This window comes from Sciurus carolinensis, chromosome 13 (genome assembly GCF_902686445.1).
Source record: "Sciurus carolinensis chromosome 13, mSciCar1.2, whole genome shotgun sequence".
In the NCBI taxonomy this organism is placed as follows: domain Eukaryota; kingdom Metazoa; phylum Chordata; class Mammalia; order Rodentia; family Sciuridae; genus Sciurus; species Sciurus carolinensis.
In genome coordinates this window covers 56,218,984-57,372,416 of record NC_062225.1, presented here as the reverse complement: position 1 = coordinate 57,372,416, position 1,153,433 = coordinate 56,218,984, and the positions used below count along the sequence as shown (strand labels likewise).

Sequence of the window (1,153,433 nt, the reverse complement as noted above, 5' to 3'; positions counted from 1 at the left end):
TCATATTTGGCACCCAGCTCTGACATCATCTTTCATGTGTTTTCTCAAAAATTTTCTCAAGTCTTTGCAAAGTCCTCCAGGTCAGAAACAGGTCTATTTTATCCATAATTTCCCTCATTTACTTGCATAAAATATTCTCCACAGGGCTGACCATAAGCTAGGTAGGTGCTCACTAAATACTTGCTAAATGAATTACTGATTTATGTCGTAGTTCTATGTCAAACCAGTGTCAATATTTTGATCAATTGGGCTAGTGACTCCTTAATCATAAAATGGGCAGCTAGTTACCAGTCAATACATCCTCATGGCTCACTGAAAGAAGGAGGAATCGGGACATCTTAGCAGGCTGTGGGCTTCGCTAAGAAGGAGCCAGAACCGGGTGTTGAATGATGGATAGGACTGGGAGAAGCCAAAGGAGGAAGGCAGGCATTTAGGATTTGGATGGTGGGGCTCAGCATGAAAAATGACCTGGAGGAAGGAAAGGATTAGTGTCCAGTGAGGCAAAAGGCTTAACTGGAGAAGGAAGGAAATGGAATCATAAGGATTGGTGCTACAGTTTGGATGTGAATGTCTCCCAAAGGTCTATGTGTTAAAGGCTTGGTTTCCAGGGTCAGTGTTATTGGGAGGTAGTGGAACCTTAAAAAATGGCATTTATTGGTGGCATCCAGAGGGAGGTCCTCAGGTCTTTGGGGCTAAGCTCTTGAAGGGGATTGTGGGAACCCAGCTCCATCCTCTTCCTCTCTTTTGCTTGCTGGCTTGTGATTTAAACAGTTTTACACCATCACACGCTCCCATTATGAGGTGCTGCCTCACCACAGGCCCCAAACAATGTGGCTAATCTATGATGGACTCACAACTCCAAAACTGAACCAAAATAAACCTTTCCTCTTTATCAGTTAATTATCCCAGCTATTTCATCATAGTGATGAAAAGCTGACTAACACAGTTGGTGAAAAAGCTTCCAAGATCTAGAGAGCTAGGAAGGAGCATACACAGTCATAAAAATAAATGTGAACATGAGCAGTTATGTGGAAGTTATACCACAGAGTTGGTTGCAGAAAGGTGGTTGCACCATGTTGAATCACTTTACCTAGGGAAAAAGGACAAGGGGCGAGAGGAAATTAAAATAATCTACCCTATTGCAGGAAAACTCCAAATGAAAACATTTTGCTTGGGTCTAACTGGCCATAGGTCTGATGGTTTTTTATCCACCACACAAGTAAATAGCTCAAGGGCAGCCTGCCCGCCAGCATAAATCTTTGTGTGGAAAATACTGCCAGTGTGGCCATGGAAAATGCCCTCTTGCTGACCATAATTACATAGAATATGTGCAAATAAAAGCTGAAAGAAAACACTTTTGCAGAGGCATATATATATGTATATGTGTGTGTGTGTGTGTGTGTGTGTGTGTGTATTTTACACCCCCCCGCCCCCCCCCTTTCTTATTTTGACAGAGTGGAAGAGAAATTCGCAGACCATTTTCTCATTCTCCCAGTTGGGGCAGAATGAGCTCATGCTGCCTGGCTAGACGGGGGTTGGATTTCAGCAAAAGACTTAAAACTAGTTTCTACACATAGACCTACATTGGTGAGTCTATCAATCCTCAAATGGCTTCAGGTGGCAGGAGTGCTGAGGAGACTGCAGATACCATTTTCTTGTTTAACTCTGACCAACCAGAGATATGTGGTCTTCTTCAAGCAAAGGGAGATGGGAGACACTGGGGTTTTGGAAACACAATCCCCACCTTTGAAGGTTAACTTCACTATAATGCAACCCCTCTGTGTCCTCAACTCTTCCCTGGGGGTCTCCTCAGAGACAACTTTTAACTCTGAAGAAGTCCAGAGCAAAATAAATGACTCCTAGAAAGGTTTCTCAGAGCAGTAAGATTTTGTTCCTTCAGGTTTCACATCTGTCCTTCCAGAAGGTTGTCCTTTCTCCTTTTCTCTTTGACCTTTTTCAGAATACTTGAGGAAAAGAAAAAGCCTTAGGGAAATAGTTGGTACTTGCGAGTCTTGCAATGATGGATGAATTGGCCCCCATCAAGTCTGGGCTCCAACGTGCAAAAGGCTAAGGATAGACAGTTGTTTTAGTTCAGCTCTGCGAGAAGACACATTCAGGGTCCCTGTGGTTGCAGATTTGTTGCATGGGCACATGGGCCCTAGAGTCAGAAATGGATCAGGAACCAGAAAGCTAGAAGGATCCCAGGAAGCCCTGGAGACTGGCCCTCTTCTCCACATCTCTTAGTTTATCTGTTTGTCTGTTCCATTCGCCTTTCTGCTCACCCATAGTTTCTTCTTGCATACGGCCCATTGTGACTGACAGAACTCTTGCCAATGATACAAATTTTGGCCTCTATACCCAATGCTGACTAGCTATTTCTCCATTACTTAAGAGAAATATATTTAGCCCAACTAGCCCAAATCATCTTGGGGGACAGGTACAAAGCCCGGATCAGTTTGTGGCTAGGTTGCCCTTGTATTGGGTACCCTTCCAGGTGGCAGTCAGCTGAGCGATGGGCAATGTACTACCAAGGAGCAGAGATTATGAGTTGAAGTGTGGATAACCCAAGCAACACTTGTCACGCAGATCACAACAGATATTCTGAACAGCACTGGTAGGGAAGACTGCAGTAAATTACACTTATAGCTTCTATCAGCTTAGCTAATATTTTTTACATATAAAATTATTCATATGGGAAGAAAAATCATAATCATGAATACCATGTGATTGTGACTTAGTCTAAGACACATGGGTACATGGTGCATATGGATATCTAATACCACCCTACATGACCAGTGTAACTCCACATCATGTACAACCACAAGAATGGGAAGTTTTATTCCATGTATGTATAATATGTCAAAATATATGCTACTGTCATGTGAATCTAAACATTTTTTAAAAAAGAATCTGAATATCCACTTTAACACTTTAGTGCCATCCCAGAAGTTTATTTTCCTTCAAAAACAAAGTAAACCTATTCAACTAGTTATTTGAATTTAAAAAAAATTTCTTTGTTTTTAGAACATGATTTCATCTAGCAAAAAAGATGGGGAGAATTATAATGCTTAGGTTACGCTAGAGTTTGGCTGTTGAATGTCCCCCAGAGGCCTATGTGTTAAAGGCTCTGTCCTCAGGGAGGCACCTATTGGAAGGGGCTGTGGAGGTTTAAGAGGTGGTGCTTATGGGAGATCTTTAGGTCACTGGGGACATGCCCTTGAAAGGAATTTTGCAACTCTAGCCTCTTCTTCTTTCTCTTTTGCTCCCTGACTTGTGATGTGAGTGGTTTGTTGTGCCACACACTCCTGCCACCACGTGCCATCTCACCAAAAGCCAAAACAATAGGGCTGTCGATCATAAAATGGAACCTCCAGAATTGTGGGCCAAAAGAAACCTTTCCTCTTTATACATTTATTATTTCAGGTATTTCATTATAGTGATGGAAAGTTGACTAATATAAGTGATAATAAAATTCAGAACAACATAGTAACTTTGCTCTGTTCATTCCAGTGGCTTCAATTCTCAGATACAGCTCCCCTCTTCCTGTGCTCAGGATGCAGTTCCACCTAACACATCTCTGTTTCAAGCAGTAGGAAGGAGGGAAGAGGGAAAGAAGTGGCAAAGGGCATGTGCCAGTAATGTCCTCAGTAAGGTCCTTAGCATCTGCCATATGAACTTCTGCTTACATCCCATTGGTCAAAATTTAGTCACATGCCACGCCTAGCTATAACAAAGGCAAGGAAAGACAGTCTTTATTCCACACTGCTATTTGCCAGCTGAAATTTCTCTTATGATGTGTATTAGTCAGGATCAGACTTTATAGAATGTGTACATATATAGAAAAAGATTTATTATATGGAACAGGCTCACACCATTATGAAGACTAGTAAACCCGAAATCTGCAGGGTAGGCTGGTAGACTGAAGAATTCTCTCTTGCTCAGGTGAGGCCAGAATATTTGCTGTTCAGGCTTTCAACTGATTGGATGAGGCCCACACATTATAGAAGACAGTGTGTTACTTAAAGCCCACAGATTTAAACATTGATCTCATCGAAAGAACTCTCACAGAAATTCTCAGAATAGCATTGGACCAAATATGTGGGCAACCCATGACCCAGACAAAATTAACCATCATACTATGGAAGAAGTAGAGTCAGATATTGGGGGACAACGGCTGTCTCTATCCGATTGAAAATCCACAACTTCTACTCCAAATAAGAATGTAAAATCCCCAAAGACAATGACTGTCCTCATTGTTTCAGCAAATTTTATGATACTTTGCATAACAATGCTAATTCCCTCTTTGCTTCTACAGAAAATTTTGTCTAAATCAGGACTTCACAGCTTCTCTGCCTGACCTCTGCTTACATCATAAAACGGACTCTCCTTCCTTGTTGCAGGGAAGTGGAAAGAAGAGACTTTGGCTCTCAGAAGAGGCTGGCATGGGCTAGGACACATTAAGGACTTAAGTGGGATGGTTCCTGAACTGGGAATCTGAAAGCTCGGACTTGGCCCTGATTTTGTGGCAGTCGTGAGCAAGGGCAGTTAGCACAGATGACTCTGAGTTGACTTCACCTCTGAAGTGGCTACTTCATCTCTCTGGGCTTCAGATTCCTCACCCTTAAAGTGAGAAGAATCTTCCTCGCCCTCCTCTCAGGACGATTTCAAACCTAACAATTAATTTCTAAGAAGGACTTGAAAAACTAAAAGTGCAATTTTAACATTAAATAATTTGCATCCACAAGGTGGGGGAATTCCGCTCTTTCCTTCCTCTCTGTTCACTTTAGCAAATGCTAAAAAGCCAAATGTCTGCTTTGGGCCAGGACTGCACTTGGCTTTCCTGTGCATCACAGAGGACTGACTTTCTTACCTGGCCCGCTCCCTGCCCTTACTGCCAGGAGGATCTGCTTGTCTGAATGTCTCCCTTCTCACCTCCCATAACCACCTCCAACATGCAAACACTGCCCAACAGTAGTTTATCCAATTTCATCTTCATGGCGAAACTTCCAGGAAGCCCTGAGGAAGAAATCAGCTCGCACACCGATACTCACCCACAGGATGAAATGTACACAGAGACCCTCAAAATTGGTGTTAAAAGCACATAAACCTCTTGGGTTGTTGAGATTCTAGCCCAAGCAGGGTGTGTGTGTAATATCACTAAAAGCAGGTATGATGGATAAAAATGAGCGATGGCCCCTTCCAAACATAAACCGAGCTGCTCATCCCTCAGGGTTGTTTATAAATAGAGGGGGGTCCATTTGCTCAGGATCCCGAGGACAGGCCGGCACTCCATTTAGATAACGACCACACTTCGCGCCCAGCCGCCACTCTCCAGCCGCAAGGGGTGATTAATCAAATGGTGTTTTGGTTTCTCCCGATACACATCTACTCCTTCCGGTTGAGAGTGGGCTGAAGGCGGCTTCCAGGGTTACAGAGCAGCCGGGGCGCACATCAGCAGGACCTGGCCCTCTCCGGCCCGCGGCGGCACGCTCAGCGCATGCGCAGGGATCCCAGGAGCGGGTCACAGTCTCGGTGGGCCTGGCTTTCTGGTAGACCACTGACCACACTGTCTTCGAGACAGAGATGCCTGAGTTGAAGAAACACCCAAACTGGAAGCACCGGAAGACATTTGTCTTGCTGATAAGATAATTTTAAGTCACAGCCTGAAAACAAGTTTCCTTCTCTGGCCTCATCTCAATCACAGGTGTGAAGAGGGACCCCTTATTTTGTGTGCTCCCATGAGACACGCCACCCCACCCTGCCTGCCCCAGGACTCCATCTACCTCTCAGGCCACTAGCCCTTTTATTCCTGTTTGTTCATCACCCAAGAAGCCCAGGACTTCTACATCACCCTTTACACCCTAATTCTCACCTTCCGACTGCCCGAGGAAGCCCCTAATCTTGACCATTTCCCACTCTCCCCTTTTCCCCAAACCTTCTGGATCTCAAGTATCTGCCTTTGGCCATCACCTGTTTGCTGTAACCCAATGCTGACTTTCCGCCAAAGACACAACTTCCTGGAGGCCCTCTCAGGGGGGCTCTGCTTCCCCTCCTCCATTCCTTCTGTGTCCAGTGAGACCACCATCCCTTCCCCTCTATACAGTGCCTGCTTCAGAGCACATACCATCAGACTGCAGCTCCTGCAACAGACTCTGGTTATAGACATCTACTACTGAGCCCTGGCTTGCTGCTCTCCTATTAGACTTCCTGGTGACTTCAATACCTGTGAAGACCATCCTTCCAACATCCAGGCTTCTCTGTTCCTTGATCACCTCTCCTCCAATGACCTGGCCCTCCAACCTATCCCTGACACTTATGCCCACCTCACAACCCTCCCACTGTTCTGACTGCCACACTCTCACAGTCCCAATTTCGTCTTCCTACTCTAGAATCACCCCTGCTGTGTTGTGATTCACCCCCTCCCCCCCTGCCAGTACCCAGCTCCAATAATCCTTTGACCCAGACTTCCATGTACTGAACAGAAGCCCTTAGCCAAAGGAACAAGGGGTCCTGAAATCCAGCCCAGGGTCCAGGAACAACACAGTGCCCACAGTTTGGTTCATGGCCTCCTCCACCTAGGGGAAGAGAAAGATTTTTCTTTGCACAATTGTGGGCTGTATCACCTAGAAGGGAAACATTTTTCTGATTCACTCAAGATGTTCCATGAACCAGTAACAGCTCTGATTTAGCCCCGCTGGGACCTACAATTCATTGTGATCACTATCTTCCCAATGTCCACCATCCCCCTCATGCCCCTTTTTGCCTTTACCAGCTTAAATATTATGTTTCATGATTATAAAGTCTTTGCATATACTTAAAACTCCCTACTCCCTTTCTCTCTCTTTGTATCACTTGGAAAAATCTGATTCCTTAAAAAAATTTAATCTTCCAGCTACTTTGTGGCTACCCCCATTGCAATTGAGTGTGACCAGAGTAAGACGCACTTTTCACATTCCTGTTCATGATCACTAACTTCCGGTGAACCTTTAGTTCTGTCTGGTCATCAGAATCTAGCTACTGTCCTGCTCTCTCAGACCCCACTCTGTTGCGTGCACACAGGGAGAGTCCCATTTCCCATTCCTCTGAGAGAACACAGCAATCAGAGGAGAACTTCCACATGGTCCCTGCTATATTCACCCATCTATTTGCACCTGCACCCCTTATTCTGCCTTCCCTTCTGTTACTGTGGATGAGCTGGTCCTGCTCTCATCCAAAACCAATGGCTCCACTCACACTTTAGATCCTGTTCCTTCAGCCTCTCTGAGGGCTGTGCTGTAATAATTATCACCCCTCTCTTCTACATCTTCACCAAGTTTTTCTTTCTACTGGATCATTTATATTAACATATCAACAAGTTGTAATGTTGCCTCTACTTAAAAAAAACTTTCCTTGACCCTGTGACTCTTCCGGCTACTACATCATTTCTGCTGTCCTTTATAGCAAAACCTCCTCCTACAGAACAGGCTGTACCTGCCGCCTGCTCCCCCATTGCCTCCTGAACTGACTCTGGGCAGGCTGTGGTCCTCATCATTCTTGTCAAGATTACCAACCACCCACACGTTGCTAAATCCAGTGGTCACTTATCCCCCCTCAGCTCATTTGACCTACAGTAGTCTTCGACCTGGCTGATTACTCCGTCTTTTTTCACTTGGTTTCTAGGACTCTGCTCTGTTGGCATCTTCTTTGACCAAATTGATCTTATCCTCTCAGATGCCCTTCCTGGTTCCTTCCTATCTCCTCAAGCTCTGAACATGAGCATGGTTCTGGAAATCCTTAATGGATTCTTCTTGTCTTTATCCACACTCACTCCCCTGGTGAACTCATCTTCTCTCATGGCTGACGAGTCTCGATATTTCTATATGCAGTCCCTGAACTTTATATTCAGTTGTCTACTTGCAAACACGGATCTCTGCTTGAATCTGAGACTCAAACTTAACATGTCCAAAAAAAGAGTTTCTGATTCCACCATCCAGCCCAACTTACATATATTCTGTCCTTCCCTCTCAGTAAATGGCAACTCCGTACTTCAGTACTTAAACCAAAAAACTGGGAGTCATCTTTGCCATGCCCCTTCGTTTATTAAATACCAGCAAAGTCTGTCAGTTGTGCATTCAAAATTTAACCAGCATCCAGCCACTCCATATGATCTGTACTGCTACCACTGAGATCTCCATAATTTCTCACCTGGTGTATTGCAGTAGCATCTGGGCTCTGCTGAGGCTGTGAACAGAGCATCCACATGTAGCCTCCCCCATGGTGGCCTGTGCTTCCTCACAACATTTTGGCTAGGTTTAAGCACAAGGAGAGAGGGACAAGCAGGGTGAATTGTGGGACAGAGAGAGAGAGAGAAAGAGAGAGAAGCTGTAGTGCCTTTTCTAACCTAGCCCTACAGGATCAGGTATTGAATTAAGCATCAAGGACATAAAGATGCATAAGAAATAGTCCTTGAGTTCAAGGAGTTTATAGACCAGAAGCAGAAGCAGAAAAGGTAACTCCGTGTTAGACCCTTACATCCTAAGTGCTGTCCCGGAATTAAGCAGAGGGCACTTTGGAAAGTGAAGTGAGAGAGGAAAATCAGAATGGGGGCTGGCAGTTTGAGTTTGAAGGCTGAGCAAGAATTACAGTATGGAGAAAGAGAGAAGCTTCTACATCGTGGGAACTGCACACCTGCTGGATAGAGGTTAAAAAGGGTGCTGCAAGGTCAACAATTGATTGACCAGGGGGTGAATCAGATGGGACGGATTCACATCTTCTTGCACTTCCTAGTTAGACTTGGAGAGATGATGCAATCTCTCTGAGCCTGTTGCTCATTTACAGAACAGAAATTACTTTCAGACTTGAGAAAATCATCACAACGTGTGACACTTAATAGATTTCCACTAAATGACAATTTTTAAAAATTAGTTGACTTAAATTGCCCAATGTAGCTTTCCTTGAAGTTTTTTCTTTTGCCAGTCCTATTCCAATAGGTCCAAACAATCTCCAGAGTTTTAATTTAAGAAATAAAAAAGGAAATTTTGGGAGCAGGGAAGTAGAAATCAAAGTTGCACAGCCTGATTTGTAAGACCCTGTCACCCCTGATTTCAACAGAGAAACTCCTTGCAGTGGGTCAGGTATTGGATTGTAGGACCTAATCTGAAAAGTGCTATCCTGGGATATGAACTGATGGATGAGGCGGCTTCAAGGTCATGTCACTTTCTATGTCAACTGTGGCAGATTGAGTGTTATGACTTGAATATGAGGTGTCCCCCAAAAGCTCTTGTGTTAATGCAGGAATATTCCAAGGTAAATTGATTAGATTATGAGAACTGTAACCTAATCAGTCCTTCCTAGTTTGAATGGACTGACCGAGTGGTAACTGTAGGCAAGTGGGGCATGGCTGAAGGAGGGGGCGCTGGGGGCGCTGGAAGGGTTCACCTTCCCTGCAGTCCCTTCTTCCCTCTCTTTCTGCTTCCTGGTCGCCATGAAAAGAGCAGCACTCCTCCACCATGCACTTCTGCCATGATGTTCTGCCTCACCTGGGGCCCAGAGCAAGGGAGCTGGCCAACCAAGGACTGAACCTCTGAAACTATGAGCCAAAATAAACTTTCCCCTCCTCTAAGTTTTTTTTTTTTTTTTTTTAACTTTTTTAGTGCATTATAGTTATACATATAGTGGAGTTCATTTTTAAGTATTCATAAATGCATATAAAATAGTTTTCTCAATTTCAGTCTCCAGTAGTGCCCCCTTCCCTCTGCTCCTCCCTCCCCCTGATTCCCTTCCTCCACTCTATTTCTAAGTTGTTTTTGTTAAGTATTTTGGTCACAATGACACAAAGCTGATTAGCACACAGGGAATACAGTAAAAAATAAACTGGAAATAAAAGTTTTCTTTTTAGTTCAATTTTTAAACTGGTAAGAGCAGAGAATACGCCATCTGGTTTCTGCCTTCAAGATGCTTACAACAGACTTAGAGGGATGAGATTTAAACATGCAAATCAGATTTGGAATCACAGAATATAATCAAGTATTTCAAAGGTTGGAACTGAAGATGGAGCCGCTGGGTCAGGAGCCCCGCCCTGGCTGGGGACATCTGTTTTACCAAATCTGGCTCTATGGAGGCAGATGTTGTCTCTGCATAATCACCTGCTTCTTTTTTAGCTGTTCATTCCAAGATTGCAGCTTTCTGGAAAGGAAGTGCCAGTCAGACCCTAAAGCCATGAGGCCAGATCCATCAAAAAGCCTGCCCCACATGCTTTGAGGATTAGCATTGGGCTTATTTAACAATCTAATTAATGTTTTGATAATTTAACAATTTTGTATGCTTTTGGAGGGCTTTCGAGGGGAGCGACCTTGGCAGACAAAACCACATTTTCTTTCATTCTTAGAGAGATGCCTTTTCTGATCCTATTAATGAGAAACACCCTTCCTGTCTGTGCTGGGCCATGGGAGTGAGAGCAGATTTCCTGCTGTTGCAGGGGGTAGGGTGTCCACAGCACTGGACCAGTGAGGGGTGGGGGCCGAGCAAATCAGAGCAGGAGCCTTCTAGTTCCCAGTCACACCAGTGTTGGTGACAGCCCTGTTCAGGTTTGGCACTATAGCCCCATCAGACAGTGAGGCACCAAGTGCTGGAGGCAGACACAACTTGCTGAACTCTGCCTTCTGTTGACCCAGTTTCTTCTTATTTTTAATGGACATGGTCACCCTTACCTGACTGACCTCAGTCCATGATAAGCCAGGAATGGCTTCATCACCAGGAAGAGGAGAGGGAAGCTAAAGTTAGAACTAAGATGAAGATCTCACACAACCCAAGGGCAGAAAACTTGATGAGATGTACCTTCTAGAAAAGATGCAACTACCTCTCTCCTTTCAACCCAGGCCCTATGGAGCAGAATTCAGGAGTGCAGGCCCTGGGTTGACTGGATGGAGTTCAGATCCCTGCTCCATCACTGCCTAGCTGTGCTTCTGGATGCTGGTTAGTTCCCTCCTGGAGCCTCTTCATCCATATAAGGTGCAATCACAGCACCATCTCCACCCTTCATGAAGTTACCATGAAAATTAAATGAGGTAACAAAGAGGCAGTCCTTCCTTTGCATAATTCAAATACATACCCATTTTGGTCATTACAGTTTAGTTCAATAATTCCTGTTCCCAACAATATGGTTCAAATGTCAGTTACCATGTTACCTGCTGAGCGCCAAGGAGGATTAGTGGCAATACAGAGTCCAGGAAAGGAAGAGCTCACATGGGCTGGGCTGGTCAAAGCTTCATAGACAAGGTCATGTTCTCTATTTCTTCCCACAGACCATTTCTCAACCCTAGCTGGCCCTCTCACAAAAGCAAGCCACTGATAAGAAGGAGGGGTCAGGAACATTAGGAGAGAATCTGAAATAAAACAACTGCCAGCGTAGCCGCTGTTGGTGAAGATGGATGGAGACAAGCTCCTTCTTATTACAAACAGTTAACTCAGTAGCATCTCATTCAGAGAAGAAAGATGAACTCTGGGAAGGAGAGAGTGGGAGCCCATAGATGAGAAGGTTTCTGGGTGGCATCAAGACCCTGAATGGACCCCCCACTGTCTAGAGATGTCTGCAGAAGACAGTTGAAGGCCCACAGCACAGACTACTACTGAGTTTCCACCCATCACTCATTTCTCCAGTAATCCCATGACCCAGCTATTTGATACTCAGTTCCTGGCAAAATGGAGGTGTGTGAGGTGGCCAAGCCTCACTGGCACTCAGCATGTAACACGGTCTTTTTCTTTTCCCCTACCCTTGTCCACCCAGGCAGGCGTGACATTCCATGAAGGAGAAGTGATCCGTTGCCATCTCCCCTCTCCTGGAATGGCTCTCAGTAGCGCTAAATGGGAAGTTCCTGCTGATCAATCGAAAGGAGGAAGCTCTCAAGGAAGTGGGTGGAAGCTCTTGGGCAGGGAATAGATCCGGGTCGAGGGCAAGGCCTATCCATCCTGGGCCTGCATCTGTCTTACAGCTATCCCTGAAATCAGTAATCTCAACAGTTTACCACCTCCAACAGGATCTACCAGAGTAAATGTGTCTCAGGAGACTTCCTGGTTCTAGGAAATTGGAAGTTGGAAATGGGGCGGTTGCACATTCTGGAGAGAGTAGAAGGGCAGAGCCCTGTTCATGGAAAATTGGATCAGCTGCATAACATGCAGGACCCAGTACAAAATGAAAATGGGTGATTCTCTGCCTAAAATTGATAAGAATTGTAAGATGGTAACCACAGAGTATTAAACCAAGTACAGGCCTAGATGAGCACAAGTCCCTGGACTGCCTGGGCCTCAAGTCCGTGAACCTGACCCTGAAGAATATCCAGGATCTGTAATCCCAGCAGCTTGGGAATCTGAGGCAGAAGGATTTCAAGTTCAAAACCAACCTCAGCAATCTATGGAGGCCCTAAGCAACTCAGCAAGACTCCATCTCTAATAAAATATAAGAAAGGATTGGGGATGTGACTCAGTGGTTAAGTACGCCTTGGTTCAATTCCTAGTTAAAATATATAATTCCTAGTTAAATATGTATTTTAAAGATATAAAATATCCAGGAGCCCTGCCCGACTCTGGCCTGATGCAGCCCCTCACCACCTACCCCTTGCCACTCTCAGGGGTAAGGGAAGAAGGGCAGCCCCTTCCTCCCTGGCTGAGAGCAGGGACCGGGACAAGAGGGACGCTGTGCCCTAGCAGAGGCCCCCAGCAGCCCCGCGGATGGAAATGTTAGACACCGGGTCTGTGCTTATCGCTCCCGTTGTCGTGGAGCGTGACGACAGCCAGTGCCACTCTGCCCTGGGCGTGCTGGAGCAGTCACATCTTCTCCAGCTGTGACTTCCCTGTGGCACCGGGGAGCTGAACACTCCTTGCTCTAACCCTCACCCTCATGAACAGCTTCCTTTGCCCATGGAGGGGGTCTGGCTTGAGTCCAGAGTGAGGTGCAAGTTGCCACCTGGAGAAAACCCAGCGAGACAGAAAACCTTCCATCAAGGATGGAGGGCAAGGTGTGACCGTCGGTTCCCTTTGCCCGCCAGCATCTCTGCCCCCCAGTACCTGAGCCGTACGAAGGAGCTCAGTTTGCAGATCAGAAGGAGGGATGGAGGAGGAGAGGCCAGGCAGCTTCTCTGTCCTGCTAACTCTGTTGGGCGCTGCGGGCGGGATGGGGTTCGAGGGTGGGGAGCCAGGGAGGACAGCGGAGAATCTGCTCTCCCTGACTGTCATTCACCTTGGCTTGCCGGGCAGGCTCAGCCAGCTGGAATTCAGGTGTTGACTTTTGCCAAATACTTTAAGAGGAATGAACACTTACCAGCTTTGTGAAGTTCCCCAGGGAGTCACCAAGGTTTTCCTAAGGATTTAGCCTGTCATGAGCACGTGAGACCTAAGACAGCTCTGCTTTTGAGAGTGATGTCCCAGAAAAGCCAGATAATACAGGGAAATGAGCCTCCTATCTACAGGAGCCTAGTAAATAGAACACTATTTTGCTTCACATGGATACTTCTATTCGTGGCAGTACATATCCTCTGGCATGTCTTCTATATACCAAACTCATCAACCTTGGGAGTATTGCATAGTTGTTGTCTTAGTAATATAAACTGATATGTCTAACATAATGGAAACATAAAAAGAAAGTAATTTATTGTAAACTGAAATACTATTTTATTCTGTGTAATATATGTTATGTATTACATTATAAATTATATATCAGATGTTATATGCTGATGTCATATTTCTTACATATATCTCATATTTATATATATATAAAACACAAGCCAAATGTAATATAATAATGTATATAACTACCTTCCCTTATTTCAGTTATTTAGAGGTAATTTAGATTTCCTTTTCTGCAGACTTCTAAATACCTTCTGTTTTGATAGGCCCAGATATTGAATGTCACTGAAGAAGAGAGATCTAGTCTTTTGGCTGATGACTTCATCAGACTGCTAGTCATTCTATCCCTTTTTAGTGTGACACAATACTTAATAACCTATGTCAACAAATTATCATTTGCTCTCTATATTTGCAAATAACTTACTATTATTCATTTCATTCATATAAGCAAATCTGGCTGCAAACAACTTCATGTTTTATGGATCAGGCAGGTAATGGGACACACATGTACAGCAACCAGCATTTCAAGGGACCATGAGGACCCCAGCCTTCTCCACTTGTAGCCAATTTAGAGAACCCAGGAGTAAACTGAACTTGCTATGGGGCCAACTTGGCGCTCTACTGCTTTCTGTGGTGACTTTACTTACAAGTCCTCAGGCTTGGCAGATTGGGAGAGATCTTCTTTAAGCACTTGATATCCTTATTTCCCAATCTATCCCCCACCCCACAACTTCTGAAATTTGTTTTTCCTGTTTTCACTGTGGTCACTTCACATTAGAGACTTTCTCTACACTTGGAAAAAGCAGCGGATTCTTGGCAGCCTCTACAATATTAACCCCTCCATTGCTTCCTGGGTGACAGCACCCACCTCCCCATTTATTAGCTTAAAATGGCAACTCAGGCCTGAACTTGTGGTCCAGTCCTGGTCAATGGGACCTGAAGGGAAATAGGCTGGGGGTTTCAGAGAAAGGGTTTCCTTCTCAAAACAAGAGTAAGGGGAAATAGCAACTCCTACATTTGGATGTGGAGCATGATAAACAAACAAAAAAAATCCACACTCTGAGCAGAAAAATGAAAAGAGCCTGGGTCTTTATAAATGTCATCACTGAGTCTCTTCTTGACCACTCTTTTTTTTTTTTTTTTTTTTGTACTGAGGATTGAACCCAGGGTTTCTTAACCACTGGGTTGCATCCCTAGCCCTTTCTACTTTTTATTTTGAGGCAGGATCTCACTGAGTTGCTTAAGACCTTGCTACTTTGCTGCGGCTGACCTCAAACTTGTGGTCCTCCTGTCTCAGCCTCCTGAGTTGCTGGGATTACAGGCATACGCCACAGCACCTTGCTCTGCTTGACCACTCTTGCTCCTGCCCTGCTGTCTCCTTGTTGCTATGTAAGGACAATACCCACATTGTTCAAGACAGTTTTGGTTTTGCATTTCGTTTTGAGATCATCCCTCCCCACTAATAGCACTCGCTAATTAGCAACACAGGGTAGATGAAGAACTTAGTATCAGGTACTAGCAGGCAAATTCAAAAGAAACAGAAAATATGTTTATTTCTTTCTGTGAGATTAAAATCTAGTTGATGGAGATAAAATATACCTACAAATGCAAAATGAGAATTACTACCCAGCACCACACATTCGTGTGCAAAATGCTACAATGTAAACTATACAGCAATGGCAAAAATCTCTGCTCTATTCACTTAGGTTATCTGTTCGCATCAAGATGTTTTCATACTCTTAAGAAAACAACAAAGAAAAATTAAATATAAAACACAATTTTTTTTTTTTCCAAGAATCTTCTTGGAAACTGACATTGCTATCTTTGAAAGTGTACTCTGATGTTGTCTTGGAAAGTTCTAGGACATAAAAATTTCTCAGAATTAGAAATTTACCCATAGAACCTGCCAAACATATATATTGCTGCTCATGTCTGATTTGAAATATTTAAGTAATTTATCCATTTAAGAATTTATTGGCATCAGGTTAATAGTAATCTTCACCTAACTCTGAGCTAAACGTTGCAGGTCCCTTCGTGCTTTTTAGAATTCTATTTGTGGCTGAGCAGTTAGCCAAAGTTAGCACGAATGCAAATTTGATGTGGTCAGAAGTAATCATTTTGTAGCTTTTGGTTTTCCTGGAGGCCATGTCTGTCAGGGGTGTCGTGAAAATGGTAAAAGGGTGTATTTGTAGGTGTGTGCTACATAGCAGTTATTGTAGTCGCAGCTTTGACTCCAATTTTCAGAGTTTGGGGAAACAGGCCTCATTTGAAAGGTAAACTGGTTGGTTGGCCTTCACATCATCTTCCCAGAAATACCACAAAATAATACCTGGACCAAAATTTCCCTAGAGGAACTGCAAGGGGTCTGGCAGCTGGCAGGCAACTCCGCCCCAGAGAACATTAGGACTTGGCTGGACCCTTTTCTGGTTGAAGGGGAAATGAGAGTAACAGAGGTGTTTCATAGATGCTGGTATCTATGCTGCTGGCACAAAGAGGCACAGCCTAGGAGGGGACACAACTGTAGTGCACATGACATATGTGAACTCTAGAACCTTCCACAGATCTCTTCTTTCTGCTGCCTCAAGTTCAAGCCCCTCCCCATAGACTTCCATCTGCCTACCCTCAATCCTGCTCTTCTCTGCTCATCCCCGGAAGTGGGCATGACATTCCTGCTTCCCTGCTTTGCATGTGGCATACCCACTGCCTGGAGCAGCTGCCTCACCCCACTTCCCTTCTACACCTCTGTTCTGCCCATTCCTCTTGGCCTAGTTCAAGCCTCATCTCTAACAGGTCTATTCTGGTCTTTGGAGAACTGTCTCTGCTTTTGATAAGGGTAATTACCATGTAGTGAGCGCGATGGTCATAGGGAACCCACACATGAGCGTCACCCCGGCACTGCCCTTTGCAAGGACGTATTTTGAGGACATGCTGTCAAGGAGATTTAAGTGACTGGCAAAAAGCATACAAGTCAAAAGTAGCTAAGCCCAGACTCCAGTTGAGTCTGGTTCCAGCTGCCCCTACTCTTGCCCCCAGCCTTAAGCCCCCAGTGTCAGTGCCTCAGGCTCAAACAGCTTTGCCTGCCTAGAGAGGGAAATGGAGTTTCAGCCTTCCAGAGTGCTAAGTGCTCCTGAGTCAGAGGCACTGCATGGGTGGAAGAATGTTCTGGAAATGAAAGTTCACAGTGATGGAGTGGGATTTTTCTATTCTCCATATGCTATTCCCCATCCCCACCCCCACCCCCCCACACACTGGGACCTGGAACACAGGTGCAAGAGCATTTGATAATACAACACAAGAAATCTGATAATTTAAGCTCTTAGCAAAATGATGTTCAGACTGTCTTGCCAGTGTTCTGCTTCTAGGAGCTAAAGGTTCTAACCCACTCAGAATGAACTGACATTTATCAGAGGTTAGGGAGAGGTTGTCAGGCCCAAAGATTAGGGGACAAAGGGCTGAAGTGAAGAGAATCCATGGACTATAATAATTTGGTTTTCTTAAGATAGAAAGAGCCATCCATTATCAGAGGCTCTGCAGATCTTGGATGTGTTTTCAACGTGCTATTGAGAAGGGGGGGGAGGGGCGGGGGGGGGAGTGAATAGGCAGGGGAGCTACTCCTGAATCCCCACCCTACTGCATACTCTGCTCTGTGAGGGGGCAAGGGTTGAATCTCCAAATGTTTCCATCAGTACCTCGTTCTGAATAAATGTCCCTTCCAGGCTTGGACATTTGCACAGAGGCTCCCCGCCTGGACATTCTCACTCTCCCAACTTCCCTCTTTCAAATCTAGGTCTTGTCTTTTATTCATCTTGTTCCCTGTATTAGGTGAAAGACTGAGCCGGCTCCTGTAATAAAGACCAAACTAAGAATGGCTTGTTTGAATGGCATTTATTCGTCCTTCTCTGCCAGTTTGAACATGAACAGTCTGTGGCTGGTGGACAGCTTTTCAGGGCTGGGAGCCTGGACGCCTGTCCCGTTGCTCTGCAGTCCCCAACATACAGCTTCCCCTTCATGCTCACAGAGTCGCTGCAGCTGTCCTGCTATCACATCTGCAAGTTAGCAGCGGGAAGGCAGATCAAAGGAGAAGGGGAAACCAAACTCTGTCCTTCTAGAGACTTGACTCAGAAACCAGGTAAAGCAAGCACCCAGTTAAAATTCAGGAATCCACGACAACTACAAGAAGAGAGACACAAAATGGGGGACAACTAGCAATCTCTGCCATCTGTCTTCAGGTTCCCACACAGGCATCCCTATTGTCCTTTCAATGGCTCTCCCTCTCAATGAAGGGAGATTCAGTCCCTTAGCACCTGGCTCTTTGCAAAACTTGGACCAGATGCACACAGAGGCTTTCTCTTGCCCTGTCACATGCATATTCCAAAGGGATGGAGTGTGCTCTGCCCTTATTAGGGCAAATGTGGACTCCAATGCTGTTCACCTTCCCAGTTAGAAAGATAGACGTGACTACTCTTCTTACTAGAAAAAACTAAATATCCCTAACCAAGATAACTCTTTACAACGTTCACAGCAACATGGCGTCCACTCGTGGGACTAGAAGACCATTTCCCATAGTTTGGCTTTCCTATCTGGAAACAATGACCCTGTTACTCATACCAAGGATCACCGGACTCCTTCTGGTGTCTCCTGACCCTCTTGACATTACTCTCCTTTTATTATGCAGGAGGGACAGCACCAACTTTTTTTTTTTTTCCATTTTATTAAATTCCAAGAAATGAAAGGATGATGATGATAATAACTAAAATTTATTGAGATTTCCCAACCACCAGATTGTCCTCTGAGTGCTTCACCTGGTTTTCTTCATTTAATTCCCTAAACAGCCCTTGAGGTGAGAAGTTCTTTCCAACTTACAGACAAGAAAACCGAGACTTTATAAAGGGTAAGTAACATGCCCAAGATAATACAAAATCAAGTACCTTGGTTTTGTTCTGAAAAAAAAAAAAAAACGCTGGTATTTTTGTTTTATTTTTATATGAACAGTTATTGGAGAGTTTTCTAATTATCATTTTTTACTGCAGAAAAGTATGAGGGAAAAAAAAGGAATCTTCCATCATACAATTTTCACAGCCAGCCACGGTGAGCACACTGCTCTCTTTCTTCACAGGCTTTGCCTCTGTGCCTGTCTCTCTGTTTATCCCTGGCTTAGCGTTACTTTAACAGCCTTGCTCTCGGCAGAAATGCCACTCCCAGTCTATGCTCCTCCCACTTCTAATGCAACTTTTTCAAAAACTTCAGCCTTGGTGTGTCCTTCAGAAGTCGCCCAGGTTAGAAGTAATACTGTAGGATGTGGCCCTTGTCAGGTAATATTCACACAGGGACATGCCTGGAGAGGCTTTTTAGCAGTCATGGCACCGCCTGGATGTTTTAAAGATGTCATCTGCACTCTTGAATCATAATTCAAATCCTCCCTGGTGACTACAGCTTGCACCCCAGGGTTTCCAGGGAGATAGGATGTGGGCTTGGGTCTCCATTTGAAGGCCTCAGCTATCAACAACAAATTCCCTCCAAGGCGATCCCAGGGTTTTAAAGATGGGAGCCAAGAAGTGGAATCACATGATGACATTTGGTAATTTTTTAAAAATGAAACACACACAGAAGGATAAAGTTCTTGATCAGTAGCTGTCCCCTGCTCTGTGTGATGCCAGACCTACAGACCTGGGGCAGGAAAGATGCATTGTTAGGTTAGAGGTTCTTACTTTTCCTAAAACCAGTCTAATCCAGATATGTTTACGCAGGTAGATTGATTACCCTCACTAATTGTCCTCGTTGGGGCACATTTTGCTAGGATTATGGGGAGCAAGAAATATTCCCAGGTGCCAAAGAAAATAAGGCGAAGCACTTTCAAAGTCTCTTTTCTCTCATTAAAAAAAATCTTTCATCCATTACATATTGCTCATTCTCTCTTCCCTGAGCCCTTCTTAACACTTGTCGGTTCTTAGCAAACGAAGCCTTATCACCATAGTCACCTTTGGAGGGTGTCAGTGGATTGTCCTCAGCACTCCGTTGTGTGTTCCTGATGTCCTTTCTTGTTCTTCCCAGAGTCACCCTCCTGGCCAAGCACAGTGACTACTCAACAGATTTTGCATTTCTTCTTGCACTAACTGCAAAGGTGGCAAGAACAAATGCAAATTCTGAAGCCAGATATTCCCAGCAACCCTCTCGGCTGGCTTCTGGGTGCCCACTATTCCTCGTTGAATCCATTCAGTTCCCACAATTCATTGCGAGGCAGCAGTGCCACTTTTACCAAGAAGGAAGTTATGACTCAGACAAGTAAAGCCATTCCCCAAAGCTCCTCAGAAGAGCCAGTGGCCGGAAGTGCACTTTTCTGATTCTAAATCTTGCCCTGATGTGACAGCTGTCCTCCCTTTGCCGCAATTATCAATTGGGCTGTGGGAAAATCTGAGCAATGTGGGGAGGGGCCCTTTGAGGCCATGTGTCTGCGTTGCCTCATCCACTGGGTCACTGTACAGGGCCCAGATGGGCTCCATGGTGTGCTGCTTGGCAGCCTCGGGCTCCTTGTTTTCCTACTGAGGCTCTTTCATTCCTTTTTCCCTGCCCCCTCACTTCCCTACCGAATACAGACCCCAGGAATAAAATGCAAGAGCTCGACCAACTGAAAGCAAAGGTTAGAAATTGAACGCCGGCCCTCCCGAAGCCAGGAAATTCCAGAGACGCGGTTCTCATGGTAAGGGGACTTCAAGTTACATATTTTGCAGTCTGGCTAACTGGTTGTACTTTTCAGTGTGAGGCTTAAGACGGGGTCTGCCTGTGCTACGAAGGTGCCTCTGGGCTCTGAGACCCATATTAGATTGCACACAGGCTGTACTGTGGATTAGCTGTGAGATTTGCAAATGTATAGTTTACAATGTGGTAAGAGCCTCGCGGCCGAGTGGGCGAGCTTCAAGGGCGGTTACTGTGGCCTGGGCCTCGCTGCGTGCTGGTGCAGGGGGAGATCTGCTCAGCCTCCAGGCTGTGTGAGCACAGCTGGGGCCTACGGAGCTCTCCTGCTGTAAGAATCAGTGTGCAGGGCATCCAATTTGGTTTCCAGGAGTCCTCCCTCCCACCCCGAGCAACTGGGGGTACTTCCCTGGGTAAAACCCTAAAGGCCTCACAAGTCCGGATAGATGGGATGTCTAAGGTTTTAGAATCAGAGACTGGACTCCAGTAGAAGTGGTTTCCTAATCAGTTGTGAGCTAAATATGGGGGTCCTGTACTCCCCTACCCGATGAGTACAAGGCACCAGCTCCAAATGCCAGGCTGAGCACTGACTGCTCACTACTCCTCTTGCCCCAAAGCAGGGCCCAGAGAGTTCTCCAGCCCATGGCAAGGCACAGATCCTCACACCACCTGGTGAATGGCAGCGAGGGAATTCCAAGCTTTCCTCCAAAAGTCGTCCTAGACTGGAGGCCTGAGAACCCTGTCTCTTCACTTTCCTGTGCTTGATCTGTCCATGGCCCCAGAGAGTGGGCCCGTGTGTCCACACATTGTTTCTCATGGATCTTCAGTGCTCTGTGCTCCCACAACAGAAGTCTGGCCAAGAGCCTCAGACACGTCACCTAATTGGCTTTTTGGTTTGAAATCTTTGTTGCTTCTCTTCTGCACCCATCTCCCCTCAAGACCCTTCCCCTATCTCCCTATGACCTTTTGGTGTCTTGCAGGCACCTGACGTCCTTCCCGCCTGCCTCAGATATACATATATATATATATTCCCACTGTGGAGATCTCGCCTCCTGTCCCTAATCCTTCCTACCCAGTGCTCTTGCCAAAGTTTTCCGCAGCTAGCTGTCACTCACAAGAAGATCTGATAAAAATCAATGAATAATGACTGATGCAATTGTGTTCCTTTGTAGAGAAATGCATTTCACAAATACTCACTCTTAACTCACATCAGTCTGTAATATTACTCTCGTGTCACCAGTGATGAAGGAAATAAATACCAGTCTCTCTGAGGAGTTAAGTGACCTGCCCTGGATCGTGTATTCAAGCAGGATTAGGACTTGAATCCAAGTCTGATTGCAAATACCTGGTGCCTCTTGCTTTGCCAGACACTGCTTTCTCACCATTGTCCTGCTAGAGATTAATGTCTGCTCTGGACTTGTGTTCCCTATTCCCATGGGGTTTGCATCTCGGGACCCAGCTCTTGCAGCAGAAGAGCAAGTCAGCTTCAGAGAGGCTGATGGGAGAACCCAAGAGGGCTTTCCCAACTTCCTTCTGAGCAGATGGCTCCCACTGGACATGCTCAAGAGAGAACTGAGTTATGATCATTCAAAGAACTTCCTGAGGTGCTTTTCTGCCAAATTTTAGAGGACAAAGCCAGGGACAGCAGGCATTGCTCGACGTACCATTCTGAGTGGCGAACTGACACTGCAGAGATCACAGGTTCTTCTCCTTTGCTGCTGCTTCTCTTCCTTCCTGGGAGTAGTTCTTCAATCTTTGAGGCCTCTCTCTGGCCAGGAGGCTCAGTCCTAACTGTTACTATATGGTACCCCTCTGACAGTCCCCTAAAAAGTCTTGATCCACCCCCACTTCCCTTGTTCTTCAGTGCATGAATGGGTGAATGCAAACTGCTACTCTAGCCCTCTGCTCAGAGGACCAAGTCCCCCAGGCAATTCATTCTCAAGGATGGGGTCTTTGGAGTTTAAGAGGTTATTGTTTGCTGGAGCAATGCTCAATGCTTTTTTAAAATGTGGCACATACAGCCCTAGAGCTCTTGTTTGGAAAAGATAGCTTACTAGAAGTCATTTTAGTTTCTCAGCAAATCCCTCTAGCAGCTGAGAATTGATGCAGGCTGCCTTCTACATAATTGGACTAGATGGTCGCCCTGTTGGTGTAACCAGAGAGGGGCTGGAATGGTCCTTCATCCTGAATATCACTCACATCAGTCTGTCTCAGTGCCTGGGATTCCACCGTTACAGATGTAGTACTTTGTAGTCTTAGGAGCATTTTCGATAAGCATTGTCAACAACTCAAAGTGTGACTGACATGACACTAAATATTCAGATACATTCATCTCTGTGATTAGAGTTGTGTAAAGATAGCATCGTTCTACTTACTAATCAAATTAAAGAGAATCTACCCAAGATGAGATTCACATGCTTCTTATTTTCTGAAACTGAAGACACTTTGCTTACTAGGACTCTCCCCCTTTCCCTCCCCGATTGCACTTTATATCAGGATACAGCTCAGCAGCACCTCCCAGTCTTTGGCCCCCAGTAGGGCAAGGTCAAGTCCATAGAGTCCAGGCTCAAAGCCAAGGAGAGGAATGGAGGATGTAGGAAGAAAAAATGGCGTTGAAAACAGAAAGAGTCAGAAACAGAAGAAACAGAAAGTAGGAAAAAAAGGAGGTCAAGAAAGAGGTGCCCAAGTTGCTGGCAAGGAGGAGGATTATGGTGTCCATTTCCTCAGGGAAGCCATGATTTGGTCCTCCTGGGCTCAGTTCTGAATCTTTTCCTCCCCAACTCACGTTTATCCCAGGGCCTGAAATCCCACCTGTAGGGGTGAGTTTCTCTTGTAGACAAGGCCTGTTAGCACACTTCACTGGGGCTGGTCCCATGTGGCTCCCAGTCTGAAGGCCTCTAATGTTCCTCAAACTAAAGGTCAGAAGGTGAGGTTGGACTGTGTCTACCAGGCCACTTTTGGGGATATATTGTTCACATCATCACAACCACGTTGAAGAAGTTTTAGGAAGAACTTAATGTGTAACTTGGGTCCAATCAAGTTGCTCTGTGGGATTGTTTATCCCAGATGCAGGGAGCTGAAGTTAAAGACGGGAAGTTAGTTTAGTGGTAGTGATGAGGCAATGTCTCATCCCTTATAGTATTCAACCTACAAGCCTCTGTCCTCCCAGGTCTCCGTCAGAGATCTGGGCCAGGCCGAGACTGAGGCACTCTGAGAACCAGACTGATGAGTAGATGGTGCTTTGCCTGTGCTCCTTTTTGAACCAAAAATAGAGAAATATTGGGCATTTGGAAATAAGCTCTGATTCAATGTCCTCAGATGTAAGGTGGGTTTGCGCCCCCCCGCAGGCAATGTTTTCTTCCTTCTTCTCTTTTTCTCCTTCATTTTCTTTTCTTTCTTTTTTCCTTCCCTCTTATCTTCCTTCCTTCTTTCCTTCCTTTCTTCCTTCTTTCCTTTCCTCCTTCCTTTTCCTTCTTTAAGTTGGGACTGAACCCAGAGGCACTTAAGCACTGAGCCACTTCCCCAGAACTTTTATTTCATTTTTTATTTAGAGACAGGGTCTCACCAAGTTGCTTAGTACCTTGCTAAGTTGCTGTGGCTGGCTTTGAACTTGCAATCCTCCTGCCTCAGCCTCCTGAGCCACTGGTATTACAGGCATGTGCCACCTTGCCTGGCTCCAGATAATGTTATTTTAACTGGCTCTCCAGGTCAAATGAGTCTCAGTCTCCACAGCAAGGGAAGCCACCATAATCTGAAATGGGCAAAGATGCCTCACCCTCTTTGAAATACCAGGGATTTTGGATTACAGGGATAAGGAGAGATTCAACTTGCTGCTTGAATCTTTTAGTGCATTCTTCATGGTTCCAGGAGGCTCTCTCCTCTCAGTCCCTACAAAGGATATCAGTTCACTTTTATAAGATTGTTGAAAATGCTGGCTAAAACTCAGGAGAAAGACTTACATCTTTAGCTTTCAACCTTCTTTTTCCCCGATTGCAACACATTATAGCAGCAGCTCGCAAACTCATTGCTTTCAGAACTCCTTTCCATATTCTAACAATTATTGAGAACTTCAATAGGCTTTCGTTTTTATGAACTACGTCTACTGATAATTGCCATATTAGCAATTAAAATGGAGAAAAATTATAGACATTTATTACCTCATTAAAATAATATGACAAACCCATTACATGTTAATATAAATAAAACTTTTATTAAAAATAACTACATATACAAAAGCAACAACAAAACATGGTTGGGAAGCCTGGCAGAATTTTTCAGTTTTGAAAATATTTTCAATGTCTGATTTGTTAGAAATCAGCTTGGTTCTCATATACAGTTCTGCATATAGTCTATTATAATATCACACATTGTATATCCTATGGAAAATTCCAGAACTCATGAGAGAATGAGAATGAAAAAGTCAAATAACATCTTAGTATGGTTATGAAAATAGTTTTGACTTGTAGACCACTCTGGGAACCGCTGCTTTATAGCATCAGAGTTGTTAGGTTTCCCAACACCAAATGCCTTCTCGTAACACCTGTGCATGGACACACGCACACGCATGCACTTGAATGTGCTTGAATAGTATTTCCGTTCTGGTAATATGGTATTCTTAGGATAACTGAAGACTGTATACTGATAATTGACATTCTGCACTGCTGGCTAATAACAATTGAAGTTATGGATCCCACTTTGGAGGCACATAATCCCAGATTTGGATCTTGGCCCTGTCACTGATAAACTCTGGGGCCTGGGGAAAATTATGTGATCTCTTTAAAGCCTTAGTTTCTTCTTCTGCAAACTGGAGACAATAATAACTTCTCTCCTCAGGGTTGCTGGGAGGATCAAGAGCACAATGTATGTAAAGCAACAGGTGTCACACCTGGTAGAAAAGGAACGGGTGCTCCATACATGGTAGGTATCATTGGTAATAGTAACATGCCATTGTTATTCCTACTCAAGAATAACATAAGTTCCATGTGTGTGGAAACATTGTTCCCTGCTTCACCTCCAGACCTCTAGGTAGCACTCGGAAAAGATGAATGCATGAATTTTTATTCAAATCCGACTTTCTTCAGAATCCATTAGCCTGACTAGTGGTGTTGTTAGGCTCAGGAGAGGAGTCAAAGTGAGCAGAGCCACCAGCAATTACTGCAGTTGCTCACAGATGGGAAATTCTACCACACGGCGTGGGGACTGATGTTGGCGCTGAGGTCTGTCTGCCACTGTTGTTGTTTTGAACCCACCTGCAACTTGCATGCACAACTGTGCAGCAATGCGGAGACGGAGTAGACAGTCTTCAGAGATGGCGATCTTCAGTTCCTCTTCTGTGCATGCTCTTCCTTCCAGCAGAGTTCTACTTCATTTGGATTGGCTTTGTGACCTGCTTTGATCGATAGAACACTGTGAAAAGGACACTCTGGAACTCCCAAACTCAGACCTTCTTAAGGCAGCTTCTGCTTCCCCCTTTTGGAAGCCAGAAGCCATGGAAAAAGTTTGACCACCCTGACACCACCATGCAGGGAAAGAGCCCAACAGCAAGAAAGCAACATAGAGAAGCACCAAGGTACTGGACATAGCATGAAGCCTTCCTTGACTTTGCAGCAGAGCCCAGCTAGCAGCTGAATGCAGCCAAGGAATGTGGAGCAGAACTGCCTGGTCAATTCCAGCCAGGCCACAGAAGCACAAAAAATCAAAATTGTTACCTGAAGTCATTATATGCTGTTGGGTATCGCGTGCACTGCAATAGAAAACCAACACTGGAGGCCAGGGACTGGATAAACGGGGTGAAAGGGGGCGGAGTCACTACCCTCGTAAACCTTGGTATGTGGCAGATGGCAGTCTTCCCCTCCAACCTCTGGCACAAAGCACCCTTTGCTAGGGTATTTTTGGATCTGAGTGTATATTCTCAAAAAAAAAATCTCATAGACAATTGTCAGGTAGGAAAAATGGTAGGTAGCTGATAACAGCTGTCAGGAGAGAGATGCCCGAGTTCACCATTAGTAAATGTCCCTTCTGGTGGTGATCGCCACTACAGCACTTTCTCCTGAGTACTTTATCTTTGTGCTCTACTTCCACCAGGACCCACAGATCCCTGCTGCCAGGCCTTTGCTCGTGGTTTTCCTTTCTAGACTACCCTTTCTCTTTTCTTCTTCCAGTTGAATACTGCCATCCTTCAGGATTCTGCTTGGCCCATGGCCTCCACTGCAGGGCTTCCCCAACCCCAGCTCGTGCCTGTCAACACCCTCCCCCGAAGGCCCACAGGGCTGGTTTTCTGTTACATACATTTTGCCACTTGGAATCTAGGTGTCACAGGTGGTTGGAACTGACTGAACTTTAGTGGTGGCATCCAGGGGAGGAAACTGAAGCTTGGGGAGGTGATCCGCCCAAGGTCTTGCATTAGTCAGTGGAGCCCGGAGCGTTCACACTGCAACTCTCTAGTTTTGAAAACCCCAATTCACTAAACACCTGAGTTAAAACGGAATCAGGCCAGGACCCACTGAGAACCAGTAATTGCAAAATAGAGTTCTATCTGCTGTAAAATGAAGACACTCAGAGACAGCAGGTCAAAGTTGACTTCCGTCAGACTGTACTATCAGTAAGGCGAGATACGCAGAACAAGCATTATTTGAGAGAAAAGACAATGATCAAAACCATACAGGCATATCTGACCAAAGTTCATAATTTGGACAGTTCTGCTGCAACAGAGTCTCCATGTATTAAACTTCTGGGCATCACCCATGAGGAGCACCACCTTAGGAAGCATGCTCTGGGGGCTTGTCGCCTGTCTGCAATCAAGTCCATCCACTTGTATTTGCAACTTAGTTCAACTGAGAAGGCAACACTGACTCACGGGCAGTTGAGTGAAAATAATGTCCCATGTGAAGAAAAAAGAACAGAGAAAGGAATAATTAGAACAAAAACAAAGAAGGGAAGAATCCCATTTGTGTGTGTGGCATTGGCCCTTTTTGAAACAGATGGTAGTGTAAGTTAACTGATGAGTTTTGTAATCATCAAATTATTGTCTATTTGTTAAGGCATTTAAAGCAATTAAAAGAATTTGATATATTGGAATTTTGAAGCCTTTAATTGCTTAAGGGTGCAAGAAATGTTTGCTTGTTAAGAGGAATCTAATTAGTTGACATTTTTGAGTTATTAGTTATTCAGTAGTGGATAAATATTTTCAAAATGTTAATTACTTAAAAATTAGTCAACTGGATGACAAACTAAGCAGAAATCCTTGTGATTTTTTCCTTTCTATCCTCCAGGCCCCTCTGACAGGACAAGCTTGGACTTTTCCCCAAGGAGTGCCCACCCAGCAGACTGGTCACCTCCCCTCCCTCGGCCACACAGCTCTTGCTTTGCTCTCCGTGTTTTTCGTGTGTGCTCATTTCCTGTCACTGGAGCAGATGGTGGCGTCCTCTTTCTTCCTTCACTGCTCAGAGCAATCCCAAATTACTCCTACGTTTACATTAATTGCATTTAATAAAATTGAATGTGACTTTTAATCCAAAGACAGCCACGGGGTCCAGAATCTGTAAAGAACAAATTGGGCTCCGCCCTCATGGAGAAATACCCCTGAGGCCATGACACAATAGGGAAGGTGCTTCTCCAGCCACAGAAGGAAGAGCCAGAATGAACTCGCCTGGAATGGACGGTTGTGTTTTCAGATGGTGCCGGCAGGCGGGTTGTCTAGAAGTGATTCCACTTCACATAATGGATCTCTTCTTCACTTACCATTTGAACAGTTCTGGAAGGTCCTGGCAGGTTCCTGAACTGTCTTCATGGATCAATAGAAGGAGGAAGACACAAGGAACCAAGGTGACAAGGAGTCATGGCTCCAACCTCTCCTCGCCCACCCCTGGCAGCCCCCCTTCCATCACACAGAGACATACAAGTCTCATGGAACAAAACCTGAGAAGGGTGGCAGAGCACAGGTCAAGGGGACAGTGAGTTTGGTGTGGGGAGTAAAACAAAGGAGAGACTTGAGAATTCTCAGAGCAGCTAAAGCTTATAACCCTGAAGGTGACAACCAGGATTCTATTAACAATCTATTAACTGAGGCCAATGATAAGAAAGGTCCCCATGGCCATAAAGGAAGTAAGGAGGGGTGGGGTGGAAAAGAAAGCTGCTGAGTCGGCAGGGAGGAGCTTGGTATCCAGAAGGGCAAAGGGCGTGGAAAGCAAGGAGCCTGGGAGGAGGCCCCATCTGAGTGGAAAGTGAGGAGGCTGCTGGAGAAAGAAGGGGAAGGTGCCCTTGGCCAAGAGCAGATTCAGAAACAGAGATGACTAAGACTGCCTGTCCTGGGGACGAGCTTGAGGTTAAAATCTGAGGCGAGGAAAGTATTTGAGTCATTCGCATAAAGCAGTGAAAACCTAAGGTCAAGTTTTCCAGAATATTGACATTTGGGACTAAACATTGGCTTTGGTGCCAAGAAGGGCTTCTATAACCACTCCAATACCTTTAATAGTTAGTTCTCCTCCGATGGACTAAATAACATCCCTATAGTACGTTATTTTGCACTTTGGGAAAAACACAGTGATGTGAGTCACCCTGTGACTTACCTGCGGGTGAAGTCGGGTGGCTCCTGGAAGAGTCAGAAGACAGGAGAGCAGTGAGCATTTAAGAGGCAGCTTACTGAAGTTGTCCAAACACAGTCCTTTCACCCATCAGTAGCCATGAACCGCAGAAGGCCTGGCTGATGTGGGAGGGGTGGGCTGACGGCCATGGGCATCATACACAATGTGGCCTGGAGCGCTTGCGTCCATTGTGTCCTCCTGACGATGTCTGGTAAGATAGTCCTGAGTGAGGAGCCTCAGCCCCACTCCTAGCAGGGCTGAGGATGTCCCTCAGGTGAGGCTCAGGGGACCACTCGGAAGCAGCTGCAGGCAGCCTGGGGGCCCAAGGGAGGACCAGACACAGAGGGGCTGCCTGAGACCTTTGTCCACCCTTTCCCCAGGTACTCATCACGAGGAAAGGGCGGAAAATCTGCATGTTAGTGACCAAGTCACTTACTGGTTATCGAGAAAGATCATTTTTCTCTGTTATTTACATTTTAGGGTTTTTGTCAAGTAAACCCACAGCTCCCAAAGATGGGCATTGTTGCCTTGTGGCCTCTTACCTCCTGCTTGGGACCCATAGCTGGGGAAGCCCTTCAGTGAATACAGCCCATTAATCTTTTCAGCCCCTTCTCCACCCTCTTTGTGAATGAAGGAGGGTCAGATTGCCAACATTTTAAAAATGTGGTAAACAAGTTTTGTAAACGTCTGACTGGGGATTTTCTAAATGCTCTACCAGAATGAATTTAACGATATCTCAGATTTTACTGAAACTCCTTTCACGATGTCTTAAGGTCTCTGTTTAAAAGTTTGTGCTATACTTTTTTGTCAAATTTTCTTTTGTATTTCACTTGTCCTATTGAGGTGATTAAAATATATATTCCACCAATGAAAATAGCCTCTTGGGGCTATTGGACTATCCTAAATATTATCATCATCATCATCATCATTATTATTATTATTTGCTATAAAGAAAACAGGACTCCGGAAGTGATCTTTAGATTTTTCTGTTGGAAAAATACATTGACAATACAATATGGAAAATATGGACAAAAAGAGAGCTGGAATATGGGGAGGGAGAAAGGAAAAAATCACACATGCAGGATAATGCCTCTCCTCCCCTGAGGTAGCTCTGGGAGCCCAGGGGGGTCTGGAGTGACTGAAAGATTGAGGTGACTTTCCCATCGGATTCAATTTGCTACTATTTTTTAGTGGATAAAGTATAACAAATGGTCCTAGCTTTAGCAATAATTAGAATGACATTTTACCCATTGTTGGGAAAGTGTTCCCCCAGTGTGATGCCAGCTGGGATGTTGTGGAACTAGCCTCTGGGCTCACAAGAGTTAGTCTGAGCATTGTATAGTCTCCGAAGGGAAAAAAGGGATTTCTTAAGGGAGGCCCAGGCGGGCAGTAATGGTGAAGCAACTATTGTCGCAGCTGACTTCAGGGAAGTCCAGCATTAGCAAGGCCCCCGTTTTGTGCAAACTGATCAAATACAGATGTTTCCAGGGGGTTGACCTTAGGGACCGAGACGTTACTGGAGATTGCAGAGTAGACAGCCGGCCAGTAGTGGGGTGAAGGCATGTTTTGGCCAGAGAGTGTAAATGTATATATAAGGACAGGATGTGGATGACACTTGACAAACATCTGTTTTATTGATAAATACATGTTTACTTCCCAAACGTTTTCTACCAGGGAGATGTAGTGAAAAATAAGTACAGTTTCAAGCTTTAGTAGGTGTCTGGTGTGCACTTCAAACTCTGAAAGAAATGAGGGGAAAAAAGAAAAAGAAAAAAATTAAAAATGGGTTCAACCTTCCGTCTTCCTGAAATATCAGATTTCATATAAAACTCATCAGCTGAGTTAAGTATTAGGCTTGATCAATGGCAGGAAACTAGGGGATCAAATGCTAATAAATCAGAAACAGATACCCCCTCTTGAGCAGAAAATATATCACAAAACCAAAAACAAGGAAATCATCTGATGATTTTTTAATGTATGTGCATGGAGAAAACGTTTTTTTTTTTTTTTTTTTTTGGGGGGGGGTGCGCTGTACCCATAATCAGGGATGAAGAATAATATTCCTAAGTATCCTAATCATAATTCAGCATTAACATATACAAAAAAATGAAAGATCCAAATACTTGGTGAAGAATGGAAACTGAGGCATACTCTAAATGCTTGTGGATGTACAATACTTAAATGGCAGAGTGGATATATTCACTTGCTAATAATATTTTGCTAGACAATCCTGCGTTTTCTCTTTCAGAAGTATATCCTCAGCTTTCAGCCCTAACTTCTCTGCCTTTTAAAAATGTGTTGTCCCAATTCGATTCTTTCACCTTATATTTTTTAATTCATTTTCATTTTGTAAATATTTTATTGAAATAAAAACATATGCAGAAAAAGCACAAAGTATAAATTTTAAAAAATGTTAAGCTCGATGAAGTTTTTATAAATGGATACACCTCTCTAACTAGTGCCCAGTTTAAGAAACAGAACACTACCAGTGCCCAGAAACTCACCGTCAACTGCTCCTCTGAGGGTAACTACTATCCTGTCTGGTAACACTATAGATTAGAGTTGTCTGTTGTAGCTCAATATAAATCAAACCATAAAGCAAGTATTCTTGCATCTGGCTTCTTTTGCTTAATATTAATTCTGTGCAATTCATCCATGGTAGTTGGTTGCATACTTACCGATATTTAAATTGTATTGCTTTGAATAGTACAGATGTATTCATTTTATCTAGTAGGTGCACCAATATCTATTTATTTCAGCAGGGGATTGGTCTCAGCACTCAGGAGAGTTCAAAAATGTAACCAATCATCAACAGAAATCACAAAGAATGCACTGAACTATGATAAAATTCTCAAGCTGACAAGTGTGCAGTCAAAGAAAATTATTACAAACACCTTGAAAACCATATCTGGTTCCCAATTATTTTTCCTAAAAAATGCACATGCAATTATTATGTTCTTTCTTTTACCCACCTTGAACAAGAAGCCAAAGAGTGTGGTCCTGCTCTGTGAATGGAAACTGTGTTTGTGAAAACAGAGCTAAATTAAATTAGAAAATCCTGGTATTCAGTAGGGCAGAATTTCCCTTCCTTCCTATTTTCCCATTCCACAATCTATCACCTAGAGTAATTAAGACCAGGGAGGTATCATCTTCACTGGATTAACCTTAACTAAATTGTGCTCATTCAACATGTGCCCTTTTGATTAGTCCGAGCAGGGCCTGCTGTCTCGGATACACCCACCTTGTAATTCTACACACTTAATTAATTTCAGATGAATAGTGAGGGGGATAAGCTAAATTCTCCGATTAATAAACTATAAGTCCTTATGTGTGTTAGAGTAGCTCGAGATTTCCATCTTCCCTTTATTTCTTTGTCTTGCAAAGGCTAAATGGAAATTGGAAGAGAAAACACACACACACACACACACACACACACACACACGGAACACATACACACAGCTGCAATTGTGTAGGGTTGATGAAAGGCACCCCTGAGAAGCTTCATCATCCTAAAGAGCAATCCTTAAGAATTATTGGCAAAATAGATTATTTTTTTGCCAAGCATAATTTTTAATGTCCTTCTCCATCTACTTGTCAGTATTTAATTTGTATTGGCACATATTTCCTGTTCTATGTACAGATTCTTGGTTATGAAAGCTCAATATTAATGTCACTAATTTTGTATTTTTAAATGCATTTCTCAGAAGTAAAATATTATTGATGGTCTGAGAACTTTTCTGAGAAATGGTTTGAAGTTATTTGCTTAATCATCAAATTTAACAGTTCTCAAAAATATAATAAAAACTTGCCCTCACAGTATCTGACAGCAAAGAAAATTATTTCCTTAAAACAGATCTTAAGGATGTTTATATGCTTTAGCTCATGTTAAATATTAATAAAAAAAAAGTGAGTAAAAAATCATGGAAGATAGATTTACTGTCTCTCCTTCAACCCAGAAAATTTATGTCTAGTTATTAACGACTTAAAAAATACAACTGATTTGCATAATTGTATATAGTTTTCCCAGTAGCTTTTATGTCCTAGGATTCAACTTCATGAGGTCAATTATATTCAGGGAATTTAAATTGCTGATATTTGGGGAATAAAACCAACATAACTGTTAGTTTCTTATGTTGGTAGACAAGGAGTTCGAGTTACGTAAGACAAAATACCTATCTGAGCACAGCCTGTTTTATGTGTTTCTGCAAAGATTTTAAACAGTTTTTTTTTATGTAGAAAAATCATTTAAGAAACCATATATTCAACTCACCACTATTTTCAAATGTTAAGACTGTTCTGATTTTGTTTCCTAAGTTTAGTTCTTTGTTCCAAAATGATTTTTAAAAATCCTGGTGTAACTGTTAGTATTTTCTACTAGTTTTTAAAAAAGTAACTGAAATTCTTGCATTTCATCTTTAATCATACTGAATTCCCTAGCTATTACATATTCCTAAGAGTTAAATAAGGATAATTTACCATTAAATGAGTGAGAAATTGTAGAACGATTTACTGATTATTTTACTAATTGCTTACTTGCAAAAATTCTCAAAATGGTGGTGTCACCTGATTAGTTGAATGCAAATATTAAATAATTTTTGATTGATGACATGCATACTGATAAGTACATCATTTTCCAGGCTGTATCAGCTAATGCCTTGTCAGGTTTATATTATCTCCTCCATCTGAGACTAGGCACAGAGGCATTTTCACTCAGGAAATCTTATTCTCTCTGCCTTCCCCAAACCAGACCCTACCTTTGACCCTTTAGAAAAACACAAAACCAAATAATTTAAATCAGCCCCACACCTGCACCATCTTCCAAAATAACCTCATATATATGCTTAGCACATCTCATTCCTGAGCACTTCAGGAGGCTGGAAAGGATAATTTATTCCCCCTAATGAACAAAACACTGACATTGCAGTTTGTCTTCTTTGGGGTCCCAGAAAAGCTGAGATATTATTCAGGAAAGGACAGCAATGTTTGGCCCTGTGTGATTTAGATTTACTATGCAAACCAACAACTATTTTTGGATGATGGAATTAAGTATTTACACGAGGGAACTTAGCAGTTCTTTAGCTTGGTTCTGTTCAGCTGTTTGATACAAAATCACTAACCTTGTGAATTCTTACATTAGGAAAGTCTGGGATTTTAATGTAGGCAAACTTGTTTACCTCAATTTTGCACTTTAAAAGATAACTGAAAAATTCATGAGAACGGTTCCCTAATGTATAGTCTAGTGCACTGGTCTCATCACCCTGCATTTATTGCCATGTGACTCTGCGTTGGTCCCTTTTAACAGGACTTACATCAGTAAATTTGAATGTTTGTTTTTGCTTACAACCGGAATTCCCAGGTCCTGGCCAGATCTGCAGAAAGGAATAAAGGGTTTGGACAGTTTTTCGATAAAATTTGAAGCTGTTTATCACTTCGTCGTTTAAGAAATCTCTCCCTTTTCCGTACACCCATTGCTGCGTCCCCTCGGGCTCGGTACAGGAGTCCTTGCGCCAAACCAGGTTGCTCCGGGCAGTTCGCGCTCCCGCGCCTCCACGCTCGTACAGTCCTATCCTCCTCATCTCTTTCGAGCATGTCTCTGAATTTTTTGTTCAAAGCCGGTGCATTTCCTGGTGGAGTCGGAAAGGCAAGCGGCGGAGGTGGGTGCAGGTGCGAGCCGGTGCGGCGGGCTGGCTGGGGGCGGCGGCGCGGCTGCTCCTTCCGGCGCCGGGGGCTATGCGGCGCCTGCTCCGCGCACGTGGCTTTCGGCCCCGCGGCAGCCGGAGCGGAAAGCTGGGGCGGAGGCGGCCCGGGCCTGAAGTCCTACACGCCGCGCCCGGCCGGCAGGGAAAGAGGAATGCCGGGGGTTGGCCGGCGACTCGGAGTACTGCTCCCAGCCCCGCGGCTCGGGAGGGCGGGCCCTGCGCGGTGCCCTGCCAAGCTCCGGGGGCCTCCTCCGCGGCCGAAGGGGTGTCAAGAGGCGCCGCGGGATGGAGGGTAGGCTTTGAAACCCGTGTCCCCGCCGTTCTCGAAAGCGACTGGCGGGCCCGGGACGGCCGGGCGGCTCGGTGGAGGAGGCCGTGCACAGCCGCGGCCGAGGCCCCTCGGGCCTTCACATTTCCAAGGGGAGCCGCTCCCGCAGCGGCGGGCTGGCGCGGTTGGTGCCTGGAGAGAAGGGAACGCCCCGGCCAGGCTCCCTGGGCGGGGATGACTTGGGGGCCCGGCCTGTAGTCTGGTGAGGCGGCGGACGTGGGCCGTCTCCAAGTGGTCTGCAGCTACGACCTCTGCCACCCTCGTGGGCTCCGGAGTGGCACCCACGGAGATCCGCCAGGATGGGCGAAAGGGGTTACTAGGACCCGAAGGGCCCGGGTCGGAGGCAGCGAGGACTGGAAGTCCCGGCCGGGATGGGGCGAGGGGTGACCCGAGCTAGCAGAGGGAGGATGGTTGTGAATCCCACCGATTGGGCTCGGGACAGACCAAACACTGGAAGTGCGCTAGACTCGGTTTCCTTCTAGCTCTCCGCTTTCCCCCAGGTCATTTAGCAAAGGGGTGTCGGGTTCCGCGGGCAGTTCCTTGTGCCGGGCACCGCTGTTCCACCTCCCAGCGGCGCGGGGCCTGCGTGGGGCTCGACCTCTCCGCTGCCTCTGCCTGCACGCACAGGAGCGCACACCGCGGCCCCGGAGGTCACCACGATGTTCTCAGGTCTGCGCGCCCACCTCTGAGTTCTCGCGCCTAAGCTCCAGTACCCAGCAGGGACCAAGAAGGTGTAGGTCCGCGTGCAGTGGGCTGAATCGGTTATTGGCCGTGGGATCAGCCAGGCGGCAGGAGAGCGAAGTTTCCCCAGCCGTCCGGACCAACCGGGTTCGCGATTTCCCAGGTACTGCCCGACTGTCGGGCCGGTGGAGGCCTGAGCGGGCAGAGAGGGAGAGTAACACCTCAGTTGCTTTAGAGAAGCGGCAGTGAGGCCAACAAGGTCGTGGGCAACGGTGCTCACATTATTGCCGTGCTGCCCTCAAACTCCGGGCCTTCCTGCCCTCTGCTGTCACTTGGTGCGTTAGCCATCCTCGGCGACATTACTGCCCGCGGGCGCACGGGCCTGCAAACCGAGGGAGGTGCGGTCGGAGAGGCCGCCCTCCGCCCTCCCTGGATCTCTCTCCTGCCTGTCACATCTGCATTTATTTAAAGCTCAGCTGGTGGTCCTCACTCTCTGGAATGCCAGTTGCGGGCCTGGCCTCCTACGACATTCGCATTGATTAGTGAGCCGTTATGGAGGTAGTGGGGGCATAGAGGAGACCGGAGATGCACAATATTCATCCTGCCCCCATCGTTCGAGCTAGCCTGCAGCCCAGCGATTCACACCAGATGACTGAGTATGTCTAGATCAGAGACCCGAACTTCTAGAACGTTCCATGGGTATGGGGACTGACCATTGTCACTTAGTATGTTGTGGTCAGGTGTGCACATACGATGCTGAATCTCTGCAGGCTGCTGCGCCAAATCATGCAGAAGTGAACAAATGCTGTCACCCCAGGTCCTAAAAGTGTATACGCAGCTTCCTCCGTATGAAACTCTTGAGAAATATTTGCTGGTACAAGTCCAGAAAAAAAATGGGATTCACTTGCCTCGCTTAAAATACTGCACACAAAGCGTAAAAAAGGCACCGGCAACCTGCATGGGAGACGCCACCCCAAGCAATAGAAGCCGGTGCAAATTCATCGTTGAAAAACAAGCTGTGTTCCAGTTTACAGTGAATCTTGAGAGTGGTTGGGAGCAGATGACAGGAGACTTCGGATTTTCTGAGTTCCCCCAAATCAGTCTGATTTTGCATTTGGTTTTGGACTTGATATAATTAAGGGTGAAAATAAGGCCCCTCTGTATTTCTATTACCCTTTACTTTTTTGCTAAGCTTTTACCCCAGAGAAAAGTTGTTTTAGTAATCTGGGAAAGAGAAACCATGTGCTGAGTCAGCAAAAATGCAGCACTAGGCCAGTTCAGTTCAATAATACCGGTATGTGTAATGTACACACTCTATATGCCTTTGTGGAAATAATGAAAAATATATTGGAATTTTCATGGCATAAAAAAATACCCACAAAACCTGTTGGCAGTAGAGAGACCAGGTTAAGTGGTGTGTCTCTAATACACGGAAATATGTTCTGGACATGTTTCCTAAGTTGGGTTAGATCTCACAACACTTAACGTGGGCGCAAATGAGAAATACAATTCTCAAAACAATGCAAACTGTTTTTTTCAAATGACTGTGTTGCAGAAAGTTAAAACAATTCTCTCTGGCTAAGGTCTTGTGACATGTATTCAAGGTGGCTCCAGTGAATGGAATCTTATGTTTTTGTTTTGCATCCATAAAACCATTTCTTCAAAAATGTATCTTTAAAAGGTCTTAAAAGTCTCCTTGCAAATCCCATTAGACCTTTGATAACCTGTTGATCCTGCATTCACATTGGTGTGTAAGGAATAGATGTATTTACGAAGTTGTTGTTAAGCAACTATTTTTCAAAATGATTGCTTATAACTGTCCAAGTGTTAACCTGAATTTGCAAAATGTGAGCATTTCAACTGTTAAACAACATTCCAAATTGCTGCATTTTCCTTGACTCAATATTTCTGGAGCTATTTCTTCATGATGTTTGTAATGTTTTAGTTGCAAAAGTATGTTTTTTTTAAACTAGCATATTGCATAAAAACATTGATGAGTTTGCTTCAGTTTCACTTATCTCTACTACCTCAAAACAAATGAAACTGGTACAACTTTTATGCTTTTACTATTTCAACTCTTAAATACAGCTGACTTCTTTAAGTTGTTTCAGCATGATGCAAAAACATCTGGATGTGAAGTGAAAAATCCAGTCTGTCACCCAGCTTCCAGATGTTTGGTACTACGTAGACAAAACATCAGAATGAATGACTGAATTTTTTTTTTTTCTCTACAATCCAGATGGTTCAGTGTCTGGTGCTTCTACAAGGAAGCGTATTTTCCTTTCTCTAAACATCACATCCTACTGTAACCCACGTAAAGCATGATTTACACTCTGTCAGCTACAGAATGCTAGGCCATTTGGAGTACAGCAAAACAATCAGTAAATGAAACTCTTAAGTATATGTTTTGGTAAATGCAGTCCAAGTACAAGTGTTCATGTCCGCTTAGGAGGGGTGGTGGTGGTGGAACAGAATGGGAAGGTGAGAGAGAGGGATGCTTGTTCAACAGAATGACTGACTTAAAGGACACAGCCCTTCAAAATGCCATCCCTGGCACCAAATAAGCTTAAATAGTGAAGCATAGCATTTAACAGTTTGGACCGGTCTACCTTTTGCCTGAGATGCAGCTAGACTCTGGAGTGTCATTATGTGCTCTGACACTCTTTCCCTACTCTTCCTTCTTGGAGTATTCTCAAATCAGACAAACGTAATATAGCATTAAAACATGATTTTTTAAAGAATTTTATTTGTTCTAGTTAGTTGTACATGAAAGTAGAATGCATTTATACATTTTGATAGATCATACATAAATGAAGTGTAGTCTCTCATTTTTCTGATTATATTCAAAGTTTTATGGGCGGGGGTGGATTCTGTGTTTCCAAAGTAAGAGAGCAATAGGATGAGTATTTTAATCATTCACAAAATAGGGTAATGACAACATATTCTCCTTTGTGTGAAATATCACCACATTTTACAGTTGTTAAACTTCCAGACACAGCAACATTTTTTTCCTTCCTCACAGTCAGGAAGATTTAAGGTCATGAGCAAAGTAGAGTTTCTCCAAGTCTCTTTGACTTAACCATGTTTAGAAAGAAGGGAGTGATAGGAGAGGCCTTCCACTAGCCCCAGCAGATGAAAGCAAACCCCAGAGTGAATTCCAGTCACCTAGGAACCTTACACTCACTGGATTATAGGACAGTGTTTAGATAATGAATGCAATGAACATTAAAACATAAAACTACCACTTAACAAATGCCCAAGGAAAGCATACCATTTGAAAAGAGGCCTTCTTACATCTCAGAACCTGAGCTTTGGATAATAAGACACAGGCTTTTATACTGGTCCAAGATCAATTTTAAAAACTAGTTTATGGGAAGCTAGTAGAATTTTAGGGGTACACATACTAAGTAGTTAAGAGACACAAGTCAAGTGGGAATCTTTTAACACCATGTAAAACAGAATCACAGTTATTTTTTAGGATTGCTGTAATTGGATGTTTCATGACTTTTGTCATGCATTTATTAGAATAATAAAATGACAGAGCTGGAAGGGACTTAGCACTCATCCAGGCCTCCTCTTCTGTTTTATAGATGAGTAAGCTGGGGACCAAGAATATGAAAGGACCTATCCCTGGCCACACAAGAGTTAGAGGAAGGGTCAGAAGCAGAGTTACTGAGTTCCAGTTGTGACTCAGAATCCAGTACTCTTTCCAGAACAGCTTGCCTTCACATTAATTCAATACCACTCAGTTACAGATTTCCTGGTAGTATCCAAGAAACTGACACCCATCAGTACAGGTTGGAAATAGCTCCAAACCATTCATTTGTGTTATACATCTTAGAAGTATAAAACAAAGCCAGAATGAAGGCAGAGTTTCCCCCATTTGTCTCCAGAGTAAGACAGACTATTTAAAAAACAGAGCTAATAAAACTCTGTCATCTTCAGCAACTTGGCTAGAGGTCCTGATAACAACAAATGATAGCTTTTTATAGAGAACTTAAAGCACCTTGGAAGAATGTCATGTGCAGAGTCTGCTACAGTCTCTTTCCTCGGAAGATATCACATCCAGACATTCAAAGCCAGTGACTCCAGTGGAGAGAAGGGAGGAGGAGGAGGAAGTGGCAGCCCTGTCAGCTCCACTCTACAAAAGAGAAGTGTCAGTGGTCATTTGTCCAACTTGGCCATCTCTGCTCACTACTCCAGTGGCCTCTATGAGGTGGAAGGGTAGGGTGCCTGAGTATTTAGAGTATTTAGATAGCATTATGAAGTGGACCTTCCCAATTTTAAGGGCCAGGGAATCTGACTGTCCTTCATGGCGTGAGCCAAGGAAATGGCCTCATGTGATGTTACCAAACTTCTTGCATTGAATTCAGCACCAAATGAGAACATAGAAGCATTCACTTCTAGGAGGGAATACAACCTTCTGCCTCTTTATAAGCATTCTGATCCAAGAAATGCAAGGAAAGTTAACAATTAAGAGAGATGGGGGCGGGAGGGGTGGGCGGAATCAAGACCCAGTATTTGGAGTTGTGAGGAAAGAAGAGCTATGTTTTGACTGGCCTGGAAAGAGGACACTAGCAAGGTTTCCCCCTCACACTAATTCAAGGCCAGTGCCCTTTGAGAAGAGGCTCTGGCCAGAATCTGGGGAAGAGGGATGCTGGGAGAGGAGGTCTGACAAACTATTCTTCTTTGGAGATGTTTAGGGCAGCAACTAAACCATCAGAAGTTAAACCAAATAAAACCCGCCTGCCCGCTTACCTCTTTAATTTACTCTCCCAAACAGATGATCATTTGGGCTATTCCTCTGAAGTCAAGCATGAAATCTATTTAGCTGGCTAGCTACCCATTTCCTCTGACCTGCAAAAGAGATGCCCTATTCTTTCAGAATCCCTGGAATGCCAGAAGGTTGGGAAAACTGAAGCCACATGCCTGGGCCCACTGGGATCCCCCATCCCTGCCCCTGTGCCAGAGGAACACTCTGACAAAGACGGAGCCGGTTTCAGCACCGCCCTGTCCAGATGCAGACTTTCCAGGTCTCCAGCTTGAGTCCCTGGATGAGTGTAAGATGTGAAGGGTTTAGAGGAGCTCCTCGTTGAAAGCTTTTTAACCTTCCTGGTACCTACAACCCCTGTGAACTACTTCCAGAATGTGTTTAAGTGCATAAATTATATTGAAATAAAATTACCAAGATACTTTTAGAAAGCAAGTTTGTGATGGAGTTCCTGTACTATATTTGCTTATTTATTAGCACATCAAGAGCAAGATCTGGTGGTGGTTCAAACTTCAAAAAAATTGAAATAAAGGTAAGTCTAGATAATAATTCAAAATACCATTAACAACTATAATGTGATAGTAAGGTATCTGTGATTTCTGTTGATGGCACAGGCACTGATGTTGCTGTGTAACTGTAGTTTGTTATCTATGTCCATAATTAAAGAAATGTTAGTTTTCAGATAGAGGCTTGTGGAAATGAAGATGTACATTTTTCATCTGGACTTTGGCTCTTACTTGATTGCATTTCCAAATGACTTCACGTCCAAGTGAAGAACCCCTTAGGAGGAAGAAGAGGGGCAGACCTAGTAGTACTTTAGAGATATACATTGAGAGGGTCGTGCCTTTTGATTGGATTATGCTGGACCCAAGTTTGGTGTGTCAACATTGAGCCTGTGACATAAGATCTTGTTCCTGAGGTCAAGAGTAACTTTATATTCTAATCCTGGAGAGTTAAGATTTTCAAAAGCATTCCCTTGCTGAGAGGACACTAAAGGAGGTGTCAGGATCACCTATCACAGTAGGGAAGTGGTAATCAGAGCCAGGAAGGACTTGATAAGCATGAGTGAACTTCCTCTGGTTGGGGAATGAACCAGGGTGGGGTTCAGATTGGGCTCTGCACTGCAGAGGTAGCTGAGAAGGAGTACTGGGTGCTGACAGCCAGGCCAGAGACTCCCAGGAGGATGACATAATTCACTTATATATTTATTTAAACATTTACATGTTACATATATATTTTATATATTTCTATCATCGACTTGGAAACAACACAAATTGCAGTATGTTTATGCAATGGAATATCATATAGCAGTGAAAAAGAGCAAACTACTGCTAGACACAGAGTGGGTGAATCTCATATGTACAGTGCAGAGCAAAAGGAGCCAGACACTAAAGCGTATATATTTCATGCCTGTGTTCACGTGAAGGATGAGAGCAGGCAGAACAAATCTATGGTGACAGAGGTCAGGATAGAATTGACTTTCACAAGAGGTGGAGGGGGGTACTGATTGGGAGGGGACACAAGGGCACCTTCTGTGGTGCTAAATTATGAATATTATTGACTTTCTGAAAAGTGATTTGGAAATGCAATCAAGTAAAAGCAGCCGGTCATACTATAGATTCCCTCCTGACTCTGGTTTTAGGTTACAAAAAGATTTTGCTTTGGCCATGTGAGCTGGGAGAGATGCAAGGGCGAGCTACACGCTGGCAGGAGATGTTTGCAATAGATCGAGCTGAGGAGCAGCGTGCAGCCAGCTTCAAAGGTGCAAAGGACTCGAAATGCTCTTTATAAAGGAGCATGACCCAGTGGACAGTCAGTATAGGGAAAGTTGTTCCACTTCCTTCCTCTTTAAGGAAATGCAGATTACAGTTGCCAGGTGATACTAATACATACCCACGAAGATGACCGAGATGAAGGAGACCTGCAATGCCAAAGGTGGCGAGCCTCCTGAACGGTGGCACTCTCCTGCTCTGCCGACGAGGAGTGCAAAGAGGCACAGCTAAACTGCAAGCTAGCTGTTGACCCTGAAGCTAAACGTGTGCCTGTCGGCTAAGGCTCTGCTTGCCTGGGCTAGGAACCCTGTTATAGAGGAACAGGGAAAAGGACAGGAGCTTGTCTTGTGACGTCTGCCAGGCTTGGGAAACCCGATTCCAAGTGTTTGGGTTTTTCCTTAGGTTTCTAGAAAAGTTCCTTACACAAAACCCTACCATTATCTTGGCTTGATTAAAGGTGAAGAGGGAAGAGATCAGTTGTACATCATGGTGACTGTAGTTAATAACAACACACTGTATATTTGAAAATTGCTAAGAGAGTAGATTTTAAGTGTTCTCACCACACACAGAGACAAGGATGTGACATAATGTATATGTTAAGTAGCCATTCCACAATAGATGCGTATGCATATATATCAAAGCATCATGTCATACATGATAAATATGTACAAATTTTACTTGTCAAAAATTTTGTGTGTGTGTATAGTACTGGGGACCAAATCTAGGAGTACTCTATCACTGAGCTACATCCCCAGCCCTTTTGATGATTATTATTATTATTTTTTTTTTATTTGAGACTGGGGATTTCCCAGGCTAGCCTCAAACTTGCAACCCTCCTGCCTCTGTCTCCCAAGTAGCTGGGATTACAGGCATGCGCCGTTGCACCTAGCAATTAAAACATTTTTATAGGGAGGAAGGGAAATCGCCCATGCTTAGTTTGGAACATTGAGGGAGAGGAGAAATGGGTCTGCTAGTGGAAACAGCTGAGCCAGATGGAAACCTGGGGAGCACCCTGGGAGCTCTGGGGTGTGCGGGTGACTCAGAATGGCTAGCAGTTTTCCCCGTGGGGCCCTCAGGGAGGAGGCAGGGAAAGCCACGCCCCTCTTCACACTGCTGTCCAGGAACTGGCCCTCTCCCTTTCTAGAACTCAGCTACCCATGGGCAGCAGGGCTGACATGTGTGCCCTAAGCAGAGGTGTTCAGCAGCACCCGCCTGCGCCTGATGAACTGACTGGGAGCCCAGCTCTGGAGGGGAGGAAGGTGCTGGAGGGGAGAAGGGGAAGGAGACAAGGCGACTGAAGGAGCAAAGAAGATGGGAGCGAGGGGAAGCGGAGGCTCAGCCTTGCGGGTCTTGTGAGCCCGGCCATCAGCACGTCCTTCTGGCCACACATGGGTGCTTCCCATGGAAATCTGTTCCAGGGTGACTCAAGATAAACAGCAAGCAGCAGAAGTATGGCTGGGGTTTGACATCTGTTCTGCAGCCCATGATGGAAACTTCTTTCCCCAAACACAGGACAGTAGTTACAAGTACCAGCCTTTTTCCGTCACTGTCAGAGCACTCTTTCCTGGTTGGAGATTTTTTTCTCAGGACACATAACAAACAAATCAGCCACCCTAGATTTCCCAGGCCATGTGTCAAAGTTCCAAATTTTCATTATCTTATGGAGCGAACAAAGTATAACTTACAAGATACCAGCGTCTTGCAAATGAAGGTTCTTTTAAAAGGGATGCTGTTAACGTAGACCCTATTCACATGCCCTGTTCTGTTCATTTGGCTTCCCAAGTGACTTTTCAACTTCATGTTTGTTGCCGCCATCCACAGACAAGCCTGAATAGGCGCCTATCGTGCATGGGGTGCTGTTTGTATCACAGAAGGGATGTGTATCAACTCAAAAGGTATCAGTAGAATAAGCCAGTTAATGTCAAAAACCCCAAGATACCATGCATTTATTTAAAAAAAAATGTATTGAGCCTCCGCTAGGTGCCCAGCATCAGGTAGCTGTCAGGGACACAACAGAGGGCAGTGGAATAGAAGCAGGTTCTGCCCCTGAGATGCTCAGTCAGTGAGGGAGGAAGACCTTTTAAATTAATTTTATTGGCACATTATAATTACACATAATAGTAGGGTGCCTTGTGATGTGTTCACACATGCACGCAGCGTAGTTTGGTCTGTTCTGTTCCTTGTACCGAAGGGAGGAAGATTTTAACCATTGAAAACCACTCCTTTCCCAACCTAAAGAAGATAGCTGGGAAGTTTAGGATGATCAGAGACACACAGTGAGAGAGAGACTTCCTGCACTCTGAGAGGGTTAGGGATTGGGGAGAAAGTACGCAAGTAAGCAGAGGAAGCTGCGGCTGGTAGGCCCTTCCTGCATCGTCAAGGACTTGGGGTGCCTGGCTGGGGTCAGCAATGGCATCCTCCAACTAAGGCAGCTCTGGAGAGGCCCATGCCCCCATGTGGGTGGGAGCATCCAAAGCTCACTCCAGAGAGTAGCGGGGCCTGGGTGAGGGTGGGAAGTGGGGGCTCCAGGCGGCAGAGACCCTGACTGAAGGCAAGAAGAATGTCATTATAGGTTCTCTCTCACCTTGACTCTCCACCTGGTCTCCACAAGAAGTCAGCCAATGCTGCCGCCTGCCCGTGAGAAGAGGAAGGACAGTGCACCCGCAGCTGCTGCCCAGGTCACAGACACTTTCACACGTGTGATTGCATTTGTTTCTCATAACAACCTTCCGAGTAGGCGAGGGAGTCCGTTTCACAGACGAGAACTGAGGCTCCCGTCTACAGGTTTAATAACCTGCACGATACCATACAATGTGCTAAGCGGCAGAGGGGGGATTTGAACCCCTGTTCTTTCCACAGGCATAAATAATATTATTTAAATTTGCAGAGCCAAGAACATGGATGATCTACCACCACCTACCACCAGGCAGCCCAGAACCTCCCAAGGTAAAGGTTTGCTTGGAATGCGGCAAATGACATTGAAGATCCTGCCGGGAAGGTCTCTTGCATTTGTCAGAACACTTTCCCGGGAAAGCTGTCTCAGTGCTCCAAAGAGAAAACAGATGTCAGGAACAGGTTTTCAGTCTCTGACATTCAGTCCACTTTATGATTCTCTTCCAGAGGCAAAATGGGAAAGAGGGATTCCTGCTTGCCAGACAGGGCTGTTTATATGCACACAGAAAATGATTTCTGTCTCTGCCATGTGATTCTAGAGCTGGGGTCAGCAAACTCTCTGTAAAGGGACAGAGTGATGTTTTAGGCTTCGGGGCCATATGCAGTATCTGTTACAACTGCTTACCTCTGCCCTTGAGGTGTGAAGGCAGCCGTGGACAGTGTGGAAACCAATGGGCATGGCTGTGTTCCAATAAAACTTTATGAACGCTGAATTGCGTCTCTCATATAATTTTTACAAAATAGTCTTTCACTGCTTTCTTTTCAACCTTTAAAAAATATAAACACTATTCTCAGCTTGTGGATCATTACAAAACAGGTGTTGGGCCAGGTTTGACCCACAGGTGGTAGTTTGGTGATCTCCTACTCTAGAAAAACAAAGAGGTCTCTCAGTTCCAAATATTTCCCCTACAGATGCTTGGAATTCCACTATCAGTACTTCCTTTTGGATTAAACTGTATTTCTGCAACTTCTTTTAAGAAGGAGGCATCCTGGCAGGGAGGGACATGTTGAATTCCTAATGCCTTCATTTGAGAAGTGGATTAGATGAGTCGGAGAACCGGTCTCTTCGTCCATTTTCTTCACTGTTAAGTTCAGCGTTATGTGCCTGGGCAATGCAGGGAGTTGTGTAAATGCCTATCAATACTCACTGAATGAATGAGCTTTCCCTTCTAACCCGAGCTACCAGCAGGGGCAGCTGAGAGAAGAGTGAAAGCAAGGGGCCCTGGGTAAAGCCACCCTTGCCACATTCCGCAGGCCCTGGGCCTGGGTGGCCCTGAAGTGTGCTGATGCTTCTGGAAGCAATAGGGCCTGGAAGAGGCAGGACGCAGGGTGCTCCAGTGCCCTGGGAACCTGGGAAGGAACCCAGCAGCTGCGTACAGCACCTGAAAAGTGGCACCAGCAGCTGACAGACTCAGCTGATCCATTTCAGTGGAGTGGCACAGTCCCTGCCAAGGAAAACATAAGGACTTGACAAGATTCGGCAAGTCCCTGAGACAATCGTTCGTGCATTGTGAAGTTAGAGGGGGCTTTTGGGAGATGGGGCAAATCTGAACAGATGGTACAAAGAGGGGACTTCAAAAGCCACACCCTCTGCAGGGAAGTGCCAAGGAAAGGCTAAAAGGGGCTGAACATGAAGATAGCCCCTGACTCCTCCTCAACTGGCCACACATTTTTCTGTTCAGACATATCATAAAATGTTGTAAGACTGACTAAACGCAATGGATTAGTGTGTATTATTGAAAATAATGAGAGTGAGTTCGTCATTTTGACTGTAATGAAGAATATCAACCAGGGTGCTTATAGGATGGGAAAGTTTCTAGAGATAAACTGTTCCAGCAAAGGGCCTCCAGCCTTGCTTTTGCACCCCAATTTTCCTTGTGTAAAGCAAGGTTAACCAGCTGCTAATCTAATCCTCATCTGCGTGTGGACATTTAGATCTGACTTGGTGATTCCCCAAATTGTACAGAGATGGATCAGATCAACCCCTTTATCTCTAGTTAGATAAGTCAAGCTGGGGCTCTGTGAGGTCTTCCAGATGTGGGTACAGGGGGCGAAGTCTCCATATACTTGGTCCAGGAATGCCGAGATGGGGAGGAACTACTGGAACAAACTGAGCTCTCGATGGCAGCTGGGGTCTGTGCCTGCATCAGTGGAGGCTGACATTTGGGACCAGCACAAGAATCGCCTTCAGGGAGGGCCTGTGAGGAGTTGTAGACACACGTGCTGGTTTTTCTTAAGACACCCACAGCGGCATGGCGTCCTAACAGACTGCTGGGCCTGGGATGGGATCCTGGGCTTTCATCTTACTTTCTGACTTGAGGAAGTTATTTTACCTCATCATAACTTAATTTCATCCGATGTAAAATGCAGTAATATTTATGAAATCATTCTCAATATTTAATGAAACCATGTCCCTTGCTCCTAATTAGCATGGCTTCCATTCCCCATTTCCCAGCCTCCATGAGGCAATGGGGCCCTCCCATGATGTGGCACTTGATGTCAATCACCAACTCACTGCTCAAACTCATCTGCCCAAGGTCCCCAGTGGGGAGGAGGGCAGGCAGATAGCCAGTTGGGTATGACCCAAAGTGGCACTCCACTCTCATGAAATTTCTTCAGAGTCTCGGCTTTTATTTAGACATTCTTACCAATTTTGCATTTTATTCCATGTAATGTGTCATTGTGTCAAGTCTTCTAAATTCATTCCCCCAGGGTCTTTGAGTACCTTCAAGACTCTGAGAAGAAGAGCAGTCATCCTGAACACACACCGCTGTTGGCTCGCAGGCTAAATCACTTCTGCTTGTGGTCAGTCAGCAAGTCAGAGGAGGGGGCTTCCGGTTAGACCATCAGGCAGACTCCATGACGATAGCGAGGCCTGGGCTGGTCTGGGAGGCTCTGGACACACGGAAAGAAGGAAGAAATGCCATGAGCAAAATTCTGGGCATGGGGGACACAAATGAATCTCTCAATGTACCACAAAGAAACTTCATTCCAGAAACCAGGAACTAGGGTTCGTGCTCACCTGAAAGTCGCTAATCTTTGTGTCTCATTCCAGTAAAGCCGGATCCCTTAGGAGCCAGGTTCGCCGTCCCGAGGTCATCAGTCACCTCCAGCAGCCCTGAAGTCTCTTCTCTCCCTCCTCCCTCACTCCCTGCACACTTTCCATCTGGACAGGAGGCCCCGTGCAAGCTTGGCTGGCGCCAGGCACAGCTCACGTGCCTCCCTCAGGACTCACGGTCATTAAGAAATTCTCATAACTAGCACTTTGGCCCCAAAGCACCAGGCCCTCCCTGCCCCTCTCAGCAGCCAGCCTTCAGGTCCCACCCTCCCCCATCCCAGGCCCGCACCTTCTCGCCATGGGAACTGTCCAGCTTCCCTCCCCCTTCCCTTCCTTCCTCCCTGAAGCTTCCTTCCTGGAAGTCTTAACAAGGGTTCAAAGCCAAAGGGAAGATAAATTGTAACGCTCAACAGTTCTGCTACATGAAGCGTGAGTCGCCTGAGCGTGCTGAGCTCACATGCTTATCACCAGCCTGCTTCCCTTTTCTCTTCCGATTGTAGCCATGCTCCTTCAGGCCCAGGTGGGGATGTCCGGGAAGCAGAGCGAGGGGCCGTGGGTTGGGGGATCTAATGACACCCGCCTCCCATTGGCACACTCACCCACCACCACTGAAGACGGCTGCATGGAGACTCACTGGCACAGGGTGCTGTAATAAGGGGCCCCTTGAACTCATTGGGTCCTTAGAGTTATTTCTTAACATTTGTCTACATCTTAAAGAGATCACCCAAGCTCGGCTGCAAAGAAGACAAGGCCAGTGGACATGTTTTCCTGTGTATTCCAAAGTGGGTCATGCAGAGGGATCTCTATTCACTTGGCCTTACAGCACTGAGTATGTCCCAGGTCTCAGTAGTACTGATGGGAATTACTGGCTTCCAGCCAACATATTTAGATGTCTTGTTCTCTTCCACACAGACACCAGTGTGCAACACTGGAATAGAAGCAGCAATTCTTTGATTTAGAGAGACTGAGGACACGACAGGGCAGAACACAGAAGGATTACACACTGGGCATGAAACATGGAGGTTAGTCTTAGGGTTGGCTCAGATGTTACAGTCTAGCAGCTCATCTGTAAAATGGGGATAAATAACAGGTTTGCTGTGCAACAGTTCAGCAGAGATGAACTGTTAGCAAAGGGTTTAGCATATCATAGATCCATAGTCCTAATCATTCCTTCTTCCTGTCTTTGGTCATCAAATTCAAGAGGGTGAAGGTAAAGTGGCTCCTTTGGAAGTTTCAGAGAGAAAGATGTGCCCGTGTAATACAGTGGAAAGTCAGATTATGAAATTCACTCTTTCTAGAGAGGGCCCTGATGGAAAGTACCCAGAACTTACTGGACTATCTAGGTGTCTTGTCACAGCTGTTTCCCTGCATAAATGGAGGTAGCCATTTCCCTAGGTTCTCAGTTCATGCTCCACCTTCTGAGGTCACAGTCTCTTCCCAAGTCATGCCTGGGTATCGTAGCCATCATGAGATTCTAGGCTGGATAGAACTTGGGACTGCTGACATGTGGAGACCTTTCCTGGGCTCTCACACCCTTGGCCCCACTGCGACTAGCTAGCAGCACTGCAAATGAACTTAAAATGACTAGGACACAGTGGCTACCAAAGCCTCCTTAGGGTTTTGGGGAGGAACTGGAGATGCTTAAAGGGGATGAGGAAGAACAGCACCCATGGAAGCCCTACTTCTTGACAACAAGGTGGTCATGGGAGATGGCACCCATCCTGTGACTTTCTCCACTCATGGGGGCCAGGCAACTCCTCTCACAAAAGAGTAAGCACTAGGGCTGGGGAGATAGCTCAGTCGGTAGAGTGCCTGCCTTGCAAGCACAAGGCCCTGGGTTCGGTCCCCAGCAGATTCTCCCCCCACCTGGAGCATGCAGACCTGACTACAGCTCTGAGGCTTAGTTTCCAAAACTAAACTGGGTAGAAGGTGTTCAGTATCTCTTTAGCTTTGACAGTCCTGTTGAACATCAAGAACGTGTCGAAAGACCAGTGAGGTTCCAGTTAAATTGGTTTTGTTTGGTTTTACTGCTGTAAGGAGAAAGCAAGAACTAAAGAATTTTGTAGAAACAAACCAGTTTTGGCAGGCGGCGGGGTTACTTTTACTTAAACAGCATCCTCATTCCAGGAAGCTGGTACATCACCAGAATTTGTCCCCAAGTAAGGAAGACAGGAGTAAGATGTGAACAGTTTGGGGTGGTGGCCCGGATCACAGCACAGGAAAGCCAATGGGGAGGAGGAGAAGCTGCAGGGGGAGCTGTTTTTCTAACGCCTGGTTTACAGTTCTTTCTGGCAGATGGATCTGTTTTTTTAACTTTTCAAATTTAGTCTTCGAATTTCAGCCCAAGGCAAGGCTGCACGGTCTTCAAGATGAAGCTCACACATATCAACAACCCATTTCTCCAGGGTTGGCCCCTTGGGTCCTTTGCCTCCAGCTCCCCCTGGCTGTCACAGTGCCATCTGTATCCAGAGTATTCCCACCACCATCTTCTCTGCTGTCTCTGCTTCCAGATTGACGTGAGAGGCTGGAGCTAGGTCATGGCCAAGCAGGCTGCAGCAGACGCCCATCTTCAGCGGGATTCTGGGTCCGGAGCCCCGTAGTTCGCTCCTGCTTGGCTTCCCATCCCTTTTCCTGCCTGCCTCGCATCTCCGAGCACCCCCATTCTTCCATGGCCTTGCTCTCCACGCCTCACCCTCAGCACATGGTCTCACTGTGCTCCCCTGAGGGGCCACCAACGCTCCCGCCTCCCTCGCCTTTGCCTCTGGGGTTCTCTGGCCCATCACCCCTTCCTTCCACTGCGCTCCAAGGCCAAAGGCTCTTTCTGCCTTTCCCACGATCTTGCTCCACCAGGGAGGCCCCTTTCTGGGGGCCTTTTCCCTCTCCATTGATTCATGTTGACTATGGGCCAAGGGTCTGTCACCCAAGAGTACTCCTCTTGCAGGCATCACTGTGCCAGTTCTTGAGAGCCACACCCAGCATCCCCTCTTGCTGCCTCTGCCTCTCAGTCCGCCACCTTCCCCTCCCCATAGACTGCTCTCCCAGGGGTAAGCGTTGTCCCAAGCAGCTGAGCCCAAGCAGCTCACTGACTCCTCCTGGGTCTCGACACAGAATTGTGTTCGTCTTCTTTTGGGGACTCTCCTCCCTTTTCTTGGTGCATCCCCAAAGCCTACTGTCCCCTTTCGTCTGTCACATTGATTCCTCTCCACCTGGGCATTCCTCGGAGTTCTGCCTTTCTCCCATTTGGGTCCATTTCTCCCTTTACCGTCCCCATTGAAAGTCACTGTCAAGAACTAACAGTCATGTATCCAGTGGGAACTGGTATGTTTCCCCCCTCCCGCAAACCCACTTCTCTCTTGGAGTTCCCTGTCTCTGTCATGGCCATGGTCAATTTTCCAGGCACTGTGAAGACAGACGACTGGCTGGCCCCTCTCTTCCTCCCACCACTTCTGACTTGTTGCCCAGCATCCCCCGTCTCCAGGACACTGCCTCCTGCCTTGCGGCTCTCCTCCTCTCTGACCTGAGACATGGCAGCGGCCTCTGGTCTGCCGCTTCCCTCCGGCGTCTCCCTTCCCACCTGCCCTCTATACAGCTCACAGGGTCTATTAACGAATACGCAAGTGGGTCACAGCTCCACTCCCTCACCGCCACGCCCCATCCTCCGGCGCCTTTAAGGGTGCCTAGGGTTTGCAAAAGAAAGCATGGCTTCTGTAGCCTGCTGATCAAGGCCCTCAGCGTGGCCCTACCTCAATTCTTCAATTTCATTTCCTACCGCCTTTCCCATCCCTACACACACGCACACACACACACACACACACACACACACACACACGCACACACACTTTATCCTCCCTTCCTTTGGGACCACTCATCATTCTCCCTCCCACCTCCGTGCTATGCTGATGCCTTACCTTGGAGCCTCCTTCTCCCCGTCTGAAATCCTACTGTCTCTCAAGGCTCACCCCTTCCACGAAGCTGTCCCCTCATCCTCCTAGCGCAGGCCCCTTCCTGCTCTGAAGCCACGGAGCATTTCGTGTGTAACTCCCCCCGCCCCACATTCCAGCCTTGAGAGGGCAGCCCCTGCCTGTCCCCCACAGGAGCCTCGCCACACAGTGAGCACACAGCGAGAACCGTCATTTGCTGAGTGAGGGAAGTGTCCCCCACCCTGTGGGGCTGCTCTGGCCTTCGCGGAAGGCAGATGGCTGTGCTTTCACGTGTTCCTGTCTTAGTTTCATCAGGACCCCAGCCCAGACTCAGCCAGGCCCACACCCTGGCCCTCCACCTTCGCCTCCTCACTTTTTATTTTCCTCCTGGGACATGGGCTTCCGGACCCGTTTACCCTGGATAAGGTTGTCTTCACTTCTTCATGAATCTCCTAGCCGTTGTTTCATCGGGGACCTTCATCTTTCTTCATGGGCCCTGCGAAGGTGTCTGTCGGCTCTAACACTTGTCCCCCATTCCTTTGCCCTCTCCCCTTCTAAGATCTCCTTGCTGCCATCCAGATACCAATTATGTCCAGTTCTTCCTCTCTCCCTGTCATGGCAGGCTTCGCTTGGCCCGCCCTCCCTTGACACCCATTCCCATGTCCTCTTCCCAAGGCCTTCTCGATCGAAGAAATGAAGGCTCTGTGCCCCATTAGAGGGAATGGACTTGGGATCCGGGTAGGAGGGTTCTGAGGGTTTGAGACCCTTGCTCGTGCCCCCGGAGTTCCGTAAGCAGCCAGCTCTTCTGTTTTCCACTGCCATAAATTCGGGGAGTTCAGACCTCACGGAAGCCCTTCCCCTGAGCCCTGTCCCGGACACAGCCAGAGGGGGCCAGGACGGGTAGGACAGCTTGTGATTCTGGCCTGCCTGGGTGGAGTGAGTCAGCATTCATGCGGTCGCCCTCTGGCTCCTCTCCACCAGCCTGGGGAGAAAACGCTGAGTCGCACACCCTGTGGGCAGCCGCGGAACCAGCGGCTCCCCGTGGCCCTCCAGCTCCACAGGCCCCAGACAGCTTGTGGGCCTCGCACCCACTCTTGGCCTTTGATGCGGGGGCCCAGCAGGCTCCAGAAGCGCTGCCAGCTGGGAAGCCATCCCTCTAGCGGTCAGATGAAAGGGGCCTTCAGAGAAGGGACAGAGCCACAGGCCTCATGTCTAGTGCCTGTACCTGCATGGGGGCCCCTTTCCTGGCTTCGGTTGGAAGCAGAGCCAGCAGATCACACCAGCCAATCCAGGTTTCCATTCATGACCCTTCTAGAACGAGGCTGGATGGCCGCCGCCTCCTTTGCCTTGGCTTGAAGTGGTTTGCACAGAGCAAGTTCAGATATGTAATAGCCGTTCTCTATTTTCTATGAGAAGATTTATTCAAAAATAAATTTAGTTAAGGGGGAAAAGTTTAAAAAAAAAAAAAAAAAAAGGAAGACAGACAGACTTTCTTGTTGACTTGATGCCAGGGATTGAAACACTGAGGCAGCCAGTCCCTTCGGAGGGGGACAGCTGCAACTTTTCAGGTGGAAAGTCAGCGAATTTCCACAGGCCTGCCTGCCAGAGACCACAGAACGGTTTCAAACAACGGCTCCTTCATGATATTTGTGTGTGAGTGTGTGTGCGCGTGTGTGTGAGTGTGTGTGTGTGTTTTCTTAGAAAAAGGCAAGGGTTGGGGGTGGGCATAGGGGTTGCTAAAAAGTGTCCTCCTGTGTCCGGCCAAGTGGGCAGGGGCGCGCTGAGCAGATTAATGAAAACGTTTCCCTGGCACGAGGGGTTTGATTGCCCCATTGCAAAATTGCTTGCAGATTCGAAAACAGCATGTTTCATTTCAAACTCATTCTCTTGCCATACATTAGCACTTGTCAATGTAACCATTAAGCACAGGCAGTGCAGAAATTTAATTACAAAACCATTTATTTTATTGAAAGAAAAATAAACCCAAGCTACCTCAAATGCATTAGGTAGGTTCAAAACATGTTCAGCTGATAACACCCAAGGGTAGAGGAATAAATGCGTCTTTCATGTGCAGTGGGGACTCGATATTAGAAACAGCTGCCTATAGGTCACTCTTTATTTAAGTTCAATTATGAATTAAAAAACAACTGATTTAATGAAGGGACTTTTTATATCTGAAGTTCCTGGGCAGTAGTATCCATTCTTCTCTTTCCGTTTTTTTTGCCTCCCTTTTTACACGTTGGAATTAAAAAACGCTAACGAGGCGAACAGAACTTTTTATGGAGTGGGTTCCGCTCCCGTCCACCATCCACCCCCGTCTCAGGCTTGTCTTTTGTTCTCCTAATGGTGGAAGAATGCAGGGGCTGTGGTATTAAAGGAAGTCACAAAAATGTGCTAAACACATCAAAAAGTCTCCAATCTGTATCTTATTTATGCCTTCTTCCCCTCTCCCCCGTGTATGTCTTCTACACAGTTGGAAAGCTGGCCGGGGAAGGCTGTGGTGAAATACTAGATTTGGGTCAAGCGGTGGGCTGATGTCATGTTGGAGGCCACCGCTCCTTAGCACTAATGGGGTTGCCAATAACGAATCTGTTTTACTATTCTGTTGGAAAGAGAGAGAGAAAAAAATAAGAGTTATAACCTTAGTGGTTTGGACCGATTTGTCAATTTAAAGGACTTTCCCCCCGCCCCCGTCTGAGATATCCACCCACAATTTCTTACACATATCCCCTCATGCAGTTGCACAGAGGAGGAATCTGGAAAGGGAAGATCTTTTTGTTATTATTATTATTTTAATTTCCCTAGTGACAATGGGTTTCAGAGGCATCATTTGATCATCTGCCTGGAGGGAGTGAGGAACAGGAAGTGGGGGTCTTTCTACTGAAAGTCTACTGAACAGTTTTTTAGCTGTTGCAACTGCTTTATGCACAGTAGCAGACTTTTGTGACATTGACACGGTGATGAGTTTGCCTATGTTCTTGCTTCCCAGGGTGAGACCCAAGGAGGGCTTCCTGGCCTGTTTCAGAAGGGTCTCCAGACCTCTGCAGATCCTTGCAGAACCACTGCTTGGCGGGGGGACCTACATCATTGTCTACGCTGCTCTGAGACCACCCCCCCCCAGGAGCAAAGTCTGAGCAGCCATGTGGCCCGTGGTCCTGGTGGCCTAGAAACGGTACTGCTGTCTTGCCTGCATGGCTGCCTCTGACCCCGCTGCCCTGTTCTGTTCTCGACACGTGCTCTGCATGCCAAAGACCTGGGGAGTCTGAGGCAGGAAAAAACATTCTGAAACAGAGAAACTCGCCATTCCAGGCAGCAGACTCATGACCGATAGGTTTTAGATAATCCCTTGCTTGGATAAGAGGAAAGAGGGCAGAAGGACCCAGGATAGGGAAGCTGGGGGAGGCATTTGGGTCACATTTTAATGTTCTAAAAGAATGGCATTTAAATGGAGCCCTGCATGCCGAGGGAGCCCCAGAGTAGGCCCAGAGTAGAGTGGTTTCTCCATCCTGTTATCACAAGTGCACCAGCAGAGAAAACAGCAAAGCGCTACAAACAATCCCACAGGGGGCCGAGAAGGGGACACCCCACTCTGACCCAGCCATGAGAGATGACAGAAGAAAAGAGCAAGGGGGGGGAAAGGGGATGGTGGGGAGAAAGGGTTAGGTCGCCTAATGCACTGTTACACAAAGAATCTCCACGGGTTGCAGCGCTATAGATTTCCCGAGCATCATATCCTACTCAAGAGCACGCTCACACCATGTGCTTCCGCCAAGGTCCCTTCCTATCTGGTGCCTGCGGTCAGTGAAGGCACTCTACCTCACTTCCAAGCTCTGTGAGGTCTATATTTTATAATTATGTGATAGTTCCTGGCCTGAGTTTCAGGCAGGAGACTTCTAAAATGTATCCTAGTTTCAGACAGCAATTTTTTTTTTTTAAATAAGGCAGCTTGATGAGTTATTCAAGCATGACTTCCTTTCTCTTACTTTCATCTTTAGGAGTGAGAAATAAATTCTCACAAAAGAGGTGTCATCTCGTAGGGGGCAAGGTTGGCAAAGTGGACGGAGCAGCCAAGCTCTTCAGAACCATCCTGTGGCCTAGACCCATGAGGAGGGGAAGGTGGAAGGAGCGTGCATGGCCGTGACCTGCTGGGAGTGTGGAAGTCCCAACCCAGTGTGCCTGGGAACAAGGGAGCTGGGTGAATTACCCAAAGCACCGTTCTCACAGGCAAAGCCGCTCCTCCCGAAGGAGCAGCAGAACCTATAACAAGATCAGGAGGAACTTCCTTTCAGGTGGGCTAATGGCAACTGGGATGCCCCCTTCCAACAGGGCTTTCTCTCCCCTCCTGTGACCCTTCACCCTCATTCCTCAACCTGCTCTGTGATAGGCAGTGTTGATAACATAACTTCTGTTAATAGCCATTTATTGACATATAGTCCTTGACTACCTACTCTATGCTGGGCACTTCACTTGCACTACAAGAACAGTTAAAATGAAAACTGGTTTTTAATCATGAAATCACAATATTACATGACCAATATTAATAAACCTTATCATTATGGATGTCTAGTGACCTGAGCTGTGTCCTCAAGTTTAAATTGAAAACAGACCTGGTAGAATATACCTCCATTTAGTGAACGACAGAGTGAGTGAACTGGAAGATTGATCAATAGGAACTGTCCAATCTCAAAATAAGAGAGAAAAAAGATTGGGGGGAAAAAAAAGCTTTAGGTACATGTGGGACAATATCCAAAGTTATACAGTTAATTTGAGTTCCAGGTGGAGAAGACAGAAATAACAAGACAGAAAATATATTTGAGAAAATACTGGATGAAAAATTCCCAAATTCGTTGAAAGATAAAAGTTAAAGATTCAAAAGAACAGTGAATCCCAAATAGGACAATTATGACTAAAATAACATCCAGGTACATTATAATTAAACTGTCGAAAACTAAAGAGAAGGATAAAATCTTGCAGGTAGTCAGAGAAAAATGACACATTACACATAGGGTGATGGTGCTTCAAAAGGCTGTGGACTCACAATACTAACTCTAAGTACACCACTGTGAAAAATCCAAGGATGTTTACTGTAATCACCAGACCGACCATTTAAAAAGGAAAACAAAGTGAGATAGTTAAAAATCTAATGAATAAGTTAAAACAATATTATAAAATATATGCAATAGTCCAAAAGAATGCAAGAAAGGGAGATCAGAGGAAATAAAACCAGAGTATACAACAGAAAAGTCATACAATAATAATATGTTTTCAATAATTACATTAAATGTAAATGAGCAAAATATTCCAATTAAAAGACAGAGATCACCAGAACAGATTTCTTTTTTAAATGCAAGACCAATTATATGCTGATTAATTATATTTTTTAAATGTAAAAAGCCAATTAATGAAGAAGAATATTAATCATTAATGCATATGTACCTAAGGAAGATACATCAAGCAAAGTTGTAAGAATAAAAGAATAAACAGAAAACATTGTGATTGTAGTAGGATATTGGAATGCCCCATCTATGCAACTGATAAAGTACAAAAAATTTAGTCAAGTCATATAAGATCTCTGCAACTTTATCAATATCTTAACTAAACTGATATGTACAGAACACTATACATAACAAGTGAAGCATATGCATTCTTTTTAATCGCACAAACTCACCAAGAGAGACCAGATCCTGGGCTATGGGTCCTAATGAAAGGATTGAAATAATAGTGACATATATTCTGTGAAAAAATAATAGCTGAGCACTACACCAGGTATTTAATGCTTTGAATGGAATAAATTGTGAAAGGCCTTAATAAGTAAGGTAGAAAAGGTCTCTAGAAAAAAAAGAAGAAACAAAATATTACAATTATAGAGGGACATTTGAACACCCCCTTCTCAATAAAAATAAAATATCTAGGGAAAATCCAACATTAGCAAATAAAACACATGCTTCTAAACAACCCATGAGTGAAAGAGAAAAAGAAACACAAAGATGTTATAAAATATTTTAAACTTAATAATAGTGAAAGCACAAAAAAATTGTGCAATGCAGCCAAAACTGATTAAAGATAATTTTATGGCTTAGATTCTTATATTAGAAAGGAAGAAAGGTCTAAAGTCCATGACTTAAATCAAAATCCAAAGTAAACCAAAGTAAGTAGAAAAAAGAAATTATAAAGAATAGAGCAGAAATCAATGTAATCATAAAGAGGCAGTCAATAAAAAAATTAGCAAAGTCTATAGTTGTTTCTTTTCAAAGAACCAAAAGATAAATTTTGTTAGATTGATCAAGAAAAATGGAGAAAACAATTTAATATCAGGAATGAAGAGAAGTTATCATTACAGATTTTACAGACCTCAAAATAATAAAAGAAAACTTAAGGATATTTTTAAAAACTTTGTAACAGTTATTTCTTTAAAAATGATAAAACAGACATATGTCCGTACATATACACATATATTGGTAATATTTACACAATATGAAACAGGAAACCTAAATTCTAAACTGTAGATATTTTTCACTGATACATTTTATCCAACGTTCAAAGAAGCAATAACACCAAACTCTTTCCAGAAATAAAGGATATCAGGATTTACTTTTCAATTTGATTTATAGTACCATTGAAATTCTAATACCAAAACATGACAGACATTAAAAAGGACTGTCCAGACCAACATCTCTCCTGAACACAGATATAAAATCTTTAATAAAATCTTATCAGATTAAATTCAACAATATATTAAAAAAGAATAATCAATCATATCATGATCAAGGAGTGTTTATCCCAGGAATTCAAGGTTGGTTTAATACTTAAACATCAACCAATATAGTTTACCACATTAACAAAATGAGAAGAAAAACCATACAATCATTCCAATAAATGCAGAAAAAGCATTTGACAAAACTTAACATATGTTTATGATAAAAACTGTCAGCAATCTAACAAGGAATGTTGTCAGTCTGATGGCATTTTTAATGAAGAACTATTGAACACGGCAGTTTTCCTCTGAAGTTTGAAAACAAGGCAAGAATGCCCACTCTCACCACTTCCACTCAACATTGTACTCGTGGTCCTAGTCATTGCACTAAAGTAAAAAAAAGAAAAAAAAATGTTTTAAAGATAAAAATAAAGAAGTAAAAGTTCTCTGTCTATAGATGACATAATTTCTTAGGTAGAAAATTCTAAAGAGTCTACAAAACTACTATTAGAACTAATGAATTTAGAAAAATCTCATGTTACAAGGTAATATAAAAATAATTTTTTTGACTTGCAACAAATAAAATTGAAAAAATTAATTTACAAGCTTGATGAAAATACAAACTCAACAAAAGATGTGCAAGACCTATACACTGAAAACTGTAGGATACTGTTGAGATAAATTAAAGATGACATAAATTACAGAGATATATACTGTACTGATGGAGTAGAAGACTCCGTGCTGGCAAGAAGCTTGTTGTCCCCATATTTATCTATAAATTTACCGTGAAATTTTAGCAGTAAATTAAGTTTGGTAGCAATTAACAAGTCAATTATATAATGTATATGAAAGTCTAAATGACCCAGGATTGCTAAGTTTTTATGAAGAACTAGTCCTCTACTATCCAAGACTTGTGTTATAGCTATAATAGCTTTATAGTTAAAGTAATTAAGACAATGTGATAATGTCCAAAGGACAAACAGGACAGTAGAACAGAGTTTGGAAATAAATGCCCAAATACACTGTTGATTGATTTTCAACAAAGGCAGGGGGCAATTCAATGGAAAAAGGATGGTCTTTTCAATAAATGGTACTGGGACAATTATATATCCTTATGCAAAAAAAGAGGAGGAGGAGGAGAGGGAAGAGGGGGAAGGGAAAAGAGAGGGAAGGGAAGAGAAAGGAAGGAGGGATGGGAGGGAGAGAAAAGGGAAAGGAAAAAAAAAACCTTCCTCCATTCTCCTTATCTTGTAGCACATTCAAAGCTAAAAATGGATCATAGATCTAAATATAAAACCTTGGAGTATGTAGAACTTAGAAGGAAGCGTAGGAGACAATTTTTATGACCTTGGCAAAGGTTTCTTAAAGACAACACCAAAAACACAATCCATAGGAGAGAAAAAAAGATAAATTGGACTTCATCCAAATTAAGCAGGAAGCAAAGTATCACTTTATTAATAGCTTCAAAATATAAGCTTACACAAGGTCACATAGCCAGCAAATGGCAGAGCCTAGAGCAATCTAACTCCAGAATCTGCAATTTTATGCACAGAATTCTAGAATAACTCCACTTGCAAGATAATGGCGCAGGGAGCAAGACCTCAACAGCACAGCTGTGACTCTGGGTTAATTGGCCAAGGAGAGCCCCACCCCACCCCAGCCAGCGCCCCGGACCTGGGGAAGCCCAAAAGCTTGAGCTTTAGCAAGACTCAATGAGCTTTCAACAAACTCAGCAGTGCTTCATCGCCAAAGAAAAATGTCATGATGGAGGTTCTGACTGGGCTGTCTTCCCTGAAGGTTTGCTAGTTCAGTCTCCATGACTTGTTATTGCTGAAAACAAGAGCCATCCATGTGACGGGTGTCACCCCAGGGGCTGTGCTGCCGTGAATGCAGTTAGGTAAGAGCCAGGCCTCCTGCCCCCCCCGTCAGGGCTTTAACCAGAGGGTCCAGCGAGGTTTGGGGATGAACTAAGGCAGCAAGGCCCCTGTCTCCCTGGACCTGCCTCCGCTTCTTTCCTGCAGTTCCTAACTCAGGACTAGATACACAGTGGATTTTGATAAAGATTCATTGCTTGAGAGATGGTTTGTAGATTTCATTATTCCCATTAGAGGTTTATTTGTAGTTCTGAACTCCAGACATGAGACCATCAGCTTCTCTTCTCAGTGTTTTTATACAGCAGCACAAACGAATCTCCTTAAAATCCAGGCTCTGCTGCAGTAGGTCCGGGGTCGGGATTGGGACTCCACACTTTTCACAAGCTTCCAAGTACTGCTGATGCTGTCCCTGGACTGCACTGTGACTAGTAAGGACAGAGAACATAAACTCCCAGGTGCAGTTTCTCTCTTCCCTTTCAAGCAAGAGCCGGCTCCACGAGAACAATGCCTTTCGATCACTTCCCTCCTGGAAAGAAAAGCTCAACTAGTTCACTTCAAGTTTCTTTTGAATTTGTTTCTTTTAAAAACACTGATTCGGAATCCTTAGAAAAACCACCAAGTTATTTGGAGACCTGTGAGTGACAGGTCAGCCTCACGGGTGTCTGTCATGGTCTAAGGGTATCCTCCCAAAATTCACATGTTAGAATTCTTGAGGTGATGGGGGTAGGAGGTGGAACATGGGGGAGCAGTCATGGGGCCCCAGCTCTCGTCCAGGGGAGTAGAGCCCTTACAGAGGAGTCCTGGGAAAGATCCCTTGCCCCTTCCGCATGTGAGGACACATGGAGAAGGCTCTATGAATCAGAAGGCCGGTCCACACCGGACACCAAACATGCCAGCCGATTCCTTGATCTTGGACTCCCAACCTCCAGGGCTATGAGAAATAAGTGTTTGTTGTTTACAAGCCACCCTGTTTGTGGCATTTGTCATAACATCCTGAACAGACTAAGAAGTGCACTTCAAACAAATTTGGGCACACAAATTTGAAGGTCGGGATGAGCTTTGCCTGGTGAAGGAGAAGAAGTAGCCTGGTCTTCCCTCTGTTTGCCTGGCCAGATTGGCTCTGGACCAAATTAGCAAACCCCTAAAACAATGTGGAGCAACTTAACTATTTGTTGAAGGGGGACCGACTCCAGGGTCTTTCCCAATCACACTAAGCTTCTCATGAGACAGGAGGAAGTTTACTGCCTGCCCTTCATTCTCTGAGAACTTGACATAGTCAGGAATCACCACCCCCAAACGCACACCCCAGGAGAAACAGGACCCCTTAGGACTAAGGGAAGGGGAAACAAGACAGCTGGGCTATCTCTCAGTCCTGTGGGGTGAGCAGCCATCCCAGAAATGAGGAGTTAATGAGGAGTCTCTAAGGCCATGGGAGGGACCTAACTCACCAGGAGACGCAGGCTGGGAAAGGCAGCTTAGCCTTCTAGGCTGTGTGGTCAGCAGAAAGGCCAGCTCAGAAAATAATGACATTAGAGTCGTTGCCAGGTGAGAAGGGCAAGTCCAGGTGGTGAGGGGCAAGTGCCTGTGCAGAATAGTCACCAAATTTACCCACAGTTACTTTGACCTTCTTAGCATTGTAAAGCCACCCCTTAGGGGGAGACCTAAGAGGGTCATGAAACACTACGCACGGGGAGGCATGATGAGGAAGGGTGCAGGCGGGATCAAGTCCCACCCCCACCTGTGGTGACGTCGCAGGTGGGGCTTTAGAGCATAGCCCCTGCTGACCCTGCAGATGCCTTAAAAGCTTATGCTGTTTGTTCTTTGCTGGGATCTCTGTCCCGCAGGTGCTGTCTCCCTTTTGACTCCAGCAGAAGTCTTCAGCAAAGCCTCGCCTGTGTTTAAATTCTTTCCAGGTTCATTGTTGGTTTCTATGGCTCTGGATCCAAGAGCCCAAGGTCAGGAACAAACCCAGTAAATACAGATTTTATATCTTGATATTGATACTAGAACAGCGTCCTGGGGAAAGGCCTTGGCCCATCCTTCTGGCTCACAGCTAAGCAGTGACAGTGGCCGGCTAACCCCTGGACTGTGCTGCGCAGTCTGATGGCCATATGAGCAGGGACAGAGTGCTGTGGCCTAGAAGAGATTCCTGGAAAGGGCTGGGCCAGGTCTAAGGGACAAGAACATAATGTGAAATCAGACAGTGTGAACCAAAGCCAGGGAAAGAAAACTTCAGTCTGGACAAAAGCACACAGGAGCAGGCCTGCAGGTGGTCGGGAGCCAGGTCCCCTGGCTTTTCGGAGCCAGTTGCATGCTGTTCTTACCAGCGCCCGGCCAAAAGCCCCACAAACATTTCCATCCCAAAATCAGCCAGGTTGGGATAGTTCATTCTACCAAAAGGAAGAGCCAGAGGCTTCAACCTGACTGCAGAAAGAAGAGGTGGAAAAACAATGTTTGGAAATATTTCTTCAGAAAAATAATTCAATCAATAACCTGGAAAATTGGCAGCCATTTAGGACAGCAGCTGAGGTGCCTTGACAGAGGAGGAAACTGGGAAGCCCTTCCCTGCCCTGCAGTGATGGCCCCGTGGTTCCTGGGAGAAAGAGCTGGAGAAGAGCCCTGCAGTCTCGAAGCTGTAAGAGGCGGGGGCTGCCTGCAGCATCTGATGCTACAGCTGAGCCTGGCCTTCTCTTCCATGGCACCACAGTGACACGGTTCCATCTTCTGCCCCTGCAAGCTTCAGGTTAGAGCATTTGTAAGATCAGATTTGCAATGTGCTTGTGGAATAAAATGCCTTAACAGTTCAGCAGAGGATGGAGGAAAATAAGAAACCAGTACCACTGGGGCCCTTCTACCTGATGAACTCTCTGCTCTTTGCAAAAGCAGAGAACAGCAGAGCAGCAGTGCAAGGAAAGGCCTACAGCCCCTTAGGGTCAGTCCCCATCTTTGGGCAGCCATCTTTGGGCAGCCATCAGGAACCTCTAGCTGGTAGGTTTGGCCCTTTGTCAGGGTAGCTGTGCTACAAGGAATGCCATGGTGTTTATAGCACAGGCAAACCACCACCAAGGTGGCCAGGGATCCCAGGCCTCCACTGTTTGGAGCTTCTGCTCAAGAAGGCTTTGAACATCTTGGCCGCCTGGGCATTCTGATTTAGGGAAGGAGAGACACTGGAAGGGACAACACTGCAGTCACCTCCCAAAGAGCCCCATGGCTTATGGGAATTATTACCAACCTGTAATGACTAAGAGTTCAAGGCCTTTAAAATATGGACCCAATCCATTGCCCCACCTAGTTCCTCCCTTGCACAACCCTGCTTGAGCTCCAGCAAGGTCAGTGTTCTTGGCTCCTCACTGCTTCTCCCTCTGGGAACACCCTTCCTCTTCTCCCTGCTTTCTTATCCTACCATCTTCAAGACCCATGACACTTCCTGACTCTACAGACCCACAATAAACTGCTCTTTCTCCAGGCCTGGGCTACCTGCTGACCACACTGGATTTAGCACCAGCAGATCATGGGCAACTGAAAGCATTGTTTGGAAAGAACTTGTTTTCAGAACTTTTGTTTTAAAAGTACTAAGATAATCGTAATGGGAAAAATATGAACTTTTTTTGTACTCCTTGGCTCTTATTTTATTGTTTATAGCACTGCTTACTTTTTTAGTTAAGGAAAGGAGTCCCCATAATTTCTTCAAGATTTAAGCTCCCTGACTCTGAATCCAGTCTGTGCTTCTCTAACCAGTTTGTCCAGTTTGCCTGTCCCACACATTTGGGCTTTTAATCATGTGTCTTATGTGCGTCATGTAACTGTTTGCTGTTTAGCTTCTCAGTAGATCAGAATCTCTGTTGGGACAGGCACTGAGCCTTCTGTGTGGTTAAAGGATGTGAGGCATGGAAGGCTGTCAAGAGAGAGTCCAGTATGTAGGGAAAGCTTTACACATTGCTGTTCCTGCTGCCATTGTCATCGTCACCACTGTCGCCACCACCACCACCACCACCATCCTCATCATTATCACCATCATCATCATTTCACTCTTCTGTAACACCCAGAGAAGAGATTTTTGTTTTCTTCAAATATTGAGCATGGGTGCAACTGATAGGAGCTTAATAAATGCATGTTAAATTTCACTGCAATGATAAAGTACCCACTAAATTAAATGGTGGGCTAGAGAGCAGCATGGCATAATGGTTAGAAGCAGAGTATCTGCAGACATGAGATTTGGGGTCCAATGTTGATACCTCTCACTGAGCACATTGCCTGGCCTGTGCGGGGGATCTCTGTTTCCTTGACTGTCGGGCCCACTTCATAGTTTTGTGATGAGAATTAAATGGGTTAATATTCTCACAGTGCTTCTGACTGTGCCCAGACCATAGTAAGCCTTATGTAGGTGTCTTAAAAGCATTACCAAATGGAGCTGAGTAGAAAATTACCCTAGAGAAAAAATTTTTATAAGTAGCATCGAGAAGACTGATGCTAGTTTATTGATTTGAGAGACTAAATTGCTCTTTTTGATAATATTGCTTGCATATATTTAGTAGGCTAATTTCATCGACTCTCTGCTTTTCTTTGAAACAGATGCAGCAGGATCTCTGGCAAGACAGACTAATGACTGACCTTAAGGTATGTATCTTGGTGATACTTCCAATTCAAGCTCTCCTCTGACATAGGGTAGTGAACACTCTGATGTGCCACTTTGACCCGTGTTTTCAGCACTTTCTGGAAATCTGCCCTCAGCCAGAGAGAGCTCTTGGGAACAGCTACATCCATTGGCTGGTGGATGTGGAGATCAAAGATCTGTCCCCCTTCACTCCAACTTGGGACAATTCTGAAGATCATCCAGTCCCAGAGTTCCCTGAGGTCATTTGAGGCCTTGATGAGACTTCAGGCAGACCAACTTCTCCCCACTGCCCAAACCTACTTTCTTCCTGTCCCTTCCATCAGTGTGGAATAATAAATGTCTTGCACCCTATCTGCATCTCAAAGTTCACTTCCAGGGAACTTGGCATGGGACACCAGTGAGGGCAAATTAATTTGTTTTTATTAGTTCTAATTTGACCTCTAATTTATAATTACCTAGATTCCATCTGTAACTAAGGTGATTATATGACCTGTTTTACTGTTTATGATTTTAATTGCTAAAAGGCTCAATTACTTTAAGCTAAAAGGTTTAATTAGCAATGCTTTTTACTTTCAAAATATTCCCAGTTTGATCAATAAATTATATAGTCACCCTTTCTGTAAACAATCCTCCTGTCCCCAGGCCTCACGGCTAGTGTGGAAAAAAGCGATCACATTGATGTGGTTGGAATCTCCTGAGTTTGGAGCTTTCCATAAGCATAACTTTGGAAACTCAGCCCCCTGCAGGGTTCTATCCACTGGCCCTACCCTACTTCCTCCAGGACACCTGAGTGACCATAGGGAGCCTGCAAACTCTCAAAGGATCAAATTGTTCACTCAGCTCTGCTTAACCTACTTCGAAGCTACTGTTCCAACCCTTCAGAGATGGCCTCCTCCCTGCTCCCTGGAGCTGTGGCTCCTGCCAACTGTACAGCTCTTGGGCATCAATGGCCTTGGGGTGTTTCACCATATCCACAAGGCCCACGGAACCCCAGGAGTCCCTGTGGGTGCTCAGCTTAGCCCAGATTGTACTTTGAGTTTCTATTTTGGTTGTTTCTTGATATGTTGACACTCCATGAAGCAAGTAAAGAAATGCATTGCCTTTGTCTTGTACACACTTTTTAGATGGATCCCTCAGCAGAAGGGTAGCATATATGGGTGCGGCTGATCTCATTTCATCCACAGAGCTCTTTCCCACCCAGACTCATACATAGGCAATTGAGGTGGTTGGATCAGGTTGGGGTTGAATAGCAGCAGCCTCCAAACTATACCTGGTACCCATGTTCCTACCTAATCCTAATAGTTTAAGGGATTTGCCCCCCAGAAGTTTCCTCACACTTCTCATAAGTTGGCAGAAACAGATTTGAGGAAATTGTAGCCTAACTCCACATAAACCAGGTCTGTATACAGGCAGTCCTTACTTAGCACAGTAGTGTAGGACCATAAAAATGACTTGGTAAGTTGAAACCATACAAAGTAATCTTAATAATCAAGGGGAAAAATTAAAATTGCTCTGTGACCTTTAAAAGGTTTTGTCAAAACATTAAAAACTCTCGTACCGTTGGTTATAAATGCATAGGGAAATGAAAAATTAGTAAAAATAATATTTATTTATTACATTATAATTTAAAACATTAGAAACATAAAGTGTTTTATGTCTGTGTAAAAAGCTTATCAAAAGTAGTTTTGAAAAGAAGTCCTTGCCTTCCATATGATGTCGAATACACATCTTTTCTATGCCTTGGTGAATTGTCATAGTTTGCTCTAAGTTTGGATTAGTTTCTGATATTTTATTCCTTGTTCCTGCAATGTCATAAAATACCTGTGAGAACTCCTTTAAGGTAAAGTTTCATGTTGGCATCACTTCCATTGAAACGGCTTCATTTTGGGGGGATCTGGGTGCAGATTTCACAGTAGCAGTTTTACCTGTGCTACTGCGTAAGCAGCTTTACCAGTTGTATTAACATCAGTCAAACCGTGCTCAGTTCTGAAGTGCTGAAACCAACATTTACAAGGCTCTTCTTTTATCTCCTTATAATCATTATTTTCTCTTAATGTGTCAAATAATTCCAATGCATTGGTCTGAATACTAGCCAAAATAATTAGAATTTTTAAAGATCGATCTTTGATTCAAAGAAGAAAACATTCTTTTTCAACCCCATGCAGCTTTTCTGTTCCTAGTGTGATTTAAACTAAAAGATGCTAAATTGGCTTACCTTGTTTCTTATATTCATTGGACTTTCACAATATGGCTTCACGTCCCATAGCTTCACTTCGATCCAGGTGTCCTTCTATCTTTGCTCTACTACAATTTTCAAGTCTTCAAATCACATCCAATTTCACTGTCAGCACCATGACTTTCAAGGTTTCATTTTAATTTTTGTTAGCTTTTATTATTGATCATCAATTTTTGTAAAATCTCACATGGGTTTATCCCTGGGAGACAAGACAGCAACACTATACTACACTTTGCTGTCTGTGCATGAACTGAGTAACAGATGTGCAGCAACCAATCACAGACAGACTTTGAAAGAAGTGACACGATTGGTCAGGTCTCGATGTGTGTCTGTTATTTATGTAGTGATATGTGAATTGACAGTGAAGCCTGTGCTAAACATTAATAAAGCAATCTTCTTTTCGTATGGCACTGACATGCATGAGTTTCAGTTTGGTTAAACAATACCAGTTCCCAATAACCCGGTTCAAACTGCAGTGAGGTTGGTACTTCATGCAATTACAGTGAATATACTGTGGTATCTAGAATTTGAACCAGGTTGTTGGGGAGTGCTACTATTTACACTGAAGCTCATGTATATCAGTGTCTTGCAAAGCAGGAACCGTTTTATTAATATAGCTCTAACAAACATTTCTGAACAAGTTTATAGCACTGCATTTCACCCTCCTTGTGGTTGGGTGATTCCATGTCACCAGCCTGGCCAATGGATTGTGAACAGAAGTTGCATATGTGAATTCTGGGCCAAACGAGGACATCTGATGAGGCAGCTGCTCTGTTAACCTGGGTCCCTGAGTAACTAAGATAAGCAGAGCCCCCTGCTGAGATATGATAGACATGTGGCACCAGCAAGAAGTAGCCCTTTGTTGTAAACTGCTAAGATCTTGAGTCTGTTTGCAATGTAATAGCCCATTCTAATTGACAGAAAATGTACTTAAGAGAGAAGCTAGGAGAAGGAGAAGAGGTAGCTGGCAGAATTCAGAACCCAGAAATTGGCAGCTGACAGTCAAAAGTGCTCCAAGTCAGTGGAGAGAGGTGCATGTACTTCAAATAAACAAAAAAGCTTTGTATGATGAAAACTTGAAAAAAGAAAAAGTCCAAATACAGAAAATAGATGTATAGTGCGATAAGTTAGAAAGAGGGAATATTCTTGTAACCTCCATGCTAAATTAAGAGACAGCCCAGCTCCTGGTGTGCCCTGTCCCTCCTACTTCTTTCTCTGCTACAGGTTGCCCCTCACCTTTGATAATGTCCTCTTCCTTTCTTTACAGCAGTGTCAGTTCACATGCACATCCCTTGACATTGTGGTTTAGTTTTCTTTTCGTATATTTGTAAGTCTCCCCTTCCTGTATTGACTCTCCCTCTACCCTACCCCTTTTCCTTTGTGAATTTATTTTTGGGTCATTTGGGGAATTTCCCACAGTGCAGATGTTGCTACTTGAATCCCATGGTGTTGTTGATATGTTCCTTTGACCCTTGCATTTCCTATAAGTTGCTAGTTGGATCTATAGGTTTGACCCAATTTGAGTTTGATTATTTTTTTTTGCAAGACAATCCATAGGTGGTGCATTTGTTCACCAGAAGGAGGTATATAATCATATATATATATATATATATATATATATATATATATGTATATACCACCAATGTTTAATTCTAAGATTCTGCCTAGATATGTTCATTTATATGAGGTTTCAGAACAGTGAAATTCCAATTCAACACATTCCCTGTTCTACTATCTGATTACTAGTGGTACGTTAAATGGGAAAATTTGGGTGAATGCTTGATTGTTCCCTTCCCACAGAACTCAAAACTCTGTCACATCCAGGGAAATTGATTTAGTATTTGGCAAAACTGTTGTCAAGGCCAAGATGGCCTCCATGAACCCAGCCTGCAGTGCTGGGTCCTCTGACTTGCAGAGAGGTCATCCCAGGGCCTGGGCATCATGGGGTTTCTCCCCACTTCCCCACTTCATCAGAGTCCACCTTCGAGGATGAAAGGTCCTTGTTTCCTCCCACTGGTCCTTAAGCATTCTCTCGCTTAATCCTCCTGAGGTTGGGAAAGAGTCACCTCAAGCCGGGACCCGCCTGCAGGTGTCTGGTGTGAGCGCACGGCATGCTCTCGCTCGTTGGTTTGTTGTGTTTTGAGGCTGAATGAGACTGCATGTAGGTGGGGGCGGGTGCGCTCCAGTGAGTTCAGAGTCCCATCCGCTGGCTTAGGTGCTGAACCCATCCTGTATTCTAAGTCCCCACTGCACTTCCCTCCTTGGTCTTAGAGCAGCCTCGTGTGTAAATGTCACTAGCCCACTTTACAGATGAATGACACAAACTTGGGAGTGGCTGTGAAGGGCCCAGGGGAGGCACAGATGAACACGGGACAGACATCAAGTGCCCTGGCAAAGAGACCACAGGCCAAAGCAGCGAGTGCCTGCTGGGCAGAGCCTGCCAGGGGGCCTCTCCAGTCAGCCCGGCACAAACTAAAACCTACATTCTTTCTTGGTCCCTTTCACAGAAACAGCTGAAGGAAGCATGATAAGATGAGGCCTAAGATAATATTTAGGGGGAAAGTTTATTTTTTTATGGTCTGTTTGCATTATACCGTCGGGCAAAGAGAGGCGGAGAAAGACTTGTCCCGAATGGCAGGGCTGGAGGAGTACAAGTCCAATGTCAATAGTTGGAAATACAAGTGTTTGGTTTCATTAAACTTCTTTTCAAAAAAAAAAAAAACCAGTTCTTTCTTTTTCCTGAGGTGATCCAAGAGAAGGGGATATAGAGGCAGAAAGAGACGGGAGGGAGGAGGGAGCCGGCCGGGCGCCAGCTAGCGGCTCATCTGAGGAATGGTTTCCCCTGAGTGTCTTCAGCCCAGGAGGTCGGTGGCCTGGCCTGTCTGTCCCTCAGCAGTGGGCTGGAGGCATCTGCTGGTCCCAGTGACTCTGCTAATCAAGGGCAGGCGAGCCAGAGTCTCAGTGTTTGTCCAACAGCAAATTTGGTGAAAAACAGTAAAAAGGAACCGTTGAACCAGGGCCACCCTGGGAAAAATGATTTGACTTCTGCGTTCCTCCATGACCCCACCAGGTGACAGCTGGCCCTTTCCTTCCCTTGCCATGATGCTGGCTCTTAGCTGCCCTGAGGTAGAGGCCACATTGCAAAGGCAGAAGAGGGTTAGTTAGGAACGTAGGCTTTCATCATGTAGCCTGAGTTTTCAGGTTCAAATCCCGGCTCTGTCATTTATTAACTGGGTCACCTTGGTTTGTTTGTTTGTACTACGGATTGAACCCAGATGCATTTACCACTGAGCTACATCCCCAGCCCCTTTTTCAGTTTTTATTTTGAACAGGTCCTCTCACTAAGTTCCCTGGGGCTCACTAAGTTGTTAAGGCTGGTCTCAAACTTGCAATCCTCCAGCCTTAGCCTTCTGAATTGCTGGGATTACAGGTGTGTGCCATCACGTTGGGTAAATTTTTTGTGCCTTAGTTTTCTTCACTTTAAGATGGGCTATTGAAAGGGTTCACTGGAAATGATACAATGCCTAGCATATAGTAAGTGCTCAGTAAAACATTTGTTGCTTCATCATTTTTAGAACGAAAATGTCCACTCCTTAGTGATCCCACTGAATTTGTCCAAATAGATACATTTACACAAGGAGATGAAAATATATGTTCTTTCGCGGGCACTTTACAATCGGTTTCTGTACAGCTTCGTGGATACGATATCCTTTCCCTCACCAACACACCCTAGTTCCTATGGCACTGCACACCCCAGATTACCCTCATTGTTCACCTCTATTCACTCAAGTCTAGTTCAAGGCTAATCTTGCAACATGCCCTCTGTTTCAAGAGAACCAACCCAAGTTCACATAGGAAGAAAGGAAATGTTTTGACTACAAAGTCGAAAAGTTCTTTGGCTTCTCCACTGAACCTCTCCAAAAGATCAGGAACAAGGCAAGGATGTCCATCCCCACCATGTCTGTTCCACTAGTACAAGAAATCGTAGCAAGAGCAATTAAGCAAGAAAAAAGAAAAGCATCCAAATGAGAAAGAAGAAAGTAAAATTAACTCTGTTAACAGATGGCATGATCCTAAATGTAGAAAATACTAAAGATTATACATAAGAAGCTCTGGGGACTAGTAAGTTCAGCAAAGTTGCAGAATATAAAATTAATATTCAAAAATCAATTGCGTTTTAATACACTAAGAACAAATAATCCAAAAATAAATTAAGAAAACAATTCCATTTACAATAACATCAAAAAGAATAAAATACTTATGAATAAACTTATAGACTTATACAGTGAAAAGTACAAAAAACACTGCTGAAAGAAATTTAAAAACATGAACAAATGTAGACATTATGCGTATGTGGGTTAGAGACTTATTATTGTTAAAACATACAACCCAAAACAATTTACAGATTTAATGCAATACTTTCAAAAATTCCTGGGCATTCTTTTCTCAGAAATAAGATGAAACAATTCTATAATTTACAAAACTGGGAAAAAGAACAACCCTGAGAAAATGCTAAACTGGAGCTTCACACACTTTCTGACTTGAAAACATATTTCAAAATGACAGTAATCAAAACAATATGGTACTGGCATAAAGACAGACATATAGACCAATGGACAGAATAGAGAACCCAGAATGGAACTTATGCACTAAGGATCTTCAACCATGGTGCCAAGACTATGCAACAGGGAAAGGTAGTCTCCTCTATGAAGGGTGTTGGAAAAACTGGATATGCATATGCAAAAGAATGATATTGGACCTTATGTTACCAAACACAGAAGTCAACTCAAAATGGCTTACAGACTTAAACATAAGACCTAAAACTAAAAAAACTTCTAGAATAAAACATAAGAAAATATCTTCATGACATCAGATTTAGCAATAATTTCTTGGATATGACACCAAAACCAAAAAATGGCCAAGTGAGCCTACATCAAGCTAAAAAGCTTCTGCACGATCAACAGAGTGGAACACTTTGAAATCACTCTTTTCAATCTACACATCTGAAACATATAAGAACCCCCACAATTCAATCACAGCAAAATAAAAATAACCTGATTTAAAAGGGCAAAAGACTTCAATAGATATTTCTCCACGGAAGACATATAACTAACCAATAGGTGTATGAAAAATGCCAGCATCACTAATCACCAGGGAAATGTAAATCGAAACCATGAAGAGACATATTCGTTTTGATGGCCATTAGAAGAAGCGAAGATGAAATAACAAGTGCGGGTGGGAACGTGGGGAGACTGGCACCCTGGTGCACTGTTGGTGGAGAGAAAATGGCACCAGAATGGAGGATCTGCAAAGCATTGAAAGCATTACAAATGATCCAACAAGCCCCTTCTGAGCATTTATCCAGAAGAATTAAAATCAGGACCTCAAAGATCCTGTGTTCGTTGTAGCATTATTTACAATGGGCAAGAGGTGGAAATGGCTTCAGGGCCCACAGACAGATGGATGGGTAAAGGCACTATGGAATATACTAGAGCAGAGTACTGTTCAGTCTTAATCAAGAAGGAAATCCTGACATACTAAAATACGGTGAACCTTGAGGACAGAGGTGAAGTGAGCCTGTCACAGAGAGCTGAACGCTGCATGATTCCACTTGTATGAAGTATCTCAATTAGTCAAACTCTTAGAAGCTGAAGTAGTTGCCAGAGTCTAAAGGGAGGGGGACATAGTGAGTTGCTGTTGAATGGCTGGAGTCTTAAGTCATGCTGGATGAGAAAGTTCTAGAGATCTGCAGCAAAATAATTTACATATGACTAACAACACTGTACTACAGACTTGATAAGAAGAGAGATTTTCATATATATATATATATATATATATATATATATATATATATTTTTTTTTTTTTTTTTTTTTTTTTTTTTTACCACAATAGGTTTCTCAGGCATGTGGAGAGGGGGGATTCTGGGTCAAGGCATCGTCCCAGACTCCTCCAGTCACATGACTGAAGTGTGGGCCCCCTATTCTATCAACTGAAATGTGCTTGGCATCTTGGTTCAAGCATCGCTGGAGTCTGCCATTAGGGGCTGGTGGGCTGGGACCGGAGGGCAGAGCAGGTGAGCCCCGTGCAGGAGGCAGGAGCACAGCCTTTAAACAAACAAACAAGCCTTTCATTCTTCCGGGAACAGAGGTGAATGCAGGGCGGGTCCTCAACAGGTGAATGAAAGAAGTCCACAAAATGAGAGCGATACCAAAAGGGTGTGAAACCAGTTTGGACGCTCCCTCCAAAGCCTCTGCCATTACCTGGCAAAACTCCTTCACCTGTGGAGGGAACTCTGTCCTCTGGGAGGAGTCCTCTTGGGCCCAGTCCAACCCAGCTTCCCTTTTCCAGCTGGTTCCCTGGCCGTAGGTCCCCAAGCACACTGATGGGCCTTTAGGTCAGGGAGTCCTCTACCAGAAGACGAGGTCCCTGGGAGTCAGGACGGGGCAGGGGCTGGCAATCCTCCCTCACAGGAAACCCCCAGCAGACACCTGCCACCCACCTCCTCCCAGCTCGCCCTCCACTGTGGTCTCAGGCTGGAGTGGAGATGGGCAGAAGTAGGCACTCTCGTTTTCCTGGAGAAAGAAGAACAATTTAGAACATTTGAACAGATTCTGTCAGGAGACCTTGGACCCCATTCTTGTCTCATTATTTTCTAGCTTTGGGACCCCAGGTGCCTCTGCAGACCTGGATGCACTAACCTTTGGAGGGTGTCTGGACAAGCTCCCTCCCAGCTCTAAGTCAGGTGACAGTCAGTGCTGATGACATGCTACCACTGGCACTGAGCACCCACAGCTGTTGGGGTCCTCAGTGGACAATTCAGGGAAAGCCTCCATTTGGCTCGTGTGGTATGGAGCACAGGGCAGTGCTGCCTAGCAGTGAAGGACGCTGCTCTGGAGCCAAAGTGCAGTGTTGGAGCTCAGCTCTGCCCTCCCTCCATGCCGCTCCTCCCCGTCTATAAAACACAGATAACGCCTATCTTGTACACAGGGTTGTTAGGAAGAGTCGGTGAGATGAGCTAGACAGAGCGCTCCACGATTGGCATTTTGTAAGTGCTGGATAAGGACAGGTGCTCTTACCACGTGTGTTTAGGAGCCCATGGAGCTCAAAACCACCATTTGCACTAACAAAAGCTCTAAGGACTGAATCTTTGGGAAAGCTGGGGCTTGTGCAGACCTGGGACCAAAAGAGGTGGCCTTGGATGGGCCCAGCCTCACTCTGAGCTGGGAATCAGTCCCATTGCCTGGAGACTAAACCCCCTCAAGCTTCAGGCCACAGCTGGGGAGTGCTGCTGACCCTAAACAGCTGCACCCACATTGCCCCGTGCAGCCTGGCAAGCCGGATGTGGCCTCCTTTCTGGCCAGGCTCATGCCAGGCGCAGCTCCATTACCATGGGGTGCATTTCAGGCCTCTGGCTATTATCAGCTTCTCACTTTCACGGCTGGATCAAGGGCAGGCTCCTTCCTTTCTCCATCAGCCCCCTCACCAGGGGTTTGTTTCAAGACAGCCTGGACTGCAGAGGAGAGCAGTCTCCTGGCCTGGTGAAGACCCTGGTCATCATGGCTCATCTCTGAAGTTGGAATGTCACTCTTGCCTCCCAGCCCAGCCCCAAATGATCCAGTTTGAGTGTACATTGGGAGGTGAAGAGGGAGCTAAGTCATAACGGTCCAGCCCACGCCACCAGCAGGTCAGGGTCGCTGATGAAAAAGGTATTTTTCCCCCGAACACCAGGAAAGAGGAAAGAAATTGATAGAGAAGGAAAAAGCAAAGATTTGTGCTAAAGTTATAGACATCAGATTTTCAAAATTGGCCATGTGCCCCTCTGCTCCCTTGTCTCCTTGTCCTGTCCTTTCCCTTTGCCCTCTCCTCCCTGCAGCCACCTTCCCTCCACACTCCTCCCCAAGTGGACAGTGGGCACCAGCTGAGAGTTCCCCTGACCAAGCCCAGGTCAGAAAGCTTCCTAATGAATAAACAAATGATTCTTTCACCAAAGAGCATTAGAGAGAAGGTCTCCCAGGAGGAGGTGACAGTTTGGCAGCTGGTCCCTTCTCTTCCCCTCTATCCTTGGTCCCCACTGGTGCCACCCTGGTGTTCTCGCTGCCACCAAGTCACCTTGTCTGCCTTGTTCTCTGGTCCAGATGTGGTCTTCAACCCTGCTGTCCCCCTTTACCAAGCTCAGACAGGTTGGAATTCTCCAAAAATAACCTCACAGAAAATCAGTGAAATGAACAAAGAGAACACAAACAACTGAACAACAGATGTGCTTACCCAGAGCAGTTTGCTAATCCTAAAATAACCAAAGTCTCGCCACCAGTGGGCTGGCCAGGTCTGGGTTCCTCCTGTCCATTTCTTGCTCCTGCCAGAAAAGACCCTCCCAGGTAAAGTCACATCCCAACCCCAGGCAGGCAAGAGTGGGAAGACAAAGGACATGTGTTGTGTAGAACACAGCAAACTGCTGGCCTTGTGGCTGAGCTAAGACCAGAGGCCAGGAGGGGCCCCGTCTGGAGTTTGGGCGCAGGGTCTGGCTCCAGCTTTGCCTCTGTCACTCTGGATGCCTATTCTTGGAGCCTCAGTTTCCCCACTGGTAAAGGGAGGAGGTTTAAGTGGGTGATCTCCAAGTCACTTTCACCTCTAACATTTTCTTTTCTATAATTCTTGATCTCTGATCACCAATTCTCAGAGTTAGACACTTGGGTCCACCCCAATAGGTCTCACTGTGTGTGGTACGTAGGTAAACATGAACTCCTGACACGGTAACAGTGAACCTTCTGGAATGCTGACCAGGCACCAGAAAAGACCGGGGCTGCTGCTTCGTACATATTAGCTCATTTCCTCCTTGCAACAGACTGAAACCTGAACTTTCCATCTCACAGGTAAGAAACTGAAACACAAAGAGGTTAGGATATTCACCAACGTCCAGAGTAGTTAGCAAAGGACAGGGGGAGTGACTTTACCTGGCTCTGAGGGTCTGGTTCTGACCCCCAGACCAAGCAGATGAGCAGCTCTGGTAGCTCTGATAGACAGCAGCCAAAACTGAATGTCCATCAACAAATGGATGAACAAAATGTGGTTTGTAAGTCCAATGGCTATTATTCTGCTCTTTAAAAAAATGTAAAATCTGACACATGTTGCAACAGCAATGATCCTTGAGGACATTATGCTAAGTGAAGCAAGCCAAACCATCAAGGGCAAATACCGTATGACTCCATTACGTGAACTTTCTGAAAGAGCCCAATTCCGAGGGTCAGAGAATAGGCTGGAGGGGAGCAGGTGCTGGGGAGGGACAGGTGCGGGGGTACTGCTTCACCAGAACAGAGTTTCTATTTGGGAGGATGACAAAGTACTAGAAAAGGGTAGTGGCAACGGCTGCTCTACTTTGTGAATGTCCTTAATGCCTTCGAGCTGTATACCCACAAGCAGTGAGCGGCCGGCTGAAACACAAACCCAGGTAACTGAGAGCAAACCCAGAGAAGAGGGCAGAGAGAAACCCGAGACGTCAGAGCAAGCTGAGGCGAGCCAGGGAGGGGCCACCTACACCCTCACCCGAGCCTGCCAGCTTCACAAATTCCACGTTTGTCTTTCCTCACGTTTCTCCCTGCGTTGGTTACGCTTTCCCTCCTGTTTCACATCCAGTCAACGCCTTCCTGCCCCATTCCTCCACTGACATCACTACCTCTGCCTTTCCTCTGCCTGGACCCCTCCCCGGCCCACCCCCACGGAGTAGGACAGCCTGGGGGGATTTGGGGGTGGAGGCAGGGCTCAGAGCCTGTGCTGATGGAGAGAGGCTCAGGTCATTGCTGCTTCCCGGCACCCCACTGGAGGTGACTCCATGGGACGCTGGGCCTTGCTGGGTTCCTAGTTTACCAGTGTCTGTGGAAGGCCCGTGTGAGGAGTCAGGAGTCAGGGTAGTGAGTTCCTCCTGCCTCTTAAATAAGGGAGGGTCTGGGGTCGTGGCTCAGTGGTAGAGTGCTTGACTAGCGTGCATGAGGCACTGGGTTCGATTCTTAGCACCACACATAAATAAAATAAAGGTCCATCAACAACTTAAAAAAAAAATTAAAAATAAATAAATAAATAAGGGAGAAGTCCCTAGGACTACTGAGGAATAGCATTTTGTAGGTAGGTCACCCCTGGAAGCCAAACACACCTACATTCAGCCCACTCCACTCCTGTCCAGGTAGAGCCTTCTGAGCTGTCAGCCTTCCTTAGGACCCAGGAGGAAGAGCTCAGGCAAAATTTTCAGCTGCTAAAGGTCATCGTCATCAGGACTAGAGCGGGGTTCGTGTGTGCCCCACGCCTTGTTCTCACGACCACTTATTTCTCTGGCATTCCATTCCCCCAGCTCAGCTAGTAACTGAGAATCCCCAGAAGAAATCCATGAATGAGTTGTGACTCCTCTCAGGGACTCTGAACAGCTAACTCCAACCCAAGATATGGAGCCCATAGGGAGTCCACACCATAGGCATAGTGAAGGGAAGCAAGTATTAAGCCAACAGCCCTTTAATCCAGAAAAGACGATGGCCACTAGGTGGTAGATTTAAAACATAGACCCCCATGCTCTCAGGAGTCACTATTGCCTAACAGGGAGGACTCTGTTGTCAGACTTCTAGGGTTTGATGCCTGAGTCCGCCACTAGCTAGCTACATGATCTTGACAATTTAATTTCCCTCATTTATAGACATTTGTAGCCAAGAAGAACACCTATCTCTATGGCAATCATCGCCTGGCATTTAATGTCCTTCTCCTTTCTCTGAGGTAGAGCCCCCTTCTTTACCCTTATCTCTTATGATGCCAATATCAGGATCAAACTGCACCCCCTACACACATACATCCAAAATTGGTGTCCAGTTTCCTCGTGCACAATTTCAAACAGTTTTATCAAGAAATAATTAGCACAGTATACAATTTACACTCATTTTAAGTGTGCATTTCAACAGTTTTTAGGATTTCAGAATTGTGGATCTATCACTATCATCAATTTTAGAATAGTATTTTCATTACCCCTCGAAATCACACACCCCTTGGCTATCATCCCCCAACTTACCATCTCTTACTCCACTTCCAGTTCAAGATAACCACTAATATATTTTCTGTCTCTATGCACTTAATTAAAATAGAATCATATAATATGTGGTCCCTTGTGATTGGCTACTTCAACTTAGCATAATGTTTTCAAGCTTTACCATGTGTAGGACCTATCAGGACTTCATTTCCTTTTATTGCTGAATAATATTCCATTGTACACATATAGCACATTATCTTTATCAATTCTTGCATTGATGGACATTTGGATTGTTTCTGATTTTTGATTTTTATGAATAATAACAGCAGCAGCTGTGAACATTTATGTTGAAGTTTTTGTGTGGCATGTTTTCATGTCTCTTGGGTAGGTATCTAGGAGTGGAATTGTTGGGTCATATGGTAACTCTATGTTTAACCATTTGAGGAACTGGTAGATTTTTTTTCCAAAGCAGTGGAACCATTTTAAATTCCACCAGCAGCATATGAGGGTTTGATTTTTCCACATCCTTGCCCAAACTAGTTATTATCTGTGTTTTTGATTATGCAGGCATAAGATGGTATTTCATTGTGGTTTTATTTGCATTTCCCCAGTGCCTAATGAGTTAAACATCTTTTCATGTGCTTATTGGTCATCTAGTCTCACTGGAGACACACCTGTTTAGAGCCTTTACTTGCGTTTGATTGAGTTATTTGTCTTTTTATTATTGAGTTATAAGAGTTCTTTATATATTCTAGGTGCAAATTCCTTTTATTATATGCTTTTAAATTTTTTCTCCCATTCTTGTACTGCTTTCTTAGGGATATCCTTTTAAACAAAAAAGTTTTTAATTTTATGTCATTCTAAGCAAATTTTGTATATGATATGAAAGGCAGAGGCAAAATGATCATGATTTATAAATAATAACATGACTCTCTTTAAAATCCAAAACAATCTACTGAAAAACTGTTGCAAACAAGAGAATTCAATAGTGAAGCCAGTTAAACAATCACTATTGTAAATAATCACCTTTATATACACAAGCCCTGGTTAGAAGATATAGTAGAATGAAAGGTTCTATTTTTAATGACAATTAACATATAAAATAGCTGTTAATAACCCTTCTAAAGTGTAAAAAGTGTATGAAGAAAACTTTTAAATATTCCTGGGGACAAAAAGGGGGCTCGAAAATGGAAAGTCGTGACATATTCTTAGATGGGATGATACATCATCATGAAAATGTCAACTCTCCATTCGGTTATTGTTTTAAATCAAATACTACTCAATAGAGACACCTACAAGACTTTTTGGTGGAACTAAAGAAGCTGCTTCTAAACTTCATATAGAAAATTAAATAAGTATGGCCATGAAAACCAGGGAAAGTGGGGTCAAAAGCAAGCTTGCGAGTGAGAATCAAGAGATCGGAGTTGTAGGCCCAGCTCTGCCCTAACAAACTAAAGAAACATTCTTCATTTCTGTTGGGGCTGGCGTTTCCTTATCCGCAGAGTGAGGCACCGCTCACTCCATCCAGGTTAGAGGATGTCTAACCTTCCTTCCAGCTCTAGAATTTTCTGGTTGATTCTAATTTTCTGATTGATTCTAAGACTGTTAGTGCAAACACTCTAGATTCAGTTGGTGCCAAGTCTGCTCTAAACAAGTCCAGGGCAGCTCAGCTTGGCAAGGCATCTGAAAGAGTGATGGCCTGGAAGGTGACCTTGTGAGGCCCTAGGAAGGCCCTGTGCCAAAACATGGCCCTGCTCTCACTGCCATTCTCTCTCTGGTTGGCTCCATGGGCTTTGGTGAATCGTTTCACCTGGCTTCTCTCTCCATGGCCTGCCCTCTGAGGAAGTAAGCAACATAGTTGGGTCTTGGTGCAACTTCTTTCTTAAGAGCCAGTCTGTGGGCTGGGGTTGTGGCTCAGTGGTAGAGAACTTGCCTAGCATGCATAAAGCCCTGGGCTCAATCCTCAGCACCCCGCAAAAAAATTTAAAAAAAGCTATTGTGTCCACCTACAACTTAAAAAAAAAAAAAAAAAAGCCAGTCTGAACAGGACAGGAGAGAAGACAGGAACAGAGACCCCACAGAAGGAGGGTGAGCCCCCCAGGGCAAAGAGAAAAGAAAGTGAAGACACAGAGAACAAACTGTCCTAAAAACTAGGATATCTTATCCCCAGAGTTCATTCTGCGATCATCCCATTTAGCTGATCTAGAAAAGCATATACTCAGAGAACCTACAAGAAGATCCAAGACCCAGATCCAGACCAAAGAAGAATTAAAGAATCAATATCTATATTCATTAAAGAATAACTGCCTTATAGACTGGGCTTGGTGTTTATCAATTTGACCGCAGCAGAAAAATTTGCACAAGAGGAAAATAAAAACCATTTCCTCTTCCCTAAGCTTAGTCATGAAGGACTTTCTGGGAAAGAAAAGATTTGAAAGAGTTCCTTGAAGGAAAGGAAGATGTTTGGTGAAGCTTGCAAGGATGTACTTTCTCCGAAATCCAGAGAAGACTCAGGAGAGAGAGATGGGGTATAGCCAGACAGAAAATAAGAAATGATGAGCTTTCACTTAAAGGGGAAGAGGGATTGAAGAACAGGGAAAGAAATTTCAGCCCCAGATGCCCAAGCACAAAAAAGTTTCTGCAAGTGCACAGAAACTTAAAGTAGGTTGAACAATTTATCCTACTGTGGGTAGAACAGTAAATGCCCCAGTGCCAGGTCCCCATGTAGGAATTTTGGAGTGACACTCTGGTATAATTCTCTATGATATGATGCTGTGGGGCATCTGGGGAGATAGAAGTCTGACCATTTCCCAGTGCCCTTACCTAACCTTGGAAATGTAAATCATGCTATAGTATTGCAAGGGGTCAGGCAAGGCCCGAATTCAGGTCAAGTCATCTATCAGCTCCTACCAGGAGTCCAGTGTCATGCTAAAGCCCATGGTGAAAGGAAAGGAAGCCAGAGTAGGTTCTTGCTGCTAAGTGTTTATAGTTAGAAAAAAGAGGAATTCCATATCACCAGAAGATTTATATAATTCACCCAAGTCTTGAATTAAATAAAAATGTGAGGGGGAGAGTGAGAAGTCCAGGGGGGGCCAAGGAGGCCTCCGTGGGGAAAGTGGAACTTGGCCCCATGTGCAGGACCAGAGCTCCAAGCGAGAGCCGGGGACTAGAAAGAGCTGCTTATCTTCTGGAAGCTTAGGGATGAGGCTGAAAGTGAGAACTTTCTCCTGTCCTATCTTTGTCAGAGCTGTTTGTTTGAAAAGGGAACATACTTTCCCGTGACAACAGCCAAGAACACAGAAAATAAATCAAGAAAGGAGTGGCAAGAATGGTCTGGAAATGAAGTTAAAATATCCAGGCTTGGAGAAGACACCACGACCTGGTTTTCTCCTCACGGCAGTTGCTCAGTTTAGGGGACCACAGACTCGGCTGTGCTAATGAATCTGGGGACATAGTCTTCCTGAGGACCCCACCCATCCCTCTTCCCACCCATTTCCTCCAAAAGCTTTTTGCAGATGGTGCCTTTCAGTTCCCAGAACCAGTCTGGAGCAGTGATTAAAAGACCAAAATTCCAGGAACCATTTTTTTTTCTTTTTGTGCACTTTGGCATATGCTTAAGCTACACTAAGACCTAGTGAATCATTTAAGAGCAACAATCAAGAGAGGAAAATTAAGGATTTCAGTAGGCATGGGGCCAGTCCTCAAAAAAGCACTTGTTTGGGAGGAAGGTAGGGTTTTGTAGACACTCTTTGGGAACCCGCAGGTGCTCAGGCCTCCTTCCTATCCCACTGGGTCCCTCCTTCCTTTCCCCATTCCCATTAACAGGAATCATTTCCACTATTACCAGTCTTCTAGATATTACAGAGTCATAACATGACCTAGAAAAAAGAAAAAGAAAGAAAGAAAGAAAAAGAAATGCTCAGGAGCTGGGCACAGTAGAGCATGCCTGTAATCCCAGTAGCTCAGGAAACTGAGGCAGGAGGATTGCGAGTTCAAAGCCAGCCTCAGCAAAAGTGAGGCACTAAGCAACTCAGTGAGACCTTGTCTCTAAATAAAATACAAAATAGGGCTGGGGATGTGGCTCAGTGGCCAAGTACTCCTGAGTCCAATTAGTAACCCTCCCAGCACCCCTGCCAAAAAGAAGAAATACTCAGGGTCTTATAAGATCACATAACCTTGAGGAGATCTCCCATACGACATTCAATGCTCCATTATTACTGTTCCACCTGGTAATCTTTTGCCCATTTCAGTCTTTAATGATTTTTTCTGATGTTTGAGAAACTCTCAAGTGAGATGAAAACATCTCAAAGAGATGAAGACAATGAGAGATACCACAGAGAAATGAAAGACAGAAAATAGAAATTCTATTTGTGAATTATAGGTACTGTGAAGAAGGAACTTGAACAACAATAAAAATTCTAACCTATCAAAAAAGATTATAAATTGAGTGAACTACTGCCTTCCAGGCTGTATTAGTTTCCTATGGCTGCTGTAACAAGTACCACAAACTGGATGACTTAGAACAACAGAAATTCGGCCTCTCAAGTTCTGGAGGCTATAGGTACAAATTCAACATGTCAGCAGGGCCATGCTCTCTCTGGAGTCTTTATTGAAGAAGGTTTCCTTGCTTCTTGTAACTTCTAGTGGCTCCAGATTTTGGCTTGTGACAGGTAGCAGGATAACTGCAATTCCTGCCTGTCTCCACTTGCCTTTTGCTCTGTGGGTTTCCGATTGCAGTCTTTCCTCTTCTTATAAGGACACCCACCATTGTATTTGGGGTCCACACTAAATCAGTGATGATTTCAACTCAAGATCTTTTAACAAATTACATCTGCCAAGAGTTTATTTCAAAGTAAGATTGCATTATGGGGTTCCAGGTGGCCATGAATGGGGGAGGACATTATTCAACCTACTTCACAGACCAGATAAATTAAAAGACCAACAAGTAGACAGCTCTTGACATTTGCTGGTTTTTGAGTGCTTTCCAGCTCAAAGTAATCCATATACCAAAGTGGTCAATTTTGGGTTTATTTCCTGAACTCTTCAACGTGTGCAGAGTATTGTTTTCCCCATAAGATCCAGCCTAGGTCTGGTTCTCAATGAATATTTGATGAATGACATCAGACATGAGAGGTGAGGGTCAATGTGGCCTTCCTGCAGGGCCAGCACAGTGCCTCTTTGGGTTAGTTAGTGGCCTTCAAACCAAGGCATGACGTATTCCACGTGTAACTTGATACTTCCCAAAAGATACATGGACATGTAGGTTGAAGGGAATCCAGTTCTAGGTTTTGGACTTCTGTGATTTGTTTATAAACATCTGCCTGAGAATGGCTCATGGTCAAGGCTCCCGTGGGGTTTCTTTTCCCACTCCCCTTTCACAATTCCACTTCAATAAAGCAAGGGATTCCTCTAATCCATCCCGAGCCTTAATTACCATGGTATGTTTTTCCCAGGAGACTGAAGCCTTCAGTGTATCAAACTAAGTGATAATTTAAGATATATTTCATTTAACAATCTCAACTCTTCCATCCCCTGACTTGCAAGAGTGGTCTATGTGGGAGAGTCCCCAAAGGCGGAGAAGAAAGAGTGCTGGAGAAATGCTAAAGGTGGCAGGGCCTTATTTCCCGCAGTGACAAACTCAGGGCAAGCCCCTGTGCCTGACTTTCACTCTACCAGAAACAGAACTCATGAAACGAGACCGTCTCTGGATGCACGTTGACACATTTACTTGGATTACAAAATGGAATCTGACTTTTTCTGACGAAGAGTCAGTCTGATTGGGCTACTTGGTTTGATGGCAAGGTTTACTAATTTAGTTAAAAGGTGGACAAAATCCAAAAATCAAATGAGCTCAATCTGCAGCTCCAAGAGTATGTATTTATATAAACTTTTTATTAAAAGAAAAACTTTGTATTCATAAGGTACATTAACAATTTTTTCTCTTTCAGAGCATATCAGATTACACAAGGCACTGTTATGTGAAAATGTGACCAGATATAATTCATAGCTGAATCTTTTTGATATACCTTCTAGAAATTTGAAATCTGAATGAGTATAAAGACTAAAAAATTTTCCCAATCAGGTGACTCTCCATCCTTTTTGCATGAGACCAAATTGATGCAGGACCTAAATGGATTATCAGCTGATAGATCATTAAAAATGATTTTTGATGTGATTTTGATACACAACTGGAAAGGAGTTCAAAGAATTGAGTATCACACTATTACAAAACAACTATTATGTCTATCATATTTTTGTGGGCACATTTTCTCAGCTTATCTATTAGAAAAAAATTAGGAATAGAATTGAAGTTCAGCACTAGGTTATTCTAAGTAATATTGATTCATGACCAGAAGAGCACATGGAAGAAATTCCTTCCATGTCATTAAGAGATGCATTTCTAATAATAGTGTATTTTTGTTATCTGTTTAAATTTGCATTGTATTTGCAGCATTTTTTATCAATTATATAATAAAAATTATTTTAATGGGTAACCTAGAGAACATTTTTTAACAGAGCTTATGCTCAGAGGAAGTTTATAAAATTAATTTTGCAATATGCGTACATTTTAATTAGAGAGAGAGGAATAGACATAAGCATAGTAAGATAAAATTCTATGGAAAGGCAGATTGAAGAAGAAATAGGAACAATGTAAAATTTCTGAAGGCTAAAGAAGAGCTTGTTCTTGTGTTTTTGTTTTATTTATTTATTTTGATTCATTGTATACAAATGGGGTACAACTGTTGTTTCTGTGGTTGTACAGGAAGTAGAGTCACATGATTTGTGTAATTATACATGTACATAGGGTAATTGTGTTTGTCTGATTCTGTTATTTTTCCTTCTCCCCACCCCTGTTCTTAAGTTTTTAAACAGGTCATGGTGAATATCAAACTGCTATGATATTTATATTCCACTGAATACATTAAAGAGTAATGGTATTATTTTTAAATGATTTATTTTATAATTGCTGAATTTTCAATATGTCAGCAATGGCAGCCCCTGGGTTGGGTTTGTGGCTCAGTGGTAGAGCACTTGCCTTTGCTTAGCATGTGTGAAGCACTGGGTTCAATCTGCAGCACCAGAGAAAAATAAATAAGTAAAATCAATGTATATAAAGAAGAAATTTCACCCTCTTCAATTACTTTTTAGGTTTGCGATGAAATATCTGTAATTGCCCATGTGCTCCCTCTGGGCCTTGACTCAGCGCTTCCCCTTGTCTGGAACAGTCTTCCTCTCCTGGCTAGTATAGCACACACAGCACAGGGGGCCCGCGACTGGTGTGGCCCAGCGTGAAGAGGTCTCAAGAGGAGACACCTCCTGGTGCAGAGGTGAAGTTGGGGAGGCTCCAGGGTTCTCTGTCTGCGTCCCCTGTGCTGGTGCTGCCCCACCCCAAAAGAGCCAAGCAGAGGAAAGTTGCAAGTCTTCCCTCTGGAGTGTGCTCTCTGAGCTGAGGACAGCGACAGCAGTGTCCACACATGCCAGGGGTCCCCAGGGTTTTCAGTTACAAACCCTTCCAGGGGCCACTGACTTAGTGATGCTTGGATTCCTACTGGTAAGTAGTTGTGGGGCTTGGGTTGCATGTGTGTGCATGTGAGCATACATAGCCTGTCCACCCACTGCACAGCCCGGCCTTCCCCCCTTCAGCCCTGAGTAAGCACTCTGGAGAAAAAGAATGGGAGGACCAAAGCATCCGGGCTGTTGGAGAAGACAGTTCCCATACAGACGCTGAGAGGGTGCATCAGAATCTCCACCACTACCACCTCATTCCTGTGTAAAAGGATGGCAGATACTTTAAAAAGTCTGGGTCCCGAATATTCTCTGTGGTCCTTTAGAACAAGCTACAAAAGGAGAGAACCACGTATGGCGAGGGCATAATAAAGGAAGCCAAATCTTAGGGACTGGCAATCCAGGAAGGCTCCCTGGAGGAAGAGAGAGATTCTGTTTTTAAGAGACTTGCGTCTCATGGAAGCTAGTCAGCAACAATTCCAATGACTGTTGCCCTTCCCCACAGGATATTGCCTGTGTGAGAAGGAGTTACAACCTGGAAAATGCCAGAGATCAGCTGGAGACAGATAAAGTGAAATTCGGAGAAAGCAGGTGAGAAGAGGGAAGTGGGAAGAGAAAAAACAAATTCTATCTCAAATCCAATAACACTGCCTGACTTCATTACCAGAGTCGAACGGGGCTTATAAATGATGACATAAGCTGAAATGTGATCCCCTGGGAGAAGCCCGTCAGCTGCCTCAGTAATTATAGATCTGCTCTCTGCCTGCCTTCGTCACTGATCTGTGTGAGCGCCATGATCTGAGGCCATTTGGTTGGGGAAAAGCGGAACACGGCACAGCACTGAGCCATTTGGGCAGCTCTGCTGTGGGGCCTCAGCCAAAGAATCCACAGACCTGGGAACAGCCACAGCTCTGTGGTGTGGCTGAGGCAGACAGCCCATCCCCCAGCCCTCCTCTCCGGTACAAGGTGGACTGTGTGTGTCTGACGACTTTCCCACCCAGTGTGGCCACACTCTCTCCTGGGCGCTCCTGGCCAACCTTTCAGAGCTGCGTGCTCCGGCGCCGCAGCCGCCCAGGTTCTCACATCCCGTGCCTACCTTCCGCCACTCTCCAAGTCCGGCCTCCGCAGCTCCTCCTCCAGAAAGCCTTCTCTAATTCCTCACCAATTCACCAGGCCCGCCGGCCAAAGATCCGCTGCCATCTTCTGAGCTGCAGCCCCTGAGCCCTTGACCTGCGATTCATGGTTATTTAAATGGTGTGGTTTCCTCTCCAGCCCAGGGCAAGACTGACAAGCCCTTCTTCACTTCAATTCCACTCACATGAACTGCGCACCTCCATATATCAGGCAGTGTGCACAGTGGATGGGGGAGGAAGCCAGGGCCCTGCCACCAGAAGCTCCCATCCCAGTTGGAGAGCAAGGCTTGAATGGCCTGGCCGAGGTGGCCGACCACACCCAGAGCCCTGTCTCTGGGGCCTTGCGCCATGCTCTTTCCGCAGTGTTAACCCAGGTGGGGCTTAGAACCAGATGGCTGCAAAATGATTTATCTCTAGCTGAGTGCAGGCCAGCCCGTGACCAGGTGATGGTCCAGGGAGCAGGGTTCAAAGGAAATCCAGCAAATGCCACAGTCACTGGGCATGGGCCCCCGGGCAAGGTGAATGCAGCCTCTGTCGTGGCATTTTATCCATCTGGAGGCTCAGGAGGGACTCAGAACCAAGACTCCCACTGGCACAGCACAGTACAAGGAGAACATTCAGTTAACAAGCGGCAGGTGGTTCTGCACATTCTGAGAAGCTAATGAGAGTTCTGGATATTCTCCCCAGAAAGGCACTGAGACCATGCAATGCGTGTCTGTCTTGCACATAGTTCCAGGGCATCAGCTTCTCTTAGAAGCTCATCCATGGAGTCCTGCAGCGGTAGTGCCTCGACTTAGCCAGTGGATCCTTCAGTGTGGTTGCTGTTCAACAACGGAGGGAAAGTGCTCACTAAATATTGGTTGAATTAATGAATGGCCTTGAATTCGATCAGGCCAAGATCCCTCATTGGTAGCTATCTCTTGTACGTTCTGGTAGAGCCGGCAGGAGCTCTTAACCAGAGTCCACCTAGGGGTAGGTGAAATAGGTCACCTCCTGCATGGTGGCATTCTGGGGTTCAGGGAATGCCCTTCTTCTCCAAAGCATCTTCCCCCAACAATCTTCCTTTTGTCCCACCCTCCTGGAACTCCACAATCAACACAACCGTTACCTCACATCGTTTTTGGGCAAGAGCTCAGAGTGCCTGGGTTTATAGCACTCTTTCCTCCTCCCAGAAGCAGCCCAGGGGTTAAGAACAGATGTGTGGAGAAGAGGAAGCAGCTTGGCAAGTGAAGGTAAGAGCAACACCACACAGAGACTTCCCAACCCGGGTTGGCCTCCCCCATGGCCTCCCCTTCCAGACTGGGAAGGACTGTGGGGACCTTGAGAACACGGTCAAATCAAAACACCATCCTTATGATTTGACAACTTAGAAATGCAAAAATATTCTAGGAAATCTTTTGTAAGTTAATAAGAGCTGTCAAGAGCCCTCAGAATCTAGAAAGTTTTGATTTATCCAAACAGGAAAGGGTTCTGCCAAAAGAGGTGTGGAGGGACAAGAATGAACATTAATTGGGTTTCTACTATGTACCAGATGGTTTCCCTATATTATCTCATTTAATCCTCACAATGTCAGGGAAAGAAAGTATCATTTTTCCCATTTACAAGTGAGGAAACCGAGACAAACACGTACAAAGAACTCAGATGCAACCTCCAGGTTGTCAGTTTTCAAAGACCATGAGGATGTTTTGTTCTGTTTTATCTTAGGACAGAACACAGCTCAGAATCAGGGGCAATTTGAGGAGACCAAGATTGTCCTAAATGACATCAACTTCAAAAATGGAGCTGAGCCAAAACCTGACTCTTTCCCCTGTGAAATTAGTGCTGGTTTTGCCTCATGTTAAGAGGATCCAATCACTTTTTATTTTCACTATACATATTCTGCAGATACTCGGACCCTGATGAAATCTAAAAATTGGAAGGTTTTCCCTGGTGGCCTGGGTCCAGACCTTTCAGGGACTAGAATGATGCTAGAACACAGGCCTCTGCAGGGAAGCCAGGTCTGGGGTCCCAGCAGAGCCCAAGAGGGTCAACCCCTGTCACTCCACATTGGCTAGCGACTCCACAATCCTTAAGTTTTCTGGTACAAGAAAATCCACTAACCTGGGAAGATATTCACTTCCAAAACATTATTTCTTTTCTTTTCTTTTATAGAAAGTATTCGTATTTACTTTGCCTCTTTGGCTCTTCCTGTTATTTCCGGGAACAAGTGTCCTCCCCTAAATGTGATACTCTTATCGTTGTCATGACAGCTAACGTCCAGGAATTCATTGCAGTCTAAAAAGCATTCTCTCACTCATGGCAAATTATGACTACGGGTCACCATTGAGACCTGCAATACAGTCAGTGTTATTACAAAGATAAATTTTTTTTGTAATTAGTAACTTTGGGTATGTTTATTAACTTTCATTCCTGGATTTTTTCCTCTTCTTTCTCTGACAAATTAATTTATTTTTACCTAGTTGTTGTTTTATAAGTTATTTTCCTATTGACCCCAGTTGGATAGGGAAATAGGGACTGAGCAGGGTATCTACATATAAATAAATATTTGTGCACTCCAATATTTGCAAACTGATGACTTTTGAGGTCTAGTTGGAAAAATTTCCCAGACAAACACCATTTAGATAAAATTTCTGGAAAAAAAATTTTACACTTAATAGAAGGCTCTGCAGAAAACATTTTTGGCATCTCGAGTTGTCTTTTTTCTAATCAGCTATTATTATAGGGGTTCACACCAGAGCCATGTTCCAAAAGCTCTTTATCTCAGTTACATAAGCAGAATGGCATTTCAAAATCTCATTTTTAAAGGGCATTAGTCACCACTATAACAAAATACATGCTCTGTACCAATAAAATTTAATGTTCAAATAAAAAATGCTTGTTTACATGCATTTTTATTTGCCTCTCTATATAAAAGAAACCATGTTTTCATGACATATTCTCCTTTGGTCAGTGGGTACTCCCTCCCATTTCTCTGCTAATGTGGAATGGGCCCAACCCATCAACATGGCCCCTGGAGAGAAGGCAGATATCCAAGAGGGTGGAGCCTATTTGGTAGTTGAGGCTTGACTTCAAGCTAAACATGGGCTCTGCCTCCCCACTCCCGCAAATTGCCTATCCTGTGGACCCTGCAAGAAGATCCCTCCTTCCTACAATGGCAGTAGGAGAGGACCAGATGCTTGTGTTATGACCAGAGCATGACAGAGAGGAGAGTTTCTCTTTTTCTTTCCTTTCTCCTTCTTTCTTTCCTTCCTTCCTTCCTCTTGGCAGTGGACTTGACCAGTGCCTCGTGCACACTAACCACACACTCTACCACTGACCTCTACTCCCAGCCCCTTTTTTTATTTTTTAACACTTTCTTTTATTCTCAAAGCCAGAAGAATCCTCCATCAAAACAACTGCTTGTTAACTTTTTACTTCGTCCAAAAATTAAATCCTATGAGACGGGGCAATAGTTCACTTTAAGTCAGTTCAGATCGATTTGATCTCTTTAGACTAAAATTTCCCTTCCATCTAATTTAAATTTCCCAACTCAAGTTTATGGGCTGGCAGTATCTGATATTTGTTACTAGCTTTAATGTGTACCTTAAATACATTCAGAATGCACATAGCATAGCATAAACCTAACTGTTAGGTCATTCACAGACTTGTTTTGTGTGCTTAGTAACCATGGGAAAGGGTTGAGGTAGAGTTTCTTGTAGGTGATATTTTCTTTTCAGTACTATAAACAAAAATAAGTGTTGTATTAAGTAATACTTTATTCTACTAAGAGCTTAAAGTTTTATTCAATAGCAGGTTAAATGATTCATTAGGCTTTTTCATTAGACACCAAAGCCTTAACAAATAAAAAATTAACTAAGCTTAATAGTAACAAAGACACCATGAGGGTAGAAAAATATGTCCTGGAAACTATTTTTTTGTGTGTGCAAATAAATACAGCTACCACTAATTCCTTTTCCTTGTGTGAGAGTCTTGCAAATTCTAGACAAACTACGCCTCTGTCAGAGTTCAGAAAGAGAATGAAAAAACAAAACTAAGCTGACACCATTTTTCGCCCATGATGTCATTTTCTGTCTTCCAAAGCCCGTGGGTCTGATTTTGATGTCAGGGTGCGTAGCTCCACAGTGACAGCCCCAAATGTATTTGAAGAGGGAAATAACCTTTCAGCTCCACAGCACTCATTTTCCCCAGCAAGACAAATATAGCCCTGGCTGAAATCACTTAGTGTCAATCAAGGTAACCAGATCAGCTCGGCGTTAATAATGAATTTGGTCACGTGCCCCCACAGGGAGAAAAGTGTGAGAGAGTTGAGCACTCGTTCCATGTGACACCCACCAGCTTTTATGTCAGGCCACAGTTCCCCAACCCAGCTGGGAAGCAACAGGGTGATTTAATCTGCCACCCACTTTAATTGTCAAACTGAGAGAATTATCAGGGTTGCCCAAAAAGGGGCTTTCAGAGCACTGGTCCAGGTTTGGTAGCTGGCATGCAAGCCATACCTGGGTTTGTCATGAGGGGGACATGTCAAGCTTTTTTGTGGGTCTAAAGTTTATAAAACCTAACATTTCTTTTTAAGGAAACAATGCAAAATTACAAATGTAAAATGAAGAGCAGGGCCTCAGATGGGGCCCCTGTGCAAGTTAGAGGCCTGGAAGCATCAGCTTCCTTAGCACCATGGAGATGCCATCTCTAGTTGTCATGGAAACCATAAGTTCATTAGCCTCTTGTCTGCATCCTGGGTTCTGGATCCTCTAACTCCATAGCACTATAGCCTCTTTACTCTTATCCTAGTTTGTTCTTTTCCATGTTTCCTCAGATGAATATAATCTACTTAATACTCTCATGGGTCATGGGTCATACCATTACCAACTCCTCAGTCCATCTCAAATGTAAGATTGTATTTCTGCCAGGCACTAATCACCAGCCCAAATGTCCTGGCTGTACTCTATGATGTCAGTTTTAAAAAATTAACAATATATCCAAAATACCCTGAGTTTCTCCTATATAATCTTTAATAAAACCTCTAAAGAGAATGACATAGATTCCAATACCGGAAGCAAAATAACTGAACAAACAGAGCCAAGGAGGCCCATTAAGCAGTCTTCAAGCAAATCTGCCTGTCCCATGTGTACAAGCAATTTAAATGTATCATTAGGATAAATGAGAAAATCAAATAGAATTTATTCCCTAAGAATAAATAATGTTGGCTCAACATTTCAAAACAGTGTTAAATCAATGGACTAAAAGAGAAAAAATTATATGATCATTTTGACAGAAGCAGCAGAAAAATTAATTCATGAAACTTAACACCTATTTTCAACAAACTCCTACAAAGCTGGAAATAGAAGAAAAATTTTCTTTCATTCATAATGAATGCCAGCTGGAAACTGGAGCAAATACCATACTTAAATAAGAAAAAGGAGAATTATTCCCAATGATATTAGGAATAAGATAATAATCACCACAATTAATCCACATTGGCCTGGAATTCCTAGACAATTAAATGATGAGGAAAAGAAATGAGATACAAAGATTTGAAAGGAAGAAACAAAACTGTCAGTATTTGCATATAATAGAATTGTGTAGGTAGAAAAAGCCAAGAGAACCATTTGAACAAAACTGTCAGAATCACAGAGCTTACTCAACTAGGAAGTTAAGCACAATATTAACATGTGAAGATTACAGTTTGCCTCTATTATATAATAACTACTACAAAATGTCTTGAAAAAGGGCTATTCACAAAAGCCCTAAAACTACAAATACCTAAAAACGAGCAAAAAATACGTGAGATATGACTGAAGAAAAATGATAAAATTTTACCAAAAATATAAAGGAAAACCAAAATAAGTGAAGAAAATGTGCACATATCTTACAGAAAAGATTTGACTTGGGAAATATATGCATTCTCCCCCAAATCAGTCCATAACTTCAATGAAATCACAATGGAATTCCCAGTGGGGTTTTTCAAAGAACTTGTAGAATCCTCTAGAAGAGATATGTGAAAGAATATTCAAGGAAGTTTTGAAAAAGAGGACCTAAACAAGAGAACATCCTGTTCTGAATTTCAGAAATAATCCAGGAGAGGCTGGTTTGAGGATGAGTGGGAAGGGCACACAGACATGGGGTGCAAATTGCATGTCACTCTCTGACCTGGAAGGTCCTGAGGGTATGTTGAGCAGGAGAGCACAGCTTCCTGGTTTCCCTTTCGTCCACCACAGTCAGTTGTCAGGAGAAACTGTCCGGTGGTGGAAATCCTCAACAGCGTTTTCTGGAGCACAAAGGTCTCCATTCACAATACCTCGAAACTGCAGAAAGGTTACAAAACACTTTTGGCAAACCACATCTCCCAGATTAGTTATCAAGTCCAATTTCTGCTGTGTTGTTATCATGCCCTATTGCTGCACTCAACACAAATGAAATGGTAACAGCCACAGGTCACACGTGCCGAGTTGCACTAAGACGGTACCTCAGGCCACGTGAGATACCTGGTTATCATCACCACCCATCCTCAAACCCATCTGCTGCTGGACCACTTCAGAAATGTAGGAGAGCATGTTCTTTCTTTTACAACTCCCTTTTCAAAATTTTATGCAGTCATATCATTTTTTTCTACTAGGAGGAGATGAGTAGGACAAGCCCGGCTGTAGCCTATAGAAACATAATATAAAGTAACAGGAAACAAAACATTGTGATCTTGGTGCAAGGAATAAAAAAATAGCTCCATGGAACACAAAAGGGAATCTAGAAGCCATGAAGACGTGAAAATATATGATAAATGTGGCATTTCAAATCAATGGGAAAGAATAGACTATTTGAAGAATGGCATTGACATCAGCAACTCGCTCATTTGGAAAATATTATCAACATCACTACTCTTAACTATTCAAAAATATGAGTTCCAGAAGAATTAAAGATCAAAATACAATGCAAAACAATAAAACATTAGAAGAAAATATTAGAGAATATGACATAGACAAAGCCTTTGCCAAACCTATAGAGAAAAAGAGGGTATGTTTCACTTTGCCAAATTATAGAACTGTCAAAAGAAATCACCATAAACATATTAAAAGAAAAGTAACAGTTTAGCAAAAAATATTTGCTTCATTTTAAACAAAGAATTGGTATTCAAAATATGTAAGATACTCCTTCAAGAAAAAGACAAGTGACCCAATAGAAAAATGGGTGGAAAATATGAATTGGTAGTTCATAGAAGACAAATTACAAGTTAGTACTAAGCATAATAAAAAAGGTCAGCCTCGCTGCTCACTCACATATATTAAATAATAGTGAGGGGTTATTTGGGGGGGGTACTAGGGATTGAACCCAGGAGCACTTAACCACTGAGTCACATCCCCAGTCTTTTTTAATATTTTGTTTTGAAACAGGGTCTAGCACCTCACTAAGTTCCTGAGGCTGGCTTTGAACTTGAGATCTTCCTGCCTCAACCTCCTGAGTCACCAGGATTATAGGTGTGAGCCACTGTACCCAGTCTGATATATCATTTTCTTAGTTGTGCCCCACAAAAACTTAATTTTTTTCCTCCATATCTGAAAGATATTTTCATGAGATATAAAATTCTGGCTTGACAGGTATTTTCCCCCAACGCTTTGAAGATGTTACTCCATCATTTTCTTGATTATGTACTTTCTGACAAGAAGTCCATTCTGATTTTTGTCTTTCTTTCTTTACATTTCATGGTTTTCCTTCCCTCTGACTTCAAACTTTTATTTATTTTTTTTTTGTTTGTTTTTTTAACAGTTTAAATTTGATATGCCTAGGTTGTTTTGTTTGCTTGGTATTTTCCAAGTTTTTCAAATCCCTGGTATTGTGTTTGTAATGAATTTTCATTTCTTTAAATGTTTTATCTGTCCTTTTCTCTCTTATTTTTCTGAGATTGTAATTTATATGTATGTTAAATTAGTTGATACTGTCCCTCAGACTTTTGTATGTCTGTTCTATTTGCTTTTTCCCACTTTTTTCTTATGATGCTTTGGTTTGGGTAATTTCTTTGACCTATCTTCATGTTTACTTATTCTTTCATTGGCTGTATCAAGTCTTCTATGGGCCTGTTGAAAGTATTCTTCATCTTGGTTGCTTGTGTCTTTGATTTCTAGTATCTCCATTTGATTTTTTCTTATCTTTCCCCTCTCTGCTTTAATTACCCATCTGCTCTTACGCATTGTCTCTCTTTTCCATCAGAGCATTTAACACATAATCATAGTTAAATTCTCTCATTATTCCAGCATCTTGTGTTATGTCTGAGTCTGATCTTGTTGATCACTTTGTTTTCTGTTACTTTTTTCCTTGTTTTTTTGTATGTTTCATAATTTTTTCATGAAAGTCAGACATCTTTTACATGATAATAGACTTGAAGGAAAATGGTATTTAGGCCGGGAAGTGAACACGACTTTTCCTCTGCTAGGCCTTCAGTGTAGGGGTTGAGTCAGTTTATTCAGGAGATGCCTTATGGCAGACACTGTTGTTTGTCCCCCCCAGCAAAACCTCTTCTTTCTTATTTTCTAAAAACCTCCAATTGTTCAAGTACGGAGTGACATGCCTTTAGAGAAGAGGGGACCTTACTCCAGTTCCAGAAGTTGGAATTGTATTTGGTTAATCATGGGAATCTGATTCCCCTTTACCAAAAATTGGCTTAAAAGTAGACACATGACCAAGTTCACACCAACGATATGCAGAACAAAGATTCCAGAGAGGAGTCTGGGAGAGCTCCCCCGCATGATAGAAAAAGGGGTCTGGAAGAGACTCTTACCCACTTCCACCCTCTCCAACTTCCTAGCATTTGAGGATATGATATTTAACACTGTGATGTCAACCATGACCATAAAGGGAAAACCAAGGTTCAGAAGCTGAACCACAATCAAACTGGACACAATTGAACTGCCGAATGAATCAACCATGAAGTCATTTATCTCTGGTTTTCATGGTGTGTAAGAAAATAAAAAATCCCTTTTTCTTGTGTCATTTCTTATGGGGAATAAAATACTTTGGAACAAATTTGGTTCTTAATAGTATTTGTTGGTAGAATGAATGCAAACTCGGGGCTGGGTCTCTGCTTACTCCCAACAATGTTCTCACTACTTCTCCCCATCTCCTCTATACCCCTGTCATCCTGGTCTCTAATTCCAGTGCTCCATGACTTACAATGTTCTCTCTGCCAGCAAAAAGTCCCCAACATCTTTATCTTCGTCTAGCTATTTTCTATTCATCGTTTGAAGTCTTAGGGCATTGCTTTGTTGAGGAGAGGCCTCTGTGGCCTTGAGTACAGTTAAGTGACCTTCTCATGTTCTCTCATGGCACCAGTACTGTCCCCTAAGTAGCACTTGTCACACTGAATGGCTATTTTTCCTCACTACACTGTAAGCCCTGGAGGGCAAGGACCATTTCTGTCCTCTATAGTGTTCCACAAGGAAATCGGGTCTCTGTGGTTAGTTCGCAATAAATATTAGTTAAAGAAATGAATGAAATATTACCATCTACAAAGAAAAATAAAGCGTACACATTAGATAGAAATAAAAATATAAGTCAGAATATGCTAAGTATCAATAATTTCTGCTAAAGCCCAGGGAACTGGATGGAGTAACTAGGAAACAATTTCTAGAGGGGGCTGTAGTAAGCTGGACCTTGCAGGAATCCTACCAGAGGGAAGAGGACACTTCTGCCAGGATGACAGTCAAGTCCCAGAAATGGGCACAGGAGGGAATGACTCATTAGGGCTAGATCCAAGGTTTTAAGTTAGGTGAGTATGAGAAATTAAGTTGGATCAGATTACATAGAGTCGTGAATGCCAGCTTAAAGGGTTTGATTTTTTATTCAGTAAGCAAAAGGAAGCCTTAGTGATTTTGAGTTGGAGCAATAGCATATGGACTATTTAGTGAGAGATCCAGGAGGAATGGGAGCTGGTGGGACGTAGCCCTGGCAATGAGGGAAGCAGCCACAGTGACACTCCAGTGTGTGTATGAAGAGACCGAAATGATGTGTACTTGAGTGTTGATCCTGCTACAATTTTAGCTTATGATAGTGAACACAAACTGTGATTAATATAAAAAGCACATTAAAAGGTAATTTTGAAAAGACCAAAAGAAAAAAATAGGCAAAATGATTCCTCACCATGATTCTACAAACAAGAGATCAAGAAACAGTTCCAGAAAAAGAAGGAAGAAAGGTTCTCGAACAATTATCAACAAGACTGAGCTCTTTCGAAGCCCTCTATTTCTGAGTTGGCGCTGTGGCACACACCTATAATTCTAGCAACTCAGGAGGCTGAGGCAAGAGGATCACAAGTTTAAGGCTAGGCAACTTAGCAAGGCTCTGTCTAAAAATAAAAAATAAAAAGGACTGGGGGAGTAGCTCAATGGTAGAGTGCCCCTGGTTCAATCCCAGTACCAAGAACTGTAGCTGAGAGAGAAAACTTGGTTTGTCTTCTCAAAGACCAGTGTCATTCATGGTGTATGGTTTTCAACTGCAAAGCAACTTTCCTGTTGTCACTAAAAGCTCTAAATTTTCTTCAAATTACAAAGTGAAGGTCAAAACAGTACTGAAGTGAGTGAGTATGCTGTTCTCCAGAAATGTCTTTAAACTGGGGTAGGAGAAGAGATATTCAAGTAAAGTGTTTTTTTTTTTTTTTCATCCCACAGTACTTTAATTATGATAACAGTTTGAAAATTCCTAACACCTTTCATGTGAAGTGATCAAAAGCAATTTTATCGCAGTCATGGTTTTATTTATATGCAGAAAATCTCTTCGGATTTCAGTAAAGAGGTGAGATTTATTATATATTTGCATCAAAGCTACCAACTCATATACCTGACAGCAAGTCATATTTTACCCAAAAATGATGCCTTAAAATTTTACTGTCATAAGGTTTCCAGTCCCTCAGTTGTGTTTTAGCATTCCTGCCAAGCTTGCCAAGAGGGAAGGAGCCTTGAACTTTCCTGACCCTATTGTGTCAAACACATCTCTTGTGCTTCCAACCTTGTCTCAGTTCTTTTTGACAGTCAGGTCTGAGGTTTAAGAAATTCTCCACAGAAAAACCCTCAAAACATGGAGCATACCTTCCACTTACATTTGGAGTCAGCCTCCAGAAACTGCCCAGCTTTTCCTGACCAAGGGCTGGCTCTCTTTTTTCCTTACTTGATTCCTCATTTGCACATTAGGAACCCACTCTCCCTTTGGGTTCTCTCAAAGTCCTTGGAGGGTCTGTTTCTGGAATTCCTGGAACCCCATAAATAGTTCCTCAATCACACTAGCCTCTCCAGCAGAGCTCAGCTGATTGTGACCCGTGCCTTCAAGCCCCAATTTGTGAAGTCAGATATCTTCACTCCTAAGGAAGATGTATGTGTTTAGATATTGAAGCCCTGTCAAATCTGAATCTCTGGGGGGTAAGGCCCAGAGATCCATCCAAGATAATTTATCAGTCAGATAAATATCAGTCCAGATAATTTTGATCTGTAGCCAGGGTTCAGAACCACTGATGATGACCTCTAAAGTTCTTACCATCTTGTACATTCCATGATTCTAGGGGGAGTGCTAAATAGATTACTAGGATGTACCACCCACTATTCTGTACATTGACGGGCACTCTGGAAGTATGATGGCTGATCCTAGAGCAGCAGGGACCTGCATCGGTGGCTTAGCAGTGGTTGGCTGAGCTCCATGGTGAAGTCACAGTAGTCTCTGGGCTGAATGGGAAGAGAGCGTTGATCAATCAGCAGCTGTAAGCAATGGGGAGCCAGAGGCACTGGAGATTTTCCCTGACCTGTCTTAATCCAAAAAGAAGACCATGCAGGGAGAGATCTCAGACACTGATACAGAATGGTTACTATCCTTTGTTTCATGTATGCATTGCTGTATAACAAGCATTCTAAATCATAGTTGCTCAGAACAACCACCATTCATTCATATGGTGCAATTTGGACAGGAATTTTTGAAGAACAACTCATCTCTCTTCCAAGCAGTGTTAAGGCAGGGATTGGGATTAGCCCTGGAGGATCCAAAGTGGCTTCACACTCTCATGTCTTGTGCCTGGGTCAGGGGGAGGCTAGAATGGCAGGTGAGGGGGCTGGGTCAGTCCTCCCCTCAGCAAGTTAGTCAGACTTCCTTACTTGATGGTTCAAAGCTCTAAGAGAAAGTGGAAGTCATCAGATGGCTTGAGGGTCTCTGACAAACAGAATTCTCTTCTCCAAAGCAAGTCACAAGGCCAGCCAGGCTCAAGAGAAGGAGAAATAGATTCCACTTCTTGGTGGAAGGCCCAACACATGTGTTTGTCAGCTTTGCAAGAAAATATCTGAGAAATCAACTTAAATAAGAAAAGATTTACTGCAGCTCACAGTTTCAGGGTGTCTTCCCATGGCCGCTTGGTTCCAGGTTTCTGGCCCTGTGGTAAGGCAGAATATTAGGACAGAAGGGCATGGTGGAAGAAAGCCGACCCTCTCCTGGTGGCTGGGAAGCAGAGAGAAAGAGAAAGAGAGAGAGGAAGGGGCTGGGGACAAAAATAGAGCCCCCAAGGCACACCCCCAAAGAGCCACTTCCTCCATCGAGGCTCCACCTCCTAAGTTTCCAACTCCTCCCAACGGCCTATTAAATGAGGAGTCCATTGATGAGGTTAGAGCCTTCGTGAGCCAGTCACCTTCAAAGGCCCACCTCTGAGCACGGCTGCCTCCAGGACAAAGCCTTCAACACGTGAGTTTTAGGGAAACATTTCAGATCCAAACCATAGCACTACTTGACCAGGAAGGGGAGAAATTGTTTGTAGCCATCTCTGCAGACAATTTTCCATATCGCTTACTCAGCCCATCTGTATATATCTTTTTACCTGAAAATCATATAAAAATGGTAAGGAGGGGGAAGTTGATATTGCTGATTATTCATCCCTAATTTAAACAATTTAATTACTAATATAAGCCACATATATACATATAATTCACAAACACATATATTTATCTCACTGCCTCAGCTAATATCTAAATATTGTCAATTAGTATCATCTATTAGACTCTTGCCTGTATCAATAAGAGATAAATGTTTTCAAGTTTCAATCCTAAAATCTCTTGGAGGGACTGTATTTTTGTTGTACTTTTCAGAAAATGATTGGGAAATAGGAAATTAAGGATACAATAGGAAAATAGCAGTTTCCCTCCATGGTACTTCCACCGTAAACCAAAATTGGCAGATACATTCTCTTGGGTGTCAATTTCAGGATGTAATGCACAGCAGCGAAGTGAAGGGCAAGGAGTGGAACTAGTGCCTTAAAACTTACTTCTTCCAGGAAATCACAACCCCAACCAACTTTGACCTTCCCCTTGTGCTGCCTATCCTTAGCTTGTCTGTTTCTGTCTGGGGGTTCCGTACTTTTCTAAGTCATGTACCCAATCACACCATCTGATCCCAAGAACTTGGCTGGTGGGGATGGGGAAGTTCTACTTTTTTAAAATTGCTCTTCAAATAGAACCCAGACTGGACTCTGTTCTTGAAGCCATGTCCAGGACAGTGTGACCAGGACCACCTCTCCAAGTGGAAAGATTTATTATCAGTTGAGTTGCACTGGTTTTCACATTGTAGTTCTGCTGGTTAAACTCCCAGGACAACTTTGCTATTTAAACAAAAATAAGACCTCCATGTTTTTAAAACCACAAGACAACTCATATGAAGATCAGAGAGGTAGAGTGAATGAGCTGCTTGTTCACTCTACTGGGGGGAAAAATGGTGTGAATGATGTCATAGATGTGACCATGTAGATTATTCCAGTCATTTATCCAATAAGCATTTATTGAGCACTTAATATGCTCCTGACATGGTGTTAAGCACTGAGAAAACAGGAAAATGGGATTCCACTATAGTTCTTATAGTCTAAGTAAGGGAGACAGATATGTAATCTATTATGCTGCATACTATACATTAAGTACTAACATATAATAATAATATATTTGCAATAGTAATAACAAAATATTTAGGTAGCACTTATGAATCAGACATTGCTCTAAATGCTTTAACTCATCATAACTCACTTCTCAGAATAATCCTATGGTATTGACTCTTGTGTTACCTCCCTTCTATCAGTGTGGATCCTGAGGCATGGAGGGGCCAAATGCTCTGCCCAAGGCAAACACCCAGTCAGTGGCAGGCCTGGGACTTACACCCATGTGGGCTGGTGCTAGTGATCACTCTCATTACCACCATGCAGAGGGGACTAACTAATGTGTCTGGGGGAACTGGGAATGGTGCTAATGAGGCAATGCTGCTGCTCATTAAAGGACAGGGAGAGTTCCCCAAGTGAAGAAGAAACATTTGCAAACTGGAGGACAATCTCTCGGGCAGGAGTGCTTGGGGACTGATGAGAAGGTCCTAGGCTGTCTCCTGGGGTGCAACAGGGGGCTGGGGTGGTGGAGGCACTGATGGTGATAAGCCCCTGTACTCTAACCATGCCTGGGCTCCCCAGTGGCTTCATTTAGGGACACCCAGCTTCCTTGCATCCCCTGTGCAGACCCTAATTCAGAATGAGGTCCTCATACCTCACAAATGACGTGCTGGAATCTGGGAAAGAGAGATGGAAAATAATGGTCACGAAATCTACATGCATAGCTTCATTCTTCGGCACTCTGTGGTACACTTTCTCTTAGCTACACTTCATGTTTTGCAGTTGAGAAAAGAGACAGAAAAAAACAGTGTCATCCAGCAAATAAGTACAGAGCCAGTCCTCAGATCCAGTCTTTGGATTCTTTATCCGATGTCCTTTCCACTGAGATGGACACGGTCTGTCTCCATTGCTGGACCTGAAAATCTCCAAGTGTCCTCTCTGCTAGCTCTGTGGATAGAGGGCCATTGTCTCACCGGAAGGAGAGTGAAGCGCATACGGAACACTCAACTCCAGAGGAAGCAAATGTGCCCGTGATGCAAATGACATTGGAGTGAGAGCCAGGAAACTTAAACTTAAGTCTCATCATTATCACAGAGCCACAATGTGACCTGCAGGCCTTGGTGTCCTCACCTGTAAAATAAAGGAAAGTAATTTCCAAAGGGCTTGTCCAGCTTGATCTTTCTCCACCTCTGTCACTGTCTGCACAGCTTAATTATTTTAGTCAACTGCTGTTTTTGGCTATCAGTAAGTGCCCAGTTCCACTGGAAACAGAGTTGAGTTGACAGACTGTGCCATTAGAGCTGGAAGCACTGTGCTGGGACCCAGCTCCGGCCTGTCTGTATTCCAACTGAGTTCTCTCAGGTCGAAGCTAACCTTGGAGTGCCCAGCATTCCCATGGCCCACTGTGGGATCTGCTTTGCAACCTGAAATGAGATACGTGTTTCCCTATTAATATCCTCACACTGTCTAAATGCATTTTAAAAGCTCACTGTGCTTGGCAACCTGTGGGGCTGTCTTTGTTATTGTTGGTTGGAGTCTTACATACTTGACTTAAAAATTAGCACCAAATGCAGGTTTATCTGATCAGGAAAGCATGAAATAGAAGGAATGGGTAAATTTCCTTTGCAAAACAGACATTCTTGGATGTGTTTTTCACGCTGGCATGAAATGAATGGTAGCCACCGGTTCTCACTAGGCAAAGCAAGTGGCAATGAGGTCACGGGGAGAGTGGTGGGCATTGCAAAGATGACAACAGAGACTGAGCCTACTGCCAAAGGCCACTGCTGTGTCTACACAGGGCTCTCCGGTTTTCAGATTCTCCACATTCTTATTTCATTCAATCGCCATAGCTGTGGGGAGGTGAAGAGGGCAGAGGTAATTATCTCTGGTGACAGGAAGCTGAAGTTCAGTGCCCGGCCAAGGTAAAATGGAAAGGCAGGACTGGAACTCAACTTTCCTAACCTCTAGCCCAGTGCTCTCTCCTCTGCACAAACTGCCACAAACACCTGTATTCAGACGTGACCTTCATGAGGGCAGAGACAGCCCACCTCACTGATGTGTCCTTGGGACCTGGTATCAATTCAAGAAATACTCACTGAATTTCTTGAAATCTAGCTTGGCTAATGAAGGAGACTGGTCTTTATCAATGGACTGAAGTAGGGACAGGAAAAAGTCCAAGTCCTGAAAGCCTTTATAATCTGCCCCCCGTTTTGTCTCCGACTCCACTTCCTTCTACATTGCTCCTTTCACTCTGGCCACTCTGCCTTATGCTTTTCCTTAAACATGCCAGACATACTTCTGCCTCAGGACCTTTGCACTGCTGTTCCTTCTCCCTGGAACACCCTTCCCCAAATACTCTCATGGCCAACTTCCTCTTCTCTCTCAAGCCTACATTCAGGTATTATCTTATTACCCTCTCCACAAACATCCTATTTGAACATCTTTCACTCCAGTGTTTCCAAACACTCTTAACCCTGCTTTGTTCTTTTCTATGGCATTTATTTGCCTTTTGTCTATATTTATGCTTTATTCTATTGGAGTGTAAACTCTATGAAAGCAGGGATTTTTAATTCATTGATATATCCCAAGGACCTATAACAGTATCTGACACACAGTAGACTCTTAATAAATAGTACTGAAGGAAGGAGTGAATGAATGGATGGAAGAATAGGTTTGCAAAGTCCCAGCATACCTGGATTTCATAGAGAAGTTTTCTATCGAACTCTACTTGGTGCAACAGGGTTATAAGGGAGCAGGGACTCTGTTCTCTTTGTCCAGAAGAGAAAGAGCAAATTCTAATATATTCTCCCATCAGGCACGGGCTCTCTGACTCTAGATGGGGTTCTTGCAATAAGAATAGGGGAAGAAGGAAAAAAAAAAAGAGGAAAATTCATCCCTCATGGTAAATGTCCAGAAGGGCTGTCTTGCAGAATCAGGGATTGCTACATATGGCAGTTTGAGATGTTGAGGAGGGGTCAGGATGTGACACCAGAGCCACTGGAAGAGCAGCACAGGAGCCAGGATGGAGACTCAGGAGCTGTCGGACAGGCAGAAGAACCCCTAGGTGTGGGTTCCAGACCCAGACCAAACAAGCACTGAATAGGCAGCACAGGTGGAGGAGGGGCTTCCCAAATGTGGACTCTCAGCAAGAATACTGAGCCCAGGGACAGGCAAGCTACACAGCTGGCTTCCAGCACCCAGATCTCTGTTTGGAGCAAGCTGTCTTTGCCACTGGGGACTGAGGTCCTAGGCTGGTCACTGGCAGGACTCAGCAGGAAGAGAAGTCAGGGCTCAGAACCAAAGCTGCTAAGGAGGACTTACCACACAGCCCAGGCCACCCTCAGCCCAGACCTGGACTGGGAACTGGGGATAACTTGAGCCAAAGAAGAAGGCAGCCTGGAGCAGCCCCTGCTGTGGAGAGAGGGAGGGATGCAGGGTAGGGTTGACCAAAGGCCCAAAACTCCTTCCTAGAGAGGAATGGCCAGGTTCAGTTCTTTATTTGGCGAGGCACTGCCCATAGGCCCTCAGAGTTGGGGGCAAAGCCTTCCCTCACTGATTTAGAGCTGGGCAAGTCCTTACTGTGTCAGGGTCTCAATTCCCTGTCAGGGTTTCCCAGGAGTGCTGGAATAACGGAAGGAGAGCTCAGGAAGCCTGCAGGGCTTGCGCCTGTTATACACACCGAGATGAGGGGCTCAGCCCAGTCTCTCTAGAAGGATCGGGTCCCTGACTTCCTCCTCCCTGATACACTCTCAGCCCAAACCGAGGCAGGTTGGACCCTATGGCTGGGCTCCTTCCCTCCCCTGTGCCCAGCCAGAGCTGGTTTATTTGAACAAAAATTTAAATATAAATATGCAACATCCCTTCCCCTCTCCTTCCACTCAGCAGGAGGGAGCGTGTGTCAGCTGCAGCAAGAGTGGCCTGTGTGCTGAGAGATCCTATCTGCATGGAAGAGAGCAGAAATATTAGACACGGCTAAATAAGAAAACACAGATTATTGCTGGAGACCCCTAAGGCCTACTTTGTCTGTGCAATAGTTTGTTTTACTTTTCACAGAATTTATTTTGGCTGCAGCCAGATTGATGGTGATTATCTGAAATCCCTCCCACATATCTGTCACATAAACACTTCATTTAATTCAGGTTTGTAAAAATCTACGGGCCAACAGGGAGCCGGCTTGTGGATTAATTAGCAGACGCTAATGCTGGGCATCTTGTCACGGGGTCCAACCTGGCTCGTTTCTCAGGAGTCTGATCCTCTGGACTGGACAAGGAAAACTAAGGAAGATCTGGAGCAGAGAGAGGAAAGTTGGTCGCTGTCTAGCCTGGCTGGAAAAATGGATTCCAGACTGCCAAGGGGGCCAAAGTCACCCATCCGGGCCCGGCCAGAGTGCAGGATATTCAGAGATGTTTTGAAGTTGATACAAAATAAACCCTCAGCTTCCTCTAGCATCACTGGATCCGACACCTCCTGGGAAGGGGAAGGGCCTTGGGGGCCAGGGCGGGGAGCAAGACTCCTGATCAACCAGCCATATGGGGACACAGGGCCCCAGAGCCTTGGCGGTGATGGCTCTGATTCCTGAGCCCCCAGGCCTCCTGTTCCCCAGGGGCTGCCCTAGCCTTGCCAGCGCCGGGCAGGATTTCCTAGTGTCTGATGGGAGTGTGCCCCTAATAGGCTGCATATGCCCGCCAGCTGTTGCTCTCCTCCTGCCACTGCAGGCCAAGACAAGAAAAGCATTATTTCCTATGGCTTTCTAATCTCTAGGCCTCCTGACTTCACAGGCTTGCATTGGACACTGTTAACTTGGGGCTTCTCTGGGGCTAGTTTCCCTTTGCTCAGAAAGGGCTCTTTTCTTCCTCCGTCCCATACGTCTTCTCCTTCAGCACGGCCTTCCTCAGCCAAGGTGCTGTGCTCAGGCATGTGGGACTTTAGTGGGATATGTGGCTCTTAGGGGCTTTCTTACATCCCTGCTGCTTCGGGAGAGACTGTTCTATCTGCACAAATGGTCCCAAGCCTGGGAGAATTTGTTAGCCCAAGAATAAATATTTTTTGAGCACCAAAATCTCCAGAGTTTACATGTACATTTAACATAACATCCCAGTCAAAAGAGCTATTTTTGAGCCCATTTCACAGATGAGGAATCTGCAAGATAAACAATAATTTGCAGGAGGCAACCCAGCCAAGAAGGGGCTAAGACAGCACGAGGCCTCTCTGCTTGAAGCCACATTTCAGTACCCCTCAGGCTTTCCAGAAGAGGCACTGGCACTGGAAGCCACAATGCTCCATTCTTGTCTCTGCTCTGCCAGGATGAGGATGACCAGAATCAAGCCCCCAACCCTCCCCAGGCCTGTTTCCTGATGTATAAAGGAGGCGTGGGCAGCACCCCCCTCGGCCCTGGCTTCCAGGGCCGCCTGTCTTGATTTCACCTCCAAATAACCATAAGAACTGGGCCATCCCCAACTGCTCAACCTGCAGAGGGACCGGAGGCCAAAAACCAGTTCCAGCCATATCCAGTTACTAACCAAACACTTGTCTTTCTTTCTGACTGAAACTGAACGTGCCTGTCTGTCGCTTGGGGTTCTTGACCAAGAAAGCTAATTTTTAACCATTTCACAACAGCTTTTTTTTTTTTTTTTTTTAACAGTGCATAAAACACAAGGCACTGATCTGTCAGAAACAACTCCATGCAGAACTCAGCTGGGGACGCCCTTTAAAGGAGAGAGAGCTGAAGGAGTCCAAGGATACACCATTTTTGGCTTAGCGCATCCTAATTTCTCACTCCTGTGCCTTTTTGTAAATGTCACTTTGGAAGTGTGATTATTTCACCCCCCTTTTAAAAACAAAGGATGGGATTGTTTAGAAGGCAGGAAACGAGAGGCTGGTTTGGAGTGGGGAGGGAGGGTGGGCAGGGGTTGGGATCAGGGTCATGCTTCGGTACAGGGATATGTGTTCCCCAAGGTGGAACTGGGGAGGGCCCTTGCTCCTGGGAAGTCCCTACCGGATCAAGATGCCCCACATCTGTGGGGAGCGCCCATCTAAATACTTCACAGGGACTCTTGCCTACTAACTCCTTATTCCTCCAACTCCCTTCTAGGCATGGTACTGGATCAGAGTTTTGTCTTTCTGTACCGATTTTTAATGGCTTCCAAGATTTTTAAAGCTCTGGCCCCAGCACCAAAGTCAAACAAACAAAAACAAAACAAAGCAACTTCAGGGAACAGGACTGTGGAAACAGGATCAAAATTCCAAAATTTTTGGGTTCACCCCGGGATTAAGGACGTGATAGTGGAAGCCAGGAAACGGTGAGTCTGAGCACTGGCCTCCTTGGCTCAGAGGCCTCATTGTCAGACTGGGTTTCCAGATGCAAGCTTTCTGCCTTTGGCACGGACCTTTCCTATAACAAACCCACTTTGGGGTCATCCATCAATACCTAAATGCACACCTGGGAGGTGGGGGACAAGCCCCCATTTTTCTGGCTTTACAAATACGGAACTCACATTTCTCCAATTGACATTTGCAGAGGAATGATCGATTAGAGTGCCTTCTATCCCGGAGCAATGTCAAATAAACCAGAGTTGGCTGGCGGAGGCTCCTGCTCTCTGTGCCCTGCAGAGGGAATAAGCTTTCCCTGCCTCTGTGGGTGAGCGAAAGCAAAGCCCCACATGCCGAGAGGTTCTCTCCACCCAATGAGGTGAGAAAGGGTGAGGATGGACTTTCAGTTCTATTTACTACTTGCTAAAGCAGGGAACCCACAATTCAAACACAGATCACTGGGATAAAAAAAAAAAAAAAAAAAATGGAAGTGGGTAAGACTCATTGCTGGGTGGCTCCCTGGTGTCACTAGTGATAGGTGTCAAGGGTAACCTCTGTCTGCTGACCATTGGCTGAACAAAGGGGAAAATGTGAGAGAACCGCTAGCATAGCTGCCTACCCAAAATATCAACTGCCCCAGTACCTGGAATGATGTCCTGGGTGATGCATTTCCTTGGGTTAATTTTGCCTTAAGTTTCTCTTCCTGGAGCAAATGTGGTTCCCTAACTCCTCAGCGAAAAGCCCAACAAATCCCTTTCCAAGCAGGACTTACAGGAACCTAGTTTTGCATTCTTCCTTCTTCCCTTATCCATTGAACAAAGTTTGCGTTTCCATTGTGCCATGCCGGGCACAATGCTAGACGCAACACAGAGCCAAAGCAGCCATGGCCTTGTTTCCATGAGCCTACTGCCGACTCAGGACGACAGGCACATGGTCACTCAAAGAATAGGAGGCCATGACTGTGGCAGGATGAAGAGGACCCCTGAGAACCTGGAGGAAGTAGGAAGGCTGCCTATCCCGTCCTGCCGGCCCTGGGAGGAGCAGACCCTGAAGGATGAGCAGGGGAGGGAAGTTCATCCTGAAGGAGAGCAGCACAGGCAGAAGCCAGAGGGGCAAGCACCCCAAAAACAGGATGCAGGGAAGGCAAGTGGGAGGCAGTGTTGATGGGCCGGTGGAAACCAATACCAGGAACAGTGAGAGAAAGAAGGCAAGTCCACTCCATGTCACAGCCCTCCTGTGGATGCCAAAGCCCCTCCTGGCTGCAGCTGTCTCCACATCCAAGGGGCAACCGTGGTGGCAACACGCAGGCAGTGCTCCTGCAGAGGGTCTGAGCAACAACACAGCAAAGTGCCAACCAGAGTCAGGGACAATGAAGCTGAGTTTTTGGAGCAGGTAAAGGTCAAGTGGGGTTGGGGCATCACAAGTTGCCATGGGTGGCTTTGTCCTGAAGCCACCAGGTTGGCTATGTGCTGGCCGGTGGTTGGCATCTCACCACTGAAGGCTCCTGGCTCAGAGCCTCAGTTCACTTCATTTATGACTCAGAAACTGACAGGGAGAAGTACATACCTGAAATTTCTGTGCCGATGGCGGGCGTGACACCCCCGCTCCTGCTCAGTCCCTCACCCACCACCTCAGGTGATTGCACTTCCAATCTGACAGGCTGTCCTGGCCTCCCACTTAATTATATTGTCACACAAGCTTTCAGGGATTCCAAGAACAGAGCCTTCTTCAGGGAAATTTAATCCTCCTCCCAGACTATTCACTGGCTCCACTTGCCCTCCCCTTCACACCCTGGTCTTTCCCTCTAAAAGCTCAAGAGAAAGTTCAGCAAGTGCCAGGCACCTGCTTGGTGTTGAAAGAGGAAAACAGGAGGCTGAGGAGGAGACTCCCCAGTCATCCTCCCTCACCCCTTTCTCTCTCAGGCTCCACTGACTCCAGTTTCCATTTCCTGGGGCTGTGTAAAGGGTGTAGGTGGAGAAGCCACCATTCCCGAGTTCCGGAGAGAAGTTATGGTGTGGAGGTTCAGCAGGTGAAGGGCACCCTATGGCTGGCCAGGTGACTCTCCTCTCTGTGGACTCCAGCCCTCCTACAAGTTAAAGGTCAGGACCCCAAACCCCTTCGTCAGTATGGCTCCCTGTTTTGAAGATCCTTTCACATACAGCATGTTATACGAGCTGCTCAAAGAGTCCGAGGGCCTTCTCCAAGTTCTTCACTCAGTTGTCTCATCAAGCAGTAGTGTCAGCTCTCTCTTCTTCAATCCCAGACTTATGAAAAAGACTCCATCCGCACTGCCTCTACTTCATGACCTGGAGTCCTCCTCCTCATCCAGAGGAGCTGCCATCTTTAAGGTGACGGCCAATATCCGACTTCTAATCCAGGGTCCCCCTGAAGCCTCACTGCTTCTGCGGCATTTGTTGCTGTCACCAGCATCCATTCACCTTCTCTTCCCAGCCCACCTCCTCCCAGTCCACTTTCATCTCCTCCCAGTTTGATTCCTCCTCCACCCTGTCCATCTCCTCCTCCTCCCAGTTTACCCCCACCTCCTTCTCTCCTCCTCCTCCCTTTCCCAGTCCACCCCCTACTCTGCCTCATCTTCCTGAGCCACGGTTACTCCACAGCTGTTTCAGGACTCCAATCTGAACCAACCTCTGATTTGGAGAACACTGCTGAATAGCTGCGATGGCCCCTTAAACAAATGTCATTCCCGCAGACAATAAACACTAACACACATATGTAGAGATAAACATATATATGTTCAGTCTCCAAACCATTTTAAATAAATATTTCCACAACACAGCTCAGCTATGTGGACTTTACAAAAAAAAAAAAAAAAATCGATATTGCCTTGGGCTGGCAAGTAAGGAAGGAAATCACTGGGAAATGCATTATTCATGAGCTCCCAAGCGCTGATGACTGGCAGTGATAAGAGTCCCAGCATGAGCCAGGCGGGCTGATAGCTCCCTATCAAGTCAATCTAGCCAGCTGGCTTCCTGTTTTCGGGAGCAGGAGATCGGCTCTCATCACTCTTCTCCTCTTCTTTATTTAGGAGAGTGGGGCCCCATGCACCTGTGGGGACTGAACTTGTCTTTCGCTGGGGTCATGACACGTGGGGAACAGGATGGAGCAGGGGAAGGAGAGAACAGAACTCCCTCGGGGGACATCCTGATAAGAACTAATTGGAGTTCTGTCCTCTGCAAGTCTTTGACTCACAGTTCTCTAACCCACGCCTTCTTATGAGCGAGGAAGAATCGTTCTCAGCTTTTGAGAATTCTAACTGGCAAAGAAAAATAATCATTGGACATGTATCAATATGGAGTCTTTTCCTAATGGAAGTCTGGGAAAGGCTCTCAGAAGTCAGAGCCCAGAGCAGAGTCAGAGAGGCCCTGGGTACCCAACTAGGTTAGCTGCCAGGGAAGAGGGTTCAGGAGGAAAAGGAAGGGCTTCTGGTCCTGAGATTACTCAAGAAACTCTACTGCTCCTCGGGGAGGGTGCCCTGCTCCACCTGGGCTCCTGAGCACCCCTCCCTCCACTCTGTTCAAGTAAGTCAGGAGCCCGAAATGCAAGAAAAGAGACCGAGATTGCTTCTGAAGAGTTGGATGACCTAGAGAGAGAGAGAGAGAAAGGGGGAACTGAGAGGAATAAAATACTGTGGTGTTCACATTAAAATTCCAGATCATGAACAACATAGCCTCATGCTTAACTTACATGCACCTGAGAAATGTGATATGCAAATGAACACAGAGTTCCAAAGCTTACTGGTTCACACACCACCATGCATGCAGAGGTTGTGAATCCTAGTGCTGCACCACATAAGAAGCAAGATCATTGACAGAGAGGCACCTGCTAAAAGAGCTACGGTCATATTTGTTGAGCCTCCAGAGGTAAGAAGAGTCAGTTGTTTGATGTAGTTTGTTCCAAGCCTGAACTCCTAGCAGTATTTCTGGATGGCAGAGTCCATAGCAGAGATCAATGGGTGCTGTTTCAAGGGGCTGGGGGTGGGGTGGGCAGAACAAGGTCCCAGGAGTCCCTAGCCTCGTAGGTAGAATGCAGAGGGGAGCCAGGTGTTGGCACCTTTCAGTCCTGGCTGGTCAGAGAAGAATCCTTGCTTACCATTCTCCTGGGTGATTGTCTTCAAGTACATGTTCCTAATGTGTGACAATTATTCTTAGTTGAGCTACCCTTCCTCCTGTAATTTTACTTCCATGATGGCAATTTCTCGAAGGAAAGAACTGCAAGAATCTCAAGCACAGAACCAGCATAATACCCAGTGCACAGTAACAAGAATGTCTAGGAACAAATAACTTTCTTAAAGCTCACGCATCCCAGGGGGACTTAACCATTGAGCCACATCCCCAGCCCTTTTTATTTTTTGAGACAGGATCTTGCTAAGTTGCTTAGGGCCTCACTAGGTTGCTGAGGCTGACCTTGAACTTGTGATATGCACTGAACTCTTGAGATGACGCTGTCCTTCAGTCTCTTGCCCACATGTGGTGTCTAAGAGGCAAAGTCTGGTGGTGAGCAGGGCCAATGGCACAGACACATTACCAGCTGATTGCCCAGCTTGTCCCTGCAAACAATTCTGCTGTGTTCTTTCTGGGACACAAATTGGATCCATTTCATTCAGGAATGGAAAACAGTAATAACAAAAGCCCTCTCCTTCCCTTAATAGTCCCTGGGCACAACTTGTGTTACAAAATAGCATAGAACAATAGAACAAGGCATTAAAAGTCACCCTAAAAATCATCTGGGTTCAGTGTTTCCAAAACTGGGATTTCCTACTACATTTTCCCTAAGAGATGTTAATGCTGGGTTATATAAAAAGAATCTTGTTGTCAAATTAGTTTGAGAAATATGTAATACACCCTCCATGTATTTGATGCATGTTGAAATATTGAAGGCACTGAGAAGTACCCTAGTAAACAAACCTTAACTTTGATTTACCCATCATCTAACAATTGATTAAGCATGGAATAACTTTTCCCTAGCACAGCCAACAACCATAGAATGATGTTATTATGGTTAAATGCTATCCACAGCTCCCCCACCAAGACTTTCCTGTCCCAACTTCACCAAGCCCTCAGAACACCTGCTTGAATAAAGCAGCTTGTTGCACGTGGCTGATTGTTTTAATGTCCTAGTTCTTCACTTTGCCCTGTATCTACACCCTTTGCCACATAATTTGCAGCTTCTTTCTCCACCTCTTGATTTCTAGTTTAGCCATGTGACTTGGGGCATGACCAACAGAAATGAGAGGACTGTATGTTGGATCCCAGGCTGAACCTCAGGGGGCCTGCATGATTCCTCCTGCTCTCTTCCACCTGCACCCCTGCCATGAAAGCATGCCTGCTGAAGGATGAAAGGTAGGTGGAGCAAAACTGAGTCACTCCCATCACCCAAATGAGGTCAACCTAAATCAGCCAACAGCCAATCAACAACCAGGCATGTGAGTGGGCCCAGCCAAGAACAGCAGAAGCAACTGACAACTCTTAACTGAACCTAGAGGCTAAGCAATAAGTATCTATTGTAGCCTGGTGCTGAGGTTCTGTGTGAGCTTGTCCTGCATCATGCAGCATCATGGAGACAATAGATAACCAGGACTGAGTAGTGGAAGAACGTGGGCTTTGGAGTCAGTGTTAATCGTATTCAAATCTTGGCTCCACTGACTGCCAGCTGCGTGCAGCTGAACAAGTTCTGCAACTTTTCCTAGCTTTAGCTTCTTCATCTATTGAGCAAGGTTAACCTCAGAGCATGATTATCAGGATTAGCCAGATATCCTGTGAAAACTCCTATATCTTGTCTGGCAAATGGTAGGTGATCAGTGAATGTGACTTCCTTTGTCTGAGACCTTTTAATGGAGTGCATGATCTTTCAACTCAGGCCAAGTACTTTGGTGTCTTCGTTCATAGATTTGAAGAGTCTGGAATCAGAGCATGGGACCATCCTGATGTTCATCCTGTTTAGCAGCCTGCTTGAATCAGCTGGCAATAGAGCACAAACTCGTTCCAGTGTTCCAATTTCTACACTGATAGACATCTACTTCATTTCCAAAGGCCACAGAGCAGCCTATTAATGAACACAGCATCATTTATTTTCCCATTTGAGATGTTTACACCATTTTCCCCACCAAATAAAGAGTAAGTATATGTTAATTACTAAAATTAAATAAGGTGATTAATTGGGTGTGGTAGCTCACATCTGTAATCCCAGCACTCGGGAGGCTGTGGAGGAGAATCATAAGTTTGAAGCCAGCGTCAGCTACTTAGGGAGACCCTTTCTCAAAATAAATAAAAGTAAAAAGGAATGGGGATGTCAGTGGTAAAATGCTTCTGGGTTCAAACTCCACTATGTAAATAAATAAAGTGATATATTGGGAATGCTAATGAACAAAGGATAACAAAGAGAAGACAAAGCCTTTAAAACTGACACTTGACAATAATGATCCTGCATCATTAATGAAATCTCACATCCCCAAAACAAGTCTGTTGAAGAGGCACAAATAATATCTTTATTAAAACAATCTATCCTGAATCATTAAATAAGAGCTTTGATGTCTAAAGGCAAAAAACCCTCGCTGTCTGAGAAATTTTACTTCTGAGATGCATCAATGCCAGATAACAAATTAGCCAGCACACTCTTAAAAGAGAAGAAAAAAATATAGTCCAATCTTTCCAGATTGCAAGGGTTCAGGCTGGCGAGACTGATGCCCACCCCTCTAAACCTATTTCTGCCCTTGGTCTTCTCAGAACATAAGACAAACAAGAGCAGTTGCCTGGCTTGAGAGAAAGATGTCTGTCTTTCCCCAAACCCCTCTGTGAGCACACAGTTCCCTCAGCATGCCATTTCCCCATTTCTGAGCCTTCCAGTGGAAATAGCGGGTAAGGTTAAAACAGATGCTGCCAACTGGTCAGCAGGGCAGCGGCATGCCATCAGCAGATCCCTCGCTCCTGGAGGAAGTCATTCAGGTCTACAGCGGAAGTCCATTTCCAGTTATTACAACTAGACAAATGGCTTTTAAATTACATCCTCAAAGGCAAACAGGCCATTTGTCTTTGTAAGTAATGGCACAGAAATACAGTATTACTGCCATCCTCACCCTGCAAAGGGGAGTGTGGGAGGGTGGCTAAGAAAGAGGCCCAGGAGGCAGAAACACCCAGGGTGGGCAGGATTTGATTCAGAAAAGTTGGCCGTTTTTCTAGAGTCAGGTGGGAGCATGCACACTGGCTAGATCTCTGAGAAGGTAGAGCTGAGGCAGCTGTTTCTGAAAGCTCAAAAGATCACAAAGAAACCTGGTGCAGAATTACCAGGATGAGACAGGGAGGCTGAGGAGCATTGGAGTATTGGTGAGCAAAGAGAAAGCTGGATGGTAGCCATGACCAGGCCTCAACCACCAGGCTAGAGAATCCGGACGTAAACCTCAAAGAGGCAACCTTGTGAGCCATGGACTTTGCAAGGAAGTAGCCAGATGTCTGGCTAGCTCAGAGTCTGAGTAGCCTCTGGGGCTCCGAACCTTTCTCCTCACCACCCTCTGGAGATCTTAAAAGCCAGGAACTGCTACCTCTGCCAGGCCAGGCGTGAGTGCTATGACATGTTATGAATAGGGAGACATTAAAGAAAGAATGCCAGCATTCCTCTTCTGTACTCTAAAGCCTTTGTTTGTCTTATTAGTCGAGGCCTGTCAGTCCCCCCATGAGCTGACAGGTCTGGAGGGTGAAGGAAGCTGTCACCGCAAGGTTTCCATGCTGACAGTCTGTCTCGACTCTGTTTCAGCACACAGCCAGACTTGAGGCACCAAGTCACGCTCCATCTTTCAGATTTGCGGCTTCCCTGGGGGCATGGCAGGACCAGCGCCCCCAGTCTGGAGCCCATAAAGTCACACGGAGGGGCCTCTGGGTCTGCTGAGAACAAAAAGCTGCCAGCTTTCAGGGATGAAGTTATCATCATCTCTTTTTGCTGGCCTCTCCTCCTTCCCAAGGAGGAAGCGTGGTTATGTGTAACCTCCTCCCTGCCGACTCATTTGTGTGAGGATCTGAAGTCCTGCCCTCCGTGGGAGCAGTCAGCACCACAGCTGTATAAGATGCTCCGTTACTGACTTCACGTCCCTCCAACTGGACTTTCATACTATGTGCGCTTTACAATTGATTAGCATCATGCATGTCCAGGAGAGTTGGCTTTATAAAAATAAAGGGTTTCTATATTAGATACATTTAAAAATTAGAGTGCAAAATTTTCATGCATTTTTTTAAGGTAACACAGAACTCCAAAAGTATTCAATTATTATGGAAGGAGCTAAGCCTCCAGATTCCTGGGATGAGGTTTCTACTCCTCTCTACTGTTAGGGTTACTCTGGTGAAAACTGAAGAACCACTTTACTAACCAGATAAGTTACAAGAATAGGTATGTGTCCAAGTTCTTCATTTATAGCAATAAATAAAATTGCATTTCTATGACCAGTTCTATCCTAAGCCCTTTGTATGGATTATACTCTTCACACATGGCCACTACCCAATGAAACAAGGACTATTATTATAACAGCTCAAAAAAATCTAAGTGCCCAAAGGTCATTCAGTTTCAAAGTGATGGTACCAAGATTTAAACCCAGTAATATGATGACAGATCCTGCTTTCTTACATATTTATTTACTTAACTGGTATTGGGGATTGAACTCAGGGGCACTGAGCTACACCCCCAGTGTTCTTTTGTTTGTTTGTTTTTGAGACAGAGTCTCACTAGGTTGCTGAAGGTCTGTCTGGCTAATTTGCTGAGGCTGCCCTCAAACTTGCAATTCTCCTGCCTCAGCCTCCTGAGTTGCTGGGATTACAGGCATGTATTACCGTGCCTGGTTTAGATCCTGCTTTCTTGTTTGTTCATCTACACTGACTAAAATGAAGGAGCTGGATCAAGTGATTTCACAGTTTTGTTTTGTTTTTTCCAGCTATATGTTCCCAGAACCAAAGCACAAGGAAAGGGATTACATAAAGTGAAATTCTTTCTTAAAAAGATAATTCGAAGATAGGTCATCCTTATTCAACTCTAGTTTTTTCTAGGTGAGAATTTTGAACTGGGTTTCATATTAAAGTCAAATTAGGTAAATTGGAACCTAATTTGGGAAGGATTCCTGGAGGAAGCCCTCGAGTGGGCTCATGTATTTCACAAGCTTTCCAAAGCTTCCATGGTGCTGTGGTGGGGCCAACTTCTGCAGAATGAGAGTGACGTCCTAGTAACCACATGCACTCAGGAAGCAAATGGAGGAGATGACAATCAAGTGACAAACATGATTTGAAAAGAGGTTGCATGGCTGAAGAGTAGACCTCAGGGAATACCTGTCTTCCTGTGGGTTCTTGAGGCACTCTGAGCATAGTGACTCTGAAGGACAGGGACATCTGGTACTAAACCCTACCATCTTTCCACTTCCAAAGACTACTTCTTGGTCCAGGATGCTGGCTCCAAGACCTGCCCTCTGGGCCTATCCTCATACAAAGCACAGCAAAGGCAAGTTTGATTCACAGAATCAATGGAGGGAGCAGACATCTGCCCAAGAAGTGCCAGGGAAGAGAATACAAGGCAAGGGGTCTTAACACAAGATCACGTGGTCTTGGCGAGACCATGTACAAAGGAGGAGAGACTTCACCAATCCCATGGTCTCTGCCCTGCTGTGAATGGCTTCAGGAAACAAAGGTTGAATGTCTGAGATGCAGAACTTTTGATTAGTCTTAACTCGAAGACTTTCCTTACCCACCTGTTCTGAATGTCCACACCCACCAGCAATTACTGAGCTACAGCTGCCTCTTCTCTGAAGCAGCCCAGGCTTTACCCGAGAACCATGGTTCAAGGTCATGCCTCCAAAGGTCATGGCATCACCTGGCCGTGGATGTGATGCAGAGATCTTCAAAATATATAACGATTGGTGTGATTTGAGTACCAACCAATCAGAGAAGAATTGTTACCAAAGACACCTTCATATTGAGTGCCCTCTGCACTTTAGTTTTTACCTCCAGTGACATCACCCTTAACCTTACCTGCTGAGGACCTTCCCCTTCAGTAGCACCAGTCTATCTGCCCTGAATCCTTCCTCATGACTCACGTGCTTCCCCAAACTCCTAGACACTCTCAGCATAGGCCACCAAAACGACCCAGGCATCACTGGTTGCAACCTCTCCTATGTAACTCAAGCTTTCCCGGTTTTAGTCAGCTTTTAGGCTACTGTGACTAAAAGGATCCAACCAGAACAATTTTAGGGGAGAAAAGGTTTATTTAGGGACTCACGGTTTCAGAGGCCTCAATCCATAGACAGCAGACTCCATTTCTCAGGGCTCAAGGTGACCAGGACATCGTGGAGGTAGAGTGTGGTGGAAGGAAGCAGCTCACGTGATGATCAGAAAGCAGAAAGAGAGACTCCACTCTCCAAATACAAAATATATACCCCAAAACCATGCCCCCAGTGAACTACTTCCTCCAGTCACAACTCCACCTGCCTCCAGTAACCACTCAGTTAGACCCATCAGGGATTAATTCACGGATTATATTAAGGCTCTAACCTAATCATTTCTCCTCCAAAACTTCTTGCATTGTCTCATATGTGAGCTTTTGGGGGACACCTACATCCAAACCACAGCACCCACCTTGCAAGGGTCCTGCTGGTCACATCTCCCCAACTCCTCAGCTCTGCCTTCAACTTTCTGACTCCAATAATGTTTCCCTCTACTCTATCCAGTGTTGCCTGCATCTCTTCCAGGATACCTTCTTCTGGATTTGGCATTTGATGTCATGAAGGTCAGTTCTGGACTAGATGTTGCCCTACAATGTCTTTTGGGCTGCTCTATCATTGGTTCTACCACCCCTGTCCCTGAGTTTGGTGCTCCTTGAAGGCAGGGAGCAACCTTTAGGTTCTTACAACCCATCACGCCTAGAGTAGGTCTGAGTATTCTGCAGATGTTCAACCAAGTTGACGTGTATGTGGACATGAGTTCTGCCCTGATGCTGGTTGTCACCTTCATCTTGGAGTCTGTTTCCTCATCTGTAAAATGAGAGGTTGGAATCTGGTTCTCAACCATGGCATCACATAGAATCACCAGGGAACTTAGAAATAGTCTCAATAGCCAGGACCTCCTTGGGGATTCTGCTTGAATAGCATTGGGTAGGACCCAACATCAGATTTCGTCCTTTTTTTAAAAAAAAATTTAAAGCATTCCTGGGAACTCCAGTGTTCAGGTAAGACTTTAACCAGTGGATTAGATCATCGAAAAAGTCCTGTGCAGGGCTGGGGAGATAGCTCAGCTGGTAGAGTGCTTGCCTTGCAAGCACAAGGCCCTGAGTTCGATCCCCAGTACCGCAAAAAAAAAAAAAAAAAAAAAGAAAAAGAAAAAGTCCTGTGCAACTCTGTGATTCCATGAATAGAAATGAATTGGATAGTGTTCCAAGTGAGGTCATCCCCGAGAGAAGGTCTGGTTTAACGCTCTCCTGACACACAGGCAGGGGAAGAGCTGCAGGTGGGGACTGCAGCAATACCACTGTCAGAGCTCAGTCCTGGTCATCACTGATGCCTGTGACAGGTCTTCCCCAGAGCCCTGTTCTTAATTGATGTGTGTGTCCGAAGGATGGTAGATGCTGAATGAAAGGGTTAAGGCCTCCCCCAAATCCAACCCCCCATACATATTACGTGCTCTTTAAAGTGTCAAGAAAAGTTCAGGATTGCTGTTGGCAGGTCGTGCCAAAATTCTTGCCTGAACATATTGGATTATAAAATATGTGGATATGACAAGCCTATCTGACAGATCGAATGCCTCATGCTAAGATGATGTTTCAAAGAAAAGACATGTTTCTTCACTATTGTGGTTTAGGGTTTGGGGTTGTTTTGTGTATTTCCTGAGTGTTTTCATTCTTTCCTCCTCCTCAAAATATGGTCCTGACTTTGAGTTGTGACATCAATTAAAAACTGAACTAATAAAATAGCTAAATCCATGAGAGCACATGAAAGGCCACTTAGGAAAGTTGGTTCCGGCTCCTATTCAGAGCCAAATCTTGGACAGCAAACCATGCTCAATTACAGACCTTCACGATTCCTTGGGTATAAAGGTCTTTTTGTAACCCTCCCTCATTGCGGGGTTGCATAAATGGGCATATTCATATTCCCTCTCTCCCTTGCCTCCTCTCTCTCTTTCTCACCCCTGCCCCCACGTGTTGAAACAAGCACAGTAATTGCATTACCAGATTTCCAGGATTAACTCTTGGTTCAGGGAAAAGAGCCGAGTTTGAGCGTGCATCTGTAATTAGAGGTGGGAGGGTAATTGGCTGTGCACGGCTAGCTGATGGCTACAAGGGGCCTAGAAGACAAGTCTATTTGTTCTGTTTCATCAAACAATTTAATCAAATAGTAAGTGCCCTGCTCACAGGCCCCACAAAACAAATATTTGCTGATTGATTGATTCATCAAGCCACTGGTCACTTCAGTTAAACCAGGTCTTTGCTGTCCATAGGGCCAAGGAAAGAAAAATAATTGACCTAAGTCCTTTGCTTTCCAATGGCTGCACTGCTGCCTTGCAGAAGCTACTGCAGAGGGCACAGGGGAAAGGTGCTGAAACCTACTCCTCTCTCACCTCTTCATGTCTTTCCAAAATAAATAGAATTTTAAAATAAACAGTTTACAAAATGAAGTTCAAGGGGAAAATCCACAAGAGACAGTCATCACTCAGCTAGGCAAAGGCCCGGTTCATGAGCGGCCCATCTCCTCAGGGTGGAGGTGTCTCCCCGCAGCCAGAGGCTGTGAAGTGTCCCCTTGCAGCGGGGCAGTCCTGACCCCAGAGGCATCTTCTCTGCCACCAGTTCTACAGATGCAGAGCAGAGATGCTATCCCATAGCCAGGTGTGGACATGATTCCAACATCTAGACACAAAGGGAACACAGGGAGCAGATGTGGATGCCTGTCCACCTCCCACAGAAACCTCTGCTCTGTCACTCATTAGCAGACTGTAAATGACTGGCTGGAAGCCCCACTCTGCCCTTTGGTAGGAATTCCCAGTGGGGAGTGAAGCGTCTCAACACACTTTATTTTCTATTCTGGAGCCACTGAGCAAAGGATATTTGTCTATGTTGGGCCCAGAAGAAAGAAGTTTACTCCACAGCAAAGCAGGGCTCCAGCTGTGCACAGAAATGCCTGCCTGGAGGCTCTGCCCAGGCTGAGGAATGGCAGGGAGGCAGCTTTCCATGAAAAGCAATTTAAAGTGACATGATGTTAAAGGCCAGGAGTCCAAAAAAGGCAAACAGGTCATCACCTGTGAGTGATCCCCTGAGCCCGGACGCAGTTTTTAAAAAATCTGTCTCACAACTCACCCAGTGTTTAACTTGAAGTCCATTTGTTAATTAGGTAAACACGGACATGATATTGACAATATATCTCTAATCCGGGCAGGAAGGAAGTATCCGGTGTCAGGCAACTTCAGGCCCTTTCCAGGTCCCTCACCTGAAGGGCTAGGATGCACGTGGGGGTAGGTGGGTGGATGGGGGGTAACAGCTCAGACAACAGGTGGAGAGCAGTGGTGCGGGGGCTCCTTAACCCTCCATGTGCCAGGACACTCATGCTGGGGTCAGGGAGCAACACGCAAAAGTCCCCCCACTGCCCTTAGCGGTATAGAGCAGTTTGCAGTTTACAAAGCACGTCTCATATTTCCTAAGTAATTAAATCTTCAAACCCTCCCGATGCAACCAGTTGTGACGGTTAATTTTATGTGTCAACCTGGCTAGGCTATAGTGCCCAGATATTTGGTCAAACGTTATTCTGGATGTTTCTGTGAAGGTGTTTTTCAGATGAGATCAACATTTCATCAGCAGACTTTGAGTAAAGCAATTATCCTCACAGACATGGATGGGCCTCATCCAATCAGCAGAAGTTCTGAATAAGACAAAGATTCACCTCTCCAGGGCGAGAAGGAATTCTCCTGGCAGACTGACTACCTTTGGACTCAGCCCAACTGAGTCTTCTGCCTGATGGATCACCCTGCAGATTTTGTGGGTCAATTCATTATTTTCATTATCACACACACACACACACACACACACACACACACACACACAGCCTGTTGGTCTGTTTCTCTGAAAAGCTGGGTAATACACTAGCAGTGTTACCTAGCCCATTTTATGGATGAGGAAATGGGTTCAGTGAGAACAGGAGCCAACATTGGGCCACTGTGGTACAGACTGATCACTCACAGGGTGCATTGGGGACATGTTTACAAATGAGGACATCATCATTTAAAAACGTAAAAGGCCAGATCTGGGAGGTCAGGGCTTTAGCATGTGTTTTAATCACACCCCTTCTGGTCTTGAGGACTTCTGGGCACGTTCCCCCAGCCCACCCAGGGTTCCTTCCCAACTCCTGAGCCGATCGCCTTTCTCAATTTTCCTCAGCACTGTCTTCCACACAAGGGAAAATGCCTGCCTGCAAGGTTTCTGGCAGGAGACTTCTGTGAACTAAATGACAGTTTTAAAGAGTGCATAGCACAATGCTCAGAACTCAACAGATGAACAAAAGAAATAATTAAGCAATTGTGTCTCTGGTACCCTACGAATGTGACCGGTGCTGCAAAGGTAAGGCGTCATCATCAATGTGGTTCCAGGTCGCAAGACTCTGGGATGTTGAGAGAACACACAATTTCTCAGGTGTAAAAAGAAACAGATCACAGAAGTTCCAAGTCCAAGGTCAAGACCACTCTGTGGTACAATTTAGCTTAAGTGAGATGATGAGACTTAAGACCCTGAATTAAGTAAATAAATCCTCCTGGTTCAATCACATTATCCTCCAGCCCTTGCATTAAATAGGTTCCTCTTCTTCATTAAGGAGAACCATTTTGGTTGCAAGAAAGAGAAACCAACTTAAGGCAACTTCAACACACAAGTGCGGGTTTCACAGAACCTGAGGGTAAGAGCAGCTGAGCCTAACAAAGGGATGAGAATCAGAGCATGGAAGGCCATTGGGAGGCCAGGGGACATTCTTTCTTCCTCTCCCAATGACTTTGTTCTTGTCGCTCTGTTAACTCAGTCTGTGTAAGTTTGTTCTAAATTTATGCTTGTCCTTTGTTCAAAAGTCTAACCAAGAATGAGAGCTTTAGGTCCTTATTCGAGACTTGAGAGTAAACAATTCTGATGGTGGAGGTGTATGCCAGATGCCCACCCCTCACCCAATCAGCTACAGCATCTGACATCAGCACCACCAACGTGGTCATCAGAGGCCTACCCTTGTGGCCATGGCTGTAGATGGAAACAGGAATGTTACCCCCAAATTGTCACTGACACTAATATTTTTCCAAATCTGGCTCTGAATCAGAATTATCCAGAAATCTTGAAAAATATATGTATTGTCTTAACCTATACTAGCTCAGAGCCCTTGGACTGGTGGCTTCCAGCTCCTAGTAGCCTGTCTACCTTCCCTGAAATGTTCTAAGACTAGGACAGGATAATCAGCACATTTATTAATAGCCTCTTCTCCCTTTTCCCTACTTTTCCCCCTTCCCCAATCCTACCAAGTGATTCTGTGCAACTATTTTGAAGAATCCTCCTTGGAAAACCAATGTAAAGTATCATCAGGCGATGCAGAGTGAGAGATGGTGATGACAACCCAGGACCCTCATGAGCCTCTCACTGGGTATCAAGTGCTTTCCCACTTCAGTGCTTCCTACTAGCTGGTCACTGTGCAGCTTGATGACCATGAACTCCTTCCATCCTCAGGACAACCCCATAAGGCACATGCTTTTCATTCTCATATGACAGATGGAGTCTCATATGAGACTCAGAGAGGTCAAACAACTTGACGAAATCACTTAATAAGTGGCAACCACTGACATGTTGTCTCCTTTGGTTCTGTAAGGTCAGGGACACTATGTAACTACTTCACTCACTGCACTGTCCCAGCCATGAGCCTGATGCCTGGCATAAAGTAGTTACTCAACAATGCTTGTGGTCTGAATGTCAAGGAGAGGGATGGTGGCCTCCTGGTCTTTGGGCCAGGCCATTCTGTGCCTTCCAACTGCAGCTTCTTGACCAGGTGACCTTTGGCACCTTTGCAAGACCTGATGGTCTACAGATGGATTATACTCTGAGCCACTGGGGCAGCCAGAGACCTTGGGCCAGTAACCTCCTCCAGCTATAAGCAGTCTTTGTCTACTTCCCCTGGGATGCCAAAAAATTATTGTTTTGCATGTGTTATGATCTGGGAAAGTGTGGAAAATAGAGCGTAGTCTCATTTAAAGAATAAAGATTTGTCCTGCGATCAAACACTGTACCCCCACACTGACCCTTTTTGGTTATCCAAACACCATCCTGTTGCTACAGGGCATGAAGCCTTCTGCAAAACTGAAGCAGTACAAAGACCTCCCCTTCACCCTGATTCTTGCAATCAGGCCAGAAAGATTTCAGACATGTCACTCAGATTAACAGGCAGGAGTTTACTAGAAGGGATAGGAAAGGGAAAGGGGGACATTCCCAAGGGAGAGGGTGGATCCTCTGAGAGAGAAGGGGATGGCACACCTCTCCTGCCCTCCAGTTTTATTGGGGGGCCCCAGGGGAGTTTAGAGTCCTGCCTAGGTCCTCCTCTTTTAACTGAGAGCTGGATGACATCAGACTTTCATGTCTCTACTGCCTTGACAACTCTAGGCTGTCGTGGCCCATGCTTTGGCCCATGCTGACTTGAACCTGTTCTTACAGATTTTATGGTTAAGGAGAATTATCCTTAACTCCCTGACTTCTGGGACCTGGTCTGTGTAAAGATCACAAAAATGCCCCCTGCAAGGTAATTTATGTTCTTTTTATCAGCATTTGGGCCTGCATTTCTCCTGCAGATAACAGGTAGTATGCTAAGGAATATAACATATCCGGTTGACTTTAGTTAGGCAGGCAAATTGCTTTTTAAAAGGGAAAGCATGTGGGGGTCAGCAGAGTGGGTCATTTTATAGACTTATTCCCTTAACCTCATGTTCCCACCACTCACATCTGTGTGTCCCTTATCGCTGAGATATTTGGGAACTTGTTCTTTATCCTCTCTCTTAGGAGAATAACCGGATGACAATCCTCACGAGACAGTGGCCTCCTCCTTTCCAGCCAGCACCCCAAGGCCTGGTCCAGATTTAAGCCCAGACCCTAAAGATGGGGGATGGGCAGATGGATGAGTGCTCCACTGCAGAGACGCTGACCAAGGAGAAGGCCATGGCCAACGAGTCTGGCATTCCTCACGTGAAACCCAGAGGCTCTAAGCCTGGGGCCAGGACTCTGAAACGCCTTTCCTGCCAGGGATTATGTTCATTTGCACAGGATCTGAGCAGAAATTCCAAAGAGATGATACTGGAAACCAAAGGCCCATATCATATTAATAATACAGACAGGAAGACTCCCTCTGCAGCTGGTAAAAAACATATATTAAATAAAGAAGGGGACCTGGCCCCAGCCCAAGCCCCAGCAATTCAGCCAGGTCATTTCAGATTACAAATAGAAACAATTAAACCTTATTAGGTTTATTATAGACTTTGTCTCTGGTTAGCTATTAGGTTTCTGCACTTACATGCTAATTTCTGAGTCAAGGAATCAGAGATCTCCCAGATTAGCTATCTACCACAGCTCCGTGGGCTGCACAAATCAAACTGTATTTACACTTCACCAAATCCTCCAGGCCCTGGTCGGGTGCAGCAGGGAGCAGAACCCAGGGTCAGCTGAGGGCTAGATTACAAGGCTCCACACAGAAACGTCAGTGCTCTGTTCAGAGGGCTTGGTCTGCAGGTGTGGCTCAGCTGGGCAACCGTGGGAGAGGCAGAACCCACATTTCCACTACTTCTAATGTCAGTCTGCCCAAATACCCCAGCCCCCCTTCCCCCAAACCAAATTCGGTTCCCACATTCCCACACCCATCACTTGTCAGCTGGTGATAATTGAACAATCATATCTTTAAGTAGTACAGATGTAGCCAGAACTGTCTCATTTTTATAATAAGAATAAGAATGACCCCTGCCTGGATCTTGGACCCATCTGGGTTCATAGACTTGTTCAAATCACTACTTGTATAACTAGTTGCTTAACTCCTCATGGTCTCAGTTTCTTTATCCAGGAAGTGGGGATTGGATTCTGGAGAGATGTAATGAGATGGAGTATTCCTTCTTTTGCAAACTCAATTCTTGTCCACTTTTCTTTTGGGACATTTATTTTTCATTGATTTGTAAGAGCTCTTTATATGCTATAATCCTTAATCCTCACAAACACCATATTTTTCTTAGCCTATCATTTGTTTATGGTCTACAAAGTGTCTAACACTGTGTCTAACACACTGGCAATAATTTTATGACTGAGAAATGGTTTCTAAGTGCAAAATTTCAACACAAAAAATAAGTTATCATTATCTTATTATTACCAACAAGGACAAGGCTCTGGACCCCCAAATGGGGAGCTCTACCTTTCTAGGGAACTGAAATTGGTGGAAGCTAGCCAGGGCTGGCACTAGTGACTAGGAGACCTCAGGTGAGAAAGACAAATGCTGACAGGAACTAAGATCTTGAAATTGAAGGACTATGCTTGAATGAGACTACATCTTGTTCCCATCCACCCTTCTCCCTCCACCATTCTTTCTTTCACACACACACACACACACACACACACACACACACACATACACACACACAGAGACATGCATGCACTTGCAAGTTTGAGGGAACAATAAAAAAACTGATGGCAAAAATCATCCTATATCACATTACTGGAGGAAACTTAGAGCAGTTTAGTTGCAGAGTCGACTCTGGTTGGAATAGAAGCAGGTAGGATGCAGTTGTGCAAACCAGTCGTGACTGATATTTTGGGGGCGGGGTAACTCTGAGAATAAAAGGAGCATGGTAACATGAGTGCCTGTGTGGAGATGCCGCAGAATGTCGCACATTCATTCCACTCAGAGCAGGCCTCAGAGGCATCCAGGACGGGTATTTCTGGGCCATTTCACAGAAGGAGAAACTGGGGCTCAGAAGTTCCATGCTGTCTTTAAAAGCACTTAGTAACAGACAGAACCAGGATCTGGGTCGCTTGATTCCTATCAAAGATATGCATTCCACAAATACGTACCGAGGCCCTACCTTGTGTCAGGTTCCCAGCTGTGGGTCTGTCCCACCCCCAGTTCCAGATGCTCCTCACACCTGTGGCAACCTAATGCACGTGGACTCCCAGAATGTCTCAGGTTGAAAGGACCCTCTGAAAGGACCCTGGTCAGAGTGGCATTGCAAATGTCCCTGTATCGGAAGCCTAGGAAAACAGAGTTGTGGCCAACTCTATCAAACAGCTGGGCTGTGGCAGCTCCACGGAGGGCCAGCTCGTGAGCTACACAGAACCCTCCAATTTATTTGATAACTTAAGAGGATTTGCATCTCTGAAATACCTTTGGTTTCACTGCCCCAGTTGAAACCCCTTTTACATTTTAGTTCCTGCTAATTCAGCAAAATCAGTGTGGTGTGGCTTGGGTTAGGGCTGACAGGGAAACAGTTACCTCCTGTCCCTAAACCTAGTTCAATAGCAGCCCAGACAGCTCTCAGTGGGCTCCACCTCACTTCACCCTTCCAATGAGCACCCCCCACCAAGGCTGGTCACCAAAGGAGCTGTTCGGGGATCCCCACAGCAGTGAGACCACAGAGGTCCACAGCATGCCAGCTACCTCATGGAGCGCACAGCTCTGGGTCCTTCCCTCCTCCTCAGCATCCTCTCCCTTAAGAGCTGCTCCCCTTTCAGGAGAGTCTAATCAGTCAGCAGCCAGAGCTTGTGGTAACTGAGCCCAGACACTGGATCAGATGTCCTGAGGGCCCCTGCCGTAAACTGCAGGTCACATAATTCAACCTGATCCCTCACTCCATCCTACACTTTATGTGCTTCAGGGGACATGCAGCTGATGGTGAGGAGGTAAGTCTTTGCTGTAGGCCTGTGGGATGAAGGATTGCTCTAAAATGGAAAAGTTACTCAGGTCCAAAGAAGAGTGACTGGTTCAGATCTCCCAGAGGGGAGGGAGGGACCCCATCAAGAGTCTCCATCAATTTCCCTCCCTGAACCCCATGAGGTAGACATGGCTCGTCTCTTTGTTTGTGCTACAGGCAAGTCCTCAGAACTGTGTCTGGGGGCCCTGACTTCCCGTGTTCTCATCTATAACATGGGAACCCCTCTCTGCTGAGGAATGAGATAAAATATCAGTGTGCATCAGTCCTGGGGAAGAACAAATCTTGGAATGAGTGAGAAGGTCATTTTTCATCCTGGTGACCCTGTAACTGCAGAGAAAACATTTTGTTTTATCCTGTAGCAGGGACACGTTGCATGGGAACAATGGCGGCACATGAGACTTTTTCACCAAAGGTACCTGTGGCGGACATCTAAGAAGACCAAGCCCTCCACAGAGCCTTGCAGAGAGGCTGAAGCCCCAGCTCGTGTTTTCACAGGGAGGAGTCCAAGGAACCTTCCCATCTGACCCAGGCCCCCCAGGGACAAGGGGGCAATCCCCAATCCGCATCTGCTTGGGAACCAGCCAGGAGGCCCATCCTCCCAGCAGCAGCTGTGTGCCTCAAGTGCTCCACACCACGGGGCATGATTGGCAGTCACACTCGGGTCTCCCTCCCAGCTGTCACAGGCAGACAGGCCCCATGGTGGGGCCGCTGTGCAGTGACATCTAGACACATTGCTAAACACTTCCAGCTGCCAGGAGGGCCTGGGTACTATATGAGGTGAGATTCTGCAAGGTTTCACCATAGAGGCGAGGACAGCCAGAGGGCATTCCCTAAACTCTTTTCTACTGTCCTCCATTTGATGAAAGACTTGTGGTTGAACCTTTATCTTCCATAAACACTGAAAATGTGGTTACCTTGATTTCCATGTCTCATTTTCATTTTATTAAAAAAATGGGCTCCTTGCAGTAAAACATTTGATACTCTGGATGTTCTGCAGAAAACAGATGTTTCTCCATGTAATAGATGTCGGCAGGCCTCTGTGTGCCCACCAGGCCTTGCACTCACACTCAAACACACTTACGCACACGTGCATCTGATGAGGGGCCAGGACAGGGCTGGCTCACTGGGGACAAAGAGTTTCAACAGCCACAAAGAGACAGCACTGGAGTCCCTTCAGCTGTGAGACCTTAGAGCCAATAGGTCAAAGGAAATGCAAAAGCACCAGCAGGAGAGTGAGGAGGCCTGGAACAGTGACTGGGGGGGTCTTGGCTTCTGAGTCCCTGTATGCACATTGTGCTTGCTCCCTGGGGAGTGGCAGGTGTGGCTGGCACTGGCTCTCTCCACCTCCAAGGGGGATAGGACAGGACTCAAAACCACTTAGGCCTCATCTTTCTCAAAATTCCATGGAAGCACCTTAAAGATTCTGCAAGGTCCCTTTTTGACAAAGGTGTTAAGTGGGTCCTCTTTCCATCTTTCTCCTGTTTCCACAATCCCAGGCTGAAGGAAGAGGTCCACATGGGGCCCAGGGACTCAGGAAAACCCAGGGCTTGGTTTCTTCACCCACAGCACATAGACACTTTCACCAGCTTTATGCCTTGGGCTCTGGGACAGTCTGGCTCGCTCATTTTTCCATGGACATGGTCCTCCATCTCTTCTGAAGCTTCCTTTAGAACTAGCTAAGATACCCAAGGCCTGTTCCCTTCCCAGGGATATTTATATTTTAATTGAGACTCTGAAAAACGAAGAGCTTCCAAGACCCACAGTAATTAATCCCTGTCTGTGGAGTGCCTTGGTGCCAGGAGAGTTGTTTCTGGGCAGGAGGGGACTCTGCCTGCTGGAAGTTGCCCCTTTCCCCTACTCTTGCTGTCCGCACTGCACCTTGAGGGCAGCATTGCAGGACTTGCCCTGCATCAGGATGCCTGGTCTCCTCTTGGCAGGCCTGTCTCTATTCTAGGGTGCCAGGTGTGTCACTTTCCTTCTCTGTCCCTCAAGACCACTTGGGAGGCTGCATGTTGTTCCTTTGAGCTCCTGTTGTACCTAAGAACTAGAACTCTGCACCAATGATTCTGTGAAACCATTTCCCTCTGATTATCTTTACTTATGTCCACCTTACCTCCTTCCAAATAGGATTTGTAAACGTTTAAGAGGTACATGTAGTCCACCGGGTGTGGTGGCACATGCCTCTAATCCCAGTGACTCGGGAGGGTGAAGAAGGGAGATCTCAAGTTCAAGTCCAGCCTTAGCAATTTAGTGAGACCCTGTCTCAAAATAAAAAGGGATGAGAATGTAGCTTAGTGGTAGAATTCCCCTGGGTTCAATCATCAGTACTAGAGGGAAAAAAAAATGTGGGGGCCATATAAAATGAAAGTATTATAGCAAATGACTTGGAAACCAAGATAGAAAAATAAGATGAATTATGAATCTCTGTTAAGGAGAACTATAAACTTGGATGTGGGATTCCCAGATGCTATAGCAAAGAAATAATTGACCAGTTATAAGATTTACAGTGTCACCAACATAAAATACAAATGTTGCTGAGGAGAATCAATTATTCCTGGGAATGAGATTCAAAGTAATTAGTCACATAAGTGTGCAAAGAAAATACTGTAATATGCCAGTGGTTTTCATCTTGGAAAAACAAAAACTAAAAGCTAAAAGAAAAAAAAAAGAAGAAGAAGAAGAAGAAGGATAAATCTTTTTTCAAAGTTTTGGGAAAAAATATATCATTCAAATGGATTTCATAAACAAGCAGAAGTTTCTATCCACATATCAGATAAAGTGAACTCCAAGTCAAAGTTAATCAGAAGGAACAAAGAAGGACATTTCAGACTGCTTAAGGGAATTATAAATCAATAAGACATAACAATAGTAAATAATTATGCCCCAAACAATGGAGCATCTACATACATCATACAAACCCTTCTCAATTTCAAGAATCAAACAGACCACAACACAACAATACTGGTTGACTTTAATTCACCTCTATCACCATTGGATAGATCCTCTAAACAAAAACTAAATAAAGAAGGTACAGAACTAAAAAATACAATTAATAATTTAGACTTAACAGACATATATAGAATATTTCATCCATCAATACTGAATATACTTTCTTCTCAGCAGCACATGGATTCTTCTCTAAAACAGACCATATCTTAGGCCACAAAGCAACTCTTAGAAAATTAAAAAAAAAAAATAGAGATAATACCTTCCATATTATCAGATCATAATGGAATGAAATTAGAAAATAAAAAGTAGAAGCTACTCCAACACCTGGAGACTAATACACTATTGAATGATGAATGAATAGCAGAAGAAATCAAGGATGAAATACAAAATACTTAAAAGTAAATGAGAATAGTGATACAACCTATCAAAATCTCTGGGACACTCTGAAGGTAGTTCTAACAGAAAAGTTTGTAGCACACAGCTCATTCATGAAAAGAACAGAAAGTCAACAAATAAATGGAAGCCCCAGAACAAGAAGGATCAATAGTGCTACCCTAGTCCAAGACCAAGGCTTCTGGAAACTACCTGGAGAATCACTGGCAGAGTCCATTTTGGAAGAGTGAAGAAGCAAAAGTCTGATATCCTCCAACAATGGAAGCAGCAATCAAGAACTCGTTCAAGAAGAGTAGAGCTTTCATCTGCATCTGCTTCCTTGTTCTTCCAACTTTTATTCCATCCAAGTCACCATCCTATTGGGTGGTGCTGCCCACGCTTAGGGAGGGTCTCCACTTCAGTTCACTATCCCACATTCCAATCATTCCTAGACACGCTCTCATTGACACACCCAGAAGCCTTTTAATCATCAGTATCTCTTAATCCAATCAAGTTGACAATTCAAACTCACCATTACAGGAGATTACCTTTCCAAACTCATTCTATGAAGCTAGTATCACCCTGATACCAAAACCAGACGAAGACTCAAGGATCAAGAAAAGAAATCTTCTGACCAATATCCCTGATTAACACACATACAAAAATTCTTAATAAAATACTGGTAAATTGCATACAAAAACATACTAAAAAGATAATGCACCATGATCAAGTGGCGTTTATTCCAGGAATGCAAGGTTATTTCAACATACAGAAATCAATAAACATAATTCATTATATCAATAGACTTAAAGACAAGAATCACATGATTTCAATAGATGCAGAAAAAAACATTTGACAAAATATAGCACCCCTTCATGTTCAAAACACTAGAAAAACTAGAGGTAGTGGGAATATACCTCAACATTGTAAAAGCTATATATACTAAACCCAAAGTCAACATTATTCTAAATGGAGAAAAATTGAAAGCATTCCCTCTAAGAACTGGAACAAGACAGGGATGTCCTCTTTCACCACTTCTATTCAACATAGTCTTATAAATTCTAACCAGAGCAATTAGACACAAGAAAGAAAGAGATACAAATAGGAAAAGAAGAACTCAAAGTATCCCTATTTTCTGACAACATGATTCTATATTTAGAAGACCCAAAAAACTCCACCAAAAAACTTCTTGAACTCATAAACAAATTCAGCAAAGTAGCAAGATATAAAATTAACACCCACAAATCAATTGTGTTCCTATACATCATGATGAATCAACTGAAAGAGAAATTAGGAAAACTACCCCATTCACAATAACCTCAAAGTAAATAAAATATTTGGGAATCAATCTAACAAAAGAGGTGGAAGACCTCTACAATGAAAACTACAGAACACTAAAGAAAGAAATTGAAAAAGACCTTAGAAGATGTAAAGATCCCCCATGTTCTTGGATAGGCAGAATTAATATTGTCAAAATAGTCATACTAAAAAAAAGCACTATATAGATTCAATGCAATTCCTATTAAGGTTCTGATGACATTCTTCATAGAAAAAGAAGTCATGAAAATTCATATGAAAAAATAAGAGGCTCAGAATAGCCAAAGCATTCCTCAGCAAGAAAATTGAAGCAGGAGGTATTACAATACCAGACCTTAAATTATGCTACAGAGATATAGTAACAAAAATGCCATGGTATTGGCACCAAAACAAACATGAAGACCAATGGTACAGAATAGAAGACACAGAGACAAACCCACATAAATACAGTTATCCCATACTAGACAAAGGCGTCAGAGAAAAGATAACCTCTTCAACAAATGGTACTGGGAAAACTGGAAATCCACATGTAACAAAATGAAATTAGATCCCTCTCTCTCACCCTGCACAAAACTCAACTCTAAGTGGGTTAAGGACCTACACATTAGACCAGAGACCCTGCGCCTACTTGAAGAAATGTAGACCAACTCTCCATCATGTCTGCTTAGGAACTGAATTCCTCAACAAGACTCCTAAAGTGCAAGAAGTAAAATCAAGAATCAATAAATGGGATGGTATCAAACTAAAAAGCTTCTTCACAGCAAAGGAAACAAGAAGGTGACTAGAAAGTCTACAGAATGTGAGAAAATCTTGGCTCTCTGCACCTCAGACAGAGCATTAATCTCCAGGATATAAAAAGAAGTTAGAAAACTTAATATTAAAAAAAAAAAACCCAATCAACAAATGGGCAAAGGAACTAAACAGACACCTCACAGAAGACGAAATGCAATTGGTCAACAAATATATGAAAAATGTTCAACTAGACTAGCAATTAGAGAAATGCAAATTAAAACTACACTGAGATTTCATCTCACTCCAGTCAGAATGACAATGATCAAGAATTCAAGTAACAATAAATGTTGGCAAGAATATGGGGGGGAAAAGTACATTCATACATTGCTGGTGGGACTGCAAATTGGTGCAACCACTCTGGAAAGCAGTATGGAGATTCCTCAGAAAACTTGGATTGGAACCACCATTTGACCCAGTTATCCCACTCCTAAGCATACACCCAAAGGACTTAAAATTGATATACTATAGTGACATGGCCACATCAATGTTCATAGCAGCTCAATTCACAATAGCTAAGCTATGGAACCAACCTAGGTGTTCAACAAAGAATGGATAAAGAAAATGTGGTACGTATACACAATGGAATATTACTCAGCCATAAAGAGAAACGAAATTATGGCATTTCTGGTAACTGGATGGAAGTAGAGACTATCATGCTAAGTGAAATAAGCCAATCCCAAAAAACCAAAGGTCAAATGTTCTCTCTGATATGCAGATTCTGACTCACAATAGAAATAAATAAATGAAATAGATAAAAGAATTGCTCTGGTTGAAGGGCTTTGTACTGTCCTCTGCCTGCTAAAATAATCCTTAACCTCACCCCCATTGGCTCAGTCAGACTGCCTCGGCTCTGTGTGAGTCACTGTTTCCAAACCTTGCCAGAGGTATGAGTACCCTGGAGGACATGCTAAGCACAGGGAGCCCAAGGTCCTCAACAAAGAGATTGCAGCAGAATTCTGGAAAAAGGAGGGGGTATAGGTATGGCCCCAGGTGATCTCTGTCCAGATGAGTTGTGGAAACCCTGCCACAGACCAACACCTCAATCACAGGGCTCCTGGATAGTGTACACCCAACCCTGGTTATGTTACCTTCATTATAAGGTGGGGCCCCTGTGAAGGTCTCAGTCACAAGAAACAGGTGGGGTAAGATGGCATTGAGTAGGCCCTCAGGCCCCTGGGCTACAGTGATCTGGGAGAGAGAATTTTCCTGTCCCATTCCGTATCTCACCTCCACACCAGCCACCCTTTCCTGTCCTGTCCTTCCTACCCAAGGTGAAGCAGCTCTTCTAGTCCTCTCCTCAGAGACAAGCAGGTATCAGTGCAACAATACCAGGCAGGTGGGCAACAAGGCTACCCCTTCACGTGGTGGCAGAAGGAAGAGCACAGCACCTCAGGTGACCTAAAAGCCATCTCCCTAGTCCAGCCCAGGCCCCACACATAAGCCAGCACAGCTCCCACAAATCCTGCTCTCATCAATTATTTTCACTTTGCAAAGGCCTTTATTAACTTTCCATTGACCATGTTTTGTCAAATCTTATCATGGTTACGTGCTTGGGCTCTAAAGCTGAATTCTGGGTTCAAATCCTGTGCTCTTAACGATCTGTGTGCCCTGGGTAAGTTCTTGACCTGAAGAGCCCTAGATTTCTCATCTGTAAAATAAGGCTATTCAATAGGCAGAATATGCCACATTGTGCTGCAATAACAAAGAATACCAAATTTCAGTAGATTAAAATAACAAAGGGTTTATTTCTTTTTAAAGCCAATTCAGCTAAAGGTCCAGGACCTCCCCAAGGCAATTGTCCTCCACAGGTACAATACAGGCTGTTTCACACATTTCCACAATTGGGAGTGGATTTTGGAGGACTTCACTATTAACTGCATGGCCCAGAAATGATGCATGTCACTTCTGTATGCCAATCATTGGTTTAAACTAACCATATGGTCCTGCTTCCAGTCAAGGTGTAGCAAATATTAACAATCCTGGTGCCCAGAAGAGAACCAGATATGAGGAAGCACTAAGCACATTGCCAATGTTTAAGGGAGTGCTGGTGATAATGAAAGGAAAGAATCCATATAAACCTTCAAAGTTTCTGCCATACAGGAAAGATTGAATAAATGTTTATCTTTGACCATTTTTTCCATTCTGGTTCTGACCAGGTTTTAGGATTTGCCCATTTCCTAGTATGCAACTTCATTTACCCTCCAGGCTCAGGTGTTTGTAGCTTCTCACTTCCATGAAGCCTGGTGTTCATCATGAGACCTGCATCCGCCACTGTAAGAACTGGAAGCTGCCATGGCAAAGCCAAGGATGATTTAGCATCTGAAATATAATCACACACACAGCACACATAGTTAGAAAGACATGTCATCCAGAGGTCAGCAATTGATGTTTCATCGACACCATCATGAGCAGTGAAGAGAGCTGATTCAGGATCAAGGTGCAGGAGAGGTCATCAAACGCAGAGGCAGGAGCACGCCAGGAAAGGGATGATGACCCTGGGTTCTAAAACCTCAGTGTCTGCATGTAGCAAATGGGGTCGATGCTCCTGCTGAGCTCACTGAGCTGTGGAGAGCAGGACCTTGATCCTCTGTGATGTGCCATCCAAATGCAGAACGGCATCTCTGACACCTGCCAGATCCTTTAGTATCTGGCTCTGGGGAAAGCTCATAGCAAAGTCCTTTGAAGATCTCCAATGCTCCTCCCTGGCCCTCAGGGTTTCTCTCCTCAGAGGTCTCTGTCCCCCACCCCCTAATTCTTACTCCCTTGATAACCAATTTACCATCAGACTACACAAACCAATCTCCTCCTCCCTCCAGCTTGCTGGGGCGGAGCTGTTCGCTCAAATTTGGAGTGTGTGCAGCTTCCCGAGTCTTTCCCAGTGGAGCCCTGAGCTCTGGAGAACAGCAAGCAGCTGCCCTAATCGTAACGAGGCTCCTTTCCACCATTACACCACTTTAATGCCAGCTTTTACGTGGGCATCTGGGGATGTGTGTGCTTACCAGCAATTTATAACAAAAAAAAGACTAACCTGCAGTGGGCGGGGAGGAGAGGAGTCCAGAGCAGCAGAAAAGACAGGCCCCTTCACAGGGGCCGCCCCAGGCTCTGGGGATAGGGCTGTTGCCCTGGGATGTTTAAGGTACTTATTTGATCTCTCCTTAAGTCCCATATGGCTTTAATTTCCATGTGTTCTTAAAGAGAATGGAATTAGACTCAACAGAACCCTTGTGTCTTTCTTAAAGACATGTTTTTAATCAAGTAGGAGAAGGACTAAGGGGAATTCCTGTTCATGAAAGACCTACTGTGTGCCAGGACCATGCCAAGAGCTTTATTATCTCATATGTGCCTCACAATAACCCATGGAGGTAGGTTTTGTTATTATCCGTTGTGCTCAATTGCCAACCCACCCCCTCAAATAGCCATCCGCTCATCCCATCCAGAAGGAAAGCCCCTGTCTCCATCCTTCGGCTTGTTTTCTTGCTTGGTCCATGGGGTATCCACAAAGACAATGCAAGAAGGGGCTTGAGCAGCGTTTTTGCATCGGGGCTTTCCTTCTCTTGTTGCTCTAGTCCTTTACCACCATGTGAACGAGTGCCTGGAGAATGAGGGAACCCGTGGGCTTCCGGTCGTCTCAGCTAGGGTCACAGGCATAGGAGTGCGGCCACCCTAGACCATCAAGCCTAAGTCATGGCAATCAGGCCTGAAAAACTTCCCAGTCAACCTGCAGAATTGTGGGAAAGGATTCTGTGCTTATTGTCTTAAATCACTATGATTTTGGAAATTTGCTCAGCAGCAAAAACTATCTGATATGTTCCTCGTTATAGATGAGGAATCTGTGGTTTAAAAGCTTAAGTTGCTTCTCCAAGGCTCCTCAGGGTAAGTAGCAGAGCAGGGATTTGAACCCAGACTTATATTCAGTGACAGAATTACTTACCTTCCCCTAAGACTAGCAATGGAGTGGAACACCTGGAAGAAACTTGCCCTAAGAAATGCTAACTCCCCTGCAGCCACGCTCACCATGTCATATTGAAGGAAGTTGAGAACTCTATGACCCTTGAGAGCATCACTGCTTGGGCAGACTGCGCTTCTTACAAAAGGCACAGCACAGGCCTGCAAACTTTTCTCTAGATGGTATTTTATAAATTGAGCCTCTCCTTTAGGAATTTTTCTACCCTTGCCTCTGAAGAACCTTCAAAAGGTGGAGGCAGCACGACCTTCACTTCTGGTCAGGTTCTGAGTGGTTCAAAGATAAACCTTCAAGTGCATCCAGGGATTTCCTAGTTCAGAAGATGCCTTAAGGGATGCTATTTTAAATGTTCAAATTTATCCCCCAAGGAAACTACTCCCTAATGTGACATCATGTTCCAAGAAGGGCCTGCCTGTGCGTGGACACATCAGGCACAGGAGACTCCAGTGACAAATCTGCTTTGTCCCAGCAGTCAGTTCATGAGTACAGATTTCCCCAGAAAAGTCCTGTTGTGCCTGCTGGTATAGCCTAAGCTACCCTATGTATCCTGGCGCATAGGCACAATAGCACATGAGCTCTGGGTCCTAGTGCCAGGTTAGCCCTCTGTGCTGATGCAGGATTGGCTTTAAGCAAACCTGAGAAATAACCACTATTATATTTTAACATTTCTGGGGTTCTTTTTCAAGCCCCTGGCTCCCCACTTTGGAATGAGCTTTAGCCCACCTCCCACCTCCAGTACCATCAAAGAGTTCCATGCTCTGGAATGATTTCTCCTCTCCCTCCCAGCCTCCTGCCCTCTTTTCCACTCCTCACCACCTGGATGGGCCAGTTCTCCAAGGGGGGCTTCCTTCAGTCGTCCCAATTTTGTCTCATTTTAACTACTTCCTGTCCTCCACTTAGAATACCATAGATTATCTAGAAGCACCAGGTCTTTCTTACCTTGTCTCTCCCCTGGAAAAGGCAGTGGAGCTGCATGGTAGCTGCATGGACTAATTCGTCAACAACACTAAATTGGATTCAAATCATATCTGAAAATTCAGATATAAAGTCTCATCTATAGTGAGGAGGGAGTTTGTACTTTGGTATCCTTCATTACTTAAAGACTAAAGTCTGAATCTGTTTAATGATAAAATGCATAAGGAGAAAGAAAACTTTTATTTGATTTATGGGATACTGTATTGAACCTGGAATTTATTATTGAAAGTAATTTTGTGTAAAGAAATTAGCAGATACTAATTGCTTTCAGGAGAAAATTATATCTCATTACCAACTATTGAATTTTTTTAAATTAGCTCCTTAGCAGTGTGAACATCTGATTTCCAGGAGCTATAAGCCATTGTAGAGCCTTCCTTCTAGCCCAAGACAGAGGACAGGTTTTGTAGGTTGCTGAGGAGCTTTGCTTAAGAAAAGCTGTAGGACTGGGAAGTGTCCAGTGCTGTTTTTTGCATCACAAAGTGACTCCATATGGGGTCATCAGTAATAAGTGCTTATTTCAAATCTCAACTTCTATTCCAAACTCAGCATGACATCCAAGGCTCTAAAGTCTGGCCTTACCAGACTCTTTTCTGGGCTCAGATCCCCACCCCAAACCATCCCCAGGCCACAAATAACTTGTGTACCCTGAAATTACTTTCTTCCCTATCATCACTGATTAATCCCCTCAGCCTTTAAGGTCCACTGCAAAGCAACTTCCTCCCTCTCCTGCAGGACCTTGGCCCCTCCCCAGCAATAGCATGGAAGAATTCTGTGGGCCAGTTGTACCTCCTCCGGCCTGCCTCCTGCCGCTTTCACTTCTAACAAGGACCAAGATGAGACTGGAAGAATCTTACTTAAAAGATCCTCTTCAGGGTTCATCCTGCAGGTGCTGGGGGTCAGATACCTTCTTCATAGGCAGCACCACATTTGGGCACCTAGAGCCTCCATCTGCCATGGCTAATAGACTGAGCACTAATGAGTCGAAACAGAGAACAGTGCATTTCCCACAACTCCCCCAGGGCCCTGTGGCTGGAAGGAGGGCCACAGCAGGAGGGCATGGGTAGGAGCCTCCAAGGGTCATTCCCAAGTAACAAGAATGGTCTCTAAACTGCACTTCAGGGCCCAATAAGCTCCAGGGCATTGGTTTTACTGAGAAGGGAACATAAGTTGGAACTTGAACAGAACTGCTCAAGACCAGGGTCTCCGGTAGCCACCATGGGAAGTCCTCTGCTCTTCCCCACAGGGCTCTGCCTCTCCTCCAAACCAAAGAGCGTCCATTGGAAACAGTGCCAACTTTACCAGCCTACCCCAGATACCTACTGTCCCTAACTGTGGTCCTTCTGACAAAGAAGAGGGGCCTTTGTTCCTCCATCTCCAAAGGACTAGAATGGGATACCCTGCCAGGACACTCTCTTCTGCTCATGGGAAGTGCTGTCTATGGTTGGACTTGAGAGCTCTGCCCTAAAGCACATGCCTCAGTAGAAGAGTGGTCACTGGAGCCCTTCAGGTGTTTATCAGTCAGGCCACCACTGGTCAGAATCCCTCTTGCTACTGGCAGTTTACAATGACCCGGTCACACCCAGGTCTTTGGAAGCCCAAATTTAGCCCCATTCTAAGCCTCAGTTCTGGGCCTTTCCAGAATTCCTCCCAACTGCAGAGGAGGAGGGGTCAGGACCCCTACAGAGGGGCGTACCACTGAGCCCAGCCCAGGGGATCTGACTCCAGGACAGTCAACCCAGAAACACAGAACTGAGGTTAGCACACTTTTCCTCCTGACCCTCCTGAGTAGAAACAAATGAGTTTGCCTAAGGAATCCTGGCCTTTAGGTTACTCTAAGAAGTGGGAGAACAACAGATGCTGCCCCCAAACAGTAGCTGAACCTCCAGGGTCCAGTGCCCTGTCTGCAGGCCTGGCTCCAAGGAAAGTGAGCCACAACCTGGCCTCAGCCACCCCAAGAGCCCACCCTGCTCGACCAGAAGCAGTTGCTCTGCCACATGCTCTAAACACCAAAGCTCCCCTCAAATACTAGCATTTCCATGTACCAAGCCCTGGTTTTGTGCCTCGATTCTGAGCTTCACGTTTCCTGTCCCAGATACCAACTCTTGTCACCAAGGCCTGCCTCCTGCCAACACTCCTCACCAGCTCATGGTCTTGCAAAAGAGCACAATCTCTTAAACTACATCAAAATGTAAAAGTTCTGTGCCTCAAAGGACATTACACAATGACAGGTAACCCACAGGATGGGAGAATATATTTGCAAATCACACATCAGGTAAGTGAATAATATTCAGAATTTATAAATAATTCCCGTAATCCAACAACATGGGTGGAAAAAACAAACCTAACTAAAAAATGGGCAAAGGACTTGAGTAGACATTTCTCCAAAGCAGATACTTAAATAGTCAGCAAATGCATGAAAAGATTCTCAATCTTACTAATCATTAGGGAGATGCAAAACAAAATGACAATGAGATAACACCGCAAATCTATTAGGAGGGAAGCTATAAAAAATAAATAAACAAATAACAAGCAGCGAGGGTGTGGAGAAGTTGGAACCCTTATCCAATACTGGTGGGAATGTAAAATGGTATAGGTGCTAGAAAATAATATGGTGGTTACATAAATTTTTTTAAAAATAGACTTAGCATATGATCCAACAATTCCACTTCCAGGTATATACACAATAGAACTGAATTCAGGGTCTTATAGAGATATTTGTACATCCATGTTCATAGGAGCATTATTCACCATAGCTACAATGTGGAAGCAACTCAAGTGTCCATCAACGGATGAATGCCCAAGCAAAACATGGTATTGCTATGGTCTAAATATTTATGCTCCCCCAAAATCCATATGCTGAAATCCTAACCCCTAAAATGATGGCATTAGAAGGTGGAGGTTTAAGGGGGAGATTAAGCCATGAGGGCGGAGCCCTCATGCATGGGTTGTGTGCTGTGTGTTGTGTGTGCATGTGTGCACACATGCACACCCCAAGGGAGTTCATTTACAACTTCTACCATGAGAGGAAACAGCGAAAAGTGCTGTCTATGAGTGGAAAGTTGGGCTTCATCAGACACAAAATCTGCTGGTGTATACTTCCCAACATCCAGAACTGTGAGAAATACATCTTTGTTGTTTATGAGTCATCCAGTTTAGAGCATTTTGTTATAGCAGTTCAAATGGACTGACAGGTGTATACCTATGATGGAATGATACCCAGTTTTAAAAAGAAAAGGAAAGAAATTCTGACACCTGCTAAAACATGAATGAACCTTAAGGACACTATGTTAAGTGCAATGGCTTATTAGTATACAAATACTGTGTGCTTCCTCTTACAAGAGGTACCTGGAGTATTACCACCGATAGAACAAAGTAGAATGGTGGTTTCCAGGGGGAATGCAGTGGAGAGAAGGAATGGAGAATTGCTGTTTAATGTACAAAGATTTTCAGTTTTGCAAGATGAAAAAAGTTCTGGGGATTGAATGTTCAGCAAGTGGATGGATGTACCTAATACTATTGAACTATACATTTAAGATAGTTAAGGTGGTAAAAAAATTATGTTTTTTGTATTTTACCATAATTTAAACAACAACAACAACAACAAAATTCCTCAGACTTGGGTCTCCATAGTATAAATCCTGACTGCAGTGCTGCAGACAGAAGAAAAGATGTCTGTCCAAGACTGCAGCAACCTATGTTTCTACTGCCAAGAATAAAAATTTAAGAATGGTCACTCAAAAGTCAGTACTAATATACCACCACGATAAACCAGCAGCTAGTTATCAAGACAACATCAATGTAAACACTTCAGTTTGAGCACAGCACCAAAATGTTTTTCAGCAACTAGTAAAATGGGCAAAGCTTGATCACATCCCATATGAGGACATAGTACCCTATGATCCCTAGGTCTGCTCTATCTTGGGAATCCCCATTTTGTGGGTGACTTGACACGCTTTTAGTTTTAGATGACATTAGGCCAAAAGTGGAAAACCACTTACTGGGGACGTCTGAATTTCAGATAAACCATGCCTGTCCATGTCTGCAGCAAGGTTGTCCGAGGCCACAGATGATTACCAAAACTTGATAATGGGCTCTGCCTTCACATCTTCATTACCTGCTTTCCAGTCTGGGCCTCCTCAATAACTTTCTAGAACTGTCACCTGACGCCTCTGGTGATCAGCCAGGGTTCTTCCAGGAATCGGGTCCTCCTCAGAGCAGCACAGACCAAACTTGACAAGCAGCAGGAAGGCCTCAGGCTCCTGGAATAAGAATTCTCGTCAGGAAAGTAAATGAGGGTGTCCCTTCCTAAACACAAGGAGCCGAGATCACCACTGAGAGAGGGAGAACTGTTTAGTTTGGCCAAAGCCAGGTCTAATGGGGAGTGCGAGTGATAACCATCTCCAGGCTCAGTGAGGGGATACAGACCAAGGAGGAAAGAGGAGCTGGGCTTGGGACCCACGAAGTCAGGAAATAACGGATGAGGGGAAATACAGTCTGAAACGCAGGAATGTTCCCTAGCCCTGGTTCACCGAACATGTTGAAGCAGGCAAGCAGATAAAAAAGATAAAAATGCTGACATTAATACTGGAATCATCCTCCAACTTCATCTTTTCCTGAAACATTAAAACAAAAGAAATAGAAATAGAAACACGACAGTAACCCTCTCCATTTCTATTTTCCCTTAAAATGGAAGTGGATAATGTCTTGCTTGTGCCAGCACCTGGCACAGAGCATCCACCTAGGTTAACTAATTGAGGAAATTGTTGAATAAACACACAAATAAATGAAGGGGGTATCCTATTAGAACTGCCTCTAAGCTTGAAATCAGAATATCTGGGTTTGAATCCAGCTTTGTTCCTCTCTTAGGGCCTTGAATCTCCCCAAAGCCTCCCTATCTATAAAATCATATTCATAACTGTACTAACCTCAACAGACAACAGTGAGCACTGAGTGACATGAAATAGCAGAAAGAGCTGTCAACTCTAAAGCTATTTCAAAATATTTCCAAATATTATATTCCACAAAATGTGATCCCACCTTTAAGCAGTTTACAACCCAGACCTGTGCTGTCCATTATGGTAGCCACTCGCCACATGTGGCTGTTGAGCACTAGAAATACAGCTGATGCAAGTTGGGGTGACACATACTGAAAGTATAAAATACGCACTAGGAGTATGTGTGTTTTAATATAAAGCATGTTTTAAAAATCTTGCTAATATGTTTTATATTGAATACATGTTGAAATGAGAGTATTTTGGTTTACTGAGTTAAAGAAAACATATTATTAAAATTTCTCCTGTTTCATTTTACTTCTTTTAATGTGGCTACTAGAAAATTTTAAATTGCACATGCAACTCATGTCGTATTTCCAGGGAATGGTGTTGGTCTAGATGGACAAGAATACGGCAAGTCAATGATAGTACAAGAACCAAACAATAAAAGGTCAAGATGCACAAGGTCAGGAGGGGTTCTCAATACTTTATCACTGTTAATTTACTGATGAGGGCAATAATTAACTGGTGCTGGCCAATCTCTTTGCCTTGAAACGTAAACTAATTGTATGTTTGTCTCTTTGAGCCTCTTTTAATCAGACGAACAAACATTTAGAACTCTAACCAACCTTCGGGATAGTCCAATCCAACATTTAATTTTTTTCAAAATGAAGAATTTAAGGCTCAGAGAAGTTTCAGACTTAACCAAGATCACACAGCCCATAAATATCCAATGTATTTTCAAATACACCATACTGTGGTTCTTAGAGCTTACCAAAGTTTTTATATGAAGATTGTCCAAATCAAGACTCACAATATCTCTGGGAGATAACAACCATACCCACATTTGGAGGATGAGAAAACTGAAGACCCAAATGACTAAACACAATTAGTCATATCTCTGAGATGACCAGAGCCCTGAAATTTCACCCCGTGCTCTCCCCGACCACAGGCTTCCTCTTCAGATCCAGAGGTCCAATAACGTGCAAAGCATCCCCCCTCCCATCCCCCACTTCTTGTTCAGGAAGAATGCCCGTGAGCATTCTTCCACCTAATTAAATAATGGAACCACACTGATCCTTTCTTCCAAAGTCCAGGGGCACTGTTTCCTCTCTAGCCCAGTTCTGCTTGGGAATGTTGATTTTGGAAAACAGCACCAAAAACACTCCAGCTGCAATTTCCAAATCAGAAACAGTCTCTAAATCCTTATTCAGCAGAGAGCAAGGGACCTTGAAGGGCCCTGAGAGCCTAGAACCTCTTTTTGTTGTGGAACTTCCAGAGACAAAAAGGGGTGGTTGGCGTGATAAAATTCACAAATGGGTACCATCTGGGTGTCCCAGGATTCAGAGTTGAATGAAATAAAGTCCTACCTGCTCATGATTTTTCTAGTCCAGGATTGATATATCTGGTTAGCTGGACTGTGAGGCAGGAGGACATGAGTACCAGCCATGTGGACTCAGAATAAGGAGCCTCCAGGGTAGGCTTCCTGGAGGAATGGGGTCTGACCAAGGTCTCAGAGAATGAGAAGGACATGTGGGCAAAGAAATAGGAATGGACTTTTTCAGGCAGTGGCACAGAGATCTAAGGAACTGTCAGTATTGAGAGCATGTGACCATAGCTTTTATTGTGAGAGCACATTTTTCTGGTGCTCTTTAGGGTCTTCCTGAGCCAAGTTGGCTCAGCAGCATTAGCAGGAACTCCTCACCTCTCTATGATACTTCATTCCATGCCTGATCTCACAGGATCCTCACAAGCAGCCCAGGAGATACGAAGAGTAAAATTCCCCATGAGTTCTCCAGATCAGGAAAGCAACACTGGAGTGGGAGGCTAGTACCCTGACTCATCTCACACAGCAATATCAAGGGGCGGAGCCCAGGCACACCGAGGCTTCTGTCCTCTCCACTCTGCTCTGGCCCTTCCTCACAGTTCAGCTGCTGGGATCCGTGCAGCCCCATAATCTTCCCCTTCCTCCTTTACCTTCATGGAAACTCAGTTACTGCCAAATACCACTCATGGGGCACTCTGTGCAGATGGCCTTGCCCTGTGGCTCTTTTCTCAGGGTCTTTATCTTAACTCCAAAGTGTTTCTTTTCTAGAATGGTACTGGGCACACAGTAGGTGTTCAGTTGACTTGTCGATTGATGAACCGGCAGAACCAATGCAGACAGAGGTGTGTCACATAGGGAAGAAGATGCTGGAGAGTCCAAACCCTGCTATCACTACCTCAGTTCATAGACATTGTCTTTGGAAGTCTTCAAAAATCGGGGTTAGCTGGTCACTGTCTCTGAGCATCAAGCCTCTCAGCTACCTACAGACATTTTCCTACCTGCCTGCAGGTACCTCTTTAATCCCATTCAACACATCTACCTCCACTAGATAAACACCAATCCATCGAACATCTCTATCTTGGGCACCAAGACACAGAAGAGGTGTGTGGGAGGGTGGGGGAGACGTGTGTTGCAAAGGAGACCCAGACCTGTGCTGTCCACCAAGCCACAGGTGGCTATTGAGCACTTGGAATGTGACTCCTCTGAATTGAGATGTACAAGTATAAAATTTCAAAAGATTTCAAAGATAGTACAGAAAAAAATAATTGTAAAAGTAGTTTATTAAAATTGAGTGCCTGTTGAAATGATAATACTTTAGGCTGCTGGGTTAAATAAAATATATTACTTAAAATTAATTTTACTGGTTTCTTTTAACTCTTATTAATATGGCTACTAGGAAATTTTAAGATACATGTGTGACTCACAAGATATTTCTGTTGTGCAGTACTGACCTGTAGAGGGGTCAGATCTGGAAAGGGGACAGATGTGAACAACCCACCCTACTAGGACCTGTAGTATGGGAGCCATGTTTCCCTCTAAATGCTGATCTTAGTTTCTCTATATTTTCCACATTTGGTCCCTTAGTCCATCCAGTCCAATAACAAATTATTTACGTCTCTCCCTCCAATCAATCCAAGCCCAAGTATTTCAGAATGAAACTCAAGGGCACTTTGACCCACACCTGCCTGTCCCCGTGTGCCCTCTGTCTGACTCCCTTTGCTGCTTGTTGCTTATTTCGCCCATTTCTGCCTTATTTGCCATGGCACTAAGTGGCTGCCACAGGGTGGTCCCTCAATACTAGCGTGAATGAGTGGCCAAAAAAAATGGCAAGAGAGTGGAGAGTGCAAAGCAGATACACACAGCCTTGTTCGTCTTTGTGTGTTTTTTATTTCAAATATACACGTCTCATGTGTTTTACTAGCTGTCAGACCTCTGCCTTATGACTTTAGTTAAGTTTAAGCACATGGTTTTTACGTCAGATACCCAATACGTTCTTGTTGGCTAATTAATTCTCTTTTTCAAGGCCAAGCCGGAGTCTCACTTCCTTCATAAAGTCTCCATGACCTCATCCACATGGTTCTTCCCCCCACCCCCAGCCAGTCCTATACAATGTGACAAGTATGCCTTGGGTTTCTTTTAATTGTTTTGGAGTATGAATCCCACATGCCCTTTAGCCCTCTGCTCTAGTTTGGATTTGAAATGGCACCTAAAGGCTCTTGTTTTAAAGGCTTGGCCCCTAGCTTGGCACTATTGGGAGATGATGGAAACCTTAAGAGGCGGGGCTTCACAGGAGGCTGTTAGATCATTGGGGAATGCCCTTCAAGGGGACCCCAGCCCCTTCCTCTTTCTGTTTTGATTCCCAACCATGAGGAGAGTAGCTTCGTTCTCCCACACGCTCCCACCATGGCATGCTGCCTCAGGACAAACCTAAGAGCAACAGAACCAACCAACTAGGGACTGGAACCTCCAAAATTCTGAGTCAAACATTTTCTCTTCATAAGTTGATTCATTTTCTCAGGTATGTGTTATAGTGATGCAAAACTGACTAATATACTCTCCCTCCGCCCACAGTCCCAGTGGGCTATAAGTTTCTTTGAAACCTAAAACTATCTTTTCTAAAGTCTTAGTACACAGTAATTATTTAATGGAAACTTGATTGGTTGTTTGGAGGATGGAGTGATGTTTCCTTAAAGGTCTTCCAAAGAGACATTTTTGGGAAGATTGGTATCAGGACTTCTAACCCCTTCTCTCTACTCCTAGCATTCAACTACATTCCATGAAAAATAAAAATCAGCCAAATAAAAATAACTTCAGAGATGGCCTACTGGGCTTCATGCACTGCCTGTCGATGGATTTCACCTTATTATGTACCCTCCCCCAAAATTAATGAATTGGTCTGCACAATAACCAACTCAGTTTGAGACTTTGCCAGGAATTTCAGCAAAAGCAGGGCTGATGTTGACTTTCCTAAACTGTATCTTCTACTTCACCAATAATAAGGGCTGCCCAGGAGGGGCCAGGATGCCAGATGAAGCTCTGAGGAGTGGTGAGTTCCAAAACTGAAGCAAAACACGCTGTGTAGCAACCCCACATCACTCTCTACCCACCCAAAGCTCCACTAGGAAGAGCTCATAAATGACAAACATTGATCCCTCAGATCAGCAAGCCAGCAGGCCAAGGCATAACCTCAGGACTCCATGTCCCTGGGCCCTGCACTTTGGCCTTCCAGAGGAACCTCTGGCAGTTAGAGAACCACAGTGTCCATCACCAGCTGAGATACTGGCCTCAGGCTGCTGCAGGGGCAAAGGGGTCTTTTGCAGCTATGTCTGCCTGTCACAAGACCATGCTGTTATCCTGACTCTGGAATTTCCATGGGACTCTGAGCACTTTTCCCACAGTGTGGTAGCCTCAGACTGACAAAAGAATGTGTTTGAAACAGGAGAGAGACCTAGGATTTGGCCCAAACTTGTTCCCTGAATGCTTGCAATGGCTCATGCTGGGAACTGCTCAGGAAAGCCAGGCATGGCTCCAAAATGACCTTCCTTCAGGAAGCATTAGGTCCCTTGTCCAGTGTCACAGACCCTACAGCAGACACCCATTATCTCTGGGACACCTCTTTCTTGGCTTAAATAATCTGTTTTAACCAGAACCTAAATGACCGGTCTCACCCAATGTCACAGGGGCTGAGCCTTAGCAACTGTCAACGAGTTCCCTGTAGTGGAGATCTTGGAGTGGTTTGGAGACTTCATCCCTGACTCTTGATTTTACTCAGGCCCTTAGAAGATACTATAACGTAGGTATCACCCCATGTGGAAGCATCCAGACTGCCAGTGTGTGGACGTGGTATCCCGGCTGCCCTAGGCAGGCCCCAGTTCATTCATCGTTCTTACTCTCCTCCCCTCCACATTGTGAGGGAGCTGTGTTTTCTAGGTTTCCCAGGAAGACCAAGATCCTAAAGCTACTAGAACATTGTGCTCTTCCAGTCCTGTCCTTGGCCCTTCCTGGGACTGTCCTTCATCATTGCCAAGGGCTCATTAAGCTGGGGTGCATGAGAGAATGCTGTAGACTCAAGGGAAAAAGGAACCCGACAGTTCTCACCTTGACCTGACACCCATTCCCAGCGCTAGGCGGAGGATAGGGAGGGAAGGACTGGAACATCTCCCATGCCCCAGGACTAAGCTGGGTGATTTATACCTGTCAACCTCTTAGCAGCACATCGGAAGGTACCCGTCTCCTTTGCAGAGGCCCTGCTCCCTGATGCTCCATCTGGCTTTGTGGGAATAATTCTAAGTGTGTTATGCACACAGTGTGTTGGCTGTAGTGGCAAAGGAAAGTCTGAGCTCACAGCCTCCATTGAGAAAGGTTGCCCACGTTTCAAATTTGGCAAGACTCTAAATGGACTTTCGAATGAATTCTGGGGCAGTTGTGGTTAAGTAATTATTCGTATATCCTGAAAATTGAATGATGGGGAAACTTTCTGATTTCACTTGAACTTGAAAAAGCCTTTGCTTGGTGCACAGGTATATATTCTCAAGTCCCTCATTTCACGAAGGCGAAGACCACTTCAGTAGCATGAGTATGCTGGTGCGCGTGCACACAACTACCTCAAGCATTAAAAGGGTGTGCGTGTTTATGTTCTTTACTATCCTCACAGGCATTTCTACTGAAGTTACATTTTTCTAAAATTTTATTGCAGGTGAAAGAAATGCATAAATGTGCAGAGTGGTATTACTGACACATTCAGGATATATGAGGGACATTAAAGGCACAGTTAGGATTTGATGACAGCTGCCAAGAATCTTTTCTATAATCATAAATGAGATAAGCACAAAGCAATGAAGACGACATAAAAAACCTGGCATGGGCCTGGGGCAGGTGTTTCCCCTGCTGTAGTTAATGACCCTGCGGGAGTCTGCCACGAACACAAAACACATGCAGGCGGTCCAACACCCAGAGCTGGGGGGCCAGGGGGCCGTGGCTCCATTATTCTTGATGTCCATTCTTACCTATACACAGTTTTCCAGAATGATGTCCTAGAAAACCTCCCCTCCTGTGCTTCCAGCTCTTGGAACCCCTGCCAGCTCTCGAGCCTCGGTGGGAACCCTTCTCCTCCCAGGAGACCAGGCTTCTTCTGCACTTGGCCGCTCACCCGGCTCCCTACCATGTGCTCTCTGAGTGCCTGCACAGCGGGAGCCTCCCCGGTTCTATAGCAAGGCATGCTCTGCTCATTCAGGGGAGTATCTCACTGGGTCTTGGCCAGCTACATACTGGTGCTGTGGCTTGAATGTCTCCACCAAAACTCCTCTTCAAGTTTCACCCACGTTGTGACCAGAGGTGGGACCAGGTAGAACCTTTATGAGTTGATTAGGTCACGAGGGCTTTGCCCTCATTCATGGATTATTCCATTCATGAATTAATGAATTAGTGGGTTATCTTGAAAGTGGGTCTGTTAGAAAAGCCAGTTTGGCCCTCTGTCTTTTGTATGTGTCTCTCTTGCCATGTGATGCCCTGCACAACCTCTGGAATCTGCACAGTCCTGGAAAGCAAGAAGACTCTCACCAGATGTAGCCCTTCGACCTTGGACCTCCAAGCTTCCTGAACTGGGAGTTGAGTAAGTCTTTACTCTCTATAAATTACCCAGCCTCAGGTATTCAGTTATAGCAACAAAAAATGAACTAAGACACTCAATAGAGAAGACAGACCAGGCCTGTGAGTACCACTGCCTCTACTATTGTTTACTTTCCAACTTCCCTGCTTTCCTTCCCAAAGTTCTCTACTCTGAAACTTTCAAAAAAAATCATATTAATGACACACAAACTCTGTCATGATCCCATTGAAGACACCCAAGGAGCAATGAGTCTCAGAAAAGCTGTGAGGTCCACAGAGCTTGATTTACAAAATAGCTGTCCTTCTCCCTCCACTCTGTGTGCCCAAGTCATGCCTGAGTCTCGCATCTCTCAAGGGCCTCATGATATTGGAGAACTCTCTCTGGGACTTTGGAAGGGACTGGGGAGCCAGGGAAGAGGGCTACCATCCCAAAGCAGGATTCCATAAGGCAGACACTGTGTGGGGGCGGTGTCTTTGGACTCCAGGGCTGAGGCAGCATCTAAGAATCCCGCGAGATCTGAGCACAGAGCACAGGCCACGCCCTCTGTTGTTGGGGTTCCCAGGTGCTACTGCTGCTGCTGTCCCAGGACCACACTATGAACCACTGCTGAAGGATGAGGCAGGCAGGGCCTCTTCCACACTGTCACTGTGCATCTCCAGCACCCAGCAGGGTGCCCGGTAGAGAGGAGGTGTTCCAGAACTCCCGCTCTGGCGTTGCGGGGCTTGCTGCTTCTGTGGTCGCCCACCACACTCCCCAAGTGTGAGAAGCCTGCTCTCTGACCTACCCCAGCAGTTGGGGAAGCCACTCAGCCCTACAGCCCTTCCACAGGCATCTGACAGAGCTGGAGGACAGCCCTCCACCAGCCGGAGTGAGCTCTGAACCCTGCCACGCCCAGCACAGCCTCAGCACAGCCGCCTGTCACAATGAACCACAGACATTTCCAACATCCTTAACTGGCCCAAGACAGGAAGGGACCAGAAGTGAAGGCGGCGGGGAGAGGGTGGGAAGGTGGGGCAGTGTAATCCAGGCGGCCCATTTCAGTTACCTTTCAGTAACCCAGCAAGCCCTTCCAGGTTTTTGTTTTGTTCTTTTTCTTCTTCTTCCTCCTCCATCCACCTTCCTTCTTCTATCCTATTCTTTTCCTTTCAGCTTTTTTTTTTCTTTTTTAGCTTCTAAAATAAAGCCAAGACACCTTGCCTAGACCAGTGATGAGTTTTATTGGTTCCCCTGTCCGAGATAAAAGTCTGCAAACCCTTGGGGTGTAACATCCTGCAATATGTGGCCTCCATGCACCTGCCCAGACACAGAGAGCAACCTCCAAGACTTCCTGCAAAACTTGGCTCCGTCCTGCACCCCAAACAATAGGTCCCTGTGGATATCCACCCACAACAGCCCCACAGGCTCATCTCATTTTTATGAGGAGTATAGATTCTGTTATCTCTCCAGAAGCATCTACATCACTCTCCCTGTTGGAGCAAGTCCTTAAGAGAAAATACCAGGACAGCAGAATAGAATAATGCCACCTATTTTTTTTCCCCTTAGGGGAAACAGTGAAGGTAGAGAAGGACAACTAGATTTAGGCGAAGTAGGCAGCCAGTGCTGAGGAAGTTCTCCCAAATATTTTAAACTTTTATTTTAGAATAATTCTAGATTTATACATGTTGCAAAGATAGTAAAGAGATTTCCTGTATCCTCACCACTCAGTTTCCCTTAATGTTAACATCTTACATAACAAAGGTACATATGTCAAAACTCAAAAATTCACACTGGTACATTGTGATTAATTAAACTTCCTATTTTATTTGGATTGCACCAGTTTTTCCACCAAGGTCATTTTTATGTTCCAGGATCTGATTTGGCAAATAGATGGTTTTAGTTACTCAACAAATGTGTAGTGAATACTTTAGGTGCTGGAAAGCACTATTGCAGAATCATGCCTTTGGGAAGTGAAGACTTCTTGATCTTACATCTCTAATATGCTACCTTTCTGGGATCAGTAATCCATGAATATGCTATTAAACAAGATGATTGTATTACCTGTCATTTATAGAAATTCAAAAGATCACAAGCAGGAATATATGTGGTGCAGAATGCCTAGATTCTGAGACTTCACAGAAGGCTGGCAGAATGGGTGGAAGGACATTCCCGCCAGACTCCTGCATTGCCAGCCACTCCCAGTACGTCTCAGATGGACTAACCATGGATCAGAGGACCTGAAGACCTGCATCCTATTCTGGTAGTGTCCCTCTCCAGATAAGGTACCTTAGCAACTTCAGTACCCCTCTGATCCTTAGTGCCCTCCCCCAGGCTGGGTGATGTCTAGACTTCCACCTGCTGACTGCCTACTGTTTGCCAAACAGACTTGCCTGGAATCTAACCAGGAGCAAGAACAGACATTGCCGTAGCTCCTCAGAGATACAGAAAGGTCATTTCTTCAAATCTCATCCCCTGTTCCCACAGCAGAGGTCTCACCTCAGAGGCTAAGTTCAGAGACAGGAAACATGAGAACAATTCCACAGATAGGTGTTTCCAGGACACCTCACCATCTATAGCCAGTATGGCACTACAGTCTCTCATCCCTAAGTATTTCACCAGGTTATACCCAAGGCCAGTGCTATGGCTTGAATGTTTATGTTCCTCCAGAATCTGTATGCTGAAAGTAATCAATCCCCAATGCAATCTTATTAAGAGGTAGGATGTTTAGGGGGCAAGTAGGTCATGAGGGTGGAACCTTCATGAAGGGGATTAGTACCTTTGTAAAAGAGGCCCAAGGCAGTTTCTTTGCCCCTTCCAACACCCCAAAACACAACAACAGGGCACCATCCATGAGGAAAAGACCAAGCCTTCACCAGACGTTGACTTTGCTGGCACATTGACCTTGGACTTTTTAGCCTCCAGAGCTGTAAGTAGAAAATTTTTGTTGTTATTTATAAATTATCCAGTACAAAGTAGTTACAACAGCCCAAATGAACTAAGCCACCAACAGCCATGGGCTGAATTTTTGTGGGAAAAGTGGTTAGAGTGCAGCAATGTCTAAACATACAGGGATGCCTGCCATCTGCATGGTTAAAAGAATGTAATCCATGTTCCAGCGTCCCCTACTCCTAGGCCCAGACAGGATGAAGAGACAACTTCCCCTGAGGGCAGAGGGATGAGGAGCAGAGACCAAGGAAGGGCCGATATAGAGCAGTGTAGAAAGCACTTCAGTGAGGCAGGGTCCCCTGGGTAGGAGTGTGAGTGCTGGAGGAGCAGGAACTATATAAAGAATGCATGACCCCAAATTCCACCACCACAATGAACCAAGAGACTAGGACACATTGTGACATGAGCCCATGTGCAGTGGATACTTTAGGGCAGAGGACTTCCTCTTCCTGGAGCTCTCTATAAGGGAAGTGCTCTTGAGAGTAGTCAGTGGAGTGAGCACAAGCTCATCCAGAAGTCTGCTTTGAAGGAGAACTTTTGAGATGACATGAGTTCTAATGAGGTTTTTTCCTCTCTTTTCCAAAACACAATATAGTCTAACCTCATCCTGCATTTCTCTGATTTTTTTTTTTTTTACCCTGAGTTAAAAGGTTTAGGACTGGGAATATAGGAAAATCATACTGTTTTCTCAACACTTTTAACAGTTCTGACAACAAATGAAAGGGGGGCGGGGAGGTTCTACACCAACAGTTCTCTGATTCCCTGCAGACACCAAATGAGTATCCTACAATCCATTTCTAACACTACCAGATCTCACAAGTTAAGGGCCCAGTTTTACAAGATTTCCCCCACTTCAGTTTCAATCACAAGTCTGATGTTGCCACCTGTACTTCTAATCAATTAGCTATAAATTGGGGTTCCCATGACCTCCTCTACAAGTTCAATCATTTTCTAGAACTGCTCACAGAGCTCAGGGAAACACTTTCATTTACCAGTTTACTACATCATAAAGGACACAGGTGAGGAGGTACAAAGGGTGAGGTCTGGAAGGGTCCCAAGCACAGGAGCTATTGCCCCAGGGATTGGGTTATGCCACCCATCTGTCACATAGATATTTCTATCAAGCTGAAAACTCTCCAAATTCCATACTTCAGGGATTTTGTATGGCTTCTTTACACAGCCATAATTGATTATTAATTTCATCTCCAATTCCTCTCCCTTCCCCAGAAGACAGGGCCTAGGAATGAAAGTTCCAAACTCTTGATCATGGTTTGGTCTTTGTGGTAACCAGCTCCCACCCAGGATCCCATCTGGAGTCATTTTGCTATGATAAATGACACCCCTATCACCCAAAAAATTTCAGGGGATTTAGGGCCTCTGTGTCAGGAAACAGGGTCTATTAGAACAAAAGATGTTCCTAGCACCCTATCACTTAGGAAATCACAAAGGTTTTAGAAATCAACGATACATATTTTATGTCACTGTGCCACAATGGTTCCTGTGGTTGAGAACCAGAGGTATTTGTCTCCCTTGGCTCTTTTATTCTTCTGTACCTCCCCACAGTGCTTGGAGGGATTCTGCCCACAGTATATCTGCATGAACGGCACTCACTAATTTACTCTCTGGAATTTGGATGACAGTGGTAGGGAAGGAGGTTAGCTATGGGGAAGAAAGGGCTGTATCTTGGGGCAGCTGGGCACCACCACAAGGCCATAGGCATCCATGAGGCGGGTACCACTGGGCAGAGTGTGCTGAACCAAAAGCAGGACAACAAGCAGAGAGACTTCAGCTCTCTCTGAGGTCATGAAAAGGTGTGTGTGTGTGTGTGTGTGTGTGTGTGTGTGTGTGTGTGAAAGAGAGAGAGAGAGAGAGAGAGAGAGAGAGAGAGAGAGAGAGAGAGAGAGAGAGAGAGGTTTTCTGATCCTCCTTTAAGGGGAAAGGAAAAGAGAAAGAAAACAAAAATAAAAACCCATTCTCTTAAGTTTGGGGTGGCCACAGCTTCGATTTCTTAACTGCAAGTTTAACCGTGTGGGTTGATTCCTCAAGGAGAGAATAGAAAGTGGCTTCCCTACATCTATTTATGATGTTAGTGACAACTAATAGCATTTCTGGGATTGTCCACAATCAATGGACCCTTGACATTCATTAGCTCCAGCAGGAAGGACCTCAAGTTGAAATAACGGAATAGGGTAAACAGGGCTGGGAGGATGACCCCTTACACAAGCTGTGGGACAGTCACTGTCATGTCTATCCAGGGAGGGATCACAGGGGGTCAAGTCACACCACCAAGGAAGAGAACAGCTCAAAATTCTGACCGTGGCTGATTGATCAGTCACAGCAGGTCCTGCCAGAACTGACTGGAGAATTTTACCTCTTGAATTCATTAGCAGAACACTAGAAAAGATTTTCTTGTGTTTCTTTTTTTCTTTTTCTTCATTTTTAATGAAAGCCTCAAATATAACCTACCAAAATTTAGGGGAAAAGATCAAGAAAACATACTGCTTATTACCAATAAAGCTTCAGCTAAAGAGACTGGTTGGTAGTTTAAAATGTGGGTGCTGATGCCAGACTGTCTGGGTTTAAATCCTAGCACAACAAATTATTGTGTGACTTTCCACAAGTTAGTCTCCCTCACTGGGCCTCAGTTTCCCCATTCATAAAAAAGAGGATAAAAATAGTGCCTACTTCCTAGGGGTTTGTAAGAGTCAGTCAGCTAGTGTATGTGTAAAGTACTTAGAGCAGTGCCTGCTCAGAATGCTGTGTGAACGTGAATGGTTATTATTGGGTGCAAGGTTTCCACAACTGCCAATTATTTTTAGCCATTAAGTCCTGAAGAAGTAAAGATCCGAGGGGCCATCCCTGGGTGCCTGCTGGCCAGCAGCAAGATGAAGATTCCCCCATCTTCCAGCCCTTTGGAGATGTGAATTTTGGCGAGACTCGATTAGGAAGTATTTGGATCAGGTGATTGATTACATTTATATGATGATACGTGATGTGGTCATTAAAAATAATGGCGAGTAGAAGGAAATTCGTGATCTTGTGCTAAGTGAAATAAACAGGTAACAGGACCATTCATTTTTGTGAAAAACATATACAAGCAGCGTGTAAAAGTCACACTCCATGTGCTCCTGCTTCTGCCTCTACCCCAACCTCCCCAGTCCAGGAAAGCATGGGCTTGGAACTGGGGAGGGAGGAGCCGGGAGAAGCCATGGCAGTGAGCACAGATGTGTGTGCACAGGGACAGACCTGACTGGGCGTGTGCCCCAGGGTAGTTGTCTCTGACCAGCTGCGGGTGTGATTATAATTTTCTATTCCTTAATTTCTCTGCACTTTCTACAATAAATATGAATTACTTTTCAAAAACTTCAAAGGAAGTATGTGGTAACAGAGCCATGATTCCTTTAGAGGGCTGAATGAGGAGCATTTCTAAAACAAGAGACAGTAGAGATGATGGAAACTGCCTTGCAAGTTCCACTCCAGTGCATGGCCTAAGCATTTAGTTCGTGGGTCCACATGTGCATGGCTACTTAGGGAGAGAGGCCCGCTCAGAACTTCAGGTAGACAGGCCAAGGCCTGAGCAAGCTACTCCACCTCAGCCCCCTTCCACCAGGAACTAGCTTTTCAGCAGCACTGGGTGGAGACTACTAAGTGCCCCTCAGTGTGTGAGAGGACAATTTCCGTTCTTCATCCTTCCTGGGGACCCTCAGCCCATCCTGTCCAGAGGTACAACAACATCCCCAGGTGTGGTTTCATGTGTCACCATCTCCCATCATCACCAACCTTCACAGGATGACAAAATGAAAAGTAAGGTCACAGTCTTGCTGACTCTGGCCCTCTCTTCTCAGAAGACCTGGTTTATTAGTTTTGGTGATCTGGTCAGCGACGAGCTGTTTGATTTGGGGCTACAGAATCAGGACTATTTTCCTTTCTGCATCTGGTGGAATCGGGTGAGAGGAGGAAGGCTCTTGGGCCTGGATGCTCAGCTCCCATCTCCCACTGCTGCTGCTTGAGATTCCACCTCCCCCAACAAATGTGGTGGGTGCTGCTTTCCATAGCCAGAGGGACAGTTCATGGAAATACAGTCAGACGTCCCCTTACCCCAGGGGTGAAAACACTCCTCACTCTGGGGCTTTTCCCAGGAGAGGAGCCTTTACAACAGAAGAAACAGGCAGGAGAGCAGCTCCTCTGTCAGCCTCAGGGTTCCCAGTTTAGGCTTCTCGGCTCCCAGGGCTGTCGAAGGCCATTTCCCTCCACCTTCCAGCAGGTTCTCAGCATCCCCAGGACATGCAGTAAGTGGGGTCCTCAAAAGCTCTTTGATCTCAAATCCATGGGAGTGTCAGCCCATAAACATTGTGCTACCAGCCCTGTCATAAGCCCTCGGGTGTGATAATGTCTGTGTTTTTAATTCTGACTTAGATTAACAATGGCTAAGTTCTATTTAATGATTTCTACGTCTGGACTTTTCCTCTTAACTTGACTGAAAATCTTTTAAGATAGACATCATTTTCTCACAAGCCAAAGTATAGGTTAAACAATGAAAAGGTACCCAAATCACACTTGAATGACAATGCTAGAAGATGGACGGACAGATGGATGGCAGACATCTTTCACTGAGATCTTCTTATAGCAGGATAGCTGTTCTGGGCAATCATTCAACAAATATTTACTTACTATATGCCAGCCACTCACTGTTCTAGATCCTAGAGATTCATCGGTGAGCAAAAACAATAAAATAAATAAAAAATCCCTGCCTTCATGGAACTAAGGTGCCATTAAGAGACACGTATAGGAGAATAGATGTGAGGAAAGGATAGCTAGTATGGAAGCAACAAAAAAGTAGAACAGAGTAAGGAGGGTTGGAACTGGGGGGAAGGCAGGTTGTAGCACACAAGGGAGTCAGAGCGGATCTCATCCAGATGGTAACATCAAGCAAAAACTTGAAGGAAGTGCAGGAGTGGGAGATGGGATATATGGGGCAGGAGCATTCCAGGAGAGTGAACAGACGCCAGGCTGGTAAGGTGGAGTGTGCCTGGTGTGTTGAGGAACTGTAGTGGGGTCCTGGCTGGAGTGCAGCAAAAAGAGGGAGAAGTAGAGGAGATGAGTTCAGAGAAGTAGAGTTGAGAGGGCCTGGCAGATCCTGTGGGGCCTTAGGGAAATGAGCCATGGAAGGGTTTTTTTTTTTTTTTTTTTTTTTTAATTGTTTGTTCTATTTATTATACATGACAGCAGAATGCATTTTGATTCACTGTACACAGATGGGACACAACTTTCCATTCCTCTGTATGTACACGATGTAGAGTCACACCATTCATGTAATCTTACATGTACATAGGGTAATGGTGTTTGTCACATTTCACCATCGTTCCTTCTCCCGCCCCCTGCCCTCCCCTCACTTCCCTCTGCATAATCCAACATTCCTCCATTCTCCACTCCTCCCTCCCCTGACCAAGGAATGGTTTTAAGAAGAGGAATGACATGATCTGATTTAAATTTTAAAAGACTCCCTCTAGTTCTGTTTTGAGAATAGACCCCAGAGAGAAAATAAGTACAAAGCTATACTATAATAATCCAGGTGATAAATGATGAAGATTCCAACCAGATGGTAGCCATGGAGATAATGAGCCCAAGCAACTAGAACCATAGAGTTGCCATCCAGTGAGGTGGAGATGGCTGTGGATGAAGCAAGGTCACTAGGTGGAGGTGGGCACGGGGCAGATCAGGAGGGGATGTTGAGCTTAAGGTATCAGCAAGTAGCCTTCCAAGTGAAGATCTGAAGATGACAATTTAAATTTGGGCATCAGTAATATATGACATGCATAACCATGAGATCACCAAAAGGCTTAGTATAGATAAAGAAAAGAGAACCAAGAAATGAGCCAACAAAGGAGACCAAAAGGAGCAAAGAGTGTGCTGTCCGGAGTCAAGTGAAGAATGCACAGTGTGGAAGAAAAAATAATCAACTGTGTCAAATACGGCTGAGAGGTCAGCTAAGCTGAGGGCTGAGACACCACCATAGTCCCAGCAATACGCAGACTGACAAGAGCAATCTGTAGATATTGGGCAAAAGATTGGTTAGAGTGGGTTTAAGAGAGAATGGGAGGAAGCAAATGGGAGAAAGTAAGCACAGACAACTTTCTGGAGAAACTATGCTGCAAATGGAGAGCAAACAAAAAGTTGCAGGCAAAGCAGGCACAAGACAAGGTATTTTTAAAAGTTCAAGAAATAATGCCACGTGTATGCTGATGGAATGATTCTGGAGGGAATGAGCTGAGGATGCAGGAGAGAAGTGGGCAATATTGCACGAATGACATCCTTGAAAGGTAAGAGGGGATGGCCTCAGTATGCAGGTGCAGAGGTTGGCTCTACAGAGGTGCATGACTAGTTCATCCCTGTCATAGCCAAGGGAACAGGATGTGAGGACAGATGCCAGCAGTGGTTAGAATGAAGTTTGTCTGTGAAAAGGGAAACAGTCATCAGTTGGGAGTGATGCGGGAGGAAGGTGTTAGGGGCCTGAAGAGGGAAGTGATGTATGACGTTGTCTCCAGGACAGTGGGGGGAGGGTGGTGAACAGAACCGGAATGCTGTGTGTGAGAACCTGGCGGCAACTGAAGGCCTCCTTGAAAACTGTGGGCATGCACTGAAAATGAGGTCAATCAGAATGGTTCTATTTTTTCCCCCAAATAAGCATGGAGTAAATGGAGAGCTGGACTTAACCATGGCTGTGGCTTTGCCAAGTCGGTACAACGAAATGAGAGGGACAAAGGCGTCAAAGGGATATGCAAGGGAGTGATTATAATGACTGACCATGGAATTTAACTTACATTCGAGAAAGAAGGGTTTCCATTTTAGTAAGTGGGAACATGTGAGGTCTTTCACTTTGCCAAGAGTGAGCTGTGGATGGAAAAAGTCTGAGACTCACTGCCTGGAGCCATCATTAACTCGGTGACTCCCTGATGATTTAATGGCGGTGACTTACCTCCTGAACTTGCTCTCAGGATCAGCTTGCCAAGAGAAGGGATACAATGCAGGGCTTGGCCATGGAATAGGGAGGTAAGGGGCTGTCATATTTCACTAAATTGCCATTAGGCCACCTTGGAGTGCCCCACTCACCCTAAAGACACAGTCCTTCCTGCCCCATCGGCAAGCCTGGCCTCCCCAGGAGCAGCTCTAGCAGTTAACTCTGACCGCAGGAAGGCCCCTCAGCTCCTCCAATGTGTGCTGAAGGAGCCTGACCAGGCAGCTGCCTGTCCTGCCTTTCTTCTTACGGCTGGCCCTCCCACCACCCTGTTTGTTAGCTCCACCTCAATCCATGTCCTTTAATTCCCAGAGATGTCTGAATCTCTGCCCCTGGCTTATGTGGCCAGGTCCTCGTCTCTTCTGCTCTAGTCAGCCTCTACTCTTCCCCATCCAACCAGGCCTGCCACTCACCCAGGCTGGACCTCACCAACCAGCCTCATTCCTGCACACAGGGTCCCAGGATGTGTTGGCTCACCTCACCCACTCCACTGGCAGTCAATCTCTAGGCCTGTTTCCAGGATCATGATGATAAAAATCAGCAGTACTATACAACATAATCACTGATCTACTTAGCTCACTGCTTAGTTCCCCAAAACCACCACAAAGCCTTACACATAGTAGGTACTCAGTAAATACTTGAGAAATAAAGCAGTAAGTGAGTAACATCTACCAAGTGGTTAAGTCCCAGGGATGATCTAAGTCTTTTTTCATATATTAACTAATTTAATCCTCCCAATAACCCTCTGTAAGAAAAAAAACTGATACTATCCTAATTTTACAGAAGAGGAAATTGAGATGCAAGGAATCACGTGGCTAATACATGGCAGAAACAGATGGAGAACCCATTCTGTTTGCCTTTTAAACCCAATGTCCTATAGCATCTAGCCTAGAGAGTCCTCAAGGTCACTCTGGACTCACTGAGTACAAAACAAGAGGTTACAAATCAGAGACCCTCACCAGTCAAACTACATCTCTTGATACATGGCACAGTAACAACAAGCCCCTTGTTGGGGCTTGGGCCCCCCAGCTCCAGCTTTGGGAAGCCAGGCTCCAATGCTTGATGGCCCAACTCCCATGGGCGGCTCTGCCCAAGAAGTGCCAGATGACCATCAGTTTCCTGGACAAGGACTCTAGAGATTATTCCACTAGGGACCACCCCTCAGTCTATCCCTGCACAGTCAGTCTCACTGTGTCTTCCAGGCAGATGTCTCGGATATAAGGTAGGACTTCAGTAAGCTGGCAGTCCAAATACCTGAGACCAATACAGAGACTCCCAGTTGTCCCCAAACATTAATTCCACTTTTCTTTAATAACAAAACTCAAAAGCTTTAGATGCACAGCCAAGTTCCAAGCAATAAGATGACTCCAGTTCTTTTCCTAGATCCATAGTTTTAACTGAGGGTGATTCTTTCTCCCAAGAACATTTGACTTCTGCAGATGTTCTTCATTGTTACAACTAGGGGATACTACTGTAAGAAGAAGCCAGGGATGCTAAACACCCTACAATGCACAAAATAACTCCTTGCAAAAAAAGAATTGTGTGGCCCAAAATGTCAATAATGTCAAGGTTGAGAAATTCTGTTCTACATTATGCCTTTACATGGAATGCACAGAACTCCCTCTCATCTTTACCTCTTCTCCTCCAAGCCACAAGTTGAGGAAAAGTGGAGTGATCACGTCAGTTTAAGAAACTACATGCTTGGGGATGGTAGAGCCACCATAACAGCACTGTACTACCTACCCCTACTATTACCATAGAGAGAAATCATCTCTCTTGCTTCAGGCATTGTACTTAGGGGTCCTTTTGCTATAGCAGTTTAGCTCATATACTCTTTGTTCACCTTGCAAAGGTCAGTGTGCAATAAGTTCCTAGAGTTGCCAATTGCTCTTTTTTTTCTTGGCATATCATAGCTGATAAAACAGACTTTAAGAGGTCAGCAACATGGAACCCTTGATATTATTTCCAAAGTTATGAAGCACCAGTCCCTGCCCTTTGACCCACCTTCTGAGACCATCATCTGGTGCCTTTCTGAGATGATCTCTAATCCTGGGTTAAAGAGGATTTCAATTTAGCATAACTTGGTATAATTTTTTCTCTCTCCTATTCTCTTTTTTCCTCTTGTCCTTTCCAAAATATCCAATGGCAGACCAAATAACATCCTTCACCAAGATGTCTACATCCTAATCTCTAAAATTTGTGAATATATTATATTTGTATGACAAAGGGAAATTAAGGTTTCAGATTAATTTAGGATTCTAATCAGCTGATAAACTATAGAGATTTTTCCTGGATTAGCCAGGTATCTCCAATGTAATCACAAAGGTTCTTATAAATGAAAGAAGAAAGCATGAAAGGCAGAATCAAAGTGATGCAGTATAAGAGAGACTTGACTGACCATTGCTGGTTTTGAAGATGGAAGGGGCCACAAGCCAAGGAATGCAGGCAGCCTCCAGGAGCTGGAAAAGGCCAGGAATCTTATTCTACCCTAGAGCCTCCAGGAGGAACTTCAGCCCTGCTGAACCTTGATATCAGACCAGAGACCCCTTTGAACTTCTGACCTCAAGAACATCAACAAAAGTCTGTTGTCCTAAACTCTAAGTGTGAGGAATTTGCTAAAGCAACCATAGAGAAAGAATATGTACCTCTTCTTTTTTCCTCCTCCTTCCTTCTCCTCTCTCTCTTTCCAATTTAGCTTCCAGGGATCTAATTGTTCTCTAGGAAAGTATAACTCAGGAAAGAGAACCATGCCCCAGTTGTCCTATGTCTGGGTCCTCCTTCTCTCCACCAGCGGGATAGAATGAACACCAGGAGAGCTAATCCCGAGCAGGTGCTGCATTCAGTGATTCATAGATTCAGGACTAATTCCTCTTAAGATTTGAAACACATTTCATTGCACCCAAGGTCCTGCAGCAAGTCACATAGTCTGCTCCATATGAAATCCAGGTCATTGCTAAGATAGTCAACTTCCAAAGGTGCTGTGTCCAAAGCCAAAGGGACCAGTAGGCCACAACCACTACATGGCAGCGGAATTAGCCAACCCTCTAATTCCAAAGTGTTTAGCTTTGGAGCACAAAAAGTTAAACACCTTCTTGCAACACATTGTAAACATGTCAGTGTGTTTAACATGTTAACCGTGCTCTGTTCTCCTGCCCATGTGTTTAGAAAAGAAACAGGTTATGATGTTTAACTAGTAAATGGATGTATGTGCTCATAGCAGCTAACACTTTTTAAACACTTGTGGATGCTTAAAATTATGATGTGTTTAAGATTCGAACACGTTTGCTTTTCTACACTCTTAATCCAATGACTGCTCGCTGCACTCTTTCTGGTCGCGAGGGTTTGTCCACCTTGCAGGCCAGTCTGCAATGACGCGTTCCCAGAGCTTCTAGTTGCTTTTTAATTCTTTTTTCTTAGCATTTCTTTCAGATGCAGATCCGCTTCTCAGGGGAAAACACCAACTAGGCAAGAATAAATACTAGTCATTCTCTAGAGGATTTCTAGAGCTCTGCTCAAAAGGGTTTCACTGCCATCAACTGCAAGACTTTACCAATTCCATTATGTGGTTCAGAAAATTAAAACTGAAGAGGCTCCGAGTTTTGTGCAGGCCACACAGAAGAACATGGAGAAACTGAAGAATGAGGCTATGCCTCTCTGCTGCCCAGGGCTCCGTCTACTTGTCTTCTCCACCCAGCCTTTCCAAACCAGTAACCGAGAAGGTCGACGCCTGCCTCCCTCTTCCCAGCATGGGCTCAGGGTGCAGTCGTGGAGAGGCTGGTCAGGGGCAGGTGCCCACCTGCGCTCCTCAGTCCCGCTGCATGCTCTTACCCAGGGCTTCATCCTAATGAGATGATGACTCTCATCATCTCCTATCTCCCTCATCCTCTCTTCACATCTCCATGCCCTGACCACCACAGCTTCTCCTGTGACCTCTAATGACCTTAAGTTTCTACCATCAGATACCTGTCCTAACCACCTCTTTTTGTTTTCAATATTGCTCTCTGCCTGTGTGCTCCAGCCCCTGGCCTCCTTTCAGTCCTTGTTACTTCCTGTCCTGAGGAATTTAAGAATGCTGTTCCCTCTGCTTGAAAGCCATTCCTTTCTTGGTTCTCTTCACCTGGCTATTTTGAACAGCAGTGCCTCAGGAGAGCTTTCAGTCCAGGTCATATCCTCCTTTTCTATGCCATTGGGGCACTTTGGATTCTCCTCTTGTAGCACCTAATTACCATTTATTTAGGTTTGCTAGGCTAAATTTCCAATGAGGACAGGGTCTATGACCTGTCTTGTTCACCATTATATCCAGCACCCAATGTCTGACACATAGTTAGCACCTAATGAATGTTTGTTGAATGGTCAATGGGACTTCCAGCTACCCAGTCAGTCTCGAAGAAATGGAAAGAAAGGTTGCATTATGAGTTGGGGGCTGCAAGCATAGTTTCCCACCTGGTGTAAGCTGTTTAATTTCTCTGACTCTCAGTCTGGCTACATGCCAGATAGGGACCAGCTCAATTCAGCAAATGTTTATTGAACTGGCCCTGTGTATAATGGCTCTGCTAGGCTCTCTTGGTGCTTACAGAAATAAAAACACAGTCCTTACCCTCAAGAGGTTTGTAGTTTAGTGTGAAAGATAGAACTTCAACATAAATAATCACAAATACAAGGCAAACTTAATAACACTCCAGGATAATTTGAAAGGACTAGAGAATAAATAGGAGTAAGAACTCACTTCCAAGTGACAGACTGAGAAGCTTGTATGGAGGAAGGGACATCTGGACAAACAGGTAGGATTTCAGCAGGCCAAAGGTAGGGGAAGCGAGAAGGAACCTTCTCACTCATGCAGTAATAGGAAAGGCAAGAGGTGGCAGAGGAGCATACAGGATCCCACTTAACTGCCATGTGTGATATACAAGATGAGGTGAAACAGGAAAGGTGTTTCATCAAGAGGCTTTTTCCAAGCTCTGGATGTAGCAGGGAGTTACTGGACAGCAGTGAGCAGGGAAGTGACCAGTGAGAGCTCCACTGTAGGGTGGTTAATCTAGTTGCTGGAATAAGGAGGGATGATCAGTCAGGAGGCAGCTGCAATCACTCAGGAGAGAAGGGGAAGACAGACAACAGTGAGAGGAGGCAGAGGCTGACAACAGGGACCTTTAAACACAGAAGCAGCTGAACTAAGGAGATGATCAGATGTAAAGGCCAAGTGAAAGAGTGAAGCCCGACAAAGGTGTCAAGGTGGCAAGCTTGAATCATCAGGAGCAGGATGTAACGGACCTAAGAGACCAGAGGGTAAGAGAGATGGGGGGCCAGGCCCCATATTTCAGACATGCTCAAAGCAAGGCACTGGTAAAGCCACTGTGAAAACATTTGCAGGCAAAGGAAATGCAGGTCTTGAAACTGGAATGTGGATGAAATGTCCCCTGCCTGAGTAAATCAAAGATGTGAAACAGAAGGTACTCTGGGGCATAGGAGTCACTGTGTGCACTAAAACATGACAATTTATGTGTTTATTACTGTAACAAAATATACTTTTAAATGTTTCAGAAGTGAAGATGGAAAAAATATATCTAAACTGACTCTCTCCTTAGAGACTAGAAATCCAAAATCTAGAGGCCACTCACATTCCTGAGTGTTAAAACCAACCCACAAAGGAGCTGACTGAAGGTCCTTGACAGAATGACTTCAGGGTCAATAGATAGTAGCAAAGGAGTTGAAGAGTCCCTGTGGACACAGGAAAGACAAAAGTAGGATCTTTCCTCTCTCTGGCACAACTGGCCTCATCCAGTCAAGTCCTGACCAGATGCCAGGCACATCCCCATCTCCTTGGTGATGATCCCTATCATCACACAAATTCTCACACCAAAGTGCACACACACACACACACACATGCACTTACTATCGTGTCTGGGTTCTATCTACAGAGGTTCAGACTGGTCTTCTAATTTCACAGACGCCTTTGAGTTTGGTTAATGTAAATTATGCACACAGAGAACCCCCTCACACAAGCAAGGCAGAGTGCTAGGCTCACCATTAATGAATTTGCCAAGTGAATTCTACCTAGTAGAGACCCAGGTCAAAGAGAAATGAATGGGTTCCTGAAGGGAATCTTAGAGGGACAAAAGATTCTAGGCTCTCAAGACCAGTATTTTAAAAAGATTTAACACTTACTTAGGGAAAAAAAGAAGAAACATATTTTATAGTGATAACAAATAGTCGACCTATTTTCATTAATAGAAACTATTCTAGACCAGATAGGCAGCACATGACTATAATCCCAGTGACTCAGGATGTTGAAGAAGGAAGATGGTAAGTTCAAGGCCAACCAGGGTAATTCAGCAAGACCCTGTCTTAAAATTAAATTTTTTTTTTTTTTGTACTGGAAATTAAACTCAGGGGCAGTTTGCTACAGAGCTGCATCCCAGTCCTTTTTACTTTTTATTTTGCAACAGAGTCTGACCTGTAATTTGCAATACTCCCGTCTAGCCTCCCTAGTCACTGCGATTACAGGCGTGTGCCACCATGCCCAGCTTCAAATAAAAACTTTCATACAAAAGGCTGAGGGTGTAGCTCTGGTAGAGCACTTGAGCATGCAAGAGGCCCTGGGTTCAGTCGATGGTTTGGCCAAAAAAGAGGGATGGAGGAAAGAATTAAGGAAAACCTTTTGTAATTAAAATAGAATTTCAGACACTAAACGTGCCAATAACACTTCAGTGCATTTGGAATAGGCTTTCGTTTTCCGGTTTCCTCATGTCTCAGAAATGGACAGCATGAGTCTCTCAAGCTCACTGAAGTCTGAGGTAACTTCTGTGGAGACAATTACAAAGTCATATTCAAAATATGATTTAAATGCCATTTTCTCAAGTATTCCAATTTTCTGTAATCCTGCTGGCATCCAGTGGTGGAAGGCTGGTTCCCCACGGGTGGCCTCCCAGGCAGGGAGTTGGTGTTCTACAGGCTCTGTAGTTTTCTGAACCACTTGGCTTCTTGGGAGGTATCTTAAAATATTTAAATTTTAGATAGCAAAATAAATCACTCATTTCCTGAGAATAGCATCACTCCATGCATGATTTGGTTTCAAGAATTTCATCTGATGATGCCTGCCAGTCTGGGGCCATTGTCAGCTGGATAGTCTCAGGACTGGTGGGGACTCCCACAATGCACACCACATAACATGCAAATGTGAGTTCGCAAAGTCCTTGATGGCTCTGGGGCCAGTGAAGTAGAGAATGTTTCCTGTGTCTCTTGCTTGTCCCATGTCCGTGAGAGCATGCTGGACTTGCCCAGTGTTCACTCACTGTTGGTTCTCAACCTTCGCTGGCACAGGAAGTTGCTACTTCTCGTGCCCCATAGAGCAGCATGGAACATGTGCTGGCTCTGGCTGTGGTCTGAGAGGAAGCGACTCCTAGGGTGAAGTAGTATAAGTCCATGCATGGTTTTCCCTCTCCCTTCCTCTGCCTCATTGATTAAGGAAGCCATATGTTTCAGAAATACGACCCTCATGGGTCCCTAAGTTGTTATATGAAAGACATTTGCTCTGTGGAGGATCAGGGCTGCTGTGAACCTTGTGTGTTAAAACTTGGATATGTGAGGCTCATGTACGGAAATGTGATCCACACCAGATCTTTATTTTTTTGTGACGTTTTATATCCTAGAGTAAATTCGTAGCTGTATAAATTTTCTATAACAAATTACCACAAACTCAGTGACTTAGAACAACACAAATTTTGATTTATAGTCATTGTGATCAGAAGCCCCAAATCAGTCTCTGCTAGTGTCAGAGTGTTGGCAGGGCTGTTTCTTTGTGGAGGCCCTAGGGAAGAATCCATTTCCTTGCCTTTTCAAACTTGGGGAGGTTCCCCACATTCCTTGGCTTGTGAGCCCTTCCTCCATCTTCACAGTCAGTAGAGTAGCATCTTCAAATCTCTCTCTGCTTTTGCTTCTATAGTCACGTGTGGGGGTTCCCGGGAACCCCAGCCTCGGGCGTGGTCAAGATGGCGCCTGACACTGAGCCAGAGGCGGCCAGCTATACAGTAAACAACCAGCGAATTCCAATAATTGGCTAGTTAACGATGTGACTAGAGCATGCCCCCCCCTCGTGCACCCATCCTGTGCCTGCAGCTGTCCGCGTTTATCTCGTGTACTCTCCCCTGATTGACTGAAGTGTATATAAGCCTGGTGGGTGGGAAAGTAGGGGGCAGAAGCTGAGGAAGGGACGGAAGGAGCGGAAGAACTGGCGGCGGCGACGGGGGCGACGGCGGCCGCGACAGCAGCGGGAGCGGAGCTGGAAGGAGGGAGTACGCGGGAGTGGAAGGAGCTGGGAAAAGGGAAGCTGAGAGTGCGCAGAAGCTAGGGGTAAGAGAAGCGCAGGAAAGAAACTGTGCATAATAAACTTCCAAAGCTTCAGACGTTTGCCGTGTCTCTCTCTGCGGGCAGAGGGGACGCGACAGCCACGCTGACTCTCTTGCCTTTACCTTACAAAGGATATTTGTAACTATACTGGGTTCAAAATCCTTAACCAAATTACATCTACAAGATCCTTTTTATCCTGTTAGGTAACATATTCACAGGTTCAGAGGATTAGGTCATAGATAGCTTTAGGGGGCCATTGCTCAGTCTTTCACAATGACCACACATTTGCTTGTCCAACTGGTCAGCAGACAAACAAGGGTTCTCCAGGGAATATTCCTCTGTGTTTGGTTTGGGTCTAGGATCTCCTCCAACGACTCGTATGTTGAAGGTTTGGTCCCCAGTACTGTAGTGTTCACAGAGCTTTTAGGAAGTCATTGGGTCATGAGGGCTCTGACCTCATCAGTGGATTAATCCATTGATAGATTCGTAATTTGATGGCATATATTGGGAATCTAGGAGGTGAGGCCCTAGTGGGAGGAGGTTGGTCACTGAGGGCTTGCCCTGGAAAGGTATATCTTGTCTCCGGTCTCTTCTCTCTCTCTCTCTGCTTCATGACTGCCATGAGGTGAGGAGCCTTCCTCTGCCACACCTTCTGCCATGATGTTTTGCCTTGGAGCCAGACAACTATGAACTGAAATCTCTGACTCCAGGAGCCAAAATAAATCTATCCTCCTCAGTTGTTTTTCTCAGGTATTATATCCTGGAGGCAAAAAGTTGACTAACACACTGCCTGATGCCCACAGTTATCCATCTTTTCTTTTGAAACACACTTAGTTCCTCCCATGAGAAGTGATTATGGGGAAATAAATCCAAATGAAGAAAAACTTTATGCATAAAGACTTTTATGAAGGATTACAGGTTTTAAGAAAAATTGGAAACAACTAAATGTGTAACAATAGGGAAAAGTGCAAAGAAATTCTAGAACACCCCATGTATGAATATTATGCAACCATTTGAACGGTTATGACAAGCTTTTACAACTAAACCTTAATGATAGTTTTTAAAGTAAATTCTATATTTATATTATCTCAACTCTGAGAAGAACATATGCAGAAGAGAAAATGTCCACAGTGAGTTTTATTTTCCTGGAGCTTACATGTAGCTTCCATTTTTCTTTTTCATTCTTTCACTTTTTAAAAAAAATATTTCTTAGTTGTCAATGGACCTTCATTTTTTAAAATTTATTTTTATGTGGTGCTGAGGATCGAACCCAGTGCCTCACATATGCTAGGCAAGCACTCTGCCACTGAGCCACAACCCCAGCCCCATTCTTTAACTTTTTTAAATGCCCACAAAGATCAAGGACTACTTCTGTAACAGGAGAGCTCTCCTGATGTTAGTAATAGGTCATCAGAGTAGACAAGAGTGATCTGCAGGTCCCAGAGAACCGCTATTGATTAGGTAAGGTGCTGCACCATCTGTCTGCAGGCACCTGAGGATTAGTGGCTGGGTAGGTTCTGCTTCCCTGTGTTCATATTCGTCCTTCTATGTTCTTCCTTTTTGCCCTGAGGGAGCAGCTAGGATTTCTGCAAAATGCAGGGACCCACTGTGCCATCCTGGATGGTGAGGTTAGAGCTGTCATTTCAGCAGTTGCCACATGTTCCTGTTCAGCCCAGCAAGGAGATGGTCAAGGGAAGGTATTCAGTGTGGTTATGAACACATACACCATCTTCCAGAGTGGCCAGTGACTGGGTAAAAAACCCAAATCTCAAGCAACAGCTCCACTGCCCTGAAGCATTCCTTGCCTGAGAACAAGATGAAAATGAGTGATATCCAGTGTGGTAGAAGAGGGGGAAATGGGCACATTCAAAGATAGCTAGAGGAAGTATAAACTGGTAAAAACCACACTGGACAGCATAGGTAGTCTGTATCAAACTATAGAAATGTCTGTATCCTGTGGACCCATATTTCCACTTCAAGGAATTTATCCTAAGATAGGAAAAATAATAATCTAAATATGGAGCTTTATGAGTCCCCCACAGTGGAATACTATGTAGCCATTAAAACCATGTTTGAGAAGAACAATTAAGAAAGAGATGATATCTATAGTATATGGCCAAGTTTTAAAAGCAGGATATAAAACTGCAAATACAGCATCATCTGATTTTTCAGGAAATAAATATATATGAACAGATAAATATATAAATAGATGTTTTGTTGCATACAACAATATGTGTTCAACTCAGCAATAACAGAATTTTTACTGACTGGCACCTCAAATTCTTTTTTAGAATGAGGCAGAGTATGTAGCTAACAGGTATGTCCCAGGGAATTCTGGCTTTGCTGCATGACTGCTAGAGGAGGACAAGCTTCATTTGGTTAGGTTTGTTTGATAAATTTAAGTTTTAAGCTGCAGCCTCGTTATCAGAGTAGTCATACTTAATAATTTCCTGCTCCTTGTTCCTACAGGGAGACTTTATCCACATTTAATTGCCTTCCTTAAAGAATTAGCAAAAAGTGGACATGGACTTGGCATGATTGATTATATCATATATTAAGGTGTCCACATACAGCAAGTTTTTCCATCAGTTCCCCATTAGATTCCAGTGATGTATCTAAGGCTGATCTGGTGATGGTTTTAGGATCAAGCAGAGCAATGTCCCCCAGCCCTCATTTCTCCACTGTCTGACTAGATAGGGGTGGTGAGTTGGTACCATCACCCTGATGTGTGAGGTGACAGCTACACTGGCTTCTTTACTCTGCCCTCTTTTCATTGATCCAGCTGTAGGGAAAAGTCTACTTTTTCTATGACAAACGATGAATGGTGACTGCAGCTTTGCAAGGTTGGGGAGCCAACTCCAGTGCGCACTGTCATCTCCCTGGTCAGGACAATCTTCATAAAAGACCAAGCTGCCTGTGCAGTGTGGCCTGAGTGCAGGGACACCTCAAAAGCTCCCTGTTCTGGAGCCTCCATGCCCCCTATGGATGCCATGGTCTCCCATGAAAGCTCCTGTTCCCTCAGAAGAAATAGTAATCAGCTGCCCCCTTTAAGCATCAATGTGCAAGTGGGATAGCGGTTGTGGTCTGGGGGTACAGTGCACTGAAGCCCTAGCCACAGGCCCATCCCCAGCAATTCCTCCTCCCTCCAACAGTCTCCTTCCCTACTCAACCCTTTGCCTGTTCCCTGTGTAGATAGGCTACTCTCTGTGTCAGTTCCTCATTCTGGCTCTGAATTCCAGATCATGGATCTCCCTGCTAGCCAATGCCCAGGCTCCTTCTGCTTGCCAACCTTGAGAAGAGTGATCCCCTTCACTGCCAAACACTTCAAAAGGGCTGAATCAATAGCTGATTCCCAAGAAGGAAGCAGGGGCTCAGGAGAGACTGTGGGCAGGGGCAGGAACGATGTCCAACCTCCATTCTGCTCCCACTAACTCATGGCTCAAGGGTAGGGATGGGGTTTGGCTGGTTTCCCTTGTCATTGACCTTCTTCCCTCTAGTTCTGATGCCAAAAGTGCATTTGCAAGGACACTGCCTGTCTTAGCCCATAAGCTCCTTAGAAAGAGTAACGGAGCTACCCCCAGCACAGGGCCAGCCATAGCCATTTAAAGTCTGTGAGTAAAGGAAGGAGAGAACAAGCAAAGAGAGAAAGAAGGGGGAAAGAGGTAGAGGAGATACATTCTTCACCCAGCCTCTGCCTTCGCTCATCCTGAAACCTGCAGAGGCTGCCACATATGAACTCCTACTCATGACTGCCCTGGCCCTGGCTGCTGTCACCCTCCCTTGGCCTCACCATTTGGTTGTGCCCTCACAACCCAGCCCAGCCTCACAGCCTGCTCGCACTGTGGCCGTCTGCATGTGCATCTGTCTTGGGTCCACACCTCAGTTGGAAGCTGTTCTTCTCACCTCCCTGTGGTGACTAATGGACCCTGGCTATAGCCTTGATTGATTGCGTGACAGAGCAGCCAGGGTCTGAGGCACCCTAGTGGCTCTTTGCAGAAGAAAGGGGAGTCCAGGGCACATTCCAAGCCTTGTCAGCGCTGGCTTAGCCCCTTGTGGTGTAAAATCTCACGCCTGGAGCCCGGTACTCTCTTGGTGCCAGCTGCTATTTTATTGGTGGTCTGTGACTTCAAAGGCCTCCCCTTCTGCATAGCTGGGCTAGGCAGGCCGAGCAGAAGGCCTGTGCCCAGGGCACTGAGGAATTACCCTGGGGGCCTGGAACCAGCCTCCTTGCTAGCCTGGCCTGCCTCTTTCTTTCATAACCACAAAAATCATTTTCCCAGTTCACTCTGTGGCCATGAAGATGGGGAGTAACCACCTATTTGGGAGATTTCATCAACTTATATGTCCCAGGTGTGCAGGCAAGACACTGCTGAACAAACATCTGTTCACTGTTCCAGCAAGATCCTTTAAAAAAAAATTTTTTTTTTTTTTTGGGTGCTGGGGATTGAACCTGGGAGCACTTTACTGAGCTACATCCCTAGTCCTTTTTTGTTTTCAGACAGGATCCAGCTAAGTTGCTGAGGCTGGCCTTGAACTTTCAATCCTCCTGCTTTAGCCTCCTGAGTTGCTGGGATTACAGGTGTGCACCACCATGCCCAGCTTTTTTTTTTTTTTAAATCTATAGAAAGCTCTTGCAGCAGCAAGACGGAAAGCTGGGGTGTGGTCTGAATAACCCTGGGCACCCACTTAACATTTCTCTGCCTCATCTATCAAAGAGGGTGACCTCAAGGCCTGGTCACAGCTCTGCAGCTCTTTGGAGGTTAGAAGAGGTCAAGTATGGGAGTCCAGGCAGCGAAGTTCTCAGTAAAGGCACCACCCACTCCACACTGCTGGTGTCTGTCTCTGGCAGTCCTGAAACTCAATGGAGTGTTCAAGACACACTCGGCATTTGAATCTTCAACTGTGACACTTCTCAGCTCTGTTCTTTTGGGAGAGTTACCTAACCCCTCTATGCTTCAGTTTCCTCATGGGGATTAGTTAACATTAGGGAAGCACTTGAATAGTCCCTGGCACCTGGCAGGTGTTTTGGAAATGTTTGTTACTATTATTATGGCCATGCATATGCCTCATCTCATTTACTGATTCCACATGAGTACATATTATCTGCCAAAGAACAAGATGACAGTGTTTGTTCTTTCTTTCCCCATAACACCGACAGGCACACTGGCCCACTAGTCCAGAATGCTATGGTGGCAAGGGTGACTCAGCTCCTACTTTGTCTTTTCATTTGTTAAGCGTAAGTCCCTGCAACCCAGGTCATTCACGGATAAAAGAGAGCTAAGAATAACCTATTTTACCAATCAGCATAGAATTTATATGAAATTTAAGGAAAGTTACCAATAAATATGAGCAAAATGGAGTGCCTACCCCACAGTAGGCACCTGATGAATTTTGTTCTCCTGGGACTGTGTACACAGTAGCTAAATAAACATTTGGTGGGTTGAGGTCCATCTGAAGAGTATACATTAAACTGGGCAGTGGCATCAGTCATTGGTGTCACCATCCACCCCTGGCCACACCTTCCATAGCAGCCATGCTTAGAATACACTTAGATGAGCTGACGGGCACGAACCCCTTGAGAACAAGGACTGCATCTTCTCCCTCACACTTGCTAGCATCTGGTACCACTCCACGCACACCCCACGAGACATGACCCCAGCAGAAGTGGCCCTGGCTGTCTGAAATACTGTCCAGAGGAAAAGTGAGAGAAGCTGAAGAAGAAAAAGCTACCCTCCAACCTACCCGGAATCTTGCCGGAGATGGAAACTAACATGGATGGAAACATGACAGCAGAAAAATACACACTGTTTTGAAGTCTGCCCACCTGGGAGTCAAGCCACATTGAAAATCAATAAGGCATCAAGGCCGGGAGCTCGGAGAGCCAACTGGATACCTGCTTGGGCCTCCTTTAAAGCAGGGAAACCTTTGAAGTTGCAGATGACCAATAAAAATACAGCTGGCATTTACAGCTTCAATCCCTCTGCCTTTGCTTTTCCCTGCACTGCTAAAGCTGCAAACAAAGCTGCCCCAGGCAGAAATCTTGGCCCAGGAGCACAGGACCCCTTCTCTAAGGACAGTGGCTCCTGGTGTCCGCTAGCCAGGGATTGTGATCAACTATAATCATGCTGGCACCTTTCCAGGACAATCCCAACTTACTTCTGGTCACCAGAGGCAGTGGCTAAGGGCCCTCAAAGTATATAAGATAAGCTCAGTTAGAAACAGTCTAAATTGTTACCTGCTGAACCCCAGGGAAGCTCTCACCCTTATGTGAGACCCTTCTTCTATTTTGTATGCCTTCTGCCTCATTCTGTGTTTGTTTTTTAATGCCTGTGAGACCAGGAGATGAGCAGGGCTGCTGAAATGACTCCCTCCCCCCAAAGATGGAGCAATAAAGACACAGCAGGGTTAAGAGACTAGTCTAAAAAGGCAGCAAAGGTTCCAGTGAATGGACACTAGCCCCTGATCCTGCCCAATGTCTGGGGTTAAAGGTGCTGGCATTGGAAGCTTTTCTCCCGTTTTTTTTTTTTTTTTTTTTTTCCTATTCACCATTCATAGGAAGCTCCATCACCTTACTCTTCATTCAATAAGCACATAACAGGTTCTCAGAAACAGAGCCTCACGGTCCAGACAGGAATACAAGATTTAGAGACATAAAACTTCCAGGAAAAAGCTGTCTCAGAGTGAATGGAAGATGTTATATTATGCAATATATATGGGTAATGTCAGGCCTAATGACCAAGCTGAGCTAATGTCAATAAACAGAGAACTATTAGGAAATTCATTAATCAAGGTCTTGTTTATACTCCTATTTGTCAACCAAATTATTTGTTTGACTTGTGGCCTCCTTGGTTTATTATGGTCATTTCTGTCATCAGCAGAGCTGAGCTGATGGAATTTCACACATAGGGAGGGCTTGTACATGGCCTTACTATGCAATCTTGGTCAGCCTAGTCACAGAATCAGAGCTCTCATGAGTCTAAGGTCTGTCTTCAGTTAACAGTCACTCTTTATAATCCAGTGATTTGGTGGACCTTAATTGATTTGCTAATCACTGCTTCCTGTTTCCAGAAAGAAGCTGGCGAAGTTGACCTCTGAAGCACCCTCCTGCTCTTGGGGGAATGTCCTCAGAAAGCCACTCCAGGCTGAAAACACGGCAGCAGGGCTAACGGGATGCCTAGCAGCTTTCTGGGGCCACCTAACGTCCTACCCCACCGGGTACTGGTCTCCACCTTCTCTTGCTGTCCTTGCACCCCCACTTCCATCTGCACACCATCTTCTTCTTCACTTGTTTCACACCTGTCTCTCCCTCTGCCTTTCCTCAATCCCAGCCCCAAAGTCAAGCTTCTCCAGAAAGCCTCCACCTGTTCACATAAGCCAGAAAGGATTTTAGCTTCAGAACTCCTCAGTCCCAATGACCATCTTGCTCTATAAGCACCTTTCCTATACAGCTTTGTGAAATGTGCCCTTCAACTGGTCAAGGTGTGTAAGTTCTTTGCCAGCCTTCTAGGTCTCATAGCTCTGTATTCTGTATTCTAGTTCCTTGGCCCCATTCCTCCACCAACACACATACATGTGTATGTTCACATGCAGTGCTGGCCCAATAGAGAGTAAGCTACTTGGTACAAAGGGAACTATGTCATTAGGGGGTTTGCCTCCCTCCAGGGACACTTACATATCCCTGTTTAAGGCCCTGCCCTTAAGCAAATAGGGAATGATAATTACCTTGGTAAGGAGCAGCACCATTCCTCACTTTTCTCTCCTATGTTGTGCTAATTTCTGGAGTTTATACCTTCTCTGAGGTGGTGCTTCCTGTTTGGGAAATAAATGTGAAATGATTTCTCCATTACAAGTGACAGATCACAGTAGGTTTCTGGGTAGCAGGCAGGGAAACCCACCTCATAAAAGTAGACATCCTTTATTACTTTGAAGGGTAAAGAGTGAAGGGCCTTGTGGCGAGTGGGATCAAGGATTGGATTTCTCCAGAATCACTGAGTAATATCTATTCTCAGCAGTTGCCCTATGGATTCTGACATATCTCAAAAAAGCAAGCGTCTGGAAAATGTAGTCAGAATCTCTTACCTTCTGCAAAAAGCTACTGTGCAGTCTGTTCCTTTGTAGTTTTTTTTTTTTTTTTTTTTTTTTTAAGTCAAGCCATCTTGGAAAAATCAGAAAGCAGATGCGCCCATAATTGAACTTGGCAAGGGCAATAGAAACCTCGTTATGGGTGTTACAGGCACTCGCACCTCAATTAACCTGCAGGGTGGAGGGGCTGTCGGTTTCTCTGCACAGATGTCTAGGGATAAGAGGGTCTCATGGGCAAGAGATTTAGCTACCCTGAGACCCCTCTAGAAGCTGAGGGCCGGAGACCCCCGCCCAGCCTGGATTCCCTCTCCGGGCTTCGGAGTCTTAGGTCCAAGGAAATCCCTGGACCCAGGGCCTGTCTCTGATGAAACCCTGGCTGCCTGGTGGCCCACCCCAGAGCGGACCAAGCGCGGACGGAGGCTGGCTCTGCTCTGACAACCACGACCTGGTGCCGAATTTTACTGTCCGCCATTTACCATTCTGAAGGGGAAAACAAATTTAAAACACCTGGACATTTATGTCTCTGATGGGTCAAGTTGCACTGTTCCATTATATTAAATAAGCCAGGCTGTGGGCTTCAAAGGCCGCCGGCCTCCTGGAGGCCGCCAGGGTGCAGGGTCTTTGTTAGCAGCGCTTAGAGCGGGCGCACAGGCCCACCTGCGCCTGCGCCTGCGCCCCTGCCCCGGCCCCTGCCCCTGCCGGGAGCGCCCGCTGCGCCGCGAGCCCAGGACTCCCCGCCGCCGCGCCTGCGCTGCAGGTCGCCCCAGAGGGTGGACTTCACAGCTAGCTGCGTAGTGCTTTGGGCTATGGGTCGCCAGCTTTCCCTCTCCTCTCCTTCCACACGCTTGGATTTGGGCACACAGCAACATTTTCAGGGGTTTGAGTTCCGAAGGTTGAGGTTTACCTTGTTATTGAGGCGTTCCCTGGCAAAGCGACTTGGAGACATGGTTTCCTCATCTGTGTTGAGAACATCAGTGGTGGGCAGCTGTTTGCGTGGCCTACCCCCCTCCCCAGTCACACGCTGCCCTCAACGCACCCCCACCCCCCAGATTTATTCAGGGACCAGAACTTGGAAATTCAAGAGGCAATTCCTGCTAGTTTACTTTCCTCTCCTGGAATAAAAATTTTAAGAACTCAAAAAGCCCTAACGGTGATTTGTCTCTTCAGATCATGGCACTAAAGTTTGGCCACCGGCAGTCATATATAGGTCAGAGGTAGACTCAGTCCTGGCCTGGACGTTGGTTGAGTTCATTGGCCCCAGAAGTACTCAACTATCCGAGGGAGTCTCCTGGGCTGGAGGAATCAGCAGCCAGAAAGGCCACTCCACTACCTTACTCAGACCCGCAAGTTGGAGGGACCTTTTGAACCCGCATGCCACACAGGACAGGAGGTCTCCACCTGTATGTGCAGTCAGTCATCCTTCCAAGCGGAGCCTTTGAGATTTAGACTGGTTTGCTCTGCCCACAGACATGTGAAAGTTACATTTCTGTGGACCAGAGTGGGAAGGAACTTGAGGCAGAAAGTTCTCCATCAGAGTGTTTGGAAGAAATCCTCTGTTAACCCTTTCTAGGACATCAGTGGCAGATGTTGGAGCTTGATGAAGTCTCCAGAGAGCCCCTGACCCAAGCCTTACTTGCAGGCAGGAAAGGAACTCCTTCCCATCTTAACCCTGCAGTAAAAAGTCAAAGGAAGGGATGATCATGTGTGCCTCACCTGGTCTGCTCTAATGAACTATATTTATTTCTAGTTATTTCCAGTTAACCAGACTCTAAACTCTAAACTGACATGCTTGGGAATTTTTCCTTTCTTAAGCAATAATGATAATACTTTCCCTTTATTATGTACCTATTTCCACAGTGTGGTGCTGCATAACCCCTTGAAATAGGTGAGGCAGGTCACTATATTCACAGATTAGGCACTCAGCATAAGGTAATGCCAGGATGAACTCTTCCGAAAGCCAGGTCTCTGAAGTATCTGTCATGGTCTTATCCTTACCCCATAATGCTGTTAAGTAGCTCTTTCCCCAGCTGCAATCAAGCTTAGACCATTTGCTTGCTCAGCAATTTTATGTTTTAATTAAAGGCATGTATTGTATTCCCAATTATAGAGATAAAAGGCATGAGATAAGATTATGTTTAAAATCTGATCTCAACTTTGAAAAAGTATGTGTATATTACATTCACATAGAATAAACTAACCCAAATAAAATACATCAAAATATTAACCATGGTTATCTATGGATGGTGAGATTGTAGTTGACTTCTACTGTCTTCCTTTTACCTCTATGTATATTTTAATACCTTTAAGTATGTGTTAATTTTGAATTTTAAAACAAGTTAATTTAAAGATTGAGTTTGGGCTCAGGAGATTGTGCAAGAGTAAGTCTCAACTCAGCCCCATCTGCATCATTGTGAATTTTGAAGTGGCACCAATCCAGTTGGGATGGCAATTACCAAGATAGAGCATGCAGTTTAGCACCCCAAGCAAAGCCCCAAATTAATGGCTGTTAGCCATCACAATGGCTGATTTCTCAGGGATCATTCCAATTAGGATCTTCTCTGTGGCTTACAACACCAGCCCTCTGACTTCAGACAAGGAGCATCTGCAGCACAGCTGGAGCAGCTGGTTTGGAAAATCAATCACTGCCCAACAACTGTGTAACTGATGGCCCATCAATCAGAAACATAAGGCGTTTGCTCCATTTATAAAACACATACATTTGCTTGCAAATCTGCAAATGCAATAAGCAGCCTGAGCACCTCCAACCCTAGAGAAATGGCAGCACCAGTCACTTTTGCCTATAAAGAATCATGAACTGGCATCCCTAAATGGAGGACTCCCACTACAAGAGACTGGGAAGGTCCCTGGGCCCATATGCACCAGCCGTCAAAGCCTCTGCTATCTACAGGGACCCTGAACCCTCTTAATATTCACACCCAAGGCTGGTTTTGAGATTTCTATTGACTCAGACAACTGCCATGTTATAACTTTCTGAGAACCCATCTGTACTTGAAGAATATCTTTGAAACATTTCTAAAATGGACTTTTTTGTCTGCTTTCCTTCTCCCCTCCTCCATTCTAAAATCCAAATACTAAAGGAGTCTTTTCCATAGATCATGGTCAGGTGAAGATCAAACTTGTGAAACTAAAACACCCACATATCAACTGATTTCTGAGGTGAATTTACTTTCTCAGTATTCAAAAGACTGCCACCAGACCCACCCAAGACATTCTTTTTTACAAAATTTCAGAAACCTTCAGTAAATATACTCTGAATAAATGTTTGGACAAAAGACCTCACATCCAGGTCTTTCCACTTGGAGAAGTACAGTTGCCTCCATTCCCTTCTGGAAGTCTTGAGACTGTCTGGTGATGTCCCTTCATCAACCTCTGGAGAAGGTGAACTGTCATTAGGCCTTGGCCCTGCACTGGGGTGGAAACACTGCCTAACAAATATCCCTGGTCCCTGCCAAGATTGCTTAGCATGTTCCTCTTTATATCACATAATATTGATGATGGTGAACATCATATAGTGCTTTGCGATTTATAGATTATCTCATTTGTTTCTGAAAATTCTGTGAAATAAGCATTAGCCTTAACAGAAATGATAAGGAAACTGGAAGGGAACTAGGGGGAAAGAATATTGAATAAGTGTCTGTCAGTGATATGCTCAACTGTGTTAAGCACTTTTCAAATGTGAGATCCTTTATTCTTTAGGACAACTCTGAAAATGTATATTTTTAAGCCCATTTTGCACAGAAGGAATTAAGACTCAGAAATGAAGAAGAATCAGGGAGGTTGTAAGACATACCAAGGTTACATGGCAAGTAATGGATGAAATGGGATTTTAATCTAGGACGTGTGATTGCAAATCCTTAAATTTTTTCCAGCTATAGTTTTTTTTTAATTGATATGTAATAATCATACATATTTATGGGGCACAATGGGATATTTCAACACAAGAGCTGTGTGTACTGATCAAATCGGCTTAATTATGACTGCAGTTCTATGAGTCAAAGTATGTTAAGGGCATGGTTTTTAAAGTCATGTAAGTTTTTCTGGGTGATTGATGATCTGGAGTTGTTTCTTTTCTGGAGTGGAAGACTAGACCAGAAATATCCCCGAAGGGCCCAGCCTAATGTCCAACTCACTCCTGAGAATAGATCCCCATGACCTACTCTTGCCCAAGGCAGCCCCAAAGTTGGAATTCAGTGTTCTTGGTTACCACATTGCCAGACCACCTCCTCTCAGTTCCTGCTCTCTCGGCGCAGAACTTCAGGCTATTTGCTTCACAAGGAATGGCTTCTGAAACCCCAGGACCCCACCTGCACTGATCTGGGGGAAAAAAGAAAGCTGCCTCTACCTATGGCTTTAACATCCTTTCTCTCGGTGAACAAGGAACACACAGCATCGGGTGGGCAGAAGGGAATGCTGCAGTGGCTCCATTCCTGCTCTGAGAAACGCAGCCATGGTATTACAACAGCATCAGAAAACTCAGGCAGCAGAAGCAGACTGCCAAACCACATCACGCCTGGGGGTGAGCTGTGAAACTCCGGGGCAGGCGGTGCACCGGAGTTTGGCTGGGTTAATGGTGTTCAGAAACAATAATTGTAGAGAGTGGTTATTGAGCATTTACATGTGCCAGGTGGAAAAGTGATTGAACTTTTCTGTATGGTTCCAAGGGAGGACCACAGGGAAGAAGCAAAAAGGAGACAGACTTCAGGACATAAAGGGAAGAATAGAACTGTGCGGAGAAGCAGAAGGCTGCGTTGGTGGGTAGTGGGTTTCTCATCACTGGAGCTGTCCTTTCCTAGTGTGGACGAGTCCTTTCTATGATGCTATAGACAGAATCATGGGATAGAGGAGCAGAGAGTAATGTTTGGAGATCTTTAACATCCCTATCAACAATGAGGTTCCTACAATTCTATTTCTGTGTTTTAGCACCTGTCTTCTCTCTTCCATTCTTCAAACCAAGCACGTGCTGACATTTTCCAGCTAGCAATTACTATGTCCAAAAGCATGAGGATTTCGTTTCCTTATATCTTCCCACCAAGATTCATGACTGCATCCCAGCATTTTCCATCTATGTGGTGGTGGTAGTTCATACTTGGAGGCCTCCCTGCGGTCCAGAACATAGCGATATTAGATAAAACCTGAGATGAGAGTGCTAGACCAAGCTCCAGAGCTCGAAACCATGTAAGCATCTCCAAGGACCTGAAACAAACAAGCAGACAAAAGACAAGCTAGCAAATAGCAGCAGCTTAGCTCTGGCAGGAGCGCAAACCCTAAAAGTGCCTAACAGAAATAAAAAGCTGGATTCAGACCCATGGTCCAAAATCAGGGGTTGGGCTGAAGTTTTCCTGCCTATGGATAAGGTAAAAAATAGCTCTGACTGCTGTTGTAGGCTCTGGTTCATCTGGAGGGGCAGGGGAAACGGTGCAGTCTCAAAGCCAGGACCCAGAGCCAGCTCCTGCTGACTTGAGATGGGAGACCTAAGGCACAATACCAGGCCTGGACTACAGAAGGTAGGACTTTAATGTATCTCTACACATGAAACACAGGACCCAGGACCTCTGCAAAACTGCTAAATGGAGGCAAGTAGGAAGGGGGAAAGGGAGAGAAGAGAAAACGCAAAACTTTATTCAAAACAAGCTTACAAACAAAAATTTCAGAACCCACAAGAAAAACTAACCGTTAGGAAAAAAAATCTATTGGGAAATGTATTCATTCCAAATTAAATAAAAATAGTAGAGAATTCTGAAAGCAAATTTAAAATAAATATATTTCTGTAAAGGAGGTAAAACAAAAGAAGAAATTGTATTTTTAAAATTATGTAACAGAATATAAATCAGTCAAGAAGACAGCTATAAAAATAAACAAAACCCACAACCTTGAAAGTAAAAATCCATAAAATTTAAAAATTTAGTAGAATAGCTTCTGTGTGGGATATAGTTAAAGAGAGAAGAAATGAATTAGAAGACAGTACCAAGGTATTTACTCAGAATGTAGCATATAAAAAGAAAGTTATATATGCAACTTAAGAGGCCTGGAGGATAGATTGAGAAACTCAAATACATATTTAATAGAAGTCCCATTGAGAAACAAAGAAAGCAGGAATAACAGAGAAGCAACAGAGAGAGTGCTGGGAATTTTCTGAAACTGAAGAGCTATAACTCACCAAATTGAAAGTAGTCACTGAGTACAGATCCAAATAAACACCTTGATACACCACAGTGAAACTGAAGACCATCCAGGAGAAGACAAAAACTATCAAAGTTCCTGGAACTGGCTCTATCAGAACTCAGAGAAGGAGTACTCAGGGAAGCCCAGGGCTAGGAGCTGTAAATTCTTTCACTTGTTTCTAGAACAAGGAGTTTGACCCCATCAGCAGGAAGGAGCAGGGCTGAGTTGCAGCCAGTGTTCTGAGCCTGTAGGTCTGATGCACAGAGAAGGGCTGTCATGCTGGGCACTGGGTTCATTAGGCCCCACCTACGTGCCCCAATCCCACAAGCTCTTTACACAAACTCTCAGAGCCGTGGTAGCACTCTCTGGCATTTGTGATGAACACAGAATCCAGGACTTCTTTTTGCCACTGAATAATCCCTGATTCCCAAAGAAACAGGTCTTTTGGAAGGCCTCGAATTCCTTTCTTGGCTATTACCCATTGCCGTTTTTCTTTATTTTGTAACTTTTGGTTTTTCCCACAGTTTGTCACTCTGGAAAATATGTGGAAATGGGGCTTTCACATGTTTGAGATGGAGAACAAACTCCTGTTGGAAAAAATGAAATCTCCGACCTGGAGCCCCAAGTGTGAGTCAAACTTTCCACAGAATCAAGATCTCTACTTGCAACTTGAGAGGCAAAATTAAGTCATAATATTCCAGCAAATAGCTACAGCCATTCAGAATGCTACTCCTGGCTCCTTGGCTGGATCACAAACCAATGCAGAGGCAAATTTAATTACCTGTCAGGAACTAAATAAAAGGTTTGCTTCATCTAATACTCCCAGTGTGCGGGACAGCTATGAAAACAAGCTGACGCTCAATCGATTTGCTGTTTACAGAGGCCCAAAGAGGTGCTGAGACATACAAATGGGCTACTTGAAGCTTTGGGAAGTTTAAATATTCTTTAATGCGTGTGCCAATTGCTCTGTCTTCCTGAGCTAGACTCAAAGCCACTGCCTACCCCCAATGGGTCTTGCGTCTGTTCCTTTAAAATATTCAATAATCTTTCCTTTCTGATACCAAAAGTGACTGCGAGGTGAGTCCCAGTGCATTAGGTTATCCACAACAGAATGCTCACCTCTCCCAGAGAGAATCCTGCCTCCTCATCAAAACCTCCAGGCTGCTTTTATCCCCAGCAGCACCAGCCATTGGTAAGGTCATGGTAGAAAGACTGTTTTGGCACCTGGAGACTTTGGTGAACAAGGCTAAGTTTAGATCCATTGCTCTAAACCTCAGTTGCCCCAACTGTCACCTGAAGAAGCCTTCCCTACCCACTTGCAGGGCTGTCACAAGCCTGAGTATAATGATTGTTATGAGAGAGCTGGACCATGTAAGGAAGTCTTCTTAATGTAGATTAATAACTGCAGTGCTATTTCATTGTCTGGATTTGGAGGCCCAGAGACCAGGAAGGAGCAATTTCTATGTGCACAAACGTGGAAAGGGCACTGTGAGTAGCACGCTGAGATCAGAGGGCAGGGGAGGCAGAGCTGTGGTGTGGCCTGGGCAGTGAGATGGGCAGAGGCAGCCGATTCCCAGCACAGCCCAAAGTGACCTGGCCATCCAGACCTCTCCTCCAAGGCTTTGCAGAAAGCAGCGTCGGCCCACCGCTGAGTTTGAGAGAACACAGCTCAGCTTTTAAAAATCCCAAGAAGCTACAAAATTGGTAGTTGGTTGGAAACAAAGGATAAAATCGGGACTGAGGAAAAGAAATTCAATTAAATCCAATTTCTTCCTGGTCCTAAAGTCAGCAGTATTGATTTTCAGAGCCAGGACCCTGCATTGCTGCATGCATTACTTAACTTCTCTGAGACTCAGTTTCTTTACTTATAAAATGGACTTTGAAAAGTAACTAACTTTTTTTTTATTATAATAAAAAAAACCAAGTTACAATTGTGTAACTTGTTTATTATAATGGGATACATGTTGTTTCTCTGTTTGTACATGGAGTAAAGGCATACCATTTGTGTAATCATAAATTTACATACAGTAATGTTGTTTGATTCATTCTGTTATTTTTTCCTTCCCCCCACCTCTCCCACCCCTCTTTTCCCTCTATACAGTCCCTCCTTCCTCCATTCTTGCCCCCCTTCCACCCCCCATTATGTGTCATCATCCGCTTATCAGCGAGATCATTCTTTCTTTGGTTTTTAACTTTTTAAAGTGAAAATCACTTAGGTGAGCAACTCTTGTACCCTATGGTTTCTGCCACGTTTCACCAGGGGCCTAGAGGACTCAGTGGATGTACGGGTTCATCTGTGCCCCTGCATGATTAGGAAGGAGGATGCAGAAAGGGCAGCCTGGACCACTTGGAGCCAGTTCGAACCTGCAGCAGTCTCCTCAGCCCTGGCTCATTGAACCAAGGGGACGGTTTTTCAATTTAAAGATACCAGGTTCCTGGCATGAATATCCTGCACTTATAAGGCATGGATTAAAGCAGGGTCTCCCCATCTGCTCCTACGTCCTGACCCCCAGGTACTGCCACCACCCCAGCGGCACTCCCAGGACCAGAGAGGTCTCATGCCTCTCTTCTCCACACCCCTACCAGATAGGGCCTGGGGCATGCTCGACTCAACTGGACCAGTACCAAAGAATGTGACTGAGTCATTCTTCTGATCCTTCTATGATAGGAAGGGTCACAGGAGCTCTACCCACCTACCCACCTCCCAGTCCTTCAAAGCTCAATTTAAAGTGATCTAAAAAGAGAAGGATCCTATGGTCCACCTAGCCAAGTGCAGGGAGGCCCAGGATACCCCAGCACAGCTGGCCCTGAGCTAAAGATGGAAGATGACTGCTTTTAAAGAACCCTGGACGCCTTTTTCCAAGAGCAGGGTGAAGAAAGATACTCTCTGCGCATCCTCAAGGAACCAATGATCAGGAAGACACAGCGTTTTATATTTCTCTCCTTGGTGATTTTCTTCCTAAGCAGTGCTAATAAAATCCCTAACCCACGTGGCGGCCCCACTGCTCATCAATTAGCTGCCCTCAGGCTGCGCCAGTCTGTTTATATTATAAATAAAGGCTGAAATATGCAGCTTGCTCCATGCAGGCTCCTTAGGGGTCGGAGGGAGCAGGGCCAGCCCCCTCCCTACTGCTTGCCCTCCCCCAACTGGGCAGAACAGAACCCTTGCCTGAAGCCAGCTCCTTTGGACGTTAACAAACCACTACAAGGACCTGCGATCCATCCCTGGAATCCAGGTTTAATTATTTAGGAGGAAGAGTGCTTTTGCTCCCCCCAAGCTCTGCAGTCCCCCAGAGCCCGTGGAATCATTGTTCAATGCTTATTACCGCCGCAGGCCCCCGGGCACGGTGTTGCAGAGACCTCATTTCAATATTTACCACTTAGATCACTTAAGGGCTGTCAGCTTTAATAACATTTTATCAATTGGATACTTATATTATTCACAGCTTCATAAAAATAACAAGACCTGCCTTGGCATTTCAATCATACCCAGGCTAATTTTGGTGACTGCTCAGGGATTTCATTTTATTAACATTTAGATCCACCATGACTGATTCTGTTCCTGGATGCATAGTATGTGAGGTGGCCACACCGGCAGGCGGTGAGGAACAAGCTGCAGAGCGCTTAGCTGTGGGCCTGTGACCTGGGGAGGCACCAAGCTGACACACCAACTGGCCAGGCTGAGACCCCTGCCCCAATCGTGTAACTTGTCCCCACTAGGTGAGGTGGCTTGGGATCTGTTGGTGGAAAACTCTCCTCCAACCCTTGACAGTCTGTCCCCAGCCTCTTTTTCCTCCCTATTCCTGGGCTGTAGCCCCTATTCAACTGTAACTCCATTTGGACAGCCTGCCCTCCATCTACAGCATCCCGAGGTCACCTCCACCAGGAAGTCCTCCTCTGCTCCCCAAGAACCTGTGGCAGGGTGGGTACTCACTGTGTGTCTTAGGAGACAGTGGTCCCTCTGGCCCTTCTGGTCACTCTGCAGCTAATCCTGATGCCCTCTTCTCTCTCAGGCGCCAGAGTTCAGCCTTTCTTGAAGCCACCACTACTCTCCCTTCTGCCATCCCTTGGGACCATGGTTGTGGTTCCTCACTTTTCCAGCATTTAGCTTTCTGGGCCAAAAGCTTGTAAACCGCTTCCTGTCTTGACGGTGTTTGCTATTGCTAGAGCTACAGGGCAACTCCAGGACTTCCGTACACTCGTAATCTGGGCAGCACCCCCAAGAGATGTTGCCCATTTAGAGGAAACACCACTTTGTGCAGTGGCTGCCCATCTCCAGTGGCTCCTGCCTCCCATCACTACCTCTCTCCTTTACTGCTCCCAGGTCTCCTGAGCCTCCTTCACTCCCCCATGGGGCCTTCAGCAGCCTCCTTACTGGTCTCTTCTCCCGTGTCCCCTCCAATCTGTTCTCCTCACACATACCATGGGCCATTTATTCATGGCTTAAAACACTTCTGTGGATTTTTATTGCCTTCAGAACAAAACCCAAAGTCTTCAACCCTCTGCCTCTGTGTCCTGTGCCTCTACTCTTGGCCTCACCCACAGCCCTTCTCAACTGACAGTTATCTGGCCACCCAGAGCCTTTGCAGTTCCCTCCCTAGAATGCCCTTCCCCCTGCTCTGCACGTGGCCAACACTAGTCTCTGCTTTCGTGTCACCTAAAAGATAATGTTAATTATCTGTAATGTTGATTTCTCCTTCCAGCCCAGTCGTCATCTATCTTGGTCTCCTTTGCTATCTCCTTGGGACCGATCACAACTTGCACTTTTAAAATCATCTTTGTTAATTTGGTTTCCTCCAAGAACTGAGAGACTAAAACTGGTGCATAGTAGTTGCATAATAAAAAATGAATGGATGAACTTATCCATTCCCTTATTCCTTTTCTCTTATGAGAATCTCACCCTGCTCAACCATATCTTGAGTATCCTGAAAAAGGTAATCAGACTCTTATGGACCAATCACATTGCTGGAAAATGTCGGATTAGTGTTCATAGCTCATCATGCACAGTGGTTAAGGACACAGGCTCAGGAGGCAGACTGGGCTCACTTGTCATCTTATGCTCTTGAGTAAGTCCCTCAACTTTTTCAGTGCTCTGTCTGTTCACCTGTAACTGGGGTCATATGGTTATTGTGAGATTAAATGAGTTAAGAGCAGTGCCTGTCCCAGAACAAGTACTTCATAAATGCCAGCTAGTATTGGACATTTAGAATGGCCCTCTCCATTTCCCACAGAGAGCTGATCTCTCCTTACTTGCACTACCCATCCCACCCCGCCCAGAGACTTGGAGGCTGGTCCTCACTCCCAGAGAGGGGCATCTAATGAAGCTCAGACTCCCACACCTCCCTACTGCTGCTGTGGAAGCCTGGTGGTGGGGATGGGTAGAGCTGGGCTGAATCCTTGCTGCCAGCTCACCAGGCAGATCTGTCTCCACAGTGGGGGAGACATGCTTTCTTGCAAGAAGATGCTTCCCATTTTTGCCTGTTCTGGATCGCCTTTCACAGGTCCGTTCCTTGCAATAGGGGCTTAAGGGAACTCAGTTTCTCACAACTTCTTCTAGAAAAGGGTTGCCACATCTGCATGCCCCATGGGACAACCAGGGCCCCTGAAGAGAAGGGATTGGCTTCTCTTGTCACCAAGGAGGAAGGTGAGAGCCTGGCCAGCAGCCCCTCTTTTGGCTGAAGTCTTCCAACAGAGCAGACGCTATAGGGATGCCAGGCCCCCGTTCGTGCCCATAAGCAGTGCTGATTCTGTCAGTAAATTTGTCTACTGCTCGAAGCTTCTATGTCTATTACAGAGATGGTAAATGCCTCCCAGGTTGCAGGGCTGCAAGGTTTCCAGTCTCCTGGGGCTGCATGTGTTCTCTGCATGTGTGTGGGGAGCCATGTGAAATAAGAATTATCCTTTTGACACCCTGGGTCACCTGGGTTCTGTCCTCCCAGACATTCTAAATTGCAGGAGAAATCGCCCTGACAGAACCTCCCGCTGACAGACAGTGTCTTTTGTTACAGAGGAGGTGTTGATCCCTCTCTAATCAACAGCTTAATTAAGTCTGCCGAGATGAAAGCGTCATTTTTACTTTGGGAGCTAATATTTATAGACAACCCTCTCCCCGGCCCCTGCACTGGAGGTGTTAACAACTTGAGAGCTAAATCAAATAAAAATTATAAAACTCATTTCTTCACTCTACAAAAATCACTGGCAAACTCGGAACTCTCCAGACTGTGAGCTGCTCCATAAAGCAGTTTTGTTCTTGCCGCAGAGCCCAGCACAGGCTTGGCACACGCTGGGCACTTGGGAAGCATTTGTTGAATTTTGAAAAAGTGCAGAGTCTGTTGGATGGTTCCCTTCTCTGGCAGGAATCAGTATGGCACTGTGGTTAAGAGCTTGGCTTGGGAATTAAATCCTAGCAGTCTCACCACTCAGCTCTATGACCTTGGGTAAAGCTGGGTTACATCTCTAAGCCCCAGCTTCTGTGGCTATAAAATGGGACAATAATAGTACCTATCTTAAAGCCCACAGCACTGTCTTTGGCACATAGAAGCACTTTTAGCATTGGCTACTCAGAGCAGAGGTGGTAGCAGTAGAGGTGGAGGTGACATGCAAATCTCAGAGCCCCTACTTCTATAGAAAGGTCTGCCAGGCAGCTTTTAAGATGTCTTGTTTCCCAGACTGCTCAGTTCTGTTAGCAGTGTATTAGGGAAATGCAAATCAAAACCATAATGAGACGCCACTTGATGCCTGCTAAGCCAGCTATAATAAAGAAAACTGGAAAATAACAATGTTGGCAAGGATGTTGAGAAATTGGAATCCTCATACATTGCTGGTGAGGTCAATGGTGCAGCCATTGTGGAAAACAGTTTAGTGGTTCCTCGAAAAGGTAAACATAGTAGTACCATACATCCAATAATCCCTAGGTAGATGTCTTAGTCTGTTCAGGCTAAGAAAAATATTGTAATTTGTAAACAATACAAATATTGTATTTGTAAAAATATTGCTTCTATGTCAAGCAGGGGGAAGTACAAGATCGAGAAGCCAGCAAGCTGTGTCTGGTCAAGGTTCCTTCTATGTGTCTTAACAAGATGGGGGAAGGGGGTTCCCTCAAACCTTTCTTTATGAGGATACCAATCTCACTCTTGAGGGTGGAGCCCACAACACCTAATCACCTACAGGAGCACCTTTTAATATCATCACAAAGGGGATCAGGATTCAACTGGAAATTTGGAGGGACACAAACATTCAGGCAATAGCAGTATACATCCAAAAGAATTGAAAAGGGGCTCGGACAGGTACTTGTATATCAGTGTTCACAGCAGCATAATTCATATTAAAGATGTAGGAAGATCCCAAATGTCTGTTAACTGATGTATTGAATAACAAATAAAGTGGATTCAAACAGTGGGATATTAATTAGTCATTGAAAGGAATATAATTCTAATACATGCTACAAAATGGATAAACCTTAAAAATATTATGCTAACATACTATGCCACATATTGTTGATTCCATTTATATGAAATGTCTAGAATAGACAAATCCATAGAGAAATAAAGTAGATTAGTGGTTTCCATGATTATCTACATTTGGGGGTCTAGGAAGAGACTGCTAAGGGGTTTCTATTTGGGGTAATGGACATGTTCTGGAAATAGTGGTGATATACTAAGAACCACTGAATTGTACCCTTTAATGCAATAAGTATTATATGAATTGTATCTCAATTCTTTTTTAAAAAGAGGTACTTGCCTCCTGATGATCCACGCCTCACACTCATTCCTGCTGCACCTCTATCCACAGGAGACCTCCTTCATCACCTGTTGTCTGGGACTAGAACCAAAAACTCTTTTCAAGACAAAGTCTATACGTATAAAACTTTTCCTAACACTTTACAATTTGCAAATAATCTTCCAACTTGATCTTTATAACCACCATGAAGGAAGGATTATTATTGCTATTCTATAGATATGGAAACTGAAATTCAAAAATATGAAGCAATTTGGTCAACATAACTCAGTTCACAAGCAGAAGAGATGGAACTGAACCTCAAGTCTTTGAATGCCAATACCCTCTGTTTTCCCTGATGATATGCAATCTGAACAAAAGTGTTTTTAAATCATCACAACAGCAAGCCACTTCCAGAGTCCAGACTTACCTCTGATTTCAGCCCTTAGTCTCACCTACATGTGCCACATTCTTGATCCTGTGGGCCTCCAGAGCTCATGTTCCACAGGTCAGAAGGACAGAAATGGCTCACCCAATTCCCATTTCACCCAAACAAGGAGCTTCCTGCAGCATGAACCATTATCTAACTACCATATGCTCCCCTGAATGTCCCACTGATCTTGACATTGACTAAAGACCGCAAACGCGGGAAGGCAGTAAGGAAGTCCCTGTTTTCACTCATTTGTCTCCTCCTGCCCATATAAGTCCTCCAGTTGCAAGAAGGCTTCTTGTGACGTTCAGAGGCTTTGACATACAAAGATGAATGAGGTGTTGGGGGCAGCTGTAAAGAAACAGGAGAGTGAGGAGGGTTTTCCATTTCCGATGTTGAGACAAGGGGTAAGATAAAGGAGGAAGGAGGACACCAAGGAAGGGAGTGGAGAATAGACAGCATATAGAAGGAACCATGAGGAGTCCAGCCTGTCTGGAGCAAAAAGGGTAGAGATGAGGGGACAGGAGCAGGGTGGGATCAGAATTACAAAGCCATGGGCAGTAGGCTAAGGAGGGAGACCCACTCTACCAGTCAGGGAAGTCTCTAGCACTTCTTCAGTAGGGGACTGATGGGTTCTCCAATGTGTAAGTTGACCACATGGAAAAGTCACTAAAACTAAGACCCACTTGCTCATGGGCCTCAGCTGTAGCTTCAGTGGATAGCCTGGAAAGGTTTTAATAACCAGCCAAATGGGAGCCATGTTGCAAGGAATGGAACCAGCGGAGAGTGTAAAGCTTACACAGAAATCTTTAACTCTGAGTTATTGGGAAAGGTCTAAAAATCCCAATGCTATTTTTCATTTGATCCTTCTGGTCCTTCATTGGAAAAGAAGGTGACCCCCTTCAGAATTAAGATTCGACAGGCATAAAAATAATGGCCTTGTCATTTATTTCCATAGCCATACCAAATTGTTTTTTGTTAAGAAGCGACCTTCAAATCATTGGTACTTTCACGTGAAACCCAAGTCTGAAGTATTTAATATTCTTGCCAAATCATTGTCCGACCTCTGCATGAACCCCATTCAACCACCCAGTGACAGTGTTGTCACAATCTATTGGAGTAAAATATCTTTAGAAATATCCGGCTTTTAGAAACTACTTCCTTAGCTAACGAACCTGACTTCCTGTGCCTTCAACTCACTGACCTCATTTCACCTCTTCGGACTGTTCAGAAGCACTTTCGCTCCTTCTTCTACATGATGGCTCTTCAGTATTTTAAAACTATTGTACCCTAATCACCTACTCAATGAGTTTTCTTTGTATTTGAGGGTAATTATTGGGAATCAACCCCAGGGGTGCTCTACACTGAGCTATATCCCCAGCCCTTTTTTTATTTTGAGACAGGCTCTTCCTAAGTTACTCTTTCTGGCTTTAAGCTTGCATTCCACCTCCCTCAGGCCCCCAAGTTGCAGGGATTACATTTGTGCATCACTGTGCCAAGTGCCTTCTTTGTATTTCTTATGTGACATTGATCTGAAGTTCTAAACTATCCATGTCATTGTGTTCTTTTTTCTTGTCATACAACTTACTTCCTGGGAAGGAAAAATACACATTCTGCATTCCTCCGAGAGACTTTGGAACGTCCCTCCGTGACCCCACAGAGGAAAACCTTGGAAAGGCATGGTTTTATGTCCTTCTCACATCCCAAGTAATACATCTCTCTGCATGATCGTGCAAAGGCATGGGATGGGACCTGGAGCTCGATGTACCAGCTATGGTGTGGAGGATCCTGGGAGGAATTCAAGTGCAACAGCAGAATGTGACATCTAAAGGGCATGGAGACCAACAGCAGCAGTCATCAAGAAGCTAACCCAATGAGGGTCTCAAGAGGGATCTCCCCATAGATGCAAGGATCAGACATCCAGGAATATGCAATGCCCCAAGAACGAGGCAGACAGTGACACCAGGAAGTTTTGCACCAAGTGGCCAAGCCTCAGGCCTAGAGCCTTCATCTTAAGGAGAGTGGTGTTCTGTGAAGATTATCAATAACAAGGCATAGACACAGAGAAATGCAACCCAGATCTGTACCTGGGTGACGGACAAGACCTTGGCCAGGTTACCTGCCATCTCTGACTGGTTGCTGCCTCATTTCTGCCCTTTTGGTTTAAGTAGTCTGGACTCCCCATGGTTCCTTCATATATCCTGCATATTTTCACTTTATTCCCTGCTTCTCTTCTTCCTTCCTTCCTTCCTCTCACTCGCCATCCCAACATCTGGAATGGAAAGCCCTTCTCACTCTTGTCTGCTTCTTTACATCTGGCCTTCTCTTCTTGTTCCAGCTAATTGGATGCTCCCAACACCTCATTCATCTTGATTCTTGGATTCTAAGACAAGACTATTTTCAGAAATGAGTTTTGTGGTTGATTACCAATGGTCACTCCAGGCATAGGAGAGAAGCATAGTGGCATGAATGTTGACAATTTCCAAACAAGGAACTAGGGACAGGGTCCAATGGAAAGAGCATCAAATGGTAGTTGATGCTATTGAGTCCTGAGGTTGGAACAGAGCTACCTCAATATCCTGCCAAAGGACAGGCTGAGGGGCAGACTGCAACCTAGCTGAGCCTGCTGGGAGTTGGGGAGATAGTAGGCCAAGGCTGAAGACAAGGCAGGACTCAGCCACAATCTCCAGGCCAACATGAGGCTCTGGCCATTTCCAACCTCTCCAAATTGTGCTGATTCTTGACTCTCCTCAGTTTAGGTGGTGAAGTTCTACAATCAGGAAGCATTTTATAGAAATGATTTTTAACAGTGAACAAAAGGAGAATTCCATCTGTTTCAGGTTCCCCCAAATCCAACAAAAACCAGGGGTGAAGGTGTGGGGAAAGGAAATGGAATGAGGGTGGAAATAGTTAATAGAGAGTTTAATTCCTATAATTAGTAAATGGCAAAGTATGTGAAATTTCTTTATGTTTATTTAAGAGGCTTATCACTACTTGGAAGGTCATCCTGCTTGTAAAACCTGTAATGGAAACTGCCGGGTTTTCTCTGAGTGATTGAATTGTAGAAACCCACATTCTTACTGAGGCACAGGAAAACTGGAGTCCATCAGGCTGGACTACAGGAAGAAGGAGGGCAGGGTATCTTGAGGTGTTTGGAGCCTGTCAAGACATTCAAGAGTAGGATGTCAAGAGTAGGATTTTATGCAAATCTAATCAGCTCCAAAATCAGATCACAATTATTTAACCTATTATCCCTAGTCCACAGTAATGTCAGGCACATTATTCTCACCAACCCCTAACCCTGTCAAGACAGGAAAAAAATAGGAGTATTTACTTTTATTATTATGCATCCTGTTACATACTCAACTGTCACTAAGTACATACAGCACCTTTAACTAAAGAAACTAATTGCAAGCCACTTTCAATATCCCTTGTTTTTTAATTTAATGCCCTCGGAGAGATATAATTGGGCTGGAGGGAAGAATTTTCACTGAAGTCATGAATTTGCTATATAAATACAAACAAGAAAGAAAGCTAATACAGTAAGGGAATATGGGATTAATTTTGAAATTGTCTGATTAGTGGATTGCTGCCCATCAATAATTGCCTTATATTTTCCCAAGGCCCTCTCTTTATTGGAGTTTGGCACCGCATCTGCCCACAGTCTGTCAATCAGCCCGCGCAGCTGGGAGGGTCTGGAGACACCACAATTGGAAGCCTGCTGGGGCGCCTTGTTAGACAAAGCAATATATCCCAGACGTGAAAATGCTCCCATCTCAACTCAGCTGCTAACGTCTTTACACTCAATCCTCCTGCACTGGAGCAGGGCCTCAGTGGGACTAGGTCTGATTTTTAAAAAGGAAAAGAAGAAGTTGCAGTTGCCTGTTTACATATATTTTGCAGGTCTGGTCTCTGCTGGAGTCTGAGGTCAGAAACACCTTCCCTCTTGCAGTGGCCAAGTTGCCCAGTAATGTCGTTAACATGAGCTCGGCAACAGCTGGAATTTCTAAAGCAACATCAGTGTCATGGGGGATGCCTGTTTAGGCATCATACGCTTCACACATTTAAAAATTAAGAAAGATGATCAGAAGGGTTATGAGCAAGTGTGCAGATGGTGGGTTTCTAACTTAATTAATGCTTAAAATCTGAATGTTCAAGCTCTGAGAATGTTTCCCATCTCTCCTCTCTATGCCTGATGCTTTTAAGTGCTTAAAGATGCTTAAACGGAGAGAGGAGGGGAGGGTCTGTTGACCGAACTCACCATAAACATCTTTTCAAACCGCACATGCCCATGCCCATGCACACAAAGTTGCAGGCTGGCTAATGATATGTTTATGCCATGTCCATTACCAGAAATATTTATGTCTATCTTGCCAGCAATCAGTCAAAATATACAAAAATGGATTTGCATGTAAAGATGCTCCACTTGGAAGACAAAATATAATAGAACAAAGATGGCTCAGAGTATGTTCTTTCATGTTTTGTTTTCTTATCATCTACTGTTTGCCTTTCCTGTTTGGTAAACTGAGCACTTATTTTCCACAGGGATGGGGATTTTGTTCTTGTGAGGTAGGAACTTCAATGACCTGGAGCAATGTCCCTGTGACAGCAGGATGGGTTTCTTAGCGACTGCAGCATAATTTCCTATCAAGGTTCAGGTCCCTGCTCTGTCTTGTGGCTAGGATGAGCTTTGTTGCCCTTTTCCATTCTGCACTTTTGACACCTGTGTCTGTCTGTCTGCAGTGGCAGCAGTCCACTGGGCACAAGGGTCAAGGTCTAAAAGACAAAGCTGGAGGAGATCCAGGCCTGCATGATAGCAATTCCAGTCTCTGGTTCTTGAGAGATTCATATCCATGCCCAGAACAGAAACCTCAGAAACCTTACCCAAGTCACTTCCCTCTACTTTCCGTTTGGATCCATGCCTTGAAGCTTATTGCACCACCCTATGTGTCTCCCACTCTGAATGACTTATAAGAGCAGGGTCACCAGGGGTTGCTGTTTGCACTGCCAGAACACCCCGGGTGGATGCTTCAGTGCATGGCCTTGCCAGTAGCAGGCCAGGGTCAGTGTGAAAATGTATGTCCATTGGGCGGGAATACAAATACTTGTGCTATAGAAGTGTCATGAAAATGAAGAGCTAGAAGTTAGGTGGACCCAGTTTTAACTCCGTCTTCTGCATGGCTTGTTCATTCTGTCAAAGAAAGGGGATATTTTGTTATTACAAATACCAGCAAATCTTTTCATGACTATGCATTATAGTCATGCGAAGGCAGTGGCCTGGGTTGCTTGTGTGACTTTGGAGGAGCTAGGAGCTACCAGCTTAGGCCACATGTATCTGGAGCTTATAGCAGCCACTTTCCCAGGTAATGAACTTGTGGCCCCAGATGGCAGGGTGTCTTCTCTACCTCTATTTTTCTTTTCTAATCCCCTCCAAGGACCATCAGACACTGGAAAACTTAATCCAACTTGAAAGAAATCACACTTTCTTTCCTTTATGAGTTAAAACCCCCGTAGGTCAATACAGGCATAGTCCTTCTCTCCAGGTCATAAACTAGCTTTCGGGACCTCCATACTGTGTACCTGCTACTCTCCAAATGTGCTCACCCTCTTTCCCACTCTCATCTCATCACCCCCGAGCAGGGCTGACTCTGTTATTTGCTCTTGTCTTCCCTCGCCTGTAACGCTTCCTTTCTTCCTCCATTAGCCCAATTCTGACCTCAAGACTTCCAACTGCATTTCTTCCACTTGCCACACCAGCCCTTGCTCATCCGCTCTTTGTCTTGTGGCAGTTGTTGGTAGATGTTAATGGACAGTGGTAACCCCGATGGGCTGTTCCCCTCACATTTGTTCAGACTCTCCTAGTGTTGAGTGCTGTGTCATGGCAGATCACAAGGATACACACAATTTTGTCATTTGCTACTGTAGTCCCAGTGCCTGAACCATGCTTAGTACATAAGAGATACTGAAGGAATATTTGTTGAATGAGTAAATTAGTGAATAGATAATAAGATGTAAGTGAGTGCAACATCCTTATTATCATATACACAATAAATCTCATGGAGTAATTTTTAAAAAAGCTGGGTTTCTCTGTGGGAAAAAAAATAGATCCCCAAACAAAGAAAATCACTAAAACAGACACCATAGATTATAAAGAGAACTCCTAAAGCAAAATGCAGGTCTTGCAGGGTTGCAAGAGTGCGTCATGGGGGCAGGGGTGGCTGGACCTGCCTGTCTGGTAATAGTCCTCAAGGTTCTCTGCCACCTTAAGAGCTCTGAACCATTACTGCTTTCACCCCAGCTCCAATTTCTCACAATAGAACTGAGACTAGAACAGAACATTTAAACAAGTCCAGGGAAACTGAAGAAAAAGTGTGGTCTACAATGAGTGAGATCCTAGGCATTGCAAGGAGGAAAGACCTTCATTGAGGGCCTTCTAGCTTATGTTAAAGATGGATCACTTTGGAAAAGACAACATAAGGTTTGGGAGATAGAGGGGGGATAGACATAGAAATGGAGATGGCAACGATGGCGCGGTCACTCATTCATTCACGTCAGTCTTCCTCACCATGCAGGCGAGATAGAAACCAGACTCCAGTCTTCGCAGTCTTGTGCTTGGAGGCAGGAGTTGCAATCAGGTTGGCATGACAGGAAAACTGGTGTTTCTGAAACACCTTGGATCTCCATCCCACCAGGGCCCATTGGACCAAAGTTCCCTTCTCTAGCTGGGACCTAAAGAAGACTGTGAGATTCCACTTACATTACAAACACCTGCACTGGCTTGTTTTAAAACAAATGGTATGACCCTTGATTCCCCATGATTCACACACCAGAATGAGAGTTGGGGGGAAAGAACGTTCTGAAGCAAAGCTACTCCCTCACCATAAGGCCCAAACCTTGCTAGAAATGTGACTGATGATGTGATAAGCGGGTGCCCGTGCCATACAGAATGCAAAACAGGAATCCCAAGGTAACCGATTGCATATAAAGAACTAGGTAACGGATTGCATATTAGGAACAGTTTCCATTTAGCCATTTGGAACAGAACAATCTGTAGCATAAAAGGAGAGTAAAATTTGGCAGGGCTCCTGTGAGCCCTTGAGGAGGCATGAGTGCAGAGAATTCCTAAAAGAGATCCTAACTTAATCAATCACTTGAAGCAAGAGGCAAAAAGCTGCCGTTAGAAACAGATCAAAAGGGTTGTATTGGCCCAGGCGTGCACACACCGTATCAATCTCTGGCCAACCCTCCAAGCCTCCAGGCGTCGCCTCACAAGCGTGCCCAGAGCAGCCTGGTTTTATTTGTAAATGCACAGGAGTGGCCTGAAACACAATCCCAGGCAAGGCCAAGGGCCACGGGCCATGTGGAGTAGGAGTCAGAACCAAATGGAAACTCCCTTGTATTCAATTTCCTTCTGATTCCATTTCTCTGGAACATACACTAAATCTATCCTTAAACTGACAAATCAGTGGGATCCTATCTAAGAGATGGGAGAGGGTCTGAAGCAAGAAACAAAGGCCAAAGCTGGCTTGTGCCAACCACAGAGGACCTGCATTGTCAACCTAGAGTTGCGTGAACTCAACTCCCATAAAGGAGGCCTTTGCTGTTTCCCAGCTCACTGCTCAAGGCTCTGGGCCCTGCAGCCAGCCTCAGCTCTGTTTCCCCTGCACATACGAGCGACCGTACTGATAACTTTTTATTTACATGGAAGGAACTAATTATACATCCTGCTTATTGTTCATCTTACTTTTCTCACTTTATAATATATATATATTTTCACTTTATACTATATCCTGCAAATATTTCCACATTAAGTTCGAATGCACTAAGGCATCAGTGTCTTGAATTACCTCGTCCCTAATGCATTGAGGATGGCAACAGTAAGTGTACAATCCTTGGAAGAAGAGAGAAAGGGGCCATTCAAATCATTTTCTGTTTTCTGGGTTTGGATGAGCATCCTGCACTGCAGTTTAAGGACCTGATATCCCACAATTCGTAAATGGCAGAACCGAGCTTGAATCTGCCTTTTCTTCTATTCTCCTCCCTTTGCTCCCAGGAGGGGATTTGTCAAGCTTCAGACCCACATTAGAACCAAGACTTTCATGATCCAGGGAGGGGCCCTGATGGTGTTTATAGTCATGTATTTTTGTAAAATTTGGAGATATAAGATATGGAATGGTAATTAAAACTACTGTCTTTTTCATTCAACTTTCCTCTCTCTTGGGTGACCTTTAAGTGGCTGAGGGCATTTTTAGGATCTGGCTAAAAGTTAATTGAGTTGGGGGTATATTTAGTTTGGGTTTGGTGAGATATATTTATATGATTCACAATCACTTCCATGTAGAGCTAAGTTATTGTTTGCTAACTTTCTGCAAAAACAAAATAAAACCAACATACCCATTAATTTTACCAAAGTAATATATGTACATGTTAACAAATCAAGTAGTACAAGGCTTAGAGAAAAGTTGAATAGTACCACAGACCTTTAACCAAAAGCAGTTCTCCCCAACTCTCTGAGATAATTACTTTCAATTTTCTTGGTAATTACTTTCAATTTCTTTTGACATTTATTTTTATGTTTTTAAACAAAATTCTAACACTTCATTTTTTTAAGTTAAAAAAACAACAAAAAACCCCCTTGTGGATATGTAAAACTTTCCTTGCATAAATTCTTTAATTTGTTTTCTATATAGGAAAATATCTAAATTTGAATTTGAATGTTATAAAAACTCAAATATTAAAATAATATTTATAAGAAATTATTTTATAATACATTTTGATTTGTGAACATTAGATATTATCTATTGATTTCTTATTTCAGATGATAAAGCTATAGCTTTTCCTAGTATTCTCTCTCCTTGCCATTTTCTTTTTATAGTTATATTATCATTTTGTTAAATAATATAGTTTACATTTAATATGACGAGGATAATATTTTTGTGAACATTAAATTAGCATGTTTTATTTTCCCTCAAATAATTATTCCCAGCCGAAAAGCAGGAATATGTTCTCCAAGAAGACAAATAGAAGAATGTTCATAGCAGAATTATTGATTGTGCCACTTACTGAAGTGGACCCAAATGCCCATCAATGGCAGAGTGAATAAATTGTGACATACTCTATAATTGAGTACCCTACATACATGATAATAAATGAACTATTATTGTTACATGCAATAACATGAATCTTGACAATATAATATTGAGTAAAAGAAACCAGACACATCATAGGATATAGATCTTATTATATAACATACAAAAACAGACATAACTAATATATTCAGTTGGAAAGTAGTACAGTGAATGCCCCTGGGCAGGTATAGTGACTATAAGGAAATAAGAGGAAGGTTCCTAAGTGCTGGTAATGTTCTATTTCTTGGTCTGTGTCTTTTTGTATGGGTATATTCACATGTTCACTTTGTGAAAATTTAACACTACATACACTTGGAATTTTTCTAGTCTGTATGAATGTAAACATTCATAAAAAATACAAAATATCATAAAAAATATATTTACACTCCTATTATTAAATTATATTTTTGACTTCCCCCAGCTTTTAAAGATTTTGTTGTATTTGAAACATTAGGGTCTTTATCCCTTTTCCTCACAACTTTTGTTACTTAATTTCATTTTCATGTTATTTTATAATATTTACATGCTTTTCTGTAATCAACTCCACATTTGTTTTTGTTTATTTCTGTAGTTAAGTAGATTCAATGCTCACCACCAGATTATTTTGCTGTAGTTTTCCCAGTTTTCTTTTAGATAATTAAAATGTAAGCTTTCTACTGGGCATGGTGGTACAGGTCTGTAATCGGAGCTTCTTGGGAGGCTGAAGTAGGACTACAAATTCAAGGCCAACCTGAGCAACTCAGTAAGATCCTGTCTCAAATGAAATAAAATGGGATGGGGATGTAGCTCAGTGATAGAGCACTTGCCCAGCATGTGTGAGGTTCTGGGTTTAATCCCAGTACTGAAAAAAAAAAAGTATGCTGTATTCATCAAAAAGGTTCAATGAAACAATATCCTCTCTATAATGTTGTTGTTATAGTACAGTATTGGTTGGGATGATAGTTAGGCTGGGAATAAAATTCTTGAGTCATACTTTCTCAAGAAAGTATGTCCTGTTGTCTTTTAATTACTTTGAGGCTTGTCTGATAAGTCCCACAGTTTTCTCTCCCATAGGTAACTCATTTTAAATTTGCCTGCTTTCCAAAGAATTCTTTGAAGTTTAGAAATTTTTTGAGGATATATCTCTAAGTTGACCATTGTGGCTCAGTATTTCTTACTTGTACCCCTTCCTTATAGATTCATTTTTTTTTTTTAATTTCAAGAAACTTTTCTTGAATTTCATCTTTAAATATTTGTTCTTCTCATTATTCTTCTTGCCTTCTTTGGAGACCCTGTACTGAACTCCTTGGCTTGTCTTCTGTAACTATCATTTCCCTTTTAAGGTTTTCTATTCATGTATTTGCTTTGTTTCATTTTGCTGTCTTTTCTCATTTCTTTTCTCTTTGCTAGCAGTCTTTTGTATACTCCTGGGCAAAGACTTTCTAAGGAATATGTAAGTAGTTTTAAGATAACCAACTTCCATATTCTCAATTTACATATGTATTCTTTTCAAAATTGATCAGCCATCAAGGTCAATGTTTGAGTTCAATACCCATTGTTTCACTTTTGGTTATATTTGAAATTAATTATCATAGGTTTCATTAGTATTTCATTAGTATTAGTAGTGTTGCCACCATAATGTGGCATAAGAAGCCAATCTAAAATTCAGTAGCTTACAACAAAAGTAAGCATGTCTATTTTCTCTCAAGAGTCTGCAGGTTGGTCGCAGTTCTGCAGAACTTGGCTAAAATTGCTTGGACTTGACTTGAGGTTACTTGATGCATGTCTGCTCTATAGATCTTTTAATTCTCCTTGAAACACTAGGTATCCAAAGAATATTCTTCTCTGATAAACAGCAGGAGTGTAAGAGAATGAAACAAAATCAGGCAAGTGGGTTTAAAGTTCCTATTTTTATTCAGTGCACAAACAGGCCATTGGCTATTTTTATTCAGTGCACAAACAGGCCATTGGCTAAAGCAAGGCACACCGTCAAGATCAATGACACTTTGGAAGGAAGTATACTCTGCCCATAGTGGGGGCTGGAGGATAGGAGTACAAAGTTATGTGATAAAGGGTGTGAATTCACAATCCTGTTGTATAATCTCTACTGATATATTCTATTAAATTTTTAAAGTCAAGTTGTTTCTTTTTATAATCTTGGTTGAACTCTTTTATCTCTCTAACAGTTGTTGAAACTTTGGGATTTTCAAGACAGATAATCACAAATTTTGTATACAAGGAAAGTTTAATGTCCTTTCTTTCAATTTTTACGGTACTATTTCTTTTTTATTTACTTATAGCATTGGCCAGGACTCACTCTGTTGAATCACAGGAGAGATAGTGGGCAATTTTATCTTATTCCAGATCTTGAAAAGAATAAATAGGATATTTCTTCATTAAAAAAATTGATCTGCCAAAAAATATATCTATGGGTTTAATGTTTTGTGTGTTCTTTTTCCTCATCCATTCTGCTTTTGCAATCACTCAGTTTCATGGGTGTTGGTGAAGCACCATAATCCTCAGTAGGGCTTTGTCTTTCCTTCTCTTGTACACATTTATATTAAGATTGACTTTCCTTAGCTGGGGCCAAGATGCTTGGTTCTTCCTGGGAAGCAGAAACCTCATTGGGGTGAGGCCCTTATTTCATTGGGCAACTAGCATGGCACCTGGCAACACCAGCTCTACATTTGCCTATAACATGGCCTTGGTCTCCTAGCTTGCCTGCATCTGCTCTGACTTACTCTGCTCATTGAATGGGTAAGCATCATAGAGGATGAGGTCAACGTCCTTATTAAAGCAGTTGGTGTAAATGTTGAACCTCTTTGGCCTGGCTTGTTTGCAAAGGCCCTGGTCACCATAAACCTTGGGAATCTCATCTGCAAGGAGGACTGGTCAACCTGCTCCAGCAGCTGGTGCCACGTCAGCAGAAGGGTCTGCCCACTCCACCATTGCTTCCTGGCTAAGGAGAAGAAAGTGGAAACAAAGGAAGTATCTGAGGGGTCTGATGATGACATGCTTTGGTAATCTTTAGGACTAGGTCTCTTTTATAACATTCAATAAAAAGCTTAATTCTTGAGTGGGGGGAGATTGAATGAAAGCATTAGAAACTGAGAATTTTGCGTCGTATGTTCTGAATTCACTGAACAGTGGAGCAGCAGGAAAGATGGAAGTTTTTACTGATCTTACCTCTTCTAATATGTAACTATTGTCAAAGAATACACTGCCCCTAAAGGAGAGTCTTAGGAGCATGTAGGATACAAATTTATGACAATCTCTGGCTCTTATTTATCTTATCTTCATGTCCATTAATCTAAGGTATTCAGTATTGAAGTGATATATATTAATCTACCATAAATCACTCTCTCTGAATTTCTACCAATTTTAGTGATGGAGCTTGGAGAATATTCTCATTCATTGGTCCATTGCATATCAACATGATTTTGAGGAGGAAGTGAACAATTCCACACTAATTTCCAAGTTTCACAGCAGATTAGTGTTACATCTGGAGGTGGAAAATATACCAAAGTTAGGGATTTAACACAAATTTTTTTTTTGCAGCACTGGGGATTGAACCCAAAGCTTTACACATATTAGGCAAGCACTCTACCACTGACCGAACTACACTTCCAGACCCTTCTAAATTTTATTTTGAAGCGGAGTCTTGCTAAGTTTCTCAGTCTTGCCTTGAATTTGTGACCCTTCTGCCTCAGCTTCCAAAGTACTTGTGATTATAGGTGTGTGCCATCACGCCCAACTTTATATTTTTGAATATAGGGCCCTAAGCAACTCAGCTAGACCCCATCTCTAAATAAAATACAAAAGAGGGCTGCGGATGTGGCTCAGTAGTTAAGAGCTTCTGAGTTCAATCACCAGTACCAAAAAAAAAAAAAAAAAAAAAAAAAAAAATATATATATATATATATATATATATTAACTTTTGCCAACAGATCATGAGATGCTGTAAACTCATGTTTATTTTTTATTTGGGCATATGTTTCCTTCTCATTGCCACCAAAAAAACCATGTGCTGTTCAATTATTCTTTTTCACTATGCAGCTGCTAGATTTATATTATTATAACAGGAATATGTTATAGATTCTACAGTGAATAATATATACAGCAACAATTATTAATAAAGTTTTATTAAGTCTTCTACTTATCAATGGTCGAATGCTTTCCTTTTGCCCTTACTCTTCACAAAGCAGTTTAAATTGCATTCTGAAAAACAGAACATCCATCTCTGTACAGGTGTAGGATAAAATGTTCCCAAAACATATAATAGAACATAATATCCTGAACTTTACATAACCAATTTTATTTAATTAGGGATAATTCCTCCCTCTCAGATGTTGATGTGCTTTTTTAACAAAATGAAACACATAATTATAAACATGATCCTTTTCAACCATTAAGTGAATTACTAACTTATCTCTGTCAAGTATCAAACTCTGTTCACCTGTTGCCTTTTAAAGACATTTCAAAATGTCTTAGAAAAATGAAATTCAGCATTATACTATGTTCATAATGAACATACAATTTCTAACTTTTTAAAAACCTTCATTTAATTAACTTAAGCTGTAAAAACAAGGTTCCTCTAAAAACAAGAAGAACAATTAATAGGAATTTGATAAGTCTTAAAAAGGCTTTTTTTTTCTTCTGGGCAAAATTACCAAAAATTAAGAAATTGAATGGCTCTAAAGAAGGGAAACAAACTCTTTTGCAAGTTGGGTCAGTTCTAATTCCAAGGTTTCAACAAAATTGAGGGAGGATCTAATCAAGTTATCAGCTATAGAAGATTAAAAATATTTTTTTATTATCATCATATGATTTTTGGCAAGTAACTTGAAGGGATTTCCACGTGTAAAATAATAAAATTCTTTTAATTTCTACCTGCTTATTTATGTGAAGGGATTTTTCAGCTCTTACATCTATAAAAATTAAAAAGAGAAATATAATTGATGCTATATTGGTCTCAATCTGAAAATAACTCATTTATATATTTACTTGAAAATATGAGAATTAATTGAAAATGCTTTATCCAATATCACTGAGTGATAATTTTCTAATAACCTTTTACTTTTTAAATTTAACCATTATTTATCAAAATTTATAAAATCTATTTAGCTTAACTGTATGCTGCTAATAATTGCAATACTCAATCAGAAGAGGAAAAATGAATACTTTAGACACAGATGCAGGAAATTAAAACTGATTAAATTTTAATTTATGATTTTTGTTGCAGACAAATACAATAAGGTAATCAATAACATCTTTTAAACATAAAGATTTTGTGTTGGGATAAAATTATCTGGAAGAAGTGGAAAGAGGAATTCGAGGAAAACAGAAGTGGTGTATCTATAATATTTGTCTATTAAAATGAACTTGTTCATGTACTGTGGCGCATATCAAAGCACTGGAACATTTAGACCTGAATGGATAAATTAAAAGTTATGCAATCAGTGTAATGTGGCTCTTGGGTTGTAGTTTGCTGATTCTAAGAAAGTGATGGGTAAAATATTAGTAATATTAGTAATGCAGATGAAACTTGGAAGTCTGTAGCCACTGTGTTGTGTATTGGAAGAAAAGAAAAAGTAAAAAGAAAGAGGGGGAGTGAAGAAAAATCCAAGAAGTATTCTTCCAGTATTCATAAACTTTTCCAATTCAGTAAAGAAGCCACATACGCCATTGACAGCAGATGAAGGATGAAGCTGCAATTTATGTGCTCATTGTCGTACTTTTGTATTACTCGTTAGCATAAAACAAGTTACTACTCAACATTCATGTGGGAACTACACTTGGCCAGCCAGTTGTTCAACATTTTTCAGCAGCACACACAACAGGCCTTGTGTGATTGCTGTTCAGTCCATCTCCTTGTGTTTCTCAAAATCAAATTGGGTCTTGGGAACCTTCTGCCACCAGCCCACGAGTTTTCTTCTTGCTGGTGTACACAAAGGTTTTAGGTCTGACACTTGAGAACATGTTCCTCACTCTGAGCAACACACTTGCTGGGCTGCTCTAAAATCCACAGTGATGAATTCTCACTGCATCTCTCGCTTGAGCTCCGCAGCTTTTATTGTTGTTTCTTATCCAGTCTGAATAATCTCTGCCTTGTAATCAAAGTATATTTAAAGTAATGACAGATGTATTAAGGCTTAAAGCTCCCTTCTCACTATTTGTTTTCTCTTTGTCCCATCTGTTCTGTGCTTTTCATTCTTCTTTCTAGCAGTTTAAAAGAAAATTAATCAAATACCTTTTACCATTGCATTTCTCTTTTGATCACTTTGTTAATGATACATAATTTTACGACTCTTTTGTGGTTGGTTACCTTAGAGATTACAACATGCATCTTGATTTGCTAAAATCTGATGTAGATTTGTATTTTCATCAATGCAAGGACTATATAGAATATTTTAATTCCCTTTATTCTCTTTTCTGCTTTTTGTGCTATTATTGCCATGAATTTTATTTCTACATATTTAAATATCTCAAGATAATATATATTATAAGCATTGTTACACAGGCAGTATTAATTATATTTACCCATATATTTTTCTGATTTTGGTTTAGAGTAACACTGGCTTCATAGAATGAATTGGGAAAACTTCTCTTTAACAATCTGGAAGTATCCCTATAGAAAGACTTCAAGAAGAATTAGCTTTTTTTCCTTAAATATTTGGCAAAATTCCCCAGGGGGCCTTAAGTTTTCTTTGTATGAAGGTTTTAAACTATAAATTTAACCTCTTTAATAGCTAGAGCACAATTTTATCTATTTCTTCTAGAGTGAGCTTTGGCAGTTTGTGCTTTCAAGGAATTTTCTTGGAAGTGTTGAGATGATTGCCATAATGTTGTTTTTTGATTCTTTCAAAAAAATCTTTTAAATAGAAACAGACTATGTGTAGTTATGTTATCCCCAGCAGAGATTTACCTCTGCTTTTCCCCCCTTCAAAATAACCAGTTTCACTGATTTTTCTCTATTATTTCTCTGTTTTCTATTTCTGTGAGTTTGGCTCTTGTGTATTATGTTGCCTCTTCCACTTACTTTGTTCTTTTCCTAGTTCCTGAAGGTGGAAGCTTAGGTCATTCCCAGGACTTGAGGGTAAAGATTCCTAAGACTCTGCAACTTTTCCTTTCAATAAATCTGGTCCTAAATGGCTTACGAATAACAGTGGAAAAAAAAAAAAAAAAAACAAAGGAAAGAGGAGTAGCTTGGAATCTGGGAATACAATCAGATCTTTCAACAACCTTCCAGGCTGGGGTCAGGAATTAAAGCTCAGCATCTACCAATGAGGAGGGGCCTGGATACACAATCTAGACTTCTAGTTAAGACCCTGGAAGAGGAATACCACAGGCATCTGGGTACACTGAAAGCAGAACAGCATGTGCAAAAGACTAAAGCCCAGCTTCAAGTGCACTCATCCCAGACTAACCCATAAAGTGATCCATCCTTATTCTAGTTCCCTGTGAAACAGCTTTGCATATTCTCTGGAAAATGATATCAGACAGAGTTTCAAATATTTGTGTCTATGATTTTCATATATAGTAGCTGGCATTTAACAGAGGATTTGTAAGACTTGACAAGAGATAAGATCAAATGACCCAGATCAAGGAATAAAACAGACTTCAGAACAGACTCATAGATGGTAGATATTGAAGTTATCAGGAATTAATTTAAAATAACCATGACTAATAAGAGCACTATAATCAATAATAATGAAAAAAATCAAAAGTAAGTTGTCAATCTGAAAAACAGTGCTAAATTAAAAATTCATTAGAAACTAAAAACTGAATAGATACAGATGGAAAGAGCATTAACTAAAAAGGTGATCAGAAGATATCCAGAGTGAAGCAGACAGGAAAAAAGAATGGTTTTATGGTGTATACAATGTTAAAATTATTAAATTGCACACTTTAAACATGTAGTTTTATCGCATATTGGTTATTCCTCAATAAAGGTGTATCAACCATAACAGAACAAGAATAAAATGGCATCAGATTTCTTTCCTAGAACACAATAGAGCTATACTTTGAAAGTTCTCAGAAATATATTATTTTTATTCTAGAAAATTCTATGCTTAGCTAAATTAGCAGTCAAGTGAGAGGGTAGTGATAATTTCATACACATAAGAAGTTTCCAAGTATTTAATCCATGCACATTTAAAAAATCTTAAGAATGTATTCTAGTTAACAACAAAAACGAAATGCAAGAAAGAAAAAAGAAACAGTGATACCTCCCTATGAGTGTGATAAAAAAGAAATTCCAGGCGGGCCAAGATGGCGGACTAGAGGGCGGCTGCATTTCACGCTGCTCCAGGACGCAAGATTCAAAAGAGGAGATAGTGAGAGACTTGGGACCAACTCAAAGCTGCCGGGTGAGTCTCTCCTGTTGGGGAGGCGTCCCGGATGGGGCGGTAGCCCCGGAACGCAGGGAATTTGTGAAGTGGAGTTGCTCGGCGAGACGCCCCTCCCCCCGCTGGAGCGGTAAACACGGACAACTGGGATCATCGTAGAGGAGGCGGCTCAGCATAGCGCTTGGACTCAAGCAGCCGCTGGGGCTCCGGGCGGCTGCCTGGGGAGGAGCTGCGTGGCGAGCTGTTTGGACCCAGAGTGACCGCTTCCGAACACCGGGGGGTTGCCCGGAGGAGGAGGAGAGGCCCGGCAGGTCGCTTGGGTCTAGGAGTGACTGCATCAGAGCCACGGGCGGTTGCCAGAGGAGGAGCTGCGTGGTGAGCTGTTTGAACTCAGAGTGGGCGCTCCTGAGCGCCGGGGGACTGCCCGGAGGAAGAGGAGGAGTGCAGCGGGACGCTTGGTCTGGGAGTGACTGCATCAGAACCACAGGCAGTTGCCTGAGGAGGAGCTGCGTGGTGAGCTGTTTGAACTCAGAGTGAGCGCTCCTGAGTGCCGGGAGGTTGCCCGGAGGAGGAGGAGGAGCGCGGCGTGTTGCTTGACCTGGGAGTGACTGCATCAGAGTCGCGGGCGGTTGCCGGAGGAGGAGCTGCATGAGGAGCTGTTTGAACTTGGAGCAGCTGCTCCAGAACACTGGTGGCCTGCCTGGAGGAGGAGAGCGGTGGGACGCTTAGTCTGGGAGTGACTGCATCAGAACCACAGGTGGTTGCCAGAGGAGGAGGCGAGTGGTGAGCTGATTGGACTAAAAGCGACCGCTCCTGAACACCGGTGGCCTGCCTGGAGGAGGAGCGTGGTGAGTCACCTGGTCTCGGAGCCACTGCTCCTGAACACCCGGGGGGCTACCCCAAGGAGGAGGAGGAGGAACAGGGCGGGTCACTTGGACTTGGAGTGACTGCCTAGGGCTACGGGTGGTTGGCGGGAGGAGGAGACCCGAAGTGAGTTGTTTGGATTCCTAGTGACTGCGTGGGAAACCGGGCGGCTGTCTGGAGGAGGAGGTGTGTGGCGGGTCTCTGTGTCTCAGAGCTATTGTACGGGGCTCCAGGTGGTGGCTCAGGGGAGGGGCTGCATAGCCAGGCGATTGGTGCAGAGCAGGGTCCCAGGAGCTAGGTGGCTTCTTGCTGGAAGAGCCGCACAGAGACACGCCTAGGGGCGGAACGAAGTTTCCAGGGCGGCGGGCAGATTCTCTGGGAGAAGCAGCCTAAGGAGACTCGCCTGCGAAGGGTGAGGCTCCCAGGCCCAGGACGTAGGTCCGGGTCCCTGGGATCGTTGCAGAAGAAGACAGCCCAGCCCAGGTGGTAGTTGTAGATTGAGGGGAACCTCTAGGAGGGCAACTGACTAGCGAGACGTCCCCACCGAGTGACTCTTCCCGGCCGGGGGAGGTTTTCCCACAGGGACGGTAAAGCCAGAGACATAGGCACAAACAGGCTTTGCCTCAGCCCACAGTCTACTTCCCCATTGGATGACCATTGGTCAACAAGTGGAGGCACCTCCGCCCACTAGCAGGGAATATACGCCACCTGAGGGTTACCACACCTAGAGAGGCAGATTCTTCGTGGAGCTCTGCATTATCAACCTCCTCCAAGACTTCAGGCTACTGAAGGATAAGAGGGGATATACTAGCAATCTTCAGGGACATTATAAGTTGATAGAGGAAATCTGCAATATCTTAATGACCCACTGATCCCTGAACAATATGAGAAAACAAGGGAAGAAAATGCCCCAAACAAATCTAGATGTTACATCAATAAAATCCAACGACAGCATGGCAGAAGAAATGACAGAAAGGGAGTTCAGAATGTACATAATTAAAATGATTAGGGAAGCAAACGATGAGATGAAAGAGCAAATGCAGGCATTGAACGATCGCACCAATCGACAGTTAACAGAGCAAATTCAGGAAGCAAAAGATCATTTCAATAAAGAGTTAGAGATATTGAAAAAAAACCAAACAGAAATCCTTGAAATGAAGGGAACAATAAACCAAATTAAGAACTCCATAGAAAGCATAACCAATAGGATAAAACACCTGGAAGACAGAACTTCAGATATTGAAGACAAAATATTTAACCTCGAAAGCAAAGTTGAACAAACAGAGAAGATGGTAAGAAATCATGAACAGAATCTCCAAGAACTATGGGATATCATGAAAAGGCCAAATTTGACAATTATTGGGATTGAGGAAGGCTTAGAGAAACAAACCAAAGGAATGAACAATCTATTTGAAGAAATAATATCAGAAAATTTCCCAAATCTGAAGAATGAAATGGAAAATCAAGTCCAAGAGGCTTATAGGACTCCAAATACACAAAATTACAACAGACCCACACCAAGGCATATTATAATGAAAATACCTAACATACAAAATAAAGACAGAATTTTAAAGGCTGTGAGAGAAAAGAACCAAATTACATTCAGGGGGAAGCCAATACGGATATCAGCAGATTTTTCAATCCAGACCCTAAAAGCTAGAAGGGCCTGGAACAACATTTTTCAAGCTCTGAAAGAAAATGGATGCCAACCAAGAATCTTATACCCAGCAAAACTTACCTTCAAATTTGACGATGAAATAAGATCATTCCATGATAAACAAAAGCTAAAAGAATTTACAAAAAGAAAGCCAGCATTACAGAACATTCTCAGCAAAATATTTCATGAGGAAGAGATAAAAAACAAAGAAGCAAATCAGCAAAGGGAGGAATTATCTAAAGGAACTGTCAAATAAAGGAGGAACCAAGATGTGTCAAAAATTTTAAATATGAACCAAATGACTGGGAATACAAATCATATCTCAATAATAACCCTGAATGTTAATGGCCTGAATTCATCAATCAAAAGACATAGACTGGCAGATTGGATTAAAAAGAAAGATCCAACAATATGTTGCCTGCAAGAGACTCACCTCATAGAAAGAGATACCCATAGACTAAAGGTGAAAGGATGGGGAAAAACATACCATGCACATGGGCTCAGCAAAAAAGCTGGAGTATCCATCCTCATTTCAGATAATGTGGACTTCAAGCCAATGTTAGTTAGAAGGGATAAAGAAGGACATTTCATACTGCTTAAGGGAAGCATAAATCAGCAAGATATAACAATCATAAACATCTATGCCCCAAACAGTGGCTCATCCATGTATGTTAAACAAATCCTTCTCAATTTTAGAAACCAAATAGACCATAACACAATAATACTAGGTGATTTTAACACGCCTCTTTCACCACTGGACAGATCTTCCAAACAAAAATTGAACAAAGAAACCATAGATCTCAATAACACAATCAATAATTTAGACTTAACAGACATTTATAGAATATACCATCCAACCAAGAGCGAATACACTTTCTTCTCAGCAGCACATGGATCCTTCTCTAAAATAGACCATATATTATGCCACAAAGCTAATGTCAGCAAATACAAGAAGATAGAGACACTACCTTGTATTCTATCAGATCATAATGGATTGAAGTTACAAATTAATGAAAGAGTAAAATACAGAAACTACTCCAACACCTGGAGATTAAACAATATGCTACTATATGATGAATGGATAACAGAAGATATTAGGAAGGAAATTAAAAAATTCTTAGAGGTAAACGAGAACAAAGAAACAACATATCAAAATCTCTGGGACACTATGAAAGCGGTACTTAGAGGAAGATTTATTTCATGGAGCGCATTTAATAAAAGAAGTAAAACTCAAAAAATAAATGACCTAACACTACAGCTCAGAGCCCTAGAAAAAGAAGAACAGACCAACACCAAAGTAGTAGAAGACAGGAAATAGTTAAACTGAGAGCTGAAATCAACGAAATTGAAACGAAAGAAACAATACAAAAAATTGACAAAATAAATAGTTGGTTCTTCGAAAAAATAAACAAAATTGATAAACCTTTAGCCACACTAACAAAGAGAAGACGAGAGAAAACCCAAATCACTAAAATTCGGAATGAACAAGGAAATATCACAACAGACAGGACTGAAATACAAAACATAATTAGAAGCTATTTTGAAAATCTATACTCCAACAAAATAGAAAATTTTGAAGACATCAACAGGTTTCTAGAGACATATGAATTGCCTAAACTGAACGAGGAGGACATACACAATTTAAATAGACCAATTTCAAGTAATGAAATAGAAGAAGTCATCAAAAGCCTTCCAACAAAGAAAAGTCCAGGACCAGATGGGTTCTCAGCCGAGTTCTACAAAACTTTTAAAGAAGAACTCATTCCAATACTTCTCAAAGTATTCCAGAAAATAGAAGAGGAGGGAACTCTCCCAAACTCATTCTATGAAGCCAATATTTCCCTGATTCCTAAACCAGACAGAGACACATCGAGGAAAGAAAATTTCAGACCAATATCCTTAATGAACATCGACGCAAAAATTCTAAACAAAATTTTAGCAAATCGCATACAAAAACATATTAAAAAGATAGTGCACCATGATCAAGTGGGTTTCATCCCAGGGATGCAAGGTTGGTTCAACATCAGAAAATCAATAAATGTCATTCACCATATCAATAGACTTAAAATCAAGAATCACATGATTATTTTGATAGATGCAGAAAAAGCATTTGATAAAATACAGCACCCCTTCATGCTCAAAACACTAGAAAAAATAGGGATAGTGGGAACATTCCTTAACATTGTAAAGGCCATCTACGCTAAACCCATTGCTAATATCATTCTAAATGGTGAAAAACTGAAAGCATTCCCTCTAAAAACTGGAACAAGGCAGGGATGCCCTCTTTCACCACTTCTATTCAATATCGTCCTTGAAACTCTAGCCAGAGCAATTAGACAGACCAAAGAAATTAAAGGGATACGAATAGGAAAAGAAGAACTCAAACTATCCCTGTTTGCTGATGATATGATGGTATACTTAGAGGAACCAGGAAATTCCACCAGAAAACTTTTAGATCTCATAAGTGAATTCAGTAAAGTAGCGGGATATAAGATCAATGCACATAAATCGAAGGCATTTTTATATATAAGCGATGAATCTTCAGAAAGAGAAATTAGGAAAACTACCCCATTCACAATAGCTTCGAAAAAAATAAAGTATTTGGGAATCAATCTCTCAAAAGAGGTGAAAGACCTCTACAATGAGAACTACAGAACACTAAAGAAAGAAATTAAAGAAAACCTTAGAAGATGGAAAGATCTCCCATGTTCTTGGATAGGAAGAATTAATATTGTCGAAATGGCCATACTACCAAAAGTGCTATAAAGATTCAATGCAATTCCAATTAAAATCCCAATGATGTACCTTACAGAAATAGAGCAAGCAATTATGAAATTCATCTGGAAGAATAAAAAACCCAGAATAGCTAAAGCAATCCTTGGCAGAAAGAGTGAAGCAGGGGGTATCGCAATACCAGATCTTCAACTCTACTACAAAGCAATAGTAACAAAAACGGCGTGGTATTGGTACCAAAATAGAAAGGTGGATCAATGGTACAGAATAGAGGACACGGACACAAACCCAAATAAATACAATTTTCTCATACTAGACAAAGGGGCCAAAAATATGCAATGGAGAAAAGATAGCCTCTTCAACAAATGGTGCTGGGAGAATTGGAAATCTATATGCAACAGAATGAAACTAAACCCATATCTCTCACCATGCACGAAACTAAACTCAAAATGGATTAAGGATCTCGGAATCAGACCAGAGACCTTGCATCTTATAGAAGAAAAAGTAGGTCCAGAGCTTCAACATGTCGGCTTAGGACCAGACTTCCTCAACAGGACTCCCATAGCACAAGAAATAAAAGCAAGAATTAATAACTGGGATAGATTCAAACTAAAAAGCTTTCTCTCAGCAAAGGAAACTATCAGCAATGCAAAGAAAGAGCCTACAGAGTGGGAGAAAATCTTTGCCAATCATACTTCAGATAGAGCGCTAATCTCCAGAATCTATAAAGAACTCAAAAAACTCTACACCAAGAATACAAATAATCCAATCGACAAATGGTCTAAGGAAATGAATAGACACTTCACAGAAGAAGATACACAAGCAATCAACAAACATATGGAAAAATGTTCAACATCTCTAGTAATAAGAGAAATGCAAATCAAAACCACCCTAAGATTCCATCTCACCCCAATTAGAATGGCAATTATCAAGAATACAACCAACAACAGGTGTTGGCGAGGATGTGGGGAGAAAGGTACACTCTTACATTGCTGGTGGGGCTGCAAATTAGTGCAGCCACTCTGGAAAGCAGTGTGGAGATTCCTTAGAAAACTTGGAATGGAACCACCATTTGACCCAGCTATCCCACTCCTTGGCCTATACCCAAAGGACTTAAAATCAGCATATTATAGAGATACAGCCACATCAATGTTCATAGCTGCTCAGTTCACAATAGCCAGATTGTGGAACCAACCTAGATGTCCTTCAATTGATGAATGGATAAAGAAAATGTGGTATATATATACAATGGAATATTACTCAGCCATAAAGAACGATAAAATTATGGCATTTGCAGGCAAATGGATGAAACTGGAGAATATCATGCTAAGTGAGATAAGCCAATCTCAAAAATCCAAAGGAAGAATGATATCTCTAATAAGTGGATGATGACACATAATGGGGGGTGGGAAGGGTTAGTGTTGGGGTTGGACTTGGGTTTAGGGAGGGGGGCAGGAATGGAGGAAGGAAGGACTGTATAGATGGAGGGGAAGGGTGGGAGGGGAGGGGGGGAAGGGAAAAAATGGCAGAATGAATCAAACAACATTACCCTATGTAAATTTATGATTACACAAATGGTATGCCTTTACGCCATGTACAGACAGAGAAACAACATGTATCCCATTTGTTTACAATAAAAAGAAAAAAAAAAAAAGAAATTATAAATGATAAATATCATCAAAAGAAAAAAAAAAAAAAGAAATTCCAGTATAACAATTAACCAATAGTCTACGAAAGTGGCCAGTTCCAATTGGATCACAGGAAGTCTACCTTCCAAAAGAAAGTGGGTTTTATCAAAAGGTCCTATGGCGTAAGAGATGGATATTTTCATATGATGGTGAATGTATATATTGTAGATAATGTGTATAATGTAAACACTGAAGAGGGGAAAAAAGGTAATTAAAAACCTGGGGTGGGGACATTGTACAAGAAAAATGAACAATTGGGCTAGGGGTGTAGTTCAGTGGTAGAGTATTTGTCTAGCATGGGTGAGGCCCAAGTTCAATTCTGCACTGCAGAAAACCAAAACCCAAAAACCAAAACACCGTGAAACTAAAATGTAATATAATTTTCTCAGAGTACAAGAAAGATAGAATTGTGCATAAAACATCCTAGAACATTATACTTCAAGAGTTAGTGACACAGGATTGTATTTCCTTCTCCAAGGTTTCAATAACAATACTGAAGCCAGTTTACCATATTTGCATAGTCTACAATAATTTAAGCAAATGTTATTTTTTCTAGTTTTTAGAATCAATGTATAAAAGCACAAAGAAGGCAGAAGGAACTGTAGATATATTTATTTTCTTACTTTACAAAGTTATATATATATACACACACACACACATAAAAGTTGATATATATGTTGATTATATGTTATATAATATATATTTATATGCTTGTATATAAATATATATATGTGATTTTGGCTCTTGTGTATTATTTTGCCTCTTCCACTTATTTTGTAAATATATATATATATATTTAAGTTGATAGGCAAGAAAGAGAGGTTTAAATGTATAGTTAAAATTTGAAAAATACCCAAGAGAGGAACTAAACTGAAAATAAATTATCATTCTTTCATTTTAAGAGGGAGGAATAAAGAAATCTATGACCTTATCTGCTTTCTAACACTAATCAGAAACAATAAGAATAAAAATTCCATCTAGGAGGAATTCAGGAAATACCCATGACCCCGAACCTTAGTATTCATAAAGAAAAGCTGCCAGGCACAGGGAAAATTAGACCAGACTGAGAAAGGATGCCAAGAGGTGATGATGCCCACAGCTGCAGATATAAAGCAGTTTTACAAATTAGTGATTTATCTTGAGAAGCAAAAGCAACAGTTCCTTGTTTGAAAAAGCCTGAGATTTATAATCTGGCTGCAGATTTCTCTATGATCCCCTTTTGAAATTACACAGATATTACATTCCTGCAAGAAAAAAAATTCAGCAAGTTATAGAAACTAAGGTTAATTGGTATCCCGGAAGCTATCAATTCTTATAAATTATTTTGTAGTTTGATACACTCCACTCCATTTTATATACTCAGCACTTCCCTGCAACTTAAGAGAACCTCTTTTTGACCCAGAGGTTGTTCAAATCCTCTGACACCTCTTTCTCACGTTTTTCTTTCCCCAAGAAAAATCCTTCAATTTCCTTGAAGGAGGACATTATGTTATAAAATGTGAATACCAGAAAAAGAACCAGGAATGTTTTTGTAACCCTTGAATATATTTTAAAAATACTGTATTGTGCATTTTTGGTGAGTTATATTGTATATGAATTATATTTCAATAAAGCTTTTTTTTAAAAAAATGCACCAGGTGATAAAATTATAAGCTCGGTTCCTATCAGAAAAAGTTTTGTGGAATAGTTGAAAATTGTGACCAAACAGCTCCATTTGGATTCAAAGAACCTAGTGAAAAAGTAGTTTCTATGGATTGAGAGTATGAAGTACAGATAAAAGGACTGAAAGAAGAAATGATAAAATAACATAAGACAAAACTATACTGCATAAGTCCAAGAAGATGTGGAAGAGAAATGATGACACCATAGAAATGGAAACCACACAAAGAACAACAGGTAGGATTGAAAACAAGCTAAAAGAATGGAGGGCAGACTTACGAACATTGAGTAAGATAAGAGAAAAAGTAAAAAAGTCCTGAATTACTGAAAAAAATCATATATATATATATATATGGGAGACATATAGGGAAGAGTTCATGTTCAATTATGCATTTTTGGAAGACAACAAAACAATCAAGCACCAAAAAATTTCAAAGTATAATTCAAGAAAATTCTTCTGAAATAAAAGACTTGACTCTATAAATTTAAACAAGCACATCATCTTCCAGGAAAACTAACAAAGATCAATCAGCACTAGAACATACCCTAATAAAGTTACAGGATTGCAAAGATATGATCATTCAGACAGAAAATCAAATGCCTCAAGGGGAAGGGTAAGAAATCAGGTTGGCTTTAAACTTCTTTAAAGCAACATTCAACACTGTAGAAATTCAGTTTTTAAAAACCTCAGAAAAACTATGACTATGACTAAAGATTTTATTTCCAGCCAAAATATAATTCATGCATAAAGGCAACATGAAAATGATTTTAAACATACAAATATTCCAAGATCACACAGTTTTGAGGAATCTTTCTTGAAAGAACTATTAAAAACCAGTTTTGTCCACTGAAATACAAATGGAGAATGAAATAAGTGTTCAATAAGTTACAACAGTACAATAACCTTAAGAACAAAAGAAGGGAGATACTAGTAAAGATAAAAGAACAGTTAAAGAATTAGGAAAGAAGAGAACTGTAAGACATATATCTTTCTCCAGGAAATATTTTTTTTTTTTTTTTTTCAGGGTTGAGGACCAAACTCAGGACCTCACTCATGGTAGACAAGTGCTCTGCCACTGAGCTAAATCCCCAATTCCAAGAATGTTAAGGAAAAATAAAAGGGTAAACATTTAGATAGACTAACCAAATAATATAAATAAAAATATTAAAGACAAGTATGAATAAATAAGGATACATGCTGAGAAAATTAAAATTATGAGAATATATTGCTCAGCTTTATACAAAAACAGTTGTTCCAGGACACCTGTAGATATGAACATGTGCGGGAGCTCAAGTCCATCATATGAAATGGACTGATATGTAGGTTATTTGCATAAAACCTACACACATCTCCTACATACTTTAAACCATCTCTAGATTACTTATAATATCAAATATAAGTACAGTGTCATCAGCTGTTATACTGTATTGATTAGGAATAAGGGTATATACAAAGTTTTAAAAATATTTTGGATCTGTGGTCTGCTTAACTCACAAATGTATAAGTCATGGATACAGAGGACTTACTATATATATAGTAGATAATTAGCTAAAGAAATACAAATTACCAAAACTTATTCCAGAAAAGGAGGAAAATACAAATAGATCAATTTTTAAAAAATTTTTACAATTCCATCAAATTTTTAAGGAACATATAACTCTTTAATATTATTTAAATGGTTCCAGAGTAAATTTTTCAAAATATTATACTAAAATAGTTAATCCCTGAACTTACTAAATAAAATGTCAGCCTGTTTATTCTAAGTAGCACATCAGTCAAATACATATCATGATTAAGCAAAATGCGTACCAGGAATGCAAAGATGGTTCAGTATTAAGAAATCTAGTATTATCATTCCAGGCTCATAAGTGGATGAATGAGTTAAGAAATTGTGGTATGTATATACAATGGAGTTTTACTCAGCCATAAAGAAGCATAAAATTATTTGCTGATAAATGAATGGAAATGGAGAACATCGTGTTAAGTGAAATAAGCCAGTCTCAGAAAATCAAGGGTTGAATATTTTTTCTCATATCTGGAAGCTGGAGCAAAATAAAGGAAAGAAGGAGGGGAGGAATGGATATCAAAATGATATAGGGAAGGTCTCTAGGGTAGAAGAAGGAGATCAAGAGGGAGAGAGAAGGGATGAGAAGGGCAGGAAATGCAGAATTAATTTTTTAAAATCATGTTATGTACATATATAAATATACCACATGGAATTTCACCTTAATGTATAAGTAGAAAGTACCAATCAAAAATAAATCAGTGAAAGGAAGATCAGTAGATTAGAAGGAATGAGAACTGGAGGAATGAGGAGGGGAGGAAAAGGTACAGGGCATGCTCATGAAGTGAAATTGAATTCTAGGCATGTATAATTTTGTCAGGAAAAATCCAACTACTATGTATAACAATAACACTCTAATTTAAAAAACTACTATTATAATAAAACTTGCACATAGATCTAAGGGGAAATACTGATGAACATTCCTATAGAAGCTGAAAAGGCATCTGATAACATTTGCTATCCCTTTTGAATTAAAAAGCTATCAACAAAATACTAACAGTTTCTTTTTTTTAAATAAGATTTTAGATGTTGATGGACCTTTATTTTATTCATTTATTTATATGTGGTGCTGAGAATCAAACCCAGTGTCTCACACATGCTAAGCAAATGCTCTACCACTGAGCCACAATCCCAGCCCCCAAATACCAATAGTTTCTTAACATGAAAAATGTACATATTGCATTTCAAAAGCCAGAAACCATATCGTGAAACACTGAATCACATTAAAATCAGAGGGAAAACAAGGGTGCACATTATTACCACTATTATTTAATTTTGCTTAGGCAATACTGGCCAATGTTCTTAGAGAAATGAAAGGAAAAATATGTAATATCAGAAAGGAAAACAAAAAAAATTGTAGATGAGATGCTACTATGCTAGGAACTCTTAAGAAAATCAACTAAAATTTTTCTTATTACCAAGGGTAAGATAATTTAGTGATGTGATGGAGAACAAAATTGAAACAAAAAAAATCAATATTTCTCCATATAAACAACAATCATCCCAGAAAATATAACAGAAGAAAATATCCAATTTACAATAACAAGGAATATGATAAGATCCTAAGACATGTACATGGTGAACAGGGAGAAAACTTGGAAACATTTATAAATATAAGAAAGGTATATATTAATAGTAAGATATTAAAACAATGGTAATCCTCTTTAAGCCTATGAATAGAACTTTCTCAGTGAAAACACCAACACCATTATTTTGGGAATAAAGTAAGAAGAGAGTAATGGGGGAGGACCAGTCCTAGGAGATACTGAAAAATTACAACAGAAATTAGAGTAATTTACAAAATTAGAGTAAAATTACAACAGTTTGTTATCAGCACATGAAAAGAAAGATGTATGAACAGAACAGATATCCCAGAAACAGATGCAAATATGTAATGGTTTTAGATTCTCATTCAGTTGACATTCAGAGTAGTAAAATTATGTTTGTTAAATGGTATAAGAGTATATCCATGTGGAAAATATGAAATTCTTTCACTCCTTACCCCAAATTAATTCTAAATAGATTACTTAAATGAAAAATGTTAAACATAAAAGTAATAGAAATTATATATTTAACTTTATGAAAATTTTGCTTTTCTTTATGAAAAGTCCCTCTAATTATATTTTGACTTTCCAACTATAATTTAGCCTCTTTTATCAGATCTGTATTGGAAACTTTAAAAAAAAAGACAAAAAACTTCCCATTTTGTGGTCGTACATGATGTGGAGTTATACTGGGCATGTATTCATGTAAGAACATAGGAAAGTTATGTCCCATTCATTCTACTGTCTTACTGTCTTTCCCATTCCCATTCTCCTCCCCTTCTCCCCACTCCCCCCTGTCTAATCTGGTGCATCTGCACTCTGCCCCCACCCCACACTGCCTATTGTGAATCAGTATCCACATATCAGAGAGAACATTTGGCCTTTGGGTTTTGGGGATTGGCTTATATCACTTAGCATGGTAGTCTCCAGTTCCATCCATTTACCAGAAAATGCCATAATGTCATTCCTCTTTATGGCTGAATAATATTCCATAGTGTGTATGTACCATAATTTCCTTATCCATTTATCTGTTGAAGGATACCTAGGTTGGTTCCATAGCTTAGTTATTGTGAACTGAGCTGCTATAAACATTGATGTGGCCATATCACTGTAGTATGCTGATTTTAAGTTCTTTGGGTATATGTCAAGGAGTGGGACATATGGGTCAAATAAATGGTGGTTACCTTCCAAGTTTTCTGAGGAATCTCCATACTACTTTCCAGAGTGGTTGCACCAATTTGCAGTCCACCAGCAATGTGTGAATGTACCTTTTCCCCACATCCTAGCCAACATATATTGTTACTTGTATCCTTGATAGTTGTCATTCTGACTGGAGTGAGATGAAATCTTACTGTAGCTTTAATTTGCATTTCTCTAATTGCTAGTCATGTTGAACATTTCATATATTTGTTGACCAAACATACGTCTGTGAAGTGTCTGTTTAGTTCCTTTGTCCATTTGTTGATTGGGTTTTTTTTTTTAAGTTAAGTTTTCTGAGTATATATCCTGGAAATTAGTGCTCTGAGGTGCAGGTGGCAAAGATTTTCTCCCATTCTGTAGGTTCTCTTTTCATGTTTTTGTTTGTTTCTTTTGATGTGAAGTTTTTTAATTTGGTACCATCCCATTTATTGATTCTTGCACTTTACGAGTCTTATTGAGGAATTCAGTTCCTAAGTGGACATGATGGAGAGTTAGGTCTGCTTTTTCTTCTAGTAGGTGCAGGGTCTCTGGTCTGATGTGTGGGTCCTTGGTCCACTTTGAGTCACGTGCAGGGTAAGAGATAGGGGTCTAATTTCATTTTGTTACATACGGATTTCCAGTTTTCCCAGCACTATTTTCTCCAATGTATGTTTATGGCGCTTTGTCTAGTAAAACTAAATTTATGTGGGTTTCTCTCTGTGTCTTGTATTCTGTACCACTGATCTTACGTGTGTTTTTGTGCCAATACTATGCCGTTACTCTGGCTCTGTAATATAATTTAAGGTCTGGAATTGGGATGCCTCCTGCTTCACTTTTCTCTCTGAGGATTGCTTACATTGATTTGTGTTCAATTCCTTCTTTTATTTAAACATATCAAATATACTAATTTTCTAATTGACATCTAATAATTCCAGTATGCAAAGGTTTTATGGGTCTTGTTCAGTTTTGTTCTCTTCTGCTACTCTTATTCAGGTGGCTTATTTCTTGGTTTGGTTTGTGTTTTGTTTGTATTTAAATTCTTGACTGTAATATATTCTCTGGAAGTCTTCTGAGAGAATGCTTCTTCAATGACTTATGTTCACTTCAGCAGATACCAAGAAGTACAGCTAATGTTAACAATATTCTTAGCATAAAGATTTGGGGATCACTCAGGTAATATGAAACAGCAGTGCTAAACAGCATTTTTAATAGTTTGTTTTTTCTTTTTTTCAAAAGTTTTAAGTATTTTCTAATTTTCTCTCTAATTTCTTATTTGATTGATGGATTTTAAACCTTTCAGATACCAGTTGTTGAGTTTCTCTACTGTCGATTACCTCTGAGCATTCTGCAAGGGAACATTTACCACTACTGCTGCATTCAGGCCTCAGTTACCTCTTGCTTGTACTAGAATAACCCCTGCATACTATCTATAGCATCAATGCTGTCTCTATATTTAGGGGAGAATGCTCTTTGTCCTTTTTGTGTTTTCATTTTAATTGTATTTAGTGACAGGTCTAATCCAGATCTTACAAAATTATTCTAGAAAAATTCACAGACAAAAACCTCCTGGTGAGGATATCAGTGAGGCATTGAGTCACCTGGATTCACCTGAAACAATAGAGCCCATTGAATCAGGGCACATATGCTTCCTCTGAGGACACAGAATTGATTTGTTTAATTTCTGAAAGGTCATCTGCCCTGGGAAAGGGAAAGGGAATTCTGCATTCTCTTCCTTGGTCTGTAACCTCATCCTTGACAGCTGCAGGGACACGTGCATGAAGAGCCCACATCCCTGCCCCCCACTCTGCTATTCACACTTAACTGCTTGGCAATTTACTTTCAACACCATGTCCTGGGATGGGCTTTGCTTGCTAGGCATCATCTTCTCCTCAGAGGTTTGCCATGGGAAAGTTTCTCCTGAGCCTCTGGAATCACCAGACCAGGCATTATTTCCCTCTTGAGTCCATCCTTGGATTGACCTCAGTTCATCACCAAGTCCTGATGAGTATAGCTATCTATGCCTCCACTCTGAGTCAGTGGCTGATCACACTTACACATTCCAGTCCCAGAAGGCACCAACACAAGGTCACAGAGCCAAAATGAAGCCAAAAACTTACACATGCATGTAATGTAGAATGATTTATAATAGCCAAAAGTAGAAACAACCCAATGTCCATCAACTGATAAATGGATAAATAAGATGTATATCCCTACAGTAGGCTATGATTCAGCAACAAAAATAAATAAATATAAATGATCACAGCTGGCTATGATCCAGCTACAACATGGATGAAACCTTGAAAACATGCTAAGTGAAAGAAATCAGCCACAAAAGACGATATGTTGTAGGACTCCATTTATATGAAACATTCAAGATAGGCAAATGCATAGAGACAGAAAGTAGATTAGTGGTTACCTAGGGCAAGGGTGCAGGCCCTGATGTGCAGCAACTGCTAATGGGTACAGGGTTTCTTGCTGGTGGGATGGAAATGTTCTGAAATTTATTGAGTAATGGTTGCAGAACTTTGTGAATATATGAAGATCTGTTGATTTGTACCATTTACATGGGTGAATGCTATGTAAGTGAATTATATCTCGGTGAAAGTGTTTCCCCCTCCTCCCATCTCATTCCATACCTCCACCGCCCCCACAAAAAGGGGCAAGGTAAAGTTTCTGGAGGTAAAACTTTTGACTGCAGACTATTTTCTTTGGTCCTGGCCCTCTTCACTGGGGCCAGCAGACTGTAGTAATGAAGAGTTGGCCAAAGCCCAAAGGAACTCTTGCTCTGTGCTTTGCCTTGAGCAATTTATTTTTAAATAACCCTTTGTCAAATTAGACATACACAGTCTAGTTTTGCATATCCTCTCCTAGGGCTTTTGATGTTTTTATCTTGGGGATGAGTGGGGCATGGAGAGTATGTTTTCCTCTTTGAAAGATGTGATGGGTTAAGGGCCAATTGTCGGTTTTGGTTTTCTTGGCCCCTGACTCTCGTCCATTTTCAACTCCAACAGCTTCCAGTATCAATCAAACAGGAGCCAAACTCTCCATGAGCCAAAAAGTCCTCCCCACTGCTCTGAATTTCCAATTTTCTGTCTTTAATGGATGTGCAGCCTTTGCTCAGTGTTCCTGAAGGGCTGGCGCAATGCGTGTGTGGGGAGCAGGGGAGCAATCCAAGGGAACCTTGTAAACAATGAAGAAATAAAGGCTTTTTGGCACCTCCAACGCTCGGTGCTCCTACAAATTGTGAGGCCTGGGAGTTGGTTGGGTACTCTGGGTTTGAGTTGAGTTCCACAAATACAGAATGGGAGCGAGGGATGACTGGGGTGGGGTGTAGCTGGGGTGGTGGTGGACAGCTTCACTTAGGTAAGCTAAGTGTGTTAGAAGAACATCAGTTCTAATGCACCAGTGAAAGTACCTGTCCTGTTTATGGGGCTCCCCAGATTCACTTGGCCTCACCTGCATCACCCCTGCCCCATCTCCAGCCAGATGTTCCCTGGGACACCTGGCTGCTACTGCAGTTGTGCTGTTAGCTGTTTCATGTCTGCTGGGAGATGGGAGGAAGTGTTAAGGACCAGATTTCAGCATGGACTTCATCATGTCTGCTGCTGGGAGATCCAAAGTGGTTTCGACAAAAGGATATAGCCCAATTGGACCACCAAGGCCAAGAAATAAAACCTGGAAGTATGGAGGAATTAGTGGCTGGTAAGGTAAACAATGTCCAGTTAAGAAAGAAACAGGAGATAGGAAGACAGCAAATAAACACTTTCTCTTTCGTACCTGCCTTCTACCCTTCCACTGTTCTGAGCCACCATCATTCCACATAGCTTTTTCCAAGATAATCTGGAAAGTTGGAAACCTGCAAGGTTTTCTTATGAGGCTTTGTCCACCTCAGTAACACACCCCTTCATATTTGCTTTCTCTGCTTCCTGGGCTCACTTCCGTTTTTCCTTTCCTTTTCCTGCCCTAGTATTGTAATCGTCAAAAAAGCATGAGTATATAAGCTTTTTTCATGCTCTATTTTATAGAAAAAGTGAGCTCAGTCAGAGACTAAGGGAAACATTACATTTAGTAGAATCAAAGGAAAAAGATAGCAGACTCATAAGGTCTGGAGATGATAGAGTCAAAACCAGAGGAGGAAAGGAATAAGTGAGAGGGCAAACAGTGGTAGTTGCCATCCTGATGGAGTGCAGAGGAAGACATTAATTAAATACTAGTATCATATACACAAATATATATATATACGTAGAGGAAGTGGAGGAAAATTATATGGTGCAAGGAGAGCCTCTAACAGTGAATCTGACTTAGTCTGAAAGGTCAATAAGACTTCTGCAAGACACCGTCATCTGAAGTGATATCCATTCTTGGGAATGAAAATGAGGGGAAGCTGTTCCAGTCAAATGGAATGACAGGTACAAAGGCTCTGAAATGACAGGCAACATCACTTCCACTTTGGGGGAACAGAGAGAACTCTGCCCATAGAGAAAGGGGCCTGCCTGGCTTGACCTTCACTTTTTAAAAATCTCGACCCACAAAAAAATATATTAATCCAGTATCAACACACATTCACAAACTGAAACAGGAGTTCATGGAATAATATTTATCCTTATATATGGGGGATTTCATTAGCAGGTACTGTCACTGAAATGTGCACATACTTCTGTGGTGTTCACAGCAGCACTGCTGGCAATTTATACACATACATTGAAATGTGTTATGGTAGCTACGTATATGATGATGTGGAAAGTTGGGCATACTATATTGCAAACAGTACGTATAATATCACAACATGTTAAAAATCTTAATATAGGAAGGAGTATATGTATAAAATAGGGCTGGACCATACACAATCTATGAAAGTGGCTACTTCTGAAATGACAGGGGATTTTTCTATTTCACTATTTGTACTTTTTACACCAGAGACTATGTATTCCTTTTTCAATCAAGAAACAGGTCATAAAATTATGATAAAAAGGCTAAAAAATAGCTTCAGATGTTTCTCATGGGTCTTACTACAGGAAAAATGACAGTATACCTTACTAGGAATTCAGCTGTTTTGGTTACTGAGTAGCAAATTACACGAAATTTGACTAAACTGCCATTTTGTGTGTTAGCTTCACTGAATCACTTTAACCCTGTGCACAAAGGATTGAAGAAAACTTTGGGTTTGCTCTTTACTGGTGCCACCTCCTCCTCCTCCTTCAAAGCCAAGAGACAAACATGGGCAATGTCAAATGATCAAAGAACCAATCGCTGGGTCTGGAGAAAGACATCCAAAGGCGTGTTCCCTTGGGGGAAATTTCCCTAGTTATTGAGGGTCTGGCTACAAGGAGGTGGAAAGTTTTGTCAAAAGTGAAAAGCTTCAGTAGCAGGCTTTCATCCATCTGTTACTTGATTGCTTTTGCAAAATACTGCAATAAATCTGGAGACATATTTGGCCTAATTGCTTGGATAAAACAGGATTCTCAAAACTTGGTTCTTCAACCCCAGAGGGTTACGACATTGCGCTCTCTCCTCCCTTTCTCCCTGTCTCTCCCTTCATTGTACCTTTCACTTTAGATTCTTTTTCTAGGTTTGAGCCACAAAACATTTCAGGCCTGTTGGGCCATACTGTTGTGAAAAACTCTCTGGCACTGGAGAAGTTTCTCTGCAGAACCATTTATTTCTTTTCTTCACTATGAAACTTCTCTTGTTCCAAATACTAGGGGTGTGTATTATAATACGTATTTATATTCCTGATATGAGGCAAGAAAACAGCAAATTTTTTTCTGGGAATATTTTGAGTTTCTAAAAAGGTAATGTTTAGTGATGATAGGACTAGTCTGCTAATCCCTCTCTCTCCTAAATAAGAAACCCAGCCTGTGCACAAAAAATCATCCTTGCTATATAAGATGAGTGAGTGAGAAGAAATCTAATCTTTCTTCCTGTGGAACAGACTGCTTTGGCAATGAGCCCAGTCATTCAGGAGTTCTCCATGATCTGTTATTTAAATCCAGTTCATAATTATGACTGATTTTAGGCAGGAAGCCAAAGTGAAAAGATTGACTAAATATATCTTTGGTTTTTCCATCCTGTCCCTTCTTGCCATCTCCAATTTAACACAAGTGCTGACTCTGAGGTCAGGGTTAGAAATACAGACACCCCAAGGTGAGTATTCTAGTAGTACAAAGCCAAACTTTCCAAAGAGTTCTGTGGCCTCAAATAAGATAGGATGCCACCATATTCTGAAGAGGACAGCAGCCAGGTTGAACTTAAGAGAGTACCTGATATTGAACTGAAAATATGCATGGCTACCACTTCAAATCCAGCTCCTCTAAGGCTGAAGACAGTCTCCAAAGGTCTTATTCATCTTTTGGCTCTAGCACCTGGCATAGGGCCTCATATAGGTGTCTAGTAAATGACTGCTGAGTGGAATTTTAGGTCTACTACTATGGTTATTCAATCACTTCTCAAAGTCCTCCTATGTTTGCCTATAATTAAAAAAAAAACTTTATGTGTAATACATCTGGAGTTTATTTTGATGTGTAGTAAGGCAATATAACGGTTTCAATCTGAAATGCCACTTTTTAACATCACCCATTGATTTTGAAATCTTTATTTTATTCTATTCTGTTTGTTCCTGTGCTAGCAACATACTGTTTAAATGATGGCAGTTTTTGCATATACTTTAATACTGAATAGGACAATTACCCTCACACCTTCCAACTCAATTATCCTTTTAAAGTATCTATCTTTTTTCACAAATAAGCAAAAGAAAAGCTCGTTGAAATTTTGGCAAAAGTATGTGTGTGCATAATCTGGTTTCTAAAGACATGCAGTTTTGAAGGATTGGTCTTTCTATAATGCCAGGTCTCCCCACCCACGAACATAGTATACCTTAATGTATGTTGCTCTTATATTTATTAATATTATTAATATTTATTGACTACATGTGGGACATTTTTCTACATGTAGGGGATACAATAAGGAAAATACAAATGTATATTCAGGAATGTACTTTGCTGTAAACCCTCTCTCCTTGCCCTGGGCTCAAATGAATAAGGAGTTTCATTTATTTCTCACATAATGCAAAGTCCAGGCTGTTTTGGTTACACCACAATGCTAAGCTGAATTCAGGCTCCTAATGTCTTTCTGTCTGGCAGTTCTTATTGCATACTTGGCATGGTTTGACCCCCAGCACATCCAGCATTCTATCTGCATTCCAAGGAGAGCTTGATACTGACTCCAAACTCCCTGCTCTAACTTTCCCAGAATCCCACTCCATGCATTTTTGCCTACACTCAACTGGTCAAAACTGTATCACATGACCATGTTTATCTCCACTGGCCCCTTTATTGCTCCCCTTACATCAGAATTCTGTTAGGAAGAAAGGGAAAAAGAAATTTCTGCCTTTATGAAGAGATTCAAAGAATTCATAGCTGAGTGTCTTGATTTCCAGTAACTCAGTCCTTGGACCTCTTGTTAACTTTATCTCCACTCATCCCATCAATGATCTCATTCAGTCTCATGTGTAACTAGTTGCACACTAGTGGCAACCACATTTACATTTCTAGCCCACCACTCTCCACTGAACTTCAGATTAAAACAGCTAACTGCCTAACTTGGCAGATCCACTTGGATGTCTAATTTAACCTGTTCAAAATTAACACCTTCTCCAAAACTTCCTCCCACAGCTTTACCCATCTCATAGATAACACTGTATACTTCTAGTTCCTTGGGCCAAAAACCTTGGGGCCATCGAAGGCTCTGTTTGTCTTGCATCTTACACCAGGAAACCCTGTTTGGCTTTATCTCCTCCTCCTAACTACATTCAGAATCCCAGTACTTCTCATCATTTCTATCACTAATATTCTGATCCCAGCCACCATATTTTATGTCTGCATTACTGTGACAGCCTCCTGAAATCATTATCCACACACATAACACTTTCTGAATTTGTTCCTGATCTCCTCTTTTCTATGATCTCATTCTCTACTTCTGTACTTAACCCATCATTATTCCTATAATGTCATTACCCAAAGCTGCAATTCTACTAGAATCTCAGGGTTATGCACCCGTGGTTGACAACCACTCTTACCTACCCATTATTTCCTCTTTCATTCCCACTCCAACATCTCTCCAATTCTGTTAGAACCCACAAGCCTTTAATCTGACAATTTTTGACTACCCTTTACTTTCCTCTTACATTCTTACTTTTTCTTCTGAGCTTAAATTTCAGTGAATAATTTTTCTTTGTCCACCAGTCCTCAACTTCCTTGCCCTTCTCTCATATAGCAATACAGCACACTCCCAAATCTGATCAGATCGCCTTTTCACCTACTCTGAGCCTGCACCCACATAGCTGATACAGCTGTAAAAAACCCAATAATTAAATCTTAAATTCATTTCACAATTTCTGATCTTAAGCAGAACACAGAACACTGCCTGGAAATCATACTCCTATTTCCCTAGGCTTTTCACACTCTCATTCTGATCCTTTTCTTGTCTTTTCCTTTCTTCTCATTCCTCTACCTTCATGCCCCCAAACCCATTCAGTCTCATATGATGACATTCCTTCATATTTCAATGAGATCAATGGAAGTCCAGATATTCTCTACAAGCTCCCACATTATCTGCCATCTCTGTGCCCACACACTCAATCTTTTCTTCTGCTAAGGTGGATAAACTCTCTGCATTTCTTTATCAAACCAGCCCTTTGTGTGCTCAATTCCACCTGACCTCTTCCAGTCAAGGATGTCATTCCAGTAATTCTTCCCTGTCTCCTGTACCAAATTCTCCTGTTTTCTGAATTATTTCCATTTGTATACATTACTTTATCTTAAAAACAAATATCTTCTCTTGACTCCATTTCCCTCTTCCAACCATTATGTTATTTTTCTTCTTTTACAATCTCCCTGAAATAAATGTTCATATTAATGATCTCTAAACTAACTCCTCCTACTCTATTAAACTCACTCAAGTAAGGCTCACCCTCATCACTTATTGAAACCAACTCTGATAAAAGTCAACAAATCACTTTTCCTACTTACTTCTATTCATTTTAATATCTCAGTCAAACCCCACTGAAACATTTTGACTTTACTAAATCAATTCCTCTATTATATGCAGTCACTATTATATCATTTATCATGGTTATTAATTTTTATCTGTATATAATTCTTTGATTTAGCTTTTTCTTCCTCAGTAGACTAAGTTCCATAAGGGGAGCAGTTATATCTATTTTTCTATCACAACAGTATGGCTGGTGTCTAGCACAATGACTGGTGCACAGAAGGCTGCCAATAAATGTTTAGGGGGATAAATGCTTTATTATCCTCATCTTATATTTGGGATCAGAAGACTCCCAGAAGGAAATATCAGCTGAAAGGTACACTGTGAATTATTGATAGAGTAAGGACTAGGAATAGTATAAAATACTGATCTCCAACCTACATTTTTGAGTTGCAATGATAAAGACATAGGGAACTTCTTTTCCCACCTTTGGTCTTACAGAACTGCCACCATGTTAGGGATGGAAAGGTCAAACCATGCAACCTAGTACCATGTCAAGCCCTCCTTGTGTCCACAAAGGCTTAGCTGCCAAGTCAACAGAGCTGCTTGGCATTATCAACTGCTCTGGTTCCTGTGTACAAAGTGTCCAGGGAGAAGGGACTCTTACCCAAGAGCACTTGTTTGAAGTTACATCCCACAGGGGTGTATCACTCATCAATGATTTGCAAATTATGGACCATGAAGACTACTGGGAAGAGTGAGTAGGAGGATCAATTTAAGGTTATAACATTATGTAATGATATGATCCAAAATGGTACACTCTGGGGATAAAAAGAGGCATTATTAAAAATTATGCCAGGATGATGGGTGTTTTCTAGGATTGTCTCAGGCAAATAAATAGGATTGGTCACATTTTAATAACCATACTTTACTTATTAAACATGGAGAAAACCAGGTATTGATTCACGCAAATAACTTCATTGGCAAATCAACAATAGCGGCAGTAGTAAGACACTGCTACCAGTCCAATCTGGAATCTATTCATATCATTTTGACCCTGAATTGTCATGCTAATACTTACCATTCTCCACTGAGTTAAAAGAGAGTGAGACTCACTTCCTTTATCTAGTTGTTTTTCTTGCCCCTTCTCACCTGATCTATAATCTTTAGGGAGGCCATTTTTATTTCCAATTGAAGTTTAATCCTGATGGTTAAGAAAGAGTATATTCTGTGATAAGCTAACTCAAATGAAATCATTCTTCAAATTTCCAGAGCATTCCTCTTCCTAAAGGTACAGTTCCATGAACCATATCTTCTTTAATCAAGATTGAATTCTATTCATTCACTGAATCAACAGAGCAAAAATAAAGTCACTAGCCACAAAACTTTATTGTAGGGATCAATACATATATCCTCTCAAAAACATTTTGAGCCATTCACCTGATGGTCACAAACACTTCAAAATCTGTTTTACTGATATAATTTGGTTTGTGTGGCAAGAAAAAAGAAAGACTGTTGCAAATTCAGGAATCGTGTCCAAAAGGCTTGATTTAAAAAAAAAAAATCTATAAAATGGAAGAATTAAACACTGCCAGCTCTACTGTGTCAACAAATATTGTACAATCCAAATAAAAAAGTTAATCCCATACAAGCCCAATAAAGACAATGCTGGCAAGAAGACGTGAACAATCTATTATAAAAAATGTTGGGCCAAAAAATGAAATACAAAAAATAAAAAATAAAAATTTGGTCAGAAAACTGTGACTACATAATACCACATAAGAATGTCTACCAGCAGGCAAATGGTTGAAATTGGAGAATATCATGCTAAGTGACATAAGCCAATCTCAAAAAACCAAAGGACAAATGATCTCGCTGATAAGCAGATGATGACATATAATGGGGGGTGGGAGGGGTTAGCCATAGGGTTAGGGGTTTAGGGTTAGGGTTAGGGAGGGTGGCAAGAATGGAGGAAGGAAGGACTGTATAGAGGGAAAAGAGGGGTGGGAGAGGTGGGGGGGGAGGAAAAAAATAACAGAATGAGTCAAACAATATTACCCTATGTAAATTTCTGATTACACAAATGGTATGCCTTTACTCCATGTACAAACAGAGAAACAACATGTATCCCATTTGTTTACAATAAAAAAAAAAGAATGTCTACCAGCTATTTAACTAGTTTTCTATTTATTCATAAGGAAAGTGGAAAATACTCTGATTATAAGTGGATTCTTTCTTATCTGCTACTTAGAACTCATGAACATGTGACCTATTCTTGTCAATCTGTAGAAATGAGGAAATAAAAATCAGTGTCTGGCCTTCAGTGGGACACTTACAACACCCGAATGAGGTCCAGAGTAATCCTAGATCGAGGGACGTCAATGTTCAGTACTCGAACTTCCACTCTTTCTCCAGGGCCCAGTCCAAGACTCCTTCTCTTTTTTGTTTTAGAAAGTTTTGCTTCTGTTACATTTCGTATGGGGATCAACCCTGATTTTCCCACTCCTATATCCACAAAAATCCCAAACAGAGTGGCATTCTCAACTTTGCCCGTAAGAACTGTTCCAACCTGCAGATCTTCCAAGCATACTATACTTCTCTTGAAATCGGGTTTATCAAAATCTGTAAGGAAAGGGGCAAAAATTCAGTGTAACTAATAATGCATTGTATTTCTTAGAGACAATATAACTTAGTGGATTAGCATTAACTACATATTGATTATATGCCCAGACCACTATTAGACTTTGAGGGGGATATAAACAGAGCTGAAGACACAGGCCAACTTTCAAAGAAAATGTACTCTAGAAGAAAAAGCAGTCACACAGTAGAAATAATTCAAGAAGATTTACTTACTTTCTTCTCCCCAAACTCTATTTCACTAATGTGAACATTAGCACTATTCATAGATAGTTTTAGACTATTTTTCTCTTTGTAAGATATGATGACAATATTATCTTTGGTTAATGAATATACACAGCTAAATCATAAACACTGAGAAAGTAAGACCCTTGGAGACAGGAATTCTTAAGCTGTTTAAAGGTGGAAGAAAATACATTAACTTTTGGTCAAAGGTGGATGAAATTCAAATGTTCTCTCTTCTAGCTTTTCCCTGCAAAACTGGAACTCAGGAATCAATTCTTGTCCATTTCAAGTATATTTATCCAATAAAAATGTATGGAATATGATTCTGAGTATCCTAGTCAGGTACTCAGATCATCTAACCTCCTTTCTCCTCTTTCACTTCAATTCATCAAACACTTATTAACTTGTATTATTACCTCCAGGCCAGACACTCTGCTGGACACTAGAGATACAAGGATGAAGACACTTAGATCTCTGTTCTCAAGGGCCTATAGCCCCCTCATTCCTTGCTCATCCAAGTGTACATTTCTCTGTTCACTAATACCGACTGTCCCCTAAGAAGTGGGCATAAAGCATGCCAACGAATCATTATGGCTCTAGTTAAAATAAGAACAAAAACAACAACCCAGGTTTTATGAGTGAGAAAGTGAGAACTAACAGTTTAAATGGGCCTGTGAATTATCTGTGGCCTCCATTTATCCATGCTCTTCTTGGCCCCCTTTCCTAGGATTACTGAGTGTTGACTCTAATAACAAAGAACACATTCTATGCTCGGATCTCCTTTTACTAAGACCTCATTTTCCCCTCCACCCAGTCCATTTCCTTTTCCTCCACAGCTGTTGGCTTTATCCTGATTACTTGTTAGAGCTATCCTTTACATTTGTATTAACAACTGGTCACCTCTTTTTTCCCCCTCCCCCAGTCCAACCACACTAAAACCAGGATATTTTAAAAATTAAGCTTTTTCCTGTAAAACAAAACAAAAGCCCTCTCTAAAGCCTAAATCTCATTTTTCCTCATAAAAAATATGCTAAAATTGGAATTGATTCTGTAGAATTTCACCTGATGCCGAAGCAATGAATACCAAAAGCAAGAAGTCTACTGTAATGTAATGTTACACCAGGCAAGGACTGTGTCAAAACAAAGTTAAACTAAGTTGTTGATCAGGGCCAGAGGTAGGATGGTCTCTGAGGCCCTATAAGGCATTGTTTTTATGCTTGGAAACTCTTTTTCCCCCCTCTTTTTCTTACAGAGGTCCAGCTGCTACAGATTCCCCAAGGGGTTCTGATCAGCTGCTTAGTTTAATTCTGCATGGAAAATCAGAGTCAGAAACTACTTAACATGTTCCTGAAGACAGTCTGGGCCACTGAGAAATCAGAAAATCCTCCAAGTACCATATAAATTTTAACACTTTGATAGCCAAGCCTGCGTATTCAGGCCACTGTCACCAGACTGCTCCTGATGAACCCCATAATGGAAACTAACTTGCAACTGAACTGTTAATAAAAATGGAATTGATTTTGTCACTGAGAAAACAGAAGACAGGATGAATATGAGGAAAGAATAAAGCATTAAGAAAGGAAATACTTTTGAGAAAATGGAAATGCAATGTAAATACTGCTACGTGGAAACATCCAAAATATTATCTACCCCCTCAAAAGTGTGACTATTCTCCCTTCCCCTTGGGGATGTAGCAAAGTGACAGTTCTCAGATATGAAAATTGTGACTTCTGTTGCTTAAGGAGACATATTTGAAATTTCACTTGTCACACTGATACACACTTCAGTAACTGGAAAGCTCAGTCCAAAGCCCAGGTGCCTCTGTTTCTGTTCAATGAAGGGCATCTCAGATAAGGACCTCTACTTAGCTTGGTTGGCTAAGTGGACCATGTAATTTGAGTGCTGATCTTTTCTCTGAGTCTACCACATAACTGGGATAATGGAGAATCAACACTATGACAGAAAAACAAAAATAGACAGAAATATCCTAGACAGGATACCTGTAGCTAAAGCACATTTGCCAGCTGTCTTCTGCCATGGCATAGGCATACCACTCCAAAGCCCACCCTGTTTGAGACCCACTGTTCCATGTAGTATTTCTGCTAGACATATCCATGATACTCATACTCAAGGAACCAGGCTTCCAATGGAGATGGGTTTGTCTGTTGGAACAGTTATTTTTTGTGAGAAGGACCACTTGGAGGGTTCTATGCCCACATTTTTGTCATAGGTCTAACTGGGTGTTTTATTTATACCCACTTTTTTTTTTTTTTTTTTTTTGAGATCTACAGAAGACTCGGGAATAGTACAATGAATGAACTTGTTGGGTGTGTTTTAAAATTCCCTTAAATCTTTTCAAGCATACATGTCTAACCACCTTATTATAGCCTAATCCAGACTGAAAAGACCAAGTCCTAAATACGGCATCATCAAAACTGGTTATGAGACAAGTGTGCAGATTCACTTAAATCTCATGGGTTCCTAGTCAAACTTCCTTACAAAGTAGATCATTTAATACCTTAATTCTTTTTCACTGGTCATTGCTCTCAACAACTATGGCTATTATACTTCCCTCACCCTCTACCTGTGCTGAAAGCTGAGAGCACTTTTAATTAGAAGGAAAATCAACACAGAGATATCATCTTATTTGTTCAATATGCTCTTTGACACAGAATCCAGAAACTTGGAAGTCTGTAATTTAGGAAGAAGATTCACTTTTAGCTTGTGAATGGAATGTCTTACCTTGGATTTTTGGTTTCTAGGATATAAAAACAGTATACAGAAGAATGACAAAAAGTGTGTGCCTTTGTGCATAAGCAGGACATATATGTATCTAGTCCAGTGATATGACAAATGAACAGTGGAAAAGGAGGCTGGAGACCTGGCTTTCAACTTTGGCTCTAAACTAACTAAATATAATGACTTTGAAGGCTACTAAGTTCAATTTTCTCACGTATAGAATGAAAGAATCTGTTTTGTTCATGACATAGAGCTGTTATGGGGTCAAAAGAGACAACGTGAGCTATGCAAATGGCAGGTACTCTAATTCGACTTACCTGTTCGAAAGTCAAAGCTTTCAGGCTGGCTGAGACCATCTACGATGACCTGTAAAGTGTGTGCTGTTGTCTGCAATCTTTCTGCAGTTTTCTCTATTCCTTCCTTTTCAAGGGATGAATTTATTTTTTGTTGCATTTCAGGCTTTCCAATCTCACACAGCGTCCCTCCAATGAATGATAAAAACCTTCAGTGGAAAGAAATGCCCAAAATTTATCAAAAATATTACTTCTTTCCCACTCTCTGTATACAGATCTTCTTAAAATTCATTTACTTCAATTTATAAATCAACATCTCAGATCTACACATCAGTGTACATCAATTAATCAGTCTTTATTGAGAATCTACTACACATATCATGCTATATAATAGGGGATCTATCTTGAGTAGAGGGAGGCAGGGGCAGGGAATGGAGGTGATTTAGGGTCTTGTACTTTTTTTTTTTTTTTAAATGAAGCACCTGCTCAGAGTCAGCACTGGAACATTTTTACAGTGATGCTCATTGTAGTCTAGTGTCACATGTATTTTCTAAATAAGGCTGTTTCCTAAAATTTCAGTTAGGATAACATTTGAATTTAAATGAGCTAATAGGCAAACCAGTAATTGATAATACCAAAATCCAACAAAATATGCATCAAGCATTGCCACTTCTGACAAATGACCTGCTCTACTCATGGGTGGTAGGTATCATCACTTTTTACTTCTATGTATCTGGGATGGGAGCATCACTTTATAGTCCACTTTCAAGCCTAGTGACTCCTAAATTCCATCAAGTCTCATATCAACTAAATTATATCAAGAGCAAGCAACATTCAGAGTCCACGGACAAAATATGGGAGGAGAGCTGGGGGAAGGGTTCAAAGGTAGGGTGTGCACTTAGCATGTATGAGGCCCTGGGTTCAATCTCTAACACACACACACACACACACACACACACACACACAGACATACACACAGACATACCCACACACACAGCAAAATGGGGGGGCAATATCTGAAACAAAAAGAAACTTTCTTCTAAAACAGAATCAAGTTTAAGACCTCAATTACATAATCTGAAGATGAATATTATGTTTATATATTTTACATATGAAATAGCTGCAAAGTTTGCCAAATAAAAATAGCTGACTTAAAATTTTCCTTTTGCTATGCTTACTATTTCCCTTGCTTGCACAGCTGCCTCTCAACTACTTAGCTTTGAAGTTCAGAAATAAGTAAGGGGGGAAAAAAAAAACAAGTAAAGGGTTAAGATGTCTTTTCCTTCAATTTCATGTGAATATTGGGCTGTAGCTTACTTTCTTGACATTCCTTGGCTGGGTATTTTTCTACATCATTGAGTTCCATTTCCTATGATTAATGGCACTTTAAAAATGTCAACACAGTAATCAGACAGACAGTGATACTAATGCCCTCAAATCCTTTCCTCTAAGGACGTCTCTTGAATACAAGAAGGGAAAGGAAAACTGTTGGAGGTTTGTCTATGATCAGGACTGGGATGCATCCCATTTGGCAGGCTGCTGTATCATCACAAAAAGAATGCATGTGATTCCACCTCTTTATTTTGCTTTGTTGTGTTCAACCAGAAAATGCCTCTTCAGCGGTACTCTGGACTGATAATCTGGTATCTGGTGGAGAAAACTCTCCCATCTCTCATTTAACTAGGGTGTCCTTTTGGGTTCAAATGTGCCCTCCTACATTTCTATGGCCATTTTTTTTTGGGGGGGTGAAAATAAAACAAAACCCCCTATATTCTCCAGTATTCAGCTAATCTCTTGAGACTATATTTCAGTATGGTTTAATAAAAGATAAGGAGTGATACTTACTATCCTTCTTTGGAAATGAGCTTCCATGCAAACTAGAGGCCAGAGAGATACACACTCTAAGTTTGTATGTCTACAGCTTCTCCAGCAGGCAGAGAGGCAGCTGGTATCAGTGCTGACTAATGGGCAGTAGCACACAGGGCCTGGTGACAGGGCACAGCTGTTGGAGCTCTGACTGATGGGGCAGATGACACATGACAACCTCTGCCCACAGCCAACTTCTTCACACAAGTTTCTAAATAATTCATGCCCTGCTGAGCAGGCTTCCCTGGTATTCAATGTCTTGGCTTTATTGGTCTGCAACTGGCTATTTAAGCAGGACATCTTTCAAATCCTTGAGATTCTGGCTTGTAACCATCTGTTAAAATGCCAAAAAATATATTCATGGGCTGTAAATCTATAACCTTGAATGGCATTTTACAATTAATCAAGTAACTAAACGGTAAAAACTTCCCAAGCACTGTACATCTTGGCCTCAATAACAAAAATACACACTCAGCAGGCCACTTAGAATATTTAGATTGTGTATCTGTGTGTAAGAGAGGAACTAATTGCTACCGAAGTCACTCCCATATAAAGAATTCTGCTTATAGTGATTGCATATGTAAGAAGAAAATTGGTCTGTTTAACCTGGGTGCCTATTTCACTATCATTTTCATTCTTACATACACAAGCCTGAGAGCACTAATACCTGAAATCAATAAAAAAGTACCAGTTGTGCTCCTAGCTAATGCTTCACATTGATCAACTCTATTTTTAAATGACTACAGAGGTCAGTTGAGTGCTGTTTTACTTTGAAAACTTTCTTAAAGAAGGTTACCCAAAAAGAAAAAGAAATCAAAAAAGGAGAGGGACTATAAAATGAACTGGGAATAGCACTGGAACTGACCTCCCCTTACTGGCTTTTTCAAATACATTCAACTGCATATGGGAGGAAGCAGAGCTTTCTGCTTAGCTGCCACTAGAGACATGTGCTTCTTAGAGAACCCAAAATAATTTATTCTACATATTCCAAATTTTCACTTTAGAATTGAGAAGTAATATTCAATGCAAGTATTTCCTAGCTCAAAAGTAATAAATAAAAATGACTTTGAGAAGCTTGGAACACAGAATGTAAGAGAACACGTGCTGATCAGTAGGTGCCTGGCATTATGCTAGCTGGGTATTCTCATTTAATTAGGATAATAATCTTAAAAGGTAGGTATGCTATCATACAGAGAAGAAAAATTAAGGTTCAGAGAGGTTAAATAACTTGCCCACAGCCATGTAGCTATTCCTACTAACTGGAGTTTCATGCCACCCATAGGGTATCTGTATAACTGAAAGCACATAAATATTAATGTCTTACATTTGGTTAAGATAGAAAACACAATACTAAGGATGATAATTTACCAACATGATTTAATGGAAGATAACTTTTAGACACCAGATAGTCAACATTGAGTAAATCCCACAAAGAACTTATTATATACAAGTTTTTAAATAGAAAATTCTCTCCAAAGTCAATGAGTTATTAAAGTCATAGTCTCATTTTCTCCACTGTCTCTAGAAGGCTTTTTTAGCTTGCTAAGGACTGCAGTTTGAGCTGCTGTTTTTATTTAATATGTAATTTCATCCATCTTACTTAAAGTAAGAAAGTAGCATAAATGCAACAAATAAGCACATCATGTTCTTTTAGCACACATCTGCACAAAGTTAAAATACAGACCTTGGAACAGAGATAATGCTTATTTTTCAAACAGAAAGCTATATAACTGAAATCACTCAAACCTATACAACCTAAAATCAGTGATATGTCCGACAGAGACTTGTTACAAATGCAAGACTTTTCCTCCCAAAGAATAAGAACAGTCTTTGTAAAAATTTTTTTCCCAAAGAATAAGAAATTCTCAAAATTCATAAGACTTCATAAATAGCTGTTCAGTTTTATGTAATCATTTCCAGCATGGAGATTTAGGCGCTGGGGACTTGGTTCATTACATGAAAGCAACATGATACTTACAGAGCACAGAAGAGCCTGGTGATGCAACACAAGCACTAAAAGCAACTTTGTATTAGCATGTGCTTTGTGGGCAATGCACATAGGATGTATAACCCCACCAAGAACCTTGTTGTCAGGGCAAAGAACTTCTAGCTGTCTATCCACTCTCCACTCTCCACATTCTCAGAGGTCTTCATACTTGTTTGTTTTTATCCATGAGTTTTACTCAGTTTTAACATAATTTCATCAATAAGCAAAAAATTTAATGCAATAACACTGCCATTTTAGAAATGAATAGGAACAGACAGAATAGGTTACAATTTGTAAAACAGTGAGAAATGTAATGAAATTAAAAACAGAGTTTACACTCTAAGAAAAAGTCTGGACTTTAAAAACTGTGATTGTAGATTAAGTGGTGAGACATGAATGAAAAGTCCAGCATTAATTTTTTATTATACACACACACACACACACACACACACACACACACACACACGTGCACGCATATGTGTGTGTGTTCAAATCTACTGTTGTTAACACAAAAGGTTGAATATAGGTTCAAATGTGGCAAAGGAGAAAAACCTGTTCCTCCTTTGACACTACCTACAGGGAGCTAAATTCGCACACACCAGTGAGTGTGCAACACCATGGATTTAGTTTATCTTGAAGAGAGAATGCCAACTTTACCACATCTGCTGCTCCAGTGGTCAAATCAAAGCGACAGCAATGTGAATTGTACTTTAATCATCAAAGAATCTTCTCAAACTTCTAATCTCCTTGTTAAGCCAAGAAACGGAACTGGGCCAGAATTCTTAGAAATCTATGCTGGTGTAAAACCCACAAGGAGTTGTAAATTCAAGGATAGTGCAGTTAAGAAGAGGCCCCCAGAATACCTCCTTACTATGGAAGCTAGTAAAGAGCTAATGAAAATAATATCTAAATGGCTTTTCTTAGCATTTGATCAACCACAGAAAGTACGAGCAAATAACTCCCCATGAGAATGTACAGCTGACTGGCTTTAAAAAACTAACATATTATTGATAAATATTTTTAAAATGTATTCCTTTCAGAGAGGGTGGTTCTGAAAGCTCTCACAGACTGATCTGAGAGTACACTTTTAAACAGTGTGCAGTTATCTGGGTTGGGATAGGGTACCTTTAATATCATTGCTTAGTACCATTTGGCTTTGGAGCATCTCTTATACTTATGAGAAGCAAAAAAACCAACCCAGATGAACCCAAACAAGAAGACACTGTCATGGATTAAAGAACATAGGTTTTCCTGCCAAGAGATTACTTTATAAGATCATAATGTTACCTGCTTTTAACTTCTGAAGTACTAAATGTTTCCTACTTTTTTAGGGGTCTGTTACACTTGCATAGAAACTGGATACTCGTTAATTGTATGTGTGATAACATATCCTTAGAAAGCTGTTTCATTTTAAACTTCTTATTCCCTAGCAACATAGTAGAGGGAATTAACTGTCAGAAAAAAAAAAGTGCCAGTTAAAATACATCTTACTCCAATTAGAATGGCTATTATCAAGAACACAAACAATAACAGATGTTGACGTGGATGTAGGGAAAAAGGAACACTTTTACATTGCTGGTGGAGTTACATTGCTGGTGGAGTGGTGCAGCCACTCTGGAAAGTAGTGTGGAGAATCCTCAGAAAACTTGAATGAACCCATCTTTTAACCCAGTTATCCCACTCCTCAGTTTATACCCAAAGGACTTAAAATTAGCATATACAGTAATGCAGCCACATCAACGTTTATAGCAGCTCAATTCATAATGGCTAGATTGTGGAACCAACCTAGATGTCCTTCAACAGATGAATGGATAAAGAAACTGTGGTATATATACACAATGGAATATTATTCAGCCATAAAGAATAAAAATATTATGACATTTGCAGAATGGATGAAATTGGAGAATATCATGCTAAGTGAAATAAACCAATCCCAAAAAAACCAAAGACCAAATGTTTTCCCTGATAAGTGGATGGTGATATATAATGGGGGTGAGGGGCTGGAGGGTGAGAGAAGAATGGAGGACTTTAGATTACGTAGCAGGAAATGAGAGGGAGGAGGAGTATGAAAAATGATGGAATGAGACAGACATCATTATCCTATGTACATGTATGACTACATAAATGGTATGAATCTACATTGTGCACAACCATAGAAATGAAATAATGTATCCCATAAAAAAATACCCTAACATAAAAGTCTTATAAAAGTTTTAAGATTTAGGACAGTGTTATGGTTTGGATGTGAGGTATCCCCCAAAAGCTCACATGTGAGACAATGCAAGAAGGTTTAGAGGAGAAATGACTGGGTTTAATCCATCAGTGAATTAATCCTGTGATGGGATGAACTGAGTGGTAACTGAAGGTGGGAAGGGTGTGGCTGGAGGAGGTGGGTCTTTGGGGGTATATATTTTACATCTGGCAAGTGGAGTCTCTCTTTCTGCTTTCTGATCACCATGTGACTTGCCATACTCTTCTGTCATGTTGTTCTGCCTCAATTTGAGACGGGAGGAAGGGAGCTGGTTGTCTATGAACTGGGACCTCTCAAACTGTGAGCCCTCAAATAAACTCTTCCTCCTCTACAGTTGTTCTGGTAAGGTCTTTTAGTCACAGTAGTAAAAATCTGACTAATACAGATGGTCTTCCTTTTAGAAATAGTTGAAGACAGTGCTCATGTAGTTATATATATTAAAAAAAGAGTACCAGAAAAACAAAAAACAAAACCCTAACAACTCAGTATTAATTAATTTGATCACCTTTTCCACAGAGTCTTGGTTGTTTTTAAACATATGCACCCCTACCCTCAAATGGTAAAGATCTGCTCAAATCAAAGCTTTTCAAAGGAGTGTGACAAAATGCTGAGGTCAATTAAAAACAATTTGGAAAAGCTTATTCAGAGTTGGGCATGGTGGCTAATCCCGGAGACTCAGGAGGTTAAGGCAGGAGGATCACAAATTCCAGGCTAACCTCAGCAACTTAGGGAGACCCTGTCTCAAAATAAAAAATTAAAAAGGGGTGAGGATGTAGCTCAGTGGTAGAGTGCCCTGGTTTCAATTCCCAATATGGAGGAAAAAAAAAAAAAAAAAAAGAAAAGCCTACTTAGCTTATTCAATATATATTTGTTTCATGTGGAGGAGACAATCAAAGGTCATAACAGAACCTTTGCCTTGAATGAGCTTACAGTCTGACTTTAAATAATGACCGTATAATTGGAATAAAGAGCTTCTACTTATATCTACTCTTTCAGAGGCAGAATTTTATGTTCAGATAAATACTTTGAAAGTGTTCAACAAAGATGATTTCATTTAATTCTCTCAAAAATTTCCTGTGGCTGTAGATTAGCAAAAAAGGGAATCAACCCTCAGAGAGACTAAGTGACTAGCCTTAAGTCATATACTGAGACCACAAGTTGTAGCTAAGGTAAAAGTTATACATCACATCTTCATTAGCACTTCTACCTCTTCACTTTGGAGACTTTTCAATGCAGACAGAATACTTAGATCTTAGATAAAATTTGGCACCCAGGACCCTGCCTGGGAACAATTTATTATTATTTTTAAACCAAATTTAAAAGACAAAAAAAAAAGAAAAAAAACTTTGGCCTCTTTTGAGTTACTGAATAAGTTACTGAATAAGAGTTGGACAAAATTAAGTTAGTGGTTTCAAAGGCTGCAGACTCTCTACAACTCAAAAATACTGTGTTTAGAATTAATATAATTTAATTTACTGCCTGTAAAGCCATGATGTGGATTAGTGCCTGTGTATTTGAACAGGCAAATAAAAAAGCAGTATTCGAAAACACAGGCTAGTGGTGGAAAGGTTGAAATTAAACAGCTCTAGCATGAACAGGGATAAAGTCCGCCTCTTAGGGGTAAAGACTTTCTTCCTTGGGACACAGTTTTCTATTATGAAGGTGGACCTGTTAAGGAAAACTCTTTTAAAAAATATGAAGATAGAAACAACATGTATCCCATTTGTTTACAATAAAAAAAATATTTTTAGTTGTAAAAAAAAAATATGAAGATGTGTATTTTAGTAACTTCTTGGCTGGTCCCTGAATGGGCAGAGACACTGTTATTCCATTTAAAGAGTGGGCAACTGAGCTCAAAGTCACTTTTTTAGGGTGACAAAGTAGGTTACTATGGTCACAAGACATGCTGAGAGTCAAATCCACGTCTAGACTGGGAACAGGGGAGGAGGAGACCAAATCAATACCCTTCTGAATTTTGAGCTCCAGACTGAGTGGCCTAAAATTGAAGAGAATACAAGGAGAAGGACAGACACATACTTTGGAAATACAAGACCAAAGCAAGTGCAAATTTATAATGGCTGGCTGGCAGCTCCCTCTCCTCCCACAGTGGGTACTAACAAGCTATTCCAGATACAGAGGAGAAAAACCAGCATGTTCTCCAGTCCCAAGAGCCAGTATGAAAATAAATTAACAATGTTAAATGCCCCAAATTATATCTAGATCACATGATGAAACAACTTCTTCCTCGGGGTCAAACTGTTGTGATTTTCCCCATATTTTCTTGTTTGGCTCAGTTTGACAGCCCCTTCTTAATCACAGTCAAAGTAACAGTCAAAACTGTAGCAACTACCCTAACCTACTTTGTCTCAGGAGCTAAGTGTTCCACATACATAACTCACGTAGCTGTATGCGATGGTCATATTATTATCACCATTTAAAAGACAAGAAGACTGAGGCACAAGGAAGTTAAATAACATTGCCAGGTCAAAGAGTTATAATTTGAACCCAGGTGGTCTGACACTGCAATGCCTCTAGACTGAGATAGGGCAAAGTTAGGGACAGTCTCAGTTCCTTGAACTTCCTAGTGCCTTCTACGAGCTTTGTAGAAACACTGTGTGGCTGGTATGTTGAACAGTGTGTAAAAGACATTAGAAGTGATCAATTCCTAAGAACCTGAAAACCTAATTATCTACCTCTCATATGGATGGATTCCCTTTTATCACTTTTCTCTTTTGTTAGGGTACTTTTGAAAATATGAACCTTACTTCCTGGGAGCTATAGCATACTATACTTTTAACTATTATTACAAAAATCACTAAACAAAAATTTAGTACTCTGTCCATTTAATCTTTAATCTTTAATTTAAATCTTTAATTTTTAGATTTGGCCTCTCCTTTATGATTCTTTTAAAATTTTAATAACACATTCTATTTAACCTGATATATTCAAAATATTGTTTCTACATGTAAGCAATGTGAAAATTATTAGTGAAGTCTCCTTTATGATGATTTCTTTTATGAAAAGGCAATCTAATATTTCCTAATTATAGCTCCACTAGAAATGAATGCAGGATAATGAATTGTTCCAATTCATAAGTTAACTGCTTATCAAAATCCAGCAATGATTCTCCCTAAATTTTCATGTCTAAATACTGTCAATTATTCTGAGACAAGTGTAGAAAAATTTGAAATCTTTCAGATTTGCAAATAAACTCATAGGTGTATTTACCTCGGTGTCATTTATTTCACAGCATTTGCAGCTGGATTTCTTTGCAGGCAAGTTTTCCAAAAAGAAACATGTTTTTAGTACTGCAGGAGTTAGGTGGCATGCCACTGCAGAACAAAGCTGTGGTGAATTTTAGATAGGTGAGGGGTGGGAGGTAAGCTAAGGGACACACCCCTCAGTAGAATAACAAATATCAAGGCCTGGGGCTTCTGGTTGCTCACAGATGAAATTATGAAATCACATGTGTGACTGGCATTGCTCGACTCTTGTTTTTTTTTTTTTTTTTTTTTTTTTTTTAACACAAAAGCAATTTAAACTCTATTACAGCTGCTTATTAGCTAGAAACTTTCTTTCCTTGCTGAGCAGCAAGTAAAGATTGAAGAAGGTCATAAAACCTCTGAAGGAAATTCCAAAGGAGGAGTTCAGGGAAGCTAAATTCTTAAACAGAAATGGGAAAGAGCCAGAGAGTGGGATGCACCCTCTAAGGGTCTTCAGTATTGGCCATTGGTCATTATCCGGCTTGACTTATTTTAGCTCCATGGCAGGGACCAGCAAGGCAGGACCTCCCAACCTCCCTCCCCATAACTCTAATTACTTCTAACCCAGGTCACCAATTAGGGTCCATCTAGCTACTGATCTCATCAGTGAATTCTTGTGTATCAGTTGTGTTAATTCTACTTTTGCTCTTAAAGATCTTATACAAGTTTTTAGTAAATTAAAGATAACATACTGCTTTCTAGATTGGCTGCACCAATTTGCAAATGTGGGTGGGGGGTAAGAAAAGAATGGAGGAACTTTGGATTATGTAGAGGGAAATGAGAGGGGGAAGGGGCAGGGGTATGAAAGATGGTGGAATGAGAAAGACATCATTACCCTATGTACATGTATGATTACACAAATGGTGTGAATCTACATTGTGTACAACCATAGAAATGAAAAGTTGTACCCCACTTGTGTAAAATGCAGTCTGTAAAAATAAAATAAATAAATAAATAAATAAGATAAACATTGTTTGGCTTTTTTTTTTTTTTTTTTTTTTTTTTAACAGAAGTTCATTCCCTCTTTAAATAAAAATTTTGTCAGGTTGATAAGATTATTCCTGTCCCAAACCTAAATTTTTAATTTCATGATTGTTTATTCTCTCAAAATATACCTTTCAGGCCACATGCTGGTAATCCCAGTGAGTCTGAGGCAGGAGGATCACAAGTTTGAGGTCAGTTTCAGCAACTTAGTGAGATCCTGTCTCAAAATACTATGTAGCTTATGAGTAAAGTACTACTGGGTTCAATCCTTTTGTGTGCATGGGCACACACACACACACACACACACACACACACACACACAATATATATATATATATAAACACTTTTCGGGGTTGGATTGTTAAGGGTCAGAAACAGGCACATAATACAGGAAATACCACAGTACTAACATTAAAATACAGCATCAATACAAATCATTCCTTGATATACATTTACTACTCTGTGAGAATGGCATTACAATGTTATATTCCTGCTACACAGGCTATTAACCACTTCTAGAAACTAGTACTAAAATTCCTCCCTAATGGCCAATATGGAAATAACAAAAAATAGCTAACGTTTTATCAAAATGAGTGCTGAGTGACAGTCTTGACATTAAATTTCCTGGTATTTTTCAAGAGTACAGCTTTAAAGTTTAACTATCTGGAGTGAATCAAACTCTTAATGTGACAGATTCTTTGGGAGAGTGCCAGGTCTCACTGGGACACATACAAATCAGCATAAACTGCAGCACAAAGCATGACTTCCTGGCACCTTACTACTAAAAAAAAAAAAAAAAAAAAAAAGGACAGGCAGATTGGACACATGCGTTGGTTTTCAGATCAACCCAAATGGCAGGACTGACTGAAAGGAAGGAGGTATGGTGGAGGCAGGGGATAGAAACTCTACATAGGCTGTTCTGGGCCTCAGGGCCTCTTTCTCCTCATAAGGTAGCAGCAATTTTATCCGTGGCTTACAGTAACCAACATAATGAAATCACTCACATGTGGACACACTGTCTGATGATGACAGAAAACAGGAAGAAATCCCCCTTCACAGACTCTGATTTTTCAGTCTGTAGTATCTAGGAGGGCCTGATCACTGGATGCAATGCTCTGTTAAGGCCAGTGGGATTCAATTTGGAGCGGTTCTGAAATCATTTCTATCGACACAGGAATCTCACAGGAATCTGAAAGTAATTTCTCAATATAGGACAAGGCAATGCCATGAAAGAATGATCTAAATATTCTAGCAACAGTTTTGCCTGCACAACTGCATTAACCTCAGCCAGTGTAGATGATAGAAAAAAATATTCACACTGAAGTAAAACTAAGCACTTCATTTTTTTTTCTATTAAAGTGTTAATTCCTAAGTAATTCCTTCTCCTCAATGTTCTTCTATATGGACATCTTCCATTCTCTATTTCTACAATTGCCCTATCAATCTTTGTTAGGTTTTGGGGATATAGTGGTAAACCAGCTTCTTATAGTTCCAGCCTTATTTAGAACTTACAGCCTACAATTATAAACTAGACTTAAGTTTAACTGTCACTAGCCTAAACAAATCTGGTGCCTAATTTTCAGATGCATCATTTATTTTATGGGGACAAGGACAAATGGAGAGGCTTGCAATTTTCAGTATGATATTATACTCTGTCATAATTTTTTGACCATCTAAGACTATTATGAATAAGTGGGACAAAATGGAGTAATGAGGGGCACATTAAAGAAACTGTTCAATTAAAAACATTTAACCTGTTACTCTTTTCTTGATTTTAAGTAAGATGGGTCTTACTTAAAGGGATTTTTTAAAGATCCCTGACCTCTAAGATCAATTCAATATTCCCCAATTCTTATATTCTTTATGGCTTCAATATTTACTGTATGGATTTTGTTGTTATGATTTTATTCATTACTTGGACCATGTAGATCACTGTGGTAAGGTCTGAATAACATAAAAATAAACAGAGACAATTTATGACCTCTAAGAATCTACCAAAATAGGAAGGATAAAACTTATACTCCCAGAGATAGGCACAGTGGCATGTGCCTGTAATTCCAGCAACTTGGAAGGCTGAGGTAGGAAGATTGCAAGTTTGAGGCAAGCTTGGGCAATTTATTAAGACCACGTCTCAAAGAATAAAAATTTTAAAGGGCTGAGAATGTAGCTCAGTGGCATGATGGCTCTGGGTTCAATCCTCAATATAACAAAACAAAATCAAACAAAAACCTTATACTCCCAGATACTGTAATGGACATCAATAATTAGTCAGGGTCCTTGGTGAGCTTGGTGGAGGTTCCAACAGGAGAACACAGCTACTTATATACCCCTTGATCAAAGCGGTCCTCCTCTACCAGGGAAGGTTGTCCTCTTTGACCAAGTATACAGCTTTGGGAGAGATGCACATGGAGTGGTGAGGGAGGAAGGGGACACCCACCTAGACAGCCAGATCAGACAAATCAACTCTGGCAATCAATGAGGTGACAAAAGTCGCAACCAGACTGTCCTCACTTCCAGGGCCCCGTGTGAAGTACAAAGGTAGTTCAAGAAAGAACCCATTATTAGAAAGATCTCACAAGGCCAAGGATGACTGCAGGGTTGTTGGTCTACAATACTTAAGGGATGAATGAAATTATCTGAGATGAAGAAGACAGTCGTTGGAGTAAGATTCAGAGGAAAGACCTAGGTTAAGTTTTAGACATGTTAGATTTAAGGTACCAAGTAGGTAGCTATATACACAGTATGAAGTTTGGAAGAATGTTTTGGTTTAAGTGTATAAATTTAGAAGTCATGTCCTTATGACAGTCTTTCAACTGTGAGACTGGAAGAGATTACCAGGGGAGTGATCACTGTTCAGTTCTTTAACTTTTCCTTTTCCCCCTCCCCTTCCAACACAGTGAATTTCTACTTCATTTTCCACATCTTATTTTTGCCATTCATAACCAGTTACTGTCTTTCATAATCTTCATCCAATCTGTCAGCAAATCTTATTGGCTTTACTTTCAAAATTTACAGAGAATGTATGTACTTCTCACCACTTTTGCTATCATCTGAACATCACTCATCATCATCATTCACTTGGATTTACTGCAATTAGTTTAACTGGTCTCCCTGCTTCTCCTACTGCCTCCTATAGCTTATTCCCAACACAGACAATGGGGTCCTTTCAACCTGTACATTGGATCATGTCACGCTTCAGCTCAAAACCTAGATATGATTCCTGATTTCACTCAGAATGAAGATCAACTCATTGCAATAGCCTCTCAGTAAGCTGATGGTGTCAAATATGGCAGCAAGATTAAGTAGTTTAAGGAAGAAAGAGGTCACTAGTTTTGACAATTGGGAGGTTGCTGGTTGAGAGTAATTTCAAAAGATGGGCAAGGGTGAAAACCAATCAGTAAGGGACTGTAATAAAGCAGGCAGTGAGGAAAGAAGTTCTTCTGAGAAGTTTGGCAATGAAAAGGAAGAGATGGACTAGAAGTTCTAGGGAAAAGTCAGATAAAAGGTGGCTGCTGCTCTTAGCTCTCAGGGAGTAAGGAATGGGGGGAGGTCATAGCAATAAGTCTGTGGGCTAAAGTGACAGGCATAAGTGAAGGAGACATTAAGATACTAGACAGTCATATAATTTTATAGACAGCCATATAATTTTATAAAGTTAAAGACTTTATTCATTTACCTACCACTTTCTGCCTCACGTTTAGAAGTGGGACAATTATGACGCACATATGAAGACAACCACCTTGGCCAAGAATTCTCTTAAAATCAGCATACTAAAGAGATACAGCCACATCAATGTTCATAGCTGCTCAATTCATAATATCCAGATTGTGGAACCAACCTAGATGCCCCTCAACTGACGAATGGATAAAGAAACTGTTTTATATATATATAATTGAGTATTACTCAGCCAGAAAGTATAATAAAATTATGGCATTTGCAGGCAAATGGATGAAATTGGAGTATACCATGCTAAGTGAGATAAGCCAATCTCAAAAAACCAAAGGACAAATGATCTCGCTGATAAGCAGATGATGATACATAATGGGGGGTTGGAGGGGTGCAAGAATGGAGGAAGGAGGGACTGTATAGAGGGAAAAGAGGGGTGGGAGGGATGGGGGAAAGGGAAAAAAATAACAGAATGAGTCAAAAATTATTACCCTATGTAAATGTATGATTACACAAATGGTATGCCTCTACTTCATGTACAAACAAAGAAACAAGATGTATTCCATTTGTTTACAATAACAAAAAAAACAGAAGCAAGTATAAAGTTAAAAAAAAAAGCAATACCTATACACTGATCTAATTTTTATTTAAAATTCATAAGGGTTGACATCCATCATTATTCATTTATTCATTCTGTAATGTTCATTGAGGCTTAGTATGTGCAAAAAATGCTGTCTACTAGGGAAAATGATGGTGAATACAACCAAAATTTAATAAAGGTTTTATCTTAAAAAAAAAAAAAGAGTTTTCAATAGCAGCTTGGAAGAGGGAAACAGAATGAAGAAATGAGGGATAGCTTAGGTAAGGATGGAACAAAATAAATAAAGAGACAATCAGATGAAGTGGACTGTAAGGTAGTTTGAATATTTTCAATGAGGTAGGAAGTGAAGTCACTAGGTAAATGTGAGAAGACTCTGAAAAGAGATTTTGGATATAATGCCTTCAAAAGACTACTGAAGGAAAACTCATCTGTAGCAATGGGTTTATAAATTCCATGTTCCCTTATATCTTCTATAATATGGGTCCTCTTACTATGTTTCTTTAAACTAACTTCCCCTTCCCCTTACTTACCAACTCCAGGATGAACATGCTACCCTGGCTCCTATATCCTCCTTCTCTCCTAAAATGGTAAGATGGCAAATGAAGGCACTAATAAGTTGCTTGCTCTGAAATGCACATGCCTTACTCTAAAAAGCATAATGGGGGCTGAGGATGCAGTCCAGTGGCAGAGGCCTGGGTTGGATTCCCAGTACAAATAAAATGATGATGATGGTGGTGGGAAAGGGAATTCTTTTTAATGTAATACTCAGAAAACAGATTCTTCAGCAGAATAGCATGAAATTCTACCTACTCTAGAGAAAAATCCATATTCTACAGATCCTTCAATAAAATAAACAGGCAAAATTTTATTTATTGGAGGAGGTAATGTTTTCTAGAGAAAAAGGGAAAAACCTAATTTCAGCCTTGTGATGACACCAAACTAGAATGTTCCATATACTCATTTTTTTTTTCCCTTACAGAGCACATGTCATACGTGGCATACTGCTTTTCTAGGATGAACAACACTACTCTTTAAGGGGACACTGCCTTAATTTTAAAGATCATTTTCATTACATTCAAATCTGACTCCAAGGTACTTTTAAAACTGGTACTTAGTTAAGAGCTCAGGATTTGAAGCAAAACAGATCTGTTTAAATCTTGATTCAACCAGTTGAGCTATCTCCAGCAGTTTACTTACCCTAATGGAGACTACCAACCTAAAGATGTGGGAATAACAGCACCAGCCTCATGAGATTGTGGGGGGTTTACAGGAGATGATGCTTCTAACGTCTTGGTAATGAGGGAGTAGCCAATAAATGTTTGTTGTCTTTAAAGGACTATGAACTACTCCTCAAACTAACCTGAACTATATTTTCCTGTTTCCAACCTCCCTCCCTACCCTTCTTCTTTTTTTTTTTTGTGGTGCGCTGGGGATCTAACCCAGGACTTCACAAGTACTCTAACATTGACCTACATTCACAGCCCTTATCTCCAACCCTCTTTTTCTCTTTTACTGTCTGAAATTCTTAAAGACCTAGCCCAGATGTAACCTCTCATATGAAATCTTACAAGATTCACCTATCTGGAAATGAACTCTTTCTCCTTGAGCAAGATTTATACTTTCCTGAGGGCACTTACTAGTTATTGACATCCATCATGATATTTAGAAGTATATGCTTTGGTAGGATACTTGAGGAATAAATCACACCTCTATTCATTTTTATGTTCTTCAGGCCCTACTACTGTGCTTGTGCCACATTTCAAATAATGAGTAAAACCATCACCAACAAAATTCATACATAAGTATTGAAATCATAAAGAATACAAAAATTGGGGAATAATAGACTGCTCTTAGAGATCAAGATCTTGCATAAAAGCAAGAAAAATAGGTTTTACTTCTTAAAAATTAAACATATTTCAAAAATACGACAATAATATAAGCAGATATAAAGGTAAACAAACTAGAAAAAATTTCAGACCATATAACAAAGGGTTTTAACTTATAGGTAACCCCTACATGTAAATAAGAAAAGTTTTTTAAAAAATATAAATACTCTAAGAAAAACACAGTAGACCCTCTGTATTCACTGGTACAACATGTACAGATTCAACCAATCACAAGTAGAAAAAAAAAAGCTGACTTTCTTTAAATCACTAAATGACTAACCTGGATACAAAATATGATTTCAGCTGGGTGCAGTGGCACACACCTGTAATCCCAGTGGCATGGGAAGCTGAGGCAGGAGGATGGTGCCTTCAAAGCCAGCCTCAGCAAAAGCGAGGTGCTAAACAACTCAGTGAGACCCTGTCTCTACATAAAATATAAAAAAGGGCTGTACCCACATGATCTCAATTTTTAAAAATGTGAATATGAGAACAAGTACTATAAATACAAAAGTAAAAAGACTTAATCACTTTACATTTTGATACATTTCTGTGGGTGACATTATGGTAGGATGATATTACAGCCATCTGCTTTCCTACCACTTGTCTGATAAAACAAAAACGAAGTTTACTGCCATGAAACCTATTTTTACAGAAATGAAGTCAAACCAATGATGACCCAATCAAATCCTGAATGGGCTTTTTTTTTTTTTTTTTCTTCCCTGGGAAGAGACTTGTGTGACACTGTATTAGATTTTGAATTAGACCTATGTTGAGTGGTAGCCAGACTAAGTTGTACTTGAAAGCCAGAAATAACAATCAGAGCTCCAAACTGGATAATGGGGATGGCAAGTTTAATTATGTGAATTATCAATTTTATCTCCAGATTTTAAAGGTCAGTAGTGGAACTGCATATGAAAGAAATTTCTCATGAAATAGTTTACAAGTATGCTTTTTCTGAGAGAGAAAGCTACTCCCAAAGGAAGCATAGAATGAGATGAAATCACTAGGACATTTATGTTCCACATGTGGAAACTGGCCCACACAACAACTGCAGAAAAGATCTGTATAACAAGAAAAATTAAAGATTATTCAGGCCAGATGCAGTGGTGCACACCTGTAGTCCCAGCAGCTGGGAGGCTGAGGCAGGAGAAGTTCAAAGCCAGCTTCAGCAACAGCGAGGTGCTAAATAAGCAACTCAGTGAGACCTGTCTCTAAATAAAATACAAAATAGGGCACGGGATGTGGCTCAGTGGTTGAGTGCCTCTGAGTTCAGTCCCTGGTACACACCCCCCCATTCAAGCAGTATGAGGCTTAATACTGCTGACGGCATTATAAATCAGTATGTTACTTGGCAATATATATCAAGAGTCACAAACTTTCAATCCATTGGCAGAATACTACTACTTCTAGGAACCCATCATAAAGAACCACTACTAAAACTACTAGTACTAAATTATAGTTCAATCATTTGATGAAGTCTTATTTAGCCTTTTAAAAAGAATATATAGAAATAAAAAAATGTGTACTTGCTATAGAAAGCAAGTTGAAAAACTTACAAATGATATTAAAACTACATTATGGAGGGGAAGATGGTGGAGTAGAGAAAAGGTGCATTCCATGTTGCGCCATGGCATGGATCCAAAGGAGCGGGTGAATCGCTTCTCAGCAAGGTGGATGAAAGAAGGATTTCACCAAATCTTAATACTGGACATTCAAAGCGGCTTAGAGACTCAGAAATTTGGGTCTAATAAACAAAGAAGAAAGAATACATCAGAGCCAACCTGGCAGTCCCACTGCTAGTGCAGGTTCACCACAGACAGAGGGAGGGGAAACACAGTCTAAGGACAGAGAAACCTGAGATCAAAATGCTGCATGATCTTAACTGATCCAGAGGTTGCATCATGCTCTGGTGCTTGAAAGCACACTCCGGTGCTTGAAAGGTGTGTCTAAACCTCAACTGGTCAGGGAGAGCTGAGGTGTGAGCTATCTTGGGGCAAGTGTGTTGCCCTGGCAGCTGTGGGACCCAGAGATCATGGAAACAAACAAACAAACAAACAAAAAAACCCCATAGAGTCACAATATCACAGCAAGTACCTATTGAGGGACCTAGGCTTGGCCTAAAGAATGTGAGTGAAACAGGTGCATGGTAGACTGTACCCAGGGGATTCGAGTTGGAAGGGTGAAGGGGAGCCCAACTTGCTTTTCCTTTGTGTTGGTGGTTCACATGACCAGTTGAAGTGTGATGGGAGTCCGAGTGGGTGGGGGTGAAATACATTCAGGAACTAAGCCAGGGAAGGCTGTGTTCCGGGGCATTAGGGAGTGAAATAGCACCCCTGAGAACCAGTACCACAGAAGAGATCTGCTACTGTATAGCCCTAGGGGTGGGTCAGTCTAGTCTCTCCAAGGATCTAGTCTCTACAAAGAAAGCACCACCCAGCAAAGCCATGTGGCCTGATTAAACCTCAGGGTTGCCTGCTAGAACTCCCCTAACAGAATGCTGCAGAAACAGGACCCTGGGAATCCAACAAATTGGTCTAAATGGACAAAAATGTCAACCGATTGAACATCCTAACCCATCCCACCTCATATTGGTGAGAAGGGAAGCTGAGTCTTATATTAATCGGCTTTAATCTTGAGCCGCTCCAATTGGCAGCTCAGAGAGCAACACAAAAACAAAGTGGTTAATGCCTCCCACCCCTTGCGCTATCAGTACATAAATCAAGAAGAATTAGAAAGAAAGACTGTCAGACACAGACAGTGACCACCCATTCTGGTCCACTACAATGACTACTCATAACAGTAATTCTTCACTAAGATTTTAGATTTTTTTATTTGTTATTTTTAAGTCTGTCTTTGGTGTGTGTGTGTGTGTGTGTGTGTGTGTGTGTGTGTGTGAACTTTTTTAATGTATTTTTTTTCCTTCTAGCGTTGTCTTTTGAGGGTTCAGAATTTTTGGATTGTGTATTTTGGTTTGATTCTGTATTATTTTCATTTGTTTATTTCTCTCTCTTATCTTCTGTTAATGGTCAAGTTCTATTCTTTCCCAATACCTTGCTGATTCTATCTTTCCCACTCTTTCCATATAAACATCACTTGCTTACATCTCTTCTGCATTCTCTGTGCACTCGTTGACATTATAAAGTCTTTTCTAACTTCCTAACACATTTCCTTGTACCCCCAGTATTTTTACCATCTTCCAGAACTAATTGGTCAATATAATTCCTGCCCCCACCATTAATGCTAATATAATCATTACTGCTGTGGATGATAGAGTTGACACCTGCTATTTGTTTAAAAGCCAGATCTAGTTCGTGGTTATTGTTCTTACTGTTGAAAACTGCTGAACCTAACATTCCTCTTCACTGGTGGCAATTTATTTTAACACTGTGTATTTTCTGTTGTTTGCAATGGGTGCTACCATTGTTTATTTCATCCCATTCTATAAGGGGCGGGGAACCTGCAGGGACACTAAATGTGCAGTGGTCAGAGACTGATGTTGAACTAAACATTTCCTGTATTACTCTAACTCAAAGAAGTGAAGAGACAAAAGCCTCAAACCAACAAGGATGCAAGGAGGAACAATCAGAGAGGGAACCCAAAGAGAAGTTCCAGAACAAATAGCTACACACAAAAGGACACGCGCAAAAAAAGAGGAAGGGGACTTCACCTCAACTGATGCGCAAGTCCAAGATATCTGAAAACATGAGAAAAAGGCAAACAAACCTCCTCCCACCAAATCCACAACCTCCCAACAAAGGATTTCACTGATAGCAAGGTAGACAAGAGCCCAGAGAAAGACTGTTAAAAAACTGATTATTAAAATGTTCAATGAACTAATATAAGATCTAAGAAAGGAATTAAGAGAGCAATTACAGGAAATGAAAGACCATTTTAATAAAGACATAGAAATAGTGGGAAAAAAAAAAACAAGCAGAACTCCTAGGAATAAAAGACATAATCAAATTAAAATCATCACTAAGAGATTAGATTGCATAGAAAACAGAACCTCAGTCCTTGAAGACAGAACTTCAGGAACTTAAGAAAGGCTATAAGTACAAAGAAGGCAATAAAAGGGAAAAAAATAATATAACATGACCAGAACATAAAAGAATTCTGGGACAACTTTAAAAGATCAAATCTGAGAAACAATGGGAGAAGAGAACATGTAGATACAAACTAAAGGCATAAAGATAATTTTCAATAAGATGTTACAGAAAACTTTTCCCATATCAGAAATGAAATAGACATCCACATACAGTAGGCTTAAAGGACCCCGAACAGACCTAGCCAAGTAAGAAGCTCATAAAGACGTAGCATAATCAAAATGCCTAACACAGAAAATAAGGAAAAAATATTAAAAGCTGCAAGAGAGAAACACCAGGTCACATTTAGAGACAAACTAACAAGGCTCACTTCTGTTTTCTCAGCTCAGACCCCCAAGTCAAGGAGGACCTGGGATGAGATATTCCAAGCTCTAAAAGAAAACAACTAACAGTCACAAGATTACCCAGTAAAACTTAGTGTCAAATTCAAGGGGGAATAAAAAGTTTCCACAAGAAGAATAAACTAAAAGAATTCATGAGCACCAAGCTAGTACTGTAAAGAATATTCAAAGCTAAACTGTACATAGAGAAACTAAAAATAATTCCCAAAGCTCCCAAAGAGAAGTCCAACAGAATAATAATCCACTAATGAGAATCAAAACAGGATAAAATACAGCGGAAAAAAAAATAGGAAGAAACTACAAGCACATATCCATAAAAACGCTGAATGTTAATGGTCTCAACTTGCCAATTAAAAGACACAGATTAGGGCTGGGGAGATAGCTCAGCTGGTAGAGTGCTTGCCTCGCAAGCACAAGGCCCTGAGTTCAATCCCCAGTACCGCCAAAAAAAAAAAAAAAAAAAAAAAAGACACAGATTAACATAATAGACCAAAAAACAAAATCCAACAATATGCTATTTATAAGAGACTCATCTTATAGGCAAAGACACCCACAGGCTAAAAATATCCTGTGCACATGGCCCAAGAAAACAAGAAAGAATAGCTATTCTCATATCTGACAAAGCAGATTTCAAGCAAAAATTAAACAGAAGAGACAAAGAAGGCCACTACATCCTAGTAAAGGGAACAAGACAATATAATGGCAGTAGACATTTATGCCCCAAATACGCACATGGAAAAATGCTCTATTACATTAAATCCCACATAGACTCCAACACAATAATACTGGGTGATTTCAATATACCCTTATCTGCAGAGACATGTTTAAGCAGCTCTAAGATGGCGGCTGGCATTGGGCCAAGAGGTGGCACATAATGAGTGTTAACATGGCGTGATCTACCTTTGACTGATTGGTTGATGTCTCTTCTGCGCTAGTGGTCAACAGATGTTCCTCATTCTTGATTGGTACCATGGCACATGCTCCAATCGTGCTACTTAATACTAAACTGATTGGCTGCCTTAGTGTATATAAGATTGCAGAACACAGGACTAAGAACACACCTCTAGGTCGCAGATCACAGAATGCGGGACTAAGAACACACCTCTAGTTCGCAGGTTGCAGGTTACAGGACACAGGATGCACCTCCAAGAAGCAACCCACCTCTAAGAAGCAGTAGACCTCTGAAAGTGTAGCCTCTCTGAAAGCGTAGCACCTCTAAAATTAAGCAAAGCCTCTCTTCCTCTAAGCAAAGTCTTTCTTCCTCTCAAAGCCTCTCTTCCTCTAAGCAAAGCCTTTCTTCCTCTCAAAGTCTTTCTTCCTCTAAGAAAAGCCTCTCTTCCTCTATAAACAAGCAAACAAGCAAGCAAGCAAGCAAGCAGCCCACTAAAGAAAGATAATAGAAGTTCATTCCCAATCCACCTCCGATTCTATCCCGCGGGATTGTTGCTGCGGGCGCAACACTTATCACCAATAGGTCATCAAAACACAAAATCAATAAAGGTATCTCCAACTTAACACCATAAATCGAATGGTTTTCAACCTAAAGGACATCTCTAGAATATTCAGCCCCAAAACAGCTAAATTTACCCTCTTCTCAGTTGCACATGAAACTTTTTCCAAAATAGATCATAACAAATCTTAATACAAAACAAATCTTAATACAAAAAAATTAGTATGATCCCATGTATCCCATCAGATCATAATGTAATCAAGCTAGAAATCAACAGCAAGAAAAATGATATAAACCATATAAACACACAGAGATGAATGATATTCTTTTAAACGAAGAATGAATCAAAGAAGAAATGACAATAGAAATCAAGAAATTCTTAGAAACAAACAAGAACACAGATCCAACATATCAAAATCTCTGGGACAGTAGTATGAAAGTAGTTCTAAGAGGAAAATTTAAAGCTCTGAGTGGCTATGTTAAAAAAAATGAGAGATTCCCAAGTAAATAAGCTTATGCTCCACCTCAAGGCCTTAGAAAAAGAATAAACTAACCCCCAAACCAATAAAAGACAGGAAATAATTAAGATGAGAGCCAAAATCAATGAAATTGAGAATAACAAAACAATACACAGGATCAATGCAATGAAGAGTTGATTCTTTGAAAAAATAAGACTGACAAACCTTTAGCCAAACTTAAAAAAAAAAAAAGGGAGAAGAAACAAATCAACAAGATCAGAAATGAAAAAGGAGATCTCACCAGACCTTTCTGAAATCAAAAAGAATATCAGAACCTATTTTGAAAATTTATACTCCAATAAACTGAAAACTCTGGAAGACACTGACAAATATCTAGACACGTATAACTTGCCACACTTGAATCAGGAAGATGTAGAAAACTTAAACAGACCAATATCAAGTAATCGAAACAGTAATTAAAAGCCTTCCCAAATGAAAAGCATAGGATCTGATGGAGTCTCAGCTGAATTCTACCAGACCTTTACAGAAGAACTAACACCAGTCTTTCTCAAGTTATTCCATGTAACTAAAAGGGAGGAAACACTTCCAAATACATTTTATGAAGCCAGCATAACTCTGATACCAAAACAAGACAAAGACATATCAATGACAGAAAACTCTGGAACAATATCCCTAAGGAACACAGAAACAGAAATCCTTACTAAAATATGAGCAAACTGCATTCACAAACGCATCAAAAAAATAATACACCACGATCAAGTGATCAGGGATACAAGGTTGGTTTGACATATGCAAATCAACAAATGTAATTCATCACTTAAAATTAAGGGGGAAAAAAACACACAATCAATTACCTCAATAAATGCAGAAAAGGCCTTTGATAGAATCCAACACCCATTCATGTTAAAAGAAGCTAGAGATCAAAGGAACTTACCTCAACACCATGAAGGTCATTTATGACAAACTCAAAAGTCAATGTAATACTAATTGGAGAAACACTAAAGGCATTTCATCTAAAATCAGGAACAAGACAAAGCTGTCCACTCTCACCACTACTATTCAGTATAGATCTCAAAACATTAGCTAGAGCCATCAGGCAAGAAAGGAAATCACAGGGATGCAAATAGGAAAATAAAAAAGTCAAACTATCTCTTTTGCCAACAATATGATCCTATACCTAGAAGACCCCCCAGAACTCCACCAGAAGACTTTCAGAGCTTATAAATGAGTTTATCAAAGTAGCAGGATACATCAACACCATAAATCAAAAGCTTTCCTAGGGGATCCAAGATGGCGGACTAGAGGGAGGCTGCGTTCCCTGTCACTCCGTAACTCCAGTTTAAAGCAGAGGATACCTGTTTCTTGATTGCTCACTGTCAGGCACCTATCATCCGCCATTTGCCTGCCTCTCACTTGTCCATCGCCTGCCTTACACCTATCCATCACCCAATGTTCGAGGTTCACCTCCCGATCATCCGACAACAGTCAGCAAACTGATCGCCGACCGCCAGTGGAGCACTGGTTGCCTGCTGTTGCCTGGAAGTTCACTGTTACAGTATCTGCAGGTTTGATTACACATGGCTGTCGCCATTTTGAGACAACAGCCAGGCCCTGTATGATCTCTGGCCAGACTGACTGAGCCCCATCTCCAGGATCCCTCAGCCTGACCGATCACTCCCTGCCTCTGGGGACCTCACATCGACTGACTGCTCCCTGCCGCCAGGACCCCCAGACCAACTGACTGCGCCGTATCACTGGGACCCCAGAACAACTGATTGCAACCGGCCTCAAGGATCCCACAACCACACCAAACACACCTGACCTCCAGGACCCCTGCCTGACCAACCACATCCCGCCTCCAGGACCTCCTGCTGACAACGGCCACACCCTGAGCTACAGCTCCCCATTTGACAACACATTTTGAAGCAAAGGTGGCCATCTTGGATAATCCTGCAAGCTGTAGCTCCGATCTTTAGGTGGGGCAAATCCCATCCTGAGACGCCTGCTGGAGGCTTGAAGCTCATTGTCAGGTACCTCTCATGCATCAGGCTACTGAACTCTGGGAGGTTTCATTACTATATGACTGTTACACTGTAGATTTTCTTTTTCCTCCTTATTGAAAAAAATTAAGTTTTTATTTCTTTACTTTTCTTGCTCTCTTTTCCTTTTGTTTACCTGTTCCCTCAGTCTCTTTCTCCCTTTTTTGCATGCTAACATCCAATTTCTTTTGATTACACTCTCACCCTTTCTATTATCTACAACTTCTGTATATTCTTTTCTTATCCCATTAACAGCCACATTATATATCCCTCTGCATCCTCTTTGTCCTCCATTTGAAATTGCAGACCTTATTGCAAATCTGTTTGTTTTATTGAAGATATATTTGAACTCATTCTCTTTACTATGACAATTTTGTTATTGTCCCCATAGGGGTTATTTGGTCTAGGATTGCATAGTGTCTGAATTGGGCACTGCTAATATTGATCTCCCCTTAAAGAAAGGGTTTTGGAAACCTATAGGGCCACTATAAGCCTATAGGGGGAAATCTGCAATACCCCAGATATGCACTGCTAGAGGGGAAGATACATGAACAACATGAAAAACAAGGGAAGAAAATGATCCAAACAAATCTAGATTCTATATTAATAGAATCCAATGACAGTATGGTAGAAGAAATGTCAGAAAAGGACTTCAGATTATACATGATTAAGATGATTTGTGAAGCAAAGGATGAGATAAGAGAGTAAATGCAGGCAACGAATGATAATACCAATAAGCTGAAAGAGCAACCGCAGGAAGCAAAAGATCATTTCAACAAAGAGATAGAGATTCTCCAAAAAAAAAAAAAAAAACCAAAGGGAAATTCTTGAAATGAAGGAAACAATAAACCAAATAAAAAACTCAATGGAAAGTATCATTGAATGGAAAGACTAGACCACTTGGAAGACAGAACCTCAGACAATGAAGACAAAATATTTAATCTTGAAAATAAAGTTGAACAAACAGAGAAGATGGTAACAAATCATGAACAGCAGCTCCAAGAACTATGGGACATCATGAAAAGACCAAATTTAAGAATTATTGGGATTGAGGAAGGCACAGAGATACAAACCAAAGGAATGAACAACCTATTCAATGAAATAATATCAGAAAATTTCCCAAACCTGAAGAATGAAATGGAAAATCAAATACAAGAGGCTTACAGAACACCAAATGCACAGAATCACAACAGATCCACACCAAGGCACATTATAATGAAAATGCCTAACAATCAAAATAAAAGTAGGATTTTGAAGGCCATGAGAGAAAAGCATCAGATTACATATAGGGGGAAACCAATAAGGATAGCAGCCGACTTCTCAACCCAGACTCTAAAAGCTAGAAGGGCCTGGAACAACATATTTCAAGCTCTGAAAGAACATGGTTGCCAACCAAGAATCCTATACCCAGCAAAACTAACCTTCAGATTTCAAGATGAAATCAAATCCTTCCATGATAAACAAAAGTTAAAAGAATTTACAAATAGAAAGCCGGCGCTACAGAATGTTCTCAACAAAATATTCCATGAGGAGGAAATGAAAAACAACAATGGAGGTCAGCAAAGGGAGGAAATACCTTAGAGAAAAATCCACTGAAAGGAGAAACCAAGCCAACTTAAAAACCAAAAATAAGCCAAGTGACTGGGAATACAATTCATATCTCAATAATAACCCTGAACGTTAATGACCTAAACTCATCAATCAAAAGACATAGACTGGCAGAATGGATTAAAAAGAAAGACCCAACAATATGCTGCCTGCAAGAGACTCATCTCATAGAAAAAGACATCCACAGATGAAAGGTGAAAGGATGGGAAAAAAACTACCAAGCACATGGACTCAGTAAAAAAGCGGGGGTTTCCATTCTTATATCAGATAAAGTGGACTTCAAGGCAAAGGTAGTCACAAGGGATAAAGAAGGACATTTCATACTGCTTAAGGGAACCATAAATCAGGAAGACATAATGATAGTAAATATTTATGCCCCAAACAATGGTGCATACCTGTACATCAAACAAATTCTTCTCAATTTCAGGAATCACATAGACCACAACACAATAATTCTGGGTGACTTTAATGCACCACTGTCATCACTAGATAGATCTTCCAAACAAAAACCAAACAAAGAAACCATAGAACTCAATAACACAATCAATAACCTAGACTTAATAGACATATATAGAATATTCCATCCATCAACGAGCAGATTCACTTTCTTCTAAGCAGCACATGGAACCTTCTCCAAAATAGACCATATGTTATGCCACAAAGCAGCCCTTAGGAAATGCAAAAAGATAGAGATACTGCCTTGTGTTCTATCAGATCATAATGGACTGAGAGTAGAAATCAATGACAAAATAAAAAACAGAAATTACTCCAACACCTGAAGACTAAATAATATGTTATTGAACGAAACATGGATAACAGAAAACATCAGGGAGGAGATAAAAAAATTCTTAGAGGTCAATGAGAACAATGACACAACATATCAAAATCTCTGGGACACTATGAAAGCGGTACTAAGAGGAAAATTCATTGCATGGAGCGCATTCCAGAAAAGAATGAAAAGTCAACAACTAAATGACCTAACATTACAGCTCAAAGTCCGAGAAAAAGAAGAACAGAATAACAGCAAAAGTAGTAGGAGACAGGAAATAATTAAAATCAGAGCTGAAATCAATAAAATTGAAACAAAAGAAACTATTCAAAAAATTAACAAAACAAAAAGTTGGTTCTTTGAGAAAGTAAACAAAATAGACAAACCCTTAGCCACACTAACAAAGAGAAGGAGAGAGAAGACTCAAATTACTAAAATATATGATGAAAAAGGAAATATCATGACAGACACCACTAAGATACAGAACATAATGAGAAACTACTTTGAAAATCTGTATTCCAAGAAAATAGAAACTACCGAAGACACTGACAAATATCTAGAGACATATGCTCCTCCCAAGCTGAACCAGGAGGACATACACAATTTAAACAGATCAATATCAAGCAATGAAATAGAAGAAGCCATTAAAAATCTACCATCCAAGAAAAGCCCAGGACCAGACGGACTCTCAGCCGAGTTCTACAAGACCTTCAAAGAAGAACTCATTCCAATACTTCTCAAAGTATTCCAGGAAATAGAAAAGGAGGGTACCCTACCAAACTCATTCTATGAAGCTAATATCACCCTCATACCCAAACCAGGAAAAGACACATCAAGGAAAGAAAACTTTAGACCAATATCCTTGATGAATATAGATGCAAAGATCCTTAAGAAAATATTGGCTAACCGTATCCAAAATCATACTAAGAAAATCATGCACCATGATCATGGAGTTCATCCCTGGAATGCAAGGATGGTTTAACATCCGTAAATCAAAAAACGTAATCCATCATGTCAACAGACTTAAGGATAAGAATCATATGGTTATTTCAATTGACACAGAAAAGTGTTCGACAAATTACAACGCCCTTCATGCTCAAAACACTAGAAAAAATAGGGATAGTAGGAACATACCTGAACATTGTAAAGGCTATTTATGCTAAGCCCATGGCCAACATCATTCTTAATGGAGAAAAACTGAAAGCATTCCCTTTAAAAACCGGAATAAGACAGGGATGTCCTCTTTCACCACTTCTATTCAACACTGTCCTCGAAACTCTAACCAGAGCAATTAGGCAGACAAAAGAAATTAAAGGGATACAAATAGGAACAGAGGAACTTAAGCTGTCACTATTTGCGGATGACATGATTCTATATTTAGAGGATCCAAAAAACCTCCTCCAGAAAACTTCTAGATATCATCAATGAATTCAGCAAAATAGCAGGCTATAAAATCAACACTCATAAATCTAAAGTATGTTTATATGCAAGCAACAAAACAGCTGAAAGGGAAATGAGGAAAACAACTCCATTTGCAATAGCCTCAAAAAAAATAAAATAGTTGGGAATCAATCTAAGCAAAGAGGTAAAAGATCTCTACAATGAAAACTACAAAACATTGAAGAAAGAAATTGAGGCAGACCTTAGAAGATGGAAAGATCTCCCATGTTCTTGGATAGGCAGAATTAATATTGTCAAAATGGCCATACTATCAAGAGTGCTATACAGATTCAATGCAATTCCAATTAAAATCCCAATGACATACCTTACAGAAATAGAGCAAGCAATCATGAAATTCATCTGGAAGAAAAAGAAACCCAGAATAGCTAAAGGAATCCTTAGCAGGAAGAATGAAACAGGGGTATCACAATACCAGAACTTCAACTATACTACAAAGCAATAGTAACAAAAGCGGCATGGTATTGGCACCAAAATAGACAGGAAGATCAATGGTACAGAATAGAGGACACAGACACAAACCCAAATAAATACAATTTTCTCATACTAGACAAAGGGGCCAAAAATATGCAATGGAGAAAAGATAGCCTCTTCAACAAATGGTGCTGGGAGAATTGGAAATCCATATGCAACAGAATGAAACTAAACCCCTATCTCTCACCCTGCACAAAAATAAACTCACAATGGATCAAGGACCTTGAAATCAGACCACAGACCCTGCATCTTATAGAAGAAAAAGTAGGTCCAAATCTTCAACTTGTTGGCTTAGGATCAGACTTCCTTAACAGGACTCCCATAGCACAAGAAATAAAAGCAAGAATCAATAACTGGGATAGATTCAAACTAAATAGCTTTCTCTCCGCAAAGGAAACTATCAGCAATGCGAAGAAAGAGCCTACAGAGTGGGTTCATACTTCAGATAGAGCACTAATTTCCAGAATCTATAAAGAACTCAAAAAACTCTACACCAACAATACAAATAACCCAATCAACAAATGGGCTAAGGATATGAACAGACGCTTCACAGAAGAAGATCTACAAGCAATCAACAAACATATGAAAAAATGTTCAACATCTCTAGTAATAAGAGAAATGCAAATCAAAACTACCCTAAGATTCCATCTCACCTCAATTAGAATGGCAATTATCAAGAATACAAGCAACAATACGTGTTGGAGTGATGTGGGGAAAAAGGTACAATCATACATTGCTGGTGGGGCTGCAAATTAGTGCAGCCACTCTGGAAAGCAGTGTGGAGATTCCTTAGAAAACTTAGAATGGAACCACCATTTGACCCAGCTATCCCACTCCTTGGCCTATACCCAAAGGACTTAAAATCAGCATACTACAGAGATACAGCCACATCAATGTTCATAGCTGCTCAGTTCACAATAGCCAGATTGTGGAACCAACCTAGATGTCCTTCAATTGATGAATGGATAAAGAAACTGTAGTATATATATATGCAATGGAATATTACTCAGCCATAAACAATGATAAAATTATGGCATTTGCAGGCAAATGGATGAAACTGGAGAATATCATGCTAAGTGAGATAAGCCAATCTCAAAAATCCAAAAGATGAATGATCTCACTGATAAGCGGATGATGACACATAATGGGGAGTGCGAGGGGGGAAGAATAGAGGAAGGAGGGACTGTATAGAGGGAAAAGTGGGGTGGGAGGGGTGGGGGGGAAGGAAAAAACAACAGAATGAATCAAACATCATTACCCTATGTTAACGTATGATTACGCAAATGGTATGTTGTTACTCCATGTACAAACAGAAACAAGATGTATCTCATTTGTTTACAATCAAAATAAATTAAAAAAAAAAAAGCTTTCCTATACTCCAACAGTGACTTGGTCAAGGAAGAAATCAGGAAAACCATCCCACTCACAATAACCTAATATAAAATTTTTAAAAAACCTTGGGAATTTATCTAAGGAGGTAAAAGAACTCTACAATGAAAATTTTAGAACACTGAAGAAACAGGAAGACCTTAGAAGATGGAAGGACATCCCATCTTCTTAGGTAGCCACAATCAATATTGTCAAAATGGTCATACTACCAAAAGCAATAGATAAGAGTGAATGGAATCACCATCAAAATATCAATGACATTTTTCATAAAATTAGAAAAAATAATTTTAAAATTTGTTTGGAAGAATGAGACACCCAATAGCCAAAACAATACTAAGCAAAAAAAGTGAAGCAAGAAACATCACAATACAAGATCAGAAATTATACCATTGAGCTATAGTAATAAAAACAGCATGATACTGGCATCAAAATAGACATGAAGATCAATGGAACAGAATAGAAGACACAGAGACAAATCCACATACCTATAGCCATCCGATATCTGACAAAGGCACCAAAAATGTATCTTGGAGAAAAGACAGCCTTTTTTAACAAATGGTGCTGGGAAACAGGGATAGCTATCTGCAGAAAAATGAAATTAGACCCCTCTCTCTCACCCTGCAGAAAACTTAAATCAAAAGACTTAGCAATTACACAAGAAACTTTACAACTTTTAGAAGAAAACATAGGGTCAACACTCCATCATATAGACGCTGGCACCATCTTCCTTAACAAGACCCCCAAAACTCAAGAAAATAAAACCAAGAATCAATAAGTAGGATGGGGCTGGGGATACAGCTCAGTTGGTAAAGTGCTTGCCTCACATACACAAGGCCCTGGGTTCAATCCCCAGCACCAAAAAAAAAAAAAAAAGTAGGATGCCATCAAACTAAAAAGCTTCTGCACAGCAAAGGATACAATTTAGAGTATGAAGAGAGCACCTACAGAATGGGAGAAAATCTTCGCCAACTACTCGTCCAACAGGGGACCAATGTCTAGAATATACAAAGAACTCAAAAAACACCAAAAAAATCAACAAAAGGGCAAAAGAACTAAATAGAAACTTCTCAAAAGAAGAAATAGAAATGGTCAACAAATAAATGAAAAAATGTTCAACATCTCTAGCAATCAGGAAAAAGCAAATCAAAACTATACTAAGATTTTTATCTCATTCCACTCAGAATGGCAATGATCAAGAATATAAACAACAATAAATGCTGGTGAGGTTGTGGGGGAAAAGGTAGACTTGTATGGACTGCAGACTAGTATAATCACTCTGGAAAGCAGTATGGCAACTCCTCAAAAAAATAGGGATAAAAACCACCACATGACTCAGTATCTCTCTCCTTAGTATTTTCCCAAGATCTAAAATTGGCATACTGCAGTGATACTTCAACTCAGATGCCCATCAATAGATGAATGGATTAAGAAACTGTGATACACATACACACACAATGGAGTTGTACTCAGCCATAAAAGAATGAAATTATGGCATCTACTGCTAAATGATGGAAATGGAAAATATCATGCTAAATGAGGAGGACATACACAATTTAAATAGACCAATTTCAAGTAATGAAATAGAAGAAGTCATCAAAAGCCTACCAACAAAGAAAAGTCCAGGACCAGATGGGTTCTCAGCCAAGTTCTACAAAACCTTTAAAGAAGAGCTCATTCCAATACTCCTCAAAGTATTCCATGAAATAGAAGAGGAGGGAACCCTCCCAAACTCATTCTATGAAACCAATATCACCCTGATACCTAAACCAGACAGAGACACATCGAGGAAAGAAAATTTCAGACCAATATCCTTAATGAACATCGACGCAAAAATTCTCAACAAAATTTTAGCAAATCACATACAAAAACATATTAAAAAGATAGTGCACCATGATCAAGTGGGTTTCATCCCAGGGATGCAAGGTTGGTTCAACATCAGGAAATCAATAAATGTAATTCACCATATCAATAGACTTAAAGTCAAGAATCACATGATTATTTCGATAGATGCAGAAAAAGCATTTGATAAAATACAGCACACCTTCATGCTCAAAACACTAGAAAAAATTGGGATAGTGGGAATGTTCCTTAACATTGTAAAGGCCATCTATGCTAAGCCCATGGCTAATATTATTCTAAATGGTGAAAACCTGAAAGCATTCCCCCTAAAAACTGGAACAAGGCAGGGATGCCCTCTTTCACCACTTCTTTTCAATATCGTCCTTGAATCTCTAGCCAGAGCAATTAGACAGACCAAAGAAATTAAAGGGATACGAATAGGAAAAGAGGAACTCAAACTATCCCTATTTGCTGATGATATGATTATATACTTAGAGGAACCAGGAAATTCCACCAGAAAACTTTCAGAACTCATAAGTGAATTCAGTAAAGTAGCGGGATATAAGATCAATGCACATAAATCTAAAGCATTTTTATACATAAGTGATGATTCTTTGGAAAGAATAATTAGGAAAACTACCCCATTCACAATAGCATCGAAAAAAATAAAATACTAGGGAGTCAATCTCACAAAAGAGGTGAAAGACCTCTACAATGAGAACTACAGAACACTAAAGAAAGAAATTAAAGAAAACCTTAGAAGATGGAAAGATCTCCCATGTTCTTGGATAGGAAGAATTAATATTGTCGAAATGGCCATACTACCAAAAGTGCTATACAGATTCAATGCAATTCCAATTAAAATCCCAATGTCGTACCTTACAGAAATAGAGCAAGCAATTACGAAATTCATCTGGAAAAATAAGAAACCCAGAATAGCTAAAGCAATTCTTGGCAGAAAGAGTGAACCTGGGGGTATCGTAATACCAGATCTTCAACTCTACTACAAAGCAATAGTAACAAAAACGGCATGGTATTGGTACCAAAATAGGAAGATCAATGGTACAGAATAGAGGACATGGACACAAACCCAAATAAATACAATTTTCTCATACTAGACAAAGGGGCCAAAAATATGCAATGGAGAAAAGATAGCCTCTTCAATAAATGGGGCTGGGAGAATTGGAAATCCATATGCAACAGAATGAAACTAAACCCATATCTCTCACCATGCACGAAACTAAACTCAAAATGGATTAAGGATCTTGGAATCAGACCAGAGACCTTGCATCTTACAGAAGAAAAAGTAGGTCCAGAGCTTCAACATGTCGGCTTAGGACCAGACTTCCTCAACAGGACTCCCATAGCACAAGAAATAAAAGCAAGAATTAATAACTGGGATAGATTCAAACTAAAAAGCTTTCTCTCAGCAAAGGAAACTATCAGCAATGCGAAGAAAGAGCCTACAGAGTGGGAGAAAATCTTTGCCAATAATACTTCAGAAAAAGCACTAATCTCCAGAATCTATAAAGAACTCAAAAAACTCTATACCAAGAATACAAATAATCCAATCGACAAATGGGCTAAGGAAATGAATAGACACTTCACAGAAGAAGATCTACAAGCAATCAACAAACATATGGAAAAATGTTCAACATCTCTAGTAATAAGAGAAATGCAAATCAAAACCACCCTAAGATTCCATCTCACCCCAATTAGAATGACGATTATCAAGAATACAAGCAACAACAGGTGTTGGTGAGGATGTGGGGAGAAAGGTACACTCATACATAGCTGGTGGGGCTGCAAATTAGTGCAGCCACTCTGGAAAGCAGTATGGAGACTCCTTAGAAAACTTGGAATGGAACCACCATTTGACCCAGCTATCCCACTCCTTGGCCTATACCCAAAGGACTTAAAATCAGCATACTACAGAGATACAGCCACATCAATGTTCATAGCTGCTCAGTTCACAATAGCCAGATTGTGGAACCAACCTAGATGTCCTTCAATTGACGAATGGATAAAGAAAATGTGGTATATATATATGCAATGGAATATTATTCAGCCATAAAGAATGATAAAATTATGGCATTTGCAGGCAAATGGATGAAATTGGAGAATATCATGCTAAGTGAGATAAGCCAATCTCAAAAAACCAAAGGACGAATGATATCTCTAATAAGTGGATGATGACACATAATGGGGGGTGGGAGGGGCTAGTGTTAGGGTTAGAGTTAGGGTTAGGGAGGGGGGCAAGAATGGAGGAAGGAAGAACTGTATAGAGGGAAAAGAGGGGTGGGAGGTGTGGGGGGGAAGGGAAAAAAATAACAGAATGAATCAAACAACATTACCCTATGTAAATTTATGATTACACAAATGGTATGCCTTTACGCCATGTACAAATAGAGAAACAACATGTATCCCATTTGTTTACAATAAAAAAAAAAAAAGATAAAAAAAAAAAAAAGAATCATCAAAATGTAGTTAAGGGCTAGGGAGATAGCTCAGTTGGTAGAGTGCTTGCCTTGCAAGCACAAGGCGCTGGGTTCAATCCCCAGCACTGCAAAAAAAAAAAAAAAAAAAAAAAAAAAAATGTAGTTAACTGCATGCATGATGAAGAATTTAGTGGAAAGTGTCTTGATGTCTGCGATTTTTTTTGACATATTGTACATATATGGAATATAACTTCCTATTTTTCTGACTGTATATGATGTGGAACTACATTGGCTGTGTAATCATATATGCCCATAGTAATGTTAATGCACCCAAAAATAAGAAACTGATCAATGAACAGACGGATAGATAAGTGGAAAAACAGGTAGAGTAAAATGTTAATGATAAAATCTAGGTGTGGGTATACAGGAATTCACTTCAGTTTTTTTTTTTTTTTGAACTTTTTCGTACACTTACATTTTTTCATAATAAAATGTTGGGGGTAAGTGGAAAAAGCACTGTTTTGATGTTAATAGAATATTATTTTTTACTTTTTCACTATTTTCTAAATTCACCATAATGTGCTGTATCTTTATAAATTAAGCATTTTTAAAAGAAAACAAAATAATGGAATTTACTAACAAGTGAATACAAATGATTTCAAGACAAGTTACATATCTAATTTTAAAGTCAATAAAAGTTAAATTATTCGCTATTTTAAAATTCAATGTAATATAATTCAGTAAGTAAAAATACCTTAAAATTTTTTGATTAAGTAGCAAGTCACTGGTTTTGAACTAGTTAAAAATTTTAAAGCTAATTAAATGTGCTAGTAAAAAGTTGTTTTTTCTTTTAATGTTTTATATTAAATTTCTCTTATATTCAAAAACTTTCCTTTATCATTCTGTGTTAGCGAGCTCACTAAAAGTATACTGTTTCTTGGGTTCTGTAATAACCCACCAGGACAGTAATTCTTAGGAACTCTGAGTTGGATGTTTACTTTCAAAAGGGCTCTATCTTTAGAGAAGCACAAGATTATGCCAGGTGCTAGTCAATTGTGTCCTGTTAATTTCCAAAACAAACAGAAGAAAGTGCCATGCAATTTCCATTACACACACTTAACCATTAGAACCAGGGTTTATTAGCTTGACACTGATCCAGGAATAATGGTTTCATTCCTCAATGAAATAAAATAATGTGCCACATAACTCAGCAATGCGGAACTTCTAAAAAAAATGTTGTCATGTTAAACACGGTCATATTTTTCAGTTTCCATTATGCCCAAACAAAGGTCATTTGCTGTAGACAATTCACTGGGCACAGAGAACTCTTGCATGGGCCTCAGACTTACCTCATTGCTATGTCATATGATTCCGGATGAATACAAGTCTGATCCAAAGGATTTGGCTTCAGTACAACATCCACTGTAGTTTTGCTCTTCTTTTTGCCTTGCTTCTCATTTGTGACCTCACCTGCTGAAGATGTTACAGCAACTCCTTGAATCTGGCCTGAAGATTCAATTTGCTGACTACTGCAGTCAATTAAAACCAGAATAAAACAAATTTTAAAAAGGGGAAAGGTTGGGCAGAAAAGAAAAGAAACTTTAATTAAATGCATGTTTATTTCTCCACCATACAAATATATACAAACAGCAACCATTTACTGCACAGAAACTGTCACTTATGTGTTTAAACCACTGTTAATAGGACTTTCTGTTACTTAAAGCCAAAAACATTCTTAACTGATTCAATCTGTGTAATTGGCATTCTAGGAAAGAACAGAAAAATGCAGGGAAATGATAATAATATGATGATGATTTCTCAGTTGAAGAAAATCCCAAGTTTTCAAAAGAACCTAGTGAGTACAGAATAGGATGAATGGAAAAAGACTTGAACCTGACATATCAGGGGGAACTTTAAAATATAAATAATTTTTTAAAATCCTAAAAGTCATTTAAGAGAGTAAAATGACAGATCATAGGCACTTTTCACTCCTTACTTCTTTTTGAAAACTGTTGGACTTTTTGAACAAAGTGTTCAAAAAACAAAAATAAACAGAGGATTATTTTATCATCAGTTTTAGTTCTGCCTTCAGGATTTTGTGCTCTACTTAGAACTTCTACCACTCCATTGGTCTGCAAGATTTACCCATGTTCTGGTACTTTTACAGTTTCTCTTTTTACATTTAATCCATTTGGAATTTATTTGGGTATAATGAGTAAGGTGGGACTACAGTTTCCTTCACATATATCAAATTCCAGATAGTTGTCATAATGCCATTTATGGATAATTGATCAACTTTTCCTCAGTTTTTGAAATGTCATCTTTATTATAAACTAAGTTCCAAATAACATTTTGGTGAATTTCAGACTCTACTGTTGTATTTATTCTATCAAAACCAAGCTTTACAATATATTCTACTATCTCGTGGGGTTGGTTTCCTTTTAGTCTTTTCTAGAATAAGGATTATTTTTCCATATCACCTTTATTATAATTTTGTCCAGAGGAAAACTACATATTAATAAATCAAGTAGTCCCACAGACGCAGATACATAAAAGCTATTTTTTCATAATTACAAAATGCTAAGAAGTTTATCTAATTTCTTTGCTTTTGCACTACCATGACTAAAAAATAGGAATTTAGGGGGAAATGACAGGGTGTGTTATTGGTCAAATTATATTGTTATATTGTGTGCAAGTACCAATATGTAACAATAAATTCCATCCTTATGTACAATTATAATGTACCAACAAAATGTGGGAACAAAAGTAAGAATTTAACTCAATCTATACAATTGATAATTAATGCTAAGGGAGGAGTTATCAGGAAGAAGTAGTCATTGCTAAGGGACTTTTGTCACCTCATCTCATACCATTCCTTTCCACTTGCTACGCTCTAATCATGCTAGCTTCATGCCATTTCTCAAATATACCAAAGTTGGTCCTGCCATAGAATTCTGCACACTCACTGTTTGCTTTCTCTCTGATCCTTGTGCAACTGGCCCCTTCATTTCATGTAAAACTCTACTCAAGTAACTATTTTTTAGATGTTAGTAGACCTTTATGTTATTCATTTATTTATAGGCAGTGCTAAGAATCGAACCCAATGCCTCACACGTGCTAGGCAAGAGTTCTACCACTAAGCCACAACCCTCAAGTAATTTTTAATAAATAACTCACCTAAAGCAGTTGCCCTGCTTTCTAACACAATGTCAAGTCTTTGTGTGTTAATTTTTTTAGCACTTATGTACTATCTTAAGCTATTATTTTACTAGTTTATTATATTTATCAAACTCCATGACTCCATAAGAACAGAGAATTTGCTGACTTGTTAACTGCTATATTCCCAGTTCCTAGCAAAAAAAAGACACTCAACATATACTGAATGAAGGTATAAACAAGAGGCACCTTTGTCAATCCATAGGCTGAGTAATAATCAAAAGAGAGAAGGAAGAAAATACTACCAGAAATACACTCTTATAATCACCTGCAAAATGTTCGAATATAATCCTGATTGATTCTGATGAAACCAGCACACTGTTGGAAGGATTTTGGACCCAGCCCTTTCACTTTCTTCAGCTGTTCTCGGTTGATGAAGGGTCCATTTTTCTCTCGCCATTCAATAATATTTTTGGCTCTGTTGGCATTGAGTCCTGCAATATGCCTTAAAAAAAAAAAGTAAACAAAATGAATAAACCAGGGAAAATATCTCATCTAAAAAGACAATGATATAAAAACATCTGGATCATAAAATCAATTGCAATTACATATTCTATGTCAAAAGTTAATCCAAAGGGGAGTTAAATCAAAAGGACAAACAGGAAATAAGGACTGTGGAATGCAAAAATAATGACAAAACTAGATGCTGTCAAAGATGCTGGTAAAGCTGGTCCACCTTGATATAAGGGGAAAAAAAAACACTCTTCATAGTATTTCTCAATTCATCATATTTCCGAATCAAGATAAAATTCTACCTATTTCTATTTAGCTTAAAAAGATAGTTAGCAGTAGAAGTTCTAATAGGTACCATTCTAATGTACCATTCTCTTTTGGTGGTGCTGGGGGTGGTGTGTCTGTCTGTTTTCATTAAAGAGAACTATAGATGGATACTTATCCATGAATGTTGACATTAGAATGAAAATATGAAAATAATATCATCAGGTAGTTTGCTTGATGTTAACTAAAACATTATTATTTCAGAGAATCTCAATCCTATTATGGATTTCCATACCTGGAGTTATGAAATGTTTGTAGCCATGGAAGACAAGCAATACCTTAAAATGTAAAGGATATTTTTCACTGTACTGTTTCAGTGAAAAAGGTCCAGATCAGGGAATTTCACACTGCAACAGCACACTTGTGTAATAAATACAAGACTACAAACAGAAAAAGCAGCTTTTCTGCCACTACAGGAAAAAAAGATACAACATTTTTTTGTATCTTACAGCATGTAAGATACAACTGAATGATGGAAATTTTGATAGGTGACATGTGGAATCAGGGTAAAAATATGGTAACCAGAAGTTGGATTTTCAGAGTTTTATCTTTTGGTTGCTGCCAGCTATGATCGATGCATGCAAGAGACCGAACTAGTGAAAAATACCTACTCTCATGTGGGAAACAGCTCTTTTTCATGTTAACCTTATTTAAATTCTATTAGCGACACTAATGCATTCAATGGTTACCATATGCTTTTCACTTTAGATTTGCAATATTAAAAATGATAATGTGAATTGTTATAATTCTTTCCTTAAATGATGTTTTCCTCTCTGACTGATTATCTAAAGCAATGTATAAATCCATAGATTTTCTATACTTGACAACTTTACACATGTCCCTTGTTCTGCTTGAGTTTGAACTGGATAGTCAGTTATACTCAAGATTCTGTGATCTTCAGCCACAGATTTCTTGTCTCACCTTAACAAAACTTCTGAACAGATGTTAATATCCACTCCCACAAAGCTGACACATTCTTCTACAACACTGTCCAGAGTGGCCTTGAGTAAAGTCTGGGATACATCATGCTGAAAAGACAAGATCACGTATCAATCAAAAGTGAAGGAGAGGGCTGGGATTGTGGCTCAGTGGTAGAGCACTTGACTAGCATGTGTGAGGCACTGGATTTGACTCTCAGCACCACATACAAATAAATGAATAAAATAAAGGTTCATCAACTTCAAAAAATATATTTTTTAAAAAAGTGAAGGAGACACAGCTCTTGGATTATTCTATTGTTCTGCCTATACTCCTGGTCGCTGGCTAATACACAACATGGTGAATTTCTTCATTCCTTTTAAACACACATAACAGATGTAAAGGACCTGAACTTAAAGAATCTGTATGTTCTGATACACTAAGATACTCATACACCTGATTTGAATATAAGAATACCAATATTTTTTCTTTGTCTGAGATCTTGTCTAGAGTAGTTGTTCTCAAACCTTAGCCTGCATCAAAATCACGTGTAGGAATTGTTAAAAGAGGTCAATGGGCCCCATATCCAGATTTCTGATTAAGTAGGTCTGAAGTTGGGGCTGAGAATGTGCATTCTAACAAGTCACCAGGAAATATTGTGGCTGTGGGTCATGCTTTGAGGAACTGGCATTGTCATTCATGCACTGCTTTATGGTATTATCTCACAGGTAGATGCATTCGGCTCCTTAGTTGTTCTAAGAGAAGAAAGCATTAAGCTAAAATAGGAAGCAGTACAATAATATTCAGTAAGTTGAACAGTAAATCAAGGTATTATATTTCATCTAATTGAAGGTAGTATTGCTTATATGAAACATTACTATTTTATACACTAAGAAAGAAATACACTGTCAATTAAACCATAAGACAATGCATTTTTATTGCTTAGAAAAAATTAAATTTTATTAATTTTTAAAAATTTTATAAAAGAACTTTTAGATTTTTCTAAGAATTTTTTTTTGGGTGCTGGGGATTGAACTCAGGGTCTTGTATGAGGTCTTGCATGTGAGGCAAGCAATCTACCAACTGGGCTATTTCCCTAGTCCAAATGAGCTATATCCCCAGCCCAGAAATTTTAAAACTTGTTTAACATCCACAAATCTGAAGGAAAATGTAAGCAACTTAAGCTGGTTAAGGTAGTCTTAAACTTTATTATATTCAGTGTTCTATTCTTCTGGATCATTACTTTACTCAAAGACATAGGTGTCAAGGTTTTCTGTGCAGTATAGTTATGCTAAAGACTCTTGGTAATGCAGCATTTCTAAAAAGAGCCACCCTCTATTATCTCTGAGATTTTCTTTTAAGCTTTAGATGATCATTCTTGGAAACTTTGAAGATAGTAGTCCTATCTTAATCTTAACAGAAGACATCGAAAGAAGAGATTTTAGAATCCTATAAAACTCCCATTTATTCCTTAAATGGTCTATTGTTCAGATTTGTTCACTAAAACAGTGAAGGGTCTGCAGTTCAGTCATGTCTCTAGGATTAACAATCAAGTTCATGAAGACACAATACCATTATTGACCACAGGGCCAACAGTAATCAAAGAACACAATTTATTTTAATATGCATTCTGATTTCAGATGTGTTAACAGGTGAAAAAATGTGCAGCTTACAATTGAAGAAATGCACTATCTAAAAGTAAACATTTGTTAGTTAATTGAATCTATGTTACTACAATGAATATACTTGATATTACTAATAATTCTAAAATTAATACTCCTCTGGTTGTTGTCCTGGTTATGAACTGTAGGTCAATGTATTTCTCCAAATGTCTCAGGGAAGTAAGAAAAACAATATAGTATAGTTCCCACATATTTGCAATTACATTATTACCATTTAATAATAGAAGTTTATGCTCTGGAAGACTGAGAGTACAGGAATGCTTCTGATTTTAAGAGGTAACTTTGTAACTATCCAGGTCACAGATAAAAATTTTGGATGTAATTTTGAAATATAATAAGCAAGCATGCCTGAGGCCCTGGGTTCCATCCCCAGTACCAAAACAAACAAACAAACAAAAAAACTACACAGTCTTTCCTTTGTTTAAAAAGAGATAAGAAGCAGCACAATGAAAAGGGGACTTTAATATGAAGGAAGACAATCAAAAGACAAACAATGATAACAAAATAAAATATCTGAGAGAAAACACAAAACTATAAACATGGGGGAAAAGGTAGATAAATAGTTGGGAACTGTTTAAGTCAGATTGTGCATTGCTGTGACTGAAAGACCTGACAAGAACAAGGTAGAAGAGAAAAAGCTTATTTGGGGCTCACAATTTCAGAGGTCTCAGTTCAAAGATGGCCAACTGCATTGCTCTGGGCCTGAGATGATGCAGAATGTGGCGGAAACGTATGGCAGAGAGAAGCAATTCAGGACATGGCAATAGAAAGCAGAGAAAGCCGGCTATGCTCATCAGGGACAATCTATAAAACCCAACAGCATGGCCCTGGTGACCTACATCTTTCAGTCATACCCTACCTGCTATAGTTATTGCCAAGTTAATCCATATCAGTGGATTAATGCACTGATAAGGTTAAGGCTCTCAACATCCAATCACTTCACCTCTGAAAATTCTTGCATTGTCTACACATGAGTTTTTTGGGGACACCACATATCCAAACCATAACAGAAGTCATTAGAACAAGGGCATATAATTACATAATTCAAAGCATGCCAGATGATTAGATAGCTAAATGACTAAGCTATGGTTCCTGATGAAGGTTGTGCTGGTTGCCTCTTCTACCTCTAGCTTTCAACTCCCATTTCCTCTTTCCAAACAAGTCTGACTATGCCTCACATATCTGACCCACCTCTATAAGACCACATGCTCTGGGGAAACTGCCCCCGCTACCTTCCAGCATGTGATAGTGACTGGTTCAAACCACTGCTTTTCAAACTGAGGGTTGGACCAATCAGTGGACAATAAAATTAATTTAGTGACATGCCACTAGCATAAAAAATATCAAGAAAAAAACAAATAGATCACATAGAGTATATTGTACATATTCTTAACATGGAATAAGAGTACAATAAATAAAATAGTCAACTGAGATTATCATGTGAGAGGAAGAAAATATAAATTGGCCAGGAATAGGTACTTGGTTCCTGGACATCTCACTTGATTTTCTGATATATTATAATCAATTTGGTCACTGATTGATGAAGAGATTAAATAACTTCATAGAGTTATGGAGAAAAGTATGTGAGAAGTGTATTATCCATTGGCGAAATACTAATTTTTTCCAAACAAGTATAGTTACTGAGCATAACATTTTTCAAAATCTCAGCATTTGAATATTTTAACTGAGTTAGTACAAGTCACCCTTAAAATCATTTATACTTAGAAGAAAACAATAGTGAAATAAGATTTATAGAGCAAGCTCAACTACCAGACATAGAAAGGTTAATAGTACCAAATTTAAAGAAAATATTGACTCCAACTTAGTAGTCTTTGACTTGACTCGAGCCATTCTAAATGGAAAACAAATTCTAAAACTTTAAAATAAACTTGATTTTTAAAAAGTTTTATAAATATGCAAAACAATGATAGATTTCAGATGTTTGTTAGTAATGATATTTTTGTAGATGACACCTTAAAACCTTCAAAATTGAAAAAAAAAAAAAAACTTGGAACACTTATAACTAGAATGACCAACATGAAAAAAATGGAAAATATCAAGTGCTGGTAAGGATGTAGAACAAGTAGAATGCTCAAAACATTATCATGGTAAGTAAAATACATTTCAGATCAGATGTTAAGTTTATGGAGGATTTATTTTGTATGGCTGAAATATAACTTCACATAAAACTTAAATCAGATATATTTACACAATGTAAAAATGTGATATTATTCAATATATATTAAACTAGACACACTTTAAAGGAATAAAAATTAACAAATTCCTAGGAACACAGAAATTGCCATAACTGACTCAAGAAGAAATAGAAAATCTGAACAGACTTATCAACAAGTAAAAAGCTATGGTTCCTGATGAAGGTTGTGCTGGTTGCCTCTTCTACCTCTAGTTCAATCAGTAACCACAAATCTCCCAACAAAAAAAAAAGTTCAGGTCCAGATAGCTTCATTGATGAATACTATTAATCATTTCAAAAAGAACTAATATCAATCCTTTTCAAATATTTCCAAAAAGAAAAAAAAAAATAGAATAGGAGAACTCTTTCAAAGTCATCCTGTGAAGCCAGCATAACCCTGATACTAAAGTCACACAAAGACACCATAGGAAAACTTAGACCAATATCCTTTATGAATACAGATGCAAAAATTCTCAACAAATACTAACAAACTAAATCTAATAACATATTAAGTGAATTACAAACCATGATATACAAAATAGTGTATTCAGATTATATGAAATAAAAAAAACAGGTTCACATTTTTTTTTTACAGTTGGAAAATAATGCTTGACATTTTACAACTTTTCATTTGGAAATAATTTCAAATTTAGAAGAAATATGTAAAAGCAATACAAAGAACTTCCCTATAGTCTTCCCTCAAATACATACTTTGGTGTATTTTCCAAATAACAAGAACATTGTCACACATACCCACAATACAATTATTAATATCAGGTGATTCATCAATGTAATATTATTATCTGATGTACAGCCCATACTGAATTTCATCAACTGTCCCAATTATTGTTTAAAGTGTTTTCTTCTAATCCAGAATTCAATCCAGGATCACATGTGGCATTTAGTTATCTTTTTATACTCTTGCTAGGCAACTTCAAAGATGGTTCCAAATTCCCCAAATCCTGGTATTCATAGGCTTGTATAATATATTCCCATTGAGTATGAAATTAATGACTATTCTCTGAATCAGTTCTAAAATTATCTTATGAATCAAAGATTGTGAAAAAGTATTTTCAATCTTGATCTGATTCACATTTGAAAGAGCAACCTCAATGGTGCACCACTGGGTGCTCCAGCATGCCATCATGTGTTCTGGACTACAAAAAAGTTAACAAACAGCCTATACCTATACATTAGGTAATATAACAAATATAATTAAATATAAATAAAATAGCATTTAACCTTACTATAACTATAGTAGAAAGGTTATATACTGTTTTTGGAAAAATTTTACTTTGAATTATATTTACTTGTAAAGAGTGACATACTCAAATATATGTGTGATGGGTACCCCGGTCATGGTGTAAAATGTGTTTCCTAGTGTATGTCATGATCAAAAGGAATAAAAAATAATGTCTAAATAAATCATGATGGTGTCATTCCATTTATTCAATAACACCAAATGAAATGTAAGGGTAAATCTGCTATTTACAAATGCCAGGCACTGTATCACGTGGAGGGACCCACTTGAGGAGAAGCTGACTCACAAAGCTATATCAGTAGGCATACATGGCATACATTCAAGGCTGGTTATTCACAATACTCTGGAGCTCCTGAATCAACTAGCTCAGGGCTCATCCCTCCTCTGGGCTTCTCATAATAACATTTCCTTATTGTTTAATAAAGAATAATAATTTCCTTATTGTTCAAGCCACTCTGACTTGGGATCTCTTGTTTTTCTAACTCATTCACTTTATCGAGGGGCTCAAAGTCTAGTGGGAAGACAGATGCAATGAAAACTACAATAACCATGTTACAAAAACCTTTGAACTTTTATGGTCAGGCATTAAGGCTTTATGATGTTATCTAACTGAATCTCACAAATATATATCAAATATAAATATAATTTTACATAGTACCTTCATATGCAACAATTTATTCTAAGGAAATAGCAAGATACATGCAAAGGTAGGTGTGAGTGTGTGTGTGTGTACACAATCTAAAAATGCACCCAGAGGGGATTCATACAAATAAATGATAGACTAGTTATATAGTACACTATTATGAGGCAATTAAAAAACATAGTAGTCTATCTATTTCACTAAAATACCTTAGACGGAAAAAAGGTCCAAACATATTGAGTTAAAATTTAATTCCTCTAGCAGCTACTAGTGTAAGAGAAATTTCCACAAGCACTGCTGTCAACTATAATCATGGATTTTACCTATATTCTTCCCCAACTTTTTGCTCAGGAAAGTACTGAAGAGTTGACATTATTTTTTGAAAGTAAAAATCTTACATATTTGGGGGAGAGAATGTGGGACAAAGTTGCACACTGTGCTCATAATAGTGTCCTTGATATTAAAAGCGTATTCATTTTTCCATTTAAAAAATATTTTCTAAGCAACTACTATGCATCAGACACTGTGCTAGTTGTGCTAGGTGTTGAAAGCACAGGAAAAATCACAAGTATTCCGTGTCCTTAAAGCATCTCCATTTAGATTTGCTGAAAGCTAAGATGTGACACATTGCCTTATTGGCAATCACAAGAGGCAAGAGGCCCCCAGGACTGACTGTACTAATGATCAGCAAAGACTTGAGGCCAGGAAAAAAAGGACTGTTCCATTTTTAAAAAAAGTTACCCAACTCTGAATTTTTGGGCAAGCTATTTGAATTATATAAACAGTCTCTTCTGAATTTAAGGAAATACTGTTTGAGTGATTAAATTTTTATGTAAAATTTATAAGATTTTTTAAAAAGGAATATAAGTGGTCATTTATGCTGCTCAGTCTTTTTGAGGGAAGAACCCACATTTTTATTATTACTGTACCACAAACTTCTAAAGAATTGTTCATCAAACTGCTGTGTTTCATTTTGTTCTGAAGCACTAAAATTATCTCACAATTATTAAAAGAAAAATAAAAAAAGTCCTTCCAGATACAACATTGTCTGCACTACAACTTCTACAAGAACAACAGTCTACTTTATATATTCCATGTTAAACTTTAAGTTTATGCCCCAGTGGTTTTCTGGTGCAATATTCTTACTTGAGTCTTTATTTTACTTGGTATTACCACTCGAATCCCTTACTATTGCCAAAATACAAAACACAGCTAGAAACTAAAGAAGCAAAACAACCTAACAGAAAACAGCTATCCAATTTAAAATAAAAGCAAGTTTATTTCCTTGTCTTGCACCTACTTTCCGTTGATTGACAGGTGACAGTTTAAAAGAATCATCCAGGGGAGTGTGTGAATGACCCATAAAAGAACTGAGAGGACAATGGGAAACAATTGAGGAAACAGAAATATGTGTGCTTAAGAGCAGCAGTTCCTTCAATTCTTCACATCCATTATACAAGAAGTCTTTATGTTCTCCCTATAAAGATGACGGCAGTGTTCAGCACCACAGAAATACCTTAGCCATTTAAAAACCAGGTTCTACGTCTACTGATCACAGATAACTGCAACAAGACAAAGACAAAGATTTCTTCATAAGCACATTCTTTTTAAAACACATACTTGGAAATAGCAGAACATTTTTATTTTTTAAATGAATAAACTACAATGAATGACATATGGTGCTATAGAGCTCTAGGACCAAGATAGCAAGAAGGTTATCAGTCTTTCGGCACTGGACGAATTTTTCCAGTTCTGGAAATTCAGATTGAAATACAGTCAGTAGACGTAAGAGAAGAAAAAACAAAAAGCAAAAAATAAAAACAACAACAACACAGGAAGATGTTCTCTTTGCAAATTTTCCTCCTCTGAAAATGGAAGGTATGCTGAAGACTTCTTAATTGCAAATTCAGCATTTAAGTATCCAGTTTTCACAAATTTATACTATTTAATAGAAATCAGCCATTCAAGTCAACTTCATGGAAAGGTCCCTGGGACAATGATTTGTCTTATATGTTCTATACAGAACAAATGGAACTTAATTTTAAAATCCTAACCTTTAGTACTTGAATAGTCCCACTTTAAGGGCATGGATCTTTTAGGGTATCAAATGAGTGTCCACAGATGTTCAATTAAGTCTCCCCACTTTGCATAGCCAGACTCCTATGTTTCCAGGGCACTGTATACACTCTGGACTCTCCATTCTGCTCACAAAGCTTCAGTAGTTTTTCTGTGCCAGGCCTCATGAAGTTTTGGCCTATTATATGCACCTTAATATCTGGCAACTGATTTTAGATATTGGACAACAGACAATGTAAGACCATGATCTCAGAAAGGGGGAAACTACATAGGATAAACCACAAAACATTCCAGTTGTCTGAGGACGTTTTCTAGACTGTGGCACAAGCAGTCTTACTGAGCTAGGGAAAGATAAACAAGACGTCAGGAGTACTGAGACAAGTGGAATTTTAAGAGTATACCAAAGAGAACTAAGATTTGAAAAGACTCCAGAAATTTGTATAAGAGACACCTTATGTATTTGGTAAAGCTGCACATAACCAGGGAACAAGGACAAGACTATACAAGATCAAAGGAAACAAAGCCTGGAAGTTGTGGGCTACACAGAGAAGCCTGAGATTGCATAGAACTTGGAGACATAAGCTGTCCTACCAGCCATAATGAGGGGAATGCCTTGAACATCCTAAATACTTTGCTGACACCCCAGAAAGGGTATAAGCAAGCTATTCTAGTCCTAGAGTAAGGGTTACCTGACTCTCCTCCAGAAAACTTTAAAATAAGCAATCCTTACCAAGATGAGTTCACTGGTAAATTCTACCAAGTATTTAAGGGAAAAACCATATCAATTCTCTTTATTCTCTTCTAGAAGATAGAAGCGGCAGGAATACTTTCTAACTGATTCTATGAAGACAGTATTACTCTAATATAAAACCATAAAGAACATTTTAAGGAAACTACAAACCAGCATCTCTTTTGAAGAGAGATGCAAAAATCTCAACTAAATATCAGCAAATTGATTTAACAATGCATAAACATAATTATATATCATAATCAACTGTGATTTATCCCACATATGCAAATTTGGCTTGACATTCAAAAAACAACTAATGGATTTCATCATAACAACAAGTTTATTTAAAAAATAGCATAATCCAAACTCTCAGAAATCTGGTTATAGAGGGGAACACTCTCAACTTGATTAAAAACATTTACAAAAACAAAACAAAAAAAAACCTACAGCTGACATTACATTCAATGGTAAGAAACTAGAAGATTTCTCACTAAGATCAGGCACAAGGCAAGGATGATCCTTCTCGTCACTCTCTTTTAACATTATATTGCAAGTCCTAGCAATGAAATAAGAAGAGGAAATAAAGGTAAAGGAATTAAGAAGAAAGAAAATGCTCACTGATGACATGATAATGTAGAAAATTCAAAAGTATCAACAAAAAACTCCTAGAATAAGTAATTATGGTGATGACGCAGGATACAAGATAAATATACAAAAGTCAATCACTTTTCTATATACCAGCAATGAACAAGTGGCACAAATTAGAAACACAAATTAGAAATTAGAAACACAGACACGTATACATGAATAATCTATATGGAGAAATTACAAAAATAAATCAAAGAATTAAATGAGTGGAAAGATATTCCATGTCCATGGATAGAAAGGACATTTCAACACTGCAAAGATGTCAAGATGTTAGTCTTTCTCATCTTGAACTACAGATTCAAAACAATTCTAATCAAGATTGCAACATTTATTTTGGGACTATCAAAATGATTCTAAAGTTTATATAGACAGATAAAAGACCCAGAACAGCTAACAAAATATTATAGGAGAACAAGGAAAGAGGATTGACACTGTGATTTTAAGATATACTATAAAGTTGAGGTAATTAACACAGTGTGGTTTTTGTAAAACAAAAGAGACAACTAGAAAGATGGAATAGAAGAGAGCACAGAAATCGACCCACATAAATATAGACAACAGATCTTTGACAAAAGAGCAAAGGCAACACAATGGGGAAAAGATAGTCTTTCAACAAATGGTACTGGAACAACTAGACATCAACATGAAAAAATATGAATCTAGACACAGATCTGAAACCCTTTCCAAAATGAATTCAAAATGGACCACAGGCTTAAATATAAAATGTGAAACAATAAACCTCTAGAAGTAACATAGGAGAAAATCTAAATGACCTTGGTAAAACAATGACTTTCTAGATAAAACACCAAAGGCATGAACAGAAATAACTGATAAGCTGGGCTTCATTAAAATCAAAACCCTCTCCTTTACAAAGGCCACTGTCAAGGAAATGAGAAGATAATCCATACACTGGGAGAAATTATTCATAAAAGATATGTCTGATAAATAATGGTTATCCAAAATATATTAAAAAATCTTAAACCTCACCAAAAATCAAACAACTGACTTGATTAAAAAATGGGTAAAAGATTTGAACAGCTATCTCACCAAAGAAGATATACAGATGGCAAATTTGCATGTGGAAAGATGGTCCACATCGCATGTCCAAATTAAAATATTAATGAGACATACTACTGCCCATTTATTAGAATGATGAATATCTGAAACACTCAATAATTGTTTCTAAACACAATGAACTGAATGAATGGAAAACATGTCCACATGAAAAACTTCATGGTTTTAGCCATAATTTCCAAAACCAGAAAGAACTTTGGTAGATGAATGAATAATGAGTATAACAGGACAATGGAATATTAATCAGCAATAAAAAGAAATAAGGTATCATCAAGCCATGAAAAGACATGGACAGATCTTCAATGCATATTACTAAGTAAAAGAAAGAAATGTGAAAAGGTTACACACTGTATAACCTGGAAAAGGCAAAAGCAAATGGTTAGTAGTGAAAAAAGCAAATGGATACTAGTGGCCAAACGACAGGGCTGGAAGACATTTTAGTTTTAGGTTCACAGCAAAATTGAACAGAAAACTGGAAGAAGCAGCAAAGCAGAAGAGCATTTTTTAGGGTGGTGAAACTATTCTGTATTATAATATAATAACTGATTATATTATACATTTGTCCAATCCTACAGGATATAAAACATCAGGAGTGAACTCTAATTTAAACTATGGACTTTGGTAACCATTACCTGTCAATTCAGGTTCGCTGTAATAATTATACCCATTCTGGGGTAGGCTGTTGATAATGCAGAGGCTGTGACTATGTGCAGTGAGAAAAGCAAAAGGGTTAAGCTCTCTGTACTTTCTGTTCAATTTTTCTGTGAACCTAAAATTAAAACTGCTCTAAAAATCCCTATTAGATTCAATCTGATCTGATGGTTCATTACCTGATTCTCAGAGTGAATTTCAATTTTCTTTAAAAGAAGACAATAAATTTGCATTCTCAACAACATAGCACGTATAATGTCTACCACACAATAAAAGATAGCTAGATATACTAAGAAGCAAGTCAATGTGACCTATAATACAATAATGGAATAGATCATTCACTCAATAGAAAGCAACCTAGAATGATGACCCAGGTGTCAGAAATAGTGTACAAGAATTTTAAAGTAGCTCCAGGTCTATTAACAGGAAAATATGGTTACAAAAGAATGAACATATTGAAAACAGCAGGAGAGAAAGAAGCTATAATAAATAAACAAAGAACTAAGAAATAGTGACGAATAAAAAAGATAATGAATGGGCTTAATAACTGACTGGAAAAGAAACAAATCAAGGACCATGAAGAGAGATCAGCAGAGATTACTCTATCAAAAGTACAGGACTTAAAAAAAAAAAAAGAAAGTGGTGGTAGAGGAAGGAATAGAGCCACAATGCTCTGCAGGATAAGATCAAAATGTGTAAATATGTGTAATGGAAATCCCAAGAAGAGAGAATGGAACAGATAAATATTTGAAGAAGTAACAATGAAATCTTTCCCAAAGTTTCTGAAAAACATAATGTATAGATCCAAGAAGCGAAGTGACCCCCCAAAAGGATAAAAAGACAAGAAAACCCTACCTAGGACTATTATAGTCAAACTGCTAGAAAACAAAGATAAAAAGAAAATCATGAAGGCCATCAGAAAGAAAGTATACACTGAATATGGAAGAATAACAATACAGACATGACTAAGTTCTTATCAGAAACAACAGACACTAGGAAACAATGAAATGACATCTTTAAAATGCTGAAAAAAAATACACAAAATCCTGTCAACCTCAAGTTCCATATCTTTCAAACATGAAGGAAGAATAAAGGCCTTTATAGATAAATGAGAACTCAATGCCAGCAGACCCACACTTAAAAAAAAAAAAGTTAAAGGGAAATTTCAGACGATAGAAAATTGACACCAGATGGAAAATGCATGGGTAAATATAAAATTCGATGTGTGTGTACGCATTTTTATTTTAGAAGACATGAGCATTTAAAGCAAAAATTATAACATGGTATTTCTGGATGTATACATTATATGTATATAAACATACATATATGCACACATATATATTATAAACATGCACACACACATATAATAGCACAAAGGAGAGTGGTAAGTACTGTGAAAAGTTAAGAATATATTTAAATCCCTAGAATAACCACTAAGAAAAAATGCCAAGAAGTATAGCTGAAAGGCCAGTAAAATAAAAATAGAAAACTGAAAATTATTTGATTTTCTGCCCAAAAAAGAAAGAGAAGACCAAAGGAGATGGAACAAATGGAAAGCAAAAAACACAATTATAGACTTTAATTCAACTGATATTAAATGTTAGTGAAATAAATGCTCCAATTAAAAGGCAAAGATAATCAATAAAGACTGTACTGCTTGAAATCTTTGCATTTTTCTATAAAAACTATAAACGAACAAAAATTCAACTTAAGTTTCTAAAGTGTTATGTCAGATCATCAGGTTCACAAAAGGAACAGCAATGCCCTTAACTGCATCTCTCTTTCAGGTTTCAAAGTTCCAGAGCAGGTAGCTAGAGTATAAAATAAAGAACACTTCTGGTTTTTGTCCATCGGAACCCAGTAGGAGATGTCCTCCTGACTAACAGGAGGTGCTCAACTACTGACTCCAAATTATAATGCTTTTTTGTACAAAGTAATTTTCAAAGCCAGAATCATTCTCAACATAGCTTCATGGGAGTCAGTTAAAAAAAAAAGAACATGCAGTGGGTAATGCAAACTTGCTAGTCAGCTGTCAGTTGACTAACTACCAACAAAAGACACTGATCTTGCCTCTGAGGATGAAAATTTAAATAAAATGTATAACCACTTTATGAATCAAGGGAATACAAAGTCCCTGTATATGTTATTCAGTCCAGTGTTTATTACATTTTAATCTACTTAGGTTTTTCTCTAGTCTCCCACTAGGTGCTCTTATGTCCCCCTAGTGGATACAGGTTGATACGGTGGTGGAAAGACAGGAGCAGTACTGGCTACGTAAAGATCATAAATCCTAAATGCCTGCATTGCCCACGTACTTTTCCAAACCAAAGCCTTGCACTGTCTAATTTACCATAAACAAGGAAAATATTAACACATCTGAACTGTACCACACTATCTGCCCCATGTGTGGTCACTAGGCTAAAACATAATCCCGGCTCATGACATAGGCATGAACAAATGCACACCAATTAGCAACACATTTTGACCTGACATAATACAAAGGAGTCGACATTTCCACTGTAAATCTCTATTTTTAGAGATTTACAGCTTAGTCATAAAAGTGGACTTCAGAAAAATTTAGGGTGCAAAGATTTAGCCACAAGAGAGAATTTTTCCTTCTAATGAACTAAAAGTAAAACAGTGTGTAGAAAATCTGATCTGAAACTATGAGTGTGTGAGGGGTTGGGGAGAAACACCCTCCTCATGAACAGAAAATTTAACAGTTAAGTGTTCAAACTGTCTATTTTTTGAAGGGATAGAGGTTAGAGATAAAAGAAGGTATCAATGTAAATTTTAAAAGATTTTTCTTTCCAAAATGCAAAAATAAGTCCCCCTGTTAATATTTTCAGTATTAAGTTCTAAAAATACAATTTTGTCCCCAAATACATATATACATACATATAATGAGGCCAGACAAGCAGTTGGATATGAATTGTCTTCCAGCCCATTATTATTATGCATAGTTCACTTTTCCCAATTAGACATGAAGCTGACACTGCCAGCACTGGATCCATGTCAATGGGTTTCCACAGAGCCTTTGCACAGAAAGGCAAGGTTCCCTTTTATTGGGGAGTCCCTTTCTCCAGGACATCATGGCAACAGAGAGTCCAGGTTCTACAATGATACTCTACAATGATATTCTGTTCCTAGCTTCGGCCAAAACTTTGCCCCCATACCTCACTTTCTATCTTCACTTCCTGTTTTATTTGCATTTGAATATGATCATCAGGTACACACAGGAATGTGTCTAAGTAAATAAACACATTTTGTTCATTGCTGTATCTTAGCGCACAGTAGATGCTTAATCCTCCTGCCATTTTAATTTGCAGTGCTCTAGTTCATCTGAGGATTTTTTGTGAGTTTACTCGATACTTAGACTTTGCTTTGTATTCCCACTTCCTAACACCATGCTTCTTAGTATATGGTAGGTACTAAATAAATGGAAGGAACAACCACAGTCAAAAATCTAGCAGTTTGGTTTTTGTATTCTTCTGCCGAAGTTAGGAATTGAGTTTAAGAAAAAGAGTTGTCCTAAAGAATTAGATACTGGTGATATGGAATTGCTTAAGGTTATTACAGTAGCACAATCTACATTCATATTCTAGAAACATGTTTTTAGCTGGCATAATCAACAGCAAACACATAAGGTGAAATTTAAAAATCTAAGATCTTCCCATAACATGTTAATACTGACCATGGTCACAAACCCTCCCATTTCAAGCTGCCAAATCCTCATGCAAATTATTTCTAGGTTTCTAGTTCAATAAAGTGTTCCTGTTAACTCACGATCTAGTCAAAATAATAATCCCTGATGCTCTAAATTAGAAATGCTTTGTCCTGGGAACTCAACAAAACTCAGACTTCTCTCATTTTGAATTCAGCTAAAGTGTAGCATCTTGTAACACAATAAAGAGACAAAAGAAACTGGGAGATTTAGAATCCAAATGCAAAGAAACACTAGAAAGAAAGTTCTCACTTGTCAGCACCTGGGCATATGCCTTGTAAAACTCACTCATAGGATACAATTTATCATAGACAGTCTCATAATGGACATGATTAAAAACTCATTAGGTACCACTACTAGAAAGGTCAAACAGCATACCTTGATACAGGTACATCCCTTGAGAGACAATAGGTTGGGTGAAAATACTTTTGGTATGAAAATGTTGCATTGAAACACAATCTTCTAAGGCTCAATGTAGTACAATGACTTGTTTTCCCAAAATCTATGAGTCATTGCAAGATTAGGCAAAAACACACCCATATGACCCAATAACAAGACATGGACAAGGGCTAGATGATAGAGTTAAATTGAAAAATCAAAGATTTCTAGAATTTAGAAGAGTGATACGGATGTTACAAACTCCTCTCTACAAAAGAATCCTGGGATGTAGAAACCAAACATTATCCTTAAAGAATAAGCTACACAATTAAGATCAGGACTCAAATAACTTTTCCTTTCATTACTTCTTCAAACTATTAAGGGGAATATTCTGTCCGAGTAATCTCAGTTTAGAACCAACAGCTTATTTTATATAAGTTTGGGTTTCAAAGTGAATTAGCAACTTATTTCCATTTTAGTTTGAAGCTTTTTTTTTTTTTCTTCTTCTTCTGACATTAGGAAGAAATCTGAGGAAAAGGTAGTCTAGGAGCCTTCTTTTAGGTGCCTTCCTTTCATAACATTCTAATAAAATGTCTTTCCTATTTCTTGAATCATTAGAGTCTTTGGTTCATAAAAGTTGTAATAAATCTGTTTTGAATGGAAAATTTCAGAGGCAACCACAGTCCTTCATTCCAACAGGAAGAAGTGGTAAGTTTTACCCTCTCGAAAGTCACAGTGAAGGCTGGGTATATAGCTTAGCAGTAGAGCACTTACTGAGCATGTGCAAGGTCTGGGTTCCATCCTCAGCACTGCAAATGCAAAAACAAAAACAAAAAAAGAACCAAAACAAAACAAAAACCAGAAAAGAATCAGTGACCCAGGTTACCCTTGAGGAAACTAACACTTTATCATTAATTACTGTGGCAAACAGACCCTAAGGTGACCCTCAGCAATACCCAACTCCTGGTGCATACTTCTCCTGCAATCCCTTCACCTTGATTATGCACAAGACCTGTGAACTGCTCCTAAGTAGGACGTGGCAAAGGTGACAGGATATCATTCCTGTGGTTAGGTTACATTATAGAGCGAAGGCGATTCTCCATATGTCTTCATGAAGTGAGCAGTCATGCTGATGAAGTCCGTGTGGCAAGGAGTTATGGGTACCTTCTAGAAAGAACTGAGTGTGGCCTCATGGTTTTAATAAAAGAGTTTTTAATGACATTTGTAGCTTTACTAATTGGGTGACTGGTGATGCCACTAATAGAAGTGGAGAAGAATGGAGACAAAGTGATTAGTGGTTTTAATTTTAAATTTGGTGGGGGCGGGTGAGTAGTGGAGTGAGGCTGAGAGTTCTTTTCTAGGCATTGTTAAGTCTGAGAAGCGTGTTGGACTTTCATTTTGGAAGATTCAGTTGGCAGGAAGATATATGGAGTTTGGGGTTTAGGGGCAAGATCTATAGTGAAGCATTTAAAGGATGAACTTCTAGTGTACAAATGGGAGGAGAATAATAAACACTATAACTTGGGAGGGAGGCAGGGTGAAGTGGGCAGAGGATCCAGCTTCATCAAGGGGCAGAAGGGAAAATGTGCATACAATAAGCAGGAAAGCAAACAAGAAATGGAACACAACCCTTCTGCAGTTACCATATGCAAATGATTTTAAATTTTGTCTGCAAAATGTAGGAGCTGACACAACCTGCTGTTTTATGAAGGAGGAGTGCTCCAGAATCTTTCTTATGTTCATCAGATAATTTTCATTGGATGAGGTACTCAATCTTTAATGACAGGTACTCTGTAAGTAAATGTCTACAACAGTGCTGAACTTCCAGATTAAGAATTTATAATTTTGCTTAGTTGTTTTTCATATGAGGGGGCAAAATACAAAATGTTACAGGGCATCTATCTATACTAAGCTACCAAACTTCCTCTAAGTTCTTGTACAAGAACTTAAAGTAATAAAGCTAGAAAACATTTATATTGGTTACAAATCGGTGTCTGGAATTTTACAATGCCAACTTAATTCATCCTCACAACCCTGTGGGTTAGGGACTATTATTAACACCACTTTACAGAAGATGTAAAGGGCATAGATGGTTAAGTTAATTGGCACTCTGACCATGCCCATGGTCAAAAGTGCCAGAGTGTAGCTGGACACAAAGGGTCTATCTCTTGAGCCCAAGCTTTTAAACACAGTACCCCTGTTTCTCATAAGTAAAGCAGTATCACTTGATCTAGCAAATTCCAGCATTTTTGCTTGGGTTGCAAAGAAAGCCCATCAGTTTTATCTATTTTATTTTCTAAGGGCAACGTTTTAATAATCATGAACACATTGTTTATAATATTTTCTATTCACTCACAAGATTTATCATGACCAAAAATGTTCTGAGAAAATATACTTTGAAAATTGTTATTGCATTGTTCATATTACAAATCTTATATAAGTGGTAACTGCAATCTCAAAAAAAAAAAAAAAAGAGATAAGTGATTTCAGAAGAAACTACATGGTAACTTGCTTTGACAGGGCACTACTCTTTTCTATTATAAAACTATAATTTAGTTTCTCCTGTTCCTTTTCCCTCTAATTTTTCTATCCTTCTGTCACTAAGAAGGATCAATTGCACCATTTTATTTGACACATTGAAAATAATTATGATTTGCCACCTAACCAGCTCATCTGTGAATGACAGATGCACTTCTTCCTCAAAGGAAACTTGACTGCTTGGGGACATTTCCATTACTGGCTGGTTCCTTCACAGTGGAATAAGAGTAAATATAGATGTTAGGAAGGAAGTATGCACACATCAGACTTAGAGGAAAAGGAATATGTCCCCTCAACTGGTGTTTGTGTCCTCCCTTCCCTTGCCCCAGTCCAGCTTTTTTGTGCTGATAAGATACCAAATTTGATTTTTTAATGGGTTATTTTTAATTATACATGACAGTAGAATACATTTTGATATAACTATACAATCACAGCATATATCTTACTCTAGTTAGGATCCATTCTTGTGGATGTACAACAATTTCATTTTTAAAAATGGAAAATACAAAGATTTTAGGGTGAGCATCTCCAAACAGTACAGGAGAAAATAATAATGTCCAAAAGAATCTTCAACTATAAGAGTTACAAAAGCTTATAAGGGATCATATTATAGTATTCAATTCACGAATGGGAAAATCTAAATTTGGAGCAACTGGACAGTATGATTAAAATGTCTTTATGTGTCATTGTACTTTCTACCACAAACAAAAAATACAACTTGAGTTTCCCAAACTTTTTCTATAGCCACAATTCAAAAGACAACAAAATTTCCTTTATCCAGCAAATACCTGAGGACAAAAAAGGCAGGTGACTGGGCAAAGTTGAAAACACCTAAGTGAAATACAGCATGAAGTATAATGGTTCCCTAATGTCAGTGGATGACGATGTTGTCAGCAATCAAGAGCAAACTGAAAAAATGAACAAGTTTATCAATAAGATAAATGTTTTCTATTTTAACAACTGTCCTTTACTGAATAATTATGACATTCCTAACTATTTTGGTGCTAAGATAGCCCCTTCTCCTTTCCTTGTCTATGACAAGGAAACATTTTAGAATTACATCAGTTCTTCATAACCTCACTGTGTTAGTTATCTATTGTTGTGTGACAAATCATTCCCCAAAGCTTGGCCACTTACAAACGTTTATTATCTCACACAGTTTTAAGAACAGCTCTCCTGAGGATACTCCACGAGGCTGCAGTCAAGAAAGAGGAAGGCTGGGGCCGCCGCACTCATTTGAAGATCTGGGCAGGTTGAAGGTCCTTATTCAAGGTGGCTTACTTATGTAACTGCTGGCAAAAGGCCTGGGTTCCTCAGATGCTCTTGGCCAGAGACTTCAGTCCTTTTCCATAAGGGTAACTCTATGGGGCTGCTTATGATATGGAAGTTAGCTTCCCTCATGGTAAGCAATCCAACAGAATGAAAGCATTCAAGACAGAAGTCATATTTATTACCTTTTATAACAATCATAGAAGTGATGCACCATCATTTCTGCCATATTTTACTGGTCACAAAAACCAGTATATTGAAGGAAGAGATCAGGGTGTGACTACAAGGAGACAGGGATCATTGAGGATTATTTTGGAGGCTGGCTACCACAATATTTTTTAAAAAATATTACTTTATTATTCCATGAAATTAAAAGTCTGGAAACTACTAGCATAAAAGTTAAAAAATTATTGTTCTAGTTACAGTGGAAACATTAATTAGTGTTGAATAAGTCATTCAACTGTCAAGATTTCAGTTTCTTTAGATAAAAGGGGAGTAGCTGATAGTCTCTTAGGTTTCCTCCTCAGTGCTAACATTCTACAATTTACATGTCTGTACTAGGAATGATGAGTCACAGCATCCAGACTGAAGAGCCCAGGCTATCTTAACCTCAGAAAACAAATGAAAATGAAATATGGTAGGAATTATTAAGCAAATCAAATAATACTTTTCTGCCTTACTGCCGTCAATTATAAAATGGAGAAAATAATCCTATCCTATCCCTATTAAGTCATTCCTAAGTATTATTTTCTTTATTAACTTAGGACATTCCTTAGTTGTAATGGCCCATTTTGAGAAACCCGCCTTTCTATCAACGTGGAATACAAGAGTTTTGTGAACTGTGAAATTTCTACTGTAAAATCACTATGCTTACTATGTTGTTATAATATCAATTTGGTAAAGAAATGATGTTAATATTGATAGTCATGGTAATCTTCTGCCCAGGTTGCCCTCAAACTTTCTATCTTCCTGCCTCAGCCTCCAGAGTAGGTAGGATTCCACGCATGTGCCACTGTGCCCAGCATGGTAGTAATTGTAAATTATGTAATAGTCTTCTTCCTCAGAAGAAGTTCTTCTTCAACTTCTCAGAGAACTTCATAATAGCTTAGTTTTCAATGAATCCTTTTTGTATGTTTTTCAATTCAAAAAATGTCAAATAGTATGCAAATTGACAAAAAAAATCACACTTTAATGATTTTCAGTTCTTCATCCTTCTGTTTCAGTTTAAATACTAATGAACATATTTGTGCTAGTTGACATCATATTCAGGATTATATTTGTTCTTTTTTTTCCCCCCAAATTTCCTCTGAATGTACTTCTTAGTCCCCCCTAATACTAATACTCTCTGCACTGAAACTGGAAGCCACACAAACCAAGGAATTGGTTTGGTATCAATAAAGAAACAAGGAAAGTCCCTGGCCTGTGACTGCTCAGTGTTACAATCAGGGCAACTTCTGGCCTAAAAGCAAGGCCAGAGGTTAGACAAAAAGAATCACACAAAATTTACCCAAAATATTGCCAGAAGACGAACATGAAAAGTAGAGGCAAAATAATATTGTCAAACTGGTTCTTCATTTTAGGAACTCAAGGCAAGACAAAAATTATTTGGGGACTATTAGACATCTTTTCCCCACTGCTTTCAACTAACAAAGTAAAAAAAAAAAAAAAAAAAGCATTTAAGGTTTCAGGCATTCAAGAGTGACAACTGTCTTTCAGACAGTTGGAAAAGACTTGAAAAAACACTGGTTGGAATAAATGGAATGTGCCTTGGCTTCTGTGGTCAAAATTTCTGGGACTCAGCTGAAACAAGATTCTGGCTTAAGACTTATATGGTTTTCATCACCCCATAAACATTAACATTATTGATGCAGATCTGTCACTTGAAATATTTACCCATATCCTCTACTGCAAGGAATTTTCTTTTTACCCATTCATCTCTAGTGACAAATTTGTGGCACTTACAAATTTAAAAGGCTGTCAAAATCTAATAATGAAATTTGGGGGGGGGGGAGTCATATGGGGCATAGATCAGAAAGAACCAAAATTAATTTCAGAGAATTTACTGCAAAGGTTAGGGGTTACAATGAGGCAAGTTTTTCTCTATAATATGAAATCTACAGAAGCAATATTTTCCCAGAGGTAAAGAAAAAGTAGAGAAAGAACTAGTGCTACTTAAACCAGGGAACAAAGTTAGAAACAAAAACCAGTGTACAGACAGCGTAAAAAAACCACATGTTGTCAGTGACTTAAACCATGCCTGGGCCCATGTTCATTTTAATAATGGCTATTCCTAAAAGCCAGACATACTTTTCATCTACTGATAACTCACCTAAGAAACTTTTCCATCTCAAAAGGGATTGAATGTAACAGCTTGAGTTCTACAGCACTGCCCCCCCCCAAAAAAAAAGTTTAAGAAAAACGTAAAGATGGTGTAAAAAGAAAAGAAGCCAGAGTTTTTTTCCCTGCTGAATCTTCTATGATATACCTCCTATACCTCCTACTAGAGCAGTTCTATAGTTTGGGGTAGACATTTGCCTCAAGGTCTTAGTTTTAGGTGTCTTGAGGAAGAAGTCAGAAGGAGGAAGTCACAGGTGGGCATATTCACAGAAAGGACACAATTGAGGAAGAAGCTCACAAGTCAAGTAGAGAGCTCTTGCTACATTATGTCAGAGATCGTACTGGATAAGAACTGGGACATTAACTCAAAGTCAGGCTATAAAGTGCTTGTATCCTAAGACAGTTAAGAGTTAAAATGCCAAAGTTTGATGCCCAGTGGGTTGGCTTCATACTATAGGTGGCCTTCTGTATAGTGTGCCATGGGAATAGTAGCCAAGTGCTTAGGATAATCAATCCTGATAGAAAGTTGCAGTGGTCAATCGGGTCTCTGCTTCATAATACATCCAATGCTGGAACTTCAAGTCTTGAGACCTCAGGTTACTTTATCATGATAGCCCCTCAATCATGAATGCTGAGATAGCAGAACATGAGAAGAGGCAAAATTCCGCCACACCCTATCACAATTCAGTCTTCCTTATCTTGCCCTAATCATTATACCCAAAATTCTCATAGCTTAAGGTTTGGGGATCCTGTTATTCAGTGTGAATTCTCAAGTCTGTGATATAAATCTCTGAACTTTCTTGCATACGGTCCCTGAATGAAAACACTGCAGGAGCAAGAGATGCTGTTTTGGCTGTTAAGTCTTGTTTGCTACACACCCTAATCTTAGTTTTCAAGGGTTGCTATAACAAATTGCTACAAACTGGGTGGCTTCAAACAACAGAAACTGATCTCTCACAGCTATAGAGCCTAGAAGCCTGAAATTAAGTTGTCGGCCATTAGTTCCTTCTGGGGGCTTTTGAGAGAATCTGCTCCACACCTCTCTCCAAGTGTGTGGTTTCACTGGCAATCCTTGGCATTCCTTGGCTTGCAGCTCTATTATCAATCTCTGTTTTTCTTCACAGGTCCATGTGTCCATGTGTCTGTTTTCTTATAAGTACAGTAATGGTGGATTAGGGACCATCCTGATTCATTATGGCCTCATTTTAATAAAATATATCTGCAAAGACCTTCTTTCCAAGTAAGGTCATGTTCTGAGTTTCTGGGCAGATATGATTTTGGGGATAAGGACATTACTCAACCAGTACACCTCACAAACTTACCACAAGAAGCACCCTAAATACTTGTCTACCTTCCCTACCAAAGGAGAAAAACAGTATCAGGGCTCTTCATGAAGGAGGTACCAGAGAAACTATTCTCTGAAATCTGGCATTATAGTCATTTTCCATAACTCCTCATGAGATCCTGATAAAGCAAAGTCTGCTAATGAAACAAACCTTGCCTCCTTTCAACTTTTTAGGGCCATGTTCTTAAATAGGAAGAAACCAAGGCTTATATAAGAAACTGACAAAATCTCCATTCTAAGAGTACCAATGTAACAGATAGGAGAAAGGAACAACATCAATAAACAAACCAGAAGAAACAAAGACACGGGAAGACTCCCTCTGGTTTATATTCTTAGAAAAATCTGAAGAAAATATTATAGCTAAAAATATTAACAACAACAAGAACATAATGCCACAGAAAGGGGATCAGAGATCAAGAGAATATATTTTTTAGAAATTAAAAACAGGATTACCAAAATGAAATACTCAAAATTATCAGAAGGTAAAAGCTGAGAAACTCTTAGCACAACAACAACACACGTCAAGAGGTGAAATTTTAGGGGGAAAAAAAAAAACAAAGATGTTCCACTGAACAGGTCTAATATCCAACTCAGTAGAGGTAGAGAAAACTGAGGGCCAGTCAAATATACAGAAGATAATTCACCAGAAGTGAGGGACATCTTTAGATTAAAGAGTGGTATGAGAAGTGTCCAGGTCAGTGAATGGAAAAGGACAAGCACCTGGGTACATAAAGTTGCAAAAACAAAACAAAACAAAAAAACAAGTTCAGGAGAAAAATAAAACCAAATCAGATTGCCCTCAAAGAAGTGAGAATCAGATCACCATCAATAACACAGATGGTAGAATGGAACATGCAAGTAAGAAAATCTCTAGGGAAACATTATTTTCAACCTACATCCAGTGAAACTATTATTCAACCATGACAGTAAAATCTTTTTCAACATGCCAATCATTTACATACCTCCCAATAATTACCCACCAGTGGTAGATAAAAAGAAGTATTTATTCTTTTGTAATTTTCCATTTATCATTAGCATTAATACATGTTTTTTATTAAACTTGTTAAGAGTTTAGAAGCAGATGATATTTCTGTGACTTTTTTCCTTTTATCATCACTTGTAAACAATTACTTTAAGATGGCATGTTACATTCCTGAAATTAGACTCAGGTACAAAGAGTTAAGTGACTTAGACTTCATGAGATTATAACAAATTTTGGAACATAAACATTTCTTGTCTCATAGAGAACCCAATTTTCTCCCTCTAATTAGAATCTCCAACAATAATTTCTTTTGCCAAAAGAAAATCAAGAGGAAAAACCAAACATGTATTTCAGATAACAGGCAATAGGTATTTAAAAACTATGAAAGTAGTATATCAAAGTATTTACCAGAAAGTTTGTTTTTATAGACTTCATTATTAAAGGGGTTATGTTCTTAAATTATGTTACATAGCAGAAGCTGTGTATATCAGAATTATAAATTTGAAGTTAACAACAGAGAATATTTATATCAAGTTTCCACAAACACCAGTGAAAACTCTCCACATTTTAACACAATGTATAATAAATTAAAAATTAAAGCAGTTTATTGTTTAATAAGAGTAAAAGAATAATACCAGGAACATTCTCTCCTTTAGTTTGTGACATGCATAAATAAGAAAGACAACTGTTAACTTTAAGTCCTTTGGGTATAAACTGAGGAGTGGGATAGCTGGGTCAAATAGTGGTTCCATTAAGAGTTTTCTGAGCAACCTCCATATTGCCTTTCATAATGGTTGCACCAAATTGCATTCCCACCAGTAATGTATGAGTGTACCTTTTTCCCCACATCCTCAACATTTATTTTTGTCTATATTCTTGATAATTGCCAGTCTGACTGGGATGAGATGAAATCTTAGAATAGTTTTGATCTGCATTTCTCTAATTGCTAAAGATATTGAACATTTTTTCATAAATTTGTTGATTGATTATATTTCTTCTGTGAAGTCTGTTCAGTTCCTTAGCCCATTTATTGGTTGGGTTACTTAAAATCAGCATATTACAGTGACATAGCCACATTAATGTTTATAGCAGCTCCACTCACAATAGCTAAACTATGGAACCAACCTAGGTGCCTTTCAACAGATGAATGGCTAAAGAAAATGTGGTGTATATATACAATGGAATATTACTCAGTTTTAAAGATGAATGAAATTATGTCATTTGCAGGTAAATGGATGGAGCTAGACAGTATCATGCTAAGTGAAATAAGCCAATCTCAAAACCAAAGGCCGAATGTTTTCTCTGATATGCATATGCTAATTTACAATAAGGGGGTGGGGAGGGCTAGGGAAGAATAAAGTTACTTTAGATTAGGTAGACAGAGTGAAAGGAGGGGAGAGGGTGTGGGAGTAGGAAGGCTAGTAAAAAGAATCTGACATTATTACTCTATGTACATATATGACTATATGATTGGTGAGATTCTACATCATGTACAACCAGAAGAATGAGAAATTATACTCCATCTACATATGAGGCATCAAAGTGCATTCTACTGTCATGGTAACTAATTATAAAAAATTAAAAATACAATTGTTATTAAGTGCTCTCTTTGATAATATGTGCATCACAGTTAAAGATTTCTAAAGTATATGAAAGTATAATCATTACACATGTAACTTAGCTATTAATGACAGATTTTGAGTCCAGACAGACTTAGCTTCAAGTCTCGACTCTACTGTTAATAGATTCTCTAAGTTTCATTTGTTTTAGCTATAAAATAGAGCAATAATAGCACCTAGCTATATTGAATTAGAAATGATTAATGTCCTGGGAGGCACAGAACGAGATTATGTGACTTCAAAGTTATATTCCTTTTACTAATAATGCACTGTAAAATTGTATTGATCCTCTGAAATCCTATGTATTAATACAATCAGATATGGATAATTTTATTTAAATTATGTAAGTTGTTGGGGAGCAAAACCAGGATAGAATACCAAAATTTAGGAATAATATTAAAACTCATTTAGTCAATATATTAGTACCCCCTTATCTGTAGTTTTGCTTTCCAGGGTTTTAGTGACCCCACCTGTGATCTGAAAATTTTAAATAGAAAATTCCAGAAATAAAAAAATTTTAGGGTTTAAATTACACACCATTCTGAAGTGTGATGGAATTTCACAAAGTCTCACTCTATCCCTTCTACGACATGAATCATCCTTTTGTCCAGCATATTCATGCTGAATGCACTACCCGTTCATTTTATCACTTAGTAGCTATCAGATAAAATGTGCCCATATTGCAGTGTTTGTGTTCAAGTAACCTGTATTTTACTTAATAATGGATTCAAAGAGCAAGAATAGCAATGGTGGCAATTTGGCTATGTTAAAGAGATGTCATAATTTGCTTCCTTTAAATGAAATGGTGAAAATACCATTAAGATATTTTGAAAGAGACCACATTCACATATGTTTTACAGTATGTTATTATGATTGTTCTATTTCATTGTTACTGTTGTTAATCTCTCACTGTTCCTTATTTGTTAATTAAACTTTGTCACAGGTATTATATGAATAGGAAAAAGTTGTGTCCGTATACACAAGTGTGTGCACAAGTGGGTTGGGGGAATTGGGTCGTTTGGTACTACCCATGCTTTCAGGCCTCCTATGGGTGTCTTGGAACCAATCCCACTTGGATTATATTGTATCATATTTTCAACCAACTTCAACCCTGAATTTCTCTTTTTCAGAGCAGTAGGAATAAAAATTAAAATACCATCATTTTTCCTTTTGTGGTACTGGGGATTGAACTCAAGCCTCATGTAGGCTTGGCAAGTACTACACCACTGAGCTCCATCCCAGAACTTTTAAATTTTATCTTGATATAGGGTTTCACTAAATTGCCCAGGCTGGCCTCAAACTTGTGATCTTAAACCCTGGGATTACAGGTGTGTGCCACCATGCCTGGCAAAACACTGTCCTGTAGGAGCAGTTTCAGAGGACACACTCTGTGTGCAGCACTAGCTTACGTTCTTGTGGATCTGCCTTTTATGTGAGAGTGAAGAAGCAGTGGTAAGCCAACTGTGGTTAATACGAACTAGATAACCTTCTTGAGTCAGCTATTTCAATGAAACTTCAGGTGTGTGAGCTGAGAAGGTGAAAATCAGGGCTTCATAAAGGTGATTAGGATCTACAGAAATTATCTGTCCTAGTTTTCTGTTCTAAGACAGATTGAAACCAGGTTATCACAGAGATATTCAGAGGGAGTGGCCTCATGTAACACACAATGTCCAACAGACTTAGACATTCCTTAATAGATAGCAGGAGACCACAAAAGTGGAGCAACAGGCCCAGGAAACCAGATTTTCATTATATATAGAAGTAGGCAGTTGAAAAAATTTTTAAAAAAATCATTATCACTAAATAATGTTATAAACTGCTATATTTTGAAGTATTAATTATCAGTTAAATATAACGAGACACTACATTCAAAGTTTCTTTAGGGTATCAATCATGTACTTTGTGATTCCTATGGTTTATAGCACATTGCCCTTAAAATTGTTGGTCTAATAATTTGCTGAGTAAATGAATAATATTAAGTTACATTTGTTCAGTACCACATGCAAAATACCGTTCACAGAATGAATGAATTTACAGCCCTAGTAGCAATGTTTCCAAAGAGTTTTGACTCTCCATGCTAGAAAAAAAAGAGTTAACAAAATTCTTAAACTTTTTCTGCTTTGTAACATTAGTTGCAAATTAAGAAGTTCTTATCAATTAGCATTATATCTTAAAATGAAGCCCTGTCATAGTCCATTAGATGTTCAAGAAAGGGAACAAGAGAATGATTATATATTTCAATTAAAGCAATTATAGAACACAAAGATGTTGGGATGAATATCCATCAAGTTAGTTTTAGAATACCTAAGAAGCATCAGGGTTTTTTTTTTTTTTTTTTTGGTGGTGGTGGTGGTGGTGGGGAGGCAAAAGTGCCCTATCTTGGCTGAGTAGCACTATTAAATTCAGATGCAGGGTTCTATTTAGTTTGGACAGGTCCCAGCCATAGAACAAAGTCAGTCTGTCTTAGTACCATAACTGAATTCTACAAGTTAACAGCTTTTCATGAAAAGCTGCCATTTCAAAATGTCAATCAAATCTGAGCATAAGTGGGAACTCCTGCAGAAATAACCAGCTGCAGGTTTGAAAAACATTTTTCACTGAAAGTGGAAACACAAAAGATGTTTGAACGGGATCTCTTTTCATTCCTGTAACAGTAGACGGCCATTTTCACAACATCAAGGACAGAAAACAGAGGACAAAATTGCAAATAATGTCTTGAAAGGGCTATTTGCAGGGGTGATGACTGATTCAAGTTACAAATGACAGAATTATTGGCAAATGGGAACTCATTAATATGAAATTGTTTGTTTCTCGTTAAATGATCATAGACTCAGACTACTTTTTAATTGCACCAGAATGACTATGCCATACAGAATAAAATGCAGCCTCAAGTTTTGACATTTATTTTCAACCTCTTTACAGAAACTGAAGGCATCCCCTGACCTTAGAGTGAAAAAAAAAATCCACTAATTATGGATTATGGAACATAAAAAAAGAAAGGTTCATTTTTCAGAAAACCAAAGATGATAAAAATATTAGGCATCGATACTGTACCTGTCTTCCAAGAAAAAGTTCCTTGTAAGCAATTATATCATATAGTGAGATTAAATGATGGAGTACTAAGTATAATATACTATGAGAGATTTTGTGGATGAGAGAGAGGATTCACTCAAGATCTGCATAGAAAATAAGACTACAGGAGCTCTGTTATCATGCTACATCTTCAGAGCAAAAATATTAATCAGAAAATAATTTGGGATTTAGCTTGGTGCTAGAGTGTACCTTTGTAAGTACAAAGCCCTGGGTCTGATCCTCAGCGTGCGCGCGCGTGCGCGCACACGCATACACACACAAAATCACACACAGAGAAAGAAAATAATGTTTAATAAAGTGGTAGAGCACAAATATCCTCCAAATATTTTCTTTTTACACCGCACACTTCAAGAAATCTTTTTTGCCTTTGCTGGCAGCAATTAGGAGCATTAAGTTCATAGACATGATGAGTCCTCTCAACACCAATGAAATGATCACTCTGTGCAGTGGAGATAATATCAGTGTTGACCTTATTTTACAGTAATGAAAAGTAAAATCAGAACTGTAATTTAAAAGGTACTACTCATGCTGTACACATACCATTAGATTCTATTAGAATTTGGGGAGGGGGGCTCCCACTGTAATTAACCTTTATTTGGAAGACTTAGAGAACCTGTTTGAGCTTTGTTCATACATTTATTATACTCTATATTGGTATCACATGTGAAAACAAAAAGGAAATCAGAATTCCACCCCCAAATAAATGGTACAAACTGTTCAAAGAAGTGTCTGCACATGGCATAGTATAATTCATTTGTTTTTTTCATTTTTAAAAAAAAAATTCAATTTCTCATTTTCAGAAATTTGGACTTTTACTGTTTTCTGGACACCAAAATTTGCCACATCTAACTCAACTTCAGACTTATTTAATTTTAATAGGTATAATCTAATTAATATACTTATCTCTTAGCCAAATAGTGATTCCTTTGGTTTCACTTTATATACTTCGTATAACTTCATCTACTTGGGAATTTCTCTTGGGCTCATAATCATCAGTAATACAGCCCCCAAATAAGCATTCAACAAGATATGTAATTTTTTTAAAAAAAAATTTTTAGTTGTAGATGGAAACAATGCCTTTATTTATTTATGTATTTATTTACTTATTTAGTGTGGTGTTGAGGATTGAACCCAGTGCCTCACATGTACTAGGCAAGTGCACTCCCACTGAGCCACAACCCCAGCTAAGATATGTTATATTTATATATGATATTAATTAAGCAGAGATAAGATTAATCTTCCTTAATCTTTCCCAAAGTGCACCAACTCATGTTTCCCAAAGTACACCAATCCCATTCACCATGCCAAAACAAAACAAAACAAATTCTCTTCATCCTAATTTAAGCAAATTAATTTGGTTTTAACAGATGTGTTTCTAAATATGGGACAGTTAAGTCTTGACACAATGGTGCCGTTTGCATTACATTAAGAACTTTTCACCTAATTCTATACCACTTATAGGTATTCCCATGAGAACATGGAATATTTAGGTCTCAATGCTTTCAATTCTTGTGTTCCAGCAGCTGTGTGAGGTTGAAGAGTTTGCTGGAAAAACTGGGGTGAGGGACATGAGCTGGTTACCAGTTGTCACCCAAAGATAACAGCTGCTTTTATTGGGGTATTGCAAATGCAAATGGTTAAAGTGGGATAAACTGTATACTAGATTTCAGTTAGAATGTCTAAAGCTATCACACAAGGCATTCATCGGCATTCTGTTTATGGGAATGAAATATGTAGTCATTTGAAGTCCACAATATGTATACTGTGTTTGTAATAACTGCAGATTTTACAAGCACATTATTCTTTCCATTAGGATTAAAACCTCACCAAATAGCAATTTGTGAAAGAATTCTAGCAGGGCCCAGAGCCCAGAACTCTGACCTCTGATGAGATGCTTGGCAGCAACAAACTCTAGGTCTAGGCAAAACATCTGGTTTGAGTTAGACTTCCTGAAAAAATAGCCCCTGTACTGGGGAAACTGGTATTCACTCAGCTTTGTATATATACTTTGACTGACTTCAACACTGCTATAGGGGTTAAAAAAAAAAAAAAAGGAGAAGAAAAAGAAAGACTCCACTAGAATGCTTGTCAATCATGACAGATGCGCATTGGTGGCCCCTCCAGAGTTAAGCACCCTTATTAGTTAGAACATTCTATTCTTTCCATATTCTTGGAGTATTTTTCCATGTTACAGCATATAGAATGTATAATACTGTTAAAATAAGTCCAAGTTTGTTATCAATAATGTGACATATTACCTTTCTTTAATCACTTTAGAGTAGAAATTACTGGGCAAACCAAACTTTGTTCACATGTATGAAATGAAAAAAGGTAAAACAGAACATGCTGGGTTCCTACAAATTTGACAAATATTAAAACTAAAAAAGAAATTAAATAGTTTCTAATGAGTGTTTCTTCTAAACATTACAAATTTAATGTCATAGTGTTGCTTATTTGAAGAGGGTTCCATTTTTGTTTTTAATATTCATTGCAAATCTCATGAATATAATTCAAAAATTATTCCTCTAAAACACACACACACACACACACACACACAAACATACATACACACACAGTTTGGTTATATATAATCATTTAAAAGGACCTGGGATAATCTGGAAGACTGAGAAAGTTTTGTTCATCTCAGGTAGTGGTAAACTGCCATTTTAACTTTCTACAGATCACCTTAGTTTAATTATTACCTTTGTGAGTAGAAGTGTAAATGTATTTAAAGTTTATTCTTTAAAAAAAAGGGTATATATAATACACATAATATACACACATATTAGAGGAAAAAGTGCTCTGAGTTACTATGGAAATATGAAACAATCTGGAGGCAGAACATTCCTTAAAGTCTCTACTCATTTTCACCTTCTGAGAAGCCGCTTTAGAAGTACAAATGTAGCAATCTATCCATTGTGATTAACATAAATCTCAAGTTCATTTAAAACCTATTGAAAGGTGATTTTTAAATTATTCCACTTCTTATAAATATACAGTCTTTTGAAGCAGAGTCTAATATATTAGACTGAAGATATCCTAAAACTATGAATGGTGCTATAAAAGGAAGGGACAATATCTAGATGAGTTAGTTTCTACAGCCAAAGGTTAGTGTACAGTCTAACAGGAGCCTAAAAACGGGATATTCCAACGTGGCATTCACTACCGTGTTTGTGATTTATTTGAACTTCTAGTGAAAGTAAAATTGTAACTGGATTTATCCCACTGTCAATGTGAGATTCAGGTCCTGTGTGACAATGACTGAAGCAGGATTCACCTGATAGGACCTGGAAGAGTTTTTTCCCTCTCCAGTGGTGGTAAATTGCCACTTTAAATTTCTCTATATATATATCCTTAATTTAATCATTACCTTTGTGAGTGGAAGTGCAAAGATATTTAAATTTAGTCCTTTGAAAGAACAGTATGGAACAGAATGCAAATTAATAGTTGTACATTTCTTAAGGTACAAATTTATTTTCCACCCACTGATATTGTCAAGGACTCTATTGAATAGTAATATGTTATAAAACATCAATATTGTTCTTAGACAGGTATCAGCAGTCTGCATAACCCCATTTTTACTTTATACTTCAGGGTGCAATTTAGAAATGACTATGATTATTTATACTCTGCGAGTTAAAAATAAAGTCTTATTGACCAAACTCAAACCAGATTATGCACAAAGTTCTTCAGTGTTCTCATGAACACTTGTTTATCTACTTGTCACAAATAGCACAGATAGTTTTTAATATATGAAACAACCATTATTCAGCAAATTGTAGGCTTTGTACCATCTTAATACATTATAATTTTTCAAAAGGAACATTTATGCTTCCACTGTGAAGTCCTGTTGTTTGTATTCTAATCTGAATCAGTGTAGAAACCACATAAAGTAAAAAGTAAAAAAACTCCAAAATTTGCGTTTTGAATCCATAATTTTATGTACTTTAACATAAAGTTTTCATTGCACCTTTGGATAAATACTACATAGCTTCAACCCCGTACTTATTTTCTTTATGCTCTTGTGACCTCCTTTTGCACAGGCACAACCCCTTTACATTCCTTAGCTCACTATAAAGTTTAACATTTTTCTAAAAGATACTGATTTTAACACAAAATAAAAGTTAATAAATAAAGGACAATATAACAAACTCCTCACTTTCAATTTTTTAAGAGACTCTACTGTGAAAATTATTGCCGATTAATACTAATAAATTTCTACAAGGATGCATTTACTTTCCCACTTCAAAATAATGATAAAGTAAATCTGCTTGGTTTACTTCGGAAAGAAGGCAGAGGTGCTTTTTAAACTGTGTGAAAACTCATGCGGTATTATTCATCCATATTTATATGTAATCACACTATATGGTGGTAGATTTAGAGGTAAAGTTGGAGAATAATCATTGCTTTTGAGATCTACATAAATGAGGTCTGAAAGACTTTTTTCTCTTAAACCTGACAATGTAATAATATGTATTTGGGCTAAAGCATAAACATATATACTCATGACGAGACACATGTAGTTTTGTTCATTTTTGTCTGACAGTGATAAAGAAGAAAGTCATTCTCCTAATTCTTAAGGCCACCCTGACAAGGGGACCCTGAATCACAGGGAAAAGAACTCTGTCATCTTCCTATGACAAAAGTAGCAAGAAAACATTTTTTCCCTGATGCAACTTTGGAATAGATAAGTGAAGTCTTGTGAGCACAGATCAAAAAAGCTGACTACAACAAATGAATAGAAACAAATGACACTGGTGATTTGTATTCTAGTAGTACTTTTACACTGGATTTGAACAGCAAATTTTCTTTCCAAAAGGCAGAAACAGCATGTGACTGTTAACCTTGCGCATTTTTTAAAGCTACGACCACAAAGGCACATTTATAAAATAAGCCCCCACTTGTTAAAACTGTAACATTGCCACCATCGCTAGAGTTTCACCTTAGTGACTTAAACAAATATAAACAAAGTAATAAACACTATATGTTTTATAGAGTTCTATGAACCAGGAATAAAAATCACCTTACTAAATAACCTTTTGGCAAATGCAAAAGAAAAGCTAAATTTGGTTTGCTCATATTTTCTGAGTTCCCAGAATATAAGAGGCAGTTAGGGGATACCTAACACAGTCAACTGAAAGACTTTTGCTTATTTCACTTTCCACACTGGCCTTTCTGAAAAGCAAGGAGGAAAAAGTATTACATAAGAAAGGATGAAGGAATTAGAAAATGGCAATTGTCAGAATAAAAATATTTGGGCATTTAAAAGATATTTCATATTTAATGTTTCAAGTGACCTTGATGGAAATCTTTCTATTGACTGAAGATGAAGGTTTGAGAACAAGCTCTGAAAGGATCAGACACGATGGCCTGCTACCTCAGGTGGCCAGATGTCCAGCAAGCAAGTTATCCACTCTGCTTTCCCTGCAAGGAAAGTGATGGTGAAACATTCCATGCTACTGCTGCTGTCATGGAAAACATTTATTCAGAATTGAGGAACTGAACATATTAATGGCTGTTATAAGGACAATTTTTCAAAAGAATATATTGTTTCAGACTCGTTAATGAACTAATGGAGGTTCTGTGAAGTTTGAGTAAAATTTTCAAGTCATCACCTGGATGATATCAATAACAACAACACTTATTTTAAATAAGCCCAAATTATATACAGTTGAGTAAATTTTAATTTGTTTTCATTTAAGGTCTTCTAAAGTTGAGGCCATCATGCTGAAGAAAAATATTAAACTATCTATAACCCTGTGTCAACATATGATGCTACTGGGAATGGTAAGTGAATTAATTTTCCAAGGAAAATTAATTACTTATGACTTACAGTTGTAAAAGCAAACAGCGTAACTCTGGATTAGGGCACATTTAATTTCTGTTTGTAGTAGCGATTAAATTAATTTCATATAATTCATGGTATGTAATGGAAAGCAGAACAAAAATGAAATTCTAGACAATGACTGACAGAGAAAAATGTATATATTTATGAAGCTGGTCCAAAAATAAAGGTCATGGATATTAATCACTGGATAATAAATCAGTATTTTTAGTGGTTCTATAATAATGGATTTTTAACATAGTTTTGAGACAGCATTACCAAGTAAGAGTCTAACACAGAGAAATGGAAGTAAAAAACTGTAATAATACCCTGTAATGTCTCCTACTATTCCCTCCTCCCACTTAAAAGCCCAGGAGAGCAGGATTTGCACATCTTTAGTTTATAACTGATTATTTTTTGTCTACATAAACTTGGGGAAATAAAATAAATATGTCATTAAATGATTTGGGGGTGAAGTTCCTAAAATTATAACTAAATTTTCTTTCCCTGACACCTAAATAGTAAAGTGCCTTTCGAATGGATCATCTGTAATTCATTTGACTGAATTTCACACCTGAGCACTACTAAGACAAGATTTTTGGCTAACTAATAGAGCCCTAAGAATATATGCACAGCTGCACTTATGAAAATATTCACCTTTATACTCCATCACTTCCTACCTGCTCCAATTAAGCCAGACATAATCTTTTAATTTTCCATACCAACCTCATGGTATAGCTAGCATTTTAAGATAAAGAAATAAACCTCTCCCTGTTTTTATTAACTGTGATTAAAGTAATGTACGTATTAACTGTCACTAGGAATCTGGTGAAATGATGAAGTCTAATCCCTGTGAACAGTTAGGGTCACATGTCTAAGAGAAAAGAAGAATTTTGACAATTATTTTTAAAGTAAAATATTTCTATGACTTATGCTTTTAGAAAACAGTAGATGTGAATTTCAGATAAAAGGTATTATAGAAACATAATGCAAATAATGAAAATTAATACTATACAAAATACAGAAAGTATACAAAATATACTTTTCAAAATTTTACTTTTTACAAATTTTAAACAAATGTATTCCTTTTCCTAGTAATACCTTCTTTTAAAAAAAAAAGACTTATTGTGCACATATTACTGTCTTTTAAAATATGTATTTATGTAGAGAACAATTACTAATTTATGAGATCAAAGAATTACTAAAAGTATTCTAAAGTCCATTATAATTTTAAAATTATCAAACCAAAGAGAAAGTATGATGTTACTCTGGAGTAATAAAAGAATAGTTTAAAAATAAAAATTTGTGGTGCTGCAGTTTGAAGGGAATTTCTCTGAGATAACTTTGGACTATGAAAAGCTTAGTTAAGAAACTGTTCCAGTCCTAAAGAGGCTATGACTTAAGCATGATTAGAAAATGTTGTGGCTTTATTCTAAGGGTAAAACTAAACGAAGCAACAGCAGCCTCACCTCTCTGGCTTGTTTTCCTAAAACACAGAGTTCCCCTTATTTCGAATGGGCCTCACTCAGCACAGTCCAGATTGAAAGGAGTTTGTTTATAAAATGGCCTAGATAAGTCTCTTCAGAGTAGGAGGCACATCCAGCTATTTACCAGCTAGTAAAGTTACCCAGGAAGATGAAACCTCACCTTGGATCATCAGAGAACTTTAACTTAACTTTATTTCCTTTCATTCTTGGCTTCACCATCAGAACAGTGTTTTAAGAAAACAGAAAAACAGCAAGCAAGTAATCATGTCCTTCTGGATCAGAACGCAATTTACTCTGCTGTCCCCATCAGTTCCACCTCACTACGCTAGTGAAAACAGGAAACAAGGCTCCTGGATCAGCAATGGGTCTACAAGACAGGGAAGTCACACCGAGGCTCCCTCCTTAGAAACACCCACGAAACACCCTTCACATTGCCGTAAGTTTGAAATCCATTTTAGAGGTTTCTTCAGGCATCTTTCTTTTATTACAACCCACATTCATATTTCAGTAGAATGACTACAGGGGAATCACTAATTTTTGTCTAAACTATACATTTGGCAAACGGCATATAACTAACTCTAAATCTGCAAGAAGCCTCAAATACTACAGAGTTGGTAATTACATGATGAGAAGCAGCCTGATTATGGGAGAGGAAAGGCAGTCTGTCAACAAGCAAACAGCTGCTTTTTATTGCCAACTCGTAAGCAGATCGTGCATCCCAACAAACTAAGGAGTTGTTTTTGTTTTTGCTGTTGTGTTTGTTTTTAACTATTCTTATACTCCCACCTCCAAAATACTGAGTCAATTTAAACATTAAATGTGAACCATAACAGAAGAATCAGATACACACGGATAACAAGTAAAGCACTATAGACTTTCACAAAATTCTGCAGTTAATAACTAACAGAAGGTTGAAGTGTACTTTCCAATTTGACTTCAAATACCTATCTTTCCCTGGGCAACCCGTTCTGTCATTACCGTTTCTAAAAGGCAGCTTAGGCAATGGGCCTCCACTTCCTCATTCCTGGATTATGACCACAGCAATGCTGCCACTCTGATCCTTTGTTCTGGAAGCTTTCACCACAGCTTCTTCCGTCTCCTCCCTTTCAGCAGAAGGGAATGAACATGCTTATACCTGCCAGTGTGAACTAACTGACCTTGAACGTCCCCTGTAACTTGAAATTAAATGATTCTACAAATACTTGATAAGCTTAGCATGGGAAAATTATTAGAATAAAAGGGACTTTACCTCAAAGGTTAAAAAGAGTCCCACCAAAGGAAACGATCCATTTATTTGATGGTTCTCACTGTAGAAATAAAATCACTTTCACATCTGCATTTCAGGTACTTTCATGTCTAATTATTTTCTTTCTCTTTTAGTATTCCTTCAGAAAACATAGGTATTCTCACTTTGCTTTCCAATAAGGCATGGTGACATGGCAAAGGTAAGCCCCGTGTCCTGGGGCTGTGTGTTCTTTTCAATGAATCATGCAGAAATGAGGATGATGCCAATGAGAATGTATACGCAGTTCAAGTGTTTCTACGTAGGAGCCTTACCCATCAGGGAAATCTGGATTACACTCCCTGAACTGTACTGTTCAACTACAAGTTTGGGCATAGGTCAATAAGCACAGCCCTGTGCACAACAACAAACCAAAAATTTGAATTTAGAATCCAAATTTCCTTTTACAAACACAACACTTCTCCACAAAAAGATACCTTCTGTCTCACTCTAAACTGCAAGTTACCATTTTATTTCAAACCATCCTCTTATCATCTAACAGACTGGGTTGGATATCTTCTGTATTCTGCCACTATCACTGGGTTTGTGTTTGGTTAATACTAACTTTAGTAGCACGCCCACAAATTTGCATTTTGAAAAACTCAAGAAATACCTAAATTTGTTAATATATATTGGAGTAGCTTTCAAATCGTAAGCAAGGGTTAGATCACTTTTTTAAAATGTGATAGTATTTCAAACCACATAAAGGGAACCCTGAGTAAGAGATGAGGGAACAAACTACCTCTTCAAAAAGCAGCTCATAGGAGGTTGCAAATAAGAGCAAAAAGGCACATAAGCAAGTGGACAGGGCAGGAGGAAAATACTGAGGAAAGCAGAGAATAAGGGAGAACTGTGCCTTCTCTATTTTCTGTGCTTTAAAAACAACTGGTGTATTCTGCATTGGTTTGTGGTAGTCATTTAGAAGAGCAGAATGAAAAGTAACAGACTTTTAAAAACCTATTTCCATAAATAATGTTTAAATTTCAATCTTTTAAAAGTAGCAAAAATGTTGTAAGTCCACTTTAAGCAAATGCAATGCTAGCTTTCAAAGCATCAAACATCATCTCTTGGAATACCCAAAACATAGTTTTATTCTACTAGTGAGGACACTTGTGAGTTTGACAACCCAACCAATACCATTAAAATGAAGTTTACCTACAATCCAGTTCTTTTAAAATTAAATTTCTATCACAGTCTGGGACTGGATGATCTTCACTATCATCAAGATTGAAGCAGTCTCAAAATGGAAACACTGTCACGAGGACTGCCTGGTCATGAAGACTGATTAATGACCTGGTAATGACCTAACCAAGGGGCCAGTGCTCGCTCTCTCTCTCCCCCAGTTCACCCTGTTTACAGAAACCACAGGACTGGACTGCCCTTCTCTTTATTGTCTTTATACAAATGATGTTTCTTTTGGTCTTTGCCAACTATATGAAGGAATGACATAATTTTGAGGGTAAATTTAGGGCTCCAAAGAGATATGTAGATGCCACCTTCCACAGAACCAGAGATAAAACATAAATATAAAATCACTGCTATCCTTACTTTCATGGAGATTGCAATGTTCCAGACATAAAATACTCTAAATTAATTAATTAAAATGCCTCACTAATTTCCAAGCTTTTCCATCTGTAAATGGTTGGTACTGGGCACCTCTGGAAAATGAAAGGGCCTCTCAAAACTACTGCTGGGAAGATGACCTATTTTTGCTCTCCTTTGAGGCAGGTTCACATCACTGGATGATGCTGGATATGGCTCCGTTCCAAAGAAAACAACTTTTTCTCGGTCATTCAATAGATGTTTATGAGTATACAACAAGTGCTTTATGTACACTGTGAGCTTGTCAGACACTCAAGTCCTCTTTCGATCTCCCTCTATAGTACGTGTAACCCCTGTGTGGTGTAATACCCTTACCTCCTCCCATAACTGACCCCCACTACTAAACACATGTTTGTCAGAGACTCTTACAGGAGACAGACTTTCTTTCCCAGTAGAGTATGTTTATAAATGCAGAGTAGAAAGACCAGGTGCCTCACTTCTCCTGAAAGCCTGACTTGAAACACGTATCCTCACCCACTGAAGGCTGAGTCTGATTCACTCTGTGGAGTGCTCCACTGAGGCACACACAGAAGCATGGAAACTGTGAAGATGCTCTCATGTCTCATGGATTCTTGATCCCTTTTTTCCCCTTAACTCATTGGCAAGGACTATTTAGATCATTCATATTTAGTAAATGCCACAATAAAATGAAGGAAAAAATTTCTAATTTAAAATTGAACAAAAACATTACAAGGGGAAAGAGAGAGGGAAAAAGAGAGAGAGAGAGAGGGGGGGGTGAGGGAAGGAATCATTTTGTAGATAAACTTCATGGTCTGGTGTTGAAAGTTAAAGTCCACAAATCAAAAAGCAGTCATGTCTGCAGAACTAGGCTTTTCCACTGCCCTCTCAGTGAATCACGCTGCGGTTAGTTGAAAGTGCTGTTCACATAATAAATTAACCACCTCATTTCCTTCATCACCAAAATATACATAGCACCCCCATACAGATTTGTTTTAATAAAAGTAATAAAGCAAGTCCAGAGGTTATGGCTGTTATGACATAATCACACCTCTGAGATTTAAAAACACTCACTTGCACATCATGCCTCAAAAAGTCTTTGCAAGACCCTGTCCAACAAAACCTAACTGTACTCATACCTTCTGGCCCCATTTATTCCAAATAAATAATAAAACAAAAGCCTTGAACAGGTCAGGAGAAAAATTTCACCTTAAATTATACATTTGAAAAGAAGATATACTTTTTAGTAATAATGTATAATAAACAGCTTGAGTACCTGATTTTCATGACTAAAGAAAATATATCACTGGAGTTAACAGTGTCTTAAGAAGGCAGTCAACTAACCTAGCCTCACTCAAAAACAAATATATTTTCTAAAGTTATCTGTTCGAAATGACAAGTGATACATGTGTTTCTGTGGCCTGAGAAACAATCTTCATTCTATATAAATCCAGGTAGATGAACTTCTCTTACCTGGTAATGATACCTAATTATTGAGAATAACCTGGGGTGGAGGAGAAACTCCAGTAAATTAAATTTGTCCTCAACACAGACTCTTCCCCTTAGAATTTCTTTCCATGATCACCAAAAAGAAAGACACTATAATACAACAGTCCATAGCATAAGATGGATTTGGTAGAGTAATGTGCCACAAGCGAACCTGCCCTATGTTCTTCAAGGCCAGTCTTCCTGTCTGCATCACATTATAATCTCTTTATGGAGACAGGGTTCACTGTTCTCCTAAGCTCTTTATGCCTTCCAGTCCTTTCTACAGAATCATATATTCTATGCATGCTGTCACTATGATAATGGGGGTGCTTCTCCTTGAATATAAGATGTAATATAATCTTACATATACCAACACTATTCTTTTTTTAAAGATCCCCCATACCCACACACACACACACACACACACACACACACACATATATAAAGGAATGTGTTTATAGACATTTCTGAGCAATATCAGAAGATATTCAAAATAAACACTTTTAAATGCTTAGAAGTGGCCCTCCTAATATTTACATATTTTATTTTTTTTTTCAATTGCATATTACCTGACATGCTCTTACAGAGCTTTGGTTTTTAGCTACATTTTTCTAAAGTGAATATTATTATACTGCACAACTAGTTTTTTTTGCTGAGTAAAGTTAAACATTACATCCAAGATTCTCTTAATATGCCAGTTTTATACACATAATTATATTCCACAGTTTGGCAAAAAAGAAAATAGTATCTATATCAATACCACAATTAAACATTTTAGAGTAACCTTATAACACTATATTTAATCTGTAGATTTTATGCCCACACAACCATTATTAGTCCTAATCAGTATACTAAAAATTAAAATTTTTCATCACTTACATTTTAATAGATAATTTCACTTTAAAGAAAAGAAGATATTCCAATGGATCCTATTGTGACCAAGATTTGTCTTTGATAAAGATATTCTACTATATTAGTGATAGGTCCTTAGAAATACTGATTGGCAATGATTTAGATTTAATGGACATATATAAAATATTTCATCCATCATTGAGCGAATACACTTCTCAGGTGCACATGGATCCTTCTTTAAAACAGACTATATGTTATGTGACAAAGCAACTCTCAGTAAATGCACAAAAATAAATACACTACCCTGTATTCTATCAGATCATAATGTAATGAAAGTAGAAATCATTGATGAAATAAAAAATAGAAGCTACTCTAACACATGGAGACTAAGTAATACACTATTGAATGATGAATGGATCGTAGAAGAAATCAAGGATGAAATAAATACTTAGAGGTAAATGAGAATACCTATGCAACATACCAAAATCTATGGGACACTATGAAGTCAGTACTAAGAGGAAAGTTTATTGCACTGAGCTCATTCATTAAAAGAATAAAAAGTCAACAAGTAAACGACCTAACATTACATCTCAAAGTCCTAGAAAAAGAAGAACAAATCAACATCAAGAGCAGCAGAAGACAGGAAATAATTAAAATCAGAGCTGATGTCAATGAAATTCAAACAAAAGAACCGAAAAAGCTGACAAAATCAAAAGTTGGTTCTTTGAAAAAAATTGATAAACCCCTAGCCACACTAACCAAGAGAAAAAGAGAAAAACCAAATTACTAAAATATGTGATGAGTAAGGAAATATCACAACGGACACAACTGAAATACAGAAGATAATTGGAATCTACTTTGGAAATTTATACTCCAATAAAATAGAAAATATTGAAGACATCAACAAATTTCTAGAGACATTTGACCTACCTAAACTGAATCAGGAGGTCATACACAATTTAAACAGAACAATTTCAAGTAATGAAATAGAAAACACCATCAAAAATCAAAAAATTAAGAAAAGCCCAGGACCAGATGGATTCTCAGCTGAGTTCTACAAGATCTTCAAAGAAAAGTTAACACTAATACTCCTCAAATTATTCCATGAATTAGAGAAGGAGGGAACCCTTCCAAACTCATTCTATGAGGCTAATATCACCCTGATACTAAAACCAGACAAAGACACATCAAGGAAATAAAATTTCAGACCAATATCCCTGATGACCATAGATGCAAAAATTCTCAATAAAATTATGGCAAATCACATTATGGAAACATATTAAAAAGTTAGTGAACCACCCTGGGTTCATCCCAGGGAGGCAGGGTGGGTTCAACATATGGAAATCAATAAATGTAATTCATCATATCAATAGCCTTAAAAACAAGAATAATATGATCATATCAATAGATGCAGAAAAAACACTGGACAAAATACAGCACACTCCTTCATGTTCAAAACGCTAGAAAAACTAGGGATAGTAGGAATATACCTCAACATCGTAAAAGCTAAATATGCTAAACTGAAGGCCAACATCATTCTAAACTGAGAAAAATTGAAAGTATTCTAAGAACTGGAACAAGACAGGGGTGCCCTCTTTCACTACTTCTATTTGACATAGTCCTGTAAATTCTAGCCAGAGCAATTACACAAAAGAAATTAAGGGAATACAAACAGGAAAAGAACTCAAACTATCCCTATTTGCTGACATTATTCTATATTTAGAAGACTCAAAAACCTCCACCAGAAAACTTCTTGAACACAGAAATGCAGCAAAGTAGCAGGATATAAAATTAATACCCATAAATCAAATACATCAGTGATGAATCCATTGCAAGAGAAATTAGGAAAACTACCTCATTCATAATAGCCTCAAAAAAAAAAAATAAACTACTTAGGTGAAAGATCTCTACAATGAAAACTACAGAACACTATAGAAAGAAATTGAAGAAGACTTTAGAAGATGGAAAGGTCTTCCATGCTCCTGGATAGGCAGAATTAATATTGTCAAAATGCCATACTACCAAAAAAGTTATACAGATTCAATGCAATTCCAATTAAAATCCCAATGACATTCTTCATGGAACTAGAAAAGGCAATCATGAAATTCATTTGGAAAAATAAGAGACCCAGAATAGTCAAAGCAATTCTTAGCAAGAAAAGTGAAGCAGGAGGCATCACAATACCAGACCTTAAACTATACTACAGAGCTATAGTAATAAAAACAGCATGGTATTGGCACCCAAACAGACATATAGACCAATGGTACAAAATAGAAGACACAGAGATGAACCCACGTAAACACAGTAATCTCATACTAGACAAAGGTGCCAAAAACATACATTGGAGAAAAGATAGCCTATCCAACAAACAATGCTGGGAAAAATGGAAAACCACATGTAACAAAATGAAATTAAACCTTTATCACCCTGCATGAACTCAACTCAAAGTGGATCAACAACTTAGGCACTATCCTAGAGACCCTGTGCCTACTAGAAGAGAGTAGCCCAGATCTTCACCATGTTGGCCTAGGATCTGACTTCCTTAACAAGATCCCTAAAGTGAAAGAAGTTAAATCAAGAACCAAAAAATGGGATGGATTAAAACTAAAAAGTTTCTCAGCAAAAGAAACAATCAATAATGTAAAGAGAGAGCTTGTAGAATGGGGAGAAAATCTTTACCACCTCAGACAAAGCATTAATCTCCAAGATATATAACAAACTAAAAAAACTAAACACCAAAAAAAGAAATCAACAAATGGGCTAAGGAACTGAACTGAAACTTCACAGAATAAGAAACAAAATCAATCAATAAATTTATTAAAAAATGTTCAACATCTCTAGCAATTAGGGAAATGCAATCAAAACTACTCTAAAATTTCATCTCATTCCAATCAGAATGGCAATTATCAAGAATATCAATTAGCAACAATAAATGTTGGCAAGGATGTGGGGGAGAACATATACTCATACACTGCTGGTAGGATTGCAGATTGGTCCACTCTGGAAAGCAGTATGGAGATTCCTAAGAAAACTTGGAATGGAACCACCATTTGACCCAGCTATCCCATTTCTCGGTTTATACCCAAAGGACTTAAAATCAGTATACTACAGTGATGTGGCCACATAAATGTTTGTAGCAGCTCAACTCACAATAACTAAACTATGGAAACAGCCTAGGTGTCCTTCAACAGATGAATGGATAAAGAAAATGTGGTATACACACATACACACACACACACACACACACACACACAGTAATATTACTCAGCTTTAAAGAAGAATGAAATTATGATATTTGCTGGTAAATTGATGGAGCTGGAGAATATCATGCTAAGAAATAAGCCAAACCAAAAATCCAAAAGCCAAATGTTGTCTTTGATATGTGGATGCTAATTCACAACAAGGAAAGGGGACGCTAGGGAAGAATAGTTACTCTAGATTTGGTAGAGGGGAGTGAAGGGAGGAGAAGGGATAAGGGTGTAGGAAGGATAGTAGAGTGAAACAGACATTATCATTTCATGTACATATGACTGCATGATCAATGTGATCTTATAATATATATAATCAAAAAATTGAGATATTATACTTCATTTATGTATGATTTATCAAAATGCATAAATGCATTCTATTGTCATGTATAACTATTAGAACAAATAAAAAAATTAAAGAAAATTTTAAAAAAGAATGGTAGTTCTGGTTTCTACCTTCGTTTTGAGTCAAAATGCACTTTAAATATGTAACAAGCTTCATGAGGTCCAGCCATCTACTATACACTCAATCCAAGGACTTGAAACCCATACTGGGAAAAACACTGACATACACAATTGGAGACTGGATCAGTGTTTCAGATTACAGGTAAGAAAATAAGACAATACTTTCAGATAACTGAGGTCTTAAAAATAAGGATCTATAAAAAAGTATTTGCCAAAAACAGCTTACAAAAGCAAGAAAAAGGTGGTATTTATGAAATAGAAAAGTGATTTCACCATCATCTTCAAGCATTCATTGGAACTGTTCAAATTAGTACCAGTACTCTGTGTTATAAAGAAAATGTCATTTTTGAGATTACACACACATACAAATGTGCGAGTGGAAATTCTGATGGAAAATAATTCAAACTGCAGGTTTAAACTACAGTTCTTGTCCAATTGAAGAAATGAACAAATTCTAACCTTGAACATAAAGGATTAAAATATAAGCTGGAAGGAAACCAAGAGGATTTTTCAAGATAACTTTCCTGAAAGAAATTCCATTAAAAAAAAAAAACAAAACTTGTAACTAACAGTTCAGATTTATCCAACAAAATTTTAAGTGAGAGGCTACAAAATTTTATAGTGTGTTCATACTAAATAGTTAAAAATATAGGACCAGACTTCCTCAACAGGACTCCATCACAAGAAATAAAAGCAAGAATCAATCACTGGGATAGATTCAAACTAAAAAGCTTTCTCTCAGCAAAGGAAACTATCAGCAATGCAAAGAAAGAGCCTACAGAGTGGGAGAAAATCTTTGCCAATCATACTTCAGATAGAGCGCTAATCTCCAGAATCTATAAAGAACTCAAAAAACTCTACACCAAGAATGCAAGTAATCCAATCGACAAATGGGCTAACAAAATGAATAGACACTTCACAGAAGAAGATCTACAAGCAATCAACAAACATATGGAAAAATGTTCAACATCTCTAGTAATAAGAGAAATGCAAATCAAAACCACCCTAAGATTCCATCTCACCCCAATTAGAATGGCGATTATCAAGAATACAAGCAACAACAGGTGTTGGCGAGGATGTGGGGAGAAAGGTACACTCTTACATTGCTGGTGGGGCTGCAAATTAGTGCAGCCACTCTGGAAAGCAGTGTGGAGATTCCTTAGAAAACTTGGAATGGAACCACCATTTGACCCAGCTATCCCACTCCTTGGCCTATACCCAAAGGACTTAAAATCAGCATATTACAGAGATACAGCCACATCAATGTTCATAGCTGCTCAATTCACAATAGCCAGATTGTGGAACTAACCTAGATGTCCTTCAATTGATGAATGGATAAAGAAAATGTGGTATATATATACAATGGAATACTACTCAGCCATAAAGAATGATAAAATTATGGCATTTGCAGGCAAATGGATGAAACTGGAGAATATCATGCTAAGTGAGATAAGCCAATATCAAAAAACCAAAGGACAAATGATATCGCTAATAAGTGGATGAGGACATATAATGGGGGGTGGGAGGGGTTAGTGTTAGGGTTAGAGTTAGGGTTAGGGAGGGGGGCAAGAATGGAGGAAGGAAGGATTGTATAGAGGGAAAAGAGGGGTGGGAGGGGTGGGGGGGAAGGGAAAAAATAACAGAATGAATCAAACAACATTACCCTATGTAAATGTATGATTACAGAAATGGTATACCTTTACACCATGTACAGAGAAACAACATGTATCCCATTTGTTTACAATAAAAAAAATATATATAATAAATAATTGACAACATTGATAATTCATTCATTCATTCATTCATTCATTCATTCATTCATTCCATCAGCAAATACTTGCTGACTATCTGCCATGTGCCAGGATCTGGTACACAGAGGTGGAAATACCCTGCCCTCTTAAAAGGGTTTATATTGCATCAGATGAGACAACAAATAAATGAATGCTGAGGTTTCAGGAATTTAAACACTAGCTATTCTTTTATGGGTTGGGTGTAAAACAGCAGGTTTCTACTTCACAGAGAAAATAAAGACTAACAGGTAGGGGACAAGGCCTCTCACATCCTTGCTATCTTATATTTCTTCCCAGAGACACTGCATAGTGTTGACTGCAGGTGAGGAAGGGAGAAAAGTTATTGAGATCAGGGGTCTCTGATGCCCTCGTGGTTATGGCATGCCTGTTTCCTGGGAATGTTTCTGTGCAAGGGCACAGGATGCCAGCTACTGTAGCAATGCCCTGCATGAGGAGGCTCTGTGCAAGAGCCCTATCAGTTTTAACCTTGATCTCAGCACCCAGTTCCTGGGAAGGAAGGAATTCTTATGCTAGACAACCACAATGTTTCACCAGCTTCTCCAGTTCCTGCCCACCTTATAGTATCTTTAAGCAATAGACTTTCTTTAGAGCTACACAAAGCCCCTAACATTGCACTTTGCAACTATGCATTGCAATTGTGGAAAAGCTACATAGGACATCCTAGTTTCTATAACTTTCCTAAATACAAAGAATAATGATTGCATAGTCGTTAACCTGATAATGAGATGCATATAAATAAAGATTGCTGGCATAACTCTTTAGACCTGCATCTCCATCAGAGAGCAGGCTCCACCTGATCCCAGGTTAATCTTCAAGATCTGTGTCTGTCAATCTTTATTTTCCAATTCCCCTTCACTCCTTGCCAGACCCGAGAGTTTGGTCCCGCTGGTCATGACAGCATGGCATATCTCTTCTGAATTCTTCAAGTTCATTTCCTTCCTTAGGCTGCTTCTGGAGGCCTCCTGGGGATGCCAACTCCTCAGACACCCATTTTTTTTCTTCTCCAGCACCTTAACGTCTCCATTCTCCTATCAACATTTAAACACTTTCAAATCCTGACCTTCTTTAAGGATTTGTATACACTTGTCTCTTGAATGTTCACTTTTCATTCAATCCTGAATTTATTTGTCTGATTTCTCCCATAGCATTCCAGTGAAATTACTAGGAATTAGGCTCATCACTGACTTTTTTTTTTTTTTTTTTTTTTTTTTTTTTGGTACCAGGGATTGAACTCAGGGGTACTCGACTACCGAGTCACATCCCCAGTCCTATTTTGTATTTTATTTAGAGACAGGGTCTCATTGAGTTGCTTAGCACCTCACCACTGCTGAGGCTAGCTTTGAACTCACAATCCTTCTGTCTCAGCCTTCCAAGTCACTGGGATTACAGGCATGTACCACCATGCCCAGCTACCATTGACTTTTTAAAATAAAACTTTGTAGTTTTAAAAATGTATCTGTAGATACATGACAACCTAAAATTGTACATATTTATGGAGTACCATATGATGTTTCAATACACATATACACTGCATAACATTTAAATCAGTTTAAAAATGTTTGTCTCCTCAAACACTTATCGTTTCTTTATGGTAAAAACATTCAAAATCCCTTCTTTCTAACTTCCTGAAATACACAGTATATAAATGTTATCTATAGTCATGCAAGTGCAATAACTAGTACATCAGAACTTCTTATATTTAACTGTGACTTAGTTCCCACTGATTGACCTTCCTCCCCATTCCATTTTTAACAAAATATGAAAGACGCATTTTCAGTTCCTGTCCTACTTTATCTTTGTAGTATTTTACAATATGACTTCTGCTTCTTCGATCTCTCGCTACTCGTGTGGTCTGATTTCCCTTTTATCTTACATAAACTGTAATGTGCATTCAAGATACCTCAAAATCTTGTGAAAATCAAATTCTGATTTAATAGGCCTGGTGGTACCCAAGAGACTCTAAATGGGGTCTACTACTCAAACGAGAACAGCAGCATTGGAATAGCCCCACCCCCATTTCTCATCCTGTAGATCTAAGAAAGGGTGCAAGAATTTGTATTTCTAACAAACTCTCAGATGACACTGATGCTGCTGGTCTAGGAACCATACTTTGAGAACCAGTGGTTCTCAGTCTGGCTGTACACAACAATCACCTTACTTTAAGGCTTAGTTTGCTGGCATGTGAAGCACATCCTGCCACCACCAATAACAACAATTAAATTAAAATCTCCAGGGATATTGTCTAAGATAGATATTTTTAAAAGCTCCCCAGCTTAATCTTAAAAGTTTCTAATTTAGATAATTTAGGAGTGAGGGAAGGGGTTAGTGGTGAAAAGAAATAGTATAGGATGACTACTAGCTAAAAGACATACTGTAACACACTACTACAATTCCTTTAACACCTGCTCTACTCAACACTGCCCTGTAAATAAGCACTAGAAATTTCACAGGTGCATCCTCTACAAAATTACCATGAGGACAAAACAAATGATGGTTAATCAAAAATGCACAGAAGTCCATATTTGTGACATAAAAGATTTCTCAAATGGTATCAAAACTCAGCATTAAAGAATGTTTAATTGGGTACAAGATTAGGGTCTTAAAGAAAATCTAAGATTATGAAGACAAATGTAATCTATAACATTACATTTATTTTTTTTTATTTTTGCTTAAAATTTTATATTCTCTGATAATATAAATAAATCCTTATTGTAACATACATGTATACACACATAAAAAGAAAACCAACTGAAAGCCAACATTCCTGAGTTAAAGGACTTTTACCATTTAAGCAAATTTACCTGAACCTTTTTAGAAATTACAAAGCATTAAACAAAAAGTTATAGCATATAATCAGCTTAAGAAAAAAAAGATTACAGATATAATTTAGACTCCTGGTGTACGTCTCTGAGATCACATTCTTTTCTAATTCATAACCAATATAAAGTAATCACTATCTTAAATTCCTGTACTTATTTTTATATTCTTAACATATATGTATTCATAAGTAATATTTTAATATTTTAAAATTTTATATCCATTGCATAATACTATACTTATTCTACAACTTGTTTTCTCTCTTAGCATTATATCCTATGAGATTTATCTACATTAATACAGGTAGCCCTAACTGGGTCATTTTCACTGGTATATAATATTACACTAGAGTATACTAGTTTATTTTTCCATTTTCCAGATAATGGGCATAATTTAAAATTGATGCTATGATAAATAGTGCTTCAAAGAACTCCTTATACTTATCTCCTTGCAACCAAATGAAAAAATTGTCCTATGCCATTTCTAGCCAGAGAATTGCTGAATCAAAGAGAATCTCCAACATTACCAATCTCTTTTAACTGCTCTCAAAAGTGGTTGTACCAATTTATACTGTGATAAACAATGTACAGGATTACCAGTGTTCTCCCTGTTTGCTAATATCTGAGCTGTCTAATTTTTGACAATATGAAGGGTTTCTCATCATAGCTTTAATTTGTATTTCTTCTGCTACTGCTGTGATAATTTTTTTTCTGTATCTTTCTTGGTCTTTTGTGTCTCCATGCCTACGAACTGTCTTTTGCCTATATTTCTGTTGAATATTTTTTTTCTCTTGTTTTGCAGCAGATCTTTATATATATATTCTGGATCATTATAGGTTATATGTTGCAAACAGTTTCTCACTAACTATGAACTTTCTATATATTGTTTCTGTTTCAGAGACATTTTAGATTCTAACAAAATTCATTCATCTTTTCCTTTATGGATATATTTTTAATGCTACATGTATTTTTCGATGATCATGATAATTACTAGTTTTAAATTCTAAAAATACCTTGAAGTTTTAGAAATCAAGACCGTGATTTTTGTGCCAATGTATGGAAACTAGAAGGTGAACTTCAGTAGAAAATGACATGAATCTAGTTTCATTGTCAAGGTCAATGATATACAGTGTAAATGAACAAAAATATTGTCATTGTTAGTAACTGAAAGTATTATTGAAAAAAGGTACTTCACATAATACTGACATCTCACATTTCTTTTAAAGATAAGTAATATTACAACATTAGACTGTGTGTGTGTACATATAGAGATTTTTACACTGTTGGTGATTTCTAAGAACTCAAGAATGCCAAAGCTAATATTTGAATGTAGGAAGCCTAATTTATCCCAAGATAAAATATCCCAAATAAAAAATTTTAAACTTGAAATTTAAGGAATAATTAGCAAATTCTAATAACATGAGTCTGTCAGGGTCAATTACTTAATTGCATTCAGGACTCTGCATGGTCATGAATAAAATATTTGAGTCCAAGGCTAAGTTTCAATTTCATTCATAACATAAAGCAGATTCAGTATAGCCTTTTTTTTTTTGGAACTTGGAGTCAAGGGACAAGATGGCAAAACCATTTTGGCAGGGAATTTACCTGTGTGAATGAATAATACCTCAGTTTTAAAATAGTTTCATCTGTTTCACTTTGTATTTATTTCAAAATACTGCATTAGTTTATGTGGCACAAATCCAAGCAAGTTATCTAAATGACTGTCTATGGGGCAGATTCTTCTGAAACTCATCCAACAATGACAACTTAGGGATATAAGTGTTTTTAGAGATTTGAGTAAACGATATTGAACAGATTAACTTTTACAGACTTCAACTAAAACTACACTTAATAATCCCTACATGTTCACTATAAAACTGTTTTCAACAAACTAATGTTAGCACTGAAGAGTTGTATTTGGTTTTATTAGTTTGTTTGTTTCTACCCAGAATTGAGCACAGAGGGGGTGGTGAAATAAAATGAAAAATTTAAGCTGGGAAGATGAGTTTCCTTTCACCGTGACTCCTCATTATCCACAATGAGGAATAAAGATGGCCTGGATATGGAATCCATTAAGGGTTCCAAAAACTTATTTTGGACAGTCATTTCATATTCTAACATCATCAAATGATCTAACAGAGAGGCACAAAATTAGAAAAGAGGCTGTTCTGAGTCTTTCCTACTTGACTGCACATGCTCATTACCAAATGAAGGTGTTAATGAGCATGAAAGTATCTAGAATACACTCCAAAGAAAAAATAAATAGCAAGTAAATCCAACTTAATTTAAGTTGTGCTTTCAGGGTATGACAAGGCCAAGCTAAACCACCATTCCCCACGTCCCACAGAACGTCCACAGCCAACCCTGCATCATCCTGCTCTCACCCGGGAGTGTTTTCTTGGGAGTAACACCAAGCCACTTTCCAGCAAAGTCTTTAGGGGTCAGTTAGGGATATGCTGTCATTCGACCACACTGGCGGCCTCTCTCTCCAGAAATAATGACAGGCATGTGTTTTTAAAATCAGCCCTCTCCATTTTCTAAGACATGGATTGGAATGCTGCCTTTAGCATTTTAGCTGTTATTAAACCAAAAGAATTTTAGTTTCTATTGAAATAATATTATACTTTCTATTATTTCATCTAACTATTTAACACTTTCATTGAACAGCTTTCACCTTTTAAGTCAGCAATGTTTGTCCACTTACATCTTAAATCAGAATGAATGTAAGTATTAAATTTATACTAAAACCACAGGGAGGTTCCAACTACAAAGCAAGTGAATTCTACTATGCTTGTATTGGAAATTCATTGTATCAAGACTTAAAACTAAGTGGTACATTGGCTGAGGCATGGAAATGGATATCTATCTATCTATCTATCTATCTATATATATATTATGATAAGATTTTTCTAATACATATTCACTATAGAAAGTTTGAAAAAGTGAAAAAAGAAAATAAGAAATCCCTCATCACATCAACCAAAGACATAAATAACAGTAACTTTCCAGGTACATTTTTTTCTTTCAATGTAAATACATAGCCATACTTTAAAAATACATGTTAGTTTTATCTGTAACAACAACTTTGTTACGATTTAAAAATATTGTGACAAGAGCAATTTCTCACGTTTGTAAATCCTCCTAGAAATCCTGAAATTTTAATGGTTCTACAATATCTCAACTGACATATATACTATAATCAGTTTAACTATTCTTCTACTATAGTTGCTTCCAATATTTTGCAATTTGTCCAGCAAATTTGTATATAAATGTTCCCAGAAGTTCTTATTACTACCTTGGAATGAGCTAAAGGAAGAACTTGAAGGTAAAAAGAAAGCATTTTTTAAAAAATGACTATTTGCTAGAAATAGCACTACCAATAGTGCATATGAATGCTCGTTTCATTACATCCTTCTCACCTACACAGACTTTTATTACAACTTTATTCAACTGTTATATTGAAATAATAACCTTGTTATTATTTGATTAAAAAATAAATTTCTATTCTTTTCATGGTAAATGGCATGTAAAGGCTCCTTATGTATTTTATGTAAATGTTTTATAGAAACCCACATATAAATGTGTACAAATCAACAACAATAAAAGGTAGTAAAATATATAGTTAGCATAATATACATATAAATTTGTGGCAAAAAATTTCCCCAATTCATCAGCTGGCTTGAAATTTACGTGTTAACAAATGACCTGTACATGTTTGGGGCTGTAGATCCATCAGGTTTTATATTTATGGGAGTGATTCTTCATTCTTAGTATCCTTCTAGAATTTCTGAGATTTCTATTCACGAATGGGACCTTTCTTATTTTTCTAGCTATTATCATTCAAACAGACAAATATGCATTCACATGGGTATAGATATGCAAGTACACCTTTTCTGTCATTTCACAGAATTTGGAGTTCTGAATACATTGGCAGTGGCAGTAGTGCAGTTAAAGAATACCATAAGTTCAACCTGCTGTCTTGATCACTTTCTCAGTTTTATTATTTGCTAAACAGTGTGTACTCCAAATTAATAGGTCTTTTTCTTTTAATCTAAGATCTGTAAATGAACTTGTGTTTGACATCTTTCCTTGGATTTCTCACAAGCATCTCAAAGCAACATGTTCAAAACTGAATTATGGATCTTACCTACAAAATCTACACTACTCAGACACTACACATACTAGAACCTGTGGAGCAAATTCTTAACAATTTCTTTTCTCTTACTTATCGTGAAGTAGTCCTTACAAAATAGACTTAATTTCTTTTCATCTTAACAGTCATTAGCATTGTCCAAATACCATCATCTCTCACTTGGGCTACTTTAACAGCCTACTAATTGCTTTTTCTCTTCCCCTCTAATTCATTCTCCCCAGAATGCCAAAGTCAACGTTTATAAATACAAATAAGATTATATCAATCCCTTGCTTAAAACTCTTCTGTCTTCTCATTGCTGTTGAAATAAATTTACTCTTTCCCATTAAACCCTATCTCCGGTTAGGTCTCTACTATTTACTTAAAGACCTCTTTGATACTAATGACTTATTAGCCTACCTGGATTTATAAATTTGAAACATTGCTCTTTCCTTTATTCTACTACGTTGCTAAGATGCACCAGGATTTCATCTTGAAGTAATATAACTACAATTCCTCCTCACAAAAACTGCCTACATCACAATACTGTTCTAGTTGTATTATTTATATACCAGGTATTTATATCTACATGTAGATAGATCTCTTGAGTAACTATTTTCCCCAAATGAACAAGGCCAGTTAAAGCTCTGAACGTCACTTAGTCCAACGTTATATAAAATGGGAATACTTGCAGTTTAGTTTCAAAATATGGCAGATTCATACAAACTATGTCACCATATAATCCTGGGTAGAAATTCTTAATCTAAGGCACAGTCATTTTTTTCTGTAAAGTGAGGAAGTAGGGTTGTATGATTTCTATGGTTTCTTCTACTTCTAGTAATCACAGATTCATGACTGAACATTTCTTTAAGAGAAAATACAATATTGTACTTATCACTCAAAGTCCATGAAAATTGTACAGAAGGTAATATTCTATTTCAGATTTAAGAATGATTTTATCAAAGAAAAAAACTATTTGACCCAAGTTTTTTGGAGACAACTTAAGCCCCATATGCTATTCTGCTACCATCAAGAATCCATATTGCTAAGATTCAGTGCTGTCCCCAATTGCTCAAAGAACAATACGACCTTAAGAACTGAAAATACAGTAACAACAAAAACCACTGCTGCTGCTGCTGCTATTACTAATACACAGTAACAACACTTGGCAAGTTTTAGACTATTCTGGGTAAGAATCAAAAACCAATTATAAAAATCAAATGGAAAATAGGGAAAAAATAAGGCACAGTAGGTACCAAAAGCTTCTTCCTGAAAGATCAATAAAGATCAATGGTTCATACTGGTTTACACAAAGAATCAACATGCCCCCCTTGTTCCACACTCCTTCCATTTTTATAATAGCATTAAAAGGAAAGGTTCTCCAAATTGTTACTAGTTTGATCTAATGTTTAACTAGTTTTTAAATTTGACTAAAGGCAATTCTAAGACTTGATCAAGATCATGAACACCAGGAAAAAACAAGAATTCTCTTCTTCCCTGGCAAGTTATAACTCCTAACGACCTTCCCACAAACTGTATGACCTTTGAAAATGGAAATCCACTCCCCCTAACACTTAATTACTATGCCAGATTTGAGCACTGCTCTTTGTATTGATGGATTTCATAAATTAAATGATCCACATTGCTTTACCTGATACATTCCAACTCCAATGTGCTTCGGCTCAATTTTCACTAGCTCAGCTAATGGATCTTGTACACGCCTTGCTATGGAAACTGAAAAAACAGAATTCGAAAACAAGTATGACTTAATGTGAAAAGCAGTACTCAGATAATTACTTATGTTAGTTCCTCATAATATAAGTACTTAATCCCATACCTCCTCATTCTGCCCTCTGAAGACAGACAATTTAAATTTCAAAATTCTCTTTTTCTCCCATGCAAAATTTCAGGATTAATTATGCCATCATAACTCTAGGCACAAACAGACTAAAGGAATTATAGCCTTGAAAAAAATAATCATAACACTTAGTTCCTATAGCTATATAATCATCTGTTCATTTTTAAGGAATAATAGGATATTTCATCCTTTAAAAAGTGAATAGATATTTGCTTTACTTTTAAATAATTCTGATTATAAATAAGATTTAGGGCAGGCCCAAGATAGTTATAGTTAGGATCCTTTGCCAAGGCTTCCAGTTGACTACATTTTTAGTATGTGGCCAAGATCATGATTACCCTGAGTCTGTATATATTCTCAACGTCATAAACTTTTGCTTGAGGACATGTGCCCACTTATGTAACCTGTTGGCAATGGGTCTTCTTTGATTGGCCTGCATATAAAAAAGGCCTATGGAAATGGCTTGGGGGGGTTAAATGGAACTGGCTGGGACAAAAATGGGGCTGAAGTTGAGGCTGGGGGCTTCTGCCTCCTCTGAATAACAATGTCTACTATCCCAACTGCATCTTGCATCTTCCACCCACCTGCCAGAATCCCAAATCTGTTTCCCAGGGTCTGAGCATCTCCCGCAACATACGACTTGTAGTTATATGGTCAAATATGCTTATCAGAACTAGATCACGTGAGAATAATGAATAATGATGAATCATATCTTAATGAAAGTAGAGACTGAGTCTGTTGGCTTAGTGAATACACTTGTATGACACTGAATATGACTGTAAGCGTATATTGGGAAGTGCTCGAGCCTAACTGCTTAACTCATAACACACACATGCGTGCATGCGCACACACACACACATAGTTCTAATCACATCCCTTTCTTGACCATCACAATTCACATTCAAGAAACTTGAAAGTTATTTTCATACTTTTACTTATGTTATGATTTTTTAGCCAGTCATCATTTACTATCATCACTTTAAACCAAACAATAAAACTTCCTATCTAATTGACTTATAAAATAGACTTAGCTAGAGAAGACATATTTATTATGATCTTTATGGATATTCCTAAAGGCACCCACCTTATCCCCAAACCAAGTAGCACAGTAAACACTGAGTTCTTATGTATGAACACCTTCATACATACACACACTATTATATACAATACACTAATATATTACACTATTATATTATTAAGTACTGTTATGTACACACATAGTTACATTGAGTACCTTATGTATGCTTCATTTAATTAAAACTACCCTGTGTTACTTTCTAAATATATGAAAGCTAATCAGTTACCTACTCATATTGATTGAATACAATGTAATGTTTCACTAAGTGAAAACATTTTAAGACCATCAAAGGAAATCCATGCTTGTTTTCATATTAAACTATCTAAGGTCTAGCAATAGAAGTCATCTCTTCTAAGAGATCTTCAGATTCTTTAGACACTGATATGTGCCACCCCTCTCATCAGAAAATAAGATCTACTGTGAACATCAAGTTCACTACAATGACACTGCCTTTTTTATGTACTCTCATGTCTAAAATACAGTGACAACAGGAGTTTGCAAAGTAAGCTTAGAGAATAGTAAGCTGAATTCATACAATCTGCCTATTTCTCTTACAGAAGAGATGGGGATTTCAAGACCTTCACGTATACCTTCCTACTAAAAATCACAAAAGCAGGGCTGGTGGTTTGCCACAGTCATAAAGCACTTGCTTAGCATGTGCAAGTTCCTAAGTTCAATCCCCAGCACCATCAAAAAAAAAAAAAAAGGTTAATTGGGTACAGACATTGCAGGCTATAAAAGAAATACTTTCCTCTAATAATGACATAATTACAGAATGAAAATACAATGCTACTAGTGATGTACTTGAATTTCTCTAAACCAAACGTTTATTTATCCTAGCTTTAAATATATAATGCAATAAAAATGATTTCCAAATACATATATAAGTATTTGTATATATATGTATATATGTGTGTGTGTGTGTGTGTGTGTGTGTGTGTGTATATCTCCAAAATACTTTAAGAATTAAAACAAACAAACAAAAAAAAACCCACAAGAGTAAACCAAGTTAAAATATAGGCATCACAGGGTTGGGGTTGTGGCTCAATGGTAGAGTGCTTGCCTAGCATGTGTGAGGCACTGGGCTCGATTCTCAGCACCACATAAATAAATAAAGGCATTGTGTCCATCTACAACTAAAAGAAAAAAAAAACCTTTAAAAAATATAGGCATCAGAATATTTAAATTTAGAGAGGCAAGTACTAGAAATTCAATAAAAGAAGATCGATAATGGGTAAATCTCTTAAATCTATTCCTACTGGAAAACCCACATTATGAAACTCTAAACAGAAACTGGTTAGAGTAGTTGCATAATTTGTTAAGTGTGGGTACAGTCTCATAGTTAAAATTTTTCTGAAATATACAAAAGGGTTTGAAACTATTTTCTATTTGGTTTGCATCTAATTGCTCTGTTCCCCTTTTCATCCTAATATTACTAAATGCAGCAGAGCAATGGAATGGAAATTTGGGTTTCTAGGTGACAAGTTAATTCTACAGTAAATCCAAAGAGCCTCTGGAGTTACAGTGTTTCCAATGAACAGCCTTGACACAGAACTTAATGTTTCTCCAGCTGGTATTTCCCTCTCAGATGCTGTTCACTCTATATGAGTCTAAAAACTTAAGCATGGAAGAAAAGGGAGGAAGAGTGGAGGGGAAGAAAGATGAACACCAGTTTAAAATAGATTCAAACAGTCACATGTTCAGGCTTTGGAGAGAACATGACAACATCACCAAGCAAGAATTGCTTTGTACGCATGATAAAGCAGAGCTCCAGGTGGATAATGATCAGGCTTGGCAAAGGATTCCCAAAAGGAAGAGACTAAGAGATAACTCAGGAAAAGAGAGTATGGTTAACCAAAAGAGTTTAAAAAAAGAGGGAAGTTGTAGTCCCAAACTTGGTGAACATCTATATTTTGAGACAGAGAAGAAAAGGTAGAAATAATGAAAAAGGCAACAAATGAATCATAAGGAGACTACAGTAACATAAGTCAGTATGATTTCTGGGAAATGTTAAACATAGTTACCACATGCCCTCAAATTTTTATTCCTAGGTAGATGCTCAACAGACATGGAAACATGTCCGCGTAAGATCTTACGCACAAATGTTCATAGAAGCATTATTTATAATGACCAAAAAAGTAAAAACAACCTAAATATCCATCAACTGATGAATGAATAAACAAAATGTGGTCTACCCATTCAAAGAGTATCATGTGGTAATAAGAAGGAATGAAATGTTGATATATACTTCAGAGGGAGAGCATGGATGAACCTGGGAAACATTATGCTAAGTAAAAGAAGCCAGACACAAAAGACCACATACAGTATGATTCTCATCAAATAAAAAGTCCACAATAGGCAAATACACATAGTTAGAGGGAAGATTAGTTTGCCAACGGTTGGGGTGGTAAATGAGGAGCAGAATGTAAGTGATTTCTAATGGGTACAGGGTTTCTTTGGAGGGGAAGGAAGATGTTTAAAAATTAGATTAAATTGCGGAAGCTGTACAACTCTGACTATACCACAAAAACACTGACTTGTACACTTTTGTTTGAAATTTATTTTTATTGTAAACAAATGGGATACACCTTGTTTCTCTGTTTGTACATGAAATAGAGGAGAGGCATACCATTTGTGGACTTGCACACTTTTAAAGGTAAATTTTATGTTAGATAATAAATTACTTATCAATAAAGTTATTATGTATTTTTTTAATGTACAGATTTGGTTTGTGCCAAACACTACTTTACATACATATGACATCAATATTTTGCTATATCAATGCTACTGTTTGCTATTGTTTAGGAAATAATAGTTAACGCACTTTAACAAAAAGGAAGATAGAAATATTTTAAGTATGGAAACTAGATTACTATTATTTTTATTTGCATCATTTGCAGATGATGATTGTCTACCTAGAAAACTAAAGTAGTAAACTGAAAAATATCAGAACCAATAAGATTCCAATCAGTTTGGCTGGTTTCAAACACAGTCAAAAAACAATGCTCTACGTTTCATTTGTGTATGATCTATCAAAATGTATAAATGCATTTTACTGTCATGTAAAACAAATTAGAATAAAAAATTAATTAAAAATTTTGGGACAAGAAAAAAGGATGAATAAACGGTTACAGTATCTTAAAAATAAAAAAAAAAATGATGCTCTATCTTAGGCACTCAACAGCCAATAAGAAACAGGTTGGGGAATGAGAAAAATGGGAAGATGTTGGTCAAAGGGTACAGAGTTGCAGTTATAAATGAGAAGGTTGTGGAGATCTGATGTACAGTGTGGTGCAATTAAAGACAAACAAAAAAAGATCACTTACTACATATGTATGTATGTGTATACACACACACGTATGTATGTGTGTATTTAATCTCCATGAGTAATAAAAAAGTACAGAACCTGGATAAAAGTATAGATTTAACAGGATTTCTTTCTATATCCTACAGAGTTTTAAAACTATTTATTAAATGGATCTAAAATTTATTTGGAAAAAAGAAACACCTAAGAAAAGTGAAATTAAAACAGATTAAAGCACTCCTATTATAAGTCACAAAAACAGAGAATCTTATATTGTGGTAAACTAGACAGACCAATGAAAAGTACACATGAAATTTTAGTTGTTTTTTTTTTTTTTTTTTTTTTTTTTTTTGCGGTACTGGGGATCGAACTCAGGGCCTTGTGCTTGCAAGGCAAGCACTCTACCAGCTGAGCTATTTCTCCAGCCCGAAATTTTAGTTGTTAATAAATGATAAGTTGGCAAATGGTACTGTCATTCAATGTGTAAAAGAAAATTATTACTAAGGGATATTGGGATAAGAAGTTAAATATTAAAGGAAAAATATGTTAGATATATAAAAGGAGGCTAGGGAGTCCAGATTTAGTGAAGATCATCACTGTAAAAGGTTAGCAACCACACCTTTCTCATATGGCTAAGGTGCATGGTGCACAACTTGCACATTCTTATACAGTAGTCTTGAAAGCAATATCCCCCCTCCTTCAATACATGCCTCATATCCAAAGGATAAAAAGTGTCCCAAGGACTTTGAATTCTATGAAATACCTAGAATCCTAAAGTTTCTAGAGTATATCAAATCATTGCCAAAAAAGACTCTACTAAAAAGTTCTCTTAAATTTTGTCTTATTATATTATCTAATGATATTAAATAGAAATATTTCTTTCTAAGATTCAATATTCATCTCACTTTATCTTTCCCCTTGTCAGGAAGGAACAGAGGAAAATCCATAAAATTTCTCAATGTGTTTTTTTTTTTTTTTCCATTCAACAATACCAAATTAAAATTCTCTTCATTATAAAGTTTATTAAGGCTGGGCACAGTGACCCAAGCCTGTAATCCCAGCAACCTGGGAGGCTGAGGCAGGAGAATCACAAGGGTTAGCCTAGGTGATTTAGTGAGAACCTGATTCAAAATAAAAAATGAAAAAAGGACTAGGGATGTAGCTCAGTGGTAGAGTATTCCTGGGTTCAATCTCCAATACCATTAGAAAAACCCACTTTATTAAAATATAATGTTAATGAGTTTTGATGTAAACATATCATCTTGACCCTCTAATAACTATACTGTTGAATAAGAAGCTAATACATATGTTAATCTGATTAAAATACTCTACATCTTGATTGTGATAGAGTTGGTAGAGGTTACAAAAGTTGATCAAAGTTCATAGATGGTGAATTCATCCTTTTATGGAATCAATTTTAAAGGAAGAATTTAAAGAATGAAGTCTTTCTTTCTAAAGGATGAATTTTACTTTATGTAATATATCTCTAGATGAATGGAATATTTCTATTTCTTTGAGAATGTTAAACATTTCCTTATTTTTCTTCTGCCAACGTCAATTCTATTTCCGTTGTTGCTTTTTCCCCTAGTGTATTTTGACATGTCTTAAGGAAATTTTCCTTATATGTTAGGTGACCCCTAACTGTCCACCAGGGGCAGGGTACAAACAAGCTGACTGGAAGCACTTTCTTCAAAGGTAAGACTGAACTGTGGGCTGTACTATAGGGTGCTCTGGTCATTACTCTATAGAACCTCTGATCTTTCTTTAGGTGTTAGCTCTTGTGTTGGCCAAAACTATCAATCTTCATGAAAGGTTTGATCCTCTCTAAACACTCTTCAACAGCATGTAAATATCTGTTTCGTCTCCTTTGTTTCCCAGCAGGCCTCCCCACTCCTATGTGTAAGCTGTGTCCACCATTGTAGAGACCTTCTGTTTTACCACCCCAGAGAACAAATCTCCAGTCTCCTGCAAAGGTAGAACAAGAATAGTAACAAAAAAAAAGAAAAAAAGAAAAAAAGATTCCACTACATGTCAATATCACTACACTGGGGACTGAGTTTCTGGCACATGAATCTTCAGGGGACAAACAACACCCAAACCATATCAAGGTTTAAAGGTAAAACCCATACCTGTAGGTAGCTCAGGTTTCAAAGTACAAAGTCATCTCTGGCAGAAGGTACTACAAAAGAGGAAGACTCCCAATCAGAAACAGGACTCAAAAAGAAGTGGGGGTTGGGAACGTAGCTCAGAGGTAGAGCACTGCCTACCATGCATCAGATCCTACACTACAAAAATAAAAAAACCAAAAAACTAAAGAAAAGGAAGTGGGCCCCAGAAAGCCAAGAATGGAGACTGGAAGCTTGTTGGAATATTTGCCTTCAGATCTAGTCTTTAAAAACTCACAGTGTCTAGGTAAATGTTTTGCATTGATATGGATTAAATATCATCACTGCCACACACAGTAAGTTGAGATATGTCTTGTGATTTTCAAGGAAGGCATGAGAATCACAAACTAATTCAAGCCATATAGTTATTCCCTTTTTTACTATCATCTTCTTTCATAGAGGCTTACTGGAATGTTGTAATCTGGTCCCACCTATAATTCTTTGACAATTGTGCAACCACCTGGATCAGGGGTTAGGAAGAAACGGCAGTCCCTTGAGCAGTGGAAGGCTGAGGACTGCTGCCTCCAAGAAAAAAGGGTCCAAATAATTTTTCCAACACCCCGTTGGAAGATATCCTTTCAGTGCCAAGTTGGGAAGTTCTGGACTTTATTATTTATTAAAAAAAAAAAAAAGTATCATTCTCTTAGAGACATTAGACACAAATATTAAATACATGCTTACTGCCTCTGTGGCCATTTTAAGCCTTAGTTTCCTCATCTGTAAAGTAGGAATAATAATAATGTCTCCTAGAGCAATTGTGAGGATAAAATAAAATAATACTGGTAATGTATTTCTCACAATGTCTTGTACATAGTAAGTGCTTAAGAAAGATTGGAATTAGTGATTACTTTTTATGATATGATTACTATTTCTACTCCTACATTATTGCTATTTTTATTACAGGGCAAGCCCAAAAGTGCAAGATGTAATTTTTGACAGGGAATTGTATCAAGGAAGAAACAACAGAAGGGAAACTACAAGGCCTTTTAAATGTTAACAAACAAACAAGATTTTAGCTTTAGATTAATGGAAAACTGTTCAAAAATATATCTCCAGTTGTAGGTTTCAAGAACAGCCAATGAAAACTGAAGAGATATTTAAAGAAAAAAATTAAATGAAAGGCTTATTAGCAACAAAGTGATCTAATATTCTTCCATTACATAGAAAAATGCTCTGACCAGATCTAATATTTTGCTTGACACCAACTGCTTCCACCTGATGTGTCAAAGTATTTTAATTTCCTCAAATAAAAGATTCTGCATCATGGAAATTAAAGCAATCAAATACAACTAAAATAAAAGTAGGCTTTTTAAGGCAATACACTATCAAATTACAACCTCTATTAGTAAGCCAACAGAGATGAAGCATCTGACAAACATTTAGCAGTAACTGAAAGACTGTATATTCATGTATTTGCACAAATATTTTTGTTAATATATTACTATTGCCAAAAAGCCTATAATTATATTTTGTAATAATAATTAAAAGTATTTTGTTATTTTCATTATAAACTCTCTGGCATTTAATTTTCTAAATACTTTTTAGGTTAATTTTTCACTATTCTCTAGAGTACTATGTAGTGTTCTTTAAAAATGGGACAGTAGTCTTCTTCTTTCCTATAATTCCCATTATTAATACAATCAACCACTTTCCTTCTACTATGACAATTCTTAGGCACATGTGGTATATCTTTTACATTTTCTTGGGTATTTAAATTATAACAAAAAAATTAAAAATAAGATAAAATATTCAGCTTGCCACAGATGTAAGTCCCAAATATCAAAATGTCATGTTTTGTGATGGACCATAGTTTCTTACCTGCACTTCTTAGATTAGGATCCAGTCCTGGCATCTCTTTGTTAGCTTCAGGGCTAACACTGTAGATTGATGCTCCTGCTTCACTAACGATACTGGAAAAAAAAAAAAAAAACAAACTTTCTATCGAGCCAAAGAAAATAAATACATAAAACTCAGGATATACATATACACATATATATATATACACACACACACACACATATGTATTTATCAATGTATATATCACACTGTATCATAAAATACACACACATACACAAACACCAGGACAAAGTGCTCTCTCTTCATATCTCAATGATACCAAAGCACCTAGTATTTCATCAATACAAAGTGATTAAGCAATGCTTGTTTTCTTCCACATAAGAAACACATGGGGTTATATCCAGGATAAATTTATTCCATTATTTTCTGTCACTGGTAACAAGAGTAAGTTTATAGGTGAATACAATGAATACTTTGCCCTAATGCTAATTTCAAAATGTTCAGAGTATACTTAGCTTCTCCTGTGTTTAGAATTCATCACTGGCTTACATTGATGCCCATTTGAATCAATAATTCTAAAGTATTTTAGAAAGCATATATTCACATGTGTAGATGGGTGCATATAAGGAAATACCCCAGAAAAATCACCATACATATTGCTATTGTTATTATCTGGTTATTTATTTATAACAACCAGAAAATGAAAAGCAAAGAGCAGAAGACCCTTCCTTTCAGGAGGGTCTGAAATAATCCTTTCATTGGATTTGAGCCTTTCACTATTTCATTTCACAATTTATTTAATCAAAGTATCACACAAATCATCCACTTCCTTTCTTCTGTGGCTCCAAAAGCTCTACAAACCACAACAGGAACCCTCCCAAAGTTGACATTTGTGTGGTGGTTGGCTTTTATACAGTTCATATGACATAATGCACAAAGAAGTATCACCTATAATTTTATAACACAGGACCATCTAGGTGTCAAGATTCAAAAGCAGAAATGTGTCAGTGCTCAATTTCTAATCCACTCTTAGCAACCTCTTCCTTTCTCTGCTTCTCAATATTTACTTCGTTTGCACGAGACAAGTTTAATAGATAACTTTTTAACATATTTTTCCAATGTAATAACTGAACACTGAGAAATAAAATAGGGAAAAGTTGGTTTGCTACCTTTTGTCTGTGGAGAACTTTTGATTGAATTTTGACAACTATAAGCCACTCAGACTTGAGAAGATTATTCTAGAGAACATGAAAACTTATCTTTTTGCAACTAAGATCTACCATCCTAAATTTTGTGATAGGAAAAATGAACACTGCAATTGAAAAGCATAGCTGCTCATCCTGCCTCCCATTAACACCATACAATAAGAGACAACTGAGTGCATATTTCATACAAAGTATAAAACCAACTACATTACAGAAATTATTTCATTTAATGAAGTAGGTCTATTTTAAAAGGAGCAGTATACCCAAGGTCATACAACTGATAAGTAACTGAGCTGGGTTTGGACCCTAACCTTGATCTCTTTTAACCAAAACAATCAAGTAATTCCTAAATAGTTTCACAGTCTTTCATTAACCCATTAAGTCCCAGGTTTTCAACTGTGTGAACATAATAAATACTCAAATACTATTTCAAAGTTACCTAGATTGTACATTTTTTGTTCTACTTATGTTTTTAGAGGTGATCCACATCTGAGACAATGGGACAAAATGGGTTAAAATGAGAACCCATATTTTTGTGCAAATCAACAAATGCAAAATCTTTTCTAAAGAAGAGCTACTGTCTTCAACAACACAGCCATAAGAACTCATCTCTCTTCCACTGTCTTCATCTCTGACCCAAAGATAAAACGAGTTGTTTTTTTTTTTAAGTATCTAAGATAGAGCCTGAAGCACATAGAAGGTCAAGCATGTCCCATAACTTCAGAGACAACTTTAAAATTAAAGGAAATTATGCTTTTTCACCAAAATAAGATTTAAATTATGTATCTTCTATATAATGATCAAGAAGAAAATGTAATCTTAAATAAAGCTTGAAGTGAAGAAAACTATGTGACCTAGTAATGATGGTAAAACTAGGAAACTAGAAGTGATTTTTCAGTTCCAATGGAGCAGTACTTCTAAACCTGGAGCCCTTGGAGTGCTAGACAGAGTGAAATGGGATTAATTAAAACTTGGTAAAATGTTTGTGCTTAGGCATTCTCCCACTCACCCCAGGAAGAGGGCTTAGACTTTCACTGATTATACTTAACAGAAATTCAAGACCCCCAAAAAGGTTATAAAGCACCACCATGGGATAAGAATATTCAGTAACCATTTCAAACACAAATCAATGCTCAATCTGATTAAGTCTTTTCTAAAAAAATTAGAGTATCCATGAAGCACAGGCTCAACCTATTGTTTAGAGAAAAGAATGTTTTTGAAACCCCCAAAGTTACAACTATGTAAGCAAAGGGTACTTAAAAAGTAAATTAAAATTCTAACTAACTGTATTTTTAGCAGTTGGGTACCTGAGAATTTGCTGGTGATTCACTGTCTCCTGAAGTTATAATTCTCAATGGACTGAGGGAAACTGTTGCAAAGAAAAACACTCAGATAATAAATATTCCTTCAAATACCACACTGCCACATCTTTCAAACAGAGGAATACAAAACAGATGTGACACATTGCACCCAAAGATTTTAGATTAACATTAATATTAAATCAATACAAAATGTAGTAAATTTCATATGCTTTAGTTATTGAATAATATGGGACCAATAAACAGCTCAGTACTAAGCACAGATCAGAAAGCTTAAATAATCTAAATGAACAGAAAAGTCTCAACACTGATTACTTCAATATAAAATATATAAGGACCCAAGAAGTATATGTGGCAAGAATTAAATGAAACAAATCAAACCGAGAGTGGTGATGATTTTTTCCAGAAATTGCTAAGAACAAAAGCTATAGTGCACCCCTCTCACCTTTTCATTCTGCAGAAAGCATACTAGATTTATAAGGTAACTTCTGTTTAATGGGCAGTTTTCCAATAAACTACTGGGAAATTATTCCAACCATGTCTAACATAGTAAGAAAAGTAAAAATGAACTTTATGTAAAATTCACATATCTAATGATTTAATAAGTATTTCAATTCCAAAAAAAATTTCTCTCCAATATAAATAAGTTAGGCTCTAAATCTTAGCAATTTGATTATTTTATATAAGACTAAGCAGAATTTATTATTTTAGGGGACTTTAGCTGACAAAGTTATAACTGAACTAATGTTTCAAGAATAATACTCTGAAAACCCTTCAAATTGCTCCAGTTTAGACAAACACTTAAATAGATACATATGGTGGTATCTAGAGTTATAAATATATGAAAGTATGTTTCAAAAGCTAAAACTGGAGTTATATTTTATCAGACCTATATGTTAATATGCTAATTCTTTAGAATTAAATTGATAATCTTTTAAACATTTTATCTGGGTAAGTACTATTTTAGGGTCTCTTTGGATCTTTCTGTTCTAAGTAAATAAAGCACCTTTATATACTAAAAAGCAAGTAAAACATCTACAATATGGAAAAATTCCCTTTTAAATTCTTTCAAAATATTTTTTCCAAAAATCCTATTTTGAAAATGCTACATTTGGTTATCTTAATAAAATTCTATGTAACATATAAAACTGATCATTAACCAAAAATCATTTGTTTTTTCAAAGATATGTATAAATTTCAGAATTGATACCTCCACATTTCTGAAGTTTCTTCTACCATGACAGACTATATTGATAGAGCTTTTAAAACCAGGTTTGTGAGTACTTCTCTTATGAGGACAATTCGTTCAAGTAATAAGAGAATCTTTTCTGTTTTTTGTTTTTAACCAAGTTGAGACGGGAGGGTGGGATTCTTTTCACAAGAAAAGAAAACTAGCTTGTTTGGTTGTTCAAGCTATTGGGCTAACAGTTTTCATATTCATTCATAAGGTTACACACAGTCTCTGTATGAATCTCCTTTCTGTTTCCCAAATATCAAAATAGCTTTATTATTTCTTCTGACTTTAAAATAAATTAAATGCTTTCTTTTGTTATCAAGAAAATTTAATTCAAAGGTAATTTTCTTAAATGAAAATGTAGTTACTTAATAAGATATAAAAAAAATTTGCCAGCATGTTTCCTAACTAATACAAATTGATGTTTTTTATGCTTCATAAAAGTATATTATAATTCCTCAAGCCCCATCAATATGTAGCACCTTTCCTTTTTTCCCTGCCTACAAAAAAAAAAAAAAATGCAATTAATAGCTACTAAACTAAACCGAATGCTTTCTATTTTGCCTTGTCTTGTCTTGTTTGAGGTACTGGATCAAATCCATGATGTGTGCCAGGTAAGCATTCTACCACTAAGCTACATGCCAGTCCTAACTGAAGTTTTAAAATAATTTATTTAAAATCTGTTCTTCCAATTTTTCAGAATAAAAACACTCATATTGAGAAAGATTACATGAGTTAGTCTTCAACAAGTAATAGAAAGCACTAACAATATTATCCAACATAGATCTTAAAGTTTGTTCTTAAGTATAAAAGGATAGCTGTTAGTATTTTAGGGATATGAGAAAAGATCAAAAGCAAACCATTACCTAGAAGAGCCTCTAGGATTTAATGCCGAAAGAACACAGTTTTACGAAACTATCAAAGCTCTTTTAAATTCCTATATTTAATGATGATTACCATTTCAAGGAGTCTGAAATGCAAAATATCCAGTCACTTCAAAAACTAAGGTAATCTGCTGATGAGAGAACATAGTGAAACAAGCAAAATCAAATACTGGTAAAGATGTTTAACGATAGAATTCTTGAATGCTAATCTGATGATCATAGCAAAAGTTACAAAAATGCACATTTCTCTCTGAACTATTTTAAAGAATTTAGGTGAAAGTAATAAAAACCTCCCAAATTAAATAGCACTATTCATCATAGCACAGCAGTGACCAAAATAAACTGAAAATCAAAATGCCTGTTGACAAAGGGTTCATTAAATGGAAAACTATGTTGTCATTAAAAATTACTACTGTAAAATATTTTCATAAAATATTTAAGATAAATTACTAAGTGAAAAAACTAGTTAAGAAACTCTGATAGTTTAAAAATAAATATATTCACAAAAGAAAAAAGTTTATGTAATATAAATGGTACTTAAAAATGAACTATCACTTTAATTTCAATCTTTTTTATTTTCTGTAATAACCATGTAATGTTTATTTGTAATAAGTTTGAAATTTAAGCACAGTTATTAACTGATCAAGAAATCTGGCATTGGACAAAGGCAAATATTTTTTAAATGTTGCCAAATGTTTTTTAAAGTTTTTTTTAATGTCAGTCTGGGTAAGTATATCATTAGTAATGACTGATGAACATCTAGTTCAGTTTGTTAGTAATGACCTCTAGATCTTAAACAATGATATTTTAAGATATGATAAAATAAAAGTAGCTAAGCAGAAAACTGAACAGTAAGTTTTCAAATTTTACACACAGACCATATGAGAGACAAATACATGGTGAAAAATTTTACGAGAGAGTACATATTATATGTCCCTATGTTTAACTTAGTCCTTGCCTCCTGAATCCATCTCCTTCTTGATGGTCATAATAAGACCCTTATCCATAATATAAAAGATGTGAGGTGATGCAACAATATACCAGAAAAGTAGCGTATGTGAAGAAAACACTAAGGTAAAGCAGAAAAAGAGAAAGAAAATACACAATCTAGGTATTTCAATGGCACCAAAGTAGTTTATCTTTAGATATGTAACACTAGCACCATCTGGTGGAACACTAGTTAGAAGCAATTCTTCGATTACCAGTTTTTAATTTTTTTAAAAAGTTTTAATTGTATTTTTAAAAAGATGATCATTTCCAAAGAGTAACTTTAGCAATGACACAGTTATCACCTGGAGGATCCATAATGAGCCTGGGAGAATGTGAAAAGCCTACCAAATAGAGGATCTGCATGTGATCCCAGATAAACACCCTATCATCTTTTCCACACAGCAATCTTTCAGCAGAACAGAATTCCTTTTGGTTATTTTCCTCCAGTGCCCCACACCACAATGGATGAAAAGAATACTTTCCAGTCACAAAAGAATGCCAAAAAGAAAGACCCAAACTACCAACGACTAAATAGAACTTTAGCTTGGATTCTGGAGTTTCTCAAAGCACTAGCTACCTATCCTGCTGTTATGAGGGGGAGAAAAAATAGTATTTTACCAGAAAATCCACCTCTCCTATTTAGCATCACAAGTTTACATTCACAATGATGTTGAGCTGCTTACAGCATGCCACAATATGTCAAAACATGACATTTAAATCACTTTTACTGCTGTCAGTGGGCCATTCAATGACAGAAATGAGAATTCAATAGTATCTTCAAACCCACCATAGGGGAAAGAAAATCAACAAACTGAAGGACAAAGAAGACAGAAAGTTTGTCCCCAGTTTGTAGGTTGAACATCTACTGAGGTAGAAGCAATTTCTGACAAGGAATGGCAGGAGAAAAAATTGTCACTCTCCATTACCTTCCACAGTTAAGCATCTCTTATCTGCCTTCTCCTTTCCTTCATTATCTTCTCCTTTCCTTTTGAAAAAAACTTTCTTTTTTTTCCTACATATATACGAGACCAACATGAACTTGTTATAAGTACTGTGTGTCATCACAATGGGAGCCACAGGACCAGAGGCTGAATGCACAAGTGGCATTAGATCAAGCAAAGGGCAAGGGTGTCACTAATTCTGGGACAGGAATAAAAGTTCAAGAAGTGGAACACTACCTATGAAGAAAACTGTTGTCTGTAGCAATACTACGAATGTTCCAGGTTCACCATTAACAAGGTACAAAAACACAGAGGGCAGGAAATTCTGAGAGTTGCGGCTGATCTAGTTTTACAACTGGAACATTATTTGGCCAATAATTTGTTTTGTATTGACCTAAAAAATATGATATGTCAAACTACCTGCCCTTACCCACAATATACTCAAAAGTATGATTCTTCTGATTCTTACAGTTAACTCCAAAAGTATCTATTTTTATGTATTCAATTTATATTCACTAAGAGATTAACTGCATTTATTTTTGTTCAACTGCAATTCTATATAGATATCAATTACTTGCAATTCTATACAGATATTTATTCTTGTTCAATTATAATTCTACACAGATATTATCATAAATCATAAAGTCTTCTTACAAAGGGAAAAGTCAGCTTCTTTCACTCTTCTAACCCTCCTATTCTTTTTTAATTGTTGCTGTTGCTGTTTTTCATTTAAATGGATCTATGGAAGTTGGTACACTAATAAATATGAGGACTTCAGATCTCTATTGCACAGATTTGTTAGAATGAAACTTTCTATGCAGTACTAGACTCCTTTGTTATTTATCCAATAACGGAAATTAGAATCAGAATGACCAACAGTAAGGACATAATATTCTAACATTTCTCTAATAAGGACTCAAAAACTTTTAAAAAGAACAATAGCCAGGTGGGGTGGTGCACATGTATAATCCCAGTGGCTTGGGAGGCTGAGGCAGGAGGATTCTGAATTCAAAGCCAGCCTCAGCAAAAGCAAGGCACTAAGCAACTCAGGGAGACCCTGTCTCTAAATAAAAATACAAAACACAGGACTGGGGATGTGGCTCAGTGGTCAAGTAATCCACCCCCAAAAAAAGAATAATAAAGAAAACCCCAATTACAAGAGAAACGGGGGGGGGGGGGGACAACTACAAAGAGAGAACAAATAAATAGCCCAGTTCTTTTTACCTATGTATGAATAAAGTTTTCGAAATAACAATGGTTTGTGCTACATTGTCCGATACTCTTCTAAACAGTACTGTTAACAATCTTAATTCCACTAATAAATGACACGCATTTATCAATTTTCATGCCTTGGTTTCCACTTCTCCTATTCTTGCCTTTCTTACCTTTGTTTCACCCTTCCCCCGACAACTTCTACTTTCTTCTCAAGGAAACTTAAACTTCAGCATAAATTATTGTTCCTCTAGTCAAGGAAGACCCTACCTACAAACTTGATCTAACACCTACCAAAAGCCTTCACGTTACAGCTCCAAGCTCTATTGTGAAATAGCCTCCACTTTGAGAATGTCGTTTTGCTACACAGTTAAAGCTGAAAAGAATCCTCAAAGACAAGTTGTGTATAAGACCACTACACTAGATGAACTCTTTCTAAATGTGGTTTTAAGGTACACTGAGCAGAAGGAGAGAGAATAGCTTGCTCAGTCCAGCTGGCTATTCCATTTACTCCTTCATCTATAGGCGAATTTTTACTTTTTTGGGATCACTGCACATTTCTGGCTCTACTATATTATACTGTGTAAATATTTAGGAGAAATAATTCCTTTCATGGATCTAAACTTCCACTGTCATTATGGCAAATGAATCTGTTTATGCTATGTTCATTAACTTAACAGCTAGCCTAAAAGAACACAGGAATTTACTAACATATGTGGCACTCAAACACCACAATCATAAAGCTCGGAATTGATGCGGGGGCAGGGGCATATCAAGAACATGAAAGACCAGTTTATTTTTATTCCCATTGCTCTGTAATTTCCTTTAACTCTACTAGAACAGTCCTTAATTTGAAACTGTCCTGCATTTACAGGAACAGGGTAGACTAAGCGTATATAAACTATACCAAAACAAACCCACAACTCTGTTTAAGTAGTTGAGTACTGTTTCCTTGAGTAGTAATTTTCAAGCTTGAGCCTGCATAAGAATCATCTGAAGGGTTTGCTAAAATACAGATTTCTGGGCCCCATCCTCACTGTCTGTATTACTGAAGCAAGGAACTTGCAGAAACCAAAGATGGTGACTCCAGTTCAAATCTTGTCTAGAACTCTAACTTGCAAATGTATAAAACAAGCTTCAAGAAATGGAAAATACAGGGAGCTGGAGTTGTGGCTCAGTGGCAGAACACTTGCCTGGCATGTGTGAGGCCCTGGGTTTGATACTCAGCACCACATATAAACAAATAAAATGAAAGATCCATTGACAACTAAAATAAATAAATAAATAAATAAATAAAAAATAAAAGGAATGAAAAATATGTTTGATTCAAGTAGAAACAATATTGATTGTTTTGTGAAAATTCACATTTCCACAAAGATACAGCCAACATGGGAGAAAATCTTTGCCAGTTACTCTTTCAACAGAGAATTAATATGTAGAATATATAAAGAACCCAAAAAACTTAAAACCAAAAATCAAATAACCAAAACCCAAAAACTAAAAATAATTCATTCAACAAATGGACAAATGAAATTAAACGACACTTTTAAAAAGAAGTATTAGTGGTTTACAATTATATGAAAAATGTTCAACGTCTTTATCCATCAGGGAAATACTAATTCAAAAGTACACTGAGATTCCATCTCACTTCAATCAGAATGACAATCATAAAGAACACAATAACAACAACTGCTGGTGAGGATATATAGAGAAAGGAACTCTATACTGTTGGTGGAAATGTAAATTAGTATAACTACTATGGAAATTGGTATGGAGTTCCTCAAAAAACTAAAAACAGAACTACCATTTGATCCAGCTATATCGCTCCTTGGTATTTACCCAAAAGAATTAAAGTTAGCCTAGTTTAGTGACTGCAGACAAATCACAACAGCCAAGTTATGGAATCAACCTAGGTGTCCAGTGACAGACAAATGGACAAATAAAATATGGTATATTTTCACAATGGAGTTTTATTCAATCATTAAAAAAAAAAAACCTGAAATTATGTCATTTTCAGGAAAATGGATGAACTGGAAAGCATTATGTTAAGCAAAATAAACCTGACTTAGAAAGACAAGTATTGTTTGTTTTCTCTTAGATGTGAAGCTGCAAGGGCTGGGGCGGGGGAGAAAGAACATCATAGAAGTAAAAGGCAGATCATTTGGGTAGAGGAAGGGGACACAGGGGTGGGGAGTAAGGGAGGTATTGGAGAATAAAATTGATCAAATTATGCTATATGCTATATGTATGTTCTGTATAAATAATAAGTACCAAGTTTTAAAAATTGTTCATTTCCAAGGTGGAACTCAAAGTAATACATGTTTATTCCCAATGATTACATATATCCAAAAAAGCAAGCACTAAAATGAAGACATATAAATGCAATAACTATAACCTAAGACACATGTTCTGTGAGTCTATAAGAAAAGCTGTTAAAATAGGACAGAGCCAGTTAAAACATGCAGGAAGTTCAAATGTGTGACAAAAATCTTTCTTTATATAATTCAAATCGACCTAGAACCCTAAGCAAGAAGCTGTGTTTCCTAAAGAACTACAAGGCTTTCACTACAAAATGTTTTCAAATATTTATGCTGCATTTCATAAATTTTATTGATAATGCCATTCATCTCCATTGCTTTACAATTGCTAAAAATGGATTTTATATTTCTACTAGTCTCTATAAATTACACTACAAGGAACAAGCCTGCTGGCCAATATTCATTCTCCCTTTTGCACTATGTCACTTAAAGTCACTTGAGAAGTAGTTTTCCAACAGATACCAGTAGATACAATTTCATTGTTGATTGGGATCAACAATCTCTCAAAATGCTCTGCCTTCCAATGACATAACTATTAGGGTATCTTCTCACCTAACCTCCTCATATTTTTTTGCAATTCAAAGAGATGAGAGTCATTTGAACATCTTATCCTAACAATAATAATATAGTTTTTTAAACCTTCATTTTAAACCAGAGTTCATCTCCCTTCCTCAATCAGTTAAGTACCAGTTACTAAGAAGAGCAAACTTGTTTGTACTTCTTCTGCCCTTTATTTACCAACCAGTCCTCGTTTTAGAACATTAAGATGGCACAAGGTGAAGAAAGAAGCAGCAGCAGCAGCAAGGACCTCAAACAGGAGATCTTACTCCTGAAGATTTAGGATTTGAGAGTCATCAGTGTGTGCATCCATATTACACTATGATCATAACAGAAGCTGATCTTTAAAGTTCTACAATTTCCTGGTGAGGTTTTGAATAAAAATGAGGAGTTAAGAATGAGAACCATCTCCCAACTCTCATCATTTCTCTAGTGAAATCCAGAAAATAATCACTAAAACCACAGCGTATACGAAAGAAACACAAAAAACCCGGGGAGGCACTCTAAAATAACGGAACTGTACCATTTCTGCAATGCATCCATCTATGAACAACCACCTCCGCCTACTCCTGAGACAGGGAAGGATGATCAGTTACATCTGTCCTCATCTTGTCTAGAAATCTTGACATTTTTCAGCAAGTAAAGGTTCCAAATGGCAGGTGTCAGAATGTCTTAGCCTCACATGTAGTGCTAGAAGGCAGAAAGAGCAGGGGAAGCATGTGGTCATGTCAGCCACACAGAAGCTGCCTGAAGAGCACATTCTGAAAAGAGCAAACCTCAGACTCAGTTAAATCAGTCCAATGCCAGATGCCACTACGAGAACAAAGCCGTGGTGCCAAGGATTAGCTGCCCAGAGAAACATTCAACTCAAGGCTCTTATGGAAAGGGAAAATAGCTGAGTATAATGGCACCTGTCCATGTCCTGTCTGTCTAACAATATGGTCAAACTAGCTCCTCCTATCAGAGAAGAAATTGCCATAGAATTCTTTGTTTCGTCTACAAGCAAGTATTATTTTCTCAAGGTCATTTTCATTTATTCTAAAGTAAATAATATGAATCTTCACTTGCATAACACAGTTGTGCAGTTGTATGTTGTCTAATAACAGGAACATCTTCTGAGAAATTTGTCAACGGGTGATTTAGTCATGAATGAACAACACAGACTGTAACCTACACAACTATTATGGCTGCAGTATCACTGGGTGACACCATCACTGGGTGATATACATAGTTCATCATTGACCAGAATGTCATTATGTGAAATATGGCTGTACTTACAGCTTTCTATAAGAGCTACAACTCAAGCTAACTCATTTTAGTATTTATACTCTATGAGAAAGTCAGAAAATAAGTAATCTCCTTATTTTTGGAGTAAGAGAGGGGCAAAGAGTTAAATAATCAAACCAAGATAATCTGAAATCAAGTGGTAAAACCAAGACTCAAGAAGTAAAACCTGTTCTCTGGATTGTTCAGTCGGACTTCCTTCTACTTCCTTTTCTTCTCTCTGCCCACTCCTTTCCTCCCAATCATCTTTCTGCACAGATTTTCCCAATAATGACAGCACTTTGGAGGTTTTTGAAAAGAGCTTGTTAAAGTCAGTCAATTAACATTTTTGTTCCCGAAGGCTGACACAATTGGCACGATGTGTTTCCCCTCAAACCTGAGTCTCAGACATGGTAATGGTGTTTGAGGCTACACAAAACTGGAGATGCTGGAAAGCATACAAATAATCCATCTGGTCAAATCCATCAGAAACTAAACAAACGGGGATTCACTTGAATGATCAATACATGGTTTCTGATATAATCCATCTATGGGAAAATGAATGAGTATTATTTAGGTTTTTAACTCTATTAGAATATACAAAGGGATCACTTGGGTCAAAGACTGACACTTCAAATCCACCTGATTTCCTCTAATACCTCATAAGATGAAGCACAAACAAGAGCCAAGGCTCCACTTGGATTCAAGTTAGTAATCTTTTAACAAAGTAGTGTAAATATAAGAACCTTTAGAAGCATATAAAATATGCTTGACCTTTTAATTCTCTCATGAAGAAGTTATTTCTTTTTCCTTTATAACATTTTTACTCCCCGGGACTACACCACTAACCTTTATTTATTTGCCATATACTTGTACTTATTCTCACCCTAAAATAACTCTGTGGAGCTTACATTATCCTATTGACTTCTAATCAACTGGCAAACACTGTTCTTCAACTCTGCTTTCAAGTAATTTCTCATCTTCATATTATCAGATCTTTTTCTAAGCTCAATTAAAATATACAGCACAAACAAGATAAAAATGCTAATGAACCACATTCATATAAGAACTAAGTAATCTCACATATATATTCTACAGCTTGAAAATAAAATTTTAAATAAAATTAAAAATGAAACAAAATAAAATTTTCTAAATTAACTTCTTGTTCACCATTTGGTTTACAAGTTTCCATTTCTGTAAAACAAGCCATTTTTATATGATTTCCATGTCTGCTGTCTTTTTCCTACACCCTTTGCTGACTTAATTGATTCCAGACTTACTAGAACCAGTTGTTTTTCTGTTTTACACATTAACATAGAGGAATTTGTTTTTCATTAACATGGTTAAAAATGAATTTGTGCTCAGGTTTAGGATAAAAAATGAGTGTGGAGAAAAAACAAATTGTGATACTCCTTATTAAGGAGTGTTTATTGTTCAAAGTCATGCAAATGGTAAATAAAAACCAGAAATGTCCAAGTTTTGCATTGGAATCAAATCTGAAATGTATTTCAGTTGAAAACAAGCAGGACTAGAACAAGTTGGACACAACTATATCACAACCTCCAATGTCATTCTAGAATCATATGAACCATCATCAGTTCTCTAGTCCATAAAAAGAAGCAGACAAACTAGGGTTTTTAAATATTACTTGGCTAATGAAATTTATTGCAATCTCCTTGATGAAACCAAGGGACAAGGCACAAACAACTATCCTTATTAAAATCACTGAACATTTTCTGAAACTTAAAAATAATCCATATTCAGAAAATTCTTTAAGACCCCAAATCTTCTAATATCTTCTTTGATATTCTTGACAATTTTAAAGTTTAATTGTTGTGCCTAATTTTTGGCAAATATATTTTATCTCAATATTTCTCAATGCTAAGATGAACTCATAAGTGGAAGAAACGAGTCTACAGAAAACAAATGAGTAAACCTAACCTTCTAGTCTAATCTTCTATCTTCCTCTCTTTTTCTTGGAGGGGATTCCTTCCCCAAATTCTTAAAACCTGGCCAACAGATAATATATATAATTTTTAAAACAAGATACTAAAGAAATTTAGAAGGTTGTTCAAATATGTAATCATATTACATTTTAAAAGTACATATTCTTGAATATTAAAAATATTCCATATTCTTGAATATTAAAAATTCTTGAAAATTAAAAATAAATTAGAACAAAGCAAAAGCCATGTTCTTGAAATTCCCAAAGCTAAGACAAGAAAAGTTATAGTTGTCACTTAATATTATATGAAAAGAAAATCTACAACATAATCTGATCCTGAAGAATTTAAACTATACACTTCCTATTTCCCAGTCAGTGCTGGAAAGCATCTCAAAGGGTAACTACGAGCAATTGATAATGGAACTTTTAAGATTAATTTATTTCCCCTAAATTTGATGTAAGTTTAAAGTCTCCATTCCAAAATAAGTTCAAAATGACCTGATGTTGTCCTAATGTTAATGATTTGAATCATATTCCTACATCATTTTCATTTGAAAATTTAAAAACAAAGATATTAGAATACAAACCTAAATGTATGATATGTTAACTTTGACTTTATTCTTAGGAATTTCTTTCTTATATTAAAAGTGAATAGTGGTATTTCTTATGTGTGAGCAATTTTAACCACTGGATTGCTAAATGTACTTTACAAGTGATTTTATTAAAAATAATTGTGAAATGATTTAAATAAGTCTTCATGAAACAAAACAAATTATAGCCATAGGCATTCTTACACAATGATAAGGAAAGACATTAACCTTTCCCCCAGGAAAGCAGACAGATGAATGTTGAGAAAGAGAACATGCTAGCTCACATATGTACATGACTGGCAGATTCATTAAACTTCTCTTTTTTTCACTATAATATATATGATACTAATAATGGCTAGTAAAGAGTTAACATGTAACCACTCAACACTAAGCAGTGCCAAATCATCTACTACCCTAATCTCCAGGGCTTATGTTGGTAGTAAAAAGAATGCACCTTCCTTGCCTAGAATAAATCACTATCATCATGAGAAAATTAAAATGTATTAATTTGTAACCTTATCTAGTGGTTAAGAAACAAAACATGACATATTAGAAACACATACACACAAAGAAATTAAAAATCATTTTCCTTCTCTTTTAAACTACTTCCCAGGTTTAGAATCCAGACTTCTGTTATGATAAAATTTCAAACATCTATTTCATTTCCAATTTGGCCACTGGGAATCTTTTTCCCCCAAATATCTGCAGAAACACAGATTTCTAAGACAATTTTTCAGAACTAAATTAGCAGGGATGCATATATGTTTGTATACTGTATATGTGCTTCGAGATTTAACATTGTTATTTTAAAATTTTAAGTTTTTCATTACGCTGAAATTCCTAAGGGCACACACAAAAATAGTTCATTGAAATTAATCTATTCTACCATTTTTAAGTGTCGTGGGGGAGATTTTTAAAACAAATGATATTTAGAAAGCTGTAGACTAAAATATAATTTACCCATTAATCTCAGGTTTCCAATTCTGCAAGTATGTCCACGAAATTAACACAGATGCATTAAAATGTATGGGAAAGCAAAATCTAGAACCTACTATATAGTTTATTATCATTAATAATATCAATGAGATCACTAATAATATTAACAAATATTATCATTAACTATTGGGCCATTACTTTTATTAAAAGAACAGAACTCTAAAAACATTTATTTCAAAGTTACCATGAGTGGTATATTTGTTGATCAATTTAATAAGTTTTTTAAGTGTTCCATAAATGGGATGATAGGATATAATCGGTTAAAGAATAAAAGGGCATAAAATTTAAACATTTTATATCTAAATTTCCTGTCCTTGTGGAAAGTCCTTTTGGTCACAACATCAGAATTCATTGTATTACCCTCTAAAGCCTAAAATCGATTGGAAAAAAAGTCTTTATGTAAAAAGATTTTATACAAACGTCTTTTAGGTGAAGCTCCTATTAAAACACTTGCCAGGCAGCTTGAACTATATTACATGGATCACAAGCTTTATAAAGTGCTGCCAACTTTCAAAGGCATTCCCTACACTGAGGATCACTATCGTAGCAAGAGAAGATGCCACTTCAGGAACATGTCTAAATTGTTTCTCTGAATTGTTCTTGTCAAATTAAAACGTCAAAAATTATTCTATCAAATGTTGTCCCTAAGGACTCTAGCTCAATCCAAAGCACAGCTACCAGTGAGCAAATCTGGGTCTTTCAGATGGGGAGAGCAAGGGATGATTTCTTTTTCTACTGATATGTGAAATAAGCAGGATCCAAAAAGAAAAGTTTCATCTCAGCAGTTAGTTTAGGTGCTACGGATAGCTACAATCATATGCAAACTGCAATTCCTTTTGAAAGGCTTTTCAAATGCACAAATACAAAGAAAAAAGAGAAACACAAGTGTTTTCATAGTGCATGACTGCCTAGAATTATGGAGTTATAAAAAACAAGGTTAGAGATCTATATATCTGTGAGTATTGTGAACTAGTAAGTCAAAGTCAAATGCAGTCCCTAACTCACTCTTTTGACAAGGTCAGTGCACCCATCCCTTAGCACAATAAACAATTGAATTTCAGATTGTAAAAAGGTGCTCCAGGAAAATAAAATTTGCCACATATCATTCAATGTTTCTCTACTGTACTGAATGTATAAATAAAATTCTCTAAGAAAAAACATTTTTCTGTTCACTTTGTTATTTTCTAGAAGCTGTATATTACTCAGCAACTGGTAGAAGTGCTCATCCATTAGCAACCTAAGGGTGTGATGTCCTCTGGCAGCCAATCATTACTATATTTTCTTCACTTGCAAATTTAATTTTTATAGTATGTTTATAACTCACCCACAGAAAAGTCATGTTCATCTACTGGAAAGCACTACAATTACATGAACTTACCCCCAAAAGTTCTAACACTTGATTTCAAAGGATAGAAATATAAGCAACAGGACAAATAAACTGTTTATAAGAGGCATGGACATGATGTCTAGGCTTGTATTTTGGCAAAAATAATTACGTGACCTACAGCTACTAGGGCAATCAAAAGGTTCCATCTTAACAGTGGCAAGGGGCAATATCAATAGCAAAAATTCGATGGTATATATTCCTTCTGTACTTTTTATAAAAAGTCTCTGTAGACTTAAATTATCAAACATTTTCCAATGTTAGTGCTTTTTAGTCTCTTTTCCAGGTACAAAGTTTCCCGGCTTTGTAGCTAAGCGGTAACAAACTATCTGATAATTTCCTATGCACTCCATTTACCACATCATCAACAAGAATCTAGTTATGTAAATAATTATTTTCAACAGCCACCTTCAATTACAAATGTTTGACATGATCACAGACTTCCAAAACTAATCTCCTTTCAGGTTGAAATACCCACACAAGGGCTCTTTGAGAAACACAGCATGGTTATTTTTTTGCTTCGCCTTATCCAGCAAAGAGTCTGAAATACATTGTCATATTCACCTCTTATGCAAAAAAGCATGCAGATTCACATGCTTTTGTCAAGACCTGAGTTCTGACCAAGTGATTTTCATGACTAAAACACTGTTCCCCTAAATATACTTCTAAACCTGAAGGTTGCTGAAAGAAAGAAAAATTCTTCATGTATCTGATTCTAGTTTCTCCAAGTTTTCCACCTATAGACCATGCTTACTTTGTTTACATACTTTGAAAGACCTGAATATATTTCAAAACCCTACTGCTAACCACAATTCCAGACTTAGAAACTTTCAGTCTAGTTTAGTTCAGGAAGAATACCCAGCACTTATCCAATGAAAAGAAAACCTGTAAAGGATAATCATATCAACACAGAAGTTATATTTATTTGTTAAAGAGAGATCTGGTACACCAATAGTTTTCTGGCACATTAAATTCAGGCACTAAGGGTATATTTTGAACTCAATATTTTTTCTGTGTGACAACCAACTGAGGCACTGAACACAAAGATGATGGTTCTGTTTTATGTGTGGGTGGATTCAGGACAATCTGCTTTTATAATGAATTTTCATAAGTCAAATTTTATTTTAAATGCAAAACAGAGCTCACTCACTGAAGGAACTACACATCAAAACTTTTAGAATAAAAAGAAATCACTGATAAAGCAACTGATCACCCTTTTTTGTGAGGTTTTAACTTGATTATGCATTTACAACTTATGTAAGTGAATAATACTTCTCTTCATGCCTGTATCATAACCTATGCTAATCATAGAAACATGAGCTTCCATGTTCCCTTAGAGGAAAGAGAGGTCTCACTCCTTTAACCTAAATCTAGTTTATGTTAGGGAAGTTAGATACAAACTTCATGTTGAGAAGGACCAAGTCAGCACACAATAAACACACCAATTACTCCAGCAGCACACCCTCATCAGCTAACGAGACGCACAAATGGATAGCAAAAACTCAAACTCTCCCTTCAAACTCTTTTCTGGTAATGCTACACTATGCTTTTATAACATTTATTCCATTGCTCCAACAAGGTCATATCCACAGGACAGGTGCCCAACATGGTACAGAGATCTTCCCTTTCTTCCTTCAAATTCTTCATCATTAAAAGTGTGTTAGCACAAAAGTAATCCTTCAGTGACTATTTCTTGCCAGTTGTTAGGATTATAGGATCAAAAAAATAAAATGTCTAATGATGAAGAGAACATGACATGTAGTCTCCTTACATAAGGAAGGCTAAGTTACTTTCTGAAAGATCTACTCCTCCAGAATGTTCCTTCAAAATACCTGACTAGTTAATGAAATAGTTACTCAGTTTCAACCTAGCACTAAGAAGAATAAGTTCTTGCTGAATTTTAAAAAGCTGAGGAGACGAAAAATTCAAAATAGGTGTTACATTCTACCACCCTAACTGGGGGGGGTTAAAAAAAAAACTAAACAAGTTTTAGGGCCTATAAATAACAAACTCTGCATGGTTTGATCATTGAGCCTCAGATTCCTTCTAGAAAATGAGGATTTGGCCTAGATCTTTGAGGGTATTCTCACTCCAATATAATACATGACTTTGGGATATTCCTTATGCTGAAAAGCATGAATAACTATTTAATGTGAATATAACCTCATTCATGTTCATAGTTTTTTTTTGCTAGTGTCCTGAATGAAAAAGGCAAAATTAACAGTATTAAGGTAACAAGTCAAACTTTCTGGCATTAGTTACCATACCTGAACAAATTGAGAGGTTAAAAGGTAGCCAAGTACACCAGAAATAACATGTGATTTATAATCAGATAACCTGAACTTAAGTCTCCCTCCTACTAATTCTTTAATTCATATTAGCCTGCTAGTTTTAGTTTCCTTACCTATTAAACGTGATTAACACAATCAGAGGGTTATTGTAAAAAATAATTAAGAATAGTTATAAATGTACTTGAAGGGTTATGGAAAATAATATTCCTAAAAGACAGAGCCCCAAGAAAAACGCAGGGACAGTGTGCCTCAGGAGTTGGGAGGGGAAATTGGCCAAACATTAAATCTCTCCCAGCACACCCTTTCCTATTAACAATAGGCCCTATACCATGACCTTCCCCCATGGTTAATTAGTCCAAATGGAAGCACAGCAAGTCACCAATGGGCAAGATTTGAGTACTCATCCCTGGGATCTGAACTCATCTTTCCAGACAACACTGATCTGGAAATGGGTCCCAATGGTGTCTGAGTCTGAGAAGGAATAAAGGCTTCTCTGAATCCCTTGAGGTCTGCTTCCTGTCCTTTGCGCCTCTAGTACTGATAAGAAGCAGTAAACTTGCCAGATACTGCAATGAAATCCAAACTAAAAAATCTACTAAAATCTACCTTTATTCACCTCTAAGAAAAGTCACATATAACCCCAAATAACCTACTATAAAAGTATAACCCAAAATAACCTACTATAAAAACAAAATACTTATTTTAAAGTACATACTGCTAACACTAATATTTAAAGGCAAGCTTCCTAATTTTTTACTGTAATATCTTCCCCCCACTTTTGTTTTTTACAAAGAAACAAATTATTTGAATCTCTTACTAATTAAAAGAATTAATTCTGAGAACGTAATTTTTCACAAACACCCAGTTTATGAAATTACATTCTATGAAGTGGTAATCTAATGAAAAGGCAAAAGAGCAAGAATAATTTTGTTGTGTGAATTTTGTTGTGTGCAGCAAACAGTATAATCAGCAGTTTTAAATAATCCAGATATCATTTCACAAGTAAATGGGAATGAATTCTCAACAAGAAACAAATGTGAGGAATAAAATGCATTGGACAATTCACCTATGAAGAAATGGAAAAAAAGAATTATTTTACTAGTACACTTAATCTCCTAAAGTGAAAAAACCACCACTGAGAAACACATTGCAATAAAGATAATTTAGCTAACTTTTATGCTAAAATTAGGCAGAATAATAATTTTCTTACATGTCTACATAATCCATGGCTAGAATGAAAACAAACACATGTCATACTTCCAGACTCCTCCCACTAAGAATAAAATGAAATGGGGGAGTTGGAACTGTCTGAGACCTTCTGGCTCCATCATTATGGAAATCAGTGAATTGTCTGAGTCAGGGTTTCCAGAGGAAATGCCTATTTTCATCACAGTGTCTCTGAAATAAATACCTTTCAAAGTGTTCCAATTCTCATTTAAACCACTTTAAAAGTATTAACAACTTCCTTATGCCTTACAAATTTTATGGCTCTAGCAATTTTCAAAGCATTTTAAACCAAAAACTGTCTTAGATAATGAATAGCTATGGCAGACTATATTCTTTACCAAATACCTTTACTCAGTTCTTTAATCACTGGATGTCATCCTTAAAAGGAATTTTTATCTCATAAGAATGAACAATATGAAGGAGACACTTGGGAAATTAGAAGTACTTCAATCTCAAGAACAACAAATTCAGTGACAATCAAGGAACAAGAGAGTAGACATACAGTGTGGAACTACTTCAGGATTAAAGGAGACTTCTTATTAGCTAATGAGTGTTAAAACTTAGAGCTTATAGAATCAGATATTATAAACTATTAAGTGTTAACACTCAGTAGCTATTAACACATGTGCACTAAGTTCTTTAATATTTTAATAAACATCACATTGTTCTAGATTACAGCTGAGGAAACTAAGGTAGTACAAAGAGGTCAGATAATTTGCTAAAGGTTATACAATTAGTAAGAGGCAGATTTGGGATATGCAAATGTCAGTCTGACTCAAGAGACCAGATTCTTTATCAGTATTTTGAGTTGTGTACTATATTTGGCACATTTCATTAAATGTATATATTTCTGAGAAACAGGGATTATTATTCTCATTTTACTAATTAGAAAACTAAAGTTCAGAGAAACTTGCCCAAAGTCAGCAAGGAGTAAAGTGAAGTTGAAACCCAGGACTGTATGACTCTGAAGTCTATGCTTTTGGACTTAGTATTCCACCACCACCATGAGAGTCCCTCATCAATCACTGTGATATTTATTTCTCCTCCTCTAGCTCCCTGGATTCCTGACATAATGGGGTAGGTATGAAAACTAAATTAAATTTTGTGACAGACAATGAGCAGCCAAGAAAGACCTAAAAGGTAAATTAAGTACTGTGATATTTCCAAGTCATCTCTATACAGAAAATCCATGGTCAACATTTTTTTTAAATCTAGTATCAGAAGGTAGGTCATAAATTTACCTTTCATAATCACTGTGAATGTTGGCTGTCTGCAACATGGCAAGTCCCAGAGATGCACTCCAAAGCGCATCCCTAGGTATAACTGCTCTTCTTCAGTAATCCCTGCCTTACTCTCTGAGTTACCTATCTTTTCTACACTCAAAAACCACTTCTAGTCAAGTACTCAGCCTTGATTTTGAATCTGGGAGAAACAAAACGGAGTGTTCTGAGAAGCTCATTTCAAAGTGCCAGGAACTTAATGTAGTCAACTCAAAAACAGGATCTGCAAGTAAACTACTAAATATGCAGGTTGCATAAAGGGTTAAAATGAGATCTTCTGGTCTTAAAAAGGGGACAAAACAGATAATCCAAATACATAAATTTATGACAGTCCACTATTATTTTTTAAGAAAAAATAATAAAGAAAATTAGCAGTTTGGCTTTGTTTTGAGAGTTTAGATCATGGGCTTAGCACCTCTGCCAAAAGAAAAACAAAAAACAAAAAAGCATATTCTGAAAATGAACCATAATATATACTCATACAATAAAATATGACTTGGTAGTCCTTAAAAATGATGTTTATCTGTAACATGTCAGTGAAAGAAAAGAAAAATATCCATTAATGTTAAATTATTTATCACACATACATCAAAAAGAAAAATCTGTGATCATGTTCACCAATATAATAATGATTTTATTCCTGGATCTCCTGGATGGTAGGGTACAAATGATTTTATACACTGCTTGTTGGACTATTCTATACTATTTAAACTACTTAGAGAGTACATATTTCCTCAAAAGCAATACTAATATTTTTAAACTATCATTATATAAAGCATATAAGTATAATAAAACACATTCCAATTTCACAAAAAATATTTTTTAAATGCTAAGTATATTTATGGTAAGAAATTTTAAAGTGGTTTCTATAAGGGAAAGGAATTTTGTAAATGTGAATGTAAAATAAGGTATACTAGAATTCATAAGATTTGTGTATGCAGAATATTTTAATTTAGTTATGGAATATTTGAGGGTGTACCATGTGCTAAGTATTGCTCTATGCTTAGATAATCCAGTAAACAAATAGCCAAATATCCCCTGAACCTGTGGAGCTTACATGTTACCATATGTTTACTAGTCTTTAAATTTTAAAAAGTATAAAACCCAGACTAAAAATATGTATACTGTAAATGAGTGATGGCATACTATAGTAGTAAAAGAAACTGTAACTTACCAAAAAAATTAAAAGCTCTCCAGAAGGGTTTTATTAATTCATACACAATCTATGAGGGTATCTAGCTCATTGCACACTCATCAGCATTGAATATTAATCAAACATTTAAAAATCAATTCAAATATCATTAAAACATATTTTCTTCCCATTGGTTGGCCATGCTTCTTCTATCTTTTATATGGTTAGCTCTGTTTTAGCATTTTCTATTATATTTACTGATATCTTTTCTATTTTTGTGTCACACAACTTTTCAATACATTCAATTTCAATTATAACTCAATGTTTATATTACTGAGAATTTTCATTGTAATATGTTGTGGTACCAAAACAAGTCAAAATAGCAAGTAGGTTACAAGTCAACTAAAAGCAGAAAAGGCTGCTGGATCCATCAGAATAGATGAAAGCTATTTCAGAGTAAGGAAGGTTGGCGTGACAAGCTTTAAGCAATCTACAGCTAAGTCACTGAGCATTAATTTGTCAGAAATTTCCTGCTGAGTTTAAGCCAAAGTTAACTCTGAACTCAGTTTTTTAATACATATAGAATTTCAGAAATAACTTGGTCAATCTTACTTGATTTATGTTTTTTTATGTATAAACTAAAGTATTTTATGTCTAAATAATTTAAAATGTTCAGTATGTGAGAAATTACAATGACATAATTTAATAGGTTTTTTCCTTAAAATACACAAAATGTGTCTTCAAATTGATAATATCTTAGATTCACTGAATTACAATAATATATTTAGCCTTCACAATAATTCTATTAATATTATTACCATCACCATTTTAACAAATAAAAAAACAGAAAGGTTAAGTAATTCACCAAGAACATAAAGCTAGTAAATTATCAAAGTTAACCTAGAATCCAGAAATCTAGCTCTACTATGCACTACTGTTCCTTCAAAGAGTCTACTGAATACTTAATTATCCATCACACTTACTTGAGCACTGCTATATGATACGATTTTGAGCAAAAAGAATGACATGCCAACACGTACAGTAATTTCAAAGCTAGGATGATAGCACTCATCAATCCAGTTGTTTGCTGAGTGAAGTGAGAAAGAAATGAGAGATTGGCTGAGGCTCAAAGCCCCAGGTCATGCCTCTCATTTCCTTTATCCATAGTACCTTACTGGGAAACAAGAGTTAAGGGTAAGTAGGTAGCAATCTTCCACTTTACAGTTTTACGACATGCCCAAGATTTCTTAAGAATCAGCCAAGGAAACAGCTTCCTTATGTTTTGGATAGACTATAAAGGGATAGTTTGGAAAAGGATATATCACAGAATAATGACTTTAAAAAGTTTTAGAGAAAGGATACAACTATATTCAAGCAACTAAATCTCTTTAAATGTAAATATCTAATTTAACTTACTTCTTACTGTGCTTAATTTATAAAAGAAACTTTATTACAGGTATGTATGTATGGTATAGGAAAAATATAGTATCTATAGGGCTCAATACTATCTGCAGTTTTAGATCATCCACTGGGCGTCCTGGAACATATTCCCTGTAGATAAAGAGGAACTGTTGTGTTTAAAACATGAAACACCAAAGGGACAAAAGGAAAAGAATAAAAAAGTATACCCCTGACAATTATTAGTCAAAACATAGCTGTTCCAAATGTCATAATCAAGTAGAAATCAATAGGCTGTGAATTTGTAGGCAATGAAGAATTTTAGTTACTGAAGTCAGAAATAAGAAGAGGACATTATTTCTGACCTTACACAGAAACAATCAAACTACATATACACACACATATATATATACATATAATATAAAGTAGTAAGGACAACAACTGACTGCCCATAAATAATTAACTTAGATACAATGGACAAACTCCTGGAAAAATACAAACTATAGAAAATGATTTTAAAAAAATCTGAATAGACAAAAAATAAAAGACAAAGAATTGGCAATTAAAAAAAAAAAACCTACCTACAAAGAAAAGTATGGCTCTACCACTGAATTCTACCAAATAATTAAAAGAAAGAACAGTCAGGCACAGTAGTGCATACCTACAGTGCCAGCTATTTGAGCAGCTGAGGCAGAAGAATTAAATGAATCCAGGAGTTTAAAACCAACCTGGGCAATACAGTGAGACCCTGTTTCCAAAAAAAAAAAAAAGAAGGAAAAAAGAAAAGAAAAAGTAAGGGAAATAGAGAAGAAAACAATTAATACTAATTCTGCACACATTCTTCCAAAAGTGGGGGGAGACACTTCCCAACTAATTCTATGAAGCCAACATTACCCTGATATAAAAATCAGACACACACCACACACACACACAAAAAAACTTTAAACCAATGGTTCTTAAAATATGAATGCAAAACTTCTCATAAACTATCAGTAAACCAATGTAGCAACACATAATGAATTGTAAGTCATGACCAAGGGAGATATATCCCAAGAATACAAGGTTGGTTAAGTATCTGAAAATCAATAAATAGAATATGCAATATATCAACAGAATAAAAGACAAACTTATATAATCATTTCAACAAACACAGGAAAAATATTTGACAAAATCCAACATCTTTTTCTGATAAAAACATTTAACAAACTAAGATAAAGAACATGTAAGCAACCTCAATAGTCAACATATTTAATGGTCAAAGACTGTATTCCCCTAAGACAGAAAAAAGATGAAGATGTCTGCTCTAGCCACTCCTCTTCAATAATGCATTAGAGGTTCTAGCCAAGGCAACTGGGTAAGAAAAATAAAGAAACACAGAGTAGAAAAGAAGAAATGAAACTACCCCTATTTAAAATGTCATGATCTTGTCTATAGAAAATCCTAATAAATCTACTGAAAAACTCAGAGAACTAATATGTTCAGCAAGGTTGCAAAATACAAGATCAATTATAAAAACCAATTGTATTCCTACACACTTTTAATGAACAATCCAAAAATAAAAAAAGAAAATTACATTTCCAATAGCATAATAAATTTAGGAATAAATTTAACAAAAGAAGTATAAAACTTATACTCTGAACACTAAAGGCCATTATTAAAAAAAATTAAAGAGTCTCTAAATAAATGGAATAATAACACATGCTCATAAAAATGGCAATAATCCCTAAACTATCTAATCAAAGCAATCTCTATCAGAATTTTAGCTGCCTTCTCTGTAGAAATTGACAAGTTAATTTTAAAATTCATATGGAACTAAACGTGAAGGTTCACGTTTAGTCAAAATAATCTTGAAGCAACCAAAGTAAACAATTCATACTTTTCAATTTCAAAACTTAATATACATCCAAAGCAATCAAGACAGTGTAATACTGGCACAAGAAAAGATTTGCAGATCAATGGAATAGAACTGAGAATCAACAAATTCACACAACTGGTCAAGTGATTTTGGCAGGGCACTAAGAGCATCCAAAAATGAAAGAGTAGTCTTGTAAACAAATGTTGCTGCAACAACTGAAAAATTAAGTTGGGGGCTGGGGTTGTAGCTCAGGGACAGAGTGCTTGCCTAGCACTTGTGAGGCACTGAATTTGATCCTTACCACCACATAAAAATAAACAAAATAAAGGCATGCTGTCCATCTACAACCACAAAAATAAATAAATAAATAAAACTAAATAAATAATAAAATTTTAAAAAGAAATAAGTTGGACCTTACTTTATACTACATACAAAAATTAAATCAAAGATTTGAAGAATTTTTTTTTTACATTTACATAGGGTAATGATGTTTATTTTATTTTTCCCCTCCCCCCCACCCCTCCCACCCCTCTTTTCCCTCTACACAGTTGAATAAAAGAATTAAAACTACAAAACTCTCAGAAGAAAACAGGAATATCAAATCATGTCCTGGATTTGGCAAAGGATTCTTACATATGACAATAAGTCTGAACAATAAAAGAAAAAACAAATCAGATTTCATCAATATTTAAAATTCTGGTGCTTCAAATGTGATCATAAAAATGTAAAAAGACAATCCACAGAATGGTAGAAGCTATTTACAAATCATATACTGATAAGGACTAAAATCCAAAACTACAAAGAACTTTTATAACTCAATATTTATTCCATATTTTTCATTGGTGCATTAAAATTACATATAATAGTGGAATTCATTGTTACATATATGTAGATACTATATATATTGTTACATTATATACTGGACACAATATAACAATGTAATTTGGTCAGTATCATTCAACAGAATTTCCCCTGGTCCCTTTCCTTTACTTTCATGAGACCCCGCCCACATACTCACACACACTTTTTTTTACCCTTTTTTTCTCTCTAGCTTCCACATATGAGACAAAACATACCACCCTGACCTTCTGAATTTGGCTTATTTTGCTTAACATATTGCTCTCAAATTCCATCTATTTTCCTGCAAATGACATGATTTCACTCTTCTTTATGACTGAATAAAACTCCATTGTGCATATATACCACATTTTCTTTAGCCATTCATCCATTAATGGATACCTAGGCTGGTTCCATAATTTGGATCTTGTGAATCATGCTGCTATAAACAGGGGTATACATGTATCGCTATAGTATGATGACTTTAATTCTTAAGGATAAATACCAAGGAGTGTTAAAGCTGGGTCATATGGTGGTTCATGCCTAGTCTTTTGAGGAACTTCTGTACGGATTTCCATAGTAGCTGTACTAATTTCCAACCCAACCAACGGTGTAAAAGTGTTCCTTTCCCCGCATCCTCTCCAGCCTTTATTATTGTTTGTATTACTGATGGCTGCCATTCTAACTGGAGTAAGACACTATTTCAGTGTAGTTTTGATTTACATTTCCCTAATTGCTGAAGATGTTGACACTTTTTCATATATTTGTTAGGCATTTGTATTCCTTTTTTTGAGAAGTATCTGTTTAGTTCATTTGCCATTTACTGATTTTTGGTCTGTTTTTGGTGATAAGTTTTTTGAGTTCTTTATGTATTCTAGATGTTAATTCTCTGTCAGAAGAGTAGTTTAGCAAAGATTTTCTCTCATTCTGTGGGTTCTCTCTTCACATTCTTAATTTTTTCTTTGCTATGCAGAAGCCACCCTATTTATTAATTCTTGTATTATTTCCTGAGCTTTGGAGGTCCTATCAATTTGGAAGTCATTGCTTGTGCCTACATGTTGGAGTGCTGACCCTATGATTTCTTCTTGGAGTTACAACTCAGTATTAAAAAGACAATCTAAATAAAAATGGAGCAAAGGTTTTAGCTAGGAGAAATATGTTTAAAAAACGGTATCATATGACATGTTGACTAGAGTTAATAATATATTATTCTTGAGAAAGGCTAAAAGAGGGGATATAAAAAATGTTTTACCACAAAAATCATAAATATGTGAGGTCATGAATATGTTAGTTAGCTAGATTTAGTCATTCTACAAAGCATATCTCAATAAAACAATTACTTAGACATAATAAATGAACTTAAGACACCCAAAAACAACAAAACTGGAAATACTCAAATATCCATCAATTCTAAAATGAAGAGGGAAAAAAGTATAATTACATAATGCAACACTGAAAATGAATGATCACAGTTACATATAAAAATAATCATAGGAAAAAAAGCAACTCAGAAGAATACATGCAATAGGTTTCTGTTTATATACAGGAGATAACATGTAAAACAGTGAGGGAATAATTAACACAGAACTCAAGATAGTAACTATCTGTGGAAGGGAAGATGCAAGACATGAAAAGGAAGCAACAGAGGGCTTCATACAAACTGATAATGTTATATGTCTTAAACTGAGTTGTGGGTACAAAACTCATTTAATCCTTACTGTTTTAAGTTACCTCTATTGTATACACTTGAAAATGCTTTTAAGTATGTGGATAACACTTGGTATCACTTAGGAAAGCACCACCATTTATTTTTTTTGTTTCCTCTACAACCTTTGTGGAAGTACCTTTACTGAAGGGTCATGGGTGTGCACGCATGCACACTATGTACAGGCAAGGAATGCAGATAGTGATTAACTTTATGATCAATCCAAACCTCAGAGTGCCAACTTGGGTTAAGTAGGGAATTAGGTACTATTCTCAAAGGATGAAAGACAATGACTCCCTGATTGGTTGAAAATGATTTTCCAAATAACAGGGACACAAGTTGGTACAGTATAAAGAGGACTACATGGTAAGTGTCTTAGTAGAAGTCCATAGGAAGTTTAGGGGCATACAAAGCAGGGTAAGATTGATTCCAACCTGAAACACCTAAGAAATTTTATGGAGGATAGAATCTGAGGACTTGAAGGATAGGTTAAGATTTTAATAGGCAGAGGATGAAGCAAGGGTATTCTAAGGGAAGAAAAACAGTGTAATCAATAATAATAATAATTATTATTATACATTTAGTAGTTAAAATAAAAATAGCAACTAACATTTATTGATTGCATATTACACGCCAAACACTATTCTAAGTACTTTAACCTTCAAAAAAACCCTAAAAAAGTAGATAACTATTATTAGCCCCACTTTAAAGATGAGGAGACACAGAGAGATTAAGTAACTTAAGCATAGTCACTGTGATAGTAAGGGATAAAGGTGTAATTTAAACCTGGCTGAGAGCTTAACTACAAAAGCGGTAGGAAAAACTCCTTACCCACATTCAAAGAACAAATATTCCAATTTACCTGGCACATAGGAATTATTAGGATCTAAGAACACTTGGTATGCAGGAAAGGGCATTAAATGGAAGTCACTGAAAAAAGGAACCAAATGTCATTGCAAGTAATAGGAGTAGATCATAAGATTTAAACAAAACAACCTTGAAAAATAAAACATTAAAAATGGGTTTATTTTAATTTATATTCAATAAATATAAGATGTAATGATAACTGTGCTAAATCTTATAATAAATAAAGAATAAGTAAACCACTGATTATATATACGACTCTAAAAATTATATGGGTCCTGAATGAACAGCATCAAAGGCTATCTCTCATTGAGATACAGATGTAGAATCTCTCAAAGAGCTTGAAAGGTAGGAGACTCCCCCACCACCAAAGGACAGGAGACAGAAAAAAAAACAGGCAACTGGGCTCCTCTTGTATAACCAGTGGATAGTAATTCAAAATAAGCCCAGGACCTTGAAAGGAAATCATCAAATGCTAGAAATTAGAGCATATAGTCTGAACAGTAATGGACATCTTCAATGTAAAGATAACCAGGAAGACTCAGATTTTGAATGTTTGAATGATACCATGTCTTGGATTGAGAAGGGAGTACCAAAAGATTATACCGAAAAAGTAGGCTGAGGCTAGTTCATGAATGTCTTATTATCTCAAAGAAAGAAAACTGGCATACAGGAAATATTGGTGGGAAGAAAGAAATGGGAGAAACACTCCAGAGACAATCAAAAGGACTTAATGGCAGTTTGAATGGCATGTAAGAGAATAAGAAATTAAAGATAACAAGTTTTATGCCCAAGAGAACTGTTAGCCCATCAATAAAGGATGAAAAACAAAAAATCTGGGCCCAAAGCAAGGAGTTAAATTTGGGTGGATATGAGGCATCAGAAGGATACTGGAGATGAGCACAAGACATTTAACTTAAGGTCTCTATAGAGAACTTGAAACTAATGGTGTTGACTTAGAACCCACATAGGTGTAAAAGATGAATCACTTTGTCTCTTGATGAAGAAATTATCAAGAAAGAGAATACAGAGAAGACAAAAAGGATGAGGAAAACATTTGGAATGCTGTTTACCTTTAAGAATAAGGAAGAGGTGTAAGGACACATAGGAAGAATGGTTAACACAACTATAAGTCAGACTATGAAAAGGGAGTAGAATAAAGGCCAGTATACAAAATGAAAAGATGTCCAGAGTAGCTGGGGCATAGAATAGGTCACTGAACTGAATATAAAGTGGTCACTGGACACGTTTTTATGAATCTCTAACTCCATAGGATCTAACAAAGATTGGAATAATCAACAAAATTTGTTGAATGAGTAAATGAATTTTGATAGTCAAAAAAGAAGCTATTATCGTAACCAGTAAATTCCTGAAGTTATGTTAGTTAAAATGACAATAACTGTGATACTACAATAAGATATCAGGCTTTTTAATTGTGGAGAGGAATTAAAATGAAATATTTCACTTCTGTGTAATGCCAAAAAAAAGATGTTGTGTGTACACTAGATTTTGGAGACAGATTTTCTCCCAAGATATTAAATTCAAGAAGACAGATACATTTTACATTTTTCCACTAAGCATAAACCTGTCACTTCTCACTAAGGAAAGGTAGTTAGAAGAAAGATGCAGGGGGTTGGGGGAATAGTAAAAAAAAAAAAAAAAGGAGGAAAAGAAAAATGAAGATTAGTAGAAGCAAATCAAACCTGAAAGATCTAAGGTATCCAATGTGTTCCTGAGATATCCTTAAGTCTACTTTCTTTATTTACTCTTCATACTTCCCTGCTAAAATCCATGAATGAGAAAACATCAATTCCCAAATCTGAAAATTAGAGCAGGGGTCCTTAATATCCTTCCAGTCTTTCTGCACCCAACGACAGAAAGGTGCTTTCTGCACCCTTAAAATAAAAAACAAAAAAGACTGATTTCAAGATAGAATTTTTAGCTATTATTTTTTCCAATGGAGTCTAAACTCTACAGAAGTACTATCTGTCACTGAGATACAGAAGTAGAATCTCTCAAAGAGCTTGAAAGGTAGGAGACCCCACCACCACCAAAGAACAGGAGACAGAAAAAAACAAACAAACAAAAAAAAAAAAACGGGCAACTGGGCTCCTCTTGTATAACCTCTTGTAATTCAATTCTCTTGTAATTCAAATAAATCCTCTTGTAATTCAAAATAAGCCCAGGATCTTGAAAGGAAATCATCAAATGCTAGAAATTAGAGCATATAGTCTGAACAATAATGGACATCTTCAAAGTAGTACTCATTACTGAAGACGTTACAGAGGCCTCTTTGTATCTATATCCCACAGTTTTGGCAAAAACAACATCTGAATTCTGAACCAGAAATATCCCAAATATATTGCTGAGGGTACCTTAAAACAGGAAGTGAAACATGACAATGTCAGTTATGGTGGTGGCAGGGTTTTAAACAATGGAACTATCTAATTCAAACCTATCACAAGATAGGATGGGCTATCAAATTTCTTTTATGGTCCTATACAGTCCTTTGATTCATAAAAATTACTATGTTAAAAGGAAAAATTAAAAACGCTTGAAGAAGAATCAATAAATGGGATGGATTCAAACTAAAAAGCTTTTTCTCAGCAAAGGAAACAATCAACAGTGTGAAAAGAGAGCCTACAGAGTGGGAGAAAATCTTTTCCACACACACTTCAGACACAGCACTAATCTCCAAAGTGTATAAAAAACTTTACACTCAAAATACAAAGAACCCAATCGATAAACGGGCTAAGGAACTGGGCATACACTTCACAGAAGAAGATATACAGGTGATCGACAAATACATGAAAAAGTGCCCATCATCTCTAGTAATCAGAGAAATGCAAATTAAAACCATCCTAAGATTTCATCTAACCCCAATCAGAATGGCTACTATCAAGAATACAAGCAATAATAAGAGTTGGCATGGATGTGGGAAAAAAGGTACATTCGTATATTGCTGGTGGAGTGGCAAATTGGTGCAGCCACTCTGGAAAGCAATATGGAGATTCCTCAGAAAACTTGGAATGGACCTACTGTTTGACTCAATTATCCCACTCCTTGGTTTATACCCAAAGGACTTAAAATCACCATACTACGGTGACGCAGCCACATCAACATTCATAGCTGCTCAATTCACAATAGCTAGACTGTGGAACCAACCTAGATGCCCTTCAATTGATGACTGGATAAGGAAAATGTGATATATATACACAATGGAATATTACTCAGCCATAAAGAAGAGTAAAATGATGGTATTTGCTGGTAAATGGATGGAGCTGGAGAATATAATGCTAAGTGAAATAAGCTAATCCCCAAAAAACCAAAGGCTGAATGTTTTCTCTGGTAAGTGGACGATGATATGTAATGGGGGAGCGAGGGGCAAGAGAAGAATGGAGGAACTTTGAACTATGTAGAGGGAAATGGGGCAGGATGGGGTGGGGGAAGGAAAGACAGTGGACTGAGACAGACATTATTACCCTATGTACATATATGATTACACAAATGGTGTGAATCTACATTGTATACAACCACAGAAATGAAAAGTTGTATCCCATTAGTGTACAATGAATCAAAATGCAGTCTGTAAAAATAAAAGGCAAAATAATTAAAAAAAGAAAAAAGAAAAAGAAAAATGCTTGAAGAATAGTATGAATCTTAAGTAAACAAAGTAACTGAGTAGACACAAAAAACAGTCAAAAATAAACTCATCAACTATTAAGCTTGTGATTCATTTGCATGTTCAAATTGATTATCACCAAGTAACTAATAAATATCAGTTAAGGATCCTTGGCTATGATGAACCTCATCAATCAAACTTTAACTTGTAGTTAATACATTTGAACAACAGTACATACAATACTAGGCCAATTTATATGTTATAACTATGATGATCCTAAACAAGGTGGGATACACAAAAGAATCTTCAAAAGATAAAATACAATAAAAAATAAATAAAAAACACAAGTCATAAGTCAATCAAAGGAGTCTGCAATTCTACCTCAGACAAGTTAAAGTGCTAAAAAAACAAGATCTTAAAGACTTTCTAAGCAGTACTGCTTCATTGTCTCCCAATTCCCTATGATTATAATATGTCATATCAAATTACCAAAGGAACATATCCTATGTGTAAAAGAAGATGCTGTTAACTGTGAAGGGGGCAGAGGAACAGCTTTTGTCTACTGCCTATTTTCTAATATTGATCTCCCAACCCCAGAGAGTCAAATGCAAGGGGTGACCATGTATGGTATATGGTAATAGCAGTAAGATGTTCTTCTACATGGCCTGTATCAGCAAATGAGCAAATTTTTTCTCTCCCCTCCTTCCTTATTTAAGCACAGATTAAAATGCCAAATAAACTGCTTATACCTCTCACTCCTCACACATACTAGGCAATCTCTCTTTAAAAACCCCAGAAGAAACCTCTGTCACTCATTCTATATTGACAGTTACAATCACTCAAATAATCTGCCTTCCTTGAAAAGAAAAGGCCATTAACAAGATCCTTTGTGCCAGCTGGAGCACTGATTTCTTATATTTTACAGACCAAAATCTTTAATGCAATAAAGTGCTATGACCAGGGCTGAACTGAAAATTATTTTCACACCATATATGAATAAAAAGGTAAGCAGGAAACTATAAACAAAATTAGAAAATATCAGGAAAGTATGCTAAGTTTTAGGTATTTTAATGCTATACAAATACATACTAACAAATACTATTTACAAAAGTTTTTATTACAATAGATTTTTAAAGACCTCTACAAGTCAAGATTATGTTAGTAAGTTCAAAACAAAGGAAAAATTTGAAGATAAGTAAATTTCACTTTCTAAAACATTCCATAATGTCTATTCTTCACTAGAGTTCAGAATTATGGTAAAGATGATAGGAATAGATCCAGAGATAACCCTGCTGAGAATCTAGAAAGTAAAAGGCTTTTAAATATTTTTTTCTTGAGTAGTGAAAAACGGTCAACTAATATTTGTGAAACAAAAAAGGAAATAGTTTCAAATCTTAGCTACAAGAAGATCATCTCTCAGCCCAGAACAGAGACAACAGCCTCTAAAAGATATGTTAGTGGGAAAATAAATATTCCATAATACATATGGCAAGCCTTCTCTGGGTCTGGTTTCCTTCGTTCTTTCTTCAGACTCAGTTTCCCACATTACTACATTTAACAGCTTTTTCTCCTACCGCTCAGTAAAGAATAAACAGGCTATGAACTTTAATTGTTCAAACAAATCTCTGAATCAGATACTGACGTGGTCTTTTATTCTTTCTTACACAGAGGTTTGAAGATTTTCTTTGGCCACCCTCTTCCATCTTCTGATAGCCAAGATTTAAGTGCCTCCTTCTAACCACAAGCAAAGTCTTGCACTAAAGATCCCAACCCACAGAAAGACATGAAAACGATACTGGGAGAAGCACAGTTTTTAAAAGTATATGTTCTTAAACTCTCGTTTACTCTCTTCCCTGGCTCACAACTGCCACTCCATCACCACCATGGCATCATCACCATCAGTACCCTCCCCCACCTGACCACCCCCTCAAAACTTGAAACAACTGCTTTAAATTTCTTTTAGTGCAGCAAGCAATAGCTTGTAAAAGGAAGCAAACCAGCTGAAACATTTGACAGACAATGTTAAATACCAGGGAACTCCTATCAACCATTTTACTTTAAAAGGTGCTTTGATGTTGGCTATCTTTCATGTACCTCTTTCATGGCACATTAATAAAGAAAAGGGAGCTGAAGTAAATCAAGACCCAGGGTCACATCTAGAATTACAACACTGTAGGTACCTGATGAAATACGGATTAATGCTGCATGAGTAGTGAATAAATAAAAGCACCTCAATCTACCAATCAGACAAGTTTTACAAGTGCTTCTGAACTTTATTCTGCAACTAGACCTGAGACATCTTTAATCCCCACACCCCTAAAGCCTCATTATCATAATGTGAACCCACACGTTTGGGTTCTTTCAAAATGCAAGTGCTATGAAGCGGAAAAGTAATAGGAATTAAGCTGGGTGTAACCTTAGAAATGTACGGATGTGGAGAACTTGAAAGTGGTATATTTCAATAAGTCAGGAGAGCATAAGACAAAGAATTAGCCACATAAAATACATTAGAATCAAAAGCCTCCTTGCCCCAACCCTGGTCAAAAAAAAAAAAATAAGGTGGATTCAAGAACTCATATTTTCAGCTATCTGGTCTGGCCCTTAATCTCCAAGTCCTGTATAACCAAATAAAAAGGCTCTCAGCAAAGGATTCCAGCAATTTTGAATTTTTCTACTGCAAAATGAAATGAGAGAAAGACAACCAAGTAATTCTCTACAACCCAAACAATAGAAATAAGAAAAATTTTAAATGTTCCTCAATGACCAATTGAGTATTTCCTTTTAAAAGTATTGACCATTAGGTTTAAGGTTAGGGATAAGGAGAGCGGCAAGAATGAAGGAAAGAAGGACTGTATAGAGGGAAAAGAGGGGTGGGAGGGGTGGGGGCGAAGGGATAAAATAAATAAATAAACATCATTGCCCTATGTAAACGTATGATTAAAAAAAAAAAAAAAGTATTGACCAAAGGTGAAGGAAAATATCAAGCTGTTTAATGCCATCAAAAATTTGAAAACATGGGCTGGGGTTGTGGCTCAGTGGTAGAGTGCTTGCCTAGCATTTGTGAGGCACTGGGTTCCATTCTCAGCACCAAATGTCAAAAATGAATAAAATTAAGGTCTATCAATTTTTTTTTAAAAAAAAGTTGAAAACATGAACAAGAACAAGCTAAAGAGTTAATCATCTCAAAGTAAAAATGGCTCCATTATTAACAACCAGTATTGTAGTCCTATCCCTTAACACATCTAATTTACTCTAAGAACTATGATGCTTAAAAAAGAAGAGCTAAAATTACTTAATATTAATACATTTGTCTGGTATGCACTACATGTCAGTGTTGATGATACAGAGATGATTACTAAAAGTTCCAAAAGGTGGGCTTCACAACCCTATACTATGGTTTCTAAATTTTACCAAGAACATCATTAATAGAAAGGCATGTATACAATTATTTGACTTATATATAAGAATTCTAAAAACTATCTTTTAAAACTCAGTTGATGTCTTTATGACAGAAAGTGCTGTTTACTGATATATGTACTTTTGGAAATAATAGAACTATAGATATATAAAATTGGTGAAGTCTATTCTATTTTCCAAATCACAATAAAATATCAATTTGGAAAAGTACCCAGGAGTGTAAAATTATACATACCCAAACTGAAACTGGGTAGAGAAAAAATGTTAAACAACTGCTCAAATATGGCATTGTTTCTTTCATTTCTTTTAAAAGTTATCAAAAATCACGTAAAATCCACAAGTTCATCAATTATTACATTAATGCTGAACACTTTGTTGTTTAATTTACATTTTAGATTGTTAGAGCAAATACACTTGTCTAAACAGAACATCTGTTTTGGTTATATTACACTGTATCATTGGCAAGAACTTAAAATAAAACTAACAAAAACAATCAAGAATCTGTATTGGAACTAGCAACAAAAGCAGATTTGTAACCAAAAACCTTAAGATGAGAAATGACCATCACTGGGCTCTAGGCCAGTTCTAATCTAAGTCAATAAACAAAGACCTGCAAGAAGGGCTATTGTAAAGGGTGGGCTGGATAACTCCTGCAGATACTTAAATTGGACTTAGGGACACAAAAACACATGGGTTACAAAATTGGTAAAACATATTTTATTTTGAGCAAAAACTGTCAAACTGAATTCAAATCCAGACAGTATTTTAAAACCAAAGACACACACACACTCCAATTATTTATTCCTTATGCTTCTTTTCCCACTGTGCTCCACTGAAATGGTCTATTGAAACACATACTTTTAAAAATATTCTAGCCTTTCAACAAAAGGAACATGAATTTATTTTAAAATTTACTCAATAGCACAAACATCTCATCAAGGAAACTTAATCAACCAGATGCTAGTGTTCATTATAATCACAGAAATAGAGAGGTACATCAATAGGTGACAGGCAATAAAATTCTAGAAAGTCACTAACATCTTCTCAAGCCATCACTGTAGAGAGAAATGAGAAATTTAAATATTAAAATCACCTTGTCATTATGCATAATAATCAAAGAAATGTCCAGAAAACAACTTGGGCTGTCCAAGCTGGGTTGATGCATGGCCCTCATCATTATCAGGAAAGTTTCCTATGTAAAAAAGGGAAAGTACTCACTAGTGAAGGACAAATAACAGCAACCACAAATTTCCTCCATGTAAAACAGTATTAACTTCACAACATTATGGGTTTTATATGGCTAGATATATTGTAGGTTGTACAGACAAGCTTATTGATTGGCTGGAAAATTAATTTCTTTAAACTGAAGCAAAAGAAAAAAAAGTCCAGATGGTTCAGGGCAGGGGAAATCTGCTGCATGTTATTCTGATAGAATCATCCAGGGTCAGAGTTTGAAGAAATCTTAGAAATCAACCCACCAAAATTTCTACCAAAATACACTCTTAGCATCACGAAAGCCACTTATCCAATATTTCACAGAGTAAGATTAGGTTCAAAAAATAAAGTCTTTCAAAATTTCTCAGATATTGATTCTAACAAATCTCAGTATCCTCCAAACCTTAACTAAATTATTAACTACAATATTAACTGACAGGGTGTCTGTGGCATGGCTCTAGGGCCTTCACACCAAACATCAATCCATTAGCTAATCAACATCCTTTTGGGAGCCACATCAATTATCAAAATAATTACTAATTATCAAAACTGTATTGATAAATCCATTCAGAACTTCAGAAAATGTTTCATCTGGGTCAAAAGATAAGAAACACCTTTCTTAATATCATTTTAATTATGTTCTAGTTTTTTAATTGATACCAATTCTACTACTTCAGCTCTAAAATCATTTTATCTCACAAATCAAAACAAGAAGTGAGCAATTCCACTTTTCTCTTAGCCACATTAGGATTATGACAATCAGTCAGGATTATCTATAAGCAATGGGATTCCTTTTCTAACTCTCTTTTCCCTAAGATAATCATTAGAAGTATAGCATAAAAGGGCCTTAAACTTTATTCTTCCAGTACTATTTTTGTTAGATCAGTGAGTGCCTCTTACACACAATCTTGGTTACTTTGTCTTTTTTTCAGCTTTGTTTATGTCCCTGGGAAATCCACACGTGGCAAGAAGTCTGTAATCAGCACACAGAGACTGGTTTACTTTTAGTTCCAAAACTTTTTCTGATGGCAAAACCCCTGGAAGTCAATGTGCTCTATTCAGAACACAATGGAATAGTTGCATATAGAACAATTTGATTAAATATACAAGCACTAAATCAGATATCAGATACTAGTAGACATCAAAAATTTAGAAAAATTTATGAATATAAAATTCTTTCCAAACTTGATTTGGAAAAGAAAATTCATAATCTTCTAGGGGAAAAAAGCATTCTTGATAATATGTTTAAACAATTTTTTGATATACTTTAATATCCAATTCATTTTAAAAACCAATCATCTAAACATTTTTGTTATCTTTTATATTATTATTTTACATTCTCTTTTCCATAACATTTTTCTAGCAAGAGTGCATCTTTGAACTAGCCTACTAGAAGCCCTTTCCTTGTAATAAAATTTAAAATAAAACTTATTAGCCTGTGTTAATAACCAAAGTGCTTGGAAAGTTTTCTGTACCATGAAGAGTCTTAATTTTAAAAATTCTATTAATTTAATTTTTGCCAGAGAATTTGGAAAGGACCATGGTTCATGATTTCACTGACGAAGCATATTAGTCAAGTTTACATATCTAAAAGTGTCCTATAAACAATTACCTTATTTCCTTTCCTTATAAGGATCTTTTGAATTTTACAAGGTAGTCTGAATTACATTTCTAAGAGTTTCCTACCTTCTTATTACAGACTCTCACAGGCTAATCTTCTCTCTTTAACTTACCATTTTCAAAATTTAAAAAGTTTTAAAAGGATAAAAGTTTACTGGATTCCATACAACATTTCTCAAACTCTTCTGATCATCAGGGACAATAACAAATACACTGTACATCACAACCTGGTACACAACACGTATCTGCAGCTCAGAAATATTCATGAGACAAAATTTAGTCTGCTACATAAGATATACTCTATATTCTTTTTTACTTAACTTTAAAAAAAAAATACTGATTAGAACCCACTAAATTGATTTCACCTTTCACCAATGGGTTGCAACCTACAATTTGAAAAACATGGCTCTACAGAGCTTATATGACATGAGAATAAGGAGGATAATAATCTGCATGATATGGATAGATATGAACATAAATTTTTCACGCTTTACTTTAGTCTGAGTGGCATTCTTAAAATGAATCTGATATACCACACCCACAAACATAATTCCTATCACCAAGAGATGAGAATATCTGTTACATCTATCTAAATTATACTTCTTACTCTCTATCCTTACCCCTTGCTTTTAATTCCCTATATAGAACTTATTCCTAATTCATACAGTGTATATAAATGCTCATGCACTTAGCATTTCACACTCATAGTTATGTTTTTGCCTATATTCCCCCACTAGAATGAGAGCTTCAAGATGGCAGGGACTTTGCCTGGTTCACTGCTTCTATTCCCAGCACATAGTACTGGGCCTTCCCCACCGTTTGCATGCCCAGTAAACTGCTGATAATAAGAAAAAACATGTAATGAGATGTTTTTATTCTGGCAAAAGTCCCACACAAAGGCCTGTTTCATCAACATTAGCAATCACCCACCTTTGTCCTGTAAAATGGGTATATGTTTAGGAAGAGTGACTAGAGGGAATTACAGAGCTGCAAGAGGAAATGTTTCAAGGAAGATGGCTGGAATGCTGTGTACTCCTCCTGCTATGCCATCACACATGGGGAACACACATGGCCAACACTTCATGGGGAAGAATATTCCATTCATCACATGCCAAATCAGAGGGCCTTCACTGAGACCATTACGTGAGCTTCATCAACACTCCTCGGAGTACTGGAAGCTAAACGTGCCTTAGAGAAAAAAGCAGCAAGAGCCCTGTGCCATAGTGCACTCCTCTAATCCTAGTGAGTAATTCCAGCAAATCAAGAGGCTGAGGCAGAATCACAAGTTTAAAGCTACCTCAGCAACTTAGTGAAACCTGGATTTACAATAAAATAAAAAGAGCTGGGGATGTAGCTCAGTGATAGCGTGCCTCTGAGTTCAAACAAGAAGAGAGATGAACAGCAAGAGATACTTCTAAGAACACAGAAGAAGTATAAGGGGGAAAGGGAAGATGATAATAAACAGAACGGTGCAAGAATACCAGAAAGGAAGAGAGAGAGAATTAAAAAAACAAAGCTGTGCTGAAGATAAGTTATTGATCCCTCTTTGAGAGTAGGCAAGGATGCCTGAAGCAAATGAGCCTATAAGAGGAAATACATGGTAGTCTTTAAAGAGATTCTGTCTAGCCTTTTTAACAAATGGTGCTGGAAAAACTGGTTAACCATATATAAAGAATGAAACTAGACCCTTATCTCTCACTTTGCACAAAAATCAACTCAAAATAGATCAAAGACCTAAGAATTAGAACAGAAACTCCTAGAAGAAAACATAGAATCAATGCTCCAGCATAAAGGCACAGGCAACAACTTTCTCAATAGGACCCCTAAAGGTGAGGAAACAGTGCCAAGAGTTAATACATGAGATGGCATCAAATTAAAAACCTTCTGAACAGCAAAAGAAATTAGGAATGTGAGAAAAGAATCCACAGAATGGGAGAAAATCTTTGCTAGCTACTCTTCTGACAAAGGATTAATATCTAGAATATAAAAAGAACTCAAAAAAATTTTACACCAAAAGTCAAATAATTCAATTAATGAATGGGCAAATGAATTAAACACTTCTCAAAAGAAGAAATATAAAAATAGCAACAAATACATGAAAAAAAAAAAAAAAACAGGTTCAACATCACTAGCAATTAGGGAAATGCAAACCAAAATTACACGGAGACTTTATCTTACCTCAGTCAGAATGGCAGTCATCAAGAATACAAATAATAATAAATGCTGAAGAGGATGTGGAGAAAAGGAGTATTTTTACACTGTTGGTAGAATTATAAATCAGTACAACCACTATGGAAATCAGTATGGAGGTTCCTCAAAACACTAGGCATGGAACCACCATATGACCCAGCTGTATCACTTCTCCATATTTAATCTGAAGAATTAAAGTCATCACATACTACAGTGATACCTGCATACCCATGTTTACAGCATCAAAATAACCAAACTATGGAATCAGCCTAGGTGTCTATCAATGGATGAATAGAAAAAGAAAATGTGGTATCTCTTCCTCTTCCAGTCTCAACCGCTCTGGGAGCAACAGCTTACAGTGCAGATATGGCCAAGTCCAAGAATCATACCACGCACAGCAATCCCAAAAAATGGCACAGAAACCCCGATCACAAAGATATGAATCTCTTAAGGGGGTAGACCCCAAGTTCCTGAAAAATATGGGTTTTGACAAGAAGCACAAGAAGGGCCTGAAAAAGATGCAGGCAAACAATGCCAAAGCCATGAGTGCATGTGTCAAAGCTATCAAGGATTTAGTCTTTCTAAAGCGGTCACGCCCAAGATGCCAAAGGGTGCCAGCCACAGACTTGGTTGCCCTGCCTTGCTTGCCCATGCCAAGCACAGGAAGCGTGTTCGTGCCCACATGGCCAGGGAATACTGGCTCTGCCGACCAAAGGCCAAAGTCCAAGCCCAAGCCAAGACCCAGGCTGCAACTCCAGCTCCTGCTCCTGCTTCCAAGGTGCCCAGGTTTCTGCATAGTAAAAACCTCTGTGAATGTGAGGACAGAAGAACTGGTGTGACCCCTGAGCCCCTGTCTTCAGGGACTGGTATCCTCCTGTGCTGTTTGTATAAATAAATCCAGAGGCAGGAAAAAAAATTTTTAAATATGGTATATATACACAATGGATTTTACTCAGTCATTTAAAAAAATGAAATTATGTCATTTGTAAAAATAGAACTTGAGACTATCCATTAAGCAAAATAAACCAAACTTAGGTGGTGTTCAAGGGTAGTATGCTTTCTCATAAGTGGAACCTAGAGAAGAAAAAGGAAAAGAAAGTAGGGTGCAGATCTCATGGAAACCAAAGGGAAACAGGGTGTTGTGGCACATGACCCTAATCCCAGCAGCTCAGGAGGCTGAGGCAGGGGGATCACAAGTTCAAAGTCAGCCTCAGCAACTTAGTGAGGCCCTAAGCTACTTAGTGAGAACCTGTCTCAAAATAAAAACAGTGGTTAGGCATCCCTAGGTTCAATCTCTGGTACCAAAAAAAAAAAAAAAAAAAAATCAATGGGAGATCAGTAGAGGAAAGAGACCAAGAGGTGAGAGATGGGGAGACAGCAGCGAAGTGCTAGGGAGTGATATTGGTCAAATTTTATTGTTATACTGTGTGCGTGCATGAATATGTAACATACAAATCCCCTCATTATGTACAACTATAATGCACAATAAAAATAAATGTGGTGGGAAAAAAAGAGAGAGATTCTGTCCAAGAGGACTGAGTAGTAAAGTAACCCACACATGAGTAGACTGTCTGCAGTCCAGTTCTGGAGGAGGAACGCCACAGCTGATCCACTGGAGAGAATGACTGCCATGTCACAGCCTCCTAATGGGGGAAACTAAGAAAACAAATTTTGAAGAAAAATTCTTAGATGTCTTTTGAAAAAAAGTAGCCCCCGGAGGGCCCTAGCAGCTTTTGAGCGTACTTTAAAAAAAAATTAAAATTGCCAGAGAATAAAAGTCATATCATTTTTATCCTCAACTGGTACAGCTATTCCAACTTCCATTTAATTTTTCTTATTTTTTATTTTTCTTACTATAAATCCTTTGGTTGGTTGGTTGAATTATTTATTTATTTATTTATTTATTTTTGGAGTTGCACTGGTTACTCATACATGAACATAGGAAAGTTATGTCAAATTCATTCTACTGTCTTTCCCATTCCCAACCTCCCTCCCTTCCCTTCATACCCTTTTGTCTAATCCAATTAACTTCTATTCTTCCTTCTCCCCGGCCTAATTGTGTGTTAGCATCCACATATCAGAGAGACCATTCAGTCTTTGGTTCTTTGGAATTGGTTTATTTCACTTAGCATGACAATCTCCAGTTCCACCCATTTACCAACAAATGCCATAATTTCATTCTTCTTTGTGGCTGAGTAATATTCAATTGTATATATAGATAACATATTTTCTTTATCCATTCATCTGTTGAAAGGCACCTAGGCTGGTTCCACAATCTAGCTATTGTGAATTGAGTTGCTATAAACATTAATGTGGCCGTGTCACTATAGAATGATGATTTTAAGTCCTTTGGGTATATTCCAGGAAGTGGGATAAATGGATCCAATTGTGGTTCCAAACCAAGTTTTCTGAGGAATCTTCATACTGCTTTACAGAGTGGTTGCACCAATTTGCAGTCCCATCAGCAATGTATGAATGTATCTTTTCCCCACAACCTCACCAACATTTATTGTTACTTGTATTCTTGATAATTGCCATTCGGACTGGAGTGAGATGGAATCTCAGTGTGGTTTTAATTTTCATTTTTCTAATTGCAACTTCCTAAGTCAATGCTTCTTTTCCCTATTATCCTCAACTCTGAGGATAGAAACTTGGAGGGATGAGAAAATTCAGTTAATACTTTGGGGAAGAGAAAAAAAAAAGGGAGGAAGAAAGAAAGAGAGGCCAACTATGCCAACTGCAAACCCCTATAGCAAAGTAGTGTTTCCCAGGATGAAACAGATCTGATAAAGAAATTAACTTATATGATGTTTGGAGCTCTGGTTATTCTACTAGAGAAAATATTTCAGTTGCTAAAATGAGACCTGATGACTAAGAGAGACTGAAAAAGTTATGAGAACTGCCCATTACTTAACCAGAGATGAAGGTGAGTTCATTTAAACATTAATTAAATAGTTGGGGTAATAAAGAAGAAGTTTTCTTCTTATCCTTTATTAAGACTACTCATTCAATTCAATATTTACATGTGATCAGTACTTGTTAAATGAAAAAATACATAAAATAACTAATTTTTATCTTTACATTAAAATATTAATGCCATTCTCTGAGTAGTGAGATTATAAATTATTTTTATTTTCTTCTTTGTATTTTTCTGGATTTTTTTCAAAATCTCTCTTTTGTGCATACTTAAAAAAAATAAAATTGCCAGAGAATGAAAGCTATATCATGTATGTTTCAGAAGACATCTTGTAAGTTATAATAAGTGAAAGAAACAAGTAATTCTTATAAGTGTAAACAAGGGTGATTAAAAATAATTATACCAATTAAATATTCTCTTATGAACTAATCTATGCCTTTTGTATTGAAAAACACCAAATTTTAAATTTAAAAGAAATTTAAATAGAAAACCAAACAGTGACCTCTGTTTCCCAGTAATAAGACACGATTATCCACATGAGTTAACCTATTTCTGAAAACAACTAAAAACCCTTAATATATCTTCTTAGGTGCATCCAGTTTAAAAAAAATACAATACATATGGGAAGCTGGATTTCTGAGGCTGACTTTCAGCTTAGGGTATCTGCTGAACTGAGTGAATTTTATTTTCCAGCTTCATGGCCTCCCAGAGTTTTACAGAACCAGAGGAACAGAAGACAAAACCTAGAATCCACCTCAGACTGCTATTAACAAGAGATTCCTCCACCTTCCCTCACATAGGTAAAACTGGGTCCCCAAAAGAGTAAGCCTTTGGTATAAGGGTAAAACAGAAATAAACTCACTACATCCTACCTCGGGAGATCACAAAGAAACCAGACTATCTCAAACCTTGTCATAGGCTGATGTGTACAGAATTCTGATGAGAAAGAATATAGAGCCAAGTCATCTCTCTAGTTTGCATCCAAAATTCACGCTACCTGGGCAGTCAGAAGAAAATTCAAACTAAGAATTTAAGTGATCCCAGACTGGCAGCATCTAGAGGCACCCGGTAGAAAAATAATGCAAATCCTCTTTGAAGCAACTCAATCAATCCAGGCCTCAATGAATTCCAACAGAAAAATTCCCAAGAAAATCAGGAGTTCACAATAAAAACTGAAAAGAAAACAAAACACCACAAAGCAGAATCAGCAGTTAAGAACACTTAGCAGAATTCAACTTGCAAGGGTGGTAGATTAGAATTATCACAAACACTATAAAACAAAATGCTTAACATGGCTAAGGAAGTAAAAGATAGGCTTGAAAATATATTAAGAAACAACTGAAAACTTTAAGAATAATCAAGCAGATATGAAAAATAGAACTTCTACACATGAAAATATAACAGAAATTAAAAATTAAAAATTATATGGATGAATGTCAATCTTCTAAAAATTAAGTGAAAGTTAAACTGTAAAATTTCTACAAGAGAAGAAAATTGGGGGGAAGGGAAAAAATGGCAGAATGAATCAAACAACATTACCCTATGTAAATTTATGATTACACAAATGGTATGCCTTTACGCCATATACAGAGAAACAACATGTATCCCATTTGTTTACAAAAAAAAAAATAAAAAAAATTAAAAAAAAGAAAGAAAAAAAGAAAAATGAAAAAAAAAGAGAAGAAAATTAAAGCAACCTTGGTTTTGCCAAATAATTCTTAAATAGGAGACAAAAACCAAAAACTATTTTTAAAAAAACCAAAAAGTTGTATTTTATCCAAATTAAAATTATTTGCTATTCAAAAAAATACTGTTTTTAAAAAACTGAAAAGCTACAGAACAGTATATGTTTTTAAAACATGCCTGAGCCAGGCATGGTGGTACACGCCTAAAAGGATAGGAAGGCTGAAGCAGGAGATCCCAAGTTCAAAACCAGCCTCAGCAACTTAGTGAAGTTCTAAGCAACTTTGCAAGACCCTATCAGAAAACAAAAAAATAAAAAAGGTTGGGGATATGGCTCAGTGGTTAAGCTCCCCTTAACAAAAAAAATTTTTTAAATATGCCTGAGAAAGGATTTGCATTGAGAATACATTTTAAAGTACTATTTTTTCATAATAAGAAGGAAAACAACTCAATTTTTTTTGAATGAGAAGATTTGAACAGATACTTCATTAAAGAAGAAGTGTGATAGCAAAAAAGCAAATGAAGGTGCTCAACATCATTAATCACTAGGAAAATGCAGATTAAAACCACAACAAATCCATTAAAATAGCTAAATTTAATGAAGTTGCCCATACCAAGCACTAGCCATAATTCCATAATTCCATTGAGGATACGAAGAAACCAGAACTTGGATGCACCACTGGTAGAAATATAAAATGGTACAACTACCTTGCAAAATAATTTAGCAGTTTCTTCAGCTGATCTCATACTTCTCATACAATACAGCCTTTCCACATATGGTTGTTTAATTAAGAGAATGAAAGCATATGTTCACAAGACTTATTTTAAAAATGCTCATGCTCCTTTATTTGTATTAGACAAAAACTGGCAATGACCCCAATGCCCACCAACCCATGAATAAATAATAATATTTATAACGAATAGTAAAATAATTATACAATGGAATATAACTCAGCAATAAAAAAAACAAATTACTAACAAATGCAACAATATGGATCTCAAAATAATTATACTGAGTGAAAGAAATAATAAAAGAATACATACTATATGATTCCATTATATCAAGGTGTAGAAAACGCAAACTCTTGATTTTCTGTAACTGTAGAAAGATAATTAGAGATTGCCTGGGAGAAGGAAGAAGCAGAGAGGGGAGAGGGAAACGTAGAAGGAAATTTGGAGGGTAGTGAATATGTCCATTACCTTGATTATGGTGGTTAATTTCAGGAGATTAAACATATGTCCGAACTCATAAAGTTGTAGACTATACATATGCTGCAATTTGTCATATGTCAATTATCTCTCAATAAAGCTAAAAAACAAATAATTTTCAAAAGCAAAAGATATAACAAATGAAATTTAAAATTCAACTGATTCAACAGCTTAAGAAAAAGCTAGTGAACCAGGAAAAAAAGACCTGAAGAAATTAACCACGAAGCAGCCCAGAGAGACAAGAGATAGAAAATGAAGAGAGAGCTTAAAAGTCATGGAGAATGGAGTAAGAAGGCTAAATATGCATATAGTTAAAATTTCTGAATGAGAACAGAGAGAGAATGGGACAATGTACAAAGAGTACTGGCTAAAATTTTGAGGATCTAAAAAAATCACCCCATAGATTTAACAATTCCAATAAATTACAAATGGAATAAAGCAACATAAAATGCGACTTAAAAAATCAAAATTAATTGGCAAAAATCAATACTTCATTTTCTTATCAATATATAAATAATATTGAGTATCAATGATAAATTTAAAAACAGAAATGTCCTTCCTTCCTCAACTCATAACCAATACCATACTAAATATGTCTGTAAATAAATATTAAAATTATGGTTTGTAAGTCTGTACCACTAGTTTTAGAAACAAAGATTGAAATAACCCAGTTGGCCAAACAAAAGGAGATGACTAAACTATGGTACAAAGTGGAAGTGGAGAGAAGGGAAGAGAAAGGAAATGGAAAAGGAAAGGAGGAGAGGTAAAGAAAGGGAATAAACTAGGGGGCTCTGAAGTTTACCAAACAGAACAGCTGGGTAAATGAGGACACTTTAAGAACAAGGGGGTGGGAAAAGCAGCATCCATTCTTTGATTTTTCAAAACCTTCCTCAGAGTAAGTGTTTTCTAGTCTCTACTTCTGTTATCTAATTTTTAATTTCTTACAGAATCAAGCTTTCAAGCAACCATGTAAGTCAGTCTGTGGCTTCACAAGGAAAAAGTAAAAGACTTAAAAGGAAAATAAAAGCTTGAGAGGCTTGCATCTTTAAAATAATTGGCATTCCAGATATATGAGAGGTTCATATGTTCAACAATTACTATATAATACTTTTTAATATTCTAGACTCAAGCATAATACAAAACTCAAAAACAATAAAACAATAAATCTGAGAAAATAAAATTTTTAATTCTGTATATAAAAGGATGAAATTATAAACAAAAATGGGGGAATTATTTTCATAATTTACAAAAATCATGACAGATTAATAATTAATATATAAAGACATTACCAAATCATTGAATGAAATGAAAAACTGGAACAGAAGAAGAAATGAACAAAGGATATAAACAAGCTATCCCTGACCACCCCCAAACAGTCAATGAAAAATTAAAATACAAATATCAAATGACCTCATTAATAATAACAGCAAGTATGTATCATGTGCTATTCTAAGCGCATTACATATATTAACTCACTTTACCTTCAGAACAATTCTTTTAGGCAGGTGCTATTATTGTCCCATTTTATAGATACAGAAACTGTATTACAGCAAGCTTAAGTATCCAACATATGTCAAAGAATTAGTTAATAAATGGTGCTACTGGGACTTCAACTCGGTTTGTGCAAATCAAAACAAAAACAGCAGAACAAACAGGCACTGTCTAATAACCAATGCCACAAGACAATGGGATCAGACATATTGCTAAGAGTATGAACTGGAAATCATTCTGGAAGACAACATGGCAAAGTATTTCCAAAGAAATATGCAGTTTTAGAATTTAACTTTCCTAAACATATGCAGCTTTAGAATTAATTTTCTTAAATAAGCAATAATTCACACAAAATTCAAAATAGCAGTGTTAGTGGTTTAGATATGAGGTGCCCCAAAAAGTTCATGTGTTAGCCAATGCAAGAAAATTTAGAGGTGAAATGATTTGGTTACGAGAGCCTTAATCTAATCAGTGCATCGATCCAGTTGAATGGATTAACTGGGTAGAACTGTAGGCAGGCATGGTGTGGTTGGAGAAGGTAAGTCACTGGGGTGTGCTTTGGGGTATATATTTTATAAGTGAAGCTCTCTGCTTCCTAGTGCCATGTCTTCAGTTGCTTTTCTCTACCACATCCTTTCACCAAGATGTTCTGCCTCACCTCCAGCCCAGAGCAATAGAGTTATCTGTCTATGGATTGAGACCTTTGCGATTGTAAGCCAAATAAACTTTTCCTCCTCTACATTGTTCTCAGCAGCTCTATTGATCACAGCAATGAAAAGTTGACTAAAACAAGAAATTACATGGGGTGTAGAAAGAGGGTAAGTAGAAAAAGACAATCCAAAGAAAAAGCACAGAAGAGGCTTCAAAGCTGGAAACAAAAATATTCACTTTATTCTTTTTAAATTGTATACAACTTATATAGTCTTTGGCATATTTTAATGTATTTGACAATTAAAAAATGCTTTAGTTTCTTCCCTCTCTATGTGGACCTTTATATATACTAGCAATATAAATGTTTCTAAACAGCAGAATCCTGAAGTGGTTAACACATTGAAAAACAGGAAAAATGCAGTATAGAAATAACCTAAGTGTTCTAAGTTTGTTATTTCAGTATTTTTCAGGTAGAAGAGGTAAGATGCCCCTTTAAACTCATACTCTAATTCCTAGAATGTATTCTGAAGAAAATATGGCACATGCAAATATCTAAGCACAAGAAAATTTACTTTAGCTTAGCTTATAATGGTAATGACTACAAAATCCAAGCTTTTGAATAAGGCATGACTAAACAGGATACAACTACACAAGAATGTATCTGTAGTAATTTTTAAATGATGAGGCAGAGTGTGTTTGTTGGCATGGAAAGATGATAACAACATTAAAATAAAACAAAAATCTAGAAATATAGCCGAAGACATAAATAGCAATTTAGGAAACAGAAAATTTTACCATATATCTATATTTTCTTATTAACCTACATAACATTTTTAATACCTTTAAAGGAAAAAAAAAAGTTGGCCTTTTAAATTTTAAGGCAAAAAAACTACACTGGCTTTGCTATCAAGTCTTTTTTTACAAGTGAGTTACCCTTTACGGCTCAAGCAAATTCCCTGTAATTGAGTTAGAAACTCTGGCAGGTACACTTCAAAACAAAACTATGATTCCTTAAATTAAAGGAAGACCAAATTCTTTTACTAAAGGTTGGTACCTCACTGGAATGGGCTTCAATGTGAGTTTCACAAGTGTCTAGCACTAGGGCTTTTTTCCTAATATGATCTGATCAAGGCCATGGCCTTCACTCACTAGGTCACATGTATATGGCTAAGCTTGAAGACCATATTCCCAGTCTCCACAACAGCATCCCTTCTTTTTTTTTCATTCTTTCATCACACACTGTACTTTCTCAGTTCAATCTATTTTCTAATTTTTTCACTGGTCTAATGAAAGATATCATTAGAAAGCAAAAATAACTCATTTTTTATTTTCTATATTTGCTACTCAAATTCATCTGTATATTGCAGAGTTCAGAGTAGAAACATTAAACTTAAACACAAGGTCTGAAGTAACAAAACAAAATGTTCTCTTCCATTTTCTGATTTAAGTGGCCTCATATATATCTGTGATAGTTCAAAATACACAAAATGCTGTGATTCTGAGCAACATTTAGCTTATTCTTACCAAAGTCGGAAATACTAGATAATAAATATTAAATATTACTTTTAGATCTTTCATAGTACATTAAATAAACAACTCTAACCATATCATTATCTTATTTCCAAGTCATCATTTATCTTTGGGAAACTCTAAGTTATCAATTAGAAATTTTCATATCAAGAAAAAATAGGTGCTGGGGTTGTGGTTCAGTGGTAGAGCACTCGCCTAGCACGCATGAGGCCCTGGGTTCAATCCTCAGCACAGCATAAAAATAAAATAAAGGTATTGTGTTCAACTACAACTAAAACAATGTATTTTTAAAAAAAGAAAAAATAGAGCATAAAGTCAGAGTTATTAAAGCATTATGCAGAAGAGAAATTTCTATACTTGGTGCTTATACAGGTTGAACACCCCTAATCCAAAAACTCCAAAATGCTCCAAAATCTGAAACTTTTTGAGTACTGACAAGACACCAGAGTGGAAAATTCCACACCTGAACTTATATGACAGATTAGTCAAAACACAGGTACACTATGAACAGTGTATGAAATTACCTTCAAGCCATGTATATAAGGTGTAAATGCAACATAAATTTTGTGTTTAGACTTGGGTCCCATTCCCCAGGATATCTCATTATGTATTTACAAATATTCTAAAATCCAAAACAATTAACAAAATCTAAAACACTTCTTATCCCAAGCATTTCAGGTAATTGATACTTATAATAATTCCAGTCAATAGTCTTAAGAAGATACATTTGACTAAAAGGTTAAATGTATAATATTAATAAATACTTATAAAATTACCATTTGTCAAGATAGACACATAAGTAATATTCTTAATGTAAAGGAGATAGATATAAATAAAGTATGGTCTTTTGATCTGAGAAGGCTTCAGTGAAGGAGACAATGGACACATTACCTATAAACACAAATGTCTCCTAAACAGTTAAGCCATTTCTACATTTCAATAAATTTCACCATTGTTACACACACACATCAAAAAACTTCCTATTTTTTTACAAAAGAAATAATAGCAATAAAAGGTTTAAAAATAATCAAGGGTAGTAATTTAACATTAATAGAAACAAATATTAAGATATAGTAAACTGAGTACCTGCTATCTGCCAGGAGACTGAAAACAGCAAATCATTCTATCATACACTTTAAATGATATATAAAATAGCGCAATTTTTCAAGAACACTTCCAACTTTTAAACCTGAGTAACCAACTGAGCCTCAATTACATTCTGCAACTTGATTTGAAGCTTTGGATGACTTCCCCAATAATATATAGGGTATTTTAAAAGTAGGGAGAGAAACAGATGAGAAAAAAGGTGAATGGATGGGTCATGATAGAAATGTTATTAAGATAGGATAGACTGATAACCTACTGCAGCAAGTCAAGGTCTAAGTGTTGGAAGGAATAGGTTAGAGGGAATGTGCTAGTAGATACCACTGGGAAAGGTTTTTCAGGATGAGTGAAAGGAATATGAAAATGTACATCAGCTTATTTGTTGAGAAGGTTAAAAAAAAATGCCTGAGAAAGCATAGTGATTTCAATTTCAACATAACCTCAAAGTGTTAAATGAGAAAACACAGTTTCTTCGAATAGGTACTTGGAACTGGCAAAAAATAAAATAAAGTTGAACAGTTGAATTTCTTCAAGCAGTCACTGTAAACTCTCTTTTTGTTTGCTTTCTGTACTACTGGGGATTGAATCCAAGGTCCCCTGCAGACCAGGCAAGTGCTCTATCAGAGTTACATTCCCCGGCTATTTTATTTTTTATTTTGAGACAGGCTCACTAAGTTGCCCAGGCTGGCCTAAACTTATAATACTCTTACCTCAGCCTCCCAAGTCATTGGGATTATAGGCATATTCCATGTACCCAGCTCTTTTTCCCATTTTAAAGATGAAAATGTGTAGCTAAACGGAGAAACTCTTCTAACCTTCCATAATTAGTACATGATGAAAAGAAAAAGTGAATCCAGATTAGTCTTTCCATGGTTCATCCTTTCTAATACTATATACTATCTAATATCAGATGAGGGCTAGGGATTTAGCTCAATGGTACAGCATTTGCCTGACATGTGCAAGGCCCTTTGTTTAATCCCTAGTACCCCATCCCCAAAATACTCAGATGAAATTCAGAATGTTTACATTACTTAATTTTTTATGATTTGAAAGTTGTATTTATAATACTACAAATGTACCCAAGATACTTATATCACATGAACATGAACAAGTAAAAAAAAAAAATCAAAGTTACTAGAAAAAAAAAAAAAAAAAAAAAAAAACAGAATCAGTTATGTCAGGTGCTTATTTTAGGTTCTCAAAGGGAGTAAATACATGTTTTCAGTTTCCAAAATAGGAAGATCCACAGTATTACCCAGGCCAACTTGAATAACTCAAGAGAGAGAAGGAAAAAAGCTGAGGTAAACTTTTCAATCCAGACCTTTCCTGAAACATGGAATCTACAGTTTGTTCCTAAAGTTCTCCTAATCGCCTCTGGTCACCCTGAGTTTGTTTTCCTAACTTACTTTGAATACACTCTAAGCACTTGGAATATTGCACTAAATATCTGGCCTATACTTTCTAGCCTACCTAAATGAATCCTAGAATTCTTCCTTCTGTAGGTTTAATTAATTAATTTATTTAATTTGCTTTATTCATCCTATCAGTCCCCTATTTATCAGCTGACGTTTGTAGTTAAGCAGTGGAGAATGGCTCTTGAGTACTGTCCCCTAAATACCCACCACTACTTCTACCCTCTCTCTTAGAAATAAACCCTATAGGACTTACTATTTCACTACAGTCTGAAATGGATAATCCTGGGTATTTGAGGTCCAAAGGGAAAACAATAGAGAATGGAAACAGAACTACTAGAAAGTCTTAAAAGAAACTGAGTCAAACTGATCCACAACTATCCAGAAGTTATGTGTATGTCTGTATGAAAGACAAAAACTTATAACCTGGAAGACAAATGAGAAAGGAACATCAAAAATACTTTTAAACTCGTAATCTTTACCTTGGCTCTCAATAAAGGGCAATGATTCATCTTTGGGAGAAGGCAGTTTTGCACAATCTATAACTGCTAACCTAGCACTAGTGCCTGTCCCAAGCACACACCATGCACAGCCTGGAAAATCACAGTAGGTAAGGCCTAATACGCTCATTCTGTGAGAGGATTCAGGACCCATCCCGCTCTCATCATTCCTGTCCTAAATTTCTCCAAGGGGCAGACACTTCATGTAATTCTACAAAACTTATGAAGAGCAAGAGGTGGGCTGGGAGGGGAGGACAAATAAGACAGATATCTTAAAAAAGAGAAAGGAGAATTTATCACAAAAGGAGCTTTAGAAGCTCCCATGGCTCTCCAAGAAAACAAATATTCCTAACATCCTTACCAGTAAACAACATCCAGTGGTGTGAAGTAATTTTTCATTATCAGGTCAGCAAAGTAAGCTTCGGTTTCCCGGCAGGCGGTTCCATTTCCAATCACCACTGTGCTGCAGCTTCAAGGCAGAAACAGAATGAGAAACTGGATGAGTTCAAGACATGCTCTGAAATCAACCAAAGAAAATGTACAGAATGCACAAATACTATCCTACACTGCTCTTATTCTCTCATACATTCAAGCAATCTTTCCATTGTTTCAAAGGGAAACAGACTTACACAGATTAAAAGATGCTGTCCCTGCCTTTGGTATAGGAGGCAGTGAAGAAATAGTTTACTGTTATACAATCTCAAGAAGAATCAGTCAGCTTTCTTCCCACTGACAAGGAATCAAAATTAAAAGGCAGTAGGTAAATTCTGGGGCATTCTAAGCCACAATAAAGACATTGTGACTGAACTACACTGTCAGTTTCTGAAATTTCTTAACTAATACTACAGCCATTCCTCAGAGAAGGAAAGGAGGGAGTAAAGGAAGGAGGAAAGGAAAGAAGGCCAAACAGAAGAAATAAGTGCTCATTTTTGCCCACTATTTGTGATAGAGAGAGGAAGTGGCACTTGTCAGGAGTCCTCATAGGCAGTTCACCAGCAGTTTGTCTCAGTTTGTTGTACAGGCCTCCTTCTCTCTCACCAAGGCACCTTCCTTGACCCCTCCCTCCTACTTCAGGTTTCAAAGGAATCTCTGATTGGCTGGGCCAGTGAAGTACTGAAAAGATTACTTATTCTCATACTTGAAATTCAGCAAAAGTCTCTTTATTTTCTCAGCCTCTCGGAAGCCTTGTCCACAATGCAAGTAAACCACATCAGTATGAAGTATCTGACCTTAAAAAAATGAAAAAAAGAAAGAAAGAAAGAAAAAGAGAAAAAACCATTTTGTTGTGAACTTACAAAATATAACACCAGTGTTTTGACTAAGCAGGTTGTAACAGAAAAGGCAACTGGCTTGTCTTTTCAAATGCAATCTAAATCATTCATATTCACTAGATCAGATTCTCCCTAAGACCTCTGAAATACTGTTACTTTCAAAGTGACATGGATTATAACAATCCTTACACTTATTTTGCTACACAAAACCATTAACTGGGTTATATGCCATGTTTAAAAGAGAAATGGTTTTCAGTACACCTAATGTTAACAAAATAGTAAAAACTAACATTTACTGAATATTCACTATACACTAAACACTGTTATAATACTATTCATTTCCTTCTTTTTAGTTGTAGATATAAGAATTTGTTTCTTAGTATAAATCTCTGGGCTATATAGTTAAGAACTCCACTTTTCTGTACTGTATTATACAGAAAATATTTTATTTCTTACTATAAATATTATTTTAATTAAAACTCCATACATATTTAAAGGTAATTACCTAACAGAAATAAGTGATCTAGTAAACTATGTAGCAGGTGAGGAAAACAACAGAATAATTTCAAAGAAAGCAGAAGACAGAAAATAATAAAGTTAAAAACAAATTAATGAAATAGAAAACAACAACACAAAGAAGCAACAAAATTTTAAGAAAAGAACTTTTAACAATTAACAATCGAGAAAAATAGATTATCTTTTTCTAATATTATAAATTATATATAAAGAGTAAATTACATTAGAAATAATTATATTAGAAATAATTGTATTATATTTAAATTATAAATATAACTATGACTATATTATAGATTATAAAATATTTTCAAATAGGCACTTGGAACTGGCAAATAATAAAACGAACAGTTGGTTTCCTAAAGCGGACACTGTAAATTTTTTTTGTAGGACAAGTATTAGAAATGGTTTCATAAATTATACTAGAAATGAAAAGGCTATAGAATATGAAATGAAAAGAGAATATAGAAATAAAAAGAGGCTGTAACTAGAGATCTCAAGTCTGAGCCTAGTTAATCCTCAGTTCTCCACTGAGAAATAGGGAAGGAGGTAAATGATGGCCATATGTTAAGAACACTGATCAACAAATAAAAGAAATACAAAGTTTGATTCTCTGGTTCTCATATCCCTGTGAGAAAACCATTTTCTAAGCCTCAAAATTTTACATTATTTCCACATCCTCATGAAATCTATAAAGTAAACTTAACAACAGACCAAACAACTTTTATATGAAAAGCTGAAAGAGAACTTACTGGTAGGAGAAATTATAGCTAATTTGCAACCATGTTTGTAACCAGGATCCACTCCCATTAAGGTTCGACCTGGAACAGGGCTTGTTAAAAGAAGTTGACGAAGGTTCCGTCCAAACATCATTACTGATTCCTTCTCTGCATCTGATGTCAGTTTGGCTCTTCAGAAATGAAAAGTAAATAAATAAATGAATAAGCAAATAAATAAATGGAAAGGAAAAAGGACAGAATTTATTTTGTACCATTATTCCTCACAGGAACAGTCCTTACAACAAAATAAGTTAAAAAGAAAAACATCACATACAAAAATTGTATTATTTTTGCTAGTCACAGTAATACATGATACCACAAAAATTTTGAAGCAATCCTATGAATTTGTCACACCTACCTTCCTTCTCTGTCTGCTCTTTGCTATATAAAAAAGTCATATATTAGGTGTGTGTGTGTGTGTGTGTGTGTGTGTGTATTACTTCTCAGCCTTTTAGTTAAGATAGTGTACATATGTATGTATGTGAGAAAAAAATGTATAAAGACTTGCATGTCATGTAGGATGTCAAATTAAATTTTCTCAAATTATTAAAAATATACACACAAAATTAGAATGACAAATTACTGAATCATAGATAACCTCCAATAATATTTTATATCTTCACCTTTAAATATCCCAGTCATCATCTCTATTCTATTCTCCACTCTACCCCTTTGTCATTCCCAGCCATGACATAACCAGAGAATAAGAGCCAGTCCAGAACCATGCTTAATGTGAATAATTTCTCAGTTTTATCCAGAGAAGCTATTTTTTAAGTGTGCTTTAAAGATGTTCTCGGATAAAAATATATGTCCATTATGGTTTAAAATCATTTGAAAACCAAGTTTTATGCCATTGACCTACTTAATAGAGGCTCTCAACATACTATTTCCTGAAACTCTTAAGAATTTACAGAGTATGACCTCTCTTAGACTGTGAAGTATAAATGCTATTGACCGCACAAGAAAACTGAACATACAAGTCATTCAAAGCACATTTTATATCAATGTTGAAGTGAAATATCAACATTTATGAAGATGCACACAGTTAACTAATTTATTTTACTGATTAATTTACTTTCTAAAGATTTCTCTCATCTTCTCTAAACATTTCATTATCATTGTCTCTAAATTCAGTCAAACAAATGAAAAATTATCTGAGTATTTCTAAATCTACTCTTTATTTATTGGATGAGTATTTGTTAACAGTCTTATATAAGGTACTGCAACTGGTATAAGAGAGATGAAGCTAAAAAGACAAGATTCTCTGCCCTGATTTCCACTGTGCAGTGGAAGAAACAAAAAGTAAACAGGCAAATTTAAAATAATTGTTAAGGCTAAGCTAACAGGAATCCTTAGGAAGGATAGCTAAACTTTGTAAATTCAGGTAAATCAAGAGTTAAAAGAGGGAAACAGTAGATAAAAGGAAGGGAAATGACTCAGAAAAAGCAAGTACTTTCATAAGCTAAAATAAAAAGAAAGAGTGAACATATAAAAGCTATAGAAGCAAGAAGAATCCAGATCACACAGGGCCATGTGTATTCCTCTGGCGAGCCTGGGTTTTATCTTGGAGACAAAGAAGATATATTAGAGGATTTTAAGTAGACAAGCATAAAATAAAGAGATGGGAATTTAAATGGCAATGTAGAATCTGTGTTAGAAAAGACAGAAGGCAGTGATCATCTGTGACACTAATATAGTAGTCCAGACAAGAAATGATGATGTCCTGAACTAAGACAATAACCATGGACATAAAGAAAAGGAAACAATTCAAGATACAGTATAAGATGGTAAAACAGTGCTTGGTAATTGAAAAGGTAGGAGTGATAAAGGAAGTAGATATGAAAAATGGACAAATGATCATGACAGTCATGGAAATAAGAAATGCAGAAGCAGTTTATGCATAGGATGTAATCAACTGGATAAAATGACTATAAAATAATATAGCCTATATGGTCTCATAATGTACATAAAAATGGAGAAAACTCTGGTTAACAATGGATATCTCTAGCAAAATTACATGTTTTATACCCTTTGTGCTTTACTGATTCTTTCCATTTTCCCGCAGTTAGGACAAACTTTAATTAGAAAAATAAAGTACTGTGGTGCATATACACAATGGAATAAATGAAATTATGGTATCTGCTGGTAAATGGATGGAACCGGAGATAATCATACTAAGTTAAATAAGTCAATTCAAAAAACCCAAAGGTCCAGTGTTCTTTCTGATATGCAGATGCTGACTCGTAACAGGTGGGGGTAGGGAGAGTGGAGATTCACCAAATTGGACAGGAGGGAATGGGGGAAAGGGAAGGAGGATAGGAATGGGAAAGAGTAGAATGAATCGGACATAAACTTTCCTATGTTCATATATGAGTACACGACCAGTATAATTCCACATCACGTACAACCACAAGAATGGGAAGTTATACTACGTGTTATATATGATATGTCAAAATACATTCTACTGTCATGTATAACTAAAAAAGAACAAAAAAAAAGAAAAAGAAAAAGAAAGTATTTTCCTTTATTAAAAAAAAAAAAAAAGTAAAACCTACTGGGACTGCCTTCCTCAACTGCTGTTCATGGAAGTATTTCTATCAAGACACATCTCCAGACAATGTCTGCAAACTGTACTTATTTAGGTAATTTAGAAAAAGAGAAGGAAAGTCCTCTGGATTTCTCACTGTCAGATTATATGTTAGACAATCCCACAACAAACTGCTTATATTCAATCTGAACAAAATTATTCCACATGCAGTGAAGTCACCCAAATATCAAATAGATGCAAAAATGTCAAAATTGTCACTGGACATAACATGAAACATGAAAAAAATAAGTTAATGATAACTATAAAAGAGGAATAAAATTTTTAAATAAGACAATTTTTTCTTCATTAAGAACTGAATTCCCTATCTTTAAATTTTATGCCCTACCACCAAAAACAAAAGATGTTGCTTAACATAAATTTGAAACAGAATTCCAAAATAAACACTATTTTTAGGAAAATTCTCAGCTAAAAAAGCTGAAACAAGAATCTGAATGTCACTGATAAAAAAGAAATTGAACAAGAGAGTTATGGGACTTTTAAGAGTACCTGCTCATTGAACACCCTGAACTCAATGGTCATGCCCAGCAAACAAGGAACAGACAAACAGTACACAGTCTCCTAGAAATTCTAGTGAGGCTGATGAGATAGTTAGAAATCTACAATTCCCAGGTAGCCCCTGCTGAAACTCAGGGAAAAAAGTAGGAATGAAATAAATCCACTGCACACAGGAAAGACTGTATGAGAGAATGGCTACTTTTTAAAGATTGACTACCAGGACCGAGGATGGAGAAAATGGAAGTGGAGGGATTTTGCCTCCCTACATTTCTTTTTTTTCCATCTTCTCATCTAAAACAATCTATACCCCATTTCTTTTGTAGTTTTCATTGCTATTGCTCTTAGAATTTCTATTAGTCCCTTTAAAAGGCTATTTTAATAATGTCCTGATATTTGCTCATCATTGCTGATTATATTTCATCCAAAAACTCCCTCTTAGAGAAGATAATGCACATATCAGCTTTCCCTCTTCACAGTAATAAATTTACCATGTCCTCCCTATGCTTTCTTTGGCTCTCTTACCTCTAAAACCTGACTCCAAGTAACTTCTCCGTTTGTTTCTTCTAAGCCAAATCTAAAATCAATAAAACCATTTATTTGGCTTTGTTGTCAAAATGCAAGACTATTATTGCAGAATTTGAGAGGGTTTACATTAAGCGGTCCAGTTTGAAAAGTATATCATAATTAACAACAAAGTTTTAAGACTTATGCTTATGTACAGATTGAAATCAAGGCTTGAATTTAAGACTTTGTGATTCTAAGTTCTTTGACTTTGTTAATCAATCAACAAATAGTTAATATATGCTTTAATAGTACATTACATAATAAAGAGCACACAAAATTAAGCAAGACAAAATACAAACCTGAACTCTCTACAGAGGAGAGGATAAATGAGGCGTTTAAAGGAATCATCTAGTGAATTATGTAAGATCTTCATTAATTCTGGTCTTGCAAAGCCACGTGGTCTCCACCTGCAAAAAAAAAGCCCATACCAAACCTGATGTGACAATAATGAGACCATGAAAGGGCACCTGGAAGAAGGAGAGTGTGAAATAGGGAAGGGGGGAAAAGCCTTTATTGAAGCAAAAGTAACATAATCTGAAAGGAGAGGCCATGGTGTCTGGAACTTGTTACTATGACATCTGGAGTTTTTATTTTTAAAAATCTAGTAACTATGGTCAGGCATAAAACTTAAAGGGGAAAAAAATCTTCTGGGAAGAGTCTCCAAAGCATTATTAGTAATAACCAAAATATCAAGATCCAAGAAAGTCATCAAAAAATTTTTACTGTGAACTAACAGTACTGCTATGAATTGAATTGTGCCCCTCCCCAAATTCCTATATTGAAGCCCTAATCTCTATTGTGATAGCATCTAAACATGGGGACTTTCAGAGATAATTAGTTTTAGATGAGGTCATGACACCAGGGAGCTTGCTTGCCTTCTCTCCCTCTCTAAGTGATGACCTAGAGAGAATGTGGCTATCTGTAAAACAGGAAGAATACCCACCCTGCCTGACCCCCAAAGGAAGTGACTCAACTCCTTATTTTCTACTTACTAGCCTCTAGAACTGTGAGAAAATAAATTTTGTTGTTTAAGAGAGTCTATAGCATTTTGTCATGGTAATAAAAGCTAAGACAATCACTGATTCTTCTATTCCCTTTTCTTTATCTCTTCATGAGAGTTAAAGGAGACTGAGCAAAGGATAAACTGAAACTCGCCTCTGGCAGTTCTTAAGTGTAACCTAAATGCTCAGGTCACCTTGCTCTGGGAGAGTGGGGAGGGCATGTGTACCCATATTGAGGAATGTAAAGGCCACAGAACCAACTGTTAGTGAACACTGAAGAAAGAATTGAAGAGAAAAACACAAGTTAAAAAGGATGAATTCAATCCTACCCTGTCTGCATTTTCATCCATCTACAGCATTTCTGCTCTTGTTCTTCAATGGCTCTTGAGAATACATTAACAAAATATTAATGTTTTCTAGTCCACCATTAAAGTTTCACCTCCCTTACTCATCTCAGGCAAGGAAATGAACTAAGCTTCAGTGAGTAAATGTACAAGCAATTACACTGTGACATTCCAAAGGTTACCTGATAGCAAACAACTAAACCCCTTCCATAGAAGGACATTACTTTAGTTACAAATAATTTTGTTTTTTTAAATTGAATGAAAGCTCTTTTAGGCAGGACATATATCCTTCTTTCCACCCAAATCTCCACTATGCCCCACTGTCACCTTAACCTGAGGACAAGAATTAGCCACAAGTTCTGCTTTCACTGGACAAAAATTTTTTAAAAATGCAAAGCATGAAAAAAGTAAATACTAGAAATATGCAAAATAAAGGTACAGAGAGCTCAAGGTAGGGTGATAGCAGTCTAACATACTTAGTGAAAAGCAAGATTTGAGTCAAACTATGTTCAAATTCTACTCTACTACTTTCTTGGGAGATTTACTTAACCATATCTGCTATTTCTCATCTATAAAATGGGAGTAATAATCATATTTAATTCAGTGTTGTGAGTTAATATGTAAGGAGATTATAATTTTTTTGGCACATTCTATTTAAGCACTTGCTGCTGCTGCTGTTATTGTTATTAATTTGGAGAATTCAATATCAAGAAAAACTTCCCAGAAGAAACACCTGAGATAGGTATTAAAAATGAATTGTGGCAAGCTGGGGTTGTGGCTCAGTGGTAGAGCGCTTGCCTAGCATGTGAGGCACTGGGTTCAATTCTCAGCACTGCATATAAATAAATAAATAAAATAAAGGTCCATCAACAACTAAAAAAGTATTTAAAAAAATGAATTGCACTTACCAAGTAAGACAAAGAAATGTGATCATTCTGAGAAGAAACCATAGCATACCAGAAAGCTCAGAGGCAAGAAAGAACATGATAGATTCAAGTAACTGCAAGTAGATTAGTACTGTTAGGGTATAAACTGGCAGGATGAAGTCAGAGGAAGAAGAGGCTAGAATATATGGCAGTGGAAAGATTATAAATGGTTTTATATACCCTGCTATAGAGACTGGCTAGTTAGGAGAGGAAACACAGTCCTGGGTCGTGGGATAATAGGCTAGGAAGATAGTGCTTAAAGGCAGGAAGACTAATGAAGTGATTTTTTTAAATGAATACACCTGATGTCTGCTAAGGTTATTCCCCTTAAAACCCCAACAAAGGTTTTCCCACTAGTTACAGGAAAAAGTCAGAAATCCTACTATTACCTATGCATATCCTCTTGAAGCTCTCCAGTCATCTTTTTCAAACCTCAAAATCCTCCTTTGGTTTCAACTGCTCTGCTCTCCTCCCTGGAACAGAGTACTGTGGGTCTATTTTATTCTTGAAGATGTCTCAGTTACATCCATTCAGTTGCCCTTTAGACCACTAGACTCAGTCCTGAACGATAACAGCTCGACTAATATCCAGCATTACAGAAGCTTCTTTTTTCCCTACCCAACAATAATTTATGCCCCTTCCCTTTATGCCGCTTCCTTAGCTTCCTAGAAGCTATTCACAGAAATTAGCACAAGGGACCTGAAACAGTATGATGAGTTCATAGACCTTACCACTTACTATATCTTTAAAGAAACACAATAGGTTTGCCTTACAGAATATTATCCCAAAACCTGATTCTTCCACCACTCAACAACTAAATACCTCTGAATAAAACTGAAGGACCTCACCTAAACCAAATTCCACAAGATGAAACACATGTCATATGAGATATGCAAATAAAGCAAAAAATATATATATATATAAGGCAGGAACCACAAACTCAAATGCCTGCAAGGGCCAGGAGAGTACTATGAACAACTGAAAAGACCCATACCCTAAACTATATGTTTTTGACAGAGACATGCTTTGTTCACCCACTGCACAAAGAAATAGTCTCTACTTTGACAAAGAAATATACTGTCCTCATTTCTTATACCTAAGATAGATGAATCTTCAGAAAGAGAAAATAGGAAAACTACCCCATTCACAATAGCATCGAAAAAAATAAAATACTTGGGAATCAATCTCACAAAAGAGGTGAAAGACCTCTACAATGAGAACTACAGAACACTAAAGAAAGAAATTAAAGAAAACCTTAGAAGATGGAAAGATCTCCCATGTTCCTGGATAGGCAGAATTAATATCGTCAAAATGGCTATACTACCTAAAGTGCTATACAGATTCAATGCAATTCCAATTAAAATCCCAATGATGTACCTTGCAGAAATAGAGCAAGCAATTATGAAATTCATCTGGAAGAATAAAAAACCTAGAATAGCTAAAGCAATCCTCAGCAGCAAGAGCGAAGCAGGGGGTATTGCAATACCAGATCTTCAACTCTACTACAAAGCAATAGTAACAAAAACGGCATGGTATTGGTACCAAAATAGACAGGTAGATCAATGGTACAGAATAGAGGACATGGACACAAACCCAAATAAATACAATTTTCTCATACTAGACAAAGGTTCCAACAATATGCAATGGAGAAAAGATAGCCTCTTCAACAAATGGTGCTGGGAAAACTGGAAAACCATATGCAATAGAATGAAATTAAACCCCTATCTCTCACCCTACACAAAACTCAACTCAAAATGGATCAAGGACCTCGGAATCAGACCAGAGACCCTGCATCTTATAGAAGAAAAAGTAGGTCCAAATCTTCAATTTGTTGGCTTAGGATCAGACTTCCTTAACAGGACTCCCATAGCACAAGAAATAAAAGCAAGAATCAACAACTGGGATAGATTCAAACTTAAAAGCTTTCTCTCAGCAAAGGAAACTATCAGAAATGTGAAGAGAGAGCCTACAGAGTGGGAGAATATCTTTGCCAACCATACCTCAGATAGAGCGCTAATTTCCAGAATCTATAAAGAACTCAAAAAACTCTACACGAAGAATACAAATAATCCAATCAACAAATGGGCTAAGGAAATGAACAGACACTTCACAGAAGAAGATGTACAAGTAACCAACAGATATATGAAAAAATGTTCAACATCCCTAGTAATAAGGGAAATGCAAATCAAAACTACCCTAAGATTTCATCTCACCCCAATTAGAATGGCGATTACCAAGAATACAAGCAACAACAGGTGTTGGCGAGGATGTGGTGAAAAAGGAACACTCATACATTGCTGGTGGGGTTGCAAATTAGTGCAGCCACTCTGGAAAGCAGTGTGGAGATTCCTCAGAAAGCTTGGAATGGAAACACCATTTGACCCAGCTATCCCACTCCTTGGCCTATACCCAAAGGACTTAAAATCAGCATACTACAGAGATACAGCCACATCAATGTTCATTGCTGCTCAATTCACCATAGCCAGATTGTGGAACCAACCTAGATGTCCTTCAGTTGATGAATGGATAAAGAAACTGTGGCATATTTATACAATGGAATATTACTCCGCAATAAAGAATGATAAAATTATGGCATTTGTAGGCAAATGGACGAAATTGGAGAATATCATGCTAAGTGAGATAAGCCAATCTCAAAAAACTAAAGGACGAATGATCTCGCTGATAAGCGGATGAGGACATATAATGGGGGGTGGGAGGGGCTAGCATTAGGTTTAGGGTTAGGTTTAGAGTTAGGCTAAGGAGAGCGGTAAGAATGAAGGAAAGAAGGACTGTGTAGAGGGAAAAGAGGGGTGGGAGGGGTGGGGGGAGGGGAAAAATAAAATAAACATCATTACCCTATGTAAACGTAAAAAAAAATAAAAAAAATAAAAAAAAGAAGAAAAAAAAAAAAGAAAAAGGCTTTCTCCATCCAGCTTTTGTTTTCCACATTTAAAAAAGAATTGGAATGAGGAGACAGTTTTCCTTAAAACCACTAAACAAAAATTAAAACAATTTTAAAGAACAGAAATTTACTCATCAGGTCAAAGACAAAAATCTGCAAGCTCAAAATTACAAATCCTGGCCACTTGTACAGTCCAAGTTATGAACAGGAACTGATGAGATCGTTCCCTCACATATGTTTTTGTTTAAAGAGCAAATGCAGAAATTTGGATTACTGGAGTTTTCACAAACATAACTATTACAACACGTGACAAGATTAGAAAATCTCTTCATATTTATCCTCTTGAACGAGCAACATACTATTACAAATTATGAACTGTTCAGTTATTGGATTTGGACCTAGATTTTTTTTAATACTAAGATGTTAGTACTCAATTCTTCCTTGTTATTCTAATTAACTTAGATAATAACAATATTTCCATTCAACTTATCGTTTGCCCTAATTATATGGTACTTTATCTATTTATAGCATAATAAGTGATGCCATCATCTATCTCCTTGTTCCAGCCATACAAATGCCATGCTTCACGTCACCCCTCCCTAATCAATCCATCCGCCAGTTAACGGAAGGCATTGTCCCACTTACCTCTTGTAGACTCTACCTCCTAAACATTGCTCCAATCTATTTACTTATTTCCTATTGTTACTATCCTAGTCCAAGTTACCATCATCTCTTGCCACCACATCTACTCTTAGTTCTTCTCAAATAATATTCTATACTGTAGTCACAGTGATCTTAAAATGTAATCTGATTACGACACTCCTCTGTTTAAAACATTTATTAGATTCCCACTAAAGATGAAAAAACAAAATCTTTAGTATACCTAGAAAGCTAAGTGTCACCTAGTCCACACTGATTACCATCCTCATTTCTTGCTGCCTTTCTTCCCTCTTCTGGCTTTGACCTACATACATGCCAAGTCAAATACATTTGAGTTCTGTGACACAAACTCTTACAAGTACTCTATACTTCTATTCAGTGTTCCCTCATTAAACTACCTGGTCTTCAAGGACATACAGTGTGTTTTTCAAGTTTCCAGGAGGATCTCCAAACATCTAATATGCACCTGATTGGATGAGTATGTGAGGGAGGAAAGTGGAAAAAGTAGAGGTAAAGAGTAAAAAACAAAAAAAGATTCATTAAGCAACCATGTCAAATGTGCCCTAAAAAAAGAAAAAAAAGTCCTTGAGAATAGTTCAAGGGTTCCCAGAAAAATGTTTCAGCTCTACATGAAAAAAAAAAACTTTTAATTAAAAATTATATTACTATATCATATTTACATAGCATGTTATATTGTAGGTTAAATAATATTACCAATTACTTAACTAGGAAATGCAATCCTTTTTTTTGGAAAGAGTATAATTAAAAGAACAATACCAGCTGGGGACAGTGGAATACACCTGTAATCTCAGCAACTCAAGAGGATGAAGCAGGAGGATCACAGTTTGAGGCCAGTCTCAGTAACTGAGGGAGGGCCCAATAACAATATAGCAAGACATCCCATCTCAAAATTTAAAAATTTTAAAAGGGCTGGGGATGCAACACAGTGGTAAAGCACACCTAGGTTCAATCCCCACTACCAAAAATTAATATATAAATAAGCACAGGGGAAAAAATAAAATACAGCTAAGCCAAGGAAAAATAATTATATCACTATACAGAAAACCATTCCCTGATATTTACTTAGTATAAAGACAGTTAAAAGTAAAACTAATAGTTCTTTATTAAGGACTGACTGATACTAATAATTAGGAATATTTTCAGGAAAATAAGTTAGAAGTTGTCCCCAATTTATTGTGACCTATTTACTAAAACACTTCTAGGAAAGGAATGTGACCATAATCTCACCACTAGGTAATCACTTTGTGATACTATCAAAGGCCTATTTAACATGGGGCATTAAGCTACAAAATTACATGGAATATCACTTCATTCTCTTAAATTTATAAGGAAGGTATAATTCACCACTTTAAGGACAATGAAACTGAGAATGAAATTAAGTAACATACCCATGGCAACATGGGTAGGAAGTAATATAATTGAAACTCAAACATGCCTGCTTTACAAGATTTTATTTTTTATAAGAAACCATTTTAGAGTTTGATTATAATTAAAATTAAAACATATCTTAATGTAAATTCTTCAATATAATATTTCTTTTAGATATTTATTCTTTTTATTTTCGATGAAATTTATTTATTTACAAAGGAAATAAGCATTCGCAGAAAGTGATAATTACACAGTAAAGTATAAAATAGAAAATTAAAATCTCATACCAAAACCAAGGAGTAAGCCATTTATTATCTTCTCAGGCATTTTCCTATATATACATAGACAAATCATTTGCCATTAATGAAATTATACATAAATAATTATCTTTTTAACCTACTAAAACATGTTAATCTCAACTTCAGCTCAATCTCAGCTTTTTCTAAAAGCTGCACAAAATTCCATTGTATGTACATAACATAATTGAGTAATTAACCTACTAATTAACATTCAAATTAAGTTTTACTTGGTTAATATTATTTGGTGATTCAGCAAGTTGATCCTTTGTGGAACTGCATTGGGCAACTGGCTTCCAATAAACCTGACACAAGAACTATGTTGTATGAAGGAACCATTTACCAAAGTATATAGCACATATCTTTTCAAAGAATACTACATCTAACAATTCAAGTAGTATTTGCAGCAAGCTCTCTAAGCTAAGTTCACACAGAGGCAGCTGGTGATAAGCATATCTGAAATTTAGGTAAGCTCCTTTACATCTTTGTTTTCTTATTAGTCACATGGTGGTGACAAAATCTGTTGTAACAATCAAATAGATTGTTGTGAGGATCAGATACATTTAGGAAAGTTAAAATTAAAAGTCAAAAGTGTTATACAAAACTGTGTTGCTAGTTTAAATGGTTTCCTTAACAACTAAAAAGGTTAACAAAAAATTTAATAAGTTTAAAAATGTCACTGAAATATCTAATAAGTTTAACGTTTATTTCAATCACCCTTAACGTGCAAAGTTTTTTAGGTAAACCACATACAGTTTGTTTAAAGATTTATAATGTAATATCCTATTAATCACATTTTTGTTTCAATCATCCTTAATGAGTAAAACATTTCAGATATGCTATATACAATATGATGTTTGAACTTATTTTTCATGAGGGAAAATATGCTCTTTGTAAAAGATTCAAATGGTACAGAAAAGTACAGTCACGTATCACCTAATAATGGGGAAAAGTTGTAAGAAATGCACTGTTAGGTAATTTTGTCACAGTGCAAACATCTAAGTGTGCTTCTGCAAATCAAGATGGTATAGACTACCACACAGCTAGGCTATATGGGATAGTCTATTGCCTATAAACTTAGTTTATAATCTAGTTATAATCTTGGTTACTGTACTAAACATTGTAGGCAACTGTAACAAGATGGTAAGTATTTGTGTATGTAAACACAGAATAATACAGTAAAAATTCAGGATAAAAGATTAAAATCAAACAGTACACCTGTATAGGGGGCTTACCATAAATGGACCTTGCAGAACTGAAAGCTATTCTTGGTGTCACTGACTGGGGAGAGAATATGAAGGCCTAGGACATTACTGTATATTTACCATAGATTTCATAAACACTGTACACATAAGTCACACTAAATTTATTTTAAAATGTTTTTCTTTCTTCAATAATAAATTAACCTTAGCTTACTTTAACTATTTTACATTATGAACTTATTTTTTTAACTTCTTGACTCTTTTGTGATGACACTTAGTTTAAAATACAAACACAGCTATGCAGAAATAATTTTTCTACATATTCTAATTTTATAAGCCTTTCTCTATTTTTTCTTTTGTTTATACTTTTTAAACTTTTTAATTAAAAAACTAAGGCACAAACTTTCAGATTAGCCCAGGCACATCTTGTCCCACAGGAAGTCCTCAGAAAAGCAACATGCATGGAGTTGTCACCCTCTCTGATAACAATGTCTTCTTCTGAAATACCTCCTGAGATGTTCTTGAGGAGGAATCATTCCTTCCAGATGTATGTCTATGATGGTTTACTTCGTTTGTCTCCTTTTTTAATCATAGATTTGCTTAGAAGCAGGTAATGAACCACAATCAGTCCTCTCGGTTAACAAAAAACTTTCCAGGGCTAGAGAAGGAGCTCAGTGGTAGAACACTTCCCTAGCATATATGAGGCCCTGGGTTTGATCCCCAATAAAAAAGAAAAAAAAAAAAAATTAAGCGTTGGGGTCCATGTTTTCAAACTTTATAACAGCCTGTTGAGGTCTGTAAAAGTTTATACCAAACCCTTCACTTTGAATTTTCTTGGGCATTCTTTTTTCTCTCCTGCAGTTTCTTTTTCTGTTCTTCGGCTATGTGTTCACTAAGCAATGGAACTTTTTCAGCTCTATAATAATCCTATGGGACCACTGGCATATATAGTCCATCTATATAGTCAATAGTCTGACTATTGACTAAAATGTTGTTATGCAATGCTGACTGTACTGAAGTAAAAGTTCTTCTCCGAGAAATCATTATTGTTTCTTATGCACCCTCCCAGATATTTTCTGTTTAAACATACACAACACATGTACTTATTTTTCTTAAATATAGCTGGGCATGGTGATGTACACATATGATCCCAACAACTCAGAAGGAAGGAGGATCACAAGTTTGAGACCATTCTCAGCAACTTGGGTCCTAAGCAACTTAGTAAGACCCCGTCTCAAAATAAAAAATAAAAAGGGGTGAGTATGTAGCTGAGTGGTAAAGTGCCCTGGGTTCAATTGCCCCATACCAAAAAAGAAAAGGAAATAAAAGGGAAACAAAAACAAAAGCAAAAACAAAAAACAAAGAAGATACTATATACATTGACACTAGCTTTTTTTTAAAACATTATAGACATCTTTCATATCAGTACATAAAGACATCAATATGGAACTTTAGAAAGTTAATCTGATAGAAATATATAAACATACCTATTTTGGATGCACCACCTACAGAATTCATTCTTCACTCCATCAGAAATGTTGACCTTGACTGTCAATATCTTCAAATTCTCTCCACGATTAATTGCCAAAATCTGAGCACAAACATATATGGTAAAGACTGATAATCCACAAATATATAAATGATAAATTTAATCAGTCAACATTTATGGCTCAGTCAATTTATGAAACCAATTAGACAACAACTTAGCCAAAAGCTATTATCAATTACTTATTTTTTAATTTACCAAGAATGTATTCAAACTAATACATTCCACCATGGAATTCCACCATTTTAAGAAGAATTAATAGCAATTCTTCTTAAACTTTTCCAAATATATAAGAGATGGAAAAACTTCCCAATTCTGAGTCCTATATTACACTAATAGAAAACAAAGCAAAACTTATACAGACCAATATCTCTTATGAATATAGATGTAAAAAACCTCAGCAAAACAATAACAATTCAAATCCAGAAACGTATAAATGGGATTACACACCAGGACAGAGTATAATTAATTCCATGAGTGTCCAGTTGATTTAACATCTAAAAATCAATTAATATATTATATCAATTCAATAAAAAACAAAAATCTTACAATCATATCAGTAGATTCAGAAACATCTGACAAAATCCAGCAGTTCTTCATGATAACACTAAACAAACTAGTAATAGAAGGCAAATACTTTTTTTTTTTTTTTTTTTTTTTGGCAGGGGGGCAGGTACCAGGGATTGAACTCAGGGGCACTTGACCACTGAGCCACATCCCCAGTCCTATTTTGTACTTTATTTAGAGACAGGGTATCACTGCATTACTTAGTGCCTCTCTTTTGCTTTGCTGAGACTGGCTCTGAACTCTCGATCCTTCTGTCTCAGTCTCCCAAGTCGCAGGAATAACAGGCAAATGCCACGGTGCCTGGTTTAGAAGTCAAGTTCTTTAATGTGAGAAAGAACAGAATTTAAGGCATAAACTGAAATTGAAAGTAAGTAATGGGATAAAGCAGAATTATTGTAGATGTCAACAATGAACAGGAAATAGGTAGTAAGAAAAGCAAAGGAAGTTGGATCAGTGAAGGGAGCAGCAAAAAAAGAACAGGAATAGAAGATCCCAGGAGAGAATGTGAAGGTCAAGTTACAAATTCATTTGAGAAAAAATACCGCACTAAGGACCAATTCAGAGAATGAAAACAAGTTTCAGCCAAAGGGATTAATTTAGTAGACAGGCATAAGAGGTAGCTCCTCAACACTTGGAGAAATTATAGGTAATGCTGTTCCTTTACCATAGACTGCCATCATTTTCATAGATTTCTGTATTCTGAGGTACTACATCCTCAGATATTTATGTGGAGGCTGAAAAATAGGGTTCAGAGTTGGGAACACAAGGCCTCAGCACTGTAGGGATTAGGAAGCTATCTTTGTGACATCATCCCTCTTGCATTCAAAATAACCTAAAAAGTTCTTAAAACACAGGACTATTTTTCAAAACTGACATTCCCCAAAAGGTTTACTTTCTCAGGCCTCATTACTGTTACATCTAGAAGACTGTGTCAATCACAAACTTAAATCTAGTCACAAACTAACCCGGAATACCACATGGACTAAACACACTATTTAAAATGCTGAGACCAACAAAATATTTTCAAGCAGAGATTAAAAAGGACAGTTTTAGTAAAATAAAATTGCATGTTTTTCAAAGTTTTATTAAAATTTTAAAAAGCACAGAAGGGACAAAATATGACACCATCTTCATTTCTGAAAAAGGAAATTAAGTATGCTTAGTCACGAGTACCCGCTATTAGAAATTATTTTTTCATTATGCTATATCCATCAATAATAACCTGGCAAGTAAAATATCAATGTATGAACATTTTTTCAAATTACTTAAAGCATACACTTCACCCAATATGATAAATACAATATATACAAAATTAAAATTGACAACTTTAGAATATAAATAGGAAAACATTTCAAATCTTTAAGGGTAAGGGCCATGTCACCTCTATACTTCAAATACGACCCAAAATATAATAATATTCAAGAAAAGTCTTTGGGATAATTAAAGAGTTTTGTCATGATACAACAAGAATAAAATATTTTTGTCTGTGCTATTGTAAGATTTTTGAAAAATTACTCTTTTTTTTTTTTTGTGGTGCTGGGGATTGAACCCAGGGCCTTGTGCTTGTGAGGCAAGCACTCTACCAACTGAGCTATCTCCGCAGCCCGAAAAATTACATTTTTAATGACGGAAGCTAAGTATCACATAAACAGTAAAGCATTCTACTACTTTCTTTTTTTTTTATTAAAATCTTCTTTATTTTTACCAACTGTATTTTGATTCATTGTAAACAAATGGGGTACAACTGTTCATTTCTATGGTTGTACACAATGTAGATTCACACCATTCATGTAATCATACATAAACATAGGGTAATACTGTTTCATTCTACTATCTTTCCGTCCCCCACTCCCTCCCACCCCATCTTCCTCTACATCATCCCAAGTTCCTTCATTCTTCTCTTCCCCGTGCCACCCCCCATCATTATATATCGTCAAGCATTTATCAGAGAAAACATTCAGTCTCTGGTTTTTTGGGCTTGTCCTATTTCACTTAGCATATTTTTCAATTTCATTCACTTACCAGCAAATGCCATAATTTTATTCTTCTTTATGACTAATATTCCATTGTGTATACATACTCCCACAGCGCAAGAAATAAATGCAAGAATCAATAAATGGGATAGATTCAAACTAAAAAGATTTTTCTCAGCAAAGGACACAATCAATAATGTGAAGAGACAGCCTACAGAGTGGGAGAAAATCTTTTCCACACACACTTCAGACACCGCACTAATCTCCAAAATTTATAAAGAATTTAAAAAACTTTACACTCCAAATACAAAGAACTCAATCAATAAATGGGCTAAGGAACTGGGCATACACTTCACAAAAGATATACAGGTGATCAACACATATATGAAAAAGTGCTCATCATCTCTAGTAATTAGAGAAATGCAAATTAAAACCACCCTAAGATTTCATCTAATCCCAATCAGAATGGCTATTATCAAGAACACAAGCAATAATAAGAGTTGGCCATTCACAATAGCTTCGAAAAAAATAAAGTATTTGGGAATCAATCTCACAAAAGAGGTGAAAGACCTCTACAATGAGAACTACAGAACACTAAAGAAAGAAATTCAAGAAAACCTTAGAAGATGGAAAGATCTCCCATGTTCTTGGATAGGAAGAATTAATATTGTCAAAATGGCCATACTACCAAAAGTGCTATACAGATTCAATGCAATTCCAATTAAAATCCCAATGATGTACCTTACAGAAATAGAGCAAGCAATTATGAAATTCATCTGGAAGAATAAAAAACCCAGAATAGCTAAAGCAATCCTTGGCAGAAAGAGTGAAGCAGGGGGTATCGCAATACCAGATCTTCAACTCTACTACAAAGCAATAGTAACAAAAACGGCATGGTATTGGTACCAAAATAGAAAGGTGGATCAATGGTACAGAATAGAGGACACGGACACAAACCCAAATAAATACAATTTTCTCATACTAGACAAAGGGGCCAAAAATATGCAATGGAGAAAAGATAGCCTCTTCAACAAATGGTGCTGGGAGAATTGGAAATCCATATGCAACAGAATGAAACTAAACCCATATCTCTCACCATGCACGAAACTAAACTCAAAATGGATTAAGGATCTCGGAATCAGACCAGAGACCTTGCATCTTATAGAAGAAAAAGTAGGTCCAGAGCTTCAACATGTCGGCTTAGGACCAGACTTCCTCAATAGGACTCCCATAGCACAAGAAATAAAAGCAAGAATCAATAACTGGGATAGATTCAAACTTAAAAGCTTTCTCTCAGCAAAGGAAACTATCAGCAATGCGAAGAAAGAGCCTACAGAGTGGGAGAAAATCTTTGCCAATCATACTTCAGATAGAGCGCTAATCTCCAGAATCTATAAAGAACTCAAAAAACTCTACACCAAGAATGTAAATAATCCAATTGACAAATGGGCTAAAGAAATGAATACACACTTCACAGAAGAAGATATACAAGCAATCAACAAACATATGGAAAAATGTTCAACATCTCTAGTAATAAGAGAAATGCAAATCAAAACCACCCTAAGACTCCATCTCACCCCAATTAGAATGGCGATTATCAAGAATACAAGCAACAACAGGTGTTGGCAAGGATGTGGGGAGAAAGGTACACTCTTACATTGCTGGTGGGGCTGCAAATTAGTGCAGCCACTCTGGAAAGCAGTGTGGAGATTCCTTTGAAAACTTGGAATGGAACCACCATTTGACCCAGCTATCCCCCTCCTTGGCCTATACCCAAAGGACTTAAAATCAGCATATTACAGAGATACAGCCACATCAATGTTCATAGCTGCTCAGTTCACAATAGCTAGATTGTGGAACCAACCTAGATGTCCTTCAATTGATGAATGGATAAAGAAAATGTGGTATATATATACAATGGAATATTACTCAGCCATAAAGAATGATAAAATTATGGCATTTGCAGGCAAATGGATGAAACTGGAGAATATCATGCTAAGTGAGATAAGCCAATCTCAAAAAACCAAAGGAAGAATGATATCGCTAATAAGTGGATGATGACACATAATGGGGGGTGGGAAGGGTTAGTGTTGGGGTTGGAGTTGGGTTTAGGGAGGGGGCAGGAATGGAGGAAGGAAGGACTGTATAGAGGGAGGGGAGGGGTGGGAAGGGTGGGGGGGAAGGGAAAAAATGGCAGAATGAATCAAACAACATTACCCTATGTAAATTTGTGATTACACAAATGGTATGCCTTTACGCCATGTACAGTCAGAGAAACAACATGTATCCCATTTGTTTACAATAAAAAAAAAAAAGAAAAAAAAAAAAAAAGAGTTGGCATGGATGTGGGGAAAAAGGCACACTCATACATTGCTGGTGGGGTTGCAAACTGGTACAGCCACTCAGGAAAGCAGTATGGAGAGTCCTCAGAAAGCTTGGAATGGACCTACCATTTGACCCAGCTATCCCACTCCTTGGTTTATACACAAAGGACCTAAAATCAGCATACTACAGTGATGCAGCCATATCAATGTTCATAGCAGCTCAATTCACAATAGCTAGACTGTGGAACCAACCGAGATGCCCTTCAATTGATGAATGGATAAAGAAACTGTGGTATATATACACATTCTACTACTTTCCATCATCCTCTTTTTACCACAGTGAAATGCAGATAGGAAGAGAAATAAATTTGAAAATGATTTATTGAAGACTTCAGGTTTGTAGAAGAGTAACAGTCCGTTTCCTGATTTGAAATCTCTCCTCATCCTCCAAGAACCATAAAATCAATAAAGAGAATAAATAAAGCAACAGAGAACATCTTTAGCTGAGATCTTCATTGCCAGCACTAGCTGAGATCTTTATCTAAAATAGATTTCTTAAAAGCAACATACAAAGAAAAGCAACAATAGAATAATATTCAAGAAACTTAAGAAAGTGGAAAAAAAATCTGAATGTATCAGAACTTAGAATACCGTACACATACACCCTTCTTGAGTCATATGCTAGGGCAGCAGTCAGCAAACTATGGTCCATGAGTTTGTTAAATAAAATTTATAGAATAGTATTGATTTGGACAGAGCTTATGAACTAGGCCCAACAGTCCAAGTCAAAATGGAGTCACTTAATGCAAGTTTCAAGTCATCCAGTAAGCAAGTTTGTCTGATCTTCCAAGGAATCAGGAGAGTGAAAGATACAGTAAGAGTCAATCTGCAAACAAGACAGTTTTAGCCAGCATAATAAGGAAGCTTCCACTACTTACAAAGAAAGTAACTTTGAAACAACTAATCTGCTTTTTTGTATTCTTTCCGCTTTCCCCAGCCCAGTTTTTGACTATGAAGCCAAACTCCTCTGCTCAACTCATCAGAACAGTCATTGTATTTTATATGAGGTGTTGCCCCACTCTAGAATCCCAAATAAGAACTAATTAAGATCTTTAAATTTGTTGTAATTTTGTCTTCTGACAGGATGAAGTCAGTCTGACATCTATTTTTGTAAATAAAACTACTAAAATACATATATGATCACTCATTTATGTATTGCCAATGACTGTTTTTATATACCTACCTGGTAGTTGTACACTTTCAAAAAAAAAAAAAAAACATCTAACAAGTCTAAAATATTTACTCTCTGAGCCTTTACAGGAAAAATCTACCAACTTCATACTAGATTAGAGAATAAGTTTCATTAATTCAAATGATTAGGAAGCTGTGGCAGAAGGACTAAGGACAGGCATTTCCTATAATTGTGGAGCTAAGATTAAAGCAAGAGTGGGATCATTTTCTATTAAGAAAGCATAGGTTGCTATCCTGATAGATAAAGAAGACTTCAAGATAGAAAGCACTAAACAGGATAAAAGAGGAAACTTAATTTTAAAAGTCATATTCTATTTTTGGAATTGAGGGACACTACACTTCAAACACGTTGACAGGAATATCACTAAAAATGGTAAAATCAGTAACTCCAAAACTATTCTATCACAAAATTAGCAGAATGAACATTCTCATAACTCTGAGATCTAAAAAAATTTTTCAACCAGAACACCACCCACAGAAGAAGGAAGCTGCATAATTTCCATAGAGAGCACTTTTAACTCACCTGCTTACACCCCCAACTCTGGGGCTCAGCAGGGCATTGAGGATAACAGCCCACATCCCACACTCCTGGGCCAGGTTCCTGGTATCAAAGGAAGCAATATGGACCTTCTCAAATACTTGTGATTTTGTGTTTTAATCAGTTTGCATTGATTTAAAGTTTTGCTTTGTTTCACCTATCTTAGCACTTACCCAGAGCAGAAGTAGCTTTCTAGGGATTCATTGTCAAAATGCTTTTTTTTTTTTTAATTTTGTTTTTGTTTTTGTAGTGCTGGGGATCAAACTCAATTGAGGTCTACCACTAAGCTATACCCCCAGTCCTGTTAAAAGTATTTAAAGATAGGGGTTTAGTTTCATTTTACTGCATATGGATTTCCAGTTTTCCCAGCACCATTTGTTGAACAGGCTATCTTTTCTCCATTGTATGTTTTTGGCACCTTTGTCTAGTATGAGAAAACTGTATTTATGAGGGTTTTTCTCTGTGCCTTCTATTCAGTACCATTGGTCTGTCTATTTTGGTGCCAATACCATGCTGTTTTTGTTACTATTGCTTTGTAGTTTAGTTTAAGTTCTGGTATTGCGATACCCCCTACTTCACTCTTCCTGCTAAGGATTACTTTAGCTATTCTGGGTCTCTTAGTCTTCCAAATGAATTTCATGATTGCTTTCTCTACTTCTATGAGGTACATCGTAAGGATTTTAATTGGAATTGCATTGAATTTCTATAGCACTTTTGGTAGTATGGCCATTTGGACAAAATTAATTCTGCCTATCCAAGAACATGGGAGATGTTTCCATCTTCTAAGGTTTTCTTTAATTTCTTTCTTTAGTGTTCCGTAGTTTTCATTGTAGAGGTCTTCCACCTCTTTTGATAGATTGATTCCCAAATATTTTATTTATTTTGAGGCTATTGTGAATGGGGTAGTTTTCCTAATTTCTCTTTCAGAGGATTCCTCACTTATGAATAAAAATGCATTAGATTTATGAGTGTTGATTTTATATCCTGCTACTTTGCTGAATTCATTTGAGTTCTAGAAGTCACTCTGCACAAAACTCAACTCGAAATGGATCAATGACCTAGGAATTAGACCAGAGATTCTGCACCTAATAGAATAAAAAGTATGGCCAAATCTTCATCATGTCAGCTTAAGACCCGACTTCCTTAACATGATTCCCAAAGCACAAGAAATAAAAGCAGGAATCAATAACTGGGATAGATTCAAACTCAAAAGCTTTTTCTCAGCAAAGGAAACAATCAACAATGTGAAGAGAGAGCCTACAGAGTGGGAGAAAATCTTTGCCACATGCACTTCAGATAGAGCACTAATCTCCAGAATTTATAAAGAACTCAAAAAACTTTATATCAAGTTTACAAATAACCCAGTCAACAAGTGGGCAAAGGAAATGAGCAGACACTTCACAGAAGATCTGCAAGCAATAAACAGATATATGAAAAAATGTTCAACATCTCTAGTAATAAGAGAATTGCAAATAATAACTACCCTAAGATTTCACCTCACCCCAATTAGATTGTCTACTATCAAGAATACAAGCAACAATAGGTGTTGGTGAGGATGTGGGAAAAAAGGTGCACTCATACATTGCTGATGGGGTTGCAAATTAGTGCAGCCATTCTGGAAAGCAGTGTGGAGATTCCTTAGAAAACTTGGAATGGACCCACCATTTGACCCAACTATCCCAGTCCTTGGCCTATATCCAAAGGACTTAAAATCAGTATAGTACAGTGACACAGCTACACCAATGTTGATAGCAACTCAATTCACAATAGCTAGACTGTGGAACCAACCTAGATGCCCTTCAATACATGAATGGATAAAGAAACTGTGGGATATACAGACAATGGAATACTACTCAGCCATAAAGAAGAATAGTATTATGGCATTTGCAGGTAAATGGATGAAGCTGGAGAATATCATGCTAAGTGAAATAAGCCAATCCCAAAAAACCAAAGGCCAAATGATTTCTCTGATAAGTGGATGATGATACATAATGGGGAGGAGAGGCAAGAATGGAGGAAGGATGGATTGTATAGAGGAAAATGAGGGGTGGGGAGGGGGCACAGGGAAGGAAGAATAATAGAATGAGACAACCATAATTACCCTATGTACATGCATGATTACACAGTGTGACTCTACTTCATGTTCAACCAGAGAAATAAAAGTTGTACCCCATTTGTGTACAATGAATGAAAAATTTTTTAAAAAGTATTTAAAGGCAAATGTCATTAAAAAAAAAAAACAATGAATCAAACACCATTACCCTATGTAAATGTAAGATTACACAAATGGTATGCCTTTACTTCATGTACAAACAGAGAAATAAGTTGTACCCCATTTGTTAACAATAAAAAAAAAAAGGCAAATGTCTTGGCCACAGTCATTGTGGCTATGGCAACCAATAGACAGACCAACAATAAATAAATAAAATAAAATAAACAGTGAAGAAAGAGACCAGGAAATGAGATATTTCGGGGGGAAAGTTCTTTTAAAAATTCATGTGTATACCAGGGACTCTAGTAGGGACCTCCATACCTATGGCTGGAAACATGCTCTAATAAACCTTAAGCTTTCATCTCTAACTGACTTTGGGCTCCATGCAAACAGCAAGCAAAGGCTAAGACAATAAGGCAGAGTTGCTAATGGCCTCTCTATATTTTGAAGAAGTGCCCCAACACAGAACCAATCTACAAAGGCTGAATTTGAAAAAAATTTGTTTGTTTTTCACTCTATGCTTTTAAGGAAATCTCTGGCAAATAGCTAGCTATTTACTAAGCTAATGGAAAAGAGACTTCAGAGATCAAACATGAAAAAGAGCATAGAGATTTACAAAAATAATTCAGAAAAGTCACTAAAACAAATAACAACCCACAACCAGCAGCAACAACATTGGGAAAGTAAAAGAACATGATTTCCAAAGTTGCCAAGTTATATAAAGAAACAAGAAAACAGGAAAAAAAGAAACTGGAAAAAAAAGTACCTGAGGAAGCTGAGACACTGGCCTTACTAAACTAAGGTTTTAAATCAACTATGTTAAATATGCTCAGATTTGGAGGAAACCATGGACAGAGACCTAAAGGAACCCAAGAGAATGATATCTTCACTATACAGACTAACAATAAAGAGTAAGACATTTTAAAAAGGAACCAAATAGAAATTGTAGAGCTGAAAAGCACAATGACTAAAATGAAATATTCATTAGGGGGGTTCAACATCAAATTTGAGCTAGCAGAAATCAAGTCATCAAAGTTGAAGATAAGAAACTTGAGTTTACACAGTTTGAGAAGAGAGGGAAAAAAAGGAAGAAAAGAAATTAACAGAGCTCCTGTGGGACACACATAAAGCATTACATTAAATAATTTAAGTCCCACAAGTGGGGAGAAAGAGGCCAAGAATAAAGACCAGAAGTATATCAATTTTGATTTTAAAAAATTAGTATTTATATCTGAGAATCACAATGAACTACAGATAGAATAAACTAAGAGACCCCTAAGGCACATTACAATCAAAATTTCAAAAGATAAAAGCAAAGAATCTTGAATGGAGAGAAAGAAGTGACTTGGCTCAGTAAGATTAGCAGCTGACAGCTCATTAAAAATTATGAAGGGGCCAGGCATAGTGGCATATGTCTATAATCCCAGGGGCTTGGGAGGCTAAAACAGAAGGATCGAAAGTTCAAAGCCAGCCTCAACAACTTAGTGAGGCCCTATGCAACCTAGCAAGACCCTGTCTCAAAATAAAAATAAAAGGTAGGGGTGGAGCTGGGGATGTGGTTCTGTGGCCACTGAGCACCCCTGGGTTTAATCCCTAGTACAGAAAGTAAAATAAATAAATAAATAAAAATAAGCATAGAAGGCATACCACAAGCTGGTGGATGAAATATCCAAAGTTATAAAAGAAAAAACTATCATTTAGGAATTCTATATACAGAAAAATTATCCTTCAGAAATAAAGAAAATGTTTAATGGGTATAGAGTTTCAGTTCTGCAAGAAGAAAAAGTTCTGAGTTGTAGAACAATGTGAATATATTAAACATTACTTATTCTTAAAATGATAAAGATGGTACATTTTATGCTATGTGTATTTTACTGCAGTTAAATAAAAGTTAATAAAAGAAGAACTTAAGACATCCCAGATAAACAAAGACTAAGTATGAAGGGGCCAATAGACCTGCCCTACATAAAATATTACTGGGGGGGCCTTAGGGATGGAATGAAAAGACACTAGACAGTAACTCAAAGCCAAATGAAGAAATAAAGAACATGGTTAAGGTAACTACATAGGTAAATATAAAAGCCAGTACTATTATATTTTTGATCTCTAACTCCTCTTTTTTTCCCCTGTATTATTATTATTATTATTATTATTATTATTTTTTGTGGTGCTGGGGATCGAACCCAGGGCCTTGTGCATGCAAGGCAAGCACTCTACCAACTGAGCTATCTCCCCAGCCCTCCCCTGTATTATTTTTAAATCACATTCTTCAATGTACACATGCATTCCTAAATGACTACATTTAGAAAAAGAAATTAGTGAACTGGAAAATAAAATCAGAAAACTGAGTGACAATGACTATAGCTCGTACAACTAAACGAGCTCTCTCACACTTTATTCTAAATGAGACATCTCTGATGTATATTTCATGTGGAAAAGATCTGGAAGTGAGCATATGGAGAATCAGGGTCTAACATGAAAGATCACCAGACAGAAAGCAAGATACCTACGTTGTTATACTGTCAGCTTTGCTAAAAATTCTCAGTGTCACTAACATTTCTAAGGTCTTTAGTTTCCCATTTGTGAAATCAGGGGAATATGATGATATTTTATAAAAATTGCATATGAAGAAAAAATAAACCAGATGACATAAAACTATTTAAATCCTTAGTAAGTAAAGGAGCAGGCAAGTCCAGAGCACTATCATTACTGGCATCAGCACACACAAGCATTCCTTACTCACCTGATGATGTTGGATGTTTCTTATGTTGCATGAAAAGTTCTGGTAGAGCTGAAACTTATCAACATCTTTCTCATTTACCTTTTTTGAGGACACTTTTGCCAGAGATGACTGGATACAAATGTATCTATTTTGGCACCTGCTCAGGTACACAAATGTTCAAAAAACAAGCAGTAATTAATATTTTATTTACTTATTTAGGTACTGGGATTGAACCCAGGGTGCTATACCACTGAATTACATTGCTAGCCATTTTTATTATTAATTTTGACAGTCTTGCTAAGTTGCTGAGGTTAGCCTCAAACTTGTGATCCTCCTGCCTCAGCCTCCCAAGTTGCTGGAATTACAAGCATGTACCCAGCTAATACATACTTCAGAGAACAAAAATAAGTTACACAGAAATAAGGACAGCAAAAAAGTTAAGCCATTATCAAGTGAAATTTGTTTAATGATGTCCAATTATGAAAACAATAGTATTATTAACCCATAAAAAGGACTCTTTGCCTACCATGCTAGTATATGTCCTACAGAACTGTTTATGTATCAACCCAATACCCCCCAAAATGCCTAAATGAGTTCAAATACCATTTACAGTTATACAAGAGTCCAAAACTATCCACATGAATCAGACCAACAACTCTAGTCTAAATACCACCCTTCTCTAACAATTCAATTAGGCAGTCACTGTCAATTAAAAGCTAAAAAGAAAGGAAACAAAAGGATGTACCAGAATAGATTCCAATAACAATTTATAAAACTGAGCCAAACTTCAGTAGCATAATTACTTACAAAAACACATTTTTAATCCAATCACTTCTACTTCAACTCACTCCTGCTGTGGACACTGAGAAAACAGAAAAGTTCTTTCCCTTGTATTAACAAAATCCCTGATGCAATAGCAATCAACTGGTTCATCCCCTTGCCTCTCTCTGCACAGCCATACAGCTGGAGGTATGGAGGGACACAGAGCAAAAGCAGATCTCTGGCAGAAACCTACTGTTTCTTTTAACACATAGCAGAAAAAGAACAACGGGGTACAAAAAAATAGGGTTTTAAGGGCTGGAGTTGTAGCTCAGTGGTGAAGCGCTTACCTAGCACATGTGAAGCACTATAGTCAATTCTCAGCACCACATTAAAAAATAAATAAATAAAATAAAGATCCATCACTAAAATTTTTTTAAAAGAGGGTTTTAAATTAATGTCTTTTTAAAAATGAAGCTTAAAATCCATGAGCCCAAGTAGGTCTAGCAAAGAGCTTTAATCTCATAAATGCAGACTGTGATGCAAGCAATGGATAAGCTGCTCTCCCCAGAAGCTAAAATTCACTGAGGTCAGTTCTTTTATCCACACCTCATATCACACATTCCCAAGAAAACCCAATTGCCAGTAAACACCATTAATCAACTATTATAAAATTAAGGATATACATCACAATTAACATGTTTAAAAAAGCAATGCTACCCACTCTAAATAAGCACAAATCTCTAGTATATATTATGTAATTCCGTGGTTTATAAACTGTGTTCTTCAGAGTCCTCCACTGAGGTGCCTCAATGTAAGGAGATGATTAGGCAAAGTTCCAGGCTCCCTGCCCAGAATTCAATTAAAACAACTTTTCTTTTATCTGTTCTATGTATTAAGGTTCTGTTGTTTGAATAAAGGAATCTGCTACTAGGGAAAAAAAAAGTCTGAAGCAGTTTTTAATGAACACTGGTGTTAGTACTAACCATGTGACCCTTAACAGCAAAAGCCCACAAAGCAGAAAACTCTGTGAAAGAGTTACTCACAATTTCCGAATGAAATCAAGCGTGTCTTTGTCTTTAGCAATCATGTCTGCTAAAATATGCTGCACTCCTGTTTCAATATCCTGGAGCACTGACAGCCCTTTAGGTGAAGGGTAAGAGGGAGATCAAAAACACAAAGTGTAACAGTTGTTTTTAAAGCCTGCAATTATCACATTAAATTAAATCCTGGTCAAAATAAAATCTTAAATTAACAAATTTAAGACAGAAAGAGGGGCTGGGGTTGTGTCTCAGTGAGTGCTTGCCTAGCATGTGTGAGGCACTGGGTTTGATTCTTAGAATCACATATAAATAAATGAATAAAATAAAGGTCTATCAACATCTAAAGAAATTCTTTAAGAAAGAAAGATATCATAACAGTGACTAGCTTCCATATGCAACAAAAAAGAGTTGCCCAAAGCAATAATGTAGGGCCTTTCCATAATGTATAGCCTAATGGTGAAAAAGCAGGTTTGGGGACAGCTGCCTGGTCTGTTCCTTGTTCTAACACCAATTGTGGAACTCTGGAAAAGTTCCTTGACTTCTCTACCTCAAGTTTCCTATAAAAATAATAGTATCGCTTTCATGAAGTAATTGCAAAAATTAAATATGATGGTAAATATGTATTAAGAGTCATATCCCAAGGTTCACAATTTTTTCAATTGTTAAAAAATACTCTTCCTTACAAGCAATTTTATTACTATTCCCATTTTGGATCATGAAACATTTATTCACATTTTCAATGACCCAGCTGAATTTCTCAAATCTCACAAACACAAAACAAAGCTTAGTGCAGGTGTTCATCTTCAAAATTAAATTGCCTCTCAATGATGCACTATGTTCTCTCCAAGTGCTTTTGTACTTGTAAATTTGCTAATTTACAGCACTCAGTCTTATATATCATGGTCCCTGTGAAATGAAACTATGCAGACAGATGTCATTTGCATTGCTTTCTTTCATTTCCTTTGTCTTTATTGTTCTATTTGCATTAAAAGCTTTTTGGTGGTGGTGGTGGTGTTTTACACTAAGGCCTGAATTATACAGCATTGAGTATCTTGTTCATGTATGTTTTTCTGTGAGCATAGTTTTAATGAGAAAGAGGTACAAAAGCCAAAGAGAATAGGAAAACAGACTTATTATGACATAACTAATAAAGAAAAATGCCTTATTGTTATTGTTATATTATGATAGTTAATATAGTTATGGTAGTAATGGTAACTACTGAAGTAACTGTATTTAAAGAAACTAAAAGAGAAATAAAACCATTGAAATTAATAGGAATTCTATTTACATTTGAAGAGAATTTCTCTATGAAGAAATTTTCAGAAATGAATTAGCTTTACAAGGTGGAAGATTATATGTAAAAGACCTAGAACAGCTCTGACATAGTAAGCACTCAATAAATGCTTGCTCTTGGGTTAGCTATCTCCCTACATTGGCCTTCATCTAAGAAAACCATTCTCTATGCACTACTTCCAGGATATCCAAACCACCTTAGAGTGTCATTACACAAAAGTCTTATGAGAACACCAGGGTAATGAGTCAGTAAAGATGAACTCTACAATGATGCACAGAACAGAAAGAAGAAATTAAACACTTTGCTATAACGAAGAGCCTTTGAAAAGACCCTATCACATTGGGGGAATATGGTTAGAGAACCTTATGTAATTAATGAACCTTTCATAATTAAAATCACATTAGAGCTCTAGCATAATGTTTTGTGAAGTCGTCTGAAGACCTGAAAATAAAATCATACTTATTAGTACTTGTTAAAAATATAGATTTCAGGGGCTGGGGATATAGCTCAGTTGGTAGAGTGCTTGCCTCGCAAGCACAAGGCCCTGGGTTCAATCCCCAGCACCGCAAAAAAAAAAAAAAATACAGATTTCAGACTGGGGTGTTACTCAGTGGTAGAGCACCTGTCCAGCATGCACAAAGCTCTAGGTTCAATACACGCATACACGCAGGCGCACACACGCCCTGAGACTATGGGATTGTGTCGTTTCACAGAGCATCCCAAATGATTCTGAAACTCACTAGACTTTTAAAAACCACTGCCAGGGAGTTACCTTGAGCTACCTCTACAGCACTGGTTCTCAGTGGGAGGTAGAAATTATCAGAATCATTTGAAAAGATCTTTCAAATCACATACCCCTCTCAATCCAGAAAATAATTGAAAAAAGAGTCGTGTGTTTTGAAAAAGTTCTTTCTCCAATCAAAGAGAATTGATTTTTGGAGATCTAATACAGCCAAGGACAACAGGAGTTCCTAAAGTTTAGCCTTTCAGTGAAAGCAGGAGGAAATAAGTCCACAGAATCAGAAAATTCTATCCCTCTCATTATAATGAAATCTTTCTAGCCACAGACTCTCCAGACCTCCACATATGAAACAAAAATTAAAAAGTCAACATTTCATTTCTCTTTTACTACACTTAAGCCACCTCTTCTTACATACAACAAAACAATCAGCTACTCCTTGTGTACAATATGAGGATCCCCTAGGACAGAGTTCATCTGCAGCATAGAATAGCTTTTGATTCCAACCAAATCTTGTTAGTCTGTGGCAAGCAAGAAGTGTCTTGCACTGAAGAAAAAAATGTGAAATATTCAATTTCTTAAATATTTCTTGAGGAATAATGAAAATACTTCTTAGAAAAACGGTAATTAAGAATGATCATGTGGTACCTGTACAGCAAAAACAGTGAAGGGGCAGTGAGACAGGAAAAAATTATAAATTTTTTAAAAGCAGTACCTGGTTTCTTTAGAATTAATTATCACTCTATACTTGTGATCAGGATGAAAGAATAAAGCAAACAGAAAATCCTGGTATGCTGCAAGTACTACTGTAACTACATTGGCTCTGAACTACTCATACAAGTGATCAGAAGTATCACTACCTGGTATTCATTATCATGTATTCCAGGAGCTACACCACATATGACAATCAGGAGACAGGGCTATTAAAAACCTACCCAATAGGGACTCAGTATATGTGAGAACTAAGGAGACCTTTATTTCAAAGGGGGTGGGAAGAAGAAGGAAAAGAAACCAATCATAAGAAGAAAATAGGCAATATATCTTCGTGCATGTAACATGTCAAAAGCTCCAACATTCCATTACATTACATTTCTTGATGGGCACACTGTGATTAACCTTAAGGTTTGGCTATATGGCCTCAGCTATTATTAAAATATTAAATATTGCAACCATTTGAAAAATTTAACTTTAAATACATGTTAAAAAAATTAAAACAATTTGAATTTTACTCATTTCAAAGCATCTCCAAATTCAAATAATACTATTCTGCTTTTCCTTTTCATTATGGTCTTTTTCCAAAAATATTAAGATAACTGTGTATGAACAACAGCTGTATTTTACAAACACACATACTCAATAAATCACAAATATGGATTATTTAAAATTAAAAACAGTTTATGGTATGCTATTATTCTCTACAGATAAATACATAAGCGTGGATTTTGTTATCAGAGGCTGCCCCCTACAGACATTTATGTCTCCCATCCTAAAGAATCAACAAAAGGCCAAAAAACTACAGTGGAGATGGGGGCATATAGCTCAAAGTTGCAGTTATTTGCAGTTAGGTAAGCTGACTAAACCTTGAGATCCAATGTATAAAATGAAAATTAGTTAACAATATTATGTACTGGAAATTTACTAAGAGAATAGACTTCAGGTGTCCTTATCACAAAAGAACAAAAAAGGCAATTGTGAAATAAAGAATATATTAATTTGATTATCAAACACAGTACTGTTTTACTATAGTAATCATTTAACTAGGTGCATATATATACATATATATGGGTATATGTTTGTGTATGTGTGTGTGTGTGTGTGTATTTCAAAATATCTTTGAGACAGGCGTGATGGCACACACCTGTAATCCCAACTACTAGGGAGGCTGAAGAAGGAGAATCACAAGTTCAAGGTGAATCTTCAAATTAATGAGACCCTTTCCCAAAATTTTCAAGAAATAGGGATACAGCTCAGTAGAGTGCCCATGGAATCAATCTCTAGTACCACAAAGCAAACAACAACAAAAAATCACATTGTATACCTTATACACATAAAATTCTTAAAAAACATACACATTTTTTAAAAAATAGGAATCACCAGAATATCAATCTCCCACTCAATCGAAAAAACAATCCTGGTAAAAAACTATTCTTAATCTCAGTTTCATTTTGACAATAAAACCAATGAACCTTGACAGGAATCAACTATCAGTTTCTTTGGATTTCTCTTCAAAATACCTCTTCTTTACTCTGTCCTTCTCATCCAAAGAACAGGAAGATTTACTGGGAAGTAAATTTCAGAAAAAGATACTTTATTTCTTAGAAAGTAGAAGTGTGGGAGTGTGGCTTCAATTTATACTTCATGTATGTCACAAGTGTTGAAATTCTTTATAAAGAGGAGGTCTGAGTTATATAATTAAACAAACTGTTAGAAACAGTAAAAAATGTAAAAGACAAAGTAAGAGAATCTTTAAATTTTCAGGGTATAAAGGGATTTCTTTAAAAAAAGGGAAAAAAAGCAGTTATCATAAAAAAATAATAACCACAAAACTGAGACTTTCTTTTTTACCAAGAGATGACATAAAAGAAAGTCAAAAGACAAGTCACAAACTGAGAAAAGATTTGGAACACACATTAAGTAAAAAAGATTATCTAAAAAATACTTAACAAATTCGTAAGAAGAAGAGAAACAACAAAAGGGCTGGGGATATAGCTCAGTTGGTAGAGTGCCTGCCTCGCAAGCACAAGGCCCTGGGTTCAATCCCCAGCACCACACACACACACAAAAAAAACAACAACAAAAAAGAAAAATGGGCAAAAGACTAGAACAGGTACTTCAAAAAAAAGGAAAGGTAGGGGCTGGGGAGATAGCTCAGTCGGTAGAGTGTTTGCCTTGTAAGCACAAGGCTCTGGGTTCGATCCCAGCACCCAAAAAAAAAAAAAAAAAAAAAAAGGAAAGGTAAATGGCTAAGCAACAGGTCTATAAGGATCTGTTTCATTAGAATCATTTAGTCTTTACATGCTATAATATTCCTTTGTATGGTCATTACTTAATGACAGCATTTTTTCACATAAGTTTTTGAAATTAAAAAAAAAAGAAGAAGAAGAAAGGAAGGCAACAGGGCTGAACTCTTTATAAAGCTAGTACCTTTAATATCAGGTCTAATGTAAGACAGCAGATTGAGCTCCCCAGGCTTCTCCAGCAGTGTCCAGGCTGCTCCTTCCAATCCTAACTGCTTTGCTCTTTGGGCTTTGGTGCCTTTGCTCCCAGTTTTATAGGGAGCAGACTAGGAAAAAAATAAAAAGGCAGAAAACACTTAGGATTCAGTTTTAAAAAGCAAAAGCTAAAATTAAGATGCAAAATAGAGGACACACTAAGAATTCTGAAGATATCCTTTTCTCAACGCTTTCCCCTGCCTTCAGAGATAAAGTCATACTAATTAGCTAATACTTATGAAGATGGTGTGTGTCTTATCTTATTCTTTATTATACTTTTATATAAGCTTAATTCATTATTTCTTTAGTTTTACTTATCTTAATAATTGCCTATACTGCAAGGTCCTCGTTTCAACTCAAGCAAGCTACTCTAAAAGTTGTCTGCTTAAGATGCATATACTTAATCCACATTCATTCCTAAATCCACCACTATTAGCTTCTAGAAAAGAAGCACCTTACTGAAAATGGTATCACAAAAATCCATAATGATCCCCTAATTATATAGTTTTCAGTCCTTATCTCGCCAAACCTCTTTGCTACACTTACCTATTGATTGTTACCCTCCTTCTAAAACTCTTTTCCCTACCTACCGCATTCCATGTACCATCACCTCTAGATTCTTCCCATAATTCTCTGACCATTTTTTCCTTGTCTCTTTAGGTTCTCCCTTCCTCACTTTAAAAACTGATGTTGCCCAGTGGTTCGTTCTGACCTGCTTACCCACTTTAGTAAGTTCTTCCACTCTCACAGTTTCTAATACAACCCTCCCACAGTATCCATGAGGGACTGGTTTCAGGCACACCCTTCCCTTCCCACTGAATACCAAAATTTGATGATGCTCAGGTCTCTTCTATAAAATGGTAAAACATTTTCATATAATCTATGCATATCATCCTATGTACTTTAAATCATCTTGAGATTATTCATAACATCTAAAACAATGTAGATATATGTAAACAGTTGTTATATTGTATTGTTTTGGGAATACTAACAAAAAATCTGTACTTGTTCAATATAGACACAATAATTTTCAAATATTTTTGACCAACAGTTGGTTGAACACATGGATGTGGGACACACAAATAAATAACTGAAGGGTCAACTATATAGAACGACACTCATGTCTAGGTATCCAGTTCAGCCCTCTTCCTTAAGCTTCACATCACTGACCTACTCTTCTTTCACTCAGCGGGGAATTCCTTGAAGGTAAGGACTGTACATTATCCATATCTGTAAACCCAAGTGCCTAACACAAAAAAGTATTCCATAAATATTTATTGAACAAAGGGCAAGTATTTTGATGAATTGAATAATGATGGCTAATAACTTTAGCTCTTTATGTCTTGGTCTTCAATTATAAAAAGTCCCAAATCATAATATATTCAGGTATTACATTAAAGATAAAAAGAGTTCCTTACCACGTGTTCTAGTTCTTCAAATGTTTTACAGTTCAGCAAGGCTTTTAATAAGCACTCAGACATCTTCCCCTCCTTCTTAATTTTCTGGATTGTACTATGAACCTTCTTTGCAACAGCCCTGAAAATAAAAACTTTTGTAATACACAAGACCTGTATATTAACACTTTCCTTTTGAGGCTATCTCAAAAAGTTGCAGGTAAAAAGAATCTTTTTCATCTGATTCATTTGAGAATAATTTGCCCCCCTACACACTTTAGTGTGTTATTTCCTATTAAAAAAATCTACAAAATCACAAAACAATCTTTAATACCAAGTAATTAATACTGATGCATTATCATCATCCAGTACTCAGACCTGAGACCACATTCAAAGTTTCATCAAATGTGTCAACAAAGTCCTTTAGTAGGATGCAGTGTCACACACCTATAACCCCATCTACTTGGAAGGCAGAGGCAGGAGGATCACAAGTTCAAGGCCAGCCTCAGCAACTTAGCAAGACCCTGTCTCAGAATAAAAACAAAAAATAAGGGCTGGGAATGTAGCTCAGTGGTAGAGCACTCATGGGGTTCAATCCCTAGTACCATAATAATGATAATAATAATAATAATAATGTTTTTTATAGTATATTCACTTCATAATTACAAGTTCCACATATCCAGTTTCCTTCAAAATGAAATAGTATTTTGGGCTTTCCTTGATTTTCAAAGTCTTAAAACTTTGAAATGCTACAGGCAAGTTATTTTGTATAATGTCCCAAAGCTTGGATTCCTCTGGTGTTTCTGTATAGTTATATTCAGGTGGTGCCTCCCTATGGGAACAGCTTAAAAGTGACTCTGGTCCTTCACCACTCCCATTAGGTGGCAAGTAATTTTGATTTGTCCCACTACTAATTAACTTTGATCATTTGATTAAGGTGCTGTCTGTGGGTTTCTCCACGATATACAGGTACTCTTTATTTCCTTTGCAATTAATATTTTGTGGAGAGGTACTTTGAGACTATGTAATTATCCGATTCCTCATTAGGCTTTCTACTAACTCACTGATTTATTTATATCACTCTAGATGTGGTTTCTTTTTTATTTAGTTGCTATAATCAATTGATATTATTTATTTTAATGCTCACATTGTCCCAAATTTGACCAGAAGTAATCCCTTCAAGCTAGCTGCTATATCCTTTTGACATGTCCCCACCATTGTTTGAGTCCCAAGATATTCTTATTCTCTGCTACAAGATATTCCAGGCTCATCATTTACATTCTCTGCCCCAGCCCTGGAATCAGAAGAACAGCACGTAGAAACCAAGTTACAGGTATTAGGTGTGCTCACTGCAAAGGAAGTATTATTACTCAAGATGGGCACACATAGCACCCACAACTGGTTTCTAAATACCATTTACCACTAAAGAGAAACCGGATTTCATGTAGAAAAGCTTATTCCAGGAACCAACATACAGGAATCAATTTATAAATTAAAGCAAGGAAGGAGAGGGCATAGTAGTTTCCCCCACTTTACAATGTTTTTCTCTGATATACAATTCTTTTTTAAAATTTTTTTTTTAGTTTTAGATGTACACAATACTTTCCTTTATTTTTTTATATTGATTTTTATGTGGTGCTGAGGATCAAATCCAGAGCCTCACACATGCCAGGCAAGCACTCTACCATTGAGCCACAACCCAGCCCCTCGATTCTTATATATAATGGTTCTCACTCTATTTCATTCCCTATTTCTATTTATAGGCTCTGCTCAATAAGGGTATTATTAGAATCATGGGCAAATGTTTGCAACAATGATTAAAAACAATTGATAGAAAAGAAAATTAAATCTACTTGTATTTTAAAAAATACTTAAGAATAATGTCAAGACAACAAACTAATCGCCAACCGCCAGTGGAGCGCCAGCTGCCTGCTGTTGTCTGGAAGTTCACTGTCACAGTACCTGCAGGTTTGATTAAAGGTGGCTGCCGCCATTTTGAAACAACAGCCAGGCTCCATAGAACCCCTGGCCGGAATGACTGAGCCCCTTCACCAGGATCCCTCAGCCCGACCTACCACTCCCTGCCTCTGGGGCCCTCACATCGACTGACTGCTCCCTGCCGCCAGGACCCCAAGACCAACTGACTGTGCCCTATCACCAGGACCCCAGACCGACTGATTGCACCCGGCCTCCAGGATCCCACAACCACACCAAACACACCCAACCACCAGGACCCCTGCCTGACAACCACACCCCGCCTCCAGGACCTCCAGCTGACCACATCCACAACCCAAGCTGCAGGTCCCCATTTGCCAACACATTTGGAAGCCAGAGCGGCCATCTTGGATAATCCTAGAAGTCGTACCTCCGATCTTTAGGTGGGGCAAATCCCATCCTGAGACGCCTGCTGGAGACTAGAAGCTCATTGTCAGGTACCTCTCATGCACCATTTTTATTTCTTTACTTTTCTTGCTCTCTTTTCCTTTTGTATACCTTTTCCCTCAGAGTATCTTTCTCCGTTATTGCATGCTAACATCCAATTTCTTTTGATTGTACTCTCACCCTTTCTATTATCTAGAACTTCTGTATATTCTTTTCTTTCCCATTAACAGCTACATACTACATCCCTCTGCATCCTCTTTGTCCTCCATTAGAAACTGCAGACCTTATTGCAAATCTGTTTGTTATACAGAAGATAATACTTGAACTCATTCTGTTTATTATGACAATATTGTTATCATCCTTATAGGGGCTATTTGGTCTAGGATTGCACAGTGTCTGAAGTGGGCACTGCTAATATTGATCTCCCCTTAAAGAAAAGGTTTTGGAAGCCTAGAGGGCCACTATAAGCCTATAAGGGGGAATCTGCAATACCCCAGATCTGCACTGCTAGAGGGGAAGATACATGAGCAACATGAAAAGACAAGGGAAGAAAATGATCCAAACAAATCTAGATTCTATATTAATAGAATCCAATGACAGTATGGTAGAAGAAATGTCAGAAAAGGACTTCAGATCATACATGATTAAGATGATTCGTGAAGCAAAGGATGAGATAAGAGAGCAAATGCAGGCAATGAATGATAATACCAATAAGCTGAAAGAGCAACCGCAGGAAGCAAAAGATCATTTCAACAAAGAGATAGAGATTCTCAAAAAAAAAACAAACGGAAATCCTGGAAATGAAGGAAACAATAAACCAAATAAAAAACTCAATGGAAAGTATCACCAAAAGACTAGACCACTTGGAAGACAGAACCTCAGACAATGAAGACAAAATATTTAATCTTGAAAATCAAGTTGCCCAAACAGAGAAGATGGTAACAAATCATGAACAGAATCTCCAAGAACTATGGGACATCATAAAAAGACCAAATTTAAGAATTATTGGGATTGAGGAAGGCACAGAGATACAAACCAAAGGAATGAACAACCTATTCAATGAAATAATATCAGAAAATTTCTCAAACCCGAAGAATGAAATGGAAAATCAAATACAAGAGGCTTACAGAACACCAAATGCACAGAATCACAACAGATCCAAACCAAGGCACATTATAATGAAAATGCCTAACATTCAAAATAAAAGTAGGATTTTGAAGGCCATGAGAGAAAAGCTTCAGATTACAGATAGGGGGAAACCAATACAGATAGCAGCAGACTTCTCAACCCAGACTCTAAAAGCTAGAAGGGCCTGGAACAGCATATTTCAAGCTCTGAAAGAACATGGTTGCCAACCAAGAATCCTATACCCAGCAAAACTAACCTTCAGATTTCAAGATGAAATCAAATCCTTCCATGATAAACAAAAGTTAAAAGAATTTACAAATAGAAAGCTGGCGCTACAGAATGTTCTCAACAAAATATTCCATGAGGAGGAAATGAAAGACAACAATGGAGGTCAGCAAAGGGAGGAAATACCTTAGAGAAAAACCCACTCAAAGGAGAAACCAAGTCAACTTAAAAACCAAAAATAAGCCCAAATGACTGGTAATACAAATCATATCTCAATAATAACCCTGAATGTTAATGGCCTAAACTCATCAATCAAAAGACATACACTGGCAGAATGGATTAAAAAGAAAGACCCAACAATATGCTGCCTGCAAGAGACTCATCTCACAGAAAAAGACATCCACAGACGAAAGGTGAAAGGATGGGAAAAAACCTACCATGCACATGCACTCAGTAAAAAAGCGGGGGTGTCCATCCTTATATCAATAAAGTGGACTTCAAGTCAAAGTTAGTCAGAAGGGATAACGAAGGACATTTCATACTGCTTAAGGGAACCATAAATCAGGAAGACATAATAATAGCAAACATTTATGCCCCAAACAACAGTGCATCCCTGTACATCGAACAAATCCCTCTCAATTTCAGGAATCAAATAGACCACAACAAAATAATTCTGAGTGACTTTAACACACTGCTGTCACCACTAGATATATCTTCCAAACAAAAACCAAACAAAGAAACCATAGAACTCAATAACACAATCAATAACCTAGACTTAATTGACATATATAGAATATTCCATCAACAACCGAATTCACTTTCTTCTCAGCAGCACATGGAATCTTCTCCAAAATAGATCACATGTTATGCCACAAAGCAGCCCTTAGTAAATGCACAAAAAAAGAGATACTGCCTTGTGTTCTATTAGATCATAATGGACTGAGTAGAAATCAATGACAAAATAAAAAACAGAAATTACTCCAACACCTGGAGACTAAATAATATGCTACTGAATGAAACATGGACAACAGAAAACATCAGGGAGGAGATGAAAAAATTCTTAGAGGTCAATGAGAACGACAATACAACATATCAAAATCTCTGGGACACTATGAAAGCGGTACTAAGAGGAAAATGCATTGCATGGAGCACATTCCAGAAAAGAATGAAAAGTCAACAACTAAATGACCTAACATTACAGCTCAAAGCCCTAGAAAAAGAAGAACAGAATAACAGCAAAAGTAGTAGAAGACAGGAAATAATTAAAATCAGAGCTGAAATCAATGAAATTGAAACAAAAGAAACTTCAAAAAATTGACAAAACAAAAAGTTGGTTCTTTGAAAAAGTAAACAAAATAGACAAACCCTTAGCCACACTAACAAAGAGAAGGAGAGAGAAGACTCAAATTACTAAAATTCGTGATGAAAAAGGAAATATCACGACAGACACCACTGAGATACAGAACATAATGAGAAGCTACTTTGAAAATCTGTATTCCAACAAAATAGAAACTATCAAAGACATTGACAAATTTCTAGAGACATATGCTCCTCCCAAGCTGAACCAGGAAGATATACACAATTAAAACAGATCAATATCAAGCAATGAAATAGAAGAAGCCATTAAAAACCTACCATCCAAGAAAAGCCCAGGACCACACAGATTCTCAGCTGAGTTCTACAAGACCTTCAAAGAAGAACTCATTCCAATACGTCTCAAAGTATTCCAGGAAATAGAAAAGGAGGGTACCCTACCAAACTCATTCTATGAAGCTAATATCACCCTCATACCCAAACCGGGAAAAGACACATCAAGGAAAGAAAATTTTAGACCAATATCCTTGATAAATATAGATGCAAAGATCCTTAACAAAATACTGGCAAACCGTATCCAAAAACATATTAAGAAAATTGTGCACCATGATCAAGTGGGGTTCATCCCCAGAATGCAAGGATGGTTTAACATCCGTAAATCAATAAACGTAATCCATCATGTCAATAGACTTAAGGATAAGAATCATATGGTTATTTCAATTGACGCAGAAAAAGCGTTCGACAAAATACAACACCGCTTCATGCTCAAAACACTAGAAAAAATAGGGATAGTAGGAACATACCTGAACATTGCAAAGGCTATTTATGCTAAGCCCATGGCCAACATCATTCTTAATGGAGAAAAACTGAAAGCATTCCCTTTAAAAATCGGAATAAGTCAGGGATGTCCTCTTTTACCACTTCTATTCAACATTGTTCTCAAAACTCTAGCCAGAGCAATTAGACAAACTAAAGAAATTAAAGGGATACGAATAGGAAAAGAGGAACTTAAGCTGTCACTATTTGCGGATGACATGATTCTATATTAAGAGGATCCAAAAAACTCCTCCAGAAAACTTCTAGACCTCATCAATGAATTCAGCAAAATAGCAGGCTATAAAATCAACATGCATAAATCTAAAGCATTTTTATACACAAGCAATGAAACATCTGAAAGGGAAGTGAGGAAAACAACTCCATTTGCAATAGCCTCAAAAAAAATAAAGTACTTGGGAATCAATCTAACCAAAGAGGTAAAAGATCTCTACAATGAAAACTACAAAACATTGAAGAAAGAAATTGAGGAAGACCTTAGAAGATGGAAAGATCTCCCATGTTCTTGGATAGGCAGAATTAATATTGTCAAAATTACCATACTACCAAAAGTGCTATACAGATTCAGTGCAATTCCAATTAAAATCCCAATGATGTACCTTACAGAAATAGAGCAAGCAATCATGAAATTCATCTGGAAGAATAAAAAACCCAGAATAGTTAAAGCAATCCTTACAGGAAGAGTAAAACAGGGGGTATCGCAAATACCAGAACTTCAACTATACTACAAAGCAACAGTAACAAAAACGGCATGGTATTGGTACCAAAATAGACAGAAAGATCAATGGTACAGAATAGAGGACACGGACACAAACCCAAATAAATACAATTTTCTCATACTAGACAAAGGGGACAAAAATATGCAATGGAGAAAAGATAGCCTCTTCAACAAATGGTGCTGGGAAAACTGGAAATCCATACGCAGCAGAATGAAACTAAACCCCTATCTCTCACCCTGTACAAAACTCAACTCAAAATGGATCGAGGACCTTGGAATCAGACCAGAGACCCTTCATCTTATAGAAGAAAAAGTAGGTCCAAATCTTCAACATGTCGGCTTAGGATCAGACTTCCTTAACAGGACTCCCATAGCACAAGAAATAAAAGCAAGAATCAATAACTGGGATAGATTCAAACTAAATAGCTTTCTCTCAGCAAAGGAAACTATCAGCAATGTGAAGAGAGAGCCTACAGAGTGGGAGAAAATCTTTGCCAATCATACTTCAGAAAAAGCACTATTTTCCAGAATCTATAAAGAACTCAAAAAACTCTACACCAAGAATACAAATAATCCAATCGACAAATGGGCTAACAAAATGAACAAACACTTCACAGAAGAAGATCTACAAGCAATCAACAGATATATGAAAAAATGTTCAACATCTCTAGTAATAAGAGAAATGCAAATCAAAACTACCCTAAGATTCCATCTCACCCCAATCAGAATGGCAATTATCAAGAATACAAGCAACAATAGGTATTGGCGAGGATGTGGGGAAAAAGGTACACTCATACATTGCTGGTGGGGATGCAAATTAGTGCAGCCACTCTGGAAAGCAGTGTGGAGATTCCTTAGAAAACTTGGAATGGAACCACCATTTGACCCAGCTACCCCACTCCTTGGCCTATACCCAATGGACTTAAAATCAGCATATTACAGAGATACAGCCACATCAATGTTTATAACTGCTCAATTCACAATAGCCAGATTGTGGAACCAACCTAGATGTCCTTCAATTGATGAATGTATAAAGAAACTGTGATATATATATATATATATATATATATATATATATATATATACACACCACACACACACAATGGAATATTACTCAGCTATGAAGAATAATAAAATTATGGCATTTGCAGGCAAATGGATGAAACTGGAGAATATCATGCTAAGTGAGATAAGCCAATCTCAAAAAACCAAAGGACAAATGATCTCGCTGATAAGCAGATGATGACACATAACGGGGGGTGGGCAGGGGGCAAGAATGGAGGAAGGAGGGACTCTACAGAGGAATAACAGGGTGGGAGGGGTGGGTGGGAAGGAAAAAAATAACAATGAATCAAACACCATTACCCTATGCAGATGTATGATTACACAAAGGTATGCCTTTACTTCATGTACAAACAGAAACAACATATATCCCATTTGTTTACAATAAAAATAAATTTAAAAAAAGAATATTGTCAATTAAAAGAAAAATATGAAAAATATGCAATCTTAAATTACAACTTGTATGTCTTTTATAATCCTGATAACCCAAGACATTGTCAAGGTCAAAAGGCTATCAGGGTCATTTAGACAAAGGGCCAATATCCTGCTGGCCTGCATATGAGGAAGAGAAAAAAACCCAGGAAACTTTTCTTACTATCCAGATCTACACTACTTAATTCCCTTTCTAACAGCCATTCATACTAAGAAATATTTTACCTCGCGAGCCAGTACATACACAGAACAAGGTTTCATGAAACAACCTTTACCATATAAACTGCACCCTATGTTTTCTATTTTATTTTTTAAATGGGATGAATTATTGGCTTCACTTCTCATGTTAGGTAGTAATTAACAGGTTGAAAATCAATATTCTAGTTAGAGAAAATGCTGCGCTTAAGTATGGAAATTCCTCAGAAAACGTGGAATGGAACACCACCACTTGACCCAGTTATCCCATTCCTCAGCATATACCCAAAGCCCTTAAAATCAGCATACTAGTGTGATACAGTCATATCAATGTTCATAGCAGCTCAATTCACAATAGCTAAGCTATGGAAACAACCTAGGTGCCTTTCAAAGATGAATGGATAAAGAAAATGTGGTACTACACACGATGCAATATTACTCAACCTTAAAGAATAAAATTATGGCTTTTGCAGGTAAATGGATGGAACTAGAGACTGCCATGCTAAGTGAAATAAGCCAATCCCAAAAAACCAGAGGCCAAATGTTTTCTCTGATATGTGGATGTTGATCCACAAGGGAGAGGGTGGTAAGGGAACAGTGGAGGAACTTTCGTTTATTACCTTAGGTACAGAAATGATCACACAAATGGTATGACTCTACATCATGTACAAATAGAGAAATGAAAAGTTATACTCCATTCATATACAATGAATCAAAATGCATTGTGCTGTCATATATAACTAATTAGGACAAATAAAAAAATTAAAAATAAATACATTCTGCTATCATATATAATTAAAAAAAACAACTAAAAAAGAAAAAGAAAATGCCAAACTTAAGAAACAGTAGAGACCATACATCTCATTAACAAAAAGAAATATCTATGCAATGGAAAAAGACCTTCTAAGTCTCAAAGTTTCCACTTATGTCAAGGAATATACCTTGAGTAATAGTCAATGTATTACTCTATTAACTAGAACTCAGATAATGAAACTCTTTTGCAGAAGTGCTCTTTTGAGAAAAAGAAAATATTAAATAATAATCTTGGCATAAAGTTTCTATTTGTCCCACATACAATAAAGTATTATTAGAATATCTTTAACTTTAAGCAAACCATTCTTATTTGTGACACTGTCCCCAATTTCAGATCCCCAAATTCTCAGGCTTTCTTTACTACCTTGCCCTTAATCAAGCAGAAACTTACTTGTAATTTGCAAATTACTGGTCTTCCAGATTCCCCCTGTAGACTATTTGGTCCAGAAACTCTTTACATAAAATTCCAGATTACCAGATTCTTTTTAGATATAGGGAACTCCAGCAAACTGAGCAGACAATTGTGAGTCAGTGATTTCCCAGAGATAAGGGCTCCCCTCTTAGACAAGACTTGTAATCTCTAGTTCTTATATCCTAATGCTTGATTATACTAGCCAGGCCTAGAAGATCTATAACCGAGACCATCTGATTAGCAAGTCATTTACACTTCTGAGTTGGCTAATTTATTCTGCCTCTCAAGGAAATATAATTTACTAGACACCAACACTTTAATTCTCCTGATGCTAAAAGAACATCAACACAGTGCAGTGTGGAGTGTGGCTTGTTTGCCCTAGTGATCACATAGCTGAACGACAGGAAAGCATCACAGGAGAGTATCCTATAGCTAGCCTAGGAAAAAATTAGAATTCAAAATATTCAAAATATGGTTTCCACTGAATGGTTATGGTTTTAATCATCATAAAGTCAAAAAACTGTTAAGTCAAAGTATCGTAGGTTGCAGACCATCTGTACTTCCAAAGAACTCTCCATTTAGGGATTCTGCATATTAATAGTACAGTTTTATGGAAGCTGTTGAAGAGTTAGACTAAAATGTACTTTTCTGAGTTTCCAGCTGGCAGTCCTGATTTTGCCAGCAAAAATGGTAAATTACTTCTATCAGAAGATGACAGTCAACCCTGAGGCATACTCAACTACAAAGCACCTTTCTGCTGATTCATGCCCAAGATATTCAAATACACACCAGCAGAGGGAGTCATACACACCCAAATATGTAAAACAGAGCTGACTGTCAGAAGAGGACCACATTCAGATTACAATTCTAGAAAACAAAACATTGAAAGTATTAAAATATACTGTCAAACACTTCCTCCTAGTTTCTCCTCACTGGGTTACCAGGTCTCTATGCCCTTACATGAGGTTCATCCCTCCCCAGGTTTCTTACCGTAGCTCCTCTAGGGTTTGTCGAACTTCTCTCAAGGAGTCAGCATCAAGGTTATTAATGAGCTCTTTTCGATAACGTATAATAAAGGGAATTGTGTTATCATCATTAAAGAGACGAATGATGTTGGCACAAACCCAAAGTTCAACATTAGTTCTCTCAGATAAAACCTACAAGTTAAAGATATGTAGTGATTTAAAACACTGAAAATCAGGCATCTATGTTATACAGTTTCAAATATAGTATTAAAAATTCTTTCCAGGCACTTAGAAACCATTTGTTTTGTTTTGTTTTTTTAAAGGAAACTATAAATTACATATATGTACTGGAAGAGCACTTTCCAATATTGCAATGATGCTCTTTTCATTTCTCAAAGTGACAGCAAAGATCAAGTATCAGTAACTCACTGTGTTGGCCTGAGTACAAAGAAAAAGCATTTTTAATCACCACTAGTGACAAGATACAATGATTTAACCTCTAGAGGAAGAACAATTTGACAATATCTATCAAAATTTACAATGACTATACTGTTTGACCTGGCAATTCCACTCCCATAAATTCGTCTTAATATTGACACCTCTGGTAAATATACCATTTACAGTGATTTTTCTTTCCTTTTCTTTTTCTTTCTTTTTTTGGAAGAACTATTTCTAGCATAGTAAAATTCATCAAAAACCTAAATTTACAATGGGGAACTGATAAATGAATTACAATATGCCAATACAGTACAATACCGTGCAAACATTTAAGACTATGAAGCAACCCTAAATGAATTGATAAGGAATAATTCACAAGAATGAGGACCACAATGAGGACCAGGAAAAGTAACTGGTCAACTAAGGATTAAGGTAGGAAGATCCATCTATATTTTTTTAAATTTTGTAACATGCACAGATACCACACAGTCAAAATTAAATTATTTTTAAAAATGAGTCACAGGTCTCAGCAAAATGTACAGTAAGCAGAAAAGTCAACCTGGTGAAGAGAAAGAATAAAACTCAATTTCAGTAGTCATTCCCAAAATAAAGAAGAACAGAATTTAGTTTTATTATTTCAACCTAGACGCCCAAGATCTGCCAAACACTGGAGAGAAAAAAAAAAAAAAAAATTCAGGGGAAAATTATTTTAAAATTACAATCAACTAACAAAATCAAGTCAAGATACGGCTAAACTCAAGAAACTATGGAGTACACCTCATTCTCTAGGCATCTAAAATCCTGAGACCTATATCTTATCACCCATTCTGTTAGCTTAATACCAAATCTCTGGTAAGGACATCAATTTTACATCTGTAGTCCTAACTCTTCTTAGCATGAACTCCAAACACCAACTATTTAATATACTCTCCCAGAAATCTAACAGGCATCTCTACCTTGCATTTGCAAAGTGTTCTTCCTCTCAAACTTATTCCTCCATCTTTCCTCATATAATTAATGTCTACCTAAACAGTTCAAGCTAAGAAAGTCTTCCATTTCCTTCAACTCTTAAACCATCCACAATTAAGAACCAGTCAACTCTAACTACGAAATAACTTCCTTAGTTTCTACGTTTCTTCTGCCCTATACCCCAGTCCAATTCTACTATTTTCAACTAAAATAGACTGCATCTGCTCAGTCTCATCTACTCCTTTTTCCATACAACACCAAGAACGGTCTTTTCAAAATCTCTATTGGATCATTTGGTCAAAATCCACATTGATTTCTCATTACATTTGAAAACCAAACTCCTTCCCATGACCCAAAAGACATCAGCCTCCCTTTATCAACCTCATCTTATCCTGCCTTCCTCTTCTCCATTAGAAACCAGCCCAATGGTTCTGGAACAACCCCAGGTGCTTCACTCTTGAAGGCCTTCACAAAGTGGCTCCATCATTCAGAAGTGTGCCTTTTCAGCATTTTCTCTCTTAAACCTGTACCTTTCCCATTTACTATTCTAGTCAACAACAACAACATCATCATCATCATCGTCATCATCATCATCCACCACAGAGACCTTAAGGGATTTTATAGGTATCTATCCAACCTATGGTTACCGCCTTATTATGTAGCAACTATTGGTTTGACAGTGCTTGATCCCAACTTCAGCTCCATTTGGTTCAAGTAGTTTTATGAGAATTAACAGCCAAGGAGATAAACCAACCAACATGAAGCTCAAGATATGGGCTAGAACTCTGGGCCCCTGTAAAATGTCTTCTGAAAAAATACAGTTTGTTGATGTAAAATCATAAAGCTATAACTATTTTGCTATAAAGTAGACAGTAGTGCTGAGAGAACAGTAGAAATACAATGACCCCAACTTTCCTATCTCATAGGAAAATAAATCTCCTTTATTTCTTAAACTAGCTTAAGATGGGTTTTCTTTTATTGTAACCAAAAGCATTCTAATTAAAAGCATCAACATCACTGTGGATTTTCTATCACACCCATTTAATCTGTCACCAAGGAGGCGAATGAACTTGAAAGATGTTTGTTTCCTCCCCTTGAGATCCTTGCCCACTAATGAAATCTTTTATCTGAATACACAGTAGTATGTTGTTGTCATTATTGTTGTTCTCTACGCCTCCCATCCAGCCTTCTGCATCACCACTGATTATATTTTTTAAATATAGATATAATCAGAACCTGTTGTGGTTTGGATATGAGGGGTCCCCAAAAGCTCCTGTGTTAATGCAGGAATATTCATAGACAAAAGGATTAGATTATGAGAGTTGTAACCTAATTGGTCAATCCTAATTTGATAGGGCTACAGGGCTGGGTATTAACTCTGGACTAGTGGGTCAAGGTTGGAGGAGGTGGGTGGATGAGGGTATGCCCTTAGGGACTGTATCTTGTTCCCCTGGCCCCTTCCTTGCATTCTTTCTGCTTCTTGGCTGCCAGGAACAGAGCAATACTCCTCCACCACACCCATCTGCCATGTTCGGCCTCACCTTGGGCCCAGAGCAATGGAGTTGGCCCATCAGGGACTGAACCTCTGAAACCATGAGCCAAAATAAACTTTTCCTCCTGTAAATTGTACCTTGTTAGGTATTTTGATCACAGCAACAAAAAAACTAACACAGGCCCCTTGTTTTTTTCTTTTCTTTTTTTGAACATAAACTCCAATGATTTTAATCTACCTACTGGAAAAAGTCTAACTACATACAGTAATTTTAAAATCCCTTCCCAAGTTGAGGCTCAAACTTTCACTATCCTCAAAGTAGTTAGCAATATTAAAAGGAAGATAAAAGAGTAATACAAATAAGTACAAATAAAACAGCACATGCCAGGCAGTAAGTAGTACCATGCCTTGAGAGAAGAAAAAGCTGTCCTTGGGGTAATCAAGGCCTATTGCAGGGGTAGCATTTCACTTGGCCCTTAAAAGACAGGCAAGATTCTGAAAGATGGTAATGAGAGATGGAAGTGACAAAAATGCTAATTTTGAAACTGTGTGATTGCTTGTGTAGTTTGAGACTACACTAAATATCTCAGCTGTCCCTGAATAATGGAATCTAAAGCTAGTCATTGTGGAGCACCAATGACTCAGGAGGCTGAGGCAGAAGGATCACTGTCGGGGTTTCCGGGACCCCCGGCCTTGGGCATGGTCAAGATGGCGCCTGACGCTGAGCCAAAAGTGGCCAGCTATACAGTAAACAACCAGCGAATTCCAATGATTGGCTAGTTAACGATGTGATTAGAGCATGCCCCCCTCGTGTACCTATCCTATGTTTGCAGCTGTCCGCATTTACCTCGTGTACTCTCCCCTGATTGGTTGAAGTGTATATAAGCCTGGTGGGTGGGAGAGCGAAGGGGCAGAAGCGGCAGAAGGGGCAGAAGCGGCAGAAGCGGAAGAAGAGGCAGAAGCGGAAGAAGCGGCGGAGGTGGAGGCTGAAGCTGAGCTGGAAGCCAGGAGTGCGCGGAAGCTGGAAGAAGCTGGGAGAAGGGAAGCTGGGAGTGCGCGGAAGCTAGGAGTAAGAGAAGTGTAGGAGAGGGACTGTGCACAATAAACTTCCAAAGCTTCAGACATTTGTCGTGTCTCTCTCTGCGGGCAGAGGGAACGCAATAACTGGTGCCGAAACCCGGGACATGAAGGAAAGATGAAGGCCTTATAAAAGAAAACAAGGTAAGATATTTGAAAAAAAATTTTTTTGTATACAAGTTAAACCGGTTATAAAAAAGTTAAAGGGTGTTAGGATGCGCCATTGGCGGTCCTGGGGACACGCGGAATGCGGTCCGGTTGAAAGGTATCGGGATCCTGACGCGTAGAACGCGGGTATCGGGACGCGCCATCAGCGGTCCTGACGCGTAGAACGCGGGTTAAAAGGTATCGGGATCCTGACGTGTAGAACGCGGGTATCGGGACGCGCCATCAGCGGTCCTGACGCGTAGAACGCGGGCTAAAAGGTATCGGGATGCGCCGTCGGCGGTCCTGAAGCGTGGAACGCAGTCTAATTAAAGTGAAAGTAGAAACACGTTTGAAGCGGTCCAATTAGGTAGTACGTGAAAAGCCGCTATAAAAATTCTAATGCACACTTGATAGTTTTCCTTTCAGTAATCTCGTTGCTCCTGGCAGCTAGGCCACTGTTTGTTATTGTAATTGCCATAACTAAAGCTATTCAAATTAGTAACAATGGGGTCTGAATGCAGCAACCCCTCAGGGAACTATTAAAAAACCATGAGACGCCATTATTCAGAATGCAGCAACCCCTCAGGGAGAAACACTGGGGAAGGACTAGAAAATAAGGAAACCACTGTATGATCATATGTTCAAACCCTAGTAGAAATAAGCCCAGGGTTTATAGAAGAAAAGCTGCTCAGTGTGCCACAAGGGGGATCTTCATGAACAGGATTTAATAGTAACAGAAAAGAACTCTTAAAGAGAATAAAGTGAGGAGAAATTGAGTGGTGGTGACCTAGAAAATAATTGCTCAAAAAATCGAAGAACAAGGGAAAAAAGAGAACTAAGTCTAACATAAAGAACCCCCAAAAGGAATAACCAAGTGGTAGTGAAAACTTAAGAACAAGGGGAAAAGGTAGGAGAAACCTAAGCCTAATAGAAAGAGCTTCAAAATTTGTAGAACCTGCCTGTATTTGAGGAGCAAATGGAGATACCATCAACCATTAGAAAAATTTTAAAGAGGCAGTTAAGACTATTTGGAAACAGGTATGCAGAGCAGTGTTATCTGGAGGACAATGTCTAATTGGAGAGCTCAGCTGTTGAAACTGCTTGCAGAAACATAGTGGCAAGGTTTCCCGATAGAAATGTTAATGGGAGAAGGCCAATACGCTTCAATAGATGCACAAAATCAGCAGCAAGGAGATAATGCCCTAACAAAAGATAAGAGATAACTATAGTAAAATCTGTTACACCTTATGCCCCAGGGCTATATCCAACATGCAGAAGAGGAAGTCATTGGAATAGTGCCTGTCAGCCTATTAGAGATAGGGAGGATAATTTCCTAGGGTTGAATCCTAAACTTCAAAAAAACGGGAGACAGGGCCCTCCCCGGGGCCCGCAACAAATATACGGGGTAATTCAACAAGTTCCCCGACGGTGGTATCCTCCCACAGAGAAGGGGAGCACAGAGCCACCTCAGGAAGTGCCGGATTGGACATCTGTGCCACCTCCAGACTCATACTAACCCCAGATATGGGGGTGCAGATGATTGATACTGATTGGCATGAAAAAATCCCACAGAACAGTGTAGGACTATTACTAGGTAGAGGTTCCTCAACACTAAAAGGACTTATAGTACACCCAGGGGTTATTGATCCTGATTTCACTGGACAAATAAAAGCCTTGGTCTCTTCACCAAAAGGAATTACGGTCATCTCTCCAGGGGATCGCATTGCACAAATGCTTATATTGCCCAGTCGACATTCTTTGTGGCCCAGTAAAAATACAAATAAAAGACAAGGAGGTTTTGGATCAACAGGAACCACTTTAATAAACCTTACTATGGATATGGGACAGAGGCCCCTCCTAAAATTAAAAGTGGGAAATATGGAATTTACAGGTTTATTAGATACGGGAGCAGACAAAAGTATTATCAGCGCAATGGTCTGGCCAAAGCACTGGCCATTGATCACAGCAGCTCAGAGCTTGAGAGGCTTAGGAGTAGCAGAAAGCCCCAATCAAAGTGCTTCCTCATTATCGTGGAAAGATACAGAGGGACACACAGGGATATTTCAGCCATATGTCTGTAATGTTCCTATTAGCCTATGGGGACGAGACGTCCTGCAGCAAATGGATATGAAACTCACCACTGATCAGATTTACCAAGGGACTCCTGTAAGAAATATGTTACAAAATATGAACTATGATGATAAAAAAGGATTAGGAAGACATAGTCAAGGATCTACCCAACCACTGCCTTTACTTCCACCAAAAAACTGATTCTCATGGATTGGGTTTTTCCTAGGGGCCACTGATAAACCATCAATCCCTATAATATGGAAAGATGATAAGCCTCGCTGGATTCCACAGTGGCCCCTAACAAAAGAAAAGCTAGAGGCAGCTCATAAGTTAGTACAAGAGCAGGTACAAGCAGGTCATTTGCAACATTCTACCTCTCCTTGGAATACTCCAATATTCTTAACAAAGAAAAAATCAGGAAAATGGAGGTTATTACATGATTTAAGAGCCATAAATGAACAAATGTACCCTATGGGACCCATCCAATGTGGACTCCCTCTTGTCACTGCACTACCAAAAAATTGGTCTACTATTATTTTGGATTTAAAAGATTGCTTTTTCTCTATACCCTTACACAAAAATGATTGTTGGAGATTTGCTTTTACTTTGCCCTCTCTTAATCACACTCAGCCTGACCAGAGATTTGAATGGACCGTGTTGCCTCAAGGTATGGCTAACAGTCCTACTATATGTCAAATATACGTAGATAAAGCGTTAACAACTACTAGACAAAAGTTTAAGAGATTGTTGATTTATCATTATATGGATGACATACTTATTTGCCATCCAGAAAAAGAAGTTTTGTTAGAAGCATTACAATTTATAACTCAAGCATTAGAAAAAAGAGGACTAACGATAGCCCCTGAAAAATTACAATTAGAGGAGATCCAAGAATATCTGGGTACAAGGCTCACTGCTACTACAGTCAGACCAACAAGGTTGACCATCAGGACAGATCAATTGAATACCTTGAACGATTTTCAGAAACTCTTAGGTGACACTAACTGGATCAGATCCTATTTAAAATTATCCACAGGGGAATTAAAACCTTTATTCGATATATTAAAAGGTAATCCTGACTTGAATTCCCCTAGGAAACTTACTCCCGAAGCACGGATATCCTTACAGCTAATAGAGAATAGACTTCAGCAGTGTTACGTTGATCGTTGTGATCCTACTCAACCATTAAGTCTAATCATAATCTCAGAGAAGCATACCCCTTTTGGCATAGTTTGGCAAGGAGGACCTCTGCAAAGTATAAATCTCCCTAGCTCTCCAGCTAAAACATTGCAATCATATCCCCAAGTTATTGCTCAGGTAATATTCAAGGGAATAGAATCTTGCATTACTGTTTTTGGAATCCATCCGTCTATTATTATAACTCCTTATTCCACTCAGCAAATTAAATGGCTAATTAATAATGATGATGATTGGTCAGTATTATATTGTTCCACTTCAGCTCAGTTCGATAACCATTATCCCCAACATCCCTGGATTCAATTCTGTAAAAATACTCCCATAGTTTTTCCAAAAGTGACTAGTGTCCAGCCTCTTAAAGACTGTGTAACCATTTTTACTGATGGCTCCAAAAATGGAGTAGGTGCAGTACTTATCGGTAAGCAACTTCACACCATAATAGTTCCACCCAACTCCGCACAGGTTACTGAACTTGCAGCTGTAATATTAGCCTTTAAATTAGCAGATAATCAGCCATTCAATCTTCTATCTGATAGCTTATATATCGTTAACGCTTTACAGGTTCTTGAAACGGTACCCCATATTTCTTCCATGTCCACGGTAGCTTCTTATTTTACTACGCTACAAAACCTTATCCTACAGCGTAAACATCTATTCTATGTAGGACATATTAGAGCTCATTCTAATTTACCAGGACCTTTGGCCAATGCTAATGACTTGGTAGATATGGCCACCAAATCAATTTTTGTTTTTTCCATAGAGGAACAAGCAAAACTCTTTCATGAAAAATTTCATGTAAATTCCACTACTTTGAGCAGAAAATTTCCTATATCTAAATGTATGGCTCGACAAATAGTAAAAAATTGTCAACATTGTGCTCCTTTAATTCCAGTACAATCCTTTGGAGTTAACCACAGGGGACTGCTGCCTGGTCATATTTGGCAGATGGATGTAACCCATATTTCTGAATTTGGTACTGTTAAGTATGTACATGTGTCAGTAGACACTGCTTCAGGGGTCATTATGGCTTCCGCTCATTCTGGAGAAAAGGTAAAAGATGTCATTCAACACTGCCTACAAGCATTTGCTGGCTGGGGCATACCTAAAGTTATTAAAACAGATAATGGTCCTGCTTATACTTCTAAAAGCTTCCGGTTGTTTTTACAGACATTTAACATCTAATCAGTCACTGGCATCCCCTATAATCCTCAGGGACAGGGCATTGTGGAAAGAGCACACCTTACTTTAAAAAATTGTTTAAATAAACAAAAAGGGGGAATAGGAGCCTCCTACAAGTCTCCTAAAGATAAACTTAATTTAGTTCTTTTCATTCTAAATTTCTTAACTCTGGATAGGGACGGCCATTCTGCAGCTGATCGACATTATAATCCCCATAATACTCCTCAAGTATGGGCAAAATGGAAAGATATCCTGACAGGTTGTTGGAAAGGACCGGATCCAGTCCTTCGTTGGGTCCGAGGGTCTGTTTGTATTTTCCCACAGGATCAACAGACTCCAGTCTGGATTCCAGAAAGGCTAATCAGAGTTTTACAGCATGCAAGTGATGCTGCTCCTCCTCGCAATGACGAGTCTGAGCCTTCCTCCAATAACAAAAACTCAGACGGAAAGGCAAACCCGGAACCTATGGGTCATTGTTAGCCTGGCCATATTTTTCATTTCTAACTAACATATTTCTTATCCTTCCTTTTCTTGCTTTTCACCAATTCCTCTACAAGCCTGTCAATTCTACTGCTGATTTTTCAGGTCGTGCTGCTTTTGGAGACAAGGATATTTCTAGCCTTTCTTTGCTTTAACAGGAGGAATTTCTGCACTTTGCCGTTGGAATCATACTACAAATCAGATCCAGAGTAGAGCAACTCGTTCTGCTGACCCTAGCTATGATGTTGCTTTTCCTCCCACGTCAGCTTGTGTATTTCCTCTTTTTTATGTTTCTACCAACTAACATTTCTAATAACACCTCTTAACTGTTCACTAACCGTGTGCTATCTTTCACAATACTGGAATGGTTCTTTTGCCACCTGTGCAATTTGCACATTTCTATCTTCCTACCAGTCCTAGTTTCTGTTGCAGATATAGAATTGCCAGTGCTATTATCAAGAAACAGAAGAGGCTTTGACATTGCAACAGCCGTGATCATTGCCACCACAGTCCTTGCAGTAGCAGCATTGACACAACCATAACAACGATCACTTGGTCGAAGATACAGCTGCAGCCTTACAGACCATAGAGACTCTATCAGAGAATGGACTCATTATAAGAACAAGTGGATACCTTGCAAGAACTTTTGGGACTGGGATGCGTTTATTCCCTGAGAGCTGTTTTGTGTTGCCCATATTGTAACTCCATTGGGATGTATATTGTTTCTGTATTTAATATGGCTATATGGTTTTTCTTCTGTTTATAGATTTGTCAAACAGCGGGCAAGCTTAGGAGCTATGGTGGTATTCCTCTGCCTTGGCCTCCTTCTCTTCATTCGTTTTGGCATGCATCTATGAGCTAGCCAATAGAGAAATTATCTTTCATCAGGCCATGACCGCCCTAAAGGCCGACAGCCCCCCATTAGTAATGGCTCTTGATGCTGGACCGGTAGTCAAAGACGGGTAATGAAGGAGGTGGCTGTGTACCAACCTAAGACAGGAGCTGCAGCATGCTCTGCAGGCTCTGATGACGGGTAAGGACATATGCTGACCACTCAGCCTAAGACAGGCACGGTCCCGAGCCTTAGTTTAATAGTAAAGAAGGGGGATATGTCGGGGTTTCCGGGACCCCCGGCCTTGGGCATGGTCAAGATGGCGCCTGACGCTGAGCCAAAAGTGGCCAGCTATACAGTAAACAACCAGCGAATTCCAATGATTGGCTAGTTAACGATGTGATTAGAGCATGCCCCCCTCGTGTACCTATCCTATGTTTGCAGCTGTCCACGTTTACCTCGTGTACTCTCCCCTGATTGGTTGAAGTGTATATAAGCCTGGTGGGTGGGAGAGCGAAGGGGCAGAAGCGGCAGAAGCGGCAGAAGCGGAAGAAGAGGCAGAAGCGGAAGAAGCGGCGGAGGTGGAGGCTGAAGCTGAGCTGGAAGCCGGGAGTGCGCGGAAGCTGGAAGAAGCTGGGAGAAGGGAAGCTGGGAGTGCGCGGAAGCTAGGAGTAAGAGAAGTGTAGGAGAGGGACTGTGCACAATAAACTTCCAAAGCTTCAGACATTTGTCGTGTCTCTCTCTGCGGGCAGAGGGAACACGATAGATCACAAGTTTGAGGCTACTGTTGGTAACCTATTGATACCCTGTCTCAAAATAAAATAAAAGGGGTTGGAGGTGTGGCTCAGTGGTAGAGACCCCCTGGGTTCAATCCCCAATACTGCCCAAAAAAAGGGAAAAAGAAAAAGAAAAAGTCTAAGCGAAAATTCCAGACTCCCACTTGGATAAAATTAGGCCCTAAGGAATTCAGATAGCATGTGTTAAGGGAGTATACGCTGCTGCTTATGCAAACCTGTTCATTGAAATTAAGCTAACAAAACTACATATGAACAGTCATCACTTTTGGGACTTCAAATCTTCAAAATCTGTTCTCTGTTGATTTTGTCAAACATTTATTTTACTTCATATTACATGTCAATGGCCATATTAAGCCAGTAATAACCAAGATATTAAAAAAACAAAGCTGTGAGGATACCCCAGAGGCAGAGTGCCTACATAGCACACAAGGTCCTGGATTTGATTATAAAATCACAAACACACATACACACACACTGCAACTTCCTACTCCTAAGGAGCTAACAAGCTAACAGAAATCAACAGTTAAAATACAGTGTGATCGCCAGGCATGGAGATGCACACCTGTAATCCCAGCAGTTTGGGAGGCTGAGGCAAGAGGATCATGAGTTCAAAGCCAGCCTCAGCAACAGTGAGACCCTAAGCAACTCAGTGAGACCCTATCTCTAAATATAATACAAAATAGGGCTGGGGATGTGGCTCAGGGGTCGAGTGCCTCTGAGTTCAATCCCCAGTACCCCAAAAAATAAAAAATACAATGTGATCTTTTCTAGAAGTATAAATACACTATTTTAAGAGCACAGGAGCACAGCAATGAAAAAAAAAAAAAAAAAAGAATGAAGGTATCTCCAGACAGCTAAATGAGGGGCAGGAATTCAGGAAGAAAGAATAGCCTATCAGAAATCAGAAATCAGTGATGAGAAACCACTGTACATTCTTTAAATCGCTAAAAGTTCAGTAATGCTGAAATGTACATATGGTGGAAATGGAAAGGTAAATGGGGCTGGATGGTAATTCTGTAGAGAGTGAATTTTGTTCTATGCTCAGAAAAAAGCCATTAAAGGACTGATTTGTTCATAGCTTGGTTTCAGTGACTGAGTCAAACCTGTAAGCTGTTACGTTTGAATAAATGACTACAACAGTGGTTCACACACTGTGGTCCCAAACCAGCAGAACACGTTAGAAATGCAAATTCTTATGTACTGCCTAAAACAAACTGAATCAGAATTCTGGGATATGGCCCAGCAAACTGTGTTTTAGAAAAATGAGGTGGCTGGGTGCTGTGGTGCACACCTATAATCCCAGGGGCTTTGGAGGCTGAGGCAAAAGGATCGCAAGTTTAAGGCCAGCCTCAGCAACTTAGCAAGACTCTTTCTCAAAAAATAAAGAGGTCTGGGATGTAGCTCAGAGGTAAATCACTACTAGGTTCAATCCCCAGCAGAAAAAAAGAAAAGAAAAATGTACACGACTAAGATACAACTAAGTGTGAAAAGTAGAGAGCAAGACTTAGGGATGGGGAGGTGTGGGGTATATATATTACTTTAATTTTTTTTTTAATTAGCTGGTAGATCGGAATGAGAGGAAGGTTTTAAAAAAGGCAATCTTAAGATAGTTTTTTAATCTCTTAAGTTTTAGAGAGGTTATTTCTGTTGTGTTATGTTAAAACCTGTATAGGGCTTATTATGCTGTAAATTCTCTTACACATTTGATATTAACTCACTTAAATTATATGAGATAGGTACAATAATAATTCCACTTTATTAACACAAAAACCAAAGACTAAAGAAGTCAAGTAAATTGCCCCAAATCCCACAAGTTATATATGTCTTCAAAAATTCAAATTTTATGCAAAACCTGATGACTTTTCATACAAAAATACAAACTGCTCAAATTCCCTCACTTCTTTTCCTGAGCACAACTGCAGATAAGTAGGTCAAGGTGTCTTCCTACCACCCTGCAGTTGGCAAGAACCTTCAAGGAGGGCTGAAAGTGCAGCTCAGTGGTAGAGTGCTTGCCTAGCAGGCACAAGGTTCTGGGTTCAGTCCCCAGCAACATGAAAAAAACAAGAACTCCAAGAAAATGCCTTCTCCAGGGTGACCCAAGATTGACTTCTCCAAATGAAAATTCCCATTCCCTCAGTTTAAAAGAAAACATGTAGGAATCAGCAAATACACTATATCCTTAAGCATCCAAGAAGCATCTGCTTTAAAAAAGAAAAAATCAAAATTGGTGAGTAGAGGGCTTGCCTCACAAGCACAAGGCCCTGGGTTCAATCCCTAGCACCACCAAAAAAAAAAAAAAAAAAAAAAAAATTAGTGAGTAGAATTAAGAGGATTTTCTATTCAGAATCACTCCCAAGCCAGCAACTGCACAACTCCCTTCTGAAAAGCTATTGATTCCTGCTGTTCTCTCTACTCTCCTCTAGTTTATTGTATCACTTATTTTAACACACACATCAAAATTTCCCTTAAAGACTGCAGAAGGAAAACTAAACTATGCTGTGAGAAATCAGAAGAATGGTTACAAGAGAGCAAAGAAAGAATTGGAAAAGGGTATAAGGCAGATTGCATTTTCTTGACCTGGCAGTCGGTTATATGGTTACCCTTTTGAATAATCCTGGGCTATTCACTTAAATAAATTTCTTGTATGTGTGTTATACTTAAAAAAAATTAAGCCCATAATAAATACTACCAGTTAAATTATAGAAAAAAAATTCTAATTTCTTTATTTAATCTCTCCTAGGACAAACAAGTTGCACCTACCAAGTTGTTCTGCATTTAGATGTAGAATTAGTGAATGACCAGCTCATAGGCATTGGGCACCTTTCCATCCCACTTCTTCCCACACTTTTATCATCCCATGCATGGTCTTCCCCCATATAATCCCACATCTCTAGGAACAAAGGGGAAAATGGCTAATAAAAAGGTTTTTGTTTGCTTTATCTCCTTCATTCAGCAAATGTTACTGAGAAGCACATAACTGCTCCACTCCCCTACATGCACCAACCTCAAAATAAAGAAACCATATAACAGCAATCACAACCTTGGAGCAGTTTAATTTTTTTCAAAAACTGATTACAGCTACTTGCTTCTTTAAATTGTTATAAAATTCATGGTGTTTTTACATATTTGCATAGTAATATAATGGACTTCAGCAAAAATTAGTTTCTGGTGATAACCATACATTTGCAGTTTGAGAGAAAGTGATGAAAATGAGGAGGATGCTTTTGCTCAAGAGATCTAGTGATCCCCAGACCCTGATCAGGAAATAGACAAATATGTTCACATGTAAAGCCTCTAAATCAAGTGTTGGCTATGTAGTTTTTCCCTCCCCAAACAAGATGGCGATGTTCCCAAAAAAGCAGTAGAGTTTTTAGAATTCATAAACACACTTGAAAAAAAAAATAGAGGACCAGGCATGGTGGTGGGTAGGGGCCATGAGACCTAGTACACAGAATGAGAGAAATATATAACATTTCTATAATAATAATAATATAATATAATAATAATTTCTTTACAGTTAATTTCATTGACCATTCCTTGCTGGCTAGGTGCTATCAAGGATTTCTCAAAAGAAGATGGGCATATATTTTGTGGCAGATAATATAAACATTAGAAACACATCATTCAGTCAAAGGTTCCAGACCCTCCTGATTTTCTGACTGGTTCCATTGACTCTCGCTCTTCTCACTTCCTTGTTCTTCCAACACCAACCACTTTCTCAACCATGTTAGGAAGCAGGAATATGACTTTAAAACAAAATTATTTCCTCTAACACAAAGTTTCTCTTGTTTATGGGAGAATTTAAAAAAAAAAAAAATATATATATATATATATATATATATGAAATGAAATCCACATTTCCAATTAAGGATTGTCTATAAAAGCTAATTTGACGTTAACAAAGGATGACTGCATTTAAATGAAAAGAACACAAACTAGTAAAAAATTCTTAACAGTTTCCCAGGCAATTTCCCTAAGCCTACCTGGAAAACACTGAACTTTAACAGTTGTCATCAAGTTGCTCGGCTAAGGTGGCAACTATAACAACCACTTTTACCAACTCACAGATAACTAAGACTGCCCAGATTCCCTGAGAACAAGATTTCAACCATCAAAATTTGCTTTCAATAAGGAGAAGGAGGGAAAAAAATGCTTGAATTAAAAGGAAAGACCAAAGGCTTTCCAAGGAGACCAAAGGCTGTAAAATGTTTTTAGGGTCTTAAAATGAGATGACTTGCTTCCACTTGATGTTCCCACAATTAATGGACACTGTTGCTATGGTTTATAAATGAAGCTTCTCCCTCTGCTTGTCTTCTGCCATTCACCCTCTGACAGCTAGACTCTTGGCTCTCAACATACCTTTCCCTCCTCATTCTACTCAGCAAGTAATCTTACTTTTCTTTTGGAATATATTTTCAAAAAGATTTTGTTTAGCTGCTATCTTACTGACATTACAGAACTCATTAGTGAACCCGGTTAATCTCCCCTAAGAAAAAATAAAAAGTGCACATTAATAAATTTCAGAACAAACTTTCCCCTTGAAGCCTGTAATCGACTTTAGTTATACCTATTAAAGAAAGGACATAGCCTATAGAAACTAAATTCTACAAACACTTTTGAGTTAGTTCTCAGTAATTTTTAACTTTGAGATGATTTTACTTTAGTTCCTACCATACAAACAAAAATGTTTTCTGTCTATTCTAATCTTAGCTATCATTGATTTTTTAGGCTATACATTACTTCTAATAATCTATCATCCTAATAATAAAATAAAAGAATGTAATAATTAAGTGCCTGATATGGAGCCTGGCCTAGCCCATGATAAATCATCTGTAAGTAAATGGCAAGTATTATTTCTTGTCAATCACAAATCTGTGAACAAACACTTTAAGGTATTAGAGCAGTGATAAATAAATAAATAAAATAAAAACCTACGTAAATCTTCATTAAGAGCCTAACCTTACTACTACCTTTCAGTCTGGGACTGCATGTTAGTTTTTTTCCTTTGGAGAAGTGTCTTTGTTTACCAACATTGTCTTTTCTATTACCTATAAATAGAATGTCAACAGTAAATTTTAACAATGATTTTTCTTCTTTCTGGCCCACTAAAGAATAGAATGTTGCCTCACAGTTTTTCTTCTCACTCTTGTTCCTGAATTAAATAATCCAAGGTACAAACTATAATTAGGTTCCATCCTACGCCTTCTTTTGCTTTATTCATTTAGACCTAAAAAGACAATATTTTCAAATTGTGGGTCATAGATCCACACTAGATTCATCCTGAAGGCTACCTCATCTACCCTGAAATGGTCCCAGAATGTGTGCGACCAGACAAAATTAAGACTCACTGCTCATGAGTTACTCTTCAGGTTCCCTCTACTAGTTCCAAAGCCAACCCCCATCCCTGGAAAAAAAAAAAAAAAAAAAAAGAAAAAAAAGAAAGAAAAGGGAAGAAATCCATCCCAATTTCTCCCGTAGTAAAAGTTAGGATTCTGGCATCTCAAGTTGACATTCTTAAAAAATTTTCCTTTGAAAGATTGCTAGGCTTATTCATAGTACATTATAGCACTCTAATGATCAAACAGAGGCAGGAATAGCCTAAATGACTTTTAAGCTTTTACAGCGAAAGACAATCCAAGTTCAAAGCAAAAATCAAGCTATGAAACTTTGAGGTCCCAATCTGTTAGTGCAATCTGTCCACATAGTAAATGTATGCTATAGTTTGGATATGTAATGTCCCCCAAAGACCCAAGTGTTAAAGGGTTGGTCCCTGAGTACCACTGGGAGGCGGCAGAACCTTCAAAGGTGAGGTCTAGTGGAGGATCTTAGGTCACTTAGTCACTTAGGTCACAAGGTAGAATCTTGGGACCCTGACCCTCCTCTTTCTCTCTTTGCTTCCTGGTTGCTGTGAGGTAAGCAAATTGTCCTACCATGTGCTCCTGCTATGGTATATTGCCACAGGCCCAAAAACAATGAAGTCAATCAACCATGAACTGAAACCTTTATACCCATGAGTCAAAATAAACCTTTCCTCGTTATAAGGTGATTTATCTCAGGAATCTGTTATAGGAACAGAAAGCTAATTCACACAATCTAAAACACCATGGCAAAGACCCACCCTGACCGAGTTCATAGCCTTTAGCCAAAGAACTGATGATGATGATAAACCATAATACGAAACAGCATACTCTAGAAAAGAACCAGTGGTCAAAGCATCCAGAAATTACTGGTCAAACTGAGGAGAGAGTTGAAAACTCCAACCCTTCTTTTAACCAGCACAATCCCTATTTCAAAAAGAAAGGAATTAAATTAACTAAATTAATAGGAAATGGCTGCACATACCTGAACTATATCCCAGTTCATTTCTACCTCCTCATTAATATTGTTGGTATTTGCTGGAAACTTGACAGGCTGCCCCTGAAGACATGTTTCAGTCTTGATTTTCTTTAAAGGAGACTGACCAAAGGTAAAGTCATCTTCACTCTCTTCTTTCTTGCATACACCTTCCCACATGGTGCTTGTTGATGGTATTTCTGTACTATTAGTCCCACCCTCTAAATTGCTGGCTTTGTTCTTTACTTCATCAATTTTCAGCTTTTTGGTTCTTTGAGCTGAAGTTTTCCTTTTTGTCTTTGCTGATTTCAGAGTCTGTACAGTTTCCAATTTGGTTTTTTTCTCTTCCAAATCCACATCAGCAATTGCCACAGAGCTATTCTATTAAGCCACAAAGAGAAGACATGACAATTAGAAGATAAAAACCAACTGCCCTAGAATACTACTCAGAAATAAAAAGGAACAAATTATTGATATACACAATAATTGGAAGACTCTCAAGCAAATATGATGAGTGGGGAAAAAGACTTACACGATTATATTTATATAACTCTCCTGAACAGATCAGTGATTGCCAGGAGTTAGAGATACAAGTAGGGGAAGCAGGAGGGAGGCAGGTGTAGCTATACAAGGGCAACACTAGGGATCCTTGTGATAATGAATATGTGAAAAAACTGCATAGAACTAAATACATACAAGTGAACACAAATAAAACTAGAGACATCTAAATTATTTTATTAATGTCAATAACCTGATTGTGAAATTTTACTAAAGTTTTGTAAGACAAGTAAGTTTACCATTGGGGACAACTGGGATAAAGGGTACATGGAATCCCTCTGTGTTATTTCTTACAACTGCATGTGAATTGTTTAGAAATTGTTTTAAAAATGAATAAAAGATAGTCTATACATGCCAGAAAACAAAGATTAACATTTATTATCAAAGTCAACAAATTAGGAAGAGAAAATAACATTCACAAAATCATAAACGCTACATGTGTCACCTATTTATACAGGAGGAGAGAGGACAGAAAACACAATGACAGCAGGTTAATGGCAGGAGTGTTCTTTATCAGAGTCCACCTAGCAGTCTACACAGGAATCCAGGGACTACTCTCTGCACCCTCACTCTCTCTCCCCAAGTGACAGTTTGGCGGTGAAGGAAGGAAACCTGACACTCCTCTTGGTACTAGGGATAGAACAATAAATATATTCCGCCATTCAGGAGCTTACAGTTTCACATGCTAGCCTGTTTCCAGTTATTTAAGTAACACGGATGGTACAAACAAAATCAACAATGCCCAAAATAAGTTTAAGCCAAAATTCAGACTCTCAAGGGAACTATGTTGAGTGGGAAAAAAGCCTTACAAGATTAACTCTCCTATCAAATACTTTTCCAGAGTTATTGACTATTAAAAACCCTGGGGGGTTGGGGATATTGCACAGTGATAGAGCATTTGCCCAACATGCATAAGGCCCAGGGTTCAAACTCTAGTACCACAAAAATAAAGAAATAAAAACACCGGAAACTATAATAAGAGCACCCCAACACCAATGCCCACCTACCACCAACCTCACGTGATTTTATAAATGCTGTATATTATCTAGCCCTGAGTATTAAATGTTATACTCGAACACGATGGATCAGAAAAGAGATATGAAGATAATACTAAACCAATAAGAATTGATAAAAACCTAATTAAATGAATTGCTATATCTAAAGAAACAATGTGTCAGTTATAAAGGGAATTATCAGCCACAAAGGAACAGGAGAAGGAAAAAGCAAATATGATCAGCAACTTCTAAGTCATGTACAAAACAGAAGAAAGCTCAGCAAATAGATGGAATATTTTGGTCCCAATGATAGGAGAATCCTGCTGTGAGATGGACACTTCAGACTACCTTAGCTCCATGCAATTAAAACATTCAATTGTCACTATGACAAGCACAGTGCCTAGACCACAGGGAGCATTCAATAAACCCAAATAAACAGTCATTTCTCCTACTCTGAGTCCATGCTCATCAAGCAGATTTCTGATTCTTATTTAAGTCCCTACTTAGGTCAGCCTCCGAGTAGAAAAAGTGCTAGCCATAAGAATTTTAAGTACTTGTGATGATTATTTCAAAGTGTTAATTATTAAACCAGCACACTGGTTATATACATCACTCTTGAGCATGGCTAATGTAAAAACATTCATAAGAAGTAGATCAGTTCCTAAAATGCTGACTTAGAAAGCCAGTGCCATCACATACCATGTACTGTGAGCAAGTCACTCAATATCACTTGCCTCAGCTTTCTTAGCTATAAAATCTGGAAATAACAGCACCTGCCTTAACAGTTGTTGCTAAAATTAAGATCGTAAGAGTGAGGCGGGCACCTTGGTGCATGCCTATAATCCCAGAGGCTTACAATGCTGAGGCAGGAGGATCACAAGTTCAAAGTCAGCCTCAGCAACTTAGCGAGGCTCTGTCTCTAAATAAAATATTTTTTAAAAGGGGCTTGGAGGGATGGGGTCATGGCTCAGTGGTGGAACACTTGCCTAGCATGCGTGGGGCCCTGGGTTCAATTCTCAGCACTGCATATAAATAAATGAATAAAATAAAGGTCTATCAACATCTAAAAAAATGTTTTAAAAAGTGGAGGGGGGAGTTCTGGGAATGTGGTTCAGAGGTTAAGCGACCCTAGGTAAAATTCTTGGTACCAAAAAAAAAAAAAAAAAATCATAAGAGTGCAATGTTCAACATACTGCTTGACTAACAGTAAGCACTTACTACTTGCTAATATTGCCATTATTACTAGGAGAAGAAAAAAAAAAGCAGAAGAAGAAACATAATGGTTCTGATGATAAATGTTAAGAGAAGGTTAGGAGTATAGGATAGAAGCAGAGTGCTTGCCTAGAATGTACAAGGCCCTGATTTCCAGCACCACAAAAAATATATAGTATGTGTGCATGTTGTATATTTATTTTATAATATATATAAAAGATGCTATTAAGACCACCAGAAGGGACACTACTGCCCTGCAGTTTTTGTCATTTGCATTTTATCCTACTCTGTGTAAGAAAGTAACATTCCCAATCAGGAAAACACTTCGGTTTTCCCCCTATCTAGCTACAGCACCTACCGGCTCCTCCTTAACATCCACGATCCCTGTGCCATCACTGATCTGTGGAGTGTTCTTGATTCGAGGTACCCTTTTTGGTTTGGAATCCTTGGGAGCTGGCTGCTTGCGGCTTCTGGAGACTTTCTTTTGGGGCTCCCAGACACTATCTTCCTTGTCATCTTCTTCAGAGGCAGATGATCTAGAAGTAAATTGACAGAAGAACTTCCAGGAAAAACAAAACCAAATGTCAAAGGTAAAAAACAAACACAAGCTTCTTAAAAAATTGATAAAGTCAGAGGTATTTATGATAAAATGGAATAATACGAGCATAAACTGTGAACAGTTATTGCTAAGAATTAAAAGAAGAGTTGATTAGCATATAAAAACACCCTCCCCATAGCATATCATACACTATAAATCACCACTTTCCTCTCACCTAATTGACAAACATGTACACACACACCTTCATGGCGTGGAAAATCATTTATTACCTTAAGCAATTTACTAGGTCATGTCACACATAGTCAAAGTGAACTTTTCAATTTTAACAGTGAAGAGCACTTAAATAAGTTCCTAAGTGCTAATCAAATTCATTTAAATTGTATTAAGCTATTCATTCAATGAAAGGAGTGGGAAATGACTCTAGGAAACACTCTAAATTATATAAAAACGCCAACACCAAGGCCTGCCCAGTTGTTTTTATTAACCCGTCTTTTCCTTTCACAGATGGATTGTATCCTGACTACACTGGATCAGGTGCAGCTACCATACTTTTTTGACAACTAAACATTAAACTCACAACATAAGCAGAAAAACAGCAGCCAATGAATTCTGTTGAGGGAACATCATGCTCCTGCAAAGTTGGTTCATTCTATTTCTAACCTAATGTAAGAGATCACTTTGGGGTGAAAGATAACCACTTCCTTCAGTGAGACTAGTGAACAGAAATGTCTGGGTTTTGGATTAGTTAAATTCCACTTTGGCACCAAAAGCCTAACTGAATGACTTCTTAGTTAATTATGTTCCAGGAAAGCACAATTATGATAGGATGATCCACTGATATCCTCCAAGTTGATGTTCTCTGCAGAGGTAGACTCTATGCCCGAAACTAAGCATAAAATAAATAAAACCATTAGATAATAACAGCAGTGGATTTAAAAGGAACTAGAATTAGAAGATCAAGGAATTAGAAAACCAGGGTTTCTTCCTGTTATCCAACTGAGCTAGATGACACCTTTCCACCTTAGTCTTATCACCTGCTGAGCAGGAGTACTGACTAACCCCACTTCACATGGTAATACTACCAAAAGTAGAGGGATTTTATTAGGAAGAAAGCACAAGCGCTGGTCCCATTTTGTTACACATGAAGCAGTTCTGAGGCAGCTGAGTCAACTCTCATTCCCCATAACATGTGCGTTCTCAGCAGCGTCTGGCCCTCACCCCTAGAGCATGTCCTTCCACATGCCTTCAGAGAGTCCTTCTCCTCTAGTGTTTCTCCTTCCTGCTTAAAGTTTCCCCTTAGTTCCTTTTACCCCCACCTCCTTGCCCTCTAAATGTTGGAATCTCCTAAGGAAGATGAGTCCTCACCCTCTCTCCTCCTCTCTCTATGCTCTCTTGCTAGCTCAGGTATCTTGTCATCTTGTCATTGAGGTCAGTACAGGAACTTCAATTTCATATCTCCAACATGACCTTCTCCTGAGTTCAAGACTTGCATATCCACTTTCAGAGGGAAGCCTAACAATCATTTCAAACTTACCAAATCCAAAATACAAGTCTGATTTCATCACACTTACGTCTATTCCTCTTCCATTGTTCCCAAAATGTCTGTCTTTCCTTCATATTCCAAATGTAATTAATTCATCACCATGTCCTATCTCCTTTGTCTTGAAAATATATCCCAAATTAGACCATTTCCTACCGTTTTCATTTCTAGGCTTCTACAATGATCTTCTTAACTTATCCCCCACTTCTATTCTTGCCCCCCACAGTCTGTTCTCCACCAAGAAACTCAGAACGATATTTTACAAATGTAAATCAGATCAGGTCACATCCCTATTCACAAACCTCCAGAGGCTTCCCAACTCACATCAAATAAAATCCTAGCCCCCGCCTAGCCCCTTACACGTTACGCATTCCAATCTCAGTTTCTATTACTCTCTACCTGATGACTCTGAACTGGTCACAATGGTCTCCTTGCTGTTCCCTGAACACATCAAAATCATCTCTATCTCAGAAATAATTTGCTGCAGTATTTGGAATGTTAACCCTTGAGAACTTTCCATAGAGTTTCTCTCCTATGTTAGTCAGTTTTGCATTACTACAATAAAGTACCTGAGACAACTAACTTAAATAAAGAGAAATTTTTTATTTAACTCAGTTTTGGAGGTTCAAGTACAAGATAAGGCAGCCCCATTTGTTTGAGCCTCTGGTTAGGGCAACAGATGGCAACGGAAAGAGCACATGTCAGAGAGAGTGTTCACATCTCAATACAAAAACAAAGAGAGACAGAACAGAGCCCCACAATCCCCTTTGAAGGCATATCTCCAATGAACTAAGGACCTCTCACAGGGACACCTCTTAAAAGGTTTCACCAACTCTCAAAACCACCACCACCCTAGAGACTAAGCCTTTATATATTTACATTATGGACCTTTGAGGAACACATTTAAACCAAACTCCCACACTTTATTAGATTCCCGTACATTCGCCAAAGAACTCCCTATCTAAAATGCCCTTTCACTACTATCACTGTATTCTCTATTCCTTGCTCTGCTTTTTTTTTTTTTTAACAGTACCTATTATGACTTAACATTAACCACTCATTTCTTTAACAAATACCTTAAGAGTACTTAATATGATGCTCTACAGCAAAGATTCTCAACTGGGGATAATTTACACTTACACACACACACACACACACACACACACACACACACACACGGCACTATCTAAAGACATTTTTGATTGTCACAAATGGTGGGAGGGGTGCTATTGACATCTAGTGGGCCAGGGATGCAGTTAAACATCCTACAAGGCAAAAGACAGGCCCCACAACAAAGAATTATTCTGCACACAATTTTAATAGTGCAGAGGTTGAGAAACTCTGCTCTAACATAATATAAAATACTCCTGTACTCATGGAGCTTATATTCTAGTATAAATGTTATATATTTAGATGGTTACTTTTTCTCTCATTTAACACTTCATCGCCAACATTAGACAGAATCTAGAACACAGCTTCAATAAATATTGTATGAATGAAGGAAAAACACACAGCTTTCTTCCACCGAAATGACTTAAGGGTGTAAGAGACAAATGCATTACTCCTTAAAATACGCCTCATTCCCCCACTACCATATTAAACCAAGAAGCTTACAACTCTGAGAAGTATGAGAACTCGTCTTTGGATACTGCAGTCTGAACCTGTATTTTTGCTCTTCTTGGCAATGACGACATCTGGAAGAAATGAACATGAAATCAGCATGACTTGAATAGTCTGATCACAGTCATTCAGTTACAAAATGATGTGCCATTTGAAAATAACTCTCCAACAGCTCTGCTGCTAGAAAATGCCAAAGGAAAAAACATGAACCTTATTCACAAGCCAAATGCTGGTTTCCCCTGCTAAGTAGCCTCAATTAAAAGAGCAACAAACACCCTTCCAAAGGTTTCAAATGCTTCATGAATGCTGGCTACCTTTTGAAAAATAAGTTCCCAGAAGGTGAGTATTCTACAAATATTATTAGTGATACTATCAGTCATCAAATTATAAAATCTTAGGTTAAACTACCTCTCAAAGACAAGAAATATTTTTCTCTCTTCTGTATCTTCTTACAGGATACAGTAGAGGTGCCACTACAAAGATGGCAGGCAGTCAAATGGTACTGATTAACTGAATAAGCAGTCAGGTTATTCCTAAAACAAGATAAGCATTCTTCTATAATAATAGTTCATACTTAAATAAATCACTATGCCGCTATGATTCAAAGCCTCAGCTCTAGAAAAAAAATCAAATAGTAAGAGGCATCACATAATATAGGAAGTAAATAAATTTACTGAGGCTGCAAAGATTTATTTCCTAAAGACTGTGTGTCAAACCATAAAAAAGTACATTAGACTCTGATATGTTTAGAACCTTCAAAATAAGGTCCTAAACCAGTCATATATTATAGTGCCTCTGGTTCTAACATCCACTTAGAAGAGGAAATAATACCTCATAGAAAGGAGACTTGTCACAAATGGGAACATGTTCCCCCAGCAGAAATAGCTCAGCTCTGTCCATTAAGTGCAGAATTCCTGGACAGAACAGCACTCAGAGGAAACCAGAAAGGAAAACAGTCTGTAGGAAGCAGATCGAAAACCTCCCATCTTTGCTTTCACAATTTTTTTAGATATGGTTATGCAGGTAATCCTTCCTCAAATGAGTAGTTCTAAATATTGGTCATAAGGTAACAGGTAACTCTGATTTTTGGGTTATGTGCAATTTACCAGAATAAAAATAAAACAAAACAGAGGAAATCAGTGTTTGACAGGGGTGGTAATTCAAATCAGGACAGGACACAAACAGATTAGTCAGTAAAAGGTATTGACAATCAGGTATTCCTCTAAGAAAAACAAGTGTTTAATTTCCACCTCCACACCATGAACAAAAATATATTCTGCAATGACTAATTATTTAAAACACAAAAAATAAAACTATTAAAGTGCTACAAAATACAAAGACAACTATTAGTAATCTTGAGTAGGTGTAAGGAAACACAGGTTTTCCTGGGCATGACTCAAAATTCCAGAAGCAACTGCTGATACCTTTGAGACCAAGGATGAGGTGGTTAAGTATAAGCTACCTGACACAAAGGCGTATCTCTAGGTCCCCTACCCAACATGCCAGTAGACAATTGCCCTGGGAAAAGGTCTAGTTTATTCTCCAAAGAAGGTAAAATAGAATATCTAGACTAGAGGACAAATGCAAGCGTGTGCATGTGAACCATACAAACTGAATACTAAACAGAGAATTCCCCAGTACTCTTGTTCCATTAAGATCCCAAAATGCCACCAGTCAGATCCTTACCCTCTAGGAGTAAACAATGGGAAGGCTTTTTTTCTGGTGAACCTGACCACACCCAAAGAAAAAATCTGAAGGTTCTTTGCTCCCCATCAAACAACCCACCCAGATCACCTTATATTCATTCCTATCACTCCAGTCTACAACATACAGTACTTCCTCCTTAACCAGGGTTTTGCTTTCTACAGTTTGTTGCCTCAATCAATTGCTATTCAAAAATATTAAACAGAAAATTCCAGAAATAAACAATCCTTAGGTTTTAAACTGCACACTTTTCCAAGTAATTGGATGAAATCTCCATTTTACTCTGTTAAGGACATGATTCTTCCCTTTGTTCAGCATATCCATATCGTATACACTACTCACACCCATTATTCACTTAGCAGTCCTCTTGGTTATTAGATAGCTATCATAAGATCACAATGCTTGTGTTCTTGGAACCCTAATTTTATTTAATAATAGCCTCAAAGCACAAATAGCAATGCCGGCAATTTTATTACAATATACTGTTATAATTGTTCTATTTTATTATTAATCTCTTACTATGCTTTACTTAAAAATTAAACTATCATAAGTAGCATATAAAAAACACATGGCATATATCCAGTACTATTTGAGATATCAGGTTTCCACTTGGGGTCTTGACGTGTATTTTCTAAGGATGGGGGAGCTACTGTACCTTAATTTGAAACCTCCTCCCACTCCCGTGACAGACTACCATACACCAAATCTATCTCCACATTTGAACCTTAACAGAAATGCATTTAAAATAGGGAAAAACAAGCGAGGCATGGTGGTGCATGATGCCCTGAATCCCAACAGTGCAAGAAGCTGAAGCAGGATTGCAAATTCATGACCAGCTGTGGAAATTTAGCAAGACCCTCAGCAACTTACTGAAATCCTGTTTCAAAATAAAAAATAAAAAGGACTGGGGATGTAGCTGTGGTAAAGCACTCCTGAATTCAATATCCAGTTCCCCTCCCCGCCCCCCCCAAAAAAAAAAAAACAGGGCAAGACAAACCAGTGGCAGGCTTATATTTTGATTTATAAGTTTCTTCTTCTTTTTTTTTTGTGGTGCTGGGTATTGAACCCAGGGCCTATGCACGTGAGGCAAGCACTTTACCAACTGACCTATATCCCCAGCCCCTAACAACTCGTCTTAAAGACTTCCTGAAACAAATATTTCCAACTATCCCTTATTAGATACTCTAGAGGAAATGAACATAGAAAGGTGCTAAAAAGCAAGCATTTCTTTTCACAAGTAGAAAAAACTGAGTGTAAGAATGGAGGTAAAAAAGGAGAATCTGTGTGAACACACGGGCCAATTACAAGCAGTTCCATTTTTAGAAAGAATTCATATGTAGAGAAGCTGAGGCCTAGAAATTATTTATTTAAAAATTATTCATGCCAGTTATACTCCCAGGGGTGTGATTGTGCCAGTTTAAAGACCAATGTCCTTAAAGGATCTGTTTTTCCACCTCCACTCCTATTATGTCCTCTTAACTTCATATCATAAAACTTACGGCATCCATTTCCAAGTTTTGAGTTTATTCTTTGTTTTGTTTTTTGGTACTAGAGATTGAACCCAGGAGTGCTTTACCACTGAGTTATATTCCCAGTCCTTTTTCTCTTTTTTTTTTGAGCCACCATCTCAAAAAGTTGTTGAAGCTAATTTTGAACTTGCAATCCTACTGCCTCAGCAGCCTCCCAAGTTATAGGCATGCCCAGTCATCTCCATGTCTTCAATTCAGTCAAGTGTTACTTAACTAGAGACACATTCTGAGAAACACACCATTAGGCAATTTTGTTATTGTGTGATCAGTGTACTTACACAAACTACAGCTACAACATCATCAAGCATGTATGCATCCATTGTTGGCTTCTATCACCAACATCACTGTTATTCAGCACATGACTGACTGTACCCATATCACCTACCTAACAATCCTAATTACTCCATCCCAAAACTCGCCTTTAAGATTTCCATTTACATAATAAAATTATGTAAAATTATGTAAAATTATGCCTCTGAAACTACTTAGATGCCTCATAGTTACTTAAAATTTAACACATCCAGAATGGAAAGCTTGATAACCATTCCCTGCCCTAAAATCCATTCTACTCCAGTCTTTCCCATCTCAGTAAATGGCACCAGCATTCATTCATCTATTTGCTAAGCCAGAAGCTTGGAATATTTTTTAACAGCTTTGTTGAGGTGCAAATGACATTCAGTACACTGAACACATTTAAAGGTCTCAAATCTGATAAGTTTTGACATACGTACACACATCACCACAATCAAGATAATAAACATATTCATCCTTTGCTAAGTCAAAACACTGTGAAACTTTTTTTCTCCCATCTCTTATATCCAATCTATTAGTAAGTCACATAAATTTTTCCTTCAAAATATATCTTAAATCTCTACACTCTCCAGTGTATATTTGGTCCTTGAGTCTGTTTCCTGTTGTTATTACAGAATGCCACAGACTAGTGGTTGGGAAGCAGACCTTCTTCCTGAGTCTCATCATGGCTGAAGTCATCACACACTAGGGAAAGAGAGCTTTCCAAATCAGGTTTCCCTCTTTCTTTTATAATGCCACTGATCCCATCATGAGGACACCACCCTCACAATCTCATCTAACCCAAAACACCTCCCAAAGACCCTACCTCCAAATTCTATCAATATATGAATTACAAATTAAATTTTCAACACATGAACTTTGGGGGGATACATTCAAACTAGTGTCCTATCTTTTACCTGGACTATGGCAATATCCCCTATATGCCCTCCCTGCTTCCATGCCCTTGCCCCTACAACCCATTCTTCACATATCATCCTAAGACATGATTTAGAAAATGCTTAAACACACTTAATGAGGGGATAGGGGTGTAGCTAAGTGGTAGAGCACTTGCCTAGCATGTGTAAGGCACTGGGTTCAAACCTCAGCATCACATAAAAATAAATAAACAAAATACAAAGGTGTAAAAAAAAAATACAATTAACATTATTAAAAAAAAGAAAAAAACACTTAATGACTTCCCATCTCATCCTTCACTCAGAATCAAACCACACTTTTTACCAAGGTTTTCTACAATGCCCTACAGGTCTGTGACCCCTGCTTACCTTCCTAATCATACTTACCACTTGTAGCTCCTAAACTCTAGTCACATTCTACCATTCCCTGTAACAAGCTTGATTCTTTCCCAAGTCAGGGTCACTCTATCTGGAGTATTCTTCCTGCTCACCAAATGTCTGGCTCCTCTCATCCCTTAGGCCTAATATGAACTTCTCAGTTACACTATATTTTTTAAGATCCTATTTATTTCTTTTAGATAGCAATATATAACAAACTAAAATTATTATTTTGTTTTATTATTGGAATCCCCCTCCATGTAGTGAACAACAGGAAGGAAGGAATCATGTCTTATTCACTTTCATAAGATACTGAGCCTAGCATTTGCTGGTTGCTTTATAAATATTCATTAAATAAACATAAGAATATATACAAATATGGCCTCTATAGAGAAATATGAATTTATTTTCTATCCTTATTAGGCAATGCAATACATGGCACTCACTGCAGTCTTGAAAAGGCACATTAAGAACATTCCTATTCTTCAGCGATCTAGGATTTTCCCTCTTCCAAGTTATCTTATTTCTGTGGGCACATGAATACATTCCAAATCAATAATCTTTAGGTCACTGTGATGTTACTAAGGAAGTACTAAATTAGGGCAAGTGAAAAATGGAAGCAAGGGGCAAAAAGTCCTACAAACACATATTAAAATGGGGGGGGCACTAAAATTCAAGGAGATTGAAGAGGACTAATTTCTTAAAAGGCAGCTAAAGAAGTTTCCCAGAGGAAAACAAAAGTGCTTCGAATGTTAACACAGATACCCAAGTTATAAAAACAAAATTCGAGTTAGAAAGAGCCTCTGAGATCAGACAGCCCTGCCGTATTGCCATATTTTTTTATCAATGAGAAGTCTGACGCTCGAGAAGGTAAAATGGGTTACTCGAAAAGAAGACATATGGCAAAGGACTAGAAACCAGAGCCCCAAATAGCAAGACTAGTCTTGTTTCCCATTTCACACCAATTACATTAATGACAAGCTGCAATGTGGAAGGCTCGAGGAAAGTTGCCTACAGTTCCCTATTCATCTTTTTCCTCAAGTTACTCAAGCGCCTCCGAGATGCCCAGCACACTGCTGAAGATGCAGCTGATTCAGACAGGGCCCCGATCTGAGAGTGAAAGGGTGCTTCCTCCCTCATCTTCGCTCCTTCGAGGTTTAAAACAATCTAAGTTTTCCCAGGTTTTCTCTTCTTTGCCCTCTGAACTAAGACCTGCTGCAATTAGGAGACACGCCAGGTGACACGCAGCAGCTAGGAGGCATTCTCCCGGTGTAAGTTGTGAGATATAGTCCGCTGATAGTAAAATGTAATGGCACTTCTCACTTTTAAAAATGGGGGGAGTGTTACTTCCCAAGTGAGCGCTCAGAACTTTTTAAGTGGCCTCAAACTTGCCAGAGCCCGAACACCGGCTCGTGGGTGCCCGCAGAACTGCCGCCGACGCGGACGCACAGCTCACCTTCCCGCCCGGCGTGTCAGAAGACCCGGGATTCTGTGTGTGTTACTGTGTCTTCCGGTTCCCGCCGGAAGTTTTTCAAATACCGGAAGTCCCGCCTCGCTTTTCCCAGAAGAAGGTAAGCTGAGCCAAGTTGCGGTGCTGACAGAACGGGGCGGAGCCAAGCTGAATGGAGGCGGGGCCGGAGCAAGGATCCTCTGGGAGCGTAGGGGCGATCTTTGCTCCAAGGCTGCGAGTCAGCTAAGCTGCGTTTCCCCTGGTCCAGCGGAGGTGCGGTCCCCGGTGCTGCGAATGCGGGCCCTGCCCCATTTGCTTGCTCTTTCTTTTGACCCGTTTTATTTTCATCTGTCATTTTTAAAATCCAATCAAGGACGGTTCTTTTCATTGCATTATTTATTTATAGTGAAAAAATGAGAAACAACTTAGCTTTATTTTTCATTTAAAACGCCGTTAATTTCTTGTCTTTGTTTTCTAAGGCCTGAAATATGGTTTTTCGACCAGTCTTTTAGATAGACCCAAATCTTGTCGCCTCTAACTAAAGTCCTTCTTCAGTCTATGGGGAACCCTACCTTAATGGAAGACTTAAACCGTGGACTCATAACTAACTTAGTTCAGTCATTCAGGTAGCTTGGTACACTGCCAAGTAGACCGATAGGAAAACCCGGTTCTCTCAGGAACTTCCTAGTAGATTTGTGCAAACTGCCCGCCCCCACCCCCCACCCCCGCCCCCTTGGTACCAGGGATGGAACCCAGAGGCACTTCACCACAGAGCCCCAGCCCCAACCCTTTTTATGTTTTATTTAGAGACAGAATCTCACGAAGTTGCTTAGGGCCTCACAAAGTTGCTGAGGCTGGAATTGAATTTGAGATCCTCCTGCCTCGGCCACCCACGCCACCGCACTCAGCCTGCCTTGTTTTTGGACCTGTTTCCACTGCCTTCAACTCCCACCGATCCCTTACCTGTTCAGATACTGGGCAAACTACGAGTAAATATTCAATTAATTATTTTACTTTAGGCAAATGGCAGACCCAGTTACCTGTACTTCTTGGACAAGAATAGAAAAACCCTGCCCCACTTAATTTTCAGATTATCTGAAAAGTGCTATGACTTAATTCCTGGTAACCCAATATCCTAGGTGGGTCTTCTTCCAGATTCAGCATTTACATTTCTCTTGCCACAACACAAAAGTAGCGTCTACTTTTTAATTCAATCAGGCATAAATATCTTAACCCTGCTTCCACGCCCTGGACCCCCCCCCCTTTTTTTTTTTCACTAACGGATTGCTTCCCATCCTTAACACCAGGTACCAGGGAAGTTGAGGCAGGAGTGTCTCAAATTGGAGGCCAGCCTGGGCAATTTAGCCAGGAAAGGATGCCACTTAGCGGTAGATTACTTACTGAGCATGCGTGAGGTCCTGGATTGAATCCACAGCACCACAAAAAGAAAAATTGCTTCCCATCAATTTTTTCTGTTTACTGTTGTACACGTCTTAAAATCAGTGCTCAGTAGAAATGAAAAATGACTTATCTTTAATTTCGTGTTTTTTACCAGGTGTTCTAAACTAAGCCCACAGAAACTAATTAAATTGTAAAAGTAGAACAATAAGCCTGCTGTTAGTCTAGATAAGAGCTTAGCTGATCAAAACCCCATGGATTTGTTTTAGAAGATTCTAAAGAGCAGCTTTCCACTGCTACTCAGTTCATTTCCAAGGATTCTGAATATGGAAGAGCCTAACAAACAAAAGTACTGAAATGATCCATGAGTGGGCCTGGCTATTAATTCATCCAAATTGAGCATACATTTTACTGGATAATTTTTGTGATGGGAATAAAAGCAGGGCTCTTTTTATGATTTTTAAAATTTGTTCTAATTGGCTATATATGACAGTAGAATGCATTTTGCCACATTATACACAAGTGGAGCATAACTTCTTTTTCCTCCTGCTGTTTACTGGTGTGCTGAGTCACACCTGTAGTGTAATCATACAAGTGTACAGGGTAAGAATGTCTGTCTCATTCTACAATCCTTCCCATCCCCACCACCCTACCTGTCCCCTCACTCCCCTCTGCCCAATCCAAAGTTTCTTCATTCTTCCCTACCCACCCCACACTATGGATCAGCATTTGCTTATCAAAGAAAACATTCAAGCTTTGGTTTTTTGGGATTTGACTTATTTCACTTAGCATGATATTCTCCAACTCTATCCATTTACCTGCAAATGCCATAATTTCATTATTCTTTAAGACTGAGTTAAGATTCCACTGTGTATTTGCACCATGTTTTCTTTACCCATCCATCTGTTGAAGGGCATCTAGGTTGGTTCCATAGTTTAGCTATTGTGAATTGAGCTGCTGTGAACATTGATGTGGCTGTGTTACTGTAGTAAGCTGATTTTTCAGTCCTTTGGATATAAACCAAGGAGTGGGACAGCTGGGTCAAATGGTGGTTCTATTCCAAGTTTTCTTAGGAATCTCCGTACTGAAAAGCAGGGCTCATTTAAACTTGGTAAATCAATCTTCTATCTCAATCATTGGCTGCTAAAGATCAGTTTCTAAGTTTGCTTAGGGACTTTTTTCTTTCTTAATTTCCATTCTTATGTTGCCTTTTGCAGTTGGTTTCAGAAAGTCTGTAAATGTCTGCTACAATCATAGTTTATTTTACAATTTATAGTCCTGAAAGAATACTAGGGAACACATTGCAGTCCAGGATTATGGGAAAAGAAACCACATCATAAAAATCAACCACAATTATTTACTATTAACTTCCTTTTGATGTTGCATTGTAATAGACAAATTTAAGATAGGGGTATTAGGAATTAAGGTGAATCAATATACTACAAAGACTCCTCTCTCTCCTCTCCTCTCCTCTCCTCTCCTCTCCTCTCCTCTCCTCTCCTCTCCTCTCCCCTCCCCTCCCCTCCCCTCCCCTCCCCTCCCCTCCCCTCTCCTCTCCTCTCCTCTCCTCTCCTCTTTCTTACAGTACTGGAGATTCAACCCAGGACCTTGCACATACTAGGCAAGTGCACTACCCCTGAGCTACATTCTCAGACCTTTTTATTTTGAGACTGACCTGAAATTTGGGATCCTCCTGCCTCAGCCTCCCAAGTAGCTGGGATTGCAGGTGTGTACCACTGTGCCCAGCTCTACAGTTTTTCTACATAGTTCCTGCCCTGGAGAGTTTACAAACAAGACTAGAAAATAGATATATCCACAAGAGACAAAGACCCAAGCAATACAGTCTAGACTCCAGGGTTGAGTTAAGCAGGTAGTAGCCACACTACATAGTCAGGAAAAAAGTAGGGATTAATCAGTTTATGTTGGACCTTGACTAACATCAGGGATATTTGCCTTTTACCTGGGAAAGAAAAGATTGCTAAGTTAAAGTGAAAACTCTGGTAAGATTTAGACATCAAACATCTGGTAAAAATAAAACTTAGGGCAGAGAGCCCTCTAAAATTAAAATATGTAGGTGGTGGTTTAATCCAAAGACAAGTAAAGCTGTCCAGAGAACATTTCCCTTGGAATTTTGCAAGAGAGCCATTCCCACTACGAACTGTCACAGGATATTTGTAATCAGTTAAGTATAAACCAGGCCCCACCACTAAAACTGCCTTTTCTGTCTAGGACCTTGCTCAAATTATTGTTTACCTTTGGATTTCAAGTGCTGAATTCCAAGGAATTCATGGATTTAGACACATGGCCTGGAATAATCTGGACATTCACCTGAAATTATGCAATCAAGGGAGCAATTAAAACATGCTTTGGATTTGCTCAGGGTTTGTTTATTTTATTTCTTTAAAACATACAGCTCTTACCATGATACTTACTAGTTTATTATCATTTGTATGCTATTGTCTATGTTTTCAAATTCTCTCTATGCATTTTGTCTCCTCAGGGAGAACATAATAATAACAGTAGTAGTAATTTACCTTTATTGATTACCTACCTTGTGTCAGACACTAACTTAATGCTTTTACATTTATTTGTGTAATTAACTCACATGTCAGGTAAAGAAGCTGTTGCTATCATCCCCTTTTTATAAATGAGAAAAACGAGTTATAGAGACGTTAAATAATTCATATAAAGTCACACCAACTACTAAATTGCAGATGTGGAATTCAGAACTAGTGATATGCTTTACTCCAAAGCCAGTACTTTCAAAGATATCCATGTACCATCAATTTGAAGCAAAGATCTTTTCTTTCTCAACTATGAATCCTTGAGACATTCAGAAACAGTTGAATCTCTAAATACAATAAATAAAATACAATCTAACCAACTGAAACATAACAAGGCCATTCTCTGTACTGACTTCAAATGAATTGAAATTCTACAGAAGCAAAAAGTCTTAACATAGATGCAACTGTTTCACCCACTAAATCATAATATACTTAGATCTAGGAACTAAGTCTTGGGCATTTTGTATCCCCAACCCACCCCCAGCCTCTCCCTTCACCTACATAGTGTCTAATATTGCTTGACAAATGCTGGATAATTATCAATAGTAGACCAGTCCCTGAATCCAAAAATGTGCCTGGAGTAGAAAACCAAACCAAACAAAAATCCTTCCTTATTCTAGGAAAGTAATCTAGAGTTCCTACTCCAGTTAAGTTCCCACTTTTAAAACCTACTATACTTCTGATAATTCAAACTTTTTCCCCTTAGAGACAATCACTTAATATGATAGTTCATTTTAGGTGTCAACTTGACTGAATTAAGAGATGGCCTGGTGACTGGCAAAGCATTATTTCTGGATAAGCCTATGAGGCGTTTCTAGAAGAGAATGGCATTTGAACTCAGTGAACTAAATAAAGAAGATCCTCCCTCACCCAATGTGGGCAGGCACCATCCACTTACTGAAGGCCTGAATAGAGCAAAAGGGAGAGGAAAGTTGAATTCTCTCTGTTCTGGAACTGGAGCATGCATTTTATCTGCCCTGGAATACTAGAACTCCAGATTCTTTGACCTTTGTATGGTAAGACTTGTGCTTGTGGCCCACCAGTTTCTTAGATATTTGGCCTTGGACTAAGAGTTAAATCATCACCTCCCCTGATTTTGAACTTGAACTGAGCCATATTTACAGCTTCCCTGGTACTCCAGCATTCAGGTGGCCTATGGTACCATTTAGCCTCCATAATTATATGAGCCAGTTCTCTTAATAAATCCCCTCTCATCTATCTGTCTATCATATTTGTTGTTTCTCTGGAGAACCCTCACAAATATAATCAGAATGGTAGAAGAGTGTTTCAGATTAGGGGATGCATAAACTGAAACTGAGTCCAATTTCATAAATTTCCATATTAGCTCCTCCCTATCCTCTTTTCTCACTATAGGAAGCTCTGATTCCTAAACAAGAAGTCATTGGTTCCAGTGAGCTCCAAAGAATAATTCAACCAATAATTTAGAGATGTCCTGCAAAATCTTAGAGATTCTAAAGCAAAGAATCCCTAAAGCAAAGTTTCCCAAGTGAGAAATGGGTTTCTTGTTAAAGATAGACCAGTAGGTGGAATTCTCAAACTCGGCCTGTCCTGTTACTCCTTAAACATGATTGGAAGCAGCAGCATAATACCAATATGCTAGTCTTAGCATTGAGGTCATTTTTCTAGCCCCAAATACATTTATTTGTCTATCTTTTTTATAAAAGAAGAAAAATCCAAGGGACTTAAATCCCAAGTATCAATTGAGTATTAAATGGATCTTGAGGAGGCATAAATTAAGCCTGAGGAAGTTGATAATACAGATTTTTCAAGGAATTGAAATCAAAGGGATTACTTATATTTAAATTTGTCTCAGGAAGTAAAATTATGGTAACTGTATATTGAAACAATATAATTTCTATCTTTAGGCAGAAACTTAAAATTTTCAATGGTTTATCCTATAGTTTTTCTAATCTCTCAAGGTAATTTTTAATTACTGCAATTAGAAAACAAGATTAAGACCCACAAAAAGCATAAACAAAGATGAAATGCTGTGTCTTTTGCATAGTCCACTCTTCTACTCATCACTCTGACTAGCAAATTCACTAACTAAGAAACACACAATTGATTGCTTTCAGGAGCAGACATATTATGACATTATCTTGTGGTGGATTTCTCATTAGTAGTGTCCAGGGACCACCTCAAAGTTCTGAAATTTCCACTAAATGGCCAGAGATTTTAAGCATGGAAACCCCAAAGGACTCATTTAGATCTTAATGATGGCATAGCTGGTTGGGTTGCCAAAAAAGATAAATGGCAGCATAGTGGGACTGGACTTACTTTAATCTAGACTAAAATTACAGAGAGACACATCTGGAGACTCTATATTAGAATTAGATTTTACATCCAACATCTTAGATTCATATTCCAGCATAACAAATTGAAACTGTCCTGCAAAATGCTTACCTGAAACACTTATCCAGGAATACCTATAATCATAATTTTAATAGTTGAGCTTTCACAAACTGGCATTCAAATTCAGAAGAATTTTGTGTATCGTATCAGTCTATGTCCAAGTCTGTCTGTGCTTTTTTAAAGTCAGGTTTATTGAGTTATAATTTACATAGAATAAAACTACTTTTTTATTCTGACAAATGAATATAGTTGTGTAACACCATCAAGATTAATCAAGATATAGTGTTCTATATCTTATATCACTCCAACAAACCCCTCCCTCCACCCCCAGGCAACCACTTATTAGCTCTCTGTTTCAATAATTTTATCTTTTCCAGAAAGTCATATAAATGGAATCCCATAGTATGTGACTATTCGAGTCTGATTTCTTTCAGTATAATACATTAAGATTAATCCATGTCACTGTATGTATAACTTTGTTTCTTTTTACAGCCAAGTAGCATTCCATTGTATGGATGTACCACAGTTTGTTTATCCATTCACCAGTTAAACATTTAAGTTATTTCCACTATTAAGCTATCATGAGTAATGCCACTGTGAACATATATGTACAAGTTTCTGTGTAAACATGTTTTCATTTCTCTTTCATAAGAAAATATCTAGAAACAGGTAGCTGAAACATGTAGTGTTTAATTGTATAAGAAGCTACTAAATTGTTTTCCAAATGGTACATGAAAAAAGGTCCAGTTATCATTCAACTTGTACCACATCCTTGCCAGAACTTAATATTGTCATTTTTTTTTAATTTCTTTTTGCCATTCCAGTAAGTAAATAGGGTTTTTCATTATGGTTTTAATTTGTATTTTGACTAATAAATTTTGACTAATAATTTTGACTAATGACTAATGATCTTTATTAGTAATATATTTATTTTCCACCTATACATCTTCTTAGGTGAAGTGTCTGCTCAAATATTTTATCAAATTTTAATTGCATTTTTTAATTATTGAATTATGAAAGTTCTCATTATTATAAATTCTAGTACTTTATGAAATATAAAAGCTGGCTTTAAGAATTGTGATTTATCATCTGATCACAGTGACATATATCTGTAGGCCCAGGTACTTGGGAGGCTGAGGCAGGAGGATCTCAACTCTAAGGTCAGCCTTGACAACTTAGGGAGACCCTGCCTTAAAATAAAAAAGGCCCAGATGTAGCTCAGCAGTAGAACTCCATAGAACTCCTCTGAGTTCAATCCCTAGTATTGCAGAAGGGGGAAAAAAATATATATATATATGTAATTTATCACAGGCAATTGCCAACATAGTAGCAAATGGAAAAATGGTTCCTTCTTTGACCACAAAGAAAATAACCACAGACAAGTGTCCTTTAAGAGTCTATCTGACAGAGGGAATCAAAATCACCAATACCTAATCACTAATACCGAAATCCTGATGCCAGTATCACTGAAGACAGAAAACATTGTAGAAAAATGACATCATTCACAGTGAAAGATGATAAAAGTATGAACTTTAAATACATTAGTTTAGCACTCTAAAGGAATGCTTTAAATGGAGAAAGTGGCACTTATACATTTTAGGAAATAATATGAAAAGTTAACTAAGCCATAACTGGCTTATTTGTTTAGACTATACCCTAAATCCTGATAGTTCATCCAGCAAATGCTGTTGGATCCTGTAAGTTAGACTTTAAAAGTAAATATTGTGTATATAAGGGCCTTTAATAACTTTCCACCACAAACTTTTGTCAGTTTGGAGATTCTAGGTTTACAACTTTCAGGCCCGTTTCTAGAAATCATTAACTACCACTTCTTATATTTTAATGCACCTAATAATCACGAGGAGTACTTCTTTTAAATGCCAATTCTTATTCCCAGATCATGAGATTCCAAATTAATGAGTGTGGGAATGCACCAACTGATCCCAACAGTTTTCTGTACACTACAAAAAGAATAGCATTTGGTGGGTACTTGATTTGAAAAGCTGAGTATGAAGTTATAGCAATATGGTATCTTAACACAGCATTTTACGGATCTTAACCTTAAACATATCTTTTCAAGAGACAGACCAGATATTCATAGTTCCTCTAGCCACTCTAACTATATAGTATAATTTATTAATTGAAAACAATGACAATAGCTAATACCTATCAATTGCCTAATATTTTAAAGATTCTATTGTAAAATCTTTAAGTACTTTTTTAGTTAAAGATTTTGGGGGATTTTTTTTTTCATTTTTAAAATAACTGTTTGAGCCTGGTGTGATTCAGGAGGCTGAAGCAGGAGAATAACAAGTTCAAGAACAGCTTGGGGGTTACTTAGGGAGACCCTGTCTCAAAATAAAATTTAAGAAAGAGCTGGGATATAGCTCAGTGGTAGAACAACCCTGGGTTCAATCAGTAGTACAATAAACAAACAAACAAACAACAACAAAAAAAAAACTTTGAGACAAAAAGGTGATATATTTATTCTATTTTAAGATGATGAACTGAAGTGCTTAGGGATTTTAAGTAATTCACCCAAATTTACAGAGCATAATTAAGTAGGCGTGTCAAAAACCTCAAGAACTAAAAAAAAAAAAAATAGTTCTATGCAGTACCTACTTCAACTAAACCTGTATTAGTTATCCATTGCTGCAAACAAATGACCCTCAAAATATTTTCAAATATCATATGCATCCTAAATAATTCACTGGCTCTCCTGGCAAATGAAGTGGATGAATTGGAGTCCAGAGTAACAGAGTTTAGATGAGAGCATATTCAAAGATATATTGAAAATAATATCTTCGGACTTTCTCATACACAGTAAAAAGAGAATTTGAGTTGGTTTTGTTTTTTAATTTAAATATAGTATACTTAATTCAGTAGAAGAATAATGCTATTAAAGTCTTTCCTAATGATATACAAAAAAGCTGTACTATATTGATAGTGTCAACTCAATTAAAGGGCAAAAAGAGACCTCTACCTGAATAGAGCAGTGTTCACACAATTACCAGAATAAGCCTGAATCTAACTGACAGAGAAAAGGAAGAGAAAGATGGAAAAGAAGGATGAAACAAGAAAAGAGGAAGAGAAGGAAAAGAAACGTAAATTGTTTCTCTTTAGTTCAGATTTAGGACATGGGCAAAGTCTGCTTGTCTCTATGACCATATGTCACAGACATTTCTATCAGAAAATAGAAATCTGCATGAAGTTCACAGTAACAGTCAATGGGGTTGGTGGGAATGAAGCTGTTCTGACAATAAGCTGCTATTCTACTCCTATCCAACCTACCTCAGTGCACAAGTCCATAAAAAGTCAACTCAGAGGGATTCTTGGTCTGATTGAACAGAGCCATACAAGTGGGAACATGGTGTAAATGTCTGAGAAGCAAAAGGAGTTTTGACATAATTTAGGTCACCAAGGAAATAAATTATGACTCTTTTTAATGATGTTTGAAATAGTAAAGTTTCTGTTAATAGAATTATTTTTTAAAAGATAATCCTGAAGTTCTGAAAAACTGGTTTATTGAAAGAAATGAGCTACTCACTTGTTCTTCATTTATTAAACTCTTTCACCACTTCTCCCCTTCATTCTGTCTATCCTTTCTACCTTTCTAGTCATATAGTCTATTTCATTACTTGTATCTTCATCAGAAAAATGGACAGGGCAAAGTCAAGCATATTAAATATGTTGTGTTAGAGTTTGGATCTTAAATGTTCCATAGAATTCCAGGTAGTAAAAATCTGCTCCCCAGAGTGTCACTATTGGGAGATAGGGGAGCCTTTAGGAAGTGGACCTTAGTGGGAAGTTTTTAGGTTATTGGGGGTATACCCTTGAAGGGAATTATAGGACTCTGCTCTCTTTTCTTCTTTGCTCCCTGGCCATAAGATGAACAATTTTGTTCCACCACATATTCCTGCCATGATGTGCTGCCTCACCCAATGGGGACACGTCAGTCATGGACCTCCAGAACCGTGATCCAAGATACACCTTTTCTCTTTATAAGTGGATTATCTTGGATATTTATTATAGTGGTGGAAATCTGACTAACACTATGCTACTTGTTATGTGTCTTGTGGGAAGACAGTTGAGATTGTTTTGTTTGATTGTTTTGAAGAATTAGGCAGGACTTCCAGCTATGGTGGAGTAAAGAGGTCAGCAAATATCCCACCTCCCCATCCAAAAACTCTAAAATTGGGAGGGGGAGTTCAGAAATAACCATTTTAAGTTCCTTAGATATTTATTGCAAATATTTTTTATTATTTGTCTTTTAATTTTGCTTATAATGAGTTTTCAATCAGAAATGTTTCATGTTTATATGATTGACCTCTGGGATTTATGTCATACTTTTAAAGAACTTTTTCATCCTGAGAGAAGGTCTCTTAGTCACTGAAAGACCAATTCACACTAGTCATTATCTTGTGTTAGTTTTCTTAGTTTTATTTTTGGCTTCCTGATGAGATTTGGCAGACCATTTAGAATCCTAATGGGAGATTAAGATAATACTCTAGTTCTTTGATAAGATTTCTTTTTTAACTTTAGTTTTATTATCAGGGTATTTTTAAAATTATCTATTCTTATGACGAGTTCTCCTATTTTAATGTGTCTAGATATCAATTGAAAACTTATTTAAAATACTCGCCCCTCTCCCCTGAAGTCTGACTTCCAGAGGTAGAATGGATTGGGGTCTGAGAATCTGCTTTTAATCAAATTTCAGATGATTGTGATGTGGATCATCTACAAGTCTCACTTTTTAAAATCCTGGTTTGGAGCTCCCTTTATTCCATTTGGTCAAATTTAGGTTAGGTTTCCTGGGGAGGAATATATCACTCAGGGTCCAAATAGGAGGTGAATGTTGCGTTCAAATTCAAATAAACTATTCTCGAGGGTGTGGATCTGGGTGAGGTGACCACAGGGAAAAGCAAGAGAACGTTGCTACAACTCATTGGCTTAAAGATGAGAGGAGAGTGAATGGTTACTGCTGCTGGAGGAAATTCTGTACAGGTGGCCTCCTTGAGAGAAACAGGAAACTTTGGTCAAGGGACACAGCCAACGTGAGTTGGCAAAAGTGGAGAATAAATACATTCACTTCATTCCCCTTCTTTGATTTCCTTCCTGAGATCCCGAGGGGCAAGACTGAGTTAGAACCTGGTAGGTGTGGGAGTCCTTGAGATTTCCCATAGAGGTCAGCCTTCTGTGACAAAACACAGGTTGAAGAAGGGTGGCAAGTGGATCTAGAAGAACTGAGGATATCTGGCACAAGAATGGAAGAATTATACCTTGGAGAACAGCCCGTGTGAAACAGAAAGCATAGCCTTCTTGAAGCGAAAGCATGGGAAAGAAGATCAGCAGCAATACTTAAGATCTGGTATTTGAATAAGAAAACTACATATTCTATACCATAGATTGGAACAAGTTGTCTATTCTTTAATTTGGGAAGGTATTACAGGAAAACTTTTATGTTAATTGCACATTAAATTATCCGTGTTATTGAAGAGTTAATTTATATAAAATTTGGTCTGTCCTAATTCTAGGAATTTATTATTGTATCTATACCCCAGCACATAAACCACAAAGGCTGCTCATTTTACTCCTGGGTGGTAAGCCTGCTTCACCCTGCACCAGCCTGCTGATAAGAATGAACCACAAATGTCAACAGGAATAGATGATAATCACCCTGGAACCTGCCCTTTTCCATACCCAGCCAGCATTGGCTTGGATTTTATCTCTGTCAAGATTGAAAGCTCTGACCCTAAAAATACTACTTTTTGGAATAGGCCTGATATGTTAGTTCTGCTTGGTTACTGGTTATTCTGGACCACTCAGGATTTCTAGGGTTGATTTGGCTTACTTGAGATTTAATATGACTTTCTGTGTGCATATAACCTTTAGAGTAGTCGGAAAAGTGTGTATTTGCATTTCTAAATATGGAATGAATCAGCAATGGTGTTTTAGTGACATGCAAAATTGCCAGATCTTCTAGTCCCTCCTTGCAGTCACCGCCTGATTCATTTAGCAAACACCATGTGTGAGCTATCATGGTAACTCAATTATTGTCAAGTGCATTGGCACCAATTAAACTGTTTTTCTTTTCTTTTTAGCATGTTTTTATCCTCATCTCCCTAGATACTGCTCAATGGTTGTGTTGGAAGCCAAAATCTAATAAAAGCAGAACATCAGATATATTTATGCCTTGCTCTATGGAAAAATTTTATCAACAGGAAGGTAAAGGAAGTAACGAGAGAAACGGTTATATTGAACTAAATTCTGACCAACAAAGATCTGGTTAATGATTTACAAATGACAGACCTTGGGAGAAAGGAACTCTATCAGTTGGAGTTAGTCCATGACCAGGCACCATGCTGGACTCTGGATGAAGAGCAGCACATGGCACAGTTCTACCTTCCCAGTGCTCTTTGGCCATTTCTAGAAAGGAACAGAAAACTGTGTACAATTCCGCATAAAGTAGTGGTATCCAAACAACTCACATCCAGTTGTACTTTTAAAACTTGAATTGTTCAAATGTTTTATTTGTTAACATAATTATGTGACTCAAAATGTAAAAAATACAAAAGGAAATGTCATAGAAATTCTGTCACCTCTGTTCCCCAGCCACCTAGTTTAGTTCCCCTATGTAGGAGCAATCTATTTTACTAGTTTCCTGAGAATCTTTTCAGAGAAAATTCTATGCTTATACAAACAAATGCAAATAATATATTTTATCATAAATATATTATTTGCCATCAATTGCAAGATGCACCATTATTGTTTTTATTACTATAAAAGTCATTTCTAAAAAAGCCTGCCAATGAAACTGACATGCCATCTATTACATAACATATTCTAATTTCAGAAACATCAAAAATGTAAAAAATATGTACATATTAAAATCAAATGAAGGGGATTTGGGGATATAGTTCAGTTGGTAGAATGCTTGCCTGTCAGCATAAGGCCCTGGGTTCAATCCTGAGCACCGCAAAAAAAAAAAAAAAAATCAAATGAATCATAATCTGTATTCATTTCTTCCAATGTTACACAAAAGATAGCATCTGATGTTTATGGTTCTGTATTCAGTGATATACCTTGAGCTTATTCCACGTCATTGCCAAAGCTATTTCCTCCTTTTTCTGACTGAATAGTGTTCCATGGCAGAACAGTAAAGTGAGGGTTTTAACATATATGCTCTAAGTCAGAAAGTGGAGAAGGAAGGAATAGATTGTTCTTTGGAAAAGATAGTGAATAAACTGTAGATGGTTAAAAGAAAAAAAAGTAATCCATATTTGCCTCTTTTTCCTCTAAGGATAAAGTTCTTCAACTTGGAAAGAAAAAGAAAAATGCCATGAAGGGGAACTCAAGTCTGACATAGAAAAAAATTGGAAAATGTTATCTAGACAATTTACTGGAGTCAGTATGTCTTGAGTTGAGTTTGAACAAATACAAACCACGGTCATAAAACAAGCACAGTATGTGACAGAACCATTCTTGGGAAATTTTGTGAAATAATGAAGAAAAGGAGAGGGGGCTGAAGATGGTGTTAAAGTGTTGTTTTTGTTTTCTTTCCGGTACTAGTACTGGGGACTGAATGCAGGGCTGCCTCATCACTCAGCTACATCCCCAGACCATTTTATTTTTGATTTTGAAACAACACCTTGCTAAATTGCCCAGGCTAGCCTCCAACGTGCTATCCTCCTGCCTCAGCCCCCCAAATTGCTGAAATTACAGGCATGTGCCACCATGCCAGACAGGGTAAGAAAATTTTACAGAGGCTGGGGTTGTAGCTCAGTGGTCGAATACTTGCCAACCACTAGGTTTGATCCTCAGCACCAAATAAGTAAATAAGATAATGGTATTAAAGTTTTTTTTTTTTTTTTGCGATCCCCAGCACCCAACAAAAAAAAAAAAAAGTTTTTTTTTTGCAAAGATAGGTAATGTAGATTATAGGAAATACAGGTTTGTAAAATTTCCCATCCACAATAAGATTTAGAATACATATTAAACAGATGGTTTATTAACATTTAAAGAGTAAAAATGTTTTACTTTTTATTTTTAATTTAAAGAAAAGAAGGTGATTAGAAGGAACTAGAACAGGCTTGCCAGAGATGTTGTACCCTACCTAGGTTGCAGGGAAAAGAACCAGGGAGACACCTGCTTTGGCGGAAAATTGAGTGACCTACGTGGTGCATCCCTTTGTCATTCTCTGTGTGACACACTATGGAGGACATGAGCATAATGCTGAGTGGAACTGAATTCAAATCCTGTTTCTAACAATACCTGCTGACTATGGGCAATGTACTTCATTTTATTTCCTTTTCCTAAAATAAGGAGATTCATTTATTGATTCCTAAGTTATTTTCTGTTAATGATATTTTGACTATAACCTGATGGGTCAGGAGAGCATGGGAGACTGAGTTTGTTGGTGTGAGCAAAAAGTCTGGTGTTTTTCAAGATCTCTTGGTGGAAGTGATGCAGAAATGTGGGTTGGTTTACCATCTAATTCTGATCAGGTTAACATTTGGGTCCTTGTGAGTGATGCAGAGCAGAATTGCCAACTAAACCTTCCCTGGATTCCTGACTCTCAGAAACATAAGATAACAGACACCAATAGCTTTAGGCCATGAGGGTTTAGAGTAATTTATTTCACAGCAATAGAGGAGTAAGCTGCATACTTTGTAAAAAATATTTTTAGTCATAGATGAATACAATAACTTTATTTTACTTATTTTTATGTTGTGCTGAGGATCAAACCCAGTGCCTCACATGTGCCAGGCTCTACCACTGAGCAACAATCCCAGACCCTAAGGTGCATACTTGAAGGGTCACTGACAAATCTAACTGTGTCCCAAGAAGGACAGGCAAGGAGCACTAGGGTTTGAAATCCTGTGATGCATGGAATGCACCTGAGATGTTTTGTGGGAGCGGGCAGCTCTTATGAGGACCTGGTGCTATGTTCCAGCATCTTTCAGCTTGTGATGGGGTCGGGGGCCTTCTCTGTGATTCTAGCAGGCAAAATGCTGGTGGAAGTAGGTTGGGATTCTCACTGAGGGGTCATTCTCTAAAAGTCACAACTAACATGAGAAGGGAATCCTTAAATAGGGTTAGCAGAAGGGTCCCAGCTGAGGCTTAATGGAGCTGGTGGAGGCTCCTACCTAAGAAGAAAGGATGTCTCCTTATGGACAGTCTAAGGCATTTTCTCCCATGGTTTGGGGTCTAGTTTTAAGATACTCAAAGCTGAAACCAGGTATGGATTGGAGCTGTGCTCTTACCTTAAATAAATACTTAAAAAATTGTTCTCTCTACATTAAACCACAGACTAATGGAGATCAGGGTCTCTTCCCTCTGCTGAATGTTGAACAAAAGCAGCTGTCAGCTTGGTGGGCCAAGGATTTGCGCAAAGATATTATTTACATCCACACCAGCCTCTAGAATCGTCAGTGTACTTTCACAGACCTCCTCTGGTCTGAGACCAACACTGAGTAGGAGGCAGGGATGACTCGCCTCTCGTGGGCTGAGGACACTGAGACTCAGAGCTAAGTGATTCATTCCATATCACACAGCTGGTAACTGGTCAGGCAGGGACCGGGGACCTGGATCCCATCCAAGTTCTAAGAGAAATATCACAGGAAAGGTGAACTGCAGGTAAATAGATTCTGCTGGGGATGGGGGTCACCAGAAGGGTCTCTGGTAAACGTCAAAGTTAATCAGAGCAAACAAACCAGTGAAGCAGAGACCAGCCTTGATGTGAATTCCCAGCTTCTGAACTGCAGGAACAAGCCCATGGTTGCTCGTTTTGAAATTTGAATACTTGGACAGTTTCCTTTCCTGAAAAAGGAAAATTACTGACTATGGAAGATATGAGGCATTGAGGAAGAAGCATACTTTCCCCAAACTGTGGGGTGTGAGAGGGTAATTGGCACTATCATCCAGAAACTTGGGGTTTAAACCTTATATTCCTGTGGTAAGCTTATCCTTTTTATCTTAAAAACTTATCTACTGCTTACCGGGAAATTTCTCAGAAGGATTGAAGGGAAAGGGAGATTCTGGCTTGGTTCCTACTTCTACCACTCTAGAGAGTCCCATTCAAACAGGGTGAGTGTACCTTTTCCAGGATGCTGTGTTCTGCAGGCTGAGGGAGGGTGTGTTGGGGTGTGGGGAAGTAGAAGAGGAAAGGTCAACAGTCACACCTCTTTTCAAATTAAGTCTTGGCTCACATCTTCACTTTTGACTCTACTCAGTCCTGGGTAGAAACAAGCTCTAAAGGCCTAGGTAGGCAAATACACCTACTGTCTTTTCATTTTAAGTGAGCAGTGGTCCCAGAGGCCTCCAGTAAGCCATGTTAAAGCTGTTATTTCATTCTCAGAGTGGCATTTCTATCCAAAACAATCAGTCCAGAACCATTTCACCAAAGAGTTGGTCGTTCCTTTCCAGGGACTCTGCAGATGTTCCTTCTGTCTGTGAGGAAAGAGTGGCAGAGGTTTGGACCCGATGCTTCCCTCATCCATCCTTTGCCCTCAGCCTTTTTTTTTTTTTTTTTTTGGAGGGGGAGTTACCATGGATTGGACTCAGGGGCACTTGACCACTGAGCCACATCCTCAGTCCTATTTTATATTTAATTTAGAGGTAAGGTCTCACTGAGTTGCTTAGCACCTCGCTTTTGCTAAGGCTGGCTTTGAACTCTTGATCCTCCTGTCGAAGCCTCCTGAGCTGCTGGGATTACAGGCATGTACTACCATGACGAGCTTGCCCTCAGTCTTGAATGCTTCCTAGCTGGAACAGGGAGGCAGTAATTCCTAATGTAGAAAACATGAGCTTGGGAGCTAGCTAGACTGTCTTGTATCTGTCTCCTTCACTTTCAAGGCGTGGGAAGATGGCATGTCATGTTGCCTGGGTCTCAGTTTCCATGCATATAAAAAATGATAATACTACTGTTAACTTTATGAGATTCTTGCAGGAATTGAATGAAATCATATGTTATACTTAAAATAGTTGCAGGTTATGTTACTTCCACAAAAAAAATGTTAGTTCCTTTGTCCCAGATTTATTCTGTTTCTGGTTTCTGCCAGAGTCTCCAATTATGTCAGTTACCTGGACATTTTCACTTGTGGAAGTGAGTTTACCAAGTGTACTCTTCTTCTTATGGAATTGTACCCCTAGGTACAATTCTTATGTGTTGTACCCCCAGGGATTAGAAAAGTGTGTATTGAACAATCTACCAAACTATTTAATCTGGATTGCTTGGGTCTAAGAGCGTGTACCTGAAAGACTGAGGGGCAACTTCTGCAGTGAGGCTTAGGATAAAAATGTGACTAGAAGACTTATGAGTTGGTCTATGACTATGGAGCAAGGCACAGGCTAAATGGCCAACTCAGGGTCAAAGCAGGGACTCTGAAAAAAGACTGACCATCAGCAAATTTGTGGAGTCTGTGAGCATCTCTTCCTACCTCCTGCTTTCCCTTTTTAGATATTGATTTCTTTTTAGGATCCAGCCAGTCCCTGTATTAGTTTCCTGTGATTGCTGAAACATAAGAGGTTTAAAACAACACAACACAGAACAAACAACAACAAAAATCCAAATTCTTTCAAAGTTCTGGGGTCCAGAAGTTCAAAATCAGGATTATATTTCCCCAAGGGCTCTCAGAATGAACCTTTCCTTGCCTCTTCCCACTTCTTGTAGCTGTCAGCCTGCTTTGACTTCCTTGGCTTGTGACCTCATCACCAGTCTCTGCCTGCATCTTCAAATGCTCTTCTCTGTGTCAGCATCAATCTCTCTCTGCTTTACTCCTATAAAATAAGGATATTTGATATTGAATATAGGACCTGCACCAATAATCCAGCACAATGTCCTCATCTCAAGATCTTTAACTTAATTTTAATCTGCAAAGTTCCCTTTTCCAAATAAAGTAGCAATCATAATTCCAGATATTAAGTTCCAGAGATTCAGATGTAGACATATGTGTGGGAGCCACCATGCAATCCACTAAAGCCAGACTTTACTTTATTAATTCTAATACTTAGAATGATAGTGGGATAGAAAAAATTTATGTTTCCAAATTCAAAATTTTCAAATTAAAAAAATGTTAACAAATAAATTGGCTAAAAACTTTCAAAATTTTGAGAAAGGTATTGACTCCTATATTCAAGAGACTCACTGAACTCTAAATAGGAAAACACAAAGAATTTCATTCTGAGATGCAGCATAAGCAAACCACTGAAACCAGAGACAGAGAAAAATCTTGAAAACCAGAAGAATTTGTACATCGCATACAAGGGAACAACAATTCTAATGACTGTGAATTCTTCATCAGAAATGGTGAAGGTCACAATGTAGTGAAGCAACATTTTAAAAGCTTGGAAAGATTATCAGCCAAGAATTCTATGTCCAGCAAAAATAGCTTTTAGGAATTAAGGTAAAATGAAGATAGTATCAGATGCAGAAAAAAATAATATAATTTATCACCAGCAACTCTTATTACAAAAACAAAATGAACAAAAAAAGAGCTAAAAGAATTACTTCAGGTAATTAAACTAGAGGAAATTTAGAAGATTAGCTAAGAAGAGTAACATAAATGGCAAAAATCCCAATATAATAGATAATTTTCTCTTAAGTTCTTTAAAACACATAGGACAGTTAAAAACAAACTTAAAATATTGTTTTGAGATGTTTTCAAGGCACATAAATGTATCATACACATAAAACAACCAAAATATAAGAGGGGGAGAAGAAAGGGATCTAAATAGGGTTATGGTTTCTACATTCTGCTTGAAGTGGTAAAATATTAGCTAAACATAAACTATAAAATTCAAACAGTGTGACATAATACCGAAAGCAATCACTAAAAAGCTATATAAAAAGATATATTCAAAACCACAAGAGATAAACTAAAATGGATTACTGAAAAAAATTTTAATAATGCAAAAGCAAAGTCAGGAAAGAAGAGAAAGAGGAACAAAAAACAGGACCACCATGAAACAAATGATAAACTGGCACACTTAAATTCAAATTTAAATTAAATGTAAATAATCTAAACATACTAATACAAAAATATTGCCAAACCAGAGAATGAATATGTACATGCATATATATCCTTGCCAAGATTCAACTAAATGTCATCTACAAAAAAACCTGCACTAAATATAATAAGGATGGATTAAAGAAAAAGGATGGAAATAGGTATACCATGTCAACATGAATGAAAACCAAATTAGAATTCCTTTATTAACATCAGACAAATTAGACTTCAAAAAGTAAAATTATCAGGGATGAAGATATAAGAATCAATTCACCAAAAAGACATAATAATGCTAAATGTATATGCACCTAACAACAGAGTTTCAAAAGATATAAAGGAAAACATGATAAAACTGCTAGGAAAAACAAACACAATTGTAGTTGCAGACTTCAAAATTCCCTTTTAATAAACAATAGAACAAGAGGACAGAATCTATCAGCAAGGATACAGAAGAACTGAAAATTATCAACCAACTATTATTTAATTGCCCATTTATAGATTGTTCCTTCCAGCAGCAAGAAAATACACAGTATTTTTAAGTGTTTTTGGAATCACCTCCAAGATAGTCCATACTCCAGGTCATAAGACAATCCATAATTTAAATGTACATTTAATTTACAATTAAGATAATTGAAATAATACAAAATATGTTTTATGACCATAATGTAATTAAACTAGGAATAACAGAAAGATATGAGGAAAATTTCTCCAAACTTGGAAATCTAAATAATACTTATAAAAAATCTTGGATCAAAGAGAAAATATCAAGGGAAAGAAAAATTTTTATAACTAAATGAAAATCATGCAACTAAAGCAATGTTTAAAGGGAAATTCTAAGCACTGTTAAGTTAGAAAATAAGAATGAAAAAATCTAGACTGATATCCCTCACGAATACAGAGGCAGAAATCCTCAACAATATGTACAGCAATATGTAAAACTAATAATACAACACCAAGTGCAATTTATTCTGGGAAGTCAAGGCTGGGTATGGTATTGGTAAAACTAGAGACATGTAAGTAATAGAACAACAGAGAGTCTAGAAACAGACATACACAAATGATTGATTGATTATTATTATTATTACTATTTTTGCAGTACTGGGAACTGTAACTCAGGGATATTCCACCACTAAGCCACACCCCTAGCTTTTTTATATTTTGAGACAGGGTCTTGCTAAGTTGCTGACCTCATATTTAGGGTCTTTCTGCCTCAGCCTCTCGAAAAATTGGAATTACAAGCATGTGCCACCCCAACTGGCAGGGGGCAATTAATTTTTATTTATTTATTTATTTTTGTACTGGGGATTAAACCCGGGGGCACTTTACCACTGAGCTACATCTCCAGCCCTTTTTATTTTTTATTTTGAGACAGGGTCTCACTAAGGCTGTTCTTGAACTTGCTATTCTTCTGCCTCAGCCTCCTGAGTCCCTGAGATTATAGGTGTGTGTCACTGCACCTGGAAAGAGCAATTAATTTTTAACAAAGGTATGAAAGTGATTCCATGAACAAAGGACAACCTATTCAATAACAGGAAAAGACTGAAGATATACATACATATGTATATAAATATATATATATCCCCCCAAAAATGAACTTTGACCTATATATCAGAGTATAATTTATAGAAAATTTAACCTAAAATGAATAATTCATCTAACTGTAAAGCCAAAAGCATGCAATATGTTTGTTTAAAAACTAGAAAAATGCCTGGATGTGGTGGTGCATGCCTGTAATCCCAGTGCCTTGGGAAGCCGAGGCAGGAGGATCATGAGTTCAAAGCCAGCCTCAGCAACTTAGCAAGACTCTAAGCAACTTAGTGAGACCCAGTCTCTAAAAATGGGTTGGGGATGTGACTCAGTGGTTGAACACCCCTGGAACCCCTGGGTTCAATCCCTAGTACCAAAAAAAAAAAAAAAAAAAAAAAAAGCAAACGAACAAGGAAAATGATTGTGACCATAAGTTTTATAAAGAATTCTTAGATATGGTACAAAGCCAATTTGTAAAAGAAAAAAATTAGGTAAATTAGACTTAAAATGGAAAACATTTTTCTTCAAAAGATATTGCTAAAAGAACTCAAAGACAAACTATAAATATGGATCAAATTTTAGCCAATCCAAAAAAGGATATGTATCCAGAATATGTATAAAACTTTCAAAACTCAATGATAAGGAAGCAACCACACAATTTTAAAAATAGACAAAATATTTGAATAAACATTTCACCCAAGAAATTATGCAGATGGCAGATAAACACATGAAAAGAGGCTCAAAATCACCAGCTATGTGAAAAATGAAAACTAAAACCACAACGAGATGTTACTGTACACCTCTTAAAATGACTAAAAACACCACCACTATCACCATCCCATGAAAATACCAAGTGTGGGTCAGGATGCAGAAAAACTAGAACTTTCATACCTTGCTGGTAGGACTGTGAAATGGTAAAGACTCTGAAGACAGTTTGTTACTTTTTTATATAGTTTAACGTTTTCTTACCATACAACCTAGCAATCTCATCTTAGATATTTACCCAGCAGAAATGAAAACATGCTCAATACAAAATTTGTCCGTGGATGCTTATAGATCTTTATTTATAATCACCAAATCCTGGAAATGCCCTAAATGCCCCTCAGTGAATGCATGGCTAAGTAAAGTGTGCATTCATTCAGTGAATCATGACTTGACAATAAAAAGGAATAGATTATTGATACACTCAACAATACAGATGAAGCTCAAAGACATTTTCACTGAATGAAACCAGTCTTAAAAAGTTACATACTGTGTAATTGCATTTATAAGATTCTGCAAAGATAACACAATTGGGATAAGGTACTAAGAAGTGATTGCAGAGGGTAGACAAGGTGAACCGTTTCATTACAAACTGGTAATGTGAGTAAATTCCCAAGGGTGACAAAACCATTCTGAATTTTGATTTGGGCTGTGGCATGAGAGTTCAAAGAAATACACATGTGCAAAAATAAATTTTATTCTTTGTAAATAAAAAGAGAATTATAAATTAAGGCTATGTGTTCATATGTTTAAAATGTTAGGCATCAAAAACATTGGGGAGGCCAGACCCAGTGGCACAAAACTGTCATTCAGTGATTTGGGAAGTGGAGGCAGGAAGACTGCAAATCCGGGGCCATCTTCAGCAAGTTAGCAAGGCCTCAGCGACTTAGTGAGACCCTGTCTGAAAATTAAAAAATAACAAGGACTGAGGATGTACCCCCTGGGTTCAACCTCTAGCACCCCCTTCAAAAAAAAGTTTGGGAGAGGTACAAGTTCCTCCTTTCACAGTTGAAGAAACTTCAGTGGAAGAGTTTAAGTAACTTAATGCCAAAAGAACTACAGAGCCATCACAGGAGTAGATTTTCTCTTGGGAAATATTTCTGATGCCTATTCTCCACCCCAGGCCCAGCCAGTCTGATCTAACCTGGCCTGTTTTTCTTTAGGGAGTATCTAAATTCAGAGTTAGCTATGAAAGAGAATAGAACCTCAGTTACATGTGCCAGTTAAAACAATAGCAGTGTGAATTAATATATATAACTTATCTTACAGAGCGTGAAGTCATCATGATCTTGACTTCTTATGGACAGACCTATGGGTGACAGCGAGGGAAGATGTTTACAGTAGGCCCGAAATTGCAAAACGAACAAAAATATAAGCAAACGAGTGGGCTCTGGAGCTGGACCACTTGCCTATGAACCCGGGCTCTGCTGCCTACTTACTGTGTGACCTGGGAACATTGCTTAGTTTTTCTTTACCTTAGTAGCTTCATTTGTAAAGTGTACCCTAATTTTACATACTACTTAGAGATTTTTTTAAACCTTATCAATTATAGTATGATAGCACTTTCTCATCATAGATTATAAAAAGTGTTTTAAAAAAATTCATGCTTTTAAAAAACACATCTTTGAAAAAAAAACATGTCTTAGAATCAAATAAATATGGTAATATTATTTCAATGGGCTGTTTCAATGATTAAAAGAACTGTTAAATACTAATGCTTGGTACATTGTCCTCAACCAATAGTTGTTAGCTATTATTATTGGTGTTGTTATTACTATTATTTTAATAAATGAATAGTGGGACTTGTATTGCAATAAATTGTAAAATGTTCCTCCCAGCCACCCTTCATTTGCATATCCTACCTATTTTGCTGAATGTTCAAACTTTGGCACATGCAGGCGGAGAGCAGAATGAAAGAAACATTCACCACCTCTCAATTCCTGTCAGAGAAAAACTGCTATGACATGGTAAGTGTTGTGGCGGCAGGGTCACTTCTTGCATTGGCATGCACACTGGTTCTCACAAGGTAAAGGAGTGGGGGAGGGAACTTGAATGAATTTAGCAGTGTATGCGTCAATCCTGTGCAGAAGGACAGGGACAGAAGGCCAGGTCCAGCAAGGACATGGACCTGGGCCATAGTTCTGGGTCTGCTGCTTGCCAACCATGGCCCTTGAAGCATGTGATTCAATATGTCCTGTGAGTCTCTCTTCTCTGTGAGACAGAGATAAATAATTACCACTCAACAGTCCTATGAGGGAGATACATAAATTAGGGTTCCCTTTGGGCTAAGATGGCTATAAAACTCTACCACAGCTGCATGGGGAAGCTGGCAAGTCACATTTGTTTCCTTATATTTGTATTTATATTATCATTCAAGTTCCTTGGATTTCCCATGCAGTCCTTTATCTTACTCCCAGAAGGAGCAGTATATAGGGGGATACCCAGACCCAGTCTTAGGGTCGTTCTTAGTGGGATGTTGGGCCCAAGGAAAATCCTTTTGTGTTCTAAGCCTCCACCCACAAATCCCATTATCCAGGAACTACCTTGGGAGAAAGGATTTGCTGTCAGTGTTGGTGATAAAAGAATTGAAAAATGAAATGTTCCAGAGGGAGTACATTTCCTGAGAACTACTTGTGCCAGGTCTTGTACCTACCAGTAATTCAATACCCCTTGTTATTCTGTAAGGTGTTGCTACCACTCTGTTATATTTGAATAAATCAAAGCCCATTGAGAGGTGAGTAATTTATCCAGGATGCTAGAGCAAAGTCACTAAAGTGTCCAAGCTAATTCCTCTCACACAGGTGCTGCACTAATGGGATAGGCCAGCCATCAGACTTCCCAGGTGACAGCTAAGCATGAGCATGTCCTTTCTTCCTTTCATTCTTTTACCCAACAGCTGTCTATTGGGAGCCTAGAATGTGCTGTAGGCACTAGGAATAACCCCGACGAATCCCACACGTGGTCCCGGATTCAGGGAGTGTGCAGAATAGTTGTGTTTTATACTTTAGCCCATTTTCTGTCATTGATGGCCTTCTCACTGGCAGAATCCCAAGATGGTGGAAGCCATCCCATGGCAAGAAGACAGAGTACATGTGTGTCTCCTCTGATCTTTCTCTTACTTCTTATAAAGCCACCAGTATTTATTTGGGGGTTCCTTATCTGATCCTAATCACTTCCCAAAGGTCTCACATTTAAACACCATAATTGGATTAAACTTCCACCCTCTTACCCTCTTAATAGCTCACAATGGGGAGTCAACTCTAACATGAGCTTCAGAGCAGACAAATCATATGGGAAAGGCCATGGTGGGCCCAGGTTTCATGGGCCCCAAAGCTTAACCACTTTGAAGAACCCTCTGTGGGAAAAGGAATTTAAAATGAGGAATACAAAATTAGAACCAGTGAGCTATGGGTATAGTTCAGTGGTAGAGTGTATACTCAGCATGAGCAAGGGGCTGGGTTCCATCCCCAGTGAAGAAGGAGAAGGAGAAGAAGAAGAGGAGGGGGAAGGAAGGAAGGAGGAAGATAGGAGGGGAGAAGATAAAGGAGACAGGGGAGGAAGAGGAAAAGGAGGAGAAAAGAAAACAACAATAACAAAACAAAAAACAAAAATAAACTAGGAACAGCACCTTGGAGGGAATACAAGATTGTGAGGACCCTAAAATCAAACTTATTAGTGCTGCTGCAATTTTTTAGGGGAAAACGAACAAGTATATCAGCAGTGACAAAAAATGTATTCAGGGTTACTGGGGGATCAAAGGAGACTTCTAGAAGACATATTACCCACACTGAGACTTAGAGATTGGAGCAGGGAGTCCTGGCAAAGGGAAAATACAGGTGCAGGACTCAGGTAGGGTACAGGGGCAGCATCTTTAGGTCCTTCCTCACTAGACCTAGAGTACAGGGCCTTGAGTTGTCACTCCCAGAGGTTAACAGGACCCCCCTGTCCTGAGCAGGACTGTCACCTTTCCTCTGAGATCTCGGGAGATCTCAAGTCCAGGAGGAGCCTTCCATACTCACTTCCCACCCTCCAAGAACACCAGGCCTGCATCAGCCACATCTGGCCTTGCTTTCTTGGCCAGCTTATGTTTGCATTTGCAAAAAAAAAAAAAAAAAAAAAAAAAAAAAAAAATGTGGAAAAGCTTCCTCTATCAAAAGTTAACCTGAGGTGTAGTGCAACAGGTTCAGTGAAAGAGAGGGAAAAGACTGTCTTTGAAAAGAAAATCCTTAACCAAAGTAAGAACTTGAAAGATATTTGCCTGACCCAGAGGTGGGGTACAGTTAGTGCCCCTCAAGAAGGGGGTATTCAGCAGAATGAGTGACCCTTAGTCATTTTCTCTCTGTGGATGGCTCCATTGGCGACAACCCCCAGGGTGATTATGTAATGCTGGGATGGTTAGGGACACCCCAATGTGTTCAGTCACCCAATACGGATAGGTAAGAAATAAAGAAACATCTCTTTTGTTTAAGCTTTTATACATTTTGGGGTCTATGTGAAAGAGCGCTGTTTCTGTCCTAATTTGAACAGACCAGTACAGCCCAGGAGCCACGACACCTTTAGAAAGCCCCTGCGAATCTGTCCTACCACATTTGCCTCTACCAAACACCACCTTTTATTGCTATGCAATCATTTAATGGGGATATCAAACTGGAGACTCACAACTTTCATTTCTCTTTATGCCTTGCCCTGAAAAGTACTGGCTCCAAAGAGATGCTTAATAGTCAGTGGGTAAAACTGTTCTTAGTTTTAACTCTGTGCAGTCCGAGGGAAGTCCCTCCACAGGAATGCCTTTTTCCTTGTTCTCCACCTCTGAACCTCTCTCCCCATCCACGCTCCTTTCCCACCTACCCTCCTCGAGGGCCTTTCCTTGCCATGCCAGGCCACAGGGATCTATTTCTCCTTCCTTTAAAGTCATAGCATCTTAATGGTCACTTGCTTGACAATTCATCAAGAAAACTGGTGCATTATTATCTTAGCATTTGGCAATGTACCCATACAATGATGCATTTAGGAGATGGGCAGGGGAAGAGGAAAACAAAAGAAACGGAATAGAAGGAGCCAAGGAGGTCGGAAGAAAACATGGAGAGCTCAGATGTCATGGAAACCAGAGGAAGAAAGCACATCAAGGAGGGAGGTAGAGTTGCATCATTTTCTGCAGAGAGTGGTTAAATAAGGTAAAGACGACAAAAAAGGGTTTTAGAAGGGTGGAAGTGAGTGATGTTTCAGTGAGCCCAATAGCGTGGGCTGAGGAAGGCGTGGGTAGTAAGAAAGTGGAGATAGTGAAAATAAATAACATATAAGAAGTTTGGGGAGGAGAAAAGTGTTGAGTGGTAGCGAGGGAGAAATGCGAGGTGAGGAGAGGTTAAAAATATTTAATGTGAGGTAGGTGAGACTAACTGAGGGGAAAGAGCTGGTAGAAGGGAAGAGGTTGAAGAAAAGTGAGGGGTGACGTACAGAGCGGAGTCCCTGAGAGGCAGGGCTGAGGGATGCACCAGGCGTGGGGTGGCTGATCTGGAGGGATCTGCTTCCAGGATGACGGGTGGGATGGATGAGTGACGCTCACCCTTTCTTCCTTCCTGACAGTTGGGTTTGGTAGTGAGTAAACCCCCAACATATGGCTTCTGGGATTCTACCCTCTGCTTCAGGAGCTGACCTAAAGTACCAAGTTAAGAAAAGTACAGAGTTGGTCTGGGATTGTAGCTCAGTGGTAGAGCACTTGCCTAGCATGCGTGACGCACTGGATTCAATCCTCAGCACCACATAAAAATAAATAAACAAAATGAAGGAATTGTGCTTATCTACAACTAAAAATATTTAAAAAAAAAAGAAAAGGAGGATTCAGTGGTGTTGAAAATGTTAAAAAAAAAAAAAAAGTACAAAGTTGGTCTCTGTGGTCTCTCTGAGAGCTTTAGAATTTCTTTACCTTCAAGTTTTAGCTTCTGGAACACCTGGGCCACAACTCCTTCATTGACTTTTTTTGAACCCAGCATGGATTTAACTGCCAAATAGATGGACTGTTACTCTAATACAATGATAAGAACAGAGTTCTTCACTTTGAGAAGCCTAGTTATTAAAACAAACAAACAAACAAACAGAAAACTCTAGGCACAGCATTTTTGTTTCTAATACTGGGAACTGAACCTAGAGGCAATTTATCTCTGAGTTAGATTCCAGCCCTTTTTAGTTTTGATTTCCAGACAGGGCCTTGCTAAATTGTCCAGGCTAGTCTCCAACTTGACATCCTCTTGCCAGAGCCTCCTGTAACTGGGATTACAGGAGGGTGTCACCAGGTCTGGCTTTAGCACAGTGTTTGCAGAGAACGAGCTGTTGCTGACTGCATTTGTCCTTCACTTGTGGTGGGCATGTGGATCAAGTCCCAAGCTCTGTGGTCTTCCCCAGACTTAATCCCTTGGCTGCTAAATTATCATGTGATTCTATATGTGCAGGGCACATCAATTGATGATTCGCACGGGATAGTCCACTAATCCTCAGGACAGTTCTATACAGTGTTACTATTATGTCCACATTGGAGGAAATAAAACTTCCAGAGGGTGGATAAGTCACATAGCTTGAATGAGGCTGAATAAATGAGTCCCCTGTCCACCGCCTACCCTCTGACCCTGTGGTCATGCTATCCAAATGCCCAGTGTCTGTCTCCTGTCCCTTCTCCCTAGGTCTGTTGTGCTTTTACTCCAGGGCTTTCAGAAATCTTCTGAGGCCACGGCCCCACTCATACTCCTCTCCTTCCCAGTTGCTTTCTCTTCTCCTGGCTCAGAGCCTAGCAGCTGTCCCTTTCAAAACCTCCTCCAGGGAGATAAACAGGGACTATCTACCACCTGTTCCTGGCTCTGCGAAATGACAGGATTCAGACAGGTATCAAATAAGTCCAGGCTGCTAAACCGAAGATACTAGACTCGCTAGACCCTTCTTTAGACCCAAGTCTCTATTCGCTTCTCCATCCGGCGCTGGCCTGGACCGCAGCGACCTGAGAGGGTCTGGGAGCTATAACAGAGAATCACGCCAGAGTAAGGCTGGGAAGGGTCAACCCTCTGCGCGCCGGGAGCCAAGATCGCGGGGGCTGTCAGAACCCAGTGAAGCACTGGGCCCGCGTGCTCGATTCCGCCAGAGGGCGCTGTGGGCTCGCGGAACCGGGAACCGGCGGCCAGGCCAGAGCTGCGGTCCAGGGACTGAGCTACCCTGACTGGGGTTGACACTGGGTGAAGAGGCCAACCATCTCAAGGCACTCATTTGGGCGAGCTAGGGAAGACCGACAAGAGGGCCATTTGTGACATTCTTTATTTTTCAAACGTTGCTAGAACACAAAGTCACTAAAACAATGAAGTCTTTTTGTTTTAAATACTCTTATCAAAACAACTTAAAGAACTCATCAATATAATCCTCTCGTGAGAATTATTATATTGCTATTTTGGAATATCCAAGATAAAATTTAAGAGTGTCAAGAAGAGTCATGCTGGGTCTCCAAACCTGAAGACCTTTCAGAGAAGTGGCAGAATTTAGACAAGTACCAAATAACTGTCATGGTTTAGTAGGAGGCGGTAGGAGCTCTGCAGCCGTAGTGAGGGTGAGGATGTGGGAGAATTCTGGACGGAAGGCTATAGATTCGGGTAGGGGAATAATACCTGGTTCACGGAGGATTTGAACCTTAGAAAAGGGAAGCATTTGGCACCCTGCCTCCAGTATTTATTGCAACAGAACTTGTGGATTTAATCAGTCCTAGCCTTACATTTTGTTATGTCTAAATGCTTGTTATCAGTGACAAAGGGCACTATTCCCTGCCCTTGAGTCCCAACTTGTTGATGCTGAAATGTGAATCAGAAATAGAAATGAATTAGTCAAATGTCCAGAATGTGCTAGAGACACATGACCTAGGGGGAACATTCAGGTCAGTCATTCTGTATTGATAAAATATCCATAACCTGTGGGAGCGGCTGTTACACACTGTACAGGTGTCATGACACCAGATGCCAAAAATACATCAATACATATGCTGGTGTTAGGAGGCAAGATGCAAAAATATAGAAGTTGAGAAATCATAGGTTCTTGTTTTAAAGATTCTTATCACCACAATGACTTAAGGAAGAATTATCAATATCATTGTGCTCCTGAGAATTATTATAATTGTATTATTATTGTTGTGGTATATGGGATAGATATAGTATTATAAGTATTATCATATTGTACTGAGATAAGTTCAGTTTAATTTGGAAGCAAAATTAAATCCAGGACCTTGGATTTGTAGAAATTTTTTTTCTCAGAAATTATGCAATTGAAGTTATCATCACTAAATGGTGTTGTGTTGGTTCCAGCCGGACAATGGAAAAAAAGTAGTAAATTTAACTAGGAGGTATAAGATTTGGGTTTAGATCTCTAATTATTAGCATTAGCATTGTTTTCTGTTGCTTTTTTTTTTTTTTTTTTGGCAAGCCAGTTAACTTCTCTGGGTCCCATATTCCTAATTTAATAGAGAAATTTAATAACAATAAGAATATAGACAAGTGATCTCTCAGATCCTGTAGAGTATAACAAACTTCTCTGTTCTGTTGCATCTAAGTGCCTCCTTAGTGCTGTCTTGGTTCTGACATGACTTTAAGGGTCAGCAGGTCCTTTAAGGTTCGGTATATGAAGGAGAAGAGAAAGGAGTGTAGGTGATTGCTAGTTCTGAGACTGCATAGGATTCCCCATGTCGCCTTAAGTCTTCTGTATGCAGTGGTCCAGGGCCATTGGGGATCAGACAGTCCCACTCTTACTATAATCATTGTTACTACTGAATTTCTACAGCACTTTCTGACAGGGACCTTATCTATCATTTGCTGTGTGCCACCTTGATTTATTTTTCTGCACCAGTTATTTGAGATTGGTTTCTATGGCAATCTCCAATGCTACTCACCAAATACTCCAGGTTCCTTGCCCTGGAAGATGGTAGAACTTTCTAGCTCCCTGGTGGTTGGGGTAGAGGGGTCATGTGACTGATTCTAGCTAACAACTAGCAAGCAGCAGATATTTAGCATTTGGAGGGGAGGAGACTATTGAATTACCTAAGACTGTCCAGATATTCTTTTGCTTTCTGCTTACCCCCAGCTGTGTTCCAAATGGTGAGTTTTTGGTCAGCTTGGACACAGGAGCAAAGATGATGCTGATGTGGGGCAGAATTCCCAGCATCTGAGAAGAAACCTTTGTCATTTCAAGACTTTGAGATTTGTGGACAGCTTATTATAGCAACATGTCCTACCAATCCTGACTAATGAAGGACCAATCCCAACTAATACCTGACTGACTGAATTGATCTACTTACCTCCCTGACTAGAGCAGGAATTATTCAATATCTGCTTATCCTCCCGAGCACCTGCCCTCATAGCTTGTACATAGCAGGTACTTAGTAAAGACCCTTGGATTTTATATGTACTTAAAGGTCCTAAGACACAATTGCAGCAGCTAACTAAAGAAGAGTATATATGTGATATTATTTCCCTCTGGTGTCCTAGAGAGTGGGGCCCACAGTCCAGAGAACTGAGGAAAGAAGGGCTCCAGGCCATCTCCTCCATCTTTAATCTCTGTGGAGCCACCTCAGATCCCTCGGTCTCCTTGCAGGTGTAAGTGAAACTTGGCCTCTGAGTCACTGAAAAAGAGTTCGGAGCAGAGATAAGAAGTCACGGCAGACCAGACGAAAGCCAGCAATGGAAGGTGGGCCTGGGAAAGAGCTGGGAGCTGAGCTGGGCCTGGCTGGCAGGGCTCTGTCATTGTGTTGCTGCACATTCCATCCCATGGTCCAGGTGGTTGAATTCTGTTCAATGGAGCATGTGAGGAATGTCTGATAGACCCTGACCAGGCAGACCTTCACAGAGGCCCATTAACATTCTATAAATGGCAACAACCAGCACAGCAGCCGGGGCATGAATATTAACACGCTGCTCTGGGTTCCAGCTCCCCCTTCCCGGCTGCCTTTAGCTGATCTAAACAATATCCACAGACTGTTTCATTTTTTTTTTCTTATCAGAGTATAAATCATTTTCTGAGTTGAATCTTCTTTCTCTCCAACACCCTATTTTGAGGTAAGTCTGTTGAAGGAAGAAATTACAAAAGAGAAAAATATCCATCTGTCACAAAGTTGCCTTTTTATGTATTGTTATGCTGCTTGCCCACCAGAAGTTTCAGTGTCTCTCCAGGAAACACTTCAAACCCATCTGAAGGTCCTAGCAGACCTCAACTATCTGTTTCCAACCTACCTCATCTCCCACTACTACCTGCCACAAAGCCAGGTTCAACTGGTCCCTTACTCTTCCCCAATAGCCACAGCCTTTTCTATCTGCCCTGCACTCTGCTTCCTTTGCCTCCAATGCCCATCCCACATTTTTTGCAGCTGGAGGAACTCGCGGCTCAAAGGACGTTTTAGATGATATATTCTTAAGCTTCTCCAGGCAACAGATATCACTCTGATCCCTGGATCTACTGCAACATTGGTTACACTGCCCTGCGCATGCTTGCTGCTCTATCAATCCTTTTCCCATCAACTAATTTCAAAAGGAGAGAGGCCCCCTCTTGATCATCTTTGTTGCATTCTTACATCATTTTTCTTCTCTCTCTCAATGATTATGGAATAAGGAGACCATTATTGGAACCCAAAGGGCATCTTATGCAATGTATACCCCAACTACTGTCCTATCCTTTAGCACTGTACAGGGGTCAAAAGAAGGATGAAGCAGGTAGGAATCGTTGGTTGGAATTTTACATTCTAAGTCTCCCCCTGCAAGGGTGTGTTTTTCTTTTCATATGAAATCTGGAGCAGAGGGCTATTTTAGAGTTGCCTTCCCTTTAGGTGAACTTAAGATTTTCCCTCAACAACGCCACATAAGGGAATGTCCCTGATACTCCTGGAGAATACATATTTTCATTTGGTCAAGTTTGACAGTGGGAAGGTAAGATATTTATTTAGAAATAAGAATGTAATATGGGTAAGAAACAAGCAGTGTTTACATGTAGAATATGGGTATTTTCCCTTTTAATGTAAATATTAAAAAGCAGGCATTTTGTTTGGTAAAGTCTTTATGTACCCCTAAAAGTTGTAATGGAAAAGGAGACTGGTATTGGTTGCCTCTGAGAATTGCAATCTGATTACCCACATGGATGACAGCCTCTTAAGAGGCAGGTGTCACCTTTCTGTAACCTTGCCCAGTTGTGTTGGAAGTTTGTTGGTTATCTGTTTTAAGATAGTCACTGAGATGGCAACAAGACCCTATTTAATACATTTGGGGTCTTACCTGGGCAGCAATGCTGTTCAGCTGATGCCCCCCTGAATGGCATAGCCAAGGACCAGCATAAATAGGAAGAATCCCTTTGTAAAAAATAAACAAACACATGCAAAAGGTTCAAGTTCAGTGTGTCCTTAATTCTAAACTTTCTGTTTAATACACAAAAGAGGAGGGATTTAAGTCAAGGTTTTTAAATCCCATGTATTTCTGTTTGTATGTAAGATAGGACCTGCCAGAGTAAGTTAGAGAGACAGTATGAAATACCAACTTGTCAAGGATTCCTAACTAAATAAATTTTTGGCATTCAAGAATTCTCAACTGAGCCAAGATGAGGGTGAAGCAAATGAAGCATCAGTTCGGTATAAAATTTAATAGGTGCCAATAAACTCAGCAATAGAGTATTTTAGTGTAGTTTTAAAATTATTTAAAATTTGGATAGTTTGTTCATCCTGAAATGTTACCTTTTTATTTTAAAAATTACATTAAAATTATTTATTTTGATTAATGTGTTAATTGGTACTCTTTAAATTTTGCCTGCTTGAAAAGTATCTCACGCCGTTCATTTTCCTGCTGGCCCTGCTTCCTGAATACATTTTCGGAAGATCAAGCCTTATGTGCCATTACCTTCAATCGCATTCCACAAGAAGATGGAAAATTGAGCTCAGTGTTGGAAGGGGAGGGGATGTATGGCACACACCTGTAATCTCCCCAATTCTGGAGGCTAAGGCAGTAGGATTGCAAGTTCTAGACCAGTCTTAGAAACTAAGTGAGACCCTGTCTCAAAATCAGAACTAAAAAGGGCTGGGGAGGTAGGTAAGTGGATTCCTTGGATTCCATTTTCAGTAAGGGCAGGAAGAATACAATGGTAGAATTGAGAAGCAAGGAAGAAAAATTCCAATGATCAAGAAATGAGAAAATAAACAGCAATAAGATATCTCTGCTAGTGTTTTATCAAACTGATGTTTTAAAATACCACACCTCCAGCTGGTGGAAGTGACCATGTAAGGCACACTTTAAAATCATGACTTTTGGCGTGTGAACAATTTTAGTTGTCTAAGACTGCATTTTATCACCATCTCTACTCAGCTACCCCATGCAACAGAGTTGGATCTAAGAAATACTAGTAAGCTCTTGGGTAGTGACTGCAGGTGTCTACTTTGTGTGCTCCTCTGGGACTGGAGGAACTTCCCAGATGACCTTGGGACTCTTCTGAAGATTTTGGGGAGGCTGTATGCTGTACTATGTGTGGATCCGGTTGTTCCAACGGGCAGCCTTCTTCGTCTTTAAGCCTTTAAGACACAAGCAATGATAACCTTTTCCACTGAGGAAAAAAATGATCGGGAGGCAGGTTTGAAATTTTGGTCTACACTAATCAGATTCGCCAGATAAACACTCGGTTTACTACTATCACTACAAACTCTGGGACTTAACTTGGCAGAGGGCAAGAGCGGAGGTTTCTTTTTCCACTCTCAAAGCCCTGCAGCTCCTAGGTCGACCTCTTCCCGCTGCAGCCTTGCAGCTCCAGCTGGGCCGCACCCCAGGCCTGGGCGCTCTCCGCCCCTCCCTCGCAGGTTCCCAGTCTCCCGGCGCGGGGCCGTTCCTTGCCCCGGCTCCCCGCGGAGGAAATTCTTCCCCAACAGCCCTGGGCTCGCCTCACGTGACCAGCCGCCGCGGCGGCTTCCAGCGAGAGTTTAAAGGTTACGGAGGAAATTAGCAGGGATACCGCCACTCTCCCCCAGGAGAGCGCGCCCCGCTTTCCCGAAGCCCGGACGCCGGCTGTCAGCGCACTAATCAGAGCCTAGGTCCCCCTTAGAGACATAGACAGGGTCCAGCGTAAGAGGAAAACACACTTTGTAAATATAAACAGACACACAAACCGGGCCTGGCCAGGGTTCTACCCAACTTTCCCTCGTCAAGTTCTCGCACCCAGAGAGGTCCAGGACAGATCCCAAAGGGGAGAGCGCTCCCCACACAAACGGAAGAGCCAATAATCGAATTTAAAAACTCACACGAGCCTTGCCGGTCCCTCCCTGGGCCCCTCCCCCACTGCCAGGGAGCTGGGCGTCCCGGGACAGAATGACAGGTCAATACTCGCAGGCTTCTCTGGCCAGCCATTGCCCCAGTAGGGTAGGCCTATGGGAGGTTCCCGAGTTTTCTGGGGGCAACGCGACCCCCGCCACTCCTCTATCCCCAACTCTTAAAGAGTTGGCTGCAGAGTCCACGAGAGATGCGTGGCCCGGTCCTCTCCCGGTGGAGACCCAAAATGACGTATCCAGAGCTCGCGGCTCTCGCTCCCGCACCCCCATGCCGCCACTCCCCGGGGTTCCGCTCAGGGTACCCGCCGGGCTCCCCCGCTCGCCGGCTCGACCCAGGCAGGCTGGCCCACTCTTTGCTCTTCTCTCCTCCGCTCACTTTTCCCGTATTGCTCCCCCAACCGGCAAAACTTTCTATTTCCCTAAACACTGGCGCGCGCGCGCGCGCGCGTGCACACACACACACACACACACACACACACACACTCTCACACACTGACGTCTTTTGCGCATTTCCTGCATTAGAGGGAGGGAGACTCGCTCGCACACCGACCGAGGGAGAAGAGACCGCGGGGGAGAGCGGGCTGGCGGGCAGCGAGCGAACGGCAGCCGAGAGCTGGGACGCCGGGAGCGCGGCGGGCGGGCGCTGGCGCCCAGGAGGTGGGGCCGCGCCGAGTCGCAGTCCCGGCCCCGCCGCCGCGCTGCGCACCGCCGGGTGCCGGCCTGCGCCCCAAGCCCGAACGGCGGCCACCCGACTCCCGAGCCCGCGCGACTGTAAGATTCCGGTCTCCTGGCGCCTCCGGATCGCCGGCTGCGGCACGGCTCTGCTTCGCCCAGGAGGCGGCGACCGGGCTGGTTGTGTGGCTTGTGGATTTTTAAAAATTTGGCTCCGAGGAGGACCATTTCCTCTCGACATGCATCCCTCCGGATAGACTGCACATCTCTCGGTCCACCCCCCGCCCCGCGCGGTCAGAGGCAGGCGCTGGGTGGGCGAAGAGGATCCGGGTTGAAATCTGCGCCCCCGGTTCTCGTCCCCGCCCCGTCCTACCGCCCCCTCCCCCCTCCCGGAGTCGAAATTTCCCGGGGATTATGTTTCGGAAAGGTAGGTAAGCGCCGGGCGCGGCGCCCGCTTCCCGGTACCCGGACCCGGAGAGCCAGGGAGGCGGCGAGGCAGCCCCCGCGGCTTGCAGTGGAGCCCACCGCTCCTCTTCTCTTCTGGAGGTGCCGCTGGTGGTAGGGGGGGAGAGACTTGCTCCAAACACGGACGTCTCCTGGCTCTCCCCCCCTCCCTGTTTTCCGTTAGGAACCCGGCGAGGAAATACATGCACTCGCTGAGAATCGCCGGCGCCAGGGTGCAACGCCACAAGGTGTAGGGAGTGAGTGGGTTGGAGCAAGAGGGGACCCAGGAGTCCCAGTGGCTCAGAGCGCCCGCGGTCTGTTCTTCATTCCGGCCCTCGGGGCTGACGGAGTGACCCCGGCCCCCACTCCTCGCCCCGACCATGGTAGTGTTCAATGGCCTTCTTAAGATCAAAATCTGCGAAGCCGTGAGCTTGAAGCCCACAGCCTGGTCGCTGCGCCATGCGGTGGGACCCCGGCCGCAGACTTTCCTTCTCGACCCCTACATCGCCCTCAACGTGGACGACTCGCGCATCGGCCAAACCGCCACCAAACAGAAGACTAACAGCCCGGCCTGGCACGACGAGTTCGTCACGGACGTGTGCAATGGGCGCAAGATCGAGCTGGCCGTCTTTCACGATGCCCCCATCGGCTACGATGACTTCGTGGCCAACTGCACCATCCAGTTTGAGGAGCTGCTGCAAAACGGGAGCCGCCACTTCGAGGACTGGGTGAGTCCGGCCGCTCCCCGTACGGGAACCTGGCCCTGGGGTCCCGGGGAAAGACTGGCTGCCTAGGCATTGGACATAGGTCTTCTCGGAGACTCGGTTGGCGACTGGGGTGTGTGCATGTACGTCTCAAATTTTCTTGGAAGGGCACATTTCACTTCGTAGCTGGGAAGAAATAGACCTTGGAGTGAGAAAGATGGGACATGGAAAGAGGATATAGCCCTCTGCCAGCTCTGTGCCCTCCTGGTAGAGGGTACTGAAGGGGGCTTGCAAGTTGGGAGAGCCCGGTGCCGCTGCCGCTGGTGCTGAAGGTTGACAGAGGACCTGGCGCCTTCCGCAGGCGCGTGGTGGGCTGGTTCCGAGCGATTGTGTGTGGGTGGGTCCCTCCGTCCTTGGAGAGGCACGTGGAGCTCAGACTGAAAGGTTTCTTGCACGTCCTGGCTTTGTCCTGCTGGTGAGGAGTTGCTTTATTTTTCCCTCCAGAAGGAAGCTTGCTTGTTTCTATTCTAATGTTTGGTGGTTAGCTCATCTGACATACAAAGAAAAAATGTATTCTTCTCCAGGATGCCCTCTCTAGAGTCCCCAAACATTAGTGGAGCTTGGTTTGCCCAATTTATTGCCCATTCATCCAGAATGTTGTATTTTCATGGAATTCAGTGCTTTGAATCTTAAAGTTAGATTGTTTCCTTGTTTTGATTGTCAGGATATGGTGGGATAAAATACTATTTCTGAGACTGAGTTAATTATTAATTGATTACATTGTTCAATATTAGGGACTTGGAAATGGGTCTTGTCAATGTAAACTAGATAGATTCAATTTTGGCACTTGGACAAGCAGAGAGAACAAGCTTTTTTTTTTTTTTTTTTTTTAAGCTCCTCTTGAAGCGAAGGTGTTAAATTAGAAGATGAGTTTCTGTATTTTCAGTTTTGTTACATGTTTCCACCTAGGACAAGGGTTGCTCTGGATGAATATGTTTTCAAGATTCTTTGGTCTACACAGAAAGAGTTACCTGAGCCTCATGAAGACATAGAGGAATCACTTTTCTACTGAAAAACAGCCAACTTCCTGAATATCCTAGAGGTCAGAGGTTGCATATGAACCCCCTTACATGTTTTTTGAAGGACATAGAGTTTTAGGGGGAAAATAGGAAAAAGCCTGCTCTTTTTATGCTCTAACTGTGATGTAGCCTGCCTGAAACCATGGTTACGGGACTTACAGGGAAGCTCCAATTAGCCACACCAGTACAACCCTAGGAGATTTGTGGCTTTCACTTCAGAAAGCAGGCAGACCTTTATGGAATCCCAGAGAATTCAGTGCCATTCTACTGCATTTCACAGATGTTCTTCCCCTCTACCCCCTCTCCCATTCCCCATTTCCTTTCTACGTAGATATGGCCTTTGGTCCTTTTACTCCTGTAAGCAGTGTATGTTGGTGGCGGGGTGGGGGTGGGGGGCTGAAGGAATAACTAATTTTAGAAGCAGACTTCAACACTAAAAACCTGCCTGTGGTAGTGAGGAGACAGGGGTCTTCTTGAGGATATGCAGACAAGGTGCACAGTGAGCAGAGAGCAGGTCTGTGTTCATCCACAAAACAGGTTATCAGTTGAAGGGAGAGCAATCTCTGTGATGCTGGCGTCTGCCACAAACTTGAGGTGCAGCAGGATACCCCGTCCCCCATCAGCACTTCTAGCAAAGCATCAATTGGTTGTCATTCTCTAAGGTTTTCAAATTTGTCCTGTGTTTGGCCACAGATCAGATCATCTAGCACACAGGCAGGTGTTACAGACAAGGACATTGAGTTCCAGAGTAACTAAGTGGGTATCAAGGTCACATGTTAAGCACAGGTGGGTTGAAAGTTAGGCTCTCTCCTCCTCATGCTTACTGCTTGCCTAAGGGATAGCCTGTCTGGTCTCCTCTATTTATTCTCCCTACAGATTCATTTGCTGTGTCTCTGACATTTTTATTGTCTGTGATAACTTAAAGTGCTTTCAAAATCATTATCTCTTTTGCCTTATAGCAAGTGTGAAGTATGACAGATATTGGACAGATTAAAATACTTGGGACAGGATGCTGTGACTACTCTGGTTCCTCCAGACTGAACATGACTGCATGGGCAGAGGTGACTAGCCTTTGGAAACAGAGACAAGATGCATGTAGGCTGACAAGGCCACCTTTCCCATCCCCATCATGCAAGCTACACCCACAGATTCACAGCTTTGGGCAGAATTTCCTGAAGTCAGGCCTTTGCGCTCCTTTGCTGGCAGGAATGAAGAGTTGCACCATTTCTAGTGTGTTCTTGCTATATATGTACTTTTTCTTGTCTTGTATAGAATATATTTAATATGGTCTTTAAAAAAAAAGAAGTCTGGCCTATAGTTAGGGGATGTGGAGAGCAAGAAAAGGCTGCTTCTGTCTATGCGGCAGAATATTTTATTTAGTTGCACTTTTTTAAAATTCGTTCTAATTAGTTGTACATGACAGTAGAATGCATTCATACATTTTGATAAATCATATATAAATGGAGTGTAATTTCTCATTTTTCTGATCGTACGTATTATAAGATCACATTGGTTCATGCAGTCATATATGTACCTGAGGTAATAATGTCTGTTTCACTCTACTATCCTTCAGTTCTCATGTGTTCTACCAGTTCTTTTATTATGCTCAAATTCCACCAGGGGAGTTTAACATTGTAGCTAATCCAGAGGTAGTGAAGCCATGGGTTACTCTTCATGGGCTTGCATTTCTCCTGGGAACTAACACTAAGGATAGATACATATAGACAGTTAAGTAGCAATTAGGTTCCAAATGAGTGGTACCCTAAGTAGATTAAACAAGTTCAAAAAGGGAGTGTGCTGGGAGAGCTGGAAGAATTCAGGATTCCTGAAAGCAAGCCTGAAAGGGTAGGGAACATTTAAAGAAATATCTGTAATTGGAGATAGTGTGCTGGGCATGGGCACTGCTATATTATAGGCAGGAAGAATCTGTGGTTTGGATTGAAGAATGGACAAGCAGGGCTGAAACTTCAGGTACCTGTTAGGACCAAGCAGGACAAGGTTTCTCAGATTTGAGACTCTATTTGAGTAGCACCTGTGCTATTTTAAATAGTTTAACCAATTAATTCTTTTCTTATCTTTTCTTAGTCTTTTCTTGGGTCCCACTATTCATCATGAAATCACAGGTTTGGATTTTATAGCTGTAATTTTTCTTTGTTCACTTTGAAACAAATATGGCTCTAAAATAAAAGGAAAAGCAGTTCATCCCAGGTGCCTCTTGACATCATTAGTGATAGGTGGCCGCAGTTTGAAACACTGAAGTAGGAGAAAGTTTAGAAAACCGAGGTGGATTCTAGAATGTTTAAAAGTCAGGCTGAGGTAATTTTTTTTTATTATAAACAAATGCGATACATGTTATTTCTCTGTTTGTACATGGAATAAAGGCATATCATTTGTGTAATCATAAATTTACATAGGGTAATGTTGGTTGATTTGAGGTAATTATTTGTCACATAATGAGAAGACTTTTCAGGTGTGATGACAAGGAGGTTGCTTTAGAGAAAACTCATTACAAAGAGAAGGAAAGATTTTTCTGGTTCTTGAAGCTGAATCCATTAAAGCAACATTCCATTGGGTCAGGTTTTCTAAGAACTAGATAATAATACTACTCAGATTTGGGTGTGCATAAGAATCACTATAAAAGTATAAGGACCCCACTTTCAGAGCTGTTGATTCTGTGTTTTGGGACTATCACTAAGAATCATATTTAGTGAGCTGTCCTTGGAATTCTGCTCGGACCCTGCTTGCTCTGAGAAACAGGAGGATAGTATACAAAGTGTTTCTGTTGCAAATTTGTGAAGCAGCCCATGGACAAGGCTTCTCTCAAAGTTATCCTGTGCCTGCTTATTCCGGGAGATAGTCCTCTACCCCAAATGGGGCTGCCTCCCCTTTGGCTTCTCAGAATCACTTGGGGAGATTCTTACAACACAAACGCCTGGGCACAGCCCTGGTGTTCTGATTCTCATGCTCTGGGTGGAACCTGGGGATGCAGGCAGCCATTAAAGAGGCTTCCTGGTAAGTCTCCTTTTGATGGGGACCATACCACAAGTTGATATACATTGTTCAAGGGTATCTCTCTTTCTTCAGGACATTTGTGGGGAAATCTTAAGAGGTCTAGGAAAACCTCCAGCATCTTTTAGACAGAGTGAAGCTGGAAGGATCTGCAGAGGATATGTGCAAAGGCTGGAGATGGTCCGTCCATGACCCCTTTATGGGCACCTATACCTAGAGTTTGTCTTCCAGCTGCTGAGATTCTATAGATCTCTCCCCTTCTCTACTCTTACAGTTCTTTCTATCTAATTCAATTTGCTCCTCTTCATACATAGTTGTTTAACACTCCTTTAGCTCTTGGCCCAGTGCTATCTAAGATAGACTTCTGGCCTTGGGACCCTAGAGTTAAAAGGTTCGAGATAGCCTGAGGTCTCTTGGGCAGTCAAGTTTTATCCGAGTATTCTGTTTCTTTTCTTGTATCTTTGACACCAAGAGGATTTAGTGAATATTTGAGACCCTCAGTTCCTCAGTGAACCTGTCTCCTTGGATCAGTGGGTTGTAACTATTGGATGTCTCTACCCCTCACTGGGTGTATGACTTTGGTCATGTGACTTAGCCCCTTTAAACTTGTTTCTTCATCCGCAAAATGGGAATCTAACAGTTCTTGCTCTTAGATTTGAGGGGAGGATTCCATAAGGAACCTCTGTAAAACTCTAAGCAAAGGATCTGGCCACAAAACATTTCAGCAGTTTTATTAATATTTGAAGAGTTATGTGGGTGTGTTCATAGATTTAGAATCTTAAATTGAACATATGTTCCAGTGAAAGATAGTTTCCCCCTTGATTTGTGAATGTATTTATAAGAAAAGTCTTACATAGTCTAAAAATAAATTTAATTTAGTTACACTTAGCAAATTGCTTTTTTGAAAATAATTGAATTTCTTGAAATGAGGTTGTTTTGGAAGGTCTAGGAATGGTGTTCATTGTGGACAAAAGTTAATTATTTATTGAAGCATATAAGTAATTGGAAGTAGGAATATTTTGGAGCTGGTGTTTCTGATTTTACTGTACCAATTTTATCAAATTTCAAGCATTTAAGTCCATTTTCAATGCTGTCAACTTTAAATTCCTAATTCTAGCCTGTACCAACATTTGAACTCTAGAACTCATCTCCTATTTCTAGATTGTTCCTTCCCCTTCCCTCATATGTGGGTCTGCCTTCTCATCATTGCCATTTGATTGTATAAAGGACATCTTGAACACAATATGTCAAATATATGCCTAATTTCCCTCTCCCCAATCTAAGCTAATCTCCCTCATGTCAAGAAATGGCAACTCCATTCTTCCAGTTGTCCAGACCAACAGCCATGAAGAGCTACCCTTGATGCCTGACATTCTCACCCCCCCCCCCCGCCTTAACTAATCTGTGAGCAACATCTGTTGTGTTTGAAAAAAATCCCAAATCTGATTATTTTCCCGGGCTCTACTGATATCACTGTGGTTCAGTTGCTATCATCTCACACCTGGATTAACTCAACTGCCTCCAAATTGATTCCATCTTGCCCCAACTTTGTCAGAAAATCCCTCAGGAGATAAACCCCAAGAACATAATCTGTGGGACCAATCAGGCAGGCCTCCTGGTCCAACCTCTCAGGCCTTGTCACCTACGATCCTCACCCTGCTCCTTCCTCTCTAACCATGTTGGCCCACACAACACCCTTATATACCTTTACCATGCTTCTGCTCAGTGTTTATGCTTTTCCATCTCCTATTTCTAGATTGTTCCTTCCCCTGATAGCTTCATGGCTCAAGCCTTTATTCAAATATTATTTTCTCAGGAAGGCATTTTCTGGCAATCCTATCTAAAATTTCACCCTGTTCCAGAACGTTTTATATATTCCTTTCCAAGTTTGTTTTTTCTCCTTATCTCATATTTCTACCTCATATACTACATATTTTTCGTATTCATCTTTATTTTGTATTTCTCACACCAGTACAGGAGTTCTATAAATGTAGAGGGTTTTTTTTACTGCTGTCCCGTTTGCATCTAAAATACTGCCTAGCATCCAGTTGAATGAATGAATGAGTTTAATCAAGTAAATATGTACCTAGTACCTACTGTGATCCAGCACTATGGTAGATATTGGGGACTTGGTAAAAAAAGTTGTGTATGGCATAGTTCCTTCCTCTGGGAAGCATAAAAACACATCATGGAATTGAGAAGACCGCATGATAAGCAGTTAAGTAGATTCCTTAAACGATCCCTCTGCACAGTTGAAAGAAGTAAGCAGGAGGAAGAAAAGGATATTTTATAAAAGTCTGTGAGATTCCCAAAGACATCCTTGTGAGGGAATGTCTGTGTGGCAATTTGCACCAAGCTGAAGAATTTCCATCAAGTCCAGAGTTTCTTAAGGCAGGAATTGTGTGTCCATGGCCTGGGCAAGGTGGTGCAGTGAGGGGAGAGAGGGAAATAAGCCCACATGTCCTCATACACAGAGTTTTAAATCAAGTTTAAATTCCCATCAGGGTGTTAGATACAAAAGCTGTTGTAGTTCAAAGTGACAAGAAATGAAATTTCAAATGGCAGCCCCTGAACTCACAGAGCTCATTGAAGCCGGTGTAGACAAAGCTCACAGGGGTTTCACATTGCCTACAAGAACTCCAGAGCCGGCCTGCAGTATTTTACATAAATAAAAGCTACACTTGGCAAAACACATTTCTTTCCTAGTTCCTCTGGGTATATATGGGCTTGTTAAGTAATTACAATCTATTATAATGCTAATCAGCAGGGCTGCACCTGTTTGAAATTTAGTTTTCTGGCAGAAACCATGTGAAATGGCCAAAAGTCTGTACTGTACTGGGAGAACTGAGAGGACTGGAACATACTGTTGTCATTGTAACTCACCACCATCCAAACAAAATGGAAACTCCAGAGGGAATATGATTGAACTCCATACTGTCGTGCCTGGTAGGAAGAGGAGAAACTGGAACCTGCCACCAAACCCAAGTACTGAAAGGAAATAATGACCGCCCTTCTCTCCAACCTCACCCCCCCCCCACCTCACCTTGAAGATTCAGAGAGTTAAAGTTAGAGAAAAATCACCTGTATTTGCCAGCAAGCAGTACACTCACTGAGCTCCTGCCTCTGAGAAGTACTCAAGTTGCTAAGGCTGGCTTTGAACTTGCCATCCTCCTGCTTCAGCCTCCTGAGCTGCTGGGATCATGAGAGTGTGCCACCACACTTGACCAGAGAACTATTTAAGACTAAAAATGTACCCAGACTCAAGAAGGGATTGGAAAGTCATGGTGGGTGAATCTATAATTAATTATTAAGGACAAGTCTTTGATTTTGTTTATGTCCTTCTTGAATACCAGTGTTTATTTTCTTTGACTAGAGCACCTCTTGGAGCCAGTCCCCGCCCCGCACCCCATTCTCCAATCAGAGCATGAGCTGCTCAGGAAGTCCACATAGCCCACTCCTTATTGGTTGGTTGAGTGAAAGGCCGCTTGTCTAGTCTGACTCCTTGAAGTTCAAATAGGCAGCATTCTTTAATCTGACTGACCTAGATGGTGCTCTTAGAAGTTCATCATTTGGTACAGTGTTGAAAAGGAAGATGATAGGCCCCACAAAAGATCCTAGGCAGTGGACAGAGTGATGTATTCATTCATTATTCTGGCCATCCTTTCTTTGATTCAGCAAATATTTATCGAATACCATCTATGCCAGGCACCAAGTCATGGGAGGGTTTAGTCTAATGCTTCATCTTTTTTTATTTTTTCACTTGAACTTTTTTGCAGTGCTGGGGATCAAACGGGTACCAGGCATGTTCTCTACCAATGAACTACATCCCCAGCCTAAGTCTAGTAGGAGATACAATATTAATCAAGAAATAACATAAATACATGGAGTTCAGTTCTTTCAAAGTCCCGGGATACTTAGTCCTTGCCTCTGCAGGATTGGATTTACTAATACTTTTTTCCTTTCCTGGGAAATTTATTGAGTGGGGAGTCAGGTAGTTTTTATCAGTCAGTGGTGTTTGACCTTAGATCCCACATCTGTGAAATTAGGAAATAACATTATCCAGATGCTCTGTTAGGTCACTATTAACAATGACCCTGACTTAGTTCTCTGCATCCTACTTTTTGGACCTTGATGATCCTTAACCCAGTCCTTGATCCTTTATCTTTCTTGTTCTCCCCAAAGCTGTCTTGTCTCCCCTGAAAAACTGCCAGCTTCTTTTTTTCTGTCTTCATCCTTCTCCATTGTTGTGATCAAAACCACAAAGCTATTTTTGATAGCTTGCTTTACCTAGTGTTCAAGACCCACAAAGTAATTTAGTTTTTAAATGGACCCTTCTTTCTGTATCATTGAGCTATTGAGCTATCAATGATATTCTAAAAACAACTAAACAAGCAAGCAGAATTTCTAGGATACAGGGTTGATGAATGTACCTCCCCGCCTTCTGCCTGCACTGATTATCTCAACCAGTTTAGGTTGCTGAAAGAATCATCCATCAGGCATCAAGGATGGAACATATAATCAACCAGTGTTTGCCAGACTGTCTTTCAAGGGTAGGAGCTGTGATGTTTTCAGGTCTCTGTGATTCCCAAGAGGTTGAGAAATGTTTAAGAGTTAGATGTCCATTAGCATAGAAGAGACTTCAAGATGGTCTCTGGCAAAGGGATTGTACATCTCTGTAAGCCAGATGTTTCCCAGACATGTTTAATCATAGAACACTCTTATTTGTGAAACAATAAGAATTAGTGGTTTGAGGACTTTTTTTTTTTGTACCAGGGATTGAACCCAAGGGCACCACTGAGCCACATCCCCAGCCCTTTTTATTTTTTATTTTTACTTTTTAATTTTTGAGACAGGGTCTTGTTAAGCTGGTTAGGGTCTCGAGACGATGCTGAGGCTGGCTTTGAACTTGCCATCCTCCTGCCTCAGCCTCCCGAGCCACTGAGATTATAGGCCTGCACCACGGCACCTGGTTCGAGGACATATTTTGAGAAAAACATTATAATGAGATAAAAGAAGAAACAGACTTTCTTCAAGTGGATCACTTGGGAAATAAAGATTAACACCCTTTTATTAAATAGTGAATTTGAAGAGCTATGGGAATTCAAAAAAGAGGGGTGATTAGTTTGCCTTCTGCTAGTGGGCAGAGGCTTCTTGGTAAGATTTTGAGTTAGGCCCTGAAGAAAATGGGATCTAACTAGACAGGAAAGGGAGCCCCTTTAAATTGGAAGAAGAACATAAAAAATGTTAGATAGGTGATTTTTTTTTTTTACCATTTGGGGTAGTCAGGATTATAGTAGGAACTCAGCAACAACAAAACCCCCACAACAAAAACCTGTTATCTAAAGAGGGGGAAGAGTGGGTAGAATAGATATTCAATCATTAATCTATCCTTCCATCTACCAATCAGTCACTTATCCAGTCGACCATTCAATAAAAATGTATTGGATACTTTCTGTGTTCTAGGAACTTTTCTTGGGACAAAGTATTAAAGAGAATCACTCATAATATGTTACACTCTTCATTATTAAGGAATCTGAGAACTAACTTCAGTCTCTAATGCTGCATTTCCAGCTTCTTTTCTTTTATTTCTTAATAACCCTGATAGAGATGGAGAATAAGTTTGTAAAGTATCCTTCATATAATTGAAGGGTGGTTTGTCTAAGTTCATGAATGTAAAAAAAGTACTATGGCTTTGGAATTAGTCAATCTGGATTTGAATTCTGGTTTTATAAGTCTTGGCTATATGATATTGGGCAAATTATTTGATCTATCTGTGCCAGTCTGTCTGTAAAATGGTAATGGTAACTATCTTGTGATGTTATTGCAATATTAGATAAAATGTGAAAGTATTTGACTCATAGCCAGTTCTAAATATGGTAACTAATTCTTATTGGTGATGATCTGTGTTTGATATTTATTCCGAGATACAGGTCAAATTGTGCTTCTGTCTGAAGATTTTGTTAGTAATAACCAACAGAGGAGTTTCTAGCAACACCTTTTACAGTCTTGACTTCCTTCCCCCTCTAAAATGAGCTTGCCACAGCAATTGGGGCTTGCTGACTTCTAAGAGTGCAGGGCTGGCCTCCTTTAGGCAACTCCCCCACCCTGGGAAGGGAGGAGAGGGGAACATGGATTGGCTGCCCTGGGCTTGTTTCCCTCACAGGGGGATAGGTTGAGCCTAATGCATTTTTTCCTCTTGCACTTTAAAAAACTGAGACAGTGTTGTATTTTGACGTGATCATCACCTAAGTTAACTTGTGAGCCTACATTGAGATTTGAGGCTTTTTTTTTTTTTTAACAGCCTGTTTTGCTGTGGTCCAGGTGTGTGTATGTCCCATTTCTTACCATGTGTCTCTTATATAAGCCCAACCTTTAGTGCAGTGCACACCAATTGTTCTGTTGTCCTGGCCCAAATTTGGGCAGTGCATGGAGAAGCTCCATTTGGAGAGCAAGATTTTGTTTTTGACTAGTGTTGAATTGCAAAAGGAGTAACAATTGAGGAGTAGCCAAGCTTTTGAAAAGATTACTATACTCCCCTAAGGAACCAGACATTTACTTGCAAATTGTCTGTTAAGACCCTTGATCTTTAAGCTCAGATTTCAGTTTAAGTAATTTGCGTTTAAGTAACAAAAATAAATGTAGCAAATAGCTCTTCTAACCTTCATCAAGGATCCCGTCTTAGGAATTGCTTTTTCTTCTCTTCAACCATGTGAAATCCTTTTCTTCCTTCCAAACCTTCCTCAGCACTTACTCAGGAGGATGAGGTCTACCTAGTCAGTTTTGTAACTTGGTGACTTGAAGAAAATTCACTTAACCTCCATGAACTTTTTGTTTTTGTTTTGTTGGGGGGGAGGAAGGTACCTGGGGATTGAACTCAGGGGCACTCCACCACTGAATCACATCCCCAGTCCTATTTTGTATTTTATTTAGAGACAGGGTCTCACTGAGTTGCTTAATGCCTCACTTTTGCTGAGGCTAGCTTTGAACTTGAGATCCTTCTCCCTCAGCCTCCCACGCTGCTGGGATTACAGGTGTGCACCAGGGACTTCCGTTTTCTAACTTATGAAAAGAGTAAGTGCTAATCATCCTTAGTAGCTTGTGCAGCTGCTGTGAGGATGGAGTAAGATACACACAGGTGGAAGTGCCTGGCCGTTTAGCAGGGACTCTGTGCCACCTTGCTGAGCCACTGTGAGCATGGGTGACTCACCCCACCTTACTGAAGTACATAAAAAAGATTTGACTTTGGCACCCCACCTCCTTCGCTTGTGTCCTTTACTCCTTTGTGACATCCATCCTATTTCTCTTGTAGGTATCCTGAGTCTAGAGTCATCAGATGAAATACAGTATGCCCAGTTAAATTCGAATTTCAGATGAACAATAAATACTTTTCTTTCTTCTCCTTTTTTATTATAGATATGACCTAAATATTCCATTATATTAAAACAGTGTGTGTTGTTTATCTGGAATTTCAATTTAACTGGGTGCCTTTGATTTTTATTTGCTATGGGGTTGGGGGGATCTAGGCCTCTGTCTTCCACAATCCTGATAATGAACTGTGACCAGGAGTGAATCTTCTTGTCATCTTGTCCCTCTGAGAGCCTCTTATAAAATGAATTCCAGCATTAGCCAAAAGTAAGGAACATATTTTTTGATCGGGGCTCTGTTCTGGAGCCCCAGTGCCACGGAGGCCTCAGGCCTTAAACACGGAGAGTTCTTTCCACCCTGTGAGCCTATGATGGACCACGGGACCCCTTGCCTCTCCTCCTGCCATGGGGACTGCCAGGATCCTCTTTGCCAAAGGTGCACAGTCCTGACTGCCTGGCTGTTTCAGAAAATACATTTTCTTCATTTTAGAAAAGAACATCTAAATTAAATTCTAGGTGCCTGAGTATTAAGTCCTGGTGACAGTCATGGCTCTCATATCTTTATCAGTTTGGTTTCCCAGGGGATTTGTATATGAGCTGTGCTGGGATCATGGCACTACTAACCCTTCCAAGGCACTCAGAACCTGCACTTGTCTCCTGCTCAGCCTGGTAGCCTGCGGATCAGAGGCCAGCCTCCTTATCCTGTGAGACCTCAGGCCCTTGGACACATGCCCACCTTCCATCCTCTGCCCAGAGAATCCCTCCTCCTTGGGGTCAGCAACCTCCTCCTCGAGGGTTTGTTTCTGTCCACCACACCTGACTGCTTCCTTTCCCTTCTTTGTGCTCTGCTCCCTAGGTCCCTATTCCTGGAATACTCCTGCCACCCACCCAGCTCTTTCTCTCTTTGGGCAATCATTTCCAGAATGCTCTAGGCTACAACTCTTTTGGCCCTCAGAATGGCAGGAACATTTACTACTTGTACCCTGCATTTCAATGAGTGATGTCTGGTATTTTTGATCAGATGCTTCCTCTCTGTTCTCTAGCAGAGAGAGAGGAAAAAAAAAAGTCCCCAGCAGTAAAACCTCCTGCCTTTCTGTGTTAACATTGGCATATTGCTTTTTATATAACAGATACTGGATGGGTTAAACAAAAATTTTAACATTGAATTATAAATAATTTTGACATATATATACACACACATACCATACATATGCAGACACACATGCACACACTTAAAGGTGGAAAAAGGTGAAAAAAATGATGCACCAGACCTTGAGGCGGATGGCATGATGGTTAGGTACAAGGGCTTTGCAATAGAGGGATGTGAGTTCTAATCCTGATTCCTCCATTGAGCCATTGAGATCTTTTGACAAATGTATAACCTCTGGGCCTTCATTTCTTCATTTGTAAAGCAAAACTAGTAATATCTATCCAAGAGTGTTGTTTGAAATAAATAATACAATTCATATACAGTGCTTAGAAAACTGCTTATCACGTGTTACAGAAAATGTGAGTTATTACTCATTCTATTGTAAAAAATAAATTGTAGCTTATGTACTTTAGAGCTGATTATGCTGCAAGAGAGTTCATTTGATTTAATTCCATGTGTCCAAGGGTCACTTGGGGTTATGGGTTGCTTTTCATCTGAGGGATACGTCTTAGGCAGATGGTAGGTCTCATTATAATGAGTTACATAGGAAATGGCTGTGATCTGCCAAGTTTGTATTTGCTGCCACTTTCAAGCATTTATAGGCCAGTGTATATTCACAAATTACTGCATTCATAGTTGGCTTGTTTGTTTTTTACTGACACGACTCTACCACTAATGAACTGTGTGACCTTGGGGAAGAAACTAACCTCTCTGAGCTTCTGGTTCCTCAACTTGTAAAATGGAAACCATCTTATTGGCTCAGCTTACCTCATTAAGTTGTGAGACTCAATTCATAAACCTCTGATAAAGGAAGCATACCACACACCAATAAGTAATTAGGATGACTGGCTTTGGGATTCAGGGAGGGAGATGGCCTTTCCATCCTAAGTGTACAAATGGGAGAATTGAGGATGGAGTCTGTCTCTTGGGAGTGACTAGACTAGGACCCAGACTTATCTCTTCAAGTCCTTGATAACAGGATCGCCAAGCAGTCTGCTCTTCTCTTTCAGGTGGTTGGTTGTTGGTTGGTGCTGAAGATTTAAAATTTGTTTCTAGGCAACTGATGTCTTAAAAGCCCACCCTCCATGCAAGAGAACAGGGCTTTCTCTTTACTTCCTTATCCCTACTTGGCGCTTTAAAAGTTTTTCTTTATCACTGCTTATCATATGACTATGCACAGACGCCCTAAAGCCAGCTATTTTAAGGGGAAAAGGGGAGGAAGACAGATAAGACAGCGATTCAGAAACAAGCAGGAAAATGTAGTCATGTGACTGTCCCCTTGTGGGGGGATTCACAGCACTGCTTTAGACTGAGAAAACGTCTTAGCAGTCCATGAGACCCATCAAAATGGGTTTTAAAGCCCAGAAGGTGCACCCTCCACCAGTGTCATCTGCCCAGCTTCATTAGCATAGTGCTGTGTTCTGCCCTCCAGGGAGGCTGGGGTCCTGCTCTTTGTTGCCCCCACGCTAAGTACTGGGACCCCAGAGGAAGAGCCTTGGAGCCCACCCCCAAGGGGCAGAAGGGGAGAAATGTCCCTTGAAAAGACCGATCTCATCAGTTTCAGGGAGATCAAGGGGAAATTGGATGTGGTCCTCCCCTGTTGGTTGAAGAATAAATTAGTGGCACTGTTTTTGGAAAGCAATCTGGCATGTAGTAGCTGAAAAAATTAAAATGCGTATAATCAAGATAATCAATGTCATTTTTAGTATCAGGTGTGTGTGTGTGTGTGTGTGTGTGTGTGTGTGTAATACTCTGATACCCTGTGGTGAGTCCTGCACCCAGTAAGGCTTCCAAATGCCTTCTCTAATGGGATTTGGATTTTAGACATATGAACATCATTTGACCCTTTCCAAATTTAAATTGGCTAAGATCTTTTAGAATGTATATGCTTTTTGCACAGACGTAATTATGTTTTTTGAAAGGGTAAAGACATAAGAAAAAGAGGAGGCACATTTTGACTATGTGGATCAGGACTCCTCAGTTGTCATGAAATCAAATAGATATTCTCTCTCTCTCTCTCTCTCTCTCTCTCTCTCTCTCTCTCTCTCTCTCTCTCTCTCCACCCCTACCCTCTGCCCCTCTTCTCTTTCTCTGTTTGGTGCTGGTGACCCATCCCAGGGCCTTACACATACCAAGCACTTACCACTGAATTATATCCCATTCCTAATTAAGTAGATCTTAAGTAACAATTTTTAAATATGGAAATAGTACACTTGGACATAGTAAGGGTAAGTATTGCTTTAAAAAACTTTTGTTTCAGAAGTTTTGAGTATGTAATATCTTGAGTCTTACTATAAGTCCTATTTTTTTTTTTTAAAGAAAAACAGTGCCCTAGAATACAATTTCTCATTTAACATACTTTTTAATGAGTACCTGGGAAATGGAGATAAGAAAGTAAGGAAGAGGATTCCTTGTCCTCTATAAGCTCGAAATTTGCAATTCCATAAAGGCAGATGTGTGGGCATTGCCTAAGGGAAGACTGATAAAGACTTCCTGGTGGAGGTGGCTTTGACCTTGACTTTGAAGGATCGGTAGGATAGACTGGTTCTGAAAAACCTGCCTGATTGCTCCTCTGTATCAGAGTCCCTAACAGTGAAGGGTACAGAGATGCCCTGATGAGCTGAAATACCTTTGGTTCTCCAAGAGCCCTCATTTCTTAAAACCCCTGCAAGTGGCATTCAACATCAGATAGTGGTGCATCAGGGTTCCTGGGCTGGACCATTGGAATTCAAGGTTAGAGGGTTCAGTTTGTGCCCTGTGATACACAGTGGGTTTTCCCAACTTGAGCTACATTTCAGCCAGTCCTGGAGAGTTTGCACTTTCTGACCAGGAAATACAGGGACTTTGGAAGAAAAGGTATTTTGGCCTCACCCTTCATGAGATTACACAGTGTTACTACATTTATTGACCAGTGTGAACTTTACCTATTGCTTCTCTCAAAGTTGATTGATTATATGTTCTCCTTTTCAATTTGACATTTGAGGACAACTAGACCCAGGGAAGTTCAAGGATGAATTGGTGACTGAAGCAGATGAGTAAGCACCTGGGTCTCCTGGTATTTAGGGCAGGGCTTTTAGAGCACATGCAGACTCCCAGTGATGCCGGGTTCAGAAGGCCCAGAACCTGGTCCAGAAGATATTGGTGACAGTGTTGTTATCCTGTTAGAAAGGCTATCAAATGAATCAAATTTACTTCTTTTATTCTTTCTCTTTTTCTTCTTTTATTCTTTCTCTTTCTGTCCTTTTCTCTCTCTCTTTTAGAGAAGATCAGGTGGGATAAAGGTCCATAGAACATTTTCCCCTCCAATGGAAAGAACGAAAAACTACTGTCTAGTAACAGGTTTTCATTAAATCCTTATTTATGAGTGAAAAAAAATAAAACTCAGAAATCAAGTGATTTGATCAAAGTAAAAAGTCTTAAGTTAGAGAAAATGTGAGAAGAACAGGTTTCCTGATTCCTGGTAAAGTGCTTACTTGCCGTAAGCCTGTTATTCATGCATCCATCTAGTCAGCAAGCCAGCGACCCAGCTAGTCAGCCAGCACGTCAGTTTATTAGTCATATAGTCGATGCCAACACCATGGGTTCAGAATCTTCAGTAAATGAGGCAGATCTATTCACTCATTTTGTTTGCTCTTTAGCTATTGATTGAAGTTGGTGCAGTTGACCAGACCACCCTCTGGGTTGACAGAAGTTGAAACTTGTCTCTTTGGTTGAGAGAGCCAACTGGCTTATACCTTAGTGCTTGGACTTTTTGGGTCAAGAGGATGGTAAAACCAGTGATGAGTAATTTTTTTTTTTTCCCTGACAGATTTGCCTTTTCTTTTGGTTTTGTCCCCACTCTTTCCAGAACTCTCTAGGGCGTCAGGAAGCATTTACTTTGGTAATGTGATCAGCCTACGAGGCAGCCGTGTGGTTCTTCCCTCTGCACTGTTACTCTTCCCTAGGAGCAGGGGTTCCCAGGACCAGTTCCACACAATGAAAGAAGTCAATAGGTTGTATACAATAAAAAACGAGTGCTGTAATCAAGTAAATTTGGAAAATGGTGGATTAAATAAAACTAAACACTTACTGCAGGACCTTTCATGGCCTTCAATCTAATTTCTATCAATTTCCTGGATAGCAATTGAGTAAGAAGTGTTTTCAAACCCATTTGATCATACAACACTGTTTTGGGGACAGTACTTGGATCTCTTGAGATCATTTGGGAAGCTCTGCCTTAAAATCTTCCTTCTACTATTTAAAGCAAATGGTACCTACTAATATGTAGGACTTTAATCAGGGGAGATTGACGTGGTAAGGAAGGATCTAATTATTTGCTCTGGTTTAATGTTTTTATCATAAATCAAAGCTTTGTTTTTAAAAGTAGGATCCCAAGTGTCGTTCATAGGCATCAGACTCTAAAGAAGAGAGAAATGTTTAGATTGAAAAGTGTTTGTATATGAAAATAGGAGTGCGCACAGGGCCCTTGTCAGCAGAATTTTCTCCGTGACATTCTAGGAGTTCATCCTTGCTGTGTCTTTGGCTAGTGACATTTATAAAGCAAAGCCAATGTTAAGCTTCCAGAGATGTTCATATGGAATTACATGGGCCGAGTCCAGGCGCTGACTTCCTTCTCCTTCCGGAATCAGGTCAGGGTGAATATTATCCAAGTGCGATTTAACTCTTGCTCCTTCTCTTCAGAAACCATTTGCTACTTGACAGGACTCAGACTGTTGTTTCCAATTAAATCTGTTGTGAAGGAGTATTTCAATATTTCATTTCCTTGTATGTTTCGGAAAAGATTATAAAAAAGCTACTGGCAAAATGCAGGTGTGATCATCGGAGTTCTGAGTGTGTGTCTACCAAGTTCTTTCTCATACCCATCCTGTTCTGTTTCCCAACTTAACTTTTGGAGCATCAGTGTAAAGTGGGGAGACCGGCTGCGGGTTTTCATGCCCTGGCCCTCCACTTCTGAGTCTTTCTGAGCCTGTTTCAGAGTCAGGATTTCTGGGTTCCTCCTGGTGGATAAATGCATTCCCACTGAGGTGTTTGAATGACCTGAGTTCTCTGGGGCTGGCACTGTAGACAAGTGCTGTGGAGAAGGCATTCTTTAATCCAGAGGGTGACATTTAGGCCTCTGGAACTTTCTCATATCAATGATAGGTGAAGATTGATTTCTTTAGTCAGGAGGACTCTTACAAACCAGGTACTCATTTGTGACCAAGCTATGACTGAGCCCATGTTCTGTCAAGGGTGAGGGTCCTTGTATAAACCTTCAATGGTGGGTCAGGACCTGACTCATTAGGTTGAATGAGCATATCTCTAGAGGACCTCACTGGCGTCCCCACTCTGTGAGGATTAGTGCTTTAAAGGAAAAACAGGCCATAAATCACTGAGGAATTTTATGGCACAGTCCAAAGCTCAGATTGGAAGCCAAGGAAATATAAAACTCCAGCATTTTACATGGAGAGTCAAGTGGAAGGAGAGATGGCATCCTGAAAAGAGAAGGGGACTGTTGGAGGAAGAGCGGGGAAGGAGACCTAATCAGTCTATAGAAACCCTTGTTCTATGTCCTTGAGGATTGGGGAAAGTGCTGGGCCTCATCTTCCTGACCTTGAAGGCAGAATGTAGCAGATGGTGGAACTTTTTATCTGGGAAATGGACAAGAGAAGTGATTATCTTTGGTATCATGATGTATGTGTGTGTGTGTTGGGATTATGCCTGTTATAAGTTCGGGATCTTTATTTCCATTTGACGTGGGACCTCCATGTACCTGACTCTAATTCAATGTGGGTTAAATGTCAGAGAAGGAAAGGAAGGGGTAAAGTCAGAGCGTCCGAGGCTGGCCCAGCAGGGAGAAAGAAATCCTCGGAACTGAGGAAAAAAAAAAGCAATCCAGAACATTGTAAATTGCAAAACAGAATAAGATCAGTATGAGAAAGTACTGTGTCGACATACATTAAGCATGTCCTTTCCAGAAAATGTTTCCTCTGGCCAGGAAGACCCTGCGTGCCCCTTTGCATCTTAGCTGGTGCCTTCAGCTCTTCTCAGCTTCCCTTTTCCTCCATGAATAAAAATGATACTGTTGTAAAGTCTGCTTTTGTGCTTTTATCCCCGTCTCTTACTCAGGGGCAGGGAGGGCAGTTGTGACCCATTTTGGGGAGATAAATAGTTGTTTCACTGTCATTTATCATTTCAGAACTGGAGTGAATCAAAATGAATCATAAGAGATGCATTTATAAATGATTCTCCTGGGTATTGGCTAATTTTAAACCGGTCTGACAAGTTTCAAGGTCCATGTGGTTTAGGGAAACTCAGTGGTGCATTTCCCGGTTTGGTTGCCCCTTATTTCCACCCAGCCTTTTCAGCATGCTGGTCTACTTGGCGTGGTTATCTTGAATCATCTCAGGTGGAGAGGAGGAGGGGATGGGAGGGGCTGGGCTGAAGGTCATGCATGAAGAGTTCAGGTCTCTGCAGGTCACTTGGCACCACTCAGAATTCCCAGGGGTCTTTGGAGAGCTGACCTTCAGCTCCCAGATGGGCCTGGACCTGGGAGGAAGCAACCATCTACCAGGAAGCTTCCAGCTGCAGGTTGAGTGGGTGGGGAAAGGGTAAGTACTGGTTGGGAAGGTGGCTCAGCATCTTGTTCCCTGTCCTCAGAGTTGCTGCCTCCATCCAGGTTCTGAGGCCAGAAGCTACTGCCCCTGGCAGCAGCCCCCCTGATTTTCTGCCTTGACTCCATAATCTTGGTGGTTAATGTCACCAGTTGTTGACTTAGTTTTTTTGTTTGGTTAGAGTTGTCAAGTCTCTATCCTTTCCTTTTTCTTCCTAGAAAAAGGGAGGGGGGGTCTTTTTGGTCCTGAGAAGTTCAGGGAGCTCCGGGATGGCTTCCCTGGAGGCCTCATTCCCTGGTCATTACCTGGCTTCCCAGTCTCAAGGTGGAAGCCCTGTTGCTTCTCTGCTGGGCGTTTGACTCTGTTCCATAGCTCACCTGGGCAGGTTCCCTCAGCAGTCTGCTTCTTGTAACTGTTCGCCTCACAATGCAAATATTACAGTGATCAAAATGTTATTCTACAAAAAAGTTTTAGAAACCAAGATGAGTGCAACACAATAATTTAAAACATTTAAATAATTTTTAAAAATGTTCAGAGCCTCTGCCTGCTTTTTTTTCTTTTTTAAAACCAGGGATTGAACCCAGGAATGCTTAACCACTGAGCCACATCCCCAGCCCTTTTAAAAAATATTTTATTTTGAGACAGGGTCTTGCTAAGTTGCTTAGGGCCTTGCTAAATTGCTGAGACTGGTTTTGAACTTGCGATCGTCCTACCTCAGCCTCCTTGAGCTGCTGGGATCGCAGGTGTGTGCTACCAGCAGCCTTTCCCTTTTTTTAGCATGAGCAGTTCAGAATGACATCAGTAAGGGTAGTATCTTTACCAGAAGAGGAAAACCAAGTGTAAGTTTAGAGAGTGGAGGAGAGGAGGGTGGTTCTACTGTGAAATAGATTCTGATCCATATACCAAGAAAACCCAGAAGGACTGTCAGTGGGTGCAAGTGCCAGTAATTGCCTGATGTATTCTTGAGCGGACACATGCATTGTTCCATTTGATGAAAGGTTGTTATATTGCAAATGTAGTTAATGAAAAACTCAGCCCACGTTCTGTAGAGGTGAGGAATCACAGCATCACTTACCCATCCCTTTGTGGTCAGCCACTGCCAGTCAGGGAAGGAATAATTCTCTAGCCTTTCCTTTTTCTTCTGAGTTTCTAGATCATTTGTTCATTCAACAAACCATTAGGGAGGCCCTGTCATGTGCTGGGCATCAAGCTAGACCCTGGGGACACAACTCAAAACATGATAAATATGGACCCTGGGCTTGGGGGGCTTACACTCAAATTGTGGGACAGATAAGTGAAGGACCAGTTTATATCTGTTATTACAAGTGTTGTGATGGGTGCTCGGTGCTGGGAATTGAACCCAGCGCCTTATGCTTGCAAGGCAAGCACTCTACCAACTGAACTGTATCCCCAGCCCTTCAGGAACTCTTAATAAGGGCCCATCCTAGACATGTGGTGCTGGGAAGGCTTTTGGGAGGTGTCCATGTTTAAGTGGAGACCTGAAAGGAAAAGCTGAACATAATTTATTGTGATGCAGCTCTGAAGTGTGGGAGCTAGTTAGGGGCGTGGAGGACAAGTGAGATTTCTTTTGAGCTAGCATATCTTCCTGCCTCCCTTCTTTCTGATTGAACCCTGGAATCATGAGTAAGTGGCCACTTTAGATGAATAGGAATCTGGGGGGTTGGACTTTATTCTGTGGGTAATGGGTGGCCAGTGAAGGATTTTTAAGCAAAGGAAATAATAGCCTCATCAGATTTGGATTGTCTTTATTTCCCTGGAGAATGGACTGAGGTGAATTTAAAAAGGTGGGTGCTAGTGAGTCAGTTAGTTAAAGGTACTGGAGCCTGTCAGGTACCACTTACTGAGTACCTGACTTCTAAATGGTGGGCACTGGTCTCTTTGGTGATTGCTTTAGATCTGCTTTGGGAAATCCTGTTTCAGGGTTATGGCTGATTAAGATGGGCAGCAAGGAGGACGAGCTGAAGTGAGTGAGGTGTCAGAAGATCTGACCAAGTGGTGGGGTCTGGTCTGAACACATCGATAGCCCTTTCTGCTCTTTTCTCTGCCCCTGCAATGTCACTGTCATTTCAATTTTACTTTACATGGAGTTGAGGCGCTTTTGGAAGCCTGATCTGACATGTTGGTGGTTCATCCGCTGATCCAGGAGGAAAACTTTTTCTCTCTGTGATAACCAGAAAGTTTCTACCCTTGTGTTTTCTTCCTTCCTCACCTATTTCTTTTGGTTTTCTCAGGAGCTGGTTGTCTGTCATCGAAATTTTGGGTTTTCTTTTTAAAATCTTTTTAATAGTATACCTGTGTTCATAAATGTTCAGAATATACCATATGAATCTTATTTATTATGTAATGCAAAAAAATATACCCCGTGTTTGTGTTTGCTTTTTTTTTTTTTTTTTTTTTTGGTGCTAGGAATTGAACCCCGGGCCTTGTTAGGCAAGCCCACTACCACTGAGCTACATTCCTGGCCCCCAAATATATTTTTTCCCCACATTTTTTAATTGGTGCATTATAGTTGTACATAATGATAGGATTTGTTATTACACATTCATATGTGCACACAATATAACAATATAATTTCTGCCCCAAGATATTCTTAAATTGACTTTTTTTTTTAATTAAAGGTACAAAAAAAAGTTAAGATTTTTTAACTTTATTTTGACAGTTGGTACTGGTTGTAATATAGTATGTAGTAATATAGCTTGTAATCTTACTGAGGGATTAGGTTTAAAAAATTTCCCCAAAGTCATTGCATTCTGCAGTTTGCAAATATTTTACAACTGTTATTGCCAAATTTAAAAATCAATTTACTAGTTAAGGTGGCTAGTCATTTTCAAACTTCTTTTTCTCATTGTAAGGGCATAGATGAACATATATTATATGAGGAGATCTTATAGATGAGAACTAAGAAGGCACCAGTGTCTATATTTAGGAAAATTGGAGGGAATCTTTCTTTCAAGATAACTAAATCACTTGCTATCCAGAACTTAATCCTGGGTTATCTGGAAACTTTTCATTACTCTGAGTTTTACTCAGGCTCAGTGAATGCTATTTCACAGATACCTTTAAATTTCAGGAGTCAGGGGCAGAGGAATGCAACTTTGGGAACTTATGAAACTTAAAGCAAGTACAATGAAGAGATACATTTTCCTTTTGTCCCTGGTCTGTTCTCATTCCATTGTCTAATGTTATCAACAAGGTCCTTCCTTGGAGAGGTTTAGACAAGTGGAAAGTTTCTCATTTTGAAGTTAGTTGTTTTTTAATCGGTCATGCCAAAGAAAGGCTTACATGGATTCTGGAAGACAAAATATGTCATTGTTTTTTTTTTTTACAAATGTCCAGCTTCTACATAGCTGACTGGATATTGTTCAAATTTTCCAAAAGGAGAGGGAGAGAGAGAGAGAGAGAGAGAGAGAGAGAGAGAGAGAGAGAGAGAAAGAAAGAAAGAGAAACACCCTCATTTTGGATCTGAAGCCAGTCATGGAAAATTTTGTCCTGAAAGGATAATTTTTCATAAATATGTGAGCAGCAAATAGCAATGTGGCTACAATAGAAACTGCTCCTGGGCTTCCATAGACAACGCCCTGCTGCAAACACTGAGCTAGAGACAGGTATTAGATCCAAAAAAAAAAAAAAAAAAAGGCAGTGTTTGAAACCTAATTGTTTATTTCCACAGGAATTGAGTTTTTTTTTTTTTTTTCCTCTAGGATCTACACTTAGGAAGTCATGGACTTCTACTTAACGTCTATTCCAAGTTAATTCACAAACTTTTACAGCATGCCTACTGTTGAAAGGTGGTGTTGCTAAGGAAAATTCTGCCGTTGGTTTGCAGTCCATTTGGGAAAATAAAGTGTACATATATTAAAATCTCAGTCTATTTGTTATAAGACAGATGATACAGATAAGAAGCAATATGGCTCCCGTGAGTTCAAGCTCATGGGTAGATGAGCTGTAATAGTCAGAGGAGTCTTCCAGGGAGCAGAACTTGAATAATGGGCAGTAGATGGAGTGGGTTGGAATAATCCATGGAAGTGGGTATATGTGGAATACTTACCTGGAAAGGGGTTGTTGAGTGTTGGTGACCTCCAAGAATAGGGAACCTGGAGCTCGGAGCCTGTGGGTTTATGTGGAGCCCTTCCGCAGATTTGTTGATTGTCCTCCGTAGGCACATGAACCTTTCTTTATCTAGGTTTCCTCCAGGTAGGGCAGAGAGGACTGGTCCAGCTCAGTTCTTGCAAGTCTGACCAAAGGACTCTGCAACAGGAAGGTGAAGTCCTGTAGAGCAGAGGGCACAAGGAATTTCCTTCCCAAATCTAGGCTCTGCCTATTTTCAGACTTTGGTTTCATGCTGTTAGATCTTGGAAGAGACTTAGCTTCTCTGTCTATTAGTAGAGCATTTTGAGAGAGATTTGATAACTGTTCAGAGGCAGGCAAAGAGAAAGGATCAGTGATAAGCAGCGTTGTGTTGAGATGAAGGATTTGGATATAAGTCTGAGGCCAACATGCACAGACCAATGCTAGCCGTTTTGGATACAAAGTCACCAGACAAGTCATGGGGGGGTGCTTTGGTATTAATGCCGCAAACCTTCCGTGCTTTCCAACTTCATTGAATTCAAATAGTGAGCGTCAGCATCTTAAATGGACTATCTGCAAGAGTTCCTTTCAAGTTAGGAGATCTGGTTCCTTAGGGCTGACAGAATGGAATAAGCATGCCCATGCTCTGTATGACCCTCTCTCCCCCACTGGGATTTAGAATGGAAAAAGAGGCTCATGCTCCTGATATCCCAAATATGAGCTAACCTGTGGTGGGGATGCTTTCCCTGGTCCTTTAAGCTCCAAACTGCTCCTCTGAGTGATGGTTTTATGGGGCCCAGGGTTAAACAGTAAGTTGGACTGTTTACAGGCTCAGGACATGGAGAACCAAACTGGGAAAGAAAAAGACAGTGTGAAAAAGCAATGTGACCACTGCCATCAGGCCCCAACTCTCTGTCATACAGACATGCATATGTGCCTAATTCATCTTGCTGTTGCATGATTTGGGGGGAGAGTCGAAAACCTTCCCATAAATGAGCCCAGGATAGCAACTTTCCAACAGCTTATACCTTCCATCTTGTGAAGTTAAGTAAGAAGAGATGGTTTCTCTGAAGGTGCTTGTAATGAAAGCCAGACTAACATGTCAAACAATTAGAGTTGACTTAGATCCTCGGAAGTTCTACAGCATATCTGTTCTTCATTCAACAGACATTTATTGACTCCCTACTGTGTTTCAGGCCCTACCTTAGAGGTTTAGATGTTAATGTTCTAGTAACTTGGGTATTACAATCTATAAATGTCTTTTAAAGACATGGCGATTTCGTCATATAATTACTCTGGCCACTCTTCATTTGCCTCATGGTGGGAAGTAATTGTGATTGAGTGTATAAGGCAACATAGTTATCCTAAATTTTAACCAGGTGGTTTTTAAATTGCTACTTGGAAAATAGTCCTATTAGATCTGTCTATAAACTGAGTCATGAAACGTTCAGAGCACCCAGGTAGGAATCCACAGTGCGCCAGTCAGATCTGTTTTGGTCTTAGCATTTGTCTTGGTGATGAAGGCCCCTCTGGGTGCCCTGAGCAACTTATCCAGGAATATATTCCACAGTGTTGCTGACTGTTCTCCTTATTCCTTCCTCAGCCTGAGGGTGAGACCAAGGAGACCAGAGATAGGGGTATTTCTTGGTGACATAGCGGTCATGCCCACACCAGTGGACATAAATGGATACCACCTGTGGGAATCTGAACCCTGAGGACTACGAGGAATGCGTGTGCCACAGTCACAATGGCAGCATGGCTGGTCCTCCCTGGTGCACAGCCAGCGGCCCCATTCCTGTAACCTGCATTGTCTGAGTCACTCATTTGGCACTTATGACATCCTGTCTTGGGTTATTAGCAACCTTTGCATTCGTTTCTCCTCCCAGCCGTGCTGCCTCGGTGGTGTGGGCCCAGGGTTCTCCTCCCCGTACAAATTCTTCACCTGTGTTCTTATGGGACACAATTTATTTTTTGTCCTTATTAAGAAATGGGGATGACTAACTTGTTAAGACAAAAGGATTGTTTATTTCAACAATTATAAATTGACATATTGAACCTGTGTTGAAAAAGCTCTACTGAGACATCACTGACATATAATAAATCTTATATATATTTATTTATTTTTAATTTTTTTTAGCACCAGGGATTGAACCCAGGGGTGCTTAACCACTGAACTATATCCCCAACCCTTTTTTATATTTTATTAGAGATGGGGTCTTGTTGAGGTACTTAGGGCCTCACTAAGTTGTTGAGGCTGGGTTTGAACTCTCAATCCTCCTGCCTCAGCCTCTTGAGCCACTAGGATTACAGGTATGCACCACTGTGCCTGGCTAAATGATATATTTAAAGTGTACAGTTTTTTAAGTTTGAACTTGATAACTTGATTTTTTTAATTCATTTTTTCCCTAAGTAACATTCAATGAATGCCAATTTTATCTAAGTTCCCTATCTAAGGACAAGAGGCAGGGGCTTCTGAAAGGACACTTGTGTTGGTGGTAGTGGGATGATTCAGCTCCCAGATGACTTACAGATTCTAGTTCTGCCCTGGTGACTTGAGGTAGGTGTTCCTGGCATGTAAATAAATCCTGTTCATCAGAGGTCATGTGTACATAGTCATGAAGTGCTCATCTTAGTGCCCTTTACCAAAAAGAAATTTTCACATCTTTTATTTATTTATTTTTAATGAAGGAGGGTTTATAATGACATCCATAACTTTGGGCATTTTTATCCTTTTGACAAATCTAGCAGAGACTTGACTTCCTGCATGAAACATTGCTGGCTGGTCAAGGCTTGGTTGAAAGGTTCAGGTGGGAAAGTAAGTTGACATTGCTATCGCTGCAGAATCTCTCTCTCTCCAGATCTTTCATTGATTCTCAAATGGGCTGAGCAAATCTTGCAAGGTAATTCAGTGCCAGAGCAGACCAGCTGAGTTTTAATTGATTCTAATTAGCACCCCCATAGATGAGAATGATTTTTTTTTCCCCCAAGCAGTCAGCCAAGTAGCATTAGGATATGTGAGACATCTTTCTTTGGAATCATCAAAAGGGCAAAACTATTTTCAGGCTCAGTCTCTGCATGTCCTTTTCTCAGAAATAGGGAGCAAGTGAGATAAGGAAAACAAAATACCTGGGAAGTAAAGGACTAGGTGGTGTATATTCTAGACCTGGGTGAGGGCCTCATACAGCAGGGAGAAGAAGCTGAAGGTTTTCATTCTCAAGAACCTTTGACTCTAGTTGGAGAGAAGGAGAGATGGGGTATAATCAAGACTTCCTGTCCTATGGGAGCAAGATTTGTGGTCATTTCAGAAAGTACTTTTTACCTTGAGGCAGTCATTAGACCTGGAATTGAAGACTGATGCCAAAAGAATAAAATCTTAAAATAAAGTCCACAGGTGGTCTTGAGGGCTTCCCTTGACCACATTCAACTGGGATCCAGTGCTGCCCTTAGTACTGGATGCTCCTGCTTCCGCATCCTTGGCTAGAACACATTTTCCACTGAGGGACAGTTAAGCTGGCAGTCAATTCCCTCTCTCTCTCCCTCTCTCTCTCTCTCTCTCTCTCTGTCTCTCTCTGTCTCTCTCTCTCTCATTCTCATTCTCTCTCTCTCTCTCATTCTCTCTCTCTCTCTCTCTCATTCTCTCTCTCTCTCTCTCTCTCTCTCTCTCTCTCTCTCTCTCTCTTTCTCTCTCTCTCTTCTTTCACACTGGAGATTGAACCCAGGGGTGCTCTATCACTGAGCTACACCCCTAACTCTATTTTTTTTTTTTTTTTAATTTTGAGACAGGCTCTCACTGAGTTATTCATGTTGGCTTTAGGAACTAGCTACCCCTCCTGCCTCAGCCTGTGGAGTAGCTGGAACTACAGGTATGCACCAAAATGCCTGATTGACATTTTTTACAAAATTCCACAATTGGACAGTAACACTGCTGGTTTTCCTTTTCTTTTTAATTGTCTTTTACCACCTTGTAAATAGAATGTTATTCATGCAGTTCCTGCTTTTCGATGCTTGTTAAGGTTTTCTTTGGGCCTCATTTTTAGGCAAATGTTATCAGTAACACCATCTATTAATAGGAGAATTTATTCAATCACATTATTTTTTGTTGGTGATACATGAGATTGTCTCTAGATTTTTTATTTTTCCAGTACTAAAGATTGAACCCAGGGGCTCTACCACTGAGTTACATCCCCAGTCCTTTTTATTTTTTATTTTGAGACAGGATATCACTAAGTTGCTGAGGGTCTCACTTAAGTTGCTGAGCTGGCCTTGAACTTACGATCCTCCTGCCTCAGCCTCCTGAGTTGTTGACATTACAGGCTTATGCCACTGTACTCGGCTTGTAGCCCATGCTCCATCATGTGTGGTGGTGGTCGTGGGAAGCTAAATTCATGATCAGCCCAAGCCCTCACTAGCCTGCAATTGTAAACATCCTTGCCTTTGAACTCCATAAGCAATGTCAGAGCACACCTGGCTTCACGATGGGGGTGGGAGGGAGGGAGAGGTTGCCCTAGAGCGGGATAGAGGTGTAAAGTGAAGTCAAGTGGGAACCTGTTTCCTCCTCTCCAGTGATGTGATGGTCTGTCTCCACCTTGGGGACTTGCTCTCAGTAACATCCGCCATCAACTGCTTAGAGCCCCACGTGGATATAAGTCACTGGTGGGTTCCCTTTTTAAGGAACTTGGCCTTTTGGATCTTTTTTTTTTTTTTAATAGACATTAAAGCATCAAGTCTTTTGAATCTTAATGAGTACAAATGCCATGGCTCTTGGTGAAGGAAATTCAGCATTGTGGGCACAGGCAGACATGATTGCGAGATGTGCCATCTGCCCCATCTGTGCCCCTGTGAGCACAAGCACCACAGGCAAACTGGATTTCCTGAAAGCTGACCTGGATCCACTCTAGGAAATATGTTGCCCTTGATTCATGGAAGGGAATGAGAGGGTCTGATCTGTTTTAATAACTTGTCATTGTTGTTGTTATTATTATTGGTACTGGGCATTGAGCTCAGGGGCACTTAACCACTGAACCACAGTCCCAGCCGTTTTTTGCGTTTTTTTAGAGGCAGGGTCTCACTGAGTTGCTTAGGGCCTTGCTGAGTTGCTGAGGTTAGTTTTGAACTTGCGATCTGCCCACCTTAACCTCCAGAATCGCTGGGATTACAGGCATGTGCTACTGTGCCTGGCTGGTTATTATTATTTTTAATAATAATCATTGAATAGGTTGGACCTATTCAATTGGTTTCACAACTGGCTAGTGTCATGTGATCTACAGGGCCAGGTCAAGCTGGTGTTCCAGTTTCCTGTGCCCAAATGTGTAGTCAGAGGAGGAGCTGGGGCTGAGCTGTGGTTCTCCTTTCTGTTTTCAACTGGTCAGAGGTAGGGATGCTTTTCATGACATGCACGAGGTAGCCCAGCAGTCTGAGGAGGGACTACACAGGACTCTCATGCCCCCACCTAAGCACAGTTGTCATTACAAGTAGGATCCGTGTGGCTGGCAGCGTGCTGGCTGTAGGCACCGTGCAGAAGAAACAGAAGGTAGAGTGTTGCAGGTGAGGCAAAGCTAGGCCCGAAGGACAGAGGATGCCTGCGTGCCTCTGGCACTGGGTGGATTGTCTACCCGGCTTTCTCCTCTTCCCCATTCACTGCTCTTTGTGGTCTGAAAACTGGCCAAAAGATCAGGAAGGCACTGGGTGGTGATGAGAAGCCAAGGGCCTCGTAACCTACACACTGACTAGGGACTCAGGTAACCAGCAGTTGGCTGAAGGGAAGAGCTGGGTTTCTATCTGTGTCAAAGATAAAGATCAGTTCTTTGCTGAAAATGGCAATCATTGTTATTAAGTTGACCAACCAATGTTTGTTGAAAACTTCCTGTGTGCCTGGGACTGAGTTGGATCCTGTATTATTTAAACAGCTCCTTACAGTCACTATAGACTACAATGATTTATTTAAAAAGAAAAAAAAAAAAAGAAGGCTAGCTTTGCACTTGCACGAATGCCCTCATTTGAATTCTGTGACTTTTCTTCACTTCTAGCCAGTTACTCAGCATATATTTCCTGAGAGCAGAAGAAACTTGACTGCTATGATTCAAATAATGGCCATTGTGCCAGGAGGGAGTGCCAGGGAGTTAATTAAAGCCAACAAAGAAATTGCCAGGTTCCGTAGGGCAAGAAAAATAGTTTTCTTTGCTCATCATGCTTTTGATAACACCATGTAAATTCTGGGTGTTTCTTTCATGTCACTCAGAGTTTGTCATTCAGCAAATGTTTATTGAATGTCTACTGTGTCCGGTGACACTGAGTAGACATCAGGAATGGAGTAGGACTGGCACACCCCTTCCCTCAGGGAGACAGAGTTGAGGAGAAGGCAAGGCTTCCTTTGCAAGCACCAGAAAGGGTGCTGTACCTGTTTCTGTGGTGACCACATAGGGTGCCATCCAGCATATAGGGCTAAGAGTGTTCACACATGACAGAAAACTCAACTTAGTAGCTGAAAGACACAAGTTTTAATTTTTTCAGAGGTAACAAGTCTTGATCAGGGCTGATGTGATGTTATATGAAGCTGTTAGGATCCAGACTCCATCCAACTTTCTATTCCACTGTCCCTAGAGTGTGACCCTCATTCACATGGTATAAATGGCTGCTAGAGCTCCAGCTATCACATATTTATTCCAGGATAAAGAAGAGAAGAAAGGTACTCTTTCTTGGTTTTAAGGAAGATTGGGAAATATTGTTTTATTTTATGTTCATAGATAAAAATTGAGAGGTTTATTACTAAGGAAAAAGGGGAGAATGGATACTCAGGCAGACAACTAGCAATCTTCCCCAAATATGGGATGTAGTGGTAGGGGAGGACCTTGTAAGGACATGGGATGTGACTCTCGCCTTCCTGGATTGGATAGTATTTAGATGAGACTGGCGCTATCCTGTATCCTGGAGACTGGTCCCTCTGCTGTGGTAGATATGGCTGTAATAGTTTGTGGAGGTGGACTGGCAGTGTAGTCGCTCTCTACCCATGGAAAGAACCCTGACCACTCACTAGTCCCCAAAAGTAAGTTGTACTGTAGCAGCTTCTGGTTATTATCGTTATTAAAATTTTTAAGTAGGGGAGATTTGGTAGGAAAAATGTAGAGAATCATTTAGGGAAGTCCTTAGAATGAGCTCTTATCTTGCATTTGTCCTACCTAAACACACACCTGGCCCTCTAAAGCATGGCAGGTTTTAAAGGGGAGAGGGAGGCAAGCAGCGACCTAGAGGGCCCGAGCAGGGGAATGCAGTTGGAGGGGCCCAAAGAAAAGCATTTCCATCTTTATAATTTTCCTGCTTCTGCTCTGTTTCACCTAGACCCCAGAGCAGAAATCAGCAATTTGATTTTCTCTGTTTTGCTCCTCCCCTCAGGGTTTGCAGAGCACAGAGCCAGCAGATTACATGGGTCTTGAAAGGTCACACTGCTGAAGATAAGGACATCTGCTCCCATCACCTTTAGTAAACCCTATTCTGTAGGGACTAGTTTATGTACTGGGACAAAAGAAATAGAATATACATGTGGGAAACAGTTATATACACATTACGTGTGTATGAGGTGATACATACCAGATGATATGCTGTTACCAACAGTAAGAGGAAACAGTGAGGTGGTTTGGTATGAAATGAATATTCAAAGTAGGCTTAGAGAAAAATAATCAGATTGAAAATAGAAATGAAGCAAAGATCCTATTAATGGTAAGGGTAAGTGAGAATAATAAAGATAAGCTTGCTTTGCCAGATATTATATTTTCTAAACCATATTATATATAATTAAGTAGTACTTGAAAAGATGGCCAATTAAGATGATACTTGAAAAGCCAGAGAGATTAATACTATAAATAGAATTTAGAACTAGATACCAGTGTACATGGAAAACTTGTCTTTAGTGGCCTTTGTTTATTCATTTGTTGTTGTTGTTTTGTTGTTGTTTTGGTACTGGGGATTGAACCCTGGCTGTTCTATCACTGATCTACATCCCTAGCCCTTTTTTTTTTTTTTTTTTTTTTTGCGGTACTGGGGATCAAACCTAGGGCCTTGTGCTTGCGAGGCGAGCACTCTACCAGTTGAGCTGTCTCCCCAGCCCATCCCTAGCCCTTTTTATCTGGAGAGAATCTTGTCAAGTTGTTGAGGCCGACCTTGAACTCGTGATGCTTCTGCCTCAGCCTCCCAAATCGCTGGGATTACAAGAGTGTGCCACTACACCTGGCTTTAGTGGCCTTTTTTATCAGTGAGGAAATGATATTAAATGAATAGTTTGGGACAACTGGGTGTAACTGTCTGGAAAAACAAAAATTAGATCTATACCTTGTTTCTTAGGTCAAAGTAAATGCCAGATGGATCAAAAATTTAAATATTCAAAGTAGTAGAAGAAAAGAGAGAAGTTTAAAAAAACTTATGGTAGCATGGTCTTTCTAGATACAACACAAACCCTGGAAGTCATAAAGAGAAAAATCGATCTATTAAATTTCAAAAAACGAAAAAAACCCAGGCTGAATGGAACCTAAATCCCTGACAGCTTCATGAACCATCATCAACAAAGTCAGAAGTCAAACGATAAACTGAAAATAACACATGAAAACCAGAGGACTAACATCCTTCACTTATAAAGAGCTCTAATTAATTAATAGGAAAATATTAATAGCATAATGGAAAAATGGAGAAAAGGCATAAAAAGGTAACTGGCAAAAAATAAGTACAAATGACTCATGTGTATTCAACATACAGGGAATATTCTTTTTTAACTATCACAAAGGCAAACATTAAAAAATTATCAATGAGGATGGAGGGAACCAGATATCTATCTTCCATAGGAGTATAAATTGAGAAGACTTCGATAGTGGATGTTTTGATAATTGTTTTTGGTTTTTGTTTCTGGTGCTGGTAATCACACCCAGGGTCTCACACATGCTAAGCATGTGCTACCACTGAGTTAATACTCCGAGCCCCAATAATCTTTATCAAAACAAAAAATACACAACCCCAACTCAATAATTCCACCTCCAGAAATGCTATCTTCAGAATGATGTGTGTGCAAAGACATGCATGAGATTATTCATTAAGCATTCAAATAGCATTTATTACTTGGAGTTTCATACCATTTGTCTGTGAGATCAGAAGATTCTAGTTTCCTGACACTTGACGGTGCTGATATTGGGCATTTCAGGAACTAGCAAGGCTGCCTGAAAGAAGAAAGGTATTTCCCAAATTTAGGACCTTATTCTGGTATTTCTGATAAAGAAACCCTCCTCATTAGGTCATGGCCCGTGCTTTGAATTGCCTGGGCAAAGGCAGCCTAGTCACGGGTTGTGCTTGCAGCTGCACAAACAGAAGCATTTTGGTGACCAGGGTGATGGAGTCTGCTGGCAGCCTTTATGACACTGGGTTCTTGGAGATTGAGGGCTCAATGGTGTGCCCCTTTTCGATTTGGTGGACTCCAGCTCTGGCTTTCTGATGGTATCTCCAGGGGGACCCTACTCTAGGGCCATCCTCTTGGGTCCCAGGTGAGGAGCCTGAGCCCTCGGATTGGAAAACATTATACTCACACCAACATTAATTTGATTTAGATAATGATGCAACCTGTTACACAGTCCATCAACATAATTATAGGTGAGGAAATTGCTGAGAGGTCCCTGAGCAGTTGGAGACCAGAAGGAAATATTTTCAATTAATTAATGGTGGATAGGTAAAAAAAAATTAATATTAAAAGAAAAGAACTCTCTTGAGTAAGATGTTATAGCCCATATCTGTCCAGAAAAGTCAGTAGAGGAAGGTAAGTTGGATGGCCAGACTTCGGTTTAAGCTCTTTTCTTCTTTAAAATATTATTTTAAAGCCGTGTTAGGTTTTCTTTTTTTTTCCCCCTTTATCCCCAAAATAAATTCAAACAAAGTAACTTCTGGAAGTTTATAAACAGCAGAGGCTAGAATTGAGCAAAATGAAGTTAATTTAACTTGGGTAAATACATTATGCATAAGAAATAGAGCATCAGTCTGAGCTTTGTTAATGGCAAATGCCTAAACCACCAAATGATTATGTTGATTTTGTGGGTTTCTTGAAAGAGACCAAGTATTTAGACTCTCCCTGACTTATGTAACATCTCAGCAGTTGCATTGGTAAATCAAGAAAAGCAAGGAACAGAGAATAGGCTAAAATAAAGCTTCCTGTCTGGGTTGGAAGAATCCGCTTTCTTATTATTTGTTGTGATAATTTTATAAATTGCCCTATTGTGAATGTACCTTGATTCTTGGGTCCATGTGCGTTAGCCAACAAAACTGTCCTATCAGAAGGCTTCTGAATGGCCTGTAAGAGGCATGTGGCATGATTCATTGGTTGCATACCAACAACATAAGAGTTGCTGCCAGTCTTTTGGGAGCTCACGTTTCAAAGCAGATATCATTGATGTGGCCAGAGAATAAGAACATAGGAAACATGAACACATGTCACAGGCACCAGTGAACCATAGGGTGTGTTTGTTTCAGGGCAACCTCACGAATGAATAGCAGGGTTTAGGAAACCTAATAAGCTTTCCTTGCTTTACAAGAAGGGAGTGATTTTAGTAAAACTCTTATAGCACATTGGGAATAGAATTTGATTTATAAAAAGTCTAGATCATAGATCTTTTGTTTAAAGCATGTCATGTAAATGAAATAAAGACCTCTGATTCTTCCCTTATCTAAGGAGCAGATTTCAAATAACCTTGGGCAACCAGATAAGACCACAAATTAAAAGGGAGCTCTGGAAGAGGAGAAAGAACTGAATGAACTGAAGGGCAGGAGATCTGACCTCTAGCGACCCTCAGGCTGTTCTCTGGACCTTGGTTTCCTAATTGGTGAAACTAAGGTTTTAAGGTTTCCCTGCCTCTCTCCTTGTTAAAAAAATTGATAATGTGATCAGTTTTAACAAGGATTTATGTTGTTAAATATGACCATATAGTTACATATTGTAAATATTTATATTTATGTATTTTGGGGGGACTGGAAACTATCATGCTCAGTGAAATAAACCAGTTCTCAAAAGTCAAAGGTCAAGTGTTTTCTCTGATATCCAAAATAAGGGGCAGGGGAATAGAAGAAAGATCAGTGGAGTATATGAAGAAGATTGAAGGGGAGAAAGGAGAGATAGGGTAAGGAAAGACAGTGGTATGACCCTGAACTTTGCTATATATGTATATGAATATGCCACAGTGAATCTCACTATCATGTAGATCCATGAGACACTAATTTTTAAAAAGCTATAAAAGCAGAAAGATCAGGAGAGTAGAGAGAAGGGAAAGGGGAAGAACTGGGGACTAAATTAGAAAAAAATTATAGTCCATACTTTTATAATTATGTCAAAATGAATCCTAATGTTATATATAACTAAAAAGAACCTTATAAAGGAAAAAAGAAAAAAATTATGTATTTTAATATTAAGAATTAATAAACATACAGAATGAAAAATTAAAACAGTAAAAAGGCAAATGGTTAAAAGTGAGTGTTGGTCTTATCCCAGTTTCCCCACCCATTCAGAGAATGGTTCCTTATATATCCTTCCAGAAATATTCTGTGCATTCTAGAAGCATATTTTGTGTGTATCTTTTAAAAACAAATGGCATAATCAGTGTGCACTCTATCCTGTTTTTTGCTTTTTCTATTTATTTTTTAATTTTTAAAAATTTTTTTTATGGTGCTGGGGATTGAACCCAGGGCTCTGTGCATGCAAGGTAAGCACTCTACCAACTGAGCTATATCCCCAACCCTTGCTTCTTGCTTTTTTAAAAAAAATTTTTGGAAATAGTTTTTACAGGCTCATCTTGATCTACTTTCTTCTCTGCAAAGACTCTAGAGTATGGTGATCCATCATTCAATGATTAGTCAGTGTCTTGGTGAATATTTAGTTTATTTTCCTATATCTTCTCTTTAGTTCCCTATGGCCCTCAATTTTTATGACTTTAATATGCAATTTAAAAGGATGTCAGAGATGTCGAAGAAAAAAAGGTGCTACAAATCAGATGTGCTGCTGCTTTTGGGAGATGAAGGCTCACTGCTATTGTCCCTGACCATGACTGCCTTGTTTCACATGTGGAGCAAGGAAAGGATGACACCACAGTCCCTGTGCCACAGAGGGAGAGGAAGCACCTCCTCTCGTGGGGTGGACAGGGCTTTCAGGTTGTCTCTTGACTCATGTGGGACTTGCTGCTCCTGTGGATGACTGGGCCACTGCAGGAGGGTTTGATCAGGTTGGAGACCAAAACTTCACTGCCTTTTTACTTTTCTTTTCTTTTTTTTATTTTTTCTAATTAGTTGCACATGACAGTAGAATGCATTTATATATTTTGATAGATCACACATAAATGGAGTGTCATCTCTCGGTTTTCTGATTGTACATATTGCAGGATCACATCGGCCATGCGGTCATACATGTACATTACATGAGGTAATAATGTCTGGTTCACTCTACTGTCCTTCCTACCCTCCTGCCCCTTCCCTCCCTTCACTCCCCTCTACCTCACTGCCTTTTAAAAGAATGTGTACATGGGCTGGGGAGATAGCTCAGTTGGTAGAGTGCTTGCCTTGCAAGCAGAAGGCCCTGGGTTCGATCCCCAGCACCGCAAAAAAAAAAAAAAAAAAAAAAAAAAAAAAAAAAAAAAAAAAGCGTGTATATATGTAAGAGTTTTTAAAAAAAGTTTTAAAAAATCATCTGGGTTACCAAGAAAGTTGAGTATGTAACATGGAGCTGGAATTGAGAGTGATAGGAGGAGGGAGGTGGCGGTCTGAGCAGTCATCCCTCTGTATATAATTCTGTCCAGTGGAGAGGCTAATTCACTTTTTAGGGGTTGGAGTTGGGGACAGTGGAAAGGCAGTCACAGAGCATCCTGTAGCTCCCAGAGCTCAGGGAGCAATGTTGGTACCAGCCACACTGAACTGCCCTGAGGCAGATGGAGCACATACCTTAGGGTGCCAGCACAGTAGGGACACTGCAACCTTATTTTGGAGAAAATTCTGCTTAATATTTACCAAAAAAGCTTCAAAATAGTCACCATGGGAAAAGCCTAGGCTTTGTTGAACTTCGGTCTCTAGGGCTTAGCATTAGTTTTATTTAAAATCACCTACATAGGGAGTGTCCAATGTCAGCACTGAGATCTAACAGTCATAATCTGACCTGAGTGGGGGGTCTTTGGGAACTAGGAGGTGTGTCCATTTGTGACTGGGCAGGGCAGTTTTTCCGATCCCACCATGGGAGGAAGGAGCCTTGTGCATTTCGCTACAGGACCCCAACTTCTCGCCAGTATCACTGATGTCCTCACAGAACATGTTGGGCGCATCTGTTGCTGGCTTGCTATGTCTCCAGAGACTGTGGATTTTCCCTGTGACACATGAGTATTTTTTAGAGCCACCACATTGTGAAGACTGACTGACCAATGAACACAGGCTCAGAGTGTGTCTCCCCTCTGTCCATCAAACAGTTTTCTGGAATGCTCTCTGCATGTCAGTTTTCAGTGTGTTCAAGAAAGAGAAAAGAGAAGAACTTATCAACATCTTCTCAGCCTTATCCCCAGACTGTCATTCCTAAAAGGCTTTTGGTTCAAGTGTCCACTTTGTTGAATTGAAAACCGTTCAGTGTTTGTATTGACATCTGATAATTATGCTCTGATTTACTTTTGCATCTGAAGACAGACATCATCTTTATCAGCCATTTCTCCCCAAACCCCTTTAATTGACTCTGATTTCTGCTGGCTGGTATTTGAGGTCATTAGCTGTATGGAACAGGGACCTGTGATAATGGGGACAAGGTCACAGCTTTGCAACGGCAGAGTCTTTCCTGTCGTGAACACCTGCAGGCCAGCCAGCTGCTTTGACAATGTTTCCATGAAGGCATTGGGTGGGGGCAGGTTAGGGAGGACAGGTGGCTTAAAACTCAGCCCATCTCAGTCTTTCTGGACACAGGACAGGGCTCTGAGGTTGTCCTGATTGTGCCTTAGTAGTTCTATCTTAGACAAGATGGTTTAAATAGGAATATAACACAAGTCTAAGGGATTAATTTAAAAAATCTTCACTCATGGTAAAATTTCCTAGGTTTTCAGTGTTCATTTTGTTCATATATTCACTAAGAAGTTAATGAGTTTCAAGGACTCTGTGTACACTGAGGGGTCCACAAAGAGCAAATAAGACATTGATCTTACCTGTGCTAGTCTCCCAGAGCTGCCATAACAATGTATCACAATTCGGGGGCTTCTAATAACAGAAATGTAATCTCTCCCAGTTCTAGAGGCTGAAGTCTAGAATCCATGTGTTGGCAGGGCTTGCTTCCTCTAAAACCTGTAGAGGAGTCCTTCCTTGTCAATTCTAGACTCTGGTAGTTCCAGGCATTTCCTGGCTTGTGTTAACACAGCTCCACTTCTGTTTGTGTCTTTATATGGAAATCTTCCCTCCCTCTGTCTGTCTTCTTCTTTTCTCATAAGGATAGCCAGTCATTGGGTATAGGACTCATGCCCATGACTTCATGTTAATTTCATTACATCTGCAAAGACCTTATTTCCAAATCAGGTCACATTCACAGCTACTGGAGGTTAGGACTTTAACATATCTTTTGCGGGGACAGAATTCAACTCACGGTACCTCCTGTCTTTAGGAAGCTTCCAGTTTAGTGAGAAAACTGATGGAAAAGATGGAATCGGTGCAAAAAGAGGCCCAACCAAGGACTGTACTGTAAGAATTCAATGGAGGTCACACACGTGCTCGTGCAAACACACACCCCCTATACCCCAATCAATACCAACCGCATGTCCCTACTTTGATGCAGAGTTGATGCATTATAGAGGCTCCATGGAGGAGCTTGCATGTAGCCTTGAAGGATGGGTAGAATTTTAGTTATAGAGAAGAGGGCAGTGAAGGGTGTTTCAAACTGAGCATGTGCAAAGTCATGACAGCACATGTGGTCAGGCCTGGGAAGGAACTACTTCCGGTAGAAATATGAGGGAAGGATTGGAGACTGGTTAAGAGAGTCTGCAGGAGGTTGGGATGGCTCCGAAGGGCATGGACCCAGGAAGGGCCGTGGAATGAGAAGCTGTTGCAAAGCTGTGACCTTGTCCCCATTATCACAGGTCCCTGTTCCACGGAGCTAATGACCTCAAATACCAGCCAGCAGAAATTAGAGTCAATTAAAGGGGTTTGGGGAGGGATGGCTGATAAAGACGATGTCTCTCTTCAGATGCAAAAGTAAATCAGGGCATAATTATCAGATGTCAATACGTGGAATGAGAAGTCAGAGACAGATCACGAGGAGTAGGAGTGCATGTGTGAAGTTGGTGGTAGATGGCAATGTATGGGTAGGTGCGAGATGGTCGGAGGAGAGCCTATCCTCAGACTTCTGGTGGGGTTGACTGGGAGGATGGTGAGAGTTTCAGTCAGGATGGGGAGCTCAGGAGGAGAGCAAGTTTGAAAGGGAAGATAATAAATTTGCTTGGGAATATGTTGAGTGAAAGATCATTGTAGCTCCAGATGTAGAAACCCAGCACAAAGTTAGAAACTTGAGCTTGTCCTGCAGGAGAGGTTGGGGCTGGAAGCAGGGCTGCCAAGGTGATAGTTGAAACTATGGGAGTGGCTAAGGTGACCTAGGGAGAAACCAGGCAAGAGTGGAACTTGGGGAGTACCCATGGGATTGGCAGGGGTAGGAGACCAGAGAGGCAGGGAGGAGGGACTTGAGAGAATCTGTTGCACCCAGCAGGCTGGCCTGCCGTGCACCAGCTAAGGAGAATGAGAAAGGAGGAGGCTGACAGATCTGACAGTGGATGTTCTGTCTGAGAGACTGATCTCGAGAAAGCTCTCTCAGTGAAGTGATTGGGACAGAATCCAAATTGTGAGAGGTTAAGGAGGCATGGAAGGAAGGCAGTAAGGGTTGACTGTCACTCTTAAAAAGTTTGGCAGGGAGAATTGAGAAGGAATGGGAATCGGGGAAAGAGAAGGAAGTTTTAGTTCATCAAGAAGATAGAAAAGACAGGATAATTAATTGATAAAATGAGTTCTAGAAAAGATGGCAGGTATGGTATAGATAGTAGGGGAAGGAGTTTAACTGAGACTATCAGGGGAATCGTGGGAACACTATAAAGGAGTCACTGTATGAAATAAGTCTGAGTCACATGGAAACTTTTAATCCCTGAGGGTCACTCTCACAGGTGGGTTCCACAGTCCTTCTGAAGATTGGGGAGTGGGGTCATTGACTTGGAAACATAGAATGTTGTGGTTGTCTTCTTAGCTGCACATATTGACATGGTTCCTAAGACTCACTCCACAGCTCCAGGGACTTCCCATAGATTTTATGGCTGTTTCCAAAATCAAGGGATAGCTCTGGCTTCCCATTTAGGCTTTCTCTAGCCCAGTACTTACAGCCAAGTAGTACTTCCATCTTGGAAACAAACTGACCTGGAAATAACAACTAGTTTCTTATATCACCATACTTTTCCCTTGCCTCTGCTTCTCTCTGCATCTAAATTTCTGGCTGTGCTATAGGACAGCAAGGACGCTATAGGAGTCAGGAAGTCCAGAGTGTGTGACCTCCACCCGTGTTGTGCTTATTGGGTTCCAAAGGCATCAAGTCAGTCCAACACTGTGCAAAATGGTAACAGATACAAGAGGAATGGGTTTCCTGCCTTCAGGGGACTTACAGAGGACTCACAGCCTAATCTACACTAGTGGGAAACACAAGAGTTTCCTGGGAAGTGCATATGTACTGGTTGTGTGGTTCAGAGGGTTGAGGCCAAATTGCTTTGGTTAGAGAGGTAGAGACAGGTTCATCTCCATGAGTGGGATGTTGGGATAGATGGGTAAGAAATGGAACTACAATCCCAGGTGGATGGCCAGCATCCTGGAAACAATGTGGCATGTTCTTGAGACAGTGATACTGGTCAGAGTAGAGGGGAGCAAGTCTGGGAATGAACTGTGATCAGGTGGCACGCATCTGGCTTGTGAGGGATTTGTTATCAGGCTGAACAGGGTGGACTTTTCCCTCAGAGTGAGTGGGAGCTACTAGAAGAGAGGGTTCACATGGAAAGTCAGTGTTCTGGAAGGAGAAGCGTGTCTTTGCAACTTTGGTTTGATTGTGAAGAGTGAAGCATTCATGCAAGATGCTTTGGCTGTGTCCCCTGCCCTTGTAGAACTCAGGTACAAGATGGGCAGTTCTTTCCTCTTTCTTATTTTTTTTTTTTTTCTCTTGGAATCAGGGAACTTTCCTCCAGGAGCTTGGATTTACTCCTCAAAACCATTCAGAATGCAGATTATTGAAAGCAGAAGGAGAAAAGTCCTTTTTTCACTCTTTCTCTTCCTTTTGAGTTTGTTCTCTTGCCTTTAACCCCTAAGGATCTTGGTCACATTTCTCTTTGGATTTTCTCTATTCCCATAGTGATTTTAGTGAAACCTTCACAGCCCACAGAAAAAAAGAAAAAGCCAGTGCTTCCCTTTCCTGCAGGGAGATGGTGTCTGTGTTAGATGAATGCACCACCACTGCACACAGGAACTGTCCATCACAGAGCTCCTTGAAGAAATCCTGAAGTAACAATAATAGAACATGTGCCATGCTCGTGGGATGCAAGGGCTCGTGGGGAGGGGCTGGGGAGCAAAGAAAAGGAACAGATTTTAATGTCAGGCTGACAAGAGTTTATTATACACATCAGTGGTTAAAATAATGACTTTTTAAAAATTATGAAAAAGGTTTTCTGGGGCCCTGTTCAAAACCAGCTGCAGTTCCTTGCAGTTGATTTGCTGGGCCCCCAAAACAGACACCTTGTTTTTCCAGATCCTTTTGAGGATTTTGGCAGGAGGCAGTGGCAGGGTACCTGTTTTCTCCTTAACCATGCACATGGAACGTCTGTTGGGGTGCTTCGTGTGTCTTTGCTCTGATTTCTTCATTTCATACCTTGGGTTTGGAACTGTCCTTTCCTCAGGGTCTCATGGTGGGTGTAGGGGCCACATGGCATCATCTTCTCATTTGCTCAGAAGCACTGAGGTCTTTATGAATAAGCAGAAGCATGAAAGGCCTAAGAATAAAAATTTCAGTTTTCTTACCCAGCTACAATCTTCTCATGGGAAACTGAGAACGCTGATTGCTAAATTGTTCCATGGAGTGAAATCTGGGTGCTGTGTGGCCTCTCCTTCCAGTATCAGACCTTTCATTAAAATTTTGGACTCACTGCAAAACTTGAAGAAACTCTTAATATCCTTGACCTGACAGGTAAAGACCAGGAAGCGATTGCTCAGGACAATTGATCACGTGACTGGTCACATGACCATAGTGTCCCCTCACCCCATCGAGATCCCCTGTTCCTCCCTGGGGGACCCACACCTTACTTCCCTTTTATTGGCAACTTCTTTCCCTTCTTGGGTTTTGAACCTACCGACAAGGCCCATGTTTTGATACAGAGCTCAAAGCAAATTCTTCTATGACCATTTTTCTATTAATGCCCATGGTCCATGAAGATTATCCCCTGAGATTGAAATTACTTCCCGAGATCAAAAGGAGATATTCTAATCCTCTGGAAGATGCCACCAAATAAAATGAAAAGCTCTGATGTAGCTAATGGTAATCACTTTCTCCTTTCGAAGAGTCAGGGCCCCACCTTTGTAGGCCCATCTAGGTGAGATGCGGGGTGCCCCCTGCTGGCCTTGCGCTGCTCTCTTGTCTGCCCACATCCTGCTTGGCTCTGGTCCTGAGGTGTTCTTGAAGCTCTGGAGAGCTCTGGTCCAGCTGATCCATTGCCCTCTCCGCCTCCTGAAATGGTGCTTTGACCCTGTATTGTTCTTGGTCAAAGTATGGGCAAAAATCCACTTTATTCTTCCATTTACCAGGACAGAGAAGGACTAACAAACAAAACAATGCAAAAATTAAACCAGGGTGAAAATGGCCAACTCCTCAACAAAAGTGAAGAAATGAAGGTGTAGGGAGCCGGTTTCTGCTGTCCACTCAGTGTAGACTGATTGGCACCTGGTAGGTGTAATCTCTAGTTCTTTCTTTCATCCTATCCCCGGCTGCCTCACTCTTAGGTAGCCTCCTAGCAGGTGCCATCTTTACCTGGAGGCCTTGGCTCTGACCTGCCTTCCTTCTCAGGAGCTGAGTGGAAGTTGCTTCCTCTTTTAGAGACCTGCTCTTCCCTTGAGGCTCCCATTTCTGGTCTGAATGGTCAGACTAGCTTCACTGATCACCCCAATTCCTAGGGAGCTTTTATTGGTGAATCAGAACCCAGGTATTTCTGCAGGTAACTGGATTTTGTCCTTTGATTCTTCAATTAAATATAGGTTAAGTGTCCCTTATCCAAAATACTTGGGACCAAAGATATTTCAGATTTTGGAGCATTTCAGATTGTAGAATATTTATTTGTATGCACTCTACTGATTGAGCATCCCTAATTCAAAAATCTGAAATGTTTTGTCATGCTGGTATCAAAAAGATTGGATTTCAGAACTTTTTTTTTTCTTTTTTTAAAGTACTGGGGATTGAACTTTCTGCCACTGATCTACAGCTCCAGCCCTTTTTTATTTTTTAATTTTGAAACTGGGTCTCACTAAGTTACTGAGCCTGGCCTGAAACTTCTTGTGATCCTCTTGCCTCAGTTTCCTGAGTAGCTAGGATTATAGGTGTGAGCCAACATACTTGGCTACATTTTGGATTTTCAGATTAGAGATACTCAACCTGTATGCCATATTTCATTTTCTTTTTTCTTTTCTTTTTTATTACATTGAAAGATATTGAGAACATTAAAACTTTTATTCACATCATTCCCAGCCAGAGTGAATGGAAAGAAACCTTTTGATAGAAGAAAGAGAGAGACCAGTTTCTAATAAGCTTCTGAGCATGTGTCATCTTTCTGTAGATTTAGATTCAATTTCCAGCAACTTAGATTCAAGCAGACATCAGTCTGTGTTGGCTTTATTTTCCACAAATACTCCTTTGGGTGCCACATGCATATGTAACGGTTGGCTGCAGGTCAGGCAGACCATGTTCATTTTGTGGGCAAGTTTTTGGAAAAGTGGTTAAAGTAGAGTTTTGTGCCTAATGAGTTACTTTATAGATTTAAATGAAAGAAACCAGCTTAGGTAAATTTGGTGGGATCATTTGCTACCAGAATCCCAAATTATATTTAGAAATGTATTTTGGCAAAATGAACATAAATCTCCAGTTGGGGTGTGGGGGAAGTGAAGGGGCTGGTTTGGGGCAGCGCCCCAGGCAGTGGGAGAGGACTCCCTGCGGGTGGGGCTGGGGTGAGAGGCTGAGTTTGCCCAGCAGCTCCACTAATGAGGTGGAGCACAAGTAAACAGCAAGTTAATGGACTTCCCAGATATGTGAAATTCAGCAGCTGCTGCAAACAGCAGTCAGCCCAGAAAAAAATAAAATAAAATTATAAAGGAAGAGAGAAAGGAATAGGAAAGAAGAGGGTGGGGGTGGGGGGTGGGGGTGGGGGGGAAGGTCAGTAATGTGAGCAGAAAGCAGTGGGATAAAATCTAGTTCTTTTTTTTTCAATCCAGATTCTTGTATCTGGGCACAATTGCAAATGCCATGTGTCCTAGAAGCCCATCTGGACAAATAGCCAATTTGAGTCTGCCCTAAGGCTGACCATGGGCGGGCTGGGGAGGAAGTTGTCTGGGTTTCTAGGGTCTGGCTGTGCGTATGGCCACGGGCAGAACAGCCATGAGGTCTAGAAAGTAGACGTGGTCACCTCCTTTTTGAGGGAATTCATATCCCTGAATTTTAAAATTCACCATTACTAGCAGGTTAAAAGTTTTGTGTTATCAAGGGAGTTGTAACAAATTACACCTTGTTGGCTAATTGATGGACCCCTTTTAAAATGGCCCCCATTTAATCTTTTTTAGCTTCAACTATTTCTATTTTTAATATACACCGTACACCTCAGACAAGTGGTGTAGCTTGCTGTGTTCATAACACATTCTGCTTTCCCTCTGCTTGGAAGCTTTGCCTAGTGCCCTTCCCTTCCCTCCTGCTCTTGGGTCAGGCAAAGGAGGGGCTTCCCTTCTCCCCAGGGGCCTCTCCTCTGCTGGCCCCAGCAGCCTTCCATGCTTACCATGGCCGGGGCATTTGCTCTCTGCCTTCTTGTTCGTGTCCCTGTCTGTATCGCCTCACAGTTGAGATGTTGCATGTACGAGTGAAAAGGGTCCAATTCCTCTCTCAACCCATGTCCCAAATTGTTCCAGTGGCACCATTGGGACTTAAGAAAGGTTTCTTGATAAGGGGTAAATGGGGTATTAGTGAGTTACAAAGTGAAGGAGTGAGGTGTGGCCAGGTGGCCTTCCTCTGTGGTACCACACAGGAGTCCCTCCATGTGGCTGATGGGCTGTGGCGACATGCAGGGACCCATGGATTTTCCCAGCAGCACCAGTGCTGGGTGCATCACTGTAGACACGGTGAAGGAAGCAGGTTTGCTGCCCACCTGCTGGGTTCACCCAGGCATTGTCCCAGATGAAGGCAGATTGTTCCTGTTGGTTCAAGCCACTTCCCATTCCCACTTCAGTGCTAGACTGATCTAGGCTTATCATTACTTGTAGGTGTTTCAGAAGACACCTGAAGTCTCAGAGACTGGATGTGGACTGCCTGTCCTCTCTACACAATGAACCTTGTTTAAGCCATAGTAACTGTTTAAAGCTGATCCCAAGGCAGGCTGCCATGTTTGTTACGGTCCTGGAGGTTTTCAGCAGATTGGAACTGTACATGAGGGTTCAGGTATAGTGTTAAAGATCTGCAATGGGATCCTCAGGAGTATTGCTGCTGGTTGACATGAAAGGTGTGAAGTGGAGAGGCTTCTTAGCATTCTGGAAGGTGCCCTTATATCTGATGTGGTGAAGACGTCCATTTTGTACACTGATAAGGGATGAGAGCATGGTGGGAGCTGAGGAGTCCAGCGGGTAGGCAGGGGATAGCTCTCTGAGTCTCCTGTGATTGCTGGGCATAAGTTGGGCTGGAGAGGTGAGGCAGCACCCAGGCCCAGCCTGTGGAGGTTGGAAGGTGAGGGAACAACCCAGTTAACTGACCAGACTGCTTGGGGTTAAGGGGAAATGGCTGCCTGAGTTTTCCCTCTGAGGAGCAGGGGATTTACCTCTGTGCTCCTATTGAGAGCCAGGGTTCTGTTGAGGCGAGGACATATTGAGCAAAGCAGAGAGGTTCCTGTCCTTGCAGGCTCCAAGTCTGACAGTGAAGAGACATTCAAAGAATTCCCAAGGAATGGGAAATTGCAGGGTTGGCGACAGGGATGCTGAAGGAGAGAGAAATGGAAGGCAGAGGTCCTGTGGGAAGGGGTTCTTACCCAGCCTGGGAGGTCCAGGAGGGCTCCCTGGGGTTCAGGATACTTAAGCAAAAAGAGTAAAAAGTAAAAAGAGGTGCAGGAGTACTCAGGTGAAGAAGGAAGAGAGCGCAGAGGGAACAGCTGCAGGAAGCGTGGCGCTGTCATTTTTCAGTGTGATGGATTTCCTCAAGGCATCATCTGCTCCTCCTGATTGAGGATAATGTAGGAGATGAAACTACACTCCGCTTTGACCGAGATCTTGCATGACCTTGACTCATCACTCTCTCACAAGTGGGTGCTATAAGTTGAATTGTGTCCCCAGCAAAAAAAAAAAAAAGTTATGTAACTAACCCCTGCTACTTCAGAATGTTACTGTATTTGGAAGTAAGGTCCCTGCAGATGTAGTCAAGTTAAGATGAGGTCATTAGGGTGGGCTCTAATCCAGTATTATTGGTGTCCTTATAAGAAGGGGAAATTTGGAAATAGAGACAGACTCAGGGAGAGGATGGCTATGTGGGGACAGAAGCAGGGCTTGGAGTGATGCTGTCATGAGCCAGTGAAGGCCTGGGGCTACCAGGAGCTGGAGGAGGGAGCCTCCTTCAGAGGCCTCTGAGGGAGTAGGGTCCTGCTGACCCCTTGGTTTTGGGATTCTAGCCTCTAGAACTTAAGAGAGGATACATTTCTGTTCCTGTAAGCCACCAGTTAGTGGTTCTTTGTTATGGCAGCCCTAGGAAACTAAGACAGGAGGGGAAGGAAGAGAAGTGAAGGGTTGTGTTGAAGGTTACATGAAACATATTTATACCCAGGACAAGGCTTGGAACATAATAGGGGCTCCACGAATAGTCACTATTGTTGCCTCACAGGGTAGAAAATGGGAAGATTCCATTTTTTGTGTGGGGGTGGGGTTAGTTTTTATGCTTATTTTTGGAAAAACAAAGTACTCAAAGGTTAAGTTGGGTTGCTTCACACACACACACACACACACACACACACACACATACACAATTGGTAGCCATCCTAGAGAATTCTTTACTTACCTATGCTCAAAAAATTGCTGCCATCAGCCTACCCCTGATAGGTCTCCAGGTCCTTCATGAGATGACAGATGGATCACAGTGTCCTACACTAAGAGGTCCTTTTTGGGTGGCAGTTTTGATACCAAGAGGGTAGGCAAACAGGCTGAAGCACAGAGCGGGGCACCCCAGAACAGGCGACAGAGTGAAGGAAGCAGGTTTGCTGCCCACCTGCTGTGTTCACCCAGGCATTGTCCCAGAGGAAGGCAGTTTGTTCCTATTGGTTCAAGCCACTTCCCGTTGCCACTTCAATGCTAGACTGATCTAGGCTCAGCGTTCCCGTGGGTGTTTCAGAAGACACCTGAAGTCTCAGAGACATGGATGAGTCTGCCTGATTTCCTCCCTTCTTCCCTTTCTATCTAAAACTTGGGACTCACTTTCCACAAAGTGATTACAGAGGTGAGTTATCCACTTGAAGTGGGAGGCACCTGTTGAGGTATATAGGATAGAGATCAACGTGTTCTCAGGTGATGAGGCTTAGGTGCCAGCCAACTTGGGGTCCTTGTCACAGCTCTTGGGCACAGTGACATGTCATTCCTTCAGTACCAATTCTTCATCTGTAAAATTGGGACGGCAATGGTGATGATGGCATGAGGCAGCCTTTGTACCCTCCCTCGTTGGTTGTCTGGTCCTTAGTATGAGCTCAGTCCATGTGAGCAGTATTTGCCAGGTGTCTATCCTGAGCTGTGGCCTCTTGCCTTCTAGGGCTGCCCCAGCATGTCATGGAAATCGATGAAGAGCTTCACTTGTTGAAAGCAGGATGAGGAACCCCTTTCTTTGTCCCTATTCCCTTCCCGTCCTTGTCCCTCAGATGATGCCCAGAAGGAATTATTTGAATGCCTATGCTTGGACCAGAAGGAGGAAAAACTGTTGTCGCCAAGGTCTGACGGAAGGGGAATATTCCACAGAAAGACTTCTGGGCCTTAGGGTTCCTGAGATCAGCTGTCAGCTAACAGCCTTGGTGGATAGGAGCTTCTGTGATCCAGGTCCTCCTGAGAAAGCATTTTCTCCATAAATCAATCCTTACTCCTAACTCAGAGCCCTACAATTTAGCCTTCTTAGTAAAGGTGCAATGTGCTGGCCCTCAGCTTTGACGTCATTGTTTTTTGTATTCCTGAAGGTTGTTATTATGTATCCCCAAGTTAGAGGCTAGAGTCTCATCTGGTTGTTGCCTACATTTTCTTCTCTAGCCCATGAACACCTGGATGAGGAGCTCCCTGAGGGTGGAGGCATCTCATCTGGAATCTCTGGGGGGGGGGGACAAAATATGGGCCTTCTATACATGGAACTGGTTCTTCTTTGGATTTTCTTTTATTGTCCTACATAGAAGTCTTCACTTGTTCTTGTAAAAATTCTTTCCTAGAACAATTTATTTTGTGTTGTTATTTAAAAGACAATAATTGGGCTTCTGTCACATTCTTTGGAAAACTATCTTAGCTATGCAGCCTGTTCACTTGCAACCAAAAAAAAAAAATTCATATTCTTTCATCCATATGCTCACAGAAGATAAAATTAAAATAGCTTGTTTTATATTACTGGTATTAAAATGACAAATATGTCCCTAAATATCAAATGAATAGACTAGTGCAGATTTAAATTCCACCTGGAGGAGGAGATGTTATTTCTGACAACATTGTTATTTCATCCATCCATCTATCCATCCATCCATCCATCCAACCATCTGTACTTCATTCACTGAGCGTTTACTTAGTGCAAGGCCCTGAGACATATGGGTGATAAATGCGGCTTCGAGAAAGGTCAGGGGAGTCATGGTGGGGAGCAGTAGGGAGTGTGTGGGGTTTTTCCTCCTTTCACTCTCTTTCATTGTTTTCAGAATTTAATATAGAAACAAACTTATCTGTGCTTTTTAAGTGTATTATATCTCAAGGAAACTACTAGTTTAATGTGTCGGAATTAGTCTTTCTGTCTTACAGATTGTTCATTTCTCATTCTTTCTCTTATTTCCTGAGTATTCTGTCCCTTCTATGTCCCTCCCTCAGCAATAACTGGACAGTTGGAAAGAAGAAGGTAGGTAAGACTTTACTTTTGCTTTTTATTAGGTACTCTGATTAAAGATTAGTTTAGAATTCAAATCCTAAAATGACCTTTCTCTAAAACCTGTGACATGGGACTATTTGGGGTTTCCCTAGCCTGGCCTTATGGCATGGTGACATGGCCTTTGTCTACAGATTCACTCTACTCCGAATGTTAACTCTGCTGGTTAGATCATCATCACTCCAGAGCTGCTGTGAAGAAGAGATGCCTAGTGTGGGTCTGGCATGTGTGGATGCTTGATAATCACCGTCTTCTTCCTCTGATTTTTCAAGATAACAGGCAGTAGTCACCTAAGATACATTGATAACACAGTTTAGTCCCTGCTATGGATTGGACATGTTTTGAGGGTGTCCCCCAAAGGTTTGTGTGTTGGAAACTTGGTCACTAGTGTGGTGATGTGGGGGGAGGTAGAACGTTTAAGAGCTAGGCCCTAGTGCAGGTGGTTAGGTCATCCTGGAGTGCTGTCCTGGGAAGAGATTAATGCTACTATTATGGAGTTAGTTCTTGCCAGAGCAGGTTGTTATAAAACGAGGCTATCCCATGTGCTTGACGTCTTCTGCATGTGTCCATTTCTCTTTCTGCTTCTCTGCCATGTTGCAATGTAGCATAGGAGGTCCTAACCAGAGGCTAAACAGATGGAGGTACCCAATGTTGGACTTTCAATTTCCCAGACTGTGAGCTAACCAATATTTCTTTGTAACATTCCCAGCTTCAGGTATTTTGCTATAGTAACAGAAAATGGGCCAATATATTGCCATATTTTAAGATACAGTTTAACTTCTATACATATTAAATGGCTATGAAATTTGGCCTAGGAAGACCAGAGGTCAAGATGGTGGTCTTTTAATATACAGTGTGACCTTAAGTAATTCTCAGCCCCTCATTTTCTCTTGTTTTACCGACTGGCAGAGGGGAGCCTGGATGATTTCCTCTTTTCCCCACGGCAGCCATGAGGTACAGATGAAATAATGTAGGTGAAGTATTTTGAGATGTCTAACGCTTACAAATACCAGAGACTTACTATCATTCCTATTTGGACATGTCACAATTAAATTTCAGTTCCTTTCTTAGTGTCATTTCTTCAGGCATGTCTTTCATACACTGTGTTTAACACATCCTTGTCCCTGATCTGCGGAGCTTGGCTCCAGGGAATGCTGGGGGCCTGAACTACTGCTGCTCTCTCAGGACATAATTTTATATGGAGAGAAGCAGCAATCTTTATTTCACCTGCTTAAAACTCTAGTTGCAGAAGAATTTGGCTCAGACTTTCCAAAATAAATTTACCTTTGGTCTGAGTCCAAGAGTGGAAATTTTTAGCTGAAAATGATAGCTCATCAGAAAAAACAGGAGTGACTGGAAACTGGGGTATAGGTACCCATCAGAGAGGGCTGGGTATAACCCACCCAAACCCTCCTTGACCTCCTTACCTGTCAGTGAAACCTTGGCAGAGTGAGCCAAACCTCCCTCAGGCATGAAAACTCTTGGGGTTTGTCTGTTTTTTTTTTTTTTTTTTTTTTCCCCTCTCATTCTCAGATAAACCTTAAGGCTTTGACTTCTGGATTTATGGGTGGGCTTGCTTTCATTTTGTGGGTTTGATAACATTTGACTATGTAATTATTTCTCTCAGTTGAATATCCCTGAATATCCTTTGACATGGTGGTGGTATAGGTAGCTTTACCAGGCATAATTCCTATAATCCACAGAGTGTCAAGAAGGTGCTTATTTTCAGATCAAAAGCTGCTGACCTGATTAAGCCTTCTGTCTTGCCCTGGAGCTCAGGATAATGAATTTGTCCTGGGCAGTGGCTGGCAGGATCTGGGGCTTTTTGAAGATGGTTCTGAGGCTGGGTATTGCGTGGGGCTTTTATACCAACCTTCAGATGCTTCAAGTCAGATGTGTTCGTTGGAGCTTCTCTGTCCCTGTTCACTCTGTTCCATAGGTCATTGTAGCAGTTGAAGGGAGGGATCTCTGGAATTTAACAGTGTTCAAGGGCTAGAACACTTTTCTCCTGTTTCTCCTGCAGAATCCTGTCCTGGTGGAAGCTTGGGGACTGGGGCAGAGTAAGAAGGTGTGGGAACTCTGGGGAGAAGGATGCTGAGTCTCTGTCGGGGTAGAGCTGCCACAGGCTGGCCAGGAGACTGGGGTTTCACAGCTGCTGTCGTAGTTGGCAAGAGAAAGTGTCTATGAAGTGAAGTGTTACACAGGATTGCCTTAGACTCTCAATGTAAAACCTCCCGCCGCTTCCAACAGAGGAAATAAGTACACATGAATGGCGGTGAGAAGACGAAGCTCGGAAAGTGCCCATTTCTTTTTATTCTCATGTTGCTTCTTTCCCCTGAATTCTCCCTGCTCTCGTTTCCAAACCTTATTCTGTGGTTCTGCTCATTGTCATTCAGGTTCAGGGGAACTTGAAGCAGGGTCTGTCAAACAGTCTTGACTAGGATGCCTGGCTCCACCCTCCTAGGAGTCAGACTAGCATCTAGAATGATCTTAGCTCTTGTTTCCGCTTTGATTTAAATGAAAGTTTGCATGTGTCACAATCTCCGTTGTCCCATCCCAGTAGCATCATCTCTATTTGTCCTGAGGAAAGAATGTGGTATTGGCTGCATGACAGGTTGGCCCCATCACGATGAATTAAATTCCAGCAGAAGGAAAATGGAAGCCCCGTCTTCCATGTATGAGAGAATCTGAGAACACTGCAGGTGACTCAGAGGTAAGAGATTTGATTAATAGCAAGAAATACCTTGCATCTGAACTGTGTCTTTTTGTTACCAAAGTGCTTCCTCATTCCTTATTCTCCTGAAGAAGAACCTAGCATCAAGCAGGGCTAAGTATTTTTGCTCAAGATCCCATACCAAATAACGATGGTACACATAAACCTGGTCCACCTTTCATAGGTCATTGGGAAATTGAATCTGTTTTCCAGTTTTACTTGGGAACTAGCTTGTTTCCCCTAAGGACAGGGGTCCTAGCCAACAGAACGCTGTGATTTTAAGACTGTTTCATTCCTCACAGTTCAGCAGGCACCATATCCTAGTCTGTAAAAGCTGGCTTTTGATGAATGCAGTGGAAGGCCCCCGGGGGTCACAGTGCATTATTTCACAGGCACATCTTCCCTCATTGAAGCATGTGTCCTGGAACTTGCCAGGTCTGTGGGTGTGCAGGCATGGGTCTCAGTTCTCATCTGTGTTAGTCAGCTTTTCAGTACCATAACAAATACCCAAGATAATCAACTTATAAAGCAAAAAGGCTTATTTTGGCTCACTGTTTTAGAGGTTTCAGTCTATGATTGGTTGGCCCTATTGCTTTGGGCCTGTGGTAGCACATCATGGGGGGAAGAACGTGACAGAGCAAAACTGCTCATCTCACGGTTGGGAAGCAAAAGAGAGAAAGAGGAGTAGACCAGGGTCCCATAATTCCCTAGTCACCCCTCCTGGGCCCCATCTCTCAAGGTTCTACCATCTCTCAATAGAATCTCCCAGGAGGACCAAGCCTCCAACACTTGGGGGACCTTTAAGATCCAAACTATAGCACCATCTCCTAAACGTGGAGGCTGCTGTATTTCTTCTGCTCATCAAGACTGAGTTGTAGCCAAGATTGTAATTGTTACCAAACATCTGAATTCACTGGAAAGGCAGGAAGGGTGAGTGGATAATAATACCTTATATTCCCATATAAAGCTTTATACTTTCCAGCACCATTTAAACATTGATTATCTCATTCTAACTTCAGAACAGCCTTTATTATCTCCATTTGACAGATGGGGAAAAAATGGAGACATAGAAAATTTGTCACTTGACCAAGGTCACAAAGCTAACTTGTAGCTGTTTTTGATTTTTGCTGTTTTCCCTGTCCTGGCTTCTTCTGGGGGAGGCTTTGGCTGTTCATGGAAGTCAAGGATGTTGCTCTCACACATTTCTCCCTGAGCCCCTGCTTTTGAGGAGCTGAAGTGCAGGAGGGTGAACGTTGCTTCTGTGGCTTCTCATGTCTGTGGGACACAGTTCGTGACGAATATGGAATAAAATGGAAACAGCTCCTGCTTCCTTCCCACACAGACGAGTTGAAAGTCTGCTTCTGACGTGAGAGCCAGCATGGAGGGGGAGGTGGCTCTGACTGTCCCCCTCTTCTTGGTTCCTGACTGCTAAGGAAGCAGACCTGGGTCCCAGGCATGAAGCTCCAACTAGTCAGGCCACAGTGTCCTGCAGCGCTACTTGTGCTGGTACCCTGTATGGATGCAGATTGTGTTCATGTCCCTTCCTTCATTCAGCAGACACACTGGGGGCCTCCTCTCTGGCAGGCAGTGTGCGAGGGGTGCTGGGGATGCCTCAGGGAGCTGAGCACAGTTCTTGTCCCTCAATGAGTTCCAAAGTCCATTGTGTCATCCTCTCTGTACATCACAAACTGGTCATTAGGGGCCATCAGATTCCCTGGAATGGCTTCCGGGGCTGAACAAGTTGCTGACTTATACAAAAGCTCCAGTCCCAGACCTCAAGTGCCACAGAGCAAAAGCCATGAGGTCAGTTGTAGCAGGGACAACCTATGTGTCTACTGAAGCCTATGTCCTGGATAAACAGTCACATGGTACTTCTTTTTCCTTTATGCCCAGATATTGCCAGTTGTGACCATGTGACTAAATTCTGGCCAGTGGCAGTGGAATATAGGTTAAAGGAATAAGTGCCTCTTCCAGGCCAGGCCACAACACCGTCCTGGGCCAGTTAGTGCCCCAGGTTGCTCTCCTCTTCATTTGGCTTAAGGGAGCCAGTCACTGGGTCTTGGCCATGGTTCAAAAGTAGCAAAGTCCCAAGAGGGAAGGAACCTAGGTTCCTAATCCTTGCTTGGAGGAGAGCTAGTCCTGTGTGAATAGGAGCACACAATTTGGGCTTCAGTTACATCAAGCCATTGATATTGGGGAATTTTCCTGCTACCCTGATATACCTGGATGCTATGTTGAGTCAGGAACATAATCCATCTGGACCAGGCAATTGAGATTTATGGAACTTCTTGGGCTGCTTCTGGATTAGTGTTCCTGCTTGGGGCCCATTTTAAGTGAATAAGATAGATGAGTTGAAGTCTCCTCAACTCCACTGAGAGAGGAAATTGGGCTTGGGCCTCTAGGGAATGCCAGAGCTTGGTGGCAGGTGCTGGTCAGGAACACCCTGGGCTGGGGCCAGCACACTCAGCAGGCCTTGCCAGGCCAGAGTGGCAGCTGCTCCAACAGGCTGAGACTCATACACTGGGCTCTCAACCTTCCTGGGGCAAGGCCAGAAGGCTGATGTGGTGGAAGATGCCCCAGTTCTAGCAGATCTGGGCTCTTGCTCCATTCCTTACACCTGCCAACTATGTGACCTTGGACAAGGCCCTTCTCTGGCCCTCAGCATGATTCCTTTCCTGTGCCGGGTGTACACTAGATGATCTTGGATATCTATGAGTGTGAAGTTTGAAAGCTTTAGTATAGTACACAGTACACCCTAGAAGTTTCTAGAGTTCCTGGGCCACCCCATCCTATCCTGGATTCCAAGGCTATGACTCTGCCTTAGTATAGTTGCTGAGGCATGTGGTCAAACAGCACTTTGATTTTTCTCTGTGACCCTAAATCAGTGATTTCCAAATCTAAACTTTTTTTTTTTTTAAAAAAAGTAGTAACTATCTCATCTCCAGCCCCAACTCCATTAACCTGGATGATGTCCTCCTGGGGAGACATGTCTTGTGTTTTCCCCAGGCCCATTTATCTTATTAATGAACACATAGGCAGCAATGCCTAAGTGCTGGGCACCTTCTCAGAGCTTTCTGTGTATTAACCCATTTAATTCCTATAACAACCAGATGATGTTCCTACTCTGCTCATCCTCATATGGCAGGTAAGAGAACTGAGGCCCCCAAATTTTAAGGAACATACCCCAAATCTTTCAGCCTGCAAGAGACCAACCTGGGATTTGAACCCAGGGAGTCTGGCTTCTAAGTCCATGCCCTTGACCACAGTGATACACAGCCTCTGCTAAGTGCCCTGTCAAATTCCATACATCCTCTAGTGCATCTTGCTGGGGGGTTGCTTCCTGCTTTAGAATCATGACCCTGACTGGTCTGGTCTTAGCTGCATTTATTTAGGTCTCTGTTTTCTCCTGTAAAATTTCTGCATGTTTTCCTCTTTTAAAGACTGCCAATAGATTCATGATTCCATTACCAGGCCCCCAGCCAGGACTTCCAGTCCCAATAAGTGGCAGGAGAAGTCTCTGGACATCGTGGCTCCAGCATGGCCCAGGGTGTACCCAGGGCCTAGGGAGTTGCTGTCACAGGGATTTATAACTGTACTAACTGACATCTTGTTTTTGCCAGGACAAATCAGCACAGCAGGGCCTGACTGAAATACCATTGTTTGCCATCCCTGTTCCCAGCACTGATGCAAACAGACCCTCACCCCCATGGGTTAGGGATGTTTTACTGCCCAACGGACACAGCTTAACTTGTTTGGGGTTGAACCAGGGGTGCTTGGACAGAGTGGGAGTTTGATTTTTCTCCCTTCTGCTTTAACATCAGACAGGAAAATCTGGCTAGACAGGCATGTCACATCTGATTGACAACTATTTCAAGTGTTCAGTCTTTCTTCCAGGTTGCTGCTCCCTCCCTGACCCCTCCTGAGCCTCTAATGCATCATGCTTTCAGAATGAAGCAGGTGGGGAGAGCAGTTAAGAGCACAGGCTTTGCAACCACCTGGACAAATTTGCAACTCAAGCCTGATTCCCAGCCTCAGTGCCAAGATGCTCAACACAACCTAGTGAGCTCTCATGAATGTTCTAAATGCCCGGCTGCAGACCTACATCTTGCTTCACTCTGGGAAGCTATGTGACAACCTCTGAGTATGTGCTCATCCAGGAAGTGAGGCAGAATCTTTTACTACATGCACCTTTGGTGTCCATTTGGTGTCCCTGAACATGTGGACTGAAGGAAAAGTTCCTCCTGCTATCCTTCAGAGAAACAGATACATTCATCCTGGTAATGCTGTGAGTTTTGGGGAAGACCCACAGGACTTCCTGGTGTGAAAAAATAGTTCACTTGCCAGGGAGATTGGTATTTGTCATTGAGAAAAATCTGTAAGGACAATCACAAAGCATTTAGAGAAAGTGACTGCAATAAATACAGTCCCCCCCAATATATACTAAGTGATACACAGGACGTTGTCAAGGCACTTTAGGATGCCAGTGGTCCCTGACCCTTTCACCCATCAAGGTGTGACTACAAAGAAGCCTCTAGTATCTTCCCCCAGTCCATTCCACTTCTTAGATGTGCAACCTTGGGCAAAGCTCTCATTCACTCTGTGACTCAGTTTCCCTATCTATAAGACAGGAATGAGAGTACCTACTTCATAGAATTATTGTGAGGACCAAAGTAATAGACGACAGTGGTAGGGAACTCACCACAGTGCTGAGCACATCACAAGCAAGAAGGTGTAGATGTCGTGACCAAGAGCAAAGGACTCTGGCTGTACTGCCAGGCTGCAAGTCGCAGCTCTACCACTAACCTCTAGATGACCTGGTATAATTTACTTAACATCTCTATGTTTTAATTTCCTCATCTGTAAAATGAGAATAAAAAAATCCTAGTGCACAGACTCATTGTGAGGATTAAATGAATTAATATTTGTAAAACCCGTTGAACAATGGATGATGCCTAAATGTGCTAAGTTTTTGTTAAATAAAATAAATGCTCAAAACATGTTGACCTTTATTTTTGTTATCTTTCCAGTACTAATGACTTTATATTAGCCCCATAAAGGTGGCAGGACTGACATTGTTATTTCACTCTGCAGGTGAAAGGTTAAGTCCTTTGTCACTTGCCTGGACAATGATATCCATGGTCTCCATGCCCCTTGGTGCTACTGTGACCCTCTCACTACCCTATTGTCTGTTCCTGGTGCCTGAACCTGGTCATGCCTGTTTCCCCTGTAAAATGTCCTAATGGAGACCCAGATTGTTGGAGGCCTCCAGGAAAAGTTCCCCTGCTTATCAAGACCTACAGAGCTTGGGACCAATTGCACTGGTTCATCCTACCATCATCTGTAGTCCCTTCATGTCCTGTCACACGTTGGGGACTGGACACACTGTTCCCTCTGCAATGAACAACCTTTTGCATCTCCTCCATTCAGCTGTGTCCACTCTTCCTTGCTCCTATAGAGTCAGGCTGTCCTCCTCAGGGCTCCCATCTGCTGGGCTCTAGTATCAATTGTGTGGTCCTTGTTGGATTTGGGCGTTCAGCTCCTCTAGTATACTTCCTTTTCCTTGATGGATAGGAATCCAGGCGTCGTTCATCTTTGTATTCACCCCACACTTCTATCTCCTTGTGTCTGCAAGTCCACCTGGCATATGGTAAATGCTCAGAGATTTTGAATGGATGAATAATCATGAAAATGACAAAACTGTTCTTTGCTGTGATGCATGTCTTGATTTTTAAAGCCTTCACACCTTTGATTTTCATCCTGGTCCTGCCTTGCTGCTAACTTGCAGTATTGCCTTCTATGAACTAGCACATCTCCCAGGGCCTCAGTTTCTCCATCTGTAAATGGTTTGTAGTTGTCTTCACCTCTAGCATCTTTTGAAGGATGGATGATTTTTTTAAGAATGAATTTGGAAGTGGATGCTTATTTAAGGGTGAGTTTGGAATCAAGTTGCAGTTATACAGAGGGCAGCACTGATTCTGCACATCTTGCCCTTGGACTCTGCAGTTGATCACCTTGCCAGATGGGAACAGCCACAGGAGAGCACAAGCCTGAGGGTGGCTAATAATGTATTTGTCTGTGCCCTACATAGTTGTGCAACACTTGGTGATAATGGGTAGATATAAGGACTCATTATGTCCCACTAGCTGCAGGGATGTGCATCCTCCTCCTGTGTTGCCAATCAGGAGACTGAGCTCACAGAGAGGGAGCCATCCAGTGCTCATCCATGAACCCTGCTGTAAGAAAATTCAGCCTGTGCACGTTCAAACCATTAACACAGTGGAGAGTTATTAATACAACCAAAAATGGTTCTTCATTAAGAAAGGATCCATTGACATTTCTTTGAATAGAAACCCATGAATGTTTGTAGGCTGAAAAATTCAAATATCCATAATAAAAAAGTATAGCAGGCGCAGAAAGGGGAGGTAGAAAAGGCTAAAGCCATGGTATTAGCATCTGTTGATGGTAAATCAGAAATGAAGATAAAACCTCCGAAAAAGCAAGTTTCTCTGGAAATAGATGTGGATTTGCAGAAGTTCCATTTACAGGCAGGCACCTGTTTCAGAAGCAGGTCTGGTTTTCCTCGAGGGAACCATAATAATCTTTATTTGCTCAAAAGACCTTTTGTCCTGTACGCCATTGGTTTGCAAACTTTTGCATGTTTTGAAATAGTAAAATACCTCCTCCCTGCCATCCCTCACCCTTGGAGAGGGAAGCAGACTGACCTAAAGCCATGTTCTTCTAATTTTACCAAGTAAGAGTTCGGATAACAAATTTACTTTCATAATTATTTCATGAAAAAGTAGAACATTTACTTCAATAATTAAATATGCCTGCCTTGAGAGCCAGTATGCCCAAACACTGTGCAAAGTAGTGACTGATTAATGGCAGACAAGACAGGCACAGCCCCTGCTCCAGGGGAACTTTGAGTTGGGTGCAGGTCAACAAAGAAGTACACCAGGGGGAGGGGAGGAGGCCTGCCTTTGGTGGCATGGCCAGGGAGGGACTCTGTGACAGGGACAATGAAACTGAGACATTGGACGAGGGAAGAGCTGGAGATGGAAAGTGTTCCAGGCAGAGGAAACTGCATGTGGGAAAGAACTCGCTGTGCTCATGGCAAGAAAAGGGGAAAGGCACATCTCAGAATGAAGAATGGGTCTTTGAGTACCTTCTGTTTTATGAAAACTTACAGTAGTGCCTGTCTCTCTGTCCTCCTCCCCACCTACCCTGTTATGCTGTGGCTAGTGAAGGTTTTCTTGGCTGGTACTACTAATCCTGTTAAAGAGGTGCTCGCCTTTAAGTGTGAGGGATGTGGGTCATGGGAGAATAGGGGGATCCAGTGTAGACTAGGTAGATGTCTTCTGGACTCTGGGCTCAATAAGGCTCCAGACTGGGAAGCCTGTCCTGAAATCTCTGGAGTTTGTAGAATCTAATGTCTGTGTCCCTCAGCACCAAGGCAGACCTGAGGCTCTGGCCACTGGCCTGAGAGCTTGTGAGTGAGCTGGTGGCAGTTCTGCAGTGTGAGTGTTGGGGTGAACAGAGAGCCATGGGGTGTCTCACTTCTCCGTCTCCAGGTTGCCAACATCTGCAGGTTCCTGCCTGGGCTCTGTTGATTTCCTGAAGCAGGTTGGAATGGTTCCCTGGCTCAAAATGAGGCTGGGCTTCACGGAGCTTTTCTGCAGGCAAGCGACAAAGAGTGCGAGCTGAATGAGTAACTCATTCACTCAGGGACAAACATTCTGGAACGCTGGCTGTGTGAAGCTGTGTGCATGGAGAGTACACAAGTGCCCACCAGCAGACGCCCCTCGCCTGGAAGTAGGTCTTTGCTCTGGATCATCCCTGTATGTGTTGATTGGCTTTGTCATCTCTAGCAGGCTAACCCCCCACACTCCACTGGGAGGAAGCTTCTCGTCTCCGTGCTTTCTGACCCTTTGATACCCATGACAGGTGCTAGTGAGTCCAGAATTATGTCACTGGTTTTTGGAGCCCCAGGGAACTCAGAGTCCTTAGAGTTGGTTTTCCTCTCTGATCAATTTTGACTCCTCTTCTTGGAGGAGGTACCCCTCCCCACCTTTTAAAAAAAAGCTATTCATTGTCCCTTATTGTCATGGAGCTTCTGAGAAGCAGGGGGCTCCAGCTCATCTCTCCCAAAGTCTTGGCTTCTCTTCTGGGATTTTCTACCAGTGTAGGTCTCCTGTCTCCATAGAAACAGGCTAGTATATTCTAAAGAGTTGAATCCCTTTCAGAAATAAAATTTGCATGGTGAGGGGCTGCAGAAGAGGAGAGCTGGCAAGGGAGGACTGTGTGGGGTGGACTCAGAGAGCCCTCGGCCTTTCTTGTACCACATCACACCCCACAGCCGCCATCTTACAGAGCAGGAAACTGCGTCTTGGGGTGTAAACCAGGATGCCCAAGGTCACTCGGCTTCTCAGTGGTGAACCAAGGCTTGAGTCTGGGCCTTTTGGAGCCCAGGGCCCTGACATGGAACGCCACACTGTAGTGCTTTGCTTCCTGGACTGACCAGGGGCTCTGGCTGGTTCCTGGTGAACGCTGGCTTAGGAGATTTGCTTTTTCCTTCTCGGAGTGGCCCAAGTCATCTCGTTTCTCCCCCTCTTCCTTCTCCTGACTGCTAGCTCAATTTTTCTTGCTTCTTGCTACCTATCCTCACCACATACACTGCCTTTCTTGGGTCACTTATTTCCTTTCTCTCTTAATTTGGGAGCAGCATGAGGTTTGTTGACTTGGGACAGGTTGAGCAAAGTTAGCTCAAGACAAATGGAAGTCCACAAGGCCTTTCTTTATTGTTCTTCCTCCCCTTTCTACTGTGCTCCCTACGATGCCTCTTACCCAAAAGCACCCCTGAGTATTCCCTCTGGTCTGAGGCCCAGGGGTCTCTGCTGCCAGCACTGGACCCACCTTCTCAGCTGAGTTCTGTTAAACTGCTACTTTAGTTTTTTATTTTTAAAGCACCTGCGAACCCTACATTTCCCTCCCTTGTCTGTCTGCATCTGTCTCTTACTCACCCTATGATGACTAGGGGTGGCAGCACTGGAGTTCTTAGTAAGGGTCGTTGCTCCTGCGTTGAGGGGTCAAGGCTGGTACCATGGTGTGATGGTCTTGCTGCCCCGCACCTGTCCAAAGCCCTTGGGAAAAAGGATGGGGCTCCCACTGCTGGCCCCAGAATATGAGGGGCCCAGATGAGCATGCTGTAACTGCTGTGAAGGAGGAGGAGCTTAATCCTCTCATTGCTTCAGGTTGTTCGTGTGTCTGTTACATTGAATGGGAAGAAGAGCTGGATTTGTGAGTTAAGAAGCCGCACTTGGCTCCCGACTGCTTTGTCCTCTTTGTCAATAAGCCAGTCTTCCTATCCATCACCCACTTCTCTGTCTACTTCTCTACACATGGGTACATGTGCTAAACACAGGTGCATATGTGTTCTGGAGAGTTTTGCTTGCTTAAGGAGATCTGCACTGGGCTCCTCCAAAAGCATATTGTATGCTTGGAGCATATCTGCTGGTCCCACGGGGCATATTGCGCCCCTTTCGTTCAATTCTTCAGTCTGTCCTGACTGCAGGAAAGGGATCCTGAGGCTTCTTGCCTGTCAGCTTGGGTCTGTGGTGGGATGACAAGGCTGAAGTAGTCTGCACAGATGCCAGTTCCTGCCTCTGTGCTGGGTTCCTGCAGATGAGGAGGAGGCAGACCTGGGACTCTCTGGCCTGGCTGCTTCCACAAGCTGCTCACTCAGCGAGTGACCTCATGTGGCTGTTAACTGTGGGTAGAAGACTGGGCAGAGGATGCCCTGGTATTATAGGCTCACTCCCCAGGGCATTTGTGCCCCAGTCTCAGGAATTGTCTGTTGTGGACATACAAAGAAAGATAGGGAAGCATCCCTTGAGAAACTGATGGCTGCTTGCTAAGAACCCTTTTAGGGTAGGCTTTGTTGTTTTGGTGGATTTGCCAAGAGTCTCAGCTTTGCAGACCAAGGTCACAGGCTTGTTGGGTTCCCAGACTCTGCACCATTGATATTTGGGGCAGATAGCTCTGTTGTGGGGGTTCTCCTATGCATTGTAGGGTGTCAACCAGCATCCCTGGTCTCTGCCCACTAGACACCAGTAGCACTTTCCTCCTAGTTGTGACAGTCAAAATGTCTCTGGACATTACTAAACATGCTTCCAGGACAAAACTGTCCCCAGTGGAAACCACTAGGTTAGCACAAAAGAGAGGCTCTAGCCATTTGTGGAGAAGCAAATGGTAACCCAGTGCTTGCAATTTTTATATCAAGTCAGTATGTCAGTTCAAGTTACAAGGGAATTATGATTCTAGGATCGTGACTGGATCCCGGGATCCCTGCACTAACTTATAGTCCTGGGGCAGGATCTACAGAAAGTACCACTCTAATTCTGACCTCAGACTCAGGAAGATGAGTTCGGTGATACCGTGGAACTCTAAAGCACTCTGGTGCTGGAGGCTGAAAATGCACCGTAAAGGACTTCTGTGATCAAATGATTTTGGTCCACATTGAATTAATAACATAGAATAAAAGTTAAACAGATTTCCTGGTGGTGCACATCTGCCATTCCAGCAGCTCAGGAGGCTGAGACAGGAGGGTCACAAGTTCCAGGCCAATCCCAGAAACTTAGTGAGACCCTGTCTCAAAATCAAAAATAAAAAAGACTGGGGAATGCAGCTCAGTGGCAAAGTGCCCTTGGGTTCAATCTCTAGTACAAAAAAAAAAAAAAAAAGTAGTTAAGCAGATTTCTTTTTTTCACTTTATTTCAGAATTTTTTAGCCTTGGATTTGCTAATGTGAGTTAAAGTCTTCTAAAGTATTGATATCCAGTGTTGGTCAAATTTATTAACAGTCCTCGGGCACCTCTGGAGACTTTATTTAACAATCTCAAGTTTAGAAAAATGGTTTATTAGCAACAGGATGAAGTAGTCCTCTTGTGTAGGTGTGGGATGGGCATTGTAACTGTATGCCTGGGGACTTCCCTCTGCTTTGACCCTCTTGACTAGCTCCCTCTCCTTCCCCATCCTGGTCTCTGGCTTTTTTGAGATGATTATGTTAATGTTTAATTTGCTCGGGATCTAGTGTAAGTGATTGATTTTGCTTATCTTTGTACCGATTCATTATTATGTTACAGTTTTATTCTTGAAGGGCAAACTATGCATCTTATTTAAAGTTTTTTCTTTGACACCATGGATTGAACCCAGAGGTGCTTAACCACTAAACCACATCCCCAGCCCTTTTTATTTTTAATTTAATTTAATATTTTTGAGACAGAGTCTTACTAAATTGCTTAGGACCTCTCTAAGTTGCTGAGGCTGGTCTTGAAATTGCAATCCTCCTGCCCCAGCCTCCCAAATCACTGGGATTACAGGCATGCATGTATCACCATGCCTGGATAAAAATTTTTTCTTAATAGGAATATCAGTGGAGACCTAAGTGCTGACATCCCTTTACCCATCTCCTGTGGACCATGGGAAGTAGAGTCTTGGGCTCATTCCCACTCTGTGAAAAGCAATGGTGAGTAGTGGGAACTTGGTAAATATGCACCAAGTCATGGATGGAACATCCATGGTGGATCACATTTGAAAGGCAGGACTGGAATTTTATCTAACAAATATTTCCAGGTATAGTACATCTGAAACATATGTGCATGATATAGACTGTGTAGCTGTTAAGTGCGCATGTATGTGGACGTGACTTGGAGGGTATTTTCCCTACCCTCTCTGTAAACTAGATCAAACAAAACCGTGCCCCAGAAAACAATTAAAATTCCCAGATTGTCTGTAGTGGGTTCACATAGGGCTTATTTGTTGGAGTCCCTTCCCAAGGATCATAGTCCCAGGCAGGAGAACCTGAATCCACACAGAAGCAGCCTTCCACAGCAGCTTCCTGTGGATCTGTGGACTGATTGTGAGAGAGAAAGAGAGAGAGAGAGAGAGGGGGAGGGGGAGTGGGAGGGACTGGAGGGGTGAGGAAAATCGGACAAATGTGCTCTAGGTGAGAGAAGAAACAAGCCCCCAAAGCTGGGAAGGGCCGCTTTCCCATCCCTCTGGGGAATTCAGATAAAGGAGATTGTCGAGACAAAGTGAAGTGGTCTTACTATGGTTTCAACCTGTGGACTGCTAAAGAACCACCAGGGAGGTTGGAAGACCTGGCATCCCTCCCAGCGATTTCAGGATTTCCTGATATCTCTTGGGATCAGCTTGGGGAGCAGCATTGGAGCCCTCTTCTATGAATTAGAAGAACAATAAAAGGCAGTAAGATACTGAGATCATAAAATTCATGTGCACGAGAGAAATCTGTGGCATTTGGGTAGATGAAGTCTTAGGTATACCCCAGCATGCTAAACACCAATAATTCTTGTTCACTAAAAGCCAGTAGCCCTCTTTGTCCATGTTTATTTCCAAAAGTACCCATTAGGAGGCTAGAGATGTCCTCTGCTGAGACCCAAAGTTGGTGTATCAATTCATGCATCATTCACTCATTTACCTAATCATTCATGAAGATGATAGTTAAGGTCATTTCTTTTCTTGGTGGCTGTGGGGTTGGGAAGATAACTCTGCCTCCCGTGTACTAGCATTGTGCTTGGTGTCACGATTGTTCTCACAGGTAATTTTCAGAAAAATCCTGAACTTGTGTTGCATATCTGTAATCCTAGTGACTTGGGAGGCTAAGGCAGGAGGATTGCAAGTTTGAGGCCAGCCTCAGCAACTTAGTGAGACACTATCTCAAAATAAATAATAAAAAGGCCTAGGGATGTAGCTCAGTGGTAAAATGCCCCTGAGTTCAATCCCCAATGCAAAAAATAAAGAAAGAAGGAAAGAAAGAAAAGAAAAAAAATCCTGATCTAGGTGTATTTGGAAGAGCAGGCAATTGCCTGGGTTGCACAGGAAGTCTGCCTACTCTTCCTTTTAGAAACTAGGAAACTGAGGCTCTGTAACTTGCCCAAGGTCAGCCCGCTAGTTAAGAGGCAGAGCTGGATTCAGACCCATTTTCACAGTTCCGAGTTGCCTTAGGGAAGCAAGACACGCCCACGGGGGAAAGTTAAATAACAACTGAAGTTACATAATCCAGGACAATAGTGCAGTGGATGTCACGGAACAGGGTATGATGAAATGCTGGGTGGCACAGTAAAACGAGTGGCTGGGAACTCAGGAGGTGGGATTCTCAGAGGGCTGGGGCTGGGTCATCTGGACTTGGTGGAGCACAGTCCTTGAACCAGAGCCTGAAGGATGGATACAGTCTGATAGGGGCGGGGTGGTTCAGATTTACTTCCTCAAGAAACACAGATGGGATGCGAGCCTTCTTTTCCATGAACTGATGGCTCTTCAACTTTTGGATTTCTAGACCAAAATTTAAATCATTGAAATGTAAATATTTTTAAAGTATTGAAGACTCCAGAGAGTCTTTGTTTATGTGGGCTGTATCTGTCAATATTTACCACATTAAAATGAAAACAGATTCTTTTAAAATTAATTAATTAAAAAATAAACCCATTACATGTTAACATGAAGAGCATATTTTCATGAAATATGAAAAACTACATTTTCCAAAACAAAAATCTTACAAGCATGGCATTGTTTTATATTTTTGCAGATCTCAGTAATGTCTGGCTTAATAGGAGTCAGCTGGATTCTTGATTGGCTTCTGTGACCGCTTGCAATATCACACATCATGTAGCTCCTTGTACACTCTTATGCACTCCTGAGAGTGAAAGGGACAGAACAATGTGTTAGTTGTCATTATGAGAATGATTTTGACCTTGCAGAACAATTGAACAGTTCTCAGGGTCCCTCCCCCGACACTGCAGGGGTCTCAGGAACACATTTTGGGAAGTGCTGCTTAAACTTACTCCTAGGCAGAAGAGGGTGCTGAACTTGGGTGGGGACTTGGGTCTTGGGGGATCTCCCTTGGGAGACAGGAAGAAGAGGAAAAGCAGATGGGCCACCTTCCTTTCCACTTCTGGGTACCATCTCGTGGTCTGCCTCTCTGAGTCTGGGTGTGCTGCTCAGGTGTGACTCAGTGGTGGTGATTTGGCTGACTTCCATTTGGAGTTCTAATCCCACCCTGTGTATGTAACAAATGCACCTTGCTGCTGTCTTTGGAAACCCAGGCATGCACTATAGTACTTAGAAGATAAGTTAACAGCATTTATTCTGTTTCCTGATGGCAGGAACCAGGAGGGGAGGCAATTTCTGCCCTCCCGGAGCTTTCCATCCACATGGTTTACATGTGCTGTTATTCTGCCCCTTGAGATTCTTGGTACAAAATGCTGTGAATCCTCCCTGTTAAAAAATGCAATGGGGGAAGAGAGGCCCCCGTGAGTGCCAGAATCCAGTTCACATGTGTTTCCAAGGTAGTAATTAGAGGGTGCCTGTAATGAGCCTCAGGAGTCTTCCAGGGCCTGAGGTTTAAGTGTTAATTTCCAACACACAGATGTGCTTCTGGACTTCTGGGCTCTTGGCTAAGTGAGTCCTGCTTGGAGCTGTTTGTGGGGAAGGTACTGTCCTTTTTCCTAACCAGTTTGCCCTGTGGATGGTCATGATTCACCGTTTGCTTCTGCCCACTGTGGATTTTCTGCTACTCAGGACAGCTCACTGGTTTTGAGCTTAGCATTCCAACACATGTTCTTTTAATTTTCTTCATGCTGCGATAACATGCCCTGTTCTTCTAGGAGACCCTTCTTTGAGTTCTTGTTTTGAGCAGTTTAAGCAGTCTGGAATCTGTAGTCACCATGGCCTGGCTTCAGAGTCCGGACAGTGTGCTGGCATCTCAGTTATATAGTTCTGAGTCTCAGGATGTATTTTTATTATAAAAATATTGATGATTGAAGGAATCAGATATGTCCTGGGAGGCTTGGCCTCAGAGGCTATTGCCTTGTCAGCCCTCCTGTTTGCCCAGGTGACACAGAGAGCGTAGAGAGCCTTCTATGGGGCAGTGGCAGGCTGTGGAAAGGGAATTAAAACTGGATTCTAGGGCTGACTGCTGCTTGTTAGCTGGGTGACCTTGGGCAAGCCACTTAACCTTTCTGGGCCTCCCTTTCCTCATGGAAACAGGATTAAGAATAGATGAAAAGACTTACTATTGTCACACTTTATTTAGTTTATAGACTTGGCCGTAGTGATCTTTTTAATAGACTTGCCATTTGTTGAGCAAATTTTCTAAGAAAAATGTATACCTAAACACATCCTAATATGGTCTCTTATCTGCCCAAGGGCAAATTAATTTTATATGACTTGGTACAGTTAATCTTTATTAGGCAAATAGTGCTGTCCCTTTTTGAGAAGAAAATTCTGTGTACACAAGAATGGTTTCCTTATCTATTTAGGTCACGGTTATTTATTCAGCATGCACCAAGTGCAAGGTGATACAAGAGATACTGTCAAGCCTCCTGGAAGTCCTTTCTGGAGAACGAGATGTGTATTAACGATAGACACGGGCAGTGGTGGTGTTCTGAGTGTCCACCCCATGCACATGAGTGGGAAAGGGTATTCCTCTTGGGTTACTGTATTATGGGTGCAGGCTGCCAGGAGAACAGGGCTTTGAACTCTGCCTTTTAAAGAGGATTTAAAGTAGAAGGGAGGGCATTCCAGGTAGCTAAGAGGATTTGACCAAGCTTTTGTGCAACATCTGTCATTCCTCCCAGATGTGCTGGTTATCATTTGAGCCCTGATGACTGTGGCTTCTTGTCATTGCACGGTCTCTGCTTCCAGCTTCACATTTGGGGCATGAATTTTCATACTTGTCTCAGAATTCTGGGAAACCAAGAAGGAAGCTAAAGCCCTCCCTGGTTTAAACTAGGCTCAGGGAGGTGGTATGTTATCCACACCCGTCCTTGCTCTCTGTTTAAATGTAGTTTTTTAGAGTCTGATTGCATATCCTTTTAGAAAGTCTTTTGTATCCCATCCAGGGAGTAAGATGATGGAGAGAAGCTATTCTAGAAAGATTAAAGGTGTTATCAGTTTTGACTTTAAAGGGCAAAGATCAAGGTTAGGGTAAATAGTCATCTCTCCCTCTTGATTTTTTTTGGGTAAATTTTCTAATATAAGACCCTATATCTAGATGACTAAAAACTTTCCTGGAGGCTGGTCTAGCAAAACAAAGGGTTACAACACAAGCAACGACATTTGTGTTAACCTCCCCCTTCCCTAGCAGCACCCCACTCTCTCATCCAAACACACACCTTCCTCTTAAATCCTCTTGTGCACGTTGCTTCCTTGGCAAATGTGCTATTGGGTGTCATTTTCTATTACAGTTGTAATGTCCAGGTGACTTTTTAACCTTTACATCTTAGTCACAAACTTCTAAACTGCTGGGACGAACCTTCATTATAAGTTCCTCATTTTACAAGCATAGAACTGAAAACCCAGGTTGTCCAACTCTAAGTTTAGGTCTTTACCAGTTCATGGTTTCTTTTAGTATCCGAGCTGGATTTTCTCAGCTACCTTAAACCTCATGCTAAGTGTTTTTCGTGCATTGTGTCATTTATTTCTTATCACTATTATATGAGCTCAGTATTATTATCATCTTTCCTTTAAGGTTAAAGAGATGGAGTAATGTGTTTAGATGTTAATAAGTAAGGCTGCAGACGTTTGAACTCAGCACACAGTGGCTCTAGAGCACTTGCTCCTAACCTGTGCTGCACTATTTTCCAAGGAATGCTCTCTCTAGTCCCACTAACTTCCCTATTTCCACCCCTTGCTCTTTTCCTCTGCCCCACCAGGGATCTCTCTACTTGCACTGGTAGGATTCTGACGGTGACTACCATGATGAAGGATGACTCAGAATCCTGGACTCTAAAGGAAGGTGCTCCGAAAAGCCTGTTCAGGTGCTCCTGAAAAGTCCTAGGGACTTAAAGGAATTGATATCACAGCATTTATGCCAGGGCAGTGGAGGGCATGATGGAGTCTGTCTGTGCATTGGCTTAAGGGAGACTGAACAAGTTAGAGGGGAGAGAAAGAGGGAAGTCTCCAGGAAACTCACCCTCAGCTCATGCACATGTCCTCTTAGCAGGTATCTGTTGCATCTTCTTATCATCAAAGAGCATGATCCCAAAGCTCATAGCATAGCCAACATGGAGATGATGTCCAGCCAGCCTAGGGGCTCCTGCCTGCAGCCTCTGCCATGTGCATTTGTGTGTTCACCTTCTTCCTTTCTTTCTCTCTCCCTCTCCCTCTTCCTCCCTCCCTCCTATTTTCCTTCTTCCCATCCTACAACAGTAGCCTAAAGGACACTACTCAGACCCTATGAGACTGTGATCACTGACCCCTGGCTATATCAAGTTTGACACAGGTTGAGGCATCTGAATATTCGGGAATGCAGCTGTTTTTGATTCTGGGCTGTGTTGGAGGCTTCACCCTTTGTAGGGCTTATTTTTCAAATTTGAGCAGAAGATACATTGATAATCCAATAATTCATGCTGACTCTGGGTCAGGGTTGGGGTAGGGGTCCACTCTAGTCATCCTTTACAGGAGGAAGAGCTGCCACCGACTTAGGAACTCATCTGTCTGGTAGCCAGGTCTTAGATCCGTCTGTGGTCTTATAGATCAATATGGGGGAGATCTATGGGTCAGGGCATATTTTGCACTTTTTAAATGTGTATAGGGTCATAATTTCATAGTTTAGCATAAGAAGGGACGTTTTTGAGTTCCTTGTTAGCTCTGGATTAGAAAGAGGAAAAGACAAAGGGAAGTCACACATGAGCTGGGGAAATAATCATGAAGCTGGAGACACCAGGCTTAAAGAGCTGTTTGGGGTCTAAGAGAGCGCAACTTTTTCACTGTCAAAAGCAACTAGTTTCTTTTGTCACTGACAAGGCACTTGTCCCAAGAAAACAACCACCCAAACAACAACAAAACTAAAAAGTTTGTGTGTCTGCTCAACTGATCATGGGAAAGAGTTATTTGTAAAATTTAAAAAAAAATTGTTTTTGAAATAATTTTTTTATATTTGCGGAAGATGAAAATGTTATTTCTTAAATTTACCTAAAAGGAAACCAAATCCCATGGATGTGAAAGATCATTTGAAAGGCTGTCAATGAAACTTTTGAGGTGAAGGAAATAGGAATGTAAAATTAGTAGAAGTTTAGGTGATTTCTATCCTGGGAGAACTCCAAGGCAGAAGCAGCTGCTGTGGACAGTTTGGAACTAGTAAGAAGGTGAATTTTAGGGCCACTTGACTTCTGTGATTAGTTAGCACTTGCCTTTGTTTCTAGAGAGGAGGATGTTATTACTGGTAGTCTCAGGAAAGCCTGGTATGGCTTAAAGGAAGGATGCACAATCTTAACCTGTGATTGACGAACGGTGTTTTCCCATCCTGTCAGGATGGAGGCTACCTGCTAAAAGAGATTATCTATCTTTCACAGTTTGACTTCTTGGGCCAAGAACATTCACTTAGAAAGAGCAGCCTCGTTCCCTTTGGTTTTCCCATCAGTGTTTTGGGACCATTGGTTTTATGGCCCATGAAGACTTGATGCATGGATATGTGACCTGGGAGAGAGTCCCAGAGGGGGGAGATGGAGTGATAGAAGAGTAATAAACATTTGGAAAATTTTCATTTACTGTGTCTCTTCAGGAAACAGAGAAAAGAAGTTTCTTTTGTTCTGACATTCGTGTTAGGGATAAGAGAAAGATTCAGAGACATAAGGGTCTTGGTCACGAGTATGTCATTACTAAGTTGAGCCTTAAGCCTAAAAATCAAGGGTCTTTTGAACACCGGGATTGTTTTATAATTGCAGGCTCTACCTGTGATGCAAATTAGGCTTTGGAGATTACCTCCAACTTCCCATGGATGCCTTTCCTGCAGTCTGCCACAGCCCTTGAAATTCCATCTTCATAAAGTCTTTCCAGTAACTTAAACCTTGTTATGAGTGAGATAAATACAGATGTCCTAGAGATGTCCACATTGCTATAGGAGTCATTTGAATATCAGTGTAAATTATATTTATGAGAGTTTTAATTAAGTTTAGTTAAGTCATTGGAGAGGAGTGACTGTAGGGGCCCTGGGCATCCCAGGGTTGGCAGAGAGCTCTACACAGGGTTGCCAAGAACGGATATGTCTCAAGTACTCATGTTTTTCTGCAGGTGAACCTGAATGCTATTGTAAGTGCATCCTACCCAGACTCAGAATGTTAAGGTATCTGAATATGTTGAGATTTTTCATATGTTGGTTTCAACTCACAAAGCAGCTTTATATTTCACAGTACCTGTAATACAACCAGGAGATTACTGAATATTCAAATACAGAGTTCTTGGTCATTGTCCATGTTATTTAGGTTAATGGCATTCATTGATATCTACCTCTTGGAAAAAAAGATTTCAAGTCAGCTCGTATTATAACATATTTTACAAACAACTTGTTTAGGGCAGTAGTACGGATGGTGACAATAATTGTGTCTTAGATGTCACTTCCTCCAGGAAGTTTTCCAGGATCCTCCAAATCAGGCTACGTGCAGCTTTTAATGTTTCTGTAGTATTTTTCCTGTTCTTCTCCCAGTTGGAACCTAACACAAAATTTGGGATTTTCCTATTTGTTTTTCTGTCTCTTTTACTATCTGTCTCAAATAGGATTCCTCATCTGGACCACAGGACAACAACAACAAAAAAATATGACATGAATGTTTTCTCAGTTCTCCCAACAATGACACATAATGTACAATTGTAGATGGTCAGGAGAACATTCATCCATTATAATTCATAGATGCCCTGAATAAGGGGTCGGCTACTTTCTTAGGGCCAGACAGGAAAGATTTTTGGCTTTGTGGGCTATAGAGTTTCCCTCAAAACAACTCAGCTTCCCCCCTGCAGTGCACAAGCACCATAGATAATAAAAGTAAATTAATCTACTTAGAAAAAGTCTGGCAGTGATTGGGATTTGGCCCTGGGGGTTTAACTTTTTGTGTTTTTTTTTTGTTTTTGTTTTTTTTTGGGTTTTTTGGTACTAACCCAGGGGCACATTAGCAGTGGGCTACTGATCCCCAGCCTGTTTTTATTTCATAACAGGGTCTCACTAAGTTGCTTAGGGCTTTGCTAAGTTGTTGAGACTGGCCTTCAGCTTGCAATCCTCCTGCCTCAGCCTTCCAAATTGCTGGAATTACTGATGTACATTGCCACACCCCAGTAATATGGGGCTTCACTTTGGGGCTTCCTCCTTCCTCAGAGCCCGGTGGGTGGAGGTCCAGAGTGACAGACGGGGAGCTCTATGAGGGCAGAGGTTCTGCCTTACTCATTACCTTCCCTGGTGGCTGGCCCTGTCCTGCTATATAGTGAGTACTCGGTAAATATCAACTGTTATTCATTCAACACGTATTTATTGAGGGTCTACTGTGTTCCCTCCATCATTCTAGGAACTTGGTATGCATCAGTGCAACAGCAGACACAATCCCTCTCTTCATGGAGCTTATATTTTAGCAAAGGAAGACAGATAAACAATAAATATGGTAAATAATAGATGATATAGTATGTGATTCAATGATAAAGGTCTTGGAAAAGGAAAAAATACCAAGTGTGGTAGCGGGTATTAGAATTCCTGGGGTGCTGTGGGGTGGGCAGGCCACAGTAGCACCCAGGCTGGTCACACTGGTCTTGCTGAGAGGGTGAGAGTTGAGCCAAGACTTGCAGGAGGTGATGGGGTCAGCCAAGCAGCTGGCCCTAAATGCCCTTTCTCCTTCCTCTCACCATATCCACCTCTCAGCCTCCCTGCCACTCAGATTGAGTCTCTCTTCTCCAAAGTAGCCTGGTGGGAAGAGTTCTGGGCTTAGAGAGACAGGATTCCAGGTGTGACTCTGCTGGGAACCTCTGGAGCTCTTTCTGCCCTGCTGAGTCCATGGGAACCTGCTGATCCCTCCTCAGAACAGTGATTTCACCTTGAGCCTATGTTATGTGACATGGAGTGTGTGGCAGTCTTGGGGGCCTGAGTTTCTCAGGCAAACCTCCTCAAGGGCAGGGTCATTCCATACATGTTTTATATACAGGCTATAGTGCTGGCATGGTGTGGGGTAGGGGCAGCTGGGACGGGTGTTGACGAAGTGGTTCAGGAGTGCATAGTTGAGGTCATTGGGGTTGGATGGCTGGGAAGTACAGCCAGTGAAAACATTCAGCTCTGAAACTCAGCTCTCTGACTATAGTTAAACCTCATTTTACATAATGATTGCAATCCAGAAAAGCAATGTGTTTCTCCATGTAAATGAAGGGTTGCCTGTGTCAAGTGGCTTGAGTGTGGGAAATCAGCAAATGTCATGACAGAAGAGGTGACTTTCTGGTGCAGTTCGGGAGTCAGGCAAGCCCCAAGGGGCAGTGAGGTACCCGGGTCTGGGTGATCCACCTTCCTGAAGCAGTAGGATTTTTGACCTGGGCCCCTGGCATGTGTCCAGATAATCCCTGAGACTGAGTGTGGGGCAGATTCTGTGAGGCATGGACCCCCCCCCCCCCCCAGAGTCCTGACATGCTCACTCTCCTGTGGCCAGGAGTGTTACTGCAGACAGCTTGTCACTGAGCCCCTCCTCCCACCACTGTTCCCTCAGCAGAAGAGAAACCAAGATCCTGTCCTTCCTGAGAGCAGCGCACATTGAAAGACAGGCTTATGGGGAGTCCATGGCTCAGTCTCCTGCCCCCCGCAAGGCCACTGTGGCTGTAGGGCTCCCCTTTGGATTGCCTGAGAACTTTTTTAAAAAATTTATTTATTGATACTTTTTAGTTATATGACAGTCACAATCCATTGTGATATAATTATACAAGCATAGAATATATTGTATTCTAGTCAGGATCCCATTCTTGTGGATGTACATGATGGTGGGATTTACTGTGATGTTTTCATATATATGTAGATACACATAGGAAAAATATGTCAGATGCATTCTACTGTCTTTCCTTTTCCTATCCCCGCTCCTTTCCCTCCATTCCCCATTTTCTAATCTACTGAACTTCTATTCTCCCCACCCCTTATTGTGGGTTAGCTTGCACATATCAGAGAAAATATTCAACCTCTGGCTTTTTGCCTGAGAACTTTGTAGCAGCTTCCACTCGGCCCGGCTGCTCCCTCTGCTCAATCCTTCTCCCATCACTCCTTCCACAGTGGCTGGTCCTGGGGACAGTCCCCGCCTGCATGCTGATTTCCATCTCAGTCACTAGGCCAGGCCAGCATCTAGCTGAAAACAGCCTGTGACGTGGGCAGATCCCTAGGAGCCACGGGGGAGTGCTACGATTACAACACTGTGTGTGGTCTTTCCCCACTGTAGGCTTGGTGGCTCTGGTGAGGCTGTCCTGCCATATCTCCCACCAGCAGAAGTTTACATCTTAGCATTGAACACTGTCCTCACTGCAGACTCTTCTTTTGGTCAGAGTCCTCAGGGTTTGTCACTTCCGTATGTACAGATATCTTAGAACCATTTTGTTCCAACAAAGAATAATCAAAGAAGCCCTAAGAGGTGTGAGGTGGTACACTTTGGAGCTGAGTCGGAGGCTTTGAGTTGGACTATGCATTAGCTTTGATCACCATGGACAGGTCATTTAACCGCTGCACCCCACCTTCCTCATTAAAGTGTGGTTTTGCAGAGCGACCAAAAAGAAGAGAAACCTTAGAACCTGTATGTTTTGTGTACTTTGAAGACACATGTGGGGATGGATGAAGAAGGCAGGCCAGACTTTTCTCTTGAGGAGCGCAGATACCAGCTGGGGACCATGGAGCAAGAGATGCCATATCAAGGCCAAGGCAATGCTTGAGTTGCAGGGGGAGGGGAGGAAAGGAATTAAAACAACTGTATGCCTTCCATGTGCTCTGTACTGTGCCATGTCTTTTCAGATGTTGCTCCATTTATTCCTCACTGTATCCACCTGGCATATACATACTTTCATTCCTGTTTCTTCGATGGGAAACTGGCGCTGTGAGAGACTAGGCCATTTGCCCAAGGTCAGAAAGCTCTTAGAATTGGAAGGCAGTTCTACGTAACAGTAGGGCCTGTGTTCCTGGGTCTAGATCACACTGCCTAAAGTATTTTTCTTCAGTGCTGTCACATGCTCATGCCAGAGCAGCACAGGAAGAAATCATTCTGTCAGGCAAATCAAACACTGAGAAGACACTTCCTCCAGGAAGACTTCCTGAGTACCCTGGTCCTGGATTCTGTCCCTTTACTCTGGCTTCTCCAGCATTGCCTGACCTCCTTCATCTCTGAGACTTCTTTCACTTTTTAGTTTTTTTATTATTTTTATTTTTGGTACCAGGGACTGAACTCAGGGGCATTCCACCACAGAGTCACCTCCCCAGCCCTATTTTGTATTTTACATAGAGACATGGTCTCACTGAATTGCTCAGTGCCTCACTGTTGCTGAGGATGGTTTTGAACTTGCGATCCTCCTGCCACGAGGAACTGCTGGGATTACAGATGTGCACCACCTGGCCGGGCTCCCCTCACTTTCTGCCAGGTGTTGTGGTTACCTGGGGAGGAAGGCGGGCTTTAGACCTGTTTCACAGCCAAGTTTCTGGAGAGCAGAGCAGGCCAAACCTCTTTCCTCTAAGGCAATCTGCCCTCCCCCGAGTATCCTCCAGTACAGTAGGTGTGAAGAAGTGTTGTGGGAAGAAAGAATGAGTGGGAATGTTAATGGCGATAAGTGACTGTGGACTCTGCAGCCGTAGATGCTTCAGAAATCCCATGGTGGTCAGAGTCATCGTGTGCAGGGTGATCAGGGGAGAGGGGCACTGAGGCCGATCTTAGAGAATGGGAGCAAGGCGAGGGCAGGAGGGGGTGGACCCAGGGAAGAGGGGCGTGGCCATTCTGGAGGCCACGCCCCTGCCTTTAGGGGGCACGGACAGCTGTCACTCACGTTCCCCTCCTGTATGCTGTCAGGCCCCAACCTGACCCCCAGCGTCTGTCCCGCAGCACGCTGCGGGGGCTGGACGTTTCCCCCAGGGGAGCGTGGTTATGCCAGCCTTGCCAACTTGAGACCAAATGTTCCTCCTACGCAGCTGTCTTCCACATGAAATCCTGACGGGGAGGTGGGTGAGCGAGCGAGCATGAATTACCCCTGGCCCACGTCTTGGCTGGCTCACAGGCTGCCTGCTTGCCGGAGCTTTCTCTCATCTCATGGATAAATCAGGAACTCCCGAACGCTCCTGTGGAGCCAGCCTCCCTCCCCTCCCCTCCCCTCCTGCCCGGCCTGCAGCCTGGCACAATCCAGGCCTGCCAGCCCCAGAACACTCTGTGCTCTTCCTCAGAGCTTTCAGTCATACATTACCTGTCCAAGCTTCTGTGACAGCCCTTAGGCAGGATGGGAAGTGGTGTCCCCATTCACGTTGCAGGGGATCCAGGGTAGGGGCGAATTTGCTCAAGGACCTGGCTCCTCCTCAGGACTGTCTGGCAGAGGACTCTCCACTCTCTTCTGTCTCTTTGGTGGGCATCTCTCCTCACCCCTGACATGGAGATATCCCGGAGTTATCTGTTGTTACTGGGCCCCCCTTTTCCCTTGAAGCTGTAACATATACAACACCAGGGTTGAAAGCTCAAGTTCAACCACACTCCCTCTGCTGGTCTTCCCACCACCCTCTTGAATGCTCTCCTTGCTGTGTTCACAGAGCCCTGCTTGCCCCCACCTCTGCTTCATCTCAGTCTGGGGCCTGGAGACCCTGTCTGCTCAGTTGTGTGCATTTCCAAATGTCTTAGACATCACAGCCTGGATGTCACCCCAGGATCCCAAATTCAGCCAATCCAGGAGTGGACTCGCAGCCCATCCTAACCTGAGCTTTTCTTCCTGATTGTGGCCATGCCTCCATTCTTCGGGTCTCCCTGTTGAACCCTTTGCACCCTTCCTCTTCCCCTTGACCTTGATACTGCCTGCCAAGTCCAGCCTGTTGTTTCCTGATAGCCCCAGCAGCCTTTCCCCCTGCCCCACAGTCCCACTGCAGCTACCTGCAACTTTTTGCTTGGGCTGAGGTAGTTTCCTCTTAACTGGCCCCTGCTGCCAATCTCTCCCCACCTCTAGCTTCACTCTACAACTAGTGCAAGATTTATAATTTTAATTATGTTAATTAAAATAATTAATTATCCCAGTTTTAATTATGTTATTTTCCTGTTCAAATCTTTCAGGGTCTTCTCTTTGCTTTGGAATTAAATATTGACTTCTTACCCAGCAACTAGAGTCTTTCATCATATTTGCTCTGTCTTTTTGAATTAATTTTTTTAACACCTAGAGATAAAATGCAACTCAGCCAAAGGGCTTATTTGCTTGTTCTGAAAAAACTGTGCGTTCCTTTCTCTATGGGTTTGCTGTGTCTTATCTGCCCCTAAATGCCCTTCCCCCTCTCCACTGTTTGCTATCCCATTCATTCTCAAATACTTCTTCAAGGATCTTTTTCTGATTCTTCTAACCAGGTATGTTTCTTTCCTTTATTTTAGATTGTTTTTATGATGAAAACAATATCTTGTTAATCCTTATGTAACCACAGATCCTAGTCTTGGCTAAACTGTATTGAATTTGAGTATCTTGGGAAGAGTTAGGGTGAGTGTCTAGGAAGGCCTAACTGATGCAAAGAAATCTTAGACATTTGGTTGTCATGTATGGCATGTGTCATATGTGTTTACCTCTGGCCTTAGAATTATTAGAAATGAAGATGAGAGCCCTTCATTGCCTGACAAGTGCAAGAACCTGGGTTTAGCCCCAAGCACTGGGGATAAAAAAACATTTAAATGGAGAGGCTGGGCATGGTGGCACACATCTGCAGTCCCAGCAAATTGGGAGGCTGAGGCAGGAGGATCACTTGTGTCCATATGTTTGAGACCAGCCTGGGCAACCTAGAGAGATTCTGTCTCAACACCAGCATCACCACCACCACCAACAAAAGATATAGTTCTGGGGCTGGGGAGATAGCTCAGTTGGTAGAGTGCTTGCCTTGGAAGCATAAGGCCCTGGGTTCGATCCCCAGCACCACAAAAAAAAAAAAAAAAATGATATAGTTCTGAAAAGTTCAGGATTGGGAATCATGTTTCTAGAGACTCAAATAAATGAATTTTAATGTCACTCATCTGTGTAACTTACATGGCTCTATCATCTGCTATTTTATGATTCCTGCAACACCTCTAAGTAATAGTGTTCATATATTATTTGTTTATTTGGGTACTGGGGATTTAACTCAGGGGTACTCCACCATTGTGCCACCTCTCCAGCCCTATTTTGTATTTTATTTAGAGACAGGGGCTCACTGATTTGCTTAGGAGTCTCGCTTTTGCTGAAGCTGACTTTGAACTCATGTCCTGCCTTAGCCTCCTAAGATGCTGGATCACAGGCATGCGCCACTGCTCCGGGCTCATGTATTATTTGTTGAAGCAAATTTAAGGACTGTATTGGTTCATGTAGTGGTTCAGTGGTAGATGGAAGCAAAGTTGTGCTTATATGACATCATCACGTTGCTGTCTTTGTTCACTGAGCTACTGTCTTCTGGTTGGCTATATTCTCAGAGTCTTCCCAAGTGGTGGCAGAAATGGCCACCAACCATTCCAGGCTTAAACTGAACTATTACTATTTTAGGAACCCATAGAATGGCAAGACAGGGTGTCTTTTCTGATAACTTCAGTGGAAGTCGCTTGGACAGTCCTTTGTATCTATCACTGTGCTGGAGAGGCATGGTGTTTTGATTAGCCGAGTCTGAACCTCACTGGGCAGAGGAGAAAATTATGAGTTCAAAAAGGCTAAGGGTTTTTCCAAAATCACATAGCAGACTGAAGTGCATGTCTTCTGACCAAAGTTCATGTTCTTTGAATTACCCTATGTTGCTTTTGGAGTATCGTTTTGTGTCTAAATGCAAGTCAGTTTTAGAATTCAGGAGCAGCCCTTGGTCCAGTTGCAATGGCAACAGGTTGTATCTTTGGGACTCCTACTTTCATTTGTCTGTACCCTTTAATGGCCTACTCAATGCCCAGTCTCTTCAAATTCTGTTTCTTCCCATCCCTTTTATAAACTTGATATTGATCTCAAAAGTATTATGTTGAGGGAACGAAGCCAGAATGAAGGGCTCTGTGTTGTACAATCCTGTGCATGTGATAATCTAGAAAAGGTGGGGTTCTAGGGTTGGAGGGAGCCAGCAGCTACCAGGATGCAGTGGGGACTAAGGTCCAAGGGGCACAGGGCATCTTTTGAGTAGCATTCTATCTTGTATCTTCATTGTGGTGATGGTTATGAGAATGTATATATTTGTCAAAATCCATGGTCTGAAAGTGTACACTGAAATGAATGAATTTTATACCATAATAAAAACAACCCAGACCCTTAGATCCTTTCAGGCCTGAGTGACAGTAGGATTTACATCTTAATGAGCATCACAACTGTAGGCTGTGGTGAACTAAGTAGCTTTGAGATACCACCCTAATCTAATATCAAGAATAAGGAACCACAGCGTATTAGAGTCATTCAAGAATAATTGACTCTCCTTCCCTGGAAAGTGATCAAGTCATCCCTGAGCCGAGTCAATCAGCAGCCATTCTGCTGCCACTGCCATCTGACGGGAGCAGTGAAGCTGTTCCCCAGCTCCTCTCTCTCTTTGCCTGGGTTGGTGTGGAGGCTTCCTGGGAAACGTGGAAGCCAAGATAGGGGCAGAGGCTTCAGGCACAGCATGGGGTTGCAGAGCCAGAGAGCCAAAGACGCAGAAGGAAGCAGGATCTCCTCCACCCCAGTAGCACAGAACGGTGCTTCCTAACCAGCTGAGAGGAGGGCGGGAAAGTCCAGCATCTCCCCTCATCCCTCCCTGCTCACTCCTCCACCCACTCGGACGCACTGCTCTGTTCTGTCTCCCCAGCTATTGCACGTCCTCCTCCTCCAGCCATCCTGGGCTCTGGGAGTCTCCCAAAGGGACTGCCTTTCTCATGCTGGTTTCTCTTGTCTCTTTTCTCTCAACCTCCTCTCCAGTCCCCTGCTATCTCATCTCATGCTTCTCTCTCTCTGCACCCAACTCCTAATTCTGCCTGGCTTCATCCCAGACCACAGATGTCTGACAGTGCAGCATTAGAAGGAGATACCCTCACACACAAATTACATGGTAGTTTCGGAAATGTTAGTTGCTTTCTGTTCGGTCTTTACTGACAGGGATGTAATACTTTTGGTGACACAGATCACATTTTCTGATTGAAAACACCTGATTAAAAATATATACGAGTTGCAAACAATTTTAGTTTTTCCAAAGTGACCTTCATGCAAAAAAAAAAATAAATTAAACCAATAATAATGTTGCTTACCAGTTACCAGAACTAAGTGGGGAAGCTGTAGGGTAGAACTGAGGCATTAGGAAGCAGATCTCTCACCTGTAATCTTAAGAGACTCAGGAGGCTGAAGCAGGAGGATTGCAAGTTAGAGGCAATTTAGTGAGGCCCTGTCTCAAAACAGTAAAACAAAAAGGGTTAGGATGCTCTGTGGTAGAATGTTCCTGGATTCAGTCCCCGGTACCAAAAAAATCAGGAAGCTGCTCTCAGAAGTACCACGAATGATGGCTTCTAATTGTGCCTGTGAAGGAGACACTGATGGGGGAGCAGGCTGTGCTGAGCTGCGGGGAGCTGGAGCCAGGCTAGGCTGTTGTATGTCCAGAAATGAGAAGAGGTTTTTGACGAGTTGGAAACTCGGATTAAACAACGTACCCTGGAAATGGACCGGCACTCTAGCTGCATAAAGCTTCTGAGAAACATTTCCTTACAGTTGTTTATAGTTTGCTTCCAGCATGCACAGATCTGACACTTTCTGGCTTTTATGTTGCACAAAGCACCACATCAGTTGTAGGGGAGCGAGACAGGGTCTCAAGCTGACTGAGGCCAAATAGCAGGATCTTCCTGGGGCCCAAAGGCACCAGAAGAATGGGACTGGCTGTGGGAGACAGGAGGAAAGCAGTGTCCTGGTTGAGCCAGGCCTGTTCTCCAGTTCTGACACGGTCCCCAGCCAGAGCTCACCAATCCGATCGGAGACCTTGCCAGCCCAGCCCAGCAGATGCAGATGGGCCTGTGCATGTTTTGGGTCTGTGCCCGGGCTGGCCGCTGTTGCTGACAGGCTGTGGGCTGTGGTCTCAGAGGGGCAGGTTCAGGGGTGGCTCAATGCTAATACAGCGTGTGCTGGATTACTTGGAAGGCGGCCAGTGTGCCCGCCACCGGGACACAGGAGCTCAACAGGGCTTTGCTGCTCTAGCCCAGTCCTCTCAGTGGGCTTGCGGAGAGCTCCAGGATGGCTGTGGTACACTGAGGGTCTCCCATGAAAAGAAGACTGAGGCCCCTGCAGTGCTTGCTCTCTGCTGAGCCTCGGAGGGCATTTAAGTATCTGTCCCAGGCTGTGAGGATGTTGGAAAGCCAGGCTGGGGTGAGACGGTGGAGGGCTTCCGGCCTTCCTGCTTCCAGGTACTCTGCATCTCCTCTTCAGGGGTTCGTGAATAGCACACCAAAAGCACGGGCAACAAGAGCAAAAATAAACAAGCAGACTACATCAAACCAAAACGGCAAAGAACCAATCAACAAAACGAGACAGCAGCCCATAGAACGGGAGTTTTGCAAACGATATGTGCGATCAGGGATTAACTGATAAGAGATTCATACAACTCAATAGCAAAACAAAAATGAGAAAACAAAAAATTCTCAATTTTAAAAAAGGCAAAGGTGTCAGTTTTGGTGGCCACATGCCTGGAATCCCAGCGACTTGGGAAGCTGAGGCAGGAGGATTGCGAGTTCAAAGCTAGCTGCAGCAATTTGCAAGACCCTCAATAACTTAGCAAAACTCAGTCTCAAAATAGAAAAATAAGAAGGTCTGGATATGTGGCCAGTGGTAAAGTCCCCCTGGGTTCAATCCCTGGTACCTAAAAAAACACAAACAAACAGGAAAAGGATCTGAATAGAATAGATATTTTTTCAAAGAAGATACACAAATGGTCAACAGGTATCTGAAAATATGCTCAGTATCACTGATCATCAGGAAAATGCAAATTAAAACCTCATACCTTTTAGGATGACTCTTATCAAAAAGTCAAAAGATAACAGTTGATACCGATGTAGAGAAAAGGAAGCCCTCAGACATTGTTGGCAGGAATGTGAATTGGTATGGCCATAGTAGAAGATAGTATGGAAGTTCTTCAGAAAATGAAAAAGAAACTACCATGTGATCCAGCAATCTCACTTCTGTATAGATATCCGAAGGAAATAAAATCACTATCTCAAAGAGACATCTGTGATCTCATGTGTGTTGCATTATTCCCGATAGCTAAGATATGGAGGCAACCCAAGTATCTGTTGATGGATGAATAGGTAAAGAAAATGGAGTATTATTCAGCTCTACAAAAGGAAATCCTCACATTTGTACACCTAGAGAACATTATGCCATTATGCTAAGTGAAATAGGTCAGCCCCAGAAAAATAAATTCAACATGATTTCACATGTAGAATCTGAAAGAGTCAAATTCATAGAAACAGCAGAGTATTTGCTAGGGCCTAGGGAGTTGGGGGTAAAGGGGAGAAGTTGGCAAAGGATACAAATTAAGATTGGGCCTAGGGAGTTGGGGGTAAAGGGAAGAAGTTGGTCAAAGGATGCAAATTAAGATTAATTAATTAATTAATTAATAATTAATAATAATAATAAATTCTGGAGACCTAACAGATAGCATGGTGACTTCAGTTCATAGTAATGCATTGTTTACTTGAAATTTGCTAGGAGAATAGATATTAAATATTCTCACCACACACAAAAAAGTAACTAGGTGAGGTGGATCTGTTAGCTTGATGCTGGAAATCATTTCACAATATTTATATATGTATATCAAAACATCACAGTGCACCCCTTACGATTTCTATCTTTCAGTTATACCTCAGTACAGTTGCAAAGGGCCACTGGATGGGAGTCCTTCTTGCTATCCTACCCTTCACGCACAGGTCTGAGTCTCCCAGGCTAATCTGATGCTTTTCTGCCTTTGAAGTTGCTCCGGAGACAGGAACCAGAAGGAGCTGATGTAGGAAGTTAGCTCATCTCTTTCCACCCAGCCAACTCTGGTTTATCTTTCAGCTCCCGCCCTGCCTGGCCACATCTGTGTACATTTACTTATTCCTCACATCCGTATTGTGGGCGTGGGTATTTTCCCCCGACTGCTTCTTTCAAAACCTTGCCCCGAGCAGGAGGCTTTTTAGACTGTGTTTAGTCCAAATAGTTTGAGCCAACACATCCACATTACCAGACTCCGCAGAGGACTCGATTCCGGCCCTGGTCCCTACAGATGTTCCGTCAGCTCTTGAGCCATAGACATAGGAAGCTGGCCTGGTCAGAGACTGTCTAAGTGCCAGAATGACCTCATCACTGGGACTGGTGAAGGGCGCAGAGACCTGAATGAACAGGAAGGAGCCTGACCCTGGGAGCTCAGTGAATAGTGGATTTTGCCATTGTTTTTTTTTTTTTTTTTTTTTTTAAGATAGTGCCTCTAATACAAATGACATGTAGGAAGGAGGCAGATGCCCTGGGTTCAAATCCTGAACCAACATAACCTTATGTTACCTACTGCTTGATGTTTCTGAGCTCAGATTCCGCAAGATGGGAACAATGACACTAACTGTGTTGATTGTCATGAGAAACAGCAGGCTATCTTCATAAGGTGCGTAACTCAGGACCAGGACCCTACGACACTCTCAATTAATAGTGTGATTGTCATTAGGACTGTTGATTCAGTGGAGATTCTATAAGCACACTGCCTTCCAAAAAACTTTCCTAGAGAAGGCAATGTTTTCCTTTCAATTCTGGCCATGCATCAGAGTCACATGAAGTGGTTTTTAAGAATGCACTGGCCTGGTTTTGTAATCCTGGTGATTGTCATCTGTGAGTTGCATGTGGTGCCCTAGAATTCATGTTTTTCAAAGTGCTTCAGGTGATTCCAAAGTACCTTCTAGTTTAACCCAAACAAATGAATATCCCTGTGTAGAATTTTAGGCAATGGGCAGAGTGCTGGAGGTGGTGGGGGGGTGAAGTTTGCAGGGCAGGGAGAGCTGTTTCCTGGGAACTCTGAGTTAAGTCCCATCTTACGATTGTCTCTGGTACGGGAATCCTGGAAACCATTCCATTCTGCTTGTTCTCCTCCTTCTTGCAGCAATGGAGGCAGATGGTGGTGGGGAGAGCCCAGGGGATGAGGCCTGGGTCACACAGATGCCCCATCTCCCTGTGCTGTGACAGGCCCACTCCCCTTTCCCCATAGTGCCTCCAGAACTCTGCCTAGAATCACAGCATTGGAAGGCGGCTCTTTCCCATCTGTTCTCGGTTTCTCCCCTCTCTCATCAGTGATGTAAATTCCTTTCTCCCTATCTGCCCTTCCCACATCGTACACTTTGCTTTCTGGACCTCTGTCCCCATCTCTGATCCCAGGAAGCATTCTTGTTGAAGTGGAAAGATGTGAAGTTTTGCTTTCCTATGTTTATGGTCTGCCCAGATAGCTTTCCCCCAAGTGGAACTGGGTATGATCTTAAAAAAAAAAAAAAATTCTCATCTCACTTACAAGCCTAGTTAATTTTGTTTCTGGTGGTTAATGGGATGCCTGGGAGATGGTGAGCTGGGCCCTGCCAACCTTCTAAGCTTGTCTTCCAGGGAGATGATTCACGGACACAGCAAGTATGGACCAGCCTGAGAGAGTGTCCCTAGTATTTGAACAGTGGTGAGATAGGGAAGTGGAACGATAATCGAGAGTCAGAGTTCTCATTTCTATTTTTCAGTATATTTGGCATCTAATTTATTTTCCACCTATTCTCCCTAGCCCTGGGCCACTATGCTAATTTAAATCCATGGCCTAAGAGGTCATTATAAATGGAATCATAAGCCTGTGGACTTAAAACATGCTAAGTTTTTTTTCTTATTCACAAATGAGTATGTCAATTATCATGTGCCCACGAGCGACAGCTATAAAGAAAACAGACAGTGGACCCCGAGGAAATTAGGCATTCTTAGTATGCCTGTGTCAGCTTTTGAAATGTTCTCTCTCTCTATTTTTCTTCCTGCTTTTTATTTTTATTTATAAGGAAATTGATCAACCATCTCCAGGTCTGTGGTCTTCAGTGCCCCCTCAGTATGATGATTCTTCAACGTTTACCTCCGTCCACACCCTCCTGGGCTGAAGACTCACGTGCCCTGCTGTCTGGGTACCTGCTGGGCTTCTTACACTTCGCTGTGCAAATCTGAGCTCCCAGTTTCCTTCCCAAATCTGCTCCCTCTACAGTCTTAGCTATTGTCAGGGTCAAGAAGGGTGCCTGGCGCCGAGTGGGTGTTGAGTAAATATTTGTAGAATGAAGAATGAGAAATGATGGTTTCCTAACTGTACGTGAGGAGTTGGGCGTGGGTCCTTTCCTGCTCTGTGGAGAAGGAGAAGTGTGTCGCAGGTGAATGCCTACCTCCCCAAAACATGGGCGGTGCTGCTGCTGTTCTGAGGTTTGTACCAGAAGGAGGGTGAGAGCTGTGTCACGTAAGCGCACGGCATTAGGGCATGCACCTTCTCCGTAGCTTTTATTCAAGACCACTTGACACACCTCCGTCTGGTCTACTCAAATTATTTCTCAGTGCGTTCCTTCTTTGCAAGGAGACAGATGTCCTCAATGCCCCAGGAACCTGCCATCCCATTCATCCCCATAATCCTTCTCTTCTGTCCCAGGCCTGGAATGCCGGCCTCCCTCCTGAGTCCTTCCAGACTCTTCCTACCTTTCAAGGCCTCTGTCCCTGCTGCCTCTTGCAGGTCCTGTGCCCCATCGCTTTCAGCTGCGTGGATTGTGTGTGTCTCCGATTTCCCAGTGCTGACCCGTGTTGAATTTTACCCTGCTTCGCTTTGCGTGTGCTCAACTCATTTCCTCAGACGTGGTCACCTCTTAAGGCCAACACATTTGTTTCTTATTCCTTGCATCGACATAGCATGAAGCATGAAACGACAGGGTCCTTTTTTTTTTTTTTTTTTTTCTTTTTTTTTGGTGAATGTCAAAAAAAAAGTTGTGGTAACATAAAATTTACCATTGTATTGTTTTCCATTGTACAGTTCAGTGAGATTAAGTATACTTGTATTATTGTATTATTGGGCAATTAACTTTCAAAACTCTTCATCTTGCAAATTCAAAATTCCTTACTACAGTTTGGATGTTGAATGTCCCCCAAATGCCTGAATATTAAAGACTTGGGCCCCAGGGTGGCACTATTGAGAGGTGGTAGAACCTCTGGGGGGTGATGCCTAGTGGGAACTTCCTTATGTTACTGGAGGAGTGCCCTTGAAAGGACTCATAGAACCCCAACCTCTTGGTCTTTTTCCTTTTTGCTTCCCAGTCATGAGAGTGTTCTGCTGTCCACTCCCTACCATTGCCTCCTGATGCCCACCAGAGGCCCACCTGATCCTAGATGGGAACTCCCAAAACTGAATCAAGATAATCATTTTCTCTTTATAAGTTAATCATCACAAGCATTTTGTTATAGTGATGAAAAGCTGACTATTATACCTCTTAAACCACTAACTGATTTCTCCTCATCTCCCCCGCTTCCATTTTCTGTCTGTATAAATTTGACTATTGTGGGTACTTCACATATGAATGGAATAATACAATATTTGTGACTGGCTAATAAGTCACTTAGCATACTGTCCTCAGGGTTCATCTGTGTTATAGCATATGTCAATTTCTTTCCTTTGTAAGGCTGCATAATATTCCATTGTAAGTATAGATCACATTTTGCTTGATAGTGTCCTTTGGTAGTTACTGCTTCTTGGCTATTGTGATGAACACTTCTGTGTATGGGTGTATGACTATCTCTCTGAGATTCTGTCTTCAATCCTTTTGGGTATACATCCAGAAGTGGAATTGCTGGATCATGATAATTCTGTTTTATTTTTAAAGGAACTGCTGTGCTGTTTCCCATAGCAGCTGCACCATTTTGCATTTCCATCAACCGTGTACGAGGGTTTAAATTTCTCTACATTCTTGTCAACTATTATTATTTTCTAAATTTTTTCTTTGAGAGTAGCTATCATTTGCATTTCTCTAATGATTGATGATGTTGGGCATCTTTCCAAGTGCTTATTGGCCATTTGTATTTCTTCTTTGGAGAAATGTCTGTTCAAATCCTTTTGCCCATTTTTAAATTGTGTTTTGTTTTGAGTTATAGTTCTTTACATATTCTGCATATAAACCCTTATCAGATGTGATTTGCAACAATTACATGCTTTTGATAGTAACTTATTGATAGCCAGGTGTATCAGTCTGCCCCTGAAGGTTCTGAAATGCCAGTTGGTTGGCAATTCTTTTTTTTAATTAAAAAAAATTTTTTTTTCTTTTTAGTTGTCAATGGAACTTTATTTAATTAATGTTTTTATGTGCGGTGCTGAGAATTGAACCCAGGGCCTCACATATGCCAGGCAAGTGCTCTGCCACTGAGCCACAACCCCAGCCCCATGGTCGGCAATTTAAAAGAAAAAAAAAAAAAAACTGATATATAAATATATGCCAGGCATTATCCATACCCGGTCTCTTGTAAAACTCACAACTACCCTGTAACGGATGCAGCAATACTTCCAATTTACAGACGAGGACTTCTCTGGAGAAGTCAGGTAGTTTTCTTGAGGTCCCCCAGCCTAGTAAGTGGCAGACTAGGATGTGACACCAAGCCGACTCCCCACATTGCCTCCTGCACCTTCAGACTGTGTGAGAGAGAAAGCCCGAGCAATCTTTCACATGAGTTTCCCTTTGCTCTTCTTATCCAGATTTCATTACAGAAACCCCTGTGCCTAGCAAGGTGGCAACTGCCAGCATCCCTGACTCTGCAAGATGCCCTCTTTGAGATCCAAGTTTGGATCTCAGCATGACTCAAATCCGTGGTGCTCCTTTACTCAGCCTGCATGGGGAGGGCAGGTATTTTGGCTTTTTCACTCTTATCTCTACTCTCCTGTTTCTAGCTTAGTTCTTCAGAGCTGCTTAACCACATTAGTCAATTTGATTCAACAGGAAGCCTGGGCTGGGCAGGTGAGGCTTTGTGCTGGGTCCAGGGGGACGGAAAGACAGGCAGACACTGTGGGTGCTGCACTGGGCGGCAGACACAACTGAAGGGCAGTGAGGGAGGTTGTGCCTTTGAAAACCAAGTGACAGTGTAGTTGAGGCTACTGGGACTCCAAAAACAGAGAGGGAAAGGATTTTAATGTGTTCTTGAACCACCTTCCTCTATCTGTTGTGAGTCTGTGCTCAGGAAAGCCAGCCTGTTCAATATTTGGTTGACAAAAGGTATTTAGGAAGGATATAGGCTGCAAACAAGTTGTATGATGCAGCTCACTGGCTAAGAGATGGGATCTTTGGGTCACGCCCTGTTCTAGCCCCTTAGCCTTGGTTGACTTGGGGATGGGCATCCTTGGCATATGACCTGCAGCTCATGGGGTGCAGTTCTGCTGCAGGACATGGCTCCACCACCCAGATGACTGCCCGACACAGACCAAGAGCTTCACCAACCCCAAAGAGGGATTCCAGTAGGTATGGAATGGCATGCAAACAATGTGGATTGCCTGTACTTAATATTGTAGCACACATAACGAGCACTAAATAATAAATGTGTACTTTATGAACACTGTCGTAGTTAATGTTTGTGAAAATGCTGTGGAGTTGAGATGCTCTTCTTGGAGAGCAAAGTGAATTTCCCAGAGTCTCACATCAGACTTCAACCCAATTCTGCTTTGTTTCCAAAGTCTTTGTTTTCCATCTCTGCATTACAGGAGCTGAAGCAAGACAGGATGCAGTTTGATGGGAGGAAGACAATATAAATGCTTCTTACCTTTGCCCACATGGTGTTCTTCCTGAGATATTTGTAGGGGCTAAGAATTACATAAAAGGATAAGACCTTTTCTGGGGAGAACCTATTTTCTGTACTAATGGAGACCTTACTTGTCCACAGCCTGAGTTCTTGCAGGATGACTGATTTTTCTAGATTCTTAAGTACAAGTGGCAAATAATATATCATCTTCAACAACCCCTTTTTCCCCACACCCAAAGGGTTGTTCTCTTCTTTTAGGATTTTTTTAAATTAGTAAAATACACATAACATAAAGCACCCACTAGTGACAATTAGTATATTCACAGTGTTGTGTAACTATTACTACTCTCTGGTTCCAGAATATTTTCATCACCCCAAAAGGAAACCCTGTACTCATTAAGTAGGTGCTTCCCATTCCTCTCTTCCCCAGCCCCTGGAACATCAATCTGCTTTCTGACTCCCAGGATTTGTATACTGTGGGTATTTCAGATCATTGGAATCAGATAATATGTAGCCTTGTGTGTGTTCTGGTAGTTTTACTACCCATGGTTCCTGTTTTCCTCAGCCAAACTTGCAGTCTTCCTGCACCAGTGTGGAGCTGCCCCGCAGCCTTGGGAGCTGAGTTCCAAGGTGGGTGCCGCTTGGGGATCAGAGAGACTGAGCTGGGCAAGTTATGTGAGTTCTCTGAGGCTTCATTTGTTTGGGGCCTTGGGCAATTATTTAAGATTTCTCTTCCTAAGTTTGCTTCCTCCTCAAGATGGGAATATAATAGTATCAGTGTCACAGGGTGTTTCTGAGGATTAATGAGGAAATCCACGGAAGTACCAGAGCAACCCTGTGTATGGGAGCTGCTCAGGGAGGACAGTACTGTGCGCTTCCAGAGGCGTTGGGGCCAACATTCAGACGGGCCCCACACCATTCTCAGGCATGATCACACAGGCCCCTCAGTAGTCTTTTGCCTTCACACCTACCCTTAGCGCCAGCCTGAATATTGTCACCAGAGTAGTGCCAGTCACTCACTCTTCATCTCAGGAGCATCCTGTGACCCTCCACTACCTAGAGTAGAGAGTTCACTTCCTTAGCTTTGCCCTGAGGGCCTCTGTACCTCACCTGCCTTCCCTTCTGGTTTCTCTTCCCATCCTCTTGACCAAGAACCTCTTCCCTGCCCACCTCTTTGGCTCCCCAGTCCCCCTGGGCCTTCCAACCTTTGTGCCTTTGTTCACTCTTCTCTCTGTTGGGAACGACCTTCCACCTATCGTCATCAGGGGAAACTCTGCTCTTTGTTGTACCTCAGGGTTTTCTTCTGTCATGGTCATAGGAGCATCACAGGTTGTTTTGAGGTCTGTGTATCATCATGCATGACTGAGATGGTTCCTCATACATCTTAATATCAACCAGACAATAAAGCACGAATGTACGGGTGTTGTCATCGTAGCATATCGTTATATTAAGACCATGTGTACACACCTGCCTTTCTGCCTAGACAGGGCCATGTCTTGTTGATCTCTGTATGTCCCCATTTATGCCTAGCAGAGCACCCTGCATAGAGAAAGTTTTCATATTATTTATTAAATTGAATTAAAATGCTATCTACCATTGACCCAGAGTGCTAAGCAGGGGTGTGTGTGTGTGTGAGTGTGTATAAAATCTGCACTTGGCAGCAGGTACTAAACTAGTTTCCAAACAGTTCCTGTGTATAACTCTGGCTTCTGTAATCAAATCAAAGAAGTCAGGGCTCTGAAGAAGGGCCTGTGGATCTTCCACAGCATTTAGCACCAGGCTGGGCAGACAGAATTTAAATAATTTGTCCCTGATGGACATAACTGACTTGAAAATATGACTGAAGGAACATTTTTGAAACTACAAAGAAGAACATGAAAATCTTCTGTAATCCCACCACTAATGCATTCCAAATCTGTTTTCCAAAGCTAACTGCTATTAACATTAAAATAAGTTAATATCCTGTATAATAACTAACATTTATTGAACTTTTGCTATATGTAAATGTGATTGCACTCAGATTTAACTTCATTCCTGTTGTGAGGCAGTTAGTGTTATTCCCATCTTTTAGAACAGGAAACTGAGGCACACGGAGACTTAATTCATCCAACGCCACGAGGCTCATAAGTAGAGGGGCCGAGTTTTAAACCCATTTGATCCGGCTCCAGGGTCTGTACCCTTAACTCTGTGCTAAATTACTTCCATACCCCCTCCCTCCCCCTGCTCCTCCCCTCTGTGTTGAGGCGACCATGCTGAACTTTCTTTCTCCTGTGCACTCACTGTTTGTGTGATGTTAAGGCAACCCCTTTACCTCTCCGAGCCTGTTTTCCCTATAAATCTGGGAACTGGTCTCAGCGATCTCTATTATTCAGCCAGAACGTTCTGTGATTTTTAGGAATTAAACACTGAAGTGGGGACTTGCTTTTCTGCACATCCTTTCCCTCCCCTCCTCCACTCCCGCACCTGCAAGCATATTATCTTTCCTGCCACACAGGCAGGCAGGCAGTGGAGTCACCCTGACCCAGCTCCCTCTGCGTGCCTGCAGAAGCTGCTGGCCAGTGGAGCAAGAGCCCTCTGGGTGGGGCTTGTTGAGTAGCAGGACTCAGTGGGTTATGTAAGCCACTTAGGATCCCATTCTCATCTGTTTTAATAAGGTTTGCATCCTTTGAACTGCAGATGGGGCCCCTGCTACTTATGGGGGCTTCTTGGAGCACAGGTTTAGCAGGAGGATCTCCAGGGATTATGGGGGCTACCTTAGGGTACACACATTTAATAGTATCCCTGTATTTTTCAGTCTCCCCCTGCCAGCCTTCCTGGTCAAGGCAAAGGGTGTAGGGCTGAGTTTATCTGAACACTGTATGGGCATGTGACACCTCTGCAGTGTGTGTGGCAGGGACCCAGTGACGTTTAGAATCACTGGAAAGTTAGTTAAAACAGGCTGCTGGGCTGCATCCACCTCAGAGTTCCCGATTGGGAGGTCTGAGGCAGAGCCTGACAGTTTGCATTTCTAGCTAGTTCTCAGGTGATGCTGAAGTGCTGGTTCAGGGATTGCACTGGGATGGCCACTGTCCCTGAGAAGTTTTCCATAGAACTTTATATCCGTTTCAGTACTAAACAGAAACGAAGCTAAGACGTTTTTGGTCACGGTTTTAGGCAAACTTAATTCCCTTGGATTTCAGTACACAGAAGGAATAATTGCATTTCCTCTTGACATACAGTCATGATTACGTCTGTTCATTATTTTGTTTGGCTGTAATTCAGGATGTCCTGAGACCCCTTTGAGGCTGACCCAGCCTGCTTGAATTGTTGGTTTACATTTTACGTTTCCAGATCCTTCCTTTGCAGTCAGCTGTCTTGCTGTCTCTGGCTGGTATGCTGGTAGCATTCTTCCCTGACTGCAGCTCTTTTTCTTTTTTTAAACTTTCTTATTAGAATGTTCACACCTATAAAAATAGGGAGAGTAGAACGATGAACTCCCATCTACCCATCATCTAGATTTTTAACATTTTTGCTTCATCTTTTTTTCTTGCAGAAGTGTTCTAAAGCCAATCCCAGACATCCTAACATTCCCCTCCCAAATATTTCTGACTGCATCTCTTAAAAAAAAAAAAAAAAAGCATACTTTCTTTCATAACCTCAAAACCATGATCACAGCTAACAAATCCAACACTAGGTCCTAAATATCATCTAATACTGAATTCATGTTCGAGTTTCCCCAATTGTTCATAAAAGTCTTTCTAGTTGATGAGGAGACAAACAAGACCTTCATTCACGCTGCTTTGGATTGCTAGATACTGTTGCCTTCAAATTTGCTTTTTTGCAGGAAGGTTCTGCAGTAAGTTGGGGATAGATGTTGCTATACCCAGGGCTGATGACATGTACGTAAAGAAGGAAAAGCAGGTGTCAAGTTAGGTAGAGACAGCTCTACTGCCTGCTCAGCCTCTTCACTTTGTTCCATTTGCTTTGATCTGGAGAGGGAAGGAGACCCAGCCTGTGACTTCTAGATCAGTGAATTGCTTTCACGGTGAGTATGTAGTGTTAGATATGCTTATTGAGTGGCTAAGTTGCCTGGGGGAGAAATAGAAATCTCAGCCCTTAAGACTTTTGACTGTAGCTGTTCTAGAGTGTTGGGGACATGTGCTTTCTTTCCCCACCTCAGATCTCCGTTTCTCCTTCTGTTAAAGATCCAGCTTTCACGGAGTCGCTATGGATGGAAAATATTCCTTCGAGCTCCAGGTTCTGAGTGCACACATGCCTAGCCCACTTGGCTGGCCTGCTTTCTTTGCCAGACGTCTGATAAATAAATATCAATGTGCTGTGCCCACCCCGGGGCAGGCCTGCCCTCCTGCTCGTCCCTCATGTAGGTGTTGCCAACATGTTATAGATTTCTAATTTAGCTTCCCCATCCGAATCAAAGGTCCCTTGCTGCAATTTAAATGCCATGGTGTACCCGTGGCTGGGGCTGACGTGTATTGGAAAGCAAAGCTGTCCTGCGTCACACGGCATCAGCTGTCCTGCCATATGGCTCACAAGGCGGTGCTAGGAGAGGCTGCCAGCATCAAGCTGGGCTGAGGACTGAGGCGTGGGGCTGTGTGTGGGGGTGTGTGTGTGGACTTTTCTGGACAGGAACCTGATTGCCAGGACTTCAGGGGGCTTTCTACCGCTGGTTCCAGGTGGAAGAGACAGCAGCACTATGCGTGGAAAAGCTGTAGGGGTCTGGCCAGGCCTTGGCAAGGCCCGGAGGCAAGGGGAGTGTGCCTGGATGGTGGCTCGATTTCAGCCCACTGCAGTCCCCTATGCTGTTTGCCAAGCCCTTAGGGATGGTGCTAACAACCCCTCTTTTGTGGCCTTGTAGCATGTTTGAGCCGCATACCCACCACATTGTTTTATAATGCGCCTCGCTTTATCCTTGCTTTCCTGGGAACCTGAAGAACCTCAGAGGTGGTGAGGTTGCCCATCTTGTTGTGGGGTACACACTGGTGCTCAATAGATGCAAATATATTATTGAAACCCAGGAAAGGAAGAGAAGGGAAGTGTTTTTGTGGCAAATTAGGTGAAAAACATGGTAGAAAAATTAATCAGAGACGATCCTGCCCAAGGAAGGGCGCTTCGTTCTGCAGTGACCGCTGATGGTGCCGTTTTGCTGAGAAAGGCTCATTGCCTCGTGTTCCCCTCTCTTCCTGCCGGGCAGGGCCCTACGTCCCTTAGATTTAGCTCAGATTTCTTATGGCAATTATCGGGTTCCTCAGTAATATTTCCCATTGTAAACACATCTCACCCCCAATCTAGACTTTATGTCATATGAGGGCAGAATTTTCCCTTGTTTTCTCTTTCCATTTTCCTTAGCCCTGGCACTGTGGTTTACACATGTTAACAGGGACTCAAAACTAGTTGTCCAATGAAATGCTAGGCTGCTGTGCTTCGTGAATGTGGAAGAAAGGGCTCAGAGAGCTTTCTGAGTTTTCTTTGAGTGCAGAGGAGGGAGTGATCCCCAGTGCTGGATTCATTAGATAGCCCTTCTGAAAGTGCCTGAATGGTCGGCACTGGGAGACTTCCAGAAGGTGGAGGATGGAGAGCAGATTCCAAGTGGGAAAGATCAGAGGAGGCTCTGAACCCCCACTGCTGGGAATAATGAGAGGTGTGGCTAATTAGCTTGGAACCAGTGGCTTCTGGGCGTTGACTAGACACACAGTGCACTGCCAAGATCGGTGTAGCCCAAGCACAGGGAAGGGTGGCAACAAATTCTTAAAACATGATGCCGACGCCACTTCTTGGTGAGACAAATGGGGATGAGTCAAGTTAAGAAGCAGCCTTGGCTTATCGGAGAGAGAGCCACCCTGTTTTCTAGGTTCTTGGACCGTGAAAAAACAATTCTCCAACACCAGATGCTGGAGCAGAGAGGGGAGACTGAGGGGCTCCCACCCTCAGGCTTGAGTGGGCTAGCTGGACAGGAAGTGCTGGCCTGGACCGGAGAGGATGGGAAAGTACAAAACTTCAGACTCAGAGAAGCAATGATTGTATTGTCTCTTTGGAAAACATTTTGGCCATTTCCTAAAAAGTTACAGATGAGCCTACCATGTGATCTAGCCATTCCATTCCTAGGTATTTACCCAGATAAATGAGAGGTAGGAACAAGTTTTGCCTCTCGGAAGCCCATAATATCCAGCATAGGCCTGATTACAGGGTCTTCAAACCCTTTGCCCATCAGGGAAAGGGAATTAGCCAATTTCCATTTCTACCTTTGTTCAGCCAAGTCTCGTCCACACATTTTCATAGAAGCTTCACTCAAAATAGCCCCACACTGGAGAAGTCCCCAGTGTCCCTCAGGAGAGAATGGATAAATACATTGTGGGTAGCTCCATGGAATACTATGGGTCTCAAAATAATTACGTTGAGTGAAAAAAAAGCCAGACCAAAAAGCAGACAGACTACATAGTTCTACTCATACAAAGTTCTGGAAAAAGCAAACTCATCTGTGGTGACAGAAAGGAAAGCTGTGGTTGCTGTGAGACGGAGGGTGTGTAGACGGGACAGGAGTGAGGGGCGATAAGGGCCTCTGAGGAAACTTCTGGGGCCCAAGAAAATGTCCAAACTCTCATTGTGGTGAGGGCTTCTTAGGTGCAAATGTCTATCAGAACTTTCCAGATTTTACTCTTTCAGTGTGCTTGATTCATTATGTGTTCATTCTGCCTCAGTAAAACCGTTAAAAATAAATAAAAGTAGTGATTGGGAGAGTCAGTGCGAGTCAGTTAACCTGAGTTCAACCCCTGTTACCCCCTTGGCGCTTCCCCCCAAAAAGGGACAGAATTCAGGCAGGCCTTGATGGAACTGAATGCTGGAGAAAACAAAACCCTCTGAGGACGAGTCAGGGGGACCTGGGAGGTGGGTGTGGGATTAGAGGTGAGCTTTGCACCGAGTGGCAGGAACTTCAGAACAGTGAAGTGCTGAATGAGTGAGGGTCAAGACAGAGTCACAACTGTGTCAAAGAACAAGGGAGAGGCTGGTGCAGAGATGGTTGAGGGTGACGAGGGCTAATGTGGACCACGAAGGCTGGATGGGCTGGTGGTCACACTGCCTGGCTGTGTGCTGGAGGCACTGCTCAGGAACTGGGTAGCCTTATCTGCCATCAGGAAGGACGCTGAGTGCCAGGGTCATTAGGAAACAAGCAGTGGGCACGTGGTGAGAACCTCCGATGAAGAGTTTGAGGAAGTACTAGCTTGCCCCGACCGCAGGGTCTTTGCCCTTGTCAGAACAGTTCTGCCTGGGATAGTCTTCCTTGAGATGTTGAACTGGCTCGGGTTTCTGCTCAAATGGCGCCCCATCGAAGAGGCCTGTTCTGACCACTATATTAAAGAGCAATCCCCTCAGTGCCACCTGATAACTAACAATGATATGTATCTGTTTATTTGCACTTATTTCCTTTATGCTACTGGAATGCAAGCTCTGTAAGCTCCACAGGGGCAGAGACTTTACCTCAGTATCCCCTGAGCCCATAACACTTCCCAAAATATAGTAGACGCTCAGTAAACACTTGGTGACTGAAAGACTAATAAAGCTGTGTCCTTGGTCAATCACCTCACGTCTTCAGGCTGTAGTGTCTCTATCTGTAAATTGAGGAGGCTATGTTCCTGATGGCTCCTTCTAACCTGAAGGAGATGGGATTTTATGGGGTGTTGGGTGTGATTTCTTGAGCAACGGAGTGATATCATGAGGTGACTGTGGGGAGAGTTTTAGAATGTACAAGATAAAGAGAGCTGGTAAATAAGAGAGCTTCCAGAAGAAAGAGGAGCAGGACAGGGCAGTGGCCACAGCCAACAGGACCTCAGGATATATGGAAGGAAATGGAAATGGCTTCATTTTGTACATGAATAAGTTTCCTAGTGGACAAGGGTTTGAAGACCCTCTTATAGTCAGGTTTATACTGGGTGTTATGGGATTTCAAGTGGGGAAACTTGTTCATGCCTACGAGTTACTTCGGATCTAAGCCACTGTCTATTCATTTTCTGTTGCTATGACAAAATACTTGAGATCAAATAATTTATGAACGATAGAAGTTTATTTGGTCTTAAATTGTAGAGGCTGGGAAGTCCAAGAGCATGCCTTTGCCATCTGCTCAACCTTGAGTGAGGCCTTCTTGGTGCATGGTAAGTTGGTGGAGGGCCTGTCATGGTGAGACAGCAAGTGTGCTAGCTTGGGTCTCTCTTCCTCTTCTGTAAAGTCACTAATGCCATGGGGGCCCCACCCTCAAGTCCTCATCTAATCCTGATTACCTTCCAAGGGCGCCACCTCTAAATATCATTAACATGTCTGGGAATTGCATAGTCAAGCCATAGCAGCCAGGGCACCCAACCTGTACCCTCGCCTCCTTCCTCCTGACCTATCATGATGGCTTTGTTGAGGTACAGTTCCCAAGCCATAAATCCACCTATTGAAAATGGACGGTTTGATGGTTTTTAATATATTCATGAAGTTGTGCAACCATCACCTCCATCAATTTATAACACATTTTCATTTCATCAGTCTAAAAAGAAGCCCCACACCATCTGGGTTAACTCCATTTCCTTCTCCCCCAGAGCCTATCAACCAACAAGCCATTTTCCATCTCTCACGGATCTGCCTATTCTGGACATTTTGTATAAATAGTTGACTGCACTTTGTGACCTTTGTGTCATTGTGTGTGTATTGTTTTTTAGGTCCACCCATGTTGTACCCTGTGTTGCGAGAGTTCAGGTCTTTTTCTGTGCTGAGTAATGCTCCGTTATGTCAGAGGTAACACACTTGCTTTATTAGTAGACGGGCAGTGAAGATGTTTCCACCTTTGGTCCATTACGAATAATTCTGCTATGAATATGTACATGTGAATCTTTGTCCTCCCCTTTTAAAAAATCTAGCTTTTAAGAGTTAAATGTGTCATGCCTTCCACATGGTGTTTGAAGATTCTGAAGTAAATTTCACTATTTAAGGGTAACTTTGACTATGACTTTCCAGACTCTCTCCCTCTCTGCATTAGGGCGCTATGCTGTCTCCTGCCCCTACCCTACAGTGAGAGTCCCTGATGTAGATATATGCAGGAAAAGAACATGCTAGAACAAGGCAGTGTCAATAAATGACAAATGAGTGGTATGCGGGGTCATCATTTTAATATGCCATGAGCTGGTCCGCTTTGCAAGGGAGCCGGCTCCAGGTCCTGTGCGTAAGGAGTGCATTAGGCTGAGGGGGCGTGGAGGCTGGGCGCAGGGCTGACACATGTGTCAGAAGAGGAGCCAGCCAGATGGCTCTGATTTATCCGTGTCAGCGCAGGGCTGGGGACGGACTCAGCTGGGCTGCAGCGCTGCAGGCAGGCTTCCTGGACCAACCAGCCCTCAGACGGGGCCTCTCCCCTCACACCTGAGCTCCTGGGGGAGCCCAGGGCAGCAGTGGCTGGGAGGCACCGGCGGTTCCTCGAGTTCAGCAATTTGCAGCCTCTCTTTAAAGGCACACTGCTTAGTTCTAATCCGAAATGTCAGTTATTACCCTCTTTTGATTTAAGTATAGAAGTGCCTCAGTTATGATCTCAGGAATAAGACAGAAATAGCTAGTCGGTACTGGTGAGTAATCTTCTAAAAGCATTCTCAGGGATCATCCTTGTCATAGCATCATGTGCTTTTGAGTGAATGCTCTGGAACCCAGCATTTAGAGTGGGGGTGGGCTGCAGAGCGGTAGGGCTTTTTAGGGAAGTCCTGGGTACAGGTTTCTGTTCCAGGTCATCTGGAAGCACCTGCTGTTTTTAAGTCCCTAGTGTGTGGCTGTGGTTGGATCTTGTGGGAGCTCCTGAAGGCACCAGGGTAGCCTTGGAGTCTCAGCTTAGGTGCCAGTTAGGAGAAGCAACAGCTACGTACAGAAGGGAGGATGGATGCATTTGAGAGTGCTGCAGGAAAGGGCTTTGAGTGGCTGGAATTAGAGGAGGGAGAGATCTCTGGGGTTGCAGGGATCCAGGAAGGTTTCCTGGAGGAGATGCTATATGAAAATGTGAAGCTAGTAGGGGTAGAATGTTTTGCTTTTACTGAATTCTCAGTCTGCTTCTGTCTACCCAGGATGGAGGCTACTACTGCAAACTGCCTTGTACAATAAAATTAGAAAACATAAATAGAAAATTGAGGTCACAGAAAGAAAGAAATTGGCTAATGTAGTTGGTCTCATTGAGCACCGGATTTGGTCTGTGCTTGAGGACAGCAGGGATGAAATGAAAATCAGGTTAATTATACAGCTTTCTTGATCAGAAAGGGGAATGTCTACCAGCTCCTTAGGGGAGGCAAAGTTCTTCCTGGAACATTTTTCTAAAATCATTTTTCTGTGTGGGTATTAAAGGATATAGTGGCACAATAACTATGGGCCCGTCAACAACAAAGCCTTTATCAATGGGGGTTGGACACCAACATGTGACATAATGAAGGTGATTTGGCCAGGGCCTAAGGTGGCAGGATTCAGTTGAGTGGCTTTTGGCGACTCTGACTTGATGAGAAATGAACTCAGATGCTTTTGCAGAAGAGAAGACTGAGGACATATCCCCGATGGAGCAGAACATGCACAGGAGAGACTTCCCTGACCCTGGTGAGATTATACCCAAGGAAAGGATGCGGATGCTCCCCTCCCCCTGAGTTTCCACTCTGCATCATATAATTACTCTGTCTGGGTATTGGATTTGGTGCCGAGTGTCCTGGCATCCAGGGCAAAAAAGAAAATAACACATCTGATCCCAGAGTCCAGAACTGGCCTTGTCTCTACCGACAGCACCCTTTAGCACACAATCCTGTGGTCTATATTAACTGAGGCATTAAAGCACCTGCTCTTGTCCCTGACAAGTTCTCAAGCACTTTGAAAGCTGAAAAGGACACTTCTACTTAAAAAAAAAAATCAGAATGGGTTACATACTAGTACTAGTAGGCTGGCTTTGCAACCACTCATACTATCATAGCTGCCATTTGTTGAGTATGTCCTCTGTCCCTAGCAATGTTCCTCCACAATTGTAATGTCATTCTCATAAGAACCTCCAGAAGTATGTCCTGTTACCATCTCAATCTCATCAGAGAAGCTGGGGCTGGTGGAGATTCAGATATACACTCAAGTTTCCAGACTGAAGATTCTAGCTGCCTCCTCACGGTTAGGTCAGATGGATTTGGACTTGGCTTCTAGTCTCCTCTCTGGCCATGGATCTCTTCTTCCCTCTCACACCCTCCATGATGGCCTGGGTCTGTTGCAAGCTTGTTCCGTGCCTCCCAGCAAGTCCCCAGGCTCTTGTCTGAGATAAGCACTTCCCTGTCTGATTTCACACTGTTGCTTTCTGTCCTCAGGGTCACACCCTTTTTGCTGGAGTCTGTACTATCTGCAACCCATCAGCCCATTCCAAGAATCATAAAAGCAGAACCCAGGTCTCCCTGTGTGTAAAGTGACTCCCAGCAAGTCCCTGCTTCCTCTCTGGGAGATGCTGCCTAGTGGGGAATGGGGAGGAGTCAAGCTCAGCCTGGGTTTCCATGGTGCCCTCTTACTGAATTCCCTTCCTTGGTGTGTTCCACTCAGCCACCCTCCAAGGCAGTAGCAGCCATATGCCACGACTGTTTTATCATATCAAAAATATTTCTAAAGTATTTTAATGTATTCTAACAATACATTAAAAATTTCACTCTCAATAATGGAGGAGGAGAAGAGGATGGCGTCTGGTCAAGCTGTCTTACTTCTGAAGGATTTGGAACTCCTGTACCTTCATCCACTAGGATCAACATGAATTTATTCCTGTTGTAAGTGATTGTGTATCTGGGGATACTGCCAAATTGGTCCCACTATGTTGGGAAAGCTTGTGACCAACTGAATAACATCCAGATTTATGCTGAAATTCCTGTCTCTGATCAGTTTTATATTTCTTCTTCCCAGCTGACCTTTGTCACCTGGGAATAGGATGGGATGAGCTGGGTGGTCTCAAACTCATTCTGAGAGTCTTGAAGGAAATTCCCCTTTGGTACACTAGGGCTCTGTTTTATTCTTTGAAGCTTTTAAAGGATCATATTTTTAATGGAATCAACGTGGTCCTATATGCGTGGCTCTATCTTGGGGCTAGCCTGGAAATGGTGGTCTGAAAGATGGACTGTGAGTGACTCTCCCAGGGGCCACATATCTGAAACTGCACGCGTATCTTCATTTCTTTCATTGACATAATAGCTATCCTTTGTCAAATGCTCAATTTATGCAGGTACAGTGCTAAATGCATTCAGTGCATTTGCTTATTTAATCTACCCAGAAACCTAACACACAACTATAGACCCACTTTACAGATAAGAAAGTGGCAGGACCAGAATGAGAACCCTTTGTGCAGTCAGAGGCCTTCAGGCTTTAATGCTCAGAATGGTCATCAAAGTGCAAATTACAGGTGCTGTAAGAAAGCTCGGTCCCTTTGAGTGGTTCCTTCTCATTTGTCCACTGAAGATCTTAGGTGTGCTTTGCCTGGGGCCTGTGCATGGGAGGGGTGTTTCCTCCTCAGGTGAGGAATCCTTTCAGCAAACAGACCCAAGCTATGTTAAAGGGCAGGGACTGAAATGACTTCATGACACTCCTCATCCTCCAAACCCAGGCCTAGTGCAGGAAATGGTAGCTTAGGTCACAATCTATTTCTCTCCCATGAAGTCCATTCCAAAGAGACTCACTATCATTGATTTTCCCTCTTCTTGAGAGTTCTTGGCACTGAGATTCTGTGGTAACCAATCTGGAGGCTGATTCTCCACTCTCCCTGGTAGAAGCCCCTCCTGCCGCAGCTGGTACCAGGGCCCCTCTGTTCTCTTTTCATTGTTCTCCTTCCAGACTTGATGAGCCCTGGAGTCAGGAAGGATTCCTGACTGAGTTAAATCCACTCATTTTATTGGGGGATATGGAGAGAAGGGAAACTCTAATGCTTCTTTCATGGTAGAGAGAAAAGTTAGACATACCTCATTAAAATAATTCAGAGCTGAAATGATCAGAGTGGGAAGCTTTGCTTGTCGCTGGTTTTGGTGGGATCTTTGTTGCACACCTGGGATTTCTCAACTGAGATCTGAAATCTTTTTACTTAATTAGTATTGTATCTCCCCATTTTGCTTATGTTTTAGGCTGCTTCTGATTTTTAGTGTCAAACTACAGAATCTCGAAACTAGAAGGACACTTTGATGTCCTCAAATGTGGACTCTTAGGATTTGGATTATTACTTGAATCATTATCATAATTATCTGGAAAGGCTTATGGTCACCCACTGTAGGACTGAGGCCAGTACTTCCATTACAGTTCTAGGTATTCTCAATATGGTGAATGTTGGAGAAACCAGAGTCCTTCTACCTTAAGAATTTTTTTTTAGTTTGTCTTTTTTTTTTTTCTTTTCAGTGTCTTAAAAAAAGCTGGTTTACATAAATGTCAGTAAGTGATGTGTTAGTCAGCTTTTAGTCCCTAGAACAAAATGCCTGAGATAATTAACCTATAAAGAGAAAATATTTATTTATTTTGGCTCAGTTTTCAAGTCCACGATCAGTTGTCTTATTGCTTTGAGCAAAGAATCACATCACGGTGGGATCATATGGTGGAAGAAAATCGCTTCCCTTGTGGTCAGGAAGCAAAAGAGAAAGCAAGGAGGGGGCTAGGTTCCCCTTTAAGGGCATACCCCCAATGACCTAATGACCTCTCACTAGACCCGAACGTCTTATGTTTTCACCATCTCCCAATAGCACCAAGATGGGGACCAAGCCTTTGAGGACATTCAAGATCCAAACTATAGCAGTGAAAATATTGGACCCACTTAAGTTAACGCTTATGCAATACAAGATGGGTGGAATTCTAACCCATCTGAGAAAATTCACACACATGTTTTACTAAAAGCCTGTAAATGAAGGCAGACGATCTTAGTTCAAAGAAAGAAATTATTATGGTTGCCAATGAAAGTCCAAATAGGACCTTAATTAAGGATTAGCTGATTAAATAATTCCCTAATTAATCTGCTAACTGGTTTCTGTTGCAACCAGAGAGTTCAGTCTTTAGCACAACCCCCATGTACACATATGTGTGAGAGTTAATATCTGCAGCCCAGATGCGTGGAGAGTGACAGGCCTGGCCCCCAACCCGAAAAAGGAAACCTAGACCTGAGGCTGAGTGAAAGGGGGACATGACAGCAGGTTTTAAGTCTCTAAGTTTTTCTGTTTATTTCCTGTATACTATAGAGTTGAGAACATTTGATCTGTTCATTGATTATTCCCAACTAGAAGCAAAGTTAAGTTATTTGCATGCCAGAGGCCAAAGGTAAGGGTTACTATTACCTTAATAGTTGTCCATTGTGTTGCCAATGCATCAGACTATATAGTTTTTAAAAATCCATGTTGAAGTAACACATAAAAAGTAGTCTTTGTGATCTTGCTCTTCTGTCACAAAATGGTTTGACTTGTCTGCCTTAGGGACAAAGGGACCTCTGCATCTCTCAAATCTCTCTTACCATCAGGAAGAGCAGGTCTGCTGGAGAACCCAGCCACCACTGCAGCCACAGCCTTCTTCCTGTGGCTCTGGCCTGGGGCAGCCCTAAACGTTAGACCCTCAAAACTCATCCATGCATATGACCTTGTTTTCAAGAAATCATCAAGCCTGGATGGAGGAAATGCCTTTCCCTCCGTATGTTCTTAAACCAGGCAAAACTTTAAGAGAAAATTAACCATGTGCTTCTAATTAATTTTTACTTAATTCTTCAATGTTTGCTTTTCTTCTTTTTTTTTTTCTTTTTCTTTTTAAAGAAGATTCCATGTGGTGAGGAAACCTGGAACTCAAGCTTTCTAAAGAGGGTTTCTTTTTTTTTTTTTAGTTTTTAAATTTTATTTGTTCTAATTAGTTGTACATGACAGTAGAATGCATTTATACATTTTGATAGATTATACATAGAGTGTAATCTACATACATACAAAATAACATGATTATTAAAAGGTGGAACTAATGGCCAAAGCTTGTGGAGTATGCAGGTTTGTAAGGTGTGAACCCTGGATGGGGTTCTGAGGGGATGCTTCATTTGAACCCCTAGTGCATGAAAGCCACAGGGTCACCGTCTTCAAAGTGCCCTCATTCTTCAATTCCATGCTCTCCCTGCATGGCCAGTGTGTGGTACAGCTATATGTTTTGTGGTTTGCTTCTGAAGGTCTTCGTTCACTTTACATATATCTCTCCCAAATGCTGTCATTCTTTTTCACTTCTTTCTCGTTCTTCCCCCTTTTCCCTTTCATTTGGGGAAAAGGGTTTAGGAAAAGAGGTTGTGTATCTTGGCAGAAATTCTGATGGTGCTAGAAATAGAACTCTGGACTCTTGAACCCCATACCCCAGGCCCAAGAAGAGACCACCCAGCAGGATCCTGGGCTGCCCCAGAGATGCTTCCCAGAACTGGGCTCTCAGAGTTTGACTTTCAGAACACAGAGCATTAATGCATGGAAGGGGATTTCCCCTTCTTCCTGAACCCCACCCACTTCATCTAGAAGGGCCTGTCCAAGTTTAGGGAAGGGAATGGCATTGGGTGACTGTGGGTAGCAAAAATAAGTAATTTTGTAATTCCAGAAGTTGGTTCCAACCTGAGCCCCTTCCCCTACCTCCAGGTAACAACTAGGAAAATTAAAAGAAATATTGGAAATGGGAGAGAGATTTTAGGAGTCTGGCAAACACAGCAGTTTCCTTGTGTTGCTGGCAGGTACCCAAGTTTAATCTGTGTTTATGGGAATTTGCTGGGTTGAGCTGTGGTGGATGGAAGTACAGGTCTGTAGGCTCCTTTGTCAATTAAATTTCCTGCTCATCCAAAAACTTCAGGCCAAGATAATCAACCAGGGGAAGGAAAAGAGGATATTGTTTATTAATGCAAAGGACTTGCACAAATGTTTTATTACTTTTTTAGTTCTTAGTGCTGTGCAGACATCTGCCTGTGGATTCTGAAGGAAGACGTGTGAGAAACCGTTAGTCTAGCACTTTCTCTCTGGAGTAAGAAGGTTGTGACTTCTTATTGGTTGGTTTTATTCTCTTCTCCTTTTTTTTCAGTCTGCAGACCTTCTTGTTTTACTTTGGTAGGCCAGGGAAATTTCTAGAGAATCAATGGAACCAGAGGGAGAGAAGTGTGATGAGTAAATCATAGTAATACCGAGGAAGAATCTCAGGTGTCACCACTTAACCCACAACACTCAATCTCATGATGAATGTCAGACCCTAGGATGGCCCATGGAATAGGGGGTGCTTTTTGGTTAGGGTGAATAGCATTTGCTAGTCTTCTCCAATCATACTCCTCAGGTGTCACTTATATTCCAGTTCCTAATGGTGGGACAAAAGAAAAAGTCTGACATCCTGTGGGAAAATTTGGGAAAATGACACTGCCGTGCCCTACTTTGGTCTTTGGATTTGCTTCTTGTGCAAATGTGCTTTTTACTTTGAAGGGATCTGGGTAAATAATTATTACAAAAGTTAGCTGGAGGCAACAGCTTTCTCAAATATTCTCTTTCTGAAAGGAGGGTGGAGGGGAATGAGCCCAACCCTCTACCTGAGGACATTTCTGTTCTCTGTGACTGTTTTTAAAAAAGGACCAGAAAGTAAAGAGTCTACACAGCAACATCCCTCTTTAGCTAACCTCTTCACGTGCAGTCTCAAGTGCGTTCAGAATTTGGAAGAGTGTTTATTTCAGAGATAGGCATTTGTGCAGAGTGTGTAATCAGCCAGGTACCCACTGCGGAGAGCATTTAAATAGAAGACTTGGGTGTGACCCTTCTGATACAGAAGAATTTTATAATCTGAAACCTGCAAACTACAGGGCATACTTTTATTGTCCCCAAGTTGGGTTAAAGATCAAAGGAACAAACTTGTAGAGAATGCGTCTCTGCTCTTAGCAGAACTTCGGTGGACTTGTCCACTGTAGCATGGGTGACCCCTGGAAGGGTCCATGTGTTAAATTCCTTTTATGGGATGATTTTACTGGAGGAGGACTTAGGGCTTTTATTTTTGGGTGTTTAAGGACCTCTCTTATCCTGTGTGCCCCGGTGTTCGTCTCCCAGATCATGGTGAACTTCAAACAGCAAGGGATAGGAAAATTTTGTGAAAATAGCAGATCCATGCAAGAAACACCTCAAACAACAAAACTGGGCCTGGTTTCAGGCAGAGGAGTTAGAACTCCAAGTGACAAGTCTCCAGAAGCTTTTTGAAGGAAACCGTTTCTTGGAAGGGGTGCCAGCGCCTTGGCGAGAAGCAAAAGCACTGGCCAGGCCTGGTGGATGGTTACCCAAAGCCAGATGACCTAGATCTCAGGGAAGGAACTCCGACATGGCCCCCAGCTTTTCACACCTTTCTCAGCCAGATGTTTTCTGATGGCTGAACATGACCTCTCAGGAAATTTCACAATTTTGGTAGTGGAAAGAAGTCAAAACAATTAAGAACCTCAAAAAGCTTGTTACATTGCTAAACGTACATTTGGGGAATGCTTTTCTTCCTTTGCCCTCTCCTGGCCTGACTCTAATTATCTACAGAAACATCTGATTAACTCCAAATGACATGGCCTATGTATGAGTCCCGTGGGGATAAGTTTTGGAAGGAACATTCCAGAACCATATCACATTTCATTAGTTGGGCTCCTTTCATGGCACTCCCCAACTTGTTTGGGAAACGAGGGACATTTTAGCTTTTCCTTACCCCTTTTCTTCCACAAAAGCATAAGTGATAGTTGGTTAGAGGGTTAGGAGGATAGGAGGGACAGTCAGGGCTGAGGATGTGATATTAACTGGTTCTTTGCCTTCTCACCTGGAGTTCCCTCCCTGAATAATGGGCCAAAAACGTATGAAAACAGGGGCTGGGGAGATAGCTCAGCTAGTAGAGTGCTTGCCTCGCAAGCACAAGGTCCTGAATTCAATCCCCAGTACCGGAAAAAAAAAAAAAAAAAGTATGAAAACAGATGCTGAGCAATTATGGCCCTTACCCTCTCTGTTTACTTGAATCTTCTGGGTCCTTCACATGCCAGATCAAGGAAAACCCAATTCCACCTCTAGTTATCTGTCTCTTCTCTTAATAGCTACAACAATTACATTATTTACCATGTAGTTTAACACAAGTTTCATACCTATTTAATAGTGCTACTTTTTCATATATCCAAATGTTCTATCTTCACCTCTGCCACTGGAGGCCCAGAACAGACCAGCTGTCTTTATATATCTCCATGAGGCAAGAACAGGGCTTAGCCACAGATACTTATTGATCGTCTGATCATTTGGCCGCTGACACATTTGTCTCATCAAAACCTGATTTTGGTGCTTGGCAGTTTCTGAGCAATTTTGGCAGCCAAGCTGTGGGACAAGACTTAAGTTATTTGTTCCCATTTATTGGTGAACTGGGCAATCAATCCAAATGTAAAATTCTCTAATCAGATTAGCTCAATTTTAATCAGCCGGAGTCTGGCTGGGTTTGCTCTATGTGGGAGCCAGCAAGGGTCCACCATTCCCTTGACTTCCTTTGTGGACTCTTGATGAGGTCTTTTCATCCTCGCCCACCTTGGGCTTTGAAAATGGAGTCAAGCTACGTTTCAAGGAGCCTTTTCTTCCCTTCCTCTCCATGGGTACTTGGTGTTCGCTTTTTTCTTCTACCCCTTTTGTTAGCTGTAATGGCTGCACAGCCATACTGTCTGCCCTTTGCCAGGGTTAGAAGATGTGTGTATGTGTGTGTGTGTGTGTGTGTGTGTGTGTGTCCCTGTGCTTAGGTGCGGATGTGTACACACGCAGAGACAGATTTTTGCATGCATAGCTAAGTGTTGTGCATGCACACGTTCATGTACAATTGCTGCTGCACAGTCTGAATGATGGCATGCTGTCTGAATAGGCAAAGTGAAAACTAATCATTCTATCTATCTGTCTATCTATCTCTATCTCTATCTCTATCTTTTGATACTGGAAATTGAATCCAAGGTGCTTTGCCCACTGAGCTACATTCCCAGTCCTTTTATTTTTTATTTTGAGACAGGGTCTCACTAAGTTGCAGAGGCTGGCCTTGAACTTGTGATCCTCCTGCCTCAGCCTTTGAAGCCCCTGGGATTACAGGTGTGCACCACCATACCTGGCAAAACTAACCATTTTCATCCAGAGACTGTAGTTTATTTCTCACTGGCATTGTTTATTTAACCTGTGATATAGAAGTAAGCTGTTTTCTCTTGTATAGGTGTGTTAGTCAGCTTTCTGTCACTATAATGAAATGCTTGGAATATTTACCTTATAAAAGGAAAGGTTTATTGGGACTCCAGTTTTGGGACTTCCAGTTCATGAATAGGCAAATGCGTTGCTTTTAGGTCTCTCATGGGCCCTCTGGATGGCAATGGGGCTAGCGTTGGCAGAGAAAACAGCTCACTCACTGATGGGAAGTAAAAGAGGAAGAACAAAAAGTCAGGGTCCCACAGTCCCCTTCAAGGCACACCTCCAGTGACTTAAGGACCTCCGCCTAGGCCCCACCTTCCAAAGGTTCCACCACCTCCCAAAGGCACCATTCTGGGGACCAAACCTTTAACATGTGGGCTTTTGTGGGATATCCAACACCAAATGATAGCCATGGGCACTGGCCATTTTACCTAAAGCATGAAGTTTGCATTCTGTGTATTTGGCTATGCTTTGCTTCTTGAGATCCCACCTCGGGGCCAGGATCCAGCAGATACAGAGTGTTGAGTGCATATTGTCTCTGAATGCTGAAATTCCAGCACCCTGGTAAAATGCTGGGAAGTGGGAGGAGGGGTCCTTCTGAGGACAGATAGGCAGAAACGTGAATTGTTTACAGTCTCCTGTGGCTCCTAGCCCTTGCCAGGGTGCAGCGGGCACATACCTACCCCATCTTCACACACCATTCCTGGATGCCCAGGAGGGGTGCATACTTATTACAAAGGATTCTCAATTCTGCAACAGCTAGGACCGTAAAACTGTCTCCTTCCAATGTTCCACAGGTAAGCATTCTTCTGTCCCTTGTCCCCAGACTTAGGTGGTTCTTATAGTAGTGGATGCTATTGGAGCAGCATGAGCCCTGACCCTCTCTGAGAGACTGCAGTAGTGGTGGGCACTGTTCGGCTGCCCGACCCCTCCACACAGTTGCCCCTCTTCCTGGGTCAAGCTCAGAGCCGTTAGGGACAATCTGGAATTACTACACAGATGCATGGGGAAGGTGGAAGTCATGCTTCCTCTGTCTGAAACGCAAGACTGGCTGTGACTTTTTTATTTTGGAGGCATGGCATTAGTTTTTTGTTACAAAAGTACAAACATGGCCAGCTTTGCATGTTCGCGAAGATTGTAGTTTTGGAGCTGGGTTCTAAGACATCAGACACATGGCGTCCCTTCTGCCATATTACTGGGACTGTGGAATGATGACTGATTATTTTCACTGCAGCTGGAGTATTGCTCAGGCTTCGTACCTTTACAGGAGGACCAGGCAGTGCACAGCATGGTACTTGCCCCTGAAACCACAGAAACACCCTGTGATTTAGGCAAGCGGCAGTTCTGGTTATCTTTCCTGCATAGGTGGATGATGAAATTGAGACAGCGAGAAACCGGGATGCCAGCTCTCCAGCCGCACCTCTCTTGACCTGCAAGTCCCCGGCACCGGCCCCATCCGCAGTAGATTATTTCTTCCTTCCTCAAAGCCCAGGCTGCCTTTTGCCACGCAGAGACAATGAGATCCTTAACCAAGGGTGAAAGAGACCAACCGAATCAAAACAAACAAGGGCTTTTTTTAAAAAACACTTTTCTTAGGAAGTCATTAAGAAATTATTGAGCTGATTAATGTGGGTAGAAAATATTTAACTTTGGTCATTGTTTAGGCTGGCCAGTTTGATTGCATTAGGAATTGGTTTCAAGAAAGTGCTATTGTGTTCTCTCCCAGCGTTCCCTTAGCTCTGGGGTGCTACAGCCAGGTGGCCTCTAGATTCAGGGATGCCAAGGGCCACCGTAGTTGGGGGGTTCCATGGTGAATGAGCACCGGTGTGGAAAGGACAGTTGATTCAGATTTCCCCTGCCCAGCTGAGTGTCCTCCTTGCTCTGTGGTGACAAAGATGGTGAGGATCCAGGGGATTTGGAGTAGAAGGAAAACAAAAGGAAGGACTCCGGATGAAGGAGAAGTGAGGAGCCCGTGGGTCTGTTTACGTAGGGCTCCGAGAGGCTTGCATGAGGCACAGCCCTTTTCTGGCAGAGGCGGCCAGCGGTCGGCTGGGAAGAGCCTCTCAGACAGCTAATGAGAGGTTCCTCCACCCTGGCGCTGCCATCTCCCTCCCCGGCGGGTGGGGTCGGGGAACCTGTCGGCCGCAGGTTGACCTCTCTCCCCAGCGTCCCCTGCATGGGCGTCTGGGAGACACAGGCAGTGCCAGCACAGCACGTGCTCCGAGGCCCAGGTTCTTCCTGCTTCCCAGAGCCACCCTGTGACGTGGACGAAAACCTGGCCGTCTTCCCTTCCTCCTCCTTAGTCTTGTCTTAGAACTTTTGTTCCTGTTTCTCACTTGCCTAAGACACAGGGAGGTGGAACAACTCTGTGGAGAGATTGTAGGGGGCAGGGAGCTACCCATCACCATGGCCAGCAGGATGTGTCCCTTCCTCTCCAGAGACCCCAACCCTCTTCTGCCCCTGCTCGCAAGGGTTTCTCCAGGGTTCCAAGTCTGACGCAGTCTGCATGGTGGGTGTTCTGTCATTGCCTTGAGGACCAAACAGTAGCCCTCAGCTCTCTTAAAGTACCCTATTGACCAGCAAAAGGGGATGGAGGGAAAGGGCCAGCCTGCCTCCTATTATCTGACAGTAGAGGAAACTGAGGCCCAGAAGTAAGACTGGGTAGCTGGTGCAAGCAGATTTAGTGGGTAGTTTGGGTTGCAGTTAGACTGAGCACTCAGCCGTGCTGGTACCTTATTCAGTGTTCCTTCCTCAGGAAGCCAGAAAGCAGAGGAAAAGAGAGGGAGTAAAAGTAGCTAAAGGAGGAGAGGAAACAGAGAGAGTGTTGGAAAGAGAAAAGGGAGGTGGTGGAGCTGGGGAGGGATTTAGGAATGGGGGAAGGATGTCCTAGATACTGCAAAGGGTCCTGATGGGAAAGAAATGCAGTAAATACTTCTCCTAGTAAATGGTAAGTGCAGATTTTGTTCCCTGGCCCTGATTTTTCTCATTCATTTTGACTGGTGAGTTGATGGTCTTATGGGGTCTTCCTGACCTTGGACTCTTACTCCAGACCATGGTTGTGAGATTTAAATGACAGCAGACAGTTGCTTATTGAAACTGAGTTGAGCATCTGCCATGTTCCCACCACATAGGACTAAGTTGTGGGTCCCACAGAACAGATGGTGTGAAGAAGGCCATGATGGGGGGACATCTGGGGAACAGGAATGGGAGCTGCGATAGACAAATGTCCCCCCAGTCCTGAGCATGGACAGACACTGGAGCAATATAAAATGAGCAGCAGCTGCCCCACAACCAGACTAGGATCCTGTACTACGTCAACTTAAGTCCCTCCTTGTTGGGTGTTTAGGATTTGGCTTACTTGACTGGAGTGGTGGCAGCAGGTGACCCAGGGTGGCATCTGAGCTTAAACTGGGAAGGGTTTCTGGGAGAGGTGCACTGTCATTCCCTGGAAGTCTACTGAATCCTTGCTCAGTGTCTTTCCTCCTGCTCCTCTGCCTCTCCCCTTCGGCTTTCCTCAGGCACTTGGCTACTTAGCCACTGCGAGTGTTTTCTGAGAAGGAGCCCCTCAGAAGATCTGTCTTGGCTGCTGGGACCTATAGTCCTCCTACTCTGCTGTTGGATGGCTGGCCAACTAAAGGCCATGTCATTGTCCCTAGGAGAAGAGCCATCTAAGCTTCAGGAGGGTGAGGTACTGTGGGGGTGTTGGCTGAGGAGATCTGACCAGGATTGTTCCTTCTGGCACTGAGTGAAGACAGAGACAAAGGTTGCACCAGTCACCACACATGGGCCTGGCCCTGTGCTAAGCACTTTACATCAGCTCACCTGCTCTTGACAGTAGCTTTGTGACGAGGTGCTGTCGTCCTCCTTCTGCATGAGAAACAGATTTGATGGCAGTGAGAGGCAGGGATGGGATTCCAACCCATTCTTCCTACTCCGAAGACCTTGTGCCAAGGAGCAGGCTACATATTGCCTCCCCTTTCATCAGCCCTGGGGTCTCTTTTCTCATCTGTAAGATCAGGACTTGAATGAGCTGAATGCTTGGGTCCCTCTTGGCACTGCTATCCTAGAATTCCAGAGAGGGGGTGTCCCCAAGTGGGCAAATACCTTTGCCTTTGAAGTGATGGTGCTTCAGAAATGGAGAGAAGGAGACTCAAATTGCTGAGCCCCTATTTGTCCCACGGCAGCCTTGGGCTATTTCTCAACTCATTTCTCCTCTGGTTCCCAGTGGGGCTGGCCCTGCTGGGCACACTTCGGGCAAGTCCAGAGTTGCCCGTCTTCAGGAGAAGAGAAGATGCACTGGAGCAGATGCCTGAGGCTCTGCCCCTGAAGACTGGACCCTTCCCTTAGCACACATCCCTGCCAACGAGGCTCACTAGTCAGAGCTGTCTGCTGCTGTCACCCTGCAGCTGCTCCTGGCTGCCACATCAGTTAGAAATAGAAATTCCCTTCTGGTCCCAGAGTGTGCCCTCCTGTTCTGCTGCTGCTCATCTGGGGAACCTGCCTGCTCTGCCTCCGTGGGTGGGGCTCCTCAGAGGGGCAGGAAGATGGAGAAAGCAGGGATTTGGCGTCTGGGGTTCCCAGGGCCGTCGTTGGCTGGGATGCATTGGGCTGACAATCACTTCCTTGGTCAGGGTGTGATAGGTTCCCAGGCTTCATGACCTCACAGAAGGTGATCTGATGCTGGTCTGGCAGGGAGGCCGCTTGTGCCTTCTTAGCCTCTGGTCTTCCAGTGTGGAGGAGCTCCCTAAATAAATGCCAGTGGAGTTGTGGACACGGCATGGGGCAGAATCCTGGAATATGTCACAACTTCAGGGATTGTGTGCCCAGCTTTTCTATCTTTCCCCTAAATTCCCTTCCCTTCCCATCTCTCCTGTCTCTCATCTACTCTGCTGAGCACCCCTTGCCCCCTTTTCTACCCCCGTGCCTTTCTGCCTTGAGAAGAGCTGAACATTAGGAGTCAGGTGTAGCTTTTCTTGTGACCCTGCAGAGCAGGCAGTATTAGGAGTGGCATTTGGCCAAGGGTAGTGTTGTGAAGTCACAGGACCAGGGAGACACAGGCCTTGGCTTCTGGAACATCTGGCCTCCAACCCTGCCTCCCAAGAGAAGAATCCAACCAGGACGCCTGGTCACCCTGACTCTGACTCCCTCCTAGAGGGGCCCGCCCAGGGTGCACAGCCCCAGAGCCAATGTACCCCTTCCCATGTGCCTTGGGGCCTTGACCTTGCTCCTCCTGTTCCTCAGGCTGCCTCCAAATCCAGGGTATCACGCTGACCTGAGGAAGCACAATGACATGGTCCCAGCAGGGTGTGGTCAAGGAAGTTGTTTTTACTAATGGTAAACAGGATAGTAAAACAACAATAGCAATGCAGGCACTTCTTCTCAGTGACCACAAGTGGGTTTCTCTGCCCTCTGGATAGTCTACAGTTTTCTCCTCTTTAATATGGGACTGACTCCCAAGGGGGTCAGCATTGAGGAAGGAACGAAGGGTTTTTGAGACTGTATCAGTCATTACGGCTGAAACCTTACCCACATGTGATTGTCCTCCAAAGCCCATTGTCTGTGTTTGTAGCCCCTGTTTTGCTCAGGAGGAGAGAGGGCTTGTGGGCTTAAAATAGGCTGTTTGTGATCATGTGGTGGAGGTGTGCTAGCCAGGCTGCTGGCACATCTTGCTACAGGGATCACTGTCTTCCTACTTTGAGAGTATGCTGTGTGTGTGTGTGTGTGTGTGTGTGTGTGCACGTGTGTGTGTGTGTGTGCACGTGTGTGTGCGCGTGTGTGTGCGCGTGTATGCGCGCGCACGCTTGCGTGCATGCATCAGATGAACTTCACACAGTCTACCCAGCCCCAGGTTTCAGGCAGTGCCATGGCATTTGAGGCTTATGAAATACCCTCACCAGTGAGAGTTTATTAATAAATGGAAGTGGCCCCAAATATTTCCGTATAATTGTTGATTTCCACCTGTTTTTATACCGCTATGAAAGATGAAAAGGAGGGACTGAAACAGTTATACTTTGGGACATTGAGGACCAAAGAAGGAAAGAAATCCAGAATCTGACCCCTTCTGTCCATTTCTACTACCCCAGTCAATGCTTTTCCATCTGCTGCCAGGATCACTGCAGTAGCCTCCTAATTGTTCTCTCTACTTCTTCCTTTGACCTCTCCCTGATGCCCCAGAGGATATGATCTTAGGTTATATTATCCCTCTGTTCAGGATCCCAGGATGGGTTCTCACTGAGGGGGAAGGCCCATCTGTAACAGTCTATAAGGTCCAGTCTGCCCTATGCTCTCCTCCCCCACTGCTTTTTGAACTTTTCCCTTCCAAACCATTGCACTGGCTTCATGTTGGTCCCGAGACACACTGGGCCCTCTCCAGCCTTTGCACTGGCTATGCCCTCTGCCTGAATCACTTCTGATCTAACCCCTCCCTTCAAGTCTTTGCTCCAATATCCCTACAGTGAGGCATGCCCTGAATACCCTGCTGAAAACCACAGTGCCCTTCTGTCATCCAGATCCTCCTTCCCCTTGCTATTTATTCTGAGTACTTATCACATTCTAAAATATCATATAATTTGCTTATTTACTGGTAGCATGTAGGTTTTATAAGGACAGTGATTTTCCCCTTCTCTTGTTTACCAGCATATCCCAAGTACCTAGATCGTTTACCTGACTCACAGTAGGTATTTCTAACAATTTTTAATGAATGAATGAAATCACATATCAGGTCCACGGGGGAGTCATTTCTCAAGCCCTGAGGTTTTACTCCCCCCAAAAAATTTCCCCAAGTGTTGGGAGTGGCAACTGAATTATGGATTTTGAACTATCCCGTGGCAGAGGTAATGCCCCTCTGGCGAACTCTTGGTGCGAAGGTGCCGATTGAGATAGCCCAGTTGCTATGGTGACACCCTGTTCAATAGGAGGTACTGTGCCAGCCATAGAGCTATTCAGTTCTTTATCTTGAGTTTCATAGGTCAGCTGCTTGTGGGTAGAAAGTTATGGGCATAAGCTGATAATCATGATCAGGCTGCTCATACTCATGACCTTGACTCTACTAGCTTGGTAGCAACTTTCCCACAATAATGCTTTCTATGATAAAAATTATATCATAAACGTGCTGAGCTGAACTGCGGTCACTGCACTCCATCAGACTGTGGTGCCCACCAGGTCCCAGCTTTTTTTCTCGTTGTGCATCTGTTTGTTTTTTCTAATTCCTCATTGCCCCTCATCTGGTTTCCTGAATTAACCTGAATTGTGCAGGTCGTGACACTCAAGTGTTTAATGTTAGAAGAGAACAGTTTTATTCTCTGAGTTAAATCAAAAGTTAGCAATGGATGTAGAAAGCAGAAGGGCACAGTCATTTACTACATATGCTGTTTGTGCAGGCACGGCAGGTGTGTTATCTCATCTAGTCTGCACATCTTTCCTAGGAGAAAAGGGAGACTCAAAGAAGAAAAACAGAGGACCCATGGCCCTAGCCACTCAGGGATAGAGCTGCTTTTAACCTCAAGTCAGTCTGACCTCAAAACCTACTTACCTCTCCCCTCCCTGGGAAAAATAGGATTAGCACTGCTAATTCAGTTGTTGGCCCCCCAGTATTCTGCCAGCTGGGTAGAGTAAAATACTTGATGCTCAACCCAAATCTTCTGGGTCCTGCTCCTTTCCCCAGTGCTATGTGGGCTTCTCCCTTGTCTTGTTCTCCTTTGCCTCTGAGGGTGTGAGTTCCTGGCACTCATTAGTCACATATTTGCCTTTGCTCAGACTCCTGCCAAAAGTGAGCCAGGAAGTTGCAGAAAAGCAACTGCAGGGTTTGACAAGTCACCAAGGGGCATGTCAGCTGCTGAAGTCCAGAGCCCAGGCTCCACTCTGGCCCTCCCCTCTTCAGCTGAATTCAGATTTGTTCCATGAAGGGAGGCTGCAGGGGTGTGTGGTCAAGGTTGGCCTGCTGTTCTTGTCCTCTATGGGCTCCTCCCTGGATGAGCACACACCCATGCATTTTAGAAAGACTCAGTCTCCAGATCCTTTTGGGGACCAAGGAAGGGTGTATTCATTCTTTTGATACAAGGAGTCCTTGTTCTCCTTATGGTGATTAGATATACCATGCAAAATTACTAACATGGTCATATGCCACATAATGATGCTTTGATTGAAGACAGACCCCATTCATGACAGCGGTCCCATAAGGTTATATTGCACAGTGACATCATAGCTAACTTAGTTTGTGTAAGCACACTCTATGATGTTTGCACAATGATGAAATCACCTAACTACACATTTCTCAAAATATATCGCCATCGTTAAGTGGCAACTCATGACTACATTATGAACGCATGAATCAGGGACAGATATGATCTGTGGGCTATGTGCTATGTGTGGTTCCTCAGCTGGTAGTTTGGAAGTGAAAAATCACTAAAAAGTGTAGAGTGTTCTCAAGAATTAAGAGAGATGTGAGAATAATAAGGCAAACCAAAGATCAGTCTATGTAGTGTGAGGGGAAAAAATTGGAACTTAAGTATTTGTGACAGGAATAACATTATCTCTGGCAAGCAGGGCCCAGGGTTGTAGTGGCTCACACTCTTGAAGTAGATGTCCATTTTTCCTAGTGAGATAGGAGAAACCGTCCTGTTGGCCACTAAGAGAGCAATGCTCAGGGACATCAAGCATTCCTTTTAGGACATTGGGTTCCAAAGAAGTGAAGCCTTTGGAAGTTACCATGGAGACAGGAAGGCTTCCCTGGTGCTTCATGGGATGATCCAAGGGCGTTTCTTATCCCTCTTATCTCAAGTTTCAAGAGACCCAGAGCTCTTCACCTTCCTTAGCCTCTGGTTCCTCATGGACTCAGGAGAAGGTTGAGTCAAAGCACTAAGAGTGGATGCACATGGAAAGATTGGAAGTGGCTGCCAGTGCTAGACTAGTTCTCCTTGGGTTTATTTATCTCTGGCTTTATGGATTTATCATTCAGCCTTCCAGGATAATTAATTAGGCAGTGAATTCCATGCATAACATGGGCTTGAATAGTGAAGCTTCTGAGAAGAGACCATTGGAGGGAGCCCTGCTTAAACTCTCCTTACTTCCTGAGCCATTCCTTTGGCATTTTTTTGTGGGGTCAGGAATCAGACATCATTATCTGAGTCCCCTCTGAGTTTCAGCACTTGTGCTCAGTATGTGCTCCCTGACCCGAGAGGTACTGAAACCACCATTTCCCAGTGAAGGGAACAAATAACTAGAAATGTGCAGATTAAAGAAGGAAGGATGGCTTCCTTAGGGTGTCCTCATTAAGGACCCAGTGCAGATTCTCACTCACAGAGTCCCGCAGGCTTTTCCTCAAAGGACTTTGATCTTAAACTTAGTCTTTTTCAGTAGGTGGTCTGCTTGCAAACTTACTTTGCTTTTAATCAAGACCTGCCTGTTGAAAAATATTAATTCAGATGATCTAATCAAAGCCACACATGAGGTTTGAATGATACTGTTCTGCCTCTTGCTTCTCTATTCCATCTCCCTATTACAGATTTCCTTTGAAGAAGCCCTTGGAGCACACTGCTAGAAGAGGCCTGCCTTGGTCTTTTGTCATAGATGGTTCTGGATCTTTTCTGGCTATTTGCTGGAATTCTCCAAGCAGACTCCTCCAAAGAGCCCAGAATGCTAACCTCCCTTCCAATCGATCTTGCCCAGGGAAAGACCCCCTGCCTTGACATGAAAATTCTCATATATTAAATAGAACACAGGAGCCTTTAGGAGCAGTGTGGCCTAGTGAGAGGAATGCAGGTTCTCTGGACTGGCAAGGGCGCCGAGGACTCCTGGGCTGCATGCTCTCTTTCTTTATCAGTGCAGGACAGAGATGCCATCATTTGGCACACTTTTCTGTGAGTATATTCCACTTCAATCCAAAGTGAAGAAGAGAAAATAATTAAGAGAATAATAAGCACAAATACAGGGTAGTGCTCTCTCTGGGGCAGGGACAGGCAGGAGGGTATCATTAGAGAGCACACTGACTTTCAATGCCACAATTGAAGTTTTAGTTTGATATCTAGCTCCTTTGAATTATTTTTCTCATCATTCATAACTCACATAAATAAAACTCATATCCTTTTGTATGTATCAGATGTTAAATACTAAGCTGTATGAGGATACAGAATACAGATCCCGCAGAATCTATAGCTGCGTGGCTCTTGGAAGAACAGTGAAAGCTCCTAGATACTCAGTCTGCTCATCCACACAATGGGGATTATAATCCACAGTTAATAAACTCAGTTGACAGTGGGGACATGTATTATAAAGCAAAATATAGAGTGTTGTCAGAGCGTAAAATACTAGGACTTAACCTAGTTGAAAGGGGAGGGGTGTGAGGGAAAACCTCCCTGAGAAGATAAAATTTGAGGTGTTGACAGAAGCTAGTTTTAGGCAAATCAGTACTGGCTTCCTCTCCCCTCATCCTCACATACAGCTTGGTCCTGTGGGAGAAATGTGACAGGAATGTTCTAGAGAAGCATAGAGTTTCAGAGCTGCAGTGGACCTCAGAAGACACTGTATCCCTATACTCCTCAGTGTTGCCAATGAAGAAAATGAAGCCCAAGAGGTACTGTGACTTCCCAGATCCCTGAACAACAGAACTGGGACTGGAACACAGAGCTATGTATGCGCCTGTTACATGCCAGGCCCACGTCTAGTGCCCTGTTTGCTTGACATCCAATCCTCACAAGTAGTTTCTTTGTTTATAGGTGGGTAAACTGAGGGTCAGAGAGGTCACACAGCTCAGTCTAGGGTCAGAATTTGAACCCACTCTGACTGCAAAGCCCTTCTCTCCTATTCTGGGTGCCACCTTCCTCCCTCCAGAACCTCATTTTGCAGTGTTTCTACTGACCTGGGACATTTCCCCTCCCTTCATAGAACTATGCTATGGTCTTTTTGGAGAGAAAAGATGGCAGCAAGAATTTATTTATTTATTTATTTATTTTTGGTACTGTAGATTGACTCCAGGGGTGCTTAACCACTGAGCCACGTCCCTGGCCCTTTTAAATATTTTATTTAGAGACAAGGCCTCACTGATTTGCTTCAGACCTTGCTAAGTTGCTGAGCTGGCTTTGAACTAGAGATCCTCCTGCCTCAGCCTCCTGGGATTACCAGCATGTGCCACCGCGCCTGTTTTTTTTTTTTTTTTTTAAAGCAGGGATACAGCATGGTTGATGCCCTGTACAGAGAAAATGGCGGGTGGGCTTTGGAAGCAGCAAGTGATTTTAGCTCTTGGGCCACATGTTCCTTACTGAGAGGACTGGGAGAGCAGGAGGGTAGCAGGAGGGAGTTATCCATTGTTCTCTGAAATCCCTGCAGGTGCAGTTTAGACCAGTTGCTGAAGACATTGCCACCAGATAGAAAAGTTCAGACTTGGTGCCAAGGTAGTGGGGAGCCAGAGAGGGGTTTTGAGCAGTGGGCCACGAAGGGGACAGTCTTATTTTAAGAAGGGAACTTGAGAGGCTTTGTCTTCCAGCCTTGCTTCTTTCACCCTTCTTCATCTTCCAGGAGGACGTGCCTGGCCTCAGATTCATGGTGTTTGTGCTGTAGGAGTCCCTGGCAGGGAGACTCCCGTTTCCATTGGTCCTGGGAATGTTGCTTTTCAGATGTGGAAGGTTGAGTCATGGTTTGGACTTCTAGGAAGTTCTTCAATGGGGGCTGGTGTTCCCTCTTTGAGATGGAGCCCCCACTTCCCCTCAACATTCCCTCCACCCACCCAGGACTTTTCTAGCCAACATTCCTATCACTGTCCTACAGAGGTGTCCTCAGTGGGATCTCCTCATGGGTACTAAAGGAGATTCTTATTAAGGCAGGTGTATTTCCTCAGGCTGACCTCTATTCTACCATTATGGGGAAATGAATAAGGAAATTTCTTCTTTCCTATCATCCATTTCAGAAAGATGTTTATTTTCCCTTACAGATGGCCCTCCCCTCTATTTGCATAAAGGCAAGAAAACAATACTGCCACCTAGTGGGAATTCAAAGTGTGACCTTCAGAGCTCCTCCTCCTGACCCCAGTACATTATTTCTGCAATTAATATTTAAATTAATGGGCCATCCTGGGCACAGTGTTTTCCAAGTGTATGGATCCAAGTGGATTTTCAGGTCCCCTTCTTATTCTCTTAAAACTTGCAAGTCTCAGTGGCCCTATTTTGTGTACATCCGACAGAACCTTTGAAATAGGTACAGGAAATTTACCTACTTTTATTTGACTATGTCACAAGGCAATCCAGGGAAGTAGGAATCTGAATCCCTACTTTACACAAAGGGAAAACAAGGCTCAGAAAGATTAATTAAGTAACTTGGAACTTTATTGAGCAACCAGCATGTCCAACCATGTATAAAGCTGCCTGGAGATCATTCATACACCATGGTGGAGCACTGTCAGGTCCCAGCCAGCTTGCCCCAGAAGGAAGGCTTCATACACTGAGCTAGTCCAGGAAGTCAGCCTGGAGGGCAGGGGTAGGTGTGTAAGATTGCATCAGAAGAGGAGAAGGGTTGGTTGGTGAGGGCGTGGAGGAGTCCCAGCAAGGCACATCTGTGTGCCAAGAGAGACCTGTGACCTTGAATTGCAGAGTCCTTGAGAGCTAAGGTGTGTGTGTGTGTGTGATGTTGGTGGTGGGAGGACTCCAGAGAGTCACCATGTCTACTCTCATGCTCTGTTTATGACTTGAGAAAAAGATATGCTTGGTAAAAGAAATTTAAACAGTGCAGAAGTGTATAATTTTAAAAAAAGAAAAAAAAAAAAAGAAAAAAATCTCCCTTTAGCCCCATCCTTCCCCAGAAAACAGGACTAATAGTTAAAAGTTTGGTATATAGGCAGTCCCTGACTTACAACTTTTCAAATTTATGATGGTGCAGTAGTGATATATATTTCATAGAAACTACAGTTTGAATTTTAGATTTGCATCTAGCAAATTCCCAGGCTAGCAAAAAGCAGTACAATTCTCTAAATCTCTCCTGTAGTGCTGGGCAGTGGCAGTGACCACAGCTTCCAGGCAGCCACCTGGAAATGAAGGTAAATAATTGACACTCTATAGTGTGCTGGGTGGCTAGGGTGTCATGTGTGGTAGGTGAGGTGTATTAAATGCATCTTTTGACTTCACAGTATTTTCACCTTGTGAAGACTTTTGGGGATGTAACCCCATCATAAATAACGGAACTTCTGTAAATGCTTCCAGAGGATTCCTTATGCTTATAAAACTATATAGATATCTGTGCCTATTCACATATATGAGTTAATAATATAAATTAATTCATGCATATTTAATTAGATTTATTTTGAGTAGGATTATATCATAACTACTGTTTATAATGTCTGTCACAAAAATTCAAAATCGTCATCTTTAAACTTAATATTTTTCCTAAGTTTAGACCTATACAAAAATAGAATATTATAATAAATCTACCCCTGCCAGGTTGAATATTTATCAATTCATGGCAAGTCTTTGTTTCATCTCTACCCTTCTCCATCAGTTCCCCAGATTGAATTTCTTTTCTTTTTTTTGTACCAGGGATTGAACCCAGGGGCACTTAACTACTGAACCACATCTCTAGCTCTTTTTATTTTTTATTTTGAGACAGGGTCTCCCTAAATTCTTTAGAGCCTCACTAAATTGCTGAGACTGGCTTTCACCTTGTGATCCTCCTGAACCACTGAGATTAAAGGCATGTATCACCTTGCCTGGTCAGATTTGATTATTTTTAATAAAGCTCGCACAATGATATCACACATTGCATCTAGAAATATATATCAACCTCAAAAGATAGGGGCACTTTAAAAAAATTTATATAGTCTCAATGCCATTATCACATTTTATAAAGCATGATTTTCTTTAAATTATCAAATATCTAATCAGTGTTCAAATTTTTCTAAATGTCTTAAAACCTTTTAACACCTGATATATTTGAAGATGATTCAAATAAAGTCTATGCATAATATTTGGTTGATGGTTTTTCATACATATATTTTAATTGTTGATGGACCTTTATTTTATTTATATGTGGTGCTGAGAATGGAACCCGATGCCTCACACATGCTAGGCAAGTGCTGTACCACTGAGCTACACTCCAGCCCTGGCTGATGGTTTTTAAATCTCACATCATTCATAGTTTTCTACTTCTTATCCTTTTTTCATTTTTGCCTTTTTCCTTTCTTTCTTTTTTTTGGTTGAAGACAGTCATTTGTCCTATAAAGTTTCCCACACTTTGGATTTTGTTGATTGCATTCTCAAGGTGTCTTTTAACCTGTTCCTCTGTTGCTATATTTCTGTAAACTGGTAGTTAGTTCTAGGGCTTGAGCAGAATCAGATCTGATGTCCTGGCAAAAAGACTGGAGCTTCTTGGTCAGGGGAATGACCCAGAACAGGAGTGATGGGTGGGCTTCAGGAAAGAGGGGGACAGCTCAGAAGCCTCTCAAACAGTCCCTTTGATTTGCTCTACCTGGGCACTAGTGGGAGACAAAGGGGTTCCCCAAACTTCCGCAGGGTTGACTTCAAGGGTGCTCAGTTGCTGGGGGGAGTGTGTGTGTCACATCAGAGTCTTTCCTGGGGGCCCCTGGGGTCATCTGATCCCATCATCCCATCTGCTGGGTCTGAGCAGCAACTCTCCCTCACAACTAGTGGTGCATGGCTTCCTCTTGCTGTGATTGCACATTTGCTTTCTTCCCTTCTTTCCAGGAATGATATGTCTCCATTTTTACGAAGGAACCATAAAAATACTTTTCTTCCCATTTTTCAGCCTGTTCATTCCAGTTGACACTGCTGAGCCACTGAGGACTCCGCTCTCTGGAGTGGAGGCAGGAAAATTCTGGACCATGTTTGCGGAAATTGCCAGTGCCTCTGAAACACTATGCAGGTCACATGTCAGACTCCTGAAGAAGAATCACTTAATTTAGAAATCCAGTGACTTTCCCTGAATCCTACATCCCACCCTATTCCTGGGAGTCCGTCTTCAGCCACAGTTTTCTTAAGCAACCGTACCCAGTTTTTCCATGCCTCTCTCCCCCTCCCCCACCATGGGAATAAATTGCACTTCTTCACAACAACCTGTTTGCTATTTTCTATTCACCAGATACTCAGATCCAGGGCTGCTCATCACCAGCAGCTAACACAGAACCTCCACACTGACATGATATCAAAATGATTAGACTTGATCATTTGATTGCTTTCTTGGCTCAGTGAAATATTAAAAATATTATAAACTCTAGGTCATTGACATCCTTTCTTAGAATCAGTAGGTAATAAATGCAAATGAAGTTTGAGCCTAATCTTTGGTTATGTCTGCTTTATCAGAATCTTGAATGGTGCATGATGTACCCACAGAGATAAATTCAGTGACAAGGGTCACTCTTCAAATAGGCCGTCTGTGGGGTGGGGGACATATCTCCCTAAATCTGCCTTCTAGACTCTTGAGCCAGCTTTCTAGATTAAGCCACCAAAACCTCACCAATCCTCTTCTTGCTGTCCTCTCGTCCACATCCTTCTCTGACTCTGGCCCAGTAAGAACTTACAGGCTTAGCTGCCCACTTCCTGGGGATGTTCGCTGATTTCAGAGGCTGTATTGAGGTTCCTTCCTTGAGGCGGTGTGGTTTAATGACACAAACCCCAGACAGACTTAGGTTCAAATCCCAAGACCCAAATTTGACATCAGTGTGTTGTTGGACAAGTCACTTAGATTAGGACCCTCAGCTTCTGTATCTTTCAGATGGGCTCACAGTCCCCATTCCAGGACCAACATGGACTTTTCCAGACTGTACATCTCCAGCTAGTGGTACATCCTGTGTGCTTACTAAATGGTGGCTATTATGGCAGTAAAGACACAGCCAAATCCAGCCTCCAGGGAACAGGGTGTGAGCAGGATTTAAGATAGAAAGCCAGTGTTTTTCAGGATAATGTGTGCTTTTGTTTGACCCTTAGATTGGGGAAGGATGGTTGTTTTTTATGAGGTGTCCACTTTTCTTTCTCACAAGCTATCAACTGAGTTGAGATAATCAACTCTCTGTGATATAATCTCTGGAGTGTGTTTTTGGTTGATTGATCACACACACACACACCCCTCTCCCAAGATGGCATATGGCTTCTGCCAGTTTGTTAGCCACAGTTTCCTTCTGTCTGAATCCAGAGAGCAAACTGGGTTAGAAACAGTTCATGAGAAACATCCCCTCTGCCGACCTCCTCAGGTACTTCCTCTTTATTATTTCATTACCTTTTGTCTCCACGAATTTTGCTCTTACAATTTCAAGATAATCAATTTATTTTTGTGCGCCTTCCCCATCCAAATTGGATTACAAATATAAATAGCCATGTGCTGGCCCATGGGCCGGCGTGTGCGCAGGCTGGTGCTTGGCAGCCGGGGTCCTTGGGAGGCTGGGGCTGTTTGTTTATTTTCAATTGAAGCTCTAAGTGCTGGAATGACTTCCACCTCCTTTGCACACAGCCTTCTCAAAACCCCCTTTGTTCCCTGGTTGCTGAGGACAAATACTCGGGGTTTTCATTAGCTGCGGTGAGAGGGCCAGTTCTGTTGGCATCGGCATGCTGGTTGCTGTCCTGTGGTCAGCCTTTTTATTTAAAAATTAAAAAAAAATATCACTCTGCCTTTGCACACACATACCACCCCACCCTCCCAAGGCTGCACTGTGACGTTTACCTTACTCTTGGTTCTCCTTCCAGGAACAGAAACACTACTGGGGAAGGAAAATAGGACTAGGTCCCTGGCCAGGAGCTGTGGTTTCTTTTGCTGCGGTTCAGCTTTTCCCTCATTGGGAATCTAATTCTATCTGCAGTTTCTTATTTCATGTTCACCTTTGGTTGTGTGGAGGTAGTTTTCTTACTGTTTCATGCCATCTCTCCTGGCAGAGGTAGAATTAACTAGAATACAGGCTAGTCTCCATACTAGCCAGGAATACAGTTTTCGTTGGCCTTTTATATGTGGGAATGTTCAATAGCTCACCCTGTTTTCTGGTCACAGGTGGCCTTTCCCTTGGTGTGGACCACCAGCAGTAGCATCTTCCAGGGGCTGGGGAATGTGCAAACCCTTGAGCCCTATTCAGACTCACTGAATCGCCATTTCTAGTGGTAGGCCCAGGGATCTGATAGCAAAGTCACAGATCTGCATATAGAAGGCCTTTGCAGAAGAGACTGCTGCTGCCTCCACTCATCTCTGTCTTTATCTTTAAGGCTGTGACTTTGAACCTTGTTAGGTTCCAACCCGCAGGTAGTTTTTGTTTCATTCCAGTCACACACATCCACCCACTACTTCCACTGTATCTCCATTGTCTTTTAGTCAGTGTTATGCCAAAAGAAAAGCCTCCGGTGACCAGGGAACAGGGTGGGCTGTTGAACATCGCCACATCTAGAAGACCAAGGAAACCCGTGATCCTGGCTGGCACGGAGCCTCGCTTGTGTTCTAATTAATTCTGCCTCCATCAGGGTCATTCGGTGCTTGTTTTCAGGAAACCCAGGATTTGGTTGAAGAGATCAAGTGACCTCTATTAAAAGAAAAGTAACTGCAGATGGCAAAGAAGGCCAAGTGCAAATATATGGAATAAATTTGATTTGAAAGAAGAGGAGGCGTTGGCCTGTGTGTAGGATTCTGAGGAAGGACTGTGGTAGGGCTGGAGGTAGGTAGGAAAACTGTCCCTACAGAGGTGGCCCTGTAGACAGCAACCTGGTGGGAGGAGGGACTTGTGTGGGTGAGGTATGGCCCTGAACCTACCAAAGAGGGGAGGATTGGGCCAGTTACGAAGGACTGTGAATCTAGATTTCCTTTTGGGGAGATGAAATGATAATCATATTAATTGGAATTCAGGGAAGAAAATTTGGCAAATCACTGCTGTAACCAGCATCTTTTTGGGATTTGTGGTCAGAATCCAATTTCCTAATTTGGTGTCTTTCCATTTCATTAGTTAAAGGTGCTCCAAGTTATAGATCTCATTCCACTGGAGGGACTGGAGAAGATTTTAGGTAAAATGTGGACAAGGCATGTCCTACCATTTAAAAAGAATCTTTCATTGCAAAGATTTTCATATACTTACAAAAGTGTAATATGATCAGAACTTTGATTTAGCAAGGAAAACTCCATAAGTCAATAATGTGAAGTTTAAAAAGCAGGAAAAAAATGAACCTAATCTTTGGGGATAGAAATTAAAATGGCAGTTGCCTTTCATTGTGGTAGGGGAGTCCTTGGCTGGGAAGGGGCAGGAGAGAACCTTTTGGATAGTGATGATATTGTCTTTATTGCAGTATTTGTTACACAAGTGTATGCATTTGGCCAAACTCAGTGAACTGTGTGCTTAGAATCTGGGAATTGTACTGCACTTAATTATACCTCAAAAATAAACTTATTTCTCCTTCTTTCCCTTCATTTTTCTTTCAAGCCTTATATCAAGGAGAAACTCTCAGTTTGGGGCTTCAGTGTCAATTTTTTTTTTTTTTTTTTTTTTTTTTTTTTTGGTACCTGGGATTGAACTCAGGGGCACTGAGCCACACCCCAACCCTATTTTGTATTTTATTTAGAGACAGGGTCTCACTAAGTAGCTTAGTGGCTCACTTTCACTGAGACTGGCTTTGAACTTTTTTTTTTTTTTTTTATTGTATACAAATGGGATACATGTTGTTTCTCTATTTGTATATAGAGTCAAGGCATACCATTTGTGTAATCATACGTTTACATAGGGCAATGACGTTTGATTATTTTTTTTTCCTTCCCCCCCACCCCTCCCACCCCTCCCACCCCTCCCACCCCTCCCACCCCTCTTTTCCCTCTGTACAGTCCTTCTTTCCTTCATTCTTACCGCTCTCCTTATCCCTAACCCTACACCTAACCCTAAACCTAATGCTAACCCCTCCCACTCCCCATTATATGTCCTCATCCGCTTATCAGCTAGATCATTCGTCCTTTAGTTTTTTGAGATTGGCTTATCTCACTTAGCATGATATTCTCCAATTTCATCCATTTGCCTGTAAATGCCATAATTTTATCATTCTTCATGGCGGAGTAATATTCCATTGTATATATATGCCACAGTTTCTTTATCCATTCATCAACTGAAGGGCATCTAGGTTGGTTCCACAATCTGGCTATGGTGAATTGAGCAGCAATGAACATTGATGTGGCTGTATCTCTGTAGTATGCTGATTTTAAGTCCTTTGGGTATAGGCCAAGGAGTGGGATAGCTGGGTCAAATGGTGTTTCCATTCCAAGCTTTCTGAGGAATCTCCACACTGCTTTCCAGAGTGGCTGCACTAATTTGCAACCCCACCAGCAATGTATGAGTGTTCCTTTTTCACCACATCCTCACCAACACCTATTGTTGCTTGTATTCTTGATAATCGCCATTCTAATTGGGGTGAGATGAAATCTTAGGGTAGTTTTGATTTGCATTTCCCTTATTACTAGGGATGTTGAACATTTTTTCATATATCTGTTGATTACTTGTAGATCTTCTTCTGTGAACTTTTGATCCTCCTGCCTCAGGCTCCCAGGCCACTGGGATTACAGGTATGCACCACTGCACCTGGCAAAGTTCAATTTTGTGGGATTTTTTTTGGTGGTGCTGGGGATTGAACCCAAGGCCTCATGCATTCTAGGCAACCACTGTACCACTGAGCCACTTCCCCGACCCCCATTAATTTCTTTTCAATACTTGTTTATCTCCTTTTTGAAACAAAGGTAGAGGACTTTAAAATAATATTACTTGTTTTCATTGTATTAAATAATTATTGATGGCCAGCGATCCTGGTTTTCCTGAGTAGCATTGTATTTCTTTTAAAAATAAAGTGACTTAAGGAAGAAGCAAGCAGTAAGCATACCCTGGGAAAACCGAGGGTGACGTGTGACTGGCCGAGGTCGAGGTTTGTGAACCCTGGAGGATGGGAGCTACTACCTCAGGGTGCTCCTGTGAGACTGACAGGAGGATCTTGCTGAGAAATGATCTGTTCATCTTAGTGTCACTTGGACCTTGCTGGTAATGTTGGGCTTTGTTTTGCAAATTCATAGTGAGAATTCTCCTTAAAGCCAGTGGCATTAAGAGATGGTGTCTGGTTCAGGGGATCTCTGGTGGCCTAGAGGCCAATCAGTCCAGACCCAGGAAATAGAGCATATATTATATGATTCTACCAGGAACCAAAACTGACCTCTGCCTCCTGTGTATCCCTGGATAGCTGGGAGGCAGCCTATGCTGTCTGTTGGAGTGAAATGAAGCAAAGGGTTGGGGCGGCCTTGAATCTGTCACTTACCTGTTATAGTGACCCAGTACCTTCTAGGGCTCTGCCGTGGCAACAGGCACAGCCAAGCTGCCTTCGTGCTGCCTAAGGGTGGAGTCTCCTGGCCTTGCTGGGCCGTGAGGAGTGAGTAGATGTCCCCTTGATCCCAGACATGTGCTGGGATCTTTGTGTGAAATGGATAATGTAGCGGGGACATCAGTTGTAGTTTTCCAGTGACTTATATTTTTCCTGTGGTCCTCCTTGCACTCTGGGTTCCAGGGAGTGCTGGACTTTCCAGCTGGCCTCTCTAGCATCACTGCGTAGCCCTGGCCTGGCCACCCAGAAGCATGTGTCCCAAGTTTCCGGAGGAGTTACAGTGAAGAGACAGTTCAAGTGACAGTTGCTGTTTAACCGCCTCACTTGTGGGGTTCCAAGAAAACTGTGACATCAATGAAGTTTGTATTCTCTACCCCAACTTCCGTTTCTGTACCCGCCTACTCCATCTCTTTCTGGCTGCTCCTAGGATCTGCTTTCAGCCATTTTATCTTTAGGTTCCATCTGCACACTACCTAATCCACTGCAAGGAGATGAGGCAGACCAGAGCTGCCAGGCTCCACTTCTGGAGCTGGGGCGGGCTTCGGCACTGGATGCTCAGTGACAAGACTAGACAGAGGTGGGAGAGGGGTGGCCAGTGTCCAAGCTCATTATCAAATAATAGCAACAAACCTTCCCAGGGGTTCGCCAGGGGAGAATGGGCCTTAGTGCTTTATATACCTTCTAGGCCATCTAATCCTCTAACAACCCAGAGAGGGAGCTGCCATGATCAACCTTGTTTTACAGATGTGGAAATGGAGGACTTAGACAGTGTGAGTAACCTGTCACACCGTGTTAGTGCAGCTTGGATTCAAACCCAGCTGTCTAGTTCCAGAATCTACTATTAACCATGAAGTTAGTGTTTCTCAAACTTGCCCAGTGAGTCACCTGAGACTTTGGCCAAGGTCCAGAATCCCCAGGTGTTTCCACCAGAGACGTGAACCATGGGGTGGGAATCTGCACATGGACTATGGTCTGGCACGAACCTTATCTATCACTGACAGGTTTAGGAACATTTGCACTGGCCCATATGAGAGTGGCATGCTGTCGCCCAGACTGGGAGGAGCCTGGCTGCAGTTGTAGCCCTGCTGGACCACTGAGTCTCCCGACTTGAGCTTGAGATCAATGGAACGGTGCTCAGACTCAGAAGCTGAGCCAAAATTGTTTCCAGGCATGGCTCAGTGAGCAGACCTAACTGGGTTTGGGGATGGGTTTGGAGAATGCATAGAAAGATGAATGGAAGGAAATATAGCATCAGACAGAGAGGGAGAGAGACCAGAGTGAGGAGGGCAGGGGGACTCCAGGCCAGTCATCAACACTGGGCACAGTGGGCCACAGAGCAGGGGTGGGTCTGCCCGGGGCCCGGAGGGTAAGTTCAGCTGTGGGCAGTGGGGCTGGTCAGATGGTTTCCTAACCAGGTGTTTCATGGGACTTTGATGGGAGGGAGGGATAAGGGGACACACACATAAAGAGAGCATCCTTCAGTTTGAGCTTCAATGTGCCGTCAAATGAGGCATACTGAAGAAATAAATCTGGCGTTGTACGAAAACCGTGGTTTAAACCAAGATTCAGGAGGACGGAGAATGTGGACACGGGTGGGGGGGCAGCACGTGGAAAGACTTGCAGGATGTGCTGAAAAAACACACACGTGTGTGTTCCTATGTCTGACTTGGATTCTCAAATTCACTAATAGAGCCTGTGGTATTTTTAGCCTTGTTATCAGACCATAGAGCGGATTTTCAAGGCTTGTAGGATGTATCTATTCAAATAACCTATGTGACTGAGTGGCTGCTCACTCTAAGGTTTTTGTTCCAGGGGAGGACAATGGCAGGAAGTGGTGCTGCGGGAAATGGCCACTCTATCGGGCCCTCCAGGATGGCACAGGTCCTGGCCATTGTCCTTGCAACCTCGGGGAACCCTCCACTTTTTTCTGTCCCTTTTTCATCTTCTGAAGACATGGAGGGTATCTAGAGGGGGATATAGTGAGCTCTGGGGAACTGATCGGGGAAAATACATTGTATCACCTTCTGAACCTTCCCTGCAAGTTGTCAAGGGTGTGGATTCTCCAACCAAGCAGCCGACAGCTTGATTTTGGTCTTGATGGTGGCGCTGGTGGTGGGGTGCGGATGTGACGGTACAGCTCTTCGAGATCTGAGGCCTGTAACTGACTGAAGACCTCTGAAAAGGCCTGGAGGCTGCTCAGAGAGGCCAGGCCAGTGTCCCCAGACCTTTGAAAGGAAGAGCAGATGTATGTTGCAGCCCCTCAACCCCCACCCACCTACTTTGGTAGTCTCTGCTCAGCTCTCCCGGTGGCAGAGGGAGGGTTTCTTATGGAGTTTTCTGAACTGATTTATCGAGGGCTTCTCACTGTCCTGTGGCTTGAGGAGAAGGGAGAGGCCTCCACGGTGCTGACCCCCTCACTCCAGATAATCAGTTTCCTTATGTCCTTTTTAGATATTCGACTTCTCAGAGGGAAAGGGATGTGCTAATAACAAAAGATTGAAGTCCTCTGAGAGGAACAACATGAGATGGAAAAGTCCCAGGAGTTGTGAAGTCTGAACGCTCTCTGGCTTTCAGTGGGGATGTAAGGTCCCAGCGCAGAGATCTTCCCGTGGAACCAGGGAGCAGGCTTTCAGCCCAGCTCTGCTCCCCACAGGACTGGCTTCCTTCTGGTGTCAGGTACCCCAAGGGCCAGTAGGACCAGCATTACGCTGTATTTCTGGAACTCCCCGTTTCCCCCTCCATACCCTATCTTTTCTTTATTTCTTTATTGAAGCATGGGGTCAGTTGATTGATCCTGAGTAACTACATGGGTACCTGACTTAGCCCTTGCTAAATGAAATCCTGAGAGCTTCCTTGACCTCAGAATCTGTATGGGTAGCTGTGCAAAGTGGCTGCACTTTCCTTAGCGACGGCCTTTTCTAGATGTGGGTGAATGTGGTCCTGTCTGCCCTCGCTGATTGACGGGTGCTGAAGCCCTCATGCTCACTGTCCGCCGCTGCTGCAGAAGAGCACGGAGGCTGAGTGCGCAGGCTCTGATTGGTGTTCTGGATGAGCTCCCTGGCTCTAGGATGGATGAACTGCAGGATCTCTCTGGATCTCCAGTTTTTCATCCGTCAAATATTTGAGCAGGATGATGCTGAATCCGTAGGGTGCTGTAAATAATTCCATGCCTGCACATGCTTAGCTGACACATCGTAAGTGCTCATTAAATATTAAATTATTCTCACTAGCCACTTGCCATCAGTCTCTCAATATGAAACTGAGGAAACTGCCCTCTCCTACCCCTTCACCTCTATTCAGCTCCTTCTCCTGACTCTGATGCATGGTGACTTCTGGTGTCACACTGTTTTGAGTTCATGCCTCACTTCTGCCACTCATTATCTGTGTGACCTTGCGCAATTTTCTTAACCTCTCTGTGCCTAGGTTTTCTTACTGGTAAAATGGGGTTAAGAATAGTTTCTCCTCTAAAGCTTGGTTTTGGAATTAAACAACAGAATGCTTGTTATAAACATATCCATCTTGTCATAATCATTGAAAAAGGAAGGTGTTCTAACTAATTTCTTTACCCTTCCCGGCTCCAGAATAGATTTAAACAGGGCAATGAAGGTGGTATTCAGTCAACAAAATGTGCTGGAAAGCTCTCTGCTGACCATGAGAGAGCTGTGAAGGACGCTTTCCATTGGCTGAATTTGGGTGAATGGTGAAAACAGAACTCTGAACCCCCCTGGTTCTTGGTCTGTTCCTTGGGCTGCTGTTCTTGCTTTTTTGTTTTCTTTTGCTGTTACAGTGTGTGGTGTTTCGTTAGATAGTTCAGGGGGAGGAAAGCAAGGAAGAAGAAATTACACTGAGACTTCCTCAAGGCTCCCGTCTTTGGAAACTTGGAGAACAGACCCAGGTCCTTTTTCTTGTATCACTGCAACAAGAATTACCAACTAGCCCAAGCTTCCGGTTGTTTTCCCTGAAGTTTGTATCAAAAAGTGCCTCTGAACGGAACGGCAGCCTTGGCTTACGGATTTTCTCACTGATGCTCTCACTTTGAGTTCTATGTGCTCACGTGGTGGTGGCAGGCCCCTGGCCAATTCCAGGTGTGGGCTATTTCCGCAGCCACGATCAAGGCCAAACACTGGGCTTTGATTGAGGCCATTGGCAACCATCAACGAACGGCAGCAACAATTGTTCAGATGTCCCTGCAGATATGTTTGGAAGTGGGATCTGGGCTCAGTCAAAACCTGCGCTGGTGCCTATCAAGGACAGGGACAGGTCTCCTGCTAACTGGTCCACAGTCTTTCTTAAAGGCCAGGCAAAGGGGATTCGGAGTCACGAGTGTCCGACTGTGCTTTGCTTATTTGGGATTGGTTCTGGTTGTTGGGATGCTCACAGAAACTAAGAGATTTAGATCCAATTTGCAGCAATCCCACATCCCAGTGCCTGACATCCAAAGGATAGGCTTCTGATCATTCTGAGAACCTGGCCTCCTTCTCAGGAGGCCGCTGTGGATGCAGGGAGACGCAGATGTTGGAGCTTGCAGCAAATGGAACTGTTGACCAGTCAATGCAGAACTCTTCCTCAGGAGTGCGGCGTCATTGATTTATGAATTATGGCCCTTTTAAACTCTCCGCTTGCCTTCTCGGATATCGACGTTTTAAAAAGCGATTTCTCATGCGGATCCCTTTCAGCAACACAGAGACTCGGCCCGAGGTGAGCTCTTCTGCCAGAATAAATGGAGTGGAGCGCTCTGGGCTGGCGTTTCCTTTGAATAATGAATTATTCAAGGAGAGATTTTTATTTCTGAAAATGGCAAACACATTGCCAAGACGGAGAGGAAGGAATTGCACCAGGTTGGGTTTCTTCCTATCTTTTAGGGAGGGGCCAACCAACCGAAGTGGACCGAGATGCCGGCTCACGCCCCTTCTGCCTTGTTCCAGGGCAGACCCCAGCGCAAAGCTTTCTCCTGGTTCCAAATGCCTGGGGAAGAAACCGGGCACTGCTGTTGCTAGAGATGTCAGGAAGGCCGCGAATATCACCTGACGCCCCGTCCCTGGAGGGGGACCCTGGACGGCTCTCATCGTTCACTGACCTTTTCCTTCTGTCCCTGACTTCCTGTCTTCCTCTCACAGTGCCAATGTCAGACTCTGAGGATATTAGCCTTCCTCATTTCTAAATATTAACCATAAATCTACCCATCCTTTGTGGGTCACCTGTGGAACCCCATGGAGGAGGGGCTGTTGTCACCCCCCATTTCACACTCTCTCGTAAGCAGGGGAAAAACAAAACTTAAAGTAGAGATTTCAAGACAGAGAACTAATGAGAACAGCGATTCGGACATAGTTGTTGTTGATTTGTTGTTTTTTCTGAACTTTATTTGAAGGTCTGCACCCCTCACCCTCCCTGTTTGGAGGTGCACTATCATGGCCACAAGGTCCAGGGGTCCAGTTCCCTCTTCCTGGGGAGCTGAGGCCAGCACCTCTTCCTTTTCTTGTGGTCTCCCACTGGGGTTTCCAGAAACTGCAGCCTCCACGCTCAGGAGCCAGCTGGTTCCCTGGCCTCGTGGTTTCGGGTCCTCCTGGGCAAACGTGTCTGCTGCGGCAGACCAGACCCTTCCCTGGGGCTCCCCTCCTGGATCCATCCTGGCACGTGCCCTTTGGCCTCAGACTCGGCCCTTCTGTCTTTGACTCCTCATGCTCCTCCCCTGTGCTCTGCTCACCCTCTCACCTTAAACCCCTGAACATTTTCAGTTTCCCAGTCTATTGCCTGCTTCCTGTCCACACTGGATTCTCGGCCTGGTCGAAAGATCATAGTCAGCTACTTCAAACCAGGCATGCTGACTGCCTGGGCTCTGATTCCCTCTCAGGGACTCCTTTGTCTCTTCTTTTTTTATTTTTAATATTTTTAGTTGTAGATGGATACAGTACCTTCATTGGTTTTTATGTGGTGCTGAGGATCCAATCCAGTGCCTCAAACGTGAGAGGCAAGTGCTCCACCACTGAACCTCAGCCCCAGCCTTGCCTCTTCTTGTACCCCCATCTGCTGATCCTGCCCAGGTGACTAGGAGCTACACAGTGCTATGGGACCCTGCACACCTGTCCATGCAGATATGACCCCTACCCAGGTGTGACTTTTTTTTAAAGTTTTTTTAAACTTTATTTAACTAATTAATTTATTTAATGTGGTGTGAGGTTCGAACCCAGTGCCACACACGTACTAGGCAGGCGCTCTACCACTGAACCACAACCCCAGCCCCCAGGTGTGACTTTTTATAATTTCAGGCAAATAGAAAAGTTGAATAGAGAAGTCAACACGGCTCATTATCTCCAAGTAACTCTCCCAACTTTCATCCCCTTCTGTCTCGCCTCACCTGTGTTTCTTTGACAATAGTGTTGTCTTCACCTCTCTTTGTTCACACTGTTCCTTCAGCGTAGAATGCCCTTCCCTTAAATCTAGCTATTCTTTGACATCTTCTGCAGGATCCCTACCCTAATGCCTGTCTCAGTTAGTTGTCCTTTTCTATGGTGACAAAACATCCAGGTGTCACTGGTAGAATATAATAGTTGATAGACTCTGGAGCCCAGCTGCCTGGATTCAAGGGTCATCTCTTACTAACTGTGAGGTCTTAGACAGTCATTTACCTCTCCACGTCTCTACTTCTTTGTGGGTAAACAGAGGTTAATAATAATTTCTACTTCTTAGGAATGTAGAGGGTATGAAATGAATTAATATGTTATATAAACAAGGCATATGTGTTTAGTAAGTGCCACATATGGAAGCATTGTCTACTACTAAGTGTCTTCTGATAGCATTTAATATTATCAAACTGAAATTACCACCAATCCTGAAGTCCTTGAGAGGAGGCATCGTCTTATTTTGATGAATGGTCTTATTCCAGCTAACCTCTCTGGCCTCAGCTTCTCCATTGGCAAAATGGAACTAGATGACATCTACCTCACTGGAAGCATGGAAAGAGTAAATGCAGGCCAAGTGCTGAGAACAGTGCTGGGTTTTTTGCTACAGCCGATAAGGGTGAGCCACTGCTATTAGCTACTGCACATTTTCTCCAGGGGCTGGGTCAAGAATTATAGAGCTAGAAAGGACTTCAGAAGCCAGGAGGGTTCTTTAACTTTACAGATAAAGATCTAAGTCAGTAAGAAATCATTGAGGGTCATATAGCTCTATTTCTTATTGATTTGAGTTATAATGATGCAAGGTAATAAGCACCTAGGAGCATCACACATGGCTCAGACAAGGTAGCCTTGAGAGAAGGAGAGAATAATGCTTGCTGTGCTGACAGCCTACCACCATCTTTGTGTAACAGGCTGGGCAGGTATGAGTAGTGCCACTGATCATGTGGGGAAACCTCCCCCAAGCTCACTTTAGCCAGCATCACTCAGCTGACCTCTCAGGTCACATTGCTTAGTCCGTACTACTGAGCTGAACCCCTACCAAAGACAGCTGGGAAATGGGGAGAGAGTTAGCCGCGAATCTCCGCATCCTTACTAGGGCTACTTAATTCCCCATGCCTGAAGTGGCCACACATCCTGGCTTGCCCAGGACAGTCCAGTTTACCCAGTAAAATGATGCCAAGTGTACCTGTTCACTCAGAAGTGTCTGTTTGAGACCTCAAGACCAAGTCTTATGCCTCATTTTGTGATCTTGCAGCTGGCTTCTTCCACACACCAGACTGAGACTGCAGTTTCCCTCAATTTATTTGTTGTGCAGACTGGTGGAGCCCCTGAGCTGTGGGAGGAGGCAGAGCTGCGCAGACAGTGAGCATCCAAACAGGCCTGCCTCGAGGGCCTCACCTGCTGGTGCAGCGGCATTTCGGAATGACTGGCTGGAGTCCACACACTCAGGAAGGACTTCATGGTACTTCATTGTTCTGTTCGATCAAAGCGCCAATCTTTTCAGCAGGGCCTCCTTGGCAACTCTGGTGCTTTCGGTATAAATGCTGCTGATTTCATATGTGTTCTACCTTGGGAAAGATCTCGGGAATCCAGCCTCCTGTTGGAACTCCAGTATTTAACTGTTCAACTGGAAGGAGAATGTAAATTGCCAGCATAGCAAAGCCACATGCTGAGCATGCTGAATCTCTTGCTTTGCCAAAAGCCAGGAATATAGACTTGTTCCCATTTCCTCAGAATTACATTCACGTTCATGTTACTCCAGTGAAAGATACAATGAGAAATCCAGGAGCAGCTTCTTGGTGTCCTGGGTGGCAAGGCAAGGCTGGTCATAATGAGTAGATTTTCTCCAACCTTAATATCAAGCAGCACAGCAAGGTCATTTGTATAAATGAAGTGCACAGTGGAAACCACTGTTCCACTTGGTTAGGCTGAATGAGATGTAAAAGGCAGATGGGACAAATAAAAAGTAGTTATAGAATAAGAAAGAAATTTACATAAATGGAGCATATAATAGGGGCTAGGTTTTACTATGTCATTTCACAGATATGGAAACTGATGTTATCCAGCTAGTAAGTAGCAAAACTGTGATTTGAACTTGGAAGCCAAGTTCATACCAGTGAAACTTGTCACTGCTTCTAGCTTTGGCAGAAATGCCAGCCTCCATTTGTGGGATCTAGAACAGAGGCTAATGGAGTTCTGCATACCATGTGTCCAAAGATTGCGATGTTGTAAGTCAAATTAGAATATGTCCCTGGTCTCCGAGGGTGCCCAATATACTTTCAGAATTACAAAATAAAAGTTGTAAAGTCCAAGTTTTTTATGATTTAAAGCCAGCAAATTATCAAGTTGCACATTGGATAAGAGTATTTTTCTTGCTTATTTTCATTGTTTTGATCAGTAATTAAGTATTGAATCTATTAAATCAAGAATTTGCCATATCATTTCAGATTATATAAGGGTCAGGCTCAACAGAAATCTCATTATTTTCAATTTTTATGAATGTAAGCATTTTCATTCATTATTGATTTTCTATTTCTTTTTTCAATTTCTTTTTATTTCTAAACTTCACTTTCTTTTCTGTTTCAACTTATTCTGAGTGATCTACAAAATTACAAAATTAAATGTATATTCAAAACATAAAATTTAAATAAATATGCATAGTAAATATACAAGTTAAAAATTTAAATTGCATTGACATTTTAAAGCAGTTTTTTTTTTTTCTGCCAAAGTATTTGCAATTAAATATCAATATAATTAATGAATATATTCTAGGTGGGCACACCTGGAAAGCCTGGAGCCCAGGCAACCCTGTGACACCTGGCAGATGTGAAGGAAGTTTCAGTAGGTAGTTGGCTACAAGCTGTAGCTCAGTCGAAAACCCTGTCTGGACTGAGGTTCAAGGGCAGCCTTCATTCCCCAGAAGGATTAAAGGCAGGTGACAAGGACAAGAGAGAGCCACGAACTTGGCAGAACTAGGCTTCTGGGCCAGAAATCAAGTCCATGCCTGAAGCTCCGTGGAGAGCTTCAGTAGGGGGTTTAAGTCAGAAGAGCAAAAGAAAACTCCCACACTTAAGTTGGGGAAGGATTTGGAGTGGAACAAGCCATAAAGCTTACTTTCATCTTCTTACAAATAGGACTTAACTGTCTCTTATACACCACACTCCATGCTAGGCACTCGCAAGTGTGAGTGAGCCGGGGTTCCAGCTCCTCCTTTAGTGAGTGAGAAAATCCACCATGTGAATGAGACAGAAGAGAAGATCATTATAATACATTCAAATTCATGTGGTTAAAAGAAAAGTGTGTCAGATGCCTGGGTCAAAAGAGGTTTCTCAGCCAGTCTCAGAAGGTGGGTAAGTCTTAGCTAGGGAAAGGGCGTCCCAGACAGAGGGAACAGCATAAGTAAAAGCAGAGAGATGAGTGACAGCATTGGAATATTCTGGAATTTATAAGCAGTTGTGCATACAAAATTTGAAGGAGGACATGGAGGGCGGTAACTGATGTTAATAGAGAGGGTCAGCCCTCACTGGAGGCCTGGTTCGCTGGGCTCAGGAGGACCCTTCCTGATCTTATAGGCTAGAATGAAAGAGTTTTAAGCTGAAAATGCTCAGGAAAATTTGGATTTTAGAATATTTTTAGTATATCATCAGAGACTAGGTTTTAAAATGATCTATTTGGAGGTGAATTTGAGGAGATGGCCAGAGGAGGGACACCACAGTTAGTTGGCTGCTCTAGAATCCAGGCAGAAGTGGGTAGGATCACAGCACCAGCTGATGGACCAGTGTGTGGGGGGGGCAAGGGCAATGGGAGTGGGACTTGCATCCCAGTCTCCGGCTGGGGTGGGCTGATGGGTAGCCATGCAGGAGTGCAACTAGGGAAGGCGGAGAAGAGGTCAAGGGAGCCTGGAGGGCACAGCAGAGTGGGAGATTGTGTGGGAAAAAAAGCAAAACCCAGAGAGGACACTCTCTTGGTTGTGCCCTGGTTGTTTCCATGAGCAGGTTGCCTAGCCTGAAGGGGACTTCTGAGGGTCTGAGGGTGGTATCCAGAGTTGGTCTAGAATGTAATTCTGAGACCTAGCTTATGCTTTCCTTATGGCTGGGGTCAATGTCATACTCTTCTTTACTGAAAAATAGGGATAATTACACCTGTCATCCGAGTTGAGGTTAAAACCAATATTGCATTTCTTCCTATCTTTAATGTCAATGAATTCCAGATACATCTCACAGAGGTAGCCTATTAAACTTTAATTGGCAGCATTTTTTTTCTTTCTTAGTAATATTTAAAATAATAGTGTCCATCTTACAGTGATGGTGTCTTAGATTGAATAAGCTACTGTAATTAACATGAGCGTGACTTGAAGATCTCAACAGAGAGGACAATTATGACGCCTTTGCTGCTGGCCTCCCACTGAAGAGGAGGCTCTGCCTTCTGGGTTGATCTTCACAACAACAAACAAATTAAAATACATTAAGGCACAATTCTGAAAGCAAATGCAGTAAGCCCTCCAGGGAAGGTGGATTACTTTAGAATGCTCCACTCAGCAGCAGCCGGGGATTTGCTAGATCTCTGAAAGCAGAGAGGGTCTAATGAACAGGGCTTCCCTTTGTTCCTTCCACAGGAGCCCAGTTCAGTGGTTCTCAAACTTCTGTGCAAATTAAGATTGCTGGATATAGAAGTAGAAGCACACACATGACATATCGCTAGACACATGAGTGAGGTAAGATTTGCTAGGATAATCTCTGTTATGCAATGTTTTTAGTCCCTGCCTTGAGAAGACAGTTCACCTCTGGATACAATGTGATACTATTGTTATCCTCACCTGTTTAATGAGGAAGCCTTAAGTGTTGGGTCAAGTAGGAGCAACTTAGATTGAAACTAGTTAGCTAATTGTATGAAAGGTATTACAAAATATAGCTTAGATGCATATTTTTTGGGGGGGAGTACCAGGGATTGAATTCAGGAGCATTCAACCTCTGAGCCACATCCCCACCCCTATTTTGTATTATATTGAGAGGGTCTTACTGAGTTGCCTGGCATTTTGCCATTGCTGAGGCTGGCTTTAAACTCGAAATCCTCCTGCCTCTGCCTCATGAGCTGCTGAGATTATAGGCATGTACCACTGCACCCTGCTAGGTGCACATTTTTTTAAGTACAGTAAAATATGTCATGAAAGTGGCACTTAATTTCCAAACAATATTCCAAAGCAATTTAAAATACACATGCAAATTTTAAAATGTGTCAGCCGGTGGTGAATCAATAAGTACCACAAGCTCTGAAGGAAAAGGAGAAAGTTTAGACAGAAGAGAACAAGATTAGAGCCATACCCATGTGTTTGAATCACACATGATGATCTGGTCATTTGGCTGTGACCATTTTGCAATGCAAAATAGTACGTTGAAATTAAATCCTAAGATGAGAATGTTGGATGTGTACTTTAAAATCTGTTTGGCCTTATAAGACAGAGTACTATCCCCAGACACAGCCAAGCTTTCAGTGTTTGCTTCCTGCTGGAATTTTGTGACATGGACAGTTTCCACTCTGTTGGGGTGGGGGTCACCACTGGAAGGTGGTTTGTGACTCTGCTTTACTCACTGTATTATCAGAGATGGTGGGCAGGATTTACTAGAATCCCTTTGGCCCTGCTTGCCGCATTTGACTTAAGAGAGTGGTCACGGGCATGCTTTTAACTTTAATCCCTCTCTGGTCCTCCACTGTAAGTTGGCCTTTAATATTTATTGATGGCCTGGGTTTGGATGGTTACCACGCTCAGCATTTCTGAGTGCTGGCTCGCTCACTGTGGGCGATGCTCAATTTAGGTCAATGGAATAAATGTTTAGTAAATTGTTTCTGAAATGTCTTATTAACAGAGTGCTGCCCCCCCAAAGTATTGAATGAACTGTAAGTGTAGTTAATTTCATGAAATATATTATGTTGGTTTCATGGGGAGAGGTCCCATAAAATAGTCTCTATAAACTTGCAAAGATTCTATAGGGAGAATGTTGTTTCATGAGCAAGGCTACAAGTCAGGATTCCCACGTCCTCATCCTCACCCTATCTGGGAGAAAGACCTCTGGTCCCATGTTGGAGCCAAGCCTTGGATTTGCTGTTTTGCAAGAAGATGTCTCTCTTTTCTGTGCCTATTTCATCTGTGTCACCATCTCGGTAGCATACAAGTCAATGTCTTGCCTATAGTGATTCTAGGGAGTGCTTTATGAAGATGCTGTAGCCAGTGGAGCAAACTTAATGCAGTTTAGTCAAAGTCAAGAACTGTTAGGGGAAATAATGGAATGGGTCTCAACCCTGACTGAACATCAGCATTATTTTGAGGCACTTTGAAAAAAACACTATGTCATGCCCAGACCTACTGTCATGAATCCTGAGGAGAGGACCTGGAAATGTTGAATCAGGGTGTTTGCAGATTATTCGAATGGCTTTTCAGGGTGAGTGCACCTAATCTCAGTTGGCAAGGCGAATTGAGAAGGCCTGGTCCTGGTCAAGAATGACTTGTCCTACGCGGAGCATTGGAAGATATGGGTAGGAAAGGACTGAGCTCCAGGGAGTCTTCTGCAGACTGTTCCAGAAAGCACTCTACTGCAAGGGTTTGGAACTGGTCTGCTCCTGTGAAGGCTGGCCTCATGAGGAAAGAACATGGTTCACCTGGAAAGCAATTCAGCCCTCTGATTGAGAGAGGAGAGATTGCTCTTCCTAGGGACCTAGCACCTAGGGAATATGGAGACTGAGGGACTCAAGTCTCTGTCAGTGGACTTGGTTATGTTGATGTGTGGATCCTGGAAATCAGAGATTAGGGCATGTTAGCAACAGAAAGAACAACTTGGAATCAAATTTGATTGTTCCAAAGGCTTCTCTATTTGTTTCTTTGGGACAGGCTTTTATTTTAAGCCTTTAAAAGACTCTTCAATTAAATTTATCAACTTCTTTTTGAGCATTTAAACAGTTCTGTTTTTATACAGAAAAAAAATGACCATTCTAGAAATCTTTTCTAGAATGAGTCTGGATATATATATTAAAAAAAAAAAGGAGAAGAAAATACACACACACACACACACACACACACACACACACACGTCAAAGACCCAATGATTAGAACAGCTAAGCCAAAATATCTTGTTCTCCTTTTCAGATACTGTTCTGATCACTTTAGTTAATCTGTGCAGAACTCTATCAGTTAAACAATATTATTATGATACCTAGGTGTTAGACAGAAAATAGAGGTATGGAGAGGGTAGATAACTTGCCCAAGATAACTGGATTTCAAATCCATCTGGCGGCATGTTTTTGTGCTTGTAATCACTACACATAGATCTCTTAAGAAATAAGAACCTGGTGTGAGAGAGTTACACATTAGAGATGAGTCCTCTCTTCTCGGTGGGGTCCTGTATCCCTTCCTGGTGTTCTTGCCCACTCACAAAGTGCACTGTGATATTGTTTATTTCTGTCTGCTCTTTACTTGCTTATCTAGACCAGGATTCCTGGAGGATAGGAGTCTTACAGCACAGACCCTGGCAATTAAAGGTCCTGGAAGAATGTCCACTTACTGAAAGCTGATGTGAGGCAGTGGCATGCATCAGTTCACTTTGGGACAGGGTTGTTACCTCAACTGTCCTGTTTTATGTATAAAGAAGGGAACTTTGGAGAGGTCAAGCAACTCGCCCAAGTCATACAGTCATTTAGCGTGTCTGTGTCTATGCACCTGCATTCTCCATGGGCTAATTTGGTAAACGACGCTCCAGGGCTGGAGTTTGCGTTGCCAGTGTTCAGCTGCCAGGGAGATCTGTGGAGGTGAGATTGGGCCAGGTCTTAATCCACATGCACATCCATGAGAAAGTGAATTGTAGAAGTTTCCCTCTGGGATTTCCTGCTGGTGCTTTAGCCAAGTGAGACCCTGCGGGAGAGTGCCTGGTGGCTGCAGATGAGAGGGACAGCACCAGCCCCGCAGGTCAGCGGACTGCCCTCGCCACGGCTCCCCCACCCATCCTGTCCTCAGCTCGCACTCATTTTCACTTCCTGCTGCACCTTGGTGGACCGAGGACACAGGAGACACCACCGGGCAGAACAGAGACTCCCAGACAGCTGGTTCTCTACTTTCACTTGGTTTATTCATTTATTTATTTAATTGAATTTAAAAATTGTGTTGAAATACACAGAACATAAAACTTACCACCTTACCCATTTTTGAGTGTCCCATTGGGTGTGCTAAGGACATTCAGATTGTTCTGTTACTATCACCACCATCCATTCTCAAAACCCTTTCATCTTGCAAAGCAACTCTGCAGCATTAAACAACTGCTCCCCAAGATTCTCTCCCCACCCCCTACCCCCAGCCCCTGGCAACCACCTTCTATTTTCTGCCTCTAGGAATTTGACTCTCCACGTTCCTCATTTGTATCACACAGCAGTTATCCTTTCGTGGCTGGCTTATTTCACTTAGATGGCTCCATTCTTTCCCCTTAGTTATCTTCAGGTTGAATGCAGATGAGGGGGGACTGGAGGGTGGACGAGGAGCCTGTATGTGTGTTGGGATCCAAGGGAGGTTGGCTAGTGCTGAGATCCCAGGGGATGTGGAAGAAGGGTCCCAGTTTGCTCCTCACATCTTCTTTGGGGCTTGCTTAGCAGTTGTGTCCCCAAAGACACTCTGCCTAGGGAGCCAGTGCAGGTGGCCCTCAGTGAGGCTGATGGGACTGTGCAGAAGCTGCTTCTGAGAGCTTTCTACAGGCCTGGGGAGGTAACAGAGCAGGACAGACAGCATGCAGGGCTGGTGTGGCCTGGGAGAGGCCCAACTTGGTTTTGAAGGGTGACTCAGCCTTTTGTTAGAGACGTGATCTTAAGTAAACTGCTTAACTCATCTCAGCCTCTGTTTTCTCATCTGAGAAATGGAGATGATAATCCCAGCCTGGCAATGTGGTTGTGAAGATGTTACGTACATCAAGTGTGAAGCACGATGCCTGGAACACAGTGGGCACTCATAGGTAGCGACCAGGGGAAAGTCTACAGCGGGCTTCTCATAGCATTTTAAAAGATGAAATCTCTCAGCTGGACAGGGTTTTCTGGTCTTGGCCAATGCTGCTAATTTCTCTTATTTTTAGTGTGTTTCACACAGAAATGAGAAGTGGAAGTGTGAATAGGCGTGGTAGGTAGTGGTCAGTGTTTACTAATCTTCTAAAAAACCAGAAAGCAGTGAAGAGGGCTGAAAAGCCCTTTGTTGAAATGAAAAATGCAGGTGCGTGTTGAACAAATCCTGCCTCGAGTCCCTGTCCGACCTCCTAGAGCCCCTCACTGCTCATCCTTCCTGGCCCACTACAGTCTAACCTGCTGCTTCTCAAAGTGTGGCCCTGGAGGAGCAGCAGCAGCTTCACCTGGAGACTTGTTAGACATGTAAATTCTGAGACCCCTTCCTTAGAGTTCCTGAATCAGAAACTCCAGGAGGGAGCCCAGAAACCCAAGCTATAATAAGCCCTGCCGGTAATTCTGAAGCAAGTTCAAGTTTAAGAGCTCCAGCTTCGCCCCCACCCCCATTTCCACCTTCCTCCCCTCTGCTGCTTGGTGTACCCTTGCTGCTCCATCCAGACTGGTCTCCCCTTTGAAAATACAGGAAGCTTTTCCACTCTCACCCTGTTGCTGTGCCAGTTCCCGTGGTGGCCACATTGTTCTTGGGAGCCTATGCATCCTCCGAGGCTGCCCTCAGGCCTCAGCACCCGGACTTCTTCTGGTCAGGCCAGCACACAGCGGTCACTCCCTCACTGTGTTTCTCAGAATCTGACCCCCTCATGGCCACTTTATGGCTAGTTTACTGGGTTGCACCTCAATCCAAAGTTGTACGTGCCTGGTTGGCAAGGAGAAGCCCTCTTTCTCCTTTACTACTCAGTGTATCTTGTACCGGTGAAACACCAGTAATAGGGGCACATGGCAGGTACACAAAACATACCTGGTGGATTTATTGACATTTGTAAGCTTGGAGGTTAGAGAAAAAGAACTGTAGAAAATTGTCAGGGGAATACTGTTGCTGTCATCTCTGATGGTACATCAGGACCAGCAGTAACAACCATCAGGAACTGCTATTCCCTAGATGCCCGGCTTTTTCACATCATTAGAGGAAACTCAACAGGTGCTGCTGGAGCGCTGATTAAACAATTATCACCCCTCCCTGGCTTCCTGTTTGTGTACCGCCTGGAGAAGCGAAGTCGCAGATGGGGGCCGCCCCTTCCCTCTGCTGAGCTAGTTGCCACAGAGCTGCCAGGATCGGCGCCCACAGGGCGTGAGCGTGGGCGTGGGTGAGGGCTGTCTCTGCACCTGCCTGCCCCTCTGAAGATGTTCTCAAAGCTGCTGAGACTGTGTTCTGTTCTAAGTAGAGAAGGATAATTTTAGGGCCGAGGACCAGTCTGGGATGGTCCTCTGAGGCCGGTGAAAGGAAGTGTCTGGCCTAGTCACACAGCCAATGGGGAATGGAGCTGGAAGGGATACTGGTCCCTCTGATCCCTAGCTTAGAGTTCATTCTCCAACTATAACCAGGGTTGGCATGGGTTGCATGACAGTTTGGGGGTCTCTTCATTAACTACCCCCCTGCACTGCTGGGTCAACTTTCCTAAATTACTATCAGCTCCAGTCTGCCCAGAATCTACCACCTGATAGTCTTCAGACACCATGGTGATGTGTTCCCGCCACAGTTTATGTGGTAAGAGACAGAGTAAGCTCACGGAAGGAAAGGACTCTGGGCTGGCTGCATCCCAGACTGCTGAGAAGGGCAGAGACCCTTCCTGGTCCTGAAACTCTGCAGGCCTTCATTCTGGTCCCTGTGATTGGCCCTAAGGCCTATCAGGAGTAAGAAGGGTATAAATGGATAAGTTTGTGTTAGAACCTGGACGATTAAGAAATTCGTACTGATTTGTTACCCCGTAGCAGGAATGGTAATTAAATGTCCTTCATAACTCTTTTTGATACTAATGGCCACCTAGAATGTGACCTTGAGAAGCATTTTGAGTCAGGGCTGTGGGTGGGGGGAGAAAGCACCATGACTGATTAACGACATCTGCCAAGAACAGCGTAAAGGAGAATTTGCAGCTGTGCACAGATGAAATCACTGCAGGGCCTATTAGTAACAATTTCTCTTGGAAGTCATCTCATTGTTATGTTTGACGGTGACAGAAAACCCCAAATAACAGTGATGTGGGGAAGAGAGATGTGTATTTTTTCTCACATACAGAAGTCTGGCTAGCAGTCCAAGGAGGTGATGGTGAGCCAAGGTCACAGGATCCTGGGTGCCTTCTGTCAGGGTGGTCTCTATCATATTGTCCAAGATGTCCTGGGCATCTTGGTCCCAGGCAATAGGATGGAGAAAAAGATTATTAAATAATATTATCTTTTTTAAAAATGTAAAATTATGACCATCAAACAAACATAAAATAAACACATGGAAAAATTGTATAACCCATTAATGAATGGGGGACACAGATGTTAGAGCTGGCTCAAAGGAGAAGCAAATACGTACCTATAATCCTTTAGGAATGCTTCGGTGAACCTACAGTTAGATATAAAATTAACCAATATTCACTCCAATACCACCTTTATTATTATTATTATTATTATTATTATTATTATTATTATTATATTTTTTGTACATGAATGGAGCACAACTTTTCATTTCTCTGCTTGCACATGATGTAGAGTCATACCATTCGTGTGATCATACAAGTACCTAGAATAATGATGTCAATCTGATTCTATCTTTCCTACTCTCCTACCAGCTTTTTAAAAATGACTTTGCATTTTTAGGATATAGCATGTTTACATTATTGATAGTATTTCACTCACAAAGTGGTATAACAGTACCCAGAAAGCAAGTCTCAGATAACAGAAGTCTGCCTAGATGGAACACTTAGTCATTTTCTTTATGCATTTCAAAGTCTCACAATTTTACTCTGATCAGATGGAAAAGGAGAACATGAAAGGGACATGTCTGCCTACGTTCAAGGAAAGTTCATAAAAATTACTGTGCATGCATTTGCTTATATCCTATGGCCAGAATGTAGTCCCGGGTCACCCTGGTAATAAGGGAGTTTATATGTGACCTGTATGATTCTGTTGTATGGGAAAGGGGCCCACAGACACTGGGGACAACTCAGTCATTATCTGTGGTTATTGCAACCCTGTCCTTGGCTAGCGACAGTGAGAGGGAACCTGCCAGATCATTTGTGGTCCATCCATGCAAAGCAACATGATGTGGCCCTTGAAAGAAGGAGACAGCAGTATATATACTGATATAAAGATGTCCAAGATTTAGTGGGAACTGAAAACACACAGAAGAGTGTGTATAACAGATTGCTGCTTGAGTTGAAAAAAAAAATGTGCTTCTAAATACAGAGTCTTAATTAAGGGAAAAAAAAAATAAGGAATAACAGTCTCTGGATAACTGGGGACCAGAGAAAAGAGGGAGGCTTTATAGTTGTTTTTGGTTCTTTTTGAATTGGTACCATGTTCATGTATTATCTATAGTCACCATCTATGGATAATGCCAAGGAAAACTGGAATTGGTCTGAGGCTAAGGAGGACATGAGAACTCTAAATTGTTACAACAGGTTGCCCAGTCATGGGGAGAAGCCGGACTTGGAGAGGAACATGGAATTCTAGAATAGCAGTACATGGTAGGAAATCTTTTTACTGCACATTCTTCTGTGATTCTTGAATTTCAAACCACTTGGTTTTAATATTATTTTAAAACTTTAATAATATTTAAAAATAGGAGTAAAATTTTAATAATTCTGGTGGCTGTTCCAGATATGCACACACCTCTGTGTATAAACTCCTTCCCATTTATATACTCATTCATTCTTGTGAAGGGATTCCATCACTGGGGAAATCTCTTGGCGTTATCTATAGTTATCTCTTCCTAAAGTGGGAAGGAGAGTGAAATGAGAGTTTAGCAGCCTGGGTTTTGGCCTCAGCCTCAAACCTGAGAAGCCCAGGAGCCCTGTGAGTTTGGTGAATCACACCCCCTCTCTGAGTAGAAATTCTGCATCTGTAAGTCAAGTGTATCTATACTTCTACTTCCCTTGCAGGAACATTTTCAGGATTTGTGTTTGGTGGTGGTGGTGGTAGTGGTGATGGTGGAGTTAATCTGTCAGTGCTTGTGAAAAATCCTTTGCATTTTTCAAACGCAAAGGATTGTTATTAGCCATTGAGACAGAAGCTGCAAGTCTCAACAGAAACTCTACCCTGAGCAGCAGAAAGGCAGTTTGAAACCTGGACCAAAGCAGGAACTGTTGACCTCTTGACCAGCAAAACCAGGACTTAGGGTGCATGGGTGTGTGTACTGCGCCCCACTAGTGGACCACACAGGAGACTGTAGATGGTGAAGAACTAAAACCCATGACTGCTGGCTTTCCCTTCCACCCCTTGGGTGACCTTGGGCAGGCGACTGAGTTCCTCTGTGCCTCAGTGTTCTCTTCTGTATAGTGGGGGTAATATTAGCATTCAATGTTCTGAGCGTTAAATGCTCTAAGGGTGGAAAGCACTCTCAGACCAGTGCCTGGCACATAGCAAGTGCTGTGCAGTGGTGGACACAGTGTCTACTTACGTCAGTTAAACATGCTGTTGACCTTCAAAGCACCTAGTATGGGAACTGGAGTTCAGTGGCATAGTATCATAGTCCTGGTAGTGGGAGTAGAAGTGATTTGTTGTGGGCTGGAGTTGTGGCTCAGTGGTCGAGTGCTTGCCTAGCGTGTGTGAGGCACTGGGTTCGATTCTCAGCACTGCATATAAATAAATAAAATAAAGGTCCATCAACAGCTTTAAAAAAAGTGATTTGCTAATGGTGTTTTTCTTTGCTCTTGTATAACTTGTAATTAAAATTACAAAAATTTAAAGATGTTTGAAACAAAGCATATTAGCAAAAACAGTAGTGTACTGGGTGAATATTTCAATGTTGAGTGGACATATTAGAGTTATTAAGCCTTGGCAGGGTGACAAGTACCTTAAGGAAAATTTTTAGCTTGGTTGCAAAAAAACACGAAGGACAAAAATTGGAAGAAATTCTACTGAAAATTCCATTTCTAGGGTTTCCTGGCCCAGCTAGCATCCCGGGAATGAGTCTTGTTTGGGATGGAGTTAATAAGCTTTTGGCATCTAGTTCCAGGATGCAGAACTTAAGAGAATTCTGCATTATCTCATCCAGTGTGCTAATCACCAGCCAGGAAGCCATTACACCTTCCTGAGGCACTTATCTAACTGGATTCAGAAGCGCAGATGCCTCCTCCCCGGGCCTGGGATGGGCTTGCTGGCTTCTCTCTGCCAGGGCCTTGCTGGCCACAGGTCACTTTAAAAAGAAGGGCCTTAAAGTGGCTCCATGACTGCATTAGCAGGACAGGGCATGCTGGGGTTAATGGCTAGATGCAGATGGATCTGCGTGAAGCAGATGCAGGTGCTAATGAAGAAAGAAGGCGGCCCCTGGGCTCTGTCTTCCCCTTGCCTTCCAGCCCAGCCCCTGCTAGACACTAGATGGGATGAGAGAGTTTAGCGCTGGAAGGAACCCCAGGAGCCAGCTCTCCCCTTTCACAAAATAACAAGGGAGGTCTAGGGAGGTACAAAGAGGTCACCCAGAGACTTGATCCAAGCCAGGTCTAGCACTCAGGGCTCAGGACCTCAGTCCTGGAGGCCACTTAGGACAGCCCGGGGGTGGGGGGAGGTGGGGGGAAAGACAGAATAGGATCTACATCATGGCCTGCCTGAATTCTCCTCTGAAAAATGCAAATAACCTATGGGGCATTTATTAGGAATCATTGAGATAATGTAAAATACGCAACACCATTTGTAGAGTACGTGTTCCAGAAGGCGAGCATTGGTTCTTAACTTAAAGACAGCTGAAATTAGCGGAATTTTTATGAAAGCCAATCCTCCAAGAGCATGCATAGTAAATTTGAAACTGAGTATAGTAGGTGTGTGTCCAACATGAATCATACAAATTAACTCCATCAGGGAACAGAGCCCCTGGAGTAGACAGGACAATCAGAGAAGGCCTCTAGGAGGGGGAAGGTTGAGAAAAGGAGGGATTTGGACAGGTAGATTTCAAGTTGGAGTGACTTAGAGCATAACCACCTCCGGCCATCATGATGAGGTTTGCTTCAAATGGGACCCCAGCCCAACTTTGGTACCAGTTTAAGAAGAACCTCAAAGCCAGAACTGGAGATTGCCAAAGACAAGCTGGGTGGATTTGATTAGATTCCCCCACTGAGAATGATGTGGAGTCATTTCCCTAGAGAACCATAGACTTGGGTCTTGGAACAGCCCTGGGGTCTTGCCACCCATCCCAGGCGCTGTCAGGGGCTCTGAAGTTGTGCTCCCCGCGTGGAAGGTGTGGAAGGCGACAGTTCCTGACTGCAGCTGGAGGCCAGAGCCCCACCTTGGTCCAGAGCTCTGCCTTCCTTCCTGGCACCACAGTTGGGGGCTGAATTCACTCCTCCTCCAGGGGGATTTTAGGAATCTTTTATGCTGAAAACTGGGAAGGCAAATGAAGCTCACAGACAAAATATGTAGTCGTATGTGGAAAAGGAGGGATGGATAATCTCGCATCACCACCGGTTTGAAAGGAAATGAGGAGCCCTCATTCCCCTGGGACTGAGCTGCTGTGGGCGTGAGCCAGGCATCTTGACTCTCTCAGTCCTCAGGCATATTCAGGAAGTGTGTTAGGAGCCAAGAATACTTGGTGCGATGGAGTTGCTGAAGTGTCCTAGCCCTGCTGATGTCTTACAGACCATTTCCTTCTGTAGCATCTTAGCCACAGGCTGCAGTTGTTCTGATGGACTCTTCTGAGAAAAGACCCAAGAAGGCACCTTGGGATTGCATGCCACATCCTCAGCGTGGGGACTGTGGCACTGTGACTTCTCTAACACTGAACCAACAGGGGCGTTGGTTTGGAGGCTCTCTAAATTCCTGTCAGCGCGAAAGCTTCAAGCTCTTGGGTCAAGACGCTCCAGCTGCCCTGGGTTAGAGCAGGTCAGAAGTGCCTGTTCCCACCCTGTTTCATATAACCAGGCACCCTTCCTGGAGGGGAGGAGAACTACCCTCTGGTACAATGTGGTTCCCTAGCCAGAACTTCATTACCATTTAAGAAGGCATGTTAATCTTCTAAGAGGATTATGCAGGAAATTTGATACGCCAGCTGGCCTCACACCTTTGGTCTGTCTTGGCTGGTTCAGGGTCAAGAATGTGATTTTTTTCTTTTTAACAGGGTCTATCAAGGAATGCACTTGGCATAGTGTTTGTTCTATAACCAAAATGAGCTGTTGGTGACGGGTATTCTGGGTATTCTGAATCTTTCGCTCTCTCCGTGGCTCAGTTGTATCTTCCCAGGCCGCCTCTGTCCTGCCATTCTCTCCCTTGGCCCTGTCCCATGAGTTCCCGATCTTTCTTGCCATTTGGTTGTCTGGGTTTAGTGTTCCAACCCAAGCGCTCTCTCTATTTCCTCCCGGGTCCCACCCTGATGGGATCAGATCTCAGCGAAGGCCTTGGACTCAGAAAGTCCCCAAGCTACACTTCCAGTGGCTTAGGTGGGGGGCAGCCTCAGGGAACATCCCTGGGGCAATTGTAAATAGTCAGATGTTTACAGCTAAAGTCTCCACCCCCCATGCAGGGAGGGCACTTAGTTGATAGACCATTCCAGCAAATAAACCACTTTCTATATCTCTTTTGTAAGAAAAAAACAAAACAAAAACAAAAACAAAAAAAAACTAGGGTTGTTGAGGAACAGCCTACGTTTATAGCAGAACATTGAGATGACTAGTAGATACTAGGTTCTGGCTCTGCTTCTGCCGCTTTGCAGTTCTGTGGCCTTTGGTAAATCATCCTCAAACCTCTATTTCTCATCTGCAAAACAGGAGCAATCTCCACCCCACCCATTCCAGGCCAGCACTGGGATTCTAGACACAATACAGACACGAATGCCCTGAAGTGCAGCTGATATGGGAAGGGTGTTAAAGGCGCCCCTATGGACCTGACAGTGAGAGCAAGACACACATCAGGTGTCTGTCCTTTCACCATTGGCTTTTGCTCCGGGAGTACTGGATAGGCAGGCCTTTGCTTAGGGTTGCATTTATCCGTTTTTGCTTATTATCACATCTATTTAAATTTCTATAGTTATTGTCACCTGGCACTGTGTAATACAGAAGTTTCAGGTGTGGCATGTCCCAGTGTGATTTCAGGATTATGCTTTAGGAGTTCAATTTACCCCTTCTCTTAGCCCTAAGCCAACTGTGAAGGTGTAAGGACAGTTCTGAGTGACCAGGCCACATGGTATCCATGAACCGTTTTGGGGCTGTCTGGATGCTGTGGCCCTGGGACGTGAGTTAATGCTTTTTCTGGGGGATGAGGCCCTGTGGCCTTTCTCCAGGTATCCTCGTGGCTGGGTGCTGAGCATCCATCTCTAACTCAGAGGTGTTCTTGCCTTTCTGTGTCAGCAGGGGAGAGGGAAGCAATCCAGTGCTGGCTCGACTCCAAACTTCTTGTGAAACTCCTGGCTTTCGTTCCTTTTGTTTTGTTTCAATTCATCTTTCTTTCCTTATCTTTAGAATCCTACCACATTTTTATTATAATTGTTTTTCAGGTGCCAGGCTTTCCTTTCTGCTCTGTCTTCCACAAACCTCCTCCTAAGCCCTGGTCTGTCCCCCAGGCCACCTTGTGCTCCCCGAGCCAGACCGCCCCTTCCCTGCCTTCCAAGTGCACCCCATCCCTCTGTGATATTCCTGTCAATCCTCCCTTCCCTGGCTGTCAGAGGGTGAGCTGGCGAGGTCTGAAGGAGAGGGGAGGTGTGATTCTTGTCAGAGGTGTAGCACTTTTAAAGAGAGAATCTTCTCAGGCAGGGATCATCATGGAGATTCAGAGGTTATCCAAAAAAGAGTTAGCTCTGTGAACTTCTTTAATAAATGTTTCTGAAAGTCTCCAGGGGTACAGAAAGTGGGGGAAATGCTCTGTAAAGAAATGGTTCAAATGATAGAAAGCCTGCAGAGAGTGTGGGGTGTGTGTGTGTTTGGGGTAGGGACACACCTCACAGGGAGGGACTTGTTCCTGGCAGTCCTCTACACTACCAGCTGCAGCCCTGTCCTTTGTCATGGTAGCAGTAGCTCACTTATGGGGCTTTGCACTTCATGTGTCACAGGCCTGAACAGCTTGCTGAGTGCCAGCTTTCCAGTGCCTTATCTTTTAAAATCCTGAATAACCCTCAAACTCTGCTGACACGGAGGCGCAGCCGAGTTCAGTGGTCTGTCTGAGTCCACCCTGTTAACAAGGGAGAAGCCAGGAACACAGTCCTGCCTTTTAAGGCAAGCCTGGTGCTCTTTTCACCGGTTCTTCCACAGTGGGAGGACTCAGGCGGACATCCCACCGCCTGCTCTTGGGGGTTAGGCTGGGCTACAGGTAGGTTCCATTTAGCTACGGTAGCAATAAAACTAGGCTCAGTCTTTCTGGAATTTCTCTTTCCCAAACCCTGAAGTTGGGCAGAGTTTAAATCAGTTTTATTTTTAGAGTACAGCAGGAAAAAAGAAAGCAACACACATATGATTCTGTGACTTTCTCCCTTTGGGTGCTACAAGAATTTCATAATAATTTCACATAATCAATTGATCTGTAGGGTAAAAATTATCATCAGTCACGTAGACATTTAAGTTCTGTTTTTAATTTTTTTGGCATTCATAGGACATGTTTTTGTTATATCAAAATGTCCATTCCAAATATTTGGGATTGAAGCTGTAAACACAAATCAATCTTGTGACTTTGTAGATTTCTATCTTTATGGCTTCAGAAGATAGATGGACTGGTGGCCCTACACCCCCTTCTGGATTTGAAAGTTGACTTTCATCTGTGCCACGAGGATAACATTTATGAGATCAATACCCCACCGGAAGTTTTAGCAAAGAAAGAATAAATGACCCTGGGTCTCAGTTGTCGGACCAGATGTTTGCTGAGGAAGGCACGACTCTGGTGGGCAAGGTTCTCGGAAACTCTTACTAAGTGGGAACATCCAAAAGGTTCATCTGACACTTGAGAATTCCACTCTCCTTCCCCGCTTTCCTCCTTCATTTTTCCCATCTGCCTTATCTCCTTCCCAGTCAGCATTCTGAACTGATGGTTTGAATTCAGAACAGAAGATTGTAACAAACCTCTGACTCTGGTGGAGAAGGACCAACTGCAATTTTAATACGAGGAGGTGGAACCCTGTTTTTAATGCTTTTGATGCTTTTAATGCATTGTTTTCTCCTTTGCCCTTGCTTCAGCACTCACCACACATATTTCCAAAATAGGTCTAATGATAAAAACCTGTGTAAACATTCTTGAATTGGCCACCAAATGTATCCAGTAGCTTACAGTCCGGGGTATTTGCTGAGGAAGAAAGCAAGTAAGTTCTGTTGGGTGCGATGGCTTGAATGCTCCAAGGACTATTTGATGTTGGAAATGTTGGAGCTCAAGAAGGAGGTAGGGGGGAAAATGAATTGCAGGAAGGTCTGTATTGAGAGTGAGACCTTTGTTCTCCTGCTTACACAAGGCAAAGGGAGGGAGGCAGGTCATTCTGAAGCCAGGATGATGATGATGGTGAATATTTACTGTTACCACAGTTTCTGTGCATTTTTATATAAATTAGCTCATCAGACCCTCACAACAACCCTTGGAGGCAGGGATTCTTTCCCCCAGCTTGCAGAGTGAGAATGAGACACAAAGAGAGTTGTTGGCTAGCTTGAAGTAATGCCGTTGCTAAATGGGGCTTGGGCCCAGTCGTTTGGGCTCTGGAGTTCACGTTCTCCATACCATGTGGTCTGTCTTTTCCTCTTGTCTCCAGAACTCACCTGGCTCAGAATGCTGCCTTCCCTCTGGCGGTCAGGGAGAATGCCACTCTCATGAGTCAAGGTCTATAGTGTGGATCCAAGAGGACACATTGTCCTCAACTGCTTTAGCCACAGAGCTGAGTGGCCCATCTGTTCCTCCAAGCCTGTGGTTTCAGGGCTGGTTCTCTTATTCCAGCTCACTTGCTGCCAAGCTGACTGATGGATAGCATGTGGTTTGTTCATGTTTCTGGGCCTGGGATGAGAGTCCAGGTGATGGTAAGGCAGCACCCACATAATGCAGATGGGATGTGGGAGGTTAAAGGACTGAGGCTGGATCTGGATGACACTCCACAGCAAGCTGGTTTGTGAAATTGCTTGACACAGAGCCTTGAGAGCCACTGACTGGAGCTTTGAAACCCATGGTGGGACACTGGGAGGTGCGGAATGTAAAGCAAGTCATAATTCATTTTTCCTATAAAGCTTCAGAATAGTTCTCTGGGTAAATGAAGAACAATGGTAAGACTACAGAGAAGCAACAACACAAGGAAATAATTGTATCAAGATGGTTTCGGGCCATGTACAGATCTGGGATGGTTGTTTCTTTGTAAAGTAATAGTGAGTTTAATGGGGGTTGCAAGTGATCACTGGTCTGGGGAATGCAGATGGAACCTGGACGCAGGACTTTTTTACAGGGCTGAGATGAGCTCAACAGCAAAATAAAGGAGAATGTTTATAGTGGGACGACTGAAGGGATGAATCTTCAATGGGTTCTTCAACTGACTGTAATGGAAACATCATGGTGCTTTGGTTTTTCTTGGTATGACATCATTTAACCAACAAAAGTTTATTGAGCATTTTTAAAGTGCCCAGCACTGTACCATGTGCTTTGATGGGGAGAGGGGAATCTCCAGGGCCCACCAAGAAGGATTTAGGTGTGGCTCTGCCTGAGAGGGGCTCCAGCATTGAGAGCACATTCCAGATGGAGATGAACCCAAAAGTTTAGGTAGACAAATCTTTTATTTGGACTTTTTAGAGGGGAGAGTTTGGGAGGAACAAACCGTGCTGAGAAGACAGAGTTTGGTAGGAGGAGATGGCTGAAGCGTAAGCGGGTGGGAGACCTGGAAGCTTTGATGAGGGCTAGATTTTGAAGAATGTTAAATGCCAGCAAGAAATGTGACTTATGGCAGTAGGAGTTTCAGAGTTGAAGATTTTAACTTTTTCCTTTGGAAATGAGATCCTCAGGAGAACATCAGCCCCTGGGTCTTGATTCAGGACACAACTGCTGTTGAAGTTTTCAAACTGAGAGCTTCTGTCTCTTCCTTTGTTGAGTTGTTGGTCAATCTAAACACTCTGTTTGATGCACGGCTGTGGCAGATCTCTGCGCTGCCCCTGCAAGAGTTCACAATGGAGACACTTGAGGTGCTGAGAGATTGTTCTGGGACATGTGGCCCTTAGGGACAGAAGCAAGGCAAGAATCGCAGCCTTCTGACCTTTTTCTCCCTGGCAACAGGCTGAGGGCTTATGGAAGCTCCCTCACCTCCAGAAAGCTTGTATGGCCCTGGTGACAGATAGTCTTACATAAGCGATCTCAGAGCCAGCATATCTGAACCTCAAGGGTTGGGGGAGCCATGCTCGGGGTAGGGAGGTGGGAAGCTCTGTGTTCAGAACTCCTAAGGAGGGTCTGGAACCCTTGCAAGTCCCAGTGCCCTATGACAATCTTATAGGATGTAGGCACACTGTTTTTTTTTGTAATATTAGGAAACTGGTTGATTGATGGAAAGGAAGTGCAGCATTTAAAGAATATTGTTGATATCTATAGTTATATCATTCAATGTGGAATGATATAACACTTAGAAGTTGAAGTAATCCTTTTGCTCAGTTACAGATGCTAATGGAGGCTATAGAGCTTCACAACCTGGATGGAAGAAAGCCACAACTGTTTTTTTTTTGAAAATTCTTAAGAACATTTAATTCTCAAATTCATAAGCAAAGTAAGTGAGAAAATAGATTGAATATTATGGCAGTCATAGATTATTTAGGAAATAGCTGGAAATAGCTAAAAGGTAAGGTTTTTTTTTTGTTTTGTTTTTACATCTTTTTTTTATTGTAAACAAATGGGATACATGTTGTTTCTCTGTTTGCACATGACGTAAAGGCATACCATTTGTGTAATCATAAATTTACATAGGGTAATGTTGTTCGATTCATTCTGTTATTTTCACAACTGTTTATTGAACAGCTCTTAATTGCAGGAGCTTTGTTAGCCCTGGGAACTGAGGGGTGTTGGGAAGGTTAGAGGGTCCAGGTGATGCCCCAGAAAAGCTACCTGTGGAGTCATACAGGTGAAAAGAGAATTCCTGACAATCTGGGTGATGCTCAGTGCCAAAGGAGTGGCTCAGGTGGAGAATACTGGAGGAGGACTGGAGGTCTAGGACGGGCCTCAGGAAGGAACACATCCAGAGCTGATTGGGAGACTGGCATGTGTGGGAGTGCTTGGGCAGGATGGTGACTGGGCAAGTCTGGCCAGAGCAGTGGGCATTTGCAGTGGTGAGCATGGGGAAGAGTGCAGAGGAAGTGGGTTGCTTTGTTGCCCTGTGGTTGGTTTTGAGGGGTGTTTTGGAGCAAAGGGCCTCATCATGGAGGCTGTGTTGTAGATGGGTCAGCTGGGTTTCTATGTGCTGGTTGGATTAGTGCTAAGGAGGATGAGGAGAGATCTAGGAACTGCAGGCCAGAGGCTTTGAGGATGGCATCAGGAGTGGTCATGGAAGCAAAACAGGCACAGCGACTTGTGAAGAAGGACTTGAGGTTCCAAATGAAGGGACTGGGAGAACAGCCTATAATGTTCTAGAATTTTTCCAGTGTTCTCTTGAGTTCTTTGTATATTTTTTTCCCAAAATTATTGTGTAAAGTAGCATGTATCAGTTATTGAATATTCAATTTTTGTGTGTACAGAGGCACATGGAATCAGGGAAGTTAGGTGTTCCTCTCACCTCCAGATGAAAGAAAAATTATTTTGTAGTTTGAGGAAAACCCAGGGCATTTTAAGAGCAACTGGTTTACAGAGATTGAAACTTGAGCCAACCCTAGAAAGAAGTGCTGTGAGCTCTTGGGAAAGATTAGAAACTAGCCCAAATGGTGCATTCACAAGCTGCACCAGTAGATAAGGCAAGGGCCTGGGGGTGCACAAGCCCTCTGGGGCTCCCTGCTTCCTGTCTGCAGGTCAGCATCCTCCACGAATGACTGTTGTTGGCCCAGAAGTGAGTGTGACTGCTAGCCCTCTCTAGCTCTGTGTGGTTGCTTTCTTCCTTTTATCTGGGTTTGGATGCACCAGGGTGACTCTGAGCTTTGTGCCTAGGATCTGCAATTTCAACCTGGTTAACTAAGATGACTTGGCAACTTAGCTGGTGGTAGGGGTGCCTTTGGAGATGCTATGGGGCAAGAGGTGTGAATTTGTGTCACACGCTGAATGAATTCCTTAATTAGGGACTGCGTTTTCCCCACAAGGCGGACTTCTTTTTTTTTTTTTTTTTTTTCCTTAGGAGTGTTTGCCTCTTAACCTTTTCTCTCCATTAAGGAGAGTTGCTGCTTAACTTTCTATTTCAATAATGATTCCCTTATGCAGAATATAAACTCACATTAATAATTATCCATCTCTTCCACTAAAGGGGCCTGTGATTGATGTGTAATGATCCAAACAAAACATGATCACAGATAAGTGATTTTCTATTCAGTCTTCTCATTGGGTTTTCTACTCACTTCTTTGTGAAGTGGTTACTCCCTCAACCCACCTAATGAATAGGTACTATCCTAGGCCCAGGGGAGATTAGGATGATAGGGACCTTGTCCCTAAAGAGCTCAGGCTCCTACTGAAGTTAGTCATTCCTTGCTGTCCAGCACTGTGCTCCAGGCAACTTGGCAAGGAAAAAGTGAGCTTGGGTAGATTCTTAGGACTGTGATGCTTGGGGTTTGAGAAACTTGCTCTTGACAACAAAATGCTTCCCACGACTTCAACCAGTATACATGGACAGCAAGGTTTATCAGCAGTCACTTTTTCTACTCTTTCTGGAATTAAAAAAAAAAAAAAAAAAAAAAAAAAAAAAAAAGCCCTAGAATTATTTAGAAAATATTTCACATCAGATGCCTAAGCTGCTGAATTTACTTTCTCAGGCAGGTTATTGAAACCTTGATCCCATTAAATCAGGAAGCCTGTCATTCACTGATAGATTAATGTATTAAAGAATCAGAGAGTAATTTGACTTTCTAGGAGATGTAGTGGTAGTGGTAGTGGTGGATTTTCTCATATTTGACTGAATGGGTACCAGGGTATACATTACACTCCAGAACAATCACCCCATAGCAATAAAATTGGGACTGGGAGCAGAAAGGAAGCCATGAGTGGGCCATGGTGGCAGGCACCTCCAGCAGCTTGGTTCAAGTGCCACCTGCAGGCTTCCTAAGAGAGCAGCTACCATCTGTCTGTGACTGTACTTCAGGTGTACCACACCTGTTCCTTTGGCTGCCTTTTGTTTATGTCCCTGTTGCTCTGGGGGGCTGCTTCTACCCCTGAACCATGCTCTAAATGTGCTTGCCGAGAAGAGCTAGGAAGTGCAGTACTGGCAGCCACAGAGGCATCTGAGATGCAAGTGCTCTGGGCAGGTGCCTCTGTCCCCATACTGGTAAAAATTTTGCTCCGTGTCCATACAGAGGGTAGCAGCTCCTGGGGTGAGCCCGGGCGTGGCATCTTGCTGGGCTGGGCTGGGCTGAGCTTGGCCCTCGCAGGACATGCTCACGGGCTTGCTGACTTTCCCTTGGCATTGCTTGGAGGTTGGCAGGCTCATTTCACAGCCAGAGGCCATCCCATGAGGTGCTGAGTCTGCACCCCTGGCTGTCTGTAGGGCACAGCTGAGCGTGCCAGGTAGAAGTTTCCCAGGGTTGGTTGTGGTGAGGTAATCTCAAGGCAATCAAAGGGATCCAGGGATAATTTGCAGGCTCCAGCAGGATAGTCCTGTTGTTAGCACAATTAGTCCCATCAGCCCTCCCCAATCATGGAAGGTAAACAGACATACTTTAAAGTTAGGGAAAACGTTTTTATGAAGAGAGGAAAGGATAAAGGGATCAACTCCTTTTCTCCAAAGCACTTATCATTATAAATCCTGAACAAGGCTTTAAAACAACCACTACCTACTGCCTCTGAATGAGAGGACTAGGAAAAGGCCTGGGGAGTCTCCTGAGGGGGACATCATAACAGAATGCACACCCATGACTTGGGGGGCTATCCATCCCTGTGTCCCCCCCAGATAGGTGTCAAGGACCCATTCCACAGCTGAGATCTTCAAGAAAACAGGACTTGACCTTTGACCTTCATCAAGTGGGATGTTCACGTGGATTTCCTCTCTCCCTCACCCCTTTCTTCCCTTCTCCTTCTCATCTTCATATTTTATTCTGGAAAATTTCAAACATACTCAGAAGTAGAGCAGAAAATGACCAGTTTCCCAGTTGGTATTGAATTATCCCCACCCTCTCTCTCTGTGTGGTCTTTCTTACTTTTTGAGTGTTGCTCATCTGTTTATGAAGGGGTTCCCAGGAATTTTGATAGAGATTTCTTGTCTCTTTCTCTTCTTCCTTAAAAGTCGAATGGACCAAAGATTTGGGTATATATGGAGGTTTTCTGAGCCTAGAAAAGAACAGTCAGGGCAGAAGTGGTTTGGGGGAGGTTGGGCAGTGGGACCCTGGAAAAGACAGAAGAATGTGGGTCCATTTAGTGGGCTGGATGGATTCAGCAGTATGATTATGTTTTCATCTTTATTCATTGCTGTTTACAAAGCCACTTGTCTTCAGCAAACCTGCCAACTGCGGAGCACACCCCCCCCCCCCCCCGAATGAATGGAGTGGTAATCACCTCCATTCAGCAGATATATCAATGGCATCTTCACCTGGCTCAGGTACTGTGTCCTCTTGCTCCTTCGAATGTCCTGTCTTAGGCCATGAAGCGACACCTAAGGGACTTGGTGGCTCTGTAGCATAAGAGGGAACTGGGGTAGGGGTCTGGGCACCAGACTCTCACTCCAGTCAGAAGACTAGGGGCTTGGGGCACCCATTGCAGGCCCCGTCATTTCATCCTGATGGAAGCTGTGGGTTGGAGTGCTTGGTGCTGGGGGATGGGACATGCCAGTGTGTGAGAGCCATCGCATGCAGCAAGCAGACAGGCTTCCCAGCCACAGGAAATGTCTTCATGCTAACTTCAAACGTTGGTTCAGTCATTCTACCTTTTTTTTTTCTCACCACACAAACCCCACCTTGCAAAGAGTTCAGAGAGTTAGTGCGCTGGTGCCTGAAATCGATGTTATGACTAGATTAAAAACAACTACAGTGTGTGCGTGTGTGTGTGTGTGTGTGTGTGTGTACGTATGTGTGTTTTAAGAAGTTGACATATATATATGTCTCTTCTAAAGATAAACAACTGAAAAAAAGAACAAAGCCTTTATAAGCTGTGTGTCTGGGGCAAGTGTGTATGTTTGGTGGTGGTTTGGAGAGAGGAAGGAGGGAAGTCAAAGTAGACTCCACCCAGGGCGGTAGAGGTCAGGTCTCTGTACTCAGGTCTTTTCAGACATCTGGGCAGATCTGTCCTCATCTTCCTGATCTCTGTTGGAGGGCACCTAAGGTTAATTTTGAAACCTCTAGTTTCATGGATCAAACTACAGATCTACATCCCTTATCAAAAATCCACAGGGCCAGATTTGTTTAGAAGGGCACACTTTTTGGATTTTAGAAGGTTGATAGAGCATATATTTTGTATACTACATAAGCACTCCTTCATGATAGTCCTTCAAGATTAAGTGAATTAATATTTCTATATCACAAATATGTAAATATTCACATTAAGCAAAATAAGTATAGGTAATAAACAGCCTTGTGTTAATTTGGGTCAGGTTTTGTTGACATTTGATTTTAATCCAAACTTCAAAAGAATTTTCAAATTTTAAAATTTTCTGACTGTCAGAATTGTGGGTCAGGAGTTGTAGATCTGTACCATCGATCTACCTGCACAGATTACCAAATTTATATTTTAAGCTTGGGTCTTTCCCCTGAACTTCAGATTGGTGTCTCTAGTTGTCCCCAGCTGTGTACATTTAGCCCGTATTAACCTGCTCTGATGCCCAGGCCCTCCTTGCTCTGCACATGGTCTTCTGCTCAGTGAAGGGCAGTTCCATGTTTTTGCTCAGGCCAGAAATCTCTGTGCTATGCCTAACTCTTCTCTTCATCTCACACCCTATGAGCAAGCCCTCAGCACATCCTTTTGGTCCAGCTTCAAAAGATATGCAGACTCTGGCCAATTCCCATTACTTCCACTCCTACTACCCCTTCCAAACCACCATTCCTTCTTGCCTGGATTATTGTGATGACCTCCTAAGAGGCCCTCTTGCTTCCTCATTTGTGGCTAAGTTTTGTTTTTTACATAGCATCTTGATGGGTCCTTTTAAAGGGGCATCACAGCATGCCACTACTTGGCTCAAATTCTTCTGTGGCTGCCCATGCCACTCAGAGCCATAGTAAAGTATTTGCCATGTATCACCTCTTTGACTTCAGCTCCAGTTGCTTCCCCCACTTGGCCCCAGTCCTTCCCATCTCCACTGACTCCTGGAAAAGGCTAAGATCTGTCCTGTCTCCAGGTCTTTACACTTACTTCCCTCTCTGTTCCAGATAAGTGCAGGGCTGGTCCTTCCAATAATCAGGAAGGTTTTCCTTATTGACCTGGAATCAATTCACATAGTCTCTAAATCTAGACTTTTGTACTTGCCTTTTTGCAAATAAGGCATAAAACATGCCAAGTAAAAGATAAAGCAAAACAAATTAGAAAAGGTCTATTGAGGAAACTAGGTTCCTTTTTCTTCTACCCTGGGTAATAAACAAAGCATTGACAGATATAAGGATAGACTTAAAAGTTTTAAACTTTATTTCCCTTTGATGTCCTTGAAAGGCAGAGAACTTCCTTTGTGTCTGGGGAGTGGTTTCTTTCTTCCACTTTCTGCAAGCCCTGCCATCTCATAATTAATTAACAATTGTAATGGCCCTAAACCATCCTCACACTCTGGGTCTGAGCTCACAGAATCGCTCATGTGGGTCTGAAACATGTGGCAAGTGATAGAACCTTTATCCATACTGACCCAGTTTGCATGTGGAAATCTAATATCCAGGACAGAAAGCCACACCCAGAGGTAGCATTCTGACATGTGGAGTGTGAACACACTGTTTTCAGATCCCCTTGTCTGTGCACTTCAGCATCTTCACTTCTAGTTAAGAGGTTGGTGTGGGCTTCCACCGTGTCTGGCTGTATGAACCTGTTCATTTGTAAAGGCCCAGATGTTGTAAGAGTGTAGAAAACAAGCACAGAATAGATACAGGAGTTGCCCATTTTCATGGATAGATGGACCCTGCATTCATGTGTAATTTGTATCTGAAAACTTCTGTATTCATTTAGTTATGGAATTCAGTTGAATGTTCCAAGATCTGAAACATCAGATTCTGTGTAAAGGTAGGCCCCATTCCAGAAATTGAAAAACTGTTAAATCTTAGTTACATCCTCTTTACCATCTTGATGCAAATCTAAAAGTTTTAAACATTTTTCTTTCAAAATTCAACCGAGTCAACTGATGAATATCCAATTAAAGGGAAAATATCACTAATTTTGAGCTGCCTTACTTACATGATCTAAGTTTGAGGCCTTGCTTGCATGATCTAAGTCTGAGGATTTTGCTTGTTTTTCTTAGAATCAGCATTTTTCTTTTTATTTTTTCCTGTTTTATTGACTGTTCAAGACAAATAGGGGAAAATACTCCTAAGAATGACTGTGGAAACCAAGAGGGCAACTCTTGATGGCTGGGTGAGGGACACCGTGTGGTCACTTCCTAATGGGAATATTTGCTTGTCACCTGATCAGTGAAGTCTGTGTGGCCATGACAATGTGTTACATTAAAGGTAATTTAAAGGTAACATTGTATAAAAAAATGTGGAGCTGGTCATCTCACAAAATTGGAGGAACATTATCCTATAGAGAAGGACCTGAGATCAAAGCAAAGGATTTTTAACCTAGTTTATATTATTTGAAGCTTTTTCTTAATATGTTCAAGGTGTATCCAACTAAGGAATACCCCAGCTACTTATCACTCATAATTGGTGATTGAAACTGAGTGGTACTGTTACTATTTGACCAGAAACTTATATTTTAAAAGAAAGATGGGGGCTGGGGAGATAGCTCAGTCAGTAGAGTGCTTGCCTTACAAGCACAAGGCCCTGGGTTCAATCCCCAGCACAGCCAAAAAAAAAAAAGAAAGATGCAAATTTAGAATGATTTGTCTCATTTTTAACTTGTGCCTGAAAGAACTGAAAATTAAGATAACTGAGTTTGTTTTTCTTTCTTTTAGCTCTAAAATAGTTTGCTTAGGTGCTTGAATGGATGACTCAACCTTATCGTGTCAGGTTCCTTACCTGTGTATGAGGAGATTGAATTAGATAATGTTCGTAAAGCAAAAACACACTTATTTGTTTTTAACCTGAAAGTTATAATAGAAAGTAGAAATCACACGGTATCCCACTGCTCTATAGTTGACCTTTTCCTTTGTGCGTGCATCTACAACAAACAAATCCTAGGTGGACAAAACTGGATCACAGAATACATATTTCTTTATGATCTAATTCTTCCATGTAATACCATATTGTGAATATTAATATTGTGTTATTAATATGATTCTAAAGATTTTTTTCATGATTATATGGTATCTAATAATTTGAATATGCTACAACTTATTTAAATAGTTTGCTATTACTAACCAGTTACTTTGTAATTTTATACTCAATTGCTGTAGTGAACAGGCATGGTGGTGCAGGCTTATAATCCCAGCAGGTCAGGAGGCTGAGGCAGGAGGATTGCAAATTCCAAGCCAGCCTCAGCAATTTAGCAAGTCCCTAGGTAACTTCATGATACTCTTTCTCAAAATAAAAAAAATAAATAAAAAGGGCTGGGGATGTGACTCAGTGGTTAATTGCCTCTGGGTTTAATGCTTGGTACAAACAAATAAACAAACAAAAAATGCTGTAGCGATCATCCTTGCAGTTAAATCTTTTTGCACATGTGTAATTTGGGATAAATTCCCAGAAGTAGAATTGCAAGGTCAAGGGATTTTTTTGTTATATAACGCCAAAACACTCTACAAAATTTGTACCAATTTACACTTCATCAGCTGTGTGGAACCGCGTCTGTTTCTCCCCGCTCTCTCCGGCACTGCATATTATCATTTCAGATGTGTTTTGGGAATTTCCATTCAAGGTGGCCTTGGAGATCGTGTTTGTTTCTTTGGCTGCTCAAAACTCCATCTAAGGGGCTGGGGTTGTGGCTCAGTGGTAGAGCACTTGCCTGGCATGTGTGAGGCACAAGGTTCGATTCTCAGCACCACATAAAAAAAAAACAAAGCTATTGTGTCTACTTACAGCTAAAAATATTTTTTAAAAAACCCAAAAACTCCATCTAAGTAATAGAAGAGGAAGAAGGGTGGCAGGCCCATAGCCACAGAGCTAGGAAAGGGAGGCCATCGTCACACTATTGCAGTGACCATCTCGAAGGTAAGAGTAGAGGGCAGGGTGGTGAGTGATGGAGTAGGCTCGATGCACCCAGGAGTCACAGCCCAGAACAGGGACAGAGGATCCTAGAGCCTGCCTCAAGCCAGCGTGTCTGCAGAGCCTGGCACCAGGCTGGGGGACTGTGCTTCCCCAGAGGGTGCAGATGAGCACTGTGGCTGAAGAGGAGCATCTGAGGGGGATCTGTGTGTGGAGCCGTGTGCTCTCCACTCTCACTGCAGAGGGATCCAGAGCCAGACTGTGACTCCCAGAGTATAAAACTGGCAGGTTCTTTGAAAAATAAATGCTATCATGGCTTAGAAAGAACCAGAAAAGCAGTAGAGGCGTCCTTTCTAGAGGAAGCCATCTTCTAGTCAGGGGTTCCTGCTCTCTAAGGCCCAACTCTCAGCATCTACCCTTAAGGGCAATTAGGACTGGTATCCTTAGAGAGGTGTTGTGTTCATAAACAAAAAAAAAAAAAAAAAAAAAGAGGGCCACAAGAAAATAGGAAGGTATTTTTGGAAACTCAGTGTATTGTCAGAAATAAATGCAGTGGAAGGATTACAAGATGAAGTCAAGGAGATCTAGAATATGGAATAAAAAGATAAAAGGAATGGAAATCTATATACCACATGGTAAGAGACCTAAAGATCAAGCCTATGGGTCCAACACCTGCATGAGCGTTTCATGAAAAGGAGAACCAAGAGGCCAGCATCAACGTGCAGATAGAAGAGGATCTCCCACAAGTTGTTTCCTTCAGCACACTGGATCAGAAAAGACTCCCCGACGCACATCATTGTGAAATTTCAAAACTCAGAGAGTAAAACAGGTCTCAGACTTCCAGAGAACAAAAACAAAACAGATAAACTAAGCAGAACAGTCAAGCAGCATCCGCCTATTGACAGTATTGGTGTTAGAAGGTTTTGATAGATGGTGATTATTTTAACCTAGAATTTTGTATCTAGCCAAATTATCAATTATGTGTGAGGACAGGTGGAAAGGTCTTTGATAATTGGCTTTCTATCCACTCTTGATCAGTATTTCAATCAGAATGCACTCTACTAGCAAAACCAAGGGAATGATCCAGAACAAAGAAGATAATGGATTCTAATAACAGTGGCTGTACCCAGCTGAGCAATGAAAAGACGTGCAACTCTGTAGCTGTGCAGCTAAGAGGGCAGTCCAGGCAGACAAAGGAGAGAGGATAGTGAGGGTCTCCAGAGGGCAAACCCTGAGAGACAATGACCCCAGGGAAACTTCAAGATCTGAGAAAGGCAATTGGTAGAGTGAAAAAAGAAGAATCCATTTGAACTTGATGGTAGATACATTATCCGTTGAGTGACCTGTGTGTCGCCACATTGGGCCTGTGGAAAGTGTAGCTAATACAATTTACAAAAGCATAATATGTAAATACTACTAACTAGTTTTCAGATTTTAGAACCAATGTATACACATGGAACTTAATTCTGATTAAAGAACAGAATGTCAATGTTGTCAACCTTGAGAATCCAAAGATAAAGACAGATGACAGCAGATGATAGAGCCTTCCTTCCTTCCTCCCTCCCGTTTCTTCTCTAGTCTTCTGCTCTTCTTCCCTCCTTCTCTCTCTCTTCCTTCTCTTTCTTTCTTTTCTTTTCTTTTCCTTCCCTCCTTTCCCCCCTCTCTCTGTCTCTCTCTCTCTCTCTCTCTCTCTCACTCTCTCTCTCTCTCTCTCTCTCTCTCCCACTCTCTCTTAACCCAGGGCCCTATGCATGCTAGACAAGCACTTCACCACTGAGCTATATCCTCTGCCCGAAACTGAGAGTTTGTGATGTGTAATTATTTTGTGGAAATGGAAGGAGGGATGGAGGACAAAGTTGTGAGTGAGCTAAATCTTCACCTATCTCGGCTGCAGAGCAAGAAAGAAATCAGGAAATTGAGATATATGCCTTTTATTTAGGAACATGACAATGACCATGAGAATAAAACTCAAGCAGGAACTGTTTAAAATCAGTTCCCTCTGGGGACCAATGGGACAGAGGACTGTTGCTTATCATCACAAATGGACACGTAGCTTTCTGATTTCTTAAAACCAAACACATCACAATAGTGAGTTTTGGTTATATTTCAATTAATAAAGAACATAGAAATACATAGTCCAAAGGAAAATTTGGCGAATTTTGTAGGCAAAAGGAAAAAAAAAATTATCCTTGTTTTGTTTCTTTGCAAACTTAAACCAAGGCTTTTCAAAGTTACTTCTGACTCTTAAATTTCATGCTTCCACAATTTTTATGAAAAGAAGAGAAGTAATGGCAAATAGGACTTGATGTACAGAATGTCACCATGCAGGAATGGTCCCCGGAGGTCATTAATTCCCTGAAGTCGGGCAGCCTGCCTCACATCCGTGCCCAGTCCGAGCTGCCCAGCTGTCTTGCTTGCGGGTTTGGTGTGCTTTAAGCCTGCACTCCAGGAGGGCAATGAGAGGGCTTTACTTTCATTGCCCTTGTGTCCAAGAAGCAACTCTGTTATCATTATCCACACAGCATGGGCTCCAGGAACAGCTCACAATTTGTTCTTTCACAGTCTCCTGGAGCACCTGCTGCCTACTGGGCAGGTGCCAAGCTCCAGGGTAACATCGGGAGTGCTGGGTCTGGTGTTGAAGAGTCCTGCTTCCATCCACGCTTCTCTTTTCCAGGGCGTGAGAAGGTGCACAGGTTAGTTCAACCTCTGAGTCTCAGTCTTGTCACCTACGCAGCTTTTAGGAATAAGGATATTCCTCCTTTGCATAGATAACAGAGTACTCAGTAAAGAGTGTTTATCAGAACTGTGTTGATTATTATGAATAAAACAATCTCTCCCCTAGAGGAGCTCAAAGGGTTGGATAACAATGACAATATGTTCAATTTTGAAGGGAGTTTTCTTTGTGAGCAGCCATTGATGAAAGGTTCTGCTAGATTGTGATGTTATCAGACAGATAAGTCCTGGAATAAAGATAACAGTTTTGTTGTTGCAAAATTCTGAGCTGCTAACTGAGTTTTTCTCCATGTGGATTCATTCAGTCGATTTGTCCCTTTACTGATTATCTGCCTTGTGTCCACCATTGGATCAGGAACTGTGGAACCCTCGAAAGGAGGATGTGGCTTTGCTGTCGAGGTGTTCATGGTCTGGGTGGAAATAATAAAAATAATCCAGCAGTTAATGTCTGCGGGCAGCAAGCTGCGGGCCAGGCACAATTCCAAGAGCTTTGCCATCTCGTTGAAGCCTTCTGGCATCATAGTGACATTCTCAATCTATCAGATGAGGAAATCATAGCCAGTGCCACACAGTTTATAATAGGCAGAGCCAGGATTTGAACCCTGGTGACTAGCTTCAAAGCCATTCCTCTCCACCACTGAGATACATTGGATTAGCATGAGAAATAGGAAATGTAAAATAAAACACACATCCAAATACACCCAGTGAGAGCAACTGTTCCAAAACAAAATGCAAACTGCAAAGTGCCGATTGAGAGCGGGGAGTTTTTCTCTTTCTAATGTAAGTGTCTACATTTTCCTGTGGTTCGCACTCACTACCTCCTCTTAGGGTAGACAGTCACGTACTGCCATTTCCCTCAAAGAAGACAGAAACACTACATTGTGACCAGGCCAGAGGATGCTTTGTAAGACATTATACACTCTCCACTGTAGGTTTGGTAGCTTTCCATATTTTCCCGGCTCAGGAGGGCATTTGTGCACAGAGTTATTTGTTTTCTGGCTACCTCTGTCATCAGAGGGAGCTAGCTCTCCAGGATTCTTTCTGAGTACCGTTGAAGACAGCAAGCAGGTGCTAACTTGAGTTTCTCCTTCTCCAGCACATCGAGAGCTAGGATGTGTAACACAGGTCTCTGGTCCAGACGACATGAGTTTCCTAAGAGATGGTGGTCGCCACTCAGTGGTTCTGTGGTTGATGGGAAAGCAATCTGCCAGTCAGATTTGAGGGGGTATTTATTTAAGGTGTGTCTGGTAACTGAAGTTGGCTATATTCTTGGGGGTTTGGAGGTTAGAAGCAGCAGTGAAGTGAAGGGACATTTTGTTTTTTAAAAAAGGTATTAACTTAAACTTTGTAACAGGTTATCTTGGAACATACTTTTTATTTATTTTTTAAAAAAATTATTTATTTTTTGATATGAGGGATTAAACCCAGAGGAGTTCTACTGTGAGCTACCTCCCCAACCCTTTTTATATTATTCTTTAAATTTTGAGACAGGGTCTTACTAATTTGCTTAGGACCTTGCTAAATTGTGGAGGCTGGCCTTGAAATTATGATCCTCCCGCTTCAGCCTCCTAATGGTTCAAAAAGGTTTATAGTGAAGAATAAGAATCAGCTTCCTCTCCTATCTCTGTTCCTCTCATTCTGTAGTGTCTGTCTCTTGAGGCAGCCCCTGTTTCCTGTTGATTAAGACCCCTCCTAGAGATAGTCTATCTCCAAAACAACTGTGTGTGTGTGTGTGTGCGCGTGCGTGCACACACCCACCCACGTAGGTTCCCCCTTTGTCTCTATGGCTGAAGAACATAACAAACACTTTGTGCCTCACTTCTCCTGCCACCCCCACCTATCACATCCCAGAGGTAGTTCTATAATATCAATGCAGTTTGATCTTTTTCATTTTTCAGGACTTGCATCATGATGTATCATACGATGTACCATAACTTATCTCAGCAGTCCTACATGCATAAATATTTAGGTTACTGAGGTCAATAAAAGATGTTCTAAAGCGCTTGGTCTAATTATCTTGTTTTATCTACAAAGAAACAGAAAGCTACACACAGAGACAGATTTAAGTAATTCAGTAGACTCTTGAACCTACATTTTGGAAGTGTTTTCTTGCTATTATTGTATTTTGATCATAGCCGACACGAGAAGGTGGCTCAGCTGTGTGCCTGTGAATGTGTTTGCACACGTGGGTGGGTGTGTGAATGTGTGCGCCCACGCGGGTAGGTGTGCATCATGTTGTGTGACAGATGTGCTCTTGAAAAACTCTGAATGAGTCTTTTTATTTTTAAAAACGGAATATGAAATTTTAAATGCTCTAAGGGTGGGAAGATGACTTGTTATTTAAAGGAAACTTGTGGTGGAATCCTTATGTGAAATGAGGACTTCATTTTTTTTTTTTTCCTTTAAAAAAAAAATGGCTTCGTTGAGGTGTCATTTACATTCAATTAAGTGCAGCTTCATGTCCTTTGCCAATGGGTATAGTCACTAAGCACCCTGGCAGCCAAGGTATAGAATGCTTCTGTCATGCCCCAATGTTCCTGTGCCTCTTAGGATCACCGCTACCTCTGCCTCCAGGGGTCATCACCCATGAGCTTTTTGTCATGTAAATTTGTTTTGCCTGTTCTAGGACATCACATAAGTGGAATTGGTATAGCATCCATGTTATCGCATCTCTAGTTCATTTTTTTTGTATAACTGAGTGAAATACCATTCCAGCTCATTCATGTACCTATTGTAGGACATTTGTGTTGTTGACAGCTTGGGGCTGTTAGGAATGAAGCTACTGTGAATGTTTGTGTGTAAGTTGATGGTTTCTCAGGTAAATCATCTCCATAATTCACCTGTGCAGATCCAGTTTTTACATATATTGAAGTAGCTTAAAATAATATTCATTCATTCTTTGAGGCAACATTCATAAGAAATGTATTCAGTCTCTCCTTTGTACTGAATGCACAGGTCCTGCCCTGCGGGGATATACACTAACATGCATAGGATTTTCACCCTGCAGCAAAAGGACTCTGAGAAAGAAAGAATCCTCTTCCCCACTTTAGTTTATGAAAATTAGTGCCATTACAAGCCTGTTATCAGAGTGGAACCCTGAAAATATTACATGTTTACCCTCTGTCTTTTGACCCATCAGTGCACTCTACTCATAAAGTAGCAAATTCCTCCCCAAATGAAGGATCTTTTATTAAGTCAGCTGCTAACTTCAAAATCAGCACCAGCAGCAGCTTAAACACTGCCAACTATAGTGCTTCCCTGCTTTGTTTCCCCCAGGCTGCAACTAGGAGATGCTTGCTGTGTGAATGTCCCCTGCTCTGGCTGGCTCACCTCTGCTGTGCCAGACTGTCCTGGGGATTGTAGTGCCCATGGTGTGGGAAAATGGCTAGCAATGGAGGGGGTGCAGGACTTGGCCAGAGGGGCCTCTGTTTTGGGAAAGAATCCCTTAGTCTCTCTTGATGGCTCCTTTTCCGCCTCCTCCTTCACTCCCCACCCTCGTCCAAGAGAAAAAGAAAAAGAAACAAACACAAAAGATCCAGGACCTTGATGGTGGAACAAGGCCAGCGCAAACCTCTCTTTCTCCTTCTCCTCCTTTCTGGATTCATCTTTTTCTGATGTGCCTTTGCGTGTCTCCAAGCTTCCTGCCTGAGGACAGCTGCAGAGGGAAGCAGAACTCAAATTGGGTGCGTGTGACCCTGTGGGCTGTCCTGGGGAAAGGTTTGCTTATTGGTCTCAGGTGAAAGTTGAGCTTGTGGTTAAGAGGAAGCTCAGTTTTGAATTTCTGGCCTCCCTGCCCTTGAACCCAATGGCCTCGAAACCCAGGCATGCAGACACCTCTGGATCGCTTAGGACTGATGGCTGCACTGAGTGGGCAGCCTTGGGGGCTCATGGGCGTTGAGGTCTTCTGATTTTGCTCACTGTTGGCAGAGTTCCTGTGAGCAGTGTGGTGTGCTGGAGGAAGCAGTGGACTGGGAGCCAGGAGCTGAGGGTGCGGATCTAGATGATGATGCTCATTACCTCCAGGCTGCACAGCCCCAGGGGACACATTCCCAGAGACAGGGTGTGCGAGACACTCCCTGAAGTTGTGCAGCTGGCGTGCCTCCCAGGGGCACACCGTGGAACAGAGTTGCCATTTACCTTCCTTAACCTCAGTTTTCTCACACTTGTTGCCTTATAGATTAATTGTATGGAATCAGTGAAATAAGGTATGTGAAGGGTATGTGAAGGGCCAAGACTCTAAACTCAGTTCTTTATTTGATTGTCTCAATGTGTCTGGAGAGTCATGAGATGTCCTGGAAGAACATGATATCAACTTGGGGGCAGAAAATAACCTTTTTCATTCTGGGCAAGTTTGTTGCAATTGAAAGAACACTGGATGAAGAAGCAGAAGATTTGCAGACTGGGCCTTTTAATAATAACAGCACCGGTAATGACCGTTCTGTTTAGGATCGCATTGAACCTCACAACAGCCCAAATGCCATGGGACTTGTTACTAGCCCCATGTCCCAGACAGGCAGTCTGAGACTATGAAGAGATTCCTTGCTCACTTCAGGCCGCCCACCCAGCCAGTCTACTTTCTACCACCTCACTCTTAACTCCTGCGTGCTGAGTGCTCTGCATGCACGTCTCAATGATCCATTTTGTGGATGAAGAAGCCAGGGCTCATGGAGGTCACTCAGTGGGGAAGGAGCAACACTGGGCTTCAGCCCTGGTTTGATGCCAAAGGCTATGTTTGTCCTGCCTGGCTTCTGGCGCTGGCTGGAGGGGTAGCCGAAGGCATTGTAGCCTGAAAGAGGATCATTGTCAAAGAAAACAGAGATGGTAGCTGGGAAGACTGTCAAGGAAAGGTACAAGGTCTAAAAAGATTTGGTGAATAGGGCTGCACTGGAACAACTGGGAGGATCCTGGAGCACAGAAGGGGTTCAGAACTAACCCTGGGAATGGCTGGATGAGGTGGCAGCTCTGCTTTTATGTAGTGCCAGCTGCTGGGTACTGTTGTCCATTGACAGCATTCTCAGGCTTGTGCAGGGCTGGGTACCTACACTGCTTCATTTATCCAGGCCACATAATCATGGGCAGAATTGGTGGTGAAACCAATTTGGCCGTGAAGTCGCCCGTGCTCTCTGCCATCTCTTGTGCTCAGCGACCCCTCCAGTCATCTCCATGGAGGTCTCACCTCCCTAGATGGATTTTCAGAGCCTCCTCACTTGGCTGGCTGGGGTTTGGCCAGCACTCTGCGGCCATCTGCCCAGGCTGCAAAGCTCTTTGTTGCTTTTGGCATGTTTAATGGCTTAATTTCTATTTTTCTGTCGGGAAATGCAGTTCACCAGCCCCGAGGCAGCAGTAGGGTGCTAGAATGGTTTCTGATTGCTATCTTGAATGTTAATATCCTAATACGTTTGATTGTCAATGACCGGTGCTCCCTGCTGCGAGTTCTCACTCCCCTTCTGCAAAGATAGGCTCACTGCCCGCCTTCGGACAGGCCCTGCTCCCGTTTCATTCCTTTGCTGTCCTCCTCCCTGCTTTTCCCAGATAGCATTGTATTTTGTCCATAAAGGCCACAATCGTGGGAAATCTTTGGCTTGGAGGATATGAGAAAGTGTTTCATTTTGCTGGCGGGGTTGGGAGGGATGATCCAATCTATGAAAGGCATACATTATTTAAATTCCATACTTTGGGGCAAGAGGGCCTCTGACAGTTTTGAACTTTGGCAGGGACAGGATTCTGGTTTGGCTCCATTCAGTAGGGCCAGTGGTTGGTTTTCCTGTTTGTAATTCAGCTCAGGGGCTGGATAAGACTTGTGGTGGGGTCAGTACTAGTGGCCAGAGTTCCGGGGAACATTTTCTTTACCCATAGACTTAGAATCATGGATTCATGGGGGGAAGGATGAAGAAAGTCATCTCATGGAATCACCAGTTTGTTATTTGGTTCCCATCTGGATTCCAGACTCAGCGAGCAGCTCGTGGGATACCTGGGGGCAGTGCCTTCTCACTGTACCTTCTTACTCCCTTTCCTGGCAGAGAATCTGAACTGTCACCAGTAGCCCTATTCATGACACATGGAAGGTCCCCTTTGATGAAAATGAAAATTTGAGGGAAAGTTTAAATGCTCTCAACCATTAAAGGCAAAGTCTGGCAATGAAGTGGGGTTCCCAAGTGATTCTGGATGACTGGACTTTTGTAGGGTGAGAAGTTGGTGGGGGTTCAAGTTCAAGTTCGGTTTCTTTGCCTCATAGATACTCACATGTGGAGCTCAGGGTCTAGTCACCTCTGCGTCCCTTCTTCCTTGGGGATGAAGTCTTGGTGGGGTGAGGGACCCAGAATTGGTTCTGGAAGTCCCAAACACAGAACCCTTTCCTAAGTGCAGGAATGTGTATTGTGTGTTTCTTGACCAACAGACAGTGAGTGGAAGATGCAGATATGGCTATTATACTCTGTCTAGTAGGGTTGATGGTGATGTGGACATTGTGTTAGTTTAATAGGAACCATGATTAGGACATATCTGGTGTGCTTTAGGAACACAGATGAGCGGGTAATGAATTCTGACTGTGCATTTCTGGAAAGGTTTCAGAGAGTAGGTGATGATTGACCTTTGACCTTGAAGGAGGAAGAGGTACCCACCAGACTGCCTTTCCTAATAAGTATTACTTGCTAAATGTGTGGCTGCTCCTTGCTGGGGACAATGGGAACAAATAAAAGAGCAGAGATAGTGGTTCCTGCCCTCAAGAAATGCACAGCTTGGTGGGGGAGAGAGCCTGGCACTTATGAACCAATTAGAGCTCTGTGCAGACAGATGGGATTGTGGAGGTGGCAGAGGCTAGCCAGGGGACTTAGTGATCCAGGCTTTCCGGAGTTACTACCCTCTCTTATGGAGAACACAGCTTCTGTATTGAGAGTTCGCACCTTGCAAAGATGTCTTAACTTCAAGAGACCCAGCCCTCTGATTTTTCTCTCACTATGTGATTTCATTAGGTTGGTTCTGCATAGCACAAGTAGTTAGCTGGATTTGAGGCAGGGAGGGAATAAGATGGGGTGGGCAGAGAAGGTCAGTGGTAAGAGGTTGGCAGTTATCGATTTTCTCTTTACAATGGAGGCATGCAGGTTCCTCCATTTTGCAAAAGCACTACACGCCTTCCCGAGCTTTTGCTTATGTTGTTTATTCACCTGGAATGTCCTGACTTTCTTGCTCATCAGGACTTCACAGATGGCTCTTCTACACCAGTTTTAGGTTCCTTGGGTCTGTCACCAGTTCTCTGTGCCTCCTCACTGAGCTGGTACAGCACCGTTCTCTGCTTCTTAACTCCCTGATGAGACTGTAAATACTCCGAGTACAGGAGTGATATCTTGTGCTTCTCTTACTTCTCCTGGAATCAGTTGGTATAGAATGAAGAACAGGAGTTTCTTTGGATGGTCTTGGCATTGAATCTCAGCATTTCCATTCATCTGGGGACATGGACCACAGTTTCCCTATCTAAAAGAATTTTCAACCTTTGCACTAGTGCTGTGTTGAACTGGATGATTCTTTGGTGTGGGGACTGTCCTATGCTCTGTAAGGTGTTTAGCAGCCTCCCTGGCCTCTACCTTTAGATACCAGTTGTGACATTCTCTTGCCAGTCACAGCAATAAAAAAACATCTCCAGATGTTTGCTAAGTGTCTCTTGTAGAGCAGAATCCATCCCATTGAGAACCTCTGGGATGATGCTACCTTTGGGGTATGCAGCAGACCTCCTAGTACTGCATCCAGGACACCACAGAGGTTCAGTCGATGTTGATTCTTTTTCATTCCTCATTCACTTGACACATTGTGGGCTGAGGAATTGCATGGATCTGTGACTCTCGGTTTTAGCAGTTTGGGGTGGAAACATTGTGGAACTCTTGGGTTGTCCACACAATGCACTAACATGCACTGTGATCTTCTCAATTGCAGATTGATCTGGAGCCAGAAGGAAGAGTGTATGTGATCATCGATCTCTCAGGGTCATCAGGTGAAGGTAGGAGAGCGTGACTTCTCATCCGTGTCTTCTTCCATTGACCCTTTGTCTTCCTGGTCTGCCCCTTCCCTTCTTGGCTGGGACATACCACAGTGACATTTAATTAATTGGCATACTTTAAAGGAAAAGGGTATTTTGAAGATGCTACGATTGTGTACCAAAAGGGACCAGCCATCTGTTAACTGGTGGAGCAGAGGGAAGATTTCTGACTTACCAAGTGAGGCCAATAAAACAGGCATTTCCGTGTGCCGTGTGCAAGGCAGGCCTTGGCAGAGTGGCAGCCTCTCCCAGGAGGCTTCTGTGGGGTTTGTGTGTGTGCCATAGAAGGAAGTAAAACCAGTTGGTCTAACGGTTTCAGAAACAAAACAAATAAGGTGTTAAACGTCAGGATCTTACTTCTTTAGAGCACTTATAGATTCCTTTGCTGGTTTTATACACAGCAAAAGCTCTGCTCTTAGAGAGGAATCAGGGGTGAGGGAACAGCTGCTTCCCACTGGCTGATTAGACAGTGTATGGATTTTCTCTGATAGCTGGAGTTTCATTCTCTCTTCTTTTTATTCCCTCTTCTTTCGATTTTTTTCTTTGCTCTTAATACCTTTTAAGGGTTTGTGCTGGGTGGTGAAGACTGAGCAAACGGGGCAGAAGGGAAGGCTAGAAAACAAAACCTGATCCAGACAGGAGCATGAGGATCCTGACCAACTTAAGCTTAGACAGGGTTGGGAGTCAAGACTGAAACTCAGTTTGGGGACCACCTTTCCTGTCCTCCTTTCTCTGGGCAGGGCTACAGAACAGTTAGTGTGAATGACATGGCAGAGAGATTGGGAGACAGTGACTGTTTCCTCTTTGCAATGAGAGAAAAAAAACTGTTTGGGGGCTATCTTCCAAGGGGAAAGATGGCCACTCAGCTCTCCTAGATGGAAAGCTCGGCCTTTCATACTATCTCCCCCAGAATCCTGGGGCATCACAACCTGAGACCCAGTCTCTAGGTGAGGGATCAGTGAGGAGGGAAGATTATGTAAGCAAATTTAAAGGAGCTGGTGAAATGATACACTTGAGAGTGGTGACTGATGGTTTTCATTTGGCTAATTCATTGCTCAATCTCAACAGGGGTCCAGAATAATTTGATAATTGCGTACATCTAGGGATCACACTAGAACTCAGTCCTCTGAATGAATCTCAGTGATGTGGTAAAGGTTCAAAGCTTTAAACATCCTTTCCGTATTGGGTGCAAACACTTTCTGCTTTTTATTGCAATTCCATTTTGGTATTTCCAACTTCCCTTCTTTGCCCTTAGCACTGAACAGCCCAGAATAGAATCTGCTGTAGAAGATCTGAGAATGCAGCAATATTTAGTATGAAGTTTTAAGATCTACAAAAGGGCCTAAAGAGAAGTAGAAGCAACCACCAGTGTGCCAATCGCCCAGGTTAAGAAATAAAGCAATCTATCCCAGCAAGGCAGTTCATACTTGTCGTCCCAGTCACCTGGGAGATTGAGGCAGGAGGATTGCTTGAGCTCAGGATCTCGATGCCAGTCTGGGAAACGCAGCAAGACCCTGTCTCCAAAAACAAAGCAGCCAGTAGAGTGAAGCCTTGTAGTTACTTTTAACATCTGTGTAACATAGTATGTGATCATATTCACCAGACTTAAGTTTTTTTTTTTTTTTTTTTTTTTTGTGGTGCTAGGGATTGAACCCAGGGCCTTGTGCTTGTCAAGCAAGCACTCTACCAATGGAGCTATCTCCCCAGCCCAGACTTAAGGTTTTATAGTGACCTCCTAATTGTAGAAACAGGTGAGACTTTTTTTTTTTTTTCTTTTCAGTGCTGGGGATTGGACCCAGGGCCTTGTGCTTGCAAGGCAAGCACTCTACCAACTGAGCTATATCCCCAGCCTCCAAGGTGAGACATTTGATAGGCAAAAAATCAATTCCCTTTATCCTTTTATAATCTTAATTAAACATGTATTTCCTTTTCCAAGATGCTGGACAACCAATGGCAGGCTTAGATTATTTTCTTTTTCTTTGAAAAGATTAATGACTTGCAGCATTATAGAAGGCATTTTTTCCCTATATTAGAGGGAAAGGAGATGGACAATGAAGGAATAAATAAATCAAAAGCAATTGGCTTATATTCTTCTTGTTTCTATGGCCTATTGCATGTGAATAGCCAAAATAATTTTCACTGGGTTAAATTCTGAGTCTATTTTTTTGATCTCTTTCATCTAAAGAAAATAGAGTGTACTTTAGAAATGCTGACACATGCCAGAATCTGAAAAGTGCTGGCATGTGTTGCTCTGAAGAAAAGATGTATTCCCACTCTTTTTTTCCTGCTGTTCTTAGACTTGGGGTCTTTCCTGTGGGTGGTGGGTGGACTTGCAATTGTCCCTTCTTCGATGCTGACTGTGGGTGTGTTTGCATTGTGCCTACCTGTTCTCCCAGACCTGTGGCTGGGACTGTGAGGGTCCTGGCCCAGAGGTGGTTTTGGCTCTGGAAGGGTTGGGAGGGTGAGACAAGGACCTAGAGAATGAGAAACCATGTCATTCACTCCTGGATCACAGGAGAAGGGCCTGGGGGAAACATGGTCACCACAGATGTCCTGTTGGATTGATAGACTATAGACACAGGTTCTTATCAAAGTCCCTTTCTTGAGTGAAAATACCTAATTGTGTCCTGTGAAAGGGTGAAAAGAGTTGAAATGAGGCCCAGTTAAAGTCTTCTCTCTCTCTCTCTCCTTTTGCTTCAAGCAATCCTTTGGTTCCCCTGTGACCAATGGTCCAGCCTCATCAATGGAAAAATGTACTCATAGAAATGGCACATTTCAAAGAGCTAGACGAAGGTGTGGGGGTGAGATGGTGCAAATACACCCTCTTCTTCTAGGATATGCCAAAGGATTTTTTTTCTTGCTAACATGCTGTTAGTAAGCCTGGGTGTCTCCATCCGCTGGAGCTGGATATAATGTGATTTCTAACTGTCTAATAAAATTCCACTGCTGGCATGTCCTGTGCAGTTCACCATAATGGGATGTGACCAGTGCGTGCTTTAGCTAAACCAGCCAACCTAACCCCAGATGCAAAAGGTCAAGCCATGTGACAGTTAAGGTCATTTCCGGTCATGTGATTTTGTCCTTTGGTATAATTTGAATAGACACCTGTCAGAGTTCATGGCTGAGAGCTGGCTAATTTCTATAGGTACAAGGAGTTGAAAGAAATGAACTTTTTCAGACAGGTACAGGCCTAGAAACTTTACCTACATTATCCCAAAAGGCAAAACTACTCACAGAATGCCCTTGTGTGAACCCCTATCTCCGATTCTTCATAGTGTTTTGCTTTCAGCATAGATAAGATTACATGGCTTTCCTATAAGCATGGTACTATGGGCTCACCAGATATTTAAATCAGAGTATGATTAGCCCAGGTAATAGAAGCATAAAGAGTAATTCTCAAATATGCAAATGATTGTTTCTTACTGTGTATTAGTATTTCTTCCTTTATTATAGCACAACTTGTATATTTTTTTTTATTCTTTATAATAATATGGTGATTTTTATTGATCACAGGCCTCCGGGTGAAAGATGGTCAGGGCCTGACCCAGGACTCATAGGTTCGTCTTCACCTGCCTTCCATCCTGGTAGGATGGTGCAGGGCTCATCTGGGAGAGTTCTTCAGAGTCTATACTCACAGTAGACATGGCAGTAGGCCTCATTGGGATGTTTGGTTCACCAAACTGTTTTTCCAATAACATACAGAGGATGCGACTAATTTGAAGAGTTTTGAAACACATACACCACAAATAACATGGTTAAATCAAATTCTGGAGGGACCGTGTGTTGTGGAAGTAGAAGATGAGAAGCAGGGACCAGGACTCCTCCCCCTCTTCTTTTATCTGCAGCCACACAGTGCAGAGAGCATTCAGTCTACCCTCTGGGAAAGAGCATAGCCTTAGAAGTCCATCAGAGCTAGATTTAAATCCTGACTGTTGTTCTTATTAGTGTAGAGCTTTGAATTTCTCACCCATAAAATGGGGATAATAGCACCTGGGATAGGTACCATGGAAGGGTCACTATAAGCACAATGCCTTACCCAGGCTGACATACACCTATAATCGCAGCTACTTGGGAAGCTAAGGCAGGAGGATCACAAGTTCAAGGTGAGTCCAAGCAACTTAGTGACACCCTGAATCAAAATTTAAAATAAATAAATAACAAGGACTGGGGATGCAGCTCAGTGGTGGAGTACCCCTGGGTTCAATCCCCAGTACCACAACAAATAGGGGGCAGAGAAGGACAGTTCCTTGGTACAGTGCCCTGCAGTACAGGAGATGCTCAAGAATGTCTGAATGACAGGGAAGTGGGCACAATTCTATGCAGTCACCTTGGGAACAGCAGGTGGGATATTCAAGGAAACAGTTCAAGGGCATGTTTCTGACTTGAGGCACGTTCATTGGATCCAAGAACAGGGCAGAGTTAAAAAGAGGCAAACTATGGAACAATATATCTGGCAGGAACGAAGGGACTGCTTTCTGCAGAGTTCAGGCCTCATTGCAGTTTTGCCCCCTCCTCTCTCTTTCTTCCTCACCCTTCCCCAAATGAAGAAATTCCAAGGACACTCTCCCACACCCCTGAGCCACTCACTGTGTCCTTAGGTCTTCAGTGTCAGGAGCCTGACTTATCCCAGCCTGCTTCTTGCAGACTGAGACCATGTGGTACCCTTGCTCTCCCAGACCCTTCATCTATTTGGAAGCAGTTATTAAATCTGTCTTCTTGAGACTGAATCCTTTAAATTCCTTAACCTTTCTAAAGGAATATTTTAGAAATCTTAACTCATCTTTGCAGTTCTCTTCTAGACTTTTCTCAAGTTGCACTGAGACAGATGTGATCAAACCAGCTATGGTTCTAGCAAGAGAACATGTGTGTCAAGAGTATAACTTTACCAAATGCCTGACAGTATTATCTCCATGTGGACATGGGAGGTTACAGGGCAAGTGAGGTGCCTGAGGTCACGGGGTGGATTATGAGAAACTGCTGGGTCCAGACTCCAGGCTACGGTCCAGGCTCCTGCTCCAAGTTGGGACTCTTCATAATAAGTCTGCCAGCACAGTAATGACCTCCCTGCTGCTCTTTTAGTTTAGTTATTTTCTTCAGAAAGCTTTTTATAGATATATAAAGTTACAGTTCTTAGCTTTTAATCCAAAGGTGACCCAGGAGTCCCTTTCCTAAGTCCATTCCCTTAGCATTGGAAGCTGCCTTGTCCCAGTACAGGAAAGGTTGGATGCTTCTCAGACTCTCTGTATGCGGGTCCATAACTCCATCCTGAGCTGAAACTAGACCTGACTCGATTCCTAGCAGGACAGTGATCTTTCCTACTGACTGCCTTTCTCATTAGAACCTTTAGAGTCCTGTGTTGATGGGAGGCATAAGAACCCTGCACTCAGGTTGAAAGTCTCCTCTGCCAGTGGGCAGTATATATTTAGATACCATCTCTCAGATCCCAAAGTCCTCTTAAACTTTAGTTTATAACAATTCTGCCTCTTTTTCTCCTAAATTCTGCATTATTGAATTCAATGCCTATGGTTACCAGACGGTTAAAAGGAAACATTTGTTTAAGTGAACAATAGTCACCCATGCATTTGAACCAATGTGCCCAACTTGGTGTCTTGCCGAGTTTAGGGGAATGGGAAGCAGGAAGATAAGTGGAAAATGAGAGATGGCACTCACAGGAATCATAAAACATGGTGCTTGCCTTCAAGGAACTTGCAATTCAGTGAGGAATCCAAGACTCACAGGAAGAAAGTATTAGAGAACAATGCAAGATGAAGTTAATAAATTGGAACTGGAATAACCCATGAAGACTTCAAGGAAGAGTCAGGGCTTGGACTGGAAAGGAAAAGATAGGGAGGCTGGATTGTCAGGGAAGAAGTGGAGAGGCCATTCTGAGTGTTGGGAATTATGTCTCATCATCAAGACAACTTGGAGGCTCTTTTTTTTGTTGTTGTTGTTAGAAATGGCTGGATAGACATGATAAATTTAATAGATGTGTGCTCTCTAGAAGCATCCAAAGACAGTCATCGGTATTGCAGGCAGGAAATTTCATGCTATGCAAGCAAGAGAATGAAATGCCATAAATGATTAATCTGTGTTTGAAGGTCGAAGGTGGTTGTTCTCAGTGTAACTTCATGGTCAAAGCCTCTCTCCTATTCAGTTTCCCAAGGAGGAAGAGTATCCCAGGCCAAGTTTGATCAATCCTAGGACATCGGGTAGAACACCTGTTACTGGGATGGCACTGAGGTTTTAGAATGTCAGGCCCAGGCATCCCTTCCTGGCCTTTTTAGGTAACTTCTCTCTGCCCCCTTATCAATTCCATAGAGTCCCTTGGTAATCACCCTCCCCTCCCCAGCATTCTCCTTCAGTCCTTCTAAGGTGTCTCCAGATCAAACCCAGATACATCTGTGCTTTCTCTTATCAAGTTCAGTTCAGTCTCTAATAAGAAACATGACCTGAGAGGTAAAGGAGAACTTCTGGCTCCTCAAACAGGGAACTTCAGTGCCAGACCCCAGCTCCAAGGTGCTGCTGATCCATCTCTCTGTGATGTGCCTTAGGCAATGGAATTCTGGTCTTGTTCACCCCATAGACTCGCCAGACCTCTGTGGATATGTCAGAGTCTCTAATAGTACATGGAAACAGAAAACAAGAAAATAACAAACTACAGATGTTCAAAAACACTGATCTTACAATATGTACCCCACATTTCCTTTCCCACCTCCACCCCAGTGTAACTGCTTGTTGCCACTGATACTCAAACACTGGGAGCAGTTCCTCTAGTTTCCAGATTTTTGGCTCCCTCCTTGTCTGATGGAATAAATGTTTATTCCTAGAAGTGACCATATGCACCAGATGAGACAAGGGGAGTCAGCTTGAAAACAGTGAGCACCAAGCCCCTGTCAAGGAGTTTATAATGTCACAAAGAGACATTGCTAAAATGCTTGATGAGAAATAAGCCAAGAAACCCTCATTTCCTTCCAAATAGCCTCTAGATGCACAGCAGTTCCTCTGAAATGAATCATCCATGGTTAACAACACCAAATGCCAACCATTAGCAGATGAAAAACAGAATTGAATCAGGAGTGTTTGGAGAGCAGAGCTCTTTATGATCACTGCTAGGACCTCCTTCCCGTCTGCCATTATGGGAGCACGAATATATATTTTCTGTTAACTACATGCCTGTTTTACTAATGAAGTAATTGAAGAAGGAATAGTCATGTGGAAGAAATAAGCTTGTAGAAAGGGTGGGTTTATAATAGGCCCGTAATCAGGACATGGGCCCCAAGTTTCCCCCATGCTGTCCCATTCTGCCTCTGTTGTCTTGTTATACATCATTTCTGCATCTGAGACAGAAGATTGTTTGGGGGAAATTCATGTTTGCAGGTCAGATCATATTTGGCCAGAGTGGCCTATAATTTAATCATTTACCACTGTTAATGTCCTCATGATTTGGCTTAAAAGAAAGGGGTACTTCCATTCATCTAACCTAATTTAGAGAGTTGTCTTTCAGTACCAATTATTCTATTCTTTTATCTCCTGAAAATTGGCCAGTGCTGACAGTTGTATTGATGTTCCTTATTACCTAGCTTTGTTGAAATATTCCCATTTTCACAACCAAGTGCATTCACCATCATCAATCAAGGGGCTAACACTAGGCTTTTATCTTCTTCCTTCATTGCAAACCTTTGGTGTGAGCTTGTGCAAACCTTGGAAGGGGTATACACATGCCCATGTGCACAGAGGTGAGAACTAACATCTCTGAATGGCCTCTTCTGCCTCCCCTCCACCCTCAATTCCTTCATAGGAGAATCACTTGTTTTCTTACCTAATTTATGCAAGGTCCTAGGATCTTAGGTCCTGAACATGGTCCCTGCTCTCAAGATGCTCAGATTCTGGTAGAAAGAGGTAAGCAATAGGCCACTAAACACAGTAGTGTGTTTAAGTGGTACAGGGTGCATGCAATGGGGCCACTGAGAAAACTTCTTTCCACTTGAGGTTTCTCCCTGGAGTTGGCAGTCAGTAAATAACACTAACACTCATCCCACATGGTGCCATTAGAGCCACATGACAAGCCTGAAATGCAAGTGGTGACAGTTATCCTCTTTCTAGGTGAAGGAAACAGAGCTACTGCCCACTGGTGATCCATCCAAAGAGAAGATCAAATAAAGGAGGGCTAGGACCTGGTTTATCAAAGTTTGAACTTTTCAGAAATCCATTCGATTTATCTGTGTACTCACTCACTCACTCACTCACTCATTCATTCATTCATTCTCTCATTCATCCATTGGTCACCTATTTATGTCAATTTTTCTACTCAGTGCTGAGGGCGCAGAAGCAAAAAATATAAATAGAAATTCCTTGGATTATGTTCAAGTGAATGTGCCTTTGTGCATGTGTGTGTGCATGTGTATCTGTGTGTATACGTATGTTTACATGTGTGTGTGTAGGCTCTCTTTGCAATGATACATACCACACTGGCAATAGTGATTGTCTCTGGGGGTTGGAAAAAGGGGTTTTTGGAAAGGAAGGAACATTCTTGTCTAGCCTATAATTTTGTTTTCTTTTCCCATATATGTGTATGAGTCATTTAAACATTATTCAAAATTTTTTTAAAAAAAGAATTAGGTGGAAATGTGACCTATCCTTTACAAACAGGCACAGTGACTTAACACTGGCCAGAGGCTATGGAGGTTCCTAGAAAACCCTATCAGAGAGGATTGACCCACTGAATCCACAGGACAACACATCTAAGGCCAGGGGGCTCTGGGAACAATGCTCTTGTCAACAGACCCCTCTGATACATAACAGCACACATTAGAATTAGGGATTCCCTCAGACCGTGCCCGTCACTGAGGACTACTGATGTGCACAGGCAGGTGGGCACAGTGATGGAAGACACCCTCAGCACACTAACTCCAGGGAGTCGCTTGCCCCTGCCTGCAGCCCTGCTTGCATCTAAGGGATGGACCATCAATCTCACTGTGGTGTTTCTGGTGGCTGCACTGTTCAGTGCTTAGCATCTTCTGTTTCTTCCTTCTTTTTTCTTTTTTTGGGGGGGAGGTGGGTACCAGGGATTGAACTTGGGTACTTAACCACTGAGCCACATCCACAGTCCTATTTTGTGTTTTATTCAGAGACAGGGTCTCACTGAGTTGCTTAGTGCCTCGCTTTTGCTGAGGCTGGCTTTGAACTCCTGCCTCAGCCTAGCATCTTCTATTTCTTGTTCTAAGCTGAAGACTTTACTAGTTTTGGTATCTTCTATTTAGCTAAGTAGGGCAGAGGGCTGCCAGTGGTCCATACCTCTTTCCCATGCATTTCCATTTGCCTGTTTCCTAACACTGACAATAATGGTGAGATGTAGTTCCAAGGAAGAGGTGTTCTCTGCAGCAGGCACCCATGACTTCTACTAGTGACCTATGTGAACTATTTTTAAATTGTTGGGAAGCATGGATTTGGGGGAAGCTGAAGTTCAATTTCAGGTGTGCATATGTGTTGTTGGGCCCTGCATTTTAGTTCTTGCTCCACAATAAGTTAATTAGTTGACTTACCGGTTCATTCAACAAATGTATACTGGGAGTCTTGCCTGCCAGGCACCCTGCTAACAGCCAAAGAAAAAAACAAAAAACAAAAAAACATAGTTCTTGCCTGCTAGGAGCTCCCAAGTTAAGGGCTGTCCAGCAAGCCACGTACTCTACTTGGGCTCCTGTGACCTGATGTGCGCACATAAGGAGCCCCTTCTAGCCCTTTAGTTGTGAGTCAAACCTAAGAGAAATTTGCAAATAACTGGGCACCTGGAAGGGGGAAGTGAAACAAAAAATTTTAAGCCAAATCTCTGTATTGGGAATATTTTATTTAATGGATCTGGCAGATAGGTTTTATCATCACTATTTTACATATGGGGAAAATAAGGTTTATTGAATGGTTTAAGTCTGCAAATCACTGTGAAAAAGTAGATTTTGACTCAGAGGGCTTGGAATGGGGCCAGAGGTCTGGCACTGCTAACCAGCTCTCAGGAGATGCCCGTGCTGCTGGTCCCCAGACCACACTTTGAGTAGTAAGAGGCTGCAGACCTGAGCTGTTCCCTAGGAACCTTGCTTAGCAAGCATTCGTTTCTATTTGATTCCGATTTAAGAGAGAAATCTACTGATTCCTCTCTTTCCTGGCATCCAATCATCAGTTCACTTTAAAGTCAATATCTTTGAATCCTTTTCTGTTTAGAGTCTTCTCCTCCCCGTTCTCCTTTCTTCTGGGGAAGAGAACTAAGAAGGCTTTGGGAGGCTTGGGCAATGCCAGGTCTTGGGTGTTAGTCCTGGCTTTAGTAGGGTGCAGAAGGTCAAAATGGACAGCATGAGTGTTCTTAGAGATGAGAAAAAGAACCAATTTATACCATGAAAACAAAGCACTAAGTCACCCTTCTAAAAGCCACCAGTCAGGATATTGGATTTTGGTTTTTGTGTTTGTTTTTCTATAAATACCCTGAAGTATTGAGTGGTGCTTGAATTTGATCCCACTGTGCTAATTTTCTCCTGGTTCCTGGGGCTTTAATTAAAGTAACTCACCCAGGGACCTTGCTAGAACTTACCTCTACGTGACTGTCCTCTGATAGGCAGGTTGCACCTGCTTTTTATAGAAGGGGAAGTGCAGAGAGTGTTCTGGATTAAGGACTGGATACACACTAGGGGCATAATTTTTATTTGTTGGATAAATGAATGCATGACTAAATGAAAATAACAGGAGAAAGTGTCACTTTTGAAGGAAACTATTGCGATAAATAAGGTGTTTGACTGACTTTGCTTTGGATAATCAGTTGTTTCATATTCCAATGTACAATCAATTTCATGGGGGGAGGTATGGGACTGAATGTTTAAGCATTCTGTGCCAGGTACTTATTAGGGGCTTTCTGAGACCACCTCAGTGCCTTCTCATATAGACAAAGTCCCCAATCATAATACCCTGTTCCTTCCCTGTTTATTCAGCTACTTCTGTATTCTTTCAAAATCAGGTTTCAAGTTTACCTCCTCCTCAGGGCCCTCCTACACTGGCTCACCCACCTGCTCCCTCTGGTTCACAAGACTGTATTTGCCCACTGACTCTTTTTTGCTGTTCTTTACAGTCATGTACTCATATATTTATTTTGTATCTATAACTAGAGTCCATGATGTGCCCTATCTGCCCTGCAGACCGCAAGCATTCCAGGACAGAGATTTCTGCAGATATGAGCTCAGGAGCTGAGAGGCACCCACAGTTTAGAGTCAACCCAGTGCAGAGAGGCTCCCGTCCCTCCTGTGATACTGTAAGCTAAGCCTGGGGCTCCGTCCTGCCTTTCTGACAGTCTGATGGATTCTTTCAAACAGAACCAGTTTGGGAATAAGGACCATCGCTATACTGGGGGTTTCTCTGTCCTGTGGGGAACCAGACATGTGTGCAGACCACCAAAACCCAGTGTGAAAGAGCTTGGTACAGAGGCCTGGACCATGTCTATGGGAGCCTTGATTATCGCAGGGCCTCATTCACACCGGGCATGAGGCCCTAGTCACTTACACAGAATTCAGCAGTGTGCAGCTTTATGATAAGGTATAATGCCAGTAACCCCTTTATTGAAATTTGAAGCTTGGATTCTGATCTTGGCCCTGCTACCAACCAGCCCCTTGAAGGTGAACAAATCACTGGGTATTTCTGATCCTTAACTGGATTGGATTGATAGCACTGAAATGCCCTGGTTCAACGGGTGCTCTGGATTTTGGATTCTCAGAGTGAAGACTTTCTGTATGTAGGTATGAGTCAGTGAGCGTGTCTCTTCATCTCTGCTTACACTTACCACCGGGAAGTCAGATCCAATTACCCTTGCCAAAGAGCAGGAGCCTCGGTAGTGTATGAGAAGTGGTGGTGTAAATCTTTAAGAACTTAAAGAGTAGCCAAAGGGAAGAGTGGGGAGAGCTTATTCTGTGTCTCCTTAGGGCGGCTCTAGGACCAGAAGAGTTGCAGGGAGTTAGAGGGAGGCAGATCTAAGCTGGGTTTAGTACTTAAGAAAGACCTCCAATGGGCAGAGCTTGCCAGTCATTAAACACACTTGAATAGCAAGCAGGGAACTCTCCATTTCTGGAGCTGTTCAAGTGGGGTCTAAAGGCTCATGTGAAAATATTGTAGAATGGATGTTTGAGCTGGAGGACTGGATTGGATAATTGCATTTCTTTTTCTGATAGAGTAGACAAAAGTTTCGTTCTAATTTTTTATAAGATCTGAATATTTGTAACAAGTAACTTCCCTGATTATATACAAATGGAATGATAATAAGGCAACTACTTATTTTATTAAAAAACCCAAGGCCTGCTTTGTAAAAGGAGAATAAGAATGGATGAAATAATGGGGAAAGGGGAAAAGTTGAATCTTAGCATCTATTTATAGAATAGATATATTTCTTGAAAATTTCGACAAAAGAGGAAATGTTAAAAACTTGAATCTTGTTCCCAAAGAATTAGGAAAGCTCCCAACTGTAATGAACCCCAAATTGTAGGAACTACTCCTACGAATACTTTTTTTAAGTGAAAAAAAAAAAAATCTTTTGTTAACATCACTAGTTGCTTCTTCAAGGCTTGGATGTAGGGTTTGCTTAAAGAGGGGCCCATTGGTGTATGCTGATGAAAGGCCCATCTGTGAGGAAGAAACATGGTGACAAAAGTCTCTCATTTATTAAGAGAAACATCCTTGCTTCATGCTGTTCATGTGGGTTGTGAGGTAAAGATTTCCTCCTCAAACTTAGGAAAGTCTTGCATGGAAGCCACAGCAGTGGGAAGAGACTGGGGTTTGTTGCCTCATGAAGAGTTTAGTTAGCCTGTTGCCCTGGGAAGAGGTTTTCTTTGGGGTAGGAAGCTCCTTCCCTGGATGGGCAATGTGTTGCCTGTGTGAGCTGGGGCGCCCGTAGGGTTGACCTTCCCCTAACGTTGACCTTCCTTCTGATGCTTGGCATTTTCCCTTTAGAGTTCTCTACCCATTGATGGTGATCGATGTCCATTGAAAAGACAACCTTCCCTTCCCTCAAAAACAAACAAGGCCAGTCTTTGTAGAAAGATAGCATCCTAAGACTTTCTTGAACCCCGTGTGCAAGAACAGAAGCAACAGCCGGGCTTGTAGGCAGTTGGTTCCTTAAGTTTGCACATGATACTTCTAAAAATACGTCTGAAAACCAAAGGAATGAAAGTTGAATAATTGAGTTACACGTTATGATGGGGGATTTCATTACCAGAGAACTAAAATGTATTATAAAATCCTCTCATTATGTCTCATTGTTTAGACACAATCTTTGGTAATATTTCCAGTGTTTTGTGCTTTTTAAAAACATACTTTTTTTTTTTTTCTTTTCAGTTGGTATCTGGGCAGTGCGTCAACCCCCTTACGGCCAGGGAAGGTCCATCTGAGACTACAATTGTAGGATTTGCTCCTTCACAGCCTCTGTTCTCTAAAAGAGAAGAGAGCCATCTTTTTCATATGAGGGCTAACATTTGTGTTTTTTAAAAAAATTTGTTGTTGTTGTTGTTGTGGATGGACAGAATAATTTTATTTTATTTATTTATTTTTATGTGGTGCTGCTGAGGGGGGAACCCAGAGCTTCACGTGTGCTAGCTCTCACTGAGCTACAGCCCCAGCCCCAACATTCACTTTTATTTTAATCCCTTATTTTAATTTTTTTTCCAAAAAGGATAGGAGGCAATGAAATATTCAAATCATGACACAAACACTCTTGTCAGTCTAAGCCCTGTCGAGGAGAGGACTGTGTTTGCTTCCATCTGTGCAGGTCCATTGTGGCTGGAGACAGTGCTAGAGACAGTGGTGCTTAGGAAGTATGTGTTAAGTGAACGAAGGGGTAATTGTGGTCCTGACAAAATGGCAGAGCTGTGGAGGTGGCACAGATGCTTGGCACACAGGAAGCACACTGTGTAACGTTCCTGCCAGCTGATGGCTGAGCAGCCACATTTGGCCTGTGTGTTGTTTGAAGGCTAACTGCATTGAGAGTCCAGAACTGCCTGTCACCGGTGGGTTTGGGGTCACCAGGACTGTTGGCAGAATGGTTGCAGCTTGGGAGACAGACCTCACCTGCTTAATTACAGATGTCCCTGCAGCTGCTTGACCTCGCCCTGCCTGTAATTATGGCTCTACCGTCAGGCCAACCAGAAACACCTAGCTCTGGCTGGAGAGGAACCTATTTTGTTTTTATTTTTAATCTCTTAAAACGTAAATCAAACTAGGGTCCTTGAGATTTAGCCCTCATTTCCTACACTGCATGAGGCCTTCGGGAATCTTCTTGCCTTAGAAAACAAATGATGATTTCTTAGTTTGAAGTAAGGAAAAATACCCTCTGTTGATTTGTTTCTTTTGAATCAATCTGTCCTTAATTTAAATCAGCTTCATCCTCCCTCTCTTCCACTATTTTTATTTTGTAATTATATATCCCGGGTCACATGTATTATGATCCAGTGTAAGAAAAGTTCATTGCCAGTGCCTTTGCAGCCCTCTGGGGACTGGTTCCTGGTCTTGTCTTCACCTTCACCCTTTATTCCTCTACAGTTATTACTATCCTAAAATTTGGTTTCACTATCTCTATGTATGTTTTCCTAAATAACATACTAAGTTTTGCCTGCATTTGACCTTTATTTAAATAATACATATAAATTCTTTGTGATCCATCCACCATTGTACCTTTGAGGTTCATTCATGTTGGTGTGTACGTGGCTGCTATTCCTTCATTATTATTTCTATTATTCCATTATGTTAGTATGACAAAATTCACTTATCCATTTTCCTATTCATAAATATATGGATTATTTTCAAGTTTTTATGGTTAGGGACAATGCTATGTTTGGGGCACATGTGCATCTAACTGTAGTTTCTTAATGTTATTTCACTAGGAGCTAAATAATGGTTCAATAGGTGTGTGTACATTCAGTTTTATTAGGTAATGATAAATGGTTTTCCAAAGTGACAGTGCCAATTAATGCTACTGCAAGACATGTTCACAATACCCATTTGGTATATATCTTCATGACATAACCATTGCCGTTTTAATTTGTATTTCTCTAATTATTAATGATACTGGGAATAGTTTCAGATGTCAGCAGGTTTTTGACCTCCTTTTGGAAATGTCTGCTCACTCCTTTCCTATATTTTTCTGTTATGCTTTTATCTATTCCTATGGCTTCAGAGGCAGTTTTATGTGTTGCAAATATCTTCCCCTAGTTTGTGGCTCATCTTTTCATTCTCTCTCTGGTCATCTGATACATAGACATCCAAAGAATGAAACTTGGTGAATCTTGAATAAATCATTTCACATGTTTGGGCTTCCAAACATGTTTCTGCTCGGGCAAATGAGCATACTGATATATTCCTACTCCAGTCCCTCAATAGTTCATGAAGGCAAAATGAGGGGACGTGTGGAAGCTCATTTTGAAAGTGAAAGAACCACGTACACATGGAATACAGGAAGTCTAGATTCTTCTCTATGATGCCACACTGCTTCCATTTTTACACATAGCATACTCCCTAAGAACATTTTGTTATTGAAGCTTTTTTTTTTTAAATTTCACTTAGTATCTTATGAAATTATTATTTGCTTACTTATTTTCTGTTTACCTCCCTCAAATGTCTAATGGTAGAGGGCAAGAGTTTTTTTTTTTTTTAATTTCATCAAATATTTATTAAATGCCTACTAATATCTAGACATTGTGCCAAGTACTGGGGACATAGTAGTCTTCCAAAAAAGTTTACTACCATCTTGCAGCTGTCAGGCAACATGACCCAATAGAAAAGCAGATATTCTGGAGTCACAGAGATCTGGATTTGAATTTTGCCTCCATGCTTCATAAAGTATTCACAACAAATTATAAACTCTACCATTAGACTTTGAGTGAGGTGACATAGTATCTCTGAGTTGAGGGCAAGAGTTTTTATTAAACTGTTTATGATTGTTTCGCTAGCAACCTAGAATAATGCCTGGCACCTTGTAGGTACTCAATAAATATTTGCTCAGTGAGTGACAGAATCAGTCCTATTACTGGTGGTCGTGGTATCATTGCTATAGAGTCATCCAAATGCTGTCTTTAGAGGTTGCTCCCTATTAAGCAAAATTGTAAACGTAGGCAGGGGGTTGATTGGTCAGTGTTATCTCTGGCCTTTTCCTTTCCAGAGAGGGTGGGTGGAGCAAAAGGAAGAGAATTGCACCCTTGGGAGCAAAGAGCTCAGTTTTAAACTTGTAGCTGGGGCCCCCTGATGGGCTGGCACTCTTCTGAGGACAGATTTCTAGGGTGAGACCAGAATTTCCCAGGCTATTTTCTTTGCCCTTCTGTGTGGTTGTTCTCAAGTTTGCTGCTTTTTCCAACCCTGTTGGCTTTTGCTTTGTTGCTATAGAAACAAGAGCTGGGAGTGGTGGGGGGATGCATAGGCATGTTAGTGCTGGGAGAGGGTCTGTAGCGAAGATGGTGACCATGGATGTGAAGGGAGGGAACCAGCGGAAGATGGTCTCCATGGAAGTGTCTCTGAAGGCCCTGCCCACTTTGAGGGCACTCTTTCCAGAGAGCTTTTAACTTCACATGATGCACACTTGGGGAACAGGCTCCCTTTGTAGATCTGCAGGGCTCCCCTGGTACTTATCCAGCCCTTCAGTGGAACATCTGGAAAGCCTTGGTCCCTCCCCATGCCAGAGCCGCGGAGCCCTGGAGACAGAGGTCGATGACCTCTCCTTGGCTGCTTCTTAACCCGTGTCCCAGACAAGTGTGTCCCTGGGAACCACGAGCAGCGCAGCTCTCTGATGCCAGGCTTGTGCACTCTCGTGTCCTACTTTCACTTCTGATAAAAAGGTGGAGGCAGAGAAAGGCCTGGGTAGGGAGAGCGATGAGGATTTGGCTTTTCAGGAAATCAGAACTCAAGTGGGGAGCTCTGCTTCCTACTTACTGGTTTTCTGGCTGGGAAAACAGCAGGATGAGCTATTGCTTGATGTTAATGCTCCTTCATGCTGGGGCTGACATTAGGGGTGGCTTGAGGCTAAAGACTAATTTGGTTCCAACCGCCACAGGCACCCCTAGCAAGCCCTGTGAGATAATTCTGAAAAAGTGCCTGGTGATTTTTTATGCACATAATTTATAACACACTGGGTGTGCTGAAGGTAGTGAAAGGAACTTCTGATGCATAATAGATTGGGAGTAAATATGCCATGTAATTACCTGTTCTGTAGTAATGTTTTATAACCCATGTATTATGTTGTACATTTAATACTCATTATAATGCACATATACAAGAAAAAAAATAGAGTAGAAATATCCTGAACCCTTTCCCAGTTACAAATATGCTCCTTGCATGTGGGGTCATATACCCAAGACCAGCTTATTTTCAGTGTCACTAAAGTAAAAGCTCTTCTTCTTACCTCTTTCTTGCACATTGTAGGTGCTCAACAATTATCGTTTGAAACATTGGTTTCCCTTTACCCAGATATCTGCTGCAGGTTTATCCTACTGGCAAACCTCAGGTAACACAAAGATGAATTACCAGGTTTGAAGCATTAAAACATCAGAAGCAAACTAAATGTCCGTAACTAAGGGACATTTTGTGCCATTATATAATGGAACAATAAGCAATGATTTTATATTTTTATGTATTAATGAGGACAAATATTCAAAATAAATGGTTAAGAAATTAAGTTAGAATAGTAGGTATACTATGACCCCCATTTGTGTAAAATGAAACACACACATAAATATATATATATATATGTATATAAAACATATATACATGTATGCACTATATATATAGTATAGTGTGTGTGTGTGTGTGTGTGTGTGTGTGTGTGTGTGTGTGTGTGTAGGCTTGTATAGGCATATGAATTTTTACCTCCGAAGAGTGGGAAAGGCATTCCGGGGACTTTTGCTCCCTTGTGTTCTTTTAGTTCATGGATTTTTCTGCCTTGGGTTTACATAGATGTAAAATCTGTTACTCTAAATTCCTCTTTGTGTAGCCTCTTGGTGTACCATGACCACTTCCTCTTCTCACAGTGATCCGCCTCCTCCTCCTCCTGGCAGATCTCACAGCCTCTGTGTAACCTCTTGGCCCTCTCCCCAGTGCAGCCTGGCCTCCTCTGGAGAGTCACATAGCTTCTGGTCATTCCACTTAGCGGTGCGTGAAGAGTGTCTGACTGAGTTCTGCTTTGCTTTTCTGCTTTAACTCCTCCTACGGGCTGTCAGGAGCGAGTGTGGTACTGTGCACTGGAAGGCATCAGGCACTCCCTACCTATGCGGTCTGAGGGCCGGGGGTCTTCTTGGCTGGCTCTTCCAGTATCCTGTGTCCCTGGTGCTGGACCTGAGCCACTGACCTCTGGGACCCATATCCTAGGGCTGCAATGCTAGGAAACCTATAGCCAAATCATCTTGCAGATGATGGGAACAGGCTATAATGCCCAGGGTTTTAGGGACTGCTAGGACTGAGTGCAGATAGCTGATTACCAAAAGTCAGCTCTGTTCTGCCCACAAAGTAGTGTTCATGTTTGTGTGTGTACAGTGTATGCAAATGTGCACACACACACATTCATAATCACCTGTGCAGTGTGCTGCTGGGCTCAGAGCTTGGTGAGAGCTACGTTCTCACTGAAAACTCATGTATCCTACTGCCCCAAGTCAGAGCATTGATTTTTGACTGAAAACTGTTTTGAGTAACAATTTTAGTGGTTCTCTATTCTGCAGGCTCCTCCTTATCTGCTTGTTTGAGCCCTGCTGCTAGAGATGAGAGCAAATGGGGACAATATGTGTGGTTTGAGGGTCTGGGGTGGGGATTGTGGGACAGGGCAGCTGGACCCACAGTATGTCCTGTTATTGTGTGTTTGAGGCTTCTGGAACTCTCTGACATCTCATTAGCATTCAGCTTCAACTGTACTGTCTGGGGTCTAGGCCACCTTGCTTCTAAAAATATGACTCTTCAGGAACATATAGAGGGCCTCAGGGCTACTCACTGTATTGCCTAGATAATATAGTCTTTGATGCTTCCTGCATGAAGACAGGAAAACTAGTTCACATATGCAAAAGGCGGAAAGTTTAGTCCTGGACACAGGCTTGCCTGAGAGCACAAGATGAGGGTAACAAAACACTTGCAAAGATCAATGGTTTCTTCATTATGAATCAGGACCCCAGGTGGGAGTCTCTTGGAGGACCAGAGAAATGCCTGCCTTCTCTCCCTGCCACTTCTTCCTTCCTGTCCTTTCTTTCTCTTTTGTTAGATGCTCACAAACTGGGCTAACTCTGGGGATGCAAAGACAAGTCAGAGACTGTCCTTCTCTCAGGGAGTTCACATTTCAGTAGTAGAAATGGATGTTTAAACAGAGTATGTACTTCGCAAGGCCGTGGATTTAGGAGGTTGTTCTGTTCAGGATTCCTGGAGGCTCAAAGGATGAACTGGCCAACTTTTCCTAGCTCATTAGAAGGCTTGGAAGATCTTTCCTGATGGGGAGGACAAGCCCTCGTGGCCGCAGCCTGCATCTGGATGTGTAGGAGAGGGCTTTGGGGGCCAGGCTTAGCTAAGGAGGAGGCATGGCAACCATGTGCCTGGTTGGACTGGAGATGTATGGAAGGCAGCACCGCCTCCTGCTGGCAATAGATGGGCCAATAGAAAGGCCATCGATGTTTAAAGTGTGACCCTGACTCTGGCCTATTTGAACTAGGCCCTCACTTTTCCAAATTTCTATTTCCTCACTTGTAGAGTAGTATAGTAGAGGGAAAACTTTCCCTCCGACCTGTGAGAGTTTGGCAATTGAGTCTATAAAATACACTGATATAGATCAGCAGGAACAAGGTGTACAGATCCGTTTCATGCATGGCATCTCATGAACTTAGGGGAGGGCAAAAGATTTGTGGACAAGCTGAATGGATCCTGAGAAGACTGGTCACAGCCTGGAACAAAGTCTGTCTGGGTCTGGTGGCAACCTCCAGTCTCCTCTCCTGTTATTCGAGTTTAATCCTCACTGACGATGAGGCACCTGGGGAAGGAGGCATGGTGACTGAGTTCCTTTTGGAGGCTTTGTCTTTCAGCAGATAAGGGGAGCCCCAAAGAAGCTCCTCCCTGCAACTGCTATTTCCCAGGTGCCTGAGTTTGAAGTTCAATGTGATTATCGTGAAGTGGCATTTCCTGAACTCCTTCGATGGAAGCAATAGAACCTCTCTTCTTTTGACCACTTTTGTGTGGAGGCTTTGGTTAGAAAGAGGATTGGGTCTGAATGGTTCTCCCTTGACTGAGACATATTGTGTTTCCTCTACCTGCTTCCTGCCTTGGAGTGTGTGACCCTCTACATCAAAACTGTTGGCCTAGGGTCCCTGAGTTCTCTGATGTTTCCTGCAAGTTTTTCTATATATTCTGGTAACACATTTGAAGGGAAGAAGGTCCATAGCTTTGCTTCAGCTCTCAGAAGAATTCAAGACCTCAACAAACTTAAGAATAGTTGTTCTGGAGAATGACCTTGGGTCTCACCATGCCACCCTGGTATAACCTTTCTTCTTGTTCTCCCCACTCCCCATATTTTTAGGAATGAAATACTTGATAGATTCTTCTAGGCAATTATTTTTCACTTGAAAGAAATGTAAAATGTTGCAATAGAAATATTCGAAAATGTAAACTTGGTTGGCTTTTTAAGGACCGTGTACTGAACATAAGTGTTTAATGCTTAGGACATTTTTGTGAACATCAATTATTGACATGTGTTCTTCTAAGGAGTGTGAGTGGTGTAGGGTTTGTCCCTATGCCAAAGAACCCCAGGTTGTTTTCTTTATTCTTTAATTCCTCCCCATTATTCCTATGGATTATGAAGAGATGTCTTCCTTTATGTATAATTGTTTGCGTGGGAACCTGAGGAAGGACTTTAGCTTTTCTTTTGATGTAAAGTACTTGTTTTTATAATTGTTGCTCACTGCTTGGGCATAGAGAGCTACACTCTAGGCTCCAGAAGAGCGGGTATAAACTTGAACATGCATCCACATCACCTGGAGGGCTGGTGGAGCCTGCTGGGCCCACCCCAGAATTTCTGATTCTGGAGATCTGGGCAAATGTCAAGATTTTGCATTCCTAAAAAGCTTCCCCGGTAATCTGAAGATTCTAGGTCAGAGGACCAGTTTTGAGAACCACTGTTTTAGAGCAGTACTTCTCAAACTTTCATGCGCATATAAATCATCTGGGGGATCTTATTAAAATGTAAACCCTGAATCATAAAGTCTGGGGTAGGCGCTGAGATTCTGCTGTTGTAATCATCTCCCAGGTGATGCTAAGTCTGCTGGATTATGGGATAGGTTTACGTGGAAAGACTAAAGCAGTGACTCAACACCCTGGCTACATGTTGGCATCAATGAGAGAGGATGTGGAAAAAGGAGGAGGATGTAAAGGAGAAAGAGAGTAATATTTCAAAATGGATAAAGCAGAATCTTTGGGGATGGAGCGTGAACATCAATGTAGCTCCCTGGTGATTTGAATGGGTAGGCATTCAAGGTTGAGAATCTTGTCCTCAAAGTTGGGATGCTACTGAAAATCTGTCCTCTATATAAATGGAGTGTTGCGGTATTGTATATCTGACTGAGTAGTGCTGTGGTTTGAATATCATCTCCAAAACTGAGGTGTCACTAATGTGATAGTACCAAGGATGGGGATTTTAAGAGGTGATCAGGTTCACATGTGGGGGTTGCTTTCCCTTCTGCTGTGGGAGAACACAATAAGAGGGTACACTTTTCCTCCCCTCCCAAGAATGCAGCAATCTGGTGCCATATTGGAAGCAGAGAGCCCTCACCGACGATTGAACCTGCCGGCCCCTTGCTCTTGAACTTCCTAGTCTCTAGTACTTTTTGCCTTTGCTTTTCGTAAGTTACTAAGGCTCAGGTTTTTTGTTATAGCAGCACAGATAAATTAAGAAAGCTTAGTTGACTTCCAACTGTTGCTTGACTGGAAAGATATGAGAGACAGCACTGCCTCCTGCTGGTAATAGATGGGCCAGTTGAAAGGACATTGAGGATTAAAGTGTGACCCCGCTGTCACTGGCTCATTGCACTGACCCCACATTTTCCTGGATTTCTGTTTCCTCATTTATAGAAGGGTGCAGGGAAGGGAAATTTTTCCCTCTATCTGCTAACATATTTGAGAATATCATCTTTAAAGCTTTAAAAGACAAGGTTGAAATAAATGTTTGGGATTTGCTTCGAAATAACTGAGTGGTGGGCTGGGGACGTAGCTTAATGGTAGAGTGCTTGCCTAGCATGCTCAAGACTGTATTTGATTCCCAGCACTAGAAAAAGAAATGTAAGTGCTTAACTAGGTAGGGTTATTTTGAGGTGGGGACATTGGTCTATGTTGTCCAATATGTAACCACTAACGACCTATAGCTATTTAAATTAAATTATTTTAATGGGAAAAAAATAATGTCCCCTGTGACACCGGCTACATTTCAAGTGCTCGGTGGTCACCTGTGGCTAGGTGCTAACATATAGGACAGCCCAGATATGGCAGAAAATTCTATTGGATAGCATGGGGATATGAAACAAGACTGGTTATGAGTAGATTATTGTTGAAGCTAGGTGATGGGGTCCCTGGGGGTTCATTATCCTGTATTGTCTGCTTTAAATCACTTTGACGTTTTCCATAATAAACTTTAAAAAACATGCCCAGGCCCCACACCAGAGCAACTAAATCAGAATCCTTGGGGCAGGGGCAGGCATCACATGTTGGCCTGGTAGCTCCCCAGATATTTCCAGTGTGCCGCCAGGGCTGAGCCTTGCTGGGCTAATTGAATAGGTGTGCTTAAAAATGATGAGACCCAGCTGTGCTCCCGGCCTGCGTGACCTTCAGTCAGGCTGGGCACTTGCTTTTTTCTGGCACGGCCAATGAGGATGAGGGGACCTGTTCTGCTTTCCTTTCAGACATACAGCAAAATCCAGGGAGAAAGAGTTGAAAGGCTCTGATATACATCAAGCCCTGTGCACATGGAAGAGGTTCATTGCTTTTTCTTGTTCCCAGTCTGGCCACAGTGAGGCCTTTGCAGTAGAGTTGCCAGATACAGCAAATAAAAATCCAGGAGGCCCCATTAAATTTGAGTTTTAGACAAACAATGAATAATTTTTCATATAAGTATGTCTTGAGCAATATTTGAAACATAGAGTAAAAAGTTATTTGTATTTTATATGGCAGTTCTATGCTGGAACCTCTTTCCCTGCTGCAGTTGGCAGGGTGGGGACCCCGAACCTTTGTTTGTAGCTGCGGATCCATGGGGCTGCTTTCATCGCAGAGTGTTTCTGTTAACCAGCACTGGGAAGGAGATGGGGTCAACAGAGAGAACTGGAGAGAATGCTCTTAACACCCAGTGTAGGGACATGTCTCCGTTCATTTAGATCTTTGATTCCTTGCATTGGAAGTCTGCAGTTTTTCTCATATAAATCATATAGCACTGGCTCGTAATGTGTTAGATTTATGGAGTTACTGTGTGTAGGTGTGTGTGCCAACTTGTTTTTAATTTGAATTTCAATTGTTCATTGGTGGGGTACTGCTAGATAGTTAGTCAGCTGGCTTTCAGATCTTGTCCTTGGGAGGGAGGGAGCAAAGGAGCCAAAGCCCAGCCACCTGGCGTCCTGGAGTGTTGGGTCCTTCCACCGTCACTTCTGCAGGGTAACCCTGTGGGGAATCCCAGGTCACTTTTGTTTGTTGGACTCCTGAACACTTCCCTAGTCAGAGAAAGTCTACTTTAAAGAACAAAATAGCCTTAAAAAAAAATTCCTTCCTCAGATCAGGTTTGCACGTGGACTCACATGGTCACAGCTCTTTATCTGCTCCTTGGCTATATTCCTATCCCTACAGTTCTCAGTCCTGGCTTCAGCCTGAAATTATCTGTGAAACTTAAAAAAAAAAAATACATGCCTGGTTTAGGGTGGTGTTTGGACTATGTGTATTTTCTAAAGTTCTCCGGTGACTCTAAAATCTCAGCTTGGCTTAGGAACATCTGCCCTGAAGACTCAAACACAATCCCCTTTCCTGTCAAGCAAACTCTTTTTTAGCACAGTCAGTCCTAGATAACAAAGGGAAGTCACAAATGAATTTATACTAAAGTGTGGGTGGTTGCTAGCCCAACTCTCTTGATTTTTGCATGTTAAATAATGGGTAGAATTTTCAGCTGTGCATTTAAATTGCATAGCCGGGTGAAGATGAATAGTTCACTTTGTTACAAGGTGCATGGGTTTTCTCCACCTTCAAGGCTCTTGGTGGTAGATGCTCTGTTTTACAGCTGGGTTCAGTTGCTGATAAAAATATTTGACATTCACTTTCTAGAGTATTTGACTAAATACTTCAAATATAAAAATCAATAAGTCAACATGAATGACTCAGAGTCTCTAATAGCTTTAGAATAATGCAGCTTGTACTAAATGTTAGTTGCCATTGTTATTGTCATTATGACCAAGTTACTGTGCATTCCAACCATGTCCTTAGGGAAAAGAGGATTAGATGAGGGAATAAAACCTATTAAGTTCTATGTCCTATTTAAAGCAGCTTCTTGTAATTCTGCTAATAACTGCTAATAATAATAGAAGTCACAAAATACTGCTAATGACCATTAAAAAAAAAGCTACCATTCATTAAACTCTGTTCCTGATTATTTCTTATAACCACCTATGTGAGATGGAGACAGTTTTTCTTCCTTTTATACTGAGTGTACCCAGGTTGGGTCACCTGAAGGAGCATACCTAGTAAGTTTGCACTTGGGCAGTCTGGTCCATCCTGATCATCTATGGAAAAGCTTAGTGACCTTGGGGAGGTACTCTCCTCTCTGACCTTCAGCATCCTCACCCGGGAGACCAGGCATTTCGATCAGTGACTTCCTTTAGATCTGTGTCAGTTGCCTGCCAAGGACTTGGTACCTCCTTTAACCTATCAAGTCTGGGTTTTCAATTCTGCCGATATCAAAATTGACACAAGTGCATTAAAATAGATTGGAAATCAAAATCTAGTGTACATGTCAATTAATATTATAATACAATTATATTCTTAACATATTACAATATGTTATACTGTATTTAAGTTTTTACAGGTGGTCTACCTCTGGGACCATGGGACAGCATGGGCTAAGTGTACTCACTCAAGTGTTACTCTGCTTATCCAGGGGAGCAGGTCAGCAGGTCAGGGGCCTAGTAGGTGACCAGGTTGCTAGACATGGAGACGCAAAGTGCAATTTGGGAGCTGCTTGGGGTGAGCTGGCCCAGAGAAGGGGGTCTGAACACTGTTTTAAGTGGAAAGGGTCCACATGGTCAGGTTTTAGTACCACATTGGTATTTCTGTTTGGATGCTCTTGAGAGGCTGTTCTGTTTTAAAGTAAAATTGAAGAAAAAACATTTCATCCTCACTATTTTTTTTTTTTTTACATATTTTAACATTGACTATTTCATTCTGGCATTTAAATTACTTTAATAAAAGAAAATTCACATTCAGGCTTTTTGCTGTTGATAATTTAGTTTCCTATCAGTCGTGCAGAGCCGAGTCCCCACCTGCCACTGGTAGTGTATAGTATCATGGAGGCAGTTTTGACAGTAGGGAGGTATGGGGGTCAAGTCAGGAGGGCCCTGTGGTCAAGCATGTGGTTTCCTGAGCCAGACACTCTTTGTTCCAGTCCAGTTTTAAAGGGCTTGAAGCCATGCCCCCGTGGGCAGTTTCTGTAACTCTTCTAAGCCTGATTTCCTCATTTGTAAGTGTGATGATCATCTTTCTCCTTGGTGTGGTGACCCTGTGAAGGTGAAGTGCTGGGGACCTAGTGGGCCCTCCAATTGACAGAGACCCTAGATCTCTGAAGGGTGTAGACCCCAGTGACTCAGCACTCAGGAGAAATTGACTTTCCAGGAGGTGGGGAGAGACTCCTGGATCCCCACCTGTCCCCAGGGGCCTCTGGGCACACAGCGGGGCCTGGTTCTCAGGGGCATTGTGGAAAAAACTTCTCAGAGTGGGGCCTGCATATGTTTCTTGTCTTCTAAGATTCTGGGGTGTCCTGTTCCTTTCAGAGGGACTGGAGTTATTGTGAATCAATAAAGCAGGCAGCTCAGTTGACCAGAGTTGGGACCCTCTTCCGTGTCTGACTTGAACACCCCCTCCCAGCCCCAGGAAAGGCTCCTTTGTGTATGGTCTGGCTTTGACAGCATTTCATGCCCTCCCTGTGGGGGACAAATGGCAGGTTGAGCAGGTTCACACATGCAACTGCAGCTGGGGCCCAGGATCTTTGTCTGAGGAACATTTAATGGATAAAACCTTTTACCAGTTGGAGATTAAATGCTCTGGGAAGCCTGTGGTTAGATAATCTAGTACTGAGGAAAAACACTATAAATAATTGCTCCGTTGTTTTGTACTGCTTCTCTTGATAGAAATTAAAGCATGTTTCTCAGCAGCAAGAGCAATAAAAACACCTTCCGAGGAGGAGCTGGCTTTTTCTGACTCCTCGAGAGCAGATGATTTAGAGGTATCTCTGTGGGAGATTAAATGGGATTCAGGTAAGCAGCTGAAGGGTTTACATGGGATTACACTATAAAAACACCATCCTGGGGGGTGGTATTTTCCTTTGCTGAGATGAGGGTGAAGAGCATAGGCTTTGGAAGCCAGGCTGGTGGTGAGATTTGAAGGGATGAGAAGTGGACTTCTCTACAGCCTTCCACAGGCAGTGCCTGGACAGAAGAGACAGGCCTCTTTTCCTACTTTCTAGAATCTTCCCCTTACATATTGGGGTGTTTGTTGATCAGATGGATAAGGGGCAACCTGAGAACCTTGGAGCAGCCAGACCAGTGACCCATAGAGCTCCTTCCCTCAATTCCACAAATGTATCGGGCACCACCTACTTGGTGCCAGATACTATAGATGACACTGGGGATATGGTGAGAATAAACCAGATACAAATCTGTGCTCTTATGGAGCTTATATTCCACTGGGGGAATAGACTGCAGACAAGTCACAGTTGCTATATAATTATCACCAAGGAGAAAAAAATAAAGCAAGAAAGAGGAATATGAACTGTCCAGAGGTTGGCGAAGATTATAGGTTTACAGGGAGACCTTTGGGAACTTGGTGAAGGAAGTAAGGAAATTAACTATGCCGATGTGAAAGATTGCCTGGGCAGAGAAAACAGCAAGTGCAAAGGCCCTGCACACAACGAAGTCAGTGCAACTGAGCAGAGAGAGGCATAGGAAACAAGGTTAGAGAGGCAGAAGAGAGCCAACTCTGCAGGGCTTCCAGATCACAGGACTCTGACCTTGGCTCTGGAGTAAGGCGGGAGCCATTAAAGGGTTCTGAGCAGAAGTGTGACCTGATCCAAGATTAAATAGGGTTATTCTTAATCCTTTACAATGACAGAAAGTAAGGGGCAAAGGCAAATCAGATTGGGAGGCCAGGATCGGTACCAGAGGCCAGGATCAGGGTGGTGGGGATAAGAAGTAGCATTTGGTGTATTTGAGCTTGTGGACTTGGACTGTATTGACATGCCAGAAGTGGATTGTGATTGGAAGGGAGAAATCAAGGATGACTCCAAGCTGTTTGTTCTGAGCAACTGGAAGGATAACGGATACAGAGAGACTACAAGGTGAAGGATCTAATTTGGAGTTCCATTTTGGCCATGTTAAGCTTGAGATGTCTAGCTGGGCATAGCAGCACATGCCTGAAATCCCAGTGACTTGGGAGGCTGAGACCAGGGCATCTTGAGTCTGAGGACAGTCTGAGCTACTTAGCATGACCTTGTCTCAGAAGAAGAAGAAAAAGCAAAACAAAACCCAAGACTGACATCTGGGTGATGCTAAGGGTGGCTGCATGCAGGGCTCTGTGCTCAGCCCATGCTGGAGAGTCAGCTGAGGACGCAGGAGCATGTTGGTGATCTACAGAGAACATGGCACCTGGGAACTGGAAGGGCCCTTAGTGGCTGCCTGTTGCACACCTGTCATCTCCTAAAGGGGAAATGAAAGGTCATACCTTGGGTCAATTGGAAAGTCTGAGTTAGGGCCCAGCTCTGCTAAGGCCTACCCAGATACTTCTTTACAGTGTTTTTATGGGAGCTGAAAACTGAGTTTGCTGAGACTTGCATTCTCTCTCTCTCTCTCTCTCTCTCTCTCTCTCTTTCTCTCTCTGCACACACACACACACACACACACCATTGTCTTAATATGGATGGCCACTCCTGAGTATCCCAACTATCCTTAGAGTGACATTCAAGAATCACACAGCCCATGGACAGTCCACTACTGGCCAATGGAGAGATGAGACCAGAAATTGGGAGGAAGCATTTAGAAATTCTTATGATGACTTGACATTGCTACAATATCCAAGGGCAACATCAGTAGACTGGTCTTGTGGAGCAGGGTGTGGATAGGTTTGGGTGCTGTTGAACTCATCGTGGTGACTCATTCCTAGTATGAATCATGTGTGATAAGACCAAGTAGTAGTTTGGAAATGAAACAAATAAACTTGGGTCCTTCCTTACACATGGCTGAGAGGCACTGCCTCAGCACAATGCCCTCTGAGGGAGGCTCTCAATAAATACTTACTAGATGTGAGTAGAGAATCTTATCATTTTTCTTTGGCTAAGACTCAGGCTTTGTTTCTGCCAGATGTTGATGTCAACAGTTAATGTTGGCCCCATGGGAAAGCTTCCTTCTCTTCCTGGTGGCCTGAGACTCTACCCTGCCATCTTCCTTTCTCTCAGCTCAGCATTTGTCAGTGTCCTTAAAAGCAGTTCTTCCAGTCATTCCAGCCTGTCCTAAAGTGTGAGCCCAGCAGTGTTTCCAAGGGGGCTTCTAGAACCCATAGAGCTGAATCTCTCTTGGCCATTCAGGCTAGGGAGGAGATATATGTCGGTTTCAGTTAGGTATTGGGCTGTCGTATAAAAAGTTTTGGAAGGAGACAATGTTGGGCAAATGCCATCGTTAACCTTCTTGAGTCTTAGTCCCTCCCTCCCTATAAAATGAGGCAATGTTCCCCACCTCATCGTGCTATTGGGAGTGTTAGATGACATAGTGGTGTTTATGCCCAGTAGAGGACCTGGCATTGAAGAGATGCTCACAGTTCCATCAAGCCATGTTATGCAGGTGACATTCTGATTTTGAATTCGGACTTGCCTCAGTCTTCTGTCTCTCAGCTCCTTGCTCTAGACCTTTGTGTACATCTCGTTTCTCCCTGAGTCCCTTCTCTGCTTTGTCTGCCTGTAGGATTTATGGTCACCATGCTGGATCCTGGGTTGCTGGACCGGCGGCCACTCTTGTTTTCACTGATGACTCCAGAGGGCTTCCTTTCCTGCTGGTGGTGACAGGAGGGAGCTGCAGGGGCTTTTGCTATTACCTTGAACTACCCTGAACTGTGCGTGCCCTAGCCTCCCACACTGCCATCAGTGAGCCCCAGTGTGAAAGGAGGCAGCTCAGCTGGGGTGAGCTGGCAGGTCCCAAGTATGCTCTCTTGACATGCAGACAATGCCTCCTAGGGCTGTTTTCCCAACCTGTCACTTGCCTCTGAGCCAGTTGCCAATTGTCACTCTTTTCAGGCTTCTTGCCTCCTTCCTGTCACCCTCCAGCTTGAGTCTTTGGAAGAGTCACATAGGAAGGGTAAGGAGGGTGTAGCCATGGGACATATCCAATATCTAACTCAGGTGCAACACCTGTCATATTGTATTGAAATGCCATCTTAAGTGACCCTTGTCTTCAAGTTCTAGATTCCTGATGATTAATATGCAGATGGTGGCTTATAGTTCAACAAGCTGCATTCCACCATTTTCAGAGAGGATTCTTGCTTTCTGCCGGCTGCTGGCTCTGGATATCAGATTTCAGAATATGCCACTAAACAGATGGCAGTTGGGAATATTTGTGAGTTAAATGCCTCATTCTATTAGTCTGGTTCTGACCTATTTTAATTTGGGGGGATAGCCTATGTCCACTTGGCTATGTTTCTAACAGGTGAGAGTATCCCATCTCATTTCAGTAGGAGGAAAAAGATATCAATATATTATGGAGGGAGTATATGTAAATACATATGCCACATATTATATACGTACAGAACTCCAAACAGGTGCATCTGGTCTCCATGGGTCCCCTCAGCTACTGCAGAATTGGGGATGTGTGTGACATGGGTGTCAGGGACAGGTGGGCAGGTAAGGCAGCTCCTCCAGGTGAGACCCAGAGCAGAAATGGTGCAGCAGAGTCTAGGAGGAAAGAACCATCAAATGCAAATTTCCTGGTACAATAGCAGAGAAAATTGTCCATTTGAGTCCAAGATGAAACCACCAATATTGTAAACTCCCACAGGTTGTCTGATCTCTGTCTTAGCGTTTTCATTGATTGCTTCCAGTTGCTATGATTTGAAGTCTGCCAACGCAGCATCTACAGCCATACTGAAGACTCTTCAAATTGGAAACCAGTGCTGGTGTTGCATGAAGGTGAGGGGTCTGGAGGCTTAGAGGAGGGTTCGTAGCAGAGATACTTTGCATGTTTCAAGCCCTCATGGTGGTGATATGCATGCCTGAGAATAGGGGTTATGTAGAAAGGAGGTTAATTTGTTCTGCCTCAGAAAAACAGAGAAGACCACTGAGGCGAAATAAAAGCTCAAGGTAAGATTTTTCCTTCAGCAGAACTGGCTGCTTCCTGGGAGGTAGGGGGCTCCCGTCCTGGAAATGTTCATACAGATGACCTTCTGCATAAAGAAGGGCCAGCAGTGCCTGAGAGGTTGGAGTCTATGAATTTGCAAACTCCTGTTTTTGAAATCAAATGACATCTCTCTTTCGATTCATATCAATATTCTGAGTCTTTTCTATTTCTTGTAGTGTTAGGCAGATGCTGTCCTCAGAAAGTGATAAATGTTTGTTAATTAGTACAATGGGCAGGTTTAGAATTTCAAAATTAAATCAGTTTCTGCACAGCTTGGTAACAGCAGTGAGAATAATCTTCTATGGGTGTTGAAAATCCACATACGCTTCCTAAATTTTGGTCTCTCCATCTGGGAAATGGGGAATGAGAATCCTCAGTTCTATGTCGTCTTTCACCCCCAAATTCACACTCCAGCCCCATCATTTCTCAATTGGCTCAACTGACTCCAGCCCCATCATTTCTCAATTGGCTCAACTGGCTCTCTATTTTTTTGTCCCTGAAAGCACTTGCTCTTGGTGTTCCATGTCACTGTGGAAAGGGTACATCACCCATAGAAAGAGTAATAAACTGTTGCTAGGGCTCTGAAATCAACAGTGGTCTAACTGATCTCCCTGCTTCTAGTTTCCCTTTATTTCATCTTCTGCAGTCTTGCCTGAGAGGTTTTGAGGGCCCAGCTCATCCAGTCACTCCCCAGTTTAAAATCCTTCAGCATTTCCCCGCCACCTGCAACATATAAACCTAAATTACTGTGACAGAATACAAACTCTGTCTCCTGGCCCCTGTGGTTCATTTCAGGTCATCTCTAACTTATCCTTGCCCCCAGATTCACTCTTTAACCCCATCACTCCCCCAACAGCCAAGTCTTTCTTTATTCTTTGTCCCTAAAGCACTAGCTTTTGGTGTTTGTGCTCAAGTCTATTGTATTGCAACTTGAAGCTGTAGATGGTGTCTCCTGTTCTCTCCCTTTCAACCATTTGGGACAAATTCTACCATTCTCTCTTGACCGGCCCTGTGTATAGGCTGATCCAGTCTATTCCTCCAGCCTTGGTATAGGCTGTAGTTCTCTTTCATCTTTGCCCCTTACCACCCTGTCCAGTCAGGATTGTTCTTCCATGGGCCTTTGCAAAATGCTCTTCCTTCTGCCTGGATCACTATTCTTGGCCAACTCAACAGCTTCTCATTTCTTCATATTTTACTATCTTTTGCAAAGAGCGTACTGTTGGATTCTTAAAAATCCACGCTGAAAGTCTTTGTCTTTTAACTGGAGGTTATAGTCTGTTTATATTTCATGTAATTTACTGATATGTTTGCACTTAAATCTAATATTTTGTTTTTGTATATGGACCCTGTTATGGTTTTTTTCTTTACTTTCTTGACTGCTTTTGGGTTGAATTGAAAATTTTTTTCTTGTTTTCTCTCTTCATTAGTTTGGAAAATGGGCATTCTATTAGCAATTGCCTTGTAAATTACTATGTATATTTCTATTTATATGTTCATATGTGTATATATATGGTCTCTATATATACATATACATACATACATATTGGGAATTAATTAAACTCAGAGGATTTTTACCACTAAGCTACATCTCCAGTCCTTTTTATTTTTAATTTTGAGACAGGGTCTTACTGTCTCAGAGTAAGTTGCTGAGACTGGCTTTGAACTTGTGATTTTTGTGCCTCAGTCTCCCTAGTTGCTTGGATTATAGAGTGCCATTGCACCTGGCCTGCTTAAATATATTTATGTATATGTACCACATTTTAAAATTAATCAAACTTTTATCCTTCTACTGGATAATACAAGGAACTTAGAATTATTTACATTTACTTTCACCATGTTCATCTCATGTCTTTATTGATGAAAATTTTAATTATATTAAAGGAAACCCTATAAAACATTACAGTCATCTTATGCAGCAATGTTTTGTTAGTTACATTCATAAGTTGACCATATCTTTTGTTCTTCATTCATATACTTCAGCCTTGCACTTGGGAACATTTTCTTCTTAAAGTACATCCTTTAGGAATTCCCTTCCTGAACTGTGCTGGTGGCAAACTCTCTTGCTTTCATTTGTTTGGAAATATTTTCAATCATCTTTATTCTTGGATGGTTTTTTCCTTTTCGGTGAAACAAAATTCTAGATAGGCAGTTATTTTCTTCCAGCATATTAAGGGTATCTTTCCATTCTCTTGTAATATTGCCATTAATAAGCCATTTATCAGTCTGTCACTCTTGAAGATAATGTTTTTATTTTCAGGGTTTCTCTAAGATTTTTATTCTTGTCTTTGGATTTTCATAGTAATGTGCCTACATGTGGATTTTTATTTTTCCTTCTTAGAATCAAATGGGTTTTTAAACTGACATGTCGATATCTCTCAAAAGTCCTAGAAAATTATCAGTTGTTACCTCTTCAGATACTGCCTTGAACCCAACCTTTTCCCCTCTGTGTCTGGAATTCCAATATATCCCACCCTCTTTCCTACAATCTTCTATGTATTTTTCATCTTTTTATATTTCCATGATTCACTCTGGTTAACTAATTCTTCTGACTGGTCAAGTCTGTCTCCATGTGTATCTAAGTTGATATTAAACTTCTGAGTTTTCAAATTGTTATTTTTAATTTTGAGAAGTTCTGCTTGGTTCTTTTTAAAATCTTCTGAGTCACTGGATTTCCTTTCCCTGACATTTTTAAACTTTTCCTTTATTTTTCCCTTTATCTCAACATTATAAGCCTTCACGTTTTATAGTCTGATAATTCCAACTTCTGAAGTTTTCAGTTCTGTTTTTATAGTTTTTGGCTGGTTCTTGCTCATGGTGACTTGTTTTCTTATAGACTCAGTTAGTTCTTGGGACATAGTAAATCCTAAGTAAAAGTTGACTATTATTAGTTTAACTATTTAATGCACATTTACCAAAGACCTAGTAAGCACTAAGAATTCAAACACTTAACTGTAGTTATGTAAAGTTCTGATCATGTGATGTATAATTATTTATTTAATTACCTCAACATCACTGTGCACAGTGGTATTATGCCTACCTTTACAGATGAGGAAACTGAGACCAGTATGATGCAGTAACTTGCCTTAAGTCACACAGTAAGAGGCAGAGCCCAGAGTCAAACTCAACCCTTTGGGCTCTGATGTCTGTATTCTTAAGCTTACAGTCTACTGTTGAAGGAATGAGATTGAATTATAATTGGTTTTCCCAAGGCAGCCCAGGGCTACGTGCAGTTGTGCAGATGAACTAGAAATTAGAAGCCCAGAGATAGCCTGAGGGCTCCCTGCACGGAGCTCTGAGGGTCGTCATTACAGTAGCCTCAATAGAGATGTTTCCTTGCCTCCACTGGGTGTATGGGTTATTTCAAAAAAGCTGATGTGACAGGTCCCACTGGTTAACAGGGAAAGGCATTTCTGTGGAGAGACAGAAACAAAATATGAGTAAATTTTTTTCAAGTTTAGAGTTGGAATTAATAAGTGATGGTTGTTTCTTAGGCTTTGGTGACTTATCTCATGTTTTTCCTTCCTATTTCATAATGACATCATCAATGATATTTGGAGATCAGATTCTTTAAATTTTAGGATGACCGAATCATGTTTGTACCTCCACATAGAAGCTGTGAAGTCACAGCATTTTGGTTGTCATGTATTGTCATTTGCCCTGTCCTATCTCCTGTACCCATGAGCTCTGGGCTTTTGTGGTTGCTTCTGTGACATGGAGTAGTATAGCATCCATGCTGGGATGCCCTCCATCACGTGGTGATCTGAGCAGTGGCCTTTTTCACTTCCTTAATGTATGAGTTCTTCTGTGGCCCCAGGTCCTCCTACAACTGCAGGGACTGAAGAATACATAGTTGTCATAGGGACTTGGGTTCATCTACTGTGGGGAAAGTAGAGGTTTGGAAAATTGTCGCTGTGGCATAAACAAGTGTTGATTTTTTTTTTTTCCCCTAGATACTTTTCCTTATGTTAATACTTCTTGGTGGGCATTTTTCTTTCCTGAATTACCCAGAAATTGTTTTAATTCTCAGTGACTCCCTGCCCTTGGAGACATGTCCACAGTGGAGAAGCATGCTGAAGTAAAACCCCACCTTACGGGCTCAAATCATGATTATGCTTACATTATACTTACCCTTCTGGGCTTGCACTGAACTTTTAAATGTTCTGGTGACAACTCTGAGTCAGCTAATTCTAGGGCTGCCCTGGCTTCTGTCACCATCTCTGAAGGACAAGTCTTTGTGGAGGTAAGCAGGCTCCATTGAAAAGACTTGTAAGTTGTTGAGAAAGCTGACTGTCACTTAGGATTCATAAGGTTTGATGCAAATGGCAAAACCAGACTGAGACTGTGCTCCACAGCCACATGTGGTGAGGACCAGTCGCTGCCCAGATACGTGATTCTCTAGGCTTCAGTCTTAGTTAGGTTAAAAAAAGAAAAGAATAAAAAAATCTTCATGTATTCAGCTTCACATTTTAGTCCTTTTTGAGGACTGACTCATTCCTCCAGCCAGCCATACTGTGTATTCATTGTGTGTGTTCACTGCCTTCCAACCCTTCCATTTGGGGACTACCCTAAACAGATTGCTCATGAATAGAGCTAAGTATGGATTTTGATTTTGTAGAGATTAACTGGTCACTGAGTTTGCATTGATTGAAAGCTGCAGAGTTGCAGAGCAATCTGGGGAGGACTCCGAAGCTCCCTGCAGTGTAGCCTCTTGCCTGGCACTGGTGATGTGGGTCAGTGGCCCAGGAAGGCCCATTATAGCCCCCACTGCTGCCCCAGCTGTGGCCAGCAGTTTATGCCCTGCAGGAACCAGGTGTGCAGTTCTGGGCTCCATCATGCTAGGGATACCCCAACACTTGCATGCGCCATCATGACTGTCTCCTCCCCCTTGCTCATCTGTGTGGGGTTTTTGCCTTTTTGAGGTATGTGGAGTTAAATGAACCCTGTAGTTTTTACACATTTATAGCTATTCTTGTGCATGAACTGAAAGTGGGTGTAAGGATGCAGTGCCACTGTACCCTCCTTCTACTGTGACATCAGTCAGCTCCTTAGGAAGGAGTTGCTCCCTCCCTGTCATGTCATACTGGAAGGGGAAGCTGGGCTGGCACACCCAGTTTTCTGCACCGCCACTGTGTGATGAGAGTGTAGGATCATGGCATAGGCAGGGGAGTGGGTGGGAGACGGCCGCCCTCCCCAGCCTGGGAGATGGTCAGGCTTGGCTTTGGGTCTGGGAATCTTTCCTTGGAGGTCGCTTCCCTCATCTCAGTGCTTTGCAGAACTGAAGTGTGTGTTTGTTCATTTGTTGTTCTTTAGAGCAGCTTGGAATCCATGAGGCTGCTCTTGGCCTTCTGGGATACAGAACTGGTTTTATCTCAAATGCATTGAGAGTGGGTGAATTTATGGACTGCCTGCCATTCGACCCCTCTCCCTGCACTTAGTTTCTGGAACTTATTTCTTCAAATTGTTGTAAACCAGGGCTGATGTGAAATCTAGGGTTAGCAGTGGTGTCAGATGGAGAGGAACTCATGGAGTGGAAGCCAGGAAGTGGCCTGAGATGGCTCTGAGTTCAAGTTTTGTTTCTCACTGGCCAAGTTACTTAAGCTCAGAGTTCAGTTTCCTTCTTGGAAAAATAGACATGCTACTATGAACTTACTGAATGGATGCCTATGATAGCGTCTCCATTTTATTGCTGGGTAAACTAAGTCCAGAAGTGACCTGCCCCAGGCTCACAGTGCGAAGACAGGATGGCAGTCAGGAAGGAGGCCTGGGTTCACATGCAAGCCCTCCAGGTTTGAGTCTGGGAAGCCCTGCTTCAAGCCTCTTAATCTCAGGCAAGTCGTTTGGCCTCCAGAACCTCTGTTTCTGAGCAGGCAAGATGGGAACAGTAACTGTCACAGGAAGGATCCTGTCTTGACACCTGTGACAACATGACAAGACTAAAGGGAGGGAGCATATGCCTTATAAGCTGTTAGGAATTTTATAACTGAAACATTTCCACTTTAACAGCCTGTTGGCGACTGGGCAGACTAGCAACGAGCTCTTCAGACTTCCTGGCCTGTGGGCTCTCAAAGTGATTTTTTACAAACATTTTCATGACTAGTTTTTCTAATTTTGAATGCATTACTTACAGTAAAAATTCAACTAGTATGGAAGGTAAAGAGTGAAAGACACCTTCTCCCACACCAGTTCTACTTATGGCTGGTAACTCCTGTTTCCTTTTGTATGTATCTCTGGATATCACCCATGCACCCATGTACGTGCACACACACACACACTCACACCACACACACACACACACACACACACACACCAAGCACACAGACACATGCACATCTCATTATATAAGTCATGTTTGTCCTGTTGCATATGAGCCATAATTTTTTACCAAGAGCCCAAATGATGAAGATCAAGGTAGTTTCCAGAATATTGGTTATTAGGGAGAGTGCCACATCAAGCAGGGAGATACTTGCTTGCATCTTGGTACCCTGGATTGAAGATGGACGTCGAAAGCAGCACCTAGTGGCCCCAAGTTTTCAGAATTATCTCTTGCCCTCTGCAGAATGATTCTCTCTTTTGAATTATGTTGTTAATACTGTGGTTTTTCACTGCTCCACCCAGTTAAATTTAATCACCCATGTGACTTCCAAATAAAATGCTGTGTGTGTCTGGAGGAAAAGGGACCTGACAAAGCTTTCCTTTTTTTTAGATCCTCGAGAATACAGTGAGCTCTCTTCAGAAGGCCTTGCTTTCAGAGCCCTTCTGCCTGCGACATTTTATATTTGCAGTTCATTCTTCAGTGTCCTTGGGGGAAGCTGTTGCTATTCACTGGGTTGCAGAGGGTGGATTATGTATATTTTAAAATATGCCTTCCTACACAAAAAACAAGCCTGTTCAGCTTCATCTTAAAAAAAAAACAGTTTACCAACAAAAATTCACATATCCATTTGATTGCATCCAGCCTGTATGGCTATTTGGGCAGTATGTTGTCATGATTTACCCAAATTTCTTTGCCTGTTGTTGACAACAAATGGGATTTATTTCTCTAGCTAAAGCAAACACTTCAAACATCTTAAAGTGAATATTTTGGGGTTAGAGCAATTCTTATTATTTCATGTTACAGTGTGAAATGGCTTCACTTATGGTTTCAAAAATTCCACAGATTTGTGGGTTTTGGTGCTTTGATTTTAATGTTGATATTTTTCCAAAATGTCATGGGTAAGACAACTTAAAAAGCTAAATCACATTCCAGACACTCTAGGGAACCTGAAAGGAATTGGGTGGAGTTGCGCCTTTTGTTTTAACCAGGTTTCTCTTGAAAATGTCACTCTAAGAATCAGGTGTGGGGGGAATCCTGAGCCTTCCTCTCCTCCAGTACCTGAATCCTTCCCATAGAACTCCTTAAGGCCTTCACCTCCTCCTCCTCCTCCTCCTTAGGAAGCTTGTCTAGGCATCTTGCCACCAACACAGCTCTCGCTGGCAGGTATAACTGCAACCTGCCCTGGCCCCACAAACTGCATAACTCCCTTGCAGTCCCCTAGAGTGAGTGAGTGAGTTGTAGGACTGACCTCAGCCAGGGAACTCTGACTGCTGGTGACTCTTGTTTCCCATTTATCATCCTAGTTCCTAACCCTCTCCCCCTCTGCAGGCCAGAACTTGGAGAGCTTTAGCTTGTCCAGCTGGTGCCTGTTGACTGTCTCTTCCTGAGGACTCCTACCTGATGGCCATCTGTTCTGGAAGCACACTGTGTGTGAAAAGGGCTTGCTGAGAGGGGACGTGGTTTTTCAAGATTGGCAGTGAGGAAACCTGACAGACTGATTTCTGTGTATCAAAAACCTTAGAAGCAGGAATGATCCCTGCTTCAAAACAAGAACAACAACAACAATCTCCCAGAACTACATAACCGTGGGTACGGCACATGTAAGGACGCCATCTTGTAGGACTAAAGTGAGAACAATAACTCAACAACGAGTCTTGACAATGCTATTGAAATGAAATAATTTTTTAAAAACCCTCTCCAGTTCTTGGCTATAATCTAAAGGAAGCAGTACATTTTGAGCGTCCTGACTTTTTATGAAGCTCATAAAACTTTGTCTCTAAATGCCAATGTGCCGAAAAGTTATGAGTGTTAAAAAGTTATGAGTATTTAGCAGGTATCTTTAAAAGTATAGAAAAAGGTCTCACTTTTCTTATGGTATCTGAATACTAGTAATCATAGTAGTGGTAATAAATGTCATCCTTTAATAGAATACTTTTCCCCACAAACCTTTTAGACCTGTTCTCATCCCATAAAGTGGATAATGTCACTATCTCCATGCTGCAGGAACAGGGGTCTGGAACTCAGAGCTTCTTGTGGGTTGGAATTAGAATTCAGGTGTGTTGCTGTTTCTTGTAGATTTTGCTGCCTGGGTTTTTATATGGTTTCTCCCTGTGGTAGCTTATAACATAAAGCTGCTACTCCACAGGCAGTTTTAGCCTCATTACTGCTTGGGAGGCAGACATCTGAGTTGACCTGAACCAGGACAGATGCATCGTTGCAGAAAGCCAGCTTGACAGGTTTTGCTTTCAGCATTTTGGCCTCAGTCAGCCACACAGGTGGCTTCCAGTGTGAATGGAACATGGATGGTTGTCTGTGTTTGGAATCCTACAGCCATCAAGGAGATACTGAGAAGTTTGATCATCTTTGCTAGAGCACAGCTTGAGCTGGGTATAGCTCAAGCTTCAGTGGCAGAAAACAGAATCTATTATAGCAAACTTAAGAAGAAGGAATTTATTATAGGGAATTAAATGGATGCTAAAATCAGCAGCATCTATACACTGATGTCCTGGTCCTGCCTCCTGGTACCCATGAAGCTGGTACCTGATGCTGGAATACTGGCTAATGAAACTATCATAGAAGAACCAGGTGCCTCCTGGGCTTTGCTTGCTGAGCAAATAGCAACTTGCTGCCCAGGTGTGGTCTCTGCCTTACTCTTGCTTTCTAAATTTCACAAAAGTGCTTCTGCGTGGCCAACCTGAATCATATCTGGAAACTTTGCTGCAAGAACTATGAGGCATGGGGTTTTAGCTTTCCAACCTCTGCAGGGTATGTGGGCACAAAAGAAGGAGGTAGAATGTATCTCTTGTGCTTTGTGATTAGTAGAAATGGATATTGATTTCCAGAGTCAGCTGAAGAGACCAGAACTGAAGTTACAGGCAAAACATGGACTAGTTGTGAATCTTTCTGGCCTGTGTTAGGTGACTCAGAAACAGGTAGCAAAGAGTTAAAAGTAGTGCAAGGCTACAGGTTTGTCCTCTGACTTCTGATTAGTTTCTCTGGAACTGACAAACTGATGTTGTAACATCCCAAGAGAGTTCTTGTGAACTCCAGTTGCACTGGATGTTGTTAGAGGAAGCAAGATGTTAAAACGTCATCTTGATTGCAGAGCCTCTACTACACTTTTATATTTGTTGAGAATCTCTAGATGGGACTATGGCAAGTAAGGGTTCCCCAAACCTGACCACAGGGAAGCCCCACGTCCAAAAATTGCAGAAGTAATGTTTCCCTACAGAAATGGGAAATGCTATTTTGAAGAGGAAGCAGTGGTTCCGTGGAGATGAGGTTTGCTTGATTTCTAGGGAGTTGACCTTTTCCATAGCCTCCATCTAAAATGTTTACTCTCCAAAGTACAGAGTTTCCTGGAGGGCAGATGGCACTCTACCCTTCAAGAAGAGCAAAAAGACAGGAGCCCCTGACCTGGGAAACCAGACTGTGTGGTCAGATAGATTCTTGTAGGAATCCATATGGTCTGAGAGTCATCCCTGGGGCCTCCCAGGAGGGAGCCTGTGATCACTATTAGAAATGAGAGCAATAATGAAGTGTTAATCAGTTGTAGACCATGTCTCCTTGTGTCGATCTGTTATAGAAGCAGATGGTGTTGCTGAGAAGGAACTGCCTTTAGTTCGAGGAAAATGAGGACAGCAGACAGGGTGGGGCTCAGGGTGTCTGGTGTGTTCTGGAGGAGGGAACCTCAGCATGTGTATGTCCCTGAGAGCTGCAACTAAGCAGGGCATGAAATACACAGAGACCGAGAAGGCAGACTCCACCTTTTAAGTATGTGCTGCTGCAACCACAAATCATGAGTGACAGTGAGTATTGGACCCTGAGTCAAGGTAGTTGGTGAGCATCCTCCAAAAAGTCAGATGATGCCAAAGAGGAAAAGAGAAGGCACCTTTAAAGATGAACTCAGATCTTACATTGCGTCTTTCCTTGATGAATTTTCCACCTTGGCTATGAGTGTGTGGCATGTGTGTGTGTGTCCTTCTCAAGCAAGTTCTTTCTGAGGTCTCTGGTTAAGCATTTAAATAGGGTGCTGGCCACAGGAAAAAGCACTCCATTCTGCGGGTGTACCTCTGCTTCTTAACACTAGCTGGGTCCCCAAAGGACGTCAGATGTGCCTTAAGTAGATTTATATACAGTTTTTCCTTGGAAATGGGGAGCTGGGAGCTACAGAATTAAATTAGTTTGTTGGAAGGTATGAAGTTAGTCTGTGAAGTCAGCAGCATGTTTGTGACTCCCTAAATTTTTAGGACTGACTGAACTTGAAGTCACAGGACAGATACCAGCCTCATACATACACACAAAGATGGACCCCTGGTCCTCCTGCAGTTACCATGAAGATCAAGTGTAGATTGGAGCTGATGAGTTGCACTGGGTAGAACCACTGCCCCTTCCTCTTCTGTGCTCTTTGGGCTCCAGTCCTTCAGTGCTGATTCCTTTATTGAAGAGTCTTTTAATCCCTCTCCATAAGCATTTAAATAAGTGGAGGTTTAGAGTTCTTACTAAATCCCAGCTTTTCCTAATAACACAGAGCTCATTGCCGACTATTTGTCCTGAAGCAATTACTTAACCACAGTTACCAGAAATTTGAAACCCCTCTCACATTTGTGTTTAGACTGTTAGGGATAGTCATTTAATTTTGGTAGCTATGATTTAATCTTTATAAGTTTTTATTATGGAAAATTTCAGTATCAAAAATAAAATCACATAATAAATCCCCATCCACCCATGCCCAGAGTTATCTTCCATGTCAGTCAACTTTCCATTACTGTGACAAATACCTGAGATAAATCAAAAAGTGGAAAGGTTTATTTTGGCTCACAGTTTTGGAGGTTTTCAGTCCCTGGTTGGGTGGCCATGTTGTTTTTGGGCCTGTGGTGAGGTAGTATGTCATGTCAGGGAATGTGCGATAGAGGAAACTTCTCACCTCTTGGTGTCTGGGAAACAAAGAAGAGAAGGGGGGGGGGGTCAGGATCTCAGTATCCCCTTTAAGGGCGTGCCTCCCGTGATTTAGCTTCTTTCCACTAGGCCCGTTCTTTAGAATGTTCCACTGCCTCCTAGTAGTGCTACAGGCTGGGCACCAAGCTTTCGACACATAGGCCTTTGGGATACATTCAAGAACCAAGAGCTGCACTCTGCCAGGCCACAGGAAACCCAGCCCAGTTATACCCCTGAGTCTACCAGTATTGCCACTGCCTCTGGAACCAGCTATCACTGCTGGGTGCGTACTGTGGGGCTGAATCTTTAACCATTCTGTATCCATGTTATTCCTTCAAGTTTCCAAATCCCAGCTGAACAGGGCTCACCTGAACAGGGGCTGCCAGTGCGAAAGGAGTGTCTGACTCTTTCAGCTTCTATTGCAGACCTGGGTCTGGCTCCATTAAGAATCATGCAGTGGACCCAAGGTGGTGGTGGGGTGGGGGAGAATCTTGTAGTGGGGATTCCTCCAGAAAGAAAAGGGATTTTGATGTTAAGCACCCAGAAGATCCACCCTGAATATTCCTGTTGTGTTCCCAGCTGCATTCCTTGGAAATGCCATTTGAATCTGTTGCTGTGCTTTTTGATTCCCATGGCAACTGTGAGAGTCCAGGAGTTCCTCTCTGTCAGATGTCTCAGAATCTTCTGCACAGGTTTCCCACCTCTGGTGACCCCCCAACTCCAATTCCTCCTACATGGTGCTGCTGCTGCATTGATCTTAACCAAAGCAGCACCGTGGCTCAAATCTTGGATATCCTTCTGCTGCCTGGAAGATAAAGATCAAGTCCTTACCTGGGCCCTGCCTGCCACAGATGACATCTGGCCTGCACTTTCAGCCTTATCTGTCATTCCAGACATTTTCTTTCCAGCTAAGCAGGTCCCCAGACATACTCTGTGCCTTGCCATCTTGCTGCTTTGCTCTTTGATACTTCCATGGTCCAAAAGGCCTTCCCTCATAAAACCCCTGTTACATTCAGATTCTGCTGACCTCCCTGGAGAGAAGTGACCACTCTCTTTGAGCTCCTATGGAACACATTGCTCCCTAGGCCTGATGTGCATTTCGATGGGTGAAGGATAACATGCTACCATTCTTTAAATTTATCTTGTGTGCCAACACAATGCTGGGCACATGGGGGCTCACTAGATACTTGATGCTTGCTTTATTCATAGGAGGAAATCAACACAAAAAATTAAAGATAGGGAAAACATACAATGTAGTGAAGTATAGGCAGGCTGAAGACTTGGGACCAGGCAAACTGTTGATTATTGGTGGTTTAAATCCCATCAAGACTCTTTGGTTGTATTCTTCTCAAGTCAACTTGGACTGTCCATCTGGCTTAAAGGATATTGTGGAGAAGCCTAGAATTGAGAAGAATGGCTTTCCAGAAACTCAAGCTTGTATCTGTATAGAGGTAGATGTGGCATGTGTTCAAGCAGAGTTGGCTGCTTAACAGGGAATGGATTTACCAACACACATGGATAACAAATGGATTGTCCTCACAGCTTGCACCAATATGGAACTTTAATATGTATCATTGTGCTCTTTGCAGAAAGAGTGACAAGAAACATGTATCCGACAACAATGTGCCCCCTGGGGTTGCTGTTGATTGATGACTTCTCAAGGACAGCAGCTCAGGGAATTCACCATGAAAGTTGGCCTGGGCCTCCTGCCCATTTTCCCATCAACTCATTCTCCTGTTCAGAGAAGTGTTGAAAGGCACCCTGAGTTGGGCTGACTGTTTGCATCCCACATAGAACCCAGAAGGCTATATCTACAGCAAAGTTCAAGCATGGAAGAATGAGAAGGGGCAGTTGAGAAGGGACTGGTCACATGTAAAGTGTTCAGCTGATCAGTTTGGTGGAAACAAAAGAAAGAAGTGATCTATTCCTTCAGAGAGTGTGTGGAGATTTAGCAATAGAGAATGACAGTGTCCACTGGGGTGTATGTGATTGGCGATCGCAAGGAGTGGTGGTCCCTCAGGATCATCTGCTCTCCTCTCTATCACAGCCTGGCTTATGTCCTTCTGCTTGAGGTTTTCTCCAGCATCCTTTCTTTCCACCTCAGAGGCCACTCTTGTGTAGACTGTCAATGACCACAATGTGCTCACTCTCTTCAACTATAAGTTCTTTTCCTAATGAATAAACAGGCTTCCAGCTAGGCTGTGAGCTCCTGAGGATAGAGCTGGTCTGTTCTTTGTATGTCTAGGACTCAGGACCATAGCAAGCACCATGTGGAGCCTGGGACTCTAGGACCACAATCCCAACTTCTCTGCTTCCAGCCAAGGGACTTCTAACCTCTGTAAGTCTCAGACATACTCCAGATTCAAGAGATAACATGTGCATGGCCCCTGGACATAGCAGGCATTCAGCAAACACTGTCCTGCTCCTTCTTCCCACACCCTGTATCCCAAGCACTCCATTACACAGGGTGGATACATGACGGGTGTTTAATAAATGCAGGTCTTCCAATTAGTTGTGATGAGTTGTTGTGATAGCAGTTTCTGAAAGTCTCCTTTAGAGCTCTGATTTTAGCCCCCATGCACTCAGTAGTCTCTCTGAGGTAACCTGGAATTTGTTTTATTTTCAGCAATTAAGGAAACAGGTTGTTTGATAGAGGAAGATTAAGGAAACGTATTGCTTTGCTGAGTAATGAATACCAGGTAGAGACATCTTAAGGGAGAGGAAGTTAAGAGTCCAATAAAAGGACCAATAAAAATTAATGGGGTAAACTTACTATTGAGGGGAAATTAGATTGAATATTCTGGAAATTGGTATTACAGATATATCCAGGAATCTCTGGGGAGGAGCAGTCTAGCAGGGGCTCAGGGAAGGTGAATCTGAGTGAGTTACTTGCCTGAGCTGTGGTTTCCTTATCTCTAGAATGGGGCTAATAATACCATTGTGTGGAGCCCATGTGAGAACAGGGTTTGTGTATAAGAATCTTTCCACGTTCCCTAGCACACAGCACCTCCTTTCTATTTCCCCTGGGTGTAGCAATGAATGTTAGTATTACAAGTGAACAGTGAGCCAGTGTGGTGGCACATGCCTGTAATCCCAGCGACTTGGGAGACTGAGGCAGGAGGAATGCTAGTTCAAAGCCAGCCTCAGCAACTTGGTGAGACCCTGTCTTGAAGTAAAAAAATAAAAATGGGCTTGGAATGTTGCTCTATGGTAAAGTGCCCCTGGGTTCAATCCCTAGTACCATAAATAAATACATACATACATACATATATACATTTATAACAATACCAGGAGTGGTCCTGTTGTACCAGTAACTCAGGAAGCTGAGGCAGGAGAATTGCAAGTTCAAGGATAGCTTTAACAACTTAGCAAGACCCTGTAAAAATACAAAAGGGCTGGGGTGGTAGCTTGGTGGTAAAGTACCTCTGGGTTCAATCCTCAGTATTCCCTCCAAAAGTGAACAATATCATCAAAGTTTTTGCTTCTACCTGGATGTACTTTGGAACATGGGATAAACTTTGGAACTTAGGAAGGTGGATTTGCTTGTTGATGGCATTCATTGGAAGGGTTGGTCATATGCTGAGGAGAATGGACAGACATGCAGGTGTCTTAAGAAATGAGATGAATTTATTCCAGACTGCAGTGTAGAGGAGGCACACGTTCATGAAGTGGCGTCTGATTTGTGTGTTGGCCTCTGATCACTGGTGACCAGTTGGAGCTCTGCCTTGGGACACACACAACTACAGGAACCCACACAGCTGTAGTCCCAGCAGGTCCCAGCAGCAGTGAGCTGAGACAGGAGGGGTAGCTGACCAAGGCGAGCCAGCCCTGTGGTGATTTAAAAGGGAATAACTATAGGACACCAGGAAAAGCCTCATTAATTCTTCATCAATTTGGTTAGGGGGAAAAAAACCCCAACTCTCTTCTGAGTTTATGCAAAACAATCATGTTTTATTCACCATTTGGAGAAGTCACCCTTGTGGCATGTGGGGTGGGTGATGTCAGCCTTTCCATCTCAGCTGGAGCAAATGTTCCTGAGCCCTTATGCTTTGTTCTAGGCTGTGGAAACTCAGTGAAAGAAGACATGGTTCCCATTCCAGGGTATTAGGAAAATAGAAGTCTGGGTCCTGGAGAGAGGGGAGCCATGATATGGGGGGGGGGGCGGACACAGTCATAGGGCTCCCCTAGGAGTTGGCGTTTGTGCTGTAACTGAAATGCTTGTGTAGTTCTGTGTCCACCAGGAAGGCCTCCGGTGGGGAAGGATTCTTGAGTAGGGTATCAACCCTCTATGGTGGTCATAAGCTGGGGTTTGCTGACCTTGATGTTGCTCCTTTGTGGTATGAAGAGATCTGGTCCTGGGTCACCTGCCACCTGGCAGTGTTGCCTTGTCTGAGTTGCTTGACCTTCTGCAAGTGTGTGTAGCTCATGGCAGGTCTGTTTTCCACACCCTGCCTGGAGGTGGCCTTCATAAATTTGAGGGGAGAAATTTGAAAGTCATGGACTTTAAGTGGCTGTGGCTAGGAAGGAACTTTTTGCCTCATTCTGTCTCCTTGAAAGTAGGAATCCTCCTAAAAAGTTGTCATGACCACCTACCTGTCTGTTTTCTTCAACTTTCTTCTGGATTTCTCTTTCCTGACTTTTGATATATTAGATTTACATATTTGAATCAAGAAATTGACTTTTTTGGGGTAAGTAGCTTAATGTGTATATTTTCCTTACAGTGGCAATAGGTAGTTTTGAGTTATCGATCCTTTATTAAAGTAGTGAAATACATAAATACTTTGATTTAAATGGAATGCAGAGAAAATACCCAAAGTTGCCAATGATCCTGAACATGTACAAACTCTATACGTGTTTGTACGTACCAGAGGTGACCCATATGTGTCTGTAGCTATAGGAGTGGCCTTCAAAGTGAGGTCATCTGAGGAAAAAGCAGTGACCATTAAAAATCATATTGGTGATATTCTTAAATATGATCTTAAAAGTGCCTAAAATTAAACATACACTCAAATCATCTAGAAAACTGTCCATTCTTAAATTCAGTAAGAAGCATAGGCATTAATATTTGTTTTATTCATCCAGCAGTCCATTGATGTGGGTAGTTTTGCCCAGTACTCCCCAGGCTGTGTCTCATGGGAATGGATCCAGTACCTGTAGACTTCTGTAGGACCCTGCTTGCTAATTATGGTTGAAGGTATCATTGCTGAGTCTGAACTGAGGTTCCCTTTTTTGGTTGTTTCCCATCTTATTTGGTGCTAATAGAAATGGGTAATTTTTATTTTTAAAAATTGAGAAGCTCATATAGGACAAAGGGGTGGTTGACTAGCTAGTGTTATAGAACAGCATGCAACTGAGGGTCCTGAGGGGAAACAGGGAGAATTGCTCAAGATAATTGCCCAATGTCTGGAGGCACACAAGTGGAATATGCCATGTTTTATACAGCTGTGTTCCAGCGACTTTTATGGAAGAGATTATGCCTTCTCCAGCCTTGGACACTATCTGACTGGAGTAAGAGGAGCCAAGTTTGGGGGGTTTCTTCGTTAGCCACCCAAGTATTTTCTCATTGGTCTGCTTGAAACTCCATCCCAAGAGATTCAGTTCTTTAGTTAAGAATTGGTTTTTACTAATTACTGCAGTCAGTCAGGGCATGATGAGAGGGCCTCTCAGACAAACTGCTGGTAGAATAGACATCTGCCTGTCTTTGAGGCAATTTGGCATCATGTATGACAATCATTTTAGAGGTATAGACCTCTTCTTACCCAGCATTTCCATGTCTATCAATTTATGCTAAGAACACAGTTGGGCAAGGACATGTGTGGGTCTCCACTGCAGGCTTAGCAGTGATACAGATGGTAGATAACAATTTAAATCTCTCTCGCTCTCTCTTTTTAAAAGGGTAATGGTTAAATATACTTACACAATAAAATACTACACAGCTATTTCAAATGTTGTTATGGTTCCATATTTAGTGACTTGAAATAGCATCCAATATTATTAAAGGACAAAGAGTAGGTTTCAAATAGTATGAGCTCCTTTTGTAAATTAAACAAATAACAAAACTTATAGAAAGTTACATATTAAATGAACATCTCTGAATAAGAATAGGAATAATTCTTAAACTATATTTTTATATATACTTAAAATTATAATAAAATAAGCATACATTAATGATATAAATATGTATATTTTCTTAAAGGTTACTTTTCTTAAAGCATAAATATTCCCTAAGTGATAGAAAATGGTATTAGGTTTCTATGGTTTTATAACAAATTAACCCCAAACTTGGCAACTTTGAACAGTAGACATTTATTATCTAATAATTTCTATGGATCAGGAATTCAGCGACAGCTTAGCATTGTTGATTCTGCTGGGTCAGGGACACTCATAAGGTTTCAATCAGTCTCTCCTGGCTATTGGCAGGAGGCCTCAGTTTCTTGCCATGTTAGCATGTGCACAGAGCTGCTTGGGTGGACTCACATGTGGCTGCTGGCCTCCACAGAGAGTGACCTAAGACCAAGGATGAAACCACATTGGTCCTGGTGACCTTGTTTCTGAAATCACACATCACTTCACTTTACTTACTCGTTATAAACAAGTTGCTAAGTCCAGCCTATACTGAAAGGGAGGAGAGTTAAGCATTACCTCTCAAAGGGAGGAGGATGAAAGAGTTTGTGGACATATTTTAAAATAGCTGCAAACACATGAAATCATTTTTAGTCACAGCATGTGTGGTTAGGATCTATTTTGGGAGCTGTCTTTCTTACTGGGTAATTGAAAGTGGTCCTAAAGGATGGGAATTTTGATTTTGTTCTTAGTATGTGCTTGGGTGACATTTAAGGAACAGAAAGCTACTAATAGAAAGAGGACTGGTCTTTGGAGTCTTGGCCCTACCATATGTTACTCAAGTACTTTGGTTAAGTCAAATAACCCCTTCCTTTTCCTATCAGGTTATGCTGAGGCTCAAATAATCAAATGCATTTGAAAATACAGCATCAACTGTAGAAAAATAAATGAAGCTGGCAGTTAATAGCATTACTAATATGCTACTGTTGGGAGTTCAGTGTGGAACGGGAGGAATGGAGCATAGAAATAGAGAAGGGAGCAGCAGAATCAATCAGACATAACTTTCCTATGTTCATATATGAATATACGACCAGTGTTACTCCACATTATATATAAAAATGGAAAGTTATACTCCATATATGTATGATATGTCAAAATACAGTCTACTGTCATGTATAACTAAAAAGAATAAATTTTTAAAAACTTTTAAAAAGAGAGTAGGGAACAGAGAGAGGGAATCGAATACTATTACATACAGATTAGTGCTTGGTACATTCTGCCCTGGATGTTCCCTTTCTCACGGACTAGGTCTTAGCCAGTAGCAAAGATCCAGGGTAGTGGTACTACGCAGAAAACCCTGTAACCATCATGGCCTCCTATGAGTTCATGGTGAAGACTGGTGGGGATAGGGATGTAGGGTGGGTAGTAAGCCCCCAGTCTTCTTATCTTGGTCACATATCTGTTTATTGTTTCAAGATAGATTTTTGTTTTAGTCAACTTCGTGTTGCTGTGACCAACATACCTGATAAGAATAGCTTGAGAAGGAAAGGTTTAATTCAACTCACAGTTTCAGAAGTTCAGTCTGTGGTTGGCCACCTCCATCACACTGGTCTGAGGTGCTGTTTACCTTCATGGCAGAAAGGTGTGGCAGAAGAAAATTGCTCACTCCACAGTAGATGGGAAGCAGAGAGAGAGAGAGAGAGAGAAGAGTCGGAGGAACAAGATATAATCCCCAAGGGCACGCCCACAGAGACCTATTTCCTTCTGCCATATTCTACCTGCCTACATTTTCTACCCAGTACTTTCAAATTATTAATCCACCAAAGGGACCAATTTGCTGGTTAGATTACATCTTTCAGAATCTGATCATTTCACCTCTGAACTTTCCTGCATTGTCTCACATGAACTTTTGGGGAACACCTCATATCCAAACCATAACAATATTTATTTCCAGCTCTATGCCAAGCCTGGACTAGGGCCAGGGAGATGCAGGTAAGGAGGTCACAACTCCTTCTTTCCAGGATTCAAGTTCATCAGACAGGCTGATGTGCAAAGGTTCTGAAAGATGGAGCTTTGGATGGTGGCCTCATTCCCTGAGTCTGGATTTGAGCTTCAGGAAAGAGTCTTCTCAGATGGCCCTGCTCTCTCAGAGGTCACATAGCTCTGAAAATTTTATGTCCTTGGAAATTAAATCCTTTCCCCCCCACCGATGTTTATAGGCTCTTTAGAGTGTTGGGCAAAGATAAAGCCAGGCAATTGCATTCAGATGACTGCAATTTCCACTCCTCCTTCCTTCCAAGTCTTAATGGCCGACACCACACAGTTTCCACGGGCTCTTTCATGCTCTTCCAGAAGTGGCAGGACCTGAAGTTCGTGCTTCCAAGAGCAGCTTTTTGCCATAGGTTCTACTTGCTATTGACTGGGGCTGCTTACAGAAAAGGTGCAAGAACTAGGGACACCAGTATGGGGAGAATTCTACCCAGTTGGTTCCTTTTCCTTTTGCTCATTTATATTTCTAGTGTGAGGCAACTATGAATAATCAGAAATAATCCTTGTGCTATTAACCTAGAATGAATGGTAAAAGATAAATTATTTTTATTTAGTTGTCTGTCACCTCTGCCTATGCATTCTATAGTAAACCAAGTCAGTTCAAGGTTTCTTCTCATCAGATCCACTGATCTTCCACAGACTTCAATGGGAACTGTTGCTTCAGATAAAATGCAATGTAAAAAAAGGAGCAAAAGCAAAAACTCCAATAGAAAATAACAACTGTTTATGAGGATGTGGAGAAACAGAAACCTTTGTGCATGGCTTAGTAGGCACATAAAATGTAGCCACTGTGGAAAACTGTATGATGTCTGAAAAAAATGAAAAATGAAGTACCATCTGATTCAGCAATTCCACTACTGGTGTGTCTCCAAGAACTGGAAGTGGGGACTCAAGTGAATATTCATAAGTCAGTGTTCATAGTGGCATTATTCACAATGCTGAAGGGAGAAACAACTCAGATGTCCCTTGCATAAATGGATTAACAAAATAGTAGTATATAGATACAAGGGAATATTCAGTCTTGAAAAGGAAGGAACTTCTGTCATCTGCTACAACATGGTTGAATCTTGAGGACAGTGTGCTAAGTGAAATAAGCCAGACACAAGAAGATAAATGTTGCATGATTCCACTTATATGAGGTCCTAGAATAGTAAAATTCAGGTACAGAAAGAATGACAGTGGTTGCCAGTGGTGGAGGAGGGTAGGGGGAGGTGGAGTTCTTGTTCAGTGGGTATGTTTCAGTTAGGGAAGATGGAAAAGTTCAGGGGGTGGACCATGGTAATGGTTGTGCAACAATGTGAATATAATTAATGCTGCTGAATTGTGTACTTAAGAATGGCTAGAGTGATAAGCACTATTTAATTTCTGTTTTGCTATAGTAAACAATGTAATATGTAATTGGTTCACAAATTGGGCTGCCAGCCTCAATCTAGGCAATGGGATATAGACTTGAACCGCACAGAGGGTCTGACTGCAAGGAGATCTTCCAGGTTAATTTCTGTTGAGAAAAAACAGACCGTAAACATTTTACAAATAACTAAGATATTGTGGGTATTATAAGGACTTTGAAAAAGACAAAATTAGGTAATTAATGTGGTAGGAGAACTATATGAAACATGTTGGGAGTGTGGGGTGTGTATTAGCTGGGTGACAGGGGAAGAATTCTGAAGAATTGACATTTGGGCTAAGTCCTGAGTGAGTAGAAGCTATTTGATCCTCCAAATCCTAATGAATATATCTGGACAGTTATTTTCCTACTAATCTCACTGAGGTTTCTGAGATATAGAAATATTGCTACAAAATCCAGTACTTATTACAAATTGTGCTGCAAAACCAATAGTGACTGTCTAGAATATTCCTAATTGGTTGCTTGGGAACTGAGATGGGGATAAGCCAAGCACTGGTATTTTAGAATGTTAAAAGGTTTCTTACTGATTACCAAATGCTCAGCTCTGGCCGTGTGTTCACTTAGAAAAATGTATTTGTTAGTTTACATGTTTCTCATTTAATTTTTTCAGGGACTAAATCTAAAAGTGTGCCAAGGGCCACCATGGGAAGACTTCAAGCATTTTAGAAAACAACTGATCTGTAGAAATCAGTCGATTACTGATATTTTAGGAGCTCATTCAGGAGGTCAACCTATTTTACCTTGGAAACTAAGGCTATTTATTTTAAGCTCTGAAAATGGAGTTTGAAGGTTATGTTATAATTGACTTGAGATGGAAAGAATTACGCTTCTGGGACAATGGAGTGTATACACAGTTGATTTGTGCAATGGGTTGAGATTTCCCATTATGTGTTTTAGAGATTTCCATTTTGTTGCTCACATTTTTCTTTTAAAGTTAAAGTCTTAAGGTGGAAGACGAGAGCTCCCTAAAGAATTTGGAAATGCACTGGCCTTGGTTTGTGATGGAGCTCACAGCACTATGTCTATAAAACCCCGAACTCCAGCCAGGCGCATTAAATAAGAGTATGGTGACTTCAGAGTTTGAGAGTAAGCCATTTTGCATAGTTCTTTAAAAGAGTACCTGGCTCTCTTTGCCTTAGGGTAGAGAAGTAGTATTTGCCAAAACAGGAGAACTGAATTCATTTGAATTTCTGGGTTGTAGATCACATATAATCCTTGGAAATTTTTTTTTTATTGTAAACAATGGGATACATGTTGTTTCTCTGTTTGTACATGGCGTAAAGGCATACCATTTGTGTAATCATAAATTTACATAGGGTAATGTTGTTTGATTCATTCTGTTATTTTTTCCCTTCCCCCCACCCTTCCCACCCCTCTTTTCCCTCTATACAGTCCTTCCTTCCTCCATTCTTGCCCCCCTCCCTAACCCTAACTCTAACCCTAACACTAACCCCTCCCACCCCCCATTTTGTGTCATCATCCACTTATTAGTGATATCATTTGTCCTTTAATCCTTGGAAATTTTAAACTTAATTTTAACTAGGATGTTATCTCACTTTCATGAAAATCTCCAACCTTCTGAGGTTGTTCACCCTTCCACTGACTTGGTTTGAATTGGGATGTGTGCCAGGGGTATTGTGACTAGTGTGAGATGTAGACAATGGGAAACCCAGAAGGCAACTTCAAGATTAACTTTCATCTTTCCTAGTGTGTTAGAGAAGCCAGTTTGTGTTTATTCTAGAAAACTCATCCATTATTTCTGACACCTGCAATAATGGAACACACATGCAAGAATAAACGTTCTGTCTACAAGCATTTATGGAAGGCCTACTGGATGCCCAGTCCATCTTGCACTATGGTAAAGCAGGAGAGTCTTACCCTCAAGTAGCGTCAAGTCTGTGTGAGGAGCCGAAATATGGAGAAATGAAGTGATCAGATAATAATAGCCAGAGAGTCAGATTGAGATGTTTAGATTAATATCCTGAGGGATGGGATGTGTGAAAAGATATTCTGGTAATAAAATGAAAAGTCAGAGAAATAAGGAAGTAAGTGATCAGTGTGGGCTGGAGAGGTCAGGGACTTAGGTCAGGCCTTGAAGGAATACCATGAATGAACAGGTCTCAACCCTGGCTAGGAAGACTTCTGGAGAATTTAGGGTCCCAGACCTAAACAAAGGGGGTAGAAATACTACTAACTCAAGGATGAATTATGTTTGAGAAATGTTCTTATGTTCCTCATATCCACAGGGTTCTCTGCAGGGTTGAATGTATTAGAAAGTGTAAGGGGAGGATGGTGGGCTTCGTGGCCAAATAAGTTTAGGTAATGCTGGAACAAGCAGCTAAGAGTTTTTTGTATTGCCAGACTTCTTAGGCAATTCATATGGTGTTGTTCACAGTGATTGTTTTCCCCATGGGCTTATACTGCAGGAGGGTTCCTGCTTATTCCATTATAGCGCCATGTTGTTTTCCAGAAGAATTCTGCAGAAATAGAGTTCCAAATAATTGGGAAAATTCTAGCCTAAAGGATTTCACTTTAATGGTTTTTTTAGTGTAAGACACTACCAGTAGTCATGTTTTCAGTGGTCTGAATGCCCAAGGGAATTGATTGGAAGGAAGTTAGAGGGACTTCATTGAAAGAAACCAGTGAATGAATGGTCCTCTGAGGAATCCTGATCTGGAATAAAATACCCTAGGGCTGTTTTCAGTTCAGAAGTTATTCCTCAATATATTAATAGGCACATAAGCCAGACTTTTAAAAAATATACTTTTGTTAATGTCATTCTTTTTCTTCTATTGAGATAGGGGAAAGATTTTGTGTCAAGTATGGCCTCACTATGCCATCCCACTGGGAAGGAGCTTTGGGTTAAAGCAACTGAGTCTCTGGGGACAGCAAAGCTCAAAAAGCTGGCAGCACTGGGATGGTCAGATAAAGTCCAGGTCACCCAGTTAAATTTGAATTTAAACTTAACCCATAATTTTTCATATAACAGTGCCCCAAATATTATGTGGGACATACTTAAATAAGAAATATTACCCATTGTTTTTCTGGAACTGAAATCTAACCTGGGCATCCTATATTTTTATTCTAAATCTGGCAATCCCATGCAAGATATCTTGTGAGCCTAGGCACACAGATCAGAAAATGACTTAAAATGTGTAAGGCAAGGTAGCTCAGATTGGTTCAAATGCTGGAGAACCCAGACCTTCCTCTTGGGAACGGGGTTCATACATCCTCAAGCCCCCTCCCCACCTCCATTCACTTTTGACCTATTCCACTTAGATGGGGAGAGTTTATACATAAGAAGTTGTACCCTGGCTAATATTCTATATAACTCTCACAAAACAAAACAAATGTAAGATCCCAAATTTTACTAAGAAAACTTTTCAGCTTTTTTGAGTCTGTTGAAAATGCAAAATCTTAGTTTCATGGAAATAAGCCAGGTGTATATGAACCTAGAAGTCTGGACACCTAAAAGAATCTAGGTTTGTTTCCTACCTGGAATGGACACCATGAGGGTGACTATATGTCCATCCAGGGCAGAGATCAGTGAGGAGGAGATAATTCCCCACTTTGTAATTCAAAATGCAATAGAGGACACCAAAGTGTCTCATAAATCGTGTCTCCTTATTGACTGGATGAGATGAGTGTTTTGAGCAGTGAGAGGTGTGCTTGGTGTGGACACCAGAAGCTCTGGTCATTTTTCCCCTGCCAAGAAGTAAAGAGTCTTAGCTCCACATTTTGTGATGATTCTCCAATAGCCAGGGCTTACTGTAAGTGGGTTCTGCCAAAGGATTTCAGGAGTGCAAAGAATCAACCAATCTCTTTCTGGAAAGTTCTACTGTGACTTGTAGGGTGGCTAGACAGCCAGCCCAACTATACCTCTCTTTTTTATCACTTGCCCCTCTTCCCTCTGCCCCAAAAGCCCACTTTTCTCCCAACCCTGTGTGGGGCAGGGATCTAAGAAGGGGGCATGCTTCTGACAATAGGGACCTTTGAAGGTGGGGCTGGGAGTGGCCACTGTGCTGTGTGAATGTGTGTTGGGTGGTGTTGGACTGTCAGTGGTTTGGGGTACTCTGTATGAAGGTCAAGACATGGAGTCTGTGGAGAACCTGTAGCTTCTGTTGACCATTGTATAGACACTGGCACGGACTCCAAGTCACTTTAGGCACAGGGCACACAGGGACTGGCTGGTTGCTGCCAATGTTAATCATAGTACTGGTGCTCACTGTGTCCTATGGTAGCAGCAGCTCCTTGTTAATGCAGTGATGCTGGGGGCAGGCGGTTACAGGCTACTTCACACTGGTGGGGACAAACCCTGGGTCATGAGTGTCCTTAATTTATGGCCAAGCCCCAGGAACTCCCTCACTTGCTGTCCTATACATACCACCCTAACCCAGTTTTGGAGTCTGATAGTCGGAGGAGAGGGAAGTTCCAATAAAATACTGTTCCAGAGGTCAAGCTGAACCCTGAACAATGAGTCCATTAGATTCCACAATCGATATCCAGCTTCTAAACATTATGTATATTGATGAGCTGATTGCTAGGAGACTAGTGCTGAGGGAATTGAATCTATTTTACTGGGGCCAAATTGGTTGTTGATGGGCCATAGTAGAGTGTGGCTTTAATAATCAGCTGAAAACATCCTGCCATCTAGTAAAACAGCTTAAGTACGGTGGGCCCAGAGTGCTTTCCTGCAAGCCAGGCATGCGGGGTTTTCACTGGGCCCTGCAGGCCCTTTCTGAGGGATACATAGGCAGGCCAGGACCCCATCTGAAGCCTCTGCTGGTGCTGGAGCGTACAGAGCGAGACAGGGAAGGTGGAGACAAGGCAGTAAAACTGCTACTGTTATGGAGGCAGGAATGGAGGGTGGATGGATGGCCACTGGCTCTTGGCCCTGACCATCCATTAACACACAGATCTGTCTGAACCGTTTACCCAACTTGCTTCTCAGGACTCAGTTATAAATTGGGTGAGATGTGGCTCCTACAATGGGAAATAATTTCTGTGATGTTCTTTGGTCCACAAGGTTGGCTGGGATGAAGGATGTGTTTGTGTGATGTGTGCACATGCAGGGGGCTGTTTTCAGTGATGATGCCCTTTGACCTTATTCTCCTAGCCACATGTCCCAGGACAGGAGCATGAGTTGGGATCATGGTAGCATGCTGGAAACTAGTGCAAACTCCTCTACTTAATTAACTGGACCCAAAGCCAGTCACTCTCTCCAACTGGATGATTGTTAAGGCTGAGTTGGAGTGTTTTGATCACCTCGATTGCTGGGCATTTCCTGGTTACTGGTAGGCATGGGTACCCTGAGTCTGAGAAGCTACACTGCTCACAGGGCACAGGCATCTCTGCTTGGGGCCAGACACTGTCAAGGTGTGGAGAATAGATTCCTAAAGGCAAGAAGTTGAAGGCAGTTCAGTTAATTTAAACCTGCAAAGGGCTCCAGCTGCAGAATTGTTCTCTATGTGGCTGGGACAATGTGTTACAGGGTCTCTGCCTATGTTTCTTCCCTAAGGGGCTGCGTGGGGCCTCTGCTTGTCAGCTCAGGCTCAGGCCCAGAGAAAGTGGAGTGGGACTGAGTGAAGGTGGGAGGACAGAGAGCATCTTCCCACAGAACCTGGAGGAGGCCGGGCTGGGCGCTCCTCCTGGTCAGCTCCGGCTCAGACGAGTGGAGACCAAAGTGTAAAGATGGAAGGAGGGAGGTCAGAGGGGATGCCCAGGATGTTGAATAGCTGCAAATAGGTCAAATGTCAGGATCACCAATGTGATTAGATCAGCAATGAAGAAACCCCTAGAGAAAAGAAAAGCCTTAAATGTCACAGAGCATCTGATGGAGAGTAAAAGGGGTTTAAGTGGACTGGCAGTTGGCAAAGGGAAGAACGAATCAGCCCCCTATTGAGTGACTTTTCAGGAATTAGAGGCAAGCAAATTGGATATCAAGGAAGCATTTGAATGGACTGGATTGTGTTTGGGTTTGGAGGTCAAGCACATCCCTGAGGCCCTCCATGGTGTCCTCTGAAGAGCTTCTGGTGGTGGCTCTCCTGTGGAATTTAGGGAAAAAATTGGAGTAAGCCAATTTTGTCCCTGATAGGAAGGAAACTGGATGGAGAACACTTTTCTGAGGGCTTCATCAGACACTACGTTAGGCCTTCCTGTGCAACCTGACAATAATCAGTGACAGATGATGGCAGCAACATAGTGAGACCAGATCTCAAAAAAGGGCTGGGCGTGAAGCTCAGCGGTAGAGTGCCTGGGGTTCAATCCCCAGTGCCCAGTAAGAAAACCAATGCTGAGCACGGTGGCATACACCTATAATCCCAGTAGTTCGGGAGGCTAAAACAGGAGGATGGCAAGTTCAAGATCAGCCTCAGCAGTTTAGCAAGTTTCCTTGTCACCAGCTGGTCTTCATGATGCTATGGTCTGTTCCATCTAGAGGGAAGAAGTATAAGGCCCAGAGGAGCTGCCCGCTTACCACCTGGTGACCATGAGCAAACCCCCCTGCCTCTCTCTGTTGCCTCATTCTCAAGTGCGCATAATAGTAGCTCCTATGGCAGAGCTTTGTTCAATGTTGGCAAAGTGCTGAGAACAGAACCCCATATCTATATTAATAAATTAAACTCTGTCCAAAATGATTTCTCTGGAATGCTTAATTTTCTCTTCCAAGGATTCTTATTTCATCTTCTTCAAACTTTGGCAGGCAGGGAGGTGATAATCACTGTGTCTTTGAGACAGGGGACTCACAGGAGACCTCAGAGAGTTTCCAGGTGCAGGTGGCTGGTTGGAGGACAGTCCGGGCTGGGAACCAAGTCTCCTGAGTATTTGACCACACCACCAGCGCAGCGGGGAGTGCATTCCTGTCCTGGGGCCCTTGCTGTGTCTCCACCTACCTTCCTCCTCCCTCAGTTTCCAAGTCTCATCCTCGGCCCTGTGGGCCTACTTCCTAGGCACTGGGCAAAGGAGAATGAACAGATAAAATAACTCCTAGGCACTAAGAAGAAGTAAGTGCCAAAGAGCCTGGGTGAAGGACAAGGGCACCATGGGCCAGGCACTGTGTAACCCTGCTGGAACCAGGAGCAAGGCTTCTACAGTTTAAGGGCTCGAAGGCCTAGTCTGCTCCTGGGTGCTAAGGAAGTGGGACTTAAGTGACCACTTCACTTTCCCACCTTTAGGATGAAGGCCTAGCCCATTGGATGTGCATTTCCCACTTGCCAGTGGAACAGAGGTGAGGTGGCAGGTTATCTGGGAAATAAAAAGAGGACACTGTCATCTGAAGGAGGCAATCTAGCTTCTTGACTTCTTGCTGAAAACCAGTGCACCTGGGGTGGCTCCTTATTAAATGGCCCAGACGCAGGGCTGCCATGACCCATCAGGACCGAGACAGGTGGGAGTGTTCACCATTGCCATTCCCCGGGAGCCCTCACACCTGCCACCACCACCCTCCATAGCTCTTGGGTGTCAAAGCAGCATGGCTTCTCAGACTTGGGCGTGTACACGAGTGACCTGCTGTCAGTCAAAGTGCTACAATCCAGATTCTGATTCAGCAGGTGAGCCTGTGGCCACAAGTTCTGCAGTTCTAATCAGCTCTGAGACTTGCTGCTGATGGTGCTCAGGGATCTCATGGAGGAGCCAGGCCCTAAAGGACCCATTGGCGTGGCCCATGTCTTTTCCACCAAGAGCTATTGCTCCTATTACATAGCTCTGCTTTTCTTTGGCACTCACAGGGAGTTTAGCATCAGCCGGATGGGAACAAGACTGAGAGAGGCTAATGAGGTCCCACTGGGGCAATGGGGAGCACCTCTCTGAGACAGTGCCACTACGTTTTCCCATGGTGGGGAACTTGTCCTGCAGCGTGGGCAAAACCACAGAGAGGAGGGAGCAGGCAGCTGTGCAGCCAGTGAATTCCTGCCTGCTTCTTGCTCTGAGCCTGCAGTCATCTGCTCAGGCAGCTTTCTACTTAGCACTCTGATTTCTGTGTCCAATCGATTGGCTACTCTTTGTGCCACGTTAAAGTGCATGACTGAGCCTTGACCTTGAAGCCAACCAGCCATGGAAACTTCTGTCTTTCATTGTCTTTTTGAACTTAGAAAAAGGTTGCCAGAGAAAAACACCAAATCATTTTGCTAAGGTAATGTCATTAGTGATGCTACTTCTTTGCATTAAATCCTGCATTTATTAATATGATAATAGTACCACTCCCTTCCATTTGTGGATTATTTTATGTTTTACAAAGCACTTTCAAAGTCATTATCTTAGTTGATACTCCAAATGCAATTATGAGATGAAAGAAGATTATTGTCCCCAAGAAACTGAGGCTTGGATTGGTTTATGAGCTTACCAGAGATCACAAGGCAGTGGGGAAGGGAAGGGAGATGGATGCTCTTTTTCTTGTTAGAGGTGGTATTGACAGTTCAGTGGACTTGCTGACAGCCCAGCAATGTGCCCTGTTCCAGACATTGTGATTCCTTACTAAGGAAGATTCTTGAGGTCTGGTGAGAATGACATTGGTCATGTTATTTCCAAAGTACATAACTAAGCATGGGCTGAAGTTTAGAAAGGTGTGAAAGCAGCAAATAAACAAAGTTAACAAAAGTCAGCAAAAGCAAACCTAGGGAAATAAGCTATAAAGTGTGCTTGCAGTTCTTCCTTTCTCTCTCTCTCTCTCTCTCTGTCTCTCTCTCTGTCTCTCTCTCTGTCTCTCTGTTTCTCTCTCTCTCTCTCCCTTCCCCTTCCCCCAACCCAAACACTGTTCAATTTTCCCCAGTGAGGCTCATATTCCATAGGGAGGCATTTACAAAAGCCATCCAGGGAACAATTTGCATGGCAGGCTTGTTGGATTCATTCACTCCTGGAATGTCACCTCCAGGTCACCCTACCTGTCTGCTTCTTTTGGACAGGCTTTCCAAGTCCCTTCCTGTGACAAGGTAGAATGCAGACACGTGGCCAACCACAACTTAATTTTCCCCACACCTTATTTAGGCTCCAGTTCCACGTGCTTAGGGTTGCCATGGAGACAGTCTACTGCTCTCTCCCTTAAATAGAACCGGAATCACACTTCTGCTTATGTGCAAGGTAGAGGTGACAGAGCAGTGTTTCTGTAAATGGCCCTTTCCGGTAAATGTGCCTCCAGCCCAGTGCCCAGGAATGTATGAGCAGGGTATCTAAACTCATATTACAAAGTACTTAAAAAACAAAGCAAAACAAAACAAAACACCTAAGAATAATCTGTAGTTCCAATTATAGTTAATGATTCTAGGAATATCATTGCTAAATTGCTGTTTAAAAAAAAAATCATGCACAATTAGAGCCTCACCATAAAAAATCTCTGAGGCCATTGTCACTGTGAACTTGTTGGTCTTGAGTCTGAGTGGCTGCATGTAGTTCCAGACTCTGTGGTAAATGGGAGCAAGTGGTGGTGGAGAATCTAGAAAGAGCTATGCCAGGAGCCCTGACCTGGGTAGATATGGTGGTTATGAATTTGCTTTCTCTGTCCTAGCTCTGCACTAGGGTGTGAGGGGAGCAGCAGCGGAAAGGGAAACCTGAGAGCACCTCACACAGAGGTGAGCTGGGTTCAAGTCCAAACTCTTCCATCATTAGCTTGGGCTCTTCTGCTGCATTTCTCAGTATCTCAGAGCCGTGACTGCTGCACACTTTCTCACTAAGTTTGTTACGAGCATAAAACGATGCTCAGCAGAGAGCCTAACAAGTGCTCAGCAAATGCTAGTCCTCTGTTCCCTCTGTCGTGGGAGGTGGGCCAGCAGTGAAGGGAAGGAAAGAGGGGCCCCAGGGGTGAGAGCACAGCCAAGCTGGGGATTGCAGCCACAGGTATGGTCAGGACGCAGTGGGCGTCTAGGCTGTGGGGATCCTGCACTGATTCTGCCGCACAGGCAACAATGTGCATGATGAAGGCCCCGGGGGAGAGTGCCAGGGAGGGTTTGTGGACGCTCTTGGGTGTGCAGAAGAGGAGTAGGGCAAAAGTGATCCGATCACAAAATGAGAAGGTAGAACCATTACTGCTGCTCTGTTTCCATGTCAGGAAGTGGGGCCCATTTTAGGGGAGCAGCTCCTGTCCGTGGGCCTGCGTTCAGACCTGAGCCAAAGCTGCGGGATTCTGCCTCTGTTCACAAGACGATGCTCAGCAGCATTTCCAGCCTGAAGGAACTTTCTTTATAAGTTTACCCTGATGGAAGTGCAGGGAAGATGCATATCCATCATCATTAGGAAGACACGAGTAATCTTAAAATTAAAGTCTTTTTCTCATCAACACCTTATCCAGCTCTCCTCCAACCTTCCCCACCTGTCCTCTCAACAAACAATCACTGAGATCATGAGCCATGGAGCAGGTAGCACCTGCACAGAGCAGGATGAGGAGTGTTTCATGGGCTCAGAAGCAGGGTGAGATGCACGCACAGGCTCTTGGGGTAGTAGGTCAGTGAGACCCAGCTGTGGCTTGAGGCAGCTGTGACTGTCCGTTTCCTGGAGATTGTGCCCTGGGTTACACATGATCCCTGTTTTCCCTAAACCCTGGCAACTAGATGAGACTTTGCTTTAAAAGAATATTGTTTGTTAGCCCTGCCTGGAGACAGGATGGATGGATTAGATGATCACTGAAGTCTCTGCCAATCCTCTAGGCCTGAGGATAACTGGACTGCTGATGTCCCCCAGCTCAGGGAAGATCGAGGTGTCATGGTGCAATGTACAGGCAGGGTGCTCAAAGTGAGCCTGTGTTCAGTGTGGTATTGCTACTTGGTAGCTCCATTACTTTGATATCTCCAGGCTTAAAATTTTTTATTTGATAAATGCAAATAGCAGTAGGTGTGGGGAGATGGTTCAGGGGTAGAGTGCTTGCTTAGCATGTGGAGGCCATGGGTTGGATCCCCAGCATTACAAGCAAAGCAACAAGACCAGTAATTCATTGTTATTTCTGTGGCTACCTAGTGAGAATTGTTATAGGGATTAACCGTGTGTGCCCTGGTCTCTGGTTAGTCTTCATAGATGCTCTTGATAAGACAGCTGCTGCTTCTGCCTCGTGCTGGTGGTAGTGGGGTGGGGTGGGGTCAGTGTTTTTATTCAGGATGACAAAAAACAAAAAACAAAAAACCTAGAGGAAGACAGATACGTTTCAGTTTAGGAGGGCACTGGGAGAATGGGTTTAAGGCAGTGACTCTGTTTTGGGGTTTTTTTACTTTCCCCTACTAGTGGCACCTACTAGTCCCAATAATAAGAATCATATCAGTAAAAGTGGTAAATATTTCTTGAAGTACTTTTATGACATCACTGGGTCTTTTCCACACTCTAGAAGATGGGCAGGGAAGGTGCTCTCCTGTGTCATAGATGAGGTGAGGGGTTAAGGGTTCTGGCTGGCGCTAATCAGCAGTAGCTAAAGCCCTCCCAGCCTCTCCCTGCAGGGCCAGGCATGTCTCTGAGAGTGAGCTCCAGCTTTAAGGAACAGGGTGAGAGAGAAGCAGACAGAGGGAAGACATCACACGTGCTCCCCGGGCCTGCTCTGCCTTCTGCTGTGAGGAGGAGGGCTGCTTCCCTTAAGGGCGGGGGCTGGGGTTCTACCACATGCCGCAGGGCCCTGACTGTGAAAGGGTCAAGACTCCGGGGCCCCAGCCCTTATCAGAGGAGAAGGCTTCTGACAGCTCTTGGCAGTAGAGATAATTCGGGAGGCTGGAAGGCACTTCCCTTGGGACAGTGAGACAGGCTTTGCAGGTGGCATGAAGTGGCAGAGAGCTGGAAATGAACCTCAGAAGCATATCTTGCCAGAAATCTCCACTGAAACTGCCAGGACCCATTCTTGGTACCTGGCTCAGCGAGGTAGAACTTGGGGGCTTGTAACCCATTGTAGATTTCTAAGAAAAAAAAGCTTTAAAGGGAGGTAGGAGGTTCCGAAATGACAAATGTTCTGGTGTCTGGAAAAGGGCCACATGTACATTTGCAGTCTGCTGCCTGGAAGCCTCCTGGAGAACCCCTACCACCCATACCAGAGCCCTGCAGGAATAGCCTGGTGAAATTCAAGCCCACATTTTGGGGGCCACTCTGGGGACATGATGGTTACAGGGTGACATTGGAGAAATGTTTGAAATTGGTGCTCAGGGGCCACTTAATTTAACGAGAGAGCTCAAAAAGTATTGCCATCAGTTATGTCTTCTCCAACTTCCAGATTTATAGTGAAGTGAGGTTGTTCCTTGAATATCGTGGAAGGAAATGGTGCCATCAGACATCAAGGAGATGCTTCCTAGAAGTGTGTTTCCTTTATTCAGCTAGACAAGCGCTGCTGACTCCTGTGCACAATCCCTGCTCAGCCATCCCTGCACAGGGGAGCTCTGGGTTCTTCTGTTCCTTGTGCTGAGTGGCTCTCACTTGAGAACTGTTGAATCCCATGGCCTGGCCGAATCTCCTTGGTCCCAGTTGTTAGAACTTCTGGCTGAAAGGCCTCCTAGTTCTTATCTGTCCATCTACTCATTAGTTCGCTTGAACAAGGAACAAGTTGAGTGCTGTCCAGGCTGCTGGGAATAAAACCAGCAGACATTGTCCCTGCCATCCAGGGATTTGGTGCACAATCAGGGAGAGGGGCCAGGTGTATAAACAGACTCATTATAGTGCACCACAGTGTTTACCTTTCTTCCATAACGATTCTAGGACTTGCCTGACAAAGCCAGCAAGCCACAGCTTCTGTTCCTCAAGTTCTAGAAAAGCAAGGATCTCCCACTTTTCTTTCTTCCCCCTCCATGCACTATTTCCTGAGATTTTATTTGTGTTCTACATACTTAATGAAGCCTAGTACTTTTCTTCCTGGGTAGACACCATTAATAATGTCAAGAGCTGTTAGTGGATACCATTTTCTCTGCTTGTGTAGCAAAGAGTAATTCACATTCTAGTCCTGAAATAACTTATTGGCGACTTAAATTACACATATGCATATGGTCTCACGCTAGATGCTGTGAGGACACGAAGGAGTTTACTCCTTCAATTAGAGAGATAATCAATCCTTACATGAATCTTTAAGAAAGTGATGCGAGTCATTGGAGGGTAAGTTAGAAATGAGTGGCTGGTGGGGCCTGAGACTGAATGTGGGAACAGCAGAGGAAGTGATGGGTTCTTTTTGGACATGTGGGGTTGGATGTGTCTTAGAGACTGGTGACTCCCATGATCTGTTACTCAGAGGACTATTCCGTGCAATAAGATGAGATTTGGGAATTGTTAGCCTGTAGATAATCTGGAAGCCATGATGATATAGGAGAATCTGCCAGAAAGCCAAGCCAAGAATGGAGCCCAGGATAGCCCCAACTGTGGGACAGGTAGGGGAAGAAGAACCTCTGAAAGAGACGAGGGAGGATCAACCAGAGTTGCAGGAGGGAAAACCTTGGGGAGCGGGGGGAGGGGGGGCTCTAAACAATAGCATGAAGAACAAAGGAGAATTTAGCAGCTTTATTCTAGAATGGTCAGAATGAGAGCTGAGGACAGTTGCTGGACTCTGCCTCTGAGAAGGAGCATGATCAGGAAAAGTCCAGGGTGAAAGCCAGATGGCACCACGTTGATTAGCAAGAAGGAGCAGTGGAGAGGAGGGAGAAGTGTAGGGGCCCCATCTCTAGGACTGTGAGAGGAGAAGAGGGTACAGGGAAGAGTTTTAATACCCCTGGCCCCAGAGATGGGGGTGGTGGCTTTCTGTGCAGACCGAGCTCAGAGAGGTAGAAGAACTTGCCCTTTACTGCCATCGACAGCAACCACCACCTCACCTCAGTCAAGTTTATTAAACATGTCTTTCCACAGGTATTGCAAATAGAAAGTGACAGAGTGAGGATTCAAATCCCAATACACTTGGCTCCAAATTGAGGTCTTTGCTACTCAAAGTGTGGTCCAGGGATGTCTGGGATCTGATTTTATGCAGACCACAGTCCTACAGAATCAGAATCCATACCTCGAGATCTCAGGTGATGGTGCTGGCCATGGTGGCAGGCTCCCGTAATCCCAGCGATTTGGGAGGCTGAGGCAAGAGGATCCCAAGTTCAAGGCCATCCTAGGCAACTTGGTGAGACCCTTTCTGAAAATAAAATCATTTTAAAAAGGACTGGGGGATGTAGCTCAGTGGTAAAGTGCCCTCGGCTTCAATCCTAGGAACCCCCAACCTCCCACATACCAGATGACACACATGCACTTTAAAATATAGGAAGCCTGCTTTGTGCTTTCCGGTTAGGTTTTAGTAATCCAGGTATGAGGTAAGGAGGACCTGAATTACCAAGTTGACAAAAAGCAGAGAAATGTGAGAGAGACATGCAACTTCCTTCTTGCTGAGTGGCGCGAGACACCTGCATGTCCTCAGCTGCTCTTAAAGCTCTTGGCCAGGAAGGGCACCATGCTCCACAAGCCCCCCTGCCTGGCCTGAAGCACAGGGTCCCCCTTTGCTATAGGATGATAGCACATTGAACTCTGGACAAGTTTCACTACATTTTTAATTAACAACCATTTTCTTCAAATAATAATGCAGATGCAAAGGAAGAACGCGCTCTTTCAATTGCTAGCATAATTAAGCTGCAGAGATTAGTCTGATCTTTGCTGCTTCTCTAGAGCTCTCCAAGGGAAGATAATTCATGTGCATGGAGATTTTCTCAGATGTTTGCTTCTAAAGGATTCAGCAGCTGCTTACTCACGATGTTTTTAAATTATGGCTACCACCTCTCAGAATGCTTGGTTTTTGAATGAGCACACATTCCCTTTGGGGTTCTGGTTGGTCCCTTTTTCTCTGCACCTAAATAGCCAGATCACATGCAAAACACCAGAGGGATTTAAACCCTTGCTTACTCATTTATTTATTTTTCTGTAGGCACATTCTTTTTCTCACTTTCATTCCATTTTGCTAGGTTCTTAGAGATACTGTAGTTCAGCATTTTCCCAAGTGACCTATTAGTTGGTTGTCAAATGAATTTAACAGGTTTCAATCAACTTTTAAAAATATATGAATTTTAAGTTTCCTTTTGTGTCATTCAGTGTAAAACTGTCTAATTTGGAAAAAAAATGTAGGTTATGAAAAATAAAAATTTAGGCACTGAAAAAAATATGAGCTTGGTGCAGCGGCATATACCTGTAATCCTCAGATACTTGGGAGCCTGAGGCAGAAGGATCTCAAGTTTGAGGCAAGTCTCAGCAACTTAGTGAGACCCTGTCTCAAGATAAAAAAAGTAAAAATGTTGGGCTTGTAGCATAGTGGTAAAGTATCTCCCTGGGTTTAAGAAAGGAAGGAAGGAAGGAAGGAAGGAGAGAAGGAAGGAAGGAAGGGAGGGAGTGAGGGAGGAGGAAAGAAAAAGATGAGAGAGAGAGAGAGAGAGAGAGAGAGAGAGAGAGAGAGAGAGAGAAACCAGAAAATACCAAAGTGCATCATACATTAGGTGCAAAAACTGTTATATGAATGTACTGTTTGACTTATGTCAATGCTATAAGTCATGGTCAAAAAGTGTGCAAGCCACTGATCCTTTCAGTAATTCCCTATTTTTCCAATCGTTGGAATCATATGGATGTATTTTTTATATGTAGATATTTTTAGTTGTAGGTGGACACAATACCTTTATTTTATTTTTATTTGGTGCTGAGGATGGAACCCAGGGCCTCATGTGTGCTAGGTGAGCACTCTGCCACTGAGCTACAACCCCAACCCCAGATATATATATATATATATATATATATATTTTTTTTTTTTTTTTTTTTTTTTTTTAATTACCTATTTCTAGACACGTTTCTACCCACTGGTTTCAATAGTCTGCATTGGAAAACATTCCCAGAGATCACAACCATCAACCGGGTTCAAGATCTGCTGCTCTGTTCTGACTTCCACCCAGAAGAGAATTCTCTGTTACACTATTTCCAGCAGGTGATCTAGCCCGAGGTCCCAGCCTTTTCTCCCTAGTGACACCAGGGAGGCACAGTTGGAAGAGAAGCCCCTTCCTCCCAGAGCTGGGTGCAGCCCACTCCTTTGTGGGAAGCATCCTCTTATTAGAAGCTCCCCAGGGACTGTCCTGCGTCCTGCTGACCCATAGCGCTCCCCCTTCCATCCTGTCTTCCCCACTGACAACTCTTCAGAGAATAAATAGCAGCTGCTGGGGTCTCCTGAAGCTTTCCTTTCTGCAGTCAAGCAACTCTGGGGCAAACCAGCCAGAATGGTAGCCACATTCTTCCTTGATACTACTTGTAGCATTTTGAGTAGATCTTTTGTCAAAAAAAAAAAAAAAAAAAATACAATACACTAAATACAGAGTTAGTGACTTTTGTGAGCATGGAGTTTTGCTTCTGCCATTGCTAGTGACAATGACACTGGGCCTTGATTTCATCATTTGTAAAGTGAGACTGCTTGACTCACTGACCTCTTTATACAAACCCCTGGTTTTATTAACTGGGAGGTGAGTATATGACTTTCAGTGCAAATGATAGTCTCATTTTCATGTTAAAGTCAATGAGCCATAATCAGATTAGGAATTTTTTAAGAGTCCATAGGGTTGTTCAATGATGGCAGATTAATCATGCGTAGCTTTTATTGGCTTGGCGTACATAGGATGTAATGGATACACAAATAGCCGTGCAGAAGCACCCAGTTGGAGCACCGAGTTTGGGGGAATTACACATGCATGCCCAGTATGGAACTCTTTCTTGGTCTTCCCTTCTCAAAATTCTATTTTCAGCTCCTGAAGAAAGTATCCTTTTGCTAAAATTTACCATAGTGTATTTTAGACTGAAGACATTTTTGCTCTTTCCCTACAACTGAAGTTCTGGGGAAAATAATATAAAATTATGAAGGAGTCAGGCATGCTGTTCTTTCAGTCCAAGGAGTCTTTTTATTTTTATTTTTATTTTTTTAGGAATAAATAGATTTTTTAAAGTGTTCAGCCAGCACATCTGTCGTTAGCCTCCAAGCACATCTTTAAGATCCGTGGCATAAATTTGCAAGAAGAAAGGGTTTAAATATTAATAAGATTGGAAATCAGCCGTTCAGGATGAGATGAGCGAACCCAAAAGAACTCAGCCTTTCGTCATTACAGATTTAGGTTCCCTGGGGCCTTCTGGGAGCAAGTCCTTTCTACCTGAAAAGCCAAGAAAGGACAAATAAAAGACGTTGGATGCTCCTGGAGGCGGATGTAGATTTTCAAGTCTCCCCAGGGCTTCAGCAAATGCACCAATCCTGCCCACGTTTGCTGGTTAGCTCAGCGGAGGGGCTGCTGGCGCTGGCTCAGTTACACCAAGCTGCTGGCTTCTTCTCACCAAGGCCACGGCTAGAGACAGGCGTGGGCTAGAGAAACCATGGTACGTCCCACCATGGTGAGCCCGGGAGGGTCTACATCCTCTTAGAATGGGATTGTCGTCAGGGAGAAAATCAGGCCAGCATAGCCGATGTGTCTGGGGATCCTACCACTTCCTGTGAAAAGGTAGTCGCACTTGGAGAGTGGGGGCAGCCAGGGGCTCCCAGGAGAGATGACTGGGATGGGAAGGATCCAGGCTCTGGGGGTTTCAAGTGAGTCTTTCCTGTCACCGCTTATTTTTCCTTTAAAGTTGTCCATGATATAGCATTTTTATGACAGGAGAGAGAAACAGTCCTTTTGTTCTATATGTGTCGAGGAAATTTCATTCTGGGCACTGTCTGCAGTAGTGATGTTTTATTTGGGCAATTTCCACATCTTCTCAAATTGAGTATTTCTCTAGACAAATCGAGAATCTTGGATGTGCTGAATCTCCCTAGGCTATGCTTTTAAAGGAGTTTACTGTCCAAACACAGCCAAGCCCCATTATGCAGTGTCTTGCTGAACACTTATTTATTCATTACTGCAGGTGGATTTCCCAAGCCACCTGGGGAAGGGGTAGGCAGTGCGTGTCCTTCCCCACCACGGGGTGGGGATGGAGGTATCCCATTTGAGCTTCAGTTTTATCTCTGGTCTACTGTGTACCCAATCTGCCCTCTTTTCCAAAACATGAACTCACTTATTTTTAGTTCAACTCTGATCATGGTCTCAAACAGTGTTACCAATAATACACATTTGTGATTAAACCTCTACTAGTCCACTCACATTTTACAAAGGCTGGAGAATAGGACCAGAGTTAGGAAGCGCCCACATGTGTTAGAGAGCCAAGGTCAAGGACCCTACTGTCCCTGTTTTTGTTAAGGCCAGCATGTGCAAACACACAGACTTGAGTGACAACCATGTGAGATTATGTAGGATTAAGGACCAGAAAAGCTCAAAACAGGAAATGCAATTGAGGGAGGGAAAAAAAATCAGCATATAAGTCATTTTTAGGTTTCTATAGTTACTTTAAAATCAGATGATTCAAATTCAACCCAAATCCCTGAAGCTTTCATGGTTGTGTGTAGTAAACCAATCTGTCCACCAGCTGGAAACTAGAGGCACAGACAGGAATTATGGGCTGGAGTCCTTCCCAGTGGCCCAGGGAGGCTGGGGCCGAGGCTCCCCAGGATCCTGTGTGGGGCTCAGCAGGGCAGCAGGAGCAGAGGGCAGTAGAAGCATAGATTCAGCTCCTGGCCCTTCCGTGTGTTCTACCCAGAGGAGGGACCTGATCTACCATGTCGCAGAAGCCCGAGGGTCTCAGCGGCTTTCACCACCTCACTGTGCATCCCTTCATGGTCTGTCCATCCCTGGCTTCGAGGAGCTTGCTTTCTCCATGGGAACACGAGAGGCACAACTGAAGCTGAACAGCACAGTGTCTGTGGCGTCAACGCTCATCTGAAATGTCCAGAATAGGCAAATTTAGGGGGCAGAACGGAGAGTGGAGCAGGGAATTGGAGGACGGGGGCGAGAGCTACAGGGATTCCTTCCCACGGTGGTGAAGTGTTCCAAACCTAGCTGTGAGATGGCTGTACTTCTCTGGGAATATACTAAACACTGTTGAATTGTGCACTTTAAATGGGTGAATTTATGGGACGTGAGTCATCTCAAAGCTTTTATAAATAATCAACTCCACAACACCCCCCTGCCAGCTCCTCTCCTCCACCCCCTGCACATGCCTGTGTCCCAGGCATTAGTGACCACCAGCCAGGATCTCAGCTCGTCACTACTGAGGTGAGCGGAGGTAACGGGAAGAGAGAGCCACTCACTCTGCGGGATTCAAGGAAGTCTGGAGAAGGCCCCTACCCTAAAGTGTTTACCTACAAAATAGAAATAAACTGATTAAGTAGTAGTTTTCAGTGAAATGAAATAGCCCAAATTGAAGTGTGAGGGAGATGAGGTTTTACACAGCAAGGCCCTGGTGGAATTCCCGAACCTCCCAGGAAGAGGAGACTGGTGTGGAGTTGAAGCTGCTGGATTCCTATGGCCTCTAAGGGAGATTGTGGCCAAGGATCACAGGAAATAAAAATATGCATGAGGAGTTAATAGCCTTTTAAAAGAAAGGGAGAGAATAATAATGGTTGACTTTAATTGAGCACTTACTATTTGCTGGTTCTGTTTTAAAGGTTTTGCATGTATTATCTTTTTGTTCCTCCATGATAACCCAATGAGTTTAATATCCCCATTTTCTAGACAAGGAAACTTGGTTACTGAGTAGTTGGGTCACGTGTGCAAGGCCATGCAGCTGGTAGGTGGCAGAACAAGATAAAGTGTCAAGGTGGTCGATGGCCAGAACCCCTGGGTCAGTCGCCTCTGGTTGGTAGAGCTTCATCCAGTTATCCTGCTATGCTGATGTGATTTTCCACATGTGCCATTGTAAAGAAAAGGCAGAGGGACTGGGTTATCACCCTTCTGTGCTACTTTTGAGGGGAGACAGCATTGGCTACAGTTTGATCTCTCTTCCTGGTGCAATGCCTGCTGGTTTACAGAAAGGACTCAATACATATTTACTGCCTTGGGCTGAATTAGTTTGACCGTAGAATGAATGAAGACAGTTAATTAATTTCTAGGCTGTTGTTGATATTCGGTTTAGTGGTGGGAATAGAAATATAACTAATGTATATCTAACATGCCCCCTGACCTGGGGAAAATGAACTGAGGGATTCAAACGAGATTATAAGCAGGCAAGCTCTCTGCAATCACTAAACAAATCCTTTCTGCACAGGGGCTTTTTCCTCCAGGAGACTGTAATTTTTTTAAGGAAACCCCATGGTGTGAACGTGGTTGCCGAAGAGCTGATGTTCCTCTGGGCGGTCAGTTGAAAGATCAGGCAGGGTGCGGGGTCGGGGGAGTGACGATGGTGTGAGTCTCTCTCCATTGACTCAATTTGAAGTTATCTCTGACTCTGGGGATTGCTGTAGCCTGGATGATTACCCTCCATAGAATTGGCTCAGGACATAGACGAGTTAAGAGCCACTACGCAGGTGTTGCCCTGAGGGTCCCTCTGCCCAGCCTCTTGATTCCCTTTTCCTGCAGCCTGAGCAGCCTTTGCCGTGCAGCTGTTTAGAGTTTCACACGGTTTCATGCGTCGGCGTCTCTCTTCCTCCATTGCGGTGCCTTCTTAGGGGAGGTACCTTGATTCATCATAATTTTAACACTACAGCTGCATCAAGAGGCACAACATTCTCTAAACACACATCTTCTCATTTGAGCTACACAACAATCCTGGGGCGAGCAGGTAAGTACTGCTGTCCCTCTGGAAGCTCTCTTTCCAGGCCTCCGGAGCTGGGTAATTGGTAGTGTCTGATCTCCAGCCCAGGAAGCTTAGGTCCAAAATCAACCCCATCCTCTCTGATCCTATATTTTGCTTCTATCGCCCATAGTCACTGGGAGAGCTTGACTTCCAGAAAAATCTATTAAATAGTGGTTTCAGAAACCAAGCATCCAGAGCAGAGGACAGAAAACTAAGAAGCACGTGCCTCAGAAGGGGGTGAACGTCCCTCCCTGGAATTGCACCTAGTCCCCATTTTGAATTTCTCCTTTATCTCCTGCATAATCTGCCACCTACTCCCTCTCTTCTGATCATCTTCACCAAACACCTCCTCCTGGGCTGCTCCTGCCCTGAGCGCGCGGGTGGCCCAGTCTGCACCTGGCAGCGCTGCCCAGGGCGCCTCCTACTCAGGCCTGCTCTTACCAGGAGGCCAGAGCAGCTCTCTAATAGAGACGTGCCTGCTGATCCTCCAGCTGGGGTTGCTAAGCAGCTGGCTGTGGGTTGCCTGGAGATTATCACGGAGCTGAGACGCCATGCTAGTGTGCGGATCTGCTCTGGTGCAGGGATGCGCTGGAACACCTAAGCACCACTGAACCCTTCTCTTGCAGCTCTGACATCGTGCTAAATCCCTCTCACTTGAGAGGACGTCCTTCACGTTTTAGCCATTGGAAGTAATAAATGCACATAAGATCAGGTTGCGATATCCCTGGGTTTACAGGGCTCCCTTTCTTCATGGCATAAGAGGGGAGGAAATGCCAGGCCTTCTGTAAAGCAGGATAAAGGAAAGACAGAAATTGAGCCTTTGTGCTCAGAATGGAGGAGGAGAGAATGGTGCTTTTGGATTTCCTCAGAGTGACTGTTGATAGGTGGGAAATAATCACACACTGCGTGGAGAACACTGCACAAAGTTCCTATGGGAGAGACTGTGGCACTGGAAGTGTTCTAGAAAATGTAGAAATGATAGGCCCCGGGACCCCTGGGCTGATATTGTGACACACTTCCCTCTCTTGAGGTTTTGACAGCTTTTGGAACACGACTGGAAATGCTAGGTAACTAACCAGTCATGCTGCTGCAGTGTTTCTGTCCCCGGAGCCATGGTTGGGTGGAGAAGCCACAAGCCCAGCTCCCTGGGGCTGGGGTCAGAATTCTTCCTCCCACAGGGAAGGTGCACCAAGCAAGGGAGATAGCATACATGACTCTGGGCTGCCATTGTCATTTTGCAGCCAGGCTTGGCAGCAGGGCCAAGCCCACGGTCATGTCTATAAACCAACTGAGTATGTGTGTCACCTGTGCCATGTTCTCAGCCCTGTTTCAGGTGCTGTGATGGAGGCAGAAGTATAAGACATGTGACTCCTGTTTCCAGGGAAGTCGAGAAGACATCTGTGCAACAGTGTACGAGGGCATGCGATTCAGTGCTGGCGGGGAGCACAGGCTGTGTGATGAGGGAGGGCAGAGCAGAGAGCCATACCTCCCACCGCCAGGCATTGAGATGGCACCCCGGGAGGTGTGGGGCTGTGATGGGCCTTGGAGGATGAAGGTCCATGAACTGAGGGAAGGAGGGAGAAAATTCCAGTCAGGGAGAGCCTGGCAAGCAGAGGTGAAGTGTTTGGAGGAGCTTGGAATGTAACAGCAATGTGGAGAACCAAGCTGACCGGAGCTGATTGTCCTTGGGGGTAACAGACACTGAGAAGAGAGGCAGTTATTGGAAGCTTTGCAAGGAAAGGTATGAATAAACCAACACTTAAACATGAGGTTACTGCCTCCTGGGCTCCTTGGAGATTTTAGGAGATGGAGGATGGTTGGAGTGCTCCCTCCACTGCCTTGGTTCCCAGTAAACAAATGGATCCAATCCACCTGGCCACATGCTCTCTCCTCCTGTGGCCGAAGTGTGTCAGGAACTTTCATTGGACGCTTCCTGGTGATTGGAGAACAGGCAGTGGAACTGGCTGTTTGTTCCTGGCCTGGGCATTTCATTACTAATAATTTGTTTCTTGATCTTTACAACAAAGGAAAATGCCATATTTTCCAGAAGAATCCTGAAGTCCAATTTGAGGCTTGCTTCACTAGGCCAGTTGTTTTTGAATAGAAAGTGAAGGACAGAAGGCAAAGGGACATCAAGGACACAGTGTTGGGACAGGTTGATGGGAACCTTCTTCACTGAAGAAGAGTAATCTGTGGAGAGGTTGTGTCTGGAGGCTCCACGACAGACTGAATCTAGACTCTGCCACTTCCTAGCAGGAGGACGTTAGGGTAGTTATTTAACTCACCGGGGAAAATCATAGGCCCCATGACCCTACCTCATTAGGCTGCTGTGTTGTTGAAGGATGTGGAAGGGTGTTTGGCAAATAGAAAGTTCTCAGTAAACGTTAGAGATGGCACTGTTATGTCAATGCTGAGAGTTTTAGTCATACCAGAGACAGCAAAGAATTGCACAAAAATTGATTCATGGGAGAAGTGAGGCTAAACCCAGGACTTGAACGGAGGGCAGAGATGGCAGAGGGCAGTGATGGATTCCAAAGCCAGACCAGGGCTGTGCAGAAAAGCAGCAGAGCTCTGGGGGCTTTGGGGCTCATCAGCCAGTGGGATGTGGACAGCTCTGAGTATAGGGGGCCAAGGGGCCAACCTGAGGACTCATGGCAGCCAGGGCTAAGCAGACTGAATTCCTGGATAGATTCCAAGAGGAAACATTGAAGGAGGCCAGGGCAGACATTGCTGGGCACGGTGGACTGGATATTGAAAGGTATCAGCCTGCCTCTAGGGTAAGTTTGCTAAGGCCTTGAAGGAGAGGGAGAAATATCTGGAGCCTGATATTGGGTAGCTAGGACTTGAAGACTGTTTAAGATGTTTACTTTCTCATTTCTGAGCCTTAAGACTTATATCAAAGGTTCCCCTTCTTTTTTAGGGGCCCTATGAGCAAACAAATTGTCCCAACTCTTATTTCTCCCATCTTTTCCAAGTATCCTGCATTTTTATCATCAATTATCATCAGTAAGTGTTGACTGTGGACCTGAGATCCACCCAGCTGAGCAGTCAATCCTAGGGAGAGCATGAGCTCAGGCTGCTCACAGGCTGGCTGCTCACAGCACAGGTTTAGACTGAGGTTGCTCTTGTGACCTAAGTCAGTGGTGTTGATGAGAAAAGGCTGCTGTCATCGTGGGCTAGGAATTCCAGCAAGAGGTGGTACTTGCGCTAGGATTCAAGGACTCTGCATAAGCAGACTGGACGCTGGGATCCTCATCGCTGGCCTAGACATAGTGATACTGGTGTTCAGTGGGGAGGCAAGGCTACTTTAGGTGGGCAGAATCAGATTGGGATAATTCAGTGGAGCAGAATATTAGAAGCCTCAGTACCATTCACTTTTGGTAGGGAGTTTCTAGAAGAAATTTGTGCCAGTTTCTTTTATATCCCAGGCAACTGGGGACTTGCATCTTCCAGACTTGTGCAGTATAAATAACTCAAAATTTTTGAGAAACGACAAGGTTGGCAGGCATGAATTTTCAGTCTGCTGCTCAGCAGCTGACTGCTGGGGCTTGCAATGATATGCATGGAAACCTGGCTGGCTAATTTCAAATTCTCCTTCCTCCAGGGCCCTGGCCAGTGTGATAGGGAGAGGGGGATGGAGAGGAATCCACAATTCATTTCAGGGCAAACACCATAACAACTATCTTCAAAGAAAGGCCTGTCCTAAGTTTTCATTACTCAGCAAGTCAGGAAGGAGCAAGTAAAATCAATGAGGTATGTGATATCCATATCTTAAGGATCCATTGTGATAATGATGGTGGTGGCAATAGTGTTCTTGATGATGAAGGCAGTGGGGGATGGTGGCAGTCATCATGATGCTGTTGATGGTAGCAGCGGTAGTTATGATGGTGGCCGTGGCGGTGATGGTGGTTATGATGGTGGTGATGATGGTAGTGGGTGGTGGCGATGGTGGCAGGCATTACGATGACACTGATAGCAGCAGTGGTAGTTAGGAGGCTGGTGGTGGTGGTGATAGCGATGGTGAAGAGGAAGAGACCTTGCACTTAGATGTACTAGTAGATTCCATGGCTCTTCCATAGCTTATCTTATTGCTCTTGTACTAGTAGATTCCATGGCTCTTTCATAGCTTATCTTATTGCTCTTAAAGTAAAACCATGAGGTAGACCGAGCAGGGGTCATCTGCAGTTGAAAACCACAAGGATGAGATTCAGAAGGCTTTGTAAACCACTGTCCTTTATTCCTCCCTCTCTCCTTGTCTCTTGTATTGAGTGTTAAATGACTGACAGGACCAGCCATGGCTGGAAGTACCCAGACAGAGAGGGTTTCCTGCAGGCCAGGGACATGAAAAAGGATTCTAGAAATAGACTTTGAGTATGGAAGTTGGGCTGAAAGGAGTGTACAGAACGTGAGAGGTAGAGAATGTACATGGGATGGGCTGTTAGAGGAAAGGGAGACTGAAAGAGGTCACTTAGGAATAGGTAAATGTAGTTGGGTTTCCCTGGGATTGGATCCTAGAAAAGAAATGGAGACCAATATTCATTGACTTCCCTGAATGTGCCAGACTCTGTGCTAAGCACTTTTGTATACAGTATTCTAATTGAATCCTAACAGTCACCCTGGAAAGCAATTATTATTATCTCTTTTTTCTACAGTGAAAAATTGATGCATAAGCAGAATAAATGACTCCCTCAAGGTTACACAGTTAAGGCATGTGAATCTAGGCCTACCTGACCCCAAGGGCTGTAACTGTGTTGGGTACCCCAGTGCTGAACCAGGACCACATGTGTGAAGTACCAGTCTGTAACCTCTGGTCCAAGGGCATGCCACTTGGAATGGTTGTTCAGTTCTGTAGCTCAGGCTGAAGGGTGCTAGAGAGATCTCATCTCCAGAACTGCAAATCAGCAGGAAGTCCAATCCTCTTATGGAGCTGCTTTGCACTCCTGTAAGGGATGGGAATTTTTGTCATCTCATTGAAGAGGTAAGCATTTAATTGTTGACTGTGGATGGATGCTGAGGAAAAATACAGATTTATTTTTTGTTAGCTCTAGAATGAGTGTTCTGTAGTGACAGCAAGGAGGTCTTTGAGGTATCCGAGGTTCTGTGCATGCGCTTCTGAGGTGGCTATTGCCCCCAATGTAACTTTCATGGGCTGAGAGGCCAGAGAAGGAGACCGGATGGCACTCCTAGGTCCCAGTGTACGGAGACTTGCCTTTTATAAGCCCTGGATGTGAGGAAGAGTGTCTGGCTTCTGTGTGTCCTATTGGGCTGTGAGGTAGTACCCCTGCCATTAAACTGTTCAGTTTCTAGTGTTCCCTCTCCCCTGCCTCCAGGCCTTTCTAGGCTCGTTCTGTTAGAACCAGGTTCTAGATGAACTCATTTTATGTTGTGATCTCTAGAAGGAGGTGGCCTAGCCCCAGTGACCTCTGCAAATTGGACTTGGGACATGTGATCATGAGTACAGGTGAGATTCACAACAATGCTTTGCGTTTGATTGTAGCAATATTTTTCTGGATACATTCATTGTCCCATTTTAGTCCCTTCCCAAACCTGTGCATGGAAGTGATGGTACATATTTTCAACCCAAGGCTGCTGATCCTGAGAGAGGGGAAGTGTTTTCCTGAGAACAGTAAGAGTTGATGACAGAGAGAAGCTAAGGGCAAGGTTCACTCAATCCTCCTCCATGGTTTTCCCTGCCTCCTATCAATGTACAAATGGGTAGTTTTTTCTTTTTCTTTCTTTCTTTCTTTCTTTCTTTCTTTCTTTCTTTCTTTCTTTCTTTCTTTCTTTCTTTCTTTCTTTCTTTCTTTCTGGGGGGGCGGGGTTTGCTTTTCCTTAGGCTGCAGCTCATGCGCAAAGTCCATGCACAATCAGAATCAGACCATTCTTCAGCCCATGGAGCCCCCAGAGTTCTTGGCACCTGAGGCCAGACGCCTCGGTGGAAGCCTGGGGACTTCTCTCTGAGCGCTTGGTTGCACCTGACCAAGCAAGCCGCGCTCCCCGGCTCCTGCGCTTGCTGTAGGCGGAGCAGCCTTCCCGAGCATGCTGCAGTTGGATGTGGAATTGTGCGTTCTTTCTGCTTTCCTCTTTTAGAAGGGATGGATTTAGCCCTGGCACGCCAAATACAAACCCTCACTTCATCTCAAGAGCTCTTCCCGTCCACCCTGCCTCGGGCAGGCTATTTACAGACTTGTCATGATCTGCTCGTCATCCTACCACGAGGGTCAATCCACCAGTGAAATGAAAGGAGAGAAAGGCCCCCAAGCCAACCAATTTGGGCAGATGAGCCTTATATAACACGTGCTAAAAATATGCAGCTAATTGGAATGGAAAAGCGAAAAATGAGTTGTGCTTCAGCCTTAGTCTGAGATATCAAAGAGCGACAGAGGAGCCGTTCCTCTCGAAGATGCCCATATATAAATAAGTTTACTCTTGTGTGTACTCTCCCTGTGTGGCCTTTTAGCCATGTTCAGTTCTCACCCATTCCCGCATGGGCAGCAGAAACCAAGACTAAGGGAGAATCAAAGAAAAGATGCAGAGTGCCTCTGTCCCTTTGGGGCAGAAGGAAGAGTGTGCCCAGGTGGGTGGTTAGGGGTTGAGGTGCTAAATAAAGCTCTGGCTCTGACTTCTATCAAAGCCAAACAGAAAACTCAAATTCTCTAAGTGTTCTTTCTGCCCTGGAAACTGGTTACCTAGTGGGATTTTTCTAAGAAATGCAAGCAATGCTATTTTCTTTTAGCTCCAACCCCATCTACCCTCTACCTCTGGTCCTCATCCCACAATCAACTCCTCTCCTTCTCTCACATCTTTTTCTTCTGGCCTCTTCCCCTCTGCCTACAACATGCTCAGTCCTCCCTGGAAGCACATAGTCTGTGTGATTTGTGTTTAGCCTCTGCATTTATGATAGTGTAAACCCCCTGAGGACAGGGCCTTGTTCTAACCCACCCACAGTGGTATTTCTGGAATGTCCGGCATAGTGCCTGGGTCAAGGTGGCATCAAGTGCTTGTTGAATACATGGATAATTCACTGAATCAGTAAATGGACAAACCAAAGCTGGCACGTTATGGTTTCTGAAAAATATATTGTGAAAAATTTAACCTGTCAAATCTGATGTTAGTTTCTTCAAGGATAGCTGACACTTCCATCCAGCTCATCAGTCACCCAATTACTGTGCTGTTAGACACCCCGCAAATGAGGACACAAGAACTCTAAAGATAGCAGAACGAGATGTCATGGAGTGAATTAGAAGTTTAACTTTGATGTTCAGAAAGCACATGGGTTAGAGAATCATAGGATGATAAGAGATTTGAAAATGACCCGGCACCACTTACTAGTTTAAAAATGAAGAAATGAAGTCCTATGGTGTTCAGAAAATGTGACCAAAAATTACATGGTTAGTTAGTGGCAGATCCAGAATAGTGTCTGGTGGCTCATGTTGGATGCTCAATAAATCTTAGAAATGTAGAGCATGACTCCAGAATCCAGCCCTGCCCAGGCTCCACCCTGCTCCTCGCTGTAAGAAAGAAGCATCTGTTGATTCGGGATGCAGAGCAGCCTTCCCCTAGCAGGCGCTCTAAGGAAGGTTCTGGCTGCCCACTGCCTATCACAATGCTTGTGTTTGGTCTGTGGAGGGTGTGGCAGTTGCAGTTTCTCCTCATGACCTCTGCTGCCTCATGGCAGGGAGGAGACCGCCACCCCTTGATGATTTATGGCACCTGGAATCCACTCAATGCATCTGTTGTTTGGTTGATTTTGTCTGACTCAAAAATTTGTGGCTGCAAAAGGGATTCCTGGTGACAGATCAGAAATGCTTGATGTGCGGTTGCCCAGGAGATAGCAGCAGGAAGACTTGAAGATGGAACGCGAGGAAAGGTGTGCAGATTCCTCCTTCCACCCTCTCCTCTGCTTGAGGTCAGATTGTGCATGTGATTTAGGAGAAGGTAGCTTACCATGCTTGCCCGGATGCTGCAGAGCACAGAATTGTGTCCCTGATCCCCCATTTTCTCAGCTGTAACTCACAGAACTTATTTCATCTTTATGCCAACCTTATGGGGTCCCCACTTTGAGGTTGCAGAGCAGAGACTAGGGTGTTACATAAGTCGTCCCAAATCTGGCATACTTTAAAGTTCAAGTTTTTGATTGACAATCATGTTGCCCCTAGGTGGATTTTGTTTGGGGGTCGGGGGTGTGAGAATCTCACCATGTTGCCCAAGCTGGTCTTAAATTCCAGGGTTCAAGTGATCCTCTTGACTCAGTCTCCTGAGTAGCTGGGACTACTGATGTGTACCACTGTTTGATATTTTAATAGTTTTTATAAGTCCCTGCATTCACTAATAACACATTTAACTTACTATATAGTTGTCATATAGTTGTCATATAGTTTTAATGTGATGGTGTCCTGGCTCTGTGCTGGGTGCTCTGATTTGTGCTAGAGGAATTACCCCGAAGTTCCTGCTTTCAGAGAGTCTATAGACTCTATAGACTTAAGGTGAACACATATCAGATATTCAAAACAGGCTCATGTGATCCGATGCCCAGATGAATGGGATCAGGGTAAGTGCTCTGACAACACCCTCAAGTTGCATGAGATCACTGACCTAAATTTCTCACAGAAACAGCTCCCTGATGGGGACTGACACTCTGGTTGAAGCTGCATGGGGTGTTTACCCTCACCATTGTTCCATTTACTCCCCCCCGACTCTCAACTCTCGGTGTCAAACTATTCTGTAATTGAATACTTCATGGTTTGCAACGCAGCATATGACCAACATCGTTAACCTTTTGATTAAAGTAATACAGACACCGAAAAATGCATAGCTCCTAAGTACACAGCTTGGCAACACCTCACAAAGTCAGGACTCTGTGCTCAGCACCCGGACGAAGTAGCAGAGCATGATCAGTCCCTCCATGCTCCCTCCCAGCCATGCCCTTCCTCCTGCCTTCTTCAACTTCCAAGAGCATGGAATAGTTTTACTTGGTTTTGAACCTGAAACAAATGGGTTTGTGTGGTAAATACTCTTCTGTATCTGGTTTATTTCATTCAAGGTATGTGTCTGAGATCCATCCATGCCGTGTACCATTTGTCCATTTTCTATTGCGGTAGAGTAGCCGGTTGTAAGAGTCTATCTTTCCGTTCTATTATGGGCATATGGTTGTTTTTAACTTCGGGTAGTAGTACAAATAATGCTATAACGAATGTTCTAGGTTGTGTCTTTTGGTGAACAAGCGTACATATTGGTGTTGAGTGCATACCTGGGAACAGGATTACTGGGTCACAAGGTTGTGACTGCTCATCTTCTGTAGGTACCCTGTTCCAAAATAACTGCCCTGGTTTATATGCCACCAACAGTAGAGAGAATAAGTTGCCCCATAGCCCATCTCTTTTCCATCTTTAGCTTCTCTGGTGGACATATTTCATTCTATTTTTTTATTGTGAAAAAACTATACATAACATTTAATTTACCATTTTAACCTGTTTTAAAGAGTAGAGTGGCATTTGGTACACACCTGTCATTGTGTACCATCACCACCATCCATCCATCTCCAGAACTTTCTTTGTCTTCCCAAATGGAAACTCCTCAGGCATTTAAAAACAACTCTCCACATTTCCTTCCTCCCTGAGCCTTGGCATCTGTCATTCTGCTTTGCTCTATAAATTTGACCCGTCCAGGTGGAGTCACACAGTGTTTGTTTTTTTGTAACTAGCTCATTTCACTTAGCAGTATGTCTTTAGGACTTACCCATGTTGTGATGTGTGTCAGAATTTCCTCGTTTGTTAAAGCTTATTAGCATTTCATTGTATAGCTAGGCAGACTACATTTTGTTCATCCATTCATCCATCAATGGACATTTGAGTTGTTTCCACCTTTTGGCTGATGTGAATAGTGGTGCTACATTGTGTGTATTCCAGTTCCTGTTTTCAGTGCTTCCTCTGTGTGTGTGTGTGTGTGTGTGTGTGTGTGTGCGTGCATGCATGTGTGAGATGTGTACACCACATTTTGTTTATATATTCATCCTTCAATTTCATTCTGGCTTTAATTTGCATCTCCCTAACAACTTTGCATTGCATTTTTCTTGAGCACCTCTTTAAATGTGTATTGGCTATTTGAATATCCTGTTTGAGAAGAACCTGCTCAAGTCTCTTACCCATTTTTCTACTGAATTATCTTTCTTATTGGTTTGTAGGAGAGCTTCATAGAACTTGAATATGGGTCTTTGTTTAATATATGGATTGTGTGTATCTTCTTTCAGTCTGTGGCTCATCTTTTACTCCTTAAGAATGTGTTTTGAGCCAGGCATGGTGGCACACACCTGTCATCCTAGTGACTATGAGGCTGAGGCAGGAGGATTGCAGGTTTGAGGCCAGCCTCAGCAACCTAGCAAGACCCTGTCTCAAAAAAAAAAAAAAAAAAAAATTAAAAAAAAAAATTTAAAAAGGGCTTCAGATATAACTCAGCAGTGCCCCTGAGTTCAATCCCCTGTCCAAGGGGCGGGATGTGTGTGTATTTTGATGAGCAGAAGTTCCCATCTAAGGTAATCCAATGTATCATTTTTTTTCCCTTTATGGTTGCTCTTTTTTTTGTGATCTCATTCAGAAAGTGCTGCCTACCCCAAGGTTGTATGGTTATTCCCCTGCGATTTCTTCCACAAGCTTTGTTGTTTTACCTTTAACCTATGTGACTGTCTTTTTGATTGTCTTTTGACCCCAGGGTAACTAGGCTCTTTCCAGCATAAACCAAGATTTGGGCAGCACAGTAGCAGACTCATGTTAACTTTGGCTGGTGGTGGGAGCATCCATGGGTCCAGGTGCTCCTTGTTTCAGGCATCATGTGTGTTTTCTGGAAGGATTGCATGCAAATTATATCTAGAGGATTTGGTCATATTATAAGCATCGAGTCTGTGACTTCAGACATTTGCACCAGTTTAGGAGGTGCTTGCCTACCTGTCCTCTGCTTGTACTTGCTAAATCAGCTCTGCCTCACATTCCCCCCACTGATGCCCTTGAAGGCTCTGGGCCTTAGTGTGGTGGCCTGTGCTCTGCTCTCACTAGGCACTGTCCTGTCATTTTAATTATGTATTCATCAAAACTCACTTGTCTTTGTTCTTATTGTAATCATATAACTTTCACTGAGCCTTATTTAATGAAATACGAGTGTGAAAAGAAAACTTTTCTATGAAAAGTAGAGTGTGATGGAAAGAGTCAAAGATCATAAAATTGCTATTGAATTATGGGTGAGAGAACAAAGAATAAAAGTATAGATAATAAAGCTCTAAAAAGATTCTGAATTTAGATTTTTTTTTTTTTGCGCTGCTAAAAAGACACCAAAATTGGAAATCATAGATAATCCCATTATCTGTGAGAGACAATGCAGAACTCAAAATAGGGATCATGCCTCAAAGATCTTGACCTTTTGTCACTGGCAAATGAATACACATATATTATTTGCTTTCGGGTAAATGTTACAAGATTGAATGCATGCTGACAGTTAAATCATTTAAGGTTCATAGATTTTATTTTTGCATGGTTCTCTGCTTTGACTTTTTAATTAACCAAATACCATTCATTTACTACAAATAAGAGAGGCTGAGGGAAGGAACCCCCTTCCCTAGAGCTGGCTTTAAGCTAAGAACTTCTTTGAGCACTGATTTACCATAAAACAAAATTTCTAATACGTGAGAATTTGCATTCTCTTCCATGTTCATAGGCAAAATTTAAAATATTTTTCCAAAAGTTTCAAATAAAATCATGACTTAGAGTTGAGTTCTGGGATCCAAGTTGCATTTTAAATAGCCTCTTAATTTAGTTTTAGTGTCAGCGTGCGTTTGTATCCCTCATGCTCTTCAAAGTAGGCCCACCCTGTTGGTATCTGGTGATTCTGGGGACTTTGGGCCTCCTTCTGTCCCCTGGGAGTACTGTGGGCACAGGTGCTCCTCTGTTGAGAGGCCCAATACAGTGCTGTTTGGGAGCCAGCCTGCGGCCTCATCTAAGGCAGGTGTCTTTTCCTAGAGAAGGCTGGCACTGAGGGCCAACCTGCTGTTGGTGTCAAGGATACCACTGTGTCCCACTGAAGAAATGGCTAACTACTCTGTTTCCAGTCTGAATAACTCCAAATGAAAAGTCCTCTTTTGCAGTTATTCATTTACTTTGCTGGTATCAGGTGTGGAGATTATTTTATTTGAAAATTGCACTTATTTATTCCACTCTCCTTCCCCTCATGATAACTCAGTAACCTGTGCCCCAGGCAGTGCCAGGAATGTGCTTAGAAAGCAAGGGGAAGCCTTTGGGCCGGCACCCACACGGCTCCAAAACACCCAAGGACAATCCGCCTGAGTCACTGCCTTGGTGGCAGTGAGCCAAGCGAGGACTCATCCAGTAGCGCCTCTGTCCTCATCATCCTCCTCCTCCAACGTGTTTTTTGAGGGAGAGGAAACCAGAGGGAGGCCCCAGATCCAAGACATTGACTCGGGTGCCCCCGTGTGGCCACAGTGGGTGGGTTCAGAAAATACTGCCGGATTCCTGGCCTTACTCCCTGGAAGGCCAGTGAATGCACCAGGCAGCCTGTGGCCCTGCACCTGCCTCTTTTTTGCATAATCTTTGACTTTTGTCCAAGATTGACAGTTAAGCATCCCAAGGCCATGTTTAGCTTGAGTTGTAAAGCATGGTTGTGGGGGCCTCTGGGTTTTTCCTTTGGTGTGTGGAACACCCCCTCTCAGTTCTTAGAGACTCCCTCCAACCCACAGCCTCCTATGGGCCTATGTTCTTATTAAATGCAGCAAGGATAGAGCTAAGGCTTTCCTGTCCCTCTTACACTTTCGGCCTATAATCAATCAGTAGGCATTTTTCAAACACCTGCCATCTCTTCCACTTGGAATCCACAGCATCAAGCCCAGAGCCTGGTGTGGACACAAAGCTTCCAGGGAGAGCATTATGAATTCCACAGATGCTCCAGACTTCTTTGATGAGCTGAGGTAGTGACCACCAAAGAGTGTTTCCAGGGAAGAACAAGGTCATTCCCTTTGATTGGGAAGAAACGATTCAACTTCCATTCATACTTATCTATGCTTGAAAAATGTTTTCCTTTAGTTTACAGTTTCATAATTACCTTTAAATGAAAAATACCTGCTTAGGTGGTTATCGCAGGTGCTGTTGTTGTCCCAGCCTTAGCTGTGTCCCTTGGGATGCTGCAGAGATCCCCTTCAGAATATACCTATGACTTCCCGTTTCTTGAAGAGTGACCTGAGTTACAATATTATGGGATGGGGGTCAAACCTGACAGCTTTTGCATTTTAGATGGTTTGGTTTTAAGAAAATTCCTTTTAGGTATATATCATTGTTCTGATAATAGCCACCATTATTGAGTGTCTACTGTGTGTCTGGTAGTTTGTCATGATAACATTCTCAATGTCACACCAACTCTGAAGGTAGATATTATGCCTTCTTTAGAGACGAGAAAACTGAGGCTGAGCAAGGCACGATGGGTTTCTGGGAGCAGAACACAGGTCTCACTGGAACCAAGGTCTGTCACCCTGCTCGCCACCGCACTGGCTTCTCTGCTGTGTCCCCATCACTGTTATTCAGAAGCCTGACTGCAGTCTGTCTCCTCCTCGTCCACCTCTCCTCTTTCTCCTCCCTCTGTTCCTCTCACAGTCTCAGGAGTCTGTGTGGCCTTGGAAATGAAGAAGGAAGCCTGTCTCCATTCACACAGCCATCTGCTCTGGAGAAGCCAGGAGCGCACTGCCGCAGGGCAGGGCTGAGCGGGTGGTGTTTAGCCCCTGGGAGAGGCTGGGTGAATGTGGAAGCCAGTGTAGACAGCTGGCCTGGAGGGGCATCATCTGGCAAGTCAATGCAGCTTCTGGATTTTTGAGAACTAAGGGTGACTACATAGTTGAGCCTCAAAGAAAGGACACGGTTGAGAATGAAAGGGGCGTCTTCATTCTCTGCAATGTCTGAGAAATAGGTCCAAGTTGAGGACTGTCCTGGGTGGACCGGAACCAACATCCTCCCTACCTACTCTATAAATACCCCCAAATTCCTGCCTGGTTTCCTCCACTGACTTTCTGGACCTGTTAGTTGTCACCCCACCCATTCTTGCTGTAGATACTTATTCAGTTGATGAACTTTTTTTCTGGCTTCGAATTTGTATTCCTTCCTAACTTATGGATCCCTTATCTTTGCATAAATGTTGCCCTTCCCTGACTATGTGACCACAGACTTCTTGTATCAGGCCTTATTCGGCAACTTTGTAGGGAAAAGTAAACAAATATGCAAATTTGTTTGAATTGAGAAAGCCTGTACTTACTAACTTGTGCCAGTTTTCTCTCTCACTGATTTAAAAGTCTCTGAAACATTGGCCTGCTTTCTGATGCCTTAGATTGGGAACCCTTGAGGGCAGAGGCTGGGGTCTTCTTAACCTCTTAGGCCCGGCAGGCACCTTGTTGGTACCTCCCTGGTGCACACAAGCTCACTGCCCTCCTGGAGACCTGTGGTCAGTGCTCAGGAATCCGGCACAATTGACTGATTCTGCTCTTGCTCAGACCTCGTTCAACCCCACTGTCCTGGAGAGATCCAGCCCAGAGCACCCTGCCAGTGGGGAGGAGGTGCTGGCCTGTAAAGCTCCCTCTTGCTGCTTCTCCTGGAAAATGACAAAACAAAAAAACAAAAGTCAGAGAACAAGGACCTCTGCAGATGATACTGAGTCTCACTCACAGGTCACTTGGGGCTTCACTGGAATAATGGATATAAGTATGTCAGAGACATTTGACACAAGTGTGACATGACAGACAAGGGACAGGCTTGTGTTTAGCCAGCCCTACCCCCCCACCACCTTCCCCTGGCTCCTTTTCCTTCCTAATGTGCCTTACTGGCAAGTGACCGGACCTCAGCACCCTCCAGCATCCTCCTTATGTCCCCTGTTTGCTGTTCTTTCTTCATTTTATACCATGCATTCCTGGAGAGTGCCATCTGGTCACCTCTCTTTGACCAGATTTCTAAGACTTTCAGACACATTTTCAAGTCTGGGTCATTGAGAGAAAATGCAATGAGTTTTTAAAAAATATTTTACTCAAGTGGCTCCAGTAGCAGCGAATGCAGTTTTAAGGCTTGCTTGGTGTGCATTGTAGGAATCTGCTGTCATTGCTGGGATGTGGGTGTGACCTGGCCCCTCTCTGTGCTGGGCTGGCAGTGAACTGCCAGCAAGTACATTCAGAAAACAGGAACACCCTTGCCTGCCCCCAGTCTAACCTCTCAGAGTCTCCTTGCTTAGTTGACTTGATGTTTTAGAACTCATCTGCCGTCTTCCTGCCTTCCTTTCTCCCTCACTTTCTGACTTCTAGAAATTGGTATCAGCAATGCAAAGTGCAGGCTTCTGTCTTGTGCAAAAGAACTCAGACCTTTCTTCCACTTCATCACCTGATATTTGCTTCGAAGAATCCAAAAACTAGTCCTAAGTAGCGTGTGTGTGTGTGTGTGTCTAGAAATTGGGGTGAGACCAGATTGGGGGAGCTGTGGCTTGAAGGGAGTGGCCCCAGAATGGAATCTGTAGACAGCACATGCTAGGCAGGACCAGCTACTGGGATTTGGAAACAACAGACTTTCCATCTGTATTCATTTTCTTACCTAAGAAACAACCACAAAAAGTGCTGGGCTTTAATATTTAATGTGTGAATGGCTAGGAGTACATTTTTATAATTTATAAGGAAAAAAATGTTTTGCTTGTATGTGAAATAAAAAATATTTGTAGACCTCTGGCTTAGTAAATCCAAGTAGGAGCAAAAAAATGGAAAAAACAGGGAGTACATCAATTGGGGCAAGAGCGAAGATGCTGACATTTGCACACTCATGTGCTTATACTCTCACATGCTCAGGCTGACGCCCGCCACACACTCACATACACTCACCTTTGCTCACTCACACACATACAAACACCAGCAAACCCCTCAAGCACCCACCAAACTCTCAAACACATTTAAAAAATAACCTACGGGCATTGAAAACTTTAAATAGACACCATTCCCAACTAAACAAATGACATAGGAATTAACCAAAAGCAGGAACAGACACTCCCAGACATGGAAGGGGCACAACAGCATGGTTAGTCCCTTGGAAAAGCACTCATGTGGCCATCTGCTGACTGCTTTAACCCATCCCGGTTGCTGGGATCAGACTTGAACCTCAGGAAGCCAGAGCATGGTGTGTGCATAGTGACTAGACCTTGGTGATTAAGTCCTTGGTGATCCTCTATTGTATCATCCATGGCACAAGGAGAGCTGAGGGCAGGTGAGAGGAAAAGACATGACTGCAGCCCCAGGAAGATTAATGCTTGGGTTGGGAGACGGTACAGACCGACATCAAACTTGTCACTGGCGGGTGTTTATAAAGTGCCAGCCTGTGCAGTGCAATGGAAGGAGGGCCATGATGGATGGGTTTATGGGAGGCTTTCAGGAAGATATAGGACTTCAGTTGTATCCTGAAGGATGGACAGTTGACATTAAAAGGGAGAGGGAAGGGGGAATTCAGCCAGCACAGTTCCATCCATTGAGGGCCTAAGGACTGACTGAAAACGAAAGTCGCTTACCCTGACATGAGTGGTGCCTTGGTCATTGGGCAACTCAAGCATGCACTGGAGGAGCTGTGGAGGGACTTCAAGTGATGGAAAGTTATTGACTAGACAACCTTGAAGGTGCACTCGAGCCCTAGCTTTTTATGATAACATGATGGCTTTCCGTGGCTGACTCTTGCTGGGAGGTGATAAATTCACTGATTGTGGGGAAGTTGTTCAATAGGATAAAAGACACTTGGTGCAGGAGAGGTTTATCTTTTCTACTCTGATTAAGACAGGAGAGCCAGGCAAGAGGCTACTGCAGGTAGCTGAAGCTTCGTCTGAGGTGACTCCATCTTTCCCAAGAGCTGTCAAAGCAAACTCTTGGAAACCAAGCCTAACTGCCGGTCTGAGTTTGTTACTTCTTTCTGAGGTGTGATACCTGGCATGACCCATGAAATGTGAGCACTCTTGCTTACAGAGAGATGTGTATGGACCAGGCACAAATGACAATTCTTTTTCCTTCTCACATTCATCTCGAGCAATACCTTTGAGACCTTGATTCTGGTTTTACCTGTTAAAAGTTGACAAAATGAGTTATTGTGCTAGTTAAGTCCCCAAGAACCAATTAAAGAAACATTTTTGGCCAAAGACTGCATGTTGGGTGCACCCTGAGATGCCTCAAAAAATTGCCAGCTGGGAGCTGAGCATAGTAGTACGTCTATAATCCCAGATACTTGGGAGGCTGAGGCAGGAAGATTACAAGTTTGAGGCCAACCTGGGCAATTTAATGAGATCCTGTCTCAAAATAAAATAAAAGGGACCGAAGGTTCAACTCAGTGATAAAGTGCTTGCTTGGCATGTATGAGGCCCTAGGTTTAATCCCCAGTACTACCAGTAATAGTAGCAGTAGAATTAATAAATAGTAGTAATTTACAGGTAGAATAAGATATTAATATCATATTATCATTTGGTTGATGACTTCTAAATTATACAAGTGAAAAATATAACACAAGGTATGAGCAATATATTCCTCCCTAGATTCTATTTAGGTGGTAAAATAAGCAAGTCTCTTGTAAATTTCATTATAATCAATATTGATTGTTGTATTACATGTGACATGTCATGCATGAGGAATGTACATCCACTGTTATGTGAAAGGTCTCAGGGTGGGACCTGGGCTGGCCCAGGGCATGTAATTAATAAATTACTGGCGAATCAATGACACAGTCCTCATAGGAAGGTTTAGAACCTGAATGGAATACAAATTCCACTGCACCCTATACCATGTTCCATAAGGACACCCTGTTTTCCAGTTCTGCAATTAACTGTTGGGAAACAATCTCCTTGAGATTCAGCTTTTTCAATAATAAAATACTTTATAACACATTATACATATTAGAGCATATGTATAATTATGTGTATGTATTAAACTTTTTATAAACTTTACTTTTAAACTTTTAAACACTAAATGCCATACATACTTACAGTAAGACATATTTAACATTACTTAAGAGTCTTTAAGATGTAGAATGAAAAAAATCCAACCTCCCCAGCCTCCTAGCCCCACTTCCCAGAAGTAGTAACTGCTGTTCTTTTCTTTATATACTTTAAAGCATTACACAAATACATGCGGTTAGGATTATCATTTATTTCAGACAGTATTTCAACTTTTATGGCATTTTGTAAATGCCAAAGATGGATGGTTGCATCTTGTGGCTAGCACTCAGCAGCAAAGATTTGGATGGCTTTAAGAGTTTATTTTAGGTAATTTACCACTTTCGAATATTGTAGGAGGTGAATTCCTTTGTTAAAGGACATGATTAAATTTACCCTAAACCAGACTGACATTTGTACATTTATTCCTCCATTAAAAATGATTTTGCATTTACCACGTATGAAAGCACTTACCCAACCTACAAAAGATAAGAAGGACCATAACATCTAAGCCAGGAGGTGAGTTACGTGCAGGTACTATTGTATTTGTGCCAAAAGAGGGGTGCAGGTGGAGGGCCCTGGGAATTTACTTGCAACCCTCTCACCTGGGGCTAAGAGAGAGCTTCAAGGGGGCTTGAATTGGCATTTGCACATTAGTTAGAATTTGGACACATAAGATGAGAATTCGTTTTCCTAGGTTCATGATCATTGAGACTACAGAGGCCAAAATTTCTTCTTTCCAGAACTTTTTTCCCCTTTAAATTTTTTCTAGTCTAACTCTCCCAGATGCCTTTGGGAAGGACACAAATATAAAGTTCTCACTCCATGCCAGGATATAAAAAATGTCACTAAGTTATACTGTCTTAGCATAAACCAAGCCTTGTCTCCTGCTTTCTTGTGTCCTCTTTATCAGGAAAGTTCCCAGTTTGCAGAATGTACCAGACAGCTGCAGAGGAGGCTGTGTCTGTGTTAAGTAAACAAAGGAGAATTTGGAATCACCACGCAGCAAAATTGCCCTGCCTAGAAAACCAGCACAGGATGAAGTTGCTAGAGCCAGAAGAGCTGAAAGGGTTTGGTCTGCTTTTATTGTTTTACAGGTTTGGAAATAGGCACTGAACTGTGATGTGATTCAAAAGCAGAGCAGGGTGATATCTGAGTCGGGTGTGGAAGAATCTAGGTGTTCTGGTCTATTCCCACACTCAGCCCCCACAAGACCATTCCATGCATATTCATGCCTGAATTCATTGACCCCGAATCCTTTTAGGACTGAATCACTTGGTGACAGCTCATTGCTGCTCTCCATTCTGCCTTACTACTGTACTGCCATTTACTGCATCCTGACTTCTTGATGTTACTTCTGTTCTGCTGGTTGTGGGTGGCCTCAGGGTACTAGCACTGTAGGGCAGGGCCTGTTGTGTCTCCAAGATGCTATTCCCCAGCTTGACCTCTGTAAAGGATGCTTTCGAGAATGCACATAAAAGACTGTTCTGATTGGAGGGATGGCTATGTAGCTGTATACAGTTGTCAAAACTTAACTGACTTGTAAATTGAAGATCTATGCATTCCACATTGTATAAATTAATCTTCAGTATAAGCAAATCCAAAATCCCAAAACCCTTATTTCAGAGTCCTCCCTTCTTAATCCTTGGACATTTAGGCTGGTGAATTTTCCACTAGAGGATTTTGCAATGGCAACAGAGGTGGCCTGTAGTAAAGCAGGGACCATTGTCATCATGTTCCCTTTCCCTCTTCACTTGTGGTCTTTCTACTTCCTACTCCTCTCCCAACCTCCCCACTCTCTGAGCCTCTGGTTCCCCCTGTTAAGTAGGGGGATGATTAACAGATCAATGCATGAAGACGAGGAGATGTCCAGGAGGACTTCAGTGTTGGAGGAGGTTTTCACCTAGGGAAGTGACACTACACAGTAACTACAGCACAGCTGTCATTTACTGAGCAGATACTATGCTAAGTGCTTTCCATGAGTTATCACATTGGACCCTCACAGTCAGCACTGAGACAGATACCATTATTACCTCTTCCTCACAGACACCTTACGGAAAGGACATTCAACGGTGCTCCACAGGTACAGGCCAGAATTAGAATCCAGACAAAAGGACCAAGGCCAGGACTCTTGGACTCTATTTTATACAGCCTCTTGGGAGGAAAGAATGACTTTTAGTGTCAGACTGTCAGGCACTGGTGGGGGAAGACCATTTGAAGAAGGGCGTCCCCATTTCCTTAAATGGCACCACAGGAAGACCACTTATACCTATGTGTGAAGCCATAGTTGGTGGTTATGAGGAACCAAAAAAATGGGGTAATGGAGTAGATTTAATGCTCTCCATGTACAAGTTATTTTGTGTTTATTAATGCCATAAATTCTCCCAGGTGCAAGAAAAGGATTGATGGGAAACATGGCAGAGCCCTCTCAGAATGTATAGGATATTGACTGAATAATAACCAAGATGACCAGAGTTTGTGGAACTACTTTATAAAAGACGTAGGGGAAGACCTGCATTTCTTACACCCTACCACCAGGCTCTGGGACTACCACAGGACCCTGGATAAGATCATTCATGGCTGTGAGTCACACTCGGTCAACTGTGACTAACTGTGCAAGAAGGCCATTGGGCCTATTTGTTTTCCCATTTGTTTTCTGGCTCACTTCACTTGAATCCATTTAAATTTTATGGAAAGGATATGGGTTATAAATGACCAAGTCAGAACCTTGAAATGTGCAGGCTCAGCACTTCCCAGGCTTTGTGGGGGAAGCAGGTATGGCTGACACCCTGTCTACCTAAGGGGAGAGAAGGTGAGGGCCCAGAGGGTGAGGGTCCTGAGAACAGAGCTGCCAAACACATCAGTCCTCCAGCTCTTATTCCGGAGAGGTCAGAGATGGCAAGAGATGTTGACAGTCTTCCTGCCAGCTAACTGTCCCTAATCTTGGTGAGATTCGTGCTGGAATCCTGGGAAACAACCATTTGTAAGAGTGCTATAAAGAAGATGGATTTGAGGTTAGTGAAACCAGGTTTGCTGGGTCAGTTCTTCCCCTGCCTGCCTGATGGGATTTCTGGGGAAGAAAGTCTGAATAAAGGTGACTGTGTTCTGGAACAGTTCAGGATACTGCACCAGTGCAAGCCTTAACTTAACTGCTCCTCAGAGGAGTCTCAACTCCTGTACACCAGGTTTGTGTAACTGGGTGGCTCGGGCAGCAGCCAGGAACTCCAGAAACATCTGTCTGACACAGATGCTTGGCAAACCCTTGAGACCTAGAGTCTGGCAAGTTAAGTCCTCTAGCATCTCTCAGCCACCAAAAGAAATACATGTGCAAAGAGGGTGGATGGAAAACTCTCTGACCCACTCTCCATCACCTGGTGTATTCATTTAAAAATAAAAAACAGGACTGTGAACATAAAATATGGTATATACATGCAATGGAATAGTATTCAGTGATAAAAGGGAAGGAAGTACTGATGCATGCTACAACATGGACGGACCTCGAAAACATCATGCTGAGTAAAAAGTATCTGATGACAGAACATCACGTATTGATGAGTCCATTTATATGGCATGTCCAGAATAGCAAATCCATAGAGACAGAAAGTAAATTAGTGATTGAATAGGGCTGAAGGCCTGGGGGGTGGGAGATGCCTACTAGAGGTATGGAAGGGGTGATGGAAAGGTTCTAAAATTGTGGAGCTGCTTGCACAACTCTGTTTATGGTACATTTTGAGTTGGTAAACTGTATGGCACATGACTTATCCCCAAAACTATTAATGCAAAAGAGATATTTAGGAAGCAAATGATGCAAACTAAAAATAAATGTATCAAACTGTTAAAAAAATTAGAAATAATGTTTATAATACAATATCCACACAGCTCTCTTCCTAGTCCATGTCATCTGATCTTTGGCTACCTGAAGACATCTTTTTACGGGGTCATGTCAGTGTGAGCTTGGAAAATTTCTCTTTAGTAAGCATCTGTCCATTTTGTCACCTGGTCTTCGCAGTTACCATCTTGTATTCTACCAGCTTGCCATTTCGTTTGATCCTTTTCTGGTTGGTAGGCATTCAGGCTTCCAGATGTGTGGTCATGGTGATTCTCTACCCAGCATTTCTACGGAACTAAAATTTTGTGGTTAGGGTGATTTCTTGGGGGTGAGATTATCAAGTCTGAATTTCTTGCTATGAAATTTATATTCCTCTTCTCACCCATTTTCCCTGATGAAGTTTGGAGGTGTAAAAATGAATTAGGTAGCCAGGCATAGTCACACACACCTGTAATCCCAGTGACCTGGGAGACTGAGGCAGGAAGATCTCAAGTTCAAGTCCGGCCTCTGCAATGTAGTGAGACCTAAGCAATTTAGGAAGACCCTGTCTCAAGATAAATAGAAAAGGGCTGGGGATGTAGCTCAGTGGTAGACTGCCCCTGAGCAGTTCACTCCCCAGTACTACAAAATAAATATTTTAATTAATCAATTAATTTATTTAGGTATTGGGGATTGAACCCAGGGCTGCTCTACCACTGAGCTATATTCCTAACCCTTTTTATTTTTTAATTTGAAACAGGGTCTCTCTAAGTTGTCTTGCCATGTGGCTGAGGTCAACCTGGAACTTGTGATCCTAGTGTCTCAGCCTCCTGACCTGTTCAGGCATCCCTCACGTATATAAACATGTTCGGTCGAAATGTTAGGCCCTGCCTAATAACAGTGGCTCTGAGCAACAATGAATAAATCTATAAATTGCATCCGTTTTCAAGTTTCACTGTACAAGACAATTGTCGATTTCGTGTTTGTTATCACATCTTCAAATTCAGTGACCTGAGTCCAGTCCTTGCTGGACCATAGTGTGGCAAATCCAGGGCAAACGCTTACCAGCATATGGACACACAACACATTAAAAATGATGAAAATATTTTAAGCTGATGAAACCATAAGAATAATTTAGTCTCAATCTAAATACTCATTACTCACAGTTAACAAACGTTTAATATTTGCTTTGAATCTTTTTCATCTGCTTTGCTAAAGAAATAAAACATTAGATCCAGTTGAAGTCCCCTTGAGTTCAGGGGTTTCTGCTCTATTGCTCCCTGGATATAACCTCTGGGCTGAGTGAATTTGGTGTTTAGCCTATTCTTATGTGTGCTTTTTAAAGAAAAACATACCTGTGTGTCCATAAATGTTTGTGTTGTGAATTAGATTTTATATAAATGGTATACAGTTTGTATTATTTTGTAACTTGCCTTTCTAACGGAAACGTTGTGTTTTAAAGATGTGTCTGTGTTGATATAGTAAACCTGGTTCATTCTTTTTAACTGCTATATGATATTCCTTCTATGACAACATCACACTTTTTATTCATTCACTTTTTGGTGGATATTTAAGTTCCTTTGCATTTTTTACTACCATCAACAGTGGTAGTAAATCATCTTCATGGCTCTTTAGGTAAATGTGTGCCACTTTCTCCAGAATATATTCTTAGGAAGGAACTGCTGTCTCATAGGATGTATTCATCAGCCTAGTCAATTATTGCCAAATTGCTCTTCAACAGGGTTAAAATAATTCACACCCGCCAGCAGTATGTGAGAATTATTTATATCCTCACCAACACTTACTCATGCCAGATTTTAATTTTTGCCAAGCAGTTGGTACAATGTGGCATAATGATATATGGTATAACGATAATGGATTCTTGTTTTAACTTGTGTTTCTCTGGTTACTAAGGTTGAGGGTCCTTTTAGGATTATTGGCAGTTCTCTGTCCCCCAAGAAGAAAGTGTTCCTATTTTTTGCTTATTTATCTTTTTAGTTATAGGTCTTTTCCTTATTGAAGATAGGAACTTTTGAAATAGATTGAACAAAGAAGTCTGAGTTCGTTATCTGTTGCAAACGTCTTTTCTCAGTGTTTGGGGCTTGTCATTATAATTTGTTATGTGTTCTGGGCAGACATTTTATATTTCAATATGATTATACTTGACTTGTATTTTTTGCATTCTGTTCAATATATCCTCTACATGACACATAAATATTTTCTTATTTTTAAAATAAATGTCTTGGTGTTTTGCTTCTTATGCATATATCTAATTCTGTCTCCTGCCCCATCCAATTGACAACCTGTGGACCTAGGATCATGTTATGATCATTCCAGGTTTTCCTATTGAACTTTTTCTCTTGTTTCTGGTCTATTTTATTCTTTTTGCCTGTCTGTCCCTCTGAGTCAATTTACACTGTTTTAATTGTTTTAACTATAAAATAAATGTTGGTATTGGATAGAGGAGGCTCCCATTATTTATTCTACTTTATCCACACTTTTTGCTATTTTTCTTCTGGGCATTTTATGATTAGTTTCTTAAATTCCTTAAGAAATCTACTGGGATTTAAAGTACAGCCCTCATTTTTGAGTTACTGATTTTTTTCAAATGGTTATAGATCTGTTCACATTTTGAACTTCTTCCTGAGTTCTATGAAGCAAAACACTTGCCTAAAATAAATCCTTAGAAAATATGCTCCTAATTGGTATCCTGGGAAACCTAACTAAAAAGTTTTCCAGAAAGTGAAATTTTGACCAAAGGCTGAAGGAGTTTTAGCGAAGTTATTATTCTTTTCTTTAATGAAATCAATGCACTTACCAAAAACTAATGCTTAGTTTTGAAAGGAGTAAAAACAGGTCACTGTGTTACAGATCAGATCATTTATCACCCTATAATGGACAAGGGCCAATCTTTGATCTTTGGACAAGTGTGTTTGATTTTCACATTTTATTATGAAGAGCTTTATCTTGAAATTTCCTGGCAGACTTTCAGTTACACTCACTGAGAGCTAATTTATTCCTGCTTCTCACATTCTAATTTTGAAGATAACTGATAAAGATGTCACAGCTTATTTGCATGAGGAACTCTGGCTGAGTGAGGAGAAAATAGCTGTCAAGGTCATTACCAAGGTTTATTCTTGACTCTGCCCCAGTTTCCCCAGGGATTGCCAGATCCCTGTCTGATGATGTCGCAGGCCACGTGTGTAATGAGACATAGGGAAAAAGACAACTTCGGTTTCACAGAAAGAGACAGATGGCTGTGTCCGGGCTGGGGTGCAGATCAGTCTTGTGTCCCAGGTCTCTCGGCCATGCTTCTGCTGGCTCAAGGTGAGACGTGTTCGAGAACCAGGCTTAGTCGTTGGTGGATAAGTGCAAGGACTGGCATTCCTTGAGTCCCTTGAGAACCCGGCTCCTCTCATTAAATGTGAACTACCAGGCTCAACTCTTGGTCCTCTCTTTGCACACTTGGTGGCACCGAGGTTTTCTGCCTGGGGCCATGTTCACTTGGTCACCATGACAAGAGAGCCCCTAGTGGTGTCCTTGCATGTCCCCGGTGTTGTCTCTCACGATCATGGTTGTGAATTGCACCTGAACCTTCCCGTGGTGTATGCCCAGTGCCCAGACCTGCACTTCAAACCATGTTCTTCACTGTGACCTTGTTGCCTGCTCTGCCGGCCGCGGCCAGTTTCCTGGGGAGCCGATTGGGAGCCGTTCAAGCTTCACCCAGTGGGACTGGGAAGTGGCTCTGGAGTCTGTGCCTGCACCAGCTTCCCAGGTGACTCTGAGAAGTGACCAGGACTGTGAACCACTGCTCTGGACAACTTTAACCTCAGGTTGTGGGCAGGAACCTGGTCACCTAGGAAGCAGGTGACCAGTCTTCACAACGACTTCATGGCCCTCTGCCTTGCAAGTCTTTGGGCTTCCAGAACTGCTACTTCATCCTTATGTCTTCATTGAAACTAGGGGATATTATGTATCTATGGCCTCAACACCTGAGCCAGGGCTCCTCTCAGCCCAGAAGGGAGGCCTTTTGACACAGGGCCACACTGAGATGTTAACCACAGATTTGTGCTCAACTGCTTTTAAGTTGAAAAGTCCTGCTCTCACTAGGGCCAGGCTAGACCATGCAACATCTAACAAAATTGGGACAAGCCAGAGCAACCCTGCGTGGGAGGCAAATGTAGCAAAGACTGAGGGCTTTTGTGCAGTGCACAACCTATACAATCAGACCTAGTGAATTTGGCTGTCTCACAGTATATCCTCTGAGTTTGTGCCAACCTGATTAAAAGTGCTAACAGTGTAGTTCTAGTACTGTAAAACTTGACAATGTCAGCTGATATAGGCTCTCCAAAGAACCCACAAGTCCTAGAACATCAGAGCTGAAAAGGACTTAGAAATCACTCAGTCTAGCTCTTCTTCACACAGATAAACTGAATCCCAGGGAATGAAAGGAATTTACCCAAGGCACACGACTAGGAACCTAGGTCCCCAGCTCATAATGATTATGCTCATTTCATTGAATCATGCTGCTCCTGAGCCTTGGAAGTCAGGGTGCTGTGTAGCTTTTCTCTCTCATCTCCCTCCCTCCCCACCTCCTCTCTCTCTCTCATTGACTCAACTCACCCCTCCTTTTGCTAAAAGTATGCATTCTAAAGGGACATGAACTACAAGCAAAATTTATTAGAAAATACCCCAGGTCCCATTGGTAAAAATTCAAATTAAAGGAGCATAAAGCAATCTCTATTTTATACTGAAATTGCTATGTTAAAATTTAGATTTACCAAGTAGTTAAATTAAGGTGTAATTATTAGCATTACTAAAACATTTAGTCACTCTTCAAAAGCACTCACCATAGGGTACCCCAATACAGCATTTAATGTACATTTAAAATTAGGTTTGATTGATGGAAAGTACATTGACATGCAGCGTTCCACACACCTTTTTTTTTTTTTTAAGGAAAAGAAGACTGAAAGTGCTTTGTTGAAGTCATATTGTGCCACACAACACCAAGATCCTATTAGACAGCCAGTTCCCGTTTTCTAGGAGCTTGTAAAACATCAGGACAAAACACAGCAAGCCAAACAGAACTGTAGGTTACAGCTGGAGAACACGCTTCCCCCGGCAGGCTGAGTTCACCCTGAAAGCTCATTTCTTGGGCAGGAAGGTCAAGCCAGTTGCCTTCTTGACATTGCTGAGCAGTGTTTGAGATAATGAAATTCTCAAATGATGCGACCTCTGTGCTGAGCCCAGACCAGTTATTTTCAAACTTCAGCATTTGTGTGAGACGACTTGACAGGTGCGGGGCTCTGGAGCCCCTCCCCCATTGCCATAGGGTCTAGGCAGAGGCTCATTTAACACGCTGGTGATTTGGATGGAACACACCTGGAGCATCTCAGCGCCAAAGGGGACGTGAAAACACTGACTCATTCCATGTCATTTTATCTCTGGGAGGATGAGGCCAATGCATGAGAGAGGACCTCTCCAGGGGTCACGTAGGTGGTCAGTGTCAGAGCCAAGTCCATCACTGGACTCCAAGTGAGGACACTTTTCCTGCACTTCTCAATCCAGATAGAGCATGTTTCCTTCTTGCCTTTTTCCTCTCTCCCTCAGTCTGAATACCCACGCCCTCTCTTCTTCCTCTAGAATGCCATCTAGGATCTCTGACTGAGTCACGTCCCCCCGCAAAGTGACATTGAACCAAAACACTGAGTGCATCTTGCTGTGTCCCTGGACACCTGTCTCCAGTGCCTGGCTCCACTCGTAATGCTTGAGACTCAGCTGGCTGGCTGGGCCCAGGCACTGGTGGATCTCAGACTTCTCCAGGGGAGGGTATTGGCATCCAGGGTTGGGAGCCAGTGTCCTGCAATAGTGCTTCTCATTATTTTGGTACCTGCAGAATCTCATTTGCTGGTTGATGTGGGCGGAGCTCGGAGGGGATGGAGTATTGGGAGGTGAATGGATTCCTAGAAGCGGTCTCTTCTCCTGAGGCCTGGGAGTGGCTCGCCTCACCCTGCAATCATACCCAGTGCTCTTGCCTATTACATTAAAAAAGACACATTTAAACACCGTTGTCTGTAGCTCTCTTACTTGTCCTTGCTGTGAAAAATGCCCTCGTCCCCGACTGAAGGGTAGGAAATGGCCTCGGGGCCAAGAAGCCCAGATCTGCTCTACCCCTGGTTTTCCAGGTTCCTCTCCTGTTAAAATCACCTGGGGTTTTAAAACCTCCTTGCGTGAGGACCAAGGTCTGTTCCCAGAGCACTGAAATGGGACTCTCCGAAGGCAGGGCCCAGGCGTGGGTGTCTTTTCAGGTGGCCTCTGTTTTATAGGGAGAAAGGCTCCAGTGTGTCTCGCGGGGAGGGCAGAGGAAGAAGCTCATCGTAAAACCAGAGCTTCTCAGCTTCCCAGGTGGGAGAGCATGGAGGGCCGAAGGAGAGGTGTGCTGCTACGCGGGGAGAGGGCGGCTATCCAGGCCTCCCGCCCCTTCCTCTTAGGGTAAAGGCCCTGGGCCAGGCGCTCTTCAGTCCCTCGCGAGGCTTGGCTGCATTTGCCGGGTGCCCGGGGTGCCCTCCTAGGCAGTGACACTGTTCCCCTTTTGTACATGCGTCCTTCACTCAGCCATTTGCTCGGTTGCTGAGCTGGTCACCTGCCCACGAGAGCTGCTTTCCTGTTCACCTGGTTACAGGATGTAAGAGGCTGACCCCAGAGACCCCCGGTGTCCCCCTCTGGAGACATCTTACTAGTGCCTCAGAAGTCCCTCTCTTGGTCGCCCTGGGTTGCCTCAACTGCTGGGCAGTCTGGAGCGCTGAAGAATGACCCGGGGCATTTCCCCTCTCGCAGCACAGGCATCTCCCACAGGCATCTCCCACAATTCCGGTGACCCAGAGGCCTGCAGGCAAGACAGGGCAGTGGTTCTCAGAGGGCACTCACTGGGTTCCAAGCCCACCCACATCTCCTAGAGTCTGTTGAAATGTAAGTTTTCAGGCCCCGAACTAGACCTGATGAATAGAAACTCTGGGGCGGTGTGGGTGGGGGAAGACCTAGAACTATATCTTAATAAGCCTCCAGGAGGTTTGGATGCATGGTCAAGTCTGAGAACCCCCAGGCTAGTTCTTCGGGGTTGTCTCACTCACTGCTGTGGTCGCATTTGCATGCTGATTTTACTTTGCATCCTTGGGGATATATCCAACCCACACATTTAGGCTATAGCTAGAAAGTTCTGGCCTTGGGTGAAGTTACCACTTTGGGGAGCGATTTCACCCTTCCATGTCTTTTCCATGTTCCTCTCCCATAATGAAGGGAACTTTGGGTGCAGAGGGTCCTTATGTGGCTCCAGTGGTTCTGAACAGAGAAGAAAACTTTCAAATGCATTCACCCACGTCTCCAGGACATTACAAAGGTTTGGTACATCCAAACCAGGTGAAGACTAAGGGTTTCCTTACCTCTAAAAGCTCAATGACGAGGCAAATCACTTCATATGCCATTTAGAAAGTTTCTGAAGAAAAGATAAATTTCCTCACAATCAAATACTTCTTTATCAATATCGCATTGTCCATTTGTCCTTTACTATTAGCAGATGATCAAAGAACACCTAATGGAATATAACATGGGACTCCAGATATGCTTGCGAATCTGTTCTGCAGGACTAAAAGACTAATGAAATTGAATGATTTAACTTAAGCATACATGAAAACAGGGAATATCCACAGAGAGTGCATATTCAAGATACTTGAATTTCTTTTTTTTTTTTTTTTTTTTTTTTTTTTTTTGCAGTGCTAGGGATTGAACCCAGGGCCTTGTGCTTGCAAGGCAAGCACTCTACCAACTGAGCTATATCCCCAGCCCAGATACTTGAATTTCTAAAAGAGAAAAGAAATATATAAAATTTGTTTGATTAGTACTTTTGAAAAGGAGAGAGTGGGAACCCTCATTTCAATGTGCTATAACATGAAAGAACTCTTAGGCTGGAAACGATTACATGTCAAGAAGTATATGTACTTACTGTGCCATTGTGGTTCTTTGTGGATTGTTAAATTGTGAGAACTGGGGACGGCTTTTATTTTGTGAAAAGACATTTTAATCACATTGTATTCATAGAAAAATACTTAGTTATTTTGAGCTGTAAGAAGATGAATCACAATATGTTTAATACCACATTGCTTCCCTTACCTATTATTGTCAATACTTTGATATTTTACTCAATTAATAATGATTAGAGCTAGCAATGAGGGTTTGGGGTGAGGCGGGAGAAGGATGCAAAAGGAATCTTGATGACTTCTTAAAGTAACTAGCACTCTAGCTGAGGAAACAAAGGAATGCTACAGGGCGCACTTAGGAAGTGCATGAGTAAATGTTTAATGGGTGAAGATCAAGTTGATTGCTAATGACTCCAGGTGCTATGGTGGTTCAGAGAAGAGGAGCTTTCTGTGGACTGTTCTGATAAGTTTTTCATGGAAGAGTGGGATCTTAAAGGATGGGAAAGATTTTAATTAGAAGATGGAAAAAAGACCCATATGCAGAAGCAAGGAAGATTGGTGCCATTGCAATCTCGGGGAGAGTGAGCATGATTTCTGGGGGAAGCCAAGTCAGGAGACTTGCCTAGGTGGGGAGGTAGGTGCACAGAAAGGAAGAATGAAAAGCCCGCAGATGGCCAAGGGGAGTGAGGTCGTACCAGACATGGCAGTTTTCTCTGAACTCATGGTGGCCGACCCCTCTGCTTGGTGGAGTCCTCAGGGACAGGTTAATTTAAATGCTCCAGGTTGCTGTTCATTCTAAACTGTCCTCAGGACCACTCTTCCAATCTTTATAGCTCCTGGCACAAGACTGAAGATACAATAGGTCCCTTTCCTTATTTTTCTCCTTTTTCTGTTTTGAAAAAAAAATTACATTTTAATTTGCATACAGTAAAATTCACTGTTTTTTAGCATACAGTTCTGCAAATTTTGACAAATGCATGCAGTCATGTAACCCCTAGCATAATTAATATGTGGAACCGTTTCATGACCCTCAAATTCTCCCATTATTCTTTCCCTTTCATAGTCAAACCCTTTGTTCATCTTCAACTTCTGGTAACCTTGGATCTCTTTTCAGTGCCTATAACTTTGCCTTTCCCAGAATATCATTTAAATGGAATATATAGTCTATGTAGCCTTTTGATTTTTTTTCCCCTAGCCAACATCGTGCTTTGGGATTTATCCTTGTTGCCTTTATTCATAATGTGTTCCTTCTTGTTGCTGAGTAAAATTTCACTGTATGAATGTACACCAATTTGTGTGTTTATTCATCCCCCAGTTGAGCAACCTTTGGATTGTTCTCAGTGTTTTGGTGATTATAGATAAACTGCTATGAATATTTGCATGTAGGCTTTTGTGTGAATGTAAATTTTCACTTCATTCGAATAAATACGTAGGAGAGGGGTTGCTAGACTGTGTGTGCCAAGTGTTTTCCTAAGTGCCAGAGCCATTTTGAATTCTGACCAGCAAAGGAGAGGTTGAGAATCATCCTGAAATTCTTCTACTTAAGGACATGTCAAGTTTTAGGTAGTTCTCACCCAGAAACCAACTGGTGTTCTTCTCTTGAGCTGCAAATTAAGGGGCAGGATTTTGTGCTTTTAAAAAGTACCAAGAGTGAGAGAAAGATGGTTGCCCTGCTCTTGTGTGTTGGACAGCAGGTGCAGGAAGAATCTCCTTTCAGCAGATCATTTGGGTTGGGCTGCTAGCCAGCAAGGCCAGGCAGCTCAGGATGAAGCTCAATGCCTTCCTGAAACACCACCAGATGGAAACTGGTGAAAGAGCAAAATATAGAACACCATGACTTTGTTTTATCTTTCCTTCCTAAACACACACACACACACACACACACACACACACACACACAATTTTAACCTCTCCATCCTAGTTTTCTGATAATAAGATTTGATCTGGGTTTTGCCATAGGGTAAAAATAATGACATTTATTTAAGAAAAAACAATAACCCTGAAGTTGCAACTTCAATCTTTGCAGCCTCAGGATTAAAGAGGGGACTGATCTGTGAGAAGGGAATAGATTTCTTCATTCCTGCCCTGAGGTCTACAAGTTCCACAAGTGCTCTGACCACTATAGCTGTTTCTGTGGGGCCCTGGGGTAGTTCCCTGTGTGAGCCTTCCTAAGGAAGGTTCATCTCCCCAGTGCCTACTCCAAATGAGAGGCACTTGGGTAAATAGGAGGAAGGGAGGAAGAACAGCAGTCTTACATCTTGGCCACTGGGAACTGAAGGACCAGAGAACATAACTGTCTTACCTGAAACAAACCCATCTCCTTTCTGGGAAACCATGAGGGTCACTTAATTAGTTAACAGCTGGGCTTGGTGATTTAACTATCACCTTTATTTCCTTTCACTCTTTTCATTTCTCTTTCTCCATCTCCTGTGTCTTACCATTCTTCCCTTGCCTTGTTCTTCTTTTTATCTTCGAGTTCTCTGAAACTCTCTTTCCTTCCCAGGTAGTCTAGTAAGAAATATCTACCTAGTCAGTTTCCTGGGAACCCTACCCAGCACTCCAGATCTTTCTGGGAGAGGTCACGAATTTTTTTCATAATTTTAATTTTAAAATTAGTGAGAGATCAACACTTCCTTGGCAAAGAACTAGTTTGGAGAAAACAAACAAACAAACAAAAACCTATTTCATTGTGGTATTTTGGGAAGTCATGCAGGTGCGTTATCTTGAGCAGCTCCGCGGGGCCCACAGTGGGGTAGCTAGGGCCCCCTGGGCATGAGAGGCTGTGACTGTCTGGGCACTGTGTCAACCTTCCTTGAACTCTGCCTGCTGCCGGGTGGACGATTGGAATGGCTGATATAAACAGCACCGGGAGGGTGTGGGCCTCTCAGTAAATAACCCCATAACCTTTTCAGCTGCAGTGCAAAAGCTTGCTATTTATTTGAGGGGGAAGGGAAATGTCAAACTTTGCTTGGCATTGATACTCCCCCCCATAACTGCCAGCTAACTACTGGGAACAGATACCCAGCGAAGATTGGCACTGCAGTGCCACATTGAAATACTGCGTCCCAAACGTGAACAACAGGCAGAACTGACCCCATGGCACAAAGTACTCAGGTGCCCAAGAGTTCAGCAAAGGCTCAGTTTCCTGTGATTCATCCTGAACATCACTGACACTGCGGGGACTCTGGCCCCTCCCTTGGCTGGTGTCCCGAGTGGCTGCTTTCCCAGGCTGGGAGCCCTCTTTGAACTTTTAGCAGATTGCCTGAAGGGTGTTTTGCTCTGTGGCTTCCTCCTGACGTTGTGAATTTCCTTGAGTACCCGAAGCTCCCCTGTGACTCCATCACATAACGCTACAGCTGAAGGAGGGAATGAATGAGTGAATGGGTGTGGACCGAGGCAAGCAGACTTCCTCCTCCAGTGAAATCCCTCTTGCCAGGCTTCTCCCTGTTCACCATGGTGTCCTTGGTACTGGAAGCAAGGCCTGCAGGCCTGGGGTTTACCTGCCCCGTTTCTCTCTTGACAGCTGTTTCTCAGGTCGCTCCTGTGCTGTTGGCCCTACACGATGGATGTGTGGTATCTACACGTTTTCTTTCTTTCCTATAAAGAATAAACTAGCTACAGTTTTATTTTCATAACTGGACAGAGTCTGAGCTCTGCCATGAATACAGCAAAGGTCACTCAGAAAGGGAAGAAGAGGAAGAAGAAAACGGTTTATATTAAATTTGAGATGCTAATCTTGAAATGCCTCCAGTGCACTTCTGATTAGATTATGCACTGAATCAAACACGCGGACAATCCCAGGCCTCGGCACTCACATGCTTCTGAGGCACATTGTGCGAGTCCCGGAAGATACAGACAACCTAGAAACATCTCTCTGAAGGAATTACTCGCCATTTCCTCTTTCCTGTTTTGAACGTGATTTTTTTTTCTAACGTATTGTGAGAGCACAACATGTAGGATGGACTCTTTGGCATCACATAAATATTTACTTAATATTTAAAACTCACTCTCATGAAGTGTTTGTTTCACTTGAAAATATTATAGCTTATTTTCCTCAGGGAAAAATAAATAAATAAAAGGCACTGCTGCTTTGATTTTCAGTACCCTGTTTGGTTTTGTTTTCCTTTCATTGACCTTGCATTTTAAACCAATAAATCCATAAAGTCAAACCAGAGAATTCTTTAATTAATTAATTAATTAATTGTGGTGCTGGGGATTGAACCCAGGGCCTTTTGCATGCTAGGTAGGCACTCTACCAACTGAGCTATATCTCCAGCTCCAAACCAGAGAATTCTTGAGAGGCAAAATTAAACTCCCCAGAGGTCAAGTTCTGACACGGCCAATGCTGCCCCTACCAGCTTGGGGCTTGAGCTGAGCCAGGGTGTTTCCTCATCTTGATAGTTAAGAAAACAGAAGCGCCCCCCCCCCCCCAAATTAAATGACTTGTTCAAGGACATAAAAAAAGTTTGGGCAAAGGAAAAATTTGGCTTGTCTCCTAAAGCCTAAATTCAACCATACTGCAGAAAGAGGAGTGAAAAGAAGGAGCTCAGGAAAAAGAGGACCCCACAGCATACCTGCTTGTGCAAGACCCTGAACATGGAGAGTAGGTGGCCAACCATGGCTGTTGGTGTCTGGTCTGGTTAGAGTTGACACTTGGGTTTGGTTGTCCTTGCCATAGGTACCTTGGAAGGAAGTGCTTGGGGCATTCCAGGGGTTCTCAAGCCTGAGACTTAGAAATTCCTGCTAGATTTTTCTAAACTGAAAGGGATTCTGAGAAGGCCAAGGTCAAGGATACTATTATAGTTCGGATATGAGGTGTCCCCCAAAAGCTCCTGTGTTGATACAGGAATACTGAGAGGTAAAGGGATTGGATTGTGAGAGCTGTAACCTCATCAGCCCTTTTTAGTTTGAATGCACTGGGTGGTGACTGCAGGCATGTGGGGTTTGGCTAGAGGAGGTGGGTCACTGGGGGCGTGTCCAGGAAGGATGCGTGTTCCCTGTGACCCCTTGCCATCTCTCCCTCTCTGCTCTGAGTTGACTATGAGCTGAGCAGCTTTCCTCCCCTGGGCCCTTCCCCCATGACGTGTGCCTTACCTTGTTCCCAGAGCAATGGAGTTGACCACTTATGGACTGAGACCTCTGAAACCAAGAGCCCCAGATAAACTTCTTCTGCTCTAAGTTATTTTTTTTTGGGGGGGGGGTGTTTTGGTTCTAGCAACAAAAACCCTAACCAAAACAGATGCCTGTGACCTCATGTGAGAGCCACGTTCAGTTCACTTGGCCCCCTTTCGGTGCAGGAAGAGATGTGGCTCATGAGGGAGACCACAGGGGACCAGTGAAACCTTCAGTGGCCAGACTGGCCAGAGAAGGTGGGATTGAGTTTGGGACCAGGGCTGACTCTCTCTGTCTTCACCGTGTCCCTCTGATCTAGGCTCAGAAGTCTCCCCACCAAGGAGCAGGGACCAGGTGAGTTAGATAAACAGAGTCTCGACTGCAGGGTGCAGATACCTTTTTGCTTTTCCAGGCACCTGCCTGAAACCTGTCGTGGGTACTTCTGTGCACTGGGGCTGTTGAATATTCATTGGTGTAAAAGCTCCTAGGAGGTTAAAATTTATAGACTACTTGAAGAAGTAGAAAACATGCCAGGGGTCCCTACAGGTCTCCTGGCTGCTTCAGAGGACTTTGCTGCTCAGCTTTATGCCTTTTGTGTGTCTGACCAGGCAGAACTTCCATTTCCACAGAAAACTTCAAGAAAGGTATCCGGCTTTGTGTTGGTCTCTCCCCGACGCGGGGTTGTCCCTTCTGCTGGTGGGAGAGGCAGCAGCCCAGCAGAGCATCTGTGAAGAGCTGGATGGGTCTTCTGGGAGGTCAGCCAACCTTGATTTTGCCTCACAGACTGAGGCTAAGGAACAGTCACACCAGCTGAGCATGGCTGAGTGCCTCCAGTGACAGCCATGAGCATCCTCCAGAGCGAGTCAGAGGTGTAGGGGACAGGTCTGGACACTCTGGCTGCCCCTTGGGCCTGGCTGTTCATGCAGTTCAGATCCACAGGCAGTTGGAAAGCTGATGAAGTTTGTCATCTCTCCTGCTCTGCACGGCAACCTCTGGTGCCCTCCATGCCTCTTCATGCCAGGGAGTCCCCTGCAGCATTGCCTACGACTTCAGATGGAGAGCAAGCTTTAAAACATCACTGGAGAGCACTAGAGAACATTTTAAAAATAGGAAAATACAGAATCCCATCATCCTAGTGTGGCTTAATTTTTTCTATGTTAGCTTCGACCTGTGGATGTACTCTCTGGGGTTGTGTTATTGTGCATTCTGCTTTTACAGTTTCGTATCATATTTCCCCATGTTGCTCTGATCCTCCCTCACAATCTTTTTTTTTTTTTTTTTTTTTTTTTTTTTTTTGCAGTGCTGGGGATTGAACCTAGGGCCTTGTGGATGCAAGGCAAGCACTCTACCAACTGAGCTATATCCCCAGCCCTTCCCTCACAATCTTAAACTTGCTCTAGATGTACTGTAATTATGTCACTAGACCACTCCCCAAATTTTTTACAATTTTTCTTTTTATTTATTTATTTTTGACACTGGGGATTGAACCCAGGGGCACTTTACCACTGAGCTGTATCCCCAGTCCTTTTTATTTTTTTTATTTTGAGACAGTGTCTCACCAAATTGCCTAGGGCCTTGCTAAGTTGTTGAGGCTGGCCTTGAACTTCCCAACCTCCTGCCTCAGTCTTGCAAGTCCCTGGGATTACAGGCAGATGCTACCATGGTCAGCATGTTTTTTGGGTTTTTGGTTTTAATTTCTATTTTTTTTTTTTTTTGTTAATATAGATATGCAATGGGGAATATCTACAAGGTATGAATATATAGCTTTTAGTTTCTATTTAATTATTTATTTATAGTTAATTCCTAAGGAATTTTCAGATCAAAGGATGTGAATCTCTTTGTACTGTTTGGTATGTATTGTAATTTTTTTTTCTGAAAATGTATGTCACCTGGCATTACCTCCAGCAGTAAAAGAAGAAGTCAGTTTCCTGGTAACTTGTCAATAGTGGAAAATATCATTTTTAAACAAACAAGTTTCTTTATTAGGTATTAAATGTTACCTCTGTCTTATGTCAAGATGCTTCTGCCTTGCATTTTGAAAACTCCTCATAAGAGTGACTATTTTACACGTCTTCTCCCGTACATTTCATGTTCATGTCATTTACATGGTTACCTGTACGGATATATTTGAACTTGTTGATATATAGACTTTTGTGGTATTCTTTCCATTTAATCTGAAACTAATTGGGAAGAAACAACCAAACAAGTTCAGGTTGTGCAACGTTCTGTAACACAACACCCTGGACTCACCATGAATGTGTCATAGAAAGAAAGAAAAGAAACTGTTCTAGACTAAGGAGACTAAAGAGACTGGCAACCAAGTGTAATGCAAGACCTCTAATTAGCTCCTGGATGAAGAGAAAGGAAAAGAAAAGAAAAAAAAAAACCTGTGAAGGACATTTTGGGAACAATTGGGGAAATTTAAATATGAACTACATACTACATATGTTATATTCGTGTTAAATTTTCTTCGATATAGTGCTTATGTAGAAGACTGTCTTTGTTCTTAGGATGTAAAGGTTGAAGTATTTAGGGGTGAAATGTTACTATGTCTGTGACTTTTAGATGGTTCAGCAAACTATATCTCATATACATTATATGTAATATATGCTATATTATCAATCAGTATATAGTATTGCATAAATTATACATATGCAATATATATTGTTCACACAGCATATGCATATTTGCACACCTATTCACTCACACACATGATCTATTACTCTTACAATGGGTGCGCATTTAAATTTTTATTTAATACATTTATTTTTGTGATAAAACTTAATGTAAGATCCACATTCTTAGCAATTTTTTAATGTATAATACAGTATTGTTAGGGCCTCTGCTGTATAATAGATCTCTCATTTTGTATACCTGAAACTTGGTACCCTTTGACTAATACCACCCTGATTCCCTTCTGCCCTGGCCCTGGCAAACACCATTCTACTCTCTGCTTCTGTGGGTTCAACTATTTTAGATTCCCCATCCAAGAGGTATCATATAGTTTCTGTTTACTGAGGATTGAGGACTGTGGACTGTTTACTGAGGATGGAGCATGTCATTCAGCTTCATGCATCTTATCCCAAATGGCAGGATTTCCTTCTTTGTTTATGGCTGAATACTAATCCTTTTATGAATATACTTTATCCATTCCCCCATCATTGGACATTTAGGTTGCTTCTATGTCTTGATTATTATGAAGAAAGCTGCAGTGAACATGGGAGTGTAGATGCTTCTTCAAGATCCTGATTTCAGATCCATTGGATGTATGCCAAGAAGAGATGGATCACATAGTGCTTCTGTTTTAGTTTATAGGGGACACCATACTGTTTTCCTTAGTGACTGTTCCAATTTATGGTCCCACCCGTGGTGTAAGGGATTCTTTTTTTCTTATCCTTCCAACGCTTGTCTTTTGTTGGACAGTAGCCAACCTAACAGGTCTGAGGTGATATTGTAATTTTGATGTGCCTTGTCTTGATAATTAGTGATGATGACCATCCTTTCATCTACCTGTTGGCCTTCCTTTGGAGGAAGGTTCAGTTCCTCCACTTGTTTTTAAATTGGGCTCTTTGTTTTCTGCTGTTGAATCATAGAATTTCCTCATATATTTTGGATATGAACCCTTCATCAGATACATAGTTTGCAAATATCTTCTCCCATTTTATAGGTCATCTTTTCTGTTGATGGTTTCCTTTACTGTGCAAACTTTTTATTTTTTATTTATTTATTTTTTTAGTGTCTTATGGCTTCCTTTGTCCAGTTTTTTGCTTTTGTTAACTTTTTGGTGTCATATCCAAGAAATCATTGCCAAGACCAATGCCAAGAATCATTTCCCCTGTTTCCTCTGAGCTGTATGATTTCGGGTCTTTAAGTCTTTGATCCACTTTGAGTTGATGTTCACATATGGTATGGGAGGTGTCCACTTTCACTTTTTTTGCAGGTGGATGTCCAATTCGCCCAACAACATTTATTGAAGAGATTATCCTTTCTCCATTGTAAATTCTGGCATGCCTTTTGAAGATCCATTGACTCTTCATGGTTTAGAAGAGTCAATGTTAACAAATTGTTAAAATGTCCATATAAAGTGATCTACAAATTAAGTGTCCTTCCTATCAGAATCTCAAAGGCATTTTTCTTATAGAAACAAATAAAAGAGTCCTAAAATTAAAACAGAACCACTAAAGACTGGGTAGCCAAAGCAATTCTGAGCAAGAAGAACAAAGCAAGAGGCATCATATGTCCAGATTTTCAAAATATATTACAAAACTTCGGTAATCAAACACTATTTTACTGGCATAAAAACAGACAAACAGACTGAAGGAACAGAATGGAGAGGCCAGAAATAAATCCCCACGTAGCAGGAGCTGTGTTTTGAAAGAGACCATACACAGCAGTGGAAATGCTGAAGAGATCTGCTCCTGGTGGTGGATCCTGGGGCCCAGCAGGGCTGTTCAGGAGGTGGGGCCGCTGAGGAACCTTGTGTCTTCTCTCATCACATAAGGCAGCTGCTTCCTTCCCCGCCTGAGGGTAGCAGGGCCAAGGGTGCTTCCAGGTTCAGAGGAATGTGGAAGAGGGGTGTTTTCACCAGCTGTGGGCTCTAGTTCACTTTCTTCTATTTTCTACATAGAACTTCTCAATTAAGAGCCATGCTAACTGGAGTGGACAGTCACTCCCTCTTCCTCAGTGGTCACTCCTGTGAAATGGAGATGATGGTACCTGTTAAGCAGAGCTGTGAGGATGCAGCGAGTTACTGTATGCGATGCACTTAGCACAGCACCTGCCAGAGGAAGCCTGATGGCCTCTTAGCCATCTCCGCTGCCTGAGCTCAGCCTAAGAAGTTATTTCTCATAGTTCTGGAAGCCTGAGATCAGGGTGCCAGCATACTCCAGTTCCAGTGAGGCCCCTCTTCCTGTTTTCCAAACGTCTCACTGCATGCTCATGTGGCAGAGAGCAACTCACTTGGTCTTCCTCTTGGACACTTATCCCACCTTGGAAGGATCCTACCCTGATGACTTCGTCTAACCCTAATTACCAAAGGTCCCATCTCCAAATACCATCATATTGGGGGTTAAGGCTTCAACATGAATTTGGGGGGAACATGAGGAGTCTATAACTATAATCATCATTATTACTTTTGTTGCCATCTGTCAGTCCTCTTGCAAAACATTCTTAGGTTTGGGGCAACTGCAGAGATGGAGGGAGTAAAGAATCTTCAGAGGGGTGGTGGGTCTTGAGACTTTGGGCAGGTGTCTGCTTTCACAGTATTACATTTCCTTCTTCTTTGACCTTGGAAAAACAGTCTTAGTTGTCCTAGTCTGGGTAGAAGGGAAATGGAAGAAGGCAGATGTTTAGGCAGATACTGTTCAGAACCAGAGTATTAGGTAGTGAGAATCCACACCCCCAGCTCCTCCCAGCCCACCGCCCGCTGTGATCAGCACTGTGGTCCCATTTTATTGAAGGAGATGCCCCAGAGGCTCAGGATGAGGAAATAACATCTGTCCAAGGTCACACAGCTCAGAAGTTGAGCTAAGATTTGAACATTGAGCATTTTAACCCCAGGCCCTTGAAACATGCAGCTGGTGTGAGGAGGAACTGGGCACCTTTACTGAAAACTGAATTTGGTTTGGGGTGGACTCTTGAGGATGCAGGTGGACACAGTGGGAGGATGGATGCTCTGGGTCTTCCCAACCCCAGTGTATGCTCACTCCATCCAGCGGAGCGGTGAGGCCCCTCAAAGCCCCGAATCCTTCTGCAAGCTCAAAGGCAGCCTTCCACCTGGGGCCGCCTCCTCCTCTGAAGGTGGGCTAGCAGCAAGAGGTCAGTGTTAAGATGCACTAACCTATACTGTTTTCTTCTCTGCTCTTGTCCTCCCCCAGCCCCTAAAGACAATGAAGAGCGTGTGTTCAGGGAGCGTATGCGGCCGAGGAAGCGGCAAGGGGCCGTCAGACGCAGGGTCCACCAAGTCAATGGCCACAAGTTCATGGCCACCTACCTTCGGCAGCCTACCTACTGCTCCCACTGCAGAGATTTCATCTGGTAAGCCCCTCTCTCCTGGGATCCTCTAGGCATGACTTCACTATGGCAATAAGATGGGAGTGTGGGGGAGATTATAAACTTCATTTAAAAAGTGCTGATGAACCGGGCACAGTGGCACATGCCTGCCATCCTAGTGGCTGGGGAGCCTGAGGCGGGAGGATTGAGAGTTCAAAGCCAGCCTCAGCAACTTCGAGACTATAAGCAACTCAGTGAGACCCTGTCTCTAAGTAAAATATTAAAAAAGGGTTGGGGATGTAGCTTAATGGCCAAGCACCCCTGGTACCAAAAAAAAAAAAAAAAAAAAAAGGGCTGATGTAATGGGAGTCATGGTACATACCTGTAAACTTGTAATTCCAGCTACTAGGGAGGCTGAGGCAGGAGGATTGCAAGTTCAAGTCCAGCCTGGGCAACTTAATGAGACTCTGTCTCAAATAAAAAAGGGCTGGGGATGTAGCTCAGTGGTAGAGTGCTTGCCTAACATGTACAAGGCCCTGTTTTTTATCGGTAGTACCCCACCACACACAAAAAGTGCTAATATAAATAAAATAGGATATTTTATTATAAAAGTCAATAATGAGTGGGGTAATGTTTTTTCCATATAAAATCATTGCATTTTAATTTGAAATGGAGAGATTTCCTGAATAAAAGTCTAAGTATGAACATTATGAATGTTGGAATGTGGTTCCATGGTGTAATTTTGACATCTTTTTAGTGTCCTGATTTTAAAGTTTAAAAAATACATCCTGATAAGGAAAAAGTATTGCCTTCCTTGAATCTTATCACAATACAGAGCTGACACAGGAGCCTTGAAGGATTTGATAATGACAGCAAGAATTTCCTTTAATAAAAATAGGTTGTAGAGGACTCTCAGAGATTTTAAACTCTTGTTGAAATTGAAAAATAATAAATTTCAGATAAAATAAATTCTGTGTGTGTTGAAAGAAATAAAATAGAAAATAAGCAGTACGGGTGTGTATTCTGTCTTTATCTGATCACAGAAGACTGCTCCAGAGTTCAAGTGTGTGGAGGCGCCTGGGGAGAATGAATAGAAAGACATTCTTGTGGCTCTTGGAGACTCTATGCTTAGGATCATAGCATATTTGAGGAGTTAAATTTTATAACCAATAACGATAATACAGTTGCATTTTTAGAAGAAGTCTGGCTTTTAGAGAGACAAGCAGAACTATTTACAAATTACCTATGATATCTGAATTTGTTTTAAAAAAAAAATTACCCTGGAAGGAGGGGAGAAGGGCTGGGGTAGAGATGATGTGGACCCACCATGGGTTTAGTTGGAGCTGGGTGATGGGTATATGAGGGTCCCTTATATCTGTTGCTCTACTTTAATACATATTTGAATTTTTCTATAATGCAATGAAAAAAAGGCCTGGTTGCTGATCTCTGGAATAGAGAGCAGTTTTTGGTATATGTTCTAACCCGGCTGCTGCCAGGAAGCGGAGATCTAAAAGGAGCAAGAACACAGCAGCGGCCGGGGAAGGCGGCCTGGGGCAGGTGGCATTTCTTCGTTCACGCTTAGGATTCTGAGCACGCTTAGGCAGAGAGAACGAGGCGATGGGCCTTTTGAGTGGTGGAGGAGGCTATGGGACACTGGTCTTGGGGTTGGAGGAGGAATTTAACGAATATCTACCCCATGCCAGGTCCTATTTTTGGGCACTGGAAATATCTAATTAAATTTCTCCATTATTCCATGAATGGTGTATTATTAACCCCATTCTACTGACAATGCTGATTCTCAGAGATGGAGAAGAGACTTGTCTGATGTCCTCCAGCTGGGGAGTGTCAGAGGCACAGTTCCACCCCAGGTTAACACTAAGGCTCATGCTTTTCCTGACATCCCACCAAGCTTTCTGGAAAGTTCTCTGAGCTCTCTGAAGCTGGTGCTGATGTGGCTCACTCCCGGTGGATCCAGCAGGAGAGAGTGAGGAAAGTTGAGTTTCCTAGCCAGGAGACATTTTAATCTGGGCCCTGAGGCCCTCCTGGGTTCCTGAGGCATGGAGGAGTCTCTTGTCTTACCCTCAGGGTGTTACAGAACAAGGCACTGAGGTGGGCGTGGACACACCTGAGATGACAGCTCAGAGGAAACCCACCTGAAGCAGAAGCAGTGGCCTTTCCAGCTATGACAGTTCTCAATTCCCACACCTGCTCACCACCTGAACTCCATTGTTGGTATTTCAGACATGAATCAAGTGGTTGGTCTCACAGGCTGAGGTGTCCCCTAAGCCTACGGTGAACATCATTGCACTAGGTTTCCTGGGATGTGGCCCCAATGACTTTGGCTCCTGCTGCTGGACTGGGAACTGCAGGGGGCCCCCTGACCAGCTCTTATGGGTAGACTGAGAACAGGAATAAGGCCGGGTTGTTGATGGCTCGGTTTCTGTGTTGACTTCCAACCTTGCCTGGGACCCTCCTCTGGCCATGGAAGGGATCTCTAATGTTGGCCTTCACCCAAGTGATAGATTGAACCCCCAGATGCGATCAGAGACTGCCTGTAATCCTTGGTAGTCTCTGGGATGCTCAAGACATGTGTCTGCTAGCCACAGTCCTCCTCCATCATCAGGGAGGGAGTCCAGGCCCTGGGAGGTGAGAACGTTCACTACATCCATGAAGAAGAGAATGTTGAACTGCCCAAGGCCTGTCCAGAGCACGCACGGTCATTTGTTCCAGAATACTGCGGCCCTCGCGGGCACAGCTGTCTGTAGCATCCAAGCCCCAGTGCTGACAGACCTCGCACCTTCTGCAAGCGCCGGGCTGCCTTGCGAGGCGGAGTGAAGTTGCACTGCTTGGCTGGCTCTGTGGCACTTGATAGAACCAGGTGGTGGCCACAGTCAGCTGGCTGTGTGTGTTCATTTTTTACCTTTAGTAAAATTTCATTTTCTTACAGGATTGTCTTCTTCTTTTCAGGGGTGTCATAGGGAAGCAGGGATACCAGTGTCAAGGTAAGAGGTCTTTGATGAACTCAATCTTTGGACACCCTCATTGGGTTCGGATCACTCTCACTTGTGGGAGGTGTGTCCCAGGTTTGATGACATTTAGGGACTCTGTATCATTTGCATGCTTGTCCTTACCCTCCAAGAAGCAGGACCCTGCTAACTTTGTCCCTGCCTGGCCACTTACAAGAATGGGAGGTGCCTTTCAGGTTACCCCCACCCGCCAGCCTTCCAGCAAGCTCCCAGCATTTTGTGCCACGGTAGCAGGTAGCACTTTGATCTTTCCCAGTGAGACGTGATGCTTCAATTAGGGGCTCTTTAGAAATCCCATTTGTCCTGCACCAGGTCTCTGCGTCCTATCAGCTACCTCTTCTCTTTCTGCCTGAAGGAGCTCCCTCACCTGCTTGTTTGAGTCAATATCTCTAAAAGGTTCTTGCTGACTCTCTTTTTTTATCTCTACTGTAGAATGGTTCACTCTTAAAACTTTAAAGCCCACTTGAAAGAATTGAAGATTCTTTTTTCTCAGTTAATTGATGACAAATGCAAGGTCAAGTTGTACACAACGGGAGCATGGAAATGCAGGGTGGTCATGCTGAGGCTTCTGTGTGGTGGGAACAAGGAGCCCAGCACTGTCCAACTTGGGTCTCACCCTCAGGGAAGCTCCAGTCGGTTTTGTTGGAGGCTGCTGCGTCTTTTGTGTGCAAACAGAGAATTACTTACCTCTCCAGCCACCAATTGCCCATGACCCTACCAACAAAGCTACAGCCTAACTTTTTGACAAGTGGAACATTTAAAGCTTGGGGTATAAGAACACAACCCAATATATTTTTAAAAAGCCCAAGAACTTCTTTGCCACTTGCTGGAGTTCCTCTTTTCCTCTTCTCACATCAGCCACCCCCGCCACAACTCTGGAGCATGGGAGACAATACATCATCCATGGAGGGGGCTCCATAGGAGGCTAGGAAGGAAACTGGTCCCCAAACTCAGCCAAGCACAGTGAGAAAGTTGATCAGGACTCTCGGAGAGCAAGAAAACTGCCCGTGCCCCCTGAACACAACTGCTTCATTTTTCTCCAGGGCATTTAAGAAACCTTCATAATTCTGGTGGCAAAATGTTTTGAAATAACTGCATAAAGGGCTGTAAATATTGAAGAAGACTCAGCGGCAGAAGGAGCATGCCTCTCCTTGTCCTTTTACTGAGCCCTGATTCAATGTTGGGATGAAAACTTTCTTCTCCACCTGTCACTCAGCCTTCCTATTTTTTTTTTGGTTTGCAGTTTGCACGTGCGTCGTCCACAAGCGATGCCATGAGCTCATAATTACGAAGTGTGCTGGATTAAAGAAACAGGAAACACCGGATGAGGTAAATATTTAGGACATTGGAATTCTGGGCTTTCTGCCCTTTACTACCTCCAATACAGTCCCCAAGAAAACCTTATCTCTCTGAGATCCTGCTGCCTTCATTGTGTTGATCAAAAATGAAGGGAGTTGTCTAGAGTCTTCCGGCGTGGAGCACAATCTGTGGAATGAGCATAGCTCTCAGTGGGTTTGATGCAAGAGCAGGCAGATCCCAGAGCCAAAGCCCACAAGGAAAATGTGGATTCCTTTATTTCATTATCTCAGTGAAACACTGGCATGGCCAAGTGACGTACGTGTCCAGGACTCCATGCAGGTAATAAACAGAGACAGACAGCACATGAGCAGGAAGCTTATCTTTAAGGGGGTGAATGGGGAAATGGAGTGGAGTGAACCACCCAAGGAACACTTAGAAGGCACAAATAACCAGGTTAATAATTGTAATCAGGACTCACTGGGCACCCGCCTTGCCCTGACTTAAGTCCTTTGGCATATGTTATTTAATCCCACAACAACCTTAATGGCATAGATGTTATGATCGTCTGCATCTTAGAGGAGAGAGACAAGAAGCACAGAGAGGTCAAATTAACTTGCCCCATGTCACATTGCTTGTACGTGAAAGAGCTGGATTCAAATCCAGGTGGTCTGTTCTAGAGTTTGAGCCCTTGACCTCTGCACTATGTTGTGTTTTCATCTTTGAAACTAGTGTCAGACCAGCTTTGGGAGGTGGTTAGGGATAAGGAAGCATGAACAGTCAACAGGGAGCCAGGTGTCCCCTAAACGAGCAACTGGAAGAATGATTTTATAAAAAGCCTGTTGGAGGAAGGTGACAGGTATGATTGTGGGCGCAGGTGTCATCTGTCTTCTGAATAGTTGATTTCAAGTGTGCTTTTAATTCTGGGTAAAATACATACTGTGTAATCATACGTCACTGGAGTCAGGGGTCAGAGAGAGCCCCTGAGTAGATTTATAATCAGCTGAGTTTAGAAAGGAGTGATTATGGAGACCTTCTACCTACTTCTTAAAAATAGTTCAAACAAATAATATCTTTGCACATAAGACATTTCTTTCCTTGCATCTCCTTTCGCTTCCATGCCATCTTTGGAAAGCAGCAGAGGGCAAGGCGGAGACTAAGCCCTCTGTGCCCCTGAAGGGTCAATGGAGCCCTGAGAGCTACAGCTGTTCTCAGGGCATCTCTTGGCTTGGCTAAAAGGTCAAGCCAGCACCTGGGTCTCCTGACTCCTGGTTTATAGGCATAAACCAAGGAGCATTGTTGCCCTTACTGCTTTCGTAAGAAAATGAAAGAAGGAAATGACTTGCCTGCTGCCTGACTTCCTTCCTTCCTGTGGACATTCCACCGAGTACTGATTGGGCACTTCCTATATGGCAGGCATCGTGCCAGGCCCATGGAAGCAAAGAACACACGAGTCCTGCTCTCAAGGGCAGGCTGCCCATCAAGTCTCACCCCTAGGGAACCTCTGTGGGCTCTAAAGCTTTTCCTTGCTTCTTTGGAGGGAAAAGGCCCATAAGAGTCACTCAGGTTAGAGATAGAGACTTGAAATGCACGGCACCCAATTGATCCATGGCCTAGTTCTTTCTTCTGTCTTTCCTGATAGATGGAGCAGTGACAAGTCTCCGATGAGATCTGTTCCCAAATGTGTCCAAACTGCCAGGGACTGAGGAAGGAGGGCTCTTAGCTTGGTGGGGTTGATTGCCTGTCCTGGTGTACCTGCCACCATTGCGTGCTTCCTGGGGCCAGTGTCCTTCAGTGACAACTCTCTGATCCATCACGGTGATGACTGTGCCCTTGCCAGGTGCTGCTGCCCATGGAGACTGACCTTGAGTTCACTCCTCTGTGAAGCCACGTTCTGTGTGATGCTGATGCACACGCACATCTGTGTACACGTGCACTACAAATATGCACAACTCCCAAGACCATAGCGCCAGCCCACAGGTGCTCTTCTGATGGGCATCTTGGGTCTTCTGCATCTGAGCTCAAGACCAGTTGCCTTCCCTGTCTCGTGTCTGCTCTGTCAGGCTGAGGACTCACACCCCTTCCCTGACTTCCAAGGTGTTAACAAAGGAGTGCTCTATCTCTGTGCCTGTCACCTTCCTTCAGTAACTCAGGAGTGTTCGGTCTCTGTGTCTGTTACTTTCCTGCATTCCTGTTTCTGACCTTATGATTCTTTCTGCCTCACTGTTCTCTGTGAGTCCCGCTCACCCCTGTGTGTCTGTGTCTTCTGCTGTGGGTGTGTGGGATGGAAGCCTGGCCGATCAGCTTCTCGCCTGTTTCTGAATCTCCCTGTTCCTCATCAGTGAACTCAGGGTCACATGGGAACTACCCCAGAGAGTGCTGGTTGGACTTCACTGAGCTGTGGTGCCTGGTGTGTGGTCAGCACCAATACCTTAGTGTCCTTGGTTTCCATCTTCATGTAATTATTGCTTGTTCTAACTGATGATCCTGGTTTCCATGACACTGCTGGTTCCCATGTTGCTTTACAGACAGACTCCTTGTGTCCACCTCGGAGCTGCTGGAAGCCCCTTTGCTGGGTGAGGCCTCTTTACAAAGCAATTCTGAAGGCACGTGGTGCTGTCTCATGAGTGGCTCAGGTGTGAGGCACACCACCACCTGTGTGATGTGACTTTGGAAGGCCTGACATCCTGGGGGGCAGCTCGGAGAAGCAGGCCCGGCCTTGCCAAGCCAGCCAATGCAGCAGGCTAGGAGTCAGGCATCAGGAGTGAAGGAGGGGCCAGGAGGGAGGCTCTCTTCAACTGGTGTCTCAGAGCCAAGCCTACAGTGGCAGGTGCTTTCTGGGGAAGACGTTCTGTCAGAGTCCCAGTGATGAGGCTTCTGGGCCGTGGAGGAGCTAGAAGTCAGCCTGCTGACTCTGTGCTTTGCCATCCTGCAGGTGGGCTCACAGCGGTTCAGTGTCAACATGCCCCACAAGTTTGGGATCCACAACTACAAGGTCCCCACCTTCTGTGACCACTGTGGGTCCTTGCTCTGGGGCCTCTTGCGGCAGGGTTTGCAGTGTAAAGGTGAGTTGCTCCCTGTCCTCCCCTCACCCCCAATGTCTGAGCCCCCTTTTTTCTCCTATTTGTAAAAACTTTGTCTGAGCCTGGATAGTAAGTTCCAGATTTGGCTGGAGCACTGAGCGCAAGCCCTCCTTAGCCCTGTTGCTAACCGTGCACCTCTGTTAGGACTCTGGCAGAGGCCACCAATGACCGCATGGAGGAAAACATGGTGGAGGAAGAAGGCGTGACCCACCTCTTAAGACAGTTAACGAACTGGGGACAGAATGAGCCCACAAACGTGTAGGAATAATGTGAGGTGTATACTGGAGTAGAGGGGAAGAAATACTTTTGGAATTAGGTTGTAAAGTAAGTAAATTGAAATGAACTGGGCTTTTACTCTCATGAGCTCACTCTTGGAAGGAGCCAGGCTAGGGTGCTGTCACATGAGATGTCTTACTGATGTTTCACAGGTTGTAACATATATGGTAGTCTCCCTATGTTCCAGGGAGGAAACTGAGGTTCAAAAATGAAGTAATTTGGACACATTACACAGCTTATCATATGTGGGTCTTGATTCTTGGACCCCGAGTCTCAGGTTCCTCACTCTGTCCCTCCTGTGATCTGTCTGCTCCAGTGAGTATGCTGGGTGGTACGAGTAACAGCACATATGGGAACAGATTCTGGGAACCTGAATAAAGAGTCCAGTTTGATAAGCTGGACTAGCCTGTCGTAAGGCTAGACTATGAGCAACCGCAAACTATTGGGTAAGAATAGTGCATGGAGATTATTTTCAAATGGTATCTATTGTTTGTACTGAATGTATTAATAAATTCCCCTGGTGGAAAGACTTTTAAAATAGGCAAAGTATGGGGAAATAAACTGAGGACATGGACACATTAGTCATTGAAAGGATCCCAGTGAGAAATTATAAAAATTGAAAATAAGATACTGGCTGTAGAGGAATAAAGAGAATAACTTAAAATTTTAAGGAGAAGTAATTTGTTGGACAGAGCAGCCAGATCCAACTGGGGATAGTGAAGCAGTCACTGAGACAGGGACTGCATGAGGGAGGACAGGGCTGGGGGCAAAATGGTGGAATGGGTTGGGGATGTGGTAACTGGAGGTGCCTGTGGGAAGTGATGTGGAGCTGTCCAATCAATTCTCATGGAACACTGGGGGAGAGGTCTAGACCGGGCACTGGGATTTGGGTTTGTCAGTAACTGGTTGGAGTTACAGCTGTTGAGTAGATGTCATCCTCAGGGCCAAGTACTTAAGTCTGTAGGGAGAAGAGCCAAAGTTAATACCTTGGGAGCTGGTGTGGCACTTGCCATGGTCCAAAAAGGAACCTGCAAAGTCCATGAGAGGGAAGGACCTCACAGGTGGGGGTGGGATTAGCAAAGAGCAACCTGGTAGAAGCCAAAAGTGTGCAGAGCATTTAAAAAAAAAAAGCATTAAAAAGGAAGTGGTGAGGGATGCCACGTGCTCTTGAGAGGTTCTGAGGTAAGACGAGAAGCACAAAACTGGGTTCAACAATGAGAAGGTCACCAGTGACCTCAGCGGGAGCTGTCTTAGTCAATCAGTGGGATGGAGGCCCATGTGCAATAGGCTGGAGGAAGAATGGAGGGAGAAATGTTTTCAGAATATTTAGACAGTCAGGAAACATTGGAAAGGAGACTTTGTAGAACCAGGAGAGAAAAGAGACCATTGATACAGCTGGGGCAGTGGCCAGGTAGGGTGAGGATAAAGTAAGACAGCCCCACTAAGATGGCAGGGAGGCTGCAGACCGGGTAGTGCAGGCGTATCTCTGGGGTCAGGGTGTCAGGGTGGGGATTCAGGGGACCCTGAGTGGGCAAGTCATTATTTACACTTTGAATCTGTTGAGGACACTGGCAATGAGATTTCCCGTATTTTCTGAAATGGTTGGTCCTTTTCAAAATTGAGAGGAGAATTGAAAGTGTGGGAGGGGTGGGGAGAGTGGCAAAGATTGGGAATAGCTGTTGGGGGACCACAGATGGTACTGGTCCAGTACAGGAAGCAGTGCTGACTGTTGACACATCTGGGTTCCTTGTGACCTTCCCAGCATCTCCAAGGCGGGCAGTGAAGGCTTCCAGTCTCCCTCTCCAGCATCCTTTCTAGCACATCACCATGAACAAAACAGGGTCAACTGAAATCCTGTTGGGCATGAGGTGAAACACAACAAGGGATGAGGAAGAAAAAAGTGGATCAGGAATCTCAAACGATTTTAGTAAAGAAGTGAGAGCATTTCTGGAAGGCTGACTGGGGTTGCCAGGAAGCATAGAGCCTGCTTTGGATAGGAGTCTGATGAGGTGATGTCTAGTTGTTAGAAAAAATATTGATTATTAATGTAAATGAAAATCTAAATGAAGATACCATCATCTCATAAATATGAATATTTTAAGAAAGCAGTGCACACACCCAGGTGTTCCCGCTAGGACTGGGTCCTTGGCTGACCCAGGGATGGTGTCTTCAGTTCCTTTGGCAGGAAGCCTGCTCAGGTAAAGGGGAGGAGAGTGGAATATGTGATCACAAGACCCCAGGGAGCAGCATGGGGGTGGAGCCACTCAGGAACTAGGAAATAAAGGCTTTTCATTCATTAGCACCCAAAGTCCAGAGTTCACATTAGTTGACACTTGGCGTTTCACATTCTGTGGGTGTAGACAAATGTATAATGACACAGATCCAACACATCAGAGTATCACACAGAGTCACTTGTCTGCCCCCAAATCTCCTCTTTCTATTTATCTTTTCCCATCCTTTCCTAAACTCAAGTTTTCTTGGTCATGGCCATGAGGTCAACATGGCCTACTTCTGCCCATATCCAAGGCGGGTCTGCAGCTGTGACTATTAAGGACAAATGGAGACATAGTAACTCATGTGGGATCCCAGTAGAGTTGAAGCTTAAGTCCAGGCACCTTGGTCCTGCATCTTGCTCTGATCTAGTCCCTCCCAACACTCCCTGCTCAGGAGACTCGGCTGGGTTTTAACCATAGCTGGACGCTGCTGGCTGGTCCTCCTGGGCTGGAGCCCTGCTGTCCTGGTGCTGTGCAGATAAGCCATGTGGCTGCTGCTCTGTGCTTCAGCTTTGAGGCCAGTCCTGCTCCTTGGAACAGGTTTCTTAAGCGTTTGAACCCAGATAGAAGGACCCATGGGATTGTCCTGATCACTCTCCTTTCAGCCTACAGTTGACCAAACCACCTAGGCTCACGCATTGTGTTTTTACTCTTTTGAGGACTGTCCCTAGTTAATGAGAGCACATTTACAGTTATGCCTACTTCTAAGAATTACCTCTTTAGGAAATTTTGCTGTTTGCAAACATCATAGAATGTGCTAATAAACTAAGATGACTCTAATGTCAATGGGTGATATACTCTTAGGGGACCACCATCGTTTATGGGGTCAAATGTTGATAGAAACATTGTTATGTGACTGTACTCATATTTGACTGGCAGGGAAACAGAGAACTGGAGAGACTAGTGACATGAACAAGGACGCATAGCCAGGGACCGGTGGGGGACTGACCTCTGTCTCTAGGTTATCCTTCCCTGTCCTCAGCCACAGAGGGGCCAGACCCTGGGAGGATGTTCACACAGCTGTTGGGTAACTGAGCTCCTTAACCAGGACAGAAAAACACGGGCACCAAGTGAGCAGACGGAACATTCCGTTCCTTTCTCTTGTCCTTGATTCCAGCGTCCATACTGTCAGAGGCTCTCCATGTTCATCCCTGGGCCTGTCTCAGCATCGCAGCCCATTAACTGACTTCCAAGTCTCGGATGCTAGGTCACGAGGCTCTGGGGCATCTGAACTCTTCAGTTTGTGACCTCAGCCCTGCCACCTCCCCTAGCTGTTCTTCACCTGCACAGCGAACCTCTCTGGGCTCTTGCATTTCTCAGCTGACACTTGTGGTTGGTCTTCCCAAAGGGAGCTGCCAGGGCCTTCCAATAGTTGTTTTCTTCTCCAAAGAAATTACGGGGTCATCACAGTGGGACACGGCCACTCTGTCCCCAGGTGACTTCCGCTCAGGCTCTCTCATGGCTCAGCACGGCCACCCTGGAGTCAGCAGATGCCCAGGCGCAGTTTAACAAGAGAGCCAGAGCTCCGTCCACAGCTTACAGTCACCCGCAGGACCACAGAGCCCTGTGCTTCGTCGTGGCTGTCCAGGGGCCTCTGGGATTGCAGCTTGGAACTGAGGTGGGAAGAAAATGTGCCTCAGGAAGGCCTGGCCTGGGAAGTCCTTCCTGGCCTCTGCCCCTCTCTCTCAGATCCATCTTAGCAACTGCTGTGATCTAAGGCTACATTCACAAGTGAGGACACAGGTGTCACTTGCTGTCCAGGACTTAGTGAACAACAGAACCCTGGGGGATCTGTGACCTGTTGAGACCTGGGAACTGGGGGAGCTGTCCTGCCCTGGTTTGGTTACTGCCCACCTGGGAGATCAAATGCAGGTCACCTTACTGCCATCCAAACACCCTCCTGTCTTCTGAGGATTGTAATGAAAGTAATAAAAGCAGAGTGACCTTAGGTACATACCCCAGGGGGTGACTGTGTAGAGTCCTAAAGATAAAAGTCTTCCTCCCTTCCTTCCTTCTTCTCTTCCTTCCTAAAAGAAAAAAACAAAACAAAACTATTTTGAATATCAAAAAAAAAAACCACTAAAAACTTGAAAAAAGATTTTTATTCTCAACATTTTTTGAAAATGTCAGTCCTTTACTATTTTTTGAATAGCTAGACCCTTGTCACAACTGCAACCATTATTTCTATTTTTAGAATTAAAAGCGCACAATATACAAATACACTCTCACTGTGAAAGATTTGAGCAAAACGTGACAGTGTGTGAAACATTAAAGTCTTTCTTCATAGTCTCTTTGTACTTTCATCCCCAGACTTAATTGCTACTAAAGATTTGCTAGGTGTTTTTTGAGGCTGTGTTTACTTACTTCATGAATACTTACACACACACACACACACACACACACACACACAGTTTAAATATCTATTGCTGCAACTTACTGCTATAAAACAACCAATATTCATGAGTACCTGTGGGTCAGAAGTCTGGGTGCAGCTTGGCTGGGTGCTTTTGACCCAGAGGTTGAGATCCAGCTGGAAGTGGGGGCTGTGGTTTGTCTGGAAGCTTGACTGGCAGAGGATCCACATCCAAACTCACTCATGTGGCCCTGGCAGCCTCACGTCCCTGCTGCGTGTTGGCCCGAGATGCCAGTTCTTGCCAGTGTGCCTCTCCTAAGCAGCTCCCCACGTGGCAGCTGGCTGCTGTCACAGCACACAATCAAGAAAGAGGGTGCCAAGGCTCTAGCCACAGTCCTCCGTAACCTAACCTCAAAAAGTGACATCTTGTCGCTCTCGGCATTTTCTACCTAGAGGAGATCGCTGGGTCCAGCACATACCGAATGAGAGGGGGTCCCCTAAGGGTGTTAATCCCAGGAGGCTGTGGTCAGTGGGGCAACCCTAGAAGCTGCCCACCCCGCCTCACATCCACGCCCCCACGTCCCCAACACATACAATGCCACCCCTGCGTCTGTGAAGGCTACCCTGAGCGCCCTTTTAAAAACAGACACTCTCACCTCTCACCTTCCATCACCTTCCTCTGCCTTCTTTTTTATCATAGCATTTAACCACCTAATACTCCACGCTACTTACTACGTCTATGTCTCTCGCCCCCCCATCAGAGAATAGCTCCACGGGGGCAGAGATTTGTGTGTGTCATCCTCTGCTATTTCCCCAGCAGCTAGAAAGTTTCTCACTCATGAGCACTCAACAGAATATTTGTTCGTTGAATCCTAGGTGCATCGTTCTGTAACTTGATTTTTCCAAGGCAGGACTTACAGGGCCACTTCATTCTTTTTATGATTGCTTCATAGTCCACATTATGCAAGTTTAATAGGCTATTTAAATATTGCCCTCTTGATGGACTCTTACTGGTTTTTTTCTGGTCACTATTTTAATTAAGGCTGCTGCAGATAGCCTTAATTATGAAGATACAGGCATCGTCATGCATATGTGCAAATAGTTATGAAAGAAAAGCCCTAAAAGTCCTATTTTAAAAGCCCAAGTCTTGCCAGGCATAATGGTACATGCCTGTGATTCCAGCAGCTCAGGAGGCTGAGGCAGGAGGATCATGAGTTCAAACTCAGCCTCAGCAAAAGCAAGTCACTAAGCAATTCAGTGAGACCCTGTCTCTAAATAAAATATAAAATGGGACTGGAGATGTGGCTCAGTGGTCGAGTGCCCCTGAGTTCAATCTCTGGTACTCTCCCCCTCCCCTGCAAAAAAACAAAACAAAACAAACAAACAAAAAAAAAACCAAGTTTTGTTTTGGTGGTTGAATTATATAAGGAGGACATAAGTAAGGGTACTTTTATTTGTTGTGTATTTGTTGCTAAATAAGCCATGCGAACTGACTGCTCTGCCTTCTTGAACATTGGTATTTAATTTTGTATAGTCAGAAAAAAAAACCTTATGTCATGAGTTTGGGATTTCAGTTCCCTGATATCTTCTGATCTCTGGTCTCTGGGTGAGAGTTTCCATTTGTGCTGCAGAAATACTACTAATTACCATAGAGTTGGAATACACTCAGAAGCATTGCACCCTACTTTGTGCAAAGGCATTTTGAGAACTTAGAGATAAAGCATGATTTTAGTCTTCTAGAAACTTCAGTAAGTAGAGTACTCCCTGGGCATTAAGTTAAATAATAGATCACAGTTCAAGCAGTGAGTCAAATGTAAGTGTGCACAATTCCTGGGCAAAAGAGTCCAGTACAGCTAGGGTGCTCAAGAAAGGCTTTTGGGGGGAGATGGGACTGGAGCTACAGTAGAGGGAAGAGGAAGACCTGGAAAGGTTTGCGGGGACCACATAATAGGTGGAAAGCAGGCGCGAGGGAGCAACTCGGCATTCAGAGCTGCAGTGCCACTGGAGAGTCCTTGGTTGGTTTGGAGCCCCTCCCAGTGGTGTCTGGCAGTGCTTAGGGACCATGATGAATGTCCCCCTCACACAGGGAAGGCTGATACAAGATGTAGTTTTTGAGGAATTCTGGGTAGCAGACAATTGGCCATTCCATATAGTGTCTGGAAAGTGTTGTTATGGTTCCAATATAGTCAGACTCCCAAGTCTCTTTCTGGGGACATTTGTCCCAGGATGACTCCAAGGGACCACCCCTAGGATCCCCTATCTCCTCTTCTACCTGGCACTCTACAGTCAGTCCCCCTCCCAACCCTGCTGTCATCTGTCACGCATTTCCTATTTCTAATTGTTTGCTCTCTGACTCTGAGCGTAGCATGGCTGATGGTAACCTGCCATGAAATGGAACCACTGCCCTGACTCACCTTCAAATTAGCCTAACATGAAGAAACCTTTAGGCAGGTACCATGATGTAGGCCTGTAATCCCGGCTACTGGGGAGGCTGAGGCGGGAGGTTTGCAAAGTTGAGCCTGGGGCTGTGGCTTAGTGGTATGGCGCTCACCTTGCTTGGGTGAGGGCCTTGGTTCTATACACACGAAAACTTCTGCAGCATACGTGGGTCCAAGTGTCTCCTCAGGCATGACTTAGCTATTGTCCTTAGAGGCTCTGCTTGCTTTAGACAAATTCCTGTTAGCCTGACCCTCCTTTTTGCAATCCTGGCTTTAATCTCAGTTATGGGAAGGGTGGAAACATGGAAATGAGGTCTCTCCAAAAGAAGATGAAGGTCACTGTGCCCAAATCACAAACTGATCTGAGAGGACACTGCTGCTGAAGCCCCACCCAGCACATAGTAGGTGCTCAACAAATAGGTGGTGAATAGCTGAGTAGTAGGGTAGGGTTTTCCATTTAGAAGAGCCCTTTCTCAGCACAGTAACTCTGCTTCTTCTTGGCACAACTTCATTTGGATGAGGCCAGTGCAGATGCATGTTAACAGGCATCCTAGGAAGAGAAGGCTTAAAGGGCAGCCTGGGGCTGGGAGTGGGTTGGCAGTGCAGGATTAACAGCTCTTGGCTTTGGTGTTCTCCACTAGTGACAGGTGGGGGCGGTGACACATGTAGCTCATTTGACCACATTAACGTGAATCCTCCTCAGGTTTCTTTTGGTGCCAGCTGGCACATCCACTTCTCTTTGCTGCTCTCCTGGTGACACTGACAACTCCAGGAGCCCGTGCTCCCAGCATGGCTGCCTGACTCATCTCGTGCTGGCCGTCCTCAGCTCTCACCTGCCCAGGATTTTCACATTGCTTTCGATGTCATAATCTTATGTCATCCATTTTAACTGACATGTGATTGGAATGTTTAAAAACATAGTAAGACAACTACAAAGATCTCCTAGGAAAATATCAGGCTTTTTAAAAATAAAAAGCAAAGTCCTCTAAAGAACGTTTTTCCACTTTGCTGTTCCGCCAACCGGTCACAATCGACGGGTCTGACATTCCAACACCAGAGGGCGCAAGTGGCCAAATTATATGAACTCGGTAGCACTTGCCAAAAAACTCTCTAAATTTGGTTCCTTCATTCTTGTCCTTTCTGATGCTTCACAAAGAGGCAGACCAGGGGTTGGTGGGCAGAGCAGGGAAGGTGAGTGAGTGTCCGAGGGCAGCCGTTGCTTAGGGGAGTGTGATGAGAATTCGGAGCAGAGCTGTTGCCTGGAGTGTGCGATCAGCCTTCCACCCGGGGCTGCCAGCAGGCATTACCAAGAACTCCCCGAGCCCAGTCAGCTCCATGACTGGGCTGTGTAGAGTTTTCTTCTTTGTTTTTGTATTCCGAGAAAGCCGCCCCCCTAACCCCTGCCTTTAATTCGGTAGCTCAGCTGAGTTCTCCAAACCAGGATTGGTGTGGAGGTGGGGAGCTCTGTGCCGTCCCTCCCTCCAGGCTCATGACCAGGTGATGCAGGGCAAGCAGGAGGTGTGGGCCAGCCTGCCTGCTTTCATTCCGGGAGCAGCTTTGTGTGTTTTAATTGCTTTAACAGACGTTATTTTTTTACACCAGTTTTGGGTTCATAGTATAGAGATTTCCCATATGCTGCCCCCCGCCGCCCCATCCCTAGGTCTCCCAACCACCGTTATCCCACAGCAGAGTGGCCCATTTGTTAGCAATGATAAACCTACCTCACCAGACCACCATCATTCAAAGTTGGTAGTTTACAGGAGGGCTCACTCTTGGTGGTATACCGTCCCTGCCTCCAGACAAATATGTAATGACATGTATCCATCACTGTAGTAGCATACAGGACAGTTTTGGTACCCTAAGAGTCCTCTGTGCTCTGCGTATTCACCCCTTCCTCCCTGGCAGCCACAGAGCCTTTTACAGTCTCTGTAGTTTGGCCTTTTCTGTAGGGCCACATAGTTGGGATGATGTCATTTGAAACCTTTTCAGGTTGACTTCTTCTACCTAGTAATGAGCATTTCCTGTTCTTCCATTTCTTTTCATGGTTTGATAGTACATTTTGTTTTAAGCAAAAATAATATTTCAGTGTTGGATGAACCAACGTTTGTCTTTCCATTGGCCGACGGAAGGACATCTTGATGGTTTGCAGATTTTGACAGTTATGAATAAAGCTACTATAAACCTCTGTGTACAGATTTTTGTGTAGACATAAATTTTCAACTCATTTGGGTAAATACCAGGTGTGGAAGTACTAGAGTATATGGTAAGGGTAAGTTTTGCTTTGTAAGAGACTGCTAAGCTGTCTTCCCAAGGGGCTGTACCATTTACATTCCCACCAGCAATGAATGAGAATTCCTGTAGCTCTGTATCCTCACCAGCATTTGGTGTCATCAGAGATATGAATTTTGACCATTTTAATAGAATGATGTTGGGGTATCTAATAGTATTAATTTGCAATTCCCTAGTGACATACGCTGTGGAGCATCTTCTTGTATGCTTATTTGCCATCTGAATATCTTTTTTGATGAGATATCTGCTCAGATCTTTTTCCCATTTTTAAAATTGGATTGTTCCTTTTTTTATTATTGAGTGTTGAGAGTGACTGTTTTGGATAACAGCCCTTTATAAGGTACATCTTTTGCAAATACTTTCCCCCAGTCTGTGGCTTGTCTTCTCATTGTCTTGACAATACCTTTTACAGAGCAGAACCTTTTAATTTTCATAAAGTCCAGCTTGTCGGTTATTTCTTTGATGGACCATGTGTTTGGTATTGTTATCTAAAAAGACATGTCCATACACAAGGTCTCCTAGATGGTCTTCTCTATTATCATTTAGGAGTTTCATTGTTTGCATTTTACATGTTCCATTTTGAGTTAATTTTTGTGATAGGTATAAGTTCTGGATCCAGATTCCGGATGTTTTTGTTGTTGTTGTTTTGTCTTGTTTTGCATGTGGATGTTCAGTTATTCCAGCCCCATCTGTCAAAAGGACTGTTTGCTCCTTTGTCGAAGATCAGTTAACTATATTTATATGGTTCCCTTTCTGAACTGTCTCTTCTCTTCCATTGATCTATTTGTTCTTTTGCCAATTCCACAGTCTTGATTGCTATAGCTATTTGGAAAGTGGAAACCTTTAAGATGTGGGACCTTCTAAGGTATTTTACTCATCATTGTTTTAAAATTCCCAATTTGATCATTGTAACATTCCCTGCCATATCTGAGTCGAGTTCTGATACTCTGTCTCCTTAAATTATGCTTTTTGTCTTTCAGTGCACCTTGCAATTGTTCTAGGGAGCCAGACGGGGTGTACTGGGTAGGGAATGGTGGACTACGCATGTGAGGGTGGGGAGCGGGGGCAGGGGAGGCCTTCTGCGGTCCTTGGCATAGGTCTCAGCCGGGCAGCGAGCCTGCTCCACGATGCTTCTCAGTCCTCCCCTGGCCTCCAGAAGTTTAGCATGGCTGGCGTGGACATTTCCTTACTCCTGGGTCAGTTAGGATCTGATAAATCTCCAGCAGTTCAAACTCTCTTAAAATAGTGTCTCCTAAGGGCAGGTCTTGTTGAGAAGAGCAGAATGTTCTAACCTGGTTAGGAGTGGTTTGTCTTCCCCTCCCCCTGCTGAAAGCACCCAGAGGTCTTCTTCTAATTGCTGGGGAGAGCCCTGTATGCGTGTGACCCCTGCCGAGGAGTGGAGCCGACTGTGGACCTGTGTCCCATTTGGGCCCAGAATTCAAATGAATTTTTAAAAAATTTTCCAGAGGAATCAGTTAGGTTCTTCTGGAGTCAATATTCTATTCCCCTAAATGAAAATTAAATGTGATATTTGTTTGTCCATCCTCCTTTCAGACATGTAGAAAGAATGACTGGAAGGAAGTAACTAGAAGCAGTGTTATCTCTGCAAGGTGGTCCTGTGTGATGGGATGAGTGAGGATTTTTATTTTTCTATTTTTCTGCATTTTCCAAATTCTATCAAATGAACATGTTACTTTTACAATTAAAAAAAAAAGTAATGCTCTAGGCCATAAACACTTGGCTCTCTCTCCCCCATGTCTCCTTACAGTCTGCAAAATGAACGTCCACCGACGCTGTGAGACCAATGTGGCTCCCAACTGTGGAGTGGACGCCAGAGGGATCGCCAAAGTGCTGGCGGACCTAGGTGTCACTCCAGACAAAATCACCAACAGTGGCCAGAGGAGGAAAAAGGTCAGTGGCTCTTTGGTGGTGTCTCTGGAGCTCTCTCCAGGCCTGCTTGTCTGTGCTGGCTTCCTGAGTGTTCTGGAGTAGGCGGTAAGATTCCTGGGTGTGAGGCACCTTACTCAACACAGCATGTGTTTAAAGAAAAAAAGAAAGGAAAAAAGAAGTCAGACAGGTTACATGAAAGTCTCCTTCCAAACTGGGTGTGTCTATAATCCTAGCAACTGGGGAGGCTGAGGCAGGAGGATTGCAAGTTTAGGCCAGCCTGAGGGAACTTAGTGAGGCCCTAAGCAACTTGATGAGACCCTGTCTCAAAAGTAAAAAATAAAAAGGACTGGGGATGTGGCTCAGTGATAAAGTACCCTTGGTTCAATCCCCAGTACAAAAAAAGAGAGTGCTTCTACCCTGAGTGGTAAGAAAGAAGGGTGGAAGAGACGACAGAGCCAGCCTCAAGAGGTTTGTTAAAGAAACATACATTTTGAGATGAGGAATTAGCATTCTAGAAAAAGCATAACAATTCTAGACAAGGAAGTAGACTTACCTGCCTCCGGATTTGGCAGGCAAGCAATTTCAGTGTGTGAATTCCCCCAACCCACACTCTGCTCTAGGGAGGATGCCTAGGTTTGTGCTGGGCTGCCTGCGGAATACCCATGTTGCCCCACAACATTCAACATCTCGACCTGTCTTTGGAGACCAAAGCCCTGTCTCTATTCTTGTGACATTCTGAATGTCATTCCTTTACTAAAGCATTATTTTGGCAAGTCAGGCCCTTCAGGTATGAACAGAGCTAAAGGCGTCTGGAGCAGCTCTTTAGCCTAACTACATTTTGTTTGTTCGTTTTAGCCTAGAAAATTTAAGAGGTCTTTGAAAAGTAAACTATGAGAGAATCAAAACAATGTTACGTAGGCAAGAAATCCTGGTGTGGGTGGGGCGGGCAGTGGCCCTCACTGCCTGGTGTCAAGAATTTCCAAGCACTTCACTAGAAAAGCGAGTCCACCTCGAGGCGCCTCCTGCAGTTTTGACTCTCAAATGTTCTAAATTGACCCTGAAGTACCTGCTAAAGAGCCTACATTTCCTAGTCTTCTTGCTTTAGAAACCTGCTTGAGTCTTTCTCCTGGTGCCTCCAGAAGAGCCTTTTTCCCACTCAAGAGAAAGTTGGGTTGTTTTCATCATAAATGTCTCCCCCTTCTCTACATTCCCAGCAAACACAGCTGTTTTGCAAGAGTTGCCAGGAAAAGAAAAAATTCTCTTTCTGGTTAACTGTGAGATTTTGTGCTTTCGGTGTCCCTCCTTGGTTCTCTAAATCCCACTGGTAGAAAGAGGATTTCAGTTGTTGATCCAAGGCACAGGGATTGCAAGCAGGAGGTTAGTAACCAACAACACCAGGGCCCCACAGGAGAGGCAGGTTAAGCAAACAGTCTGTGGTGACAATGTTAGCCTGGCTCATGGAAGAGCCCTAGCGAGAGCCCTGGTCAGAAGAGATGTTTTTTGTTTTTTGTTTTTCCTGCCAAAATTAAAGTAAGACAGACTCTTTTGTTATCATTGAATATTTGAAAGAAAACTCAGCAGCTATCTTCTTTCCTATGTTCTTAACGAGCCATCGTCTGCCCATCTTGTATTTGGTAAACCTGGTAGGACAAAGGTGATGCAGAGAAATTCAGGAAGGAGCAGAATCCAGTTAAGAGACCATAGTCCTGATGTTTTTATGTCTGAGATGCTTCTTCTTCTTTTTTTTTATTTTTTAGAATTTTCTTGTTTTATTTTAAAATACTTTTTTCTTGTTTCTTTTCAGTTATAGATAACATTAAGATATATATTTAATATAATAAAAATAATACTTAAAGTACAAGTTGTGTTTTAGTCAGCTTTTGCGCTGCTGCAACTGAAAGACCCAACCAGAACAATTGTAGAGGAGGAAAGGTTTATTTAGGGGTTCACGGTTTGAGAGGTCTCAATCCATAGACAGCAGGCTCTACTCCTTGGGGCTCATGGTGAGGTAGAACATCATGCAGAAGATTATGGTGGAGGAGAGCAGCTTACATGATGATTAGAGAGCAGAGAGATAGATCTCCACCTGTCAGACACAAATATATACCCCAAAGTCATGCCCCTAATTTCACCTCCTCCAGCCACACCTTGCCACTTCAGTCACCACTCAGTAAATCCCTACCAGGGGATGACTTCACTGATTGGGCTAAGGCTCTCACAACCCAATCATTTCTCCTCTGAACCTTTTTACATTGTTTCACATATGAACTTTGCGGGGACACCTCACAGCCTGAGATGCTTCTGATAAAAAGTCTGGAAAAAAGTCCAGTGGTCATGTGAGTCAGTGTGAAGGATGGAAGAAGCACCACCCCCTGGTCTTCTTTGCAGGAGCATTAGATTTGCTGGAGGTCTGCTTCCCCTCATTTTGCCAGAAAGGCCAGGTGAACACAGCGGGTGGACCAAGAGCAGAGGGAGCAGAGTGCTACCCGCTTCATGTCACTCAAAGTGGATATGCCAGAGCTACGCCAGGAAACACACTTCCCTGGGGTGTTCCATGAAAATTTGCCAACGGATATCAAACACATCTGAAAATATTTATTGAGCATCTATTATGTGTATTAGTTTGTGCAAGTCTCCAGGGGTGTTAAAAGTACTGTAGACCTTACCTTCAAAAAAATTATGGCCTGCCTGAGTAGAGAATCCCAGGCAATAGACACATACAGATATTATTAATGATATAAAGCTGGATAAAATATGAATAAATGCCAGACAGATGGCAGAGACAGCGAATGTCATGTTGCTTTGGATGAGAGAGTGTCTGGGGTTGGACAGACAGAGGGGAACTTCATTGAAAAGGTGGGTGAGCTTTGCTTGGAAAGACCTATTGCATTTGCATAGAATAAAAGTTGATTTTCTCCGTTTGTTTGGCAAATGAAACTTGGATCTGTGCTCTCAGACTAGCAACTCAGCAAGTGCTGCTATGTGCCTGACACTCTTTGTCACCCCAGTTTGATGGCTCTTGTCCTCAGGGAGACTCATCCTCCTTTCTGATGCCTCTCTCCCTTCTTCCTGTCCTCTCCAGCTCGTTGCTGGTGCCGAGTCCCCACAGCCAGCTTCTGGAAGCTCCCCATCTGAAGAAGATCGATCCAAGTCGGCACCCACCTCCCCTTGTGACCAGGGTGAGACTCTCAGATTTGCCTTTTGACCCCTGGGTTCTGTCATCGGAAGGACCAAGGCATGTGAGGCCTCTCCTCTCGAGAACGGCCTCGTGAGAGCTGAAACGGCTGGCAGCCCCGGCAGGTCCTCCCACGCCTTTTCTGTATTGATTTCATAATCATCTTTCCCTCTACAAGGCTTGCTTGTGTTCGTGTTCCTAGTTTTATACTTACACTAACTTTGTGTGGGTGCTGCGTCACTGCCCCCAGGTACAGGGTGAGAGGAGAAAGTTGGAGGGGTAAAAACGTTTGTCCCAAGGTCAAGAACTCACTGGTGGTAAGGGTGGGCCTGCGCCCCTCTCTGGAGGTCATCATTTGTGACCTGCCTTCTTGCCCAGAGGCCGTGTGCCAGTCCTGAGGCCACAAGATAACTGGTCTCATTTCCTTTTTGTGTAACTCCGTTTCACTTTCTTTTTTTTTTTTGCGGTGCTGGGGATTGAACTCAGGGCCTTAGTGCTTGTGAGGCAAGCACTCTACCAACTGAGCTATCTCCCCAGCCCTCCGTTTCACTTTCTGTGTCTTCATTTCAAGAGATCTGATCCGTTCATAAGTAATTTGATGGTACTATGGCTCCTCCAGACTTGTTGGAATTATCCTGAGCCCATGTAGGTCTTTTCCTGATTTCTTTTAAGGCTGAGACATCCTCTGGGAACTTCAAGGAGATTGGGTCAAATGGTAGAGACCCCAAATAAGAGGGAAGTGCCCAGGGAAGGTTTTAGGGCAGGTGGCTGCCCAGCATTTTGTCCAGCCCCACACAGGACACAGTACCTCTTGGGACCTCTGTTCTTATGGCGTTACCAGTTAGTCAAGGTACCAGAACTTCCCAGCAGTGATGTGGGAATTCATGGATGGGAAAGCCCTTTTAGTCAGATGTGCATGGTGATGAAACAGAAATAAGCCACAGTTTCTCAGACCGCCATTATAAGAACTCAGAAAGACATTTTCTTCAAGTGTTGGTGTCGCCAAACATCTAAGTTCTGCCTTCCAAAATCTATTTAATAACTGAGACTTTCACTCTGTGGTGAGACTAAAAGTCATCCTTAGTTCCAATTGAGCATTAGTAGGTAACTGCTGAATCAGTGTGGGGATGGCTGTGGTCTCAGAGGCCCGTCCCCATCTCTTTCCTCCCCAACACACCTCCCCCACCACAGAGGTGCCCACTCCAAAGCTAAGAAACTCTCCAGGTTCTCTGAACAGGATTTTAGGGCCTCAGTCCTGAAAAGAAGCTAAAGGTCTTTCTGTCAAGTGGCACTGGGTCACTCATGCCTGATTTGGGTTCCCAGGGGTAGTCTCTGTTCCCCTTCTGTAATCCTGGTTATTCATAAGCATCTTTTAAAATTGGGTTACTCCCAAGCTACCCATTTTATAGACAAGTGTACATGTTGATGAATGAATTGCCAACTATAAAGCTTCTTCAAATAGAATAGGTCAAAGGATCACCCAGTGTTATCATTGCAGGTAATTCAGGTCACATACTCCAGAGGGGTGTGAGATTGTCTCATAGTTGTGAAATTGTACTGAGGAATTCCTGTCCCATCAGAGATAAATTTGCAACACGTCACTGTGGGAAGCAATTCTTTGTTAACGATAAGCCCGTTGCTTGTTTTGTTAGTACCCTTGTGTGGGACAAGTGTTTAGAGAAAATCCAGCATCAAGGCCAATTAAAGACCTGAGAAGGTAAAGGCTTCCTAGTCCCCTTCGATGGAAAAATTATATCAGTGATGACTGTGATGATGATTCTGGATAGTTCTAATCTTCAAAGGGAATTTAAAGCGTACTTATTCCTTTCTGACTCTGCACAGTCCCAGTGAAGGCCTGGATTCCTGTACTACACCTAGAATCATGGAATACACTACCAGTCAAAGGCAGCTTTCAGAGAAATGACTGGCTTTGGTATAATCCAAAGGGATTTGCTGGTGAGTGAGTGCTTCAAGGGCATCCAGTCTCCTTGAAGCTCCCAGGGAATGTTTCATTCTTAAAATGAAACAGGAAAAGGCCAATACTGGTCTAGGGTAATTCCTACAAGTCTGGAGGTCCCGCGGTACCATCAAATTATTTATGAATGGGCCAAATCTCTTTTGGAATGAAGACATAAAATGTGCCTTCCTCTTCTTTGCATGCTGAAGCCTGACTGTGCTTTGAGTGCCAGTGAACTTGCTGGACAAAGGAAGGCACACACCAAAGGAAGCCACCCTGGATTTGTTGCTGTGAAGAACGGAAATCGGGTTGGGAGCTTGTGAATGCTGCGTCCCAGTGAGAAGGGTCCACGAGATGTGCACTAATGCATTATCTTGTTACCCTCTGGTCCTTAGAACTAAAAGAACTTGAAAACAACATCCGGAAAGCATTGTCATTTGATAACCGAGGGGAGGAGCACCGAGCATCATCGTCCACCGATGGCCAGCTGGCGAGCCCTGGCGAGAATGGTGAAGTCCGGCAAGGCCAGGCCAAGCGTTTGGGACTGGATGAGTTCAACTTCATCAAGGTGTTGGGCAAAGGCAGCTTTGGCAAGGTCTGTGGCCCTCGCATGGAGCACTCCGGATTTTCTCACTAGTTGAATCTAAGATTCAGTGAGGAACACTTTGGACCAGGTTGAAGACCTGGTCTTGCTACTTTTTCCTTGCTTGTTTAGGGGAATTGGGCTGAAGCCAGGCGGCTAGGAGCCCTGGTTCTACTGTTAATTGGCTGTTGGGCTTTCTTGTAGTCACTTCACCTGGTTAGGATTCATTTTTTTCTTATTTGTCAAATCAAGGCAAGAATCCTGTAAGAGTAGGTACAGAAGCACAGTGAGAGGTATAAAGGGCTCTGCACGTGCTCAGCACTTTACTGTCAAGAATAATATCCATACCTGTCTTCCCTCCTCCAGGAGATCCATCTGAAAGCCTCTGTTCTCAGTGAACTTAGGGTTCAGAGCAAATCTTATCAAGTAGTACTTTAGAAGTTAAATGTTATTTCACTGATTTTTTTTGGGGGGGGTACTTACTAGATGTTCTTTTTATTCTCTACGTGAGGCAAGAGAATCAAATAATTATCTCATGTCTCCCCATGGAGACGAACACAATGGTGTGGGGCTTACCTTTTGCTGTGCTCAGTAAAGGATTAATAGTCAGTCACTGTTCTGATGGCTGGTGAGATGCAAAAATGATCCCTGTTCATTTTAGAAAGATGAAGGGACCCATAGCCTAGAAAGCTGGTTAGCATTTCAAAGCAGACTCCTGATTGTCCCCTTGATCTTCTCAAATCCATGCCTAAAAGGCAATGAGAGTTACCTTTCCAAAATCTTCTGGAGCAGAGAGATCCTGCTCTGAGGACCAGACAGCTCCCGGAGGTCACATGGCCTCACGTGTCCGGGGTGCAGAAGCCTGTGGGCCAGGCAGTTGGCCCAGCCGCAGGCCTATTCCACCATCCTCCAAAGTGAAGGGCTCTGGGAAGCCGCAAGGCACAGAGCCTGCTTTCCAGCCATCTCACCTGCCCCTATCTCACTCTGAGATCACTTGGCAGGGGTGTAACTGGGTAACTTAAATGCCACAGCTGAAACAATCACATTCTTTAGAGACAAGCTAAATAAGAAACAGACCCCAGGCCTCTGGCTTAGGCATGACTCCGGGATGCGAGCAGGACCGGGTTTAATTTTGAGCAAGATTCAAGGGGAATGACCAAACTGTTTCTAGGCTTCTGTACAGCAGAGACAGGATTGGAAGTTTGCTGACTGAGGCCCTAAGGTTGTTTCTTAGGAACAATTGCAGACAAGGTTTGAGTCACTTTTAGAATCTGTATTTTTTGTGAGTGGTAAAAAGTCTTCAGATTAACATCACAAATTCCCTTACGTAGTTACTGAGTTGTTGCTCTTTAACTTTGACAACAAACATTGGAATGCTGTACTTAGGAGTTAGTTATTTAAAAAGAGAAAGACTTGTGACTTTTGTAGGTAAGTGAGTATAAAAACATAAAATGATAGGAAAACTTCAAGAGAATAGACCTGTGAATTAGCCCCAGGAGGAGGGATTGAGTTTCCAGCTATGGAGCTAAAGAAGAAACCTTAGAGACAGATGAGGGCAGATTGAGCGGTTTAAAGGAATATAATTCTGTTTGACAGAAAAAAAAAAAAGAAAATTTTAAAACAATCTTAGAAAAACCTTTGTTGAAAGTTAAGGGTTAGAATATTTTATATCATACATGTATAGATTTGTAAGAAATAATATAAGACAGCAAAAAAAAAATAGGCAAAGGAGACAAATAACTGACCCCAAAAGAAAAAAAATTATAAAATATTTTTAAAGTTTCTATACATTGAGGAAACATTTCCCACCTATTAAGAAAAAAAGAAAAAAAAAAAAAAAGAAAAAAAACAGACATTTTAAGTGAAAATGTGCAATGTCAGGAAGTCACAGTAAAAGGAAAATACTTCTACGTGGCTAGGAGCACTTACTTGCCTTGTATATCCTTTTTAAAAATCAGTGAGGAAATGTGAAAAATATCTGGTTCTTCATCTACTTCTAAGAATTTCTATCTTAAGGATGTAATACAAGAAATACTAAAAAATTATGTACAAAAATGCTTAGTATACTTCATATAATACTTAATCATTAGCTATAACAAGTTTCTAATATGAAGGTGATAACTAAATAAATTTGTACTATATTTACTTTGAACTGAGTATCAGTAACTATGATAATGATGGACACCCTGCAGAAAAATGCTTATAAATTAATGGTTTTCTTAAAAAGTACTACCCTATATTTGCTGTGTCATAATTGCAAGTATGATAGTATATAGGAATAATTATTTAACAGGTGTGAACTGAACCTCTCTTTACTTCCTCTGTACATGGCCAGTGATTAAAATTAATGAGTGAGTTGTAGTAGCTATATTAAGATGGGTATTTTTCCTTAACATTTCTTTTCACTTTTATATTTTATTTTTTTGTAGTGCTAAGAATCAAACCCAGAGCCTTGCACTTTGCCAGGCAGGTGCTCCAGTACTGAGCTTCAGCCCCAGGCCCCTAAACATTTTTCAATACTGTCATAATACCTTAAATTAAAGAAAAGCATCAGTTAGTTTTTAAAGATTTGGTATTCACTTGTGTTCTGCCTTTGATTCCACGTAAATGTAGTGATGGAGATGATTTTGATTGATTGTAGGTCATGTTGGCGGAACTCAAGGGCAAAGACGAGGTATATGCTGTGAAGGTCTTAAAGAAGGACGTCATCCTTCAGGATGATGATGTGGACTGCACAATGACAGAGAAGAGGATTCTGGCTCTGGCACGGAAACACCCGTACCTAACCCAACTCTATTGCTGCTTCCAGACCAAGGTATGTTTACCAAGAAGCCTGGAGGAATACTGTAGGATATTATGGTATTGGACTATCAGGTAAAGTATCCATTTTAGACCTTCTACATTCTTCCCTCAGACTTCGTAAAGTGAAACAGATTTTACCCTTGAAGAGATCAGGGTGCATTTGGACAGCATCTTCTTTTTAAAGACATGGAATTTTCCATTCAAGGTTGTGCTTATGAAGGGATGAGAGTGCTAGAACTCCTTGCAGAGGTAGCTGGACGAAGCCCATGGCTAAACCCAATATTTGCTCATTGGAAAAACCAACAAGCGTGGTGTAGCCTTGCTCTGCTCTTGACTTTCTGTCACTCATCAAATCACTTAACTTCTGTTTTGCTTTCCGGTCAGAAGAAAAAGAGTAACTTATGTAATGTCATAGGAGGTAAACGATGTAAACAATTGCTTAAAATTCCACAGTGAAATAGAGACATTAGGTGGCATTTTCAGATTTACTCTGTAGGTGCCTGGGAACCAGAAGGTGGCAGTGGAGAAACAAAAGACAGTCTCACTACATTGCAGAGTCCGATCTTTGATTTGGTACTTTCTCTTAGCAAAGAGAAGGAACCCACACGTTCTTCATGAAGCTCCTATTTTATTATTCTTTTTTTGGGGGAGAGGGATAGGTTAAAGTCTTCTATGGATTCGCAATGTTTGGTTTCTTTAGAAGGCAAAGATAACCAAATCCCAAACTCCTTCGTGCCAGTGTGGAGCCCAGTGAAGGCTGGCAACACGGGAGGGTTCTGGCTCCTTGGTATCCTCTCACCGCCTGCTGTTGCAACTGCCAGTCTTCCCACTTAGAATTCAACAATTACTCATTCAAATCAAATACTTATTCTGTTTAACTGAATCTTTCCCATGTATCTAGTGCTGTGCTAGGTGCTAGAGACACAGTGGTAAACAAGGCCCGATCCCTGACCTCAGGGATTTCACAGTCTCTTTGGTTCAATGTTTCCCAAAGGCTGTTTCTCAGAACCCCAATCACTTGAGAAACCATCAGCATGAAGGACTCTGTGGCCCATAGATTGGGACTCTGCAATCTCAACCTCTCTTGCAGAGTCTCCGTACACATTTACTTACGGGAGTCCCTGAGAAGATCTTCAGTGAAAAAAGAAAAAGATTACCTTTGTTTAATCTACTATTTCCCAACTGACTTGATCCCAAATCCCATCACGCACATACGCACACAGATGCACACACCCCTAATCCACACTGAGAAATTCTGATCTACCCCTCAGATCCCTTAGAAGAATAAGAAATATCTTCTGAAAAATCTCATTCTGCTTATCCTCCAAGGATAAGCATATATATACATATGCTTATATATATATATATATATACACTTTATTTTTCCCTTAGAGACCCTGTTGAATTAGTATCTACCCCTTTTCAGAACTAAGCGGCCACCCTTGTTTTTGCTCTGTGTTACGGGATACCCAACAGTTACGGGTCAGTGTGAGCGCATGTGTATGTACAAACCAGAGTCCAAGATGGTAGTAGAGCTTCAATGATGGAGGCAAACTTTTCTTTTCTCCACTAGAGCTTAATTCTACATTTATGAGAAACGTATGGTCTCCTGTATATATATCTTTATCTTTCACAGTACTGATCGCAGGATCTTACACCTGGCAGGTGCTCACTATCAGAATCAGACTTGAAAAAATAAAGTCTTTTTTTTTGGGGGGGGTGCTATACTGGAGATAGAACCCAGGGGTGCTCTGCCACTGAGCTACACCTCCAACTCTTTGCATTTTATTTTGAGACAGGGTCTCACTAAGTTGCCCAAACTGGACTTGAACTTGTGATCCTCCTGCCTCAGCCTCCCAAGGAGCTAGGGTTACAGGTCTGCACCACCATGCCCACCAAAGTAAAAGTCTTTTGGCCAGAGACTTTCCACATTGGCAGCATGAGACCTGGTGTCTCCTTTGGCCTCTGGGACCTCCCTCCAGTGGGACCTTGCTCCTTTCTTCTGCCTGAGCCAGTGCAGTGTCCCTTCTGTGAGGGAACTCACCACTTCTCCTGCCCCTGCAGATGCATCTCCCACCTGCCTAATGTCACTGCCTTGACAGGGAGACACATGGGCATCCTTTCTTTGAACACACTGCCAAAAGGTCCAGCATCCTGGAAGGAGTCCATCCACTTGTGAGGACTCTGAAGCCCTGTGTGTGGTGCATCTTGGGAAGCCACAGTGGAAGGTCACCATGGTGATTGAGGAGGGAGAGGAATGGACAGCTTCAGTGCCTGCAGTGTTTCCTCCCTGCATTACTGAAGATCAAGACCAGGTTTCAAACACAAAATGGTATTGAATGACCCCATGAATGAATGACACCATCATCTGTAGCAGAAGAGTAATCAAAACCGGATTTTAGGGTCTGGGTGATGGGAGGGTGAGGATTGGGAAAGAAGAAACTAGCTCAGAGGTTTACTGGCTCTTCAGGTTAATGCCAGGCAGCCACAGTTACAGGAGCAGCTTGGTCCCCTCTCCCATGCATTGCACCTCAGTAGGACACCTTGCTTTACATAACACATGTGTATTCATCTAACTTTTAAAAAGTGAGTCATAATTTAACCCCACTGATAAACCTTGATGTACTAATGAAGAACCTTATGAAGAATCATTTCATAGACCCCAGTCTAACTTTTAAAACCAGTGATATTTCCTACAGTGACCATTAGTCACGAATTTATTTTATTTTGTTTCATTTTTGGTACTAGGGATGGAACCCAGGGGTTCTTAACCACTGAGACACATCTCTGGCCCTTTTTGTTTTTTATTTTGAGACAGGGTCTTGCTTAGGCTTAGGGCCTCACTAAATTGCTGAGGCTGGCTTTGAACTTGCGATCCTCCTGCCTCAGCCTCCCGAGCTGCTGGGATTATAGGTGTGTGCCACTGTGCCCAGCTATAGTCATGGTTTGCCAATGAAGGCAGGTGCTGGTGTGGGTTTATCAGCAAAAAGGAAGAAAATCCTCATGTGGAAAGGCTCACGAATAAGGAATGGGAGATTATACAAACCACCACAGCCAAGTGCCTGAACAGTTGTGTCCAGGGTAGGGGGATTTTCAAATCAAGGGAACCAAGAGGAGCTGTTTGGGATTTAGTGGAGCAAAGAGCTTCACACCAAGTTTTGAAAGGTGGGAGGATTTGAGCAGGCCTGGGTGGGAAGGGGAGCTAAGTTTGGTGGCCAGAGTTCTGTCTTGCTTGGGTTTCATTTTTCTTGGAGGTAGGGATAATTTCTCAGCCACAATCAACCTAGTTTTGACTAAGTCTCTAATGCATGATTCCAGAAAAAAAGCCCTGGTTGCAATCCTACTTAGACTCCTTCCTTGACTGTTTAATGATGTCACCCACAGCAGCCAGAATGTTGAGTTTAATTATTTTTAGGTGAACCTTAGTTTTCAGTGTGGAGGAAGAAATAGTTCTTTTGAAACTTTGCTTTGAGAACTTACATGGAGCTTTAGGCTGCATGCTACGTGTCAGCTGCCTGCGAGGACTTGGAAGTGGTCAAGTGAGGGTCCTGGATCTGATATGGCGACTGTGGTGATTGAACAAACCAGTGGACACCGATCACACAGTGTCGTCAAGTCTGGTTACCACAGCTCACTGAACGACAGGTTATAAAGGAAGAGTAATTTGGGCTTTCCAGTACTAAGTCTTCCAGCTCTTGACTGAGGTGCTTTGGTCATTCTCCATGGGTTCTAGAAGCACATTTTCCATCGAATTCAAACCAATGTGTTTGACTAAGTTACCAATGTGCTGGGTGCTCTTTGGGGTGCTAGAGTAACCTGAGTTACAAGGAGAGAAATCTACAAGACTCTATTTAACTGTCAAAACATAAGGCCAGGTGTGGTGGCACACACTTGTAATCCCAGCAACTTGGGAGTCTGAGGCAGGAGGATCACAAGTTCAAAGCCAGCCTCAGCAACTTAGTGAGACCCTGTCACAAAATTAAAAATGAAAAGGCCTGGTGATGTGGCTCAGTGGTACAGAGCCCCTGGTTCAATCCCTGGTGCCATAGGAGAGAAAAACAAAACCACAAAAAGTACAGAAAAAGGGATAAACCAAAGTCAACCAAAATGGAGTAGCCTCATTCATCCCAGGTCTTCCTTCTCACAACTCAAAAACCCTGGACATCGTTCTTATTTTGTAAAGGCATTATGCTTGCTCAAAGTGACATAGTCATAAACAATTGTATCTGTTGATCTGGATGAGAAATCTAAAATTTTCATATTGCAAGTTGCCAGATGACTTTTAAATAGATAACATTAAACCAGTGTCAGGAGTGTTTCACTTTTTTCCTTTCTCTCTCACACAACTGTTTTCTTGCTAAAGAAAATAGCTATGAGCTTTAATTAGCTTAATGAATATACAAGTATTTATTGAGTAGCTACTATGTGCTAGGCCCAGTGCTAGGTTCTGAGGCTACAAAGCTAAAACTTCTTACCCCTACATTCACAGAGATTGCATGGCTAAGTCCCTGCTGGACAGTTAAGAGTGATATTCTACCATATGGCCGCTCTGCCAGGGGAGCCATGTAGAGTCATTTAAAGTTCTACAGAAGGCAGCAAAGAAAGCTTCCAGGCAGAGGTAGATCCTAACCTGGGCCTTAAAGCATGGGTAACATTTGGAAGAGGGCGAGGCCAAGAGATGACTGGTAAAACCTAGTTATGATCCCTGGATCTCAGGTGCACTTGATTTCCAGTGCTGGAACTCACCTCTCCTGTATCCTTCTTCTTCCTCCAAGGAAATGATGTAAGGAAGGGAGAGGAAGAAAGCAAGGGTATTTAGAAAATAAGGAAAGAAATTCCTGCCTCTCTAAGATCAGATGCTGACTGGTAGCAAGAAGACAAGTACTATAGGAAGCCCTCTTGTTGGGCTGAGGCGCCCTGCTAGACTCTGAAAGTCATGGGCTTGGTCAAGGTCAGATTCAGCCAGATAAACGAAGGCAATTCAGGAATTGCCTTCCCCAAGTTCCCATTCACCCAGTGACTATTAGGGATAGGAAAGCCACCGAGAGGTAGACTTGTTTTGTTTTTGTTTTTGTAGTTACAGGAAATAAAATTCCCAGGCATTTTTAGATTCTGTGTGTTTGTATTTTATGATCCCCACTGCGAAACCATCCCCTCCAACTGGATCCCACAAAACCTGTCTTGAATAATTCCACCCATGATTTGTCCTCTGTAAAACTTGTGAGCTCTGTACAGTCAGACCATCCCCCACCCTCTGGCATTTCCTGCCAGGCTTGGGAGGCCAAATCCTGGAGAGTTTTGCTGGGAAGGAAACAGGGTTGGACTCCTACAGGATCTCCCTTGGCCAGGCCTGGAGGAAGCACAGCACGGAAAATCCTTAAAATCAACTGGAGACATTTTTCAAATGCGATTTAATGACCCCCATGAGCAGGAGGAGAACTGCGGAGGATTGCTGACAACATAGGAGAGAAATTGTAGTTTCAAGGAACTCCTGTGTTTATTTGGATTCTTCACACTGAACAGCAAAAAAAAAAAAAAAAAGGCTGTTGGTAGATTTTTTTTTTTTTTTTAAAGAGCTGGCTATGGCAGATAGATCTGAAAGAGCCGAGGAAGCAGGGCCACTTTCCTACTGACCACACCGTCTGTTGGGGCAGCAGCACTTCTTAAGAGTGGGAGGGGTTTGGACCCGATTCAGTGTGAGCCTGGGACAATGGATTGAGATGTGCAGGGCCTGGGACAGTGTGCAGATCAGGCAGCCACCCGGCCATCCGTGTGCTTGCCAATAAACGATCTCAAACAGAGGTGGCGTCAGTAGTTTTTAACAGAGTTCAGTGAAATGAGCCCTTGTGGCTGTTACCAGTTTCCCATTGGCAGAACCAGTTACCCCAGTGAGTCAGACTTCTGGAAACTCTGCCTCATGGCTGCCGAAGACCATTTGTGCCCGATGGTGGCCTGGACACCCAGGTCGTTTGTCTCAGTCAGCCAGCTAACACGTGTCCTTGAAGGCCTGGGCCTGCAAATGCAGGCAGCAGAGCACAGCTTTGATGAGAGGGCCTATGACCAGAGTCTGGGACATCTCAGTGCCCTGGCGGGGACTGAGGGATGGGAGTGTGATGGGGGATTGCCATGGGAGCTGTGGACAGGCCAGGAGAGCTCCGGCCCCTCCGAGAAACACCACAGATTTTCACAACCAAGTAGGCCTCAGGAGCAGCAGGCCCTGACGGGCTCCGAGAGCACAGTGGGATTCATCCCGCAGCCTGTGGAGTCTGAGTACTGCCGTCCTGGCTTGGTGCAGACAAGGAGGCTTGCTGGCTCTTTATCTAGATGTTGCTGCCTCTGGTCACTTCACTTAGAGGAACCTTGCATTCGAATAGGACAGCTGCTTTTTAAAAATGCCTTCGCGTCTATCAGTCATCTCCCATCTAGCTAGGAATGTCCCTGCAAGGTATGGGCACTCCCTTTTCTACTTCCAATTTTTTTTATTGTGGTACAACACACCTAATATTTACCCTCTTGAGTATTAACTCACTCACAGTAGGATAAAGTGTATTCTGCATGTCATGTACCCACCACCTCCAGGCCCCTTTGCCGAAACTCCATGTTCATTAAACAAGAACTCCTCATCCTCACTGGCTCCCTCCTGCCTCTGCCAAGACTAAGTGCTTCATTTAAGTGGAACGATACAGTAATCATCTTTTTGTGACTGGCTTATTTCGCTTAGCCTAGTGTCTTTAAGATTGATCCCTGTTGTGACTTGGTTGTCAAAATTTCCCTTTTTTTTTTTTTTTTCATTTAAAATTTCCCTTTTAAAGGCCAAATAATATTCCATTCTTTGTTTAGACCACATCTTGTACATCCTTTCATCTGCGGACAGATGCTTGGGTTTTATTTTAGGTATTACAAATAATGCTGCTATGGAATGGGTGTCTATGTATCCCTTTGAGATCCTGCTTCCAGTTCTTTTGGCCGCATCCCTTGAAGTGGGACTCCTGGATCATACCATAGTCCTGTTTTCCAAGGTGTCTGTACCATTTTGCATCCCTACCAACAGAGTATAATGATTCCAATTTGTCCACTACCTTGCCAACATGTGTTACTTTCTGGGTTTTTGTTGTAATTTGCTTTTCTTTTTGGCAGTAGCCATCATGACAGGTGTGAGGTGGTGTCTCAATTTCCTTAATGATCAGTGGTTCTTCCTTTTTTATAGAGGAGAAAACAGGGCCAGTGAGGTCTCATAACTTGTTTATAACAGAATCCAGATTGGGATTAAGGCTTCCCAGCAGCCTTTGTTGTTCACACTATTTTCCTGCCTCCAGCCTCTTCCCTCTTGTCCAAGTTCTCCAACTCACATATTCCCACCCCAAATCCCTCTTGCAAGTCCCACTTACTGTGACACAGAGAAAGGGTCTGAGGTGAAGGCTTAGTTTTCCCTGGGCTCAAATGAGATTGGAATGAAAAAACCAATTAATGCCCCTTAAGCTGGTGAGAGTAGCGGAGTCAGCCTTGTTTCTGGAAATATTTCCATTCTGTGAATATTCAAGAGAGAAGGCAGGAGAAAGTGGGCCTGGGCCCAGGAGTCTGACCCTGTGCTTTGGCTCAGCCTCCTCAACTTCTGGCTTTGTCTTCTAGAGCTGCTGGTTTTCAAATTGGGTTTTGTGAAGTGCCTCAGTTGCCGTGTGTGTGTGTGTGTGTGTGTGTGTGTGTGTACACGTGTGTTTGTGAGCATGTATGTGGACACACACGTCCTATATACGCCCGAGCAGGATTCCACACGCTTCTTCCTCCATCCGGCAGAGAGCCCCACCTCCCCCTGCTTCCCGTGTTAGTGTTCCAAGAAAGAGAACACTTAAAGGAAGGATTTCACCTTGAAAAAAAGCTTGAAAACGGCCACAGCTGTGAACTGGCCTGGGTCATTTTTTGGGGGGTACTGGGAATTGAACCCAGGGGAACTTAACCACTGAGCTACATCCCCAGCCCTTTTTATTTTTTGAGACAGGATCTCACTAAGTTGCTTAGGGACTCGCTGAGTTGCCAAGGCTGGCTTTGAACTCACAATGCTCCTGCCTCAGCCTCCCCAGCTGCTGGGATTATAGGTGTGTGCCACTGTGCCCTGCTAGTGAGGGTCTGATGATGTTTTTACCTACCAATATACAATCTGATTATGTATGTGGTATCATTTCCTGAAGGTTTTCATTAAAATGGGCACATTCCTGAAAGCTGGATAGAGAAGAACTTTCTCATGTTCTGCACGAGTGCTGTCTTTTATTTGATTGGATCACTAACAGAAGCACCTGCCGATAGGTAAAGCTTGTGTTGAAGTGGTTGGCTCACTCTGACAGCTGGAGAAGCCTATGGTAGAGAGAATGTGACTGGGATAAAACACCATTCCATTGATCATGGAATCTGCTCTGTGCCAGAACATTTTTAGGTGCCATTGGGAGATGACTGGGACAGGAATTCATGTTCAAGGAGAAATGACATAAGATATAGCAAACGGTGACTTGGAATAAAGGCTGTATGTGATTAAGAGGAAGGACAGTTAACTTTCAAGCACCTATTAAGTGTCAAGACTTGTGCAAATGGAGCTGATTTCGTAAGTCTTTTGTAAGTCCCTTTAGGTGTAGGTGTTGTTTCCCATTCTCTGGACAGATGAGGAAACTGAGACTCTGGAGGCTCAGTCACAGTCAGTCAGGATGACACAGAGGTAGTGGGAGAGCCAGGATTCGTATCAGTAATCCTCACCTTCGCCTCCTGAGGGAGAGAAGGGCCACTGTGGGGCAGAGTCGACGAGACATGCGCTCTGTCCCCTGTGGCTGGTGGGGGAGGAGAAGGGCACAGAAGATTCAGAGAAGGAGGAGTCTGCAGGAATGGATCCCTAATGCCAGAATGTGCTGGAACAGGAGGCTCACGTTGGGAAGTGGTGAGAAAGACTACTCTGACTTGGTGGTGGTGTTGTGACAGTGTCAGGCGAGGAGTGTGGACCTACTTGGGAAGAGGACTCCTTGAAGGCATAGAGGAAGTGCTGACTTAGCACACCTGCCAGCTCTGTGGAGCTGGGATTAAAGGGAAAGATGAAAAGCAGAGAGAAGGGCGGTTTCAGGAACCCAGAAGTATCGGGGCAGCACGGAAGGCTTCGAAGGCACTGCATCTGGAAAGGCTCGCCTGCTGTGAGGAGAGCATAGAACTCTGTTCAGTACTCTAGAAAATTCTGACCGTGTAGCCCTGGACAGATTAAAAACGAGAACTTAGGTGGCTGCCAGTTGCAGTAAGTGCCCTGCTCCCTCCTCAGGTGTCATTTGCTCACTGTTCAATGGGTACATAATGATCCAATCTGAATAAAAAGTTTCATCTTGAAATCTAAAACCAGAGGTCCAAGTTATCTAACCCGTTCACCAAACAAAGCCAATTTCCTCATGACTGACGTCAGACCTCCCAATCTCTTCCCAACACCCGCCATCTATTGGGTTTCAGGATTTAGCATGTCTATTTTTAGGCCGTGGTCAGATGTTTTCCACAGGGAAAGTCACATGGCCTTTTGTGGAGAAGCTTCTACCTCATCTATTGAAGTCACTCGGCTGGAGTGGGCTTCCTTGTGGAACCTGAACTTTTTGTTCCAGTGGTCTCCGATACTGCAGATAACACTGCTGGCCTTTCCTGCTCTCACTGGAAACCTTGCCAGGGGGTGGGTACAGCCCATTCAGCCTGGGAGTTCACGCGTGCCCTATCGATCTGCAGAGGACATGGGAGATGGCGAAGAAGGCACCATAAGCCAGCAGTCTCTGGTCTAGCTCAGCTTCTGCCATGGAGGCGCTCTGAGACATTTCTCTGGGCATTGATTTCCTCCTTCACACTCAGAGATGGGAGGAGGACCGCTGAGAGTTCAGACTATGGGATTTATAAGATCCCCCGCCGAATCTGATGCTAAAGACCTGTGAACAGGCAACCCAGGGGGAGCCACAGGAGACCAGGCCAGTGTTAGCTGCTGCTGATGAGATGAAGACAATGATGACATCAGCGAGCTGTGCTTCTGTGTAGTGTTCCTTTTTCAAAGCTCAATTCAGTAAATGCTCCTACCTTGATCAAAGCCTTTGTGATTGCAAGGTTGTCCTTCTACATCAGGTTGCAAACTCAACACTATTTCTTTCTTTCTTTCTTTTTTTTTTTTAGTTGTTTGTGAACACAATACCTTAATTTTACTTATTTATTTTTATGTGGTGCTGAGGTTCGAACCCAGTGCCTCACACGTGCTAGGCAAGTGCTCTACCACTGAGCCACAACCCCAGCCTCTCTTATTTTTTTGTTTTCTTCACAATACTAAGGATTGAACGCAGGACCACACAGCTGCTAAGCAAATTCATCTACCACTGAGCTACACCTTCAGCCCTTATTTTTTTTTTTTTTTGAGACAGTCTCTCACTAAGTTGCCCAGGCAAGCCTAGAATTTTGAAACCTTCCTGCCTCAGCTTCCAGAGTAGCTGGAAATACAGGTGTGCCCACCACTCCCAGCTGTCAAACAGTTTCAATGACTGACAAGCCAGCCTCAGAAGATCTACCAGGAGGTATTCAAGTTGTCTCCTTAAAGCACAGCACAGTTTCTTTGACATGGTGGTCACAAAATCTCTTAGCATCTGTCTTATCCAGTAACAGTTTCAGTATCCTTTATGCAGATAGACCGCAGGGTGGAGTAAGAACTTTGCTGTGGTTTTCTTTGTCCACATTGTCTTTAACCCCTTAGCCTATCTAGTCACCTCACAAGTGCTTGGTGAGGGGGACAGGAAGTAAGAAATGACTGAGAGCCAGCCCGTCCCAGAAGAAGTTGTACCCAGCTGGAAGACAAATGCTTTGTTACACCATTTTGTTTCTTAATTATAAAATCTATTAATAAATTTAGAACTGTAACTGGTTAGCGTGAAGGTCACGTCTTTGGCTGTGTGTCCCTAGGTAGCTTGTCCTTCTGACTGCTCAACTTACAGCTTGAACTAGGACTAGCACAAGTCAGTTACCAGTCATGGCTCCTCTGAATGGCTGGTTGATTCATGAGATTCCAGTGAATTCTTGTAGGAATCTGTCTCCTTCCTGTCACTAAGGGAGGTCATGCTTTGGGACTGGTTCTTTGGTGTGGGGGGAGATGGCTACTGGTTCCAGTTAAGAATACTGTGGACAAAACTGCCCCCTGGTAGTTTTCTTTAGAGGCTGTTCATACACCTGGAAGGGCAGAAGGTCATCTAGGTGAGCTAGTCATTTTCTTCTATTTCAGGGCTATCTTTGACTCAATAATAACAACATAAACAAAAATGTATACAGTACTCCTTGTGTGTCAGGTTCAATTTCAAGCATTTTATATGTATTAGCTCACTGAATCTCCCCATCAACCCTATGAGATATGACTATTATCCAAAGGGAAGTCATGCAATTGGAAGTGGCAGAGCCTGGATTCAAACCCAGTTTCTGGCTTCCAGAAACTTCATTTTGTTTGAATGCCCAGAAAATATTAGGCTTCTAAGAACTGATGAACACAAACCCAAATCCCAAGACATAAGTAAAATGGCAGTTGATTTACAGTAGTGTGACCAGGCTACGTAGGCAGTGTTGCCCAGTATACCTGGGATATCTCTTTAGGACTGGGATTTTAGGCAATCCAGGTTGTACAGGGAAAGCAAAAGAATGAAAAACCAAGTCCTCTGTTTCCTTTTAGAAGGACATTATTATTATTATTATTATTTTTTTTTTTTTTTTTTTTTACAGAGACAATATAGGAAGTTGTGACATCTACTTTTGGGGACAGGTACTGGGGATTGAACTCAGGGGCACTTGACTACTGAGTCACATCCCCAGCCCTATTTTGTATTTTATTTAGAGACAGGGTCTCACTGAGTTGCTCAGGGCCTCACTAAGTTGCTGAACCTGGTTTTGAACTCATGTGCCTCTTGTCTCAGCCTCCTGAGCTGCTGGGATTACAGGTGTGTGCCACCACACCCAGCGAAATATCTACTTTTGACTCCATTGCATTTTATTTTTGTCATGACTTTTCAGAGAGAATGTCAGGATGGATCAGAAGCAAAAAGAATGTTCTCAGTTGGGCCCCCTAGTGTGACAGGAGGTACAAATTAACTTCTTTTGAGCCAATATCACATTCACTCCAGATTTATCAGCAGTTTGTAATCCATTTTATCAGGGACACTCACTTGCATGTTGCTAAGGAACTAAGCTCATTACCTGGCTCGGGCTTTTAGAGCTGAGCCTGTGGCTCTGTGGCTGGATTTGGGCATTCCCTGGTCCTCCAGAAGGAACTAGAAGGTACAATATGAAGAGAGTTGGAAAAATGATCTTTGTTCTCATTTCTTTTACCATTTATCCGACCCATGCCAATTTGTAGCTTTTTGTTTTTCAAGTAATAACTTAAATCCAGCCTCCTTTATCAAGCTTTAACTTATGAAGACTTTTTAGATTCACCAATGTTAACACTAAAAACACACCAACAACCAACACATAGCTATTAATGTTGAAATACTTCCACAGTCTAATGAGCTTAGTTCCCTAGCAACCTGAGCACAAGTGTTCTGATAAAATAGATTAGCAACAACCAAGTAAGACACATTACTATTAATGTTAAATGACTTCCACAATCTAATTCACCCAATTTTTAAAAATTTCTTTGGGGAGTGTATTAGAGACCTGGGAAATATTTTTGATATATGTAAACTGGAGTTAAACTTCATAAGGAAATTCAAATAGGATCCAATGGAAGAAAACTTGAAAATAAAAATTTGTCTTTGGTGTGAATTGTTCACCTTACTAAATTCGACTCCTACTGTGATACATTTGCAAAGGAATTCACTAGAAAACTCCCTGGTTTGGCAAGATCATTTGGATTGCTGGATGGGGTGGCCAAGGTGTTAGGCAGAATAGCTGAAACCTGACATGTTGAGAACAGAGCAGGATGTGCTCTTTGGTAGCACATATAATAAAATTGGAATGATAACAGAGAAGATCAGCATGGTCCCTGCACAAGGATGACATGCAAATTTGTGAAGTGTTCCATATTTTAAAAAAATTTAAATGATTAAAGAATAGAGGAGGAGAGGCAAGACTCCTGGAACAGGTACCTCCACCGGGAGGAAGAGTTCTGCTTCAGTGTGTATCAGTCAGTATCATTATGTATTCCTGGTGCATCTCAGTTAAGTACCAGATATTCCAGAGACAGAAAGAGACACAAGCCTTGTCTATAGAACTTCTGGTCGACCCAAGGAGGTAAGGCTAGCCCAGATGGATCAGAGAATAAAATGTGATTCTGAATAAAAATGAGCAGTGCAGAAATTATTTTAGAAAGTCAAAGAAGAGAGATGAGTGGACTTGGATGGTAGGCATACTTCTGTGAGGTGGAGAAAACCAAGGACCATCATGCTGTTCCTTCAGAGACCCTCTTCTCTCACATAGGAAGAACTCTGCCGTGGGACCTTGGGTCCTACCTATCCCTCAGAAGCACAAGGTGAGAGCCCATCAGATCAAGGAGATTGGTTCAGAGGGGTCATGTCACATGGAAAGGAGCAACCCCTGGTAGAGATAGATATGGATGTTCAGGTGACTCAGATCTTTCTCTCCAGCCCCTGGCCTTGTGTTGGTCTGTGCTGCTTTAAAACCACTTTCTTAGGGGAAGGATGAGCCCATTACCATAGGAACCAGAGAGCATCTGTGCCCTAGACCATAGTGGGCACAGGTGCTCTCTGGAAGTCAATACTTTGTGGATGCCATAGACAGAATAAACTGGAACATTCTAGACACTTGAAATGATGGGTAGATGCATCCAGTGTGAAAACTGGTTCCTGTGCATCTAAAAGTCCCAGGAAGGATGGATTCTATTGAGCTCCTTGAACTAAGTGTTAATTCCTGAAACTTGAAGACACTAAGTTTAGCATAAAATGCAGATATTCAGATGCCCCTTACTCCCTTTTGGGAGATGATAATGGGAGTCAGAATCCCATTTGATCCAAACAGATAGGCATTTAGGCAGGGGAGAATGCAAAGTTAAAGAGCTATGTGAAAACCTATGCAAATTACTCACAGGTTAATGTGAAACTTAAAAAACCAAACTCCATCAAAAGGGACATTTAGACTTCATGAGAGAGAAAGACTGCAAAAAGAATAAGATATAGTTCTTGGAAAAAAAGTGATCTTTTTGGAAGATGGTATCTGAAAGGTTTGACCACGTTTCTTTGATCTTTAAATTTACCAGAAATATCACTTTGATGTAAGGAAATAATATTTGGATTGAAAAGGCGGGAAACAGATTGCAGTCTCCCTAAATGTGACAGATAATTTGCAAGAAAATAATGCCATATATCATGATATTTTATAGAGAATGTTTGAGGGATGTTTTCTAAGGTGACTTTTAAAGGAGAAAGAGCAATCCCTTAAGAACAGAGTCCTAAATCATAAAAACTGGTGATTTAAAGTGGGGGACACACAGACAAATGGTAGAACGAAAGAAGCAAGTCCTAGAAAGATACATGCAGCATGATTTATGGGGAGAAAGTCCCCAGACAGACAGAGCTAAACCTGTATCATTTAGACTTAAATACATAGGTGATAAAGCTATAAAGAAATCAACACAGTGATGACCAGGTGATTACCCCAGATGGGGACAGAGAGGGAAAGATGTAGTCAGAGAGGTTGGAAGGGGCTTTCAGGGACCAGCAGGCACGTATTTGTCAATGAAGGTCATGGCTAAAAGGGAGTTTCTTTGATTATTCATTAAAATATGCATGTTTTGTTTTTATGTTCTTCTGTGGGTATAGCTTACAAAAAGGGAAAAAGAGAATGAGAACATGAAAGTATTCAAACTATATCAGACATTAACATTCTAATGGATGACATGCCCTCAAAAAAAAAATCCTAACTTTAATAAAAGCTGAGCTTGAGAATAATGTCTGCCTATCATTATGTTACCACCAAAGTTTTGATTTTCCTGTTGTCTTTGGCAGTGAGGGCTATCTTAAGGACAGGAAGCATGGCCACTGGTCACATGTTCTGTGTAGCTGGAAGGTTGAAGCCTAGGCCCTTGGCTTTTCCTAAAACAAGATGGGGCTGTAGATTAGGGGTTCACCTTCAGCCTGGCTGAGAGCCCTGCTCTTGATCGTTGCAAATTCTTAAGACGTAACCCTGCCCAGGCCCAGCCTCACTCAGCATGCAGTTCTGACTAGGAAAGAAATCCTCTGGGTTACCATGGCTTTGGTGTGTCTCAGTGTTTTTCTAAGCCCTATTTTATAGCTAAGAAGACATAGCAAACGTTTCATTTGGCAACGAGTTTTATGAAAACCATGGGCATCTTTCCATTTTTATCTATAAAATTATAAATGAAATCAACTTTTCAGCTGTGCACGTATGTGTTCTTTGCAGATTCTGGTAAATCCTTTGTGGGGGATGTACCCCTCACGGTACCACCCTCCTCTTCCTGCCACTGGTTAAAAATAACTGCTTTCCTTGCTACCATCACAGCAGCTAATGTTTATATTTTTTAACAAGCCAGTAACAGCAGCTGACAGTTTTATAGCACCCACTACATGCCTGTCCTCTAGAAAAGCCCATACAAAAATACATGGATCAATCTTTGCAATGACTGTAAGAGGTGGGTGTCCTGAGATGTACAATGACTCCTCCAAGGTCCCACAGCTAACAAATGGTAGATCTGTGACTAAACTCAGGTAGTTTCTGCTCTGGTGCTCCCCACAGCATTGCGCCCCTCAGATACTGTGCTAGCAACCTTACAGATGTAGTGCAGTCTCTTCCACACCTCTGACAATTTGATTATTCCCCATTTTCTGGAGAATTGTATGGAAGCTGGAAATTTCATTTCATGCATGGGTGAACAGCAGAGGGAGCCACGAAAGCGGCTTGGGGAGGGGACCAATGAAGATCCTGTTGGTATGCTGCCCTTACTCCCTCTCCCCCAAAATGGCCTCCCCGTGTCCGCCAGTGCCAGGGTGAGTGGCTCCTGCCACAGGAGACAGGAGCAGGGCCAAGCGCACAAGCAAGCCTGTTCGCGTACTACTCATTGCTTAAACATCATGGAAAGGGGCTTGTCTGACTATTTTTTTTTTTTTTTTTTTTTTTTGTGGGAAAGCTTTTCATACAATGCTGGCTGACTCCTGAGCCTTAAAGTAAACAGCTACCTCATCCTGTACAGAGTCAGGAAAAGGAAACTGCAAGAAAATATCAAGCTCCTGCAGCTCTCCTAAAAAAAAAAAAAAAAAATAGAAAAAAGAAATAGAAGTGGAGGAAATGATGTTTAGGGGGATTTACTTGTAATAGAAGGCTCCACGGATAATGACACCTTTCCCAAGCTGTGTGTCTGAATAAGTGTGTCCCACGCTGTACTTTCTTCTAAATACCCTTTCTGTGACATTGGAGGAGAATCCACTGGCAAAACATGGCTAGAAGATTCTGTAAGCCCATTAGAAGGTTCCGTTGCTTCCCCTCAGGGAGTGATGCAAAGCTCTCACTTGGAAAAACGGGGTGACTGAGCTGACTGTTCCCTAAGGTTCCCACATCCTGGAGGTGCAGCATTCTCACTACCATCTTCTTCATTTGTCTTCATCAACTAAGAATGTGGATAAAATTCTAGACATTCGCCTTGCCATGGAGAAGACAGCACATGAGAACCTTACAGATACAGATACACCCAGATTTATAGCTGACTTGCTGAAAAACAAGCTCATTTTCTCACAGTATAACAGACAACCTCCTTGTCTAATGCCTGTGTCCTTTAAACCCATAGTAGGAGTCTCCAGAGGGCTTTCTGGCTTCCGAGCTGGGCTTAAGCATTTCCTGTCATCCCAGAATACCTCAGGGCAGTGGCATTTGGCAGGGAGAGGACTAGGACAGAAGACACACTTATCAAAATCACATGACTGTTCCAACCATGCGCCAATTGTGGGGGTTCCAAAATGCTATCCCTTCTGCCCAGTCTATTTGTTCTGGAAAGCTGTTGCATCCTTCAGATTTGATGCTGAAGATGTAAAGCCACTGCCCCTAGGACCTCTGAAATTAACATCTGGGGTTGCTGCTGTGTTGTCCCACAGCAAATTGGAATTATGCCCCAACAAAGAGGAATTCTCCACTTCAACAATTTCCCCCTTCCTCCTCCAGTCCGCTGTGTGTTCTCCTTGTCCTGCGTGTTGTAAGTTAGTTCCTGTCTTCCTGTGCCACAAGCTTTAGGATCCTTGTCATCTTTGTCATCCACGGAATGAGCACATTTTTCCTCCCTGAAAATAGTTGATGTTTCCTTTTATGATTGGTGGGAACTTTTCTGGCCATGTGTCTTGCACAGGCCCTTGTATAGCACTCATTACCTGCAAGGCACCGTATTTTTAACAACTTCCTATGAGTGAGGTAACAAGCGCCACACTCTTCTGGAGAGTAACAGGAGCAGCAGATTACAGCGGGACAGCCATTCAGATTTTTATTTGAAATGAATCACTTGCGGATGTTTTACAAATAGACTAAGAGCTTGCCTACTTTGGGCATCACTTAGGGCCTGTAATGTTGGATGTCATCCCCTTCCTGCTCCTTCATTGGATCTCAGCGTGTTCCCTTCAGCCTCACTTCCCACATTCTGGAAACTCTGGCATGTGAATTCCTGCCTACTCCCTTTGCCTAGAATGACCCAGCCCAGCTTCCCTAGCAGTCCTAATCTCTCCCCACCTCTCCCACATCCTGACTCTTCTAGGAGCCCTGCCATTTACCCAAACCCCCGTACTGTCTCCATATGCCTCTTCTCACTCAGCTCCCAGCGTGTATAGCCTGTCTGGCTATTTAAATTTGTATGCACAAACATACAAGTGGTTTTCTCCCCAAGCCAGTTTTAAAGATCCAAAGGCAGACAAGACAGAAACTGTGTGTGTGTGTGTGTGTGTGTGTGTGTGTGTGTGTGTTACTGGGAAATGAACCTAGGGCCTTGCAATACTAGGAAAGCACTGAGCTACATCCCCAGCCATTTTTATTTTCTATTTTGAGACAGTCTTGCTAAGCTTCTCAGACTGACCTCAAACATCAATCCTCCTACCTCAGCTTCCCAAGTAGCTGGGATTACAGGTGTGTGTCACTGGGCCTGGACAGACACACATTTTTTTAAAAAACCCCCTCTCCTGTGTATATGTAGGAAACACCCACTTGTCAGCAGTTAAGTGTCAAAAAATACATTGTGTGACAGCAATGGTAGTGACATCTGGTTTGAATGCAGGCATCAGGAATAATTTCTGGAATTAAAATTAGCTGATTTAATGGCTTTCGTCTTGCCACCAATCCATTATTGTCTCTCTCTCAGCACGTGGCTGTAGAATCCTGATCATGTCATATAAACCTCACAGCCCCTGTTAATGGATTGCAGTTAGCATGAGAGAGAATCCACACTTGGTTCTTTTAAAACCTCACCTTAGACAAACTGCCTTACAGCTCCTTAGAAATACCATATGTCATGTTGAACAGGTCCTGTCATTTTCAGGGACTTCCTGTTTTGTTTGTCTCTTTTAATTTCCAGCAAATGTTGAGAATACCAATGAATCTTGATTTCCTCCTCTGCAAAATGGAAATAACAATGCTTCCGTCAAAGAACTGCCATGAGAAGGGTGATAGCTCGTGTGGCCATTAGCACCGTGCCTGGCAAATAGCATGCATGCAACTTTTAAACTACTGTACAGGGTCCTTTGTCACTTCATCCTCCCGGTGCCTGTGAGACAGGCAGGGTGCTAGGATATTTTTCATTGACAGATAAGGAAATCAGCACAAATAAATGAGAGGGCTTGCTCCACGGCCCATGATTCATGAAGAACTGAGAGTGGAACTGAGAGTTTTCCAGGCCCAATTGAGTGTCAATGATCATTCTGGAGAGGGGAGGGGAAGGGCAGCCTTCACTCATGGAATGAGCCCCAGGTTCCAGCTTCTGTCTGAGAAAACTACCATCCCTTTCCTAAAATGGGCATGAGTTTGCTGGCAGGACTTGCTTACAATTGTGGTCAGGTCACCTCTTCACCCCCAGTCTTTCCCCCAGCTTGCCTCCAGTTGTATGATTCATTAAAGACTACCATGTATTTTTCTTGCATCTCAAGTCATCTCAGAAATTTTCAGGATAACCTGGGAGTTTTTATTGGCTAGGTTGAAAAATGCCCAGGCAACCATCATGTGTTGATGCTTGGAGACAGCTTAACAAGAGCAAGAAGTGATTAATGCAGAGCTCTGTAATTCTAGAAGGGCCAACTCAGGAGGCCAAGAAAAGGGGATGGAGCATTTTAATCCTCCCCATAATTTCCTCATTAAGAATGACTCTAATTAGCCATGGGTAGAGTTTCTCTTTTAAGGTGTGTGCTTTTTTGAGGTCATAGAATGTCATGTTTTCTTGCACAGACTTCCACCTCTATAGCCTGCCAGTGTTTGGGGCTGTGAGAAAAGAACTCTTTGCCAAAGAATTCATCATGTACTGGAAACAGGAAAGTATGGGTTGAGGTAGTTGCCATCAGTGGTACTTCTAAAGGTCAAGGTTTCATTTATAGATTTGAACACTAGTGTTCAAAGGATATTCCAGGAAGGTGGTTGAATGGCAAATGAGGGGTCATATCCATTGAGATACTGATTCAATAGAGCTCAGGGTTTGGAGCATCCTTTTTAGGATTATTTATTCATTTATTTATTTATTTATTTTGCAGTGCTGGGGATCGAACTCAGGTCCTCAAGCATGCCAGGCAAATGCTCTACCACTGAGCCACATTCCCAGGGATTTGCATTCTCTAGTGCAAGGTGTTTGTAACCACACTTGAGAATGATTGCCTGATAGTGTCATAGCCCTCCACTATTAAAGAGAGTTGGCTTCAAATCAGTCAGCAAGTGACTGCCCGGGGCCAGATGGAATTTGGAAGAGATCAAACTGCTATGATCCTTATCTTTAAGAAGCATGTGTATAAAATGAAGTAAGCAGTCCAGGATTTGACAGAACCAGGTGCTGGGCTACTGGAGGAGTTTCAAGAACGTTGCAGAGTCGGGGCTACCTGGGCACGGGAGGTGACATTTCAGCTGAGCCTGGAGGACTGTAGGGTTCCAGGTGATGGCTTAGGAGAAGGAGAACATTTCTGGTAAGAACAAACGTGAGACGTGGTATGAGGGCAACCTTGACCTTGCACTTCATCAGTCCTGCATATGTTTCAGTTTAGAGAAACCCCTGGACTCAAAGGACATTGACCAAGGCTCCCTAAAATCTGGTATTAATGTACTTGGAATGAGTACCAAGTTCACGTAGATGGTCCAACCCACCGTCAGCAGGTGGTGACATGGACCATGCCTGCTGGAGATGGCAGAAACCACTTTGGGTTTTTAGAAATTTTGCTTTGAAATAAAGGATATCTTGGAGCATCCCAAGAGCAAAGGCTGTGGCCTGTGAGTTCAGAACCTTGGTGCTTATGCCTTCATGCTGCTTGTAAATCATGGTACAGATTTTTTCAGCTTTTTTTAAATACATTTTTTATTTGTTCTAATTAGTTATCCATGACAATAGAATGCATTTTGACATCATACATAAATGGAATATAACTTCTCAGTCATCTGGCTGTACATGTTGTAGAGTTACGCAGGTCATGTGATCATATATGCACATGGGGTAATAATGTCAGATTCTTTTTACTATAATTCCCACTCCCATGGCCCCTCCCCTCTCTTCATCCCCCTGTGTCTAGTCCAAAATACTTTTGCCCACCACCCCGCATTGTGAATTAGCATCAGCATATCAGAGAAAAGATTCAGCCTTTGGTTCTTTGGGATTGGTTTAGTTCACTTAGCATAATATTCTTCAGTTTAATCCATTTATTGACACATGCCATAATTTTCATTCTTCTTTAAGACTGAGGAATATTCCATTGTGTATATGTACCACATTTTCTTTATCCATTCATCTGTTGAAGGGCACCTAGGTTGTTTCCATAGTTTAGCTATTGTGAATTGAGCTGCTATAAACATTGATGTGACTTGTGTCACTGTAGTGTGGTGATTTTTATGTCCTTTGGGTGTAAACCTAAGAGTGGAGTAACTGGGTCAAATGGTGGTTCCATTCCAAGTTTTCTGAGGTATCTCCATACTGCTTTCCATAGTGGTCACACCAATTTAGAGTCCCACATGGAACAGATTTTTGAAACCCTTCTGTGTGAGCCTTGGATGGAAGCTCTCACCTACCCTATAGAGTTGTAATGAGGATTAAATAGGCTAAATGCTCACCCAGTAGCACCAGGCCCATAGGAAACAGTCAATTCACGATGGTGATCATTAGGACCTTCCTATCTGTAGGGGGCTCTGTGTGTGTGCTTGCATATTTTGTGCTATATTTCTCTTTGGTCAGAATATCTTCCATTCTAGCTCTCAATTTTGAAAACATTGTCCATAGATTTCAAGCCATCATTCCATCAAAACTCAAGGAATGCCAGAATCACTGCTTCTTTCCCACAGACCACCCCTGCACATCTGGCAGGGTTCCACCATAACTTGATCTCTGTAACCTTCGCCTCCCATGGCCTTAGAAGAACTCTGTAGCCAAGGGCTCATGAGAGGAAGCTTGGCAACCTGGACAAAACCCAGACCAGGAGACCCGATGAGGCACTGCTGCCTTATCACACCTGGGGTCTTTCTGGTTTACCTAGGAGGGTTGCTAGGAAGGTTTGAGGTGTTATCTCTGTACAATGTCATGCATGATTCAGAAACTAATAAACAGTAGCTTGACTCATTTCTGATGGTAGTTTTAAGATAGATTCCTTGCTCCTTGTGCCTTTTGCCTGAACATTAGAGTGATCATATGATCACACTACTATGTGTGGTTTCTGCAGATCTTGCTTCTGGGAAGGGGGACACATCTGGATTTCACCCATAAAGCCCATTCTCAGAAGCAAACTGTGATCATATGGGTTGTATTTATAGGAGCTTCCCCTCCCCCTGACAGGGTCTCCTTCACTCTGGCTCAGCAAGATCTTAGGGCTTTTGAGCTGAGAATGCTCACAGGGTTTATCAGCCAGCTACTTCAGGTCCCTCACAACAACAGTCCTGCCCAGATTGCAGCTCATTAGACCATACCTCAGGGTTGGCTTGTTGCTTCTCCAGAAATCAGAATTGAAAATGGACTGAGTGTACAGCTGTAGCCCTAAGCAGCTGAACTCTGTTCTCATAGAGGGAGCGAGGCCCAGACCTCTATGTGGGTGAGAAGCACAGAGGATCCAGCTTTATACCACTGGACCACACTCCTGTAGAGGGTCCTTTTGGGGATGCACCAACTGTTGAGAATTTTCCCCTTAACTTCATATAGCAATGAGTCAGGAGTCATCCTTGAACCAGGGTTCAAGAGAGCAGCTCTACAGTTGTCTTCTAAGAGAGCAGCTCTACAGTTTTGAGATTGTAATGTTGGAGATAGCGAGAAAACAGGACACTTTGTCCTTCCCAGCCCCTGCCTGCTCAGCCCCACCCTGTCTCCCCTCTGCAGTCCAGGGGCAGAGACAGTGGGTTTGAAGACACTCGGAGCATCCCCTGGGGGGAGGGGGTAGTGGTCAGGGAAGACCTCCTGTAAGAGGCAGGGCTCAAGTTGTCAAGAGCACCACAAGCCAGGTGGACGCTTGAGGGTGCTCCTGTCAGGAAAGATGTGAACAAAGCCCAGAGGAGACTTTATGTCAGGGCCTGGTGAAAGATAAAATGGAGGACAGAGGTGAGGGTTTGGTTGAGGAGGCCTCAGACAACAGAGGAAGCCATGCAGAACCCATGGAAGACTGGCTGTCCGGCATCCTGATCCACCAAGCAGGCAGTGTGGCCCAGGCTGGCCGAGATGCCGACAAGCTTCTTAAATGCTGTGGCAGCCCAGGCCCTTCACCCTGCCTGCCTCCCAGAGCCACTGCCCACAGTGCTTGGGCTTAGCCCTCCACTTGCTGACTCAGACTTTCCTGTACCCCTTCCAGGGATGACTATCACTCTGCTAGGGGCACAGACCAGGTCCCCTCCCAACCACAGACACCCTTCCAGACATAAATCTCTCAGGTCTGCAGGAATTCTCCTTTTGCCTTTCTGGAACCACTGGAATCCCATGGGCTACTTTTCTTATGGAAAGTAATGCTTGAGTTCTGAACTAAAAAGGCAGCAAGGGCTACAGATAAGGATCCCAAACTCCAGGTCAGGCTTGTCTGCAAGCAAACCCTGCACATGCACTTCTGCTCTTGGGCAGTCCTTACCTGTGTGTGAGAAAAGCAGGGAGGCTTTGTTACTCCATGACATGGCAAAAAGGGATTACCCACTAATGCCATTTGGTTTAGTGATGCATTGTTACGTAAAATACTCTGAAGAGTCAAATATCCCCTGGGTTAAGGCTCCCATCCCCAGGTTGGTAACACTATAGCCAAGTATTGTTTTACTTGCCATTTTTCAAAAGAGGGGGGAAAATACCCAAGCCACTATTCATCCTAGTGATCATACTTTTGAAGGAAACAACCGCAACTCCCAAACCTTTCTTCTGAGGGCAGGACTTCGTGGAGCTATTGTTCCTTCTCAGGCCACCCTTCAATCTGCAAAAACTGGTCTGGGCAACCTTCACCTTAGGGAGACCATTAGGAGGTTTTGGGAGTCAGAATGTCTTAAAGATGGCAGCCCAGCTCTGGGAAGAGGGAGAGACCGCTGCTTCAAAGCCAGATACATGTGTGGCTTCCATGTCTGGTGCTGGTTGACTCTGCCAATTACTGAACCTCCTTGAACCTCAGTTTCCTCTATTAAAAAAAAAGAAGTGGGGGGGGGGCGGGTGACAATGACTATTTCTTAGGATCATTTCAAGGTTGGGAGACAGTGACTTAATTCCAGTTCCTCTCAAGCCTCAGCTGAGGCGTTGGGTGTGGTATTGACAGGCTGGGGGTCCTTCCTGTACATTTATCTTCCTTATAAGCCGTTTATACTGTTGGTATAATCTGGGAGAAAAAAAAAATCAAGAGGCTACATAGCATTCAAAATTTCTTTTTTTAAGACATTCTGGAGGCAAAAGTCAAATTATTGAAGTTCCCAGACGAGAGAGCAAATGTCGGTCTTGGCAAAGTGGGATGGGGAATTTTCTGAGTGTGATATTTGAATAAAGAAATCTAAACTGGGAAAAAAAAAAGTTTCCCCAGATCTTATCACTGTACAATGAAGAACTGTATAAAAACTGTTTGTCCCCAACACATGTTTACTTACCAATGGGCAGGATATCTCACAGGCCAAAAGTTCAAACTACTGTTCGCTTGCAAATGATGTGTGAACTTAAAATGAACTGGTTTCAAAAGAGGCTCCCAAATGAGTGGATCCACAAAGCTCCTGCCTCCCCAACGGTCCCCAGTATTTGCCACGGTCCTTGGTGATGTCGTTTTAAATATCTAGAAAAATGAAGCGAAGTCATGATGGTAACAGCCCCCCGCCCCCGCCAGATGCACGCTCACACACAGATGCCCTCTGTCCAGCCATTTCCTTGTGACCCTCTTGTTCCATTACATCAAGCTTGTAGGCTTAGCCATACTTTATAATGATAAAACAGCTCCTCTACCAATTCCAAATAGGGGAATGCCAGAAATAAGTGATTTATTAAGTTCTTTTTTTTTTTTTTGGTACTGGGAATTGAACCCAGGGGCACTCTACCACTAAGCTACATCCTCAGTCCTTTCCTTACTTTTTTATTCTGAGACAGGGTCTTGATGAGTTACTTAGGGCCTTGCCAGGTTACTAAGTAAGGCTGGCCTTCAACTTGTAATCCTCAACTCGGCCTCCTGAGTTATTGAAATTTCAGGTATTTGGTACCGGGCAGGCTGTTATGATTTTTTTTTTTTAAATGTTGATTTACTTTGAATTTTCCTACTTATTGCCGTGATAACTATGAATATCTTCAAGTTGGGAATCAGATTTTATTAATCAACATTTGAAGCACCATAAAGTTCTCAGCTCTGTGTGTGTACTGGGACTAAAACTGAGTCCTCATGCATGTTTGATCCCCAACCCTTTTTTAATTTTATTTTTAATTTTGAAACAGGGTCTCCCTAAGTTGTCCAGGCTGTTCTGAAAGTTGACAGTCCCCCACTTCAGTCTCCCCAGTTGCTGGAATTCTTGCCAATTCTTGGCCTTTAATACATACTCAGGAAATGTGTTTTTTTTTTTTTTTTTTTTTTTTTAGTATAATTATAGTTCCTTAGACATCTAAAATACTGTTAAAACACAGTTTAGTGTGATAGTAAGAAAATGACTTTAAATGGTTAAGGTGGTTTAAATCCTACCTCTGCTCTTTCTAGCTGTGTAATTTGGGTCAAGCTACTTAACTTCTCTGTGCTTCAGTTTCTTCACCTGAAAAATAAAGATAACAGTGGTCACTAATAGGTTCATTTTAACAACTGAATGAGTGAATGCTGCATGACATTTTTAGAAAAGTGCATGCCTTGTATAATTTGCTGTGCTTTCTATTATTCTCTTCTGGTTTTCCATCTCTTGCTCCGTGCTCCCTACCCAGTTCCTTTGTCTCTCTCTGACTTTTCTGTGGAGACAGCAGCAGTTCCAGGGAGCTAGAAAACCAGGTGTCAGTCTGCCACCATTTTCTGTTCACATTGAACTTGACCATCAGAGCCTCAAGTTCCCACATTAAGGTTCCAAAACATTGTTGCTAAATAAGTCTTAACCTGGACTTACCCTTCCATCTGTAGGGATCATGTTTTTTCTGGATACATTATTGGTTCATGTTATTAAACAACAACAAACAAACAAACAAAAAACACTTTATTCCTGGAGTCTAAATTAGAGCCCTGGATTGGCTCAGCCTTACTCTTCAAGAAGCCTGCTCTGGCTGACATCCTTTAAAGTCTTTTTATTTTTTTTCCTCTTCATTTTTCCATTATTTATTCCAGAATAGTTAAGGATGGCAGTATTGACATCTAGGCTGAAGGGCCTGCGAGGCCCCTCAGTTGCACACAAGGCTCAGCTTCTCTTTCCCTCCATGGTCAAGGGTATCGGGCTTACACCACAGTCCATTCTCTGTGGGATTCTTTGTGGGTCTCCTCAATATCCTGGGTTCACTCGTCCTCTGCTTGAGGTAACTGGTTGTATTTCATGCTTGGTGGCTAATCCTGTTTCTAGAATTGTATTTTTACCTACCAGGGAGAAGACATTTGATTGGAGTGAATATCTTAGAACATTTTGGTTTCTCAACCTGGTCTGCATGTCCCTTAGCTGTGACTGGAGTCCCCTGAAGGCCGGGCCGGTGCTGTGTGCATCTCTGCCTTCCCAGGGCTGAGCGCCAGGTCTGGCTCACAGTAGGTGCCTCACTAGGCAGTGTCAAGTGAATTGAAGAGAACGGGGCCTCCAAGGATGAGTGAGGTTTTAGCTGGTAGACGTGGAGAGTGAGGGGCATTCCAGGGAGAGAATGAACATGGAAGAGGAGATGGGTGGGAAGCAGGAATTGCAAAGGATAAACAGCAATTAGACTGCAATTTAGTTAAACACAGGAGTCATTGGAGGACAGACAGATGACAGAGTGCTTGAAATACCTCAGGATGGTGTTGTCTGTCCTGAATTCAGGTTGGAATCCCTTGGCTACTTCAAAAACATACACCTCGGGGCCCCACCCACATTCATGTGAAACAGAACACCTGTGCCTGGGGTCGCCCGGAAGCTTCAACCTTCTGGGAGAAGGTGGAAGCCACTGCTTAGCACTTCCAGGGGCACATAACAGGAGGTGTCTTTTCCTGTACATTACTCACCCCCTTGAGGAAGTAGCAGCAGCTGCCTCTAGGTCTCCCGAGAGACTGTTCAGAATTTAGAATAAACCTAGGAAGAATGGGGTAAAAATCATGGAAACAGATCTGTTGATGACACAGAATCAATGCCAAGAAATTGGTAAAGCCCAGAGCAGACCACACCAAAGACTTACTAAGACTCCGCTCCCACAACCCCCCATTTCCCTAGTAGTATCCTTTATACTCTGAAAATTGCTGATTTCCCAAAAGCTTGCTAAGTAACTAATCTTGATTTTTCAATGAAACTCAGACGTACTTTCTAACTAGGTCATAGCTAAAGCCAGCACATATACCAGGAATGAGAAGTTGGCGAGTTAATTAGGGTTATATTTCCAGCACTCAAAATAAATCATTCCATTTAACTGTCGTATTCTGACTTTTTGAAAATCATTTCTGTACGTGAGTAAATGGCATGAGGTATTCATTTCATAAGTAGGTTTGTGTTCCACACGTCTTTAAGCTCACAGCCAGAACCAGCCTTTAAGCTTTTCTTGTAATGGTACTGCTTTTGTTAAGATATAGGTCTTAAGCTAACAAATGGTTACCCTTGATCTTAGAATATTGGGTACACCCACGTCCCATGGGAGAATTTTAAAACAGTATTAAAAAAAAAAGGCTTTTTGGGTAGTTTAGTCCATTGATCTTTCCTTCTATAAGTGATTACCTGATGCTTTGACTTTCTGATATCAGGCTTAAAGAGCCACACACAACTCCCTTGTGAACGCTTTGGGATTTAAAGAGAGAAAAATACTTATACATATGTTTTCCTGTCCTAACTCAACACATACAGGCTGACTTCTAGAAAAAAGGCAGAAAACATTACAGGCAGAAAGCTTCCGTATTTGCCAGAACCATGGGAATCTTCACTTGTGGTCCTGGATAAAGTTCACAGGTATTGGTTCAGGAACCACAAAAGGTGGTGTCTTTGGATTTGTTCACCAAGTGAACTGCCAAGTCACAAATAATGACCTTTTTTTGCTTAACATAGAATGAAGAACATAACACTGAGGTGTTTCCTTGTGAATACCTTTCTATAAGCATCATGACAAAATATAGATCAGTTTACAGTGTACTGTTTAATTAAATTTAAAATTCTGTGAACTGGAGGAATTTGCCCTAAAACTGCACTACCCTGCCAACAATTTGATATTGAAAAAGCAAGGCCCTGTCTTAATATTTGAGCATGAATAATCTTATTTCCCATACATAAAGCATGGCATGAGCTTTTCTTTCCAGTGGTTGACTTTTAGTTATCAAAATATATGTCTTCTATATCACAGGTTGTCATGATTTGATTTGATCATCTCCTTTCCAGGAATCCCTTTTTATTTATTTATTTTTTGTTGTTGCATTTTCTAATATATGAGTTAGAACTAAACTTACCAAACATTGACTACTGGGAATACCAACCAGTTTATATTAACATTAATGAAAGTAGGAGGTCAATCTGAAAAGGAAAAGTTAGAATTATTAAATTAGTAGTTTATTAAAGACTAGTACTTGCTGGTCTTTTGTTGTTGTTATTGTTTATGAGACAGGCTCTCATATGTTGTCCAGGCTGGGCTCAAACTCCTATGTCAAGTGATCCTCCTGCCTCAACCTCCCAGGTAGCTGGGACTGCTAGAGTGTGCACCAGACCCCACTGTTCTGGTCTATGTAGTGCATGGATTTCTTGAATTCCCATGACTAAGAAGGGCAATAGCTTCCATGGCTGTCCCATATTGTCTCTGTGAGTTCCCCTTTCTTTTTTACTCTCCCCAGGGTCCTAGTTCCCAAAGAACAATGTTGCCACATTTTATTTTTATCAAGGTGAGGAAAAAAGTTATTTCCCACTTGTTTACTGCCTAATCAGTTGGACTTTTCACAAGAAACATCAATGAGAAGGAAAACCAAATAAAAGCAAAGAGAATGGGTCAGAGTCCAAGATTCGGTTCCAAATTTAAATAAGGTCTAAGCACAGGGAAGAGTGGCCAACTGGGCCTAAAAGGCACTTATGCCAGCCTGCAGGCCTTTCCCTTTGTCTCTGCAGAGCTGTGGTCAGAGCCCCACTTCAAAGTCATCATCTAACTGCTCTGGGTACTTGCGTTTCATTTCAGCAAACTGCATGAGCCCTGAACAGTCTTCTATTAAGTAACCAGCAGGAGAACCAGTCTCACCCAGGCCTTCTCCTTGGGAGGTTTCTGTTCCATGCTATGAAATACTAAAGGTGAGCCCAGCAAGAGGGCTCCTCTCCTGGTTCTCCCAGGATGGCTGGTAATGGTGACACCAGTCTGACTTTGGGTTTCTTCTTAGTCATCCTTCTTCCCAGGCCCTGCCCTGGTTGGTGCTTGGGTTTTCAGATAGCCCTCTACCAACCCTCTGCAGTAGCATTTTTAATAGAAGGAGAATATAGTTTCAGAAGTTACATTGACTTCTCTGGAGCTGCAGAGTCCTTTTCAAGCCCCTTTTGATTGGTGGCATTTTTCTGGGAGACCCTCTTGGTCTTATGACTTTATTCTAAACTCACAAGGCAACTTCTTTATCCCGATTAAACATTCAGAGTGGGAGAACTCTGTTGGCCCTTCAGCAAATGTTTTTTAAAGGTGTTCTGTAAATATGGGCTTATTACTGATCCTTGTGTCAAAGTCAGATTAAATAAAACAGATCAGATCTGTACTTTTACTGACCCAAGGCTCTCTTTCATCAGAATTATGTCCTTAATCTGTTCTAGGATCATTGCCATAATCTTATCACTCTAATTATAGCCCCCAAAAATGTGAAGTATGTTATATAACTCAGAGCTTGTTTGGACTTCTTATAGACATGCTTATATGGCAAGAAAAACAACTTTTAGTCCAACAGTGGAGGGTAAGAGTCATACATGCAGTAACTATTCCAGTTTTTTTTTAAGTAACATTGGAAATGCCCTGTTGACATCTTTTTATATATCACATTTAAAATTTTTAGCTTAAAGGGTAGTTACATAGTATGACCTAGAAATAAGTGAGTCAGAAGGCAGTTGTTGATTATATGGTATTAGGAAAATAATAGAAATATCTGCTGAGCTTTTTCATTATGAGTAAAAACAAAGCATGCTTGGTCATGTGTCTGGGCAGTGGAGATGTGGTAGAAGTAGGGAATGGGGTGGAGTTTGGGGAAACTTAGATGATATATCAGAGAAGGGTTCTGTTGCTTCTGATTGTCCTAGATGGAACCCCATTGTGGAATTCAGAAAGGAGTTTCTGTATGTCCATATAACATTATAATTCAATTTGTTCTGAAAATATGGGTATTTTCGTAATTGAACTAGTGATTTGTTATGTAAAAGTCTCCCATTTATTCTTGTGGCAACCATCTCAAAGCAGATGAAGGATTCTGAAGATGGAAGATCTTTTTGTATAAGAAGAGTCATGAGCATCTGGCCTATTGGCTGGAGTGTCTTGAACACAGTGGCAATGGGCGACATCATAGGTTCTGCCCTTGTTAGAATTTCATGCCAACCACCTTGGTCTGGAAGCCAAAGAACATTTCTAATCCTGGTCACCAATTATGCAAATTAAATTCAATTTTGTATTCTAAGAAGAGAGGACTCTATGCAAAACCCTAGTCTAGAGACTGAGAAAAATTAAAGAGTAACTTGGTCTTAATGGGTACCCAGTGTTTGTTGAATGAATGGGAGAGTCTGACTTGACCCTTACATTCTTACTTGGTGAGGAAGATTTAGCTACATGAAATAATCAAAGCATACTTGAAGTCCCAGTTATATAATGTGATTTGTAGAGAAAAGCACTACCTTTGGGACATAGGCTGGATGGCCAGGAAAGGAATTCTTGAAGGAGACAAAATGGCGGCATTTGGATTTTCAGAAATGAGCAGTGGGAAACACTGATGGCCAGTCTGAAGTCTTAAAGACAAGTTTAAGCATAAAAAGAGAATGAGAGAATGTATATGTGGTAGAGAAGGTTCAGGGTGAGGGAAGACCCTGAGGGCACCCACCTACCCAGAAGAGTTTGTGTAGGTAGTTGATAGAAGGCTCTGGATGCCACCGTGAGAAAAGTTGCCTCCTCCCTTACTGATGCGGGGCAAAGCAGATATGTAATTGGTCCACCCAGTTCCTCTGACTGCAGGAATGGGTATGAACCCATCAGTAGCACCAGAACTCCATATTTGAAATGAGAAGTGGTCCTGTAACTGTGCACTCTGGCCAGTGTATGGCAAGAGTTAACGGGCTTGTCATTCTAATAGTGGTTCAAGTACCTTCCTTACAAAATATTCAGGCAGTGACCCTATCAGTTTTTCCACTCAGCATTCACTGTTTTCTTACCTGTTGTTAAGTCTCACAAAAAAAGAGTAGTGGCCTAGGTTAAGCCTATCTGGAACTTCGGGGACTTTGATTCAAACATAATCACTTAATTTTTGACTAGAGATATTCACCTAATAAATACTCGTGCATTTAACCATGATACAATCCCCATTTTTTTTCTGCACTCAGAACTTTTCCTTCATGTTCCTGCTCTTGAGTGGAGGGGGTTGCTAATTTAGCTTACTGTTATTAAACTTAGAGTTTATGTCATTGAGCATGCTAAGTGCACAGTCTCATAGGAACCAAATGCCCAGCAACTCCTGGGAGTGATATTAATGCTGTGAGCTCATCATACTCAAAGTTTTCATTTATGCTAATTTAATTTAAAGTGGTTGGCAAATAAATAAATTAGGGCAAGTGCACTGAGTTCCACTCCACCTGGGAATGGATGTAACACTGGAGCTGGGACCTGATTGTTGCTCTGGGGATCCCAGCTCCTTCCATCTCCTTAGGAGGGACATCACTCACATCAAGTATGAATGTAGTGTGTGTTATTTCCTGTGTTTGTACCTATTTATTCTGCATGGTACTTTATTGTGTGTGTTATATATTCTCACATTTTATTTTCCAGAGCAGTATACACAAAACTATCTATCCTTTACCCTGCAGGTGAGTTAAAGCTGCATTTGGGCTGAGATCGTGGCTCAGTGGTAGAGTACTTGACTTGCAGGTGTGAGGCACTGGGTTCGATTCTCAGCACCACATATAAATAAATGAATAAAATAAAGGTCCATCAACAGCTAAAAAATTATTTTTTTAAAACAAGTTGCACTTTTCCGCATTTTATCAGTAGGTCAGATCATGTTTAATTAGTAGGTCATGAAATTCACTTAGCAGTATCTCCATGATATTTTTCACTTTAAAGAAATAGAGTAGGATAGAAAATACAAGAGTATACCACATATAATAAAGATAGGAATTATATAGGGTAACTTTTAATTTCAGTAACTTGTGTGTAGGGGGTATAAACATACATATCATATACACACTCCCCCCAAATGAGTGAATAAATGGCTCCCTTTATGTCTACATGTGTATATTTACTGGCTTATCAGTACTGTGTGTTGTAGTTAAGAAATAAACAAAATACTGAGTTCTGGAATGTTCAAAGCAATTTTGACCATCCTCTGACCATGCTTTTGCCCTGTGCTGACACATCTGTTGCTCCTGCCTAAGACAGGCTATCACCGAGGGACCAGGGTGCAGAGACATTTATGTTGACAATATTGGAAGGACTTCTTGGGTTTTGATGCTGAGGGTCCTGCATGTTGTCTTGACTTGAGTCCACAAGTTTGAGACCAGCCTAGGCAACATAGAGAGACCCTGCCTCAATCTGAACAAAACAAGAACACCCTTTGCTTCTCATCCAAATCACCTTCTGAAGCAAAATTCTGGGTTGAGGCCCCGGTGATTTTAACCAGCCTTCTTGGGGATTCTTCTGTGTGTCCAAGATTGAGAATCTTGGCTTTAGTTCTTTGACACACACAACACTTTGAAAAATGGGGAAAAAATAAGCATGTAGCTTTTATGTACTTAAGAAACCTTTTAAGATGGCTTAATTTAGGGTTCTTCTTCTTGGTGACAGTTGACATAGCTGGTTGTAACTTTAAAGGAGGGTTGGGTAAGTCAACAGTTTGGCTATAACAGCAACACTATGATACTGTCCGAAGGGTCCACACCATGGACAAGACCCTTCAAGAGTCCTCTTGAAAAACAGCATCTTATAAACAAGAACTTGGAGGGCAACAGCAATCAGGTCCTTTGGGTGATTCAAGAAGGTTCTACGTTCCCTGTTCATTTCTAACCCAGTCATTGGGTGAAACATGATTACAATGGTGCTGTTTCCATTTTCATCTACCAGTTAATGAGAAACTCTTTTAAACTCTTTGTACCAACCTGAGCTTTTTGTCTCTCCTCAACTCAGTGAGGAAGAGCTCTTCTCAGCTGCCTGCTCTGCCCCTTCCCCCAAAGAGTATTCCCTTTGAGGCAGGAGAGATGGAGTTGGTAACCAAGAAGCCCTTGAGGGAGGAGGGCTGTGGCACTGCTTCCCAGCCTTCTGGTCACGTGTATCCCTAGTTAGAGGAGTTTTGTGGCCCAGGGTTCAGAGCAAACTGGGCCAGGTGGATGGATGGCCAAGGGCCTTCACCAAACTGTGTCGCTTGTCTGATACCTTCCTTGTTCAACTCTTCTTTTTAAATATTCACTGGAGAAGAGTACAGAAATCTCATCTCCAGTTGGCCAAGAAAACCCCAGGTACTATAACTTGACAAGACCTTGTAAGCACAACTGATACCTGATGATTCAGGTGCTCTTTCAAAGATCAGTGAAGACGTGGCTGTAATAAGAGAAAGGACAAACTCGTGTCATGGAAAACTTGGTTCTGGGTAGTCCTGGCACCCTCCCCCAGCCCCAGCAGACTGCTGAGCCCACCGCGGTGCTGTGTGGTCAGCGGAAGGAGGGCTTTCGATGGCACAAGCTGAATAACTTGCTGAGTTAGAGATCACTTTGAAGCTCAGTCCCATTAGTCACATGCTAAATGTTTGAGAAGTTACGTATTTCACAACACCGAATTCGATCAGGACAGACTCTGGACAATGTTGATTGTTCAAAGCTTCAAATCAAAGTGGTTCCCTGACCTTTATTTAATTAACAGATTTACTTTTGAGTGAGAATACTAAAATGACTCCAAAGCAAAAACTTGGGGAAATTTTTTTTTCAATTGAGAAGATGTCTTGGCTTAAAATCAATCCATCAAAGTATTTCTACTGATTGCTAACCTTTGACATGCACACGGAAGTTTTCTGTCAAGTACCAAGCAAATCTTGGGAAATTGCAGTTGATTTAAAAAATGCTTTTGGCTTCACTAGGATTGGTTGGGTAGCTCATAAAATGAAAATAGTGCTTTGAAAATTGGAAAGCCAACAACACATTAATTATTATCAATAGTCATAAAAATCACTGTCTGTTAATTTAACTCATCTACTTCTGCCCAGTGGCCAAGAACTCCACAGATGTGTCCACCTGTACAACATAGTGAGGGTCAGTGACTTGCTTTTAGGCACATGGAGGAAACAGTGTTAAGTTCTATTCTCTGTCTTTAATTTGCTGTAGGACATTAGGGCAGCTACAGGATCTCTTTGAGCCTTTGTCCTCATTTGTGAAAGGAGGACAACATTCCTTCCTAACTTCATTCACTAGGTTGTCCTGAGGCTTAAATGATAGTATTTTGAAAAATCCCAAGGGTATGTCCCATCTGCTTGTTCCTTTTGTATTCCAATCCCTATAAATTTCCCATTTTTAGCACCTCTTCATTTCCAACAGGGACCCACATGAGAATCTTGATGTCCCATCAATATCCATCTTCCAGTTCCTCCTACCAAACAGATGACTTTCTAAGCAAGGTTCATGGGTCTCAGCGCAGAGAGGCAAGTTTGTCTGGTGTCAAGGTCTGTTTAGTTGTCCTTGATCCCATTTTGTCCTAACACTTGGCCCTTCTCCATGGAGAGACAGGTAATAGCTAGAAGTGATCTGTCTGTATGGGAGTTGGGGCCAGTTCTCACTCTCCTCTAGGGGATGCATCTGGGGAGCCAGTGTCCACCAGGTGAGCTTTGTCCTTGGAAACTGCATTAGACTTTGAATGCAAAAGGACCTGGCCAAGGTGCTTAGAACCTTCTCCACTTGGGAAAATTCTTCTTGTTTTGAAAGACCTGAATAAGTATGACCCTTGTTCTCTTCCTTTCTCCATCCCAGAAAGAACAGATTCTACACTTTCATACCTCCACATGCCACAGATCACAGGGCATAGTAATGAGTCAGACCTGGGTTGTAGTGACTCTCTGGGGATGCCTGATGTCTGACCAATGTAGGAAGAATCCCAGAAATGTTCCATAGCTACTAAATCAGGCTCTCTGAAGTCTATACTCCCTGGGCCTTCCTTACAGTTCCCTGATAAATGACTCCACCCTTCAGCATCAGAGCTGGAAGAACAGGAAGAAGAGCCCTTCTTTCCTCTTTGGACTTATCTGGGTGCCTGTATGTGTCCTATCCCTTTCCCTGTTTGGTGACCTCAGGGTTTCTGCTGAGAAACCACTTAGCACTACCAGTCTAGTTGCAGAGTGGGCTCAGAGTGTGCCGGGAGCCCCACATCAGTGGATGGCAGATGCAGAGGGTCTCAGCTCAAGAACTCAAGATCCTTTAAGCCTTGATTGACTTAAGTGGCCTGAGATAGAGCAGCAGGAGATGGACCAGTGTGTGTCAGATTGGTGCAAGATCCTTTATATATACACTTTGCATTTAACTAAAAGCCTGAACCTAAGTGTAGCCCCTGGCAGCCCCCTGATTTGTGCCAGGATTGTTCTTGAAAAGTACTATAGTCATGGGGTGGCATGTGGCCTGTCCATTCTTCTTGCTGTGGGAAGAATCTTCTGGTTTCCTTATGACTATGGAGAAGTATTCTTACTTGAGTCCATGAAGGCCTCCTTGATACTTTTCCCAGGGGTTGAGAGTCTCCCCTCTGCTTTTTCAACACAAGCTCTCCTAAGTCCCACCTGCTCAAGAACATCTACCTCGGTCCCCTGGCACCAGTGTCCTCCTGCCCAATTCCTTGTCCTCCACATAATCTTACCTCTTGATGACAAACTACCTTAAGTTCTACAATTGATTTCATGTTAGTTATATTTTCCCGTCATGACTATGAGATCCTTGCAACAAAAACTAGGTAGGTCCTTCTGTCTAAGAACCCAATACCATCATCATGGCCAATGCAGAAGACTGGAGGGTAAACCCTGACCCCACTGCCTGGTGGGAAAGCTTAAAGCCCTGCAGAACTGGAGGCCCCTCTCCACTGCTCCCTCAGTTGCCTGTCCACAGGGTGGCTGAGGTGAGCACCTGGCCTGGGAGGTACCCACCCTGGTGGTAAAGTCATTTCCCTTAAACCATGTTTACCTTTCACAAGAACAGGGCCAAAGCAGGAAAGCTTGGCAGAAGTACTGCCACCAAGACTCGAACACTGGTAATTTCTTCTGAACCCTTTATGATTGTACAGTTTATGAAATTTAAGTAAACAGTCTTCTCTTAATCCTTGAGCTGTGAGAAGCTGTCTGAGGGTTTATTTGCTGAGCCGTCCCTGCATGCCTGCACTGTGGCACACCTAGGCTCCAGTGTTCTGCTTATTAAAAGGTGTCTAATTTCTGTAATCACCTTGGAGTTTCGTGGGTTTAACCATACGGGTTGCAATGGAGGGAAAACATGATTTCCTGTCTTTTGGCTCCCTTTCCTGCCTCCCTCTCCTTGCCCCTCCTTTGGGAGCTGAATAGATTATGAAATCTTAGGTGTGACCCTGTGGGTTGAGAAGGAGGGAATGCTTTGTTTCCCTCTCCCTCCCACTCTCCCAGCACTGCCCCTTGATGCAGTTCCAAAAGTAACTGGGGACAGTTTCAGGACACTGCCACCCATGGCCTGGAAAGAACATGAGTTGGTAGATCTTGAATTTTTGTTTTTGCAGTCATGTCCCAGGAGTAATTAGAAGCAGGTTGACACATTTTAAATATATCTCCCACTTCCTTTCTTTTTGTCAAAACCTTACTCTGTTTTTTAATTTTTTTTTTATTTATAAAGGGGAAATAACCCATGGTCTTTCCCAGTGCCCACCATGGGCAGAAACATTTGTGCCATCCTCTGGGAGTCCCATGAAGACCCAATTCTCAGTGACCCTCTTCTGGCTGCACCTTACTTCCATATTGTGCCCCATGGAAGAGGGACAGGAAGTGGGAGGACTTCCATGTGTCATGTCAGGTTAAGGAAACCAGCTCTCTCCATAGGCACCAAGCTCTGTTAGACAAACCCACTAGTAAGTACGGGGAGCTAAGCTGATTACAAACCCTCCTTCCAACCATGATTCTCACAACACCTTCTACTTTCTGCTCATGTCATTTGATGCTCAGTTCTGACCTTCCCAACCAAGGCATCATGAGCAGGGCTCATATGTCTCATTCTATCAGACCTTAAAATTCTTATGGAAATGCAAAGGACTCAGAATAGCCAAAGCGATCATGAAAAAGGAGAACAAAGTTGGAGTGCTTACACATCCTGATTTCAAAACTTGCTCTAGAACTACAGGCATCAAAACAGGTATGGAACTGGAATAAGTTTCAGCTGTGCACATCAGTGGAGCAGAGTTGAAAGTTCAGAAATGAACCCTTTCATTTACCAGTGCTGAGATCATTCAGTGGGGAAAGGACAGCTTTCAACAACTGGTACTGGGACGGCTAGACTTTCCTCTTACACCATCCACAAAAATGAACTCAAAGTGGGTACTAACCATAAAGGTCAGAGACTGTCATCTTACATCCTGTGAAGTTACAAGACTGAGAATAACAAAGGTCAAGAAGAGACAGAAGCAGGAGTGCAGGATCATCTTTTCATAAAGAATTTCAGTGATTTTAGAGAAATAACTGGATGTGAGAGAGAAAACAGTGTCAACATCACAAGACTCTCTGCACAAAGGAAGAAGCTGCTTGGATTGCAGTAGACATTTGCACCCTGATAAACCTGGATCTAGAAACTTGAACCTAGAAAATTCTAAAGAAAAGGTCGTAGTATACTTTTTAATACAAAACAGCTACTCCCCCCATTTTTATTATGATAAAATACACATAAAACTTCCCATCCTAATCATTTTTTTAAGAGTATTGCTCAGTGATATTAAATACATTCATAGTGCTGTACGTCCATCAACATCCATCTCCATAGTTCTTCTGATCATATAAAATGGAAAATCTGCCAATTAAACATGAGCTCTCCACCACCACCATTTTACTGCCAGTATCTATGATTTCGATTAACTATCTCATGTTAGTAATATCATGTGATATTTTTTTTGGTGACTAGCTTATTTCACTTAGCACAATGACCTCAAACTTCATCTATGTTGTAGTGTGTATCAGATTTCCTTCCTTTTTAAGGTTGAATAATATGCTATTGTTTGTATATACCACCTTTTGCCTACCCATTCATCTGTTGATGGACATTAGGGTTGCTTCCACATTTTAGTTATTGTAATGCATCCATGAATGTGGGTGTACATATATCTCTTTTGAGACCCCATTTTTGGTTCTTTGGGGCATAGACCCAGAAGTAGAATTGCTGAATTCTCTAGTAATTCTATATTTAAATTTTCAGGAACCACTATGCTGGTTTTCCACAGCTGCTGTACCATTTTACATTCTCACCAACAAAAACAGCTGCTTCCCATTTCAGAGTGATACTAGGGGTAGCTCTTTTGTTCACCTGCAACCTCCTGGTAAGATCAAATGGCTTCCATCCCCTTCATTTTAGCTAACACTTATTTGGTGCTTGCTAGATGGCCATTCTGTTCCAAATACTTGATAAATCGTGAACTCATTGAAATTTCACAACAGCCCTAGCAGATGGATACTGTTATAATTCCTAGTTTGCAGTGAGGTTATTAAGGCAAAAAAAAAACTGGTTTTGTGACATGCACCTTGAAAAATGCAGAACTGGGATACGATTTCAGGCAGGTGACTTCACCAAATTGCTTCTCATCCCTTGTATCCGATAATTGAGGAAAACAAAGTCCAGAGACATGAAGTGGTTCATTCACGGTTACACAGCAAGTTAAGTCTGACCTGTCCAGTGTTTTTTCACCCTATGTTTTTCTTTTGTCATGTCCTGGTTCTGCCCACTGGGAGCATGTCCACATGTATAAAGGGTTAGGAAGACAAGATTCTTATTACTAAAGGATGAAAACTCTTCAATCCTAGTGACAACTCTTGTCCAAATTTGCAGTTTCAACCAGGCAGAGTCCTAGAATTCAGAGGTGTTCCTTAGAAACCCACTAGTTCAGTCTCACTCAGAGCCAAAATTCTTCCACAGCTGGTTTTCCAGCTTCTGCATTTTCTGCAATAGAAAGCTCATTCCCTGTCACTACCAATTCTTTGGTATACCTACTAAATAGAAAATTCTTTTAGAGACACCACCAGCATGGGCTCTGCTGTGACTTCCATTCTCAGCCCTGTTGCTTTGGAATAATGCTCAGTAGCTCTAGTTTTTCCATGCCAGTCATTGGTAGTTGAAAGTGCAGGCCTCAGAGTCCAATTTCCTGGATTTGAATCCTGGCTCTGCCATAGACAAACTCTGTAACATTCTTCCTTAGTTTTCTCATCTATAAAATGGAAATAAGTTGTTTAGAGGAATAAGCCAGGTGTACCAGGTCAGTAGGATTTCAGCCAGCTGCCTGCCAAGTTACCATACTGGCAAACAATAACTACATTCTATCTTAATTTTCTTCACTATTAATATTCCTGGTTCTTCAAGCCTTTTTTCCTCACTATACTTCTTGACTTTTAAGCCCTTTGTTTTTAGTTCTGTCTCCTCTGGATGGGCTTTGCCTCCAAATATCTGTCCCAAAAGACAGAAGCCAGAGCTGAACTTGGTACCACCCTACCCCTGTGCCATGAGCCCAGCAGCAACTTATTCCTTATGGAGACTTTCTGAAGAGCTGTTCATGTCCTGTACGTCATCTGCAGGGATTGTGTGGTACTTTCCCCAAATCCTTTCCTTTTTCCTTTTTCAAAGGGTATTATTGTGTTAAGACAAAAATTGGCAGTAATTAGTGAATTTAAGTGTTTCCATATTTTAGATATCTTCTTTGAGTCTATTCATTAAGAGCCCTCCTCTGAATTATGAGTAACTATCTCTTTATCTCCAAATATATATTAGGTACCACCAGTCACACCTAGAGTTAGAGCTTGTCATCAAGCTCTCCCTTGGGGGTGGTGGCAGGACTAAAATTACCTTTTCACATTCTTAAAGATTGCTTTAAAACTATTTTTAAGATGACATTCATGGTTTTAATATTAATGAGAAAAGGCAAGTATGTTTAAAAAAAAATGAAAACACTTCTGATCCAGGTGGAACTTGGAACTGTTGGGTTAACATTTCTGCAGAATAATGTCCCCACAACCCTGAGACCCTCTGGTTGGTTCTTCTCAGGGTCTGTGGCTGCAGACAGATGTGGTTTAAACAGTAGGGGAGGGTGGAAGCAGCTGGTTGCTGGTGGCACATCTTTCTCTTCATGGCAGAGAAGCATACTTCTCGCACAGCATCTCTGTGTAGTCTCTCTGTATGACCTGACTTGGGCTTCCTGATAGCATGGTGGCCTCAGGAAAGTTAGCCTGCTTACATGATAGCTGAAGTCTTAAAAAGAGAATATTCCACTCAGGTGCAGTGGCACACACCTGTCGTCCTAAATAATTAGGAGGCTGAGGTAGGAGGATGACTCAAGTCCAGGAATTGGAGGCCAGGCTGGGCAACACAGTGAGAACCTGTCTCTAAAGAAAGGATATTCCAGTAAACAATATAATGGCATTATTTCTGTGACGTAAACCTGGAAGTTATGAAGCATCAATTTGACCATTGAAGTCTACCCTGTTTCAAGGGATATGTGGAATGGGAAATATAGCTGAAGCTATATTCTAAAAATACACTCATCTCTCCATCCAGTTCTTCCCAAATCAGAGCTCTTATGTTTTGTAGATGAAAGTTATAGAGACGCCCAGCAAGACACAAACATCTGGGCTTAGTGGCCCTTGGCAGGTCAGACAGAAGGAGATCAGCTGACCACACCATCCAGCAGCCCTCTGGAAACCTGGAATAGGACTGGCTGGGATCCAGATGCTCATTGTGCAGGAGTGGAATGAAATGTTTCCAAAGGAACTGGCTCATTGTTTAGGTTGCTAAATATTTATTTGATTCAACCAAACTTAACCAAAGAAGCCAAAGTGACTGAATTCTAAATCTCCTAAGTCTGGCTTGGAAGTAATAGGCAGTGTCAAGGGGAGGTGAGAATTCTTTGAAATGAGAAGAAGGTGGTTAGGAGGTCAGTGTAAGGTGTTCTGCCTGTCACCTGGTGGAGGGAGGGCTGGTCTCCTCACCAAAGCAGCTTAGGTGTTTCCAATTTTCCAGATGTCCCAAGTGCCATTCGTTTGGTCACATTGAATAATCCTGCATTCTAGTATTTAAAAACCATTCTTTTAAATAAAATAAACTAGTATGAATACCTATTTATCTGCACCATAATTATTTTCCTTAGGCCACAAAAATTCTCTTCTGCAACACTTAGATGCAGCAGCCTCAGCCCAGGGCACTGCATCAGATAGGAACAAGACTTGTCACCCAGCTTCTTTATATAACCAGTGCCAATCTAGCAACTGACCAGTCCTTACAGCACGAGAGCGTCTCTATTCCGTTCTTGCAATCTGATTCAGAAAAAGCCATCCTGAAGCCCATTTGGATTCATCAGGCTTTTCCCAAAAGTAGTGATTTCACTGATGTTTCCAAGCAAATTTGAGAGAGAGTTCATTGTTTGGGTTATTTCCTACCATGCTGGTGCGTTTAGCATCTGAAAATCCTATGTTTGGCCTGGGTCATCTGCCTGCCACTTGTAATTTGCTCATTTATGATCAAAGTTGAATAATTTTTTAAAAAATAAACCAAAATTTAAGAGCTGTTGAACATTTTAGAGATTAGCCAAGAATTTTTTTATTGCTATTTTGACATTTCCTTATGGCTTTGTGCTCCAGGTCATGTGTTTGCATTATGACTGTATACATGGTACAAATTAAAACCAAATAAAATTTAAAAAATATTACAGGACTAAAGGAAAAATAGTAAATAAATTGAATGTAAGTTATTCTGTATTTTATTAAAGAACATTGGAGCCTATTTTTGGCTTTGTAGCACATGTTATTGGAAGTTGGGAGGAGAGTCTCTTGGCTGTGTCTCTTTTCCCTGGGGAACATGCTATTTCAATTTAGGAACAGGCTTGCAGTTCCCGAGCTGAAGTCAGCAGCATGGATGAGAAAGGCAGCAAGTTCACGTCTAGGTGGGTCAGGCGAGTTCTCTCCCCTGGGCATTTCCTGGGCAGCCCAAAAGCCTGCACTACTGGTGGAACAATTCTAGCCACGGTTTCATGACATCTATTGTGAATGAGTCCTCGGGTGAGCAAGGTGGAGGGTTAACTAAGTTGTCTAGAGCTACCCTGTCCCCGGGCAGCCCTCATACATAGGGAGATGGAACTGGCATCCAGAGGGAAATGGGCAAGACCAGAGAAGGCAAATGGTTCCCACTTGTGTTAGCCTCTCAAAGCATTTATTCTCCATCCCTGCTACAATTTAGTTAGTTTTGTTATCTCTGGTTCAGCAGGGAACCAGTTCTCTCCGGTTCATTGTTACTATGCTAAGACCAATGTCCTAGAGCAATAGTTTCTGGTAGTTTTGGTAATGAAATTCTTCCTGAAAATGAATTCTATAGTGTGACTGAGGGTGTAGCTCAGTGGTAAGCATATGCTTAGCATGTGCAAGAAGCCCTGGGTTTGATTCCAGCACCAAAAAATAAAACAAAGTCCTTTGGGGCTGGAGGTTCACCTCAGTGGTAGCGTGCTTGCCCCATACATGCAAGGCTCTGGGTTGAATCCCAGAGTCCCATAGAGGAGCTCACTATCTGAAATCATGAACGGGGAATCCCTTTGTTAATGAAGGGAGCTAGCCACCCACACAGCCACTGGTGGCTGGATCCCAAAGTACCTTTTTGGTATCCACAAGGATTCCTGCAGTTAGTAGAATTTAGAATCCCTCCATTTAGTGGTTGGGGGATATCAAGACTGGCAACCCGTCTCCTGGAGATGGCATGGTGCTTGCCTTCCTGATGCCCTTCAGTTTTTTGCTCTTCATTGTGCATCAGTTAACTATTTCTTGCTCCCTTGCTAGGTGTAAGGTGCCATGTCCGGTGCTGAGGCAGTGGGAATGGGCAGGCTAGACAATACTCCCTATTCTCTTGCTGAGGCCAGGGTGTTAGACTTCAGGAACACAATCTGGCTTGGTGCAAGGGCTAGGTTCTATGTTCTGGTGACAGGTGTTCCCTGTGGTGTTTCCCGGGCAGATGTATCTTCTTTCATCCAGTCAGCCTCTTCATGCAAACCATTCTCCTTAGGAAGCCATGAGAAGCCCCATGTGCCAAGAATATCCTGCTGGGATTCTAAAACTGTCTCTGGGAATTAGGGACTGGACACAAACTATGGGGACTCAGAGGTAAATGGTGTTCCACTTAGCAATGCAAATGCTAGTCTGTTTTCTTTCAGATTGCCCATCCCTCCCTGCACACTTTACTTCCAATATTCTTTTTTTAACTAGGAATTGGAGGATAAAAGCTCAGATTATTAATGTATGTTTCCTACACTTAAAACAGTAACACCAATATTCAAGCAGTTCTCCCATTTCACTAAGTGAATTCTTAGAAATCACATAAGAAAGCCAAGTGGGGAAAGTGGGATCATGTTTTCCCTCCAACGTCCTGAGTAGTTTGCAGTTAATGACTTCTGCCACTAGAGGGCGATCGTACTTGGAAAGGCAGAGCTAAGTGGGTCAATAAGGACAAAATCGCAACTGTTTATTGTGTTTGATCCATCCAGGGCCAGGAAGAGGAGACTGAAAACCTAAAATGCTTTAGACTTAGCTAGGTGAGCAACTGTGTGACATTCTAGGAGGATAAAATTTGAAACAGCCCCCCTTTTCAACATTGTAGTATATTTATATGTAAGATCTTAAAAAAAAAAAAATGGACAGGAGCAGAGCTGGTTTTTCTTTTAAAAATAGATATGTAGAAGCCTGTTTGTTTGTTCCTGTTTTGTGTTTTTGTTTTATTTCTAAAATGAAAATAGCTGAAATAATTTCTGAATTGTCCTGGACTTGGGAGTGCAGACTCCAGACAGCCTTTGAGGTCTGGACCCTCAAAAACTCACCTGATGAGGGATAGATCTCATCTTTGGAAAAATGGGCTCTGTGAAGTAGCCCATATTTGTTTATTTTCTCTTGCATTTTAAAAGGGAAGTCAAGCATGCTCCCAGGACAGAGAATTCAGCAATTCAGAAAGGATTTGCAAAGTGTTTGGTTGAACAGAGACTCAACTTTGCTTCTTTTTTCAGTCCTAACTAGTCTAGTGACTCCTCTTCTGCCTAAACTAGGGTAGCATTTCTCTATCAAACTAATTTAAGAAGCAAATTATTAAATAACCTGGGAGAGGGACATTCATTTTTAATGAGTTGACAGACTCCTAGGTCCTCTACGAACCCCAAGAATTGACTAACTGAAGTTGTAGTTCTCAAATCCTTCATTAGCTAATAATGTTTTGAGTCTCTGAAAATGGTTAGCAGCCCTTAAAATACACAGTTTTATTCCTTTCATGCCCAAAGTTATCTAATGTATTTACAAGTGACATTCACATGAATTTCAGCTAATGATGCTTTTTTCCATACTAATTGGCAACCCCACATTAATCAGATTTCCTTGCACTGATGATTTCTTTAATAAATGGTATTAGATGATAATGGAAAAACATTCCTAGCAACAACTGTTTAAAGGGTAGCCCAAGGGATTCAGATTATCATCAGCAGCCTGCCCCAGGAGCAGAGTCTTATTGAATGCTATCTCTTTTCTAGATTAGATAGAAAGAAGAATTACGGAGATGCAAGAAGGCATTTTCTAAAGATGATTATATTCTGATTTTGGTGACAGTATAAACTGGGGGAATTGAAAAATGCCTCGTTGGTCTAAAACCAGTAACAAGATAAATTAGTACAGAAAGCATTCGCAGAATGTTTTTGTAATTCTCTTTGGCTCTCTCCTTGGGCTCCTTAGTGTTGTAGAATTTTGTAACTTCATGCTCATTTAGGTCTCTCTGCCCCTCCAAATCTATGGTCTGTGGACTTTGTCTCCCTTGCCTGATGTGAGGTGGGCAGAAGGACTGGGGTGGGGCGCTGTCATTGCACACAGTGAACCTCAGCTTTCTTCAGATGTTGGGCTTCATTTTTAACCAGAGTATGCAGGAGAAAGCATTGACTTTCAAATCTTGCTTTTAAGTCATGTGATCCTTGGACATTCTTGATCCTGCAAAATTCTGCCACACTTCAGAGCTAGGACATAGGTGATATGATGATGATTCTCCAAGCTTCTTTTAGTTAAATAGGTAAAGGAGTGGAGGAGAGGAATGGTCATTTAAATTCCTGGATAATTTAAGCCTGAAACTGCCTTTTGGGCTGGGGATGCAGCTCAGGGGTGGAGTGCTTGCCTAGCATGTGTGGGGTCCTGGGATCCATCCTTGGTAGCCACCCTCCAGAAAAAAAAATTTTTAAAAACTTTGAAAGGTGTTCTTTAAGGAAAAGGGAGAAGTCACTGCTTAAGACCTGTACCTTGAAAGAATGCTGTTGCTCTAGTGTCCTCGGGGCAGGGAGTGTGTCTATGGCAAGCTTTGCAACTCCTCCAAGAATCCCCAGTGGGAAACAGTGTTTGGGGCTTGTCATAATTTCTCACATTCTCTTGAAATAGTTTATTTCCCAATAAGGGAAAACAGGTGTCCCTTCATGCATAGACTCTGCCTCCACCAACAGCATGGCTACCTTCTCTTCTGTCCACTTTATCTTTGGAGTCAAAACACAGCCATTTTGAGCAAGAGTTGCTCATTTCCCATCAGAATGGCCAAACGTTATTTGTGTGTGAGGGTGACCTAGTTCAGATAAGATCTGTTGCAGCTAAACTTTGAGAAATTACTTTTCAGATTTTAGCAGAATACCTTTTACCTTCCTATTCTAGGTGGGTCTTTCTTTTTATCTTTACATTCAAGGTTTGGTGTCCCTAGGAGCTGGGAATATATGTAAAAAATGAAAATGTAAATATTTTCCAATGGGAAAGTGATCCTAAAATATCTTTATTACATTTCCAAGCCATAAGTGATCACAGGTGCTTTGAGTCATGTTGCTGATTCCAGGAAAGTGTTTGCATAAGTTTAAAAAATAGAACGGACTGGTTGATTCATGCTGTTGCTGATGGCATTGTCCCTTGGGGAGCTTTTGCCTTATGTAAATGAGGCTGGTGAATCCATGTCTTAACTATATCTTCTAAGACTGTATACCTCCCACCCTGCTGGACCCTGGGTATCCATTTGCAAAGATTCAACATCCTTCCAGAAACTGCTCTTCGAAAGGCTGGGTGTTGACAGCCTAGTCGCCATTTTGACCTTAGCATTTCCCTTGAGAGAGTGTGGGGTAACAGGCTGTGATTTGGAGGAAGGACATGGAAGTAGTGAGGGGCTTCAGGGCCCGTGGGATGATGAGATAGCCCTGGACACTATCAGCGGAAGTGGAAGCATTTGTAAACTTCCTTTCCTCTGTTTTCTTGTATCTCTTTTCCTCTCTGTTTCTGTTAACACACCCATTTGAGTGCTGGCTTGGCCAAAGTCACCCAAAGGAAGTATTGAAATAATAGGAATCACCTACCTCACTTTATTTATTTAGGCATCACTTTCTTTCCCTCCATCTCTTTCCCCCAAATTTATGAATGGAAATAGATAAACTGTATGTATCCAGTTTCCAGGGGAAGAAGACAGGAAATTGTTCAGCCCAATTAGGAATCCTAAACTTATATTGATTTAACAACTGTATACCACCTGTTACATTTTGTTCAAATGAATTGTGAAAATGAGTTATTTCTAGTTGTTGGGACATAGTCTTTGAACTGATTTGTCTGTATCTCTCGTCAATTTTCCATTTGGATGATCAGAGCAGGGCAGAAGGTCCTTGCTGTGCTGTTAGGCTGTGTGCAACTGTTGTCACTGGCTGACCTTTGGTTATAAGTTCATGGGAACCATGTCCTAGGCTTCTTATTCGAGGGAGAAGAATTGATTCTGTGGTCAGGTCTGTCTCTGGGTTGGTGGGAAGCTCTTGTCAATGCTTCTGTTTTAACCAAGTTGGCAGAGTTTTATCCTGTCTAAACAGAGATACATGGCCATAGAAAATTCATTTGGGCAATTAGAATGGTTGGTTGATGTGGATCATATGGAATATGTTCAGAAAGATGACTTGGTATTACTTCTGTGATGGACAGGATTTAGAACTGCTAACAAATTGGTACCAGGTAGATAGTCCGAAGAGCCTACGAAGATAAAAAGATAAGAATAATTTAAATTACTTCATTTGCTAAAAAGAGGAGCATTATTGATGTGCTCAAAAATGTATGCTCTTAAATTATTAAAAAAAAATTTATGCCTTTGCATTAGCTGTTAATCAGTCAAGCAATGCCTTTCTTTATAAAAGATAAATTTTTAGGCTGATCTCATTTAAGATATCACAATATTAAGGGCTGGCGATATAGCTTGCTGCTAGATAAGCATGGTAGAGAGCTCATGTTTCGTGTGCTCAAAGCCCTGAGTTCCATCCCCAGCACCTGAAAAAGGTGTCACCATATAATATTTGAGTAAGTGCCAAATGAATGGCACACACTGCATAGTGAGTCCTTGTTCAGCAAAACAATTTGGGTCAAACAGTTTAGTTCAATGGGGGAAGAATGGCACTTAAAGCATGGTGGCATCAGAGAGGCCCCGCCCAGGGGACTGGAGAGAGGGAGACCTGTCAGCCCAAGGCAGTGAGCACGCCCCGTGGCCTGGCTTCGCCGTCTCATGATCTTGCCCGATTCCTCTGCTGGTTCTGTGTTCACATATGGGCCCAGCCTGCAGGGCACAAAATAAAACTACAAGTAGAAGGTCAAGGGTAGACACTTCTAGGAGTCCTGGGAAGAAGCTGAAGAAGGAGCAGAGTGGGAGGCGAGGCCCGCTGCTGGGGCCTGGCAGATGTGCGCATAGAACGCCCACCCAAGAGGGATGGCATTCACGAAAGGCATGCGCAAAATCTCCAGGTAGGTCAGAGCAGAGCGCCGAGGTCCAAAGTGGAGGGTTTGCTTAGGATGGCTTAGGAGCGATTCTTAGCTAGTTTGCTTCATGCTAATTACTTAGCTGTCCTCCTAACTTGGCAAACCAAGAATCTGATGCAAGGCCGGGGTACCCTAAAAGTCACATGAACCTGGAAATACATCTTTTCCAAGCATTTGCTTAGGTTCCTGGCATTGAACTGCTCATAGGTCAGTATTGCAAGAAAATACACACTTTTTTTTTTTTTTTTTAAGCATAATACTATAGTTGAAAGCAGGGTTTTCTCACTGGCTTAGTTATTCTTAACTGAGGGTTAATCAGAAGGCAACTGAAAACTTTAGTTTTCATTGCTCCTGAGAGGCTAGTTGTTTGCTGGCATTTTACACTACTGGGGGATAGAGTCCCCCTTGGGGATTCTTTGCCACTGACTGAGCTACATCTCCTGCTCTATTTTTATTTTATTTTATTTTTTATTTTGAAACAGGGCCTCACTAAGTTGCTTAGGGCCTCTGTAAGTTGCTGAGGCTGGCCTCAGACTTGTAATCCTCCTACGTCTCTGGGATTACAGGCATACACCACCACACCTGGCCCCCTTGGGGATTCTCAAAAGAAGGGTCATGAATGAGTATGAACCTTAGCTGGTCTGTTTCCAGAGTGAAGAGAGGTAGTCAGTTTGGGTGAACCACTTAAGGAATCAACCACTTAATTCATGAGGATACCTACTCTGTTGGGTACTATAATGAATTCAGAAAGAGATGTCAGAGCTTCTCTGGGAGTCAAGGCCAAGAGACGAGACTGCATTGGATGATCTAGAATAAGAGACTCACCTGCCTTGGTAATTCAGACAATGTTAGCTCTGCAGAACCAAAACTATATAAACTCTATTGATTGATGTATCTCATCAGTCATTATGTGTTCGTTTACAGTTGTGTGTGAGGTGTAGCTCCTGCTCCTGGGGACTGAGAAAGTCCAGCTGAAGGGAAAGGGTGGAAAAATAACAACAAGCTCAAGAACCCTCTCAGATTTCAAAACACAAGGGAATGTTATAAGGTAAACTGAGGATCACTCCTATTCTGAACATAGACATTAGGTTTAGAAATTGCCTTGAAATCAGAAGAGGAAGAAATATCCAAGGGCTGTCTTTATTTGAAATGGGCAACACTAAGGAGGAGGAGAGGACTTGAAGCTACATCCAAGCTACAGAGAGGAAGGTTCACTCTTGGTTCAAGAGTGACGGAGAGCAAGGAGTAGTTGTGAAATGAAATATATTGACTTGTGCCAGTTGTGGTGTTGCAGACCTCTAATCTCAGTGATTCTGGAGGCTGAGGCAAGAGGATCATAATTTGAGGCCAGCCTCAGCAACTTAGTGAGACTTTGTCTCAAAATAAAAACAATAAAAAAGTCTCTGCACTGTTGGTTAAGTACACTAACTGCATGGACATCTCTGTGCCTTCATGTTTTCCTGTACTGGGAATATCCCAACACGACTCACTTTCATTCCCTTCCCCACATAAGCCCCAGCTTCCGGGTGGACACTTCTTCCTTTAGAAATAATATAATACCAGCCTTGGAGTTAACATTTTCTGCATTGGAGCTTCTCATTCCTCCAACCAGTCTGTAACCTTTTTGAAAGTCCTCTATAAATACAAATGAATTGACTGATTTGAAATTTGTCCCTCACCGGGTCATACGCATGTACAGAGAGGAGGCTCACAAATGTGAAATTAGAACCAATATTTTCCTGAGCAGTTTTTATGGATCACCTAAATAAAGATGATCTGTTGATTTTCCGTGTAGCAGCTATTAATGAAATCTTGATTTTACAGATGAGGAAAGCAACACTTCAGTTTGTCCAAATTCACATAGCCAGATAGTAGCTGAGCTAAGGCTGAATTCAGGCAGTCTGGAGCCAACAGCAGAGTTTGGACCCCTGCACAATATGGGTGAAGATCAGAGTGGAGAAAGCTATCAGAAAAATACTAATAGAGCTGGGCATGGTGGCATGTGCCTATAATCCCAGGACTTGGGAGGCTGAGGCAGGAGGATTATAAATTTGAGACTGGCCTCAGCAATTTAGCAAAACATAGTGAGATCCTGTCTTAAAATAAAAAATAAAAAGGGCTGGGGATGTTGCTCAGTGGTTAAGCACCCCTGGGTTCAATGCCTAGTGCCCCCCCCCAAAAAAAAACGAAGAAAAATACTAATGGAAACAGTATTTTTTAAACATAGTATTTAAAAAACACTGATGGAAAGAGAATCACAAGCAGGGATTGACTATGATCAGATGGTTCAATTTAGGTTCCAGACTCCTGTCTTGGTTTCATATTCACAGCATCAATAAATCTGTGAGAAGATGGATTTCTTCACTGAGAGAAGCAGCCTCATATCTGAGTTGTTGGCCCTCAGTCCACCCCAGAGCTTTTGACCTGGTCCTGAGACTCCCACCTGTCATGTCTATGTCACCACCTTTCCTGGTAGTTGAGAACAAAAGGTTTGTGAATAGATTCAACACAGGCGGTTATTCTGTGCTGCAAGCACCAGCTCACTGCGTGCTGCATGGTATTGACTGGACTGGAGTCTGTGCCCATGTAGTTTAAATAAACAAGAAACACAGGAATCCAGCACCCTCTTCCAATGCCCAAACAATGGCCCTGCCATTCTTTGCAGAAGTCTCTGTGCTATTACACCAAATATTTATGGGTTTATCTCATCAGACTGCTTACTATTCAGAGTGAACCTGAGTGGAAATACACAGATCAAAGAATTTAACAATCAAAACCCCCTTGTTCCTGCTATATCACGTAATGAAGGTATTAGTGAAGTGATATGGAAATTCACTGCGATAGGTCTGCAGCCTCCAGTCTCACCCCTTCAGATTTAAGACACTATGAATTCAGAACGCACAGGATCAAGCTGTATGTGTATGGGAGTGGATTATTTCCAAGTTGCCATTTTCCCCAGACAAACTCATTTTCATTTTGACTTTATTAAAGCCGTCAGGACATGAAAGGGGATTTAGCAGCATGGAATTGTCAAGCACACTTTCTTACCATCATGAAGTGGTTTATTTGGTCTGGGGCAGCCGTGTGTATGAAACCAACACATATCTACAGGACTAAAAGATAACCAGTGGGACAAGAAACAGAGCTATGTAGTAAAACCAGCCCCATTGAGCCATGGGTGGGGAATCCAGCCCTTGATTTGTTTCATCTGACCTTAAGGCATAGTATGAGCAACACGGTAAGTGTTTTGTTAAGGCATCACGGGACTGGCTTGGATGAGCCCAGCATGATGTTCAGCCCTGTAGAGATAGAGCCAGAGGCAGGGACATGGCCCTGGTAACCCCAGGAGACACCTCTTGTTGTAGAATCCCTGCTTTTGGTGCAAGTACGCCTCATCCATCAGTGTGCTGGGAGAGACTAGACACTACTGTCCAAGAATACTCTAGTTGGATTTCCCAACCCACAAAATATCAGAGGGAGCTACAGAACAAAATGCCATAGAATCACCAAATCTTGACGTTCCTATGCCAGCACTTGCTGAATCCACTGGTTCCCAACCCTCACTGCTCCTGAGGAGCTGCCTGGGGGATTTGAATATAAATGCACACTCCCAGGGCTCACTCCAGCCTTAGAAGCTCAGAAAAGAGGGATCTGGAAATCTGCATGCTTTCAAGTACTCCTTCTGAAGCTCAGCCAGTTCATTGGGTTCAGCCTCTCCATGAACAAAGAGTGTTTCTGTTAACAACCCTGCAAAGTGACCATCCAGTTGAGGCAGACGTCCCTCAAGTTGGAAGGAACTCACTGCACAACAAGGCAGTAGGATCCAATGTTACTAGAAGCTTGGAGTTATTAGAAGTCTTTCCTCTGTTGTAATAAAAGGGGCTTTAATTGCTGTATCTTCTACTCATTGGTCTTAGCTTGGCAGTAATACAGACCGAATCTCATTACAACATGGAAGTCCTTCAGATGTTTTAAGTGAGTTCCTCTTCAGTTAGTTCCTTTGTGTGATAGTTCATTTATTTGTGCGTTTGTTCTTTCATTCAGTTCGGCCTGTCAGTCTCCTCTAAGATAGGACTTACTGAAGCTGATCATTGCCACATTGCATCTTGTAGGCACTGGCCTCTCCTCACGTTCCTATTTGCCTTCTCCTGGGTGAACTCAAGTTTGTCAGCATCAAATATGGTGCCCAGATTTGAGTGCCATGCTGATCGTAAGGTCTGACCATCAGCGTCCAATAGGAACAATAGGAGCATTTGCTTCTGTGTCCTGGCCTCTGACCTGCTTCTGTTGAAGACTGTCCTGAATAATCAAGGGCCCAGACTGGTGCAAACAGAAAGCTCTGTGGCAAATCAGGAAAGGAGAAGGTCAGCGTGGTTGAACCTAACAGGTGTGAGCCACGTCCTAGTGAATGTGTGCACCTGTTGGAATGGAAAAGCCGCGCCCTCTGGTCCTCCAAATGGAGAAACAGCAGTTCACTGGATCCCTAATTGCTGCGCCAGCCATGGTGTGTGCACATTTTCTGGTCAGCATGCTCCCTGGGTCATTCTTCTTCTAGGTGGAATCAGCTCTGATTGTCACATCAAAACTTCTTGGAGGGTGTGGTCCTCCTAAACATTCCACCTAAGCAGCTGATATTTCTTTTCCACACTTTAAGGGAAATGCTGTATCTCTTGTTTATTGGGGGCAGCTTCCTGATACTTGCTTATCTTTAAAACAGTGATAAGAACTTGTATACTTTTAAGGAAGAAAGAAGTAAGAAAATTATGATATCGAAAGCTGTTAGTAAAGTAAGAGATTTTGTTAATTGGTCACTTGATGTACATATACAAGATGGAAAAAGTTTTGATTGCTTTTCTCTGAATGGCCATTCTAACACAGATTTGGGCACATTCCCCGGCTGGTGAGTAGGATTTCTTTCTAAATGGAATTATGTAAGCAAGCAAAGAAACAAGGAAGGTAGGTAGAGAAGTCAGCGACAATCGAGCCAGGACTGAAATGGTTCAGGACTGAACTAACCCAGGGGACAGGCTTTATAACAGAACTCTAGCATGACCTCTGTAGGTGCTGCTTTTTCTGTTGACATAATTGGTGATAAGGTGACTCTGAGTTTCTGGAATCAGAGTAACCATCTCATGGGCTGCTTCAGTTCTGAGGGGGGCCCATCTCCAGCAGCAGCAAGTTGGAGACCAACTGGACTTAATCCGTTCTTTATTGAGCTACACAAGCCCCGAGCCTAGACAGATGGGGATGCACAAAAGCGGGGTATTGTGAGTATCAGCTGTCAGCCACTTATGTCCTGCTAGGGTCATAGGAAGACACACAGGTGGAACGGGCAGAGTTTGATGCAATCCATACATTGGAAAAGAGCCTGAGTTCATGCGATGTGTTGGTAGAGGGCAAGACCATTAGGAGGGCCTTGGCTGAGTGGGGAAACAAGATTAGAACAAGAATACTTGTATTTTTATGGTTAAGAAGACTCATAAGGAACATCCTGTAGGTCCTTAACTTTGGCTGGCTACTGGTCCAGTGGCCCCACTGAGCAACCCAGTCTTTCCCTTTCAGCTTCAATTATTTCTCGGTAGCACTGAAACAGCTTTATTTCATCGTCTTGCCCAGTGTGGACACACCAGCTTCTAGGTGGGCTCCAGGCTCACCACAGAACCCCAGACCTCTGCAAGATGACCAGGCCTCTATGGAGGGCAGAAGACTGAGAGGAAGGTTTGGAAGGCTGGCTGCTTTCCTGAAGTCCAGATGCCATGTTTCACAAGTGGCTGTTGATAGAGCAAACAGTCAAGGGGGTGAGCCTGGGAGGGGGCCAGGATGCTGGAAGGGACTGTTGAGACTGGATGTTGATGTTGATCAAGCAATGGAAAGAGAGACAGCCTCCATAAAAAAGGACCGCTGTGCGCTCACAGGCAGGTTCCCTGTGGAAACTCTCTTGATTCCGTCATTTTCAAAGAGGAAATTGGCCACATACCATTTCTGGTCTGTTTGTAGAATAGAAACTTTGATTTCGTAAGATGCTGGTGATCCCTGTAAAATGAAAGTGTTCTTTGATGATAGGACAGAACTCCTCTCCTTTGGCCTGGCTTTCACACCCAGATGGATGTGGGGCAGGGGCAGGGGCCAGAGATTCAAGGTTGTTCCCGGGGCCAAGTGCAGCTCTAATCAGAAGCAGGAAATGTTTATTTGAGTTTTATTGGGTGAGTCAGTTTGGTGCAGCTTTAAACTTGGGCCATCCTGTTTAAGTCAAATAATCCTAATTTTACGCAATTAGAAACAAACATCACATGTACATGAGTGAAGTTTATACCTTCTCAACCAGCAGACAGTAGTGTTGAGTTTTTGCTATTTGGTCAATTCTAATTGGGTTAAGGGTTTCCAAGAAAAAAAGGCATCTCCCCTTTTACCAAAAGCAGGGTAAGCTCTACCCTTCTGGCTTCTAGAAGATCATTATAAGAAATGGTCATATCTACATATAGTGGAATATCATTTAGTTTTTAAGAAGAGGGAAATCCTACCATGTGCAATAGCATGGATAAAACCAGAGAGCATTATACTAAGTGAAATAAGCTTGATAGAGAAGGACAGATACTACATGATCTGCCTACATCATGAATCTAAAATAGTCTAACTTATAAAAGCGGAAACTGATATGGTGGTTGCCAAGGACTGGCGAAGGGAGAATCAGGAGGTATTAGTCTAAGTTTCAATTACATGAGTAAGTCCTTGAGATCTGTGCAGTTCCATGACCAGAGTTACCAATACTCTATTATGTATTTAAAATGTTGCTAAGAAAGTAGTTCTTATGTCGAGTTCTTCAAACACACAAATAATAAAGAAGGTGGGAGGACTCTTTTGGAGATGATGGATACGTTTGGATAGATTGTGGTAATGCCTTCCCTATTTCCAAGCTCACTAAGTACTGTACATGAAACACAGACAGTTTTTTTGTATGACAACCATACCTTAATCAAGTAGTTGTTCTTTAAAAGAAGCAGATAAAAATAATGGTGTCACATTCAGAAAGAAAAAGAGCCATGTGAAAATGAATTTTACATTTCCCAAACTTGCGTTGGTGTTGATGAAATTGGTGATTACTATAGGAATTTGGTTGCAGTAACGCTGAATTTGGTGAAAGAATACCAAGTCATTATACCTGAGTGAGATCTGTGACACCAGGAGGTGGAAGGAGGAGACAGCCTATTAGAAGAAGGTCTGAGAACGTGGGAAAATGAAGGACATCTTTAAAATGGGTCCTGTTATTGCATAGGAACATTTATATTGCTAATGATGATTATCATTCAGAGGAGACTTTCTCACTCTGGACTGACTGGTGAGTCTGCAGTAAGAAAACGAGATTATTTCTTCTGCTGATCCGCACCGACCTTCCACAGTACGCGGTGGACTGATGTGTGACACCCGTTAAGCGAGGCCCTGCGCGTGTGCAGAGGCGGTGCTGTGTCGGCTGGGGGCGTGGGGCGTCTGCGGCAGAGCCGGAAGGCCCTGATCCACGTTCATCGTGCGTTTACTGTAATGGCCACTGCACTTTCTGTGGCTCGACATCCAGCAATGGGCAAATAAAATCCATCTGGTCAGGTATCCCAGCGTGGTTGCATCGTTTCTTTGGTTAAACCAAGGAAGTGTCATAATGAGAAAGGAAGGTGGCCTGTTTTTTCTGTTTGTTTTTTGGAATTTTTTTTCTTTTCTTTCCTCTTCCTCCCTTTCCTTTCTCTTTTACACTCTTCTCTCTCTCTTTTTCTTTCTTTCTTCCTTCCTCTCTCTCTCCCTCCTATGTTCCCTTCCTCTCTCTCTTTTTCTTTTTTCTTCCTGGATACTCAGGCTGGGGATGGAAATTAGTGGTAGAGAACTTGCCTACCATGCACAAGGCCCTGGATTCAATTCCCCGCACTGCCAAAAAAAAAAAAAAAAAAAAAAAAAAAAAAAAGAAGAAGATGATAAAGAAGAAGAAATAGAAGTAAAAAGAATTTGAAGATACATAATATTTAATATAACATTGAGATAGTGGGAATGGGGAAGAGATGGAATAGCTTTGTCCTACCTGTCCAAATCTATTTTTCAAACATGATCTTTCCTCAATGAGCATTAATTATGTCATTTTTTTCACTCAAACTGCCAGGGTTCTTAATTTGCCACTTCTGGGTTCTTAATTTGCCACTTTTGTTTTGATCATCTCTATTGTCCTTCCAACAATACACAGTGGGTGGATCTGTCCCTTTCAGAAGCACCCCAGACTCTTTCACAACTATATCCTGGGTTTCCAAACTTATTCCTAGATGGCCATTTTTTAAATTGTTTTCTGTTTGACCTTGTTTTTTGCTGGGCTCATCCTACCTTGTTCCCACGTGCGTTGTCCGTCTCTGCTCACCTCACCCCTCAGGGCTGTGCTTCAGCTTGCAAGGCCTTCCTGTCCTCCTGCCTAACATTGTCCAAGACTTTACTCAAGGGCAGTCTTTCCTCCATTTCAGGTTTTTCTCAACCAAATTCCTGTAGCAATGGCCAGTTCCACCAATATGATTGTATTATGGAAAACATAAAGCAAGAGTATTTGGACATCCTTTTCCTGTGATGATCTTCTGTGAGTGATAAGACCAGGTGACAAATCACTGTTCTCTCTGGGGGTCGAGGAGATAGAAGCCAGATACAAAGGTCTCACAGTCTTAGTTGATACCAGAGAGTTTAGTACATATCAATAGAGTGCCCTGTGTGTTCCCTGGTTTCCTGTGTTCCATCCGTATCTCTTGGAAACCAGAAATATTTTTTCTATATTCCCCCACCATCTGAGGGCTGAGGGCCCAGAAAAGACCTGTTGGTAGGTTAGATGAAGAAGAAAGGAGACATTTCAGAACTTGAAATGAAGGAATGAAGATGTAGCTCCAGGGTACAACTCTTGCCAGGCTGCACAAGGTTCTGGGTTTGAACCCCAGCACCACTCTAAAAAAATAAAAAGAATGTGACAAGAACCGTGACTTCCTCAGGTGCCATTGTTAGGAGAAATCGTTCTTGCCGTCACTGGGGCATCAGAGGCACGCCGTCCCAGGTCTAGGCTTGTGTTGGGCACTCATGTGAAACTGACTTAAACGTGATAGAATCTTTGCACATGTAAACAGCCAGCAACTGATGGAGAATGGGTGTCCAAACAAACCCAATTGGCAGGACACGCAGTGCTGCTGGGAGGAAATCTCTGGCTATCCATCATACCTTCAAGGATGAACAGGGCGGGCCAGGTCTTCCCTTCAAAGACAGGAAAGGCTAGCAGGCTGGGAAAATGGAGTCCAGTGGGAATTTCACACACATGCTGTGGCCCTCCCAGCTAGTAGGTCATCGTCAATTCTTCTTACCCTACATGGCCATGACACATAATCTCTTTCCTAATTTTATTATTTTAACTTGCTATCACAAGACCATAACTTTTTAGACATTCAGGGGAGATTAAGGGAGGAGGAGGTGGACTAAAGCTTTTAAAATCTTTGATTACCTCAGAAAACATATTTGCTTACTTTACCAGGAAGTTGGTTTTTCATTTTGTTTTCTACCAATGCCAAGAGGGGATTAATGAGTAGCCGCTGGGTTTGCCAGCTTTCTTTTGATTTCAGTTTATATAATTAAGCAGTTCCCAGAATGACTGGAGGTTGTCCCTCTGCGTCAAAACATGCTTCTCAAATATGTTGGAGTTAGAGGTCAGCAACAATCCAAACTCACTGCACAGTGAGAAGGGAAAGGCTTCTTTGCTTTGAAACACCCCTAATATATAAAAAAGGGTTGATAATGCTTTTGGGTCATGCTCATTGAGCTGTTGAGAAGAAATCAAGTTTAAACTAAAGTTAGAATAGCTCAAGATGAGGTTAACAAAAGAAGTAACATGAGAAACCAACTCTGGTTTACTTTTGAATTCCTAGCAGTGGGAACTTGGACCATGGTGGGTGTTCAAGAATACAGGTATGAACCAGGTGTGATGGTGCACAACCCTAATCCCAGAGACCTGGGAGGCTGAGGCAGGAGGATCACAAGTTGGAGGCTGGCCAGGTCAACTTAGCGGGACCCCGACTGAAAATTTAAAGTGAAAAGTGTTGGCAATGGAACTCAGGGGCAGAGCACCCCTTGGTTCAATCCCCTAGACTATTAAAAAAAAAAAAAAAAAAGAATGCAGACCCAGAACAGGAACACAGCTGCCAGGAACCCACCACAGGCCAGGCTCAGTTCTAACTGCAGGAGATACAGTAAGGAACCAAAACCACCAAAATCATTCCTCTCAGGATGCTCAGTAGAATGAGCAGGTGGGCACATTCTTAGGCTCCTATTCTTGGGAGTTGTTTGGAAGATGTGTTCCTCAAAGGACTGGCCCTCTCGCTGGGAAGTGAACACTCCTCTCTGTTGGACCAGGGAACTGTGCAAGGCTGTAACGACATGCTGGGATGTTGATGCAGACAGACCTCAGACAGAAGCTGTCACTCATCTCCAGAGCCCCAGAGCAGGCTGACTCCTCTTTTAACTCATTCAACAGTAGGAACTTGCAGAATCGAATATTAGACCACCTGTGTTCCTGTTCTGGGTCTGCATTCTTTTTTTTTTTTTTTGGTTCTGCTTCTTTCTTTCTTTCTTTTCTTTTCTTTTCTTTTTTTTTTTTTTGTACTGGGGATTGAACCCAGGGCCACTTTACCTCTGAGCTACATTCCCGGCCTTTTTAAATTTTTTTTATTTTGAGACAGAGCCTTGCAATTAAACTTGAAATCCTCCTGCCTCAGCCTCCTGCGCGGCTGGGATTACAGGCGTGCACCACCACACCTGGCTCTTTCCAGGGGTCTCTAATTCCCTTAAAAAGACAGGCCAGAATCACCAGCAACTCCTCCCCTCATGAAGCTTTCACACTCCTGAGGGAGAAAATTATAAATCCATTGCACAAATAAAACCTCCTCTGGGCTGAGTACTATAACAAGTATAGCACATAATAAGAGAACTTGACCTTGTCACTGGACAGCTACCCCAAAGGATAGTTGATTGCACTGAAGTCTGAAGGATGAGGAGGGATTCACCATGGGAGAAAATTAGTCAAGGTCCTGGGGCAGAGAGCACAGGGCTAGCTGGAAGGCGAAGACTCAGAAGATCATACCGTCCTTGAGGCTGATCAAGGAGTTTTCTGCTTATTCTAAGAGTAACTAGAAGACTTTTAAAGAATTAAACAGTAGAGTGAGAGAGGAAAGAGTTGAGTGACAACAGGATTTCCTGCCCAGCAGTGTCCCTCTGCCTATACAATGACTAACATTTGGATGGGATGCTAGAATAAATGTGGGGGACATGGCTAAAAGGGCAAGCAAGAATCTAGATAAGAGATGGCAGTCGCTTGGGCTGGGACGTTGGTCATGGTGATGGCGGGAATGGAGAGGAGTAGGCCAACGTGAGGGGTGCAGACACCAGAGGTAGGAGCAGCAGGGCTTGACGATGGCTGTGAGGGACGAAGGAGAGGGAGGACTAAGCTCGACTTCCAGGTTCTTGACTTATAAAATTGGCTGAAGGTGGTAGGCCTGCCCTGGGCCAGGCAGCCCTGGCCAATGGCCAGTCCGCTGGGGAAGATCGTGGAGTCTGCCTCAACATGTTGGTGTGGGTGTCTGTGAGGCATCCGGGGGGGCCAGAAACACTCCTGGGTAAGTGGAACTGAGCCCGGTGGAGAGGGCTGAGGTGGCGAGTCACCCATGTGGAGGCTGTAGGCACTGTGGTTGTTGACGAGGTCACTCAGCCGTAGAGCAGGCAAACAAGAGGCCTGGTCCTGGTCCCGTGGGTTCTGGCACTTCATGACTGGGAGCAGGAGAAGCACCCAAGAGAGGGAGAAGAACCCCTGCCAGACACAAAGGAAGAAAACCAGCCTGAAAGCCACAAAGCAGCGTTGGTTGGAAGAGGAGGTAATCAGGGAAGAAAGTCATGGTGAGGTCAGAAAAGAAAAAAAAAAAAAAAGGAGACTTGATAATAATGCTACCGGCTACTTTACTCTCAATAACAATAGAGGAGGACGGGTCATCTTAATGGAGCATCAACTATGAACCAGGTACTTTAACATGGAATCTAATCCTCACAAGAAGCCTGTAAGGCAGGTCCTATTATCCTCAGTTTTACAGGTCAGGAAACCGAGCACAGAGAGATGAAGTCATTTGCCTGGGGTTACACAACCGGCAAGAGATGAAGTCGAGATGGGAGTTTTTTTCTCACTCCACCGCCCTGAACCCTCAGTGCTGTGTATCAATGTTATAGAATAAAAATGAGGCAGGGAAGAGGGCGGGGAGGGGAGGATTTCCCCCTTTAGAGGTTTACATTCTTTCAAATACAGTCAAGGAAACCCTCCATTGTTGCTTCAGCTGGAGTTCTGGGTTGGCGGCTGTGCATGGGCGTCGCTGTTTCTCATGGTGTGGTTCAGCTAGTGGGCAGTGTGAAGCGAACACCACCGCCGGGCTTGTCCTGTGCCAGGTCTGCCCCCAGTGCTCTAGAACAAAGCTTCTCAAAGCGTGGTCCCCGGACCGGCAGCAGCAACATCACCTGGGTGCTTGTTAGAGAGGCGGATGTTCAGGCTGCACCCCAGATCTTCAGAAATCTGGGGGAGCGGCCCAGGAATCCGTGATCAGAATTCTGTGATTCTGAGGCCAAGTTTGAGAACTCCTGTTCTTGGAAGTATAATCCTTATTCCACACAGATATAAAATACCTTGAACAAAGCCAGATAGAGTCCATGGTTTTCAATCCTGGCTTCACCCTTTAGAGATACTGATTTTGTTGGGGGCAGAGTGGGCCTGAATATTTTTCTCCTCTTTCCATGTTTTTTTTTAATAGGTGCATTATAGTTGTACATAATGATAGGATTTGTTACATATCGTACATGTGCACAATATTACAATATTATTTGTCCACTGTTACTCTCCAGCACTTCCCCCACCCCCCATCTCACCTCCCACCCCCTGTCCCTGTGCTCTACTGATCTCCCTTTGATTTTCATGAGATCCCTGCCTCCCCGCACTTAAAAATTTTTTTTCCTTTTTCCTGTAACTTCTAACATATGAGAGAAAATATATGATCCTTGACCTTCTGAAAGGTTTGCTTGCTTCACTTAACATAATGGTCTCTAGTTCCATCCATTTTTCAGCAAGTGATATAATTCATTTTTATTTATGGTGGAATAAAGCTCCATTGTGTGTATGTACCACATTTTCTTGATCCATTCATCCGTTGACAGACACCTAGACTGGTTCCATAGTTTACTGATCCCTGGTTTTTGAAAAGAGGGTTTGGATGCAGAAGGGACAACTGGATGAACAGTCAGCAAAGCAGCTACGGACTTCACCTTGGGGAGAAAATGAGGCAGGCCTGGAAGGGGAAACTCAAGAACACATGGAAGAGAAGTCCAGCCCTTGGCCTTCGTGAATACCAGTAAAGTTTGAGCAATTCCAGAGATGTGGTCAAGAGAAGGAGTAGTAACATTTCTTAACTTTGGGCTTATTGTCATAGAGATGTCAATAATAAAAGAGAGATACTTTATGAATAAAGAAGTACACTTGGTAATTTTTACTCAGTCTTAATGAGAAATGATATGCTCCGGGAAGCTTCTCAGCCTGGATGCACTCTGGCCCTCTGACCTCTCACACCTTTGTTAACCTTCCTCGCAGCTGATCTGGTCTGTTGACTGGCCCCAGGCATGCTCTCTCTGTTTCCAAGGCCTGGCATTTGTTCCTGGTCCCCTACCTTCGCTTTCTCTCAAGAAAGAAGTCCATCCCTCCCTCTGCACTTCAGCAAGTGACCCTTTCTCTAAATTCTTTCTGCACCCAGTGTACTCTGCTCCTATTTTTTTAAATCATCATTTCCATCTCCCATCTGCACCCCTGAATTATAACCCCTGCTCCCCGCCCCCCGGGCAATGATATACTTCTTTGCCTGCCTAGCACAGCATTCCTTAGAATATAGTCATCAAAAACTGTGCAAGCAATCAGCAAACATGAAAAAATGTTCATCATCTCTAGCAAATCAAAACTAAGATTTCATCTCACTCCAGTCAGAATGGCTATTATCAAGAATACAAGCAATAATAACTGTTGGTGAGGATGTGGGGACAAAGGTACACTCGGGCATTGCTAAAGGGACTGCAGATTGGCACAACCTCTATGGAAAGCAGTATGGAGATTCCTCAGAAAACTTGAAATGGAACCACCTTTTGACCCAACTATTCACTCCTCCGTTTATACCCAAAGGACTTAAAATCAGCATACTATGGTGAGCAGCCACATCAATGTTTATAGAAGCTCAATTCACAATAGTTAAACCATGGAACCAACCTAGATGTCCTTCAATAGATGAATGGATAAAGAAAATGTGGTGTATATATTCACAATGGAATATTACTCAGCCTTAAAGAAGAATGAAATTATGATATTTGCAGGTAAATAGATGGAACTAGAGAATATCTTGCTAAGTGAAATAAGCCAATTCCAAAAAAACAAAGGCTGAATGTTTTCTGACAAGTGGATGCCAATTGATACTGGGGAGTTGGTAGGGAAGAATGAAGGAATCTTGGATTGTGCAGAGGGAAGTGAGGGGAGGGATGGTGTGGTGGGGATGGGAAGACATTATTACCCTATATACATGTGTGATTACACTACTGGTGTGACTCAGAACCATGTACAGCCAGAGGCATGAGAACTTATGCTCCATTTGTGTACAGTGTGTCAAATGCCTTCTACTCTTATGTATAACCAATTAGAACAAATAAAAAATTTTTTAAAAACAACTGTGCAAGCCAGGCACAGTGGTACACTCCATAATCATAGCTACTCAAGAGTCTGAGGCAGGAGGATCTCAAGTTTGAGGCCGGCTTCAGCAACTTCGTGAGACCTCTCAAAATAAAAATAAACTGAGCTGGGGACGTATTCAGTACTTTAGTGCCACTGGGTTTGATTCCCAGTTTCACAAAAATACTGGTAAATAAATAAAGAGAGAAGAAGAGAGAGAGAGAGAAATGAAAAAAGAAACGGTGTAAAAACTGTCCTCTCTCCCTGTTATCATAGATTACAGATAAGGAAGTGCCACCTTCAGTGAAGTTTGGCAGTGGCCTGGGTCATCCTGAAGGCTGCCCCGAGGGAAGGTTCTTAGGAATCCTAGAGGGAACATCTTCCAAAGCAAAAAGCGGCCCTGCTAGGGAAGGGGAGGTCTCGCAGCCAGTATTCCCTATTACTGTTTATCGTAAAATTGAAGGTATTTCACATTACAGTCTTCTAAATTTCCTAGGACTTCCTTAACACACTTCCACAAAATTAGCGGCTTAAAAACAATAGAATTCATTCTCTCCTGTTTCTAGAGACCAAAAGTCAGGACGTCAGCACCCCAGGCCATTCTCCCTCCAGAGGCTCTGAGCCTTGCTCTTTCGCACTTCTGGTGACTTCCTGCGTTCTTTGATTTGTGGCTGCAGATCCCAGAGTCTCTGCTTCCGTGGCCACACTGCCTCCCTGTGCCTTCAAATCTCCCTTCACCTCCCTCTTAGAAGGACTCCAGTGAGTGCACCAGGCCCACCCCCGTGATCCACGTCTCCCCTTCTCAGCATCTCCAACTTAATCACACCTACATAACCCTTTTTCCCCTATGAACAGCCACACATTCCAGGGATTAAGACCTGGATATCTTTCAGAGGATCATTATTCGGTCTACCAGAAAGGTACCCAGTGCTTCCAAAAGGGCAGAGGCTTGTATGGGGCCACAGTTCAAGTTATGACCAAAATCGAAGGCCTGGGTCTCCTTTTCTGTCAATTTAAATAAGATCTTATTGTGGTGGTCATTGGGTTTTGTTTGTTTGTTTATTTTGGTACCAGGGATTAAATCCAGGGGTACCTACCACTGAGCCACATCCTCAGCCCTTTTTATAGTTTGAGACAGGGTCTTGCTAAGTGACTGAGGGTTTTTCTGAGTTGCTGAGACTGGCCTCAAACTTGCAATCCTCCTGCCTCAGCCTCCCAAGTAACAGGGATTTCAACAGGCATGTGCCTCCACACCCAGCGAGAAATAAGTTTTTAAGTAAGACTCCATACCCTAACTTCGCTCCTTTGAACTCTTACTGGTTCAAGTACTACCGCATTCACCCGCCTCGAACCTTTCTGTCCCTTGAGCCCTGGTTGTCACCTTGGGCTCACGGCCTAGTGGCCTGTGTAGACAGCTGCCACAAAATGACCTAAAGGGCATTTTCTTTTCTCGCTGCAGGACCGCCTCTTCTTCGTCATGGAATATGTAAACGGTGGAGACCTCATGTTCCAGATTCAGCGCTCCCGAAAATTCGATGAGCCTCGTTCGCGGTTCTATGCTGCCGAGGTCACGTCGGCCCTCATGTTCCTCCACCAGCACGGCGTGATCTACAGGTAGCCTCTTCTCTCCTCTTTCCTGAAAGCAAAAGAGTAAAGACTTCTCCAGACGCTTGAACTTGGCTCTTGCCCAACTGGTCTCCCAGCAACTGCCTTTAGATTAGTTGTTTGTTCCAATTTGCTTACAGAGGACTTTTTTGAGGACTGTTTATCACTGTGAATGTTAATATTTGAATGGTCCCGAGAGATTTGACCAACTGTTTGTGCCAGTTTTGATTTAAAGCTCAGGGATGACATTTAAAGGCTTGGCGCCGAGTGACCTTGGGGTGACTTTCGTTTCTCTCTCCCCCCACCTCTTCCTTGAGCATCAGGGCATTCTCTTGACTTTTTCCTTCTGTGCCATGAACTTCCTCCCCTTCCCGATCTCTTGCCACTTCCTGAGTTTGTTTGGCTCTGTTGTCTCCAGCTGATAGAATCAGTGGAGGAGGCGTTGCCCCCAGCGGACTGGGGGGTTTATGATCTAGGATGGGGGTGGGGAGTGGGAACGAGACATTACCCAACAGGAAGTGACATTTTGCAGATTGTCCAGTCCTTTATTACTGCCTAATTCCTTCCAAGACACCACACACACACACACACACACACACACACACACACACACACACACATTTTCCGGTAACGGAGCATGACCGTTTACGCAGGCTCTTCTGTGAGGTCAAGAATTCTGGGAGGAGTAAATATTTATAATTAGCAACGAGGACACTGAAGTTCCCTAAGGTTTTTTTAGTGACTACCAATATCTTTACTTGGTCTTTGCCTCCTCATTTTTTTTTTTTTTTAATTGGGTGGAAGAGTTGCTGGCTTGGTTTAACTCAGAACTTAGTCACTTAACCTTTAAAGTTTTCTAACCTTCCCCTGAGAGCAATGGCCCGAGTAAATGTTCTTTGGGGGTTCTGGTCAACCCACCCCAGGCTTCCCTTCCTTCTGTTATCTCTCAACTTCCTAATGCAAGGAAAAAATAGTGAGCGGTCCTCTCCAGCCCACATAACAAACCCCTTACTTTTTATCCTGCCTACCATGGCCCTCCACACAAACACATTTATTTCCTATTGTCTACATAACCCATAACCACAAACAGAGGCTTCAAACAGCACCGATTTATTATCTCCCTGTTTGCAGGAGCACAGACCCCGCTCACCTGCATCCTGTGTTTGGGGTCACACAGGCCTGCGATTGAGGTGTCAGCGAAGCTACATTCTCCTCTGAGGTCTGGGCTGCTTTTCCAAGCCCGTGTGCTGATGGCAGGATTCTTTTCCTTGAAGCTTTAGAACTGGTGTGGCTTGCTTCTGCAAGGTCAGCAAGAGAGACATTTTTTCCTGCTTTAAGTCACTAAACTCAGAGAAGGCCTTGCCCCTTATTGATTCATTGACTTATTTTGCTATGTGAGGGATGGAACCCAGGGCCTTGTGCATGCTAGGCAAATGTTCTAGCACTGAGCTACACCCCAGGCTGGGCCTTCTTTTGAAGGACTCTAATCAGACCCACCGAGGAATCTTAATTACATCTACAAAACTCTGCACCTTTGCCGTAGAATGTGATGTAATCTCAGTAGTGACATCACCTCACGTTTGCCTACTCCAGTGGTTAGAGGTAAGTCACAGGTTCCACCTACTCAAGGGAAGGGGTCGCAGGATCACAGTGGGGTGTGGCTCATCGGGAGTCATCTCAGGTAGTGTCTTGCACAGCCCCGTGTACCCTTCTCGCCTCTCTTCCCACAACACCTTGTTTTGAGTCCACTGGCCCAGAGGCCACTTGCAGTGCTGTCTGCCTGGCCCCATCATCTGAGTGACCCTCTGAATCCCTCATGCTCTCGTTGGTGAATGAACTGCTGTTCGATGCCCTCATTGCTGCACCTTCCATTAGAGGTAGACCTCCTGTGTGTCCTTCACTAAGTTGCAAACTCTCTGAAGGACCATTTCTTCTTCCTTTTTAAATCCTTATCTTTTTATTCTTATTCTTCATTTTCTTGCCTTGCCCACAACTCATATCAAATATGATCATTGACTTCAATTACTCTTAAACTCTAATCCTTGCCCCCAAAGCAATTTGCAAGCTAGTTAGAGATGTAAAAAGATCATCCGTGCTAATTGTCAGTGCCTGGTGACAAGAAAAATTGCCATCCCTTGGGATGTCTCCCCGACACCATCCCTGTTAGGTGCAAGTCATCTACACTTTACCGGCAAGGATAGAGACTCCTGGAATAATGGTTCCAAGGCCATACTTGGTAAGTGGCAAGCATACTAAGTGTAACTGACCAGCTCCTGCTGTGCATGTGATAGTTTGTTACGCTGCCTTTTCAAGTCCAACCTCAAACTCTTCAGCTCATTATTCTAGGTACTCCAGAACTTTTTATATTTCTGGACCACCTTTGCTCCAATTGGCTTCTATGAACCATTCTCTCTCTCTCTCTCTATCGTTCCCTTCTCCCTGATCACCACAGAACCTGGGCTGGCTCCTTTCCTTCCTGCTCCATTCTTTAAGTGCTACTTTTCTGCAGGGCCTTCACCCCTCTTTATTCTTACCCCAAATACCGTCCCTGGGCAATTTCAACCTTCCCTTGACTTGGAATGGCTCTGATGTGCCTATGATTCTCTGATCTCTGTATCCAGCTCCCAGTTCTCTCTAGAACCCAAAACAAAAGTTGAATCTCTACCTCTTGAAGCTTGACCTTTAAGGCCCTCTTCCCTCTTTCCCTGAATGATTTTTTTTTTTTTGTACCTGAGATTGAATTCAGGGACGCTCAGCCACCGACCCATATCCTCAGCCCTATTTTGTAATTTTTTTAGAGACAGGGTCTCCTTGAGTTGCTTAGCACCTTGCTAAGTTGCTGAGGCTGGCTTTGAACTCAAGATCCTCCTTCCTCAGACTCCTGAGCTACTAGGATTATAGGTGTGCACTACTGTGCCAGGTTCCATGGATGATTTTTAACCGTTTATTAACAATCATTCAGTGACTCTTGGTTTTCCACCCTCCCAGTCAGTCTTCTTCCCCCTCCATTGCTCCTCAGTTTTATTTTAAAACACAGGATGATTTTCACGTGATCCCCTTCTTAGCATCCTTTGACCCTGATAAGAGAAAGCCCAAACCCCTGTGTGGACTCAGACTCCATGTCACCCTGGCACTGTACAGCTCTGTGGCTTGGGCACAGGTGGAAGTGAAGGGTGTGGGCAGTGAGAAGGAATGGCGCTAGCTCCTCTCTACTCGTGTGGGTAGCTTCAACCTCAAGAAAGAGGTGGTTCTTTTCTTCCCAGAGATCTTTTTTGTGTGTGTCTTAGGTAATTTTGTACAGTTATGACACAATACCTGAGCTGGGTAATTTATAAGGGACAGAGCATTCTTGGCTCACAGAATTTCCTAGAGGCTAGGAAATTCAAGATCAAGGTGTCAGCATCTGAGGAGACTTCCTTGCTATGTCATAATGTGGTGGAAGGCATCATGTGATCCAAGACCAAAAACACTGGTGGAAAAAGGAAGGAGGGCAGAGATGAGGGGCATATGTAAGACAGAATAAGCCCACTCTGGGGACAATGGCATTAGTCCATTCATGGAGACGGACCCCACATAACTTAACTCCTCTTAAAGGTCCCACCTCCCAATACCGTCACAACAGCAATGAAGCTTCGACATGAGTTTTAGCATTGTGTTTCTCACAAAGACACCTGATGTGCTAACAGAGCCCTTAGTGGCCGCTGATGATCTTTTGACTTCTGTCAGCACCCTAAACATGCATCCTACCCTCTAGATTCTCCAGATTATTTGCTATTCTACCCCAATACTATTCTCTTTTTTCATTTCTTTGGTACTTTGTTCCCTCTGAACCTGGGATTCCCTTGTCTTAATGAGTGTTTACCAGTTCACCCCCAGGGTCTGACTGTCTCAGAGTCCCAGGTTTTAAAAAATGCTGATACCGTAATACTAGAGGAGAGAAATAGATAAGGGTCTAGGTGAACAGGATGGTCGCGGGTTGACGATTGTTGAAACTGGGTGATGGGTATGTGGAGGTCATTCTTCCGTCTACTTCTGTGTATGTTTTGTCACACTAACAATAGAATGCAGACACCAGGGTAGGACCCCGAGAGCTTTTGATGCAGTGGGTTTGCTATGGGTTCAGGAATCTGTGTGCCTTTAAAGTATTCTCCAGATGTTTGGGGACCAGAGCTCTAGAGAAATTCCATTCTGCCTTCATTACTGTGTCATGTGCCCCCCGCTGTGTGTGGCTTTCCCAGTCATGACATCAGATCTCCCCTAAGCAACACAGCATCTCTCTGAACCATGCATTTAACAGGTTTCCTTTACAAACCTTGTCTTTGTACTTAAGATGCCTAGTCTGTGGGTGAGAACTGCCCCAGAGGGTACTTACCTGAGTGGTCTAGAACTGTACCCTGTTTGTGGTTGGTGTTTAATACATATCTGTTCTTTTGGTCTGTACTGCTCCAGAACATTCCAGTCCATGGGGTCGCCACCTCATAGGTGTGTACTGCTCGAAAGTCTCTGTTTAAAGCATTCCTGATGCACAGCATACACATTTTACTCCTTAAGTATAAAGCATACTCAATTCCTCCTTTTTCTCTTATGTTACAGATTTCAGGGGACTGTGTGCCTCATGTTGCTTTTGTTCCAAGTGCCCACAGAAGGGCCATAGAGGGTGGTCAGTAGAGGTTGACTGAGAGGCTCTATATGTCCTTACCTATTTGTTTTTGGCTGTTCTAAAGCCAGACAGAGACCATATTTTGCAAGATAAAGACAATTTATTTAGGAAATTGGCAAGATCAAGCTTTGGAGAATGAACTCCATTGCTAAAGCTGAGACTGAATTTTCCAGCCTTCCTGCTGGAATTTATACACATTCCAACTCAGCAGCAAGTTGGCCAGTGATCTCTGGCTGGTGTTTCATACTTGAAAGATGACCCAAGCTCATAGGCACAGCCCCATTTTTCTCTGGTGCTTCTTAGGGTCAGTCCACCTGCCCCAGGCAGCACGAGGTATGGTCAGTGTCAAATCTATGTGCAGGACACTGCATTAGATCACTATGTTCCCACTCTAACTGGCTGTGGCTTTGCAAAGTCCCTCTCCACCCCACTTACTCACACACACTGGGAGAGGTAGAAGTGTTGAAAGGTGGATCTTCTGTCCAAAGTTGGTCAAGGGAACTTTCTCCTCCTCTGCCTCATGCTCAGTGCCTGTACATGTTCAACCGCAGTGACTGACAGAGACTGCTCCTCTGTCCACACGTCCTAGAGAAAAGAGAGGTTGTGATGGGCCTCAGAGTAGGAGAGGAGCACCCTGAGAGGCGAGCTCCACAGATAGAAATGCACCTTTTATTCTTTTACAATCCAAAAGCCAGGAGTACTATGCATCTAGGGTGGTAAAGAACACAGACTCCACAACTCGGCCAAGTGTCTTAATGCTTTCTGTCTCTGTGTCTTCATCTAGAAAGTGGGATTAACACTTGTGCCTGTCTTCTGTGAAGCTGAAGGGATTTAATGAGTTAATAGCTCTAAGTGATTTTGAAGAATGCCTGCTTCAGTAAATCCTCAATACATATTAGCTAGTCAAATAAGATTACATTGAGTTGATTTTTTATTAAGATCTATCAAAAGAACATTGGGGATCTTTTATCCAACCTAGGCTCCAAAAGAGATTCTGGAATCACATTAGAAGAATGAATTCCTTCTTACCCTTTTTCCTTCCTTCTGGTAAAGTTGGACTTTTTTAAAATGAAAAAAGTAGGAGACAATGAACAAATAAAAAATTTTTAAATATATTTTTTAGTTGTTGATGGACCTTTATTTTATTTCTTTTATTTTTATGTGGTGATGAGAATCAAACTCAGTGCCTCAGACTTGCTAGGCAAGCACTCTACCACTGAGCTACACTCCCAGCCTGAACAAAATTGTAAGCAGTAAAGAAAGGTGTGAAGTTAGTTTCATCACCAATCTCATAGCAGCCCAAGGGTAAGCAGTTTAATAGTTTCCACAGGTTCCTTTAAGAAATCTCAAGCAAGTTATAGAAGCTCGTTGTGACTTGTTTCCATTTGAGAAGTACAGATAACACCTGCTTCATTTGTCTCCTGCATCAGGTAGTTGAGAGTAGTTGCCAGAAGTCCAATTGGTAGAGGATGTGAAAATAATGGGGAATGACAGTCATTTTATTTATGTAAAGTAATATGAATGATTAACATTTGACATTTGAGCACTAAAATTTGGTACTCGTCCACCATAGAGGGAAGTTTTAAGTTGCAAAGTTCCCCTGCTCCTTAAATTTCCCAAGCCTTCTGTTCCTTAATGAACCATTGTCCTCACTTGCAGAGTCATCTCCCTTGGGTGCCTGTCACACTAGCTGTGCTCTCCAAGCCCAGACAGACTTTAATCTGGCCTTCCTGATAGTCAAAGGGAGAGTGTGTACCTAGATCCCTGGAGTCGCCTTCTGTCATTGGCACAATTGGGGATATCCTGACAAAAATGTCTCTAGTTAAACTTGTGTTAATAACCGGAAGGTCTAACACTAATATTAAGGTCTAATACAGCCTCGTCTCCTTCCAGTCTGTTATTCATTTATTTAAAGATAATGCAAATCAGGGGAGGAGTGGATGGTGGAGTGATCCTCTATTTTTGCCTTTCCAGTGTTTGAGGACCTGGTAACCAATAGAACACGGTCACCAAGGACTGTTCTTAGCTGTTAGCTTTCTCCCCCCCTATATTAAAGTGGCATTTTAATATCAAACTCCCAAGGTTCTAATGGTGGAGTCTGTAGTGGGAGGATATCAGCTACTATGACAGGAGTGATGAGTGAATGTTTAATCAAAGGCCTCAGAGACTACATAATCCAGCTCCTTCATTTTATAGATGTGGAATTTGGACACTGAAAATTGGGCAGTAACTCACCCAAGTTTACATAGAGAGATAGTATGAAACTTAAGTGTTATTTTAATCAAAGGTATAAATACAAATAAAGAATCAAACAGTTCTGCAAGGTGTTTAGAGCAATAAAGAACAGTTTTCTATCCTCTTCTCCCCTGCATCATTTTCCCTTCCAAACAAACGACACTTTCAACTCTTTTAGCTTTCAGTATGGAACTCTGTTTCCACAGGACATTGTATTACTGTTACTTGTTTGTATTTTAGGCCCTACCTAGTTACTTTCTTCTATGGAAAATGAGGGTTTAGTTCTCTTTCCTGCTTACCCACCCTTTATGCCCTGTCACAAACATTCCCCCTTCCTCATGTCCCTCATCCTCTCTATGCAGTTTATTGTACTTTGGGTTAAATGAATATACAATGTACACATTATGATGACTGCAAAATACACTTTGGAACTAAGTCATGTGGTATGTCATAAATACTTTCACTTGACTATACTTTTTGTTTGTTTCCTCTGGAGTTAATTATCTCTTTGTTTTTCTGTGTACTCATTATTAATTTACCCACCAACTTACAAATTGTCTACATTATCCCTTAGGAGGGTTAGATGTAATTGGTATTCTCTCAATTTCCTATTCTGGGATAAATTAGAAGCTTCTAAACTGCCCCAGTATGAAGATGCCCTCTGTGCCACTGGGCTTCCCCCATCACTGTGATCCTTGGCTTCCTTTTCTTGCTGTCCAGTGTTGAAGCTCCTGTTTCCTATATCTCCCATCTTCCTCTTTCTTGCTAGACTCCCTTGATTTTGTGTAGCACCTGCAATAGTTTTCTGAGAAAGAATATATAATATGAGTTCTTGAGAGTTTCCCTTTATGTCTCAAATTTGATGAAAGTTAATCCAAGCAAAGCAGTCTGACTTGAAAACTGATTTTGTTTGAAATTTGGAAGTATTCCACTGTCTCCTTACTCCCATTGTTGCTATTAAAAAGTCTAACGTAATTTTGATTCTTGATCCTTTGTGTGAACCTATTTCACTTTTCCAGAAATGTTACAGCTTTCTGTTTCCATTATTCTGAAATTATCTAATGATAAAGTATAGGTCTTTTTTCATCCACTGGGTTGACCCCTGAATAGATCTTTTCATGTTTGAAAATTGAGCCCTTCAGTTTTAGAAAATGTTTTTCTTCTTTAATGCTTTCTTTTCTTTTTTCTCTTTCTGTAACTATCATTTGATATGGGTTCATGCTAGGCTAATCTAGCTAGCCACATGGAAAACTCTATCAATATATTTAGACCTTTCCTCCTAAAGTGCTTAGATTACCCCAGGATCACCTTCTAGTGTCCGGTGTGAAGCAGGGAGTTCTGACAGTCAGCACTGCAGGAGTTCAGTGAAGGGAGAGGGCTGGAGGACCAACTGCCAGAGTACCTGTGTTTGCCTATTTCTCCTATTTTTACAACTACACCCTGGTGCCTGGCCCCCTACCCCCAGGTCTGGAGACCTTTTCTCTTCTCTTCTCCAGAGAATCAACCTCTGGGGGCATAAAGAGGAAATAAAAGAATCTGGGTTTATAACTGCTTTTCAGTCAAAACTCTGATTTTCTTTCTCTGCATCACCATCTTCTCCACAGGTAACTTACCACTTATTCCTGAGCTTTGGAGAAGAGGGTGAAATTATGCAACATAAATTTACTTTTTCCTGACTTTCCCCATTGCTGGTTCAGGATTCAGCTTTGGATGAGTTACTTACAACTCATCCATTTGCATTCCAGCTTCCAAATTGTGTGGCTGTTGTTTCTTTTCTTGTTCTCCCATTTTTGTGTGTAGTTTGGGGGTGAAGAGAAAATTACTAGCAGGCATTCTACCTATCCTCTTTATCCAAAGTCAATAATAACAACAATAAGGACAGCAACCACAGCCACAGCAGTGGCAACCCTATGAGGTAGCTACTGTTATTGTCCACAGGATTTATGATCTTCCCAAAAAAGACTTTTCTAGATACTGTCTACCACTTTCATTGCCATAGTCAGGTCACCCTGTCCCTATTGCTGCTGACCCTGCAGTTTTGTGTGGGAAACAAAGTTGTATTTTGGAGACAGCTCTGAGTGTGGGTCAGAGAAGTAGAGCTGGATACTGGGTCTGCCTCATCTTGTGTCTTCCTGGGCAGGATAATCAAACTGTTTGTAATATAGTTTCTTCACTGTGCCGTGGGAATTATAATGCAACACTCCTTGGACTGTTTTAAAATTACATGAGACAACATTGACAGAGTGCTTAGTACAATTCACAGCATCATAAATATTGGTTTGGTGGACATTTTGGAGTCAGAAGGTGCTATGGGCTGAATTATGTCCTCCTCACCCAAATTCACAAGTTGAATCTCTAACCCTCGGTACCTTGGAATATGACAATATTTTGAGATAAGGTCCTTCCTTAAAGAGGTGATTAAGGTAAATTTAGGTTATTAGAGTATGTCCTAACCCAATGTGACCCATGTCCATATAAGAAGTTAGGGATACAGAAAAGCACATTCGGAAGGCCATGTGAGGACACCCGAAGATAGCCATCTGCCAGCCAAGGAGAGATGATTCAGAACAAACCAGCCTGCCAGCACCTTGGGTTTGGACTTTCAGCCTCCAGCTCTTAGAAAATAAAATTCTGTTGATTAAGTCATCAACCTGTGGTTTTTATTATGGAAGCTTTAACAAACTCATACCAATGATCTGGGTTCAAGTCCCAGTATTGTCACTTACTGTGTAGCCCTGGGCAAATGGTTTCATCTCTCGGCCACAGTTTCCTCATCTGTAAATGGCACTAATAATAAATAGTAAAGTAAGATGGCAAGACCTGTGGACTTGGCATAAGTTGTGAGAGTTAAATAAGCTAATGATCATAAAAGTGTCTGTGGAGATTGTTTTGAGGCTCAACCAGTGTCTTGGAAGGTATAGACCCACCCACAAAGAAGGTAACTTATGTACATCCCCTTTGACACCTTAAATCATTTCTAGTTTACTTGGACTATTTAAAACAAAGTCAATACTATGTAAATAGTTGTTATATTGTACTGTTTTGGTAATAATGACTAAAAGTTGTCAATATGTTCAATACAGACATAATTTTTTTTCAGTACTGGGGATTGAATTCAGGGTTGCTCTCCCATTAAGCTACATTCCCAGACTTTTTCATTTTATTTTGAGACAGGGTCTTGCTAAGTTGCCCAGGTTAGCCTCAACCTTGCAGTCCTCCTGCCTCAGCCTCCCAAGTTGCTGGGATTTGAGGCACAACTTTTATAAAAATATTTTCTCATTAAGGTTGGGTGAATCTACAGATGCAGAAAGCCATGGATTTGGAGGGCCAACTGCACTGATAAAGGTGCAGGACAGTGACCAATGGGCTGGGAGAGGCTGATGGATCTGCTTGCACTGGAAAGCTACAGTCTGACTGGTGCCTTGACCTCCTTCTCAGGCTCCCTTTGCACCAGTCACCTTCTTGAACTCCCCCACAGTCCCCACCATCAGGTCCTGTATGGTTTGCCTCAACAAATCAGCTGACGTTGGCAATGTGCATATTAATCATGAGAGTCATTACGTCCCTCTCCCATGCTACATAAGTGAAGGACTTGGCCCCCTGATGAAGAAAAGCTAAATATCAGCCCAGGATCTTCTTTTTTTGTAAGTCCAAATTTGCTTGAGAGTAAGACCATCTTTACTCCTAACTGGTTTCAGCCAGGGTCACCTGCCGATCGCAGTATGGCTGAAGTCACTGTGACATGATGCAGGGGAGGGGAGGAGAGAGTGGAGATGAAGCTGGTTGGGATGAAAGCCAAGTTTACATTGCTCTGAGGAAGATGAGTTATTGCTGACCAGATCAGAAGTAGAATTCTAACTCCCGTTGACATCGGATGTTCAGGGCAAACAGGAAGTTTGGAACCAGAGGGAAATTCCTGATTAAATTTGTTTGAATGTTTCAGCTAATAATGTGTGTTCAAAGCAAAAATGACCAGGGACTCTGTGATCTTCTGATTCCGTGGTTCTCCTGGTACCTAGCATAGAACTGAACAGTGACTAAGAACACAACTCGGAAAGTCCTGGTCTCCAATGCGGCCTCCACTGCTTGTTCAATATATGACCTTGGGCAAGGAACGTAACTTCCTTAAACCGCAGTGTCTCCATCTGTAAAATGGAATTGTTACCTCCCCCACAGAGAAGTTGTGTGAATCAAATGAGTTAAAACGTGTAAAGTTCTAAGAACTGTGTCTGGTACAGAATAGGCATCCACTAAATGTTAGTGACTGAGAGTGTAGTTGCTGAGATTCACTTTGTGTCTCAGAAATTTCATCATGGATGTATCCTGCTGATTGGCAAACTGATGAAAATAACTTGTCTGTTTAGAGTCTTCCATACAATGTGGTTGGAGGCATCGGAACATGTCCTGTGAAGAGGAATTTGGTAACTGAGTGTTAGTTTTAGTTTCTGACTATGCCATGTTTTATAGTAAAAAGGAATCTTGGAACAAGTATTGTTTCAATGTATTCAGCAGTCGGGACTGAATTCTCCAAGGTTGAGTCATGGATTTTGTTTCTTCAATGCCTTTTGCTAATGACTGAGCTATTAAAATGGGGATTGTTTTGGCAAACAATCGTGGGTTTTGCGGGTGGTAAGCGGAGTCCTGTGTGAACAGCCAGGCTGGTCTCCGTGAGGTTGGCTGTTTGTTTGGAGGTGACTTAGGCTGGAGGTGGGACTGGGGGCAGGGACCACAGTGAAGGGAAGCAGGGAAGGACTCCTCTCTGGTCCTGAGGTCATAGGCTGAAGGATTGACGCTGATGGTTTTATGCCACCATCTCTCTTCTTCGCCTCTGGGTCTTTTCTCCTACCATTCCTGGCTGATTGATTCTCATAAGCAAGGATTTGGGGCACTTAATTGCTCAGAAGCCTTTAATGGCTGTGTTATCTCAAGATAATGTCCAGACTCTTCTGCCTCTTACACAACACCATGCACAAGCTCTGGCGCTTGCTGGCTTCATCTCTGGAATTTGCACCCAGCTCTCTTTTTACCCGCAACTGACCCTGCCTGTCTTCCCAGGTGCTTCTCCCACTGACCTCTTCTTTGAGTCCCTTCTGGAGCCTAACAGGAGCGCTCACGGCCAGAGCTCTGGCAGGCCCATGCACGGTGTGTGCTTTTGTGTTGATCTCCCGTGCTTCGGAACATCATGCTTTTTGTCATCCTTTAAGATTCAGTCTTATTTTTCGTGGCCCTGTGCAGCAAAGTTAGTCATTTCTTCCTCCTGTGAACACTGCATCTGCTACAGCATATGTCAGCATCTCTCACACTGTATTGTAACTATTTCCTGATTAAATGATCCTAGAGGACTTCCACAAGTCATGATGTATCATATGGTTTTACCCAGTGGCCTCTGATTCCTTGGCCAATTTATTCAAATGCATCAAGAAAACATCTCCAGGGAGGTGGGGAAATTTTTGAATGGACTTCTGGCTGGGCCAACCTCCCTGGGGTCTCTGGGCTTCCTTTCAGTGTGCACTGCCTATTTCACCTGGCTAGAAATAGGGCCAAAACTCTAATAAAGCTCCATCAGAGCTGGGTGGCCTTAGACAAATTACTTCTCTACTCTGGGCCTCAGTTTCCCTTCCTACACAATATGATGGCCAGATTGGATGATCTAGTTCTGTGACCCCAAGATTGTTTGGTCTGGGAACAGCTTGAACAAAATCTGAAGATGAATATCCAACAATGCTGTCTCAAAATTACATTAGTGAGGCTCTGGAGGGTCACAGACTCTGCATAGCAAGAGTGTCCAGATGCCCCCTCGGAGGGGGTTTAGAGATCATGGCCCATGATTCTGCGATGGAATGTAAGACTTACTGGCATGTGAATCCGTGTTCAGTTCGTAGTGTCTGAAATCACCAGCTCTGGGTTCCCCTCTCTAATTTATCCATAGCCCTCCCTCTTAATCAGATGAGAAGGTTTTTTTTAAGGTTCTGATGTTGCCAAGTTAAATACTTATCCCTGTGGTAGACAGAGCCCCCTCTAGGGGCTGTTACAGACCATGTGAGCAAGGACTCCTGGTCTAGGGACAGGGGTGTTTGTTTGGAAAGTCCTGGTCCCATTGGGGTTGAGAATCCTACAGTCATGTGGCAACACACCCTCAGGAGCAGGGATGGAGTTCACTCCCTTGTTGGCCATCTGTTCATGCAAAAGCGTTGGCTTGAAGGGGATTCCTTGATTGTCGGGGAGTAACCAAGGAAGCGTATCTGTTGTCTGAACAGCAGTGTTTGGGCAGACACTCATTCACGTGGTCAAGAATGGTTGTTAAGTCACCTTGGTGTGCCGGGTACAGGCCTTCAAGATGCCATGGAAAGAAGAGATAATCTCTGCCCTCTTGGCACTTAAATTTGGGTGGGGACGGTGGATAATAAAACAACCAATAACAATAAAAACTGATAAGATTTATGATGGAGGAAAATAAAAAGTGTTGCCAAGGAAACAGAGACCTCAGCTGGTCTGGAGAAAGTCAGGGAAGGCTTTTTGGGGGAAGTGACCTCTCCCAGAGAGGCCCAGTGGGGTAGGTGGGAGGTGGCCAGAGTAAAGGACATGGAGAGTATGCCAAGGAATGGGAACAGGATGTGCAGAGGCTTTAGGGAAGGGGAGGAGAGAACACCACATGGGCCTGTGGGTCTGAAGAATTCCTGTGTGCCTGGAACTCAGTGCACAGAGGGAGGCCTGGTGAGGAATAAGTTTGAGAGGTGACCAGGGACCCCAGCCCTAAGGGCTATGGAATGATTCTCAAAACACTAAGTGCACACTCATATGACCTTGCGTTGTATTCTATGTGGGAACTATGAAAGATAGGCCCACTATTTAAAAGAATTCCAGAGGTGGAAGAAAATTGAAGAGGTTAGCTATTCCAGTTCTATTTTTTATAGATGAATAAACTGAAACTCAGAGACTCGTCCAAGGTCACTTCATCCCTTAGTGACAAAGACAGAGCCAAGAACCAGTACTCTGATGTTTTAATGATGTGTGCTGATAAACTGGCTCTGGGAAAAAAAAAAAAAGAGCAAACCTGATTTGTAGCATTTGTTCATTTCTGTGCTGCAAATATTCCCCATGGGGCCAAATTAAGATTCCCATGTTTACCAACCAGCTCACAAAATTCCTAAATATTTTGCAATCTGCCCTTGTAAGGTGGTGCAAATCAACCACAGCACCCAGTGTGAAGCGGATGTGTGGACCTCTTCCCAGCATGTTTGGTCACATTGCATTGGTAGCTTGAAGTCAGCCATGGTGGGAATATTTACATCATGGAAATCAGCAAATGCGGAAGGTGAAGGTCGCCCCTGCTAGAAAGCCACTGATAGATGTTTACCAGTATACCACTCAAGTGCCCTTTTTGCTGGCCAGTAGTCAGAAACTTCCTCAGAAGACACTGACTGTCCTTACAGCTCTAGGCTTGATTTCCACATCTGTAGAGTGTGGATCATGTCACAGTTTGATAAATTCAAGACTTCTGATTTTAAGACATACTATTTTTTTTTCAATTTTTTAATTTAAGTATAGTTTTAGAGTTAGAAAAAAATGCAAAGATATTACAGAGAGTGCTTGAGTTCTCGTATACTCCACACCCAGCTTCCTCTACATTAATATCTTCTATTGGTGTGTTTGCCACAATGATGGAACATAATGTTAGTATATTATTATTAGCTAAGCCCATACTTTATCTAGATTTCCTGAGTTTTTACCTAATGTCCTCCATACCCTACTCCCCGGATCCCATCTACAATATCACATTACATCACTTTACACCATGCCTTCTTAGGCTCCTTTTGGCTAGGACAATTTCTCATATTTTCTCTGTTTTGATGGCCTCAGCAGTTTAAGGAATACTTGTCAGGTATGTTATTGAATATCCTCCTCTGGGATTTGTCTGATGGTTTTCTCTGATTAGACAGCGATTATGAGTTTTGGAGAGAAAGACCCCAGAGTTAAAGTACCATTTTTTTATTACATGATTTCAAAGGTACATGCTGTCAACATGATTTATCGTTGATATTGACCTTAGTTACCTAGTTACGTATCTGAGATAGTGTCTGCAGGTTTGCTTTCTTTCTTTTTTTTTTTTTTTTTTTTAATTTTACACCACCAACCACCAAAAGCTCATGTCCATCTCACAGTGTAAAATGAGGTCAGGTTGAACATCTGGCAGAAGGGTACAGGGGAAGAAACTGCTCAGCGCATGGCAGCTTGCAAGCAGAGAGAGTCTGCAAGGTCTCTCCACGGTGAAGTTACTCACTTCCCCTCCTTTTCCATACTGTATTCCTCGGAAGTTCAAAATCACTATGCAAATTCCATACTTATGAGGGTGGAGTAACCACAAAAGTTATTTAGAACTCTTCTGTATGGGAGATTTATTTCCTCCCTGATTATTTATTTGTTCATTTATTTATATTAGCATAAAATCATGGATATTTATTTTATACTTTGGGTTATAATCCAATATGACTTATTTTTTGGTTCAAGTTATTCCAGATCTGCTCATTGGGAACTCTATCAGTTGACTCCTTTATTTCTTTAATAGATTGTGATCATTTGTGGGGGGGCTGTTTTATTGTGAGGACTTCCTTATTTTCTGGTGCTATAACATGCCTCAGGCTTACCTGGTATATTTCCTGCCCCAGTCCTAAAATAAGTCATTTTCCCAAGGATCCCTGCCTCCTTTTACTGGAGAATGGTAATAGAAACCAAGATATGGGTATGAGGTATGCTTGCGGCTAATGGGGTGTCATTACTTTCAGGCCCTCTCAGATGACAGAGCAAGGAATTACATGTGTACTAACTCATGGATATAAACCTATCTATACATATTTCTGTGTGTAACTGTGTCTATGTTAAGCTAAACCTAAGCTCACAATGATGTCTCCAATCCTAATCTGTGATCGCATGGGTCATCCTGCCTCCTCTTGCTTATCCCACTCTGATAGTGAGAACCTTCCACAATCTGCCCTCCAGGTACTTAACTATTTGTTTCCCGTATACATCTAGATTGATTCTTAACCCAAACTAAGATGGGAAACAACTTTATCAACAAGCATACTGTACTAGTTTGCTAGACTAGACATAATAAAATACCACACACTGGTTGGTTTAAACAACAGATTTAGGCACTGTTAAACAACAGGTCTTGAGGCATTTAAATTTATTATGGAGGTAGTTGGATTAATATCTATCCTTTTTGTAACTATTTTCTATTCATTCCATTGATTCTTTCTCTGCCTCCTCACTTTTTTTTTGTTTTCCTCCCACTAACAAGAGAGATTGCCAATTGCAAGATATGTCTAACGTCAAATTTGCTGAAATGCAAAAACAAATTGCTCGCTAGAATCCATGGCTTATTGCCAGTGTACCCCTCACAGGGAAGTTTTGAGGCTTAAATAAGACAGTTCATCAAGAAGTATAGCACAGTATTTGGTTTGGCGGTGAGCAATGCCTATCAGTCATTGTGATGATTGCTGTATTAGAACTACCAAATGACTTTAGGGACCTCACAACAGTGTTGGCAATAATCACCTTAAATACACAGCCATATAGTTCTAGACTGCTCTGTTTGTAGTCACCATGAACATGTTCTCTTAGCCCATAGTTAAATGCAGAACCCTGAAGTCAGCACTGTTTGTTACTTGCAGAGGTCTGACCTTGAGGAGGTCTCTTCATCTCTCTAAATCTCAGTTTTCTTACCTATAAAATATTTAATCTAACACCTTCCCCATAGAATGTGGTCAGGACCTAACAGATGCCCAAATCATAGATGAGATTATGGTTACTAGTTGTTATCATTATCTCTTTCACTGGACAAAATGCTCCCTGTGGCTCTGTCTCCCATTTTAAGGTAGAAACTCTGGGTAGGAGCACTTTGGACCCAACGAAGGTGGAGGCTGCATCTAAGGATTTAGACATTAGCAAAGAAAATGTCTTGAACCATAGAGATAAATCTCCACAGGTGGAGTCTTCAGCTGCTGCCATGACCGTGGGAAAGAGGATGGCACTATTTCCCAGGGGCTTTCTCTCTGACTGACTAGGGTTGGTTTTTGGACCAAAACCCTTTTTTGGGATTTCCTGGAAAATGAAACCAACATGGACAACATGACAGGAGCAGTTCTTCTCATGCCCAGCGTAAAGCAGTGAATCCGAAAGGAGCACCAGCCACTTACTTGTTCAGCTCAATCCTGGTAGTTGCAGGGACCAGACATGATTATGCTTCACCTCTGCTGTTTTCTCCTCAAGAACATTCTAGATACTGCTAGTTATTCGTTTTTCTTTGTTTTCATTTCTCTTTTAGTTTTGCTTCCTGGATCTATGATTCAAGTTTAATGGGTGGCTGGGGAGAAAGCTCAGCTGGTAGAGTGCTTGCCTTGCAAGCACAAGGTCCTGAGTTCGATCCCCAGTACCGCAAAAGAAAAAAAAGAAGTTTAATGGGAACACCTTTCTCCTCACTCCTCTGACATTTTTGATATCTGAACAATTGCCAGACTGGGCCTTTGGACCCAAATGAGCAGGGAGACACATACATTCAGAAGAATCCTGAAGGGCTTGGCTCTGGTTTACAACAGGGGCGGATATGTTCAGAGCTAGGCCTGCCCTCGGAGGAAGTTTCTGTGTCTGTCTTAGTTTCCTGTGGTCAGGGGGCTTTGTTGTGATTTTTTCTAAGTCAAGGTCATGATTTTCCCAGAGTTGGGCATCGGTTGCCCAACATGACTAGAAAAAAAAATTGCCCTCCCAGAGTCCAAGACTTCTAGAAAAATCTAAAGCCCTTTCCTTCAAGAAAGTCCCACTGCGGTGCCTTATGAGTCAATGAGAATTCTAATATACCGACGGGGGTTTGAAGTATGTGTGTGCATACCTAGAGAATTAGAGCCATTACCTAGATTTAAGCCAAGAAAAAGGTAGAACATAGAAAAAAAGTATTTAAGGCCTTGATAATATGTATTTAGGGGTTCTTCTTCCCAAGATTGTATATTCTAGAAGATCCTGGGTTATCCTGTCCCATTGGCCTGGGCTGCTGAGGAAATGCAGAGATGCCCCATGGAGGTTTCCAAGCTGTCCTACGGCCATCCTCATGGATCATGCTGCTGGAAAATGGATGCCTCTGATATTCCTCCTTGGCCACAGAGTAGCTCAGTCCTAGGCAGCTTTTATTCCAATAAGGTAGCAGGAAAGTAACATTTTCATAGGTTATCAGCTATGTAAAGCACAACTAAGAAGCTGGGTTTGGCTCAGTGGTACAGTGCTTGCCTAATATGCCTTGGGTGGTTCAATCCCCAGGAGTGCCAAAAAAAAAAGGCACAAAGTTTCCAAGCTCAGCCTGGGACCCTTGCTGCCTGGCCTTGCCTCTCTGCTTTCACAGGTAGAAGCTGCTTCCCATCTTTGCCAGGCTCCTGCAAGGCAGTGTAGTAGATTACCATTACTGGGGGTCTGAACACCTAACTTGTGTTTTACACAAAGAAATGCATATCTCACAAACCCCAAAACTCCAGTGAAAATTTTCCATCTAGTTGATCTTGCCCAGAGATTTGAACCACCAATCACATAGCTGAAAGAATCCAGAAGCCATGTTTTTCTGCAGGTTCCCCAGCATTCTCCAGTGGGTCCTGCTTTATTGTCGAAGGGCAAATCTGTGTGTATCTGTCCCATGGGCTCCAGCCATCAATGAGAGACATCGCTGCATGCATGAGGCCAGATTTTGGAAATATCTCTATGTGCATCATTGCTGACTTCAAAGCTACCGAATTCTTTGTGTGTATCTATCTGGATTATAAATCAATGTTTTAGATGGGAGCAAGATTCAGAGCTATAATTAGAACCTGCTTGGAACCAGACACAGGCTGCTCTCCCCCTCTGTAATTAGCACCCATCCCAGAGGGTACCCTGGGGAACTCGGCTCACGGAGTGTGTTCCCAGCACTTGCTTTCTTTTCTTTTATCTTTGTACATGATTCTTCATCTTTATTTTTCTTTTCAACATAAGACAAACAAACAAAATTCTTTACTGTTAGGAACTTAGGGTTCTTAGTCAACTAAAAGCCTAAAGTTACAAAGGATAAAAGCTCGCTTTATGATGTTACAGGGGCAAGAGGATTGGGGTAAAATTTCCCCGAAAGGCAAATGAGCATTTGCTTAGTTTGTGGTATTTTGGATCATGGGTAGGGATTTGCTCAGTCTCAGAATGTTTCATTTTTGTTAGTATTGACTCCCAAGCTAAATTGTTGGCCCTTGGAGATCAGGAACCATGGACTCTCCTTCTCTCATGTGCCAAGGTACTCAGTGTAGAGCTGGGACTACATGTGCCCACCACCACGCCCAGCCCAGAGCTGCTGTTTGGAACTTCTCAGAGAGCAGTGTGCAAACGTGGGCAGGAATTGCTTTGCATCCGCAATCCAGATTCTAACCAAAAACATTCCCGCAACTGAGTAATATACAATTTAGTAACCATGATCTGATTGCTTTCATCCTAGTTATGATTAAGAAAAATGTGAAAGGACATTGGAGAGCTGCAATCAGGTAAGCCAACAGCTTGCCTGATTCTGTTGCACCATGGAACAATTACGAAATAAGAAGGGGGGATGATTCTATGTATTCCCCCAGCCCATCCCACTTCACCCCCACCATGTGCCCTCTCCTGAAAAGACATGGGGTATTTAATGGCTGAGCTTGGACTGCGCTGTCAAAACTAATGTCCCGCAACCTCGCTTGGCTCATTAGGCAGTTTCATGGTCCCTGCGCGTGTCCCCTGCGTTTCCGTGGGACTGTCCAGAGTTGTTCGTTCCATACCTGCCAAGAAGACTGTTTCTGAGAAGGATGCTTATTCAAGGAAAAAAGCTCCTGAAAAGGCTGACTGGAGAAATTAGAGGAATGAAAACATCCTATACTGAAATTAGGGGAAGGAGAGGAGATGAGAAGCTCTCTGGAGGTTAGGTCAGAAGAGAGAAAACAAACTGTGGCTATCAGAAAGATATTTTACTTGGAGAATCCAAAGAATGGTGTGATGTGTGGTGGGTGGTGTGTATATGTGTTTGCCTTTGTGTTTTGCTATGGTTGAAAGTGAAACCAGGAGTAAAGACACAGGTAGGTCAAATTTCATATAAGAAGGAACATGAAGCAAAGGATTTTTATCTTTAATATCCAAGAACCCGATTTGAACCCATGTGTGATGGCATCTGTCTGTAATCCCAGCAACTTGGGAGGCCGAGGTAGGAGGATCACAAGTTTGAAGCCAGCCTCAGCAACTCAACAAGTGTTATGGTTTGGATGTGAGACAATGCTCACATGTGAGACAATGCAGGAAGGTTCAGAGGAGAAATGATTGGGTTGTAAGAGTTTCAACCCAATCAATGGATTAATCCCTGGTGGGAATTGGGACGTGGCTTTGAGGTATATATTTTGTATCTGGAGAGTGGAGACTCTCTCTACTTCCTGATGATGAAAGCTGCTTCCCTCTGCCACACTCTTCCACCATGATGTTCTGCCTCACCTCAAACCCTGAGGAATGGAGCCTGCCTTCTATGGACTAAGACCTCTGAAACCATGAGCCCTCAAATAAACTCTTCCTTCTCTATAATCGTGCTGGTCAGATTCTTTTAGTCACAGTAGTGAAATAGCTGACTAAAACATCAAGGCTCTGAGCAACTTAGCAAGGGTTGGGGATGTGGTTCATAGGTTAAGTACCTCTGGGTTCAATTCCTGGTATCAAAAAAAGAAGAAAAAGAAGAAGAAGAAGAAGAAGAAGAAGAAGAAGAAGAAGAAGAAGGAGGAGGAGGAGAAGGAGAAGAAGAAGAAACCAATTTGATATTTGAAGAAAAGTGAAGAAAGCAATTAATGATCAAATAAATGTACTGTGGAAACTACCAGATTTGCTCTTCCAGAAAGCAAGTAAGGGCATCAGGAGAATGGGAGTTTCTCAATTTTGCCATAAGGAAATAGACTTTAAAAAAAAAAAAAAAAACCAGAGTTTTTATATCCCAATGAGTACTGTGCTCCTCTTCAACAGTCTTCTCAGGAGACTTCATTCTTAGGGGGGAAAAATGCTTTTACTTCTTGGAATATTTTTATATTATTCTTCTCTAGGTTTTTATGAGAATAGCTTTTTTTTTTTTTTTTTTGCTAAATAGTCCTACTTTTAGAGTAAACCTGATTTCTGAAAACCATTTTATGTCAAAAATAATATGTGCTTATTAAAGAAAAAAAGATTTTTCTGAGTAGCTTTGAAATGATGAATTCTGAAACAAATTTAACACAAGGTCCAGAAATCACATAGGCAGAAGCCTCAGTGCGTTCCACAGGACTTCTGAGTAGCCTGAACATGCGGCCTGGCTTGGGGGGATACACACCTGTGAGCCACGAACACTCGTTGGGTGGGTCCTGGCTCTGTGTGTGACTTTTAGGCCAGTTCTATTTTCTCTTCTGGTCCTCAATTTTCTCACTAAAAAAAGTGAAATGGCAATAATACCACTTCATGGATTATTATCAATATTAAATGAAGGAATGCACAGAAAATACATAGAAAGGACTTAGTAATTGTTTTATTATTATTATTATTATTATTATTATTATTATTATTATTATTCCTTTGAAATACCTAAGCAGTGAGTCAGGTTACATGGTAGGTAATTACTAAATATTGATCTATCAGTTGTAAGGGTGATGTTGTTAAGAATGCCCAGTTTGGACCTGAAGGTTCACCTGTATCAGAAGAGTAGGGTCTCCTAACGTAACTGCAGATGGACTAGAAAAGCATTTCTAATTTTTGTTCCCATAAAACAAACAAACAAACAAAAAAAGTTGGTTGCCCTTTCAGGTCCACCCCAGCTCTAAGAGTCTGAAATCATGATATTGAATTACATAGGACAAGGAGATTAATACTAACAACAAGAAAAAAATGTTGATAAGTAGCACAGGGAGTTGAATAAACTGTCAGAGCCAAGTAACCCTGTAGGAATAGTTTAGAGGCCAGTTTTGCAGAATTGATTACCAGAGAGGCTCCTTCATGATCTTGCCATTTAAGATGGAGCAGAAGAAGCACTGCCAGGGATAAATCTACCTGAAATGGCACACACAAAGGAGAGTTGGGCACTTGGGTGGTTGTGGGCCAAAGAGGAGAAACTGCTGAAAGTTGCCAAAGATCTGATCTCCTTTCTGTAATGATCTTAAATTGGTTAAGAAGGTTCTCACAGCTTTTCAGAAGTTTGAAAGAGAGACTAGCTACCAGAAGCTGCAAAATCACTGTATTGGCGGCAAAAGCCAGTGTGGTCTATAAGCAAGGAGCTAAACATCGTTTTTAAAATATGCAGAGACACAGTAGAGAAGGCTTCGTGGAATCTTTGAAGTGACGAAAGCAAGTGAGGAGGAGGCTATTTGAGGATTTTTGCCTAAGAGCTGACTTCAGTAAGGAGGGTCCTAATCTTCTCTCGGAAACAGAAGATAGATCAAGAGACATGGACTTAAACTAAAGCCAAAGAGCTGGAAGGTGAGGCATGGGAAAGAGAACCTTCTTGTCCTTCTTGGGGAGCAAGCCTGAGAATGAAGTTTCCTAGCAATGACAAGAATGATTCTTAGACAATGACTTGCCCAAAGGCAAGCCTGGAACAGTGACCTCTCAGGAGTCTGGAAGCCTCTCCCACAGTAGAGGCTTGATCCAAAACCCTCTCGCTTGAACACATTAGCAAACATGGCCTCTTGGGATGCTAGAGACTGAATGAGATAGGAGTGGAGGGGAAGTCCAGGGACCGAACTGGCTGTCAGAGGAGGAGAGCAAATGGCCCGTGGAGGTTTTTCTGTCCCTGGTTCCTTGGAACCATGGAGTCAACATGATAAAATTAGCAGAGCTAAGTAGGCAGATTTGTGGGTTTGGAGGCATAATTGGTCCTGTTTTTCTCCAGTCTTGACCTAACTGGAGTTCACTGGGTATGTAATGGAAAAAAAACAGCCAGCTTGATATAAAAATACAGGAAATGCCTGCAATCACTGCTGATTACAGTAGCAGCTTTCCTTCTGTTATTTTTGTGAAGGAGAAAAAGCTAAGGATTGTTAGAGCTCCCCGCACCCTTCTTCCTTAGTGGTAGTAACAAGTTGGGCTATGAGTTCATTTTAAGCGTTCTTTACTGTAGCTAAATGATGTCACCATCTTTTTAAATAAGGATGGAAAAGGAGACATTCAAATTCTTATCATAAATAAAATTCCTGTGAGTATAAAATACATACAAATGGTTCTAAAGTTAAGTTTGTCGACCTTGTGATTTCGTGTCTTCAGAATTCCTCCAATTTCTAGTCCCTCTAGATGGAACAGAATGGGTTTAATATTTAGCATAGTACCCCATTTCACAGTATGGTTTGCATTAGCTCTAGAAGAGGTAAAATCGTTGGCAACAATTTCTTTTTTTTTAGAAACTGTTGTTGCTTAGCAAGTGAAGCCACACCTACAAAGAGCCCCTCTCAGCCCGGAATGAGAAACACGTTGTTCCAACAGTAGACAGAGAAAGTGCTAGATTCTGACCAAAGCAGAGCTAGCAAGGAACACCCCACCCAGTCTCTTGGTAGCATTCCTTTAGCACGTCTGAATTTCAGCTTCAGGATTCTCAATTCCTGTTGCTTGAATTGAGACAGAACACTTGAAATCTGTAACTAGAATATGGCTTTTAAAATGTCCCCTGGGAATTGTCAGCTTCTCCTGGCTTTCAGTTGGCGGGTACCCTGGGAATTTGCAACTGGGAGGCCACTTGGGTGACCCTAGGAGATTCTCTGTTCCACCCATTAAGTCCGGAGTCTCCTGTGTTCATAAAGCTCCAGGGGATGCTGTCATAACGGTCAGTAGACTTAGGAAACTCAGTTCCCCAGCTCAGATAAAAAATAGAACCTGTTTCTTAGGGGGGCAGCATTGTTTAGGAGGAAAAAACACTGAACTCAGCTGCAGATACTTGACCATTTTTCGTCACCTTCCCGATGAGAACAGGTGATTCTTGATTCTTGATGTTCCTCTAGCGCTGTGGTTCTCAAACACTGCTAGTGATTTTACCCCCAGGGGGCATTTGGCAATGTCAGAAACATTTGGGAAGTTGAAACCTGGGGCTGGGGACCATGGGAGGCAACTGCATCCATGGGCGGAAACCGAAGATACCACTAACCATTCTGCAAAGCACATGCCCCACCACTAAGGATCAGCCAACCTCAGACATCTGGAGTGCCCAGGCTGAAAAACCCTCTTCTCGCCCTCAGGTCTGTGATGAGGAGGGGTTATGAGTTAAGAGGCCCCTTGTGTTGACTAATAAGGTCTGTGTGGGTATCACCATGGTCATCAGGTGGAGCTCAGACAGATTTGCAGGTTTTCACATTCTGAGGAAATCAGGATGTTGAACACAGAAGTCAAGGGAAAGACTTCCAGTTGTCCTTTCCTTTCCTTTCTCCACTCAACATGTTCTTGTAAGTTAACTTCTCAGGTCATGTTGAACTTTTTTTCAAAGGATACCACCATCTTCTAAAAGCCAGAATATTCTTTTTTTTTTCCCTGTAAAGTTCAAGAAAGATAGTTAATCCATACTGTAAAAACCAGAAGAGTCTAAATATAGTCCTCTCCTGATAAGTGTATGAATATCCGCTTCCCATCATTTGTGGCTCCTATATACGATCAATGTGACTATGTGGGACTTGACCTATGTGATCATAAAGATGATTCAACAAAAAAGAAGAAATCAACTCAGTCAGAGTTGTAAAATTTATTGTCTTAAGTAAGCATAGTATCCTCTTGAACTGCTTGGATCTCTTCCCCAAATAAAAATCATTTCTCTCTGGATGAGTTTTGTTTCAAACAAAAGTTGATCACTGGTTTTTTGTTGGTGTTGTTCAGTCATTTCACTGTCACAACTTGATCTAACTAGAGCATCTTAATTTCACCAACCCTCTCAGTGTTTTTTATGAAGTGTTGATACCAGAAAAAGATTTGGTGTTCTTGGGATTAAAAGGATTAACACTACGCAGGTAGATAGTTTTCATTTCCACCTGGGTGCACCTATTGTAGACATTTCATGGTTTATGGGCTCTTGGAACCAGACTGCCTTGAACCTTTTATGGCATGAGATCAGTCTGAGGAGGACTGTCCCTGTGCTCTGAGACATGCTCCACCTGAGGACTAAGGGCAATCTCTTGATCTGTTCCCTCTGACACCAGGGTGCCCTGGGCAGTCCCTCCTTGTCTTTTGCACCTCTAGGTCCCAAAAATACCTGTCCAGTCTGTGCAGCACACCACACAGTAAGCCTAAAATTTTGTAGGTGCCCAGAGGAAATATGCAGGACCTGGCATGGTACTAAACTTGTAGGGATGGCTAATAAATGTTGAATTATGGGAAATCCTGGGTCAGGCTCACCAATTTTAATATGAGAATCACGTGGCACTAGGCATTCAGCACATGACAACAAGTACATTTGAATTGAAAATAGACAAGCATAAATACCCTCAGGGTTTAACCACCTAAATGTGTTCCCCAGTGATGCTCATGAACGCCCATATACAGGAGTCAGGATCTGATCATGGAGTAAAGACAGCACTGTTCTCTCTTGCATTCGGCTCACTCACTAAGTGGCCCTTTTCTGAATTGGGTTGCAGGTAATGTACTTATTTATTGACTTATTTTTGTTGTAATAGGGATAGAACCCAGGGTTCTGAACATACTAAGCAAATGCTCTTCTACTGAACTGCACCTCAGCCCCAGGTTCACAGGACTTTTAAAAGGAGCACATCAGGCCAAGAGAAAAAAATCACATTGATAACTACTAGTAATTATTAATGCAGTGTTAAATTGGATAAGGTAATAAGTGTTTGCTGTAAGTTCTCTCATTGAACCCTCAGGAAAGCAATCTGGGAGACTGGTAATATTGTCCCCATTTTACAGCTGAAGAAATGGAGGCTTCACTTTGAAGTATGAAGCAGAAACATCTAATGGTCAGAAAGTGAAGGAGCAGCATTGGACCCAACTGTCTGACTCAAGTCTGTTTTCTTTAGCACTGTGCCAACAAGTGTTTGCCTCCATTATAAGTAGAAGAATCTTTGTGAAGCTGAACTATTTTTCACATAAAACTGAGTTCTGTCCTCCCTTGTAAAGTTGGAGAAAAAATTCTAAAGCACTTTATCAAACAACCTTGCCCTCGGTCATTGGGGCGATACTACTGCCCAGTGGCTCTGGTTTTGGAAACCTCTCTCTGGAATGTATGCTTAAACTTCAAGAAGCATGCTTGCTCTAGTTTACTAACAGGAATGTACAAATACAAGGAAAGGAAAAGTTTTACAACAGAAAATGCTTGAAGTTTGCTTTTTTGTTTTTGTTTTGTCTGCATAGTGCTGGAAACTTGGAGTAAAAAGATAAGCAAATCACACAAACTATTCACTCCAAATGTGGGACAGTGACCGGGAGGTAGTGAGGCTGAAATGAGGATCAATGGAATAATGAGGAGAAAAGAGTTGGGGGAAGTCAAAAAGTACCACACAAAAGCAAGGAATTCATTTTATTGAGAAAATGAATGATTTGGCCTATTTACTCATAGAATTCTTAAGAATTCTCTGTCTCATGGATCAAAAGCCAATGCAATATTTTCCGTGTTATATGGTATCCTAGTCAGTCTTCAACACTGGGTGTTTGGTGGTGACCATTGGTGACTTTCCAAGAGATCAAGCTGCTGGCAATGAATGAAGAAGCAAATGTTTATGAGGCACTTTACTGATGGAAGGAAAGTAAACTCAAGGCAGAGGAGTTTAAGCAATTTGACCAAGTCAGAGTAGTTTGAGAAGCGATTAATTAATTAATTAATTAATTTATTTATTTATTGATGGTGCTGGGGATCAAACCCAGGGCCTCATGCATATTAAGCAGGTGCTTTCAATGAGTTAAGTCCCAGCTCTGAAGAGTGACTTTTAACTATTTGCATATTAATAGAGATTTAGAGTTGAGTGGCTGATACTACTATTACTTCCCCTTTTATGTTGGCATTGCCTCCTGAGACATAAATGACTATGAAAAGATAGCTGTCCCTAGAGAACTTCCTTTTAAAGAATAGTTCAGTCTACTCAACTGATATTAATGTAAACCAGGTCCTCTTCCTCCATGAAACCTTAGTTTATCAGTTCCCTTGACTCTGTTCTGTAACTGTTTTCTTTTTCCAATCAAAGACTTCTATTTATGTTAAAAATGATTATATAAAGCCATGGCGCTGCATTGGTGGCAGGGCTTCTGAGAAGAAGAAAGAGATCATGTTCTTTGTCCCCAACACTTCGCTCATTGATCTACCTTTGACAAACTACAGATTCTTTAAGCATTGGGGATGAGTCTAATAGCCCTCTGAGCTTCCCCTCTTCTAGCAAAGATCCTCATGTAGTCGATGTGGGAATGATATAGATGGTATTTGTATGGTTATAGATTGTCAGGTAGCCCTCAACAATTTAAAAAATTCTTGGGGCTGGTGATATAGCTCAGTTGGTAGAGTGCTTGCTTGTCAAGCACAAGGCCCTGGGTTCAAACCCAGCACCGCAAAAAAAAAATAATAATAATAATTCTCTAGTAGCAATCACCACTTACTTGGTGAATATGGTGAGTCTTAAAAAGACCTTTATAAAAAGTTCAGTCTTGTCTGGAGAAAGGAATGTGTCATTTGGACTATCTTACTGTGGCACAAATGAAGACACCTTGGTAATTATCTGCAGTGATGTCTTACCTGTTTCAGCCTCTAATTGCTTAGTGTTTTCTGCTTGTAGCAACTTATCAAGTTCATCTTCACTGCCATGTTTAGTTATATGTATGTATATATACTTTAGAAAATTGGACTTTAATTGGTTTGCAATTATGTTTATCTAAATATTAGGAGAAATGTCTTTGGGAAGGGTATTTGGGGAAATAAATTAATGGTTAGTGTTCCAGATCATCCATTCTGTAGAACTTGGTAGTCCAAATTCTGATAGAAAGAAAAAATAGGCATGGTCCCCATTGTGTGTGGTTGACAAAGGGGAGTGTTTGGTTTCTGATACACTATGCTTCTTTGGAAAGTTCTCTGGAACCAACTGATAACAGTGACTTTTTTGGTAGACAATTTAGGTAACAATTAATGGATTTGAAATTATAGTTTGAGATTATGGGAATCAACGTATCTGGAAGAGGAATCTTTTCTGAAGTTCATATATTGGTTCAGAGGTTGGCTGCTATATGCAGGGCATAAACAGGAAGATCAACTTACCGAATATGGTTACATATCATGAAGAGGGAAACAAATCAGTCACTGCTTTCATCTAACCAAAGACTACTCATTTATGGACTTTATTGTCGCTTCTCAATGCCTTTGAATAACTTCCTTCTAAATTCACATGTCAGTAAATAAGGACATTAAAAAAATAACCATTAACAATGGAGAGACCCTTAGTAGGTGTTTAGGTAAGGACCTTTGAGAATAAAACAAATGTTAAGCCCAAGACAATGAATCATTCTTAATTCACATTAAGATTAAATAAGCGTGAAAATCAGAGACCATTCATACATGAGTAGTGCCATCACAAGATGGAGTGTGACTCAAGATCCATTTGTACGTGTCTTCATTGTGTCTAAGTGAAGTGCCTGTTTTAAATGATTAAGAATTATTTAAGACAAGTTAATCTGTGCAAACAGCATGGCAGATGTAAGCAGCAGGGTTGGCGCTGCCAAACCAGGCACTAATACCCCAGCAGGTTGGTTCTTGCCGCGGGGTTTCAGGCAGTATTGCTTTGTCAGCTTGGCATCTGTGTTTGGGCATAGGCAGTGTTATGTTTCCAGAAAAAAAAAAAATTTAGTGGATCTTTCCTTAGCACGGGCTTCCAAGTTACCTCCTGTCTTGGAAGCTGACTCTGTTCAGCCCTCAGAGATCTCTCTGGGTCTCCTCTTTGTCCCTATATTCGTTCTCAGATATTAAGTTCCTACTGTATCCCAGGCACTGTGCAAGGTACTCTGTGTCTTGAGTGGTGACCCATGTTCAATCCCTTTATTTCCTCTTTGTGGACCTCATTGCCTTGCAGGGTCCTTCACATTTCCTTGTGGCAAATACTGTGGCAGGGGAGGTCCAGGTGCCTTGGACTTCTTACGAGGGGCACTGAACCTGACTAGGGAATCCATGCACACTCCCTATAGGAAATGATAGGAGTCATTGACCAGTGAAGACAAGGACAGAATGTTGCATGCAGAGGGAGAAGTTTTTGCAAAAGCCTGAAAGTGAACAGTTAATATTTTTGCATCTTTTAACGGACATGTATTTCCCATTTTAATGCCAGGTAAAAGCCTTTTCCTAGAGGTAATTCTTTCTTGCATTCCTACTAAGTTTAGCACAGACCTGGTATATAGCAAGGATTTGACAAATATGGGTCTCCTCTCCTTTTCCCCTGTTTATTCGGACCAGCAGGCAAAGGAACACAGCTGTCACAGGCTCCCTGGAGCGTGGTGGGTGAGAGCTAGGAAGAGCATGAAGGCTAGGAGGCATCAGATGCAGGAAAAGGGGTGCCGCTGAGGCCAGGCAAGGATGCGTGAGGAAAGACACTGCAGCAACTGAGCTTTCTTAAGACCCAGCATTAGCACACGTTTCCTAGATCAGTTCCTCCAAGGCACGTGTGCAGGCGGGCTTAAAACTTCAGACTTGATGCTGTTTTAAGCCTTAAACCTTCAGCCTAGGAGTTGGTGGGGGTGATGGGAAAAGAGAAAGGCTTGAGGCCAGAAAACCTACAGACTTGGGCCTTTCCAGTTCAATCTGCTGCTTCAGTTTCGATTCTTTATTTAACTTTCAGGTTTGCTCAGCTCAGCATCGTTGATCCTTGCCCCTCCACCATTAATCATGGATTTTCTTCACGTATCACTCAAACTCTGGATTCTTCAAATCTTTTTTAATACAAAAGCCTCCTACATGATTCCTCCAGATTTTAATAAGATACTCAATGTTTTATCTTGAAGGTGGAGCAACAACAGTTACCTAGAGTTGTTTTTATTTATGTTTTAATAAGTAAAGAAGAGAGCATATGCACCCCGAGCCAGCCTCCGACCCTAACCTCTCAGCTTCTGCACACTCAGTCAAGGTACAGGGCCAGTTCTGCCCCCGCCTGCTCTCAGAGCGGAGACCTGGTACCTTCAGGATTGCTCGTCAAGCACTCTTGAATGCTTTTCACAGTATTGGTCTTGGCTCTCAACCTGGGTTATGTATTCAGCAGGTGATCAGCAGGTACCTGTGGTGAATGTTCAGTGAGCAGCAGGGCCTCTCCATTTTCCAACAGAAGGCCCTCACCTCCCAAAATAGTTTCAAGTTTATAAATCTTGAGCAGTGAATGGCTATCACAATGGACAACTTGCTACCAAGAATGAGCAAAGGGGTTTGGGACAGGCGTGGGGCTGGGGGATGGGTCAGGTTCTTTATAGGATTTGTCAAGTACACAAGCTGTAGTAGGAACTGTTATGAACCTTTCCCATATTATCTCATTTGAATGTCATAGTAAGTCTTTGGAAGTGAGTGTTATTATTCCCCATTTCACAGATTAGGAGCCTGAGTCTCCATGAGATTAAGCTACTGTCATCACATGTTAATAAGAAATCAGAATAATCTCAGAATTGACTGTATGAGACGTCATGTTCTCCTGTTTAGACTCAGGCAGCTTTGTCTTACTAATCCTTAAGTGGCGTAGTGAAGGGTCCCTGTTTTTGTAAATATTTCCTAATCCTTATATCCTTAATATTTCAACCAATTTTCCAAGGATCCAAATCTAGATTTTTGATTGACCATTAAGAATCCAGTTGATAAGCCAATGAACTGTGATTTCTGAGGGAGAAATCAGGACTGGATAAGCACACTCCTCAAGACCTTCTGGGTCAGGGAATTTCAGTGGTCCAGAGAGCAGCCGGACAGTGTTTTTCGACCTTCTTCTGCACCTGGCCCTGGGCCTCTGGGGAGAACATGGACAGTGTACCAGTGCAGGTCTCTCTTTGAGGAGCTCACAGCTTCCTGAGACCTCCTTCTCTACCACCCAGTCTAGACTGGGGTTCACAGCTCACTCTGTGGGGCTCCTCATCCCTATCCCAGCTATGGGTATTGGGGCAAGGTACTTACCCTCTCTAAGTCTCAGTTTGGTCTTCTCTAAAACGGGGGTGATAATAGGACACATTCCAGAGCTTGGGGAGAATGAAATAAGCTCTTCAACACAAAGGGCACTCGAAAATGCTCACCTTGAGCACTGCACCCTGTTGGTTTTCTCCTGGTTTCACATGCAGATGGCAGAAGCCAAGTCTTAGAGTCACAAAGGACAGGGACACATGGAAGGTACTTAATACCATTGGTTGTTAATGAGAAAGAAACAGGGCACGGACCAGAGTTAATTCCAGCTTAAACACTCCTGGGGCTTTCACTTCTTGAAACTATTTATTATTATACTAGTTGATTGTCTCTTGTCATGCTAGAATGTAAGCTCCGTGAGTTCAGAGACCTTGTTTCTTCAAGTCCAAGAACAGTGTATGTCACATGATATACACCCTTATAAATATTGATATGCACAAGCAGATTTTTTCCCTGTGAAGGGAAGCAAGCTGAGGAGGACCCTGGGACCTCCTGTGCCTGGGTGACCATCTCACCCTCCCAGCTGGGACTCAGCTGGCCTGGCTTCTCGCTGGACGTCTCCCTCAGGACTTGCCTGTGCCTGTGTCTTACCCCAGCACCTAGAGGATCCAGGGCAGAGCTCTGTGGGTTGGCAGCTGTTTAGTTTGATGTTGTAAGATTCAACTGGGAGTTGCTGCCATTTGGATTTATTATTTTAATTGTTTTACAGTTTATACTTGTGCCCTGCAGTGATTTTCCATTAAATCAGAACATTTATGGTTTCAAAAAAGAGCAGGTATGGTTGTGGGTGTTTATCTTAACAGCTAATCTCTGGCAATACAGACACTATTTGCCAGTCATCAGCAGATTAGAAAATTAGCATTTGTTTAATTAACCTCCATTAGGGACTGTCAGCACATGAAAATAGTGATTTTTTTTTAAAGCCTGATAAGACGACAGCTTTAGCTTTTGTATACTCTTAAGCTTTTAAGAGTAATTGTTTTTATTGTTTCCATTTCTATTATCATTAAGCATTAGACTGGTAAGAATAAATTGCAAAATTGGGAGAAGACCAACAACGCCAAGTATGATCTAATAAGTCACTTATAATTAAACTTTTATTTTGTGTAGTATGTACACTGTATGAACTTTTGATATAGAAGATAGAAATATATAATTATACTGAATAATCTTTACATATGTTAATCATACTACACACTGTATTGCATATATACTTTATTATATATTATATATTGTGTATATATAAGAACCTATAAGGTAAATGATATAGAAAAAAAAAAGAACCTATAACTTCCAATGTCTCCCTACATATGGCATGTATTAATCAAAAGGTATACTTTATGGTACATAAGGTATACTTTATTGTATATGTACTTTTTTTGTGTATACTTTAGTATAAAAATAATATAGTACAGTCATGCCCTGCATAAGGAAGTTTTGTTTAATAATGACTGTACAGTGGTGGTCCCATTAGATTGGATCATCTAGAAAGGTAGTCTGTGTAAGTTGTACTGTATAATGTTCACACTACAACCAAATCACCTAACAACACAGTTCTCAGAACATGTCCTTATTGTTAAGTAGTGCATGACTGTATATGATTAATAGATGAGACAAATAAGAGAGCTCGAGGGCTGCATATTACCTAGGCTTACTCTCACAGCACATACCTTACTGCAGACATGAAAAGGCAACCAACTCTCAACATTACTCTCTTCTACCTGCATCTTTATATTAATCATTATGTATATCACACACACTTCATTCTACATTATTATATATGTACTTTTAATTGAGACTCATGAATTGGAGCAGCCTCCATTCTATGAAATTGACTGAGAGCTCCCACAGAAGCAGAAGAGTGGGTCTTGTAAGGAAAGTGGGCAAAGAAATAGAAAAATAAGAAAAAGAAACTGGTTACCATCAGGTGACTTCAGGTTACTTTTTTGTAAGGGTTAAATCAGAACAGACTTTCTTATCAACTAAAACTGGCCTGTTTGGGGATTTGGCTATTATCTCTTATCTGATTTCTGGAAAGGTCAGATAAACAACTTGGTTTCAGCCTGGTGGTTTGCATCTTCAGCATGAGTAACTCCATTTTGGTTTGGGCTGTTGGACCTGGTACAGGAAGAGCTCAGTCCAAACCAATGGACTCCTATAAAAATTTTATTTGCTAAATATATGAAATAAAGTATATGGTGTGGTTAATACCTGTAGAGACATGGAGACGTGAGAGCTTGAGGGTCTTGTTTCCTGGCACACCCTCACACCCTGTGTTGACCACCTTCCTAGTTTTCACTTAAGTTTGTTTTGGACATGACACTTGCCATGATATTCTATTCTATTTTATTCAGAATGGAATATTTGGAGGACCTATTTGTCAAAGATTGGAGAAACCAAAAAATTGTCCAAGCTCTTGCTTTCTGGCTGAAAAATGTCCCTTTCGTCAACCTTGTGACGTGTCTCCACTTGGTCTGGCCCATTTGTTGGCCTTACCTCACACACCAACTTAATTTAAAACCAAGTTAAAGTATGCACTCTACACAGGTAGAAATTGCTACTTGACCTTCGGGGATGCTCAAGTCAGTAAAACCATAAGTATTAAAAGTGAGGGTCTTCTACAGCCTGTGTGGGTACCCCCATGTCTTCAGTATACTTCCATGACCCGAGCTATAGGTTGGCTTTGTTTAATAACTGGGTTCACTCTTTCCTGGAGCAGAGATGGGTCAGCCACCTTGAAGTACCCCCCTCCACTGAACATACCTCACTCATGTCTCACCCACCTCTATGATCAAACCACCTGGGCTAGTGTGAGGATCACTCAGCTGGTGGTTGCCAGGAAAGCCAGGAAGTGACAGCAGTGTGAATTTCAACTGAATGACATTAAGAAAATCCAAATCCCATTCCAAGAAGGTTGTAGGATTTAAAAAGAAAAAAAAGGAAGCAGCGGACTCAGGATGGAGCTAAGCAGTGGCCCTGAGGATCCTCAGGAGGCAAAGCCAAGTCCCCTCCTACAAGGTCCTGGGAAGTGGCCTTGTGTGCCTGGCCTAAATCACTTGCACCAACTCTCTGGCCTTCTGATCAATCTGTGCAGGTCCCCTGGAAAAGTTCCATTTTAATCAACGTGCGTCCCACTTAGCTTGGTGACATTAAAGAGATTTGCAAATAGTGGGGAAGAGTTCATAGTATGGGGAAGGGTGAATTTTGATAAGAAGTAAGTAAAGAAAGATCCAGAGTACAGATTCCCCCTACCAAGGGAGTCTGGTAGGCATTTCTGGCCACGGAACGAGAAGGCATTAGGCCTGAGAGTGGAGAGGACAGACAGCCAAGGAATGCTGAACTGCTGGCAGGTCAGAGCACCGTGTACTGACCTGCTGACTTTGTGGGGACAGCCCGGGGTGGGCATTCGTGGAGGAAAAGCTGCCAGATCTTTCAAAGCTAGAAGGCTAGAGGTTCGTGGAGAGCAAGCAGCTTCTGTGGATTTCCTCTGAATGGGCTTCTTCCTGCAAGGAGACTGCTGCTGCCTTGCCCAAGGTCATGTCTCCCAGGGTCACACTTACAGAGCTATTGCTTTCTTTTCTTGTTTTCCCTGAGTTGAATTCTGGAAATCCCCTCCCCTTTTCCCATGGCAAGTTTGAGTTTTAAAGATCTTTTCTTTACTAAAGCTGCTCTTTACTAAAGCTCTGGGACCTCATACCTCCACTGGTTTGAAAAATCTTTTCTCAAAAAATATGACTACTGCTACTTCTTGTTGGTAAGTCTTTCCAAGTCACAGTCTTTTGTTTTTGTTTTTTGTTTATGGTGCTGGGAATCAAACCCAGGGCCTTGTGCATGCTAGCAAGCACTCTGCCAGATACTAAGCTGCACCCCAGCTTCGGAATTTCAAAGCATAGAAAGAAAACACAAATAACTATAAATAAGGAAAAATGTCCTTATCTAGGTCCTGGGGCCTTGGCTAATTATAAAGAACCCAGAATCATCGAGTCATAGAGACCTATCGCTGGCTGACTGTACCCTTTGCTTGAGAGTCTCACTCTGGCTCTTTGTGAGCCTCCAGACACCACAGTCTCCCGACTTTGCTCTCTGGCTACTTCACAAGTCCTAGCCGTTCAACATTGGATTTGCCTACCAGCCTGTTCCAGCCCTCTTCTCTTCTCACATTATTCACCCTCTTCTTAGAAGATCTCTCCCAGACTCTCTCCAACCCAAGCCTTCACACGTAACCACCTGGTCAGAACATCCACCAGGATGTCTCAGAGGCACCTCGAACTGAGCATGTGCAGTCTGAACTACTAGTCCACCCTTCCCCTCATTGCAAAACCTGACCTCTCTGGTTCACAGTAGGTGCTCAGACAGTATTCACCAAATGGATCAAGGGAGGCTGTCTTTTTATTTCGCAAACTCCACCTTTGTGTCTTCCTTGATAAAGACGAGGAATCTTCTCAACCTGCCTCATCCCCAGGAGCCCGTGCATCCTCCTCACCTTTTAGCCCACAAATCTGAGCCCGGAAGACCATGTGTGGGCATGAGCACGGTCCCGCACCCTTCCTCGCTGGCATAGGCGCGGACGCGCACACGCACGCGCACACACACATTTCTGGTCAGCTGAAATGCACCACACGCTCTGAAAGCAAATACCTTCCCTGGCCAAATTAAACAAATACAAATGTGAGACTTCTTTTTTAAGAATAATAAAATCTGTTTTCTGTCCCTTCAGAGGTCAGTCCTTTTTCAGCCCCCTGGCCCTGCAGTAGGCCTCTGATATCCTCCAAGTAACTTGCGTGACCCTCCGTTTGCAGGAAGACGTGCCTTCCCTACATCCCCCCCGCAACTTGTGGGGAGTTACATTTGTGTTTCCTCAACTCTTTATCTGGGCTGGGGTGACCTGCACAGGGCTGACCACTCTCCTAGCACGTGGCTCCTTGTTGGCTGAACAGGGAAGATGTACACTAACTAGTTTTGGCAGCTTCTTCTCCTGACCAAGGAGCTTTTTTGGTTTTCCTGTCCGGGAATTCTGGCCCCTGCATCAGGTTCTAAAGACCACTTCCGGCGGGCTCCAAGCACGCGCCCTGAAAGGTTACTCTTGGTCCTTCCACTGTAGTGCGCTCGCTGTGATGACAGTGTCAGCTAGACTAAGAACTGCATGTCACGGGGCCCAAACAAGGCGAGGCCAGCGGCTGTGCCTTCTAAGGCAGTGATGATGTCCTGTTTGTCCCTCTGCTGCAGAGATCCCCATCCCCAGTGCCCTGGCCTCATGTCCCTGTCTCCTTCCAGACCCTAGGCCCCTCCTTGAGGATAGGAATTATGTCTTCTTTCTTAGTATCTTTAAGGTTTAGCAGAACAGACTCAGAGTAGAAACTCAGTTAATACTGTGGAATTATTACACAGTAGGGCCAAGTAGGTAAGGAATGTGCCATTAACTAGACTGTCACTAGAACAGACTTAGTACAGGCTCTGCCGGTTACTTCTTCCTAGTGTTCAACGAACATTGAGTACCAGGCAGTTTGCAGGGCTCTGGGGACCCAGTTAAGAATACAAAGATGCAGTCCCTGTTCTCTTGGGGTTCATGTGAGGAAACCAATAACACTTCAGGAGATAAGCAAGCAGAGTAAGTACAAGATGCCATTCGTGCCATGAAGGAGTGACCAAGGTGCTGTGGCTGAGATTAAGTAATGGGTGGGGTGGAGTCCTTTAGAGAGAGTGATCAAGAGAGGCATCTTTAAGGATCTAGCGGAGACCGGAACAAGGAGGGTTCTGTCCTCTAGGGAGAGAGAACTGTGCTGTGGTAAAGGTCTCAAGGCAGGAAAGCACTTGGTGAGCCTGGGGAGCTGCCAGAGATCCACACGGTGGAGGGAAGAGGACAGCGGCACAGATCGGCAGGGAGACGAGCCAGGCCCCAGGCTAGAATTAAGGAACTTTAACTCCACGCTGCCTGCCATGGACACTGCTGCAGGGTTAGCAGAGGAGTCACGGTTGCTCGGGGCCTTTCCTGAGTACAAAGGGGTGAATGCAGAGGATGCAAGAGAACGCCAGATTTGACCATCTCTGATGGTTTTGACCTCGGTTTAATCATTTCAATAATAATGTTTAAATTGTTCCATGTGTTTTCTGGAAATATGTGTCTGCCCGGGGCCCTGGTCTGAGAATTCGCCTCTCTCCCCCCTTATTCCTTCATCCACTTGACCTACCTGTACTGAGTGCTGGACTACACTGGGCACTATGGCAGTTCAGAGGCCCTCTTCTTGTGGCGTGGTCTATCATGGGAGACCGACACATAGTGGGGCCAATCATCAGGGTAGGAGACAGGAACCAGCCAAAAGTCTGCCAGCCCCTAATTGGGATTGTAAGGGGACATGGTGCCATGTTCATGGAGACTGTAAAGGTCCCTCACGCCACACTAGAAACCAGGTTCCTGGGGCACCATTGAAGATACAAGAAAGAGATAGCATCGCCTGATTTTCATTTTTTATTAAAAGGCCCGCTGGCAAAGGTTTGCTCCAAGGTGGAAAGGAAACATTTGATGATCGAGAGCCAGGGTTGCAGGTCCGAGCTTCATGAACTCTAGCTGCATGCACTTACCAGGATCAAAGCCTGGAAGGGTCCTTGGGGATTAACTCATGCAGTCTTATCTTCAAGGACAATAATGCTCAGGGAAGCTACTTGCTTGGGATCACTTCTGTCCTTGGCTCCAGTCTATATTCTGAGCTGCTGTTTTGATGAGTAAGTTGACTGATGGTTTAGGGGTGTGGGGGACCAGGTATGGGTGTCATAATTCTTCTAAGGGCTATAAGTCAATGCCTATCTCCCATTAGTGGGGGTCAGGAATTTATCCAGGAATATTAAGGATAAGAATGTGCTATGGGTTTAAAAAAATAAATTGTATAATCATGCAATCAGATAAGTTATTCTGCAGTGATTCCAAGTTGTAATGCCAAGGTACAGCCCCAGGCTATTTATTTTGGCTGTAAACTGGGTTGCTGCTTGACACCTCAGGTTCCCAGCTGTTGGTGTAATGGCTGAATGTCTGCTCTCCCCAGATAAGAGGCCATCTGGTGAAAATAGCCCTGTCTAGCTTATCAGTTACATCTTATAAGCATACTGCCACGAGTCAGGAGCAACTACCATATTAACAGCAGCAACTGTGCTCTCTGTCCCACAAAAGGGCAGAGTGTGGATGCAACATTTTTTTTTCTCCTCAGGCAACATAGCAGAGTGTTTAAGAACATGGAAGTGTTGTGAGGAAGGACTGACTGTCACTATTCACCACCTGTGTGTCTGGGACCAGTTAAATAACTCCTCAGACCTTTTTTCCTCACCTAGAAAATGGGGATAATACACATCCTACTACAAGGGTCCAGTGCTACAGGCCTCTACTTCTGGTTACTTGGAAGGATGAGGCAGGAAGATTACTTAGGCCTAGGAGTTCAAGGCCAGCCTGAAGAACACATCACCTTCATCTCTAAAAACTATAATCATTATTATCCTGCCAGATTCGTGGAGTCTTTGTTGAATTAAATGAGAGAATACTGAACCTGGCATAAAAAGGAGTTGGGGAAAATTTTATAAAGGAAGTTATTATTTTATTCCTAAATGATTGAGTTTTTCCTGTGAAAAGACTTAGGGAAGATTTTCCCTGTAGACTGGCCCATATGAAAAACTGCCCTCAGCTCAGCTCTGTAGTGGGGAATCTAAAAATCATTTGTCTTGGGCTTTGAAACAAATTGTGATTTTGCATTTTTTCCCTCTTTGGTCCTGGTGATAAAACCCAGGGGCTCTTTGCCACTGAGCAACATCCCCAGTCCTTTTTATGTTTTATTTTGAGACAGGGTTTCACTAAGTTGCCTAGGACCTCGCTGCTAAGTTACTGAGGCTGGCCTCAAACTTGTGATCCTCCTACTTCAGCCTCCCAGGTTGCTGGGATTACAGGCATGTGCCACCGTTCCTGGTTGTGCTTTTGCTTTTGATGGAGAGACAATAGATCTATCTTGCTTGCCTTCTTGGTTGGCCTAGGATGGTTTCTGAGAGATTCAGCTTTCCTTGGGGGCAGGATCCCTGCCACAGAGGAAGGGTGCATTTAGCAATGCCACAACATTGAAGGGAATCTGACTGTATATTTCTTTTGAATGTATTGATTGTTGAATATGAAGGTCTTTGGTATCATCTGCCAAAAACAACCCCATTCCTATCTGATTAGCCACCCTCATTCACGAAGTCTCCACTATTTGTCCAAAAGTGGCCAAGTTTCTTTATAACCTCCCTCAAGGGCCTGTGCTCTGGCAACCCAAGTACTTGACATCCCTGAAGTAATTTTCTGATCTTTTATCTTCAAGTAACTGAAGGAATTTGCTCTCATGTACGTGGCTCTCAGGTTGAGATTTGTGGAACTAAAGTGCAGTGGGGACTGAGGCATTAAAATACAGGTCCTGGGTGAAGACCACAGGCACATATGAGTCTCTTCTTTCATGATGAATTTTTGAGTCATGCAAAAAGATTTTTTTTCCATTTTTTTCTGATATGTTAAGGGCCTCACGCACCAACCCTTTGCTAAGTGCTGTGTGGTTTACTGAAGAGTTCCCTGGCCCTTACTCTTGAGGCGTCTAGCATCAAATTTGGAAACTATAGTTGCCCAAATTGAGAAAGGATGTGTTCAGAAAAGATGTGATGGCCGAGCTGTGGAGTGGGGAAAGCAGGGCTCCACTGAATGTCTGAAGCTCAGGTCCTGGCTCACTTCACTAAAGTGGGCTTATTCACTGCCACCGCCACCCCTGGAGATCCCAGTTGATAACATGTGGTAGCCACTCCCAGGACAGAGATCTCAGGCCTAAGTGGGTTATTAAGTGTCTGAAAGCTGTCACATCCATCCTGGTTATTTGCACCTGTGTGGCTCCACTGCCACCCCCACCCCAACCCCAGACTCCCACCTTTACTTTCTTCCTAGGGAACTTCATGTTCTCATGCATGCATGGTGGGGGATGTTGTTCCATGATTTTGTTACAGCTAGACTAAAGTCTAGTACATCTCTCTCTTTCTCTCTCCCTCTTCCTCTCATCTATCTTGGTGGCTCATACCAAATAGGAGATACTAAATATTTTTCAAAAATGAAGAGTCATTAGGGATTTAGTGACTTTTCCTGGCATGGGATCCATATTTTAAGAAAAGATTTTTAGAGACCCCTGGAGAAGGCAGAATTTCTGAGGAACTACATGTATCAAGCACTATATTAGAGCTTTTACACAGGTTATGTCATTCAATCCTGGCCATAGAACCCCCATTTAACAAATAAGGAACCTGAGTCTCATCGGTATTTCAGACCAACTCACCGTTAACCAACTAGGAAGCAGCGGAGTTAGGAGTCCAGTTCAGAATTGCCCCTGAACACTGGGAAGAGGTAGGGGTCCCACTGTGCATCTCGGATCACACATAGGTGTTAACCACTTCTTGTGTATATACCACTGTCACAGATTAGACACACACACAGCCACAACTGGGAGGCAGGTGTTAGAAGCCAAGATATATAGTTCAAATCATTCTAGACACGTTGCTAGAGAGCTCAGCAGTTGGTTTCTTGTTATATTAAAAGTATACTTCACCGGGCACAGTAGCACGCATCTATAATCCCAGCGGCTCAGGAGGCTGAGGCAGGAGGATCTTGAGTTCAAAGCCAACCTCAGCAAAAGTGAGATGCTAAGCAACTCAGTGAGACCCTATCTCTAAATAAAATACAAAATAGGGCCAGGGATGTGGCTCAGGGGTCAAGTACCCCTGAGTTCATTCCCCAGTACTTACCCCACCTCAAAAAAAAAAGCAGACTTCTGGGGATGTATCTCAGTGGGTGGAGCACAATTGGCATGCATGAGGCCCTGAGTTCAGTTCCCAGCATCCCCTGCGCCCCACACAGCATGCTTTTGTTAAAAACGCTGTCTGACCTACCCCTGATCCCATTCCACCTCCAATACATGTCTCTGATGTTACCTTACACACCCGTTCTCCCTCATTATAGGCCCTTTTCCCCCTCCCTCACAGCAAATTCCTTTTAGGGACCTTTGTTTTTACCCACAGTCCTTTTTTTCCCTTTCCCACCCCAATAAAGTAGCAAGGACAGTTGGTCTTAGAAGTCCATTTTTTTCCCCCTGAAACTAACTGCTAGGTTTTTTTTTCCCTTTCTCAGATAGGTTTTATAGAATGTTTTTAGTACCCTGTTGAGGGAATTTCCTTTCTTGACGTCTTTTGGTTTTCTGGAAGAGGTCTGCACTCCTGCCCCAGGGGAGCCTGGGTCCTGCCATCCTGCCTCTAAATCAATCCTTCCTTGTCAGCGGCTGTGATCTCTCGGCCTCTGTGGTTCCCTTCTCACCACGGTCTTCTTTTCCCAGCCCAAAGGAATTTGGGTCCAAACATCACATAGAGATTTCCAACTCATGCAGCTTCCATTTTATCAAAGGCTCTCTCTCTCTCTCTCTCTCTCTCTCTCTCTCTCTCTCTCTCTCACACACACACACACACACACACACACACACACACACACACACACACCCAGCAGTAGTAGTCGCCTGGGACAGACCAGTGCTGCCTCTTCCCAACCATGTGACCTCAGGCAAGGTGGCTGTTCTGAGCCTCAGTTTTCTCATATATTTTAAAAGTTGGGTTAATGATGCCAGATGTTGGCAAGATTGATCTAGTCAGGATTCCTGACTCCTGGGGACTAAACGATGGAACATACTCTAGACAAATGTACCTTTCCTTTTTGCCAAAGCATTGCTTCCAAATCTCTATTTGGCTTAATGATCTGGGCCAGGCCATCTTGGAACCTTGATCATGCTTATGACTTAGGTTAGAATGGTGTTTGTCAACGAGAGACCTGCAAGGAATGTTTGACAATGTCTCAGTGCAACGGGAGGTCAGTACTAACATTTACTACAGAGGCCAGTGATGCTACTAAGATCCTGCAGAGTATAGGACAGCCCCACAGCAAAGAAGTATCTAGTCCCAAATGTCAGTCTGGCCCCAGTGCGCCAAGGTTGAGAAACCTGGGCTGGAGAGATGCTGAAGAGTCTGCTGTCAGTCTCTTGCCCACAGCCCATAGCTCACTCATGTGGCTCTCTGGCAGCTGGGGAGGAAGTGTGTTTCCATGGAAGTTCTCATAAGTCTTTAGTCTAGTGGAGAGTACAGTAAGGTAGCTGTTGATCCAGGTGACAAGCAACAAAGACTATGATTAAGACATTCTGTCTGAGGGAAAATGTTCCTAAATTTGGGACTACTAAAGATACTTACTATCACTATTATTATTTAGTATTGTTCTTGAGATGCCAGTCAATACAGAGAAGGTAAATGAATCAAAAATGTAAATACTGAAAAGGAAAAGATGAAATGATCACTAGTTGCAGATAATCTGAAAAATCCAGAAGAAGCAATTGGAAAATTACTTCACAAAAATAAAGAGAATTCAGTAAGTGGTAGGACAAAAGAATGATAAACGGAAATCAATAGCTATCATATTCATATGTGACCAGCTGAAAGATCTAATAAAAGAAATGACCCCATTTATGATAGAAATTTAAAATATAAAATAATAGTTTGGACTATTTAGAAGTAGGTTTAGGTAGAATTAATATAAACTCCAAGCAATGGTGCTTTCAATAAGATACAAGGTTTTTTCTTTTTCATATGAAAGTCATAGGATCCTTCCTAGGGCTTAATCTCTTTTTCTCTACTATGGCCGAGGTAGTGGCTAAGACCAGGCATTATAGCCTTATTCAGGACACAGGAGAGAGGAAGGAAAGAGCAAGAGGGCCTTCCTTTTAAGGAAACTGCCACATGTCGGATTGGCGGGAACTTAGTCACATAACCACACCGAGCTCCACGGGAGCCTTTTTAATTTTAGTTTATAGCTGCATGGCTATGTGCATGGCTTTAAAAGGGTGGAGGGGAAACCCCTCAACATTCTCTTACTAAGGAAGGAAGTGAGAATGGATATTGGGACAACCAACAATCTGCCATAAAATGTGACAAGAAATGCCAAGTTCTATACCAGAGAATTTTTAAATGCTACTAAAGGACACAGATAAGACTTGAGCAAATGGAAAGATAAACAATATTATTGGATAGGAAGACTTAACATCATGAAAATATCAATTCTCCCTGGGTTAATTTATAACTTTAGATGTGTTCCCAATAAAAACAGCACCAGGATTTCTTTTTAACTAGACAAATGATTCTAAAGTTCATATGGGAAAATAAACAAGTAAGAATAGCCAAGAAATTTTGAAAAAGAAGAAGAAAAGGACCAGTGCTGTTAGGTGTTAAAACATTGTAATCCTACAAAAATTAAAGTGTGTATAGAGCAATGTGATAGAATAAATGGTACAGAAAAAAATACAAGTGCATAAGAGGATTTGACATGAAGACTTAATTAAGGTGACATTTCCATCAATGAGGAAATGATGAACTATTCAACACCTGGGATTGTTTCCAGATACCTGGAAACAAAGTTGAATATATCCCTCACACCTTTTATCAGAACAAATTCCAAATGCATCAGAAACTTGAACTTATAAAATGAAAGCAAAAGTAACTAGGAGGAACCTTGAGAAAATGCTTTTATAGCTTTGAAATGGGTGAAATCTTTCAAGTTAAGACATACGATCCAAGAACCATAAAATAAAGCATCCATTCAATTACATAAAAGTAAATAATATCACCAAAACCACCATAAGCCATGTCAAAAGTCAAACAATAAACTAGAGAAAGTGTTTGCAACTCTTATCCTGTACAAAGTTTGTTTCCTAATATAGAAAGAGCTTCTAAAAATCAGTAAGAAACAAACACCGCAAAAGGAAAATGTAGCAACAAATAAGTCATGGGAAAGAAATACGGTTCTCATTTAAAGATATGAAAAAATGCTCAGACTTAACAGAGAAACTTAAGAGTATACTGAGGTGCTGTTTTCACCTGACATACTGCCTAAACTGGACAACATACCATGTTGGCAAGAATGTGGAGAAACAGGCCCTTGCACATATTGCTGATGGGAGTATACATCTTTCAGCCCCAAAGGAGAGCAGTTGGGTAACATCCACTGATGTGCACATTCTTGCAGTAGTTAATTCAGAATTTCTTGTCTAGTAAATGTGTATGATTCCTTGGTACACATGCAAAATACCATATGCATGAGGTTATTCATGGCAACACTATAATGGCATTTTAGAAATATCCCAAATGTTCCCCAGTAAAAATAGTGAAACATTATATGGCCATAAAATAAAGAACTAGGAGGCTCTTTATGTGCCTAGATAAAAAGATCTCCAATACAGATCAAGCAAAAAAAGTAAGGCTCCCCATGCAGTAAGCACTATTTTATTAAAAATGGGGAAATGAATGTATTTTCACATTTTTCTTATTTATGCATAAATTATGACTGAGAGGATACACAAGAAATGAATAAAAACAAGTGTAAGGAAGAGAGAGAGGTATCTAAAGAATAGATGGAAGAAAAGTATTATTATCTTCTCTTTGATACTTTTGTGGGTTTTTTTTTTTTTTTAAGCACAATAATGTATGACCTACTGGAAAAACAAAACTTGAATGAAACTATTAATAGATAAATGGAATAAGTAAAGGTCACAATGGTTTATATATAGGGAAAGAGATGTTGCTGGATTTTATTGTATCCCTTCTATAAAAAAAAAAATGAGCCCACTCCTTAAAAATGTCCCATGCCTCAAAAATGCCCTCGTATTTGATGACTGAGTAGACAGGGACTAATATCTAGGCAGTTGTCTCTCTGAAAGCTGTCAGTCAACAAGTTTGCTGAGTACCTACTATGTGCCTGGCCATGTCCTAAGTGCCTGGGAACTTGCAGGCAGGTAAGACCACCCACCCTGCCGTTAAGCCGGATCTCAGAGTAGGAGTAGGCAAGGCTGGGGTACCCCTGTTCCCAACTCTCCTCCCCAGGGAGGCCTAAGGGTCCCTTTTGAAGAGGCAGCACTAAACACCTTGGACTCCTGGGGAAGGACTAGGAAGTGGAAAACCAAGGATCCTGGGGCAGCCGTGCTGGTGAGAGTGGAGGCAAACATTGGTGACCACAGGGCAGTGGCACCAACTCCTTCCAGCAGTCTAGCAGTCTTTGTCCTCTGCCCCCTGGGAGGGAAGATCCCAGAGGAACGAACAATCTCCTTTTCTTATTGCTTAATTTTATTTATTTTTATTTTTACAGACTGCATTTTGATACAAGACCCCACAGAGGAACAGAGTTTAATAAAATCCTCTCTGGTGTCCAGGGGTTTTTCAAGCTGCACTATTTTTTTTTTCTGTCACATACAAAAAGGAATAGAAGTCATTAAATCTTCCATAGGTGGTGTTTTTGTGTAGGAGTTAGAGTTTTGAGGAAATTCAGGTGGCAGAGAGGGAATGGAGGAAATGGCAAGAGGTGGGATTTCAGTCATTGGGAGCAGGAGAGCAGGAAGAAGTGTTTGGGACTGGAGCCTCCCTGGGGCACAGGGCAGGCACAGCCACCTGCAGACCATGCCAGCCGATGGTCATACCAGTCTGTCAGGTGGCCATTCCGGCTGTCGACTGGGGCAGCTTCTTCCCCAAGGAGAAGCAAGGGCAGGCAGTAAAGGGATGGTGTGCAGCTGGGCCACAAAGAAGAGAAGGCGGTGGGCAGAAATGGGATGCCCACCTTCCCTTTTTCCCTGAAAAGAGTAGGAACCTGAGCAGAGGGCTGTGCTCGTCCAGCAACCTGAGCCAGAACAGACTTGGGTTCAGGCCACCTTAGAATATTCTAATCTATCTCATTCATACGTCAATCAGAACAGAGCCTCCCCATGATGGACAAACACTTTAAAAGAGAGCATTTCATGGGCTGGTACTTGGGGCATTTTATCAAGTTAGGAGTGGTGGCTGTTGCTGGAGGAAGTTCACGCAGGTTGAGGCAAGAGGCGGTAAGATGCCAGCTTTCAGTGCAGAAGGTCCCTGGTAACCTTAAAAAAACAACTTGCCTTCTTCCCACTTCCGTTTACTTATTTGTGCAAGGATAAAGTAGCAGCAGAGTGTGCACTTCCTAACTCACAGTGGGATTCAGGGCATGAATGTTGATCACTGGGTGCTTTCCGCACATCAGGAAGCATTATTCTTGTTAATTCTACCATTAGTATCGCCATTGTGATTGTCACACGTGCCACATGGACCTTGGAAAGGCAATTTTGGATATTAGAGCACAAAGGGGCACTTGACTCAGCCCAAATGGTCAGCCTGCTGGCGATGGAACGTTGCAAGTGGGCAGACAGGACTCCCTCGAACTCAGACTCCTCCCACAGGAAGTGCATGGAGTGATATCAAAGACCTTCATCTTTCACACCATTTATCCCATTAGCCCTTCAAACAAGCCCACAAGCAAAGTGTGTTATTTTGGTTCAACAGATCGGGGAATGGCCCAGCAAGGTGACTTGACAGGGCTATGCCACCATTAGTGAAAACCCCCAGGACACCTGGATCCCAGCCCAGCATTTGTCCCTGCTTTCCTACCCCGAGCCAGAGCTGAGGCTCGGCCACACACAGTGGCAGGGCAGGGGTCAGGGCGCCTGGCCCCCATGGCTCAACTTGGTTGGGCTCACTGTTCTTTCTGTAGTTCACGAGCATTTGCTTAGAGCAGCACATTTTATGTGCTTTCTTCTTTCTCAGAGTCCCAGCTGTAAACGGAAACAGGGTCATGGAAGCAAAGCAGGCAGGTCTTAAAGCACTTCCTGCCCCACCTCTGCACTCGGGCCAGGGTCCCTGGTGGTGGCTGGAGTTCAAGTCCAAATGCCAGCAGGTCATGAGCACGGCCCTTCCTGCTCTCTGCATGCAGGAGAACGGGCATTCTTTGCAAGACCCCCTTCCAGCCCAGAGTGGCTGCTAAAGGAGACCCAGGGTGGGATTGTCCATCTGGACAGTCTGGATTCTTCTACAAGCCCAGGCCTGGGGTTTCCAGGCTTGGGTGGAGGGGAATTCTTACTTAGAACCCCAGGTTTCATAAATTCTTACACAGAACCCCAAAGTGTAAAATAGGACAGAGGGGAGTCATACTGGCTGAGGCTGACATAGCCCACATGGCCTTCACCTTCTACACAGAACCATCCATATCCTCTAGGCCTAGGTTATTGCAACCAGCATGCCTTCCTCCCCTCAGCCTGGAAGACTAAGGGTAAGCTCCTGTAGGTAAGGTGTCTGTTGCTTTGGGCATGGATTTCAGACCCCTCTTCCTGTCATTCAAGGCTCCCTGAGGTTGGTCCCAATTCACCTATTTTGCCTCACCATTTTCAGGGACCCAATTCTGGGTTCTCTTTAGCTCTTTTTGCATCTACCTCCTCTCCCTCCCACCTTCTGTCCCCATGGTCTATCTAAATCAAGCCTCTATCCAAACTTGAGTCACTGCTTCCTAGAAGCCCTCGCTGCCTGCACCAGCCATCTGTGCTCTCCCCCTCTGAAATCCAACGGCTCACATATTCAGGCTCTGCAAAAGTAGCACCTGAACCAGGTGCAGTGGTGCACACCTGTAATCCCCAGAGACTTGGGAGGTTGAGACAGGAGGAGGGCAAGTCCAAGGCCAGCTTCAGCAACTTAGTGAGGTGCTCAGCAACTTAGTGAGACAGCGTGTCAAAATAAAAAATCAAAAGAACTGGGGATGTAGCTCAGAGGTAGAGCGCCTCAGGGTTGAAACCCAGTTTAAAAACAAAATTGTGCCTGATTCTTCGGTGATGTTAATATGTATACTAATGTTAACGTATGTCAGCCTGATCGTCACACTGGTTAACTCATAAAAGATGGAAGATTAGCTGCTTCTTTCTCTCAAAGGAAGGTCTAAATAATATGAATTCAATGCCTGGCAGGGCTTCGATATATAGCTACTGACTGTAATCTGTTAAACTGCAATGGTCTTGATATGTTTCTGGGGTTGTGGAAGCTCCTCCCTCACTCGAGAAGAATGACAGCATCATCCATAGCCAACCAACCTGGACTGAGATTGATTTTGGGCAGGTCACCCCCATCAGGACTTTCTCTTCTAAAGATTTCCCTAGGATGTACATATCTCTTTAACTCAAGAAGACCCCACCAGGGTGAGTGAGGTATTAACCATGTGGCCTTGACCTGTCTTGCAGGGATTTGAAACTGGACAACATTCTTCTAGATGCAGAAGGTCACTGCAAGCTGGCCGACTTTGGGATGTGCAAGGAAGGGATTCTGAACGGCGTGACAACCACCACATTCTGTGGGACTCCTGATTACATAGCTCCCGAGGTAAGGCCCGTAAGCAAATGGCCACCTTCTCCTGGTGCCAGGACTAGGGCAGGGGCCCAACACCATGCCCTGGGGTCATCTAGTCATGCCAGGGGGGCTCTGGAAAACCAGGGTGGATTCCAGGAGGGAGAAAGGGGAAGGTAAAAGGTTCACTGATTTCTCAAAAAAGATGTGCTGGAGATTGGACCATGAAGGGTCAACTGAGACTAACAGGCCATTCCCTGTGTCTGGACAGGGTCTCACTGAACATCACTCCCCATCCTAGTCCCAGTCACCAATAAAACCAAGACTAAGGGAAATTTGTTGACTTGCATCATCGTTTTCACTTCTCAATAAGCACAATAAAAGAGCACCATAGAAAAAGGCAGCAATTTGTCTTATCAGCAGTGAAACCAGGAATCACTTGCCATTTCCACTGCAGTGTCAGATCCACATAGTGGGAATGCGGCGTGGAGTGGGAAGAGGACAATATAAGCAGAGATCAGAGACATTCATTTTTAGCCTCACCAATGGTTGCCTTGTATGAAAGTCGTTTGGGTATTTTTTGCTCATTTGCTTTAAGTCTTTCCAATCTTACCTAAACCAAGAGATACATGGTGTTTGTGGATGATTCAGATTTAAGCTAGACCATCGTGACACTTAATCAAAATGATCTTGATGACTCTGAGAAATGTAAGATGGGAAGGAAGCTCCAATCCCATTAAGCATTGCCCATGGTGGAGAGAGATTAGCACATTCAGATTTCATTTATTTCTAAGAGGCATTGTTTGAGCACCTGCTACACACAAAGCAGTGTTAGGGTAAAACATTGAGACATTGGTCCTTCTTCTAAGGGAACTTTTGGTCTAGTAGGAGTGACAGATAAGTCAACAGATAATTAAGCAGAATAAGTCAGTACATAAACAAGATGGTATCCTCAGGGTTTTGGGAGGGCTTTTTGGAACATCTGGAGGATGAACTGAATTGTAAAGAATAATGATTTCCTGTGACTGTAGGGGTGGGAGGGCATTCCTGAAAACAAGAGGATCAGAACAGAGGCCGAATTGTGGTGGAGGTTCAGTATCCCTGAACTCTGAATCCTTACAAAGCAGAATGTGTGTTTCTGATCTGGGTACTCCCAGGATTCAGCACACAAATCAGGTTCTTAGTAATGGTTTGTCAAATGAATGAATGGAAACTTGTGACATTTCAGCATGAGCAAAGGCCAAAGAATAAAAACACTTGGCTTTTTTAAGGAAAGTCAAATAGTATAGCCTGAGCAGAAGGTTCCTTAGCACTCATAATAATGAACAAGATTAGGTAAAGGACCTAAGACTATGGCTTGAGTCTATAGGATCTGAGGACCCACTAAGGGTTGTCCTGGCGGAAGGTCCTAATCAGAACTGTCCCAGGAAACCACAGTGCAGATCAGAAGACAGAGCAAGAGGGATAGATAGCTGAGAGTCTTCACAGGTCAGACCACAGCTGGGGAGGCCAGGGGAGGACCTGGAAGTGAGAATGGTGAGTTATAATAGTAGCTTCTCTTTAAGCCTAATATTTTAAGAGATCTAAACAGTAGCAATTTCAGTCTCTGATAGACTTTTCCCTTAGCAATAATACCAGGAATTCAACCTTCAAGAAGAAATACATGAAAGTAAGAACACTCCATTGGGACCTGCTTTTCTCATCTTCTTCATTTATTCTTTATCATGAAAATACTTGGTTCCTCTGAGTCCATGTCAGGACGGAAGGATTGACAACCCAGTGTAGTATTTAAGGACCCACCCAAGACAAACCTCACTTTATAATGGACTAAACAACCAGTCAGCCTCCATGCAAAGCACCCCACTCAGGAGACTCTGATGTGTGTCTTTAATGAGGCGCTGCCACTCTTCTTTCCCGCCCTGTCCAGCCTGCCCTCTGTGCAAAAAGCCATGACACCAGATTGGCAAACAATCCCTGGTCTTATGGCAGGCAAATCACAGCTGATAAAGAAGGGCATCACTGCATTTATCAAGGACTAGTGGAAAGATTAAACAAAATTATGCCTCCAAAGTTCTTCACATGGTGCCTGTCCCATTGTTAAGCCTTACCAGTGGCTCCATTATCTTCATTGTTGGATTATATAATGCGGCAAGAAAAACATGCCAGAATGCCCCCATGTGCCCTCGATCCCTTGATGAAGTCATGAAACTTTTAAGCCTTTGGTTCCTCATCTTTCAAATGGGAATCTTCACGTCTGCCCTGCCCATCTCAGCAGGCTGTTTTAATGAGATTAAAGCATGGGCGTGCTTCTGAAGGCACATTCTTTATTCAAATAGGAGAGGCAAACCCTGAAACCAGAGCCATCTTCTGAGGCGTCAGCTCTGCCCACAGCTTCTCTTCCCACTACGAACCCCTGGCTAGGCCCTCTGGCCCACCTCTCCTTTCTCCACGCCTGGCCCTGTTCCCCAGGAAGTGTCCGTCAGCCCTGGGCAACGCCTAGTGTCATTAGGCCCAACAGCTGCCCTCTCTCCTACCCCAGCTCTGACCCACTCCAGGGACTGGCTGCCAGGCCAGGTCCTCCCATAGCGTGCAAAGCCTTGCCCTCTCACCAGCCCCGTTGCTGACATGGTGATTAAGAAGCAGGTAATTAGAGCCAAGCACAGAAGACATTTTTTAAAAGATGCCACCCAGAACAAGAAGGCTCTGAAGGGGCTGGGGAGGGATAGATAGGACCACTCTGTGGTTCCCACAGCACCATCCTGTCTGAGCACCCACAAACCATGTAGAGGTCTTCTCACTACAGAGGTACAGACCCCAGCTGTCCCACCTCTCTGGGGCTAGAGTGTGGCCACCTTATCACCTAAAACCCCCTGAATCCAGGAGTTAACAAGGTACACCCAGAAGATGTACACAGTGGTAGATACAGAAATTATATATCATACAATATATATTCCTGAGTACTGGCATGGGCTGGTCATGGTGGTGGGCTCAGAAGAATGCTAGATCCCTCACTCTGGTGCTTTAGAGATGCCCTGGGGAGGCAACTGACCTTGAAAACAGAACTACAAATGCAGTAATATGTTTGAAGTGCTTACATATCTTACGACCAGCAGAGACTTAAGATGTCCTAAGATAGGCGAAAGAGCTGAGGAAATCCAGGAAAGCTTTTTGGAGGAGATAGGGCATAACCATGACCTTGAAGGACAGAAACTAGTAGTACAAATAAGCCAGGGTGAACCAGGTGGGGTGCTGGATCTCACGAGGTTGAGAAGGAGCTCCCTTTGACTTTGGAATAGAACTGATGGCTCCTGAGGATGGTGGGACCTGTAGATCTGACCTTACAGATACAATGCACTAACCACTTGGCAGTGAGACCAAAGGTACTATCACAGCAGATTATTAGTCCCAAATAATTTAGAGTTGACTGTGTTTTTTTACTTCTTTTTCATTCCAAATTGAGAAGATTCCTAAACTGCAACAAGTGTTTTAGATGTTTCTCCTCAAGTCTTTCTATTTACTCCCAAACTACTTAGGATTGCTCTAGAAGAATGTTTTAGCATATCATGTATGTATTTAACCTAAGTGATTTTGACTGTATACATTTGGACAGAGGAAAAGAGAGCACTAGTAAAACCAGTGGCCATTGTCAAAGACAAAGATGCACCAGACAATCAAAAAGATAATTGGACTCTGGCTATGGCAGTAAGGAGAACATTCATTCATGAGGCTGATCTCAAAGAAAAGGAAGGGGTCTGGGGCTTTTTAGAGACAGGTAAATGAAGATTCATCAGTAAATCTCATGGAAGCCATGAGGAACTACGGAGATGGGTCTATGTAGAGCAGAGTGGGTCCTTTGTGGATAGAAGACAAAGGATTTGGAGAGGCTTATTTTCTGTAATTTCCTTCCCAGGTGCACAGGGCACAGGTACATTTAACCTTGTTACCATTTAGGGAAGACTGAGATTCTGGCCACCTTTCCCCTGGAGCACTGAGCTTGCCAACGGGCTGCGTGTGAGATGGGGACCTGAATCGGCCACTCACAGCTTGCTGTGTCTCTCTCAGTGTGCATCTTGCTCTCCTGACCCTGATTTTAGTGTCAAGATAGGCCTTTTTAAAGGCATAACCCTGAATGCAAGTCAGGAACTTCATTTGAAGCTGAAAGAAACAGTCATTTGTTCCCACTGGAGGATAGACTATTGGAGAGATGACGGTCAACCTTGGACAAAGTGCATCCCAGACTCAGTTCTGAGTATACTGCTTTACCTGTCCCTTAGGTGACAGGGACAGGGCTCCACACTGTGGAGGAGTGAGTCAGAAATGAAGATGCAGACCTCCCCAGGGGCATTGGTGGCAGGGGTGTTGCACTTGGGGGGACATTCTTTGGTGGTCCCTGATGTTGCCTGTTTCCTGAGCAGATCCTGCAGGAGTTGGAATATGGCCCCTCAGTGGACTGGTGGGCCCTCGGGGTGCTGATGTACGAGATGATGGCTGGGCAGCCCCCCTTTGAGGCTGACAACGAGGACGACCTGTTTGAGTCCATCCTGCATGATGATGTGCTGTACCCCGTCTGGCTCAGCAAGGAGGCCGTCAGCATCTTGAAAGCCGTGAGTCACTGCCCTTGACCTGCTCCCGGGGGCTCCTTGCCCTACACACACACATGTGTGCGCACACTCCCCCCACCTCGTCTCACCACTGGATGGGAGAAGAGTTAGGCCAGCCCCCGTGGGGAGTTCAGGCAGGGTTCAGACACTGCTGTAGAGAATGGGGCCTGGGACATTTGCTTTGCTGGGAAAGGGACAGCGTGTGTGTGTGTGTGTTTCCTGAGATGGTACACTATGTGCATCTGTGTCCCCCAGCATCTCAGAGGAACAGATCCAGCCCAGCCCAGGTCATCCCCTCTGCGCCTCACACTTGAGCTAGGGCCTTCTGTTTCTCTGCCACCAGAGGCCTGTCTGCATTGAAGTCTCCTCTGGAAAAGAGAGAGGAGCAAAGGGCAGGGAGAACAGCCCCAGCTGGTGTCCACGACAGCATCACTGTGGCTAAGTAGCCAACCAGACTAGATGGTGTCCACTCAAGATCCAGGCAGCCATGCTGGAGTCAGACACAGCAGAGTCTGTCCCTGCCTTGCCAATGACCCCTCACGTGTGCAAACACTCTACTTTCTCAAGACAGCCATTTCTGCAATGTAATGACATTTGTACTGGGTCAAGTAAGTGACATTCCCTCAGTGCAGGGATGGCAACCAGTTTGCCCAAGGTCACCCTGAGGCAGGGCCAGGTTGACAGCCCTGGAACCTCGACTTCTAGTCCCGTCTTCTCTCTTCCATCAGGATGCCCCAAAGCACAGTAGCTTACAGTTCACATTCACAAAATCTGCCAGATTCAAAAACCCTTCATTTCATTATTTGCTTTTCTTGTTTTTTTGATGACTCCTAATCTTTACTTAATTATACATATTTTACAAAGAAAATTATTAGCCACTATAATAGATGGAAAATCAGTATCCCTTGTCTCAATTCACTAACATAAGTCATAGATGAAAATTTTAACAAGACGTAAAATCCTTCCGCAGGTTTCTGGAGGCACACACATCTTCTGCCTACATGGCCTCACCCCTCACTCCTCCTGGGCCTCCTGTGGCTCCCTGTGACCCCAGGACCCCTGGCTGGGGAGCCTCCCTGCCACGTTCACTGACTCAGCTGAGTTCCTCTGTATTAAAGCCCTCTTTGTCCTTGTCCCCTGGCACTTGGCCCTGGTCTGCCGGGCATTTGGGCAGCTTCTCCACTCCTTTGCTGCCTCTTCATGGCTGTCCCTTCATGTGGGGACATATCAGTGAATGTTTTCAAGTGCGGACCCAACGGCACCTTCTCAAGGAGGCTACTCTGTCCTCCCCAGTCCTTGAAAAATTAAAACTTCCCCTCTTCTCCCTCCCCTCTCTCTGCTCCATTTATTCCTGATAGCATTTCCCACCTTCCAGTATTCTCTATAAATTATGTATTGGGGTTGTTTTTATGTGTATCACTTTCCTTCCACAAGAAGGTAAGCTCCACGGGGGCAGGAGTTTTGTCACCTTGTTTCCCAGCTGCACTGAGGCCTGAGAACAGTGCCTGGCACACTGCAGGTAGCTTCTTTGACACACCGAAGGCAGCAGTGCTTAGTGCTCTGCTTCTTGCTTTCGCCACGGGCTGCAAAGTTAAATGCCAACAAAGACCAAGCGCGTGACCTAGACTTGGTCGGCAGCAGAGTAAGCTGGGGAGCACTCGCCCATCTCAGGGGTGTCCACTCCCCCATCTCAGGGGTGTCCACTCCCGGGCTCCAGCATGTTGTCACCCTGAACAATGAGGCACTCACATTGCCAGATATGGCTTTCAAAGCCTGAAATTCAGATTTTTATGTAAAAATCTCTCCGTGTTAAATGATTATAACTCGTTCCATTAGAAGAAAGGTGGGAGCCGAAGCAAACCCGTCCCTGGTCACTGTGGAGAGCCAGTCTTCGGCCCCTGCCCTTACTAGTTCCTTGCCGATGTCACTCATTAGCTCATTGTATCCCTTCATGAATGAAGTCTGTCATGCATGGCTGTTTTCTAAGGACGGAGCCCTGGTCCCTCTCTGCCCCCGGCTCCCCCACAGCCCAGCGCTCTCCCCTTTCCCCCGTGCCCTGCGCCAGCATCTGTGAAGCCCGCAGCTCAGGGGTATGTCCCTGCCAGACCCACATCCAGTCTCCAGGCCTGTGTCCTCAGTCCCCTCTCGACACCCCCACCCAGCTGTCCAGAGGCCCCTCACATTCACTGCAACTCCAAACTGAGCTCATGATGACCCCCCTCGAACCTGCTCACTCCCAAGCTCCTCGGCTCAGCCAATGACACCCCACGCTCCTGCCTGCATGGCTGGAAAGGTGGGCGCTCTGCTTGACGTCACCTTCTCTCCTCCGACAGCTAGTCCATCGAGGCCATTCTCCTTCCGAAAGTGTTCCATTCTGGTCCCCTTCCTCCGTCCTCCGCCTCCACCTCTGGAGACCAAGCTGTGGTCACTTGTCTCTTGGGAAACATGGGGTCTCCACATGGGGTCCCCTGCTGCTTCTTTGCCATCTCCGTACCGCAAGCATCTTGTGCCTCATGCCCTATTTAAAATTCAGCCATGACCCATATCCTCAGTGAAGCCTCCAAGGTCACACAGGGGGCCCTTTCTGCTGCTCCGCCGTCCCCCAAGGGCTCTGCTCTGGCACATTGGCCTGAGTGCATGTCCTTTCCTGCTCTGCCCTCTGCAGCCATCCTTCTCCCTGTCTGCTCTCTGCCTCCCCCTTTGGCCTGGGTACTTCTTGCACCTCCTTCAGGTTCCATTCTCAGTGTTGCTTCCTCAGGGAACCCTTTGCCGACTTCCCTGCTTCAGAGAGGCCCCTCCCCATTACAAGCTGGCAGCCTGATGGGCTTCTCCTGTGCCATTCATCACAGTTAATCGGTTCTCTTGGGTAATTACTGGTGTCTCTCAGCCTCCCTTACCCTTCTGCATGCTCCAGGAGGACAGAGAGAGTGTCTCTTGCATCCTCAAGTGATGGTATCCCCCTCACTCATCCCAGCACCTGGTGAAGAATGGAGACTGGCACGTTGGTAGGAAGGAGAGGGGATCTTCAAGGACAAGTCCTGAGCACCTGCCAGGCCAGCACTCAGTTAGTACCCAATGGGACTCTGGCGGCCTCACTTCTCTCCAGCCTCTTCCACGTTGACTTCCCTCCAGGAGCCTTTGGCAGGATGACCTCCCACAAGAGGGACTCTGGCTTAGGGGCTGGACTGTTCAGCTCGTCACACTGAATTCTGTTTCTTCCCCTAGTTTATATGTAGGGCTTTACTTGTGTCATGATTTGCTTACTGTTTGGAATAGGTAAGATGTTCACATGGTTTTTTTTCAAAAGGGAAAAGTAGAGAGTGGGATGCAGGGAAAATTCTCTGTCTCATTCTTGCTCCCATCTGCCTGTTTCTCCCCCTACCTGTTTTTAGATTTTTATATGCCCTTCCAGAATTTCTTTAGGTATATACAAGCAAATGCAGATACCAATTCTTATTTCTTCACCTTTTTCCGACAAACGTTAGAAGGTTGCTGCATGTATTTTGTTTTCCTCTCAACGAGGGATCTTGCCTTTCCCCCTCGATGACATCTCTTGACAGACGTGTGTGTGTTCGCTACGCCTGTCCTTGTACTATGAAGTGGCAGCGTGAGGGCAGCTGCCATGAGGCTCCACCACAGGGGGCCTTGGCCCCTCCGGGGAAGAGATGGGAGCTTTCTCCTGCTCCCTTTCCCAAGTCCCACCTGGTTCCAGGTCAGCTGATGAGCCGAGGAATGGCCTCTAGCACCCACAGCAGCCAGGACACCATGTCCCACCAAGCTGTCCCCCCACCCTGGTCCTGACACCAGCCCAGCCATTTTCCTGTGAGTCCTCCTGCCCAGCCTAGTGGCAAAGCCTCTCATGTTGGCTGACCAGAGCAGCGGCTCTCCACTCGTAGCCAACTTGCCGGGTGACGGGGCTGCTTCCGGCATGTGAAGCAGCCCAGAGACACTGCTGAACTGCCCACAATGCACAGGACAGTTCCTACAGCAAAGAAGTATCAAAATGTCAGTAGTACTGAGGTTGAAAAGCTTTGACCTGGAGAGATTCAGAACTTAGAGGTCACAACTGTGTTAGCTGGTTAGTGTCTGCGAGAAGAGTCTCTGGCTTGGGGGAGGCTTCCCAGGATGCCCTTCTCAATACTTCCCCTCCAAGGAGAGGGGGCTAGGAAGAGCTGAGGGGGTGAGGAAGACTCCTCTACTCCCCTGGCCTTGGAATTCTCCACTTCCTCACATTGTCACTTGGTTTTAGAACCAAATCAGGTTTTCTGTAGTTCCGGCTATTGGGCTGTGCCTCTCAGGGCAACTGCCAGTGTGAAAATGGTGTAGACATCTAGAAAAGTCCTCTGGCATCATAGTCATGCAGTGCACAACCTGTGCAACTGTAAGAGGCCATCATGCTGCCTCTTCTCAGCACAGTGGCCTGAGGTCCAGGCTTCAGCCTCCTATTCACTCATTACAGTTTACTGAGTTCACAGTAGGAGCAGACATGAAGCCAGGTGCCGGGCAGATGGGACTGATTTCCAAATCACAAACTCACCAAGGGGAAGATAGTTTTAGATAAATTATAATTTAAGTAAACCAGAAACATGGGCCCCAAGGTATCGACAGAGAAGGGAATCTAGGGAAGCTCACGGAGGAGGCAGCATTTTGACTGGTTATTAGTAAATGCCTGAGAAGCGGAGAGGATCATCGGACCGAGAGATTACAGGATGGAGAGGGCCATCAGCATCAGCAGGGCCCGGGTGAGAAGCTCATGTGTGCTAAACTAAGAAGCAGAGGCTCCGTGACCTGGGACGTCCCGGGATTCGAGCCCAGAGCGTCGTGACTTGTATGTTGGAAGGCTGAAGCTCACTGGGACCATTCCCCTGCACCCCTCCCCTCCTGTCTGTGCTCTTCCTGTCCAACTGAGTCAACCTGCACCCCTGTGCTTTGGTTTCAAGGGCACCAGGGGAGCAGACCATAGGAGGAACTTCCTGCCCAAGAAAACCACCCCTGCCGATGAATCCTGAAGTTCGACCATTTTAGATTCATTTCTTCGTATTGTAGTTTGTCCTCTCAAGTTCCTTTGGGCAGCTGCAAGCATTTGACCTTCACCCTGTAAAATGTAGCACTTTGTCTTGAAGGCACAGACACATATAACACACACACCTTTATTTTAGGTGGTTATCAGAAATATGTCCATTTATGAGTATTTTTGCAGGTTATGCTGGTATATAGCTGCTCAGTTAAAGTGATGCCTACCATCACTAACTCATTTAATAAAAATAAATTCCCTGGTTGGGTGGGTCACAGGACACCACCTAGAAAGGACAAAGCACATCCGTATGGTTTCACATGTAAGCACTGAAAAGCAGTAGCCTTTCATTTTCTTGTTTTTTAATCTCTTGACCTACATGGACACCATGTAGATTGCAAATTCAGATATTTAAAAAGTAGATAGGGGCTGGATCTGGAAAAGGAAAGGGACAGGAGGTATAATTTTGCATGCACATGCATACCCGATCTTTTCTTAACCTCAAAAAGAACTTGATCTCTCACTGTGGTTGAGTTTATCAGATCTTAGTCTCCTTAGGGGGAAGATTTGAGAATCTGAGGGGTATCTGAGAGTTAGCAAGAACCTGAGATCCTTAGCTGGCTAGCTATATGACCTTGACCCAGTTAATTAACCTCTCTGTGCCTCAAGTACCTCTTTAATAAAATAGAGATAATAATAGTATGTCATGGGACTGTGTGAGGATGAAAATGAACTATTATAAACGCTAGACTTAGAATGGCAACGGGACATACTACGTCCGTGTGCAAGCTCAGAATGCCCTGAGCTGCAAAATTAAAAAAACAGCCCTGGCAGGTGGTATGGGGGAGGCCTCCTGAGCTCTTGCCTGCAGCCTAGGTCTGCCGAGGCTCCGTGGGTAATTCTGTGTCACGTGCTCCTCCCTGCAGTTCATGACCAAGAACCCCCACAAGCGCCTGGGCTGCGTGGCTGCACAGAACGGCGAAGACGCCATCAAGCAGCACCCTTTCTTCAAGGAGATCGACTGGGTTCTCCTGGAGCAGAAGAAGATCAAGCCGCCCTTCAAACCCAGAATTGTAAGTGCAGCCACGAGCACCCTCTGCCCCGTGGGTTGGGCCCAGCGCTGGTGCACAGGCAGTGCGTGCCCTGAAAGGGTGTCCTGGGCACGGTTCACAGCCCAACTGACAAGGGCAGGAGGTGGCCCAGAGTCCCCCTGAGAGAGTCTCTTAGGCCCTAAGCAGTGACTGCCGAACATAAGTAAGCCGCAGCTGTATCCAGGACGAGGACCCGTGTGGCCCCAGGAGAACGCTCTCTATTCCAGTTGAGGTTTATTTATTTATTTTGATCAAAAAAATCACAAATAATGCTAGTTTTGTGTGACTGGTAGAGACACGAGGTTTCTCTAAGGATAGATGGGGTCGTTTTTTAAGTTAGTTCACTTAAATACCGGTCGAGGTCACTACATGGCACTGGCACAGAGTGTGAAATCGGGACCCAGTGACTGCAGGGTGGGCTGGGCCCGTGGGGAGTCTCCCTGTGGAGGCTCTGCCTCAGGCCCTTTCCCAGAGCCCTCTGCGCCCTGCTCCCCTCCCCCTGCCTCCTTTCACCCACGGCACCTAGGCCTGTTGCTTTGGAGGTCACCCCGGCGGGGGGTAGTGAAGAGTTTTGAAGTTCAGAGTTTGGAGAGGAGAGACTTGCGGTGTGGGCTTCACTTGGGAAACAAAGGCCATGTCCTGGCAGCGGCCTTCTGCTGGAGTGGAGGGAGGCCACGTGTGCTCCTGAGGAGGAGAAAGAGAGACTGAGTGTGAGCACACAGCTGCAGGGCTGTGTGTGTGTGTGTGTGTGTGTGTGTGTGTGTGTGTGTGTTAGGTGTGCACCTGCCGGAGGAGATCTTAATTCTGTTGTTCTGTAACCCAGTAAAGAAATGAATCATTCAGGTTGAAAATTTGGAGGGCCAGCTGGTGGGTTTCCTGTGAGTTTAAGGGGTGCATGATGTAAGATATAAGGTGTGTGTTTATTGGGCAGGAGGCTAGAGCTATGAGTCTGGGGTCCCAGACAGGGAAAACCCGAGGTCACCCAGTCAGCCCTCGGCCACTGCATCCTGTCAGAGAAACCCTCCATTTCCAAGTACAAAAAAGACCCTCAGGCACTTGGTGGCTCTGCAGAGGGGATTCCTGGGGAGCCACTGTTGGTAGTGCTGCCTTTCTTAGAAATAGTCCAAGGGTGACTTGAACTGTTGGCTGTGGTCCCGCCTCAGCCTGAGCATGACGGCTGAACTGTGCCTTGACTCTCTGTCCTGTCTCTGCCCCTCACGTGCTTCCTCCTTTGGTTTGCGTGGTTTTGGGGGAACACACAGCTTGGGACAGGCTAGATATAGGTTCTTTGCTAACATCTCCCCCACTCTAGCCCATCTCACCATAGGCCCCAGCGCCAAACCCGTCCTGTGCGTTAGGGAGACCAGGAAGATTTAGAGCTCAGTCCCCTCCAGCTAACTGCTCCTCTGCTGCCACAGGGCTCCCTGCATGCACTACTCTGCCTGATGACTAGCGGGAGGGGCTCCACACGTGGTCTTGAAGGACAAGATTAACTGAGCTGCTGACCACATGGAAGAATTAGGTCACCAAGGGCCTAGCAGAGAAAAAGGAAAAATGAAAGCTTCAGATCTAAGGGTGAATTTTAATTTAGGCTTAATCTAAGTTATTCAACCCAAAGGAAATGAGAAGTAGAGCTAAGAGTCCAGGCCTAATGAACAGAAAACCAGGATGAAATCATGGCTGATCAGATGTCAGCGCCAATCTACAAAACTTACAAAAATCAAGATTCTAGGCCAACAAAACGACTTCCAAGTAGGTTTGGGGAGCACCCTAGCCCAGCTGGGCTGGACAGGATAGAGGAGCAGCCCCTCCCTGTGGTGCAGGGTGGAGGTAACCCGGGGAGTGAAGGGGAGTGAGCCTGGTGTGGGCAGGGGAAGCCAGGGAGTCTGTAGACAGACCCCTGCCCGGGAGGAAGGAGGGAAGAGCTTTAACTGTGAGGCGTCTTATCATATGGGTCCCTGGAGCTGAGTCTCTCCCTGGGGTATAATAGGTATCAGGGCCTTGACGCCACAGGCCTGTCCCAGGAGTTTTCACTCGACTCCGGTGGAGGCTCAGGGCTCCAGGGCCCCCCAGGCCCAGGAGCTCCTCACCAGCTTCTGGCCTTTAGACTGAAACTAGGTGCCCAGGGAAGCTGCAGAGCTTCTAAGAGGAGTCGCACTTCGAGCAGTGCCCATCCTCCTTGGGAAGAATGAGCGAAGGGTCACGAAGAACAGGTTGGAGGAGACTGTGGGCCCGAGGGCCATGCAGAACCCATGCAGAGGAAAGAGGAAGAGAGGAGGAAGGAACAGGAGGCTGGCATGTGACTTCCTCCAACAGTGCACAAGCTTTGCCTTGGCTCAGATGGGCAGGGAGTCCTTTAGGCTCTCCCTGGCCAGGTGTGAAAGTGCTCCTCTGGGCAGAGGTGCGAGGAACCTCCTAGAAACAGCTGGATAAAAGGGGTTAGGTGGGATTCCACCTCGCCTGGGCCTCGGAGCACAAGGGACCAGGGCTTCCCTTCCTTGGGCTTCGTGAGAACCCATACCTGAGACCAGAGGGCAGAACCCTGCTCACTTCCTTGGCTGGGGTCCTCCAGTGGGCTTCTGGGGCTTCCCCACCACCAGAGAGGGTGACAAAGAGAAAGGATATGGGCCATCCAGAAGCTCCCAACAATGTGTCTTGATCAATTTCCTGAAGACTTCCTCACGGCTGCCATGGAAACTGTCTTGTGTGCATCCTGTTGCTCTGTCCCCCAAACCTTTACATTTATCCTTGATGCTGGGCTGGGACTGGGGAAAGGCTTTATTAGGCCCATTTGAGTTCAGTTTGGAGGAGAGGTTTAGAACATCTGAAAGAAGGAAGCGTGCAATATTGTGCAAGAGGTGTTTCTGGTCACACTTTGAATCACGTCGATTCTTACAGAGCACCCTACAAAGGTCTTTAAAGACTTCTTTAAGCTATTTGAATATCTGATCACATTCCTATCCTTGGGGCCTGAGATTTCTCTCATGAGAAATATCAAAACTGACAAAGAAAAGAATAGTGTACATCTAGTTAGCCTTCAGGAAGGTGTCCCCACTCAGTCCCTAAGTTGAAAACTTTTCTGAAATATGGCAATGGCACCAGTGTGTGTCACCTGTGGGCTTCAGTCTAGCAGAAACAGATACTAAGTTAAATAAAAGCCACTACAGTGATGGGTATACTGTATTTCTTGTCTCAGAAAGCCTCACAGGACCAGTGTGAAAACTCACACCAGGTTTTTTTGAGCCCTTGTCTCTCTAACCAATTCAGGGAACCCGAGGGATACAGGTGTGCACCTAGTCCAGATGGTAGCGGTGAGGACAACTCTGCACTCCGTAAGCAGGTGTGGCCTCAGCACAGGCAAAAGGACTATCACCCACCGAGATCACTGGGGAGACCCTGGGAAATGGAGACATGGCCCTACAGATGTAATTTTTTTTTTTACTAATGGCTAAGGGGTTCCATTACAAGACTGGCTTTCCTTTGACTTGAGGTGTCCTGTAACGTGAGGACCCAGCAGGTGCCTGCCTAGGAGAGCTGGAGAAGAAAGGGGAGAAGGAAGGCACATGCAAAACGCAGCATTAGGAAGGAGCAGCCAGGATGCAGGGACCACTAGCAGCCAGGGTCAATGTGAGGTTTTGGATCTTAGATCTTAGGGACAGGGTTCAAATTAAATGAAAACCACCATGAGAAGGGAAAAATCAAGGCTCTGGCAAACCTCACCAGCCTTGCAGTTGGCAGTGATGCAAGAACACTGGGCACGTGTGTAAACAGGCAAGGAGAGCAGGTGCCAACATCCCCCAGCTGGTAACACTGGCCACCTCCAGGGCAGTGTGGTCAAGTGCCTGGGGCATGTGAGGGAGCTCGGTTTCCTCTGTCTGCAGACAGCTCCATCGCTCCCCAGCTGTGCTCACACCAGAATGCCACAGTCCCCCAGAAACCTGCTCAGGAGCCACTGCCCCACTCCAGCTGGCTGTGAGTGCTTGAGCCACAGGGGATGGGGGAAGGACTTAGGAGGGAACTGGTTTTCTCAGGTGGTTTGTCGGGCATTGGGGGTAAGGCTGGGAATGGACATATCTAGGACTTAAGAAGAGTCAAGAAGAAGTGGGGTGTTTATCCAGAGCTCCCGACCCTCCCCACTCCCACTTCACAGAGGGAGCTCTACAGCAGGACCTGCCAGGCACAGGGAGCCTGCCCTCTGCCCAGGCTGGCTCAGCTGGAGGCTGGGGCCCTGGCTCATGCCCACAGGGGCTGAGACTACGTCAGAAGGACCACTCCCAGGCCTGACTCCATCCCCTCCACAGGAAGCCTCACCCCTCTGGATATATCACTGAGGAGATTGTCCAGATTCCAGGCTGGAATTTGGCCTCTGGTCGGTTTTCATCACATACCTCAACTGGTGGCTGTCCCCTCTAGGTTTTTACCTTCCTGAGATGTTTGCTAAGCCAGGGATTCTGTTCCCCTGGTGCCTAAGGCTCCCTGAGTAACCCCTGCCCTGATTCACCAGCTGTCATGAGAGCAACTGGGTTTCCTGGCTTCAGGTTGTCACCCCTTGGTACTAACCCCAACCCAGGACACCTTTCAGAGGCCTCTGCTTCAGCATGGAGATTTTTCCTCTCATTGGGTTCCAGCTCTCTTGTATATCTTCCCTTCTCCATGTTCCCTTGTATATTCCTCCTCTCCTCCCACACTCTGAACTGGTTTTGCACAAACAACATACTATGAACACCTAACCAAAACTTTGTGCCAATATGAACTCACATCAGTTTTCTGAGGGTAGTTTGTTTTAGAGGGAAGGTACACAGAGGAAGATGTTTGATGGCAGGTACCCCAACCGTTAGTTGGTGGGTGGGGTAATAAGAAAGCCTTTGGTACCAAAGTAAACATCTAAGCACGGAAGCCTCTGGTCTGTCCTGTGGGGATTTCCTTCCAAGATGGTGGAAGGAATCTAATCACCATTGAAAGTAACACAGTTAACTCTTGTGCTTCTGGTGGGCTTACATTCCGTTGGGATCCTGGAGGGCAGAGTGATGTTTTTGGTGTGGTTGAAGGACATCACCTGATCTTGCAGAGGGGAGATTCTACTTGTTCCCGGCTTCCTTCTTGTGTACCCATTCCTTGTCCTCTAAAGTATTAGGCTCTGAGTTTATGCTCCCAGGATTTCAGCACTGAAATGGGGGGGAAGCCAGTGTGGAAGGGAGAGATCTGCCTCCCCCAAAACCTAGCTATCCTCAGGGAACACCAAAGGCAATGAGGGAAATGCCGGCCGAGTAAACTTCTCTTTGTGTACGTGTTCTCTCTTTTCAAGTTTGCTTCAGTGTGAATGTCCCTCTTTAAGGTAAGGCCTCCAGAGTGGGGAGTCTCTCCAGGTAGGTGAGCCCGCAGGCCTGGTTACATAGAGGCCCCTTTCAACCTCATGATCGTCTCCATCCAGCCATCCACGCTGCATGGCAGGACCCCTGAGGGAGACCCCTCCTGCATGCTCCTGCATGACTGGGCTGTGCTAAGAGAAAACCTGGGAAGTGGGCTTAAGACCCTCATATCCTCACCTAGTTAGCAGCCCAAGGAGGAGCCCTGCTGAGTGGGCAGCCCCTTCCCCTAAAGCCAGCCCACCTGCCCAGGAATCATGACACCAGAGGCCAGAGGACCATTAGACACCATCTTCATTCTCCATCCTAGTGGATCAGGAGCAGGACTGAGCCAAACTCTGCAGCCCTGGGCTGTGTCCATGCCGTAGTGAAAGCCCTTAGCCTCCAAGGCGACAAGCTCCTTCCAAGAACCAGGATTCCAGACCAGGGCTGGAGGGCATGGGAAAGTCCCAGAAACCTGGTTTTGGCAGTTGGCTCAGATGGTGGCACTGTACAGAGGACAGGGGACTGGCTTTGACCTCAGGGATACAGGATTAAAATAAGATTGCTCTCACAGGACAGCCATGTGATTCTGAGAATTCACCTCAGCCCTGGACCTCTGGCCTCCTTATCTGTGAAATGGGATGTGAATATTTTCCTCATAGAATTATAAACAGGATGAGTAACAAATCTAAGATGCTTTGTACACTGTAGCTTCTGGGGACATTTTAGTTTCCCTGTGTCCATTCCCCACCCTGACTCCAGCCTGGTGAAGCTTCTTCCTCTCATCCCAAGACTCCAAGAACTGAGAGTTAAGGATTGCGGGAGATGATGGTGTTTGGAGGCTGGGCTCTGCGCTCAGATGCATCCGGGTTGTGGCCTCTGGGATCTCGGAATGAGGAGCGTAGTGCCTGACATACGGCACGCCCTTCGACGGTGAGGAGACAGCAGGAGGCTCAGGCTGAGGGAGGCTGCTCTGGATGGCACTCCTGCTGCAGGAATCGAGAGGCCAGGCATTCAGATGAGAGGATGGCATGTCCAGTCAGAGGCAGCAAGGCCTCTGGAGACAGGGAAGGACCTCTCAGCCACCTGTGGAGAGCCTGCTAGGGCCTAATTCTCACACAGCCCCCAGTCTGAGTTGGGAGAGTACCTAGAAGATAGAGGGGCAGCAAGAGATGCCGGGATTCCCCAGCCTTTTGGCCCCTTGCAGTAGCAGCCTGAGTTTCCCCACGGTCTTAGTCAGCCCTGTTACTCTGTGAACTTGCTCACCACCTTTTCACTCTTGCCTCCATCTCAGTAGTGTTCTCGCTGAGAACAGCTGTGTGCTCCTGGTGCTCCAGCCTGGCAGGGACAATAGTCGCTGAAGACATCCCAACGTGGCAGGTTCCCAAATTTCCCTAAGCTTAACAACCTCAGTGGAGCATCCTGGACTCCACACAAGAGAGTTCACCATCAGAGAATTCTGAATGCAGGAGTATTTCTGTGGCCTGGAGTTGGGGACTAATCAGTACCCCACTTCCATCCCAGGGAAGAGTCAGAACCCTGGCTGGGTGGCTTGGGCTTAGCCAGGCATTTCTTCCTGCTTGTGGGTTTTCCTTTATGACTTAATGGCTGATAGATTGGGATATGCCTTCATGGGTTCATCAAAGGAGTATGCATTAAACTTAACCTCCTCTCTGTCCCACTGGCACTTGAAGTAACACACACACACACACATACACACACACACACACACACACCACCTAAGAGCATGGGAGGACTTGCTAGACCATGCCTGATGAAAGGAGAGAGAAGCAGAAGAAATGGGGTTGGCTTCCCAGATCTGGGCAGAGAGAGTTGGGGAGGTCTAGAGAGAAGCATCTAGGGAAAGCAGACTTTGGACCACTTCTCCACTACAGGGTTTGTACTTGAGTTTGTACTTGGTGTTTTCTCTGAAGCCCTAAAGGGCAAGATTGGCAAAAGCAGGAAAAGAATCCATCACCCTAATGGCACCACCTTGAGAAGTTTGGGGTGCAGGGCCGAGAAGCTCTAATGTGAAACGCTTAGGGAATAAACAGGCAACAGGGTAAAGCTCAGGACTTTGCTACCAGGGGTGCTTGCTTAGGAGAGGAGTTTTGAGTTTTGTGTCTCAAGATTGGGGAACAGAGGGCAAGAGATGGCGTGAAGAGGAAGGCCTTGCCGGACAGGTGGCAGCCAGGGCCTCTGCTGTCTCAGGAGGCTTGTCAGGTCACTTCCCACCTTCAGTCTCACAGACCTCCTTCAGATGGGGCCTCGTTGCTGGAGGAGCACTACCTTCCTGCCTGTCTCTGCAAAGAGAGGTGAAGGACACTCTGGCAGTCAGGGATGCGGGGACAGTGGTCAGAGGCAGGCTGGTGTGCATCGGGGTAAAAGCAGAAAGAACCTCCAGTTCTCCAGCCCACCTTTGCTCTTGAAGAATTCAGTTGCCCAGGGACATTGTGCACACTGACAGGATCCCCCTTCCTCTGTGGCTGGGACCTTGAATCTCCAGGGGCACATCTGTCATGAGAGAAAGAAGTTCTGGTGAAACCAGTTTTGCATTTAGGGGACTGGGGCCCTGTTTACTTACTAATGTTTGTGCTGAGGAGGGGGTTGGTGATCAAATTGGATTTGGCCTGAGTTAACATTCAAGTGTCACTCTAGAATTCTGAGATGTGACCAACAGACTTTAAGTTTGTGAAGGCTCGTTAAGGTTGAACATCAACCTAGGTCTCTTCAAAGTGAGAAGGAGCCAGGCGCAGTGGCATACGCTTGCATCCCAGCTACTTAGGAGGGTGAGGCAAGAAGATCACAAGTTCAAGGCCACCCTGGGCAACCTAGTGAGACCCTGTCTCAGAATAAAATGAAAATGGTTGTGGATATATAATGGTTGTGGATATATGTCAGTGGTAGAGTGTCCCTGGGTTCTATCCCCAATATCACCCCCCAAAAATTAAAAAGTAGGAAGGTCTGGCTATCCTTTGGCCTGCCTTTCCTCCATGGTTTTCTGGCTACTCCTTTCTGCACCTCACCTGGCTAGTATTTTTAAGTTTCTATTATGGAAAATTTCAGTCATATGCTAAAGTAGAGAGAACATCTAATGAATCCCCATGTGCCCATCACCCAAGGTCAACATTAGCACTGTGTGGTTAATTAATCAAGGGAGGGAGTTCCACCTGCTTTGTCCACAGGTGCATCCTCAGTACTTGGAATACATCCGGGCACACAGCAGGTATTTAATTTACATTTGTGGATAAATGAATGATTTCTGTAGATCTACCACGTTTGTCCTGAGAGTATTTCTCTCCCAGATCCATCTCTAAATTCTCTTCTCACCTTTTATGACCCAAGATGGATTCCAGTCTATGCCTAGGAATTTGGGGTGGTTAAATCATGCATTAGGAAACCTGAAATCATTGTTGAATGGTGAGAGAAGGTGGGTGACCTCATCTTGACTTGAGAGGAACATATTCGAATGTTTACAGTTCCTGTTTCAAAGCCAGCAGGAAGCACAATAATAAATCCTAGGCCCAGAAAGCTGATCTCTATCTAGAACATTTTCATAAATATAAGGCAAGGAAGAGATGGGTGAGTGGAGGAGCAGGGCCTTTGCCAGGAACAGACTGGAAAGTTTCTCCTTCGGGTATTAAAAATACTCCTGGAGTAAGTAAGCCCCAACAGCTGTGAACAGTGACACTACTTTGAAGAGTAGATACATGAAAGAACTCCCTAGTTAGAAGCAGAGGGAGGCCAGGTTTGCCACTGTTGGCCTGCTCCTTCCTTCTGCCAGAGACACAGGCTCCTGAAGCTTCGCCAGCCCAGGATCCTGCCACTGCATGTCCTGCTGCATGGGGCCAACTCTCTGCAGAGCTGGGCCCAGCAAACTCAGACCCAAGGCAAGCTGTGGCAGGCAGGGTGCTGGCTCCTCCCAAGACTCTTTATTCCTGGGTGTCCGCACAACGTTTTTTGCATCATGTTCAGTCCCTGGACCCACTGGTCCCTACTTCAGGTTCCACCCAAGAGTAGGTTGTCAAAGCAGTTTAGTAACTCAGGGGTGGAAAAGAATTAATGAAAGATATGATAAGGAAAAAATAAAATAGAAAAGAAGAGATAATAGAGTAGAATACAGAATACATCACAACTAATAAAAGTATAGTTTGCTGGATCTTTCCTTGGAGTGGTGGCACCAGGTGAGATGCGCTAGGTCATCAGTAAATTATATTTCTGACCATTGGTCATAATGTGACATTTCTAAGGCCTATGCTCCACTGTACCCCTGATGGCTTCATGCACTGGGAGGGTTGTGGGGCAGGATGCAATTGTTTGTTTTTAGTACAGTAACATCACTGGCAGAAACCACAGAACTGGTGGCTTGTGCTGGGCACAGTGCTTCATACCAGCATGCAGGTGGCCACGTTGATGCCTCCCCACAGTTCACAATGGGAGGCAGGTTGGCACACGCCGGGGACAGCCTCCAGGTGAGAACAAGTTGAAGTCAAGCCCTGACTTCACCTCCTGGTGGCTGAGCCCGCACCATGAGCAGGCTGTTTAACACCTCCTGCCTGGTTGTCATCTGCACAAGAAGCATGTGGCAGCACTCGCCTCCCCTTGGGGCAGGTGTAGGTTATGTGAGTCAGGCCCTTAAGGCACTTTGGGCAGTGCCAGTACCTGGCCAGGTCTTGAGCTTCAAGCTTTACTGTTTGTTCCACCTGAAGAAACTGAGGCTGTCCCAGGCGTGGCGCCGGGTGGAAACTGAGGCAGATACCCACATGTTCTCCAGTCTGGAAGAGAAGCCAGTCACTGGCTGGGCCATCATTTAGCCTCAGTTTCAACAAGTGCCAGGAAAGAGAAGTGTGGGGCAGGGAGGAAGGTCCAGCCCTCTTGGGGCATCTCCTTTCCTACACGGTATCACCAAACTCTTGTCTTCAGTAGCTGCTCTCAGAGCTCATGGGCAGCCCTGGAGAAGGAAAGGAACCCCTGCCCCTCCCCGGTCTCATTTCTGGCCTTGGAAGTGGAGTGGGCTCTACTCCAGAGAGAAAGCCTGGTGCTCTCTGCTGGGCCCAGAGACTGCAGGGCCCATCCAACTAATCGGAAGCAGGCAGGCTGGACTGGGCTGGGCTGGGCTGGCTTTGCCGGACATGGCGCTGCTGGTGACAGACTGCAGCATGCCTGCCTCATCCCCAGGTACCACTTGCCTCAAAAAGGAGCCAAGACTCAGGGACATTCAGAGACCCCTCTGGGCCATTTATGAATTCCAGACTGAGTAGCACTCGTGTGCACTATATGCACAATGTGGCCTCATCCATCATCGTGTGGCCCCAAATGACTCTTAGCTGGAATTTATGATTTTATCTTTTGTTACCAAATCTTAGAGACAAATGGTTCAAGTGAAAGCGTGCCTGTGTGTGGACCTGGGCAAGCCTGGTAGAGTGGTGGGCCGGGAGGGTTGGAGGAAGCAGGGATACACCCTTCCCTTTGAAACTGACGGAAAGACCTCATTCCCTAAAAAGAATGGGGAAAAGATGTGCCTGGAGCTAATGCCTTCAGACAGTTGGCTTCACTGGTTCTTGAAAGACTCCTCTGGGATGAGCCTGAGATACACATCTGCATCTGGGGACTTTCTCTAGCCATTTTCATAATAGACACTTGAGCCTTCCCCCAGGATACCATATAATTATGGAGGCCAGAGGGGATACCGTGCTGGGGACCTCTGTTATCTAAGGGCCTTAAGCAAAAGGGGACTTTTCAGGTCCTGTAAAAGCTTCTCAGGGCTTCCTCCTCTATGTGGATTCCTTGGAGAGTTGTAGCAAAGCAAGTCAGGCTTTTTATAAGGGGAAATGTTTAAATCAGCGGTTCTAACTTAACTGTGGAGTCACCACCCCATTCAAGAATCTGATAAACTGTCACCAGAACATGCAAGTGTGTTCATATATACAACACAGCTGTGCTCTATTGTACCATGTTCATGGAAGCCCCAAAGACCCTCCTCGAGGGCAGGGGGTGGCACACTGCAGCCAAATCCAGCCACTACCTGTGTTTGTGCAGCCCACCATTTATTTTAATGGTTGTAGAAGAAGGTTTCATGACGCATGAAATATGAAATTCTAACATCAGCATCCATAGAGGGATCCAGCCAGGGCCCTTCACATGCATATTGTCCATGTTGCTTTTGGGACACAAGGGCAGAGTGAAGTGGTTGTGACAGACACCAGATGGCTCACAGAGCCAAAAAATATTTACTATCTGGTCTTTCACAGAAAAATTAGCAAACCTTGCTTGGATCAGGGTGGCTTGCTTTCATTTGTGTAAGCCATAGAATGTAAAGGTAGAGTCTGCTTTGAAAATCTCCTTGGAAAGCTCCTCACTTGGTCCATGACAGGTGAAGAGCCTGGGCCAGCTTCTGTGAAAGCAGGGGTCACCAGGGAGCTATGTGTCCTGCCCCCGCCCCTTCTTTTTTAGGCAGCATGGCCTCCCAGCCAACCCTTCAGGGAGTTGTTCTGCAGTGTTGTTTAAAAGGCTTCAAACAAGTGTTTGATGTTCAGTAGCCATCTGCCTTCCCGCATAACAGAGTCCCTGGGGCGGCGTCCTTGGAGCCCAGCTAATTCATGGACAAATTGCACAGCTGGCCAAAGTCCTCTGATCATGGTGATCTCGGCAGGGCGTAGGGGAGATGGTGGGTGTTAGCTAATAATTGGAAATTAGGTTGGTTCTTTTCTTTTTCCAAGGTAATTCTAAATGGAATGTGTAAATACACACACACACACACACACACACACACACACACACACACATTTATTTATTTATAGTTTAACACATGATATCTAGGGGAGGAACAGAGGGGAAATGGTTGAATTTCACCCAACAACTGACCTGACAGATTTCAGTCATGGTTAGTTGTTCAGGATGCTGGTGGTCTGCAGGAATTTGGCCCAGTTAGAAAACTATATTGGGGTATGCAGTTTGCCCCAGAAGAGTGAAGTCACTTTCCCTTCTGAAACGTTTTAGAGAGGGCCAGCCAGGTGGTGGGAAGCATATGTGAAGCCCCTGTCTGAGGCTTCTGTGGCCCCCTCTGATACCAGCCAGCACAGCCCTCTCCTTTGGACCAGGGAATGGCCAGGAGCTGAGTGCCTTCCCATTTTTAACTGCCAATCGTTTGTGCATAAGAAGCAAATTGGTCTATAATCCCAGCAGTTCAGGAGGCTGTGACAGGAGGATCTTGAGTTCAAAGTCAGCCTCAGTAAAAGCGAGGTGCTAAGCAACTCAGTGAGACCCTGTCTCTAAATAAAATACAAAATAGGGCTAGGGATGTGGCTCAGTTGTTGAGTGCCCCAGAGTTCAAACTCTAATACCCCCTGCAAAAAAAAGAAGAAGAAGAAAATGGGTCTTCATTTTCTTCCTCCCTGAAAGGTAGAAGTAATTTTACAAAAACAGAGGTCACATTCTAGAGATTTGTGTGGCCTATGCAGATAGAACAGTTTTTGAAGAACTGAATTGGCAACATTTGAAAATCAGGAAATTTAACAAGAAAAGGCACAAAAGACCCAGGGACCCAGGTTACATGCGTCCCTGACAGGCAGCGTCGGCAGGTGAGGCATGTATCTCATAACTTATTGGCTCCTCAGCTCTTGGTCCTCCCCACTACTTGGCACTGTGTGACTGTGTGTCACATACAGACAAACAGACCCGACTCAGTACAGAAGAAAGAGTGTTGTAGCCAGCAGTGCTTAATGTAAATGTCTTCCTTTCTTCCATTTTGTTGTCTTACCTTTATCTTCTTGTTAGAAAGTTTAAAGAAGGCCCACCATAGACCAGGGGCTAATAATGACATTGATTTCTGTTTGTTTATAGAGAAACAAAGAACAGCCTGACATGAACTAATATTCCACAAATAAGTACAAGCATCTTAGATGATACTGTACTACCTTTTAACCAGCGTGTTGCTTAGCTTTGCCCTGAACAGTGAGGTTACCTGTCAGGACCCCATCAGAAGGGACTAAGCTCTCCTATAGCTCAATGCTCATGCCTTGCTTTTCTGATTTGATAAATGAATCATTTGTTTGGTAAACTTATGGTACTGTTACCAGTAAATCTGGTACAATAATATCTCAAAAATGTTTCATTATTAGTCAATTTTGAATACTTGGGTGCATATAATATAGTTAGCAGAATCTATAGGAAGATACAAAAAGTACATTGGAATTTTTTTTTTTTTTGGTGCTGGGGATCGAACCCTACATTGGAATTTGATGATGATATTGATTATCCATTTATTACATTTATTTGCAGTTGTGTGTGTGTATGTGATGCTGGGGATTGAACCCACAGCCTTGGGCATGCTAGGCATGTGGTCTACCACTGAGCCACATCCCAGCCCTGCAGTGACTTTTTGTTTTTGTATCATTTCTTGAAAATTATAGTGATAATAGATATTTACCCCTGTTGCTTTATTCATGGTTTTCATGACTCTTCTATAATACCTCTCAATATTTTCTGTTAGAAAGTATTTTTTCTGCTAAATAAGGTGTCAAAAGTACTAATCCCAAGAAATACAGAAAATGTATTAGGAACAACTTGTATTGATATGTTTTAAAATAAAATGGAATTAAAATAATTCATTATTGATATTTTAATAAACAAAACTTCCAACTGACCCCCCCAAAAATGTACCACTAGGATACCAGGGTATACAAAGTAGATTCTAAGAATGTTATCTGAGTGAAAAGAAAGAAAGATAAAACCAAGGCAAGAAAGGAATGTGATTTTGGATGGTCACACATTGGCTCTTTGCTTTGAATAAAGGCTAAGACTGGTTAGTTCCAAATTTAAAGACATGGGAGATGAAAGCATACAGGTTGCCCAGGTGAAACAAAGATTATCTTATGAACTAAGACCAAATGGAAACTTCTTCTGGGGCTCAGCCCAAGACAATGCTGTTTGTTCTCAGCCTATAGTTGTGACTGAGGAAGAAGCAATGCTACTAATTTACATTTACTCTATGCTATGTAGTGTTCTCACCACTTGAATATAGAATTTCGTTTAATACTTTTAACAAATGTGTGGAGAGGACTACTAATACCCCCATTTTATGGACAGGAAAATGGAGACACAGAAAAACTGTACACTTTGCCTGTGGCAGAATGATTAGTAACTGGAGAATCAGGATGGAATCTAAGTGGTGGGGCTACCAGGAGGTAGGTGAAACCACTAGCTGCACTACCTCCCAGAGAGGGGCACTTAAAGAAATTGTGATTTTCCAGTGAGCTCCTGATGTCCCAATTTTATAAAGATCAACATAAAATAAGGAAAGAAGGGATGAAACTGAGAAGGAGTGCTAGTGTATAGTGTGAACTTGAAAGGAGGCTAAATCCAGAATACTTTAGGCTCCTACCCAGGCTTTTAGACATCAAAAAGACCTTTTGAAGCTGATAAGAAAAAGAAGGGAGAGAGGGAGCCACAGCTTCTCTACATAGACTCAAGCAGGATACATGTCGGAATTACTCACAGAGCTTTAAAAAATGCAGAGGCCGGGGTCCCAACCCCTGGAGATTCCAGTTCAGGGTGTCTGGGTGAAGCTCGGGTGTCTGTAAGCTCTGGTTGTTTTTGATGCCCAGCCAGAATCAAGAACCACTATATTAAACAATGACCCAGAGCGAGACTGTGGCATGTTGCCTCCAATTTTCCCCCCAAGAGAAATGTCTTCAGTACAAAGATCAAGGCAAAAACCACTAAAAGAAAACTAAAACTGAAGAGAGATGAATTAATTAATTACATTTAATAAACTCACTGGGGAACCCTAATAGCCCACACCCAGGCCATATCCCAAAACAATTAATTAAATAGACCCTCAGGGGATGGACCAACATCATAATTTTTTAAAGTTTCCCCAGTGGATCCAACGTGCTGCTCTAGGCTCAGGTCACTGGAGGACCTGCTATGCCTGCTACAGGGTTTGGTAATTTGAATATGACGGAATAGAGCAGTGAGACCAAGTATTAGGAGACAGGAAAATGGTCTTCCTGCATTAAGAGATAGGGAAAATATGGATTTGGAATACTTTGACATGGATGTTAGTAAAGTATCTAGAAGTTCTTATGAGAATCAGAATGTGGATATTTAGGGGGAAAATGGTAGTCACTTGAAGCCAATTAACTTCACAACTTGCAGAGAAACTGCTGTAGACGTTTGTATCTTTATCCCATCCAAACAATGGAATCATCTTCATGAACAAAATGAAAACCATCACCATGGCTGGTTGATTCTCAGTGGACTCCCAGGCTGCTGCTGGAACACGGTAACGACCTCAGGAGAGCTGTGTGCAGAGGCCAGGTCAATCTGTCATCAACACTATTTATAGGTGTCTTTATAAAGATATTGGAGGAATGCCAATCAAATTTTAAGATGACAAAAATCTGAAGGACACAGCAGATAAGATGGATGGTTGATTGAAAATGACATTTCCATAGTATTTTGGGGTTTCCCTGAACTTTACCTGTATGCCCTGGTAACCATCATTCAGTTGAACATATTTGTTTTGCTTCCTTCCTAGTAAATCAACTGAGATTCAGAGTAAGTTACAGAATTATAATTTTGGTGGTTTGAACAGGCTAGAAATATATCCCAAAGAAATTAAGGTGTTAAGTGTACAGGATTACATCTAGATTCAAAAAATCAATTCCAGAAAAATAAGGTTGGGGTCATATTAGTTCCTAAGGCTCCTGTAACAAAGTACCACATCCTGGGTGGCTCAGAACAACAGAAATTTATTGTCTCACAGTTCTGGAGACTGAAAGTCTGAGATCGAGGTATTGGCAAGATGGTGATCCCACTGAAATTTGCAGGGGAAAGATCCCCTTTTCCTCTCCCAGTTTCTGGTAGCCATGGACATTCCTTGTCCTGTGGTCACTGAACTCTAGTCTTCACCTGATGCTCTCCCTGTATCTCCTCACATGGTCTTCCCTCTGTATGTGTCTAAGAATCCAATTTACCTTCTTTTTCTTTGTTTTTAAAATAATTTCCCTTCTTATAAGGAGACCTGTCATTGGATGGGGGCCCACCTTATGACTTTATCTTAATTCCTTGACATTTGCAACCTTATTTCCTAATTCAGTTGCATTATAAGGTCCTTGGGGTTAGGACCTCCCCATTTGTTTTGGGGAAACATGATGCAACCTGTAACAGGGTTAAATGAATTATTACAACTAAGATGGCATAAATGTTTTATCACAGCTTCTTACAAACTGATAAAACATGGATACTATCTTAGCATCTGTTACAGGGTTCCTGCCAAGTAGAGGGTAATGCCGCTGCACCTGGCATTGTGCAAACCATGGAGTCAGGAACTGAGCGGTCAGCTCTGACAACCACCTGGTAAGAAGGACATGGATGAGAAAGCAAGAGGGCACCACAGGGCATCGTGGCAAGTTAGGTAATTCCAAAAACCCCTTGGGCAAGCCTGTGCTGATGAACTCTCGGTATATTTTACCCTGTTTGCTGCATAGAAAATATTAAAGTATGAGCAATTCTTGGTTAAAGAACATATAAAGAGGGAGAAGGGATAAAAGGATTATGTTTAGATACATTTTTAACTTGAAAGTTAATTTGAAATTCTTCTCCAGCCCCTCTTTTTGCCAGGCAAGGGACTCTGCAGTGGTTCCGTCCTGTTTCATTTAACTTCACACCTCAGCGTGTGTGTTTAAACATATTCACACAGACTCTGTTGATGAGAGCTTGGGTTATGACGAACACATGTACATACATAAGGATCCAGCTGATTGATGTTGCAGCAAGCATCCTAACAATTTCAATTCTTGCTTTCTTTTTTTAGAATAATATATTTTAAAAGTGGAGCTTAGATAAGAATATCAACATTTCAAAGCTTGGAGGGATTTGGTGGATGAAGGAAAATAATTTCAAGCCAGTGAACATTTAGTGTCTGCTGTATACCCTGCTTTGCAGTAGGGGCATATGATACATCTGAGATATTAGAAGATGTCCAGCATGGGGTCCTACAGGGCCAAGGGAGCGGGGAGGAGGGTGAGGTGGGATGATACTAGTGTCAGGAGTCCTGAGGACCCAGAGGGAGGCTTGTGTGTGGGGAAAATGTAGAGGCAGCATGCCTCCCTACTCAGACACACCCCTAAGACAGAGAACCCTGGCTGGGGTCACTGTGCTCCCTACACTCTGGCTACCACTCACACCAAGAAGAGGAGAAGCAGAGACCAGGCACCAGCAAGGTGGTCAGGTGAAAGCCAGTCCCGTGATCTTACTCCCTGTAAGAACAGGGAATTTTCTGAGCCCTTTAAAACAAAGCCATCTGTTGATCTCCTGGTAATCAGATAGAGACAGAAGCAGCAGTCACTGGCTCCTCCAAAACTTGTGTTTATGGCTCCAGTGTGTGAGGGCTGTGAGAATTTCGCTAGCCAGACAGGAAGTAAGCATTCAGTCACTGGCTCATCTCTGCGCTGGGGTGGGATGGCCACAATCCTGGAGGAGCCTCCAGGCCTGGCGTGTGAGGCAGCCCCAGAGCTTTGCCCCTTAGATGTGCTCTCTCAGGAGGATCTGAGGGAATTTGAAAATGCTTCCATACGTTCTACCCCCTCCCCCACTGCAGACACCGAAACGTGCCCTTCCTCGATGCCAGCCTCGGATCTTTCCTGTCTTAGACCTGATTTCTGAAGGGATGCCAAAGGGAATAGGAAAGTTGTTTTTCCCCGATACCAACCACAGGGGTCAAAGGCACACCCACCAAGTCCCTAAACGCATCCATCCTGATGGAATTTTCCCAAATCCTGGTTGAAATGATTTCTCTCTTGTACCAGAAATTAGGGAACCCCAAGTGCTGGGAAAAGAGAGCCCATTAGTTAGGCTAAGACTCCTGTTCTGCAGGCCCCCAGGGGCTTAGCTCTGATCTGGGCTGTCTCTCTCCAGACCCTTCATCAGCCTCCTCCTCACTCCTAAGTGCATTTCACCAAATGGTAAACCCTTCTGACAAGATGGCAGCCACTGGCCCTGAACCCAGGTCACTTTGCTGTCTCCAGATATAACAGCAACAAGAGAGGCACATTCGTTCATCTCTTCCAGCAGATCTCTTGGTTGTCAGTATGTGCCAAGCCCTGTGCTAGGCTGGGGGTGGTCATGGTGAGCTGGAGCCAGTCCCTGCCTGTGTGGAACTCACAGCTCAGTTGAAAAGAGCCTTCGGTGTGTGAGTGCTGTGATTCGAGTTTAGGGGAGGTGGGAGGGCCCCCTAGGAGGCTTGACTCGAACCACTCTTAGAGGGACAGAAGGGCTCTGTGAAGGCAAGGCAGCTACACAACTGGGGCAAGGAGAATGGACACGGGGCAGAAGGCATGGAGGGGTGGGTGTGCCCTGGGCAGAGGGATGGCTGTGCAAAGGCTTGAGGCAGGAAGAGCCCCACGAGGGGGAGCCCCTGTGGTTCAGAGGTGCCAGGGAGATGGAGCCAGGGAAGGGGCGAGGATGAGATCCAGAAGCCCTTAGGAATAGGTGAGTGTAGGAAACTGGGTCTTTGTCCCAAGAGCAGCGCGGTGCTATAGAAGAATCCCAATCAGCAGAGGAAGCACCGGGACATCCAGGCAGACCCAGCTCAACACTAGCTCGGGATCTGGAGGATCAGAGAAATATAAAGCTGGGTCCCTAACTTCAAGCGTTCATCCATGTGCATATCACGTGGACTGACTGGGTAGCATGCCCATGCAGTGTGTGTTCTATGCTCACGGCACACAGGCACTGAGATGCAGAGCAGGGAAGGGCTCCACAGTTATCGGGGCCCACTCTGTCCTGGTCTGAGCACCTAACATCTGGCTTCTTATTTGTCTTTGAGGCAACTACAGGGCATCTGTCACCACCCCCTTTTTACAGATGAAAAGACAACCAAGGCTCTCAGAGCATGACTTAAGTGTCATATACCAGGCAAGAGTTCAGCCATGCATCCTTCCCTAATTGTGTGTGACCAAAAGGTTAAGAGGAAAATGTCATGGAGGAGGAAGGGCTGCAGAGTCAGAATGTTGTTCCCTGTATCCAGCGTCATCTCTCAGACTGTGAGGTGCAGGATAAGAGGCTGGCATTTAGGCAGTAGGGGAGGCGTGTGGGATGATCAGGGATCAGGATACACAGTGTGTCTGAGAACTTGCCCTTTGGAACCTTGGCTCCAAGTCTTGTACCTGCTCTGTGAGGGAAGCAGCAGCATTTCAAAGAATGAAATCAGTGAGTAAAGGATATAATCCCAGTTCTTTCCAAATTTGGGGATGCTAAACTGCCAGTAACAGGGGATAGGGTCTGCCTGGGGACATTCCCAGGTCTCTAATATTAATAGTCAGGAATTGCACGCAGTGGGAATGTTGGTTATTTGAATTGGAAATGGGTAACTGACATGCATCTAAGATATCTCCAAGAAAAACAGAATGGAGCCAAATTGTGCAAGGGTGTGGGTGAGCCAGCTCTGTGGAAGTTCTGAAGAGTGACATATTCTGTTTTTTTGGGGTGGGGGAGGTACCAGGAATTGAACTCAGGGTTACTCAACCACTGAGCCACATCCCCAGCCCTATTTTGTATTTTATTTAGAGACAGGGTCTCACTTTTGCTGAGGCTGCCTTTGAACTTGCAATCCTCTTGTGTCAGCCTCCCGAGCCACTGGGATTACACGCATGCACCATTGTGCCCTGTGAGTGGCATACTCTTTTGAATGCCACAGGTGATTCTGGGACTCTCTTGAGAAAGCTGGAGCAAGTTTAGCAGTTGTCCAAACTAGCCCACCATTGAGCTAGAGGTCTTCTGGGAATAACATCCCAAGCTGAATTTACTGAGGCTGGTTCACTGGTATACAATAAGTTGTGAAATTTCGATATCTTCTAGAATCTAGCTTGATCACTATGCCCATTTGACCTCAGGAAAGGAAACCAGCTTCAAAGAGTAATTAATAGATACTAATGACTGATCAATGAAGCACAATTAAGTAAACAAGAAGAGCCAATGCCAGAGAGTGGATGGACTTTGAGTTTCTTTATACACATCCTACCTCTCATTAGTGGTTGGTTGAGAAGGTATTCCAGGGAAGGGCGCTTCTCCTGAGAATACTACAGACCTGGTGCTCCTGGCCCATCCTGAGTGATGTTACACACGGAGTTTTCCTCCTGCCTATCCTTGACTGTGCCTCCTACGCCAGAGAGGATGCCCCTGGGCTGCCTTTTGGAGTGATGTCCGGTGCCTCCCATGTTATTCTCACCACCTCCCCTCCCGACTCCTCCCTCTGGACCAACTGTAGCTAACACGGCGGCCCATACTCTCAGCCTGCGGGATCTTTTAGCTAATCCATCCCTCTGATAGAGATCTTTAGAAGAGGCCTTCCACACCCTCTCCCCAGGCGCCACCCTCCCACAGCCAGCATGTGTCACCATGGGGATAGGCTTTGTTGTTACTCTCTGAAGTCTCCCTCCACATAGGGCCTCCCCTTTCCTCTGACTCTGTACTCCCTGGAGAAGAACAGATAGTCCTCCTGCCTTGGGCCAGCCCTCCTGGCAGAGATGACTAAGCCACCCCTGAGCTTTCCCATATCAAGGGGCAGCCCGGATGTCCTGCAGCTGCAAGTCCTGTTTCTGGAACTCTCTTGGGTTTTCTGTGTCTCTTCTCTGTCCTTTCAAGGTCTTTGAGACCTGAATCATGCAGCCCTGAGCCCAGAGAGAAGGCACCAAGCAAGATTGATAGTGCTGAAAGATAGGAAGGATGAGCTCATCCCTGCTCCTAGCAGGCCAAGGCTCCGATCTCAGTCTGGGCCATTTGAAGACAATCCCCTTGCCCAGCTCACTTGGCCCATGTTATCCAGTCTGCCCTCCATCCACAGCCCGCCCATTATATTTGCCTAGGGCAAGCTTTATTTCTGCTTGGTACCTCTTCTTGCATGTATCCTGGATGAGCTTGACCCTTGCTATGTCTTCCCACTTCTCCAGCATCCAGATTTCCCAGTCTTCCACACTGTGGGAGGCATGGTGCTAAGCCCTGAACTTGCCCTTTTATAGTCAGGTGACTGTCTAAGCCACCAAACCTCATTGAGACTGTAAAACCAGAATCACAATACCTGCCCATTCCACGAACCAAATGAGTGAATTAATGTGAAGATGATCTATAAATCCTAAAGCAGTCCTTCTAGAATGTTCTGCAGAACTCTGCTCTCAGGAGAGGGGTTAAACTTCTAGGGGGTGGGGGAGAATCTTATGTCCAATTTGAGGAAGATTGGTATAAACAGAGTGGACCAGATTTTTTTACTGTAGACGCACAGATTTAATTTGCCCATATGCATGGCCAATCTCTAGGAGTGGGGTCCAAAATCTAGCTATGTCTCCACTTTTTTCATGGACTTGTTATTAACATCTTTTAGGTTACTGGTCTCCACAGACCCATAGCATACGTTAATATTATTTCTCCTACAATAATCACGCTGGTCTTTCCATAAGATGTATTCCATCATCCAGGTTGCTAATCCTGGGTAGTAGGCATTAATCAGTACCTGGAAAGGTACAGCTGAAGCACCTCCATCTTTTCAGTGTCGTGCTTTGTACTGAGTAAGAAGGGGTCTGATATTGAGGTTTCTGCACTCAGACTCCAGCCTTACCTCCCACCATACCCAGGCAGCTTGGCAAACCTTGTCTTATGTATACATCTTTCGTGTTCCTGCCCCCTGTCTTTGTCCCATCTCTCTCTCTGCCAAGGTACCTCCCTCCCATCTGTACCAACACAATTGTAGCCCAAATCTTCAGATCTTAACCCAAGCCCTGATTTCTTCATGGATGCTTTTCTAACCAAAGTAATGTGTTCTAGGCAGGAAAAGTGGCTCCTCAACTCCACTGTAAGCTCCTAAAGATTGGCATTATTTCTATTTGCTGATGTTCTCCAAACAAACAAACAAAAAACAAAACTAGAATTCGTTTGTGGGTTGATTGCTACACAATCCCCAAGCCATAAGACACAGTCCTCCTTTGGGAACTTAAACCTCCACTGGATATGGGTCCTTCTGAGCTGGGAAGTGAGTGGTAGGTTTGCTCACTTCATTCAACAGATAATGATTGCAGAGGAACTGCTGGGAAGCCGAGAGTGGATGAAGGTTGCCTCCTTTAAGGAGTTCGAGTCCAGACAAAAGCAAAGCACACACACACAGGGCAGGTCAGTGTGTCGAGTGTAGTAGTGACCAAAACACGGGAACATTAAATGAGGTCACAGCAAGAACAGGTGGGGTTCAAGGTGGGCTTCTCAGAAGACGATCCTGCCCCCAGCCCATCCTCCTGATAGACAGGATACCATCTGCAGCAGACCTGGCAGAGCTATGGGGTCTGCCTATAGGGAAAGAGAACACTGAAGACTTTGTGGGAGGTAGACTCAAGTTTGTTTCCTTGATCCACAGCAAGGAAGGTCTTGATGGAGCCCAAGTCTTATGGCAGAGGGACAAGTGGGTATGAGATGGACACTTTGCATCCCACTCTACCCAGACACACACACACACACACACACACACACACACACACACACACACAGCCTGTGGGAATCCCACTTCCCTGCTTTTCCATCACACCCACACGCCCCTTCTTCCTTCTCACCTCGATTCATTCTTCCTCTCCTCCTGTCACCCCCTGGGCCTGGGGCCATCCATCGTTACCTCATTGGAACAGTCCTGTGTCTGCTCCCAGTAGCTAGCGGCCTGCTTTGGTGAGAGGCTGGCCACCTCGGTGCCCACTCCCCATGGGGGGCCCTCGTGAGGGAGGTCAACCTCCACTCAGTGCTTTTTCTTTTCTTATCGCAGAAAACCAAACGAGACGTCAATAACTTTGACCAAGACTTTACTCGGGAAGAGCCGGTGCTCACACTTGTGGATGAAGCAATAGTGAAGCAGATCAACCAGGAGGAATTCAAAGGCTTCTCCTACTTCGGTGAAGACCTCATGCCTTGAGAAGCCTCCGCGCACACGTGGAGTTTGCTGATGCCGCGAGGAGCGCTGAGAAGGTCCTGTGTGAGAGGCTCAGAAGGTCTTGAACTATTTCTCTTCCCTGGAGCCCCCGTCCCATGTCCACTCTCTATTTATTGCATCCCCATCCCCCAGGCCACCTCCTACCCCATCCCCCACCACCATCCTGGTGACCAGAAGACATTCTTGGTTCTTGCCTCACCAGGAACACAGACTCCATTTGGGTCAGCAATTAGCTGTCCATGCTGCCATGTTCGGACTGTCAGCAAGCCTGGTTCCACTCCTTAGGGGCTCCTGGCAGAGAAGCAACTTCAGTTCTTTTACCACAAAGGAAAAAAAGTTCAACAAGAAGACTCTGGCTCTGCGGTGGGATGTAGAATACTGACACCTCTTGCTTCTCATCCCTCCTGTGCTGTGGCTTGCCATCTCTGCCCTTCTGCCCAGGAGAAGAAACTGGTGCTTCTTCCACATGAGGGCAGACAAGGCGTCTCATATGGAGGGAGCCCAGGGGATGCCCAGTCTGGCTAGCCATTATCGGTTTGCTCCAGAATGGCCCAGTTGTACTTGCTTTGGTCTTTTGAGCATGCCAAAGTCATGTAAGTTTGTATCTCATGGAAGAAATCACTCTTTGTAAAAAACATAATTTTGATTTTTGAACTCCATTAACATTTGAAAATATATTATCAAATTTGCTTTCTAATTGGCCAAAAGATAGAATTTCCAGTATGAATTCAGGTAGACATTAAAGGGCTAATACACAATGAGAATTCAGCAACTGTTGATGCTTTAGTGACACATGGGAGCTCTGTGAGTGGAGAGAAAAGGAAGCAAGTGACATTCCTCATCACCGAAGTTCTATCTGAACACAGAGGCCACCACAGTGATGGCCAAGACCCTGGGGTTCTCGTGAAACTCAGCTCCCAAATTCTCTTTCCAGGTTCGTCCTAAGTTCCCAGCATAAATGCTATTTATTTTCTGCAGCAGTGTGTTATTTTGGCACACTTCTACAAAATGGTATTACTACTGTGTTGTGGTTTTTAAACATTAAACATGTAAAGTTAAACATGAAATATCTGCTTTTGGAACAGTGGAATGAGGCTCACCGTGGATTAGACAGAGGGTGGCAGGAGATGGAAGAGCGACTTTTTCGAAAACTGACCGTGTGGCAAGATGTACCGGGAATTTTGTTTCCGAGTGACATGCGATGGCAACTCATGGAAACTTTAATGGACGTGATGTTACCTCCTGTAGATATGCTAACAGTGTTACATTCTTTGATTTCCAAGGGTTCTCTGTGGCTTTGTGTATATGTTTCCCCAAGGTCATTCGATTACCTATTTTACTGAACTGATTTAGCAGGGAATGGAATCCATTCCAACTGTTGCACGTGGATTTCCCAGCTGCCCCTAAATATATATATACTTGTGAGTGGCAGAGTGGCACTAATGAAGCTTTTTGCCTTTTGTACATTTGAGATTTTTGTATATAGTGTTTGCTGCAGGCCTGTGGAATTAATTCATTGACTATAGAGGTATCAACTGCTGCATGTTCAGGCATATTATAAAACTTTAGTCTATGAAAGAATAATTATAATAATGTCCAGGTGCAATACTCTATAAGTGTATTGGTTCAAGTTACCGAGAGATAGGTGTGTTCCCAGGGGTTGGGGGAGGGTGGTCCTTTGTATTGTTTATTTTAAAAGATGTAAACATATGTTAAGCTATTAAGCTATATTAAATTTCACATATAGTTCTCCCGTGCTCTGTTATGTCCTGATAGAGACGGGAGAGAGAAAGGAATGTTTTCAATAGTGGTTTCAAAGCTTGGACAGTGACTATTTTGAGCCCATAGAGAGTGTGTCCCTATTTGCATCGGGCTGGTCACAGCCTTTGTTACTAATGATGACATTTAGTTCTCTTTTGTTTTTATTTTTTAAAAACTCAGGTGTAATTATCTGTTCTTATGATGATTGCAAATATTGAATATTATGCTCTATTAGTCCTTGTGTTTGGCATACCAGTGAAGTGACGAAGAACATGAGATTAATTTAATTTATCTTCGGTAACTTGACATACCGGGCAGACTATCTTCTGGGGTGGAGTACAAGCACAGAAACATCTTCATGGTGGTATCATCTCATTTTTTAGGAAGACATGACAATACACCCGTCATATTCATGCATAACTACTGCTCTTTCTTTCTTCTGCTTTCTTTATCGTTATGAACTTTGGAAAAGCAAGTCAGCTCTCACTGCAATGCTCAGTGGCCTTGTCTGAGGACTTGACAGTGTCTGCTTGGCAGTGAGGGTTCAGCCCTTCCTGTAGGACAACTGGCATTTTTTTACTGGGAAGTCAAATAGTACATTCCACCCGGCAGCTGAAGACAGTAGACAGCCTGCAACCTTTCAGCACTCAAAGCCGGGCTGGCTGGGATGCCTCGGCCAGAGGAAGTTCTCACACCGCCAGGTTGGGATCCAGCACAGATAGAGAAAAAGGCTTGGGTGTTCCTTCAGTATTTCCTATTTCATTTTCGACAAGAGTTTGGAAGCAGACACACTGTTACATTTCTGCTAGTTCTTTATAATCTTTCCAGCTCTTTCTCTCTCTCTCTCTCTCTCTCTCTCTCTCTCTCTCTCTCTCTCTCTCTCTCTTTCTCTTTCTCTCTTTTTTTGAAGAAAAAAAATGGAGTGCAAAAAAAAAAAAGCCAAAAAATATATGAAGGATAGTTGTTCTCCTATGTTTTCTCATTATGGACTTTGTGAAGTGGAAACACAATTTTTTTTCTCCAAAGGTGAAAAAAAAAAACCAATGCATTCTTGCTTTAAAAAGAAAAGGCTAAAAAAATTACCTCTTTTTAAATTATGTGCAAAATAATTCTGGCTAAATATAATGTGTATTCAATTTTAGGGATTTTATTTTGTATTGTGATGCTTTATTTGTATATTTTTTTCCCTTCTGGATGTAATTTTAATCTCTTGCCATTCATTAGTGTTATTTCATTGTAAACATTATTGTGCCAAATGTACTGTATTCAAAAGGATGTGAATGTGTATTGTTTCAGAACCTAATAAATACAATGATGTTAAATCTTACTTCTGGTCCCAGTAAGCACTTTTATCTCTTTTATGAGTGGCAAAGGGGCATCAATGAAGCTTTTTAACTTTTGAACATTAAAGATTGCAAAATTCCCAAAGCTATACGGGTTTCAGCTTCCTCCTTCTCATTAATAAGTGCACAAAATCTGCATAGAACAATTTGCACAGTCCCCTAGCCCACCTGTGCCTGTCCCTGTGCTTCTGGGGCTGCCATTCAAAAGAATAAAGGAATTTGTGCAGATCAGGTGTGGCTTCAGTTGCCTTGGCACGAGGGGACAGAATCCATCTGCCTTGGAGCCCTGGACATGGGCAAGGAAGCTACAGTTTTGTTTTACCAAAGAAGTAAATTCTGGACCTCCTTGCAACCAGAGCACATTTCAGCTCTCCTCAGGACTCAGTTTCTGACTTGCTGCTCAGAATACTGGGGTCTGGGACATTCCTAATAAAGAACCACCATAGGCTAGTCTGGAGGACAGACGGGACAGTGGGGCTCTTGCCCAGTTGGCACCCACCTCCCTGCCAGGCTTCCATGCCCTCTGGGTTCCTCCTCCACTCTCCTTCTCTACCATTCTATTCAAGTCAGGTGGTCCTAGCTCTGTAAGACTTGTTTTTCTCTCACATAGTCTTCTCAAAAATGTTTCAGCTTTTCTTTCTTTTTCTTCTGTTTGCAGTGCTGGGGATAGAACCCTGGAGCCTAAGCATGCTAGGCAATGGCTCTAGCCCTGAACCACACCCCTAGTCTCAAAATCACTTCTTTAAAGGCCTCCGGAATTGGGCATGTCATCCTGCAAGGCCTTTCTCTCACAGTTGTCCCCCTCCGCCATGTCGGCTGCCTACCTGAAGGTGTGAGCATGGGTTCGAGACCCACCCCAAGAAGAGTGGTGTGTTTACCACATATTTTCCTCTCTGATTCAGCTGGCTGTTTTTAGGTAAGTGACCACACAGGGAGAAGCAAACTTCCCACCAGTTCCTCTGTCTTATCATGAGTTTAAACAAAAATCAGGAGGAACATGGAACTCACAGAAGCAGAGAGTAGAATGGTGATTGCAGAGGCGGGGAGGAGCACAGGCGTCAGTGAGGAGGAGAAAGTTCTAGAGATTTATTGTATAGCCTGGGGATTTGGTTAGTAAGGTATATTTGAAAATTGCTAAGAGAGGAGATCTTTTTGAATCACTCAAATGCAAATTTTATTTAACATCCAAAATCAATCAAGTAATATAATAAAGTTCCAAAAATCACTTTGATAGAGAAAGGTTTATTACGGATAAAATGTCTATTTATGGTAAAAACCTATGACACCCTAAGACTATAACAATTTTTTTTAATCCATTAAAGGACACCTGTGATCAAGTTGACTTGTTTAATGTGAAAGTCAGAGTGCTTTACCCCTTAGTTTGGGGAAAAATATGTTTTTATGATTTCAATTAAATATCATTTTGTGAATTTTAAACAGGGGTATAACACAACAAAGAACAAAAGGCATATGTAGATACTATCCTATATATAAAATTTTAAGGAATTAAGAGAAAAGATCACACACACAAACACAAGTGAGGTGATGGATATATCATTTAATCATTTTATAGTGTCTGAACATATCAGAACATCTCATTGTACACCATGAATATATACAATTTTGATTTACCAATTATACCTTAAAGTTAAAAAAAATCTCAGGAGAAATAAAAGAGGCTGTAGCTCAATGGTAGAGTGCTTGCCTAACGTGCAAGAGGCCATAGGTTTGATTCTTAGCCCCCGGGGTAAAAAAGGAGAAAGGGGGCGGGTGGGAAAGGAGCTGTTCCAAGAAGGTCAGAAAACATCACCAAACATTTCACTGAATGAACTGTGACCCATCCAAGAGAGCTGTGGCCACTAGTAGATGGCTTCTGACCTACTTCAGGAAACCTGTGTGGTTGAGCCCTATGCCAAGAAAATAGCTGATATAATCAGTGTCTTATGGAGAGAATCTATGGAAAGATGATCCCTTCTCTATTTCCTTCTACCTGAGTACTAACACTTGGGTTACAAGTAGCCTGAAGATCCCCTGAGAGGAATTTGCAGACAGACTAGGCGTGGGGACTGCTCAAAGTTGCAGAGGTGGGATGGAAGCAAGGCTTAAAAGCCGCATTAGGAAGTCTGGTTTTTATTGTGAAGCACCTTAACCCAGACAATGCTACTACATATGTGGCTCGTTACTTTTAAGCTTTACCTGAAGGCAATCAGCTGTGCTAATCAGGAATACACCTTCAGAGCTGGACATCTGGGGGAATAGACAACCCTAATGCAGAAAACTCAAGTTTACCTCCCAACACACCTGGAGGCTTTGCTGTCAAAACAAAGAGGAGGAGAAAACATTTCCTCAGGGGAAATGGTGGCTCCTTAATTAGCATAAAGGATATTAGAAAGGCAGCTTTAGTGGTGTTTGAGATAAGTAGATTGGCAAAGATATTTCAAGACAAATCTCTAAATTAAAAATAAAAATGGGCGGGGTGGTGGTGCATGCCTATGATCCCAGCAGTTCTGGAGGCTGAGGCAGGAGGATTGAGAGTTCAAAGCCAGCCTCAGTAAAGGCAAGGTGCTAAGCAACTCAGTGAGACCCTGTCTCTAAATAAAATACAAAAAAGGGCTGGGGGTGTGACTCTGTAGTCAAGTGCCCCTGAGTTCAATTCCCAGTACCCCCAACCAAAAAAATGGATACAGGAAGGTAAAGAGCCCTCGACTTCCCTAGTAATCAGAAGTGTACATTTAAATCAAATTACAATCCTGCTTCACACACACCAGAGTGACTAAATCAAAAAGGCAGACAAAAGATGTGGACTGATGAGAACTTCCAATGCTTTTGCTTTGATAATAAAAAAAAAAAAAAAAGAAAGCATTGGCAGTATCTATTAAAGCCAAATGTGTATGTTGGACTCAACAGAAGAGTCCTTCAGCTCTAAAATGGGGAAATGAATTGTAGAATATTCCCCCAGGGAAACACTACAGAGCCCTAAGAAAGAATGATTGACAAGTACACCAACGCATGACACAGATGACGCTCAAAATACAATGCAGGTGAAAGAAGCCAGCCAGAGAGGAGCATGCACTGGAAGAGTCCACTGACACAACGTACAAACAGACAACTTCCGCTGTCAGAGGTCAGGCGAGGGGGTACCCCTGTCTGGAGGGGAGATAGTGACTAGGAGAGGGCACAGAGGGCTGCTTCCAGGTTGTTAACTCAGTTTTGGTTTTGGAGCTGGGAAATTGTAGACAGGTGGGTTCGTTTTGTGATAATTCATTGAGTTTATCTTTATAGTCTGTACACTTTTCTGCATTGTGTTATATTTCAGTGAAAATTCCACACACACACACCCCCCCCGCCAAAATCTGGCATGACCTATGGCTATGATGTGAAACTTCCGTTGAAATGTAGTTGCCGCTGTGGTGGTGTTGGGAGGTGGGACCTGCCAGAGGTGACTGGATTGTCAAAGGGGATGGATGCCTTTCTCACAGCAGTAGTGAGTTATCCCAGAAATGGGTGGTGACAAAGTGAGCCCAGCCCCTCTTGCCTTTTCTTTGCTCAAGTTTGCTTGCCCTTCCACCTTCTGCCAAGTTACGTTGCCCTCACCAGATGCTACTGCTATGCCCTTGGATGTCCAACCTTCAGAATGTAAACGAAATAAACTTCTTTTCTTTATAAATGACCCTTTATATGTTAGTCTCAGGTAACCTGTGCTGTTAATGGAAAATGGCCTAAGACACCTTTGTCTTTCTGCTTTGGGGGTGGCACTCGAGGCTGGACCCATGAGCTACCGATGTCTCTGTGCCATCACAGAGGTGTCTTGGTTGCCAAACTCCCACCCACAGCCCTGACCCCCTGGCTGGAATGGGGTGTGTTCACTTCAGTGAGTCTTTCCTGAGAGGCCCTGACACTGAAAGCTGAAATTGGATGGAGCTTTCCAAACAGCCAGGAGGCCCTCTGTGTTGGATGGCTAATGAAATGGCTATAATGGACTCAGCCATTAGGAAGCAGCCAAGCCTCCCCTTCATACCCCTATCAAGGGATACCAAAAACAAACACCTGGGGTTTGCTTCACAGAATTAACATCACCCACGAGAAGAGGGTTTGGCTCGTTGGTTCACCTTGGGCTGATGACAGTACCAGCCTGAGCCCATTTCCAAGCTTATGAATAAGTAACGAGAAGACTTACTACCTCAAAGGCCTGATGTGAAACATCATCGACATCATCGACCCAGCGTCTACTACTATGGCTGTGATTTCCATCAGGCTTGCTTGTCCCCACCCCCTTCTTGAATAGCTTGTAGAGATACAGCCTCAATGTCAGATCGTCAAGAACTTGGCAATTGTTAAAAATGATTTGATGATCTTTGTGAATGGGACAATCTTTGAGAGAGCCCAGTCCACCCCTTCAATAAAAGCACCCTTGTCTTCTTGTGTCATGAAAGAGTTCCTGTTCCATGGCCCCCCTCCCTAGGGCATCCAGTAATGCTGCCTGAGGGTTGAGGTCACACCAGCCTTAGTTCTGGGGCCTAAGTGCAGGCCCTACCTACCTACCTGCCTCTCTCTCAGACCATCAGGCACATTGGAGTCAGTGGCTACTTTGAGAAACTCTGAAGATCGACTTCTGGTCACCAACTGCAGAATCCCACCATCCATGCTTCCTACTTTAGGCTATTAATAATTGTTTAACATTGCTATGCTTTGTCCCCCAAAGTCTCAAGTGTTGAAGGCTGTTTAAAGATGGAGTTTAGGGGAATGATTGGATCAATGATGGGGTTTAGGGAAATGATCCCACTCATTTGTGGATTCATAATTTGAAGGTATTACTGGGAGCTGTAGGAGGTGGTACCTAATTGAAGGAGTGGGTTCTTTTAGGATGTACCCTTAAGAACTGTATCTTGTCCCTGTCTCCCCCGACTCCCTTCCTAGCTACCATCTTTCCTCTGCCATGCCCTTCGGCCATGATATTCTGCCTCATCTCAAGCCCAAAGCAATGGAACCCGCTAACCAGGGAGAGAACCTGAAACTATGAGCCAAAACAAGTCTTTCTTCCTCTAAGTTGTTTTTCTCAGGTATTTATCACAGCAATGACAGAAAACTGACTTAAACAAACATTTATTGTCTTCTTTATTCCAGACCCATACTAAGTATTTCCCATGAAGTAACCTATTTAAACCTCACAGAAATCACACGAAGTAGACCCTCCAATAATCCCTATTTTTAAATGAGGAAGCTGAGGCCCAGAAATTATAAAATTACATAATTAGTCCTTAAAATTCCATGAAATTGTTGTGTTCATATGTCCATCCTTCTTAAGAAAACTAAAATTGCCCCAAATCGCCAGGCCTTGGGAACCTCAAAGAAAGTACTCACATGCACAACTTATTAGTTCACTCATTCACTCACTTATTCCACAAATTTTCATGGAGTTCCTACTATGTGCCAGTCATTCACCTAGACACCAGGGAACAAAGGTACAAAACCTCTTCCCTTATGGAATTTGCGTAGGAATGGGGTATTAACAGATAATAACAAGCAATGAAAATGTCCATTAAATAAATCATGTAATATGTTAGAAGTTCCAGACTATCCCTAACATTTGGGGGTGGGGGATTATTAGGAGATTGAGCCCAGGGACACTTAACCACTAAGCAATATCCCCAGTCCTTTTATTATTATTATTAATATTTTTATTTTGAGACAGGTTCTCACTAAGTTGCATAGAACCTTGCTAAGTTGTTGAGGCTGGCTTTGAACTTGCAGTCCTCCTGTCTCAGCCTCCTAATCTGGGATTACAGGTGTGAGCAACCATGCATGGCCAGGCTGGCCCTAATATTAAACAATGGTATGAATGGACCATAGATTACTTATTTTTTAAGTAATGAATCAAGCCATTATTAAATATATGCTACCTTGGTTTATAATAATCCAGAAGGCCAGGTTAGAATTTAGAATTCAGATTCCTTACAGTACAAGCTCCTGGGAATACAGCTGCCTGGGGAGAGCAGGTCTTGTCTGTGGGCCCCTCTTTCCTACCCCAAGCTGTGTTCCACACCAAGAGGACTCAGCAGTCATCATGTGTAGGGTCCATCCATACCCCTTGGCCAGGATGTGCACATCAGGGGGTTGTGTCACTTTGGGAAGGACAGGATCTGTAAAGACCGTGACAGGGAACTCAGGCCCTGGGGGTAGGGAATCCCACATGGGACAGGCCCCTCCTCCCGGAGTCTAGGTCCTGCATTAGGAAGGCAGTGCTATGGAGAGAGCAAATAAAGTCACACAAGAGAATCCTGAGTGTGAGAAGAAGTGGCTGTAGTTTTCCAAAAGCTGGACCATATTAATCCCTGATTAAGAGAATGAGTGAACAAACGAACCAGTGAAGTCTTCCAACCAAGAAGACCAGGTGTGGGAATGGGCAGGTTTCCCCCCACCAGGGCTCCTGAGGCTCCCTCAGCGTCCTGCTGGTGAGTACAAAAGAGGCAGGGGCACATCGAACAGACCCTCCCAGGCACTTGAGACTTGCTCCTGGCCTGGAGGGCTTTGCCTTGACTCAGAACAGCCTGGAGGTGTGCCGTTACTGCCCAGCCTGCCCTGAGATCTAGGCCTGGACAACTTGGTTTACCAACTGCGCTTCCCTCCAGAAATGGGTTCATCTAGGGCAGGGCCCGGGCCTTCTCTAGCCAAGATACCTATGTATTGATAAGCACCCGAAGCATTCCCATTATTACCATGTTTACCAAGCCTGTGCCACTCCTACCCTGTGATCCTAAGAAAGGAGAAAGGGTGAGGAGGAGAGGAGGGGAGAGGAGAGGGGAGGGAAGGAATGAGGATGGGAGAGGAGGGGAGGGGAGGAAGGAGGCAGGAGTCAGCACCCTTGTTAAGCTGTTTCCTGTTCAGGTGGAACAGGAAACATTTCAGCTGGAGAGACACTGACATTGAGAGGCAAGAGGAGTGCCACAGAAGAGCACACGGACGGCCAGGTGGAATCAAGCACAGGCTGGATTGGATGCCCTTCCCCAGCCTCCTTTGCAGCCCTGACACTTGACCAAGATCAGCTTCTGAGGAGCTCAGGTCATGGAGTGGCTGGGAGCACTGGGCCTTGTCCCATGAACACCTCCTTAAGATCTAGGGCCTGCCGATGTCCTTCTATAAATGGCCTTACTTTCCACTCCCTCCATCTGCCGTGCATAGGTGTCACATCTGTATTCCGTGCGGATGTTGGGAAGAGGAACTAACTGCTCTGTTAAGGACAAAAGCAGCAAAGGCAAAGGTGGGTGGGGCCAGGCAGGAAATTCTGTCTTCCCACCAACCCTCTCGACACCAACCCACCAGCAGAGTGAAGAGCTGGAGAGCAGAGTGGGCCTGCAGGGTGGAAAGGAAGCCAGAGGGAGGGGCGTGGGGCTCCTTCAGCTGCACCAGCTAGGAGTATCATTTTGGCTGGGGTGGAGACACTTGGGTTGCTTAGAAACAGATGTGCCTCAGTACCCCTCTCTCTTCTGCACTCTCTTGGAGGGGAAAAGACTGGCCATCCACTGTTCCACCTGGGACGAGGAAATTAGGCACCCATGCTATTTTAGAAATGAAGGCTCTGAGGATCAGAGAGGTCAGGAAGTTTTTCAAGCCACTCAGGCAATATGGTGATGGGGGATAGATTCAGAACTCAATGATTTGAGTCTGGTTCTGGTGGGCACCAAAGATTTGGCTTTTCCAGTGTGCTCCTGATTTTCATCCCAACTTGACCTTGCACACATTTTTCTTTACATTCACAGAGAAATTTCACCTCCATGTGAAATATGCACAGTTGTGTGACACAATTAGACTTGTGTTGCTCTCTCTAAAGGCTTTGGATGTAAACACAAAGGCAGAGCCAGGAAACGGGCAAAGGCGCCTCGGGTTCTTTCCCTCTTTTCCCACCCTTCTTCCCATGCTACCTCCTAGAAGGCCCTGAGAGCTGGTCCTCAAGTCCAACAAAGCCTGCATCCTCCACCCTAGACACCCCGCCCACAATCAAAAAAAGAAACCATCCCTATGGACCATTCTAAGCAGGAAGCCGGTTCTCAGTTCACTGGAAAACAGGAAATGCCTCCAAGGGTCTGAAGCCTTTTCAGTGGCTGAGCCCGTCATGCAGGGTCTGTGTCCCAGCCAGCTCCTGAGGACAGCCCTAGTGACAAGACCAACCTAGCCCCCAGCCCTGAGAGTGTGATCCTTGGTGCCACTCAGGAGCTCCCTCTACTCCAGAGCTGGGTCTGACTGTCACCCCTGCTCAGCATTCTGGACTCTAGCCAGAAAACTCTGGATGCAGGGATGCGGCATGAAGCAACAGGCTGGCTAATTAGCTTTGCAGGCTCCAAACACTGACAAGGACAAAGACCTCAGCCCAGCCAGATTAACCTCTACACCCCACCAGAGACTGGCCGACCCCCAACAGAGATTGACTTCCTGACTTCCGATGGTTGACTTTTCCGTCCTGGTTGCACACTGACCCTCTCACTTTGACCTTGTGAAAAAACTAACCTTTAATTCTGGCAACCTAACTCTGACCACAGACCAAGCTCACACACTCGCCAGCCTTCTCAGTCATTTCCCATCCTTCGTTGGACATCTACTGAGAGCCAAGTGAAATGAGCCCAACACAGCGAGTGACGGTCCCGGTGCTCTAATCTAGCAGTGGGGGAGTAGAAGCCTCCTTTGAGGTCCCCACACTGTTTCCATCTTGCAACTGAGGCTGACCTTGGGTTGATCCTATCACATCCTGGGACAGGGTCTGTATATGTCCCTCTACAATGGGATGATGTGCCAAGATGGCCTCCAATGTCCTTATCTTAGCAAATGTCAGTAGGAGAGAGCTGGAAGTAGCCGAGGATGTGTTGGGGTTGGTGTTATTATTGGAAATAGGAGAACCACGCTGAGTAGGATATAAGAGATCAGGCACTGTCTCTTCTGCATGGTAGTAGAGTTAAAGGAATCCCTCAGTCTTTTTCCTGGTTCTACCACAGCCTGGAACTCTGACTGGATACTATTGATTCTTTTTCCTGACTAGGCTTTTCCATCTGTATAAAATGCAAGGGCAGAAACAGTTTTGGATCTTTGAGGGTAGACAGATGGGCCTGTGTAAACATGTGGTAGTTCAGATACATTTGAAGACAAAGTCAGATTCTGGCTATCTGCATGTTGACCCAAAAAGTAGAAGAACTAAGGTTTTCGATTAAACCTGAGAAGGTGGATTAACTGAGGAAGGAGTGGACCTTGACCTAGCCACCTGCTCCACCCTGCCATCGCATCTCTATTAGCAGCAAGCCACCAGCAAGTTCACCATGAGGGAGCAACAAATCACATGTAGGCACTGCCCACCCTGGGACTGGTGTATTACTTCTCATGGTCGCTTGCACAGGGCCTAGATCCTTCAGCAGTCCTTCCCTATATCAGCTGAGGGCAGGATGCTAAAAGAAGAGGCAAATGCTGACTGGGTAAAACCCCCAAGAGAAGGTGAAGCTAGAACTAGAGTAACAATTATCAAAGTGAGTCTGAGGTCTCCTGGGGTCCCCAAGATGCCTTCATGTGATATAGTGATATAATGCTATGAAATAAATAATCCCAAAACTTATCAGATACAAAAAACAAGTATCTCTGAGTATCTCCCAACTTAGGAACCTAAGTGTGGCTCACCTGGGGGCCTCAAGGCCTCTCCTCGACACAGGCTAAGATCAAGGTGTCCGCTGGGGCTGCAGTCACATCTGAAAGCTCAACCAGGGGAAGGTCTGCTTCCAAGCCCACTGCTGGGGCTGTTGCCGGGATTCCGTTCTCTCTGAGGGCTTCAGTTCTTCACTGAGCCTTGGCCGGAGGCCTCCCTCAGTTCCTTCTCATCTGACTGTCTAATAAGGATGCTCCTTCTCAGGCTGCTAATAGGATGTGATGCCCCAACATGGCAATAGGGTTTCCTCAGAGCAAGGGGGCAGGACAGGGCATGCTCAAGATGGAAGCCACAGTATGTAACTTGATCTTCAGAGTGACATTCTATCACTTTTGCCATACATATTCCTTAGAAGCAAATCACTAGCTCTGGACTGCACTGAAGGGGAGGGGACCATTAGGAGACACTTAGGAGGCTGTTAACCACAGGGGTGCAGGAGGGCCTCTCTTGTCCAACATCCTGTCTCTGTGATACTGGATTTCTTCACATACTTCAACCAAAACACATCACAGGAGATTTAATGCAGAAGCAGATACACAAACTCAGCTGCCTTCCACTAAACTGCTCGTTAAAGATTTAAAGAATTGTGAAACCATGTCACTACATTGATAGATATAACTCAAGAAATAAAAAGTCTTTGGGGTCCTCATAATTTTTAAAAGTGTAAAGGCATCCTGGGATCAAGAAGCTTGAAAACAATAGGTCTGGAAAGATACCACCCAAGAAGGACTGCCCTGTGGGGCCTCCAGGGACACACTTGGGAGAAGCCTCCTAGCAACCAAACATGATCAAGGGTTGAGATCGCTGGGAAGGAGGTGGTCAAGTGAGAGGAAGGATCTAGATTCCAACTTTCTCTGTCTTCGGTTTTGCACAGTGTCTCTGAGTATGTTTGCCTTTTCTGCATTTGTGCGCTCATTGGTTCACTCTGCACATGTATCTGTGGGCATGAACACGTGTGCACACGTGCACTCAAGTGTGTATCTGGGAGGGCACAGGTCAGATGGTTATGTGTACATGTGTTGGTTAAGCACAAGTGCGTCTGGAGCTCCTGAGAGGCAGGGCCTAGCCAGCTAGCAAATCCAGGGACATTCTGTCAAAGGAAGGGGCTGTGGAGGATTGAGTGGCACAGAACACCATCGCCTCCACGGCTATGTGTGCCTCAAACCCCCTCAGCCTGCTGCTCTCAGCACAAATCTCAAATATTTTCATCTCCTATGGGAACTTCCTGTTCAACTTCCTGTTGATCTTGGACTTTTCTTTTTTATTTTTTTTTAAGGTTGTAATTATTTAATCTGCCTTTTTATTTTACCCAGAGAAGCACTGAATTTTCCAGTTACCTCTGAGAGAGGGAGAAAAAATCTTGCCAGAGAAGGCCAAGTCATTGACTGGAGTTAAGGACTTGAGGACAGGGAATGAACTCCTCTTTCCATCAAGACAAATGAAGTCTTTCCAAACCCCAATTTATCTTGTAGGTGTTCAAGTGTTTCTGTCTACTGTGCAGAGGGAAGGAAGCAGGCCTCAGACAGATGTCTCTGGGGTCCAGAAGGGCCTGCCTCAAGGTTTAGTTTGCAGGGCACAGAGACCACATAATTATGCCTCTACACTTTGCCTTGTCTCCACCTCTAAAGTTGCCAAAGGAAGAGTAGCTAGTATTCCAACAGCTTCCTCTACAATTCAGCACTTGCCACAGAGCAGAGCCCAACCTCGGATCAGTCGAACCAAGTCCAAAACTCATCCCTCACGTCAATCTCCCTACCCCAAATGAAGGTTCCTGTGCCAAGTTCGAGTTGATTTATTCCCTGTTATCCCTTTACTGGTGTCCTTCATTTTCTAGCTCTCCTGTACTCCATCAGATTGTTCTTTCAGGTTGTGATCAAAGGCCTGCAGAAATCTTCCTGACACCCATAATGCCCTGCCCTAGCTCTCCTCCCTGGCTTCCCTTCTGTATTGCTTCCCCACCTGCTCTGTGGCTGATTTTGTGGTCAAGCATCCTTGGTTTTGTACCTGGATTTCCTGCATGTTCCAGGACTACTACTCCTAGCAATGAACTTGAGTGAATCTAACCCCCTTTTCTCCCTACTTCCTTCTAGATGCTCTCAGAAGTCAGGTCTTGTAGGGTTTGTTCAGTCACTCTCACCTGCAGGGCTGGGATCTAGCACAATTGGACCCCCAAATAAATGTTTATAGTTTCATCCCCAGCAGTGCACTGAAATGATAAACTCATCTCTATGCCACTGTTAATAGCCGAAGAGCCTTTTCCTACACCCTCCCACCAGCCCAGCTGAGAGGGGTTTGCATTTAAGTTGAGATGAACTTTAACCCAGCTAATCTTGAAGGTGGGGCTTGAGGCACCCTGGAGGAGATGGGGTGGAGGGGAGCTTCAGTCAGGACTTGCTTAAGGCTGAGCCCCACCCAGATAGACTCAAGAGACCAAAGTGAGGTCACTGCCCTACTCTGGCCTACCTAGAAAAACTGGTCTCTTTCAGCCACTGGTGGCCCAGAAGGGCCCCCACGCCACCCTGTACAAATGTGAACTAACGTCATTTTCAAATAGAGTTAAGTAAAACTATGACTCTTAACTTAAAAGGTGGGAATCTTGGTGTGGGGGTGCATGTTTAAAGGTGATCTCCTTCCCATCTAGGTCATGAAATGTGAAACTGTCTTTTTGTGGACAGGATGTCCCCAAGTGACTGTCACAGTACGTACCCCACAAATATTTGAAAAATCGAATGAGAGGCAGGAGGTCTAAGGAATCCTGTGCACTCTCATGAGCACAAGAGTAATCTCAGTCCTGTCTTCAGGAAGGAGAGGACGCCAACAACAGCCATTTCCTGGGGCTTGCCCTCCTCGGCCTTGGCCTGAGGGGCTCCTTGGAAGGAGTGTTTATGAGACCAGGATTGTTCCTCTGGGCCCAGCCCAACCAAGCAGCATTCCTGGAATCTGTTGTTTATTAGCAGGGATAAGAAGACAGGACACCACTTGCTGGTTAAACCATCTCCTCAGACCTTATCTCTGCCCAGCACCTTTAAACATCTCCTGCCCAGACACCTTCACCCCACAGGCTGCTGCCCTCAGAAGCCATGCAGCCTGATGAGATGCTTTTGGGCTGTAAGTCTGCTGATTCACATCCATCATCAGGGAACTCTCCTTCTTCCACTGTTGGCTGCTGTCTAGAAACTTCCCTCAGGACCCAGGGAGAAACCCTTGGCCAAACCAGCTCAGCCCCAACCATGCAGTTCCATTTGTATTGGTAAAGCTCACCTCACCCCCGGTCCCCAAACCCCAAGACAAGGATTTAAGATGATAGCATAAAATGATTCTTTTCCCCCAGCTCTCCCCAGAAACTAGCTAATCCCCCTTCACTGCAGCCCTTACCACAAACCCAGTGTCCTGCAGGGTCCTACTGCTCTGACCTTTCCTGGTCAAGTGCCATCCAATCCCCTTCCTATTTCCTCCTTCTCAAACCCTCCTGTGGAGCCTCTGGGACTTCCAGGTCACCACCAGCAAATTCTCCATGCCCTCCCCACAGAAATCTGCCTGTGCCCTGCAGCCCTCCTGCATGGAGGCAGGTTTGCTCTGGGTCTAGAAGTGGGGAGTGTGTTTTCCATGCCTTCTGCTGACCTTCACAAGCCTTTTCACTCTTCCCTCCAACATCCAGCTCCTGTGTCTCTCAATCCCTTTCACTGTGGTTTTTTCCATGACTGTTGCTCTGCAATCTCCCAGATCTTCTCATCTAATCATCAGTTCACTGCCTCTCTCTCCTGATTTCATTCTCTGAGGTTTTAACACCTATGTAGCCACTTCACCTGACACCCTGGTGTCCCATTTACCTGCCCACCATGCCTCCATCCCCAGCCCTTTTTATTTTATTTTTTATTTAGAGACAGGGTCTCACTAAGGTTCTGAGACTGGCTTTGAACTTGTGATCCTCCTGCCTCGGTCTCCTGAGTCTCTGGGATTACAGGCATGCATTTGGTGCCTGACTCCAACCTTTCTTCTATTCTAACTCAGCCACTCCTCTACCTCCATGGCCACTCCATTCCTCTTCAAAACCATTGACTGCAGCCCCCCTGAAACTCGACCACAAGCTGCCCACTCTCAACATAACCTTGAAGCCTTGGAGAACAACGTGCACGTGCTCGTGTATCCCCTCGACGAGCTTTGATCTTCTGGAGACTTCCTTGTCATTGATCCCGTCATTTCTTCATTATCATCCCTCTTTGATCTTCAGATTGCTCTTTCAGCTTAGATTCCATCATCATTGCAATATTCCTTCCAAACACTCTAAGCTTCAGTGTTATTTATCCAGCAAAATCCTAAACTTGGTTAAATCAACAATTTCATCATACCTACCCCTGAGCAACTAAAATTGGTTGAGATAAATCACAAATTCTAACTCAGAGGTTTTCCTTTATGTTCATGACTACACAACATAGTAGAAACATAACTTTTCCCGTCAATCCTGGGAAAGTTCCTGAATAAGTTCGCTCTCCTACTAGAAGATGATCAGCTGATACCTTCCCCTTTGGTCAAACCTCTGACAACTTCCCACCCCTATCCCAACACTTGAAGCTGATGACCTTGACTCATTCTTCATGGGAAAAACAAAAGTCATCAGTCAAAGAATTCCTCATCCTCCCACCTCCAAATGTACCCTAACGTGGACAAACAGGACAATTTGAATAGAAGTCATTATAGAGAACATTCTTAATTTGTTTCTGGTTTTACTAAGAAATCTCTTATAGCTTTAACATTAAAGCACAGGTTTTAAAAAAATGTCTCTTTTCATATTACTTTCTAATATCAGTTTGCTGTGGGGTCTCTTGTTTGTTTTAACATGAGTGGGAGTTGGGTTAAGCATATTTTCCATTTTGACTGATAAAACTATAAGTTGTTCAGTAATTCGTAGACAATTGAATGGAAAATAAATCGCTGAGATTTGGGTGTTATTTGTTAAATGGCACTATCAAAGCAACACCTAACTACATTGTAAAATAAGTTGAATTCTTTTCTCCCTTATGTTTTTTTTAGCTGTAGATGGACTCAATACCTTTATTTACTTATTTATTTTTATGTGGTGTTGAGGACCGAACCCAGTGCTTCATGTGTGCTAGGCAAGCGCTCTACCACTGAGCCACAACCCCTTCTTGTTCCTTTTTCTTACGAGGTAGAGTGGAAGGGTCCTGGGAGTTAAACCAAGACCTCCTGCATGCTAAGCACACACTCTACCACTGAGATACACCCTCAGTTCCCTTCTTTTATTCTTTTTCTCTGAAAAAAATTCATTTGTTTTTCTATTTTTCTGAAACAAATCTTCCATGTGAAACCATCCCTGGGGTCTTTGGGGGGAAGTAGTAGGTTTTTCATGATTGACCCACCATCTTTTATCCTCATGGTTTATTTATTTTAAAATATTTTTCTTTGTGAATCAATCCTTAACATTTATATGGTTCTAGAAATATATCTAGCTTGAATTTCTTTCAAGCTTTCAAACTTTTTGGTATTGTCTATTTTTAAAAAATTTTTGTATAGCAAGACATTCATAAGGCTCATCAATCAAAAGGCATGAAGACTTATATAAAGAAAGGTCCCTTATGATAATAGTGAACTAGTTAACTCCAACCTGCCCTCCAGCTGAGAAGAGTTAAAGAAGCAAGATAGAATATTTTTAAAAGTTCAAGAATATCAAAGAACTTTCCAGAGGCTAAGGAATTATTGTGAAGCAAGGAAAACCTGAGAGTTAATCCTGGTCACTCTAAGTTCTGCTCGCCTGAGGTAATTTACCTGGGTAAATAACTGTGAAGTAGACCTGATCTCTGGTTATCTTATGGAGCCAGGAGAAGGGGACAACAGTCAAAGCCCAGAGCCTGCCAAAAGCAGGCACTTTGGTTAAAGCACCGCTCACTGTCTTCAGGGTGGGACAAGCCAGCAGTAAATAACGCAGTGCATGCTCCAAACTGCAGTCCTCCTCCCTATAATCTAGAGGTTTAGGGTATCTCCAGGCTTGAACTTGGATTAAAGTGGTCCTAGACACATAGTACTTGCAGGAACCTGGCAGGAGCAAGCACAGAGGCATTGTGGAAGAAGATAACATCATATAGAAGTATAAAATTATTCCTCACAATAACTTTAACATACAATCTATCAGTATTTAATCAAAATTAGGCACACAAGACCTAATTTACAGAAAACAATAAACAGAAGTAGACCACCCAAATAAATGTAGAGGGAAGAAAAAATAAAGTTCAGAGCAGGAATTTGCTCAATAGCAAACACATTCAAAAGAAATGAATTAATGAAATTGAAAGTGACTCTTTGAAAAGACTAATAAGATTGATAAACCTCTAGCAAAACCAAGAATAAAAAGGAAAACATAGCAAACATCATGAATAAAAAGGGACACATCATTACACAGTCTGCAGACATCATAAAAGTAGTGAAAGGGTATTGTGAAAATTTTGTCGATAAATCTGAAAATTATATGAAATAAATTCCTAGAAGAACACAACTTACCAAAATAGTCACAAAAAAATGGAAATCCCCCAAATCTTATAACTGTAAAATGAATTGAATCTGCAGTTTAAAATCTTTCTGGGAAAACAAGCTCTAACTTCTGGGTATCACTGGTAAATTCTAATATCTAAGGAATAAATGATTGCAATCTTATATAAACTTTTCCAGAAAACCAGAAAAGAGCATACCCTCTTTATTTCATTTATGATACAAACAAGATCTGGATATCTAAATAAGACAAACATAGTTGGAAAAAAGAAAATTACAGGCCTATTTTGTTCAAGAAATTAAGATGCAAAAGTCTCAAATAGAATAAAAACAACTGAATCCAGGTACACATTTTTTAAACCTTAAAATATCATACCTTGGGCTGGGGATATAGCTCAGTTGGTAGAGTGCTTGCCTTGCAAGCACGAGGCCCTGCTTCAAACCCCAGCACTGCAAAATAAATAAATAAATAAATAAATAAAATCATACCTTGTTTTTAATAAAGACCTGTATTAGGCCCTTCTTCCCACTTGCCTAATAAAGGTGGCCTCATCCCTGAGCCTAGTAGGGCTGGGGGTCTCTATGAAGTGCCCCTTTGACTAACAGTAGCAATTACAGAACAAGAATAATATCTTCTTAGTAAATTGGGAAAAGAAAGAAATTCCCTAAATTTGGCAGCACATGTTATATTTGATAAGAACAATGCTGAAATCTTTCCCTTTGAAATTGTGGAAAGGCAAACTAAAAAGCTTTCTCTCAGTAAAGGACATTATCAGCAAGGCAAAGAAAGAGCCTACAGAGTGGGAGAAAATCTTTGCCAATCATACTTCAGATAGAGCACTAATCTCCAGAATCTATAAAGAACTCAAAAAACTCTACACCAAGAATGCAAATAATCCAATCGACAAATGGGCTAAGGAAATGAATAGACACTTCACAGAAGAAGATCTACAAGCAATCAACAAACATATGGAAAAATGTTCAACATCTCTAGTAATAAGAGAAATGCAAATCAAAACCACCCTAAGATTCCATCTCACCCCAATTAGAATGGTGATTATCAAGAATACAAGCAACAACAGGTGTTGGCGAGGATGTGGGGAGAAAGGTACACTCATACATAGCTGGTGGTCTGCAAATTAGTGCAGCCACTCTGGAAAGCAGTGTGGAGACTCCTTAGAAAACTTGGAATGGAACCACCATTTGACCCAGCTATCCCACTCCTTGGCCTATTCCCAAAGGACTTAAAATCAGCATATTACAGAGATACAGCCACATCAATGTTCATAGCTGCTCAGTTCACAATAGCCAGATTGTGGAACCAACCTAGATGCCCTTCAATTGATGAATGGATAAAGAAACTGTGGTATATATATACAATGGAATATTACTCAGCCATAAAGAATGATAAAATTATGGCATTTGCGGGCAAATGGATGAAATTGGAGAATATCATGCTAAGTGAGATAAGCCAATCTCAAAAAACCAAAGGACGAATGATATCGCTAATAAATGGATGATGACACATAATGGGGGGTGGGAGGGGTTAGTGTTAGGGTTAGAGTTAGGGTTAGGGAGGGGGGCAAGAATGGAGGAAGGAAGGACTGTATAGAGGGAAAAGAGGGGTGGAAGGGGTGGGGGGGAGAGAAAAATAACAGAATGAATCAAACAACATTACCCTATGTAAATTTATGATTGCACAAATGGTATGCCTTTACACCATGTACAAACAGAGAAACAACATGCATCCCATTTGTTTACAATAAAAAAAAAAAAAAGAAATTGTGGAAAGGCAAAGATATCTACTGTCACAACCTAATCATTTCGTCTACTTGGTATGGATATCCTAGCTTGTACAGTAATAGCTGACCAAAACAATAAGGAGAAAAAGAAATTATATTGATAAAAGTAGGCAAGGAAGAAACATAATTTCTTTTGGAAACAGGTGATTGCTTGTGAAGTAAACTCAAAAGACTCTGCAGATAAGTAATTATAATTAATTAGAAAATTTAGCACGATATCTTCACACAAATGCTCAAAAGCAAATTGTATTTCTCTATGCCAGCATTAATAGGTAGAAGTGAAAAATTTAAGAAGATACTGTTAAGATAATAATACGCAACTGGGCACAGTAGCACATACCTGTAATTCCAGCGGCTCAGGAGACTGAGGCAGGAAGATCCAAAGTTCAAAGCCAGTCTCAGCAATTTAGCCAGGCCTCAAGCAACTTAGCAAGACCCTGTCTCTAAAATAAAACAAAAGGGGCTGGGGATGTGGTTCAGGGGTTAAGTGTCCCTGTATTCCATCCCCTTGTATCAATAACAACAAAAATCACACACACATACACAGAGAGAGAGAGAGTGAATGGCACATGACACAAGAAAACCATAAAACATCAAGAAAGAAGAAATTTACCATGTTCATAGAGTGGAAGATTTAATTCATCTGAAGTTGTCATAGAAAATCTGAGCCCATTTGATTTTTTTTTTCTTTTGTAAGCAACTTAATCTTTTTGCATGGCTGACCAAAAAGATTGTCTTTTTTTTTTTTTTTTTGGTCCTGATGTATCTTCTGTTGTCCACTAATGCTACTTTGCTCTGGCTTACCATGTGCCTTTCCATAATGTAGAGTCTGGCTGCCTTTCATTGCAAGCGAATTCTGTGTTCTATTTTAGATCATTTAAACATCTGTTCCATTGCATTTTTTTTCTTCTAAATCACCAGTGACTCCAGTAATGCCTATGTTAATCTTCTTTGCCTTTCTAATATCTTATTCTTTGAAAAGTTTTATTTCTATTTTACTTTTGTCACATATTTCAGATTTCTGAAAACCATATCGCTTACTTATTTCCTGCCTGCCAATTTTGCCTTATTCCCCCTTTAATTTTATCTTTTCTTCTGTGATAATTTTCCCCCTGCTCTTTCTTGAGTACTACCAGTTCATGTTTCATTTCTTTATTACATCACCATCCACTTTTGATTTCTTATTGTTTCTTCCCTCAATTCTTATGTTTCTTCTTTGTGATGTTTTTCATACAAACTATTGCTTTGTTAGGTTTTAATTTTTAAATCATAGTGAAATGTTTTGAAAAAATTTTCCTTTCTCTCTCGGCAATATTTTTCTGATGAGTGTTCCGCATCTAGTAAATTGTTGCTGCCCTTTCCCACTGAATTGTACATTCCTGACCCAGATGTTTACAAGAGATGGTTTCATGGAACTGTTTTTGCTGATATTTTCTGCAATCTGCTACCCCGAGGCTATTTTACTATCCTCTGCATATTTTGTTGTATTTCTCCCGTGCTTACACTCCCCACCCATCCTTTCCCCATCCATGACTTTTGCCTTATTTCTGCCTTGTCCTTTTCAGAACTTGAAACATGTATTTACAGATTCACATTTATGGTGGGACTCATTCCTAGGAGTATGCTTTTAACAGAATTCTATGTGTTCTTCTACCCCTTCTACCACTGTTTGGATATTGTTGGCAGGTCTATATTACCATTTTCCACCATAAGGCACCTTATAGAATCCCATGGATCTTTCTCCAAGCAAAGAAGGAGGGTTTCTTATTTCACAGTGGGACCCTCTGCTAATCTAAGGTCCAAGGCTACTGAGCCCCTATGTCCCTTGCAGGGCTTCTCTACATCTGGTCCTGCAGCTTCTACACTGATCACTTGCCATCCCTTGTATGTTTCATATTTTTCCTTAACTTTGAGAATACAGTGTATAATATTTTTCTTTTTTTATGTACCTCATCACAAATGTTAGACATTTAGGAAGAGAAAGGGGAAATTGCTGCCACATGCACCACATGCTATTAAAACAAACAAAAACTGTATTCTATCTATCGGTTTTGTCTGTTAGCACTTATGAGTTCACACTGATCCCTCCAATTCTTACTCAAAATCATATGATTTGTTCAAGCCTTCTCCTTTCCTTATTTCTTCCCTGGTAGTCAAAACAAACAAACAAAAAACCTGGCTCTCTTTATCTATAAGTAATAATATTCTATTGCTGCTATAACAAGTTGCTTAAAAGAAAACAAATTTATTATCCTATAGTTCAGAGTTATATGATGAGTATCTCACTGGAATGAAGTCATAGTGCTGACCATGTGCTGTGACTTTCCAGGTTTCTGGAGGAGAAACTACTTCCTTGACTTTCTCAGCTTCTGGAGGCTGCTGCATTCCTTGCTAATGATTCTCCTTATATGTTCAAGAGAGCAATGGCAGTTTGAATCACCAAATGAAACCATACTCCAATCTTCTCTTTTATCACTTTATTCTACTTGTAAGGACTCAAGATTATATTGGACCTACCTGGAAAATGTTAGATAATCACACTATACTTCTTTTTTTTTGGGGGGGTGGGTGCTGGGGATCGAACCCAGGGCCTTGTGCTTACAAGGCAAGCACTCTACTGACTGAGCTATCTCCCCCAGCCCATAATCACACTATACTAAAGTCAGCTGATTAGCAACCTTAATTTCATCTGATACTTTAATTCCCTTTCCCATACACTATACTTATTCTTAGGTTCTGGGAGTTGGGATGTTGACATATTTGGGAATCCCTTATACAAAAATGTATATGCATGTATCATTCAGCCCACAGAGACAAAGGGTACTTTTAGAATTGCTAATCTATATCCCTTGAGAAACAGATCTGCATAGAAACACTAGAGGATTTGTATACAGTTCTGTTTGCTTATTTGTTTGTTTGTTTATTGTGTCCAAAGTTACTTTCCAGAGTTTTTCAAGTTAATTCTTTTATTATCCATTCCCTTCAGGGAGGTTATGTTATTGATTTGCCATACAGCTGGGCTCATTTATTTATTTTTATTGTTGTATTTTGAGGTTTCAAACACATACATTCTGGTTGATTTTAGTCACTTTTATTTTTTATCCATTGTTTCTCAATTCCATTTTTTTCTTATCAAACATTGTCAGTCTATCATCTTTATTGATAATCTTTTCTATATGGTATCATTTAGGATTCCTCTTTGTTCTTGATGTTCTACAATTTTAGTACTTGTCTTGGCAGACTTCTTTTTATTTTACCCATCTTATATTTAGAATATATATATTTTTTGCCTAAGGATGTTTATCTTCCTTCAATGCTAAATAAACACCTTCAGCTATTATTTCTCAAATATTATTTCTCCATCCTTCCCTCTTTTCCACTTTTATTAAATTCCTTTAGGACTGTTGGATGGTCCCAATCTATCCTGGTTCTCCTAATTGCTCTTTAATTTTTTAAAATATTTTAAATTCCTGGCCTTTTTGTGTTGTAAAATGAATTTCACAGTGCTATCTTCCAATTCACTGATTATCTCTTTCACTGTGTTCTCTGAAATTTATCCTCTGTATTGTTTTCTAAAAATTTGTCCATTTTTAATCATTTCTAATATAAATCTGTAATAGCTTATCAGAAACTCTTGGAGTTAGACATATTTCAGAACCTTTCATACTTTAGAAAGTAAAAGTTGCACATGTCATATATCATATTTATTTATATAATACCTACAGCAGGCTCTGCACTAGTACATCTTGATCAATAATATTAAAACTCTGTAGATTAAAAATATTAAATTTTATATTAAGCAGAATATATAGAATATAAATAATTTCACATCAGTTCACTTCAGGCTTTTCCACCAAATAGGTTCAATATGAGTTACATTTCATGACCAAAAGAATTATACAGAGAATTTTTGTATTCAGAGTTTCAGAATACAGAGTAAGATTGCAGATCTTTATTTTTTAAGAGTTACCTGTAACTGGTTTATTTTTGTCTGCATTTGTTCTATGTTAATAAAAGTCATTTTTTTACTTAGTTGCTTAAATGTCCTAAGGTACTCATTTTAAAGCATTTATCAGATTGTCTTAGAACACAAACAGAAACAAAAATATTTTGGAGGGAGAAGGGAATGTGAAAATCCAAAAAATACTATCCTTAATATTCTCAGACAAGAGAATATTTTACTAATTTAAAACATAAAGAGCATGTTTTTTCTAAAGGGAGAGAAGCATATTTAAAAAATAAGAAAAAGTTGGGGGCATTTTAGAAATTAAAAAATGGTGGTAGAAAATTGCAGTAGAATGACTGAAAATTTTTGGCCATTGTTTCTCCAAATATTGATTTTTTTCACCCATTCTAACCACTTTCTCCCTCTGGGATTCCTATTGTATTCATTACTGTGTATAATGTCTTTTTATACTGTATTCTGGTTTTCTCCCCCCCCCCTTTTTCTTTTTTTTTTCTTTCTGTACTTCAATTTGAATGTATTTTCTTAATCTAACCTTGAGTTCACTAAATCTGTCTTCTCTGTGTCTAGTCTGGTTCAACTTGGGAATAAAAAGCTTACTATTTCCTTGTGAAGAGATTAAATTCTCCAGCAATAAGTAATCATCAAAACTGATTTTGTATCTATCCTCATTGATTGATTACAACTTGTTTTGGTAACCATAGTTCTCAATGCCAGCCAATCTGCAGCAGCCTCACTTAAGAATCCATGCTTCTATAGCCTGAGATCACTCATTTTCTAAATACATAGACTTCTAACACTGCCAATCCTGAATTCTACCCTTCCCCAAGCTCTATACAAGAATGGCTTTAGGATTTAGTTGTAGGCCCAGTGTCTTATTAGGCCAGCACAGTACATTTACCTTTTTGTGATATAATAAGTGATAGTATCTTATATTGACAATTCAATCCAGTGAGTTCTTAATGTCAGATGTGTATTATGCAGTTATCAGAAAGTTCCTCAATTTTTTGGAAACTTTCTAGTTCTCTGTTGAAATATACCACTATTCATCCATTTAGCCATTGTCCCTCTCTCTCTCTCTCTCTCTCTATATATATATATATGTATATTTTTATTATATGAAGTGTAGTTGTTTGGAAATCCTTGTCTGCTTCCTCTAATGACTGTATCTTCTGTGTTTACTTCTATTGACCTTTTTATCTTTTGATCAGTGCTCCCTTTTTGCTTGCATTTTTTCTTGTGTGATTACTGTTTTATTTATTTTTATTTAAGTTTTTATTTGTAATTTGTTATAATTGGTTATACATGACAGAAGAATGCATTTAGACACATTGTATGCAAATAGAGCACAACTTCTCCTTCCTCTACCTGAACATGGTGCAGAGTCACACCAGTAGTTTGATCACACATGTATGTAGGGTAATAATGTCCATCTTATTCCACTGTCCTTCCCATTCCCCAACCCCCTCCCCTGCCTTCACTCCCCTCTGCACAATTCAAAGTCCCTTCAGTCTCTCTCAACCCTATTATGGATCAGCATTCACTTGTCAGAGAAACATTCAGCCTTTGTTTTTTGTTTTTTTTGGGGGGGGCGGGGTTGGCTTATTTGGCTTAGCATGATGTTCTCCAGCTCCAACCATTTACCTGCAAATGCCATTGCTAACTTTTCAATGCAAGCTGAACATTGTGGATGACATAACTTAGAAACTCTAAATTATGTTACCTTTTTCTAAAGCAGGGGTCAACAAATTATAGCCCACAGGCCAAAACTGCTAGTTACTTTTAAAATGAAGTCAATGCTGCTTTATTGTTACAATGGCAAAGTTGAATAGTTGTCATACAAATTCACGAAGTCCAAACACATTTACTCTCTGATCTGCTTTTTATTTTTTGTGTTGCTGGGGATCAAACCCAGGGCCTTGAACAGGTTAGGTAAGTGTTCTACCACCAAGCTACAACCCTAGCCCCTACCCTCTGATGGAGTTTTATTTTGAAGGGCAGTTTTATTACTGTGGAACACCTTGATCCTTTTGAGTCTTGATTTTCACTTCCATTGGTGCAGTTGTTGACTTTCCAGAATGATCCTCAAAGTCTGATGCTCTGCTCTGACCAGATAGACTCTTTCATGTCTCCCCAACTCTAAACAATCTCTAAAATCTCTATTCGGTTCCTTGATTCCATTCCATAGCTCTTCTCTTGAGGCCTACTATGGTTTCAGTTAGTACACGCACGTCTAGGGATCAGCCTAATGGCTCAAAACACCCTGCAAAGATTTCTGACACTCTGTGTGGCTTTCTTGTCTTCAGCATCATGCACCTCCAAATCTAAGCCATCGCTCTAACATCCCCAGACCTTATATCTGTTTCCACCACCCAGCAAGACTTCTTCTTTCTGTCAGAACTCTGCTTCCTTGTATCACAGTTTGAAAATACCTCCAGGAAAGCCAGAGTGAGTGTGGGGTTCACTTTGCATGTTTCCCTTTTCTTAAGGTTTGCATCCTTACACTGTTTGGTACCTGGTGCCTAAAAAAAAAAAAAAAAATGGTTGTTATATTTTTTCAATGATGTGTGTTGGTGTGGGGGGATGGCAGGCAGGTCACTCTGATGCTGCATCATGACCTTTGAGAGAAGGATTGAAAGATAAAGATGAGGAAAACTTCAGGAAAGCAGAATGAGGAGACATCGAGATGACAAATAGATTAGAAAATTAGAGAACTAGGTCCAGAGACCCAACACACAAGAGTTGGAGGTTACAGAAAGAAAGAGTATATGTTGCTTATTTATTGCCACTTAACAAATTACCCCAAATCCATACCTTAAAACAATAATAAGCCCTTCTATTTCTTTCACTTGCTGTGGCCATGAGTTCAGGAGTGACTTACCTCATAGTTCTGTTTCTCATGAGATTAGGTTGGATGCTGGCTAGGTCTACAGTTTTCTTTCACCTATAGCTACGGAATACATTTCCAAGGTGGTTCACTCACATGACTAATGAGTTTGTGTTCTTTGTTGGTTGTAAGTCTCTGTTCCTTATCATGTGAGTTCTCCATAGGATAACCTGAATGTCTTATGACATAACTTTCTTTCCCCAGAGCAAGTGAATGAAGAGAACAAGAAAAAAGACTGAAATATATTTATAACTAGCCTTGGATATCATCTACAGTCACTTACACAATATCCTACTGACCATGTAGTCACATAGGTAATCCCTTTCAATTTTCAAAGGGACTACAAAGAAGTAGGGATCACTGGGAAGTGCAAAAATAACCAAAGAAATAATAGAAGAAAATTTTCTAGATGAGAAACTTATATGATTCCAGATTGAAGGGCGCTTCAAGTTTTTAGCATAATGTATTAAAATAGACTCTCATCCAATGAACACAATCATAAGGTTTCAGAATACTGAAGAGCCAAAGAGATGTGAGAAGGAAGATAAAAGATCACATTCAGTATATGATGACTTCATGTTTCTCAAAGGCAACACTGTAAGATATACTATATCATGTCATATGCAATGAATGAAGACATAATATGATGAAGTAATATATTTAAGACTCTGAGGAAAGAAATTATTTTAAGCCTACAGTTTTATTCCCAAGAAGAACCATTTGTCAAACTTGAATGCAGAATAAAGACATTTAGATGTGCATGTGTTTTTTTTTTTTTTTAATTATCTTTTATACACCCTTTCTCAGAAAATTTGGGAAACAGAGGATCCAGGAAACAAAGGATTCAATACAAGGAAGGGGAGAAGGAAATTCCCAGAATTTCCCTTTTCTTGGGAGAAAAAATTTCCTAAGACCACAGCTATGTGCCAAATGTAGAGGTCAAACAGAACGGACTTGAAAAGGCCAAGGGGGTCAGAAGATGGTTCCACAAGAAGATTAAGTTGATACAACACCTGATGTGTTTGAACACATTGAGAGGAGATGTACACAACTGTGGACAGTCTAAAGTTGAACTAAAGATAAGTTCTGTAAGAGCTGGGGGGATGTCTCTGTGTCCTCGGAAGCACTCCCGGAATAAACTGACAGATTAACTAGGAGAAAATACATATAAATTTATTGTCATCCAACAGGGAAAAAGTCATAGGAGGTTGATTACCCTCTGCTTAACATTATTCAGAAAAGTCCATACCCTTTTTTAGTGGGAAAAATGTAGATAGTTTTGAGGGCTTGTAAATGATTATTAGGGGAATGAAAGATCCTGGAGACAGTCTCTTTGGAATTTGAATGAGTACGGGGGACCATCTGTTATAATGGAAGTTCATCCAGGTGTGGTTAGCTCCTCTGTCTTCTTTTTGGAGATAGATGACAGGATTTAAAATGCGATGAAGGATAGCTCTGTTCCCTGCTGCAGTCTGGTCTCAATGCCAATGAGGAAATTCCAGACAGAGTCGTTCCCTTTGCACCAAATTGCCTCCCCCCACCCCACCCCCCGCAAAACACTGTATTTTTGGAGTAACATTCTCTGAGTCCAAAAATTCCAAAAAGTAAGACAATGGAGAAAATAAATTGAATATTAGATCCAGAGAAAACAGAAGACTGTTCCAGAAATCAAAGAAATCAAAGCTTACTATGTCTTTGCTGAAACTGGCATTGACAGTCATAAAAATATAAAGATATAAAAACAGAAGAAGCATAAAATACTGATCTAACTAAATTATGATATAATTGAATTGGGAGGACAGAAGAATGAGAAGTATGCATGTATATGATGGGCCATGCTAGGGATTTAAAGAGAGCTAAATCTTCATTTTCTATAGATACTACCTAGAATGGAAAAATCAATACATAGCAATATAAGGATGTTCTTTTGAGATATAGAGGGAAACACTGTAAGAATCAACTTAAAGTCTTTGACACTGGTTGCCTCCAGGAAGCAGTAATTAATGAAAAATATGGGGAAAGAGATTCTGTTTTTATAATAAGTCAATAGAACAAGTTTATTCCTTTAGCTATGTAAGTTTTCATGCAGACAAAAATAAATAAAAATCATTAAGCCCAAGAAAAATAATGACAAAGCAGGGGTAACCAATTATTTTGGGTACTGAGGAACAGTCATGGAAGACAAAAACAGATAATAGGGGCCAGCGGTGTAGTTTAGTGGTAGAGTACATGCTTAGAATGTATGAGGCCCTGGGTCCTACCCAGCACCACCAAAACCAAACAACAAGAAGAAAAAACAAAAACCATAATAGTTCCTTAAAGTTGACAACATGCAGGTCATTGGCCACCAGGGAAATAGTGGAGAGAGGAACTCCCTTAGTATTAAAAAAAATTAAAAATCAGTAAGTCTGGGGCCGGGGATATAGCTCAGAGTCACATGTACAAGGTCCTGGTTCGATCCGCAGAAACACACACACACACACACACACACACACACACACACAAAATATATATATATATATATATATATATATATATATATATATATATATATCAGTAAGTTCATTAACAGAGAAAAGGTAAGACCAAGAGAAAAATAAGGAATATTAATCGGCATAGAAGGAAAATGAAATATACTCAACAGACACATGAAAAACTGCTGTACTTCATTCATAATAAAGAAATGCAAATTAAAGCAATAGCATGACTAATTTTACTATATATTGGCACTGAATAAAAAAATAATGTACTGATTATTGGCAAAGGTGGAGGAGATTGGCACCTTCAGCATGGCAGGTGGCCAGTGTGAATTAGGGCAGACTTTATTGAAGGCTAACTTGGAATGTCTATGAGAGTGGATCATGTACCTGCCCTTTGAATAAGCAACCCTCTGGATCTTTACCCTACAGGCATGCTCATGCATGTACAAAGTCTATGTCAAAGGCACTCCTTGAAAATAACACAAGTGTGTCTCCTACAGAACTAGATAAACAAATTTTAGTTTTCCCTGGTGTAGAATGCTATGCACCATTAAGGAGAGCAACTGCTCTGTAAGCATTCCCATTGAAAAAAGGGCAAGATAGCTTAAGTTTAAAAAAAAAAATGAAAGTTTATCAGTATTTATAGCATGAGTCCATTTGTAAGACCCATGGAGAAAAGTAATATTTGAAAAGTAATATGTGTAATGATAATCATTTACAAGCCCTCAAAACTATCTACATTCCCCACTGTTCCCTTCCCCTAAGGGAAAAAGGGTATGGACTTTTCTGAATTTTAAGCAGAGGATAATCAATCTCCTGTGATTTTCCCTTGTTGCATGATAATAAATTTATAAGTATTTTCTCCTATTCAATCTTTGTCAGTTTTTTCCCCAGGGATGCTTCTGAGGACAGAGAAAAGATCCTCCCTGCACTCTTGCAGACCTTATTAGTTCAACTTCAGTTAATCTACTTGCTGGTCAGTAGAAAGTACTTAGCAGTTTCCCAAATATATTAAGCTATAAAACAATGACTATGATTGCAAACAAAATACAAAATTACATTGGCTAATGATGTTCAGTAGGCTATGAAGGTGGTGCAGAATCTAGACTTTACATTTTCATATATGATTTCCCATAGCTTTGTTCTTCTTGATCAACTCAATCTTGACTATTATAGTATTATAAAATACTATAAATTCATATAATATTCTGTTTTTATGTGTTTTGTATGTTTCACCGATAGGGCTATTTTTAATGAGCCTTCTTTAAAAATCATATAATTCTTTGTATTAAAAAGTATCTAGAAAATAACATTCTCTATTTTCCCTTCCTGACTGAACTATACTTTCCTAATGCAAAAAGACCTTAGCCGGTTTGTCCTGAACTAGAATTCAGTAGACCCGGGTGCCAGTCCTGGCCCTGCTACTCACCTGCTGGGAGATCTTGAACGAACCCCTCAGCCCTTCCTTGATGTTCTTCTCAATCATCCAACAGGGGCCCAGTACCTTTTCTATGGATCCCATGGGACCACAGTGGGAGCTAATGAGATGGCAGGTATATGAACCTATAATCTGCAGTGCTGCACACAATGAAAGGACTTTATTTTGATAGCAAGGAGGACCCTCTTAGAGGTTAAATATTTCTGTTTTCTGGTCTCCCGGGTTGACGATATAAACTTGGGTATTTATTCCATAAACCTTGAATGTCTCTTTGGCCAGGGGCTAGTGATCCACATCTGAAACAGTTCCTGCTCTCAAAGAACTCTCAGTTTGGGAGGCGAAGTCACCAGTGATTAGAGTAAAATGTGAGAAAAGCAATAGAAAGTTTATAGACAAATACTGGTAAGACTCCAAGGAGTAACCACCCATGGTTAGGGAAGATACCCCAGAAAAGGTGACATTTGCACTTTTTTACAAAGCATGTAAGAATTTTCCAGGTGGAAAACTGACTGCTTGGTTGAAACCAGGCAGTACCCCAACTTTGGATCAACCTATCCTTTTCTTTGTTGGACCTAACCTGTGCTGTGATGTAGTAGATCATCAGAAGCTGCTCTCCACTACCTGCTTGGAAAATATTTGTAAAAGTTGTTAACAATGGGTTAGGCATGTTTTTTCCCCACTCAGAACTATATGCATTGGGGTTCAGAGGGTGATATGGGTCCCTAAACACAAAGGGATCAATAATTTTCATGATCTCCAGTTTAAGGGAAGTACCTGTGTACTACTATGGCTGCCAACTAGGGCTGGATTATTATAAATATTACTTCTCTTCCTTTCCCTCACATTATGGGTGAGCAAACAAAAGACCTGAATCACCCATCAGTTAGTGGCAGTGCCAGGATTCAAACTCAGGTTACGATCTTTCATAACCATTGGCAAGTTGACTGTCATTGCTACTCTGGGAAATGGACAAGAAAGGAACATTATCCCCATTTAAGAAGGGGAGACCAGAGACCCCCTGGCTAGGCCTCCTGACTCCTATGCATTGAGGCTGCTGCCTTGAAGCGGAGGTAAAGCACAGACAGGCAGTGGAGGAAGTGTGTTGGGGTCAGCGCTGTCTCCCTGGTGCTTCTCACACCTCCCTGGGATCAGGTCTCAGACCTGCCCGCTGGACCTGAGGCTGGGTCATTCTGGAAAACTATTTTTGACAGTCCTGCTACAATCGGATGATGGGGTGGATGCTGCCCACCAGGGTCTGCTTCAGGTTAACCTTTACTCTTTTCCTTATTCCAGGACAGGACATTTGAGAGAAATGTGCCCCCTGGACAAGATAGCATTTAGGGTAATAGAGAAAAACTTTCTCTTCTATGAACTGCTTGGGTTGGGCCATTGAGAATGGACCCGCTGTGGGTTCACTGGCTGGACGAACTGAAGAGCTTGGGTAAAAGTCACTTCAGAATACATATCCCCTCACCTCCTCCTCAGATGCACCTCTCAAACCTTCTTTTTTTCTTCTCTATCTTTCTTGTCTCTTTCTAACAGACCCTTGGGTGTCCAATAGACCAATAGCTCTTCACACTGGTGTTCCCTCCCCGCTTCTGTGCCCTCCCTCCAGCTGCCTTCTCATCTCTCTCCCTCCCCTTTTCCTCACTTCTTATCTTCTACTTTGCCAGCCTCATTGCAGACCTACCTACTATTCTTACTGGGAGATTGTTTAATGGCTTCTGTTATAAAGGAGGTGAGTTGCACTCTACATACCAAGAAAAAAAAAGGTCATCTTAATGTAACATTTTTTTTTTTTCTGGCTTACAGGCCTGTGACTAGAAAGCCAACACGTCTCCCCCTCTAGGTGCACACAGCACCCTTCCCAAACTGCAAACCAGCCTGCAAGTGGGCACAGGCAGAGCTCCCTAGTCTGGAAGGAGTTCCTTCCCGGTGGCACCTGCCATTTTTCTATATCCTGGAATTGGGTTTAGGGCAGATCCTAGTTGCATCCAGAGGTCCTAGGAAAAGGCCTGGAGGGGAAAGGAAGGAAGACCCCTCTGTGGGTGTGTGGAACAATCCCACCGGGGTTGTGTGGCGTTGTTTCCTGCTGTCCAACCTCATTGAGCTACTCCTGTAAACACCCCATTCGCCTCACCTTCCTGCTCCCCACTAGCTACCTTAGAATGCCTCTCTTATGAGTTGAATTGTGTCACCAAAAGAGATGCACTGAAGTTCTAACCCCAGTATCTGTGACTGAGTCTGAAAATCAGGTCTTTGCAGAGGTAGTCAAGTTAAGATGAAGTCTTTAGGGTGGCCATAATCCAAAAGGACCAGTGTCCTCGTATGAAGAAGGAAATTCGGGTACAGACGCACAGGGATACAGACACTGTGGGACACTGGCCTCTGGGAGCCAAGTTCTAAAGGGAACATGTCCCTGTGACTCCTCGTTTTCAGACTTCGAGCCTTCAGAACTGAAATGATGTGTCTGCTATGATTTAAGCAACTCACTTTTTGATACTTCCTATGGTTGCCCCAGGAAAGAAATACAGTTCCCTCCCCGCATACCCTGTCTTCTGAGAAGCCCAAGGAAAGAGAGTGGGCACAGACCCTTCCTGACTTCTCCCACCTGCCTCGGCTCTGAGCTCTAGTCTCACAGCAGACCCATTATTACCTGATGATTTGAGGAGACATGGGTCCCAGGACAGGCCTCTCTTCCCTCTGCCCTCACCTACGCCATCATGCACAGTTACTTCTGGACTGGGGTGCCCCACCCAGCTTTCTTTACCTCTCCATCTCCACCAGAACACTTTATGATATCCTCCAACTTGACCCATTCTTTTTCTCCAGACCTGTCCCTCCTTGTGGATGCTGCACGTGGGGAATTCCTGTTTTCCTTCACTCCCCATTCCCCATCTGCCAATCACTTATTCTGGTCTGTTTACCTCCTCGTAGTGGCTGAGTCCATTTGTGTCCTTTCACCCCACCGCTGCTGCTCCAGTTCCACATCAGACTCTTTTCACTAGGACCTGGAGAGCCCCGGGCACTGTTCTGCCTCCAGCCTCGCTCTCCATCCTGTTCTCCACACTGTGCCCCAGGGACCTTCCTAAACAGCCCAAAGATCTTCCCAGTGCCCATGAACTAGAACTCCCGCTCTCAGTCTGCCCTTGCAGGCACTTGTTTGGAGGCCAGATGACAGGGCACAAGGACATGAGGCCAAACCTTCTGGAAACAGCCATGCAAAGTCATGAAGAAAGATCAAGGTGAAGAGCAGGGTCAGGGTGCCTGAGGACTGGGGTGTAGACAGGTCTTGGAGGCGGGCTGTCCTCCTATCCCTCAGTTCTTATGCTCTGCGCTAGAGAGGGACACATGCTCTTTCTGCTTCTCTTCTTGCCCTTTCCTTTCTACTTCCACCACCGACCCTTTGACTTTCTATCTCTAGATCCCCCAAGGAAAGAATCTATCAATCGCATTCATCCCAGTATTCCTTGGGGCAGAGAATTCTTGTCAACCACTATCGTACTTGGAGCAGTTGTCCTGGACGATCCGATCAGTTGGAGGGGTGGCGGTCACAGGGTTGTGAAGCTGGTCTCCTCCTCCCAGGGTGGAGAGCAGGTTCTCCAAGACAGACCCACTCTGCTCATCTACCTGGTTCAGGTGCTCCACCAGCGGAGCCCAGCTGTGGAAGGAGGACACCGGTTCCTCCCAGCTTCCCTCATGCTGTGGCCCTCCTGCCCTCGCCAGGGACATGCAGCTTTTGAGGACCATAATTGCTCCCTCTGACTCCCCTCCCTCCCAGGAGGACTTCACTAACCCTTCCAGCTACAGCGCACCCCTCACTCTGGGCCCCATGGCTGACTGCTTACAGCTTCTGGTCAGCACTGACTGCCTTCTTTCTTTTATCATTGTCAGTCATTACCAGTCTGTCTCTTTAATTGGGTTGTAGACACCATGAAAATGGAGACTGTTTTATCCATCTTTGTATAAAGTCCAAGCGCCCAATAGAGAGCACTGCACACAATAAGATTTCAGTTAAATACTGAAACCAATAAATGATCTGAATAAATCAGCACAATGGATAATCCCAGAATTCTCTTGTTTTCTTTGATGCATCTTGCGGCTTCTTTTATAAAACCCTAAGAACAGATTTTATAAAGCTTCAGACACTTCTCCCCATCTCACCCTGTACCAGATCCTCCTCCAACAGACCCAGGGTTCTGTCCTCGACCCCACTGGGACAGCCAGGAACCTGTGCAGTCAGGGGCTCTTCATGGAGGACCTGCCAGGGCACCCTGGGTATGGCTGGGCTGCTGCTGGAGCGTGGGCGGGGTGGGGGGCAGCCCCCGCGTGCTCTCCCTCACGTCCTTGAAACTGCCCCATCCTCTGACTCAGCTCCAGCATCTCAATTCGTGGATGAATGCCCCAGCCCTAGACAGAGAGCCAATTCAGCCCAGCAGGGGTCTCCCCCAGGAGGGGGAGGCCAGGACCCGGTGAGGGGGAGACAGTGAGGTTGGGGTGATGGCCAGTTCACTCCAGCTGCAGCCCAAGAACATTCTTCTCCACCCCCACCCCACACTCTGGTGGTGCCTCAACTGTGCCCAGCTCAAGGAGGCAAACAGGAGACTTGAATATACCTTGGGAGCTCCACAAATGGTGTCCTATGCTCCCCGTCCTGTCCCTATCTCTTCCCATTATCTGAGTTTAAGTGTGTGCATGAGTGAGTTGTGTGTGTGTGTGTGTGTGTGTGTGTGTGTGTGTGTGTGCTGTGTGTACACTGTGTACACTCCTGACAGCAAGTAAAGCCTCCACTCAAGTGATCCTATATCCCTGCCCCCAGCTACCACAACAGAGCTGCAGAGGGAGTTGACCCCTTATTAAGTTCAAAGAGCTCCCAAAGGCAGGCTTGAACTTTTTTTTTTTAACTTATTTTTAAAACATTATAAATGTAATGATATCAAAACTTGAACTGGGTGTGGTGGCTCACATCTGTAATCCCAGTGGCTCAGGAGGCTGAGGCAGGAGGATCCTGAGTTCAAAGCCAGCCTCAGCAACTTTGAGAGGCCCTAAGCAACTCAGCAAGAACCTGTCTCTAACATAAAAAATATAAAAAAGGGCTGGGGATGTGGCTCAGTGGTTAAGCACCTTGGTTCAATCCCTGGTACCAAAAAAAAAAAAAAAAAAAAAAAAAACAAATAAACAAACAAACAAAACTTGGTATCATTTGAATTAACACACAATAAAATCTACATATCAATTTGATAAGTTTTGACAATTTGAGTGCAACTACCTTCTAAGTTACAGAATCTGCCTATAAGATCCCTCGAACCTTTTCTACCCAAACCCCTCTCTTTCAACTACTATCTGAATGATGTCACCATAGATCAGTTTTTTGGTTTAAAGACTTTAAAAATCAGAAGATTCATCACAAAACTATGCCCTGTCAGTACAGAGATTGTTACCCAGTCTTCCTGAAGCCCGGGGGTCCTGGCCTCCCCTCACCATCCCTCCTGGCGTCCCGCGCAGGCCTGCACCAGGTGCAGCATGACAGGGTAGACCTGTCAATGAACAATCCAGGGAAGGAACTCAGGGCTTGGAGTCAGAGGTCTGGGTGAGGATCCTGGGGTGACCCTGTGTGGCTGGGGCTAGGCGCTGGTTCTCTCCAAGTCTCCTTTTCTGCACACTGGGGATTGAAGATTACCCAGTGGATTCTGGGAGTTTGCAGCCAACTCCAATCTTTTGTAGATGGAGGCAGGGCAACAATTAACCAATTAACATGCGCAGTTAACAGACACCGAGCTCCCCAGGGGCACTAAGCTACTGATTTCCTCCAACACTCAAGTAAGGGGTGGGGCTGTTACTTGCACTTACTCTCAATTGGGAAAACTGGGACTCAAAGACTTGCCCTCAGTGTTTGGGTGACATCCGCTCTGGAATACTGTCCCAATCTTTCTCCCAGGTGACTATGTTAATTGAGAAAAATGCTTTCTAGCTGACAATCATTTGTAAACAATGATGTGCTTGGCACATATTACTTGTGACTATTTTAATCAACAACTTTTGAGAGCCATAGAAGACTTCGCTGACACTCATGGGTCCCAGCCCCTGAGCTGGTCTGTCCACATACATTTCAGTATCAGGGCTGCTGCTGCTTCTCCTTGGACCTACAGAATATTGCATTTAGCTATAGAGATAGAAAGTCTTTCTTCATGTATGACTTAAGTTTCGCCTGCTGTTTTGCAGACGACATCAAAGCTCATCACTGACATTCTCCAGACTATGATCTAGAATGTGCGTGAGTGCTCATCAGCTTTCTGCCCTTGTGGGGGCACCCTGAACTGCTGAGGCCTGAGGCAGGCTGGCCTCCACAGTGCTCCTGTCAGTCCTAGCTTGTGAATCTAGGCATTCCATGGGACGAAGGAATGGAAAGGTGTAAGCAGAGGGGCAGAGAGGGCGTCTGACTGGCCTCATCTTCCTTCTTCCTCACTTCGGCCTCAACTCCTTCGCCCACCCTAGTTTGGCTCTGTGTCCTTGTGCCATCTCTGCAAGGCCTAGGGAGGAAGGCCATGGGGAGAAGGGAGAGCAGAGGAGCCTCAGAGTCAGCCGGGTGACTGACTTGCCGACGGCTGGTCTAGGCTTCTCAATGACACCTGCTCAGGCAAAGCGCAAGGGGGGTGGACAGATGATCCTCCCTCCACTCCCAAACCAAGGGGCCCTGTGTCTGCACGCCAGTGTCTGTCTGTGCTATGGGGAGCAAGTGGGGGCTCTCTGATTGTAGGGGAGGCTCAGTTCAGCTCCTCAGCTCCCTGGGAGTCTATCACTGCTATGTGCCCACACATTGCCCTGGGTGGGCTCATACACATCATGGTGTCTGTGTTTGTGTCCACAATCTGTCCAGGATTTATTGTCTGTTAAATTGAACTGGGCACCTAAGTCTCTAAGCACCTGTAAGCACGTTGATTGAGTTGTGGAACATGGGTGGGGTACCCACGGGGCTTCAAAACCAGTCCTCAACACGAGTGAACGTCTTACCCTGGCACTCAGGTTCACCGTGGCCTGGGACATGGGGGTCTCCCAGGCACAACCACACACTCTCCCTAGGCAGAACCACCTGGTTGTGTGAGCTTGAGCTCATCACTTCCCCTCTGTGCCTCATTTTCTCAAATGTCAAATAGGCTTTGACAGTCATTTGCAGGCTGTAAAGTGTGACTTGTACACAAGGAACATTTCCTCCTGCCTCTTGGATTTTGAGTCTTCTGTGCCTTTCTTCCTGCTGTCCCTCAAAGGAGAGTTTCCTGACTTGCGAGAGGTGCCCTGGGCACCCCTGAGGAATGGACCAGAGAAGGCTGCGTCCTCCCTCCCCTGAAGCTTGCATTCTGACCAGCCCGCTTCCTCTGACCCCAGGGTACTGGTCTCAACAGGCCTGGGTGGGGAGGAAGTGGGAAGGAGGACAAAGGCCTTGTCCTCCTTCTGTGGCTCTCTTGCAAAACTATGTGGTCCTTCTAGTAGGTTCAGAAATCCCATTTTCACAGAGGCCTGGACTAGATGGAGCCGACTTCCTCAGGGCAGCCTGGCCAGAGGTGCATGACCACAGCCGCAGGGTCTGGGTTATGACGTCTTAACTCACCTGACACCAACTGCCCCCCATCTGAGAGGCCCAAGGGTGGAAGCTGTGGAGCCATATTCTTGGCAATTCAGTAAACATCCAAGGGCATAGCTTGTAGCAGGCACTGAGGGGGACATCTCAGAGATAGAGACACCCAGTCCATGCACAGGGAAAGGGGTGATAAGCTGAGAAAAGCAGTACTGGAAGCCAGCAGGGCTGCATAAGCCAAGAGGGAAGAACAGGGTGGACCAGGGGGGCCAGGGAAGCCAGCATAGAACTACACCTGAGGAGAAGGCTCAAGGGCCCAGAAGCTGATCCTGGGGGAGCGCGCCCACAGACACAAGCCATCGCTTGTTGAACATGACCTCCCTCCTTCCCTTCCTCACTGGTGGAGAAAGGACAGGCCCTGGCATGGACTTCTCATGGGCATGCCAGTACCCATACCAGACGAACTTGACCTCCAATATTGACAGCACTCCTTTCCAGATGTGTGAACATGAGGATGCTACTTCTCACAGGCTGGGTTTCCTCACCTGTAAAGCAGAGATAGTAGCTCTTACCTCTGAGGGCTGTTTGTGGTTTCATCAAATTGAGATGGTACTCAATAGAAACTTCTACTCTTTCCCTAATCTGAATAAGTTGGAGAATGGTACTGTTTGGATTCTCTGATTTCTCTTTATCAAAAAGTATTTATTTCCAGGTTCAGTGGTGCATGCCTGTAATCCCAGTGACTTGGGAGGCTGAGACAGGAGAATCTCAAGTTTGAGGCTAGCCTCTGCAACTTAGGACCTAAGCAACTTAGCAGGAATGTGTCTCAAAATAAAAAGGAATGGGAACACAGCTCAGTGGTAAAGCACCCCTGGGTCAAATCGCCAGTATATCAAAAAAAATTTTTTTTAAAGTATTTTCTCACAAAAAGATAAATACTGTATGACCCCACTAATTCAATGTACTTAGGGTTGTCAAAACCATAGAGGCAGCAAATAAAGTGGTGGTTGCCAGGAGCTGAGGGAAGAGAAAATTTCAGAGTATAATTTAATGTGAATAGAGATCCAGTTTTACAAGATGAAAACCTGTGGAGGTGGGTATTGGTAATGGTTGTATATCAAAACAAAATATATATTTTATGAAATATATGAAAATATTTTTATATTATAAAATAAAATATATCATATATATATATATATATATATATATATAATTTTTTTTTGTAGTGCTGGCCATTGAACCCAGGGCCTCACACATGCTAGATAAGCACTCTCCCACTGAGCTATGTTCCAGCCCTTATTTTGAATATATGTAATACCAGTAAACTGTACACTTAAAAATGGTCAAGTTGGTAAATTTTACATTATGTACATTTTACCACAATAAACAAATTAGGAAAAAAGTACTACGTCATAATTCTTTCCCCGTGTTGTATATTACGAGGGAAGCAAGGGTCGGTCTTCAGGATCTTCAGCTTTCTCTGGAGAAACCAGGTTGACCTTGATTACAAGACTGACTCTGGGGAGACAAGGTTGGGCCTTGGCACCATCCATTGTGGACGAAAGGCATGGGCCAGACAGCAAGGGCTGCAGCGACTCATGCAAGGGTCACTAGCTGGGCTAGAAGAGCCAAGAGGCAGTTACCATGGGGACTGATAGGCTCCAAATGGAACTTCTGACTGTGTGAAAATATCCAATCATGTTTCATTTTGGTGATTTTTCTGACATTCTTGGACATTTTTTAAAAAATTTTGGGCAGGGGGTACCAGGGATTGATCTGGGGCACTCGACCACTGAGCCACATCCCCAGCCCTACTTTGTATTTTATTTAGAGACACAGTCTCACTGAGCTGCTTAGCGCCTCACTTTTGTTGAGGTTGGCTTTGAACTCACGAGCCTCCTGCCTCAGCCTCCGGAGCGGCTGGGATTTCAGGTGTGCACCGCTGCACCTGGCTTTGACATTTTTTTTTACATTAGTATTTTACTTTATCTATTGCTGCCTAACCAATAATGTCAAAAAAACTGGGACTCAAAACAACAGATATTTATTACCTGATAGTTCGTGGGGTTTGGAAATTTTGGAATGGGTTATTACCTCAGTGGTTCTGGTTTAGGGTTTCTCAAGAAGTTACGGTCAAGATGTGGCAGGGCAGCACTATAATCCGAAGTCTCTACTGGACTGAAGGGTTTGCTTTGAAGTATATGTCCATCCCAGGGTAGGACTCAGCTCTGCACTGACTGGCTGTTAGCCCAAGGCCATAGTACCTTGCCATATGGGTTACTCAAGTGTCCTCACAACATGGTAGTTGGCATCTCCCAGAAAGAAGGAGGAGGCTACCCTGCCATTTATGACCTATTCTCTAATGTCACACACCATTGCCAATCAACTGTTTCCTATTCCTAAAAAGCCATCACTAAACACAGTTCACACTCAAAGAGAAGAAGAATTACTTTACCTAAGGAAGGGAGGCATATCACAAAATTTGGGAACATATTTTAAAATGATGCATATGGGTATTTTTTCTTTTGAACAGGAAAATTTCAAACATGTAAAAGCATAGAAAATAGCATCATGGGCCCCAATATATCCATCATCCAGCTTTCAATTATGAATGCAGGCCCATACTCTCAGCTTTATGGAGGTATACCTGGCATATAGTCGAGTGCTAACACCCACAGGGTCATCACCACAATCAAGAACACAAGCATATCCATCACCACCAGAAGTGTCGACGTCCCTCTGTACTCTATTCTTTACCTCCCACCTTATCTCATCCCCACCCCCAGGCAGCCATGATTTACTTTCTGTCATTATACAAGAGTTTACAAATTAAATTATTCCAGCATTTAGCTGTTAAAAAATAAAGCTACTATGAACATTTGTGTACAATTCTTTGTATATACTTATGATTTCATTTCTCCTGGGCAAATATGCAGCTGTGGAATGATTGGTTTCTCTGGTATGCTTAACTTCTTATGATTATGATACCGTCAAACTATTTTGCAAAGTGGTTGTACTATTTTACATTCCTACCAGCAATGAACAAGAGTGGGTTGTTCTACCTCCTCACCAACACTTGATGCAATCAGTCTTTTTTCATTTTCAACATACTAAAGTGGTAGGTACATTTTGTTGGGGTTTCAATTTACTTTTCATTAAGGACTAATGAATTTCACTTCTTTTTATGTACTTCTTTGTCATTCATATTGTCTTTGGTAGTGTCTGTTGACATCTTTGTCCATTTTTCATTGTCTTGTGTATATACTTCTTACAGAAGTTATTTTTAAGAACTATTTAAAGCACTTTATTGAGATATGGTGGACATACAAAAAGTTATACAAATTTAATGTGTACAATTTGATGCTTTTGAAAGTAAGTATATATTCATGAAACTATCACTGCAGTCTATGGTATAAATATATCTGTTACCTCCAAAGGTTTCCTACTATTCTTTTCACTTATTATTACTATTATAATTCTTTGGCGGTTTTGAGAATTCTTCATAGATTCTGGATGAGTCTCTCGGAAATGTGATTTGTAAATATGTTCTGCCAGTCTGCAGCCTGTCTTTTCAGACTCTCAAACGTTTGTTGTTTTGTTGTGCTACTGGAGAAGGAACCCAGGAACTCACTCATGCTAGGTGTCACAAGTAGTTATGCCAGTAACATAGACGTTTGTGTCTTTCTACCCAGTCAGAATTTTATTGGATATCAATAAATTCACAAGATACATCAGTTTTGACTTTAGTTCACCAAGTTCTCCTGGTTTCACTTGATAATCCTGAGTTAGGCAATTTTTTCATTCTGCTCCAGATTTAACTATTAATATTTGTAACACTCAATCACATGGCACATCTTACACAATGATATGTGGTTTACAGAAAAGGCTGATAAAGGGGTTTAGTGGTCACAGGATTTAAAGAGGCAGTAGAGGGAACAAGGGCAGAGTCAATACAAATGCAAAGAGTGACTGGTGATCAGATAAGAGTTAATAACCCAGTCTTAGAGCTGCCCAGTGAAAGGCCTAGATGGCTAAGTTTGAGTAGAAAGCATCACAAAGGGGAACTGCCATGAGCTGAAATCCAGGGACAGAATTGGAAGAAAGTTCTTGGCAATCTAGAGAGGTGACCTGCATACCAGGGGAGCTGTGATAAAGGGATGGGTCATTATTGCTCCTCCAAGGTCTGGTCTTCCCTTTAATGTGCCCTGGATGAGGTGGTCGCATCATCCACGGGTCTCAGGTGCCTGGTTTCTCTCGGCTCGTCTTGACAAGTTCGTGTGTCTGGGTGCCTCTGATTCAATTCAGTAAGTTCACAGGTGGTCATTTTTTTTTTTTATTAAAATCTTTTTTCTTTTTACAGACACATTTTGATTCATTGTACACAAATGGGGTACAACTTTCCATTTCTGTGGTTATACACAATGTAGATTCACACCATTCATGTAATCATACATATACATAGGGCAATACTGTCTGTTTCATTCTACTACCTTTCTGTCCCCCACCCCCTCCCACCCCATTTTCCTCTACACCTTCCAAAGTTCCTTCATTCTTCTCTTCCCCCAATCAACCCCCCTCATTATATATTGTCATGCACTTATCAGAGAAAACATTCCGCCTTTGGTTTTTTAGGCTTGGCCTATTTCACTTAGCTTGTTGTTTTCCAACTTCATCCATTTACCAGCAAATGCCATAATTTTATTCTTCTTTATGGCTGAGTAATATTCCATTGTGTATATATACCAGTTTCTTTATCCATTTGTCAGTTGAAGGGCATCTGGTCATTTTTATTAACACAAACAAATTATTTATGAGTCTGTGCCTTATGAATGTGCTGGACAGAGGTTGGTTATCTATGTGCACAAACAAGATGCAGAGTCATTCTATCTTGGTACTTATACTCAAAATGGAGTAGCACGGGGCAGGCCACAGCTCTAAACAAAAGGAACAATTCAGGGTAAAAATAGAGTAACACAGGACAGGACACAGCCTGCTCTATACACTGGGCAAGTGCTATAGCTGCTGCTCCCTGCCATTTTTTTTTCCATCTTGGGCTGGGGATGTAGCTTGTGTTCTAGCCCTTGTCTAGCAGGCTCAAGGTCCTGGGTTCAATGTCCTCAAAGAAGCCAAAACCAAATGAACAAAATATCTTCCACCAATTTCTACTCCTGCCAGCAATGTATAAGAAACCCTATGGATATAGATCCATATATTCTACAAAGAGCATTGTCAGATTTTTAAAATATTACCTAATCAAATGGGTATAAAATAGTGTTTCATTATGATCTTGATTTGTGTTTTCCTGATCACCAAGGATGCAGAACATCTCTTCATACATTGATGGGCCATAAGACTTCCTTTCTGTGAGATCCTTGTTCTCATGTCCATATTTTTGTTGGGTTTATTGGGCCTGTTTTCTTTTTTAAAATGATAGTTTTATATATATGAATATATTCTTGATATTATTCCTTGCTGGTTGCAAATATTTTCTTACAATGTAAAACTGGTCCTGTTTTAAAAACTCTCTTATTTTGTCTCTTAAAAAGCAAAATTCTTTTGTTGTTGTTGTTTTTATTAATTTAATTAATTTATTTATTTAGGTACTGGGGATTGAACCTAGAGGTGCTCTACCACTGAGTTACATTCCCAGCTCTTTTTAGCAAGGCAGGGTCTTGCTGAATTACTCAGGCTGGCCTTGAACTCGACATCCTCCTGCCCTACCCTCCAGAGGATCTGGGACACCACAATAAATCTTGATCTACTATAGTCAAATTAATTCAATTTTAATATTTTAACCAGTGCCTTTTGTATCTTAAGAAACACTTTCTACTCACATTCATGAAAGAGATTCAGATACATTTTCTGCTAAGAACTTCAAAGTTTTGTTCTGTCTGTGGAAGTCCTTCATGCATGTGTAACTTTGACAAAGGGATCTGATTTAGTCTGTCAGATTGGCAGCCATTTGTTTCCAGTCTCCTGTAGCAGGAGTCCTTGAAGGTTCCTAAGCCCTCTTTTACCACTGATTGAATGCATGACACACATCAGATACTAGAATCCCACACTGTGTGGGTGTGTTTCTACGCTCTCTGATCTATCATATTGATCATGTGTCCATTACTGTACCCCATAGGGGCACCACACTGTTTTAACCATGATAGCTTCAAAATAAGTCATGATATCAAAAAAGATGACTCCCTTCCTCACTCACCTTCTTCAGAAGTGCCCTTGCTATTCTTGGCCCTATAGTCTCCCAAATAAACTTGAGAATTATTTTCTTAAGTTCCATTAAAGAAAATCCTAATGGATTTTCAATGGAATTACATTTAACTTACAGATCAGAGTGGGGAGTATTGACATTTTTAGGATAATCAGCTTTCCTGTCCTTAAATGTAATACATTTCTATTTATGCTTTAAAAACATCTCTTAATAACATTCCCATTTTTTAACATCTTATGTTAGATATTCCTGCAGATATGATATCTTTAATAATATTGTAAATAATATCTTCTCTTCCATTGCATTTCTAAGTATTTGCTGTTAGTATATAAAAATGTAAACAACTTTTAATTATCAATTTTATATCTATGCACCTGATGAACTTTCTAGGCTTCTAGAATATTGTCTTTGATAGTCTTAAATTTCACTTTACTAGGTTTGGTCTATGTTTTGTTTTGTTTTGTTTTGTCTTTGGCACTCCATAGATCTTTTCACTTTGAGGTTGCTTACTTCTTTTTATTATGAATTTTATTTCAGGAAATACATCTATTATTTCATAAAATTATTTCCCCCCTTTTTATTCCTCTTTCTGATGATTCTTATTATTTGGATATTGGCATTTCAACTTCTAAACTCCATGTGTCATAGCAGCCCCTACATTTATTCTATTTCCTTCCTTCTTTTGTTTAAAATTTTCTTCAATTTCATCTCCTGGTTTGTGAATTCGTTTCTCAGTTGCAACCTACCTGCTCTGTATCCATATATTGTGTTCTTTAATTTAAGTAGTATATGTACTTAAGTAGTATTTCTGCTTGGTTCTTTTTTTATGAACTTTTCAAATGGCTGCCCATTTGGTCTGGGGGTTCATCTTCTCCTGGGTTGGTGGCTCCTGAGGTCACACAATAACAATGGGGTGTAAGGTCCAGACTCTAGTCCCTGAAGCTTCCAAAAGACTTGAGGGATGGAAGTGAATAAACCTTAGGCACCTGAAAACAACAGTCCCCACCCAGTGTCAACTTATCCATTAATCACAGTACATATAGTGCCTCGTGTCCATGATACTTTTATCTTATTTATTTATTTATTTACTTATTTTGAGATAGGGTCTTCACATGTTATCCAGGCTGGTCTTGAATTCTTGGATGATTCTCCTGAGCCCTTAGGCTCCTGAGTATTAAGAGTATAGTCTCATGCCACCACACCCAGCTTTCTTTTCTTTCATTCAATCATTCATAATTTACTTATTTATTTTTGTAGTGCTGGGGATTGAACTCAGGACTTAGTGAATGGTCACTAAATGATCTACCACTGAACTCCACCTCCAACTCCCCATCATATTTTTAAATGCACACAAAAATGTTTTATCTCTAACTTATTTTATAATCAGAAGAAATGAATATATTTAATAATAATTAATTAATTAATAAACCTGCCTGGATTATATTTATCTTTATATTAATACAGCCATAAAATATTTTTAATATATTTTCTAAAGGAAGGGTGCCCAGGACCCACTAAAAAGACAACCCACAGTTCTGTCCTCACCCCATATAATGCAGTCAATCACTAATTGTTCTATAAAACAACTGTCACCTCAGGTCTGGTCTTTACTCTCCCTCAGTGCCCCAGAGAAAAAATTACATTAGAAGGAGACACCCCTAAGAATGTAACTCCCCAGCCTTTGAAGCTGGAAGGAAAGGAGATAAGAAAGGAGGCCTTTGGTCCCCCCACTTTTGCCAGCTTCTGTTGAACCCTGGGCTCCTGCTTGCTTCTCAAGCATCATAAATAGGAGGGGGTCCCATTTGACCCAAGGAGAAGGTAGTGAAGAAACAAGATCAGAAAACTCACAGTCCTCCTCATTTTGTTCTCTTAGGGTGCTGGAAGCTGAGGTACTTCTAGCCCTGGGCCATAATCTCCATTCCCACACAATAAATCAAAATAGCTTCTGTGGGGGTGGGGGAGTCCTCATAGTTGTCCTTCCAGTTCCTCCTGGGTTGGTTTGGGGGTGGGAGGAGAAAGTCAGTAATTGTGCTCCTTAAAGATGCAAATCTTACTCTTGTCATTCACCTGGCTCATTAGCCTTTGGTACTTTCTCATTGGGTTTCCAGATCCTTCACCTGAATCATTTAGTAGAAAACAGAATGTGTTACTATGTCCTCTGTCCTTAAGCTATTCCAGATTCATCTCTACCACTTCTTCCCAGCTGTCTCCCAAGGACAGGAAGAAGCCTAAATGTTCAATATTGACAACTGCCAATTTGGTCCCATATTCTGGTGTTTGGAAGGATCAACATGTCTTTCTCCATCCAGCTGGATGGGCAAGTAGACTTAGTCAGTTGGACTATATCTTACTGTACAAACATAGCTATATGACTCACTTCTACCCTTGATTTCTGTTATGGTTTGGAATAGGAATGTCCTCCAAAAGTTCATGTGTTGAAATCTTGGCCCCTGGTGTAGAAAGGTTCAGAATTGGACCTTCAAGGCAATGGTGAAAGCTGTAACCTCATCAGTGGATCAATCCATTTAGTGGATTAATAATTTAAATGGACTACTGTTAGTAACTATAGGCAGGTGGTCATGACTAAAGGAAATAGGTCACTGGGGGCATGCCCTTGGAGATTATATTGTGTCCCTGGCTCCTCCTGTGTGCAGTCTCTCTCTCTGCTTCCTAACTGCCATGAGCTGAGCAGCTTTCTTCCACCATGTCCTTCTGCCATTATGTTCTGCCTTACTCAGGCCTAGAGCCATAGAGTTAGCCAGTCATGGACTGAACCTCTGACTATGAACCAAAATAAACGTTTCCTTCTATAAGTTGTTCTTGCCAGGTACTTTGGTCACAACCACAAAAAACTGGCTAACACAATTTCTTTTCTGAAATCCCAGGCAGAAGTTGATAAGCTCACAAACTTTGGATTTGAGCCCATACAGGGATAGGGTGTGGGGAGGGGGAGCAGAAATTCTTATTCAGTTTAGAGTTTAGCCTCATGTTTCAATCCACCTTTTGCCCAATACCCACACCTGGACTGCTATGAAGTGAGATTTTTGATTCCTATTTGGCTCCTGTTCTTTCGAATGGGAACTATCAGGGGCTGAGAGGAAGAGAAAAGAAATTATGAGCAGGATGAGATTATGACCTTCCAGGATTTCTGACCATGTATCACTGATTGGCATGGACACTTCTTCCTGTGATGGTAATGGTCTTCCAGCCCCACTGTGAACTGACTCCCGCCCTATCATGTCAATCTTCTTACCATTTCACCTTAGCCTGTGGTATTCCTGACATAATGGGCAAGTTGACTTAGTCAATTACACCACATCCAGTTGGCCTAATGGATCAACCCTCTTGTTTGTCCCCAACATTAAGCATGGTGCCCAGTACTTGGCATATATATGGGAGACAGACAATGTTAAGTAGGTATTGCCATCCCCATTTCCTGAATGCAGCTCAGAGAAGCAAAGGAATTTACCCAAAAGTCCCACAACTAGTGTTAGTTCTGGGGTTGACATCAGGCTGGCCTGAATCCTAGTCCCTGCTCCACTGCACAGGGCCAGGCAGAGTTGCTGTGCTTGGCATGGCCCCATTTACATCCAGAGAGGGAAACTTCAACTCTCGGAGATTACATGCTCCAGTGCTGACAGCTCGTTCATCTCATCCACTTATCTGCTGTCTATCTTCCTTACTAGTAGAGGTACTGTGAGCATAGTTCTTATTAAATTAAGCATGAGATGAAATCATTTCTTTAAAGCCTTTTACCTGCCCATTTCCCCAGGGCAGTTCTTTACTAAGTAATTTCTCACATTTTCCAAGTGAGTTAGTCAGTGTGATGGATGCTGTGCCAGGGGAAGAGAGGGAGGAGAGACAGAGAGAGAGAGAGTCACTAAAGGCTGACTGGGTAGCTAGAAAGGAGAGTTCAGTGTCTAAGGTGAGGGGTTAGAGAGAGTGTCTGGGGTTTACTGTGAAAGCCCTTTGCCCCACGGAGCCCCAGGGAGCGAATCCAAACGTCATTAGAAATTACGCCCTTCTAGAACTATTCCCTTGTAAGTGCTGACTTTACCTGAAAGAGAGATAGCCACTCCTTGCTGGGGCAGGACCCTCAGGGAGAAGGCAGGGCCTGGATTTCCAGAGGCCAGGGAAGCAAGGTAGAAGGACCTAGAAAGATGCGGAAGACTGCAGGTGATACCAGAGGCCAGACTTCACTCAGGGTTGAATGTTGAGTAGGGTGGGCCCCTGTAAGGGAGAAAACATCCCTAAGGTGGAATGTGAAGCCTGAGAGTGCGACAGGACCCAAAGAAATGAAAAATGGCCAAGGTCATCACCACTGGCATCAAGCATTTGAGAAATACAGAGGAAACCAATGAGGAGAATTTATGAAAAGGAGAGGCAACTAGCCTGGGATCCAAGATGCAAGGTTGGGTGGGTGTCACTCTGCTCTCAGGCCCAAAGTTTGGGTATACAGATGGGGGTGTTAGTGTGCTGTCTGTCTCAGGCCCTTGAAAGCCAGGGTAGATTTTTTGTCTGGACCAAAGCTTCCTGATGGTTCTCCTTGCCTGACCTCTGAGTGAATCTGCCACACCCCATGTGTGGATCAAAACAGGGCTCTTGAGGCCAACTCTACCCAGAAACTCAGTCGATGAAACAGTCTCTGATACATCTTGGCCCAGAGCAGGCCGGCCACCAAGGCAACCTGAAATAATTGAGATCACTGGCCTTGTAGTAGGACACCAGGAGGACCCTAATAACAGCTTCCTATCTAACCTTGGTCAAGTCTCTGAGGTGTGTGGGCTTCAACTTTAAATTAAGGAAAATCATACTTCCCTGTCCTCCTCCCTGGGGGTTGAGAGATTTGAATGGTACACAGAGGTGAAAGAGGAATATAAAGTTGGTCATAATGCAGAGTGGGCATTATGACCAACACAGGTGTTGCAAGGAGAGGAGACTATAATGCTCGGTTTTATGAATGAAGAGGTATCTTCCTTGGATTTACTTTAAAAGTATGTCATTTGTTTTCAAGAAAGGGATCATCCCAGACTAGCCATGCCAAGTGTGGGTCAGAATCACTGCCCGCTACTGTAAAGTCCAGCTGGCTGTTGTGCCCATACCCTGGGAGATTCCCATCTAGGGGGTCTTCAGGCTTGGTGCCACATGACACCCAATGTGGCCACAGAAAAAAGAACAAAGGAGTAAATATGGCACAGTGAATGCCACTATTATGTATAATTACAAAGCACCACTAAAAATTTTTTTTAAGATAAGGGACAAGTATGGGCAACCCTAAAGCCAGCAAGGTGGCAGGTCTGAGACCTCTGCCCCTAGGGGCTGGACTCCATGGGATGCTGACTGACTGGTCTATAATACGTACGGATCCACCCCCACCCCCCACATCTTTCTGCCATTCCGCAACAGGATGGCCTCATTCTTCGGCTCCACTTTATTTCAAAATTCCCGGAGAGTGTTGTCTCCACTCACTTTCTTTGCATATGGTCTCAGGCCTGTCTCCCAGCAGCCCTAGACCCAGTGTGTCAGGTCGCTCTTTCTCCTGGACGCAGTTCTTTTGAAGTTTGAGACCTCGCTCCTCTTTGGTTCTCCTACAGCTTCACTGGCCTCTTCCTCAGCCTCCTTTGCAGGGCCCACTTCATATTCTTGATCTTTGAATGCTGGAGGATCCCAGGGTTCCACGCTCGGCTTGTTCTCTTCGCCATCCCCACTCACTCGCCAGTGGACCTAGCCAGTCCCTTCTGAATGTGGGAATACGCAGATAATCACAAATGTATACTTCAGTCCAGACCTTTCTCTTGAATGCCACTCAAATTCAATCCCCTTTCAAAATGTCTCCTTGGATGACATTTCGAACTAAATAGATCCAAAAACCAAACTTCTCACATTTCCCACTCCTTCCTCTTCAATATTTCCCTAACTTTTCCAGTTACTCAAGCCACAAACCAGACAGTTATCCTTAATTCTCTCTCTTGTTTGTTTCTGTATTTGGATTTCTTTCTCCCCATCTCCCCACAACCCAAGTAAACCATTGGCAACTCCTATTAGTTCCTGGTCCCAAATCACTCGTGCTGCACTGGAGGGCTACAACAGTCTCCCACCCTCTCCTTGCCCCTTCCAGGTCCCCATCCTCCATTGTAGCAGCCCAAATGAGCCTTGGTACCACAAAACCAAATCCTCCATTAAAACCCATAGGATACGCAGCAGGAGGAGGAAGTCCTATTATGAACTGTTGGCCTTCAGTTCAAAACTATGTTTCACTATTTGTTCATCAATGGTGACAAATACACCGCACCAACATACAAGGCGAATGACAGGAGAAACCGAGGGAAGGGCATAGGTAGGTCACGCTTTCTCCTGGAGTCAGTTCTTTTGAGTTTGAGACCTCACTCCTTTGCTCTCCTGCAACTTCGGTGGCCACGCCCTCTCAATCTCCTTTGCAGGATCTCTACTTTTCCATCAGTTTTTCTGTAAACCTAAAACTGCTCTAAGAAAATTGTCAGTAATAATAATAATAGTGAAAAGATGGATCACGTTGCTTCTCTGCTTGCTCTCATCCCTCCAGGGCCTTCCCTCTCATCCGGGACCTCATCTCCCAGCCTCTCCCCATATCTGTGCTCCAGTCCCAGTTCTGTGCTCTTCCTCAAATACAGCAAGCAGGGTTCCAGGCCTCCCTAGCCCCCTTACTGACTTCTTGGAGAGCCCCTCCCCAGACTTCCCCTTGGTTTGCTCCCTTTCTGTGCTCCGATCTCACCTGAAGTTCACTTGTAACTTGTCTCTTACTGCTCTGTGAAACAGGGCGTCTCCTCTCACCTCTCTCCCCTTCTGATGCTTTATTCTTCTCCACTTACAACACCATAAGGCAATTAAAAAAAAAAAAAAAAACTACAGTAGCACTGTATTTACTTTTTTACAGGTCATTTTTCTATAGCTGCAACATTTTCCCCTCAAAACTAAAAGAACAACAACAACAAATCCCAAAGCTTAAAACTGGACCACTAGGCCTGTCTCTCAACTCCTTCCCGTTCTTGCCAGCATCCTCTTGGCTCTGCAGTTAGGCTCAACATATTCATGCCTCAACACAGACTGCTTTGGGATTTTGGTGCCTTCTGGAAAGCTGGCTTTGTCTGCTTACCACAGCCACTGTGCTTCTGCTTCCGGTCATGGAGCCTCTTTCCCTGTGCATGCAGGGAATCCTAGTCCTTCTTGTGCCAGACTCGCTCTGTGAGGCTGATGTTCCCCAGACTTCTCAAAGAAAGTTCTTCCAGTTTTAGGGACATTGACCACCTTTGCAGTACAAATACCCACATAATGAAATGGGAACCTGGGCATCTGCCCTCTGGTAAGTGGATGGCGTTAGAGAATACCATGCTAAGGGAAATAAGCCAAACCCAAAAAACAAAGGCCAAATGTTTTCTCTGATATGCAAAACTAATTCATAATAAGGCGGGGTAGGGGTTGCTAGGGAAGAATAGAGTTGCTTTATATTATAAGGTAGAGGGGAGTGAAGGGGGGGGAAGGGGATGGGGATGGAATGATAGCAGAGTGAAGCAGACATTATTACCTCATGTACACGTATGACTGCATGACTGACGTGATCCTGCAATTGGTTTGATAAGATAAATGAGGGCTGGGGAGATAGCTCAGTTGGTAAAGTGCTTGCCTTACAAGCACAGGGCCCTGGGTTCGATCCCCAGCACCACAAAAAATAAAAAAAAATAAAAAAAATGAGAGGTTACACTCTATTTATGTGTGCTCTATCAGAATGTATAAATGCATTCTACTGTCATATACAATTAATTAGAACAAGTTTAATAAAATAAATTTTAAAAATCAACCCGATATGTGTATGTGTAAGGTTTTTGTTTGTATTTTTTGTCCTCTACTAGACATCTCTATGAGCATAGGGACTTGGTTTACTTTGCTAAATATTTTATCTTTGGTGCCTAAAGAAGATCCTGGTTTAATAAATATTTGTCAATTTAATAAATTTTAAAAATTCAATATATTCAAATGAGAGCCCCTCGAGTGAGCTTCCCCTGCAAAGTATCAGAAAGCCAGTAGTAGCCTAGGGGCAGTGTAGCTGGAGGGGGTGGTGGACCGTCACCATAATGATGGAATTTCACAGGAACCCTAGCATCTGTTGCTAAGGGCAGGAGTAAATAACCATGTCACTATAGCTGTGTTATGCCTAAACCATAAAATATTTTCCAACTGATGGTTCAGTGTCCCTGAGATCTGCTGTTTAGTGCATTTGAAATTGTTTCCAGTTCTTCATTTATCTGTATTCTTTCAAAAGAAACCCTCCTGGCAGTGTTAGCCCCAAAGTATATCCTTTCTTTGCAAACAGAAGGAACTAAATCATACAGAGAGGTAGTGGCCGAGCTTCATGTTCAAGTCTAAAAATGTAGTATTATGTTTAACTTTTTTTTACCTGCTTGTTTCCTTATTTTTTTTTCCTTGATCAATTTCAATTTGTTTGAGGTTTCAGGGAATAAAAATAACAAATAGCAGATGATATCATCTCAAAGTTTTTGAAGTTATCTTTCATAAACTTTATTTGCATTTCTGATCATTTCCTTTGACTCTAACAGTAGAATGGTTGGATCTAAGGCTATGAATGCTGATTATACCAAGTTTAGGGTAGATTTTTCAATCTTAAATTATTTCTCAGAATAGAAGGAATTTCTTTTTATCAAGTGCTTATGAATGTTCTTATTCCCGCACTCCTTAAATTACTTTTAACAGCAAAGAGGTGATAGAATAAGATACATAAGTCCAGTGCTTCTTAATCCTGGCCAGAATCTTGCCAGGGTGGGGAGGGGGGAAAGTGTGTTATAAAAAAAGTATATATTGATTACCTCTGGTCCCACATGAGACCAATGATTTCAGATTCTCTGTAAGTGGTACTGGATGTTGATTTTTTTTTTTTTTTTTTAAGTTTCCTAGCTTTTTTAGTGAGCAGCTAGGGCAGAGAGCCCCGTTCCTGAAATGATCTCAATTCTTGCTAATTTTGTATAGTTTTAAAAGTCACTTGTCAGTGTCGGCATCCAAGGAGCTAAACAAACTTGACTTTGTTCTAAATCTTTTTTTTTTCCCCTTTGAGGTACTGGGGACCAATCAGGGCCTTAGACGTTAGACAAGTGCTCCTCCACTGAACCATATCCCCAGCCCTTGTCCTTGCTCTTGGGGGTGTGACTTCCTTTTCTTCTTATCACCTCATTCTCAGGAAACTGACAAGCTCAGCCACACTGAGGTGTTAATGACTGATAACACTTCATATGTTAGTTAGCTTTTTAACAGGACATCCCTAGTCCTAAGCAGAGGGAGTCATGGGGACTTCAGCATTCATGTCCTCTTCTCCCCCATCCAATGGTGACCAGCTGTTTCCTGTAAGGCCTGTCTGGATTCCTGAGAGGAGCTCTAGGGCTTCCAGCCATGAGATAGAGTGTTCCAGGACCATTACCAGATTCTGGGCCTGTGAGCAGGACAGTGTCCCTTTAATTTGTTGCTGGGATTGGGCAGCATCTGAGATCAGGACCTTTGAAATATTTATCTGCTTATTATTTATCTGGGCAGGATGGGGAGGAGGGAGGGAGAGGAGAGAAGAGGTCCTGGGAACTATGCCCAGAGCCAGAAAGAGTACAGGAAAAACTTTGCTAAATTTGTTTTCACAACTTTTACTGTACTTGTTTTATTATTATTATAAAAGTAGCAAATGCTTACTAGAGAAACCTTGAAATATACAAAAAAAAAAGTGTAGAGAAGAAAACAAATCATCCATAATCCCATAACCCAGAGATAGCCAATGTTAACTGTTTATCATATTTCCATTTTGACCTCCTTTTTGTCTGTTTACTTTTGGTGCCAGGGATTTACCCAGGGGTGCCTAACCACTGAGTCACATCCCAGTCCTTTTTTTTATATTTTACTTTGAGATGGGGTCTTGCTGAGTTGCTTTACACCTTGCTAAATTTCTGAGGTCGGCTTTGAATTTGCAGTCCTCCTACCTCAGCTTCCTGAGCTGCGGGGATTACAGGCATACGCCACCACACCCCGTTTGACCTCTTTTAAGTACACTCATGTACCTGGGTAATCATATGCATCACTGCATCCTCTCCTTCATTCAAAGTTCCTTTCAAACATTATTAGAAGTGACTCCATAATAATTCCTTATCTCACAATTTAACTGATTTCCTATTATTGGATATTTGGTTTATTTCCAAATTTTCATATGTATGAAGAATAATGGGACTAGTATTTGCCCACAACTCTGTTCATATTTATGTTCAATTTTTATTTTATTTTATTTTTTTTTCTGGTTTTTTTGCTTCTTTTTTTTATTGTAAACAAATGGGATACATGTTGTTTCTCTGTACATGGTGTAAAGGCATACCATTTGTGTAATCATAAATTTACAAAGGGTAACCTTTAGTCACACTAATTGATAAACAAAATTGATATGTTCAATTTTTAGATTGATCTTTGACCAGAAAGTTGACATGATATAGAGAAAAGCACACTTTTTTAAAAAAATCGAGGTGAGATTCAAACTAAGTAAAATTGACCATTTTAACCATTTTAAAGCGTACTCTTTGTGGCTTTTAGTACAATCACAATGTTGCACAACCAACACCTCCATCTAATACCAAGCTGTTTTTATCACCCCCTAAAAACCCTGAACCCATTATGTGGTCACTCCCCACTGCCCTGTCCTCCCAGCCCCTGCCACAACTACCCTGTGTTATGGCTCTGTGAATTAAAGCATATTTTTCTTAAACTCAGGAATACCAGGATTCAAATCCTGACATACCTCATGACTTGGCTGGTGACTGTAGGAAGGTTACAAAACCTCCTTCAGTCTCAGAATCCTCATGTGAGCTCTTGGCAACTTAAATGAGATATAATATGGGAAAATGTACAGCATATAGTAGAGATTCAATAATTTTTTAAATTAAAATAATGCAGATGAAATGGAGTTTTGGGATAGTGTAATATGGTCTGTTGGACGTCTGAGGAAACTGAGGTCCAGAAGGAGAAATTAAATGGCATCCTATCAATGTAGCTGTACTGGAGTTTATGTCTGTATTAGTTTGTGTGCATGTTTGGGATTAACAATGCTCTGTTTTTTGTGGCAAATATAGCCCTCCTGTCCAATGGTTGGAGACAGTTCCCAGGCCGAGAGGCCAATAGTATATATAGGAACCAGGAGTTTCAATGTATCTGGTCTCAAATTAGTATATGGGAATCCAGCCATCTGGTTATTCATGTACCATTGTCTCTTTTTGTATTCCCAAAATACCTACAAAGGCACAAATAGCCCAGAGGTGACAATCCAAAAATGTCACAGATTACTTATGGTCCCTTCATAGTGGAATGTATGGTAGAAACCACTTAACGAAGTGATCAAGCTTGGCATTACCAACAATGGAACAAAGTGACATTCTTTGCCTCCTGTTGTATTACACTGAGAACACAGCATCATCTATGTAGTATTCTTGCCAAAAATGTTTAACTTTCTATCTTGCGAATACATCATCAGACAAATCCAGACCCAATCTTCAAACAACTTGCCTGGACTCATTAAGTGTTCATGTCCTGAAAGATGAAGGAGGCTGTGTTAGTCAGTTTGCATTGCTATGACTGAAATACCTGACAAGAACAGCTTAGAGGAGAAAAGATATATTTTGGCTCATGGTTTCAGAGGCTTCAGTTTGTTGGTTGGCTCTAAGGCAGAAGCATTTTGGCAAAAGGGCATGGCAGAGGAAAAAGGTTCAGTGCATGACTGCCAAGATGCAAAGGGAGAGCGAAGCCAGGGACAAGACACAGTCCCCAAGGACATACTCTCAGTGACCAATCTTCTCTAGACATACTCACCTGCCTACAATTACCACACTGTAATTTGTTCAAAAGATTAATTCACCAGGTGGATTAATTCACTACTGAGGTTATAGTTCAAAATTCAGTCTTTAGACCTCTGAATTGCATTGCCTCACACAAGAGCTTTTGGGGGAATATTCCTAGATCCAAACCATAACAGAGGCCAATGACCTGTTGAAGATTAAGAAACACTGGAGGGGTTTGACAGCTAAGTACAATGCGTGATTCTGGATTACACTGTAGATTTGTAAAAGAAAAAGTACTATGAAAATTGGGGAAGTTGGAATGTGGACCATATGCTAGATGTGGTATCATGTTTAGTTTCTCACATGATTGTATCTTGGTTATACAAGAATGTGGCCTTGTTCGTAGGAGATACATGTGGAGGCATTTAGGGATGTGGGATCATGATGTTGCAACTTTCAAATCATTTAACCAAAAGGAAAGTGTGTGTGTGGAGAGAGAGAAAGCAAGTGTGTACATGGGCGAGGGGCGAAGGAAATAAGCGTATTCATCATACTCCTCTTTCAACTTTCCTGGATTTGAAATGTTTCCACATATCAAAGTTGGGAGAAATAAAAATAAATTGAATCTAGGCTATAGAAATGCATCACTTGAGTTTTTGAGTGTTTAAAAATTTTTGAGCCAAAACATCGGCTCTAAAAAATCTAATTACCAACTTTTTAAAAAAAGTATCATCACATCTGGTCACCTTTATCCCATGTTTTCAGCAGGGCAGCAATTAGTGCTGCTGAATGATCTCTGTCTACTTTATAAGGCCCCTGACCCACCCCAAAGCCTAGGCCCTTACACCTACCAGTATAGGAGCATTTGATCAGGAAAGCTTTGATGTGGGAGGATTTTCACTTCAAGCTGTACATGGGAGGGAGGTGGTTCTGGACCAGAATTTTTCAGAAACCTCCAGAGCAGAGTGGGTTGCTGACACAGCCAGCCAACCAGCATGACCTATCAGTAGGACCCCATGACTTCTTTCACACAGATGACTCACTAGGATGGGGCTGCACCTCCTTCTTCAGGCTGGGGATTTCTTCAGAGCCCCATCCTCACAAGATAAGGGGCTTCCTGAGAGAAGAGACTATAGACTTATGCCAGAGAATGTATGTAATTTCCAGAGACCTGTATGTTAGAATTGTAGAAATCTTGACCCTGCCAACATCCATAATAACTACTCCTAACAAAATGTTTCACTCTGAAGCCTGTGAGCTATTAATGGCCAACCCATCACCATGGTACCCAGGATCTTGGCCAACCAATCACAGATCACTACAAGCTGGGGCAAGAGCAACACCTAACATCTTTACAGAAAATTATGACAGTTAATTGACCCAAATTAGTCCAATTAGGAGACACATATTCATGCCTCATATGAGATCATCATAATAGGACAATGTCCTTGTCATTGGTAGAGGAGAAAAAAAATTTCAGTTCTAGTCTCAGCTTCACTACTGACTTGCTCTCCAAGGTTGGGTGAGGCACTTAACCCATTTGAGTCTCTGATGCCTAATTGATCAATGGGAGATAATTGTTCCTGCCATGCCTGTTTCACAGGAACGTGGTGATGAAAGAGTAAAATAAAACGTAGGAAGGTTTTGAAAAACATTAAGAAGTATTGAAATACTATTGATATACTATTTGAAAGTTGTACTGGGATTTTTTTCCCCTCGAGATATCTATCTCATTTCAAAGTCATCAATAAATTTATTTATTTATTTATTTATTTATTTATTTATTATTTCAATTGTCTCTTCTTATCCCAACTTTCCCTTGTCCCATTCTGGAGTTCTTAAAGTTTTTGGGATGGTTTTCCTAGATTTTGGCCCTAAAACACACACCAATGAGGTCTAGCATTTGAACTGAAGGACTTCTATAAGAAAAAGAATGGGCCTTACCTGGAAAAATATCATGAGACTCTGTCCTGGGCCTGGTGTCAAGTAGGAGCTCAGTTTGTGTTTGTCATGTAACTGTGACTCAGGGCTCTAGATAGGTCCCTATTGAGGAGGTCTCAGCTGGGAAAGAGAGGAGGCAGGACCAGCACAGCCCCCTGAGCTCCTTCACGTGGCAGGACGGTGCAGGGTATGGAGAGGAAGGGCCTGGGTTAGGGAAATGTCATGGTTTGGATGTGGAATGTCCCCCAAAGGTTCATGTTTGAAGCCTTGGTCCCCAGTGTTCCTATGTTCAGAGGTGGAGCTTGTGGGAAGGGATTGAGTCACAGAGATTCTGATCTCATCAATGAATGAATCTACCGAGGGGTTCACAATTGAATGGACGATGGGAGGTGGTGGAGACTGCAGGATGTGGAGCTCAGCTGGAGGAAGTAGGTCACTAAGGGTGTGCCCTAAGAGGGTATATCTCGTCCCAGCCCCTGTCTCCCTCCTCGTCCCTCTCCCCAACCCCACCTCTCTCTTCTTCGCTGCCATGAAGTGGGCAACTTTGCTCTGCCTCAACCTCCCCGCCATGATGTTCTGCCTTTCCACAGGTCCAGGATCGAAGGGGTCAAGTGACCATGAACTGAAAACTATGAAACCAGGAATCAAAATAATTTTTGCTACCTTTCAACTGATCTTCTTGGGTGTTTTGCCACCATGGTGGAAGGCTGACTGACCCAGAGCAGGGTAAAGGGGAGTGAGGCCTTCTGCTGCATCGCGTGGAGGGACCTCCCGTCAGGACAGCTCCCTCTCTCACCCCCAGTGCTGTCTGGGCTGCGTACATGGATTAGTAATGGTCTGTGGTGGGTCAGGTGGAGAAGCCTCACTGCTTACCTGCCACCAGACAAGAGAGGCCTTCAAAGTCACTGCTTTTGTCTTTGCTAAGTGAAACGAGAAAACCTCACTTAAGCACTGCCAGGTTCCACACTTCGGGGTTCTTTCACGTGTTGTTGGTGTGGGAAAGATGTGGCAGGAGGCTTTGGCGTTCTGCTCTGGTAAACAGAATTTCAACTAACTGAATTCAGCTCAAAACACCTCCCGGGAAAAGGAAAAAAACATGAAATGACCAAGAAATTGAATGATTAGCGTGGGGCTGGACATAGTACTATGTCACCAGGGCTCAGAGGGACATTCTTCATCCATTGGCCAGAGGGCATGTGGAGGAAGGCGAAGGGCGTTAGTGGCTATAAAAATCTACCACTTCATTTAAAAACTGTGTGGTTGTGTGTATGTGTGTGTGTGTGTGCGTGTGCATGTGTGTGTCTGTGTGTCAGGGGAAGAACATTGCTGTGAGAATAGTTAACTTTTTAAAGTGCTGCTTTTGATCCTAACCTTTAATTTTAAATGAGATGGAAATAATTTTTATTGGAGGAGTGACAGAGCCTGATTTCATTTTATCAAGTTCACTTGCATTGAAGACCAACTGTGGGGGACAAGGGGAAAGAGAAATGCTCTCCTGGGCCAGAGTGGCTGAGGCAGATGTAGGTGGCGAGATGTGGTCAGCTTCTGTTATGTCCTAACATAAAGCCAGCAGGTGTTGCTGGTGAATGGAATGTGGACATAACAGAGAGAATGAAGTCCAGGATGACTCCAAGGTTTTCAGACAGGGTCTACTGGCTGAGAGGGAAATCAAGAAGGGCTGGGTGGGTCCAGGAGCAGCAAGGTGGTGGTGGGAAAGAGCCTGGCTATTTGAGAAATCTCTTGGACATCCAAATAAAGAAATCAGGTGAGTAATTACATCTGAGTGTGGAATTTAGGGAAGTGGTCTACTCCTGAGACATAAATTCAAGAGTCATTAATTTATATTATTTGTATATAAGTACATCCATGTTGGCCAAAAATGTCTATCCATCTTTGAACCCCCACATAACCTAGAAGGGCTTGCTTATCCACGGTAGAGACTCAATGATATTTATAGAACTCAATGATATCTGTGCAAATAAAGTCAGGATTAATTTAGTTGTGAAGATGATGGCAACTCCTCCCCCAAGCCAGACAGACAGACATGCACATACAGATAATGGCAAAAGCACAAGGTCTGGAAGAAGTGAGCCCGACGAGATGCTTGGTTCTGCTGGGGAGCCCGGTGCAAGTTGCTTGACCTCTCCTAGCCAGTTGCCTCATCTGCAAAATGGAGCAATCCCAGTAATTACCTCAGAGGGTGGTTCTGGAGAATAAGGAGGTCACGTGTGTGAAATGTACAAACACCTCATCAATGTGGTTATTAGTTTTGAGAGTCAGGCAGAGATCAGGATTGATGCATTCTGCTCCTCAGATTAATTGCCATCTTCTTGCTCATCAGACGGACGGTCAGGGGAGCAGGGATCCCAGAGGCTGGATACGGGATGCAAAGGATGTGCTCTGCCTTGCCAGGTCCCACTGCTTAATGGCCAGTTTAATCTCACTCCCACACCTCAGTGCCCAGGTGCTCCTCATCCCTTCCTCCTCTCCCCTTCTACAATGGCCTCCAAAGTGTCAATAGTTACATAATATGGGGGTAAAGGAATAGTAGAAGATGTGCTCACTTATTAAAATATAAAAAGTAACGATGCTCAACATCATTAGTCATTAGGGACATCAAATTACAGCCACAATGAGATAGCACTGCCCACTCATTAGAATAGCTAAAACCATTGAACACACCACCAACAAAGGAACTGATAATACTTAGAGCTGTCAAGACATTGGAGCAATTGGAACTCTCACATATTTCTGGGGTGCAAATGGCCCAGAAACTTTGGGGAACAGTTTGGCAGTTTCATATAAATATACACTTAGTATGTAATCCAGTAATCCTACTCTGAGGTACTTTTCCTAGAGAAATGAAAACTTGTGTACACATAAAAACCTATGTCTAGATGCTTATAGTAGTTTTCTTCATAATTGCCCAAAACTACAAACAACTCATGAGTCCTTCAACCAGTGAATGGATAACTGTGGCAGAACCGTAGGATGGGTAGAATACTACTCAGCGATAAAAAGGGAGAAATGTGACGAAGTAACCCATCTTAAATGTATTTTGTAAGTGAAAGACGTCAAAGCCAAGAGGCTCTGTTGTATGATTGCATTGATATGACATCCCGGCAGAGGCAAAATTATAGAAGTAGAGAACAGATGAGAGAATTGTTGGAGGTTGGGAGGAGCTGATGATAAGGAGGTAATACCAGGGAACGTGGGGTGCTGGCATGCTTCTGCATCATACCTGGTGGTTCTGCATCATATCTGCATCATATCATATCTCTGCTTTGCTCCAAACCAATGTCACTCTATGTGACAAAAAATCAATTTTGAAGTCTATAACATTTAAAAAACCAGTTAGGGTGTGGGGTCAACTCAAATAGAAGCAAATGAACCTCATTGTTTTGTAAATGAATGACATCACCACCCAGAAGGGGGTGGTGAAGAAAGGAACTAACCTCAGAAAGGAAGCAAACAATATTGTGATATTGAAAAAGTAAAAGAAAAATCAACTATGCACAAATAATGTGTTTAGTAAATTTGTTTCTCGTGGGGATGCGTGAGCAACCCTGAAAACACATACAGTCCAGTTGAACAAGAGGTAAATGCTTCATAGATAAGGAGAGCCAAGTTTCTTACTCTCAGAGAGAGTTTACAAAGAAGGACAGGGAAGGTGAAAATGAACTCTCGGAGGCTGCACTGGATTCAGAGGTGTCCGCAGGATCTTTGTATTTGTGGTAAAATGTATGCAACCTAAGAAAGACCATTTTCACCTTTCCAATTGTACGATTCAGGGATGTTGAGCACATTCACAATCCACAACCATCACCACCGCTCATTTTTTCCAGAAGTTTTTCATCATCCCAAACACAAACTCTAACCATGAAACAGTAAGTGCCTATTCCTCCAGCCTCCCCACCCTGGGTCAACTCTATTCCACTTTCTGTCTCAGAATGTGCCTATGCTAAGTACCTTACATAAATGGAATCATGTAGTATTTGCCTTTCTGTGTTCTTATTTCACTCTCTGGGTCCATCCATGTTGTAACATGTATCAGAATTCATTTCCTTTTTGAGACTGTATAACTTTGCATTATGTGTACATACTACTTTCTGTTTATCAGTTTACGGGCATATGGTTTTTAATTATACATGTAATTAGTTTGCTACAGAAATAAATATAGATACATATGTTTCCACATATTAGTACACATAGTCATCCTTTAGTATTGCAGAAAACTGGTTTCAGGACCCCACACCAGATGCCAAAATTTGAGGATGTTCATGTCCCTTATATAAAATGGTATAGTATTTGCATATAACTTACATATATCCTCCCATATATTTTACATACTCTCTAGATTGCTTGTAATACTTAACATAATGCCTACACATCATTTCATTTGCATGTATTCAGTGTAATTTGGTGAATTCAAATCTGGCTTTTTTGGAGTTTATTGCACTTTTTCTCCCCAAATACATCTTCTCTCTGTAGTTGATTGAATCTGTGAATGTGGAACCCATGGATATCAGAGAGCCAACTGTTCATATCGTTCTTATCTCTGTCTGCAGAAAGGGCCTAGAAACAATTGCACTCCAGTAGCAACAAGCACATCAACATCCAACTCTTGATTTCTAAATACTATTCTCCTATAGAAACGACAAGGGCTCTTTGAAGGGGTGGTTGATGTTCCCGGGCTGGGACCCAGGAAATGCAAGATTGTCCTGAAGTATCCTGTAGTGCCAAAAAGATGGTGCACATATAAAAGGAGCCATCGTGAAGGAGCTGCCAATAACCAAAGCTAGAATAATTTGAGGAATAAAATAAATAATAGTGATAATACTAGATTATAACCATGTGAAGGTCCATAAGTTGGTGCTAATGTAGATAAATAATTGAAGAAATAAATCCATGGGGGAGAAAATATGTCTTTCTTTCAGAAGAATTTCAACTAATGAAAATATGATGTTAATTTATCAGATTTATTCCTATGACTATATGCCTGACACATTTCTCAAAAGAGGAATGGCAGTAACAGAGAAATCTCCATTAGAATGCCCCAGTGATAATTGCTGAAGGCAAGATCCATGACACATGGCAAAATTTGGGGACAAAGAATTTGAGAAAGAAAGTATTAGCATAGTCTCAAAGTATCTTTCTCAAAATATTTATTAATCGCAATGGATAAAACTGTAGCTTGACAATGGGGGAATCTAGCAGATATCAATGATTCAAAGTTAACATCACCGCTAATAAAACATGTGGCCATCCTGTCGCCCCTGAGGCGGTACACTGACACGCGCATCTTGGCTCTGTGGCATTCAAGCCAAAAATCTATAACCACAATCTCAACAGAAGATAACCTCATACAAACCCAAATGGAGGGACATTCCACAAAATATCATGGTCATGAAAAACAAACTATCACAGATTGGACCAAAAAAAACCAAAGCAACAGAACAACTACATGTAATATGGCATCCTGGATTAGATCCCAGAACAGAAAAAAGATCCCAGTGGAAAAACGAGCAGAAATCCAAATACAGTGGATAGCTTGGTTAATAGTGCTGTACTGAAGTTACTTTTTCAGTTTTGATAAGTTTCTTAAATGTCAAATATTAACATGAGGAGAAACTGGGGGAAGGGAATTATGGAACTACTGCACTATTTTTGTGGCTTTTCTGTAAGTCTAAAATTATTTTGAAATAAAAAGTTTTAAAAAGAAGAAAGAAAGGTTTCACTCCTCTCTGCATGTTTTCAAATATACATAGCATATTAAAATGGTATAAATGTGTTTATAAATCATAGATATCTTGGTGGTATGGGTACACCAATTAAATAAATGTCTTCTTATTTATTAAATGACTTTAAATAAAGACATTTATTTAATTAGCGCACCCATACCACCAAGATATTTAATTGGAGGAACATTGTGTAAAGATTTGGAGATCACTGTCCTTTGAGCAAAAAATACTGCAGGTATGGAGAGTAGTCAAGTCCATAGAGATAGAAAGTTGAACAGCGGCTTCAAGGGTTGGGAAGAGAGAATGGGGAGCTATTGTCTAATGGGTACAGAATTTTGGTTCTGCAACAGGAAAATAATTTTGTGGGTAGATAGTGGTGGTGGTTGTACAGCAATGTAAATGTCTATTTTTTTTTTTTTTTTTGCAGTAAGGTGGATTGAACCCTAGGGTTGCTCTATTCCTGAGCTACACCCTGCCCCACTGTTTTTTGGGTTTTTTTGTTTTTGTTTTTGTTTTTAATTTAGACACAGAGTCTCACTAAGTTGCCCAGGTTGGCCTCAAACTTGTGATCCACCTGCCTCAATCTCCTAAATTATTGGGATTAGACTCACCATGCTCAGTTTGTAAGTATTCTAAATGCCACTGAGTTGTAACTGAAATGGTTAATTTTATGTTGTGTGTATCTTATCACAATTTTAAAAGGGAATAAAAGGTGGAGGTGGGTACTGCAGAATTGATCCCTCAGCTCTGCACTTTCTTGCTTTTGTACATTCTTGAAGGATAGACCTTTCAAGAAGGAAGGGTCTGAGATGCACCTTGTCCTGTGAGGCAGAGCCACCGGGCTGGGTATCAGTTCATGCTTGGGACATAGATAGTGATCACCACGAGATGGGAAAGGTCAGAGTGCCCAAAGGAAAACATTGTGCATTTGTTCATTTGAGGAAAACTATTAACGAGGTTTCATTGAAGATTATCTTTATCTCCCGGAGACAGACAAGGCTTCCTCAGATCTCTGAGGCCTGGCAACGCTGGGTGGGGGTAACCTGGGAGATGCATGCCGCCTCTCTGTCCTCTTTCCCACCTCCCCAGCCACTCAATCCTGAATATGTGTGCCCCACCACTCTGTGGCATCTTCCTACAGGATTTTCACTTAAGTCATCCATGTAGGCCAGGTTTTGTTGTATAATAAACAATCCCCAAATTTCATAGGCTTAAAACCTCAGAGGTTTAGTTCTTACCCTGAATGTCTACCCCAGGTGGGATGGGGATTCTTTTCTGTTCCATCAGCCCTCTGGGATCAAGAATGATGCCACACAACCACTGTTTGGAAAAATTGTGATGACCAAAGATGCTGCCTCACACGGCCTTTGCCTGGAAATGACCCTGTCACCTCTCCACATATTGGCTAGAGCACGTCACACAGCCAAGCATGGCTTAAAATAGGTGAGAAATTCCAATGACCCTATCTATCCCTGGGTTCCATATCCAGGGATTCAACCAAGCATGGATCAAAAATGTTTGGGGGGGTGGGGTTGGGAATGGCACCTGTACTAAGCATGCACAGACATTTTCCTTGTCATAATTCCCTGAGGAACACAGTCTACCAGCTGCGTGCATAGCATCTACATTGTATTAGGTTTATAAGTAATCTAGAGGTGATTCAAAGTACAAAGGAAGAAGATGTGAGGGTCGTTTGCAAATATTACGACATTCTATATAAGGATGAAAGCACCCTCAGATTTTGGTATCCACAGGGGTCATGGAACCAACTCTCGTTGATACCAAGGGATGACTGTATAATCCTCCCACAGGGAGAGCACTGTCTACTCATGGCGAATAATAATATAGTCCACGATTCTATCCCAGCCCCCCTCAATGCTTCCCCCTTGGGGGAATAAATTTGGGGGCCAAAGAGACCATCTCTACTCCCACATTCCACACCCCACACACTGCCCCATGGTAAGAACCTTTATTGACACTGCCTCCTGGAGGTGAGGCCTCAGAGCCCAATTAGGAGAGTTGGTTTGGGGTGCAGAGGTCTCTGAGTTGCTCCCCTCAGAGCTGTCTGTCTCCTGTGGCATTCATGCACTCTGGGATGCTTCTACCCAGTTGCTGTGAGGGACCCACCCTATTCCTGGGAGCAGGCTTGTGGTCACTGATGAGGAGCACATGTGTGCTGTCCACAGGGGCCCTGTGTGACTCACTGGCTTCCCAGCAGCTAATCAGTGGCTGGTGGTGAGTGACTCCCCAGCCTATTTCCCCTCTGTCCCTACTTGGAATCAGCAGTTATCATCCTGGAAGATGAGGAGAATCCCTAACAGTCATTTGCATGTTTAAAAGCAAAAACATTGGTGAGTTTTCTTTCCTTTATTTTGATGTAATGCAATCTTTATTTAAGATTGGTTCCTTAGCAACAGATAAAGAAAGATGTGGGAGAGGGCAGTATGTATCTGCCTGTGTATATAATTTCTGAGATTTAGTTGGATTTTACCTTATACTAGCTTAACAGATTGTTCCCTTTCTATACAAATTCATTGCATTCTTAAAATAGCCAGTTCTCATTGTGTGTTTAAATTACTTACTTGTTTTTATAAAAATCTGATTTACACCCAACTTTTCAGGACCATTGTTCCTTTTTTGAGCAAAGTCTTAATGAGTGTTTCTCAACAAATTCCTAGAACTACGGACAATATGGAAATGGAGGGTCTTGGATACAACAATTGGAATCTTTGTGACTCACCCAACACTCGTTTCCCTTTTGGGATGGGGGATTTCTGGCAGAGAGGAAATAGATTCATTCATTTGCTCAACAACTATTTGTTTTGCTGAGTGGCTTCTAAGTGTTGCGCACTCTTCTAAGAACTGTAGAAGATGCAAGGAAAGATTAGTGATCATGGCTCCCTGCGAGTTTACCAGTGTGGCTAAAAGATCTCATTCCACTCTCAGGGCATCATCCCCGGAGAGGTAGGTACCTTCCTGCCACAGGATTCGAAGAGGAAACAGACCTAGAGAGGACGGATCTCTGGCCCAGCCTTCATCGCCTTCTGCCCCCTCCAGACTTATCCCTGAACAAATCCCTGGGCAGATGAAAACTGCTGGTCCCACCCTTGCCTTCTGAACAATCTCCACCCTTCTCTCTTCCACATTCACTTGCTTAAAGACATCCTTAAACACAAGGGTCTCTCCCCCAACTCTGGTCTCCCAGGACCAGCCCTGCTAAAGAACAGTTCATGGCCCCAAATGAGACAAATCGATTCAGCACACCAAGCTTCCAAGCTCAGATTTCTTTTTTGCTGAAGTTAATCCTTTGTTATTATTCAACATTAAAGTCTTATTGAATCATGGCCATCCTTAACTGGCATGTGAGTACTGGTAGGGGTAATGGCTTTGCAGGGCTGGGCATAATTATGTTCCGGGGACAGAAGCCAGCAGCCTGGTATACCTGGGTGCAGTGGCAGTAACAGTAGCCAGGAGCCATTTGTCAGGACCACAGAGGTTTGGTCAGTCACACTGTCAGGCAGGTGAGACTGTATGGTGACTGAGAAAAGCCATTGGAAAAGGTTTGTGCCATCTTTAGGGTTCAAGCACAGGTTGCCCCAAAGGGAAGATGATTCTGATATTAATGGAGGCAATACTCATACATCGAGAAACTTTTCCAAACCTAACCTGCCGTTTCAAGGCCTTTTCCATGGTTCAATGTTACAAAGGGTTTGGAAAGACAATTTTGGCTCCTTTGGAGGCTGATCTGAGAACTCCGAGCTTCTGCAAGAACACCTGGGGTGCACGTCATCTTCAAACACCAGTGAGACTGCACACGCAGCAGGGGGTCAGCATCCCCAAACCCTGGAGAAATCAGTCACTCTGAGAGCAGAGGTGCTGTGTGGAGCACGCTGGCTGATTTGGGACCTGTGTGGCATTACTGTTTCTCTCCTTGAGGGATTACTGCTGTAAACAGAAATCCAGTTACAATGTGGGATTTGAAGAGGTGATCTACCTGGTGTGATGTCCTGTCTGAGGACAAGATGTCATTTAAGCTACATTTTTTTGGTGTTGTTTTAATGCTTCCGGGGTTTCTCTCTCACCAGGTTCTCTGCTCACCTTTAGAATGTCTCCTAGCAGACAAGTTGCTCCTGCCTTTCTTTCTGTGCTTTATCCGTTCCTCAGTTCCATACAGCACAGTATAAGTGGCTAAAGTCTAGAGGCAAAAGACAGGAATTTTGAAAGTCTTGTGTTCCCAGACTAGCATGGGGCCTGTCACAAAGCAAATGCTGTAGAAGTTGCAGAATTGAACCCAAAGCTTCCTCACTGCCTGCTTAAGAATTTTGATGGGCTCCCTTGGTGTCTGATTTCTAACCTCCTCCTCCCAACTGATTCCTAACCTGAAATCTCTACCTTCTGTCCTTAGAAATAAATTCTAGAGATGGGTGACTTCTTCCCCACTCCCAGGTTCTATGAGGAAGGAAACTTCTGTACCCTCCTGGCTGTGTCCTCCTCCACTAACCCCTCCACTCACAGTTAACTGAGCTCATGGATTGAGGAGTGGAGCAGGCCCTGTCTGGTGTACTGGGGGATCTGAGACCTGGTGGGGGTCTGCTGAGGCTGATCTTCTCAAGGACCCCAGTAAGAAGCCCTTGGTTTCCAGCAGCTTCTCTCCACAGTAGAGCTGACATGTTTACCTCTATCTGCTGATTCTGTATTTCAGAACTCAATAGGGAAAACCTGAGTAGTATGTATTGACATCTTCAAGTCCCAACAGGCCCAGAAAGAAATCAGAGAGGCATTTTTAAGAACTGTCTTATGACCCAGAGGCACATGGTAAGCTGGGTGCCCGGGGCCTAGAGCCCCATTTTAAAGAGTGGCTAGGTGGATCCCTAAATCCATCCCCTGTTGCTCTCTTTCCCCGGGTCTCTTGAAATGTACAGATTCAGAGTTTGGTCCAGAGAGCTGGGGAGTGTGGACACTGTGCACAGCCCAGTGGGATTACCTGGGCTAAAATGAGTCAGCAGGCAATCCAGATTCAAACCCGAGGCTCAGTCACAGGCCCTCACTCGCCGCACCCACAGCCTCCTGATAAAAACTCTGGGCAGAGTGGGAGGAATGCAAGCCATCAGGGAGCTGGGCTAGCTTCCGAGAGAGGACGGCAGGACAACACGATTGAAGCTCCACCCCGTCCAGCTCTCTGGAGATCAGGAGTCCTGGCCACCTCCCGCTCTAAGCAAACATTTGCTCTAGCCCAGTGCCCGCAGTGGCCAACACCTGAACTGGCTACACGTGGAAGGTCATCTGAACCAAAACTAAACGTGTCTTAGGGATTTTAAGTCAGGTTAAACTTTCAGTGTGTGCATTATCTGAGTCAATGGTGGAGGATTCTTAGAGTTCCACTTCCCTGAGGAGTTAACACTTGGAGAATTTCATGGAGCAGTGACTGGATATTCCTGTGGAGGATAAATATTTCTGTAAAGATTCTGAGATTTCTGAGCCCAATGGGAGTTCCAAATTAAACAATCAGGAGGCCACACCATCTTCAACCAACTCTGTGACCCCGTTGACCAGGAAGTACATAGCTTGGGGTGATTTTATAACTTGAGTAACTCTAAGCTGTCACTGTCATTTCTGTGCTAGTGGATTGATCATTTACCAATCTTTATAGAACAGCTCTGTCAAGCAAGCCTAACCAATCCTCTGTGCCAGAGGTATTTCAAGATCTTTTAGGATTTCCAAGTACTTTTGGGATCATCTTATTGCCCAGACTTGTCCAGTAGGGAATTTATGGGAGGGGCCAGGACATTTATTCTGGACAAAGGACTATAAAAATGGGAAGAGCCAGACAGATTTAGCACATCCCAGAAAGCAGAACTGAATGGAGGAAATGAGCTTTTTGCCATGCCTATGTTCAAAGAAAGACAACAAATGCACCAGTCAGGATATACAGAAGGGGTGCCTATGTCACTCTTGAGGCCTGGTTCCCAAGACACTTCCCACCTATTATGGACTAAAATTTGTGTTCTCCCAAAATTCATATGTTGATGCCCTAAGTCTCAAAGTGATGGTATTAGAAGGCAGAACCTTTGGGAGTTAGTTAGGTGAAGGTGAGGTCACGAGGAGAAAGTCCCCATGATGGAATGAGTGTCCTTACAAGAACAGGAAGAAACATCAGAGCTTCCCAACTTCTATAACTATGAAACAAATGTCTGTAGATTATGCCACTGGTCTATGATATTTTGTTATAGCTGCTTGAGTTAACTAAGACATAACTTAAAAATCATTAATTTAATGGAAGTTAAAGAGCTAGAGCTCTTTAAGAGCCTATGAGATGCCCTGAATACTACAAAAAAAGAAAAGATTGCTCCCTGTCTTCTCACAAAATAACAACAGCAACAACAACTACAAACCCAGGGTTTGTATTTACATGAATCGATATCTTTTAAATGCCCATGCTTTCTTAGGACCTGCAGGTGCAATTTAGGGCTGAACTGGGGGGAATCCTGGGTCCTACTGTATCTTATGAGTTCATGGCATCCTCATGAATTCCCCCACTCATCTGAAGATTGCAGACCTGAATGACCAGGTGATTATATTGCCTAGACCGCTACTGCCAGACATTCTCTCTCAGGTTTTCTTGATTTCTGTTCATGTGGCAAATGATTGAGGTTCAGATCAGAGACAGAAAATAAAACATGCAGGAAAACAGAGAAGTAAGGTGGGCCTTTTATGTGGACAGAGCATATGGAACTCTGCTTGGTGGGACATGAGAGACACTTAGAAGGTGCCTTTGCCTCCCACTCCACCTGCCCATATTGACCCCTCACTTGGCGAATTTCTGCCCCACCATATTGTCATGGTGCTTTAATCTCCCAAGTGGTTAAACAGCAATGTCAAGGCTGGAATCCAGGACATTAATTCTGCAAACCTCCAGGTCCTTTTCAGGGAAAAGAAATTGTGAATCTTACTGTTCTTCCTTATGCTTATTTTATTTTTAATCTAGAAGTATTTTAAAGCTACAGAAAAATAAAGAGGATAATATAACCAACACTCTTCACTACCTAAACTTTAAGGTAAGACCTCAGATTTCCAGTGGAGCAGATGTAGGAGAATAAGAGGGAGGAAGGGAAAGGGCAAGATAAATGGAATGAATTGAACAAAGTCATGTTATATTCATATATAAAGATACAAAAGGGATATTCACATTTATGCAAATGTAGAAGAAAAGAAATTTAATTGAGCAGAGGAGTGAGAGTGTCGGGAGGGAGGGAGGGAGGAAAAGGGGGAGAGAATGGGGCTTGAAATCAAATTCTTTGCATGTATGATTTTGTCGAAATGAATCCAATTAGGAGGCATAATTATGATGCTCTAATAAAAAATTTTTGAAAATTCACTTTAAAAAAAAACTTCAGATTTCACATTTGCTTCCAATCGTTTTATTTTACATGAAATAAACATTTCAGATAATTTAGTGCCTTTGTATTCATGTCCTGATCCTGTTCTTATATATCTCTGTAAGTCTTTTTTTTTTTTTTAATCTAAATAAAATTAGGTAATTCTAAAATTATGCATGGAGACCAGGACTCCAGGACATTTATAGGACCCTGGTCCCCGATTAGTGAGGGGAATCTTCCAGAGAGGCCTGTCAGGAGGCAGAGTGGTGACGTGTGCCTGTCACCCTGAAGACCCTACTTTCTCTCTCCTTCTCCAGGTTGGCCCTTGAAGCAGGCAAGGGCCACTTCCTAGAAGGCCCCGCCCAGGCTTCCTTGGCCTTTCCTGCGAGCCATTGTCGAGCTGGGAGAATTTACACCAGCCCAGCCTTGCAGGGGAGGTGTTTCCGGGATGCCTGGCCCAGGCAGCCTGGCAGGGTGGGCCATGGAGGAAGCGCTCTAGAAGAGTGGCACGTTCACCCTGGGTCATGCCAAGTGCCCTGCTGGGCAGTCTGGAGGGGACCGTGCCATGCTGCGGGCCCAAACCAGGTATCTAAGGCTCGCAGATGCCGGGAGAGGGTACTAGTTGGTATGTTTCTTCCCCAGTGAAGGCTGCATTTCTCATGTTGAAACGTATTTAGAGCTCTGTGTCAGGCACTGGAACTCCAATGACGGCTTCTCCTTTCTTTCCTTCCTTCATACATTCTCTCACTCATTCCTTCTCTCCTTCCACAAATAGTCATCAAGCATCCATTTGTGCCAGGCACTATTCTGGGCTTGGGGAATACAGTCCTTGACCTGCTGGAGCTTCCATTCTCGCTGAGAGACAATGACTACTAGACACAGTAAGTCTGTCACAAGTAGATGATAAATGCTAGAGGAAGAAAGGAGAGCAGGGCGGGGCAAATCAGTAAGAGGGCCGCAGTGAGAGCGGCCAGACATCTGGGGAAGAACAATCTAGGTGGAGGAAAGGGGTGGCGCCTGGCCCAAGGGGGAGCGAGCCCTGCAGAATGTGAGTACACTGCGCTGGCTTTCTCCCCCAGCCATTAGCATCTCCCCTGGACACCCAGAGCTCAGCGACAGGAAGAATATGCCCAAGGCAGAGTAGCCAGTCTGCGCATGGCTCCCTGTGATCCGCAGGATGAAATGTGTGCACCTTGGGATGTCTGCCAGCATACCTAATAACTGAGCCCTGTCCAATTTCATTTTCCACCGCTTTCTACTCACACTGGAGCCCCCGCTTGATCCAGGATCTGTGGTTTGTAGGTATCCCAGGCTTTAGGCACAGACAGCTCCTGGATGCAGCACAGGTTCTCCTTGCCTGTATTGCCTGACAGGCCCCTTCAAGGTCCAGCTCAACATGACGTTACCTCCCCTGTGGGGCCCTTTTCCACTTCCCCTTGAACATTCCGGTGTCATACTCTGTTTATATCACACCTGGCACAGATCTTCACCAGCAGGTGTCTAGACATGCAGTTACATGTTGACTCATCTGCAGCCCCACTGGGCTGTGTCTCCCTCACTTCTGAGTCCTCAGCAACCAGCACCTGGTGCAAAATAGGTGCTCAATAAAGATATGCCAGGTGATGAAGTGAGCAGTGCTTGGTTGCTTTGGTGGCTGAGAGGGCCCTAGAGACCTGCAATGGGCAGCCTCTGGTCTGCTTTCAGCTATTGAACAGACTGTATTCACAGCTGTGCACTCCTGGGACACAGATTTCCTGTGGGTGAGGGACTAGTGGGGGAAAAGGTCTTCATTCTGACCACAGAAAATGGCTGGCTTAGGGGACATTGTTGTCGAAGAGAATAGAGAAGCCGCCTCTCTCCTGACTCCACCCCTGCCCTGGGTGCCAGTCTGGGCTGGCTGCACAACTCCTGGAAACCCTGGTCAGAAACATGCTTCCTCTCCCTCCCCCAGGGACCCTGTGCGCTCTGGGGCAGTGGCGCCTCAGCAGCTAAGGGGCTTACAGAGTGTGCTGCTGGGCTGACCGGCTGGCCACCGCCCAGTCCCCGAGGCCTGCCCAGTCTTCCCTTGAGCCCCTCAGCACCTCCCTTTTCTTCCAGTTCCCACCTGTGCAGTCCTGATCCAGGTCTCTGCCATGTTGCTTGGATGGCATGGAATGTCTCTGACTCACCGACTCGTCTCCAACCCCCTCTCCTGCCATTGTTTAAATCACTTTCAGGACCTTCTTTTCAAGATACCTCTTGTCTCAGAAGCCTTCAGGGGCCTCTCATTGTCTAAAGGACAAAGTCCAGACCACCAAACCTACATTATGGGTTCTCTGAAAACAGACCCTGACTCCCTTGTGCGTGCTTCTCTCTCCTTTCCCTTTGTCAATCTCCTTCCAACAGTCCCTCGAGCGTTGTCCCGGTTCTGGGCTTGATGCATGCAGGAGACTTTCCAACTCCTGTCCACTTACCTAGTCCTAACAATCCTTCTGTATACAAAGCCTGCTCAGGCAGCCCTGACACAACCATCTCTGGGACTTGTGTTCCTTATGATTGTTCTCTGTAACAGTCACTTGATAATGAACTAGACATCAACGTTGGAAACTGTTAAGGTCTCTTCCATCTGAAGTTGTATTCTATTACGGGTTTTGCGGTCATCCTCAAGTTTGTCTTAGTTTTCCATTTATAGAGTGAGAGACCTGAGCTCTAGACTTGCCCTGTGTCAGTCAGTCCACACCTTGTTTGATAGAGTAGTACCTGGCACCGCCTGAAAGACTGAGCATGGGTTTGTTCATGGAAAGATTTTGGACCCTCAGTCCCAGGTAGTTCCCTATTCATCTGTCACATGCTGGGGCTCTCACATCTGTGCCTTCTGAGGAATCAGCCTTAATATATTTGTCCTGCAAAGGGAATGTGCATTGTAAAAGCTGCCTGGAAAAAGCATTACTTAACCATCATTAAACTTTAATGGTGGGGTTTAATGGAGGGAAGAAGTGTTGGCAGAACTTTTCTTGGAGACATCTCCTGCCTTCTTTCCTGAGTATTCTGTTACCTTTAAATCAGGGGTGAGAAAGAAAAGAAAGGAACCATTTACAAGGGAATTCACCCTGGCTTCTTCACTCCATGCAAACCTGACCTTCCTAACTGTCATCTTGAAGAAGAAAGTTTGTGTGTGAGTTGTCGGGTGGAGGAAAACAGGCGTTATTCCTATCTCCCTATCCCTGGTCAGCAAGGCTGCCTTACCCTGAAGGAACAGATGTTGGGAAGGAGCCAACTCAGTCTCCTGGTCAACAGACACTGTGGAGACAGATACTCAAGTGAAGGAGAGCAAGACAGTTTCTCAATGGTATACGGGGTTCAGAATGAGAAAGGTGGGCATGGGGACAGAAGAGGGAGGGGGGAACGAGTCAGCCTTGACTGAGCTTGTGTTACATGCCAGACACTGTGCTAGTCCATCCACATGTGGTACGTCCTCTAATCTTCCTGACAATCTTGTGAGATCACTTCATGAGCTCTGCTACCCAACACAGAAGTTTACTTCCTCTCACAACCTGTCTCCATTGTTATTTTTTCTTTTTTCTCTCCCTTTTTTTAAAAATGTGTTCTTTAATTGTGTTCATTATAGATATGGTTTGTAAAAATAAAAGTATATAAAAGGAAATAAAAATCATATAATCTCATAACCACAATATAACCATTGCTAGTATTTAAGTGTATATGTTTCAGGTTTTGAAAATCACTTTAAATATGTGATATCACATCATCTGTGTAACCTTTAAAACAAAAAAAAATATTTTCATGTTATTAAAAATTCTAAGAGGGGCTGGGGATATAGCTCAGTTGGTAGAGTGCTTGCCTCACAAGCACAAGGCCCTGGGTTCAATCTCCAGTACCCCCCAAAAAAATAAATAAAATAAAAATTCTAAGAAAGCACCCTTTCTCTCTTCCCAGTGCCCTAGTGGAGAGACAACTAGTTTCTTAACTGTTCTCTAACTTTGGGACATTTGTTTTTCTATCTTTTGAAATTATAAATAATGGTTCAATAACATCTTTATACCAACATCTTTTGTGGTTTTTTTAATTGGGTTATTTTTATGTGATTTTAAAATAAAACATATTTGGAAGGAGAGATGATTTGAAAATCTGCTGTCTAGAGTCATCCCAGACTAAATGATTCAAGTTCTCAGAAACAAAAGAGGCAGGAAAGTCTGGTGTGAGATGTCAGGGTTCACTCACAGACCTCCCCAGGTACCAGCCGTGACTTCTATACCCTGGGTCTCAGCTTCTCTGCTGGATGGGGAGGGGATGGTGTTTCCTTGTAGGTTAAGATTAAATGGAGCCAGGCACAGTAGTTCACCTCTGTAATCCCAGCTGTTAGGGAGGCTGAGACAGGAAGATCTTGAGTTCAAAGCCAACCTTAGCAATGGGAGGCACTAAGAAACTCAGTGAGAATCTGTCTCTAAATAAAATACAAAACAGGGTGGCGATGTAGCTCAGCGGTCAAGGGCCCCTGAGTTCAATCCCCAGAACCAATAAAATAAAAGAGAAGATAAAAAAAGATTAAAAGGAAAAAGATAGTAGAAATTATTTTGAATGCCCTCACCACAAAGAAATGATAAATGTTGGGCTGGGGAGATAGCTCAGTTGGTAGAGTGCCTGCCTCGCAAGCACAAGGCCCTGGGTTCAATCCCCAGCACCACAAAAAAAAAAAAAAAAAAAAAAAAAAAAAAAAAAAAGAAATGATAAATGTTTGAAGAAATAGATATGTTTACCTTGATTTAAATATTAGACAATCTATATGTATATTACCATAGCACATGGTGCCATATCAATATGTACAATGTTGCTGATTTTCTAATTATTTTTTTAAGGATAGATCTTTAAGAGGAGTTACTGGGTCGAACAGTATAATAATGATTTTAAATAATAGTTTTATTTTTAAAATTTAAAAATAATGTTTATTATGAAAAGTTCAGAAAATATAAAAAAGAAAATAGCATTGTCTATTACCTTTCAAATTTTCATTATTAATATTTGGGGGTATTTATGTTTCAGTTTTTTTTTTCTAGTGGCATATGTATAAGTATAATAATATAGTTGCATAAAATTATGGTTATATATTATTTACAGTGTTATTTCATGCTTATCAGTAAGCATTGTATTATAAAATTATGTCATTGATTTTCTTTGAAAATATTTTTCATAGCTGTGTAATATAATTTAAACATTCTTTTACTTGGCCATTTAGATTTTTGTTTCTAAAAATTTCCTATTAGTAACTCTGTGATGAACATCTGTGAATATTAACCTTTGACCTCATCTCTGATTAGGTCAGATTTCTAGAAGTGAAATTTACTAGGTCAAAGTGTATAAGCCCTGTTAAAGTTCTTGATACAAATTGCCAAGATGAGTTCCAAAATGCATTCCTAGGAACTAAGGAGAGATTAAGATCCATCTTCCCACACCCTGGCCAATATGATTTTATAGATTGAAAACTGCAGTAGCTTTTCATAGGTGAATGTGCTTTTTTTTTTTCCATTTTTTTTCCTTTCTTTGGAACCAGGGATTGAAACCCAGGGCCTTAGCCTGCTAAACATGAGGCTACAGCCCTAGCTCGTAAATTATACCCCTAGCCGATACTTTTTCAATTTTCATTTTTCCTAGTAATGATTCTAAACATATTTTGAAATGCTATTAACTACCTGTAGTTCTTCTTTTGGAATTATCCGTTCATGAATCCCATCCACTTATTGTTTCATCTTAGCATATTTCTTGTTGTTTTGGATGAACTCTTTATATTTAAGCATATTAGCCCTTTCCCTATTATATTCATTCTTGAAGAATTTTCCCAATAAAGATTTCCCCCATTTTTATAGGTAAGGAAACCATGACTCAATGAGGGAAGTGAATCATTTAAGGTCAGCCATCTGGCAAGTGGTCTAGCTGGCCCTTGAATTCAGGTCTGACTGGCTACAGAGCTCTTGACCAGTAAAGAGAAAATAGAATGAGGAGACGGAACAGTAACACTGGCTACAGACGCCTTGTGGTGGAACTGGAGTGCGTTCTTCAGGATGACTGGAGATCAGCTGCTAGAAAGATTAGGGACACTATGGAGGAAAAGAAGGAATAAAGGGCAAGGAACCAGAGAGCCCCAAAGTGGCCTGGCCTGGGGACAGTCATGAATCTTCCTGATCATTGCCTCCAAGCTCAGGGGTATGCTTTGCTTCCCTTGCTCCTTCATTAGTCTTCTGAAGGCTGCCTCTAGCCATTTGCTCAATCCTCTCCAAATCTGTCACACATGCAGCAGTACACCCTCTGATTTGTCCTCACCACTTATTCCCATGGCTTTGAGGGAGTCCCTTGTTACTCTTGCACTGATGTTTAAGAATGGGAGGGGTTCCAAGCAGTATCTTCAGAAGAATCCAGAATCTAAGGACTTCCTTGATCATCTTTTCTTACCCAATCATGATTATGGTTATTCCAACCCTACAGTCCCAGTTGCTGATTGATAGGAATAGAAGCAGTGGTGGGGGAGAAGACTGGATTTCTAATTTCTTTAGAATGGGTACACAGGGTCTCCCAGTTACTGTATGAGTTCCTTGACACACCTGCAGCCTCTTGACGTCCACCTAACAGAGTCCTGCACCCAGATGGCTTAATAAACACCTGGGGACAAAAAAAGAGGATCATATTAAGCACCAAAGGACTTGATGCTCTTCTCTTTCCCTCAGGAAAGAAAGGGACTAAAAAATAATAATAAAGCTAGCAGCCTAATCTTATACTCCAGAGTCACAGAGGTCCCCTTTGGGACTGGGGTGGGCAGATGGCATAGGAAGGAGGAAGAGAGAGGTCCCTTATTACTTACTCTCTCCTCTGTCTCATGGCTCCATCTGGATCTGTCCTTAGGGAGTTTGGAAATGCCTAAAAATTTATCTCGGCAGTTCACTGCACCGTGGGAAATGGATGGAAACTTGTAGATTTGTGGAGGCAGGGATAGGAGGGTAGAGAGGCTACAGCGCCCATGTCTACTGGGAAGCTGAAGGGAAACTTGACCTACAGAAAAGAATGAAGAACACAGGAAACTGTAAGTATGTATATAAGTAGCTTTAAAAGAATCATCCTTCATTCCTTACTTTTTCTTTTTAGTTGCTTGAACTTCGGTTTTCTGTTGGCGCATTATTATTATATATGACAGTGGACTTCATTATCAGTTTTTAATTCCTCTAAAAGACAGTTGCCCAAAGCAGTAACAATACTAATAAGGGTGGGGCTTAAATTTAGGAACATATCTGAACATATCTGAACAAAGGATGGGGTGGTAAAAGGGAACTAGGCGGGTTTCAGTTCTTATATGTGAATTCAAGACACAGGAAGATAAATTAAGGATGCACATTGTAACCTGTTCAACAAACAGGTAAAACCAAAATTTAGCTAAAAATCAAATAGAGGAGGTAAAATGGAATATTAATTTATACTTGATTGATTGAAAAGAGTAGATAAGAAAAAGGAATCAAACAGATAAAAATAAAGGACAGCATTTAATAATTATACAGAAAGGAATTAGATGTTCTCTAAGGTCCTTTTTAGGCTTCAGTATCTGATTAGTCTGAAGCCCACTGTCTGTTCCCACTAAGGGAACTCAGTCTGAGTGAGCCAAGGATGTGGCAGAATGGGTGGGACTGAGCTTGGAGGCAATGACGGTAAGATGCACAAGAAGTCCCCAACCCTTTGTTCTTTCTCTCCTTCCTGAGCATTCTTAATCCCTTCAACAGCTGATCCCCAGTCATCCTGAAGATCAGACTCATGGTTCCTGGGTAGAGGGGACTGTACTTATGGGCTTGGATTTGCCATTGAGATTAGAGCACCAAGTTAAGGTGATGATTAGGGGTGGGGTTAAAGTTAGAGAAGTAGCCAGGCCTAGATGGAGGCCTGGTTTGGAGTGGGAGTCTGCTCTGGAGTGGCTGCTGGATTTGGTTTGTTAGCGCTCTAGGGTGGGATGGAGCTGGCCTGAGGATGGGCTGAGCCCATGGAGCTTGGCCACGTTAGGCATATTATTTCCCATTGCTAATAATCTCTTCTTCCTCCTATCTGGTCCAGGTCAGTGTAATTTCAGAACTTTTTCTCTCTCTCATCAATGCAGCGCAATATCCGATCATTCAGAAAATCTTTATTGATTACCAGCCCTGTACCAGGTCCCATACTAGGTACCAGGGATGGAACTCGAACAAAACAAAGTACCTGACCCCGTGGAGCTGATGATCTACTGGTGAGAGATAGGAAACACAACATGTCAACAATAGATGCCTGCAAGAACCAGACATCTTGAGGCCTGGGGAGACCTGGAGGAGGAGACAGGCTGAGAAAAGCAAGCGGGGGAGGGGCAGCCTGGGGAAGCCTGAAGATGGGGGGCATGAAGGCAGCATGGAGGCTGTACACCAGGAAGTGACGTGTTCTCATTCGAGGTCAAGCCACTCTGACAACTCTGGACACTCTGTAGAGAAGAGCCTGTAACAGTGACCAGAGCAAACCAAACAAAAGAAAACAATGGACTAATAGATAAGAACCCTGGATCCCTCAGTAAGCTTTGAGATCTTGGATTCCTCTCTTAGTCTAATCTATCTGCAGGTTATCTAGCTGTAAGCTACCATTAGGAATATCTATGCTACTTATGTCATAGAGACACGGTGGGAATCCGTGACAGAAAGTTTAAAAAGTTGCTTTTACAGAACAAAGGGCTATACAAAGGCAAAGGTTGTGTTTATCTACTCTCCTCCTCTGCGTACTGGACACTTGTTAAACTCAATTGACTAAGTGGGGTCTGTATGAAAATAGTTTGAGTTAATGTTCTCTATGAACACTGTGGCTTCTGAGACATCACTCACATGGTGACTGGTTAGCTAATTTGGTTAATGAAGCCAAACTCAACAGTGAAAACCCAGTGCCAGTCAGATCCTTTCCCTCAGTTCCCAGGCCAGGGACAACTTTTAATGGGTTGTTGCCGATCACCACCAGCCCCACTGAGTGAGTTGGGATCCCTCCCTGTGGCTCCCCACCGTGGAGAGCCACAGCTAGGATCAGAGACTTGTTTCAACCCTGGCCCTGCTCCCAAGTTGTCTCACTTTGCCCAGGCAGTGGAGAAGGAGGGGAGTGTGGGCTCAGAAAAAACCCTGGGGAGATGTTCAAGTATTAATTGTGTTGTGGTTGCAGAGGGACAACTATTCCTGTTGTCAGGGGATTGAGAAATAAAGCCTGTGGCACATCAAGAGAGGTCATAGGGTTGAATGTTCCTCCAGCAATATGTCACCTGTGCCCAACCCTATCCCTGCAGGCCTGATCTGAATGGTTCATCACACACATGTACAAAGCAAAACAAGAGCAACAAAAATGCAAGAAGCCAAAAACTGGGCTGGGGATGTAGTTCAGTGGTAGAGGGCTCGCCTGGTTTGGGAGCTCTGGGTTTGATCCCTAGCACTGAAAAATAAAAAAGAAAAAAGGAAGAAAAGTAAAAAGCAATAATAACTATCCGCAAGTGCACATTGGGTAGTAGTAAGTGATTCGGGGTCAAAAGCATTATATGCTTTAAAACTCACTGGATCCTCACAGCATCATTCTGAAGTGATAACTTCATCCCCATTTTACAGACAAAGAAACTGATACTAAGAGAACTTAATGGATGTGTCCAAGGTTATAAGTTGAATTACAGAACTAGGAGTCCGTCTAGGTCAGTCTAATGCCAAGAGTGTGGGCTCCCCAGTCTTCAGTTTACTGTCCTAAAATATTTGTTGTACCTCTCTCTTTCCATGAAGGAAAGAGCTCCAGACAACCTGGAAACTTCTCAAGCCAGAGTTGACTGAGGACACAAGTTCCATTTCTGAGGCTACTTTCTTATTCCACCATCCGAAGACAAAGTGATCAGTTAGCCAGCAAATATGAATTAAAGGACTGTGGGAGAGGTCTGGCGGGGCAGGCCAGAGGCACGCATCCCTGCAAATAATCCAAGAGCAAGACCCAGCCATGTCTGTGTCCAGTTGGGAGGCAGTGATGGCCACTGAGGAGGAGCTGACCAGAGGTTGGGAGTGAAATAGAGTCAACAGCTGGTGGGGGGCATGCCATGGCTCAGCTGCCACCAAGGGGAACTTCTTCCCATCCTGGGCCCTGGATCTCAGCGCCTGGACCCTTCTTGAGCACAGGAGAAGCCCAGCCCAGGGCCACAGGTCGTGCCCCGCAGAGCCTGCGCCCGCATACCAGGCTTGCCCTGGTGAGCCAGGCACACACCACACGGCTCCTGTTCGCTTCTCCTCCAGAGCTGATGATTGGATGAGTGACCCTGGTGGCTCAGGGCCTCGAGGCAATGATTGGACTGGGAGAAGGGTTTTTCTCCTATATGAGAGAAGGTCATTGGAGAAAAGGGAAAAATCACTGGGAAGAGCAGATTATTATGGAAGGACTGGCGAGGGAGGCAGCTCAGTGCAGTGCCCCCTCATGGTGGGGCTGGGCTGACAGTTCCTCTGGGGTCACAAGGTGACTGGGTGTGGGGTAGGCAGAAGGGAGGGCAGAAAAACCTGCCCTTCCTGTCAGCTGAGCCTCCCTGCCTGTCTCTCAACATTATTTTAAAAGCATAACCAGAGGCTTACCGTGCCCCCACCCATGGGCTGAGAGGGAAGAGCAGAGAGATCACGGGACAGCCCTACCCAAGCAGGTGGGAAGGCCAAGAACGGGCCTCCCCTCCAAAAGGAGGCTGAGGCAGCAGTGACAAAGAGTGTAAGAGGGGTCTTTCCTAAAACTTAGAAAATGCTTTTGAATTTTAATATGAAGTGGTTTAAAATAAAAACTTTCAAAATGTACTGTACTTGTACTACCTTAATGTACAAGATTTAGGGTTTGCTTTTTTCAGTTCCTTCTGAGACTATTTTATCTTGCTCACACAGTCCCTTTGAAAGCCCATTAGTGTAAGAAACACTGTGACATTAGTGATCGGACATTAATAATCACATTTGTATTACATTTGGTTAGGTGTTGTACTTAATCGTTTCCCTAAGTCTATGGGGGGGTAAAACGATGACAATTCCCACCTTGCAGCTGAGAAAGCCCGGACTTGGAGATGTCAGTCAGATGGGTGGAGACTTGAACCTGAGTTCCAGTCCTAAGAAGAGGAGACCAGAAATTGGGCTCTAGGCTTTCGACTCCAAACTCTGCCCCAGTCAGTGCTCAGCAGCACCCTTATGCATGGACTTCTAGGCCCAAAGGAAAAAAGGACAGTGTTTAAACTGTCTCCTGCCCTGGGTCCTTCCCAGCCCGGCACACCTGAGTCCACACAGACCCAGTTCAGTTCAGTTCAAGCCTTTATATTTGTATTGGGCTTTCCAGTTGTCCCATTCCAGGTCTCATCCACTTCTCCTTGTGGGAAGACTTCCTTTAATTTGTGAGAAAGATTAGTTTAGGAACAAATGGGAAGTGAAATCTTTTCACCTGGCACCTTCTCTGCCATACCTCTAGCATTCCTCAACCCCCATCCAGTCTAGTGCCACTTCAAGGCCCAGCTCAGTGCTGAGTTTTTTGTTACTGGCCTTAGGGACTTCAGGCCACTGAAGCTGACTTGGAGCCTAATGCCCAGCACATCTTTCCCTTTAGTTTTCAACAGTCCAGCCAGACCCTTAGGGCAGAGCCCCATGAATTCTGTCTCTCACACAAAGACAGCAATGGAAATGGTCTTATCTCTGTGATTTCCATGGTTATGAAAAGTTGGGTCACTGAAACCTTTAAATTAACTGGAAACTTCTGGAGGAAAGCAAAAAGATAGTCACTGGGAGTGCGGAATGGAGAAAGAGAAAGGAAGAGTGGAGAAGAAAAAGAGAATGGGGAAAAGGCGATGGCCTAGCGTGAGAAATTTAGTGGACTCCCACTGAGGTCCACTCTGGCCAGTTCTAGGGAAGTCTCCCCTGCTGCCCGTGTCTACAAATAATCCCCAAGTTGGACTGTGGAAAACAGTTTGATTTGCCTTTGACTCTACTTAACATCCCCAAGACACCATGGTCACCTCAGCCACCTGCCTATATTTCTAGGGCCGCACATACCAACCAATATTCCCTCCATCTTCAAGATAGCAATAAATGGCTCTTTACTCAGAGAGGAGTCTGTGCTAGGAGAGTCTGGAACTCATAGGAATTTTACTCTGATGCTAATGTTTACTGTGAAAAATTTTGGTTTAAAAAAACTTTGGTTTGTTTTCAAAAAATGTGCTGAAATAGAAGATAAAACTTTCTTGCAAAGGACTAGAGGAGGGTTCCTGGTAAACTGAGTCAAGGGCTGCACAGGTCAAGGCCATCTTTCTTCCAATCACAGAATCTGCTAGAGTTTGCAGAGCATGCTCATTGTTGCACCTTGGTGACACTGCCATCATGACAGCCACTTAATTATTGATAACAAACTCAAGGTGGGAAAGCTGAAATGTCAGACCGAAAAAAAAAAGATGAGGGCGAATCCCATTTGTATCCTACACAGGTGTGACCACCATCCTTAGGACATGCTGTGGCAACGGGCTCAGGTGTTCTAACCACTGCACAAACCAGCAAGAGTTGAAAATCTAAGATGGACAATAGTAACTAACTCTGAGAAAGGTTTGAGTTGCCTCTGTATGTGTTGCCCATGGTTTTGAGACCTAAAAGAAAAGACTCAGTTCCTACTCTTGGCCCAGAATGCTCTTCCTCCCTTTCTTCAACTAGAAAACTCCTGGTCACCCTTCAAGATCCAACTGCAATGTCACCTTTTCTAGAAGCCTTCCCTAATATCTCCTCCCTCCCTCTCCTGTTCCCAGGCAGAGTCATTTCCCATCCTGAGTTCCCAGAAAAACAGGATTTGAACTTCTGAGTTATAGTATTGTATCTGTATAGAAGCCTGTCTCCCAACGGTGGGCTGTGAGCTTCAGAGAGCAGGGCTATGTGTCACTTACCTTTCTAAGCCAGGTTTCGACCACATCAATGAGTATAGGCTGAACACTCAGTAAATGTTGAAGAATAGAAGAATGAAAGCATAAGATGAATTAAAGATTTTAATGCATGTAGTCAAAGGGGATGTAGTCCAAGTGCAAAGGAATTGGAAGGAGAATTCAGAAGGTGCATTGTGTCAACACTATCATTTTATTACTTTTTAAATGAGCTGTCTACTCTTAACAGATAAATTTAGTTTGGAATTTTCTGTGTTTTTTTTTTCCTAGCTTGTAATTATGACCTGAATTTTTTTTTTAAAACTCGGCATCTGAGCTTCTGTCTGTAATACTCTGATATGTAATGAACTCTGGGCTCTGTCTTAGAGTCATCTACTTAGAGCTTTACCACTAGCGTGTTTTTAGGCACAAAGGCATTTCTCCTCTATAATTTACCATTTGATCAGAACCCATTTTAATTTAGCCTATGATAGAAATAATTAGAGGAGTTAATGTGCTATGATATAAAATTAACAATTAAGATAGGGCAAGTCAGGACCCACTATCTAAAGGTTTTAGAATATGTCTGTGTCTCATCTTCCTTCCACTTTGGTGCTTCTTTTTTGTTTTGTTTTGGGTGCTAGGGACGGAACCCAGGGTCTTGCATGTACTAGGCAAGCACTCTACCACTGAGCTACACCCCTAGACCTGGGGTAATCATTGAGCACACTGCGCTGCTAACCTTGCCACCCCAGATTCATCTGGAGACCAAGGGAAAATCCTGAAGTTTAAAATATTAAGTATTTACAGGCACATTCTCAGCCTTGCATCCCTGGTTTTCTTCAAAGGGCCAAGACAGGTAAGCATTCAAGAGAAATGCAAAGCTTACAATGAGGTTTGCCTGGGAACCTCTTTCTTGGCTTGGCGCCTGGGAAGGATATGAGTATGCATGTGCCTGTAGGTGCCAGTGCACTGGGGGGCATGCCCACATATGCTTCAGATGTTCCCTTGTATCTCTCCCCTCCAACTCCAGCACCTCCAAAGGACCCAGTTTTAGTCCCCAGAGTGATGCAAATATAAAAGCCCCTTACATAGTCACTGGAAATCATAAAGGAGCTAATATTTTAATAATATTTTATTTATTAAAATAATGTTATTATTTTTATTTATTAAAATAATATTATTATTTTAATAAATAATATTTATTATTTGTGTATAATAACGCATTGTATGCCAACTGCCCTCCTAGGTGTCAAGGCTGCCAAGATACTTCTCCACCTAGCAACTCTACCCCTGCCCCACTGTTAGCCTGCCTGGGTGCCCTGGGGTAAGGGAGAGAAAATAATGGGTAGAAAATGTCTTTCTCTTCCTTTCTCCATTCTCTTTCTCTCTCTCATCTTTCTTTTTTATTTCATTTTTTTATTTGTTCTAATTTGTTGTACATGACAGTAGAATGCATTTATATGTTTTGATACATCATATATAAATGAAGTGTAATCTCTCCTTTTTCTGATTATACATATTGTGGGATCACATTGGTCATGTAATCATACATGTACACGAGGTAATAATGTCTGTTTCACTCTACTATCATTCCTTCCCCATACCCCTTTCCCTTCCTTCGCTCCCCTCTACCTAATATAAAGTAACTCTATTCTTCCCTATCCTCCCACTTATTGGGAATAAGCATCTGCATATCAGACAAAACATTTGGTCTTTGGTTTTTTGGGTTTGGCTTATTTCCCTTAGCATAGTATTATCTAACTTCATCCATTTACTAGCAAATGCTATAATTTCATTCTTCTTTAAAGCTGAGTAATATTCCATCATATATATATATATATATATATATATATATATATATATATATGACATTTTCTTTACCCATTCATCTGTTGAAGGGCATCTAGTTTGGTTCCATATTTTAGCTATTGTGAATTGAGCTGCTATAAACAATGATGTGGCTGTGTCACTGTAGTATGTACCTTTCTTTCTTAGCACAGGTACACTTTCTCTTCAATTTTATCTGGCTGTAGCAGGTGCTTTCTTCTTTGGTATCTTTGTGAGATTCTTGCAGTCCCTCCAGAAGGGCCTCTCCTTCAGCTGCCACTTATGATCCCCTCTCAACTTGTGCCTCCCGTGGTACCTCTACCTTTTTCTGCTGGGATGACCTTGAAGACATTCACGTGGATAGGACCCCTTTAAAGGCCCCAGGTGGTTATTCTTCTTGTAGATTCCACATCTGGTCCCTGGATGTCATGCACCACATTGAACTTTGAAATTACTGCTCATATCTCCCCTCAGGAATGAAGGACATATCCCCCCAGATGCTGTCACCCAAGGTCACACCCTTCCCTCAAGTTAGTCAGCACCAATGACTGATCAATGTAGGGGCAGAAAAAGTCCTTCACTCCCTCCCAGGGACAAATCTGAAGAGCCATTCCAACCTCAGATTTCCCTGGGGGTTGGATGAGGACTTTGTTGAGGCTGCCTGGAAGTTCTGCTTCTCCCCTGCCCAGTTTTGCTTCCTCCCCATCTCCTCCAGGTGCTAACGCAAAAACACAACCTAACAAACCTCCCATATGCTAATCTTGCCCCTCAGGGTCAGATTCTGGGGACTCTAACTTGCCACATGTCCTATCGCATGATAGAGGCAATGGGAAGTTAACTTCCAGATGCAGCTCTCCATTCAGCCACCATAGGCCACTTAAGCCAGGCTTTTAACCCAGGTGGGGGTGATCTCCTTCATCTCTCAAGTGCCAGGGACAAGTATCAATCAGGTTTTCTACACAGTCTCCTGTGAGCCCCAGGCACTGACCTTAGAGAGAAGTGTAAGAAGGTTCCATCCATAGTATAGGAAAGGGCTGTTCATGAGTTGATAACTCTATCCTAGAACCAACTTCTAGTCATTCCATGCCCTCTCCTGAGGTGGACACTGGGTAGAGGAAGCATGCAAAACCATTTTCAGAAAGCACTTTCTTGGGCTGGGGAGATAGCTCAGTTGGTAGATTGCTTGCCTTGTAAGCACAAGGCCCTGGGTTCGATCCCCAGCACCGCAAAAAAAAAAAAAAAAAAAAAAAGAAAGCACTTTCTTGTGTTGTGCATTTTGGAAGTGGGTGTAGTTAGTACCTATTGTCTTGGGACCTCACTTGAAACTGAGACAGAAGAGTTCCCTTATAATACCTACGATAGGCCAAAGCCACTCCACTGGCTGGGATAGATATTGCTGACCCTCTCTCAGTGCCAATCTTAGTCATCCAAGTTTCAGAGCAGAGTCTGAAGGCCAATGTCGTTATTTTTAGTGACAGAGTACCCTCTTTTCTACTCATGCCTTCTTCCAAGGTGGGGCTAACATGTCCTTTCCATCAGCCATTCCTCTCACATGGGTGATATTTTATCACCTCAGAAGTCACACCCACCAGCCTGGCAGCCTGGTCAGTCCAAGTGAGACTTCTCTGGGTCCTAGAGGTGGACATGACTGGGACTCTGGAATTTTCACTTGCTCCACTCTCCCTCCCCACCAAATTCTTGCCATGCCTATTGTTTAGACTCTGTGATTTTGCTCTTAATTTTCATATTTAAAAATTTTTTAAGACCAGAAAACCAGACTTAGTTATATGTGTATTTGCCAATTTAAATGTAATTCATGGAAGACAAAGGAATCATTACCACTTAAAAATGCCTGTTGATATCAGAAGCCTTAAATGAGTAAATTTGAATTCACAACCTGGGAAATGCAGTGTGTTCGACTGGACTGTGTCCTCCTGGGGGAAAGGGAAGTCCCTAGCACTCTCTTCTAACAGACTGATGCCTCATGTTTTCCTCTAGGCAGCTCAGAAATGGTGGTCATGGATCAATGGCTCCCTGCACTATTGGTTGAATGAATTATAAACTTAAGACCTTTCATTGGTAAAACCTCATCCTTAGACCTAGCAATGGAAAACATTATTCTCTAAACCCCTTGATAATCCAAGTGTGAGGGATGGAGAAGCCAGGGTTAATTATAACTGAATACTTATCAATAAGCACTTAGGCATTCCAGTAGAAAACACTTTGGCCTTTTGTCAATAAAAATCACAGGACTCCTTTTGAAAGATGACGAATTCTGGATTTGTGGAACCCAAAGTGACAATGTGTAATAGTAGATGTAGCCTCTATGGGTGAAATGATCTCATGGCTTTGGCCTAAGCCAAGCACAGAAAGTATGGTTTTTTTGTTTTGTTTTGTTTTGTTTTGTTTTTTTGCAGTGCTGGGGATCGAACCCAGGGCCCTGTGCTTGTAAGGCAAGCACTTTACCAACTGAGCTATCTCCCCAGCCCCAAAAATATGGTTTTCTGGTCCTGGAGTTCAGGGTCAGAAAGTGTGGGATCAGATTTTGTAAAATTACAAAAGGGGTTGGTTTTGTTTGAATGGAGTAACAGGTGAAGGAAGAGGTGACTCAGAAAAGACTTTAAAATATGAGGAGCTGCGGCCTCTGCCAGATGGTCTTTTCTTCCATCTCTGCTCTCCCTACCCCCAAATTAACTATGGCCAGATGAGGGTCATATGGGTAGTATACAAGATAATGTATGCATATGACAGGGACAAGTGCACTTGCAAGACTCTGAGAGTGTCTCCTTCAATCTTGAACTCCAAAGACCTCTCTTGCCTCTTCTTGATCCCACTGTGACAATGTATTGAAAGTTGGCAAGGACTAATGAAATATCTCAGCATTCCAACCTCTTCTGATAAATCCCACCCATTCCAACCTGATCTCCAACCTCATCCTGGATCAATTTCTTTGATAAGGACTACTGACACCATCTTTCTTTCACCTGAGTGTTGCATCCTAAGTGCCTGCTCTTGTTTGTAAGTTAACTCCTTCTCTCTAGTTCATCCTTCTAATAGAATACTTTACAAAGAGAGGGAACTAAATATCCATTCTCGTCCCTTGTTAAAACAAGTAGTTTCAGGTAATTCTCTTGGGGTCACAGCTTTTGTCCCAGAGCAGTGCAGTAGGGAGTTGTTAAGACAGGTAGGGAGATGAGCAATTTGCTCCCCTTTTAAGCACCTTGGGAGCTTTGATTATTGGTGCCCTTTGCTGCCCTCTGTAGCCCTAACATCAGTGTCTCTAGAGACACCCTTCCAAATGTGGGACTCCAGGTCCTCTACCCCATCATCTTTCAAAGCTCTTTTCTTTTAGTTTTTCATGGGCTCTAAAAATTAAAGGAAGTCTGCATCTGGTTCACCCTCTGTTTCTTCTTCTAAAGGTTGTTTAAATGAATCCTGGAAGAAATCTTGAGAGGTCATTTGGCCATTCAACTCTACTCTAATCAAGGCTGGGTCTAATCCTTTGGGGAATTATCTAGGGCTTTTGGTGAATCTGTCAGACACTGCCAAAATCCCAGACCTTCAAAGCTATTCACAGAATTCCTACCAAAAAAAAAAAAATGTCTTCTTGTTTATCTTAGCTTGGGGACCTTTCACTTATAGGGCAAAATCCCAATTTCACAGGCTGGCCATGAAGAAGGAGCTATGTTAATGTGGTTGGTATGCTCTTGAGTGACCCTTTACTTTTCTTCTCTTTCTTCTTCTGGTTTTTGTTTTGTTGTTTGTTTGTTTGTTCTTTGTGCTGGGGATTGAACCCAGGCCTCACACATGCTAAGCGGACCTTGAATCCTACTTTTCCTCTTAAAAAAAAAATAATTGCAAAAGCTCATTTTATAACCTCGACCCTACTGAAATGTCCCATATGAGATGGAGGTGTTGTTTTGGGACCTGACAAACACAGTCCAGGACTCAGTGTCTCCAGTGCAGAATAACCTGGAAGTGCCAAGATGCTGGCTTCTTTTTGTCCCCTGCGGCTCCCATTCCAAGTGTTAAGTTTATAGTCTATTAGAAATATGTCTACCAACTTGAAATTCTCATTAAAAGAAATAAACGTGTCTGCTAGGATTGGCAGGCTGGAGAAGCCCTGAAGGAATTCACTCACCAGTATCCCAGAAAATGTGCAATCTTCAAATTCACCATTAGGCATGCTTTTTGACTTCTAAGTCTATATACCTAGTTCTCAGCAGCTGTAGGAAAATGAGAAAATATTTCTGGTTTCCAAACTATCTGTAGCCTCCCAACCCTCTCCATTCTGCTTTCTGATGCCTTTTGAAGGCTCCTGAAAGTGTTCTCTTCCGGTGTAGAAGGCGCGTGGGGGGAAGGGGAAAATACGCGCTGAAACAAACCTGTTTCCCCCAGATCCTTTCTGCACATGATTCTAAAATAAAATGTTGCCAGAGGCCGAACGGAGAGGTATAGCAAGGGTTCGGGCCCCAGAGCGTACCAGTTCTTGGGCCCTTGCTTTCTCTTCAACTCACTACTATAAGTCCCTTTGGCCCTTCTCCAGGTTTCATAAATTAAGGGCCTCCCCTGTTCCTTCCTGAGATTTCCCAGCTAGATCACACAACATAGGTAGGGAATGGGGAGAATCTAAGTGCAGGGCAGAGGTTCGCACAGCACAGATCCTAGGCAGTATTCAAAGCGCAGGTGGAAAATCCCTACGCTCTATACAGCGACTACGGGAGCCCTTAGATCCACGATTTCCCAACACTGTAGCTTTCACCTTCCTAGGATTTATTGAATCTTCCGAGAACTAGAACGCAGATCTGCGATCCAGAGATTTGAGGACATGCGGCTGTCACCCCAAGATCATTCTGGGAAACCAATTCTGAACTCATCGGAACTTGCGTGACGATGGGGCCGGCCGGGGGATGTTGAGGAAAAAGGGCCACAGGCCAGATGGCCCGAAGGCCTTCCTCTCTCGCATCCCAGAACAATCCCACAAACGACCTGAAGGAAGTATAGGGTAGGTGCAAGCCCTACTTCCATTTAATTGCACTGTTGTTTCTCTTAGACCTATTTCCCTGTCTCTCCTCTCACAAGGCAAGGTTAACGGCGTTCCACCAAAAAGTGTGCATCGCCCAGTCAACGAAGCGCCACGGCAGGGGTCCTCAAATTATTCCCACCCGCTGCAAGAGCCACACAGCTGGGCTAGGGACGCGGAAGCGAAGCACAAAGGGGGAGCGCTGCAAGGTCCAGTTGCGCGCGGGATCCCCAAAGCCCGAGGTCCCGTCCTCGTCCCAAGGGCACCGCGCGGTGGCGAGGACATCTGCACCATGGCACACTCCCGCCGTCGCAGCACTTCCACGGAGCTCCTTACTGCCACTCAGCCCCTCACAAACTTGCCTCCTCGGAGAGAAGTGCCCGGAGGCTATCCGCCACCGGGGGAACCTCAAAAACAACTCGCAAAACCACTGAGCTGCGGCGGCGCTGGCCCGCGGAAGCCGAGCAAAGCGCGGGGGCAGGGGGCGGGCCCGGGTCAGGGCAGAGGCTGCGGCCGCGACTCCCCATTGGCCTGGACGCAGTGGGAAGCCCGGGCGCGCGGCCGGCGCGGGCGGGGCCTGCCAGCGCGCACCCGCCCCCTGCGCTCGCGCCCCTTGCACCCTCCCCCGCGCGGGCCACCCGAGTTTTTAAAGTGGGCTGGCAGCTGCGGGAGCCCGACATTCGGGAGCGGCCAGCTGCACAGCTCCGGCGCCCGCTGCGCTCCGCCCCAGCTCTTCTGAGGCGGCCGTACAATCCTCGGCAGTGTCCTGAGACTGTATGGTCATCTCAGCAGCCGCGCCCGCCTGGTCCCAGACTCCTACCAACTCCCTCCGATCGAGCCACTTTTTTTTTTTTTTTTTTTTTTTTTTTTTTTTTTAAACTCAGAAAAGTGCCTCTTGTTCAAGGGGAAAAGGAACTTTGATTCTCTTCTCGTTGCTCTCTTTTTGAGTCTGACAACCTCCTCCCACTCCTTTCGCTGACTCCGCCTCCTCGTGCAGGTTCCTCCCTGTCACCTCTCTCCACCCCTCCCCCGCACCTAGCCAGACGCCCGCAAACTTCCACCTGACTGTGCGGGACGCTTGGACCTGCGAGCACCAAGGACCTTTCATACCCGCCCTGGTCTCAGGAAGCGAACGAGGACCGCCGGGAAGGCAGTGGTTACAGCCCCTTCCAACCGGGAAGCCCAGGTGCTCGACGTCTCGAAGAGCCATAGCCACAATGACAGCTGACAAGGAGAAGAAAAGGTAAGCGGGCGTCAGATTCAGCGTAGAAGCTGGGCAGAGGCAATGGCCGAACTGCGGCGAGTTTGGCGCTACCGGGAGCGATTGGGAGAGGCGTGCAGAAAGTCTTCGGGTCAGAGAATCGACCTGGAGGGTTTTGAGCTGGAGAGCAGGTGTCGGGTTTGGGGACCTTCGTTTCATACTGAAGTTTTGTGGTCTGAAAGAATCGCGAATCCGTGCGTACACTGAGACCAAGAGACCCAGGAAGATGACCCTGGAGGTCGAGGGTGCTCCCGCGGCGCCTACCAAATCTCAGGTCCCGGGGCACCAAACTACCGCGGCCAGCTGGTTGAACTGCTTCTGGGTTGATGCCTTCGATTTTCCCCAGTCTTACATGTGGGGGCAGCAGCCACGCCTCCTCTTTTTACCTCCAGACCCCAGGTCCTTCCAAAAGCTCTCCTATGCTTTCATGGAGCCCCAAACTGGTAAGGAGGTGGAAGGCGGAGTGAGAGGAGGGACGTGCCCCAGCAGAGAGGGCCAAGTTCCCAGGCTCTAGACGCCACTGAAACTTGTAAAGCCCCTTTTCCTTCAGCCTGCATCTCGATTCCGCAGGAGAGTGCGTAGTGACCTGGATTGCCCTGCGGGGGCAGGTGTCTTAATGTGCAGGGAGGGAATGGCGACACTGGGTGTCTGGCTCCTAAGAGGACAGAGAAGGGCAGCCACCAATGGCCCTCTCCAGCCTTTCCGCACTGGGTGAGAGGCAACTCTGGCCAATTCTCGCTACCCTCCCACCTTCTCGGGTCAGCACTGTGTCCCGCGGGACTGGGCTTCTCCGAGCGAGGGTTGGAGTGCACTGCTTCGCCGCTCAGATGTGGGTTCTGCCTTACCTCCCGCAAATGTAGGTGGCTGCCGCCTGGCTCCTTACTCCAGTCTCCACCCGCGCTGCCCCAGTGGGCTGGAGCTTCCCTTCCCCGCGCTTGACAGCGCTGGGCTGCGGGTGAAGCCACAGAAGACCAGCGGCTGGGGGGTGGTGAGGGACCCCGAGCTAAGAAGGGGAGAGCCTGACTGACCCGGAGGGCTCTGTACTGGAGCGGATTTGCTCTTTTCCGATGCCACTTTGGGACCCGAGCCAGAAACAGTGTATCCTCCGGTCGAAAGCGGCGGCTCCCACCTCGGGGCACCGATAAGGATTTGATAAACTAGAGCGAATCGCACCCGTCCTGGCCCGGCGCCCAGGTCCTTCACTCTGGGATCTCTAGGGGAGGGGATTGAGCCCAGCTCCCCATTCCGACCGAGCCCCCTTCCAGCGTCACCTCACCAACCTTTCAGCACAGGGTGAGAAGCAACTCTGGCCAACTCTCGCTGTCCCTCAAATGTCGCACCCCCAGGCCCAAAGAAGGTGAAGGATCCCAGACACGCTACCCTAGCGTCCCCAGGGCCCTAGGAACAGCTCTGAGGTCCCTGTGTCTTCAGGGCAGCTAAGCAAGGGAAAAGACTCTTAAAATTCCAACGCGTTTTGTAAAGTTAGTCATAAGACCAATAATAATGACTGAACGATCAAACAACGAAGTTATAAACCGCCCCTCGGCAAGCACTCCAGGCTCCGGAATCGGCGAGGGAACTTACAGTACATTTTACTACTATGATGCCTATCGGTGAATGTCGCAATCACGGGGTGGGGCCTGATGGTAATCTTGACAAATGTGTGAAGTGTCAGCTTCTCTTGCGCGCGCCGGGTTCTGTGTTATTATGTATATCAATCTTCGCTAGAAACTTGGGGGGGGGGATGATTGCGACACGCCCGGTTGCAGCGCCTCCTTGTTTTGAGCTGGCGCAGTGTTGGAGGAGCGGGAGTGGGAGCCGACAGAAAGTTGTGTTATTGAGACTGCAAATTATCGGTGAGAGCGGCAGCTTTAAGAACTACTGCGGGGACTGCCTTCGAAACCTCTGTAAGGCCCATGCGTATGTTGTGGCGATGGACCCGGGTGGCAGTGCCACTGTGCTTGCCCTCTGTGACCTGCCTGGATTTTTGTGCAGCAGAATGGCAGGACACACAGTGTGTTCCTCCCCATCCAGAGAACCCTGTTGGTCTAATCATTTTGAAACTGATTTACTTCTGGCCGTTGGACTATGTTTGCTGGCTGCAGGTTTCTTGGGGAACCAAGATGTAATTAAAAGATGTGAACCAATACGTTGAAAGTTGGTGTTGTCATGTAAGCAGCTACTGGAAGCTTTCCTGAGTGCCTTACACAGGTGGCATGACACCCCAGGAGCTCCCCACAGATAATTCTGCCCATCAATTGTTAAAAAGATTTGTGTTTCTTTTGGTTCAAGAGCCATTTCTTCTTGAAAATATAAGGTCCACCGTACTGTTGCAGCGTATTTTCTAACAGTAGCCTGTCAAGAAGTGGGGGAGATGTTCATGTGTGGATAAATATGTTAATACATAATTATATAGAATTTGCTTTTAGCTGGGGATATAGCTCGGTTGGTAGAGTGCTCGCTTAACAAGCACAAAGTCCTGGGTTCGACCCTCAGCACCACCAAAAAAAAAAAAAAAATAAAAAAAAAAAAAAAAAAAATTTGCTTTTAAATGTTGGTTGGAGGGCAGGCCTTGAAGGAAGGTCCTAAGTGAATTCTTTTGGTTTTGGTGATGTTGGTCTCATTAACTAGCAGGGTTCCTGATACTAGCTAAATGTGGAAGTTCTTGAGCTGGGGATTGAAGGCTGATTCTGGTGAATGTAAATGAGATCCTTGGATAATCAGGGATCAAAGTCCCAAAGCCAAACTGGCGTTTGAGCACCTTTCAGCAATGCTTCTATTTAGTGTGAGAGCAAAGATGGAAGGGGAATAGGAGTCTCCTGGACCAGAACTTTCCAAATGTGCTCCTTTCCCATGCCAGCTGGACTTAGTTGTTCCCTTGATAAAATAAAATCAAAGTCCATCTTTTTTTCCAACTTTGAAGGAAAAATACTGCTGGAGAGTTTTTTCTCAATTGAAGCCTATTTTAATAAATATTTTTTCAACATTTGATATCAGTTTTCATTGCATTACCAGAAATGCAGGAGATGGTACAGAATTGATGTAGCACATTATCAGTTCAGATATTTAAGTTTTAATTCATACAACTTTCATAATGTTCAATAGAATGCTGTAGTTCCAGTGTTTTTTTTTTTTTTTTTTTCAGTGTTACAGATGGGGATCTTAGGATTATTTTATAAGGAATCAAGAAAACAAGCTAACCAAATATTTCTCTTTCTGGGTAAGGCCCAGAAAGGCTAAAATGACTTCTCTGGTCACAAGGCAAATTAGCTGATAAGAATAGAATTTTGATTCATTATTTTCAATTAGTTTTTTTTTTTTTTAATTCACAAGAGTACCCCCAGCCTTGTGGTGCCTCTACAGTAAGGATGATTTCCGAAGGATTAGTGCACCCCAAACCATACTCCCCAAGCCACTCAAAGTCGTAGAGTCACTTTTCTAGATCATTAAGAGTCTTTAGGCTACTGTAGCAGTAGTAATTCTGTTTTCTTGTTTGGAAAAAAAATAAGGAAGTACAGTTGGTGCTAGTCTCAATATCTGTAAGCTTTGGAAAGTATAAATTCATTATTTTAGTGCTTTCCCTATATTTCAGTTATGAAAAAAAATCTACTTATATAGGTAGAACTTACTGAACAAAACCAGTGCAAGGATGGCTCCCAGTGGAGCAGATTGCTTTGTGAAGTAGAGAACATTCCCACAGCTACTAGACTGCTTCTTACGTGAGGTGAGTTGGAATTTTCACTAGAAGTGAAAAACCATGAAATTAAAACATGTACTTTACTTAAAATCTAAATCTATCTCGCTGTCTCTGTGTGTGGGGGGGTGATTTTCAACTTTCTAGGAACCTATTGTGTAAAGTGTTTAGAGATAGAAGGAGCCAGTTACATAATTCTTAGTTCTCCAGAACTTTAGCCCATGCATTTGAAAATACTTGCAGTCATTAATTATCTCAGAATTTAGGCTTTTCCACTTTTCAGGAAATCTGTTCTGTCCATGACTTGCTTTTCTGTATTTTCCCCAGTTTTGTCCTATACCAACATAATGGTTTCCCTTTTCATTTCAGCTTAACAAATCTTCTTGTTTGCTTTCAGTATCAGCTATCACTGGTAAAGCTGAAGAGATGGAGCATATGGGTGTTATACAGTTAGGAATGCTTGCTCCTGGAACCCCAGCACCTGTTAACCCTACCCTCACCGGAAGTCCCCTTGTGCCTCTTCTCATGATGATTTGCACACCAAGATTTATAAATTAGTATTGATAACAAACTGTGTTGAAAATCTACTTCTAATATGGATAGAATACGGGAAGAGAAGACTAAGAAATATGAGATTTGGTCCTTGCCATCAGGTTGCTCAGTCTGATTGGAGGGAAAGAGGAACACATAAGAAAACTTCCATTTTGAAGTAGTTGAGATGTGGGGGTAGAGTTCTGTGTATCTTAAGGTGATTGATTCCTAATGTAATAAATCATGCAGGAAACACAGTCTGAATGACTTCAAATTTTAAAAAAGTAATGGAAATGCTTTTTATATAGATTGTATCGGTTACATACATGTCAAAACCTGTCAAAACTGATCAAATTGCATACTTCAAATATGTGCATTTTATTGTACTTCAATTTTGCCTCAATAAAGCTATGAAAAAAAAAAAAAAACTTCCCTGAAGATTTAAGTAACTGGTAGCTTACATGTAACTTTTCATAGGGATCAAACATTTTGAAACTGAAAATAAGCTCCAAGTAGTATTTCAGGTAATAACCACACATACACTCACACACACACACACACAATTATTTAAGAGTACTGTGTGTGTTTGGAGAGGGCAAGTTGGTTCAATGTCCCTAGACTCACACAAGAGAGGTGCTGGTCAGTATAAAGACTGGCTATCAGGGAAGGCCCAATTGGTATGGGATAAAGAAAACATGGAGGGTCAAGAGTGTGTCCTTTATCATGAACTTTGACACCATACACTAAAATTCTCCCTAAATTGACCATTTTATGTACTTTACACAGTTGTTTTAGGGGAGGGACTTGGAAGGAAGCATCTGGTAGGGGGCTCCAGGAGTAATAGGGACAGAGGATTTTTGATTCTACTGAGGATAACAGTGAAGATGGCTATGATTCTAGAAAGGCCATGAAGGGAAAGGGTTTTTTTTTTTTTTTTAAATCCTTTGTAAATGAACTTTAGGGGTAGTCTGTGAATCTCTGAAATTGTGTGCAAGTTGTTACATATATGAGGGTTTTTTTTTTAATTTTTCCCTAAAGGAGATCTGTTCAGCACTTAATAGCCTTTCAAAAGTTGCATGATTTGAAAAAGGCAAGCCCCTACCCTGGATGCCTAATTTGGTGACTGTCTTAATGTTTCAGGATATTTCTGTTTGGGTCCCAGATGGCTCCTACATTTCACTGACAGTATCTCTCCCTATCTTGGGGGCAGGGTGGGCAGGAAGTTGATGTGCACATCTAATAAAGATTTTGTGGTGCAGCTTAACCTTACCTGCACGGGGCTGCTCTGCCTGTGCACCTGTGTATGTACCCTCAGTAACAGAGAGAAGGGAGACGAGTGCCCTGCATGGGGTTAATTCTGTTGTAATTCATTTTGTTAATGCTTCTTAGAGTGTCTGTGAAGATCATTTATCCTCAGATTTTCCATTATTCTCAAACAGTTATTTGGAGATCCTCTATGCCCTAAGAATGTAGATGCCCTTAATTGGAAGTACATATGCAGAGGGATGAAACAAAAACTGAACATGTAGTCATTTTTGCTAGTGCCATCCTGAGAACTCTGTGTGGATTAACTCTTTTAATCCTCATAACAACCTTGTGAGATAAGCCCTGTTATTATTCCCACTTCACTGATGGGAAAGCAGAAGTATGGCAAGGTTACTGCCCAAGGTCATGGATAGCATAGGCAGAGCTGAGATCCATACTGGGCAGTGTGTGGAATACATACTCTTCCCCACCACTGTTCCATGCCTCCTCACCTTGCCTGAGACCTATAAAGCATTTAATACCATGTCTGCGTGTGGTAAGCACTCTATAAATGATAACTGCTTTTGTTGTTGTGTTCATAATTATTATAATGACTTTCTTCTTTCATGACTCATCACTTGTATTAAATCTCACACACAGGCAGGGATTGAAGATCTGAAGGGTAGACTTGAAACTCCTGGAATTTCTTATTTTTCATAGATTTTTCTCAACTCTGACAGGAGGTAGTTATTCACTGCCCCTGGAAGTTCAAAGCTTTTCACCTCCCACCCTTGGCTGGTGCCAAGACTTCAATAACTACCCAGCCTTCAGACTTCATTGTGCAGGAGGACCTGTTAGAAGCTCTTCCTCTGTGGCTTTTGAAGAATCATCTACAAATCAAGATGCACAGGACTTCCTCTAGTTCTTTTGATCTTTTGAAATTGCAAGCACAGGAAGGAAAGAATGGATGGGGGATAAAGAACAGCTATGATTATTGCAATCGTAGGTTGCATGTCTATAGAGCCCTTTCGCTGGAAAGCCCCAAGCTTTTATAGCTTGCACCACTGGTCTTTGCACTGTGGATCTAGAGAGCTTCTGGAGATTTCCCAGTGTTGTAAACCATAATTGTGTTAATGCATATCATAACAGGGAGAAGCCAGCCATATCAGCAACTGCGTCGCAGTATGTGGTGGCCAACGGCGCGTATGTGCCCCTAATGGCATCTGCAGATTACGACTAGAGGTTGGGTGTAGGTTGGTGCCAGTTGTCTGGTCCTGCTGTTGGAAGACATAGAATTGATTTGAAAGCATGAAGTCCAGGAGAGTGTCGGGTCCCTTTGAGATCCCTGGAGCCAAAGAGACAGGTACAGAATGGACCAGAATGTTATCTGCTTCTTAGCAGCCTTTTCTCTAATCTCTCAAGAAATACTGGTTTGCTTTGACTGCTTTAGGCTGTTTCCAGAGGTCACTAGTACATCAGCAAAACTCCTGTTACTACCAGAAGCTTCACATGTTTCTAGGAGGCAGTTTCCCACCTTGACTTGAAGGAGTCTTCAGTTTTAAAGTTATGCATAATTTCTATGCCAGATGATGACTGTAGGAAGCAGATATTTCATAAAGGGTGGTTTGCCAATAAGGAAAGTGATCACATTTAAAAATTACATTTATTTGCCATATACTCATCTGGCATTTTCTTAATTCCACAGAGCCATGAAAATGAATTGTTAGAGCTCTTCTTATATAATCCCCAGTAAACTTCCTGTAATTTCCCTTCCCATTGCACCTTCTAATTTAAAAAAGAATCAAATCTAAGAGATGAGTACTAGGAATCATCACAGATTAGTGATTTTACTTGGTTAGACTTTGTAATCAAGCACATGGATGCAAAAATGGATCCACAGAGTGATACTCATGGCTATGATGTTGGAGGTTAACCCCCGCTGCCAGGTTGGCTGCCCCTGAAATTTGGGGGTACCGCCAGAGGCATTCTTAGAAGTGAGCCAATGTCTAAACCAGTTTAATTGCCTCTTTTGGTCTCATTTTTAGTGTGAGGTGCCCTGGTTCTGGCTTCTATGTGAAGTTTGTAGTTTGCTATGAATAAAAGAAAGAGCTCAGTCTGAAAAAATTCAGAAGTATTTTATAAATCCTTTAAATATATCAATTTTAGTATGATTTATTTTTGGTTGTTATCATTTAAATCACTGTGCGGTGTTCTTTGTCTCTTGATGTAGTATGAGTATTACTCTACTCCTGATAAAACACACTTTTCGTACTGTCACCACTTTTAAGATTTGCCCTGATTCCCTCTGGACAGGGGCACAAAGAGAAAGAAAGGCAATACATCATCCTCATCTTGCATTTGGAAGCTGCAGTTGCAGAATAAAGCAAACCACACACCTTCTGAAGCATAACCTAGAAGGGGATCCAGGTGTCCTTGGGGAATCTCAGTCCATGTACCACCTTAGGCTCCAGCTTCAGGGTAATGAGCCACGAGCACAAAGGAGTGACTCAAACTGCAACGCTAACTCTTCTTATTACTAATGAGTAATTACAGCAAATATTTACAGGCCTCTTTCCTACCTTTACGACTTCCTGTTGCTGAAGCACTTTGGAGTATTGAGAAAGATTGTTCTGGAAAAATACGTCATACACAGTTGCAGGAAAGAGTGCCTTTAAGCACACAGAAAAAAAAAATCAGTTACTTGGCTTTGTTTATGAATTCCACGTGGAAACAAGAGAAAATTATGCCTGTGAAGCGGATTTTTGAGACTCCTGAATTTCAAGACAAATTTTTAAAAACTCAATTATGAACTCTCAAATATATGGGGAAATGGCACAAATGATACTTTAAAAGAGTATACCAGAAATAATAGGACTGTTCATGTTAGCAGAGTAAAATTTAGGGCTGAAACTGGGCCATTGGACAAACACTTTTTTTATGAACAAATGACCTCTACAGTATTTTTTGAGCATATGACCTCTACAGTATGTTTCTGGATGAAAACAATTGTGCTTAATAGATTAAATCAGGGCATATAAAATATGCCATGTTGGGAATTCAGGGACCTAGAAAGATATTATTTACTTTATAAAGATTCCAGAATAAATCCTGATAATGCTCATTTCCTGTATATGGAGTTTAAAAAGCAGTCAGTGAAATTGCTTTCTCAGTAAGTTTCTGTAAACCACTGTACCCTTTTATTTCTCTTCTATGTGTCCAAGTGTCCCCAGATACTATTTTAGAATGGCAGCATTCACTCCAGCACTGGCTGAGGTCGATGGAGCTAATTTTGGTGCCCAGGGTGAAGGGAGAGAAAAGGCGCAGGCAGAGCCAAAAGGGCTTTCTGGTCGTGGGTTTGGAGCAGTGCGTTACCAGACACACCACATTTCACCTTTAGAACCTTTATTTGTGTGCTTGCACAACAGATGTTTACCCAGATATTCAGATAAGGAAAGTATGAAGGTCACATTTCACTGGTGACAGGGGAGCTTCTATAAATGTAACCATATCACCCTGCAGCAGGAGTCGGTCCTTGATTCTATTCGGGGGACTTAGGGGTGGGTGAGGCCTGGGAGCAAGGCCTTCTTGGCTTCTCTTTTTGGCTTTCTTGTCGTCTCTCTGCTTGCCTTGACTCAGCTGACATGTCCCTCCCATTTGATGAGGCCCTTTGTTGTGGTCAAAAAGTCAGGGAAATCCTCCTGGTCAACCGGGTGGTCCCCCACTCAGAAGTCTAACTGCGTTCCATGGAAACGGGTGCCCCATGCACTCGCCTGCCATGTGACGGACTGGGAAGCACCCCGACTGCCAGCATAGCTTTCCTAGCCTCTCAGAAGAAGCTTGCATAGTGCCGTACTGCCCTATTTTAGGCCACCTCTGCAGGGTTGCTCTGTCCCGGAAGCATAGAGAATCTTCTGTGTGGGAAGGGGGTTTCTTTTGTGGACTTGGACATTTCTCTGAATGATTTCTAAGATTAGCTACATACTTGAGGCCTGAATGGAGACATGGGATGGTGGCCCAATTTTCTTCCCAAGGGTAGCCTGCATGGCAGTGGGAGTTAACTTCATTGGCAACAAGTAGCCTACCCCAGCTCCTCCACTCCCCTCGCTGTCCTCCGATGTTCCTCCAGAGTTCAGAGACACAGGCCTCCTCCCTCCGCCCGCAAGAAGTGCTACAGCACTCATTCCTGCCTGCTCCCTCACACTGGCCCACACCTGGATGCTTTTCTCCTCTTCCTACTCAAACAGCTCTGGCTTTCCCGCTGTAAGGCCACGCTCCCCAATTTACGCACAATCCTGTGGTAATTCTCACGCTGGCACTTCCCCCTCCATTCCTTACTAGCTCTTGGTTGTATTTGCCAAAGAACCTGATTATATTTCCTTGTTATCTAATGACATTTTATTTGTTCTTGCCTTTCCAAGAAGATTGCATGTTGCTTGCTCAAGAGCAGGGATGTCTAACTTTTCTAATGTGCCCTGGAATACCTTGGTGGGTTTTTTTTTTTTTTTTGCCCTAGAAAAAAAATTATGCAATTTCTTTGTTGATGTCCCTTGGACTGTCTTGAGTTATTTGGAAAGCTTTTCTCTTGGGCTCTGCTTTGCCCATTCGTGTAGATATGAACCCTTCACTGAAAAAGAAAAAATTGGGGGGACCACAGGAAAACATGATATTATATCAAATTCGACAGGCATCAGGTTAGTATTATGTCAGTGCTTCACATGGAGAATACCTTGCAGGCCTGGGTGTAGCTCAGTGTTAGAGTGCTTGCCTGGCATGTGTGAAGCCCTGGGTTTTATCTGTAGTACTGTGGCTGGTGCGGAGTGGAGGGAGAATGCCCCATAAGCTAAGGCAAGTACCAACCAAACAACAATATACTCCTGCTTAATCTCCAACAGTTTCTAGGTGGGAAAGTCGTGCAAGGGGGCCCCAGGTCTCAGAGAACATCTTTCCTGGGAAGCCTTCTCTGATTAGATGCATTGGTTACCCTTTTGTTTAGTTGGTGTTCAGCCTGTATTTTATTATTTGTACAATACTTTACAACTCCCTTTTGAGTGTGTGTATCTGTCTCTGATGAATAGTGAGGTGGTAAGTCCTTCTTCACCTGGGACCCAGTCGTCTTTTTCTGTTCTTTCTTTCCATAGTACCTAGAACAGACCTCTGTTCTGTCCACATTTGAGGTGTTCAGTAGTTTTTTGTAGACTGAGTAATTCTACGTTGGTGGTTTGAGGAGCTTAGTGTGGAGGACTAGGAACACAGGCAGAAGCCATGGTGCAGACCTTAGCCCATCCTCATTGAGAATACAGCCGCATGCAGGCGGTGGGGTATGTGGGATGCTGGTCTCATTGCAGGCTGTAAATGTTTCTAGGTTACCTACCCATTCAGGGATGGCACTGCACTGTGAAATTGCGAAGAGGCATCCAATGGGTCCTGCCCTCTGAGTTTCCTCAATGATTTGCTTAAAAAAAAAAAATAAGATGCTTTATGTTAATGACCATCTTAACCACATCATTAGGATGTTGCCATCTTGATAGGAGGCTGAAACTCACTCAGATAAAGCACTGACCAATAGCAGAAGAGTGATAGGAATTAAGAGTGAATAAAGGTAAATAGATCTTGTGTGCTGTGAATAGTTAGAAAAGGAAATGACTGGCATAGATTAGAGGGAGGTTTAACAGAGGAGCATTAAGATCTAGGTCTTGAAGATTAGGTCGAATTTGGACAGGCAGATGGATGTGGGGCATTTCAGTGTGGGTGGACAGTATGATCAAATAATGAGCCAGGAGTAAGCAGAGTACACAGGCCAGGGCTGGTGAGCACTTCCTTCCAGAGCTGAATCTGAAGCTTTGTTACCAGATGAGAGATGGTAAGGACCTGGGCTGGTGCTGGAAAGCTTAGGGACAAGACTCCCAACTCATATTTGATAGAATCTTTGGGCAACCTTGGTATGTCAGGAGTGGTGCCTGTCTCTTTTGGAACGTGAGGAGCTGCTCAGGGTACCTCCAGTATCCCTCCAACCATGAGCCTGGCACTAGTGTGAGAACCCAGGGCTGGTTGGAGGAGGTCATGGTCGTCCTCCATAATATTGACCTCAAAGGGCCCCTGTAGCCTGTAGGAAATCAGTTTTCTGTGGAAGTACCTAATATATATTTAGCCTATACCAGCACTGAGGGTAATGAACACCACATTTCACCTCCCAGGTTGCAGAGTGAACTGTGGAGAAACAACTTGCTGTACCCTAAAATGCCAAGTGACCCTCAACTTCGTGTCTCTTTGTCCCCTTAATGCTTTGATAAGGGCTTTCATTCTCTTCCTTCTTGTCCTTTCTCATTATTAAGAAAATTAGGACAGCCCTTCAATCCCACACTATTCGTAGGGAATTGGGCAGTTAAATCAAAATCAGGTAATCCCTTTTGTCAATCTCTACCAATAACTTTATCACACATCCAGTACAGAGGGCCATGGGAAAGCTGTTCCTTGACCTTCTCCTTTCCTGTTATGCAGCCATGCCATTCCCTAAGCCCAAGTTCTGATGTTCTTGGGAAGAGGCTGCCAGAATAATTTTTTAAAAAGGAATCATCTTTCTGGAGTCACCTGGGTGGGGCAACTGGAGCCTTTTTCTGTTCCCCCAGCAGGTATAACCTTTCGCCTGGAGGAATTTAGAAGCACTTAAGGTCATAGCTGAACACTTGTGGGCCAGGCCTTGGCCAGAGATCCAAAATCACTGGACAGGATCCCACTCCAGGGACAGCAGAGGCCAGCGAGTGTCATCCAAGTCACGTTAGCTTACCCTGTCCAATGGTACTTCAAGGGAGGCGATAACTCCTGAAAGCTCTTGGCTTGAAATTTAACTTCACAATGACAACTGCATGTCTCACCTCCCATTCCTTTTGTTCTTTTTCTACCCCTTGGTGATCAGTGAATGGTTTCGAATAGGGAAACTTCTGCCCAACCCAGGTAGGTTGGGCTGTGTCCATGATTCACTCAGCAGTCATTTAAGTGCCAACTCTGTGAGCATCAGAACTGAGCCCAGAGAAGGCCCCCTGGAGCCAGGTGGAAAGGAGGCTTCCTCGTCTAGGACTTCAGAACCAAAAAAGAATTGTAGGTTCTGAGAGCATCAGATCACAGAGCAGCCCAGCCAAGACAGAGGGGCCATTTAAGACCTCAGGCATGCTGTGGGAAGCTGCCTCTGGGAGGCTTTTCAGAAGCCCCCAGGTCAGAGAGTGGTGTTTTTTCAGATCTTGCTATGGCTACAAATGTGAGCCTGGCATCTTCCTTCCCATAGCTCCATTTAGGCATCAGGAGAGAGAAGGAAGGTGTCTTTATCAAGCATCAGTGAAGCCTGTGAACAGTTCCATGTCTGTTCCTTTGTGTTCATTTTCTTTTCTCTCCCAAAGTAAAAAGTTCTTTTGAAACATTTTAATTTTGCTTCTCCTGAACTTTCCCACCTTGGTCAGGGAGATGCTGGGACCTGGGCACATCTGAAGTGGGTGTGTCCCTAAGTCCACCAGTCAACTCAAGGCATTGGGAGATCCCAAGGACCAGAGAACCCAGGTGGAAAGGAGTTCAAGTGACTGGAAATATTGGTCCTTCTGTCCTGAGTCATCTCTTGAGCACAGCTGAAACCAATTTTCCATCTCCAGATCAAAAGACACCTTGTGATTCTGGACCACCAGTGCATCTTAATGTTCTTTGAGTTAGATCTTCAGAGCCCATATTTATTTGAGGGAGTAATAAACCTGATTTCCTTTGCCTCCAAAATTCGTGTCAGGATGACCACAAGGGTTCCATGTTCCTTAGCCATAGAGGCTATAAATGCTTTTAGGGTCACCTCTTGTTTTGTGTCACTGGCAAAGCCCACCTTCCTGTGAGGCTCAAGGGAGCTCTCAAAAGTCTCTAGGTACTTGAAAGACTGTTCTAGCTATTTCTCTGACTTGTGTAACCTAGAAGGGGAGATTTAACCTCTCTGCATGTTTTCCATTCCTAAATGGGGCAGGGGTTGGTCACACATACTTGTTGCTTCTTCAAATTCCTATCATAAGATTGAAACCAGTTAGAGTTTCAATAAAACCATGCACTTAAAAAGCATATTTAAAAACTCACTTCTGCAACCATTATCTAAATGGAAAGACCTTTGAAAAGTATAAAGTGCAAAACTTCAAGGCGTCCTTATTAACAGCAGAGCAATATAATCATTAGGCACGTTATTACCTCTGGAAGTGATTTAGCTGCATTTGGAAGGGAGATTCTGCCCTGGGAGAATCTAAAAGAAGACTCTGATTCTCAAGCATCCAAATGTCCCTCTGTCAGGGCTTTTCAGGGCCTTGGGCTCCTGCCAATCATGATTTTAGGTTTGAGTGATATCTTTGCCCATACCCTGTGAATGATGAAATCTGATAATACTAAGGAACCAAGGCAACTTCCTAGACTACTGAAAAATGGTCCAACTTCAGATATACCACATTCCCTGTCTGGCCTGTTCCCCACCCCGCCCCTTGTGGAGCGGGAGAGGGTGCAGTCCAGCTGTGATCCTGTCAAGAATGAGTCCTTCAATGTAACACACCAGATCTCTAAACCTCTAGGGCTACCTCAGTGCTATAAATGCCAGGGTCCTACTGGTGGCTTTGCATCTTATGAGCAAGACCAAATTGAGGGCTAACAGAGAGGAAATGACTTACTTGCCCAAGGACTTTAAGAGCTCAGACAACCCATTGAAGACCTAGGAACAGAGGTGAATATGGACACCTGGAAGATACCTTGGCCTCCTGGAGTTACTAGAAGTGGGAACGAGGCTTTGGGAACAGAAGCTTCTGGCTCTGCTGCACACTGACCGTGAGACTTGGCAGGTCACTCAGCTCTGGCGTTAGACCCACCATCTGTAATACGTCCCATGCCCACACGTCTGAGCTTGCTCTTCTTCAGCCCCACCCCTGAGGCAGGCCAGCTGACTTGTCTCAGCTTAAATATCACCTCCTGAGGGAAGTCTTTCCTGACCTCTCTCAGTTAATCTCCATCCCTGTTCTTTTTCTTTTTAAACAACTCTTCTCCTGTGTTGGGATTTATTTGTGTGCTCATAATCTTCCTTCCACCCTTTCGTGAGTTCCGTGAAGGCGGGACCTGCAGGCCTTCTCACCTCCCACCCTCAGCGTGAAGGTAGTGGATCTAGGGCTGCTGAATCTCTGTCTCAACATCATCATTTCTTATATTGTTCAGGGCTTAACTTCTTCCAAAGTTCTCAATAGAGACTAAAACAGTTGCCATTTTTGTCATATAGATGAAACCACTGAGGCACAAAAATGTGATCACCAGGCCAGAGGCGAGCAGTGCCTATGTGGATAGATGCTCAGCCCCAGACTCTGCAGGACCCATGACACCTTATTTTTCTGTATAGGTGATGTTATTGTTTGTCTTGCTTGGCAAAGTTTACACCAGAGGAACAGGGGCCATCGTGTGTAGGTGGCATCTGGGAATACACAACGGAGTCCCAGGGAAATGCCGCTGTGTGTTCTTACCACGATTAGCAATTGCTGGCTGGGCAATGATAGGGTGGGTGCCACCCTTACGCAGCAGGTTCTGCACATTCAAGTACCTTTGCCTGCCCCTCCGTGCAGGCAGAGCAGGTGGGGGTCCTAGGATCATAGCCCTATTCCTGCCTGTCCCTGGCTGACACTCCCTTCACATCCAAGTCCTTTCTTCTTGGGAAAATATACTGTGTCTAGTGGATTCCTGTGGACTGGAGGAAAGGAAAACCAAAGGCTAACCAGCCAGATGACCACTCTGACCCTCAGATTATCCACCTTCAAAGTGGACTCGTAGTGCAGAGCCAGACCAGAAAGGCTCAAAGATGCATTCTAGGGTTCCGGCTCCACTGTGAAATGGGGTTCCAGTGGGTTCTGGTCCTGCCTCCTGTTTCCAGGTGTTCTCCTAGGAAAGGAAGCTGGGAAGTTCAAGGGGATTCATGAGGTTTGGAAGAACTGCCTCCAATCCCCTGCAACTCCCCTGTCCAAATGGAGGTGTCATTGCATAGCCTTGAGAGCTGCAGGCCCACCGCCCTCCAAAAGGAATGGGCTGAGGTGTGATAGAGGGCCAGCTGCCTCCAAAAGGGACAGCTGTCTTAGCAAAAGGGGCCACATCTCCATCTGTTGATGCCCGGCTGATGGGGTGAGGGAAGACAACTACACCCGGAGACTTGGCTCTGACTCTGACACTATCATGCTGCGGTCGCCACGGACTCCCTCTGAGCCTCAGTTTCCACATCTGTCATATGGCTCCTATAAACTCTGCTTTGCCAATTGTATTGGGGCTTCAAAAATATAAATTGCAAAAGAAGGGGTTATTACTACTGTGATACACACAAACATCTCTGGGCTGCTCAGGGCTGGTAGTGATGTGAGATGATTGACATAAGCGACCTAAAAGTCCTGTGTCCTTCAACTTGAGGTAGTGAGAGAGAGAGAGAGAGAACTAAGTTAGAAAGCCAGTAACCTGGAGAGAAGCAGACTTGAAATTACTGAATGAAGTCATGTTATGCTGGGGGTGGTGGCGTGCCGTGAGTCACAGCGCAAAAGTGTTGGGGAGTCACCTTGAAGTTGGGCCAAAAAAATAGAAATATTGGGACTTGGGTTTATCTGCCTTATATCAGGTACATCAAGTTCTGGATGGCCACCCACTGGCCAGAGACATGAGGTAGCCGGCTCTCCTTTGCTGCCCTGGGAAGGCTTTCTGCTGGCTTTGGCCCTGCTGAGCAAAGTCCGCTTGTTCGCGGGAGTTCACACAGACTCCTTGCCAGGCCTGCCCAGAATCCTGTCTCCTCTGACTTCCTGTGCTCTTGCATAATATTTCCTTGCCTCTTGAATGGCTGGCCCCAGCAGAGGGGCAGCTCACTGACGCTGCTAGATGGAGAGCAGGATGTGGAGGGAGGATGGGGACATTCAAACATCACCCACTGGTGCTCTGGGCTCTGGGGGCTCAAGGGAAGCAGCCCCTCAAGTTGTTTGGTGGAAAATTCTAGCAAGGATGGAGTTAGACCCTGGAGGCATATGTACATATACATTTGTCTCCATGAATCATCTCTCCTTGTAAAATTATTTTTAAAGTAGCTAAGTTGTTTTCTTCTGATTATAAAAACTGTATGTGTTACCCATAAAAAGTCATAGAACAAGAAGGCATTAAGATTTTTTTTTTTTTAAATCACAATTTTATCTCCCTAAGATAACCACTGTTAACACATTGGTGAATAGACCTTCTTCTATATAATTCATGTTGATACACAGATACAGAACCTAATCATGCTGTACGTGCATTGAAAATGTATGTGCATTTTCTATATAGCAGTCTATAAGAACTCTCTCTTCCTGAAACATACATGGATTTGATACATAGCTGTATTAAGTTCCACTTATAGGTGTAACATTGTGAAACTCCTATTCACCGACGTGTTGAGGCTCAGAAAACAAGTGATAACCAGCCCAAAGATCATTTTCAAACCTGAAAAGCAGCATCTCTCCTGCATTTATGACCAATATGTTAGCTCTGGTGTCCCAGAAATAACTACAAAATAAAAGGTTGTGTGCCCGTTGAGGCCTTTCTCTAGGCTTAGAATAATTCACATGATTACATAGGAGGAGACTGCAAGGATGACAGCTCCCAGGGCTGGGCCAGGTCTCACTTTGGATAAAACTATCTCCCAGTGTGGCCCATGTGTGTGCTTTAAGCAAGGAGCCTTGAGCTGGTAGAACAAGTTTTTCTTTGGTGACTTTCCTGTGCCCAAGATTTCAAAGACGCTGCATTTTATTTTTAGCTGGTTATTGCCCTCCTTGAATTCTGTGACACAATCCATATCTTTCAGAAGGCACCTTTTAGATAGTAGTGATTTTATGATATTGAAAAAACATGAAAGCCTATATGTATTCAGATTTGCTTACGGTTCAATTATTAAGATCAACAACTTAGCAGGGAAAGTTGTTATCAGTACAATGTTTCTGTCTCCCTCCTAAGAGTTGAATGTTTTTAAGGGTTGTGACCAACTCTTTCTCTTCCATTGCTGAAACGTATGGTATAAATTTACAGAGAACTTCAATGTATGATGAGTCCCGTTCACTTTGGATTGAAGTGTCTACAGTCCTGCCTGTTGTCTTTGATTTGCCTTTCCTGGATTGAATTTTTTTTTAAATTCAACCAGAAGTTTTGTATGAGGCTCGTCATAATTACTTGCAGTTGGGAATTGCTTCTTAGGTTTACTTTCGAGTCAAGACAAATTTTTTCCTAAAGCTCTTTGTTTCAGACATTTTGTCTACATCAAAAAGCATGATAATGCCAGTCAGTTCCTAAAGTTTTAAAATAAAAATTTGCAACCAAAGTTGGCACCAGCAGACAGCAAGGGTTTTACCTCATTTTGTTTATGGTTGTCTGCTGTCCAGGCAAGTGATCTATTATAACAATTTGCATAATTATAGTCTCTCCTTAAATTTATTCACCCTGGACTCCTTTTTCTAGAATTACTGGCTGGACTGTTATTACATCAAATTCCTTGACTCTGTCCTGAGAGATGAGAATGGGAATAAAGGTTAGAGAGAGGAAATAATAAATTTTTGCCTTCTTTTCAAAGTTTTCGGTGTAGAAATTCAGTTGATTTTATAATCGCTCTCCTTCTTAGGCCATTACCTGATTTTGGTGGGGGTCCTGGCTGTATGTGCACATTTGGGAAGTGGGGATGGACAACAGGACTAAATGGGTCCTCAGAATTATGAAACAAGACTTTGTTAAAATTGATACGTCTCTACAGTGAACACGCAGCAGCTGTTGGCATGGCAACTCCTACGTGGAAAAGTGCACGCTGCTTGCAGATGACTTTTGCAGTGCTCAGTGTTAATTTGATAAATGGCTTTTTTAATAGTAGTTTGTGGACTAATGGAAAGGTCAAAGCAAACCTTCATTAGCAGAAAGGAGGAGGGGGATTTTGAAGCCACAGGGTGAACACACTGGAGAGCTACAGCCAATCTCCTTTTCCAGCTGAGTGTCTCTTTTCAGGGCAGACAGACCTGAAGTGTGGCAGATGAAAATACGTTAGGAAGCTTGTCTTCAAAATATGCATCTGCCTTTATCTTAGATTTCAAGCATGGAGAGGCTTCTGGGTCCTTTTTATTCAAGACTTTTACTTTGGGGGTTTAATGGAACAGTGCTGTGGAAGGTTTGCGTTGTACTCTCACCTTATCTGGCGAGGATAAGGTGATTAACTATTTTATTGTGGTAAGATATACATAATATAAAACTTTCCATTTTAGCTATTTTTAAGTGTACAATTCAATGGCGAGAAGCACCTTCACAATGTTGTGCTGCCGTTACCACTACTGTCTCAAGGTCTCTGGTATCTTCCCCAGTTGAAATCCTGTACTAGTAAGTCCCACAAGTCCCTGGTCACCACTGTTCTACTTTATTTTCTTTATTCTTTTTCTTTTTGTATCTTGATTTCTTTATGAATTTGACAATTCTAAAGATGTCATATGAGTGGAAACAAAATATTTGTCCTTTTGTATGATTTATTTCCCTTGGCCTAATGTTTACGACTCATCCACGTTATAGTATGTATCAAAGTTTTTATTCCTTTTGAAGGTTGGATAATATTTTATTATATTCTACATTGTGTTTACTCACCCAACAATGGGCATGTGGGTTATTTCCAGCTTTGGCTGTTGTGAACAGTGCTGCTACACATATGGGTATACAAATATGATTGAGATCCTGCTTTCAGTTTTTTTGGTTTTATAGCTAGAAGTGATATTGCCAGATAGATGGTTACTCTATATTTAATTTTTTTTTTTTTTTGAGAAATTGCCATACTGTCTTCCACAGCAGCTGTTTTACACTCCCAACAGCAAGGTGTGAGTTTCCCCACATCCTCGTCAACACTTATCATGTTCCATGTTTTAGATAGTAGCCATCCTAGTGGGTGGGAGGTAGTATCTCATTGGAGTTCTGATCTGCATTTCCCTAAAGACTAGAGCTTTGTCTTTATAAAACATATTTCCCTCCCACCCCTACACACATGGCCCGTGTGGGAATGAAAACCACTGCCCCATTGTTTATGCCTGTAAGGCAAGTGAGAATATCAAGTAATGATATTTATTAGGAGTGAAAGGAGGCACCATATGATTACTATATCCAATATAGGCACCTCAGTGGACCTGTTTTCAATGTTTGTACTGTAGAGCAGCTGAAACTATTTTAAATAGAGGCCTTTGGGACTTAAGTAACTGAAACTCTGTGAATGAAATTTAACTAAGGCAAGCCTGCTGTGGGCTGGGTCTCCCTGTGTGATCCTTCCTCATTTCGGGTGATGTGTAGGTATAAGTATTCCTCTTCTTGAAGAACTTTCATCATCATCATCTGCTACGGAAGACTGAACCCATTTTCTTTCCTCTTCCTGGGGAAGAGAACACCTAGATGGCTTGCCAAGCATTTGCTTAGGTCTTTGAATAACCCCACCGTATACTTTCTCCACCTGAAATAATATACAAGCTTCTCTTCTCCTCCACTCCCTAGGATCTTAAGTTGGCAGCTTAAAGTTTGACAAGAAAGGAAAAGAAGTTAGACTTCACTGAGTACTTACTGTAAGCCTAGTATTTTGTCAGTCAGGTGCACTGGATAAAAACATAGCTTCCATCCATCCATATAAGTGCAACAGAACTTGTAATTTAATATGTACCAAACTTGAGCATGCATCAGAAACACCTGGGGGCTTATTAAAACTCAGAGTGTTGGGTCTCAACCCCAGAGTTTCTTACTCAGGAGGTCTGGGGTAGGACTTGAGAACTTGTATTTCTAACGAGTTCCCAGATGATATTGATGTTATTTACTGGTCCCTGGACCATACTTTGAGAACAATTGCTTGACATCCTATTTCACATCTCCTGAGATATATACATTTTTTCATTTGTAGATGAATATCTGAGATATATAGAGATCAGATAACTTTCCTCAGGTTTTTAAAATCCAGAGCGTGGACTCGAAGCTGGTGGGTTAGGGGTTGGGAGAGGAGTGCGCCAAAGTTTCTGCTATTTCCTTACATCAGGAATACCAAATGAAAAACCCTTGAGCTTCCCTCCTCTAGTTCACCCCCAGGACAGACAATATGAAGCCATTACACACCTTTGAGCCCAGACGTGGCCTGGGAATACTGTGCACATGGCTGTCCTCAGCCATACCTACCCATCGTGGGAGTTGAAATTTATTATCCCTAAACTCACCTGTACAACCTCTCTATAATGGAGACTTCACTAAGAAGTCAGTCTGTTGACAGCTAGAAAGAGACCTCCCCCAAGCTCAAGTCCAGCCTACTTGGAAGGGAAATGGTTGGTGGATTGGTACATTGTTCCAAAATGTTCATTATTTGGCACTAAGCTTGGTGATGGATATACAGTAGTGCTCAATAAATACTTGTCAAGAAAGGTAAACACAGTAGGTGCCAGAGGCGACTGTGTCCACACATGATGAAATCTTTGAACCAGTGGATAGTAGGCATAAACAAGATTGAACAGGAGGATAATACCTTGAATTTACATAGCACCTTTGATTCCCAAAGTCATCCACAGATTTATGTCTTTTCTATGTTCTTAGGAAATGAAAGATTGATAGAAAATGGACCAAACTCATCAAAAAAAAATTTCTTTCCTCTGAAAGTTATGAGTTGCATCAGGTATTGATGCTATTGTGTCCCTAGGACGCTTGCTTATATGTTTTCCAAAGGCAGCTAATGGAAGCCAAAGCAGAGTATTAGGCAGATCAGAAGTCTCCCAATGTCACATGGGTGATCAAAGTAAAGTGACTGTATTCTTTGCGATTCTTCTGTCTTCTGAAATAACCTAGCACTATCTTTCGCAAGTCTCTACCAGCCCACACAATGTCTGACCCTCATCACCACCAACAACAAATATTTAGTCGATGGCAATCTCTTATCTCATGAGCTGTTTGTAAGCAGCTTAGACACAAGGGCAGGATAAACTGTGTTTCCATGTGTCTAGAGCTCCCCCCAGCACTTAGCAAGGCCTATTATATAGTAGATGCTCAATAAATATTCATTATCTGAAAATGCAGATCTTATTTATAAAAATACAAAGTTCAGGTGTACATTGGAAATAAGGAAAGGTAACCTTGAGACCAGATTGGTCCAGAGCTGACTCCCGACAAACCAGAACATAGTTAGAGGGAACACAGAGGACCCACTTTGGCTGTGATATGCCCCATGGTGGACAAAACTCAGGCAGACTGGTGAGAATGAAAAATGGTCATTCTGAGGTAGCTGCCAGGTGCCAAGGTTTTTCCACAGTAAGATATTTATTTATTTATTTATTTAGGTGCTGGCAACTGAACCCAGGGCCTCACACATGCTAGGCAAGTGCTCCATCACTGAATTACAATTTTACCCGGCAATAAATTTTAAAGCCATGTATTAAAAGCAGTTATGTAAGCAGGAAATTAACTGTACTTTATAAAAAGCTCAACAGGAGAGGAGAGTCCTCCATTTGGAGCTTTTTTCTTAAATGCCAAGGGTAGAGAATCCCAAACTGGCTAATACTTCTGCTCTGAATTGAAAAATGGATTGGGTTGGGGTCAGGCTCATAGCCTGCCTGTGTCTTACCTCTGTCCCATGTGGCTTGGGTCTAAAGCTCTTGCCATATTGCTGATTGGGCAGTTCCCCATGGACAGAGAGGCTGATATTCAGGTATGTTCTGGAACTCTTTTAACATTGAAAGAAGAAAGAAAAAAGCTACAGTGTATCTTTAGGGTGCCTGGACCTTTCCAAATGGAGCAGGGAGATTCCCTAAGGACAGGCCCCTGGATGAGCCCCTTTCCTGCCTGCGAGGAGAGAGGAAGGCTCCTTCTGACCCTTTGAACCCAGTGCTTTCTAGAAGGGGTTGCTTAGGTCAGAGTCTTTTAAATAATATGTGTTGTGAAAAACATTCTTATATTACATTAGAATATTTAATGTCCTTTGGAATTTTTGGTTACTTTTGGGGGGTAACCTGTTTTGCCTGGTCCATTGGAGATGAGAGGAGGACTATAAAGCAAAATTCTGCTGATGTGGGTATTTGCTTGGGGCTGAGGGACTGGGAGAGTCACCAAGGGTGTGCTTCATTTGTGGTAAAAGCTCTAATAGCCTCACTGTAATAATGTCCTGTAGCCAGGTGAAGGATGACATGACTCACTGGTGATGGCCTGCTCATGGTTCAACTGAGAATCCAGGCAAATCAGATCAGTAGAGGGTGGTTATATGGTACTAGGAAGTCTTTCCATTGCTCAGCAAAACTCTGACCTGGGCACTGGTGGTGTCCAGAGGTGCAAAAGGATGAGTCCCACAACTATTTTCTTTGTTCCTGCTTAACTCCATTGTGGTATGCACCTCACTTCCAGTATGCTTTACATCCATCTATAGCTGATGCATGGATAAGAATTTTAGTGAAAGACTTGAAATTCTGTTACCATGATGATTTCAGAATTTGTTAGTTTTTTTTTTTTTTTCCAAATTAGGACGCAAAACATAGAAGCAGCAGAAAACCACTAGTTTTCACAAGGTTAGTGAAAATCCCTCCCCTAGGCCCCATTTAAATCCTCAAAAGAGAAAATAGCCAAGCTGTAGCAGTCATTACCTGTCAAGAAAACCGTAATTAGGGGTCCCAGCTATTCTTCACTAAGGGCAACTGGAGTGGTGTGGGTGCCATTTTGAATATTTGATAAAATAATGACAGTCAATGTGAAATGGAAATGATTCTGCGGCTGACAATGGGACCTTCCCTCCAGGCATCAGTTGCCCCTGGGGATGGCCCAGTTTCCTTCCCTGTGGATCTGGGAAATGCTGAATCTTGTGGTTGCTGACTCTCCCACCAGCACAGGAGCGACTTGTACTCCTGGAAGAAGCTGGGCAGCGAGGAATCTGCTTTTTCCTTTAATCTTCCAGCCCCCACTGCCAAATATCTAAGGAACCCAGACTTCCCTGAGAGGTTTTACTTAAATAGAAGAGCCAGGTTGAGTCTTCTGCATAGAGTGAAAGACCATGGGGGAGAAACCATGAATGGGTACAGAAAGGAGTGGCAGGATCACTTGCCTGGGGGATGAGCCTCCCATGTGACTTTGTGGTTGTGCAAGAATTGGGCAACATTTGGCCAGGGTGGGGAGGCCTTGGCATAGGTGTTTGCACTTCTGATAGATCTCTATCTCTTCTGTGGGGAAAAACAAGTATTAAAAGATCTGCACAGTATCTGAGGAGGAGAAAATTGATCGTCTTACTAGCCTAGCATACTTTATTTGTATTAAGCACTCACTATATGGAGGGCACCGTGCTGAAGACTCTAGAGAACGAAAGGAGCGCCTGCCCATAGAGCTAGTCGAGTGGGGGCTAGGTAGGGAGAAGACAAGCATACAGGTGATCACAAGAAAAAGGGAAGGATAGACTAGACCATGATGTGGAAATGGGGGAAATGGCTCTAAGGATTCTGAAAAGAAAGAAAGTGGTGGTAAGCATGCAGGCATTCAAGCCACATTACTTGGGCTCAAATCCTAGATCTACCTCTTAGCTGTGGTGTCTTTGATAAGTTACAAAAATAAACCGTACCTGTTTCCTCAACTGCAAAATGGAGGTCCCTGTAGTATGTATGTCAGAGGATAATGGCTTAATCCTCCTAAAGTTTGGTCTTAGCTCCAAGACCAGAAAAAAGTGCTATACTGGTCTTTAGTGTGACTTAGCACCTCCAGATCTCCAGATTTGTACCCTCATCTGCACAATAAAGGGACTAGACCAGATAAATTCTAACCTTTTGTTTATTCTAAGATGCTGTAATTCCATGGTCAAGTAAACATTACTTGCCGGCCCTCTGCCCCGATACTGTGCTGGGCATGATGGAAAAGTTAAAAAAAAAAAAAAAAAAAGTAGAACATGAGGTCTCTGCCCTCAAGGAGCTATAATCTAAGTAAGGAGAGGACATTAATTAATATACAAGAGAGTATTAGAGAATTTAAAGAATATTAGAGATTAAAAACAGAATTAAAAGAATATTGGTGTTGTGGATCATAAGAAAATAGGAATAGAGAGTTTATAGTAGTCAGGAAATTTGATAACAACTGTCCAATATTTAGAACCAAGACTTCAGGTAGGAGCTTAAAGACTTATTTGTCAAATCCCAGAACTCTGAAGCACGAAATATTGACACTGCTATTTAAGTTAAAGTTGAACTATAGGAAAAAATTCGTTTTCAAGATTTGAGATTTTGGTGGGACAAAGTTTATAAAACTCCTTACCCAAAACAATACTACAGACTGAAAAAGAGGCCCAAGCTGGTTTCTCATATATTCTTGAATGACAATTCCAATAGAACCCAGTGTCTGGCACAAAGCAGGTATCTGTTGAGAGGCCTGGGGAAAAACCCAGTGCTGTGTACTCCTGAGGTAACAGCCGCTACTGTTCTCAGCCCCAACTCTAGAGGGCAGCACACAGAGGGGGCACAGTAGAGCCTTCTGGCCAGTTTGTTGTGCCTCATGCCTCCTAAACCAATTCTCTTTATCAAGATGAATTTTTCAACTCCCTGAGGTTTCCCCACCTTAGGGGGCTACTGGCACCCCCACCCCAGCAGTGTCTGCTTTTAGGTTTTGAGGAAACTTGGCAACAGCCTCCAATTTCTCCTACAGTCTGACTACCCCTAAGTTCCTTGGGAGCCATATGCAGATTGGTTTCCACAGATGACAAGAGACTCCATACTTGGTAGAGTCTGCTCAGGACCAAAAGAGTGGCATAGACAGTAGGTGAGGACACCCTGGCTGGGGTTGCCAGGAGTGAGTGAGGAGTTCGAGTGGGCCTTGAAGAATGAGTAGTGGTCACTCTGGCAGATAGATGGGTGGAGGCATCTAGCTCTTCCCCTACCCCGCCATTTTCCCTAAACTACTCACCAGCTGAATGTGGACACTGGAAGGTCCACTTAGATCTGCTGCTTTATTCCAGGAGGAGTGAGATGGAAATGACAGATGAGGTCTCAACTGTTCACTGAGAATTCCAGCCTATCACCCAGGCAGTCAGCGATGGCCTGACTTGAGAGGCCAGTTCTTGACATCCTGGCTTCAGACCTGCAGACCACAAACGGTCACACAGCTTTCTGCTGAATCTCTTTCCTAATACAGAACCCAGAAATTCTGGCGAGACATGTCACTACTTCTTATTTACATAGCACTCTCTGTGAAGGAACAAGTGTGTATTGTATTGCCTTGAAAGTACCCCTCTGCGCTGATAGCAGTAGTGAGGACAGACGGAGTCACAGTGGCTCAGGAAGGTGGAAGGGACTATGATTTACTGTTCCCACCCTTTGGAGAAAATCTGATGAAAATATTCAGATTCAGATGGGCTTCTAACACCTTCTCTGCCAACTTTTACCCTTGTCTTATTCCCCTTTTCCTCCTCTTTTCATTTGTTAAAAAAAAAAAAAGTTATTTAGTGTTTGTTAGTAAGTAAAGTAGGATCAAACTTTGCAATCTCCAAATGTATGAAATAAACTTTATTGTTAATAAGCCTCTGGGAAAGTGCTCACCTTTGAACTCTGCCAAGGATTATGAAGGAAAGAAAAAGTTTTAGGAACTTGATAGAGTATTAGAGCTTCCTGGGTTTTTAAAATTGGGTTATATATTACATTTCTTTTCCTTAGTAAGGGCGTTTCCAGAAATCCTTCCTTGATGATTAGGCCATGTCTCAAAGTGGAGACGTAGGGTTGGTAACCGACCCTGGTGTAGGGATTACCATCGGGGTGCTTGGCAACAACAGCTCAGGAGGTGCAGGCTGTTTCTAGAATGCTCTTACTTTCTGAGGACTCCGTACCTTCTCTGATGGTCCTTGCAAGGCAGGAGAGAAGGCTATCCTAGTTTGCAATAAGGAAATACCCAGAAAATAACAGGAAGATGCTCACGGGAAGCTGGCAGTAAGACAGAGGAGTCTCCCACTAAGGCAAGCTTGTTTTTTTCCTGGAGACTTTGCCTGTTCATTGCCCTGTGCTCATCTCTGTTGGATTTTATTAAACAACTACAAAAACATTTTCTTAAAGAAAAACCACCCCTGTAGTCTGTAGCCTCTGCTTGCCTCTGCGGAATATTACACATTTTGATTTCTGTAGCTACCTCTACACAGCCAAGAAGGTCACCTATAGGTGTGGAGACGAATCATTCACAGAATGACTTAAATCCAACTGAGAATGTGTAACTCTAACTGCTCAACACATTCTGACTGATGTCCCAGAACATTTATATCCTGTTCGTTGTAACACCTTTAGAAGCATCAGTAATATATTTTGTCTCCCTTTTCTTGCGACTTTTCCTCCAAGTTTCTATCTTAAGGCCCTTAATCGTGACAGAATCAAATAAGTCCTGCCATCCTGCCTCCTCCTTGTGATGGCACTGTGTCACCAGTGCTCCTGTTCCCATAGAGATCTGGCAAAAAGAGTGCACAGAATCTACCATTTCTGGGTGGTTGTTGCTTCATGACACAGGCTGTCTTTCCTCAGTCCCTGTACACAAAGCTAGTCGCATGGAGATGTTCCCGCACAGCCCCTGGAGCTTAACCTTCTGCCCAGCACCTGTTTAGCATAGATTATCTTTTAAAATAAGCCATCCTGCAAAGCACAGTTTCCCTGGTGGCTTCGAGGTTTGTCAGAGATTCTCCAGAGTTGGCAACTTATCTGTGACCTCAGAAGTCTTGGCTCTGGCAAGGCAAGGTTTTTGCACTAAAACAGGCTCAGTGCCCATGGAGATAATCTCCTCTTGTAATATCCACACAATCATCTCATTGTCAAAGCACAAGGAATGCAAAAACAGAAGGAGTGCCACAATAGGGTTGCCCGTGGGTCAGCTAATCCAGGCGTCTGTTTCCGGCTGAGGGCACCTTAGGACATCTCGGGAGGGATGGTCTCAGTCATTGCCCTGGAGATCAGTCTGACTGGTAAGGCCTGTGCCCCTACAACCTGAGTCTTGCCAAGCATGAATCTGCCCCATCTTCTCCCCATCTTCTCATGACTCCTTCACCACCTCTTTGTCCTGGTTAAGTTCTGTTTGTTCTTAAAAATCTCAACTGAGAAATCTCTCCAGGAACCTTACTTCCTCCCCACTTTGGATTATGCCATCCTTTTCCCCCCAAAGCACTTGCTACTGACCTCTGCTGCAGTGGGAACAATAACTTCAACAATATCAAGTGCCTGGTATGTTAGGCATAGTTCTAAGTATGTTGCCTGTATCTTTCTTTCCTCAGAAGAGCTCAGTGGGGCAGGACTTGTACAGGGGAGTGTTTTACAGTGCTCTGAGGTTTAGAAAAACTTAATAACTTGCCCCAAGTCATATAGTTGGTGTCTGAGCCTTAAGCCCAGGCAGTCCAACTGCATCAGGCTGGCTTGTTCCCCTTGGCCTGTCTGCTTGTCTGACTGCCTCACTGTGCTGCTAGCTCTTAGAGAGCAAGGGACATGCTTCCCTCTCTCTTCAGTGCCTGGCACTACGTAGTAGGCACCAAGTGTTGAATAATGAAAGCTGAAGCTCACCAATCATAAATACCAGCTGGGATTTAAATTCCAATCAGCCAAACTTCTTAGGAAAATGCTGAAATGCAAGGGAATACTTGTTTTAGCCAAGGAAGGGTGACTTTTCAGAATTCCAGTTGCTTCAGAACTTTCTTCTGGGCAGCAAAGAGCCATGGGGTTTGGCACACTGCCCTGGGGCAAGGGCAGTGCATTTGTGAGAATCTCAGTGGCTGTTAGAAATCGTTCCAATAGAACCAAAGCTACATCCGACATTTTCAGAATAATTAAGGGAAACAAGCAGGAATATAGAAAAGAGCATCTCTTAGTTGATTCCAGAGAAGTGAATCTTTTCCTTCTATCCACTGTAGCAGGACTTACAGTGTCACCGACACAGCTGAGAGACAACTTAGGTGAGTCTTTTGGGGTTGCACCCCCACACACTAAGGTCTCCCCACACTCAAGTTCATCTTCCAAATGGTGTAATTGAGCACAGGGCTGCCTCAAGGCCTTGGGGACTTCTGGGTGGTTTTTTCCATGGGCTTCAAGTCTTTGAGGCTGACTCATGTGAATTATTGCTTTCCACACAGAGCTAGCTGCGCTCCCGCCTGCATGTACAGCTGTTGATGGGCTGGGCAGAGCTGAGCGTGCAGGTGGCCAGGGGTCCCCTCCTGAGCTGTCAGGGCAGTGAGCATCCCAAGCCCAGAAACCTGCCACTTCTTCAGAGGCTCCAGAAGGAGGTGCTGAGGGCTCTGCCTGGCCCAAGGAACTGGGTGAAGTGCCAAGCCTTTTCACCAGAATCTCTTGAGAAGTGTGGCCAGTTCCCTGTCACCTGTCACCATTAATGGGCAGAACTGGTGTTTCACAGAAAAAAAAATAATAATCCACTTGTTTTCTCTTTGACTGCTGAGCTGGATAATGATGTAAAAATGACATTATCTCTAATAAAAGTGATTTGCAGAGCTCATCGACAGAACCTCAAGAGCAGAGATTTGCCATTAGCAGTTTCCAGATAAGAGAAGCAGCTGGGCTCTATCAACCCCTCCTGTGGGCAGGAGGTGGGGTAGTGTTGGGTCTGGTGTGAATTGAAGGTTGGGGGAATTGAGTTTTAAAAATTGGAATTTGGGCTAATGGAGAGTGTTTATTCCAAAGTGTGGGTTATTCTTTAAGCCTACTTGCTGATCTTTAAGGGTTGTCGTTGGATTTTAAGTTTGTTTTGATTTAACTCTTTAGGAGTTTTGTGTTCAGAAGCTTTTTTGGGTGGGGGAATGTGTCGGAAGATGGCTTGTCCTATTTTCTCACTTCCATGTTACATCACCAAAAGGCTGGAACCCTGGCCAAACCCTGCCATCTTCTCTGCCAGATATCTGACTCTAAGAAGGGCTCCTACGTGTGTGATGGAAAGGCCTTGGGTGATGGGTGGTGATGTGTGGTGTTGGGCAGTAACTTGTTCTATTATGTCAAGGAGCTGGGGTCCAAGGTAGAAACTTCCCTGGCCTCTTGGGGAAGGGGGCCACCCTGTCTGGACTTGTTCTCCGATGACAGTGGAGCTGACCAGCAACTGGCTCACTGAGCACACTGTGATGTGGTCAGCAGGCACAAGCAGCTACTTCTGCATGCAAACATCCTCAGGATATGTTCCCTGGGGACAATCAGGAATCGCAGGCTGCTAGGTGACCTTTTGAAGGATGCAGTCATCATTATTTCTCATTATTAATCCACTTTCTACTTGGAAGCACCAAGGCTTTAGGACTCTGCAATATGATTCGCTTGTAGGGGCACCATGGTGGTCCAGCCTTCGCTCCAACTGGCCATACCAATTTGGAGACGCCATTGCTCTCAGGGTGAGGTACTGAGATATATAAGTTTGCCATTTTGCCTGTGCCCTCTAAGGAGACCCTAAAGATTAGGAATAACAAAGTGCTAAGGGATAACAAGTTTTAAATGTGGGAATGCCATGCCGGTAATGACTTGGGGAAAGGGCAGTAGCTAGTGAGCTTTTCCTCTCCCTGAGGTCCCACTGGAATTCCATCTTTCTTGATCCATGGTGAAGGAGGTGAGGGGCACGGGGAAGTAGCTGGAAGAGAGGGGCTAACATCTGTGGAAATAAATAAAATCCCATGGAGTTTGAGGAGTTTGAGGAGGCGTGTGCCCTGGATAAAGTTTGCTTTTCATCCCAAGGGTAACATTGTGACTTGCCGCTCAGAAGAATGTCTTGCCGAGGTCTCTGTGGACCTAGCCGGGCTCCAGGCTGTGGCAGCCCAAGGATTGCTGCCATATTTAGAGCTTCTAACAAAGGGATTCATTTTCCCTGGCTTTGGTGCCAAATAAAGAGAGGTTCTCATACTTGTTGTCCAGTGTGGCCAGAGCATGGCCAGCAGAACTGGGGTAGAGCCTGGTTCCAGCGCTGCCTACTACTGGCACCTCAGCCACTAATTAGCCTCCTCTGTCCTTGGCACCTTATAGAGGCTCAGCACAGTTTGCGTAATGAAAGCATTCTCCCCACGCCCACGGCTGCCTTGTCCCCCGCTCTCTAGCCTGGCTTCTGACTCTGCTGCCCATCATTCCCCCAGCAATATCTTTGTCCTTGTCCTCCCTCCTAGTTACCTCCCCACATCCTGCTCCTCCTTCAAGTCCCCTGGGGCACAGAGCTCTGCCTGTCTTCTCCAGCCTCGCAGACTTTCTCTTCTCAAACTCCTCTGGCTGGCGTTGACTGGTTGGTAGGCCAGTTCCAGGACTTTACCTTCACTTCCCTGCAAGCTCCCTGAGGTCAGGAACGTGCCCCATGCCAATCTGCTGCTCACATCCCCGGCACATGAAGAGGAATCAGATTTCTTGAATGAGTGGAGGGCCTGAGCTATCGCTGGGGGAAAGTACAAACCTATTTCCCAGATTGCTCAGTGTTATCATTTGCGAGGGTGATAGTAATTCAGGGAAGACTTTCAGCATTTCCTGTGGCTTTCGATGACCTCTTTGCAAAAGGATGGAATGAGGCTTTCTCAGTGTGCGTGGACATCTCACCAGAGCAAGAGAGGTTAGAATTGTCCTGTGCCCATGAATCAGACCCCACAACACTGGACAGGTCACTACGTAAATCAGCCTCCAATCAGAGTTGTTTATAAAGGACATTCAAGATAGATTCTCTACCAGCTGCTTCCTTTCTACTTTCACTTTTCCTTTTTCTTTGATTTCTTTTTTTATTATTATTATTTTTTAATAGGGCAGGGAGATGGGGTTATGAGATGCTAAAAGGAGTGAAAGATCCTGTGGGATATTTTTTCCCCTCGTCTTTTGCTGTTTTGAAATACTTAAAATATTGGGCACCAGAAGTTCTGGCATCAAATTGGGATTAGTAGGACAGATCCTACAGATCCCAGGATATTTCACCATTAACATGTGATCGAGTGTCAGTCCTGTTTAAAAGCCAAGCAAATGTTATTTTCTTTGAAATCTAAAAGCCAAGCAAATGTTTTCTTTGAAATCGAAGTGTCTGAAATAAAGAGGAGAACTGCCTTAAAATTATATTCTGGACTTGAGAAGCGTTCTCCTTGACAGTTGTCCATTCCAGTTATAGCCTTTTTTTTTTTTTTTTTTTCACCCAGAATGTCTGACAACACTGCCAGGGGAATTTCTGCCCCCTCCTTCCTGAATATACCCAGCGCTGGCCCCTGAGGCAGCTCAGTTCTGTTTTCTCATGACACTGTGATTATTTTTGGCATTGCACATATTTTCTCTAATGTTATTATTACCTCCCCCGCCCCTCTTTGGTTGCCTTTTGAGGAGCAGTGGGTTTCTGGCCACTGCGTGTAAATCAGAGGGTTAATTTTAGTTCAGCATGGTGAAGATGGGGTGGGAGGAAGGAATGACTTACTTTTGCGCCTCGGCAGCACCCCACCCCCACCTTAGAAGATGAGGAGGTCCTGCGGCCCCTGCTCATGAAAGAGCTTGCTTTCATTGGCTCTGTGCTCACCATTCATCCCCTGCCTGGCGGGCTTGAGGATATGGCTATCTAGAGGTGATGCAGGGGGCTGTACCTCGGGGCTGGCATCTTAATGACTTGACTTGGCCGGCTCTCAGAACAGCCCCATTCAGAGAGAGTTCACTCCCTGCGCAGTTGGCTGGTTCAGTCTCTGTCCATAGAGTTCTCTTGTTCACACTGCAGGAGGAAATGGAGGTTTCCAATTGGGAAGCTGCCTTCCCAACACTTTAACTCTTCCCTGAGGGGAAGAGGAGCTGCAGAGAATGAACTGAAACCTACACTGGCCCAGCGGCCACTCTGGGAGTGGCATGGTATGGGGCCTGGGGCAGGGGCTGTGGACCAAGGCAGCTGGGGTACTTTTCTTTCCTCCCTGAGGTGGAAAGGAGAGTAAAAGGCCACTCGATTTGTCCTTAAGATCAATTTGCAGATATTTGCTCAGTTTGTCTCTCTCCAGAACCAAGGCCCTGTAAAGGCCACACGAAAGTAGATCAACCCTCTGTGCCGCGATAGTCCATATGGCAGCAGGACATTTGCACAGAAAAGCCAGCAAGACAGGGCAGCCTTTAATAATGGCCAGTGAGGAATGTGGGCAGGAAGTGCCATGAAGAAGAGAGCTGGGACATGGGCGAGGTGGGGGCAAGGATGCTCTAGGGGGACTAGGACCTGAGCCGAGCCTGAGAGATGGGTTTTTACAAAACAGGAAGGGATGAGATAACAGAAGTAGGGAGTAAAGAGACATCAAAATGAAGTCTCACCAAGAAAGGTGCAGAAAGAATAGGACTCTTCCTGGAAGAAGAGAAGACCTGACTTAGACTTCAGGTGCCTCTGGATAAGGACGGCATCAGGGCAGCCCTGACATTGCCAGATGACATCTTCATGGTGTCTTTGGTCTCAAGACCTCATGGGTCCCTGGGTTTCTTTCCTCTGTGAGGTGACAGAGCAGCAACAGCATCTGGGAAGTTGTCCAAATGCAGAACCCCAGGCTCCAGCCCAGGCCTCCTGAATCAGAAACTTATTAGAACAAGATCCCAGGTGATTTGTGTGTACAAAGTTGAGAAGTGCTGGTCTGTGTGACTCCACAAGCGACCATCACCAGCTTTAGTTTAGATCCCAGCTTTTTTTGCACCAAAGACTTCCCAAGTGGAAACCTCTTATTCTAATTATGTGTTGGATTAGAATTCCTAGGATCTAGAATAGTGAATGGATTTGAGGAATTTGCAGAATAGAAATCCTTGAAGTGACTTTAATCCAAGGTCTCTACTTTGTACTATTTGTGCTTTAGAGGACACCAAAATAACAGAGGGTGGGGTCCTTTCCCAGAAGAATGTGTTGTCTACTTGGGGGTGAAATAAAGGGAGAGCAACCCAGGCTGACTGTGCAGGATGGAATCTCTGGAGTGAGTTTCCCCAGAGAAGGCAGGTAAGGCCTTCCTGGAGAAAATGAATTTGTAGGATGAGATGAGAGAGGAGCAACTTTAGGCCAAGGAGATGAAGGGGGAGTGTTCCAGGGAGCCTGTGGGGAGGGGCTGCAGCAGAGCCAGGTCTTAGGTGCCGTGGGGGGTGACCACTGCTCCCCACTGCTCTGCATAAAGTGTCATGCTGCATGTTTTACATGTTGGGCACTTTTTTAAAAAAATCCTACTGCCGTGCAGTTTTCTTAGTTGAAGGCACTGTTGTAGGAACACATGCTGGATGATTTGAGCCAAACCACAGATTGTTCCGTTGGTTGCTTGTGGAATTCAAAGCAAGAAGGCTGCTGGTGAGCAGAAACTCTAAGGGAAACCCCAAGATCTGATCTAGTAACCACTGGGGCATGGAGAATACCTTCAGGCCCCCAGGAAATGGCCCCAAGAATGGTCCAGTGAAAAGGAACTGTTGCCTGTGGCATCTAAGCACTGTCAGCAAACAAGTATCTCCTCTTTTCTGTCCAGACATCTTCAAGCAAAAGAAACTACCCCTCCCAGGGCTCTTTTGCCTTTGAAACTCTGACCTGGGACAAGAGCTTTTCCCTCTTGCTGCTTCCCAGGCCAAGAGGGTTTCTTTCCAAAGTTCTATCAGATGAAATGTCCTTAGAGTGCTTCACCCCCACATGCCCAGGTCAGCATGGTCCTCTGGCCCTGCAGGAAGGGACTACTTATTAGCTTTTGGGGGAAGGTTGTCTGATTACAAAACAGAGTGTGGGATTTAGCATCAAATGATACAGGTGTGTGCGCTGGCTCCACCCCGGATGAGTGCTGGGCATGGACTGACATCCTGGGGATGTCACTTAGGATGGCCGTATCTACCTCACAAGACCGTTACAGGATTAAATCAGAGGCAGTCGGCTGAGAGTTCTTTAATAAGAGGGAGGGAAGCATTGCCTGTGGCTGTGTGCTGGATGTAGCAGCAGCAGCATCTCAGCTTGCTGAGGTTCATTAGTCCCTTAACCAGAGCCTGCATGGTGAGGAGAGTTGGGCAGTAGTGGATGTAACAGGCTGCAGAGGGCCTGCTTTCTGTCCCTTTTCATGGGTGAAGATGCTACCAAGTCTTCTCTAGAAATAACTGCACAGGGTGTGGAGAGGGGGGGAAGATGGAAGGAACACCAGTTTTACATTGGAGGAGGCGGTCCCACTGACCCTCGGGTGGCCATCTCTCAGGGCTGGATTAGCATCCCCAGCAGCCTCCAGTTTCAGTACAGCTGGTCGTCTCTCTTCAGATGTTTTAACTTGAATACAAGTGAAAAAAGAAGGCTAAGGAGCAGGTGCCTAGGGAGGGAACAGGATGAGCCAAGGCTCAAGGAAGAGTGTGCACATTCTGCTGTCCTTGCAACCCCTCTTCTGGCTCTGTATTCAATAATGGGGATCCTGGTCCTGAGGATGCTGAGGTTGCCAAATCCATCTATTCGACATTCACAGGGGGTTCAGTGTGAGGCAGCTGTGGGGAACTGGCAGGAAGTTGCATGCATGTCAGTTCTTAGGATAAGTAAGTTAGAAAGCAATACCTGATGCAAAGGTAGTCAGTGTACTGTTACTCATAACAGCACAATTGAAAAACAGCACGGGAATGGTAAAATGCATCATGATCCATTTATAATATGATATTGCTGGCAGTTATCAATATTTTGAAAGAAATTTAATAGTGTGACATGTTAAGTAAACAAAGTGCAAATCCAGTGAAATGTCTTTAGACCTTTCTGTATTTTCAAAGTTACCTACACCAAATATGTGTTACCCGTATCCCCATCAAAATGTTTTAAGTGACAAAATGCGTTTTTATTTATTTATTTATTTATTTATTTTTAGTTGCGAATGGAAACACAATGCCTTTGTTTCATTTTATTATTTATTTTTATGTGGTGCTGAGGATAGAACCCAGTGCCTCACATGTGCTAGGCAAGTGCTCTACCACTGAGCCACAACCCCAGCCCTCAAAATGTTTTTTTAAAAAGAAAAGATCTACTAGGAAAAGCTGGTTTATGATATCCATGTAGTAAAAGTCATTTTCCAATTGAATGTCTAGCACAGGTTGACAGTGAGTTTTCTGACCAGGTGTCCTTGAAAAATTCAGATCTCAGGAGTTTTGTCCTGCTCCATATATTCCCATTATCTTTCTAAGCCTCAGTTTTCCTTCTCTTTAAAATGGGAATAATGACGACTGCTTATTCTATACTATTGTGTGAGATTTACTTATATATAGATTTATTTATAAAGTGCTTTGCAAACTGTAACATGTGTCACAAATGTAAAGTGTATTATTCACTAGTAGTTTAAATAAAAACACCCTACTGTCTTAGTCTGTTCAGACTGCTATAACAAAATGCCATAAACTGAGGACTTATGAACAACAGAGGTTATCTCTCACATATTCAGAGGCTGAGCTGTCCAAAATCAAGGCAGCAGCTGACTCAGTGTCTGATGAAGGCCTGCTTCCTGGTTTCCAGAATGGCACCTTCTGTGTCCCCACATGGTGGAAGGGGTGAGGGATCTCTCTTGGACCTCTTTTATGAGGGCCATGTTCCCATTCATGAGGACTCCACCCTCAAGCCCTAATCACATTTCAAAGGCCCCACCTTCAAATACCCTTGCATTGGGAGTAAGGATTTCAACCTACAAATTTGGCAGGGGGACACAAACATTCAGAGCAGAGCACTCCTCAGGCTTGGACTTGGTGGAACCAGCATAGGGACAGTTTGTCATGGCTACTTCTGTCTATACAATTTTCCCAGCAGAAATGGGGACTCCACTTGTCCCCAGATGATGTAAGGAGCTGGGTATCTGCAGCCCCAGATGAGCTGCTTGGTAATTGAATCTGCTGCTCTTCTCCAAGGCTGCCTGGAACAGAGGAGGCCAGCAGATAAGCATCTGCAGTCAGCCCCGAGCAGAATTGACCATTAGAGGGCCAAGTCGGGGGAGACCCAGACATTACTGTCAGCTGTGAATGCAGTCCAGGCCCACTGCTCCAGGGACTCTGACCCTCAGAGTATGTCATGCAGCTGGGGGCTCGTCCCTGAGGAGGGGAGTTTGGGAGGTCAGGGTGTGAGACACGTTCCAGGACCTTTCCTTCAGGGAAGGGGCAGGTGAAAGCCTCTGCCCCCACTTGAGCTACATCAGCCCTCATGTCTGCCCTCTCTTTGTTCCCTCTTTAAGGATGTGTGAGGTGTTGGTCTGTGTTGTTAGTCTTCTCTTTCAGGACAGAGACCATGACCCTCACAAGAGCTGTGTACATTCAAGCATATTGATGCTTTTTCTCCCCTTGTCCATGTCTGTCTAATCTGCTCCATTCCTCCTGAATTTGCTCATGTAATGTTTTCTGTTGTGACTGCTGCAGCAGGGATACCTTCCCTCCCCCAATTGCTGCTGGCTTTGGACAAACACCAGAATGTTTGCAGAAAGTTGGCCCCTGGAACAACACCTCCGTCTAAAACATCTCTCCATCCTTTGGAATTGCTCTCGGAACCAAGGCTATTCTTCAGAATACCTTTCATCGTGGCAAAATCCTATCATATGAGGGCACATTTAATCCTTTTCAATAACCAGGGGTCATCCACAGGCTGTCCAGTGACTAAAGGGTGGGTAAACTGGAGAAGATTGTTTGGGGTTTCAAACAATAGCATTCTACAAATCTGGTGATTTTCTCATGTGGTTCTGAAATTAATGCTAAAAAGACCTCCCAAAATATAGAGCAGTGGTCACCACACCAGAATAAAGTTATAGCCTTTTCCTGGAGTGGCTATTTTAAAGGGTGGCCACCTTTTATGTGACATCTATTTCAAATCTCTGTCCCGTTATTTTCACCTCCCTCTTTCTGTAGTCATAGCATCTGGTAAAGTGATGGTCCCACTAGCTGCTGTTTGGCTGGACATGGTGAATGCAGACACAGGGCTTGGCAGAGAAAAAGGATTTGATTAGGTTCTAGAAGTAGACCTGGGTTTCATTGTCCTGTAGATGTGTGATATTAAGCTCAGAAATTTGTGTTTATCAACCTTCCAGGTGATTCTGATGCAGGCTAGGATTGAGAACCACTGTTCTGCAGAAACGGGACCAATAACACTGCATAATTTAAGCAAGGATCAAATGGAATTGTTTAGGAAGTGCATCTTACCCCAACACTCCATAAATGCCAGTTTTCTTTTCCTCCTCCATCTTTGAGAAAACTCATAATGTCGCTGTTTACATCTGCAAAGACACTTAACTTCAAATTCTACCAAAACAAACCAACAACAACAACCAGTTTTAAATTCCTGATGCCCAGCTTACACTATCAACTATCAAATCAAAACTATCAGGGGGGCTGGGGAGATAGCTCAGTTGGTAGAGTGCTTGCCTTGCAAGCAGAAGGCCCTGGGTTCAATCCCCAGCACCGCAAAAAAAAAAAAAAAAGAAAGAAAAAAAAAAAAAACTATCAAATAAGAAATTCTGGGCACCAGTTTTTTAAGGCTCCTTTGCTGATTTCAGTGAACAGCCATGATTGAGAACCATGGCCTTGGTTCTGTTGTAATTTAATCTGTGAACCAACTGACTGCCAAATATGGGGCCGCCATCAGGCAGCCCTTGTGCTGAAGTCACACAGCCCCTTCGAAGGGACTCTAGGCCCTTCCCAATTGCATTTGACCTTCGCTTCCTCTGTTCACAGTCGTCCGTGAGTGGGCTCAGTCTTAGAACTTCTCCACCACCCAGAAGACTGATCCAAGCTGGCTTCATTACTTCAGTCTGTCTCACTGACCTGTTGAAATCCATTCTACTTCTAAGTCATTTAACCTTATGGGGCAATGGGCATATGGCTTTGATACCCTGATAGCCACAGTCATTAAGCATCTGAGTCCTAATTACTCTAAAGGTCAGGAGTCTACAACTAGTTAAGCAACCAGCCTCTCTGGTATAGCTAATGACATCTGGGACCTCTCCAGGCTGTGTCTACCTGGAGTTTCGAAGCCAGGACCCTCTTGACCAAGAGCAGATTATGGTCAATTAGTGACTCAAGCAGAATCCACAAACCACGCTCGGAACAGTGACCCAAAAGCTACATGAACTCTGGGTAAAGAAGATTTTCCTGGATGAGTAGCACATATAGTGGGCTCTTCATATTCTCAGGTTCCACATCCTCTGATTCAACCAACCACAGACTGAAAATATTTGGGAAAAAATTGTGTCAGTAGTAAATAGGTGCAAACTTTTTCTTCTTGTTATTCCCTAATCAACACAGTATAACAACATTCCCATAGCACTCACATTGTATTGACATTTTCAGTAATCTAGAGGTGATTTAAAGTGTATGGAAGGTTATCTGTAGGTTCTAAGTAAGTGCTACACTATTTAATATATAGGGCTTGAGCATCTTTGGATTTCTATATCCATGGGGGCGGGGGCCTTCTCTGACACTTGAGGGACTGCGGGGCCTGCCAATTTTCTTGGACAGTTTTGTTTTCTCTTTTGACTGACTGGTCCTAAAGTGTTTGCTTCCTTGCATCAGAATCAGATAGTTCAGAGTCATGTGGGTTTCCAACTTGGGGAGAGTCAGCACAAAATTGTGCATAAAAACCTTAAGGCCAAAAAAAAAAAAAAAAAAAACCACACCCCAAATCAGAAACTGCTTGTTCCTCAACTGTGGTGTGATTAGATAGTGTAACAGGGTTGTTTTTATGGAGCACTGTGGAGTCACATCTGATAACACCCACCACACACCAGCCCTGCAGTGACGGGCTGCCTCTGCGAAGTCCCACAGCACTGATTCCCCTTCTTCTTTTTCCTCACTGCCGTTCGAACTCCAGTGTTGGCTCTGAACCCTCCGCTAAGGGTCTGGGTCTTTTCCTAGGAGAATGGGTGTCACTTCAAGGCAGAGCTGCCCCATTTTCTGCCCCATCACTGGATCATTTCCAGATTTTAGCCTTCCTCTTTTTCTCATCGTATAAACCAGCCTCTGATTTGTAGGAAAGTATCTAACACAGCACTGGACATACCCTAATCATACAATAAATAGTTTCCTTGCTGCCAGTGGGAAAGCCTTTGATTTTGGACCCAGAACAACTAGGTTTGAGATATCTTTTAGCAAATCATTTAATATTTCTGAATCTTTACATTCTTGTCTATCAAATGGGGACAACAGTTCCTGTCTCTTAGGGTTGTTGTGAAAATCAAATGAGATTTTACTGTGCAAAACAGTGCTTTCTGAACCCCTAAAACATTATAAGGGCATTGTTATTGATCCTTCTAGGTCCAACCAAACTCTGGTTCCTCTGAGTAGCCTGCCCTGATTTGTCCTGTAACCCTCTAGAGTGTGTGTTGCTGTGCTTATTTCTGTGGTTAATGAGACATTTCAGGTTGTTGGCTCCCTTTTGGCCAGCCTATTCTTGGAGAACAAGGAGTCGTATACCTTACTCCTCTCCAGTAACTGCAGGGTACTGTAAACACTTCTGTGTGTGCATAAGGACGTAGTAAACCAGGACCAGATTTAGGTCATGTGCTCCATATGCCAAAAATTGTGTAGGAGCTCCCTGTGGAAGCCAGAGAGCCACCAAGAAGCCTAGGAGGAGGAACTTAGGAGGAAAAAAAAAAACAAAACAATTTGGAGTAAGCAATTTCAGAGCCTTTTCTAATGACTTACAAAATTTAGGATAAAATGTCTTCTTAAGAGAAACCAACGAATTCTAACATGCAGAGAAGAAATCTGATCTATTGCAATTAATTCTAGGATCCCTCTAGGAAGAGAAAAGAAAGGGCTAGTATTTTAGGAAATGAAATACCTCACTGACCTAAGAAGATTCAGCAACGTGTCACAAAGAATAGGTCAGTATCAACCTGCCAAGGCGACCCTCCTCCCCAAGATGGCTTATCTGGTGATGAAAAACAGGCATTATGGCCAAAGTCTGAATGTGACTAATGCTCTGATTAGCCAGATAATGGGTCATTATTATCTGCCATGATACTTTCCATTGTTATAGAACTTTCTACTGCTTCCACACTCATCCCATTTGATCCTGACAAAATAAAACCTGGGATTCTTACCATTTTATAGATGAGGGTATTAGAGCACAGAGAATATATTTTATTGTCCAAAATCAGATAGCTAGATAGAATTGTGGGCAATGTATGACAACACACTTCACCTAGCCTCCAGCCCCCCACCCATAGCGACTGTAGCGGGAAGCCAAGTGCATATGTACCAGCTGGAGGTCTTACCTTTTCCTTAATGATAATTATTCTTATTCTTCATTGTTGCTAATTAAATATTGCAGTATTACAGATTTTTCTCTGTTCTTCCAAGAGTCAACATTAGACAGACATCTCTGGGCTGTGTTAAGGTTAATGAGATAATCTAATTAAAGTCACACTAGACCTGGGGTGCAACTGTAAAAACAAGGTAGCTAAAACAAGTGCATAACTTTCAGACCAAGAGGCTGCCTAAAGCTCTCAATCTTTCCTTTTCTAAATATTAAGATGTTGTCATTTCTTTATTTCTTGCTAAAACCACTCTCTCCTCCAGTTAAGCAGTTAAAAAAAAAAAACACAACATTGACCTAGGGAGACCAGGGTTCTAACCCTAATTCTGCCACTAGTTACTTGATTGCCCAGGCAGTTACTTAACCTACTTTGGATCTCAGTTTCTAGATCTCTGAAATGGGGACATTAGCAATGCGTGTCTTTCCCTCTCTCCAGGGTTGCCAGGATGGAGTTAGACAGGGGGCACCTGAATCATAGGACTGCGATGTGTCTGCTCTTTGACTATAAACCCCCAAGGACTCATGGTGGCATTGGCTTTGTGATGTTGGGAAAGTGACGTAAGAGGGCTGAGTCTCAGTTTCCACATCTGTAAGTTGTGCAAACAAGACCTTCCAAGTTGTGTTGGTAAGAAGAGTATATAGAGGTCCTGAGTGTAAGGTTTTTGGTGCAGCAGCAGCCACATGAGTAGGTATCTGCTACCGTTGGTGTGGTTGAAGGAGCATGGCAGGACTCAGGGCTCCATTGCACTGTTGGAACACTGACTCCAGATTCCCTCTTCCCTCCTGGGCTTTTCCTCTGCTTTGCATGCACTTCTCTGGGAATGGGGCAATGGCCATCAGCGAAGGGAAGCAGTGTGCTGAGATCTCTTCCCCAGGGATGGCTTCTCTAGATGCCCCTAGTGAGGGGGATGTGTGTTGATGATGCTTGTGTCAGGAAATGTGAGGGTCAGTGCTAGAGAGTGGACATCAATACCTTTTACCTGGCTCTCGTGACCCAGCCACATGATGTATATGCAAGGTTAGTATCCCACCGCCTTTCCATCTTCCCTTCCTATGCCGCAGTCCCTGAAAATCTTTAACTGCTCCCCATCAAAAGTCAGGATTAAAATGCAAATGCAAAGGACTAACATGCAAACTGTCTTTCAAGTCTGGTCACAAAAGCGAAACTACCCTAAGGCAGGTTCTGAGAAGGAGGGATGAATGGGGTACAGGGCAGGAGTCCTGAGAGTTGGAAGCCAGGGAGGAAGGAGGGAGTGAGGGTTAGTTAAACAGAAAAGGGAGGACAAGAAAAAGTTTCACAATTTTCTGAAGGAGCATTCTGACTGTCAGCAGCTGTCCTGCAGTCTGAGTGTGTGTTGCTTAATCCATCCAGGGAGCTGGATGTTCTGTCTTTGTAAATGAAATTTGTCGTAAAGTCAAAGCAGTGCTTCTGCCCCAAATCTTGAGGGGTTTGAGAGATGTGTCAAAATGAGTTCTCTGTGAATCCCCCAAAATGAGTTCTCTGCCCAGATAACAGACTGCAAAGCCAAACAAAAAGAGAAGCAACCCTCATTTGGGAAATCTCAGAAGGCAGCAGAGAGTGAACAAGATGGAGCTGATTGGATGGAGGCCTTGAGAGGTTGAGCTTGCATTGAACACTTTTTTAAAAAATTAAAAAGCAAGCTTCTTTGCTACACAAACAATTTAAGCTATTTATGGAAACATAAGAAAATATAGATAAACCCTAAGAAAAGAAAATCTCCACTACCCTGCAACGGCTAACAGTTTTGAGGAAAGAGAGACAGCAAGTCACTGTTGGTCAAGTGCCTGGATTCTGGGGCCCATCTGTTCAGTGCAAAACCCCACTTCCCTATTTACCTGTTAACAGCTACAGGTGAATTATTTAGCCTCTATGGGCCCCTTTCCTCATCTATAATTTAGGGGCGACAATACCTACTTCCAAGGATAACTGTGTGAATTAGAGAAGCTTATATAGTACTATTTCAGGTAATACCTAGTAATCAGTGATCACTCTAATAAGTTATTATTTTTATCATGTTTCTGAACATTTTCCTATATAATATAGAGGAAATACAATATATAATATATAAATTTCTATGAAAATAGAATTGTCCTATGTCATTTTGGAATTTTTTTACTCCTGTTAATCTTTTCACGGACAGATATTTTATTTATAACAGTGGCTGTTTACAGTTGGGATAGGCCTGGTGCTAATATTTTACATAAATAAATGATCACATTTAGTTCTCACAATAACCCTGTGCAATGTGTGCAGTTATTACCATTTTACAGATGAGGAAACCGAAGCTAAACTATTCAAATAATTGAAGCTCGCCAGGGTAGCAAGCAGAGAAGTTAGAATGCCAGCCTAGACATTCTGGCTTTTAAACTTGCTAGAACTCAAAGACCCAGGGTTTCTTTAGGACTTCTCAAAAGAGGCAGATTTTGGTGTCTATCATCTTTCCTTCCTCCACGCTGTGGCAAAGACAACAATGAGCACTGGAAACTTAATCCAGCAGCAGGGTCTGGAGATAAAATGCATTTTATCTTTGCACCCATTCTTTTTTAGCTCTTGACAGGCGTGCTCTTTGGGACTCCAGGCTGACGTGTGTCTAGATAGCAGTTCTTCTCGGGCTAGAGGGCATTTTCAAGTTCTGCTGTGGAAATCACTCTCTGATATGAAATGGGATATGAGGCTTCACTTTTTCTGAGTGTATCTTATCCAGAAAGAGAATCTCGAGATGGTTTTTCATCTTGTTCTCTAGAGCTTTTGACCTCTGGGCCACTGGCCACAGCTTCTTCACCCTTCCCTGCCCGTCCCTACACATGGACCCCTGTTCCCAGATAACCCAGGGCCAGGGCCAAGGCATTCCCAGTTAGTTCACTTCATCGGCGAGTCTTTGTGGTTACCCTCCCCATATTGAAGTGCTGTGTGGGATGCTATGGGAATGGCAGAGGAGGGAGGCGGTGGGGAGATGCCAACGTCCATGCATGCAGAGCCAACGACGTACAGTAGGCAGCAGGCTGCCAGCCACCAGTGTGGGCCCGGATTGATTCTGCGGGAGAGTCTGGCTGCACTGTTCTGGGGGGTCCCTGGCCACACCTGGACGAGGGGTGTGACAGGGTGATGGTGAACTTTTAAGGACTAACGCCTGGTCTCTCAATTTAGGAGCAGCTCGGAGAGGAGAAAGGAGAAGTCCCGGGATGCTGCGAGGTGCCGGCGCAGCAAGGAGACAGAGGTCTTCTACGAGCTGGCCCACGAGCTGCCCCTGCCCCACAGCGTGAGCTCCCACCTGGACAAGGCCTCCATCATGCGCCTGGCCATCAGCTTCCTGAGAACACACAAGCTCCTGTCCTCAGGTGAGGGTGGTAGGTCCCCGAGCTGGCACAGAGGCCAGCCTTGCCAGCACGTCCCTACACACGGGAGTCCCCAGGGTGCTAGAAGTGCGAAGCCTTCCTCTCAGACACCCCACTCTGCAGATGCCCTCCCACAGCATCAGTGTCCTTTTCCCTCATGTCAGACATCTCTCCAGCTATGACCTATGTGAATACAGCTAGGGGAGGAGGACAGGGTCAGGACCCAGCAAACGGAAGTGACGGGGAGAGAGGGGACTGGGAGACCAAGAATGGCTTCATTGACTTCCCCGTTCTGTTGCATCTGCCTGCAGAAAACATTTTTCCCCTGTCTTCCAGATAGGCATGGTGGTGTGCCCATTCAATCTGTTCCCTCTTTCTAGCCAGTTCAGCCAAGCACATCATTTGGCCTCTCTGAACCTTAGCTTCCTCACCTGTAAAATGGGATTAAACATGGTTACTGCACAGGGTGCCTGTGAGAACCAATTAGAACAATGGCCTAGCTGTCATTCCCACTGGGGAGCCTCTGGCCAATGACCATCTCATGTGTCATCCTCCCTAGCAAGCCCATAAACTCTCACCCTCCCTAGTATCTCTGTAACTCATAGTTCACAGAACATTCTTTTTTCTCAGAGAGTTACATTCTTCAAAAACCATTTCCTGTTGGTCCTGACCAGGAAGAGACAGCCCGAGAAGTTTTCCAGTTCCAGATCCTATGTGACCATTTCCTCTAGTCTGTCTGTCCTGTAAGGACACTGGGCAGCATCCGAGGGGGTCAGTGTGGAGGAGGCAGTCAGGGAGGATGGGGGCTTTTGTGGTTCGTTTTTGGTTTTCCTGCTTGAGTGTGGTACCTTGGAGACAAGCTGGTTCTGCCATCCTATTATAAAGCCCCTACTCTGGGAAAGAAGCCCCTAGCAGAGGGAATCCAGTGTGAGGTAGGGAGACCAGACCAGTCTGTGCTATTCTGGGCCCCGAACACAGGAAGGATATGGGGGAAAGACCTTCAGCGGGGAGAATCAGGACTCAGAGGGCCCAAGGATTAGAGGGTGAGCCTGTGTCGCGGAACTGAATATGCAGTCTCAGTCTCGGAAAAGAGCCAGCGGTGTGGGGGGAGCGCTGAGGGGAGAGGCAATCTCTACAAACAAAGCAAGGCCATGGCAGACTCAGTCACAGACGCTCCAGAAAGAAGGAACGAAGAGCCAAAGCCCAACAAAGCTGGCATTGCCTGATAAAAGAAAGGATCCTAGGGATGCTGTTGAAAGACACTTGTGTCCCTCTTTCTTTTAAAGATGCTTTCCTTTTCCGGAAGCTGAGGACAGCGTCTGGTAGTAGGGGAATCATCTTACTGTAGACACAGAGTAGGCAGTGGCAGATTTAACGACTAGGTGGCGACCCTTCCCACACCCCTACTTCCCTGCCATGGTACCTGAAATTCTGCTCTTCGACTTTAATTCCTCTAGACTAACCATTGCTTTCATCAGGACCACCCCTTCCTCTACCAACAGAGAGCCTCTGAGCCTCTCAGTCCTAGGATGTCTCTCTGACTACATTTGGATTTGTTGTGTTTCTCCTTGTTTCACCGACAGTGAGGCATAGAAATTCACACATATTTAGCACCTGGTCAATCTGTACCTGGAATGCAAGTCCTTTTGAGAAGGCAGATATGCGATCACAGAAGGATTCTGCAAACCTGGTCAGACAAAGATGTGGATAAGGACTGAGGGGCTTCAGGGATGGAACCAAAGTCAAAGGGAGACACTTAGGAACTGATCAGGGCTGGCCTGAGTGGTGGGTGCTCAGGGGATCCTTCCACATGAAGAGAGTTGTTCCTGTCTTCCCTCCTGGTGTCTGTACTCACCCCCATGGAAGCCTAGTTGTCCTTCTCAGTAGTTCAGAGATTGTTTTAGGGTCCCAGGTTGGGGGCTGGGCCCTCTGCCTCCATGTGTGCTGGTGTGAACCCCTGCATGCTAGACACTCCCATGGAGACAGGACCAGAGTGACCTTAGCGGGATGTCACACATCCTAGCTCAGAAGCTGCTGAGCATTTTGGACACAAACTGCCTACCTTCTGGCTAGGCTCAACCCTAGACTGACCAGAACCCTCAGCACATCAGCTCTGGGCTTCTCTGTCCCAAGGGAAGAAATGACAGAAAAGGATAAAAAGTTTCTACTCTGGGCCATTCAATGTCCTTGAGGGAGAAGCCCTCATAGAACAAGCGCCACCAGAGGAGGAGGAGATGGCTCTCAGCTCCCTCTTTTCTCCATGCCTCTCTCAATCTCCTGTCAGACATTCTCTGGACCAGTGTTGAAACCATTTTCAGAAATTGTATGTGAGACAGGCTCTTTTTCTTTTTAAATCTTAGTTTGCTCTTTTAGTATTTGGTGCATAATGGAAAGAAATACAGAATTGGCGAGAAGACAGCTCTGCGTTGGAATCTCTGGGTGACTGTCTTTTCTCTCTGCAGCCTTGTAAATACTCCTCTCGGAGGGCCTTAATTTCCTCATCTGCACAAAGGCAACAATGGTCCTTACCTGCAGTGTTGCTAGGGGACAAGGTGATATAAAAAAGGCCATATCCTCTAGCCTGCTCAATAAGCTGTAATTTAGAAATTTTAAAAAATCAGATGAACAAGTACATCAATTTGTAATAAGAATAGGCTTCTGGTGACATGATGTAAAAGAAAACCCAGGGCAAACCCTTCCTGTCCTCATACCCACCTTTCAACAGTTTCTGTTAAAACGCAAAGTTGCCACGCTTTTCCAAGTCAAATCATTAGTTCATTATTTGAGCATTTTGATGAAGGTGAGCAAGCACTGATTTTGGCTCACTTTATAATAGGAAATAGCTGGTTGCATATCTCAAAGTTCAAAAGGCTAAAAAATACCAAGTCTGGCTTTAGAAAAGTTTCTTCTTTACTTAGTAACATGCTTCCCTTTGATTTTCACAGTAGGCTGTTGTGTGTGGGAATGTTGGAGAGGAAACCTTAATGTTGAGAAATTCAGGCTGTGGGTCGGGGCCACCGATCGAGATTCGTATCACAGGAAGCAAACTGAAACAATAGCTTTATGATATTTGCTCCACGCTGGGCTGAGGACAGAACACTCTGACGGGAACACCAGAGAAAATACCACTTGATTGTCTTAAATCCTCTTTCAAGATGAGCCCCTCAAGCTAGGACCAAAGGAGGTCACTTCTACATTCTGAGGGCTTTAAACAACAGTAAATACACAAAATAGGCTCTTTCTACTCTAAAATTGATTTTGGGCTTCCCCAAACTCGAACATGGTGACATCAAATTCATTCTCAGTAGAGCTGGGATCAACACAAAGCAGGTTTCTAAAGAGAACTGTCCAATTTATTTTTGATTCATTGGCCCTTGCTCAGTGAAGATGTAGTCTTAACTGGAGATTATGATTTCCTGATCTCTAGGCCACTAAGGGAAAGACATTAAAATGTGGAACATGTCATTTTAACCAAGTAACCATGACTCTTCCATGCAGGAAAAGTGGGATAGAGAGAGCAAAGCTGTGGAGGCAGATAGAACTCCTTCCTGGTGCCCTCATATGCCCCACTTTCAGACTTATTTTTCCTGGCTTTCACCCCTACTTTTTTACAGCCCCACCCACTCCAAATCAAGGGCTTTTTCTGTCCTGTTTGGAAGGAGGCCAATGAGCTGATTCATGTGAGGCTGTTAATGGCAAGAGCAGCTAACGTACATTCTCTCCTAGAAATACTGACCTTGTTCAGATCATTCCTTTAACTTAAACCAAAGAAGTCTGTTGAGTCTGTAGGTATTTGCTGTACCCAGCCTGTGCTACATCTTTTAAAAGGCAATACGTACAGGGAAGATAGGATAAACAGATATGTAAAGAACAAGGACATGAATCTCCAGTGGTGGACTTCCAGGACTCACTGGGAGCCCAGCAAGATCAGGTAGGATACACACCTTCGGTCAAAGGTGTGGATGGCCCAAGCCTGCTTATGTTAGTGCCTAAGGGATGGCAGATGATCCGACAGGTGATTTCCTTGTGTCTTGATTGGCACTGCATTTACAGTCAGTACACCCAGGACAAACTGGGGACAGTGATGGCTCTATGTGCTGGAAGGATTGGAGGATAGAAACCAGATTAGGCAAAACCTTTGAAAGGAAAGACCCTGCAATGATAACTGAGTACCAAGCACATCTGAAGCAGGAAGGCCATACCAGGACAGTTTTAAGAATAGTCAAAGCAGTCCCGGAACTTCCCAGAGTAGGACTCCCAGAGGAAAAGGGACCCCTGTGGGGCATTGTAGCCAGCACTCTGACCAGCAGAACCATGGGGACAGCCTGGTCTCAGAGACTGAGGTAGGAGGTGACTGCTCTGCCACCCTGTTCCACTCACCCCAGACGCCCAACTCCTTTGGTGTCCCTCCCCACATGGGCGGGGCTGCCTGAAGGAAATGAGCGGTGCTCCGGAAAAAGTGCTCCAAAACCTCAGCCTGCACATATCCGGGCTGTGGGGGGCTTCAAAGCCTGTTTACTGGGGCTATTTTTAGCATTAAAGAATCTTGTGCTCCCCTGTCCAGCTGAGCATGCTCCCTGTCAGCAGAACACCTCTTACACTACTGTCCCTGAAGGGTCCAGGGAAGCAAGTCACTGAGACCTAGGACCCAAGACCATTTAAAGAACCAGTTGGCACCTGTGGAGGGCTCCTTACTTTATTCTACACTGAGGGTTTATTCTTCATTGTTGTGTGACTTTACAGCTGTCTTTGTCTTCTCCGCCAGTCTGTTGATTCTTCAAGGGACAAGGTTGCTCTTAGTCTCTTAGTTGTCCTGATTCTCCTGAGGACAGGACAAAGTGCATAGTGACACTTGTAGACAGATGACTTTGTGCCTAGCACGGGGCAGACATACAAAAGTTCAGTGACAAGCTCATCTTTCCTCATGCCTGACATTTACTAGGATATTCTTGTTGCACCAGGGAAGACCTGATATTCACGGGCAAAGGCAAAGGAATCTTGTGCAGGAAAACAACATGAGCCTCCTGGCCCTCAGGCAAGGGTCTGCTTCCCAGCTCCAGGCTGGGAGTGACCCCGCCAGGTTCCCTCAGAAGCTCCCTGGAGCATGAGCAGGTGCCATGAGAGCCAATAGTTCCACAGAAGGAAGAGGCCCCGCCCGAGCCCTGCTGCCCCAGGGTCCCCCCAGGCCAGCCTGCTGGCTTCCTGGCCCTCCAGCCATTGTGGTTTCAGTTCCAAGAGGTTCTGTTTCCCTTTGTGGCCCCAGAGCACCCTCTCCCTCCTTCCCTCCAAAGGCCAGGAGACCACTGCTGAAGCCAATTTCGCCACCTCCTGGAGGCAAGTGCACGGGGCACAATGGAGACCAGCTTGGCTGCAATGGAACTGTTAAAAACAGGAAATTTTAAGCAGAACTATTTCCTCTGGGCCTAGTTAGCCCAAATAAGTTGTCTTGGGATTACTCCAGATTTTGAAGTCAGTATTACCACTGAGATCAAAGAAATTGAAAAAAAAAAAAAAATCTTCTCTGTAAGCCAGAAAACACAGGGCTGGCCTCTGGCAGTCTGAAGAAGGTGACCATCTATCAGGTGTGACTTCAGTGTGCTAAAAACCTCTCCTCACTCATTCCCCAAATCAATCATCCCTTGCCCACACTGGTTTTTTTCCCCACATCAGGGCCACTTGCAGGGCCTGGAGCTAGGGCGATGGCCCTCAGTGTGTGGTCCTGGGGCAATAGCATTGCTGTCATCTGGGAACTTGGTAGTGAAGCACATTCCCAGTCCCATCTGAGACCTACTGGATCAGGAGCCCTGGGTGTGGGACCCCTCAGGGACAGCCTCAGAGGTGTGAGACCTGTTCTGTCTTAGAGGGCTGTGCACTTGGAAGGGCCTTGAGATTGGCTTAATAATGTAACAGGAGTTCCCACATTTTCCTCTGCATTGGGCCTCACAAATTATGTAGCAGCCCAGGGCCCAGAAATCTTTGTTTCAGCCAGTCCTCCAGGTGGTTCTGAAGTGTGCACTGAGGGCCATCACCATCCCTCCTCATGAACATGACCTGGGGGAACTACAACAACAGCTGCATCCCTCACTCCTAGAACATGGGCGCATCCTCTTTGGTCCGGTCAACTGGTTAGCAGGCAAAGGACAGATAAGTTGGCAGAGACACTGAGCAGGGGCTAGGTATAGGTACGTGTGTGATGTGAGGTCATTCTTGTGTGACCTCCCTCTGTGGGCTGGCTGCCTGAACTGGAGTGTGAACAGGAGGCTTTCCCCGCATTGTGTCCCATCGATCTGGCAAATAGAGGGAAGGCCACCAGGATAATGCCCTGTACAGCACAACTCTTGCCTCTGAAGGCTGATCTGTTCTGTGCAGGCACTACTCTGTTCCCCTGCAGAAATGGCAGCATCCGGAACTCTGGTATGTTCTCTGATCATGTGTCCTGAAAGATAGCTGGTCCTTAGTGGTCCCACGGTAGTCCCTTGGCAGGAACATCTCCTAATTTGGATCTGTTCTTCTTGAGCTTACATTTAAGAGCTTAGAGAAAAAGAGAAAAGACATTTAAATAAATCCATTGCCTTCCAGAAAGGCTGTTGGTCAGCACCGCACAGCAGAGGGTGTGTTCCTTGCCAAGTGGCTCGTAAATCTAATTGCATTTCACACTCCTTTAAAGAGTCTCCATTTGAAAGACTCCTTTTAGTTAAGTGAGTATTAACTATTACCCATGACAAATTACTCTCTAATCCTCTTGTTCTATAAATCAAGGGAGGCATACTTGGTTTTGCTTGTATTAGATGAATATAAATTTTTATATGTATATGTTTGGAATTAAATAATGAACTAGGAGAAGGGAAGCTGAAACAAAGTCTGCTGTCTGAGATAACAAAAAGGGGCTTGGGGTCTGAGAAGGGTTTTGGTCTGGGACAAGGGCTGAGTTTACATTCTGCAGAGAGCAGAAGTATCCTTGGTAGGCCAGGGTACTCAAAGTGGTTGATACAGGGTAGATGATTTTGCAGGCTGCACCCAGCAACCACAAAATGCATGTGCTTTCTCACTGTTTCATACCTCAAGTTTCACTTTTTCCAAACCATTCTGCATGCTATGGCCACGTTCATCTCCTCAAAGCAATGCTTTGACTTGCCACTTCTCTTCTCCTTTGACAGGAAGGTGAGACCCTCTGGGACACTGGACTTCATCTCTGAGACTGGGACATGGATCCTCCTTTTCAACCCACTGGGCCTCTTCTCCATCCTGGGAGGGAGCTTGCTCTGTTTCTCCGTGTTCACCCAACCCTGTCTAGCTCAAAAAGCCCTTCTCTTTTCATTGTACAGAATCAAACCTCTCTTTTTCATGAGTCTGCTCAAATCCCCTTCTTTGGAACATTTGTCTCTCGTCTCCCTGAAGCAACCCCTTCCTCTTCTCAACCCTAGAGCACTACTGTCTATACCCCTCCTTGGGCACCCAGCTATGACACCCTTGAATTTTTATTTAGCTTTGTACCTCTACGTACTATATGTTTCCCATCTAGACTTTGAGCAATCTGAGGATGTTGATGATATGTTAGAGGGAGAAGATAGGAGAAAAATTCACAATTGGTGATACCATATTAGGCATTTTACATACTTATTTCATTCTTAGAAATTCAAAGAGATAGAAATTATTTTCTCTATTTTACTGAAAAGGAAACTGATGTTCAAAGAGGTTGTTATTTGCTCAAACACATAGCCTAATAGGAGGCTGATCTAGTAATAGAAACTGATTTGATTCCAAAGCCTATAAGGGTTGAATGTGACCTCTGGATTCAGCTTCTGGGTCTTGCCAGCTTCCCAACCTTGGGCAAATGTATAAACCTCATGTGTAAAATGAGATCAAGAACAGTACCCACTTTATCCTTCACTGTATAGACTATCTAGAATGCTATCTAATATGTAATAATAATGCATATCTAGTATGTAATAATTGTTCAATATACATCAGCTGTTAAAATGTCTGTTCCTACTGCTATGACTACTGTTGTATCTATGGCTATTGCCGTGGCCATTACTACTAATGCTCCAGGTACTGCTATTGTTATAGCACACTGACTCCAAGTCCCTGGCAAGCTGTGCTGGGTAGTGGTGCTCATATAATGCCTGCTGCTTAGGCATGTGGCAGACACTTGGGTGGTAGTTGGCAGGTGTGTGTTTCCAGAAGAGCCTACCTGCTGTCCTTGAGCCATCCCAGCAGACATCCATCATATTTATTTCAACACCACATTCATTGTCTTTCCAGTTTGCTCTGAAAATGAATCTGAAGCTGAGGCTGACCAGCAGATGGATAATTTGTACCTGAAAGCCTTGGAGGGCTTCATTGCTGTAGTGACCCAAGATGGCGACATGATCTTTCTATCCGAAAACATCAGCAAGTTCATGGGACTCACCCAGGTGACATACTTCTTAACCTCTTTCATAAAAGGAAAACATTTCTATTTGGGCTATAAATTAGGAGAAGCTGTAGGTCACAATATCGCTTGACCTTTCCCTGCACATGCCCACTCTGATGCTCGCTGCCTCGGGCCACACACCCCAGGAACACATTCCTACTCCCTGGCGTTGGGTTTGGTATTGTCAGTGGCCATCTTGATGGGCAGCGCTCTCCCTGCCACCATCAGGAGTCCTATTCTAATCTATCCATGTGTCTCTGGACCTAACACTGACCTGGGGTGGTGAGAAGAATTGCTTGATGCCATCTCCTCCCTACCTCCAAATCTGCATGGTAGTTCAGCTTCTCCTTGGAGCCTTTCACTTCAATGTTGGGAATAATGAAACCTGACCTTGTTTCTGAAACAGGTAGAGCTAACAGGACACAGCATCTTTGACTTTACTCATCCCTGTGACCATGAGGAGATTCGTGAGAACCTGACTCTGAAAACTGGTAAAGTGTTCCTTCTCGTCCCCTCGGGAGGAGATGTGCTGAGAGATGGCCCAGGCCACAGTGATGCCAGAAAAAAGCTGACATCCGTTATAACCGCCAGTTGACCCAACCCACTGTATAGGCCAGTAGCCTGTGAGATGAGTGGAAGGGCACTGAGAGGACCCAGTACTAAGAAATACTCCCCTGGGCCCCACATGGTGCCTGACCTCGCATTTCCAGGGCCCTCCTTTGGGTTAGGACGCTATCTCTAGGAGGTTTCATCACCTAAGAGCCGAGCGCATCTGCCAAATGATACCACCCGAACCGTAAGCTCACCGGTGCCAAGGTGCCCAGAAGAGCTATTATACTTGTCTTTTGCTGTGTGACAAACTACCCCAAATATGGGCTTTAAACAGTCACCATGCTCTCACGTCTGTGGGTTCTGTGGGTAGGTCTCCTGATCCACGTCATGTTAGCTAGGTGTAGTCACTGGGGACTGGACTAGGCTGGGTTGATTGATCAAGATGGCTCACCCATGGGGGTGGGGCCTGTGGCAGTTGGCTGGCAAGGTAGGTGACCGGATCTCTGTCTCCCACTCCATGACTCTCAGGGCCTCTCCCTCTCCATGTGGAGTCTTCAGGGCGGCCATCTTACATGCAGCTCACAGCTCCCAAAAGAGCAAAAGTAGAAACTGAAAAACCTTCCCAAGGTCGAGTCTTGAAACTGGCACAGAAGCCCTACTGCCCCAATATGCTGGTTAGAGCAAGGTACAGACAGTCCTGATATGGCGTGGGAGGAACCTACACAGGGCCATGAGTGTCAGGAGGCTTGGCTCACTGGGGCCACTATTGGAGATTAACTACCACAGGAGCCACAGAATGAACCTGGCCCTCTAGTGATGAGACGCAGGGCAGGAGAAGGAACTTTCAAAGGTCTAGTATACTGGACTCTGTCTGTGGGGGTATCTAGCAGATACCAGTGGACACAAGGATCCTCACAGGCAGAGGCACTTTACAAGGACAATGAGGCTTCATTGTTATAACTGGGACATTCAAGAAAAGGCACGAATGTTGTCAAGAGGATTGAAGCTTTGGGCAGCAGTAGGGTTCAGTGTCCACCACAATCCCTTCTGAACCTGAGAATCTACTGCTGCTCTGGGCAGACTCTGCCTAACATCTAGACATCCTCTTTAATGTCTATCACCTGCCATTGTGATGGGTGTGTTCCTGTCTAGCCTGAATAACAGAGGCAGTGGTGGCAAGTCTGCAAGGTTTTGCTCTTGTTGCCCCACTTGCTGCAGAAGGGACACTTGACTAGCTCACCTCCACCCATGTCAGACTGCATGCAGTACTCAGCTGGCCTGCAGAGCACAGGATCTCAACAGCCTCTCCTTCCACTGCCGCCCCTGACCTTTCACCCAGCCCCTCTGTTCCCACCTAAAGGCCTGCAGGACACAGGTTGGGAGCATCCTGTGACTACTCAAGGTCTTGTCTGGGCTGTGTGGAACAGTCAGCTCTGTGGGGATGGAACTGTCTCTCTTCTCTACTCCCAAAACCCATTGGCCCCTGGGTTCCTGGTCTCAATTCAACCATTGATGGTAATCTTAGTTTGACTTTGTGACCTGAACTAAGTACCTCACTTCTATGTTCCTCAGAGTCTTTCTTTTCAAACTGACAGTATTAGATAAGGCCAAGTGTAGGACCTTCCAGTTCTCAAGTGCGATGACTCACAGCCAAGTGACCTCTACTTATCTGAGTAGAACTTTAGATCTCTTGGTCCACAACTGGGGACTTGGGATCAGTCAAACTTGGCGAGTCAGCAAATTCTCACTGAAGTTACTGACCTGTGGGTGGACTCATGCTCTAGAAGCAAGGGGTTAGTGTGAGTTCCTAGAGGAAGATAAGGCATGAAGCAGATTGTGGAAGGCTTTGAAAGCCAGTGGAGGGCCTTGAACTTTATCCTGCAGTGAGTAGATCTTGAAGGTTTTGGAGCAGGGGTAGGGTGATCTTATCAGAAGTATGTTTAGAAAAAATAATCAAATATCAGAATGAGGAAAATTCAGAAGTTAACAGGTTAGGAGTCCACATCGTAACCCAAGCAAGCAGTCAAAAATGAGTCTTTCCAGCCCCCTCAACCCTAACTCCTGGTGGTGGGTCCTAGCCCCAAGAGAGGTTTATCACATTATATGCAAACCCTGCCTATAAAAATTAAAATTGTGAGAAGCATAGAGATGGTTTTATTATGGTGGAGGGATATTCTTTCTTTAAAACAACAACAAAGATTTGTCATTTGGTCTGTTCCTAGTGGGCTCCCCAAAGTTGCACTCAATTCAAGGGTGCCTCACAATTCATTTGACGTACAGTTCTTCAGGAATGTGTCAGTCATATAAATTAAGGTCCCCTGGAGGTGTAGGTGCAGAGACTGTGTCTTTGCCCAGAGGGAGGAATGTGACTATTTTAAGGAAGGTTCTAGATTGTTCTGTGATGCTGGGCAGAGGGAAGGAGTGTACCTCTTCCTTGGGGAATGACCTAGATGTGGGGGCAATAGGCATCATTTAGATGGAGACAATAAAGACTTGACTGGCACTGCATTTACTACTCTGTTTTACAAAAAAGAAGGAGAAGGAAAAAGAAGGAAGAAGGGAGGGAGGGAGGGAAGAAGGGAAGGAGAAAGGGAGGAAGGGAGAGAGATGGAAGGAGGGAGAGAGAGGGGGAGAGAGAAAGAAATAAGAGGAAGGAAGGAAGGAAGGAAGGAAGGAAGGAAGGAAGGAAGGAAGGAAGGAAGGAAGGAAATAAATAAATAAATGGGCAGGCTATTTGGAGACTATGAGGAAGGAGACTATGCTTTTGGTTTTAGTGATTTATTTAATTTCGACCAAGAGAGAATCTGTCCCCATCTTCAAAGTAGACTTGCTCACCCAATTCAAGAAGAGTTAGGCCAGAGGTCTCTTAAGTTTTGATATGTCACTTTAGAGAAAAAGCGAGTGGTATCTTGTCCTGCTTATAGCTATTACAGGTTATCAGGAGGATGCAGGGGTGTTCCAATTCCTGAGAGGTTTTAAAGAAAGGATAGGAGTGTCTCGAGGAAAGTCCTACATTAAGAGACTTATACCCTTGGACTGTCTGTGGTCCCTCCCAGCTGAACCCTAGACTTCTGCTGGAGCCTGCCCCAGAAGTCTGCTGAGACTATGGACATTGTCACTCATTGCCCCTCTGCTGTCAGGTGACAGTTAACTGTGTGCTAGGTGTAGTGGGATGTCAAATGATGGGACAGCTCCTACCTTCTAGGGGTTCATGCTCCAATTGAGATGGGCTGGAGATGAGAGACCATTAGCCCTCAGGCCATGATGGAGCTCAGTGGCCATAGTGGGCTGCAGGTGCTACAAGTACAGATACTTGGGAGATAGGAGAAAAGAGTCGCCAAGAAAAATGACAGCTGGGCCTTTTGGTAATGTAAATGGAAAACTAAGCCACCAATTGCCCCATCCTTCTCCATTCAGGTTCTGGTTTTGGGAAGAAAAGCAAAGACATGTCCACAGAGCGGGACTTCTTCATGAGGATGAAGTGCACAGTCACCAACCGAGGACGAACTGTCAACCTCAAGTCAGCCACCTGGAAGGTAGGACACCACCAACCTGGGTTGGAGTCCTAGATGTAGGTAGGGGTTGATGGCTAAAGACCCGTGCTCCACTCCAGACTCTCAGCCCCACATCTGACCTCTGTTGCTGGTCCCCAGGTCTTGCACTGCACTGGCCAGGTGAAAGTCTACAACAACTGTCCTCCTCACAGTAGTCTCTGCGGCTACAAGGAGCCTCTGCTGTCCTGCCTCATTGTCATGTGTGAACCCATCCAGCACCCATCCCACATGGACATCCCCTTGGACAGCAAGACCTTCCTAAGCCGCCACAGCATGGACATGAAGTTCACCTACTGTGATGACAGGTGTGGTGTGTGCTGTGGGAAGGGGCGGGACTTACCTGTGTGTTTGTAGTTAGACCTATAGAGAAGGGACGGGAAAGGGGCGTAAACGATGTATTGCTGGGGGCAAGTCTGTGGGCCTGTGTTGCATCTCATTCCATCAGTACTCCTCAGAGGTTCCTAGCACCATATTTGATAGTCTTCCATTGATTCAACCTCAGGATTCTCCTGCAGAGTTGTTCTGGAATGTGACTTGTGCGCATATTTGTCCACATATATGTCAGGCTCCTGAGGAAACCTCTGAGGCAATCTTCTGCTCCAGAAGAAAATCTAGAGATTTCTATTAGTATTCTCAATTCAGAGACCAGCCAGGGGCCTCAGGTTCTGGCCCTTGAAGTTGACTGGCTGGCTTCCCCTCATTCTCTTCCATGACTGACTGAACTTTTCCCTCTGCCTTTGCCCTTCCCGAGTGCAGCCACCACCCTCTAGCCTAGCTTTGAAGGCTTTTAGATTAAAGGAGCTAAGCCAGTTTCTTATCCCAATTCCAGGCCCGATGACATTCTCACAGGGACACCACAGTGGTTAAGAGCACGGAATCAGGCTGGATGACCTCTGTTCACATTCAGTGGTAGCTCTCACTCTAACCTTTACTGGAGTTGTTAAGAGAGCATCTCCGGCTGCATAGGGAAGCTGTGTCATCTCTAGTTCCCACCCCAGGCTGAAGGTTAACACAGTGGAGAAGCGGCCAGGGTCATCATGGGTGTCTGAACCCTACCATAGCTCCTAACTTCCACCTGTCCTGCCTCTGTGCCTGTGAGGCCTGGTGGTCAGGAGGTAAAGGAGGAGACAGGAAGGACAGATCTGATGGGCAGAGGCCTGGAGAAGGGAAGGAGAAGCCTGGAGAGGGGCCTACCCCCTGGAGGCCTGGGGCAGGCCTAGCTCAAGTGAATGCTGCTGCATCACGCTGATTAGTGTACCTCAGAAGTGTCCCTCAGGGAAGAGCTCCTGGGGGCCTGGCTTCCACTTTCTGCAGTATCCAGAATCAACATTTTACCATCCCAAACTCTCTACCACTCCCCTAAAATGGAGATAATATGTTCCCTGCCCGTTCCACAGAGCCATTGTAGGATGAGGTAATGTGGAAGCACTTGGGAAAGTATAGCACCATAATACACGCAAGGCTTTTTGTTACTGCCTGGGTCTCACTTCTGTCCTCCGTCTCCCCTAAGCAAAATCTCCTCATTAAATTCAAGGAGACAAGATCACTTCTGAAGACCGAGGCCTAGCAGAGGAAGGAGAGACCATCAGCAAAAGACTGTCATGTATTGCCCCCAGCAGCAGGAAACCACCTGCCCCAGGAAGGGAGCTCCTACCCAGCCTCCCCCATCTTTCTTTTTCCAGCGGGGCATCTGGTTTCTTCAAAGATGTGACCCTGCTTTCCAGATGAGGCTGCGTTTTTCTCCTCTGATTCTAGACTGACCTGGTATTGGTGGTTGGCTCCTTCTTGAGATTGGCCTCCACTTGCGACATAATTTCAGAACTTTTGTGAAAGTCTCCTTGAGGCATTCCTGTACCCTCAGTTTTTACCATAACCGGAGCAGGACTCAGAGCTCCGGGCAGTCGTAGGTAGTTTCAGAAGTAGAAAAAAGAGCTCCACCCTCATAGGGAGAAACAGTCACATCTGAAGGTGTTTTAGTCAGCTTTTTTGCTGCTGTGACTAAAACAATCTTATCAGCACAACTGTAGAGGAGAAAAGGTTTATTTGAGGGCTCACAGTTTCAGAGATCCATAGAAGGCCAGCTCTATTCCTTGTGGCTTGAGTTGAGGAGAAAGTGACAGAGGGAAGCAGCTTGCATCTTGGTAATCAGGAAGCAGAGAGAGAGAGAGACGGACTCCACTCTCCAGATACAAAATATATACCCCATAGCCACGCCCCAATTCCCACCTCCTCTGGTCACACTCGACCACTTCAATTAATCCCATCAGGGATTAAATCACTGATTGGGTTGAGACTCTTACAACCCAATCATTTCTCCTCTGAACCTTCCTGCATTGTCTCACATGTGAGCTTTTGGGGGACCCCTCACATCCAAACCATAACAGAAGGCTTTTGTCCTAGAATGTCATCACAGTCAGCATTTATTGAGAGTGTCGCTGCTGTTACTGTTGGGATAACAGTGCTGATACTAATGATTGGAGAGAAAGGTTGCTCAAAGGCAGGCGTGAGAGGAATCCATGCTCTGGGTAGGCTATTTATCAGATGCAGTCCTTGTATTGAAGAAGTGAACATGCTGAGCAGAAGGCAGTGCCAAGACGTGGACCCTCTCAGTGGTCTTCTGAGTTGACATGGAAATTCCAGTACACGACCACATGTCACTGCTTTGAGGTGAAGTGGTGCTCAGGACGCCTTAGCCATGCAGCCTAGAAGGAGGTGGCCCTTGTAAGTGAAGCACAGTCATCATGTGACTCTACCGTGCAGGGAAAACTCTACTGTTCTAGAAAACAAGCTGCCATCCCTAGATGGTAACAAAAAGATATTTAAAAAAAAAAAAAAAAGACTCAAGACTATGATTCTTAGTAATGTGAGAAAAAAAATCCCCTTGAAATGATAAGTCAGTGTTAGTCCATTATTCCTTATCATTGAATGAGTTTCAGGTAAGTTTCTAAAAGCACTAACCTTTGTATAAAAGAGGGAGCAAAACACAAGAAATTGGGTGCCTAAAACTGTTGAAGAGGAAACATACACAGAAAGGGGAGAGACGCCGTGCTAGACATCTCAGTTTGGTTGAGGACTGGTGGACAGAAGAGATACCGGCATAAAGGAACCTGTCATTTAGGGCTTTGTGACTCATCGTGTGGAGGGAGATGCCGCTTATACGTTCCGTAGGACACTTTGCATTTTCAGCAAAATCTTGCCTTCCAAGGAACCTAATTACATGGCCTCGACTCTGAACTCAGTGGTGCAGGAAAGCTGAAGGTAGAAGCATGTAAGCACAGAATGCTGCGCCACACAGAAGTTGTGTTTAACCGATTAGCAGATTAGTGAACAAGGGCACAGATAAGGCTAAGACAATTTATGAAGTGACTATTTTAAGTGCTTAATCCCTAAGTGCTATTTCTCAATTTCTTTGATGAGAACTTGGGTTTTGTTGGTGGTGGTGGTTTTTGTTTTGTTTTGTTTGTTTGATGAGGACTTGGGTTTTGTTGTTGTTGGGTGTTGGTTTTTTTTTTTTTTTTTTTTTTTTTTGATAGCTTGTTTTGTTTTCATTCTTTGCGTTGAGATAGGGAGAAGTGTGTGCATGTGCACACACACATGGGCGCACACACACCCTTCTAAGACAGATATTTAAAACACCAACACCTACATATGATTGTTCATGGGGACCAGGGCTCCATTTGCATCGGGGAATTAACTCAGTTTAATACCTCTGACAGGAGGGGCTATGATTTCCCACAAAGGGGATTTTTCCCCATAAGGGAAATGGATAAGAATCTGAAGACAGTCAAACGATTAGAATCCACAGAATCACTTTTGAAGCAGTTTGACACTTTACCTAGATATAATGAGACCACAGACACAAACAAACCCAAAAGAAAAGGGTCAAATAGAAAAAAGAGACAACAGAGAGGAGAAGGCGAGAAAATGAAACAAACAAAACAAAGTTTCCAAAATTAACTGGACCCGCAATAGCCTTTCTGAAACATCTGAAACTGAGCAAAAACATGTAGATGGTTCAAAGTGCATTTATCCTCCCCTTAATAAAGGGTTAGAGAACCATATGAAGTCTTGCATTAATTATTTGAGACATAGCAAATATTTTTAAAAGTCTAAAACAAATTATATGTCAGTTACATTTACGTATTTAGGTTAAGTACCCCTTATCTGAAATGCACAGGACCAAAAAAATATTTCAGATTTTGGAGTTTTTAATATTTTGGAATATTTGCATAGACTTTAATGGTTGAGCACACCTAACCTGAAAATCCAAAATGTTCTTAAATCTGAAACCTTTTGAATATCATGTTATCACATTTTGGATTTCAGATTTTCTGATTAGGGATACTCTACCTATTGATGATCGATTATTCTTGACAAGGGGACTAAAGTTGTGTAATGGATTGTAGAAAAATAATGTCTTGATTATCAGTGTAATTGAAGATCTTCACTCATGACTCACACATAAATATATACTCTTTCCTAAAATACTGAGTAACCAATTCATGAACTGCTATTTATTGAGCATCTACTATGCATCTAATCCTGTGCCAGAGACTGTTATAGCCAAGAAGTAATAGAGTTATTCCTGATATCCAAGAATTTAGAGTTTGAGAGATAAGCAACTTAATGAAACCACAGTGAAAGGTACAAAATCAAACATCCCATTCACCTAAAAGCAAGACAAAAATTGTTTCCAAGTAATTTAAACTGCACTGGGTTCTTAAATTCATGTGGAGATGCCATCTAGTGGCAAAAGAGAGTAACTGTGAAGGAACTAAGCCACTCATCAAGGAAACTGGAGCAGAGTCTACCCCACTGTGATTTTGTGAGTTCTGTGAGTCTTCCTGCATCTTAGAAATAAATTCTAAAACTGAATTATGTAGAAAGGATCCAATATCACCGGGAGGATAAGTATAAAAATTATAGTAAAAATTTCAAATTAATAAAGAGTGTCTTTTAATCTTTATAGATAGAGAATTTGAGGGCAACCCTGTTTTGTCAATAGATTAAGTCCATATAAATGTAATAAAACCAGGAGTCAAAAAAAAAAAAAAAACAGGAGTCATAGTCGGAAAAAGTTCAAATAACTGCATTCTAAATTCTGTGAACTTGGTTAAGTCTTATGATGAATTCATTTTATACAAAGTCAGGAATAATGAAGATGGCAAAAGTGAGGGGAAAATAGAAGATCATAGAAGAATATCAATTAAAAAAAAAACTGTAAGAAGCCACATTGTGAAATCCACATATGTCAAGAAGGTTGGAAAGTAGTTTGAAGACTGAAAATAAAATAGCCTGACTTAGGGCAAATTGTTTAGAGAGTAGATTTAGTAAATTATTTGGCTACTTTTTAGAGGATAGGTGCCATATTAAGTTCAAGGTGATCCTTCAAAATAATACATGTATTTTATTTTCCTATGTAGTCTCTTCTAAATATTTTTGCATTCTTATTCCTTAGCTGTCGTCTCACTAAGTAAAGTGTATAGTGCGCTTCTGAGGTAGAGGAACCATCAAATGCTCTTCGTGTGCATCTGCATCTGCTCAGCTGACATTCTGGAACTAGCAGAGTTTGAATAAGAAATACTTTTATATTATTCTTTCTCATCTAGGCAGCTTGAAACACTCCCTGGAAGAGGCAACTCTATAAATTCTCTTTGAAAGTTATCTCAAAGTTTAATAGACCTCCCAATTCAAAAATTATTCCTTCTGCATCATCTGTTTCTCACTATTACTAGTTCAAGGCAAACTTCCTCTTACTGCTCATGGAATTTGTGGTAATGACAGACAGCCATGACATTTGTCAGAAGGATCAGTCCTGGATTGAGCCAGGGCTACTTCCCTGTGTATAAATTCACCCCATGTCACCCCTGTGACACACCACACTGATGTAATAAAGAAAAACTGACTTTCCATTAACTGTATAGAATTCATATAAGCAATATTTGAGGAAAACAAAAGGTTTAGGACTGTTCTTTGAAGCAAACAAAATCTGGGTGGAACATATCAATACAAACAGGCTTTGAAATCTGAGTTAAGGAATTATCTAGATATTACTAAGGAAATTCAGTGTCAGTGCTTGTAAGTGTGTATAGAAACCAAATGGTCGCATCAAGTACTGCCAGAAGGCTGGAAGGACAGTGCAGACTTTAATATCAGTATTTATTAGCAAATGCATTCTTTGGACAGTAGGTGGTTATAAAGTGCTGACAACTTTTGTCCTCTTAAGTAGCTGAAATACTCTAGCCATCTTGTCTACATGCTTAGCGGAGCCTTCCCCTATGGAGAGCACAGGGGTAAAAGCTGCAGCGTGATCTCCATAGCCTACGGGCGGTGGCATCTGAAGCCAAGCAGCTTGACTGCCACACTGCATGGACAGGCCACGGAGGTCACAGGGTGGGAGGAGAACAAGCCCTGTGAGCTTGGGGCTGGACTTCTGCCTCTTGAGGTGACGGCACCCAGAAAATAACTTCCTCCCTCTCACTCAGCTGCAGGTAGTCCATTTGGAACTGAGCTTTTGGCCATTTTTAAGGATAAAGAGCAGTTGAGGGACCATGGATGATTCGGTTCACACTTACAGGCACTTCTCACTCTCAAGTCCACGGCCCGGAGGCCGGCCCACCCGTTTACTTGGGTAACACTAACTTCCGAGCTGAACAGCCCTTTCGTCTCTGTTTTCTGTTTTCTTTTCCTTCTTCTGCCTCTGTGCGGCAGTCTGTCTTTGTCTACGTCTCCCCTCACTTAGTCTTGGGTCTACTGCTTTTCCACTCTATGATGAAAGAGCGTTCGCTGTCCTCATTGTGGAAATCTGGGAACTCAGTCCTTAGAGTTCCATTTCTCCTTAAAATACAGCAATCCTACTGAGTTTGACTTTGAAATTTGTGGATGAACCCAAACTGATTTTTATTCTCCCAGTGAGTTAAGCATCCTGAATTAAGAAGAAAAAAAAAGAAAAAGTTTTCCCTGCCCTGAGGGAGAGAGCAGATGAAACTTTTATCACAGCCCAGCTCTGGTGGTGTGTCAGAGCCCCGGGAAATGAGCAGGGAAGGCCCTTGTGTGCTGTAGTAGCCAATCCTATAAACAAGCTTATTAAACAAGTTCATTAACCTCCCCACCGGCGTCGACGTGCCTGCAGATGCTGGCAAAGGACCATTAGCTTTAAGTTGGGGTTTCCTGGCTTTGTGAAGTCTGACAACTCGAATGTTCTTCAATTGTGTTTGGGATATGTGCATTTCCCAGTTTTTACAGTAGTCTGTTTAAAGGAATGAAGTAAGAGACATTAAATATTTATTTTAGTTGACAAGATAAATGAAAACTGCTAGGGGGAAGATATCTGGCAACTCTGAAATCTAGGTTTGTTTGTCCACTTCTAAAACATGCCCATTGTGTGCCTTTCAATGGATGTTATGTTAATTAGATTTAAAAAAAAAAAAACCATGAGACTGATTATAATATTTGCTTTGAACATTTTGAAGATCCTAATCTTAAAAGGAAATTTAATTCCTCCAGGAAATAGAATCATTTCTTTCCTAGAATGCCTGTATACTCATTATTGAGAGTCTCTAGAAAATTCTAGACCTGCCCAGGAATGGAAGCAGCTTATCTGGAACATCAGTGAGCCTGTAAATGGCCAGCTGTTGTCAGCAGGGCTCCTAGTCCAGTTTCAATTCCCAGGCTAAGTTTGAGATGCATTTGACCCAACAGACAAGCTGTTTGGTTGTAGGGCCAGAACTTTTCTGCCTTCTTATTCTCCTTTTGTCTTCACCCCAGCCATGGTTCCCTCGGGTGCTACCTCCAGGGTCAGTCTCAGGGGATATGTCCATGGCCAGGGAGCTCAGAAACCTCTTTACTCAGAGCCAAGTGAGGGATAGATCCTTCTGCTGTGGGACCAGCTGCCTGGTGTAAGTAGCTGGAGTCTCACTGGAGAAACCTCTGCTGGGGGGTGAGCTGAGGCCCAAACCTCTCTGCCCAGAAGTTTTTCCCACTGCTTGAAAGACTTTCAGTTCCAAGTCTCATCCCAGCAGAGGACTTGCCTCTGTGCTGCTCACATTAATACCAGACACCTTAGGCACTGGAGGGAGGATGGATTGGATGTCCTGAGGGTTGCTGCAGGCTGCGTGCTTGCACATGTGCACACCGGGACGTGTCGATGCCGTTAATCAAGAAAAGTAGACGGTTAGTGCCCAGTTCCAGCAGTGCTGGGAGAGACGGGCTCTGGCTGCACCTTAGAGAAAAGGGTCTGCTGGCCAGCTGCTCAGGAACTTACCAAGCTCCCCTGTGGAGGAGGCAAAAGGGGAAGGTGACCCCTGAGTTCAGGGACTGACCGCGTAGGATGTGAAGAGACAGATGCATGCTCTTGGTGACACTGCATGCCCTTCAGGACTTCATGAGGAGACAGTGGAGAGGACCCTGTGGAGAAGGTGAGGTCTCCATCTGGCCCTGTAAAAGTCAGGGCTTGGATAAGCTGGAGGAGAGGAGGCCTAAAAGCTTGGTGGCAGGAAGGAGTTTGCCATGGCCAGGGAAGTATGACCACAGGGCCACCAAAGCAAAGGGTACAGGGCACAATGACATGCTGCAGGTTAGTTGAAAATCAAATTGCTTGGAAGATAGAGACTGGATTTGCAGGGGGTCGGGGAGTAGAGGTTGGGCAGTTGACTGGCTGTGGTTGGCAACAGGAATCACTGTGGACGCCTAACTAGGGGAAGGCAGGAGGGAAAGATTATTTTAGGAGAATTGAATCTGCAGGTCACCAGTTTTGGAGAGGAATTGAGGGTAGAGGTAGGAAACTGATTAGTAGCTCAAGGTCATTCTGGTAGAGGGTAATCCACATGCAAAGTGGAAACTCCATGGGCCCAAGTGGGGAAATAGCAGTCTTTGTCTCCGTGCTATCCAGGAGTAAGGAGGAGCCGGGGATAGGGGAGCCCACCTGCACTAAGACTCCACTCTGCTTCCTGTTTCTGCCTCCCTCTCCATGCTCTTCACCCCCTTATGGATGCCGGATAGGCACCCTCTGATACCCAGAGCTCAGGTGTCCCAAGCAGCTCTTCTTGATGAGACTCTAGCAGGACTTCTAATTTGTGGTAGGCCAGGTAAACAAGAGAATGAGGGGGAAAATGTGTGAGATAACAAAGATTGTGAAAAACAATTTCCGTGTGACATGGGAAAGGGATGAGTCTGGTGGCTCCTGGGCAGGGCTTTGTTCATTCTGGTGATTCCAGCACAGATCAAAGATCCCAAGGGGGCTAAGTGATTCTTCATGGTTCTCCACATTTTGTCTTTTTCCTGCCCATTTCCCACCAAGACCAGACACCCTAAGAATGAAGGCAGGGACCTTTGGGGCAGCTGCACCCTTCAGAGCCCTCTTTCGTCAGGGAGGGTAACAAAGAGGTGCCCCTCTATGACTGGCTTCATGTTTCCTCCTCTCAACTTCTTCTACCCTCGGTCCCTTCTTGGGGAGAGGGAGACCAGCAGAAGCAGCGAGGGAAGGTAGACCTGAGGTCCGAGATTGCCCGAGGCCACGGGCAGCTCCTGCAAAGCATCAGGGCCTGAGGTTTTAGTGCAGATGGCTCCCTGGCTCCTCACTCCTCTGTGGTTAGCACAGAGACAAACCCTGCAGCTTCCCTGACTTGGGCCCACAGAATTTCCACTTTGCATGTGGATCACCCTCTACTAGAATGAGCTTGAGCTAGTAATCAGGAGCCTCAGCGTCCACTCTTGCTCTGTCCCTGGACACTTGTTTGACATCAAGCAAATTTGTCTGCCCTCCTTAATTTCCATTCCTTTATCTGAAAACCTATAGAGTAGGGGTGTGAGCCCTTCCAGTGGTTCTTGGAGAGTAGGTATATGTGTTCTGGGGGTGGAGGGCTCCTTTCTTTCCACCATGACTTCAGGAAGAGCAGAACAGCGGGGTTTTGGCTAGACCCACAATTGCAGGTTGAACATCATGGTTGCTTGAATAACTGGTGTGACCAGGAAGTCCAGGTTATGTGCACCTGAATGTGGACCTTTTATTTTATCTTCTGGGTTGAACTTCTTGAGCCCCTGCCCACATGCTAGGTGAAGTTCCTGTGGTCTTTCTTCCTCACATGCTGTTTGTTTGTTTGTTAATTCAGAATCACAGAACTGATTGGTTACCACCCAGAGGAGCTGCTGGGCCGCTCAGCCTACGAATTCTACCATGCACTGGACTCAGAGAACATGACCAAAAGTCACCAGAACTGTAAGTTCCAGGAGGGCCCTGTGGGGCATCCTTGTGTGGGTAGAATCTGGCCTTGAACAAGGTGTAACTGATCAGACAGAACCCTGGGCCACTTCCTTCCTATAGCTGCCATCTTGTGCAGCAGACAATACTCATGACTTCAAGGTGATTATAGAATCAAGGCTGCCCCTAGCCTATATAATGCTTTCGTGCAAATTAGGAAAAGGGCTCTTCCTTCAAGGAGATACACCCATACCAAGGCCTACAGCTTGGCAAGTGGAGGGTGGACTGAATCTGTCCCCACGTGCCACCACCATTGAGCATTCTTACGCAATCAACAGTCTGTACACCCTCTGGGACAGCCCTGTCTAACATGGTAGTTGTGACCAAGTTTGGCTATCTAAATTTAAGAGAATAATACAAGAGAGCATGTAATTAGCTTGGGCCTGTGCTACAAATGCAAGAACATCTGTGCATAGAAGAGGAGGGATGGGGGAATTAGGGAAAGATTAAAGGGCACTTGAGTTGGATCTTGAAGGATAGAGAAGGATGGGGCTAGACAGAGGGGAAGGTAGCATGAGACCCACTGTAGACAGGTGACCGGGCAGCCCTAGTTCTCTACGAGTTCGCTTGCCAGATCAACACAACATTAGAGGAAGCTGTCCATACAACACGGCGTGGAGGAATGGAAACGGCTCTGTAACTTGGGAAAACCCTGCGTAACACGAGGATTCTAGAACAGAGCTGTCCAATGGAACTCTGCCTTGGAAATGTTCCACAAGTAGATGTAGCTTGTGCAGCACTTGAAATATGTCTGGTGCCACAGAGGAACTGAACTTTTAAAAATTTAATCTTAAATGATTTAAATCTAGATAGCCAGAGCCCAAGAAATAGCTCGTTTTGGAAAGCGCTCGCCTAGCATGCTCAAGGGCCGCGGTTCGAATCCCCGGCCCCTCAGAAGGGACCAAAAAGAACAGCTAAATCTAGATAGCCAAACTTGGCTGGTGACCACCGTGTTAGACAGGGCAGTTCTAGAGTGTTCACGTGGCCATGTTCGCAATTCCAGCTTGCCATGTGCAGGTGATCGAGGGTGATTTCCTCAAAGCCAAACAGCCCATCAGCAGGGACTCTGGACCTACAACACTGTACTGGTCCCCCCAGGACCATAGAAATAGGTAGGCTTGATCTCTACCCTAGGAAATCTTATTTCTGGGGAAAAAAAGAGGACCATGGGCTCCTTGGCTTGTATGTTTAACCTTGGTATCTCACATAGTGCCTGGTACAGAATGGTGGACAGAGACGCTGAGAAGGATGAAAGATGGTTAGAGTGAGTCTGAGAAAATTCTGAGCGACCTCAATGGCAATGAAGAAAATGGAAATGCGACTCTTTGTCCCTGTCCCTACATCCATCCCTTCCTCCCTCCCAAGGTCAGAGCAGCTAAGAGATGGACGACACCCCAGGCTGTATTGTCCCAGAGTTTCTAACAGGCCCCTCTGTTTCTTCCTTGTGGCTTTTGGGTTTGATCTGACAGTACAACAGAGACATTATGATATCGCAGAGAAATTTCCCACTCTGTGCTTTCTGGTGGTGGTGGTGGTGGGGAGGGAAGAGAAAGAAAGAAAGAGAGAGAAAGGGAAAGAAAAAGAAAGAAAAGGAAAGAAAGAAGAACACCTAGATCCAGTCTTACTCAGGGATCCAGGAATGGGGGAGGGAGGATGAGGTGCCCTTCCGTGCCCATGGATGTGACCCCGTCATACCTGCCCCTGCTTTCAGGTGTAGGATGTGGCGCCAGCCTTCCCTTAGGGATGCCCCATGCTTTTCTGGTCCACGAGGGAGTCCTGCTACTGGGGCATGTTGGCAGAGGCACGCAGGCTGTGGACTCGGGGTCTGGCTCTAGCCAGCGGACTCCCTGATTCCCTAGGGACTGGCTTTCTGGGCCTCTCTGCCTTTAGATGTAGAGCTGGGGAAAAGCCCAGCCTTCCAAGCCAAGGGGGGAGTCAGAGCAGGGGACAAATGTAAGAAGTTTCTGGGAATTCTTGTAGACAGAAAATGGAAATGCGATTCTTTGTCCCTATACTTTACAGGAGGGGTCCTACTGCCAAAGGGAACAAAAATTATGACTTCTCACCAGGCACATACAAGGATTTTCCCCTTTCTTATTAAAACTCCTTTGATCTATAAAAAGTGTCAGGATAAAAATTTGTCATATCAGTTTTCTGCTGACTCTAGGGAAAATCTGCTGGGTTTTCTGTTTGCTTGCTGTCATTTTTACTGGCTCCGTGTCTGTAAGCATCAGGCACACTTAAAGGTAATTCCCAGCCCAAAGAGAATCACAGTCTCCCTTCTTCCCCAACGGGAGCCAAGGAACACTGCCCTGAGCTCAGAGCCCAGTGTTCAGCGAAATCCACATGAGCTGGAAATTGGGTCAGCGTCAGTTTTGACAGGAGTCAGTCTCTGCAGAGGGTGTGTATGTGTGTATCTCATTTGTTTTGGGGCTTCTGCCAATAAAGTTGCACTATAGATTCACATCATGCTGTGGAGTGACTGGAGGCTCAGGTTTGAAGCTAGGCCAGGTCTGTTACCCTGGAGTCCCAAATTGACACATGGATGTGTGTCTTAGCCTGTAAATGCTTACCACTGCAATGACCAGGAAAGGTCTGTCCTCAACCAGATGAAGATAATTGAAAGCCATCATTTCCAAATGGATTAATAATTTATACATCGTTACTCTCAGAGGAGGGATGGGGGGTTGACTTCTCTTTGTTGTATAAGGACATTATGTGCTCTTAGGAAAACAAGATTAAAGGCCATAAAAAGCCTATCTCACTACCAAGTAGCAGGCCCCTCACCAAGGCTGGCATTAATGAGCAGATGAGAAGAAAGCTGGTGTTAATTATATTCTGGGACAGAGCAGGCCCTTGTCTGCAATTATTAGAAATGCAGTTACAACCTCTGCTTGCCGTACTATTCAATCAAAAGGAGTAAGAGCCCTGAACTTGGTTTGCATTAAAGGCCATCTAAATAAGTTGATTCCAGGCACTTGAAATTGTATAAGAACCGCTTCATTGCAGCAGGGGAGCCTCAATGGCACAGAGACAGGGAGAGCACAGAAGGCAAAAGTCGCTTCTGATGGCTTAGGACAGTGGCAACAGAGAACTTCACCTTCTCACTCAATTTTGACTCCAGATAATATAGTAAAAGAACATTGACCTATAAGCCACAAGGCCTGTTACCTAGCCTGGACTCTGTCACTGTTGTCCTGTGCGATGTTAAGCAAGTCACAACCCTTCTAGCCTTAGTTTCCTCATGTTAAAAGATGATATATTGCCTCCCTTGATAAAAGATTGGCTGAGAATGATACAACCATTTTGGAAAATGTTTTGGCAGCTATGAAAACATATGCTTATCAGATGATCCAGAAATTATACCCAGAGTTGCCCCCACAAGAACTTGAAATATATATCCATACAAAAATGTATATGCGAATGTTCATAGGTACTTTATTTATAAAAATACCAAACTGAAAACACAAACATCCAGATGGTACATCCATAAAATGGAATATTACTCAGCAGTGAAAAGGAATGAACCAAAAATGCCTGGAACCACATGAAGAATCTCAAAAACGGGCTGAGCAAGTGTGATAAAGCCCAACACCAAAGGGTATGCACTCTTCTTGTGTGACTTCACACATGGAAAATCTAGAAAAAAAACACAATAGAGTGACAAAAGATCAGTGGTTGTCTGGGCCCAGGGATGGGAATGGGGAGTGGCTGTCAGGAGGAGTGTGGCTTTGCAGAGGTAACGGGGCAGTTCTGTACCGTCACTGGGGTGAGAGTTATAGAGGTGTGTACACTATCAAAACTTATTGCACTGCATACTTAAAATGGGTGCATTTTTATGGAAGGTAAATTAAACCTTTTCATTTGTTTTTACAAATGAAAAGCAAACAGAGCTCAGCGTAGGAGTCTTCAATTTAGACTAATCCTGTGCACTGTTTCCAGTGAATGGACCTTTCAGCAAATTACTCAGTAGTTCTCAGCAAAAGCAAATCCGCATGAGCTGCAGTTTCTTCAGATGTAGAACAGAAGTAATCATAGATAGCTCATGGTGTTGCTTGTTCAGTGAGGTAACAATGACACTAATCCTCACTCAGGGTCTTAAGTGCCAGGCACTAAGCTAATTGCTTTGCAGAAAGGAATCCATCTCATGAGCCCGTTTTGGACAATGCAAAGCACCGTACTCATGTAAGTTACATTAATTCCTGCACCTTTCAGGTGCTTGTTAAATTTTTGAAGCGGGTAAAATGTGCCAAGCAACCCCAAGCATAACGGATGACAGCTAGCGTTACTGTGAACCAAGCCCCATTCCTCCACCTCGTGTGGCTGGTGAATGGGGAGGGGCCCAGGAACCCGCCAGGAGAAATGGGGAGACTCTTGTCTACAGAGATCCTGAATATTCTCCCAGGGGATCCCTGTGACATTGTCTACAGAAGTGTAGCATAACTGCGACGGGCCCTGAGCACTATACATATTAGTAGCTTTGGGAAAGAGGTGACTTCTCCCAAACAACATCTGTGTAGCTGATAAGCCAGGCAAATGCCTCTGATCCTTAGTTTGAACAGTGGTATACCAGATAGCTAATAATGATAATTCTTATCATCATGACTACTATTATCAATACCTTATGCAGAGGAGGAAACCAAACCAAGGACTATCCCTTTCTCAAAGTCCCCATGCCGGTAAGATTGCCCGGCCCATCCATCATGCCTCTTTCCAGTTCTCTGTGACTTGGGTGCTTCAGAGCTGGGAATTCTAAAGAATGGATTCCTAAGGAATGAAAGCAGGTAGACAATTCAGAAAACTACCAGAAATTCTAATAATAGTAGTCATTAGTATAAAGGGACTTATCAATTCCTTTTCATTGGGAGCAGATGGAGCATGGTGAGCCAAGCCCAGCCTGGGATGGGACACCCCTTCCCCAGTGCTTTTAGACAATGAATATAGGACCCCTCTCCTCGATACTTTTTAGACAGTTAAACACACACACACACACACACACACACACACACACACACCTAAAATGAACAGAAGGACCTGGAAGAGGAGAGAAGCCATATAAGCAGCTGGCAGCCCACTGGGCAGCGGGGAGGAGGAGTGCAAGGACTTGCCACGGCTCCTGAGGAAGCTGTGAGGAGGCTGCGGGGGTCCTGGCCTTTGCTTGACCCCAGCTGGAGAGTGGAGTGGTTTACCTCAAACCTTCTGTGGCCCTAAAGGTGGAGGTTGGCCATGAAAGCAAAGGAACCAAGCTGTTTGTATCCACAAGCAGGGCATTGGTGACTGACCTGCTGCCCAGGGTGGCTCTGAGGTCGGGGTCCTCCACGCTGTGTGCAAGCCCCCCACTGCCTGGAGGGAGTGACAGGGCAGGGGCTTCCTCTCACTGAACCCCATGAGGAAAGCAGGCCAGGTGCTGCTCTGGGCTCAGCTCACAGCTGAGCTGGTCCAGAGCCTCACTCGCAAGGCTTGGGGACGGGATACTGCAAAGCTTCAGAGTGAGTGGGTCCCCCCTGGCGGCACAGCTGCGGGAGTCACGTGACCTCTCTGAACCTCCTTTTCTTACATTTAAAATGAAGAGTTGGCTGAGATGATCTCTGAGCTCCCTCCTGGCTCCCTCTCCCTGGTCCCCACTGTCCTGGACCCAGTTCTACCTGTCACCCTGCACACCTGCCCTTCTCATGGAGTCTCCTGAGCCTGTGGCACGCACCATTCTCCTGTCTCTCTCACCTGGACTCCCTGTCTCCTCCCCTAGTGTGCACCAAGGGACAGGTGGTGAGTGGCCAGTACCGAATGCTCGCGAAGCACGGGGGCTACGTGTGGCTAGAGACGCAGGGGACGGTCATCTACAACCCTCGCAACCTGCAGCCCCAGTGCATCATGTGTGTCAACTACGTCCTGAGGTGAGTGTGAGGGCTGGTGGGCTTTGGGACCTGGCGTGCCCAAGTGCCTGAGAGCCACAGGCACAGGCACACCCAGCCTCTCAGAACCCTGGGCACCGCCTGGGAGCGTCTACACTGGTAATCCTTGTGTCTGAGAGGACTTCCCGCGGAGATCTGAGGAACGGTGGGATCTTCGGATTTTTTCTGCCCCTTCCCACTTATCCGTCATTACACTGTGGTAGGGAGGGAGGCAGAAAGCACACAGTATCCACTTAAATATTCTCTGAATGGGGAAATGGGCAAGAGAATCGTTCACTCTTTCTGGGAAAAGCAGATCTAGCAACTTCCCTTTACGGAACGTGGGAAGGATACCCAGAGGACATCGTTGTGAGGGTGAAACCAACCCAGCAGAAGCAGCCAACCTCACGTGCACCCCACCCCAGCCCAACACGGCTCAGGCGGCATCCCAACAGGAGCCCGTGCGGCGGGTGCCCCTGCCCTCGCTGCCCCCATGGCTCACGGGCTTCCGCTGTGTGACTGTTTACAAAATGTCAAAACAGTGTCCCTGCCCGTCTTCTAGTCTGAGAGGTACAGCAGTCAGAGCGCCTGTGTGTCTGGGGGAGCCAGAGGCTATCGCTAGACAATGCAGAAGGTCTGAACGGCTCTCTTGTCCCATTAGTGAGATTGAGAAGAACGACGTGGTTTTCTCCATGGACCAGACTGAATCCCTGTTCAAGCCTCACCTGATGGCCATGAACGGCATCTTTGACAATAGTGCCAAGGTGGCTGTGTCTGAGAAGAGTAACTTCCTGTTCACCAAGCTGAAGGAGGAGCCCGAAGAGCTGGCGCAGCTGGCCCCCACCCCGGGAGACACCATCATCTCTCTGGATTTCGGTGGGTGCTTTTCAGCTGAGCTGAGCCCATCCCTCTTGGGACTGGGGATGGTTCTTAACAAAACAGGCCTTCCCAGCTATAGCTTTTCCTAAGCCACAGCTGCTAATCATCTGTCAGTGGCCAGGTTCTGCAGGACATGAAGGAAGCACACGTGCCCTTGCTACTAAGACCACCCTAAATCTGCCCTCATGAAGTACTGAGGGAGGTGGGGTCACGAGAGGAGCTGCTTCACCACAGATGGGGACAATCTGAGTGAGGTGGGCAGTTGAAAAGGTAGATCCCCTCCTAGATCTCGAAGGTCACCTGCTGGTTTAGAGGGAGGGTTAAATCGGGGCTATGGGAGGGAAAATTCCAGCAGGGAACAGTTCAGGCCTTGGATTAAGCCCTCAAATGCCAGACTTCATTACAATGTTTGCCTGGTTCACAAGTCACATGGTTCCCCGCGGCTCCTAATCCTTCCCTGCTCCCAACCTGGAGACATCCTTGAAAAGGACCTGGGAGGCCCTCCTCTCCAGGTTCCACCCTCCCCTGGCCTTCCCATGGCTGCTGGAAGAATCACTACCCCTGTCCTCACCTTTTCTCACTTGGATGTGTTCTTGAGAGGCCACATGAGAACCACAACTTCAAAGATTCACAAAGGGCAACGGGTCCTTGCACCAGACATCTTGTAGCCTGTGTTTCCTGCTCATACTGAGGCAAATGGCCCAAGTCTCCTGCTAGAACTTCCTCCTCTACATTGTGGATTGCTTTTCAGGAAAAGTAGCTCCTAATAAGTTTAGTGTGAAAATTAAATGCTCCAGGAGACTGCTTCCTTAAAGGGAATCATAGCCCTAGTCAGAGGCCGGGACCCACCTGAGCTCTGGGGTGCTGAGGGCCCAGCCCCAGGCAGGTTTTCAAGACCCTTTCAGGCCCTTTGGTGCACCTTCCAGGCTTCCTCTACCTGGGGTACCTGTGGTAGAGAAGTTCAGCTGAGCAGGCCTTGTCTCCACAGGGAACCAGAACCCTGAGGAGTCCTCCTTTGGAAAGGCCGTCCTGCCCCCAGGCCAGCCGTGGGCTGCAGAGCTGAGGAGCCGGGGTACCCAGAATGAAGCTGGAAGTCTGCCTGCCTTCACGGTGCCCCAGGTGGCTGCCCTGGGCAGCAGCACCCCCAGCGCCACCAGCAGTAGCAGCAGCTGCTCCACGGTGAGCTTCCCCACCCCCAGGCGAGAAGAGGGAGAGGAAGGCTCCTCTCTCTTCCAATGGCTGAAGGGACAGTCCAGACAGAAATACGGCCCTTCTCCTTCTCCGGGTATCACAGAGCCCAAAACTTGGCCATTCGTCTGCCGAGGATTAGAGCTGTGGCCTGACTTGTAGGGTCCATTCCCCACCCCCATCCAAGCGGTAATTCCTTGAAGAGCTTCGAGCACCTAGCCTGTCCCTGGGTGGGGCATAGGGCTGCAGTGGCAGAACCCCGCCGGCCACAGCCTTTATCCTGTTTGCTCCTCAAGACTCTATAAAGTGATAGGAGCCTTATCTTATGATGAGGACACTGGTCTTCGGTGAGGTTGATGACTGGATCTGATTCACGCAGCTCATCAATAGCCCCAGTACAAATATAGAATAGAGTTGAATGGATCCAGGAATGCTTTTCCCCTTCCACATGGGATTTCTGGGAAGACTAGTGCCATATTCTTGACTCAGTCCCCCTCCTTCCTGGTCCCCAGCCCAGCAGCCCTGGCGACTATTACACATCTCTGGGGGATGACCTGAAGATTGAAATGATTGAGAAGCTCTTTGCCATGGACACAGAGGCAAAGGACCAGTGCAGTACCCAGGTAGGTCACCATGCAGCCCACCCGGTGGTGTGCATGCCTGCTCTCTGGTGAGTGGGATGCCTGTCCACCCTTTTGTTGCAAAGACCACTGGGGACTCTTGACTGAGGTCCATAAAACCAGTTGAAGGTACAGGGACAGAGAGCTTAGGTTCACCCCGTTTCCCACTCCTGCCCTCTGCTTTACCTGTATTAAATCCAGAGCTTCCATGTTTAACTCTCGACTTACTTACCTTCTACTTACTTGGATAACTTTCTTTTTGCACGTGCAAACCAAAACTACAACACTGAACCTTTCTTTAAGGAAGCCATCCTCTTAAAAATCATACCCAGAGTCACAAAACATTTCTAGTCACTGGGGACAATTACTCCTTCACAAATATGTTCATCATAGAATTTTTAAAACTATCATTTTATTTGAAATGCATTTTCAAATGACATCTGATTGACAAACTTCCATTTATATATGACTTCTCGGGGACACATTTATTTCAAAAGGCCTCATGTTCTTGCACAAACAACATAAAAGGATAAGGTGGGTGGACAGCTGTGTGTTTAACAAAACCCCAGGGAAAATCATTCCTCCCCCATTTGTCCGAGTTACTCATCCAGATACCCACTTTTTATCCTACCCAAGTTCTAACTGTTCCACAAAATAATTTAACTACCTGCTTGTGTTATTTCCTATAATTGTGATCATTGCTAAGCTGTATCCCCCAGGGAGGGGGGTCAGTCCCTAAAGGAACTGCTTTCTGCAACTGTGCATGATATTGCCTGTGGGTCCCTTCCTGACACTGGGAACCTAAGTGTGGCCTCCACGTACCTGCCGCGGGAGCCTGGCCGTATGTGCTGCAGGCGTCCACAGACGTACCCTGGGCGCCTATACTGCAGGCCTAGGCTTGTGTCAGTCATATGAGGGAGGTGAGGACAAGCTGTCCTTTGTTCCCAGGAGCCACATTGTGAACCACAGGCCTGAGTGTAGCAGGGGTAGAGGGAAGGGGGCGATCACTCAGCTGAAGTAGGTAGGGACGGCTTTGTGACAGAGGTGGGGTTTGTCCAACTGGGAAGGCAGGCAGGTTGTGATGGGTGGAATGGAGACATGGGTGTGGAGGTGAGACCAGTGGTAAGTAGAACTGGGACACTTGCAGAACAAGGTGAAGGGACAGCACACAAAGGCTAATAACCCATGACAAGAGACCTTGAAATGGCCATGTCTGAGTATTTTCCACTGGGAGCCACTGGAGGCATCTGAGCAGGGGAGTAGCATGACGAAGTCCTGCTTAGATGAGTGGCTCTGGAAGGGGACTGGGAGGGACAAGGGGCTGGACACACCAACCATGCAGGCTCACTACCCTCTGTCTCTCCCCAGACGGACTTTAATGAGCTGGACCTGGAGACTCTGGCGCCCTATATCCCTATGGATGGGGAGGACTTCCAGCTAAGCCCCATCTGCCCCGAGGAACCGTGCTTGCCAGAGAGCCCACAGCCCACCCCACAGCACTGCTTCAGTACCATGACCAGCATCTTCCAGCCACTAGCCCCTGTGGCCTCTCACAGCCCCTTCCTCCTGGACAAGTACCAGCAGCAACTGGAGAACAAGAAGACAGAGCCCGAGCACCGGCCCATGTCCTCCATCTTCTTTGATGCTGGGAGCAAGGGGTCCCTGCCACCGTGCTGTGGCCAGGCTAGCACCCCTCTCTCTTCCATGGGGGGCAGATCCAACACACAGTGGCCCCCAGATCCACCATTACATTTTGGGCCCACAAAGTGGCACACTGAGTCCTTGGGGGCATCACCGTTGGGGCCCCCCATCGCCTCGCCCCAAGTCTCCTTGTTCAAGATGAGGTCAGTGGCAGAGACCCTTGACTGCATCTGCGGGGGTTAGGCTGGGCAGGGAGGGGACAGATAGGCACCCGCCAGTGCGATTGCTGGGGCCCCAGAGATCTCCCACCTCACAGGCATCAGATCCCTTTAGACCTTCTCTGAACTCTGAGAGGTTTCCTGCGGCCCAGGGTGCCCAGTGGGGTGGCCTCTACAGGCCGTGCACAAACCTTGGCATTGCCTTCTCTAGCATCTTCTAGTGTCTCCAGTAAGCCCCATTTCAACCAGCTGGAAGCTTGCTAAGTTGCAGTGGTTGGCATGTGACTGTGCTTCCATGGGGTACGTGCCTTTCACAGAGCATCCCAGCTGATCTTCAGTGGGAAGCAAGAGGGAGCAGAGCAGTTCAGGCAGGGGAGAGTCGGGAACAAAAGAGATCCCCCTAGGGACTGATGTCACCTAGTAGGGCAGCCACGTGCAAGGGCAGCACAGGTGGATAGGGATGTGACTTGAACCATTCAGCATCTGGCCAGGTAGGGGAAACTGAGGTTGAGTCATAGCTTAACCTCCAGCTGCACAGCCCACTCTGCCACCCTGCCCTCTGGGTCTGCAAGTCACCCCAGTCATGAAAGAGTTGAGTCCAGGTGAAGGCACCGGGCAGCATGGCTCTAGACTCCCTCACGGCCCACTCTCTTGGGCTTGGCAGGTCTGCAAAGGGCTTCGGGCCTCGTGGCCCAGACGTGATGAGCCCCGCCATGATAGCCCTCTCCAACAAGCTCAAGCTGAAGCGACAGCTGGAGTGTGAGGAGCAAGCCTTCCAGGACACGAGCGGGGTGAGCTCTCTCTGACTGGCAGCTCTGTGAGCACCCTCCCACCCCCAGTCCTCAAGCCAGGCTGGTGGGCAACTCTGAGCCTGCCGTGAGCACCTCCAAGTGCCTGTCCAGGTCCTGGGGAGCCGGGCGGGGGCACCTCCATCTCTCTCCCTATATCTGCCCTTCCCACACGCAGGGGGATCCTCCAGGCGGCAGCAATTCCCATTTGATGTGGAAACGCATGAAGAACCTCAGGGGTGGGAACTGCCCCTTGATGCCTGACAAACCCCTGAGTTCAAGTGGCCCCACTGGTGAGCAGGCCTGGGCCACAGGTTTGGGTGGAGGGCTGGGAACTCAGGGTCCATCCTGGCTCCTGCACTTACTTGCTCCCTGTGCCTGGCTAGAAGGGGCTGCTGTTGATGCTGTCAGACATCTCTGCGGTCTGCAGTCTCGGGCTGGCCTCTGGGAAGGAAAAGGGAGCTGGGGACTTCACAGCCTCTCCCCTCCCTCAGATGGTACCACCTTCATTCTCTGGCCTTGGTCTTTCAGATGAGTTCACCCAAAACCCCATGAGGGGCCTGGGCCAGCCCCTGAGACACCTGCCGCCACCGCAGCCGCCATCTGCAATGAGCCCCAGGGAGAACACCAAGAGTGGGTTTCCCCTGCAGTGCTGTGCCTCTCAGTACCAGGACTACAGCCTACCATCAACTCCCAAGGTGTCAGGTGCGTCCTCAGAAGCTGGTGCCACATCCCAGGGTCTGTCACACATGGGGGGTCTGACTGGGTCGGGAGATGAGAAACAGATGCCTTCGTGTAGTAATTTAGTATTTGGAAAACCTTCACAGAGACCCTGATGTCCCCTGGTGCCCTGCTGGGTACCATTTATGGTATTCCTCAGCACATTGTAGTGCTGGGTTTCCCAGGGCCAAGAGCACCTCTCCTTTCTTTCAGGACCTGCACGGTGCCAGGCACAGAGAAGTGCTTGGTAATGACTTGCCCAAAGAGCCCCTTCCCAGGGCTCCCTATCCTGATTTAGCGTTCCCTGAACAGTTTCCTAGACAGTTCCTCTGGCCAGCCAGGACCCCAGCAGGAGGGTCCAAAATGGATAAAACCCATCAAAACACCTAACATAGACTCAGGGTGGAGAAGCCGGAGGGAAGAATCCAGACCCTCAGGGGCTAGTCTGAAGGTGGAAGACTGACAAGGTGTGTGTTCAGAAGGTGAATGGCCAGGGCAGCGAGGGCCAGAAGCTGTGGTGCATGAGGGGCTATTAAAGAAGAGAAAGTTGAGAGTGCCTGGAATTGGGGTACACAGAGACAGGAGATGGACAGCACAAGGAGGAGATCTTGGCCTTGCTGCTGGGAAAGGTGGCCACCTGGAGAGGCTGCAGTATTGCTGCATGGGCTGGAAGACCATCTGCCCACAGAGATTTAGAAGGGACCCTGCAGTGATCAGGCCACCTCCAAGGCTCTTGCCAACCCTAAGGGTCCCAGAGCCTGTGTCTTTTACTGAGTTCTTCCTGCTGCTGTATTGCCTAAAGCCCCATTAGCACACAGGAGCATCCTTCTGAGGTCAGGCAGGAGCTGAAAACAGACTGCTGGACGATGGCCTAGAGCTCTGGGAGAGGTCGCCAATGGACAGTCTTCTAGAAGGTTCAGTTACAATCACTAAAACGTAGATGGGAAACTGTGTCTTAACCAGAAGTTTTCTATTTGGCATGTGGTTTTAGGAAAACATACCAGACCCTTGTTCTCAGCAGTATTATTGGGAAAAATTACAGTTTTATGCTCAGAGCCCCAGACCATAGAACCCCAGACAACCCTGGGCTTGAATGCCTGCTCTGCTGTTTATCAGCTGATTGGCAGACAGGCCAGGGGGTTTCAGTAAGAGATCTGTCACGCATCAAGTTGGATGACTGGTATACTTCTGTGTCCACTTGGTGACACCAGCATTATTCTTCCTATATGAACCCACAAGTGTCGTTGAATGTTGAAATCAAGGGGAAATCATCTTTTCAACTCAGATCATTTCTGAACACTAATAAAAGAAGAGGGGAGATTAGCCAGGGACGGTGGGTAGATATCTGTTGGCACCGTCCCAGTGTCCGCTCAGGAGCACAGACCCGTGGGGAGGCAGGCATGGGCCCCAGAGGGCTCTGACTCAGCAGGACCAGGAGGGAGAGGCCACAGGGGACGAGGCTGTACAGAGAGGGAAAGGGAAGCAGCTCACCGTGAAGAGCTGCGGGGCTGCCTGCCACAGTGCCCGACCAAGCCTTCCCTTCCCGGGGTGGCCTGTGACTGTGTCCTCTTTGTCCTCCTAACCATCTGGAGAGTGACCCAGGGATAAGAAGGAATGGGGTCTTTGTGCCCTTGGATCTTGGAGAAGGACTCATGCACACACCTGTGGGGTGCAGGTGTGCACGTGGCACAGGTGTGAGTGGCTCTGACTGAATCCCTTTCTCCCTGCTGCCAGAGCCTGGTAACCCTCGGGGCTCTTCCCCCTTGAGGGCCCCTTCCACACACCCTCCTCCTCCCTGAGCCCTGCCTCTGTACTGTCTGCTTCCCTCTTTTTGTTGGATCTCGGCACCTCTGAGACGAGTCTGGACGCAGATGCATTCTCTGCTGGGTCGCCCTGGGAGCAGGGAGTAGGTCCCGGGAAGGAACACTGCAGGAGCACAGTGAAGTCAGGGCTGCCCCATCCCACCCCTCCCCCAGCCTGGACACCGGAGACACCCCTTTCCTTCCGCACGCGCCCTTCCCCTCCCTGCTAGGTTCTCATGGAATGGATGCTTTGCCAGTGTTTGATTTAGGTCTTTAAAATATGATACCAAACCTTCTTTCAGGCATGGCAAGCCGACTGCTTGGGCCCTCATTTGAGCCCTACCTTCTGCCCGAACTGACCAGATATGACTGTGAGGTGAACGTTCCCGTGCCAGGAAGCTCCACACTCCTGCAAGGAGGGGACCTCCTCAGAGCCCTGGACCAGGCCACCTGAGCCAGGGCTTCTCCCAGGCACACCACTGCCGATGCCGTCCCACCAGCTTCACCCTGCGTCTGTGTTTGCAACTAGGTATTTCTAACACCAGCACACTTTTTACAAGATGTACTTACCTGGTCAGTTTGCCCAGGTCACCAAGCAGTGGCCTTTTTCTGAGATGCTCACTTTATTACCCTTATTTTTAAAATACGCAGTTGTTTTACTTGCTACGTTTTGCTGTCAATTAAAATGTTCTTAAATTTTATAAGATTTTTTTCCTCCCTGCCTTCAATTGCTTCTAATTTATATTACCCAGAGGTTTCTCTGTCACACACAGTGTCCGTACTAACAAGTCTGCTGTCCTGTAGGGAAAGCTTTGGCCTCATTTAACTCAAAAGATTTGTTGTTGTTGTTGTTGTTATTGTTGTTGTTGTTGCCAAAGAGAAAAAGGATTTTGCTTTCCAAGCTTGTTTTGTGGCTTCTCCCTCTCAAAGCCCTTCTTTTCTTTTTTTAAAATTAATCACCATATTGTAAATTTCAGTTTTTTTTTTTTTTTTTTGAAGTCGACTCTTTGCTCTAATTTTGATATGACTTACATGGGGAAACAAAGAGCAACGCGAAGGGCGAATGCCAACGTCTGTGGTTGCCTGTGGAAGTTGCACAGTGTGGCTTCTCCTAAACGGTTTGGTGTTTCCCCCCATCCCCAATCTGGTGGATTTTTTTTATTATTATTCAAAAGCATAACTGAGTTTTTTAAAGGAAAATTTATATCTGGGTTAAGTGTTTATCGTATATATGGGTACTTTGTAATATCTAAAAACTTAGAAACGGAAATAGAATCCTGCTCACAAAATCACTTTAAGATCTGTTTTTAAAGCTGTTAACGTTACTTTTCTCGGCGATGCTGTCCCTGCAGAATTGTACAGTACTCCCACGGGCCTGTACTAACACTGCTAGAGATGTCTTTCTTGGCTTTTTGCTTTTGTGATCTGCCATAGGTGTGACAAACCATCCAAGACATGGAATCGTTAAGTGGGAGCATGCGAGCTGTCTTCTCCTCATGTTCTCTGTGTATTATGTATGTATGTATGTATTATTATTGCTGCCAGAGGGTCTGAGGGCACGTCAGGGGCGGGGGCGGGGAGAATGCTAAGGGAGAGGAAGTGCTTTAACTTTTCTTGAAGTTATGTTGCTAGCCCTTCAAGTGCACTGAGCTATGTGACTCTAACGGTCTCTCACACGGCACATTAGAGTATTTCCAGAACTACCATGAAATGGTTTCAATGAAATTCATGGAAACAAGTGAAGATTCAAAAATTCTTTAGTGAACCAGTCCACATCCTCCTAGCTCATGACCTTGGAGCTGGACTGGGAGAGGGTGCCAAACAGGGTTGGGGGTGGGTGGAGGGCAGCTGGTCCTCACCAGCCCCAGCCTTGCGCCCCTCGCTCAGCCTGCAGGCAGCCTTGCAAGGCAAAGGTGCAGTGCCCCCTGCTGGTGAGCAGCGGGGAGGGGGGGGGACCTCCAGGGGTGGCCCCTAGCCTCAGGCTCTTGCTGAGGCCTCTGTCACATGCAGTGACATATACAGGTAGGAAGCACTGAAAATAGTGTTCCCAGAGCACTTTGTAACTCACTGGGGAAGAGGAACGACACCTTTTGGTTTTTAAATACCAATCAACATGGAACTTTTCTGTCATGGGTACAATAAAAAGTTTCTAAACACACAGAACACTGAGTACATCCGGCCAAGAATTTGGTAAGCCCAGAGGGACTTATTGCCAAAATCAAATGTTAGCTTTCAAAAGAAATCTAAGTTATATGAGAAAAATCACCCGCTCGCTGTGTTGCCTAAATCACACTTGAGCGGCACAGTGTCATCTGACACACGGCGGCAGAACTTGAAGGGTTACTGACATGTAAATGCTGGTGTTTGATTTCCTGTGTATGTTGCCTCAGCATTAAGGGCATTTTACCCTTGCAGTTTACTAAAACACTCTGAAAAATATTCCAAGCTTCATATTAACCTTACTTGTCAACATAACAATTTTCATGAACATTATTATATTTGAATTCCTACTGACAACATTATAACTGTATGGGAGCTTAACTTTATAAGGAAATGTATTTTGACACTGATATCTTATTAAAGTATTCTGATCCTATCGCTGCTACTGGCTCTTATTTCCTGTGGATTTGTCATGGGCTGCACCCATGAAAATGAAGTACTTATTAAATAGTTTACAGAGAATGACTGATGGCACTGAGCAGGACGAGACCACGGAGGCCAGCTGACAGGAAGACTGGTGAAGGAAGGAAAGAGTATTACCAACATTGGCAATGCCTAAACCTGAGAAGCCATACTCTCTCTTCCGAATTTCTGCAGGTATTTTTCTATCTACCGCAGAGTCCCTTTTTTTGATATCCTGTGGGAACCCAAGTCATAGTCTCTACCTTCAAAAAACTACATAAGGCAGCTTGAGAGTCATTCTGGTCTTGGTGTGTTCATGCTGTCCTTTGGAGGTTCCCAAAGAGAAGGGCACCATGGCATCTAGAGGTCAGGAAGGACTTGACTTTGGAGATGGCCAGGCTCAAGCAGGGCCTTCCCAGGCACAAGGTGGACAGGAAGAGCAAAGATGACCTCATCCAGAGACAGAACACTGAAAGCCCAGCACTAGACAGGTGCCTGGTAGTTTCCCTATTTCAAATGTGACTTTTCTATGTGGCATCCTCTTAGCAAGCCCTGCCTCTGAGATGTGACTCTGGGGCTGGTGGAAGATAGAGAGAGAGCCAGCAGTACCTTTGCTCCCACCATCAGCCCTATAACCAACTGCTACACCTTGTGCACCTGATGATTTGATCCATAACATGTGGTCTCTTGACCTTGTTAGCTCACTTGAGTCTCGGCCGAAGCAATGGCATTGAGTATACATTTTACAGATGAAACAGACTCACACTAAGTGACTTATGCAAGTTCCATGGGAGAAACAGAACTTGAACCTAGTCTCAGCCAGTAGTTCCGTCTCATGCCCTACGTCTGGCTACAAGGTGTATTTTATGACAGGAGCCTTTTCATTTTCTAAAAGAAAACTCTCGTCTATATTGTTTTAACCTTCAGTCCTCCTCCTAATTTTGTGCTTATTCGTCTCATTTCTTCTCTTCCCCAATGTGGTGCCTGGACCTTCAGGTTGAATTTTTTGGGCTCTGCCAGGCTCCCACCCATATTTGGACTCTTTTGCCTGCCATCTTGGACTCCCTGAAACATCACCTGTTCTATTCTAGAACTCTTCTGTGAATGACACATCTCACCCACCTTCAGGAGCAGAGTTGCCTCAGAGCATTGGCAAGCTCAGGACTCAAGCCTGGAATAGCGCAATCCTGGCCCCCAACAACTTCAGTGGCCCATGGGGTCCTTAATGCTGTCCTGAGGCAGAGTGTTTGGCTTTAACCACACCCAAGGCTGTGATCTTTCTCTCTAGCCCCTGGGGGCAGGAGGCTGTTCCAAGATCCTGCTTCCAAATCTAGCAAGGTGGAAACACACCAAAGCCATTGTTCCTGATGATTAGAGAAACAATCTTCCTAAAATGAGCATAAGACATGGACGCACACAAGCCATCACTGCTTCGTGTTTTGTCTCAAGCAACCCAGTGAAGACTGGCTTAAATGCCCCTGATTTCATGTTGTGTCTTTCAAATTGCAGGGAGTCTAAGAGTACATATGAGCCTGCAGAGCCAGATGTACAAGGGTAGGGGCCCTGCACAGCATCGGCAATTGCTGAACCCTTGGCACTGCTCCTGACTCTAGACATGTTCTCCTCTAGGCAGGCAAACCCCAGTGGGGTGTGACATCTCAGCATTACCCTAGCTGGCAGCCTCAGATGAGAGCACTCTATGAGAAGGGGACTCAACCCCTGACACAGTCATCTGGAAGCTCCACCAATGGAGAAGGGCCAGCTCTGCCTCCTCTGATTCATGCAGGGCAAGCAGACTCCATCCATAGGTGTAGCTCTGATGAGCAAGTCAAGTCAGGACAGGGGGTTAACTGTGGTTTTCTGGAGATACTATGTGATACCGCCATTTACCGGTGACGAGTTCTGCTCCCTCTAATGTTGAAGTTTGAACACTAGAGAAGCACACCAAGGCAAGCATATTAAGCAGGTTTTATTTAAAAGTAGTAATAATACAGACTTCTCCCAGAAGGGAGAAGGGGACCATGGCTGATGTTCTAAAGTCCCAAGAAGTGAGCGCACCCTACATCTTTTATAGGTTAAGGTCTCTTTTGTTCTCCAGTTCTCTCCCCGGCTTTTCTCTCCTTCCTGCCTACATGACTAGGCCTGGTTTTGCAGGTGAGATGTAAAAAGTGAGAAGTGGATGGGGTAGGGGGAGGGTCAAAGTGATTCAGCCAGGCAAGGACCCAGGGGGCATTAATTAGCAGCTCCTTGCTTGCAGTCCTTGATAAAGGCAGGTAAATTTGGTAATCAATGAGCTCTAGAGATCCTTAACATTCCATTCTCCCAGGGGCAGTCTCCAACTTCCAGAGGCAGATGGCTTTCATGGCCTCCATTTCCTCGATTTGACCCAATCCCCTATGTCTACACTAACTGCCTGTCCCCAATTCTGGCTTCATATGTAGACTCATTTCCTTTACAGTATGCAAGATTCAACCATCTACAGCCTTCTTCCCTTGGATCCCTGCCATCTTCTTTTTGTGAAAATAAGATTTCTACTAGAGGCCCATAGAAGAGTGGACAAACTAACCTCGCTCTTCTTTCCTAACCTCGCTCTTCTTTTCCCAAGGTGGGGATAGCCCAGGGTCAGTGAGACAGCTCTGGATATGTTGTCTCACATTGACTCAGGATGCCAAAAGGGGCCTAGAAATGCAGCACTTATTTTTTCAAATTCCTCATTTTAGAGAGGAGGCAAGCACAGGGATCCAAAGTGACTTGACGGCAGATATATAGTGAGCAGCAGGGCTGGGCAAAAGGCCCAGGTCACATCTCGGGGACAGGAGCAAACTCATGTAAGTGAGAGGCGCCAAAGACTTGCTGCCCCCGGGGTCAGGTCTCAATTTCTCGGGCGTCAGACAGGCCTCCTGCTTGGGGTCCCTTCTCCATCACCACCTCACAGGTCTCCAGTCACTTCTTTCTCACTCCCCTCAGACACCTCCTGTTCTTCTCAAAAAATCACGACCCAAGCGCCAACCCTATTTCTTTGAACTGAGTGACCCCTATGGGAACACGTGATCTCTCCGTGACCTTGGTAAAATCTAAATCAATTCCTTCACTTGTAGACTGAACTCTCCTTGGCCCCCCAGGACCTAGGAGAAAGGGTGCTTCCCCACCCACCTAATATACCCACATTCACGGTGTCATAAGATGAGACTTATTTGGTGCAGTCTTGACCCTTCTCTCCAAAAGCCTTACTAACCAGTAGAGGAAACAAAACAGAAACCATCCTGTTTAACACAGACCACCAGGTCAGATGGCATGTGTCAATGGAGGCCCCACTGTGCTCCCGAATCCTCAGGTATGCACTTGAGCTTGGGCCAAGAGCCCTGTGGTGGGTTTGGAAAGTGTGACAGTCGCAGATGCAAGTGATCCCTGGGTATTTTAGGATGGGCTCCAGCTCCTGTGCTGCTAGTTCACAGGAGACCAGGGGAGGTCAGCCTGGGTCTCGGGAGTTGGAAACTCCTCATGGAGCTGGGGCCGAAGAGGACTGGAGGCAGGGGAGGGAAAGAGGTCATTCCAGGAGAAGTGCACCAGTGGGACAGGCACAAAGCCAGAAGGTTGCAGCACAAACAGACCAGGGGGAGCAGGCAGGGTGGGGCTGAGACAGAGGGACAGGCTAGCAGGGGAGCCTGGCAGCTCACAGAACGGGCCTTGGGTCAGAGAACCTGGATTCCAATCCCAGCTCTGGGTTCCTAGCTGTGGAACCTTGTGTCTGACAGCCTGTCTCCCCCTACAGTAGCACGGGCATGAAAACATTCCCCACCCATGGGGTTAAGGCTAGACATACAAATTTAGAGTTGACCCTAGGTAAGCAGCACTTAAATCTATGAGATAGGATGAAACAGGCCTATGAGATTAGAGTGTATTCTAAGAAAAGTAGAAGTCCTAGCAAACAGCCTAGGGCCACTTAAGCACTGGTGGAAGTCAAACAGAGGAGGAGGAGCCCCAGGGAATAAGAAACCCAGGAGCATAGTATCCCAAATGCCAAGAGGAGGTGCCTCAGGAAGAAGGGAGGAAGGAATTAACTGGGTCACAGGCCACACTGAAAGATAAGATGAGATTTGCTACATAAAGGTCATCATGGAACTTAGCTGGCAGTTTGGGTGGGAAGCTGAGGACAGTACCTCTACTCCAGTGGGTTGAGAAATGAGCTGGCTAGAGTGAGAAACAGAGATGGCAGCAACATACAACTCTTTCAAGAAGATACCCTGTGAGGAGAAGCATAGTGAAGCCGGGGATGTGTGGGGTCATTTTTTAATATTTAATAAACTTTCATTGTAGAATAGTTTTAGCTTTATCAGAAAAGTTGCAAGAATATTATAGGGTTCCCTGCACCCAGCTTCCCCTGTTATTAACATTACTATGGAACATACGTCACAATGAATGAATCAATATTGATACATTATTAATATCTAAAGACTGCACTTACTCAGACTTCCTGAGTTTTTATCTGATTTCTTCCTTCCCTTCCCTTCCCTCCTCTACTATTCTGTTCTAGGATGCTATCCAAGGTACCATACCACATTTGACTATCTTCTTAGACCTCTGTTTTTATGATCTTGACAGTTTGGAGAAGTACAGTCAGGTGTTTTATAGAACAACCTTCCCTTTGGATTTGTCTAGTGTTTTACTGGTTAGGAAGAGCTATGGGTTCTGGGGAGGGAGGGCCCACAGAAAAGTGCCACTCTCATCGCCTCATTTAAGGGTACCTGCGATCAGCGGGACTAATCACCATTGACGTTGACCCAAGGTTGGGTTTGATGGGTTTCTTCACTATAAAGTTACTGTTTTTTTCAGGAGATGTTAATGTTATTTTTGAAGATGAGCTACATTAGGAAATGTTTACGCGGTGATGGCAGAGGGAGAAATTGATGAAGGCAGGGAAGAAAAGAAATAATTGCAGGAGAAAAGTCGTTGAAAATGTAGGGTGGGTGCTGGTGCGATTTAACCTACTGGGCACGAGGGTGGCTCTTGGCTTTGGATGGAGGCACATGCAGCTCACCATGCTAACAAGATGGCAGAGAGCAGAGCAAGATGTAGTCAGTCCAGTGGAGTCAGTGGTGGGAAGGTGATGAGCCACCTCCAACCCAACTGCTTCTATCCCTCGGTGATGTACAAAGCAAAACCAAGAGAAAAGGGGCAGGTTGCTCTCAGAGGTTTGAGGAGACTAAAGTATAAAAAAGTGATTTTTTTTTTGGAAAGCCAGGTTATAATGGTCAGTATTGGAAACTCAAATGATATTTATGGTTATAAACAGACCCTTTGTCACAGTTGATGTGTTTGTGTCCAGTCACATTTTTCTACTCTAATGGAGGCAGCATGGGTGAGCAGTTGAACTTAGCCAGTTGGGGCTCAGTCCGAAGGGTGTGTTTGAGGGAGTCAGGAATGTTCCCAAGAGAACAACTGCTAAGATAGACCATGAAAATTAAGTAGTGTGAGGAGGAAAGGGGGGAAAAAAGTTGAAGAGATGATGGTCAATGAAAAAAGGGTAGGTTCCATGAATGGGAGGTTCCAGACCAAAGAATGGCCAGAGTGACAGGAGGTGATTGTCAGAGGAAGGGAAATTTAAAATTGAGATTTCATATGTACTAACTATAAGACCCAGCAATCCCCTTTCTAGGTATTTACCCAAAAGAAGTGAAAATTTTAATCATACACAATCTACACACCAATGAGTATTACAAATAGCAGCACTATGCTGGAGGCCCGGGTTCGAGTCCCCAGCACTGTGGGAATGTGGGAATAAAGAACAAATAGCAGTACTATTTGTAATTGTAATTACCAAGAATCGAAAACAATGCAAATGTTCTTCAACAAGAGTACAGATGAAAATGATAGCACATTTCTATGATGGATTAGTCAGCAATAGAAGTCAACACACTGCCAGGCAACTCATGGATGAATCCCAAAGACATTAGGTGGAGCCACAGAAGCCAGCATCCAAAGGGTACCTTCTATTTAATCCCATTAACATGGGATTAAAGCAAAAATAAAGGAAGAGAAAACAGGTCATTGCTTGCCAAGGGGTTGGGTGGGAAAAGGTCTGAATGCAAAGGGGTAACATGAGAGTTCTTTGGAATATTGGGATTCTCTGTGCACCATCTAAGGTGGTACTTGTGAGACTCTGTGCCAACAGTAAATAAAATAAATAAATAAAATTCATAGCACTGTGCACTAGAAGAGTTTTACCATACGTGAATTTAAGATGTTTAAAAATGAAAGTAAACTTTGAGATGTCAGAAACAGCTGAAATAAAATAGAAAAGAGGCCTGAGGAAGCGAGAGGTCAGGGTGTTGTGAGCTTTGCCCTGGTGGGTGTGAGTGTCAGTGAGTGGAGAAGTGGAGGAAAGATGGAAACCACAGGAGGACAGTGACCACAGGCCATGAGGACAGCTCTGAGCAGAAACCAGGGTTTGATGACAGGAGTGGGAGGGAGAAAAGGGAGAAGTGATTTGGAAGCAGTGACAGAAAGCTAAGAGGACCCCTCCACCTCCAGACCCTGCCTGGCACCTGCCTGTGGGACAGAGAAACTAGGGGCTCTGGGATGGAGCCAGCTGGGCCACATTAGGGAAGAGGTGAAGGCATGTTCAGATGAGACAGAAGGCTCTAGATGCCCAGTCCCAAGTCAGTGTCACCTGGTTCAAGTCAGTGCAAGGATCTGGAGGGCAGAGAGGGCAGGAGATGGGAGGGGGTGAGCTCATGTGCAGGACTATGTGGCATGAGGGTCAGGGACTGGTGACCTGGAAGGCTTGGTCTGTGCTGGCATCGGAGGTGAAGAGACTCAGGAGAGAGGGGGTGTCATCGGAAGGGTGTCTGGGAGACTCAAGCCTAAAGTTTAGGGTACCAACCCCTCTTACAATCTGCAGGGGCAGGCACAGCAGAGAGACAAGGACACTTCTCCTCCAAGCTTTCCAGACCTTTTCTATATTCCATGGCAACTAAGGACCCTCACATGTGTGCACTCGGAACATTAAGTAGACTTGGGATTGTTCATTACTTTTTAATGGCAGATTTGAAAGTGACCAAGGGGCAGGTCCCTCCTTCTCTCTTCATTTTAAAACCTGTGGGTGGGCCCAGCACATGTAGGAACAAAAAAGGAAGACAGATGCACTGGAGACCCATGTGACCTGAAACAAAGGACATCTTCCCAGCCCTCATTAGCCTGACAGAGGCGAGGGCAGCTGAGCGTGAACATTGACATGGTTTCGGGCCTTGCCAGAGACCAAGGCAGGGCTCCAGCTGAGATTCAACTCCGGATGGGAATCACAGCTCAGACTGGGATGGGCTGGCCTGCATGAGCTTGGGAATCCAGAGTACATGTGTCCACTGCGAGTGCTTAAAGTGTGGGGCACCAGCTGCACCAGCCAGGGTGGCCTCTGCTGTGAGGCTCAGTCATTCCCACCACCCTACATGCCAAGGACCAGCTCAGAACATTGCTGGCTGTGCGTAGGCCCTGGGACCAGTTATGGGTGGCTCACTTTTGACTGGGGAAAATTGCAAAGTTAGTGAGAAATTGACTTCCAAGCCACCCTTGCCCAGAATTCTCTTTGCCACTCACACCCTTGTGGGACGACTTCTGACAGATGGGAAGACCTGGTCTCAGCTCGGGGCTGAGGGGTCTTCCTGGTGTTCCTCAAATCATTCCAGGTAGACCCATCTCCTCACCTAAATCTGCTCTTTGTTTCTCTGCACGCACAGGTATGGACCACTGAGTGGTGGTCACATTAGTGAAAGTGGAAGTTGAATGGAATATGCACAGCAATAGCCATAAAACAGGGCAGTCGCAGCTAACTTTATTATTTACTGTGCTCAACTTTATCAACTTTCATCTATTTCCCATTCTCCTATGAGCTCACAGGATCATAATTATCCCTATTTGGAGATATAAATAGTCAATATGCCAAGGAAATATGTCTCCATACAGGGATGGAGTTTCTGGAAAATATCTTATAGGCTAGTACACATTTACACAATAAAATAATAATAATGTGACCCCAGACTACTTAATGGAAAAACAATACTGAGTATAAAGGAACTGGTAATCCTATGATGTTATAGGCTAGGGCACTACCCCAATGTATTATGTCCCTCTCTGGGTACCATACTTGAATAGAGTTATAGATAAATAGGAATTGATTTAAAGAAAGATGACTATAATGTCGAGGGGACTGTCAACTGTGTCACAGAAATTGACTGGAATAACTGAGGAAGTTTGTCTTGTAGAAAATAAGATTTGAGGGAGTTCCAAAGTCCATCTTCAATTATCTAGAGAAGTATAGTGTATAAAGTTTTTCTGGATGGATCCACAGGATAGATTTCAGCCCAGAGGTGCAGGAAAGCAGAGTGAAGTTCAACGCAAGAACACTGAAGAGCAGACTCCCTCCCCGAGGATGCACCAGCATAAGAAGGTAATAGCATCTTTAATCTGACCACCGAAGAGAGCTACAAAGAACAAAATGTGCTGGGCACTGTGGCACACATCTGTAATCCCAGAATTTGGGAAGCTGAGGAAGGAGATTACAGGTTCCAGACCAACCTCAGCAATTTAGCAAGACCCTAAGCAATTTAGCAAGACCCTGTCTTAAAATAACAAAGGGCTAGGATGGGACACAACTGGGTTCAACCCCCCTGGTTGAACAGAAGGCCCCAGGGGACCCAGGAGGAGCAGAAGGGAACTACCACAGCCCCTTATGTGCAGGCGGGAGAAACTGTACCAGTTTTGTTCCATTTAGATCACAAAATGTTTTT

At 42.3% G+C, this 1,153,433-nt stretch overlaps 3 protein-coding genes, 1 long non-coding RNA gene, 2 other non-coding genes and 1 pseudogene across 7 annotated transcripts; 5 read left to right on the top strand and 2 right to left on the bottom strand.

Moving 5' to 3' along the window:
* Positions 1-201,735: 201,735 nt before the first annotated feature.
* Positions 201,736-202,061, top strand: LOC124962892 (60S acidic ribosomal protein P1-like; annotated as a pseudogene).
* Positions 202,062-231,345: 29,284 nt separating this feature from the next.
* Srbd1 (S1 RNA binding domain 1) lies at positions 231,346-469,184 on the bottom strand. Its single transcript, XM_047522685.1, has 21 exons — positions 469,127-469,184; positions 462,849-462,928; positions 459,494-459,671; positions 456,380-456,751; positions 439,385-439,551; positions 428,904-429,021; positions 427,418-427,556; positions 422,244-422,340; positions 420,460-420,595; positions 408,793-408,896; positions 398,885-398,992; positions 394,892-395,049; positions 393,494-393,584; positions 392,717-392,824; positions 338,388-338,479; positions 329,816-329,898; positions 274,962-275,068; positions 273,532-273,708; positions 271,397-271,576; positions 235,181-235,365; positions 231,346-231,884 (listed from the first exon to the last, which is right to left on the bottom strand). The coding sequence occupies exons 2-21, from the start codon at positions 462,926-462,928 to the stop codon at positions 231,595-231,597; spliced, it is 2,970 nt and encodes a 989-aa protein (XP_047378641.1). The 5' UTR covers positions 469,127-469,184; the 3' UTR covers positions 231,346-231,594.
* A 17,571-nt stretch (positions 469,185-486,755) lies between these two features.
* On the bottom strand, positions 486,756-492,706 carry LOC124962728 (uncharacterized). Its single transcript, XR_007104569.1, has 3 exons — positions 492,614-492,706; positions 492,019-492,060; positions 486,756-487,233 (listed from the first exon to the last, which is right to left on the bottom strand). It is a non-coding gene; the product is annotated as an uncharacterized LOC124962728 (long non-coding RNA).
* An 11,841-nt stretch (positions 492,707-504,547) lies between these two features.
* Prkce (protein kinase C epsilon) lies at positions 504,548-971,011 on the top strand. 2 transcript variants are annotated; one of them, XM_047522285.1, is made up of 16 exons: positions 504,548-505,898; positions 680,962-681,025; positions 793,787-793,946; positions 796,869-796,903; positions 798,171-798,256; positions 801,159-801,288; positions 812,704-812,846; positions 815,908-816,004; positions 818,353-818,552; positions 821,182-821,355; positions 885,499-885,653; positions 933,796-933,934; positions 938,314-938,502; positions 944,440-944,586; positions 949,910-949,939; positions 967,750-967,866. In XM_047522285.1, the coding sequence occupies exons 1-15, from the start codon at positions 505,551-505,553 to the stop codon at positions 949,922-949,924; spliced, it is 2,082 nt and encodes a 693-aa protein (XP_047378241.1). In that variant the 5' UTR covers positions 504,548-505,550; the 3' UTR covers positions 949,925-949,939; positions 967,750-967,866. The 2 variants fall into 2 exon arrangements, with proteins under 2 accessions (XP_047378241.1, XP_047378240.1); XM_047522284.1 differs by lacking the exon at positions 949,910-949,939 and having other exon boundaries at positions 504,549-505,898; positions 967,750-971,011.
* LOC124963777 (U6 spliceosomal RNA) lies at positions 834,285-834,390 on the top strand. Its single transcript, XR_007104814.1, has one exon. It is a non-coding gene; the product is annotated as a U6 spliceosomal RNA (small nuclear RNA).
* A 73,256-nt stretch (positions 971,012-1,044,267) lies between the features above and the next one.
* Trnav-cac (transfer RNA valine (anticodon CAC)) lies at positions 1,044,268-1,044,340 on the top strand. The gene has a single exon. It is a non-coding gene; the product is annotated as a tRNA-Val (tRNA).
* Positions 1,044,341-1,061,088: 16,748 nt separating this feature from the next.
* Epas1 (endothelial PAS domain protein 1) lies at positions 1,061,089-1,144,624 on the top strand. Its single transcript, XM_047522981.1, has 16 exons — positions 1,061,089-1,061,460; positions 1,105,314-1,105,504; positions 1,113,767-1,113,918; positions 1,114,324-1,114,408; positions 1,117,887-1,118,005; positions 1,118,123-1,118,328; positions 1,128,133-1,128,239; positions 1,134,028-1,134,175; positions 1,134,834-1,135,048; positions 1,136,040-1,136,230; positions 1,136,752-1,136,862; positions 1,138,228-1,138,703; positions 1,139,383-1,139,509; positions 1,139,685-1,139,799; positions 1,140,038-1,140,211; positions 1,142,331-1,144,624. Exons 1-16 carry the CDS (start codon positions 1,061,435-1,061,437, stop codon positions 1,142,480-1,142,482), a joined length of 2,595 nt encoding a protein of 864 aa, XP_047378937.1. The 5' UTR covers positions 1,061,089-1,061,434; the 3' UTR covers positions 1,142,483-1,144,624.
* The last annotated feature ends 8,809 nt before the right edge of the window (positions 1,144,625-1,153,433 follow it).

Coding starts and splice junctions, on each gene's coding strand:
- Srbd1 (XM_047522685.1), bottom strand. CDS start 462,928: ATGTCGTCATTGCCAAGAAGAGCAAAAATACAGGTTCAGACTGCAGTA. Junction 427,557..428,903: donor TTGAAGAACTAGAACACGTG/GTAAGGAACTCT, acceptor TTTTTTTCCTAG/TCTGCTCCCTATAAAACTGG. Junction 408,897..420,459: donor GAAACATCCAACATCATCAG/GTGAGTAAGGAA, acceptor GTTTGTGCTCAG/ATTTTGGCAATTAATCGTGG.
- Prkce (XM_047522284.1), top strand. CDS start 505,551: ATGGTAGTGTTCAATGGCCTTCTTAAGATCAAAATCTGCGAAGCCGTG. Junction 818,553..821,181: donor GCAAAGGCAGCTTTGGCAAG/GTCTGTGGCCCT, acceptor GATTGATTGTAG/GTCATGTTGGCGGAACTCAA. Junction 944,587..967,749: donor CGCCCTTCAAACCCAGAATT/GTAAGTGCAGCC, acceptor TTCTTATCGCAG/AAAACCAAACGAGACGTCAA.
- Epas1 (XM_047522981.1), top strand. CDS start 1,061,435: ATGACAGCTGACAAGGAGAAGAAAAG. Junction 1,138,704..1,139,382: donor GTCTCCTTGTTCAAGATGAG/GTCAGTGGCAGA, acceptor TGGGCTTGGCAG/GTCTGCAAAGGGCTTCGGGC. Junction 1,140,212..1,142,330: donor ATCAACTCCCAAGGTGTCAG/GTGCGTCCTCAG, acceptor ACCTTCTTTCAG/GCATGGCAAGCCGACTGCTT.